Source organism: Ammospiza caudacuta, unplaced genomic scaffold, assembly GCF_027887145.1.
Source record: "Ammospiza caudacuta isolate bAmmCau1 unplaced genomic scaffold, bAmmCau1.pri scaffold_39, whole genome shotgun sequence".
NCBI lineage: Eukaryota > Metazoa > Chordata > Aves > Passeriformes > Passerellidae > Ammospiza > Ammospiza caudacuta.
In genome coordinates this window covers 2,099,192-3,239,066 of record NW_026683124.1, presented here as the reverse complement: position 1 = coordinate 3,239,066, position 1,139,875 = coordinate 2,099,192, and the positions used below count along the sequence as shown (strand labels likewise).

The following is a 1,139,875-nucleotide window of genomic DNA, read 5'->3' as shown; positions in this document are numbered from 1 at the left end:
CTCCTCTTCATCCTTCTCCTCCTCCTTGCCCTCCACCTCCATGTCCTAGTCCTACTCCTCCTCCTCGTCCTCATCTTCCTTGTCCTCCTCCTCCTCCTCACTCACCTCCTTGTCTTCTTCCTTCTCATCCTCCCCCTCCTCCTCCTTGTCCTTCTCCACCTTCTCCTCCACATCCTCATTGTCTTCCTCTGCATCTTCCTTCTCCTCATCCACCTCCTCCTCCACATCCTCATCCTCCTCCTTATCCTCGTTCTCCTCCTCCTCATCATCCTCATCCTCCTCGTCAACAGGACAGGAGAATTTCTCCTCCCTCTTCCCTGTGTGAGGATGAAGCCCAGCTGCCCTTTTCTTCTTGGTGCCTCCTCCTCTCCTCAGCTCAGGATGTCAAACTCCTCAAAATGAGGAAAATCCCCATTCCCTGTCTCCTTGTGGCTGCAGCCTGGAACGTTCACTCAGAACAAAAACTTTTTGACAGCCCTGCTGAATGACACTGGGAGCAGGTATGTGAGAAATGGAGGAAAATGCGTTTTGATTGGAAATAAATCTACAAAATTTTTTCTTCCTGTCCCATTCATTTTCCATCAGTTCCAGTTCTCTTTGCAGAGTGCCACGTTCTCAGCTGATTGTGTTTGTGTTCTCCCTTCTCTCCTGCCTTTCTCTGCCTGCTCCATTTCTCTCTCAGTGTCTCCCTTGACCCAGGGCAGATCCCACCAAAGACCCTGCCCTGATTTCATTCCCAATCCTGGAGCTACAACAACCATGGGTGAAGTTATGAAGGCTGGCAGTGAAATGTCACTGTAAGATATTGCTCCACTTGGATTTTGGCTCCTTCTTAAGAGCTTTGCCTCCCAGGGCAGGAATATCTTTTCCTGTCTGGGAACTGGAATTCCAGCCCCTGGGAGTGTGTGCCATGGATCCCAGAGGGGCATTCCTGAGGCTCCCAGGGTGCTGCTCCTGCCATGTCTCCCAAGGAACTGGGACAAGGTCCAGCAGCTCTGTTGGTTCTGCAGTGCCACAATGGCCCCTGGTTGCATGAGTTTGCCTACTGCCAACAGATGTTCCTTAGTTCCCATGATGCCCTGCTGTGTCACCGTGGATATTTGGTGTCATGAAGTTCTTCAGTGTCACAATGGCCTCTCTCACTCCATGAGGTTCCGCAGTGTCACAGTGGAGTCCTTGGATGGGCAGTGTCAACATGGACCACTGGATCCATGTGGCCCTGCTGTGTCACCATGGCTCCTTGGTTCCATAGGACCCCAGGGTCACAATTGACTCCTTGCTTCCACATCACCCCCTCAGTGCCAAAACGGCCCCTTTGTTCCATGGGGAACACAAAAGATTTTAGAAACATTGAGCAAATCCTGCTCAACACACCTGGGAACATGTTTGCATTCAAGAGAGAGGTAGGTTAAATGTTAGGATGGCATCAGCAGCTTCCATCTGCAACAGAGATCCAGGGAAAGGGCAGAGACAGAGAATTCAGCTGCAAGACTCAGCGAATTCTGCTTCCAGAGATCATTTCTGCTCACACTGTCCCTTGTAGAAAGGTGACACCATTCCAGGCAGCCCGGACTGAGCAGGTGGTTCCTGAGTGGGGTTTTTTGTTTAGGAAACCTGCTCAGGCTTTTCCATTCCATCCTTCCACACAGGAAAACTTCTCCTGTGCCTGGGTGCAGGCAGAGCCCTGAGAACAGGTGGGACATGGTGCAATGGTCTGGGACATGGAGCTGCGGAGCTCAGGGGACAAGGTTCTGCTGCAGGGCACAGGGATGTCAGTGCCTGGTGGGCCATGTCAGACATGATGAGGCTGGGGGTGAGGAGCAGCTTGTCCAAACAGGGTCAGCCCTCAAGGGGCTCATTCTTTTCCATGCCCAGACCTCCTAAGGAGACATTCAACATCAAGATCACCTGGGGAATGCTTCTATCAGCTCTTCTCTGAACTGAAAAATAAAAAATATTGCCTGGAGTAAACAAGAAAAGTCATGAGGTGCACTTTGAAATCTTCCTCCTTAAAAGAAATCCAAACTGACTCCAGCCAGCTGCACAAGCCCTGGACACTTGGAGGACAATTGAAGGAAGAGAAAGAGCCTCCTAGGGTTTCAGTATTTTGATGATCCCCACGGTGGGTTTGGGCCTTATTCCAGGAGCCTCAGGCACTGAGAGAAGGCTGAAGAAGCTGCTCAAGGAGTCAGCAACAAAACTCCAAGTCCTTTGGAGCATCACTGGGTCCCACTGAGGGCAGGGACTGACAAAGGCTCCCCAGGGACTGTGGAGAGCAGATCCTTGAGGCCAGGATTGCAGGCAGCCAAAGGCTCTGAGCAGGGAACTGCAATGCTGAGCAAGACCTGGGCTGGTTGGGGGAAGCAGAAAGGCCAAGCCCTGAGCCCAGCCTGGGCCAGCAGGGCCTGTCCCCCACAGGTGGCTCGGGGCTGTTTGTGGGGCAGGGGCATGTGAGGGGCAGCAAGGAAAAATGTCATAAAACTGTGTGACACTCCAGATCCTCATGGAACCAAGGGACCAGTCGGACACTGTGGGAGATTGTGGAACCAAGGGGATCATTGTGGCACTGTTGGGGCCCATGGAAGCAAGGCACCAGTGTGACACTGTGGGGCCTCATGGGAACAAGAGGCCATTGTGAGCCTGCAGGGCTGGAACACCCCAGAACACTGAAATGCTGGGGGTAACCAAAGGTTCCTTGACTTGTGTTTGGTGCACAGGAGAAACACCAACCAGATATTGTCAACATGGGCAGATGCAAAGAATATTCTTGGTAGGAAGGGAGCCTCAAGGATCATCAAGTCCAGCTCTTAAGTGAATGTCCCACACAGGTATTGAACCCACAGCCTCAGTGATACCAGCACCATGCTCCAACCAACTGGGCTAAGAGGTCAAAATGACACAAAATTTTACAGGCAAAATACAGGCAGTCAAGGAACTTTGGCAAAGGGTTTAATACAACACCCACTTCAACATAAACCTCTTATCATAGCATTAATTTCATTGCCTTAGCCCATTTAACCTGAAAACTGTTAACCCTTAAGATATTAAGTTACACAAAAATGTCCCAGGTAAGTAGGATTAGAAGGAGAAGAAATAAAGAACAACAGAAAGACAGAAGATCTATAGAAAGACATGCACATAGGTACCAACCACTCTGGTTCCAGCCTCAACAGCAAAAGAACCCCAGGGGAAGGCGAATCCAGACCATGGGCTGGCCTCGTGCTCTGGCTTTTAATCCCCTGGGCCTTCACGGGCCCGTCCCTGGGGTGGGACTGCCAGTTGCTTGCCCAACCAGAGCCAGGGTAGCACCAGCTGCTACTGTGTGATTGATTAAGAGCTGGGCCAATCAGACGTGGGTCAGGATACCCCCTGCTGTGTGATTGACAGCTCTGTCAGGCCAGGGGCTCTGTCCCACCATAAACCAAGGCCTGACCCGGCCATGGCCCCACACGGGCATTCTGAGCATCCCAAGGTGTCTCAGGACATCGATCTCATCCAGCCTCTGACAGGGACCACGGTGACACTATGGAACCTCATGGAGCCATGGGTCACTTGCGACAATGGAGATCCAAGGAAACTATGGTGTGAGTATGGAACCTCATGGAATCAAGGAGACCATTGTGCAACTCAGGAGCCCTATAGAAGCAAGGGTCAATGTTTAAACAGTTGGGCCTACATAAAAAAGGAGCCATTGTGACACAAGGGGCCGCATGAAGCCAAAGGACCCTTGTGACTCTGTGTGGGCCCATGAAACCAAGAAGCCATTGTGACCTTGCAAGACCTCATGGAATCAGAGAACACTGTGTCAGGGTGGGGACCCATGAAATCAGTGGAACATGGAACAGGTCTGCCTGGTTTGGACTCCTGGGGGCTGTCAGGGCCCACTGAATTTGATACTTCAAGTGCCACTTCCCATCTGATTGTGAAGCACTAGGACTCCGTGCTTTCCTTCCTATGGGAAAAAACTGTTTTTCTTGTCTAGTCACCCATGGCTAAAACTGGGATTCTGCATCTAAAATTCTCTATATCCAAGGGTTACTCCCAGACAAAATCTGCTCGTACAGTCAAATCTGGCTAGGCTTGGCCTCTGGTGACTGCCTCTCATCTGCCCCTGCACTACTGGGGCTCACTTGTTTCCTTCCTATGGAGAACACTGTGACATTGCAGGGCATTGTGGAACCAATAGGCCATGGTGACAGTGCAGGCCCTTGTGGAACCTGTTCCACTGTACGAACTTGTGAAACCAAGGGGAACATTGTACCCTGCAGGGTACCATGGATCCAAGGGGCCACTGTGACCACTGTGGGACTTCATGGAACGAAGAACATCTTTGTGGCTCTGTTGGGCTGCATGGTCCCAAAGGGCCAGTATGAAGCAGCAGGGCTTTGTGGAACCAAGAGGCCACTGCTGCATTTCAGGGCCTCGTGGAGCCAAAGGGCCATTATGTTCCTGCAGGGCACCATGGATCCATGGAGACCATTGTGGCATTGCAAGGCCCAATGGAATCATGGAGACCCATTGTGACTCTGTGGGGCCCCACGGAACCAAAGGGCCATTGTGACCCTGCAGGGCCTCATGGAAGGAAGGGGCCGGGCCATTGTGACACTATAGGAACTTGTGGAACCAAGGGGATCATTTTTGCTCTACTGGGCCCCAATGGAACCAAGGGCCACGATGACACAGAGGGACTTCATGGAACCCAAAGACCATTAGGACACTGTGGGGACTTGTGGAACCATGGAGACCATTAAGATCCTTGTGTAACTGTGGGATCTCAGCACCTCAGGATGGAGGTGCAGAGAGGCCGAGACCACCCTTGGGGGGCTCGGGAATCCTGGAATGTTGCCAGAAGTGTCTGGTGGCAGGATTTTGATCCTACACAGGAGATGAGACCTGTATGAAGACTGGGAGGATTCCACTGGGTGAATGGTGAAGGGATAAGTTAGTTAAAGTGTAAAACACAGGGTTTAGGATTTTGGTACAGGGGGGTCTAGAGAAGTAAGATGGAGGAATTGGGGCGTGTCCTGTCCTTCTTCTTCTTCTTCTTGGCCTCCATCTTCTGTGGTGGTGGTGGCACTTTGGGATTGGTCATTACTAAAAGTGCACCGGTTAATAAGGGTAGAAGGTATTGGGGAGAAATAATAAATATTGTATACGTAACTTCGAGTATAAAGATAAGTGACCGCCCTGGGGGCTCGCAGTGTGCCCATGGCTGACTTGCTGTGCAGACCTCTGTCGGGCTGAAAGAAAATCTTTTAGATAAACAATTAATAAACACCAAGACCGAGACAAGATCAGAAGTCTCTCCTCGTCCTTTGAAGCGTCGGCTCTCCAAGGCCATCCCTGGGCCTTTCCAGGCCACCAGAACAGCAACACAGAAAACCTTACAAGTGGCGTTCGCTGCGTGGGCACCCCCCACCAACCCTTTCGGGGGGGGGATCAGCCCTGAAGAGCTGAAGAGCTGAAGAGCTGAAGAGCCGAGAGGGCAGCTCCTGAGGAGAGAAGCCTGAGGAAAAAAAAAAAAAAAAAAAAAAAAAAAAGGAAAAGAAGAAAGAAGAAAAGAAAGAAAAAAAAAAAACAGCCAGAAGAGTCTGCAAAAAACAGCAGTCACTGAGAATTCCATCTCTCAGCTTCTGCCGAAGGCAGTTCGTAGAGCAGCCCGGATCGGAACCGGAAGGCGCCTCTGGATCCTTCTCCTGTGACCTGCTGGACAGAGACAGGAGCCTCCAGACAGCTCTGACGACAGAGTCGGTGAGAAGGCCAAAAAATAAGAATATGGGGGGTACACTGTCCCAGGAGCAAAAACAAATTTTGTCCGCCTTACAAGGCGTGGCTCAAGCATATACAGAAGGGATCCCAAGAAAAGAATTAAAACAGCTGTTGTTGTGGGCAAGGCTTAATTACCCACTGGCCGAAACATGCCTGCTATTCGAAGTGGGGTTTTGGCAGGAAATTAATAGGCACTTATATTTTCTAGCAACAAAGAAGGACGAGACAGCATTAAAGCTGCTCTCGCCGGCAAGAAAAATGCTGGAATCCATATCTGAACAGTCGAAAAGACTGGGAGAGCAACGAAAAGTTGCTGCGCCCTCGGAAGGAGGGGGAGGAGCAAAGCTCCAGGAAAGAATTACCTCTGACCTCAAGAAGCCAGGGGAAAGGGCTCTCGAGAAAAGAGAGCAGGAAATAATATTAAAGCCCCCGGTCCCAAAACCCAGAAACCCCAAGAAGCTCCTAAAGCGTCCTGAAACTCCGGAGAATACAAGGGAGTCAGGATCGGAGGGGGGGGTGCAGGGGGAAGAGAAGGGATCGGGGGGGGAGGCGCTTCCTCGCGGGGGGCACAGCGCGGCAGCGACGGAGCTGGCGGGGAGCGCGGGTGAAGAGACAGAAAAGGGAGACGCGAGTGCAGACGCGGCTTTTGTCAGCACAGCGCCGGGGGTGGCGGCCGCCCCAACAGGCAGGGTAGCAGAAAAACGCGCGGCGAGCAAAATTCGCAAAAACCGGGGGCGAGAGTCACAAACCAGCACGGAGGCGGTAAACACGGGCGGCGAAATGGGGGAAAATGCGCAGCCCCAAAGGGCCACCGTAGTGAGACGCGGGAGGCGCATGATTGTGACGTCAGACCCGGTGCGGAGATCGGCTCGGATCGCGGAGCGAACCCGGGTGCCGGCGGGGGGGCGGGCTGTACACACACCGGCGGGAGTGGACACAACGTCAGAGGGGGAGGAGACAGAGTCAGGGACGGACCAAGGGGAAGAAACCTCGGAGGTGGAACTGGAGGGGGAGAGTGACATCAGCTCGGGAGAGACAGGGAGCAGCTCACAGAGCACGCATGCGCAGAGAGTAGAGCACAGGCGGGGGCGGGCTCGATCCCTTGTGACGTCTCGGGCGAGGAGGGACCGTGCTCGGGACTCTACGTCCCCCGGCACCACACCCTCTCCAGAGTTGATACCTTCGGATGAAATCCTCGGAGTCCCAGTCCCTTCCCTTCAAGGGAGACGTTCTGGTGTTCAAGTTCCATTTTCAGTTGAATTAAAAACAAAGCAAACACGGTCTCAAGTGAGATCGCCGACACGGCAGCCGACCGGAAGAGGAACCGGAGCAGTCGAGCTCATTCCGTCATCCGAGCTGGGGAGGCCGGTGACAGCGCCACCTAGTGGCAGGAGGACAGAAGTGCACGACATGCCGGACCGGTTCGGCGGAGCCACAGCGCCATCTCGTGGCGAGACTGCAACAATGCAGCAGTTTTTTCCAACATTATATAAAAAGAAAACCACTTCAAAGAAAACAATATTAACACAACAAAGGGATTATCCATCGACTTCGGGATTTCATGAAGATGATGAAAGCTCAGATGAAGAACAACTACAAGGGGAAGATGTCATAAGGATCACAGCATCGGAAGGTGTTCCGACATGGATGTTGTCAGCAGCAGAAGCAGCAAAAAGCTTCTTGCATTCAGTTGATGCAGCGAAAAAGAAATATCAACGGGATCCTCGAGTTTCCTTTTCGGATTTAGGAGCGAGGCCAAAAACCTCAAGGCGAGAAAAGAGGCACAATGAATCACCAATGACATCCACGACACCATTGTTCATGCAAATCCCAATGGAACCTCAAGAAGAGGAATTTGAAGAGCCAGTGAAGACGATGGACTGGAAACAAATTAGAAAAGTATTAGCAAAAGAAAAGCACTTATTTCCAGGATCAGGAGATTTGACAATGCCAGTGACATATGATGCCCAGGGGCAGAACCCAAGGTGGGAAAGGATGGGTCACGAGACACTTAAAGACTTGGGGAAGGCAGCTCAAACTTTTGGGCTGAATTCACAATACTTCAAGCAGCTATTGAGAGGGACATTCGCTACATATGACCTCACACCATATGACATTCGAAGTATTGTGGCAATGATTCTTACTGACACGCAAAGTCTTGTCTGGGAAAAAAGGTGGAGAAAATATCTTGCTGAATTGCGGAACAGATATCAAGGCGGGCCAAACGCGAACCTCACAGAAGGGCAATTAGCAGGAGATCCTCCAGATGACAACCCAGGGGAGCAAGCAGCGCGGCTTCCACGAAGAGTGCTGAGTGACATCAAAGAAGCAGCGCGATTGGCAATCATGCAAATTACACCAACAGGAGCTCCAGAAGTCCCGTTCTCTTGCATCAGGCAAGGTCCCACAGAGCCATTCATGTCGTTCATCGATCGACTCACGCAAGCCATGGATCGACAAGTGACGAACGAAGAAGCGAAGAGACGTCTCTTGGAGAGTTTAGCTTTTGGCAATGCCAACCCGGATTGTCAACGGGTCATCAGCACCATGGCAGGACGGCCATCCTTGGCAGAGATGGTGGAGGCATGCAGCAAGGTGGGAACACCTCAGCATGTCGCAGCGATTGTGAAGAGTGAATTAAGAGAGGAATGGGAAGAACAGTTAAAGGGACATTCAGAAAGGCAAGCAGAGAACAAGACACTGGAAAAGATGTTCGAAAAAATACTGCAACAGCAGGACGAGAACATCAACAAAGTTCTTGCGACGATGCAGAAAAGGAACAATCCCCCGAGAGGACAGTGCTACAAATGTGGGGAGTTTGGCCACATGAAAAGGAATTGTCCACGGACAAATCCGCCAGCGCCAGCACAGAAGGCGGAAAGGCCAGTTTGTGCGCGGTGCGGAAGAGGCAGACATTCAGCAAAAGAATGTTATTTCCGGACAGACGTGGACGGAAACCCGTTACCGCGTCCGGGAAACGGGAAGCTCAGCGCGCCCATAACTCGCCAGCGCGCTCAGACACAAGTACTGGCGGTGTCACAAGAGCTGACAGGGCAATCATCAGCGAGCGACAAGCAGATGCCCTCAGCAAAACCCTCAGTCGATTCCACAGTGACCCAGACCTCCTCCCAGCAGGGGCACAGTGTGCACTGGCAGCTTCAAAACTAGTATGCTTTTTAGACGAAAGTCATGCAGAGATACCAACGGGTATCCGCGGGGACTCATATAAGAAACAAGATTTCTTAATAATCGGACAAGATAAATGCAGTATTCTTGGACTTATTGTCTATCCAACAGTCATCTCAGCGGACAAAAATACGGAATTAACAGTTTTGGCAAGAGCGCTTCGTCCACCATTGACTGTACCAGAAAACACTGTGGTTGCGAGAGCTTTCGCATTGCCGCCACATGCAGTTGGAGAGGTCATGTCAATCTTCGACGAAGAAGGTTTCCCTATGAAGGAACATGTTGAAGTACATACAACATGGGTGAAACACATAGGTCGAGACCGACCCACGCTCACATGCCAATTGACATGTGGGGACAGAACAATAGCGATCAGAGGCATGCTCGACACAGGGGCGGATGTAACGGTAATATCATACATCTTTTGGCCACGCAGTTGGAGCTTGGTCACGCCATTGGGCTCTCTCTCAGGCATAGGGGGAGCATCTCTGTGTCTGCAAAGTGAGAATTCTGTTGTTGTCACAGGACCAGGAGACAAGACGGCGATCATTTGTCCTTTTGTCGTCCAAAAGCCGATCACAGTCTGGGGTCGGGACCTTTTGGCACAATGGGGCGCGAAAATTGAGGTGGATTTTTAATAGGGGTCACTGCAGCACTCGCCACACTGAAGCTGACATGGAAAACCAATGATCCAGTTTGGGTGGATCAGTGGCCCCTTGAGCGAAGAAAATTGAGTGCTTTGAAAGACCTGGTCCAAGAGCAATTGCGAAAAGGACACATCAAGCCAACGGACAGCCCTTGGAATTCTCCAGTGTTTGTCATCAAGAAAAAACTATCGGGCAAATGGAGATTGTTACACGATCTCAGGAAGATCAATGAAGTCATAGAAGACATGGGACCCCTTCAGTTGGGACTTCCATCTGTCTCAATGATTCCCAGAGATTGGCAGCTTGTGGTCATTGACCTCAAGGATTGTTTTTTCAGTATTCCACTCCATCCAGATGATGCTCCGAGATTTGCCTTTTCAGTTCCGAGTATCAACAGGGAAACGCCTCTGCAGCGGTACCATTGGGTCGTTCTTCCGCAAGGTCTAAAAAATTCTCCGACAATCTGTCAATGGTACGTGGCACGAGCTTTGGCACCAGCGCGGAAGAAATTTCCGAAGGTGAAGATCATTCATTACATGGATGATTTGCTCATTGCAGCGTCAACACGGCAGGAGCTGCAAGAAGCTCGTGACTGTGTGATTGCAGAGGTGCAAAAGGCAGGTCTGGAAATCAGCATTTCAAAGATTCAAGAGGTTGCACCTTGGAAATATCTAGGGTGGAAAATTTCAGAAAGAACAATAAAACCTCAAAAAATGGAGATCAGCACCAAGGTCAGCAATTTGCATGATCTGCAACAGCTTTTAGGAGAAATCAACTGGATGAGACCAGTCTTGGGAATCACGAACAGCGACATCCCAGCGCTGCTTGATCTTTTGAGAGGAGACGCAGACATCCGGTCTCCCAGAACACTCACGCCAGAAGCGAAAAAGGAGTTGGAGAGAGTCGCAGACGCGATACAGAAAAGGCAGGCACATCGATTTGTTCCAACGTTGCCTTTTCAGTTGGCAGTGCTGGGGAAGGAAACACAGTTCCATGGTTTGATCTTCCAATGGGACGAATCGCAAAAGGATTCTTTGATAATCATAGAGTGGATTTTCTTACCACACAGGCCCGCAAAAACAATTCTTACAGATTTAGAGATGGCAGCACAGATCATCATAAAGGCGAGAACAAGGTTGCTGACGATGGCAGGAAGAGAATTCTCAGTCATCAGACTACCTCTGAAACGAGACTATTTCGATTGGGCGATGCAACAATCGAAAGATCTGTTAATCGCGTTGTTGGCATTCCCAGGAACTTGTACAGTCCACTTTCCGCGACATAGAATACTGCAATCGCAGATATGCTATAGAGCAAAACCAAAAATGAGTGAAGAGCCTTTGGACGGGATCACAGTGTTCACGGATGGCTCAGGAAAGACACACAAGTCAGTGATCACGTGGAGAGACTCAATGACAGGGGATTGGGAATCTGACGTGAGGATGGTGCAGGGCTCTCCGCAAATTGTGGAGTTGGCAGCCGTTGTCCGAGCATTTCAGTTGTTTGAACAACCTCTCAATCTGGTGACAGACTCCGCGTATGTTGCGGGTGTGGTCAGGAGATTGGAAGGTTCACTCTTGAAAGAAGTCAGTAATGAGGTTCTATACTCATATCTGACAAGCTTGAAAATGCTGCTAGAGAGCAGGGAAGGAAAGTATTTTATCACACACGTTAGAGCGCACACAACACTTCCGGGGTTTTTAGCGGAAGGGAATGCTCGGGCGGACAGGTTGACGATGCCCATTTCACAAACACTGCCGGACATTTTTGAGCAGGCAAGATTAAGTCATGCTTTCTTTCACCAGAATGCGCAGGGGCTAATGGAATCCTTTCGCCTCACAAAGAGTCAGGCGAGGGAAATCATTAGTGCCTGTCCAGATTGCCAGCTTGTGCAGCCACCTTCCTCTACCGGAGCCATTAATCTGCGGGGGCTGCAAAGCCTTCAGTTGTGGCAGGCTGATGTCACAAAATATCCATCTTTTGGAAGGCTCAAAAATGTTCATGTTTCAGTAGATACGTTCTCAGGGGCAGTCTTTGCATCAGCACATGCAGGGGAAACGGCAGATCATGCTTGCCGACATTTCCTGCAAGCATTCGCAGCGTTAGGTGTGCCTCAGGAGATAAAAACAGATAATGGGCCAACGTATACAGGCAGGGTGCTTGACAGATTCCTGAAGAGGTGGGGTGTCAGACATACGTTTTGTATTCCACATTCGCCCACAGGTCAGGCAATCATTGAAAGAACACATCACACCCTGAAATCCCTTCTGGACAGACAGAGAAGGGGTGAGCCAGAGGCAACACCTCACATGAAATTAAATAAGGCACTGTATGTGTTGAATTTCCTAAATAGTTCATCCTCAGAGCCTAATCCACCAATTGTGAGACATTTTCTAAACAGCACACAGGCAAGGCTAAAGGAAAATCCTTTAGTTTTGATCAGAAACCCAGAGACAGGACAAATAGAAGGTCCTTTCAAGCTAATCACTTGGGGCAAGGGTTTCGCTTGTATCTCCACAGATCGAGGTCTGAAGTGGGTGTCGGCACGGCACGTGAAGCCATTCCAAACACGAGAACACGAGAACGTTGATCCAAAAGAAAAAGAGACGAGCACTCAAACGGAAGCCGAGACTCAGACGGCAGTGAACGATTCAGAGGAAAAATAAAAAGAAGCTAAAGACTTTGGGGGAATCTTCTCTAGGGTCCTGAATGGAAAACAGAATAATAATTTCACGCAGGAGCGGAATTATGGGTTTTATGATGCTTATGTGCATCATTCTTTCATTCGTTACAGTAAACAATGGGGGTAATTTACCTATTACTCAACCAAGGCAAAATGTATGGGAGACTTTAGCTCAGGCAGCAAATTTAGATAGTATTTGCCTGACACATTCGAGGCCAGGAAAACCATTTTCAGCATGCATGGTTGGATTGCCAGTGGACGAATGGCCGGTTCCAGGGCACTCCGCAGTTAACATTTCGCAGATCATTAAAGATCCTGTGAAAGAGTGGTGTGCTTGGACACATCTACTTCCTGTGGCTTCTACAGAACCTCAGGAATTGGAGATTTTTGGGTCCATGACAATGGAACTCTGCATGCAGTTTGAGACTCCGAATGTCACAAAGGCGAAAACTGTCGATTTGACTCCCATTCATGAATTCTATAAGAATGCGTCAGCATGGTGTAAATATATAGAGAAAACTACCAAAGGATCGGTCCAAGTCCCAGTGCAATTGCCACGGGGTTTGTTCTTAATTTGCGGAGACAGAATTTGGCACGGCATTCCTGCTAATGCCACGGGAGGTCCATGCAGCATTGGGGAAATTTCAATACTATCGCCTGATTTGAACATGTTAAGGGAGAAAAAACGCAGAGAAAAAAGATCAATAGAACAATATGCGACAGATTGCAATGATAAAATGTTTTCTTGGGACAAGAAAGCGAGTATTGCTACCGCAATTTTCTCACCGCAAACAGCATCAGGGGTAGCCTTGACTCAAATTGACCGCATGGGTTGTTGGCTGAGCAAACATGCACGGTCTGTGTCTGTCGCATTGGATGACATGTTAAAAGACATCAGTGGTACAAGGCAGGCGACTCTTCAAAATAGAGCGGCGATCGATTATCTATTGCTCGCTCATGGACATGGGTGTGAAGAGTTTGAAGGGATGTGCTGCATGAATCTCTCAGATCATTCAAGGTCAATTCATGAAAGTATCAAAAATATAAAGGACAGAATAAATAAACTTGGCGAGATCACAGGATCATGGATCGATCAGCTGGTAGACTTCTTTGACATCTCTCCCATTTGGAGAGGAATTTTAAGAGTAGGGTTCTATGTTTTGATAGTTCTCCTAGTCCTCATACTTGTCGTCCCATGCATATTTGCATGTTTAAAACACGCTATGAATCGGATAGTAAAAGAGATCTTCCTGGTGCAAACAGAAGGGGGAGATGTGGGATCTCAGCACCTCAGGATGGAGGTGCAGAGAGGCCGAGACCACCCTTGGGGGGCTCGGGAATCCTGGAATGTTGCCAGAAGTGTCTGGTGGCAGGATTTTGATCCTACACAGGAGATGAGACCTGTATGAAGACTGGGAGGATTCCACTGGGTGAATGGTGAAGGGATAAGTTAGTTAAAGTGTAAAACACAGGGTTTAGGATTTTGGTACAGGGGGGTCTAGAGAAGTAAGATGGAGGAATTGGGGCGTGTCCTGTCCTTCTTCTTCTTGGCCTCCATCTTCTGTGGTGGTGGTGGCACTTTGGGATTGGTCATTACTAAAAGTGCACCAGTTAATAAGGGTAGAAGGTATTGGGGAGAAATAATAAATATTGTATATGTAACTTCGAGTATAAAGATAAGTGACTGCCCTGGGGCCTCGCAGTGTGCCCATGGCTGACTTGCTGTGCAGACCTCTGTCGGGCTGAAAGAAAATCTTTTAGATAAACAATTAATAAACACCAAGACCGAGACAAGATCAGAAGTCTCTCCTCGTCCTTTGAAGCGTCGGCTCTCCAAGGCCATCCCTGGGCCTTTCCAGGCCACCAGAACAGCAACACAGAAAACCTTACATGTAACCATCAAGGACATGTGTAACTAAGGGGCCATTATGACACCTTGGGGCATCATGGAAGCAAGGAGCTGCTAGGACACTGCAGGGCCCCTGTGGAAACAGAGAACACAAAATAGGTGTGGCTGCCTTGGTCTCCCAGGGGTCACCTGACAGATCTGGCTGACCTTGGAATGTGGAAGGCCACTCCCATCTGCCCCTGAAACACTGGGGCTCTGGGCTTTCCTTTGTATGGAAAAGAATTTTCCATCTTTTTCAGGTATCCATGGCCAAAATTAGGATTCCACCTCCAAATTTCTGTGTATCCAAGGATTGCTGCAAGACAAAAGCTGCCCGGAGAGACAGGTCTGGCTGGTCTTTGTTTCCTGAGTTCCAGGACTCACCTGTTTTCCAAATACTGGAAGGGGCTCTGTGCTTTTCTTTGTATGGAAAAAATCATCCTTCTCCAGGCAAATATGTCTGAAATTAGGATTCCACATTCATAATTTTGAATATCCAAGGGTTGCTCCAAACAAACCTGACAGGACAGACAGGTCAGGCTTGCCTTGGCCTCTTGTTGTTGCTGTTCCATCAGCTGCTGAAACATGGGGGCTCCATGCTTTCTTTCTTATGGAGACCAATGTGACACATGGCAGTCTTGTGAAATGAAGGGGCCATTGTGGCACTGTTGAGCACCATGGATCCAAAGGACCATTGTGACACTGTGGAGCCTTGTGGAACCAAGGACATCATTGTGGCTCTGTTGGGCCGCATGGACCCAAGGGGCCAGTGCATATCAGCGGTTTGAGAGTTAGCCCAGCTGTAACTCAGAGTCAGCCAGTTTTTACCCCAAAAGAATTAGGCATGAGTTTCAAGCCCTGGGAATCCTTTGTTTAACTTAGGGTGAGTTTGAGAGTTTCCCATAAGCCTTTAGTGTTGCTATGCTAACTTGTCCAAGTTCTCCTCCCCTATTGGTTACTTGTCTCCTCTATATGGTTATTGTTCTAGAGTGTTCTACCCCCAGGTGTACATGTTGTTGCTTCCCCTTTTCTCAGGTCTTTGGATCCTGCCCCTTGTACTGTGCTCAACTTCTCCATGTTTATTGTTTCTCTCCCTATTACTAAAGTTCCTTTTGGGCAATACCATCAAACCCACTCCTTTCATTTTCACCACCCTCGCCCTGAAGTCAGGACAACCAAAGAGGTTTGTCGCAGCAATCCTCACTGTGACATTTGGCACCCAAACAGGGACCATGACATTCAGGGCTCCCTGTCAATCACATCAGCTGCGATTAGCTGATGGATAGGCCAGCGCTCCCTGGGATTTTGGATTGTGCCAGGCCCAGCAGATTCATTGTTGCTTCAAGGGACCTTGGCCAGGATCGGCGGGAACGATGACGGTTTCACCTGCATAGGATTGCAGGTGGGTTTGGGGAAATGCAAGACATTTTTTGCCCATTTTGCCACTGTGTTTTTACAATATGCACCCAAGTTCCATAACTGATTTGGGGTCTTCTGTGGCTGTTCCCCCTAAGGTGGACACTAGATGTCCAAAGTAGAAAGGAGCATATATGGATGCTTTAAGTTTATTCTCACTGATCATGGCAAAATATTTTCAAAGAACGAATTAAAATCATGAGGTGGATCATTAAAAATTTTCCAGATGCCCCTGGTGATGAAATCCATACTACTGAATTTTGGGACCCAGTGGGAGTTAAATTGTAAAACATTTAGATCAAAAGAGACCCCATCATACCCCACATGCCCCCTATCTTTCACACCATCCTTGAGACCCTTCCCCAGCAAGCAGTGTGTTGAAAACTGAATCCATTGGTCACTCCTAACTCAGGACCTCCCCTCAAACTTGCCTTTTTTGGACCTTCCACAATCCTCTGAGATGGTCATTGCCATGTCCTCTTCAAGCATTGTACCCTGGAGACTCAAGATGGAAGGAGCCTGAATGTGGCCCGACCATCCTTCCTCCACCTTGGCTCCTCCACTTCCTGCTCCAACAACCTTCTCTTCCACCCTGAACAAACCTCCAGACTCCATCCCTCAAATGCAAGTCATGCCTCACTGTCAATCATTCCATCTTCACCCTGGGCCATGCCTCCAGAACTTCACCCTAAAAGTCCACCAAGCCTAAATCAAGGCCCTTCCTCCCCAACACTTGACAAAATGCAGTGCCCTTTGCCTCACTGTCTGGCAAAAATATAACCCACATGGTCAAGTCTATTAAGGCCAGCTGTCACACTATTTCTAATCCAAATGTTTCTGTTCCAAGTTATTCTTCCTGCCCAGAAGAGAGTTTCAATTCCCCAGAGCCACCTTGCCCCTCAACCACAGAAGATCCCTAAGAAAGGATTTGGAAAGAAACACTTAAGGAAGAAGACTGGCAAATAGTCTCAAAACTCCTCGTTGCCCCGCATGTTATGACATAAAGGGGCAGAATCCCAGGTATCAGCTGCTGGTTTGAGGGGAAATCAAGGATCTGTGTAGTGCAGCTAAAGACCCTAGGAAGGACTTAATCTTGTTTTAATGGCCTAATGAGTGCCATGTTTACAGCACATGTCTTAACATCCTATGATTTAAAATATATTAGGAACAGGTTGTTGTCACCTGCAGAATATACCCTATGGGAAAGAGCATGGAACTGTTTACTAAATCAATTAATAGCAGACTACGCTAATAATGAGGCAAGGGCGGAATCGACAATCAACCATCTAGCTGGAGAAAGAACAACACAGCCTACCAGATGATCAAGCAGCAGGTATCCCCAGAGAAGTATTGGATGATATCAAAGAGATGGCTTTGAAAGCTTTAATCCAGGTTTCGGATGGTAGCACCCCCAATTTGGACTACCTTGGGTGGCTGCAGCCAAAGATTTAGGACAATTAGACCATCTTGGGTGCCTGTTAAGTAAGCAAACCAGTGCTTCCTCCCTCACATTGAGTGGCCTGCTCTCAGACATAGAGACCATCAGACATGCCACTGTGCAGAACAGCTATAGAATATTTACTCTGGGCACATGGGCATGACTGTGTAGACTCTGAGGACATGTGTTGCATGAACCTCTCCAGCCACAGCGAGTCAATCCACAAGAGCATTCAGGTACTGAAGGAAGGGTTCAAGAAGCTTCAAGTGGGAAACAAAGACTGGTTCAATAAATTCTTCCAATCGAAGGGAAAAAAGGGTTGGATGAGGTCTAGCTAAAAGAGGACTATTATATCTATTAGTGGTTGTTGTTGTATTGTTAATTGTCCCATGTTTATTTGGTTGCTTTTATTAGGTCTTACAAAACTCTCTCAGTTCCATCTTTGTTTTAAAAGAGAAAGGGGGAAGATACCCAACACAGGCTCCTCATGGACTCCTTGAAGGAGAGAACTGGAGGCCAGGATGGCACAAAAACCTCTCAGAGACTCAGTTTGGGAAGTAAAATGCGTACAAGTACCTAAAAGTATTTTTTAATCCATACAGTACCTTAAAAACCTTGTATATCTCAAGGCATTAATGAGCCCCACTGAGTGTCAGTACAAAGCTCTTAAGGGACTCATTAAAGCAGATAACGGGGCCATGACTGTACAAACCTCTCACAGAGTCTGTATCAAAAGGGAAAAATCAAGTACCTTAAAATAACTGAAGAACCCTGAAGTATTAATGAGCCCCACTGAGTGTTGTTACTGACAAAGCCTCTCCAGGGACTAATTAAAGTGCATAATTGGAGGCTAGGATTGCACAAGCCTCTCTGAAAGCCCAAGGCAAAAGCCAAACCCAAAGTGCTTTCAAAAACCTACAATCCCTTCAGGGAGCATTCAGGAGCCCCCAGGGCCATTCCTGAGCAAGGCTTCCCAGGGACTCCTTCCAGCAGATCCTTGAGGCCACTGGGATGTGGGCTGGGGTTGGTGCTGAGGGCAGGACAAGGGGCTGACAGTGCCCAGCCTGGCTGGGGCTGTGCCAGGAGGCCCCAGACCCTCAGGACAAGGTGTCTCCTCAGAGCCCTTGGTGGCACAGACCCTGCTACTGTGCCCCAGGGCACCAAGACTTGGCTTCTCTTTGTCCCCACCTGTCATCACTGCCTCCAGTTCACTGCTCTGCCTGGGGCCTGGGGACACTTTCTCTGTCCTGTCCCTCAGTGGGACCCATTAAAGGTCCAAGAAAGTTTGGAGTTGGATTCTGGCTTGGAGTTCTGCAGAGGTTTCTTCAGCTCCCTCTCAGGGACTGATGTTCAGGGCCTGAGCACAAAGCCCCAGAGGCTCATTAAAGTTCTTGTGCTCTGTCTGTTCTGCTGAGTTTAACCTGGCACAGAGGCAGCTCCTGGTAACCAAGCAAAGCTTCAAAAACACATTTCTATTGATGAGCAGCTCTTCTGCTAGCCCAGCAGGGCTGGGGCACTGCCTGCAGCCACCCCGGGCACAGCACAGAGGCACAGAGAGCTTCAATCAGTCAGGGCTGGGAAGGTGCTGAGAAGTGCCTGGGGCACAATCACTGCCAGCCCTTGGAACAGGAACCTCTGGCTGCAGGACAATGCAGCTGCAGCTCCTGGAGCCATCTCCTAAATCTGGAACATCCCAATGCCTACAGACTCTGTGAGTACATTCTCTGATTTTCTCTTGAGCAGAGAAACCAGAGGTGCCCCGGTCGTTCCAGCAGTGCAGGGTCCTGCAGCCCAGGGCGCTGTGTTGGGGCAGGGACTCTGCTGCCTGCCAGGGACAGCTCTCAGCCAGCCCTGGCAGCGGCTCCCAGCACTGGGGAACAAGATCTGGGTGGGAGGAGACAGCTGGTAAGGCTTGGAAGTGTTCTCCTTGTGTGGGGTGGATGCTGCATTGTTCAGGACTGCTCCCAGCATGGCATTTAACTGCAGAACATTTCCACGTAGATTGTAAAGGGTGCTTAGAGAGGCAGGGACTGCATGAAAGGGAAAATCCTGCTTTTTAAATCTACTGCTCTGAGTTGACTGGATGGGAAATTCCCCATAGATATTCATCTCTCAGTTCAGGTTGAGAAAGATAAATAAAATCTGTCACAGATGTTAAAAACCAGGCTGTGACAGATATCACCATAAGTCCCCTCACAGGCAGCATCAGTGTCGCTTTGCTCTGTCATTGCCCTCAGAGCCTGCAAAGCCAGAGATGCCCCTGGGCAGTGCCTGATCTGGGAGGGGTCTGCAGGGCAGAGCTGAGCCCCCAGGGCTGGGCTGGGCTCTGGCAGCACTGGCAGGGCCCAGCCCTGGGCACAGGGAAGCAGCTGCTGGCAGGGACAACTCCAGGCAGCAGAGCCCTGGGCAGGCAGTGGGGGGAAAGTGCCCCCAAGCTGTGCTGGGGTATTTAAAGTCCTCCCCAAACCCAACTATCCCATGATTACTTTTTTACAGATCCCCATGCCAAGGCACAGGAAATGTCCAACAGCAGCTCCATCAGGCACTTCCTCCTGCTGGCATTGGCAGACACACGGCAGCTGCAGCTCCTGCACTTCTGCCTCTTGCTGGGCATCTCCCTGGCTGCCCTCCTGGGCAACGGCCTCATCATCAGTGCCGTAGCCTGCAGCCACAACCTACACACGCCCATGTTCTTCGTCCTGCTCAACCTGGCCCTCAGTGACCTGGGCTGCATCTGCACCACTGTCCCCAAAGTCATGCACAATTCCCTCTGGAATACCAGGACCATCTCCTACAAAGGATGTGCTGCACAGCTATTTTTCTTTATGTTCTTCCTCTCAGCAGAGCTTTCCCTCCTTACCATCATGTGCTACGACCGCTACGTGTCCATCTGCAAACCCCTGCACTACGGGACCCTCCTGGGCAGCAGAGCTTGTGCCCACATGGCAGCAGCTGCCTGGGCCAGTGCCTTTCTCCATGCTCTGCTGCACACGGCCAATATATTTTCCCTACCCCTGTGCCATGGCAATGCCCTGGGCCAATTCTTCTGCGAAATCCCACAGATCCTTAAGCTCTCTTGCTCACACTCCAACCTCAGGGAATTTGAGTTCATTGCAGTTAGTGCCTTTTTGGTATTTCCTTGTTTTGTGTTCATTGTTTTCTCCTATGTGCAGATCTTCAGGGCTGTGCTGAGGATCCCCTCTGAGCAGGGACGGCACAAAGCCTTTTTCCACCTGCCTCCCTCACCTGGCTGTGGTCTCCCTGCTCATCAGCACTTTCACATTTGCTCACCTGAAGCCCCCTTCCATGTCCTCCCCATCCCTGGATCTGGCCCTGTCAGTTCTGTACTCGGTGGTGCCTCCAGCCCTGAACCCTCTCATCTAAAGCCTGAGGAACCAGGAGCTCAAGGCTGCAGTGTGGACACTGATGACTGGATGGTTTCAGGACTATTAAACTGCTGGCTAACTGTTGCAAATCACTTGCAATAAAAGTAATTTTTTATACTCTTGTTGGCTTCATTTTGGGGATCTTTTACGTTGTTTTTCTTTTTTCATATTGTCCAAAAAAGAAATGTCATTGTTTGTGCCATTTCTCATTTTGTTTCTCTCTACCTTCCCTGTGGACACAGACTGCGTCAATGAGGGGCTGCACTCTTGGTGGCTTTAAATGAACTAAAGGATCTCCCAGCAAAGTTTTCTGCAGAGATCCCCCTTTTGTTGCCTTCTCTGGAGCTGCAGCAGCAATGTCTGTGTGCAGAGCTGGGGGCAGATCAGTGCTGGCCCAGCAGCTGTGCCTAGCAGTAGCAGCACTTGGTGTTGCCAGTGCTGCTGCCGTGGCCCTGCCCCGCTGCCCTGGTGGCCCTGGTGTTGCTGTAGGGCCTGACTGCTCTCAGGGCTGGGCACAGCCCTGGGGGTGGCAGTGCCAGGGATGCAGCAGGACAGGCCATGGGCACGGCTGGGGAGGCACTGACGCGTCAGGCCAGGGCCTGGGGGCTCCAGGGTCCTTGCCCAGGCTCTCTCAAGAACACACCCAGGCCAATGCTCAGCAAAAAAACCCCCGTGAGCAGCCCCAGGCTGGCCGTGGGCAGGCTGCGGGAAAACAGCATGGCTGGTGCTGTGCAAGGGCCATGGGGGAGACGGGAAGGAGCAGCAGAGCAGGCGCTGATCCATCCCAAATTTGCTGGACAGCCCAGGGCAGCGTCCCACAGCGTCCTGATGGAGCTGCCAACAACATCCCCCTCTGCAGCTCTGGCCTCTTCCCAGCTCACACAGGTGACCCATCCTCACAGGCACAGACAGGACAGCACTGGCTGAGGAGCCCCTGTTTGCATTGCACAGAGCAGGGGGAGCACCCCCATGCTGTTGGTGTGGGGACATGAACCTGAGGGAGCACAAATGCCATCAGCCCTTGGGGCCAGCAAGGGCTGGGGGACCCCAGGGAAACCACTCAGCTTTGTCCTGGCCTCTGCAGTCAGCCAGAAAGTTTGTTCCCATCAGCTGGGAGTTTCCTGTCCCAATGCAGACGCTGTTGCTCAGAGCCAGGGCTTCCTGGAAGCCACCCCCAAACTGCCCTGAGCATTTCCTTGGCTTCACCTTTGTTTTCTTTACTCTTCCTGCTACAAATATCTTGTTGTTTCCCACCCCTGTTCCTTTCCCTGCAAACAGCCCATCCCTGTTTGCCCTTTCCTCTGGCCCCACTCCCCATTGCAGTTCCTGACTTGGCACCATGGAAACGTCCCTGGGCAGCAGGATCATCCTGCAAGTGCTGCAGGAATTGTCTGCAGGCTCCTGCAGTGCCTGGTGCTGCTCCCTTGCCAGAGACACCCCAGGCCAGGGGGGCACATCTGGGCTGCTGTGTCTGGCTCTGGGGCTCCCTGTTCTGGGCAGTGAGGAGGAGCTGCAGAGGCTCTGCAGGACTGACAGGATGGGCTTTGGGGCTGGCAGGAGAAGCTGAGGGACCTGGGCTGCTGGAGCTGCTGAAGAGGAGGCCCAGGGCTCATCCTGCAACTGCTGCAAGGGTGCTTTCAGAGAATCCCAGAATCCTCAAGGGTGGAACAGGCCATGGAGATCATCAAGTCTAACCTGTGCCCTGACACTGCCCCTTCTTCCCCGGGGCTCCTCCAGGATAAACAACCCCAGCTCCTTCAGCTGCTCCTCACAGGACTTGTGTTCCAGACCCCTCCCCAGCCTTGTTGCCCTTCTCTGGACACGCTCCAGCCCCTCCATGTCCTTCCTAAATTGGGGGCCCCAGAACTGCAAACAGCACTCGAGGTGCTGCCCAAGCAGTGCTGAGCACAGGGGAAGAATCCCTGCCCTGCTCCTGCTGGCCACCCCATTTCCTGATCCAGGCCAGGAGCCATTGGCTTCCTTGCCCACCTGGGCACACTGCTGCCTCATGCCCAGCCTGCTGTCCATCAGTCCCTGCACGTCCCTTTCTGCCTGGCTGCTGTCCAGCCCCTCTGTGCCCAGCCTGTAGAGCTGCAGGGGTTGTTGTGGCCAAAGTGCAGGACCCGGCACTTGGACTTGTTAAACCTCACCTTGTTGGATTTGGGCCATGGATCCAGCCTGTCCAGGTCCCTCTGCAGAGCCCTCCAACCCTGCAGCAGATCCACACTCAGATCCAGCTTCGTGTTATCTGCAAATTTGGTGATTTTCTATTCTTTTTCACACATGTGATAATCATTTCCCCAAAATCATTAACATATTTCCCCTCCCCTTAACCCATGTGTTCTTCTCTCCTGGGGGTCTCTCTGGTGGTCCCTGGTGCTCGTGGACCCCAATGTTCCCGTGGGCCTGGCTGAGCTGGGAGGACACTGAGGCTGCTGAACTTCCAGTTCCCTTCTCACACAATGGGCATTGTGTGGATTCCACAGGCCTGGGGTTTTAGAGAACAAGCTCCAGGTGTCAGCTTACTGGGTGTAGACAATTTGTCATCTGGTAACATAGAGTCACAGAGTGGGCGGTGATATCACAGAGTGGGGGATGTGCGGTCATGGAGGAGCTGTGACATCATAGGCCATCTCTGTCACATCACAGGGCAGAGGTCTGACATAACAGAGCAGACTATGACATCACAGAGTTGTCTGTAACATTTGAGATCAGCTGTGTGACATCAGAGAATGGGCTGTGACATCACAGAGCAGGCTGTGACATCCCAGAGGGGCTGTGTGACATCCCAGCAGGGCTGTGTCAGGTCACTGGGTTGGTCACTCTGCCCCAGCTCCCCCTTACAGTTTCTCCCAACAAGTCCAATGCTGTTCATGCCCAGCAGGGTCCCTGTCCCCCGGGGATCCCCCCGGCCCAACTGGAGCCACAGCCTCCACCAAAGGATGTTCCACAGGATCCACCCCAGAGCCTGACAGGGGAACAAGGGGCCAGGGCTGTGTGACCAGGACAGCAAGGACTGGGATTATCCAGGTCACTGTGGCCTGGATTGGATTCCCCAGAGCAGGAAGGATGTCTAGCAACTGGTGGATGGTCTGGGAAGGGCCTCCAAGGTGGGGCTGGAGCCCTTGGGCTGTGAGCAGAGGCTGAGGGAGCTGGGCTTGTCCAGCCTAGAGCAGGGAAGGCTGAGGGGCTCCTCATGCCAGCCTGGCAGTGCCAGCGAGGAGGGGATGGAGAACACAGAGCCAGGCTCTTCACAGGGGGCCTGGGGGAGACAAAAGCCAATTGGTGGAAGGGAAAAGAGGGGAGATGAGCCAGGACAGCTGGAGATGAAATGAGTCAGGCTGCTTTCAGCATTTCCTCAGCACCAAAAGCAGCCTGATCTCCTTTGTCCATCCAGGATTGACAGCTTTGCAAATCAGGAATTGTTGGAGCTGTTTTGCCCCCACTCTAGGATGAGAATCCTGATAGAATAACTAATTGTTTTTGTATCTATCATAGAACCATGTTTGTCTGAAAGTAGTTTTAGTATGGCCCCAGAGCTGAGCTCCCTTGTCCCAGAAAGTCCCTTGCGATGGAGGGATGAAGGAAACAGACAGGCTGTGGGGATCACGGGCAGGGTGGAACCAGGGAGAAGAATGACTTTTGCATTTGATGGAGCTGTGCCTTCCCTTGGCTTTGTTGGCTGACAAGAAATGAACATCCCTCTGTGTCTCGGGCAGCTCCTTCTCCAAGGAAAGCAGGTGGGAGTTGGAGCCAAGGAGCTGAAAGCAAAGGTGCAGCCTGGGCTGGAGGGAGCTCAGATTTGCACAAGGCTGCTCTGAGTGCCAGGGCTTGGATGGGGGAAATGGTGGGGTGGGGGTAGGGACAGAGTCTGATTGATTGTCAGCCATGAAGGGTCTTGATTTTCATATCTATTCAAACTGCATGACGAGGTACCTGGATTCAGTGTCAATTGGAGACTGCAGATATCAATGAATTAACAGGAAAACAAACCTAAACAGGATCTAAAGAATCTCTTCTCACTGTCTTTTTTAATATCATGTATTCACATTGAATACACTACTGAGATTTACCTAACCACAAATGATTTGAAAATTAAAATCAAATTATCCCCAGAGGCTTTGCTTGGTCAGGTGTTCTGAATGTTAATGAGTTCTGGGACACTGAATTCCTGCACTGAAGAGCTGAAGGCTGAACAAGCCTCTGGAGCAGGAAAATTCAGCAGCAGCCTCCAAGGTGCTGAGGATGTCAGCAGCCCCCACTGAGGCCATCCCTGCCCAGAGGCGGTGGGGGAATGGGCAGACAAGGAGAGCGTCCCTGGGGCTGGGGCAGCACAACTCAGAGGCAGCAGCGGCTCCAGCTGGGAAATGGTGTGTGGAATGTGGCTGGGAAAGCCCTGCCAGGGCTGTGCCAAGCAGGACAAACAAGCCCTGACTCTCATCTCCCAAACAACTCTCTCAAGGAGACATTTAAAAGGAAACTCAACTGTTTGTGTCCTCTGAGTTTCATGAGGCTCAGCAATGTCACAGTGCTCTCCATGATTACATGAGGCCCCAGTGTCACAATGGTCCCTTGGTTCCATGGGCCCTGTGCTGCTGCATTCCCCCCTTCCCTTCTCAGGCTGTCCTGCCAGCTGAGAAATGCTCCTTGGGCCTCGGCCTTGGCCAACAGCCCCTGGGCTCAGCTCCTCTGTAGCTCATCACAAACACTCTCTGCTCCAGCCACTGTCTGCTGCCATACCAGCTCCTGGTTCCTTTAGGAGCAGCCCTGGGAACTGTTTTTGTTCCCTCAGTGGCACAACATCCCTCTTCTCACACTGCCAAAGAAAGCTGTTGGTGCCAAGTGGGGCCAGGATGAACCATTGCTGTGACTGAAGCCACTCTCTTGGGGCCCTGCAAACAGCGCTCCAAAAGGAGCCCTTGGAGCTCTTCTGGGCCAGCCACTCCCTCTGAGTGGGGCCTCTCCCAGCAAGGAACTCTCTGGTTTGCTGCATTCAGGGATCCCCAAAAACAACAGAGCCTGGGCTGATCTCCCTGATCCTCCAGGCTCAACCCTTCACCCACTGGGGAGGTGCCAAAGGATCCACAGAGAGCATTCCCTGCCCTCATGGGGATTTCTCACAGGTGCCTTGCACTGACTCTTTGTGTCTGTGTGCACACAGGAGTGCCTGTGCTGGGGAAATGTGGCAGAAATGCTGCTCTCTGAGGGGCTTGAGTGCCTTGGATAGCTGAGTCAGTCAGGCGTAGAGGTAAGGTTAAGTCATGAGGTCTAAGTGAAGTTAAATGCTGCTAAGAGTTGTTCTTTTTCTAGGTTGTTAAGTTTAATATAAGTTATAAGCTAAGTTAAATATTGTTAAGTATTATTCCTCTTTTTAATTGCTAATTCATAGGTTATAAGTTAAGCTAAATACTGTTAAGTGCTGTTCTTCTGCTAAATTATGAAGTCAAAGGTAGAAGGTCAGAGTATAACTTAAGTGCTGTTAAACTTGAGCTCTGAAATGTTTTAGGCCATATTCCCTTTATCATTGCCCTCACTGTACTTGTGTCACACACACACACAGGGACAGTTCTTGGTTCATTTTTGGTTTGATTGCGTGGATTTGGTTTGGTTTTGTTGTTGCTTTGTTTCCCTGGTGTGCCTGAAGTGTCCAGTCAGGAGCAGAGTGACTCTTGCCAAGGAACTTTGCGGTGCTGTCCCTTTATATTAAATCTGGTTTTTGCTGATCCCTTGCTGGGGATTTTTTCAGCGCTCTCAAGGCCTCATTGGTAACAGGGTGAAGGAGCCCTGGCCCAGGCTCTGGTTCTGGGGGACACGGGGACGCTGCCGGGGGGTCCCTGTCCCCCTGTGCCACCCCCAGGGCCCCGGCCCCCCGTCCCCGTGTCAGGCTCTGGGGTCGATCTCGTGGAACATCCTCTGGGGGAGGCTGCAGGGCCGGGGGGACCCTGGGGGACAGGGGACCCCGCTGTGCACGATCAGGGTTGGACTGCTCTGGGGGGAGCTGTGAGGGGGCCGGGGCAGAGTGACCTCCCCAGTACCCTCACACAGCCCCTGTGATGTCACACAGCATCCTGTGATGTCACACAGCCCCTGAGATGACACATTACCCCTGTGATGTCACACAGACATCTCTGTGATGTCACAGCCCCCTATGATGCCACACAGCCCTTTTGCTATGTCACACAGCCATCTGTGATGACACATCCCACTCTGGGACATCACACAGTGCCCTTGTGATGTCACAGAGCCAGCTCTGGGATGTTACCCTGGAATGTCATGCCGCTGCACTGCGATGTCACAGAAGACTCTATGATGGCAGAAAGTCATGATGTGATGGCACAGTCTGTTCTGTGATGTTGCAGCCTGCTCTGTGATGTTACACAGCCACCCAGTGATGTAACAACCTACTCTCTGATGTCACAGAGCCACCCTCTATTATGGGAGGGTCTGCTCCATGGCCTCACTCCCTACTCTATGATCTCACAGACAGCTGCGTGATGCCACAACCCTTCAGTGAAGTCACAAAACCCCCTCTGTGATGTCATACTGCCACTCTGTAATGTCACAGCACACACAGTTTGACTGCAAAGCCAGCTCTATGATGTCATCCAGCCATGCCATGATGTCACTGCCTGCTTTGTGATGTCACAGAATCCCCTCTATGATGCTGTAGCTGCTCAGTGACCTCACACAACAAACTCTGTGCTGTCATAGCCCTACCTGTGACCTCACACAACCCACTCTGTGCTGGCCTTGGCCTCTTGGTGGCCACCTCTCATCTGCTTTCAAAACACTGGGGGCCTGTGCTTTTCTTCTCATGGAAAAAAACATCTCTCAAATCCAGGCATCCATGGCCAAAACTGAGAATCAGCCTCCAAAATTCCTTATATCCAAGGATATATCCCAGACAAAAGCTGCCAGCCTTGTCCAGGTTCTTTTGGTTTCCTGAGGGCCAGATCTCATCTGCCTTTGAAACACTGGGGTTCTGCACTTTCCTTCCTATGGAAAAGAACTGTCCTTCTTGTCGTGATGCCTGTAGATAAAAATGGGCTTTGGCACCCCAAATTCTGTCTATCCAAGGATTCCTCCCTGACCACAGGTCTGGCTGGCCTTGGCCTCCTTGGGGCTGCCTCTAATCAGCCTTTGAAACACTGGGGCTCCACCTTTCTTTCCTATGGAGAACAGTCATGCCAGTCCAGGAACCCATGGCTAAAATGGAATTCCACCCCCAAAACTCCCTATATACCCAAAGGCTGCTTTCAGACAAAAGCTGCAAGGACAGACAGGTCTGGCTTGCCTTGGCCTCTGGTGACTTCTTCTCATCTGCCTTCAAACCCTGGGATTCTGTGGTTTCCTTCCTACGGAAAAGAACTGTGCCTCTTGTCCAGGCACCTATGGCCTCAAGCACATGACCACTGTATAGGGACACAGGAGCTCTGCGGGCTCTCACAGGGGTGGAGACTGAGGACAACAGAGGAGAGCCCTGGGAGGGACTGAAGGGTGGTTTCAGGGATGGTGGATCTTTCTGACATAGTAGAGAACTGCCAGCGAAAGAAAGATTTATTCCATAGGGAGCTGGGGAGGCCCAGCCTGGGCAGCAGCAGAAAGGAATTTCCCTCCCAGGGCAGGGCTGTGGTGCAGCACATCCCCCAGAAGGAGCCTGGAGCAGCCCAAGGCTTTGTGTGGGCAGGCAGGGGCAGGCAGGAGGCAGAGCTGTCAGCAAAGGAAGGGACCAGCCAGGTAGGGCAGCTGGGGGATGCCGACAGCCTGCAGGGACAGAGGCACAGGTTTTCTCAGCATCAGAAACACCTTTCCCCTGCTTGCTCCAAATTGTCGTCACTGCCACCAGTTCTCTCCTCTAACTGGAACCTGGGGACCCTTTGTCAATCTTGTGCCTCACAGGGATCTACTGAAACTACAAGAAACTTCAGTGTTTCAATCTCACTTTGAGCTCTTGAGAAAATTTTGGAGCCCTCTCTGAGGGACTGAGTCTGATGCAAAGAGCAGCAAAGCCCCAGAGGTTCATTAAAGTCCCTGTGCTGTGTCTGTGCTGCTGAGCTGGGCCGGGCTCCTGGCCCAGAGGCAGCTCCTGGCAAGGGCAGCGCTGCAGAGAGACAGCTCTGGCCAGAAGCAGCTCCTGTGCACAGCCCAGCAGGGCTGGGGCACTGCCAGGGCCCCTCAGGGACACCAACAGGGCACAGACAAAGCTCACAGGGGCTCAGCACTGGCAGGGGCTGTGGGTGTCCCAGAGGGGTCTGTGTCACAGAAGCACCTCTGTGGCTGTGTCACAGGGGCACATAGCAGCTGTGATGTCAGCAAGGGGCTGTGTGACAGCACAGAGTGGGCTGTGTGAGGTCACCAAGCAGCTACAGCAACATGGAGGGCATTGTGTGACATCACAGCAAGTTGTGACATCATAGCATGGCTCTATGGCTCCATGGAGCAGGCTGTGATGTCAAAGTGTGTGCTGTGACATTACAGAGTGGCAGTATGACATCATATAGAGGGTTTTGTGACATCACTGAGGGGATTGGTACATCACAGAGCTCGCTGTGTTGTCATGGAGTAGGATGTGATGCCATAGTCCAGACTCTACCATCATAGAGGGTGGCTCTGTGAAACCAGAGAGTGGGTTGTGACATCACTGGGTGACTAAGTAACATCACAGAACTGGCTGTGACATCACAAAACAGACTATGATGTCACGGTGTGATTGTGTGATATCACAGAGCCTTCTGTGGCATTACAGAGTGTCACGGACATATTTTATGAAAAATCCTTTGCCAGGATTTTTCTCCTGAGAAGCTGAGAGGCCTTAGAAACAAAAGGTAAACAATCGTTATCTGCTGCTGTGGAATGAAACAGGTATATCTTTGATTGGTCTCACGAGGTTGTTTCTAATTATTGGCCAATCACAGGACTGTCTCAGAATACCTGGTGAGTCACAAGATTTTATAATCATTCCATTCCTTTCTACTCCTTGCTAGCCTTCTGATGAAATACTTTCTTCTATCATTTAAGTATAGTTTTAATATATCATTTTCTTTTAATATAATATATATCACAAAATGATAAATGAACCTTTTGAAATATGGAGTCATGATTCTTGTCTTTTCCCTTGTCCTGGGACCCTTGTGAACACCACCAAATCAGAGCAGCTGTATCACATCACAGGGTGACAGCTCAGAGTTGGGTCTATGACATCACAGGGGCTGTGTGAGGTCACAGAGATGGCAGTGTGACATCACAGGGTCTGTGTGAGGTCCCTGGGGAGGTCACTCTGCCCCAGCCCCCCTCACAGCTCCCCCCAGAGCAGTCCAACCCTGATCGTGCACAGCGGGGTCCCCTGTCCCCCCGGGTCCCCCAGGGTCCCCCCGGCCCTGCAGCCTCCCCCAGAGGATGTTCCACGAGATCGACCCCAGAGCCTGACACGGGGACGGGGGGCCGGGGCCCTGGGGGTGGGACAGGGGGACAGGGACCCCCCGGCAGCGTCCCCGTGTCCCCCAGGGCCAGAGCCTGGGCCAGGGCTCCTTCACCCTGTTACCAATGAGGCCTTGAGAGCGCTGAAAAAATCCCCAGCAAGGGATCAGCAAAAACCAGATTTAATATAAAGGGACAGCACTGCGAAGTTCCTTGGCAAGAGTCACTCTGCTCCTGACTGGACACTTCAGGCACACCAGGGAAACAAAGCAACAACAAAACCAAACCAAATCCACGCAATCAAACCATAAATGAACCTCCCTCTGTGTGTGTGTTACACAAGGACAGTGAGGGCAATGATAAAAGTAATACGGGCTAAAAACTTAACAGAGCTCAAACTTAACAGCACTTAACTTACACTTTAACCTTAACTGGTACCTTCAGCTTCACAATTTAGCAAAAGCACAATGCTTAAAGTATTTAACCTAACCTAGAAGGTATGACTTAGCAATTTAACAGAGGAATAAGAGCAATATTTAACCCAGCTTACAATTTATATTAAACATAACACCTTAGGAAAAGAACAACTCTTAGGAACATTCAACTTAGCTTTGACCTCATGTTTTAACCTTTCCTAAAGGCCTGACTGACTCAGCTATCCAAGGCACTCAAGCCCCTCAGAGAGCAGCATTTCTGCCACATTTCCCCAGCACAGGCACTCCTGTGTGCACACAGACACAAAGAGTCAGTGCAAGGCACCTGTGAGAAATTCCCCTGAGGGCAGGAAATGCTCCCTGTGGATGCTTTGGCATCTCCCCAGCGGGTGAAGGGTTGAGCCTGGAGGAGTGTGGATATCGGCCCAGGCTCCATCGTTGTTGGGGATCCACAAGTGCATCAAACGGGAGAGTTCCCAGCTGGGAGAGGCCCCACTCAGAGGGAGTCGCTGGCCCAGGAGAGTTCCAAGGGCTCCTTTTGGAGCACTGTTTGTAGGGTTCCAAGAGAGGGGCTTAAGGCCCAGCAATGGTTCATCCTGGCCCCACTTGGCACCAACAGCTTTCTTTGGCAATGTGAATACAGGGATGTTGTGCCACTGAGGGAACACAAACAGCTCCCAGGGCTGCTCCTACAGAAACCAGGGGCTGGTTGGGCAGCAGCAGTTCCTGGAGCAGAGAGTGTTTGTGATGAGCTGCAGAGGAGCTGAGCCCAGGGGCTGTTGGCCAAGGCTGAGGCCCAAGGAGCATTTCTCAGCTGGCAGGGCAGCCTGAGAACGGGAGGGGGGAATGCAGCAGCACAGGGCCCATGGAACCAAGGGACCATTGTGACACTGTGGGGCCCTGTGAGACCAAGGGACCATTGTGACACTGTGGGGCCTCATGTAATCATGGAGAGCACTGTGACATTGCTGGGCCTCATGGAACCAAGGGGTCCATATTGATGCTGTGTGGCTCCATGGAATGTAGGGATAATTGTGACACTGAGAGGCTCCATCAAACCAAGAGACCACTGTGACACTGCGGATCCTTATGGAAGCATTGAGGCCATTGTGACACTTTGGGGTGTCATGGAACCAAAGGACCATTGTGACACTGCGAGACTCCATGGAGCCAAAGGTCCATCGTGACATAACAAGGCCTCATGGAACCATGCAGACACCATTAAGAAACTTCACAGCCTCATGGAACCAAAGGTCCATTGTGACATTGCAGGGCCTCGTGTCATCAGTGGTCGATTGTGACACTGTGGAACCAAAGGAGACTATTGTGACACTGCAGGGATGCATGGAACCAAAGTTTCAGGGTGACACAGAGGGGTCTCCTGTCGTCAATGGTCCATTGTGACACTGTAGAGCCAAAGGAGACCATTGTGACCCTGCAAACCCCCAGGGTCCAAAAGTCCATTGTGACATTGCAGGGCTCGTGGACAGAGGAGTCACATGACATTGTGGGGGTCTGGGGTACCACAGACACCATTGTGACACTGCAAGGCCTCATGGAATCATTGGGACCATTGTGACACTGCAGAGCCTTCTGGAACCTAGGGGCCATTGTGACACTGTGGGACCGCATTGCACCAAAGGTCCGTTGTGACGCTACAGGACTTCTTGTAATCAAGGGACCATTGTGACACTGTGGGACCCTATGGAAACAAGTCACCATTTTGGCACTGTGGGTTCTCATGAATCCATTTTGGCTCTATGGGGCCCAACAAAACCAAGGGAACACAGAGCAGGTCTGGCTGGTTTGGCCTCCCAGGAGCCACTGGACTGGTCCAGCTGACCTTGCCATGTTAAGGATCTCTTCTCATCTGCTGCTGAAACACTGGGATTCCATGCTTTTCTTGCCATGGAAAAGAACTCTTCTCCTCCTCCAGGCACCCATGGCCAGAATTGAGATTTTACCTCCAAATTTCCTTATATCCAGAGATTGTTCCCATAGGAATATGGCCAGGACAAGTCTGGCTGGCCGTGGTTTCACAAGGGTCACCTCAGATCGGTCCTCGAAACACTGGGGAAGGCAGCGTGCTTTCCTTCCTATGGGAAAGAACTGTCCTGCTTCTCCAGGCACTCATGGCCAATATTGGGCTTCCACCTCCAAAATTCCCTATGTCCAAAGAATGCTTCCAGACAAAATCTACCATTCATGACAAGTCTGGCCGGCCTAGGCCTAGTGAGGCTCTCAACTGCCTTCTAAACACTGGGGCTCTGTGCTATGGAATAGAACTGCCCTTCTCATCCATGTGCCCAAGGCCAGAATTGGGATTTCGACCTCCAACATGGTCCATTGTGAGAGACTGGAGGAGATTGTTGGCTCAAAACATTTCATGTGAGGGGGAGGAAGAGGCAGGTCCAGTCTTGCCCTGCCCTGGAACCCCAATCCTCCCAGAGCCTCTATCCCAGCCCAGCAGTGTCTGCCAGTCCCTGGCACAGCACAGGCAATGCTCCACAGCCACCTCTGCAGCCCCAGCCCAGCTCCTGAGGAACCAAATGAGCCCAAGTCCCACCTGGGGGAAGGACCCAGGAAAACCAAGGGGTATTGAAGGCTGACCACAAGGCAAGCACACATCTTGACTCTACCTCTTCTTGGAATTTCCATCTGAACAGTGCTGGAATCCAGGAGTTGGCAGCTGTGTGTGTGCCTCTCTGTATCTTTTTTGTATTTCTCTCTTTCTGTGTCTTCTTCTGTTTCTGTGCTCCTGCAAATTTTGATTAACAATCCATTGAACAGGCTTAGAGTTTGTGAAGTTGAATGGGCCAAGTCAATGCTTTGAGAAGTGTTTTATGTTGATTGAATGTCTGTCGTAGTTTGACATGAGAAGAATTTTAAAAAGTAGTACAAAACTTTTTGTGTAACTGACAATCTGGTTAACCACTGAGACACTGAATACCCCTCTGTGAATCACAAATGTTTAAAATGAAAAAGCCCAGGAACCTCCTCTTTCTTTTCCAGTCAACAAAGAAGTAGTGAACCCTGGTCCCACCCCCCATCTCAACCAAACCAAACCAAACCAAGCCAAACCAGGCAACCCCGCCATGGGCCGAGCCCCTTCCCGCCTCCCCAGGCTGAACCCCCTTCCCATCGGCCCCACTCTAACAAAACCAAACCACAACAACTACCAAACAGGAAAACAGGAGACTACAAAACCCCAACAAGAAATAAGGTAGCCACAGCAACTGTGAGGCTGCACAGACAGCCCTGCCTCGGGCCCTGCCGGCCTCTGGGCCAGCAGAGAGGCAGCCAGGGCTGGCCATGGCCAGAAACAGGCCCTGAGCCCCGCAGGAGGATGGAGCTGGGCCACAGCCAAACTCAGCCCAGGCCAAAGCTGGACTCAGCAGCCAGGGCTGTCAACACATGGGCACAGAGGCTTGCCATGACAAATGTCCTGGGTCCCCTCCCTGCTCTGTCCATGCCTCCAAGGACACAGAGCAGCCTCCTCTCTGGGCCACTTGCCTGTTTGCAATGCCTTGCACAGGTGCTGGCCCTGCCCCACAAGGCCTGGCCTGAGTCCTGCCCCTGCACGCTCAGCCAGGCTGAGATGGACACTGATGGTTTCTGGGCCAGACTCTCTGAGCCCAGCCCAGCTCCCTGCTAGCTCTGCCAGCTGCCCTGAGCTCTGGGCAGCACCAAGGGCCTCTCCCCAGCCCAGCCCAGCCGCCTCTGGCCCCACAGCTCTGCTCAGGCCAGGCTGCTCTGGGCACTGCCCCACGGCCTCAGCCCCTGGCAAGGGCACAGCAGCAGCTGCAGCTGCCACAGGACTCAGCCCCAGCCAGGGGGGAAGGTGCATGGCCAAGGCCAAAGGAGGCTCCCTGGCTGCCCTGCTCCCCTCGGGCTGAGGTGCTGAGAGCTCTGCAGCCCCTGCTGCCATCCCATCTGCCCAGGGCAGCACAAGAGCCCCGGCCCTGGGGCTCTCAAGAGCTGCTCCTGCTCCAGGCCCAGGGCTCATCCCAGAGCTGGGCAGCCACAAAGCTGTGCCCATTTCTGTTCATTGCTGCTCTGATGAGGATGAATCCTCAGCCACTCGGAGACTGCTAACAAATTTTACTCCTCCAGAGACCTCTACTTTCTTGAGTTCTTCAGTTCAGGAATACAGTGACAAAGGCTGATAAACATCTGTTCAAAACACCTGTCATGGTTTGGGCCTGGCACAGAGCCAGTGCCCCCATGAGTATACCTTCTCCTTGGTGTGTGCTGTGAGATGTGACCAGGAATAAGCAAAGCAGGCTCCAGCTTAAACATGAAGGAAACTTTATTACCTAAACTACAAGAAAAGAAGGAAAAAAAACTATAAGAGAAAAAAATTGAAAACCTTACAAAAAACACTTTCCTCCTCCCCATCACCCAAAAAATTTCCCAATCCAATACATTCCCCCAAATCACCAACTGCCCAGTCTGGCACCACCCTTTAGAATACTCAAACTTCAGTCCATGAAGAGAAGAGGAGTCCTTCTTGCACCATAGGCTTCCCCTGGAAACACGCTGAAACCTCGTGTGCTTCCATGTCACTCAGCACCGCCCGGAAAGTCCTTTTGCTGCTTGTGACATCTTCCTTCCATGCCAGTGCTCTCACCACTGTGCATGGACCAGAGCTGCTTTTAGGGTTGTCTGTTAAGGATGCCTTGTCTCACTCCAAAAAGGCACAGTCTCTGCTTTGGGACATCTGTCCCCCCCATTTTTTTCCAACCCCCTGGGGCTGAGGGGTCCCCACAATGAACCCTCCTGGTTCTGAGGCACTGCCTCCCCCTAAATGCAGTCTCTGTGTCACAGGAATAAAACTGAGTCTATGGCTACACAAGAAAAGTCCAGCCAAAAGGCCACTCCAATCATCTCTCTCTCCACTCAGCCAGCCTTCTCCACATCCTTCGGGCCAGGTCCTTGGTTATCTCATCTCTTATTTCTCTTCTTATTCAGCTCTGAGGAGGATCAGCATTATTGCGAGGTCCCAGTCATGAAAGAAAGGGGTTAAAAATTCAGTCTCTGCCTGTCCCAGAACTCCGGCACTCCCACACTTGCTGCTGCTCCGGCCAGCACCTCCTCCCTTGCTGCATTCCCCCCCTTTCTCCTCCTGGGCCGGCTGCTATCACATTCATCCTCGCCGGCTCTCCCTCTCTCTCTCCGGGGGGGGGAATGGCTGCCTGATGTCTCTTGTTGCTCTCCACCCTTCCATCCTCCAGGGCCTCCTCACCCATCTCTGTCCAGGCCCAGGCCTACCACATGGCTGCCCCTCCTCCGCCGAGCAGCAGCGGCTGGACGGGGGAAGGGAGATCCGACCTCCGTCCCTCGAAGTCCCAAGAGAGCCTCCCAGAGCCGAAGCTCTGCTTTTAACCGCTGTGTGTTCTCAGAGGTGTGTCCAAAAACCCACTGGCTACACCAGGTGCCAATATCAAAATCCAAGCACCCATTGGTTTGACCACAGCATACCAGAATTCCCACTTCTTCCTGGTCAAACCACCACACCTTTCCAGGAGGAAAAGTCAGAGGAAACACCCAAAGTGTCTCAAAGTATGGATGGGTCCTAATGAGGTCCATCCTCAACACAGACTCCTCATGGACTCTTTGGAGGAGAGATTTGGAGGCCAGGATGGCACATAAACCTCTCAGAGACTCAGTGTGGAAAGGAAAATCCTTAAAAGTACTTAAAAGTATCCTTAAATCCTTAAAATACCTTTAAAAACCTTGAGTACCTCAAAGTATTAATGAGCACCACTAAGTTTCAGTACAAAGCTCTCAAGGGACTCATTAAAGCAGATAATTGGGGCCATGATTGCACAAACCTCTCACAGAGTCTGTATCAAAAGGAAAACACCAAGTACCTTAAAATAAATGAAGTACCCTCAAGCATTAATGAGCCCCACTGAGTGCTGTTACTGACAAAGCCTCTCCAGGGACTAATTACAGCAGATAATTGGAGGCCATGATTGCACAAACCACTCAGAGACTCCAAGGGAAAAGCCAAACCCAAAGTCCTTTGAAAAACCTGCACAGAGGTTCATGGCACAGAGGCAGCTCCTGGCAAGGGCAGCGCTGCAGAGAGACAGCTGTGGCCAGGAGCAGCTCCTGTGCACAGCCCAGCAGGGCTGGGGCACTGCCTGCAGCCACCCCAGGCACAGCACAGGGCACAGAGGGGTTAAACTCAGCCTGGGCTGGGAGCACAGAGCAGAGCTCACTCAGGGCTCACTAGAGCAGAAATCATTCCAGATTTGAAACAGTCATTCCCTGGCTGTGGGAAGAGAAGCTGCAGTTCCTGCAGGGATCTCCTGGAGCTGGCATATCCCACAGCTTTTAGAACCTTTCAGGAGGACTCTCAGAGGTGCTCCAGGGCAGGGCTGTGGCCCCAGGGCAGGGCTGGCTTTCCCTGCTGCCCCAGCCCAGGCACAGCCCAAGGCAGCTCCTGTTGCCAGGCTCTGCTGCAGGGCTGAGCAGCCGGGGCTGCAGCCAGGGGTGCCCAGGGCTGTCCTGCAGAGCAGGGTCCTGCAGCCCAGGGTGCTGTGCTGGGGCAGGGACTCTGCTGCCTGCCAGGGACAGCTCTCAGCTGGCCCAGGGAGCTGCTCCCAGTGCTGGGGAGAAGCTGTGGGGGGAAGGAGCCACCCTGAGCAGGGCAGGGCCTGCTGCTGAGAGGGGCTGAGTGGGGCAGGGCTGCTCCCAGCTCCAGACCAGCCTGGGCACAGCTCCGGAGGACACTTCCCAAAGCAGGTAAGCCAGGGATTGCTGGAAAGATCAGAAGCTTTCCTGAGAGTGTTTTCAATTTCCTACTTGGAGAAGGATGGGAAATTTGGGGTGATGACAAAAAGATTTTTGCTTTTTATACATTCTGAATGTATTCATAGCTCTGTAAATTACTATTATATAGTTATAAAACTATAATCCTTACTCTAATAAACTCTTCACTAACTGTATTAAACTACTATTATATACTTATATAACCATAATCCTTAATTAGCTCTAGTATGTTTCCTAACTTTTCTCTTAGATTTTAGAAAAATAGACATTTTAGACTGTCTAAATATATTCCTGAAATACTGTGTAGTCCTATTATCAGGAAGAGGACCTATAGGAACATTTTTTAAATTGACCAGAATGTGAATAGTCACAACAAATATTTTTGACAAAGAAGCCTTTGGACCTAATCCAACAGGTTGTACCAGGGGTGTGTAACTAGGGAAACCGAATCTCCTATTGGATTTTCATGTTAAATATCCTAATTAATCATCCTTAATAAATCATTTAAATTAGGCCCCGGGTGTGCCCCATCCCCACTGGGACACCTGGAAGCTTCCAATAAATGTCTGGTTTTTACTTTACTGTTCTAATACTGTTGCAAGTGTTGTTTTTTTTTTTTTTTTCTCTTTGGATTATAGAAAACAGGGGGATGAGAGAAGCAGAACAGGAATTGTAATCCCAGAATCCCAGTACATTCTGAGTTGAAAGGGACACACAGGATCATCAAAGTAATGTTTAAACACTTACGGAGACTCCAGAACTGTGACTTAAGCTGGTCAGTCTCTCTGCTGGGAGCCTCCCAAAGGGCCCTCAGCCACTCCTCAGCCCTGGACAGCAGCAGCATCACCTCTGCAGGGCCCAGCAGGGCTCTCCTGAGCTGCCCTTGCCCAGCTGCACACAGAGCCTGCCCCAGCCAGGGCCCTGCACACAGGCAGGTTTCTGTAGGGCCCCGGCCAGGGCACACAGGCTGGGATGGGCTCTGTGAGCACTGACAGGGACAAGGCTCCTCTCAGGAGGGAATGTCCAGGCCCAGGGAGATGCTCAGGGAAGGAGAGGGGGCTGAAGAGAGCAGTGCTGGGGCAGGATGAGGGCACGGTTGGTGTGTGGGAGTTGCCGGGCACAGCTGGGAACGGGAACAGTGTCTTGAGGTCCCGGCTGTCTCTGCCCTGCCCTCTCAGGCGCAGCACCACAACATCTTCTCTTGGTTCTGCCCTGCCCTGATATTGTCACTGCTATCTGCTGCTCTCAGGGAGGCTCTGGCATTTGCAGCAGCTGAGTCAGGCACTGCCCTTGGCATTCCTGCCAGGCAGGGCTGTCCAAGGGAATGGGGTGTCCAAGTTTCCCTGGCACCTGTGGGGCTGTGGGCAAAGCAGTCCATGGGAAAGGGGAATGAGCTGAGCCCCCTCCCTGAGATCCCATCAAGGGCACAGCCAGGGATTTCCTTGCTGTGCCCTTCCAAGCTCTGAGCTGCCCTCCTGGGTGCAAATCTGTGCCAGAGCCTCTGGGAGTTCCCTGAATGTCCCACGGGGAAGGGCAGAGCCGCCAGAGCTGAGGAAATGCTGCTGGGTTTGCCAAGTGAACAGTGAGTGTCCTTGGCACAAGGGGGTGCTGAGACCTTGCCCAGAGACCTTTAGGGAGGGTGAGACATTCAGTGATCCTCTGATCTGGGCAGGGGCTGGTTTATCCCAGGGTGACCTGGGAGTGTGATTGTGCTCTGATTGCAGCCAAATGATTTCCCAGAGCAGGAACAAGGCTGGGTGAGTCCCAGCTGTAGGGACTGTTTACAGGGAATGGCCCAGGTTTGGCTCCAAGCAGCCTCTCCTGACCTATCACTGTCCTTTCTCCATGAACAGGTCCCCAAGTGCAGCCCCAGCAAATGTCCAACAGCAGCTCCATCAGGCACTTCCTCCTGCTGGCATTGGCAGACACGCGGCAGCTGCAGCTCCTGCACTTCTGCCTCTTGCTGGGCATCTCCCTGGCTGCCCTCCTGGCCAACGGCCTCATCATCAGCACTGTAGCCTGCGGCCACCACCTGCACACGCCCATGTTCTTCTTCCTGCTCAACCTGGCCCTCAGCGACCTGGGCTCCATCTGCACCACTGTCCCCAAAGCCATGCACAATTCCCTCTGGGACACCAGGGACATCTCCTACACTGGATGTGCTGCCCAAGTATTTTTTTTTGTTTTCTATGCTATAACAGAGTATTTCCTTTTGACCATCATGTGCTACGACCGCTACGTGTCCATCTGCAAACCCCTGCACTACGGGACCCTCCTGGGCAGCAGAGCTTGTGCCCACATGGCAGCAGCTGCCTGGGCCAGTGCCTTTCTCACTGCTCTGCTGCACACAGCCAATGCATTTTCCCTGCCCCTGTGCCATGGCAATGCCCTGGGCCAGTTCTTCTGTGAGGTGCCCCAGATCCTCAAACTCTCCTGCTCCAAATCCTACCTCAGGGAACTTGGGCTTCTTGCTGTCACTGTGTGTTTCAATTTCAGTTGTTTTGTGTTCATTGTTTTCTCCTATGTGCAGATCTTCAGGACTGTGCTGAGGATCCCCTCTGAGCAGGGACGGCACAAAGCCTTTTCCACCTGCCTCCCTCACCTGGCTGTGGTCTCCCTGTTCATCAGCACTGGCATGTTTGCCTACCTGAAGCCCCCCTCCATGTCGTTCCCATCCCTGGATCTGGCCCTGTCACTTCTGTACTCAGTGGTGCCTCCAGCCCTGAACCCCCTCATCTACAGCCTGAGGAACCAGGAGCTGAAGGCTGCGGTGTGGACACTGATGACTGGATGCTTTCAGAAACACTAAACTGCTGGCCAGTGTTTGCAAATCACTTGTAATAAAAGTAATTTTTGATATTTCTTGTTGGTTTGGTTGTGGTCTTTTTCCCCTTTTTTTTAGGTTTTTCATATTGTCCATAATTAAATATCAGTGTTTGGGCCGTTTCTCATTTTCTTTCTCTCCACCTTCCCTGAGCCCACAGACTGTGCCAATGAGGGGCTGCGCTCCTGGTGGCTTTAAAGGAACTAAAGGATCTCCCAGCAGAGTTTTCTGCAGAGATGCCCTTTTGTTGCCTTCTCTGGAGCTGCAGCAGCAATGTCTGTGTGCAGAGCTGGGGGCAGATCAGTGCTGGCCCCGCAGCTGTGCCCAGCAGCAGCAGCACTTGGTGTTGCCAGTGCTGCTGCCGTGGCCCTGCCCCACTGCCCTGGTGGCCCTGGTGTTCCTGCAGGGCCTGAGTGCTCTCGGGGCCGGGCACAGTCCTGGGGGTGGCAGTGCCAGGGCTGCAGCAGGGACAGGCCAAGTAATATAATTAATTAGTAATATAAATAATTTGTAATATAAATATTGTTTGATAGTTCTTTTGGCTTTGTTCTTTTTTTCCCCTGTGTTTTAGTTTTTCAATGTTGTCCATAAAATAAAACCATTGTTTTGCCATTTCTCTTTTTTTTTCCTCCACCTTCCCTGGAGCCACTGACTGTGTCAACGAGGAGCTGCACTGTTGGTGGCTTTAATAGAACTAAAGGATCTCCCAGCAGAGTTTTCTGCAGAGATGCCCTTTTGTTGCCTTCTCTGGAGCTGCAGCAGCAATGTCTCTGTGCAGAGCTGGGGACAGATCAGTGCTGAGTACAGCAGCCCTGCTCCTGCTGGCCAAACCATTCCTGATCCAGGCCAGGAGCCATTCACCTTCTTGCCCAGCTGGGCACTCTGCTGCCTCATGTCCAGCCTGCTGTCCATCAGTCCCTGCAGGTCCCTTTCTGCCTTGCTGCTCTCCAGCCACTCTGTCCCCAGCCTGTAGTGCTGCAGGGGTTGTTGTGGCCAAAGGGCAGGACCCGGCACTGGGACTTGTTAAACCTCACCTTGTTGGGTTTGGGCCCTGGATCCAGGCTGTCCAGGGCGCTGTGCAGAGCCCTCCTGACCTCCAGCAGATCAACACTCGCATCCAGCTTGGTGTCATCTGCAAAGATGTCCTTGGTTCTTCAGTGTCACAATGGCCTCTTGCTTACACCAGGCCCAGCACTGTCACACTGGTCTCCTTGGTTCCATGAAGCCACAAAATGTGACAATGGACTCCTTGGTTCCATGGGGCTTCACAGTGTCACAATGTTCTCATTGGTGCTGCAGTTCCACAGTGGGCCCTTGGTTCCATGAGGCCCCAGAGTGTCACAATGGCCCCAGAGTGCACAGAATGCCAGAATCAAATAGGCTGTAAAAGACCTTTGCTATTATCAAGTCCAACCATTACCCTAATACTCACTTGTCACCCTGACCATGCCACTAAGTGCCACTGGAGAGGGACAGTGACTCTGCCACCTCCCCCCTGGCCAGCCCATTCCAATGCCCACTCACCCTTTCTGTGAAGAACCTCTTTCTGTTGTCCAGCCTGAACCTCGCCTGGTAAAGCTTAAGGCTGTGTCTTCTTGTCCTGCCCTCCAGCAGATCCACACTCACACCCAGCTTGGTGCCATCTGCAATTTGTGAATGGTGGACTCGATCCCCTCAGCCAGATCATCAGTGAAGATATTAAACAGGACTGGGCCCAGCACAGATCCCTGGGGGACAGCACCAGTGCCTGGACACCAGCTGGGTGCAGCACAATAATCCCCTCTACTCTCTGAGCCCAGCCTCCAGCCAGCTCTTAAATCTGCCAGCCAGGAGGGAACCCTCTCAAGCTGTGGGTTGCAGCTTTTCCAGGGAATGCTGTCAGAGACCATGTCAAAGGCTTTGCTGAATTCATGGTACACAACATCCACAGCCTTTCCCGCATCCACGGGTGGGTCACCTGGTCATAAAAGGAGACCAGGTTGGTCAGGCAGGACCTACCACCCCTAAATCCACGCTGGCTGGCTCTGATCCCTCGGCCATCCTGTGGGTGCCCTGTGATGGCACTCAGGGTGATCTGTTCCATAACCTTGCTGGGCACCCAGGTCAGGCTGACAGGCCTGGAGTTCCCCAGCTCCCCCTTCCAGCCCTTCTTGGGGATGGGCTCACACTGGCACCTCCAGTCCTCTGGGACCTCCCTGCTGAGCCAGGACTGATGGTAAATGATGGAGAGCAGCTTGGGGAGCTCATCCACCAGCTCCCTTATCCCACCAGGATTGATCCCATCTGGTCCCAGAGACACCTGTGAGCATCTGAGTGGCTCAGCAGGTCACCAACTGCTTCCTCCTGGATTCCAGGGGTCTGTTCTGCACCCTGTGCCCATCTGCCAGATCAGGAGAACACCTGTCCTGAGGACAACCTGTCCTAATATTGAAAATTGAGACAAACAAGGTGTTAAGCAGTTCAGCCATTTCCTTTAGTTACTATCTTCTCCACTGCATTCAAGAAAGAGTAGAGGTTTTCCTTCTCCCTCCTTTTTCTAAAACATTTTTATACAAACTTTTTTTTTTACAGGATGGGTCAGGTTAAATTTTGCTTGAGCTTTCACTGCTCTAATGTACTTTGTGATAACCTAAAGACATCCTTAAACACTTCCTGCAGTGCCAGTCCTTTTTTCCCTTGAGTTCCCACAAAAGCCCAATGGGCAACCAAGCCAGTAATTTTCCTTTCTAGCTCATCTTTTGCTGCACTGGGACAGGCTGCTCCTTCCCCCTTACGATTAATTTTTTGAAATGTGTCCATCCTTCCTGGATCCCTCCATTTTTACGGGCTGTTTCCCTTCAAAAAATCAGTATCTGATTTAGTACTCCCCAAATCTGCATCCTAAACAGGCCAAAGTCTGCCCTTCCTAATTCCACTGTGGAAGTTTTGTAGCTGCCCCTCCTTCTTTCACAGAACATTGAACACTGGATTATTTCATGGTCACTGTGCCCCAGGCAGCCTCCGAGTCCCACATCTGCCACCAGCCCTTCTCTGTTTGTGAACAGCAGCAGACAGAGCTTTCCTTGGCAGTGGGAGTATTACCAAAAATTCTGTAAAACAGAAGACTCATTCACCCCAAAGGAGCATTAGATTCAGCATTCTTTATTCAGCTGGATGCATGGGGGATAGCTCCTTCCAAAGCCATGCATGCTGAGCACAGGAAAGTTTCTGTTTATATTCTGTATTTAGCAGACATATCATTGACTGTCCTGAACTAAACACAAATATGATAATCATTTTCCCAAAATGATTCCCCTCACCCTTTACCCATGAGTTCTTCTGTCCTGGGTTCTCTTTGGTGATCCCTGGTGGTCGTGGACCCCAATATTCCAGTGAGCCTGGCTGAGCTGGCAGGAAACTGAGGCTGCTGAACTTCCAGTTCCCCTTCTCACACTATGGGCATTGTGTGGTTTCCATAGGCCTGGGGTTTTGGAGAACAAGCTCCAGGTGTCAGCTCACCTGGTGTGGACAATTGATCATCTGGTAACATGAGATCACAGAGTGGGCTATGACATCACAGAGTGGGTTATGTGAGGTTATCGAGAACTATGACATCATAGACTGCATCTGTGACACCACGTGGCAGAGGTCTGACATCACAGAGCAGGCTGTGACATCCCAGAGGGGCTGTGTGACATCCCTGCACGGCTGTGTCAGGTCACTGGGTTGGTCACTCTGCCCCAGTTTTCCCTCACAGTTTCTCCCAACAAGTCCAATGCTGTTCATGCCCAGTGGGGTCCCTGTCCCTGGGGATCCCCCCGGCCCACCTGGAGCCACAGCCTCCACCAAAGGATGTTCCACAGGATCCACCCCAGAGCCTGACAGGGGACAAGGGGCCAGGGCTGTGTGACCAGGACATCAAGGACGGGGATTATCCAGGTCACTGTGGCCTGGGTTGGGTTGCCCAGGGCAGGAAAGATGTCTGGCAGCTGGAGCAGGGTCTGGGAAGGGCCTCCAAGGTGGGGCTGGAGCCCTTAGGCTGTGAGCAGAGGCTGAGGGAGCAGGGCTGGTCCAGCCTGGAGCAGGGAAGGCTGAGGGGCTCCTCATGCCAGCCTGGCTGTGCCAGCGAGGAGGGGATGGAGAACACAGAGCCAGGCTCTTTACCGGGAGGCCTGGTGGGAGACAAAAGCCAATGGGTGGAAGGGGAAAGAGGAGAGATCACCTGGGACAGGAGGAGATGAAATGAGTCAGGCTGCTTTCACCATTTCCTCAACACCAAAAGCAGCCTGACCTCCCTTCTCCATCCACGACTGACAGCTTTGCAAATCAGGAATTGTTTGAGCTGTTTTACACCCACTCCAGGATGACCATCCTGATCCAAGAACTTGATTGTGTTTACATCGATCATAGAACCATGTTTGTCTAAATAATTTTAGTATGGAAATCACGTGTGAATGGTGGACTCATCAGATACTGCTGGGAGGTTGCACATAGCTGTGATTGTTATTAAATTGTATCCTGTTCCACTATGGTCTGTTGGCCATGAAGAGAAACTTTCTGTGCCTCGGAGTCTCACCAGCTCCTGCCCCACAAAAGACACAAACCTGATGAGTTGTGGTTCCCAATCCAGTGGTGGCACTTCCACCTCCCTCTGTAGCCAGAGCAGAGCTCCCTTGTCCCGGAAGTCCCTGGCAATGGAGGGATAATGGAAACAGGGGAGGCTGTGGGGATCAGGGGCAGGGTGGAGCCAGGGAGAAGAATGACTTTTGCATTTTACAGCGCTGTGCCTTCCCTTGGCTTTGTTGGCTGACAAGAAATGAACATCCTTTGTGTCTCAGGCAGCTCCTTCTCCAAGGAAAGCAGGTGGGAGCTGGAGCCAAGGAGCTGAAAGCTGCAGGTGCAGCCTGGGCTGGCGGGAGCTCAGATTTGCACAAGGCTGCTCTGAGTGCCAGGGCTGGGATGGGGGAAATGGTAGGGTGGGGGGTAGGGACAGAGTCTGATTGATAGTCAGCCGTGGAGGGTCTTGATTTTCCTATCTATTCAAACTGCATGAGGAGGTACTTGGATTCAATATAAATTGGAGACTACACATATCAATTTATGAACAGGGAAAAACCTGAAAAGACCTAAAAATGATTCATCACTGTCTTTGTAAATAGAATATATTCTGTTTGAACTCACTACTGAAATCGGTCAAATTAACCACAGATGGTTTGAAAACTTAAAACAAATTATTCCCAGAGGCTTGGCTTCTTAAGATGTTCTTAATGTTAATGATCTCTGGGACACTGAATTCCTGCACTCAAGAGCTGAAGGCTGAACAAGGCTCTGCAGCAGGAAAATTCAGCAGCAGCCTCCAAGTTGCTGAGGATGTCAGCAGCCCCCACTGAGGCCATCCCTGCCCAGAGACCGTGGGGGAATGGGCAGACAAGGAGAGCGTCCCTGGGGCTGGGGCAGCACAACTCAGAGGCAGCAGCGGCTCCAGCTGGGAAATGGTGTGTGGAATGTGGCTGGGAAAGCCCTGCCTGGGCTGTGCCAAGCAGGACACATGAGCCCTGACTCCCATCCACTAAACAACTCTCTCAAGGAGACATTTAAAAAGAATTACAATTGTTTGTTTCCTCTGAGTTGGACTCACTGGAGAAATACCAACAAGAGATTCTCAGGAGCTCAGAAGAACTTTAGAAATCAGAGAAACTTAGGCAAACATTTTTCATGGCATTGTAGTGATTTTGGTTTGTTAATTTAAGATTTTTCAAATCCTGGGATATTTCAAGTTAAGTATTGATGAGTGTGGTGGGTTTTAGTGTCAGTTAATTATTTATGTATTTCTTTTTTTGTGAGATATGATTAGGAGAAAGGTAAAGTAGGCTTAAAATTTTAAAAGGGTATTAAGAAAATTTTATTAAAAGTAAGAAAAAGAAGAGAAGGAGTAAGAATTAAACACTTTAGAACACTTGTTTTTGTTTACAACTTTTTCTTTTTACTGACAATGTAAAGAAACTAAACTTAAAATTTCTAGTTGCTTTAGTCTTTATAGACCAGTCTTTTTTTTTAGATTACTTTGTGAGGGACGTTTTTCCTGGTAGATTTATGGAGATTTTTTTTTTACAGGAGGAAAAAGATTTTTTTTGTGGCACATAATTTTGTCATGGATAACAGTTGTCTGGGAAATTGTTATTGTGAAGTTGTTTTTATTGCTACAAGCTTTTGTACAGCTTGTTGATGGGTCATGTTGACTTATGGGGTATTGTTTTAAAAATAGTTCTTTAAAGGTAAAAGTTTTCTTAATTTACTTTTAAAATTATTTTTATCTCTGGGAATATGTATCTTCTCTTGGGAATTCTGGATTACTTCTTTTTTCCCCTGTTTAAACTTTTTATGTAATTACAGTTATTTTAACAGTTCTTGTCTTTTAGCATGGAGGTTTTTCTTTGATATTAATTTGAATTTTTTCAATAGTTTTATGTGTTTTAATGAAAAATAGATTTTTTGAGATTTAATTTCTTCTTTCCTGACTTTGATGGCTTTATGTTGGTTTTTTATATGCTTGCATTTTGTTTTTCTTTTACTCGAGGGAGGATTGAAGTATTGAAAGGGTTAACATCTGACCTGTCAGTATCTTGTGGTAGAAGTTGTGGTTGGGTTAGGATTGGTTTTATGGTCCATTTTTGTGAGGTTTTTTTGTTTAATTTTAGTTGCAGGGTTATTTTGTATGGGTTGTGGGTTGTAGGGGTTTTTGATTTTAATTGTCTTGGGGAGAGGGGACTGGATGGTAAGATTCTAATAGCTGTGGCTAGCTTTGTTCTGGTTGGGGTTTTGTAGCCTCTTTTGTTTTCTTGTTTGGTAGTTGTTGATGTTTGGTTTGGTTAGAATGGGGCCGATGGGGAGGGGACAGCCTGGGGAGGGGGGAAGGGGCTCAGCCCACGGCAGGGTTGCTTGGCTTGGTTTGGTTTTGTTTGGTTTGGTTTGCTTTGCTTTAGTTGAGATGAGGGCTGGGGCCGGGGCTCACTACTTCTTTGTTGACTGGAAAAGAAAGAGGAGGTTCCTGGGTTTTTTCATCTTTAACATTCATGTTTCACAGAGGTGTGTTCAGTATCTTAGTGGTTTAACAGGTTACACAAAAAGTTTTGCATTACTTTTAAAAATTCTTCTCATGTCAAACTATGAAAGACTTTCAGTCAACATAAAACACTTCTCAATGCATTAACTTGGCCCATTCAACTTCACAAACTCTAAGCCTGTTCAATTGAATGTTAATCAAAATTTGCAGGAGCACAGAAACAGAAGAAGAAGACACAGAAAGAGAGAAAAACATAAAAGATTTAGAGGAGCACACACATAGCTACCAACTCCTGGATTCCAGCACTGTTCAGATGGAAATTCCAAGAGGAGTTAGGATCCAGAGGTGTGCTTGCCTTGTGGTCAGCCTTAAATACCCCTTGGTTTTCCTGGGCCCTTCCCCCAGCTGGGCCTTGGGCTCATTTGGTCCCTCAGGAGCTGGGCTGGGGCTGCAGAGGTGGCCGTGGAGCATTGCCTGTGCTGTGCCAGGGACTGGCAGCCACTGCTGGGCTGGGACAGAGGCTCTGGGGGGATTGGGGTTCCAGGGCAGGGCAGTGCTGGGGTTCCAGGGCATGGCAAGGCTGGACCTACCCCTTCTTCCTCCCCCACACATGAAATATTTCCAGCCAACAATCTCCTCCAGTCTTTCACAACAGGCACTGTTGGAGGTAAAATCCCAATTCTGGGCATGGGCACGTGGATGAGAAGGACAGTTCTATTCCATAGCATCAAGCCCCAGTGTTTGGAAGGCAGGTGAGAGCCTCACTAGGCCTAGGCCGGCCAGACTTGTCATGAATGGCAGATTTTGTCTGGAAGCATTCTTTGGACATAGGGAATTTTAGATATGGAAGCCCAATCTTGGCCATGAGTGCCTGGAGAAGCAGGACAGTTCTTTCCCATAGGAAGGAAAGCACGCTGCCTTCCCCAGTGTTTCGAGGACCAATGAGAGGTAATCCTTGTGAAACCATTGCCAGCCAGACTTGTCCTGGCCATATTCCTATGGGAACAATCTCTGGATATAAGGAAATTTGGAGGTGAAATCCCAATTTTGGCTATGGGTTCCTGGACGAGGAGGAGAGTTCTTTTCCATGGCAAGAAAAGCATGGAATCCCAGTGTTTCAGCAGAAGATGAGAAGTGACCCTCAACATGCCAAGGTCAGCTGGACGAGTCAGGTGGCACCTGGGAGGCCAAACCAGCCAGACCTGTTCTGTGTTCCCTTAGTTTTGTTGGGCCCCATAGAGCCAAAATGGATTCATGCGGCCCCACAGTGCCAAAATGGTGCCTTGTTTCCATAGAGTCCCACAGTGTCACAATGGTCCCTTGATTACAAGAAGTCCTGTAGTGTCAAGTCGTCCCTGGGTTCCAGAAGGCTCTGCAGTGTCACAATGGTGCAAATGATTCCATGAGGCCTTGCAGTGTCATAGTGGTCTCTGTGGTTCCCCAGGCCCCCACAATGTCATGTGACTCCTCTGTTCCGTGAGCCCTGTGATGTCACAATGGACTTTTGGACCCTGGGGGTTTGCAGTGTCACAATGGTCTCCTTTGGCTCCACAGTGTCACAATGGACCATTGATGACATCAGGCCCTGCAATGTCACAATGGATGTTTGGTTCCATGAGGCTGTGAAGTCTCTTAGTGGTGTCTGCGTGGTTCTATGAGGCCTTGCAATGTCACAATGGACTTTTGCCTCCATGGAGTCTTGCAGTGTCACAATGGTCCCTTGGTTCCATGACACCCCAAAGGGTCACTATTGGAAAAAGGCTCCCAATATTACCAGTTAGATTGTGCCTGGGCCAGTCTGACCCTCGCTGCTGGGCAAAAGGCAGCAACTGCGGTGTATCACCACAGAGATACCTTGGCTTGCTGGAGATTGCAGCTGGGCACTGAACAAGTCCAGGCTTGTTAGGAACCCCGTTTACCTCAGGAGGAATAGCTTCAGGCGATGGTGAAGAGAAAAAGGAGAGGATTCTGCTGGAGGGTTTAATGTCCAGTGGTTTATTCCATGGTTACAGAGGTCTGAACGTGAGCAACTGCTCCAACAGAACCACCGGGCACATGGTCTGATCACCTTTTTAAGCTCAGGGACAGGGGAAGGGGAGGGAACAGGTGAGCCACCCAACCAGGTGAGAGGGGCAGGGTCTCTGGGGGGGATGACACCTAGACAGGCCCATGACCCCTGGGCCTGAGGGACATCCTTTGAACTTGACCAACCCCACCACGCCTTGCTGGAATGTTAAACCTGATTGACAGCCCAGCAGGGGGCGAGGGGGGATGGGGAAGAGAGGTATTGGCACACCTGGGGAAGGAAGTTTACAACACACTGCAACATCTCCCCCTAGTTTTGTTTAAAAAGAAGAGGACTGTGTTTGTGGTGCAGAATGATTGCCAAACCATGGTTGGTAAATCAGTTCTTCCTCTACAGGAGGGTCAGTATCTTCCACTGAGGCTTCTAGGTCATCCATTGGAGCACTGAGGGCTTTCAAATGGTAGACCTCAGGAGGGGGAGATGAGCTTGAAATTAACTTGAGAACCATGCATTTGATTAGTCCAAAAACAATGCTAACAACTACAAAACTATAGAAAAAATAAACAGCACTAAAACACAGTTTTCAGAATAGATCCCAACCAGCCCGAGAGTCCCCAGCCTTTGAACAGTCCATTCAGCCAGTTGTCAGTTTCTCTGTTGATGTCCGAGAGCCTTTGTCAAGGTAGTCCATATGTGGTTTGGGCTGCGGCACTATGCAGGAGATCGCAGGTGGGATGATCACGAGTAGGACGAGAAGCAGGCTCGGTCTCATGGTATCTCGAGGCTACACACGAACAGTGGGATCTAAACTGGTACAAAAACTTGAAACAAACATATATTACAAACTATTCCAGATAGGAGGCTTAAATGGAATTTCCTCCAGAGAACGCGTGCGGCGTTTTCTTCTCCAGGCAGCATGAGCAACCTGGGGTGCCTCTGTAGATTTCTCTGAGACCTTGGGAACATAGGGCTTTACCCATTTGGAAGGAACCCACCTTAAACCAGAGGGGGTGGACACACAGGCATATCCACGTCCCCAAGTAACCAATTTGTATGGTCCCACCATTTTCCAAGTCTCAGGGTCCTTTACTAAAACCGGAGGTTTTTCTTTCATTAACCTATGATTGCTCCCCCCAAAGTGACGTAGGATGGGTGGGTTCAGGCTGTCAAAAGAACAATTCAGAAAATTGATTGTGCGCCCTGGATAACCGGATGTGGGGAGGTTCCACCTTCAGAACTTGTTGTTGCTGGTCCAGGACCCTTTTAATATCACAGTGAGTTCTTTCTACAATGGCTTGACCTGTAGGGGAGTAGGGGATGCCAGTTTTGTGCTCTACTCCCCATTGCTGCAGGAAGCTCCTGAATTCCTTGGATTTGTAAGCAGGCCCATTATCAGTTTTCAGCTCCTTGGGGATGCCCATGAAAGAAAAAGCCTGTAAGAGGTGCTTAATAGCATCAATAGATGATTCTCCTGTGTGGGCAGAAGCATAGACCGCTCCAGAAAAGGTATCTACACTAACATGAACATATTTCTGCCGTCCAAAAGACTGTATGTGTGTTACATCTGTTTGCCACAGTTCACAACTGTTCAGTCCCCTTGGGTTTGCTCCCGTACTCACTGTAGGGAGTGCATGTTGTTGGCAATTTGGGCATGTGGCCACAATCGCTTTGGCCTGTTCTCGAGTGATGTTAAACTGACGAACCAGGCCAGGTGCATTTTGGTGGAAAAGCTGGTGGCTGATTTTTGCCTGTTCAAAAACATTTGGGAGAGTGGCCATCACTGCAGGTGCAGCAAGAGCATCTGCCCTTCTGTTGCCTTCAGCGATAAACCCTGGCAAGTCAGTGTGTGACCTGACATGCATCACATAAAATGGTTGCTCTTGGTGAGTGACTAACTTTACCAGTTTTGAGAGCAATTCGAAAAGTGCGATGTTAGACACATCTTGCAGTATTGCTTGATCTGCCCTGGATACTACTCCTGCCACGTATGCAGAGTCTGTAATCAGATTAAATGGTTCTGAGAACCTTTCAAAGGCCCTAACAACCGCAGCCAATTCAGCAACCTGAGGTGAACCTTCCACCTCAGCAATGTCTGTCTCCCACTGCTGGGTTTGAGGATCCTTCCAAGTCATAACGGACTTGTGGGACCTCCCGGATGCATCTGTGAAGACAGTTAGAGCCCTTTTTAAAGGTCTCCTACTTAGAGCACTTCTCAGTTTTAAGGTAAATTGAACATTTTGTTCGAACAATTTGTGAGCGGGCCGCGCTACCGAAATTTGTCCTGAGTAGGAATCCAGAGCAAACTGCAACACTTCATTTTCTTGAAACAATTGTTCCAGTATTTTCATAGTATTTTGACCTGATTTTAACTCAACTGGAATGTGAATGCACTTAAAATCACATCCTGCCAACTCCCTGATCCGGGTCCTTGCTTTTCGGATCAGTTCTGCTACCAGCTCCTGAGGCTTTGTCAGTCTCTTGGACCTTTTGTAACTGAGGAAAACCCATTCTATGATCAAGAGAGGGTCGCTCTGGTCCCGGTCCTTTTTTGGTGTGTTCTTTGCCTTAGGTGTTTGTTTTTCCTCCCACTGGAAAATAATTCCATGGAGGTGTGGCAACTTACCTAGGATGATAAATTTGAATGGCAGGTCAGGCCGGCATCGGTTGGCCTGTCTTGTGGACATTGCAATCTGAACCTTTTCTAGAGCTTTCCGTGCCTCTGGGGTAATAGACCTAGGAGCACCTGGGTCCTCTCCCCCTTTCAATAAATTGAAAAGAGGGGCAAGGTCTTCATTAGTCAGACCGAGCCATGGTCTTACCCAATTCAAAGACCCACACAACTTGTGGACATCCACAAGGGTCTTGATCCTTGGATTGATTTCTAGTTGTTGAGGAACAATGGTCCTATTTCCAATTTCTAAGCCCAAATACTTCCAAGGTGGCATCTTTTGAATTTTCTTTTCCTGGAGCTCGAACTCTGCAACAATCAATGCATCGATCGTTAGGTCAAGTGCATCTGTGAGTAAATCATCATTGGGGGCACACACAAGGATATCATCCATATAATGATAGATGATGGCCTTCTCTGCGGCTGCACGTACTGGGGAAATCAGGGAAGAGACATACCACTGGCAGATAGCAGGAGATACCTTTAATCCCTGAGGAAGAACGGTCCAATGGTACCTTTTCATAGGGGATTCCATATTAATAGAAGGAACTGAGAATGCAAAACGCGGTGCATCGTCAGGGTGCAAGGGGATTTGGAAAAAACAATCTTTAATATCAGTAACAGCTAATTTCCAATCTTGGGGAAGCATTGTTGGGGATGGCATACCAGGTTGGGGAGAACATATATCTTTAATTACATTATTAATTTGTCGGAGGTCACAGAGGAGTCGCCATCTCTTTTTGTCAGCTTTTTGGATGACAAACACTGGAGAGTTCCATGGGGACATGGTCTCCACAATGTGGCCCTTTTTTAGTTGCTCTTCCACTAGTTCTTCAAGCACCTTTATTTTTTGTTTACTGAGCGGCCACTGTTTCACCTGAACTGGTTTGTCTGTTATCCACTTCAGTTTTTGGGTGGGGCGCTGTTGTTCAATGACTGCTGTACAAATATGCTGTGGAGAGTCTGGAATATCAATTGTGACACCCCACTGGGCCATCAAATCTCTCCCTAACAAAGGTTCCGAATAATCCAACACAAATGGACGGATATTTGCCAATTGTCCGTTTGGTCCCTCAGATTGAATAATGCTTTTGGATTGTCTTGCCAATTGCAGACCTCCTACACCTTGAAGGTGACCAGCAACATTTTGCAAAGGCCAATGTGCTGTCCAGTCTTGTACTGGAATCACTGTGCAGTCTGCGCCTGTGTCTACAAGCATTTCAATGCGTTTAGACTCCCCACCCCCACTGACATTACACCATAATTTGGGTTTGTCTTTCCCAATAACTTGTACTCGGGTGACTGTGGGCCCTTGTTTTTTGATATTTTCAGGTAAAGATGGCACAGGGATAGCTTGTGCAACAATTTGTCCCTTGGGAAGAAACACGAGTGGGTGGAAACAATGCAGGCCGAGAACGAATTGCTCAGGATCTGATGTTGTCATTCCTGGAGCAATTTCGATCTCTTGTGGTGTGTGTTTGGTGTCCCCAATGACGATGTACTTACAACAAATCCGGTTCCAAGTACCTTTCTGTTCAGGATTTACAGACACAAAATGCCAGGCAGTGTCCTCCAGGTGGAGTGACTCTGTCAGCTGCAACCTGTAAGGCTCATTGACAGAAGACGTGGTTAACACAGGATCACTTAAATCATACACAGTCTTTGAAGCACCTGCTTCACTTACACAAACATTAATATTATCGCGCGCTTGATTTGTTTTGCTACCCTTATTCCCTTGGCCTGCTCTTTTTGTGTCTGTGCGCCTGGCAGGCCGTCACTCCCCTTTCAGTTTTTTTGTTGTTGTTGACCCCCAGGGAGGGCTTGTAGTTCTCCTCCCCTGCCATTTCTAAATTCATCAAATTCCCTTTTCAGGGGGCACGGGTTACTCCAGTGCCCTAGGTTGTTACAAAGCAGGCATGGTTTTGTGGGCTCAACCATTGCTGGTCTCCGCTGCTGCCCAGGGTACTGCTGTGCTGAAGGAAAAGGCGCAGGGCTGGCAACGGCGACACGCTGAGGTGGTCTTGGCAGCAGCCTTGGTCTGGTGTCTTCAGCCACACTCATCAGAGGCACTTTCCTGTTACACACTAGGAGCATATCTTTTAAGGTTGGAGAAGGTTCGATAGGAAGGCTCAGGATTGCTGCTTGACACTGTTTATTTGCATTTGTAAATGCCATTTCCTCTAAAATTGCTTCCCTAGCATTCTCTTTTTTAACTTGTATTTCAATAGCTCTAGTTAACCTTTCTACAAATTTCAAAAAAGGCTCTGATGGTAGCTGTTTAATTTTACTATAGGGCTCAAAAGGCCCCTCAGGTTGTAGGGAAAAGAATGCTTTTTCAGCTGCTTCTTTTACTTTCTCGAGTGTTTCTGCAGGAATTGCAGTAGCTTGAATTGGGGGAGAAGACCATTGGCCCTCACCACAGAGGTGCTCAATGGTGATAGGGTTACCACTGTTGTCTTTGGCTGTGTTTAGATCAGAATGCAAGCCTGGGAGAGCATCATTCAGCATTTGTTTCCATGCTATTTCCCATAATTTGAATTCCGTGGAGGTCATAAGACAGGAAAAAAGCTGTTTTAAATCATGTGGAATCACTACAGTCCTACTCAATTCAGAATTTAAAAGGTCATGGAAATATGGACTGTGTGGACCATATTCTTTATGAGATTTACAGATCTCGTCGTCCAAAAGAACTCCAATTAGCAGTTGGAGCTGCTCCCCCCTGAGCAGCAGGCTGAAAGGTAACAGGAGCCAGTGACAACATGGGACTATGCATTGAATCTGCTGTTCCCTGCTCTGTATCCCTTGAATTGGAAGCATTGGGATCACAGATACAGGTTTCGGGAAAGGCAGTGGGTGTGTCCCCACCGTGGGAACCCGGGGAGGGGGCAGGGACGCAACGGGTACAGGGGGTGGGGACAGGGGGCCGGCAAGGGGCGGGGAAACCGTGTGAACAGGAGGCGGGGTCAAGAGGCAGGCAGGGGGCGGGGACACCTGGTGACATCACGTCAGCAGACGCCCCCTGGGAGGAGTAGTGGGGTGGAGCTGAGGGTATTGCAGGCAAGTGAGGGGGAGGGGGGAAGGTGTCACGAGGAACAGGAGGAGAGGGGGATGGGGCTGGAGTTTCGGGATGCTTAAGAGGATTTTGGGAAGAAGAAGACCAGGTTTGGGAAGTTGCCACGTGGCATCCACCATCTTGTGGACCCCCTAGGGACTGGGGGCCATTTTGGGCATCACTGCTCTCTGCAAAGCTAACACGTGCTCTGGGTTTCAGAGGAGGGGACACAGGGGATTGGGAAAGGTTCCACGCAGCCTGGCCAGGGCCTTGTGGACAGGGCAACTTAGGCATTTCAGCAGACTCTGGGAGCTGACTTCCCAATGAGTGTGCTCTCTTTAAAATACCAAGTTTTGGGGAAAGAGGTTTAGGGGTTTTAAAGCTAGGAGAGGGAGAAACAGGGAGAGCAGAGGTACATGGCTTTACATTTGGCTTTTTCTCCATTTCCTTTTGTTTGAGCAATGCTGTTCGAATTTGTAAACTCCAAAACACAAATTTAGCTGAGGGTGCATTGCCAGATTGTCCTAAGGTTATCAATACATTCCCAACTTTATCCCAGAATTGAATATTGTGAATTTCTTCAGGGGAGATTTGTGGGAAGTGGAGGAAAAGCCATCTTATAAACTGTTTCAATTTTCCCTTTGAGAACTTCACATTACCGCTGTCTAAAATGCTAACAATATTATAAAACACTCCTTTTTGTACAATGCTGAGTTTCAAACTCATGTTAGATGTAAAAAGCAAAGTACTAAATCCCACCTGACCAAAAACAAAGCTAAAATCAGCTACCGATTTAAAAAAAAAAAACCACAGATGGAAAGCGATAACGAGCCGACAAAAGCTTCACAATGCAGCTGTCTATACTGCTTTAAAAATTCCCGGGCAGCAGCAGCAGGGCACGCCCTGCCAAGCCGAGGCGGAAACAAAGCCTCCCCCGCCATGGAATGCAGCCCCCCCGCGGAGCAGAGAGAGCAGCCACGCCATGTGGCAAGCCGAAACCGGGGCCCCCCGCGCCGCGTGTGCAGAGAACACCCCCTCCCCTGAACAGAGAGAGAGAGAGAGAGAGATCCCCCGACCACGTGGAGAGAGCCGAGCAGGCGGCTGACGAGCCAGGGGGAAGAGCAGAGAGCTCCCGCGCGAATTCCAAAAGACAGCAAAACACGCGGCAGAAAGCTAATAGCTAGAACGCAATGAATTCCCGTCTGTGGGGCTGCGCAGCCAAAAATGCAAAGGCAAAAAGGAACAGAACTCACAGCAGAGTCTGTTTTTGAGCTCTTGCTCTAACGAGAGCAGAGATACTCACCCGAAATGGAAGCTGTAGCTGGCTGGGTACAGGCAGGTCTCTTCACCAGGACAGGACCTCTCTATGGGCGAGAGAGGCTCCCCTGTCCTCCCTCTGGAAAATCTGCTCACCAGAAAGGAGCTGGGCTTTCCACAGGTGCCGAACATTCCACGAAACTTCTTCTGGGAATATTCCCTAAGTCTCTAGCCGAGGGCAATGCAACCAAAGCCCTTTTCAGCTGGATGCACGGCTGCTAGAAGGTTCTCCGAGGTGCTGCAGGTCCGTTTCAGGCTGCAGAGTCGCTTTGCCCGCCTCAGGGACGCCAAATATAGGAAAAAAGGCTCCCAATATTACCAGTTAGATTGTGCCTGGGCCAGTCTGACCCTCGCTGCTGGGCCAAAGGCAGCAACTGCGGTGTATCACCACAGAGATACCTTGGCTTGCTGGAGATTGCAGCTGGGCACTGAACAAGTCCAGGCTTGTTAGGAACCCCGTTTACCTCAGGAGGAATAGCTTCAGGCGATGGTGAAGAGAAAAAGGAGAGGATTCTGCTGGAGGGTTTAATGTCCAGTGGTTTATTCCATGGTTACAGAGGTCTGAACGTGAGCAACTGCTCCAACAGAACCACCGGGCACATGGTCTGATCACCTTTTTAAGCTCAGGGACAGGGGAAGGGGAGGGAACAGATGAGCCACCCAACCAGGTGAGAGGGGCAGGGTCTCTGGGGGGGATGACACCTAGACAGGCCCATGACCCCTGGGCCTGAGGGACATCCTTTGAACTTGACCAACCACACCACGCCTTGCTGGAATGTTAAACCTGATTGACAGCCCAGCAGGGGGCGAGGGGGGACGGGGAAGAGAGGTATTGGAACACCTGGGGAAGGAAGTTTACAACACACTGCAACAGGTCACAATGGCCTCCATGCTTCCATGAGGCCCAGCGGTGTCACAGTGGCGTCTTGGTTTGATGGAGCCTCTCAGTGTCACAATGATCCCTACATTTCATGGAGTCACACAGCATCAATACGGTCCCCTTAGTTCCATGAGGCCCAGCAACGTCACAGTGCTCTCCATGACTCCATGAGGCCTCACATTGCCACAATGATCCCGTGGTCTCACAGGGCCCCGCAGTGTCACAATGGTCCCTTGGTTCCATAGGCCCTGCGCTGCTGCATTCCCCCCTCCCCTTCTCAGGCCACCCTGCCAGCTGAGAAATACTCTTTGGGGCTCGGCCTTGGCCAACAGCCCCTGGGCTCAGCTCCTCTGCAGCTCATCACAAACACTGTCTGCTCCAGGCACTGCTGCTGCCCAACCAGCTCCTGGTTTCTCTACAAGCAGCCCTGGGAACTGTTTTTGTTCCCTCTGTGGCACATCATCCCTCTTCTCACACTGCCAAAGAAAGCTGTTGGTGCCACCGGCAGCCAGGATGAGCCATTGCTGGGACTGCAGCCCCTCTCTTGGGGCCCTGCAAACAGCGCTCCAAAAGGAGCCCTTGGAGCTCTCCTGGGCCAGCGACTCCCTCTGAGTGGGGCCTCTCCCAGCCGGGAACTCTCCCGTTTGCTGCACTCGGGGATCCCGAACAACGACAGAGCCTGGGCTGATCCCCCCCTCCTTCCAGGCTCAGCCCTTCGAGTGCTGGGGAGATGCCAAAGGATCCACAGGGAGCATTCCCTGCCCTCAGGGGAATTTCTCACAGGTGCCTTGCACTGACTCTTTGCGTCTGTGTGCACACAGGAGTGCCTGTGCTGGCGAAATGTGGCAGAAATGCTGCTCTCTGAGGGGTTGGAGTGCCTTGGATAGCTGAGTCAGTCAGATATCCAGTTATCAGTAAGCAAGTATAAGTCGTGAGTTCTAAACAAAGTTAAATGCTGCTAAGAGTTGTTCTTTTTCGAAGTTGTTAAATTTAATTTATTAGCTGAGTTAAGGATTGTGAAGTGTAATTCCTCTGTTAAATTTCTAACTCATAGGTTTTAAGTTAGGTTGAATAGTGTTAAGTGCTGTTGTTTTGCTCAATTGGGGAGTTGAAGGTATCAGTTAAAGTTAAGGTATAGGTTAAGTCCTGTTAAGTTTGAGCTCTGTTAAGCTTTTGGGCCGTATTCCTTTATTCTTTGCCCTCACTGTCCTTGTGTCTCACACATACCCAGGAAGAGTTCTTGGCTGATTTCTGGTTTGATTGCCTGGATTTGGTTTGGTTTTGTGGAGACATCGGTGTGCTGGGTTGTGGTCAAACCAATGGGTGCTGAGATTTTGATATTGGCACCTGATATGGCCAGGGGGTTTGGACACAACTCCGAGAACACACAGGGGTTAAAAACCAGAGCTTCGGCCCTGGGAGGCTCTCTTGGGACTTCGAGGGAAAGAGGTCCGATCTCCATCCCCTGTCCAGCTGCTGCTGCTGGGGGCTGGACAGAGATGGGGGGTGAGGAGGCCCTTGAGGATGGAAGGGTTGAAGAGCTCCAAGAGACATTGGGTAGCCACCCCCCCCCCCCCCCCCAGAGGAGAGAGAGAGGGAGAGGGGAGAGCCAGCAATGGAATGTGATAGCAGCCGGCCGAGGAGGAGAAGGGGGGAGTGTGGCGAGAAGGTGCCCGGCAGCAGCATGGGAGTGCCAGAGCTCTGGGACAGGCAGAGACTGAAATTTTAAACCCTTTTCTTGCATGATTGGGACCTTGCAAAAATGCTGATCCTCCTCAGAGCTGAATAAGAAGAGAGATAAGAGATGAGATAACAAGGACCAGGCCCAAGGGAAGTGGAGAAGATTGGCTGAGTGGGGAGACAGATGATTGGAGTGGCCTTTTGGCTGGACTTTTCTTTTGTGGCCATAGACTGAACCAGTTTTATTCCTGTGACACAGAGACTGCATTTAGGGGGAGGCAGTGCCTCAGAACCAGGATGGTTCATTGTGGGTACCCCTTGGCACCAGGGGGTGGGAAAAAGAAATGGGGGGGGACAGATGTCCCAAAGGAGAGAGTGTGCCTTTTTTGGAGTGAGACAAGGCATCCTTAATAGACAACCCTAAAAGCAGCTCTTGTCCATGCACAGTGGCGAGAGCACTGGGCATGGAAGGAAGATGTCACAATGGCAAAAGGACTTTCCGGGTGGTGCTGAGTGACATGGAAGCACACGAGGTTTCAACGTGTTTCCAGGGGAAGCCTATGGTGCAAGAAGGACTCCTCTCCTCTTCATGGACTGAAGTTTGCGTATTCTAAAGGATGGTGCCAGATTGGGCAGTTGGTGATTTGGGGGAATGTATCGGATTGGGAAATTTTGGTGGTGGGGAGGAGGAAAGTGCTTTTTGTAAGGTTTTCAATTTTCTCTTATAGTTTTTTCCTTCTTTTCTAGTAGTTTAGGTAATAATGTTTTCTTTATTTTTAAGCTGGAGCCTGCTTTTCTTATTCCTGGTCACATCTCACAGCAGACACCAGGGAGAGGTTATTCTCATGGGGGCACTGGCTCTGTGCCAGGCCCAAACCATGACAATCGGTCTGCCATAGCTCCAAGGCCCTAAGGCCTCTGGGGTTTACCCCGGCTGGCAAAAGCAGAGCAAGTGCATGGCAGTCATCACATGACTCAACAATGTCACGAGCCTTAGTGGGCGTCAGCTGAAACTGCTTCTGCAAGGTATGTGCGTTTTGGTGGAAAAGCCCATGCAATGCCTCCGCCTACGCGAGTGTATCAGGCTGAGGCGCTACCCACGCTGGGTTAGCCAACTTGTCAGCCCTCATGTTACCTTCCACTATAAAGCCTGGCAAATTGGTGTGACTCCTCACATGCAGAACATAAAATGGATGAACCCGGGCCTGAATGGCAAACCACAAGGTCTTCAGTAAATGAAACAAGGCAGGATTACTGACCTCCTTCAAAACCGAATGACCCAAGCTCTGTGCGATATCAGCCACATAGGTGGAATCCGTGACCAAGTTGAAAGGTTCCTGGGAAAATTTCCCAAATGCCATGACAGCAGTCCTCAGTTACAACCAATTGGGCTGACCCATCCTCACGAGCTTCCAGAACCTGCCACTCAGATCCATCCCTCCAGGTAACAATGGCCTTTCCTGTTCTCCCTGAACCGTCAGTGAAGACGGTGGGTCCTTGCACAGGTTCCTGGATATTTTTTGGCTGCAAAGGGATTTGTTTGAATTTTGCCATATGCAGTAACCTATGACTGGGCAGATAATAAATGATCTGCCCTGAAAAATTTTCCAGAGCACTCTGCAGGGACACACTGTTTGCAAAGCTCCAGTCAAAATCCTCCCGTTGCACCGGGAGTATGATCTTTGCGGGATCCACACCCATCAATTACAAACACCGTTGCCGGCATTTGATTATCAAGCAAGCAATCAGCTCAAACAATGCAGTTGCCGTCTTCTGCGGCAGATGGGGCAGGAAAACCCATTCCAACACATGCAAGGAATCAGACCATTTGTCACTCCATTGGCCAATGATGCCCGTGGGATGCGAATCTGGAGTGCTGATGAACACAGTGAAATCAATGGAGGGATCAATGCGATAAACTTGGCAAGCCGAAACAGCTTGCTCAACCACCTGCAACGCCTTACATGCCTCAGGGGTCAGTGTGCGAGGTGACTTTAGATCAGAGTCTCGTTTCAACAGATCATACAGAGGAGACAGCTGTGAGTCGGTTAGCCCCAAGTACGGATGTAACCACGTGATGACGCCTAACAATTTCTGAGCATCATTCAGTGTCTTCACAGAATGCACAAATTGCACCTCCTGGTGACGGATCATCCCTTCCAGAATTTTGACCCCCAAGTACTTCCAAGGTGGTTGCTGTTGAACCTTTTCTGGAGCCACCTGCAGCCCATGAGCATGCAAAGCATCAAGCAACCGAGGCTGAATCCTCAGCAGCTCATCCTGGGTGGGCATAGCCACCAGAATGTTGTCCATATAATGATACAGATGTGCATCAGGAAACTGCTTGCCAACTCCAGACAAGGCAGGAGAATTCTGCATGCCTCGGGCAACATCCTCCATTGATATCTCGGTGTGGGCTCAGCCTCGATAATCGCTGGGACTGAGAAGGCAAACTTCAGTCTGTTATCGGGATGCAAAGAAATCGTAAAGAAACAGTCCTTCAAATCCACAATGAGGACCGACCAGTCTGGGGGAAGCATGGTAGGTGATGGCATGCCCACCTGCAATGTCCCCATGCTTTCCATCACGGCATTAACCTTTCGGAGGTCTTGCAACAACCTCCACTTCCCAGATTTCTTTTTGATGCAGAAGAAAGGAGTGTTCCAGAGACTGGTAGAAGGCTCCAGATGACCCTGTGTGGGAATCCACAAAATTAGAGGATTTTGGGAAAGCTTCAAGATGCAGGCCTCAGACACAGCAGAACTGTGAGCAGAGCTATGCAGCAGCCATGAGATAGGTCAGCAGAAAAATTATTTAAACTGTAGAAAAGCAAGGGCAAACAGAACAATGGTCTGTGTATTAACTCTTGTCTAGAATATCTCTGTAAGCTACAGAAAGTTTATCTAGCAAGATATTAGGAAGATTAAAGCTTAATAATGGAGCTCTGTGCATTGTGTTTTAAGGCTTACAAGCAGGTATTGTATTCAAAATAGGAAAGCATTGTTTTAACCAAAGGTACGTGTGCTTATGGTGATTGGCTAGAACTGCTGTCAATATGCTTTTGCTTTGTGTCATTGGTCAAGAAACTTATAAAGTAAGTTGTACCATTAAGTTCCTGGTCTGCTGCCTGGAATGTGAGCTGCTGGCATCTTCCCATTGTCATAACGATGTAATGAGACTGATGCTGAAAATTAAAGCAGCTCGAGGCACGTTCTACAGCAGCCCTGTCTGGTTCATGGTTTGTACAAAGCCCCCCTGCCGGCTTCACCCTGGTCCAACTGCTTCTTCACCAGATTCTGAAGGGCGACCAATTTATCTTGAGGGAGGGGCCACTGCTTCTCCCAGACAGATTTGTCCACCAGACACCGAAAAGGACACTCTGTGCCCTTCACTGCAGTGACCCCCATCAAAAATCCATCCCGATGTGCACCCCCATGTTGGGAATTTAACTGCTAGAGACTGGAAAATTACAAAGCTGTGGCTAATTCCAAGTCCTGCACCTGTGAGATTGTGTGTCCTTGGGCCTAGCTGTAGTAGGATAACAAATAGTAAAAGACACATGAGAAAAGAGAGATGTAACTCCTAAGGAATGAGGAAGAGTTCATGGTATAGTTTAACCAATAGATTGCTTGGCTTACAGAATATTCATAAGCTTATTATTTGCTGTATAAGTGTTTCATGCTTTCTTCAATAAACTGGACCAGTGATGAACCACCTGGTGTCCTGGTCTCCTTCCTACGACACATGGTGACCTCGAATGCTGACCCCTCATCTCGACTAAAAGAAAAAGGGGGAAAGAACGTCCCACGGTCGAGGAAGTTGGAGCTGGGTCCTGTTCGCAGCCGGGACGGTGCGGGAATTTTGAAGCACCCTTGGGGTTCACATCGGTGACTCAAGCCATTTACGTGCTGCCGGAGCCTGGAAAGCTGCAAGAGCGCTCACAAAAGAGGTATGAAAAGGCAAGCAGCATATAAGTTATTCGCCGCATATCTAGAATGGCAAGGGGTAAAGGGGACAGATTTGTTATAAGCCAACGGATATGCTGAAGAAATTTTCGTTAACCCACATATGGTCTTTGAACTCTCGGAATTGAGAAAATTTGGGGATATACTATGGGAAGCAGTATTAGAAGATGATAAGTCAGCAAAGAAACCGAGCAAGCCATGGCGGGTGATATACAATGCACTTCAGCATGTTTCTGAGTGCAAAGCAGCAGCTGCGGCTCAGGGCGGCTGCAGGGCTGTGCCGCTCCGAACTCAGCATGGGCGCAGCGGCGGTAGCGGCGGCAGCTGTGGGGGGAACGACCCGACCAGCGGTGGCTGCAGCGGAGTCAGCCTGCCGGCGAGTAAACAAAGAGCCCAGTGCGGGGGGGTTCACCCGCTCCGACACACCCACCGCGGGACTGGAGCGCTTTTTCAAGCGGGAGCGCTTCTCCCTCTGCCCCGCAGTGGGCAAAAGCTACAGTTTGAGATCTAACAGCCGTAATGAATCTGACTCTTGTCAACAAAAGAAAGATTCCTACTACAATTAAGAGACCAGTGATAACAAACAAACGACACCAAGGACCATTGCGCCAGCGTTTCTCACCTAAGTTAGAAATACCCTTTTGTTTTTCCTAGCAGAGACTGTGAAAGAAAATCAGTGTAGTGAATGCGGGAGTCAAATTTGGGCCGAATTGGCTCAGCATTCGTTATGCTGTCTTAAAATCTCCTGTATTAACAGAGACTTTAAACATCAGAATCACAGACTTTAATCGGTGGAACATTAAACTCTGAAATTATATTTTGAAAAATTTAAAAATGTTAAAAATGTGTTAAAGTGGTTGTAGAAGTAAGATGTAATGAGTGTGTTTTTTGTATTTTTTAAGCTTTGTTTAGATGTGATAAATGTAAAAGCAAGCACTGAATTCAAAAGAATTTGGTATACCTTGAAAAAAAACTTTTTTATGTTTAAGTGCATTTAAGTATAAAAATGCTGCAGCAAATATGTGAAGAAACTTGTTTTAGTTTAGTATTTTAGAATCAGGCCTGTAAGTAAGTTATAGTAAATGCTATATTCTCTTCCTATAGTAAGTTTTATTTGTTACTTAGTAGTTTAAGTTAAATTATCTATTAAGTGCTGTTAAATGTTAAATATTGTTAAGGTTTAGTTTTGTTAAGTTTAAATGTTTTAAGTATTTTAATTCTAGGTACTATTAAGTTTAAGTGATGTTAGATAAATTTATGCTTTTATGATAGATGTTTATTTCATGAATTGTGTGCAAAGTGTTCTTGTGTGAACATCAGAGAAACTTTAGTTAAAAGAGGCAATCAGAAGCATTTGAGAGTAAAGCTGTTCCTGTTTGAAGTATATCTGCTGTTTGAGAATAGAAAGCAAACTTACCAGACAATCAATGCAGGTAAAACCTTCGCCCATGTTACTCCTTTAGCTTATTTTTGTAGGTTGCATTAGCACACCTGAGTTTTGTTTGAGCCTTGTAGCACATAGAATCCTTTTTGTATCTGTTATATAGCATATCTTATAAATAGTGATAGCCTTTTCGGTTAGTTTCCCTGGCTTAGATCCCTTGGAAGGGAGAAACCTTCCTAGCTGAGAAAACTGTTTAGTTGTTAGAATTGCCTATTTTTGTGTTGCAAAGAGTGTGACACAGTTAGCCCATAGAATTTTGCTTTTGTAAAAAAATAAAAACAGGGGAGATGTTGGGAATTTAGCTGCTAGAGACTGGAAAATTACAAAGCTGTGGCTAATTCCAAGTCCTGCACCTGTGAGATTGTGTGTCCTTGGGCCTAGCTGTAGTAGGATAACAAATAGTAAAAGACACATGAGAAAAGAGAGATGTAACTCCTAAGGAATGAGGAAGAGTTCATGGTATAGTTTAACCAATAGATTGCTTGGCTTACAGAATATTCATAAGCTTATTATTTGCTGTATAAGTGTTTCATGCTTTCTTCAATAAACTGGACCAGTGATGAACCACCTGGTGTCCTGGTCTCCTTCCTACAACACCCCCAGACAGAAGAAGATCCCTCCCCCAGAGGCTGGGAGGAGTTGAAGTAACATGAGGCCTAACCCAGGCTGTCTGTCCCTCTGGGTTCGCCACCAGCATGGGCCACAGGCTCACGTAGCATTGCGCTGTCCCTCCCAGACCCGCGACAGATGTCCCCACCGGATCCAGGGGCCACTCTGGAGGCCAGGCTGAAAGGGAGAGAACCATGACGTCAGCACCGCTGTTGAGAAGCCGGCGGAGGTGGATTTCCGATGGCGTCGCACCAGGAACAGACAGGGTACACAGCATCTCGGGACGGTCCTTGGTCAGGACAGCAGTCCAGCGAACTTGAGGCGGCCCAGTGGATCCAAAGCCACCAGCTACACGCAACTGGTCAGCTGTCCTGCCAACAGAGGACTTAAAAGGCACAAGTTGAGCAAGTTGTGTCCCTTTCGGGATCGTGACGGGAGGGGGTGGGTGTGGAGACCATGGCACAAATCTGCCCTGTGAAATCTGCATCAATGAGCCCAGGGGCACAATGATGCCCTGACGGGTGGCACTAGATCTCCCCATCAGGAGAGGACTCATGGCCCCACCCAAGGGATCAAAGGAATCCAGGGGAACCTTGTATATTTTACAAGATTCTAAGACAACTGTTGCTGCGGTGCAGACATCCACACCTGCTGATCCGCGGGTGCTGGCTGCAAGCCGGCAAAGGAGACCTCCATCGGTTCCTGGGTATGGAGAGAAGCTTGCGTCTCGGTGCGTCTTTTCTGCGCGCTCCGCTTCACATTTCCCGAGCCCGGTAAAGCCTGGCCATTAACATGAACAGTCCCCTTGCAGATATTGGATATGTGATTCGACCTACCACACTGACCACATAAGAACATGGGAAATCTGAACTTCTGTGCTTTCTTCCCCTGCTTCTTGCCAGCCTGCGCAGTCCCCTGCTGTGGCCGCCTGCCCTGCGGTGCTGCCCAGACTGGCTGCACAGCGGCAGCCAGGGCAGCCAACTTCTGACCCAAGGGAATGATGTCCGCACAGGTCTCCGCCATCTGAGAGAGAGTAGGAAAACCAGGCAGAGCCACTATGACCCTACTACAAGCATTATTCCAATTACACCTCACATGGTTTGCAATCACAATCCTCTTTGCCACAGGATCAGGCACCTGCCTCTCCACAGACTCAGTCAGCCTTGCCGCAAATGCCATGAAAGGCTCATCATCCCCCAGGACAATGGTTCCAAACGGCTGCCTCGGAGCAGCCATTTCCAGGGTCTGAACAATCGCTGCAAAGCCCAATGCGTGGCACTGGTCAAGCACAAGGGGATCGAAGCCAACGTGCCCCTGAGCATTTTCATAAAGCTCTGTGCCCAGCAGCATGTCAGTGACATCCACACGCCTGGGGTCCTGCGGCGCCAGCGCAGCATTCTGCAGCACAGCTTGGGCCGCCAAACGAGCCCACTTGGTCTCAAAAACATCAAACTGCACAAAGTCAAAAAGAGAATGTGCTACACGACAGAGGTCATGAGGTGTCAGCACATCTATAACAACCCTCCCGAGAGTCTGCATAACCTCAGCAGACCCCAAACCATGCTGAGCAACCGCATCATTGACTTCTCTCTCCAGCTTATACAAAAGCGGTTCATGGGTGTTATGAGTAACACCCCTGAGGATAGGGAAAGCCTGGGGACCTTCCGACAAAGCCACAGCACCTGCTGTGTCCCAGTCCTTGAGCCCCACAGGGACAAGAGGAGATGATTGACTGGGAGCCAGGTCAACACCACTCGCCCCTGCACCCCTTGCAGCCAGAGGAGCCCCTTCCATGACCCTGCAGATGCCGTGAGGAGGCAGGCTCAGACATCTCATCGGACTTGGTTTTGGCTTCTTGCCAGAAACATTCGGGGTTCCTCGGACTCACGGTCACTTGGCATGAGGAAAGTGTCCACAAATTCTGTGAAGAAGTGCCACGTCCCCGGGCACCAATGGCCTCCAACCAGCCATGTTGGCATTCACACTAAAGGTAAATACCTCAGTGCCCTGTCGTGCCACAGCCCTGGCAGGGGGCGCCTTGGCAGGCACAGGTGCCAGCACGGCCTGCAAACCCAGTGTGGACTGGGACAATGTGATGGTGGTCACAAGAGTTTTCAGGATGAGAGAGAGACAAGAATGTTGACTCCATGATCAGAAGGCTTGATTTATTATTTTATTATATATATACTACATTACAACTGTACTAAAAAGTAATAGAAAGGAAAAGGTTTATCAGAAGGCTAAGCTAAGAATAGAATCAAAAGGAATGAATAACAAAGATCTGTGTCTTGTCAGAGAGCAAGAGCAGGTCTGCTGTGAGTGGTCAGTAAATCCAAACATCCACAGGAGACCAATCACGGATCCACCTGTTGCATTGCACAACAGCAGATAACCATTGTTTACACTTTGTTGCTGAAAGTTCTCAGCTTCAGCAGGAAAAATCCTAATGAAAGGATTTTAATGAAAAGATGTCTGCAACAGGACGAGACTGGCGCGGGGCCCCTGTCCCTGACATGGAGGAGGGGAGGGGTGCCAAGAGAGGTGCAGCCCGTGGAGCCGCATCAGTGCAGAGCAGCACAAGGGAGCCTGGCACAGCCAAATCCACCCCGGGGGAGCCTTTTCCATCCCCCGTGTTGGACCCGTCCCTCAGCACACCGTCCCAGGGTGGCGAGAGAGCTCCACATCGCACAGAAACTCAAACTTCCCCTCGTCCGTGTCTGAGACAGAAGGGGTCCACTGGGAACTCCGAGTGGTACAAGAACCAGACCTCCGCCAAAGATCCTCACACTTTTTCCACTGCACAAGCAGCGATCCCACGTCCACGGTGCAGTCATCAAAGAGGGCCTCCATGAGGTGTACCCCCACAAGAGACCACTCTTCCTTGGAGAACGGCTTTGCAGAGTCCAAAAAGAGCCCTCGTTCTCGGGCCCACAGAAGCAATCGCTCAAATTCATTCCAGGAAATAGAAACCTGTTTCCACTGCAGGGCCCCCCCTCCAGAGATCCAAAATGAGGGAATCCTCCTTGAAACCCACAGCGGTTGCCATTACCCCAAAAACAGCAGGCAAAGCACCAAAGAGGGGTGACAATAAAACCTCACCAGCAATCCAGACTCTGTCTCAGGCTAGGCTGCAGTACACTTTGGCAGTCACCTGATGTCACTAGAGAACAGGAAAGAACAGAAGCACACATGGCTGTTCTCAAGGTGAAGAAAAAATGTGAAGTTTATATTCTGACTCCAACATCTATAGTTTTCCAAAAGTGACAGCGATTGGAGGGTGACAGTGCCACCTCTCCAATGACACTGATCAAACCAACAGCCCTTCAACTCCCTCTTCCTCCATAAAGGAATGCGAAACAATGAGTTACTTACAGAAAGTGTGTGATAAAGTTCACTACAAGAATGTCAACATCAGAAGGCTTAGAAAATCTTAAAAAACCAGGATGACACAAGTTGGGCTAAACTTGACCTCTGGTGACTGCTTCTCTGGTGACTGCCCCTGCACCACTGGGGCTCACTTGTTTCCTTCTTATGGAGACCATTGTGACACTGCGGAGCATTGTGGAACCAATGGGCCATGGTGACACTTAGGGACTTGTGGAACCAAGAGGAACATTGTGACCCCGCAGGGTACCATGGATCCCAGGGGCCACTGTGACACTCTGGGGCCTCATGGAACCAAGAACATTTTTCTGTTCTCTTCGAACCAAGAACATGTGGCCCAGTTGGAACTCACGGTCCTAAGGGGCCAGTGTGAAGCAGCAGAGCTTTGTGGAAACAAGAGGCTATTGCTGCATTTCAGGGCCTTGTGGAGCCAAAGGCCCATTGTGATCCTGCAGGGCACTGTGGATCCATGGAGAGCATTGTGGCATTGCAAGGCCCCATGGAATCAGGGAGACAATTGTGACCCTGCAGGGTGTCATGGAAGGAAGGGGCCATTGTGACACTATGGGAAGTTGTGGAAGCAAGGGAATCATTGTTGCACTACTGGGCCCCAATGGAACCAAGGGGCCATTGGACACAGCGGGACTTCATGGAACCAATAGACCATTATGGCACTGTGGGGCCTTGTGGAACCATGGAGACCATTAAGATCCTTAAGGACTTGTGTAATCAAGTGACCATTATGACACCTGAGGGCACCATGGAAGCAAGGAGCCATTGTGACACTGCAGGGCCCTGTGGAAGGAAGGGAACATGAAATAGGTGTGGCTGCCTTGGCTTCCCAGGGGTCACTTACAGGTCAGGCTGACTTTGGAAGGCTGAAGGCCATTCCCATCTGCCCCTGAAACATTGGGGCTCTGAGCTTTTCTTTTTATGGAAAAGAACTGTCCATTTTTTCCAGGCATCCATGGCCAAAATTTGAATTCCACCTCCAAATGTTTGTGTATCCAAGGATTGCTCCCAGACAAAAGCTGCCAGGACAGACAAGTCTGGCTGGTCTTTGACTCCTGAGTCGCAGCACTCATCTATTTTCCAAACACTGGAAAGGGCTCTTAGCTTTTCTTTGTATGGAAAAAAAATTCCCTCTTTTCCAAGCACAAATGTTCTAAATTAGGATTCTGCATTCGTAATTTCAAATATCCTAGGGTTGCTCCAAGCAAATCGGCCAGGACAGACAGGTCAGGCTTACTGATGGCTGCTGTTCATCAGCTCCTGAAACATTGGGGCTCTGTGGTTTCCTTCCTATGGAGACCAATGTGACATTTGAGAGCCTTGTGAAATGAAGGGGCCATTGTGACACTGCAGAGCCTTGTGGAATCAAGGACAGCATTGTGGCTCTGTTTGGCCGCATGGTCCCAAGGGGCCAGTGCAAAGCAGCGCTGTGGGAGTTAGCCCAGTTGTAACTCAGAGTCAGACAGATTTTACCCTGGAAGAACTGGGTGTGAGTTTCAAGTTCTAGGAATCATTCGATTTACTTAGGCTGAGCTTGAGACTTTTCCAATAAGCCTTTATTTTTGTTGTGCTAAGTTGTCCAAGTTCTAATCCTGTATTGGTTTATTGGTTACTTGTTACTTCTATTTTTCTAGTTTTCTAGCCCCAAGTGTCTATGTTGTGACTTCCTCTTTGTCTCAGGTTTTAGGATACTGCCCCTCATACCGTGCTCGAATTCTCCATGTTTATTGTTTTTCACCCTGTAATTAAAGTTCTTTTTGGGAAACTCCATCGAACCCACTCCTTTTCATTTTTGCCACCCTCACCCTGCTGAAGTCAGGGACTCAGAGAGGTTTGTCGCAGCCACCCTCATTGTGACATTTGGCACCCGAACTGGCACCATGACATTCAGGGCTCCCTGGGTCAGTCACGTCAGCTGGGGTTAGCTGATGGATAGGTCAGTGCTCCCCGGGATTTTGGATTGTTCCAGGCCTGGTGGATTCATTGTTCCTTCAAGGGACCTTGGCCCAGGATCGGCAGGGGCAAAAACGGTTTCTCCTGTATAGGATTTCAGGTGGGTTTGGGGAAATGCAAGACATTTATTGCCCATTTTGCCACTGTGTTTTTACAATATGCACCCAAGTCCCATTATTGATTTGGTGTGCTCTGGTGGCTGTTGCCCCTAAGGCGGAGAAGGAGAAAAATGGGCAGCTAGATGTCCAAAGTAGAAAGGAGTTTATATGGATGCTTTAAGTTAATTCTAACAGATCGTGACAAAATATTTTCAAAGAACAAATTAAAATCAATCATGAGGTGGATTATTAAAAATTTTCCAGATGCATCTGCTGATGAAATCCATACCACTGAATTTTAGGACTCAGTGGGACTTAAACTGTACAACCTTTCAATCCAAAGGGAGCCCATTGCAGCCCACATGCTCCCCAACTTCCATACCATCCTTCAGATCCTTCACCAGCAAGCAGTGTCTCAAAAACTCAATCCGTTGGTCACTCCTAACTCAGGACCTCCCCTCAAACATGCCTTTCTCAGACCTTCCACAATGGTCCAAGATGGCAATGGCCACGTGGTCTTGGAATATCATGCCCTGGAGACTCAAGATGGAAGGAGCCTGAATGTGGCTTGGGAGCCGAATCATCCTCCCTCCATCTTGGCTCCTCCACTTCCTGCTACCACAACCTTCTCTTCCGGCCTGAATGAACCTCCAAACTCCATCCCCACAACTGTGGGTCATGTCCCTGCTGTCAATCATTCCACTTTCACCCTGGGCAATGCCTCCAGAACTCTACCCCGGAAGTCTGCCATCGTAAATCAAGGCCCTTCCTCCCCAACACCTGACAAAATGGCAGTGCCCTTTGCCTCACCCTCCAGCAATAATATAACCCCATGGTCAAAGATACTAAGCCCAACTGACACACTATTTCTAATCAGAATGTTTCTCCTCCAAGGTATTCCTCCTCCCCGGAAGACAGTTTGGATTCCCCAGAGCCACCTTTCCCCTCAACCCCAGAAGGTCCCTAGGAAATGATTCGAAAAGAAGCAATTAAGGAAGGACCGTGGCAAATAGTCTCGAAACCCCTCATTGCCCCCGGTATGTTATGAAAGAAGGGGGCAGAATCCCAGGTATCAGCCATTGGTTTACAGGGAAATCAAGGATCTGTGTAGGGCAGCTAAAGACCATAGGAAGGACTTCCTTTGTTTTAATGGCCTAATGAGGGCCATGTTTAGAGCACATCATAACCCCCTATGATTTAAAATGTATTAGCACCACGTTGTTGTCTCCTACAGAATACAACCTGTGGGAAGGGGGATGGAAGTGTTTACTAAATCAATTAATAGCAGACTATGCTAATAATGAGGCAAGAGCAGAATTGACAATCAGCCATCTAGCTGGAGAAGGACAGCAAAGCCGACTAGATGATCAAGCAGCAGGTGTCCCCAGAGAAGTATAGGATGATATCAAAGAGATGGCTTTGAAAGCTTTAATCCAGGTCCCACTTCATAGTACCCCCAATTTGGACTACCTTGGGTGGCTGCAGCTAAAGCTTTAGGACAATCAGACCATCTTGGGTGCCTGTTAAGTAAGCAAACCAATGCTACTCCCTCACACTGAGTGGCCTGCTCTCAGACATAGAGACCATCAAACATGCCAACTTGCAGAACAGCGATAGAATTTTTATTCTGGGCACATGGGCATGGCTGTGTAGACTCTGAGGGCATGTGTTGCATGAACCCCTCCAGCCACAGGGAGTCAATCCCCAAGAGCATTCAAGTACTGAATGAAGAGTTCAAGAAGCTTCAAGTGGAAAACAAAGACTGGGTCAATGAACTCTTCCAATCCAAGGGACAAAAGGGTTGGATGATGTCTATCTAAAACAGGACATTTATTTTCTTAGCTGTTGTTGTATTGTTAATTGTCTCATGTTTGTTTGGATGCTTTCAGAAAGCCTTACAAAATTCTTTTAGTTCCATCTTGGTAGTAAAACAGAAAGAGGGAAGATACCCAACACAGGCTCCTTATGGACTCCTTGGAGGAGAGAACTGGAGGTCAGGATGGCACAAAAACCTCTCAGAGACTCAGTGTGGGCAAGGAAATCCTTAAAAGTACCTAAAAGTATTCTTAAATCCATAAAGTACATTAAAAACCTTAAGTATCTAAAGACATTAATGAGCCCCACTGAGTGTCAGTACAATGCTCTCCAGGGACTCGCTAAAGCAGAGAATTGGGGCCATGATTGCACAAACCTCTCACAGAGTCCGTATCAAAAGGGAAACACCAAGTACCTTAAAATAACTGAAGTACCCTGAAATACTAATGAGCTCCAATGAGTGTTGTTACTGACAAAGCCTCTCCAGGGACTAATTAAAGCAGATAATTGGAGGCCATGATTGCACAAACCTCTCAGAGACTCCAAGGCAAAAGCCAAACCCAAAGACCTTTCAAAAATCTGCAGTCCTGACAGGGAGCATTCAGGAGCCCCCAGGGCCATTCCTGAGCAAGGCTCCCCAGGGACTCCTTCCAGCAGATCCTTGAGGCCACTGGGATGTGGGCTAGGGGGGGATGCTGAGGGCAGGACAAGGGGCTGACGGTGCCCAGCCTGGCTGGGGCTGTGCCAGAAGGCCCCAGGGCCTCAGGACAAGGTGTCTCCTCACAGCCCTTGGTGGCACAGACCCTGCTGTGCCCCAGGGCACCAAGACTTGGCTTCTCTTTGTTTGCACCTGTCATCACTGCCTCCAGTTCTCTGCTCTGCCTGGGGCCTGGGGACACTTTCTCAGTTGTGTTCCTCAGTGGGACCCATTAAAAGTCCAAGAAACTTTGGAGTTGGATTCTGACTTGGAGTTCTGGAGAGGTTTCTTCAGCTCCCTCTCAGGGACTGATGTTCAGGGCCTGAGCACAAAGCCCCAGAGGCTCATTAATGTCCTTGTGCTGTGTCTGTGCTGCTGAGCTGTGCTGGGCTCCTGGCACAGAGGCAGCTCCTGGTAACCAAGAAGAGCTTCAAAAGCACATTTCTCTTGATGAGCAGCTCTTCTGCCAGCCCAGCAGAGCTGGGGCACTGCCTGCAGCCACCCTGGGCACAGCACAGAGGCACAGAGAGCTTCAATCAGTCAGGGCTGGGAAGGTGCTGAGAAGTGCCTGGGGCAGAATCACTGCCAGCCCTTGGCACAGGAACCTCTGGCTGCAGGACAATGCAGCTGCAGCTCCTGGAGCCATCTCCTTAAGTTGGAACATCCCAATGCCTACAGACCCTGTGAGTACATTCTCTGATTGTCTCTTGTGCAGAGCAGCCAGGGGTGCCCAGGACTGTCCTGCAGAGCAGGGTCCTGCAGAGCAGGGTCCTGCAGCCCAGGGTGCTGTGCTGGGCAGGGACTCTGCTGCCTGCCAGGGACAGCTCTCAGCCAGCCCTGGCAGCTGCTCCCAGCCTGGGGGACAAGATCTGGGTGGGAGGAGACAGCTGGTCAGGCTTGGAAGTTTTCTCCTTGTGTGGGGTGGATGCTGCATTGTTCAGGACTGCTCCCAGCACGGCATTAAACTGCCGAATATTTGCAAATAGAATAAATAGAATATACAGGGAGCACAGCAAGGCAGGGGCTGCATAAAAGAGAAAATCATGCTTTTTATTCTACTACTCTGGGTTTCCTAAATGGGAAGTTGCACACAGATTTTAATCTCTCAGTTCACATTTAGGAAAAAAAAAAAGTTATCTCAGATGTGAATAAACCAGATGCTGACGAAAATCAGCACAGGGCCCCTTACAGGCAGCATCTTTGTCACTTTTCCAGTCTCCTCAGGGTTACTCTGACGTTGCCATCAGAGCCTGCAGAGCCAGAGCTGCCCCTGGGCAGTGCAAGAGCTGGGAGGGGTCTGCAGGGCAGAGCTGAGCCCCCAGGGCTGGGCTGGGCTCTGGCAGCACTGGCAGGGCCCAGCCCTGGGCACAGGGAAGCAGCTGCTGGCAGGGACAGCTCCAGGCAGCAGCGCCCTGAGCAGGCAGAGGGGGGAAAGTGCCCCCAGGCTGTGCTGGGATATTTCAAGTCCTCTCCAAACACAACTATTCCATGAATACTTTTTCTCCAGATCCCCATGCAAAGGCACAGCAAATGTCCAACAGCAGCTCCATCAGGCACTTCCTCCTGCTGGCATTGGCAGACACACGGCAGCTGCAGCTCCTGCACTTCTGCCTCATGCTGGGCATCTCCCTGGCTGCCCTCCTGGCCAACGGCCTCATCATCAGCACCGTAGCCTGCGGCCACCACCTGCACACGCCCACGTTCTTCTTCCTGCTCAACCTGGCCCTCAGCGACCTGGGCTCCATCTGCACCACTGTCCCCAAAGCCATGCACAATTCCCTCTGGGACACCAGGGACATCTCCTACAAAGGATGTGCTGTACAGCTATTTCTGTTTGTCTTCTTCATTGGAGCAGAGCTTTCCCTCCTGACCGTGATGTGCTACGACCGCTATGTGTCCATCTGCAAACCCCTGCACTACGGGACCCTCCTGGGCAGCAGAGCTTGTGCCCACATGGCAGCAGCTGCCTGGGCCAGCGCCTTTCTCAATGCTCTGCTGCACACGGCCAATACATTTTCCCTGCCCCTGTGCCATGGCAATGCCCTGGGCCAGTTCTTCTGTGAAATCCCACAGATCCTCAAGCTCTCCTGCTCACACTCAAACTTCAGGGAACTTGCGCTTCTTGTTGTTACGGTCTTTTTGGTGTTTGGTTGTTTTGTGTTCATTGTTTTCTCCTATGTGCAGATCTTCAGGGCCGTGCTGAGAATCCCCTCTGAGCAGGGACGGCACAAAGCCTTTTCCACCTGCCTCCCTCACCTGGCTGTGGTCTCCCTGTTCCTCAGCACTGGTATATTTTCCTACTTAAAGCCCCCCTCCATGTCCTCCCCATCCCTGGATCTGACCCTGTCAGTTCTGTACTCGGTAGTGACTCCAGCCTTGAACCCCCTCATCTACAGCCTGAGGAACCAGGAGCTCAAGGCTGCCGTGTGGAGACTAATGGTTGGATGCATTCAGAAAGACTAAATTAGATGACAATTTTTGCAAATCACTTGCAATAAAAGTCATCTTAGATAGCTCTTGTTGGTTTTCTTGCTGTTTTTTTTCCCCTTGATTATAGTTTTTTCATATTTTCCAAAAGAAAAGCCACACTTCGTTCCATTTCTGCAGAGATGCCCTTTAGTTGCCTTCTCTGGAGCTCCAGCAGCAATGTTTGTGTGCAGAGATGGGGCAGATCAGGGCTGGCACAGCAGCTGTGCCCAGCAGCAGCAGCACTTGGTGTTGCCAGTGCTGCTGCCGTGGCCCTGCCCCACTGCCCTGGTGGCCCTGGTGTTGCTGCAGGGCCTGAGTGCTCTCGGGGCCGGGCACAGCCCTGGGGGTGGCAGTGCCGGGGCTTCAGCAGGGACAGGCCATGGGCACTGCTGGGGCAGCGCTGACGCCTCAGCCCAGGGCCTGGGGGCTCCAGGCTCCTTGCCCAGGCTCTCTCAAGAACATGGCAAGGCCAGTGCTCAGCACAGAAAAGCCCCATGAGCAGCCCATTGCTGTTGGTGTGGGGACATGTTCGAGAGGCAAAAATGCCATCAGCCCCTGGGGCCAGCAAGGGCTGGAGGACACCAGGGAAACCACTCAGCTTTGTCCTGGCCTCTGCACTCAGCCAGAAAGTTTGTTCCCATCAGCTGGGAATTTCCTGTCCCACTGCAGACGCTGTTGCTCAGAGCCAGGGCTGCCTGGCAGCCACCCCCAAACTGCCCTGAGCATTTCCTTTGTGGCACCTTTGCTTTCTTTACTCTGTCTGGCGCAAATTTCTTCCTGTTGCCCACCCCTGTTCCCTCCCCTGCAAACAGCCAATCCCTGTTTGCCCTTTCCTCTCTGGCCCCACTCCCCATTGCAGTTCCTGACTTGGCACCATGGGAATGTCCCTTGGGCAGCAGGATCATCCTGCAAGTGCTGCAGGAATTGTCTGCAGGCTCCTGCAGTGCCTGGTGCTGCTCCCTTGCCAGAGGCACCCCAGGCCAGGGGGGCACATCTGGGCTGCTGTGTCTGGCTCTGGGGCTCCCTGTTCTGGGCAATGAGGAGGAGCTGCAGAGGCTCTGCAGGACTGACAGGATGGGCTTTGGGGCTGGCAGGAGAAGCTGAGGGACCTGGGCTGCTGGAGCTTCTGAAGAGGAGGCCCAGGGCTCCTCCTGCAACTGCTCCAAGGGTGATTTCAGAGAATCCCAGAGTCAGCAAGGTGGGAAAAGACCTTGGAGGTCATTGAGTCCCACCTGTGCCTTGACACTGCCTTGTCTCCCCTGAGCCTTCTCTTCTCCAGGATAAACAACCCCAGTTCCCTAAGCCACTCCTCAAAGCTCTTGTGTTCCAGACCCCTCCACAACCTTGTTGCCCTTCTCTGGAAATGCTGCAGCCCCTCCATGTCCTTCCTAAATTGGGGAGCCCAGAACTGGACACAGCATTTAAGGGGCTGCCCAAGCAGTGCTGAGCAGAGGGGAAGAATCCCTGCCCTGCTCCTGCTGGCCACACCATTCCTGATCCGGGCCAGGAGCCATTGGCCTTCTTGCCCACCTGGGCACACTTCTGGCTCATGTCCAGCCTTCTGTCCGTCAGTCCCTGCAGGTCCCTTTCTGCCTGGCTGCCATCCAGCCACTCTGTCCCCAGCCTGTAGTGCTGCAGGGGTTGTTGTGGCCAAAGTGCAGGACCCAGCATTTGGACTTCTTAAACCTCACGTTGTTTGATTGGGGCCCTGGATCCAGCCTGTCCAGTGCCCTGTGCAGAGCCCTCCTACCCTCCAGCACATCAACACTCCCAGACATCTTGGTGTCACCACGGTTCCACAAGGCCCCAGAGTGTCCCAATGGTCTCCATGATTCCATGAGGCCTCCCAGTGGCACAATGTTCCTTTTGGTTCCCTGGCATCGCTTGGTGTCACAATCTCACCATGTCCCCCAAGGCCCTGCAGTCTCACAGTGGATCCTTGGTTCCACGAGGTCTGGCAGTGCAGCAATGCTCTCCTTGGTTCCATAGTGTCACAATGGCCTCTTGGTCCCAAGGGCCACCATGGTGTCAAACATGTTTCTTTCATTCCAGGAGTCCCTGAGGAGCAGCACTGACCCTTTGGTCCCATGGGGCCCTGCAGTGTCACAATGGCCCCATCATGACACCATGTCCTGCTCTGTCACAAAGCTCTGCATGGTTCCACAAGGCCCTGCAGGGTCACAGTGGCTTTTTGGTTCCATGAGGCCTCAGATTGCCACAACGAATTCCTTGGTGCTGCAGTGTCGCAATGGAGCCCTGGTGACAGAAGATCCTGCCGTGTCACTAGGGACCCTTTGGTTCCATGGGACACCACAGTGTCACAATTGTTCCCTCAGTTCCCAGAGTCCCTGCAATGGTGCAATGGCGCAATGGCCCCTCGATTCCATTGTTTCCAGGCTCTCCCAAGGGTCTCCTTGGTTCCTCAGTGTCACAATGCCCCTTAGGTTCTACAAGGCCCCGAAGGGTCACAGTGCCCTCTGTGGTTCCAGCAGGACCCAGACTGTCACCATGGACTCCTTGCTTCCATTCTGCCCCACAGTGTCACAGTGGCCCCTTGGCTCTGTGCTGCCATGTCACACACAGTGTCACCATGGTCGTCTTAGTGCCACCAGGCCCCGCAATGTCACAATGGCCCCTTGCTTCCTCAGGGCCCTGCAGTGCCACAATCATCAGAGAATCAACCAGGCTGCAAAAGGCCTTGGAGAGCTTCAAGTCCAACCTGGGACCCAACACCACCTTGTCACCCAGGCCATGGCACTGAATTCCACAACCAGTCTTTCCTTATACACTTCTAGGGACACTGACTCACTCACCTCCCTGGGCAGCCCATTCCAATGCCGAATCACCCTTTGTGTGAAGAATATTTACTAATGTCCAGTCTAAACGTCCCCTGGGGCAGCTGAAGGCTGTGTCCTCTCTTCTTGTCGCTGTTCTCTGGGAAAAAAGCCCAACCCTGACCTGACTGCACCCTCCTGTCAGGGAGTTGTAGAGAGTGATGAGGTCTCCCCTGAGCCTCCTCTTCTCCAGGATAAACAACCCCAGCTCCCTCAGCCGTTCCTCACTGGACTTGTGCTCCAGACCCCTCACCAGCCTTGTTGCCCTTCTCTGGACACACTCCAGCCCCTCCATGTCTTTCCTTAACTTGGAGACCCAGAACTGGACACAGCACTCGAGGTGCTACCAAACCAGCACTGAGGACAGGGGATGAATCACTGCCCTGGTCCTGCTGGCCACACCATTCCTGATCCATAGGAGTGCCAGGTGTATGATGAGGGAAATGGTGGGGAGGGGGTGAAGGCAAAGTGTTCCTAATTGTCAGCCATGAAGGGTCTTGATTTTCATATCTATGCAGACTGCATTAGAAGGTGCTGGAGGACATTGCTGATATGGACATTGCTGATACCAAAGTATAAACAAGAAATGAAAACTTAACAGAAGAGACCAATTCTATCTGCATTGTTTTCAATATAGGATATTCACTTTGAATACACTTCTGAAATTGAATTAATCACAGAAGGATTGAGAATCTAAATGTTCCCAGAAGCTTTTTTTGTTCGGGTGTTTTGAACAAATGTTTATGAGCTTTTCTCACTGAATTCCTGAACTGAAGAGTCCAAGAAAGATGAGGCTGCTGGAGGAATAAAATCCATGAGCAACCTCCAAGTGGCTGAGGATCCATCCCCATCAGAGCAGCAATGAACAGAAATGGGCACAGCTTTGTGGCTGCCCCAGCTCTGGGATGGGCCCTGGGCCTGGAGCAGGAGCAGCTCTTGAGGGCCCCAAGGCCAGGGCTCTTGTGCTGCCCTGGGCAGATGGGATGGCAGCAGGGGGTGCAGAGCTCTCAGCACCTCAGCCCAAGGGGAGCAGGGCAGCCAGGGAGCCTCCTTTGGCCTTGGCCAAGCACCTTCCCCCATGGCTGGGGCTGAGTCCTGTGGCAGCTGCAGCTGTGCCCTTGCCAGGGGCTGAGGCCGTGGGGCAGTGCCCAGAGCAGCCTGGCCTGAGCAGAGCTGTGGGGCCAGAGCCGGCTGGGCTGGGCTGGGGAGAGGCCCTTGGTGCAGCCCAGAGCTCAGGGCAGCTGGCAGAGCTTGCAGGGAGCTGGGCTGGGCTCAGAGAGCCTGGCCCAGAAACCATCAGTGTCCATCTCAGCCTGGCTGGGCGTGCAGGGGAAGGACTCAGGCCAGGCCTTGTGGGGCAGGGCCAGCGCCTGTGCAAGGCATTGCAAACAGGCAAGTGGCCCAGAGAGGAGACCGCTCTGTGCCCTTGGTGGCATGGACAGAGCAGGGAGGGGGCCCAGGACATTTGTCAGCGCCAGCCTCTGTGCCCATGCATTGGCAGCCCTGGCTGCTGAGCCCAGCTTTGGCCTGGGCTGACTTTGGCTGTGGCCCAGCTCCATCCTCCTGCGGGGCTCAGGTCCTGTTCCCGGCCATGGCCAGCCCTGGCTGCCTCTCTTCTGGCCCAGAGGCCAGCAGAGCCTGGGGCAGGGCTGTCTGTGCAGCCCCACAGGTGCCACAGGCTCTGCAGGAGCTGGCAGAGGCTGCCCAGCAGGGAGGCCATGGGGCACAGAGACCCAAGGCTGCTGTGGGCACCACGGCACAGGGGCTGTTCCCAGCCGCAATGCTCCTGGCCTGGGCTGGGCCTGCACAGGGGCTGGGCCACCATGGCTGGGCCAGCACAGGGCCACAAAGGGGCCACGCAGCCACTGCCGGGGCTGACAGCAAGGCCAGGCACACACAAGCAATTGCTGAGCATGGCCTGCGCTGGCCAGACCTGACTGTGCCAAAGGCAGAGCTCAGCTGCCCTTGAGGGCTGCAGGAACAGTCCAGAGCCCAAAGAGCCTCCATGGCTGTGCTGGAGACCAAGGCTGCAGGAGGGAAATGCAGGGCTGCTGTGGGATGGGGAGGGCATTGAATTCCAGCATACACCTCAGCTCTCTGATGATCCTGGCACCATGCTGGGCCCTGTTTGAGACTGGAGTCGGGCCGATGTTGATGGGACAGAAGCCCTGTGGGGCTGTCAGGGACCTGCAGCTTGCAAGGTGCTCTGGTCTCCCTTAGGTGCTCTCAGAGAGATCCAGTTCCAGCTGGGCACCTCAGGGCACAAGTGGCACTGCCAATTCTTGGGCATACAGCTGATATCTGCCTGGAAAGGGGCACAGGTTTCAATACCTGTTTGTTTCATACTATACAAGAAAATATTACAGCGACCTGAGTGCGTCACAGCTAGTGAGAGAGAGACGGTGAATCTTGTATCTTGATCAGAAGGCTTGATTTATTAATATATGATATAATACATTATAGTTATACTAAAAAGAATAAGGAGAGATGTTTGCAGAGCTGCTAGCTAAGCTAAGAAGAGATAGAAAAGAATCTAAAACAAAGTTGTGTCCAGGGACTCAGTCCCCTGGCTTGCACTGATGATTGGCCCTTAATTATAAACATAGAAAATGAGCCAATCAAGGTGAATCCTATTGCATTCCACAGCAGCTGATAATAATTGTTTACCTTCTCTTCGGGGGCCTCTGGCCTCCCGAAGACGCAGAAATCTGAAAGAAAGGATTTCTGTGGAGAAATGTCTGCGACATCTCACCTTTCTAAATTGTATAAAATAAAAGAAAAATGCTGATGTGGAATGAACAGGAAATTCCTTCACCTATAAAATATAGAATACTAACAATTCACTAAAACAATCCTACAATATAAGAAAATTGCCAAAAACAATGCAAAGGAAATTGAAGTCCATGCAGCTGAGTTTCAGGAACAGTCCAAGAGCCGAAGTTGTTTCCCTTCGAATATCTGAGAGTCCTTTTGGTCCTGAAACAGACATCTGCAAAAGAGTTCCATCAATAGTTATCAAAAACCATTGACAGTCTTAATACAATTTTAAACAATTTAAAACAATTTTGAAATGTCTTTTCTGCTGGCCTTTCAGTGCTTCAGCGCTTCAGAGCTGCTGCCCAGTATTTTCAATCTTTTTTATTTAATTTTTTAATTTTTTTTTTTTTTTTTTTTTTTGATCGAAAAGCAAAAGAAGCAGCAGCCAAGCAGAGCAGTGCCAGATAAGGAAAGGCCCTGGGGGCCCTGGCCCATACTGGACCAGGAACCCCAAAACTGGCTCACACAGGGGGACCCGGACCGGTAGGACAAACCAGAATCCCCAAAAACATAAGGAGGCCTCGCAGTGGGCCTGGCGCAGGAACCTCCTGAGCCCAGCATCCCAGGGCAAACTCATAAGGAAGGCTCTGCATTCCCGCAGGCCTGAACCCTGCTGCCAGCACAATGGCAGCACAGGTAGTGAGATGGTTCCTTTCCCCTAAACCACTGAGGCATGCCAGCAGCAGGGAAATAGAAGCTGCCCCAAGAATCTTCATCTTGGGTCTGGGAATGTTTGTTTCCCACAGCATCACGGCACCACCCCCACTGGACTGGGGACCAAAGGCAAAACTTTCGGGAGCCCCCTCCCCCTCGCAGCTAGGGCACAAGAGGGGAGGCAGAGATGGCAGCCTCCATGGGACAGCAACCGAAACACCACCCCCCAAACCGCCGAGCTTGAAAGCCGGCAGCCGGACTGCCGCAAGAGTCAGCTGGCGGGCAGCCCCTGCGCCACTGAAGGAGAGACCAGCCTCCGGGGCCGCTTCCTGGGGCGGGCCCGGGGCTGGCGGGCCGGCCATGGGGGGCGCCGGGCCGGGTTGGGGGCCCGCGGGGCTGTGGGTGACGCTGGGGCTGGCCTGGAACGCGGCAGTGACTCTGGCCGCAGAGGAGCCGGCCGAGGAGGGAATCACGCTGATCGTGGGATCAGCCGCGGGCTGCTCCGAGAGTCCCGCAGGTTCAGCTCCGTTTTCAGCCTGAACAGGAACTGTCTCGGCTGGAGGAGGCTGGGACGCGCGGGAACACGCTGTTGCTGCGTCCCTTGGCTCTGAAAGCGGCGGCAGGCACAGCAGCAGCGGAGCCGGGAGAAGCGGCGGAGCGTCGCTGTTGCTTAGCAACAGGTCAATCGGCAAAAGTGCTGTCTCTTCTGCCTTCTCCGACACAGGCTCTTGCGGGGGCAGGGAGGCCGGTGCAACCGTGGGCAGGACCGCCTGGAGAGGCGGAGACGGGATCTCCTGGAGTGACAGCTCTAGCAGGGCCATGGAGGAAACCTCAGAGACCGGTGCCGCCCACATGTCTGAAGGCGGAGTCTGAGAGGCCGGCGCTGGCTTGAGCGGCCACTCCCATCCCCCGGAGAGAGAGAAGGGGGGAGGAGGAGAAGGCTCCATCTGAGCATGCTCCGGAGAAAGAGTAAAAAAAACTTCTTCGCGCCGCGAAGTTTCGCCCCCCCCCCCTGCCGTGAAGCAGGGGGGGCTGGGAAGAAAAATGTCCTCCTCCACCGCGTCTTCTGCCAAAGGTGGTGGAAACGGAGCTTGGCCATAACAGTTAGAGATCCACCGAAAACAAGCTGCTCTGCGTTTCAGGACAGGGAAAAGCTTTATAAATGCTGGGTAGATAGAAGGCAACATGCGTCCCTTACTGAAGACGCGCTGGATAATCGAGTCCATGCACTCCCAGACAAAAGCATCTAAAGCATATAAGACATCAGCAAAGAACCCAAAAAGCTTTGCCCATCGAAAGAATTCATAGATATCTGTTTTTGACAAAAAGAAACCGTCTTCCCTGCACCAATGTTTCCAGAGGGCTATTTTTTTCTCCTCTGAAGGGGAGAATTGAATCTCTTCTGGCAAGGCATGGGTCTGCCATACAAACAGCCACAAGCTACGAAGGGCTGGTTCATCAGGGATAGAAAAGTGAACAGTACCTTTTGAAAGAGTCCAGCTTGCTCTGGCCAGCTCCACAGGTCTGCTGCTCTTTTCCATCATCTTTCCTGATGGTTTTCCAGAAGAAAGATTCTCTTTGTGGTCAGCCTTGGCTGTGAACTCTGTCCAAATCAGGATCTTCGGTTCTTCAGCTCCTGGCTTGAATCCACTTTCTGAGGTCACTTCAAAGCAACCCTCAAATGCTACACATACAGGATTTTTACCCAGTGCAGCAATTTTGCTCCTCTGGTCTTATCAGATTAATTTTTGCTCTGACACGAGGGGTCACCAGATATTACAGCGGCCTGTGTGGGTCGCAGTTGGTGAGAGAGAGACGGTGAATCTTGTATCTTGATCAGAAGGCTTATTTATTAATATATGATATATAATACATTATTACTATACTAATAGAATATAGAGAGAGGTTTGCAGAGCTGCTAGCTAAGCTAAGAATAGATAGAAAAGAATCCACAACAAAGTTGTGTCCAGGGACTCAGTCCCCTGGCTTGCACTGATGATTGGCCCTTAATTATAAACATAGAAAATGAGCCAATCAAGGTGAATCCTATTGCATTCCACAGCAGCTGATAATAATTGTTTACCTTCTCTTCGGGGGCCTCTGGCTCCCGAAGACACAGAAATATGAAAGAAAAGGATTTCTGTGGAGAAATGTCTGCGACAGAGGGTTTGGGGAAATGCAAGACATTTATTGCCCATTTTGCCACTGTGTTTTTACAATATGCACCCAAGTCCCATTAATGATTTGGTGTGCTCTGGTGGCTGTTGCCCCTAAGGCGGAGAAGGAGAAAAATGGGCAGCTAGATGTCCAAAGTAGAAAGGAGTTTATATGGATGCTTTAAGTTAATTCTAAGAGATCGTGACAAAATATTTTCAAAGAACAAATTAAAATCAATCATGAGGTGGATCATTAAAAATTTTCCAGATGCCTCTGCTGATGAAATCCATACCACTGAATTTTAGGACTAAGTGGGACTTAAACTGTTCAAGCTTTCGATCAAAAGGGAGCCCATTGCAGCCCACATGCTCCCCATCTTCCATACCATCCTTGAGATCCTTCACCAGCAAGCAATGTCTCAAAAACTCAATCCGTTGGTCACTCCTAACACAGAGCCTCCCCTCAAACATGCCTTTCTCAGACCTTCCACAATGGTCCAAGATGGCAACAGCCTCGTGGTCTTGGAATATCATGCCCTGGAGACTCAAGATGGAAGGAGCCTGAATGTGGCTTGGGAGCCTGTTATGGTTTGGGCCTGGCAAAGCCAGAGCCCCCATGAGTCTACCGTCTACCTGATATCTGCTGTGAGATGTGAGCAGGAATAAGCAAAGCAGGCTCCAACTTAAACATAAAGAAAAGTTTATTAACTGAACTACACACAATTACTAAACTACACACAATTACTAAACTACACACACACAAAAGAAAAAGAAATCACAAGGAGAATGAAAACTACACAGAAACACTTCCCCCTCCTCCTCCAGATCCTAGTACAATTCATCTCCCAAAATTATCCACACTCGGTCTGGCATCGCCCTTTAGAAAATCAAATCTTCAGCTTATGAAGAGTAGACGGAGTCCTCCCTTGTACCACGGACTTCTTGTCACAATTAGCACCGCCCGGAGTCCTGCTATCTCGTGACATCTCCTTTCCATGCCAAGGTGCTCTCACCACCAGGCATGGGATGAGGCAGAGGCCTGCTTTCAGGGTGGGCCTTTTAAGGATGCCTCGTCTCGTTCCAAGCAGAGCACACTCTCATCTCTGGGACCTTTGTCCCCCCCATTTCTTCTATACCCCCTGGGGCCGAGGGGTCTCAACATCGAACTCTCCTGGCTCCGAGCCTCCGCTTCCCCCTGCAATGCAGCCTCTGTATCACTAGGAGACAGTCCATGGATCTACAACAAAAGAGTCCAGCAAAGTTGCCACTCCATCTTCCCCCATTCCTTCAACATCTCTCTTTCTCTTTGCCAGACCCCCTTACTGACCTATTTCTTCCTTCATCTTCCACCCTTATCCCTTTTCTAGGAAAGGTAATGTTCCGTGAAGTTCTCACTATCCACAAGGGTTAAAGGCTCTCTCAGGCCGCTGGGCTGCTCGCTGCCCCCCCTTTCTCCTCCCAGCCGTGCTGCCGGCACATGATATCAAGTTTCAAGATAACAGTTCCAGCACAGGCTGCATTCTCTCAGTCTCCAAAAGGGGGGGGGGGGGGGGGGGGGAATAAACAGGTCGCTCGATGCTCCCCCACCCTTCCACCGAATCCGGGCCTACCGTAGATGGGCCATGTGGCTTTCCCCTCCCCCAGCCCAGCCAGCAACTGGGCCGGGGGAGGGAGACCCAACTCCTTCACGCCGGAAATCCCAAGAGGGCTCTGAAGGACAAGAGCCCTGCTTTTAACTCCTTGGGTTTGTGGTCTCAAGAGGCGGATACAATACCCCACTGGTAAAACCAGGTGCTCATCTTAAAATCCGACCACCCATTGGTGACCACAGCAAAAACAACATATCCCAGATGTCCCATTTCCGGTCAAACCACGACAAGAGAGAAAAATGGGGCAAAAATGGGAGGAATAATAGGAAAAAATGTGGGGAAAATGGGTGGGAAATGGGATGAAAAAATAGGAAAAAAACAGGGAAAAATTGGGAAAAAATGGGGAAAAATAGGAAAAAAAACAGGGAAAAATGGGGGAAATGGGAGGAAAAAATGTGGGAAAAATGGGGAAAAAATAGGAAAAAAAACAGGGGAAAATAGGTGGAAAAATGTGGGAAAAATGGGGAAAAAATAGGAAAAAAACCATGGAAAAATGGGGGGAAAATGGGGAAACAACAGGAAAAAATGTGGGAAAAATAGGGGGGAAATGAGGAAAAAAAAAGGAAAAAAGCCAGGGGAAAATGGGGGGGGGGGAATGGGGAAAAAATAGGAAAAATGGGGGAAAAATGGGGGGAAAATAGGACGAAAAAACAGAAAAAATGTGGGAAAAAATGTGGGAAAATGGGGAAAAATTGGGAAAAATGGAGGGAAATTGGAAAAAGGGTGATGAAATGAAAAGAACTGCAGAAAAATGGGGAAAATGGGGGAAACCAGGGAAAAATGGGGGAAACCAGGGAAAATCGGGGGGGGGGAAAGGGAAAAACTAGGGGGAAATGAGAAAAAAAATAGGGGAAAAAGGGGGAAAAAGGGAGGGGAAAAGAGAGAAAAATAGGAAAAAATGGTGAAAATGGAAAAATAGTGAAAAAATGGGGAAAATTGGGTGGAAAGTGGTGAAAATATTGAGGGGAAATGGTGAAAAATGGGTTTAAAATGGTGAAAATGGGTTAAAAATGGTGAAAATTGGGTTAAAAATTGTGAAAATGGGTGAGGGACATCAAGATGGAGCCCGAGGACACCGAGGGTGACAATGCCAGCCCAGGAACGGCCTTGGAGACACCGAGGGAGGCAATGCCACTCCAGGAGTGGCCTTGGGGACACTGAGGGTGACAATGCCAGCCCAGGAATGGCCTTGGGGACACCGAGGGTGACAATGCCAGCCCAGGAACGGCCTTGGGGACACCAGGATGGGCTGAGGGACACCAAAGTGGCCTCGGGGAGAACGATGGCCCCGAGGTCTCCTCTGATGTCCCCAAGGTCCCCAAGGTCTCCAATGTCCCCAGATGTCCCCAAGGTCCCCAAGGTCCTCAGATGTCCCCAAGGTCCCATCATCCCAACATCTCCAATGTCCCCAAGGTCCCCAATGTGCCATCACCCCAACATCTCCAGTGTCCCCAGTGTCCCATCACCCCAACATTTCCAGTGTCCCCAATGTCCCCAATGTCCAAACATCTCCAATGTCCCCAAGGTTTCCAATGTCCCCAACGTCCCATCACCCCAACATCTCCAAGGTCCCCAACATCTCCAGTGTCCCCAATGTCCCATCACCCCAACATCTCCAATGTCCAAACATCTCCAAGGTCCCCAAGGTTTCCAATGTCCCCAAGGTCCCCATCACCCCAACATCTCCAAGGTCCCCAAGGTTTCCAATGTCCCCAAGGTCCCCATCACCCCAACATCTCCAAGGTCCCCAACATCTCCAATGTGCCCAACAACCTCCATATTCCCAAAGTCCCCAACATCCTCAAGATTCCCAAGGTCTCCAACATCTCCAACATCTCCAAGGCCCCCAGTGTCCCCAAGCTCCCCAAGGTCCCCAAGATCCCCATCACCCCAACATCTCCAACATCTCCAAGGTCCCCAAGGTCTCCAAGGTCTCCTCACTCGTGTCCCCTCTCCCCCAGGCTCATCCCCGGTGTCCTGCCACCCCGTCCTGGCGGGTGACGCGCTGCTCCTGGTGGTGGCCCAGCTGCCCCGGGTGTTCCTGTGGGGCACCGGTGGCTTCGCGCCGCACGCGGACATCCTGCACAGGGACGTCCCACACAGGGACATCCCACACAGGGACATCCCGCACAGGGACATCAGGCACATGGACATCCCGCACAGGGACATCCCGCACAGGGACATCCCGCACGGGGACATCCCACACATCCTGCACAGGGACATCCCACACGTGGACATCCCGTCATGGGGACATCCCGCACAGGGACATCCCGCACGGGGACATCCCGCACAGGGACATCCCACACGCGGACATCCCGCACAGGGACATCCCGCACAGGGACATCCCGCACGGGGACATCCCGCACATGGACATCCCGTCATGGGGACATCCCGCACGGGGACATCCCGCACGTGGACATGTGGTTATGGGTGTCCATCAAGATCATGGGAGTAACCAGGGTCATGGTGTTATGGGGGTCCATCAGGGCCATGTGGTTATGGGGTTATGGAGGTCCATCAAGGCTATGGGGTTATGGGGGTCCATCAGGGTCATGGGGGTCCATCAGGGTCATGAGGGTCCATCAAAGTCATGGTGGGTCAGCAGGATCATGGGGTTATGCAGTTCCCTCAGGGTCATGGGGTTATGGGGGTCCATCAAGGTCATGTGATTATGGGGGTCAATCAGGGTCATGGGGGTCCATCAAGGTCCTCGGGGTCCATCAAGGTCATGGGGTTATGGAGGTCCATCAGGGTGATGTGGTTATGGAGGTCCATCAAGGTTATGGGGTTATGGAGGTCCATCATGGTTATGGGTTATGGGGTTCCATCAGGGTTATGGGATCATGGGCTTATGGGGGTCCATCATGGTTATGGGGTTATGGGGTTCCATCAAGGCCATGGGGTTGTGGAGGTCCATCATGATTATGGGATCATAGGGTTATGGGGGTCTATCAGGGTCATGGGTCCAGGGGGTTCCATCAGGGTTATGGGATCATGGGGTTCCATGAGGGTCATGTGGTTATGAAGGTCCATCAGGGGCATGGGGGTCCATCAGGGTCATGAGGGTCCATCAAGGTCATGGTGGGTCAGCAGGATCATGGGGTCATGGGGGTGCATGGAGGTCATGGGGTTATGCAGTTCCATCAGGGTCATGTGGTTATGGAGGTCCATCAGGGTCATGTGGTTATGGGGTCCATCATGGTTATGGAGTTATGGGGTTCCATCAAGGTCATGGGGTCATGGGGGTTCATCATGGTTATGGGGTAATGGAGTTCCATCATGGCTATGGGGTTATGGGGGTCCATCAGGGTGATGTGGTTATGGAGTTCCATCAAGGTCATGGGGTCATGGAGTTCCATCAAGGCCGTGTGGTTATGGAGCTCCATCAGGGTCATGGGGGTACATGGAGGTCATGGGGTTATGCAGTTCCATCCAGGTCATGGGGTCATGGGGTTCCATCAAGGTCATGGGGTCATGGGGGTCACCAGAATCATGCTCGGCCACCATGGTCATGATGGTCACCACATGGCCACGGGGGCCAACTGGGGTCACGCGAGCCACCTCTGGCCCCCTGACCCCATGTGCAGGAAGGTGATGGTGCTGGGAGGGCTCTAACCCCACCCAACCCAAACACCCCATGGTCCCACCACCCATCTCATGGGCCCACTGCTGACCCCATGGTCCCACCACCCATCTCATGGGCCCACTGCTGACCCCATGGTCCCACCACCACCCCATCGTCCCACCACCCATCCCATGGTCCCACCACTGAGCACAAAACCCATCCCACCCAACCCAACTCAACCCAACCCAACCCAACCCAACTCAACCCAACCCAACCCAACCCAACCCAACCCATGGTTGTATCACCACCCCATGGTCCCATCACCCATCCCATGGTCCCATCATCCATCCCATGGTCCCACCACTGATCTCATCATGTCCAGGAGATACGCTGGGGCACTCCAACCCAACCCAACCCATCCAACCCAACCGAACTCAACCATCTCATGGTCCCATCACCATCCCACGGTCCCACCACCCATCTCATGGTCCCACCACCCATTCCCTGGTCTCACCACAGATCCCATGACCCCACCACTGATCCCATGGTCCCACCACTGACCCCAAAACCCACCCTAACCCAACCAACCCAACCCAACCCAACCCAACCAACCCAACCCAACCAACCCAACCCAACCCAACCCAACCCAACCAACCCAACCAACCCAACCCAACCCAACCCAACCAACCCAACCCAACCAACCCAACCCAACCAACCCAACCCAACCCAACCAACCCAACCCAGCCCAACCCAACCCAACCCAACTCAACCCAACCAACCCAACCCACCCAACCCAACCCAACCCAACTCAACCAACCCAACCCAACCCAACCAACCCAACCCAACCCAACCCAACTCAACCAACCCAACCAACCCAACCAACCCAACCAACCCAACCCAACCAACCCAACCCAACCAACCCAACCCAACCAACCCAACCAACCCAACCCAACCCAACCAACCCAACCCAACCAACCCAACCCAACCCAACCCACCCAACCCAACCCAACCCAACTCAACCAACCCAACCCAACCCAACCCAACCAACCCAACCCAACCAACCCAACCAACCCAACCCAACCCAATCAACCATGGTCCCACCACCCATCCCATGACCCATCACCCATGCTATGGTCCCATCACCACCCCATGGTCCCATCACCACCCCATGGTCCCACCACCACCCCATGACCCATCATCCATCCCATGGTCCCAGCACTGATCCCATGGTCCCACCACCATCTCATGACCCCACCACCATCTCATGACCCCCCTGGTGCCCTGGTGATGCTCTGGGAGGGCTCCAACCCAACCCAATGAACCCACCCCATGGTCCCACCACCCACCCCATGGTCCCACCACCCACCCCATGACCCATCATCCATTCCATGGTCCCACCACCATCTCGTGGTCCCACCTCACGCCCAGGTGATGCGCTGCGAGGGCTCCAAGGCCACCACCAGCTTCAGGGGCGCCACGCAGATCTACACCCACGTCACCGAGGACATCAGCACCTAGGGGACCTGTGGTGGTGGCATCTGGAGGGACGTGGGGGTGGTGGCCACCATGATGTTTTGGAGATGGGGACATTAAGAAACACCTGGGGACATCTGGAGGGACGTGGGGGTGGTGGCCACCACGGTCTTGTGGAGATGGGGACATCAGGGACACCTGGGAACACATGGTGGCATCTGGAAGGACGTGGGGACGGTGGCCACCATGATCTTGTGGAGATGGGGACATCAGGAGACACCTGGGGACATCTGGAGGGACGTGGGCATGGTGGCCACCACGTCACCATGGAGATGGGGACATCAGGGGACATCAGGGGACACATGGTGGTGGCATCTGGAGGGACGTGGGGACAGTGGCCACCACATCACCATGGAGATGGGGACATTCTGGGGACATCAGAGACATCAGGGGACACGTGGTGGCATCTGGAGGGACGTGGGGACGGTGGCCACCATGATGTTGTGGAGATGTGGACATTCTGGGGACACCGTGGGGACACCGTGGGGACGTTGCTGCCGCCACCGCGGCCTCGTGCGGCTGCAGGGACCGGGGGACGTCCCCTGGGCTCGGTCACCCGAGGGACGCGGGGACATCGGGGAGCGGACACAGCCGGACCTGGGGCCACCCTCACCCCCTGTCCCCACGGCCACCGGTGTCCCGATGTCCCCACGGCCACCAATGACCCGATGTCCCCAAGGCCACCCTTACCCCCTGTCCCCACGGCCACCGGTGTCCCGATGTCCCCACAGCCACCACTGACCCGATGTCCCCATGGCCACCAATGACCCAATGTCCCCATGGCCACCGGTGTCCCGATGTCCCCAAGGCCACCAATGACCCGATGTCCCCACGGCCACCCTCACCCCAATGTCCCCAAGGCCACCATCATCTCAATGTCCCCAAGGCCACCAGTGACTCAGTGTCCCCAGAGCCACTGTCACCTTGATGTCCCCTCCTGGTGCCACCATGGCCTCAGTGTCCCCAAGGCCACCATCACTCAATGTCCCCTCCTGGTGCCACCATCGTCCTGATGTCCCCAAGGCCACCACCCCTGCCCCGATGTCCCCACAGTCGCTGTCACCCCGATGTCACCCTTGGCTTTGTGTCCCCTCCTGGTGCCACCACTGACCCGATGTCCCCAAGGCCACCACTGACCCAAGGTCCCCTCCTGGTGCCACCATGGCCCCAGTGTCCCCAAATCCACTCATGTCCCAGTGTCCCCAAGGCCACCATTGTCACCTCAGTGTCACCGCTGCCCTCGTGTCCTCTTCCGGTGCCACCATCGCCTCAGTGTCCCCACGGCCACCAATGACCCGGTGTCCCCAAGGCCACCATCACTCAATGTCCCCAAGGCCTTGTGTCCCCTCCTGGTGTCACCAATGACCCGATGTCCCCTAGGCCACCATCACCTCAGTGTCCCCAAGGCCACCATCACCTCCCAGTGTCACCCTTGGCATTGTGTCATTCTCTGGTGCCACCATGGCCCCGATGTCCCCAAGGCCACCATTGTCACCTCAGTGTCACCGCTGCTCTCACATCCTCTTCTGGTGCCACCATCACCCCAGTGTCCCCAAGGCCACCCTCACCTTGATGTCCCCAAGGCCACCATCATTGACCTGATGTCCCCAAGGCCACCACCCCTGCCCCGATGTCCCCACAGTCGCTGTCACCCCGATGTCACCCTTGGCTTTGTGACACTCTCTGGTGCCACCAATGTCCTGATGTCCCCAAGGCCACCATTGTCACCTCAGTGTCACCACTGCCCTCGTGTCCTCTTCCGGTGCCACCATCGCCTCAGTGTCCCCAAGGCCACCAATGGCCCGATGTCCCCAAGGCCATGATGGCCCCGATGTCCCCTCCCGGTGCCACCGCTGTCCCCGTGTCCCCTCCCCCAGTGACCAAAATCCCATTTTTTCAACCATTTTTATTCATTGCCTTTGCTGGGGACATTTGGGGACATTTTGGGGACATTTTGGGGACATTTGGGGCCCTTTGGGGACATTTGGGGCCATTTGGGGCCATTTTGGGGACATTTTGGGGACATTTGGGGACATTTGGGGACACTTTGGGGCCCTCCCAGTTTGTCCCAGTTTGTCACTCACCGTACTGGAACGGACTGGAGGCACCTGGGGGGGAGGGGAGGGGTCAGAGACCAGTACGGACCAGTACGGACCAGTATGGACTGGTATGGACCAGTATGACCAGTATGGACCAGTATAAACCAGTATGGACCAGTATGGACCAGTATGGACCAGTATGGACCAGTATAAACCAGTATGGACCAGTATGGACCAATATGGACCAGTATAAACCAGTATGGACCAGTATGGACCAGTATAAACCACTATGGACCAGTACGGACCAGTATGGACCAGTATAAACCAGTATAAACCAGTACGGACCAGTATGGACCAATATGGACCAGTATAAACCAGTATAAACCAGTACGGACCAGTATGGACCAGTATGGACCAGTATAAACCAGTATGGACCAGTATGGACCAGTATGGACCAGTATGGACCAGTATAAACCAGTATGACCAGTATGGACCAGTATAAACCAGTATGGACCAGTATGGACCAGTATAAACCAGTATGGACCAGTATAAACCAGTATAAACCAGTATGGACCAGTATGGACCAGTATGGACCAGTATAAACCAGTATGGACCAGTATGGACCAGTATGGACCAGTATGGACCAGTATAAACCAGTATGACCAGTATGGACCAGTATAAACCAGTATGGACCAGTATGGACCAGTATGGACCAGTATGGACCAGTATAAACCAGTATGGACCAGTATAAACCAGTATAAACCAGTATGGACCAGTATGGACCAGTATGGACCAGTATGAACCAGTATGGACCAGTATGGACCAATATGGACCAATATAAACCAGTATGGACCAGTATGGACCAGTATAAACCAGTATAAACCAGTACGGACCAGTACGGACCAGTATGGACCAGTATGGACCAGTATAAACCACTATGGACCAGTACGGACCAATATGGACCAGTATAAACCAGTATAAACCAGTACGGACCAGTATGTTATGAACAAAAATTCTGTTGATTTTTTCTGTGAGAAAAAGGTTCCCACTGTTGCTGCTGGGGTTCTGCCTGTGTTATGGTAGTTACGGGTCGCTGTTGTTAATGGTTGTTTTTGTATCAGTGAAAGCCCTGGCTGGGGCGAGGTAATGGCCCCGCTCTGAGACAGTGAAGGGTGGGGACCTCCCGAACAGCGAGGAGAAGAGACTTTGGAGGGGAGGGATGTGCAAAATACTCCAAGGACCAGCATGCTGTGTGGGACCCCCGCTCCGAATGCGCTGAGAAAACCCCAAAAGCAACGAGCCAGCAAAGAGTTGAGAGATTGGAGTGATGTCTGGATGAGAGGAGCGGAGTGCTTGATAGTGGAACCCTGGAAAAAGTTCAAGATAGAATCTAAAATGTTGGGCTTTGTGCTTTCCCAGATCAACTGCACCTGCGTAAGCAGTATGATAAATTGTATAATTGTTAGATGTGATGATTTTTTAGTAATTAAATGTAATTATTATATAACCATAAGAAGAATAGTGAGAAACTATGTTGGAAATTCAGAGAGGGGCTAAATTTATGTATACAATAGAACAATATAAGTTTAATAATTAACATGAAAGTTATGAAACAATAGAGTATAAAACATGATCATTTCGGATGTATGGTCGGAGTCAGATATGGGTTGAATATACCCCGATTCCCAGAGCTCTTAATAAAAAGCACCGCATATAATCCCTGTGATTACGTGTTTTTGAACGCTAACATGCTGGGCCTGCAGAGATGCTGAAAACCTTCGCTGTTCCTCACCCTGCGTTCAAGAGCCCCCGGGCCGGGTCTGGGAGGAAGTGAGACTGAGACCAATCCAACATCGGAGGGTGTTGATGCCCTAAAGGCTCCCACGGGGACCGGACCCCCAGCTCTGCCCCGGGTGGACAAAGCTGCGCATGTCGTCCTCATCCTCTGAGTCGCCCTGGGAGAGACGACGGGGACTGCAGCCCCGCCGAGCCGCCCAATCCTGAGCTGATCACTTATAGTAAAGGCATTAAAAGGAGAAGAAGTCTCCTGGCCCTGTTTATTTCAAGCAGCACAAAGTTCCTTGGCAAGAGTCACTCTGCTCCTGAGGGGACACTTCAGGCACACCAAGGAAACAAAGCAACAACAAAACCAAACCGAATCCAGGCAATCAAACCAGAAATGAACCGAGAACAGTCCCTGTGTGTGTGTGAGACACAGGGACAGTGAGGGCAAGGATAAAAGGAATATGGCCTAAAAGCTTAACAGAGCCCAAACTTTAAAGGACTTAACTTATTCCTAAACTTTACCTGATCCCGTCAACTTCAAAATTTAGTGAAAGAGCAGCACTTAACAGTATTTAACCCAAAATAAAACCTATGACTTAGAAATTTAACAGAGGAATCACACTTAACAATCCTTAACTTAGCTAATAACTTAAACTTAACAACTTACAAACAGTACAACTCTCAGGAGCATTTAACTTAGTTTAGACCTTGTGACTTGTCCTTACCTACTGATATCTGGATATCTGACTGACTCAGCTATCCAAGGCACTCCAACCCCTCAGAGAGGAGCATTTCTGCCACATTTCCCCAGCACAGGCACTCCTGTGTGCACACAGACACAAAGAGTCAGTGCCAGGCACCTGGGAGAAATTCCCCTGAGGGCAGGAAATGCTCCCTGTGGATCCTTTGCCATCTCCCCAGTGAGTGAAGGGTTGAGCCTGGAGGAGTGGGGGGATCAGCCCAGGCTCTGTCGTTGTTCGGGATCCCTGAGTGCAGCAAATGGGAGAGTTCCCGGCTGGGAGAGGCCCCACTCAGAGGGAGTCGCTGGCCCAGGAGAGCTCCAAGGGCTCCTTTTGGAGCACTGAGTGCAGGGCCCCAAGAGAGGGGCTGCAGTCCCAGCAATGGCTCATCCTGGCCACACTTGGCACCAACAGCTTTCTTTGGCAGTGTGAGAACAGGGATGTTGTGCCACTGAGGGAACAAAAACAGTTCCCAGGGCTGTTGCTAAAGAAAGCAGGAGCTGGTTGGGCAGCAGCAGTGCCTGGAGCAGACAGTGTTTGTGATGAGCTGCAGAGGGGCTGAGCCCAGAGGCTGTTGGCCAAGGCTGAGGCCCAAGGAGCATTTCTCAGCTGGCAGGGCTGCCTGAGAAGGGGAGGGGGGAATGCAGCAGCACAGGGCCCATGGAACCAAGGGACCATTGTGACACTGTGGGGCCCTGTGAGACCAAGGGACCATTGTGACACTGTGGGGCCTCATGGAATCATGGAGAGCACTGTGACATTGCTGAGCCTCATGGAACAAGGGAATTGTAGTGATAGTGTGTGGCTCCATGAATATAGGGATCATTGTGACACTGGCAGGCCCCATCCAACCAAGGGTCCACTGTGACTCTGTGGAACCTCATGGAACCAGTGAGACCATTGTGACCCTGGGGTTCCTTACAGAACCAAGAGGACCATTGTGATACTGTGGGGCCTTGGGAAACCAAGAGGCCTTTGTGACACTGCAGGGCTGCATGAAACCAACCATTGTGACATAGTGGGGCCTCGTGTCATAATTGGTCCCTTGTGAAACTGTTGACCCAAAGGAGAACATTGTGACACTACAAACCCCCAGGGTCCAAAGGTTAATTGTGACATTTCAGGGCTCATGGAACAGAGGAGTCACGTAATATTGTAGGGCCTGGAGAGCTACGGGACCATTGTGACACCACTGGGCCTTATGAAACCTAAGGACCACTGTGACAATGCTGGACTTCATTGAACCGAGGGTCTATTGTGACACTGCAGGTCTTCTTGTAATCAACAGGCGATTGTGCCTGGTCCAGCTGACCTTGGCACACTGAGAGTCTCCTCATCTGCTATTGAAATACTGGGGCTCTGTGCTTTCCTTCTCATGGAAAAGAAGTGGCCTTCTCCTCCAGACACCCATGGCCAGAACTGGGATTTCACCTCCAAAATTCCATATATCCAGAGATTGTTCCAATAGGAAGATTGTCAGGACAAATCTGGCTGGTAATGGTTTCACAAGGGTCACCTTTCATCTGTCCCCAAAACTCTGGGGAAGGCTCTGTGCTTTCCTAACTTTGGGAAAGAACTCTCCTTCTAGTCCAGGTGCCCATGGCCGAGATTGGGATTTCACCTCCAACATTGTGCATTGTGACAGACTGGAGGAGATTGTTGGCTGAAAACATTTTGTCAGGGGCGGGGGGGGGGAGGAAGGGGCAGGTCCAGGCTTGCCCTGCCCTGGAACCCCAGCCCTGCCCTGCCCTGGAACCCCAATCTCCCCAGAGCCTCTATCCCAGCCCAGCAGTGGCTGCCAGTCCCTGGCACAGCACAGGCAATGCTCCACAGCCACCTCTGCAGCCCCAGCCCAGCTCCTGAGGGACCAAATGAGCCCAAGGCCCACCTGGGGGAAGGGCCCAGGGAGACCAAGGGGTATTGAAGACTGACGACAAGGCAAGCACACATCTTGACCCTGCCTCCTCTTGGAATTTCCATCTGAAATGTGCTGGAATCCAGGAGTTGGTACCTCTGTTTGTGCTCCTCTGTATTTTTTTGCCTTTCCCTCTTTCTGTCATTTTCTTCTATTTCTGTCCTTTTGTAAATTTGAGTAATGTAACATTCAAATAGCTTAGAGTTTGTGAAGTTGAATGGGCCAAGTCAGTGCTTTAAGAAGTGTTCTGTGTTGATTGAATGTCGTTTTAAACCAGTTGCTAAAATTTCTCTCATTTTGTGAAGTTACCAGCAAAGTCTGTTTTGTTGTTTTGGGGTCCTGAAAATCTCTTGCTGGTATTTCTCCAGTACATCCTACTCAGAGGACACAAACAATTGTAATTCCTTTTAAATGTCTCCTTGAGAGAGTTTTTTGGGGAATGGGAGTCAGGGCTTGTGTGTCCTGCTTGGCCCAGCCCAGGCAGGGCTTTCCCAGCCACATTCCACACTCCATTTCCCAGCTGGAGCCGCTGCTGCCTCTGAGTTGTGCTGCCCCAGCCCCAGGGACGCTCTCCTTGTCTGCCCATTCCCCCACGGTCTCTGGGCAGGGATGGCCTCGGTGGGGGCTGCTGACATCCTCAGCACCTTGGAGGCTGCTGCTGAATTTTCCTGCTGCAGAAGCTTGTTCAGCCTTCAGCTCTTCAGTGCAGGAATTCAGTGTCCCAGGGCTCAATAACACTCCAACACCTTACAAGCCAAGCCTCTGCGAAATAATTTTATTTCAGTTTCCAAATAATGTGTAGTTACATAGATCCCAGTAGTGTATTCAAAGTGAATACATGATATTTAAAAAGACAGTGAGAAAACATTTTTTAGGTCCAATTTAGTTTTGTTTTCCTGTTAATTCATTGATATATGCAATCTCCAATTGACATTGAATCCAAGTACCTCCTCATGCAGTTTGTATAGAGATGAAAATCAAGATCCTTCTCGGCTGACAATCAATCACTCTGTCCCTACCCCCACCCCACCATTTCCCCCATTTAAGCCCTGGCACTCAGAGCAGCCTTGTGCAAATCTGAGCTCCCTCCAGCCCAGGCTGCACCTGCAGCTTTCAGCTCCTTGGCTCCAGCTCCCACCTGCTTTCCTTGGAGAAGGAGCTGCCCGAGACACAGAGGGATGTTCATTTCTTGTCAGCCAACAAAGCCAAGGGAAAGCACAGCTCCATCAATGCAAAAGTCATTACTCTGTGGGATATTGAATCCACTTTCCACAGCAGGCAGTCTCAGAGCAATGGAAAACCTTCTGAACCCAGCACAGATCCCAAGGTCCCCCCAAACCCTCCCTGCCCCAATTCTGCCCAGATTTGCTCTTTGCACACACGAGTCACACACTGAAGCCAGGAGCTCCCTCCATGCCCAGAGGGAGGAAAAGAGAGAAAGGGGATGAAGAGCTCTCCTGTGCAGAGCCAAGGTCCACGTGCAGCCCCTGCAGTGGGAAACACAACTCATCAGGTTTGTGTCCTTTGGGCTCAGGGCCTGGTGACACTCAGAGGCACAGAAAGGTTTCTTGCCAACAAACACACGTTGAACGCAGTCTCACTTCCACAGCCACTGGAGCTGACCGGCTGGCTAGCCGCTCCTGGAGTGACCGGTGGAGACTATGAATCCCACCACTCCCAGGTTCTCGGCAAGAACCCCTGAGTAGTGACTCCGTCTGTGGTGTGGTGATGCAGGCGAGAGCAGGACTACGAAGAACTGAGGTAATGGAATGAAGGAGTGGACAAGTGTGTGGATGCCAAGGCGCCTTTTTAGCCCAGGTGGGGCCAGTGACGGTGTCAGGTAAAAACCGTTAGGGAGGCACTTAAAAAAGGGATGGGGGCAACAGAAGAGACACGAGGGGCCAATGAGCAAAACCCAGGGGAGCAGCGAGGGACACAACTGAACCAATAGGAAGGGCCCAGAGGAGAGAAAAGGCTGAAGGGAAAAATCATATTCTAGGTGAGGGATGATTGACATAGAAGATTCTCGACATGAGAGGTGACGGTTACAATGATTGACAGGCAACAGGTGGGAGAAACAAACCATTAGGAGGGAGAACATGGAGGGAACCGAGGGTCAAATCAAATTATTAACTTATAAAAAAGAACCAACTTTACAATAAACCCATATAAAACACACACAATGCTACAGTCGAACATTTGAACAGTTTAATATTCCTCACAGCTCTTTCCTCAGCTCTCTGTGATGTACCAGCAGCATCTGAAATGTCCCCCATCCCCAAGGGATTTCTGTACATTACAGTTTTAGGCAAAGACATAGGAAAAATTAAGTGATAGATATAAACACAATTAAGATGTTGACTAACATGATATTTATTTGAACTTCAGAAATATGGGGTAACTCTCTGCAACTAAAAGCATGAAACCAGCCATTTGACAGGCACTTGAAAGACCAGAGAGCATCTGGAGGAAGAAATCAAAAACCACCAAGGTGGGCAGGGCATCGATCCAGCTGCTCTAGTGAAGGGGCATCCTTAGACATGGCCATCTAACCAGGAGAGCTGGAAACACATGAAGGAAGACTGAGAGGAAGTAATACACTGGATATTGGTGACACAAGCCCACAGGAAGATCAGTACTTGTTCTTCTGCCATCATTACACTTCCAGGAAGTTCCTGTTCCTGGTGGGAAAAATTTGTCATGGCTTAAAAGTACTCAAATGACCCAGGTAACAAAGATCCATTTGTATATTAGGAAACTAACAGGTATTAAAACCTGTGCCACTTTCCAGACAGACATCAGCTGTGTGCCCATGAACAGGCAGTGCCACTTGTGCCCTGAGGTGCCCAGCTGGAACTGGATCTCTCTGAGAGCACCTGAGGGAGAGCAGAGCACCTTGCAGGCTGCAGGTCCCTGACAGCCCCACAGGGCTCCTGTCCCATCAACATCTGCTCTGCTCCAGTCTCAAACAGGGCCCAGCATGGTGCCGGGATCATCAGAGAGCTGAGGTGTGTGCTGGAATTCAATGCCCTCCCCTTCCCGCAGCATTTCCCTCCTGCAGCCTTGGTCTCCAGCACAGCCATGGAGGCTCTTTTGGCTCTGGACTGTTCCTGCAGCCCCCAAGGGCAGCTGAGCTCTGTCTTTGGCACAGTCAGGCCTGGCCAGCGCAGGCCATGCTCAGCAATTGCTTGTGTGTGCCTGGCCTTGCTGTCAGCCCCGGCAGCGGCTGTGTGGCCCCTTTGTGGCCCTGTGCTGGCCCAGCCATGGTGGCCCAGCCCCTGTGCAGGCCCAGCCCAGGCCAGGAGCATTGCGGCTGGGAACGGCCCCTGTGCCGTGGTGCCCACAGCAGCCTTGGGGCTCTGTGCCCCATGGCCTCCCTGCTGGGCAGCCTCTGCCAGCTCCTGCAGAGCCCCTGGCACCTGTGGGGCTGCACAGACAGCCCTGCCCCGGGCTCTGCCGGCCTCTGGGCCAGAAGAGAGGCAGCCAGGGCTGGCCATGGCCGGGAACAGGCCCTGAGCCCTGCAGGAGGATGGAGCTGGGCCACAGCCAAACTCAGCCCAGGCCAAAGCTGAGCTCAGCAGCCAGGGCTGCCAATGCATGGGCACAGAGGCTGGTGCTGGCAAATGTCCTGGGCCCCCTCCCTGCTCTGTCCATGCCACCAAGGGCACAGAGCAGCCTCCTCTCTGGGCCACTCGCCTGTTTGCAATGCCTTGCACAGGTGCTGGCCCTGCCCCACAAGGCCTGGCCTGAGTCCTGCCCCTGCACACTCAGCCAGGCTGAGATGGACACTGATGGTTTCTGGGCCAGGCTCTCTGAGCCCAGCCCAGCTCTCTGCAAGCTCTGCCCGCCACCCTGAGCTCTGGGCAGCACCAAGGGCCACTCCCCAGCCCATCCCAGCTGGCTCTGGCCCCACAGCTCTGCTCAGGCCAGGCTGCTCTGGGCACTGCCCCACGGCCTCAGCCCCTGGCAAGGGCACAGCAGCAGCTGCAGCTGCCACAGGACTCAGCCCCACCATGGGGGAAGGTGTTTGGCCAAGGCCAAAGGAGGCTCCCTGGCTGCCCTGCTCCCCTCGGGCTGAGGTGCTGAGAGCTCTGCAGCCCCTGCTGCCATCCCATCTGCACAGGGCACCACAGGAGTCCCGGCCTCGGGGCCCTCAAGAGCTGCTCCTGCTCCAGGCCCAGGGCCCATGCCACAGCTGGGGCAGCCATAAAGCTGTGCCCATTTCTGTTCATTCCTGCTGTGATAAGAATAGTATAAAATTTTTTACAAAGTGGTTGCATATTCATTTATTTCACCTAAACACAATGTGAGACTCCCTTCTTACACAATTTCTCTGGGTCACACAAGTAGGAGGGATAATGAAATTGAAGGGGGTGGATAAGAGCATTTCTTTTATTGTATAGAATCAGAATTAGAAAAAAATTTAAAATATACTTAAGGGCAGACTTGGCCTCTCATGATATGCACTGAGAGCTGCTGACAGAAGAAAGCAGGCCTTCTGTGGCTTGTTCTGATGGGTTACCTCTGATGGAGTCTGTGTGCCTACCAAGCAGCTCTAGCACTCCCCTCCTTGGCTGCACAGGGGAGAGAAAATGTTATGGGAGACAAATTGTGGACTGAGATAAGGCAGTTTTCTATAGCAAAAGGGGAAGTTTTTACAGGCACCAGCAATGAGGAAAAACCCCAATAATTTTAATCTCTTCTTCTATCAGCAAGTGATGTTCAGCCACTTCCTAGGAAGCAGAACTTCAGCAGCTGGAGTGGTTTATCAAGAAGACAAACACTGTAAATAGGAAATGCCCCCTATTCTTCCTCCTTCCTTAGCTTTTATACCAGAACTGGGGCCATACAGTCTGGAATATCTCTTTGGTTAATTTGGGTCTCTGGCCTGCTCTCCCTTCCCAGGATCTGACCCACTTGCAGCCCCTTGAGAGAGGGAGAATGCTGAGAGACAGCAGGAGCCAAAGCAGGGGTGTGTTTCCAGCTCCTTTGGGGCTCCCAATGCAAAGCACTGTGAGGGCTCTTATGGGACAATGAAAAGGCTGAAAAGCATCCAGTCACAGCTTTCCTGAGAGATTCCTTGAGCTGCTGGTTCCTCAGGCTGTAGATGAGGGGGTTTAGGGCTGGAGACACCACCAAGTACAGAACGGACACTGCTACATCCAGGGATGGGGAGGAGATGGAGGAGGGCTTCAGGTGAGCAAATGTGTCAGTGCTGAGGAACAGGGAGACCACAGCCAGGTGAGGGAGGCAGGTGGAAAAGGCTTTGTGCCGTCCCTGCTCGGAGGGGATCCTCAGCACAGCCCTGAAGATCTGCACATAGGAGAAAACAATGAACACAAAACAACCAAACCCTAAACAGAAAGTGACCACAAGAAGCCCAACTTCCCTTAAGCTGGAGTGTGAGCATGAGAGCTTTAGGATCTGGGGGATTTCACAGAAGAACTGGCTCAGGGCATTGCCGTGGCACAGGGGCAGGGAAAATGTATTGGCTGTGTGCAGCAGAGCATTGAGAAAGGCACTGGCCCAGGCAGCTGCTGCCATGTGGGCACAAGCTCTGCTGCCCAGGAGGGTCCCGTAGTGCAGGGGTTTGCAGATGGACACATAGCAGTCGTAGCACATGATGGTGAGAAATGCAAATTCTGATGCAATGAAAAAGGCAAAGAAAAATACCTGTGCAGCACATCCTGAGTATGAGATGTTCCTGGTGTCCCAGAGGGAATTGTGCATGGCTTTGGGGACAGTGGTGCAGATGGAGCCCAGGTCAGCGAGGGCCAGGTTGAGCAGGAAGAAGAACATGGGCGTGTGCAGGTGGTGGCCGCAGGCTACGGCGCTGATGATGAGGCCGTTGCCCAGGAGGGCAGCCAGGGAGATGCCCAGCATGAGGCAGAAGTGCAGGAGCTGCAGCTGCCGCGTGTCTGCCAATGCCAGCAGGAGGAAGTGGCTGATGGAGCTGCTGTTGGACATTCCTAACTCTGGGCGTTGTGGACTGTAGAAACAAGACATTGAAAAGCTGAGACCAAGCTCTTGGAATAAACCCTATAGGGTTATTTTAGGAATTCTCTCAAAGCTACTTCTTTACCTGTGGGGATACTTCACTCAATATGTTTATTCTTGAGCTTGGTTTTATGCTCCTGATTTACTGATTCATCTTAAGCACTGCTCTCAGCCTGAACCCTGGGGAAGCCCACAGGGAAAACAGGGCTCCCTCTGCCCCATTGCAGTCAGACCTGCTGGTCCCCACACAGGTGCACTTTGCCCATTCCACCTCCCTCTAGTTCAGGGTGATCCAACATAAACTGAGCTTGAAAAAGAAGTCGAGTTTTTAAAGACTCCAGTTTAAAAGTCAATTTCTCTAAGCCCTTCTCTCTTTCCCTACACAGCTGGACAGGGAGGGATGCCAAGGGTTGGTCTGGCTCTCTGCTGCCTCGATTTGTGCCTACTGGGAGTTGTTTCTCCCTATCCAAGCCCTGTCCCTGCCAGTGCTGCCAGAGCGCAGCCCAGCCCTGGGGCTCAGCTCTGCTCTGCAGACCCCTCCCAGAACAGGGCACTGCCCAGGGGCATCTCCCTGGCAGCAGGGCCTTAAGGGCAGGACGGACAAAAGAGATGCTGCAAGCCAAGGTGCTGCTGCTGCTGTCTGTAGGGAGAGGAGGCTGAGGAGGCACTTTCTGAGGGAGATCTGAGGCCCATCTGCTGATGCCCAGGGTGACAGTGCAGGAGTCTCAGTGACAGAGCCAAAGCTGACAGCCCCTTTCCCTTCCCTTTAGGAGGAAGCTGAGAGCAGCCCTGGCCATGCAGCACCATCTCCAGAGCAGGAGAAATCTGCCCAGATGGGGATGGCTCCTTCCACCTCCAACTTCTCCCCTGCAACGTCCATGGGGAGCTGCCAGGCAGGCTGAGAGCTGCCCCTGACAGCTGGCACATGCCCTGGGCTGGCCAAGAGACCTGAGGGCTGCAGGAGCTGCTCTGCAGGACAGCCCTGGGCAGCCCTGGCTGCAGCCCCAGCTTCACCCCCTGCAGCCGTCCCTGGCAGCAGGAGCCGTCCTGCTCTGTCCCTCTGACAGTGCCCAGGGCAGCCCCGCTCTGCATCACATCCTCCTCCTCCTGCTCCTGTGCCACAGAGAAACTGGGGGAGTCCTCTTGACACATCCCCCAGGCTGTGGGGTGTGCTGGCTTCAGGAGATCCCTCCAGGAGCACAGGGGACACTGCCCTGCGCCCACACACTCACCATGAACAGGGCTGTGAAAATGTTTCCCCAGGTGAAGTCTCAGCTCAATCTCTTCCCAATCCTGATTGCCTTCAGCCTGTCTCTGCCTGGCTCCTGTCCCCTCAGTGCCTGCAGGCAGAGCCCTCAGCCCTGCTGGGCTGGGAGAGGAGCTGGCCCTGGGAAGAGCTGTTCCTTTAAAGCTCAGCAGCACAGACACAGCACAAGGACTTTAATGAGCCTCATGAGGCTTGGGTGTTTTTTACATCAGCCTCAGTCCCTGAGAGAGCGTTCAAAAAACTTCTCAAGAACTCAAAGTTAAATCAAAACACTGAACTTAAAAAAAGTTTTAATGGGTTCTGTGGAGAGACACAACTGGGAAAGTGTCCCCATGTTCCAGTTAGAGCAGAACACTGGAGGCAGTGGTGACAGCTGGGGACAAACAAGGCAAAGGTGTCTCTGGTGCTGAGCACACCTGGATGTGTTTCAGGAATGCAAAGGGCCAAGGCCTGAGCCCCAGCCCCTGGCCAGGCAGATCCTGTCCCTCCCTCCTTGCTCAGGGCTCTTCCCGGGATGGGCACTGGCATGTGGGGATGTGCAATGGCAAGGGCAGGAGCATGGGTTGGCCCCTGCCAGGCTGCTGAGCAGGGACAAGGAGGCAATGAGGCCCCAGCCCTGCAAGGGTCACTTGTCCCCTCGTGGCCTCAGGCCCAGGCCCAGCAGCCATGGCCAAAGTGCTGCCCAAGTTGGCTCTGGCAGGGCTGTCTTGCAGCTGCTGCCCATCCCTGTGCCCTGTGCAGTCCAGGCTGTCCCACGGTGTCCCTGCCCTGCGCCTCTGTCCCTGCAGGCTGTCAGCATCCCTTGGCTGCCCCACCTGGCTGGGCCCTTCCTTTGCTGACAGCTCTGCCTCCTGCCTGCCCACACAAAGCCTGGGGGTGACCCAGGCTCGTTCCGGGGGATGTGTTGCTCCACAGCCCTGCCCTGGGAGGGAAGTCTTGGTCTCCCCTTCTGCATTTGTGGTATAATTTCTCTATCTGGCTGTTTCCCATTATGGAGAAAAAGCTCAACCGTTTCCGAATCCACCCTTCCAGCTCTTCCAGGACACTGCTGTTCTCTCCTCAGTCTCTTCACAGGTGAGCCCTGGCACATCCACCTCCATACATGAGTTATGTTCTTGAGGCCTGCAAATCCCAGCCTGGGAGATCTTTCCGCCCTCTCCAAGGTGTTTTCTGATGAAAACATTCAGCTCATAGTCTTAGAATATCACCAGAGGCCAAGACCAGGCAGAGCTGTCTATCCGGCCAGCTTTTGTCTGGGAGCAATCCCAGGATAGATGGAGTTTTGGCAACCAAATTCCAATTTTTGCCATGGCCCCTGGACAAGGCCAGTTCTTTTCCATAGGAAGGCAGGCACAGAGCCCTGGTGCTTCCAAGGAAGATGAGATGTGACCACCAGAAGCCCAGGCAGGCAGATCTGGCAGGTTTTTCTTCTGCGAATACCCTTGCATACAGGATATTTTTAATGGGGAATACCAATTTTGTCCATGGGGTTCATAAAAGAGAGACAGTTCTTTCCATAGGAAGGAAAGCATGGAGCCCCAGTGTTTCATGGGAAGATGAGAGGCAGCCCTTGACATTCCAAGATCTGCCAGACCTGTCAGGTCCCCCCTGGGAGACCAAATCAGCCAGAGCTGTTCCATGTTCCCCTGGTTCTATGAGGCTCCAAAATGTCCCAGTGGCTCCGTTGCTTCCATGAGGGCCTGAGGTGTCACAATGGCCCCGTGGTTACACGAGGCCCTGAAGGGTCCTAATGGTCTCCATGGTTCCATGAGGCCCCACAGAGCCATGGTGGTCTCTTGGTTCCACGAAGCCCCACAGTGTCAGCATGTTATCCCAAAGTGTCACAATGGTCTCCATGGTTCCACCAGGTCCTCACAGTGTCACCATGGTCTCCATAGGAAGGAAACAACCAAGCCCCAGTGTTCCAGGGGCAGATGAGGGGAAGCCGCCAGAGGCCAAGGGCAGCCAGATTAGATAATGCTGGCAGATTTTGTCAGGGAGCAATCTCTGGGTATAGGGAATTTTAGAGGTGGAATACCAGTTTTGGCCTGGAGAAGAAGGACGGTTCTTTTCCATAGGAAGGAAAGCATGGAACACTGGTGTTTCAGGGCCAGATGAAAGGCAGCCATCAGAGGCCAAGGCCAGCCAGAGCTCTCTGTCCTGGTAGCTTCGGTCTGAAAGCAGCCCTTGGATATAGAGAATTTTGCAGATGGAATCCCAATTTTGGCCATTTCTGCAAATATCTATGATATCTAGGATGGTTTTTCCCACAGGAAGGAAAGCACAGAGCCCAAGTGTTTCAGGGGCAGAAGCAGAGAGAGAAGGCTCCTGAGAGGCAAATTCAGCCAGACCTTTCTCTCCTGGAACCTTTCATCTGGGGGAAATCCTTTGATATAGGGAATTTTGGAGGTGGAATCTCAGATTTGGCTGTGGGCACCAGGATAGGAAGAAGAGTTCTTTTCAGTAAGATGGAAAGTACAGAGCCCCAGTGTTTCAAAGGAAGATGAGAAACAGCTCTTCAGAAACCAAGGCCAGCCAGACCTGTCTCTCCTGGCAGCTTTTGTGTGGGAGAAATCCTTGGATATAGGGATTTCTGGAGGTGGATTCCCAACTTTGGTCATGGGTGCCTGGATGTGAAAGGTGCTTTTTTCCCATAAGAAAGAAAAGCACCTTGACCCTGTTGCCTTCTCAAGACATGGCAACCTGGTTCTTAGTGTGGCACGGTGGCCCAAACCCCAGGGTCACTCAGTCCATATGCTCCTGACACCAACGTGGTGGACAGCAAATGGCGTTTATTGAGGGGTCACAAGGATTTTTATAGCTTGGGCAGTCAGTGTCATTTCCTTCTGCCCACGTCCAGCTGGGTGTGGCCAGGTGCAGAGCAAATGTCTGACTGCAGGAGGGGGGATGTGCTGACTGACCGTACAGCCCGATTTTTTCCGTACGCAGATCCCTAACTCTCCACATTTCCCCCCTCCCTCATGATTAGTAAAAATTGTATAAAGTTATAAAATGTAGAGGTTACAAAATTTCATGGGTTAGTAAAATTAGTATAAAATTGTAAGTGTGTTAGTAACTGGCAAGCCTTAAAGTAATTGTCAGCGCTCGACAAACATAATGTTAACCATTTCTAAACGCTTTTTAACGAATAGCACCAGTTTGTTTAATATGCAAGGCCCGAAGATTAGGGTTAGTAAGATTATAGCGAGTGGGCCTATTAGGGTAGAAATCAGGGTGGTGAGCCATGGGGACCGGTTGAACCACGACTCGAACCAGCCCTGTTGAGCTTCTCTGTCCATTTTTCTTAGGTTTAGCCGATTTCTCAGTTCGGCCATGGAGTCTCTTATGACTCCGGTGTGGTCTGCATAAAAGCAGCATTCCTCTTTCAAGGCGGCACACAGGCCTCCTTGCTGCATGAACAAAAGGTCCAGTCCTCGCCTGTTTTGGAGGACAACCTCTGAGAGCGAGGAAAGGGATTTTTCTAGGGAAGAAATGGATTTCTCAATCCTCTGCAAGTCCTCATCGACAGTCATCTGCATTGTGCCACTCCTTGATGTTGTGTTGCAAGGGCCGAGATGCCTGTGGCAGCGCCGCTGGCTCCTAAACCGAGGAGCATTGCGATGGTGATGCCTGTTATCACTTCTCGTTTGTGGAGCCGGTCAGGTTCCTCGAACAAGCGGTACACCTCTTCTTCCTGGTGATACAGGACTCTGGCGACAATTAAAACTTGGACACAAAAGTCAGTAGAATGATCGAATTTGTCAAGGGGTACACATGGGCTTACCCCGGATCGTTGACAGACCCACATTCCCGATGCAGCTGGGATCACACACTGGAACTTCCCTCCCTTAAGTTTGACAAATTCCCGGCAGACATTACCCATCTGCTTTGCCAAGGTTGCATTGCCAAAGCATTTGCCTAGGCCCGTAACCTGACTTAGGGTTATGCCTCTCCAGGGGGTGTCCCATCTGCATTGGCGTGGATTGTCTGACTTTGAGAAGATGAATGGGAGATTGAGGGCAACACCTTTGTAAAAAGGGGGTTGTGCATCATAGCATAACCAGCCTGACTCTGTGATGTTTGGGTTGGATTGGTTTAACGATAAGAAGATAGCATTTAACACGCTTAAGAATGGATTGGAGAGGGTTGGTTTGGCTAAGAGATCGGATGGGGAGGAGGTAAGTTTTAGCATCTGTGTTTTGTGGCTGGAACTACCGTTAGCTGTGATCCCCTTCCTGGGTCTATTCATTGCAAGAATTGGATTGGGTTAGATTGACTGGGATATTGGAGGTGGGAATCTGATAATTTGTATGTTCGCCCAGATGCGGCAAGAGAGATAAACAAATGCTGTCCACATTTTGCCCGTGGCCCAGCCATCATGGGTCGGCTGCAGTATTGTTACTATATAGCCTGTGCAGGTGGGCTGTTTCCTTCCTTGGGGCAAAACCACGTACCCATCCATACCAAATTTTGGTTCAAGACAGCCGTAGGGAGTATACTTAATTTGCAGGAACTTATCAGGCTGTTGTGGCTTCCATTCATTGCTTGTCACAATAGTTTCACACCCCCAATATCCACAATATCCATACCCTGGGTAATGACAGTAACTTTTTCCTGGGTTGGAAGCAGGGCACCAGTAGGTCTGAAATAATGTCATCTCCTCAAATTTGGGGTGCCCTGTATGCGAGGGAAAAATGTGTTTTAGCCTGAATTCAAAAGATGGGGTGTCGGCTGTGACAATTTCTTTGATGACCCCCTCACCTGAGAGATGGCGTAGAACCCACCTGAATGGCTGGTGAGGGTAATGTTTTGTGTCTGCCTGTCCTCCGCCTGCTAACTCTAGAAACAAGATCACACAGAGATACCGCTGCCGCTTTGATTTTGATGATGCGAGCTTCTTAGGTGATGTCGGGTTGCTCGGGGGTCTCTCTGTCTTTCCTGGTAGTGGGGCGTATGGGTTGTGGGGGCGTCCGACTGGGGGCAGTTTACTGCCACATGGCCTGCCTGGCCACACTTAAAGCATGCCATCACACTGGGTATTGCAGTGCGATCTACTGCTTGGATGGGAGCTAGGTGTTCTTCCTTTGCAACATCATCATGGCAGCAACATTGGACCCGGGTGGCAGTGATCTTAAAATGTCCTTGGTGGCTGAGTTGCATTGCTGGCGTAGGCAGTCTGCTAGCACAGGACCCTTCACCTCTGAGGGTAATGCAGAGGAATCTAATGCTGCCTGAAGGCGGTCCACAAACTGAGTGAAGCTCTCACTCTTACTCTGCTTTATAGTGGACCATGGCGATGGTCTGGCTATTACTTTGGAAACAACACGGCTGGCTTCTCGGGCAGCACGGGTTGTTGTCATAACCTCAGGGGCCCGCAGGCCCTCAGCTTGCACATGGGGGGTGATCATAGTGGGGTCTGTGCCCATTAGCCTCTGTATGCTGGAGCCGTGCAGTGGATGGTCAGCTCCCGTTACCAAGGCTAGCTGCTTTACACAGTTGTCCTCCCATTCCTGTTTAAAAACGATCATCCCTGCCCCATCGAAAATCATCCTGCAAGTCTGCTTAGTATCAGAAGCTAGCATGTCATCCCCTCCAAAAATGCTGTCAATGAGTGTGGAAACCACGGCAGAATTAATTCCCCTATCTGCAATCGCTTTAATAATTGCCTGTACGTCTTTCAGGTTTACTGGGGAATAGGTCCTTTGGTTTCCACCTGCTCCCCCCACCCGGACCGGAAACACCAGAGTGACAGACGGAGCCCACTCCATGCACGCTATTTTTATTTTCCGCCAGTCTGTAAGTGGGGTTCGATCTTTCTCTGATAACCCCTTCACCCACGCAGGAGTGCTGTGGCTAGTGACCTTATACGTTGCTGCTCTCTTTATGTTAAAACTAGAATCCGAGTCGGAACCCTCCGATCCCCTCTCAAGCTCGGAGGTCGAGTCAGAGTCCGAGCCGGAAGTCGACCGGCCGGACGTTTCCAGGCTTCTCTGCCGTTTTCTCGGGCTCCGATCCTGCCCCTTCTTGCGGGGGTCGGGCCGTTCCCTCCCCCTGTGGTCCCCCCGCCTCCTGCTGTGGGAGGTTCTTACCCTATAAGGACCTAATGTGAACTGAGTGCTCTGATTGGTCATAACGCTCCTCTGTGGGGGCCGCCCCTTCTCCCTGCTCGCCCGCGCATGCGTTGTTAAGCAGGCTGACTACATTTCTGCCCTCCGTGTCTTCGTTTCCACCCTGAACACGCGGTTCGGCACCATTTTCAAACGGATATGGCGGGGGTGCTTTTTTATCAACCGCTTCGGGGTCCGATATTATGGCTGCGTTCCGCGCCTCCTCTGCTAGCCCCTGCCAAAACGTCCGCGCGTATTCCCCCCCCTCCGATGGTGAGTCCGCTTGCTGAGGGGGTTCCGGCATTTGCGCCTCCGCATGCTTGCCTGGGTCAAAGTCCTCCGCGGTTTGCGTTGCTGCCCCTACTCCCCGCTGCGGCATAATAATAAACAAGTTCGTGCGGCTTTCCAGGTTTCTTGCTCTTGCTGAGCTTTTTGCAGAGCCTGGATAACTATGCCCCACGATTTTAGGGCTTTCCCTGAGCCTGAGGGCATGGTTTCCTCAGCCAGAGCCTTTGTACAATTATCCCAAACCTCCGGATGGAGGATGTCTACCGGGCTTTCTATAGCCCCAAGCTTAATCACTCTCGGTAATGCAAGACATAGATCTTTAAGCTTACACTCAATACCCCATTGCGCATGCATCTGAGTTACGACCTTTGCTATGGCTTCCATGGTCCACGCTGGTCCGGGGGCGTCCCCCCCGCTGCACTAGGCCAGCTGTGCAGCCGCCGGTCCCCTGTCCAGGTGATCCCCAAACCCCGGGCGCTGATCGGCCCCGGGTCTCGGCACCAGATGTCGCTGTTACGGCATGGCGACCTGGTTCGGATTCCGGCATGGTGACCCAAAGCCCAGGGTCACTCGGTCCACATGCTACAGACACCAATATGGTGGACAGCAAATGGAGTTTATTGGGGGGTCTCAGGGGTTTATAATGGCTTGGGCAGTCAGTGTGATTTCCTTCTGCTCACGTCCGGCTGGGTGCGGCCAGGCACGGAGCAAAGGTCTTACTGCAGGGTGAGGGGGGCTTCCTCTCTAACCATACAGCTCGAGATCTTCCGCACGCAGATCCCTGACTCTCCACAAAACACGTCTGCAAAAATTAGAGGACAAGATAGAGGAGGGTCACAAGAAACTGAGGGAGGAGATTAAAGAGAGCTTTCTCCAAATCTTGGCAATACAGATCAGAGGTTCTGGTACCCAACGCAGACGTTCCCCAGATGGCAAGAGAAGGTACATCCCATGAGCTGAGCTGTGGTTCTACCTGCGTGATTGTGGAGAAGACATGGGGAGATGGCATGGAAAACCTACCGCTGCTCTGGCACAGCAGGTGCGTGAACTGAAGACTCAGAGAGGAAGTTCCAAAAGGGAAGCAGCTCCAGTGGCCAGTAACCGAACTGTCACATATGATGATAATGACAATATTTTTGATCCCCTTGAAGGAACCTCCAAGACATATGCCCAGGGAAAGAAGGATAACCAGGCTTAGAGGGGCCCTGCCTCTAGCCAGGTAGAGGCTGGGGAAAACCGTGGTTTTTGGACTGTGTGGATTCGTTGGCCTGGCACATCTGAACCACAAGAATACAAACCTTTGGTTGACACTGGTGCACAATGCACATTAATCCCATCGAGACATGTGGGGACAGAGTCTGTTTCTATTGCTGGTGTGACAGGGGGATCACAGGATTTTACTTTGGTGGAAGCTGAGGTGAGCCTGACTGGAAATGAGTGGAAGAAATACTCTATTGTGACTGGCCCAGAGGCCCCATGTATTTTGGGCATAGACTACCTTCGAAGTGGGTATTTCAAAGACCCAAAGGAACTCAGATGGGCATTTGGAATAGCTGCTGTAGAGACAGAGGGTGTCAAGCAGTTGAACATCTTGCCTGGACTGTCAGAAAGCCCATCTGCAGTAGGTCTCCTGAAGGTGGAAGAGCAATGAGTACCAATTGCCACCTCAACAGTGCACCGCCGACAGTACCAAACGAATCAAGATGCTGTGATCCTCATCCACAAAATGATCCGTGAGCTGGAGAGCCAAGGGGTGGTCAGCAAAACCCACTCACCCTTCAACAGCCCCATCTGGCCTGTGCGTAAATCTGAAGGAGAATGGAGATTGACAGTGGACTATTGTGCATTGAATGAAGTGACTCCACCCCTGAGCACTGCTGTACCGGACAGGCTGGAACTCCAGTACGAGCTGGAGTTCAAGGCAGCAAGGTGGTACGCCACTATAGACATTGCCAATGCATTTTTCTCCATTCCTCTGGCAGCAGAATGCAGGCCTCAGTTTGCTTTCACAGGGAGAGGCATGCAGTACACCTGGAACCGACTGCCCCAGGGGTGGAAGCACAGCCCCACCATCTGCCGTGGACTGATCCAGGCTGCACTGGAAAGGGGAGAGGCTCCAGAACATCTGCAATATATTGATGACATCATTGTGTGGGGGAAGACAGCAGCAGGGGTGTTCAAGAAAGGGGAGAAAATCATCCAGATTCTCCTAACAGCTGGCTTCGCCATCAAGAAGAGCAAAGTCAAGGGACCTGCTCAAGTGATCCAATTTCTGGGAGTGAAGTGGCAAGACGGACGGCGTCAGATTCCCACCAATGTCATCAACAAGATCACAGCAATGTCTCCACCCACCAATAAGAAGGAGACATAAGCTTTCCTAGGCGCCATAGGTTTTTGGAGGATGCACATTCCCGAATACAGTCAGATTGTGAGCCCTCTCTACCTGGTCACCCATAAGAAGAACACTTTCCAGTGGGGCCCTGAGCAGCAACAAGCCTTTGCACAGATCAAGCAGGAGATTGCTCATGCAGTAGCCCTTGGCCCAGTCAGGACAGGATCAGATGTGAAGAACGTGCTCTACTCTGCAGCCGGGAACCATGGCTTGTCCTGGAGCCTTTGGCAGAAGGTGCCTGGGGAGACTCGAGGCCGACCACTGGGATTTTGGAGTCGAAGCTACAGAAGGTCTGAAGCCAACTACACTCCCACAGAGAAAGAAATCCTGGCTGCCTATGAAGGAGTCCAGGCTGCCTCAGAGGTAATAGGCACTGAAGCACAACTCCTCCTGGCACCCCAACTACCAGTATTGGGGTGGATGTTCAAAGCAAAGGTTCCCTCTACGCACTATGCCACCAGTGCTACATGGAGCAAATGGATTGCTGTTATCACACAGCGTGCCTGTATTGGAAACCTGAATTGCCCTGGGATTCTGGAAATAATTACAAACTGGCCGGAAGGTGAAAACTTTGGCCTCTCTGATGAAGGGGAACAAGAAGTGACACGGTCTGAAGAAGCTCCACCATACAACCAACTGCCAGCAGAAGATACACGATACGCTCTCTTTACTGATGGTTCGTGCCGCATTGTGGGATGAACCGAAAGTGGAAAGCAGCCGTATGGAGCCCCACATGACAGGTGGCAGAGGCCACTGAAGGAGAAGGTGGATCAAGCCAACTTGTTGAACTCAAAGCTGTTCAACTGGCCCTGGACATTGCTGAGAGAGAGAAGTGGCCAAAGCTCTACCTCTACACTGATTCATGGATGGTAGCCAATGCTCTGTGGGAATGGCTGGAGACGTGGAAAGAGGCTAGCTGGCAGCGTAGAGGAAAACCAATTTGGGCTGCTGAAGAGCGGAAAGACATCGCTACCCAGGTAGGGAAACTGCCTGTGAAGGTCCACCATGTAGATGCCCATGTACCCAAGAGTAGAGCTAATGAGGAGCACCAGAACAATGAGCAAGTAGACCAGGCTGCAAAGATAGGGGTGTCCAAGATAGAACTAGATTGGGAACATAAGGGAGAGTTATTCCTAGCTCGATGAGCCCATGATGCCTCAGGCCACCAGGGCAGAGATGCCACCTATAAATGGGCATGAGACCAAGGGGTGGATCTAACCATGGACAGTATTTCTCAGGTTATCCATGAGTGTGTGACGTTTGCTGCCATCAAGCAGGCCAAGCGAGTGAAGCCCCTGTGGTACGGTGGGCGGTGGTCCAAGTACAAGTATGGGGAGGCCTGGCAGACTGACTCCATCACACTGCCCCAGACACGCCAGGGCAAACGCTACGTGCTGACCATGGTGGAAGCCACCACTGGATGGTTGGAAACCTACCCTGTGTCTCATGCTACAGCCTGGAACACCATCCTGGGCCTGGAAAAGCAAGTTCTGTGGATACATGGTACCCCTGAGAGGATTGAGTCAGACAATGGGACTCATTTCAAGAACAGCCTTATCAACACCTGGGCTAGGGAACATGGCACTGAGTGGGTGTACCATATCCCCTACCATGCACCAGCTGCAGGCAAAGTGGAGAGGTACAACGGACTGTTATAAACCACATTGAAAGCATTAGGTGGGGGATCTTTCAAGAACTGGGAGCAGCAACTGGCAAAAGCCACCTGGTTAGTTAACAGCCGAGGCTCTACTAACCGAGTGGGCCCTGCCCAATCTGAGCCTTTTCAAAGAGTAGATGGAGACAAAGTCCCAGTGGTACATGTAGAGGTTTATTAGGGAAGACAGTTTGGATTAATCCTGCCTCGAATACAGACAAACCCATTTGTGGGGTTGTTTTTGCTCAGGGACCAGGTTGCACATGGTGGATAATGCAAAAAGTTGGAAGAACATGATGTGTACCTCAGGGAGATCTGATTGTTGGATAAAACCTGTATAAATATCACTGTTTCCTGAACATTATTACCATTGTCTGTGTATAGTTGTATAATGGATGTATCATGTATGTACTTGTAGAGTTAGAATTTATATTAGTGTTAGCAGTAAGCAGACGATATGGGGATAAGGGATGGAATGTCCTGGGTTGACTATATATAATGCTTCTATCCCCAAACGTCTCATTCTGTTTATGTTGAATACCTTTTGTTTTGTACCTTTTAGTTTTGTACCTTTAAGAGTGTTATAGAGAGTGAAGGGGGGAGAGAAGAAGTGCGCAGTGTGTTTTCAGACACTGCACTCACCCTCCACATTCCTGCTCCTGACTGTGTTGTCTGTGGACAGACAGCAGGGCAGAGCTCTTCTTTTGCTTTATAGTTAGTTCTAGCTAGCTGAGGTAGAGAAGTTCCCTGGGCTGTTTTTTTTCCTTTTTCTTTGGACCTCTTGAAACTGCTCTGGACTGAACACCCAGGAGAGCACTGGCAGCTGTGGCTGTGGCCCACCAGGCTGGGCCTGGGCTGCGACAATTCAAGCAACTGGAGGGATTGATCAGAGACTGAGTGAGCTGAGCTACAACCCGGGGTTTTCTCAGCTTGTCATCTCTTTTAGAGTGGCAAGGGGTCGCATTGTTTGATATTGTTTTGGTTTTATTGTTTAAAAAAGAGTTTTTCCACCTTTCTCCAAGGAGGTAGTTTTTTTCCCTCCCGGACCAATTGGGGGGAGGGGCTGATTGGATCTGCTTTTCCCACTGGAGCTCCTTTGGGGCATTCTCCCCCAAATTTGCTCTAAACCTGGACACAAGGATAGCTCCCAGTCAAAAGCTGCCAGGACTGTCTAGGTTCCTTTGGCTTCCTGAGGGCCAGCTCTCATCTGCCTGTGAAACTCTGGGGCTCTGTACTTTCCTTCCTCTGGAAAAGAACTTTCCTTCTTGTCCAGGTGCCCATGGACAAAACTGGGATTTGGCCTCCCAAACTCCATCTACCCAAGGATTGCTCCAGACAAAAGCTGCCAATATAAACAGGCCGGGCGGGCCTTGGCCTCCATGGGCTGCCTCTAATCACCCTATGAAACGCTTGGGCTCTGCCCTTTCCTTCCTGTGGAGAAGCACTGTCATTCTGGTCCACGCACCCATGGCTGAAATGGAATTCCATCTCCAAAACTCCCCAAATATCCAAGGGTTGCTTTCAGACAAAAGCTGCAAGGACAGAAAGGTCTGGCTGGCCTTGGCCTCTGGTGACTGCCTCTGATCTGCCTTCAAAACCCTGGGGCTCTGTGGGTTCCTTCCTGTAGAAAGAACTGTGCCTCTTGTCCAGGCCACCCATGGCCTCAAGCACATGAGCAGTGTACAGAGACAGAGGAGCTCTATGCTCAGTGGGGTGGAGACTGTGGAGAGCAGAGCAGAGCCCTGGGAGAGACTGAAAGGTGGTTTCAGTGATAGTGCATCCTTCTGACAAAGTAGAGAACAACCAGAGAGAACCTAAAAACTTAATGCCAAGGGCAGATGGAGAGGCTCAGACCAGGCACAAGGAGACAGGAATTTCTCTCCCAGGGCAGGGCTGTGCTTCAGCACATCCCCCAGAAGTCTGGGTCAGCTCAAGGCTCTGTGTGGGCAGGCAGAGGGAGGCGGGAGGCAGAGCTGTCAGCAAAGGAAGGCCCCAGCCAGGTGGGGCAGCCGGGGGATGCCGACAGCCTGCAGGGACAGAGGCGCAGGGCAGGGACACCGTGGGACAGCCTGGGCTGCACAGGGCACAGGGATGGGAAGCAGCTGCAAGACAGCCCTGCCAGAGCCAACTTGGGCAGCACTTTGGCCATGGCTGCTGGGCCTGGGCCTGGGCCTGAGGCAGGAGCAGGGGACAAGTGACCCTTGCAGGGCTGGGGCCTCATTGCCTCCTTGTCCCTGCTCAGCAGCCTGGCAGGGGCCGCCCCATGCTCCTGCCCTTGCCATTGCCCATCCCCACGTGCCAGTGCCCATCCCGGGAAGAGCCCTGAGCAAGGAGGGAGGGACAGGATCTGCCTGGCCAGGGGCTGAGGCTCAGGCCTTGGCTCTTTGCATTCCTGAAACACATCCAGGTTTGCTCAGCACCAGAGACACCTTTGCCTTGTTTGTCTCCAGCTGTTATCACTGCCTCCAGTGTTCTCTAACTGGAATCTGGGGACACTTTCTGAGTTGTGTACTTCAGTGGGACCCATTAAAACTTGAAGACACTTTGGAGTCTAAATTTAATTTTGAGTTCTTGAGAAGTTTTTTGAAGATGCTCTCAGGGACTGAGTCTGATGTAAACAACACCAAATCCCCAAGAGGCTCATTAAGGTCCTTGTGGTGTGTCTGTGCTGCTGAGCTTTAAAGGAACAGCTCTTACCAGGACCTGCTCCTCTCCCGGCCCAGCAGGGCTGAGGGCTCTGCAGGCACTGAGGGGACAGGAGCCAGGCAGAGACAGGCTGAAGGAAACCAGGATTTGGAAGAGATTGAGCTGAGACTTCACCTGGGGAAACATCTTCACAGCCCTGTGCATGGTGAGTGTGTGGGTGCAGGGCAATGTCCCCTGTGCTCCGGGAGGGATCTCCTGAAGCCAGCACACCCCACAGCCTGGGGGATGTGTCAGGAGGACTCTCCCAGTTTCTCTGTGGCACAGGAGCAGGAGGAAGAGGATGTGCTGCAGGGCGAGGCTGCCCTGGGCACTGTCAGAGGGACAGGGCAGGACGGCTCCTGCTGCCAGGGACGGCTGCAGGGGGTGAAGCTGGGGCTGCAGCCAGGGCTGCTCAGAGCTCCAGCTCGTGCCCAGCTCATTTCTGAGGGGAATTTTCATGAACTCATTCAGGGCTGGGGTTTCCTGCTTGGGTCTCTGCTTTGCTGAATCTGTGCCCCCACTTTTCCTGGGCTCAGCTTGGTGGCAATGGAAACTCAGCTGTGCAGGGCACAGCAGGGCCTGAGGCTCTTAAACCATCACAGTGAGGATTCCTGGACCCCTCAGCAATTGCCTGCACCTGCCCAGCCTCCAGATCCATGCAGCATCACCTTTCCATGGTGCCCAGGCTGGGGGAGCTGTTCTTTAATCCCTGCAGGGCCCAGCAGCTGCAGGGCAGGGCTGGCTCAGGGGCTGGGCTGGGCTCTGGCAGCTCTGGCAGGGAAGGAGCCCGGGGCCACAGGAGCAGCTGGGGCTGGGACAGCTCCAGCAGCAGAGCTGTGGGCAGGCAGGGAGGGAGGCAGCGCTGAGGGAAGCCCTGCTGCAGTGCAGATGTGGCACCTGCTGGGCCTGCCCTGCAGGGCACACACTGCCCTGAGCAGCACAGCCCTTGTGTCCCCTTGCAGCCAGCACAGCCCTCAGCCCGGGGGCTCGGGGCCCTCAGTCCCTCCTGGGCCAGCAGAGCAGCCCCAGAGATGAAGGGCATCTCTGCGGCCCTGTGCCCATTCCCTGCTGACCAGGGCCTGAGGGCCACTGTCCTGCCCTGCTGCTGCCTGGCAGGGGCCGGGCAGGGCTGGCCAGGGAAAGGATTTTCCTCAGGCCCGGCTCTCTCTCTCTCCTTGCCTTGCCCAGGTGCTGCTGGCATTGCTGAGGGGCTCTGTGCAATGGCAGTTCCAGCTGCAGGGCCAGGCCCAGCCCTTGGGCTCCTCCTGTGCAGGCTGAGCACAGCAATGGGGTGTCCCAGCTCCCTGTGCCCGGGCAGCTCTGGGCAGGGCAGCCTGGGAGGCTGGCAATGAGCCCACTGTCCTGACTCTGGGAAAGGCGGGAGCCACTTTGTGTGCCAGGTATCCCTCTGCTCTCAGCTGTGTCTCCTAGCTTTTTAGGCTAACATGGGAGTGGGTTTTAGAAAGGTCCAAGTACAGAGCAGCTTGAAAAGGTCGCCTGGACACAGCAGCTCCCCTCAGTCTGCAGTAAGCCTCAGACAATCCTCCTGCCTCCCTGGACTCTCTGTTCTCCGTCTGTGCAGCAGAATCTCTCATCCTGCCTCCTGCAATCCCCATCCATTCACCCACGCAGCTCCTCTGCTTTAGGAGAAGATTCTTTATCGAAGTCCAAACACCAGGACTGGACCCTGTCTTCACTGTTCCCCTGCACTAACTGGGGGTCAGGGCTGACTCCCAGATGTCCTGCAGGCCAAGGTTCAGCTCCTGACACAACATTGGCCAGCAGCAAAACAGGTGAAGGAAGGTCTCCTATATATAGACAAGGGGATGTGTTTAGTGGCAGGAAAGGGTCGATGAAAAAGGGCTTTGACTCTTCTGGAGAAATCTCCCCCCAATTATCACTGTCATTCCAAAGGTTCTAATGTCCAGAGACAGCAAATGTCCAACAGCAGCTCCATCAGGCACTTCCTCCTGCTGGCATTAGCAGACACGCGGCAGCTGCAGCTCCTGCACTTCTGCCTCTTGCTGGGCATCTCCCTGGCTGCCCTCCTGGGCAACGGCCTCATCGTCAGCGCCATAGCCTGCGGCCACCACCTGCACACGCCCATGTTCTTCTTCCTGCTCAACCTGGCCCTCAGCGACCTGGGCTCCATCTGCACCACTGTCCCCAAAGCCATGCACAACTCCCTCTGGGACACCAGGGACATCTCCTACACAGGATGTGCTGCACAGGTCTTTCTGTTTGTATTTTTCATCTCAGCAGAGTTTTTCCTCCTGACCATCATGTGCTACGACCGCTACGTGTCCATCTGCAAACCCCTGCACTACGGGACCCTCCTGGGCAGCAGAGCTTGTGCCCACATGGCAGCAGCTGCCTGGGCCAGTGGCTTTCTCAATGCTCTCATGCACACAGCCAATACATTTTCCCTGCCCCTGTGCCATGGCAATTCCCTGGGCCAGTTCTTCTGTGAAATCCCACAGATCCTCAAGCTCTCCTGCTCCAAATCCTACCTCAGGGAACTTGGCCTCATTGTGGTTGGTGCATCCTTAGGTTTTGGCTGTTTTGTGTTCATTGTTTTTTCTCCTATGTGCAGATCTTCAGGGCTGTGCTGAGGATCCCCTCTGAGCAGGGACGGCACAAAGCCTTTTCCACCTGCCTTCCTCACCTGGCTGTGGTCTCCCTGTTTCTTAGCACTGCCTTTTTTGCCTACCTGAAGCTCCCCTCCATCTCCTCCCCATCCCTGGATCTGGCCCTGTCAGTTCTGTATTCAGTAGTGCCTCCAGCCCTGAACCCCCTCATCTACAGCCTTAGGAACCAGGAGCTGAAGGCTGCAGTGTGGAGACTGATGAATGGATGGTTTCAGAAACATTAAACTGCTGGAAAATTTCTGCAAATCACTTGCAATAAAAGTCATATCTGATACTACTTGGGTTTGGTGGTTTATTTGTTTTTCTCTCTTTATTTCTTTTAGTTTTTTATAATTGCAACAAAGAAGGTCATTATTTGTGCCATTTCTCATTTTGCTTCTCTCCACCTTGACTGTGGCTGCAGGCTGTGCCAATGAGGAGCTGTGCTCTCAGTGGCATTAGACAGAATAAAGGATCTCCCAGAAAAGTTTTCACCACAGATGCCCCTTTAGTTGCCTTCTCTGGAGCTGCAGCAGCAATGTCTGTGTGCAGAGCTGGGGGCAGATCAGTGCTGGCACAGCAGCTGTGCCCAGCAGCAGCAGCACTTGGTGTTGCCAGGGCTGCTGCCGTGGCCCTGCCCCGCTGCCCTGGTGGCCCTGGTGTTGCTGCAGGGCCTGAGTGCTCTCGGGGCTGGGCACAGCCCTGGGGGTGGCAGTGCTGGGGCTGCAGCAGGGACAGGCCATGGGCACTGCTGGGGCAGCGCTGACGCCTCAGGCCAGGCCCGGGGGGCTCCAGGCTCCTTGCCCAGGCTCTCTCAGGAACACACCCAGGCCAATGCTCAGCACAGAAAAGCCCCGTGAGCAGCCCCAGGCTGGCCGTGGGCAGGCTGGGGGAAACAGCATGGCTGGGGCTCTGCAAGGGCCCTGGGGCAGACGGGAAGGAGCAGCAGAACAGGGGCTGATCCATCCCCAGTGCGCTGCACAGCCCAGGGCAGCGTCCCAGAGCGTCCTCATAGAGCTGCCAACAACATCCCCCCTCTGCAGCCCTGGCCTCTCCCCCAGCTCACACAGGTGCCCCATCCTTGCAGGCACTCACACGGCAGCACTGGCTCAGCAGCCCCTGTTTGCACTGCACAGAGCAGGGGGAGCACCCCCATGCTGTTGGTGTGGGGACATGAACCTGAGGGAGCACAAATGCCATCAGCCCCTGGGGCCAGAAAGGGCTTGGGGACTCCAGGGAAACCTCTCAGGTTTGTCGTGGCCTCTGCACTCCGCCAGAAAATTTTTTTCCATCAGCTGGGAGTTTCCTGTGCCACTGCAGACGCTGTTGCTCAGAGCCAGGGCTGCCTGGCAGCCATGCCCAAACTGCCCTGAGCATTTCCTCTGCTTCACCTTTGCTTCCTTTACTCTTCCTGATACAAATTTCTTCTAATTCCCCACCCCAGGGGACCCAGAACTAGTCATAGCACTTGAGGTGCTGCCCAACCAGTGCCCAGCACAGGGGAAGAATCCCTGCCCTGCTCCTCCTGGCCACACCATTCCTGAGCCAGGCCAGGAGCCATTGGCCTTCTTGCCCACCTGGGCACACTGCTGGCTCATGCCCAGCCTGCTGTCCATCAGTCCCTGCAGGTCCCTTTCTGCCTGGCTTCTCTCCAGCTGCTCTGTCCCCAGCCTGTACTGCGGCAGGGGTTGTTGTGGCCAAAGTTCAGGACCCGGCACTTGGACTTACTAAACCTGACCTTGTTGGATCACACATCCTTGTTAAACCACACCTGGATCCAGCCTGTCCAGGGCCCTGTGCAGAGCCCTCCTACCTCCATCCTCCATCAGATCCAAACTCACACCCAGTTTGGTGTCATCTGCAGATTTGCTGATGTTGGACACAATCCCCTCATCCAGACCATTCCATGCAGACATTGGAATCCACGCTGGCTGGCTCTGATCCCTCGGCCATCCTGTGGGTGCCCTGTGATGGCACTCAGGGTGATCTGTTCCATAACCTTGCTGGGCACCCAGGTCAGGCTGACAGGACTGGAGTTCCCCAGATCCTCCTTCCAGCCCTGCTTGGGGATGGGCTCACACTGGCACCTCCAGCCCTCTGGGCCCTCCGTGCTGAGCCAGCACTGATGGTAAATGATGTAGAGCAGCTTGGGGAGATCATCCACAGCTCCCTCATCCCCCTGCTATGGATCCCATTTGACCCCACACACCTGTGAGCATCTGAGTGGCTCAGCAGGTCACCAACTGCTTCCTCCTGGATTCCAGGGGCTGTTCTTGGCCCTGTGCCCATCTACCAGCTCAGCAGAGCACTTGTCTTGAGGACAGCCTGTCCTAATATTGAAAATTGAGAGAAACAAGATGTTAAGTAGCTCGGCCTTCTCCTTATCTTTAGTTACTATATTCCCCACTGCATCCAATATAGAATAGAGGTTCTCCTTATCCCATGTTTTGCTATTAATTTAGTTGTGGAAACATTGTGTATTTTTTTTTCACGGAAATGGTCAGGTTAAACTCTAATTGAGCTTTCACCTCTTGACTTTTTTTCTGCACGACTTCTCAACATCCTTAAACATTTCCTAAGCTGCTTGACCTTCTGTCCAAAGTTGATGCACCTCTTGTTACCCTTGAGTTCCCACAAAATCTCCACGGCCAGCCAGGCCAGTCATTTTCCTCACTAGCTCATTTTTTGCCACACTGGGACAGGCTGCTCTTTCCCCCTTAAGATTACTTCCTTGAAATGTGTCCATCCTTCCTGGACCTCTGTGTTTTTAAGGGATGTTTTCCTTAAAAAAAATCAGTGCCTGATTCAGTACTCCCCAAATCAGCATCCTAAATAGGCCAAAGTCTGCCCTTCCTAATTCCAGTGTAGAAGTTTTGTTGCTGCCCCTACTTCTTTCCCAGAACATTGTACCCTTGATTATTTCCTGGTCACTGTTCCCCAGGCAGCCTCCAAGCCCCACATCTGCCACCAGCCCTTCTCTGTTTGTGAACAGCAGCAGACAGAACTTTCCTTGGCAGTGGGAGTGTTAGCAAAAATTCGGTAAAACAGAAAATTCCTTAACCCCAATGTAGCATTAAGAATCAGCATTCCTCATTCAGCTGGATGCTCGGGGGAGAGCTCCTCCCAAAGCTGTGCATGCTGAGTGCAGGAAAGTTTCTCTTTCTATTCTGTATATTGCACACATATTCATTGATTGTCCTAGACAAGATATACATATGATAATAATTTCCCCAAAATCAATAACATATTTCCCCTCCCCTTTATCCATGTGTTCTTCCAGACCCTGGGGGTCTCTCTGGTGGTCCCTGGTGGTCATGGACCCCAATGTTCCAGTGGGTCTGGCTGAGCTAGCAGGACACTGAGGCTGGTGAGCTTCCAGTTCCCCTTCTCATTCAATGGGCATTGTGTGGTTTCCATAGGCCTGGGGTTGTGGAGAGCAAGCCCCAGGGGTCAGCTCACCTGGTGGAGACAATTTTTCATCTGGTTACATGAGGACACAGAGTGGGCTATTACATCATAGACTGCCTCTGTGACATTACACAGCCAGCTGTGACATCACAGATAGGCTGTTCCATCACAGACCATCTGTGGGGCATTGGAGAATGGGCTGTGACATCCCAGAGGGGCTGTGTGACATCCCAGCAGGGCTGTGTCAGGTCACTGGGTTGGTCACTCTGCCCCAGCTCCCCCTCACAGTTTCTCCCAACAAGTCCAATGCTGTCCATGCCCAGCAGGGTCCCTGTCCCCTGGGATCCCCGCAGCCCACCTGGAGCCACAGCCTCCACCAAAGGATGTTCCACAGGATCCACCCCAGAGCCTGACATGGGGACAAGGGGCCAGGGCTGTGTGACCAGGACATCAAGGACGGGGATTATCCAGGTCACTGTGGCCTGGGTGGGGTTCCCCAGGCAAGGAAAGATGTCTGGCAGCTGGAGCAGGGTCTGGGAAGGGCCTCCAAGGTGGGGCTGGAGCCATTGGGCTGTGAGCAGAGGCTGAGGGAGCTGGGCTTGTCCAGCCCGGAGCAGGGAGGGCTGAGGGGCTCCTCATGCCAGCCTGGCAGTGCCAGCGAGGAGGGGATGGAGAACACAGAGCCAGGCTCTTCACAGGCAGGCCTGGGGGGAGACAAAAGCCAATGGGTGGAAGGGGAAAGAGGAGAGATCAGCCAGGGCATGAGGAGATGAAATGAGTCAGGCTGCTTTCAACTTTTCCTCAACACCAAGAGCAGCCTGACCTTCCTTCTCCATCCACCACTGACAGCTTGGCAAATCAGGAATTGTTGGAGATGTTTTGCACCCACTCCAGGACGAGCATCCTGATACAAGAATTTAATTGTTCTTTTGTCTGAAATTAATTTTAGTATGGAAATCACCTGTGAATGGTAGACTCATCAGATGCTGCTGGAACATTGCACATATCTCAGGGAGGATTGTGATTGTTATGAAATGGTGTCCTGTTCAACTGGGGCCTGTTTGCCATGAAGAGAAATTTTCTGTGCCTCAAAGTGTCACCAGTTCCAAACCCCCCAAAAGACACAAACGTGATGAGTTGTGGTTCCCACTCCAGTGGTAGCACTTGGACCTCCCTCCATAGCCAGAGCAGAGCTCCCTTATCCCACAAATTCCCTGGCAATGCAGGGATGAAGGAAACAGGACAGGCTGTGGGGATCAGGGACAGGGTAGGGCCAGGGATTTGGGGTGGTTGTAAGCGCAGGGTAGGACCCGGCCCTTGGCTGTGGTGAACCACATCCAATTGTCCTGGGCCTATGGCTCCATCCTGTCCAGATCTATCTGCAGAGCTTCCTGCCCTCCAGCACAGCCACACTCCCACCCAGCTTGGGCTCACCTGGGAACTGACTGAGGGTACTCTCGATGGCCTCATCCAGATCAGCAATAAAGAGATTTCACTGACCTAGCCCCAGTTCTGAGCCCTGGGGACGCCCCTGGATGTGACTCCATTCCTCAGCTGCTCTGAGTGCCAGGGGTTGGATGAGGGAAATGGTGGGGAGGAGATAGAGACAAAGTGTGATTGATTGTCAGCCATGAAGGGTCTGGATTTTCATATCTGTTCAAGCTGCATGAAGAGGTGCTGGGGGTCAATATCAATTGGACATTGCTGATATCAATCTATGAACAAAATAAGAAAACAGGAAAAAACAATTCTCTCTGCATTGTTTTAAATACAGTATATTCACATTAAATAGACTTCTGAAATCTGTCTAATTAACCAAAAAAAACTTTTATTATTTCCAAGGACTTTTCTTGTTCAGGTGTGTTTGGAACAAATATTTATTAGCCTTTTACATTGAATTTCTGAACGGAAGACCTCAAGAAAAAAGAGGCCTCTGGAGAAATAAAATTCATCATCAACCTCCAAGTGGCTGAGAATCCATCGCCATCAGAATAGCAATGAACAGAAATGGACACAGCTTTTTGGCTGCCCCAGCTTTGGCATGGGCCCTGGGCCTGGAGCAGGAGCAGCTCTTGAGGGCCCCAAGGCCAGGGCTCTTGTGCTGCCCTGGGCAAATGGGATGGCAGCAGGGGCTGCAGAGCTCTCAGCACCTCAGCCCAAGGGGAGCAGGGCAGCCAGGGAGCCTCCTTTGGCCTTGGCCAAGCACCTTCCCCCATGGCTGGGGCTGAGTCCTGTGGCAGCTGCAGCTGCTGCTGTGCCCTTGCCAGGGGCTGAGGCCGTGGGGCAGTGCCCAGAGCAGCCTGGCCTGAGCAGAGCTGTGGGGCCAGAGCCGGCTGGGCTGGGCTGGGGAGAGGCCCTTGGTGCTGCCCAGAGCTCAGGGCAGCTGGCAGAGCTTGCAGGGAACTGGGCTGGGCTCAGAGAGCCTGGCCCAGAAACCATCAGTGTCCATCTCAGCCTGGCTGAGCGTGCAGGGCAGGACTCAGGCCAGGCCTTGTGGGGCAGGGCCAGCGCCTGTGCAAGGCATTGCAAACAGGCAAGTGGCCCAGAGAGGAGGCTGCTCTGTGCTCTTGGTGGCATGGACAGAGCAGGGAGGGGGCCCAGGACATTTGTCAGCACCAGCCTCTGTGCCCAGCCCTTGGCAGCTCTGGCTGCTGAGCTCAGCTTTGGCCTGGGCTGAGTTTGGCTGTGGCCCAGCTCCATCCTCCTGTGGGGCTCAGGGCCTGTTCCCGGCCATGGCCAGCCCTGGCTGCCTCTCTGCTGGCCCAGAGGGTGGCAGAGCCTGGGGCCGGGCTGTCTGTGCAGCCCCACAGGTGCCCCGGGCTCTGCAGGAGCTGGCAGAGGCTGCCCAGCAGGGAGGCCATGGGGCACAGAGCCCCAAGGCTGCTGTGGGCAGCACGGCACAGGGGCCGTTCCCGGCCGCAATGCTCCTGGCCTGGGCTGGGCCTGCAAAGGGACTGGGCCTGCACAGGGGCTGGGCCACCATGGCTGGGCCAGCACAAGGCCACAAAGGGGCCACGCCGCCACTGCTGGGACAGACAGCAAGGCCAGGCACACACAAGCAATTGCTGAGCATGGCCTGCGCTGGCCAGGCCTGACTGTGCCAAAGGCAGAGCTCAGCTGCCCTTGGGGGCTGCAGGAACAGTCCAGAGGCCAAAGAGCCTCCATGGCTGTGCTGGAGACCAAGGCTGCAGGAGGGAAATGCAGGGCCGCTGCGGGATGTGGAGGGCATTGAACTCCAGCACACACCTCAGCTCTCTGATGATCCTCCCGGCACCATGCTGGGCCCTGTTTCAGACTGGAACAAGACTGAAATAAAACTACAACTAAGTTGTCTTTGTCTAAAATCCTTCCTGTATGGAAATCCCTTGTGGATGGTGGACATGTCATATGTTTCTGGAATGTCACATGGAGAAGAGGGAAGGGTTTTGGTTTTTATTAAATTTTATCATATTCACATTTTTACATGTGCCATGAAGAGAAACTTCGTGTGCCTCTGAGTCCCACCAGTTCCTGACTCCCAAAGGACACAAATCTGATGAGTTGTGGTTCCCACTCCAGTGGCTGCACTTGCACCTCCTTCCATAGCCAGAGCAGAGCTCCCTTGTCCCAGAAAGAGCCTGGCAAATGAGGGATGAAGGAAACAGGACAGGCTGTGGGGATCAGGGGCAGGGCAGAGCCCAGCAGAGGAATGACTTTTGCATTGGATGGAGCTGTGCCTCCCCTTGGCTTTGTTGGCTGGCAAGAAATGAACATCCCTCTGTGTCTCGGGCAGCTCCTTCTCCAAGGAAAGCAGGTGGGAGTTGGAGCCAAGGAGCTGAAAGCTGCAGGTGCAGCCTGGGCTGGATGGAGCTCAGACTGGCACAAGGCTGCTCTGAGTGCCAGGGCTTGGATGGGGGAAATGGTGGGGTGGGGGTAGAGAAAGAGTCTGATTGATTGTCAGCCATGAGGGGTCTTGATTTTCATATCTATTCAAACTGCATGAGGAGGTACCTGGATTCAGTGTCAATTGGAGATTGCATATATAATCGAATTAACAGGAAAAAGAAATCTAAACAGGACCTAAAAATCTTTTCTCACTCTCTTTTTAAATAGAATACATTCAGTTTGAATACACTTTTGAAATCTGTCATATTAACAACAGATTATTTGGAAACTGAAATGAAATTATTCCCAGAGGCTTAGCTTGTTAAGGTGTTCTGGATGTTAATGAGTCCTGGGACACTGAATTCCTGCACTGAAGAGCTGAGGCTGAGCAAGCCTCTGGAGCAGTAGAATTCAACAGCAGCCCCCAAGCTTTTAGAGTGTGTGGAGGACAACTTTTTGTCACAGCTGGTGAGTGAGCCCAGCAGGGGAAGGACTATGTTGGACCTGTTGTTTGAGAATAGAGATGGGCTGGGCGGAGATGGGGTGGTTGGAGGCCGCTTGGGGAACAGTGATCATGAAATTATGTAATTCTCAATATTTGATGAAATCGGGATAAACATCAATAAGACTTTCACACTGTGCTTCCCGAGGGCAGACTTTGGCGTGTTTAGGAGAGTTATTCAGAGAGTTCCTTGGGAAACAGTCCTTAAAAAGAAAGGAGTCCAGGAAAGGTGGATGTGCTTCAAAACAGAGATCTTGAGGGCACAGGAACCAACTGTCCCTGTGTGTCAAAAGATGAGTCAACAAGGCAAACATCCAGCCTGGATGGGCAAAGAGGTTTTGAAGAGACTTGGGAATAAAAAGAGGATGTATCATCTTTGGAAGGAGGGTGAGGTCTCAGAAAATATTTAAGGGGTTGCTAGGGCACATAAGAAAAAAATTAGGGAGGCCAAAACTCAGTTCAAACTTAATTTGGCAACTTCTGTAAAGGATAATTAAAACTGTTTTTATAAATATATTAACAGCAAAAAGAAGAGTAAGACCAAACTTTGTTCTCTATTGAATGAGGGAGGAAACTTAGTAACTGCAGATGAGGAGAAGGCAGCGGTGCTTAATGCCTCCTTTGCCTCAGTCTTTAATGGGAAGATGGCTCAGGAGAGCTGTGCTCCTGGGCTGGTAGATGGGGTCAGGGAGCAGAATGGGCCCCCTGTTATCCAGGAGGAGGCAGTCAGAGAACTGCTGAGCTGCTTGGATGTTCATAAATCCATGGATCCAGATGGGATCCACCCCAGAGTGATGAGGGAGCTGGCAGATGAGCTTGCCAAGCTGCTCTCCATCATTTACCTGCAGTCCTGGCTCACTGGGGAGGTTCCAGATGACTGGAAGCTGCCCAATGTGACACCCATTCACAACAGGGGTGGGAAGGAGGATCCTGGTAATTATAGGCCAGCCAGTCTCACCTCAGTACCCAGTGAGGAAAATGAACAGTTTATACTGAGTGCTATCACACAGCACTTACAGGATGGCCGAGGGTATCAGAGACAGCCAGCAGGGGTTTAGGAGGGGAAGGTTGTGTTTGACCAACCTGACCTCCTTTTATGACCAGGTGACCCTCCTGGTGGATGCAGGGAAGGCTGTGGATGTGTCTGTTTGGACTCCAGCAAGGCCTTTGGCATTCTGTCCCACAGCACACTCCTGGAAAAGCTGCAGCCCAGGGCTGGGACAGGAGCACTCTGTGCTGGACTCAGAACTGTCTGGAAGGGCCCAGAGAGTGGTGGAGAGCAGTGCTGCATCCAGCTGGCAGCCAGGCACCAGGGGTGTCGCTCAGGGCTCTGGTCTGGGGCCAGCTCTGTTCAATATTTTTATCGATACCATGGATGAGGGAATTGAGGCTTTCATTTGTAAATCTGCAGATGATACTAAGCTAGGAGCATGTGTCCATCTGCTGGAAGATAGGAGGGCTCTGCAGGGAGACCTGGAATGGTTGGATAGATGGGCAGAGTCCAATAAGATGAAGTTTAATCAGTCTAAGTGTCAAGTCCTGCATTTTGGCCACAATAACCCCCTGCAGTGCTATAGGCTGGGGCCTGTGTGGCTGGACAGTGCCCAGGCAGAAAGGGACCTGGGGGTACTGGTCAACAGCAGCTGAATGTGAGCCAGCAATGTGCCCTGGTGGCCAAGAAGGCCAATGGTTCCTGGCCTGGATCGGGAATGGTGTGGCCAGCAGGAACAGGGAGGCCATTCTTCCCTTGCACTTGGAACTGGTGTACCTGGCATTCTTCCCCTGTACTGTATCTTGAGTGCTGTGTACAGTTCTGGGCCCCCCAATTTGGGAGGGACACTGAGGGGCTGGAGCATATCGAGAGAAGGGCAACAAAGCTGGTGAGGGCTCTGGAGCGCAAGTCCTGTGAGGAGTGGCTGAGGGAGTTGGGGTTTATTAGCCTGGAGAAAAGCAGACTCAGAGGTGTTCTTATCCCTGTTGACAACTTCCTGAAAGGTGGTTGTAGCCAGGTGGCGGTCGGTCTCTTTCTCCGGGTAACAACTGACAGAACTAGAGGAGAGAGTTTTAAGTTGTGCCAAAGGAAATTTAGGTTGGATATTAGGATAAAGTTTTCAACACAAAGGGTGATAAAGTATTAGATTGATTTGCCTGGGGAGATGGTAGAGTCACCATCCCTGGATGTGTTTAAAAATTATTAGATGTGGCACTTGGTGCCATGGTCCAGTTGAGCTGGTGTTGGGGCTGGGTTGGACTCGATGATCTTGATGGTCTCTTCCAACCCAGTAATTCTGTGATTCTGTGACTCAATGATTGCAATGGGTCCCTGCCAGCTCAGCCCTTCTTGCAATTCTCACCCTTTGGCTCAGCCTTGGTGTACCCTTGAGGTGCTGGCAGAGCAGTTGGGGACAAGGCAGGAGCAGGCAGCCCCAGCATTGCCCTGTGTGTGACACCCCAGCGGTGACAGCCCCAGTGTTCCCCTGTGTGTGACACCCCAGCCGTGACGGCCCCAGCGTTCCTGTGTGTGACACCCCAGCAGTGACAGCCCCAGCATTCCCCTGTGTGACACTCCAGTGGTGTCACTCCAGTGGTGACAGCTCCAGTGTTGCCCTGTGCGACACCCCAGCAGTAACAGCCCCAGCCTTCCCCTGTGTGTGTGTGACACCCGAGTGGTGACAGCCCCAGCATTCCCCTGTGTGTAACCCCCCAGTGGTGACAGCCCCAGTGTTCCCCTGTGTGTGACACCCCAGCGGTGACAGCGCCAGCGTTCCCCTGTCTGTGTGTGACACCCGAGTGATGACAGTGCCAGCATTCCCCTGTGTGTGACACCTCAGCGGTGACAGCCCCAGCATTGCCCTGTGTGTAACATCCCAGCAATGACAGCCCCAGCGTTGCCCTGTGTGTGTGTGACACCCCAGCGGTGACAGCCCCAGTGTCCCCTGTGTGTGTCACCCCAGCGGTGACAGTCCCAGCATTCCCCTCTGTGTGACACCCCAGCGGTGACAGCGCCAGCGTTCCCCTGTCTGTGTGTGACACCCGAGTGATGACAGCGCCAGCGTTCCCCTGTGTGTGACACCCCAGCGGTGACAGCCCCAGTGTCTCCTGTGTGTGACACACCAGTGGTGACAGCCCCAGCGTTCCCTCCCTGCAGTCACTCCAAGGGAAGCGTCCAGAGCCGTGTCCAGTCCATGGAACTGAGCGGCCACTGCCCACCCTGGCCTGGGCTGATGTGGATTCTGTTATAAATGAGAAGCTTGACTAGGCCAATATTCAAGCAGCATTCAATTTATTATTTAATATGGTAAAGTATGACCAATACAGCGCTGGGTACAGTGGGGGAAGTTTTCCCTCCAACTGCACACCGATAGTTGAGGCTTACAGATATTTATAGGGGTACTCATAAACTTTCTCAGCAGTTTCTATTCTAAAATTTACTCATCAGCAGTTTCTACTCCCAATTTTGATGTCACAATTCTGTACACTACTGTGATTTAGGTTTTCTCAGGATCTATCGCAAAAGCAGAATCCCCAGATTGTGGTGGTTCGGTTTCTGAAAGAAGGAAGAAATCTCGCAGATGGTGAGGTCCAGTTCCCCCGATGTGGGTCCACCTTTTAATTGCAGAGACTATAAACCTCATAACAGTGATGTCCAGATTCCCTTGGTCGAAACTATTAATCCTTGAGTTGATGTTCATCTTCCTTTCTCAAGCTGCTTTTCTCTGTTTACTTAGTGTGAGATAAGCATGTTTCCTTTATATATATTCTAAAGCTATAGTTTCAAAGATCCTTACTACAAGCAATATTCTAAAATTATACTTCAAAAGGTTATTATTGCAAAGCTCTCTAAGGCTTAGCTACAAGCAGAAAGTTCCTGTCAAAAAGCAACATCCTTAACACTTTAATTCAAATGCTCCTAAATCAACTTAAGACTTATAAAGGTTAATTACAAACAAAGAGTAGGTTCATAGGCCTTCTTCCATGCTTTACTTTCCTCAGTAATTATTAGAATTCATCTTTATAACTGTCCCATGGTCGGTTTCCACACATATTGCAATCACAAATACCATGTTACCTGTATGTACCTGACACGAAACACAGCTTTGTATTTCACAGGGGGGCACAGGGAAGGCTCCTGTGAGAAGCTGCTGGAAGCTTCCACCGTGTCTGGCACAGCCAATTCCTGGTGGCTTCAAAGATGGACCTGTTGCTGGCAAAGGCTGGGCCAGTTACAAATGGTGGCAATGCCTCTGTGATAACAGATTGAAAGAGAAATCAAAATAGAGATTGTGGCGCAGTTTTAACTCCAGTCAGAGGAGAGCAGAGGGAGAACATGTGAGAAGAACAACTCTGCAGACATCAAGGTCAGTGCAGAAGGAGGGGCAGGAGGTGCTCCAGGCCCTGGAGACCCAGGCACCCTGCAGGAGAGCCATGGAGAGAGGGGCCCTGCTCCCAGGCTGGAGCAGCCTGTCCCTGGAGGAATGCACCCCCTGGAAGAGTGACCCATGCTGCAGCAGTTTGGGAAGGACTGTTGTCCCTGGCATGGACTCACACTGCAGCAGTTTGCAGAGGGCTGCTGCCCCTGAAATGGACTCACATGGGAGAAGCTCCTGCAGAACTGTCTCCCTTGGGAGGGACCCACGGTGCAGCAGGGGAACCACTCCTCTCCCTGAGCAGGGCCAGAAGCCATGGACGATGAACTGACCATAAACCCCATTCCCTGTCTCCCTGCACTGCTGGGGTGGGAGGCAGAGCTGGAAGGAGGGAGGTGAGGGGCTTATTTTATTTCCCCTTTTCCTGCTCTGACTTTGTTAGTAACAAATGAATTTCACATCTCTAAGCTAAGCCTGTTTTTCCCAGGACAGTATTTGATGAGTGATCTTGCCCAGTCCTTATCTCAACGCATGAACCCTTTATTAAATTTTCTTTGTCCAGCTGCAGAGGGGAGTGAGTGAGCAGCCCACATGGATGCCTGGCATTTGGCCTGGGTCAACCCACAACACCTTGGTACCACAGGGTCACAATGGACCCTTGGTTCTATGGGGTCTCATTGGTTCCATCAGGCCCTGCAGGGCCACTTAATTCAACAAGGCCCAAAGTTCCACAGTGGTCTCCAGGATTCCATGGGGCCCTGCAATGTCAAAATGGACCTTTATATCCACGGGGGCCCACAGTGTCACAATGGGCTCTTTTGGTTCTACAGCTTCACAATGGCCCCTCGGTTCCATGTGTCCTGCACTGTTCCATAAATCCTTAGGTCCATGGGGTCCTGTAGGGTCACAATGGTCTCCTTGGTTTTGTGGTGCCACAGCTGTCATAATTTCCATGGTATCATCTGCCCTGGATCCCAAGAGGCCCCAAAGTGTGACAATGGCCCCTTGCTTCCAGGACACCCTGTAGTGTCACAATGGTGCCCATGATTCCATCAGGCCCTGCAGTGTCACCATGGACAGTTGGTTCAGTGACACTCCACAATGTCACCACGGCCCCATGGTTCCACAGAGCCCCACTGTGTCACTGTGGTCCCCTTGGTTCCAAGGCTCAGAAGTGCCAGAGTGACCCTTTGGTTCCACCAAGCCTTGAAGTTTCAAAATGGTCTCCATGGTTTCATGAGTACCCCCTGTGTCACAAGAGACTCTTGGTTCCCTGAAGTTCTTCAGGGTCACAATGGGCCCTTGGTTCCATGAATCCATGCTGTGTCACAATGCCCATGGTTCCATGAGTTTCCAAGGTGTCACCACGGCCTCCTTGGATCCCCAGTATCACCATGGGCTCCTTGGTACCATCCGGGCCTTGTAACAAGAGACAGGGAGCCATTTTTTTCCTTAGATGAAAGGCTGCAGAACTCATGGTTGTGAGCCTGTGTCACTGATTACAAACAAAAACCACCTGAATCTGAACACGAAATATCATCTCAAGTACCTTCAATCCCAGCCTTGACAGAGGTAGAAAATACAAACAGAGATTCCCCAGTAAATCAAAAACAGGGACCTTATTTGGAATGCAGGCAAAATGCATTCAAGTGCATTCAAATGCACTCGCTATGACGGGGAGGTGATGATCCCCTATTCCAAGAGTGAACTTAAGAAGGACTAACTATTGAAGGAACTGCAGACAACCACAATATAACAAAAGCCGGTGGCACAGGCAATTCTGGGATAGGGACACCAGAAAGGAAGAGCAGATGAACCAGTGCAGTAGCCACCAAGAAGATCACGTTCACACGCTGTGGGCAGCAACCCCCTCAGGCCGTGTCACCATCCCCTGGTACAAGGGGGGTCACGATGGTTCATTTCACTGATCTCAGGGTGCAAAGACACACAGCAGGGGACTTTCAGTATTAACCAAAACAAATGCACCTCTTATTGAGTGCCCACAGCAGATGCAACACAAGGATTACAAAGGAGATAAAGGACAGAGAGACAGAGAAAAGGAGGGGGGGAATGGCTGCCAACAGAGAGATGAAATCCTCATGGTCCAAACAATGGATGCGTCTGGTCATGTCAGGGAGAGTCTCAAAGCCTTTGGTTAACTCAGGGCTCTTTTATAATCTACCGCTGGGAGGGAGCAGGACGGCACATGGAGGGAACAGTGGAGAATAAATCCATTGGGAACAGGCACAGACAGTCCAGTTCTGAACAGCACAAACCGGTGCCAGCAGTGAGCAGGGCCCGTTGTTTCTGGACTGGTTCCTATGGGAAACATCCCACTTCCCATGGCAGACATCCCGCTCCAGTCAGGCCAGCACCCCTGGGTTAGAATTTGAAGGGTCTCAGTCTCAGTCTTTGGGGAGAACTTCAATCTCTGTCCTTGATGGCAGCTGTGAGGCAGAGGAGGGATGTTTGGACCATCTCTTACAGACTGACATTGTAAAACATAAAAATAAACATGCATTTCCCCTTAAAAATAAAATTTACGGAATTAGGAAAATTATAATTTCTTAATTATAGGATTATTCTATATTTGTATTACAAAATTTTAATATTTGTTTTTTAAAAGTCCACAGCATTTTAGCAAGCAAAAAATTTATTGGTCATTAGTTCTAAGTAACACAATCCCCAACATTAATTCATTGAGAAGTGTGGCTATTGATTTTTCCTTCTTTATGCTAATCAGTCCTATTTTAAATCCTTTTGTTATCTTTTTTATCATTTTCACAGACAGGATAAAAGGGGTCACTTTGGGGTCCGTGGAGAGCTTTCTGGGGCACATTTGGGGCAGTTTTGGGTCTGGAGAGGGAATTCAGAGAGAACTTGAGGGTCTGGAGGACACTTGGGGGAGCCAGGTGGGCACTTGGAGGGGCACTCAGGGATTCCGAGGGACAGTTCGGGGTGCGGGGCAGAACCTGGGGGTTCGGGGGGGCGCTTGGATGTCAGGGAGGGGAATTTGGGGACCTTCGGGGTCTGGGCGGGCCCTTTTGGGGCTCTGACGGGGCTCGCTGGGGCGCGGGGGCTGAAGGGAGTTGTAGGTGCGGGTCTCATACGGTTAGAGGGGAGTTCGAGGCGCAGCTGCAATGGCTCTCGGTGGAGGTGCGGGGTATGACGGGAGATGAAGTCCTGCCTAGAAGAGCACTGGACATGCGCCACAGAGCATGATGGGAGCCGTAGTCCCGGAAGTGGCTCCAACGCTTTGTTGGGGGGGTCCAGGAAGGCTCCTGGCGGACACTTCTGCGTCCGAGCCGCGACTTGAGATCCTCGGGGGAACGTAAACGGTTCGAAAGAACATGCGGGGAGCTCGGGGATATATAACCGGGCTCAGTAGGGCGCGGGGCATAACAGGAGTTTTAGGTGTGGGACCGTGTTCTGAGGGGTTCTCGGGCCGCGGGGGATGAGAGGAGATGAATTTCCAGAAGCGGCTGTACCGGGCATCTGTGGGGTTGGGGGCACTCAGGGGGTCCGGGGACGCTTTTGGGCGTCCCGAATGTGCGCTGAGGGGGCACTGAGGGATCCTGGAGGGTCTGGGGGATACTTAAGGGACAAAGGGGAGGCGGATCCTGGATGTTCTGTGGAGCGCGGGGCATGACGGGCGTTGTAGTCCCGGCTCCAATGGGGCTCAATTGGGCCGCAGGGCATGATGGGAGTTGTGGCTACCGTAGGCACCGGCCCCGAGTCTCCGATCTCTGGCGCTGATTGGCTTCGGACGGTGATGGGCGGGAGTCTCGGCAAATGGGATGTGGCAAACGCGGGAACAGCCCATTAAACTTCTCCCCTCCTTCCAAGTACAGCCCAGTCTCTCCCAGTATACCTGAGTTTATTCCCAGTCCCTTCCAGTTTCCCCCCAGTGTCATGCACAGGATGCCCCAGTGTCCCCAGTCTTCCCCGTAATGGCCCCAGTGTCCTCAGTTTGCACCTGTATCTACTAGTATCACTCGCAGTATGTCCCAGTCCTCCCCAGTGTCACTCCCAGTGTGTCCCAGTGTCTCCCACAGCGTTCCCAGTGTTCCCCAGTATGTCCCAGTCCTCCCCAGTGTTTCCAAGGACAGTTTCATTTCTCACGGTGGCCGTGGCAGCCAAACCCAGCAGTGGGGTCAGTGCAGTGCCCATGGCCACAGCCCCTTGCAGGGCCCAGTGCAGCTTGGGCTGATGATCCACCCTCACAGCTGGCCCAGGGCAGCTCTGCAGTGGCTTTGGTGGCACCTGGGGCTGGCACACACCTGAGCACTGGGTCTGTTTGCACTGGGGAAACTCAGGAGTGTGAGATTGCTGCAAAAAGTACAAAAAGTGAAAACCCCCCTTAGGCTGGGTGCAGCCAGCTCTGCAAGCACAGCAGGGCCCAGGGCAGTGAGGACAGACAGGATGGGGCTGGGCAATGTGGAGCAAGGTTGTCCACACTGGGTCAGAGCTCCAGGAACAGCTTCTGTGAGCAGGCCAGAGCTGCTGAGGAGAGACCCTGGGTCAATATCAATCACAGAATGCTGCAATCACCTCTGCTCTAAAGAGAAATTTAATAAAAGACACCCTTTAAAATAGGAATGTATATTTTATTACTGCTCTCTGAAATCATTCTCCATAACTGGACTAGGAAAACTTAAATCACCCTCTCAGGGCTTTGCTGTTATTTACATCAGACTCAGTCCTTGAGAGTGTCTTGAAAAAACTTCTCAAGAACTCAAAGGTAAATTTAGACTACAAATTTTCTTGTAGTTTTAATGGCTCCCACTGAGGGACACGACTGCCTGCCTCTGCCTGCCCACACAAAGGCTCCTGCTGGGGGACATGCTGCACTACAGCCCTGCCCTGGCAGGGAGATTCCTTTCTGTTTGGGTTCTGTCTGGCTCTCCCTATCTGCCCTTTGCATTAATTATTTCTCCCTCTGTCTGTTCTCTATTAAGCCAAAAGGATCCACCATCTCTGAAATCTCCCTTCAATCCCTCCCAGGTCTCCTCTGCTGTCCTCAGTCTCCACTCCACTGAGCACAGAGCTGCTTTGTGCCTGTACATGAATTTGCTGTTTCAGAGGGTGTCATTTATTCAGGCCTGAGCTCTAGTGAGGGATAACTCCCAACCTCACATGGACATGTAATTCTACCAGCGTGTTGCTTCTATACAGTCACTAAATGTGAATTAAAATTTATGCATTTCCATAAAACCCAACCCAAGTTCCCAGATTCAGTCCTTGTTTTCTCTATCCCTGCACCCTTGAGCCAGATGTCTTCTTCTTCTCTTCCAACCATCCTTGCTGGGAAAGCAGCCCCTGCATGCCTGGTTCCTGTGCTGAAAGTTCACAGGCACAGTAAAAATTGAATGAACCCTTTTGGTATCAGCCCCAGGCTTTGTGTGGGCAGGCAGGGGCAGGCAGGAGGCAGAGCTGTCAGCAAAGGAAGGGCCCAGCCAGGTGGGGCAGCCGGGGGATGCCGACAGCCTGCAGGGACAGAGGCGCAGGGCAGGGACACCGTGGGACAGCCTGGGCTGCACAGGGCACAGGGATGGGAAGCAGCTGCAAGACAGCCCTGCCAGAGCCAACTTGGGCAGCACTTTGGCCATGGCTGCTGGCCCTGGGCCTGAGGCCACGAGGGGACAAGTGACCCTTGCAGGGCTGGGGCCTCATTGCCTCCTTGTCCCTGCTCAGCAGCCTGGCAGGGGCCGCCCCATGCTCCTGCCCTTGGCATTGCACATCCCCACATGCCAGTGCCCATCCCAGGAAGAGCCCTGAGCAAGGAGGGAGGGACAGGATCTGTCTGGCCAGGGGCTGGGGCTCAGGTCTTGGCCCTTTGCATTCCTCAAACACATCCAGGTTTGCTCAGCACCAGAGACACCTTTGCCTTGTTTGTCCCCAGCTGTCAGCACTGCCTCCAGTGTTCTGCTCTAACTGGAACCTGGGGACATTTTTCCAGTCGTGTCTCTCAGTGGGACCCATTAAAAGTTCAAGAAAATTTGGAGTCTAAATTTAACTTTGTGTTCTTGAGAAGTTTTTTCAAAACACTCTCAAGGACTGAGTCTGAAGTAAACAACAGCAAAGCCCTGAGAGGGTCATTAAAGTTTTCCTAGTCCAGTCATGGAGAAAGATTTCAAAGAGCAGTAATAAAATACACATTCCTATTTTAAAGGGTGTCTTTTATTAAATTTCTCTTTAGAGCAGAGGTGATTGCAGCATTCTGTGATTGATATTGACCCAGGGTCTCCCCTCAGCAGCTCTGGCCTGCTCACAGAAGCTGTGCCTGGAGCTCTGACCCAGTGTGGACAACCTTGCTCCACATTGCCCAGCCCCATCCTGTCTGTCCTCACTGCCCTGGGCCCTGCTGTGCCTGCAGAGCTGGCTGCACCCAGCCTCAGAGGGGTTTTCCCTTTTTGTACTTTTTGCAGCAATATCAAAGCGCTGAGTTTCCCCAGTGCAAACAGACCCAGTGCTCAGGTGTGTGCCAGCCCCAGGTGCCACCAAAGGCACTGCAGAGCTGCCCTGGGCCAGCTGTGAGGGTGGATCATCAGCCCAAGCTGCACTGGGCCCTGCAAGGGGCTGTGGCCATGGGCACTGCACTGACCCCACTGCTGGGTTTGGCTGCCAGGGCCACCGTGAGAAATGAAACTGTCCTTGGAAACACTGGGGAGGACTGGGACATACTGGGGAACACTGGGAACGCTGTGGGAGACACTGGGACATACTGGGAGTGACACTGGAGAGGACTGGGACATACTGGGGAACACTGGGAACCCTGTGGGAGACACTGGGACATACTGAGAGTGACACTGGGGCAAACTGGGACATACTGGAGACACTGGGGCCATTGTGGAGAAGACTGGGGACACTGGGGCATCCTGTGGATGACACTGGAGGGAACTGAAAGGGACTGGGAATAAACTCAGGGTTATTGGGAGGGACGGGGCTGTACTGGGAGGGACTGGAGGGGCACTGGGATTGTACTGGCCTTTACTTGGGATGAACTGAGCTGTACTGGGGTTGTACTGGTCTGTACTCGGGATGAACTGGGCTGTAATGGGAGGGACTGGACAGGTTGAAGGGGCCGTTCCCGCCTTTGCCACATCCCATTTGCCGAGACTCCCGCCCGTCATCTCTCGAAGCCAATCAGCGCCAGAGATCGGAGACTCGGGGATGGTGCCTACGGTAGCCACAACTCCCGTCATGCTCCGCGGCCCAATTGAGCCCCATTGGAGCCGGGACTACAACGCCCGTCATGCCCCGCGCTCCACAGAACATCCAGGATCCGCCGCCTCTTTGTCCCTTAAGTATCCCCCAGACCCTCCAGGATCCCTCAGTGCCCCCTCAGCGCACATTCGGGACCCCCAAAAAGCGTCCCCGGATCCCCTCAGTGCTCCCGACCCCACAGATGCCCGATACAGCCACTTCTGGGAATTCATCTCCTCTCCACCCACGCGGCCCCAGAGCCCCTCAGAACACAGTCCTGCGCCTAAAACTCCTGCCGTGCCCCGCACCCTAAGGAGCCTTATTAGAGGTCCTCGAACTCCTCGCAAGTTCTTTTGAACCGCTTACGTTCCCCCCAGGATCTCAAGTCGCGGCTCGGACGCAAGAGTCTCCCCGAAGAGCCTTCCCGGACTTCCAAACAAAGCGTTGGAGCCACTTCCGGGACTACGGCTCCCATCATGCTCTGCGGCGCATGTCCAGCCCTGTTCCAGCCGGGACTTCATCTCCCGTCATACCCCGCGCTTCTATTGAGAGCCATTGCAGCTGCGTCTCGAACTCCCGTGATGCTCCGCGGCCCCGTTAAACTGTATTAGACCCGCGCTTACAACTGCCATCACCCCCGCGCCCCAGAGATCTCAGTCAGAGCCTCCCAAGGGCCCGCCCGGACCCCGAAGGGCCCCAAATTCCCCTCCCTGACCTCCAAGGGCAACCCTGGACCCCCGGGTGCTGCTCCGGACCCCGAACTGTCCCTCAGAATCCCTGAGTGCCCCTCCAAGTACCCACCGGCTCCTGCAAGTGTCCCCCAGACCCTCAAGTTCTCTCTGAATTCCCTCCCAGACCCTGAACTGCCCCAAATGATCCCCAGAAATGTCTCCATGGACCCCAAAGTGGCCTTTTTTACTCTGTCGGTGAAAATGATAAAAAAGATGACAAAAGGATTTAAAATTGTTCTAATTAGCATAAAGAAGAAATCAAGAGCCGCACTGGACAGTGAATTAGTGAAGGTGGTATGTTTGTCCAATTATCCCATCATTAAAAAAAACCAAACAATATTAAAAGTAGTAACACTTTTAATGAAATAATTAAGATGAAAAATATAAAATTGGATACAATATAATTTGATTAAAATAAGGGATAACTTGGTTCCAAAATTAGCGCATAAGCAAAAACTACCGCGGGGTATGGAGGGCAGGGTTCAATGACCTTTGCCACTTCATGTACAGGCTTGCCAAGTAAAAGTAACCCCTATATGTCATGTGTCAATGCCATCTCCTCCTATTTTCGGTTTGTCACTTTTCTGTCTCTGCCTTCATTACCACCTTTATCACGCATGCGCCATCACTCGGTTTGGTGGTCGCACAAGTCTTTGGGGGTTGTCACTGATGAAGGCCCTGTAGTCTTCTTCGTTGTCCTTTAATTCACCTTTGGGTTACACATGCGCACCAAGCCAGTACAATGTAAGCCAAGACTAACATATCACTGCGTCTACATATCAAAGCAATAAGTCCCTTATAATAAGCATTTTCTTGGACCCAACCAGGTTCTTGGTCATTTTTAGCAACTTTATCTTCAGCTTCTTTCCTGTGGTCCTTGAGAACATCTGCTGAGAAGGGGGGGTGGGTGGAACCCCTCCTTTCCCTCTCTTCTTTGGCATTACAACTTTTAACTATTAACTGTTTTATTATTCTCAAATATTGATTATTGTATCAATATTGATTACTGTTTCAATTTCTATCAGCACGAATCATACCTATTTATCACAAAGGGAATCATGTTACTTAGAACCAGTGACCAAAAAATTTTTTGCTTTCTAAAATGGTATGGGTTTTTTAATAAAAACATTCAAATTTGGTAATACAAATTTAGAATAATAATACTATAAATAAGAAAAATAATTATAATTTTATTAATTCAGTTAATTTTCTTTTAAGGGGAGATGAATAATTATTTTTATGTTTTGCAATGTCAGTCTGTAAGAGACGGTCCAAAGATCCCTCATCTGCCTCACAGCCGCTGTCAAGGACAGAGATTAAAGCCCTCCCCAAGGACTGAGACCCTTCAAATTCTAACCCAGGGGTGCTGGCCTGACCGGAGCTGGATGTCTGCCATGGGAAGCAGGAGGTTTCCCTTAGGAACCAGTCCTGAAACAACGGGCCCCGCTCACTGCTGGCACCGGTTTGTGCTGTTCAGAACTGGACTGTCTGTGCCTGTTCCAAATGGATTTATTCTCCACTGTTCCTCCATGTGCCGTCCTGCTCCCCTCCTGGCAGTAGATTATAAAAGAGCCCTGAGTTAACCAAAGGCTTTGAGACTCTCCCCGATGTGACCAGACGGATCTATTGGCTGGACCACAAAGATTTAATCTCTCTGTTGGCAGCCATTCCCCCCCTCCTTTTCTCTGTCTCTCTATCCTTTATCCCAATTCTAATCCTTGTGCTGCATCTGCTGTGGGCACTCAATAAGAGGTGTATTTGTTTTGGTTAATACTGAAAGTGCCCTGCTGTGTGTCTTTGCACCCTGAGATCAGTGAAACGAACCATTGTGACCCCCCTTGTACCAGGGGATGGTGGCACTGCCTGATGGGGTTGCTACCCACAGCATGTGAACGTCATCTTCTTGGTGGCGACTGCACTGGTTCATCTGCTCTTGCTTTCTGGTCTCCCTATCCCAGAATTGCCTGTGCCACCGGCTTTTGTTATATTGTGGTTCTCTGCAGTTCCTTCAATAGTTAGTCCTTCTTAAGTTCACTCTTGGAATAGGGGATCATCACCTCCCCGTCATAGCGAGTGCATTTGAATGCACTTGAATGCATTTTGCCTGCATTCCAAATAAGGTCCCTGTTTTTGATTTACTGGGGAATCTCTGTTTGTCTTTTCTACCTCTGTCGAGGCTGGGATTGAAGGTATTTGAGATGATATTTGGCGTTCAGATTCAGGTGGTTTTTGTTTCTTATCAGTGACACAGCCTTACCACCATGAGTTCTACAGCCTTTCATATGAGGCACAAAATGGCTCCCTGTCTCTTGTTACAAGGCCTGGATGGTACCAAGGAAACCATGGTGATACTGGGGATCCAAGGAGAGCGTGGTGACACCATGGACATTCATGGAACCATGGGCATTGTGACACTGCAGGGCTTCATGGAACCAAGGAGTCAATTGGGATTCTACCAAACCACATGGAACCGAGGGCCCATTGTGACACTGAGGAACTTCAGGGAACCAAGAGTCTCTTGTGACACAGGGGGTACTCATGAAACCATGGAGACCATTTTGGAACTTCAAGGCCTGATGGAACCAAAGGGTCCTTCTGGCACTTCTGAGCCTTGGAACCAAGGGGACCACAGTGACACAGTGGGGCTCTGTGGAACCATGGGGCCGTGGTGACATTGTGGAGTGTCACTGAACCAACTGCCCATGGTGACACTGCAGGGCCTGATGGAATCATGGGCACCATTGTGACACTACAGGGCGTCATGGAAGCAAGGGGCCATTGTCACACTGTGGGGACTCTTGGGATTCCAAGGGCAGATGTGATATCATGGAAATTATGGCAACTGTGGCACCATGAAACCAAGGAGACCATTGTGACCCTACAGGACCCCATGGACCTAAGGATTTATGGAACAGTGCAGGACACATGGAACCGAGGGGCCATTGTGAAGCTGTAGAACCAAAAGAGCCCATTGTGACACTGTGGGCCCCCGTGGATATAAAGGTCCTTTTTGACATTGCAGGGCCCCATGGAATCCTGGAGACCACTGTGAAACTTTGGGCCTTGTTGAATGAAGTGGCCCTGCAGGGCCTGATGGAACCAATGAGACCCCATAGAACCAAGGGTCCATTGTGACCCTGTGGTACCAAGGTGTCGTGGGTTGACCCAGGCCAAATGCCAGGCATCCATGTGGGCTGCTCACTCACTCCCCTCTGCAGCTGGACAAAGAAAATTTAATAAAGGGTTTGTGGGTTGAGATAAGGACTGGGTGAGATCACTCATCAAATACTGTCCTGGGAAAAACAGGCCTAGCTTAGAGATGTGAAATTCATTTATTAATAACAAAGTCAGAGCAGGAAAAGGGGAAATAAAATAAGCCCCTCACCTCCCTCCTTCCAGCTCTGCCTCCCACCCCAGCAGTGCAGGGAGACAGGGAATGGGGGTTATGGTCAGTTCATCAGCCATGGCTTCTGCCCCTGCTCAGGGAGAGGAGTGGTTCCCCTGCTGCACCGTGGGTCCCTCCCAAGGGAGACAGTTGTGCAGGAGCTTCTCCCATGTGAGTCCATTTCAGGGGCAGCAGCCCTCTGCAAACTGCTGCAGTGTGAGTCCATGCCAGGGACAACAGTCCTTCCCAAACTGCTGCAGCATGGGTCACTCTTCCAGGGGGTGCATTCCTCCAGGGACAGGCTGCTCCAGCCTGGGAGCAGGGCCCCTCTCTCCATGGCTCTCCTGCAGGGTGCCTGGGTCTCCAGGGCCTGGAGCACCTCCTGCCCCTCCTTCTGCACTGACCTTGATGTCTGCAGAGTTGTTCTTCTCACATGTTCTCCCTCTGCTCTCCTCTGACTGGAGTTAAAACTGCACCACAATCTCTATTTTGATTTCTTTTTCAATCTGTTATCACAGAGGCATTGCCACCATTTGTAACTGGCCCAGCCTTTGCCAGCAGCAGGTCCATCTTTGAAGCCACCAGGAATTGGCTGTGCCAGACACGGTGGAAGCTTCCAGCAGCTTCTCACAGGAGCCGTCCCTGTGCCCCCCTGTGAAATACAAAGCTGTGTTTCGTGTCAGGTACATACAGGCAACATGGTATTTGTGATTGTAATATGTATGGAAACCGACTATGGGACTGTTATAAAGACAAATTCTAATAATTACTGAGGAAAGTAAAGCATGGAAGAAGGCCTTTGAAGCTATCCTTCGTTCGTAATTAACCTTTATAGGTCTTAAGTTGATTTAGGAGCATTTGAATCAAAGCTTTAAGGATGTTGCTTTTTGACAGGAACTTTCTGCTTGTAGCTAAGCCTTAAAGAGTTTTGCAATAATAACCTTTTGAAGTATAATTTTAGAATATTGCTTGTAGTAAGGATCTTTGAAACTATAGCTTTAGAATATATAAAAGGAAACATGCTTATCTCACACTTTAACAAAACTGCGAAAAGCAGCTTGAGAAAGGATGATGGACATTAACTCAAGGATTAATAGTTTCAACCAAGGGAAGCTGGACATCACAGCTATGAGGTTTTCTAGTCCTTGCAATTAAAAGGTGGACCCTCATCTGGAATCTGGACCGCACAATCTGGGAGATTTCTTCCTTCTTTCAGAAAGCAAACCCCCACCATCTGGGGATACTCCTTTCTGGGATACATCCTGAGAAAAAATACATCACAATAGGTATAGAATTGTGACATAAAAATTGGGAATAGAAACTGCTGAGAAAGCTGAATACCCCTATAAATACCTGTAAGCCTCAACTATCACTGTGCAGTTGGAGGGAAAAAATCCCCCACTGTACCCAGTGCTGTATTGCTCGTACTTTACCATAGTAATTAATAAAATGATTGCTGCTTGAATATTGGCCTAGTCAAGCTTCTTATAACACCCCTGTGGTGGAAGCAGGGAGAGAATAAGAGGACGCTGGCCTGTCCCTCAGGGGAGGCGTGGCTCATTTGCTGACAGTTGGTGCCTCCCAGCTGAAAACTTTCAAACTCAGTGTTTTTCTGGGACACAACATTTTTCACGGGCTGATTCACGTTTGGTCAGGGGCTTCTCGCTGGGATTTGGGGTGCCTGACTCCCCTCACGTGCGCCAGTGGCGTGGAGGATGTTGCTCCCAGAGGTGCTGCCTCTGGCCACAAGCCCGGAGGGGATGGGGGTGGTGCCGAGGAGCAGAAAACAGGAACACTGGAATTTGAATCATGGGATTAGGGGTGGGGGTGTTGGAGAGCGAGCATCGCTCACTTTTTCTGGGGAAAGAAGACCCGCAGAGTCGGGATGGAGATGCCTGGGAAAGCTTCTCCTTCCCAGCTGCCAGTGTGCACTGGTTTCTAGGGGGAGAGGGAAAAAGCGTTCGGTCACTCCTGCGGCCGAGGCACTGGCAGAACGGTGAGGGTGGGCTATGAGAACAAAGACCCCACCCTGCAGGCCAGGTCTGGGCTCTTTGGCCTGCCCACCACCAGGTTTGGGGGCTTTGATCCCCCTACTCAGGCCTTGGGCTCTGTTCTGTGGGCCAGGTCTGGGGTCCTTGGTCCGCCCACTCGGACTGGGGCCAGGGACCCTGTCCCACCCAGTGGTGCAGGTAAAAAAAAAAAAAAAAAGGTGAACAGAGCTACCAGCTCAAAGTACTGGAAAGCCACAAGTCAGACTCAGCCCAAGTGATTCAATTAAGGACAGTGGCCAGAGCATTCCAGAAATTTTCTCAATATTGTTTGATAATTATCAATGGATTTTTAAAAATAGTTATTAGTGATTTTTCTTTAGCAGTTCTTTGTGTCAGGATTCTGCAAGTCTCTTTCAGGACCAAAAGGGACCTTCAGGGATGTCAAAGATCAACATTTCCAATGACTGGGATTGTACTGGGATACTATGGGGATCATACTGGGAGCAGCTGAGCCCATGCTGGTGTAGACTGCGATCACACAGAGGGAGACTGGGATCATACTGGGATCACCCTGGGATGGAGTAGGAGCCTGCAGGGTGCAATTGAGACCATATTGGGGACAGATGGGATATACTGGGAGTGACTGGGATCATTCTGAGGGTGACCAGGAGCAGCTCTGAGGAACTGGTATCATGCAAGGAGGAACTGGGAGTGACTGGGTGTGTGCTGGGTGCGTGCTGGGGTGATTGGAAGCCACTGGCTTTATACTGGGATGAACTTGGGTCATGCTGGAGGTGACTGGGATCATACTGGCAGTGAGTGCCACTACACTGAGGCTGACTGGGAGTGGTTGTGAGCAAATGGGATCATGCTGGAAAGAACTGGGCGTGACTGGGAATGTGCTGGAAGGAACTGAGGTACACTGGGAGAGACTGGGAAAGACTGGAACAAAAGTGAGGGTGAAAGACAGCAACTGGAACCATGTGGAGCACAACTGGTTCATACTGGCAGGGACTGGGAGCACACTGGGCTCATCTTTGGGTCATACTGGGAGGGACTGGACTAATACTGGGAGTGTCTGAGAGTGACTGGGAACACACCATGCACATCATCCCCCATACTGGGAGCAGCTGGGAGCAACTGGGAGCAAATGGCATCATACTGGGACTGACTGGGTTGGTCTAGCTGGAGGCAACTGGGACCATACTGGGAGTGACTGGAAGTTACTGGGATTATACTGGGAGCATACTGGGAGTGCTGGCATGTGACAAGGATCATACTGGAGCTTACTGGGCTCATATTGGTATTGAAAGGGAGCAACTGGGATCACACTTTGGGCCACTGGGAGCAACTGAGAGAAACTGGGATCATGCTGCAAGCAAACTGGAGGAACTGGCAATGACTGGATGCATGATGGAGGCAACTGGGATATGCTGGGCATGACTGAGAACATACTGGGATAACAAGCACCTTACTGGGATCACTGTGAGTGTCTGGGAAGAACCATGGACATGCTGAGGGAAACTGGGATGTACTGGGAGTGTTTGTAATCATACTGGGAATGACTGGGAACAAGAGGGACCATGTTAGGGAGAACTGGGACCATGGTAGGGGCAACTGGGAGTGAGTGGGAGTGACTGGGTCTACACTGGGGCAACTGGGCATGACTGGGATCATGCTGGCCGGGACTGGGATCACATGGGGAGTGATTGGGACTATAGAAGGGACAACAGGGTTCAACTGGGATCACACTGGGAGGAACAGGGAGCAACTGGAACAATGCTGGGGCCAACTGGGATCATACTGGGTCATACTTGGAGCAACTGGGACTGCACTGAGGGTGACTGGGAGTGGCTGTGAGCGACTGGGATCAGGCTGGAAGCAACTGAGGTGTGGTGGTTTGACCAGAAAGAAGTGGGAATTCTGGGATGTTCTGATCTAACCAATGGGTGCTTGGATTTTGATATTGGCACCTAGGGTAGCCAGTGGGTTTTAGGACACACCTCTGAGAACACCCAGGGGTTAAAAGCAGAGCTTCGGCGCTGGGAGGCTCTCTTGGGACTTCAAGGGACCGAGGTCGGAGCTCTCCCCCGTCCAGCCGCTGCCGCTGGGCGGGGGAGGGGCAGCCATGCGGTAGGCCTGGGCCTGGACAGAGATGGGAGTGAGGAGGCCCTGGAGGATGGAAGGGTGGAGAGCAACAAGAGACATCGGGCAGCCATCCTTCCCCCCCCCCCCCCCCCCCTTTTGAGACAGAGAGACAGAGAGAGAGAGAGAGCAGCCTGTGTTACCTTGAAATTCAGTAAATATGTGCTGGCAGCAGGCAGCCCGGCTGAGGAGATGGTGGGGGGTGCAGCCAGGAGTCCAGCCGCCTGGAGTTTTTAACCCCTTTTGGACAATGAAAGCCCTACAGAACATTAACCCTTCCTAGACGAGTGATAAGAGTGGAGCAGGACGAAGGAAATGAACGAGTGATGGAGGCCTGGACCAGAGAGAGAGAGAGTGAGAGATGTTGAAAGAAGGGAGAAGATGGAGTGGCATTTTATGCTGGACTCTTTTGTGTAGCCATGGACAGAGCTATCTTTCCGTGAGATACAGAGACTGAGTCCAGGGGGAGAAATGTCCCAGTGCCAAAGAAGATTCAGTGTGGGTACCCCTCGGCCCCAGGGGGTATATAAAATATGGGGGGGACGGATGTCCCAAAGGTGAGAAGGTGAGATACTGTGCTTTTCTGGAACTGGACAAAGCATCCTTAGAAAGACAACCCTGGAAGCAGCCCTGATCCCTGTTTGGTGGTGAGAGCACCGGAACAAGGACGGAAAAGGCCACCACAACACACAGAAGGACTCCCTCTCCTCTTGAGGAACTGAAAGTTTGAGCAATCTAAAGGGTGGTATTGGACCCAGAACTGGTGATTTTTGGAGGATGTATTGTATTGGGAATTTAGGGGGGAGGAGGGGGAGAGTGTTTTTTGTGAGGTTTTCATTTTCCTCATGTTTTCTTTTTTTTTCTTTCTTTCTTCTTTTGTGTGTAGTTTAGTAATTTTTTGTGTGTAGCTTAGTTAATAAACTTTTCTTTATGTTTAAGTTGGAGCCTGCTTTGCTTATTCCTGGTCACATCTCACAGCAGACACCGGGGAGAAGGTGTACTCCAAGGGCTCTGGCTTTGCCAGGCCAAAACCATAACAATCCTACTCAGAGGACACAAACAACTGTAATTCCTTTTAAATGTCTCCTTGAGAGAGTTTTTTGGGGAATGGGAGTCAGGGCTTGTGTGTCCTGCTTGGCCCAGCCCAGGCAGGGCTTTCCCAGCCACATTCCACACTCCATTTCCCAGCTGGAGCCGCTGCTGCCTCTGAGTTGTGCTGCCCCAGCCCCAGGGACGCTCTCCTTGTCTGCCCATTCCCCCACGGTCTCTGGGCAGGGATGGCCTCAGTGGGGGCTGCTGACATCCTCAGCACCTTGGAGGCTGCTGCTGAATTTTCCTGCTCCAGAAGCATGTTCGGCCTTCAGCTCTTGAGTGCAGGAATTCAGTGTCCCAGGCCTCATTAACATTCAGAACACCTTAACAAGCCAAGCGCCTGGGAATAATTTGATTTCAGTTTCCAAATCGTGTGTGTTTAAAAAGGGAGATTTCAGAAGTGCGTTCAACTGAATATGTTCTTTTTAAAAATACTGTGAGAAAAGATTTTTTAGGTCCTGTTTAGTTTTTTTAATTTTTTCCCTTGTTAATAGCAATCTCCACTTGACATTGAAACCAAGTACCTCCTCATGCAGTTTGAAGATATAAAAATCAACACCATTCATGGCTGACAATCAATCAGACTCTGTCCCTACCCCCACCCCACCATTTCCCCCATCCCAGCCCTGGCACTCAGAGCAGCCTTGTGCAAATCTGAGCTCCCTCCAGCCCAGGCTGCACCTGCAGCTTTCAGCTCCTTGGCTCCAACTCCCACCTGCTTTCCTTGGAGAAGGAGCTGCCCGAGACACAGAGGGATGTTCATTTCTTGCCAGCCAACAAAGCCAGGGGAAGGCACAGCTCCATCAAATGCAAAAGTCAGTGTTGTCCCTGGATCTACCCTGCACCTGTTCCCCACAGCCTCTCCTGTGTCCTTCATCCCTCCTTTGCCAGGGACTTTGTGGGACAAGGGAGCTCTGCTCTGGCTATGGAGGAAGGTGGAAGTGCCACCACTGGAGTGGGAAGCACAGCTCATCAGGGTTTCTGTCCTTTGGGGGTCAGGAACTGATGAGACTCAGAGGCATGGAAAGATTCTCTTCATGGCCAACAGACCACAGTTGAACAGGACACAATTTAATAACAATCACGCTCTTCCCTGAGCTATGTACAATATCCCAGCAGCATCTGATGAGTCCACCATTCACACGTGATTTCCATACTAAAATTAATTTTATAGAAACGTGGTTCTGTGATACATATAGGCACAATTAAGTTCTTGTATCAGGATGCTCGTTCTGTAGTGGGGACAAAATAGCTCCAACAATTCCTGATTTGCAAAGCTGCCAGTGGTGGATGGAGAAGGGAGGTCAGGCTGCTTTTGGTGTTGAGGAAATGCTGAAAGCAGCCTGACTCATTTCATCTCCTCCTGTCCTGGCTAATCTCCCCTCCTTCCCCTTACACCCATTGGCTTTTGTCTCCCCCCAGGCCCCCCTGTGAAGAGCCTGGCTCTGTGTTCTCCATCCTCTCCTCGCTGGCACTGCCAGGCTGGCATGAGGAGCCCCTCAGCCCTCCCTGCTCCAGGCTGGACAAGCCTAGCTCCCTCAGCCTCTGCTCACAGCCCAGGGGCTCCAGCCCCACCTTGGAGGCCCTTCCCAGACCCTGCTCCAGCTGCCAGACATCTTTCCTGCCCTGGCCAACCCAACCCAGGCCACAGTGACCTGGATAATCCCCGTCCTTGATGTCCTGGTCACACAGCCCTGGCCCCTTGTCCCCATGTCAGGCTCTGGGGTGGATCCTGGGGAACATCCTTTGGTGGAGGCTGTGGCTCCAGGTGGGCCGGGGGGATCCCGGGGGACAGGGACCCTGCTGGGCATGAACAGCATTGGACTTGTTGGGAGAAACAGTGAGGGGGAGCTGGGGCAGAGTGACCAACCCAGTGACCTGACACAGCCCTGCTGGGATGTCACACAGCCCCTCTGGGATGTCACAGCCTGCTCTGTGATGTCACAGCCCATTCTCTAATGTCATACAACTGATCTCTGATATCACAGCCAACTCTGTGATGTCATATTCTGCTCTGTGATATCAGATCTGTACCCTGTGGTGTCACAGTCTGCTCTGTGATTATGTCTATGATGTCATACCTGCTCAATAACCTTACATACTGCCCTCTGTGATGTCATAGCCTCATCTGTGACCTCATGTTACCAGATGATAAATTGTCTACACCAGGTGAGCTGACACCTGGAGCTTGTTCTCCAAAATTCCAAGCCTATGGAAGCCACACAATGCCCATTGTGTGAGAAGGGGAACAGCAAGTTCACCAGCCTCAGTGTCCTGCCAGGTCTGCCAGGCCCACAGGAACATTGGGGTCCATGACCACCAGGGACCACCAGAGAGACCCCCAGGACAGAAGAATGCATGCAAAAGGGGAGGGGAAACATGTTAATTATTGTGGGGAAATTATTATCATATGTATGTCTAGTCTAGGACAATCCATGAATATGTGTGCAAAATACAGAATATAAACAGAAACTTTTCTGTACTCAGCCTGCACAGCTTTGGGAGGAGCTCTCCCCCATGCATCCAGCTGAATAAAGAATGCTGCTTCTTAATGCTACATTGGTGTTAAGGAGTTTTCTGTTTTACTAAATTTTTGGTAACACTCCCACTGCCAAGGAAAGCTCTGTCTGCTGCTGTTCACAAACAGAGAAGGGCTGGTGGCAGATGTGGGGTTCAGAGGCAGCCTGGGGCACAGTGACCATGAAATAATCAAATGATCAATGTTCTGTGAAAGAAGGAGGGGCAGTAACAAAACTTCTGCACTGGAATTAGGAAGGGCAGACTTTGATCTATTTAGGATGCTGATGTGTGGAGTACTAAATCTGGTACCGATCTTTTTAGGGGACACAGGCCTTAAAAACCAAGGGATACAGGAAGGATGGACAGATTTCAAGAAAGTAATCTTAAGGGGATTGAGGAGCCTCCTCCAGTGTGGCAAAAGATGAGCTAGTGAGGAAAATGACTGGCCTGGCAGGGCATGGAATTTTTGTAGGAACTCAGGGAAAAAGGGCCAGCAACTCCCAAAGTTTTTAAGGATATTGTTAGGTTATGCAGGAAGAAAAGTTGAGAGGTGAAAGCTCAATTATAACTTAACCTGGCAGTTTCTATAAGAAGAATAAAAAATGTTTTTATAAAAAGTTTATAGCAAAAGGAGGGAGAAGCAGAACCACAACCATTTATTGATTGCAGTTGAGAACAGAGTAACTGCAGATAAGTAAAAGACTAAGCTACTTAACATCTTGTGTCAATTTTCAATATTAGGACAGGCTGTCCTCAGGACAAGTGTTCTCCTGAGCTGGTAGATGGGCACAGGGAGCAGAACAGCCCCTGTAACCCAGGAGGAAGCAGCTGGTGACCTGCTGAGCCACTCCCATGCTCACAGGTGTCTCTGGGAGCAGATGGGATCCATCCCAGGGGGATGAGGGAACTGTGGATGATCTCCCCAAGCTGCTCTCCATCATTTACCATCAGTCCTGGCTCAGCAGGGAGGTCCCAGAGGGCTGGAGGTGCCAGTGTGGGCCCATTGCCAGGAAGGGCTGGAAGGAAGATCTGGGGAACTCCAGGCCTGTCAGCCTGACCTGCGTGCCCAGCAAGGTTATGGAACAGATCACCCCGAGTGCCATCACAGGGCACCCACAGGATGGCCGAGGGATCAGAGCCAGCCAGCATAAATTTAGGGGTGGCAGGTCCTGCCTGACCAAGCTGATCTCCTTTTATGACCAGGTGACCCACCTATGGATGCAGGAAATGCTGTGGTTGTTGTGTGCTTGGACTTCAAAGCCTTTAAAACCATGAGCCACGGAATTCCCTGGAAAAACTGCAGCCCATGGCTTGGACATGTTCATCCTTCCCAGGGTAAAGAGCTGGCTGGAGGCTGGGCCCAGAGAGTGGCGGGGATGGTGCTGCACCCAGCTGGTGTCCAGGCACTGGTGGTGTCCCCCAGGGATCTGTGCTGGGCCCAGTCCTGTTTAATATCTTCACTGATGATCTGGCTGAGGGGATCGAGTCCACCGTGCACAAATTGCAGATGACACCAAGCTGGGTGTGAGTGTGGATCTGCTGGAGGGCAGGACAAGAAGACACAGCCTTAAGCTGCACCAGGCGAGGTTCAGGCTGGGCAATAAGAAGTTCTCCACAGAACAGGTGAGTGGGCATTGGAATGGGCTGGCTGGGGAGGGGGTGGCAGAGTCACTGTCCCTCTCCAGTGGCACTTAGTGGCATGGTCTGGGTGACAAGGCAGTATTATGGCATTGGTTGGATTGAATGATCCCAAAGGTCTTTTCCAGGCTTTTTGATTCTTTCATTCTGTGATGACTGGGGGACACTGGGGCCATTGTGACACTGCAGGAACTAATAGGACCATGGTGACACCATGCAGCCCCACAGAACCAGGGGTCCACTGTGGTGCTGTAGGGCCAAATGGAACCAGGGAGTGTATCATGACACTCTGGGTCCTCGTGGAACCACAGAGACCATTGTGACATTGCAGGGCCTTGTGTAACCAAGGAGTTTCACCATTTTGACACTGCAAAACCAAAGAGAGCATTGGGGGACTCCAAAGCCCAGCAGAACCAAGGGGACATTGTGACACTGCAGGGCCTCATGGAAGCAAGGGGACATTGTAACACTGCAGGATCCTGTGTAACCAAGGGACCACTGTGACACGATGGAGCCTCAAGGAATCTGCAAGAACGTTGTGACACTGTGTGGCCTCGTGAAAACAAGGAGTCCATTGTGACACTGAGGGGAGTTGTAGAACCACAGAGACCATGGTGACAGTGTGGGACCTCATGTGACCATGGGACCATTGTGACACTCTGGGGCCCCATGGAACCAAGAGGCCACTGTGAAACTGCAACACCAATGAGAACATTGTGATACTCTGAAGCCCCATGGAACCAAGGAATCCATTGTCACATTTTGGACCCCCATGAAACCAAGGAGACCATTGTTTCTCTGCATGGTCTCATGGATCCAAGGAGACCAGTGTTACAGTGCAGGGCCTGGGATAATCAAGAGGCCATTGTGACAATGAGGGGCCCCATGGAACACAGGACTTCTTTGCAGATGACACCAAGCTGGATGTGAGTGTTGATCTGCTGGATGGTAGGAGGGCTCTGTACAGGGCTTTGGACAGGCTGGATCCAGGGCCCAAATCAAACAAGGTGAGGTTGAACAAGAGCAAGTGCTGGGTCATGCACTTTGGCCACAACAACCCCTGCAGCAGTACAGGCTGGGGACAGAGTGGCTGGAGAGCAGCCAGGCAGAAAGGGACCTGCAGGGAGTGATGGCCAGCAGGCTGGACATGAGGCAGCAGTGTGCCAAGGTGGCCAAGAAGGCAAATGGCTCCTGGCCTGGATCGGGAATGGTGCAGCCAGCAGGAGCAGGGCTGCTGTACTCAGCATTAATCTGTCCCCAGCTCTGCACACAGACATTGCTGCTGCAGCTCCAGAGAAGGCAACAAAAGGGCATCTCTGCAGAAAACTCTGCTGGGAGATCCTTTAGTTCTATTAAAGCCACCAACAGTGCAGCTCCTCATTGACACAATTGGTGGCTCGAGGGAAGGTGGAGAAAAAAAAAGAGAAATGGAAAAACAATGCTTTTATTTTATGGACAATATTGAAAAACTAAAACACAGGGGAAAAAAAGAACAAAGCCAAAAGAATTATCAAAGATTATTTATATTACAAATTATTTATATTATCTAATAATTATATTACTTAGCCTGTCCCTGCTGCAGCCCCGGCACTGCCACCCTCAGGGCTGTGCCCAGCCCCGAGAGCACTCAGGCCCTGCAGCAACACCAGGGCCACCAGGGCAGCGGGACAGGGCCACGGCACCAGCACTGGCAACACCCAGTGCTGCTGCTGCTGCTGGGCACAGCTGCTGTGCCAGCACTGATCTGCCCCCAGCTCTGCACACAGACATTGCTGCTGTAGCTCCAGAGAAGGCAACAAAACGGCATCTCTGCAGAAAACTTTGCTGGGAGATCATTTAGTTCATTTAAAGCCACCAACAGTGCAGCCCCTCATTGACACAGTCTGTGGCCACAAGGAAAGTGGAGAGAAACAAAATGAGAAATGGCACAAGGAATGGCTTTACATTGTTGACAATATGAAAATATTAAAACAAAGGAAACAGATCTCCAAAATGAAACCAACAAGAAGTATCAAAAATGAGTTTTATTACAAGTGGTTTGCAGAAATTGACCAACAGTTAAATGTTTCTGAAACCATGCAGTCATCAGTGTCCACACTGCAGCCTTGAGCTCCTGATTCCTCAGGCTGTAGATGAGGGGGTTCAGGGCTGGAGGCATCACTGCGTACAGAACTGACAGGGCCAGATTAAGGGATGGGGAGGAGATGGAGGGGGGCTTCAGGTAAGCAAATGCTGAAGTGCTGACAAAGAGGGAAACAACAGCCAAGTGAGGGAGGCAGGTGGAAAAGGCTTTGTGCCGTCCCTGCTTCGAGGGGATCCTCAGCACAGCCCTGAAGATCTGCACATAGGAGAAAACAATGAACACAAAACAACCAAATACCAAACAGACACTAAATGCAATGAGCCCAAGTTCCCTGAGGTAGGATTGGGAGCAGGAGAACTTGAGAATCTGTGGGATTTCACAGAAGAACTGGCCCAGGGCATTGCCCTGGCACAGGGGCAGGGAAAATGTATTGGCCGTGTGCATGAGAGCATTGAGAAAGCCACTGGCCCAGGGAGCTGCTGCCATGTGGGCACAAGCTCTGCTTGCCAGGAGGGTCCCGTAGTGCAGGGGTTTGCAGATGGACACGTAGCGGTCATAGCACATGATGGTCAGAAGTGAAAGCTCTGCTGAGATGAAGAACACAAAGAAAAAGACCTGTGCAGCACATCCTGAGTAGGAGATGTTCCTGGTGTCCCAAAGGGAATTGTGCATGCCTTTGGGGACAGTGGTGCAGATCATGCCCAGGTCGCTGAGGGCCAGGTTGAGCAGGAAGAAGAACATGGGCGTGTGCAGGTGGTGGCCGCAGGCTACAGTGCTGATGATGAGGCCGTTGCCCAGGAGGGCAGCCAGGGAGATGCCCAGCAAGAGGCAGAAGTGCAGGAGCTGCAACTGCCGTGTGTCTGCCAATGCCAGCAGGAGGAAGTGGCTGATGGAGCTGCTGTTGGACATTTTCTGTGTCTTGGCATGGGGATCTGTAAAAAAGTAATCATGGAATACTTGGGTTTGGAGAGCACTTTAAATATCCCAGCACAGCCTGTGGGCAATTTTCCTCCACTGCCTGCCCAGGGCTCTGCTGCCTGGAGCTGTCCCTGCCAGCAGCTGCTTCCCTGTGCCAAGGGCTGGGCCCTGCCAGTGCTACCAGAGCCAAGCCCAGCCCTGGGGGCTCAGCTCTGCCCTGCAGACCCCTCCCAGCTCTGGCACTGCCCAGGGGCAGCTCTGGCTCTCCAGGCTCTGATGGCTCTGTAAGAGCAACCCTGAGGAGGCTGAAAAAGCAAAACTGATGCAGCTTCTTGGGGGCCCTGTGCAGGTTTCTGTCACTGCCTGGCTTAGTAAGATCTGAGAAAAAGCTATTTTCTTTTTCTGAACCTTAACTGAGAGATTAATATCAATGTGCAATTTTTCATCCTGGCAACAGAAAGCAGTAGATTAAAAAGGAAAGATTTTCCAATTTATGCAGCCCCAGCCTTGCTGTGCTCCCTGTATAACCTACTTGGAAATATTCTACAGTTAAATGTCATGCTGGGAGCAGTCCTGAATGATGGAGCATCCTCAACAGACAAAGAAAACACTTTCAAGCCTGACCAACTGTCTCCTCCCACCCAGATCTTGTACCCCAGCACTGGGAGCAGCTGCCAGGGATGGCTGAGGGCTGTCCCTGGCTGGCAGCAGAGTCCCTGCCCCAGCACAGCGCCCTGGGCTGCAGGACCCTGCTCTGCAGGACAACCCTGGGCACCCCTGGCTGCTCTGGACAAGAGACAATCAGAGAATGTACTCACAGGGTCTGTAGGCATTGGGATGTTCCAGCTTTAGGAGATGGCTCCAGGAGCTGCAGCTGCATTGTCCTGCAGCCAGAGGTTCCTGTGCCAAGGGCTGGCAGTGATTGTTCCCCAGGCACTTCTCAGCACCTTCCCAGCCCTGACTGATTGAAGCTCTCTGTGCCTCTGTGCTGGGGATGGGGTGGCTGCAGGCAGTGCCCCAGCCCTGCTGGGCTGGCAGAAGAGCTGCTCATCAAGAGAAATGTGCTTTTGAAGCTCTTCTTGGTTACCAGGAGCTGCCTCTGTGCCAGGAGCCAAGCCCAGCTCAGCAGCACAGACACAGCACTAGGACTTCAATGAGCCTCTGGGGCTTTGTGCTCAGGCCCTGAACATCATTTCCTGAGAGGGAGCTGAAGAAACCTCTCCAGAACTTCAAGTCAGAATCCAACTCCAAAGTTTCTTGGAATTTTAATGGGTCACACTGAGGGACACGACTGAGAAAGTGTCCCCAGGCCCCAAGCAGAGCAGAAAACTGGAGGCAGTGATGACAGGTGGGGACAAAGAGAAGCCAAGTCTTGGTGCCCTGGGGCACAGCAGGGTCTGTGCCACCAAGGGCTGTGAGGAGACACCTTGTCCTGAGGCCCTGGGACCTCCTGGCATAGCCTCAGCTAGGCTGGGCACTGTCAATGCCTTGTCCTGCCCTCAACATCCCCCCCTAACCCAAATCCCAGTGGCCTCAAGGATCTGCTGGAAGGAGTCCCTGGGGAGCCTTGCTCAGCAGTAGCCCTGGGGAATCCTTAATGCTCCCTGTAGGGACTGCAGATTGGGTTTGGGTTTGGCTTTTGCCTTGGAGTCTCTGAGAGGTTTGTGCAATCATGGCCTCCAATTATCTGCTTTAATTAGTCCCTGGAGAGACTTTGTCAGTAACAACACTCAGTGGGGCTCATTAGTACTTTAGGGTACTTCAGTTATTTTAAGGTACTTGGTGTTTCCCTTTTGATACTGACTCTGTGAGAGGTTTGTACAATCATGTCCCCAATTCTCTGTTTTAACGAGTCCCAGGAGAGCTTTGTACTGACACTCAGTGGGGCTCATTAATGGTTAAGGTTTTTAACATATTTTATGGATTTAAGAATACTTTTAGGTACTTTTAAGGATTTCCTTGCCCACACTGAGTCTCTGAGAGGTTTTTGTGCCATCCTGACCTCCAGTTCTCTCCTCCAATGAGTCCAGGAGGAGCCTGTGTTGAGTATCTTCCCTCTTTCTGTTTTACAACCAAGATGGAACTGAAAGAATTTTGTAAGACTTTCTAAAAGCATCCAAACAAACATGAGACAATTAACAATACAACAACAGCTAAGAAAATTAAATGTCATCTTTTACATAGACATCATCCAACCCTTTAGTCCCTTGGATTGGAAGAGTTCATGGACCCAGTCTTTGTTTTCCCCTTGAAGCTTCTTGAACTCTTCATTCAGTACTTGAATGCTCTTGTGGATTGACTCGCTGTGGCTGGAGAGGTTCATGCAACACATGCCCTCAGAGTCTACACAGCCATGCCCATGTGCCCAGAAAGAAAATTCTATTGCTGTTCTGCAAGGTAGCATGTCTGATGGTCTCTATGTCCTTTAGCTGCAGCCACCCAAGGTAGTCCAAATTGGGGGTGCAATCATCCGATACCTGGATTAAAGCTTTCAAAGCCATCTCTTTGATATCATCCAATACTTTTCTGGGGACACCTGGTACTTGATCATCTAGTCGGCTTTGCTGTCCTTCTCCAGCTAGATGGTTGATTTTCAATTCTGCCCTTGCCTCATTATTAGCATAGTCTGCTATTAATTGATTTAGTAAACACTTCCATCCCCCTTCCCACAGGTTGTATTCTGTAGGCGACAACAACATGGTCATAATAAATTTTAAATCATAGGGAGTTATGATGTGCAGTAAACATGGCCCTCATTAGGCCATTAAAACAAAGGAAGTCCTTCCTATGGTCTTTAGCTGCCCTACACAGATCCTTGACTTCCCTGTAAACCAATGGCTGATACCTGGGATTCTGCCCCCTTCTTTCATAACATACCGGGGGCAATGAGGGATTTTGAGACTCTTTGCCAGTCTCCTTCCTTAACTGCTTCCTTCTGAATCCTTTCCTAGGGACCTTCTGGGGTTGAGGGGAAAGGTGGCTCTGGGGAATCCAAACTGTCTTTTGGAGAGGAAGAATAACTTTGAGGAGAAACATTTGGATTAGAAATAGTGTGACAGTTGGGCTTAGTATCTGTGACCATGGGGTTATATTATTGCTGGAGGGTGAGGCAAAGGGCACTGCCATTTTGTCAGGTGTTGGGGAGGAAGGGTCTTGATTTACGATGGCAGACTTCCAGGGTAGAGTTCTGGAGGCATTGCCCAGGGTTAAAGTGGAATGATTGACAGTAGGGACATGACCCACAGTTATGGGGGTGGAGTCTGGAGGTTCATTCAGGGCAGAAGAGAAGGTTGTGGTAGCAGAAAGTGGAGGAGCCAAGATGGAGGGAGGATGATCCGGCTCCCAAGCCACATTCAGGCTCCTTCCATCTTGAGTCTCCAGGGCATGATATTCCAAGACCACGTGGCCATTGCCATCTTGGACCACTGTGGAAGGTCTGAGAAAGGCAAGTTTGAGGGGAGGTCCTGAGTTAGGAGTGACCAACAGATTCAGTTTTTGAGACATTGCTTGCTGGTGAAGGGTCTCAAGGATGGTATGGAAGATGGGGAGCATGTGGGCTACAATGGGCTCCCTTTTGATCGAAAGGTTGTACAGTTTAAGTCCCAGTGAGTCCTAAAATTCAGTGGTATGGATTTCATCAGCAGAGGCATCTGGAAAATTTTTAATGATCCACCTCATGATTGATTTTAATTTGTTCTTTGAAAATATTTTGTCATGATCTCTTTGAATTACCTTAAAGCATCCATATATGCTCCTTTCTACTTTGGACATCTGGCTGCCCATTTTTCTCCTTCTCCACCTTAGGGGCAACAGCCACCAGAACACACCAAATCAACAATGGGACTTGGGTGCATATTGTAAAAACACAGTGGCAAAGTGGGCAGTAAATGTCTTGCATTTCCCCAAACCCACCTGCAATCCTATGCAGGAGAAACCGTTTTTGCCCCTGCCGATCCCGGGCTGAGGTCCCTCGAAGAAACAATGAATCCATCAGGCCTGCAAAATCCAAAATCCCGGGGAGCACTGACCTATCCATCAGCTAACCCCAGCTCACGTGACTGAAACAGGGAGCCCTGAATGTCTTGGTGCCTGTTCGTGTGCCAAAGGTCACAATGAGGGTGGCTGCGACAAACTTCTCTGAGTCCCTGACTTCCGCAGGGCGAGGGTGGCAAAAATGAAAAGGAGTGGGTTCGATGGAGTTTCCCAAAAAGAACTTTAATTACAGGGTGAAAAACAATAAACATGGAGAAGTCGAGCACGGTACGAGGGGCAGTATCCTAAAACCTGAGACAAAGAGGAAGTCACAACATTGACACTTGGGGCTAGAAAACTTGAAAAATAGAAGTAACAAGTAACCAATAAACCAATACAGGATTAGAACTTGGACAACTTAGCATAACAACACTAAAGGCTTATGGGAAAAGTCTCAAGCTCACCCTAAGTAAATCGAATGATTCCTAGAACTTGAAACTCACGCCCAGTTCTTCCAGGGTAAAATCTGTCTGACTCTAAATTACAACTGGGCTAACTCCCACACCGCTGCTTTGCACTGGCCCCTTGGGACCATGCGGCCAAACAGAGCCACAGTGCTATCCTTGGTTCCACAAGGCTCTGCAGTGTCACATTGGCCCCTTCATTTCACAAGGCTCTCAAATGTCACATTGGCCTCCATAGGAAGGAAACCACAGAGCCCCAATGTTTCACGAGCTGATGAACAGCAGCCATCAGCGGCCAAGGCAAGCCTGACCTGTCTGTCCTGGCAGGTTTGCTTGGAGCAACCCTTCGATATTTGAAATTACGAATGCGGAGTCCTAATTTAGAATATTTGTGCCTGGAAAAGAGGGATTTTTTTTTCCATACAAAGAAAAGCACAGGGCCTTTTCCAGTGTTTGGAAAATAGATGAGTTCTGCCACTCAGGAGTCAATGACCGGCGAGACTTTTCTGTCCTGGCAACTTCAGTCTGGCAGCAATCCTTGAATACACAGATATTTGGAGGTGGAATCGGAATTTTGGCCATGGATTCCTGGAAAAAATGGACAGTTCTTTTCCATAAAAAGAAAAGCCCAGAGCCCCAATGTTTCAGGGACAGATGGGAATGGCCTTCAGCATTCCAAGATCAGCCAGACCTGTCAGGTGACCCCTGGGAAGCCAAGGCAGCCACACCTATTTCATGTTCCCTTCCTTCCACAGGGCCCTGCAGTGTCACAATGGCTCCTTGCTTCCATGGTGCCCTCAGGTGTCATAACGGTCACTTGATTACACAAGTCCTTAAGGATCTTAATGGTCTCCATGGTTCCACAAGGGCCCACAGTGCCATAATGGTCTATTGGTTCCATGAAGTCCCGCTGTGTCCAATGGCCCCTTGGTTCCATTGGGGCCCAGTAGTGCAACAATGATTCCCTTGGTTCCACAACTTCCCATAGTGTCATAAGGGCCCCTTCCTTCCATGAGCCCCTGCAGGATCACAATTGTCTCCCTGATTCCATGGGGCCTTGCAATGCCACAATGTTCTCCATGGATCCACAGTGCCCTGCAGGATCACATTGGGCCTTTGGCTCCACAAGGCCCTGAAATGCAGCAATGGCCTCTTGGTTCCACAAAGCCCTGCTGCTTCACACTGGCCCTTTGGGACTATGAGGCCCAACTGGGCCAAATGTGCTTGGTTCGAAGAGAACAGAAAGATGTTCTCGGCTCCACGAGGCCCCAGAGTGTCACAGTGGCCCCTGGGATCCATGGTACCCTGCGGGGTCACAATGTTCCTCTTGGTTCCACAAGTCCCTAAGTGTCACCATGGCCCATTGGTTCCACAATGCTCCGCAGTGTCACAATGGTCTCCATAGGAAGGAAACAAGTGAGCCCCAGTGGTGCAGGGGCAGTCACCAGAGAAGCAGTCACCAGAGGTCAAGTTTAGCCCAACTTGTGTCATCCTGGTTTTTTAAGATTTTCTAAGCCTTCTGATTTTGACATTCTTGTAGTGAACTTTCTCACACAATTTCTTTAAATAATTCATTTTTTCGCATTCCTTTTATGGAGGAGGAGAGAGTTGAAGGGCTGTTGGTTTGACCAGTATCATTGGAGAGGTGGCACTGTCACCCTCCAATCCGCTGTTACTTTTGGAAAACTATAAATGTTGGAGTCAGAATATAAACTTCACTTTTTTGCTTCACCTTGAGAACAGTGATGTGTGCTTCTGTTCTTTCCTGTCCTCTAGTGACATCAGGGGAGTGCCAAAGTGTACTGCAGCCTAGGCTGGGGCAGAGTCTAGATTGCTGGTGAGGTTTTATTGTCACCCCTCTTTGGTGCTTTGCCTGCTGTTCTTGTGGTAATGGCAACCTCTGTGGGTTTAGAGGAGGATTCCCTCATTTTGGATCTCTGGAGGGGGGGCCCTGCAGTGGAAACAGGTTTCTATTTCCTGGAATGATTTTGACCGATTGCTTCTATGAGTCCGAGAGTGAGGGCTCTTTTTGGACTCTGCAAAGCCGTTCTCCAAGGAGGAGTTGTCTCTTGTGAGGGTACACCTCATGGAGGCCCTCTTTGATGATTGCACCGTAGACGTGGGATCACTGCTGGTGCAGTGGAAAAAGTGTGAGGATCTCTGGCGGGGATCTGGTTCTTGTACCCCTCGGAGTTCCCAGTGGAGCCCTCCTGTCTTGGACATGGACGAGGGGAAGTTTGAGTTTCTGTGCAGTGTGGAGCTCTCTCCACACCCTGGGACGGTGTGCTGAGGGACGGGTCCAACACGGGGGATGGCAATTGTTCCCCAGGGGTGGATTTGGCTGTGCCAGGCTCCCTTGTGCCGCTCTGCAGTGATGCGGCTCCACGGGCTGCACCTCTCTTGGCACCCCTCCCCTGCTCCATGTCGGGGACAGGGCCCCGTGCCGGTCTCGTCCTGTCGCAGGCATCTTTTCATTAAAATCCTTTCATTAGGATTTTTCCTCCTAAGCTGAGACCTTTGAGCAACAAAGTGTAAACAATGTTGATCTGCTGCTGTGCAATGCAACAGGTGGATTCGTGATAAGTCTGCTGTGGATGTTTGGATTTACTGACCACTCACGGCAGAGGTGCTCTTGCTCTCTGTGGCAAGGAGGATTGTGATTGCAAACCATGTGAGGTGTAATTGTAATGATGCTTGTAGGGGGGTCATAGTGGCTCTGCCTGGTTTTCCTACTGTCTCTTAGATGACGGAGGCCTGTGCGGACATCATCCCCTCGGTTGGAAGTTGGCTGCCGTGGCTGCCGCTGTGCAGCCAGTCTGGGCAGCACCGCAGGGCGGGCGGCCACAGCAGGGGACTGCGCAGGCTGGCAAGAAGCAGGGGAAGAAAGCACAGTAGTTCAGATTTCCCATGTTCTTATGTGGTCGGTGTGGTAGGTCGAATCTCATGTCCAATATCTGCAAGGAGACTGTTCATGTTAATGGCCAGGCTTTACTGGGCTCGGGAAACGAAAAGCGGAGCGCGCAGCAGGCACGTGCCCAGACACAAGCTTCTCTCCGGACCTCGGAGACGATGGAGGTCTCCTTTGCCGTCTTGCAGCCAGCACCCATGGATCAGCAGTTGTGGATGTCTGCACCACAGCAACAGTTGTCTCAGAATCTTGTAAAATACACAAGGTTTCCCTGGATTCCTTTGATCCCTTGGGTGGGGGCATGAGTGCTCTCCTGATGGGGAGATCTGGTGCCACCCTTCAGGGCATCATTGTGCCCCTGGGGCTCATTGTTGCAGATTTCACAGGGCAGATTTGTGCCATGGTCTCCACACCCACCCCTTCCCGTCGCGATCCCGAAAGGGACACAACTTGCTCAACTTGTGCCTTTTAAGTCCTTTTTTGGCAGGACAGCTGATCGGTCGCGTGTAGCTAGTGGCTTTTGATCCACTGGGCTGCCTCAAGTTTGCTGGACTGCTGTCCTGACGAAGTACCGTCCCGAGATGCTGTGTACCCTGTCTGTTCCTGGTGCGATGCCATCGGAGATCCACCTCTGCAGGCTTCTTGACAGCGGTGCTGACATCATGGTTCTCTCCCTTTCAGCCTTGTCCCCAGAGTGGCCCCTGGATCCGGTGGGGACGTCTGTTGCGGGCCTGGGAGGGACGGCGCAATGCTACGTGAGCGAGCGGCCAGTGCTGGTCCCGAATCCGGAGGGACAGGCGGCCTGGGTTAGGCCTCATGTTACTTCAACTCCTGCCAATCTCTGGCGGAGGGATGTTCTTCTGTCTGGGGGGTGTGCATTGGGACAGATTTTTTATGGGGGCCACTGCAATGAAGGGCGCAGAGTGTCTTACGCCTCCTAGTCGGTGTCTGGTGGACAAATCTGTCTAGAAGAAGCAGCTTATCTCCCTCAAGATAAATTGGTCGCCCTTCAGAATCTGGTGCAGGAGCAGTTGGACCAGGGTGAAGCCGTCAGGGGGGCTTTGTACAAACCACAAACCAGACAGGGCTGCTGTAGAACGTGCCTCAAGCTGCTTTAATTTTCAGCATCAGTCTCATTACATGGTTTATGACAATGGGAAGATACCATCCGCTCACATTCCAGGCAGCAGACCAGGAACTTAATGTTACAACTTACTGTATAAGTTTCTTGACCAATCACACAAAGCAAAAGCACATTGTCAGTAGTTCTACCCAATCACCACAAGCACAGGTAAGTTTGGTTAAAACAATGCTTGCTTATTTCAAATACTATACCTACTTGTAAGCCTTAAAACACAATGCACAGAGCTCCATTATTAAGCTTTAACCTTCCTAATATCTAGGTAGATAAGCTTTCTGTAGCTTAGAGAGTTATTCTATACAAATGTTAATACAAAGGCCATTGTTCTATTTGCCCTTGCTTTTCCACAGTTTAAATAATTTTTCTGCTGACCTATCTCATGGCTGCTGCATAGCTCTGCTCACAGTTCTGCTGTGTCTGAGGCCTGCATCTTGAAGCTTTCCCAAAATCCTCTAATTTTGTGGATTCCCACACAGGGTCATCTGGAGCCTTCTACCAGTCTCTGGAACACTCCTGTCTTCTGCATCAAAAAGAAATCTGGGAAGTGGAGGTTGTTGCAAGACCTCCGAAAGGTTAATGCTGTGATGGAAAGCATAGGGACATTGCAGGTGGGCATGCCATCGCCTACCATGCTTCCCCCAGACCAGACTGGTCGGTCCTCATTGTGGATCTGAAGGACTGTTTCTTTACAATTCCTTTGCATCCCGATGACAGACTGAAGTTTGCCTTCTCAGTGCCAGAGATTAACAAGGCTGAGCCCACACAGAGATATCAATGGAGGACGTTGCCCGAGGCATGCAGAATTCTCCTGCCTTGTCTGGAGTTGGCAAGCAGTTTCCCGATGCATGTCTGTATCATTATGTGGACAACATTCTGGTGGGTATGCCCACCCAGGATGAGCTGCTGAGGATTCAGCCTCCGTTGCTTGATGCTTTGCATGCTCATGGACTGCAGGCGGCTCCAGAAAATGTTTAGCAACAACCACCTTGGAAGAACTTGGGGGTCAAAATTCTGGAAGGGATGATCCGTCACCAGGAGGTGCAATTTGTGCATTCTGTGAAGACACTGAATGATGCTCAGAAATTGTTAGGTGTCATCACTTGGTTATGTCTGTACTTGGGGCTAACCGACGTACAGCTGTCTCCTCTGTATGATTTGTTGCAAGGAGACTCTGATCTAAAGTCACCTCGCACACTGACCCCTGAGGTGCCTAAGGTGTTGGAGGTGGTTCAGCAAACTGTTTTGGCTTGTGTAGTTCTTCGCGTTGATCCCTCTGTTGATGTCACTGTGTTCATCAGCACTCCAGATTCACATCCCACGGGCATCACTGGCCAATGGAGTGACAAATGGTTCAATTCCTTGCACATTTTGGAATGGGTTTTTCTGCCCCATCAGCCGCTGAAGACGGCAACTGCATTGTTTGAGCTGATTTCTCACTTGATAATCAAATGCCGGCAACGGTGTTTGCAATTGATGGGTGCAGATCCTGCAAAGATCATTCCCCGTGGTGCAATGGGCGGATTTTTACTGGAGCTTTGCAAACAGTGTGTGCCTGCAGAGTGCTCTGGAAAACTTTTCAGGGTGAGTCATTTATCATCTGCCCAGCCATAGGTTACTGCATATGGCAAAATTCACACAATTCTCTTTGCGGCCAAAAAACCAGCCAGGAACCCGTTCAAGGGTTCAAGGACCCACCGTCTTCACTGACGGTTCAGGGAAAACAGGAAAGGCCATTGTTACCTGGAGGGACGGATCTGAATGGCAGATTTTGGAAGGCCATGAGGATGGGTCAGCCTAATTGGTTGTAACTGAGGGCTGCTGTCATGGCATTTGAGAAATTTTCCCAGGAACCTTTCAAATTGGTCATGGATTCCGCCTATGTGGCCAATACCGCACAGAGTTTGGGTCATTCTGTTTTGAAGGAGGTCAGTAATCCTGCCTTGTTTCATTTACTGAAGACCTTGTGGTGTGCCATTCAGGCCCGGGTTCATCCATTCTATGTTCTGCATGTGAGGAGTCACACCAATTTGCCAGGCTTTATAGTGGAAGGTAACACGAGGGCTGACAAGTTGGCTAACCCAGCGTGGGTAGCGCCTCAGCCTGATACACTCATGCAGGCCAAGGCATCACATGGGTTTTTCCACTAAAACGCACATACCCTGCAGAAGCAGTTTCAGCTGATGCCAACTGGGGCTCGTGACACTGTTGAGTCGTGTGATGACTGCCATGCACTTGCTCTGCCTTTGCCGGCTGGAGTAAATCCCAGAGGCCTTAGGGCCTTGGAGCTTTGGCAGACCGATGTCACCCAGGTTGCCGAGTTTGGCCGGCTCAAGTATGTGCATGTCACGGTGGACACATTCTCCTCTGCGATGTGGGCTTCAGCTCGCACTGGGGAGAAGGCCCATGATGTCCTTGCCCACGGGAGGCAGGCCTTTGCCGTTCTGGGCATACCTTCTGCTGTGAAAACCGACAATGGTCCTGCTTATGCATCGCAAAATGTGCAGCAGTTCCTGCAGTTGTGGGGTGTCTTGCACAAGTTTGATATCCCTCATTCTCCGACTGGTCAAGCTATTGTAGAATGCCCTCATGGTACTCTGAAGCGGGTTCTTCAAAAACAAATGCAGGGTGAAACCCCGCACAGTTGGTTGGCAAAAGCTTTGAGTACAATCAATCATCTCACTGTGCCGCAGAACTCAAATAATCCTGTCATTTTGAATCACTATCTCTCATTGCAGGCTGTGGACGAGGCACATCAGCCTTGAGTGAAGGTTCAGGTTTGGAATTTAGTCACTAAACAGTGGGAAGGTCCCTATGACCTTATCGCTTCGGGGCGCGGGTATGCTTGTGCATCCACATATACTGGGGTATGCTGGGTACCTTCGAAATGTGTTCGCCCTGACCTGCGACCGCAGAGACAGAATCCAGCTGATGAGCAAGATGGAAACTGTGACCAACCTGAAAGGCATCAAGCAGAGGAATCATTGAGTGATGACTCAGATGCAGATGATGAGAGTGATCACTCTGATGATTCCTCCGCAAGTGGACACCAAACATTGTTCATATTTTCTTTTTCACATTGTTCATTTTCTTTTCTCCTTTACTCTTTTTAAATGGAAAAGAGTGAGATGTCGCCCTGATTTTTCAAGATTTTCTAAGCCTTCTGATGTTGACATTCTTGTAGCTAACTTTCTCACACACTTTCTGTAAATAACTCATTGTTTTGCATTCCTTTATGGAGGAGGAGAAAGTTGATGGACTGTTGGTTTTTCCAGTGTCATTAGAGAGGTGGGACTGTGACCCTCCAATCCACTGTCACTTTTGGAATACTATAAATGTTTGAGTCAGAAAATAAAGTTCCCTTTTTTCTTCACCTTGAGAACAGCTGTGTGTGCTTGTGTTCTTTCATGTCCTGTAGCGACAATTGTTGACTTCCACTTCAGTGAGACTCGATAAAACTCAAGTCTCACTTCAGTGTTGTGGCTGACCTGAAGGCGTACATCTTCCAGCGACATCTGGCTGGCAGAATCACTGCTGGAGACACTCATAGTGAGCTCAATTAATCTGGTGCCTGTTCGGGTGCCAAGTGTAGCATTGTGGCACCACTGAGGCCCTTGGAGCATCCGGCACTGATAAGCCAAAAGCTCACTGCCACCTTAGAAAGCTGACAGAATAGGCAGGATGGGTCTTCACATGATCTCCTGTAATCTGGGTTTATTGGTACAGGAACCGGCCACAAAGCCCAAGAAGGTCCAGAGACAAAGATAGGGTGTAGGCTGAGGGCACAGGGCTTTATATGGGATAGTGAGGGTGGAGCTGAGGGTCCGGGTCCAACGGATGTAGGGGAAAATGGTGCAAAAGAGTAGTTAGGGTCAAGTCAGCCAATATGGAAACAGGGGCAGAGGAATGCAGTAAACTAGGGCCAATGGAGGGACTAGACAAATGTGGACAACAGGGCTTGAAATAAGTAATGTGCTAATGGGCCAATGGGTAACATAACTTTACAAAAATTAGCATTTGCCTGCAAAGATCTATGGGAGAAGCAAGCATCTCACCCTAACATGAAAGCTTATTCCTCTTGCTTGGGACCAGCCCTTCCAGGCTGGTAGATTGAGACTCTGATGGTAGGACCCTGGGCCTCCACACACCCTCACAGATGGCCCAGGGCAGACCTGGACTGATCTTGGTGGCACTTGGGTTTGGCAAACACTTGAGGAGGGTGTCTGTTTTCAGTGGGGAATTTAGGAGTATTACATTACTAAAATAAAAGAAGAAAACCCCTCTGAGTGCCACCAGTTCTCCAAGCAAAGCTGTCCCCAAGTCACAGAGGACAGACAGGATGGGGTTGGCGAATGTGGAGCAAGGTGGTGTACACAGGGTCAGATCTCAAGGCACAGGTTCTCTGATCAGTCCACACCTCTTGATGAGAGTCCCTGGGTCAATCAGTCATTGAATGCTGCAATTATCTCTGTTCTAAAGAGAACAACACACCCTTAAAACAGAAATGGGGATTTATTAGAATCTCTTTGAAATATTTCTCAATAAGTATATAAAAAGAAATTCCTAATTAAATGAACAACAGAGGATGGAAATAAAGGCAGAGGCATGGTTTGTCAGGACTTGCTTGGTCCTAATGACCCCTGTGGTGGATTTGGAGCTGAGCCCTGGAACCTCAGGACCTGAGAGGAGATTGCACAAACCTTTCCAGGAGTCAAAGTCAGAAGAAAACCTCAAAGTGTCTCAAAGAACAAATGGGTCCCACTGAGGTCCATCCCAACACAGGCCCCTCATGGGCTGCTTGGAGGAGAGAACTGGAGGCCAGGATAGCACAAAAACCTCACAGAGAAAATGTATGGAAAGGAGAATCCAAAGTACCTTAAAAACCTTGAGTATCTCAAATCGTTAATGTGCCCCACTGAGTGTCAGTACAGAGCTCTCAAGGGATTCATTAAAGCAGATAGCTGGGGCCATGATTGCACAAATTTCTCATAGAGTTTGTATGAAAAGTGAAACACCAAGTACATTAAAATAACTGAAGTACCATAAAGCATTAACAAGCCCACTGAGTGTTGTTACTGAGAAAGCCTCTCCAGGGACTAATTACAGCAGATAATTGGAGACCATGATTGCACAAACCTCTAAGAGATTCCAAGGCAAAAGCCAAACCCAAAGTCCTTTGAAAAACCTGCAGTCCCTGGGAGCATTAAAAAGCCCACCCAGGGCCATTCCCGAGAAAGGCTCCCCAGGGACTCCTTCCAGCAGATCCTTGAGGCCACTGGGATGTGGGCTAGGGGGGGATGCTGAGGGCAGGACAAGGGGCTGACAGTGCCCAGCCTGGCTGGGGCTGTGCCAGGAGGCCCCAGGGCCTCAGGACAAGGTGTCTCCTCACAGCCCTTGGTGGCACAGACCTTGATGCTGTTCCCCGTGGCACCAAGACTTGGCTTCTCTTTGTCCCCACCTGTCATCACTGCCTCCAGTTCTCTGCTCTGCCTGGGGCCTGGGGACACTTTCTCAGTCGTGTCCCTCTCTGGGACCCATTAAAAGTCCAAGAAACTTTGGAGATGGATTCTGACTTGGAGTTCTGGAGAGGTTTCTTCAGCTCCCTCTCAGGGAATGATGTTCAGGGCCTGAGCACAAAGCCTTAGAGGCTAATTAATGTCCTTGTGCTGTGTCTGTGCTGGTGAGCTGGGCTGGGCTCCTGGCACAGAGGCAGCTCCTGGTAACCAAGAGGAGCTTCAAAAGCACATTTCTCTTGATGAGCAGCTTTTGTCCCTGCTCAGCAGAGCTGGGGCACTGCCTGCTGCCATCCTGGGCACAGCACAGAGGCACAGAGAACTGCAATCAGTCAGGGCTGGGAAGGTGCTGAGAAGTGCCTGGGGCAGAATCACTGCCAGCCCTTGGCACAGGAACCTCTGGCTGCAGGACAATGCCATCCTGGAGCCATCTCCTAAAGCTGGAACATCCCAATGCCTGCAGACCCTGTGAGTACATTCTCTGATTGTCTCTTGTGCAGAGCATCCAGGGGTGCCCAGGGCTGTCCTGCGGAGCAGGGTCCTGCAGCCCAGGGCGCTGTGCTGGGACAGGGACTCTTCTGCCTGCCAGGGACAGCTCTCAGCCAGCCCTGGCAGCTGCTCCCAGCACTGGGGGACAAGACCTGGGTGTGAGGAGACAGCTGGTCAGGCTTGGAAGTGTTCTCCTTGTGTGGGGTGGATGCTGCATTGTTCAGGACTGCTTCCAGGATGGCATTTAATGCCAGAACAAATAGATTATACAGGGAGCACAGCAAGGCAGGGGCTGAATGAAAGGGAATTTCCTGCTTTTTGAATATACTGTTCTGGGTTGCCTGGATAGGAAAGTGCACATAGATATTCATCTCTCAGTTCAGGTTGGAAAAAAAAAAACCCAAAAAAACCCCAAAATTCTCTCAGATGTTAATAAAACAGGCAGTGACAGAAATCCTTGCAGGGCCCCTTAGAGGCAGCATTGGTGTTGCTTTCCCAGTCTCCTCAGGGTTCCTGTGATGTTGCCATCAGAGCCTGCAGAGCCAGAGCTGCCCCTGGGCAGTGCCAGAGCTGGGAGGGGTCTGCAGGGCAGAGCTGAGCCCCCAGGGCTGGGCTGGGCTCTGGCAGCTCTGGCAGGGCCCAGCCCTGGGCACAGGGAAGCAGCTGCTGGCAGGGACAACTCCAGGCAGCAGAGCCCTGGGCAGGCAGCAAGGGTGAAAGTGCCCCCAGGCTGTGCTGGGATATTTGAAATTCTCCGCAAACATAACTTTTGTGTTAGTACTTTTTACAGAGTCCCATTTCCTGAGGCACAGCAAATGTCCAACAGCAGCTCCATCAGGCACTTCCTCCTGCTGGCATTGGCAGACACACGGCAGCTGCAGCTCCTGCACTTCTGCCTCTTGCTGGGCATCTCCCTGGCTGCCCTCCTGGGCAACGGCCTCATCATCAGCACCGTAGCCTGCGGCCACCACCTACACACGCCCATGTTCTTCTTCCTGCTCAACCTGGCCCTCAGCGACCTGGGCTCCATCTGCACCACTGTCCCCAAAGCCATGCACAATTCCCTCTGGGACACCAGGGACATCTCCTACACTGGATGTGCTGCTCAGCTCTTTTTCTTTATGTTCTTCATTGGATCAGAGCTTTCCCTTCTGACCATCATGTGCTATGACCGCTACGTGTCCATCTGCAAACCCCTGCACTACGGGACCCTCCTGGGCAGCAGAGCTTGTGCCCACATGGCAGCAGCTGCCTGGGCCAGTGCCTTTCTCTATTCACTCCTGCACACAGCCAATACATTTTCCCTGCCCCTGTGCCATGGCAATGCCCTGGGCCAGTTCTTCTGTGAAATCCCTCAGATCCTCAAGCTCTCCTGCTCCATATCCTACCTCAGGGAATTTTGGCTCATTGTGTTTTCCATTTCTTTACTATTTGGTTGTTTTGTGTTCATTGTTTTCTCCTATGTGCAGATCTTCAGGGCCGTGCTGAAAATCCCCTCTGAGCAGGGACGGCACAAAGCCTTTTCCACCTGCCTCCCTCACCTGGCTGTGCTCTCCCTGTTTCTCAGCACTGGGTTTTTTGCCTACCTGAAGCCCCCCTCCCTGTCCTCCCCATCTCTGGATCTGGCCCTGTCAGTTCTGTACTCAGTGTTGCCCCCAGTCCTGAACCCCCTCATCTACAGCCTGAGGAACCAGGAGCTCAAGGCTGCTGTGAGGAGACTGCTGACTGGATGGTTTTGGAAATATTAAAGAGCTGGCCTATTTCTGCCAATCATTTGTAATAAAAGTAATTTTTTATACTTTTTGTTCATTTGGTTATGGGTTTTTTCTTTTATTTACTTTTTTAATCTTCTCCACAAAGAAAGGTCACTTTTTATGCCATTTCCCATTTTGTTTCTCTCTACCATCCCTATGGTCACAGACTCTGTCAATGAGGGGCTATGCCATTGCTTCCTTTAAACGAACTAAAGGATGTCCCAGCAGAGTTTTCTGCAGAGATGCCCTTTTGTTGCCCTCTCTGGAGCTGCCACAGCAATGTCTGTGTGCAGAGCTGGGGGCAGATCAGGGCTGGCACAGCAGCTGTGCCCAGCAGCAGCAGCACTTGGTGTTGCCAGTGCTGCTGCCATGGCCCTGCCCCGCTGCCCTGGTGGCCCTGGTGTTGCTGCAGGGCCTGAGTGCTCTCGGGGCCAGGCACAGTCCTGGGGGTGGCAGTGCCAGGGCTGCAGCAGGGACAGGCCATGGGCACTGCTGGGGCAGCGCTGACACCTCCAGCCAGGGCCTGGGGGCTCCAGGCTCCTTGCCCAGGCTCTCTCAAGAACACACCCAGGCCAATGCTCAGCACAGAAAAGCCCCGTGAGCAGCCCCAGGCTGGCCGTGGGCAGGCTGGGGGCAAACAGCATGGCTGGGGCTCTGCAAGGGCCCTGGGGCAGACAGGAAGGAGCAGCAGAGCAGGGGCTGATCCATCCCCAGTGCCCTGCACAGCCCAGGGCAGCGTCCCAGAGCGTCCTCATGGATCTGCTAACAACATCCCCCCCTCTGCAGCCCTGGCCTCTCCCCCAGCTCACACAGGTGCCCCATCCTTGCAGGCACACACACGGCAGCACTGGCTCAGCAGCCCCTGTTTGCATTGCACACAGCAGGTGGGAGCACCCCGATGCTGTTGGTTTGGGGACATGAACCTGAGGGGGCACAAATGCCATCAGCCCCTGGGGCCAGCAAGGGCTGGGGGACACCAGGGAAACCACTCAGCTTTGTCCTGGCCTCTGCAGTCAGCCAGAAAGTTTGTTCCCATCAGCTGGGAGTTTCCTGTCCCACTGCAGACGCTGTTGCTCAGAGCCAGGGCTGCCTGGCATCCACCCCCAACGTGCCCTGAGCATTTCCTTTGCTTCACCTTTGCTTTCTGTACTCTTTGCTTGTACAAATTTCTTCCTCTTGCCCACCCCTGTTCCCTCCCCTGCAAACAGCCAATCCCTGTTTGCCCTTTCCTCTCTGGCCCCACTCCCCATTGCAGTTCCTGACTTGGCACCATGGGAACATCCCTTGGGCAGCAGGATCATCCTACAAGTGCTGCAGGAATTGTCTGCAGGCTCCTGCAGTGCCTGGTGCTGCTCCCTTGCCAGAGGCACCCCAGGCCAGGGGGGCACATCTGGGCTGCTGTGTCTGGCTCTGGGGCTCCCTGTTCTGGGCAGTGAGGAGGAGCTGCAGAGGCTCTGCAGGACTGACAGGATGGGCTTTGGGGCTGGCAGGAGAAGCTGAGGGACCTGGGCTGCTGGAGCTTCTGCAGAGGAGGCCCAGGGCTCCTCCTGCAACTGCTCCAAGGGTGGTTTCAGAGAATCCCAGAGTCAGCAAGGCCGGAAAAGGCCTTGGAGGTCATCGAGTCCCACCTGTGCCTTGACACTGCCTTGTCTCCCCTGAGCCTTCTCTTCTCCAGGATAAACAACCCCAGTTCCCTAAGCCACTCCTCAAAGCTCTTGTGTTCCAGACCCCTCCACAACCTTGTTGCCCTTCTCTGGAAATGCTGCAGCCCCTCCATGTCCTTCCTAAATTGGGGAGCCCAGAACTGGACACAGCATTTAAGGGGCTGCCCAAGCAGTGCTGAGCACAAGGGAAGAATCCCTGCCCTGCTTCTGCTGGCCACACCATTCCTGATCCGGGCCAGGAGCCATTGGTCTTCTTGGCCACCTGGGCACACTTCTGGCTCATGTCCAGCCTTCTGTCCGTCAGTCCCTGCAGGTCCCTTTCTGCCTGGCTGCTCTCCAGCCACTCTGTCCCCAGCCTGTAGTGCTGCAGGGGTTGTTGTGGCCAAAGTGCAGGACCCAGCATTTGGACTTCTTAAACCTCACGTTGTTTGATTGGGGCCCTGGATCCATCCTTTCCAGTGCCCTGTGCAGAGCCCTCCTACCCTCCAGCACATAAACACTCCCAGAGAACTTGGTGTCACCACGGTTCCACAAGGCCCCAGAGTGTCCCAATGGTCTCCATGATTCCATGAGGCCTCCCAGTGTCACAATGTTCCTTTTGGTTCCCTGGCATCCCTTGGTGTCACAATCTCACCATGTCCCCCAAGGCCCTGCAGTCTCACAGTGGATCCTTGGTTCCATGTGGTCTGGCAGTGCAGCAATGCTCTCCTTGGTTCCATAGTGTCACAATGGCCTCTTGGTCCCAAGGGCCACTATGGTGTCAAACATGTTTCTTTCATTCCAGGAGTCCCTGAGGAGCAGCACTGACCCTTTGGTCCCATGGGGCCCTGCAGTGTCACAATGGCCCCATCATGACACCATGTCCTGCTCTGTCACAAAGCTCTGCATGGTTCCACAAGGCCCTGCAGGGTCACAGTGGCTTTTTGGTTCCATGAGGCCTCAGATTGCCACAACGAATTCCTTCGTGCTGCAGTGTCGCAATGGAGCCCTGGTGACAGAAGATCCTGCCGTGTCACCAGGGACCCTTTGGTTCCATGGGACAACACAGAGTCACAATTGTTCCCTCAGTTCCCAGAGTCCCTGCAATGGTGCAATGGCGCAATAGCCCCTCGATTCCATTGTTTCCAGGCTCTCCCAAGGGTCTCCTTGGTTCCTCAGTGTCACAATGGCCCTTAGGTTCTACAAGGCCCCGAAGGGTCACAGTGGCCTCTGTGGTTCCAGCAGGACCCAGACTGTCACCATGGACTCCTTGCTTCCATTCTGCCCCACAGTGTCACAATGGCCCCTTGGCTCTGTGCTGCCATGTCACAGTGTCACCATGGTCGTCTTAGTGCCACCAGGCCCCGCAATGTCACAATGGCCCCTTGCTTCCTCAGGGCCCTGCAGTGCCACAATCATCAGAGAATCAACCAGGCTGCAAAAGGCCTTGGAGAGCTTCAAGTCCAACCTGGGACCCAACACCACCTTGTCACCCAGGCCATGGCACTGAATTCCACAACCAGTCTTTCCTTATACACTTCTAGGGACACTGACTCACTCACTTCCCTGGGCAGCCCATTCCAATGCCGAATCACCCTTTGTGTGAAGAATATTTACTAAGGTCCAGTCTAAACGTCCCCTGGGGCAGCTGAAGGCTGTGTCCTCTCTTCTTGTCGCTGTTCTCTGGGAAAAAAGCCCAACCCTGACCTGACTGCACCCTCCTGTCAGGGAGTTGTAGAGAGTGATGAGGTCTCCCCTGAGCCTCCTCTTCTCCAGGATAAACAACCCCAGCTCCCTCAGCCGCTCCTCACTGGACTTGTGCTCCAGACCCCTCACCAGCCTTGTTGCCCTTCTCTGGACACACTCCAGCCCCTCCATGTCTTTCCTTAACTTGGAGACCCAGAACTGGACACAGCACTCGAGGTGCTACCAAACCAGCACTGAGGACAGGGGATGAATCACTGCCCTGCTCCTGCTGGCCACACCATTCCTGATCCATAGGAGTGCCAGGTGTATGATGAGGGAAATGGTGGGAAGGGGGTGAAGGCAAAGTGTTCCTAATTGTCAGCCATGAAGGGTCTTGATTTTCATATCTATGCAGACTGCATTAGAAGGTGCTGGAGGACATTGCTGATATGGACATTGCTGATACCAAAGTATAAACAAGAAATGAAAACTTAACAGGAGAGACCAATTCTATCTGCATTGTTTTCAATATAGGATATTGACTTTGAATACACTTCTGAAATTGAATTAATCACAGAAGGATTGAGAATATAAATGTTCCCAGAAGCTTTTTTTGTTCAGGTGTTTTGAACAAATGTTTATGAGCTTTTCTCACTGAATTCCTGAACTGAAGAGTTCAAGAAAGATGAGGCTGCTGGAGGAATAAAATCCATGAGCAACCTCCAAGTGGCTGAGGATCCATCCCCATCAGAGCAGCAATGAACAGAAATGGGCACAGCTTTGTGGCTGCCCCAGCTCCGGGATGGGCCCTGGGCCTGGAGCAGGAGCAGCTCTTGAGGGCCCCAAGGCCAGGGTTCTTGTGTTGTCCTGGGCAGATGGGATGGCAGCAGGGGCTGCAGAGCTCTCAGCATCTCCTGCAGAGGGGAGCACGGCAGCCAGGGAGCCTCCTTTGGCCTTGGCCAAGCACCTTCCCCCATGGTGGGGCTGAGTCCTGTGGCAGCTGCAGCTGCTGCTGTGCCCTTGCCAGGGGCTGAGGCCGTGGGGCAGTGCCCAGAGCAGCCTGGCCTGAGCAGAGCTGTGGGACCAGAGCCGGCTGGGCTGGGCTGGGGAGAGGCCCTTGGTGCTGTCCAGAGCTCAGGGCAGCTGGCAGAGCTTGCAGGGAGCTGGGCTGGGCTCAGAGAGCCTGGCCCAGAAACCATCAGTGTCCATCTCAGCCTGGCTGAGCGTGCAGGGGCAGGACTCAGGCCAGGCCTTGTGGGGCAGGGCCAGCGCCTGTGCAAGGCATTGCAAACAGGCAAGTGGCCCAGAGAGGAGGCTGCTCTGTGCCCTTGGAGGCATGGACAGAGCAGGGAGGGGGCCCAGGACATTTGTCAGCGCCAGCCTCTGTGCCCATGCATTGGCAGCCCTGGCTGCTGAGCCCAGCTTTGGCCTGGGCTGAGTTTGGCTGTGGCCCAGCTCCATCCTCCTGCGGGGCTCAGGGCCTGTTCCCAGCCATGGCCAGCCCTGGCTGCCTCTCTGCTGGCCCAGAGGCCGGCAGAGCCTGGGGCAGGGCTGTCTGTGCAGCCCCACAGGTGCCCCGGGCTCTGCAGGAGCTGGCAGAGGCTGCCCGGCAGGGAGGCCATGGGGCACAGAGCCCCAAGGCTGCTGTGGGCACCAGAGCACAGGGGCCGTTCCCAGCCGCAATGCTCCTGGCCTGGGCTGAGCCTGCACAGGGGCTGGGCCACCATGGCTGGGCCAGCACAGGGCCACAAAGGGGCCACGCAGCCGCTGCCGGGGCTGACAGCAAGGCCAGGCACACACAAGCAATTGCTGAGCATGGCCTGCGCTGGCCAGGCCTGACTGTGCCAAAGGCAGAGCTCAGCTGCCCTTGGGGGCTGCAGGAACATTCCAGAGCCCAAGGAGCCTCCATGGCTGTGCTGGAGACCAGGGCTGCAGGAGGGAAATGCAGGGCTGCTGCGGGATGGGGAGGACATTGAATTCCAGCACACACCTCAGCTCTCTGATGATCCCGGCACCATGCTGGGCCCTCTTTCAGACTGGAGCAGAGCAGATGTTGATGGGACAGGAGCCCTGCGGGGCTGTCAGGGACCTGCAGCCTGCAAGGTGCTCTGCTCTCCCTCAGGTGCTCTCTGAGAGATCCAGTCCCAGCTGGGCACCTCAGGGCGCTAGTGGCACTGCCTGTTCATGGGCACACAGCTGATGTCTGCCTGGAAAGGGGCACAGGTTTTAATACCTGTTCCTTTCCTAATATACAAGCAAATCTTTATTACCCGACTCACTTGAGTACTTTTAGGAGATGGCATATTTTTCCACAAGGAACAGGAATTTTCTGGATCTACTGGATTCTTGTACTGATTCCAGGAAAAAATATCAGTCTTTTTCTCTATGTTAGTCACCAACACTTAGTCTAATATTTCATGTTGCTCTTCCTTCCAGTGTTTCCAGTTCTCATGTTTAAATGGCCATGTCTAAGGACATCTCTTCACTCGACCACCTGGATCTATGACCTTCCCATTGATCCCAGATTTCCTTCTTCAGATGCTCTCTGGTCATTCAAGTGCCTCTCAACTGAATGGCTTCATGCTTTGAACTTCAGGGAGTTGTCCAGACATTCTGATGTTCAAATATATATCACATTAGACAACAACCTAATTGTCATTATATCTATCACAGAATTACATTTTCTTATGTCTCTGTCTAAAACTGTTCCAGAACAGAGATCCCCTGAGGATGGTGGACATGTCAAATGCTCCTGGGACATGACAAAGAGCTGAGGGAAGAGCTGTGATGGTTATTAAACTGTTCAAAGGTTCAACTTGTGTTTGTTGGCAAGAAACCTTCCTGTGCCTCTGAGTGTCACCAGGCCCAAAGGACACAAACCTGATGAGTTGTGGTTTCCACTGCAGGGGCATTTGGACCTTGGCTCTGCACAGGAGAGCTCTTCATCCCCTTCCTCTCTTTTTGTCCCTCTGGGCATGGAGGGAGCTCCTGACTTCAGCCTGTGACTCGTGTGTGCAAAGAGCAAATCTGGGCAGAATTGGGGCAGGGAGGGTTTGGGGGGACCTTGGGATCTGTGCTGGGCACAGAAAGTGTTTTCCATTCCTCTGAGACTGTCTGTTGTGGAAAGTGGATTTAATATCCAGCAGAGGAATGACTTTTGCATTTGATGCTGCTGTGCCTTCCCTTGGCTTTGTTGGCTGACAAGAAATGAACATCCCTCTGTGTCTCAGGCAGCTCCTTCTCCAAGGAAAGCAGGTGGGAGTTGGAGCCAAGGAGCTGAAAGCTGCAGGTGCAGCTTCATCTGGGCTGGAGAGAGCTCAGATGTGCACAAGGCTGCTCTGAGTGCCAGGGCTTGGATGGAGCGAATGGTGGGGTGGGGTAAGGACAGAGTCTGATTGATTGTCAGCCATGAAGGGTCTTGATTTCATATCTATTCAAACTGCATGAGGAGGCACTTGGATTCACTGTCAGCTGGAGATTGGACGTATCAATTAATTGACAGGGAAAAAACTAAATTTGACCTAAGTAATCATTTCTCACTGTCTTTTTAAAGAGAATCTATTCAACTTGAATAGACTACTGGAATTTGTCTAATTAACCACAAAAGATTTGAAAATTAAATCAAATGATTCCCAGAGGCTTGGCTTGTTCAGGTGTTCTGAATGTTAATGAGCCCTGGGACACTGAATTCCTGCACTGAAGAGCTGAAGGCTGAACAAGCTTCTGGAGCAGGAAAATTCAGCAGCAGCCTCCAGGGTGCTGAGGATGTCAGCAGCCCCCACTGAGGCCATCCCTGCCCGGAGACCGTAGGGCAATGGGCAGACAAGGAGAGCGTCCCTGGGGCTGGGGCAGCACAACTCAGAGGCACCAGCGGCTCCAGCTGGGAAATGGAGTGTGGAATGTGGCTGGGAAAGCCCTGCCTGGGCTGTGCCAAGTAGGACAGACAAGCCCTGACTCCCATTCCCCAAACAATTTTTTCAACTTGACATTTCAAAGGAATTGCATTGTTTGTCCTCTGAGTTGGACTCCCTGGAGAAATAACAACAAGAGATTCTCAGGAGCTCAAAAGAACTAAACAGCTTTTACTGGGTATTTTAGAAAATCAGAGAAACTTTGGCAAAAGGTTTACTATGACATCCTAGTGGTTTTGGTTTGATAATTCAGGATTTTTCTAATCTTGAGATTTCTTAATTATTGTATTGATGAGTGTGGTGGGTTTTAGTATCGGGTAATCATTTATTTATTTATTTATTTATTTATTTATTTATTTTGTTGTGAGATTGGACTAAGAGAAAGGTAAGGTATGCCGAAAATTTTAAAGGGTATAAAGAAAATTTTATTAAAAGCAGATAAAGGAAAAAAGGTAAGTACGAATTAAAATAAATTCTTTAGAACACAGTTTTTTCTTTACAACTTTTCTTTTATTTTTTTAACCTGACAATATAAAGAAACTAAACTGAAAATTTCTAGTAGTTTACTATTTCTAGATTTGTCTTTTTTTAGTTTCAGGGAGAGATGGTTTTCTTGTTAAGTTGAGTTTTTTTACACGATGAAATTTTTTTTTGTGGTCCTTAATTTTGTCATGGATAACAGTTGTCTGGGGAACTTCGCTACTGTGAATTTGTTTTTTGCTACAAGCTGTTTTACAACTTGTTGATGGGCCATGTTGACTTATGAGGTATAGTTTTAAATATGAGTTGTTTAAAGGTAAATGTTTTTATTATTTCCTTTTAAAAAATATTTTTATCTCTGGGAATAGCAATCTTCTCTTGGGGGTACTGGATTATATTTTCCCCCCTGTTTAAATTTATATGAAAGTACAGTTATTTAAACAGTTGTTTTATGTTAGCATGGTGGTTTTTATTTGGTATGAATTTGAATTTTTTATAGGTTTTTTTTTAATGAGAAAGAATTTTTTCCTTATAATTTATAAGAGGATTTTAGTTTTAAGGATAAAGTATTTTTTCCTTTTGTTTAATTTTGGATTTAATTTCTTCTTTACTCACTTTGATGGTTTTTAATTTTTTTTATATGCTTGTATTTTGTTTTTCTTTTACTCAAGGTAGGATTGAAGTATTAAAAGGATTAACACCTGACCTATCAGTAGCTTGTGGTTGAAGTTGTGGTTGGGTTGTGATAGGGTTTGTTTTATGGTTATGGTTGGTTTTGGTGGGGTTTGGTTTTTAATTTCACTTGTAGGATACTTTTGTGTGGGTTGTAGGTTCTGGGGGTTTCTGATTTTAATTGTCTTGTGGGGAGGGGACTTGATGGTAAGATTTTAATAGCTGTGGCTGGCTTTGTTCCGGTTAGGGTTTTGTAGCCTCTTTTGTTTTCCTTTTGGGTAGCTGTTGGGGTTTGGTTTGGTTAGAATGGCGCCAATGGCGGGGGGAGGGGGCAGCCTGGGCAGGGGGGAAGGGGCTCAGCCCATGGTAGGGTTGCTTGGTTTGGTTTGGTTTGGTTTGGTTTGGTTTGGTTTGGTTTGGTTGAGATGGGGGCCTGGGCCAGGGCCCACTACTTCTTTATTGATTGGAAAAGAAAGAGGAGGTTCCTGAGTTTTTTCACCTTTAACATAGGTGTTTCACACAGGCATGTTCAGTATCTTAGTGGTTTAACAGATTGTCAGTTACACAAGAAGTTTTATATTACTTCTTAAAATTCTTCTCATGTCAAATTACAACAGATATTCAATGAACGAAAAGCACTTCTCAAAGCATTGACTTGGGCCATTCAGCTTCACAAACTCTAAGCCTGTCCAAATTAATGCTAATCAAAATTTGCAGGTGTACAGAAACAGAAGAAGAAGACACAGAAGGAGAGAAAGAAAAAAAGATCCAGAGAAGCACAAACACAGATACCAACTCCTGGATTCCAGCAGTGTTCAGGTGGAAATGCCAAGAGGAGGTAGGGTCAAGATGTGTGCTTGCCTTGTGGTCAGCCTAAATATCCCTGGTCTTCCTGGGCCCTTTCCCCAGGTGGGCCTTGGGCTCATTTGGTCCCTCAGGAGCTGGGCTGGGGCTGCAGAGGTGGCTGTGGAGCATTGCCTGTGCGTGTCCAGGGACTGGCAGCCACTGCTGGGCTGGGATAGAGACTCTGGGGGGATTGGGGTTCCAGGGCAGGGCAGGGCTGGGGTTCCAGGGCAGGGCAAGGCTGGACCTGCCCCTTGCTCCCCCCCCACAAAATGTTTCCAGCCAGCAATCTCCAGTCTGTCACAACAGGGAAATGCTGGAGTTGAAATCCCAATTCTGGCCATGGGCACCTGGCTGAGAAGGAGACTTCTTTTCCATGGGAAGGAAAGCACAGAGCCCCAGTGTTTAGAAGGCAGGTGAGAGCCTCACTAGTCCAAGGCCAGCCAGACTTGTCAGGAATGTCAGATTTCTTCTGGGAGCAGTCTTTTGATTTAGGAAATTTTGGAGGTGGAAGATCAATCTCTGCCATGGGCACCTGGAGAAGCAGGACATTTTTTTCCCATAGGAAGGAGAGTACAGAGCCTTCCCCAGTATTTTGGGGACAGATGAGAGCTGACCCTTGTTAAACCATTACCAGCCAGACTTGTCCTGGCAACATTCCTATTGGAACAATCCATGGATGTAAGGAAATTTGGAGGTGAAATCCCAGTTCTGTCCACGGGTGCCTGGAGGAGAAGGAGAGCTCTTTTCAATGGGGAAGGAAAGCACGGAGCCCCGTCATTTGAATAGGAAATGAGAAGAGACCCTCAATAGGCCAAGGTGATTTGTCAGGCAGCCCCTGGGAGGCCAAACCAGCCAGACTTGTTTCATGTTCCCTTAGTTTTGCAGGGCCCCATAGTGTCACAATGGTGCCTTGGATCCATGAGGCCCCACAGTGCCATAATGGTCACTTGTTTCCATGGGGTCCCATAGTGTCACAATGGATGCTTGATTCAATGGGGTACCAAAATGTCACAGTGGCCCCAAGGTTGCAGAAGGCCCCAAGTGTCACAGTGGTACTAATGATTCCATGAGGCCTTGCAGTGTCACAGTGGTCTCCGTGGTTCCCCAGGCCTCACAATGTCACAGGACTCCTCTGTTTCATGAGCCCTGCAATGTCACAATGGACCTTTGGACCCTGGGGATTTGCAGTGTCACAATGGTCTCCTTTGGCTCCACAGTGTCACAATGGACCATTGATGATACGAGGCCCTGCAATGTCACAATGGCCCTTTGATTCCATGCAGTCCTGCAGTGTCCCAAAGGCCTCTTGTTTTCACGAGGCCCCACAGTATCACAATGGTCCTCTTGGTTCTGTGGGGACCCCCAGGGTCACAATGGTCTCACTGGTTCCATGAGGACTCACAGAGTCACAATGCTTTGCCTATTCCATGGGGCCTCACAGTGTCACAATGTTCTCCATGATCCCATGAGTCTCCTCAGTGTCACTATGTCCCCTTGTTTCCATGAGGCTGTGAAGTGTCCTAATGGTCTCTCCATGGTTCCATGAGGCCTTGCAATGTCACAATGGACTTTTGGATCCACGGAGTCTCGCAGTATCAAAATGGCCCCGTGGTTCCATGACACCCCAAAGTGTCATAATGTTTTCCACAGTTCCATGAGGCCCCACGGTGTCACAATGGACCCTTGGACCCTTGGTTTGATGGGGCTTCTCAGTGTCGCAATGATCCCTACATTCCATAGAGCCACAAAGGCAGTACAGTCCCCTTGGTTCTCCATGATTCCATGAGGCCCAACAGTGTCACAATGGTCCCTTGCTCTCACAGGGCCCCACAGTGTCACAATGGTCCCTTGGTGTCACAGGGCCCCACCGTGTCACAATGATCCCTTGGTTCAATGAGCCCTGCGCTGCTGCATTCCCCCCTCCCCTTCTCAGGCCGCCCTGCCAGCTGAGAAATGCTCCTTGGGGCTCAGCCTTGGCCAACGGCCTCTGGGCTCAGCCCCTCTGCAGCTCATCACAAACACTGTCTGCTCCAGGCACTGCTGCTGCCCAACCAGCTCCTGCTTTCTTTAGCAGCAGCCCTGGGAACTGTTTTTGTTCCCACCGTGGCACAACATCCCTGTTCTCACACTGCCAAAGAAAACTGTTGATGCCAAGTGCGGCCAGGATGAGCCATTGCTGGGACTGCAGCCCCTCTCTTGGGGCCCTGCAAACAGCGCTCCAAAAGGAGCCCTTGGAGATCTCCTGGGCCAGCGACTCCCTCTGAGTGGGGCCTCTCCCAGCCGGGAACTCTCCCGTTTGCTGCACTCAGGGATCCCGAACAACGACAGAGCCTGGGCTGATCCCCCCACTCCTCCAGGCTCAACCCTTCGAGTGCTGGGGAGATACCAAAGCATCAACAGAGAGCATTTCCTGCCCTCAGGGGAGTTGCTCACCGGTGCCTTGCACTGACTCTTTGTGTCTGTGTGCACACAGGAGTGCCTGTGCTGGGGAAATGTGGCAGAAATGCTGCTCTCTGAGGGGTTGGAGTGCCTTGGATAGCTGAGTCAGTCAGATATCCAGATATCAGTAAGTATAAGTCACGAGGTCTAAACGAAGTTAAATGCTGCTAAGAGTTGCTCTTTTTCCAAGTTGTTACATTTAATTTATTAGCTAAGTTAAGGATTGTTAAGTGCAGTTCCTCTGTTAAATTTCTAACTCATAGGTTTTAAGTCAGATTAAATAGTGTTAAGTGCTGATCTTTTGCTAAATTGGGGAGTTGAAGGTACCAGTTAAAGTTAAGGTTTAAGTACAGTCCTGTTAGGTTTGACCTCTGTTAAACTTTCGGCCCATATTCCTTTTATCTTTACCCTCACTGTCCTTGTGTCTCACACATACCCAGGAAGAGTTCTAGCCTGATTTCTGGTTTGATTGACTGGATTTGGTTTGGTTTTGTTGTTGCTTTGTTTCCTTGATGTGCCTGAAGTGTCAAGTCAGGAGCAGAGTGACTCTTGCCAAGGAACTTTGTGCTGCTGTCCCTTAATATTCAATCTGGTTTTTGCTGCTCCCTTGCCGGGGATTTTTTCAGTGCTCTCAAGGCCTTGTTGGTAGCAGGGTGAAGGAGCCCTGGCCCAGGCTCTGGCCCTGGGGGACATGGGGACGCTGCCGGGGGGTCCCTGTCCCCCTGTCCCACCCCCAGGGCCCCGCCCCCCAGCCCTGTGTCAGGCCCTGGGGTCGATCTCATGGAACATCCTCTGGGGGAGGCTGCAGGGCTGGGGGACCTGGGGGGACCCGGGAGGACAGGGGACCCCGCTGTGAACGAGCAGGGTTGGACTGCTCTGGGGGGAACTGTGAGGGGGGCCGGGGCAGAGTGACCTCCCCAGTGACCTCACGCAGCCCCTGTGATGTCACACAGCCCCTGTGATGTTACACAGCTACCTGAGATGTCACAGGCCACGCTGGGATGACACACAGCACCCTTGTGATGCCACAGAACCAAATCTGGGATGTCATCCTGGAATGTCATGCAGCTGCACTGTGATGTCACAGAAGGTGCTGTGATGTCACAAAGTCACTATGTGATGTCAGAGTCTTTTCTGTGATATCACAGCCTCCTCTATGATGTTACACAGCCACCAAGTGATGTCACAACCCACTCTGTGATGCCACAGAACCACCCTCTATGATTGCAGGATCTGCTCTATGGCCTCACACCTTACTGTATGATGTCACAACACCCTCAGGGATGTCACAAACCCTCCCTGTGATGTCATACTGCAACTCTGTAATTTCACAGCACACACTTTGACCTCACCGCTGGCTCTATGATGACATCCAGCCATGCCATGATGTCGCAGCCTGCTCTATGATGTCATAGAATCCCCTGTGTGATGCTGTAGCTGCTCAATGACCTCACACAACAAACTCTGTGATGTCACAGCCCAATCTGTGACCTCACACAACCCACTCTGTGCTGTCATATAGCCCCTTGCTGACATCACTGCTGCTCTGTGCCTCTATGACACAGCCACAGAGGTGCTGCTGTGACACAGCTCCCTCTGGGCCATCCCACAGCCCCTGCCAGTGCTGAGCCCCTGTGAGCTCTGTCTGTGCCCTGCTGGTGTCCCTGAGGGGCCCTGGCAGTGCCCCAACCCTACTGGGCTGTGCACAGGAGGTGCTCCTGGCCAAAGCTGTCTCTCTGCAGCGCTGCCCTTGCCAGGAGCTGCCTCTGGGCCAGGAGCCCGGCCCAGCTCAGAAGCACAGACACAGCACAGGGACTTTAATGATCCTCTGGGCCTTTGGTGCTATTTGCATCAGATTCTGTCCCTCAGAGTAGACTCAAAGAACTTCTCAAGAACTTGAAGTTAAGTTGAAACATGGAAGTTTCTTGTAGTTAAATGGGGCCCACTAAGGGACATAACTCTTGTGAAATTGTCCCCAGGTTCCAGTTAGAGCAGAACACTGGAGGCAGTGATGGCAGCTGGGGACAAACAAGGCAAAGGTGTCTCTGGTGCTGAGCAAAGCTGGATGTGTTTGAGGAATGTAAAAGACCAAGGCGTGAGCCCCAGCCCCTGGCCAGGCAGATGCTGTCCCTCCCTCCTTGCTCAGGGCTCTTGCCAGGATGGGCACTGGCACGTGGGGATGTGCAATGCCAAGGGCAGGTGTTGCCTTCTATATCAAGGCAGGCGACCTGGTTCTGAGGTACAGCTTGACAGCCCACTCTCCAGGGCCGTTCGGGCCAATGACACACGCAGACATCAATATGATGGACGGTCAAAAGACGTTTATTACTTCTTCTCATGGGGTCTTACAGTCTTAGGGGTCTCTACGTCAAAAAGGGGTTTGTCCTTCTTATCTATGGTTAGCAGGGAATGGAAAAGTGCTGGGTAAGGAGTGGAAAAGTGCTGGGTAAGGGATGGAAAGTTGCTGACTTCAGTGGGGCAACATTCCTATTGTTAGTGGGGCCACATTCCTATTGTTAGTTTCTTATCTATGAGTAACTGATGGTCTTATCAAACAGAGGGTCCTGCCTTTCCGTAACATCGCGACAATCTTCCGCAGCGCCTCACCCTGACTACCACATCTCCCCCCCCCTTTTCACAAATGAATGAGGTAGTCATATACATAGGTACTGAAATGAGGTATAAGGTTGTAACTTAACAAGGGAAAGGGGTTTTGGGAAACCTGAGTAAGCTTTTGCCAGACAAGTTTGGAAAATCTTGTGACTGGCAGTGTTCCTTGGTTGAATTCCCTGGTTGAATTCACAGCAATTGTCGTCGCCCTATGAACTGGATGTTGGTCCGTTCCAGGCGGCTCTGAACGAACGAGACCAGTTTGTTCAGCAGGCATGGTCCGAAGGTGACTGTTAGGAACAGCATCGCCAATGGACCTATCAGGGCAGAAATCAGAGTGGTTAGCCAAGGTGATTGATTGAACCAGGACTCGTACCAGCTCTGTTGGGCCTCTCTGTCTTTCTGTCTCTGAGCCAGTCGGTTCCGGAGTTCCGCCATGGAGTCTCTCACGACTCCCGTGTGGTCTGCATAGAAACAACACTCCTCTTTCAAGGCGGCACACAGGCCCCCTTGCTGCATGAACAGGAGGTCCAAGCCTCGCCTGTTCTGCAAGACCACTTCTGAGAGTGAGGAGACCGACTTCTCTAGAAAGGAGATGGATTTCTCAATCCTTTGCAGGTCCTCGTCAATTGTTGCCTGCAGCTGGGACAGTCCTTGGCGCTGTGTCGCTAGGGCTGAGACACCCGTGGCAGTTCCGGCTGCTCCCAGGCCGAGCAGCATTGCGATAGTTATACCTGTCATTATTTCTCTTTTGTGGATCCAGCTGGGTCCCTCAAGAAGATGGTACATCTCTTCATCTGAGTGGTACAAGACCCTAGGAACAATCAGAACTTGGACACAGAAGTCGTTAGGGTCATTGAATTTGGGAAGGAACACACAAGGACTCACTCCGGATTGCTGGCAAACCCACATCCTCGATGTGGATGGGACTGCCCACTTACTGTTTTTCCTGTTAGGCTTGACTACTTTGGTGCAGATGTTGCCTTTCCGCCTAGCTAGGGTTGCACTGCCAAAGCATCTGCCTCGGCCTGTGACTTGACTCAGGGTGATTCCTTTGCGAGGGGTATCCCATCTGCACTGGTGAGGGGCGTCGGCTGTGGAATAACTGAAGGGAGTGTTTAGAGCAACTCCTTCGTAAAAGGGGGTTTGACATCGTAACAAAGCCAGCAGGATTCAGTTAGGTTAGGGTTGGATTCGTTCAGGGATACAAAGGTAGCTTCTAACATACGAAGGATTGGGTCTGAGTCTGACTCGGTTAAGCGGCTCATCTGAAAGGTTTCTGCTTGACCGGTCAGGACAATGCTGACCCCTGTGGGTAAGGTTTTGGGGTAGGTTACGTTTCTCCCTTTCAGCACACTTTTAATCGCTTTGTTGGGTCCGGCCGCTCGGGGTGCCGACGGTTGGAGCCTGATAATTTGCACGTTCACCATCTCTTTTGACCCTTGAAGAACCACTGTCCACGTCTTGCCTGTGGCCCAGCTAGGGTGATCTGGCTGCAAGACCGTCATGTTATAGTCAGTGCATGCCTGAAATCCAGGGATTTTATGTTGGTTTCAATGGAAGTTTTCGTGAAAGAAGAAGGGTGTTTTGCAGCCGCTGGGTGCCCAGGTGAACTGTGTGGATCCCACCCAGGCCCTGACGGTCTGGCCTCTGTAACTATGGTTTCACAGCCCCAGTGCCCACAATATCCCCACCCTGGGTGATTGCAGTAGCTTTTCCCAGGGTTTGAAGCTGGGCACCAGTAGGATAAGTACGAGTGTGTGACGTGTGTGGATTAGGGGTTTACCCTTGGCTGTCCTGGAAAAAGGTCGGTGATGCGGAGCACGAAGGATGGGGTGTTCGGTGTAGTGATTTCTCTGAGTGCTTCGCCACTACTAAGGTGTCGCATGACCCACCTGAAGGGCTGATGGGGGTAGTGGTCTGGACTGGCTTGCCCTCTGGTGACAAGCTCCAACAGCAAAATCACACAGAAACACCTTTGGTGCTTGGGTCTCACCCATGCGGGTCTCTCGGGTTCTGCCTGGCGGCTTGGTGGTCTGTCACTTTCGTCTGGAACCGGGATGTACACGTCACAAGCACGTCCCACAAGCAGGTCCTGTAAACAAAGACTCGCAATTCTCGTCAGTCTCATTCTGCTCGCTATGAAGGTCCAGTTTAATCAACTTAAGTGGACACCACCTGATTTTGCCGTCCTTTTTGACAGCCGCGTACCCTCGCCCCGTGAGCATCAGCCTCCAACCCCGTTCCCACTCGCCTAGCTCATTTCTGATTACCACCTGTGGGCCCTCTTCTAGCGCTCGGTTGGCCCAGTGTTTTTGGACGGGACTGTTTGTTTCATCTCCCCTAGGGAATTGATTCAGTGCCAGCAAAGCGGTTGCCAGTATACATGCCTGATCTCCTGGAGGAATGGCATTGGCAAAGCCCTCTGCTTTTGCCAACACTTCTATCTTGGTTTTCAGGGTCTGGTTTGCTCTCTCAACTATGGCCTGCCTGGTACTGTTATATGGGATGCCTTGCACTAATGTGATGCCTCATTTCGAGGCGAATGCCTGTACTTGTTTGGAGGTGAAATTGGAGCCATTGTCCGTTTTGATCTGCTTGGGGATACCAAGCCAAGCCATGGCTGTCAGCCAGTGCTGAATTGTGGCTTTGGAGTTAGTTTTGGGGTGCTGTGTGGCTATGATCGTTCCTCTATAAGTGTCCACTGTCACTGCAAGCCATGCTCGGGGCTTCAGCAGTTCGCACCAGATGAAGTCCGACTGCCAGATTTCTGAGGGCTTGAGACCTCTTGGGTGTGGAGAGTATTATTATTATTGGTAAGCTGAGAAAGGCCATGCTGAAGTAATGCCGCTGGTTAAGCTGAAGGAGAAAAGCCAGCAGTCAGCAAGCTAAAAGGAAAGGTCAGCAGTGACCTTGCTGCAACATGAGGAGAGGGAGTAGAGATTAGTCCTGAATATATCCTGAGAATATGTGAAAAGTATCAAAAGTAGAACCATAGGAATGCAGAAGTAGGCGTAGGTGCTGATATGTAACTGACCAATCCTGAGCTCAACTTTTGCAATATGTATGAAGCTCATTATTAACTGTATTTAACCCGCCGTACTGATCAATAAAATTGGGCCTGTGATGATCAAATTGATGTCTGGGTCTCCTTCCGTCAACAAATGGTGGAGAATGCGGGCATAGCCGAATCTCTGCCCTTTTTCTCGGATTAAAAGAAAAAGGGATTACGCCACAGTCGAGGAAGTTGGGTTTGGGTCCTTGCAGCTGGGACGGTGCCGGAATTTGAAGCACCATTGAGGTTCACAACGGTGACTTAAGCCAATACGTGTCCGCCGGAGCCTGGAGAGCTGCAACAGAGCGCGCTGATTAATAGGTATGGATAGGCAAGCGGCATATGATTTATTCGCCCCATATTTAGAGAGGCGAGGAATAAAAGGGATAGATTTAAAAAAGGAGTTACCAGGGTTATTAGCTTATGGCCATGCTAAGGGTATCTTTTCTAATCCTCATACAGTTCATGAGCTAGCAGAGTGGAAGAAGTTTGGGGAAATATTGTGGGATACAGTGTTAGACGATGATAAGTCAGCAAAGAAATTCGGGAAGTTATGGCGGGTGGTGTATAACACGTCACTTCAGCAGGTCTCTGAGAGAAAGGCAGCAGAAAGGGCAACAGAAGCTCATAAAACGAATATAGGGTATGGTCGTGAAGATGATCCCCTGGCACCTTCTGTAACTAAGGTACTTATGCCTAAGAGTCCCCAGCAAAGTGGTGTGGAGGATTTTCCTATAGGCGCAGTGCAACCGTCTGCACCTTTCCTGTCAGAGGGGGAGGGCGAGTCAGATGGTGGGGGTAAGAGCAAACCAGCTTTTCCTCCGCCACCAGCTTCAGGCGGGTCGGATGGTGGGGGTGGGAGCAAGCCAGCTTCGCCTCCGCCGCCAGCCTTGCCTCTGCCGCTTCACCCGAGTGAGCCGGCTCCGGTTACAGCTTCGGCGGGGGTGGGCCCATTCCCCCGCCCGAGCCGGCTCCAGCCGGGGGGCTGATTGCCCCCCGCAGGCCGGCTCCGCTCGAGTCGGCTCCGGTTTCACTGTCAGCTCCAGCGGGGGGGCCGCTTTCCCTGCTTTCCCAGCTGGAGCCAGCCTCTGCTTCACTGCCTTCCCCGTGCGAAACCTCGGTGTCTGCACCGAAGCGCCAGCAGCATAGCACCCTTAAAGAGTCAGATCCCATCCCAGGGGCACACCGTGATCCATGGGGGGAGATGGCTAAACAGAGGAGGGAAGCTTGGGCTGCTTTGGCGAAAGAAGTAATGCAAATGGGGGATGGTGAGGCGGTGGAAATAGCTTCTAGTCTTGCATGCCCAGTTACATACACCCCACAGTATGATGCACAGGGGAACCTTATGCATAATATAGCAGAATATACTCCCTTAGACTGGAAGCTGTTAACTCAGCTACATTCTACGGTTAGTCAGTTTGGAGTAAAAAGTGAACCTGTTAGGCAAATGTTAGATTATCTTTTTAATACTCAGGTTTTATGTCCTAATGATTCAAGAGGAATAGTTCGATTGATATTCACTCAGCATCAGCAGTTATTGTTTAATGCACATGACCCATTACATGGAGTAACAGTAAAGGAGCTGATGGGCTTAGAGGCATTTTTACGTACAGAGGCACAGATGATATCGGGAGAAGATAAACTTAGGGAGTCTATGTGGTTAGTGAGTGCTGCAATTGACATGGTTAAAGAGCCAGGAGGGTTACCGGTTTATATGGGCATTAAACAAGGTAGAGAAGAATCATTTGGAAATTTTATCGATAGAGCAGCTACTGCTATAGATCGGGCTGGTGTTGCAGGGCCCTATTGAAGTAGTGTGCCTTGCAAAATAGCAATCCAGCAACCCAAAGAGTGTTAGCTGCTTTAGGGGCAAATTGGGCTATTGAGGAAGCATTAGAGTGAATGGCATTAATGCCAACAGCTTCACAGGCATTTATAGTAGAAGCCTTAAAAAGGAATTAGGATTAGGGTTGCAAAAGCATTGTCTACTCAAAATCAGGTGTTAGCTGCTCTTGCTCCTCTCCGAAGCGGCTCACTGGTGGTCACGTAAGGAGGCTCGAGACCATTCATCAAGTGTTACCGATGCGGCAATGAGGGACACACACAAGTTGCCACCGTGTCATCGGAGACACCAGCAGCTGCCATGACATCGCTGCTACCTCCTGTCTGCAACCCGCAACAGCAGGGAGCCTCGGCTTGGACTTATCAGCAGCAGTAGACGTCACACTAATGACGAATCGGCCTGAGAGGATACCCACTGGAGTAAAGGGCCCTCTTATATTAAATGGACAAACATGTGGAGCATTATTGCTGGGACGTTCTTCTATAACTATGTTGGGATTATTTGTTTTGCCTGGTGTTATCGATGCAGACTTTACTGGGGAAATACAAATCATGGCTTACACCCTTTATCCTCCGATTAAAATTACAAAAGGACAACGCATTGCACAATTGGTACCACTGTCACAAATGACATCAGGAATACAATCATTTACTGGACAAACACGGGATGAAAAAGGTTTTGGCTCTACTGGTGTTACACTTTTAACTGTGGATTTACAAAATAGACCAAAGCAAAAGGTTGGAATTACTTATGGGCATCAAAGCATTACCCTTTATGGATTATTGGATACAGGAGCAGATACTAGCATAATTTCTCCAGAAGCATGGCCACAACACTGGCCTCTATTTCCCTTATCAAACATGCTCACAGGAGTGGGAGGATTTACACTGGCAAGCAGGTCGCCGCCTTTGTCTGTGTGTATTGAGAATCAACAAATATCTGCTGTGTTTTCAATTGTTCAACTGCCTCCTACAGTTTCTTGTTTAATTGGAAGGGACATTTTAACACAATTGGGAGTGGTGTTAACTAATCAGCACCCTTTGGAGTAATTGCCATTGCTTGGACTTTCCCCATTCCACTCACCTGGAAAACAGATACACCGGTGGTGGTTAAGCAATGGCCATTAAAAGGGGAGAGTCTTATGCATGCCCATGAATTGGTACAGGAACAATATACAAAAGGGCACCTACGACTATCTACAAGCCCTTGGAATACACCTATTTTTGTAATCAAAAAGAAATCAGGGAAATATCGTTTGATACACGATTTGAGGGCTGTGAATGACCAAATGGAACCAATGGGAGCTTTACAGCCTGGTCTTCCAAATCCAGCTATGATTCCAGAACACTGGCCACTTTTAATTATTGACCTAAAGGATTGTTTTTTCACTATTGGCCTACATCCTGATGACATGAAGAGATTTGCCTTCACTTTACCAGCAATAAATCGTGGAGAACCGGATAAAAGATTTGAATGGACATCTCTTCCGCAGGGCATGCGCAACTCTCCCACTTTATGTCAGCTTTATGTTGATGCTGCTTTACAGCCACTACGTCGCAAATGGCCAGCAACTATAATATATCATTACATGGACGATATTTTGTTTGCACAGCAACAGCCATTCTCCTCTTTACAGATTGAAACCATTAAAAATACTCTTGCTGCATATTCACTTGTTATTGCTACAGAGAAAATTCAGGCCACAAAGCCCTGGAAATATTTGGGATGGACTCTGATGGATCAAATAGTAATACCACAAAAATTGGAATTACAATTGGACATTAAAACTTTACATGATGCACAGAAGTTGCTGGGAGACTTACAGTGGCTGAAGCCTATTGTGGGAATACCAAATCATTTACTAGAAGCCCTACGGCCTTTGTTGAGAGGCGTGGACCCTACTACTCCTGTACACCTGACAAAGGAGCATCATCTTGCCTTGCAGCAAATTAGTAACTGTGTACAGCAAGGGTATGTGTCTCGTCGACAACTCGACCACCCCATCGACCTTACTATCTGGAATAGCCCTTGCCACTTGCTTGGTGCTCTCTCTCAGTTGCAAAAGAAAACGGGGGAGATACGGGTGTTGGAATGGTTATCACCACCACTACAGCATAAGAAAACAATATCTTCAAAAATTGAACAATTGGCTGCATTAATCAAAAAGGGGCGTCTCAGAATTCTTGAAGTGGATGGTAGAGAACCTGCTACTATTAGATTGCCTATGGAAAAAGAAACCTTGGACTGGTACTTGATTAATTCAAAGAATTTACAAGAAGCATTATTAATGTCACCTGCTAAAGTAGAGACTAGTAAATTAGTGCCTAGAGTTTTGCAATGGATGACAGAATGGAACTGGATTACTCGACCTTTGAGAGAAGAACGCCCCATAGAAGGAGCTATTACAGCTTTTACAGATGCAGGAAAGAAATCAAGGCGTGCTGCTGTTACCTGGCAAGAAAAGGGACAATGGAAGCATCAACTCCTCACAGCAGACCCTGCAGATAGCTTACAAACTTTGGAGTTGTTAGCAGTAGTATGGGCGGTATCCAACTTACAGGAGCCTTTAAATGTGGTCACAGACTCTATGTATGTTGCAGGAGTAGCCAAACGAATAGAGGAAGCAGCAATTAAGGAAGTGAATAATAAACGATTGTATGAGTTACTGATACAGTTAAGGAAGGCTTTACGAGAAAGAAATGCAGCATATTCTGTGATTCATATTAGGAGTCATAAATGGTCTGAAGGTTTAGGAGAAGGGAATGAACATGCAGATAAATTGGTTACCCTACCCATTGATAATTCTTGTCCTATTGACAAGCACACATTGGCCAGAGAAGCACATAGTAGATATCATCAAAATGCAAGAGGTTTAGCAAAACACTTTGAGCTGAGTTTGTCAGAAGCCAAGGCCATTGTCAGAGCATGTCCAACATGTAGTTATCATAATGGTGGGATAGGTCTAGGCATCGGGGTAAATCCTCGAGGTTTAGAAATAAATGAGAAATGGCAAATGGATGTTACACACATAGCCAGATTTGGTAAAGTCAAGCATGTGCACGTCACCATAGATACATATAGTCATTACATATGGGCTACGGCTCAGGCAGAAGAGAAAGCTACACATGTTATCAGACACCTGTTAAGTTGTTTCACTGTTATGGGAGTTCCAAAGAGTATTAAAACCGATAATGGTCCAGCTTATGTAAGTGCTAGGGTTCGGAAATTTTTGAATCAGTGGTCTGTTAAGCACGTGACAGGTATTCCACACTCTCCTACTGGACAGGCAATAGTGGAAAGAGCAAACGGTACCCTTAAGCAGTATATTGAAAAACATCAAGATTTGGCAGATCCACAGGCATGTTTGTCTAAGGTTTTGTATGTGATTAACCATTTATGCATTTTTGGGGAAGATGATACCCCCCCTGCAATGAAACATCATCCGAGGTCAGGTCAAGAAAATACTAAGGAAACAGAGGTCTGGGTTAAGTATAAGAACCCGAGTACAGGATTATGGGAAAAACCTGCAAAAGTATTATATTGGGGTCGGGGGTATCTTTGTGTTTCCTCACCTACAGGGCCTTTGTGGGTGCCTGCTAAGTGGACTAAACCTGTCTTTGATGCAGCCTCTGGTGGATCGCCTTACGGAGGAGGACAGGGAGCGACTGGGGAAGAAACTGCTTCTAGTCCTACAGCCACTACTGTTACAATTGAAGGGGTACTCGGAAGCGGTGGACAGAGCACTGACACATCACTATCGGACAGCCCAGGAGCTGATTGGTTTTATTGACTCATTATCAACTTTTCATTTAACGAATCCAGCGAAACTACATTGCCTTGACTGTCACAATCCACATTGTGCTGCCTGGATAGCCCTACGTTGTGGGGGTTGTGAAAGAACTTTTTGGATAGAACAATCACTATTGTGGGATTTGTGGTGTCATACTTGTGAACAAGAGCACACGTGGGGTAAAAGCTGGCAAGATGAATTAAGGAGACAAACAGGGCAAAATGCATATATAGCTTTAAATCTTTATGAGTCTCCTGAACAGAAAATTCTTGCTTATTATCGATGGGAAGTACAATGTATTGTAAATAGAATTAAGGTTCAAAGTAAATCACGTATAGTTTTCTATAAGGTGTAGGAAATTAGTGCCTTTAACACAGCATTCAATTGTAGGACCCTTCAAAGGGGATCCTGATAGAGCATTAGATTGCTGCATTGACAAATTGCAAAAATTGAGTTTGCAAGTGGCAGGACCAGTGAAATCAGGAGCAGCAAGATTAAAGACAGATAAGAAAAAGAAGGCAAAAGGGGAAGGGTCTCATTTGAATAAGGGTATCAGTGATTGCTAATTAATTTTCTATGATTAGAACACTTTTACAGTGGTGGGACCCTCGGGAAGATATAGTTGTTGAGGAGGATAACGAACAAGAACTACGATTACGAAATAAGATACGTCTTGTGTTAAAGAGAGACCTTGAGCTGTTAGCCTCATATAGTAAAAAGGCAGAAGAGGCTTTGCGATCACCACCATTGAATTGGTTGCTTTGGATTGAAGAACCACAATTTCATACTGGTCCTTACTTATATTCAGTTCCTTGTTATGTTTGCAAAAGGGATAATGATAAGTGCTATGCATGGGTAGCTTTGCATTGTGCAGATTGTAATCAGGTTTATTGGTATTCACAGAGGTCAGTGGATTTATGGTGTAACCCTTGTTCTGGAAGGTGGATTCGAAATTATTTCTGGGTTAGAGCTCTTGAACGAAGTACTGGCCTGCCAGGACGGACAGGATTACAGCTTTTTGAGAGTGCAGAACAAGTGATTATAGCATATCTTAGGTGGAAGTTGCAGGAAAACCTTAGAGTATTTGAAATTACTAAAGCCTCACGCATCATAGCAGCTCGCTGTAAAGCTGATTTGCCTTCAAACTTACCTCATGCTATACTTGTGAGCAAGGATGCTGATTTAGAATTAGATCAGTACATTCAAAAATTAACTCAGCCCTACAATAGACAATCAAACAAACCAGGGAAAAGACAGCGAAGAAAGGAAAAACAACGCAAGCAGAAGGAAGAAAGGGAGAAGCAAAGCAAGCAGAAAGAAAAATGAGGTTTTGTTCTTGTTATACTGCTCAATGCTGTAGCAAGTGAAGCAGTAGGAATAACACACTTTAGTCAACCAAGGGAAAATTTATGGGTGACACTTGCTAATCAAACTAACCAATCATCACTTTGTCTTAGTCTTGGAGGAGTCACTAACCCATTTCGAACATGCCTGGTGGGACTTCCGGTGTGGTCTCCTGGAGAATTTTGCAGTTTGATAAACAACCAAACCTTATGAATGTCTAACATGTCAAACATCACATTGCCAGTACAACAAGGGTATACTGCAGGTCAGAGTGATGGCTATCGTCAATGCTTACTAATCCAATCACTTAACACCTCTTTGCATTCTCCTCCTGAGGAATTGGATCTTTTTGGAAGTACAAATGCCAGCGTATCTAACACTACAGCTGGTGGATGGTTTAGCTTCAGACTTTTGGGTGCTCAGAATTTAAACCAACCTAAAGAAACATGGGCCACCCTAGATTCATCCCTGAATGTGAGCGAATTCTCTCCACAGCATTACAGTCAATGTAACGGCACAAATATCACGGCTCCAATGAAATTGCCCACATGAATATTTTTTGATTTGTGGAGACAGGGCGTGGAATGGCATACCAGCTAAACCACAGGGTGGACCCTGTTATTTGGGAAAATTGTCACTGTTTCACCCTAATGTGTCCTTGCTAATGCAGCTGAGTCAAAATTCAAACAGGAAAAAACGTAGCATACATGACTTAGACTGCAGCAAGACAGGAGATCCACGGTTTTGGGGCACATTCAAACAGGTGGTGGTTTCAACTATCATGCCAGGAGGATCTGCCAATAAAGCTATGAATTTAGCAAAACAATTAGGATGCTGGGCAAGGGATGAGTTGAACAAGACATCACAAATTTTAGACATGTTAACTGCAGATGTGCAAAGTGTTAACCATGCTGTTTTGCAGAATAGAGCTGCTGTAGATTTTTTGCTCTTAGCACAAGGGCATGGATGTGAAGAGTTCGAGGGAATGTGTTCCATGAATCTGTCTGATCATTCGGTGTCCATTCATACTAAGATAAAAGAATTGCAACAGGGACTTCACAAACTTAAGGAAGAAGACGGTTTAGGAATTGACGAATGGCTTAAAGGCCTAGGACTTGGACCGTGGCTGAGGAACCTTGTGATCTATGCTATAGGCCTGCTGAGTGTAATCTTACTTTTTTTGCTTATTTTGCCTTGTATCTTTACTGTATTCAAAATATGGTCAGCCGTACAATAGCAAAAACATGGCAAACTAATCTCCTTGCGCAAGAAGAAAACAGGGGAAATGTGGAGAGATTTATTAATAATTGGTTAGCTGAGAAAGGCCACGCTGAAATAATGCCGCTGGTTAAGCTGAAAGAGAAAAGCCAGCAGTCAGCAAGCTAAAAGGAAAGGTGAGCAGTGACCTTGCTGCAACATGCGGAAAGGGAGTAGAGATATTCCTGAATATATCCTGAGAATATGTAGAAAGTATCAAAAGTAGAACCATAGGAATGTAGAAGTAGGCGTAGATGCTGATATGTAAGCTGACCAAGCCTGAGCTCAACTTTTGCAATATGTATGAAGCTTATTATTAACTGTATTTAACCCGCCGTACTGATCAATAAAATTGGGCCTATGATGCTCAACGGATGTCTGGGTCTCCTTCCGTCGACAGACTGGGACCTGTTAAGCTTGGTGGGAAGGCGGTGTTCCTCCTGGCATGCTCTCCAGAAGGTATCAACTTCCTCTGGTGGCATCTGCTGTGTAGTGATGACAATATGAAAGAGCAGTGCCACAAACAGTTGCTCAGAATAAGGGATCATGGCCTTTTTGCACTCAGGCACCTGGACAGTCACCCAGAGCACCAGAGCTGCCTGCAAAAGAAGCAGCCCAAGACAGCGCTCAGTGCCAAGGCATCCATGGGGCAGGGCCCAAGGGCAGATGCAGGAGGGGCAGCATCAGGCTTGGTGCCCCCTGAGCCTGCCCCTAGACCAGGTTTCAGCCCAGTGACTCCGGCACCGAAAGGACTGAGAGCTACTGGAGAGGCGACCTGGGGGTGAGCATGGGCCCAGAAACTCACAGCCAGGGCAAAAACGTCCCTGTCGTCCCCATCAGAGGTGCATTCGCTGTGCAGTGGCCAATCCTCCATTACACGGAGCAGTGTTGGACGCACTCTCTCCATTGTTGGTTGTGACGAGCCAATGGTTCTCCATATGATTGCAGCAGCTCTGTGGGATCAGAGCTCTGTGTCAGGGGCATCTCAGTCACAGTACCTTGCCCTGTGCAGCTGTGGGAGTGCAGGTGAAAGAGCCCCGGTGCCCTGAGGGGCAGGGGGGGAGCATTGGCAGCAGGCTTGGGAAACAGAAGGGCCCGAGGGTCCTGGACCTCTGTGCCTGTCTGGCAGAGCCCATAGCACAGGCTGTGCAGGGCCATGGGCCCTAAAGGCTGGTGAGCCCTGAGCTCTCCAGGCACGTGGGCCCCGTACCTGTCACATGTTGGGGCACAGCGCAGGAGGGTGAGCACCACGTCAGCAGGCTGTGCTTCAGCCAGCCTCACAATGTCCCTTTGCAGCCTGGCATCCACAGTGCCCTGGGACAGTAGAGTCTGGTGGATGTTTCTTACGATGGCTGGCACCTGGAGGAGGCATGGGGTAGATTTTGAGTGCTCTCCTAGGGAGCAACTTCCTCAGCTTCCCCCAAGAAGTGCTTCCCTTCCTGCCACACTGTGCTGGCCTCAAAGGCTGAGGGGGCCCAGTGACCATGCCTTGAGGGGACACACAATCCTGGCAATCCTCCAGGCCTGGCCCCAGGCTGCTTACCTGCTGCTGAGAAGGAACAGCACTCTCCTGGAAAAAATCCTTAGTGGGAGCATGAATCCCAGTGAGAGTGGGCCTGGTGAGAGTATTTGAGATGTCCTCAGTCTCTGCAGTGTTGGTGTTTATGACGGCCACATCCTCAGTCACTGCCTTGTCTGCTTTTGCCCTGTCCTCATTCATTGCAGCCTCAGAGTTTTGTGAGCGCTCAGCCGAATCTGGGCTGACATCAGGCTCTGCCTGGAGCTCGGTCAGCCCTGAGTCAGGCTGGGCTGTGCCCTCAGCTGCTGTGGTGCCGCTCTTTCTACGTCGTCGGATGCGCAGGAATTTCCGGAACACCTGCAGGAGAATAAAGGGCAGGGAAGCCAGGGATGCTCCGTGGCATGCTCCAAGCGTGGTGCTGGGCTGAGCAGGGACAGCAGGCCCAGCCCAGGTGGGGGTGGCTGCAGGTACCTTCAGGGTTTGGTGCAAGCAGCCACGGCTGGACTTCTGCTCTTGTCTCTTGTCCAGGGCTGCATCTGGCAAAGAGTGAGCACAGCCAGAGCTGAGGGGCTGCGGGAGAGCCTGGAGAAGACAGCCCAGCCCTGCGCTCGCAGGCAGGGAGAGCCCCAGCACGACCCAGGGGATAGAGCACGGCCTTTGTGGGGTGTCTGTCCTGCCCCTGTTTCATCCTGTCCATGGGCATTTCCCCAGGGGATGGGATGGGATGGGATGGGATGGGATGGGATGGGATGGGATGGGATGGGGCCAAGCTGACTGTACCCATCAGCCCTGTGGCCCAGCTCTGCTACTCACCATCCTGCAGTGTCTGGATCTGCTCTGGATCTTCAGGCTGTTGTGCTGCGGCAGCTCCAGGGCTTCTCTTTTTTTTCCCCCTGAACACTTTCAACATGCCGGGGAATCTGGCTGCCATGTCAGAGTCTGTTCTTGAGGGCGCCTTAAAAAGAGATGCCTCAGGATATCGTCAAGTCAACAATTGCAGTTGTGCCCTCAAGGCACCTGCAACAGGGAAGCCTCAGGAAGGCTGCAGGACAGGAAGCCCTGCACTCTGGTCTTGAGGGCTCCTGCCACAATGACAGGAGGCTCCTCCTAAGTGATTCAGGTGGCCAAATCCCACGGTCGATGGCACTGGCCGCAGGAATGGCAGATGCCTCGGAAAAGCTTCGAGTCACAGAGTCCCGCAGTCTGGCCTCGAGCTCAGCTGCAGGAATAACGCTGCGGAAAAGCACCGGGAGAGACAGAAACGAGTGTGCTGTGTGGGGGCTCCTCACAGCACTGCTCTGTCCTGTTGTGTCCCGTTGGCTGTTCTGAGCACCCGGGCAAGCTTCTATTTCCCACGTGTCACAAAGGTCCCTTGGACACCGGGTTCCATTCCATGCAACGGTGACTGTGCTGCAGCTTGCCACCCAGGCCGTTGCACAACTGCCACCTGCCCTGGGGCCGCCCCCAGCCCAGCCAAAGTGGCCCAGGCTGGAGGGAATCCCTGGGCCCAGGTGTCTAAGGCAGCCCCACAGGATCTCTTGGAACTGCTGGAAACATCAGCAAATGCTGCCCTGCTCTGTGGGCTCAGGGCATTTAAGAATCCTCACTTCAGGAAAGCTTTACTTCCCATTGCTCAACTCAAGTAGTTCCAAAATTTGCAAACTTGTCCAATTAATAGCCATGGCCAGAGAATGGGAATGGTTTGGATGTTTATTCCCATCTCAAAGCAGCAACTCATTTGCCTTAACATCATCCACTGGAAGTCACTTTACAAAACATAACACTACACGGAGCCAAAAAGAAGGCCATTCTTTGATTTGCAAATGGATTTTGAAGAAGGGATTATAATCTCCTAATTCTCTTAAGGACTAAAAACTGTCAAGGAATGAAAGACCACTCAGTGTTACAAGAGTAACCAGAACAAAGGAGTAGATGGCAAAAGGGCTAATCCTCCCCCAGTACAGATATCTAAGTGGCCAATAAAGTACAACTCTCCCTTCTTGTTCCCTGCAGGAGAAACAGCACCAGTAAAACAAATGGTCACAGATATTCTTTCTGCCCTCCATAACCAAAGCTGTGCTAAAGCACAGATGCTGCCTCCAAACTGACTCAAATTCCAGGCCAGACCTCTCACCTTCCAGACAACTCTTTCCCCAACACGCCCCCCAACAACCACCCCTAAACGCCCCCACAGAAGCCCTCAACTCCCCACCAGGAGCCCCAGCTGTGCCCGTCCCTCCGTAGAGCTTTCCCAGCCTCCAGCAGAGCCCCTGGTTCCCTGCATGTGCCGTGGGATGGCACTCAGGAGGATCTGCTCCAAGGCCTTCTCTGGCTTGGAGCAAAGCCAGGCTGCCAGGCCTGTAGTTCCTGGATCATCCTTGCCAGCGAGCCTTCCTGTGCACGGCTGCTCCATGGGCACATCTGCGCTCAGCTGGGACTTCTCCACTCAACCAGGGCTGCCGGGAAAGGATCCAGAGCAGCCTGGCAAGCTCTTTCTCCAGCTCCCTCTTCACTCTTGGGGGAGGTAGAACATCCCACAGGAAAGCAACTGGTGCCACAAGGAGTGGGTGGCATCAGGCAGCTCAGGACTGATGAGATGCCCCTCAGGACTGCTGTATCCTGAGGTAACACTGCTGGCCATCCCGTGTGTACCTGTAAAAGCTTCAAATCAGCCGCCCCAGCTTCCGGGGCCTCTCTTGGCCAGCACCCTGATGTGGATGCAGGGCTGCTGCCAGGCACTGCTGGGACCCAGTGGCTCAGGACCAGCTTTCTGGTGTCCACGGAGCAGCCCTGACACAGCCAGGGCCATCCCGAAAGCAGACAAATGCTCATGGGTCAGCAGAGAGGAGCAAGGAGCACTGGGCTGCTCTCAGGGTATCTCAGCATGGTGCTCCAGGGGGAGGAGCAGGCTGGCCATCCACATTCAGGGCATCCCCTGCATCAAAAGGATGGGCATTTTGTCCTTTTCATCCCTCCAGCCCATAACCAGGCCTGACATCTCCTCTTCTGGGCTGGAGTTTTTCCAGTTACAGTCAAATTCCCACCAGTTAAACCATAAAGTTTCCTTCATTGTCTGCTCTTCATGATCTTGTTGACATGCACAACAGTGGACCAAATATGGCAGGGCCTTAGACACGACTTTGGTCCTGACACACAGGCTCCTTGTCCCTCTGCTGGCCTTTAGTGTGCTCAACAAGATTGTGGAACTGCACAGTGCTGTGGAGCTGCGCCTTCAGCACAGGGACCTTTCCAGCCTGACCTGCCCTCGTTCCTCTGGGTCTGTGGGAGAGAATGGCAGCAGGGGCCAGTGTGTCCCAGGGCCCCGGATGTGCTTCAGCTCCACAGGGATGCAGGCAAAGTGAAGAAGCCAAACTGTTTATTAATGGAAGGCGAAGCAAAGGGAGGAGTGGGGAGGGAAGAAAGGGCACGGGCAGGGTCTGAGGGCTGGGGGGAGGCACGGACTTGTCAACAGGCAGGGAGAAGGCAGGAGCTATTGGAGCTTCCCATAGGCTCAGCTGTGCCAATCATCAGCTGTGCCTCAAGCTCCAGCTGGTCTCTTCTGTCTCTTCTGGCCTCTCAAGTTGCTCTCCTCTTCCATGGTGTTTTTAGGACTTTTAGGAGCAATGGTTCTTCTGAGCCACCAGATAAACGTAGTTCTGCAGATCTCTCAATGATTCTCTGCTGAACGACTATGTTCATTTGGGAAGGGCTGTCATCTCTTCTCAGGCCTTGAAGGGCTGGAAGAGAGATGAGCAGAGGCACAGTCAGAGCCTGGATCTGCAGGTAGCCAAGGAGGCCTTCCTGCCAGGGCCATACCCCCCACATCGTGCCATGGACAGGAGGCAGCAGGAGACAATGGGATCAGCCAGAAGGTGCTGGCCACAAATGTCCCCCACACAGGTCCTGTCCCTGAGACCTCTCTGTGCTTGTCCACACAGGGAAAGAAGCCTGTCGCAGCCAGGGCACGACTTGCAGTTCCCCCAGTGGCAGCCCCCGCTGTCAGCCCGCTGCCCGCACTCACCCTCATTGAGGAGCTGGAGCTCTTCCTTCCAGCCCATCGTGACCATCCCGGCCATGCCTGTGAACACAGAGCCTGTCACGGCCCCAGCGGCACAGCTCCCTGCCAGCGGCGCTGCCGGCGCTGTGGCCACACGGGCTGCTGGCCCGGCAGGGCTCAGCCCGGGCCCTTGCCGCTCGCTGCTGCCCCAGGGCACGGCTGCCAGAGGGCGGCAGCAGCAATGCCCAGGCCAGGCGGGGCTCCACGGCGCCGGGCCGGGCTGGCGCTGCCGGGGCAGCAGGCGGGGCCGGGGCCGAGCTGCGGCGGGCCGGGGAGGAGCCCGGGCTCGGGACTCACCCATGATCCTGACGGCCGCCGCTCGCAGGGGCTCCTGTGGGCTATCCAGGTAGAGCAGTGCCCGGCGCAGGTGCTCGGCCGCTCGGCTCCTGTCCTCTGCCAGCTGGAGAGAGCAACAGGAGGGAAGGGTGGGCCCGGGCTCAAGCTCCTGGGCGGGGCGCTGCCTGCGCCCATCGACGGCCTGGCCTGCCCGCACAGCCCTGAGGCGCGGCCAGCAGCCGCTGGCCAAGGGCTCCCGAAGGGAGGGGGCAGAGGGCCGGCTGCTGCCCGGGGAGCCGCGGTGCCGACCCGCAGCCCCGCCGGGCCGGGGCTCTATGGGCACCCGACTCAGGGCCACGGGAGCCTGGAGAAGAGTCCGCGCGGCCTCTGGGTGCAGCAGCGGGCACAACTGCCAGCCCCGCACACTGAGCACCGCCCTCAGGGACCTTCTCCAGGCTGAGCCTGGGGCTTCCAGGCCCTCCTTACCAGGACCTCGGTGAACTCTAACAGCTGCCCCTTCTTCACCAGCTGCTTGAGCTTCCTCCTCTTCAGGAACCTTGCCACACGAAGCAGCGTTTCCCAAGAGGCCTGGAGGGCAGCAGAGACCCAGAGATGGCCCCACGGGCCAAGGCACAGGACCCACATCGCTGTGCCAAGTCCTGCAGGAGGCTGCAGTCCATGAGGTGCCAGGGCAGGAGGCAGCCGAGCCCCCTCCCTGAGATCCACCAGCATCACACAAAACCTCACCTTTGCCACACACTGGTTCTCATCATGGCAGTGGAAGAAGAGTGGAAGGAGGCTTTGGCTCAGAATCCTTGCAAGGGGCTTTTTTCCCTCATCCACTACCAAGTCCATCACCCTGAAGAAGAGCTGAAGGGAGAGCACTTGTACATAGCTGTTGTCCTGGAGGAATGGAAGAGGATGAGGCCTTTAGAACAATTACTCCAGGCTCACCTAGGCAAAGTTTCTGGGCAGCAGCCAGTGCCTGCAAGTGGGGACACAGAGCCTTACATGGTCAAAGAGCAGCAGCAGTGCCTCAGCCAGTTTTGGGGCAGTGGTGCTGGATACCAGGATGTCTGCCTGGAGCACATTTGTGAACACATGGATGGACATGCTGACCACCTCTCCATCGGCATCACCCAGCAGCTCCAGAAGGCTCGGAGACAGACTGCACATTCTGCTGGCCTGTGTGGAACACAAGGCTGTGCTGCAAAGCCATGGAGGGCTGCACCGCCAACACTGCCCTGGCACTGCAAGCCCACCCTGCTGCTGCAGGGCCCACAAAGGCCTGACGCCAAGAACTGTGGCAGGTGAGGCAGGAGAGCTGAGAGCAGCTGCCTCAGCTCCTGAAGCCCTGCACGCCCAAGGGGCTGCTTTCCTCAGCGCAGCTTCAGCCACAGCCCCCTTCTCACCATGGCGGGATCCTTGCTGAGCACCACGAGGCCTCTGAGTGCCAGGCGACGCCGCTCCCTGCACTCCATCTGCAGGCAACTTGACATGATCTTCACAAGAGTGTGAGCACATTCCCTCAAGTCCAGGCACTCAAGGACCTGAAAGGCACAGGGCAGTGACAGGGGACCCATCCAGCAGGAGCCCAGAAGCGCACAGGGCCGGGCCCAGGCAGCAGCACAGGGCGTGGGCACCGTCCCAGGCAGCTGTGGCTGTGAGAGGGCACAGAGCTGGGAGGCAGATCAGCGAGGCAGCGCTGGCCGCCAGGCTCACCTCCACAAGGAATGCAAGCAAGGGCAGATCCCACCTTGGCTTTTCACTGCTGAGCAGCAGGAGAAGGCAATATGCGACATGGGAACACAGGGGTGTCAAGTCATAACGCATCTCCCTGGCAGGGGGAAAAAAGGAGACCCTGAGGTGGGGGACAAACCTCTCCCAGGACTGACTCAGAGAGGTCTGGTCTTTCCCCCACATCCCTGGAGTGGATGTGGGTGCTCTGGGAAGTGGCCCCTTCTGGGCACTCTCCTCTCCCAGCCTTTTTCAGGCTCCTTGGCCGTCCCTCAGTGACGAGGCTCCGTGGCCCATGACCACAGGGACTGTGTGGAGCACAGGGCACAAATGCCGGGGGCAGTGGGGAGAAGGGGGTCTCACCTGGCCAGCAGACCCATGGCATAGTGCTGGGTGTCAGCACACAGCAGCGTGTCCCAGCCACACTTGCGCTCCATAGACATCACCACGTGGTCACACTGCAGCATGTAGAGCAGAACCTTCATGACCTGCACTGCAAACCTGTGTGCAGAGCAAAGGCCTGGTCACACTGGGAGCGCTGGCACTGGCCACAAGGGCATGGAAAGGACAGGAGGACTGGGACCTGTTAAGCTTGGTGGGAAGGCGGTGTTCCTCCTGGCATGCTCTCCAGAAGGTATCAACTTCCTCTGGTGGCATCTGCTGTGTAGTGATGACAATATGAAAGAGCAGTGCCACAAACAGTTGCTCAGAATAAGGGATCATGGCCTTTTTGCACTCAGGCACCTGGACAGTCACCCAGAGCACCAGAGCTGCCTGCAAAAGAAGCAGCCCAAGACAGCGCTCAGTGCCAAGGCATCCATGGGGCAGGGCCCAAGGGCAGATGCAGGAGGGGCAGCATCAGGCTTGGTGCCCCCTGAGCCTGCCCCTAGACCAGGTTTCAGCCCAGTGACTCTGGCACCGAAAGGACTGAGAGCTACTGGAGAGGCGACCTGGGGGTGAGCATGGGCCCAGAAACTCACAGCCAGGGCAAAAACATCCCTGTCGTCCCCATCAGAGGTGCATTCGCTGTGCAGTGGCCAATCCTCCATTACACGGAGCAGTGTTGGACGCACTCTCTCCATTGTTGGTTGTGACGAGCCAATGGTTCTCCATATGATTGCAGCAGCTCTGTGGGATCAGAGCTCTGTGTCAGGGGCATCTCAGTCACAGTACCTTGCCCTGTGCAGCTGTGGGAGTGCAGGTGAAAGAGCCCCGGTGCCCTGAGGGGCAGGGGGGGAGCATTGGCAGCAGGCTTGGGAAACAGAAGGGCCCGAGGGTCCTGGACCTCTGTGCCTGTCTGGCAGAGCCCATAGCACAGGCTGTGCAGGGCCATGGGCCCTAAAGGCTGGTGAGCCCTGAGCTCTCCAGGCACGTGGGCCCCGTACCTGTCACATGTTGGGGCACAGCGCAGGAGGGTGAGCACCACGTCAGCAGGCTGTGCTTCAGCCAGCCTCACAATGTCCCTTTGCAGCCTGGCATCCACAGTGCCCTGGGACAGTAGAGTCTGGTGGATGTTTCTTACGATGGCTGGCACCTGGAGGAGGCATGGGGTAGATTTTGAGTGCTCTCCTAGGGAGCAACTTCCTCAGCTTCCCCCAAGAAGTGCTTCCCTTCCTGCCACACTGTGCTGGCCTCAAAGGCTGAGGGGGCCCAGTGACCATGCCTTGAGGGGACACACAATCCTGGCAATCCTCCAGGCCTGGCCCCAGGCTGCTTACCTGCTGCTGAGAAGGAACAGCACTCTCCTGGAAAAAATCCTTAGTGGGAGCATGAATCCCAGTGAGAGTGGGCCTGGTGAGAGTATTTGAGATGTCCTCAGTCTCTGCAGTGTTGGTGTTTATGACGGCCACATCCTCAGTCACTGCCTTGTCTGCTTTTGCCCTGTCCTCATTCATTGCAGCCTCAGAGTTTTGTGAGCGCTCAGCCGAATCTGGGCTGACATCAGGCTCTGCCTGGAGCTCGGTCAGCCCTGAGTCAGGCTGGGCTGTGCCCTCAGCTGCTGTGGTGCCGCTCTTTCTACGTCGTCGGATGCGCAGGAATTTCCGGAACACCTGCAGGAGAATAAAGGGCAGGGAAGCCAGGGATGCTCCGTGGCATGCTCCAAGCGTGGTGCTGGGCTGAGCAGGGACAGCAGGCCCAGCCCAGGTGGGGGTGGCTGCAGGTACCTTCAGGGTTTGGTGCAAGCAGCCACGGCTGGACTTCTGCTCTTGTCTCTTGTCCAGGGCTGCATCTGGCAAAGAGTGAGCACAGCCAGAGCTGAGGGGCTGCGGGAGAGCCTGGAGAAGACAGCCCAGCCCTGCGCTCGCAGGCAGGGAGAGCCCCAGCATGACCCAGGGGATAGAGCACGGCCATTGTGGGGTGTCTGTCCTACCCCTGTTTCATCCTGTCCATGGGCATTTCCCCAGGGGATGGGATGGGATGGGATGGGATGGGATGGGATGGGATGGGATGGGATGGGATGGGATGGGATGGGATGGGATGGGATGGGGCCAAGCTGACTGTACCCATCAGCCCTGTGGCCCAGCTCTGCTACTCACCATCCTGCAGTGTCTGGATCTGCTCTGGATCTTCAGGCTGTTGTGCTGCGGCAGCTCCAGGGCTTCTCTTTTTTTTCCCCCTGAACACTTTCAACATGCCGGGGAATCTGGCTGCCATGTCAGAGTCTGTTCTTGAGGGCGCCTTAAAAAGAGATGCCTCAGGATATCGTCAAGTCAACAATTGCAGTTGTGCCCTCAAGGCACCTGCAACAGGGAAGCCTCAGGAAGGCTGCAGGACAGGAAGCCCTGCACTCTGGTCTTGAGGGCTCCTGCCACAATGACAGGAGGCTCCTCCTAAGTGATTCAGGTGGCCAAATCCCACAGTCGATGGCACTGGCCGCAGGAATGGCAGATGCCTCGGAAAAGCTTCGAGTCACAGAGTCCCGCAGTCTGGCCTCGATCTCAGCTGCAGGAATAACGCTGCGGAAAAGCACCGGGAGAGACAGAAACGAGTGTGCTGTGTGGGGGCTCCTCACAGCACTGCTCTGTCCTGTTGTGTCCCGTTGGCTGTTCTGAGCACCCGGGCAAGCTTCTATTTCCCACGTGTCACAAAGGTCCCTTGGACACCGGGTTCCATTCCATGCAACGGTGACTGTGCTGCAGCTTGCCACCCAGGGCCGTTGCACAACTGCCACCTGCCCTGGGGCCGCCCCCAGCCCAGCCAAAGTGGCCCAGGCTGGAAGGAATCCCTGGGCCCAGGTGTCTAAGGCAGCCCCACAGGATCTCTTGGAACTGCTGGAAACATCAGCAAATGCTGCCCTGCTCTGTGGGCTCAGGGCATTTAAGAATCCTCACTTCAGGAAAGCTTTACTTCCCATTGCTCAACTCAAGTAGTTCCAAAATTTGCAAACTTGTCCAATTAATAGCCATGGCCAGAGAATGGGAATGGTTTGGATGTTTATTCCCATCTCAAAGCAGCAACTCATTTGCCTTAACATCATCCACTGGAAGTCACTTTACAAAACATAACACTACACGGAGCCAAAAAGAAGGCCATTCTTTGATTTGCAAATGGATTTTGAAGAAGGGATTATAATCTCCTAATTCTCTTAAGGACTAAAAACTGTCAAGGAATGAAAGACCACTCAGTGTTACAAGAGTAACCAGAACAAAGGAGTAGATGGCAAAAGGGCTAATCCTCCCCCAGTACAGATATCTAAGTGGCCAATAAAGTACAACTCTCCCTTCTTGTTCCCTGCAGGAGAAACAGCACCAGTAAAACAAATGGTCACAGATATTCTTTCTGCCCTCCATAACCAAAGCTGTGCTAAAGCACAGATGCTGCCTCCAAACTGACTCAAATTCCAGGCCAGACCTCTCACCTTCCAGACAACTCTTTCCCCAACACGCCCCCCAACAACCACCCCTAAACGCCCCCACAGAAGCCCTCAACTCCCCACCAGGAGCCCCAGCTGTGCCCGTCCCTCCGTAGAGCTTTCCCAGCCTCCAGCAGAGCCCCTGGTTCCCTGCATGTGCCGTGGGATGGCACTCAGGAGGATCTGCTCCAAGGCCTTCTCTGGCTTGGAGCAAAGCCAGGCTGCCAGGCCTGTAGTTGCTGGATCATCCTTGCCAGCGAGCCTTCCTGTGCACGGCTGCTCCATGGGCACATCTGCGCTCAGCTGGGACTTCTCCACTCAACCAGGGCTGCCGGGAAAGGATCCAGAGCAGCCTGGCAAGCTCTTTCTCCAGCTCCCTCTTCACTCTTGGGGGAGGTAGAACATCCCACAGGAAAGCAACTGGTGCCACAAGGAGTGGGTGGCATCAGGCAGCTCAGGACTGATGAGATGCCCCTCAGGACTGCTGTATCCTGAGGTAACACTGCTGGCCATCCCGTGTGTACCTGTAAAAGCTTCAAATCAGCCGCCCCAGCTTCCGGGGCCTCTCTTGGCCAGCACCCTGATGTGGATGCAGGGCTGCTGCCAGGCACTGCTGGGACCCAGTGGGTCAGGACCAGCTTTCTGGTGTCCACGGAGCAGCCCTGACACAGGCAGGGCCATCCCGAAAGCAGACAAATGCTCATGGGTCAGCAGAGAGGAGCAAGGAGCACTGGGCTGCTCGCAGGGTATCTCAGCATGGTGCTCCAGGGGGAGGAGCAGGCTGGCCATCCACATTCAGGGCATCCCCTGCATCAAAAGGATGGGCATTTTGTCCTTTTCATCCCTCCAGCCCATAACCAGGCCTGACATCTCCTCTTCTGGGCTGGAGTTTTTCCAGTTACAGTCAAATTCCCACCAGTTAAACCATAAAGTTTCCTTCATTGTCTGCTCTTCATGATCTTGTTGACATGCACAACAGTGGACCAAATATGGCAGGGCCTTAGACATGACTTTGGTCCTGACACACAGGCTCCTTGTCCCTCTGCTGGCCTTTAGTGTGCTCAACAAGATTGTGGAACTGCACAGTGCTGTGGAGCTGCGCCTTCAGCACAGGGACCTTTCCAGCCTGACCTGCCCTCGTTCCTCTGGGTCTGTGGGAGAGAATGGCAGCAGGGGCCAGTGTGTCCCAGGGCCCCGGATGTGCTTCAGCTCCACAGGGATGCAGGCAAAGTGAAGAAGCCAAACTGTTTATTAATGGAAGGCGAAGCAAAGGGAGGAGTGGGGAGGGAAGAAAGGGCACGGGCAGGGTCTGAGGGCTGGGGGGAGGCACGGACTTGTCAACAGGCAGGGAGAAGGCAGGAGCTATTGGAGCTTCCCATAGGCTCAGCTGTGCCAATCATCAGCTGTGCCTCAAGCTCCAGCTGGTCTCTTCTGTCTCTTCTGGCCTCTCAAGTTGCTCTCCTCTTCCATGGTGTTTTTAGGACTTTTAGGAGCAATGGTTCTTCTGAGCCACCAGATAAACGTAGTTCTGCAGATCTCTCAATGATTCTCTGCTGAACGACTATGTTCATTTGGGAAGGGCTGTCATCTCTTCTCAGGCCTTGAAGGGCTGGAAGAGAGATGAGCAGAGGCACAGTCAGAGCCTGGATCTGCAGGTAGCCAAGGAGGCCTTCCTGCCAGGGCCATACCCCCCACATCGTGCCATGGACAGGAGGCAGCAGGAGACAATGGGATCAGCCAGAAGGTGCTGGCCACAAATGTCCCCCACACAGGTCCTGTCCCTGAGACCTCTCTGTGCTTGTCCACACAGGGAAAGAAGCCTGTCGCAGCCAGGGCACGACTTGCAGTTCCCCCAGTGGCAGCCCCCGCTGTCAGCCCGCTGCCCGCACTCACCCTCATTGAGGAGCTGGAGCTCTTCCTTCCAGCCCATCGTGACCATCCCGGCCATGCCTGTGAACACAGAGCCTGTCACGGCCCCAGCGGCACAGCTCCCTGCCAGCGGCGCTGCCGGCGCTGTGGCCACACGGGCTGCAGGCCCGGCAGGGCTCAGCCCGGGCCCTTGCCGCTCGCTGCTGCCCCAGGGCACGGCTGCCAGAGGGCGGCAGCAGCAATGCCCAGGCCAGGCGGGGCTCCACGGCGCCGGGCCGGGCTGGCGCTGCCGGGGCAGCAGGCGGGGCCGGGGCCGAGCTGCGGCGGGCCGGGGAGGAGCCCGGGCTCGGGACTCACCCATGATCCTGACGGCCGCCGCTCGCAGGGGCTCCTGTGGGCTATCCAGGTAGAGCAGTGCCCGGCGCAGGTGCTCGGCCGCTCGGCTCCTGTCCTCTGCCAGCTGGAGAGAGCAACAGGAGGGAAGGGTGGGCCCGGGCTCAAGCTCCTGGGCGGGGCGCTGCCTGCGCCCATCGACGGCCTGGCCTGCCCGCACAGCCCTGAGGCGCGGCCAGCAGCCGCTGGCCAAGGGCTCCCGAAGGGAGGGGGCAGAGGGCCGGCTGCTGCCCGGGGAGCCGCGGTGCCGACCCGCAGCCCCGCCGGGCCGGGGCTCTATGGGCACCCGACTCAGGGCCACGGGAGCCTGGAGAAGAGTCCGCGCGGCCTCTGGGTGCAGCAGCGGGCACAACTGCCAGCCCCGCACACTGAGCACCGCCCTCAGGGACCTTCTCCAGGCTGAGCCTGGGGCTTCCAGGCCCTCCTTACCAGGACCTCGGTGAACTCTAACAGCTGCCCCTTCTTCACCAGCTGCTTGAGCTTCCTCCTCTTCAGGAACCTTGCCACACGAAGCAGCGTTTCCCAAGAGGCCTGGAGGGCAGCAGAGACCCAGAGATGGCCCCACGGGCCAAGGCACAGGACCCACATCGCTGTGCCAAGTCCTGCAGGAGGCTGCAGTCCATGAGGTGCCAGGGCAGGAGGCAGCCGAGCCCCCTCCCTGAGATCCACCAGCATCACACAAAACCTCACCTTTGCCACACACTGGTTCTCATCATGGCAGTGGAAGAAGAGTGGAAGGAGGCTTTGGCTCAGAATCCTTGCAAGGGGCTTTTTTCCCTCATCCACTACCAAGTCCATCACCCTGAAGAAGAGCTGAAGGGAGAGCACTTGTACATAGCTGTTGTCCTGGAGGAATGGAAGAGGATGAGGCCTTTAGAACAATTACTCCAGGCTCACCTAGGCAAAGTTTCTGGGCAGCAGCCAGTGCCTGCAAGTGGGGACACAGAGCCTTACATGGTCAAAGAGCAGCAGCAGTGCCTCAGCCAGTTTTGGGGCAGTGGTGCTGGATACCAGGATGTCTGCCTGGAGCACATTTGTGAACACATGGATGGACATGCTGACCACCTCTCCATCGGCATCACCCAGCAGCTCCAGAAGGCTCGGAGACAGACTGCACATTCTGCTGGCCTGTGTGGAACACAAGGCTGTGCTGCAAAGCCATGGAGGGCTGCACCGCCAACACTGCCCTGGCACTGCAAGCCCACCCTGCTGCTGCAGGGCCCACAAAGGCCTGACGCCAAGAACTGTGGCAGGTGAGGCAGGAGAGCTGAGAGCAGCTGCCTCAGCTCCTGAAGCCCTGCACGCCCAAGGGGCTGCTTTCCTCAGCGCAGCTTCAGCCACAGCCCCCTTCTCACCATGGCGGGATCCTTGCTGAGCACCACGAGGCCTCTGAGTGCCAGGCGACGCCGCTCCCTGCACTCCATCTGCAGGCAACTTGACATGATCTTCACAAGAGTGTGAGCACATTCCCTCAAGTCCAGGCACTCAAGGACCTGAAAGGCACAGGGCAGTGACAGGGGACCCATCCAGCAGGAGCCCAGAAGCGCACAGGGCCGGGCCCAGGCAGCAGCACAGGGCGTGGGCACCGTCCCAGGCAGCTGTGGCTGTGAGAGGGCACAGAGCTGGGAGGCAGATCAGCGAGGCAGCGCTGGCCGCCAGGCTCACCTCCACAAGGAATGCAAGCAAGGGCAGATCCCACCTTGGCTTTTCACTGCTGAGCAGCAGGAGAAGGCAATATGCGACATGGGAACACAGGGGTGTCAAGTCATAACGCATCTCCCTGGCAGGGGGAAAAAAGGAGACCCTGAGGTGGGGGACAAACCTCTCCCAGGACTGACTCAGAGAGGTCTGGTCTTTCCCCCACATCCCTGGAGTGGATGTGGGTGCTCTGGAAAGTGGCCCCTTCTGGGCACTCTCCTCTCCCAGCCTTTTTCAGGCTCCTTGGCCGTCCCTCAGTGACGAGGCTCCGTGGCCCATGACCACAGGGACTGTGTGGAGCACAGGGCACAAATGCCGGGGGCAGTGGGGAGAAGGGGGTCTCACCTGGCCAGCAGACCCATGGCATAGTGCTGGGTGTCAGCACACAGCAGCGTGTCCCAGCCACACTTGCGCTCCATAGACATCACCACGTGGTCACACTGCAGCATGTAGAGCAGAACCTTCATGACCTGCACTGCAAACCTGTGTGCAGAGCAAAGGCCTGGTCACACTGGGAGCGCTGGCACTGGCCACAAGGGCATGGAAAGGACAGGAGGACTGGGACCTGTTAAGCTTGGTGGGAAGGCGGTGTTCCTCCTGGCATGCTCTCCAGAAGGTATCAACTTCCTCTGGTGGCATCTGCTGTGTAGTGATGACAATATGAAAGAGCAGTGCCACAAACAGTTGCTCAGAATAAGGGATCATGGCCTTTTTGCACTCAGGCACCTGGACAGTCACCCAGAGCACCAGAGCTGCCTGCAAAAGAAGCAGCCCAAGACAGCGCTCAGTGCCAAGGCATCCATGGGGCAGGGCCCAAGGGCAGATGCAGGAGGGGCAGCATCAGGCTTGGTGCCCCCTGAGCCTGCCCCTAGACCAGGTTTCAGCCCAGTGACTCTGGCACCGAAAGGACTGAGAGCTACTGGAGAGGCGACCTGGGGGTGAGCATGGGCCCAGAAACTCACAGCCAGGGCAAAAACATCCCTGTCGTCCCCATCAGAGGTGCATTCGCTGTGCAGTGGCCAATCCTCCATTACACGGAGCAGTGTTGGACGCACTCTCTCCATTGTTGGTTGTGACGAGCCAATGGTTCTCCATATGATTGCAGCAGCTCTGTGGGATCAGAGCTCTGTGTCAGGGGCATCTCAGTCACAGTACCTTGCCCTGTGCAGCTGTGGGAGTGCAGGTGAAAGAGCCCCGGTGCCCTGAGGGGCAGGGGGGGAGCATTGGCAGCAGGCTTGGGAAACAGAAGGGCCCGAGGGTCCTGGACCTCTGTGCCTGTCTGGCAGAGCCCATAGCACAGGCTGTGCAGGGCCATGGGCCCTAAAGGCTGGTGAGCCCTGAGCTCTCCAGGCACGTGGGCCCCGTACCTGTCACATGTTGGGGCACAGCGCAGGAGGGTGAGCACCACGTCAGCAGGCTGTGCTTCAGCCAGCCTCACAATGTCCCTTTGCAGCCTGGCATCCACAGTGCCCTGGGACAGTAGAGTCTGGTGGATGTTTCTTACGATGGCTGGCACCTGGAGGAGGCATGGGGTAGATTTTGAGTGCTCTCCTAGGGAGCAACTTCCTCAGCTTCCCCCAAGAAGTGCTTCCCTTCCTGCCACACTGTGCTGGCCTCAAAGGCTGAGGGGGCCCAGTGACCATGCCTTGAGGGGACACACAATCCTGGCAATCCTCCAGGCCTGGCCCCAGGCTGCTTACCTGCTGCTGAGAAGGAACAGCACTCTCCTGGAAAAAATCCTTAGTGGGAGCATGAATCCCAGTGAGAGTGGGCCTGGTGAGAGTATTTGAGATGTCCTCAGTCTCTGCAGTGTTGGTGTTTATGACGGCCACATCCTCAGTCACTGCCTTGTCTGCTTTTGCCCTGTCCTCATTCATTGCAGCCTCAGAGTTTTGTGAGCGCTCAGCCGAATCTGGGCTGACATCAGGCTCTGCCTGGAGCTCGGTCAGCCCTGAGTCAGGCTGGGCTGTGCCCTCAGCTGCTGTGGTGCCGCTCTTTCTACGTCGTCGGATGCGCAGGAATTTCCGGAACACCTGCAGGAGAATAAAGGGCAGGGAAGCCAGGGATGCTCCGTGGCATGCTCCAAGCGTGGTGCTGGGCTGAGCAGGGACAGCAGGCCCAGCCCAGGTGGGGGTGGCTGCAGGTACCTTCAGGGTTTGGTGCAAGCAGCCACGGCTGGACTTCTGCTCTTGTCTCTTGTCCAGGGCTGCATCTGGCAAAGAGTGAGCACAGCCAGAGCTGAGGGGCTGCGGGAGAGCCTGGAGAAGACAGCCCAGCCCTGCGCTCGCAGGCAGGGAGAGCCCCAGCATGACCCAGGGGATAGAGCACGGCCATTGTGGGGTGTCTGTCCTACCCCTGTTTCATCCTGTCCATGGGCATTTCCCCAGGGGATGGGATGGGATGGGATGGGATGGGATGGGATGGGATGGGATGGGATGGGATGGGATGGGATGGGGCCAAGCTGACTGTACCCATCAGCCCTGTGGCCCAGCTCTGCTACTCACCATCCTGCAGTGTCTGGATCTGCTCTGGATCTTCAGGCTGTTGTGCTGCGGCAGCTCCAGGGCTTCTCTTTTTTTTCCCCCTGAACACTTTCAACATGCCGGGGAATCTGGCTGCCATGTCAGAGTCTGTTCTTGAGGGCGCCTTAAAAAGAGATGCCTCAGGATATCGTCAAGTCAACAATTGCAGTTGTGCCCTCAAGGCACCTGCAACAGGGAAGCCTCAGGAAGGCTGCAGGACAGGAAGCCCTGCACTCTGGTCTTGAGGGCTCCTGCCACAATGACAGGAGGCTCCTCCTAAGTGATTCAGGTGGCCAAATCCCACAGTCGATGGCACTGGCCGCAGGAATGGCAGATGCCTCGGAAAAGCTCCGAGTCACAGAGTCCCGCAGTCTGGCCTCGATCTCAGCTGCAGTAATAACGCTGTGGAAAAGCACCGGGAGAGACAGAAACGAGTGTGCTGTGTGGGGGCTCCTCACAGCACTGCTCTGTCCTGTTGTGTCCCGTTGGCTGTTCTGAGCACCCGGGCAAGCTTCTATTTCCCACGTGTCACAAAGGTCCCTTGGACACCGGGTTCCATTCCATGCAACGGTGACTGTGCTGCAGCTTGCCACCCAGGGCCGTTGCACAACTGCCACCTGCCCTGGGGCCGCCCCCAGCCCAGCCAAAGTGGCCCAGGCTGGAGGGAATCCCTGGGCCCAGGTGTCTAAGGCAGCCCCACAGGATCTCTTGGAACTGCTGGAAACATCAGCAAATGCTGCCCTGCTCTGTGGGCTCAGGGCATTTAAGAATCCTCACTTCAGGAAAGCTTTACTTCCCATTGCTCAACTCAAGTAGTTCCAAAATTTGCAAACTTCTCCAATTAATAGCCATGGCCAGAGAATGGGAATGGTTTGGATGTTTATTCCCATCTCAAAGCAGCAACTCATTTGCCTTAACATCATCCACTGGAAGTCACTTTACAAAACATAACACTACACGGAGCCAAAAAGAAGGCCATTCTTTGATTTGCAAATGGATTTTGAAGAAGGGATTATAATCTCCTAATTCTCTTAAGGACTAAAAACTGTCAAGGAATGAAAGACCACTCAGTGTTACAAGAGTAACCAGAACAAAGGAGTAGATGGCAAAAGGGCTAATCCTCCCCCAGTACAGATATCTAAGTGGCCAATAAAGTACAACTCTCCCTTCTTGTTCCCTGCAGGAGAAACAGCACCAGTAAAACAAATGGTCACAGATATTCTTTCTGCCCTCCATAACCAAAGCTGTGCTAAAGCACAGATGCTGCCTCCAAACTGACTCAAATTCCAGGCCAGACCTCTCACCTTCCAGACAACTCTTTCCCCAACACGCCCCCCAACAACCACCCCTAAACGCCCCCACAGAAGCCCTCAACTCCCCACCAGGAGCCCCAGCTGTGCCCGTCCCTCCGTAGAGCTTTCCCAGCCTCCAGCAGAGCCCCTGGTTCCCTGCATGTGCCGTGGGATGGCACTCAGGAGGATCTGCTCCAAGGCCTTCTCTGGCTTGGAGCAAAGCCAGGCTGCCAGGCCTGTAGTTGCTGGATCATCCTTGCCAGCGAGCCTTCCTGTGCACGGCTGCTCCATGGGCACATCTGCGCTCAGCTGGGACTTCTCCACTCAACCAGGGCTGCCGGGAAAGGATCCAGAGCAGCCTGGCAAGCTCTTTCTCCAGCTCCCTCTTCACTCTTGGGGGAGGTAGAACATCCCACAGGAAAGCAACTGGTGCCACAAGGAGTGGGTGGCATCAGGCAGCTCAGGACTGATGAGATGCCCCTCAGGACTGCTGTATCCTGAGGTAACACTGCTGGCCATCCCGTGTGTACCTGTAAAAGCTTCAAATCAGCCGCCCCAGCTTCCGGGGCCTCTCTTGGCCAGCACCCTGATGTGGATGCAGGGCTGCTGCCAGGCACTGCTGGGACCCAGTGGCTCAGGACCAGCTTTCTGGTGTCCACGGAGCAGCCCTGACACAGGCAGGGCCATCCCGAAAGCAGACAAATGCTCATGGGTCAGCAGAGAGGAGCAAGGAGCACTGGGCTGCTCTCAGGGTGTGTCAGCTGGGCTCACTCCCCCACACGTCCCCATTTTAAGGCTGGTTGATGCCCAGCTGCCAGAAATGCCTGCCTTGTTCTCTCCAAGATGCACAAGGAGACCCTATGAGCAGGACATTTTGGGAGGCCTTTTCTGAGGGCAGGGACACACCAAGGTCAGCCAAGACTCTCCACACTGCCTATCCCACACATCCCAGCTCTGTGATGGCCCTGGGCCACAGCAGCTCCCACCAAGCAGGAGGCAAATGCATATTGCCAGGAGTTGAAACACAGCAGAGAGTAAAGATGTGAAGGGTGTGTGTGTAAAGGCCTTTTAATTCACAGCTCTCACAGAGAGCTTTGGGGTCATAGCTGGACAGAGATGCTCCTGCTCACACCTCTGTCCAAAGAGGGTAACACTACCTGCTGAAGGTGCTTGGGTTGATTTCCACAGGTCCAGGCAGATGCCAAACCTGCTCTTCATTGCCTTCTCCCTGCCCCTCTGCCAAGTGCAATGGGCCTCAAGGACTGAAAGGAGCACAGAGAGCCAAAGGGGGACACTCGCACCTGCCTCACTGGGAGCTCCCTGTGAGGCACTTTCCTTGAGAAGCAAGCCCCTTTCCTCCAAAGGTGTTTCCCGAAATGCGCAGCTTTCCTGGGGAACACCAAGACACCCTTAAGAAACGCTGGCAAGGCTGAATGACTTCAGGTCCTTTCAGGACAGGCACTCCAGCTCTAGCTCCTATTCCCTCAAGTGAGTTTCCAGGGGCAGGTTCAGACGTGCAGCCCCAGGCCCTCTACAAACACAAGCTGCCTGCTGCCTCTTCACCTGCCTCAGCTCCTGCCTGCGCTCACAGCACCAAAACCAGGCTTTTCCTGGCCAGGGACCAGAGCCCTGTTCCTGCAGGACGCTCTTGCCAGCACCTTTAAGGACTCTGTGCTGTGCACACAGCGCTTTTCATGCCCGCTCCCAACAGGCTTTGGAACACAGAGCACAACTTGGCTGGCTCTGCCACCAGCACAGCCCAAACACAGGCAGGGGAAGAAGCAGCAGGGGCTGTTTTGCAGCCATGCCCCAGAGAGACTGGAAGGGTGCCCTCCCTCTGCTCTCCCTTGCTTGGCTTTCTGCCTGGGGCTGAGCCTGGGGCTGCCATTCCTCACTTGTGGGGAGCAGAAGCACAGCCGGGATCCCGGCACTGCCTGACAGCGCTCTGGGCACTGGCTGTCGCAGCGAGGGTGGCTGTGACAAACCTTTGGGTCCCCTGACTTCAGGGTGAACGTGGTGCAAAATAGGAGAGAAGGAGGGGGAACCATGGAGTGCCCAACAAGGAAATGACTTTTAATGGGAAATGAAAATGGGAACTATGCTCAGGAACAGAACACAACATAGGGAGAAGCTCCAAGGGCCAGAAACAAGGCAGAGATAACAGTATATAGTCTTGGAGATTAATATTCTAGAAACCATACAATATATGGAACATATGTAACCAGTAGGGGAGTGGGACTTGGACTAATTAACATAACTACTCCAAAGGTTCTTAGGAGGCGATCTGAGGCCTGCCCTGATTTAGATGAATGTTTCCCAGACCTTGAAGATCAGGCTTGGTTTGTTTGGTGTGAAGTCAGCTGACCCTATGTCGTAGTTGGGTTGACTCCCACATCTTACTTTTTTCTTGTAAAGCTAGAAATAAAAGTGAAGGAATCTTGTAGAATAGACACTGCATTTCTTGCAGTTAGGAGAAAAAATGCAACTTTATGGTCTCGTTTTTCAATGGAACACTTGTGAAAAAGATCCTTTGTTAATCACACAGTGGGTTTTTCTTCCTTATAGGTCTCCAAAAATCAATTTTTACAACCATGGAGATGACAACTAAAATCGTAGTTAGAGCCAGAACGAGATTGCTAACTATGGCAGGCCAAGATTTTGTAATTATTTATTTACCTGTGAAAAGGGTTGATTGGGCTTTGCAAAATTTAGACTTGCAAATTGCATTGCTAAATTATTCAGGTGTTTGTTCTATTCATTACCCAGGCCACAAATTGTTACAAGCTAAATTAAGTTTTAGAGAAAAACCCATGCTAAGTGAAGAGCCTTTAAGTGCTATAACTCTCCTCACTGATGGAGCAGGGAAAACACAGAAATCAGTAATAGTATGGCAAAATCAAACAACCAAAACATGGGAGTCAGATATCCCTACAATAGAGGGCTCTCCTCAGATTGTTGAACTGGCTGCAGTAGTTTAGAGCGTTTCAGCTCTTTTCAGAACTTTTGAATTTAATTACAGATTTATCTTGTGTTGCTAGTATTGTTAAAAGAATAGAAGAATCTGTTTTAAAGGATGTTACAGATGATATTGTTGGCTTTCATGTCTTTCTACAATTTTGACACTCAGAACTAACCAATATTTTGTCTCTCATATCAGGGCTCATTCCTCGCTTCCAGGATTCATGGCAGAAGGAAATGTGAGAGCCGACAAACTTACAATGGTTTTTTCAAACACTTTGCCAAACATTTGGAACAAGCAAAACTGAGTCATGCTTTTTTCCATCAAAATGCACAAGCACTGGTGCCCATGTTTGACACAAGCATGATCAGCACAGATCAAAACTGCACCTTCTGGCAGCTGCAAAGGCACATGAGAGGCACAGACGTCAGGAATTTTCAATCTTGCCATTTACCTTCCAAATTCTCATGGAATAACGGCATTCCAGGCATTGGGAATTTTGAATGCTCCAGCTGCTCCCCCCAATTCCCATGGAATAATGGCTTTCCGGCCATGAGGAATTTTGAATGCTCCAGCTCTCCCTCCAGATTCCCATGGAATAATGGCATTCCAGGCATCAAACCCTGCAGTTCTCCTCAAAAATTCCCCCCAAAACTATGGAACAATGGCATTCCAGGCATTGGAATTTTTGAATGCTCCAGCTGCCCTCCGAAATGCCCATGGAATAATGGCATTCAAACTGTTGGGAATTTCAAATCCTCCAACTCCTCTCCCAAATGCCCACCAAATTCCCGGAATAAACAGCATTCTGGGTGTCAGGAATTTCAAATTCTCCCATTCCCCTCCCAAATTCCCATGGATTAACAGTATTCTGAGCATCAGAAAGTTTGAATCCTCCACCTCCAATGTCATATTCCTACCAAAACTGTAGAATGGAATTGACTGCATTCTGGACACCAGGAATTCCAAATCCTCCAGCTCCCCTCCCAAATTCACATGGAAAAACGGCATTCTGGCCATCAGGAAGTTTCAATCCTTCAGTTCCCTTCCCAAATTCCCATGAAATAATTGCATTCCAGGCATTGGAAATTTCAAATCCTCCAGTTCCCATCCAAAATTCCCCCCAAACTATGGAATAATTGCCTTCTGGACATTGGGAATTTTGAATCCTGCAGGTCTCATCCCAAATTCCCATGAAATAATGGCATTCGGGGCATAGGGAATTTGGAATCCTTCATTTCCCCTCCCAAATTCCCAATGAATAAGAGCATTCTGGGTGTTGGGAATTTAGAATGCTCCAGTTCTCCCCCCAGATTCCCACCAAAATGATGGAATAACTGCATTCTGGGCATCAGGAATTTCGAATGCTTCAGCTCCCTTCTCAAATTCCCCATGGAACTCCCATGGAATACTGGCATTCCGGATGTTGGGAATTTGGAATCCTGCAGTTCCCCTCCAATATTCCCAAGGAATGAAAGCATTCCAGGCATTTAGAATCTTTCAGTTCCCCTCTGAAATTCCCCTCAAATTCCCGTGGATTTCTCACCCTAGTGTACTGTTGCTACTGTGAATCCAGAAAAGGTATCAGGAGAAACAAGGACATATTTAAACGTCCCAAAGCTCGAAAAGTGTGTTACATCTGTTTGCCACATGTCATTAGGTTTCAACCCTTGTGAGTTTGTACCTAACATTGGTGGCAAAGAAAGAGTCTGCTGACACTGGGAGCAAGGATTCACTACATCCCGTGCTTGGGGCAAAGTCAGATGGAATTGTTTTCCCAGTGCTCGGGCATTTTGATGGTAGACATCATGAGAAAGTTTGGCCTGCCCTGACTTTTGTGGTATAGTGACTGTCATGGCGAGGGCATCCGCCTTCACATCACCTTCCAGTGCAGGTCCAGGCAGAGGGGTGTGTGATCTAAAGTGCAGAAGGTTGTATTGCTGAGACCTGTGAAGTGAAAAGCTGTACAGAGAGATTAATAACAGAAAAAGAACTTTGTTAGAGCCTTCCTTCAGGAATGAGTGCTGAATTCTCTCAATGATTCCTGTAACATAAGGAGAATCACAAACAATAATAATACAGCCCGGGGACATTGCAGGGACAGCCCAGGGCATTCCCAGCATCTTCCTGGGGGTCATTCCCAGGGATATCCCCGGGACAGCCCATGGAGATTTTGAGGACATCCCTGGGACATCCCGAGGCATTCCCGGGGACATTCCCAGAGCCATTCCTGGTGACATTCCCGGGGAAATCCCGGGACATTCCCTGGATCAGTAAAATCAGGATCAGGAACAACAGGATGCAGAAAATCAGGATAAGTGGGATTGGGAAAAGTGGGATTGAGAAAATTGGGATCAGAAAAGTGGGATCAGGGGAAGTGGAGTCAGGGAAAGCGGGGTCAGGAAAAGCTGGATCAGAAAATTTGGGATTGGGAAGATCGAGATTGGGAAATTTGGGATAGGGAAAATCGGGAAATTCAGGACCAGGAATAGCAGGATCAGGAAAATCAGGCTCAGGAAAAGTGGGATTGGGAAATTTGGGATCGGGAAATTTGGAACAGGAAATTTGGGTTTGGGAAATTGTGGCTCAGGGAATTAGGAGATGCTCACAAAAGCCACGTCCTGGTGGGATTTGAGGATCTGCAGCCAATCCGTGAGCTGCCATGGAGGCTGAGCCTCCTCCTGGATATGTTGGAATTCCTTGGTGCTGATAATGAGCAAGGCTGGAGGTCGATCCCTGGGAATTCTTGGGGACATGGACCAGGATCAGGGGAAAAGTATCCCAGATTTTGGGGGGAAAATTTTCAAATTTTGGGGAAAAATACCCTGAATTTCGGAGAAAATATCCCAGATTTTGGAGGGAAAAACCCCCCAGATTAAGCAAAAAAATCCTGTGGTTTTTTTTTTTTTTTTTGGGTTTTGTTTTTGTTTTTGTTTTTGTTTTTGTTTTTTTTTTTTGGTTTTTGTTTTTTTTTGTTTAGTATCCTAAATTTTGGAGGAAAAAACCCATGACTTTTCAATGAAAAAATCCTGAATTTAGGGGAAAAAATCCTGAATTTTGGGGGGAAATATCCTGAATCTTCAGTCAAAGAATCACGAATTTTGGGGCAAAATTAATGGATTTTGGCGGGGGGGGGGGGGGGGGATAGCAGATTTTGGGGGAGAAAAATTGCAGATGTTGGGGGAAAAATGTTAAATTTTGGGACCCTCGCATGAGCTCCTGGGTCAGGTCCCTGATGATGACTTGGATGGTTTTGGGGTTTGTCCCGGAGCGAGGGCAGCGCTCCGGTGGTGACAGTGACATTGGTGACATGATGGAGCAGCATGATGGGGCTGGAGAAGCCCTCGGGCTGCAGGAAAGGATGGGGTGAGACTCCTAAATGCCCCCCAAATTCTCCCAAAATCCCATGAAAAACTCCCATAAAAATGGCCCCCAAAATACCATAAAAATACCCAGAAAATCCACCAAAATCAACCCAAAATCAACCCCAAATATCCCCAAACTCCTCAAAATCCTTATGCCCAAATTGCCCCAAAATTCCCCCAAATCATCCCTAAAGCCCCCAAAATATTCTAAATCACCCCAATATCCTCCAAATTCTGCACAAAATATCAAAATATCCTCTAAATCCCACAAATCACCCCAAACTCTCAAAAATCTGCCCAAAATTACCCCAAATTTCACCAGACTTCTCTAAAATCACCTCTGAATCACCCCCAAAATCCCTAAAATCACCCCAAAACCCCTCCTAATTTCTCCACCCTCCAAAAATCCCCCAAATAGTCCCCAAAATAATCCCAAATCACCTCAAAATGCCCTCCAAACCCCCCAAATCACCCTAAAATCTCCCCAAATCCTCCCAAAATCCCTCCGGTGCCCGGATCCCCCCTCCCCAGCCCTGCCCGGTTCCCCTCCCGGTGCCCCCTCGGTGCCCGACCCCGCACCCGGCGCTCCCCGGGAGGGGTCCGAGCCCCGGAGCTCCTGCGGAGCCTCCGCCGAGCCCGGGGGGGATCGGGAGGGACCGGGGGGTCAGGGGGGACCGAGGTGTCCCCAGGAGCATTTTGGGGGACACGGGACCCGCTGGGGTTGGGGACCCGGGACCCCGGGGTGTCCCCGGGATGGAGGGAGGCGAATCCTGGGCAGGGGTGGCTGTCGCGTGTCGCCATTGGCCGATACGGATGTCGCAATTGTCGCCAGGCCCGGCCGTGGGCAGCGGCAGCGGCTGTCGCGAGATGTCCCCAACAGCCCCTGGCGCGAGCGGCGCTGTCCCCAACAGCCCCGGAGCTGCGGGGGGATGGGGGATCGGGGGGTCCTGGAAAGGACGGGGTGAGACCCCAAAATCCCCCCTCGGGACACACCGACACCGTCGGTCCCCGCAGCCCGGGACAGTCCCGGCTCTCGCTGTGCGATGGCAGCCGCGACCGGCGACAGTGACCCGAGGCCGGGACTCCGCTCCCGCAGCACCGGGGGCTCCTCCCCAGGGTCCCCGGTCCCCTCCGCCCTCCCGGTGCCCCCGGCCGGGGCTCCGCAGCAGCTCCGGGGCTCAGACGCCGCTCGAGGAGCGCCGGGTGCGGGGTTTGGGCACCGGGCGGGGATGGGCTGAGCTGGGGTGGGCCCGAGGGGCTCGGCAGCTGCCGGATCGGTGCCCGAGGTAACGGGGCGGCACCGCCACAGGTGCCGAGCCCTTGGCCGGTGTCACTGAGAGGGAACAAACAGGGAGCGGCAGCTCCTTCCCCGCTGCGGGGCAGCTGAGAGGGAACCAGTTTGGAAATGCAGCAATTGATCATTTTGTTCCTGTCCCCAAGGGACTGAGGGAGCCCCAAAAATCATGCAAATCCCACAAGGATCTGTTCATCAACCACCCCCCGGGCACGGGAGCACAGGATCCGGGGGGAGACACAGGGGGGTGCCCTGGGGCAGGGACCCCCAGTGGCCCCAGTGCCCCCAGTGCTCCCAGTGTCACAGCAGGCTCTCGTAGTCACGGGGGTTCCACTGTCCCTCGTAGGGTCCTGACAGCTCCACGTTGGTGACTTGTGGATCCCAAGGTGGGGCGGGGCTGGGGGACACCTGTGAGGACCCTGAGAGTGACACCGGTTGTGGGGACCTGGGTGGGAGTGACACCCTTGGGTGATGTGTCCTTGTCCCCCCGAATTCTCCCACTGACCACTCGGTGCCCATGGCGTGGGTGTTGAGCACAGTCCCCTCCTCCAGGGGGGATCCTGTGGGGATAAGAGGGGGGTCTCAGTAGTCTGGGAGGGGGAAAGCCCCAGCCCCCCACTCACCTGTCCTGGAGATTCCTGGTTTCTGCAAGGGAAAGGGGAGAGGGTGACACCGGGACCCCTGAACCTTCCTGCAACCTCAGAGTTTCAACCACCCACGCGACCCCCAAATCCCCACTGCAGCCCCGACTCCCACCAAATCCCTGATTCTCCCCAGACACTCAGCACTCCTGAGACCTCCAGAACTTCTGCATCCCCACAGTGCCCCCAACCCTCTGAGTCCCCAGAACCCCAAGCCTGGCAGGAAGGGCCACCCCCAAACTCCCCCAGGATCCAAAAAGATCCTCCAACATCATTGTACAGCCCTCCAGGACCTCCCCAAACCTTCCAGGAACTCCCAATGCACCACCATGTTGCTCAAAGCCCACCCAGGGAAGCCCGTGGAGCCCAAGCAAGACACTCCAAATTCCCCCCAAATCCCCCAGGACCCCCAGCCAAGGTCACTGCAGGCTCAGTGTCCCCCAGCTCAGGGGCCCTGGGTGCTGCTGATCTCTGCCCCCACTCTGGGGGCTTCCCGTCCTTGCAGAGTCCCCATCCCACCCCAATGTCACCCAGCCCTGCAGTGCCACCGAAGACAGCCAGGAGCAGGAGCAGGAACAGGAGGGTCCTGCCGACATTCACAGCCACTGCTGGGGACGGAGGGGGACACACCGGGGTCACCCTGAGCCATGGGGGACCTGAACCCCCCAGCAACCCTGTGTGACCCCGCCTGTGACCCAGGGTGAGCCAGGTGTCACCTCCAGGGCCAGCTCAGGGCTGAGTGCCCGGAACACCCGGTGCCCGTCCTGTCCCAGCTGGTTGGTGGCCATGCACTGGTAGGTGCCCCAATGTCGCACATCGATATTCCTGAGCTCCAGAGGGGACCCCGTGCCACCTCCTGCCCATTGTGCAGCCTGGAGAAGGTGACAGGGGCTGAGCCCACCTGCACCAAGCAGCGCAGGGTCACGTTGTCACCTGCACGCACCTGGTGTTACAGGGGACCAGAGGTGATGGTGACATCGGCCACGGGCACTGTGGGGACACAGACAGGGCTGAGGCCACAGGGAGGAGCTGGCAGCTGGTGTGGGGCGATAGGGATGGGGGGATGGGTGCGATAGGGGGTGTTGGGGATGGGGTCAACACAGGGAGGGGCAAGGGGACAAGGGGAGTGATGGAAGGACACAAGAAAGGTGTTTGGAGGACATGGATGTGCCCAGGCAGGGGCACCCAAGCAGGCTGTGGGGGCTCCCTGTGCCCATCCCCGCACTCACTGGGCACCGTGACGCAAAGCCGGGCGCTGCTCTCTGCACAGCCCCCCACTTGGAGCACACCTGGCAGCTGTAATTCCCTGAGTGGGAGACCCCCATGGCGGGCACCAGCAGCTGCAGGGACCCCTGCGGGCCCCCCAGCACCTGCCTGTCCCAGTAGAACACGTGCAGGAGGGGGCTTGGGGCCGCAGGGGGCTGGGGGTGCTGAGGCAGCTGAGAGTCAGGGGGGACCCCACGGTGGGCTCGGGGGGACCCTCCAGCACCTGCACCGAGAAGAGCTCAGGGAAGGAGAGGGGAGGTGAGGACTGTGACTCTGAGTGCACTGGGAAGTGGTTTTGGGGGTGTCAGGAGATTGGAGTTCCAGACATGGGGGGCTCACCGAGCACTGTCACTGTCACTGCTGCTGACCGTGACATTAAGGACCTCACCAATCCCTCATAGCTGCTGGTGTGGTTCAGCTGCAGGGAGGACAGGGATAGTTCAGTCACATTGACGGGCCCCCTCAGATCCTTCTCGTTCTGGTAAAATCTCACCTCGGTGACCGTGTTGTTCCACTGCTCCCGGCAGCGCAGCGTCACCGTGTCCCTGTCCAGCAGTGCCTGTGCTGGCACCTTCAGCACCAGATGATCTGTGGGACAGGAAGATCCCATCCCACTGAGGGATTGAGACAAGTCCAATGGAGGTCCCCATGGCACCAGGGACATCTGGGTGCACTGGGGTGGACTGGGATATCCAGATGTCCTGGGCACAGACTCTCCCCACACAGGGGGTGTGAGGACACCCACGGAGTGAAGCCCACAAAGACCTGGCAGGGGCCACCCTGATCATTTAAGATCCCCCCATACCATTTGAGACTGTCACGGGGGAGCTGCACCCACTGCCGGGTCTGTCACACAGGTAGGTGACAGTGAAGTGGTCCTGTCTCTCCTGTCCCCAGCGCTGCACATTCCTGTACCAGATGGTGCCACCGGTGGTGCCTGAGCCCTTGCAGGTCAGTGTCACCCGGTCCCACAGCACCGCCGGCCTCCAGGGGGGCTCCACAGGGAGATGGGTGGTCTGGGCACTTGTGGGTGACAGGGGACAGCAGCCTGCCAGGGCCAGTGTGGGGCTGGGGACAGCGGGGTGGGGCCATGGCATCCCCTGAGGACTCACCAGCAAGGCTGAGGGTCTGGGCTGCAAGAGAGAAGGGACAGGGCTGGGTGGGGGTGGCATGGCAGGGACAGCAGCACAGGAGCAAGGGGTGTGGTGGCTGGCAACAAACTGTCTCCATAGGGGACAGCAGTTCTTGTGGGAAAGTGTGTCTGAGTCGTCCCCAAAAGATTTGTCCTGGCAGGGGGACATGTCTGTCACAGCCATCTGTGCACCATATCTGTGTGACATGGATGCCTTGGGAAGAGGGACACCGAGGCCGCGCTGGGCCGAGGCAGAACATGGGGACACTGTGGACACCGCGAGCATGAGGACACCACGGACACATCCCATGCTGGCCCAGGTCACCCCCACCAGCTCATGATCCCATCCCCATGATCCCATCCCCATGGCCACATCCTCACCGTTCTTGTCCCCTTCTGTCCCTGCATCCCAGTTCCCTTGTCCCTATCTCCAGAACTACCTGAGCCCAAAGGTGCCAGTCCCCACATTCCTGTCCCCACATCCCCATCCCCAAATTCCTGCCCCCTCTTCCTGTCCCCAAAGCCACCCTACATCCCCAGTCCCACCAAGGTCCACTGTGGGTAACATGGACTGGCTCTGTTGGCATTGGGGACCTCAGGGGACCTCACAGTCCCCCTGTGCCCCCTTCCCTCCCCATCCCCAGGGTGTCAGGCCCGTGCCTGGAGCACTGACCCCACAGGAGCAGCGCCACCTTCTCGGCCAGCCCAGTGTCCCCAGCCATGTGCACTGGCTGTCACTCGCTGCTGTGGCCACCGCTCCCCTGGCTGGCGGCTCTTTGGACGAAGGGGAAGGAAGCAAGGACACGTCTGTCCCCACGTGTAGGTGGCCCTTGGTGGGGGCAGGGTGGCCAGAAGTCTGGGATAGTCTGGGGCCATGGTGGCAGATGGTTTTGACAGGACTGGGGGGGCCCAGGGGATGTGGGGATCCAATGATGGGTGTCCAGGAGAATGGGGGCCCAGGGGAATCGGGGTCTGCATGCCTGGGGGCATTCAGGGATGGGGGTGCTGTGGGAACATGGTCCCCAGGGATTTGGGGTCATGGCATGAGGGTGCCAGGGTTGGGGGTGCAGGGGGAGAAAGGGGACCCTGGGGAATAGGGGTTCTCGGGGAAAGAAGCAGCCCATGGGATGGGATCAAGGCAATGGTGGTGCTGGGCACTGGCAGTCCTGGGATGGGGGTCCCTGGGGCGGAGAGACCAAGGCAATGTTGGTCTCATGTTTGGGGTTCCCAGGAGAATGGGGATGTCAGGGATGGGGAATGGCTGAGTGGGCACGGAGGTCACAGATCCTTCCCTGGCTTCCTCAGACTGTGGGGTGGCTCAGAGCCCAGCACAGCCCCCAACCTGGGGCACCCCAGGGCTGTCTTGGGATGCTCTGGGGCTCTGCCCAACTCATCCCTGGGTCAGGTCCCCCAGTTTCCTGACTCAGCCATCCCAGGCAACACCTGATGCCCTATTGGTTCAGAATTTACACATCTTGATAATAAAAGCAAAAATCTTTCCCACACAATTTTCCCCCTAATATAGAACATACTCAGGAAAAATCAAACCGACAAGGAATAAAATGCTCAGGTTTATAGAATTCTTTTAAAAGTTTCTCACCCAACAAGTCACTCACAGTAAAAACACAAAAAACTTACAATGAAATGAGTCTTTTTGGTTCCCTGTAGGAGCCCATTGGTGCATTTCCCAGCAGCATTTCCTTGTGGATAACACAGAGTGGGGAATCTCCCTGAGTGTCCAGCAGCTCCATGGGACTGTTCCCTGCCTGCTGGACAGCAACACAGCCCTGAAGGAAGCCTTTTCTTGTGCCATCTTTAGGAATTCTCCCCATTTTGCTCATTCCCACCCTGAAACTTGATTGACTTCCCTTGAAGGAAGGGAGGAAGCTCTGTCCATCCTTGGGACAGTGCACAGGAATCTGTGGAAATGCCCGTGTGCGCCTCAGGGTCTGATTCCCTGGTAAATCCACTCCAGCCTGCCCTGAATTCCCCTGCCTGGGCACTCCCTGCTCCTGCTATGATACCCCTGCTCCCCAGCCCCTCGTGTGCAGCTCCTGCTCAATATTTCCACACTTTTCCCTCTCCTCTGGTGTGCACATCCAGAACCCAAACATTCTTTCTGGGAAGTTCCAAATAGCTGCAGGTTTTGTTCAAGAAGGAGGGTCCAGGTCAGGCTGTTGAGCAGATTGTTGTTGTTTTTGCAGTAGTGCTGGGGCTCTTTCAGTTCCTTGGGGAGAGGGACAAAATAATCAATTGCTGCATTTCTGGACTGGTTCCCTCGCAGCTGCTCCTGCAGGGGTTTTTCCAGCCAGCCCTGCTCTGAAAACAATCAAAGGCCCTCACAGAGCCACTGCTTGGGCTCTCTTTGGGATTTTGTGCTTCTTGCAGGGCTGAGCAAACCACAGCCAGGCCTTTTTCCCCTCACAGAATTCTCACCTCTGCAGCAGCTCTAAAGCTGCCAGAATCAAAGCCAAGGGGGCAGGGGGGACCCTCACGTGCTGGCTGCCCCCTGGGGCTGGCCAGAGCAGGGCTGGGCAATGGCCATCCCTGTGCAGAGGGGCTGGGCCATGGCTGGGCCCCACTCTTGCATTGACAGGGGTCCCCAGGATGTGCCACCCCTGAGACAGGCACCTGGCCAGCAATGTGCAGGGACATTTCTGGAACTGCCATCCCTGGGAACAGGACCCTCCATTATAGGATGTGTCACCCCCTGGGACAGGATCCCCCAGCTGAACTCCAGAGGAGAGACCTTAGAGGACAGGTCCCCCCTGTATGTGCCCCCCTAGAAACAGAGAATGCCCCCTTTTCCCATCTGACTCTCAGCACAAACAGCCTCTTCCCTCTCCTCCAGGACAAAGAAAGTGAAAGTGTTGAGCAGGCACAGCCCAGCACCTCCATCCCCCAAATACTCCTCACCCTTCCCTGCACCCCCTGCTCCCCATTTCCCCCCTCTCCTGGGTCCCCCAACCCATTCCCTGCTCAGGTGCACCCCAGGATGTCTGATCCAGGAACCGGGGGTGAGGGGATATGGCAAAAAGTAAGAAGAATAAGGAAGAAAGAGAAATAAAGAGAGGAAAAAGTCAGGGGCAGGCGAGGACACAGAGGCCGAACTACCCAGGACCTCCACGCAATGCCTGGCCAGGAAACGAACACCCCAGGGGTGATTATGCCGGGCCCAGCCTCACCCCAAAATCTGAGGCACCCAGGGCAGGAGCTGTGACCCCCATGTTCCCTCCCACACTGCCCAACCCTGGCACCCCCATTCCTCTGGGACCCCCACCTCGGAACCCGATTTCCTTCTGCCACCCCTTCCCTGAGACCCCCATCCCTGGACGGCAATTCCCCAGCATCTCCAACCCCAAGGAACAGCATCCGGGTAATTCCAGACCATGGGACACCACTGCCCTTGGGGACCTTGATTCCCCCAGGACCACCATTCTCACAGGGTTCCCCTTTCCCCTGGCACTCCCATTTCGTGATCACAAATCCCAGGAGGCCACATTGTTCTGGGACCCTGATCCCCAAGTCTGAGTCTACCCAACCCTTGGGACGCCCATTTACCTGGGACTCCATCTCTGGGCACCCCATTCTCCTGGACACTCATCCCTGGCTCCCTACACAGCCTTAGTCTCCAAATTCTGGAAACATCATGTCCCCACCATGTCCCACCATCGCCAACCATGTCCTCAGACTATGCAGCCTTGTCCCCAGCCTGTCCCCAGCTTGTAGGCACCCTGCCCCAACCAAGGGCCACCTACACATGGGGAAAGACATGACCTCGCTTCCTTCCCCTTCATCCGAAGAGCCGCCAGCCAGGGGAGCGGTGGCCACAGCAGCGAGTGACAGCCAGTGCACATGGCTGGGGACACCGGGATGGCCGGGAAGGTGGCGCTGCTCCTGTGGGGTGAGTGCCCCGGGCACGGGCCTGACACCCCGGGGATGGGCCCTGGTGAGGCAGAGAGTGGTGGGGAGGGGGCACAGGAGGGCTGTGAGGTCCCCTGAGGTCCCCAATGGCAGCAGAAGCAGAGCAGGGCATGGAGCTCAGTGTGACCAGAGATTTAGGTTGGCTTTAGGGACAGAAATAGGGGAACCGGGATATGGAGAGAGGAAGAGGGGGATAGAGATGTGGGGACAAGGATGTGGCAGAAGGAGCCTTGGGGCTTGGGGACTGTGGGGATAGGGACAGGGGAACAGGGATACTGGGACATGGAATGGGGCCACATAACATGTAGATGTCACCTGGCCATGGGGAAAGTTGCCATTGGAATGGGATCATTGGACTTAGCCATGGGGACAGGTTCTGTAGGGCTGGTGGAGGTGGGCAGTGCAAACAATAGGATGTCCACAGTGTCCCTATGACCCTCACCCAGCCCTGTCCCTTCTCCCTTCCAGCCCAGATCCTCAGCCTCGCTGGTGAGTCCTCGGGGGATGCCATGGCCCCACCCCGCTGTCCCCAGCCCTGCAATGGCCCTGGCAGGCTGGTGTCCCCTGTCACTCGCAGGTGCCCAGACCACCCAGCTCCTGGTGGAGAACCCCTGGAGGCCGGCGGTGCTGTGGGACCAGGTGACACTGACCTGCCAGGGCTCAGGGACCACCAGTGGCACCATCTGGTACAAGGATGGGCAGCGCTGGGGGCAGCAGGGACACGACCATTTCACTGTCACTGAGAGAGGCACCTACACATGTGAGAGGCCTGGAAGTGGGTGCAGCCCACCCGTGAACGTCTCAGACGGTGAGGGTGGTTTGTGTCCCCAGCTTGGCACCCACAGGAACCCCGAGGATTCTGGATGAGCTCTACTCCATGGTCACCCTCTGGTGTGACCAGAGACTGTCCCCTACACTGGGGGACATCCCAGAGCATCCCACTATGGGGGTACACTCGTGTTGAAATTGGGAAACCTGGTGTGCTGGCTTTGACCCAACATGAGGGTCCCGGTGATATCAGGACCCTCTAGACCCCTGTGATGTGATGGCACCCCTCTGCCCCACAGACCAGGTGGTGCTGCAGGTGCCAGCACAGGCACTGCTGGAGGGGGAAACGCTGACACTGCGCTGCCGGTACAGGCAGGAGAAGTCGGTCACTTCGGTGCTCTTCTACCGCGAGGAGACAGAACTGAGAAAGCTCCACAATGGGACCGAGCTGTCCCTGTCCCCTCTGCAGCTGAACCACAGAGGCCGCTACCGCTGCAAGGCCTGGGTGAACAACGGGGTATCATGGGGATGGGAGGAGTCAGCGCTGGTGACAGTGACAGTGCATGGTGAGCACCTCTCATCTGCTAACCTGACAGCCCCACAGCCCCTCGCCAGGGACTCGGAGTCACTGTTCCTACAGTCCCCCATCTCCTCCCCTGAGCTTGTCTGGATACCAGTGCTGGAGGGTCCCCCCAAGCCCACCCTGGGGTCCCCTCTCACTTTCAGCTGCCTCAGCACCCCCAGCCCCCTGCGGCCCCAAGTCCCCCTCCTGCACGTGTTCTGCCAGGACGGGCAGATGGTGAGAGGCCCACAGGGGCCCCCGCAGCTGCTGGTGCCTGCCATGGGGCTCTCCCACTCCAGGAATTACAGCTGCCAGGTGTGCTCCGAGGGGATGGGCATGCGGAAGAGCAGCACTGTGAGTGCGGGGATGGGCACAGGGAGTCCCCACAGCCTCCTCGGGTGCCCTGCCTGGGTACCTCCATGTCCCCAAGACACCTTTCTTGTGTCCCTCCACCTCTGCCCTGTGTCCCCTCATCCCTGCAGAGTGTGACCCCATTCTCAACATCCCCCATCACACTCACCCCCTTGTCCCTACCCCCCAAACCAGCTGCCACCCCCTACCTGTGGCCTCAGCCCTGTCTCTGTCCCTGCAGTGCCCGTGGCCAATGCCACCATCACCCTTGGCACCCTATAACACCAGCTGCGTGCAGGTGACACCGTGACCCTGCGCTACTTGGTGCAGGTGGGCTCAGCCCCTGTCACCTTCACCTGGCTGCACAACGGGCAGCAGGTGGCCCAGCGTCCCCTCCTGGAGCTAAGAGCTGTCAGTGTTGAACATTGGGGCACCTACCAGTGCATGGCCACCAACCAGCTGGGACAGGACGGACACCGTGTGTTCCAGGCACTCAGCCCCGACTGTCCCTGTTGGTGATACCGTGGGGCACAGGGACACAGGTGAGGTCACACAGGTCATTCAGGATTGCAGGACCCCTGGGGTGATGGATGATCCTGATGTGTCCCCCTCGGTTTCTTGCAGTGGCAGCAGGGGTCGGTGGAGCCCTTTTCTTCCTGCTCCTACTCTTGGGTGTCATTGTGGTCTGGCACCGGTGGCACCGTGTGGGTGGGTGACAATGGGGGGCAGGGGTCCACAGGGAGCTGTACAGGCCCCCAGAGTGTAGGCCCGATAGGGCAGCACCCATAGCCCCAGAACTGTCACCTTGCCTGGGGGTCCTGAAGGATTTGGGGAGGTGTTGGAGTGTCCTGCAGGGATTTTGGGGGTTCTTTCAGGGGCCCTGGGGGTGTTTGGAGAGTCTCTGTCCCTGCTGGGCTTTGAGTTCCCGAGGCTGAGTTGGCCCAGGGCACTGGGGAGGCTCATGAATTCTGGGGGCCTTCAGGGATGCTTGGGGCTCCTGAGAGGAATTGAGAGTCCTGTGGGGGTTCAGGAATCCTGAGAGGGGGCAGGGCCCTGGGACCCACAGTCACCCTTCCCCTCTTTCCTTTGCAGCTGCCAGGAAGCAGCAGAAAAGGTGAGTGGGGTTTTCAACCATGCGTGCCATTTTTCCAGCAAGTCACAAGTCTCCATTGCCTCCCACACATTGTCTTTATCCCCACAGGCCCCTCCCTGATCCCCTGGCCCCCCAGAGGAGGGGGAGGTTCTGTACACCCATGTTGTGAGCACCAAGCAGGCGCAGCGTGAGTACCGTGGATTGGGGCGACAGTGACACATCACACACTGGTGTCAATCCCCCCCTTGGTCCCTCCAACCGTTATGTCCTGCAGAGCCCCCAGGCGTCACTGACCACCAGTAACCCTGGGTGGCCTACATGGAGCTGCAGGGACCTCACCTGCGACCAAGAATGCCCAGTGACATCAATGAGGTTGTGCCGTTACACTGAGGGCAACTGGGGTGCACTGGGTGTCCCCACCCATGGGCACCCACTTGTGTGTGTGCTGCCACTAAAAACTGCCCCTCCCTGGGGAGGCACAAAGATCCCAAAGGGCTGAGAGAAGAACAATTTCCTGCAACAGCAATGAGAGAGAATAAAAACAAAAGCAACAGCAAAAAGGTTCAGAATTCAAATTTTCACAAAAAGATCAATTTCCTGGGAAAGCCCCCAAAAGGAACAAACCCTGGACACTGTCCCCTGCTCAATTCCTCCACCAGAGGAACCTGTCAAAGTCTTGGAACTTCCTTGATCTGATGGCCAAAGCGGCCTTCAGGAGGCTCTGGATTCTCTTGAGCCATTTCCCAAGTTATTCCTCTTCCCTGTTCCCCACACGAGGATGTCACAAATGCCCTGTCCAGAGCCTCCCCATTCTTCAGAGCAGGTCGGGATCCTGCCATGGCACGGGGTGGGATGTGAAAAACAAGAAAAGTCTGATGTCTGGAGAGATTTTGGAATACCTGTGTGTGGCAGGGATCGGTCAGGATTTGTTTTTGGTGAGATAGGGCCCCATCTGTGCATCAGTTTGTAAACCATGGAACACAGGGACAGTGTGACGCTCTGCCAAATCCAGCGCCTGAGGAGCCGGGTGACCAGAAGTGCCACCTGGAGAGAGCGCCCTTGGTAGCAAAACTGCCTTAAAAGAGAGAGCATGAGGTGGTCAAGTCCCTGACCCTGTCTTTCTTGGTATGTCTGTTTCATCCACGCTGGAACCTGCGAGATGGCAACTCATTTAAATGAGAAATATCTCCCAAGGAAAGTGGGAGCGATCCTAGAATGGAAAGAAGACCCATGCCTAAAACTTTTATTAATTTTGAAAATTATGGGGCTTCCAGGCTAAAGTGTAGAAAAAGGGATAAAAGCTCTTTTCTTGGAAATTTATAAACCAGAACAGAACAAACAACACAAACCCACAACTTTCCCTCCCGCTCTGCGCTGTTGGTTTTTGCGGCAGTTATAACCGCGGCCAGCAGGGGGCGCTCCGGTCCAGCTCCATCCCCTCAGGGGCCATGGCGGCCTCGGACGGAGGGAGGAGGGGAAATCGCTCCTTTTGCAAACTCCGGGGCACCAATCGCTCCCGGCACCACCACCGGCAGCGGGCAGAAGCCGCCAAGGCAGCAGGTTGGATCCCAGTGCCCACTGGCAGTGTAGCAGTGTCTCGGAGCCAGGCACACGCCCTGTGCAACACCCGTGACTGCTCTCCAAGATCTCGAATGGAAGGAAGGCAGCGCCTGACCCAGGCAGGTCTTGTGTCCACAGCAGCACCTCTGGTGGCTTTGTGCCACAATTCCTGCAAAGCCTCAGCCTTTCAATCAGGTGAGGCGGGCAAGCTTTGGAGACACCTGGAATCCAGACAGGGTCACTCCCCTCAGCCCCGTCACAGCTGTCGTCAGAGCCACAGCTCAATATTTCCAGACTCCACACTTTTCCCTCTTGTCTGGCAGCCACGGCCAGAACCCAAACATTCTTCCCAGGCTGTTCCAAAGGGCTGCATGGTTGAGACAGGAGGAAGGAGGGACGCCATCAGGTTTTTGAGCAGAGCAGGTTTTTGTGGGATTTTCCAGGTTTTTGCAGCTATCTCAGACACTTGCTACAAGGGACAAAACGATAAATTGCTACATTTCCGGACTGGTTCCCTCTCAACTGCCCCTGCAGGGGCAGTTTCCAGCCAGCGCTGCTCTGAAAACCATCAGACCTCCTTTCAGAGCCACTGCTTGGGCACCCTTTTGGTTTTGTGCTTCTTTCAGGGCTGAGCAAACCACAGGCAGGCCTTTTTCCCCCACAGAATTCTCACTTCTGCAGCAGCTCCACACACCCAGAGCCCCTTGGAATCTGTCTGGGGTGACCCCCAGGCCACCAGCACCTTGTGCGGGCTGCGCTTGGCCCTGGGTCACTCCAAATTCTGAGGAATCCAGGAAAGAAGCTGTGAACCCAGGAACTGCCTATACCTGGGACCTCCATTTCACCTTGAAATCTAATCATGGGACTCCCATGCCTTATGTCTCCCCATCTCTGGAACCCCTATCCTAGTACTGGCATTCCCTAGTACTGACATGGTCCAGGACCCTCATTCCCAAGGAACCCTCTCCTGTCCATTCCACCCCCTGAAATCCCCCTTTCCCCAGGACCTTGATTCTCCCACCACCCCCTTTCATACAGAAGCCCTCATTCCCCCAGCATTCCCAGCCCATGACACCAAATGCCTGGAGCCCACGTTCCGCTGGGACTCCCATCCCTGAATTCCCAGCCCTGGGCATCCCCATTCCCATTGCACCCCCATCCCTGGTGATTCCCCATCTTCAGGACCCCCATTCCCAGGGACCCCATCCCTAGAAAACCCCATTCCCCTGGACAGCCAGCCCTGGCTCCCAAAACCCTCTGAGATACTCACTCCTGGGAACCCCATGTCCCACTGTGTCCCATCCAGCCTTGTCCCCACCCTGCCCACAGACTGTGCCCAGCTTGTGGCCACCCTGTCCCCAAGGGCCACCTATGCATGAGGATTAGACCTCACCTTGCTTCCTTCCCTTTTGGCCAAAGAGCCACCACCCAGAGCACAGCCACCCCCAGCAGCTTTTGACAGCCAGTGCACATGGCTGGGGACACCGGGATGGCCGGGAAGGTGGCGCTGCTCCTGTGGGGTGAGTGCCCCAGGCAGGGGCCTGACACCCTGGGGAAATGGACCGGGCGGGGCACAGGGGGGCTGCTGAATCACCTGAGGTCCCCAATGCCAGCAGTGCCAGTCCATGTTACCCACAGTGGACCTGGGTGGAACTGGGAATGTAGGGTGGCTTTGGGGACAGGAACAGGGGGCAGGAATTTAGGGATATGGATGGGGGGACAGGAATATGGAGACTGGCACCTTTGGGCTCAGGTAGTTCTGGGGATTGGGACAAGGGAACTGGGATGCAGGGACAGAAGGGGACAAGAATGGTGAGGATGCGGCCATGGGGATGGGATCACGGGGATGGGATCATGAGCTGGTGGGGGTGACCTGGGCCAGCATGGGCTGTGTCCATGGTGTCCTCATGTCTGGGGTGTCCACAGTGTCCCCGTGTTCTGCCTCAGCCCAGGATGGCCTCACTGTCCCTGTTCCCAAGGTGTCTGTGCCACAGGGATGTGGTGCATGGGTGGCTGTGACACAGACATGTCCCTCTGCCTCTCCAAATGTCTTGGGACCACCAGACACACTTTCTCAGAATAAATGCTGTCTCCATAGGGACAGTTTGGGGGTAGCCACCACACCCTTTTCCCCGTGTGCCTTTGTCCCCACGGTGCCACCCCCATCCAGCACTGTCCCTTCTCCCTTCCAGCCCAGAGCCTCAGCCTTACTGGTGAGTCCTCAGGGGAGAGGCTCTGGGGGTGTCTGTGTGGAGGCTGTGAGGTTCTCACCATGCACTCTCACTGTCACTGGCGTGGACACCTCCCACTCTGTCTTTAAGCCAACCCCTCCAGCTGTAGTTGCCACTGTGGTGCAGCTGCAGAGGGAACAGGGTCAGCTCTGTCCCATTTCGGAGCTCCACCAGCTGCTCTTCCTCATGGTGGAAGGACACCCAGGTGACCGGGTTGTTCCATTGGCTCCGGCAGTGCAGTGTCACCCTGTCCCCTTCAAGCAGCGCCCAAGCCAACACCTGCAGCACCAGCCAGTCTGAGGAACAAGTGGGTCCTCTAACATCATGAGGGCTTGGAGGGGCCTGGATGCGCCTCTCAATGGGACCCCCCCATCGGGTCACACCCAGCACACTGAGACAGAGTAAAGATCCATTCTGAATTAGATGAAGTGTCTAAGAGAGGTGAAAAGTCTGTAGGCCAAAGCGAAGGAAGAACTTGCATGCAGAGACAGCAAGGAGACAGAGAAAGAAAAACAGAAAAGACCACAAGGTCGATTTGCCCCCGACTTAGAAATTCCTTTGATAAAGAAGAACTGGTGCTAAATGTCCCACGGAATGAATATGTATGAACTTACTGTGAAACTGTATGCATATGCATTTGGAAGGGGGATAAAAGAAGACCCGAGCTCTTCAGAGGCACGCATGCCTTGTTGGGGGACTTGCGTCTGGTGCGCGTCGTAAAATAAACATACCGGGCTTTACAACTTCTATAAAGTTGTGAGGTTTCTTCTTTCCTCCGCAAAACATTATGGCGAGCCAAGCCGGGAGTTCTCTGTCCCCGCAGGGGCAGGGGGGATAGACGGACCTCCAAGGCGCGCCCTAGGATTTTTTCCTGGTGGGGCTCCGCTCATCTCAACTTGCCACCTGCGAGGACAGACAAGGACCTGCTGGCCTGCGGAGGAAGATACGGTATGTACTGAGGGGCCCCGGGGGAGAGAAAGGAGAGCAAGGGAGTAAACCACCCGGAGACGTCTGGGTTCAGCTGATAGAGCAGCTGTATTAGAGATGGGGTTCATCGTTCTGATAGAGCAGACCGCAAGCGGCTCTGGGGGTGAGCCGGGTGAACCTGTGTATGTGTGTTGGGGGTTCATAGTTCTGATAGAGCAGAAGTGTTGAGCCCGTGTGTGTTTTGTTTGCATGTGTGTGATGTCCGGACACTGTGTTGCTGTATAGTTAATGTGTGCATTGTGTGGTCGGTGCACTGTGTTTCTAATCGTGCAAGTGTATAAGTGTATGGTGTATAAAAGAGAATAAATCTACAGTGCGGGGGGTCAGTACTACCCGTGTTTGAAGCAGCCGAGTGAGGCCTGAGGCGCCGGCTGCAGCAGGCTGCGGGGGCAGGGACAGAAGTGCCCAGCAGAGAAGCGAGTGGAAGAATGTCAGTGATGGTACTTACCGTGTTTAAATGTAGTGATTTGTGTAGATCTGGTACATTTTAACCGTGAGTATGAGCTCAGAGAGTTCCTTTGCCTTGGATGTTTGATTTTGATTGTGTCCAAGAAAATTGATGTGAGTAAATGCTGAATTATGGTATGCTATGTTGTGTTGAGAAAAGTGAGATATGCCCTTTCCCAGTGGTTTTGTGTGGTGATTTTCTTCCGCTGCATTATGGTACTTTGATTCTCAGATTGTATAGTAGTGATTGTGGAGATTTTAAGATTTTGTTGCAACAAGAGTGCATTTTACATAGGAGAACTATAGTACAGTGATTTATGCTTAACTACGATAGAGTTAAAGGAATTCTAAGAATTCCCCCCCTCACAGCAATTCAAGCCTTGGCTCTAGCGAATTTGAGATAAAAGGGGGGTGCGGGTGCGAGTGTTTCTGTCTGAAGGCATATCAGAGTTTCGGCTGTGACTAGCACAGCCTTTTTGCAAAGCAGTAAAACAAGTGTAAGTAGTCACAGTGCTTAATTAGATTGTGCAAGGAAAGAACTAGAAAAGACTGATATTTTGTCTGATCAGAATATAGTGTCTATATCACGTTTTTGATTAGCATGCTGTGTGAGGTGACAGTGGCTGTCCCCTGGGCACAGGGACAGCTCTGGCTGCCCCGTCTCCCCAGGGAACACGGGATTGGCCTGTGAGCAAAAGCTGGATGTGCAGTTATTATTGCAGTGCGGTGTTTTTGAGAAACACTGGTTTTGCTGTTCTAATAAGTGTCAGGGCACATGTAAATTAGAGGTTTCTGGTCAAGCGGATTCAGAACCTAAGGTCTTAGAACTTGTGTGTGTGGGAACCACATCTGATACCTGCCACCTAGAGCTGTGTGTATAGGAGGAAAGTTGAGAAACTACTGTGAAGGTCTGTAAAAAGGTTTGAGTGGAAGCGAGATAGGGCAAGGAGAAATAAATAATGAGAACTGACCAGAGCAAAGAGGTTCCTAAATTTGCCCCTTTTGGGAGGGGCTCACTGGGAGAAGGCTGCCAGTAGGAGCAGCTCAGAAAATAAAAAGATTTATAATACTTCATTGCTGTTAGTACTGTTTTAAAATAGGAGGATAAATGGAATAGAGTTTTGTATGCTGAAATGTCTTTGTGTTTTAAGAAATCACCCAGATTTCTTGAAAAGGGAAAACAAGGCAAAGAGAAAGCAAATCAAACATGTTGTTCAGCATGCAGCATAAGATAGCAACGTATGAAACCAGGCAAGGATCATCATGCTGAAATGCAAAGCAATTACAGTTCACAAAATGAGTACATATGATTTGCCAAAGGCTCCTCCCAAGGTAAGGGAGGAAGGGTAAAGATGACCTCCCCAAAAGGGAAGAATTTTTGTCGACACAAGGGCCATATATTCAGTTTTAAATAAAACTTTAGTACCTGTGGAGAATGTTTATGTTGTAGTGTGGGGAATGAACAACTGGCCAGTCTGAGAAGGCATACTTTTGCAAACCTTTAAAGTAACATGTGTACTATGTGTACCTAAAAGCTTTTGTACAATTCGCTCAATTTGCTAAACATTCTCAAATGAGAAAGGTTACTCTGGAGGCAAATGATATAAAGATGTTAGGCTTAACATTAACAGACACTGAAATTAAGAGAGACATTAGTAAGGAGATATTAGAATAAGTAAACAAGTGTTTTCAAGGGTATGGGCCTCTGCTGTACCAGGGAGACTGAAAGATGCTCCCCCATGAGCATCAAGCTTAAGGAAAGAACACAACTAGTGAGAACTGAGTAGTACCCTCAAAAGGAAGATAAGGAAGGAATCAGCCCAATAACTGATAGTACTGGATTAAGGGCTGTCAATAAGATAACACAGAATTCATACCCTGTGGTAGCAAATCCATATACCTTACTAACTTGTTTAACACCTGAGCTAACCTGGTTCACTGTTTTAGGCCTAAGAGATGCCTTCTTTTGCCTCCCTATCCACGAAGCCAGCCAGGAAATTTTTGCATTCAAACTCAAGCTCACATAGTCCATGTGCCTGAAGGCTTCAAGATTCCCCACTCCGATTGGAGAACAGCTTGCAAAGACCCAGAGTCCCAGGAAGCTCCACAAGAGGAAAGGAGGCTGTTGCAGTACATGGACGATCTTCTAGTAGCCACTCGGATGAGGGAAGCGAGAGAAGCCTGGACGGTAAGCCTTTTGAATTTTCCTAGGACTCCAAGGACGCAGAGTCTCAAAGAAAAGGCACAGGTAGTGAAACAGAAGGTAATCTACCTGGGTAAGAATTATGGACTGCTCGCCAGACCCCTCTATGCTCTTATTGCCAATGGAAACAGAGATCTCCAGTGGACACAAGACACCACATGGGCCTTTCGCCAGCTAGAGAGAGTGCCCTCATGTCGGCTCCAGCTTTGAAACTTCCAGATGTAAGTAAACTATTCTTTCTATTTTTCCCACCCAAGGAATCGCCCAGGGAATATTGGCTCAGGACTTGGACCCTTACTGAAGGGCAGTTGCTTACTTCTCTAAGCAACTAGATGCAACAGCCAAAGGATGGCCAGGTTGCCTCAGAGCTGTAGCAGCAGTCGTGCTGAATATTCAAGAGGCATGCAAGTTTACCCTGGGACAAAAATGACTGTGCTAGTGTCCCACACAGTGTCCGCAGCACTGGAAGTAAAGGGTGGCCACTGGCTCTCACCACAGAGGTTTCTGAAATGCCAGGCCATCATGGTAGAGCAAGACGATGTAGAGATAGTGGTGACTAATATTGTCAACTCAGCTTCTTTTCTCAGTGGACACCATAGTTGCCTAGAGACCACCGAAGCTACGTACTCCTGCCGCCCAGGCTTAAGGGACACTCCTCCAGATGATGCAGAGACCTGGTTCACTGACAGGAAAGCGACATTGCAAAGTTCACAGTGACTGCCTGCAGAGAGGTAATCGAGTCTGGACCCTTACCAACAGGGACCTCTGCGCAGAAGGCTGAGATAATTGCCCCGACCCATGCCCTGGAAAGGGCAAAAGGGAGGAGAACAACCATCTACACAGACCCAAGGAATGCATTTGGAGTCATACATGCACATGGAGCCATCTGGAAAGAGAGGGGACTGCTGACCTCACAGGGAAAGAAGAGACAATCCAGCTGCTGGAAGCAGTTCAGCTACCTGAAAAGGCATATTAAGGCACACTAGAGAGTGAGCTTAAAATTGGAGGAAAGAAATGAGCTGGAGGATGGAGAGGCAAAGAAAGCAGCAAAGGGTGAGGTACAGATTTTCCTCGAAGGTAAGCCATAATACAATAATACTAATCAAAAGAGACGTACAACTGCAAGGGGTGGGCTACCATTGAAAGAGAGCTAGTAATCCCTTCCCATTTTCGTGGTTACTAGTGAAGGAAGGGCACTAGAAAACACACCAGGGCCTAACTACTTAAAAGCCTTTTATAGAGTGTGGCTCCTTTCTCAAAATGACCAAGGCTGCGAGTGATACAGAGTGCATTGAAATGAAGTGTTGACTTTGAAGCAGTAATTTCCACAGGCTTTCTAGAACACACATCTGATTGAAAGAATCGTTGTATTGTTGTCAGGATTTTATATGCCACTATCACTCAGGTAAGCCGACAATGTGATCCTTGCCTCCAGACTAACCCCAAAATACCCCCTGGCCAAAACTCGGTCAGACTGGGAGAGGCCATGGGCCTGTACAGCGGTGGCAAATTAACTTTTCAGAACTCCCAAGGAAAGGGGGGTATCAGTGTTTACTGGTATTGATAGATACATTTTCAGGGTGGCCAGAAACGTTCCCCACCAGAACAGTCAAAGCTCAAGAGGTGACCAGATTATTTTTATAAGGAATAATACCACGCTTCAGAGTTCCAGCCACGATATCCTCAGATAAAGAATCACATTTCATTTCCAAAATAGTGCAACAGATTAGTAGCCATCTGGGCATAGATCAGGAACTTCACATCCCATACCGCCCCCAATCAAGCGGCCAGGTGAAGAGAATGAATCATTTGATTAAGCAGCAAATCATAAGACTGGGGCAAGAAGTTAATCTACCCTAGCCCAAGCTCTTCCACTAGCACTATTGCAAATTCAAACTAAACCTTGAGCTAAAGGAATGCTGAGTCCTTTTAGAATGCCTTACAGAAGACCATATAGAATACAAAGGGAATGTCCAGAATGTCCACCTACATGGTGGCATTAAGCAAACAGCTCAGAGTAATTGAGAAACATGTGGCTGGAACTCGGAGCAGGGAGTTAGATAGCCTGGGGATGATGTATATGTTAAGTCTGTTACAGAGAAGACTTCGGAACCACAGTGGGAGAGACCACTGCAAGTACTTCTCACCACCTTCACTGCAATCAAAATCAAGGAGCAGAATGCCTGGATTCATCACTCTCGGGTGAAGAAGGCCCAGAAGCCCCTTAAGGAGTGACGCCAGGAGACAATGAACTGAGATTAAAACTTACTCGGGTAAAATGAGTACATTGCGGTCGGGAGTAGCTCATATTTTAGTTTGTAGAATTGTATTGTGTGTAATCATAACTGAAGTTTAAGAACTTGAGAGTACCTCTGTTCAAAGTAATGCTAAATGGCCTTGGTCCCTGGCATTTAATCAGTATACTGGATCCATAGGAAAACCTTCTGAGATAAAAGATTTAAACATATCTACTGTAGTAATCCACGAGAATCAGATATGTGAGGAGCAAGAATGGCAAGAACAGGAACTGTGGACTCTTCAAGGAATCAGAGGAGAAGAAATCAAAGTAGGGTGCCAGGTCATCAATAGGGTAGCTTATGAGAGACCAGATGTAATTAGTGTCTGAACCTCCCCTGGTGTACATGAACACCAGGAAGTCTGTGATAACCTAAGTGAATCAGACTGTTGGTGTAATTTCACCTTGATACAGCCTGTAGAAGTGACCTGCCTTTGAGCTCGAATTAATATCAGACTTTCATTTGAATTCAAAGTAGATGTGACTGAACAACAGCTATTATTCAATCCAGAATGGTCTCTCAAATGTGTGGAGCTGATAATGCAAATTAACATCTCAAAAATCCAACCAGCCTGCTCCTCCTTCCTAAAAACTCCCTTTGAGGGCTGGACACTGCACTTTTTACCACAGCAGGGCCTTATACACCCCATACTAGTTCAGACTAAAACAGGCATATCTCAGGAAATCAGTTTCCTTAGGTCATTTTCCAAGTCGGTTGGCTGAACACCCAGGCAATGACTGGTAAAGGGTGCTGAACTGCAGGTGGTAAATTAACCCAAGCAAGGAAGGTGATTTTCTTTACTTATAGCTATCCCCTTTCCTACTGAGATTTAGATCAGTGATTGTCCCAGTCTGAGGCAGTTGGATTCTGCTTAAAAGAGGTAGAGAGAGACTCCCCTCAGAGCTCAGCAGCAGGCTGTAGGATTTTGAGCATCACTTTTGTGCTGAGTGTTTCAAGTAGCAGAAACCTGATCCCAGTTTCTTCTGAGGCACTGCAATGAATTTAAGCTCTTCTCTCAGACTTCCCCCTTCATTATTTACTTGAGGCTTGGACCTGAAGCTAGGGGCAAGGTGGGTGAGGTTTCGTAGACCAGGAGAGACATTCCCGCTTGCCACACATCTGGGAAATCAGGTGCTCTGGAGGGGGAAGGAGATTCCTGAGGTCTCTACATTTCAGAACAAACATCTGCCTCAAATATGACCTAAACCTCTGTCAGATACACTTGTGAAGTGTGTCTGAATTTGCAGTGTGAGCCCAGCACATCCCTCTGGCAGGGAGGGATGGTCATAAACAGAAAGCAGTTCCTGTTCCCCATAACAAACATCTAACTGGCATATTAGGGACAAGATTAGGAGTTCTAAATGGAATTGATTCAGAAATACTGGTGAATAAACTGGCCACTGCAGCAGGTAGCCTAACAAAATTGAAGCAGCCTTTATAGTCATCTCTATTGGCATTAGGAACTAGCCAGTGACAGATTTCAAAAGTACTGCCAAAGTAAGGAAGTATGAAAAGGCCGGGGACCAAGACCACAAGTTGATAGTAGAAACACTTAGTATAGTACAAGATAATGTGTCTTTAGCTTTCAGTTGTATACAAGCACAGTTATGGATACAAGCAACAGCAGCTCTGATCATATGGGAAAGGGGTGAAGGTAAATTTCCAGCTAAAATTCAAGAAATTGTGTGGGATAATGCAATTGATATTGAAAGGAAGTTTCAATCCTGGCAGACTATGGTGAATTTCACCTATGATCCTGTTTCTAATGTGGCAACTGCCTTTGTGCTTACCATACATAATGCCACTGTTTATGTTGTCCATCCCATCATTGCTCTAGGATCAAACCATGAAAAAACAATACTCTATCCTTCAAAACATAGAGTATGGGCACGAAAGATGAATGGAAAGTGGCAGACAGTAAACTTAGAATCCTGCATTACTAGAGAACAGATGGGATTCATTTGTGAAAGCAATACTATAATGCTCAGGATGTGTGTTTGGACACTGAACAGAGTATTTGTCCCTTCAAAGTCCATCCAGTCACTGACCAGAAAACTGTGCTCATATATACTGGAAAAGGGGGTATGCTTGAGAACTGCTTGTGCTGCTGTACAAATTGATAGCAATGATGTTATTCTGTCTAGTAGAAACCATTCTAATCTCTGTATATGTAATTTTGTTAAGATTATTGGATGTGATCTTTGGGTGGTCACCAACTGCGAATAGAATCTTTAATAAGTTGTGTCACCCCATTGTAATCTTAGTAATATTAGTTGGGATAAGTTTAGGACTATCTATTATATTGTTAATTTGGTACTGGAGAATGCTACAACAAATAGCTGTACTAACATCTTTGTCAAAAGCACACGGTGAAGCACTAAAAGACACTTACTGTTGTGAAAGTTTTCATTAAGTAAAAGAATTTACTTATTTCCTAGGAAAGGGGGGAATGAGACGAAGTGGGGATCCATTCTGAATTAGGTGAAGTGCCTGGAAGAGGTGAGAGGTCTGTGGGGCCAAAGCTGAAGAAAAGGCCGCATGCCGAGACAGCAAGGAGACAGAGAAAGAAAAACAGAAATTACCGCAAGGTCGATCTGCCCCAGACCTAGGAATTCCTCCGATAAAGAAGAACTAGTGCTGAATGTCACGCGGAATGAATATGTATGAACTTATTGTGAAACTGTATGCATATGCATTTGGGAGGGGGATAAAAGACGACCTGAGGTCTTCAGAGGCACGCATGCCTTGTTGGGGGACTTGCGTCCGGCGCGTGTCGTAAATAAACATACCGGGCTTTACAACTTTTATAAAGTTGTGAGGTTTCTTCTTTTCTCCGCAAAACAGGGGGAGGGCCAGGATCTCAGCAGCCAGGCCAGAACACAGCAGCAGCAGCACGGCCGGGGGCCGATGGCTTCTCTTCCCCCTGCCCGGGGCTTGCAGGCAAGCACCAGCGGTTTTTTCATCTTTAAAATGTGTTTCCACAGAGGCATGTAAATTTTCCTTAGTGGTTTAGCAGACTGTCAATTCTGCAAGCTATTACTGATTGGATTTTTGTCAGACATGGAGGACATTCCTAGCATCTTCTCTTAGAACATCACTTCTGTGATGCAAAACCGCCACAAGAGCACAGAGCTCCTTTGTCCATATATAGTGGTCATGTGCCCGAGGCCTCCAAATCCCTCCTTAGGAGGTCTCTGGGCCCTCTCCAAGGTGTTTTCAAATGAAAACATTCAGCTTTTACTCTAAGAAAATCACCAGAGGACAGGGCCAGCCTGACCTCTCTGTCCTGGCTACTTTTGTCTGGGAGCAATCCTTGGATATACAGAATTTGGGAGGCCAAATTCTAATTTTGGCCATGGTCCCTGGACAAGAATGCCAGTTCTTTTCCATAGGAATGAAGGAAGAGAGCCCCAGTGTTTCAGGGGCAGATGAGAGGTGACCACCAGAGGCCAAGGCCAGCCAGAGCTGGCAGATTTTGTTCTGAGAGATACCCTTGCATATAGGAAATTTTTAGGGAGAGTACCAATTTTGGCAATGCATATCTGAAAAGAGGAATGGTTCTTTTCCATAGCAAGGAAAGCACAGAGCCCCAGTGTTCCAGGAGCTGATGAGAGGCAGCCTTTGACATCCCAACATCAGCCAGACCTGTCAGGCGGCCCCTGGGAGGCCAAGTCAGCCAGACCTGTTCCATGTTCCCTCGGTTCCATGGGGCCCCACAGTGTCCCAATGGTCCATTGCTTCCACAAGGCCCTGAGGTGTCATAATGCCCCCTTGGTGGCACCAGGCCCTGAAGGGTCACAATGGTCTCCATGGTTCCATCAGGCCCCACAGAGTCACAATGGTCTCTGGGTTCCATGAAGCCCCACTGTGTCACCATGGCATCTTGGTTCCATGGGCTCCAGTGGTGCCACAATGATCCCCTTGGTTTCATCAGGTCCCCACAGCGTCCCGGTGATCTTCATGGGAAGGAAAGAACCCAGCCCCAGTGTTGCAGGGGCAGCCACCAGAGGCCAAGGCCAGCCAGACTTGATTGTACTGGCAGATTTTGCCTGGGAGCAACCCTTGGAATTTTAGAGGTCCAGTTTCAGACATGGACACCTAGAGAAGAAGGATCGTTCTTTTGATAGGAAGGAAAGCACAGAACACCAGTGTTTGAGGGGCAATGAAAGGCGGCCATCAGAGGCCTAGGCCAACCAGAGCTCTCTGTCCTGGTAGCTTTTGGCTGAAAGCAACCCTTGGATATAGGGAGTTTGGGAGGTGGAATCCCATTTTTGGTCATTTCTGCAGAGATAAGAAGGACTGTTCATTGCCATAGGAAGGAAAACACTATGCCCCAGTGTTTGGAAAGCAGGTGAGAGGCAGCTGCCGAGAGGCCAGGGGCAGCCAGACCTGTCTGTCCTGGCAGTTTTACCTTGGGAGCCATTCTTGGATGTACAGAGTTTTGGAGGTAGAATGGCAGAGTTGGCCATGGGCACCTGGTCAGGATGGATGGCTTTTTCCTATAGGAAAGAAAAGTGAAAAGTCCAAGTGTTTTGGAAGAAGATGAGGGGTGGCCAACCTTAGGACAAGGGCAGCCAGACCTGTCTCTCTTGGCACCTTTCATCTAGGGGCTCTCCTTGGACATTGGGCATTTTGGAGGTGGAACATAAATTTTGGCCATGAGCACCTGGACAGGAAGAAGAGTTCTTTATATTGAGAAGGAAAGCACAGAGCCCCAGTGTTTCAGAGTTAGATGAGTGCCAGCCCTCAGGAAGCCAAGGCCAGCCAGACTTGTCAGTACTGGCAGCTTTTGTCTGAAGCTGTCCTTGGATATTGGGAATTCCAGAGGCAGTTTCCCAATTTTGGCCATGGGCACCTGGTTGAGATGGATGCTTTTTTCCCCTCAGCAAGAAAAGCACATGGTCCCTGGGTTTCAAAGGCAGATGAGAGGTGGCCCCTGGGTGGCCAAGGCAGCCAGACCTGTCTCTTCTGGCAGATTTCATCTGAGAACAATCTGTGCATATAATGAAATTTAGAGGAGGAATACCAATTTTGGCCATGGTCCCCTGGAGGAGAAGGACAGTTCTCTCCCACAGGAAGGAAAGCCAAGAGCCCCAGTGCTTCAGGGGCTGATGAGAAGCAGCCCTCCACATGCCAAGGTCAGACAGACCTATCAGGTGATCGCCAGGAGGCCCAGCCAGCCAGACCTGTTCCATGTTCCCTTGGTTCCATAGGATTCCTCAGTGTCACAAAGGTCTTCTTGATTCCATGAGGCCCTGGAGTGTCACAAAGTTCCCTTGCTTCTGCAGTGTCACAATGGCCCTGTGCCACCATGAGGCCTTGCAATGTCATAATGGCTTCGTGGTTCCACAAAGCCCTGATGTGTCACCATGGCCCCTCAGCTCCAGGCGCCCTCTCTGTGTCACAGTGGCTCCTCCATGACACTCCGGGCTGCACAAGGTCACCATGGACCCTTGGTTCCTTGGGGCCCCCGAGTTTCACAATAGTCTCCTTGGTTACATGAGGCACCACAGTGTCACCATGGCCCCTTGGTTCCAAGAGGTTCCATAGTGTCACCACGGAGGAGACGAAGACAAGGACAAGGAGGAGGAGGATGAGGAGGAGGAGGAGGGGGAAGAGGAGGTGGATGAGGACGAGGAGAAGGAAGATGAAGAGAGGGAGGAGGAGGAAGAGGAGGAGGAGGAGGAGGAGGAGGAGGAGGAGGAGGAGGAGGAGAAAGAGGAGGAGAAAGAGGATGAGGAGGAGGGTGAGAACTCTGTTCTTTGTCTCTTATGAACCAGTCTTTGTTTTAACTACCATTACGTATGTTTTATAAGATTAGATAGAATGCTTATCAATATGTGTTGTTCTATGTATGATTAGCTAAAATCTAAACTGAGATAGTTTATGTCATTCTGTAATACCCCACCTTCCCAAACATTCCCTGTAGATCAGCGAGCTGTTAACATCCTGTCTCCATTGTCTAACAATGTCTTGAAACTGATGTGCTGAAAATAAAAAAAAAAAGCTCTTCACTAGTCTAGTTTGTCCAGTGTTGTCCATATCTGGACATTCTGCCGCAACAAGTGAGTTCCTTTTTTAAAACGTAAGTTCCTGACACAATTGGACATATATTTTCCCATATATTCCTAATCCCCACAGAAGAGGAAGAAGACGAGGAGGAGGAGCAGGAGGAGGAGAAGGACGAGGAGTAGCAGGAGGAGGATGAGGAAGAGGACGAGGAGGAGGACACAAAGGTGGACAAAGAGGAGAGAAGGAAAAGGAGGATGAAGAGGAGGAAAAGGAGGAAGACGAGGATGAGGAGAAGGAGGAGGAGGACAAGGAGCAGGACAAGGAAGATGAAGAGGAAGAGTAGGAGGAAAAGCAGGAGGAGGAGGAGGAGCATGAGTAGGACGAGGAGGGGAAGAACAAGGAGGAGGAGGATGAGGAGGAGGAGGACCAGGAGGAGGAGAAAGAGGTGGAGGATGAGGATGAAAAGGAGGACGAGGAGAAGGAGGATGAGGGGGAGGAGGTGGAGAAGGAGGAGGAGGAGGAGGAGAAAGAGGTGGAGGTCAAGGAGGACGAGGACAAGGATGAGAAGGAGGAGGAGAAGGAGGAGGCAGATGAGGAGGAGGACCATGAGGACAAGTATGAGGACTAGGATGAGGAGAAGGAAAAGGACGAGGAGGAGGAGGAAAAGTACGAGGAGGAGGAGGAGGAAGAGTAGGAGAATGAGGATGAGGATGAGGAGGAGGAAGGAAGAGGAAGACTAGGACAAGGACAAGGAGGAGTAGGAGAGGAGGAGGAAGAGCAAGAGGAGAAAGAAATGGAGGAGAAGGAGAACGAGGAGGAGGAGGATAAGGAGGACTAGGAAGAGGAGGAGCAGAAACACGAGGAAGAGGAAGAGGACAAGGGGGAGGAGGAGGAAGAGTAGGACAATGATGTGGAGGAGGACAAGGAGAAGGAGGAGAATGTGGAGGAGGAGGTAGAGGAGGATAAGGCAGACTAGGAAGAGATCAAGGACGAGGAGGAGGAAGAGGAGCTAGAGGAGAAGGAGGAGGACAAGGATATTGAGGTGGAGGAGGAGGATGATGACGAGGAAGGGGACAAAAAGGAGGAGGAGCAAGAGGAGGAAGAGAGGGAAGAGGACGAGGACGATGTCGAGCAGGAGGACGAGGAAGAGGAGGAGGAGGATGAGGACATGTAGGAGGAAGATAAGGAAAATGAGGAGGGGAAGAACGATGGGGAGGAGGAGGAGGATGACAAGGAGGAGGAGGTCAAGGATGCAGATGAGGAGGAGGCAGTGGACGAGGAGGAGGATGAGGATGTGAACTAGCAGGAGGAGAACGAGGACAATGATTAGGACAAGGATTAGGAGAAGGACCAGGAGTAGGAGAAAGTAGATGAGTAGTGCGACAACGAAGAGGAGCAGGAAGATTTGGCGGATGAGGATGAGCATGAGGAGGATGAGGACAATGAGAAGGAGGAGGACAACAAGGAGGAGGTGGAGGATGACAAGGAGGATGGGGAAGAAGAGGAGAAGGACAAGGAGGAGGACGAGGATGAGGAAGACGACGAGGACCATGAGGAGCACAAGGTTGACAAGGAGCGGGATGATGAAGAGGAGCAGGAGGATGAGGAGGAAGAGGACGATGATGGGGAGGATGAGGAGGAGGAGCAGCAGCAGGAGCGGGAGAATCGCGGCGCTCGCAGCGCCCGCATGCCGAGCCTGCAGCACCCTCTGCCCCGGGAGCATCGCCCCCAGCCCTGAGCCGCAGGGGAGGGCGGAGGCCGAGCTCGCCCCGGCTCCAGCCAGGGGTCTCCGGGAGGATTTTTGGAGAGTGTTCGGAGCCGGCAGATCCTGGACTCGAGCCCCGGATATCTCCGGGCTCCCTAAGAGGAGCTTTTTCAGGGGAAGAGGAGCCATCTGAGGGGTCCACGTGGGGATGGTCCGGTACCAACGGGGCGGGACATTGGTTTTGGGGATCCCCGTGAGAGCCAGGGCTGTGGAACGGGGACCCCCGGGGTGGGGAGAGGAGAAGGGGCAATACCGGAGCTGGGGGACCCCCGGCAGCCCGGAGATGAGGTGGGGCCGGGACCCCCTGACCCTGACAGGGGTGTCCTGGGGTGACTTCATGATGCTCGAACCCCATCGGTCTGTTTAGCCCAGAAATGAGTTCTGCACCTTTCAGGCTGGTTCTGAGAGCGAAGGGGAGGAGGAAGAAACAGCAGTTTGTTTTCAGATACTGCACTCACTCCTCCACATTCCGGCACCTGGGCTGTTGTGATACTTTAAGGAGCTGAACAGAGGCCAGACAGAGCTAAGAGGAATAAAGTGAATTTTTACTAAAATGCCTTCAAAGGCCACACTCTGGCATTACCAGAGCCACAGCTGAATAGCTCCAAGATGGGAGCAAAAGAAGGCTTGGTCATGAGATCTCACATTTTTATAAGTTTTAGCCTATTTACATATAGGAGTTAACTACCCAATTAATAGCTCCAAATTATGAAGTTTAATCCTCCTTGCTTGCTTGCCCGCCCTCCTCTTTTCATGTTGGTTATGCTTTTGGCCTGAAGTTTGAAGAGCTTGTCCTTGAGTCTCCAGCTAGAACAGGATTGTTTTGTCTTCAACACTCTGTGAAAAGATCCCAGTAACACTTAATATAAAGCTAAAAGCTGCACACCAAAACAAAACAGAAAACCTTAAATCCTAAGGTATCAGTTGTCTGCGGATGGACAGACAGCAGGGCAGAGCTCTCCTTTGCTTTCAGTTAGTTTTTAGATCTCTGAGGCAGAGAAGTTCCCTGGACTGTGATTTTTCTTTTTTCTTTGGAGCTGTTTAAACCTGCTCTGGACTGAACACCCAGAACACCACTGGCACCTTGCACCTGTGGCCCACCAGGCTGAGCCTGGGCCAGGCATTTCCAGTGCCAGAGGGACTGATGAGAGACTGTTAAGAGACTGAGTGAGCCGAGCTACAGCCCAAAGAGGGACTTTCTGAGTTTATAATTTCTTTTGGAGTGGCAAGAGGTTTTATTGTTTAATATTGTCCATTTTTTTTTTGTGCTGGTGAATGCTTTACCTGTTAAATAAACAGTTTTTTTCCACTTTTCTCTAAGGAAATATTTTCCTCAACCAGCTAGGGGAATCTGCTTTGAATCTTCTTTCTAGAGGAAACTCCTTTTGGGGTTTTTTTCCAAAATTTGCCCTTACATAGGACAGGGTAGTGGAGAGAAGAAGGAACCCCAAGTGGCTGGACTGGGGGGAGGCTGGAGAGGGGGACTGTGGGACCCCAAAATCCCCCAGAATCCCTAAGTAGGACCCTGGAGAGGGGAGATGCCCAGGACCACTGGGATCCCCAGCAACCCTGAGATGGGGGACCACCAGCAGCCCAGAGGGATGAGACTGGAAAGAGGGAACTCCTGGTGGCTTTGTTTTGTTTACTCTTGATTTTTGGAGGTTTTTATGGACATCAGGTGACTTCTGGAGATGGACTTGGGTGGGAGAAATCCCCAACCAAAGGCATTCAAAGCTTGTTTTTCCCCAAACCAGGATTTTCCCCAAACCATCACACAGTGACATCCCCCCGGTTCCACTCTGGGTGAGCTCAGTCCCAAACCTGATCTAATCCTAGTCTCAATCTCACTCCACGTTTAGACACACTCACAGTTCTGTATTTAATCCCATCCCAGTCCCAGACTCATCTAGCTCCAGACCCAAACCCAACCCCAGCCCTAAAGCCAATCTCATATCAATCCTTAACCCCAATCCCAGCTCTATTCCAAGTCTCAGCCCCAACTCCAACCCAGCCCCAATTCCAGTCCCTTCCTAAATCCTCAGCCCCAAACCAAATCCCAGGTTCAGCCCTTCTGGGGCTTTGGGGGTGTCTCTGTCCCTCTGACCCTGAAGATGTTTGGGTGGGGTCACACCAGGGCTGAGAGGGATGGGGAGACCCCCCAAGCATCCCCCAGGGGAGGGGACAGAGAGCCTCGAGCATTCCCTGGGCTGAGAGGGACAGAGACTGCCCCAAACAACCCCTGGCACAGGGGTGAGATGATAGAGACCCCCCCAGGCATTCTCTGGGGTGAGAATGATGGAAACCCCCTGGGGAATGGCCTGGGGTTACAGGGACAGGGACAACCCCCCAAGCCCCTCCCAAGCATCCCCCAGAGTCAGAGGCACAGAGACCCCTAAAGCACCTCCTGGGCACTGGAAAAAAATAAACTTGGCAGAAATCAAACTTAACTGTGCATAAATCATTTTGATGAAGATTTGAATTTTCCACAAGTCACATGTGATGAAAACGCAAACAAATCCCAAATAATAATAAACCAACCACAGAAGTAATTTTGTGGCAATTCAAAGTTTCATCGATTTCTGCACAGCTCCAGCTCAACTGCTGGCAGTTTCTATTAAAAGAAAAGTGGAAATTCAGCCTAATACAGATTTTTAAAAGGAAGGAAAAGCTCTCTGTAGCTGTCACAAAGGTGACAGGGATGAAGAGAAAAATTATGCTCACATTTGACAAAAAACCCAAGCCTGGGAATTCAGGAGTTATTTGGGAATTTAGCTACTTGAGCTGGGCTTCTTGTGGGACTTTTAGCAGACTTGTGTTACTCACCTTGGGATAAATCAACCTTGTCAGTCTCGCTGGCATTTTTCCTCCCTTTCCTCCAGTGATTTTGCCAAACTTTTCAAGCAAGGACACTAAAATATTTTCTTTACACTGGCCACCCACAACAGCCATTTTCCTCATCACTTCTCCCATAAGTTACCCAGGAGGAAGGAGGGACTGTGTCCAAGTTTCCAAGAGTTCTTCCAGAAAGAACCGCAACCTCCTCAGAGAAGGGAACCATGCTGTTGTCAAAGGCACTTGGAGTCAGAGAACAGTGCCCTGAACTCAGTGTGCAAAAATAATGTTGCAATCTGGTTAAGAAAATTGTTAGAGATATGCCTCTGCCCCAATTAATGTGCTAATGAGACCAAATCCAAAGTGGATTTTATTGAACACTAAACGTGAGGTAGAGAGAGAGATGGAAAGAAAGGGAAAAGGGGGGACAGCAAGGGAGTGTCAGGGACAGAGACCTCCCCTCGGACAGGGCAAGTGTGACATTGTTCCCTGTGTGTGTGGCCTTCCCAGGGTGGGGGTTTTACACCTGAGTTTGGGTAAGGGAGGTGGTGTTCACCCCCCGAGCAGAGATTACCCCACTGTTTAAGGTTGCAATGGAAGATGTAACCAAATGCATGTTTTTAATCCCCATCTTCATCAACTGCTATAAACAGGTGGGGCAGTGTTCTTTATCTCTTCCATGACTCAGCCCTTTTAACACCCTCCAGAGGAGATATCTTCTGCTAATCGGCCATTGAGTGACACTGCGGGACTGATAAAATTCCATCATCCCATTGTGGGATGCTCCACCCAGGGGGAGGATCCAAGCATTCCTACCTGGACATAAGCTGAGGCTTTTAACACCAGGAGCAGCTTGCCTACTGGATTCCCAGAGGGCAAGAGCTCCATAACCACCACTGGACCTTCAGAGGAAGACCAGACCCTTCTACAGGATCACTGCTTTTACAGAATCACCTTCATCACTCTAACAGTGCTGCAGCCACCATTTAATGGGACTGCTGCCACCACCCTGACACACAGGGTTTCAGGTTATATCCTGACTCTGTCAGTTTAAGGCAGTGTTTCTGTATCATTGCCTTGATCTTCATTTGGTTATTTAATTGCAATTCTGGTTTAGACCTTCCCCAGGTTTGCCTTCAAACCAGTACAAAACTCAATGTGCTCATCCCTTGTTATTCTCCCAAAACAGGATTTCCTCTCCCCAAACCATTGCCAGATGGAAAAGGAGGCTGTGAGGAACAAGAAGGATCCTCAGGACACCTGGGCAGGTGAGGAGGAAGTCAGTGCCCCTTTTCCCTCTCTCCTGCTCCATCTCCCAGCCCAACATGGCCCCCAGCTGCAGGACAACCCTGCTGCCAACCCCATCCTGCTGGGGATGCACTGGAACTATCTCCTTCCCCTTCCCTCTGGCACGGAGGCAAATCCCATCCTCTCCTTGTCTTTCCTCCTCCAGACAAGAATCTGAGGATTGGGACCAGAGAGGACAAATCCCCACAGCAGAACCTCTTGAAAGAGGCTGTTATGACTGACTCCAGGGCACAGGAATCCAACGGGGAGGAAACTCCCCAGAGATTGCACAGGAAGAGGGGCTCCAAACCCAGCCCAGGGTGTTCTGAGGAGGAAAGACCCTCCCTGAGCCAGGAAGGTGGACAGAGCTTCAGCCAGAGCTCAGAGCTGGTGGTCCATGAGCAGCTTCATGATGGGGAGAAGCGCTACAAGTGCTTGGAGTGTGGGAAGAGTTTCAGGCAGAGCAGCACCCTGATCTGCCACCAGATGATTCACACTGGGGAATGGCCCTACGAGTGTGAGGAATGTGGGAAAGGGTTCAGCTGCAGCTCCCACCTCATCATCCACCAATGCATCCACACGGGGGAGAGGCCCCACGAGTGTCCCCAGTGTCAGAAGAGGTTTCAGAGCAGCTCCAGTCTCCTCCAGAACCAGCAGATTCACAGAGAGGAGAGGCCTTTCCACTGCCCTGAGTGTGGGAAGGACTTCAAGAACAACTCCCACCTCATCAGGCACCGGTGCACCCACACTGAGGAGAGGCCCTACAAGTGCCCAACCTGTGGGAAGAGGTTTCAGAGCAGCTCCAGTCTCCTCCAGCACCAGCGGATTCACACAGAGGAAAGGCCCTTCCACTGCCCTGAGTGTGGGAAGGGCTTCAAGCAAAACTCCCACCTCATCACCCACCAATGAATCCACACTGGGGAGGGGCCCTACAAGTGTTCTCAGTGTGGGAAGAGCTTCACCCAGAGCTCTAACATGACAAAAATCCAACGGAGGCACCACTAAGGGAAGCCCTGCAAGTGCCCCAGCTGCAGGACGAGCTTTGTGAACTGCTCCAGCTTCATCCCCAATGGAGGTCTAACGTTGGGAAGAGCGCTGGCGATCCATGTTCGCTATGATCCATGCTGAGAAGACAACTGCCCCAATACCTTCCCCTGTCAATGACATGGTGTAGAACTGAAGAACATGAGGCTCTGGCCATTGCCCTGTCATTGCATTCACTCTCACCTCAGGTCATTGCCAGGGGCAGGAAAGGGACTCTCCCTGAGAAGAAGGGTGTCCTTTCCAGTGGTGGAAATATGTTGCTGGAAAGAGCCAGGCAGTTGTGTTTTAGTTTTCCCTGTAAACAGTTTTATTTATACACTCTGTTGTCAATATTGTTTCTGTTCCATTTGTTCCTTATCTCGTTGCTGTTCCCAATAAATTGTTCTTATCCCATGCTGGGATCTTTGCCTTTTGTGCTTTCCAGGGGAGGCGGGAGGGCAGCGAGGGCAGCACAGTTTTAGTGAGAGCAGGAAATGGGGAATCCCATTCCGGCACCCCAGCCCCTGGAAACCGAGCATCCCAGCTGGTCCCAGCCCTGGTGGCCATGGCAACAGCCTTGGGAGCGGGTCCCTGGCTGGGGCTGTGGGAACCTCTTCCCTCTGGTGCCCAGGGACAGGAGTGGAGGGAACGGCTTCAGCTGAGTCGGGGCAGGCTCAGGTTGGATGTCAGGAAAAGGTTTTTGCCCAGAGGCTGCTGGGGCCCTGCCCAGGCTCCCCAGGGAAGGGTCCCAGCTCCAGGGCTCTCTGAGCTCCAGCAGCATTTGGGCAGCGCTGCCAGGCCCAGGCTGGCATTGTTGGGGTGTCCTGTGCAGGGCCAGCAGTTGGACTGGAGGATCCTGATGGGTCCCTCCCAGCTCAGCCAATTCTGTGGTTCTGGGATCCCATGAGCCTGGGGATGGGGCTGCCAATGGTTGCCATGGCAACAGGCTCTGGCTGCAGGCCTGAGCTGGTGTCCATGGCAACCACCCCTGGCATGGGGTCTCCATGGAGCTGCCAACGGAATGACCATAGAAACGGGCAGCTGGTGATGGTTGCCATGGAAACTGACCATAGCAACAGGGTCACGGTGATGGTTGCCATGGATTCTGACCATAGCAACAGGGTCCTGGTGATGGTTGCCTGCTAAGGATCAGATTTGTCACAGACCCTCAGAGGGATTCCGTGGGGACTTTCCAAGAGTCCCCAGGCTGTTCCAGGGCTGGAATGTCACAGGCAGAGACAGGGGCTCCATGGACACCTCCCAGGGCTTTCTGGGGATGGTAAAGAGCCCTGTGGTCAGAGGCAGTCACAGCCATTCCATGGTGACATCCCAGGGCACCTTGTGCTGCAAAGGCACCGATCTGTCACAGGCACTCACGGAGGCTCCACAGTGACATCCCAGGAGTCCCCAGGCTGCCAAAGAGCCGGGATGTCTCAGACACTCACAGGGGTTCCGGTCATGGGCACAATGGGAGCTTCAGGCAAAAGCTTTATTTCTTTATTGGAGAAACTCCTGCTGAGTCATGACATGGAGAAAATACACCCAACAGCCGCCATGGATCCTCAAAACCCTGCAGGGCCCCCAGACTTCTACAATTCCTTCTAAGAGAGGAGACTGGGAGCGGCTGGATCCAATCCTAGCCCCAGAATTTTTCAAAGGTTTATATGTAAAATATTTGACAGGTGGAATTCAACTTTAACCCAATTTGTCCCACAGGACTAATCATGGAATCCCAGATAAATTTATATAAATATGGCTCTAGCTGATTCTGATCATGATTGGACAGAAAGATCTTTACCAGAGTTATTTAATCCACAGTTCAGGAGCTATAACAATTATTATAATAAAGTACTCTCGGAAGCAGTTTTGAAGTCAACAGGGCCTTGCTGGAGTTGTTGGAGCCCATTGCAGGCAGAGCCTCCTGCTGCAGCAGGAACTGCCTTTCCTGTGCCATGAGCAGGGCAGGTCCCGCTGCAGGAAAAGCCCCAGGCCAGCCCCAGCACAGGGAAGGGCTCAGGCACAAGGGCAGAGTGCCGTGCTGGGAGCTGTGCCAGGGAGAGTCTGAGGCACCAAAGGCACCTTGGCAGCAGCAGCTGCTTGCAGGCCACGGCCAGAAGCCTCCCTTGGCAGCCCGGCCTGGTGGCCACCACTGCAGAGCTGCTGCCTCAGGGCTCATTCCTGGCTGGGCTCTGAAAAGCCACTTCTTCTCCAGGAGCCTGACTGGGAAGCCATTGGCCCCAGCACCTTGGGGACAAGATATTAATGACAAAACTCTTCATGCCAGCAGAGCCAAGGCAGGGGCAGAGGAAAGGGCAGAGCCAGGCCCAGGGCACAGGGCTGCCGTGGTGATGGCTGTGAGGTCACTGCCCCTGCAGAAGCCTGGCTGCCTTCAGCAGACATTTTGTCCAGAAGCCTTGTGAGGGCACCCAGCACATCAGAGAACCCACACTACAGGAATTCTGTCCCTGAGGATGAGAGGGTTTAACTGGGTCAGGCTGCACAAAGTTCCTGCTCTTGGACAATTTCTGGGATGGGGAATCCACTTCTCTGGAAAATCAGCTGCAGTTTCGAGCCACCCTCATACTTGTAAATTATTTCCTTCTTCTAAGATATATAAATCCACACTCATTCAATTTAAAGATATTGGCCCCTCTTCTGTCATTCCAAGATTGTGGAGAAAATAACTTTGATCACTATTTTTCCATTTTCTCAGACCTTGGAGAAGACACAAAAATGTCCCAGGATGCGCTTTGGAGGCCTCATCACAAAACCAGCTGGTAGAGGGTGATGGCTCTGGGCTCAGTGGTGTAGAGACTGAGGGTAGAATAGGAGTAGCCCGGGAGGGATGGAAGGGTGGTTTCAGAGAGGCTGGAGCTTTTTCTTCATAGTAGGAATGAGCCTGAATAAGACATAATAGCACCAAGGGCAGCTGGGGAGGCCCAGTCTGGGCAGCAGCAGAAAGGAATTTCCTTGCCAGGGCAGGGCTGTGGTGCAGCACGTCCCCAGCAAGAGCCTGGAGTAGCCCAAGGCTCTGTGTGGGCAGGCAGAGGCAGGCAGGAGGCAGAGCTGTCAGCAAAGGAAGGGGCCAGCCAGGTGGCACAGCCGGGGGATGCTGACAGCCTGCAGGGACAGAGGCGCAGGTTTGCTCAGCATCAGAGACACCTTTTCCTTGCTTGTCCCCAGCTGCCATCACTGCAACGAGTGTTCTGCTCTTCCTGGAACCTGGGGACACTTTCCCAGTCCTGTCCCTCAGATGAATCTATTTATATTTTTGGAAATTTCAGTGTTTCAATTACTTTTTGAATTCTTCAGAAATTTTTGAGCACACTCGGAGGGACTGAGTCTGATGCAAAGAGCACCAAAGCCCCAGAGGGTCATTAAAGTCCCTGTGCTGTGTCTGTGCTGCTGAGCTGGGCCGGGCTCCTGGCCCAGAGGCAGCTCCTGGCAAGGGCAGTGCTGCAGAGAGACAGCTCTGGCCAGGAGCAGCTCCTGTGCACAGCCCAGCAGGGCTGGGACGCTGCCAGGGCCCCTCAGGGACACCAGCAGGGCACAGACAGAGCTCACAGGGGCTCAGCACTGGCAGGGGCTGTGGCATGTCCCCAAGGGGGCTGTGTCACAGCAGCACCTCTGTGGCTGTGTCATAGAGGCACAGAGCAGCTGTGATGTCAGCAAGGGGCTGTGTGACAGCACAGAGTGGGCGGTGTGAGGTCACAGATTGGGCTATGACATCACAGAGTTTGTTGTGTGAGGTCATTGAGCAGCTGTAGCATCATAGAGGGGATTCTGTGACATCACAGAGCAGGTTGTGACATCATGGCATGGCTGCATGACATCATAGAGAAACCTGTAAGGTCAAAGCGTGTGCTGTGACATTACAGAGTGCCAGAAAGACACTATAGACAGGATTTTGTGACAACACAGAGCTGGCTGTGACACCACAGAACAGACAATGACATCACTTGGTGACTTTTTGACATCACAGAGTCGTCTGTGACATCACAGAGTCTTCTGTGAAATCAGAGTACAGCTGTATGACATCACTGAGTGATACTGCAGAGCTTGCTCTGGGACATCACAAGGGTGTGCGGTGATATCCCAGAGTGGACTGAGACATCACAGGAGGCTGTGTGACATCACAGGGGCTCTGCGACATCATAGGAGGCTGTGTGACATCACAGGTGCTGTGTGAGGTCCCTTGGGAGGTCACTCTGCCCCGGCCCCTCTCACAGGTCCCCCCAGAGCAGTCCAACCCTGCTCGTGCACAGCGGGGTCCCCTGTCCCCCCGGGTCCCCCCGCCCCTGGCCCCGCAGCCTCCCCCAGAGGATGTTCCACGGGATCGACCCCAGAGCCTGACACGGGGACGGGGGGACAGGGCCCTGGGGGTGGCACAGGGGGACAGGGACCCCCGGCAGCGTCCCCGTGTCCCCCAGGGCAAGAGCCTGGGCCAGGGCTCCTTCCCCCTGGTACCAACGAGGCCTTGAGAGTGCTGAAGAAATCCCCAGCAAGGGAGCAGCACAAACCAGACTGAATATTAAGGGACAGCAGCACAAAGTTCCTTGGCAAGAGTCACTCTGCTCCTGACTGGACACTTCAGGCACACCAAGGCAACAAAGCAATGACAAAACCAAACCAAATCTAGGCAATCAAACCAGAAATTTACTGAGAACTGTCCCTGTGTGTGTGTGTAGGACACAAGGATAGTGAGGGCAAGGATAAAAGGAATATGGCCTAAAGCTCAAAGGATCTCAAATTTAACAGTACCTAACTTATACCTTAACCCTAACTGATGCCTTCAACTTCACAATTTAGCAAAAGAGTAGCACTTAACAATATTTGACTAAACTTATAACACATGACTTAGCAATTTAATAGAGTAACACTTAACAATATTTAACTTAGCTAATAGCTTAAATATACAACTTAGCAAAAGAAATACTCTAGCAGCATTTAACTTAGCTTAGACATTGTGACTTAACATTACTAATATCTGGGTATCTGACTGACTCAGCTCAGTCCAAGGCACTCAAACCCCTCAGAGAGCAGCATTTCTGCCACATTTCCCCAGCACAGGCACTCCTGTGTGCACACAGACACAAAGAGTCAGTGCAAGGCACCTGTGAGCAATTCCCCTGAGGGCAGGAAATGCTCCCTGTGAATCCTTTGGCATCTCTCCAGTGAGTGAAGGGTTGAGCCTGGAGGAGTGGGGGGATCGGCCCAGGCGCCGTCGTTGTTCAGGATCCCCGAGTGCAGCAAACGGGAGAGTTCCCAGCTGGGAGAGGCCCCACTCAGAGGGAGTCGCTGGCCCAGGAGAGCTCCAAGGCTCCTTTTGGAGCGCTGAGTGCAGGGCCCCAAGAGAGGGGCTGCAGTCCCAGCAATGGCTCATCCTGGCCACACTTGGCACCAACACCCTTCTTTGGCAGTGTGAGAACAGGGATGTTGTGCCACTGAGGGAACAAAAACAGCTCCCAGGGATGCTCCTAAAGGAACCAGGAGCTGGTTGGGCAGCAGCAGTGCCTGGAGCAGACAGTGTTTGTGATGAGCTGCAGAGGAGCTGAGCCCAGGGGCTGCTGGCCAAGGACGAGGCCCAAGGAGCATTTCTCAGCTAACAGGGCTGCCTGAGAAGGGCAGGGGGGAATGCAGCAGCACAGGGCCCATGGAACCAAGGGACCATTGTGACACTGTGGGGCCCTGTGAGACCAAGGGATCGTTGTGACACTGTGGGGCCCTGTGAGACCAAGGGACCATAGTGACACTGTGGGGCCCTGTGAGACCAAGGGACCATTGTGACTCTGTGGGGCCTCTTGCAATCATGGAGAGCACTGTGACATTGCTGGGGCGCATTGAGCCAAGGGGACAGTACTGAGGCTCTGGGGCTCCATGGAATGTAGGGATCATTGTGACACTGAGAGGCCCCATCAAACCAAGGGTCCATTTTGACACCGTGAAGCCTCATGGAATGATGGAAACCATTGTGATGCTTTGGGGTGTCATGGAACCAAAGGACCTTTGTGACACTGTGAGACCCCATGGAGCCAAAGGTCCATTGTGACATTGCAAGGCCTCATGGAACCATGGAGAGACCAGTAAGGCACTTCACAACCTCATGGTTCCAAGGATTCATTGTGATACTGCAGGGCTGCATGGAACCAAAGATCCAGGGTGACACAGAGGGGACTCCTGTCATCAACGGTCCATTGTGACACTGTGGAGCCAAAGGAGACCATTGTGACACTGCAAACCCCCAGGGTCTAAAAGTCCATTGTGACATTGCAGGGCATATGGAATATAGGAGTCATGTGACACTCTGGGGACTGGGGAACCATGGAGACCATTGTGACATGCAAGGCTCATGGAACCTTTGGGACCATTGTGACACTGCAGGGCCTTCTGGAACCTGGGGGCCACTGTGACACTGTGGGACCCCGTAGAAACAAGTCACCCTTATGGCATTGTGGGGCATCATGGATCCAAGGCACCACTGTGACACTGTGAGGCCCCACAATACCAAGGGAACACGGAGCAGGTCTGCCTGGTTTGGCCTCCCAGGGTCCACCTGACTGATCCAGCTGACCTTGGCATGGTGAGGGGCTCTTCTGCTATTGAAACACTGGGGCTCCGTACTTTCCCTTCTATGGAAAAGAACTCTCCTTCTCCTCCAGGCACCCATGGCCAGAATTGGGATTTCACCTCCAAATTTCCTTATATCCAGGGATTGTTCCAAAAGGAATATTGCCAGGACATGTCTGGCTGGCAATGGTTTCACAAGGATCACCTCTTTTCTATCCACAAAACTCCGGTGAAGGCTCCATGCTTTCCTTTCAATGGGAAAGAACTGTCCTGCTTCTCCAGGTGCCCATGGCTGAGATTGGGCTTCCACCTCCAAAATTCCTTATGTACAAGTACTGCTCCCAGACAAAATCTGCCATTACTGGTAAGTCTGACTGGCCTTGGCCTAGTGAGGCTCTCACCAGCCTTACAAACACTGGGACTCTGTGCTTTCCTTCCTATGGAAAAGAACTGTTCTTCTAGTCCAGGTGCACATGGCCAGAATTGGGATTTCCCTACTGTGAGAGACTGGAGGAGATTGTTGGCTCAAAGTAGTTCATGTGTAGGGGAGGAAGGGGCAGGTCCAGCCTTGCCCTGCCCTGTAACCCCAGCCCTGCCCTGCGCTGTGACCCCAATTGCCCCAGAGCCTCCATCCCAGCCCAGCAGTGGCTGCCAGTCCCTGGCACAGCACAGGCAATGCTCCACAGCCACCTCTGCAGCCCCAGCCCAGCTCCTGAGGGACCAAATGAGCCCAAGTCCCACCTGGGGGAAGGGCCCAGCAACACCAAGGGGTATTGAAGGCTGACCACAAGGCAAGCACACATCTTGACCCTATCTCTTCTTGGAATTTCCATCTGAACAATGCTGGAATCCAGGAGTTGGTAGCTGTGTGTGTGCTGCTCTGTATCTTTTTTCATTTCTTTCTTTCTTTCTTTCTGTGTCTTCTTCTCCTTCTTCAAATTACCTCTTCCTGCAAATTTTGATTAACCTAAAATTGGACAGGCTTAGAGATTGTGAAGTTGAATGGGCTAAGATAATGCTTTGGGAGGTGTTTTTTGTTCATTGAATGTCAATTGAACTTTTGCCAAAGTTTCTCTCAATTTCTAAAGTTGCCAGTAAAGGCTGTTTTATTGTTTTAAACTCCTGAAAATCTCTTGTTGGTATTTCTCCAGTGCATCCAACTCAGAGTACACAAACAGCTATAAATCCTTCTAAAAGTCTCCTTGAGAGAGTTTTTTGGGGCATGGCAGCCAGGGCTTGTCTGTCCTGCTTGGCCCAGCCCAGGCAGGGCTTTCCCAGCCACATTCCACACTCCATTTCCCAGCTGGAGCCGCTGCTGCCTCTGAGTTGTGCTGCCCCAGCCCCAGGGACGCTCTCCTTGTCTGCCCATTCCCCCACGGTCTCTGGGCAGGGATGGCCTCAGTGGGGGCTGCTGACATCCTCAGCACCTTGGAGGCTGCTGCTGAATTTTCCTGCTCCAGAGGCTTGTTCAGCCTTCAGCTCTTCAGTGCAGGAATTCAGTGTCCCAGGGCTCATTAGCATTGAGAACAACTTGAGAAGCCAAGCCTCCGGGGATAATTTGATTTAATTGTTCAAATCTTTTGTGGTTAGGTAGATCTCAGTAGTGTATTCAAAGTGAATACATGATATTTAAAAAGACAGCGAGAAGAGATTTTTTTAGATCCTGTTTAGTTTTACTTTCCCGTTAATTTATTGATATGTGCAATCTCCAATTGACATTGAATCCCAGTGCCTCCTCATGCAGTTTGAATAGATATGAAAATCAAGACCCTTCATGGCTGACAATCAATCAGACTCCGTCCCTACCCCCACCCCACCATTTCCCCCATCCAAACCCTGGTACTCAGAGCAGCCTTCTGCAAATCTGAGCTGCCTCCAGCCCAGGCTGCATCTGCAGCTTTCAGCTCCTTGGCTGGCACTCCCACCTGCTTTCCTTGGAGAAGGAGCTGCCCGAGACACAGAGGGATGTTCATTTCTTGTCAGCCAACAAAGCCAAGGGAAGGCACAGCTCCATCAAATGCAAAAGCCATTCCTCTCCATGGCTCTGCCCTGCCCCTGATCCCCACAGCCTATCCTCTTTCCTTCATCCCTTCATTGCCAGGAACTTTCTGGGACAGGGGAGCTCTGCTCTGAGTATGGAGAGAGGTGCTATGAATTGTGGTGGGAACCACAACTCATCAGGTTTGTCTCCTTTGGGGGTCAGGAACTGGTGAGATTTAGAGGCACAGAAAGTTTCTCTTCATGGCCAACGGACCACAGTTGAACAGGACACAATTTAATAACAGTCACGCCCTTCCCTGAGCTATGTGCAACGTCCCAGCAGTGTCTGGTGAGTCCACAATTCACAAGTGATTTCCATACTAAAATTTATTTCACACAAACGTGGTTCTGTGATAGATATAAACACAATTAAGTTCTTGTATCAGGATTCTCATTCTGGAGTGAGGACAGAACAGCTTGAACAATTCCTGATTTGCAAAGCCGTCAGTGGTGGATGAAGAAGGGAGGTACGGCTGCTCTCGGTGGTGAGGAAATGCTGAAACCAACCTGACTCATTTCATCTCCTCCTGTCCTGGCTGATGTCTCCTCTTTCCCCTTCCATCCATTGGTTTTTGTCTCCCCCCAGCTCCTTGTGAAGAGCCTGGCTCTGTGTTCTCCATCCCCTCCTCGCTGGCACTGCCAGGCTGGGATGAGGAGCCCCTCAGCCTTCCCTGCTCCGGGCTGGACCAGCCCAGCTCCCTCAGCCTCTGCTCACAGCTCTGGACAAAATTGGTACTTCTCCAAAATTCCCTACATGCAAGGGTTTCTCCCAGACAAAAGCTGCAAGGACAGACAGGCATGGCTCAATTTGGCCTCTGGTGGTCACCTCTAATCTGCCCTGGAAACACTGGGGCTCTTTCCTTTCCTTCCTGAGGGAAAGAACTGACCTTCTCATCCAGGTGCTCCTGGGCTGAAATTGGCATTCTTCCCCCAAAATCCCGTATATCTGAGATACAAAATATTTATATCTGAGATACAAGATATTTATTCTGTTGCTCCCAGATGAAAGCTGCCAGGACAGACAGATTTGGCTGGCCTTGGCCTCTAGTGGCTGCTGTTTATCAGCTCCTGGAAGACTGGGACTCCATGCTTTCCTTCCTGTGGAACCATGATGACACTTCAGGGCCTCATGGATCCAAGGGACCATTGTGACACTGTGGGGCCTTGTGGAACCAAGGCAATCACTGTGGCTCTGTTGGGCTGCATGGTCCCAAGGGGCCAGTGTGAAGCAGCGGGGCTTTGTGGAACCAAGAGGCCACTGCTGCATTTCAGGGCCTCGTGGAGCCAAAGGGCCGTTGTCATCCTGCAAGGCACCGTGGATCCATGGAGAGCATTGTGGCATTGCAAGGCCCCATGGAATCATGGAGACCATTGTGACACTGTGGGGCCCCATGGAACCAAAGGGCAACTGTGACCCTGCAGGGCCTCATGGAAGCACGGGGACATTGTGACACTGCAGAAGCAAGGAGAACACTGTGATAGAGCAGAGCACCATGAAACCAAGGGAACATAGAACAGGTCTGGCTAGCTTGGCCACCCAGGGCCCACTTGACAGGCCCAGCTGATCTTGGAATGTTGAGGGCTGCCTCTCATCAGCCCCTGGAGAACTTGAGCCCAATGCTTTCCTTCCTATGGGAAAGAACCATTTGTCCTTCCAGGTGCCCACAGACAAAACTGATACTCCCCTCGAAAATTCCCTGTATGCCAGGGTTCTCCCAGACAAAAGCTGCCAGGACAGAGAGCTCTGGCTGGTCTTGGCCTCTGGTGGTCACCTCTCATCTCAAGGAAGCCCTGAGGAAAGTATTTGAACAGATTTGACTGCTGGAACATCAATGAGTCTCATGCTCTTAAAAACTCAAATGCTCTTCTGATTATGAGTCTTTTCTTTCTCATTGTGTATTATGTGTGAAGTATTATTTTCAGCTAAAAATATTATTCTTATCACTTTACCCGAGTTATCTGAAACAAAACAGCTCATCTATATATGACTCCAGATCACCTGTATAAGCAAACACAAGAAACGATCCAGCAGGAATTATTTGTTCCTGCTCCCATCTATCACATCTCTGGAGATGGAGATGCAGCCTCAGCACTCGGCAGGGCTCAAGGGCTCACAAGCTCAGCTCCCACACCGAGAACTTGTGGACTCTGGGCTGCTCTCTTCTTGGGCCCTGCACGCTCAGCCAGGCTGAGATGGACACTGATGGTTTCTGGGCCAGGCTCTCTGAGCCCAGCCCAGCTCCCTGCAAGCTCTGCCAGCTGCCCTGAGCTCTGGGCAGCACCAAGGGCCTCTCCCCAGCCCAGCCCAGCCGGCTCTGGCCCCACAGTTCTGCTCAGGCCAGGCTGCTCTGGGCACTGCCCCACGGCCTCAGCCCCTGGCAAGGGCACAGCAGCAGCTGCAGCTGCCACAGGACTCAGCCCCAGCCATGGGGGAAGGTGCTTGGCCAAGGCGAAAGGAGGCTCCCTGGCTGCCCTGCTCCCCTCGGGCTGAGGTGCTGAGAGCTCTGCACCCCCTGCTGCCATCCCATCTGCCCAGGGCAGCACAAGAGCCCCGGCCTTGGGGCCCTCAAAGCTGCTCCAGCTCCAGGCCCAGGGCCCACGCCAAAGCTGGGGCAGCCACAAAGCTGTGCCCATTTCTGTTCATTGCTGCCCTGATGGGAATGGATCCTCAGCCGCTTGGAGGGTACTGATGAATTTTATTCCTCCAAAGGCCTCTTCTTTCTGGAGCTCCTCAGTTCAGTAATTCAGTGAGCAAAGCTCATAAACATTTGTTCAAATACCCAAACAGGAAAAACCACTGGGAATAATCTATGTTTTCAATTCTTCTGTGGTTAATTAGACATATTTCAGAAGAGTATTCAAAGTGAATCTTCTATATTGAAAACAATGCAGGTTTGGTTTTCTTTTCCTCTTTATAGATTGATATCAGACATGTCCAATTCATATTGACCCGCAGACTCTTCTAAAGCAGTCTGAATACACATAAAAATCAAGACCCTTCATGGCTGACAATCAATAACACTGTATCCCCACTCCCTCCCCACAATTTCCCTCATAAAACCCCTGAAATTCCTATGGATCAGGAATGGTGTGGCCAGCAGGAGCAGGACAGGGATTCTTCCCCTGTGCTCAGCACTGCTTGGGCAGCACCTCGAGTGCTGTGTCCAGTTCTGGGCCCACCAATTTAGGAAGGACATGGAGGGGCTGGAACATGTCCAGAGAAGGGCAACAAGGTTGGGGAGGGGTTGGGAGCACAAGTCCTGTGAGGAATGGCTGAGGGAGCTGGGCTTGTTTATCCTGGAGGAGAGGAGGCTCAGGGGAGACCTCATCCCTCTCTACAACTCCCTGACAGGAGGGTGCAGCCAGGTGGCGGTCAGGCTCTTTTCCCAGGGAACAGTGACAGGACAAGAGGACACAGCCTTCAGCTGCAGCAGGAGACATTTAGGCTGGACATTAGGAAATATTCTCCATACAACTGGGCATTGGAATGGGCTGCTCAGGGAGATGGGTGAGTCACCAACCCTGGAAGTGTTTAGGAAAGAGTGGATGTTACACTCAATGCCATGGCCTGGGTGACGAGGTGGTGTTGGGTCCCAGGTTGGTCTTGATGCTCTCCAAGGTCTTTTGCAGCCTGGTTCATTCTCTGATGATTGTGACACTGCAGGGCCCTGGGAAAGCAAGGGGTCATTGTGTCACTGTGGGGCCTGGTGGCACAAAGAGGACCATGGTGGCACTGTGTACGACATGGCAGCAGAGAGCCAAGGGGCCATTGTGACACTGTGGGGCTGAATGGAAGCAAGGAGTCAGTCCATGGTGACAGTCTGGGTCCTGGTGGAACCACAAAGGCCAGTGTGAAACTGCAGGGCCTTGTGGAACCAAGGGGCCATTGTGACACTGCGGAACCAAGGAGACCTTGGAAGAGCCTGAGGACAATGGAATTAAGAAGGCATTGCTCCATTGCAAGGACTCTGGGAACTGAGGGAACAATTGTGACACTGTGGTACCCCATAGAACCAAGGGTCTCTGGTGACACTGAAGAATCTTGTGTCACCAGGGCTCCATTGTGACACTGCCACACCAAGGAATCCATTGTGGCAATCTGAGGCCTCCTGGAACCACAGAGACCACTGTGACCCTGCAGGGCCTTGTGGAACCATGCAGAGCTTTGTGACAGAGCAGGACCTGGTGTCATGATGGGGCCATTGTGACACTGGAACCATGGAACCAAAGGGCCACTGCTGCTCCTCAGGGACTCCTGGAATGAAGGAAACATTTTTGACACCGTGGAGGCCCTTGGGACTAAGAGGCCATTGTGACGCTGTGGAACCAAGGAGAGATTTGTTTCACTGCCCGATCTCATGGAACCAAGGGCCCGTGGAGACAAGGCAAGGCCTTGGGGGAACAAAGGATCCATTGTGACATTGCAGGGCCCAAGGATCCGAGGACTTTGTAACATGAAGGGGTCCCATGGAACCAAAGAGACATTAAGGCACTGTGAGGCCTCAAGGAACCGTGGTGACATTGAGTTGGCTGGGAATGTTGACCTCCTGGATGGTAGGAGGGCTCTGCACAGGGCCGTAGACAGGCTGGATCCAGGGCCCAGATGCAACAAGGTGAGGTTTAAAAAGTCCAAGTGCCGGGTCCTGGACTGTGGCCACAACAACCCCTGCAGCTCTACAGGCTGAAGACAGAGGGGCTGGAGAGCAGCCAGGCAGAGAGGGACCTGCAGGGACTGATGGACAGCAAGCTGGAAATCAGGCAGCAGTGTGCCCAGGTGGCCAAGAAGGCCAATGGCTCCTGGCCTGGATCAGGAATGGTGTGGCCAGCAGGAGCAGGGCAGGGATTCTTCTCCAGTGCTCAGCACTGCTTGGGCAGCAGCTTGAGTGCTCAGTCCAGTTCTGGGGCCCCCAATTTAGGATGGACATGGAGGGGCTGGAGCGTGTCCAGAGAAGGGCAACAAGGCTGGGGGGGGCGGTTTGGAACACAAGAGCTTTGAGGAGTGGCTGAGGGAGCTGGGGTTGTTTATCCTGGAGGAGAGGAGGCCCAAAGGAGACAAGGCGGTGTCAGGGCAGAGGTTGGACTTGATGATCTCCATGGCCTGTTCCACCCTTGCTGATTCTGTGATTCTCTGAAACTACCCTTGGAGCAGTTGCAGGATGAGCCCTGGGCCTCCTCTGCAGAAGCTCCAGCAGCCCAGGTCCCCAGCTTCTCCTGCCAGCCCCAAAGCCCATCCTGTCAGTCCTGCAGAGCCTCTGCAGCTCCTCCTCACTGCCCAGAACAGGGAGCCCCAGAGCCAGACACAGCAGCCCAGATGTGCCCCCCTGGCCTGGGGTACCTCTGGCAAGGGAGCAGCACGAGGCACTGCAGGAGCCTGCAGACAATTCCTGCAGCACTTGTAGGATGATCCTGCTGCCCAAGGGATGTTCCCATGGTGCCAAGTCAGGAACTGCAATGGGGAGTGGGGCCAGAGAGGAAAGGGCAAAGAGGGATGGGCTGTTTGCAGGGCAGGGAAGAGGAAGAGATTTGTAGTAGGAAGAGTAAAGAAAGCAAAGGTGAAGCCAAGGAAATGCTCAGGGCTGTTTGGGGGTTGCCTGCCAGGCAGCCCTGGCTCTGAGCAACAGCGTCTGCAGTGGGACAGGAAACTCCCAGCTGATGGGAACAAACTTTCTGGCTGACTGCAGAGGCCAGGACAAAGCTGAGTGGTTTCCCTGGTGTCCCCCAGCCCTTGCTGGCCCCAGGGGCTGATGGCATTTGTGCTCCCCCAGGTTCATGTCCCCACAGCAACAGCATGGGCGTGCTCCCCCTGCTCTGTGCAATGCAAACAGGGGCTCCTGAGCCAGTGCTGCTGTGTGTGTGCCTGCAAGGCTGGGGCACCTGTGTGAGCTGGGGGAGAGGCCAGGGCTGCAGAGGGGGGATGTTGTTGGCAGCTCCATCAGAATGCTCTGGGACACTGCCCTGGGCTGTGCAGTGCACTGGGGATGGATCAGCCCCTGCTCTGCTGCTCCTTTCCATCTGCCCCAGGACGCTTGCAGAGCCCCAGCCCTGCTGTTGTCCCCCAGCCTGCCCACAGCCAGCCTGGGACTGCTCACGGTGGTTTCTGTGCTGAGCATTGGCCTGGCCATGTTCTTGAGAGAGCCTGGGCAAGGAGCCTGGAGCCCCCAGGGCCTGGCCTGAGGCGTCAGCGCTGCCCCAGCAGTGCCCATGGCCTGTCCCTGCTGCAGCCCCGGCACTGCCACCCCCAGGGCTGTGCCCAGCCCCGAGAGCACTCAGGCCCTGCAGAAACACCAGGGCCACCAGGGCAGCGGGGCAGGGCCATGGCAGCAGCACTGGCAACACCAAGTGCTGCTGCTGCAGCTGGGCACAGCTGCTGGGCCAGCACTGATCTGCCCCATCTCTGCACACAGACATTGCTGCTGCATCTCCAGAGAAGGCAACTAAATGGGCATCTCTGCAGAAAACTCTGCTGGGAGATCCTTTATTTCCTTTAAAGCCACTGAGAGCACCACCCATCATTGACACAGTCTGTGTCCATAAAGAAAGGTGGAGAGGAACAAAATGAGAAATGGCACAAACATTGACATTTATTTGTGGACAATATGAAAAAAAGTAAAACAACGAAAATCAACCCTCCAAATGAAACACTCAAGAAGTATCGAAGACAACTTTTATTACAAGTGATTTGCAGAAATTACTCAGCAGTTTAATGATTCTGAAAGCATCCAATCATCAGTCTCCTCACAGAAGCCTTTAGGTCCTGGCTCCTCAGGCTGTAGATGAGGGGGTTCAGGGCTGGAGGCACCACTGAGTACAGAACTGAAAGGGCCAGATCCAGGGATGGAGAGGACATGGAGGAGGGCTTCAGGTATGTAAAAAATGAAGTGCTGATGAACAGGGTGACCACAGCCAGGTGAGGGAGGCAGGTGGAAAAGGCTTTGTGCCTTCCCTGCTCAGTGGGGATCCTCACCACAGCCCTGAAGATCTGCCCATAGGAGAAAACCATGAACACAAAACAACCAAATATCGAACAGGCACTACCTGCAATGAGTCCAACCTCCCTCTGGTAGGATTTGGAGCAGGAGAGTTTGAGGATATGGGGAACTTCACAGAAGAACTGGCCCAGGGCATTGCCATGGCACAAGGCCAGGGAAAATGTATTGGCTGTGTGCAGCAGAGCATTGAGAAAGCCACTGGCCCAGGCAGCTGCTGCCATGTGGGCACAAGCTCTGCTGCCCAGGAGGGTCCCGTAGTGCAGGGGTTTGCAGATGGACATGTAGCGGTCGTAGCACATGATGGTCAGGAGAAAATACTCTGCTGAAATGAAGAAGAGAAAGAAAAAGAGCTGTGCAGCACATCCAGTGTAGGAGATGTTGCTGGTGTCCCAGAGGGAATTGTGCATGGCTTTGGGGACAGTGGTGCAGATGGAGCCCAGGTCAGCGAGGGCCAGGTTGAGCAGGAAGAAGAACATGGGCGTGTGCAGGTGGTGGCTGCAGGCTACGGCGCTGATGATGAGGCCGTTGCCCAGGAGGGCAGCCAGGGAGATGCCCAGCAAGAGGCAGAAGTGCAGGAGCTGCAGCTGCCGCGTGTCTGCAAATGCCAGCAGGAGGAATTGCCTGATGGAGCTGCTGTTGGACATTTGCTGTGCCTTTGCATGGGGATCTGTAAAAAAAGTATTCATGGAATAGTTGTGTTTGGAGAGGACTTTAAATATCCCAGCACAGCCTGGGGGCACTTTCCCCCCACTGCCTGCCCAGGGCTCTGCTGCCTGGAGCTGTCCCTGCCAGCAGCTGCTTCCCTGTGCCCAGGGCTGGGCCCTGCCAGTGCTGCCAGAGCCCAGCCCAGCCCTGGGGGCTCAGCTCTGCCCTGCAGACCCCTCCCAGCTCTGGCACTGCCCAGGGGCAGCTCTGGCTCTGCAGGCTCTGATGGCAATGTTATATGATCCCTGAGGAGGCTGGAAAATGAACACTGATGCTGCCTGTGAGGGGGCCTCTGCTGATCTCTGTAACAGCCCAGTTTATTCACTTCTAAGAGAATTTTTTTTTTTTTTTAATTTTTCTCAGCCTTTACAGAGAGATGAATATCTGTGGGCAGTTTCCCACCCAGGCAACCCAGAGCAGTAGATTCAAAAAGCAGGTTTTCCCCTTTATGCAACCCCTGCCTTGCTCTGCTCCCTGTACAATCTACTTGGAAATGTCATGCAGTTAAATGCCATGCTGGGAGCAGTCCTGAACAATGCAGCATCCTCCCCACACAAGGAGAACACTTCCAAGCCTTACCAGCTGTCTCCTCCCACCCAGATCTTGTTCTCCAGTGCTGGGAGCAGCTGCCAGGGCTGGCTGAGAGCGTTCCCTGGCAGGCAGCAGAGTCCCTGTCCCAGCACAGCGCCCTGGGCTGCAGGACCCTGCTCTGCAGGACAGCCCTGGGCACCCCTGGCTGCTCTGCACAAGAGACAATCAGAGAATGTACTCACAGGTTCTGCAGGCATTGGGATGTTCCAGCTTTAGGAGATGGCTCCAGGAGCTGCAGCTGCATTGTCCTGCAGCCAGAGGTTCCTGTGCCAAAGGATGGCAGTGATTCTGCCCCAGGCACTTCTCAGCACCTTCCCAGCCCTGACTGATTGAAGCTCTCTGGGCCTCTGTGCTGTGCCCAGCGTGGCTGCAGGCAGTGCCCCAGCCCTGCTGGCCTGGCAGAAGAGCTGCTTATAAGGAGAAATGTGCTTTAGAAGCTCTTCTTGGTTACCAGGAGTTGCGTCTGTGCCAGCAGCCCAGCACAGCTCAGCAGCACAGACACAGCACAAGGACATTAATGAGCCTCTGGGGCTTTGTGCTGAGGCCCTGAACAGCAGTCCCTGAGAGGGAGCTGAAGAAACCTCTCCAGAACTCCAAGTCAGAATGCAACTCCAATGTTTCTTGACTTTTAATGAGTCCCATTGAGGGACACAACTGAGAAAGTGTCCCCAGGCCCCAGGCAGAGCAGAGAACTGGAGGCAGTGATGACAGGTGGGGACAAAGAGAAGCCAAGTCTTGGTGCCCTGGGGCACAGCAGGGTCTGTGCCTCCAAGGGCTGTGAGGAGACACCTTGTCCTGAGGCCTTGGGGCCTCCTGGCACAGCCCCAGCCAGGCTGGGCACTGTCAGCCCCTTGTCCTGCCCTCAGCATCCCCCCCTAGCCCACATCCCAGTGGCCTCAAGGATCTGCTGGAAGGAGTCCCTAGAGAGTCTTGCTCAACAATGGCCCTGGGGGCTCCCTAATGTTCCCAGGGAGTGCAGGTTTTTCAAAAGACTTTGGCATTTGCCTTTGGCTTGGAGTCTCTGAGAGGCCTGTGCAATCATGGCCTCCAATTATCTGCAGTAATTATTCCCTGGAGAGGCTTTGTCTTTTGCAGCATTCAGTGGGACTCATTAACACTTCAGGGTGCTTCAGTCATTTTAAGGTACTTGGTGTTTGCCATTTGATACAGACTCTGTGAGAAAGACTGTGCAGTCACAGCCTCCAATTACCTGCTTTAATTAGTCCCTGGAGAGGCTTTATCATAATGAGAGTCCATGGGGTTATTAATGCTTCAAGATACTTCAGTTATTTTAAGGTATTTGTTGTTTTCCTTTTCATACAAACTCTATGATAAATTTGTGCAATGATGGCCCCAATTATCTGCTTTAATGAGTCCCTTGAGAGCTTTGTACTGACACTCAGTCGAGCTCAATAATGCTTTGAGGTACTCAAGGTTTTTAAGGTACTTTGGGTTATCCTTTCCACACTGAATCTCTGAGAAGTTTTTTTGCCTCCCTGGCCTCCAATTCTCTTCTCCAAGGAGTTCATGAGGAGCCTGCGTTGGGGATGGACCTCAGTGAGACCTATCCATGCCTTGAGACACTTTGGGTGTTTCCTCTGACTTTGACTCCTGGAAAGGTTTGTGCAATATCCTCTCAGGCCCTCAGGTTTGAGGGCTCGGCTCCAAATGCACCACGGGGCTCATTAGGATCAAGCAAGTCCTGACAAACCATGGCTCTGCCTTGATTTCCCTCAGCTCTGGAGCAGTTAATCAGAAAAGTTTCTGTAGTGATTTTGGTTTGCCAATTTCAGATTTCTTGGAGAATGCAGCAATTATTGTGGTGGGTTCAGTATTGGCTAATTACCAGTGCACTCACTAGAATATCGTTACTCATTTCCTGCTGTGGGATAGAATTAGAGGAAAGGCAAGGTAGGCTCAAAACTTTCAAAGGGTATAAATAAAACTTTACATATTAATTAGACAAAACCAGTAATAAGTGTCAGAACAAAACTTTCCGAACACTTCTCCTCTCCCTACAACCCTTTCTTCCTTACCGACAATGTAAACAGACAAAACCTAAAATTTTCAGTCACTTTGCCACCTCTAGAATAGTCTATCCATAGTTCACTTAGGGAGAGGAGTCTCTCTTTCATGCTATGGAGATTTCTCCATAAGAAAACAGTTCTCTCGTGGCTCTTAATTCCCATGAATAGCAGTCACCCATACACATCGGCAGTTCTGAGGTTCCTCCCATTTTTTCACAGGTTTTCTCACAGCTGTGTTGATGGGCCATGTCAACCTATGGTTTATTAGTTTAAAGATGAGCCGTTATGAGCAAAGGTTCTCTTCATCAATTTCTGAAATATCCTTATCTCTGAATACAGAGATTTTCTTCTTCTCTCCCTGAGAGCACAAGGTCTCATCATTCTTCTGTCTTTCTCTGTTCAAACTTCTTATGGGATCACAGATACTTGAACATTTGCTTACTTTAGCATGGAGGTTTTTGCGGAACAATTCATCTCCCCGTACTTTTCAATGCATTATAAGGAAAAAGAGAGTCTGGTGTATCAATTACATCCTTCTCCATGGCTTTATAAGAGGATTTCAGGCCTAAGATCAAGGCATCTCCTCATCCCTCCCATCTGGGACTCAACTTCTCTACTGACCTCGGTGTCTTCATGTTGCTCCTCTGTGTGCCTGCATGTGACATTCACGTTTTCTGCAAAAATCCCTACACCCAGGGATTTTTCTCCTGGGAAGCTGAGAAGCCTCAGAGAAAAAGGAAAACAATAATTATCTCATTTGCTTCTTATGTGTTTTGCTCCTTTGGAACATGGTTGGAGATTTTTTACCAAGGGGTTGTTTCATTGGTTTCTGCTGTGAGTTTTTTTGACTCAATGGCTAATTGGGGCCAAGCTGTGTCAAGACTCTGGAAACAGTCATGAGTTTACATTATTATCTTTTTAGCCCTCCCTAAGTACCCTTGCTGTATTCTTTGGTATAGTATAGTATTCTTTAATATAATATAGTATCATAAAATTATAAATTAGTCTTCTAAGAACATGGAGTCAGATTCATCATTCCTTCCTTCATTTGGGGGGAATGCAAATATAATACCTGCACTTTGTCCTTTTCTCTCAGGGGAGGATGGAAGCACTGAAAGAGTTCATATCTCACCCGAGGCCTGCAGATGGTTCCGTGACCCCAGCCAGGCTTAGCAGTGCCCAGATGTGTACAACTGCAGCCATGGCCCAGCCCGGCCTCGGCCCCGCGGCCTCCTCTACCCTGCCCAGCAGCCGATGGGGCCTGGAGGGGTCCCTGGGAAGGGCCCAGCCCCACGGCAGGAGCCACCCGGCCCTGTTGGAACCCTGGATGCTGAGAATTTTAAACTTTCTCTGACTCACAAGAGAACACTGCATTTGACCTGAGGCTGTGGAGAAGACTTCAAAAATTGATTAATAGCATTGGGATTACAGGTGTGTAGTTGGTTAGAAATGTATAATATCACAGGAAAAACTTAGAGTTTAGAATATAGTAATAAATATGAAGCAAGTTGGAGGTTCTAGGGTGGCGACAGGTTGTTCTTCTTTATCTTCTTCTTCATCCTTCTTCATGGGTTTGGATGGTATTTTGTCATTGGACAGAAAAGTCCACACTGCAGGCTTCAAGGGATCAGTTATTGGGTTAAAGGGAAAATAACTTAGATGTCATTTCTTAATTGGACAGTTTATCTTTAAAATATCTTGTAACAAGAGATAGTGTACCTTGCTAGTTAGTTTTGGGCCTTGCTAATGAAAGACTGCAGAACTCACGTTTGTGAGACTGTAACATTGATAAGAAACAATAAACAACTGAGTCTGAACACGAACTATTGTCTCAAGTGCCTTCAATCCCGAGCCCAACAGATGTAGAAAAACCAAGCAGAGAGCCCACACGGCCTGCCCTGGCTGAGATGGGGAGATGGGCTGGCCTTGTTACCTCTTTGCCAGCCAGAAGGGAAAGAGACCCTCCCAGGCTTTTTCACCTTTCAAATGTGTCTTCACAAAGGTGCGTACAGTTTTCTTACTGGTTTAATAGACTGTCAATTCTCACAGCTAATTACTGATTGTTTTTTTGCAAGACATGGAGGAAACTGCTAGCAGGTTCTCTTAGAACATCACTTCCATGATGCAAAACCATCACAACAGCACAGAGCACAAAGCTCCTTTGTCCATGTGTAGTGGTCATGTGTCCAAGGGCTCCAAACCCATCCTTGGGAGATCTCTGGGCCCTCTCCAAGGTGTTTTCAAATGAAAACATTCAGCTCATAGTCTAAGAAAATCACCAGAGGACAGGGCCAGCCTGACCTGTCTGTCCTGGCTACTTTTGTCTGGGAGCAATCCTTGGATATATGGAATTTGGGAGGCCAAATTCTAATTTTGGCCATGGCCCCTGGACATGAAATCTGGTTCTTTTCCATAGGAGGGAATGAACAGAGGCCCACTGTTTCAGGAGTGGATGAAAGGTGACCACTGGAAGCCAAGGCCAGCTAGAGCTGGCAGGTTTTGTTCAGAGAGGTACCCTTGCATAAAGGAATTGTTTTAGAAAGAGTACCAATTTTGGCACTGGGCATCTGAAAAGAGGGACAGTTCTTTCCCATAGCAAGGAAACCACAGAGCCCCAGGATCCAGGAGCTGATGAGAGGCAGCCCTTGACATCCCAGCATCAGCCAGAGATGTCAGGTGGCCCCTGGGGGCCAAGCCAGCCAGAGCTGTTCCATGTTCCCTGGATTCCATGGGGCCCCACAGTGTCCCAATGGTCCCTTGTGTCCCTGAGACCCTGAGGTGTCCTGATGCTCCCTTGGTGACACCAGGCCCTGAAGGGTCACAATGGTCTCCATGGTTCCATCAGGCCCTACAGAGTCATGATGGTCTCTGTGTTCCACAAAACCCCACTGTGTCATGATGGCCCCTTGGTTCCATGGGCTGCAGTGGGGCCACAATGATCCCCATGATTCCATGGGCTCCAGTGGTGCCACAATGATCCCCTTGGTTCCATGGGCTCCAGTGGTGCCACAATGATCCCCATGATTCCATGGGCTCCAGTGGTGCCACAAGGATCCCCTTGGTTCCATGTGGTCCCCACAGTGTCCCAGGGATCTCCATGGGAAGGAAAGAACCCAGCCCCAATGTTGCAGGGGGCATCCACCAGAGGCCAAGGCCAGCCAGCCTTGACAGTACAGGCAGATTTTTCCTGGGACCAACCCTTGAATATACAGAATTTCAGAGGTGGAATCCCAATTTCAGACATGGACACTGGAGGAGAAGGATGGTTCTTTTCCATAGGAAGGAAAGCACAGAACACTGGTGGTGTTTCAGGGGCAGATGAATGGGGGCCATCAGAGGCCTAAGTCAGCCAGACCTCTCTGTCCTGGCAGCTTTTGTCTGAAAGCAACCCTCGGATAATAGGGAATTTGGGAGGTGGAACCCCAATTTTGACCATTTCTGCCTAGATAAGAAGGACAGTTCTTTCCCATAGGAAGGAAAGCACAGAGCCTCAGTGTTTCAGAGGCACATGAGTGCCAGCCATCAGGAAGCCAAGGCCAGCCAGACTTGTCAATCCTGGCAGCTTTTATCTGGGAGCTATCCTTGGATATAGGGAATTCTAGAGACAGTTGCCCAATTTTGGCCATGGGTGCCTGGTTGAGATGGATGGTTTTCTCCCATAGGAAAGAAAAACACATGGTCCAAGGGTTTCAAAGGCAGATGAGAGGTGGCCCCCAGGTAGCCAAGGCAGCCAGATCTGTCTGTCCTGGCAGATTTCATCTGGGAACAATCTTTGCATGTAAGGAAATTTGGAGGAGGAATCTCAGTTTTGGCCATAGGCCCCTGGAGGGAATCAGGACAGTTCTCTCCCATAGGAAGGAGAGCCCAGAGTCCCAGTGCTTCAGGGGCAGATGAGAAGCAGCTTGACATGCCAAGATCAGCCAGACCTGTCCAGCAGCCCCCGGGAGGCCAAACCAGCAACACCTGCTCCCTGTCCCCTTGGTTCCATGGGGCCCCACAGTGTCCCAATGGTCTCCTTGATTCCAGGAGTCCCTGCAGTGTCACAGTTTTCTCCTTTCTTCTGGAGTGTCACTGGCCCCTTGGCTTCCCTGAACCTTTGCAATGTCCCCATGGCCCCTCAGCTCCCCACAGCCCCTCTGTGTCACAACGGCTCCTTGGTTCCATGGGCCTGACAGCTTCATCCTTGGCCCTTGGTTCCACAGGGGGTCTGAGTTTGACAATGGTCCCCCTGATTCCGTGAGGCACCAGAGTGTCACAATGGTCTCTTTTCTCCCATGAGGTTCCATAGTGCCACCATGGTGTCCTTGGATCTGCATTGTCACAGTGGCCCCTTGGTTCCATGAGTTTCTGGACTGTCAGCAATGGTTTCTTTGCTCCAGAGGGGCCTTGATGTGTCACAACGGCTCCGTGGTTGGGGTTTGTGTCTCACCCACACTGGAACTCCAGCAGTTGGTAGCCATGTGCATTTCTTTCTATAGAGCTTCTGTCTTCCTGTCTCTCTATCTTCTTCTTCTAATGCTCTTGATATGGAACATTTTTGGTACCTCAACAACTGAAGTGATTAAACGTTTCCAGGTGTAATGGACTGAGCTAATGAAGCTACTGACATTGTGTTTTATGTTGAATTGGATGTTTTATTAAATCTTTTTCCAAAGTTTCTTGATTTTCTGTACATTGCCAGTAAAATTTTGTGTCATTTTGACCTCTTCATAATATATGGTTGGTGTTTTCTACTGTGCACCAAACTCCAGTAAAGGAACCCTTGGTTACTGTGAGAAATGACTGCCGACTTTCAAAATTTTAAAAGGTTTATTCAACCTTAACAAAAATGACAACAAAAGGACTAAATAAGGAAGAACAGGCCTGGGAGCTTCCCTCGTGGCTGCCTACCACGTGCCAGGCTCATCCTCAAGATGGACCCTTCACCTTTTATACCCCAGGGAATTGCATCAGCCAGCCCTGGCCCCTCCCACAGTCTGTCAGTCAACTCTTCTTTGCTGTTATTGGTGGACTCTGCTTTCCTGCAGCTTGATTGGAGGGTCAGGTGCTGTCATGCCACGCTCCCTTCCCTAGGAACAAGTTTTTGTACTCGCCTTCTTTCCACCTGTCCTGGATGGCTCAGGCTGTCTGATGGTAACAATAGGGGGGAAAGGGGACTGTGGGGAGAACAGAGGACATCTAAACAACAGACTGCAATAACATAATCACACATCAATAAAGCTTCTCTTCGTATTCACACAGTATTCATCCCTTAATTGTGAGAACCAATCATTGGCCATTATAACATTATTAACCATCTATAACACGAAGGGACCTAAAATCACGGTTAAAAGGCTGGTTCAACCTAAAATTACCCAAAAAGGCCTAAAATCAGCCAAAGGCATCTAAAAACCATCTTAAACCTGCCCAGTTTATCCTAAAATCACCCAAATAGGCCCAAACCCCACCCAAATGGGCCTATACCATTCAAAGGGATGTAAAATCCACCCTCAAACCCACCAGATCTGGCCTAAAATCACCCAAATGGACCTAAATTCTCCAGGACTGAGACCAAACCCAGCAGCAGAACCGGCACCAGCAGCAAGACTGAGACCGACACGGGAACTGAGATTGGCAGTGCTACAGGACCAGCACCGGGACTAGGACCGAGACCCAGACCAGAACCAGCACCAGAACTGGCACTGGGACCAAGACTGGGACCAAACCTGACACTGGGATCAGCACCAGGAGCGCTTTGGAACTGGGACTGGCACTGGCAGCGCTCCAGGACTGGGATCAGGACCGAGACTGGAACCTGGCAACCGCACTGGGACTGTTCTGGGGCCGGGACCAGGACCGAGACCAGGAGCCCTCCAGGACTGAGACCAAGACCGTCACCGGAACCAGCACCGAGACTGGCAGCGCTCTGGGACCGGGACCGAGACTGAGATTGGCACTGGGAGCACTCCGGTACCAAGACCGGCACCAGTAGCAGCACTGGGTCCAGAACTCCTCTGAGACCAAGACTGAGACTGAGACAGGCACCGCTCTGCAATTGAGATTGACACGAGAACCAGAATCAGCACTGGGAGTGCTCCGGGACTGAGACGGAGACCGAGGATGGCACTGGGACTGGGATCAGCGCCAGGATGACTCTGAGACTGGCACTGGGATCAGAAATGGGATTAGCACTGGGATCCCTCCTGAACCTCTGCATTCATTCCAGGGATCTTTGGCTGCACCCTTGGGCAGGATGGGGAGAGACCCCTGGGCAGGGGGGTACCCCCTCAGTTCACACTGATCCGGTGCAGCCATCCCGGTCCATATAGTCCAGTCTGTATTGCAGTGGTGCGGCAGTGGTGTTAGTGTCAATCGCCCAGGCTAGCTGGCCAGCAACCACTAGCAGCACGGGGGGGCACTTGTCCCGATAGCTTGGCTTCGGGAGAGCGCCTCAAGCAGGCACCCAGCGCTATGGGTGTAGGTGCTGCCAGGTGCGGATGAGACCCGGAATCACTGCGATGAACAGGAATAAAGAGCGCTCTCCATTTTGGGGCAAAGTCCGGCTTTAATGGTATCCAGGGAAGCCAACAAAATGAAGAGAGTTTGACGGTTGATACATGTGGTTATAAAGGGAGTGGGTGATAGGGGTGGAACCGGCTCAGAGACCAATGGGAATCCAGGGGGGAAGGGGGTACAAGGGATTGACATACACAGGAGACCAATGGGTCCAGCTAAAAACGGGGGGGGCCCAGTCCCTGGCCCAATCACTTCAAACCCTGGAGAGAAGCTTCTGGAGAAAAGGGAGTGAGCAGGGAGTGACTGGCAGGGCCCTGGTGGGGAGCAGGGGAAAGGATACATTGAGTTGTCAGGATAACGGGGGGAGGAGTACAACTTGATATACTTGGAGCCAGGGGGACCAGAGAGATTGACACTTAACAGGGAGAGGAGGGAGAACCTGGGGAGAACCATTACAATATGTGGGGTAAACAGAGCATTCCAACTTCAAAAAAAGGGAGAATAAATCAAGCAAAGGGAGAGTAAAACAAACACACCACAACATTGTATGATCCCAGTCTCTGCTCCTAATCCTTATGGTCCCTGCCTGTGAAATCCTGGTCCACATGATCCCAGGCTGTACAATCCCAACCCATACAATCCCAACCCATACAATCCCAACCCATACAATCCCAGTCCGCAAGACTGCAGTCTGTGTGGTCCTGATCCATATGGTCCCAGTCTGTGCAGTCCCAGTCTGTGAAATCCCAGTCCACATGATCCCAGTTTGTATAGTCCTGCATGGCACACACTCCAAGGACCTGGAATTCCAGTTCCCAGCCAGGAAAAGATGTTCCTGCCCTTGAAGGCAAAGCTTTTAAGAAGGAGCCAAAAACCAAGTGGAGCAAGATCCTACAGTGACATTTCACTGCCAGCCTTCAGAACTTCACCCATGGCTGTAGTAGCTCCTGCACTGGGAATTAAATGAGGGCAGGGTCTTTGGTGGCAGCTGCCCTGGCTCAAGGGAGGCACGGAGAGAGAAACAGAGCAGACAAAGAGAGGCAGGAGAGAAAGGAGGACACAAACACAATCAGCTGAGAAGGTGGCACTCTGCAAACAGAACTGCAACTGACTCAAAATGAATGGGACGGAAATTAGTAATCCTGAAAGTTTTATTGTGGTAGATAGGGACAGGCAATCGGAAGATCTCGCTACTCCATTCCCTACTAACCATAGATGGTAAAGACAGACCTCCCTCTGACGTAGAAGACCCCCTAGATTATAAAACCCCACAAGATGAGATAATAAAGGCTTTTGGACCATCCACCACATTGGTGTTTGCATGCTCCTTGGCCCGAGCGACCCTGGAGAGTTTGGGTCACCATGACGTTTCCTCAGAACCAGGTCGCCTTGCCTTATACCAGAAGGCAACAACTGGTGCCGACACCTGGGAAGCCGATCAGCGCCCAGGGAACGGGGATTTGCCTGGACAGAGGACGGCGGCTGCACAGCTGGCCTAGTGCAGTTGGAGGGACGCCTCCGGACCAGCGTGGACCATGGAATCCACAGCGAGGGTCGTAAGTCAGGCTCATGAGCAATGGGGAATTAAAGGTGAGCTCAGGAATTCTAATCTTGCTATTGCAAAGCTCCTAGAGCTGGGGATGATCGAACGTCCGGTAAATATATTACACTCGGAAGCGCGGGAGAAGTGCACTGCCGCCTCAGCAGAGGACTCTAAGTCCGCAGGCAGTGGTAAAAGCCTCAAAGCATGTGGGAAAGTAGAAGAGGCCCTACGCAAGATGTTAGAAGAACAGGAGACGCAGAAAGCTGCGCGTACATGTTTATTAGCTACACCAAAGCTGGGGGTGGGGGCCGCGATGCAGACCGCCTCTGAGAGCGATCGGATTGAAGGCAGGAATATGCGGAGGCCAGGTGCGTTCCACCCCTTCCCGAGCCCGAGCCCAGGCCCCCCAGATCCCCCAGGAGACCCCCTGGAACACCCAGGGGACCCCCCGACCCTCCCGTGGAGCCCGCCGGGTCCCAGCCGCCCTGCAGAACCATCCAAAAAATCCGCGGTTTCTCTATCCATCCCTTCCCTGCCGGTCGCCGATCCAGCACAGGAGGCAGAGCAGCGCGCGCGATGCTTCTGGCAGGGACTCATGGAGGAGGCGCGGAGCGAGGCCGGATTGTTGGACCCCGCCGGGATCGGTAAAAACTCGCCCCCGCCATGTGCGTTTAAAAATGGCCCCGAACCACATAGCGAGGGCGGAAGGGAGGAGGCAGGGGGTGGAAACGCAGTCAGCCTGCTTCACAACGCATGCGCGGGCGAGCGGGGAGAAGGGGCGGGCCCCGCGGAGGAGCGTAAAACCAACAAGAGCGCTCTATTCAAATTAGGTCCTTATAGGGTAAGGACCTCCCCCGGCAGGAGGCGGGGGGACCCCAGGGGGAGGGAGCGGCACCACCCCAAAGGGAGGAGCGAGGTCGAAGCCAAACAAAACGGCGCGGAGCGCCGGAAGTGTACCAGCAGTCAGCTTCCGGCTCAGAGTCAAGTAACAGCTGCTCAGACAACTCGGAAGAGCCGACGGAGTCCGGCTAGGACTCGGAAACCGAGAGAGCAGAATTAATGCGGTTTTGAGCGAAACCAAATAAAGCTTTAAACAATATTGGGAAACAATCGCAACACAAACTCACCGATCGGGGAAAAATAAAAGCAGCCTGTGGGGACCGGACACCGGCATCCTCCATGCACGCTTTCCCAGGGGGTGTTGCCGGAGCGCGGGGCAACCAACAAAGGGCATATACCCCAGTTAACCCAAAAGAAGCCAAAGCAATTTCAGAAATAGGGATCAACTCAGCTGTAGTACCCACTCCTGAGGATGACCTTTCTAGTAATAACGATCTGCTCACTTTTGATATTACGCAAATAAGCCGCATGCTTTTTGATTGGGGGGGGCGGATTGTATTTAAGCAGGAATGGCAGGACGACCGCGTTAGCCCAGGCTTCCAGGGAAGGGCAGCAACTCAGCAAGCTGTCCCCAGCCGGCACAGCCTTCCCTGGCAGCACCCTCACTCCAAGCATCCTGGCCTCGGGGAAACGGGACATCCTTTCCATGCTCGGATTTCGGATTACAAATTTATCCTGAGGGCCACTGCCGTACATCCCCTGCTGCCAATCAAATTGACTTGGAAATCATCAGACCCTGTATGGGTTGAGCAGTGGCCCCTGACAGAGCCTCGAGCGGCAGCTTCACTGGAACTGGTCGACCGCGAACTGCAAAAGGGTCACATAGAACCCTCCATCAGCCCATGGAACACCCCTGTATTTGTGATCCCCAAAAGGTCCGGAGAAGGCTATCGTCTCGTCCATGACCTGAGAGGAGTGAACAAGATGATTCGACCCATGGGTCCAGTCCAGACACTGCTACCCACGAACTCAGCCATCCCCGCAGGGCAGCCGTGCGCAGTACTGGATATGAAGGACTGTTTCATTTCAATACCCCCGCACCCTGAGGACAGAGAACAATTCGCTTTTTCTGTGGCGTTTCGGAATGGCAAGCGGCCCAACCTTCGCTTCCAATGGAGAGTGCTTCCACAAGGTCTGGTTGACAGCCCGACCATATGCCAAATCACCATGGACAAAGCACTGATGCCAGTCCGACACTCCTTCCCCACTGCAACCATCATCCAGTACATGGACGACATCCTGGTTGCAGCACCATCGGCAAGCCAAGTAGATGACCTGGTGTCCACAATCACGGAGACACTTCAGGCCAACGGCTTCGAGATCGCAAGCACAAAGATCAAGAGAGGACCCTGCGTGGCCTTCCTGGGAGTAGGAATTGCAAGCTCCTACGTGACACCCCCCGAGATGAAGGTCAACCGAAACGTCAAGACGCTCCACGACGTGCAATGCCTGGTGGGATTGCTGCAGTGGCTTTGCAACATTGTCCTGATTCCTCCTGAGGTCATGGACCCTCTGTACGACCTCCTGAAAGGAAAGAAACCCTGGGAACCCAAGGAGCTGACCCCACAAGCAACGAGCTCCCTCGACTTCATCGAAAACCAGATGTCCACTGGCACACTTGCCAGGTGGAACCCAGCCGTGCCACTGGACCTGTACGTCTACTTTACACCGAAGGGGGGAGTGGGAGCACTGGCCCAAGGATCTTCTGAAAAGGCCTGGCTGATCCAATGGGTGGTCCTCGGAAGACCCGCTCGCGCATTTACCCCAGGAATCGAATGCATCGCCAGCCTCATCATGAAAGGCAGGAAACTCACCTTGAAACACCTAGGGACAGAGCCGACAAGCATCCACCTTCCATTTCGCAAGCAGCTGACCACGGAGTCAGCCACAATATCGGAGTACCTGGCCCTTGCTCTGTCCAGCTTCGGAGGAGAAATCTCCTACTCCTCCAGACCACCCTGGACTAAGCTGCTGACCGTAGTCGACATGGACATGCCACCGAAGGTCAAGGACAGACCGCAGCCGGGACCAACGGTCTTCACAGACGCTTCCTCCACGACTTCAACCGCAGCAACAGTGTGGCAGGCAGGAGAGCAATGGCACTGCGTCAATGCGTGTGACCCCACACTGTCAGTGCAACAACTGGAGGCAGCAGCAGTGGTTTTGGCGTGCGGACTCTTCCAAGACCAACACCTCAACATCGTAACAGACTCTATATTCGTGGCAAGGCTCTGCCTAGCCATGGCAGGACCAGGTGTGTCAACATCAGCAGCAGCCCTAATGCTGGAAGAAGCACTCTCCTCACGACAGGGCACTGTGTCAGTCATCCACATCAACAGCCATGACCCAGTCAAGGGTTACTTCCAGATCGGCAATGACAAAGCGGACGCCGCAGCGAAAGGCATTTGGACCTTGCAAAGAGCTTGTCAACTGCACGAGTCGCTCCACATCGGAGTCAAAGCACTGGCGAAGAGATGCGAAATCTTGACGGCGGACGCAAAACATGTGGTAGCCACCTGCCCTCATTGCCAGAAGTCATCCCTTTGGACCTGCAGGGTCAACCCAAGAGGTCTCAAGCCCTCAGAAATCTGGCAGTCGGACTTCACCTTATGTCAACTGCTGAAGCCCCGAGCATGGCTTGCAGTGACAGTGGACACTTATAGAGGAACGATCATAGCCACACAGCACCCCAAAACTAACTCCAAAGCCACAATTCAGCACTGGCTGACAGCCATGGCCTGGCTTTGTATCCCCAAACAGGTCAAAATGGACAATGGCTCCAATTTCACCTCCAAACCAGTACAGGAATTTGCCTCGAAATGGGGCATCACGTTAGTGCAAAGCATCCCATATAACAGTACCGGGCAGGCCATAGTTGAGAGAGCAAACCAGACCCTGAAAACCAAGCTAAAAGTGTTGGCAAAAGCAGAGGGCTTTGCCAATTCCATTTCCCCAGGAGATCAGGCACGTATGCTGGCAACCGCTTTGCTGGCACTGAATCAATTCCCTAGGGGAGATGAAACAAACAGTCCTGTCCAAAAACACTGGGCCACTCGAACGATAGAAGAAGGCCCACAGGTGGTAATTAGAAATGAGCTAGGCGAGTGGGAACGGGGTTGGAGGCTGATGCTCATGGGGCGAGAGTACGCAGCTGTCAAAAAGGAAGGCAAAATCAGGTGGTGTCCACTTAAGTGAATTAAACCGGACCTTCATAGCGAGCAGAATGACACTGACGAGAATTGCGAGTCTCTGTTTACAGGACCCGCTCGTGGGACGTCCTCGTGACGCGTACATCCCGGTTCCAGACGAAAACGACAGACCACCAAGCCACCAGGCAGAACCCGAGAGACCCGCACGGGTGAGACCCAAGCACCAAGGGTGTTTCTGTGTGATTTTGCTGTTGGGGCTTGTCGCCAGAGGGCAAGCCAGCCCAGACCACTACCCCCATTGGCCCTTCATGTGGGTCATGTGACACCTTAGTACTAGCAAAGTGCTCAAAGAAATCACCACACCAAACACCCCATTCTTCGTGCTCCGCATCACCAACCTGTTTCCAGGACAGCCAAGGGTAAACCCCTATTCCCCACACGTCACACACTCGTACCTATCCTACTGGTGCCCAGCTTCAAACCCTGGGAAAAGCTACTGCAATCACCCAGGGTGGGGATATTGTGGGCACTGGGGCTGCGAAACCATAGTTACAGATGCCAGACCGTTGGGGCCTGGGTGGGATCCACAAAAGCCAGACAAATTCTTACAGTTCACCTGGGCACCCATCGGCTGCAAAACACCCTTCTTCTTTCATGGAAACTTCCATCAAAACCAACATAAAATCCCTAGATTTTGGGCATGCACTGATTACAACATGACGGTCTTGCAGCCAGATCACCCTAGCTGGGCCACAGGCAGAACGTGGACAGTGGTCCTTCAAGGCTCAAAAGAGAGGTTGAACATGCAAATTATCAGGCTCCAACCGTTGGCACCCCGAGCGGTCGGACCCAACAAAGCGATTAAAAGCGTGCCGAAAGGGAGAAACGTAACCTACCCCAAAACCTTACCCACAGGGGTCAGCAATGTCCTGACCGGTCAAGCGGGAAACGCTTCAGATGAGCCGCTTAACCGAGTCAGACTCAGACCCAATCCTTCGTATGTTAGAAGCTACCTTTGTATCCCTGAACGAATCCAACCCTAACCTAACCGAATCCTGCTGGCTTTGTTACGATGTCAAACCCCCTTTTACGAAGGAGTCGCTCTAAACACTCCCTTCAGTTATTCCTCAGCCAACGCCCCTCACCAGTGCAGATGGGATACCCCTCGCAAAGGAATCACCCTGAGTCAAGTCACAGGCCGAGGCAGATGCTTTGGCAATGCAACCCTAGCTAAGCGGGAAGGCAACGTCTGCACCAAAATTGTCAAGCCTAACAGGAAAAACACTAAGTGGGTAGTCCCATCCGCACCTGGGATGTGGGTTTGCCAGCGATCCGGAGTGAGTGCTTGTGCGTTCCTTCCCAAATTCAATGACTCTAATGACTTCTGTGTCCAAGTTCTGGTTGTTCCTAGGGTCCTGTACCACTCAGACGAAGAAATGTACCATCTTCTTGAGGGACCCAGCCGGATCCACAAAAGAGAAATAATGACAGGTATAACTATCGCAATGCTGCTCGGCCTGGGAGCAGCCAGAACGGCCACGGGTGTCTCAGCCCTAGCAACCCAGCACCAAGGACTGTCCCAGCTGCAACAGACCATTGATGAGGACCTGCAAAGGATCGAGAAATCCATCTCCTTTCTAGAGAAGTCGATCTCCTCACTCTCAGAAGTGGTCTTGCAGAACAGGCGAGGCCTGCACCTCCTGTTCATGCATCAAGGGGGCCTGTGTGCCGCCCTGAAAGAGGAGTGCTGTTTCTATGCAGACCACACGGGAGTCGTGAGAGAGTCCATGGCAGAACTCCAGAACCGACTGGCTCAGAGACAGAAAGACAGGGAAGCCCAACAGGGTTGGTACGAGTCCTGGTTCAATCAATCACCTTAGCTAACCACTCTGATTTCTGCCCTGATAGGTCCATTGGCGATGTTGCTTCTAACAGTTACCTTCGGACCATGCCTGCTGAACAAGCTGGTCTCGTTCGTTCAGAGCCGCCTGGAACGGACCAACATCCTGTTCTTAGGCCGACGACAGTTGCTGTGAATTCAACCAGGGAACACTGCCAGTCACAAGATTTTCCAAACTTGTCTGGCAAAAGCTTACTCAGGTTTTCCAAAACCCCTTTCCCTTGTCAAGTTACAACCTTATACCTCATTTTAGCACCTATGTATATGAATACCACATTCATTTGTGAAAAAGGGGGTGGAGATGTGGTAGATAGGGAAAGGTGCTGCGGAAGATCACGCGATGTCACAGGAAGCCAGGACCCCCTGTTCCTCTAAGATAAGAGATTACCCTAGGGGTGTGGCCCCACTAATAGTAGTGCTAGTAACTTTCCATTCCTTACCCAGTACTTTTCCATTCCTTACTAACCATAGATAAGAAGGACAAAACCACCTTTTGATGTAGAGAACCCCCTAGATTATAAAACCCCACGAGAAGAAGTAATAAACGCCTTTTGACCGTCCACCACATTGGTGTCTGCGTGTTGTCATTGGCCCGAGCGACCCTGGAGAGTTTGGGTCACTGTGCTGATCCTTAGAACCAGGTCGCCTTGCCTTGATCCAGAAGGCAACAGAAGAGAAACTTTCTGTGCCTCTGAGTCTCACCAGTTCCTGCCCCCAAAAGGACACAAACATGATGAGTTGTGATTCCCACTCCAGTGGTGGCACCTGGACCTCCCTCCATAGCCAGAGCAGAGCTCCCTTGTCCCACAAAGTCCCTGACAAAGGAGGGATGAAGGAAACAGGAGAGGCTGTGGGGATCAGGGGCAGGGCAAAGCCAGGGAGAACAATGACTTTTGCATTTGATGGAGCTGTGCCTTCCCCTGGCTTTGTTGGCTGACAAGAAATGAACATCCCTCTGTGTCTTGGGCAGCTCCTTCTCCAAGGAAAGCAGGTGGGAGTTGGAGCCAAGGAGCTGAAAGCTGCAGGTGCAGCCTGGGCTGGAGGGAGCTCAGATTTGCACAAGGCTGCTCTGAGGGCCAGGGCTTGGATGGGGGAAATGGTGGGGTGGAGGTAGGGACAGAGTCTGATTGATTGTCAGCCATGAATGGTGTTGATTTTTATATCTTCAAACTGCATGAGGAGGTACTTGGTTTCAATGTCAAGTGGAGATTGCTATTAACAGGAAAAAAACCCCAAAAAACTAAACAGGTGCAAAAAAATGTTTTCTCACAGTATTTTTAAATAGAACATATTTAGTTAAACACACTTCTGAAATCTCTCTTTTTAACCACACAAGATTTGGAAACTGAAATGAAATGATTCCCAGAGGCTTGGCTCGTTCAGCTGTTCTGAATGTTAATGAGCCCTGGGACACTGAATTCCTGCACTCAAGAGCTGAAGGCCGAACATGCTTCTGGAGCAGGAAAATTCAGCAGCAGCCTCCAAGGTGCTGAGGATGTCAGCAGCCCCCACTGAGGCCATCCCTGCCCAGAGACCGTGGGGGAATGGGCAGACAAGGAGAGCGTCCCTGGGGCTGGGGCAGCACAACTCAGAGGCAGCAGCGGCTCCAACTGGGAAATGGAGTGTGGAATGTGGCTGGGAAAGTCCTGCCTGGGCTGGGCCAAGCAGGACACACGAGCCCTGACTCCTAAACGCCAAACAATTCTCTCAAGGAGACATTTGAAAAGAATTAGAATTGCTTGTGTACTGTGAGTTTTACTCCCTAGAGATATACGAACTGGGGATTCTCAGGAACTGAAAACAACAAAACCCCCTTTACTGGCAACTTTGGAAAATCAGAGAAACTTTGGCAAAATGTTTTTTATGACACTGTAGTGCTTTTCGTTTGTTAATTATAGATCTTTCTAATCTTGAGATTTCCTAATTAATGTACTGATGAGTATGTTGTGTTTTAGTGCTGGTTAATTATTTATGTATTAATCTTATTGTGAGATAGGATTACAAGAAAGGTCTAGTAGGCTTAAAATTTTAAAAGGGTATAAATAAGAATTTATTAAAAGTAAAATTAAATTAAAGATAGTAAGAATTAAAATAAATTTTTTGAATCCTTTTTTTTTCTTTACATCTTTTTCATTTTACTGAAAATGTAAAGAAAGTAAATTAGGAATTTCTAGTCCGTTCACTATCTCTAGAATCGACTTCTTTAGTTTACTGTGGGGAGAAGTTTTTCTTGTTAAGGTTAAGGAGATATTTTTACAAGAGGAAAAAGTAGGTTGTTTTTTGTTCTTAGTTTTGTCATGGATAACAGTTGTCTGGGGATCTTTGTTATTGTGATATTGTTTTTATTGCTACAAGCTTTTTTACAGCTTGTTGATGAGTCATGTCAAATTAAGGGGTATTGTTTTAAAGATGAGCTGTTTAAAGGTAAATTTTTTTATTATTTTCTTTTAAAATTATTTTTATCTCTGACAATGGAGGTCTTTTGGGGAAAATGGATTACCTTTTTTTCCCCCTGTTTAAACTTTTTGTAAAATTACAGTTTTTTAAACATTTATTTATTTAACATGCAGGTTTTTCTTTGATTAACTTGAAATATTTTCATTTATTTGAATTTTTTTTATAGTTTTATGTGTTATTAAGAAAAATAGTTTTTTCTTTATAGTTTATAAGAAGATTTTAGTTTTAAGATAAAGGTATTTTTTCTTGTTTTTTGGGGGAGGGATTTAACTTTTTACTGACTTTTCTGGTTTTATGGTTTTTGGTTTTGGTTTTTTTTTTTTTTTTTCAGTTGAGGGAAGATTGAAGTATTGAAAGGATTTACACCTGACCCACTGATAACTTTTGGGGGAAGTTGCGGTTGAGTTGTATTAGGATTGCTTTTATGACTGCTTTGGGGCTTTTTATTGTGTTTAATAGTAGTTGTAGGGTTATTTTGTATGGGTTGTAGGTTGTGAATTTTTTAGTTTTAATTGTCTTGGGGGAGGGGACTTGATGGTAAGATTTTAATTGCTGTGGCCAGCTTTGTTCTGGTTGGGGTTTTGTAGCCTCTTTTGTTTTCCTGTTTGGGAGTTGTTGGGGTTTGGTTTGGTTAGAGTAGAGCCAATGGAGGGAGGCGGTCTGGGGAGGGTGGAAGGGGCTCAGCCCATGGCAGGGTTGCTTGGTTTGGTTTGGTTTGGTTTGGTTTGGTTTGGTTTGGTTTGGTTTGGTTTGGTTGAGATGGGGGCTGGGGCCAGGGTTTGCTGCTTCTTTATTGACTGGAAAAGAAAGAGGAGGTTCCTGGTTTATTTCATCATAAACATAGATAATCAAGTGTTCAATGTTCTGTGAAAGAAGGAGGGGCAGCAACAAAACTCCTACACTGGAATTAGGAAGGGCAGACTTTGGCCTGTTTAGGATGCTGATGTGTGGAGTACTAAATCTGGTACTGATCTTTTTAGGGGACACAGGCCTTAAAAACCAAGGGATACAGGAAGGATGGACACATTTCAAGGAAGTAATCTTAAGGGGGAAGGAGCAGCCTGTCCCAGTGTGGCAAAAGCTGAGCTAGTGAGGTAAATGGCTGGCCTGGCAGGGCATGGAGTTTTTGTAGGAACTCAGGGAAAAAGGGCCAGCAACTCAGGAAGTGTTTAAGGATATTGTTAGGTTATGCAGGAAGAAAAGTTGAGGGGTGAAAGCTCAATTAGAACTGAACCTGGCGGTTTCTGTAAGAATAAAAAATGTTTTTATAAAAAGTTTATAGCAAAAGGAGGGAAAAGGAGAACCACAACCATTTATTGATTGCAGTTGAGAACAGAGTAACTGCAGATAAGTAAAAGACTAAGCTACTTAACATCTTGTGTCAATTTTCAATATTAGGACAGGCTGTCCTCAGGACAAGTGTTCTCCTGAGCTGGTAGATGGGCACAGGGAGCAGAACAGCCCCTGTAACCCAGGAGGAAGCAGCTGGTGACCTGCTGAGCCACTCCCATGCTCACAGGTGTCTCTGGGAGCAGATGGGATCCATCCCAGGGGGATGAGGGAACTGTGGATGATCTCCCCAAGCTGCTCTCCATCATTTACCATCAGTCCTGGCTCAGCAGGGAGGTCCCAGAGGGCTGGAGGTGCCAGTGTGGGCCCATTGCCAGGAAGGGCTGGAAGGAAGATCTGGGGAACTCCAGGCCTGTCAGCCTGACCTGCATGCCCAGCAAGGTTATGGAACAGATCACCCCGAGTGCCATCACAGGGCACCCACAGGATGGCCGAGGGATCAGAGCCAGCCAGCATAAATTTAGGGGTGGCAGGTCCTGCCTGACCAAGCTGATCTCCTTTTATGACCAGGTGACCCACCTATGGATGCAGGAAATGCTGTGGTTGTTGTGTGCTTGGACTTCAAAGCCTTTAAAACCATGAGCCACGGAATTCCCTGGAAAAACTGCAGCCCATGGCTTGGACATGTTCACCCTTCCCAGGGTAAAGAGCTGGCTGGAGGCTGGGCCCAGAGAGTGGCGGGGATGGTGCTGCACCCAGCTGGTGTCCAGGCACTGGTGGTGTCCCCCAGGGATCTGTGCTGGGCCCAGTCCTGTTTAATATCTTCACTGATGATCTGGCTGAGGGGATCGAGTCCACCGTGCACAAATTGCAGATGACACCAAGCTGGGTGTGAGTGTGGATCTGCTGGAGGGCAGGACAAGAAGACACAGCCTTAAGCTGCACCAGGCGAGGTTCAGGCTGGGCAATAAGAAGTTCTCCACAGAACAGGTGAGTGGGCATTGGAATGGGCTGGCTGGGGAGGAGGTGGCAGAGTCACTGTCCCTCTCCAGTGGCACTTAGTGGCATGGTCTGGGTGACAAGGCAGTATTATGGCATTGGTTGGATTGAATGATCCCAAAGGTCTTTTCCAGGCTTTTTGATTCTTTCATTCTGTGATGACTGGGGGACACTGGGGCCATTGTGACACTGCAGGAGCTAATAGGACCATGGTGACACCATGCAGCCCCACAGAACCAGGGGTCCACTGTGGTGCTGTAGGGCCAAATGGAACCAGGGAGTGTATCATGACACTCTGGGTCCTCGTGGAACCACAGAGACCATTGTGACATTGCAGGGCCTTGTGTAACCAAGGAGTTTCACCATTTTGACACTGCAAAACCAAAGAGAGCATTGGGGGACTCCAAAGCCCAGCAGAACCAAGGGGACATTGTGACACTGCAGGGCCTCATGGAAGCAAGGGGACATTGTAACACTGCAGGATCCTGTGTAACCAAGGGACCACTGTGACACGATGGAGCCTCAAGGAATCTGCAAGAACGTTGTGACACTGTGTGGCCTCGTGAAAACAAGGAGTCCATTGTGACACTGAGGGGAGTTGTAGAACCACAGAGACCATGGTGACAGTGTGGGACCTCATGTGACCATGGGACCATTGTGACACTCTGGGGCCCCATGGAACCAAGAGGCCACTGTGAAACTGCAACACCAATGAGAACATTGTGATACTCTGAAGCCCCATGGAACCAAGGAATCCATTGTCACATTTTGGACCCCCATGAAACCAAGGAGACCATTGTTTCTCTGCATGGTCTCATGGATCCAAGGAGACCAGTGTTACAATGCAGGGCCTGGGATAATCAAGAGGCCATTGTGACAATGAGGGGCCCCATGGAACACAGGACTTCTTTGCAGATGACGCCAAGCTGGATGTGAGTGTTGATCTGCTGGATGGTAGGAGGGCTCTGTACAGGGCTTTGGACAGGCTGGATCCAGGGCCCAAATCAAACAAGGTGAGGTTGAACAAGAGCAAGTGCTGGGTCATGCACTTTGGCCACAACAACCCCTGCAGCAGTACAGGCTGGGGACAGAGTGGCTGGAGAGCAGCCAGGCAGAAAGGGACCTGCAGGGAGTGATGGACAGCAGGCTGGACATGAGGCAGCAGTGTGCCCAGGTGGCCAAGAAGGCAAATGGCTCCTGGCCTGGATCGGGAATGGTGCAGCCAGCAGGAGCAGGGCTGCTGTACTCAGCATTAATCTGTCCCCAGCTCTGCACACAGACATTGCTGCTGCAGCTCCAGAGAAGGCAACAAAAGGGCATCTCTGCAGAAAACTCTGCTGGGAGATCCTTTAGTTCTATTAAAGCCACCAACAGTGCAGCTCCTCATTGACACAATTGGTGGCTCGAGGGAAGGTGGAGAAAAAAAAAAGAGAAATGGAAAAACAATGCTTTTATTTTATGGACAATATTGAAAAACTAAAACACAGGGGAAAAAAAGAACAAAGCCAAAAGAATTATCAAAGATTATTTATATTACAAATTATTTATATTATCTAATAATTATATTACTTAGCCTGTCCCTGCTGCAGCCCCGGCACTGCCACCCCAGGACTGTGCCCAGCCCCGAGAGCACTCAGGCCCTGCAGCAACACCAGGGCCACCAGGGCAGCGGGACAGGGCCACGGCAGCAGCACTGGCAACACCCAGTGCTGCTGCTGCTGGGCACAGCTGCTGTGCCAGCACTGATCTGCCCCCAGCTCTGCACACAGACATTGCTGCTGTAGCTCCAGAGAAGGCAACAAAACGGCATCTCTGCAGAAAACTTTGCTGGGAGATCATTTAGTTCATTTAAAGCCACCAACAGTGCAGCCCCTCATTGACACAGTCTGTGGCCACAAGGAAAGTGGAGAGAAACAAAATGAGAAATGGCACAAGGAATGGCTTTACATTGTTGACAATATGAAAATATTAAAACAAAGGAAACAGATCTCCAAAATGAAACCAACAAGAAGTATCAAAAATGAGTTTTATTACAAGTGGTTTGCAGAAATTGACCAACAGTTAAATGTTTCTGAAACCATGCAGTCATCAGTGTCCACACTGCAGCCTTGAGCTCCTGATTCCTCAGGCTGTAGATGAGGGGGTTCAGGGCTGGAGGCATCACTGCGTACAGAACTGACAGGGCCAGATTAAGGGATGGGGAGGAGATGGAGGGGGGCTTCAGGTAAGCAAATGCTGAAGTGCTGACAAAGAGGGAAACAACAGCCAAGTGAGGGAGGCAGGTGGAAAAGGCTTTGTGCCGTCCCTGCTTCGAGGGGATCCTCAGCACAGCCCTGAAGATCTGCACATAGGAGAAAACAATGAACACAAAACAACCAAATACCAAACAGACACTAAATGCAATGAGCCCAAGTTCCCTGAGGTAGGATTGGGAGCAGGAGAACTTGAGAATCTGCGGGATTTCACAGAAGAACTGGCCCAGGGCATTGCCCTGGCACAGGGGCAGGGAAAATGTATTGGCCGTGTGCATGAGAGCATTGAGAAAGGCACTGGCCCAGGCAGCTGCTGCCATGTGGGCACAAGCTCTGCTGCCCAGGAGGGTCCCGTAGTGCAGGGGTTTGCAGATGGACACGTAGCGGTCATAGCACATGATGGTCAGAAGTGAAAGCTCTGCTGAGATGAAGAACACAAAGAAAAAGACCTGTGCAGCACATCCTGAGTAGGAGATGTTCCTGGTGTCCCAAAGGGAATTGTGCATGCCTTTGGGGACAGTGGTGCAGATCATGCCCAGGTCGCTGAGGGCCAGGTTGAGCAGGAAGAAGAACATGGGCGTGTGCAGGTGGTGGCTGCAGGCTACGGCGCTGATGATGAGGCCGTTGCCCAGGAGGGCAGCCAGGGAGATGCCCAGCAAGAGGCAGAAGTGCAGGAGCTGCAACTGCCGTGTGTCTGCCAATGCCAGCAGGAGGAAGTGGCTGATGGAGCTGCTGTTGGACATTTTCTGTGTCTTGGCATGGGGATCTGTAAAAAAGTAATCATGGAATACTTGGGTTTGGAGAGCACTTTAAATATCCCAGCACAGCCTGTGGGCAATTTTCCTCCACTGCCTGCCCAGGGCTCTGCTGCCTGGAGCTGTCCCTGCCAGCAGCTGCTTCCCTGTGCCAAGGGCTGGGCCCTGCCAGTGCTACCAGAGCCAAGCCCAGCCCTGGGGGCTCAGCTCTGCCCTGCAGACCCCTCCCAGCTCTGGCACTGCCCAGGGGCAGCTCTGGCTCTCCAGGCTCTGATGGCTCTGTAAGAGCAACCCTGAGGAGGCTGAAAAAGCAAAACTGATGCAGCTTCTTGGGGGCCCTGTGCAGGTTTCTGTCACTGCCTGGCTTAGTAAGATCTGAGAAAAAGCTATTTTCTTTTTCTGAACCTTAACTGAGAGATTAATATCAATGTGCAATTTTTCATCCTGGCAACAGAAAGCAGTAGATTAAAAAGGAAAGATTTTCCAATTTATGCAGCCCCAGCCTTGCTGTGCTCCCTGTATAACCTACTTGGAAATATTCTACAGTTAAATGTCATGCTGGGAGCAGTCCTGAACAATGCAGCATCCTCAACAGACAAAGAAAACACTTTCAAGCCTGACCAGCTGTCTCCTCCCACCCAGATCTTGTCCCCCAGTGCTGGGAGCCGCTGCCAGGGCTGGCTGAGAGCTGTCCCTGGCAGGCAGCAGAGTCCCTGCCCCAGCACAGCGCCCAGGGCTGCAGGATCCTGCTCTGCAGGACAGCCCTGGGCACCCCTGGCTGCTCTGCACAAGAGACAATCAGAGAATGTACTCACAGGGTCTGCAGGCATTGGGATGTTCCAGCTTTAGGAGATGGCTCCAGGAGCTGCAGCTACACTGTCCTGCAGCCAGAGGTTCCTGTGCCAAGGGCTGGCAGTGATTGTTCCCCAGGCACTTCTCAGCACCTTCCCAGCCCTGACTGATTGAAGCTCTCTGTGCCTCTGTGCTGTGCTCAGGACGGCTGCAGGCAGTGCCCCAGCCCTGCTGGGCTGGCAGAAGAGCTGCTCATCAAGAGAAATGTGCTTTTGAAGCTCTTCTTGGTTACCAGGAGCTGCGTCTGTGCCAGGAGCCAAGCCCAGCTCAGCAGCACAGACACAGCACCAGGACTTCAATGAGCCTCTGGGGCTTTGTGCTCAGGCCCTGAACATCAGTCCCTGAGAGGGAGCTGAAGAAACCTCTCCAGAACTTCAAGTCAGAATCCAACTCCAAAGTTTCTTGGAATTTTAATGGGTCACACTGAGGGACACAACTGAGAAAGTGTCCCCAGGCCCCAAGCAGAGCAGAAAACTGGAGGCAGTGATGACAGGTGGGGACAAAGAGAAGCCAAGTCTTGGTGCCCTGGGGCACAGCAGCAGTGTCTGTGCCACCAAGGGCTGTGAGGAGACACCTTGTCCTGAGGCCCTGGGACCTCCTGGCATAGCCTCAGCTAGGCTGGGCACTGTCAATGCCTTGTCCTGCCCTCAACATCCCCCCCTAACCCAAATCCCAGTGGCCTCAAGGATCTGCTGGAAGGAGTCCCTGGGGAGCCTTGCTCAGCAGTAGCCCTGGGGAATCCTTAATGCTCCCTGTAGGGACTGCAGATTGGGTTTGGGTTTGGCTTTTGCCTTGGAGTCTCTGAGAGGTTTGTGCAATCATGGCCTCCAATTATCTGCTTTAATTAGTCCCTGGAGAGACTTTGTCAGTAACAACACTCAGTGGGGCTCATTAGCACTTTAGGGTACTTCAGTTATTTTAAGGTACTTGGTGTTTCCCTTTTGATACTGACTCTGTGAGAGGTTTGTACAATCATGGCCCCAATTCTCTGTTTTAACGAGTCCCAGGAGAGCTTTGTACTGACACTCAGTGGGGCTCATTAATGGTTAAGGTTTTTAACATATTTTATGGATTTAAGAATACTTTTAGGTACTTTTAAGGATTTCCTTGCCCACACTGAGTCTCTGAGAGGTTTTTGTGCCATCCTGACCTCCAGTTCTCTCCTCCAATGAGTCCAGGAGGAGCCTGTGTTGAGTATCTTCCCTCTTTCTGTTTTACAACCAAGATGGAACTGAAAGAATTTTGTAAGACTTTCTAAAAGCATCCAAACAAACATGAGACAATTAACAATACAACAACAGCTAAGAAAATTAAATGTCATCTTTTACATAGACATCATCCAACCCTTTTGTCCCTTGGATTGGAAGAGTTCAGGACCCAGTCTTTGTTTTCCCCTTGATGCTTCTTGAACTCTTCATTCAGTACTTGAATGCTCTTGTGGATTGACTCGCTGTGGCTGGAGAGGTTCATGCAACACATGCCCTCAGAGTCTACACAGCCATGCCCATGTGCCCAGAATGAAAATTCTATTGCTGTTCTGCAAGGTAGCATGTTTGATGGTCTCTATGTCCTTTAGCTGCAGCCACCCAAGGTAGTCCAAATTGGGGGTGCAATCATCCGATACCTGGATTAAAGCTTTCAAAGCCATCTCTTTGATATCATCCAATACTTTTCTGGGGACACCTGGTACTTGATCATCTAGTCGGCTTTGCTGTCCTTCTCCAGCTAGATGGTTGATTTTCAATTCTGCCCTTGCCTCATTATTAGCATAGTCTACTATTAATTGATTTAGTAAACACTTCCATCCCCCTTCCCACGGGTTGTATTCTGTAGGCGACAACAACATGGTCATAATACATTTTAAATCATAGGGAGTTATGATGTGCTGTAAACATGGCCCTCATTAGGCCATTAAAACAAAGCAAGTCCTTCCTATGGTCTTTAGCTGCCCTACACAGATCCTTGATTTCCCTGTAAACCAATGGCTGATACCTGGGATTCTGCCCCCTTCTTTCATAACATACCGGGGGCAATGAGGGATTTTGAGACTCTTTGCCAGTCTCCTTCCTTAACTGCTTCCTTCTGAATCCTTTCCTAGGGACCTTCTGGGGTTGAGGGGAAAGGTGGCTCTGGGGAATCCAAACTGTCTTTTGGAGAGGAAGAATAACTTTGAGGAGAAACATTTGGATTAGAAATAGTGTGACAGTTGGGCTTAGTATCTGTGACCATGGGGTTATATTATTGCTGGAGGGTGAGGCAAAGGGCACTGCCATTTTGTCAGGTGTTGGGGAGGAAGGGACTTGATTTATGATGGCAGACTTCCAGGGTAGAGTTCTGGAGGCATTGCCCAGGGTTAAAGTGGAATGATTGACAGTAGGGACATGACCCACAGTTATGGGGGTGGAGTCTGGAGGTTCATTCAGGGCAGAAGAGAAGGTTGTGGTAGCAGAAAGTGGAGGAGCCAAGATGGAGGGAGGATGATCCGGCTCCCAAGCCACATTCAGGCTCCTTCCATCTTGAGTCTCCAGGGCATGATATTCCAAGACCACGTGGCCATTGCCATCTTGGACCACTGTGGAAAGTCTGAGAAAGGCATGTTTGAGGGGAGGTCCTGAGTTAGGAGTGACCAACAGATTCAGTTTTTGAGACATTGCTTGCTGGTGAAGGGTCTCAAGGATGGTATGGAAGATGGGGAGCATGTGGGCTGCAATGGGCTCCCTTTTGATCGAAAGGTTGTACAGTTTAAGTCCCACTGAGTCCTAAAATTCAGTGGTATGGATTTCATCAGCAAAGGCATCTGGAAAATTTTTAATGATCCACCTCATGATTGATTTTAATTTGTTCTTTGAAAATATTTTGTCATGATCTCTTTGAATTACCTTAAAGCATCCATATATGCTCCTTTCTACTTTGGACATCTGGCTGCCCATTTTTCTCCTTCTCCACCTTAGGGGCAACAGCCACCAGAACACACCAAATCAACAATGGGACTTAGGTGCATATTGTAAAAACACAGTGGCAAAATGGGCAGTAAATGTCTTGCATTTCCCCAAACCCACCTGCAATCCTATGCAGGAGAAACCGTTTTTGCCCCTGCCGATCCCGGGCTGAGGTCCCTCGAAGAAACAATGAATCCATCAGGCCTGCAAAATCCAAAATCCCGGGGAGCACTGACCTATCCATCAGCTAACCCCAGCTCACGTGACTGAAACAGGGAGCCCTGAATGTCTTGGTGCCTGTTCGTGTGCCAAAGGTCACAATGAGGGTGGCTGCAACAAACTTCTCTGAGTCCCTGACTTCCGCAGGGCGAGGGTGGCAAAAATGAAAAGGAGTGGGTTCGATGGAGTTTCCCAAAAAGAACTTTAATTACAGGGTGAAAAACAATAAACATGGAGAAGTCGAGCACGGTACGAGGGGCAGTATCCTAAAACCTGAGACACAGACGAAGTCACAACATAGACACTTGGGGCTAGAAAACTAGAACAATAGAAGTAACAAGTAACCAATAAACCAATACAGGATTAGAACTTGGACAACTTAGCATAACAACACTAAAGGCTTATGGGAAAAGTCTCAAGCTCAGCCTAAGTAAATTGAATGATTCCTAGAACTTGAAACTCACGCCCAGTTCTTCCAGGGTAAAATCTGTGTGACTCTGAGTTATAGCTGGGTTAACTCCCACACCGCTGCTTTGCACTGGCCCCTTGGGACCATGCGGCCAAACAGAGCCACAGTGCTATCCTTGGTTCCACAAGGCTCTGCAGTGTCACATTGGCCCCTTCATTTCACAAGGCTCTCAAATGTCACATTGGCCTCCATAGGAAGGAAACCACAGAGCCCCAATGTTTCACGAGCTGATGAACAGCAGCCATCAGCGGCCAAGGCAAGCCTGACCTGTCTGTCCTGGCAGGTTTGCTTGGAGCAACCCTTGGATATTTGAAATTACGAATGCGGAGTCCTAATTTAGAATATTTGTGCCTGGAAAAGAGGGATTTTTTTTTTCCATACAAAGAAAAGCACAGGGCCTTTTCCAGTGTTTGGAAAATAGATGAGTTCTGCCACTCAGGAGTCAATGACCGGCGAGACTTTTCTGTCCTGGCAACTTCAGTCTGGCAGCAATCCTTGAATACACAGATATTTGGAGGTGGAATCGGAATTTTGGCCATGGATTCCTGGAAAAAATGGACAGTTCTTTTCCATAAAAAGAAAAGCCCAGAGCCCCAATGTTTCAGGGACAGATGGGAATGGCCTTCAGCATTCCAAGATCAGCCAGACCTGTCAGGTGACCCCTGGGAAGCCAAGGCAGCCACACCTATTTCATGTTCCCTTGCTTCCAGAGGGCCCTGCAGTGTCACAATGGCTCCTTGCTTCCATGGTGCCCTCAGGTGTCATAACGGTCACTTGATTACACAAGTCCTTAAGGATCTTAATGGTACCTATGGTTCCACAAGGGCCCACAGTGCCATAATGGTCTATTGGTTCCATGAAGTCCCGCTGTGTCCAATGGCCCCTTGGTTCCATTGGGGCCCAGTAGTGCAACAATGATTCCCTTGGTTCCACAACTTCCCATAGTGTCACAGTGGCCCCTTCCTTCCATGAGCCCCTGCAGGATCACAATTGTCTCCTGATTCCATGGGGCCTTGCAATGCCACAATGTTCTCCATGGATCCACAGTGCCCTGCAGGATCACAATGGGCCTTTGGCTCCACAAGGCCCTGAAATGCAGCAATAGCCTCTTGGTTCCACAAAGCCCTGCTGCTTCACACTGGCCCCTTGGGACTATGAGGCCCAACTGGGCCAAATGTGCTTGGTTCGAAGAGAACAGAAAGATGTTCTCGGTTCCACGAGGCCCCAGAGTGTCACAGTGGCCCCTGGGATCCATGGTACCCTGTGGGGTCACAATGTTCCTCTTGGTTCCACAAGTTCCTAAGTGTCACCATGGCCCATTGGTTCCACAATGCTCCGCAGTGTCACAATGGTCTCCATAGGAAGGAAACAAGTGAGCCCCAGTGGTGCAGGGGCAGTCACCAGAGAAGCAGTCACCAGAGGTCAAGTTTAGCCCAACTTGTGTCATCCTGGTTTTTTAAGATTTTCTAAGCCTTCTGATGTTGACATTCTTGTAGTGAACTTTATCACACACTTTCTGTAAATAACTCATTGTTTCGCATTCCTTTATGGAGGAAGAGAGAGTTGAAGGGCTGTTGGTTTGATCAGTGTCATTGGAGAGGTGGCACTGTCACCCTCCAATCGCTGTCACTTTTGGAAAACTATAGATGTTGGAGTCAGAATATAAACTTCACATTTTTTCTTCACCTTGAGAACAGCAGTGTGCACTTCTGTTCTTTCCTGTTGTCTAGTGACATCAGGTGACTGCCAAAGTGTACTGCAGCCTAGCCTGAGACAGAGTCCGGATTGCCGGTGAGGTTTTATTGTCCCCCCTCTTTTTGCTATGCCTGCTGTTCTTGGGGTAATGGCAACTTCTGTGGGTTTCAAGGAGGATTCCCTCATTTTGGATCTCTGGAGGGGGGGCCCTGCAGTGGAAACAGGTTTCTATTTCCTGGAATGATTTTGAGCGATTGCTTCTGTGGGCCTGAGAGTGAGGGCTCTTTTTGGACTCTGCAAGGCCGTTCTCCAAGGAGGAGTGGTCTCTTGTGGGGGTACACCTCATGGAGGCCCTCTTTGATGATTGCACTGTAGACGTTGGATCACTGCTGGTGCAGTGGAAAAAGTGTGAGGATCTTTGGCGGGGGTCTGGTTCTTGTACCCCTCAGAGTCCCCAGGGGACCCCTTCTGTCTCGGACATGGACGAGGGGAAGTTTGAGTTTCTGTGCAATGTGGAGCTCTCTCCCCACCCTGGGACGGTGTGCTGAGGCACGGGTCCAACACGGGGGATGGCAATGGTTCCCCCGGAGTGGATTTGGCTGTGCCAGGCTCCCTTGTGCCGCTCTGCAGTGATGCGGCTCCACGGGCTGCACCTCTCTTGGCGCCCCTCCACTCCTCCATGTCGGAGACAGGGCCCCGGCCGGTCTCATCCTGTTGCAGACATCTTTTCATTAAAATCCTTTCATTAGGATTTTTCCTGCTGACGCTGAGAACTTTCAGCAACAAAGTGTAAACAATGGTTAGCTGCTGCTGTGGAATGCAACAGGTGGATCCGTGATTGGTCTCCTGTGGATGTTTGGATTTACTGACCACTCACGGCAGTCCTGCTCTTGCTCTCTGACGAGACACAGATCTTTGTTATTCATTCCTTTTGATTCTATTCTTAGCTTAGCCTTCTGATAAACCTTTTCCTTTCTATTACTTTTTAGTACATTGTAATGTACTATATATTTAATAAAATAATTAATCAAGCCTTCTGATCATGGAGTCAACATTCTTGTCTCTCTCTCATCCTGAAAACCCTTGTGACCACCATGACATTGTCCCAGCCCACACTGGGTTTGCAGGCCATGCTGGCATCTGTGCCCGCCAAGGTGCCCCTTGCCAGGGCTGTGGCACAACAGGGCGCTGAGGTATTTACCTTTAGTGTGAATGCCGACACGGCCGGCGGGAGGCCGGTGGGTGCCCGGGGTTGTGGCGCTTCCTCACAGAATTTGTGGACACTTTCCTCGTGCCAGGTGACCGTGCATCCGAGGAACCCTGAGCGTTTCTGGCAAGAAGCCAAAACTAAGACTAACGAGATGTCTGAGCCTGCCTCCTCACGGCATCTGCTGGGTCATGGAGGGGGCTCCTCTGGCTGCAAGGGGTGCAGGGGCGAGTGGTGTTGACCTGGCTCCTAGTCAATCATCTCCTCTTGTCCCTGTGGGGCTCAAGGACCGGGACACAGCAGGTGCTGTGGCTTTGTCGGAAGGTCCCCAGGCTTTCCCTATCCTCAGGGGTGTTACTCATAACACCCATGAACCGCTTTTGTATAAGCCGGAGAGGGAAGTCCATGATGCGGTTGCTCAGCATGGTTTGGAGTCTGCTGAGGTTATGCAGACTCTCGGGAGGGTTGCTATGGATGTGCTGACACCTCATGACTTCTGTCGTGTAGCACATTCTGTTTTTGACTTCGTGCAGTTTGATGTTTTTGAGACCGTGTGGGCTCGTTTGGTGGCCCAAGCGGTGGTGCAGAATGCTGCACTGGCGCCACAGGGCCCCAGGCGTGTGGACGTCACTGACATGCTGCTGGACACAGGGCTTTATGAAAATGCTCAGGGGCAGGTTGGCTTTGATCCCCTTGTGTTTGACCAGTGCCATGCATTGGGCTTTGCAGCGATTGTTCAGACCCTGGAAATGGCTGCTCCGAGGCAACCGTTTGCGACCATTGGCTGGGGGGTTGATTTGATGAGTCTTTCATGGCATTTGCGGCAATGCTGACTGCATCTGATTAGGTGCAGGTTCCTGATCCTGTGGCAAAGAGGATTGTGATTGCAAACCATGGTAGGTGTAATTGGAATGATGCTTGTAGGAGGGTCATAGTGGCTCTGCCTGGTTTTCCTACTGTCTCTCAGATGGCAGAGGCCTGTGCGGACATCATCCCCTTGGGTTAGAAGTTGGCTGCCGTGGCTGCCGCTGTGCAGCCAGTCTGGGCAGCACCGCAGGGCAGGTGGCCACAGCAGGGGACTGCGCAGGCTGGCAAGAAGCAGGGGAAGAAAGCACAGAAGTTCAGATTTCCCATGTGTTTTTTTGGTCGGTGTGGTAGGCTGAATCGCATGTCCAATATCTGCAAGGCAACCTTTTATGTTAATGGCCAGGCTTTTCCGGGCTTGGGAAATGTGAAGCGGAGCGCGCAGAAGGGACGCACCCAGACACAAGCTTCTCTCCAGACCTTAGAGCCGATGGAGGTCTCCTTTGCCGGCTTGCAGCCAGCACCCGCGGATCAGCAGAGGTGGATGTCTGCACCGCAGCAACCGTTGTCTTAGGAATCTTGTAAAATACACAAGGTTCCCCTGGATGCCTTTGGTCCCTTGGGTGGGGGCATGAGTGCTCTCCTGATGGGGAGGTCTAGTGCCACCCTTCAGGGCATCATTGTGCCTCTGGGGCTCATTGATGCAGATTTCACAGGGCAGATTTGTGCCATGGTCTCCACACCCACCCCTTCCCGTCACAATCCCGAAAGGGACGTGACTTGCTCAACTTGTGCCTTTTAAGTCCAATGTTGGCAGGACAGCTGACTGATTGCGTGTAGCTGGTGGCTTTGGATCCACTGGGCCGCCTCAAGTTCGCTGGACTGCTGTCCTGACCAAGGACCATCCCGAGATGCTGTGTACCCTGTCTGTTCCTGGTCCGACGCCATTGGAAATCCACCTCTGTGGGCTTCTCAACAGCTGTGCTGATGTCGTGGTTCTCCCTTTCAGCCTGGCCCCCAGAGTGGCCCCTGGATCCGGTCGCGACGTCTGTCGCAGGTCTGGGAGGGACAGCTCGATGCTTTGCATGCTCATGGACTGCAGGTGGCTCCAGAAAAGGTTCAACAACAACCACCTTGGAAGTACTTGGGGGTCAAAATTCTGGAAGGGAAGATCCGTCACCAGGAGGTGCAATTTGTGCATTCTATGAAGACACTGAATGATGCTCAGAAATTGGTAAGTGTCATCACTTAGTTACATCTGTACTTGGGGCTAACTGATGCACAGCTGTCTCCTCTGTATGATTTGTTGAAAACAGACTCTGATCTAAAGTCACCTCGCATATTGACCCCTGAGGCATATAAGGCGTTGCAGGTGGTTAAGCAAGCTGTTTCGGCTTGCCAAGTTTCTCACATTGATCCCTCCGTTGATGTCACTGTGTTCATCAGCACTCCAGATTTGCATCCCACGGGCATCATTGGCCAATGGAGTGACAAATGGTCTGATTCCTTGCATGTGTTGGAATGGGTTTTCCTGCCCCATCTGCCGCAGAAGACGGCAACTGCATTGCTTGAGCTGATTGCTCGCTTGATAATCAAATGCCGGCAACGGTGTTTGTAATTGATGGGTGTGGATCCCACAAAGATCATACTCCCGGTGCAACGGGAGGATTTTGACTGGAGCTTTGCAAACAGTGTGTCCCTGCAGAGTGCTCTGGAAAATTTTTCAGGGCAGATCATTTATCATCTGCCCAGTCATAGGTTACTGCATATGGCAAAATTCACACAAATCCCTTTGCAGCCCAAAAATACCCAGGAACCTGTGCAAGGACCCACTGTCTTCACTGACGGTTGAGGGAAAACTGGAAAGGCCATTGTTACCTGGAGGGACGGATCTGAGTGGCAGGTTCTAGAAGGCCATGAGGATGGGTCAGCCTAATTGGTTGTAACTGAGGGCTGCTGTCATGGCATTTGAGAAATTTTCCCAGGAACCTTTCAACTTGGTCATGGATTCCGCATATGTGGCCAATACCGCACAGAGTTTGGGTCATTCTGTTTTGAAGGAGGTCAGTAATCCTGCCTTGTTTCATTTACTGAAGACCTTGTGGTGTGCCATTCAGGCCCGGGTTCATCCATTCTATGTTCTGCATGTGAGGAGTCACACCAATTTGCCAGGCTTTATAGTGGAAGGTAACACGAGGGCTGACAAGTTGGCTAACCCAGCGTGGGTAGCGCCTCAGCCTGATACATTCATGCAGGCCAGGGCATCACATGGGTTTTTCCACCAAAACGCACATACCTTGCAGAAGCAGTTTCAGCTGATGCCAACTGGGGCTCGTGACATTGTTGAGTCATGTGATGACTGCCATGCACTTGCTCCGCCTTTGCCGGCTGGGGTAAATTCCAGAGGCCTTAGGGTCTTGGAGCTTTGGCAGACCGATGTCACCCAGATTGCCGAGTTTGGCCGGCTCAAGTATGTGCATGTCACGTTCTCCTCTGCGATGTGGGCTTCGGCTCACACTGGGGAGAAGGCCCGTGACGTCCTTGCCCAATGGAGGCAGGCCTTTGCCATTCTGGGCATACCTTCTGCTGTGAACACCGACCATGCTCCTGCTTACGCATTGCAAAAGTGCAGCAGTTCCTGCAGTTGTGGGGTGTCTTGCACAAGTCTGGTATCCCTCATTCTCCGACTGGTCAAGCTATTGTAGAATGCGCTCATGGTACTCTGGAGCAGGTTCTTCAAAAACAAAAATGGGGAATGCAGGGTGAAACCACGCACAGTCGGTTGGCAAAAGTTTTGTTCACAATCAGTCATCTCACTGTGCCGCAGAACTCAAATAACCCTGTCATTTTGAATCACCATCTCTCACTGCAGGCTGCAGACGAGGCACATCAGCCTTGAGTGAAGGTACAGGTGCAGAATTTAGTCACCAAACAGTGGGAAGGTTCCTATGACCTTATCGCTTTAGGGCGCGGTATCCACACAGACTGGGGTACGCTGGGTACGTTTGAAGTGTGTTCACCTTGACCTGCAACCGCAGAGACAGAATCCAGCTGATGAGCAAGATGGAAAACGTGACCAACCTGGAAGGCATCAAGCGGGGGAATCATTGAGTGATGATTCGGATGCAGATGATGAGAGTGATCACTCTGATGATTCCTCTGCAAGTGGACACTGAACGCTCTTGGTGTCTGTGTGCACACAGGAGTGCCTGTGCTGGGGAAATGTGGCAGAAATGCTGCTCTCCGAGGGGTTGGAGTGCCTTGGATAGCTGAATCAGTCAGGCGTGTAGGTAAGGTTAAGTCGCAAGGTCTAAGTGAAGTTAAATGCTGCTAAACAGTATTTAACTTAAATTATAACCTATGACTTAGCAATTTAAAAGAGGACTAACACTTCACAATATTTAACTTAGCTTATAACTTATATTAAACTTTAAAACTTAGCAAAAAAAAAAAACTCTTAGCAGCATTTAACTTCACTTAGACACTTGACAGCCTCATGGAACCAAGGGGCCATTGTGACACTGAGGGGGGACTCATGAAATCATGGAGATCATTGTGACACTATGAGGCCCCATGGAATAAGCAAAGCATTGTGACACTGCAGGGCCTCATGGAACCAGTGAGACCATTGTGACCCTGGGGGTCCCCATAAACCAAGAGCACCATTGTGATGCTGTGGGGCCTTGTGAAACCAAACGTCCTTTGTGACACTGCAGGGCTGCATGGAACCAAAGGTCCATTGTGACATTGCAGGGCCTCGTGTCATCAGTGGTCCATTGTGACAATGGGCAAACAAAGGAGACCTTGTGACACTGCAGGGCTTCACAGAACCTCGAGGCCATGGTGACATTGTGGAACTCCATTGAACCAAGGGTTCATTGTGACACTGCAGGCCTGCATGGAACCAAAGCTCCAGGGTGACACAGAGTGGCCTCCTGTCATCAATGGTCCATTGTGACACGGTGGAACCAAAGAGATCATTGTGACACTGCAAATCCCCAGGGTCCGAAGGTCCATTGTGACATTGCAAGGCTCATGGAAAAGAAGAGTCACATGACATTGTGGGACCTGGGGAACCACAGAGACCATTGTGACACTGCAAGGCCTGATGGAATCAGTAGGACCATTGTGACACTGTGGGGCCTTCTGGAACCTAGGGGCCATTGTGACACTCTGGGACTCCATTGAACCAAGGGTCTATTGTGACACTGCAGGTCTTCTTGTAATCAAGGGACCATTGTGACACTGCTGGACCCCATAGAAACAGGTCACCCTTATGGCACTGTGGGGCCTCATAGATCCAAGGCACCATTGTGGCAGTGTGGGGCCCCATAAAACCAAAGGAACAAAGAACAGGTCTGGTTGGTTTTGCCTCCCAGGGGCCACCTGACTGGTCCAGCTGACCCTGGCCTGTTGAGGATCTCTTCTCATCTGCTGCTGAAGCACGGGGACTCCATGCTTTCCTTCCCATGGCAAAGAACTCTCCTTCTCCTCCAGGAACCCATGGTCAGATTTGGGATTTCTCCTCCAAATTTCCTTATATCCAGGGATTGTTCCCATAGGAATATTGCCAGTACAAATCTGGCTGCAGTGGTTTCTCAAGGGTCACTTCCCATCTGTCCCCAAAACATTGGGGAAATCTCTGCGCTTTCCTTCCTATGAGAAAGGACTGTCCTCCTTCTCCAGGTGTCCATGGCCGAGATTGTGTTTTCACCTCCAAAATTCCCTAAATCCAAAGACTGCTCCCAGACAAAATCTACCATTCCTGTCAAGTCTGGCTGGCCTTGGCCTTGTGAGGCTCTCACCAGCCTTCCAAACACTGGGACTCTGTGCTTTCCTTCCTATGGAAAAGAACTGCCGTTCTCTTTCAGGCGCCCATGGCCAGAACTGGGGTTCCACCTCCAACATTGCCTGTTGTGACAGACTGGAGGAGATTTTTGGCTCAAAACATTTCATGTGTGAGGGAGGAAGGGGCAGGTCCAGCCTTGCCCTGCCCTGGAACCCCAAACTCCCCAGAGCCTCTATCCCAGCCCAGCAGTGGCTGCCAGTCCCTGGCACAGCACAGGCAATGCTCCACAGCCACCTCTGCAGCCCCAGCCCAGCTCCTGAGGGACCAAATAAGCCCAAGGCCCACCTGGGGGAAGGGCCCAGGGAGACCAAGGGGTATTGAAGGCTGACCGCAAGGCAAGCACACATCTTGACCCTACCTCCTCTTGCAATTTCCACCTGAACAGTGCTGGAATCCAGGAGTTGGTAACTGTGTGTGTGCTTCTCTGCATCTTTTTGCCTTGCTCTCTTTCTGTGTCTTCTTCTTCTGTTTCTCTTGCAAATTTTGATTAACATTAAATTGAACAGGCATAGAGTTTGTGAAGTTGAATGGGCCAAGTCAATGCTTTGAGAAGTGTTTTATGTTGACTTAATGTCTGTTGTAGTTTGACATGAGAAGAATTTTAAAAAGTAAAACTTTTCGTGTAAGTGACAATCTGTTAAACCACTAAGATACTGAACACGTCTCTATGAAACACGAATGTTAATGATGGAAAAGCCCAGGAACCTCCTCTTTCTTTTCCAGTCAATGAAGAAGAAGTGGGCCCTGGCCCTGGCCTCCATCTCAACCAAACCAAACCAAACCAAACCAAGCAACCCTACCATGGGCTGAGCCCCTTCTCCCCTCCCCAGGCTGCCCCTCTCAACACTGGCCCCATTCTAACCAAACCAAATCCAAAGAACTACCAAACAGGAAAACAAGAGGCTACAAAACCCCAACCAGAACAAAGCAAGACACAGCTATTGAAATCTTACCAAGTCCCCTCCCCCCAACACAACTAAAACAAAAAACCCCTACAACCTACAACCCATACAAAATAACCTTACAACTAAAAACTTAAATGTAAAGAAAGCCAAAAACCAACCATAAAACCAATTGTAGCACAGCACAACCACGACTTCCACCACAAGTTACAGGCAGGTCAGATGTTAACCCTTTCAATACTTCAATCCCCCCCTCCAATTAAAGAAAAAACAAAATGCAAGCATATAAAAAAATTACATAAAACCATCAAAGTCAGTAAAGACGAAATGAAATTCTAATTTAAAAGAAAGAAAAAAATACCTTAATCTTAAAACTAAAATCCTCCTATAAACTATAAAGAAAAAACTCTTTTTCTTTACAAAACTATTTTAAAAATTCAAATTTGTATCAAACAAAAACCTCCATGCTAAAATAAACTAATGTTAAAAAACCTGCAATTTCATGAGAAGTTTAAACTGGAAAAAAAAAGTAATTCAGTATCCCCAAGAGAAGATCTCTATTCCCAGAGATAAAAATAATTTAAAAAGTAAATAATAAAAACTTTATTATAACTCATCTTTAAAACAATACCCCACAAGTCAACATGGCCCATCAACAAGCTGTAAAAAAAGCTGGTAGCTATAAAGACAATTTCACAATAACGAAGTTCCCCAGACAACTGTTATCCATGACAAAATTAAGTACCACAAATAAAAATTTCCTCCTGTAAAAAACCTCCATAATCTTAACAAGAAAAACTTGTCACCCTAAAACTAAAAAAAAAGACAATTCTAGAAATAGTAAACCACTAGAAACTTTAAGTTTGGTTTCTTTATAATGTCAGGTAAAAAAAAAAAATTAAAGAAAAAAAAATTGTTCTGAAGAATTTATTTTAATTCTTACTATCTTTTTTCTTTTACTTGCTTTTAAAAAATTTTTCTTTATACCCTTTTAAAATTTTAAGTCTACTTTACCTTTCTCGTAATCCTATCTCACAACAAAATAAACACATAAATAATTAACCGACACTAAAACCGACCACACTCATTAATCCATTAATTAAGAAATCTCAAGATGAGAAAAATCTTAAATTAACAAACCAAAACCACTACAGTGTTATCATGTTATCATTAACCCTTTGCCAAAGTTACTCTGATTTTCTAAAGCTGCCGGTAAAGGCTGTTTGGTTGGTTTGGGCTCCTGAGAATCTCTTATTGGTATTTCTTCAGGGAGTCCAACTCAGAGTACACAAACAATTTTAATTCCTTTTAAATGTTTCCTTGAGAGAGTTGTTGGGGGATGGGAGTCAGGGCTTGTGTGTCCTGCTTGGCACAGCCCAGGCAGGGCTTTCCCAGCCACATTCCACACTCCATTTCCCAGCTGGAGCCGCTGCTGCCTCTGAGTTGTGCTGCCCCAGCCCCAGGGACGCTCTCCTTGTCTGCCCATTCCCCCACGGTCTCTGGGCAGGGATGGCCTCAGTGGGGGCTGCTGACATCCTCAGCACCTTGGAGGCTGCTGCTGAATTTTCCTGCTCCAGAGGCTTGTTCAGCCTTCAGCTCTTCATTGCAGGAATTTAGTGTCCCAGGGCTCATTAACATTCAGAACACCTTAACAAGCCAAGCCTCTGGGAATAATTTGATTTTAATTTTCAAATCTTTTGTGGTTAATTAGATGAATTCCAGGAGTTTTTTCAAGGTGAATAGATTCTATCTAAAAAGACAGTGAGAAAAGATTACTTAGGCCAAATTAGGAGTTTTTCCCCTGTCAATTTATTGATATGTGCTATCTCCAGCTGACACTGAATCCAAGTACCTCCTCATGCAGTTTGAATAGATATGAAAGTTAAGACCCTTCATGGCTGACAACCAATCAGACTCTGTCCCTACCCCCACCCCACCATTTCCCCCATCCCAGCCCTGGCACTCAGAGCTGCCTTGTGCAAATCTGAGCACCCTCCAGCCCAGGCTGCACCTGCAGCTTTCAGCTCCTTGGCTCCAACTCCCACCTGCTTTCCTTGGAGAAGGAGCTGCCCGAGACACAGAGGGATGTTCATTTCTTGCCAGCCAACAAAGCCAAGGGAAGGCACAGCTCCATCAAATGCAAAAGTCAGTCTTGTCCCTGGATCTACCCCGCACCTGATCCCCACAGCCTCTCCTGTTTCCTTCATTCCTCCTTTGCCAGGGACTTCATGGGACAAGGGAGCTCTGCTCTGGGGATGGAGGAAGGTGGAAGTGCCACCACTGGAGTGGGAAGCACAGCTCATCAGGGTTTCTGTCCTTTGGGGGTCAGGAACTGATGAGACTCAGAGGCACGGAAAGATTCTCTTCATGGCCAACGGACCACAGTTGAACAGGACAAAATTTAATAACAATCACGCTCTTCCCTGAGCTATGTACAATATCCCAGCAGCATCTGATGAGTCCACCATTCACACGTGATTTCCATACTAAAATTAATTTTATAGAAACGTGGTTCTGTGATAGATATAAGCACAATTAAGTTCTTGTATCAGGATGCTAGTTCTGTAGTGGGGACAAAATAGCTCCAACAATTCCTGATTTGGAAAGCTGCCAGTGGTGGATGGAGAAGGGAAGTCAGGCTGCTTTTGGTGTTGAGGAAATGCTGAAAGCAGCCTGACTCATTTCATCTCCTCCTGTCCTGGCTGATCTCCCCTCCTTTCCCTCCCACCCATTGGCTTTTGTCTCCCACCAGGCCCCCCGGTGAAGAGCCTGGCTCTGTGTTCTCCATCCCCTCCTCGCTGGCACTGCCAGGCTGGGATGAGGAGCCCCTCAGCCTTCCCTGCTCCAGGCTGGACAAGCCCAGCTCCCTCAGCCTCTGCTCACAGCCCAAGGGCTCCAGCCCCACCTTGGAGGCCCTTCCCAGACCCTGCTCCAGCTGCCAGACATCTTTCCTGCCATGGGCAACCCAGATCAGGCCACAGTGACCTGGATAATCCCTGTCCTTGATGTCCTGGTCACACAGCCCTGGCCCCTTGTCCCCATGTCAGGCTCTGGGGTGGATCCTGTGGAACATCCTTTGGTGGAGGCTGTGGCTCCAGGTGGGCCGGGGGGATCCCGGGGGACAGGGACCCTGCTGGGCATGAACAGCATTGGACTTGTTGGGAGAAACTGTGAGGGGGAGCTGGGGCAGAATGACCAACCCAGTGACCTGACACAGCCCTGCTGGGATGTCACACAGCCCATCTGGGATGTCACAGCCTGCTCTGTGATGTCACAGCCCATTCTCTAATGTCATACACCTGATCTCTGATATCACAGCCAACTCTGTGATGTCATATTCTACTCTGTGATGTCAGACTGCTGCCCTGTGATGTCACAGCCTGCTCTGTGATGTCACAGTAGCAGTCTATCATGTCATAGTTCTCGATAATCTCACATAACCCACTCTGTGATGTCATAGCCTACTCTGTGACCTCATGCTACCAGATGATAAATTGTCTACACCAGGTGAGCTGACACCTGGAGCTTGTTCTCCACAACCCCAGGCCTGTAGAAACCACACAATGCCCATTGTGTGAGAAGGGGAACAGCAAGTTCACCAGCCTCAGTGTCCTGCCAGCTCAGCCAGGCCCACTGGAACATTGGAATCCACGACCACCAGGGACCATCAGAGAGAGCCCCTGGACAGAAGAACACTTGGGTAACGGGGAGAGGAAATGTGTTATTGATTTTGGGGAAATTAATATCATATGTGTGTTTAGTCCAGGACAATCAATGAATATATGTGCAATATACAGAATATAAACAGAAACTTTCCTGTACTCAGCATGCACAGCTTTGGGAGGAGCTCTCCCCTGTGCATGCAGCTGAATAAAGAATGCAGCGTCTTAATGCTACATTGGGGTTAAGGATTTTTCTTTTTTACCAAATTTTGGGTAACAGTCCCACTGCCAAGGAAAGCTCTGTCTGCTGCTGTTCACAAACAGAGAAGGGCTGGTGGCAGATGTGGGGCTCGGATGCTGCCTGGGGCACAGTGACCATGAAATAATCAAGTTTTCAATGTTCTCTGAAAGAAGGAGGGGCAGCAAGAAAACCTCTACACTGGAATTAGGAAGGGCAGACTTTGTCCTATTTAGGATGCCGATTTGGGGAGTACCAAATCAGGTACTGATTTTTTTAAAGAGAAACAGCCCTTAAAAACAAAGGGGTCCAGGAAGGATGGACACATTTCAAGAAAGTAATCTTAAGGGGGAAGGAGCAGCCTGTCCTAGTGTGGCAAAAGATGAGCGATTGAGGAAAATGACTGTCCTGGCTGGCCATGGAGCTTTTGTGGGAACTCAGGGGAAAAAAGAGAGAGCATCAACTTTGGACAGAAGGTCAGGCAACTTAAGAAATGTTTAAGGATCTTGCTAGGTTAAGCAGAAAGAAAAGCTGAGACATGGAAGCTCAATGAGAACTTAACCTACCAGCTTCTGTAAATAAATGCAAAATATTTTTATAAAAATAATTAAACCAAAGAGAGGGATAAGGAGAACATCTACTCTTTATTGGATGCAGTGGAGAATATAGTAACTAAAGATAAGGAAAAGGCTGACCAACTTAACACCTTCTTTGTCTCAATTTTCAACATTAGGACAGGTTTACCTCAAGAAAAGTGTTCTCCTGAGCTGGTAGATGGGCACAGGGAGCAGAACAGCCACCCTGTAATCCAGGAGGAAGAAGCTGGGGACCTGCTGAGCCCCTCAGATGCTCACAGGTGTCTCTGGGAGCAGATGGGATCCATCCCAGGGGGATGAGGGAGCTGTGGATGAGCTCCCCAAGCTGCTCTCCATCATTTGCCATCAGTCCTGGCTCAGCAGGGAGGGCCCAGAGGGCTGGAGGTGCCAGTGTGGGCCCATTGCCAGGAAGGGCTGGAAGGAGGATCTGGGGAACTCCAGGCCTGTCAGCCTGACCTGCGTGCCCAGCAAGGTTATGGAACAGATCACCTTGAATGCCATCACAGGGCACCCACAGGATGGCCGAGGGATCAGAGCCAGCCAGCATGGATTTCAATATCTGCATTGATGATCTGCATGAGGGGACTGAGTCCAGCATCAGCAAATTCGCAGATGACACCAAGCTGGGTGTGAGTGTGGATCTGCTGGAGGGTAGGAGGGCTCTGCAGAAGGCCCTGGACAGGCTGGATCCAGGGCCCAAATCCAACAAGGTGAGGTTTAACAAGTCCAAGTGCCGGATCTTGAAATTTGGCCACAACAACCCCTGCAGCACTACAGGCTGGGGACAGAGTGGCTGGAGAGCAGCCAGGCAGAAAGGGACCTGCAGGGACTGATGGACAGCAGGCTGGACATGAGCCAGCAGAGTGCCCAGGTGCAAGAAGGCCAATGGCTCCTGGCCCGCATCAGGAATGGTGTGGCCAGCAGGAGCAGGGCAGGGATTGTTCCCCTGTGCTCAGCACTGCTTGGGCAGCACCTCAAGTGCTGTTTGCAATTCTGGGCCCCCAATTTAGGAGGGATATGGAGGGGCTGGAGCATTTCCAGAGAAGGACAACAAGGCTGGGGAGGGGTCTGGTACACAAGTCCTGAGAGGAGTGGCTGAGGAAGCTGGGGTTGTTTATCTTGGAAAAGAGGAGGCTCAAGGAGACAAGGCAGTGTCTGGGCACAGGTTGGACTTGATAATCTCCAAGGTCTTTTCCAACCTTGCTCATTCTTTGATTCTCTGGAACCACCCTTGGAGCAGTTGCAGGATGAGTCCTGGGCCTCCTCTTCAGGAGCTCCAGCAGCCCAGGTCCCTCAGCTTCTCCTGCCAGCCCCAAAGCCCATCCTGTCAGTCCTGCAGAGCCTCTGCAGCTCCTCCTCACTGCCCAGAACAGGGAGCCCCAGAGCCAGACACAGCAGCCCAGATGTGCCCCCCTGGCCTGGGGTGCCGCTGGCAAGGGAGCAGCACCAGGCACTGCAGGAGCCTGCAGACAATTCCTGCAGCACTTGCAGGATGATCCTGCTGCCCAAGGGATGTTCCCATGGTGCCAAGTCAGGAACTGCAATGGGGAGTGGGGCCAGAGAGTAAAGGGCAAACAGGGATGGGCTCCTTGGAGGGGAGGAAACAGGGATGGGCAAGAGGGAGAAATCTGGAACGAGAAAGAGGAGAGAAAGCAGAGGTGAAGCATAGGAAATGCTCAGGGCAGTTTGGGGGTGGCTGCCAGGCAGCCCTGGCTCTGAACAACAGCGTCTGCAGCGGGATAGGAAACTCCCAGCTGATGGGAACAAACTTTCTGGCTGAGTGCAGAGGCCAGGACAAAGCTGAGTGGTTTCCCTGGTGTCCCCCAGCCCTTGCTGGCCCCAGGGGCTGATGGCATTTGTGCTCCCTCAGCTTCATGTCCCCACACCAACAGCATGGGGGTGCTCCCCCTGCTGTGTGCAATGCAAACAGGGGCTGCTGAGCCAGTGCTGCCGTGTCTGTGCCTGCAAGGATGGGGCACCTGTGTGAGCTGGGGGAGAGGCCAGAGCTGCAGAGGGGGGGATGTTTTTGGCAGCTCCATGAGGACACTGGGACACTGCCCTGCACTGTGCAGCGCACCGGGGATGGATCAGCCCCTGCTCTGCTGCTCCTTCTTGTCTGCCCTAGGGCCCTTGCAGAGCCCCAGCCATGCTGTTTGCCACCCCCAGGGCTGTGCCCGGCCCCGAGAGCACTCAGGCCCTGCAGCAACACCAGGGCCACCAGGGCAGTGGGGCAGGGCCACGGCAGCAGCACTGGCAACACCAAGTGCTGCTGCTGCTGGGCACAGCTGCTGTGCCAGCACTGATCTGCCCCCAGCTCTGCACACAGACATTGCTGCTGCAGCTCCAGAGAAGGCAACAAAAGGGCATCTCTGCAGAAAACTTGGTTGGGAGTTCCTTTATTTCCTTTAAAGTCACCCAGAGTGCAGCCCCTCATTGACACAGTCTGTGGCCACAGGCAAGTTGGAGAGAAAAAAAAAAAAGGGAAATGGCAGAAACAATGACATTTTTTCTGGACTATATTTAAACATAAAACAAAGGAAAAGAACCTCCACAGTTTAGCCAAAAAGAAGTAGCAAAGATGACTTTGATTACAAGTTATTTGCAGATATTGCCCAGCAGTTTAATGTTTCTGAAAGCATGCAGTCATCAGTCTCCACACTGCAGCCTTGAGCTCCTGGTTCCTCAGGCTGTAGATGAGGGGATTCAGGGCTGCAGGCACCACTGAGTACAGAACTGACAGGACCACATCGAGGGATGGGGAGGAAATGTTGGGAGGCTTCAAATAGGCAAATGTGGCTGTGCTGATAAACACGGATAGCACAGCCAGGTGAGGGAGGCAGGTGGAAAAGGCTTTGTGCCGTCCCTGCTCAGAGGGGATCCTCAGCACAGCCCTGAAGATCTGCACATAGGAGAAAACAATGAACACAAAACAGCCAAATACCAAACAGGCACTGACAGCAAGAAGTCCCACTTCCCTGAGTTGGGATTTGGAGCAGGAGAGCTTGAGGATATGTGGGATTTCACAGAAGAACTGGCCCAGGGCATTGCCATGGCATACGGGCAGGGAAAATGTATTGGCTGTGTGCAGCAGCGAATAGAGAAAGGCACTGGCCCAGGCAGCTGCTGCCATGTGGGCACAAGCTCTGCTGCCCAGGAGGGTCCCGTAGTGCAGGGGTTTGCAGATGGACACATAGCGGTCGTAGCACCTGAAGGTCAGCAGATAAAACTCTGCTCCAATGAAGAACATAAAGAAAAAGAGCTGAGCAGCACATCCAGTGTAGGAGATGTCCCTGGTGTCCCAGAGGGAATTGTGCATGGCTTTGGGGACAGTGGTGCAGATGGAGCCCAGGTCGCTGAGGGCCAGGTTGAGCAAGAAGAAGAACATGGGCGTGTGCAGGTGGTGGCCGCAGGCTACAGCGCTGATGATGAGGCCGTTGGCCAGGAGGGCAGCCAGGGAGATGCCCAGCAAGAGGCAGAAGTGCAGGAGCTGCAGCTGCCGCGTGTCTGCCAATGCCAGCAGGAGGAAGTGCCTGATGGAGCTGTTGTTGGACATTTGCTGGGGCTGCACTTGGGGACCTGTTTATGGAGAAAGGACAGTAAAGACTTAGGGGAGGTACCTGTAAACAAAATCATGGCCATTTCCCATACATGCTCCTTCGTAACACATAGACATGGTCTTTAATGTTTAAGAGTTCTGAGGTTTTCTTTATAAGCTCCCCCCATGTCTCTGGTGGTTGTTTTGGATATAAAAACATAAGCATGTCTGAGGCCCTCAGGAAGAACACAGTGAGTTCCCTGGGTCAAGGAGATGAATGCCGACTGAGGAGAGATGGTCTGTCATTCTGACCTGTTCAGAGTTTCTTTGGGCTTTAAACTTTCTCAGGTGGAAGGTGACCACCTTCTTATGCTTCCATTAAAATGCCACGACCTACTGCTGGGAGCAGATGGGTCCACCACAGCCCAGCTCCACATTTGTAGCCAAGGACTCACTTGGCTCATTTTACCAACTCAGCAGCATTTTCTGTGTCACAACACCTCTGCCTTTCCCCATCAATCTCATAACTCAGAGATGCTCTAGGACAGGTTTGCACCCTGGATTGAAGCTCCCAGCCTGGACTAAAATCTCAGGGAGACTCCCAAGTGTCCTTATGCTGGCATTGGATTGAGGGAGATGCAGCTCCTTCCCTGGCTGGACTGACAGCATTGCCCAGAGCCGGGCACTGGGGACAGCGTCACTCTGAGCCAGCTGTGCCCTCTGCCAGAGCCCCCAGTGCTGGGCAGCTGCTCCCAGCCCTGTGTTCTGCAGAGGGAACTGGGCCCGGGGCTGCAGAGCTGCCCAACAGCTCTGCTGCAGCTCTGCCTGCACAGGAGGGGCTGCAAGCCTTGGAGCCCCAGCCCTGAGGGCACAGGCTTGGCTGGGGGCACAGGAGGGAGTGGGCTTGTTCAGAGGGAGGGGCTGCACTGGAGGGGCTCCTGTGGGCATCTCTAAACTCTGCCTGCCACAGCATTGCTGGGTTTTGTTTTCTCTCCTTGCCTGATCTTCCCTCTGCTTCCTGCAGATTTCCCTCCTGCAGGTGTTTCCCTGTGCCTGATCACTCCTTGCCAGCACTCACAGACCACAAATCTCTGTGAAATTATTGATCACTAAAAGTAACAGTTCAGATGTCTCAGGAATTTGTCAAAATTCATAATCAAACTTTAATATATATCTCTCCTCCCTCCCATTCTCCACTAGTAGGAAACTGAGTACAAAGTATTAGGAAATGTCCTTTTGTTTGCCAAAATCTTTATCTTGGAAATATTGTATGACGTATCAGAACCCCTCAGCATTTTAGACCTTCACGAGGATTTCACCTCCCCTGCACCAGAAATACCCAGAGTTGCACTCACAGAGTCTGTAGGCAGTGGGATGTTTCAGCTTTAGGAGTTCACTGCAGGTGCTGCAGCTGCATTTTCCTGCAGCCAGAGGTTCCTGTGCCAACAGCTGGCAGTGATTCTGCCCCAGGCACTACTCAGCTCCTTCCGAGCCCTGACTGATTGAAGCTCTCTGTGCCTCTGTGCTGTGCCCACGATGGCAGCAGGCAGTGCCCCAGCCCTGCTGGGCTGGCAGAAGAGCTGCTCATCAAGAGAAATGTGCTTTTGAAGCTCCTCTTGGTTACCAGGAGCTGCCTCTGTGCCAGGAGCCCAGCCCAGCTCAGCAGCACAGACACAGCACCAGGACTTTAATGAGCCTCTGGGGCTTTGTGCTCAGGCCCTGAACATCATTCCCTGAGAGGGAGCTGAAGAAACCTCTCCAGAACTTCAAGTCAGAATCCAACTCCAAAGTTTCTTGGACTTTTAATGGGTCCCACTGAGGGACACAACTGAGAAAGCATCCCCAGGCCTTGGCAGAGCAGAGAACTGCAGGCAGTGATGACAGGTGGGAACAAAGAGAAGCCAAGTCCTTGTGCCCTGGGGCACAGCAGGGTCAGTGCCACCAAGGGCTGTGAGGAGACACCTTGTCCTGAGGCACTGGGGCCTCCTGGCACAGCCGCAGCCAGGCTGGGCACTGTCAGCCCCTTGTCCTGCCCTCAGTATACCCCCCTAGCCCACATCCCAGTGGCCTCAGGGATCTGCTGGAAGGAGTCCCTGAGGAGCCTTGGTCATCCATGGCCCTGGGGGCTCCTGAATGCTCCCTGTAGGGACTGCAGGTTTTTGAAAGGACTTTGGGTTTGGCTTTTGCCTTGAGTCTCTGAGATGTCTCTGCCATCCTGGTCTCCAATTATCTGCTGTACTTAGTCCCTGGAGAGGCTTTGTCAGTAACAACACTCAGTGGGACTCATTAATACTTCAAGGTACTTCAGTTATTTTAAGCTACTTGGTATTTCCCTTTTGATAGAGAGTCTGTGAGATGTTTGTGCAATCATGGCTCCAATTCTCTGGTTTAATGAGTCCCTTGAGATCTTTGTACTGACACTCAGTAGGGCTCATTAGCACTTTGAGATACTCAAGGTTTTTAATGTACATTATGGATTTAAGGATACTTTTAGGTAATTTTATGGATTTTTCTTCCGACACGGAGTCTCTGAGAGGTTTTTGTGCCTTCCTGACCTGCAGTTCTCTCCTCCAAGGAGTCCATAAGGAGCCTGTGTTTGGTATCTTCCCTCTTTCTGTTTTACTACCAAGATGGAACTAAAAGAATTTTGTAAGGCTTTCTGAAAGCATCCAAACAAACATGAGACAATTAACAATACAACAACAGCTAAGAAAATAAATGTCCTGTTTTAGACAGGCATCACCCAACCCTTTAGTCCCTTGGATTGGAAGAGTTCATTGACCCAGTCTTTGTTTTCCACTTGAAGCTTCTTGAACTCTTCATTCAGTACTTGAATGCTCTTGTGGATTGACTCCCTGTGGCTGGAGGGGTTCATGCAACACATGTCCTCAGTGTCTACACAGCCATGCCCATGTGCCCAGAATAAAAATTCTATCGCTGTTCTACAAGGTGGCATGTTTGATGGTCGCTTTGTCTGAGAGCAGGCCCTTCAGTGTGAGGGAGTAGCATTGGTTTGCTTACTTAACAGGCACCCAAGATGGTCTGATTGTCCCAAAGCTTTAGCTGCAGCCACCCAAGGCAGTCCACATTGGGGGTACTATGATGTGAGACCTGGATTAAAGCTTGCAAAGCCATCTCTTTGATATCATCCTATACTTCTCTGGGGACACCTGCTGCTTGATCATCTAGTCGGCTTTGCTGTCCTTCTCCAGCTAGATGGCTGATTGTCAATTCTGCTCTTGCCTCATTATTAGCATAGTCTGCTATTAATTGATTTAGTAAACACTTCCATCCCCCTTCCCACAGGTTGTATTCTGTAGGAGACAACAACGTGGTGCTAATACATTTTAAATCATAGGGGGTTATGATGTGCTGTAAACATGGCCCTCATTAGGCCATTAAAACAAAGGAAGTCCTTCCTATGGTCTTTAGCTGCCCTACACAGATCCTTGATTTCCCTGTAAACCAATGGCTGATACCTGGGATTCTGCCCCCTTCTTTCATAACATACGGGGGCAATGAGGGGTTTCGAGACTATTTGCCAGGGTCCTTCCTTAATTGCTTCTTTTCGAATCATTTCCTAGGGACCTTCTGGGGTTGAGGGGAAAGGTGGCTCTGGGGAATCCAAACTGTCTTCCAGGGAGGAAGAATACCTTGGAGGAGAAACATTCTGATTAGAAATAGTGTGACAGTTGGGCTTAGTATCTGTGACCATGGGGTTATATTATTGCTGAAGGGTGAGGCAAAGGGCACTGCCATTTTGTCAGGTGTTGGGGAGGAAGGGCCTTGATTTATGATGGCAGACTTCCGGGGTAGAGTTCTGGAGGCATTTTCGCAGGGTGAAAGTGGAATGATTGACAGCAGGGACATGACCCACAGTTGTGGGGATGGAGTTTGGAGGTTCATTCAGGGCGGAAGAGAAGGTTGTGGTAGCAGGAAGTGGAAGAGCCAAGATGGAGGGAGGATGATTCGGCTCCCAAGCCACATTCAGGCTCCTTCCATCTTGAGTCTCCAGGGCATGATATTCCAAGACCACGAGGCCATTGCCATCTTGGACCATTGTGGAAGGTCTGAGAAAGGCATGTTTGAGGGGAGGTCCTGAGTTAGGAGTGACCAATGGATTGAGTTTTTGAGACATTGCTTGCTGATGAAGGGTCTCAGGGATGGTATGGAAGATGGGAAGCATGTGGGCTGCAATGGGCTCCCTTTTGATCGAAAGGTTGTACAGTTTAAGTCCCACTGAGTCCTAAAATTCAGTGGTATGGATTTCATCAGCAGAGGCATCTGGAAAATTTTTAATGATCCACCTCATGATTGATTTTAATTTGTTCTTTGAAAATATTTTGTCACGATCTGTTAGAATTAACTTAAAGCATCCATATAAACTCCTTTCTACTTTGGACATCTAGCTGCCCATTTTTCTCCTTCTCCGCCTTAGAGGCAACAGCCACCAGAGCACACCAAATCAATAATGGGACTTGGGTGCATATTGTAAAAACACAGTGGCAAAATGGGCAATAAATGTCTTGCATTTCCCTAAACCCACCTGCAATCCTATACAGGAGAAACCGTATTTGCCCCTGCCGATCCTGGGCCAAGGTCCCTTGAAGGAACAATGAATCCACCAGGCCTGGAACAATCCAAAATCCTGGGGAGCACTGACCTATCCATCAGCTAACCCCAGCTGACGTGACTGGCACAGGGAGGCTTGAATGTCATGGTCCCTGTTCGGGTGCCAAATGTCACAATGAGGGTGGTTGCGACCTCTGAGTCCCTGACTTCAGCAGGGTGAGGGTGGCAAAAATGAAAAGGAGTGGGTTCGATGGAGTTTCCCAAAAAGAACTTTAATTACAGGGTGAAAAAGAATAAACATGGAGAAGTCGAGCACGGTATGAGGGGCAGTATCCTAAAACCAGAGACAAAGAGGAAATCACAACATAGACCCTTGGGGCTAGAAAACTAGAAAAATAGAAGTAACAAGTAACCAATAAACCAATACAGGATTAGAACTTGGACAACTTAGCATAACAACAATAAAGGCTTATTGGAAAAGTCTCAAGCTCACCCTAAGTAAATGGAATGATTCCTAGAACTTGAAACTCACACCCAGTTCTTCCAGGGTAAAATCTGTCTGACTCTAAATTACAACTGGGCTAACTCCCACACCTCTGCTTTGCACTGGCCCCTTGGGACCATGCGGCCAAACAGAGCCACAATGCTGTCCTTGGTTCCACAAGGCTCTGCAGTGTCACAATGGCCCCTTCATTTCACAAGGCTCTCAAATGTCACATTGATCTCCATAGGAAGGAAACCACAGAGCCCCAATGTTTCAGGAGCTGATGAACAGCAGCCATCAGTAAGCCTGACCTGTCTGTCCTGGCCGATTTGCTTGGAGCAACCCTAGGATATTTGAAATTACGAATGCAGAATCCTAATTCAGAACATTTGTGCTTGGAAAAGAGGGAATTTTTTTTCCATACAAAGAAAAGCTAAGAGCCCTTTCCAGTGTTTGGAAAATAGATGAGTGCTGCGACTCAGGAGTCAAAGGCCAGCCAGACCTGTCTGTCCTGGCAGCTTTTGTCTGGGAGCAATCCTTGAATACACAGAAATTTGGAGGTGGAATCGGAATTTTGGCCATGGATGCCTGGAAAAAATGGACAGTTCTTTTCCATAAAAAGAAAAGCTCAGAGCCCCAATGTTTCAGGGGCAGATGGGATTGGCCTTCAGCATTCCAAAGTCAGCCTGACCTGTCAGGTGACCCCTGGGAAGCCAAGGCAGCCACACCTATTTCATGTTCCCTTCCTTCCACAGGGCCCTGCAGTGTCACAATGGCTCCTTGCTTCCATGGTGCCCTCAGGTGTCATAACGGTCACTTGATTACACAAGTCCTTAAGGATCTTAATGGTCTCCATGGTTCCACAAGGGCCCACAGTGCCATAATGGTCTATTGGTTCCATGAAGTCCCGCTGTGTCCAATGGCTCCTTGGTTCCATTGGGGCCCAGTAGTGCAACAATGATTCCTTTGGTTCCACAACTTCCCATAGTGTCACAATGGCCCCTTCCTTCCATGAGCCTTTGCAGGGTCACAATTGTCTCCCTGATTCCATGGGGCCTTGCAATGCCGCAATGCTCTCCATGGATCCACAGTGCCCTGCAGGATCACAATGGGCCTTTGGCTCCACAAGGCCCTGAAATGCAGCAATGGCCTCTTGGTTCCACAAAGCCCTGCTGCTTCACACTGGCCCTTTGGGACCGTGAGGCCAGACTGGGCAACATGTTCTTGGTTCAAAGAGAACAGAAAGATGTTCTTGGTTCCACGAGGCCCCAGAGTGTCACAGTGGCCCCTGGGATCCATGGTACCCTGCGGGGTCACAATGTTCCTCTTGGTTCCACAAGTCCCTAAGTGTCACCATGGCCCATTGGTTCCACAATGCTCCGCAGTGTCACAATGGTCTCCATAGGAAGGAAACAAGTGAGCCCCAGTGGTGCAGGGGCAGTCACCAGAGAAGCAGTCACCAGAGGTCAAGTTTAGCCCAGCTTGTGTCATCCTGGTTTTTTAACATTTTCTAAGCCTTCTGATGTTGACATTCTTGTAGTAAACTTTATCACACACTTTCTGTAAGTACCTCATTGTTTCGCATTCCTTTTATGGAGCAGGAGAGAGTTGAAGGGCTGTTGGTTTGATCAGTGTCATTGGAGAGGTGGCACTGTCACCCTCCAATCCGCTGTCACTTTTGGAAAACTTTAAATGTTGGAGTCAGAATATAAACTTCACTTTTTTTCTTCACCTTGAGAACAGCCATGTGTGCTTCTGTTCTTTCCTGTCCCCTAGTGACATCAGGTGATTGCTAAAGTGTACTGCAGCCTAGGCTGAGACAAAGTCTGGATTGCTGGTGAGGTTTTATTGTCACCCCTCTTTGGTGCTTTGCCTGCTGTTCTTGGGGTAATGGCAACCACTGTGGGTTTCAAGGAGGATTCCCTCATTTTGGATCTCTGGAGGGGGGGTCCTGGAGTGGAAACAGGTTTCTATTTACTGGAATGAATTCGAGCGATTGCTTCTGTGGGTCTGAGAGCGAGGGCTCTTTTCAGACTCTGCAAAGCCGTTCTCCAAGGAGGAGTGGTCTCTTGTGGGGGTACACCTCATGGAGTGTCGACGGAAGGAGACCAGGAAATCAATTAGATCATCACAGGCCCAATTTTATTGATCAGTACGGCGGGTTAAATACAGTTCATAATGAGCTTCATACATATTGCAAAAGTTGAGCTCAGGATTGGTCAGTTACATATCAGCACCTACGCCTACTTATGCATTCCTATGGTTCTACTTTTGATACTTTCTACATATTCTCAGGATATATTCAGGAATAATCTCTACTCCCTATCCTCATGTTGCAGCAAGGTCACTGACTGGTGACTTCTCCTTTCAGCTTACTGACTGCTGACTTCCCTCTCTCAGCTTGACCAGCGGCATTATGTCAGTATGGCCTTTCTCAGCTAACCAATTATTAATAAATCTCTCCACAATGGAGGCCCTCTTTGATGACTGCACCGTAGACGTGGGATCGCTGCTGGTGCAGTGGAAAAAGTGTGAGGATTTTGGCAGGGGTCTGGTTCTTGTACCCCTCGGAATTCCCAGGGGACCCCTTCTGTCTCGGACATGGACGAGGGGAAGTTTGAGTTTCTGTGCAATTTGGAGCTCTCTCCCCACCCTGAGGGACAGGTCCAACCCGGGGGATGGCGATGGTTCCCCCGGGGTGGATTTGGCTGTGCCAGGCTCCCTTGTGCCGCTCTGCAGTGATGCGGCTCCACGGGCTGCACCTCTCTTGGCACCTCTCCACTCCTCCATGTCGGGGACAGGGCCCCGCGCCAGGCTCGTCCTGTGGCAGGCATCTTTTCATTAAAATCCTTTCATTAGGATTTTTCTTCCCGAAGCTGAGACCTTTCAGCAACAAAGTGTAAACAATGGTTATCTGCTGCTGTGCAATGAAACAGGTGGATCCATGATTGGTCTCCTTTGGATGTTTGGATTTACTGACCACTCACAGCAGAACTGCCCTTGTTCTCTGATGAGACACAGATCTTTGTTATTCATCCTTTTCGATTCTATTCTTAGCATTTTCATTTATATTACTTTTTAGTACAGTTAAAATGTAGTATATATATATAATAAAATAATTAATCAAACCTTCTGATCATGGAGTTAACATTCTTGTCTCTCTCTCATCCTGAAAACCCTTGTGACCACCATCTCATCGTCCCAGTCCACACTGGGTTTGCAGGCCATGCTGGCATCTGTGCCCGCCAAGGTGCCCCCTGCCAGGGCCGTGGCACAACAGGGCGCTGAGGTATTTACCTTTAGTGTGAATGCCAACACGGCTGGCAGGAGACCGGTGGGTGCCCGGGGCTGTGGCACTTCCTCACCGAATTTGTGGACACTTTCCTCGTGCCAAGTGACCGTGAGTCCGAGGAACCCCGAACGTTTCTGGCAAGAAGCCAAAACCAAGGCCGATGAGATGTCTGAGCCTGCCTCCTCACGGCATCTGCCGGGTCATGGAGGGGGCTCCTCTGGCTGCAAGGGGTGCAGAGGCGAGTGGTGTTGAGTAGGCTCCCAGTCAATCATCTCCTCTTGTCCCTGTGGGGCTCAAGGAGTGGGACACAGCAGGTGCTGTGGCTTTGTCGGAAGGTCCCCAGGCTTTCCCTATGCTCAGGGGTGTTACTCATAACACCCATGAACCGCTTTTGTATAAGCCGGAGAGGGAAGTCCATGATGCGGTTGCTCAGCATGGTTTGGAGACTGCTGAGGTTATGCAGACTCTCTGGAGGGTTGCTATGGATGTGCTGACACCTCATGACCTCTGTTGTGTAGCACATTCGCTTTTTGACTTTGTGCAGTTTGATGCTTTTGAGACCAAGTGGGCTCGTTTGGTGGCCCAAGCGGTGGTGCAGAATTCTGCACTGGCGCTGCAGGGCCCCAGGCATGTGGATGTCACTGACATGCTGCTGGGCACAGGGCTTTATGAAAATGCTCAGGGGCAGGTTGGCTTCGATCCCCTTATGCTTGACCAGTGCCCCACACTGGACATGGCAGCGAGTGTTCAGACCCTGGAAATGGCTGCTCTGAGTCAGCCGTTTGCAACCATTGTCCAGGGGGATGATGAGCCTTTCATGGCATTTGCGGCAAGGCTGACTGCATCTGTGGAGAGGCAGGTGCCTGATACTGTGGCAAAGAGTATTGTGATTGCAAACCATGTGAGGTGTAATTGGAATGATGCTTGTAGTAGGGTCATAGTGGCTCTGCCTGGTTTTCCTACTGTCTCTCAGATGGCAGAGGCCTGTGCGGACATCATCCACTCGGGTCAGAAGTTGGCTGCCGTGGCTGCCGCTGTGCAGCCAGTCTGGGCAGCACCACAGGGCAGGCAGCCACAGCAGGGGACTGTGCAGGCTGGCAAGAAGCAGGGGAAGAAAGCACAGAAGGTCAAATTTCCCATGTTCTTATGTGGTCAGTGTGGTAGGCTGAATCACATGTCCAATATCTGCAAGAGGACTCTTCATGTTAATGGCCAGGCTTTACCGTGCTCGGGAAATGTGAAGCAGAGCGCGCAGCAGGCACGTGCCCAGACACAAGCTTCTCTCCAGACCCTGGAGACGATGGAGGTCTCCTTTGCCAGCTTGTAGCCAGCACCCGCGGATCAGCAGGTGTGGACGTCTGCACCACAGCAACACTTGTCTTAGAATCTTGTAAAATACACAAGGTTCCCCTGGATTCCTTTGATCCCTTGGGTGGGGGCATGAGTGCTCTCCTGATGGGGAGATCTGGTGCCACCCTTCAGGGCATCATTGTGCCCCTGGGGCTCATTGATGCAGATTTCACAGGGCAGATTTGTGCCATGGTCTCCACACCCACCCCCTCCCGTCATGATCCCGAAAGGGACACAACTGGCTCAACTTGTGCCTTTTAAGTCCTCTGTTGGCAGGACAGCTGACCGGTTGCGTGTAGCTGGTGGCTTTGGATCCACTGGGCCGCCTCAAGTTCACTGGCCTGCTGTCCTGACCAAGGACTGTCCCGAGATGCTGTGTACCCTGTCTGTTCCTGGTGCGACGCCATCGGAAATCCACCTCCGCCAGCTTCTCGACAGCGGTGCTGATGTCATGGTTCTCTCCCTTTCAGCCTGGCCCCCAGAGTGGCCCCTGGATCCGGTGGGGACATCTGTCGCGGGTCTGGGAGGGACGGCGCAATGCTACATGAGCCTGTGGCCCATGCTGGTGGCAAACCCAGAGGGACAGACAGCCTTGGTTAGGCCTCATGTTACTTCAACTCCTCCCAGCCTCTGGGGGAGGGATCTTCTTCTCTCTGGGGGTGTCGTAGGAAGGGGACCAGGACACCAGGTGGTTCATCACTGGTCCCATTTATTGAAGAAAGCATCAAGCACTTATACAGCAAATAATAAGCTTATGAATATTCTGTAAGCCAAGCAATCTATTGGTTAAACTATACCATGAACTCTTCCTCATTCCTTAGGCGTTACATCTATCTTTTCTCATGTCTCTTTTACTATTTGTTATCCTACTACAGCTAGGCCCAAGGACACGCTATCTCACAGGTGCAGGACTTGGAATTAGTCGCAGCTTTGTAATTTTCCAATCTCTAGCAGCTAAATTCCCAACATCTCCCCTGTTTTTATTTTTTTAGAAAAGCAAAATTCTATGGGCTAACTGTGTCACACTCTTTGCAACACAAAAGTAGGCAATTCTAACAACTAAACAATATTCTCAGCTAGCAAGGTTTCTCCCTTACAAGGGATCTAAGCCAGGGAAACAAACAGAAAAGGCTATCACTATTTATAAGATATGCTATATAACAGATACAAAAAGGATTCTTGTGCTACAAGGCTCAAACCAAACTCAGGTGTGCTAATACAACTTACAAAAACAAGCTAAAGGAGCAACATGTGCACAGGTTTCACCTGCACTGATTGTCTCGCAAGTGTGCTTTCTATTCTCAAACAGCAGATATACTTCAAACAGGAATGGCTCTACTCACAAATGCTTCTGATTGTCCTTTTTTAACTGGAGTTTCTCTGATGTTCACAACAACACTTCACACACAAGTCATAAAAATAAACGCCTATCATAAAAGGATAAATCTATCTAACATCACTTAAACTTAATAGTACCTAGACTTAAAACAATTAAACTTAAAACATTTAAACTTAATAGAAGTTAACATTACTTAAACTTATCTTTACTTAAACTTAACAGATTTTTAAATCAACAGAACTTACATGTAAAATCACTTAAATCGAACAAAACTTAACAAAACTTTACTGACTTTAAATTCTACATAACTTAAACCTAATATAATTTAAACAGAATCTAGCTCTACTTAAACTTAATAACACTTAAACTTAACAGGAGATAAACTTAACAAAACTAAACCTTAACAGTATTTAACATTTGATGGCACTTAATAGATAATTTACCTTAAACTACTTAGCAACGGATAATACTTACTATAGAAATAAAATATAGCATTTACTATAACTCACTTACAGGCCTGACTCTAAAATACTAAGCTAAAACAACTTTCTTCATGTGTTTGCTACAGTGTTTTTACACTTGAATGCACTGAAACATAAGGAGTTTTTTCAAGGTATAGCTGTGGAAAAATTCTTTTGAATTCAGTGCTTGCTTTTACATCTACCACGTCCGAGCAAATCTCAAAGAATACAAAAAGCACACTCATTACATCTAACTTATCCAATCACTGGCACTGAGACAAGGCTGAAGAAGCTTGTCAAGAAGTCAGAAGCAAAACTCCAAGTGCCTTGGAGCATCACTGGGCCCCACTGAGGGCAGGGAGTGCCAAAGGCTCCCCAGGGACTGCTGAGAGCAGATCCTTGAGGCCAGGATTGCAGGCAGCCAAAGACTCTGAGCAGGGAACTGCAATGCTGAGCAAGGCCTGGGCTGGTTGCGGGAAGCAGAAAGGCCAAGCCCTGAGCCCAGCCTGGGACAGCAGGGCCTGTCCTTCACAGGTGGCTCGGGGCTGTTTGTGGGCCAGGGGGATGTGAGGGACAGCAAGGACAAATGGCATCAACCTGTGTGACACTGCAGATCCTCATGGAACCAAGGGGCCAGTGTGACACTGTGGGGCCTCATGGAAACAAGAGGCCATTTTCAGCCTGCAGGGCTGGAACACCCCAAAACACTGAAATGCTGGAGGTAACCAAAGGTTCCTTGAGTTTGGTGCACAGGAGAAACATCAACCAACTATTGTCAACATGGGCAGATGCAAAGAATATTCTTGGTAGCAAGGGACCCACAAGGACCATCAAGTCCACCTCTTTAGTGAATGGCCCACGCAGGGATTGAATCCACAGCCTCGGTGATACCAGCACCATGCAAAAACCAGCTGAGCTAAGATGTCCAAATGACACAAAATTTTACTGGCGAAATATCGACAGTCAAGGAACTTGGGCAAAAGGTTTATTACAACATCCACTTCAACATAAAACTCTTATCAAAGCATTAACTTCATTAACTTAGCCCATTTAACCTAAAGACCTTCAACCCTTAAGATGTTTAGTTACCCATAATGTTCCAGTTAAGTAGGATTAGAAGGAGAACAAATAGAGAACATCAGAAAGACAGAAGATCCATAGAAAGACACACACATAGGTACCAACTACTCAGCTTCCAGCTACACCAACAGAGGAACCCCAGGAGAAACTGGGATGCAGGCCAGGGGCTGGCCTCGTGCTCTGGCTTTTAACCCCCTGGGCCTTCATGGGCCCGCCCCATGAAGTTGCTTGTCCAATCAGATTTAGGGTAGGCACCAGCTGGTAGTGTGTGATTGATTGACAGCTCAGCCAATCAGAGTGGGGTTGGCTATGTGACTGACAGCTCTGCCAGGTCAGAGCTGTGGGTGGGGTTCTGTCCCACCACAAACCAAGGCCTGACCCAGCCCTGGCCCCACATGGGTGTTCCGAGCATCCGAAGGCGTCTTGGGACATCGATCTCATCCAGCCTCTGACAGCGACCACGGTGGCACTACGGAACCTCATGGGTCAGTTGTGACAATGCAGGTCCAAGGACACCATGGTGACACTAGAGAACCTCAAAGAATCAAGGGTACTGTTGTGCAACTCAGGGGGCCCTATGGAAGGAAGGGTCAATAATGAAACTGTGGGACCAATATATAAAAGGAACCATTGTGACACAGCGGGGCTACATGGAGACAATGGACCCTTGTGACTCTGTTGGGGCTCATGAAACAAAGAAGCCATTGTGACATTGCGAGACCGTGTGTAATAATGAGACCATTGTGACAGTATGGGGCTCCATGAAATCAAAGGAACATGGAACAAGTCTGCCTGGTTTGGCCTCCTGGAGGCTGTCTGACAGGTCCTACTGAATTTGACATGGCAAGGGCCACTTCCCATCTGACTACAAAGCACTGGGGCTCTGTGCTTTCCTTCCTGTGGGAAAGAACTACCTTTCTTGTCTAGGCGCCTTCACCAAAATTGGGATTCCATGTCTAAAATTCTCTATATCCAAGGGTTACTCCCAGACAAAATCTGCCCATACAGTCAAACCTGGCTAGACTTGGCCTCTGGTGACTGCCTCTCATCTGCCCCTGCACCACTGGGACTCACTTGTTTCCTTCCTATGGAGATTGTTGTGACACTGTGGAGGATTGTGGAACCAATGGGCCACGGTGACACTGCAGGCCCTTGTGGACCCTGTTCCACTGTAGGAACTTGTGGAACCAAGGGGAACATTTTGATCCTGCAGGGTACCATGGATCCAGGGGGCCATGGTGACACTGTGGGGCCTTGTGGAACCAAGGGCATAATTGTGGCTCTGTTGAGCTGCATGGTCCCAAGGGGCCAGTGTGAAGCCGTGAGGCTTTGTGGAACCAAAAGACAATTGTAGCATTTTAGGGCCTCATGGAGTCAAAGGGCCATTGTGATCCTGCAGGGCACCATGGATCCATGGAGACCATTGTGGCATTGCAAGGCCCCATGGAATCATGGAGACCATTGTGACCCTGCAGGGCCTCATGGAAGGAAGGGGCCATTGTGACACTTTGGGAACTTGTGGAACCAAGGGAATCATTGTTGCACTACTGGGCCCCAATGGAACCAAGGGGCCGTTGGACACAGCGAGCCTTCATGGAACCAATAGACCATTAAGATACTGGTCAATATATTGGTGCTTCGCCTTTATCTCAGGTCTTTGAATCCCAACCCTTGTACTGTGCTTGACTTCTCCATGTTAATTGTTTTTCACCCTGTTACTAAAGTTCTTTTTGGGCAACTCCATTGATCCTGCTTGTAGGATCACTGGGGGCTAGGACAGTTGGGACAGACAGAGACAAGAGATATCTGAAGCCAGGTCTTGGAACTTGTGGTTTATTGCAAAGGGTGTGGGTGCAGGGGCCTTGTTTGAAGCTGCCAGCCACAGCTCGGAGCAGGCCTGAAAGAGGAGCTCGAAAGAGACACCCAAAATGGATGCCCAAAGGAGGAGGGGATTTCCCATTACTATACAATAAATCTTCTTCGGTGCTGCATATTCTAATTTTCACTAACCAATCTGGTACAAGATACAAATCTTATAGCATTTATATACAGCCTATAAGAATGATTACATACTGTGCTACATTTTAAACCCTAAAAACTACTCTTTGGACTCCTTCTGCCAAGCTAGTAGGGTCTGCTCTGACCCTTGGACCTGTCTGCAAGCAGAGGGTATTCTTTTATCAAAAGAAGATTACTTTCAGCCAGCCATACCATTCTTTTCCAGTTGTTCAGTAACTAAGGCTTGGTGTCTCAAAGCTTGATTTCATTTTAATCTCACTTATAGTTTCCATATTCTCAAAATCTTTTGCAGGCAATCATATTTATAAGGCTTTCCTGTCTCATCTTCCCCAGCATCTGCTTCTTTTCGTTTTCACCACCCTTGCCCTGAAGCTGGGGAACCAGAAAGGTTTGTCACAGCCACCCTCATTGCGACCTTTGCTGCCCAAAAAGAGACCCTGACATTCAGTCTCGTCAGAGTGGTTGGCTGATGGATAGACCAGTGCTCCCCAGGATTTTGGATTGCGTCAGGCTGGCAGATTCATCATTGTTCTGAGGGATTTCGGCCAGGATCCCCAGGGAGAACGACAGTTTCACCTGTGTAGGATTGCAGGTGGGTTTAGGGAAACGCAGGACAATTATTGCCCATTTTGCCACTGTGTTTTTACAATATGCACCCACGTCCCATTATTGATTTGGGGTGTTCCAGTGGCTGTTCCACCTAAGGTGGAGAAAGAGAAAAATGGGCAGCCAGATGTCCAAAGTAGAAAGGTGCATATATGGATGCTCTAAGTTAATTCTCACTGATCATGACCAAATATCTTCAAAGAACAAATTAAAATCAATCGTGAGGTGGATCATGAAAAATTTTCCAGATGCCCCTGAGCCTGACTGTCCTCCCTCCATCTTGGCTCCTCCACTTCCTGCTACCACAACCTTCTCTTCCACCCTGAATGAACCTCCAGACTCCACCCCCAGAACTGCAGGTCACGCCCCCACTTTCAATCATTCCACCTTCAGCCTGGGCCATGCCTCCAGAATGCCAGCCCAGGGGTATGCTATCCTAAATGAAGACCCTTCCTCCCCAACACCTGACAAAATGGCAGTGCCCTTTGCCTCACCCTCCGGCAACAATATAACCCCGTGGTCACAGATACTAAACCCAACTGTCACACTATTTCTAATCCAAATGTTTCTCCTCCAAGTTATTCTTCCTCCTTAAAAAACAGTTTGGATTCCCCAGAGCCACCTTGCCCCTCAACCCCAGAACATCACCAGGAAAGGATCCAGAAAGAAGCAGTAAAGGAAGGAGACTGGCAAATAGTCTCGAAACTCCTCGTTGCCCCGGTATGTTATGAAAGAAGGGGGCAGAATCCCAGGTATCAGCCATTGGTTTACAGGGAAGTCAAGGATCTGTGTAGGGCAGCTAAAGACCATAGGAAGGACTTACCTTGTTTTAATGGACTAATGAGGGCCATGTTTACAGCACATGTCTCAACCTCATGTGATTTAAAATATATTATGACCACGTTGTTGTCACCTACAGAATACACCCTGTGGGAAGGGGGATGGAAGTGTTTACTAAATCAATTAATAGCAGACTATGCTAATAATGAGGCAAGAGCGGAATTGACAAACAATCATCCAGCTGGAGAAGGACAACACAGCCTACCAGATGATCAAGCAGCAGGTGTCCTGAGAGAAGTATTGGATGATATCAAAGAGATGGCTTTGCAAGCTTTAATCCAGATATCGGATGATAGCACCCCCAATGTGGACTGCCTTGGGTGGCTGCAGCTAAAGCTTTAGGACAAGCAGACCATCTTGGGTGCCTGTTAAGTAAGCAAACCAATGCTACTCCCTCACATTGAGTGGCCTGCTCTCAGACATAGAGTCCATCAAACATGCCACCTTGCAGAACAGCGATAGAGTTTTTACTCTGGGCACATGGGCATGGCTGTGTAGACTCTGAGGGCATGTGTTGCATGAACCTCTCCATCCACAGCGAGTCAATCCACAAGAGCATTCATGTACTGAATGAAGCGTTCAAGAAGCTTCACGTGGTAAAGAAAGATTGGTTCAATAAACTCTTCCAATCCTGAGGGCTAAAGGGTTGGATGATGTCTACCTGAAACAGCACTATTCATTCTCTTAGTGGTTGTTGTTGTGTTGTTAATTGTCCCATGTTTGTTTGGATGCTTTTAGCAAGTCTTACAAAATTCTTTCAGTTCCATCTTTGTTGTACAAGAGAAAAGGGGGAAGATATCCAACACAGGATCCTCGTGGACTCCTTGGACGAGAGAATTGGAGGCCAGGATGGCACAAAAACCTCTCAGAGACTCAGTGTCGGAAGAAAAATCCATAAAAGTACCTAAAAGTATCCTTAAATCCATAATGTACATTAAAAACCTTGAGTATCTCAAAGTGCTAATGAGCCCCACTGAGTGTCAGTGCAAAGCTCTCAAGGGACTCGTTAAACCAGAGAATTGGGGCCATGATTGCACAAACCTCTCACAGAGTCTGTATCAAAAGGGAAACACCAAGTACCTTAAAATAACTGAAGTACCTTTAAGTATTAATGCGTCCCACTGAGTGTTGTTACTGACAAAGCCTCTCCAGGGACTAAGTACAGCAGATAATTGGAAACCAGGATGGCAGAGACATCTCAGAGACTCAAGGCAAAAGCCAAACCCAAAGTCCTTTCAAAAACCTGCAGTCCCTGGGAGCATTCAGGAGCCCCCAGGGCCGTTGCTGACCAAGGCTCCTCAGGGACTCCTTCCAGCAGATCCTTGAGGCCACTGGGATGTGGGCTAGGGGGGGATGCTGAGGGCAGGACAAGGGGCTGACAGTGCCCAGCCTGGCTGGGGCTGTGCCAGGAGGCCCCAGGGCCTCAGGACAAGGTGTCTCCTCACAGCCCTTGGTGGCACAGACCCTGCTGTGCCCCAGGGCACCAAGACTTGGCTTCTCTTTGTTCCCACCTGTCATCACTGCCTGCAGTTCTCTGCTCTGCCAAGGTCTGGGGACGCTTTCTCAGTTGTGTCCCTCAGTGGGATCCATTAAAAGTCCAAGAAACTTTGGAGTTGGATTCTGACTTGGAGTTCTGGAGAGGTTTCTTCAACTCCCTCTCAGGGACTGATGTTCAGGGCCTGAGCAAAAGGCCCCAGAGGCTCATTTATGTCCTTGTGCTGTGTCTGTGCTGCTGAGCTGGGCTGGGCTCCTGGCACAGAGGCAGCTCCTGGTAACCAAGAGGAGCTTCAAAAGCACATTTCTCTTGATGAGCAGCTCTTCTGCCAGCCCAGCAGGGCTGGGGCACTGCCTGCTGCCATCCTGGGCACAGCACAGAGGCACAGAGAGCTTCAATCAGTCAGGGCTGGGAAGGTGCTGAGAAGTGCCTGGGGCACAATCACTGCCAGCCCTTGGCACAGGAACCTCTGGCTGCAGGACAATGCAGCTGCAGCACCTGCAGTGAACTCCTAAAGCTGAAACATCCCACTGCCTACAGACTCTGTGAGTGCAACTCTGGGTATTTCTGGTGCAGGGGAGGTGAAATGCTCGTGAAGGTCTAAAATGCTGAGGGGTTCTGATCAGTCATACAATATTTCCAAGATAAAGATTTTGGCAAACAAAAGGACATTTCCTAATACTTTGTACTCAGTTTCCTACTAGTGGAGAATGGGAGGGAGGAGAGATAAATATTAAAGTTTGATTATGAATTTTGACAAATTCCTGAGACATCTGAACTGTTACTTTTAGTGATCAATAAGTTCACAGAGATTTGGGGTCTGTGAGTGCTGGCAAGGACTGATCAGGCACAGGGAAACCCCTGCAGGAGGGAAATCTCCAGGAAGCAGAGAGAAGATCAGGCAAGGAGAGAAAACAAAACCCAGCAATGCTGTGGCAGGGAGAGTTTAGAGATGTGCACAGGATCCCCTCCAGTGCAGCCCCTCCCTCTGAACAAGCCCCCTCCCTCCTGTGCCCCCAGCCAAGCCTGTGCCCTCAGGGCTGGGGCTCCAAGGCGTGCAGCCCCTCCTGTGCAGGCAGAGCTGCAGCAGAGCTGTGGGGCAGCTCTGCAGCCCCGGGCCCAGTTCCCTCTGCAGAGCACAGGGCTGGGAGCAGCTGCCGGGCACTGGGGGCTCTGGCAGGGGGCACAGCTGGCTCAGGGTGACGCTGCCCCCAGTGCCCGGCTCTGGGCAATGCTGTCAGTGCAGCCAGGGAAGGAGCTGCATCTCCCTCAATCCAAAGCCAGCATAAGGACACTTGGGAGTCTCCCTGAGATTTCAGTCCAGGCTGGGAGCTTCAATCCAGGGTGCAAACCTGTCCTAGAGCATCTCTGAGTTATGAGATTGATGGGGAAAGGCAGAGGTGTTGTGACACAGAAAATGCTGCTGGGTTGGTGAAATGAGCAAAGTGAGTCCTTGGCTACAAATGTGGAGCTGGGCTGTGGGGGATGCATCTGCTCCCAGCAGTAGGTGGTGGCATTTTAAGGGAAGCATAAGAAGGTGGTCACCTTCCACCTGAGAAAGTTTAAAGCCCAAAGAAACTCTGAACAGGTCAGAATGACAGACCATCTCTCCTCAGTCTGCATTCATCTCCTTGACCCAGGGAACTCACTCTGTTCTCCCTGAGGGCCTCAGACATGCTTATGTTTTTATATCCAAAAACAACCAGCAGAGACATGGGGGGAGCTTATAAAGAAAACCTCAGAACTCTTAAACATTAAAGACCATGTCTGTGTGTTACCAAGGAGGATGTATGGGAAATGGCCATGATTTTGTTTACAGGTACCTCCCCTAAGTCTTTACTGTCCTTTCTCCATGAACAGGTCCCCATGTGCAGCCCCAGCAAATGTCCAACAGCAGCTCCATCAGGCACTTCCTCCTGCTGGCATTGGCAGACACGCGGCAGCTGCAGCTCCTGCACTTCTGCCTCTTGCTGGGCATCTCCCTGGCTGCCCTCCTGGGCAACGGCCTCATCATCAGCGCCGTAGCCTGCGGCCACCACCTGCACACGCCCATGTTCTTCTTCCTGCTCAACCTGGCCCTCAGCGACCTGGGCTCCATCTGCACCACTGTCCCCAAAGCCATGCACAATTCCCTCTGGGACACCAGGAACATCTCCTACACAGGATGTGCTGCTCAGCTCTTTTTCTTTATGTTCTTCATTGGAGCAGAGTTTTATCTGCTGACCATCATGTGCTACGACCGCTATGTGTCCATCTGCAAACCTCTGCACTACGGGACCCTCCTGGGCAGCAGAGCTTGTGCCCACATGGCAGCAGCTGCCTGGGCCAGTGCCTTTCTCTAGTCGCTGCTGCACACAGCCAATACATTTTCCCTGCCCCTGTGCCATGGCAATGCCCTGGGCCAGTTCTTCTGTGAAATCCCACATATTCTAAAGCTCTCCTGCTCCAAATCCCAACTCAGGGAAGTGGGACTTCTTGCTGTCAGTGCCTGTTCGGTATTTGGCTGTTTTGTGTTCATTGTTTTCTCCTATGTGCAGATCTTCAGGGCTGTGCTGAGGATCCCCTCTGAGCAGGGACGGCACAAAGCCTTTTCCACCTGCCTCCCTCACCTGGCTGTGCTATCCGTGTTTATCAGCACAGCCACATTTGCCTATTTGAAGCCTCCCAACATTTCCTCCCCATCCCTCGATGTGGTCCTGTCAGTTCTGTACTCAGTGGTGCCTCCAGCCCTGAACCCCCTCATCTACAGCCTAAGGAACCAGGAGCTCAAGGCTGCAGTGTGGAGACTGATGACTGCATGCTTTCAGAAACATTAAACTGCTGGGCAATATCTGCAAATAACTTGTAATCAAAGTCATCTTTGCTACTTCTTTTTGGCTAAACTGTGGAGGTTCTTTTCCTTTGTTTTATGTTTAAATATAGTCCAGAAAAAATGTCATTGTTTCTGCCATTTCCCTTTTTTTTTTTTTCTCTCCAACTTGCCTGTGGCCACAGACTGTGTCAATGAGGGGCTGCACTCTGGGTGACTTTAAAGGAAATAAAGGAACTCCCAACCAATTTTTCTGCAGAGATGCCCTTTTGTTGCCTTCTCGGGAGCTGCAGCAGCAATGTCTGTGTGCAGAGCTGGGGGCAGATCAGGGCTGGCACAGCAGCTGTGCCCAGCAGCAGCAGCAGCACTTGGTGTTGCCAGGGCTGCTGCCGTGGCCCTGCCCCGCTGCCCTGGTGGCCCTGGTGTTGCTGCAGGGCCTGAGTGCTCTCGGGGCCGGGCACAGCCCTGGGGTTGGCAAACAGCATGGCTGGGGCTCTGCAAGGGCCCTGGGGCAGACAAGAAGGAGCAGCAGAGCAGGGGCTGATCCATCCCCAGTGCGCTGCACAGTGCAGGGCAGTGTCCCAGTGTCCTCATGGAGCTGCCAACAACATCCCCCCTCTGCAGCCCTGGCCTCTCCCCCAGCTCACACAGGTGCCCCATCCTTGCAGGCACACACACGGCAGCACTGGCTCAGCAGCCCCTGTTTGCATTGCACACAGCAGGGGGAGCACCCCCATGCTGTTGGTGTGGGGACATGAACCTGAGGGAGCACAAATGCCATCAGCCCCTGGGGCCAGCAAAGGCTGGGGGACACCAGGGAAACCACTCAGCTTTGTCCTGGCCTCTGCACTCAGCCAGAAAGTTTGTTCCCATGAGCTGGGAGTTTCCTGTCCCACTGCAGACGCTGTTGCTCAGAGCCAGGGCTGCCTGGCAGCCACCCCCAAACTGCCCTGAGCAAGTATTCTGCTTCACCCTTGCTTTCTCTCCTCTTTCTTGTTCCAGATTTCTCCCTCTTGCCCAGCCCTGGTCTCTCACCTGCAAACAGCCCATCCCTGTTTGCCCTTTCCTCTCTGGCCCCACTCCCCATTGCAGTTCCTGACTTGGCACCATGGGAACGTCCCTTGGGCAGCAGGATCATCCTACAAGTGCTGCAGGAATTGTCTGCAGGCTCCTGCAGTGCCTGGTGCTGCTCCCTTGCCAGAGGCACCCCAGGCCAGGGGGGCACATCTGGGCTGCTGTGTCTGGCTCTGGGGCTCCCTGTTCTGGGCAGTGAGGAGGAGCTGCAGAGGCTCTGCTGGACTGACAGGATGGGCTTTGGGGCTGGCAGGAGAAGCTGAGGGACCTGGGCTGCTGGAGCTTCTGAAGAGGAGGCCCAGGGCTCATCCTGCAACTGCTCCAAGGGTGGTTCCAGAGAATCAAAGAATGAGCAAGGTTGGAAAAGACCTTGGAGATTATCAAGTCCAACCTGTGCCCTGACATTGCTTTGTCTCCCTGTGCCTCCTGTTCTCCAAGATAAACAACCCCAGCTTCCTCAGCCACTCTTCTCAGGACTTGTGTACCAGACCCCTCCCCAGCCTTGTTGCCCTTCTCTGGAAATGCTCCAGCCCCTCCATTTCCCTCCTAAATTGGGGGCCCAGAACTGCAAACAGCACTTGAGGTGCTGCCCAAGCAGTGCTGAGCACAGGGGAACAATCCCTGCCCTGCTCCTGCTGGCCACACCATTCCTGATCCAGCCAGGAGCCATTGGCTTCCTTGCCCACCTGGGCACACTGCTGCCTCATGTCCAGCCTGCTGTCCATCAGTCCCTGCAGGTCCCTTTCTGCCTGGCTGCTGTCCAGCCACTCTGTCCCCAGCCTGTAGTGCTGCAGGGGTTGTTGTGGCCAAAGTTCAAGATCCGGCACTTGGACTTGTTAAACCTCACCTTGTTGGATTTGGGCCCTGGATCCAGCCTGTCCAGGGCCCTGTGCAGAGCCCTCCTACTTCCATCCTCCATCAGATCCAAACTCACACCCAGTTTGGTGTCATCTGCAGATTTGCTGATGTTGGACACAATCCCCTCATCCAGACCATTCCATGCAGACACTGGAATCCACGCTGGCTGGTTCTGATCCCTCGGCCATCCTGTGGGTGCCCTGTGATGGCACTCAGGGTGATCTGTTCCATAACCTTGCCGGGCACCCAGGTCAGGCTGACAGGACTGGAGTTCCCCAGCTCCTCCTTCCAGCCCTTCTTGGGGATGGGCTCACACTGGCACCTCCAGTCCTCTGGGCCCTCCCTGCTGAGCCAGCACTGATGGTAAATGATGGAGAGCAGCTTGGGGAGCTCACCCACCAGCTCCCTCATCCCCCTGGGATGGATCCCATCTGATCCCACACACCTGTGAGCATCTGAGTGGCCCAGCAGGTCACTCACTGCTTCCTCCTGGATTACAGGGGCTGTTCTGGTGTGAGAGTCTGTCCTAATTTTCCCTCATCTGCCTCACGATCGTCCTTGGGAGACCACTGAAGAGAAGACCCCCCCCCCCCCCACCCGTCTATATCTGGCTCTGAAGGATAAAAGTCATACGCCATGGGCCCTGAGACCTGAAAGCTCAGTGTTGAGCTATTGTTTACACAAGTGTTTACACAAGTTTGCTGTATACTCAGAAGAGGGCACCATGCCCCATTTGCAACAATAGCAGCTCTAGAAGCTGTCCCACCTCTCGGCCTGGCTGGACTTCTCCTGAGTTTCAGGTGGTCCCCCACAGAAGACCCTCGCCTGTTTTACAACCACCGTGACAGACAGACTGAGATGTAAGAAGATTCTCCATCAAGGACTGAGACATGAAACTCCTAACAGGCCCCTCTGCTCCTTCCAAGGACTGGAACTGAAACCCCCAGCCCGGGGGAGGTGTGTGGGGAGGCAAGCTGACCGAAGCGAGATGTTTGCCTGCAGATTGTGACCACTGGACCGAGAATACAATGGCTCTCATGTACTGCTGAGAACATAGACTACCTGTTACATCTATCAAGCTCATTTACTGCTGAGAACATACAGTACCTGTTACATCTGTTCCCTATTGTATCTGTTCCCCCCCCCCCCCCCAATTTTCAGTAATAAAAACCTCTGAGTTAGCTAGAGCCTTTGAGATCTCCCCAGCGTAGCAGGCGGACCCTTGGCTGGACTGCACCAAAGGACTTCGTCTCTGCGTTGGTAGCTATATCCCCTCTCTCTCTCCCTCTCTCTCCTCTCTCTTTCTCTCTTTTTCTCTCCCTTAATCCCTCTATCGCATTTTTGCTGTGGTTATTTCAATAAAACTGCATTTGTTTTGATTATCACTGCAAACCCCCTTGTACCATGTTGGTGTTTTGCACTCTGAGATCATTCCTACGAACCATCAGGTCATCTGTCCATTAGGACGAACCCTGACATCTGGTCCCTGTGCCCATCTACCAGCTCAGCAGAGCACTTGTCCTGAGGACAGCCTGTCCTAATATCGAAAATTGAGAGAAACAAGATGTTAAGTAGCTCTGCCTTCTCCTTATCTTTAGTTACTATATTCCCCACTGCATCCAATATAGAGTAGATGTTCTCCTTATCCCATGTTTTGCTATTAATATCATTGTGGAAACATTGTCTATTTTTTTTTCACGGAAGGGGTCAGGTTAAACTCTAATTGAGCTTTCACCTCTTGACTTTTTTTCTGCACAACTTCACAACATCCTTAAACATTTCCTAAGCTGCTTGACCTTCTGTCCAAAGTTGATGGGCCTCTTGTTACCCTTGAGTTCCCACAAAATCTCCATGGCCAGCCAGGCCAGTCATTTTCCTCACTAGCTCATCTTTTGCCACACTGGGACAGGTTGCTCCTTCCCCCTTAAGATTACTATCTTGAAATGTGTCCATCCTTCCTGGACCCCTTTGTTTTTAAGGGATGTTCTCCTTAAAAAAAATCTGTGCCTGATTCAGTACTCCCCAAATCTGCGTCCTAAATAGATCAAAGTCCGACCTTCCTAATTCCAGTGTAGAAGTTTTGTTGCTGCCCCTCATTCTTTCTCAGAATATTGAAAACTTGATTATTTCATGGTCACTGTGCTCCAGGCAACCTCTGAGCCCCACATCTGGCACCAGCCCTTCTCTGTTTGTGAACAGCAGCAGACAGAACTTTCCTTGGCAGTGGGAGTGTTACCCAAAATTTGGTAAAAAAGAAAAATCCTTAATCCCAATGCAGCATTATGAAGCTGCATTCTTTATTCGGCTGGATGCACAGGGGAGAGCTCCTCCCAAAGCTGTGCATGGTGAGTACAGGAATATTTCTGTTTCTATTCTGTATATTGCACACATATTCATTGATTGTCCAGGACTAAACATACGTATGATATAATTTCCCTGAAATCATTAACATATTTCCCCTCCCCTTTTGCATGCATTCTTCTGTCCTGGGGGTTTCTCTGGTGGTCCCTGGTGGTCATGGACCCCAATGTTCCAGTGGCCCTGGCTGAGCTGGCAGGACACTGAGGCTGCTGAACTTCCAGTTCCCCTTCTCACACAATGGGCATTGTGTGGCTTCCATAGGCCTGGGGTATTGGAGAACAAACTCCAGGTGTCAGCTCACCTGGTGGAGACAATTTATCATCTGGTAGCATGAGGTCACAGAGTGGGCTATGACATCACAGAGTGGGTTATGTGAGATTATCGAGAACTATGACATGATAGACTGCTACTGTGACATCACAGAGCAGGCTGTGACATCACAGGGCAGCAGTCTGACATCACAGAGTAGAATATGACATCACAGAGTTGGCTGTGATATCAGAGATCAGTTGTATGACATTAGAGAATGGGCTGTGACATCACAGAGCAGGCTGTGACATCCCAGAGGGGCTGTGTGACATCCCAGCAGGGCTGTGTCAGGTCACTGGGTTGGTCACTCTGCCCCAGCTCCCCCTCACAGTTTCTCCCAACAACTCCAATGCTGTTCATGCCCAGCAGGGTCCCTGTCCCCCGGGATCCCCCCGGCCCACCTGGACCCACAGCCTCCACCAAAGGATGTTCCACAGGATCCACCCCAGAGCCTGACATGGGGACAAGGGGCCAGGGCTGTGTGACCAGGACATCAAGGACAGGGATTATCCAGGTCACTGTGGCCTGGGTTGGGTTCCCCAGGCAAGGAAAGATGTCTGGCAGCTGGAGCAGGGTCTGGGAAGGGCCTCCAAGGTGGGGCTGGAGCCATTGGGCCGTGAGCAGAGGCTGAGGGAGCTGGGCTGGTCCAGCCTGGAGCAGGGAAGGCTGAGGGGCTCCTCATCCCAGCCTGGCAGTGCCAGCAAGGAGGGGATGGAGAACACAGAGCCAGGCTCTTCACAGGGGGGCCTGGTGGGAGACAAAAGCCAATGGGTGGGAGGGGAAGGAGGGGAGATCAGCCAGGACAGGAGGAGATGAAATGAGTCAGGCTGCTTTCAGCATTTCCTCAACACCAAAAGCAGCCTGACTTCCCTTCTCCATCCACCACTGGCAGCTTTGCAAATCAGGAATTGTTGGAGCTATTTTGTCCCCACTACAGAACTAGCATCCTGATACAAGAACTTAATTGTGCTTATATCTATCACAGAACCACGTTTCTATAAAATTAATTTTAGTATGAAAATCACGTGTGAATGGTGGACTCATCAGATGCTGCTGGGATATTGTACATAGCTCAGGGAAGAGCGTGATTGTTATTAAATTTTGTCCTGTTCAACTGTGGTCCGTTGGCCATGAAGAGAATCTTTCCGTGCCTCTGAGTCTCATCAGTTCCTGACCCCCAAAGGACAGAAACCCTGATGAGCTGTGCTTCCCACTCCAGTGGTGGCACTTCCACCTTCCTCCATAGCCAGAGCAGAGCTCCCTTGTCCCACGAAGTCCCTGGCAAAGGAGGAATGAAGGAAACAGGAGAGGCTGTGGGGATCAGGTGCGGGGTAGATCCAGGGACAACACTGACTTTTGCATTTGATGGAGCTGTGCCTTCCCCTGGCTTTGTTGGCTGGCAAGAAATGAACATCCCTCTGTGTCTCGGGCAGCTCCTTCTCCAAGGAAAGCAGATGGGAGTTGGAGCCAAGGAGCTGAAAGCTGCAGGTGCAGCCTGGGCTGGAGGGAGCTCAGATTTGCACAAGGCTGCTCTGAGTGCCAGGGCTGGGATGGGGGAAATGGTGGGGTGGGGGTAGGGACAGAGTCTGATTGATTGTCAGCCATGAATGGTGTTGATTTTTATATCTTCAAACTGCATGAGGAGGTACTTGGTTTCAATGTCAAGTGGAGATTGCTATTAACAAGGGAAAAAATTAAAAAAACTAAACAGGACCTAAAAAATCTTTTCTCACAGTATTTTTAAAAAGAACATATTCAGTTGAACGCACTTCTGAAATCTCCCTTTTTAAACACACACGATTTGGAAACTGAAATCAAATTATTCCCAGGCGCTTGGCTTGTTAAGGTGTTCTGAATGTTAATGAGCCCTGGGACACTGAATTCCTGCACTCAAGAGCTGAAGGCTGAACAAGCCTCTGGAGCAGGAAAATTCAGCAGCAGCCTCCAAGGTGCTGAGGATGTCAGCAGCCCCCACTGAGGCCATCCCTGCCCAGAGACCGTGGGGGAATGGGCAGACAAGGAGAGCGTCCCTGGGGCTGGGGCAGCACAACTCAGAGGCAGCAGCGGCTCCAGCTGGGAAATGGAGTGTGGAATGTGGCTGGGAAAGCCCTGCCTGGGCTGGGCCAAGCAGGACACACAAGCCCTGACTCCCATTCCCCAAAAAACTCTCTCAAGGAAACATTTAAAAGGAATTAAAATTGTTTGTGTACTCTGAGTTGGACTCCCTGAAGAAATACCAATAAGAGATTCTCAGGAGCCCAAACCAACCAAACAGCCTTTACCGGCAGCTTTAGAAAATCAGAGAAACTTTGGCAAAGGGTTAATGATAACATGATAACACTGTAGTGGTTTTGGTTTGTTAATTTAAGATTTTTCTCATCTTGAGATTTCTTAATTAATGGATTAATGAGTGTGGTCGGTTTTAGTGTCGGTTAATTATTTATGTGTTTATTTTGTTGTGAGATAGGATTACGAGAAAGGTAAAGTAGACTTAAAATTTTAAAAGGGTATAAAGAAAAATTTTTTAAAAGCAAGTAAAAGAAAAAAGATAGTAAGAATTAAAATAAATTCTTCAGAACACTTTTTTTTTCTTTAATTTTTTTTTTTTACCTGACATTATAAAGAAACCAAACTTAAAGTTTCTAGTGGTTTACTATTTCTAGAATTGTCTTTTTTTTTAGTTTTAGGGTGACAAGTTTTTCTTGTTAAGATTATGGAGGTTTTTTACAGGAGGAAATTTTTATTTGTGGTACTTAATTTTGTCATGGATAACAGTTGTCTGGGGAACTTCGTTATTGTGAAATTGTCTTTATAGCTACCAGCTTTTTTTACAGCTTGTTGATGGGCCATGTTGACTTGTGGGGTATTGTTTTAAAGATGAGTTATAATAAAGTTTTTATTATTTACTTTTTAAATTATTTTTATCTCTGGGAATAGAGATCTTCTCTTGGGGATACTGAATTACTTTTTTTTTCCAGTTTAAACTTCTCATGAAATTGCAGGTTTTTTAACATTAGTTTATTTTAGCATGGAGATTTTAGTTTGATACAAATTTGAATTTTTAAAATAGTTTTGTAAAGAAAAAGAGTTTTTTCTTTATAGTTTATAGGAGGATTTTAGTTTTAAGATTAAGGTATTTTTTTCTTTCTTTTAAATTAGAATTTCATTTCGTCTTTACTGACTTTGATGGTTTTATGTAATTTTTTTATATGCTTGCATTTTGTTTTTTCTTTAATTGGAGGGGGGGATTGAAGTATTGAAAGGGTTAACATCTGACCTGCCTGTAACTTGTGGTGGAAGTCGTGGTTGTGCTGTGCTACAATTGGTTTTATGGTTGGTTTTTGGCTTTCTTTACATTTAAGTTTTTAGTTGTAAGGTTATTTTGTATGGGTTGTAGGTTGTAGGGGTTTTTTGTTTTAGTTGTGTTGGGGGGAGGGGACTTGGTAAGATTTCAATAGCTGTGTCTTGCTTTGTTCTGGTTGGGGTTTTGTAGCCTCTTGTTTTCCTGTTTGGTAGTTCTTTGGATTTGGTTTGGTTAGAATGGGGCCAGTGTTGAGAGGGGCAGCCTGGGGAGGGGAGAAGGGGCTCAGCCCATGGTAGGGTTGCTTGGTTTGGTTTGGTTTGGTTTGGTTGAGATGGAGGCCAGGGCCAGGGCCCACTTCTTCTTCATTGACTGGAAAAGAAAGAGGAGGTTCCTGGGCTTTTCCATCATTAACATTCGTGTTTCATAGAGACGTGTTCAGTATCTTAGTGGTTTAACAGATTGTCACTTACACGAAAAGTTTTACTTTTTAAAATTCTTCTCATGTCAAACTACAACAGACATTAAGTCAACATAAAACACTTCTCAAAGCATTGACTTGGCCCATTCAACTTCACAAACTCTATGCCTGTTCAATTTAATGTTAATCAAAATTTGCAAGAGAAACAGAAGAAGAAGACACAGAAAGAGAGCAAGGCAAAAAGATGCAGAGAAGCACACACACAGTTACCAACTCCTGGATTCCAGCACTGTTCAGGTGGAAATTCCAAGAGGAGGTAGGGTCAAGATGTGTGCTTGCCTTGCGGTCAGCCTTCAATACCCCTTGGTCTCCCTGGGCCCTTCCCCCAGGTGGGCCTTGGGCTTATTTGGTCCCTCAGGAGCTGGGCTGGGGCTGCAGAGGTGGCTGTGGAGCACTGCCTGTGCTGTGCCAGGGACTGGCAGCCACTGCTGGGCTGGGATAGAGGCTCTGGGGAGTTTGGGGTTCCAGGGCAGGGCAAGGCTGGACCTGCCCCTTCCTCCCTCACACATGAAATGTTTTGAGCCAAAAATCTCCTCCAGTCTGTCACAACAGGCAATGTTGGAGGTGGAACCCCAGTTCTGGCCATGGGCGCCTGAAAGAGAACGGCAGTTCTTTTCCATAGGAAGGAAAGCACAGAGTCCCAGTGTTTGGAAGGCTGGTGAGAGCCTCACAAGGCCAAGGCCAGCCAGACTTGACAGGAATGGTAGATTTTGTCTGGGAGCAGTCTTTGGATTTAGGGAATTTTGGAGGTGAAAACACAATCTCGGCCATGGACACCTGGAGAAGGAGGACAGTCCTTTCTCATAGGAAGGAAAGCGCAGAGATTTCCCCAATGTTTTGGGGACAGATGGGAAGTGACCCTTGAGAAACCACTGCAGCCAGATTTGTACTGGCAATATTCCTATGGGAACAATCCCTGGATATAAGGAAATTTGGAGGAGAAATCCCAAATCTGACCATGGGTTCCTGGAGGAGAAGGAGAGTTCTTTGCCATGGGAAGGAAAGCATGGAGTCCCCGTGCTTCAGCAGCAGATGAGAAGAGATCCTCAACATGCCAGGGTCAGCTGGACCAGTCAGGTGGCCCCTGGGAGGCAAAACCAACCAGACCTGATCTTTGTTCCTTTGGTTTTATGGGGCCCCACACTGCCACAATGGTGCCTTGGATCTATGAGGCCCCACAGTGCCATAAGGGTGACCTGTTTCTATGGGGTCCAGCAGTGTCACAATGGTCCCTTGATTACAAGAAGACCTGCAGTGTCCAAATGGACCCTTGGTTCAATGGAGTCCCAGAGTGTCACAATGGCCCCTAGGTTCCAGAAGGCCCCACAGTGTCACAATGGTCCTACTGATTCCATCAGGCCTTGCAGTGTCACAATGGTCTCTGTGGTTCCCCAGGTCCCACAATGTCATGTGACTCTTCTTTTCCATGAGCCTTGCAATGTCACAATGGACCTTTGGACCCTGGGGATTTGCAGTGTCACAATGGTCTCCTTTGGTTCCACCGTGTCACAATGGACCATTGATGACAGGAGGCCACTCTGTGTCACCCTGGAGCTTTGGTTCCATGCAGGCCTGCAGTGTCACAATGAACCCTTGGTTCAATGGAGTTCCACAATGTCACCATGGCCTCGAGGTTCTGTGAAGCCCTGCAGTGTCACAAGGTCTCCTTTGTTTGCCCATTGTCACAATGGACCACTGATGACACGAGGCCCTGCAATGTCACAATGGACCTTTGGTTCCATGCAGCCCTGCAGTGTCACAAAGGACTTTTGGTTTCACAAGGCCCCACAGCATCACAATGGTGCTCTTGGTTTATGGGGACCCCCAGGGTCACAATGGTCTCACTGGTTCCATGAGGCCCTGCAGTGTCACAATGCTTTGCTTATTCCATGGGGCCTCATAGTGTCACAATGATCTCCATGATTTCATGAGTCCCCCCTCAGTGTCACAATGGCCCCTTGGTTCCATGAGGCTGTCAAGTGTCTAAGTGAAGTTAAATGCTGCTAAGAGTTTTTTTTTTTTGCTAAGTTTTAAAGTTTAATATAAGTTATAAGCTAAGTTAAATATTGTGAAGTGTTAGTCCTCTTTTAAATTGCTAAGTCATAGGTTATAATTTAAGTTAAATACTGTTTAGCAGCATTTAACTTCACTTAGACCTTGCGACTTAACCTTACCTACACGCCTGACTGATTCAGCTATCCAAGGCACTCCAACCCCTCGGAGAGCAGCATTTCTGCCACATTTCCCCAGCACAGGCACTCCTGTGTGCACACAGACACCAAGAGCGTTCAGTGTCCACTTGCAGAGGAATCATCAGAGTGATCACTCTCATCATCTGCATCCGAATCATCACTCAATGATTCCCCCGCTTGATGCCTTCCAGGTTGGTCACGTTTTCCATCTTGCTCATCAGCTGGATTCTGTCTCTGCGGTTGCAGGTCAAGGTGAACACACTTCAAACGTACCCAGCGTACCCCAGTCTGTGTGGATACCGCGCCCTAAAGCGATAAGGTCATAGGAACCTTCCCACTGTTTGGTGACTAAATTCTGCACCTGTACCTTCACTCAAGGCTGATGTGCCTCGTCTGCAGCCTGCAGTGAGAGATGGTGATTCAAAATGACAGGGTTATTTGAGTTCTGCGGCACAGTGAGATGACTGATTGTGAACAAAACTTTTGCCAACCGACTGTGCGTGGTTTCACCCTGCATTCCCCATTTTTGTTTTTGAAGAACCTGCTCCAGAGTACCATGAGCGCATTCTACAATAGCTTGACCAGTCGGAGAATGAGGGATACCAGACTTGTGCAAGACACCCCACAACTGCAGGAACTGCTGCACTTTTGCAATGCGTAAGCAGGAGCATGGTCGGTGTTCACAGCAGAAGGTATGCCCAGAATGGCAAAGGCCTGCCTCCATTGGGCAAGGACGTCACGGGCCTTCTCCCCAGTGTGAGCCGAAGCCCACATCGCAGAGGAGAACGTGACATGCACATACTTGAGCCGGCCAAACTCGGCAATCTGGGTGACATCGGTCTGCCAAAGCTCCAAGACCCTAAGGCCTCTGGAATTTACCCCAGCCGGCAAAGGCGGAGCAAGTGCATGGCAGTCATCACATGACTCAACAATGTCACGAGCCCCAGTTGGCATCAGCTGAAACTGCTTCTGCAAGGTATGTGCGTTTTGGTGGAAAAACCCATGTGATGCCCTGGCCTGCATGAATGTATCAGGCTGAGGCGCTACCCACGCTGGGTTAGCCAACTTGTCAGCCCTCGTGTTACCTTCCACTATAAAGCCTGGCAAATTGGTGTGACTCCTCACATGCAGAACATAGAATGGAAGAACCCGGGCCTGAATGGCACACCACAAGGTCTTCAGTAAATGAAACAAGGCAGGATTACTGACCTCCTTCAAAACAGAATGACCCAAACTCTGTGCGGTATTGGCCACATATGCGGAATCCATGACCAAGTTGAAAGGTTCCTGGGAAAATTTCTCAAATGCCATGACAGCAGCCCTCAGTTACAACCAATTAGGCTGACCCATCCTCATGGCCTTCTAGAACCTGCCACTCAGATCCGTCCCTCCAGGTAACAATGGCCTTTCCAGTTTTCCCTGAACCGTCAGTGAAGACAGTGGGTCCTTGCACAGGTTCCTGGGTATTTTTGGGCTGCAAAGGGATTTGTGTGAATTTTGCCATATGCAGTAACCTATGACTGGGCAGATGATAAATGATCTGCCCTGAAAAATTTTCCAGAGCACTCTGCAGGGACACACTGTTTGCAAAGCTCCAGTCAAAATCCTCCCGTTGCACCGGGAGTATGATCTTTGCGGGATCCACACCCATCAATTGCAAACACCGTTGCCGGCATTTGATTATCAAGCGAGCAATCAGCTCAAGCAATGCAGTTGCCGTCTTCTGTGGCAGATGGGGCAGGAAAACCCATTCCAACACATGCAAGGAATCAGACCATTTGTCACTCCATTGGCCAATGATGCCCGTGGGATGCGAATCTGGAGTGCTGATGAACACAGTGACATCAACGGAGGGATCAATGTGAGAAACTTGGCAAGCCGAAACAGCTTGCTTAACCACCTGCAATGCCTTATATGCCTCAGGGGTCAATATGCGAGGTGACTTTAGATCAGAGTCTCTTTTCAACAAATCATACAGAGGAGACAGCTGTGCATCAGTTAGCCCCAAGTACAGATGTAACTAAGTGATGACACTTACCAATTTCTGAGCATCATTCAGTGTCTTCATAGAATGCACAAATTGCACCTCCTGGTGACGGATCTTCCCTTCCAGAATTTTGACCCCCAAGTACTTCCAAGGTGGTTGTTGTTGAACCTTTTCTGGAGCCACCTGCAGTCCATGAGCATGCAAAGCATCGAGCTGTCCCTCCCAGACCTGCGACAGACGTCGCGACCGGTTTCAGGGGCCACTCTGGGGGCCAGGCTGAAAGGGAGAACCACGACATCAGCACAGCTGTTGAGAAGCCCACAGAGGTGGATTTCCAATGGCGTCGGACCAGGAACAGACAGGGTACACAGCATCTCGGGATGGTCCTTGGTCAGGACAGCAGTCCAGCGAACTTGAGGCGGCCCAGTGGATCCAAAGCCACCAGCTACACGCAATCAGTCAGCTGTCCTGCCAACATTGGACTTAAAAGGCACAAGTTGAGCAAGTCGCGTCCCTTTCGGGATTGTGACGGGAAGGGGTGGGTGTGGAGACCATGGCACAAATCTGCCCTGTGAAATCTGCATCAATGAGCCCCAGAGGCACAATGATGCCCTGAAGGGTGGCACTAGACCTCCCCATCAGGAGAGCACTCATGCCCCCACCCAAGGGACCAAAGGCATCCAGGGGAACCTTGTGTATTTTACAAGATTCCTAAGACAACGGTTGCTGCGGTGCAGACATCCACCTCTGCTGATCCGCGGGTGCTGGCTGCAAGCCGGCAAAGGAGACCTCCATCGGCTCTAAGGTCTGGAGAGAAGCTTGTGTCTGGGTGCGTCCCTTCTGTGCGCTCCGCTTCACATTTCCCAAGCCCGGAAAAGCCTGGCCATTAACATAAAAGGTTGCCTTGCAGATATTGGACATGCGATTCAGCCTACCACACCGACCAAAAAAACACATGGGAAATCTGAACTTCTGTGCTTTCTTCCCCTGCTTCTTGCCAGCCTGCTCATTCCCCTGCTGTGGCCACCTGCCCTGCAGTGATGCCCAGACTGGCTGCACAGCGGCAGCCACGGCAGCCAACTTCTAACCCAAGGGGATGATGTCCGCACAGGCCTCTGCCATCTGAGAGAGAGTAGGAAAACCAGGCAGAGCCACTATGACCCTCCTGCACTCATCATTCCAATTACACCTACCATGGTTTGCAATCACAATCCTCTTTGCCACAGGATCAGGAACCTGCACCTAATCAGATGCAGTCAGCCTTGCCGCAAATGCCATGAAAGACTCATCAAATCAACCCCCCAGCCAATGGTCGCAAACGGTTGCCTCGGAGCAGCCATTTCCAGGGTCTGAACAATCGCTGCAAAGCCCAATGCATGGCACTGGTCAAACACAAGGGGATCAAAGCCAACCTGCCCCTGAGCATTTTCATAAAGCCCTGTGCCCAGCAGCATGTCAGTGACGTCCACACGCCTGGGGCCCTGTGGCGCCAGTGCAGCATTCTGCACCACCGCTTGGGCCACCAAACGAGCCCACACGGTCTCAAAAACATCAAACTGCACGAAGTCAAAAACAGAATGTGCTACACGACAGAAGTCATGAGGTGTCAGCACATCCATAGCAACCCTCCAGAGAGTCTGCATAACCTCAGCAGACTCCAAACCATGCTGAGCAACCGCATCATGGACTTCCCTCTCCGGCTTATACAAAAGCGGTTCATGGGTGTTATGAGTAACACCCCTGAGCATAGGGAAAGCCTGGGGACCTTCCGACAAAGCCACAGCACCTGCTGTGTCCCGGTCCTTGAGCCCCACAGGGACAAGAGGAGATGATTGACTGGGAGCCAGGTCAACACCACTCGCCCCTGCACCCCTTGCAGCCAGAGGAGCCCCTTCCATGACCCAGCAGATGCCGTGAGGAGGCAGGCTCAGACATCTCGTTAGTCTTAGTTTTGGCTTCTTGCCAGAAACGCTCAGGGTTCCTCGGATGCACGGTCACCTGGCACGAGGAAAGTGTCCACAAATTCTGTGAGGAAGCACCACAACCCCGGGCACCCACCGGCCTCCCGCCGGCCGTGTCGGCATTCACACTAAAGGTAAATACCTCAGCACCCTGTTGTGCCACAGCCCTGGCAGGGGGCACCTTGGCGGGCACAGATGCCAGCATGGCCTGCAAACCCAGTGTGGGCTGGGACAATGTCATGGTGGTCACAAGGGTTTTCAGGATGAGAGAGAGACAAGAATGTTGACTCCATGATCAGAAGGTTTGATTAATTATTTTATTAAATATATAGTACATTACAATGTACTAAAAAGTAATAGAAAGGAAAAGGTTTATCAGAAGGCTAAGCTAAGAATAGAATCAAAAGGAATGAATAACAAAGATCTGTGTCTCGTCAGAGAGCAAGAGCAGGACTGCCGTGAGTGGTCAGTAAATCCAAACATCCACAGGAGACCAATCACGGATCCACCTGTTGCATTCCACAGCAGCAGATAACCATTGTTTACACTTTGTTGCTGAAAGTTCTCAGCGTCAGCAGGAAAAATCCTAATGAAAGGATTTTAATGAAAAGATGTCTGCAACAGGATGAGACCGGCCGGGGCCCTGTCCCCGACATGGAGGAGTGGAGGGGCGCCAAGAGAGGTGCAGCCCGTGGAGCCGCATCACTGCAGAGCGGCACAAGGGAGCCTGGCACAGCCAAATCCACTCCGGGGGAACCATTGCCATCCCCCGTGTTGGACCCATCCCTCAGCACACCGTCCCAGGGTGGGGAGAGAGCTCCACACTGCACAGAAACTCAAACTTCCCCTCGTCCATGTCCGAGACAGAAGGGGTCCCCTGGGGACTCTGAGGGGTACAAGAACCAGACCCCCGCCAAAGATCCTCACACTTTTTCCACTGCACCAGCAGTGATCCCACGTCTACAGTGCAATCATCAAAGAGGGCCTCCATGAGGTGTACCCCCACAAGAGACCACTCCTCCTTGGAGAACGGCTTTGCAGAGTCCGAAAAGAGCCCTCACTCTCAGGCCCACAGAAGCAATCGCTCAAAATCATTCCAGGAAATAGAAACCTGTTTCCACTGCAGGGCCCCCCCTCCAGAGATCCAAAATGAGGGAATCCTCCTTGAAACCCACAGAAGTTGCCATTACCCCAAGAACAGCAGGCATAGCAAAAAGAGGGGGGACAATAAAACCTCACCGACAATCCGGACTTTGTCTCAGCCTAGGCTGCAGTACACTTTGGCAGTCACCTGATGTCACTAGACAACAGGAAAGAACAGAAGTGCACACTGCTGTTCTCAAGGTGAAGAAAAAATGTGAAGTTTATATTCTGACTCCAACATCTATAGTTTTCCAAAAGTGACAGCAATTGGAGGGTGACAGTGCCACCTCTCCAATGACACTGATCAAACCAACAGCCCTTCAACTCTCTCTTCCTCCATAAAGGAATGCGAAACAATGAGTTATTTACAGAAAGTGTGTGATAAAGTTCACTACAAGAATGTCAACATCAGAAGGCTTAGAAAATCTTAAAAAACCAGGATGACACAAGTTGGGCTAAACTTGACCTCTGGTGACTGCTTCTCTGGTGACTGCCCCTGCACCACTGGGGCTCACTTGTTTCCTTCCTATGGAGACCATTGTGACACTGCGGAGCATTGTGGAACCAATGGGCCATGGTGACACTTAGGGACTTGTGGAACCAAGAGGAACATTGTGACCCCACAGGGTACCATGGATCCCAGGGGCCACTGTGACACTCTGGGGCCTCGTGGAACCAAGAACATCTTTCTGTTCTCTTCGAACCAAGCACATTTGGCCCAGTTGGGCCTCATAGTCCCAAGGGGCCAGTGTGAAGCAGCAGGGCTTTGTGGAACCAAGAGGCCATTGCTGCATTTCAGGGCCTTGTGGAGCCAAAGGCCCATTGTGATCCTGCAGGGCACTGTGGATCCATGGAGAACATTGTGGCATTGCAAGGCCCCATGGAATCAGGGAGACAATTGTGACCCTGCAGTGGCTCATGGAAGCAAGGGGCCATTGTGACACTATGGGAAGTTGTGGAACCAAGGGAATCATTGTTGCACTACTGGGCCCCAATGGAACCAAGGGGCCATTGGACACAGCGGGACTTCATGGAACCAATAGACCATTATGGCACTGTGGGCCCTTGTGGAACCATAGGTACCATTAAGATCCTTAAGGACTTGTGTAATCAAGTGACCGTTATGACACCTGAGGGCACCATGGAAGCAAGGAGCCATTGTGACACTGCAGGGCCCTGTGGAAGCAAGGGAACATGAAATAGGTGTGGCTGCCTTGGCTTCCCAGGGGTCACCTGACAGGTCTGGCTGATCTTGGAATGCTGAAGGCCATTCCCATCTGTCCCTGAAACATTGGGGCTCTGGGCTTTTCTTTGTATGGAAAAGAACTGTCCATTTTTTCCAGGAATCCATGGCCAAAATTCCGATTCCACCTCCAAATATCTGTGTATTCAAGGATTGCTGCCAGACTGAAGTTGCCAGGACAGAAAAGTCTCGCCGGTCATTGACTCCTGAGTGGCAGAACTCATCTATTTTCCAAACACTGGAAAAGGCCCTGTGCTTTTCTTTGTATGGAAAAAAAAATCCCTCTTTTCCAGGCACAAATATTCTAAATTAGGACTCCGCATTCGTAATTTCAAATATCCAAGGGTTGCTCCAAGCAAACCTGCCAGGACAGACAGGTCAGGCTTGCCTTGGCCGCTGATGGCTGCTGTTCATCAGCTCGTGAAACATTGGGGCTCTGTGGTTTCCTTCCTATGGAGACCAATGTGACATTTGAGAGCCTTGTGAAATGAAGGGGCCAATGTGACACTGCAGAGCCTTGTGGAACCAAGGATAGCACTGTGGCTCTGTTTGGCCGCATGGTCCCAAGGGGCCAGTGCAAAGCAGCGGTGTGGGAGTTAACCCAGCTATAACTCAGAGTCACACAGATTTTACCCTGGAAGAACTGGGCGTGAGTTTCAAGTTCTAGGAATCATTCAATTTACTTAGGCTGAGCTTGAGACTTTTCCCATAAGCCTTTAGTGTTGTTATGCTAAGTTGTCCAAGTTCTACTCCTGTATTGGTTTATTGGTTACTTGTTTCTTCTATTGTTCTAGTTTTCTAGCCCCAAGTGTCTATGTTGTGACTTCGTCTGTGTCTCAGGTTTTAGGATACTGCCCCTCGTACCGTGCTCGACTTCTCCATGTTTATTGTTTTTCACCCTGTAATTAAAGTTCTTTTTGGGAAACTCCATCGAACCCACTCCTTTTCATTTTTGCCACCCTCGCCCTGCGGAAGTCAGGGACTCAGAGAAGTTTGTCGCAGCCACCCTCATTGTGACATTTGGCACACGAACAGGCACCAAGACATTCAGGGCTCCCTGTGCCAGTCACGTGAGCTGGGGTTAGCTGATGGATAGGTCAGTGCTCCCCGGGATTTTGGATTTTGCAGGCCTGATGGATTCATTGTTTCTTCGAGGGACCTCAGCCCGGGATCGGCAGGGGCAAAAACGGTTTCTCCTGCATAGAATTGCAGGTGGGTTTGGGGAAATGCAAGACATTTACTGCCCATTTTGCCACTGTGTTTTTACAATATGCACCCAAGTCCCATTAATGATTTGGTGTGCTCTGGTGGCTGTTGCCCCTAAGGTGGAGAAGGAGAAAAATGGGCAGCCAGATGTCCAAAGTAGAAAGGAGCATATATGGATGCTTTAAGGTAATTCAAAGAGATCATGACAAAATATTTTCAAAGAACAAATTAAAATCAATCATGAGGTGGATCATTAAAAATTTTCCAGATGCCTTTGCTGATGAAATCCATACCACTGAATTTTAGGACTCAGTGGGACTTAAACTGTACAACCTTTCAATCCAAAGGGAGCCCATTGCAGCCCACATGCTCCCCATCTTCCATACCATCCTTGAGACCCTTCACCAGCAAGCAATGTCTCAAAAACTGAATCTGTTGGTCACTCCTAACTCAGGACCTCCCCTCAAACTTGCCTTTCTCAGACCTTCCACAGTGGTCCAAGATGGCAATGGCCACGTGGTCTTGGAATATCATGCCCTGGAGACTCAAGATGGAAGGAGCCTGAATGTGGCTTGGGAGCCGGATCATCCTCCCTCCATCTTGGCTCCTCCACTTTCTGCTACCACAACCTTCTCTTCTGCCCTGAATGAACCTCCAGACTCCACCCCCATAACTGTGGGTCATGTCCCTACTGTCAATCATTCCACTTTAACCCTGGGCAATGCCTCCAGAACTCTACCCTGGAAGTCTGCCATCATAAATCAAGTCCCTTCCTCCCCAACACCTGACAAAATGGCAGTGCCCTTTGCCTCACCCTCCAGCAATAATATAACCCCATGGTCACAGATACTAAGCCCAACTGTCACACTATTTCTAATCCAAATGTTTCTCCTCAAAGTTATTCTTCCTCTCCAAAAGACAGTTTGGATTCCCCAGAGCCACCTTTCCCCTCAACCCCAGAATGTCCCTAGGAAAGGATTCAGAAGGAAGCAGTTAAGGAAGGAGACTGGCAAAGAGTCTCAAAATCCCTCATTGCCCCCGGTATGTTATGAAAGAAGGGGGCAGAATCCCAGGTATCAGCCATTGGTTTACAGGGAAATCAAGGATCTGTGTAGGGCAGCTAAAGACCATAGGAAGGACTTCCTTTGTTTTAATGGCCTAATGAGGGCCATGTTTACAGCACATCATAACTCCCTATGATTTAAAATGTATTATGACCATGTTGTTGTCGCCTACAGAATACAACCCGTGGGAAGGGGGATGGAAGTGTTTACTAAATCAATTAATAGTAGACTATGCTAATAATGAGGCAAGGGCAGAATTGAAAATCAACCATCTAGCTGGAGAAGGACAGCAAAGCCGACTAGATGATCAAGTACCAGGTGTCCCCAGAAAAGTATTGGATGATATCAAAGAGATGGCTTTGAAAGCTTTAATCCAGGTATCGGATGATTGCACCCCCAATTTGGACTACCTTGGGTGGCTGCAGCTAAAGGACATAGAGACCATCAGACATGCTACCTTGCAGAACAGCAATAGAATTTTCATTCTGGGCACATGGGCATGGCTGTGTAGACTCTGAGGGCATGTGTTGCATGAACCTCTCCAGCCACAGCGAGTCAATCCACAAGAGCATTCAAGTACTGAATGAAGAGTTCAAGAAGCTTCAAGGGGAAAACAAAGACTGGGTCCATGAACTCTTCCAATCCAAGGGACAAAAGGGTTGGATGATGTCTATGTAAAAGATGACATTTAATTTTCTTAGCTGTTGTTGTATTGTTAATTGTCTCATGTTTGTTTGGATGCTTTTAGAAAGTCTTACAAAATTATTTCAGTTCCATCTTGGTTGTAAAACAGAAAGAGGGAAGATACTCAACACAGGCTCCTCCTGGACTCATTGGAGGAGAGAACTGGAGGTCAGGATGGCACAAAAACCTCTCAGAGACTCAGTGTGGGCAAGGAAATCCTTAAAAGTACCTAAAAGTATTCTTAAATCCATAAAATATGTTAAAAACCTTAACCATTAATGAGCCCCACTGAGTGTCAGTACAAAGCTCTCCTGGGACTCGTTAAAACAGAGAATTGGGGCCATGATTGTACAAACCTCTCACAGAGTCAGTATCAAAAGGGAAACTCCAAGTACCTTAAAATAACTGAAGTACCCTAAAGTACTAATGAGCCCCACTGAGTGTTGTTACTGACAAAGTCTCTCCAGGGACTAATTAAAGCAGATAATTGGAGGCCATGATTGCACAAACCTCTCAGAGACTCCAAGGCAAAAGCCAAACCCAAACCCAATCTGCAGTCCCTACAGGGAGCATTAAGGATTCCCCAGGGCTACTGCTGAGCAAGGCTCCCCAGGGACTCCTTCCAGCAGATCCTTGAGGCCACTGGGATTTGGGTTAGGGGGGGATGTTGAGGGCAGGACAAGGCATTGACAGTGCCCAGCCTAGCTGAGGCTATGCCAGGAGGTCCCAGGGCCTCAGGACAAGGTGTCTCCTCACAGCCCTTGGTGGCACAGACACTGCTGCTGTGCCCCAGGGCACCAAGACTTGCCTTCTCTTTGTCCCCACCTGTCATCACTGCCTCCAGTTTTCTGCTCTGCTTGGGGCCTGGGGACACTTTCTCAGTTGTGTCCCTCAGTGTGACCCATTAAAATTCCAAGAAACTTTGGAGTTGGATTCTGACTTGAAGTTCTGGAGAGGTTTCTTCAGCTCCCTCTCAGGGACTGATGTTCAGGGCCTGAGCACAAAGCCCCAGAGGCTCATTGAAGTCCTTGTGCTGTGTCTGTGCTGCTGAGCTGGGATGGGCTCCTGGCACAGAGGCAGCTCCTGGTAACCAAGAAGAGCTTCAAAAGCACATTTCTCTTGATGAGCAGCTCTTCTGCCAGCCCAGCAGGGCTGGGGCACTGCCTGCAGCCGTCCTGAGCACAGCACAGAGGCACAGAGAGCTTCAATCAGTCAGGGCTGGGAAGGTGCTGAGAAGTGCCTGGGGAACAATCACTGCCAGCCCTTGGCACAGGAACCTCTGGCTGCAGGACAGTGTAGCTGCAGCTCCTGGAGCCATCTCCTAAAGCTGGAACATCCCAATGCCTGCAGACCCTGTGAGTACATTCTCTGATTGTCTCTTGTGCAGAGCAGCCAGGGGTGCCCAGGGCTGTCCTGCAGAGCAGGGTCCTGCAGCCCTGGGCGCTGTGCTGGGGCAGGGACTCTGCTGCCTGCCAGGGACAGCTCTCAGCCAGCCCTGGCAGCTTGCTCCCAGCACGGGGGGACAAGATCTGGGTGGGAGGAGACAGCTGGTCAGGCTTGAAAGTGTTTTCTTTGTCTGTTGAGGATGCTGCATTGTTCAGGACTGCTCCCAGCATGACATTTAACTGTAGAATATTTCCAAGTAGGTTATACAGGGAGCACAGCAAGGCTGGGGCTGCATAAATTGGAAAATCTTTCCTTTTTAATCTACTGCTTTTTGTTGCCAGGATGAAAAATTGCACATTGATATTAATCTCTCAGTTAAGGTTCAGAAAAAGAAAATAGCTTTTTCTCAGATCTTACTAAGCCAGGCAGTGACAGAAACCTGCACAGGGCCCCCAAGAAGCTGCATCAGTTTTGCTTTTTCAGCCTCCTCAGGGTTGCTCTTACAGAGCCATCAGAGCCTGGAGAGCCAGAGCTGCCCCTGGGCAGTGCCAGAGCTGGGAGGGGTCTGCAGGGCAGAGCTGAGCCCCCAGGGCTGGGCTTGGCTCTGGTAGCACTGGCAGGGCCCAGCCCTTGGCACAGGGAAGCAGCTGCTGGCAGGGACAGCTCCAGGCAGCAGAGCCCTGGGCAGGCAGTGGAGGAAAATTGCCCACAGGCTGTGCTGGGATATTTAAAGTGCTCTCCAAACCCAAGTATTCCATGATTACTTTTTTACAGATCCCCATGCCAAGACACAGAAAATGTCCAACAGCAGCTCCATCAGCCACTTCCTCCTGCTGGCATTGGCAGACACACGGCAGTTGCAGCTCCTGCACTTCTGCCTCTTGCTGGGCATCTCCCTGGCTGCCCTCCTGGGCAACAGCCTCATCATCAGCGCCGTAGCCTGCAGCCACCACCTGCACACGCCCATGTTCTTCTTCCTGCTCAACCTGGCCCTCAGCGACCTGGGCATGATCTGCACCACTGTCCCCAAAGGCATGCACAATTCCCTTTGGGACACCAGGAACATCTCCTACTCAGGATGTGCTGCACAGCTCTTTTTCTTTGTGTTCTTCATCTCAGCAGAGCTTTCACTTCTGACCATCATGTGCTATGACCGCTACGTGTCCATCTGCAAACCCCTGCACTACGGGACCCTCCTGGGCAGCAGAGCTTGTGCCCACATGGCAGCAGCTGCCTGGGCCAGTGCCTTTCTCAATGCTCTCATGCACACGGCCAATACATTTTCCCTGCCCCTGTGCCAGGGCAATGCCCTGGGCCAGTTCTTCTGTGAAATCCCACAGATTCTCAAGTTCTCCTGCTCCCAATCCTACCTCAGGGAACTTGGGCTCATTGCATTTAGTGTCTGTTTGGTATTTGGTTGTTTTGTGTTCATTGTTTTCTCCTATGTGCAGATCTTCAGGGCTGTGCTGAGGATCCCCTCGAAGCAGGGACGGCACAAAGCCTTTTCCACCTGCCTCCCTCACTTGGCTGTTGTTTCCCTCTTTGTCAGCACTTCAGCATTTGCTTACCTGAAGCCCCCCTCCATCTCCTCCCCATCCCTTAATCTGGCCCTGTCAGTTCTGTACGCAGTGATGCCTCCAGCCCTGAACCCCCTCATCTACAGCCTGAGGAATCAGGAGCTCAAGGCTGCAGTGTGGACACTGATGACTGCATGCTTTCAGAAACATTTAACTGTTGGTCAATTTCTGCAAACCACTTGTAATAAAACTCATTTTTGATACTTCTTGTTGGTTTCATTTTGGAGATCTGTTTCCTTTGTTTTAATATTTTCATATTGTCAACAATGTAAAGCCATTCCTTGTGCCATTTCTCATTTTGTTTCTCTCCACTTTCCTTGTGGCCACAGACTGTGTCAATGAGGGGCTGCACTGTTGGTGGCTTTAAATGAACTAAATGATCTCCCAGCAAAGTTTTCTGCAGAGATGCCGTTTTGTTGCCTTCTCTGGAGCTACAGCAGCAATGTCTGTGTGCAGAGCTGGGGGCAGATCAGTGCTGGCACAGCAGCTGTGCCCAGCAGCAGCAGCACTTGGTGTTGCCAGTGCTGCTGCCGTGGCCCTGCCCCACTGCCCTGGTGGCCCTGGTGTTGCTGCAGGGCCTGAGTGCTCTCGGGGCTGGGCACAGTCCTGGGGTGGCAGTGCCGGGGCTGCAGCAGGGACAGGCTAAGTAATATAATTATTAGATAATATAAATAATTTGTAATATAAATAATCTTTGATAATTCTTTTGGCTTTGTTCTTTTTTTCCCCTGTGTTTTAGTTTTTCAATATTGTCCATAAAATAAAAGCATTGTTTTTCCATTTCTCTTTTTTTTTTCTCCACCTTCCCTCGAGCCACCAATTGTGTCAATGAGGAGCTGCACTGTTGGTGGCTTTAATAGAACTAAAGGATCTCCCAGCAGAGTTTTCTGCAGAGATGCCCTTTTGTTGCCTTCTCTGGAGCTGCAGCAGCAATGTCTGTGTGCAGAGCTGGGGACAGATTAATGCTGAGTACAGCAGCCCTGCTCCTGCTGGCTGCACCATTCCCGATCCAGGCCAGGAGCCATTTGCCTTCTTGGCCACCTGGGCACACTGCTGCCTCATGTCCAGCCTGCTGGCCATCACTCCCTGCAGGTCCCTTTCTGCCTGGCTGCTCTCCAGCCACTCTGTCCCCAGCCTGTAGTGCTGCAGGGGTTGTTGTGGCCAAAGTGCATGACCCAGCACTTGCTCTTGTTCAACCTCACCTTGTTTGATTTGGGCCCTGGATCCAGCCTGTCCAAAGCCCTGTACAGAGCCCTCCTACCATCCAGCAGATCAACACTCACATCCAGCTTGGTGTCATCTGCAAAGAAGTCCTGTGTTCCATGGGGCCCCTCATTGTCACAATGGCCTCTTGATTATCCCAGGCCCTGCACTGTAACACTGGTCTCCTTGGATCCATGAGACCATGCAGAGAAACAATGGTCTCCTTGGTTTCATGGGGGTCCAAAATGTGACAATGGATTCCTTGGTTCCATGGGGCTTCAGAGTATCACAATGTTCTCATTGGTGTTGCAGTTTCACAGTGGCCTCTTGGTTCCATGGGGCCCCAGAGTGTCACAATGGTCCCATGGTCACATGAGGTCCCACACTGTCACCATGGTCTCTGTGGTTCTACAACTCCCCTCAGTGTCACAATGGACTCCTTGTTTTCACGAGGCCACACAGTGTCACAACGTTCCTGTCACAGTGGTCCCTTGGTTACACAGGATCCTGCAGTGTTACAATGTCCCCTTGCTTCCATGAGGCCCTGCAGTGTCACAATGTCCCCTTGGTTCTGCTGGGCTTTGGAGTCCCCCAATGCTCTCTTTGGTTTTGCAGTGTCAAAATGGTGAAACTCCTTGGTTACACAAGGCCCTGCAATGTCACAATGGTCTCTGTGGTTCCACGAGGACCCAGAGTGTCATGATACACTCCCTGGTTCCATTTGGCCCTACAGCACCACAGTGGACCCCTGGTTCTGTGGGGCTGCATGGTGTCACCATGGTCCTATTAGCTCCTGCCGTGTCACAATGGCCCCAGTGTCCCCCAGTCATCACAGAATGAAAGAATCAAAAAGCCTGGAAAAGACCTTTGGGATCATTCAATCCAACCAATGCCATAATACTGCCTTGTCACCCAGACCATGCCACTAAGTGCCACTGGAGAGGGACAGTGACTCTGCCACCTCCTCCCCAGCCAGCCCATTCCAATGCCCACTCACCTGTTCTGTGGAGAACTTCTTATTGCCCAGCCTGAACCTCGCCTGGTGCAGCTTAAGGCTGTGTCTTCTTGTCCTGCCCTCCAGCAGATCCACACTCACACCCAGCTTGGTGTCATCTGCAATTTGTGCACGGTGGACTCGATCCCCTCAGCCAGATCATCAGTGAAGATATTAAACAGGACTGGGCCCAGCACAGATCCCTGGGGGACACCACCAGTGCCTGGACACCAGCTGGGTGCAGCACCATCCCCGCCACTCTCTGGGCCCAGCCTCCAGCCAGCTCTTTACCCTGGGAAGGGTGAACATGTCCAAGCCATGGGCTGCAGTTTTTCCAGGGAATTCCGTGGCTCATGGTTTTAAAGGCTTTGAAGTCCAAGCACACAACAACCACAGCATTTCCTGCATCCATAGGTGGGTCACCTGGTCATAAAAGGAGATCAGCTTGGTCAGGCAGGACCTGCCATCCCTAAATTTATGCTGGCTGGCTCTGATCCCTCGGCCATCCTGTGGGTGCCCTGTGATGGCACTCGGGGTGATCTGTTCCATAACCTTGCTGGGCACGCAGGTCAGGCTGACAGGCCTGGAGTTCCCCAGATCTTCCTTCCAGCCCTTCCTGGCAATGGGCCCACACTGGCACCTCCAGCCCTCTGGGACCTCCCTGCTGAGCCAGGACTGATGGTAAATGATGGAGAGCAGCTTGGGGAGATCATCCACAGCTCCCTCATCCCCCTGGGATGGATCCCATCTGCTCCCAGAGACACCTGTGAGCATGGGAGTGGCTCAGCAGGTCACCAGCTGCTTCCTCCTGGGTTACAGGGGCTGTTCTGCTCCCTGTGCCCATCTACCAGCTCAGGAGAACACTTGTCCTGAGGACAGCCTGTCCTAATATTGAAAATTGACACAAGATGTTAAGTAGCTTAGTCTTTTACTTATCTGCAGTTACTCTGTTCTCAACTGCAATCAATAAATGGTTGTGGTTCTCCTTTTCCCTCCTTTTGCTATAAACTTTTTATAAAAACATTTTTTATTCTTACAGAAACCGCCAGGTTCAGTTCTAATTGAGCTTTCACCCCTCAACTTTTCTTCCTGCATAACCTAACAATATCCTTAAACACTTCCTGAGTTGCTGGCCCTTTTTCCCTGAGTTCCTACAAAAACTCCATGCCCTGCCAGGCCAGCCATTTACCTCACTAGCTCAGCTTTTGCCACACTGGGACAGGCTGCTCCTTCCCCCTTAAGATTACTTCCTTGAAATGTGTCCATCCTTCCTGGATCCCTTGGTTTTTAAGGCCTGTGTCCCCTAAAAAGATCAGTACCAGATTTAGTACTCCACACATCAGCATCCTAAACAGGCCAAAGTCTGCCCTTCCTAATTCCAGTGTAGGAGTTTTGTTGCTGCCCCTCCTTCTTTCACAGAACATTGAACACTTGATTATCTATGTTTATGATGAAATAAACCAGGAACCTCCTCTTTCTTTTCCAGTCAATAAAGAAGCAGCAAACCCTGGCCCCAGCCCCCATCTCAACCAAACCAAACCAAACCAAACCAAACCAAACCAAACCAAGCAACCCTGCCATGGGCTGAGCCCCTTCCACCCTCCCCAGACCGCCTCCCTCCATTGGCTCTACTCTAACCAAACCAAACCCCAACAACTCCCAAACAGGAAAACAAAAGAGGCTACAAAACCCCAACCAGAACAAAGCTGGCCACAGCAATTAAAATCTTACCATCAAGTCCCCTCCCCCAAGACAATTAAAACTAAAAAATTCACAACCTACAACCCATACAAAATAACCCTACAACTACTATTAAACACAATAAAAAGCCCCAAAGCAGTCATAAAAGCAATCCTAATACAACTCAACCGCAACTTCCCCCAAAAGTTATCAGTGGGTCAGGTGTAAATCCTTTCAATACTTCAATCTTCCCTCAACTGAAAAAAAAAAAAAAAAAAACCAAAAACCATAAAACCAGAAAAGTCAGTAAAGTCAGTAAAGTCAGTAAAAAGTTAAATCCCTCCCCCAAAAAACAAGAAAAAATACCTTTATCTTAAAACTAAAATCTTCTTATAAACTATAAAGAAAAAACTATTTTTCTTAATAACACATAAAACTATAAAAAAATTCAAATAAATGAAAATATTTCAAGTTAATCAAAGAAAAACCTGCATGTTAAATAAATAAATGTTTAAAAAACTGTAATTTTACAAAAAGTTTAAACAGGGGGATAAAAAGGTAATCCATTTTCCCCAAGAGACCTCCATTGTCAGAGATAAAAATAATTTTAAAAGAAAATAATAAAAAAATTTACCTTTAAACAGCTCATCTTTAAAACAATACCCCTTAATTTGACATGACTCATCAACAAGCTGTAAAAAAGCTTGTAGCAATAAAAACAATATCACAATAACAAAGATCCCCAGACAACTGTTATCTATGACAAAACTAAGAACAAAAAACAACCTACTTTTTCCTCTTGTAAAAATATCTCCTTAACCTTAACAAGAAAAACTTCTCCCCACAGTAAACTAAAAAAGTCGATTCTAGAGATAGTGAACGGACTAGAAATTCCTAATTTACTTTCTTTACATTTTCAGTAAAATGAAAAAGATGTAAAGAAAAAAAAAGGATTCAAAAAAATTTATTTTAATTCTTACTATCTTTAATTTAATTTTACTTTTAATAAATTCTTATTTATACCCTTTTAAAATTTTAAGCCTACTAGACCTTTCTTGTAATCCTATCTCACAATAAGATTAATACATAAATAATTAACCAGCACTAAAACACAACATACTCATCAGTACATTAATTAGGAAATCTCAAGATTAGAAAGATCTATAATTAACAAACGAAAAGCACTACAGTGTCATAAAAAACATTTTGCCAAAGTTTCTCTGATTTTCCAAAGTTGCCAGTAAAGGGGGTTTTGTTGTTTTCAGTTCCTGAGAATCCCCAGTTCGTATATCTCTAGGGAGTAAAACTCACAGTACACAAGCAATTCTAATTCTTTTCAAATGTCTCCTTGAGAGAATTGTTTGGCGTTTAGGAGTCAGGGCTCGTGTGTCCTGCTTGGCCCAGCCCAGGCAGGACTTTCCCAGCCACATTCCACACTCCATTTCCCAGTTGGAGCCGCTGCTGCCTCTGAGTTGTGCTGCCCCAGCCCCAGGGACGCTCTCCTTGTCTGCCCATTCCCCCACGGTCTCTGGGCAGGGATGGCCTCAGTGGGGGCTGCTGACATCCTCAGCACCTTGGAGGCTGCTGCTGAATTTTCCTGCTCCAGAAGCTTGTTCAGCCTTCAGCTCTTCAGTGCAGGAATTCAGTGTCCCAGGGCTCATTAACATTCAGAACAGCTGAACGAGCCAAGCCTCTGGGAATCATTTCATTTCAGTTTCCAAATCTTGTGTGTTTAAAAAGAGAGATTTCAGAAGTGTGTTTAACTAAATATGTTCTATTTAAAAATACTGTGAGAAAACATTTTTTTGCACCTGTTTAGTTTTTTGGGGTTTTTTTCCTGTTAATAGCAATCTCCACTTGACATTGAAACCAAGTACCTCCTCATGCAGTTTGAAGATATAAAAATCAACACCATTCATGGCTGACAATCAATCAGACTCTGTCCCTACCCCCACCCCACCATTTCCCCCATCCCAGCCCTGGCACTCAGAGCAGCCTTGTGCAAATCTGAGCTCCCTCCAGCCCAGGCTGCACCTGCAGCTTTCAGCTCCTTGGCTCCAACTCCCACCTGCTTTCCTTGGAGAAGGAGCTGCCCAAGACACAGAGGGATGTTCATTTCTTGTCAGCCAACAAAGCCAGGGGAAGGCACAGCTCCATCAAATGCAAAAGTCATTGTTCTCCCTGGCTTTGCCCTGCCCCTGATCCCCACAGCCTCTCCTGTTTCCTTCATCCCTCCTTTGTCAGGGACTTTGTGGGACAAGGGAGCTCTGCTCTGGCTATGGAGGGAGGTCCAGGTGCCACCACTGGAGTGGGAATCACAACTCATCATGTTTGTGTCCTTTTGGGGGCAGGAACTGGTGAGACTCAGAGGCACAGAAAGTTTCTCTTCTGTTGCCTTCTGGATCAAGGCAAGGCGACCTGGTTCTAAGGATCAGCACAGTGACCCAAACTCTCCAGGGTCGCTCGGGCCAATGACAACACGCAGACACCAATGTGGTGGACGGTCAAAAGGCGTTTATTACTTCTTCTCGTGGGGTTTTATAATCTAGGGGGTTCTCTACATCAAAAGGTGGTTTTGTCCTTCTTATCTATAGTTAGTAAGGAATGGAAAAGTACTGGGTAAGGAATGGAAAGTTACTAGCACTACTATTAGTGGGGCCACACCCCTAGGGTAATCTCTTATCTTAGAGGAACAGGGGGTCCTGGCTTCCTGTAACATCGCGTGATCTTCCGCAGCACCTTTCCCTATCTACCACATCTCCACCCCCTTTTTCACAAATGAATGAGGTATTCATATACATAGGTGCTAAAATGAGGTATAAGGTTGTAACTTGACAAGGGAAAGGGGTTTTGGAAAACCTGAGTAAGCTTTTGCCAGACAAGTTTGGAAAATCTTGTGACTGGCAGTGTTCCCTGGTTGAATTCACAGCAACTGTCGTCGGCCTAAGAACAGGATGTTGGTCCGTTCCAGGCGGCTCTGAACGAACGAGACCAGCTTGTTCAGCAGGCATGGTCCGAAGGTAACTGTTAGAAGCAACATCGCCAATGGACCTATCAGGGCAGAAATCAGAGTGGTTAGCTAAGGTGATTGATTGAACCAGGACTCGTACCAACCCTGTTGGGCTTCCCTGTCTTTCTGTCTCTGAGCCAGTCGGTTCTGGAGTTCTGCCATGGAGTCTCTCACGACTCCCGTGTGGTCTGCATAGAAACAGCACTCCTCTTTCAGGGCGGCACACAGGCCCCCTTGCTGCATGAACAGGAGGTCCAAGCCTCGCCTGTTCTGCAAGACCACTTCTGAGAGTGAGGAGATCGACTTCTCTAGAAAGGAGATGGATTTCTCGATCCTTTGCAGGTCCTCATCAATGGTCTGTTGCAGCTGGGACAGTCCTTGGTGCTGGGTTGCTAGGGCTGAGACACCCGTGGCCGTTCTGGCTGCTCCCAGGCCGAGCAGCATTGCGATAGTTATACCTGTCATTATTTCTCTTTTGTGGATCCGGCTGGGTCCCTCAAGAAGATGGTACATTTCTTCGTCTGAGTGGTACAGGACCCTAGGAACAACCAGAACTTGGACACAGAAGTCATTAGAGTCATTGAATTTGGGAAGGAACGCACAAGCACTCACTCCGGATCGCTGGCAAACCCACATCCCAGGTGCGGATGGGACTACCCACTTAGTGTTTTTCCTGTTAGGCTTGACAATTTTGGTGCAGACGTTGCCTTCCCGCTTAGCTAGGGTTGCATTGCCAAAGCATCTGCCTCGGCCTGTGACTTGACTCAGGGTGATTCCTTTGCGAGGGGTATCCCATCTGCACTGGTGAGGGGCGTTGGCTGAGGAATAACTGAAGGGAGTGTTTAGAGCGACTCCTTCGTAAAAGGGGGTTTGACATCGTAACAAAGCCAGCAGGATTCGGTTAGGTTAGGGTTGGATTCGTTCAGGGATACAAAGGTAGCTTCTAACATACGAAGGATTGGGTTTGAGTCTGACTCGGTTAAGCGGCTCATCTGAAGCGTTTCCCGCTTGACCGGTCAGGACATTGCTGACCCCTGTGGGTAAGGTTTTGGGGTAGGTTACGTTTCTCCCTTTCGGCACGCTTTTAATCGCTTTGTTGGGTCCGACCGCTCGGGGTGCCAACGGTTGGAGCCTGATAATTTGCATGTTCAACCTCTCTTTTGACCCTTGAAGGACCACTGTCCACGTTCTGCCTGTGGCCCAGCTAGGGTGATCTGGCTGCAAGACCGTCATGTTGTAATCAGTGCATGCCCGAAATCTAGGGATTTTATGTTGGTTTTGATGGAAGTTTCCATGAAAGAAGAAGGGTGTTTTGCAGCCGCTGGGTGCCCAGGTGAACTGTAAGAATTTGTCTGGCTTTTGTGGATCCCACCCAGGCCCCAACGGTCTGGCATCTGTAACTATGGTTTCGCAGCCCCAGTGCCCACAATATCCCCACCCTGGGTAATTGCAGTAGCTTTTCCCAGGGTTTGAAGCTGGGCACCAGTAGGATAGGTACGAGTGTGTGACGTGTGGGGAATAGGGGTTTACCCTTGGCTGTCCTGTAAACAGGTCGGTGATGCGGAGCACGAAGAATGGGGTGTTTGGTGTGGTGATTTCTTTGAGCACTTTGCTAGTACTAAGGTGTCACATGACCCACATGAAGGGCCAATGGGGGTAGTGGTCTGGGCTGGCTTGCCCTCTGGCGACAAGCCCCAACAGCAAAATCACACAGAAACACCCTTGGTGCTTGGGTCTCACCCGTGCGGGTCTCTCGGGTTCTGCCTGGTGGCTTGGTGGTCTGTCGTTTTCGTCTGGAACCGGGATGTACGCGTCACGAGGACGTCCCACGAGCGGGTCCTGTAAACAGAGACTCGCAATTCTCGTCAGTGTCATTCTGCTCGCTATGAAGGTCCGGTTTAATTCACTTAAGTGGACACCACCTGATTTTGCCTTCCTTTTTGACAGCTGCGTACTCTCGCCCCATGAGCATCAGCCTCCAACCCCGTTCCCACTCGCCTAGCTACTTTCTAATTACCACCTGTGGGCCTTCTTCTATCGTTCGAGTGGCCCAGTGTTTTTGGACGGGACTGTTTGTTTCATCTCCCCTAGGGAATTGATTCAGTGCCAGCAAAGCGGTTGCCAGCATACGTGCCTGATCTCCTGGGGGAATGGAATTGGCAAAGCCCTCTGCTTTTGCCAACACTTTTAGCTTGGTTTTCAGGGTCTGGTTTGCTCTCTCAACTATGGCCTGCCCGGTACTGTTATATGGGATGCTTTGCACTAACGTGATGCCCCATTTCGAGGCAAATTCCTGTACTGGTTTGGAGGTGAAATTGGAGCCATTGTCCATTTTGACCTGTTTGGGGATACAAAGCCAGGCCATGGCTGTCAGCCAGTGCTGAATTGTGGCTTTGGAGTTAGTTTTGGGGTGCTGTGTGGCTATGATCGTTCCGCTATAATTGTCCACTGTCACTGCAAGCCATGCTCGGGGCTTCAGCAGTTGACATAAGGTGAAGTCCGACTGCCAGATTTCTGAGGGCTTGAGACCTCTTGGGTTGACCCTGCAGGTCCAAAGGGATGACTTCTGGCAATGAGGGCAGGTGGCTACCACATGTTTTGCGTCCGCCGTCAAGATTTCGCATCTCTTCGCCAGTGCTTTGACTCCGATGTGGAGCGACTCGTGCAGTTGACAAGCTCTTTGCAAGGTCCAAACGCCTTTCGCTGCGGCGTCCGCTTTGTCATTGCCGATCTGGAAGTAACCCTTGACTGGGTCATGGCTGTTGATGTGGATGACTGACACAGTGCCCTGTCGTGAGGAGAGTGCTTCTTCCAGCATTAGGGCTGCTGCTGATGTTGACACACCTGGTCCTGCCATGGCTAGGCAGAGCCTTGCCACGAATATAGAGTCTGTTACGATGTTGAGGTGTTGGTCTTGGAAGAGTCCGCACGCCAAAACCACTGCTGCTGCCTCCAGTTGTTGCACTGACAGTGTGGGGTCACACGCATTGACGCAGTGCCATTGCTCTCCTGCCTGCCACACTGTTGCTGCGGTTGAAGTCGTGGAGGAAGCGTCTGTGAAGACCGTTGGTCCCGGCTGCGGTCTGTCCTTGACCTTCGGTGGCATGTCCATGTCGACTACGGTCAGCAGCTTAGTCCAGGGTGGTCTGGAGGAGTAGGAGATTTCTCCTCCGAAGCTGGACAGAGCAAGGGCCAGGTACTCCGATATTGTGGCTGACTCCGTGGTCAGCTGCTTGCGAAACGGAAGGTGGATGCTTGTCGGCTCTGTCCCTAGGTGTTTCAAGGTGAGTTTCCTGCCTTTCATGATGAGGCTGGCGATGCATTCGATTCCTGGGGTAAATGCGCGAGCGGGTCTTCCGAGGACCACCCATTGGATCAGCCAGGCCTTTTCAGAAGATCCTTGGGCCAGTGCTCCCACTCCCCCCTTCGGTGTAAAGTAGACGTACAGGTCCAGTGGCACGGCTGGGTTCCACCTGGCAAGTGTGCCAGTGGACATCTGGTTTTCGATGAAGTCGAGGGAGCTCGTTGCTTGTGGGGTCAGCTCCTTGGGTTCCCAGGGTTTCTTTCCTTTCAGGAGGTCGTACAGAGGGTCCATGACCTCAGGAGGAATCAGGACAATGTTGCAAAGCCACTGCAGCAATCCCACCAGGCATTGCACGTCGTGGAGCGTCTTGACGTTTCGGTTGACCTTCATCTCGGGGGGTGTCACGTAGGAGCTTGCAATTCCTACTCCCAGGAAGGCCACGCAGGGTCCTCTCTTGATCTTTGTGCTTGCGATCTCGAAGCCGTTGGCCTGAAGTGTCTCCGTGATTGTGGACACCAGGTCATCTACTTGGCTTGCCGATGGTGCTGCAACCAGGATGTCGTCCATGTACTGGATGATGGTTGCAGTGGGGAAGGAGTGTCGGACTGGCATCAGTGCTTTGTCCACGGTGATTTGGCATATGGTCGGGCTGTCAACCAGACCTTGTGGAAGCACTCTCCATTGGAAGCGAAGGTTGGGCCGCTTGCCGTTCCGAAACGCCACAGAAAAAGCGAATTGTTCTCTGTCCTCAGGGTGCAGGGGTATTGAAAAGAAACAGTCCTTCATATCCAGTACTGCGCACGGCTGCCCTGCGGGGATGGCTGAGTTCGTGGGTAGCAGTGTCTGGACTGGACCCATGGGTCGAATCATCTTGTTCACTCCTCTCAGGTCATGGACGAGACGATAGCCTTCTCCGGACCTTTTGGGGATCACAAATACAGGGGTGTTCCATGGGCTGATGGAGGGTTCTATGTGACCCTTTTGCAGTTCGCGGTCGACCAGTTCCAGTGAAGCTGCCGCTCGAGGCTCTGTCAGGGGCCACTGCTCAACCCATACAGGGTCTGATGATTTCCAAGTCAATTTGATTGGCAGCAGGGGATGTACGGCAGTGGCCCTCAGGATAAATTTGTAATCCGAAATCCGAGCATGGAAAGGATGTCCCGTTTCCCCGAGGCCAGGATGCTTGGAGTGAGGGTGCTGCCAGGGAAGGCTGTGCCGGCTGGGGACAGCTTGCTGAGTTGCTGCCCTTCCCTGGAAGCCTGGGCTAACGCGGTCGTCCTGCCATTCCTGCTTAAATACAATCCGCCCCCCCCAATCAAAAAGCATGCGGCTTATTTGCGTAATATCAAAAGTGAGCAGATCGTTATTACTAGAAAGGTCATCCTCAGGAGTGGGTACTACAGCTGAGTTGATCCCTATTTCTGAAATTGCTTTGGCTTCTTTTGGGTTAACTGGGGTATATGCCCTTTGTTGGTTGCCCCGCGCTCCGGCAACACCCCCTGGGAAAGCGTGCATGGAGGATGCCGGTGTCCGGTCCCCACAGGCTGCTTTTATTTTTCCCCGATCGGTGAGTTTGTGTTGCGATTGTTTCCCAATATTGTTTAAAGCTTTATTTGGTTTCGCTCAAAACCGCATTAATTCTGCTCTCTTGGTTTCCGAGTCCTAGCCGGACTCCGTCGGCTCTTCCGAGTTGTCTGAGCAGCTGTTACTTGACTCTGAGCCGGAAGCTGACTGCTGGTACACTTCCGGCGCTCCGCGCCGTTTTGTTTGGCTTCGACCTCGCTCCTCCCTTTGGGGTGGTGCCGCTCCCTCCCCCTGGGGTCCCCCCGCCTCCTGCCGGGGGAGGTCCTTACCCTATAAGGACCTAATTTGAATAGAGCGCTCTTGTTGGTTTTACGCTCCTCCGCGGGGCCCGCCCCTTCTCCCCGCTCGCCCGCGCATGCGTTGTGAAGCAGGCTGACTGCGTTTCCACCCCCCGCCTCCTCCCTTCCGCCCTCGCTATGTGGTTCGGGGCCATTTTTAAACGCACATGGCGGGGGCGAGTTTTTACCGATCCCGGCGGGGTCCGACAATCCGGCCTCGCTCCGCGCCTCCTCCATGAGTCCCTGCCAGAAGCATCGCGCGCGCTGCTCTGCCTCCTGTGCTGGATCGGCGACCGGCAGGGAAGGGATGGATAGAGAAACCGCGGATTTTTTGGATGGTTCTGCAGGGCGGCTGGGACCCGGCGGGCTCCACGGGAGGGTCGGGGGGTCCCCTGGGTGTTCCAGGGGGTCTCCTGGGGGATCCGGGGGGCCTGGGCTCGGGCTCGGGAAGGGGTGGAACGCACCTGGCCTCCGCATATTCCTGCCTTCAATCTGATCGCTCTCAGAGGCGGTCTGCATCGCGGCCCCCACCCCCAGCTTTGGTGTAGCTAATAAACATGTACGCGCAGCTTTCTGCGTCTCCTGTTCTTCTAACATCTTGCGTAGGGCCTCTTCTACTTTCCCACATGCTTTGAGGCTTTTACCACTGCCTGCGGACTTAGAGTCCTCTGCTGAGGCGGCAGTGCACTTCTCCCGCGCTTCCGAGTGTAATATATTTACCGGACGTTCGATCATCCCCAGCTCTAGGAGCTTTGCAATAGCAAGATTAGAATTCCTGAGCTCACCTTTAATTCCCCATTGCTCATGAGCCTGACTTACGACCCTCGCTGTGGATTCCATGGTCCACGCTGGTCCGGAGGCGTCCCTCCAACTGCACTAGGCCAGCTGTGCAGCCGCCGTCCTCTGTCCAGGCAAATCCCCGTTCCCTGGGCGCTGATCGGCTTCCCAGGTGTCGGCACCAGTTGTTGCCTTCTGGTATAAGGCAAGGCGACCTGGTTCTGAGGAAACGTCATGGTGACCCAAACTCTCCAGGGTCGCTCGGGCCAAGGAGCATGCAAACACCAATGTGGTGGATGGTCCAAAAGCCTTTATTATCTCATCTTGTGGGGTTTTATAATCTAGGGGGTCTTCTGCGTCAGAGGGAGGTCTGTCTTTACCATCTATGGTTAGTAGGGAATGGAGTAGCGAGATCTTCCGATTGCCTGTCCCTATCTACCACAATAAAACTTTCAGGATTACTAATTTCCGTCCCATTCATTTTGAGTCAGTTGCAGTTCTGTTTGCAGAGTGCCACCTTCTCAGCTGATTGTGTTTGTGTCCTCCTTTCTCTCCTGCCTCTCTTTGTCTGCTCTGTTTCTCTCTCCGTGCCTCCCTTGAGCCAGGGCAGCTGCCACCAAAGACCCTGCCCTCATTTAATTCCCAGTGCAGGAGCTACTACAGCCATGGGTGAAGTTCTGAAGGCTGGCAGTGAAATGTCACTGTAGGATCTTGCTCCACTTGGTTTTTGGCTCCTTCTTAAAAGCTTTGCCTTCAAGGGCAGGAACATCTTTTCCTGGCTGGGAACTGGAATTCCAGGTCCTTGGAGTGTGTGCCATGCAGGACTATACAAACTGGGATCATGTGGACTGGGATTTCACAGACTGGGACTGCACAGACTGGGACCATATGGATCAGGACCACACAGACTGCAGTCTTGCGGACTGGGATTGTATGGGTTGGGATTGTATGGGTTGGGATTGTACAGCCTGGGATCATGTGGACCAGGATTTCACAGGCAGGGACCATAAGGATTAGGAGCAGAGACTGGGATCATACAATGTTGTGGTGTGTTTGTTTTACTCTCCCTTTGCTTGATTTATTCTCCCTTTTTTTGAAGTTGGAATGCTCTGTTTACCCCACATATTGTAATGGTTCTCCCCAGGTTCTCCCTCCTCTCCCTGTTAAGTGTCAATCTCTCTGGTCCCCCTGGCTCCAAGTATATCAAGTTGTACTCCTCCCCCCGTTATCCTGACAACTCAATGTATCCTTTCCCCTGCTCCCCACCAGGGCCCTGCCAGTCACTCCCTGCTCACTCCCTTTTCTCCAGAAGCTTCTCTCCAGGGTTTGAAGTGATTGGGCCAGGGACTGGGCCCCCCCCTTTTTTAGCTGGACCCATTGGTCTCCTGTGTATGTCAATCCCTTGTACCCCCTTCCCCCCTGGATTCCCATTGGTCTCTGAGCCGGTTCCACCCCTATCACCCACTCCCTTTATAACCACATGTATCAACCGTCAAACTCTCTTCATTTTGTTGGCTTCCCTGGATACCATTAAAGCCGGACTTTGCCCCAAAATGGAGAGCGCTCTTTATTCCTGTTCATCGCAGTGATTCCGGGTCTCATCCGCACCTGGCAGCACCTACACCCATAGGGCTGGGTGCCTGCTTGAGGCGCTCTCCCGAAGCCAAGCTATCGGGACAAGTGCCCCCCCGTGCTGCTAGTGGTTGCTGGCCAGCTAGCCTGGGCGATTGACACTAACACCACTGCCGCACCACTGCAATACAGACTGGACTATATGGACCGGGATGGCTGCACCGGATCAGTGTGAACTGAGGGGGTACCCCCCTGCCCAGGGGTCTCTCCCCATCCTGCCCAAGGGTGCAGCCAAAGATCCCTGGAACGAATGCAGAGGTTCAGGAGGGATCCCAGTGCTAATCCCATTTCTGATCCCAGTGCCAGTCTCAGAGTCATCCTGGCGCTGATCCCAGTCCCAGTGCCATCCTCGGTCTCCGTCTCAGTCCCGGAGAACTCCCAGTGCTGATTCTGGTTCTCGTGTCAATCTCAGTTGCAGAGCGGTGCCTGTCTCAGTCTCAGTCTTGGTCTCAGAGGAGTTCTGGACCCAGTGCTGCTACTGGTGCCGGTCTTGGTACCGGAGTGCTCCCAGTGCCAATCTCAGTCTCGGTCCCGGTCCCAGAGCGCTGCCAGTCTCGGTGCTGGTTCCGGTGACGGTCTTGGTCTCAGTCCTGGAGGGCTCCTGGTCTCGGTCCTGGTCCCGGCCCCAGAACAGTCCCAGTGCGGTTGCCAGGTTCCAGTCTCGGTCCTGATCCCAGTCCTGGAGCGCTGCCAGTGCCAGTCCCAGTTCCAAAGCGCTCCTGGTGCTGATCCCAGTGTCAGGCTTGGTCCCAGTCTTGGTCCCAGTGCCAGTTCTGGTGCTGGTTCTGGTCTGGGTCTCGGTCCTAGTCCCGGTGCTGGTCCTGTAGCACTGCCAATCTCAGTTCCCGTGTCGGTCTCAGTCTTGCTGCTGGTGCCGGTTCTGCTGCTGGGTTTGGTCTCAGTCCTGGAGAATTTAGGTCCATTTGGGTGATTTTAGGCCAGATCTGGTGGGTTTGAGGGTGGATTTTACATCCCTTTGAATGGTATAGGCCCATTTGGGTGGGGTTTGGGCCTATTTGGGTGATTTTAGGATAAACTGGGCAGGTTTAAGATGGTTTTTAGATGCCTTTGGCTGATTTTAGGCCTTTTTGGGTAATTTTAGGTTGAACCAGCCTTTTAACCGTGATTTTAGGTCCCTTCGTGTTATAGATGGTTAATAATGTTATAATGGCCAATGATTGGTTCTCACAATTAAGGGATGAATACTGTGTGAATACGAAGAGAAGCTTTATTGATGTGTGATTATGTTATTGCAGTCTGTTGTTTAGATGTCCTCTGTTCTCCCCACAGTCCCCTTTCCCCCCTATTGTTACCATCAGACAGCCTGAGCCATCCAGGACAGGTGGAAAGAAGGCGAGTACAAAAACTTGTTCCTAGGGAAGGGAGCGTGGCATGACAGCACCTGACCCTCCAATCAAGCTGCAGGAAAGCAGAGTCCACCAATAACAGCAAAGAAGAGTTGACTGACAGACTGTGGGAGGGGCCAGGGCTGGCTGATGCAATTCCCTGGGGTATAAAAGGTGAAGGGTCCATCTTGAGGATGAGCCTGGCACGTGGTAGGCAGCCACGAGGGAAGCTCCCAGGCCTGTTCTTCCTTATTTAGTCCTTTTGTTGTCATTTTTGTTAAGGTTGAATAAACCTTTTAAAATTTTGAAAGTCGGCAGTCATTTCTCACAGTAACCAAGGGTTCCTTTACTGGAGTTTGGTGCACAGTAGAAAACACCAACCATATATTATGAAGAGGTCAAAATGACACAAAATTTTACTGGCAATGTACAGAAAATCAAGAAACTTTGGAAAAAGATTTAATAAAACATCCAATTCAACATAAAACACAATGTCAGTAGCTTCATTAGCTCAGTCCATTACACCTGGAAACGTTTAATCACTTCAGTTGTTGAGGTACCAAAAATGTTCCATATCAAGAGCATTAGAAGAAGAAGATAGAGAGACAGGAAGACAGAAGCTCTATAGAAAGAAATGCACATGGCTACCAACTGCTGGAGTTCCAGTGTGGGTGAGACACAAACCCCAACCACGGAGCCGTTGTGACACATCAAGGCCCCTCTGGAGCAAAGAAACCATTGCTGACAGTCCAGAAACTCATGGAACCAAGGGGCCACTGTGACAATGCAGATCCAAGGACACCATGGTGGCACTATGGAACCTCATGGGAGAAAAGAGACCATTGTGACACTCTGGTGCCTCACGGAATCAGGGGGACCATTGTCAAACTCAGACCCCCTGTGGAACCAAGGGCCAAGGATGAAGCTGTCAGGCCCATGGAACCAAGGAGCCGTTGTGACACAGAGGGGCTGTGGGGAGCTGAGGGGCCATGGGGACATTGCAAAGGTTCAGGGAAGCCAAGGGGCCAGTGACACTCCAGAAGAAAGGAGAAAACTGTGACACTGCAGGGACTCCTGGAATCAAGGAGACCATTGGGACACTGTGGGGCCCCATGGAACCAAGGGGACAGGGAGCAGGTGTTGCTGGTTTGGCCTCCCGGGGGCTGCTGGACAGGTCTGGCTGATCTTGGCATGTCAAGCTGCTTCTCATCTGCCCCTGAAGCACTGGGACTCTGGGCTCTCCTTCCTATGGGAGAGAACTGTCCTGATTCCCTCCAGGGGCCTATGGCCAAAACTGAGATTCCTCCTCCAAATTTCCTTACATGCAAAGATTGTTCCCAGATGAAATCTGCCAGGACAGACAGATCTGGCTGCCTTGGCTACCTGGGGGCCACCTCTCATCTGCCTTTGAAACCCTTGGACCATGTGTTTTTCTTTCCTATGGGAGAAAACCATCCATCTCAACCAGGCACCCATGGCCAAAATTGGGCAACTGTCTCTAGAATTCCCTATATCCAAGGATAGCTCCCAGATAAAAGCTGCCAGGATTGACAAGTCTGGCTGGCCTTGGCTTCCTGATGGCTGGCACTCATGTGCCTCTGAAACACTGAGGCTCTGTGCTTTCCTTCCTATGGGAAAGAACTGTCCTTCTTATCTAGGCAGAAATGGTCAAAATTGGGGTTCCACCTCCCAAATTCCCTATTATCCGAGGGTTGCTTTCAGACAAAAGCTGCCAGGACAGAGAGGTCTGGCTGACTTAGGCCTCTGATGGCCCCCATTCATCTGCCCCTGAAACACCACCAGTGTTCTGTGCTTTCCTTCCTATGGAAAAGAACCATCCTTCTCCTCCAGTGTCCATGTCTGAAATTGGGATTCCACCTCTGAAATTCTGTATATTCAAGGGTTGGTCCCAGGAAAAATCTGCCTGTACTGTCAAGGCTGGCTGGCCTTGGCCTCTGGTGGATGCCCCCTGCAACATTGGGGCTGGGTTCTTTCCTTCCCATGGAGATCCCTGGGACACTGTGGGGACCACATGGAACCAAGGGGATCCTTGTGGCACCACTGGAGCCCATGGAATCATGGGGATCATTGTGGCACCACTGGAGCCCATGGAACCAAGGGGATCATTGTGGCCCCACTGCAGCCCATGGAACCAAGGGGCCATCATGACACAGTGGGGTTTTGTGGAACACAGAGACCATCATGACTCTGTAGGGCCTGATGGAACCATGGAGACCATTGTGACCCTTCAGGGCCTGGTGTCACCAAGGGAGCATCAGGACACCTCAGGGTCTCAGGGACACAAGGGACCATTGGGACACTGTGGGGCCCCATGGAATCCAGGGAACATGGAACAGCTCTGGCTGGCTTGGCCCCCAGGGGCCACCTGACATCTCTGGCTGATGCTGGGATGTCAAGGGCTGCCTCTCATCAGCTCCTGGATCCTGGGGCTCTGTGGTTTCCTTGCTATGGGAAAGAACTGTCCCTCTTTTCAGATGCCCAGTGCCAAAATTGGTACTCTTTCTAAAACAATTCCTTTATGCAAGGGTACCTCTCTGAACAAAACCTGCCAGCTCTAGCTGGCCTTGGCTTCCAGTGGTCACCTTTCATCCACTCCTGAAACAGTGGGCCTCTGTTCATTCCCTCCTATGGAAAAGAACCAGATTTCATGTCCAGGGGCCATGGCCAAAATTAGAATTTGGCCTCCCAAATTCCATATATCCAAGGATTGCTCCCAGACAAAAGTAGCCAGGACAGACAGGTCAGGCTGGCCCTGTCCTCTGGTGATTTTCTTAGACTATGAGCTGAATGTTTTCATTTGAAAACACCTTGGAAAGGGCCCAGAGATCTCCCAAGGATGGGTTTGGAGCCCTTGGACACATGACCACTACATATGGACAAAGGAGCTTTGTGCTCTGTGCTGTTGTGATGGTTTTGCATCATGGAAGTGATGTTCTAAGAGAACCTGCTAGCAGTTTCCTCCATGTCTTGCAAAAAAACAATCAGTAATTAGCTGTGAGAATTGACAGTCTATTAAACCAATAAGAAAACTGTACGCACCTTTGTGAAGACACATTTGAAAGGTGAAAAAGCCTGGGAGGGTCTCTTTCCCTTCTGGCTGGCAAAGAGGTAACAAGGCCAGCCCATCTCCCCATCTCAGCCAGGGCAGGCCGTGTGGGCTCTCTGCTTGGTTTTTCTACATCTGTTGGGCTCGGGATTGAAGGCACTTGAGACAATAGTTCGTGTTCAGACTCAGTTGTTTATTGTTTCTTATCAATGTTACAGTCTCACAAACGTGAGTTCTGCAGTCTTTCATTAGCAAGGCCCAAAACTAACTAGCAAGGTACACTATCTCTTGTTACAAGATATTTTAAAGATAAACTGTCCAATTAAGAAATGACATCTAAGTTATTTTCCCTTTAACCCAATAACTGCTCCCTTGAAGCCTGCAGTGTGGACTTTTCTGTCCAATGACAAAATACCATCCAAACCCATGAAGAAGGATGAAGAAGAAGATAAAGAAGAACAACCTGTCTCCACCCTAGAACCTCCAACTTGCTTCATATTTATTACTATATTCTAAACTCTAAGTTTTTCCTGTGATATTATACATTTCTAACCAACTATACACTTGTAATCCCAATGCTATTAATCAATTTTTGAAGTCTTCTCCACAGCCTCAGGTCAAATGCAGTGTTCTCTTGTGAGTCAGAGAAAGTTTAAAATTCTCAGCATCCAGGGTTCCAACAGGGCCGGGTGGCTCCTGCCGTGGGGCTGGGCCCTTCCCAGGGACCCCTCCAGGCCCCATCGGCTGCTGGGCAGGGTAGAGGAGGCCGCGGGGCCGAGGCCGGGCTGGGCCATGGCTGCAGTTGTACACATCTGGGCACTGCTAAGCCTGGCTGGGGTCACGGAACCATCTGCAGGCCTCGGGTGAGATATGAACTCTTTCAGTGCTTCCATCCTCCCCTGAGAGAAAAGGACAAAGTGCAGGTATTATATTTGCATTCCCCCCAAATGAAGGAAGGAATGATGAATCTGACTCCATGTTCTTAGAAGACTAATTTATAATTTTATGATACTATAATATATTAAAGAATACTATACTATACCAAAGAATACAGCAAGGGTACTTAGGGAGGGCTAAAAAGATAATAATGTAAACTCATGACTGTTTCCAGAGTCTTGACACAGCTTGGCCCCAATTAGCCATTGAGTCAAAAAAACTCACAGCAGAAACCAATGAAACAACCCCTTGGTAAAAAATCTCCAACCATGTTCCAAAGGAGCAAAACACATAAGAAGCAAATGAGATAATTATTGTTTTCCTTTTTCTCTGAGGCTTCTCAGCTTCCCAGGAGAAAAATCCCTGGGTGTAGGGATTTTTGCAGAAAACGTGAATGTCACATGCAGGCACACAGAGGAGCAACATGAAGACACCGAGGTCAGTAGAGAAGTTGAGTCCCAGATGGGAGGGATGAGGAGATGCCTTGATCTTAGGCCTGAAATCCTCTTGTAAAGCCATGGAGAAGGATGTAATTGATACACCAGACTCTCTTTTTCCTTATAATGCATTGAAAAGTACGGGGAGATGAATTGTTCCGCAAAAACCTCCATGCTAAAGTAAGCAAATGTTCAAGTATCTGTGATCCCATAAGAAGTTTGAACAGAGAAAGACAGAAGAATGATGAGACCTTGTGCTCTCAGGGAGAGAAGAAGAAAATCTCTGTATTCAGAGATAAGGATATTTCAGAAATTGATGAAGAGAACCTTTGCTCATAACGGCTCATCTTTAAACTAATAAACCATAGGTTGACATGGCCCATCAACACAGCTGTGAGAAAACCTGTGAAAAAATGGGAGGAACCTCAGAACTGCCGATGTGTATGGGTGACTGCTATTCATGGGAATTAAGAGCCATGAGAGAACTGTTTTCTTATGGAGAAATCTCCATAGCATGAAAGAGAGACTCCTCTCCCTAAGTGAACTATGGATAGACTATTCTAGAGGTGGCAAAGTGACTGAAAATTTTAGGTTTTGTCTGTTTACATTGTCGGTAAGGAAGAAAGGGTTGTAGGGAGAGGAGAAGTGTTCGGAAAGTTTTGTTCTGACACTTATTACTGGTTTTGTCTAATTAATATGTAAAGTTTTATTTATACCCTTTGAAAGTTTTGAGCCTACCTTGCCTTTCTCCTAATTCTATCCCACAGCAGGAAATGAGTAACGATATTCTAGTGAGTGCACTGGTAATTAGCCAATACTGAACCCACCACAATAATTGCTGCATTCTCCAAGAAATCTGAAATTGGCAAACCAAAATCACTACAGAAACTTTTCTGATTAACTGCTCCAGAGCTGAGGGAAATCAAGGCAGAGCCATGGTTTGTCAGGACTCGCTTGATCCTAATGAGCCCCGTGGTGCATTTGGAGCCGAGCCCTCAAACCTGAGGGCCTGAGAGGATATTGCACAAACCTTTCCAGGAGTCAAAGTCAGAGGAAACACCCAAAGTGTCTCAAGGCATGGATAGGTCTCACTGAGGTCCATCCCCAACGCAGGCTCCTCATGAACTCCTTGGAGAAGAGAATTGGAGGCCAGGGAGGCAAAAAAACTTCTCAGAGATTCAGTGTGGAAAGGATAACCCAAAGTACCTTAAAAACCTTGAGTACCTCAAAGCATTATTGAGCTCGACTGAGTGTCAGTACAAAGCTCTCAAGGGACTCATTAAAGCAGATAATTGGGGCCATCATTGCACAAATTTATCATAGAGTTTGTATGAAAAGGAAAACAACAAATACCTTAAAATAACTGAAGTATCTTGAAGCATTAATAACCCCATGGACTCTCATTATGATAAAGCCTCTCCAGGGACTAATTAAAGCAGGTAATTGGAGGCTGTGACTGCACAGTCTTTCTCACAGAGTCTGTATCAAATGGCAAACACCAAGTACCTTAAAATGACTGAAGCACCCTGAAGTGTTAATGAGTCCCACTGAATGCTGCAAAAGACAAAGCCTCTCCAGGGAATAATTACTGCAGATAATTGGAGGCCATGATTGCACAGGCCTCTCAGAGACTCCAAGCCAAAAGCAAATGCCAAAGTCTTTTGAAAAACCTGCACTCCCTGGGAACATTAGGGAGCCCCCAGGGCCATTGTTGAGCAAGGCTCCCCAGGGACTCCTTCCAGCAGATCCTTGAGGCCACTGGGATGTGGGCTAGGGGGGGATGCTGAGGGCAGGACAAGGGGCTGACAGTGCCCAGCCTGGCTGGGGCTGTGCCAGGAGGCCCCAAGGCCTCAGGACAAGGTGTCTCCTCACAGCCCTTGGTGGCACAGACCCTGCTGTGCCCCAGGGCACCAAGACTTGGCTTCTCTTTGTTTGCACCTGTCATCACTGCCTCCAGTTCTCTGCTCTGCCTGGGGCCTGGGGACACTTTCTCAGTTGTGTCCCTCAATGGGACCCATTAAAAGTCAAGAAACATTGGAGTTGCATTCTGACTTGGAGTTCTGGAGAGGTTTCTTCAGCTCCCTCTCAGGGACTGCTGTTCAGGGCCTCAGCACAAAGCCCCAGAGGCTCATTAAGGTCCTTGTGCTGTGTCTGTGCTGCTGAGCTGTGCTGGGCTGCTGGCACAGAGGCAACTCCTGGTAACCAAGAAGAGCTTCAAAAGCACATTTCTCTTGATGAGCAGCTCTTCTGCCAGCCCAGCAGGGCTGGGGCACTGCCTGCAGCCACGCTGGGCACAGCACAGAGGCACAGAGAGCTTCAATCAGTCAGGGCTGGGAAGGTGCTGAGAAGTGCCTGGGGCAGAATCACTGCCATCCTTTGGCACAGGAACCTCTGGCTGCAGGACAATGCAGCTGCAGCTCCTGGAGCCATCTCCTAAAGCTGGAACATCCCAATGCCTGCAGAACCTGTGAGTACATTCTCTGATTGTCTCTTGTGCAGAGCAGCCACGGGTGCCCAGGGCTGTCCTGCAGAGCAGGGTCCTGCAGCCCAGGGCGCTGTGCTGGGGCAGGGACTCTGCTGCCTGCCAGGGACAGCTCTCAGCCAGCCCTGGCAGCTGCTCCCAGCACTGGAGAACAAGATCTGGGTGGGAGGAGACAGCTGGTAAGGCTTGGAAGTGTTCTCCTTGTGTGGGGAGGATGCTGCATTGTTCAGGACTGCTCCCAGCATGGCATTGAACTGCATGACATTTCCAAGTAGATTGTACAGGGAGCAGAGCAAGGCAGGGGTTGCATAAAGGGGAAAACCTGCTTTTTGAATCTACTGCTCTGGGTTGCCTGGGTGGGAAACTGCCCACAGATATTCATCTCTCTGTAAAGGCTGAGAAAAATTAAAAAAAAAAAAAATTCTCTTAGAAGTGAATAAACTGGGCTGTTACAGAGATCAGCAGAGGCCCCCTCACAGGCAGCATCAGTGTTCATTTTCCAGCCTCCTCAGGGATCATATAACATTGCCATCAGAGCCTGCAGAGCCAGAGCTGTCCCTGGGCAGTGCCAGAGCTGGGAGGGGTCTGCAGGGCAGAGCTGAGCCCCCAGGGCTGGGCTGGGCTCTGGCAGCACTGGCAGGGCCCAGCCCTGGGCACAGGGAAGCAGCTGCTGGCAGGGACAGCTCCAGGCAGCAGAGCCCTGGGCAGGCAGTGGGGGGAAAGTGCCCCCAGGCTGTGCTGGGATATTTAAAGTCCTCTCCAAACACAACTATTCCATGAATACTTTTTTTACAGATCCCCATGCAAAGGCACAGCAAATGTCCAACAGCAGCTCCATCAGGCAATTCCTCCTGCTGGCATTTGCAGACACGTGGCAGCTGCAGCTCCTGCACTTCTTCCTCTTGCTGGGCATCTCCCTGGCTGCCCTCCTGGGCAACGGCCTCATCATCAGCGCCGTAGCCTGCAGCCACCACCTGCACACGCCCATGTTCTTCTTCCTGCTCAACCTGGCCCTCACTGACCTGGGCTCCATCTGCACCACTGTCCCCAAAGCCATGCACAATTCCCTCTGGGACACCAGCAACATCTCCTACACTGGATGTGCTGCACAGCTCTTTTTCTTTCTCTTCTTCATTTCAGCAGAGTATTTTCTCCTGACCATCATGTGCTACGACCGCTACATGTCCATCTGCAAACCCCTGCACTACGGGACCCTCCTGGGCAGCAGAGCTTGTGCCCACATGGCAGCAGCTGCCTGGGCCAGTGGCTTTCTCAATGCTCTCATGCACACAGCCAATACATTTTCCCTGCCCTTGTGCCATGGCAATGCCCTGGGCCAGTTCTTCTGTGAAATCCCACATATCCTCAAGCTCTCCTGCTCCAAATCCTACCAGAGGGAGGTTGGACTCATTGCAGGTAGTGCCTGTTCGATATTTGGTTGTTTTGTGTTCATGGTTTTCTCCTATGGGCAGATCTTCAGGGCTGTGGTGAGGATCCCCACTGAGCAGGGAAGGCACAAAGCCTTTTCCACCTGCCTCCCTCACCTGGCTGTGGTCACCCTGTTCATCAGCACTTCATTTTTTACATACCTGAAGCCCTCCTCCATGTCCTCTCCATCCCTGGATCTGGCCCTTTCAGTTCTGTACTCAGTGGTGCCTCCAGCCCTGAACCCCCTCATCTACAGCCTGAGGAGCCAGGACCTAAAGGCTTCCGTGAGGAGACTGATGATTGGATGCTTTCAGAATCATTAAACTGCTGAGTAATTTCTGCAAATCACTTGTAATAAAAGTTGTCTTCGATACTTCTTGAGTGTTTCATTTGGAGGGTTGATTTTCGTTGTTTTACTTTTTTTCATATTGTCCACAAATAAATGTCAATGTTTGTGCCATTTCTCATTTTGTTCCTCTCCACCTTTCTTTATGGACACAGACTGTGTCAATGATGGGTGGTGCTCTCAGTGGCTTTAAAGGAAATAAAGGATCTCCCAGCAGAGTTTTCTGCAGAGATGCCCATTTAGTTGCCTTCTCTGGAGATGCAGCAGCAATGTCTGTGTGCAGAGATGGGGCAGATCAGTGCTGGCCCAGCAGCTGTGCCCAGCTGCAGCAGCAGCACTTGGTGTTGCCAGTGCTGCTGCCATGGCCCTGCCCCACTGCCCTGGTGGCCTTGGTGTTTCTGCAGGGCCTGAGTGCTCTCGGGGCTGGGCACAGCCCTGGGGGTGGCAGTGCCGGGGCTGCAGCAGGGACAGGCCATGGGCACTGCTGGGGCAGCGCTGACGCCTCAGGCCAGGCCCTGGGGGCTCCAGGCTCCTTGCCCAGGCTCTCTCAAGAACATGGCCAGGCCAATGCTCAGCACAGAAACCCCCGTGAGCAGTCCCAGGCTGGCTGTGGGCAGGCTGGGGGACAACAGCAGGGCTGGGGCTCTGCAAGCGTCCTGGGGCAGATGGAAAGGAGCAGCAGAGCAGGGGCTGATCCATCCCCAGTGCACTGCACAGCCCAGGGCAGTGTCCCAGAGCATTCTGATGGAGCTGCCAACAACATCCCCCCTCTGCAGCCCTGGCCTCTCCCCCAGCTCACACAGGTGCCCCATCCTTGCAGGCACACACACGGCAGCACTGGCTCAGCAGCCCCTGTTTGCATTGCACACAGCAGTGGGAGCACCCTCATGCTGTTGGTGTGGGGACATGAAGCTGAGGGAGCACAAATGCCATCAGCCCCTGGGGCCAGCAAGGGCTGGGGGAACACCAGGGAAACCACTCAGCTTTGTCCTGGCCTCTGCAGTCAGCCAGAAAGTTTGTTCCCATCAGCTGGGAGTTTCCTGTCCCACTGCAGACGCTGTTGCTCGGAGCCAGGGCTGCCTGGCAGGCAACCCCCAAACAGCCCAGAGCATTTCCTTGGCTTCACCTTTGCTTTCTTTACTCTTCCTACTACAAATCTCTTCCTATAACACAGGCTTGTTCCCTGCCCTGCAAACAGCCCATCCCTGTTTGCCCTTTCCTCTCTGGCCCCACTCCCCATTGCAGTTCCTGACTTGGCACCATGGGAACATCCCTTGGGCAGCAGGATCATCCTACAAGTGCTGCAGGAATTGTCTGCAGGCTCCTGCAGTGCCTCGTGCTGCTCCCTTGCCAGAGGTACCCCAGGCCAGGGGGGCACATCTGGGCTGCTGTGTCTGGCTCTGGGGCTCCCTGTTCTGGGCAGTGAGGAGGAGCTGCAGAGGCTCTGCAGGACTGACAGGATGGGCTTTGGGGCTGGCAGGAGAAGCTGGGGACCTGGGCTGCTGGAGCTTCTGCAGAGGAGGCCCAGGACTCATCCTGCAACTGCTCCAAGGGTAGTTTCAGAGAATCACAGAATCAGCAAGGGTGGAACAGGCCATGGAGATCATCAAGTCCAACCTCTGCCCTGACACCGCCTTGTCTCCTTTGGGCCTCCTCTCCTCCAGGATAAACAACCCCAGCTCCCTCAGCCACTCCTCAAAGCTCTTGTGTTCCAAACCGCCCCCCCCAGCCTTGTTGCCCTTCTCTGGACACGCTCCAGCCCCTCCATGTCCATCCTAAATTGGGGGCCCCAGAACTGGACTGAGCACTCAAGCTGCTGCCCAAGCAGTGCTGAGCACTGGAGAAGAATCCCTGCCCTGCTCCTGCTGGCCACACCATTCCTGATCCAGGCCAGGAGCCATTGGCCTTCTTGGCCACCTGGGCACACTGCTGCCTGATTTCCAGCTTGCTGTCCATCAGTCCCTGCAGGTCCCTCTCTGCCTGGCTGCTCTCCAGCCCCTCTGTCTTCAGCCTGTAGAGCTGCAGGGGTTGTTGTGGCCACAGTCCAGGACCCGGCACTTGGACTTTTTAAACCTCACCTTGTTGCATCTGGGCCCTGGATCCAGCCTGTCTAGGGCCCTGTGCAGAGCCCTCCTACCATCCAGGAGGTCAACATTCCCAGCCAACTCAATGTCACCACGGTTCCTTGAGGCCTCACAGTGCCTTAATGTCTCTTTGGTTCCATGGGACCCCTTCATGTTACAAAGTCCTCGGATCCTTGGGCCCTGCAATGTCACAATGGATCCTTTGTTCCCCCAAGGCCTTGCCTTGTCTCAACGGGCCCTTGGTTCCATGAGATCGGGCAGTGAAACAAATCTCTCCTTGGTTCCACAGCGTCACAATGGCCTCTTAGTCCCAAGGGCCTCCACGGTGTCAAAAATGTTTCCTTCATTCCAGGAGTCCCTGAGGAGCAGCACTGGCCCCTTGCTTCCATGGTTCCAGTGTCACAATGGCCCCATCATGACACCAGGTCCTGCTCTGTCACAAAGCTCTGCATGGTTCCACAAGGCCCTGCAGGGTCACAGTGGTCTCTGTGGTTCCAGGAGGCCTCAGATTGCCACAATGGATTCCTTGGTGTGGCAGTGTCACAATGGAGCCCTGGTGACACAAGATTCTTCAGTGTCACCAGAGACCCTTGGTTCTATGGGGTACCACAGTGTCACAATTGTTCCCTCAGTTCCCAGAGTCCTTGCAATGGAGCAATGCCTTCTTAATTCCATTGTCCTCAGGCTCTTCCAAGGTCTCCTTGGTTCCGCAGTGTCACAATGGCCCCTTGGTTCCACAAGGCCCTGCAGTTTCACACTGGCCTTTGTGGTTCCACCAGGACCCAGACTGTCACCATGGACTGACTCCTTGCTTCCATTCAGCCCCACAGTGTCACAATGGCCCCTTGGCTCTCTGCTGCCATGTCGTACACAGTGCCACAATGGTCCTCTTTGTGCCACCAGGCCCCACAGTGACACAATGACCCCTTGCTTTCCCAGGGCCCTGCAGTGTCACAATCATCAGAGAATGAACCAGGCTGCAAAAGACCTTGGAGAGCATCAAGACCAACCTGGGACCCAACACCACCTCGTCACCCAGGCCATGGCATTGAGTGTAACATCCACTCTTTCCTAAACACTTCCAGGGTTGGTGACTCACCCATCTCCCTGAGCAGCCCATTCCAATGCCCAGTTGTATGGAGAATATTTCCTAATGTCCAGCCTAAATGTCTCCTGCTGCAGCTGAAGGCTGTGTCCTCTTGTCCTGTCACTGTTCCCTGGGAAAAGAGCCTGACCGCCACCTGGCTGCACCCTCCTGTCAGGGAGTTGTAGAGAGGGATGAGGTCTCCCCTGAGCCTCCTCTCCTCCAGGATAAACAAGCCCAGCTCCCTCAGCCATTCCTCACAGGACTTGTGCTCCCAACCCCTCCCCAACCTTGTTGCCCTTCTCTGGACATGTTCCAGCCCCTCCATGTCCTTCCTAAATTGGTGGGCCCAGAACTGGACACAGCACTCGAGGTGCTGCCCAAGCAGTGCTGAGCACAGGGGAAGAATCCCTGCCCTGCTCCTGCTGGCCACACCATTCCTGATCCATAGGAGTTTCAGGGGTTTTATGAGGGAAATTGTGGGGAGGGAGTGGGGATACAGTGTTATTGATTGTCAGCCATGAAGGGTCTTGATTTTTATGTGTATTCAGACTGCTTTAGAAGAGTCTGCGGGTCAATATGAATTGGACATGTCTGATATCAATCTATAAAGAGGAAAAGAAAACCAAACCTGCATTGTTTTCAATATAGAAGATTCACTTTGAATACTCTTCTGAAATATGTCTAATTAACCACAGAAGAATTGAAAACATAGATTATTCCCAGTGGTTTTTCCTGTTTGGGTATTTGAACAAATGTTTATGAGCTTTGCTCACTGAATTACTGAACTGAGGAGCTCCAGAAAGAAGAGGCCTTTGGAGGAATAAAATTCATCAGTACCCTCCAAGCGGCTGAGGATCCATTCCCATCAGGGCAGCAATGAACAGAAATGGGCACAGCTTTGTGGCTGCCCCAGCTTTGGCGTGGGCCCTGGGCCTGGAGCTGGAGCAGCTTTGAGGGCCCCAAGGCCGGGGCTCTTGTGCTGCCCTGGGCAGATGGGATGGCAGCAGGGGCTGCAGAGCTCTCAGCACCTCAGCCTGAGGGGAGCAGGGCAGCCAGGGAGCCTCCTTTCGCCTTGGCCAAGCACCTTCCCCCATGGCTGGGGCTGAGTCCTGTGGCAGCTGCAGCTGCTGCTGTGCCCTTGCCAGGGGCTGAGGCCGTGGGGCAGTGCCCAGAGCAGCCTGGCCTGAGCAGAACTGTGGGGCCAGAGCCGGCTGGGCTGGGCTGGGGAGAGGCCCTTGGTGCTGCCCAGAGCTCAGGGCAGCTGGCAGAGCTTGCAGGGAGCTGGGCTGGGCTCAGAGAGCCTGGCCCAGAAACCATCAGTGTCCATCTCAGCCTGGCTGAGCGTGCAGGGCCCAAGAAGAGAGCAGCCCAGAGTCCACAAGTTCTCGGTGTGGGAGCTGAGCTTGTGAGCCCTTGAGCCCTGCCGAGTGCTGAGGCTGCATCTCCATCTCCAGAGATGTGATAGATGGGAGCAGGAACAAATAATTCCTGCTGGATCGTTTCTTGTGTTTGCTTATACAGGTGATCTGGAGTCATATATAGATGAGCTGTTTTGTTTCAGATAACTCGGGTAAAGTGATAAGAATAATATTTTTAGCTGAAAATAATACTTCACACATAATACACAATGAGAAAGAAAAGACTCATAATCAGAAGAGCATTTGAGTTTTTAAGAGCATGAGACTCATTGATGTTCCAGCAGTCAAATCTGTTCAAATACTTTCCTCAGGGCTTCCTTGAGATGAGAGGTGACCACCAGAGGCCAAGACCAGCCAGAGCTCTCTGTCCTGGCAGCTTTTGTCTGGGAGAACCCTGGCATACAGGGAATTTTCGAGGGGAGTATCAGTTTTGTCTGTGGGCACCTGGAAGGACAAATGGTTCTTTCCCATAGGAAGGAAAGCATTGGGCTCAAGTTCTCCAGGGGCTGATGAGAGGCAGCCCTCAACATTCCAAGATCAGCTGGGCCTGTCAAGTGGGCCCTGGGTGGCCAAGCTAGCCAGACCTGTTCTATGTTCCCTTGGTTTCATGGTGCTCTGCTCTATCACAGTGTTCTCCTTGCTTCTGCAGTGTCACAATGTCCCCGTGCTTCCATGAGGCCCTGCAGGGTCACAGTTGCCCTTTGGTTCCATGGGGCCCCACAGTGTCACAATGGTCTCCATGATTCCATGGGGCCTTGCAATGCCACAATGCTCTCCATGGATCCACGGTGCCTTGCAGGATGACAACGGCCCTTTGGCTCCACGAGGCCCTGAAATACAGCAGTGGCCTCTTGGTTCCACAAAGCCCCGCTGCTTCACACTGGCCCCTTGGGACCATGCAGCCCAACAGAGCCACAGTGATTGCCTTGGTTCCACAAGGCCCCACAGTGTCACAATGGTCCCTTGGATCCATGAGGCCCTGAAGTGTCATCATGGTTCCACAGGAAGGAAAGCATGGAGTCCCAGTCTTCCAGGAGCTGATAAACAGCAGCCACTAGAGGCCAAGGCCAGCCAGATCTGTCTGTCCTGGCAGCTTTCATCTGGGAGCAACAGAATAAATATCTTGTATCTCAGATATAAATATTTTGTATCTCAGATATACGGGATTTTGGGGGAAGAATGCCAATTTCAGCCCAGGAGCACCTGGATGAGAAGGTCAGTTCTTTCCCTCAGGAAGGAAAGGAAAGAGCCCCAGTGTTTCCAGGGCAGATTAGAGGTGACCACCAGAGGCCAAATTGAGCCATGCCTGTCTGTCCTTGCAGCTTTTGTCTGGGAGAAACCCTTGCATGTAGGGAATTTTGGAGAAGTACCAATTTTGTCCAGAGCTGTGAGCAGAGGCTGAGGGAGCTGGGCTGGTCCAGCCCGGAGCAGGGAAGGCTGAGGGGCTCCTCATCCCAGCCTGGCAGTGCCAGCGAGGAGGGGATGGAGAACACAGAGCCAGGCTCTTCACAGGGAGCTGGGGGGAGACAAAAACCAATGGATGGAAGGGGAAAGAGGAGACATCAGCCAGGACAGGAGGAGATGAAATGAGTCAGGTTGGTTTCAGCATTTCCTCACCACCGAGAGCAGCCGTACCTCCCTTCTTCATCCACCACTGACGGCTTTGCAAATCAGGAATTGTTCAAGCTGTTCTGTCCTCACTCCAGAATGAGAATCCTGATACAAGAACTTAATTGTGTTTATATCTATCACAGAACCACGTTTGTGTGAAATAAATTTTAGTATGGAAATCACTTGTGAATTGTGGACTCACCAGACACTGCTGGGACGTTGCACATAGCTCAGGGAAGGGCGTGACTGTTATTAAATTGTGTCCTGTTCAACTGTGGTCCGTTGGCTATGAAGAGAAACTTTCTGTGCCTCTAAATCTCACCAGTTCCTGACCCCCAAAGGAGACAAACCTGATGAGTTGTGGTTCCCACCACAATTCATAGCACCTCTCTCCATACTCAGAGCAGAGCTCCCCTGTCCCAGAAAGTTCCTGGCAATGAAGGGATGAAGGAAAGAGGATAGGCTGTGGGGATCAGGGGCAGGGCAGAGCCATGGAGAGGAATGGCTTTTGCATTTGATGGAGCTGTGCCTTCCCTTGGCTTTGTTGGCTGACAAGAAATGAACATCCCTCTGTGTCTCGGGCAGCTCCTTCTCCAAGGAAAGCAGGTGGGAGTGCCAGCCAAGGAGCTGAAAGCTGCAGATGCAGCCTGGGCTGGAGGCAGCTCAGATTTGCAGAAGGCTGCTCTGAGTACCAGGGTTTGGATGGGGGAAATGGTGGGGTGGGGGTAGGGACGGAGTCTGATTGATTGTCAGCCATGAAGGGTCTTGATTTTCATATCTATTCAAACTGCATGAGGAGGCACTGGGATTCAATGTCAATTGGAGATTGCACATATCAATAAATTAACGGGAAAGTAAAACTAAACAGGATCTAAAAAAATCTCTTCTCGCTGTCTTTTTAAATATCATGTATTCACTTTGAATACACTACTGAGATCTACCTAACCACAAAAGATTTGAACAATTAAATCAAATTATCCCCGGAGGCTTGGCTTCTCAAGTTGTTCTCAATGCTAATGAGCCCTGGGACACTGAATTCCTGCACTGAAGAGCTGAAGGCTGAACAAGCCTCTGGAGCAGGAAAATTCAGCAGCAGCCTCCAAGGTGCTGAGGATGTCAGCAGCCCCCACTGAGGCCATCCCTGCCCAGAGACCGTGGGGGAATGGGCAGACAAGGAGAGCGTCCCTGGGGCTGGGGCAGCACAACTCAGAGGCAGCAGCGGCTCCAGCTGGGAAATGGAGTGTGGAATGTGGCTGGGAAAGCCCTGCCTGGGCTGGGCCAAGCAGGACAGACAAGCCCTGGCTGCCATGCCCCAAAAAACTCTCTCAAGGAGACTTTTAGAAGGATTTATAGCTGTTTGTGTACTCTGAGTTGGATGCACTGGAGAAATACCAACAAGAGATTTTCAGGAGTTTAAAACAATAAAACAGCCTTTACTGGCAACTTTAGAAATTGAGAGAAACTTTGGCAAAAGTTCAATTGACATTCAATGAACAAAAAACACCTCCCAAAGCATTATCTTAGCCCATTCAACTTCACAATCTCTAAGCCTGTCCAATTTTAGGTTAATCAAAATTTGCAGGAAGAGGTAATTTGAAGAAGGAGAAGAAGACACAGAAAGAAAGAAAGAAATGAAAAAAGATACAGAGCAGCACACACACAGCTACCAACTCCTGGATTCCAGCATTGTTCAGATGGAAATTCCAAGAAGAGATAGGGTCAAGATGTGTGCTTGCCTTGTGGTCAGCCTTCAATACCCCTTGGTGTTGCTGGGCCCTTCCCCCAGGTGGGACTTGGGCTCATTTGGTCCCTCAGGAGCTGGGCTGGGGCTGCAGAGGTGGCTGTGGAGCATTGCCTGTGCTGTGCCAGGGACTGGCAGCCACTGCTGGGCTGGGATGGAGGCTCTGGGGCAATTGGGGTCACAGCGCAGGGCAGGGCTGGGGTTACAGGGCAGGGCAAGGCTGGACCTGCCCCTTCCTCCCCTACACATGAACTACTTTGAGCCAACAATCTCCTCCAGTCTCTCACAGTAGGGAAATCCCAATTCTGGCCATGTGCACCTGGACTAGAAGAACAGTTCTTTTCCATAGGAAGGAAAGCACAGAGTCCCAGTGTTTGTAAGGCTGGTGAGAGCCTCACTAGGCCAAGGCCAGTCAGACTTACCAGTAATGGCAGATTTTGTCTGGGAGCAGTACTTGTACATAAGGAATTTTGGAGGTGGAAGCCCAATCTCAGCCATGGGCACCTGGAGAAGCAGGACAGTTCTTTCCCATTGAAAGGAAAGCATGGAGCCTTCACCGGAGTTTTGTGGATAGAAAAGAGGTGATCCTTGTGAAACCATTGCCAGCCAGACATGTCCTGGCAATATTCCTTTTGGAACAATCCCTGGATATAAGGAAATTTGGAGGTGAAATCCCAATTCTGGCCATGGGTGCCTGGAGGAGAAGGAGAGTTCTTTTCCATAGAAGGGAAAGTACGGAGCCCCAGTGTTTCAATAGCAGAAGAGCCCCTCACCATGCCAAGGTCAGCTGGATCAGTCAGGTGGACCCTGGGAGGCCAAACCAGGCAGACCTGCTCCGTGTTCCCTTGGTATTGTGGGGCCTCACAGTGTCACAGTGGTGCCTTGGATCCATGATGCCCCACAATGCCATAAGGGTGACTTGTTTCTACGGGGTCCCACAGTGTCACAGTGGCCCCCAGGTTCCAGAAGGCCCTGCAGTGTCACAATGGTCCCAAAGGTTCCATGAGCCTTGCATGTCACAATGGTCTCCATGGTTCCCCAGTCCCCAGAGTGTCACATGACTCCTATATTCCATATGCCCTGCAATGTCACAATGGACTTTTAGACCCTGGGGGTTTGCAGTGTCACAATGGTCTCCTTTGGCTCCACAGTGTCACAATGGACCGTTGATGACAGGAGTCCCCTCTGTGTCACCCTGGATCTTTGGTTCCATGCAGCCCTGCAGTATCACAATGAATCCTTGGAACCATGAGGTTGTGAAGTGCCTTACTGGTCTCTCCATGGTTCCATGAGGCCTTGCAATGTCACAATGGACCTTTGGCTCCATGGGGTCTCACAGTGTCACAAAGGTCCTTTGGTTCCATGACACCCCAAAGCATCACAATGGTTTCCATCATTCCATGAGGCTTCACGGTGTCAAAATGGACCCTTGGTTTGATGGGGCCTCTCAGTGTCACAATGATCCCTACATTCCATGGAGCCCCAGAGCCTCAGTACTGTCCCCTTGGCTCAATGCGCCCCAGCAATGTCACAGTGCTCTCCATGATTGCAAGAGGCCCCACAGAGTCACAATGGTCCCTTGGTCTCACAGGGCCCCACAGTGTCACTATGGTCCCTTGGTCTCACAGGGCCCCACAGTGTCACAACGATCCCTTGGTCTCACAGGGCCCCACAGTGTCACAATGGTCCCTTGGTTCCATGGGCCCTGTGCTGCTGCATTCCCCCCTGCCCTTCTCAGGCAGCCCTGTTAGCTGAGAAATGCTCCTTGGGCCTCGTCCTTGGCCAGCAGCCCCTGGGCTCAGCTCCTCTGCAGCTCATCACAAACACTGTCTGCTCCAGGCACTGCTGCTGCCCAACCAGCTCCTGGTTCCTTTAGGAGCATCCCTGGGAGCTGTTTTTGTTCCCTCAGTGGCACAACATCCCTGTTCTCACACTGCCAAAGAAGGGTGTTGGTGCCAAGTGTGGCCAGGATGAGCCATTGCTGGGACTGCAGCCCCTCTCTTGGGGCCCTGCACTCAGCGCTCCAAAAGGAGCCTTGGAGCTCTCCTGGGCCAGCGACTCCCTCTGAGTGGGGCCTCTCCCAGCAGGGAACTCTCCCATTTGCTGCACTCGGGGATCCTGAACAACGACGGCGCCTGGGCCGATCCCCCCACTCCTCCAGGCTCAACCCTTCACTCACTGGAGAGATGCCAAAGGATTCACAGGGAGCATTTCCTGCCCTCAGGGGAATTGCTCACAGGTGCCTTGCACTGACTCTTTGTGTCTGTGTGCACACAGGAGTGCCTGTGCTGGGGAAATGTGGCAGAAATGCTGCTCTCTGAGGGGTTTGAGTGCCTTGGACTGAGCTGAGTCAGTCAGATACCCAGATATTAGTAATGTTAAGTCACAATGTCTAAGCTAAGTTAAATGCTGCTAGAGTATTTCTTTTGCTAAGTTGTATATTTAAGCTATTAGCTAAGTTAAATATTGTTAAGTGTTACTCTATTAAATTGCTAAGTCATGTGTTATAAGTTTAGTCAAATATTGTTAAGTGCTACTCTTTTGCTAAATTGTGAAGTTGAAGGCATCAGTTAGGGTTAAGGTATAAGTTAGGTACTGTTAAATTTGAGATCCTTTGAGCTTTAGGCCATATTCCTTTTATCCTTGCCCTCACTATCCTTGTGTCATACACACACACACAGGGACAGTTCTCAGTAAATTTCTGGTTTGATTGCCTAGATTTGGTTTGGTTTTGTCATTGCTTTGTTGCCTTGGTGTGCCTGAAGTGTCCAGTCAGGAGCAGAGTGACTCTTGCCAAGGAACTTTGTGCTGCTGTCCCTTAATATTCAGTCTGGTTTGTGCTGCTCCCTTGCTGGGGATTTCTTCAGCACTCTCAAGGCCTCGTTGGTACCAGGGGGAAGGAGCCCTGGCCCAGGCTCTTGCCCTGGGGGACACGGGGACGCTGCCGGGGGTCCCTGTCCCCCTGTGCCACCCCCAGGGCCCTGTCCCCCCGTCCCCGTGTCAGGCTCTGGGGTCGATCCCGTGGAACATCCTCTGGGGGAGGCTGCGGGGCCAGGGGCGGGGGGACCCGGGGGGACAGGGGACCCCGCTGTGCACGAGCAGGGTTGGACTGCTCTGGGGGGACCTGTGAGAGGGGCCGGGGCAGAGTGACCTCCCAAGGGACCTCACACAGCACCTGTGATGTCACACAGCCTCCTATGATGTCGCAGAGCCCCTGTGATGTCACACAGCCTCCTGTGATGTCTCAGTCCACTCTGGGATATCACCGCACACCCTTGTGATGTCCCAGAGCAAGCTCTGCAGTATCACTCAGTGATGTCATACAGCTGTACTCTGATTTCACAGAAGACTCTGTGATGTCACAGACGACTCTGTGATGTCAAAAAGTCACCAAGTGATGTCATTGTCTGTTCTGTGGTGTCACAGCCAGCTCTGTGTTGTCACAAAATCCTGTCTGTAGTGTCTTTCTGGCACTCTGTAATGTCACAGCACACGCTTTGACCTTACAGGTTTCTCTATGATGTCATGCAGCCATGCCATGATGTCACAACCTGCTCTGTGATGTCACAGAATCCCCTCTATGATGCTACAGCTGCTCAATGACCTCACACAACAAACTCTGTGATGTCATAGCCCAATCTGTGACCTCACACCGCCCACTCTGTGCTGTCACACAGCCCCTTGCTGACATCACTGCTGCTCTGTGCCTCTATGACACAGCCACAGAGGTGCTGCTGTGACACAGCCCCCTTGGGGACATGCCACAGCCCCTGCCAGTGCTGAGCCCCTGTGAGCTCTGTCTGTGCCCTGTTGGTGTCCCTGAGGGGCCCTGGCAGCGTCCCAGCCCTGCTGGGCTGTGAACAGGAGCTGCTCCTGGCCAAAGCTGTCTCTCTGCAGCACTGCCCTTGCCAGGAGCTGCCTCTGGGCCAGGAGCCCGGCCCAGCTCAGCAGCACAGACACAGCACAGGGACTTTAATGACCCTCTGGGGCTTTGGTGCTCTTTGCATCAGACTCAGTCCCTCCGAGTGTGCTCAAAAATTTCTGAAGAATTCAAAAAGTAATTGAAACACTGAAATTTCCAAAAATATAAATAGATTCATCTGAGGGACAGGACTGGGAAAGTGTCCCCAGGTTCCAGGAAGAGCAGAACACTCGTTGCAGTGATGGCAGCTGGGGACAAGCAAGGAAAAGGTGTCTCTGATGCTGAGCAAACCTGCGCCTCTGTCCCTGCAGGCTGTCAGCATCCCCCGGCTGTGCCACCTGGCTGGCCCCTTCCTTTGCTGACAGCTCTGCCTCCTGCCTGCCTCTGCCTGCCCACACAGAGCCTTGGGCTACTCCAGGCTCTTGCTGGGGACGTGCTGCACCACAGCCCTGCCCTGGCAAGGAAATTCCTTTCTGCTGCTGCCCAGACTGGGCCTCCCCAGCTGCCCTTGGTGCTATTATGTCTTATTCAGGCTCATTCCTACTATGAAAAAAAAGCTCCAGCCTCTCTGAAACCACCCTTCCATCCCTCCCGGGCTACTCCTATTCTACCCTCAGTCTCTACACCACTGAGCCCAGAGCCATCACCCTCTACCAGCTGGTTTTGTGATGAGGCCTCCAAAGCGCATCCTGGGACATTTTTGTGTCTTCTCCAAGGTCTGAGAAAATGGAAAAATAGTGATCAAAGTTATTTTCTCCACAATCTTGGAATGACAGAAGAGGGGCCAATATCTTTAAATTGAATGAGTGTGGATTTATATATCTTAGAAGAAGGAAATAATTTACAAGTATGAGGGTGGCTCGAAACTGCAGCTGATTTTCCAGAGAAGTGGATTCCCCATCCCAGAAATTGTCCAAGAGCAGGAACTTTGTGCAGCCTGACCCAGTTAAACCCTCTCATCCTCAGGGACAGAATTCCTGTAGTGTGGGTTCTCTGATGTGCTGGGTGCCCTCACAGCGCTTCTTGCCAGAATGTCTGCTGAAGGCAGCCAGGCTTCTGCAGGGGCAGTGACCTCACAGCCATCACCACGGCAGCCCTGTGCCCTGGGCCTGGCTCTGCCCTTTCCTCTGCCCCTGCCTTGGCTCTGCTGGCATGAAGAGTTTTGTCATTAATATCTTGTCCCCAAGGTGCTGGGGCCAATGGCTTCCCAGTCAGGCTCCTGGAGAAGAAGTGGCTTTTCAGAGCCCAGCCAGGAATGAGCCCTGAGGCAGCAGCTCTGCAGTGGTGGCCACCAGGCCGGGCTGCCAAGGGAGGCTTCTGGCCGTGGCCTGCAAGCAGCTGCTGCTGCCAAGGTGCCTTTGGTGCCTCAGGCTCTCCCTGGCACAGCTCCCAGCACGGCACTCTGCCCTTGTGCCTGAGCCCTTCCCTGTGCTGGGGCTGGCCTGGGGCTTTGCCTGCAGCAGGACCTGCCCTGCTCATGGCACAGGAAAGGCAGTTCCTGCTGCAGCAGGAGGCTCTGCCTGCAATGGGCTCCAACAACTCCAGCAAGGCCCTGTTGACTTCAAAACTGCTTCCGAGAGTACTTTATTATAATAATTGTTATAGCTCCTGAACTGTGGATTAAATAACTCTGGTAAAGATCTTTCTGTCCAATCATGATCAGAATCAGCTAGAGCCATATTTATATAAATTTATCTGGGATTCCATGATTAGTCCTGTGGGACAAATTGGGTTAAAGTTGAATTCCACCTGTCAAATATTTTACATATAAACCTTTGAAAAATTCTGGGGCTAGGATTGGATCCAGCCGCTCCCAGTCTCCTCTCTTAGAAGGAATTGTAGAAGTCTGGGGGCCCTGCAGGGTTTTGAGGATCCATGGCGGCTGTTGGGTGTATTTTCTCCATGTCATGACTCAGCAGGAGTTTCTCCAATAAAGAAATAAAGCTTTTGCCTGAAGCTCCCATTGTGCCCATGACCGGAACCCCTGTGAGTGTCTGAGACATCCCGGCTCTTTGGCAGCCTGGGGACTCCTGGGATGTCACTGTGGAGCCTCCGTGAGTGCCTGTGACAGATCGGTGCCTTTGCAGCACAAGGTGCCCTGGGATGTCACCATGGAATGGCTGTGACTGCCTCTGACCACAGGGCTCTTTACCATCCCCAGAAAGCCCTGGGAGGTGTCCATGGAGCCCCTGTCTCTGCCTGTGACATTCCAGCCCTGGAACAGCCTGGGGACTCTTGGAAAGTCCCCACGGAATCCCTCTGAGGGTCTGTGACAAATCTGATCCTTAGCAGGCAACCATCACCAGGACCCTGTTGCTATGGTCAGAATCCATGGCAACCATCACCGTGACCCTGTTGCTATGGTCAGTTTCCATGGCAACCATCACCAGCTGCCCGTTTCTATGGTCATTCCGTTGGCAGCTCCATGGAGACCCCATGCCAGGGGTGGTTGCCATGGACACCAGCTCAGGCCTGCAGCCAGAGCCTGTTGCCATGGCAACCATTGGCAGCCCCATCCCCAGGCTCATGGGATCCCAGAACCACAGAATTGGCTGAGCTGGGAGGGACCCATCAGGATCCTCCAGTCCAACTGCTGGCCCTGCCCAGGACACCCCAACAATGCCAGCCTGGGCCTGGCAGCGCTGTCCAAACGCTGCTGGAGCTCAGAGAGCCCTGGAGCTGGGACCCTTCCCTGGGGAGCCTGGGCAGGGCCCCAGCAGCCTCTGGGCAAAAACCTTTTCCTGACATCCAACCTGAGCCTGCCCCGACTCAGCTGCAGCCGTTCCCTCCACTCCTGTCCCTGGGCACCAGAGGGAAGAGGTTCCCACAGCCCCAGCCAGGGACCCGCTCCCAAGGCTGTTGCCATGGCCACCAGGGCTGGGACCAGCTGGGATGCTCGGTTTCCAGGGGCTGGGGTGCTGGAATGGGATTCCCCATTTCCTGCTCTCACTAAAACTGTGCTGCCCTCGCTGCCCTCCCGCCTCCCCTGGAAAGCACAAAAGGCAAAGATCCCAGCATGGGATAAGAACAATTTATTGGGAACAGCAACGAGATAAGGAACAAATGGAACAGAAACAATATTGACAACAGAGTGTATAAATAAAACTGTTTACAGGGAAAACTAAAACACAACTGCCTGGCTCTTTCCAGCAACATATTTCCACCACTGGAAAGGACACCCTTCTTCTCAGGGAGAGTCCCTTTCCTGCCCCTGGCAATGACCTGAGGTGAGAGTGAATGCAATGACAGGGCAATGGCCAGACCCTCATGTTCTTCAGTTCTACACCATGTCATTGACAGGGGAAGGTATTGGGGCAGTTGTCTTCTCAGCATGGATCATAGCGAACATGGATCGCCAGCGCTCTTCCCAACGTTAGACCTCCATTGGGGATGAAGCTGGAGCAGTTCACAAAGCTCGTCCTGCAGCTGGGGCACTTGCAGGGCTTCCCTTAGTGGTGCCTCCGTTGGATTTTTGTCATGTTAGAGCTCTGGGTGAAGCTCTTCCCACACTGAGAACACTTGTAGGGCCCCTCCCCAGTGTGGATTCATTGGTGGGCGATGAGGTGGGAGTTTTGCTTGAAGCCCTTCCCACACTCAGGGCAGTGGAAGGGCCTTTCCTCTGTGTGAATCCGCTGGTGCTGGAGGAGACTGGAGCTGCTCTGAAACCTCTTCCCACAGGTTGGGCACTTGTAGGGCCTCTCCTCAGTGTGGGTGCACCGGTGCCTGATGAGGTGGGAGTTGTTCTTGAAGTCCTTCCCACACTCAGGGCAGTGGAAAGGCCTCTCCTCTCTGTGAATCTGCTGGTTCTGGAGGAGACTGGAGCTGCTCTGAAACCTCTTCTGACACTGGGGACACTCGTGGGGCCTCTCCCCCGTGTGGATGCATTGGTGGATGATGAGGTGGGAGCTGCAGCTGAACCCTTTCCCACATTCCTCACACTCGTAGGGCCATTCCCCAGTGTGAATCATCTGGTGGCAGATCAGGGTGCTGCTCTGCCTGAAACTCTTCCCACACTCCAAGCACTTGTAGCGCTTCTCCCCATCATGAAGCTGCTCATGGACCACCAGCTCTGAGCTCTGGCTGAAGCTCTGTCCACCTTCCTGGCTCAGGGAGGGTCTTTCCTCCTCAGAACACCCTGGGCTGGGTTTGGAGCCCCTCTTCCTGTGCAATCTCTGGGGAGTTTCCTCCCCGTTGGATTCCTGTGCCCTGGAGTCAGTCATAACAGCCTCTTTCAAGAGGTTCTGCTGTGGGGATTTGTCCTCTCTGGTCCCAATCCTCAGATTCTTGTCTGGAGGAGGAAAGACAAGGAGAGGATGGGATTTGCCTCCGTGCCAGAGGGAAGGGGAAGGAGATAGTTCCAGTGCATCCCCAGCAGGATGGGGTTGGCAGCAGGGTTGTCCTGCAGCTGGGGGCCATGTTGGGCTGGGAGATGGAGCAGGAGAGAGGGAAAAGGGGCACTGACTTCCTCCTCACCTGCCCAGGTGTCCTGAGGATCCTTCTTGTTCCTCACAGCCTCCTTTTCCATCTGGCAATGGTTTGGGGAGAGGAAATCCTGTTTTGGGAGAATAACAAGGGATGAGCACATTGAGTTTTGTACTGGTTTGAAGGCAAACCTGGGGAAGGTCTAAACCAGAATTGCAATTAAATAACCAAATGAAGATCAAGGCAATGATACAGAAACACTGCCTTAAACTGACAGAGTCAGGATATAACCTGAAACCCTGTGTGTCAGGGTGGTGGCAGCAGTCCCATTAAATGGTGGCTGCAGCACTGTTAGAGTGATGAAGGTGATTCTGTAAAAGCAGTGATCCTGTAGAAGGGTCTGGTCTTCCTCTGAAGGTCCAGTGGTGGTTATGGAGCTCTTGCCCTCTGGGAATCCAGTAGGCAAGCTGCTCCTGGTGTTAAAAGCCTCAGCTTATGTCCAGGTAGGAATGCTTGGATCCTCCCCCTGGGTGGAGCATCCCACAATGGGATGATGGAATTTTATCAGTCCCGCAGTGTCACTCAATGGCCGATTAGCAGAAGATATCTCCTCTGGAGGGTGTTAAAAGGGCTGAGTCATGGAAGAGATAAAGAACACTGCCCCACCTGTTTATAGCAGTTGATGAAGATGGGGATTAAAAACATGCATTTGGTTACATCTTCCATTGCAACCTTAAACAGTGGGGTAATCTCTGCTCGGGGGGTGAACACCACCTCCCTTACCCAAACTCAGGTGTAAAACCCCCACCCTGGGAAGGCCACACACACAGGGAACAATGTCACACTTGCCCTGTCCGAGGGGAGGTCTCTGTCCCTGACACTCCCTTGCTGTCCCCCCTTTTCCCTTTCTTTCCATCTCTCTCTCTACCTCACGTTTAGTGTTCAATAAAATCCACTTTGGATTTGGTCTCATTAGCACATTAATTGGGGCAGAGGCATATCTCTAACAATTTTCTTAACCAGATTGCAACATTATTTTTGCACACTGAGTTCAGGGCACTGTTCTCTGACTCCAAGTGCCTTTGACAACAGCATGGTTCCCTTCTCTGAGGAGGTTGCGGTTCTTTCTGGAAGAACTCTTGGAAACTTGGACACAGTCCCTCCTTCCTCCTGGGGAACTTATGGGAGAAGTGATGAGGAAAATGGCTGTTGTGGGTGGCCAGTGTAACGAAAATATTTTAGTGTCCTTGCTTGAAAAGTTTGGCAAAATCACTGGAGGAAAGGGAGGAAAAATGCCAGCGAGACTGACAAGGTTGATTTATCCCAAGGTGAGTAACACAAGTCTGCTAAAAGTCCCACAAGAAGCCCAGCTCAAGTAGCTAAATTCCCAAATAACTCCTGAATTCCCAGGCTTGGGTTTTTTGTCAAATGTGAGCATAATTTTTCTCTTCATCCCTGTCACCTTTGTGACAGCTACAGAGAGCTTTTCCTTCCTTTTAAAAATCTGTATTAGGCTGAATTTCCACTTTTCTTTTAATAGAAACTGCCAGCAGTTGAGCTGGAGCTGTGCAGAAATCGATGAAACTTTGAATTGCCACAAAATTACTTCTGTGGTTGGTTTATTATTATTTGGGATTTGTTTGCGTTTTCATCACATGTGACTTGTGGAAAATTCAAATCTTCATCAAAATGATTTATGCACAGTTAAGTTTGATTTCTGCCAAGTTTATTTTTTTCCAGTGCCCAGGAGGTGCTTTAGGGGTCTCTGTGCCTCTGACTCTGGGGGATGCTTGGGAGGGGCTTGGGGGGGTTGTCCCTGTCCCTGTAACCCCAGGCCATTCCCCAGGGGGTTTCCATCATTCTCACCCCAGAGAATGCCTGGGGGGGTCTCTATCATCTCACCCCTGTGCCAGGGGTTGTTTGGGGCAGTCTCTGTCCCTCTCAGCCCAGGGAATGCTCGAGGCTCTCTGTCCCCTCCCCTGGGGGATGCTTGGGGGGTCTCCCCATCCCTCTCAGCCCTGGTGTGACCCCACCCAAACATCTTCAGGGTCAGAGGGACAGAGACACCCCCAAAGCCCCAGAAGGGCTGAACCTGGGATTTGGTTTGGGGCTGAGGATTTAGGAAGGGACTGGAATTGGGGCTGGGTTGGAGTTGGGGCTGAGACTTGGAATAGAGCTGGGATTGGGGTTAAGGATTGATATGAGATTGGCTTTAGGGCTGGGGTTGGGTTTGGGTCTGGAGCTAGATGAGTCTGGGACTGGGATGGGATTAAATACAGAACTGTGAGTGTGTCTAAACATGGAGTGAGATTGAGACTAGGATTAGATCAGGTTTGGGACTGAGCTCACCCAGAGTGGAACCAGGGGGATGTCACTGTGTGATGGTTTGGGGAAAATCCTGGTTTGGGGAAAAACAAGCTTTGAATGCCTTTGGTTGGGGATTTCTCCCACCCAAGTCCATCTCCAGAAGTCACCTGATGTCCATAAAAACCTCCAAAAATCAAGAGTAAACAAAACAAAGCCACCAGGAGTTCCCTCTTTCCAGTCTCATCCCTCTGGGCTGCTGGTGGTCCCCCATCTCAGGGTTGCTGGGGATCCCAGTGGTCCTGGGCATCTCCCCTCTCCAGGGTCCTACTTAGGGATTCTGGGGGATTTTGGGGTCCCACAGTCCCCCTCTCCAGCCTCCCCCCAGTCCAGCCACTTGGGGTTCCTTCTTCTCTCCACTACCCTGTCCTATGTAAGGGCAAATTTTGGAAAAAAACCCCAAAAGGAGTTTCCTCTAGAAAGAAGATTCAAAGCAGATTCCCCTAGCTGGTTGAGGAAAATATTTCCTTAGAGAAAAGTGGAAAAAAACTGTTTATTTAACAGGTAAAGCATTCACCAGCACAAAAAAAAAATGGACAATATTAAACAATAAAACCTCTTGCCACTCCAAAAGAAATTATAAACTCAGAAAGTCCCTCTTTGGGCTGTAGCTCGGCTCACTCAGTCTCTTAACAGTCTCTCATCAGTCCCTCTGGCACTGGAAATGCCTGGCCCAGGCTCAGCCTGGTGGGCCACAGGTGCAAGGTGCCAGTGGTGTTCTGGGTGTTCAGTCCAGAGCAGGTTTAAACAGCTCCAAAGAAAAAAGAAAAATCACAGTCCAGGGAACTTCTCTGCCTCAGAGATCTAAAAACTAACTGAAAGCAAAGGAGAGCTCTGCCCTGCTGTCTGTCCATCCGCAGACAACTGATACCTTAGGATTTAAGGTTTTCTGTTTTGTTTTGGTGTGCAGCTTTTAGCTTTATATTAAGTGTTACTGGGATCTTTTCACAGAGTGTTGAAGACAAAACAATCCTGTTCTAGCTGGAGACTCAAGGACAAGCTCTTCAAACTTCAGGCCAAAAGCATAACCAACATGAAAAGAGGAGGGCGGGCAAGCAAGCAAGGAGGATTAAACTTCATAATTTGGAGCTATTAATTGGGTAGTTAACTCCTATATGTAAATAGGCTAAAACTTATAAAAATGTGAGATCTCATGACCAAGCCTTCTTTTGCTCCCATCTTGGAGCTATTCAGCTGTGGCTCTGGTAATGCCAGAGTGTGGCCTTTGAAGGCATTTTAGTAAAAATTCACTTTATTCCTCTTAGCTCTGTCTGGCCTCTGTTCAGCTCCTTAAAGTATCACAACAGCCCAGGTGCCGGAATGTGGAGGAGTGAGTGCAGTATCTGAAAACAAACTGCTGTTTCTTCCTCCTCCCCTTCGCTCTCAGAACCAGCCTGAAAGGTGCAGAACTCATTTCTGGGCTAAACAGACCGATGGGGTTCGAGCATCATGAAGTCACCCCAGGACACCCCTGTCAGGGTCAGGGGGTCCCGGCCCCACCTCATCTCCGGGCTGCCGGGGGTCCCCCAGCTCCGGTATTGCCCCTTCTCCTCTCCCCACCCCGGGGGTCCCCGTTCCACAGCCCTGGCTCTCACGGGGATCCCCAAAACCAATGTCCCGCCCCGTTGGTACCGGACCATCCCCACGTGGACCCCTCAGACGGCTCCTCTTCCCCTGAAAAAGCTCCTCTTAGGGAGCCCGGAGATATCCGGGGCTCGAGTCCAGGATCTGCCGGCTCCGAACACTCTCCAAAAATCCTCCTGGAGACCCCTGGCTGGAGCCAGGGTGAGCTCGGCCTCCGCCCTCCCCTGCGGCTCAGGGCTGGGGGCGATGCTCCCGGGGCAGAGGGTGCTGCAGGCTCGGCGTGCGGGCGCTGCGAGCGCCGCGATTCTCCCGCTCCTGCTGCTGCTCCTCCTCCTCATCCTCCCCATCATCGTCCTCTTCCTCCTCATCCTCCTGCTCCTCTTCATCATCCCGCTCCTTGTCAACCTTGTGCTCCTCATGGTCCTCGTCGTCTTCCTCATCCTCGTCCTCCTCCTTGTCCTTCTCCTCTTCTTCCCCATCCTCCTTGTCATCCTCCACCTCCTCCTTGTTGTCCTCCTCCTTCTCATTGTCCTCATCCTCCTCATGCTCATCCTCATCCGCCAAATCTTCCTGCTCCTCTTCGTTGTCGCACTACTCATCTACTTTCTCCTACTCCTGGTCCTTCTCCTAATCCTTGTCCTAATCATTGTCCTCGTTCTCCTCCTGCTAGTTCACATCCTCATCCTCCTCCTCGTCCACTGCCTCCTCCTCATCTGCATCCTTGACCTCCTCCTCCTTGTCATCCTCCTCCTCCTCCCCATCGTTCTTCCCCTCCTCATTTTCCTTATCTTCCTCCTACATGTCCTCATCCTCCTCCTCCTCTTCCTCGTCCTCCTGCTCGACATCGTCCTCGTCCTCTTCCCTCTCTTCCTCCTCTTGCTCCTCCTCCTTTTTGTCCCCTTCCTCGTCATCATCCTCCTCCTCCACCTCAATATCCTTGTCCTCCTCCTTCTCCTCTAGCTCCTCTTCCTCCTCCTCATCCTTGATCTCTTCCTAGTCTGCTTTATCCTCCTCTACCTCCTCCTCCACATTCTCCTCCTTCTCCTTGTCCTCCTCCACATCATTGTCCTACTCTTCCTCCTCCTCCCCCTTGTCCTCTTCCTCTTCCTCGTGTTTCTGCTCCTCCTCTTCCTAGTCCTCCTTATCCTCCTCCTCCTCGTTCTCCTTCTCCTCCATTTCTTTCTCCTCTTGCTCTTCCTCCTCCTCTCCTACTCCTCCTTGTCCTTGTCCTAGTCTTCCTCTTCCTTCCTCCTCCTCATCCTCATCCTCATTCTCCTACTCTTCCTCCTCCTCCTCCTCGTACTTTTCCTCCTCCTCCTCGTCCTTTTCCTTCTCCTCATCCTAGTCCTCATACTTGTCCTCATGGTCCTCCTCCTCATCTGCCTCCTCCTTCTCATCCTTGTCCTCGTCCTCCTTGACCTCCACCTCTTTCTCCTCCTCCTCCTCCTCCTTCTCCACCTCCTCCCCCTCATCCTCCTTCTCCTCGTCCTCCTTTTCATCCTCATCCTCCACCTCTTTCTCCTCCTCCTGGTCCTCCTCCTCCTCATCCTCCTCCTCCTTGTTCTTCCCCTCCTCGTCCTACTCATGCTCCTCCTCCTCCTCCTGCTTTTCCTCCTACTCTTCCTCTTCATCTTCCTTGTCCTGCTCCTTGTCCTCCTCCTCCTTCTCCTCATCCTCATCTTCCTCCTTTTCCTCCTCTTCATCCTCCTTTTCCTTCTCTCCTCTTTGTCCACCTTTGTGTCCTCCTCCTCGTCCTCTTCCTCATCCTCCTCCTGCTACTCCTCGTCCTCGTCCTTCTCCTCCTCCTGCTCCTCCTCCTCGTCTTCTTCCTCTTCTGTGGGGATTAGGAATATATGGGAAAATATATGTCCAATTGTGTCAGGAACTTACGTTTTAAAAAAGGAACTCACTTGTTGCGGCAGAATGTCCAGATATGGACAACACTGGACAAACTAGACTAGTGAAGAGCTTTTTTTTTTTATTTTCAGCACATCAGTTTCAAGACATTGTTAGACAATGGAGACAGGATGTTAACAGCTCGCTGATCTACAGGGAATGTTTGGGAAGGTGGGGTATTACAGAATGACATAAACTATCTCAGTTTAGATTTTAGCTAATCATACATAGAACAACACATATTGATAAGCATTCTATCTAATCTTATAAAACATACGTAATGGTAGTTAAAACAAAGACTGGTTCATAAGAGACAAAGAACAGAGTCCTCACCCTCCTCCTCATCCTCTTTCTCCTCCTCTTTCTCCTCCTCCTCCTCCTCCTCCTCCTCCTCCTCCTCCTCCTCCTCTTCCTCCTCCTCCCTCTCTTCATCTTCCTTCTCCTCGTCCTCATCCACCTCCTCTTCCCCCTCCTCCTCCTCCTCATCCTCCTCCTCCTTGTCCTTGTCTTCGTCTCCTCTGTGGTGACACTATGGAACCTCTTGGAACCAAGGGGCCATGGTTACACTGTGGTGCCTCATGTAACCAAGGAGACTATTGTGAAACTCGGGGGCCCCAAGGAACCAAGGGTCCATGGTGACCTTGTGCAGCCCGGAGTGTCATGGAGGAGCCGCTGTGACACAGAGAGGGCGCCTGGAGCTGAGGGGCCATGGTGACACATCAGGGCTTTGTGGAACCACGAAGCCATTATGACATTGCAAGGCCTCATGGTGGCACAGGGCCATTGTGACACTGCAGAAGCAAGGGAACTTTGTGACACTCCAGGGCCTCATGGAATCAAGAAGACCTTTGTGACACTGAGGAATCCTATGGAACCAAGGGAACATGGAACAGGTCTGGCTGGCTGGGCCTCCTGGCGATCACCTGATAGGTCTGTCTGACCTTGGCATGTGGAGGGCTGCTTCTCATCAGCCCCTGAAGCACTGGGGCTCTTGGCTTTCCTTCCTGTGGGAGAGAACTGTCCTTCTCCTCCAGGGGACCATGGCCAAAATTGGTATTCCTCCTCTAAATTTCATTATATGCACAGATTGTTCTCAGATGAAATCTGCCAGAAGAGACAGGTCTGGCTGCCTTGGCCACCCAGGGGCCACCTCTCATCTGCCTTTGAAACCCAGGGACCATGTGCTTTTCTTGCTTAGGGGAAAAAAGCATCCATCTCAACCAGGTGCCCATGGCCAAAATTGGGAAACTGCCTCTGGAATTCCCAATATCCAAGGACAGCTTCAGACAAAAGCTGCCAGTACTGACAAGTCTGGCTGGCCTTGGCTTCCTGAGGGCTGGCACTCATCTAACTCTGAAACACTGGGGCTCTGTGCTTTCCTTCTCAATATAAAGAACTCTTCTTCCTGTCCAGGTGCTCATGGCCAAAATTTATGTTCCACCTCCAAAATGCCCAATGTCCAAGGAGAGCCCCTAGATGAAAGGTGCCAAGAGAGACAGGTCTGGCTGCCCTTGTCCTAAGGTTGGCCACCCCTCATCTTCTTCCAAAACACTTGGACTTTTCACTTTTCTTTCCTATAGGAAAAAGCCATCCATCCTGACCAGGTGCCCATGGCCAACTCTGCCATTCTACCTCCAAAACTCTGTACATCCAAGAATGGCTCCCAAGGTAAAACTGCCAGGACAGACAGGTCTGGCTGCCCCTGGCCTCTCGGCAGCTGCCTCTCACCTGCTTTCCAAACACTGGGGCATAGTGTTTTCCTTCCTATGGCAATGAACAGTCCTTCTTATCTCTGCAGAAATGACCAAAAATGGGATTCCACCTCCCAAACTCCTTATATCCAAGGGTTGCTTTCAGCCAAAAGCTACCAGGACAGAGAGCTCTGGTTGGCCTAGGCCTCTGATGGCCGCCTTTCATTGCCCCTCAAACACTGGTGTTCTGTGCTTTCCTTCCTATCAAAAGAACGATCCTTCTTCTCTAGGTGTCCATGTCTGAAACTGGACCTCTAAAATTCCAAGGGTTGCTCCCAGGCAAAATCTGCCAGTACAATCAAGTCTGGCTGGCCTTGGCCTCTGGTGGCTGCCCCTGCAACACTGGGGCTGGGTTCTTTCCTTCCCATGAAGATCACCGGGACGCTGTGGGGACCTGATGAAACCAAGGGGATCATTGTGGCACCACTGGAGCCCATGGAACCAAGATGCCATGGTGACACAGTGGGGCTTCATGGAACCCAGAGACCATTGTGACTCTGTGGGGCCTGATGGAACCATGGAGACCATTGTGACCCTTCAGGGCCTGGTGTCACCAAGGGGGCATTATGACACCTCAGGGCCTTGTGGAAGCAATGGACCATTGGGACACTGTGGGGCCCCATGGAACCGAGGGAACATGGAACAGGTCTGGCTGACTTGGCCTCCCAGGGGCCGCCTGACAGGTCTGGCTGATGTTGGGATGTCAAAGGCTGCCTCTCATCAGCTCCTGGAACACTGGGGCTCTGTGCTTTCCTTGCTATGGAAAAGAACCATTCCTCTTTTCAGATATGCATTGCCAAAATTGGTACTCTCCCTAAAAATTTCCTATATGCAAGGGTATCTCTCAGAACAAAATCTGCCAGCTCTGGCTGGCCTTGGCCTCTGGTGGTCACCTCTCATCTGCCCCTGAAACACTGGGGCTCTCTTCCTTCATTCCTATGGAAAAGAACTGGCATTCTTGTCCAGGGACCATGGCCAAAATTAGAATTTGGCCTCCCAAATTCTGTATATCCAAGGATTGCTCCCAGACAAAAGTAGCCAGGACAGAGAGGTCAGGCTGGCCCTGTCCTCTGGTGATTTTCTTAGAGTAAAAGCTGAATGTTTTCATTTGAAAACACCTTGGAGAGGGCCCAGAGACCTCCTAAGGAGGGATTTGGAGGCCTCGGGCACATGACCACTATATATGGACAAAGGAGCTCTGTGCTCTTGTGGCGGTTTTGCATCACAGAAGTGATGTTCTAAGAGAAGATGCTAGGAATGTCCTCCATGTCTGACAAAAATCCAATCAGTAATAGCTTGCAGAATTGACAGTCTGCTAAACCACTAAGGAAAATTTACATGCCTCTGTGGAAACACATTTTAAAGATGAAAAAACCGCTGGTGCTTGCCTGCAAGCCCCGGGCAGGGGGAAGAGAAGCCATCGGCCCCCGGCCGTGCTGCTGCTGCTGTGTTCTGGCCTGGCTGCTGAGATCCTGGCCCTCCCCCTGTTTTGCGGAGAAAAGAAGAAACCTCACAACTTTATAAAAGTTGTAAAGCCCGGTATGTTTATTTACGACACGCGCCGGACGCAAGTCCCCCAACAAGGCATGCGTGCCTCTGAAGACCTCAGGTCGTCTTTTATCCCCCTCCCAAATGCATATGCATACAGTTTCACAATAAGTTCATACATATTCATTCTGCGTGACATTCAGCACTAGTTCTTCTTTATCGGAGGAATTCCTAGGTCTGGGGCAGATCGACCTTGCGGTAATTTCTGTTTTTCTTTCTCTGTCTCCTTGCTGTCTCGGCATGCGGCCTTTTCTTCAGCTTTGGCCCCACAGACCTCTCACCTCTTCCAGGCACTTCACCTAATTCAGAATGGATCCCCACTTCGTCTCATTCCCCCCTTTCCTAGGAAATAAGTAAATTCTTTTACTTAATGAAAACTTTCACAACAGTAAGTGTCTTTTAGTGCTTCACCGTGTGCTTTTGACAAAGATGTTAGTACAGCTATTTGTTGTAGCATTCTCCAGTACCAAATTAACAATATAATAGATAGTCCTAAACTTATCCCAACTAATATTACTAAGATTACAATGGGGTGACACAACTTATTAAAGATTCTATTCGCAGTTGGTGACCACCCAAAGATCACATCCAATAATCTTAACAAAATTACATATACAGAGATTAGAATGGTTTCTACTAGACAGAATAACATCATTGCTATCAATTTGTACAGCAGCACAAGCAGTTCTCAAGCATACCCCCTTTTCCAGTATATACGAGCACAGTTTTCTGGTCAGTGACTTTGAAGGGACAAATACTCTGTTCAGTGTCCAAACACACATCCTGAGCATTATAGTATTGCTTTCACAAATGAATCCCATCTGTTCTCTAGTAATGCAGGATTCTAAGTTTACTGTCTGCCACTTTCCATTCATCTTTCGTGCCCATACTCTATGTTTTGAAGGATAGAGTATTGTTTTTTCATGGTTTGATCCTAGAGCAATGATGGGATGGACAACATAAACAGTGGCATTATGTATGGTAAGCACAAAGGCAGTTGCCACATTAGAAACAGGATCATAGGTGAAATTCACCATAGTCTGCCAGGATTGAAACTTCCTTTCAATATCAATTGCATTATCCCACACAATTTCTTGAATTTTAGCTGGAAATTTACCTTCACCCCTTTCCCATATGATCAGAGCTGCTGTTGCTTGTATCCATAACTGTGCTTGTATACAACTGAAAGCTAAAGACACATTATCTTGTACTATACTAAGTGTTTCTACTATCAACTTGTGGTCTTGGTCCCCGGCCTTTTCATACTTCCTTACTTTGGCAGTACTTTTGAAATCTGTCACTGGCTAGTTCCTAATGCCAATAGAGATTACTATAAAGGCTGCTTCAATTTTGTTAGGCTACCTGCTGCAGTGGCCAGTTTATTCACCAGTATTTCTGAATCAATTCCATTTAGAACTCCTAATCTTGTCCCTAATATGCCAGTTAGATGTTTGTTATGGGGAACAGGAACTGCTTTCTGTTTATGACCATCCCTCCCTGCCAGAGGGATGTGCTGGGCTCACACTGCAAATTCAGACACACTTCACAAGTGTATCTGACAGAGGTTTAGGTCATATTTGAGGCAGATGTTTGTTCTGAAATGTAGAGACCTCAGGAATCTCCTTCCCCCTCCAGAGCACCTGATTTCCCAGATGTGTGGCAAGCGGGAATGTCTCTCCTGGTCTACGAAACCTCACCCACCTTGCCCCTAGCTTCAGGTCCAAGCCTCAAGTAAATAATGAAGGGGGAAGTCTGAGAGAAGAGCTTAAATTCATTGCAGTGCCTCAGAAGAAACTGGGATCAGGTTTCTGCTACTTGAAACACTCAGCACAAAAGTGATGCTCAAAATCTTACAGCCTGCTGCTGAGCTCTGAGGGGGAGTCTCTCTCTACCTCTTTTAAGCAGAATCCAACTGCCTCAGACTGGGACAATCACTGATCTAAATCTCAGTAGGAAAGGGGATAGCTATAAGTAAAGAAAATCACCTTCCTTGCTTGGGTTAATTTACCACCTGCAGTTCAGCACCCTTTACCAGTCATTGCCTGGGTGTTCAGCCAACCGACTTGGAAAATGACCTAAGGAAACTGATTTCCTGAGATATGCCTGTTTTAGTCTGAACTAGTATGGGGTGTATAAGGCCCTGCTGTGGTAAAAAGTGCAGTGTCCAGCCCTCAAAGGGAGTTTTTAGGAAGGAGGAGCAGGCTGGTTGGATTTTTGAGATGTTAATTTGCATTATCAGCTCCACACATTTGAGAGACCATTCTGGATTGAATAATAGCTGTTGTTCAGTCACATCTACTTTGAATTCAAATGAAAGTCTGATATTAATTCGAGCTCAAAGGCAGGTCACTTCTACAGGCTGTATCAAGGTGAAATTACACCAACAGTCTGATTCACTTAGGTTATCACAGACTTCCTGGTGTTCATGTACACCAGGGGAGGTTCAGACACTAATTACATCTGGTCTCTCATAAGCTACCCTATTGATGACCTGGCACCCTACTTTGATTTCTTCTCCTCTGATTCCTTGAAGAGTCCACAGTTCCTGTTCTTGCCATTCTTGCTCCTCACATATCTGATTCTCGTGGATTACTACAGTAGATATGTTTAAATCTTTTATCTCAGAAGGTTTTCCTATGGATCCAGTATACTGATTAAATGCCAGGGACCAAGGCCATTTAGCATTACTTTGAACAGAGGTACTCTCAAGTTCTTAAACTTCAGTTATGATTACACACAATACAATTCTACAAACTAAAATATGAGCTACTCCCGACCGCAATATACTCATTTTACCCGAGTAAGTTTTAATCTCAGTTCATTGTCTCCTGGCGTCACTCCTTAAGGGGCTTCTGGGCCTTCTTCACCCGAGAGTGATGAATCCAGGCATTCTGCTCCTTGATTTTGATTGCAGTGAAGGTGGTGAGAAGTACTTGCAGTGGTCTCTCCCACTGTGGTTCCGAAGTCTTCTCTGTAGGAGACTTAACATATACATCATCCCCAGGCTATCTAACTCCCTGCTCCGAGTTCCAGCCACATGTTTCTCAATTACTCTGAGCCGTTTGCTTAATGCCACCATGTAGGTGGACATTCTGGACATTCCCTTTGTATTCTATATGGTCTTCTGTAAGGCATTCTAAAAGGACTCAGCATTCCTTTAGCTCAAGGTTTAGTTTGAATTTGCAATAGTGCTAGTGGAAGAGCTTGGGCTAGGGTAGATTAACTTCTTGCCCCAGTCTTATGATTTGCTGCTTAATCAAATGATTCATTCTCTTCACCTGGCCGCTTGATTGGGGGCGGTATGGGATGTGAAGTTCCTGATCTATGCCCAGATGGCTACTAATCTGTTGCACTATTTTGGAAATGAAATGTGATTCTTTATCTGAGGATATCGTGGCTGGAACTCTGAAGCGTGGTATTATTCCTTATAAAAATAATCTGGTCACCTCTTGAGCTTTGACTGTTCTGGTGGGGAACGTTTCTGGCCACCCTGAAAATGTATCTATCAATACCAGTAAACACTGATACCCCCCTTTCCTTGGGAGTTCTGAAAAGTTAATTTGCCACCGCTGTACAGGCCCATGGCCTCTCCCAGTCTGACCGAGTTTTGGCCAGGGGGTATTTTGGGGTTAGTCTGGAGGCAAGGATCACATTGTCGGCTTACCTGAGTGATAGTGGCATATAAAATCCTGACAACAATACAACGATTCTTTCAATCAGATGTGTGTTCTAGAAAGCCTGTGGAAATTACTGCTTCAAAGTCAACACTTCATTTCAATGCACTCTGTATCACTCGCAGCCTTGGTCATTTTGAGAAAGGAGCCACACTCTATAAAAGGCTTTTAAGTAGTTAGGCCCTGGTGTGTTTTCTAGTGCCCTTCCTTCACTAGTAACCACGAAAATGGGAAGGGATTACTAGCTCTCTTTCAATGGTAGCCCACCCCTTGCAGTTGTACGTCTCTTTTGATTAGTATTATTGTATTATGGCTTACCTTCGAGGAAAATCTGTACCTCACCCTTTGCTGCTTTCTTTGCCTCTCCATCCTCCAGCTCATTTCTTTCCTCCAATTTTAAGCTCACTCTCTAGTGTGCCTTAATATGCCTTTTCAGGTAGCTGAACTGCTTCCAGCAGCTGGATTGTCTCTTCTTTCCCTGTGAGGTCAGCAGTCCCCTCTCTTTCCAGATGGCTCCATGTGCATGTATGACTCCAAATGCATTCCTTGGGTCTGTGTAGATGGTTATTCTCCTCCCTTTTGCCCTTTCCAGGGCACGGGTCAGGGCAATTATCTCAGCCTTCTGCGCAGAGGTACCTGTTGGTAAGGGTCCAGACTCGATTACCTCTCTGCAGGTAGTCACTGTGAACTTTGCAATGTCGCTTTCCTGTCAGTGAACCAGGTCTCTGCATCATCTGGAGGAGTGTCCCTTAAGCCTGGGCGGCAGGAGTACGTAGCTTCGGTGGTCTCTAGGCAACTATGGTGTCCACTGAGAAAAGAAGCTGAGTTGACAATATTAGTCACCACTATCTCTACATCGTCTTGCTCTACCATGATGGCCTGGCATTTCAGAAACCTCTGTGGTGAGAGCCAGTGGCCACCCTTTACTTCCAGTGCTGCGGACACTGTGTGGGACACTAGCACAGTCATTTTTGTCCCAGGGTAAACTTGCATGCCTCTTGAATATTCAGCACGACTGCTGCTACAGCTCTGAGGCAACCTGGCCATCCTTTGGCTGTTGCATCTAGTTGCTTAGAGAAGTAAGCAACTGCCCTTCAGTAAGGGTCCAAGTCCTGAGCCAATATTCCCTGGGCGATTCCTTGGGTGGGAAAAATAGAAAGAATAGTTTACTTACATCTGGAAGTTTCAAAGCTGGAGCCGACATGAGGGCACTCTCTCTAGCTGGCGAAAGGCCCATGTGGTGTCTTGTGTCCACTGGAGATCTCTGTTTCCATTGGCAATAAGAGCATAGAGGGGTCTGGCGAGCAGTCCATAATTCTTACCCAGGTAGATTACCTTCTGTTTCACTACCTGTGCCTTTTCTTTGAGACTCTGCGTCCTTGGAGTCCTAGGAAAATTCAAAAGGCTTACCGTCCAGGCTTCTCTCGCTTCCCTCATCCGAGTGGCTACTAGAAGATCGTCCATGTACTGCAACAGCCTCCTTTCCTCTTGTGGAGCTTCCTGGGACTCTGGGTCTTTGCAAGCTGTTCTCCAATCGGAGTGGGGAATCTTGAAGCCTTCAGGCACATGGACTATGTGAGCTTGAGTTTGAATGCAAAAATTTCCTGGCTGGCTTCGTGGATAGGGAGGCAAAAGAAGGCATCTCTTAGGCCTAAAACAGTGAACCAGGTTAGCTCAGGTGTTAAACAAGTTAGTAAGGTATATGGATTTGCTACCACAGGGTATAAATTCTGTGTTATCTTATTGACAGCCCTTAATCCAGTACTATCAGTTATTGGGCTGATTCCTTCCTTATCTTCCTTTTGAGGGTACTACTCAGTTCTCACTAGTTGTGTTCTTTCCTTAAGCTTGATGCTCATGGGGGAGCATCTTTCAGTCTCCCTGGTACAGCAGAGGCCCATACCCTTGAAAACACTTGTTTACTTATTCTAATATCTCCTTACTAATGTCTCTCTTAATTTCAGTGTCTGTTAATGTTAAGCCTAACATCTTTATATCATTTGCCTCCAGAGTAACCTTTCTCATTTGAGAATGTTTAGCAAATTGAGCGAATTGTACAAAAGCTTTTAGGTACACATAGTACACATGTTACTTTAAAGGTTTGCAAAAGTATGCCTTCTCAGACTGGCCAGTTGTTCATTCCCCACACTACAACATAAACATTCTCCACAGGTACTAAAGTTTTATTTAAAACTGAAGATATGGCCCTTGTGTCGACAAAAATTCTTCCCTTTTGGGGAGGTCATCTTTACCCTTCCTCCCTTACCTTGGGAGGAGCCTTTGGCAAATCATATGTACTCATTTTGTGAACTGTAATTGCTTTGCATTTCAGCATGATGATCCTTGCCTGGTTTCATACGTTGCTATCTTATGCTGCATGCTGAACAACATGTTTGATTTGCTTTCTCTTTGCCTTGTTTTCCCTTTTCAAGAAATCTGGGTGATTTCTTAAAACACAAAGACATTTCAGCATACAAAACTCTATTCCATTTATCCTCCTATTTTAAAACAGTACTAACAGCAATGAAGTATTATAAATCTTTTTATTTTCTGAGCTGCTCCTACTGGCAGCCTTCTCCCAGTGAGCCCCTCCCAAAAGGGGCAAATTTAGGAACCTCTTTGCTCTGGTCAGTTCTCATTATTTATTTCTCCTTGCCCTATCTCGCTTCCACTCAAACCTTTTTACAGACCTTCACAGTAGTTTCTCAACTTTCCTCCTATACACACAGCTCTAGGTGGCAGGTATCAGATGTGGTTCCCACACACACAAGTTCTAAGACCTTAGGTTCTGAATCCGCTTGACCAGAAACCTCTAATTTACATGTGCCCTGACACTTATTAGAACAGCAAAACCAGTGTTTCTCAAAAACACCGCACTGCAATAATAACTGCACATCCAGCTTTTGCTCACAGGCCAATCCCGTGTTCCCTGGGGAGACGGGGCAGCCAGAGCTGTCCCTGTGCCCAGGGGACAGCCACTGTCACCTCACACAGCATGCTAATCAAAAACGTGATATAGACACTATATTCTGATCAGACAAAATATCAGTCTTTTCTAGTTCTTTCCTTGCACAATCTAATTAAGCACTGTGACTACTTACACTTGTTTTACTGCTTTGCAAAAAGGCTGTGCTAGTCACAGCCGAAACTCTGATATGCCTTCAGACAGAAACACTCGCACCCGCACCCCCCTTTTATCTCAAATTCGCTAGAGCCAAGGCTTGAATTGCTGTGAGGGGGGGAATTCTTAGAATTCCTTTAACTCTATCGTAGTTAAGCATAAATCACTGTACTATAGTTCTCCTATGTAAAATGCACTCTTGTTGCAACAAAATCTTAAAATCTCCACAATCACTACTATACAATCTGAGAATCAAAGTACCATAATGCAGCGGAAGAAAATCACCACACAAAACCACTGGGAAAGGGCATATCTCACTTTTCTCAACACAACATAGCATACCATAATTCAGCATTTACTCACATCAATTTTCTTGGACACAATCAAAATCAAACATCCAAGGCAAAGGAACTCTCTGAGCTCATACTCACGGTTAAAATGTACCAGATCTACACAAATCACTACATTTAAACACGATAAATACCATCACTGACATTCTTCCACTCGCTTCTCTGCGGGGCACTTCTGTCCCTGCCCCTGCAGCCTGCTGCAGCCGGCGCCTCAGGCCTCACTCGGCTGCTTCTAACACGGGTAGTACTGACCCCCCGCACTGTAGATTTATTCTCTTTTATACACCATACACTTATACACTTGCACGATTAGAAACACAGTGCACCGACCACACAATGCACACATTAACCATACAGCAACACAGTGTCCGGACATCACACACATGCAAACAAAACACACACGGGCTCAACACTTCTGCTCTATCAGAACTATGAACCCCCAACACACATACACGGGTTCACCCGGCTCACCCCCAGAGCCACTAGCGGTTCTGCTCTATCAGAACTATGAACCCCCAACACACATACACGGGTTCACCCGGCTCACCCCCAGAGCCACTAGCGGTCTGCTCTATCAGAACGATGAACCCCATCTCTAATACAGCTGCTCTATCAGCTGAACCCAGACGTCTCCGGGTGGTTTACTCTCTTGCTCTCCTTTCCCTCTTTTGGGGGCCCCTCAGTACATACCGTATCTTCCTCCGCAGGCCAGCAGGTCCTTGTCTGTCCTCGCAGGTGGCAAGTTGAGATGAGCGGAGCCCCACCAGGAAAAAATCCTAGGGCGCGCCTTGGAGGTCCGTCTATCCCCCCTGCCCCTGCGGGGACAGAGAACTCCCGGCTTGGCTCGCCATAATGTTTTGCGGAGAAAAGAAGAAACCTCACAACTTTATAGAAGTTGTAAAGCCCGGTATGTTTATTTTACGACGCGCACCAGACGCAAGTCCCCCAACAAGGCATGCGTGCCTCTGAAGAGCTCGGGTCTTCTTTTATCCCCCTCCCAAATGCATATGCATACAGTTTCACAGTAAGTTCATACATATTCATTCCGTGGGACATTTAGCACCAGTTCTTCTTTATCAAAGGAATTTCTAAGTCGGGGGCAAATTGACCTTGTGGTCTTTTCTGTTTTTCTTTCTCTGTCTCCTTGCTGTCTCTGCATGCAAGTTCTTCCTTCGCTTTGGCCTACAGACTTTTCACCTCTCTTAGACACTTCATCTAATTCAGAATGGATCTTTACTCTGTCTCAGTGTGCTGGGTGTGACCCGATGGGGGGGTCCCATTGAGAGGCGCATCCGGGCCCCTCCAAGCCCTCATGCTGTTAGAGGACCCACTTGTTCCTCAGACTGGCTGGTGCTGCAGGTGTTGGCTTGGGCGCTGCTTGAAGGGGACAGGGTGACACTGCACTGCCGGAGCCAATGGAACAACCCGGTCACCTGGGTGTCCTTCCACCATGAGGAAGAGCAGCTGGTGGAGCTCCGAAATGGGACAGAGCTGACCCTGTTCCCTCTGCAGCTGCACCACAGTGGCAACTACAGCTGGAGGGGTTGGCTTAAAGACAGAGTGGGAGGTGTCCACGCCAGTGACAGTGAGAGTGCATGGTGAGAACCTCACAGCCTCCACACAGACACCCCCAGAGCCTCTCCCCTGAGGACTCACCAGTAAGGCTGAGGCTCTGGGCTGGAAGGGAGAAGGGACAGTGCTGGATGGGGGTGGCACCGTGGGGACAAAGGCACACGGGGAAAAGGGTGTGGTGGCTACCCCCAAACTGTCCCTATGGAGACAGCATTTATTCTGAGAAAGTGTGTCTGGTGGTCCCAAGACATTTGGAGAGGCAGAGGGACATGTCTGTGTCACAGCCACCCATGCACCACATCCCTGTGGCACAGACACCTTGGGAACAGGGACAGTGAGGCCATCCTGGGCTGAGGCAGAACACGGGGACACTGTGGACACCCCAGACATGAGGACACCATGGACACAGCCCATGCTGGCCCAGGTCACCCCCACCAGCTCATGATCCCATCCCCATGATCCCATCCCCATGGCCGCATCCTCACCATTCTTGTCCCCTTCTGTCCCTGCATCCCAGTTCCCTTGTCCCAATCCCCAGAACTACCTGAGCCCAAAGGTGCCAGTCTCCATATTCCTGTCCCCCCATCCATATCCCTAAATTCCTGCCCCCTGTTCCTTTCCCCAAAGCCACCCTACATTCCCAGTTCCACCCAGGTCCACTGTGGGTAACATGGACTGGCACTGCTGGCATTGGGGACCGCAGGTGATTCAGCAGCCCCCCTGTGCCCCGCCCCGTCCATTTCCACAGGGTGTCAGGCCCCTGCCTGGGGCACTCACCCCACAGGAGCAGCGCCACCTTCCCGGCCATCCCGGTGTCCCCAGCCATGTGCACTGGCTGTCAAAAGCTGCTGGGGGTGGCTGTGCTCTGGGTGGTGGCTCTTTGGCCAAAAGGGAAGGAAGCAAGGTGAGGTCTAATCCTCATGCATAGGTGGCCCTTGGGGACAGGGTGGCCACAAGCTGGGCACAGTCTGTGGGCAGGGTGGGGACAAGGCTGGATGGGACACAGTGGGACATGGGGTTCCCAGGAGTGAGTATCTCAGAGGGTTTTGGGAGCCAGGGCTGGCTGTCCAGGGGAATGGGGTTTTCTAGGGATGGGGTCCCTGGGAATGGGGGTCCTGAAGATGGGGAATCACCAGGGATGGGGGTGCAATGGGAATGGGGATGCCCAGGGCTGGGAATTCAGGGATGGGAGTCCCAGCGGAACGTGGGCTCCAGGGATTTGGTGTCATGGGCTGGGAATGCTGGGGGAATGAGGGCTTCTGTATGAAAGGGGGTGGTGGGAGAATCAAGGTCCTGGGGAAAGGGGGATTTCAGGGGGTGGAATGGACAGGAGAGGGTTCCTTGGGAATGAGGGTCCTGGACCATGTCAGTACTAGGGAATGCCAGTACTAGGATAGGGGTTCCAGAGATGGGGAGACATAAGGCATGGGAGTCCCATGATTAGATTTCAAGGTGAAATGGAGGTCCCAGGTATAGGCAGTTCCTGGGTTCACAGCTTCTTTCCTGGATTCCTCAGAATTTGGAGTGACCCAGGGCCAAGCGCAGCCCGCACAAGGTGCTGGTGGCCTGGGGGTCACCCCAGAGAGATTCCAAGGGGCTCTGGGTGTGTGGAGCTGCTGCAGAAGTGAGAATTCTGTGGGGGAAAAAGGCCTGCCTGTGGTTTGCTCAGCCCTGAAAGAAGCACAAAACCAAAAGGGTGCCCAAGCAGTGGCTCTGAAAGGAGGTCTGATGGTTTTCAGAGCAGCGCTGGCTGGAAACTGCCCCTGCAGGGGCAGTTGAGAGGGAACCAGTCCGGAAATGTAGCAATTTATCATTTTGTCCCTTGTAGCAAGTGTCTGAGATAGCTGCAAAAACCTGGCAAATCCCACAAAAACCTGCTCTGCTCAAAAACCTGATGGCGTCCCTCCTTCCTCCTGTCTCAACCATGCAGCCCTTTGGAACGGCCTGGGAAGAATGTTTGGGTTCTGGCCGTGGCTGCCAGACAAGAGGGAAAAGTGTGGAGTCTGGAAATATTGAGCTGTGGCTCTGACGACAGCTGTGACGGGGCTGAGGGGAGTGACCCTGTCTGGATTCCAGGTGTCTCCAAAGCTTGCCCGCCTCACCTGATTGAAAGGCTGAGGCTTTGCAGGAATTGTGGCACAAAGCCACCAGAGGTGCTGCTGTGGACACAAGACCTGCCTGGGTCAGGCGCTGCCTTCCTTCCATTCGGGATCTTGGAGAGCAGTCACGGGTGTTGCACAGGGCGTGTGCCTGGCTCCGAGACACTGCTACACTGCCAGTGGGCACTGGGATCCAACCTGCTGCCTTGGCGGCTTCTGCCCGCTGCCGGTGGTGGTGCCGGGAGCGATTGGTGCCCCGGAGTTTGCAAAAGGAGCCATTTCCCCTCCTCCCTCCGTCCGAGGCCGCCATGGCCCCTGAGGGGATGGAGCTGGACCGGAGCGCCCCCTGCTGGCCGCGGTTATAACTGCCGCAAAAACCAACAGCGCAGAGCGGGAGGGAAAGTTGTGGGTTTGTGTTGTTTGTTCTGTTCTGGTTTATAAATTTCCAAGAAAAGAGCTTTTATTCCTTTTTCTACACTTTAGCCTGGAAGCCCCATCATTTTCAAAATTAATAAAAGTTTTAGGCATGGGTCTTCTTTCCATTCTAGGATCGCTCCCACTTTCCTTGGGAGATATTTCTCATTTAAATGAGTTGCCATCTCGCAGGTTCCAGCGTGGATGAAACAGACATACCAAGAAAGACAGGGTCAGGGACTTGACCACCTCATGCTCTCCCTTTTAAGGCAGTTTTGCTACCAAGGGCGCTCTCTCCAGGTGGCACTTCTGGTCACCCGGCTCCTCAGGCGCTGGCTTTGGCAGAGCGTCACACTGTCCCTGTGTTCCATGGTTTACAAACTGATGCACAGATGGGGCCCTATCTCACCAAAAGCAAATCCTGACCCATCCCTGCCACACACAGGTATTCCAAAATCTCTCCAGACATCAGACTTTTCTTGTTTTTCACATCCCACCCCGTGCCATGGCAGGATCCCGACCTGCTCTGAAGAACGGGGAGGCTCTGGACAGGGCATTTGTGACATCCTCGTGTGGGGAACAGGGAAGAGGAATAACTTGGGAAATGGCTCAAGAGAATCCAGAGCCTCCTGAAGGCCGCTTTGGCCATCAGATCAAGGAAGTTCCAAGACTTTGACAGGTTCCTCTGGTGGAGGAATTGAGCAGGGGACAGTGTCCAGGGTTTGTTCCTTTTGGGGGCTTTCCCAGGAAATTGATCTTTTTGTGAAAATTTGAATTCTGAACCTTTTTGCTGTTGCTTTTGTTTTTATTCTCTCTCATTGCTGTTGCAGGAAATTGTTCTTCTCTCAGCCCTTTGGGATCTTTGTGCCTCCACAGGGAGGGGCAGTTTTTAGTGGCAGCACACACACAAGTGGGTGGCCATGGGTGGGGACACCCCGTGCACCCCAGTTGCCCTCAGTGTAACGGCACAACCTCATTGATGTCACTGGGCATTCTTGGTCGCCTGTGCGGTCCCTGCAGCTCCATGTAGGCCACCCAGGGTTACTGGTGGTCAGTGACGCCTGGGGGCTCTGCAGGACATAACGGTTGGAGGGACCAAGGGGGGGATTGACACCAGTGTGTGATGTGTCACTGTCGCCCCAATCCACGGTACTCACGCTGCGCCTGCTTGGTGCTCACAACATGGGTGTACAGAACCTCCCCCTCCTCTGGGGGGCCAGGGGATCAGGGAGGGGCCTGTGGGGATAAAGACAATGTGTGGGAGGCAATGGAGACTTGTGACTTGCCGGAAAAATGGCACGCATGGTTGAAAACCCCACTCACCTTTTCTGCTGCTTCCTGACAGCTGCAAAGGAAAGAGGGGAAGGGTGACTGTGGGTCCCAGGGCCCTGCCCCCTCTCAGGATTCCTGAACCCCCACAGGACTCTCAATTCCTCTCAGGGGCCCCAAGCATCCCTGAAGGCCCCCAGAATTCATGAGCCTCCCCAGTGCCCTGGGCCAACTCAGCCTCGGGAACTCAAAGCCCAGCAGGGACAGAGACGCTCCAAACACCCCCAGGGCCCCTGAAAGAACCCCCAAAATCCCTGCAGGACACTCCAGCACCTCCCCAAATCCTTCAGGACCCCCAGGCAAGGTGACAGTTCTGGGGCCATGGGTGCTGCCCTATCGGGCCTACACTATGGTGGCCTGTACAGCTCCCTGTGGACCCCTGCCCCCCATTGTCACCCACCCACACGGTGCCACCGGTGCCAGACCACAATGACACCCAAGAGTAGGAGCAGGAAGAAAAGGGCTCCACCGACCCCTGCTGCTACTTCAAGAAACCGAGGGGGACACATCAGGATCATCCATCACCCCAGGGGTCCTGCAATCCTGAATGACCTGTGTGACCTCACCTGTGTCCCTGTGCCCCACGGTATCACCAACAGGGACAGTCGGGGCTGAGTGCCTGGAACACACGGTGTCCGTCCTGTCCCAGCTGGTTGGTGGCCATGCACTGGTAGGTGCCCCAGTGTTCAACACTGACAGCTCTTAGCTCCAGGAGGGGACGCTGGGCCACCTGCTGCCCGTTGTGCAGCCAGGTGAAGGTGACAGGGGCTGAGCCCACCTGCACCAAGCAGCGCAGGGTCACGGTGTCACCTGCACGCAGCTGGTGTTATAGGGTGCCAAGGGTGATGGTGGCATTGGCCACGGGCACTGCAGGGACAGAGACAGGGCTGAGGCCACAGGTAGGGGGTGGCAGCTGGTTTGGGGGGTAGGGACAAGGGGGTGAGTGTGATGGGGGATGTTGAGAATGGGGTCACACTCTGCAGGGATGAGGGGACACAGGGCAGAGGTGGAGGGACACAAGAAAGGTGTCTTGGGGACATGGAGGTACCCAGGCAGGGCACCCGAGGAGGCTGTGGGGACTCCCTGTGCCCATCCCCGCACTCACAGTGCTGCTCTTCTGCATGCCCATCCCCTCGGAGCACACCTGGCAGCTGTAATTCCTGGAGTGGGAGAGCCCCATGGCACGCACCAGCAGCTGCGGGGGCCCCTGTGGGCCTCTCAGCATCTGCCCGTCCTGGCAGAACACGTGCAGGAGGGGGACTTGGGGCCGCAGGGGGCTGGGGGTGCTGAGGCAGCTGAAAGTGAGAGGGGACCCCAGGGTGGGCTTGGGGGGACCCTCCAGCACTGGTATCCAGACAAGCTCAGGGGAGGAGATGGGGGACTGTAGGAACAGTGACTCCGAGTCCCTGGCGAGGGGCTGTGGGGCTGTCAGGTTAGCAGATGAGAGGTGCTCACCATGCACTGTCACTGTCACCAGCGCTGACTCCTCCCATCCCCATGATACCCCGTTGTTCACCCAGGCCTTGCAGCGGTAGCGGCCTCTGTGGTTCAGCTGCAGAGGGGACAGGGACAGCTTGGTCCCATTGTGGAGCTTTCTCAGTTCTGTCTCCTCGCGGTAGAAGAGCACCGAAGTGACCGACTTCTCCTGCCTGTACCGGCAGCGCAGTGTCAGCGTTTCCCCCTCCAGCAGTGCCTGTGCTGGCACCTGCAGCACCACCTGGTCTGTGGGGCAGAGGGGTGCCATCACATCACAGGGGTCTAGAGGGTCCTGATGTCACCGGGACCCTCATGTTGGGTCAAAGCCAGCACACCAGGTTTCCCAATTTTACCACGAGTGTACCCCCATAGTGGGATGCTCTGGGATGTCCCCCAGTGTAGGGGACAGTCTCTGGTCACACCAGAGGGTGACCCATGGAGTAGAGCTCATCCAGAATCCTCGGGGTTCCCGTGGGTGTCAGGCTGGGGACACAAACCACCCTCACCGTCTGAGACGTTCACGGGTGGGCTGCACCCACTTCCAGGCCTCTCACACGTGTAGGTGCCTCTCTCAGTGACAGTGAAATGGTCGTGTCCCAGCTGCCCCCAGCGCTGCCCATCCTTGTACCAGATGGTGCCACTGGTGGTCCCTGAGCCCTGGCAGGTCAGTGTCACCCGGTCCCACAGCACCGCCGGCCTCCAGGGGTTCTCCACCAGGAGCTGGGTGGTCTGGGCACCTGCGAGTGACAGGGGACACCAGCCTGCCAGGGCCATTGCAGGGCTGGGGACAGCGGGGTGGGGCCATGGCATCCCCCGAGGACTCACCAGCGAGGCTGAGGATCTGGGCTGGAAGGGAGAAGGGACAGGGCTGGGTGAGGGTCATAGGGACACTGTGGACATCCTATTGTTTGCACTGCCCACCTCCACCAGCCCTACAGCACCTGTCCCCACGGCTAAGTCCAATGATCCCATTCCAATGGCAACTTTCCCCATGGCCAGGTGACATCTACATGTTATGTGGCCCCATTCCATGTCCCAGTATCCCTGTTCCCCTGTCCCTATCCCCACAGTCCCCAAGCCCCAAGGCTCCTTCTGCCACATCCTTGTCCCCACATCTCTATCCCCCTCTTCCTCTCTCCATATCCCGGTTCCCCTATTTCTGTCCCTAAAGCCAACCTAAATCTCTGGTCACACTGAGCTCCATGCCCTGCTCTGCTTCTGCTGCCATTGGGGACCTCAGGGGACCTCACAGCCCTCCTGTGCCCCCTCCCCACCACTCTCTGCCTCACCAGGGCCCATCCCCGGGGTGTCAGGCCCGTGCCCGGGGCAGTCACCCCACAGGAGCAGCGCCACCTTCCCGGCCATCCCGGTGTCCCCAGCCATGTGCACTGGCTGTCACTCGCTGCTGTGGCCACCGCTCCCCTGGCTGGCGGCTCTTCGGACAAAGGGGAAGAAAGCAAGGTCACGTCTTTCCCCATGTGTAGGTGGCCCTTGGTTGGGGCAGGGTGCCTACAAGCTGGGGACAGGCTGGGGACAAGGCTGCATAGTCTGAGGACATGGTTGGCGATGGTGGGACATGGTGGGGACATGATGTTTCCAGAATTTGGAGACTAAGGCTGTGTAGGGAGCCAGGGATGAGTGTCCAGGAGAATGGGGTGCCCAGGGATGGAGTCCCAGGTAAATGGGCGTCCCAAGGGTTGGGTAGACTCAGACTTGGGGATCAGGGTCCCAGAACAATGTGGCCTCCTGGGATTTGTGATCATGAAATGGGGGTGCCAGGGGAAAGGGGAACCCTGTGAGAATGGTGGTCCTGGGGGAATCAAGGTCCCCAAGGGCAGTGGTGTCCCATGGTCTGGAATTACCCGGATGCTGTTCCTTGGGGTTGGAGATGCTGGGGAATTGCCGTTCAGGGATGGGGGTCTCAGGGAAGGGGTGGCAGAAGGAAATCGGGTTCCGAGGTGGGGGTCCCAAAGGAATGGGGGTGCCAGGGTTGGGCAGTGTGGGAGGGAACATGGGGGTCACAGCTCCTGCCCTGGGTGCCTCAGATTTTGGGGTGAGGCTGGGCCCGGCATAATCACCCCTGGGGTGTTCGTTTCCTGGCCAGGCATTGCGTGGAGGTCCTGGGTAGTTTGGCCTCTGTGTCCTCGCCTGCCCCTGACTTTTTCCTCTCTTTATTTCTCTTTCTTCCTTATTCTTCTTACTTTTTGCCATATCCCCTCACCCCCGGTTCCTGGATCAGACATCCTGGGGTGCACCTGAGCAGGGAATGGGTTGGGGGATCCAGGAGAGGGGGAAAATGGGGAGCAGGGGGTGCAGGGAAGGGTGAGGAGTATTTGGGGGATGGAGGTGCTGGGCTGTGCCTGCTCAACACTTTCACTTTCTTTGTCCTGGAGGAGAGGGAAGAGGCTGTTTGTGCTGAGAGTCAGATGGGAAAAGGGGGCATTCTCTGTTTCTAGGGGGGCACATACAGGGGGGACCTGTCCTCTAAGGTCTCTCCTCTGGAGTTCAGCTGGGGGATCCTGTCCCAGGGGGTGACACATCCTATAATGGAGGGTCCTGTTCCCAGGGATGGCAGTTCCAGAAATGTCCCTGCACATTGCTGGCCAGGTGCCTGTCTCAGGGGTGGCACATCCTGGGGACCCCTGTCAATGCAAGAGTGGGGCCCAGCCATGGCCCAGCCCCTCTGCACAGGGATGGCCATTGCCCAGCCCTGCTCTGGCCAGCCCCAGGGGGCAGCCAGCACGTGAGGGTCCCCCCTGCCCCCTTGGCTTTGATTCTGGCAGCTTTAGAGCTGCTGCAGAGGTGAGAATTCTGTGAGGGGAAAAAGGCCTGGCTGTGGTTTGCTCAGCCCTGCAAGAAGCACAAAATCCCAAAGAGAGCCCAAGCAGTGGCTCTGTGAGGGCCTTTGATTGTTTTCAGAGCAGGGCTGGCTGGAAAAACCCCTGCAGGAGCAGCTGCGAGGGAACCAGTCCAGAAATGCAGCAATTGATTATTTTGTCCCTCTCCCCAAGGAACTGAAAGAGCCCCAGCACTACTGCAAAAACAACAACAATCTGCTCAACAGCCTGACCTGGACCCTCCTTCTTGAACAAAACCTGCAGCTATTTGGAACTTCCCAGAAAGAATGTTTGGGTTCTGGATGTGCACACCAGAGGAGAGGGAAAAGTGTGGAAATATTGAGCAGGAGCTGCACACGAGGGGCTGGGGAGCAGGGGTATCATAGCAGGAGCAGGGAGTGCCCAGGCAGGGGAATTCAGGGCAGGCTGGAGTGGATTTACCAGGGAATCAGACCCTGAGGCGCACACGGGCATTTCCACAGATTCCTGTGCACTGTCCCAAGGATGGACAGAGCTTCCTCCCTTCCTTCAAGGGAAGTCAATCAAGTTTCAGGGTGGGAATGAGCAAAATGGGGAGAATTCCTAAAGATGGCACAAGAAAAGGCTTCCTTCAGGGCTGTGTTGCTGCCCAGCAGGCAGGGAACAGTCCCATGGAGCTGCTGGACACTCAGGGAGATTCCCCACTCTGTGTTATCCACAAGGAAATGCTGCTGGGAAATGCACCAATGGGCTCCTACAGGGAACCAAAAAGACTCATTTCATTGTGAGTTTTTTGTGTTTTTACTGTGAGTGACTTGTTGGGTGAGAAACTTTTAAAAGAATTCTATAAACCTGAGCATTTTATTCCTTGTCGGTTTGATTTTTCCTGAGTATGTTCTATATTAGGGGGAAAATTGTGTGGGAAAGATTTTTGCTTTTATTATCAAGATGTGTAAATTCTGAACCAATAGGGCATCAGGTGTTGCCTGGGATGGCTGAGTCAGGAAACTGGGGGACCTGACCCAGGGATGAGTTGGGCAGAGCCCCAGAGCATCCCAAGACAGCCCTGGGGTGCCCCAGGTTGGGGGCTGTGCTGGGCTCTGAGCCACCCCACAATCTGAGGAAGCCAGGGAAGGATCTGTGACCTCCGTGCCCACTCAGCCATTCCCCATCCCTGACATCCCCATTCTCCTGGGAACCCCAAACATGAGACCAACATTGCCTTGGTCTCTCCGTCCCAGGGACCCCCATCCCAGGACTGCCAGTGCCCAGCACCACCATTGCCTTGATCCCATCCCAGGGCTGCTTCTTTCCCCGAGAACCCCTATTCCCCAGGGTCCCCTTTCTCCCCCTGCACCCCCAACCCTGGCACCCTCATGCCATGACCCCAAATCCCTGGGGACCATGTTCCCACAGCACCCCCATCCCTGAATGCCCCCAGGCATGCAGACCCCGATTCCCCTGGGCCCCCATTCTCCTGGACACCCATCATTGGATCCCCACATCCCCTGGGCCCCCCCAGTCCTGTCAAAACCATCTGCCACCATGGCCCCAGACTATCCCAGACTTCTGGCCACCCTGCCCCCACCAAGGGCCACCTACACGTGGGGACAGACGTGTCCTTGCTTCCTTCCCCTTCGTCCAAAGAGCCGCCAGCCAGGGGAGCGGTGGCCACAGCAGCGAGTGACAGCCAGTGCACATGGCTGGGGACACTGGGCTGGCTGAGAAGGTGGCGCTGCTCCTGTGGGGTCAGTGCTCCAGGCACGGGCCTGACACCCTGGGGATGGGGAGGGAAGGGGGCACAGGGGGACTGTGAGGTCCCCTGAGGTCCCCAATGCCAACAGAGCCAGTCCATGTTACCCACAGTGGACCTTGGTGGGACTGGGGATGTAGGGTGGCTTTGGGGACAGGAAGAGGGGGCAGGAATTTGGGGATGGGGATGTGGGGACAGGAATGTGGGGACTGGCACCTTTGGGCTCAGGTAGTTCTGGAGATAGGGACAAGGGAACTGGGATGCAGGGACAGAAGGGGACAAGAATGGTGAGGATGTGGCCATGGGGATGGGATCATGGGGATGGGATCATGAGCTGGTGGGGGTGACCTGGGCCAGCATGGGATGTGTCCGTGGTGTCCTCATGCTCGCGGTGTCCACAGTGTCCCCATGTTCTGCCTCGGCCCAGCGTGGCCTCGGTGTCCCTCTTCCCAAGGCATCCATGTCACACAGATATGGTGCACAGATGGCTGTGACAGACATGTCCCCCTGCCAGGACAAATCTTTTGGGGACGACTCAGACACACTTTCCCACAAGAACTGCTGTCCCCTATGGAGACAGTTTGTTGCCAGCCACCACACCCCTTGCTCCTGTGCTGCTGTCCCTGCCATGCCACCCCCACCCAGCCCTGTCCCTTCTCTCTTGCAGCCCAGACCCTCAGCCTTGCTGGTGAGTCCTCAGGGGATGCCATGGCCCCACCCCGCTGTCCCCAGCCCCACACTGGCCCTGGCAGGCTGCTGTCCCCTGTCACCCACAAGTGCCCAGACCACCCAGCTCCCTGTGGAGCCCCCCTGGAGGCCGGCGGTGCTGTGGGACCGGGTGACACTGACCTGCAAGGGCTCAGGCACCACCCGTGGCACCATCTGGTACAGGAATGTGCAGCGCTGGGGACAGGAGAGACAGGACCACTTCACTGTCACCTACCTGTGTGACAGACCCGGCAGTGGGTGCAGCTCCCCCGTGACAGTCTCAAATGGTATGGGGGGATCTTAAATGATCAGGGTGGCCCCTGACAGGTCTTTGTGGGCTTCACTCCGTGGGTGTCCTCACACCCCCTGTGTGGGGAGAGTCTGTGCCCAGGACATCTGGATATCCCAGTCCACCCCAGTGCACCCAGATGTCCCTGGTGCCATGGGGACCTCCATTGGACTTGTCTCAATCCCTCAGTGGGATGGGATCCTCCTGTCCCACAGATCATCTGGTGCTGAAGGTGCCAGCACAGGCACTGCTGGACAGGGACACGGTGACGCTGCGCTGCCGGGAGCAGTGGAACAACACGGTCACCGAGGTGAGATTTTACCAGAATGAGAAGGATCTGAGGGGGCCCGTCAATGTGACTGAACTATCCCTGTCCCCCCTGCAGCTGAACCACACCAGCAGCTATGGGGGATTGGTGAGGTCCTTAATGTCACGGTCAGCAGCAGTGACAGTGACAGTGCTCGGTGAGCCCCCCATGTCTGGAACTCCAATCTCCTGACACCCCCAAAACCACTTCCCAGTGCACTCAGAGTCACAGTCCTCACCTCCCCTCTCCTTCCCTGAGCTCTTCTCGGTGCAGGTGCTGGAGGGTCCCCCCGAGCCCACCGTGGGGTCCCCCCTGACTCTCAGCTGCCTCAGCACCCCCAGCCCCCTGCGGCCCCGAGCCCCCTCCTGCACGTGTTCTACCGGGACGGGCAGGTGCTGGGGGGCCCGCAGGGGTCCCTGCAGCTGCTGGTGCCCGCCATGGGGGTCTCCCACTCAGGGAATTACAGCTGCCAGGTGTGCTCCAAGTGGGGGGCTGTGCAGAGAGCAGCGCCCGGCTTTGCGTCACGGTGCCCAGTGAGTGCGGGTATGGGCACAGGGAGCCCCCACAGCCTGCTTGGGTGCCCCTGCCTGGGCACATCCATGTCCTCCAAACACCTTTCTTGTGTCCTTCCATCACTCCCCTTGTCCCCTTGCCCCTCCCTGTGTTGACCCCATCCCCAACACCCCCTATCGCACCCATCCCCCCATCCCTATCGCCCCACACCAGCTGCCAGCTCCTCCCTGTGGCCTCAGCCCTGTCTGTGTCCCCACAGTGCCCGTGGCCGATGTCACCATCACCTCTGGTCCCCTGTAACACCAGGTGCGTGCAGGTGACAACGTGACCCTGCGCTGCTTGGTGCAGGTGGGCTCAGCCCCTGTCACCTTCTCCAGGCTGCACAATGGGCAGGAGGTGGCACGGGGTCCCCTCTGGAGCTCAGGAATATCGATGTGCAACATTGGGGCACCTACCAGTGCATGGCCACCAACCAGCTGGGACAGGACGGGCACCGGGTGTTCCGGGCACTCAGCCCTGAGCTGGCCCTGGAGGTGACACCTGGCTCACCCTGGGTCACAGGCGGGGTCACACAGGGTTGCTGGGGGGTTCAGGTCCCCCATGGCTCAGGGTGACCCCAGTGTGTCCCCCTCCGTCCCCAGCAGTGGCTGTGAATGTCGGCAGGACCCTCCTGTTCCTGCTCCTGCTCCTGGCTGTCTTCGGTGGCACTGCAGGGCTGGGTGACATTGGGGTGGGATGGGGACTCTGCAAGGACGGGAAGCCCCCAGAGTGGGGGCAGAGATCAGCAGCACCCAGGGCCCCTGAGCTGGGAGACACTGAGCCTGCAGTGACCTTGGCTGGGGGTCCTGGGGGATTTGGGGGGAATTTGGAGTGTCTTGCTTGGGCTCCACGGGCTTCCCTGGGTGGGCTTTGAGCAACATTGTGGTGCATTGGGAGTTCCTGGAAGGTTTGGGGAGGTCCTGGAGGGCTGTACAATGATGTTGGAGGATCTTTTTGGATCCTGGGGGAGTTTGGGGGTGGCCCTTCCTGCCAGGCTTGGGGTTCTGGGGACTCAGAGGGTTGGGGGCACTGTGGGGATGCAGAAGTTCTGGAGGTCTCAGGAGTGCTGAGTGTCTGGGGAGAATCAGGGATTTGGTGGGAGTCGGGGCTGCAGTGGGGATTTGGGGGTCGCGTGGGTGGTTGAAACTCTGAGGTTGCAGGAAGGTTCAGGGGTCCCGGTGTCACCCTCTCCCCTTTCCCTTGCAGAAACCAGGAATCTCCAGGACAGGTGAGTGGGGGGCTGGGGCTTTCCCCCTCCCAGACTACTGAGACCCCCCTCTTATCCCCACAGGATCCCCCCTGGAGGAGGGGACTGTGCTCAACACCCACGCCATGGGCACCGAGTGGGCAGTGGGAGAATTCGGGGGGGACAAGGACACATCACCCAAGGGTGTCACTCCCACCCAGGTCCCCACAACCGGTGTCACTCTCAGGGTCCTCACAGGTGTCCCCCAGCCCCGCCCCACCTTGGGATCCACAAGTCACCAACGTGGAGCTGTCAGGACCCTACGAGGGACAGTGGAACCCCCGTGACTACGAGAGCCTGCTGTGACACTGGGAGCACTGGGGGCACTGGGGCCACTGGGGGTCCCTGCCCCAGGGCACCCCCCTGTGTCTCCCCCCGGATCCTGTGCTCCCGTGCCCGGGGGGTGGTTGATGAACAGATCCTTGTGGGATTTGCATGATTTTTGGGGCTCCCTCAGTCCCTTGGGGACAGGAACAAAATGATCAATTGCTGCATTTCCAAACTGGTTCCCTCTCAGCTGCCCCGCAGCGGGGAAGGAGCTGCCGCTCCCTGTTTGTTCCCTCTCAGTGACACCGGCCAAGGGCTCGGCACCTGTGGCGGTGCCGCCCCGTTACCTCGGGCACCGATCCGGCAGCTGCCGAGCCCCTCGGGCCCACCCCAGCTCAGCCCATCCCCGCCCGGTGCCCAAACCCCGCACCCGGCGCTCCTCGAGCGGCGTCTGAGCCCCGGAGCTGCTGCGGAGCCCCGGCCGGGGGCACCGGGAGGGCGGAGGGGACCGGGGACCCTGGGGAGGAGCCCCCGGTGCTGCGGGAGCGGAGTCCCGGCCTCGGGTCACTGTCGCCGGTCGCGGCTGCCATCGCACAGCGAGAGCCGGGACTGTCCCGGGCTGCGGGGACCGACGGTGTCGGTGTGTCCCGAGGGGGGATTTTGGGGTCTCACCCCGTCCTTTCCAGGACCCCCCGATCCCCCATCCCCCCGCAGCTCCGGGGCTGTTGGGGACAGCGCCGCTCACGCCAGGGGCTGTTGGGGACATCTTGCGACAGCCGCTGCCGCTGCCCACGGCCGGGCCTGGCGACAATCGCGACATCCGTATCGGCCAATGGCGACACGCGACAGCCACCCCTGCCCGGGATTCGCCTCCCTCCATCCCGGGGACACCCCGGGGTCCCGGGTCCCCAACCCCAGCGGGTCCCGTGTCCCCCAAAATGCTCCTGGGGACACCTCGGTCCCCCCTGACCCCCCGGTCCCTCCCGATCCCCCCCGGGCTCGGCGGAGGCTCCGCAGGAGCTCCGGGGCCCGGACCCCTCCCGGGGAGCGCCGGGTGCGGGGTCGGGCACCGAGGGGGCACCGGGAGGGGAACCGGGCAGGGCTGGGGAGGGGGGATCCGGGCACCGGAGGGATTTTGGGAGGATTTGGGGAGATTTTAGGGTGATTTGGGGGGTTTGGAGGGCATTTTGAGGTGATTTGGGATTATTTTGGGGACTATTTGGGGGATTTTTGGAGAGTGGAGAAATTAGGAGGGGTTTTGGGGTGATTTTAGGGATTTTGGGGGTGATTCAGAGGTGATTTTAGAGAAGTCTGGTGAAATTTGGGGTAATTTTGGGCAGATTTTTGAGAGTTTGGGGTGATTTGTGGGATTTAGAGGATATTTTGATATTTTGTGCAGAATTTGGAGGATATTGGGGTGATTTAGAATATTTTGGGGGCTTTAGGGATGATTTGGGGGAATTTTGGGGCAATTTGGGTGTAAGGATTTTGAGGAGTTTGGGGATATTTGGGGTTGATTTTGGGTTGATTTTGGTGGATTTTCTGGGTATTTTTATGGTATTTTGGGGGCCATTTTTATGGGAGTTTTTCATGGGATTTTGGGAGAATTTGGGGGGCATTTAGGAGTCTCACCCCATCCTTTCCTGCAGCCTGAGGGCTTCTCCAGCCCCATCATGCTGCTCCATCATGTCACCAATGTCACTGTCACCACCGGAGCGCTGCCCTCGCTCCGGGACAAACCCCAAAACCATCCAAGTCATCATCAGGGACCTGACCCAGGAGCTCATGCGAGGCTCCCAAAATTTAACATTTTTCCCCCAACATCTGCAATTTTTCTCCCCCAAAATCTGCTATCCCCCCCCCCCCCCCCGCCAAAATCCATTAATTTTGCCCCAAAATTCGTGATTCTTTGACTGAAGACTCAGGATATTTCCCCCCAAAATTCAGGATTTTTTCCCCTAAATTCAGGATTTTTTCATTGAAAAGTCATGGGTTTTTTCCTCCAAAATTTAGGATACTAAACAAAAAAAAACAAAAACCAAAAAAAAAAAACAAAAACAAAAACAAAAAAAAAAAACAAACCAAAAAAAACCCAAAAAACCACAGGATTTTTTTGCTTAATCTGGGGGGTTTTTCCCTCCAAAATCTGGGATATTTTCTCCAAAATTCAGGGTATTTTTCCCCAAAATTTGAAAATTTTCCCCCCAAAATCTGGGATACTTTTCCCCTGATCCTGGTCCATGTCCCCAAGAATTCCCAGGGATCGACCTCCAGCCTTGCTCATTATCAGCACCAAGGAATTCCAACATATCCAGGAGGAGGCTCAGCCTCCACGGCAGCTCACGGATCGGCTGCGGATCCTCAAATCCCACCAGGACGTGGCTTTTGTGAGCATCTCCTAATTCCCTGAGCCACAATTTCCCAAACCCAAATTTCCTGTTCCAAATTTCCCGATCCCAAATTTCCCAATCCCACTTTTCCTGGGCCTGATTTTCCTGATCCTGCTATTCCTGGTCCTGAATTTCCCAATTTTCCCTATCCCAAATTTCCCAATCTCGATCTTCCCAATCCCAAATTTTCTGATCCAGCTTTTCCTGACCCCGCTTTCCCTGACTCCACTTCCCCTGATCCCACTTTTCTGATCCCAATTTTCTCAATCCCACTTTTCCCAATCCCACTTATCGTGATTTTCTGCATCCTGTTGTTCCTGATCCTGATTTTACTGATCCAGGGAATGTCCCGGGATTTCCCCGGGAATGTCACCAGGAATGGCTCTGGGAATGTCCCCGGGAATGCCTCGGGATGTCCCAGGGATGTCCTCAAAATCTCCATGGGCTGTCCCGGGGATATCCCTGGGAATGACCCCCAGGAAGATGCTGGGAATGCCCTGGGCTGTCCCTGCAATGTCCCCGGGCTGTATTATTATTGTTTGTGATTCTCCTTATGTTACAGGAATCATTGAGAGAATTCAGCACTCATTCCTGAAGGAAGGCTCTAACAAAGTTCTTTTTCTGTTATTAATCTCTCTGTACAGCTTTTCACTTCACAGGTCTCAGCCATACAACCTTCTGCACTTTAGATCACACACCCCTCTGCCTGGACCTGCACTGGAAGGTGATGTGAAGGCGGATGCCCTCGCCATGACAGTCACTATACCACAAAAGTCAGGGCAGGCCAAACTTTCTCATGATGTCTACCATCAAAATGCCCGAGCACTGGGAAAACAATTCCATCTGACTTTGCCCCAAGCACGGGATGTAGTGAATCCTTGCTCCCAGTGTCAGCAGACTCTTTCTTTGCCACCAATGTTAGGTACAAACTCACAAGGGTTGAAACCTAATGACATGTGGCAAACAGATGTAACACACTTTTCGAGCTTTGGGACGTTTAAATATGTCCTTGTTTCTCCTGATACCTTTTCTGGATTCACAGTAGCAACAGTACACTAGGGTGAGAAATCCACGGGAATTTGAGGGGAATTTCAGAGGGGAACTGAAAGATTCTAAATGCCTGGAATGCTTTCATTCCTTGGGAATATTGGAGGGGAACTGCAGGATTCCAAATTCCCAACATCCGGAATGCCAGTATTCCATGGGAGTTCCATGGGGAATTTGAGAAGGGAGCTGAAGCATTCGAAATTCCTGATGCCCAGAATGCAGTTATTCCATCATTTTGGTGGGAATCTGGGGGGAGAACTGGAGCATTCTAAATTCCCAACACCCAGAATGCTCTTATTCATTGGGAATTTGGGAGGGGAAATGAAGGATTCCAAATTCCCTATGCCCCGAATGCCATTATTTCATGGGAATTTGGGATGAGACCTGCAGGATTCAAAATTCCCAATGTCCAGAAGGCAATTATTCCATAGTTTGGGGGGAATTTTGGATGGGAACTGGAGGATTTGAAATTTCCAATGCCTGGAATGCAATTATTTCATGGGAATTTGGGAAGGGAACTGAAGGATTGAAACTTCCTGATGGCCAGAATGCCGTTTTTCCATGTGAATTTGGGAGGGGAGCTGGAGGATTTGGAATTCCTGGTGTCCAGAATGCAGTCAATTCCATTCTACAGTTTTGGTAGGAATATGACATTGGAGGTGGAGGATTCAAACTTTCTGATGCTCAGAATACTGTTAATCCATGGGAATTTGGGAGGGGAATGGGAGGAGTTGAAATTCCTGGCGCCCAGAATACTGTTAATCCATGGGAATTTGGGAGGGGAATGGGAGAATTTGAAATTCCTGACACCCAGAATGCTGTTATTCCGGGAATTTGGTGGGCATTTGGGAGAGGAGTTGGAGGATTTGAAATTCCCAACAGTTTGAATGCCATTATTCCATGGGCATTTCGGAGGGCAGCTGGAGCATTCAAAAATTCCAATGCCTGGAATGCCATTGTTCCATAGTTTTGGGGGGAATTTTTGAGGAGAACTGCAGGGTTTGATGCCTGGAATGCCATTATTCCATGGGAATCTGGAGGGAGAGCTGGAGCATTCAAAATTCCTCATGGCCGGAAAGCCATTATTCCATGGGAATTGGGGGGAGCAGCTGGAGCATTCAAAATTCCCAATGCCTGGAATGCCGTTATTCCATGAGAATTTGGAAGGTAAATGGCAAGATTGAAAATTCCTGACGTCTGTGCCTCTCATGTGCCTTTGCAGCTGCCAGAAGGTGCAGTTTTGATCTGTGCTGATCATGCTTGTGCCAAACATGGGCACCAGTGCTTGTGCATTTTGATGGAAAAAAGCATGACTCAGTTTTGCTTGTTCCAAATGTTTGGCAAAGTGTTTGAAAAAACCATTGTAAGTTTGTCGGCTCTCACATTTCCTTCTGCCATGAATCCTGGAAGCGAGGAATGAGCCCTGATATGAGAGACAAAATATTGGTTAGTTCTGAGTGTCAAAATTGTAGAAAGACATGAAAGCCAACAATATCATCTGTAACATCCTTTAAAACAGATTCTTCTATTCTTTTAACAATACTAGCAACACAAGATAAATCTGTAATTAAATTCAAAAGTTCTGACAAGAGCTGAAACGCTCTAAACTACTGCAGCCAGTTCAACAATCTGAGGAGAGCCCTCTATTGTAGGGATATCTGACTCCCATGTTTTGGTTGTTTGATTTTGCCATACTATTACTGATTTCTGTGTTTTCCCTGCTCCATCAGTGAGGAGAGTTATAGCACTTAAAGGCTCTTCACTTAGCATGGGTTTTTCTCTAAAACTTAATTTAGCTTGTAACAATTTGTGGCCTGGGTAATGAATAGAACAAACACCTGAATAATTTAGCAATGCAATTTGCAAGTCTAAATTTTGCAAAGCCCAATCAACCCTTTTCACAGGTAAATAAATAATTACAAAATCTTGGCCTGCCATAGTTAGCAATCTCGTTCTGGCTCTAACTATGATTTTAGTTGTCATCTCCATGGTTGTAAAAATTGATTTTTGGAGACCTATAAGGAAGAAAAACCCACTGTGTGATTAACAAAGGATCTTTTTCACAAGTGTTCCATTGAAAAACGAGACCATAAAGTTGCATTTTTTCTCCTAACTGCAAGAAATGCAGTGTCTATTCTACAAGATTCCTTCACTTTTATTTCTAGCTTTACAAGAAAAAAGTAAGATGTGGGAGTCAACCCAACTACGACATAGGGTCAGCTGACTTCACACCAAACAAACCAAGCCTGATCTTCAAGGTCTGGGAAACATTCATGTAAATCAGGGCAGGCCTCAGATCGCCTCCTAAGAACCTTTGGAGTAGTTATGTTAATTAGTCCAAGTCCCACTCCCCTACTGGTTACATATGTTCCATATATTGTATGGTTTCTAGAATATTAATCTCCAAGACTATATACTGTTATCTCTGCCTTGTTTCTGGCCCTTGGAGCTTCTCCCTATGTTGTGTTCTGTTCCTGAGCATAGTTCCCATTTTCATTTCCCATTAAAAGTCATTTCCTTGTTGGGCACTCCATGGTTCCCCCTCCTTCTCTCCTATTTTGCACCACGTTCACCCTGAAGTCAGGGGACCCAAAGGTTTGTCACAGCCACCCTCGCTGCGACAGCCAGTGCCCAGAGCGCTGTCAGGCAGTGCCGGGATCCCGGCTGTGCTTCTGCTCCCCACAAGTGAGGAATGGCAGCCCCAGGCTCAGCCCCAGGCAGAAAGTCAAGCAAGGGAGAGCAGAGGGAGGGCACCCTTCCAGTCTCTCTGGGGCATGGCTGCAAAACAGCCCCTGCTGCTTCTTCCCCTGCCTGTGTTTGGGCTGTGCTGGTGGCAGAGCCAGCCAAGTTGTGCTCTGTGTTCCAAAGCCTGTTGGGAGCGGGCATGAAAAGCGCTGTGTGCACAGCACAGAGTCCTTAAAGGTGCTGGCAAGAGCGTCCTGCAGGAACAGGGCTCTGGTCCCTGGCCAGGAAAAGCCTGGTTTTGGTGCTGTGAGCGCAGGCAGGAGCTGAGGCAGGTGAAGAGGCAGCAGGCAGCTTGTGTTTGTAGAGGGCCTGGGGCTGCACGTCTGAACCTGCCCCTGGAAACTCACTTGAGGGAATAGGAGCTAGAGCTGGAGTGCCTGTCCTGAAAGGACCTGAAGTCATTCAGCCTTGCCAGCGTTTCTTAAGGGTGTCTTGGTGTTCCCCAGGAAAGCTGCGCATTTCGGGAAACACCTTTGGAGGAAAGGGGCTTGCTTCTCAAGGAAAGTGCCTCACAGGGAGCTCCCAGTGAGGCAGCTGCGAGTGTCCCCCTTTGGCTCTCTGTGCTCCTTTCAGTCCTTGAGGCCCATTGCACTTGGCAGAGGGGCAGGGAGAAGGCAATGAAGAGCAGGTTTGGCATCTGCCTGGACCTGTGGAAATCAACCCAAGCACCTTCAGCAGGTAGTGTTACCCTCTTTGGACAGAGGTGTGAGCAGGAGCATCTCTGTCCAGCTATGACCCCAAAGCTCTCTGTGAGAGCTGTGAATTAAAAGGCCTTTACACACACACCTTTCACATCTTTACTCTCTGCTGTGTTTCAACTCCTGGCAATATGCATTTGCCTCCTGCTTGGTGGGAGCTGCTGTGGCCCAGGGCCATCACAGAGCTGGGATGTGTGGGATAGGCAGTGTGGAGAGTCTTGGCTGATCTTGGTGTGTCCCTGCCCTCAAAAAAGGCCTCCCAAAATGTCCTGCTCATAGGGTCTCCCTGTGCATCTTGGAGAGAACAAGGCAGGCATTTCTGGCAGCTGGGCATCAACCAGCCTTAAAATGGGGACGTGTGGGGGAGTGAGCCCAGCTGACACACCCTGAGAGCAGCCCAGTGCTCCTTGCTCCTCTCTGCTGACCCATGAGCACTTGTCTGCTTTCGGGATGGCCCTGGCTGTGTCAGGGCTGCTCCGTGGACACGAGAAAGCTGGTCCTGACCCACTGGGTCCCAGCAGTGCCTGGCAGCAGCCCTGCATCCACATCAGGGTGCTGGCCAAGAGAGGCCCCGGAAGCTGGGGCGGCTGATTTGAAGCTTTTACAGGTACACACGGGATGGCCAGCAGTGTTACCTCAGGATACAGCAGTCCTGAGGGGCATCTCATCAGTCCTGAGCTGCCTGATGCCACCCACTCCTTGTGGCACCAGTTGCTTTCCTGTGGGATGTTCTACCTCCCCCAAGAGTGAAGAGGGAGCTGGAGAAAGAGCTTGCCAGGCTGCTCTGGATCCTTTCCCGGCAGCCCTGGTTGAGTGGAGAAGTCCCAGCTGAGCGCAGATGTGCCCATGGAGCAGCCGTGCACAGGAAGGCTCGCTGGCAAGGATGATCCAGGAACTACAGGCCTGGCAGCCTGGCTTTGCTCCAAGCCAGAGAAGGCCTTGGAGCAGATCCTCCTGAGTGCCATCCCACGGCACATGCAGGGAACCAGGGGCTCTGCTGGAGGCTGGGAAAGCTCTACGGAGGGACGGGCACAGCTGGGGCTCCTGGTGGGGAGTTGAGGGCTTCTGTGGGGGCGTTTAGGGGTGGTTGTTGGGGGGCGTGTTGGGGAAAGAGTTGTCTGGAAGGTGAGAGGTCTGGCCTGGAATTTGAGTCAGTTTGGAGGCAGCATCTGTGCTTTAGCACAGCTTTGGTTATGGAGGGCAGAAAGAATATCTGTGACCATTTGTTTTACTGGTGCTGTTTCTCCTGCAGGGAACAAGAAGGGAGAGTTGTACTTTATTGGCCACTTAGATATCTGTACTGGGGGAGGATTAGCCCTTTTGCCATCTACTCCTTTGTTCTGGTTACTCTTGTAACACTGAGTGGTCTTTCATTCCTTGACAGTTTTTAGTCCTTAAGAGAATTAGGAGATTATAATCCCTTCTTCAAAATCCATTTGCAAATCAAAGAATGGCCTTCTTTTTGGCTCCGTGTAGTGTTATGTTTTGTAAAGTGACTTCCAGTGGATGATGTTAAGGCAAATGAGTTGCTGCTTTGAGATGGGAATAAACATCCAAACCATTCCCATTCTCTGGCCATGGCTATTAATTGGAGAAGTTTGCAAATTTTGGAACTACTTGAGTTGAGCAATGGGAAGTAAAGCTTTCCTGAAGTGAGGATTCTTAAATGCCCTGAGCCCACAGAGCAGGGCAGCATTTGCTGATGTTTCCAGCAGTTCCAAGAGATCCTGTGGGGCTGCCTTAGACACCTGGGCCCAGGGATTCCCTCCAGCCTGGGCCACTTTGGCTGGGCTGGGGGCGGCCCCAGGGCAGGTGGCAGTTGTGCAACGGCCCTGGGTGGCAAGCTGCAGCACAGTCACCGTTGCATGGAATGGAACCCGGTGTCCAAGGGACCTTTGTGACACGTGGGAAATAGAAGCTTGCCCGGGTGCTCAGAACAGCCAACGGGACACACCAGGACAGAGCAGTGCTGTGAGGAGCCCCCACACAGCACACTCGTTTCTGTCTCTCCCGGTGCTTTTCCGCAGCGTTATTCCTGCAGCTGAGCTCGAGGCCAGACTGCGGGACTCTGTGACTCGGAGCTTTTCCGAGGCATCTGCCATTCCTGCGGCCAGTGCCATCGACCGTGGGATTTGGCCACCTGAATCACTTAGGAGGAGCCTCCTGTCATTGTGGCAGGAGCCCTCAAGACCAGAGTGCAGGGCTTCCTGTCCTGCAGCCTTCCTGAGGCTTCCCTGTTGCAGGTGCCTTGAGGGCACAACTGCAATTGTTGACTTGACGATATCCTGAGGCATCTCTTTTTAAGGCACCCTCAAGAACAGACTCTGACATGGCAGCCAGATTCCCCGGCATGTTGAAAGTGTTCAGGGGGAAAAAAAAGAGAAGCCCTGGAGCTGCCGCAGCACAACAGCCTGAAGATCCAGAGCAGATCCAGACACTGCAGGATGGTGAGTAGCAGAGCTGGGCCACAGGGCTGATGGGTACAGCCAGCTTGGCCCCATCCCATCCCATCCCATCCCATCCCATCCCATCCCATCCCATCCCATCCCATCCCATCCCATCCCATCCCATCCCCTGGGGAAATGCCCATGGACAGGATGAAACAGGGGCAGGACAGACACCCCACAAAGGCCGTGCTCTATCCCCTGGGTCATGCTGGGGCTCTCCCTGCCTGCGAGCGCAGGGCTGGGCTGTCTTCTCCAGGCTCTCCCGCAGCCCCTCAGCTCTGGCTGTGCTCACTCTTTGCCAGATGCAGCCCTGGACAAGAGACAAGAGCAGAAGTCCAGCCGTGGCTGCTTGCACCAAACCCTGAAGGTACCTGCAGCCACCCCCACCTGGGCTGGGCCTGCTGTCCCTGCTCAGCCCAGCACCACGCTTGGAGCATGCCACGGAGCATCCCTGGCTTCCCTGCCCTTTATTCTCCTGCAGGTGTTCCGGAAATTCCTGCGCATCCGACGACGTAGAAAGAGCGGCACCACAGCAGCTGAGGGCACAGCCCAGCCTGACTCAGGGCTGACCGAGCTCCAGGCAGAGCCTGATGTCAGCCCAGATTCGGCTGAGCGCTCACAAAACTCTGAGGCTGCAATGAATGAGGACAGGGCAAAAGCAGACAAGGCAGTGACTGAGGATGTGGCCGTCATAAACACCAACACTGCAGAGACTGAGGACATCTCAAATACTCTCACCAGGCCCACTCTCACTGGGATTCATGCTCCCACTAAGGATTTTTTCCAGGAGAGTGCTGTTCCTTCTCAGCAGCAGGTAAGCAGCCTGGGGCCAGGCCTGGAGGATTGCCAGGATTGTGTGTCCCCTCAAGGCATGGTCACTGGGCCCCCTCAGCCTTTGAGGCCAGCACAGTGTGGCAGGAAGGGAAGCACTTCTTGGGGGAAGCTGAGGAAGTTGCTCCCTAGGAGAGCACTCAAAATCTACCCCATGCCTCCTCCAGGTGCCAGCCATCGTAAGAAACATCCACCAGACTCTACTGTCCCAGGGCACTGTGGATGCCAGGCTGCAAAGGGACATTGTGAGGCTGGCTGAAGCACAGCCTGCTGACGTGGTGCTCACCCTCCTGCGCTGTGCCCCAACATGTGACAGGTACGGGGCCCACGTGCCTGGAGAGCTCAGGGCTCACCAGCCTTTAGGGCCCATGGCCCTGCACAGCCTGTGCTATGGGCTCTGCCAGACAGGCACAGAGGTCCAGGACCCTCGGGCCCTTCTGTTTCCCAAGCCTGCTGCCAGTGCTCCCCCCCTGCCCCTCAGGGCACCGGGGCTCTTTCACCTGCACTCCCACAGCTGCACAGGGCAAGGTACTGTGACTGAGATGCCCCTGACACAGAGCTCTGATCCCACAGAGCTGCTGCAATCATATGGAGAACCATTGGCTCGTCACAACCAACAATGGAGAGAGTGCGTCCAACACTGCTCCGTGTAATGGAGGATTGGCCACTGCACAGCGAATGCACCTCTGATGGGGACGACAGGGACGTTTTTGCCCTGGCTGTGAGTTTCTGGGCCCATGCTCACCCCCAGGTCGCCTCTCCAGTAGCTCTCAGTCCTTTCGGTGCCGGAGTCACTGGGCTGAAACCTGGTCTAGGGGCAGGCTCAGGGGGCACCAAGCCTGATGCTGCCCCTCCTGCATCTGCCCTTGGGCCCTGCCCCATGGATGCCTTGGCACTGAGCGCTGTCTTGGGCTGCTTCTTTTGCAGGCAGCTCTGGTGCTCTGGGTGACTGTCCAGGTGCCTGAGTGCAAAAAGGCCATGATCCCTTATTCTGAGCAACTGTTTGTGGCACTGCTCTTTCATATTGTCATCACTACACAGCAGATGCCACCAGAGGAAGTTGATACCTTCTGGAGAGCATGCCAGGAGGAACACCGCCTTCCCACCAAGCTTAACAGGTCCCAGTCCTCCTGTCCTTTCCATGCCCTTGTGGCCAGTGCCAGCGCTCCCAGTGTGACCAGGCCTTTGCTCTGCACACAGGTTTGCAGTGCAGGTCATGAAGGTTCTGCTCTACATGCTGCAGTGTGACCACGTGGTGATGTCTATGGAGCGCAAGTGTGGCTGGGACACGCTGCTGTGTGCTGACACCCAGCACTATGCCATGGGTCTGCTGGCCAGGTGAGACCCCCTTCTCCCCACTGCCCCTGGCATTTGTGCCCTGTGCTCCACACAGTCCCTGTGGTCATGGGCCACGGAGCCTCGTCACTGAGGGACGGCCAAGGAGCCTGAAAAAGGCTGGGAGAGGAGAGTGCCCAGAAGGGGCCACTTCCCAGAGCACCCACATCCACTCCAGGGATGTGGGGGAAAGACCAGACCTCTCTGAGTCAGTCCTGGGAGAGGTTTGTCCCCCACCTCAGGGTCTCCTTTTTTCCCCCTGCCAGGGAGATGCGTTATGACTTGACACCCCTGTGTTCCCATGTCGCATATTGCCTTCTCCTGCTGCTCAGCAGTGAAAAGCCAAGGTGGGATCTGCCCTTGCTGGCATTCCTTGTGGAGGTGAGCCTGGCGGCCAGCGCTGCCTCGCTGATCTGCCTCCCAGCTCTGTGCCCTCTCACAGCCACAGCTGCCTGGGACGGTGCCCACGCCCTGTGCTGCTGCCTGGGCCCGGCCCTGTGCGCTTCTGGGCTCCTGCTGGATGGGTCCCCTGTCACTGCCCTGTGCCTTTCAGGTCCTTGAGTGCCTGGACTTGAGGGAATGTGCTCACACTCTTGTGAAGATCATGTCAAGTTGCCTGCAGATGGAGTGCAGGGAGCGGCGTCGCCTGGCACTCAGAGGCCTCGTGGTGCTCAGCAAGGATCCCGCCATGGTGAGAAGGGGGCTGTGGCTGAAGCTGCGCTGAGGAAAGCAGCCCCTTGGGCGTGCAGGGCTTCAGGAGCTGAGGCAGCTGCTCTCAGCTCTCCTGCCTCACCTGCCACAGTTCTTGGCGTCAGGCCTTTGTGGGCCCTGCAGCAGCAGGGTGGGCTTGCAGTGCCAGGGCAGTGTTGGCGGTGCAGCCCTCCATGGCTTTGCAGCACAGCCTTGTGTTCCACACAGGCCAGCAGAATGTGCAGTCTGTCTCCGAGCCTTCTGGAGCTGCTGGGTGATGCCGATGGAGAGGTGGTCAGCATGTCCATCCATGTGTTCACAAATGTGCTCCAGGCAGACATCCTGGTATCCAGCACCACTGCCCCAAAACTGGCTGAGGCACTGCTGCTGCTCTTTGACCATGTAAGGCTCTGTGTCCCCACTTGCAGGCACTGGCTGCTGCCCAGAAACTTTGCCTAGGTGAGCCTGGAGTAATTGTTCTAAAGGCCTCATCCTCTTCCATTCCTCCAGGACAACAGCTATGTACAAGTGCTCTCCCTTCAGCTCTTCTTCAGGGTGATGGACTTGGTAGTGGATGAGGGAAAAAAGCCCCTTGCAAAGATTCTGAGCCAAAGCCTCCTTCCACTCTTCTTCCACTGCCATGATGAGAACCAGTGTGTGGCAAAGGTGAGGTTTTGTGTGATGCTGGTGGATCTCGGGGAGGGGGCTCGGCTGCCTCCTGCCCTGGCACCTCATGGACTGCAGCCTCCTGCAGGACTTGGCACAGCGATGTGGCTCCTGTGCCTTGGCCCGTGGGGCCATCTCTGGGTCTCTGCTGCCCTCCAGGCCTCTTGGGAAACGCTGCTTCGTGTGGCAAGGTTCCTGAAGAGGAGGAAGCTCAAGCAGCTGGTGAAGAAGGGGCAGCTGTTAGAGTTCACCGAGGTCCTGGTAAGGAGGGCCTGGAAGCCCCAGGCTCAGCCTGGAGAAGGTCCCTGAGGGCGGTGCTCAGTGTGCGGGGCTGGCAGTTGTGCCCGCTGCTGCACCCAGAGGCCGCGCGGACTCTTCTCCAGGCTCCCGTGGCCCTGAGTCGGGTGCCCATAGAGCCCCGGCCCGGCGGGGCTGCGGGTCGGCACCGCGGCTCCCCGGGCAGCAGCCGGCCCTCTGCCCCCTCCCTTCGGGAGCCCTTGGCCAGCGGCTGCTGGCCGCGCCTCAGGGCTGTGCGGGCAGGCCAGGCCGTCGATGGGCGCAGGCAGCGCCCCGCCCAGGAGCTTGAGCCCGGGCCCACCCTTCCCTCCTGTTGCTCTCTCCAGCTGGCAGAGGACAGGAGCCGAGCGGCCGAGCACCTGCGCCGGGCACTGCTCTACCTGGATAGCCCACAGGAGCCCCTGCGAGCGGCGGCCGTCAGGATCATGGGTGAGTCCCGAGCCCGGGCTCCTCCCCGGCCCGCCGCAGCTCGGCCCCGGCCCCGCCTGCTGCCCCGGCAGCGCCAGCCCGGCCCGGCGCCGTGGAGCCCCGCCTGGCCTGGGCATTGCTGCTGCCGCCCTCTGGCAGCCGTGCCCTGGGGCAGCAGCGAGCGGCAAGGGCCCGGGCTGAGCCCTGCCGGGCCAGCAGCCCGTGTGGCCACAGCGCCGGCAGCGCCGCTGGCAGGGAGCTGTGCCGCTGGGGCCGTGACAGGCTCTGTGTTCACAGGCATGGCCGGGATGGTCACGATGGGCTGGAAGGAAGAGCTCCAGCTCCTCAATGAGGGTGAGTGCGGGCAGCGGGCTGACAGCGGGGGCTGCCACTGGGGGAACTGCACGTCGTGCCCTGGCTGCGACAGGCTTCTTTCCCTGTGTGGACAAGCACAGAGAGGTCTCAGGGACAGGACCTGTGTGGGGGACATTTGTGGCCAGCACCTTCTGGCTGATCCCATTGTCTCCTGCTGCCTCCTGTCCATGGCACGATGTGGGGGGTATGGCCCTGGCAGGAAGGCCTCCTTGGCTACCTGCAGATCCAGGCTCTGACTGTGCCTCTGCTCATCTCTCTTCCAGCCCTTCAAGGCCTGAGAAGAGATGACAGCCCTTCCCAAATGAACATAGTCGTTCAGCAGAGGATCATTGAGAGATCTGCAGAACTACGTTTATCTGGTGGCTCAGAAGAACCATTGCTCCTAAAAGTCCTAAAAACACCATGGAAGAGGAGAGCAACTTGAGAGGCCAGAAGAGACAGAAGAGACCAGCTGGAGCTTGAGGCACAGCTGATGATTGGCACAGCTGAGCCTATGGGAAGCTCCAATAGCTCCTGCCTTCTCCCTGCCTGTTGACAAGTCCGTGCCTCCCCCCAGCCCTCAGACCCTGCCCGTGCCCTTTCTTCCCTCCCCACTCCTCCCTTTGCTTCGCCTTCCATTAATAAACAGTTTGGCTTCTTCACTTTGCCTGCATCCCTGTGGAGCTGAAGCACATCCGGGGCCCTGGGACACACTGGCCCCTGCTGCCATTCTCTCCCACAGACCCAGAGGAACGAGGGCAGGTCAGGCTGGAAAGGTCCCTGTGCTGAAGGCGCAGCTGCACAGCACTGTGCAGTTCCACAATCTTGTTGAGCACACTAAAGGCCAGCAGAGGGACAAGGAGCCTGTGTGTCAGGACCAAAGTCGTGTCTAAGGCCCTGCCATATTTGGTCCACTGTTGTGCATGTCAACAAGATCATGAAGAGCAGACAATGAAGGAAACTTTATGGTTTAACTGGTGGGAATTTGACTGTAACTGGAAAAACTCCAGCCCAGAAGAGGAGATGTCGGGCCTGGTTATGGGCTGGAGGGATGAAAAGGACAAAATGCCCATCCTTTTGATGCAGGGGATGCCCTGAATGTGGATGGCCAGCCTGCTCCTCCCCCTGGAGCACCATGCTGAGATACCCTGAGAGCAGCCCAGTGCTCCTTGCTCCTCTCTGCTGACCCATGAGCATTTGTCTGCTTTCGGGATGGCCCTGGCTGTGTCAGGGCTGCTCCGTGGACACCAGAAAGCTGGTCCTGAGCCACTGGGTCCCAGCAGTGCCTGGCAGCAGCCCTGCATCCACATCAGGGTGCTGGCCAAGAGAGGCCCCGGAAGCTGGGGCGGCTGATTTGAAGCTTTTACAGGTACACACGGGATGGCCAGCAGTGTTACCTCAGGATACAGCAGTCCTGAGGGGCATCTCATCAGTCCTGAGCTGCCTGATGCCACCCACTCCTTGTGGCACCAGTTGCTTTCCTGTGGGATGTTCTACCTCCCCCAAGAGTGAAGAGGGAGCTGGAGAAAGAGCTTGCCAGGCTGCTCTGGATCCTTTCCCGGCAGCCCTGGTTGAGTGGAGAAGTCCCAGCTGAGCGCAGATGTGCCCATGGAGCAGCCGTGCACAGGAAGGCTCGCTGGCAAGGATGATCCAGGAACTACAGGCCTGGCAGCCTGGCTTTGCTCCAAGCCAGAGAAGGCCTTGGAGCAGATCCTCCTGAGTGCCATCCCACGGCACATGCAGGGAACCAGGGGCTCTGCTGGAGGCTGGGAAAGCTCTACGGAGGGACGGGCACAGCTGGGGCTCCTGGTGGGGAGTTGAGGGCTTCTGTGGGGGCGTTTAGGGGTGGTTGTTGGGGGGCGTGTTGGGGAAAGAGTTGTCTGGAAGGTGAGAGGTCTGGCCTGGAATTTGAGTCAGTTTGGAGGCAGCATCTGTGCTTTAGTACAGCTTTGGTTATGGAGGGCAGAAAGAATATCTGTGACCATTTGTTTTACTGGTGCTGTTTCTCCTGCAGGGAACAAGAAGGGAGAGTTGTACTTTATTGGCCACTTAGATATCTGTACTGGGGGAGGATTAGCCCTTTTGCCATCTACTCCTTTGTTCTGGTTACTCTTGTAACACTGAGTGGTCTTTCATTCCTTGACAGTTTTTAGTCCTGAAGCCATTTATTATAATGGTTAATAGCTTTGAAAAATAAAAGAACTAAAGACACTCAAAATATATTAAGGGAATTGTAGCAGTTCATAAATAACCTAAAATACAGGAATAACTTTGATCAGATACTTAGATAAGGCAATGTAAAATACACTCACGATATTTGGATAGGTAATCTAAAATACACTCACAGAAGAAACTTTGGAATTAGAATATTTGAAGAAGAAGAAGTGGAAGCCAATAAGTTAAAGTGACCTGCCAACCCGTTAGGATCAAGCCAAGTACAACAGTTACTTCAGCTAAGTCATGGAAAAACATGCCAAGGATAACAGGAAGAAGACCAAATTAGGAAAAGCTTAAAATTTAACTGAGGAAGACCAAGAATTCCCAGAAGACTCTGCCTGCCTATGAATATGCATGTAATAAATGATGTAATCCTTGTTTAAATTGTATAAAAACCCGCTTTTGCTGTACATAATTCAGAAATCCATTTTGTGATTTCTCCGACGCGTCGTAATAAAATACCTCCTGCTTATCTGACTTAGGCTGAGTCTCTTAAGCAGTTATTCTCGCCTTTTGGGGCAAAATTCGGCATCATTTTCTGGCGATCCAGATGGGACCAGACAGGAGATCCGGGCCTTGAGGTCCTCCCGGGCCGGGTCCGGGGTTGGGATTCTCTGGGCGCCCCTGACGAATTTTTTGTCAGAAGAGACCCCCCCTGCACCGGCGCCTTGGTGGACGGAGGGTTCCCTGCATCTCCTGCTTCAATTAAGAGGTATTTTAATTGTTTATTGGTTTTGTAGGGAAACGGGGGTCAGACGTGACCGCCCGAAGGGAAAGCTGGGGGACGCCCCGGTAACGAGTCCTGCTGGGTTAGAGGCCCGGTAATAGAAACGCAGGTTAGAGTCCTGCTGGGTTAGAGGCCCGGTAATAGAAACGCAGGTTAGAGTCCTGCTGGGTAACGCAGGTTAGAGTCCTGCTGGGTTAGAGGCCCGGTAATAGAAACGCAGGTTAGAGTCCTGCTGGAAGGAATATTTTTTTCGTATCTTTGGTTTGTTCTTATTATGTGGGAAACTGTTTTAACATTGTGTTTGATGTTGTAATACTGTGAATTAAGGGTTAAGAACTGAAACTGCTATCTGAAGAGGTCTGTCAGCCGGTGATCTTTTGTGTCTGTTCTATGTGTTTGTTGCAAAATCTTACAGAAAACATCTTGCCGCTCTCTCTGTAATTTTTTAGAAGAGAATAAGTTGATAGATATCCGGAAGAAAATTGTGACCCCCTGCAATTGTTACACTGTCTACGGTTGCGATTGCACGAATCTGGCAAACCGGTGTCTCACGGTCTGTAGGTGACCTCGCGTGACCAAACCTGGTAACAGTCTGTTCTGATATAGACCATAAGGTAGGAATTCCTTTATAAAGGTGCGCGTGTATGGTTGAGAGTGAATAAGACGCAGCATCGCTGCGACGCGAGAAGCCAGGACAAAAGCGACTGAAAATTGTGTGTGAAGTGTTAAACCAACACAGGGAATAACTATGGGAAGTCAACAGAGTAAGGACGTAAATATGAAAACCCCCTTAGGATGTATCCTAAGACACTGGAAGGACTTGGGAGGGATCCCGGGGGGAAACATAAGTAAAAAGACACTCCTTAAATATTGTACGCAGTGGTGGCCGTTGTACAAGTTAGATGACAATGAGAAATGGCCGCCGGAGGGAACAACTAATTATAATACTATTTTGCAATTGATGCTTTTCCTTCGCCGACTTAACAAATGGGACGAAGTGATGTATGCTGACATGTTCTTTACCCTAAGAAATAAACCGGAGTGGCAAAAAGAGTGCGGGGTAAATGTAGCACCTCAGGACCCCCTAGTACTAGCCCTGGAAAAAGATAAGAAAGGTTCAAAGCCTAAAGAACGGTGCTGTGATGCATGTAGCATTGGGCAGCAATGTCTTAAATTGACAAGAAGGGATAGTGGAAAGGAGAGCGAAATAAGCCTGTGGGAATACCATCCATTTGCCCCAGGACGGGAAGGGCCTCTTCCCAGGCCAAGGGAGGAACAAGGGGATCCTAGCCCCTTAAAGGAGCTGGAACGATGGTGGAAATCTAAGTTTGGGCACAGTCCTCAGAAACTAGATAACACTTGGGAGGAGGATAGTCCATTAAAATCGGGGATGGACAAGAAGGAAAGCAGCCCGCAGGGACCAGATAGTCCACAGGGGTCGGGAAGCTACAACGATGCTGACAGCCCACCCAGATTAGAAGTTGAGAGGGAAGAAGGCAGCCCACATGGAACAGAGAGTCGAGGGGAGACACGCAGCCTCCCCGAACTAAGTCCATATGGGGATGGTAGTACACCCAAAAGTGGAGGTTTTGGGAAATCAGGTACCTGTAGAATAGAAACTAGCACACCGAGGACTGGGGATAACTCACTGGGAGGCAACGTCTCTAAGCTAAGGTATAGTGAGAAGAATGACACTGAGACATGCGAAAGGGAGGTAGAGAACAACTCACAGAAGCTGAATATAATAATTCAGATAGAAGATAAGAGAGATGGAAGGGGAACAGAAGATGAGGACAGTAGCCCGGAACAGGATAGGCGCCGGCAGATGCGGGAAGAAAGGCGACAGATGCAGAGCGAGGCGCGGCTGGACTGTGTAAACCATGCCAGGGGGGTAGTAGGAAAAGAGTTAACAGAAATAGAAGGTGAAGATGAAGAACAGGGAAAGGGAAAGAGAAAAGAGAAAAGAAAGAATAGGGAAGACATTGAGGCACAGGAAGATCCTGGGGAAGGGACTAGTCATTCGTATTATACCAGATCTGTGGCACGGAGAGAAGCAAAGCAAGAAGAGGAACGGAACCATACAATAGCTCCTCTCCGACAACTTATGCCAATGGTAGGAGAAAGGACCAGGGTAAAGGTACCGTTCTCCACAAATGATCTGAACAATTGGAGGGATGAGGCAAGGAACTTCAGGAGGAATCCAGAGGGAGTAGCGAAGAGGTTTGAATTAATGGCAAGGAATTTAGATATTGATTGGGAAGATATAGAGGTGATGTTGTCAGAATTGACAGATACAGAAAGGGAACTCGTATTGGAAACAGGAAAACGACATGCTCAAGTATTATCAGGGAGACTAGAAGATAATTTCCCCAGTAGTAAACCAGAATGGGATCCGGGCAACGAAGAGCACTATCGACGATTGGTGCAGTACAGAAAGCTGATAGCGATGGGCTTGCGTAATGCGATCCCTAAGGCTATCAATTGGTCGATGTTATATGACATTAGGCAGGGAAAGGATGAGACCCCGTCAGAGTTTTTGGATAGACTTAGGGCAGCCATGAGACAATACACACCCCTGGACCCGGCAACGGAAGAAGGGAAACAACACCTGTTAGGATTAATGATGGGACAGAGTAACCCAGACATCAGAAAGAAACTGCAAAAGCTTGAACATCCAGAAAATAAAAACCTGGAGGCCTTGCTGAATGAGGCATGGAAGGTATATAATAATAGAGAAGTTGAGGAGAAGAAAAGGGAGGACAGGAGGATAGCTCGAGTAGTGGCTGTGGCAGTGGCAGCTCAGAAGACAGGTTGCTCGGAACCTGGAACCAGGGGTAGGGGTAGAGGCTACCCGGTGAGAGGGGGAGGAAGGTTCCAACCCCACCCAGCTAGAGTAGGGCCAGATCAATGTGCATACTGCCTACAGACGGGACACTGGAAACAGGAATGCCCCCAGTTGAAGAGAAGGCTAATGGCCACCACTACCACCACACAGCAAGAAAGTGAATGAGGGGGACCGGTGGGCCATACCCTAGCAGACCCACTGGTTAAAATGGAGCTAGGGGAAGGTAAAAAGGAATTGGACTTTTTGATTGATACGGGAGCAACCTTTTCGGTTTTAAATCAAGAATTGGTACCTAAAAGTGATGAATTTGTACAAGTTGTGGGAGCAACAGGCCAACCAGAAAAAGCTTACTTTTTGAAACCTATCAAATACAAAATTGGGAAACAAATGGGAATACACCAGTTTCTGTATTTGCCAAATTCGCCAAAACCTCTACTAGGGAGAGACTTACTAGAGAACTTGGGAGCCATAATAAAGTTCAAAAAGGACAGATTTGAATTTCAAGTAAAAGAAGAACAACTGATTACAGCCCTAAGCCTAACAATCAGTTGTGTGAAACCTAAACCTGAGAATCACAATTTTGAGCGAGTCCTGAGCGAGGCATACCCATTAGTATGGGCTACTGATATACCTGGAAAATCAAAACAAGCAGCACCGATTGTTGTTGAACTTAAAGACGGGGCAAGACCGGTGGTAAGAAAACAATACCCTTTGAGAATAGAAGACAGGAAGGGGATTGAGCCCATAATCAAAAGGTTTCTGGAACTAGGGTTATTGGTAGAATGTGAATCGGATTTTAATACACCAATCTTGCCAGTAAAGAAACCTAATGGAGCTTATAGACTAGTTCAGGACTTGAGAGCAGTAAACGAAATAACCAAGATATTACATCCTTTAGTTGCTAATCCATACACGCTTTTAACTAGACTCAAGGATAATTTGGCCTGGTTCACTGTATTAGACTTGAAAGATGCATTTTTCTGCCTTCCCTTAGCTTCCGAGAGTCAAAAGATTTTTGCCTTTGAATGGGAATCTGTAGATAAAGAAAGAAAGACCCAACTTACCTGGACGGTATTGCCCCAAGGATAGGCGAACTCCCCTACGATTTTTGGGAATCAGTTAGCCAAAGAATTAGAACAGTGGGAAAGGCCGCTGGGAGATGGCACCCTTCTGCAATACGTAGATGACCTCCTAATAGCAACAGTGACAGAGGAAGAATGCATTGAATGGACTATTTCCTTGTTAAATTTCCTGGGTTTAAGTGGATACCGAGTCTCTCAACAGAAAGCACAGCTGGTGCAAAAAGAAGTAGTGTACCTGGGATACGAAGTCTCCAGAGGACAGCGATCCCTGGGAGCAGCTAGGAAAGAGGCCATCTGTCAAATGCCCAAACCAGAGACGGTGAGAGACCTGCGCGCCTTTCTGGGGATGACAGGTTGGTGTCGGCTGTGGATCTACCAGTACGGGATACTCGCTAAACCACTGTACGATTTGTTGAAAGAAACTAAGGATGTTCTAGTTTGGACTCCCGAGGCAGAAGGGGCCTTCAAGAAGTTGAAGCTGGAGCTAATGAGAGCACCAGCTTTAGGTCTCCCAGATGTATCAAAACCATTCTGGCTGTTCTCCCATGAACGACAAGGGATGGCCCTAGGAGTCCTGGCACAGCAGTTGGGAACACACAAGAGAGCTGTGGCCTACTTCTCCAAGCGATTGGATGAAGTAAGTAAAGGATGGCCAGGCTGTCTGAGGGCAGTGGCTGCAGTGATAATTAACATAGAAGAGGCCAGAAAGCTCACACTGGGCCAAAAGATGACTGTGTTAGTATCTCACACTGTGTCGGCTGTGCTGGAACAGAAAGGCAACCATTGGTTGTCCCCTTCCAGATTCCTAAAATACCAGGCCATTTTGGCTGAATCAGATGACGTAACCATTCAGGTAACTAACATTGTGAACCCAGCTTCATTTCTAGAAGGCAGAGCCCCAGCAGAACCCATCGAACACGACTGCCTGGAAACAATTGAAGCCGTCTATTCCAGTCGCCCAGATCTCAAAGAAGAGCCGCTCGAAGGTGCGGACAACTGGTTCTCAGATGGCAGCAGCTTCGTGAAGCAAGGAGTAAGAATGGCTGGCTATGCAGTCACCACTACAGAAAGAGTAATTGAGTCAAACCCCTTGCCTGCAGGGACCTCAGCCCAAAAAGCAGAGCTGATAGCTCTGACCCGAGCCCTGGAATTGGCAGAAAACATGCAAATTAATATATGGACAGACTCTAAATATGCCTTCTCTGTTGTACATGCTCATGGGGCCATCTGGAAAGAAAGAGGACTACTGACTACACAAGGAAAGACAGTCAAACATGCAGAAGAGATTCTGCGATTGCTAGAGGCGGTCCAACTCCCAGCACAAGTGGCCATAATGCATTGTAAAGGACATTTGAAAGGTAACACTATTCCAGAGATAGGGAACAGGAAGGCAGATACAGAAGCTAAATTGGCTGCCACAAGGAAAAGAGAAGTGGAAGTAGTGGCCCTAATACCAGGAGAGCTGGATACCAATATCCAGCCAGATTACCAGGAATCAGATCATAGATGGATTCAAAAGAATAAAGGTAAACTGTTAGACAGTGGATGGGGACAATTAGAAACAGGACAGTTGATAATACCAGGGAACATAATGTGGCAGATTGTGAAGGCGGAGCATGAAAAGGCCCGTTGGGGTCTAGATCCGCTTTATCAACATTTGCGAGCCAGGATAGCAGGACCGAAATTATTTACTACTGTAAAGCACGTCACATCCCAGTGCGAGCGGTGTCTGAAAAATAACCGGAACACAGGAACCAAAGTACATCAAGGAGCCATAAATCGAGGTAAATTCCCAGGTGAAGTATGGCAAATTGATTTTTCTGAACTCCCAAGAAAAGGGGGGTTTCGGTATTTGTTGGTACTAACTGATACATTTTCTGGGTGGCCTGAAGCATTCCCTTGTAGGACAAATAAGGAAAGAGAAGTGACTAAAGTACTGTTGAATGAAATTATTCCACGGTTTGGGGTACCAAAGAGCATTTCTTCGGATAGAGGTACACACTTCTGTGCAAAAGTGGTGAGAGCAATAAGCAAAGCATTACAAATCAAATGGCAACTACACACACCTTATCGTCCACAGGCCAGTGGGCAAGTGGAAAAGATGAATCATCTCATCAAACAGCAAATTGCCAAAATATGCCAGGAGACTAATTTGCAGTGGTATCAGGCTTTGCCTATTGCTCTGCTTAGGTTGAGAGTCAAACCAAGATCAAAAGAAAAGTTAAGCCCATTTGAAATTTTATATGGTAGACCTTACGCTATGCCAGTTGTGAATGGGGATGCTATAGACCAAATTGGTAATCAGTATATTTATGATTATGTAATTACGGTGGGGAAACAGTTTGATAAGAATGCTACTGTGGTGATAGAGCACCAACCTAAGCAACCTGATTGCAAATTGCATCCGTTTAACCCCGGTGATTGGGTATATGTTAAGAATCTTTTAGGAAAACCCCTACAAGAAAAGTGGGAGGGACCTTTCCAAGTGCTGCTGACTACCTTCACCGCGGTTCGGATCAAGGAGCGACCTACGTGGATCCACTATTCACGGGTCAAGAGAGCTCCGGAAAACAAACAAGAGGAGATCAAACCTGCCTTAGATGTACAGACTTCTGAGTCAACTGTCTCCGCAGGATCACGTGAGAATTCAACATAAACTAACATTGACTTTGCCAAAACCTTTATCCCTCATAGCAGAATTTAATGCCGAAGCTAGAGCTGCATTGCGTAGCACGCCAATACAGTGGACAGGGTGGGTTGAAACATACAGTCAACAAGGACCTGACCCACAGAACCCTATTCACGATCAGCCGTGTTTTGGGTGTGGGGAAAGAAATTGTGTGGGACTAATTGGATTTCTTTGTGGAGGTTGTGATAGAAAATTTTGGAACGTACAAAGTTGTTTACTGGACCTCCAATGTTATGAGTGTAGCTGCAAAGAAGCAAGGGAAAATGACGATTATTTGGCCTTAGAAAAATTCGCCAACAGACCCATTTTAGAGGCTAGGGAATTGTTTGAAGCTCCCGAACAAATTGTATTAGGGTGGTGCCATTGGAAAGTACACCGCTGGTTACAATATTGTTTGAAACTTAGTCGTTCTAAGGTTTTATCGACCCGTTGCTATTCTTCTGTCCCACGACATCCACTAACAAGTGACCAAATTGGACCCTTTAAAAAACAAAGAGATTTAGACACTGAACTAGAGAAGATTATTTTACGAGTAAAACAAATTCACACCAAGCAACGAGAACGCCAAAAGAAACAAAATTGACAGCCGGACATTATGACCCCGACTCCACCCCAAACCTTTACAACTCTGATCATTGGACTAATGATAGTGCTTCCCCAAGGCTCTGCCCCAATAGACCCATGGTCTCATGCACACCAGTGTATCCACCCAGAGTTGGGAACGAGAGGGCCCTATTTCGAGGTTTATGCCTTACGTAACAATCAGCCATATGCAAGTAAAGTGTGGGATCAGCCCTCCATGGTAGCATACAAGGGAGACCAAGTCCAAATTGGGTGTCGAGAACTTGACCCAGAGGAAGGGAAAACAAGGCGGCTAGTATTAACAATTAAACCCTTGATGCCAGCCTTTAAACATAACCTAATTACCTTTAGTCCAGTAAAAATGGGCAGGCCCACAGTCTGGATCCAGCAAAAAGGCCCAATTTCATGTCAGTGGAGCGACTTCGGGGAGGATCCACCTGGATCACAACAACCGATAAAGGGGGTGATTTATAGAGAAGATTCACTTGGGGAGCTACGCCCTCAAAACATAACCTATGACCCTCACCCCCTTCTTCATTCTCCAGGAGAAATTGTAATATCTAGTGGTCCTGAGGGAGGAAAAGCACTGTGTGAGATGGCATTTAGATTGGATCAGTCAATGACGTTCACATGTGAAAGGGAGTTGAAAACACTGGGACAGGATATTAGCTCCCTCGGGCGTGCCCTCGGGCGTGCTGTCGATTATAGGATACAATTACCAGAAGACGTGATCCCATTGTATCCAGATCTAGACTTGCCTCAAGAAACCACCCTACCAGTGGAGTGTAAAGCAGTACACAACCTAACCTTTATAGGGCCTCAGGTGATAAGAAAATCTAACGAACTGAAATTATTGTTAGATCCCACTTATTCCCTGAAGAAGGTGCAAATGAACATTCACACCGATATTACTTATTTGCAAAAGGATTGCCGACCATTTATACAGCAGAGCCTTAAGGGATGGAATGCATGGCTAGCAACAAGGTCTCATCACAGAAAAACAAAAAGAGATCTAAGTGGGTGGATTGGCACCGGATTTGGTATAGTAAACACAATAGATCAAGAGGTATTAGTAAACAAATTAAGCACCGTCACATCGAGCTTAGGAAAGCTTAAGGTGCCTCTCAGTACATCCATGCTTACATTAGCTGAAACACAATCGCTAGTGGTGAAATTACTAACCATGGTAGCGAACCACACTGCAGAGGATTTTGTAAAGCTTGCTAACTACACAGGGGAGCTTGGCAAAGACATTGCACTCGCTATCCAATGCTCTCAGACGCAACAATGGGTACAGTCGGTAGCGGCAGGAATAATGAGAGAAGGAACGGCAGGTATATTACCTCAAGAAATAAGGGAAACAATACTAAAGGACAATCATACTACACGATTTGAAAGGGACCATCAAGCTTGGTGGCAATTAGTAAACTTCACTTATGAACCTCAACAGGAACACGTTGAAGCTTATGTCCTCACCATTAGTGCGGCAGAGGAAAGAGGTATCTTTCCCATCCTCACTTTAGGGGCAATGCATCAAGATGTCATTGTCAGGCCAATAAACCATAACGCTTGGGCCAGTTATGATTACACTAAAAACAAATGGCAATCGGTTAGCACAGAAGCATGCATCCCTAGAGGACAATTAGGCTATGTTTGCGAAAATGCTGTGGTAGAAGCCGAAGATTTATGCTTAGATGCTGAAAATAGTGTATGCACCTTAGAAATGCTTCCGCATGATAAAACACAATCACAAGTTTATTATATAGGAAATGGGTGTGCATGCGTAAGGACAGCTTGTGACAACGTCACTATAGATAATTGCCTAGCAGAGACTAACAATACTAACTTTTGTGCATGCAACTTTACCAAGATCATAGGTTGTGATTTTCATTACACTGTCCCAATAACTACCCAACAGCTAATTAACGCAAATTTCAACCTATATCAAGAGATACCGAAATTACAAATAGGGATGGACGTCAAAATTCTCAAAGCAATGCTTGCACACCCTGAAGTAAAGAAATTGGTGCAAAAGGTGAATCAAACAACTAAACGAATGGTATGGCAGATAGAACACAATTCAGAAAGGATAAAGAACGTCCTGACCGAAGTAGAACAAGTAGGCCAGCATCACTGGTGGGACATCTTTACAGGATACTCCCCAACAGCTACACAGGTCTTCCATTACCTGGTGCACCCAATGCTAGTAGTAATTATGGCCTTGTTATTACTAACTCTTACAAACATTTGCTTGTGGTGGAGACTAAGGGGCATAATGAAGAGGACCCAAATGATTTGGGCAATGGCACGAGCCTATCAGTGTCCTGTGAGACCAGAACTTGACGAAAGAATTCGTAAGCTATAAGAAAAGGGGGGAATGAAGCCCCAAAGCAGATAGCCTCCAAGAAATAATGAGTTAAAACATAGAATGTGAGGCATTTGAAGAAGGCATAATATTAGGAAACACATAGAGCAATTAATCAGCTAAAGCATGGAACACAAGGACAGGAAGGAGATAGGGATAGGGGGAACTGATGGGCTAAGCATGTTCAGAGCCAACAATGTCAAACTGACCCTAAGAACTCTGCCAAGCTATGGAGACCAAGCCAAGTACACCGGGAATTAACCAAATTAGGGAAGAGGTTCAAAAGTTTAAAGAGGAAGACTCATCGGAAAGACCCCATCTATGATGAAGGCAACAGGAACGACCACCTGAAAATTCCCCAAAAGAGATGTCTCCACCTACGCTCCGCCCACGCTCCGCCTATACCACGCCCCATATGAATATGCATGATGATGTATCTGATCTGATGTAATCCTATACCCAAAATTGTATATAAGGCTTGCTTTTGCTATGTGAACTCAGAAATCCACTTCGTGATTTCTCCGACGCGTCGTAATAAAATACCTCCTGCTTATCTGACTTAGGCTGAGTCTCTTAAGCAGTTATTCTCGCCTTTTGGGGCAAAATTCGGCATCATTTTCGAATCATTTCCTAGGGACCTTCTGGGGTTGAGGGGCAAGGTGGCTCTGGGGAATCCAAACTGTCTTCCGGGGAGGAGGAATACCTTGGAGGAGAAACATTCTGATTAGAAATAGTGTGTCAGTTGGGCTTAGTATCTTTGACCATGGGGTTATATTATTGCTGAAGGGTGAGGCAAAGGGCACTGCCATTTTGTCAGGTGTTGGGGAGGAAGGGCCTTGATTTACGATGGCAGACTTCCGGGGTAGAGTTCTGGAGGCACTGCTCAGGGTGAAAGTGGAATGATTGACAGTAGGGACATGACCCACAGTTGTGGGGATGGAGTTTGGAGGTTCATTCAGGCCGGAAGAGAAGGTTGTGGTAGCAGGAAGTGGAGGAGCCAAGATGGAGGGAGGATGATCCGGCTCCCAAGCCACATTCAGGCTCCTTCCATCTTGAGTCTCCAGGGCATGATATTCCAAGACCACGTGGCCATTGCCATCTTGGACCATTGTGGAAGGTCTGAGAAAGGCATGTTTGAGGGGAGGTCCTGAGTTAGGAGTGACCAATGGATTGAGTTTTTGAGACACTGCTTGCTGGTGAAGGATCTGAAGGATGGTATGGATGTTGGGGAGCATGTGGGCTGCAATGGGCTCCCTTTGGATTGAAAGGTTGTACAGTTTAAGTCCCACTGAGTCCTAAAATTCAGTGGTATGGATTTCATCAGCAGATGCATCTGGAAAATTTTTAATAATCCACCTCATGATTGATTTTAATTTGTTCTTTGAAAATATTTTGTCACGATCTGTTAGAATTAACTTAAAGCATCCATATAAACTCCTTTCTACTTTGGACATCTAGCTGCCCATTTTTCTCCTTCTCCGCCTTAGGGGCAACAGCCACCAGAGCACACCAAATCAATAATGGGACTTGGGTGCATATTGTAAAAACACAGTGGCAAAATGGGCAATAAATGTCTTGCATTTCCCCAAACCCACCTGCAATCCTATACAGGAGAAACCGTTTTTGCCCCTGCCGATCCTGGGCCAAGGTCCCTTGAAGGAACAATGAATCCACCAGGCCTGGAACAATCCAAAATCCCGGGGAGCACTGACCTATCCATCAGCTAACCCCAGCTGACGTGACTGACCCAGGGAGCCCTGAATGTCATGGTGCCAGTTCGGGTGCCAAATGTCACAATGAGGGTGGCTGCGACAAACCTCTCTGAGTCCCTGACTTCAGCAGGGTGAGGGTGGCAAAAATGAAAAGGTGTGGGTTCGATGGAGTTTCCCAAAAAAAGAACTTTAATTACAGGGTGAAAAACAATAAACATGGAGAAGTCGAGCACGGTATGAGGGGCAGTATCCTAAAACCTGAGACAAAGAGGAAGTCACAACATAGACACTTGGGGCTAGAAAACTAGAAAAATAGAAGTAACAAGTAACCAATAAACCAATACAGGAGTAGAACTTGGACAACTTAGCATAACAACAATAAAGGCTTATTGGAAAAGTCTCAAGCTCACCCTAAGTAAATGGAATGATTCCTAGAACTTGAAACTCACACCCAGTTCTTCCAGGGTAAATTCTGTCTGACTCTGAGTTACAACTGGGCTAACTCCCACACCTCTGCTTTGCACTGGCCCCTTGGGACCATGCGGCCAAACAGAGCCACAATGCTGTCCTTGGTTCCACAAGGCTCTGCAGTGTCACAATGGCCCCTTCCTTTCACAAGGCTCTCAAATGTCACATTGGTCTCCATAGGAAGGAAACCACAGAGCCCCAATGTTTCAGGAGCTGATGAACAGCAGCCATCAGTAAGCCTGACCTGTCTGTCCTGGTCGATTTGCTTGGAGCAACCCTTGGATATTTGAAATTACGAATGCAGAATCCTAAATTAGAACATTTGTGCTTTGAAAAGAGGGAATTTTTTTTCCATACAAAGAAAAGATAAGAGCCCTTTCCAGTGTTTGGAAAATAGATGAGTGCTGCGACTCAGGAGTCAAAGACCAGCCAGACCTGTCTGTCCTGGCAGCTTTTGTCTGGGAGCAATCCTTGAATACACAGAAATTTGGAGGTGGAATCGGAATTTTGGCCATGGATGCCTGGAAAAAATGGACAGTTCTTTTCCATAAAAAGAAAAGCTCAGAGCCCCAATGTTTCAGGGGCAGATGGGAGTGGCCTTCAGCATTCCAAAGTGAGCCTGACCTGTCAGGTGACCCCTGGGAAGCCAAGGCAGCCACACCTATTTCATGTTCCCTTCCTTCCACAGGGCCCTGCAGTGTCACAATGGCTCCTTGCTTCCATGGTGCCCTCAGGTGTCATAACGGTCACTTGATTACACAAGTCCTTAAGGATCTTAATGGTCTCCATGGTTCCACAAGGGCCCACAGTGCCATAATGGTCTATTGGTTCCATGAAGGCCCGCTGTGTCCAATGGCCCCTTGGTTCCATTGGGGCCCAGTAGTGCAACAATGATTCCCTTGGTTCCACAACTTCCCATAGTGTCATAAGGGTCGCTTCCTTCCATGAGGCCCTGCAGGGTCACAATTGTCTCCCTGATTCCATGGGGCCTTGCAATGCCACAATGCTCTCCATGGATCCACAGTGCCCTGCAGGATCACAATGGGCCTTTGGCTCCACAAGGCCCTGAAATGCAGCAATAGCCTCTTGGTTCTACAAAGCCCTGCTGCTTCACACTGGCCCCTTGGGACTATGAGGCCCAACTGGGCCACATGTTCTTGGTTCGAAGAGAACAGAAAGATGTTCTTGGTTCCACGCAGAGTGTCACAGTGGCCCCTGGAATCCATGGTACCCTGCGGGGTCACAATGTTCCTCTTGGTTCCACAAGTCCCTAAGTGTCACCATGGCCCATTGGTTCCACAATGCTCCGCAGTGTCACAATGGTCTCCATAGGAAGGAAACAAGTGAGCCCCAGTGGTGCAGGGGCAGTCACCAGAGAAGCAGCCACCAGAGGTCAAGTTTAGCCCAACTTGTGTCATCCTGTTTTTTTAAGATTTTCTAAGCCTTCTGATGTTGACGTTTTTGTAGTGAACTTTCTCACACACTTTCTGTAAATAGCTCATTGTTTTGCATTCCTTTATGGAGAAGGAGAGAGTTGAAGGGCTGTTGGTTTGATCAGTGTCATTGGAGAGGTGGCACTGTCACCCTCCAATCAGCTGTCACTTTTGGAAAACTATAAATGTTGGAGTCAGAATATAAACTTCACATTTTTTCTTCACCTTGAGAACAGCCATCTGCGATTCTGTTGTTTTCTGTCCTCTAGTGACATCAGGGGAGTGCCAAAGTGTACTGCAGCCTAGGCTGAGGCAAAGTCCGGATTGTCGGTGAGGTTTTATTGTCACCCCTCTTTGGTGCTATGCCTGCTGTTCTTGGGGTAATGGCAAATGCTATGGGTTTCAAGAAGGATTCCCTCATTTTGGATCTCTGCAGGGGGGGTCCTGGAGTGGAAACAGGCTTCTGTTTCCTGGAATGAATTCGAGCGATTGCTTCTGTGGGCCTGAGAGCGAGGGCTCTTTTCGGACTCTGCAAAGCCGTTCTCCAAGGAGGAGTGGTCTCTTGTGGGGGTACACCTCATGGAGGCCCTCTTTGATGATTGCACCGTAGACGTGGGATCACTGCTGGTGCAGTGGAAAAAGTGTGAGGATCTTTGGCGGGGGTCTGGTTCTTGTACCCCTCAGAGTTCCCAGGGGACCTCTTCGGGGTCTCGGACATGGACGAGGGGAAGTTTGAGTTTCTGTGCAATGTGGAGCTCTCTCCCCACCCTGGGACGGTGTGCTGAGGGACGGGTCCAACACGGGGGATGGCGATTGTTCCCCCGGGGTGGATTTGGCTGTGCCAGGCTCCCTTGTGCCGCTCTGCAGTGATGCGGCTCCACAGGCTGCACTTCTCTCGGCACCCCTCCCCTCCTCCATGTCGGGGACAGGGCCCCGGCCTCTCATCCTGTTGCAGACATCTTTTCATTAAAATCCTTTCATTAGGATTTTTCCTGCTGAAGCTGAGAACTTTCAGCAACAAAGTGTAAACAATGGTTATCCGCTGCTGTGCAATGCAACAGGTGGATCCGTGATTGGTCTCCTGTGTTTGGATTTACTGACCACTCACGGCAGACCTGCTCTTGCTCTCTGATGAGACACAGATCTTTGTTATTCATTCCTTTTGATTCTATTCTTAGCTTAGCCTTCTGGTAAACCTTTTCCTTTCTATTACTTTTTAGTACAGTTGTAATGTAGTATATATATAATAAAATAATAAATCAAGCCTTCTGATCATGGAGTCAACATTCTTGTCTCTCTCTCATCCTGAAAACCCTTGTGACCACCATCACATCGTCCCAGTCCACACTGGGTTTGCAGGCCATGCTGGCATCTGTGCCCGCCAAGGTGCCCCCTGCCAGGGCTGTGGCACAACAGGGCGCTGAGGTATTTACCTTTAGTGTGAATGCCGACACGGCAGGCGGGAGGCCGGTGGGTGCCCGGGGTTGTGGCGCTTCCTCACAGAATTTGTGGACACTTTCCTCGTGCCAGGTGACCGTGCGTCCGAGGAACCCTGAGCGTTTCTGGCAAGAAGCCAAAACCAAGACTAACGAGATGTCTGAGCCTGCCTCCTCATGGCATCTGCTGGGTCATGGAGGGGGCTCCTCTGGCTGCAAGGGGTGCAGGGGCGAGTGGTGTTGACCTGGCTCCCAGTCAATCATCTCCTCTTGTCCCTGTGGGGCTCAAGGACCGGGACACAGCAGGTGATGTGGCTTTGTCGGAAGGTCTCCAGGCTTTCCCTATGCTCAGGGGTGTTACTCATAACACCCATGAAGCACTTTTGTATAAGCCGGAGAGGGAAGTCCATGATGCGGTTGCTCAGCATGGTCTGGAGTCTGCTGAGGTTATGCAGACTCTCTGGAGGGTTGCTATGGATGTGCTGACACCTCATGACCTCTGTCGTGTAGCACATTCTCTTTTTGACTTCGTGCAGTTTGATGTTTTTGAGACCACGTGGGCTCGTTTGGTGGCCCAAGCGGTGGTGCAGAATGCTGCACTGGCGCCGCAGGGCCCCAGGCATGTGGATGTCACTGACATGCTGCTGGGCACAGGGCTTTATGAAAATGCTCAGGGGCAGGTTGGCTTTGATCCCCTTGTGCTCGACCAGTGCCACGCATTGGGCTTTGCAGCGATTGTTCAAACCCTGGAAATGGCTGCTCTGAGGCAACCATTTGTGACCATTGGCTAGGGGGTTGATTTGATGAGTCTTTCATGGCATTTGCGGCAATGCTGACTGCATCTGATTAGGGGCAGGTTCCTGATCCTGTGGCAAAGAGGATTGTGATTGCAAACCATGGTAGGTGTAATTGGAACGATGAGTGCAGGAGGGTCATAGTGGCTCTGCCTGGTTTTCCTACTCTCTCTCAGATGGCGGAGGCCTGTGCGGACATCATCCCCTTGGGTCAGAAGTTGGGTGCCGTGGCTGCCGCTGTGCAGCCAGTCTGGGCAGCACCGCAGGGCAGGTGGCCACAGCAGGGGAATGAGCAGGCTGGCAAGAAGCAGGGGAAGAAAGCACAGAAGTACAGATTTCCCTTTTTTTTTTTTTGGTCGGTGTGGTAGGCTGAATCACATGTCCAATATCTGCAAGGCAACTGTTCATGTTAATGGCCAGGCTTTTCCAGGCTCGGGAGACGTGAAGCGGAGCACGCAGAAGGGACGCACACAGACACACGCTTCTCTCCAGACCCAGGAACCGATGGAGGTCTCCTTTGCCGGCTTGCAGCCAGCACCCATGGATCAGCAGGTGTGGTTGTCTGCACCACAGCAACAGTTGTCTTAGGAATCTTGTAAAATACACAAGGTTCCCCTGGATTCCTTTGATCCTGTGGGTGGGGGCATGAGTGCTCTCCTGATGGGGAGATCTAGTGCCACCCTTCAGGGCATCATTGTGCCCCTGGGGCTCATTGATGCAGATTTCACAGGGCAGATTTGTGCCATGGTCTCCACACCCACCCCCTCCCGTCACAATCCCGAAAGGGACGCGACTTGCTCAACTTGTGCCTTTTAAGTCCTCTGTTGGCAGGACAGCTCACCGGTTGCATGTAGCTGGTGGCTTTGGATCCACTGGGCCGCCTCAAGTTCGCTGGCCTGCTGTCCTGACCAAGGACTGTCCCGAGATGCTGTGTACCCTGTCTGCTCCTGGTGCGACGCCATCGGAAATCCACCTCCGTGGGCTTCTTGACAGCGGTGCTGATATCATGGCTCTCTCCCTTTCAGCCTGGCCCCATCCGGTGAGGACGTCTGACGCAGGTCTGGGAGGTACAGCGCAATGCTACTTGAGCTTGCGGCCCATGCTGGTGGCGAACCCAGAGGGACAGACAGCCTGGGTTAGGCCTCATGTTACTTCAACTCCTCCCAACCTCTGGGGGAGGGATCTTCTTCTGTCTGGGGGTGCACATTGGGACGGATTTTTGATGGGGGCCACTGCAGTGAAGGGGCAGAGTGTCTTACGCCTCCTATTCGGTGTCTGGTGGACAAATCTGTCTGGGAGAAGCAGTGGCTCCTCCCTCAAGATAAATTGGTCGCCCTTCAGAATCTGGTGCAGGAACAGTTGGACCAGGGTGAAGCCGGCAGGGGGGCTTTGTACAAACCACGAACCAGACAGGGCTGCTGTAGAACGTGCCTCGAGCTGCTTTAATTTTCAGCATCAGTCTCATTACATGGTTATGACAATGGGAAGATGCCAGCAGCTCACATTCCAGGCAGCAGACCAGGAACTTAATGTCACAACTTACTTTATAAGTTTCTTGACCAATCACACAAAGCAAAAGCACATTGACAGCAGTTCTAGGCAATCACCATAAGCACACGTACCTTTGGTTAAAACAATGGTTTCTTATTTGGAATACAATACCTGCTTCTAAATCTTAAAACACAATGCACAGAGCTCCATTATTAAGCTTTAATCTTCCTAATATCTTGCTAGATAAACTTTCTGTAGCTTACAGAGTTATTCTAGACAGGTGTCAATACACAGACCATTGTTCTATTTGCCCTTGCCTTTCTACAGTTTAAATAATTTTTCTGCTGACCTATCTCACGGCTGCTGCATAGCTCTGCTCACAGTTCTGCTGTGTCTGAGGCCTGCATCTTGAAGCTTTCCCAAAATCCTCTAATTTTGTGGATTCCCACACAGGGTCATCTGGAGCCTTCTACCAGTCTCTGGAACACTCCTGTCTTCTGCATCAAAAAGAAATCTGGGAAGTGGAGGTTGTTGCAAGACCTCCGAAAGGTTAATGCCGTGATGGAAAGCATGGGGACATTGCAGGTGGGCATGCCATTGCCTACCATGCTTCCCCCAGACTGGTCGGTCCTCATTGTGGATCTGGAGGACTGTTTCTTTACGATTCCTTTGCATCCCGATGACAGTCCGAAGTTTGCCTTCTAAGTGCCAGCGATTATCGAGGCTGAGCCCGCACAGCGATATCAATGGAGGACGTTGCCCGAGGCATGCAGAATTCTCCTGCCTTGTCTGTTGTTCACAAGCAGTTTCCTGATGCATGTCTGTATCATTATATGGACAACATTCTGGTGGGTATGCCCACCCAGGATGAGCTGCTGAGGATTCAGCCTCGGTCGCTCGATGCTTTGCATGCTCATGGACTGCAGGTGGCTCCAGAAAAGGTTCAACAACAACCACCTTGGAAGTACTTGGGGGTCAAAATTCTGGAGGGGATGATCCGTCACCAGGAGGTGCAATTTGTGCATTCTGTGAAGACACTGAATGATGCTCAGAAATTGTTAGGTGTCATCACTTGGTTACGTCTGTACTTGGGGCTAACCAATACACAGCTGGCTCCTCTGTATCATCTGTTGAAAAGAGACTGATCTAAAGTCACCTCGCACACTGACCCCTGAGGCATGTAAGGCATTGCAGGTGGTTCAGCAAGCTGTTTCGGCTTGCCAAGTTTCTCACATTGATCCCTCCGTCTATGTCACTGTGTTCATCAGCACTCCAGATTTGTATCCCACGGGCATCATTGGCCAATGGAGTGACAAATGGTCCAATTCCTTGCATGTGTTGGAATGGGTTTTCCTTCCCCATCTGCCGCAGAAGACGGCAACTGCATTGTTTGAGCTGTTTGCTCGCTTGATAATCAAATGCCAGCAACGGTGTTTGCAATTGATGGGTGTGGATCCCACAAAGATCATACTCCCAGTGCATCGGGGGATTTTGACTGGAGCTTTGTAAACAGTGTGTCCCTGCAGAGTGCTCTGGAAAATTTTTCAGGGCAGATCATTTATCATCTGCCCAGTCATAGGTTACTGCATATTGCAAAATTCACACAAATCCCTTTGCAGCCCAAAACTACCCAGGAACCTGTGCAAGGACCCACCGTCTTCACTGATGGTTCAGGGAAAACAGGAAAGGCCATTGTTACCTGGAGGGATGGATCTGAGTGGCAGATTCTGGAAGCTCATGAGGATGGGTCAGCCCAATTGGTTGTAACTTAGGGCTGCTGTCATGGCATTTGGGAAATTTTCCCAGGAACCTTTCAACTTGGTCACGGATTCCGCCTACGTGGCCAATACCACACAGAGTTTGGGTCATTCCGTTTTGAAGGAGGTCAGTAATCCTGCCTTGTTTCATTTACTGAAGACCTTGTGGTGTGCCATTCAGGCCCGGGTTCATCCATTCTATGTTCTGCATGTGAGGAGTCACACCGATTTGCCAGGCTTTATAGTGGAAGGTAACGCAAGGGCTGACAAGTTGGCTAACCCAGCGTGGGTAGCGCCTCAGCCTGATACACTCATGCAGGCCAAGGCATCACATGGGTTTTTCCACCAAAACGCACATACCTTGCAGAAGCAGTTTCAGCTGATGCCAACCAAGGCTTGTGACATTGTTGAGTCATGTGATGACTGCCACGCACTTGCTCCGCCTTTGCCAGCAGGGGTAAATTCCAGGGGCCTTAGGGCCTTGGAGCTTTGGCAGACCGATGTCACCTAGATTGCTGAGTTTGGCTGGCTCAAGTATGTGCATGTCACGGTGAACACGTTCTCCTCTGCGATGTGGGCTTTGGCTCACACATTTGGGAGAAGGCCCGTGATGTCCTTGCCCACTGGAGGCAGGCCTTTGCCGTTCTGGGCATACCTTCTGCTGTGAAAACTGACATTGATCCTGCTTACACATTGCAAAAGGTGCGGCAGTTCCTGCAGTTGTGGGGTGTCTCGCACAAGTTTGGTATCCCTCATTCTCCGACTGGTCAAGATATTGTAGAATGTGCTCATGGTACTCTGGAGCGGGTTCCTCAAAAACAAAAATGGGGAATGCAGGACAGGCGGTTGGCAAAAGCCTTGTGCACAATCAGTCATCTCACTGTGCCACTGTTTTGTGGAGAAAAGAAGAAACCTCACAACTTTTTAAAAGTTGTAAAGCCCAGTATGCTTTTATTACGATGAGCGCCGGACGCAAGCCTCCCCAAAAATGCAAGCGTGCCTCTGAAGACCTCGGGTCTTCTTTTATCCCCCTTCCAAATGCATATGCATACAGTTTCACAATAAGTTCATACATATTCATTCCGCGTGACATTTAGCACCAGTTCTTCTTTATCAAAGGAATTTCTAGGTGTGGGGCAGATTGACCTTGTGGTCATTTCTGTTTTTCTTTCTCTGTCTCCTTGCTGTCTCTGGAATGCAGCTTTTCCTTCAGCTTTGGCCCTACAGACCCCTCACCTCTTCCAGACACTTCACCTAATTCAGAATGGATCCCCACTCCGTCTCACCAGGCTCATGATTTTGGACACGCTGTTTCCGGAAGCCAGCTCTGGGTCCAGGGGCACTACTGCTATCTGCATACCCTGTACCACAGAGTGTGTCAGTCTAATAAAACAAGGTATTAGACACAAGAGGAATATGACCCCAGCTACTGAACACAGCACAAAAAGCATTATTTTGTTCCACAAGGCCCCGTCAAATAATCTGTCCCACCGAGATGACTACAAGATTGAGTTCAACTTCTGAACTGGGACATGGGCCACTTTCTTTATTTCGGCTTCCAAACCTCTTATGGTTTCCCCATAATCATCAATTTCAGTGCAGCACTCCAATTCATTGAATATCCCAAACACTCCCCGTTCCTTGGCATGCCAGCAAATAGTCTAAAGCTATTCGATTTTGCTACACAAAAGCCCACACTTGAGTGTGCTGCTGACTTAATAAGTCCAGGGCCTCCGAGGTGTGATTTGACACAGTTTCCACCATTGCCTGCAGCCTTATCAACCGGTTCAGCAGATAGATTGGAGTCCTATATCCATAGTTTCTGTCCTGAGCCCAAATGGCTGGCCCATAATAATCAATTATTCCTTGCCGCCGGCCGTTTTTCCTCCCCCCAAGTTTGCCTGCCGCTTATGACAGGTATAATTTTCTTCATGCTTCTTCTCTCCCTCCTTAGGGTCTCCTAAAATGGGGCCCCTAGCATTTTACTTTTTATTCGAGGAAGAATGAAGAATACTGGTTGGATCATGCCCAAAGTGCATGATCCCCTCCACCTTGGAGGTAATTCATTGTATGCTTTTGTTCCACAAATCCAATAAATTCCATCTGGGGCTTTACATCTGATATTAGTTTTCCCTGGGTCTCCCCAGTATTCTCTCAGTCTTCCCAATGATTGGTGAGGATTAGTTCTGGCCCTCTTGACCCAGCAAAGTCCTATCTGACCATTCCAATCACAACTTGTCTTGTTTCTCTGACTCCAGAGCCCTGTAGGAGGTTCTGATTGCCAAACTTTGCTCTTGCTGTTCGAATTTACTGACAAAGAAGTTATACACGGAGTGTATCCCACCATTTTGTTATATCCTTCCCCTCTCAACCGATGCAGATCGTTCCAATCACCCTTTGATCCAACACCCATCCCTCAGGTCTCTGTGCCAATTTTGAGACCCTTGGGTTGTCCCATTTCAAAAGCTGTTCCAGAGCCAAGCCTTTATGCTTCCAAGGCCATTTCTCTGCCAATTTCAGCCCCCCGCAAATGCAACAATTTGACAATCCCAATTCCATGGCAATTTCCTGCATTAAATCATGAATAAGCTCCAGTCTGGGGAAGGTAGTTCCCCATCAACATATTGTATCTCCAGCAGTTTGTACTGCTCTCCCAGAGTTTTCAATCTTTCTTGCTCCACTATTTTCTTCCTAAGTTCTGACTCCTTCCTTTTCAGTTCTTGAGTGATTTCCCTCATCTTTCCCTCAGGATCCGTTCCATCTTTGTTTCTCCCAAAACAGACAATCCTATCATATTGCATGCAGACTCTATCATCATTCCCCAGTGCTAAATCCAATATGATTGGTTCCCTGCTTAGGGTGAATTTGTTGTCAAATTTCATATTTCTTCCTACCCAGTACATCTTTCTGTTCATCACACACATCCCCAGTCTTGCATTGTCATAACACAATGGATTCACCTGGTGATGTGCCACAAAAATTGCCTCTGTCTTTTCCCCCAACCCACACTGTCTGATTACATTGATTGCAAACAGGGATTGACATTATTTCCACATTCCTTTTCCGTATCTGATGTCGGTGCTTGTCTGACTGTCTGTTCCATGTCCCCGCCACTGGATCTATACATAATGATTTACCTAATCTGACCCGAGTGCCGTTTATCAAACAGTACCTGCCAGGCTCCCTGATGCACTCCTCTGGGGCTGGGTATGCTGAGGTTCCCCCATCCCTTTGTTCGATTGGGACTGTCTGAATGCACTTATTGCACTAGTCCACGGAGCTCTGATTTCCATCATGGATTGGGGTCTCAATGTGCAGACTCTGCATCCTTCACATGGCTAGGCTCAGGCCAATCAGGATTCCCACCAGGCGTACGTCTTTGCCTTTGCCTCCGCCCCCCTGGGGTACCACCAGTGGTGAGGAAGACCATCTTCACGGCAGCAGGAGTATTCTTCAGGGAATACATTCTCTGACCTAGCCACTTACCTCCTTTCAAAGGCACCCCACTTGAAATTCTGATGGCATCTGAGCTGCACGATACCTTGATTGACTTTCGGCACTCCACATCCAATATTTCTGCCTTAACTTTGAGTTTTCCATGCACCCCGTTCTGGAAAATGTGGAATCACTCTTGTGAATCTAATTCGATAATTCCTAAATCTGTGGCTAGGGTTAGAATGTAATCAGTCAGCTCAAGCTCCTCTTCTAGACACTGGGTGCACAATCCCTTTGGCCTCTGCCCCCTTCTGCAGCATACAATAAAAGCTCCCTGACAATATTCACGCTTAAAATATACAAACGGATAGCATACAGAGTCAGTATACAACCTATCCATTCACCGTCGGTCATTTACAAGGACATTGGAGTTTGAGTTTCAAGTCACGTGGGGAAGAAGTGACTCTCCACTCGGGCGCTTCCTCCCGATGTTTGACTTTCTTCACTCTAGACTTGTGTGTCCAGCCTTTCTCTGCCGTCTGAATAGCTGTGTCTGTTGTCAGGAGCACAAGAAAGGGATCTTCCCAGTGGGGAGAGAGGGGTACATCTTTCCACATGTCCTGGGGTGACGTTATGATGCTTGTATCCCCATTCATCTGTTCTGTGCCTTTAAGACCGGCTCTGAAGAGTGGAAGGTTTGTTTGGGTTTCTCTTATCAGGGACACAGAGACGAGCAGTACATAGGGCTGTTTTTCACTTCCTGCTTTCAGCTTGCTGCTTTGCTTGCTCTCTTTTCTGCTCTCGCTTCTGCTCTGCTTTGGCCTCTGCTTATTAGCTAGGTCTAGCTAAACAGTCCACATTCCTTTCTGGACTGTTTCTCCTCTCCTGTTTCTGTGACCATCTCGAACCTGCTCTGGACTGGGACCCGGGAACACCGAAGGTTTGGCTGCAGCAGCTGCCCAGCGCCGGAGGGACTGAGAACAGAGCAACCACCCCTGAAAGAGACTTTCTGATTTTGTCATCTTTCTCAGAGCGGTGTCATCGGGTATTGTTCATTTTGTGTGCTGGGGGGTGCTGTGCCTGAAATAAACAGGTTCTTTCCACCTCTCTCCAAGGAATGTTTTCCCGAACCGGTTGGGGGGAGGGGCTGTGTGGGTTTTGCTTTCTGGAGGGGCCCTCCTTTGCAGATTCTTTAACAAATTTGCCCTAAACCAGTACACCACACTTGCACAAGCACTCTGTAACCCGGTTGGATTTTGTGGATAGCGAATCCCAGAGGAGCACTCTGAGATACTGTCCCTTGTTTCCTGAGTTCTTGCTAATTTTTGTTGATTGCCACCAAATATGGTTGAATCTGACAGTCCTCAAGCCTGGGGTGTCCCACTGGCATTCCATGTCTATATTGCATCCCATATAGCATTTCAAATGGTGAGATCCCTGTCTCTGAACAAGGCATTGTCCTGATATTAAGCAATGCTTGAGATAGGCATTTCGGCCAGGACATCCGAGTTTCTAAAATAATTTAGACAACTGCGCTTTCAAGGTCTGATTCATCCTTTTCACTTGTCCTGAGCTCTGGGCATGCCACAGAGTGTGGTATTCCCACCGAATGCCTAGCGCATCTGCCATCTGCCTAATAATCCTTGATGTAAAATGTGCTCCTTGGTCTGAATCAATGTAATTCACCACCCCATATCGGGGCACAATTTCCTCCAGTAATTTTCTGGACACCATCTGAGCCATTGCCCATGGACTGGGGAAAGCCTCCACCCAATGGGTCAATTTGTCCATGATCACAAGCACAAACTCGAATCTCCCCACTTCGGGCAATTCTATGAAATCAACTTGAATCCTTTCAAATAGTCAGTACGCAATGGGGCGACTCCTCAGGATTGCCTGTCTTGCCCTAGTTCTGTTAACTTTCTGACAAATCATGCATCCTTGTACCTCCTGTTTGGCCAATTTGTAAATTCCCCTGCACCCGAAAAATTTCAGAAATTGTTCTGCTAGGGCCTGTGCCCCTCAATTGTTCGCTGGTGCAGTTTCCTCAAAATCTTCCTGGTAAAACCTTTAGAGACTAGTTCTCTCCCATCTGGCAATTTCCACTTACCTTCCTCCAATTTTCCCCCAGTCTTCTCATAGCTTTCAATCTCTGCGGCGAGGTGTAACTGGCCTTCAAGGTCAGTGTCTGGCTAGCTGAGGTTAAGGCCGACACCCAGCTGCAATCCTGCCAGCACCCCTTGGCGTCGTAAGGCCTCAGGCTTTGCTGGTTGTGGACTGGATTGCTGCTAAACGACGAGAAGGAAGGAGTTGGACACTCGCTGGGGGCGAAACAGGTTTATTGGAAAACCCACAATGCCAGCCAGGGAGAGACCCCCTGATGTACCAGCATATGACCCAGAACAAAAGGTGCATCAGGGTTATAAAGGGAAGGGGTGGATCCGGGAGGGGTTTACAAAAGACCAATAGGGGGAGAAGAGGGGATGAGCTTAACACAAATGACATAGTGGAGAGCCCAATAGGTACAAGGTATAGGAGGGGCCCCAGGACCACAGCCAACCACAACCCCCATAGAGGAGAAGCTTCTGGAATACTAGGTGGAGTGGGGGTGTGATTGACTTGGCCCAGGGAGGAGAAAAAGCATACATATAAGGGAAAAAGGGGAAGAGGAATTATATAACCTAAAAGATTGACAATATACGTCAGGGCTGTGGCGGGAAAACTGAGGAGGGCAGAACCATTTTACACAAAATGGGGGGGAGCAAATACATAAAATGGGGGAGGAATTAAAAGGACTTAATGAACACACTACAACAAATCTCCTTTTGGGAGGGTTGAAGAGGGCTGTCTGGGACCTCAATCCCTTCGATCTCCAGGGTATTTACCATCATCAGTGCTGCAGTCTTGTCTTCCTGGTCTGTCAAATTGTTTCCCCAGGTTCGGAACTGCATCCCTGACTGGTGTCCCTTCACTTGGACAACTGAAATTTCCCCCGGCCCCCTTAGTGCTTCCAAAATTTGCCGGATCAGTTCTCCATGAATCAGTCCCTTGCCCTATGTGTTGATCAACCTCATTTCTTTCCAGATATTCCCAAAGGTATGAGCCACTCCCAAGGCATACATAGAATCTGTAAAAATTGTTCCCTTCTTCCCCTTCAGTCCATTCAAGGCTCTCAGAACTGCGTACAGTTTGCAAGCCTCTGCTGACCAACCCGGCTCAGGGGAACTCGCTTCAACCACTTTTCCTGTTTGTCCATCCACGACTGCCGTATCCTGATCTCCTTTTCCCATCAACCACCCTGCTTGATCCATCCACAAACCATTTTTCTCCTTCATCTAGCTCTTCCTCTTCTAAATCTTCTCTGATCTTTCAGTGTAATTCAACCACCTCCAATATTGAATGAGTTCCTCTGAAGATTCCCCAAACAAAAACTCCGCAGGGTTCTGCGCGATTATTGTCCGCAATTCCAATTCCTGTGAGTGAATCAAAATGGCCTCATACTTCAACAGCCTTGCATCAGTGAACCATTTATCTGCCTTCTGCTGTTGTATGCCCTGCACATTATGTGGTGCAAATACTATCAAAGGTGCCCTGAAGGTTACCTTCTTAGCTTCTTCTACCAGCAGTGCTATGGCAACAATCCCCTGCAAGCAGGTGGGCCAGCCTCTGCTGACCGGGTCCAAAAGCCTCGACAAGTAACTTACTGGTTTCCTGACCCCTGCCCAGTCCTGTGTCAGCACCCCATGTGCTGTGTGACTGCTCACGTCCATGAACAACTGAAAGGGTCCTCTGGTCTCTCAGTTTCAACGTGGATTGGCTCTATGGTCAACCTCCCAGCTTCCCCTTGGACATACCAAACCTTCGGGTCTATTTTCTCCTCGTTCCTGGACGGTGAGTTTATACATCCTCATCCTGAGCCATGAATTTTCCACTGCCAAGCTGATTTCTAGGGCTACCATCATGTCCGCCCCAGCAAATTAAAATCCGCATCCCATATAAATAATATGTTTCCTGTGTGTTTTTTGTTTTCCGTTTCTATTTCTGCATCTTTTATGATCGGGACCTCAAAGAGTTCCCCTTTTGCCCCGATTACCATCATGGAATCGTTGCTCAAAGAGCACCCTTGCGGCAGCTGCTGCACCGCTGTCCGTTCTGCCCCCGAGTCTACCATAAACCACATCTCCTGCCTGTGGGGTCCTACTTTTAATTTTATCAAGGGCTCCTTTGGTGTTCTGGACCCCAAACTGAAAAGCCCCTGACACCCCTCATCTTTTTGAAACATTGCCTGGTCCTTGGCTTTGTTGGGACAATTCCTTCAGATGTGTCCCTTTTACTTGCAGTAATAGCATTTGAAATCTCTCTTCTGATCATTCGATCCTTTCCCTTGGGAAGAGTTCTGCTTCTTTGCCGGCGCCTTCTTCGCCCTATCTCTGCCCTGTTCCTGTTTTTGTGCTTCCCTTACCACAGCTACCAATACTTTAGCTTGGATCTTCTGTTTCTCTTCATCTCGTCTCATGTAGACTTTCTGGGCTTCCCGAAGCAGTTCCTGCAACCGTTTTTCCTGCCACCCATCTATCTTTTCTAGCTTTTTCCAAATCTCTTCTGAGGATTTTGCCCCAAACTGAGTTTTTAGCAAAACTGCCCCGATTGGAGAATCAGGACCTGTCCCCGAATGCATTCTCAAACCCTTGCGGAGCCTCTCCAACCATTCCGTGGGAGTTTCATCTTTCCCCTGGCACTCCCTGAGTACCTTGCTCATGTTCTGTCCCTTGGGTACTACTTCCCTGATACCCTGAATTATCATATTTCTCAAATTTATCATTTTCTGTCTCCCCTCCTCCATCTGGGCATTTCAGGATGGTTTCTGGTTTGGCCATCTCTCATCCCCGCTTTCCCCATTGGGGTTTCTCTTTTCCCGATCTTTGATCGCGGCTTGTCTGATCATGTCCCTTTCTTCATTGTTAAACAGCGATCTCAGGATCACTTGGAGATCCCCGTAGGTGTAGGTGCTGGTCTCTAGAAATTCATCTAGTCTTTCTGCCACACCAAAGGATCATCCATTAATTTTCCCATCTCTTCTTTGAATGCCCTCACATCATTGGTGTCAATCAGCGCATGAATGAAGCCAATCACTTCTGGGGACATCGGCACCTCCCATAAAGGGAAGAAGCCGGGCTTCTCTTCCTCATCCCCACTGTCTCCCGTGGTTGCCCTCCTTGTTCGCCACCTTGTTTGATGGGCCAGGGGAGAGCTGTTTTTGGGGATGATTACCTGTTTTTCATCCGTTTTGGGAAGGGTCGGCAGCAGTGGCTGCTCACATGGGAGCGAAGGTGCCTCCACCACTTGTTCACATGGAGGATAGGTGCCACAGCCTGCTCCAGTGGGAGCGGTGGTGCTGAGACCTGACCCAGTGGGATTGCCGCCTCAAGAGGCAGCGTGGGCACTGGTGGTGCCTGAGCCAGTCTGGGCTGCTGTGGAGGAACAAGGTAAGGAGGTGGAAGATTGTCCAAGGGTTCCCATTCCTTTTCCCTGTTCACTGTGCGTCGGAAGGCTCATACTGGGTATAAACTCGTACGAGTGTATCTCCACATCTCGGCATACTCAATTTCCTCAAAATCCTGTGGGCAGCAATCAAATACGTGATTGTAAAAGGACTTGCAAGTTCATGCCTCAAACGTGCCGAACATCAACCAAACCTCGTATTTTCCAATCTCCTTTCCTCCCCGTTTTTCCATACAAAAATAGATCATTTTCTCCTTGGATCTGCCCGCTCTCCTTGGGCTTTCGTCCCAATGTTCTTGCATCCACCCCAAGGAACTATCTCTTCGGATTACTGGCAGAACTTTCCTGGGACCCTGGGGAGATTTTTCCTGGGGTTTTCTTTGGAACCTGCTCTTTCCCAACCCCATTTTTCTGAAAATCCCTCCTGCGATTTTCCTCACCTTGTCTCCTCCAGCTGGGACTCTCTTCGCAAGTCCTGGTACTTTGTCCAATGTCAATTTCCTGAGTTTGCGAAACGCCGCCAGTTTTACTCAGTCACACGGAGAACCGTTCCGCTGACTTTTCGACTGATCTCCGGTTTTCTTACCTGTTTTCTCTGGATCAGAAGGCAGACTGGCTCCTGGAATTTTCCAGGACCGTCTTTTCTCCTTTCTGAACCAACTGTGTCGGATTTCCCCCCTTGAACTCCCTACAAGTCCTGGGTCCCATGTGTATTAGGAACAAGCTTCCGCTTCCCCCTTGACCGATCATGTCCCTCGCGGGATGGTGGAACTGCGATCGTGGTGTCCACACATGCTGCGTGACAGAATCATGTCTCACACACACGTTTGGTCACACCCCACTCAACCACGCGATACACACAGTTCCTTTTCCCACGTGGATTCTTCATGCACATCGATTTCCAAGTGGAAAAAAAGCACCTTGGGCTCGGAGATCCCCTGGATCTTGCCAAGTTTTCTGAGAATTGGGCCTGTTTTTATCCCTCTTTTGCTGTGGCTCCGGTTTCAGTTAGGTGATTTTTGATTAGGACTCCAATCCCACTCAGATTGCTGAAATCAGCGGGGCACCCTCCGGGCGGGAAGGGGTCCCAAACCCCAAATTCAAATCACATCGGAGTCACCAGATGTGAAGAGCTTTGTGGACAGTTGGTTAGCTGAGAAAGGCCACGTCGACATAATACTGCTGGTCAAGGTAGAAGAGGACAAGTATAGGAGTCAGCAGTTAGTGTCCAATAACAGGCAAAGACATTGTGCCCTTGGTGCAACAACAGCATAGAGAAGAAGATCTTTAGCAGAAATATGAAGAATAGTTTCAATAAAAAAATACAAGAATGCAGAAGTAGGCATAGTTAGCTAAAAAGTAACTAACCAATAGTGAGCTTCCCTTTGCAATATGTATAAGCTTCATTAACACCAATGAACTATCAATAAAGATTGAGACTTGCCGATCACTCATATTGCATGCCACATTTCTCCCACTGATCCCAACAACCAGATTGCTAAAAATGATCAAATTGTGAGCCAAAATTATCAAAACTTTACCAAAGATTTATTAATTTGTCTGTGAGACTGAAGTCCAGTCTTTGAAACCACCACAGCCAAAGAGACAGCATCGAGCCTGGGATCGGCACTAGGTGAACACGGATCTGAGCTCCCAAGTGTCAGAGTCCCCCCAGTTCACGCTCATGGCTTCGAGCAGTGAGTTCTTATACAGTTTATTCTGCCCGAGGCAAAGATGACCAAATTTCCTTTGTCTCTCCACATGCATCGCTGTTGCTTTCCATGTGCAGAGGTGGACAAAAGCCTCGTCCAGGTGTGCAATTGGTGTTGATCGGCTTCAGAGGAGCCGTATATTCAGATGTATCAGGGTGGCGTCGCTGACTATCTTGATAGATGCAATAAGCAGGGCGATAATCACTTTTGGGTGGCTCCCAACAACTCGGGAAACCAACGATCATCGTCCTGGAAGCTTCTATTTTTACGTTAAGGTGTCGATCATTATCCTAACATGCGTCCGGGTACTAGTTGAATCTGAATAAGACAGTTGCTCCTGGCCAGGGTAGTCAAAATACATGGTTTGGATTTCACAGTATTTTATACCATACATCAATAGCATGAATTATCCCTACCATATATTACACTCCTGTGAATGCTGATGTGCCCAAGAGTTGGGTACTGGAGATCATCGCAACAATGGACAGGAGGATAAGGCTGCCAGGATTAAAATGTCTCAGGAAGGTCTGGACTGGCCATACAAGGGTGAGTTATTTCTGGACACTTCAGGTCATCAGTGAAAATATGCAACCTCCAGATGGGCTCATGAGGGATGGATTTAACCATGGACACCATCTCCAGGTTATCCCTGACTATGTAACGTGGGCTGAGATCAAGCAGGGCCCGGCCAGGCAGGCAAAGCCCCTGTGGTATGGAGATGATGATGGGAATATCAGTCTGGGTTTGTAGTGGGAGTAGCAAATTGGAGAGCACCATTCTTCAACTATAACAGTCCTGTGAGAGCCAGCCTGGTCCCTGCAGTGCCCCAGCTCTGCTTCCTCCCAGCTGCTGGATAAGGAAGGGCAGAATCATGGGGGAGGGAAATGCACAGGGACACCTCCATGCCAGGCCAAAGCACAGTCAGTGGAGAAGGGACACAGGGATGGGCTGTTTGTGTGCTCTGCCATGGCAGGAGGAGAGGCAGAGCTGCAGAGACACACAGACCATGTGGATCCCTGCAGGAGCTGATCGTGCACAGCAGCTCCCTGGCCTCTGCTGCTCACTGGTTGCTCTGGTTTGATGTTCCCTGATGGTTACACCCAGCCCCACACACACCAGTGCTGGGTGCACATGCACACCAGTCTCACCAGTGCCTGGGTCCCCAGAGGACGCAGGACCTGATGATTTGTGGTCCCCACTCCAGTATGTGACACTTGGACATCCCTTGGTACCCAGAGCAGAGAAAGCTCCCTTGTCCCAGACAGTTCCTGGCAATGGAATGTTTAGGAAATGCCACAGGCTGTGGGGATCAGCTGTAGGGCATGGCCAGGGACGGGCACTGACCATCATGTTCACACATGACCAGCTCTTTCATGTCCTTTTCTCTGTTGATTCATGTTTGTTCTGCCACAAACCAACATGGTGCCACCCTTTCCCTTCCTGTGGTCCTTTCTTAGGCATTCCATGGGAAATCTTGCACATTCCCCAAATGTTCTTTGTGGATTTCTATCATAAACCTCAGACCTGATGCAGAACCCCCAATGTTCAGCTGGTGAAGTCATGCTGGAAAGCTCTGTCATTGACCCCCTTGGTGAGTCTTTCATGAGGAGGTGTCAGAATGTTCCTTACATTATTTATCTTCTGTTTTTTAATTGGAATAGCCCTGAAATATGATCTACTACAGCCTTCTTGCTGTGGGAAAGCATAACTACCACTGGAACAGATGACCAAAACTCCTGACCTTGAACACTTTTTGGGATGGGGCATTCATTTCTATAGACAACCTGTTTACAAGTTGTCAACCTCACCACAAAATATTTCTTTCTTATATCAAATCTCAATTTCTCCTTGAGCATTTTAAAGACAATGTCCCTTCCTCTGCCACGAGAGGCCTATAAAAACATTTCAATTTTTCTTTTCATATTTTAATCTGAAAAGACCGTGAAAGGACAAAAAAACTGCCCAAGATGGGATTTGGAGGTGTAAAGCACATGACCCAGAGAGACTGATGGCCCTGGCCTCAGTGCTGTGAAAACTGAGAACACAGAAGGAGTAGCCTGAGAGGGCTTGGAGGGTGGTTTCAGGGATGGTAGAATTCTTCTTCATTGTATGAAACAGCCTGAGGAAAAAATGATGCCACACAGATCACCTGCGGAGGTCCACACTAGGCGCATGGAGAAAGGAATTTCTATCCCAGGGCAGGGCTGTGGTGCAACACATCTCCCAGAAGGAGTCTGGGTCACCCCAAGGCTTTGTGTGGGCAGGCAGAGGCAGGCAGGAGGCAGAGCTGTCAGCAAAGGAAGGGCCCAGCCAGGTGGGGCAGCCGGAGGATGCTGACAGCCTCCAGGGACAGAGGCGCAGGGCAGGGACACCGTGGGACAGCCTGGGCTGCACTCGGCACAGGGATGGGCAGCAGCTGCAAGACAGCCCTGCCAGAGCCAACTTGGGCAGCACTTTGGCCGTGGCTGCTGGGCCTGGGCTCGAGGCAGGAGCAGGAGACAAGTGGCACTTGCAGGCCTGGGGCCTTATTGCCTCCTTGTCCCAGCTATCCCGCAGGCTGCCCAGCGTCACAATAAGCGTACTCTTTCTAAATTTAAAGTGTTAGAGAGTCTTTGTCCGTCACAGTTGACATTGGTACTAGATCAATATCCATATGTTTTTAATAAATCACATTGCTGCCTCCAGTGTTCTGCTCTAACTGGAACCTGGGGACATATTCTCAATCGTGTCCCTCAATGGGATCCGTTAAAACTTCACAAACTTTGGAGTCTAAATTTAACTTTGAGTTCCTGAGAAGTTTTTTGAACACTCTCTCAGGGACTTAGCCTGATGTAAACAACACCAAATCCCCAACAGGCTCATTAAAGTCCTTGTGCTGTGTCTGTGCTGCTGAGCTTTAAAGGAACAGCTCTTCCCAGGGCCAGCTCCTCTCCCAGCCCAGCAGGACTGAGGGCTCTGCCTGCAGGCACTGAGGGGACAGGAGCCAGGCAGAGACAGGCTGAAGGCAATCAGGACTGGGAGGACATTGATCTGAGACTTCACTTGGGGAAGGATTTTCACAGCCCTGTGCATGGTGAGTGTGTGGGTGCAGGGCAATGTCCCCTGTGCTCCTGGAGGGATCTCCTGAAGCCAGCACACCCCACAGCCTGGGGGATGTGTCACGAGGACTCTCCCAGTTTCTCTGTGGCACAGGAGGAACAGGAGGAGGATGTGCTGCAGAGCAGGACTGCCCTGGGCACCGTCAGAGGGACAGGGCAGGATGGCTCCTGCTGCCAGGGACGGCTGCAGGGGGTGAAGCTGGGGCTGCAGCCAGGACTGCCCAGGGCTCTCCTGCAGAGCAGCTCCCACAGCCCTCAGGGCTCTTGGCCAGTCCAGGGCATGTGCCACCTGCCAGGGGCAGCTCTCAGCCTGCCTGGCAGCTCCCCATGGACGCTGCAGGGGAGAAGTTGGAGGTGGAAGGAGCCATCCCCATCTGGGCAGATTCCTCCTCCTCTGGAGATGGTGCTGCATGACCAGGGCTGCTCTCAGCTTTCTCCTGAAGGGAAGGGAAAGGGGCTGTCAGCTTTGGCTGTGGCACTGAGACTCCTGCACTGTCACCCTGGGCATCAGCAGTAGTGCATCAGATCTCCCTCAGAAAGTGCCTCCTCAGCCTCCTCTCCCTACAGACAGCAGCAGCACCTTGGCTTGCAGCATCTCTGTTTGTCCGGCCTACCCTTAAGGCCCTGCAGCCAGGGAGATGCCCCTGGGCAGTGCCCTGTGCTGGGAGGGGTCTGCAGGGCAGAGCTGAGCCCCCAGGGCTGGGCTGGGCTCTGGCAGCACTGGCAGGGACAGGGCTTGGATAGAGAGAAACAGCTCCCAGTAGGCACAACTCCAGGCAGCACAGAGCCAGGCCAGCCCTTGGTATCCCTCAATGTCCAGCTGCACAGGGAGAGAGAGAAGAGTTGGAAAGATTGATTTTGAAACTGGAGTCTTCAAAAAAACCCTCATTGTTTTTAAGTGCAGTTTTAAATGGTACATCCTGTACTAGAGTGAGGGGAAATGAGCAAAGGGCACCTGTGTTGGCCCAGCAGTTTTGAGTGCGCTGGGGCACAGGGAGCCCTGTTTTCCCTCTGGGCTCCCAATGTTCAGACTGAGAGCAATGCTAAGAACAGGACTTCTGTCCCTTCTAAAAAACACAGAGTTGCTTTGTAGCCCAAAGCTCACTGAAAAAAAAAAAAAAAAAAAAAAAAAAAAGGTAGATGAAATTTCCCCAGAGAAAGAGAAACAATTTTTAGTGGTTGTGTAAGAAAATAGCATAGCATTGAATGAAGGTATTTTGTCCAAATTGACAATGTTGTCTTTGACTAGCTCAAAATGTCCAGAATCAAAAAATGTCCAACAGCAGCTCCATCAGGCACTTCCTCCTGCTGGCATTGGCAGACACGCGGCAGCTGCAGCTCCTGCACTTCTGCCTCTTGCTGGGCATCTCCCTGGCTGCCATCCTGGGCAACGGCCTCATCATCAGCACTGTAGCCTGCGGCCACCACCTGCACACGCCCATGTTCTTCTTCCTTCTCCACCTGGCCCTCACTGACCTGGGCTCCATCTGCACCACTGTCCCCAAAGCCATGCACAATTTCCTCTGGGACACCAGGGATGTGTCCTACACAGGATGTGCTGCCCAAGTCTTTCTGCTCATCTTCTTCATGGGAGCAGAGCTTTCCCTCCTGACCATCATGTGCTACGACCACTACGTGTCCATCTGCAAACCCCTGCACTACGGGACGCTCCTGGCAAGCAGAGCTTGTGCCCACATGGCAGCAGCTGCCTGGGCCAGTGCCTTTCTCAATGCTCTCATGCACACGACCAATACATTTTCCCTACCCCTGTGCCATGGCAATGCCCTGGGCCAGTTCTTCTGTGATGTGCCCCCAGTCCTCAAGCTCTCCTGCTCACACACCAGCATCCTCCGAAAGCTGGGACTCAGTGCAGTTAGTGCCTGTTCAGCATTTGGCTGTTTTGTGTTCATTGTTTTCTCCTATGTGCAGATCTTCAGGGCTGTGCTGAGGATCCCCTCTGAGCAGGGACGGCACAAAGCCTTTTCCACCTGCCTCCCTCACCTGGCTGTGCTCTCCCTGTTCCTCAGCACTGCAGCATTTGCCTACCTGAAGCCCCTCTCCATCTCCTCCCCAACCCTGGATCTGGCCCTGTCAGTTCTGTACTCGGTGGTGCCTCCAGTACTTAACCCCCTCATCTACAGGTGGCCTGAGAAACCAGGAGCTCAAGGCTGCAGTGTGGACACTGATGAGTGGACCATTTAGGAAACATTAAACTGGTTGCCAATATCTGCATATGTCTTGAAATAAAAGTAATGTTTGATACTTCTTGTTGGATTGGTTATTTTTTTTTTGTTCTGTTTTCATTTTTTAATATTCTCCCTAAACCAAGGCCATTTTTTCTGCAATTTCTTATTTTGCTTCTCCAAAATTCACTGTGGCCTCAGACTGTGCCAATGAGGAGCTGGTCTCTTGGTGGCTTTAAAGGAGATAAAGGATCTCCCAGTAGAGTTTTCATGGGAGATCCCCCTCTTGTTGCCTTCTCTGGAGCGGCAGCAGCAATGTCTGTGTGAAGAGCTGGGGGCAGATCAGTGCTGGCCCCGCAGCTGTGCCCAGCAGCAGCAGCACTTGGTGTTGCCAGTGCTGCTGCCGTGACCCTGCCCTGCTGCCCTGGTGGCCCTGGTGTTGCTGCAGGGCCTGAGTGCTCTCGGGGCCGGGCACAGCCCTGGGGGTGGCAGTGCCGGAGCTGCAGCAGGGACAGGCCATGGGCACTGCTGGGGCAGCGCTGACGCCTCAGGCCAGGCCCTGGCAGCTCCAGGCTCCTTGCCCAGGCTGTCTCAAGAACACACCCAGGCCAATGCTCAGCACTGAAAACCCCCGTGAGCAGCCCATTGCTCTTGGTGTGGAGACATGATCCAGAAGCACAAATGCCATCAGCCTCTGGGGCCAGCAAGGGCTGGGGGACACCAGGGAAACCACTCAGCTTTGTCCTGGCCTCTGCAGTCAGTCAGAAAGTTTGTTCCCATCAGCTGGGAGTTTCCTGTCCCACTGCAGACGCTGTTGCTCAGAGCCAGGGCTGCCTGGTAGCCACCCCCAAACTGCCCTGAGCATTTCCTCTGCTTCACCTTTACATTCTTTACTCTTCCTCGGTCCAGATTTCTTCCTGTTGCCCACCCCTGTTCCCTCTCCTGCAAACAGCCAATCCCTGTTTGCCCTTTCCTCTCTGGCCCCACTCCCCATTGCAGTTCCTGACTTGGCACCATGGGAATGTCCCTTGGGCAGCAGGATCATCCTACAAGTGCTGCAGGAATTGTCTGCAGGCTCCTGCAGTGCCTGGTGCTGCTCCCTTGCCAGAGGCACCCCAGGCCAGGGGGGCACATCTGGGCTGCTGTGTCTGGCTCTGGGGCTCCCTGTTCTGGGCAGTGAGGAGGAGCTGCAGAGGCTCTGCAGGACTGACAGGATGGGCTTTGGGGCTGGCAGGAGAAGCTGAGGGACCTGGGCTGCTGGAGCTCCTGAAGAGGAGACCCAGGGCTCATCCCAGTTCATGCTCCAAGGGTGGTTTCAGAGAATCCCAGAGTCAGCAAGGTGGGAAAAGATCTTGGAGGTCATCAAATCCAACCTGTGCCCCGACACTGCCTTGTCGCCCCTGGGCCTCCTCTTCTCAGGGATCAATAACCCCAGCTCCCTCAGCCACTCCTCAGAGGACTTGTGTTCCAGACCCCTCCCCAGCCTTGTTGCCCTTCTCTGGAAATGCTCCAGTCCCTCCATGTCCTTCATAAATTGGGGGCCAGAACTGGACACAGCAATAAAGGGGCTGCCCAACCAGTGCTGACCACAGGGGAAGAATCCCTGCCCTGCTCCTGCTGGCCACACCATTCCTGATCCATAGGAGTTACAGGCATGGGATGAGGGAAATGGTGGGGAGGAGGTGTGGAAGAAGTCTGTTTGACTGTCAGCCATGAAGGGTCTTGATTTTCATATATGTTCAGGATGCATTAGAAGTTTCTGGGGGTTAATACCAACTGGACATTGCTGATATCAATACATAAATAGTAAAAGAAAACAGGACAAAACAGTTCTGTTTTTTTTTTTTTTTCAATATAGCAGTTTCACTTTTAATACACTTGTGAATTAAAAACAGAAATATTGAAAACTTAGATTTTTTCTATGGGGCTTCTATTGTTCTAGTGTTTTGAGCAAATGTTTATGAGCTTTTCTCACTGAATTCATGAAATGAAGTGCTGAAGAAAGAAGAAGCCTCTGGAGGAGTAAAATCCAAGTGGCTGAGGATCCATCCCCATCAGAGCAGCAATGAACAGAAATGGGCACAGCTTTGTGGCTGCCCCAGCTCCGGGATGGGCCCTGGGCCTGGAGCAGGAGCAGCTCTTGAGGGCCCCAAGGCTCTTGTGCTGCCCTGGGCAGATGGGATGGCAGCAGGGGCTGCAGAGCTCTCAGCACCTCAGCCCGAGGGGAGCAGGGCAGCCAGGGAGCCTCCTTTGGCTTTGGCCAAGCTCCTTCCCCCATGGCTGGGGCTGAGTCCTGTGGCAGCTGCAGCTGCTGCTGTGCCCTTGCCAGGGGCTGAGGCCGTGGGGCAGTGCCCAGAGCAGCCTGGCCTGAGCAGAGCTGTGGGGCCGGAACCGGCTGGGCTGGGCTGGGGAGAGGCCCTTGGTGCTGCCCAGAGCTCAGGGCAGCTGGCAGAGCTTGCAGGGAGCTGGGCTGGGCTCAGAGAGCCTGGCCCAGAAACCATCAGTGTCCATCTCAGCCTGGCTGAGCGTGCAGGGGCAGGACTCAGGCCAGGCCTTGTGGGGCAGGGCCAGCGCCTGTGCAAGGCATTGCAAACAGGCAAGTGGCCCAGAGAGGAGGCTGCTCTGTGCCCTTGGTGGCATGGACAGAGCAGGGAAGGGCCCCAGGACATTTGTCACTGCCAGCCTCTGTGCACAGCCCTTGGCAGCCCTGGCTTCTGAGCCCAGTTTTGGCCTGGGCCGAGTTTGGCTGTGGCCCAGCTCCATCCTCCTGCGGGGCTCAGGGCCTGTTCCCAGCCATGGCCAGCCCTGGCTGCCTCTCTGCTGGCCCAGAGGCCGGCAGAGCCTGGAGCAGGGCTGTCTGTGCAGCCCCACAGGTGCCATGGGCTCTGCAGGAGCTGGCAGAGGCTGCCCAGCAGGGAGGCCATGGGGCACAGAGCCCCAAGGCTGCAGTGGGCACCACAGCACAGGGGCCGTTCCCAGCCGCAATGCTCCTGGCCTGGGCTGGGTCTGCACAGGGGCTGGGCCACCATGGCTGGGCCAGCACAGGGCCACAAAGGGGCCACGCAGCCGCTGCCGGGGCTGACAGCAAGGCCAGGCACACACAAGCAATTGCTGAGCATGGCCTGCGCTGGCCAGGCCTGACTGTGCCAAAGGCAGAGCTCAGCTGCCCTTGGGGGCTGCAGCAACATTCCAGATCCCAAAGAGCCTCCATGGCTGTGCTGGAGACCAAGGCTGCAGGAGGGAAATGCAGGGCTGCTGCGGGATGGGGAGGGCATTGAATTCCCGCACACACCTCAGCTCTCTGATGATCCCGGCACCATGCTGGGCCCTGTTTCAGACTGGAACAGAGCAGATGTTGATGGGACAGGAGCCCTGTGGGGCTGTCAGGGACCTGCAGCTCTCAAGGTGCTCTGCTCTCCGTCAGGTGCTCTCAGAGAGATCCAATCCCAGCTGGGCACCTCAGGGCACAAGTGGCACTGCCTGTTCATGGGCACACAGCTGATGTCTGGAAAGGGGCACAGGTGTTAATACCTGTTAGTTTCATAATATACAAGCAAATCTTTATTTTCTGGGTCTTTAGAGAACTTTTGAGAAATGTAAACGTTTTCTCTCCTGGAACAGGAATTTCCTGGATGTGCTGGATTTTTCTTCTGATGGCAGGAGAAGAAATACTCATCTTCCCCTCTGCCTTTGCCACAAACATTCACTCTAATATTTAATCACCCCTTCCCTTCAGGTGTTTCCAGCTGTCCTGTTGAAATGGCCCTGTCTAAGAACATCTCTTCATTTAGATCAGCTGCATCTATGTCCTTTCCATCGCTCCCAGATTTCCTCATCCAAATGCTCTCTGGTCATTCAAGTACCTCTCAACTGACTCGTTTCATGCATTGAACATCAGGGAGTTGTCAAATCTTTCTGAAGTTTAAATAAATATCACATTAGACAGCATCCTAATTGTGTTTTTATCTATCATAGAATTACCATTTCTTATGTCTTTGTCCAAAACTCTTGCTATACGACAATTCATGGGGAATGGTGGACATGTCAGATGGTGCTGGGACATCCCAGAGATCCAAGGGAAGAGCTGTGATGGTTATTAAACTGTTCAAATGTTCAACTTCTGTTTTTTGGCAAGAAACCTTTCTGTGTCTCTGAGTATCACCAGGCCCTGAGCCCGAAGGACACAAACCTGATGAGTTGTGGCTCCCACTGCAGGGGCACTTGGACCTTGGCTCTGTGCAGGAGAGATCTTCATCTCCTTTCTCTTATTTCCTCCCTCTGGGTATGGAGGGAGCTCCTCACTTCAGTGTGTGACTCATGTGTGCAAAGAGCAAATCTGGGCAGAATTGGGGCAGGGAGGGTTTGCACGGGAGGATCTGTTGGGATCTGTGCTGGGCACAGAAGGTGTTTTCCATTGCTCTGAGATGTCTGCTGTGCAAAGTGGATTCAATACCTTGCAGAGGAATGATTTTGGCATATGATGAAGCTGTGCCTTCCCTTGGCTTTGTTGGCTGACAAGAAATGAACATCCCTCTGTGTCTCAGGCAACTCCTTCTCCAAGGAAAGCAGGTGGGAGTTGGAGCCAAGGAGCTGAAAGCTGCAGGTGCAGCCTGGGCTGGAGGGAGCTCAGATTTGCACAAGGCTGCTCTGAGTGCCAGGGCTTGGATGGGGGAAATGGTGGGGTGGGGGTAGGGACGGAGTCTGATTGATTGTCAGCCATGAAAGGTCGCAGAGAACTTTTATGAAAAATCCTTTCTTTAAGATTTTTCCTCCTGAGAAGCTGAGAACCAAATGTAAACAATGATTATCTGCTGCTGTGGAAGGCAACATGTAGATCTCTGATTAGTCTCATGTAGTTGTTTGTAAATAATGGCCAATCACAGCACTGCTGGCTTTGACACAGAGCTCGAGCCACAAACCTTTGTTATAATTTCTTTCTTTTCTCTTCTTACCTAAGCCTTCTGATGAAACATTTTCTGCTATTCTTTTAGTATAGTTTTAATGAATTATATATCATAATATAATAAATCAAGCCTTCTGAAACGTGGAGTCAGATCCTCATCTCTTCCCTCATCCAAGAACCCCTGTGAAAAACGTCACAGTCTTGATTTTCATATCTGTTCCATCTACATGAGGAGGGTACTTGGATTCAAAGTCAATTGGAGATTGTTATTAACAGGGGGAAAAAAAAAAAACTAAATAGGACCTAAAAAATGTTTTCTCACTGTCTTTTTAAATAGAACATATTCAGTTGAATGCACTTCTGAAATCTCTCTTTGTTAACCACACAAGATTTGGAAACTGAAATAAAATTATCCCCAGAGGCTTGGCTTGTTCAGGTGCTCTGAATGTTAATGAGCCCTGGGACACTGAATTCCTGCACTGAAGAGCTGAAGGCCGAACAAGCCTCTGGAGCAGTACTTGGAGTCAGTGTCAATTGGAGATTGCACATTTTAATGAATTAAGAGGAAAAAATATTACAAGACCTAAAACATATGTTTTGTCACTCATTTTAAAATATATTGCATTCAGTTTGGATATACTACTGATATCTGTTGAATTAACCACAAATTATTTGAAAACTGAAATCAGATTATCCCCAGAGGCTTGGCTTGTTCAGCTGTTCTGAATGTTAATGAGCCCTGGGACACTGAATTCCTGCACTGAAGAGCTGAAGGCTGAACAAGCCTCTGGAGCAGGAAAATTCAGCAGCAGCCTCCAAGGTGCTGAGGATGTCAGCAGCCCCCACTGAGGCCATCCCTGCCCAGAGACCGTGGGGGAATGGGCAGACAAGGAGAGCGTCCCTGGGGCTGGGGCAGCACAACTCAGAGGCAGCAGTGGCTCCAGCTGGGAAATGGAGTGTGGAATGTGGCTGGGAAAGCCCTGCCTGGGCTGGGCCAAGAGGACACAAAAGCCCTAACTCCCATCCCCCAAAAAAACTCTTTTAAGGAGACATTCTAAAGGAATTACAGTTATGTGCTCTGAGTTGAACTCACTGGAGAAGTACCATCAAGAGATTCTTAGGAGCTCAAAACTATAAAACAGCCTTTACTGGGAACTTGACAAAATCAGAGAAACTTTGGCAAAACGTTTATTATGACATTGTTGTTGGTTTGTTTATTCAAGATTTTTCTAATCTTGAGATTTCTTAATTAGTGTATTGATGAGTGTGTTGGGTTTTATCGTCAAATAATTATTTATGTATTTTTTTGTTGTTGTTGTGAGATAGGATTGCGAGAAAGGTAAAGTAGGCTTAAGATTTTTAAATGGTAGAAAGAACATGTTATTAAAAGTAATTAAAAGAAAAATATAGTAATAATTAAAATAAGCTCTTAAGAACACTTTTACAACTTTATTTTTACTGACAATGTAAAGAAACTAAACTTAAAATTTCTAGTTATTTACTATTTCTAGAATAGTCTTTTTTTTAGTTTACTTTGGGAGAGAAGTTTTTCTTGTTAAAGTTATGGAGATTCTTTTGCAAGAGGAAAAAATAGCTTTCCTTCTGGTTCTTAATTTTGTCATGGATAACAGTGGTCTGGGGGACTTTGTTATTGTGAAGTTATTTTTATTGCCAGAAGGTTTTTTACATGTTGATGTGCCATGTTGACTTATGGGGTATTGTTTTAAAAATAGTTCTTTAAAGGTAAAAGTGTTCATAATTTATTTTAAAATTATTTTTATCTCTTGGAATACAGATCTTCTCTTGGGAATACTGGATTACTTTTTTATCCCCTGTTTAAACTTTTTATGTTATTACAGTTATTTTAACAATTCTTTTCTTTTAGTATGGAGGTTTTTCTTTGATATTACTTTGAATTTTTTTATTAGTTTTATGTATTTTAATGAAAAATAGGTTTTTTGGGATTTAATTTCTTCTTTACTGACTTTGATGGTTTTATGTTTGTTTTTTATATGCTTGTATTTTGTTTTTCTTTTACTCAAGGGAGGACTGAAGTATTGAAAGGATTAACACCTGACCTGCCAGTAGCTTGTGGTTGAAGTTGTGGTTGGGTTAGGATTGGGTTTATGGTTCATTTTTGTGGGTATTTTTGTTTAACTTTAGTTCTAGGGTTGAATTTGTGTGCATTGTAGGTTGTAGGAGTTTTTTGTTTTAATTGTCTTGGGGAGAGGGGACTTGATGGTAAGATTTTAATAGCTGTGGCTGGCTTTGTTCTGGTTAGGGGTTTGTAGCCTCTCTTGTTTTCCTGTTTGGTAGTTGTTGACGTTTGGTTTGGTTAGAATGGGGCGGGGCAGGGGGCAGCCTGGGGAGGTGGGAAGGGGCTCAGCCCGTGGCAGAGTTGCTTGATTTGGTTTGGTTTGGATTGGTTTGGTTTGGTTTGGTTTGGTTTGGTTTGGTTTGGTTTGGTTTGGTTGGGTTGGGTTGGGTTGGGTTGGTTTGGGTTGGGTTGGTTTGGGTTGGTTTGGGTTGGTTTGCTTGAGATGGGGGCTGGGGCCAGGGCCTGCTGCTACTTTGTTGACTGGGAACAAAAGAGGAGGTTCCTGGGTTTTTTTGTCTTTAACATTTGTCTTTCACAGAGGCATGTTCAGTATCTTAGTGGTTTAACAGATTTTCAGTTACACAAAAATTTTGTATTACTTTTTAAAATTCTTCTCATGTCAAACTACAACAGACATTCAACCAACAAAAATCTCTTCTCAAATCATTGACTTGGCCCATTCAACTTCACAAACTCTATGCCTGTTAAATTTAATGTTAATCAAAATTTGCAAGAGAAACAGAAGAAGAAGACACAGAAAGACAGAAAGACAAAAAAGATACAGAGAGGCACACACAGAGCTACCAACTCCTGGATTCCAGTGGTGTTCAGATGGAAATTCCAAGAAGAGGTAGGGTCAAGATGGGTGCTTGCCTTGTGGTCAGCCACCAATACCCCTTGATCTTCCTGGGGCCTTCCCCCTGGTGGGACTTGGGCTCATTTGGTCCCTCAGGAGCTGGGCTGGGGCTGCAGAGGTGGCTGTGGAGCATTGCCTGTGCTGTGCCAGGGACTGGCAGCCACTGCTGGGCTGGGATAGAGGCTCTGGGGGGATTGGGGTTCCAGGGCAGGGCAGTGCTAGGGTCACAGGGCAGGGCAAGGCTGTACCTACCCCTTCTTCCTCCCCCACACATGAAATATTTCCAGCCAACAATCTCCTCCAGTCTGTCACAACAGGCAGTGTTGGAGGTGAAATCCCAATTCTGGGCATGGGTACCTGGCCAAGAATACAGTTCTTTTCCATAGGAAGGAAAGCACAGAGCCCCAGTGGTTGGAAAGCAGGTGAGAGCCTCAGTAGGCCAAGGCCATCCAGACTTTTCAGAAATGACATATTTTGTCTGGGAGCTATTTTTGGATGTAGGGAATTTTGGAGGTGGAAGTCCAATCTCAGCCATGGGCACCTGGAGAAGCAGGACAATTCTTTCCCATGGGAAGGAAAGTGCAGAGCCTTCCCCAATGTTTTGGAGACAGATGGGAGGTGACCCTTGTAAAACCAATGCAAGATAGACTTGTCCTGGCAATATTCCTATGGGAACAATCCCTGGATATAAGAAAATTTGGAGGTGAAATCCCAATTCTGGCCATGGGTGCCTGGAGGAGAAGGAGAGTTCTTTTCCATTGGGAAGGAAAGCATGGAGCCCCAGTGTTTCATTAGCAGATGAGAAGCAACCCTCAACATGCCAAGGTCAGTTGGACCAGTCAGGCAGTCCATGGGAGGCCAAACCAGTCAGACATGCTCTCTGTCTCCTTGGTTTTAAGAGGCCCCATAATGTCACAATGGTGCCTTCAATCCATGGGGTCCAGCAGTGTCATAATGCACCCTTAGTTCAGTGGAATCACACAACGTCAAAGTGGCCCCCAGGTTCCAGAGGGCCCCAAGTGTCAGAATGGTCCCAATGATTCAATGAGGCCTCGCAGTGTCACAATGGTCTCTGTGGTTCCCCAGGCCCCACAATACCATGTGAGTCTTCTGTTCCATGAGCCCTGAATGTCACAAAGGACCTTTGGACCTTGGGGGTTTGCAGAGTCACAATGGTCTCCTTTGACTCAAGAGTGTCACAATGGACGATTGATGACAGGAGGCCCCTCTGTGTCACCCTGGAGCTTTGGTTCCATGCAGGCCTGCAGCATCACAATGAACCCTAGTTTCAATGGGGTTCAACAATGTCACCATGGCCCCAAGGTTCCATGCATCCCTGCAGTGTCACAATGGTCTCCTTTGGTTGTACAGTGTCACAATGGAGCACTGATGACACGAGGCCCTGCAGTGTCACAATGTACCTTTGGTTCCATGCAGCCCTGCAGTGTCACAAAGGCCTCTTGGTTTCATGAGGCCCCACAGTATCATAATGGTGCTCTTGGTTCTGTGGGGACCCGCGGGATCACAATGGTCTCACTGGTTCCATAAGGCCTCACAGTGTCACAATGCTTTTCTTATTCTATGAGGCCTCATAGTGTCCCAATGGTCTCCATGCTTCCATGAGTACCCTCAGTGTCACAATGGCCCTTGGTTCCATGAGGCCTTGCAATGTCACAATGGACCTTTAGATCCATGGGGTCTCACAGTGTCACAATGGCCTCTTGGTTCCATGACACCCCAAAGTGTCACAATGGTCTCCACAGTTGCATGAGGCCCCACGGTGTCACAATGGACCCTTGGTTTGATGGGGCCTCTCAGTGTCACAATGGTCACTACATTCCATGGACCCACAGTGTCAGTACAGCCCTCTTGGTTCCATGAGGCCCAGCAATGTCACAGTGCTCTCCATGATTCCATGAGGCCCCACAATGTCACAATGGTCTCTTGCTCTCACAGGGCCCCACAGTGTCACAGTGGTCCCTTGGTCTCACAAGGCCCAGTGTCACACTGGTCCCTTGCTGTCACAGGGCCCCACAGTGTCACAATATTCCCTTGGTCTCACAGGGCCCCACAGTGTCACAATGGTCCCTTGGTTCCATGGCCCCTGTGCTGCTGCATTCCCCCCTCCCCTTCTCAGGCCGCCCTGCCAGCTGAGAAATGCTCCTTGGGGCTCAGCCTTGGCCAACAGCCCCTGGGCTCAGCTCCTCTGCAGCTCATCACAAACACTGTCTGCTCCAGGCACTGCTGCTCCCCAACCAGCTCCTGGGTTCTGTAGGAGCAGCCCAGGGAGGTGTTTTTGTTCCCTCTGTGGCACAACATCCCTGTTCTCACCCTGCCAAAGAAAGCTGTTGGTGCCAAGTGCGGCCAGGATGAGCCATCGCTGGGACTGAAGCCCCTCTCTTGGGGCCCTGCACACAGCACTCCAAAAGGAGCCCTTGGAGCTCTCCTGGGCCAATGACTCCTTCTGAGTGGGGCCTCTCCCAGCCGGGAACTCTCCCGTTTGCTGCACTCGGGGATCCTGAACACTGACGGAGCCTGGGCCGATCCCCCCACTCCTCCAGGCTCAACCCTTTGCCCGCTGGGGAGATACCAAAGGATCCACAGTGAGAATTTCCTGCCCTCAGGGGAATTTCTCACAGGTGCCTTGCACTGACTCTTGGTGTCTGTGTGTACACAGGAGTGCCTGTGCTGGGGAAATGTGGCAGAAATGCTGCTCTCTGAGGGATTGAGTGCCTTGGATAGCTGAGTCAGTCAGGCCTGTAGGGAAGGTTAAATCACAAGGCCTAAATGAAGTTAAATGCTGCTGAGAAGTTTGCTTTTACTAAGCGGTTCCCTTTAGTATAAGTTATATGTTAAGTTCAATATTGTTAAGTGTTATTCCTCTGTTAAATTGCGAAGACATAGGTTTAAGTTAGGTTACATACTGTTATACTCTGCTCTTTTACTAAACTGTGAGGTTGAAAGTATCAGTTAAGGTTAATGTATTAGTAAAGTCCTGTTAAGTTTGAGGTCTGTTAAGCTTTCAGGCCGTGTTCCTTTTATCCTTGCCCTTGCTGTCCTTGTGTCACAGGGACACTTCTAGGTTAATTTCTGGTTTGATTGCCTGGATTCTGTTTGGTTTTGTTTTTGCTTTGTTTCCTTGGTGTGCCTGAAGTGCCCAGTCAGGAGCAGAGTGACTCTTGCCAAGGAACTTTGTGCTGCTGTTGGTTAATATTAAATCTGGTTTTTGCTGCTCCCTTGCTGAGGATTTTTTCAGCGCTCTCAAGCCCTCGTTCATAACAGGGTAAAGGAGCCCTGGCCCAGGCTCTGGCCCTGGGGGACATGGGGACGCTGCCAGGGGGTCCCTGTCCACTGTGCCACCCCCAGGGCCCCGGCCCCCCATCCCCATGTCAGGCTCTGGGGTTGATCTCGTGGAACATCCTCTGGAGGAGACTGCGGGGCCGGGGGCAGGGGGGACCCAGGGGGACAGGGGACCCCACTGTGCACGAGCAGGGTTGGACTGCTCTGGGGGGAGCTGTGAGGGGGTCCGGGGCAGAGTGACCTCCCCAGTGACCTCACACAGCCCCTGTGATGTCACACTGCCCCCATGATGTCACACAGCCCCTGTGATATCACACTGACCCTGTGACGTCACAGAGCCAACTCTATGTCACCCTGTGATTTCATACAGCAGTGCTGTGACATCGCAGAAGACTGATGTCACAAAGTCACTCTGTGATGTCACAATCTGTTCTGTGATGTCACAGCCTGCTCTATGATGTTACACAGCCACCAGGTGATGTCACAACGCATTCTCTGATGCCTCAGAGCCACCCTCTATGATGGCAGACACTGCTCTATGGCCTCCCAGCCAGCTCTGTGATGTCACAGCCAGCTCTGTGATGTCACAGAACCCTTAAGAACCCTCAAGAACTCAATTCTATTGAAACACTGAAGTTTCTTGTACTGTCGTGTACAGGGACACGACAGAGAAAGTGTCCCCAGGTACCAGGCCGAGCAGAGATCTGCAGGCAGTGCTGACAGGTGGGGACAAAGAGAAGCCAGTTCTTGGTGCCCTGGAGCACAGCAGCAGGGTCTGTGCCACCAAGGGCTGTGAGGAAACACCTTGTCCTGAGGCACTGAGGCCTCCTGGCACAGCCTCAGCCAGGCTGGGCACTGTCAGCCTCTTGTCCTGCACTCAGCATCCCCCCCCAGCCCACATCCCAGTGGCCTCAAGGATCTGCTGGAAGGAGTCCCTGGGGAGCCTTGCTCAGCAATGGCTCTGGGGGCTCCTTAATGCTCCCTGCAGGGCCTGCCGGTTTTTGAAAGGGCTTTGGGTTTTGCTTTTGCCTTGGAAACTCTGACAGCTTTGTGCAGCCATGGCCTCCAATTATGTGTTGTAATTAGTCCCTGCAGAGGCTTTCTCAGTAACACCACTCAGTGGGGCTCATTAATGCTTCAAGTTACTTCAGTTCTTTTAAGGTACTTGGTGTTTCCCTTTGGATACATACTCTGGGAGAGGTTTGTGCAATCATGGCCCCAAATATCTGCGTTAATTAGTCCCTGGAGAGCTTTGTACTGACACTCAGTGGGGCTCATTAATGCTTTGAGACTCAACGTGTTGAAGGTGCTTTGGATTTTCCTTTCCACACTGTCTGAGAGGTTTTTGTGCCATCCTGGCCACCAATTCTCTCCTCCAAGGAGTCCATGAGGAGCCTGTGGGAGGAACCTGAGTGGGAGCCATGAATGCCTGGAGACACTTTGGGTGTTTCCTCTGCCTTTGACTCCTGGCAAGGTTTGTGCAATCTCCTCCCAGGCCCTGAGGTTCAAGGGCTCACTCCAAATGCACAGTGAAGCTCATGAGGATCAAGCATGTCCTGACAAACCCTGGCTCTGCCTTGATTTCCCTCTGCTCCAGTGTAGTTCATTAGGAGGTTTTCTTTTGACAGTTATGGACTAATAGTTCAAAGAGCTTCCAGGAAATATGTAGTCCTATTTTAAAGGGTGTCTTTTATTGCTGTTCCTATTACACAAGAGGTGATTGCAGCATTCAGTGACCGATATTGATGCAGGGACTCTCCTAAGGAGGTCTGGCCTGCTCAGAGAAGCTGTGCCTTGAGCTCTGAGCCAGTGTGGACAACCTTGCTCCACTTTCCCCACGCCCATTGTGTCTCTCCTCACTCACCTGGAACCTGCTTTGCTTGGAGAAGTGGCTGCACACAGCCAAAGAGGGATTTGCCTTCTTTGATTTTTGAAGCAATCTAAAACTCCTGAGTTTCCCCATTGCAAACAGACATCCTCCTCAAGTGTGTGCCAAGCCCAAGCTGCCACCAGGAGCACTCCAGACCTGCCCTGGGCCAGCTGTGAGGGTGGATCATCATCCCAACATGCAGTGGTGCCATTGCAAGGGACTGTTGCCATGGACACTGCAATGACCCCACTGCTGGGTTTGGGTGACATGGCAACCCCCATCAGTTCAGGTTTCCTTGGAAACCAGCCCAAGGAGCCATTTCTGAAGCCAGGTTCCATGGCCACTTGCCTGCAGAGCTGTTGCTGCCCTTGGCTGCCATGGCAACCCTGGGACAAAGCGGTGCCAGGGCTGTTCCAGGTACAATTCCAGTGACAATTGTACCTGGAATTGGTGCCACCAGGTGCCATGGCAACAGCCACGGGGACCCGGTCCTTGGTTTGGTGCCATGGCAACCAATGCCCAGCCCCATTGTGATGGTTGGTGGCCATGGAAAGCTGCCCTGGTCCCTTGCTCAGGGCTGGTGTCAGTGCCCAGAGCCAGAGGGGATCCCTTGCTGGGGGCTGTGCCATGGCCACCTGCCCTGTGCCATGCTGGCCGCTCAGGCACCAGGAACCAGCAGCCACCGGCACTGCCAGGGCCAAAGGCCAGGTCAGCCAGACAGAAAGGGGCAGGGCTGGGCACTGTTTCCATGGCAACCGGCACTGGGGGGACACCTGGGTCACCTGGCCTGGCAGTTGCCATGGAAACCCCTGGCAGGGACTGAGGGCACAGCCCCTGGCACTGAGACACTGCTGGGCCGGGTGCTGAGCACAGGGCTGAGCACGCAGAGATGGTTTTGTTCTTGCTGAGCTGCAGCACAGCCAAGGCCTGTCCTGCCCCTCGTCCAGCCACGCTGGGGAGGGGCTGGGGCTGCGGGGGAGCTGGGCAGGGGACACAGCCAGGACAGGGGACCCCAACTGACCCTGGGCATAGCCCAGACCAGAGCACATCATGCTCAGGGTGTGAAAGGGGGAACAGGGAGGAAGGGGGGAATTTTGGAGGGAGGGCTTTTGCCTTCCCAGGTAACACTTAGGCAAAAGGGGCCCTGTTTCACTAGTGGGCAGGGTTACGACCAAAGACACAGACACCAAGTGAAGGAATTGTGTCATTTATATCATGCACAGCTGCAGAGATTTACAAAAGGATATGCTCAGCAAAGCACATCATCATTAGCAAAGAATTACAAAAGAAGCTCAGCAATCCATCATAATCCATCATTACATTTTGATGACCAATTCCTTGTGAAACACTAGAGGTGTTTGTGGCAGACAAAGATTCTGGCTGACTATCAAGGTACACCTTACAGACATCAGTAGTACTTTAGTGACACTGTTCTTCATTCTTTTTTTTCAATCTCATTCGAGTTAGGAACAAGAATTCTGTTGTCCATGGAGCTGGCACCTTTTTAATTCCAGAATAATGCCCCGAGGCCCTTTGCTGTTCAGCTTTACCATGCTGTCTGTGGCTAACAAGGCCTGGGGGGCCCTTTCCCCTCTGGATGGAAGGGGCCGGGTCCCAGTCCCTGAGGGGCACCCAGGCTCCTGGATGGAATTCCTGTGCAAGTCCCTCAGTGTCACAGCAGCCTTCACATGGAGCCCCGTGGATCAGAGCATGTTCCAAAGGGGCCCTTGGGGCAAACAGGGAGATCTGGTCTGGCAGGATGTGTAAAACAATCTCCTGTCAGATCTACTTGTTCTCTCACACAGAATCCTTGGCTGCAGGGACACATTCCCATAGTTCCTGCCCAGGGTTCAGGACTCAGAGATGTCTTTCCTAGGAGCTGCAGCTTCAGCTGCCTCGGGAGGGCCATTTGGCCTCAGGACCCACACTCTGCCTCCATTATTAGGGCTGCTGCATCCAAACCCTTTATCTCCACAAATGGTGGTGACTGGAGGTGGATCTCCTTTTTTCACAATCGTTCTTAAAATTACAAGATCAATAATTGTGCTACCCTGTCATGGGGTTGAATAATCCAATCTTGTTATTGTTTACAGAATTACTGTAATTTCTCCTTGATATTCTGCCTCATTTCCTCCTGCCATGACAGGAACACTTTGCAAGGCCAAGCTCCAAGGGAGCAGTTACCAAAGCAAAGGGTCCTGGAGGAATCTGAATTCCTGTTTCAGAATTGACAGCTCTCATTTGCTTTAAATTTTTCCTAATGAATTCCAATGCATGAAGGCCCAGCCCTGCAGCCTCTGGGCTGGCCCTGCCAGGGGCCATCACAGCCAGAACAATTTCCCAGGCAGCCCAAGTCTCACTGCCCATGGTTGGATTTGCAAATTGGGGGCAGCCGTGCACAGCCAGGGGGTTCCATTTCCCCAGTGGGCCATTGTGAAGGGCATGGAGCACATCTGGGAGATGGGTTCTCCATGGACAAAGGTTCCCATCTCCTCATTTTTCCAACTGCTCTTTTAACAACCCTTTCACCCATGCAACCAATCCTGCAGCTTGTGCATAATCTGGTACATGAAAAACCCTGCAGGCAAAATCACTGTATTTTTCACAGGAACAGACAAAGCACTCTGCATCACAGTATCAGCAAACCGTGCAAAAATAGCCAATTTCCTCCCTTTCTCCCTTTTTCATTGTATACAATCTCAAAAGGTTGACCACTGACATTAGGGTCCTGGCCAGTCCTGTTTTGTACGGTATTTAGTGTTTCATCCCTGAGCAGCCAAAGATACCAAATTAGTATTGTCAGCACTATTTCACATTATTATATAATTTTATAAATAGATAGTGATATAGAAATATAGATAGATACAGACATAAATAAATATATAAAAATAGATATATTGAGGTATTATTATACTATAAATACATATATAATTATTATGTATATTGATATTTCACTTGCACAAATGCCTCTGAGCTCAAGATTAAAACCTTCTTCTCTTGCTCCATGTGGGAGCATTCCAACCATAATTGTTTCTTCTGATGGTGCTGTTTCCTATGTACTCTTTCCTTTTCCATATGCAATTATTGGATGCATTTGAAGCCATCCAGGGGTGCAGCTTCTTTTACCCGACTGCCCCACTACTCCCACAGGGCTCCAACCTCAGCCCACTCCAGAGCCAGGGAACTCCAGGGAAGGGCTTCCCAGCTGGGTATTTCTGATGGGACTGATTCCTCACATTGACACTGAACAAGTGACATTTTATTGGGATCTGGCCAGACTGAGCCAATTTTGTTTTACCAGTGGCCAAAGTCAGCACCAAAGACACAGACTCCAACTGAAGGAATCAGTGTCATTTCCTGCAGCTCAGAGCAGCAAAGAATCACAAAAGGAGCAGCTCAGCAATGCACCCAACCATCCCCACCAAAGATTGCCTGCAGTGATTAAGAAAGATCCAGAAGCATCTACCCTCAGCCTTTACCATCCCCCAGACCCACACAGCAGCTGGGGAAGCTGTCACAGCCAAGGGCTGCAGAGCCACTCCAGGGCACTGGGAATTCCTGCAGGTGCCTCCAGCCCCAGGTGAGGCTCCAACCCCGCTGGGAGAGGGCCCAGCTCTGACAGTGCTGAATGAACAAACTGACAGCACTACTAGTGTGGCAACATCTGCTTTCATCCTCCTCTTGGGTCCCTCCCAAAGCCTGGCCAGGACTCAAGGAGGAACCAAGGGAGCTGACTTTGACCATACAGACCCAAACAAGGCCAGATGTCAGATTTCATGGCCTTGTCTGGCTTCTAAATACACAAAGGTCAATACATGTTTCACTAATGAGTGGCTACATCTATCTCAGTGCTAAAAACCATGCACATTTCATTAGGGAGCAGATACAAAGATAACCTTTGCTTGGAAGGTTCATCCAGAGGCCACCTTTGGCTCAGGGCCTGCTGTCCAGGCCTCACTCAGGGCTGGTGTCCAGGCCTTGGCACTTCAGGGACGTGGTTTAGTGCTGGGCTTGGCACTGCTGGGTGAGCGGCTGCACTGGGTGAGCTCAGAGGGCTTTTCCAACAGAAAGGATTCTGTGATTCCATGATTCTATCCACTGCATTCAGCTGGGGCTATTTTAGCAGCATTCCTTTGCTCCAAAAGTTCCCTTTTGCCCAGCTCCTGTGGCCTGAGGCTTCAGCTCCTGGTGCTGAGCTGCTCATGCTGAACGAGACGGCTCAGAGAGAAGAACACAGTCCATGCAATTCCTTCTGGGACACAGAGAGGGGAGGCTGTGCAAACAGGAGCATTGTTTGCTGTGGCCTCCTCTCTGCCCTTCACGCTTTTCACTGCTTTGAACCAGCCAAGAGCTTTCTCCAAGAGTGCAATGGAGCAGCTGCTCCTGCTCCCAGGCCTGGCTCTCTCCAGTCTCTGCCCTTGCCTGCTTCTGTCCCTCTTGCTGTGCCCTCTGTTCCCTCAGGGCTTGCTGGCTGCTGCCCAGGACTGTGGCACTGGCACAGATCCAGTGCTCCAGAGCCTCCTTTCTGTGCCCTTGCAGCTGCCTGGGCACAGCAGCCTTTTCCATCTGGAAGCTCCCCATGCACAGGGAGTGCCCAGCTCCATTCCTTGCACAGCCTCCAGGAGCCCAGGGCTGCCATCTCCAGTCCCTGCTGGCCCTGGGGGCTCCCAGGTGCCTCAGGCTGCTGTGACACCGCTGCACACGGGAGGCAAGAGGGGCAGGGGCTGTGCTCAAAGTCAGCTCCATGTGCTGCTGCTGCTGCTGCTGCTGCTGTGGGGTCATTTGTGCAGCCCTGGCCCAGAGTCAGGGATCAGATCCTGCCAGTCTCTTCCAGCCCTGGCTGCTCAGAGTTTGGGCCTTGGAGCCTCAGGTGGCCAAAGACAGCTGCTGCTGGTCCCTGTGTGTACTCGATTTCAGCAGTGCTGCTCCATCAGTCTGTGCCCAGCAACGGGGAAAAGCCTCAGCTCTGCAGGGCCAGGAGCTGCCGGGCTCTGCCTGAGCAGCTCAGCCAGCAGGAAGGGAGCTGCTCCACACGGGAACCAGGAGCAAAGGACATTCCTTTTGTAGGACATGTTTTCTATTTAGAGGGAAAAAAAAGGAAAAAGGAAAAAAATAGGTAAATTGTAAAAGATAAGAATAAAATCCAAGTGTTAGTGAAAAAACATAATACAATGTTAGTTAAAAAACCAAAACATAAATGCAAAGATACATTCTTTGCATAAAGAGGTAAATGATCTTTTTCAAAAGAGAACTCAGTTCTTTACATTGTAAATGTGCTCATGGCATGGATCCTTCTTACTGACCTCAGCAGCCTCTTAAAAGATTTTGGGCTTTGTTCCCAACACTGGTATTTGAAATTGTGCTCGAAGCAAAAGGAAATTGCTTTGTGCCCTTCCAGCTCCAAGCAGGACTGGGAATGGAAACTCTGTCAAAGCCCAAATCCTTTAGAAGATGATCTTCCTTCTCACCCTGCGAATGAGCTGCACATTCCCTTTGAAACTGCCAGGAGTTTCTTAGAGTCACAAAGTCCCACTTACGGCTTTTTGCTCTGGTTTGGCAGTGCAGAAGGACAATTCTCCATCCACCAGCTCCAGACTGCACTGCCTCAGGAGCACGGCCCACTCGCCAGCTTTGGCCCACTCGTGGCACTGCTAGAGGAGGAACAAAGTGCAATTGCACAATTCCAGCCAATAAAGAAGGAAGAATGGGACAGACAAAACACCCTGTGCAGATCCAGGTGTTCAGCTGGACTGTGGAGAGTTTGGGTCCTTGCCAGTTGGATGTGTCCCCAGCTGCAATCTCTGGGCCTGCAGCAGAGTCTCACTCACCGGCCAAAGCAGAAAGCTCAGGCGCTGTGCTGACAACGGGCTCGTCTGATGCAGAGCTGTCAGAGCAATGTGAGGGCAGAGCCAGCCCAGCTGGGCCCAGGGCTGAGCCCAGCAGAGCCCTGGCAGAGCCCAGAGCAGCCTCAGCACCCGCAGAGCCTGGCTGCAAGGAGAGAAAGCAGAAACCGCCCGTCAGCTGAGGGCTCCTGTGCCCTTGTGCCAAGGCCTGCGGTGCCCAGGCCATGCTGGCTGTGCCCAGAGCTGTGCCCAGAGCTGCCCATCGCTGCTGCCTTTGGCACAGAGCAGGAGGGCAGCACATGTGCCCAGCCTGCAGCCAGCCAGGGCACATCCAGCCCTCAGCAGCTGCCCAGAGCAGGATGCTCCTGTGCTCGCTGCCATCTCCCAAAAGCTCTGATCCCACCCTGCCAAGCACACAGGGACCCACCTCACGCCAGCCACGGCTGCAAGAAAAGCTGCTCCCAAACGATGTCCTCAGCCTTCTTCAAGGGCACGGCCCATCCATGCCACAGCTGCCCCCAAGCACTTCCCCATTGTCCTGGTTTAGGACAAATTAGGGGAAATCTCCAAAAGGGAGCCCCCCAAAAACAAAACAAACCTCCAACCACCCCTCCCCCAACACCGGGTTCGGGAAGGAATTTCTCGGAGGAGCAAAGTGGAAAACAAAACCTATTTATTTACAAGTAACAAAAGAACACTCCCCAACACAAGAAAAGAAAAGAAAACAGAAAAAACAGACTGTGTGTTGAGAGGGCGCGGCGCTTCTCTGCAAGCTTCGGGTGTCCTGGACGCCTTCAGGTCACGTCCGGAGCCGGTCCAGTATCTTCAGGGGAGGGTAAGAAAGAGGGAGCAAGAGAAAAGAAAAAAAACAGCACAAAAAAGCAGAAAGCAAGCAAGCAAAGCAGCTAGCCAAGCCAAGCAGCAAAAGCCAAAAGCAAAAAGGCCTGGTCAAACACTCCCCCCTCTCTTCCCCGCCCCGCCGCAGCAAGACGGCCGGGGGGGGGGGAAGAGAGAAAAGGCACAGCTGCCAGACACAACACACGATATTGGGATAAAGGCTGTCAACCCACAACACCCATCCACACTGGACCACCTCGAATGCTTTCTCTGGAATAACAAACAACACATTATTGAAAAGAGTTTAGAGACAAAAAGGGAAAAAAAGAAAAACGGTAAAAACTCTTATCTCTGTCAGGCCCTTGAGGAAGGCCCAACCCCTACATGGTAGGGAAAAACCCAGCCATGGCTGTGAGAAAGCCACGCTTTCTCTCATTCCCCCTGCACTGCCCCCCAAAATCACGGTGACCCCGAAGCAAACAAGGGCAGTGGAGCAGCCCAGCCCTTCCTTGCCTGCACAGCAAAGCAGCTGTGCACAGGTTCTGGAGTCCCACCTCTGCTCCCACCATGGGGTTTGTTTGTGTCAGGCTCGCTGCCCCAGCCCCAGCCCGGGGCACGGTGGGTGCTGGGGGCTGTTGGCAGGGCCAGGAGCCCACTCCCATTTCGTACCCACCCCAGCCCATCCTCCCACCCCTGCCAAAAGCAGCTGGGCAGCCACTGAAGAATGAGTTGCATCTGCCCCAGCAAAGGGGGAGCCTTTGGTTCCCCGCCATGATGGGCAATGCCCAAATCTGGCAGAATTTCCCTGGGTGGGGACTCACCTGCAAATTCCCTGTGGAGTTTGGCTTTGAAGAAGGTGCCAGAATCAAAGTCCATCACCTTCAGCCTCCCGTGGCCAGGCTGAGGAAGAGCTTGTCATTACTGATGTCACCCTCGCTGTCTCCAGCAGCAGCAGCAGCAGCAGCAGCAGCATCCCCACCCGGTACAGCTTCTCCAGGGGCTCCTTCTCCTTCCCTGGGGGCAGACCAGGCTCTCAGGGCTCTGCCCAGGGCCCCAGCTGTCAGGGAACCAGGACAAGCAAAACCAGCTGGGATGGCAGCCACCAGTGCTGGGCAGAGCAGCTCAGCTCCAGCACAAGGCCTGCGTGTTCCCATCCCATGACCCCGGTGCAGTGACACTGGCAGCACAAAAAGCTCTGGGTTCCTTTGCTTCTGACTGCCAAGGCACATGTGGAGTAGGAACTTACCAGGGCTCTGGATCAAAGTGTGCCTGTGGCTCTTTCCCTTCTTCTATGGCAGAGGAATATCCCACACCCAAGGATCACAGAACAGGTCTTCCAGTGTGGGTCTGTCCAATGAGTTCACGGATAAACACCACCTGATCAGGTCTTTGCACTCTGGGGAGAAAAAGCAGAAACTGAAGGTCAGCCAGAGAAGGCTCCTGTCTGCTTTGCCCCACTATTCCCATGCCCAGGCCATGCTGGATGTGCTCAGAGCTGGGTCTAAACTTTCCCATCAATTCCCTTTTTTGGAGGAGAGCAGGACATGTGCCACCTCCTCAGCAGCTGCCAGAGCGGGATGCCCACGACCCCGCTGCTGGCTCCCAGCACTGGCATTCCCCCCGTGCCCAGAGAAGAGGATCCACCTTGAGAGAGCCGTTGTGGCAGCGGGAGCTGGCCCCAGCTGAGGTTCTGGCCCCTCCTGAAAGGGTGCTCCCCGCAGACCATCTGGTGCAGCAGGATGCCCAGGGACCAGACCGTTGCTGACTCGCCATGGTACCAGCCAAAGTCGTTCCATTCCGGGGGGCTGTAGGACAGTGTTCCTATGGAATACAGATGGAGTTCATCAGGGGGATGCTGCTGCTCCCAGAGCCTGGCCCCAGCATCCCTGCGCCTGCAGGGGCTGCATCAGGGGCACACAGGGTGACCACTGCCCTCTCGCCAGCACCTGGGACTTGTGCACAAAGTTAGGGTTGGAAAAGAAGCCTCTGGTGCTGGAAGAGGGCAGCCTTGGCTAGGCCCGACCATGACATGCAAAGGAAAAACCCACTCCATGCTGGGGAAAAAACCTGCCCATATCCTCCCTGCCTGCATTGCCCCAAAAATATTATGAAACCAAGGGAAACAGGGCGAGTGGAGCAGTCCAAGCCCTTCCTCTCATCTGCACACCAAAGTGGCTGGGGCACAGGTTCCGCCCTCCCTCTCTGCTACCCCCACCCACGGGGGTGTTGGTCGGGCTGGCTGCCCCAGCCTAGTCCCAGTCCTGGGCAGAGTGGCTGGCAAAGGCTGCCAGCAGGGCTGGAAGATGGCTGCCCACCCAGCCCCGCTCTAAAGCAACTCAGCTGAAGACTCAGTGCCCTGACTGGCAGCAAAAGGGAGAATCCCCGCTGCCACAGCCAGCTTGGGCTGGGAGATGTTGGGCCATGAGATGTCAGCAGCAGGAGCATAGCCCTGTGTAGGCTCACCTGCAAAGTGAGTGTAGACTGTGTCCTGCAGGTAGGTGCCACAGCCAAAGTCAATCAGTTTGGCCTGCCCGGTGTCCAGGTCAACCAGGATGTTCTCTGGCTTGATGTCCCTGTGCAGGACCCCGCAGCTGGTGCAGTGCCGCACGGCCTCCAGCACCTGGCGGAACAGCTCCCGCGCCTCCTCCTCGGGCAGGAACCGCCGTGCCCAAATGAAACGCTGCAGGTCCTGACACTGCTCTGGCCGCTCCAGCACCATCACGATGCAGTTGGGGAGCTCGAGCCACTCCAGCAGCTGGACCACACCGGGGAAGCCAGTGGACACCTTGGCCAGCAGCACGACCTCCAGGGGTGCGCTGGTGCCGTCGGGCTGCGGGAGGAGCACGACGCCGTCAGTGGGGCCGATGCCGTGCCACGCCTGGGGAAGCCCTCAGCCAGCCCGGGATGCTCTGCGCCCTGCGCTGGCCCCACGCCCGCTCTCCCTCGGGGCGTCCTGGCGGCTCCCACCCTGCCGGGCCTCGGCTCATCCCCGGCCGGCAGCCCCGGCTGCTGGCCCCGCTCACTCACCAGCTCGCCCCAGTGCCGGACGCGGTTCCGTGGCACCCTTTTGATGGCCACCTGCAAGCCAAGGGCAGCAGCGGGGTGAGCTCGCTGCCCGCACTGCGAGCCCCATCCTCCGCCCTCCGCCCTCCTCCCCCTCCATCCCCTCCTCCTGCGCCCGCCGCCGGCCCCGCCGCTCACCGGGGCGCCGTCCGAGAGCCGCGTGGCCGCGAAGACTCTGCCGAAGCCGCCGCGCCCCAGCAGCGATCCCAGCCGGTAGCGCTCCTGCAGGGCCTCCTGCGCCGTCCCTGCGGGCGGGACGCGGCTGTCAGCGCTCGGCCCGGGGCCAGCAACGGCCCCCGAGCGCCCCTCACCCGCCCCGGGCCGGCCATGCCCAGGCGTTCGCTCCCAGGAACGCGGCACGGGAGGCTCGGGGCCGGCGGCCGCGGTGCCGAGCGGCGGAGCTCGGGCCGGGGAAGCCGCAGCGGAGGCGGCGGGAGCGGCCGCGCCACATGTGTGCTCCGCAGGCTCCGGGAGGAGCCGGGGTCGGGGCCGGGGGCGGGGCCGAGGTCGGGTCTGGGGCCGGGCTCGGGCCAGGCGGAGCCGAAGGGCGGCGATGCCGCCCCAGCCCCAGGCACTGATGCCCGCCCAGCAGCGCCACCGCCAGTACGGCCAGAGCCGGGCGGAGGCGAGACCGCGGCGGGACGGCCGGGGCCGGGCACGGGGCAGCCCCGCCTGGGGCCGGGGGCGGGCCGGGGGCATGGCCCGGCCCTGCAGGGGAGAGGGAGGCGGGGAGAGGAGAGGGACGCCGGACAAGGGACCCCGAGAGAAGGGTGCCCGACAGCGGGAAAGGGAGAGAAAGAGAAAGAAGAAGAGAAAGAAAAAGAGAAATAGAAAGAGTGTTTAAAACTATCTGTTTGCTGCTGCTGCTGTCGCCGCTGCTGCTGCCGCCGCTGCCGCCGCTGCAACTGAGGCACCGGGGCCGTTCGTCCCCGTGTCCGTTCCCCGCTCGCCCCACGAGCCCCACGTTCGAACCCTGCGCGCCCCGGGGACAGCCCCTCCGTCTACCCAAACACGGGAACTTTGCAGCCTTGAGCCCGGATGCAGAGCCCTGACTCCTGCACTCTGGCACAGCGATCCCCCCCGCTCGCTGCTGTGCATTGTCCTTGCTGAGGGTCAAACATTGTCGGGGCACCTTCCCTTGGGGTAGGATTCCTACCTGAGCCCAGCACTGCACTTACATCTCCAGTGTTGCTTTCCAGTAAAAACAGGGGAAGGAAAACTGTGTGTGGCTCATGGTATTTTAGTGTCTAAAAATCACTACGTCATCGATCTTAGAGATGAGATGCATCTGGAATTACTGGGATGCAACATGAAAAAGGTGAGCATAGAAATAGATAAGGGAAAACATCTTAGATTGTTTCTTTCATTTTCATTTTACTTCTGGAAAGCTGTTTCAGTTTTCCAGGAATCTTCTCCTGTCTGCTCTCCCCAAGAACCTCTCATGGAGAACGAGGTCAAGTTTCTGTTGCAAGATTTTCCATCAGGGAATTATGCCACATGTGAAGTTTTCATTGTGACTGTTCTGGTTTAGGGCAAATTTTGGGAGGAAATCTCCAATAGGGGTCCATCTAGAAAGCAAGTTCAAGCATCCCCTCCCCGACTAGTTCAGGAAAAGACTTCCTTTGAGAAAAGTGAAAAACCCAAGTTTGTTTAACAAGCAAAGTATTCACAAGCATGAAAAATGAATAATATTAAATAAAACCTCTGACAGTGCTGAAGAGATGGCACATTCAGAAAGTCCTTTTTGTGGGTTGTAGTTGGCTCCCTCGGTCTCTTCTAAGTCCCTCTGGTGCTGGAATGCAGCGTCCCAGAGCTCGGTGGGCCACAGGTGTGAGCTGCTGTCGGTGTTTGTCTGGGTTTTCAGTCCAGAGCAGGTTTAAACAGTTCCAAGAAAAAGGAAAGCCACAGTTCCTCCCCAGAAAGAGGAACTTCTCTTCCTAAGCTAGCTAAAACCAAATTGCTAGAGCTGGGCTGTGAAGGCACCGGGAAATTTCCACATCTGGGCACTGGTGGTCCAGCAAACACCAGAGCTGGATGGTGCTGGTGCCAGAACCTGCAGATTTCCAAACTTTGGCTGTCTGTGCCAGCAAATCGCTGGACTTGGGCTGTGCCAGCACCAGGAAGTTTTCAGATCTGGGCACTGGCACTGCCAGCCAACACCAGATCTGGGTGGTGTCATTGCCAGCGACAGAAATCTGCCAGATTTGGGCTCTGCTGGCACCGGGAAATTTCCAAATCTGGGTTCTGGTTACATGAAACACAAGATGTGGGTGGTGCCAGACCCAGTAGCAGGAAGCTGCCACAGGGTTTGGATTTCTGTGCCAGCAAATTGCTGCACTTGGGCTGTGCCAGAATAGGGAAATTTCCAGATCTGGGCACTGGCAGTGCCAGCAAACAGCCCATTTGAGGCTCCAGGCTCCAGGAAGGACTGGATCTGGATGCCTTCCTCTTTCCTTCTTTCCTTCCTTCTTTCCTGGGGTCCTGCTGCCAGCAAACTCCTGATTGGGCAGTGCTGGCAAGGGGAAATTGCCAGGTTTTAGCTATCTTTGCCAGCAAATTTCTGGACATGGGTGGTGCCAGAAGAGGGAAATTTCCAGATGTGGGCACTGACAGTGCCAGCGCACACCAGATCTGGGTGAGGGGTGAGCCGGCACTGAGAAATTTCCTGATGGTAATTTTCTGTGCCAGCAAATTGCTGGAATTATGCTGTGCAGGCATCTGAAAAATTCCGGATCTGGGTACTGGCGGTGTCAGCACACACGAGATCGGGTTGCTGTAGGTACCAGATCTTTGCTTGGTTTTGGCTTTCTTTGCCAGCAAATTGCTGCAATTGGGCTGTACCAGATTATAGAAATACCAAGATGTGGGAACTGGCAGTGCCAGCAAACACCACATTTCAGGAAGGACTGGATCTGGACCCATTCCCTCCCTGCCTCCCTCCCTCAACAAGGTACCAGAGGGGCTGGACAGCAGCCAGGCAGAAAGGGACCTACAGGGACTGATGGACAGTAGGCTGGACAGGAGCCAGCAGTGTGCCCAGGTGGGCAAGAAGGCCAATGGCTCCTGGCCTGGATCAGGAATGGTGTGGCCAGCAGGAGCAGGGCAGGGATTCTTCCCCTGTGCTCAGCACTGCTTGGGCAGCACCTCGAGTGCTGTTTGCAGTTCTGGGCCCCCCAATTCAGGAAGGACATGGAGGGGCTGGAGCGTGTCCAGAGAAGGGCAACAAGGCTGGGCAGGGGTCTGGAGCACAAGTCCTGTGAGGAGTGGCTGAGGGAGCTGCTGGGGTTGTTTATCCTGGGGGAGGCTCAGGGGAGACAAGGCAGTGTCAGGGCACAGGCTGGACTTGATGATCTCCATGTCCTGTTCCACCCTTGCTGATTCTGGGATTCTCTGAAAGAATACTTGGAGCAGTTGACCAATGAGCCCTGGGCCTCCTCTTGAGAAGCTCCAGCAGCCCAGGTCCCTCAGCTTCTCCTGCCAGCCCCAAAGCCCATCCTGTCAGTCCTGCAGAGCCTCTGCAGCTCCTCCTCACTGCCCAGAACAGGGAGCCCCAGAGCCAGACACAGCAGCCCAGATGTGCCCCCCTGGCCTGGGGTGCCGCTGGCAAGGGAGCAGCACCAGGCACTGCAGGAGCCTGAAGACAATTGATCTGAAGGCCAAAGCTCCTTAGCTCCTTCTGAAAGAGCAGGAACAGTTCCTCATTCCAGAGTGGTGGAATGCTGGGCACCGCAGCTCCAGGTGAGGACTGGACACAAGTTTGCTCCCACTGAGTGCTGGGATGGGTTCTGCAGGAGCTCTGGGCTCCTGTGCTTGCCAGGCACAATGAGGAGAGAAGGAGCCAAGTGCACTGATGTGGGAAATGGGTTTGTAGAAAGTTTTTAGGGCCTAATAGAAGGCCCAGAAAGTATGAATCAGTATGTAAATCTTGAGACAAGAAATGGTAACCTAAAAAATTCCATGGAATAGGACAGATATTGTTGAGAGAGGAATGCAGCTGGAAAAAAGTTTCAAAAGATGGCCTTGCAAATAGGATTTTGGAAAAACAGAGCTATGAAAGATGCATTGTAATGGGACCCACAAAGAGTATTTTTAAATCATTGGCTTTAAGGCATCTACAACATGGCATGGCAAAAGGCTGAAAGACCAAGAAACGCTTATAATGTATTATAATTACGAAGTAGTTGGCTTCTGATTGTGATGGCATGAATTATAACATCTGTATTTTCTCACCCTTCTCATAAGACTGAAGATTGAATAAAAGTTTTTAAAACACCTCTCAGTGTCCCCATCTCTAGGTCAAGAAAAGAGTATTATCCAACACGCTGACACACCTTTGCCTCGAGCATAGCCCAGCCTGGACCAAACACACTGAAAGGTTCCCCCTTTGGCCCATGTCTCGAAACATCAGGTCTGCTGTTTGACAACTCAGGTTGGGTTTGTGTCAAGGAGTTCCCTCCGAAATACTGGGTTTGTCTTCCTCTGTGCCTTCCCCTCAGCAGCCTTGGGGATGCTCCTGTGTGAAGCCATCTGTCTCACACAGTTTGAGACAACTTCAAACAGGATATTGTGCAAGAAGTTGTCTCCTCTAAAGTGTGCCAACAATCCCTTTCCAGCAATAGGAAATTATTACTGATAGATGAAAGTGGAAAACCCCCAACAGTTTATTACCAAACAGAATCCCCCCATGACACGCGTTCCAAGAAGGCGCCGGGGTCTCTCTCGGAAGAACAGGAGCTGTCACGGAGCAGTTCCAGCAGCTGATGGAAGCTCGGGGACTCATCCGGTGTCGGCTTTCTCCCACGGCAGAGCTCCATGGGGCGGGCAGGGCAGTGAAGCAGCTGGGCTGGAGCCCCTCGCTGCCTTGTCTCCCCGGCGTGGCTCAGCTCACAGACTCTCGGGCTGGGAGCGGGGCCGCTCCGCTCCTGACGGCACCGTGTCCCTGGGCTTGGACAAACAGTTTCCTGCCAGGAGAGCCCTGCACACTGCTCCACAGATCTTTCATACAGGCCCAAACCAACTCCAAACACTCTGTCTGCAGCAGCTTTTCACAAAGGGCTGCAGCAAAGTGCAGCCTGCAAGTGAGTGTCGGAAGGCTCTTGTCTTGTTCCTGACTTGCAGCTGCAAGTGAGTGTCGGAAGGCTCTTGTCTTATTCCTGACAGCATAATTCTTGATGATCTGATGCAGTTTTATTCAGATGTAACATGAGAGCGGAGGTTTTTTATTAAAATATTTCATGATGAGTAACAAGCCTTGGGTGCATGAGGTACAGAACTGACATGCCAAAGCATGAGCATATCCTCTAAAGTGGCCAGTTTAATTGCCCATTTTATTACTCTTGTATTTACTCCACACTAATAAGGAAAACCAAGCTCTGCTTGGAGGCAAAACAGGCATGGGATACACTACAGTCCCTCGCAGGCTCAGCAGGGCTGGCAGTGACACAGCAGGCAGTCTGCTTCATTGTGAACCACTACAGAGCTGCATCCCAATCTGATTTAAGTAGTGTGGTATTATTAAGAGCTCCTTTTCTGCATGAGACGCAAAAAGGAGATCCCAAATGATCTTCATGCAAGCATGCAGTAAAGAACTGCTCCTGCTATCCTAACTAAGCGTTTGCTTTGGCCATTACACTCTTCCCATTCATCTTTTGATGCAGACACTTCAGGTTTTCCCCTACACCCCTGCAAGGCTGGCAGTCGCTGTTTCCCATTTCCTGTTCTTCCCTAGAGATGGTGCAGTGTCTGCTTTGAAACAAAAAGCCCTGAGATCTGGACAGCTTGAAGGAGCATGAAATGCTAATTAGGTGCTCATATTGTTAACACCCAGGTCTGCACTGCCCAGTGTTCTGAAGCAGCAGCAGCAGGACTGTCGCAGACATTTCTCCACAGAAATCCTTTCTTTCAGATTTCTGTGTTTCTGGAAGGCAGAGGCCTCCGAAGAGAAGGTAAACAATTGTTATCAGCTGCTGTGGAATGCAATAGGATTCACCTTGATTGGCTCATTTTCTATGTTTATAATTAAGGGCCAATCATCAGTGCAAGCTAGGGAACTGAGTCCCTGGACACAACTTTGTTATGGATTCTTTTCTATCTATTCTTAGCTTAGCTAGCTGCTCTGCAAAACCTCTCTCTATATTCTATTAGTATAACTATAATGTATTATATCATATATTAATAAATTCAGCCTTCTGATCAAGATACAAGATTCACCGTCTCTCTCTCACCCTCAGCGACCCACTCAGGTTGCTGTAATACAGGACCATGCATCATTCCTGTTGGTGGATGTTCATGTTTCTGGTGTACAAAAGCAATGACTTTGAGAAGGGACAAAAATGGCCCTCTTCAAACAGTGGCTGTGCAAGGAGATGTGAAGTTTCACAGCCTTTTCTAGGATATTTTAGAAAGATCTAAGAGAATACTGTGGCATGGAGCAGGTCCCTAATTTTGTCTCCAGAGAAATGCCCAAAGGGCACATTCACTCTGCTGCTGATGGCAACCCCATAAGCTCATGGACCAGTTTTCCCTGCAATGTGCCGCCCTGCCTGGGCTTTACTAGGCCGGGACTAGACCCAGAGCTAGGCAGGGACAAACACAGGCAGCCAGGTGACATTGTGTAACATCAGAAGCTGGCAACCATGAGGACTTTGCTGCCAAAAGGTTACAGTTTGCACTGGGCCCAAAAGTGTTTTTCCTTAAGGCAAAGCAAATTGAAATGTGACGTTTAAAAGTTTCAAATGACTATAAAAGGAAACTGCAGTATAATTTTTGGAAGGGCAGCATTGTCAATGATCATGCAGCCCACCAAGAGCTGGAGCTGAATCCAGATTTGCTTCTTCCAGCTGTGCAGGAATTCATTCCACTGGCAAGCACTGGTCCATGGGAACAAATGATCCCCTAGCTCTGGGCTGAATGGCACCCAGGCTGCAGTGCAGATTTGAGGAGCCCTTGTCACTTGTTATTGGCCTCCCAGGGCACTCATCCTTCTGCAAACAAGGTGCAAACAACACAGCTGCACTGCTGTCCCCAGTAAATATACATATAGGTGACCTTTGCCAAAGCAGTGCATCATTTCCCAGTGAAATCCATGACCTCTTCTTACCTATGGAATTGTGATTGAAGACACCTGTGAGCCAGATCTGTGGGAGATTGTAAAGTGGCAAAGCTTTGGGATTTGGGCGCACTTCTCTTGGTTTCTTTGCTCAGGCCTTTGGTGAGCACAGAACACACCTAGGTAGAAAACCTTTGACTAGACAGGATGTTTTGGATCCATTGTCCCCCAAACATGTCAATGTGTGGCCCCGTTGTAATGCCAAGTAACAAAGAGCAGCACAGATGACACAAAGAAAACATGGCCAAAGAGGAAGAGGAGAGGCCCAATGAGGAAAGGATGTGGTGAGACACTGGCACATCGAGTGAGCTGCACTCCCATAATCTCTAGGCTAGCAGGTCCTGGTCTCACATTCTCCTCCTGGTTTATTTAAATGTTATTAATTTTTTACTTTTTTTTCATCATCAAAATAAAATATTTACAATTAAAAACATGTTATCAAAACTTAAAGACAGAATCAAACCACATTAATTCAAAACTACATTTAAAGATCAGAACATATGTACATCTGTTACCATCAAGCCTAACACATCAATCCTATTCTTCAAATACTCTTCACACAGGCGGCAGTTTCTTCCTGAGCTTGGACGAAAGAGAGCTCTTCTGGATGGACGACAAGGACTTTGTGGGTGAGGGAACATTGGAAGTGTCCAGAGAAAACTTCTCGGTAAGACTGTAACCAGTCAGATCTGCAAAACTGAGACATAAAGTTTAACAGAGGCCACAATGCAAACCTAAAGCAGCTGAAGTTCCATATTTCATGGGACACATTTTCTGCAAACTTCTAAACAGTTGCACAGCTAAACATGCTCCTGCTGGCAGACACTGAGGCAGGCCAGGGCAAACCCTGAGCCACTTGCCCAGAGCTGGCACAGGCACAGCCTGGCCTCTGGGCTGCCCTGGGACAGCAGGGAGCCCAGAGCCCTGTGCTCTCCAGGAATGGCTCAGCTGCACACGCACCCTCCTGCTCCTCTGCCTGCCCCACAGCTCAGCAGCCCCACAGCTCCAGGGGCACTGGCAGCAGCACAGCTCATTGCAGGGGCACATGCAGGGCACAGCTGCTCCTTGGCAATGTACACAGCCTCTCTGGGCTGCCACAAGACCCTTCCTCCCAGCAGAGAATAGCTCACATCCAATCTCACCTCTATGCAAGGCTGAGCCATGCTTAAAGGGAAGAAGTGAGTTAAGTGAACTCACACCTTTATCATCAACACATCTAATGGGTGTGGCACACAAGGGGAATAATTTTTAATTCTTGAGAAATTTTATTTGGTTTTATTTCTTATGGAATTAGCCTGCATTTAATTCCTCTGAGCAGTATTGAGTTCGCAAGTCTGAAGGGAAAGATAGAAGGCTCCAATGATAAGAGGGGAAAAAAGATTCTTTCTTAAGGCTGGGCTGTTAATCCACAGAAAAAACCCACACAGCTGTGACTGTTATTTCTGAAAACCACAAAGACCTCTCAGCAAGCAGGCAGGCCTTATTGGTGCTTCTATAGCACCGTAATCCCACTTTCAGGGTTGGACTCGATTAGCGAACAGAGGAAGAATGGGAAATTTATCTGTAGTGAGGCCCAATGCTCACTAAGATGACAAAGAAAGCAAGAGGACTTCCATCTCATGACCATGTCTAATCTGTGGTCAGCTGTGGCCACAGTCCCTGTTCTGGCTGACCGTATGAGTGATTTGGCTACTGTCAAAATGGAGAAAGCTGAGTAAACTAATGACAGAATGTTGTGATGCCATGGGTGTCCTTGCAGGATCACCTGTAGCTGTTAGCCACCTACTCTGACACAGAGCCAGCACTGACCACCATGCACCAGTTTTCTCTGAAATCTGGGGGGATTTTTTTTCCATTTGGCTCCGGCCTTTCAGCTCCTTCCTATCCTCACCTTTTCCTTCAGGGGTCTTTCCTTTTCCAGTAAAATCCATGTTTGAACCCGTGCTTCTGCTGGCAGAAGTGTCTGGGTTTGAGTTTGGGAACACTCTTAGAGCAGTCAGTGCCGGGAGCTCGGTCCCAGCCTTTGAACAAGGCCGGGTGACTCTAATTGCCGGTGCTCGGCACAGAGAGGCAGAGCCAGACGTGTCTGCTGCCGCTGGGGCCATGTCCAGCACAACCTGCACCAGCCCAGCGTGGGGCTGCCCCTTTGTGACATGCTCACCATGGTTCTCTCATTTCCATGGCTGCAAAACCCCAGCCCAACTCCATCCCCTTCCATTCCCTTCCCAAGGGCAGTCAGCCCTAAGCCCAGCTGGGCCAGGCCTGAGCGTTTCACACTGTCTAGGAAGGAGACCCTTTCCAAAGCTACTTTTCAAGGCCTTTATTTCTGTAATTCCCACTGAGTTCTGTTGCAGCTTGTTGTGTGGGATTTTGTTTAATTCTCTTCACATCAAACCAAGTACTGGGACACAAACAATGGCACCAGGTGGTGGAAGTAAAAGAAGCTTTGCATTACCCAGTAGATGACCCCCTAATTCAGCTGGCTGATAGCTGTAGGGAACAAATTGACCGTCCAAATGTTCCACTTTTGCTCTGCTTCATTGTTCCAAGGGTTTATTCCCTGCTTTCTTTATTGCAGAGACACCCAAACCCAACATAAACATGCTCTGCCTCAAAACATTTCTGATCTTAGCAGTTCCTTGTTGGGATCAGCGAGAGAAATGCGGCACGCAATATGAGTGATCAGCAAATCTCAAACTTTCTTGATAGGTACACATCTTTATGTCGTTGTTAATGAGGCTCATACATATTGCAAAGGCGAGCTCACTATTGGTTAGTTACTTATCAGCCAACTACACCTACTTCTGCATTCTTGTGGATATTTTATTGAAACTATTCTTCATATTTCTGCCTAAGATCTTCTTCCCTATCCTGTTGTTGCACCAAGGGCACAATGTCTTTGCCTGTTATTGGACACTGACTGCTGACTCCTATACTTGTCCCCTTCTAGCTTAACCAGCAGCATTATGTCGATGTAACCTTTTTCATCTAACCAACTGTCCACAAAGCTCTCTACACTTCCCCCGTTTTTCTGTTGGACAAGCATAGTCTGATTAAATGCAGCAGATATCATCCTTTGCACCATATTCTGTAAGCACATGAAAAAACACGGCAAAATTAACAGTACTAACAGAGCTATAATGCCCACTATAATGCTAACTTTACAACAAAACGTAACCATGACCCCAGGCCTAATGATGAGAGCCATCCATCAATACCGAAACCTGATTCTACCTGTAAGTTTCCAGTTAACCTTAGCAATTCAGCGAGCTGGGCATGGATGGAGACTGCGAATGGTCAGAAAGATTCATGCAACACATGCCCTCAAATTCTTCACAGCCATGGCCTTGTGCAAGTAAAAAAAAGACAATCGCAGCTCTATTTTGAAGCGTTGCATGACAAATAGAATCAGCAACAAGCAAAAGGCTAGAAAGTGCCAAAGAGGTGGCATTGGTTTGCTTTGCAAGCCAGCATCCCAACTTATTTAGGGCACCATGGGCACCTGCAGCTGCCACCCCTGGAGTCAGAAAGGATGCTGCAATTATGGCCCCTGGGGACCAAAATTTTACATCGTCCTTACAGTCAGCAGTAAATGCATGGATCATTCTCTTATGTTGATAACGGTGGCAGCTCATGTTTAATATCATGGACGTATTGGGTGTAAGCAGAGACAACCGTCCTATTGTACATGTCCCCCCGCACAGCATTGATGGGACACCAGGCCAAGCATGGTCCCCACATATTAAGAAGTAACCTGCTGGCACTTGAATAGGGTCATTTGATGAGATTGAAACTTTCCCTGTGGTATAATTGCACCAAGCTGTTGCATTATGATACACAGCCATGCTGGAAGTTACAATAATGGAATGGTTCTTTGTTACATTCCACAGCAGCTGATAATAATTGTTTACCTTCTCTTCTGAGGCCTCTGCCTTCCAGAAGACGCAGAAATCTGAAAGAAAGGATTTCTGTGAAGAAATGTCTGCGACATCTCACCTTTCTAAATTGTATAAAATAAAAGAAAAATGCTGATGTGGAATGAACAGGAAATTTCTTCACCTGTGAAATATACAATACTAACAAATCACTAAAACAATCCTACAATCTAAGAAAATTGCAAAAAACACTGCTAAGAGAATTCAAGTCCATGCAGCTGAGTTTCAGGAACAGACCAAGAACCGAAGTTGTTTCTTTTGGACATCTGAGAGTCCTTTTTGGTCCTTTGCTGCAAAAGAATCCCATCAATAGTTATCAAAAAACCATTGACAGTCTTAACACAATTTCAAACAATTTCAAACAATTTGAACAACTTTTGGAATGTCCTTTTCTGGCCCTTCAATGCCTCAGAGCTGCTGCCCGCTATTTTCAATCTATTTAATTTAATTTTTTTTTTTTTTAATCGAAAAGCAAAAGAGCAGCAGCAGAGCAGTGCCAGACAAGGAAAGGCCCTGGGGGCCCTGGCCCATGCTGGACCAGGAACCCCAAAACTGGCCCACAAAGGGGGACCAGGACCGATAGGAGAAACCAGAATTCCCAGAAACATAAGGAGGCCACGCAGTGGGCCCAGCCCAGGAACTCCCTGAGCCAAACGGCCCAGGCAAAACCCATAAAGCAGGCTCTGCATTCCCGCAGGCCTGAGCCCTGCTGCCAGCACAATGGCAACACGGGTGGTGACACGCTTCCTTTCCCCAAAACCACTGAGGCATGCCAGCAGCAGGGAAATCGAAGCAGCCCCAAAATTCCTCATCTCGGATCTAGGAATGTTTGTTCCCCACAGCAAGCAAGCCATGATCGCTTCCCGCTGTGCCCCCTGTCTCTGCAATGCAAATACATCAGGTGTGTCTCCCATCTGCCTCACGGCACCACCCCCTCCGGGCTGGGGATCAGAGGCAGGGCTTTCGGCAGAACCCACCTGCCCCTCGCCACTAGGGCACAAGAGGGGCGGCAGAGATGGGAGCCGCCATGGGACAATCCCCGAAAAACCATCCCCCAATCCGCCGAGAATGCTGATCTTAAAAACAGGCAGCTGGACTGCCGCAACAGTCAGCTGGCAGGCAGCCCCCACTCCACGGAAGGAGAGACCAGCCTCTTCCCCTGTCCCAGCTCCCCCAGCAGGGGCAGCCCCGGGACAACCCGAAACACTTGGGCGGGAAATCACGCTGGGTGTAGGCGCAGCCACGGGCTGCTCCGAGGGTCCCGCCGGTTCAGTGCCGTTTTCAGCACCATCCTGAACAGGGACTGTCTTGGTTTGAGGCGGCGAGGATGCGCAGGAACACGCTGCTGCTGTGTCCCTTGGCTCTGAAAGCGGTGGCAGGCACGGCACAGGGTTGGCGCCGTCTTCTGCCGCTGACTCTGGGGTCCGCTGCGGAGGCGCAGTCGCAGTCTCCGTCGGAGTGCACACGGGCAACAGTGGAGCCGACACAGGCAGCGCTGGAGCCGGGAGAAGCGGCGGCGGAGCATCGCTGTTGCTTAGCAACTCATCAGGGACCGGAAGTGCTGTCTCTTCTGCAGTGTCAGACACAGGCGCTGGCAAGGGCGGGGAGGCCAGTGAAGCCATGGGCGGGACCCCCTGGAGAGGCGGAGACGGGATCTCCTGGAGAGATGGAGCTGGCAGGGGCGGGGAAACCTCAGAGACCGATGCCGCCCCCATGTCTGAATGAGGCGGAGTCTGGGAGGCTGGCTGTGGCAGCACCGCCTCCTCCCATCCCCCCGGAGAGAGAGAAGGGCGGGGAGGAGAAGGTTGCCTCTGCGCATGCTCCAGAGAAAGAGTAAAAAAACTTCTTCACGCGCCACAGTTTCGGCCCCCCCCCCCCCCCCACCGCAGTGAAGCAAGGGGGGCTGGGAAGCCCAAAGTCATCACCCACCGGGTACGGTGGAAACGGAGCCTGTCCATAACAGTTAGAAATCCATTGAAAGGTAGCTGCTCTGCGTTTCAGCACTGGAAAAAGCTTTATAAATGCTGGGTAGATAGAAGGAAGGACACGTCCCTGGCTCCAGACAAACTGCAGAATGGAGTCCATGCACTCCCAGACAAAAGCATCTAAAGCATATAGGACATCAGTAAAGAACCCAAAAAGCTTTGCCCATCGAAAGAACTCATAGATATCTGTTGCTGACAGAAAGAAACCATTTTCTCTACACCAGTGTTTCCAGAGGGCAATAAGCTTCTCCTCTGACTGAGTAAACTGGACCTCTTCTGGCAAGGCATGTGTCTGCCATACGAAAAGCCACAAGCTATGAAGGGCTGGTTCATCAGGAATAGAAAAGCCAACACTACCTTTTGAAAGAGTCCAGCTTGCTCTGGCCAGCTCCACAGGTCTGCTGCTCTTTTCTACGATCTTTCCTGAAGGTTTTCCAGAAGAAGGTTCTTTTTGTGGTCAGCCTTGGCTGTGAACTCTGTCCAAATCAGGATCTTCAGTTCTTCAGCTCCTGGCTTGAATCCACTTCTGTGGTCACTTCAAAGCAACCATCAAATGCTACACATATAGGATTTTTACCCAGTGCAGCAATTTTGCTCCTCTGGTCTTATCAAATTAATTTCTGCTCTGACACGAGGGGTCACCAGATATCACAGCATCCTGAGTGGCTCGCTGCTGGTGAGAGAGAGATGGTGAATCTTATTTCTTGATCAGAAGGCTGGATTTATTGATATATGAGATATAATACATTATAACTATACTAAATAGAATATAGAGAGAGATTTGCACAGGCTGCTAGCTAGGTTCAGAATAGAAAGAAAGAATCTATAACAAAGTTGTGTCCAAGGACTCAGTCCCTAGCTTGAACTTTGTGATTGGCCTCCAATTATAAACATGGAACATGAGCCAATCAAGGCGCCCCTGTTACATTCCACAGCAGCTGATAATAATTGTTTACCTTCTCTTCTGAGGCCTCTGCCTTCCAGAAGACGCAGAAATCTGGAAGAAAGGATTTCTGTGAAGAAATGTCTGCGACAGTTCTTAGCTGAAAGCTGGCTTCTATGATTAAAATTAATGCATGCGTCTGCCATCACTGAACCTAACAGCTCCAATTCTTGGGGTTCCTGTGGTGCTATGGGGAAGTGAGAAACCCATTGGTCCCAATTATCTACACTTGTCCTGGGATTGTCAGTTTTGCAGGTGGGTGCACCTGAGGGACATGGCCAGGGATCTGCTGGTAGCCCAACCAAGCCAGTTGTAAATGGATTACCAGGAGAAGATAATGACAGGCAAATAGCCTCCTGGTTAGTTAAGTTTGCCAGGGCGACCCAAAGGTTAGTCTTAGGTTGAGGTGGGGCCCATGCATGATGAGCTTTCACTTTTCCGGCAGCATCTGCACTGTCTGCTAAGAGGGTGAGGATTAGTAAGGTAACAGCATAAATGTGCCACATCACCCTGGTCTCCCCAGGTGCTGCTTTGAACCACCCAGACATTTGGGAGATAAACATGTTTCTCACAAAGTTGTTAAGAATGTCTCTTCTTTCCTTTCCCCTTCTTTCTCCTTGATCTGCCCAGATTTAACCTCTTTAGGTCTATCAGGCAATTGTCCCATGCTTGGTTGGGATCTTGATCTGCAGAAATTGGACCTATTATACTTGTTTGTGAAAGGGGAATACCCTTACCACACTTAGTCTGTAAAATATGCGACTTGGACTGTCTCAAAGCATGTTTAACTAAATGCTGGGTTTCCCACCTAAACCATGCAAAAATTTTCTGTTCTGGTGATTCATACAACTGTAACCCTTGGTAGCCAGGCAATCCTGTAAAGGCCTGAAGCTCTGCTTGCCAGGAGCCCAATAAAATTCACAGTTCCTGCGCCACAAGTCAGGTAATTGAGTCTGATGTATCCACTTAGTTTGCTGACAGCCCCCACAGAAAAACAATAACCATGCAGCACACTGTCTATTTTGACAATCAATACAAGCTAGGTTCCTAGGCCCTCTAAATTGAAATGTAGAAAGCGCTGGAAGCAGGCTTAGTATATAATCTAAGGATTTACACCGATCAACCGCTCGGTCGATAGCCAAACTACACTGTCCTTTCAGCTTAAGAAGTATTGGTCGAAGGATGATCAACAGCTTCATCTCTACTCGCTGACGGTCTTCTGTGCTCAGTTGCTCAAGTTCTGGTGGTTCCATCTAACACAGATGCTTGGGTCCATTCAGCAGGTACCCATAAGGATCCTGTAGGGGTAGAGACACAAAGATATCCACGGCCCCAATATAACACCTTAGCAGGACCTTGCCATTGTCCTGTTTTGGGATCTCTGTATTTTACCCATATGTCTTGCTTTACACTTTCTTTCTCCTGTACATAGTGGCAAATTACACCAGGAACCTTGCTTTCCCCAAAAACACACAAGGGATTTAAAATAAATAAACACATTAACAGTCTTTCTTGCGGTTCTCTAATATCCTTGTATTTACCTAGATATCTTTTCAAGGTACCATTAGCTCTTTCTATGATTGCTTGCCCTGTTGGGGAATTAGGAACGCCTGTCACATGTTCTATCCCCCACATTTGCATGAACTGCTTTATTCTTTTGCTGCAGTAGGCAGGCCCGTTATCTGTCTTAATACACCGTGGCACTCCCATTACAGCAAAGCAGCTGCTGAGATGCCTCTCCACTTGCCCGGCTTTCTCACCAGTCTGTGCTGCGGCCCATATAAAATGACTATAGGTGTCTATAGTGACATGCACATACTTCATCCTATCAAACTCAGCAACATGTGTGACATCCATTTTCCAGGTCTCATTTGTACTCAACCCTCTTGTGTTTAACTCTCAGACCTAACCTGCAGCCCCCATTATGACGACTACATATGGGACAGGTTTTGACTATTGCCCATGCCTCGTTCATAGATACCTGAAATTCTCTATGGAGACCTTTTGCATTTTGGTGAAACATGGAATGTGACTCTCTGGCCATAGTCTGTCTGGGAATTGGAGTCATTTGTGTGATTGAGACTAGCTTATCTGCTCATGCATTACCCTCTCCTAGACCAATATCCCATTTGTGACTTCTGATATGGATAACAGAAAAGGGATGTTTTCTCAGCTTAATTGCCCTCTGTAATTGAATAAACAGCTCATGTAACCTCCTGTTTTGAACATCTTTTATAGAGGCATCCTCTATTCGCTCACACACTCCTGCAACATACAAAGAATCTGTCACTATGTTGAGGGGCCCCAAAAAATGCATCATGGCCCATAGAACAGCCAATAGCTCCCTTGTTTGTAAAGTATCCAACTCGGAAGCCTGGAGAATCTGATGGTGCCATTGTCCCTTTTCCTGCCAGGTCACTGCAGCAGTTCTTGATTTTCTTCCTGCATCCGTGTAGGCTGTTATAGCATCCGACAGGAGCTTCTGTGATCTTTTTGGGCATTGAATCCAACCTCACTGCCCTACCCAGTTCAATGGTATATTGGGAATATCACCAGTGGCAATCACGCTTCCAGCTCCCAGCAGCACCTCTTGTAATTCCATACTGTTTATCAGGTACCATGTCAACGTATCTTTCTTCATTGGTATCCATATCTGATCAGGCTCCTTTCCCGTAATCTGTAATGCCCGTTCACAACCCTTCTTTAGCAGGTCAGCCAAAATTTTGATTTTTTGAAGAAGGGTTTTATGCTGTTGAAGTGGAGGACATACCCATTCTAAGGCCCACGCCTCCCCCGTTTTTCTGTTTTGCTGAATAAGTGAACCCAGTAAAAATTTAGTTCCACACCAAACTGTCAGCTGTATGGGGAGGTTAAGATCTCGTCGCCGGACACTGCCCTGTGTCACACAGTCCAATATCTGCTGAAGTGTCTTAACCTGCTCAGAGGTTATATGGACAGGTTGTGCTGGGTCAGTCCCTTTTAGTAAAGGTCGAAGTTCATCTAACAACTCATTTGGGATGCCCACAATACGGCGCAGCCATTGCAGATGACCAAGTAACTTTTGAGCATCATGCAATGTATGTATTTTAATATTCAATTGCAATTTCTGGGGGATAACAACCTGATCAGTAAGTGTCCATCCCAAATATTTCCAGGGTGCAGATAATTGGATTTTTTCAGGAGCTACAACCAAGCCATGTAGTTCCAGGGCCTTATGTATTTCTTGAATTTTTTGACCTGTGAAAGGTTGCGGCTGCGCAAATAAAAGATCATCCATGTAATGATAAATGGTTGTTTTGGCCCAGGCCTGTCGCAGAGGTTGTAAAGCATTGTCAACATACAGCTGACACAAGGGGGCGCTGTTGCGCATTCTCTGTGGAAGAGTAAGCCATTCAAATCTCTTGTCTGCTTCTTCTTCCCTATTTAAAGCTGATAAGGTAAATGCAAACCTCCGAGTGTCTCGAGGGTGAAGAGCAATAGTAAAAAAGCAGACCTTAAGATCCACAATTAACAGTGGCCAGTCCTATGGCAACATGACTGGGTTAGGCAGACCTGTTTGTAAGGCGCCCATAGGCTCCATTTGTTCATTTACAGCCTGTAAATCTTGTAGTAAACAATACTTTCCCGACTTCTTTTTAATAACAAAAATAGGGGTATTCCAGGGGCTTACTGACAACTGTAAATGACCCTGCTCATATTGTTCTTGTACTTGTACATGTGCTTGTTCCAGACTTTCCCTTTTTAATGGCCATTGCTTAACTCACACTGGTGTGTCCGTGTTCCAAATGAGTGGGATTGGGAAAGTCCACGCAATGGCCATTAGCCCAAAGGGTACTCATTTGTCAGCACTACCCCCATTTGAGCCAAAATGTCCCGATCAATGAGGCACTGCACAGTAAGGGGCAAAGGCACGACTGAGAAAACACTCCGTAAAATTTTTCCGTTGATAATTTCTGATAACATGGGTGATTTTCTTCCAAGCGTTAAGCCTCCAACCCCGGTAACTGCTACTGTGGTTGGCTGTAACAGACAGTTATGGGGCCAGCAATTCGGGCTGATAATGCTGGAGTCTGCGCCAGTATCTAATAAACCTTCCAAGGTTTGCCTGTCACCATGATACTCTATCAATACAGCACGTTTTGGCCGATCGTTTAAATTCATTGTTAACAGAGTAAGTCCTCCAGTGGAGCCAAAGCCCCGTTTCCCCCTGGACTGTGATTGATGAGGGGGTAATGTTTTAGTCATTTGTTCCAATGGAACTAATTGAGCTATCCTCTGTCCTTTTTTGATTCGTATCGGTGGAAAAGGAGTATGTACCATAACAAAATTTCCCCTGTAAAATCAGCATCTATTACCCCAGTTAAAACAAATAATCCCATCATGGTGGCTGATGATCGCCCCAGAAGCAAAGCTCCCATAGGCTGTCCATCAATGATGATTGGTCCCTTTATTCCAGTCGGGACCTTTTCCAGTTGGGTGGTCATCAATGTTACCGCTACTGAGGCTGCCACGTCCAGCCCGAGGCTCCTGACGGTGGCTGGTTGAAGGGGGGCTGGGCTGAGGTGTTGACAGCTGCTACTCGTGTCTGGGTGCGGTGGCTGTTCGCGCTGGGCCTCCCGGTTCCCGAGCGGCGTCGGCAGGCTCCGGTATTGTGGGTATCCGAGCGACACCTGTGATACCAGATCCCAGCTGCTTGGCAGGCTCGCCGGGTATGTCCCATGCCTCCGCACCGGTAACATCTAAATTGGCCAGTAGATGGAGATGGTGGACTACTTGTTGCTGCTACTTGTAGGGGCGCAAGGGTGGCAAGGACTTGACTCTGCTATGCTGCTGCCTGCTCCTTCAGTCCTGTCCCTAGCTCTTTAATAGCTTCTACTAACATCGCCTGAGTCCCTATGGGCACATTTGCCATGCGTTCTAAAGCTTCTTCTATAGTCCAATTAGCTCCTAGGCTATTTAACACACTTTTCGTAGCCTGGTTGCTATTTTGAAGCGAACACTGCTTCAATAGGGCCCCTTTCATGAAATCTGCCACTCCAGATCGCTCGATAGCAGTGGCCACCTTATCTACAGAAGATGCAAACGATTCACCCCTTCCTTGCTTTATAGCCATGTATGAGGGAACCCTGCCTGGTTCTTTTATCCTGTCTATAGCTAGCCTCACCAGTCGCATAGCCTCTCGGCATTTATCAGGACCGATTAACGCTTGTGCTTCTGTTTGAGCAAAAGCCCCTGTGCCCAATAATTCATCTAACGTTATCCCCTGTAAAGGGTCACCTGGTTGCCGTACCACTGCTACGCACTCCTGGCAGAGTGCTTGCCAATGTGCATTAAACAGAAGCTGCTGATGTTGAGTAAAAATAAGCTTTGCTATTCCTCTACAATCGGCTGACAATAACACCTGGGTCCCCCAAATATAGCCAAGCATTTGCTTTGTGGGCTCACCGGTCACCCCAAACTGACTAACTGTGGTCCGTAACTGTGACAACAGTTTCCAATCTAGGGCAGTAATTGCTGCCTGTAATCCACCCCCGTCCAGAGGAGTATACACCACGGGGCAAGCCACTTCCATAGCTGCTGCCATAGCCTCACTATCCCCCGAAGCCATGATCTCTTTTGCAACCGCTGCCCATGCCTTCCTCCGCTCTTGTGCAATGGCCCCCGCTAGGTCCCTCTCTGCCCCAGGGATCGGCTCATTGCTAGGAGAGGGAGTGGAGGGTCTGGCCAGGGCACAGGCGGTGCGGATGGTGCTGTTATGGGGGGTGAGCTGCTGCTTGAAGCAGGAGCCGATGTTGGTGGCAAGATAACTGTGGATGTGGCAGGGGGTAATGGGCAAATCTGACAATTCCCCATAACTTTTATTCTTACCATGAGCCGCAGTAGCTTGCTGTGCAGCCTTCTTTTCTACCTGATATTGTACTAACTCATTATGCACCACTCGCCATAACTTTCCTAATTTCTTTGCAGTTTTATCATCACCTAAAACCACCGCCCACAGCTTATCTCCAAACTTTTGCCACTCACTTAATTTATGGACTGTATGAGGATTTTGAAAAAATCTCTGTGCATACCCGTAAATTAATAACCCATGAAGCTCTTTCTGCAAATCTATGCCCTTAACCTGTTGCTTTTTTAAAAAGCAAGTAAATAAATCATATGCTGCTTGCCTTTCCATTTTAAACATCAGCGCTGTTGCAGCCCCACAAGGTCAAGGCAGCACGTATCGGCCGGGCTTTCTGTTGAAGTCACTCAGGGAGCGGCACCTCCCCCGTTTTCAGCGGTGCTTTTTCACCGTCCTTGCTGCGACAGGACCCAAACTCCTTCACCGATCCCCCGTGGTCGCCGTTACCGATATCACGTCGTTGGGGTCACCATGTTGTTGCGGGAGAAACGCAGCACGCAATATGAGTGATCAGCAAATCTCAAACTTTATTGATAGGTACACATCTTTATGTTGGTGTTAATGAGGCTCATACATATTGCAAAGGCGAGCTCACTATTGGTTAGCCAAGTACGCCTACTTCTGCATTCTGGTGGATATTTTATTGAAACTTTTCTTCATATTTCTGCCAAAGATGTTCTCCCCTATCCTGCTGTTGCACCAAGGGAACAATGTCCTTGCCTGTCATTGGACAATGACTACTGACTCCTCTAGGGCATGGAGACTGCTCCTGACCAGCACTGGACATTAGATTCAAGTACAGGAATCTGACAGAATGTATTTCTAACCTGCTGCCTATTAAAATCACCTCAGAAGAAAAAAGATGGATTCTAATTTTGAGATAATTCCTATACCAACCCACTGAAATTTACACGTGGCAGAGAAGCATTTTAGCGGAGTGCAGACCCCATGCCCTCCTGCTAGCTCAATCAAAGGGCTTTTACAAGGCAATGCATTTGTCTGCTGATTTCTTTGAATTAGGGAGACCCCTCAGGACTGCTGAATCCTGAGGAAACACTGCTGGCAGTCCCCTGTGTGTATCTGCAAAAGCTTCAAATCAGCCGCCCCAGCTTCCGGGGCCTCTCTTGGCCAGCACCCTGATGTGGATGCAGGGCTGCTGCCAGGCACTGCTGGGACCCAGTGGGTCAGGACCAGCTTTCTCGTGTCCACGGAGCAGCCCTGACACAGCCAGGGCCATCCTGAAAGCAGACAAATGCTCATGGGTCAGCAGAGAGGAGCAAGGAGCACTGGGCTGCTCTCAGGGTATCTCAGCATGGTGCTCCAGGGGGAGGAGCAGGCTGGCCATCCACATTCAGGGCATCCCCTGCATCAAAAGGATGGGCATTTTGTCCTTTTCATCCCTCCAGCCCATAACCAGGCCTGACATCTCCTCTTCTGGGCTGGAGTTTTTCCAGTTACAGTCAAATTCCCACCAGTTAAACCATAAAGTTTCCTTCATTGTCTGCTCTTCATGATCTTGTTGTCATGCACAACAGTGGACCAAATATGGCAGGGCCTTAGACACGACTTTGGTCCTGACACACAGGCTCCTTGTCCCTCTGCTGGCCTTTAGTGTGCTCAACAAGATTGTGGAACTGCACAGTGCTGTGGAGCTGCGCCTTCAGCACAGGGACCTTTCCAGCCTGACCTGCCCTCGTTCCTCTGGGTCTGTGGGAGAGAATGGCAGCAGGGGCCAGTGTGTCCCAGGGCCCCGGATGTGCTTCAGCTCCACAGGGATGCAGGCAAAGTGAAGAAGCCAAACTGTTTATTAATGGAAGGCGAAGCAAAGGGAGGAGTGGGGAGGGAAGAAAGGGCACGGGCAGGGTCTGAGGGCTGGGGGGAGGCACGGACTTGTCAACAGGCAGGGAGAAGGCAGGAGCTATTGGAGCTTCCCATAGGCTCAGCTGTGCCAATCATCAGCTGTGCCTCAAGCTCCAGCTGGTCTCTTCTGTCTCTTCTGGCCTCTCAAGTTGCTCTCCTCTTCCATGGTGTTTTTAGGACTTTTAGGAGCAATGGTTCTTCTGAGCCACCAGATAAACGTAGTTCTGCAGATCTCTCAATGATTCTCTGCTGAACGACTATGTTCATTTGGGAAGGGCTGTCATCTCTTCTCAGGCCTTGAAGGGCTGGAAGAGAGATGAGCAGAGGCACAGTCAGAGCCTGGATCTGCAGGTAGCCAAGGAGGCCTTCCTGCCAGGGCCATACCCCCCACATCGTGCCATGGACAGGAGGCAGCAGGAGACAATGGGATCAGCCAGAAGGTGCTGGCCACAAATGTCCCCCACACAGGTCCTGTCCCTGAGACCTCTCTGTGCTTGTCCACACAGGGAAAGAAGCCTGTCGCAGCCAGGGCACGACTTGCAGTTCCCCCAGTGGCAGCCCCCGCTGTCAGCCCGCTGCCCGCACTCACCCTCATTGAGGAGCTGGAGCTCTTCCTTCCAGCCCATCGTGACCATCCCGGCCATGCCTGTGAACACAGAGCCTGTCACGGCCCCAGCGGCACAGCTCCCTGCCAGCGGCGCTGCCGGCGCTGTGGCCACACGGGCTGCTGGCCCGGCAGGGCTCAGCCCGGGCCCTTGCCGCTCGCTGCTGCCCCAGGGCACGGCTGCCAGAGGGCGGCAGCAGCAATGCCCAGGCCAGGCGGGGCTCCACGGCGCCGGGCCGGGCTGGCGCTGCCGGGGCAGCAGGCGGGGCTGGGGCCGAGCTGCGGCGGGCCGGGGAGGAGCCCGGGCTCGGGACTCACCCATGATCCTGACGGCCGCCGCTCGCAGGGGCTCCTGTGGGCTATCCAGGTAGAGCAGTGCCCGGCGCAGGTGCTCGGCCGCTCGGCTCCTGTCCTCTGCCAGCTGGAGAGAGCAACAGGAGGGAAGGGTGGGCCCGGGCTCAAGCTCCTGGGCGGGGCGCTGCCTGCGCCCATCGACGGCCTGGCCTGCCCGCACAGCCCTGAGGCGCGGCCAGCAGCCGCTGGCCAAGGGCTCCCGAAGGGAGGGGGCAGAGGGCCGGCTGCTGCCCGGGGAGCCGCGGTGCCGACCCGCAGCCCCGCTGGGCCGGGGCTCTATGGGCACCCGACTCAGGGCCACGGGAGCCTGGAGAAGAGTCCGCGCGGCCTCTGGGTGCAGCAGCGGGCACAACTGCCAGCCCCGCACACTGAGCACCGCCCTCAGGGACCTTCTCCAGGCTGAGCCTGGGGCTTCCAGGCCCTCCTTACCAGGACCTCGGTGAACTCTAACAGCTGCCCCTTCTTCACCAGCTGCTTGAGCTTCCTCCTCTTCAGGAACCTTGCCACACGAAGCAGCGTTTCCCAAGAGGCCTGGAGGGCAGCAGAGACCCAGAGATGGCCCCACGGGCCAAGGCACAGGACCCACATCGCTGTGCCAAGTCCTGCAGGAGGCTGCAGTCCATGAGGTGCCAGGGCAGGAGGCAGCCGAGCCCCCTCCCCGAGATCCACCAGCATCACACAAAACCTCACCTTTGCCACACACTGGTTCTCATCATGGCAGTGGAAGAAGAGTGGAAGGAGGCTTTGGCTCAGAATCTTTGCAAGGGGCTTTTTTCCCTCATCCACTACCAAGTCCATCACCCTGAAGAAGAGCTGAAGGGAGAGCACTTGTACATAGCTGTTGTCCTGGAGGAATGGAAGAGGATGAGGCCTTTAGAACAATTACTCCAGGCTCACCTAGGCAAAGTTTCTGGGCAGCAGCCAGTGCCTGCAAGTGGGGACACAGAGCCTTACATGGTCAAAGAGCAGCAGCAGTGCCTCAGCCAGTTTTGGGGCAGTGGTGCTGGATACCAGGATGTCTGCCTGGAGCACATTTGTGAACACATGGATGGACATGCTGACCACCTCTCCATCGGCATCACCCAGCAGCTCCAGAAGGCTCGGAGACAGACTGCACATTCTGCTGGCCTGTGTGGAACACAAGGCTGTGCTGCAAAGCCATGGAGGGCTGCACCGCCAACACTGCCCTGGCACTGCAAGCCCACCCTGCTGCTGCAGGGCCCACAAAGGCCTGACGCCAAGAACTGTGGCAGGTGAGGCAGGAGAGCTGAGAGCAGCTGCCTCAGCTCCTGAAGCCCTGCACGCCCAAGGGGCTGCTTTCCTCAGCGCAGCTTCAGCCACAGCCCCCTTCTCACCATGGCGGGATCCTTGCTGAGCACCACGAGGCCTCTGAGTGCCAGGCGACGCCGCTCCCTGCACTCCATCTGCAGGCAACTTGACATGATCTTCACAAGAGTGTGAGCACATTCCCTCAAGTCCAGGCACTCAAGGACCTGAAAGGCACAGGGCAGTGACAGGGGACCCATCCAGCAGGAGCCCAGAAGCGCACAGGGCCGGGCCCAGGCAGCAGCACAGGGCGTGGGCACCGTCCCAGGCAGCTGTGGCTGTGAGAGGGCACAGAGCTGGGAGGCAGATCAGCGAGGCAGCGCTGGCCGCCAGGCTCACCTCCACAAGGAATGCCAGCAAGGGCAGATCCCACCTTGGCTTTTCACTGCTGAGCAGCACGAGAAGGCAATATGCGACATGGGAACACAGGGGTGTCAAGTCATAACGCATCTCCCTGGCAGGGGGAAAAAAGGAGACCCTGAGGTGGGGGACAAACCTCTCCCAGGACTCACTCAGAGAGGTCTGGTCTTTCCCCCACATCCCTGGAGTGGATGTGGGTGCTCTGGGAAGTGGCCCCTTCTGGGCACTCTCCTCTCCCAGCCTTTTTCAGGCTCCTTGGCCGTCCCTCAGTGACGAGGCTCCGTGGCCCATGACCACAGGGACTGTGTGGAGCACAGGGCACAAATGCCGGGGGCAGTGGGGAGAAGGGGGTCTCACCTGGCCAGCAGACCCATGGCGTAGTGCTGGGTGTCAGCACACAGCAGCGTGTCCCAGCCACACTTGCGCTCCATAGACATCACCACGTGGTCACACTGCAGCATGTAGAGCAGAACCTTCATGACCTGCACTGCAAACCTGTGTGCAGAGCAAAGGCCTGGTCACACTGGGAGCGCTGGCACTGGCCACAAGGGCATGGAAAGGACAGGAGGACTGGGACCTGTTAAGCTTGGTGGGAAGGCGGTGTTCCTCCTGGCATGCTCTCCAGAAGGTATCAACTTCCTCTGGTGGCATCTGCTGTGTAGTGATGACAATATGAAAGAGCAGTGCCACAAACAGTTGCTCAGAATAAGGGATCATGGTCTTTTTGCACTCAGGCACCTGGACAGTCACCCAGAGCACCAGAGCTGCCTGCAAAAGAAGCAGCCCAAGACAGCGCTCAGTGCCAAGGCATCCATGGGGCAGGGCCCAAGGGCAGATGCAGGAGGGGCAGCATCAGGCTTGGTGCCCCCTGAGCCTGCCCCTAGACCAGGTTTCAGCCCAGTGACTCCGGCACCGAAAGGACTGAGAGCTACTGGAGAGGCGACCTGGGGGTGAGCATGGGCCCAGAAACTCACAGCCAGGGCAAAAACGTCCCTGTCGTCCCCATCAGAGGTGCATTCGCTGTGCAGTGGCCAATCCTCCATTACACGGAGCAGTGTTGGACGCACTCTCTCCATTGTTGGTTGTGACGAGCCAATGGTTCTCCATATGATTGCAGCAGCTCTGTGGGATCAGAGCTCTGTGTCAGGGGCATCTCAGTCACAGTACCTTGCCCTGTGCAGCTGTGGGAGTGCAGGTGAAAGAGCCCCGGTGCCCTGAGGGGCAGGGGGGGAGCATTGGCAGCAGGCTTGGGAAACAGAAGGGCCCGAGGGTCCTGGACCTCTGTGCCTGTCTGGCAGAGCCCATAGCACAGGCTGTGCAGGGCCATGGGCCCTAAAGGCTGGTGAGCCCTGAGCTCTCCAGGCACGTGGGCCCCGTACCTGTCACATGTTGGGGCACAGCGCAGGAGGGTGAGCACCACGTCAGCAGGCTGTGCTTCAGCCAGCCTCACAATGTCCCTTTGCAGCCTGGCATCCACAGTGCCCTGGGACAGTAGAGTCTGGTGGATGTTTCTTACGATGGCTGGCACCTGGAGGAGGCATGGGGTAGATTTTGAGTGCTCTCCTAGGGAGCAACTTCCTCAGCTTCCCCCAAGAAGTGCTTCCCTTCCTGCCACACTGTGCTGGCCTCAAAGGCTGAGGGGGCCCAGTGACCATGCCTTGAGGGGACACACAATCCTGGCAATCCTCCAGGCCTGGCCCCAGGCTGCTTACCTGCTGCTGAGAAGGAACAGCACTCTCCTGGAAAAAATCCTTAGTGGGAGCATGAATCCCAGTGAGAGTGGGCCTGGTGAGAGTATTTGAGATGTCCTCAGTCTCTGCAGTGTTGGTGTTTATGACGGCCACATCCTCAGTCACTGCCTTGTCTGCTTTTGCCCTGTCCTCATTCATTGCAGCCTCAGAGTTTTGTGAGCGCTCAGCCGAATCTGGGCTGACATCAGGCTCTGCCTGGAGCTCGGTCAGCCCTGAGTCAGGCTGGGCTGTGCCCTCAGCTGCAGTGGTGCCGCTCTTTCTCCGTCGTCGGATGCGCAGGAATTTCCGGAACACCTGCAGGAGAATAAAGGGCAGGGAAGCCAGGGATGCTCCGTGGCATGCTCCAAGCGTGGTGCTGGGCTGAGCAGGGACAGCAGGCCCAGCCCAGGTGGGGGTGGCTGCAGGTACCTTCAGGGTTTGGAGAAAGCAGCCACGGCTGGACGTCTGCTCTTGTCTCTTGTCCAGGGCTGCATCTGGCAAAGAGTGAGCACAGCCAGAGCTGAGGGGCTGCGGGAGAGCCTGGAGAAGACAGCCCAGCCCTGCGCTCGCAGGCAGGGAGAGCCCCAGCACGACCCAGGGGATAGAGCACGGCTTTTGTGGGGTGTCTGTCCTGCCCCTGTTTCATCCTGTCCATGGGCATTTCCCCAGGGGATGGGATGGGATGGGATGGGATGGGATGGGATGGGATGGGATGGGATGGGATGGGATGGGATGGGATGGGGCCAAGCTGGCTGTACCCATCAGCCCTGTGGCCCAGCTCTGCTACTCACCATCCTGCAGTGTCTGGATCTGCTCTGGATCTTCAGGCTGTTGTGCTGCGGCAGCTCCAGGGCTTCTCTTTTTTTTCCCCCTGAACACTTTCAACATGCCGGGGAATCTGGCTGCCATGTCAGAGTCTGTTCTTGAGGGCGCCTTAAAAAGAGATGCCTCAGGATATCGTCAAGTCAACAATTGCAGTTGTGCCCTCAAGGCACCTGCAACAGGGAAGCCTCAGGAAGGCTGCAGGACAGGAAGCCCTGCACTCTGGTCTTGAGGGCTCCTGCCACAATGACAGGAGGCTCCTCCTAAGTGATTCAGGTGGCCAAATCCCACGGTCGATGGCACTGGCCGCAGGAATGGCAGATGCCTCGGAAAAGCTTCGAGTCACAGAGTCCCGCAGTCTGGCCTCGAGCTCAGCTGCAGTAATAACGCTGCGGAAAAGCACCGGGAGAGACAGAAACGAGTGTGCTGTGTGGGGGCTCCTCACAGCACTGCTCTGTCCTGTTGTGTCCCGTTGGCTGTTCTGAGCACCCGGGCAAGCTTCTATTTCCCACGTGTCACAAAGGTCCCTTGGACACAGGGTTCCATTCCATGCAACGGTGACTGTACTGCAGCTTGCCACCCAGGACCGTTGCACAACTGCCACCTGCCCTGGGGCCGCCTCCAGCCCAGCCAAAGTGGCCCAGGCTGGAAGGAATCCCTGGGCCCAGGTGTCTAAGGCAGCCCCACAGGATCTCTTGGAACTGCTGGAAACATCAGCAAATGCTGCCCTGCTCTGTGGGCTCAGGGCATTTAAGAATCCTCACTTCAGGAAAGCTTTACTTCCCATTGCTCAACTCAAGTAGTTCCAAAATTTGCAAACTTCTCCAATTAATAGCCATGGCCAGAGAATGGGAATGGTTTGGATGTTTATTCCCATCTCAAAGCAGCAACTCATTTGCCTTAACATCATCCACTGGAAGTCACTTTACAAAACATAACACTACACGGAGCCAAAAAGAAGGCCATTCTTTGATTTGCAAATGGATTTTGAAGAAGGGATTATAATCTCCTAATTCTCTTAAGGACTAAAAACTGTCAAGGAATGAAAGACCACTCAGTGTTACAAGAGTAACCAGAACAAAGGAGTAGATGGCAAAAGGGCTAATCCTCCCCCAGTACAGATATCTAAGTGGCCAATAAAGTACAACTCTCCCTTCTTGTTCCCTGCAGGAGAAACAGCACCAGTAAAACAAATGGTCACAGATATTCTTTCTGCCCTCCATAACCAAAGCTGTGCTAAAGCACAGATGCTGCCTCCAAACTGACTCAAATTCCAGGCCAGACCTCTCACCTTCCAGACAACTCTTTCCCCAACACGCCCCCCAACAACCACCCCTAAACGCCCCCACAGAAGCCCTCAACTCCCCACCAGGAGCCCCAGCTGTGCCCGTCCCTCCGTAGAGCTTTCCCAGCCTCCAGCAGAGCCCCTGGTTCCCTGCATGTGCCGTGGGATGGCACTCAGGAGGATCTGCTCCAAGGCCTTCTCTGGCTTGGAGCAAAGCCAGGCTGCCAGGCCTGTAGTTGCTGGATCATCCTTGCCAGCGAGCCTTCCTGTGCACGGCTGCTCCATGGGCACATCTGCGCTCAGCTGGGACTTCTCCACTCAACCAGGGCTGCCGGGAAAGGATCCAGAGCAGCCTGGCAAGCTCTTTCTCCAGCTCCCTCTTCACTCTTGGGGGAGGTAGAACATCCCACAGGAAAGCAACTGGTGCCACAAGGAGTGGGTGGCATCAGGCAGCTCAGGACTGATGAGATGCCCCTCAGGACTGCTGTATCCTGAGGTAACACTGCTGGCCATCCCGTGTGTACCTGTAAAAGCTTCAAATCAGCCGCCCCAGCTTCCGGGGCCTCTCTTGGCCAGCACCCTGATGTGGATGCAGGGCTGCTGCCAGGCACTGCTGGGACCCAGTGGCTCAGGACCAGCTTTCTGGTGTCCACGGAGCAGCCCTGACACAGCCAGGGCCATCCCGAAAGCTGACAAATGCTCATGGGTCAGCAGAGAGGAGCAAGGAGCACTGGGCTGCTCTCAGGGTATCTCAGCATGGTGCTCCAGGGGGAGGAGCAGGCTGGCCATCCACATTCAGGGCATCCCCTGCATCAAAAGGATGGGCATTTTGTCCTTTTCATCCCTCCAGCCCATAACCAGGCCTGACATCTCCTCTTCTGGGCTGGAGTTTTTCCAGTTACAGTCAAATTCCCACCAGTTAAACCATAAAGTTTCCTTCATTGTCTGCTCTTCATGATCTTGTTGTCATGCACAACAGTGGACCAAATATGGCAGGGCCTTAGACACGACTTTGGTCCTGACACACAGGCTCCTTGTCCCTCTGCTGGCCTTTAGTGTGCTCAACAAGATTGTGGAACTGCACAGTGCTGTGGAGCTGCGCCTTCAGCACAGGGACCTTTCCAGCCTGACCTGCCCTCGTTCCTCTGGGTCTGTGGGAGAGAATGGCAGCAGGGGCCAGTGTGTCCCAGGGCCCCGGATGTGCTTCAGCTCCACAGGGATGCAGGCAAAGTGAAGAAGCCAAACTGTTTATTAATGGAAGGCGAAGCAAAGGGAGGAGTGGGGAGGGAAGAAAGGGCACGGGCAGGGTCTGAGGGCTGGGGGGAGGCACGGACTTGTCAACAGGCAGGGAGAAGGCAGGAGCTATTGGAGCTTCCCATAGGCTCAGCTGTGCCAATCATCAGCTGTGCCTCAAGCTCCAGCTGGTCTCTTCTGTCTCTTCTGGCCTCTCAAGTTGCTCTCCTCTTCCATGGTGTTTTTAGGACTTTTAGGAGCAATGGTTCTTCTGAGCCACCAGATAAACGTAGTTCTGCAGATCTCTCAATGATTCTCTGCTGAACGACTATGTTCATTTGGGAAGGGCTGTCATCTCTTCTCAGGCCTTGAAGGGCTGGAAGAGAGATGAGCAGAGGCAGAGTCAGAGCCTGGATCTGCAGGTAGCCAAGGAGGCCTTCCTGCCAGGGCCATACCCCCCACATCGTGCCATGGACAGGAGGCAGCAGGAGACAATGGGATCAGCCAGAAGGTGCTGGCCACAAATGTCCCCCACACAGGTCCTGTCCCTGAGACCTCTCTGTGCTTGTCCACACAGGGAAAGAAGCCTGTCGCAGCCAGGGCACGACTTGCAGTTCCCCCAGTGGCAGCCCCCGCTGTCAGCCCGCTGCCCGCACTCACCCTCATTGAGGAGCTGGAGCTCTTCCTTCCAGCCCATCGTGACCATCCCGGCCATGCCTGTGAACACAGAGCCTGTCACGGCCCCAGCGGCACAGCTCCCTGCCAGCGGCGCTGCCGGCGCTGTGGCCACACGGGCTGCTGGCCCGGCAGGGCTCAGCCCGGGCCCTTGCCGCTCGCTGCTGCCCCAGGGCACGGCTGCCAGAGGGCGGCAGCAGCAATGCCCAGGCCAGGCGGGGCTCCACGGCGCCGGGCCGGGCTGGCGCTGCCGGGGCAGCAGGCGGGGCCGGGGCCGAGCTGCGGCGGGCCGGGGAGGAGCCCGGGCTCGGGACTCCCCCATGATCCTGACGGCCGCCGCTCGCAGGGGCTCCTGTGGGCTATCCAGGTAGAGCAGTGCCCGGCGCAGGTGCTCGGCCGCTCGGCTCCTGTCCTCTGCCAGCTGGAGAGAGCAACAGGAGGGAAGGGTGGGCCCGGGCTCAAGCTCCTGGGCGGGGCGCTGCCTGCGCCCATCGACGGCCTGGCCTGCCCGCACAGCCCTGAGGCGCGGCCAGCAGCCGCTGGCCAAGGGCTCCCGAAGGGAGGGGGCAGAGGGCCGGCTGCTGCCCGGGGAGCCGCGGTGCCGACCCGCAGCCCCGCCGGGCCGGGGCTCTATGGGCACCCGACTCAGGGCCACGGGAGCCTGGAGAAGAGTCCGCGCGGCCTCTGGGTGCAGCAGCGGGCACAACTGCCAGCCCCGCACACTGAGCACCGCCCTCAGGGACCTTCTCCAGGCTGAGCCTGGGGCTTCCAGGCCCTCCTTACCAGGACCTCGGTGAACTCTAACAGCTGCCCCTTCTTCACCAGCTGCTTGAGCTTCCTCCTCTTCAGGAACCTTGCCACACGAAGCAGCGTTTCCCAAGAGGCCTGGAGGGCAGCAGAGACCCAGAGATGGCCCCACGGGCCAAGGCACAGGACCCACATCGCTGTGCCAAGTCCTGCAGGAGGCTGCAGTCCATGAGGTGCCAGGGCAGGAGGCAGCCGAGCCCCCTCCCCGAGATCCACCAGCATCACACAAAACCTCACCTTTGCCACACACTGGTTCTCATCATGGCAGTGGAAGAAGAGTGGAAGGAGGCTTTGGCTCAGAATCTTTGCAAGGGGCTTTTTTCCCTCATCCACTACCAAGTCCATCACCCTGAAGAAGAGCTGAAGGGAGAGCACTTGTACATAGCTGTTGTCCTGGAGGAATGGAAGAGGATGAGGCCTTTAGAACAATTACTCCAGGCTCACCTAGGCAAAGTTTCTGGGCAGCAGCCAGTGCCTGCAAATAGGGACACAGAGCCTTACATGGTCAAAGAGCAGCAGCAGTGCCTCAGCCAGTTTTGGGGCAGTGGTGCTGGATACCAGGATGTCTGCCTGGAGCACATTTGTGAACACATGGATGGACATGCTGACCACCTCTCCATCGGCATCACCCAGCAGCTCCAGAAGGCTCGGAGACAGACTGCACATTCTGCTGGCCTGTGTGGAACACAAGGCTGTGCTGCAAAGCCATGGAGGGCTGCACCGCCAACACTGCCCTGGCACTGCAAGCCCACCCTGCTGCTGCAGGGCCCACAAAGGCCTGACGCCAAGAACTGTGGCAGGTGAGGCAGGAGAGCTGAGAGCAGCTGCCTCAGCTCCTGAAGCCCTGCACGCCCAAGGGGCTGCTTTCCTCAGCGCAGCTTCAGCCACAGCCCCCTTCTCACCATGGCGGGATCCTTGCTGAGCACCACGAGGCCTCTGAGTGCAAGGCGACGCCGCTCCCTGCACTCCATCTGCAGGCAACTTGACATGATCTTCACAAGAGTGTGAGCACATTCCCTCAAGTCCAGGCACTCAAGGACCTGAAAGGCACAGGGCAGTGACAGGGGACCCATCCAGCAGGAGCCCAGAAGTGCACAGGGCCGGGCCCAGGCAGCAGCACAGGGCGTGGGCACCGTCCCAGGCAGCTGTGGCTGTGAGAGGGCACAGAGCTGGGAGGCAGATCAGCGAGGCAGCGCTGGCCGCCAGGCTCACCTCCACAAGGAATGCCAGCAAGGGCAGATCCCACCTTGGCTTTTCACTGCTGAGCAGCACGAGAAGGCAATATGCGACATGGGAACACAGGGGTGTCAAGTCATAACGCATCTCCCTGGCAGGGGGAAAAAAGGAGACCCTGAGGTGGGGGACAAACCTCTCCCAGGACTCACTCAGAGAGGTCTGGTCTTTCCCCCACATCCCTGGAGTGGATGTGGGTGCTCTGGGAAGTGGCCCCTTCTGGGCACTCTCCTCTCCCAGCCTTTTTCAGGCTCCTTGGCCGTCCCTCAGTGACGAGGCTCCGTGGCCCATGACCACAGGGACTGTGTGGAGCACAGGGCACAAATGCCGGGGGCAGTGGGGAGAAGGGGGTCTCACCTGGCCAGCAGACCCCTGGCGTAGTGCTGGGTGTCAGCACACAGCAGCGTGTCCCAGCCACACTTGCGCTCCATAGACATCACCACGTGGTCACACTGCAGCATGTAGAGCAGAACCTTCATGACCTGCACTGCAAACCTGTGTGCAGAGCAAAGGCCTGGTCACACTGGGAGCGCTGGCACTGGCCACAAGGGCATGGAAAGGACAGGAGGACTGGGACCTGTTAAGCTTGGTGGGAAGGCGGTGTTCCTCCTGGCATGCTCTCCAGAAGGTATCAACTTCCTCTGGTGGCATCTGCTGTGTAGTGATGACAATATGAAAGAGCAGTGCCACAAACAGTTGCTCAGAATAAGGGATCATGGTCTTTTTGCACTCAGGCACCTGGACAGTCACCCAGAGCACCAGAGCTGCCTGCAAAAGAAGCAGCCCAAGACAGCGCTCAGTGCCAAGGCATCCATGGGGCAGGGCCCAAGGGCAGATGCAGGAGGGGCAGCATCAGGCTTGGTGCCCCCTGAGCCTGCCCCTAGACCAGGTTTCAGCCCAGTGACTCCGGCACCGAAAGGACTGAGAGCTACTGGAGAGGCGACCTGGGGGTGAGCATGGGCCCAGAAACTCACAGCCAGGGCAAAAACGTCCCTGTCGTCCCCATCAGAGGTGCATTCGCTGTGCAGTGGCCAATCCTCCATTACACGGAGCAGTGTTGGACGCACTCTCTCCATTGTTGGTTGTGACGAGCCAATGGTTCTCCATATGATTGCAGCAGCTCTGTGGGATCAGAGCTCTGTGTCAGGGGCATCTCAGTCACAGTACCTTGCCCTGTGCAGCTGTGGGAGTGCAGGTGAAAGAGCCCCGGTGCCCTGAGGGGCAGGGGGGGAGCATTGGCAGCAGGCTTGGGAAACAGAAGGGCCCGAGGGTCCTGGACCTCTGTGCCTGTCTGGCAGAGCCCATAGCACAGGCTGTGCAGGGCCATGGGCCCTAAAGGCTGGTGAGCCCTGAGCTCTCCAGGCACGTGGGCCCCGTACCTGTCACATGTTGGGGCACAGCGCAGGAGGGTGAGCACCACGTCAGCAGGCTGTGCTTCAGCCAGCCTCACAATGTCCCTTTGCAGCCTGGCATCCACAGTGCCCTGGGACAGTAGAGTCTGGTGGATGTTTCTTACGATGGCTGGCACCTGGAGGAGGCATGGGGTAGATTTTGAGTGCTCTCCTAGGGAGCAACTTCCTCAGCTTCCCCCAAGAAGTGCTTCCCTTCCTGCCACACTGTGCTGGCCTCAAAGGCTGAGGGGGCCCAGTGACCATGCCTTGAGGGGACACACAATCCTGGCAATCCTCCAGGCCTGGCCCCAGGCTGCTTACCTGCTGCTGAGAAGGAACAGCACTCTCCTGGAAAAAATCCTTAGTGGGAGCATGAATCCCAGTGAGAGTGGGCCTGGTGAGAGTATTTGAGATGTCCTCAGTCTCTGCAGTGTTGGTGTTTATGACGGCCACATCCTCAGTCACTGCCTTGTCTGCTTTTGCCCTGTCCTCATTCATTGCAGCCTCAGAGTTTTGTGAGCGCTCAGCCGAATCTGGGCTGACATCAGGCTCTGCCTGGAGCTCGGTCAGCCCTGAGTCAGGCTGGGCTGTGCCCTCAGCTGCTGTGGTGCCGCTCTTTCTCCGTCGTCGGATGCGCAGGAATTTCCGGAACACCTGCAGGAGAATAAAGGGCAGGGAAGCCAGGGATGCTCCGTGGCATGCTCCAAGCGTGGTGCTGGGCTGAGCAGGGACAGCAGGCCCAGCCCAGGTGGGGGTGGCTGCAGGTACCTTCAGGGTTTGGAGAAAGCAGCCACGGCTGGACGTCTGCTCTTGTCTCTTGTCCAGGGCTGCATCTGGCAAAGAGTGAGCACAGCCAGAGCTGAGGGGCTGCGGGAGAGCCTGGAGAAGACAGCCCAGCCCTGCGCTCGCAGGCAGGGAGAGCCCCAGCATGACCCAGGGGATAGAGCACGGCTTTTGTGGGGTGTCTGTCCTGCCCCTGTTTCATCCTGTCCATGGGCATTTCCCCAGGGGATGGGATGGGATGGGATGGGATGGGATGGGATGGGATGGGATGGGATGGGATGGGATGGGATGGGGCCAAGCTGGCTGTACCCATCAGCCCTGTGGCCCAGCTCTGCTACTCACCATCCTGCAGTGTCTGGATCTGCTCTGGATCTTCAGGCTGTTGTGCTGCGGCAGCTCCAGGGCTTCTCTTTTTTTTCCCCCTGAACACTTTCAACATGCCGGGGAATCTGGCTGCCATGTCAGAGTCTGTTCTTGAGGGCGCCTTAAAAAGAGATGCCTCAGGATATCGTCAAGTCAACAATTGCAGTTGTGCCCTCAAGGCACCTGCAACAGGGAAGCCTCAGGAAGGCTGCAGGACAGGAAGCCCTGCACTCTGGTCTTGAGGGCTCCTGCCACAATGACAGGAGGCTCCTCCTAAGTGATTCAGGTGGCCAAATCCCACGGTCGATGGCACTGGCCGCAGGAATGGCAGATGCCTCGGAAAAGCTCCGAGTCACAGAGTCCCGCAGTCTGGCCTCGAGCTCAGCTGCAGGAATAACGCTGCGGAAAAGCACCGGGAGAGACAGAAACGAGTGTGCTGTGTGGGGGCTCCTCACAGCACTGCTCTGTCCTGTTGTGTCCCGTTGGCTGTTCTGAGCACCCGGGCAAGCTTCTATTTCCCACGTGTCACAAAGGTCCCTTGGACACCGGGTTCCATTCCATGCAACGGTGACTGTGCTGCAGCTTGCCACCCAGGGCCGTTGCACAACTGCCACCTGCCCTGGGGCCGCCTCCAGCCCAGCCAAAGTGGCCCAGGCTGGAAGGAATCCCTGGGCCCAGGTGTCTAAGGCAGCCCCACAGGATCTCTTGGAACTGCTGGAAACATCAGCAAATGCTGCCCTGCTCTGTGGGCTCAGGGCATTTAAGAATCCTCACTTCAGGAAAGCTTTACTTCCCATTGCTCAACTCAAGTAGTTCCAAAATTTGCAAACTTCTCCAATTAATAGCCATGGCCAGAGAATGGGAATGGTTTGGATGTTTATTCCCATCTCAAAGCAGCAACTCATTTGCCTTAACATCATCCACTGGAAGTCACTTTACAAAACATAACACTACACGGAGCCAAAAAGAAGGCCATTCTTTGATTTGCAAATGGATTTTGAAGAAGGGATTATAATCTCCTAATTCTCTTAAGGACTAAAAACTGTCAAGGAATGAAAGACCACTCAGTGTTACAAGAGTAACCAGAACAAAGGAGTAGATGGCAAAAGGGCTAATCCTCCCCCAGTACAGATATCTAAGTGGCCAATAAAGTACAACTCTCCCTTCTTGTTCCATGCAGGAGAAACAGCACCAGTAAAACAAATGGTCACAGATATTCTTTCTGCCCTCCATAACCAAAGCTGTGCTAAAGCACAGATGCTGCCTCCAAACTGACTCAAATTCCAGGCCAGACCTCTCACCTTCCAGACAACTCTTTCCCCAACACGCCCCCCAACAACCACCCCTAAACGCCCCCACAGAAGCCCTCAACTCCCCACCAGGAGCCCCAGCTGTGCCCGTCCCTCCGTAGAGCTTTCCCAGCCTCCAGCAGAGCCCCTGGTTCCCTGCATGTGCCGTGGGATGGCACTCAGGAGGATCTGCTCCAAGGCCTTCTCTGGCTTGGAGCAAAGCCAGGCTGCCAGGCCTGTAGTTCCTGGATCATCCTTGCCAGCGAGCCTTCCTGTGCACGGCTGCTCCATGGGCACATCTGCGCTCAGCTGGGACTTCTCCACTCAACCAGGGCTGCCGGGAAAGGATCCAGAGCAGCCTGGCAAGCTCTTTCTCCAGCTCCATCTTCACTCTTGGGGGAGGTAGAACATCCCACAGGAAAGCAACTGGTGCCACAAGGAGTGGGTGGCATCAGGCAGCTCAGGACTGATGAGATGCCCCTCAGGACTGCTGTATCCTGAGGTAACACTGCTGGCCATCCCGTGTGTACCTGTAAAAGCTTCAAATCAGCCGCCCCAGCTTCCGGGGCCTCTCTTGGCCAGCACCCTGATGTGGATGCAGGGCTGCTGCCAGGCACTGCTGGGACCCAGTGGCTCAGGACCAGCTTTCTGGTGTCCACGGAGCAGCCCTGACACAGCCAGGGCCATCCCGAAAGCAGACAAATGCTCATGGGTCAGCAGAGAGGAGCAAGGAGCACTGGGCTGCTCTCAGGGTATCTCAGCATGGTGCTCCAGGGGGAGGAGCAGGCTGGCCATCCACATTCAGGGCATCCCCTGCATCAAAAGGATGGGCATTTTGTCCTTTTCATCCCTCCAGCCCATAACCAGGCCTGACATCTCCTCTTCTGGGCTGGAGTTTTTCCAGTTACAGTCAAATTCCCACCAGTTAAACCATAAAGTTTCCTTCATTGTCTGCTCTTCATGATCTTGTTGTCATGCACAACAGTGGACCAAATATGGCAGGGCCTTAGACACGACTTTGGTCCTGACACACAGGCTCCTTGTCCCTCTGCTGGCCTTTAGTGTGCTCAACAAGATTGTGGAACTGCACAGTGCTGTGGAGCTGCGCCTTCAGCACAGGGACCTTTCCAGCCTGACCTGCCCTCGTTCCTCTGGGTCTGTGGGAGAGAATGGCAGCAGGGGCCAGTGTGTCCCAGGGCCCCGGATGTGCTTCAGCTCCACAGGGATGCAGGCAAAGTGAAGAAGCCAAACTGTTTATTAATGGAAGGCGAAGCAAAGGGAGGAGTGGGGAGGGAAGAAAGGGCACGGGCAGGGTCTGAGGGCTGGGGGGAGGCACGGACTTGTCAACAGGCAGGGAGAAGGCAGGAGCTATTGGAGCTTCCCATAGGCTCAGCTGTGCCAATCATCAGCTGTGCCTCAAGCTCCAGCTGGTCTCTTCTGTCTCTTCTGGCCTCTCAAGTTGCTCTCCTCTTCCATGGTGTTTTTAGGACTTTTAGGAGCAATGGTTCTTCTGAGCCACCAGATAAACGTAGTTCTGCAGATCTCTCAATGATTCTCTGCTGAACGACTATGTTCATTTGGGAAGGGCTGTCATCTCTTCTCAGGCCTTGAAGGGCTGGAAGAGAGATGAGCAGAGGCACAGTCAGAGCCTGGATCTGCAGGTAGCCAAGGAGGCCTTCCTGCCAGGGCCATACCCCCCACATCGTGCCATGGACAGGAGGCAGCAGGAGACAATGGGATCAGCCAGAAGGTGCTGGCCACAAATGTCCCCCACACAGGTCCTGTCCCTGAGACCTCTCTGTGCTTGTCCACACAGGGAAAGAAGCCTGTCGCAGCCAGGGCACGACTTGCAGTTCCCCCAGTGGCAGCCCCCGCTGTCAGCCCGCTGCCCGCACTCACCCTCATTGAGGAGCTGGAGCTCTTCCTTCCAGCCCATCGTGACCATCCCGGCCATGCCTGTGAACACAGAGCCTGTCACGGCCCCAGCGGCACAGCTCCCTGCCAGCGGCGCTGCCGGCGCTGTGGCCACACGGGCTGCTGGCCCGGCAGGGCTCAGCCCGGGCCCTTGCCGCTCGCTGCTGCCCCAGGGCACGGCTGCCAGAGGGCGGCAGCAGCAATGCCCAGGCCAGGCGGGGCTCCACGGCGCCGGGCCGGGCTGGCGCTGCCGGGGCAGCAGGCGGGGCCGGGGCCGAGCTGCGGCGGGCCGGGGAGGAGCCCGGGCTCGGGACTCACCCATGATCCTGACGGCCGCCGCTCGCAGGGGCTCCTGTGGGCTATCCAGGTAGAGCAGTGCCCGGCGCAGGTGCTCGGCCGCTCGGCTCCTGTCCTCTGCCAGCTGGAGAGAGCAACAGGAGGGAAGGGTGGGCCCGGGCTCAAGCTCCTGGGCGGGGCGCTGCCTGCGCCCATGGACGGCCTGGCCTGCCCGCACAGCCCTGAGGCGCGGCCAGCAGCCGCTGGCCAAGGGCTCCCGAAGGGAGGGGGCAGAGGGCCGGCTGCTGCCCGGGGAGCCGCGGTGCCGACCCGCAGCCCCGCCGGGCCGGGGCTCTATGGGCACCCGACTCAGGGCCACGGGAGCCTGGAGAAGAGTCCGCGCGGCCTCTGGGTGCAGCAGCGGGCACAACTGCCAGCCCCGCACACTGAGCACCGCCCTCAGGGACCTTCTCCAGGCTGAGCCTGGGGCTTCCAGGCCCTCCTTACCAGGACCTCGGTGAACTCTAACAGCTGCCCCTTCTTCACCAGCTGCTTGAGCTTCCTCCTCTTCAGGAACCTTGCCACACGAAGCAGCGTTTCCCAAGAGGCCTGGAGGGCAGCAGAGACCCAGAGATGGCCCCACGGGCCAAGGCACAGGACCCACATCGCTGTGCCAAGTCCTGCAGGAGGCTGCAGTCCATGAGGTGCCAGGGCAGGAGGCAGCCGAGCCCCCTCCCCGAGATCCACCAGCATCACACAAAACCTCACCTTTGCCACACACTGGTTCTCATCATGGCAGTGGAAGAAGAGTGGAAGGAGGCTTTGGCTCAGAATCTTTGCAAGGGGCGTTTTTCCCTCATCCACTACCAAGTCCATCACCCTGAAGAAGAGCTGAAGGGAGAGCACTTGTACATAGCTGTTGTCCTGGAGGAATGGAAGAGGATGAGGCCTTTAGAACAATTACTCCAGGCTCACCTAGGCAAAGTTTCTGGGCAGCAGCCAGTGCCTGCAAGTGGGGACACAGAGCCTTACATGGTCAAAGAGCAGCAGCAGTGCCTCAGCCAGTTTTGGGGCAGTGGTGCTGGATACCAGGATGTCTGCCTGGAGCACATTTGTGAACACATGGATGGACATGCTGACCACCTCTCCATCGGCATCACCCAGCAGCTCCAGAAGGCTCGGAGACAGACTGCACATTCTGCTGGCCTGTGTGGAACACAAGGCTGTGCTGCAAAGCCATGGAGGGCTGCACCGCCAACACTGCCCTGGCACTGCAAGCCCACCCTGCTGCTGCAGGGCCCACAAAGGCCTGACGCCAAGAACTGTGGCAGGTGAGGCAGGAGAGCTGAGAGCAGCTGCCTCAGCTCCTGAAGCCCTGCACGCCCAAGGGGCTGCTTTCCTCAGCGCAGCTTCAGCCACAGCCCCCTTCTCACCATGGCGGGATCCTTGCTGAGCACCACGAGGCCTCTGAGTGCCAGGCGACGCCGCTCCCTGCACTCCATCTGCAGGCAACTTGACATGATCTTCACAAGAGTGTGAGCACATTCCCTCAAGTCCAGGCACTCAAGGACCTGAAAGGCACAGGGCAGTGACAGGGGACCCATCCAGCAGGAGCCCAGAAGCGCACAGGGCCGGGCCCAGGCAGCAGCACAGGGCGTGGGCACCGTCCCAGGCAGCTGTGGCTGTGAGAGGGCACAGAGCTGGGAGGCAGATCAGCGAGGCAGCGCTGGCCGCCAGGCTCACCTCCACAAGGAATGCCAGCAAGGGCAGATCCCACCTTGGCTTTTCACTGCTGAGCAGCAGGAGAAGGCAATATGCGACATGGGAACACAGGGGTGTCAAGTCATAACGCATCTCCCTGGCAGGGGGAAAAAAGGAGACCCTGAGGTGGGGGACAAACCTCTCCCAGGACTGACTCAGAGAGGTCTGGTCTTTCCCCCACATCCCTGGAGTGGATGTGGGTGCTCTGGGAAGTGGCCCCTTCTGGGCACTCTCCTCTCCCAGCCTTTTTCAGGCTCCTTGGCCGTCCCTCAGTGACGAGGCTCCGTGGCCCATGACCACAGGGACTGTGTGGAGCACAGGGCACAAATGCCGGGGGCAGTGGGGAGAAGGGGGTCTCACCTGGCCAGCAGACCCATGGCATAGTGCTGGGTGTCAGCACACAGCAGCGTGTCCCAGCCACACTTGCGCTCCATAGACATCACCACGTGGTCACACTGCAGCATGTAGAGCAGAACCTTCATGACCTGCACTGCAAACCTGTGTGCAGAGCAAAGGCCTGGTCACACTGGGAGCGCTGGCACTGGCCACAAGGGCATGGAAAGGACAGGAGGACTGGGACCTGTTAAGCTTGGTGGGAAGGCGGTGTTCCTCCTGGCATGCTCTCCAGAAGGTATCAACTTCCTCTGGTGGCATCTGCTGTGTAGTGATGACAATATGAAAGAGCAGTGCCACAAACAGTTGCTCAGAATAAGGGATCATGGCCTTTTTGCACTCAGGCACCTGGACAGTCACCCAGAGCACCAGAGCTGCCTGCAAAAGAAGCAGCCCAAGACAGCGCTCAGTGCCAAGGCATCCATGGGGCAGGGCCCAAGGGCAGATGCAGGAGGGGCAGCATCAGGCTTGGTGCCCCCTGAGCCTGCCCCTAGACCAGGTTTCAGCCCAGTGACTCCGGCACCGAAAGGACTGAGAGCTACTGGAGAGGCGACCTGGGGGTGAGCATGGGCCCAGAAACTCACAGCCAGGGCAAAAACGTCCCTGTCGTCCCCATCAGAGGTGCATTCGCTGTGCAGTGGCCAATCCTCCATTACACGGAGCAGTGTTGGACGCACTCTCTCCATTGTTGGTTGTGACGAGCCAATGGTTCTCCATATGATTGCAGCAGCTCTGTGGGATCAGAGCTCTGTGTCAGGGGCATCTCAGTCACAGTACCTTGCCCTGTGCAGCTGTGGGAGTGCAGGTGAAAGAGCCCCGGTGCCCTGAGGGGCAGGGGGGGAGCATTGGCAGCAGGCTTGGGAAACAGAAGGGCCCGAGGGTCCTGGACCTCTGTGCCTGTCTGGCAGAGCCCATAGCACAGGCTGTGCAGGGCCATGGGCCCTAAAGGCTGGTGAGCCCTGAGCTCTCCAGGCACGTGGGCCCCGTACCTGTCACATGTTGGGGCACAGCGCAGGAGGGTGAGCACCACGTCAGCAGGCTGTGCTTCAGCCAGCCTCACAATGTCCCTTTGCAGCCTGGCATCCACAGTGCCCTGGGACAGTAGAGTCTGGTGGATGTTTCTTACGATGGCTGGCACCTGGAGGAGGCATGGGGTAGATTTTGAGTGCTCTCCTAGGGAGCAACTTCCTCAGCTTCCCCCAAGAAGTGCTTCCCTTCCTGCCACACTGTGCTGGCCTCAAAGGCTGAGGGGGCCCAGTGACCATGCCTTGAGGGGACACACAATCCTGGCAATCCTCCAGGCCTGGCCCCAGGCTGCTTACCTGCTGCTGAGAAGGAACAGCACTCTCCTGGAAAAAATCCTTAGTGGGAGCATGAATCCCAGTGAGAGTGGGCCTGGTGAGAGTATTTGAGATGTCCTCAGTCTCTGCAGTGTTGGTGTTTATGACGGCCACATCCTCAGTCACTGCCTTGTCTGCTTTTGCCCTGTCCTCATTCATTGCAGCCTCAGAGTTTTGTGAGCGCTCAGCCGAATCTGGGCTGACATCAGGCTCTGCCTGGAGCTCGGTCAGCCCTGAGTCAGGCTGGGCTGTGCCCTCAGCTGCTGTGGTGCCGCTCTTTCTCCGTCGTCGGATGCGCAGGAATTTCCGGAACACCTGCAGGAGAATAAAGGGCAGGGAAGCCAGGGATGCTCCGTGGCATGCTCCAAGCGTGGTGCTGGGCTGAGCAGGGACAGCAGGCCCAGCCCAGGTGGGGGTGGCTGCAGGTACCTTCAGGGTTTGGAGAAAGCAGCCACGGCTGGACGTCTGCTCTTGTCTCTTGTCCAGGGCTGCATCTGGCAAAGAGTGAGCACAGCCAGAGCTGAGGGGCTGCGGGAGAGCCTGGAGAAGACAGCCCAGCCCTGCGCTCGCAGGCAGGGAGAGCCCCAGCACGACCCAGGGGATAGAGCACGGCTTTTGTGGGGTGTCTGTCCTGCCCCTGTTTCATCCTGTCCATGGGCATTTCCCCAGGGGATGGGATGGGATGGGATGGGATGGGATGGGATGGGATGGGATGGGATGGGATGGGATGGGATGGGATGGGATGGGGCCAAGCTGGCTGTACCCATCAGTCCTGTGGCCCAGCTCTGCTACTCACCATCCTGCAGTGTCTGGATCTGCTCTGGATCTTCAGGCTGTTGTGCTGCGGCAGCTCCAGGGCTTCTCTTTTTTTTCCCCCTGAACACTTTCAACATGCCGGGGAATCTGGCTGCCATGTCAGAGTCTGTTCTTGAGGGCGCCTTAAAAAGAGATGCCTCAGGATATCGTCAAGTCAACAATTGCAGTTGTGCCCTCAAGGCACCTGCAACAGGGAAGCCTCAGGAAGGCTGCAGGACAGGAAGCCCTGCACTCTGGTCTTGAGGGCTCCTGCCACAATGACAGGAGGCTCCTCCTAAGTGATTCAGGTGGCCAAATCCCACGGTCGATGGCACTGGCCGCAGGAATGGCAGATGCCTCGGAAAAGCTCCGAGTCACAGAGTCCCGCAGTCTGGCCTCGAGCTCAGCTGCAGGAATAACGCTGCGGAAAAGCACCGGGAGAGACAGAAACGAGTGTGCTGTGTGGGGGCTCCTCACAGCACTGCTCTGTCCTGTTGTGTCCCGTTGGCTGTTCTGAGCACCCGGGCAAGCTTCTATTTCCCACGTGTCACAAAGGTCCCTTGGACACCGGGTTCCATTCCATGCAACGGTGACTGTGCTGCAGCTTGCCACCCAGGGCCGTTGCACAACTGCCACCTGCCCTGGGGCCGCCTCCAGCCCAGCCAAAGTGGCCCAGGCTGGAAGGAATCCCTGGGCCCAGGTGTCTAAGGCAGCCCCACAGGATCTCTTGGAACTGCTGGAAACATCAGCAAATGCTGCCCTGCTCTGTGGGCTCAGGGCATTTAAGAATCCTCACTTCAGGAAAGCTTTACTTCCCATTGCTCAACTCAAGTAGTTCCAAAATTTGCAAACTTCTCCAATTAATAGCCATGGCCAGAGAATGGGAATGGTTTGGATGTTTATTCCCATCTCAAAGCAGCAACTCATTTGCCTTAACATCATCCACTGGAAGTCACTTTACAAAACATAACACTACACGGAGCCAAAAAGAAGGCCATTCTTTGATTTGCAAATGGATTTTGAAGAAGGGATTATAATCTCCTAATTCTCTTAAGGACTAAAAACTGTCAAGGAATGAAAGACCACTCAGTGTTACAAGAGTAACCAGAACAAAGGAGTAGATGGCAAAAGGGCTAATCCTCCCCCAGTACAGATATCTAAGTGGCCAATAAAGTACAACTCTCCCTTCTTGTTCCATGCAGGAGAAACAGCACCAGTAAAACAAATGGTCACAGATATTCTTTCTGCCCTCCATAACCAAAGCTGTGCTAAAGCACAGATGCTGCCTCCAAACTGACTCAAATTCCAGGCCAGACCTCTCACCTTCCAGACAACTCTTTCCCCAACACGCCCCCCAACAACCACCCCTAAACGCCCCCACAGAAGCCCTCAACTCCCCACCAGGAGCCCCAGCTGTGCCCGTCCCTCCGTAGAGCTTTCCCAGCCTCCAGCAGAGCCCCTGGTTCCCTGCATGTGCCGTGGGATGGCACTCAGGAGGATCTGCTCCAAGGCCTTCTCTGGCTTGGAGCAAAGCCAGGCTGCCAGGCCTGTAGTTCCTGGATCATCCTTGCCAGCGAGCCTTCCTGTGCACGGCTGCTCCATGGGCACATCTGCGCTCAGCTGGGACTTCTCCACTCAACCAGGGCTGCCGGGAAAGGATCCAGAGCAGCCTGGCAAGCTCTTTCTCCAGCTCCCTCTTCACTCTTGGGGGAGGTAGAACATCCCACAGGAAAGCAACTGGTGCCACAAGGAGTGGGTGGCATCAGGCAGCTCAGGACTGATGAGATGCCCCTCAGGACTGCTGTATCCTGAGGTAACACTGCTGGCCATCCCGTGTGTACCTGTAAAAGCTTCAAATCAGCCGCCCCAGCTTCCGGGGCCTCTCTTGGCCAGCACCCTGATGTGGATGCAGGGCTGCTGCCAGGCACTGCTGGGACCCAGTGGCTCAGGACCAGCTTTCTGGTGTCCACGGAGCAGCCCTGACACAGCCAGGGCCATCCCGAAAGCAGACAAATGCTCATGGGTCAGCAGAGAGGAGCAAGGAGCACTGGGCTGCTCTCAGGGTATCTCAGCATGGTGCTCCAGGGGGAGGAGCAGGCTGGCCATCCACATTCAGGGCATCCCCTGCATCAAAAGGATGGGCATTTTGTCCTTTTCATCCCTCCAGCCCATAACCAGGCCTGACATCTCCTCTTCTGGGCTGGAGTTTTTCCAGTTACAGTCAAATTCCCACCAGTTAAACCATAAAGTTTCCTTCATTGTCTGCTCTTCATGATCTTGTTGTCATGCACAACAGTGGACCAAATATGGCAGGGCCTTAGACACGACTTTGGTCCTGACACACAGGCTCCTTGTCCCTCTGCTGGCCTTTAGTGTGCTCAACAAGATTGTGGAACTGCACAGTGCTGTGGAGCTGCGCCTTCAGCACAGGGACCTTTCCAGCCTGACCTGCCCTCGTTCCTCTGGGTCTGTGGGAGAGAATGGCAGCAGGGGCCAGTGTGTCCCAGGGCCCCGGATGTGCTTCAGCTCCACAGGGATGCAGGCAAAGTGAAGAAGCCAAACTGTTTATTAATGGAAGGCGAAGCAAAGGGAGGAGTGGGGAGGGAAGAAAGGGCACGGGCAGGGTCTGAGGGCTGGGGGGAGGCACGGACTTGTCAACAGGCAGGGAGAAGGCAGGAGCTATTGGAGCTTCCCATAGGCTCAGCTGTGCCAATCATCAGCTGTGCCTCAAGCTCCAGCTGGTCTCTTCTGTCTCTTCTGGCCTCTCAAGTTGCTCTCCTCTTCCATGGTGTTTTTAGGACTTTTAGGAGCAATGGTTCTTCTGAGCCACCAGATAAACGTAGTTCTGCAGATCTCTCAATGATTCTCTGCTGAACGACTATGTTCATTTGGGAAGGGCTGTCATCTCTTCTCAGGCCTTGAAGGGCTGGAAGAGAGATGAGCAGAGGCACAGTCAGAGCCTGGATCTGCAGGTAGCCAAGGAGGCCTTCCTGCCAGGGCCATACCCCCCACATCGTGCCATGGACAGGAGGCAGCAGGAGACAATGGGATCAGCCAGAAGGTGCTGGCCACAAATGTCCCCCACACAGGTCCTGTCCCTGAGACCTCTCTGTGCTTGTCCACACAGGGAAAGAAGCCTGTCGCAGCCAGGGCACGACTTGCAGTTCCCCCAGTGGCAGCCCCCGCTGTCAGCCCGCTGCCCGCACTCACCCTCATTGAGGAGCTGGAGCTCTTCCTTCCAGCCCATCGTGACCATCCCGGCCATGCCTGTGAACACAGAGCCTGTCACGGCCCCAGCGGCACAGCTCCCTGCCAGCGGCGCTGCCGGCGCTGTGGCCACACGGGCTGCTGGCCCGGCAGGGCTCAGCCCGGGCCCTTGCCGCTCGCTGCTGCCCCAGGGCACGGCTGCCAGAGGGCGGCAGCAGCAATGCCCAGGCCAGGCGGGGCTCCACGGCGCCGGGCCGGGCTGGCGCTGCCGGGGCAGCAGGCGGGGCCGGGGCCGAGCTGCGGCGGGCCGGGGAGGAGCCCGGGCTCGGGACTCACCCATGATCCTGACGGCCGCCGCTCGCAGGGGCTCCTGTGGGCTATCCAGGTAGAGCAGTGCCCGGCGCAGGTGCTCGGCCGCTCGGCTCCTGTCCTCTGCCAGCTGGAGAGAGCAACAGGAGGGAAGGGTGGGCCCGGGCTCAAGCTCCTGGGCGGGGCGCTGCCTGCGCCCATGGACGGCCTGGCCTGCCCGCACAGCCCTGAGGCGCGGCCAGCAGCCGCTGGCCAAGGGCTCCCGAAGGGAGGGGGCAGAGGGCCGGCTGCTGCCCGGGGAGCCGCGGTGCCGACCCGCAGCCCCGCCGGGCCGGGGCTCTATGGGCACCCGACTCAGGGCCACGGGAGCCTGGAGAAGAGTCCGCGCGGCCTCTGGGTGCAGCAGCGGGCACAACTGCCAGCCCCGCACACTGAGCACCGCCCTCAGGGACCTTCTCCAGGCTGAGCCTGGGGCTTCCAGGCCCTCCTTACCAGGACCTCGGTGAACTCTAACAGCTGCCCCTTCTTCACCAGCTGCTTGAGCTTCCTCCTCTTCAGGAACCTTGCCACACGAAGCAGCGTTTCCCAAGAGGCCTGGAGGGCAGCAGAGACCCAGAGATGGCCCCACGGGCCAAGGCACAGGACCCACATCGCTGTGCCAAGTCCTGCAGGAGGCTGCAGTCCATGAGGTGCCAGGGCAGGAGGCAGCCGAGCCCCCTCCCCGAGATCCACCAGCATCACACAAAACCTCACCTTTGCCACACACTGGTTCTCATCATGGCAGTGGAAGAAGAGTGGAAGGAGGCTTTGGCTCAGAATCTTTGCAAGGGGCGTTTTTCCCTCATCCACTACCAAGTCCATCACCCTGAAGAAGAGCTGAAGGGAGAGCACTTGTACATAGCTGTCGTCCTGGAGGAATGGAAGAGGATGAGGCCTTTAGAACAATTACTCCAGGCTCACCTAGGCAAAGTTTCTGGGCAGCAGCCAGTGCCTGCAAGTGGGGACACAGAGCCTTACATGGTCAAAGAGCAGCAGCAGTGCCTCAGCCAGTTTTGGGGCAGTGGTGCTGGATACCAGGATGTCTGCCTGGAGCACATTTGTGAACACATGGATGGACATGCTGACCACCTCTCCATCGGCATCACCCAGCAGCTCCAGAAGGCTCGGAGACAGACTGCACATTCTGCTGGCCTGTGTGGAACACAAGGCTGTGCTGCAAAGCCATGGAGGGCTGCACCGCCAACACTGCCCTGGCACTGCAAGCCCACCCTGCTGCTGCAGGGCCCACAAAGGCCTGACGCCAAGAACTGTGGCAGGTGAGGCAGGAGAGCTGAGAGCAGCTGCCTCAGCTCCTGAAGCCCTGCACGCCCAAGGGGCTGCTTTCCTCAGCGCAGCTTCAGCCACAGCCCCCTTCTCACCATGGCGGGATCCTTGCTGAGCACCACGAGGCCTCTGAGTGCCAGGCGACGCCGCTCCCTGCACTCCATCTGCAGGCAACTTGACATGATCTTCACAAGAGTGTGAGCACATTCCCTCAAGTCCAGGCACTCAAGGACCTGAAAGGCACAGGGCAGTGACAGGGGACCCATCCAGCAGGAGCCCAGAAGCGCACAGGGCCGGGCCCAGGCAGCAGCACAGGGCGTGGGCACCGTCCCAGGCAGCTGTGGCTGTGAGAGGGCACAGAGCTGGGAGGCAGATCAGCGAGGCAGCGCTGGCCGCCAGGCTCACCTCCACAAGGAATGCCAGCAAGGGCAGATCCCACCTTGGCTTTTCACTGCTGAGCAGCAGGAGAAGGCAATATGCGACATGGGAACACAGGGGTGTCAAGTCATAACGCATCTCCCTGGCAGGGGGAAAAAAGGAGACCCTGAGGTGGGGGACAAACCTCTCCCAGGACTGACTCAGAGAGGTCTGGTCTTTCCCCCACATCCCTGGAGTGGATGTGGGTGCTCTGGGAAGTGGCCCCTTCTGGGCACTCTCCTCTCCCAGCCTTTTTCAGGCTCCTTGGCCGTCCCTCAGTGACGAGGCTCCGTGGCCCATGACCACAGGGACTGTGTGGAGCACAGGGCACAAATGCCGGGGGCAGTGGGGAGAAGGGGGTCTCACCTGGCCAGCAGACCCATGGCATAGTGCTGGGTGTCAGCACACAGCAGCGTGTCCCAGCCACACTTGCGCTCCATAGACATCACCACGTGGTCACACTGCAGCATGTAGAGCAGAACCTTCATGACCTGCACTGCAAACCTGTGTGCAGAGCAAAGGCCTGGTCACACTGGGAGCGCTGGCACTGGCCACAAGGGCATGGAAAGGACAGGAGGACTGGGACCTGTTAAGCTTGGTGGGAAGGCGGTGTTCCTCCTGGCATGCTCTCCAGAAGGTATCAACTTCCTCTGGTGGCATCTGCTGTGTAGTGATGACAATATGAAAGAGCAGTGCCACAAACAGTTGCTCAGAATAAGGGATCATGGCCTTTTTGCACTCAGGCACCTGGACAGTCACCCAGAGCACCAGAGCTGCCTGCAAAAGAAGCAGCCCAAGACAGCGCTCAGTGCCAAGGCATCCATGGGGCAGGGCCCAAGGGCAGATGCAGGAGGGGCAGCATCAGGCTTGGTGCCCCCTGAGCCTGCCCCTAGACCAGGTTTCAGCCCAGTGACTCCGGCACCGAAAGGACTGAGAGCTACTGGAGAGGCGACCTGGGGGTGAGCATGGGCCCAGAAACTCACAGCCAGGGCAAAAACGTCCCTGTCGTCCCCATCAGAGGTGCATTCGCTGTGCAGTGGCCAATCCTCCATTACACGGAGCAGTGTTGGACGCACTCTCTCCATTGTTGGTTGTGACGAGCCAATGGTTCTCCATATGATTGCAGCAGCTCTGTGGGATCAGAGCTCTGTGTCAGGGGCATCTCAGTCACAGTACCTTGCCCTGTGCAGCTGTGGGAGTGCAGGTGAAAGAGCCCCGGTGCCCTGAGGGGCAGGGGGGGAGCATTGGCAGCAGGCTTGGGAAACAGAAGGGCCCGAGGGTCCTGGACCTCTGGCAGAGCCCATAGCACAGGCTGTGCAGGGCCATGGGCCCTAAAGGCTGGTGAGCCCTGAGCTCTCCAGGCACGTGGGCCCCGTACCTGTCACATGTTGGGGCACAGCGCAGGAGGGTGAGCACCACGTCAGCAGGCTGTGCTTCAGCCAGCCTCACAATGTCCCTTTGCAGCCTGGCATCCACAGTGCCCTGGGACAGTAGAGTCTGGTGGATGTTTCTTACGATGGCTGGCACCTGGAGGAGGCATGGGGTAGATTTTGAGTGCTCTCCTAGGGAGCAACTTCCTCAGCTTCCCCCAAGAAGTGCTTCCCTTCCTGCCACATTGTGCTGGCCTCAAAGGCTGAGGGGGCCCAGTGACCATGCCTTGAGGGGACACACAATCCTGGCAATCCTCCAGGCCTGGCCCCAGGCTGCTTACCTGCTGCTGAGAAGGAACAGCACTCTCCTGGAAAAAATCCTTAGTGGGAGCATGAATCCCAGTGAGAGTGGGCCTGGTGAGAGTATTTGAGATGTCCTCAGTCTCTGCAGTGTTGGTGTTTATGACGGCCACATCCTCAGTCACTGCCTTGTCTGCTTTTGCCCTGTCCTCATTCATTGCAGCCTCAGAGTTTTGTGAGCGCTCAGCCGAATCTGGGCTGACATCAGGCTCTGCCTGGAGCTCGGTCAGCCCTGAGTCAGGCTGGGCTGTGCCCTCAGCTGCTGTGGTGCCGCTCTTTCTCCGTCGTCGGATGCGCAGGAATTTCCGGAACACCTGCAGGAGAATAAAGGGCAGGGAAGCCAGGGATGCTCCGTGGCATGCTCCAAGCGTGGTGCTGGGCTGAGCAGGGACAGCAGGCCCAGCCCAGGTGGGGGTGGCTGCAGGTACCTTCAGGGTTTGGTGCAAGCAGCCACGGCTGGACTTCTGCTCTTGTCTCTTGTCCAGGGCTGCATCTGGCAAAGAGTGAGCACAGCCAGAGCTGAGGGGCTGCGGGAGAGCCTGGAGAAGACAGCCCAGCCCTGCGCTCGCAGGCAGGGAGAGCCCCAGCATGACCCAGGGGATAGAGCACGGCCTTTGTGGGGTGTCTGTCCTGCCCCTGTTTCATCCTGTCCATGGGCATTTCCCCAGGGGATGGGATGGGATGGGATGGGATGGGATGGGATGGGGCCAAGCTGGCTGTACCCATCAGCCCTGTGGCCCAGCTCTGCTACTCACCATCCTGCAGTGTCTGGATCTGCTCTGGATCTTCAGGCTGTTGTGCTGCGGCAGCTCCAGGGCTTCTCTTTTTTTTCCCCCTGAACACTTTCAACATGCCGGGGAATCTGGCTGCCATGTCAGAGTCTGTTCTTGAGGGCGCCTTAAAAAGAGATGCCTCAGGATATCGTCAAGTCAACAATTGCCGTTGTGCCCTCAAGGCACCTGCAACAGGGAAGCCTCAGGAAGGCTGCAGGACAGGAAGCCCTGCACTCTGGTCTTGAGGGCTCCTGCCACAATGACAGGAGGCTCCTCCTAAGTGATTCAGGTGGCCAAATCCCACGGTCGATGGCACTGGCCGCAGGAATGGCAGATGCCTCGGAAAAGCTCCGAGTCACAGAGTCCCGCAGTCTGGCCTCGAGCTCAGCTGCAGGAATAACGCTGCGGAAAAGCACCGGGAGAGACAGAAACGAGTGTGCTGTGTGGGGGCTCCTCATAGCACTGCTCTGTCCTGTTGTGTCCCGTTGGCTGTTCTGAGCACCCGGGCAAGCTTCTATTTCCCACGTGTCACAAAGGTTCCTTGGACACCGGGTTCCATTCCATGCAACGGTGACTGTGCGGTAGCTTGCCACCCAGGGCCGTTGCACAACTGCCACCTGCCCTGGGGCCGCCCCCAGCCCAGCCAAAGTGGCCCAGGCTGGAAGGAATCCCTGGGCCCAGGTGTCTAAGGCAGCCCCACAGGATCTCTTGGAACTGCTGGAAACATCAGCAAATGCTGCCCTGCTCTGTGGGCTCAGGGCATTTAAGAATCCTCACTTCAGGAAAGCTTTACTTCCCATTGCTCAACTCAAGTAGTTCCAAAATTTGCAAACTTCTCCAATTAATAGCCATGGCCAGAGAATGGGAATGGTTTGGATGTTTATTCCCATCTCAAAGCAGCAACTCATTTGCCTTAACATCATCCACTGGAAGTCACTTTACAAAACATAACACTACACGGAGCCAAAAAGAAGGCCATTCTTTGATTTGCAAATGGATTTTGAAGAAGGGATTATAATCTCCTAATTCTCTTAAGGACTAAAAACTGTCAAGGAATGAAAGACCACTCAGTGTTACAAGAGTAACCAGAACAAAGGAGTAGATGGCAAAAGGGCTAATCCTCCCCCAGTACAGATATCTAAGTGGCCAATAAAGTACAACTCTCCCTTCTTGTTCCCTGCAGGAGAAACAGCACCAGTAAAACAAATGGTCACAGATATTCTTTCTGCCCTCCATAACCAAAGCTGTGCTAAAGCACAGATGCTGCCTCCAAACTGACTCAAATTCCAGGCCAGACCTCTCACCTTCCAGACAACTCTTTCCCCAACACGCCCCCCAACAACCACCCCTAAACGCCCCCACAGAAGCCCTCAACTCCCCACCAGGAGCCCCAGCTGTGCCCGTCCCTCCGTAGAGCTTTCCCAGCCTCCAGCAGAGCCCCTGGTTCCCTGCATGTGCCGTGGGATGGCACTCAGGAGGATCTGCTCCAAGGCCTTCTCTGGCTTGGAGCAAAGCCAGGCTGCCAGGCCTGTAGTTCCTGGATCATCCTTGCCAGCGAGCCTTCCTGTGCACGGCTGCTCCATGGGCACATCTGCGCTCAGCTGGGACTTCTCCACTCAACCAGGGCTGCCGGGAAAGGATCCAGAGCAGCCTGGCAAGCTCTTTCTCCAGCTCCCTCTTCACTCTTGGGGGAGGTAGAACATCCCACAGGAAAGCAACTGGTGCCACAAGGAGTGGGTGGCATCAGGCAGCTCAGGACTGATGAGATGCCCCTCAGGACTGCTGTATCCTGAGGTAACACTGCTGGCCATCCCGTGTGTACCTGTAAAAGCTTCAAATCAGCCGCCCCAGCTTCCGGGGCCTCTCTTGGCCAGCACCCTGATGTGGATGCAGGGCTGCTGCCAGGCACTGCTGGGACCCAGTGGGTCAGGACCAGCTTTCTGGTGTCCACGGAGCAGCCCTGACACAGCCAGGGCCATCCCGAAAGCAGACAAATGCTCATGGGTCAGCAGAGAGGAGCAAGGAGCACTGGGCTGCTCTCAGGGTATCTCAGCATGGTGCTCCAGGGGGAGGAGCAGGCTGGCCATCCACATTCAGGGCATCCCCTGCATCAAAAGGATGGGCATTTTGTCCTTTTCATCCCTCCAGCCCATAACCAGGCCTGACATCTCCTCTTCTGGGCTGGAGTTTTTCCAGTTACAGTCAAATTCCCACCAGTTAAACCATAAAGTTTCCTTCATTGTCTGCTCTTCATGATCTTGTTGACATGCACAACAGTGGACCAAATATGGCAGGGCCTTAGACACGACTTTGGTCCTGACACACAGGCTCCTTGTCCCTCTGCTGGCCTTTAGTGTGCTCAACAAGATTGTGGAACTGCACAGTGCTGTGCAGCTGCGCCTTCAGCACAGGGACCTTTCCAGCCTGACCTGCCCTCGTTCCTCTGGGTCTGTGGGAGAGAATGGCAGCAGGGGCCAGTGTGTCCCAGGGCCCCGGATGTGCTTCAGCTCCACAGGGATGCAGGCAAAGTGAAGAAGCCAAACTGTTTATTAATGGAAGGCGAAGCAAAGGGAGGAGTGGGGAGGGAAGAAAGGGCACGGGCAGGGTCTGAGGGCTGGGGGGAGGCACGGACTTGTCAACAGGCAGGGAGAAGGCAGGAGCTATTGGAGCTTCCCATAGGCTCAGCTGTGCCAATCATCAGCTGTGCCTCAAGCTCCAGCTGGTCTCTTCTGTCTCTTCTGGCCTCTCAAGTTGCTCTCCTCTTCCATGGTGTTTTTAGGACTTTTAGGAGCAATGGTTCTTCTGAGCCACCAGATAAACGTAGTTCTGCAGATCTCTCAATGATTCTCTGCTGAACGACTATGTTCATTTGGGAAGGGCTGTCATCTCTTCTCAGGCCTTGAAGGGCTGGAAGAGAGATGAGCAGAGGCACAGTCAGAGCCTGGATCTGCAGGTAGCCAAGGAGGCCTTCCTGCCAGGGCCATACCCCCCACATCGTGCCATGGACAGGAGGCAGCAGGAGACAATGGGATCAGCCAGAAGGTGCTGGCCACAAATGTCCCCCACACAGGTCCTGTCCCTGAGACCTCTCTGTGCTTGTCCACACAGGGAAAGAAGCCTGTCGCAGCCAGGGCACGACTTGCAGTTCCCCCAGTGGCAGCCCCCGCTGTCAGCCCGCTGCCCGCACTCACCCTCATTGAGGAGCTGGAGCTCTTCCTTCCAGCCCATCGTGACCATCCCGGCCATGCCTGTGAACACAGAGCCTGTCACGGCCCCAGCGGCACAGCTCCCTGCCAGCGGCGCTGCCGGCGCTGTGGCCACACGGGCTGCTGGCCCGGCAGGGCTCAGCCCGGGCCCTTGCCGCTCGCTGCTGCCCCAGGGCACGGCTGCCAGAGGGCGGCAGCAGCAATGCCCAGGCCAGGCGGGGCTCCACGGCGCCGGGCCGGGCTGGCGCTGCCGGGGCAGCAGGCGGGGCCGGGGCCGAGCTGCGGCGGGCCGGGGAGGAGCCCGGGCTCGGGACTCACCCATGATCCTGACGGCCGCCGCTCGCAGGGGCTCCTGTGGGCTATCCAGGTAGAGCAGTGCCCGGCGCAGGTGCTCGGCCGCTCGGCTCCTGTCCTCTGCCAGCTGGAGAGAGCAACAGGAGGGAAGGGTGGGCCCGGGCTCAAGCTCCTGGGCGGGGCGCTGCCTGCGCCCATCGACGGCCTGGCCTGCCCGCACAGCCCTGAGGCGCGGCCAGCAGCCGCTGGCCAAGGGCTCCCGAAGGGAGGGGGCAGAGGGCCGGCTGCTGCCCGGGGAGCCGCGGTGCCGACCCGCAGCCCCGCCGGGCCGGGGCTCTATGGGCACCCGACTCAGGGCCACGGGAGCCTGGAGAAGAGTCCGCGCGGCCTCTGGGTGCAGCAGCGGGCACAACTGCCAGCCCCGCACACTGAGCACCGCCCTCAGGGACCTTCTCCAGGCTGAGCCTGGGGCTTCCAGGCCCTCCTTACCAGGACCTCGGTGAACTCTAACAGCTGCCCCTTCTTCACCAGCTGCTTGAGCTTCCTCCTCTTCAGGAACCTTGCCACACGAAGCAGCGTTTCCCAAGAGGCCTGGAGGGCAGCAGAGACCCAGAGATGGCCCCACGGGCCAAGGCACAGGACCCACATCGCTGTGCCAAGTCCTGCAGGAGGCTGCAGTCCATGAGGTGCCAGGGCAGGAGGCAGCCGAGCCCCCTCCCCGAGATCCACCAGCATCACACAAAACCTCACCTTTGCCACACACTGGTTCTCATCATGGCAGTGGAAGAAGAGTGGAAGGAGGCTTTGGCTCAGAATCTTTGCAAGGGGCTTTTTTCCCTCATCCACTACCAAGTCCATCACCCTGAAGAAGAGCTGAAGGGAGAGCACTTGTACATAGCTGTTGTCCTGGAGGAATGGAAGAGGATGAGGCCTTTAGAACAATTACTCCAGGCTCACCTAGGCAAAGTTTCTGGGCAGCAGCCAGTGCCTGCAAGTGGGGACACAGAGCCTTACATGGTCAAAGAGCAGCAGCAGTGCCTCAGCCAGTTTTGGGGCAGTGGTGCTGGATACCAGGATGTCTGCCTGGAGCACATTTGTGAACACATGGATGGACATGCTGACCACCTCTCCATCGGCATCACCCAGCAGCTCCAGAAGGCTCGGAGACAGACTGCACATTCTGCTGGCCTGTGTGGAACACAAGGCTGTGCTGCAAAGCCATGGAGGGCTGCACCGCCAACACTGCCCTGGCACTGCAAGCCCACCCTGCTGCTGCAGGGCCCACAAAGGCCTGACGCCAAGAACTGTGGCAGGTGAGGCAGGAGAGCTGAGAGCAGCTGCCTCAGCTCCTGAAGCCCTGCACACCCAAGGGGCTGCTTTCCTCAGCGCAGCTTCAGCCACAGCCCCCTTCTCACCATGGCGGGATCCTTGCTGAGCACCACGAGGCCTCTGAGTGCCAGGCGACGCCGCTCCCTGCACTCCATCTGCAGGCAACTTGACATGATCTTCACAAGAGTGTGAGCACATTCCCTCAAGTCCAGGCACTCAAGGACCTGAAAGGCACAGGGCAGTGACAGGGGACCCATCCAGCAGGAGCCCAGAAGCGCACAGGGCCGGGCCCAGGCAGCAGCACAGGGCGTGGGCACCGTCCCAGGCAGCTGTGGCTGTGAGAGGGCACAGAGCTGGGAGGCAGATCAGCGAGGCAGCGCTGGCCGCCAGGCTCACCTCCACAAGGAATGCCAGCAAGGGCAGATCCCACCTTGGCTTTTCACTGCTGAGCAGCACGAGAAGGCAATATGCGACATGGGAACACAGGGGTGTCAAGTCATAACGCATCTCCCTGGCAGGGGGAAAAAAGGAGACCCTGAGGTGGGGGACAAACCTCTCCCAGGACTGACTCAGAGAGGTCTGGTCTTTCCCCCACATCCCTGGAGTGGATGTGGGTGCTCTGGGAAGTGGCCCCTTCTGGGCACTCTCCTCTCCCAGCCTTTTTCAGGCTCCTTGGCCGTCCCTCAGTGACGAGGCTCCGTGGCCCATGACCACAGGGACTGTGTGGAGCACAGGGCACAAATGCCGGGGGCAGTGGGGAGAAGGGGGTCTCACCTGGCCAGCAGACCCATGGCGTAGTGCTGGGTGTCAGCACACAGCAGCGTGTCCCAGCCACACTTGCGCTCCATAGACATCACCACGTGGTCACACTGCAGCATGTAGAGCAGAACCTTCATGACCTGCACTGCAAACCTGTGTGCAGAGCAAAGGCCTGGTCACACTGGGAGCGCTGGCACTGGCCACAAGGGCATGGAAAGGACAGGAGGACTGGGACCTGTTAAGCTTGGTGGGAAGGCGGTGTTCCTCCTGGCATGCTCTCCAGAAGGTATCAACTTCCTCTGGTGGCATCTGCTGTGTAGTGATGACAATATGAAAGAGCAGTGCCACAAACAGTTGCTCAGAATAAGGGATCATGGCCTTTTTGCACTCAGGCACCTGGACAGTCACCCAGAGCACCAGAGCTGCCTGCAAAAGAAGCAGCCCAAGACAGCGCTCAGTGCCAAGGCATCCATGGGGCAGGGCCCAAGGGCAGATGCAGGAGGGGCAGCATCAGGCTTGGTGCCCCCTGAGCCTGCCCCTAGACCAGGTTTCAGCCCAGTGACTCCGGCACCGAAAGGACTGAGAGCTACTGGAGAGGCGACCTGGGGGTGAGCATGGGCCCAGAAACTCACAGCCAGGGCAAAAACGTCCCTGTCGTCCCCATCAGAGGTGCATTCGCTGTGCAGTGGCCAATCCTCCATTACACGGAGCAGTGTTGGACGCACTCTCTCCATTGTTGGTTGTGACGAGCCAATGGTTCTCCATATGATTGCAGCAGCTCTGTGGGATCAGAGCTCTGTGTCAGGGGCATCTCAGTCACAGTACCTTGCCCTGTGCAGCTGTGGGAGTGCAGGTGAAAGAGCCCCGGTGCCCTGAGGGGCAGGGGGGGAGCATTGGCAGCAGGCTTGGGAAACAGAAGGGCCCGAGGGTCCTGGACCTCTGGCAGAGCCCATAGCACAGGCTGTGCAGGGCCATGGGCCCTAAAGGCTGGTGAGCCCTGAGCTCTCCAGGCACGTGGGCCCCGTACCTGTCACATGTTGGGGCACAGCGCAGGAGGGTGAGCACCACGTCAGCAGGCTGTGCTTCAGCCAGCCTCACAATGTCCCTTTGCAGCCTGGCATCCACAGTGCCCTGGGACAGTAGAGTCTGGTGGATGTTTCTTACGATGGCTGGCACCTGGAGGAGGCATGGGGTAGATTTTGAGTGCTCTCCTAGGGAGCAACTTCCTCAGCTTCCCCCAAGAAGTGCTTCCCTTCCTGCCACACTGTGCTGGCCTCAAAGGCTGAGGGGGCCCAGTGACCATGCCTTGAGGGGACACACAATCCTGGCAATCCTCCAGGCCTGGCCCCAGGCTGCTTACCTGCTGCTGAGAAGGAACAGCACTCTCCTGGAAAAAATCCTTAGTGGGAGCATGAATCCCAGTGAGAGTGGGCCTGGTGAGAGTATTTGAGATGTCCTCAGTCTCTGCAGTGTTGGTGTTTATGACGGCCACATCCTCAGTCACTGCCTTGTCTGCTTTTGCCCTGTCCTCATTCATTGCAGCCTCAGAGTTTTGTGAGCGCTCAGCCGAATCTGGGCTGACATCAGGCTCTGCCTGGAGCTCGGTCAGCCCTGAGTCAGGCTGGGCTGTGCCCTCAGCTGCTGTGGTGCCGCTCTTTCTCCGTCGTCGGATGCGCAGGAATTTCCGGAACACCTGCAGGAGAATAAAGGGCAGGGAAGCCAGGGATGCTCCGTGGCATGCTCCAAGCGTGGTGCTGGGCTGAGCAGGGACAGCAGGCCCAGCCCAGGTGGGGGTGGCTGCAGGTACCTTCAGGGTTTGGTGCAAGCAGCCACGGCTGGACTTCTGCTCTTGTCTCTTGTCCAGGGCTGCATCTGGCAAAGAGTGAGCACAGCCAGAGCTGAGGGGCTGCGGGAGAGCCTGGAGAAGACAGCCCAGCCCTGCGCTCGCAGGCAGGGAGAGCCCCAGCATGACCCAGGGGATAGAGCACGGCCTTTGTGGGGTGTCTGTCCTGCCCCTGTTTCATCCTGTCCATGGGCATTTCCCCAGGGGATGGGATGGGATGGGATGGGATGGGATGGGATGGGGCCAAGCTGGCTGTACCCATCAGCCCTGTGGCCCAGCTCTGCTACTCACCATCCTGCAGTGTCTGGATCTGCTCTGGATCTTCAGGCTGTTGTGCTGCGGCAGCTCCAGGGCTTCTCTTTTTTTTCCCCCTGAACACTTTCAACATGCCGGGGAATCTGGCTGCCATGTCAGAGTCTGTTCTTGAGGGCGCCTTAAAAAGAGATGCCTCAGGATATCGTCAAGTCAACAATTGCAGTTGTGCCCTCAAGGCACCTGCAACAGGGAAGCCTCAGGAAGGCTGCAGGACAGGAAGCCCTGCACTCTGGTCTTGAGGGCTCCTGCCACAATGACAGGAGGCTCCTCCTAAGTGATTCAGGTGGCCAAATCCCACGGTCGATGGCACTGGCCGCAGGAATGGCAGATGCCTCGGAAAAGCTCCGAGTCACAGAGTCCCGCAGTCTGGCCTCGAGCTCAGCTGCAGGAATAACGCTGCGGAAAAGCACCGGGAGAGACAGAAACGAGTGTGCTGTGTGGGGGCTCCTCATAGCACTGCTCTGTCCTGTTGTGTCCCGTTGGCTGTTCTGAGCACCCGGGCAAGCTTCTATTTCCCACGTGTCACAAAGGTTCCTTGGACACCGGGTTCCATTCCATGCAACGGTGACTGTGCTGTAGCTTGCCACCCAGGGCCGTTGCACAACTGCCACCTGCCCTGGGGCCGCCCCCAGCCCAGCCAAAGTGGCCCAGGCTGGAAGGAATCCCTGGGCCCAGGTGTCTAAGGCAGCCCCACAGGATCTCTTGGAACTGCTGGAAACATCAGCAAATGCTGCCCTGCTCTGTGGGCTCAGGGCATTTAAGAATCCTCACTTCAGGAAAGCTTTACTTCCCATTGCTCAACTCAAGTAGTTCCAAAATTTGCAAACTTCTCCAATTAATAGCCATGGCCAGAGAATGGGAATGGTTTGGATGTTTATTCCCATCTCAAAGCAGCAACTCATTTGCCTTAACATCATCCACTGGAAGTCACTTTACAAAACATAACACTACACGGAGCCAAAAAGAAGGCCATTCTTTGATTTGCAAATGGATTTTGAAGAAGGGATTATAATCTCCTAATTCTCTTAAGGACTAAAAACTGTCAAGGAATGAAAGACCACTCAGTGTTACAAGAGTAACCAGAACAAAGGAGTAGATGGCAAAAGGGCTAATCCTCCCCCAGTACAGATATCTAAGTGGCCAATAAAGTACAACTCTCCCTTCTTGTTCCCTGCAGGAGAAACAGCACCAGTAAAACAAATGGTCACAGATATTCTTTCTGCCCTCCATAACCAAAGCTGTGCTAAAGCACAGATGCTGCCTCCAAACTGACTCAAATTCCAGGCCAGACCTCTCACCTTCCAGACAACTCTTTCCCCAACACGCCCCCCAACAACCACCCCTAAACGCCCCCACAGAAGCCCTCAACTCCCCACCAGGAGCCCCAGCTGTGCCCGTCCCTCCGTAGAGCTTTCCCAGCCTCCAGCAGAGCCCCTGGTTCCCTGCATGTGCCGTGGGATGGCACTCAGGAGGATCTGCTCCAAGGCCTTCTCTGGCTTGGAGCAAAGCCAGGCTGCCAGGCCTGTAGTTCCTGGATCATCCTTGCCAGCGAGCCTTCCTGTGCACGGCTGCTCCATGGGCACATCTGCGCTCAGCTGGGACTTCTCCACTCAACCAGGGCTGCCGGGAAAGGATCCAGAGCAGCCTGGCAAGCTCTTTCTCCAGCTCCCTCTTCACTCTTGGGGGAGGTAGAACATCCCACAGGAAAGCAACTGGTGCCACAAGGAGTGGGTGGCATCAGGCAGCTCAGGACTGATGAGATGCCCCTCAGGACTGCTGTATCCTGAGGTAACACTGCTGGCCATCCCGTGTGTACCTGTAAAAGCTTCAAATCAGCCGCCCCAGCTTCCGGGGCCTCTCTTGGCCAGCACCCTGATGTGGATGCAGGGCTGCTGCCAGGCACTGCTGGGACCCAGTGGGTCAGGACCAGCTTTCTGGTGTCCACGGAGCAGCCCTGACACAGCCAGGGCCATCCCGAAAGCAGACAAATGCTCATGGGTCAGCAGAGAGGAGCAAGGAGCACTGGGCTGCTCTCAGGGTATCTCAGCATGGTGCTCCAGGGGGAGGAGCAGGCTGGCCATCCACATTCAGGGCATCCCCTGCATCAAAAGGATGGGCATTTTGTCCTTTTCATCCCTCCAGCCCATAACCAGGCCTGACATCTCCTCTTCTGGGCTGGAGTTTTTCCAGTTACAGTCAAATTCCCACCAGTTAAACCATAAAGTTTCCTTCATTGTCTGCTCTTCATGATCTTGTTGACATGCACAACAGTGGACCAAATATGGCAGGGCCTTAGACACGACTTTGGTCCTGACACACAGGCTCCTTGTCCCTCTGCTGGCCTTTAGTGTGCTCAACAAGATTGTGGAACTGCACAGTGCTGTGGAGCTGCGCCTTCAGCACAGGGACCTTTCCAGCCTGACCTGCCCTCGTTCCTCTGGGTCTGTGGGAGAGAATGGCAGCAGGGGCCAGTGTGTCCCAGGGCCCCGGATGTGCTTCAGCTCCACAGGGATGCAGGCAAAGTGAAGAAGCCAAACTGTTTATTAATGGAAGGCGAAGCAAAGGGAGGAGTGGGGAGGGAAGAAAGGGCACGGGCAGGGTCTGAGGGCTGGGGGGAGGCACGGACTTGTCAACAGGCAGGGAGAAGGCAGGAGCTATTGGAGCTTCCCATAGGCTCAGCTGTGCCAATCATCAGCTGTGCCTCAAGCTCCAGCTGGTCTCTTCTGTCTCTTCTGGCCTCTCAAGTTGCTCTCCTCTTCCATGGTGTTTTTAGGACTTTTAGGAGCAATGGTTCTTCTGAGCCACCAGATAAACGTAGTTCTGCAGATCTCTCAATGATTCTCTGCTGAACGACTATGTTCATTTGGGAAGGGCTGTCATCTCTTCTCAGGCCTTGAAGGGCTGGAAGAGAGATGAGCAGAGGCACAGTCAGAGCCTGGATCTGCAGGTAGCCAAGGAGGCCTTCCTGCCAGGGCCATACCCCCCACATCGTGCCATGGACAGGAGGCAGCAGGAGACAATGGGATCAGCCAGAAGGTGCTGGCCACAAATGTCCCCCACACAGGTCCTGTCCCTGAGACCTCTCTGTGCTTGTCCACACAGGGAAAGAAGCCTGTCGCAGCCAGGGCACGACTTGCAGTTCCCCCAGTGGCAGCCCCCGCTGTCAGCCCGCTGCCCGCACTCACCCTCATTGAGGAGCTGGAGCTCTTCCTTCCAGCCCATCGTGACCATCCCGGCCATGCCTGTGAACACAGAGCCTGTCACGGCCCCAGCGGCACAGCTCCCTGCCAGCGGCGCTGCCGGCGCTGTGGCCACACGGGCTGCTGGCCCGGCAGGGCTCAGCCCGGGCCCTTGCCGCTCGCTGCTGCCCCAGGGCACGGCTGCCAGAGGGCGGCAGCAGCAATGCCCAGGCCAGGCGGGGCTCCACGGCGCCGGGCCGGGCTGGCGCTGCCGGGGCAGCAGGCGGGGCCGGGGCCGAGCTGCGGCGGGCCGGGGAGGAGCCCGGGCTCGGGACTCACCCATGATCCTGACGGCCGCCGCTCGCAGGGGCTCCTGTGGGCTATCCAGGTAGAGCAGTGCCCGGCGCAGGTGCTCGGCCGCTCGGCTCCTGTCCTCTGCCAGCTGGAGAGAGCAACAGGAGGGAAGGGTGGGCCCCGGGCTCAAGCTCCTGGGCGGGGCGCTGCCTGCGCCCATCGACGGCCTGGCCTGCCCGCACAGCCCTGAGGCGCGGCCAGCAGCCGCTGGCCAAGGGCTCCCGAAGGGAGGGGGCAGAGGGCCGGCTGCTGCCCGGGGAGCCGCGGTGCCGACCCGCAGCCCCGCCGGGCCGGGGCTCTATGGGCACCCGACTCAGGGCCACGGGAGCCTGGAGAAGAGTCCGCGCGGCCTCTGGGTGCAGCAGCGGGCACAACTGCCAGCCCCGCACACTGAGCACCGCCCTCAGGGACCTTCTCCAGGCTGAGCCTGGGGCTTCCAGGCCCTCCTTACCAGGACCTCGGTGAACTCTAACAGCTGCCCCTTCTTCACCAGCTGCTTGAGCTTCCTCCTCTTCAGGAACCTTGCCACACGAAGCAGCGTTTCCCAAGAGGCCTGGAGGGCAGCAGAGACCCAGAGATGGCCCCACGGGCCAAGGCACAGGACCCACATCGCTGTGCCAAGTCCTGCAGGAGGCTGCAGTCCATGAGGTGCCAGGGCAGGAGGCAGCCGAGCCCCCTCCCCGAGATCCACCAGCATCACACAAAACCTCACCTTTGCCACACACTGGTTCTCATCATGGCAGTGGAAGAAGAGTGGAAGGAGGCTTTGGCTCAGAATCTTTGCAAGGGGCTTTTTTCCCTCATCCACTACCAAGTCCATCACCCTGAAGAAGAGCTGAAGGGAGAGCACTTGTACATAGCTGTTGTCCTGGAGGAATGGAAGAGGATGAGGCCTTTAGAACAATTACTCCAGGCTCACCTAGGCAAAGTTTCTGGGCAGCAGCCAGTGCCTGCAAGTGGGGACACAGAGCCTTACATGGTCAAAGAGCAGCAGCAGTGCCTCAGCCAGTTTTGGGGCAGTGGTGCTGGATACCAGGATGTCTGCCTGGAGCACATTTGTGAACACATGGATGGACATGCTGACCACCTCTCCATCGGCATCACCCAGCAGCTCCAGAAGGCTCGGAGACAGACTGCACATTCTGCTGGCCTGTGTGGAACACAAGGCTGTGCTGCAAAGCCATGGAGGGCTGCACCGCCAACACTGCCCTGGCACTGCAAGGCCACCCTGCTGCTGCAGGGCCCACAAAGGCCTGACGCCAAGAACTGTGGCAGGTGAGGCAGGAGAGCTGAGAGCAGCTGCCTCAGCTCCTGAAGCCCTGCACGCCCAAGGGGCTGCTTTCCTCAGCGCAGCTTCAGCCACAGCCCCCTTCTCACCATGGCGGGATCCTTGCTGAGCACCACGAGGCCTCTGAGTGCCAGGCGACGCCGCTCCCTGCACTCCATCTGCAGGCAACTTGACATGATCTTCACAAGAGTGTGAGCACATTCCCTCAAGTCCAGGCACTCAAGGACCTGAAAGGCACAGGGCAGTGACAGGGGACCCATCCAGCAGGAGCCCAGAAGCGCACAGGGCCGGGCCCAGGCAGCAGCACAGGGCGTGGGCACCGTCCCAGGCAGCTGTGGCTGTGAGAGGGCACAGAGCTGGGAGGCAGATCAGCGAGGCAGCGCTGGCCGCCAGGCTCACCTCCACAAGGAATGCCAGCAAGGGCAGATCCCACCTTGGCTTTTCACTGCTGAGCAGCAGGAGAAGGCAATATGCGACATGGGAACACAGGGGTGTCAAGTCATAACGCATCTCCCTGGCAGGGGGAAAAAAGGAGACCCTGAGGTGGGGGACAAACCTCTCCCAGGACTGACTCAGAGAGGTCTGGTCTTTCCCCCACATCCCTGGAGTGGATGTGGGTGCTCTGGGAAGTGGCCCCTTCTGGGCACTCTCCTCTCCCAGCCTTTTTCAGGCTCCTTGGCCGTCCCTCAGTGACGAGGCTCCGTGGCCCATGACCACAGGGACTGTGTGGAGCACAGGGCACAAATGCCGGGGGCAGTGGGGAGAAGGGGGTCTCACCTGGACAGCAGACCCATGGCGTAGTGCTGGGTGTCAGCACACAGCAGCGTGTCCCAGCCACACTTGCGCTCCATAGACATCACCACGTGGTCACACTGCAGCATGTAGAGCAGAACCTTCATGACCTGCACTGCAAACCTGTGTGCAGAGCAAAGGCCTGGTCACACTGGGAGCGCTGGCACTGGCCACAAGGGCATGGAAAGGACAGGAGGACTGGGACCTGTTAAGCTTGGTGGGAAGGCGGTGTTCCTCCTGGCATGCTCTCCAGAAGGTATCAACTTCCTCTGGTGGCATCTGCTGTGTAGTGATGACAATATGAAAGAGCAGTGCCACAAACAGTTGCTCAGAATAAGGGATCATGGTCTTTTTGCACTCAGGCACCTGGACAGTCACCCAGAGCACCAGAGCTGCCTGCAAAAGAAGCAGCCCAAGACAGCGCTCAGTGCCAAGGCATCCATGGGGCAGGGCCCAAGGGCAGATGCAGGAGGGGCAGCATCAGGCTTGGTGCCCCCTGAGCCTGCCCCTAGACCAGGTTTCAGCCCAGTGACTCCGGCACCGAAAGGACTGAGAGCTACTGGAGAGGCGACCTGGGGGTGAGCATGGGCCCAGAAACTCACAGCCAGGGCAAAAACGTCCCTGTCGTCCCCATCAGAGGTGCATTCGCTGTGCAGTGGCCAATCCTCCATTACACGGAGCAGTGTTGGACGCACTCTCTCCATTGTTGGTTGTGACGAGCCAATGGTTCTCCATATGATTGCAGCAGCTCTGTGGGATCAGAGCTCTGTGTCAGGGGCATCTCAGTCACAGTACCTTGCCCTGTGCAGCTGTGGGAGTGCAGGTGAAAGAGCCCCGGTGCCCTGAGGGGCAGGGGGGGAGCATTGGCAGCAGGCTTGGGAAACAGAAGGGCCCGAGGGTCCTGGACCTCTGTGCCTGTCTGGCAGAGCCCATAGCACAGGCTGTGCAGGGCCATGGGCCCTAAAGGCTGGTGAGCCCTGAGCTCTCCAGGCACGTGGGCCCCGTACCTGTCACATGTTGGGGCACAGCGCAGGAGGGTGAGCACCACGTCAGCAGGCTGTGCTTCAGCCAGCCTCACAATGTCCCTTTGCAGCCTGGCATCCACAGTGCCCTGGGACAGTAGAGTCTGGTGGATGTTTCTTACGATGGCTGGCACCTGGAGGAGGCATGGGGTAGATTTTGAGTGCTCTCCTAGGGAGCAACTTCCTCAGCTTCCCCCAAGAAGTGCTTCCCTTCCTGCCACACTGTGCTGGCCTCAAAGGCTGAGGGGGCCCAGTGACCATGCCTTGAGGGGACACACAATCCTGGCAATCCTCCAGGCCTGGCCCCAGGCTGCTTACCTGCTGCTGAGAAGGAACAGCACTCTCCTGGAAAAAATCCTTAGTGGGAGCATGAATCCCAGTGAGAGTGGGCCTGGTGAGAGTATTTGAGATGTCCTCAGTCTCTGCAGTGTTGGTGTTTATGACGGCCACATCCTCAGTCACTGCCTTGTCTGCTTTTGCCCTGTCCTCATTCATTGCAGCCTCAGAGTTTTGTGAGCGCTCAGCCGAATCTGGGCTGACATCAGGCTCTGCCTGGAGCTCGGTCAGCCCTGAGTCAGGCTGGGCTGTGCCCTCAGCTGCTGTGGTGCCGCTCTTTCTCCGTCGTCGGATGCGCAGGAATTTCCGGAACACCTGCAGGAGAATAAAGGGCAGGGAAGCCAGGGATGCTCCGTGGCATGCTCCAAGCGTGGTGCTGGGCTGAGCAGGGACAGCAGGCCCAGCCCAGGTGGGGGTGGCTGCAGGTACCTTCAGGGTTTGGTGCAAGCAGCCACGGCTGGACTTCTGCTCTTGTCTCTTGTCCAGGGCTGCATCTGGCAAAGAGTGAGCACAGCCAGAGCTGAGGGGCTGCGGGAGAGCCTGGAGAAGACAGCCCAGCCCTGCGCTCGCAGGCAGGGAGAGCCCCAGCATGACCCAGGGGATAGAGCACGGCCTTTGTGGGGTGTCTGTCCTGCCCCTGTTTCATCCTGTCCATGGGCATTTCCCCAGGGGATGGGATGGGATGGGATGGGATGGGATGGGATGGGGCCAAGCTGGCTGTACCCATCAGCCCTGTGGCCCAGCTCTGCTACTCACCATCCTGCAGTGTCTGGATCTGCTCTGGATCTTCAGGCTGTTGTGCTGCGGCAGCTCCAGGGCTTCTCTTTTTTTTCCCCCTGAACACTTTCAACATGCCGGGGAATCTGGCTGCCATGTCAGAGTCTGTTCTTGAGGGCGCCTTAAAAAGAGATGCCTCAGGATATCGTCAAGTCAACAATTGCAGTTGTGCCCTCAAGGCACCTGCAACAGGGAAGCCTCAGGAAGGCTGCAGGACAGGAAGCCCTGCACTCTGGTCTTGAGGGCTCCTGCCACAATGACAGGAGGCTCCTCCTAAGTGATTCAGGTGGCCAAATCCCACGGTCGATGGCACTGGCCGCAGGAATGGCAGATGCCTCGGAAAAGCTCCGAGTCACAGAGTCCCGCAGTCTGGCCTCGAGCTCAGCTGCAGGAATAACGCTGCGGAAAAGCACCGGGAGAGACAGAAACGAGTGTGCTGTGTGGGGGCTCCTCATAGCACTGCTCTGTCCTGTTGTGTCCCGTTGGCTGTTCTGAGCACCCGGGCAAGCTTCTATTTCCCACGTGTCACAAAGGTCCCTTGGACACAGGGTTCCATTCCATGCAACGGTGACTGTACTGCAGCTTGCCACCCAGGGCCGTTGCACAACTGCCACCTGCCCTGGGGCCGCCCCCAGCCCAGCCAAAGTGGCCCAGGCTGGAAGGAATCCCTGGGCCCAGGTGTCTAAGGCAGCCCCACAGGATCTCTTGGAACTGCTGGAAACATCAGCAAATGCTGCCCTGCTCTGTGGGCTCAGGGCATTTAAGAATCCTCACTTCAGGAAAGCTTTACTTCCCATTGCTCAACTCAAGTAGTTCCAAAATTTGCAAACTTCTCCAATTAATAGCCATGGCCAGAGAATGGGAATGGTTTGGATGTTTATTCCCATCTCAAAGCAGCAACTCATTTGCCTTAACATCATCCACTGGAAGTCACTTTACAAAACATAACACTACACGGAGCCAAAAAGAAGGCCATTCTTTGATTTGCAAATGGATTTTGAAGAAGGGATTATAATCTCCTAATTCTCTTAAGGACTAAAAACTGTCAAGGAATGAAAGACCACTCAGTGTTACAAGAGTAACCAGAACAAAGGAGTAGATGGCAAAAGGGCTAATCCTCCCCCAGTACAGATATCTAAGTGGCCAATAAAGTACAACTCTCCCTTCTTGTTCCCTGCAGGAGAAACAGCACCAGTAAAACAAATGGTCACAGATATTCTTTCTGCCCTCCATAACCAAAGCTGTGCTAAAGCACAGATGCTGCCTCCAAACTGACTCAAATTCCAGGCCAGACCTCTCACCTTCCAGACAACTCTTTCCCCAACACGCCCCCCAACAACCACCCCTAAACGCCCCCACAGAAGCCCTCAACTCCCCACCAGGAGCCCCAGCTGTGCCCGTCCCTCCGTAGAGCTTTCCCAGCCTCCAGCAGAGCCCCTGGTTCCCTGCATGTGCCGTGGGATGGCACTCAGGAGGATCTGCTCCAAGGCCTTCTCTGGCTTGGAGCAAAGCCAGGCTGCCAGGCCTGTAGTTCCTGGATCATCCTTGCCAGCGAGCCTTCCTGTGCACGGCTGCTCCATGGGCACATCTGCGCTCAGCTGGGACTTCTCCACTCAACCAGGGCTGCCGGGAAAGGATCCAGAGCAGCCTGGCAAGCTCTTTCTCCAGCTCCCTCTTCACTCTTGGGGGAGGTAGAACATCCCACAGGAAAGCAACTGGTGCCACAAGGAGTGGGTGGCATCAGGCAGCTCAGGACTGATGAGATGCCCCTCAGGACTGCTGTATCCTGAGGTAACACTGCTGGCCATCCCGTGTGTACCTGTAAAAGCTTCAAATCAGCCGCCCCAGCTTCCGGGGCCTCTCTTGGCCAGCACCCTGATGTGGATGCAGGGCTGCTGCCAGGCACTGCTGGGACCCAGTGGCTCAGGACCAGCTTTCTGGTGTCCACGGAGCAGCCCTGACACAGCCAGGGCCATCCCGAAAGCTGACAAATGCTCATGGGTCAGCAGAGAGGAGCAAGGAGCACTGGGCTGCTCTCAGGGTATCTCAGCATGGTGCTCCAGGGGGAGGAGCAGGCTGGCCATCCACATTCAGGGCATCCCCTGCATCAAAAGGATGGGCATTTTGTCCTTTTCATCCCTCCAGCCCATAACCAGGCCTGACATCTCCTCTTCTGGGCTGGAGTTTTTCCAGTTACAGTCAAATTCCCACCAGTTAAACCATAAAGTTTCCTTCATTGTCTGCTCTTCATGATCTTGTTGACATGCACAACAGTGGACCAAATATGGCAGGGCCTTAGACACGACTTTGGTCCTGACACACAGGCTCCTTGTCCCTCTGCTGGCCTTTAGTGTGCTCAACAAGATTGTGGAACTGCACAGTGCTGTGGAGCTGCGCCTTCAGCACAGGGACCTTTCCAGCCTGACCTGCCCTCGTTCCTCTGGGTCTGTGGGAGAGAATGGCAGCAGGGGCCAGTGTGTCCCAGGGCCCCGGATGTGCTTCAGCTCCACAGGGATGCAGGCAAAGTGAAGAAGCCAAACTGTTTATTAATGGAAGGCGAAGCAAAGGGAGGAGTGGGGAGGGAAGAAAGGGCACGGGCAGGGTCTGAGGGCTGGGGGGAGGCACGGACTTGTCAACAGGCAGGGAGAAGGCAGGAGCTATTGGAGCTTCCCATAGGCTCAGCTGTGCCAATCATCAGCTGTGCCTCAAGCTCCAGCTGGTCTCTTCTGTCTCTTCTGGCCTCTCAAGTTGCTCTCCTCTTCCATGGTGTTTTTAGGACTTTTAGGAGCAATGGTTCTTCTGAGCCACCAGATAAACGTAGTTCTGCAGATCTCTCAATGATTCTCTGCTGAACGACTATGTTCATTTGGGAAGGGCTGTCATCTCTTCTCAGGCCTTGAAGGGCTGGAAGAGAGATGAGCAGAGGCACAGTCAGAGCCTGGATCTGCAGGTAGCCAAGGAGGCCTTCCTGCCAGGGCCATACCCCCCACATCGTGCCATGGACAGGAGGCAGCAGGAGACAATGGGATCAGCCAGAAGGTGCTGGCCACAAATGTCCCCCACACAGGTCCTGTCCCTGAGACCTCTCTGTGCTTGTCCACACAGGGAAAGAAGCCTGTCGAAGCCAGGGCACGACTTGCAGTTCCCCCAGTGGCAGCCCCCGCTGTCAGCCCGCTGCCCGCACTCACCCTCATTGAGGAGCTGGAGCTCTTCCTTCCAGCCCATCGTGACCATCCCGGCCATGCCTGTGAACACAGAGCCTGTCACGGCCCCAGCGGCACAGCTCCCTGCCAGCGGCGCTGCCGGCGCTGTGGCCACACGGGCTGCTGGCCCGGCAGGGCTCAGCCCGGGCCCTTGCCGCTCGCTGCTGCCCCAGGGCACGGCTGCCAGAGGGCGGCAGCAGCAATGCCCAGGCCAGGCGGGGCTCCACGGCGCCGGGCCGGGCTGGCGCTGCCGGGGCAGCAGGCGGGGCCGGGGCCGAGCTGCGGCGGGCCGGGGAGGAGCCCGGGCTCGGGACTCACCCATGATCCTGACGGCCGCCGCTCGCAGGGGCTCCTGTGGGCTATCCAGGTAGAGCAGTGCCCGGCGCAGGTGCTCGGCCGCTCGGCTCCTGTCCTCTGCCAGCTGGAGAGAGCAACAGGAGGGAAGGGTGGGCCCCGGGCTCAAGCTCCTGGGCGGGGCGCTGCCTGCGCCCATCGACGGCCTGGCCTGCCCGCACAGCCCTGAGGCGCGGCCAGCAGCCGCTGGCCAAGGGCTCCCGAAGGGAGGGGGCAGAGGGCCGGCTGCTGCCCGGGGAGCCGCGGTGCCGACCCGCAGCCCCGCCGGGCCGGGGCTCTATGGGCACCCGACTCAGGGCCACGGGAGCCTGGAGAAGAGTCCGCGCGGCCTCTGGGTGCAGCAGCGGGCACAACTGCCAGCCCCGCACACTGAGCACCGCCCTCAGGGACCTTCTCCAGGCTGAGCCTGGGGCTTCCAGGCCCTCCTTACCAGGACCTCGGTGAACTCTAACAGCTGCCCCTTCTTCACCAGCTGCTTGAGCTTCCTCCTCTTCAGGAACCTTGCCACACGAAGCAGCGTTTCCCAAGAGGCCTGGAGGGCAGCAGAGACCCAGAGATGGCCCCACGGGCCAAGGCACAGGACCCACATCGCTGTGCCAAGTCCTGCAGGAGGCTGCAGTCCATGAGGTGCCAGGGCAGGAGGCAGCCGAGCCCCCTCCCCGAGATCCACCAGCATCACACAAAACCTCACCTTTGCCACACACTGGTTCTCATCATGGCAGTGGAAGAAGAGTGGAAGGAGGCTTTGGCTCAGAATCTTTGCAAGGGGCTTTTTTCCCTCATCCACTACCAAGTCCATCACCCTGAAGAAGAGCTGAAGGGAGAGCACTTGTACATAGCTGTTGTCCTGGAGGAATGGAAGAGGATGAGGCCTTTAGAACAATTACTCCAGGCTCACCTAGGCAAAGTTTCTGGGCAGCAGCCAGTGCCTGCAAGTGGGGACACAGAGCCTTACATGGTCAAAGAGCAGCAGCAGTGCCTCAGCCAGTTTTGGGGCAGTGGTGCTGGATACCAGGATGTCTGCCTGGAGCACATTTGTGAACACATGGATGGACATGCTGACCACCTCTCCATCGGCATCACCCAGCAGCTCCAGAAGGCTCGGAGACAGACTGCACATTCTGCTGGCCTGTGTGGAACACAAGGCTGTGCTGCAAAGCCATGGAGGGCTGCACCGCCAACACTGCCCTGGCACTGCAAGCCCACCCTGCTGCTGCAGGGCCCACAAAGGCCTGACGCCAAGAACTGTGGCAGGTGAGGCAGGAGAGCTGAGAGCAGCTGCCTCAGCTCCTGAAGCCCTGCACGCCCAAGGGGCTGCTTTCCTCAGCGCAGCTTCAGCCACAGCCCCCTTCTCACCATGGCGGGATCCTTGCTGAGCACCACGAGGCCTCTGAGTGCCAGGCGACGCCGCTCCCTGCACTCCATCTGCAGGCAACTTGACATGATCTTCACAAGAGTGTGAGCACATTCCCTCAAGTCCAGGCACTCAAGGACCTGAAAGGCACAGGGCAGTGACAGGGGACCCATCCAGCAGGAGCCCAGAAGCGCACAGGGCCGGGCCCAGGCAGCAGCACAGGGCGTGGGCACCGTCCCAGGCAGCTGTGGCTGTGAGAGGGCACAGAGCTGGGAGGCAGATCAGCGAGGCAGCGCTGGCCGCCAGGCTCACCTCCACAAGGAATGCCAGCAAGGGCAGATCCCACCTTGGCTTTTCACTGCTGAGCAGCAGGAGAAGGCAATATGCGACATGGGAACACAGGGGTGTCAAGTCATAACGCATCTCCCTGGCAGGGGGAAAAAAGGAGACCCTGAGGTGGGGGACAAACCTCTCCCAGGACTGACTCAGAGAGGTCTGGTCTTTCCCCCACATCCCTGGAGTGGATGTGGGTGCTCTGGGAAGTGGCCCCTTCTGGGCACTCTCCTCTCCCAGCCTTTTTCAGGCTCCTTGGCCGTCCCTCAGTGACGAGGCTCCGTGGCCCATGACCACAGGGACTGTGTGGAGCACAGGGCACAAATGCCGGGGGCAGTGGGGAGAAGGGGGTCTCACCTGGACAGCAGACCCATGGCGTAGTGCTGGGTGTCAGCACACAGCAGCGTGTCCCAGCCACACTTGCGCTCCATAGACATCACCACGTGGTCACACTGCAGCATGTAGAGCAGAACCTTCATGACCTGCACTGCAAACCTGTGTGCAGAGCAAAGGCCTGGTCACACTGGGAGCGCTGGCACTGGCCACAAGGGCATGGAAAGGACAGGAGGACTGGGACCTGTTAAGCTTGGTGGGAAGGCGGTGTTCCTCCTGGCATGCTCTCCAGAAGGTATTAACTTCCTCTGGTGGCATCTGCTGTGTAGTGATGACAATATGAAAGAGCAGTGCCACAAACAGTTGCTCAGAATAAGGGATCATGGCCTTTTTGCACTCAGGCACCTGGACAGTCACCCAGAGCACCAGAGCTGCCTGCAAAAGAAGCAGCCCAAGACAGCGCTCAGTGCCAAGGCATCCATGGGGCAGGGCCCAAGGGCAGATGCAGGAGGGGCAGCATCAGGCTTGGTGCCCCCTGAGCCTGCCCCTAGACCAGGTTTCAGCCCAGTGACTCCGGCACCGAAAGGACTGAGAGCTACTGGAGAGGCGACCTGGGGGTGAGCATGGGCCCAGAAACTCACAGCCAGGGCAAAAACGTCCCTGTCGTCCCCATCAGAGGTGCATTCGCTGTGCAGTGGCCAATCCTCCATTACACGGAGCAGTGTTGGACGCACTCTCTCCATTGTTGGTTGTGACGAGCCAATGGTTCTCCATATGATTGCAGCAGCTCTGTGGGATCAGAGCTCTGTGTCAGGGGCATCTCAGTCACAGTACCTTGCCCTGTGCAGCTGTGGGAGTGCAGGTGAAAGAGCCCCGGTGCCCTGAGGGGCAGGGGGGGAGCATTGGCAGCAGGCTTGGGAAACAGAAGGGTTCGAGGGTCCTGGACCTCTGGCAGAGCCCATAGCACAGGCTGTGCAGGGCCATGGGCCCTAAAGGCTGGTGAGCCCTGAGCTCTCCAGGCACGTGGGCCCCGTACCTGTCACATGTTGGGGCACAGCGCAGGAGGGTGAGCACCACGTCAGCAGGCTGTGCTTCAGCCAGCCTCACAATGTCCCTTTGCAGCCTGGCATCCACAGTGCCCTGGGACAGTAGAGTCTGGTGGATGTTTCTTACGATGGCTGGCACCTGGAGGAGGCATGGGGTAGATTTTGAGTGCTCTCCTAGGGAGCAACTTCCTCAGCTTCCCCCAAGAAGTGCTTCCCTTCCTGCCACACTGTGCTGGCCTCAAAGGCTGAGGGGGCCCAGTGACCATGCCTTGAGGGGACACACAATCCTGGCAATCCTCCAGGCCTGGCCCCAGGCTGCTTACCTGCTGCTGAGAAGGAACAGCACTCTCCTGGAAAAAATCCTTAGTGGGAGCATGAATCCCAGTGAGAGTGGGCCTGGTGAGAGTATTTGAGATGTCCTCAGTCTCTGCAGTGTTGGTGTTTATGACGGCCACATCCTCAGTCACTGCCTTGTCTGCTTTTGCCCTGTCCTCATTCATTGCAGCCTCAGAGTTTTGTGAGCGCTCAGCCGAATCTGGGCTGACATCAGGCTCTGCCTTGAGCTCGGTCAGCCCTGAGTCAGGCTGGGCTGTGCCCTCAGCTTCTGTGGTGCCGCTCTTTCTACGTCGTCGGATGCGCAGGAATTTCCGGAACACCTGCAGGAAAATAAAGGGCAGGGAAGCCAGGGATGCTCCGTGGCATGCTCCAAGCGTGGTGCTGGGCTGAGCAGGGACAGCAGGCCCAGCCCAGGTGGGGGTGGCTGCAGGTACCTTCAGGGTTTGGTGCAAGCAGCCACGGCTGGACTTCTGCTCTTGTCTCTTGTCCAGGGCTGCATCTGGCAAAGAGTGAGCACAGCCAGAGCTGAGGGGCTGCGGGAGAGCCTGGAGAAGACAGCCCAGCCCTGCGCTCGCAGGCAGGGAGAGCCCCAGCATGACCCAGGGGATAGAGCACGGCCTTTGTGGGGTGTCTGTCCTGCCCCTGTTTCATCCTGTCCATGGGCATTTCCCCAGGGGATGGGATGGGATGGGATGGGATGGGATGGGATGGGATGGGATGGGATGGGATGGGATGGGATGGGGCCAAGCTGGCTGTACCCATCAGCCCTGTGGCCCAGCTCTGCTACTCACCATCCTGCAGTGTCTGGATCTGCTCTGGATCTTCAGGCTGTTGTGCTGCGGCAGCTCCAGGGCTTCTCTTTTTTTTCCCCCTGAACACTTTCAACATGCCGGGGAATCTGGCTGCCATGTCAGAGTCTGTTCTTGAGGGCGCCTTAAAAAGAGATGCCTCAGGATATCGTCAAGTCAACAATTGCAGTTGTGCCCTCAAGGCACCTGCAACAGGGAAGCCTCAGGAAGGCTGCAGGACAGGAAGCCCTGCACTCTGGTCTTGAGGGCTCCTGCCACAATGACAGGAGGCTCCTCCTAAGTGATTCAGGTGGCCAAATCCCACGGTCGATGGCACTGGCCGCAGGAATGGCAGATGCCTCGGAAAAGCTCCGAGTCACAGAGTCCCGCAGTCTGGCCTCGAGCTCAGCTGCAGGAATAACGCTGCGGAAAAGCACCGGGAGAGACAGAAACGAGTGTGCTGTGTGGGGGCTCCTCACAGCACTGCTCTGTCCTGTTGTGTCCCGTTGGCTGTTCTGAGCACCCGGGCAAGCTTCTATTTCCCACGTGTCACAAAGGTCCCTTGGACACAGGGTTCCATTCCATGCAACGGTGACTGTGCTGCAGCTTGCCACCCAGGGCCGTTGCACAACTGCCACCTGCCCTGGGGCCGCCCCCAGCCCAGCCAAAGTGGCCCAGGCTGGAAGGAATCCCTGGGCCCAGGTGTCTAAGGCAGCCCCACAGGATCTCTTGGAACTGCTGGAAACATCAGCAAATGCTGCCCTGCTCTGTGGGCTCAGGGCATTTAAGAATCCTCACTTCAGGAAAGCTTTACTTCCCATTGCTCAACTCAAGTAGTTCCAAAATTTGCAAACTTCTCCAATTAATAGCCATGGCCAGAGAATGGGAATGGTTTGGATGTTTATTCCCATCTCAAAGCAGCAACTCATTTGCCTTAACATCATCCACTGGAAGTCACTTTACAAAACATAACACTACACGGAGCCAAAAAGAAGGCCATTCTTTGATTTGCAAATGGATTTTGAAGAAGGGATTATAATCTCCTAATTCTCTTAAGGACTAAAAACTGTCAAGGAATGAAAGACCACTCAGTGTTACAAGAGTAACCAGAACAAAGGAGTAGATGGCAAAAGGGCTAATCCTCCCCCAGTACAGATATCTAAGTGGCCAATAAAGTACAACTCTCCCTTCTTGTTCCCTGCAGGAGAAACAGCACCAGTAAAACAAATGGTCACAGATATTCTTTCTGCCCTCCATAACCAAAGCTGTGCTAAAGCACAGATGCTGCCTCCAAACTGACTCAAATTCCAGGCCAGACCTCTCACCTTCCAGACAACTCTTTCCCCAACACGCCCCCCAACAACCACCCCTAAACGCCCCCACAGAAGCCCTCAACTCCCCACCAGGAGCCCCAGCTGTGCCCGTCCCTCCGTAGAGCTTTCCCAGCCTCCAGCAGAGCCCCTGGTTCCCTGCATGTGCCGTGGGATGGCACTCAGGAGGATCTGCTCCAAGGCCTTCTCTGGCTTGGAGCAAAGCCAGGCTGCCAGGCCTGTAGTTCCTGGATCATCCTTGCCAGCGAGCCTTCCTGTGCACGGCTGCTCCATGGGCACATCTGCGCTCAGCTGGGACTTCTCCACTCAACCAGGGCTGCCGGGAAAGGATCCAGAGCAGCCTGGCAAGCTCTTTCTCCAGCTCCCTCTTCACTCTTGGGGGAGGTAGAACATCCCACAGGAAAGCAACTGGTGCCACAAGGAGTGGGTGGCATCAGGCAGCTCAGGACTGATGAGATGCCCCTCAGGACTGCTGTATCCTGAGGTAACACTGCTGGCCATCCCGTGTGTACCTGTAAAAGCTTCAAATCAGCCGCCCCAGCTTCCGGGGCCTCTCTTGGCCAGCACCCTGATGTGGATGCAGGGCTGCTGCCAGGCACTGCTGGGACCCAGTGGGTCAGGACCAGCTTTCTGGTGTCCACGGAGCAGCCCTGACACAGCCAGGGCCATCCCGAAAGCAGACAAATGCTCATGGGTCAGCAGAGAGGAGCAAGGAGCACTGGGCTGCTCTCAGGGTATCTCAGCATGGTGCTCCAGGGGGAGGAGCAGGCTGGCCATCCACATTCAGGGCATCCCCTGCATCAAAAGGATGGGCATTTTGTCCTTTTCATCCCTCCAGCCCATAACCAGGCCTGACATCTCCTCTTCTGGGCTGGAGTTTTTCCAGTTACAGTCAAATTCCCACCAGTTAAACCATAAAGTTTCCTTCATTGTCTGCTCTTCATGATCTTGTTGACATGCACAACAGTGGACCAAATATGGCAGGGCCTTAGACACGACTTTGGTCCTGACACACAGGCTCCTTGTCCCTCTGCTGGCCTTTAGTGTGCTCAACAAGATTGTGGAACTGCACAGTGCTGTGCAGCTGCGCCTTCAGCACAGGGACCTTTCCAGCCTGACCTGCCCTCGTTCCTCTGGGTCTGTGGGAGAGAATGGCAGCAGGGGCCAGTGTGTCCCAGGGCCCCGGATGTGCTTCAGCTCCACAGGGATGCAGGCAAAGTGAAGAAGCCAAACTGTTTATTAATGGAAGGCGAAGCAAAGGGAGGAGTGGGGGAGGGAAGAAAGGGCACGGGCAGGGTCTGAGGGCTGGGGGGAGGCACGGACTTGTCAACAGGCAGGGAGAAGGCAGGAGCTATTGGAGCTTCCCATAGGCTCAGCTGTGCCAATCATCAGCTGTGCCTCAAGCTCCAGCTGGTCTCTTCTGTCTCTTCTGGCCTCTCAAGTTGCTCTCCTCTTCCATGGTGTTTTTAGGACTTTTAGGAGCAATGGTTCTTCTGAGCCACCAGATAAACGTAGTTCTGCAGATCTCTCAATGATTCTCTGCTGAACGACTATGTTCATTTGGGAAGGGCTGTCATCTCTTCTCAGGCCTTGAAGGGCTGGAAGAGAGATGAGCAGAGGCACAGTCAGAGCCTGGATCTGCAGGTAGCCAAGGAGGCCTTCCTGCCAGGGCCATACCCCCCACATCATGCCATGGACAGGAGGCAGCAGGAGACAATGGGATCAGCCAGAAGGTGCTGGCCACAAATGTCCCCCACACAGGTCCTGTCCCTGAGACCTCTCTGTGCTTGTCCACACAGGGAAAGAAGCCTGTCGCAGCCAGGGCACGACTTGCAGTTCCCCCAGTGGCAGCCCCCGCTGTCAGCCCGCTGCCCGCACTCACCCTCATTGAGGAGCTGGAGCTCTTCCTTCCAGCCCATCGTGACCATCCCGGCCATGCCTGTGAACACAGAGCCTGTCACGGCCCCAGCGGCACAGCTCCCTGCCAGCGGCGCTGCCGGCGCTGTGGCCACACGGGCTGCTGGCCCGGCAGGGCTCAGCCCGGGCCCTTGCCGCTCGCTGCTGCCCCAGGGCACGGCTGCCAGAGGGCGGCAGCAGCAATGCCCAGGCCAGGCGGGGCTCCACGGCGCCGGGCCGGGCTGGCGCTGCCGGGGCAGCAGGCGGGGCCGGGGCCGAGCTGCGGCGGGCCGGGGAGGAGCCCGGGCTCGGGACTCACCCATGATCCTGACGGCCGCCGCTCGCAGGGGCTCCTGTGGGCTATCCAGGTAGAGCAGTGCCCGGCGCAGGTGCTCGGCCGCTCGGCTCCTGTCCTCTGCCAGCTGGAGAGAGCAACAGGAGGGAAGGGTGGGCCCGGGCTCAAGCTCCTGGGCGGGGCGCTGCCTGCGCCCATCGACGGCCTGGCCTGCCCGCACAGCCCTGAGGCGCGGCCAGCAGCCGCTGGCCAAGGGCTCCCGAAGGGAGGGGGCAGAGGGCCGGCTGCTGCCCGGGGAGCCGCGGTGCCGACCCGCAGCCCCGCCGGGCCGGGGCTCTATGGGCACCCGACTCAGGGCCACGGGAGCCTGGAGAAGAGTCCGCGCGGCCTCTGGGTGCAGCAGCGGGCACAACTGCCAGCCCCGCACACTGAGCACCGCCCTCAGGGACCTTCTCCAGGCTGAGCCTGGGGCTTCCAGGCCCTCCTTACCAGGACCTCGGTGAACTCTAACAGCTGCCCCTTCTTCACCAGCTGCTTGAGCTTCCTCCTCTTCAGGAACCTTGCCACACGAAGCAGCGTTTCCCAAGAGGCCTGGAGGGCAGCAGAGACCCAGAGATGGCCCCACGGGCCAAGGCACAGGACCCACATCGCTGTGCCAAGTCCTGCAGGAGGCTGCAGTCCATGAGGTGCCAGGGCAGGAGGCAGCCGAGCCCCCTCCCCGAGATCCACCAGCATCACACAAAACCTCACCTTTGCCACACACTGGTTCTCATCATGGCAGTGGAAGAAGAGTGGAAGGAGGCTTTGGCTCAGAATCTTTGCAAGGGGCTTTTTTCCCTCATCCACTACCAAGTCCATCACCCTGAAGAAGAGCTGAAGGGAGAGCACTTGTACATAGCTGTTGTCCTGGAGGAATGGAAGAGGATGAGGCCTTTAGAACAATTACTCCAGGCTCACCTAGGCAAAGTTTCTGGGCAGCAGCCAGTGCCTGCAAGTGGGGACACAGAGCCTTACATGGTCAAAGAGCAGCAGCAGTGCCTCAGCCAGTTTTGGGGCAGTGGTGCTGGATACCAGGATGTCTGCCTGGAGCACATTTGTGAACACATGGATGGACATGCTGACCACCTCTCCATCGGCATCACCCAGCAGCTCCAGAAGGCTCGGAGACAGACTGCACATTCTGCTGGCCTGTGTGGAACACAAGGCTGTGCTGCAAAGCCATGGAGGGCTGCACCGCCAACACTGCCCTGGCACTGCAAGGCCACCCTGCTGCTGCAGGGCCCACAAAGGCCTGACGCCAAGAACTGTGGCAGGTGAGGCAGGAGAGCTGAGAGCAGCTGCCTCAGCTCCTGAAGCCCTGCACGCCCAAGGGGCTGCTTTCCTCAGCGCAGCTTCAGCCACGGCCCCCTTCTCACCATGGCGGGATCCTTGCTGAGCACCACGAGGCCTCTGAGTGCCAGGCGACGCCGCTCCCTGCACTCCATCTGCAGGCAACTTGACATGATCTTCACAAGAGTGTGAGCACATTCCCTCAAGTCCAGGCACTCAAGGATCTGAAAGGCACAGGGCAGTGACAGGGGACCCATCCAGCAGGAGCCCAGAAGCGCACAGGGCCGGGCCCAGGCAGCAGCACAGGGCGTGGGCACCGTCCCAGGCAGCTGTGGCTGTGAGAGGGCACAGAGCTGGGAGGCAGATCAGCGAGGCAGCGCTGGCCGCCAGGCTCACCTCCACAAGGAATGCCAGCAAGGGCAGATCCCACCTTGGCTTTTCACTGCTGAGCAGCAGGAGAAGGCAATATGCGACATGGGAACACAGGGGTGTCAAGTCATAACGCATCTCCCTGGCAGGGGGAAAAAAGGAGACCCTGAGGTGGGGGACAAACCTCTCCCAGGACTGACTCAGAGAGGTCTGGTCTTTCCCCCACATCCCTGGAGTGGATGTGGGTGCTCTGGGAAGTGGCCCCTTCTGGGCACTCTCCTCTCCCAGCCTTTTTCAGGCTCCTTGGCCGTCCCTCAGTGACGAGGCTCCGTGGCCCATGACCACAGGGACTGTGTGGAGCACAGGGCACAAATGCCGGGGGCAGTGGGGAGAAGGGGGTCTCACCTGGCCAGCAGACCCATGGCGTAGTGCTGGGTGTCAGCACACAGCAGCGTGTCCCAGCCACACTTGCGCTCCATAGACATCACCACGTGGTCACACTGCAGCATGTAGAGCAGAACCTTCATGACCTGCACTGCAAACCTGTGTGCAGAGCAAAGGCCTGGTCACACTGGGAGCGCTGGCACTGGCCACAAGGGCATGGAAAGGACAGGAGGACTGGGACCTGTTAAGCTTGGTGGGAAGGCGGTGTTCCTCCTGGCATGCTCTCCAGAAGGTATCAACTTCCTCTGGTGGCATCTGCTGTGTAGTGATGACAATATGAAAGAGCAGTGCCACAAACAGTGGCTCAGAATAAGGGATCATGGCCTTTTTGCACTCAGGCACCTGGACAGTCACCCAGAGCACCAGAGCTGCCTGCAAAAGAAGCAGCCCAAGACAGCGCTCAGTGCCAAGGCATCCATGGGGCAGGGCCCAAGGGCAGATGCAGGAGGGGCAGCATCAGGCTTGGTGCCCCCTGAGCCTGCCCCTAGACCAGGTTTCAGCCCAGTGACTCCGGCACCGAAAGGACTGAGAGCTACTGGAGAGGCGACCTGGGGGTGAGCATGGGCCCAGAAACTCACAGCCAGGGCAAAAACGTCCCTGTCGTCCCCATCAGAGGTGCATTCGCTGTGCAGTGGCCAATCCTCCATTACACGGAGCAGTGTTGGACGCACTCTCTCCATTGTTGGTTGTGACGAGCCAATGGTTCTCCATATGATTGCAGCAGCTCTGTGGGATCAGAGCTCTGTGTCAGGGGCATCTCAGTCACAGTACCTTGCCCTGTGCAGCTGTGGGAGTGCAGGTGAAAGAGCCCCGGTGCCCTGAGGGGCAGGGGGGGAGCATTGGCAGCAGGCTTGGGAAACAGAAGGGCCCGAGGGTCCTGGACCTCTGGCAGAGCCCATAGCACAGGCTGTGCAGGGCCATGGGCCCTAAAGGCTGGTGAGCCCTGAGCTCTCCAGGCACGTGGGCCCCGTACCTGTCACATGTTGGGGCACAGCGCAGGAGGGTGAGCACCACGTCAGCAGGCTGTGCTTCAGCCAGCCTCACAATGTCCCTTTGCAGCCTGGCATCCACAGTGCCCTGGGACAGTAGAGTCTGGTGGATGTTTCTTACGATGGCTGGCACCTGGAGGAGGCATGGGGTAGATTTTGAGTGCTCTCCTAGGGAGCAACTTCCTCAGCTTCCCCCAAGAAGTGCTTCCCTTCCTGCCACACTGTGCTGGCCTCAAAGGCTGAGGGGGCCCAGTGACCATGCCTTGAGGGGACACACAATCCTGGCAATCCTCCAGGCCTGGCCCCAGGCTGCTTACCTGCTGCTGAGAAGGAACAGCACTCTCCTGGAAAAAATCCTTAGTGGGAGCATGAATCCCAGTGAGAGTGGGCCTGGTGAGAGTATTTGAGATGTCCTCAGTCTCTGCAGTGTTGGTGTTTATGACGGCCACATCCTCAGTCACTGCCTTGTCTGCTTTTGCCCTGTCCTCATTCATTGCAGCCTCAGAGTTTTGTGAGCGCTCAGCCGAATCTGGGCTGACATCAGGCTCTGCCTTGAGCTCGGTCAGCCCTGAGTCAGGCTGGGCTGTGCCCTCAGCTTCTGTGGTGCCGCTCTTTCTACGTCGTCGGATGCGCAGGAATTTCCGGAACACCTGCAGGAAAATAAAGGGCAGGGAAGCCAGGGATGCTCCGTGGCATGCTCCAAGCGTGGTGCTGGGCTGAGCAGGGACAGCAGGCCCAGCCCAGGTGGGGGTGGCTGCAGGTACCTTCAGGGTTTGGTGCAAGCAGCCACGGCTGGACTTCTGCTCTTGTCTCTTGTCCAGGGCTGCATCTGGCAAAGAGTGAGCACAGCCAGAGCTGAGGGGCTGCGGGAGAGCCTGGAGAAGACAGCCCAGCCCTGCGCTCACAGGCAGGGAGAGCCCCAGCATGACCCAGGGGATAGAGCACGGCCTTTGTGGGGTGTCTGTCCTGCCCCTGTTTCATCCTGTCCATGGGCATTTCCCCAGGGGATGGGATGGGATGGGATGGGATGGGATGGGATGGGATGGGATGGGATGGGATGGGATGGGATGGGATGGGGCCAAGCTGGCTGTACCCATCAGCCCTGTGGCCCAGCTCTGCTACTCACCATCCTGCAGTGTCTGGATCTGCTCTGGATCTTCAGGCTGTTGTGCTGCGGCAGCTCCAGGGCTTCTCTTTTTTTTCCCCCTGAACACTTTCAACATGCCGGGGAATCTGGCTGCCATGTCAGAGTCTGTTCTTGAGGGCGCCTTAAAAAGAGATGCCTCAGGATATCGTCAAGTCAACAATTGCAGTTGTGCCCTCAAGGCACCTGCAACAGGGAAGCCTCAGGAAGGCTGCAGGACAGGAAGCCCTGCACTCTGGTCTTGAGGGCTCCTGCCACAATGACAGGAGGCTCCTCCTAAGTGATTCAGGTGGCCAAATCCCACAGTTGATGGCACTGGCCGCAGGAATGGCAGATGCCTCGGAAAAGCTCCGAGTCACAGAGTCCCGCAGTCTGGCCTCGAGCTCAGCTGCAGGAATAACGCTGCGGAAAAGCACCGGGAGAGACAGAAACGAGTGTGCTGTGTGGGGGCTCCTCACAGCACTGCTCTGTCCTGTTGTGTCCCGTTGGCTGTTCTGAGCACCCGGGCAAGCTTCTATTTCCCACGTGTCACAAAGGTCCCTTGGACACCGGGTTCCATTCCATGCAACGGTGACTGTGCTGCAGCTTGCCACCCAGGGCCGTTGCACAACTGCCACCTGCCCTGGGGCCGCCCCCAGCCCAGCCAAAGTGGCCCAGGCTGGAAGGAATCCCTGGGCCCAGGTGTCTAAGGCAGCCCCACAGGATCTCTTGGAACTGCTGGAAACATCAGCAAATGCTGCCCTGCTCTGTGGGCTCAGGGCATTTAAGAATCCTCACTTCAGGAAAGCTTTACTTCCCATTGCTCAACTCAAGTAGTTCCAAAATTTGCAAACTTGTCCAATTAATAGCCATGGCCAGAGAATGGGAATGGTTTGGATGTTTATTCCCATCTCAAAGCAGCAACTCATTTGCCTTAACATCATCCACTGGAAGTCACTTTACAAAACATAACACTACACGGAGCCAAAAAGAAGGCCATTCTTTGATTTGCAAATGGATTTTGAAGAAGGGATTATAATCTCCTAATTCTCTTAAGGACTAAAAACTGTCAAGGAATGAAAGACCACTCAGTGTTACAAGAGTAACCAGAACAAAGGAGTAGATGGCAAAAGGGCTAACCCTCCCCCAGTACAGATATCTAAGTGGCCAATAAAGTACAACTCTCCCTTCTTGTTCCCTGCAGGAGAAACAGCACCAGTAAAACAAATGGTCACAGATATTCTTTCTGCCCTCCATAACCAAAGCTGTGCTAAAGCACAGATGCTGCCTCCAAACTGACTCAAATTCCAGGCCAGACCTCTCACCTTCCAGACAACTCTTTCCCCAACATGCCCCCCAACAACCACCCCTAAACGCCCCCACAGAAGCCCTCAACTCCCCACCAGGAGCCCCAGCTGTGCCCGTCCCTCCGTAGAGCTTTCCCAGCCTCCAGCAGAGCCCCTGGTTCCCTGCATGTGCCGTGGGATGGCACTCAGGAGGATCTGCTCCAAGGCCTTCTCTGGCTTGGAGCAAAGCCAGGCTGCCAGGCCTGTAGTTCCTGGATCATCCTTGCCAGCGAGCCTTCCTGTGCACGGCTGCTCCATGGGCACATCTGCGCTCAGCTGGGACTTTTCCACTCAACCAGGGCTGCCGGGAAAGGATCCAGAGCAGCCTGGCAAGCTCTTTCTCCAGCTCCCTCTTCACTCTTGGGGGAGGTAGAACATCCCACAGGAAAGCAACTGGTGCCACAAGGAGTGGGTGGCATCAGGCAGCTCAGGACTGATGAGATGCCCCTCAGGACTGCTGTATCCTGAGGTAACACTGCTGGCCATCCCGTGTGTACCTGTAAAAGCTTCAAATCAGCCGCCCCAGCTTCCGGGGCCTCTCTTGGCCAGCACCCTGATGTGGATGCAGGGCTGCTGCCAGGCACTGCTGGGACCCAGTGGCTCAGGACCAGCTTTCTGGTGTCCACGGAGCAGCCCTGACACAGCCAGGGCCATCCCGAAAGCAGACAAATGCTCATGGGTCAGCAGAGAGGAGCAAGGAGCACTGGGCTGCTCTCAGGGTATCTCAGCATGGTGCTCCAGGGGGAGGAGCAGGCTGGCCATCCACATTCAGGGCATCCCCTGCATCAAAAGGATGGGCATTTTGTCCTTTTCATCCCTCCAGCCCATAACCAGGCCTGACATCTCCTCTTCTGGGCTGGAGTTTTTCCAGTTACAGTCAAATTCCCACCAGTTAAACCATAAAGTTTCCTTCATTGTCTGCTCTTCATGATCTTGTTGACATGCACAACAGTGGACCAAATATGGCAGGGCCTTAGACACGACTTTGGTCCTGACACACAGGCTCCTTGTCCCTCTGCTGGCCTTTAGTGTGCTCAACAAGATTGTGGAACTGCACAGTGCTGTGGAGCTGCGCCTTCAGCACAGGGACCTTTCCAGCCTGACCTGCCCTCGTTCCTCTGGGTCTGTGGGAGAGAATGGCAGCAGGGGCCAGTGTGTCCCAGGGCCCCGGATGTGCTTCAGCTCCACAGGGATGCAGGCAAAGTGAAGAAGCCAAACTGTTTATTAATGGAAGGCGAAGCAAAGGGAGGAGTGGGGGAGGGAAGAAAGGGCACGGGCAGGGTCTGAGGGCTGGGGGGAGGCACGGACTTGTCAACAGGCAGGGAGAAGGCAGGAGCTATTGGAGCTTCCCATAGGCTCAGCTGTGCCAATCATCAGCTGTGCCTCAAGCTCCAGCTGGTCTCTTCTGTCTCTTCTGGCCTCTCAAGTTGCTCTCCTCTTCCATGGTGTTTTTAGGACTTTTAGGAGCAATGGTTCTTCTGAGCCACCAGATAAACGTAGTTCTGCAGATCTCTCAATGATTCTCTGCTGAACGACTATGTTCATTTGGGAAGGGCTGTCATCTCTTCTCAGGCCTTGAAGGGCTGGAAGAGAGATGAGCAGAGGCACAGTCAGAGCCTGGATCTGCAGGTAGCCAAGGAGGCCTTCCTGCCAGGGCCATACCCCCCACATCGTGCCATGGACAGGAGGCAGCAGGAGACAATGGGATCAGCCAGAAGGTGCTGGCCACAAATGTCCCCCACACAGGTCCTGTCCCTGAGACCTCTCTGTGCTTGTCCACACAGGGAAAGAAGCCTGTCGCAGCCAGGGCACGACTTGCAGTTCCCCCAGTGGCAGCCCCCGCTGTCAGCCCGCTGCCCGCACTCACCCCCATTGAGGAGCTGGAGCTCTTCCTTCCAGCCCATCGTGACCATCCCGGCCATGCCTGTGAACACAGAGCCTGTCACGGCCCCAGCGGCACAGCTCCCTGCCAGCGGCGCTGCCGGCGCTGTGGCCACACGGGCTGCTGGCCCGGCAGGGCTCAGCCCGGGCCCTTGCCGCTCGCTGCTGCCCCAGGGCACGGCTGCCAGAGGGCGGCAGCAGCAATGCCCAGGCCAGGCGGGGCTCCACGGCGCCGGGCCGGGCTGGCGCTGCCGGGGCAGCAGGCGGGGCCGGGGCCGAGCTGCGGCGGGCCGGGGAGGAGCCCGGGCTCGGGACTCACCCATGATCCTGACGGCCGCCGCTCGCAGGGGCTCCTGTGGGCTATCCAGGTAGAGCAGTGCCCGGCGCAGGTGCTCGGCCGCTCGGCTCCTGTCCTCTGCCAGCTGGAGAGAGCAACAGGAGGGAAGGGTGGGCCCGGGCTCAAGCTCCTGGGCGGGGCGCTGCCTGCGCCCATCGACGGCCTGGCCTGCCCGCACAGCCCTGAGGCGCGGCCAGCAGCCGCTGGCCAAGGGCTCCCGAAGGGAGGGGGCAGAGGGCCGGCTGCTGCCCGGGGAGCCGCGGTGCCGACCCGCAGCCCCGCCGGGCCGGGGCTCTATGGGCACCCGACTCAGGGCCACGGGAGCCTGGAGAAGAGTCCGCGCGGCCTCTGGGTGCAGCAGCGGGCACAACTGCCAGCCCCGCACACTGAGCACCGCCCTCAGGGACCTTCTCCAGGCTGAGCCTGGGGCTTCCAGGCCCTCCTTACCAGGACCTCGGTGAACTCTAACAGCTGCCCCTTCTTCACCAGCTGCTTGAGCTTCCTCCTCTTCAGGAACCTTGCCACACGAAGCAGCGTTTCCCAAGAGGCCTGGAGGGCAGCAGAGACCCAGAGATGGCCCCACGGGCCAAGGCACAGGACCCACATCGCTGTGCCAAGTCCTGCAGGAGGCTGCAGTCCATGAGGTGCCAGGGCAGGAGGCAGCCGAGCCCCCTCCCCGAGATCCACCAGCATCACACAAAACCTCACCTTTGCCACACACTGGTTCTCATCATGGCAGTGGAAGAAGAGTGGAAGGAGGCTTTGGCTCAGAATCTTTGCAAGGGGCTTTTTTCCCTCATCCACTACCAAGTCCATCACCCTGAAGAAGAGCTGAAGGGAGAGCACTTGTACATAGCTGTTGTCCTGGAGGAATGGAAGAGGATGAGGCCTTTAGAACAATTACTCCAGGCTCACCTAGGCAAAGTTTCTGGGCAGCAGCCAGTGCCTGCAAGTGGGGACACAGAGCCTTACATGGTCAAAGAGCAGCAGCAGTGCCTCAGCCAGTTTTGGGGCAGTGGTGCTGGATACCAGGATGTCTGCCTGGAGCACATTTGTGAACACATGGATGGACATGCTGACCACCTCTCCATCGGCATCACCCAGCAGCTCCAGAAGGCTCGGAGACAGACTGCACATTCTGCTGGCCTGTGTGGAACACAAGGCTGTGCTGCAAAGCCATGGAGGGCTGCACCGCCAACACTGCCCTGGCACTGCAAGGCCACCCTGCTGCTGCAGGGCCCACAAAGGCCTGACGCCAAGAACTGTGGCAGGTGAGGCAGGAGAGCTGAGAGCAGCTGCCTCAGCTCCTGAAGCCCTGCACGCCCAAGGGGCTGCTTTCCTCAGTGCAGCTTCAGCCACGGCCCCCTTCTCACCATGGCGGGATCCTTGCTGAGCACCACGAGGCCTCTGAGTGCCAGGCGACGCCGCTCCCTGCACTCCATCTGCAGGCAACTTGACATGATCTTCACAAGAGTGTGAGCACATTCCCTCAAGTCCAGGCACTCAAGGATCTGAAAGGCACAGGGCAGTGACAGGGGACCCATCCAGCAGGAGCCCAGAAGCGCACAGGGCCGGGCCCAGGCAGCAGCACAGGGCGTGGGCACCGTCCCAGGCAGCTGTGGCTGTGAGAGGGCACAGAGCTGGGAGGCAGATCAGCGAGGCAGCGCTGGCCGCCAGGCTCACCTCCACAAGGAATGCCAGCAAGGGCAGATCCCACCTTGGCTTTTCACTGCTGAGCAGCAGGAGAAGGCAATATGCGACATGGGAACACAGGGGTGTCAAGTCATAACGCATCTCCCTGGCAGGGGGAAAAAAGGAGACCCTGAGGTGGGGGACAAACCTCTCCCAGGACTGACTCAGAGAGGTCTGGTCTTTCCCCCACATCCCTGGAGTGGATGTGGGTGCTCTGGGAAGTGGCCCCTTCTGGGCACTCTCCTCTCCCAGCCTTTTTCAGGCTCCTTGGCCGTCCCTCAGTGACGAGGCTCCGTGGCCCATGACCACAGGGACTGTGTGGAGCACAGGGCACAAATGCCGGGGGCAGTGGGGAGAAGGGGGTCTCACCTGGCCAGCAGACCCATGGCATAGTGCTGGGTGTCAGCACACAGCAGCGTGTCCCAGCCACACTTGCGCTCCATAGACATCACCACGTGGTCACACTGCAGCATGTAGAGCAGAACCTTCATGACCTGCACTGCAAACCTGTGTGCAGAGCAAAGGCCTGGTCACACTGGGAGCGCTGGCACTGGCCACAAGGGCATGGAAAGGACAGGAGGACTGGGACCTGTTAAGCTTGGTGGGAAGGCGGTGTTCCTCCTGGCATGCTCTCCAGAAGGTATCAACTTCCTCTGGTGGCATCTGCTGTGTAGTGATGACAATATGAAAGAGCAGTGCCACAAACAGTTGCTCAGAATAAGGGATCATGGCCTTTTTGCACTCAGGCACCTGGACAGTCACCCAGAGCACCAGAGCTGCCTGCAAAAGAAGCAGCCCAAGACAGCGCTCAGTGCCAAGGCATCCATGGGGCAGGGCCCAAGGGCAGATGCAGGAGGGGCAGCATCAGGCTTGGTGCCCCCTGAGCCTGCCCCTAGACCAGGTTTCAGCCCAGTGACTCCGGCACCGAAAGGACTGAGAGCTACTGGAGAGGCGACCTGGGGGTGAGCATGGGCCCAGAAACTCACAGCCAGGGCAAAAACGTCCCTGTCGTCCCCATCAGAGGTGCATTCGCTGTGCAGTGGCCAATCCTCCATTACACGGAGCAGTGTTGGACGCACTCTCTCCATTGTTGGTTGTGACGAGCCAATGGTTCTCCATATGATTGCAGCAGCTCTGTGGGATCAGAGCTCTGTGTCAGGGGCATCTCAGTCACAGTACCTTGCCCTGTGCAGCTGTGGGAGTGCAGGTGAAAGAGCCCCGGTGCCCTGAGGGGCAGGGGGGGAGCATTGGCAGCAGGCTTGGGAAACAGAAGGGCCCGAGGGTCCTGGACCTCTGTGCCTGTCTGGCAGAGCCCATAGCACAGGCTGTGCAGGGCCATGGGCCCTAAAGGCTGGTGAGCCCTGAGCTCTCCAGGCACGTGGGCCCCGTACCTGTCACATGTTGGGGCACAGCGCAGGAGGGTGAGCACCACGTCAGCAGGCTGTGCTTCAGCCAGCCTCACAATGTCCCTTTGCAGCCTGGCATCCACAGTGCCCTGGGACAGTAGAGTCTGGTGGATGTTTCTTACGATGGCTGGCACCTGGAGGAGGCATGGGGTAGATTTTGAGTGCTCTCCTAGGGAGCAACTTCCTCAGCTTCCCCCAAGAAGTGCTTCCCTTCCTGCCACACTGTGCTGGCCTCAAAGGCTGAGGGGGCCCAGTGACCATGCCTTGAGGGGACACACAATCCTGGCAATCCTCCAGGCCTGGCCCCAGGCTGCTTACCTGCTGCTGAGAAGGAACAGCACTCTCCTGGAAAAAATCCTTAGTGGGAGCATGAATCCCAGTGAGAGTGGGCCTGGTGAGAGTATTTGAGATGTCCTCAGTCTCTGCAGTGTTGGTGTTTATGACGGCCACATCCTCAGTCACTGCCTTGTCTGCTTTTGCCCTGTCCTCATTCATTGCAGCCTCAGAGTTTTGTGAGCGCTCAGCCGAATCTGGGCTGACATCAGGCTCTGCCTGGAATTCGGTCAGCCCTGAGTCAGGCTGGGCTGTGCCCTCAGCTGCTGTGGTGCCGCTCTTTCTACGTCGTCGGATGCGCAGGAATTTCCGGAACACCTGCAGGAGAATAAAGGGCAGGGAAGCCAGGGATGCTCCGTGGCATGCTCCAAGCGTGGTGCTGGGCTGAGCAGGGACAGCAGGCCCAGCCCAGGTGGGGGTGGCTGCAGGTACCTTCAGGGTTTGGTGCAAGCAGCCACGGCTGGACTTCTGCTCTTGTCTCTTGCCCAGGGCTGCATCTGGCAAAGAGTGAGCACAGCCAGAGCCGAGGGGCTGCGGGAGAGCCTGGAGAAGACAGCCCAGCCCTGCGCTCGCAGGCAGGGAGAGCCCCAGCAGGACCCAGGGGATAGAGCACGGCCTTTGTGGGGTGTCTGTCCTGCCCCTGTTTCATCCTGTCCATGGGCATTTCCCCAGGGGATGGGATGGGATGGGATGGGATGGGATGGGATGGGATGGGATGGGATGGGATGGGATGGGGCCAAGCTGGCTGTACCCATCAGCCCTGTGGCCCAGCTCTGCTACTCACCATCCTGCAGTGTCTGGATCTGCTCTGGATCTTCAGGCTGTTGTGCTGCGGCAGCTCCAGGGCTTCTCTTTTTTTTCCCCCTGAACACTTTCAACATGCCGGGGAATCTGGCTGCCATGTCAGAGTCTGTTCTTGAGGGCGCCTTAAAAAGAGATGCCTCAGGATATCGTCAAGTCAACAATTGCAGTTGTGCCCTCAAGGCACCTGCAACAGGGAAGCCTCAGGAAGGCTGCAGGACAGGAAGCCCTGCACTCTGGTCTTGAGGGCTCCTGCCACAATGACAGGAGGCTCCTCCTAAGTGATTCAGGTGGCCAAATCCCACGGTCGATGGCACTGGCCGCAGGAATGGCAGATGCCTCGGAAAAGCTCCGAGTCACAGAGTCCCGCAGTCTGGCCTCGAGCTCAGCTGCAGGAATAACGCTGCGGAAAAGCACCGGGAGAGACAGAAACGAGTGTGCTGTGTGGGGGCTCCTCACAGCACTGCTCTGTCCTGTTGTGTCCCGTTGGCTGTTCTGAGCACCCGGGCAAGCTTCTATTTCCCACGTGTCACAAAGGTCCCTTGGACACCGGGTTCCATTCCATGCAACGGTGACTGTGCTGCAGCTTGCCACCCAGGGCCGTTGCACAACTGCCACCTGCCCTGGGGCCGCCCCCAGCCCAGCCAAAGTGGCCCAGGCTGGAAGGAATCCCTGGGCCCAGGTGTCTAAGGCAGCCCCACAGGATCTCTTGGAACTGCTGGAAACATCAGCAAATGCTGCCCTGCTCTGTGGGCTCAGGGCATTTAAGAATCCTCACTTCAGGAAAGCTTTACTTCCCATTGCTCAACTCAAGTAGTTCCAAAATTTGCAAACTTCTCCAATTAATAGCCATGGCCAGAGAATGGGAATGGTTTGGATGTTTATTCCCATCTCAAAGCAGCAACTCATTTGCCTTAACATCATCCACTGGAAGTCACTTTACAAAACATAACACTACACGGAGCCAAAAAGAAGGCCATTCTTTGATTTGCAAATGGATTTTGAAGAAGGGATTATAATCTCCTAATTCTCTTAAGGACTAAAAACTGTCAAGGAATGAAAGACCACTCAGTGTTACAAGAGTAACCAGAACAAAGGAGTAGATGGCAAAAGGGCTAATCCTCCCCCAGTACAGATATCTAAGTGGCCAATAAAGTACAACTCTCCCTTCTTGTTCCCTGCAGGAGAAACAGCACCAGTAAAACAAATGGTCACAGATATTCTTTCTGCCCTCCATAACCAAAGCTGTGCTAAAGCACAGATGCTGCCTCCAAACTGACTCAAATTCCAGGCCAGACCTCTCACCTTCCAGACAACTCTTTCCCCAACACGCCCCCCAACAACCACCCCTAAACGCCCCCACAGAAGCCCTCAACTCCCCACCAGGAGCCCCAGCTGTGCCCGTCCCTCCGTAGAGCTTTCCCAGCCTCCAGCAGAGCCACTGGTTCCCTGCATGTGCCGTGGGATGGCACTCAGGAGGATCTGCTCCAAGGCCTTCTCTGGCTTGGAGCAAAGCCAGGCTGCCAGGCCTGTAGTTGCTGGATCATCCTTGCCAGCGAGCCTTCCTGTGCACGGCTGCTCCATGGGCACATCTGCGCTCAGCTGGGACTTCTCCACTCAACCAGGGCTGCCGGGAAAGGATCCAGAGCAGCCTGGCAAGCTCTTTCTCCAGCTCCCTCTTCACTCTTGGGGGAGGTAGAACATCCCACAGGAAAGCAACTGGTGCCACAAGGAGTGGGTGGCATCAGGCAGCTCAGGACTGATGAGATGCCCCTCAGGACTGCTGTATCCTGAGGTAACACTGCTGGCCATCCCGTGTGTACCTGTAAAAGCTTCAAATCAGCCGCCCCAGCTTCCGGGGCCTCTCTTGGCCAGCACCCTGATGTGGATGCAGGGCTGCTGCCAGGCACTGCTGGGACCCAGTGGGTCAGGACCAGCTTTCTGGTGTCCACGGAGCAGCCCTGACACAGCCAGGGCCATCCCGAAAGCAGACAAATGCTCATGGGTCAGCAGAGAGGAGCAAGGAGCACTGGGCTGCTCTCAGGGTATCTCAGCATGGTGCTCCAGGGGGAGGAGCAGGCTGGCCATCCACATTCAGGGCATCCCCTGCATCAAAAGGATGGGCATTTTGTCCTTTTCATCCCTCCAGCCCATAACCAGGCCTGACATCTCCTCTTCTGGGCTGGAGTTTTTCCAGTTACAGTCAAATTCCCACCAGTTAAACCATAAAGTTTCCTTCATTGTCTGCTCTTCATGATCTTGTTGACATGCACAACAGTGGACCAAATATGGCAGGGCCTTAGACACGACTTTGGTCCTGACACACAGGCTCCTTGTCCCTCTGCTGGCCTTTAGTGTGCTCAACAAGATTGTGGAACTGCACAGTGCTGTGCAGCTGCGCCTTCAGCACAGGGACCTTTCCAGCCTGACCTGCCCTCGTTCCTCTGGGTCTGTGGGAGAGAATGGCAGCAGGGGCCAGTGTGTCCCAGGGCCCCGGATGTGCTTCAGCTCCACAGGGATGCAGGCAAAGTGAAGAAGCCAAACTGTTTATTAATGGAAGGCGAAGCAAAGGGAGGAGTGGGGAGGGAAGAAAGGGCACGGGCAGGGTCTGAGGGCTGGGGGGAGGCACGGACTTGTCAACAGGCAGGGAGAAGGCAGGAGCTATTGGAGCTTCCCATAGGCTCAGCTGTGCCAATCATCAGCTGTGCCTCAAGCTCCAGCTGGTCTCTTCTGTCTCTTCTGGCCTCTCAAGTTGCTCTCCTCTTCCATGGTGTTTTTAGGACTTTTAGGAGCAATGGTTCTTCTGAGCCACCAGATAAACGTAGTTCTGCAGATCTCTCAATGATTCTCTGCTGAACGACTATGTTCATTTGGGAAGGGCTGTCATCTCTTCTCAGGCCTTGAAGGGCTGGAAGAGAGATGAGCAGAGGCAGAGTCAGAGCCTGGATCTGCAGGTAGCCAAGGAGGCCTTCCTGCCAGGGCCATACCCCCCACATCGTGCCATGGACAGGAGGCAGCAGGAGACAATGGGATCAGCCAGAAGGTGCTGGCCACAAATGTCCCCCACACAGGTCCTGTCCCTGAGACCTCTCTGTGCTTGTCCACACAGGGAAAGAAGCCTGTCGCAGCCAGGGCACGACTTGCAGTTCCCCCAGTGGCAGCCCCCGCTGTCAGCCCGCTGCCCGCACTCACCCTCATTGAGGAGCTGGAGCTCTTCCTTCCAGCCCATCGTGACCATCCCGGCCATGCCTGTGAACACAGAGCCTGTCACGGCCCCAGCGGCACAGCTCCCTGCCAGCGGCGCTGCCGGCGCTGTGGCCACACGGGCTGCTGGCCCGGCAGGGCTCAGCCCGGGCCCTTGCCGCTCGCTGCTGCCCCAGGGCACGGCTGCCAGAGGGCGGCAGCAGCAATGCCCAGGCCAGGCGGGGCTCCACGGCGCCGGGCCGGGCTGGCGCTGCCGGGGCAGCAGGCGGGGCCGGGGCCGAGCTGCGGCGGGCCGGGGAGGAGCCCGGGCTCGGGACTCACCCATGATCCTGACGGCCGCCGCTCGCAGGGGCTCCTGTGGGCTATCCAGGTAGAGCAGTGCCCGGCGCAGGTGCTCGGCCGCTCGGCTCCTGTCCTCTGCCAGCTGGAGAGAGCAACAGGAGGGAAGGGTGGGCCCGGGCTCAAGCTCCTGGGCGGGGCGCTGCCTGCGCCCATCGACGGCCTGGCCTGCCCGCACAGCCCTGAGGCGCGGCCAGCAGCCGCTGGCCAAGGGCTCCCGAAGGGAGGGGGCAGAGGGCCGGCTGCTGCCCGGGGAGCCGCGGTGCCGACCCGCAGCCCCGCCGGGCCGGGGCTCTATGGGCACCCGACTCAGGGCCACGGGAGCCTGGAGAAGAGTCCGCGCGGCCTCTGGGTGCAGCAGCGGGCACAACTGCCAGCCCCGCACACTGAGCACCGCCCTCAGGGACCTTCTCCAGGCTGAGCCTGGGGCTTCCAGGCCCTCCTTACCAGGACCTCGGTGAACTCTAACAGCTGCCCCTTCTTCACCAGCTGCTTGAGCTTCCTCCTCTTCAGGAACCTTGCCACACGAAGCAGCGTTTCCCAAGAGGCCTGGAGGGCAGCAGAGACCCAGAGATGGCCCCACGGGCCAAGGCACAGGACCCACATCGCTGTGCCAAGTCCTGCAGGAGGCTGCAGTCCATGAGGTGCCAGGGCAGGAGGCAGCCGAGCCCCCTCCCCGAGATCCACCAGCATCACACAAAACCTCACCTTTGCCACACACTGGTTCTCATCATGGCAGTGGAAGAAGAGTGGAAGGAGGCTTTGGCTCAGAATCTTTGCAAGGGGCTTTTTTCCCTCATCCACTACCAAGTCCATCACCCTGAAGAAGAGCTGAAGGGAGAGCACTTGTACATAGCTGTTGTCCTGGAGGAATGGAAGAGGATGAGGCCTTTAGAACAATTACTCCAGGCTCACCTAGGCAAAGTTTCTGGGCAGCAGCCAGTGCCTGCAAATAGGGACACAGAGCCTTACATGGTCAAAGAGCAGCAGCAGTGCCTCAGCCAGTTTTGGGGCAGTGGTGCTGGATACCAGGATGTCTGCCTGGAGCACATTTGTGAACACATGGATGGACATGCTGACCACCTCTCCATCGGCATCACCCAGCAGCTCCAGAAGGCTCGGAGACAGACTGCACATTCTGCTGGCCTGTGTGGAACACAAGGCTGTGCTGCAAAGCCATGGAGGGCTGCACCGCCAACACTGCCCTGGCACTGCAAGCCCACCCTGCTGCTGCAGGGCCCACAAAGGCCTGACGCCAAGAACTGTGGCAGGTGAGGCAGGAGAGCTGAGAGCAGCTGCCTCAGCTCCTGAAGCCCTGCACGCCCAAGGGGCTGCTTTCCTCAGCGCAGCTTCAGCCACAGCCCCCTTCTCACCATGGCGGGATCCTTGCTGAGCACCACGAGGCCTCTGAGTGCAAGGCGACGCCGCTCCCTGCACTCCATCTGCAGGCAACTTGACATGATCTTCACAAGAGTGTGAGCACATTCCCTCAAGTCCAGGCACTCAAGGACCTGAAAGGCACAGGGCAGTGACAGGGGACCCATCCAGCAGGAGCCCAGAAGCGCACAGGGCCGGGCCCAGGCAGCAGCACAGGGCGTGGGCACCGTCCCAGGCAGCTGTGGCTGTGAGAGGGCACAGAGCTGGGAGGCAGATCAGCGAGGCAGCGCTGGCCGCCAGGCTCACCTCCACAAGGAATGCCAGCAAGGGCAGATCCCACCTTGGCTTTTCACTGCTGAGCAGCACGAGAAGGCAATATGCGACATGGGAACACAGGGGTGTCAAGTCATAACGCATCTCCCTGGCAGGGGGAAAAAAGGAGACCCTGAGGTGGGGGACAAACCTCTCCCAGGACTCACTCAGAGAGGTCTGGTCTTTCCCCCACATCCCTGGAGTGGATGTGGGTGCTCTGGGAAGTGGCCCCTTCTGGGCACTCTCCTCTCCCAGCCTTTTTCAGGCTCCTTGGCCGTCCCTCAGTGACGAGGCTCCGTGGCCCATGACCACAGGGACTGTGTGGAGCACAGGGCACAAATGCCGGGGGCAGTGGGGAGAAGGGGGTCTCACCTGGCCAGCAGACCCATGGCGTAGTGCTGGGTGTCAGCACACAGCAGCGTGTCCCAGCCACACTTGCGCTCCATAGACATCACCACGTGGTCACACTGCAGCATGTAGAGCAGAACCTTCATGACCTGCACTGCAAACCTGTGTGCAGAGCAAAGGCCTGGTCACACTGGGAGCGCTGGCACTGGCCACAAGGGCATGGAAAGGACAGGAGGACTGGGACCTGTTAAGCTTGGTGGGAAGGCGGTGTTCCTCCTGGCATGCTCTCCAGAAGGTATCAACTTCCTCTGGTGGCATCTGCTGTGTAGTGATGACAATATGAAAGAGCAGTGCCACAAACAGTTGCTCAGAATAAGGGATCATGGTCTTTTTGCACTCAGGCACCTGGACAGTCACCCAGAGCACCAGAGCTGCCTGCAAAAGAAGCAGCCCAAGACAGCGCTCAGTGCCAAGGCATCCATGGGGCAGGGCCCAAGGGCAGATGCAGGAGGGGCAGCATCAGGCTTGGTGCCCCCTGAGCCTGCCCCTAGACCAGGTTTCAGCCCAGTGACTCCGGCACCGAAAGGACTGAGAGCTACTGGAGAGGCGACCTGGGGGTGAGCATGGGCCCAGAAACTCACAGCCAGGGCAAAAACGTCCCTGTCGTCCCCATCAGAGGTGCATTCGCTGTGCAGTGGCCAATCCTCCATTACACGGAGCAGTGTTGGACGCACTCTCTCCATTGTTGGTTGTGACGAGCCAATGGTTCTCCATATGATTGCAGCAGCTCTGTGGGATCAGAGCTCTGTGTCAGGGGCATCTCAGTCACAGTACCTTGCCCTGTGCAGCTGTGGGAGTGCAGGTGAAAGAGCCCCGGTGCCCTGAGGGGCAGGGGGGGAGCATTGGCAGCAGGCTTGGGAAACAGAAGGGCCCGAGGGTCCTGGACCTCTGTGCCTGTCTGGCAGAGCCCATAGCACAGGCTGTGCAGGGCCATGGGCCCTAAAGGCTGGTGAGCCCTGAGCTCTCCAGGCACGTGGGCCCCGTACCTGTCACATGTTGGGGCACAGCGCAGGAGGGTGAGCACCACGTCAGCAGGCTGTGCTTCAGCCAGCCTCACAATGTCCCTTTGCAGCCTGGCATCCACAGTGCCCTGGGACAGTAGAGTCTGGTGGATGTTTCTTACGATGGCTGGCACCTGGAGGAGGCATGGGGTAGATTTTGAGTGCTCTCCTAGGGAGCAACTTCCTCAGCTTCCCCCAAGAAGTGCTTCCCTTCCTGCCACACTGTGCTGGCCTCAAAGGCTGAGGGGGCCCAGTGACCATGCCTTGAGGGGACACACAATCCTGGCAATCCTCCAGGCCTGGCCCCAGGCTGCTTACCTGCTGCTGAGAAGGAACAGCACTCTCCTGGAAAAAATCCTTAGTGGGAGCATGAATCCCAGTGAGAGTGGGCCTGGTGAGAGTATTTGAGATGTCCTCAGTCTCTGCAGTGTTGGTGTTTATGACGGCCACATCCTCAGTCACTGCCTTGTCTGCTTTTGCCCTGTCCTCATTCATTGCAGCCTCAGAGTTTTGTGAGCGCTCAGCCGAATCTGGGCTGACATCAGGCTCTGCCTGGAGCTCGGTCAGCCCTGAGTCAGGCTGGGCTGTGCCCTCAGCTGCAGTGGTGCCGCTCTTTCTCCGTCGTCGGATGCGCAGGAATTTCCGGAACACCTGCAGGAGAATAAAGGGCAGGGAAGCCAGGGATGCTCCGTGGCATGCTCCAAGCGTGGTGCTGGGCTGAGCAGGGACAGCAGGCCCAGCCCAGGTGGGGGTGGCTGCAGGTACCTTCAGGGTTTGGAGAAAGCAGCCACGGCTGGACGTCTGCTCTTGTCTCTTGTCCAGGGCTGCATCTGGCAAAGAGTGAGCACAGCCAGAGCTGAGGGGCTGCGGGAGAGCCTGGAGAAGACAGCCCAGCCCTGCGCTCGCAGGCAGGGAGAGCCCCAGCACGACCCAGGGGATAGAGCACGGCTTTTGTGGGGTGTCTGTCCTGCCCCTGTTTCATCCTGTCCATGGGCATTTCCCCAGGGGATGGGATGGGATGGGATGGGATGGGATGGGATGGGATGGGATGGGATGGGATGGGATGGGATGGGATGGGGCCAAGCTGGCTGTACCCATCAGCCCTGTGGCCCAGCTCTGCTACTCACCATCCTGCAGTGTCTGGATCTGCTCTGGATCTTCAGGCTGTTGTGCTGCGGCAGCTCCAGGGCTTCTCTTTTTTTTCCCCCTGAACACTTTCAACATGCCGGGGAATCTGGCTGCCATGTCAGAGTCTGTTCTTGAGGGCGCCTTAAAAAGAGATGCCTCAGGATATCGTCAAGTCAACAATTGCAGTTGTGCCCTCAAGGCACCTGCAACAGGGAAGCCTCAGGAAGGCTGCAGGACAGGAAGCCCTGCACTCTGGTCTTGAGGGCTCCTGCCACAATGACAGGAGGCTCCTCCTAAGTGATTCAGGTGGCCAAATCCCACGGTCGATGGCACTGGCCGCAGGAATGGCAGATGCCTCGGAAAAGCTCCGAGTCACAGAGTCCCGCAGTCTGGCCTCGAGCTCAGCTGCAGGAATAACGCTGCGGAAAAGCACCGGGAGAGACAGAAACGAGTGTGCTGTGTGGGGGCTCCTCACAGCACTGCTCTGTCCTGTTGTGTCCCGTTGGCTGTTCTGAGCACCCGGGCAAGCTTCTATTTCCCACGTGTCACAAAGGTCCCTTGGACACCGGGTTCCATTCCATGCAACGGTGACTGTGCTGCAGCTTGCCACCCAGGGCCATTGCACAACTGCCACCTGCCCTGGGGCCGCCTCCAGCCCAGCCAAAGTGGCCCAGGCTGGAAGGAATCCCTGGGCCCAGGTGTCTAAGGCAGCCCCACAGGATCTCTTGGAACTGCTGGAAACATCAGCAAATGCTGCCCTGCTCTGTGGGCTCAGGGCATTTAAGAATCCTCACTTCAGGAAAGCTTTACTTCCCATTGCTCAACTCAAGTAGTTCCAAAATTTGCAAACTTCTCCAATTAATAGCCATGGCCAGAGAATGGGAATGGTTTGGATGTTTATTCCCATCTCAAAGCAGCAACTCATTTGCCTTAACATCATCCACTGGAAGTCACTTTACAAAACATAACACTACACGGAGCCAAAAAGAAGGCCATTCTTTGATTTGCAAATGGATTTTGAAGAAGGGATTATAATCTCCTAATTCTCTTAAGGACTAAAAACTGTCAAGGAATGAAAGACCACTCAGTGTTACAAGAGTAACCAGAACAAAGGAGTAGATGGCAAAAGGGCTAATCCTCCCCCAGTACAGATATCTAAGTGGCCAATAAAGTACAACTCTCCCTTCTTGTTCCCTGCAGGAGAAACAGCACCAGTAAAACAAATGGTCACAGATATTCTTTCTGCCCTCCATAACCAAAGCTGTGCTAAAGCACAGATGCTGCCTCCAAACTGACTCAAATTCCAGGCCAGACCTCTCACCTTCCAGACAACTCTTTCCCCAACACGCCCCCCAACAACCACCCCTAAACGCCCCCACAGAAGCCCTCAACTCCCCACCAGGAGCCCCAGCTGTGCCCGTCCCTCCGTAGAGCTTTCCCAGCCTCCAGCAGAGCCCCTGGTTCCCTGCATGTGCCGTGGGATGGCACTCAGGAGGATCTGCTCCAAGGCCTTCTCTGGCTTGGAGCAAAGCCAGGCTGCCAGGCCTGTAGTTGCTGGATCATCCTTGCCAGCGAGCCTTCCTGTGCACGGCTGCTCCATGGGCACATCTGCGCTCAGCTGGGACTTCTCCACTCAACCAGGGCTGCCGGGAAAGGATCCAGAGCAGCCTGGCAAGCTCTTTCTCCAGCTCCCTCTTCACTCTTGGGGGAGGTAGAACATCCCACAGGAAAGCAACTGGTGCCACAAGGAGTGGGTGGCATCAGGCAGCTCAGGACTGATGAGATGCCCCTCAGGACTGCTGTATCCTGAGGTAACACTGCTGGCCATCCCGTGTGTACCTGTAAAAGCTTCAAATCAGCCGCCCCAGCTTCCGGGGCCTCTCTTGGCCAGCACCCTGATGTGGATGCAGGGCTGCTGCCAGGCACTGCTGGGACCCAGTGGCTCAGGACCAGCTTTCTGGTGTCCACGGAGCAGCCCTGACACAGCCAGGGCCATCCCGAAAGCTGACAAATGCTCATGGGTCAGCAGAGAGGAGCAAGGAGCACTGGGCTGCTCTCAGGGTATCTCAGCATGGTGCTCCAGGGGGAGGAGCAGGCTGGCCATCCACATTCAGGGCATCCCCTGCATCAAAAGGATGGGCATTTTGTCCTTTTCATCCCTCCAGCCCATAACCAGGCCTGACATCTCCTCTTCTGGGCTGGAGTTTTTCCAGTTACAGTCAAATTCCCACCAGTTAAACCATAAAGTTTCCTTCATTGTCTGCTCTTCATGATCTTGTTGTCATGCACAACAGTGGACCAAATATGGCAGGGCCTTAGACACGACTTTGGTCCTGACACACAGGCTCCTTGTCCCTCTGCTGGCCTTTAGTGTGCTCAACAAGATTGTGGAACTGCACAGTGCTGTGGAGCTGCGCCTTCAGCACAGGGACCTTTCCAGCCTGACCTGCCCTCGTTCCTCTGGGTCTGTGGGAGAGAATGGCAGCAGGGGCCAGTGTGTCCCAGGGCCCCGGATGTGCTTCAGCTCCACAGGGATGCAGGCAAAGTGAAGAAGCCAAACTGTTTATTAATGGAAGGCGAAGCAAAGGGAGGAGTGGGGAGGGAAGAAAGGGCACGGGCAGGGTCTGAGGGCTGGGGGGAGGCACGGACTTGTCAACAGGCAGGGAGAAGGCAGGAGCTATTGGAGCTTCCCATAGGCTCAGCTGTGCCAATCATCAGCTGTGCCTCAAGCTCCAGCTGGTCTCTTCTGTCTCTTCTGGCCTCTCAAGTTGCTCTCCTCTTCCATGGTGTTTTTAGGACTTTTAGGAGCAATGGTTCTTCTGAGCCACCAGATAAACGTAGTTCTGCAGATCTCTCAATGATTCTCTGCTGAACGACTATGTTCATTTGGGAAGGGCTGTCATCTCTTCTCAGGCCTTGAAGGGCTGGAAGAGAGATGAGCAGAGGCAGAGTCAGAGCCTGGATCTGCAGGTAGCCAAGGAGGCCTTCCTGCCAGGGCCATACCCCCCACATCGTGCCATGGACAGGAGGCAGCAGGAGACAATGGGATCAGCCAGAAGGTGCTGGCCACAAATGTCCCCCACACAGGTCCTGTCCCTGAGACCTCTCTGTGCTTGTCCACACAGGGAAAGAAGCCTGTCGCAGCCAGGGCACGACTTGCAGTTCCCCCAGTGGCAGCCCCCGCTGTCAGCCCGCTGCCCGCACTCACCCTCATTGAGGAGCTGGAGCTCTTCCTTCCAGCCCATCGTGACCATCCCGGCCATGCCTGTGAACACAGAGCCTGTCACGGCCCCAGCGGCACAGCTCCCTGCCAGCGGCGCTGCCGGCGCTGTGGCCACACGGGCTGCTGGCCCGGCAGGGCTCAGCCCGGGCCCTTGCCGCTCGCTGCTGCCCCAGGGCACGGCTGCCAGAGGGCGGCAGCAGCAATGCCCAGGCCAGGCGGGGCTCCACGGCGCCGGGCCGGGCTGGCGCTGCCGGGGCAGCAGGCGGGGCCGGGGCCGAGCTGCGGCGGGCCGGGGAGGAGCCCGGGCTCGGGACTCCCCCATGATCCTGACGGCCGCCGCTCGCAGGGGCTCCTGTGGGCTATCCAGGTAGAGCAGTGCCCGGCGCAGGTGCTCGGCCGCTCGGCTCCTGTCCTCTGCCAGCTGGAGAGAGCAACAGGAGGGAAGGGTGGGCCCGGGCTCAAGCTCCTGGGCGGGGCGCTGCCTGCGCCCATCGACGGCCTGGCCTGCCCGCACAGCCCTGAGGCGCGGCCAGCAGCCGCTGGCCAAGGGCTCCCGAAGGGAGGGGGCAGAGGGCCGGCTGCTGCCCGGGGAGCCGCGGTGCCGACCCGCAGCCCCGCCGGGCCGGGGCTCTATGGGCACCCGACTCAGGGCCACGGGAGCCTGGAGAAGAGTCCGCGCGGCCTCTGGGTGCAGCAGCGGGCACAACTGCCAGCCCCGCACACTGAGCACCGCCCTCAGGGACCTTCTCCAGGCTGAGCCTGGGGCTTCCAGGCCCTCCTTACCAGGACCTCGGTGAACTCTAACAGCTGCCCCTTCTTCACCAGCTGCTTGAGCTTCCTCCTCTTCAGGAACCTTGCCACACGAAGCAGCGTTTCCCAAGAGGCCTGGAGGGCAGCAGAGACCCAGAGATGGCCCCACGGGCCAAGGCACAGGACCCACATCGCTGTGCCAAGTCCTGCAGGAGGCTGCAGTCCATGAGGTGCCAGGGCAGGAGGCAGCCGAGCCCCCTCCCCGAGATCCACCAGCATCACACAAAACCTCACCTTTGCCACACACTGGTTCTCATCATGGCAGTGGAAGAAGAGTGGAAGGAGGCTTTGGCTCAGAATCTTTGCAAGGGGCTTTTTTCCCTCATCCACTACCAAGTCCATCACCCTGAAGAAGAGCTGAAGGGAGAGCACTTGTACATAGCTGTTGTCCTGGAGGAATGGAAGAGGATGAGGCCTTTAGAACAATTACTCCAGGCTCACCTAGGCAAAGTTTCTGGGCAGCAGCCAGTGCCTGCAAATAGGGACACAGAGCCTTACATGGTCAAAGAGCAGCAGCAGTGCCTCAGCCAGTTTTGGGGCAGTGGTGCTGGATACCAGGATGTCTGCCTGGAGCACATTTGTGAACACATGGATGGACATGCTGACCACCTCTCCATCGGCATCACCCAGCAGCTCCAGAAGGCTCGGAGACAGACTGCACATTCTGCTGGCCTGTGTGGAACACAAGGCTGTGCTGCAAAGCCATGGAGGGCTGCACCGCCAACACTGCCCTGGCACTGCAAGCCCACCCTGCTGCTGCAGGGCCCACAAAGGCCTGACGCCAAGAACTGTGGCAGGTGAGGCAGGAGAGCTGAGAGCAGCTGCCTCAGCTCCTGAAGCCCTGCACGCCCAAGGGGCTGCTTTCCTCAGCGCAGCTTCAGCCACAGCCCCCTTCTCACCATGGCGGGATCCTTGCTGAGCACCACGAGGCCTCTGAGTGCAAGGCGACGCCGCTCCCTGCACTCCATCTGCAGGCAACTTGACATGATCTTCACAAGAGTGTGAGCACATTCCCTCAAGTCCAGGCACTCAAGGACCTGAAAGGCACAGGGCAGTGACAGGGGACCCATCCAGCAGGAGCCCAGAAGTGCACAGGGCCGGGCCCAGGCAGCAGCACAGGGCGTGGGCACCGTCCCAGGCAGCTGTGGCTGTGAGAGGGCACAGAGCTGGGAGGCAGATCAGCGAGGCAGCGCTGGCCGCCAGGCTCACCTCCACAAGGAATGCCAGCAAGGGCAGATCCCACCTTGGCTTTTCACTGCTGAGCAGCACGAGAAGGCAATATGCGACATGGGAACACAGGGGTGTCAAGTCATAACGCATCTCCCTGGCAGGGGGAAAAAAGGAGACCCTGAGGTGGGGGACAAACCTCTCCCAGGACTCACTCAGAGAGGTCTGGTCTTTCCCCCACATCCCTGGAGTGGATGTGGGTGCTCTGGGAAGTGGCCCCTTCTGGGCACTCTCCTCTCCCAGCCTTTTTCAGGCTCCTTGGCCGTCCCTCAGTGACGAGGCTCCGTGGCCCATGACCACAGGGACTGTGTGGAGCACAGGGCACAAATGCCGGGGGCAGTGGGGAGAAGGGGGTCTCACCTGGCCAGCAGACCCCTGGCGTAGTGCTGGGTGTCAGCACACAGCAGCGTGTCCCAGCCACACTTGCGCTCCATAGACATCACCACGTGGTCACACTGCAGCATGTAGAGCAGAACCTTCATGACCTGCACTGCAAACCTGTGTGCAGAGCAAAGGCCTGGTCACACTGGGAGCGCTGGCACTGGCCACAAGGGCATGGAAAGGACAGGAGGACTGGGACCTGTTAAGCTTGGTGGGAAGGCGGTGTTCCTCCTGGCATGCTCTCCAGAAGGTATCAACTTCCTCTGGTGGCATCTGCTGTGTAGTGATGACAATATGAAAGAGCAGTGCCACAAACAGTTGCTCAGAATAAGGGATCATGGTCTTTTTGCACTCAGGCACCTGGACAGTCACCCAGAGCACCAGAGCTGCCTGCAAAAGAAGCAGCCCAAGACAGCGCTCAGTGCCAAGGCATCCATGGGGCAGGGCCCAAGGGCAGATGCAGGAGGGGCAGCATCAGGCTTGGTGCCCCCTGAGCCTGCCCCTAGACCAGGTTTCAGCCCAGTGACTCCGGCACCGAAAGGACTGAGAGCTACTGGAGAGGCGACCTGGGGGTGAGCATGGGCCCAGAAACTCACAGCCAGGGCAAAAACGTCCCTGTCGTCCCCATCAGAGGTGCATTCGCTGTGCAGTGGCCAATCCTCCATTACACGGAGCAGTGTTGGACGCACTCTCTCCATTGTTGGTTGTGACGAGCCAATGGTTCTCCATATGATTGCAGCAGCTCTGTGGGATCAGAGCTCTGTGTCAGGGGCATCTCAGTCACAGTACCTTGCCCTGTGCAGCTGTGGGAGTGCAGGTGAAAGAGCCCCGGTGCCCTGAGGGGCAGGGGGGGAGCATTGGCAGCAGGCTTGGGAAACAGAAGGGCCCGAGGGTCCTGGACCTCTGTGCCTGTCTGGCAGAGCCCATAGCACAGGCTGTGCAGGGCCATGGGCCCTAAAGGCTGGTGAGCCCTGAGCTCTCCAGGCACGTGGGCCCCGTACCTGTCACATGTTGGGGCACAGCGCAGGAGGGTGAGCACCACGTCAGCAGGCTGTGCTTCAGCCAGCCTCACAATGTCCCTTTGCAGCCTGGCATCCACAGTGCCCTGGGACAGTAGAGTCTGGTGGATGTTTCTTACGATGGCTGGCACCTGGAGGAGGCATGGGGTAGATTTTGAGTGCTCTCCTAGGGAGCAACTTCCTCAGCTTCCCCCAAGAAGTGCTTCCCTTCCTGCCACACTGTGCTGGCCTCAAAGGCTGAGGGGGCCCAGTGACCATGCCTTGAGGGGACACACAATCCTGGCAATCCTCCAGGCCTGGCCCCAGGCTGCTTACCTGCTGCTGAGAAGGAACAGCACTCTCCTGGAAAAAATCCTTAGTGGGAGCATGAATCCCAGTGAGAGTGGGCCTGGTGAGAGTATTTGAGATGTCCTCAGTCTCTGCAGTGTTGGTGTTTATGACGGCCACATCCTCAGTCACTGCCTTGTCTGCTTTTGCCCTGTCCTCATTCATTGCAGCCTCAGAGTTTTGTGAGCGCTCAGCCGAATCTGGGCTGACATCAGGCTCTGCCTGGAGCTCGGTCAGCCCTGAGTCAGGCTGGGCTGTGCCCTCAGCTGCTGTGGTGCCGCTCTTTCTCCGTCGTCGGATGCGCAGGAATTTCCGGAACACCTGCAGGAGAATAAAGGGCAGGGAAGCCAGGGATGCTCCGTGGCATGCTCCAAGCGTGGTGCTGGGCTGAGCAGGGACAGCAGGCCCAGCCCAGGTGGGGGTGGCTGCAGGTACCTTCAGGGTTTGGAGAAAGCAGCCACGGCTGGACGTCTGCTCTTGTCTCTTGTCCAGGGCTGCATCTGGCAAAGAGTGAGCACAGCCAGAGCTGAGGGGCTGCGGGAGAGCCTGGAGAAGACAGCCCAGCCCTGCGCTCGCAGGCAGGGAGAGCCCCAGCATGACCCAGGGGATAGAGCACGGCTTTTGTGGGGTGTCTGTCCTGCCCCTGTTTCATCCTGTCCATGGGCATTTCCCCAGGGGATGGGATGGGATGGGATGGGATGGGATGGGATGGGATGGGATGGGATGGGATGGGATGGGATGGGGCCAAGCTGGCTGTACCCATCAGCCCTGTGGCCCAGCTCTGCTACTCACCATCCTGCAGTGTCTGGATCTGCTCTGGATCTTCAGGCTGTTGTGCTGCGGCAGCTCCAGGGCTTCTCTTTTTTTTCCCCCTGAACACTTTCAACATGCCGGGGAATCTGGCTGCCATGTCAGAGTCTGTTCTTGAGGGCGCCTTAAAAAGAGATGCCTCAGGATATCGTCAAGTCAACAATTGCAGTTGTGCCCTCAAGGCACCTGCAACAGGGAAGCCTCAGGAAGGCTGCAGGACAGGAAGCCCTGCACTCTGGTCTTGAGGGCTCCTGCCACAATGACAGGAGGCTCCTCCTAAGTGATTCAGGTGGCCAAATCCCACGGTCGATGGCACTGGCCGCAGGAATGGCAGATGCCTCGGAAAAGCTCCGAGTCACAGAGTCCCGCAGTCTGGCCTCGAGCTCAGCTGCAGGAATAACGCTGCGGAAAAGCACCGGGAGAGACAGAAACGAGTGTGCTGTGTGGGGGCTCCTCACAGCACTGCTCTGTCCTGTTGTGTCCCGTTGGCTGTTCTGAGCACCCGGGCAAGCTTCTATTTCCCACGTGTCACAAAGGTCCCTTGGACACCGGGTTCCATTCCATGCAACGGTGACTGTGCTGCAGCTTGCCACCCAGGGCCGTTGCACAACTGCCACCTGCCCTGGGGCCGCCTCCAGCCCAGCCAAAGTGGCCCAGGCTGGAAGGAATCCCTGGGCCCAGGTGTCTAAGGCAGCCCCACAGGATCTCTTGGAACTGCTGGAAACATCAGCAAATGCTGCCCTGCTCTGTGGGCTCAGGGCATTTAAGAATCCTCACTTCAGGAAAGCTTTACTTCCCATTGCTCAACTCAAGTAGTTCCAAAATTTGCAAACTTCTCCAATTAATAGCCATGGCCAGAGAATGGGAATGGTTTGGATGTTTATTCCCATCTCAAAGCAGCAACTCATTTGCCTTAACATCATCCACTGGAAGTCACTTTACAAAACATAACACTACACGGAGCCAAAAAGAAGGCCATTCTTTGATTTGCAAATGGATTTTGAAGAAGGGATTATAATCTCCTAATTCTCTTAAGGACTAAAAACTGTCAAGGAATGAAAGACCACTCAGTGTTACAAGAGTAACCAGAACAAAGGAGTAGATGGCAAAAGGGCTAATCCTCCCCCAGTACAGATATCTAAGTGGCCAATAAAGTACAACTCTCCCTTCTTGTTCCATGCAGGAGAAACAGCACCAGTAAAACAAATGGTCACAGATATTCTTTCTGCCCTCCATAACCAAAGCTGTGCTAAAGCACAGATGCTGCCTCCAAACTGACTCAAATTCCAGGCCAGACCTCTCACCTTCCAGACAACTCTTTCCCCAACACGCCCCCCAACAACCACCCCTAAACGCCCCCACAGAAGCCCTCAACTCCCCACCAGGAGCCCCAGCTGTGCCCGTCCCTCCGTAGAGCTTTCCCAGCCTCCAGCAGAGCCCCTGGTTCCCTGCATGTGCCGTGGGATGGCACTCAGGAGGATCTGCTCCAAGGCCTTCTCTGGCTTGGAGCAAAGCCAGGCTGCCAGGCCTGTAGTTCCTGGATCATCCTTGCCAGCGAGCCTTCCTGTGCACGGCTGCTCCATGGGCACATCTGCGCTCAGCTGGGACTTCTCCACTCAACCAGGGCTGCCGGGAAAGGATCCAGAGCAGCCTGGCAAGCTCTTTCTCCAGCTCCATCTTCACTCTTGGGGGAGGTAGAACATCCCACAGGAAAGCAACTGGTGCCACAAGGAGTGGGTGGCATCAGGCAGCTCAGGACTGATGAGATGCCCCTCAGGACTGCTGTATCCTGAGGTAACACTGCTGGCCATCCCGTGTGTACCTGTAAAAGCTTCAAATCAGCCGCCCCAGCTTCCGGGGCCTCTCTTGGCCAGCACCCTGATGTGGATGCAGGGCTGCTGCCAGGCACTGCTGGGACCCAGTGGCTCAGGACCAGCTTTCTGGTGTCCACGGAGCAGCCCTGACACAGCCAGGGCCATCCCGAAAGCAGACAAATGCTCATGGGTCAGCAGAGAGGAGCAAGGAGCACTGGGCTGCTCTCAGGGTATCTCAGCATGGTGCTCCAGGGGGAGGAGCAGGCTGGCCATCCACATTCAGGGCATCCCCTGCATCAAAAGGATGGGCATTTTGTCCTTTTCATCCCTCCAGCCCATAACCAGGCCTGACATCTCCTCTTCTGGGCTGGAGTTTTTCCAGTTACAGTCAAATTCCCACCAGTTAAACCATAAAGTTTCCTTCATTGTCTGCTCTTCATGATCTTGTTGTCATGCACAACAGTGGACCAAATATGGCAGGGCCTTAGACACGACTTTGGTCCTGACACACAGGCTCCTTGTCCCTCTGCTGGCCTTTAGTGTGCTCAACAAGATTGTGGAACTGCACAGTGCTGTGGAGCTGCGCCTTCAGCACAGGGACCTTTCCAGCCTGACCTGCCCTCGTTCCTCTGGGTCTGTGGGAGAGAATGGCAGCAGGGGCCAGTGTGTCCCAGGGCCCCGGATGTGCTTCAGCTCCACAGGGATGCAGGCAAAGTGAAGAAGCCAAACTGTTTATTAATGGAAGGCGAAGCAAAGGGAGGAGTGGGGAGGGAAGAAAGGGCACGGGCAGGGTCTGAGGGCTGGGGGGAGGCACGGACTTGTCAACAGGCAGGGAGAAGGCAGGAGCTATTGGAGCTTCCCATAGGCTCAGCTGTGCCAATCATCAGCTGTGCCTCAAGCTCCAGCTGGTCTCTTCTGTCTCTTCTGGCCTCTCAAGTTGCTCTCCTCTTCCATGGTGTTTTTAGGACTTTTAGGAGCAATGGTTCTTCTGAGCCACCAGATAAACGTAGTTCTGCAGATCTCTCAATGATTCTCTGCTGAACGACTATGTTCATTTGGGAAGGGCTGTCATCTCTTCTCAGGCCTTGAAGGGCTGGAAGAGAGATGAGCAGAGGCAGAGTCAGAGCCTGGATCTGCAGGTAGCCAAGGAGGCCTTCCTGCCAGGGCCATACCCCCCACATCGTGCCATGGACAGGAGGCAGCAGGAGACAATGGGATCAGCCAGAAGGTGCTGGCCACAAATGTCCCCCACACAGGTCCTGTCCCTGAGACCTCTCTGTGCTTGTCCACACAGGGAAAGAAGCCTGTCGCAGCCAGGGCACGACTTGCAGTTCCCCCAGTGGCAGCCCCCGCTGTCAGCCCGCTGCCCGCACTCACCCTCATTGAGGAGCTGGAGCTCTTCCTTCCAGCCCATCGTGACCATCCCGGCCATGCCTGTGAACACAGAGCCTGTCACGGCCCCAGCGGCACAGCTCCCTGCCAGCGGCGCTGCCGGCGCTGTGGCCACACGGGCTGCTGGCCCGGCAGGGCTCAGCCCGGGCCCTTGCCGCTCGCTGCTGCCCCAGGGCACGGCTGCCAGAGGGCGGCAGCAGCAATGCCCAGGCCAGGCGGGGCTCCACGGCGCCGGGCCGGGCTGGCGCTGCCGGGGCAGCAGGCGGGGCCGGGGCCGAGCTGCGGCGGGCCGGGGAGGAGCCCGGGCTCGGGACTCACCCATGATCCTGACGGCCGCCGCTCGCAGGGGCTCCTGTGGGCTATCCAGGTAGAGCAGTGCCCGGCGCAGGTGCTCGGCCGCTCGGCTCCTGTCCTCTGCCAGCTGGAGAGAGCAACAGGAGGGAAGGGTGGGCCCGGGCTCAAGCTCCTGGGCGGGGCGCTGCCTGCGCCCATGGACGGCCTGGCCTGCCCGCACAGCCCTGAGGCGCGGCCAGCAGCCGCTGGCCAAGGGCTCCCGAAGGGAGGGGGCAGAGGGCCGGCTGCTGCCCGGGGAGCCGCGGTGCCGACCCGCAGCCCCGCCGGGCCGGGGCTCTATGGGCACCCGACTCAGGGCCACGGGAGCCTGGAGAAGAGTCCGCGCGGCCTCTGGGTGCAGCAGCGGGCACAACTGCCAGCCCCGCACACTGAGCACCGCCCTCAGGGACCTTCTCCAGGCTGAGCCTGGGGCTTCCAGGCCCTCCTTACCAGGACCTCGGTGAACTCTAACAGCTGCCCCTTCTTCACCAGCTGCTTGAGCTTCCTCCTCTTCAGGAACCTTGCCACACGAAGCAGCGTTTCCCAAGAGGCCTGGAGGGCAGCAGAGACCCAGAGATGGCCCCACGGGCCAAGGCACAGGACCCACATCGCTGTGCCAAGTCCTGCAGGAGGCTGCAGTCCATGAGGTGCCAGGGCAGGAGGCAGCCGAGCCCCCTCCCCGAGATCCACCAGCATCACACAAAACCTCACCTTTGCCACACACTGGTTCTCATCATGGCAGTGGAAGAAGAGTGGAAGGAGGCTTTGGCTCAGAATCTTTGCAAGGGGCTTTTTTCCCTCATCCACTACCAAGTCCATCACCCTGAAGAAGAGCTGAAGGGAGAGCACTTGTACATAGCTGTCGTCCTGGAGGAATGGAAGAGGATGAGGCCTTTAGAACAATTACTCCAGGCTCACCTAGGCAAAGTTTCTGGGCAGCAGCCAGTGCCTGCAAGTGGGGACACAGAGCCTTACATGGTCAAAGAGCAGCAGCAGTGCCTCAGCCAGTTTTGGGGCAGTGGTGCTGAATACCAGGATGTCTGCCTGGAGCACATTTGTGAACACATGGATGGACATGCTGACCACCTCTCCATCGGCATCACCCAGCAGCTCCAGAAGGCTCGGAGACAGACTGCACATTCTGCTGGCCTGTGTGGAACACAAGGCTGTGCTGCAAAGCCATGGAGGGCTGCACCGCCAACACTGCCCTGGCACTGCAAGCCCACCCTGCTGCTGCAGGGCCCACAAAGGCCTGACGCCAAGAACTGTGGCAGGTGAGGCAGGAGAGCTGAGAGCAGCTGCCTCAGCTCCTGAAGCCCTGCACGCCCAAGGGGCTGCTTTCCTCAGCGCAGCTTCAGCCACAGCCCCCTTCTCACCATGGCGGGATCCTTGCTGAGCACCACGAGGCCTCTGAGTGCCAGGCGACGCCGCTCCCTGCACTCCATCTGCAGGCAACTTGACATGATCTTCACAAGAGTGTGAGCACATTCCCTCAAGTCCAGGCACTCAAGGACCTGAAAGGCACAGGGCAGTGACAGGGGACCCATCCAGCAGGAGCCCAGAAGCGCACAGGGCCGGGCCCAGGCAGCAGCACAGGGCGTGGGCACCGTCCCAGGCAGCTGTGGCTGTGAGAGGGCACAGAGCTGGGAGGCAGATCAGCGAGGCAGCGCTGGCCGCCAGGCTCACCTCCACAAGGAATGCCAGCAAGGGCAGATCCCACCTTGGCTTTTCACTGCTGAGCAGCAGGAGAAGGCAATATGCGACATGGGAACACAGGGGTGTCAAGTCATAACGCATCTCCCTGGCAGGGGGAAAAAAGGAGACCCTGAGGTGGGGGACAAACCTCTCCCAGGACTGACTCAGAGAGGTCTGGTCTTTCCCCCACATCCCTGGAGTGGATGTGGGTGCTCTGGGAAGTGGCCCCTTCTGGGCACTCTCCTCTCCCAGCCTTTTTCAGGCTCCTTGGCCGTCCCTCAGTGACGAGGCTCCGTGGCCCATGACCACAGGGACTGTGTGGAGCACAGGGCACAAATGCCGGGGGCAGTGGGGAGAAGGGGGTCTCACCTGGCCAGCAGACCCATGGCATAGTGCTGGGTGTCAGCACACAGCAGCGTGTCCCAGCCACACTTGCGCTCCATAGACATCACCACGTGGTCACACTGCAGCATGTAGAGCAGAACCTTCATGACCTGCACTGCAAACCTGTGTGCAGAGCAAAGGCCTGGTCACACTGGGAGCGCTGGCACTGGCCACAAGGGCATGGAAAGGACAGGAGGACTGGGACCTGTTAAGCTTGGTGGGAAGGCGGTGTTCCTCCTGGCATGCTCTCCAGAAGGTATCAACTTCCTCTGGTGGCATCTGCTGTGTAGTGATGACAATATGAAAGAGCAGTGCCACAAACAGTTGCTCAGAATAAGGGATCATGGCCTTTTTGCACTCAGGCACCTGGACAGTCACCCAGAGCACCAGAGCTGCCTGCAAAAGAAGCAGCCCAAGACAGCGCTCAGTGCCAAGGCATCCATGGGGCAGGGCCCAAGGGCAGATGCAGGAGGGGCAGCATCAGGCTTGGTGCCCCCTGAGCCTGCCCCTAGACCAGGTTTCAGCCCAGTGACTCCGGCACCGAAAGGACTGAGAGCTACTGGAGAGGCGACCTGGGGGTGAGCATGGGCCCAGAAACTCACAGCCAGGGCAAAAACGTCCCTGTCGTCCCCATCAGAGGTGCATTCGCTGTGCAGTGGCCAATCCTCCATTACACGGAGCAGTGTTGGACGCACTCTCTCCATTGTTGGTTGTGACGAGCCAGTGGTTCTCCATATGATTGCAGCAGCTCTGTGGGATCAGAGCTCTGTGTCAGGGGCATCTCAGTCACAGTACCTTGCCCTGTGCAGCTGTGGGAGTGCAGGTGAAAGAGCCCCGGTGCCCTGAGGGGCAGGGGGGGAGCATTGGCAGCAGGCTTGGGAAACAGAAGGGCCCGAGGGTCCTGGACCTCTGTGCCTGTCTGGCAGAGCCCATAGCACAGGCTGTGCAGGGCCATGGGCCCTAAAGGCTGGTGAGCCCTGAGCTCTCCAGGCACGTGGGCCCCGTACCTGTCACATGTTGGGGCACAGCGCAGGAGGGTGAGCACCACGTCAGCAGGCTGTGCTTCAGCCAGCCTCACAATGTCCCTTTGCAGCCTGGCATCCACAGTGCCCTGGGACAGTAGAGTCTGGTGGATGTTTCTTACGATGGCTGGCACCTGGAGGAGGCATGGGGTAGATTTTGAGTGCTCTCCTAGGGAGCAACTTCCTCAGCTTCCCCCAAGAAGTGCTTCCCTTCCTGCCACACTGTGCTGGCCTCAAAGGCTGAGGGGGCCCAGTGACCATGCCTTGAGGGGACACACAATCCTGGCAATCCTCCAGGCCTGGCCCCAGGCTGCTTACCTGCTGCTGAGAAGGAACAGCACTCTCCTGGAAAAAATCCTTAGTGGGAGCATGAATCCCAGTGAGAGTGGGCCTGGTGAGAGTATTTGAGATGTCCTCAGTCTCTGCAGTGTTGGTGTTTATGACGGCCACATCCTCAGTCACTGCCTTGTCTGCTTTTGCCCTGTCCTCATTCATTGCAGCCTCAGAGTTTTGTGAGCGCTCAGCCGAATCTGGGCTGACATCAGGCTCTGCCTGGAGCTCGGTCAGCCCTGAGTCAGGCTGGGCTGTGCCCTCAGCTGCAGTGGTGCCGCTCTTTCTCCGTCGTCGGATGCGCAGGAATTTCCGGAACACCTGCAGGAGAATAAAGGGCAGGGAAGCCAGGGATGCTCCGTGGCATGCTCCAAGCGTGGTGCTGGGCTGAGCAGGGACAGCAGGCCCAGCCCAGGTGGGGGTGGCTGCAGGTACCTTCAGGGTTTGGTGCAAGCAGCCACGGCTGGACTTCTGCTCTTGTCTCTTGTCCAGGGCTGCATCTGGCAAAGAGTGAGCACAGCCAGAGCTGAGGGGCTGCGGGAGAGCCTGGAGAAGACAGCCCAGCCCTGCGCTCGCAGGCAGGGAGAGCCCCAGCATGACCCAGGGGATAGAGCACGGCCTTTGTGGGGTGTCTGTCCTGCCCCTGTTTCATCCTGTCCATGGGCATTTCCCCAGGGGATGGGATGGGATGGGATGGGATGGGATGGGATGGGATGGGATGGGATGGGATGGGGCCAAGCTGGCTGTACCCATCAGCCCTGTGGCCCAGCTCTGCTACTCACCATCCTGCAGTGTCTGGATCTGCTCTGGATCTTCAGGCTGTTGTGCTGCGGCAGCTCCAGGGCTTCTCTTTTTTTTCCCCCTGAACACTTTCAACATGCCGGGGAATCTGGCTGCCATGTCAGAGTCTGTTCTTGAGGGTGCCTTAAAAAGAGATGCCTCAGGATATCGTCAAGTCAACAATTGCAGTTGTGCCCTCAAGGCACCTGCAACAGGGAAGCCTCAGGAAGGCTGCAGGACAGGAAGCCCTGCACTCTGGTCTTGAGGGCTCCTGCCACAATGACAGGAGGCTCCTCCTAAGTGATTCAAGTGGCCAAATCCCACGGTCGATGGCACTGGCCGCAGGAATGGCAGATGCCTCGGAAAAGCTCCGAGTCACAGAGTCCCGCAGTCTGGCCTCGAGCTCAGCTGCAGGAATAACGCTGCGGAAAAGCACCGGGAGAGACAGAAACGAGTGTGCTGTGTGGGGGCTCCTCACAGCACTGCTCTGTCCTGTTGTGTCCCGTTGGCTGTTCTGAGCACCCGGGCAAGCTTCTATTTCCCACGTGTCACAAAGGTCCCTTGGACACCGGGTTCCATTCCATGCAACGGTGACTGTGCTGCAGCTTGCCACCCAGGGCCGTTGCACAACTGCCACCTGCCCTGGGGCCGCCCCCAGCCCAGCCAAAGTGGCCCAGGCTGGAAGGAATCCCTGGGCCCAGGTGTCTAAGGCAGCCCCACAGGATCTCTTGGAACTGCTGGAAACATCAGCAAATGCTGCCCTGCTCTGTGGGCTCAGGGCATTTAAGAATCCTCACTTCAGGAAAGCTTTACTTCCCATTGCTCAACTCAAGTAGTTCCAAAATTTGCAAACTTCTCCAATTAATAGCCATGGCCAGAGAATGGGAATGGTTTGGATGTTTATTCCCATCTCAAAGCAGCAACTCATTTGCCTTAACATCATCCACTGGAAGTCACTTTACAAAACATAACACTACACAGAGCCAAAAAGAAGGCCATTCTTTGATTTGCAAATGGATTTTGAAGAAGGGATTATAATCTCCTAATTCTCTTAAGGACTAAAAACTGTCAAGGAATGAAAGACCACTCAGTGTTACAAGAGTAACCAGAACAAAGGAGTAGATGGCAAAAGGGCTAATCCTCCCCCAGTACAGATATCTAAGTGGCCAATAAAGTACAACTCTCCCTTCTTGTTCCCTGCAGGAGAAACAGCACCAGTAAAACAAATGGTCACAGATATTCTTTCTGCCCTCCATAACCAAAGCTGTGCTAAAGCACAGATGCTGCCTCCAAACTGACTCAAATTCCAGGCCAGACCTCTCACCTTCCAGACAACTCTTTCCCCAACACGCCCCCCAACAACCACCCCTAAACGCCCCCACAGAAGCCCTCAACTCCCCACCAGGAGCCCCAGCTGTGCCCGTCCCTCCGTAGAGCTTTCCCAGCCTCCAGCAGAGCCCCTGGTTCCCTGCATGTGCCGTGGGATGGCACTCAGGAGGATCTGCTCCAAGGCCTTCTCTGGCTTGGAGCAAAGCCAGGCTGCCAGGCCTGTAGTTCCTGGATCATCCTTGCCAGCGAGCCTTCCTGTGCACGGCTGCTCCATGGGCACATCTGCGCTCAGCTGGGACTTCTCCACTCAACCAGGGCTGCCGGGAAAGGATCCAGAGCAGCCTGGCAAGCTCTTTCTCCAGCTCCCTCTTCACTCTTGGGGGAGGTAGAACATCCCACAGGAAAGCAACTGGTGCCACAAGGAGTGGGTGGCATCAGGCAGCTCAGGACTGATGAGATGCCCCTCAGGACTGCTGTATCCTGAGGTAACACTGCTGGCCATCCCGTGTGTACCTGTAAAAGCTTCAAATCAGCCGCCCCAGCTTCCGGGGCCTCTCTTGGCCAGCACCCTGATGTGGATGCAGGGCTGCTGCCAGGCACTGCTGGGACCCAGTGGCTCAGGACCAGCTTTCTGGTGTCCACGGAGCAGCCCTGACACAGCCAGGGCCATCCCGAAAGCTGACAAATGCTCATGGGTCAGCAGAGAGGAGCAAGGAGCACTGGGCTGCTCTCAGGGTATCTCAGCATGGTGCTCCAGGGGGAGGAGCAGGCTGGCCATCCACATTCAGGGCATCCCCTGCATCAAAAGGATGGGCATTTTGTCCTTTTCATCCCTCCAGCCCATAACCAGGCCTGACATCTCCTCTTCTGGGCTGGAGTTTTTCCAGTTACAGTCAAATTCCCACCAGTTAAACCATAAAGTTTCCTTCATTGTCTGCTCTTCATGATCTTGTTGACATGCACAACAGTGGACCAGATATGGCAGGGCCTTAGACACGACTTTGGTCCTGACACACAGGCTCCTTGTCCCTCTGCTGGCCTTTAGTGTGCTCAACAAGATTGTGGAACTGCACAGTGCTGTGGAGCTGCGCCTTCAGCACAGGGACCTTTCCAGCCTGACCTGCCCTCGTTCCTCTGGGTCTGTGGGAGAGAATGGCAGCAGGGGCCAGTGTGTCCCAGGGCCCCGGATGTGCTTCAGCTCCACAGGGATGCAGGCAAAGTGAAGAAGCCAAACTGTTTATTAATGGAAGGCGAAGCAAAGGGAGGAGTGGGGAGGGAAGAAAGGGCACGGGCAGGGTCTGAGGGCTGGGGGGAGGCACGGACTTGTCAACAGGCAGGGAGAAGGCAGGAGCTATTGGAGCTTCCCATAGGCTCAGCTGTGCCAATCATCAGCTGTGCCTCAAGCTCCAGCTGGTCTCTTCTGTCTCTTCTGGCCTCTCAAGTTGCTCTCCTCTTCCATGGTGTTTTTAGGACTTTTAGGAGCAATGGTTCTTCTGAGCCACCAGATAAACGTAGTTCTGCAGATCTCTCAATGATTCTCTGCTGAACGACTATGTTCATTTGGGAAGGGCTGTCATCTCTTCTCAGGCCTTGAAGGGCTGGAAGAGAGATGAGCAGAGGCAGAGTCAGAGCCTGGATCTGCAGGTAGCCAAGGAGGCCTTCCTGCCAGGGCCATACCCCCCACATCGTGCCATGGACAGGAGGCAGCAGGAGACAATGGGATCAGCCAGAAGGTGCTGGCCACAAATGTCCCCCACACAGGTCCTGTCCCTGAGACCTCTCTGTGCTTGTCCACACAGGGAAAGAAGCCTGTCGCAGCCAGGGCACGACTTGCAGTTCCCCCAGTGGCAGCCCCCGCTGTCAGCCCGCTGCCCGCACTCACCCTCATTGAGGAGCTGGAGCTCTTCCTTCCAGCCCATCGTGACCATCCCGGCCATGCCTGTGAACACAGAGCCTGTCACGGCCCCAGCGGCACAGCTCCCTGCCAGCGGCGCTGCCGGCGCTGTGGCCACACGGGCTGCTGGCCCGGCAGGGCTCAGCCCGGGCCCTTGCCGCTCGCTGCTGCCCCAGGGCACGGCTGCCAGAGGGCGGCAGCAGCAATGCCCAGGCCAGGCGGGGCTCCACGGCGCCGGGCCGGGCTGGCGCTGCCGGGGCAGCAGGCGGGGCCGGGGCCGAGCTGCGGCGGGCCGGGGAGGAGCCCGGGCTCGGGACTCACCCATGATCCTGACGGCCGCCGCTCGCAGGGGCTCCTGTGGGCTATCCAGGTAGAGCAGTGCCCGGCGCAGGTGCTCGGCCGCTCGGCTCCTGTCCTCTGCCAGCTGGAGAGAGCAACGGGAGGGAAGGGTGGGCCCGGGCTCAAGCTCCTGGGCGGGGCGCTGCCTGCGCCCATCGACGGCCTGGCCTGCCCGCACAGCCCTGAGGCGCGGCCAGCAGCCGCTGGCCAAGGGCTCCCGAAGGGAGGGGGCAGAGGGCCGGCTGCTGCCCGGGGAGCCGCGGTGCCGACCCGCAGCCCCGCCGGGCCGGGGCTCTATGGGCACCCGACTCAGGGCCACGGGAGCCTGGAGAAGAGTCCGCGCGGCCTCTGGGTGCAGCAGCGGGCACAACTGCCAGCCCCGCACACTGAGCACCGCCCTCAGGGACCTTCTCCAGGCTGAGCCTGGGGCTTCCAGGCCCTCCTTACCAGGACCTCGGTGAACTCTAACAGCTGCCCCTTCTTCACCAGCTGCTTGAGCTTCCTCCTCTTCAGGAACCTTGCCACACGAAGCAGCGTTTCCCAAGAGGCCTGGAGGGCAGCAGAGACCCAGAGATGGCCCCACGGGCCAAGGCACAGGACCCACATCGCTGTGCCAAGTCCTGCAGGAGGCTGCAGTCCATGAGGTGCCAGGGCAGGAGGCAGCCGAGCCCCCTCCCCGAGATCCACCAGCATCACACAAAACCTCACCTTTGCCACACACTGGTTCTCATCATGGCAGTGGAAGAAGAGTGGAAGGAGGCTTTGGCTCAGAATCTTTGCAAGGGGCTTTTTTCCCTCATCCACTACCAAGTCCATCACCCTGAAGAAGAGCTGAAGGGAGAGCACTTGTACATAGCTGTCGTCCTGGAGGAATGGAAGAGGATGAGGCCTTTAGAACAATTACTCCAGGCTCACCTAGGCAAAGTTTCTGGGCAGCAGCCAGTGCCTGCAAGTGGGGACACAGAGCCTTACATGGTCAAAGAGCAGCAGCAGTGCCTCAGCCAGTTTTGGGGCAGTGGTGCTGGATACCAGGATGTCTGCCTGGAGCACATTTGTGAACACATGGATGGACATGCTGACCACCTCTCCATCGGCATCACCCAGCAGCTCCAGAAGGCTCGGAGACAGACTGCACATTCTGCTGGCCTGTGTAGAACACAAGGCTGTGCTGCAAAGCCATGGAGGGCTGCACCGCCAACACTGCCCTGGCACTGCAAGCCCACCCTGCTGCTGCAGGGCCCACAAAGGCCTGACGCCAAGAACTGTGGCAGGTGAGGCAGGAGAGCTGAGAGCAGCTGCCTCAGCTCCTGAAGCCCTGCACGCCCAAGGGGCTGCTTTCCTCAGCGCAGCTTCAGCCACAGCCCCCTTCTCACCATGGCGGGATCCTTGCTGAGCACCACGAGGCCTCTGAGTGCCAGGCGACGCCGCTCCCTGCACTCCATCTGCAGGCAACTTGACATGATCTTCACAAGAGTGTGAGCACATTCCCTCAAGTCCAGGCACTCAAGGACCTGAAAGGCACAGGGCAGTGACAGGGGACCCATCCAGCAGGAGCCCAGAAGCGCACAGGGCCGGGCCCAGGCAGCAGCACAGGGCGTGGGCACCGTCCCAGGCAGCTGTGGCTGTGAGAGGGCACAGAGCTGGGAGGCAGATCAGCGAGGCAGCGCTGGCCGCCAGGCTCACCTCCACAAGGAATGCCAGCAAGGGCAGATCCCACCTTGGCTTTTCACTGCTGAGCAGCAGGAGAAGGCAATATGCGACATGGGAACACAGGGGTGTCAAGTCATAACGCATCTCCCTGGCAGGGGGAAAAAAGGAGACCCTGAGGTGGGGGACAAACCTCTCCCAGGACTGACTCAGAGAGGTCTGGTCTTTCCCCCACATCCCTGGAGTGGATGTGGGTGCTCTGGGAAGTGGCCCCTTCTGGGCACTCTCCTCTCCCAGCCTTTTTCAGGCTCCTTGGCCGTCCCTCAGTGACGAGGCTCCGTGGCCCATGACCACAGGGACTGTGTGGAGCACAGGGCACAAATGCCGGGGGCAGTGGGGAGAAGGGGGTCTCACCTGGCCAGCAGACCCATGGCATAGTGCTGGGTGTCAGCACACAGCAGCGTGTCCCAGCCACACTTGCGCTCCATAGACATCACCACGTGGTCACACTGCAGCATGTAGAGCAGAACCTTCATGACCTGCACTGCAAACCTGTGTGCAGAGCAAAGGCCTGGTCACACTGGGAGCGCTGGCACTGGCCACAAGGGCATGGAAAGGACAGGAGGACTGGGACCTGTTAAGCTTGGTGGGAAGGCGGTGTTCCTCCTGGCATGCTCTCCAGAAGGTATCAACTTCCTCTGGTGGCATCTGCTGTGTAGTGATGACAATATGAAAGAGCAGTGCCACAAACAGTTGCTCAGAATAAGGGATCATGGCCTTTTTGCACTCAGGCACCTGGACAGTCACCCAGAGCACCAGAGCTGCCTGCAAAAGAAGCAGCCCAAGACAGCGCTCAGTGCCAAGGCATCCATGGGGCAGGGCCCAAGGGCAGATGCAGGAGGGGCAGCATCAGGCTTGGTGCCCCCTGAGCCTGCCCCTAGACCAGGTTTCAGCCCAGTGACTCCGGCACCGAAAGGACTGAGAGCTACTGGAGAGGCGACCTGGGGGTGAGCATGGGCCCAGAAACTCACAGCCAGGGCAAAAACGTCCCTGTCGTCCCCATCAGAGGTGCATTCGCTGTGCAGTGGCCAATCCTCCATTACACGGAGCAGTGTTGGACGCACTCTCTCCATTGTTGGTTGTGACGAGCCAATGGTTCTCCATATGATTGCAGCAGCTCTGTGGGATCAGAGCTCTGTGTCAGGGGCATCTCAGTCACAGTACCTTGCCCTGTGCAGCTGTGGGAGTGCAGGTGAAAGAGCCCCGGTGCCCTGAGGGGCAGGGGGGGAGCATTGGCAGCAGGCTTGGGAAACAGAAGGGCCCGAGGGTCCTGGACCTCTGTGCCTGTCTGGCAGAGCCCATAGCACAGGCTGTGCAGGGCCATGGGCCCTAAAGGCTGGTGAGCCCTGAGCTCTCCAGGCACGTGGGCCCCGTACCTGTCACATGTTGGGGCACAGCGCAGGAGGGTGAGCACCACGTCAGCAGGCTGTGCTTCAGCCAGCCTCACAATGTCCCTTTGCAGCCTGGCATCCACAGTGCCCTGGGACAGTAGAGTCTGGTGGATGTTTCTTACGATGGCTGGCACCTGGAGGAGGCATGGGGTAGATTTTGAGTGCTCTCCTAGGGAGCAACTTCCTCAGCTTCCCCCAAGAAGTGCTTCCCTTCCTGCCACACTGTGCTGGCCTCAAAGGCTGAGGGGGCCCAGTGACCATGCCTTGAGGGGACACACAATCCTGGCAATCCTCCAGGCCTGGCCCCAGGCTGCTTACCTGCTGCTGAGAAGGAACAGCACTCTCCTGGAAAAAATCCTTAGTGGGAGCATGAATCCCAGTGAGAGTGGGCCTGGTGAGAGTATTTGAGATGTCCTCAGTCTCTGCAGTGTTGGTGTTTATGACGGCCACATCCTCAGTCACTGCCTTGTCTGCTTTTGCCCTGTCCTCATTCATTGCAGCCTCAGAGTTTTGTGAGCGCTCAGCCGAATCTGGGCTGACATCAGGCTCTGCCTGGAGCTCGGTCAGCCCTGAGTCAGGCTGGGCTGTGCCCTCAGCTGCTGTGGTGCCGCTCTTTCTACGTCGTCGGATGCGCAGGAATTTCCGGAACACCTGCAGGAGAATAAAGGGCAGGGAAGCCAGGGATGCTCCGTGGCATGCTCCAAGCGTGGTGCTGGGCTGAGCAGGGACAGCAGGCCCAGCCCAGGTGGGGGTGGCTGCAGGTACCTTCAGGGTTTGGTGCAAGCAGCCACGGCTGGACTTCTGCTCTTGTCTCTTGTCCAGGGCTGCATCTGGCAAAGAGTGAGCACAGCCAGAGCTGAGGGGCTGCGGGAGAGCCTGGAGAAGACAGCCCAGCCCTGCGCTCGCAGGCAGGGAGAGCCCCAGCATGACCCAGGGGATAGAGCACGGCCTTTGTGGGGTGTCTGTCCTGCCCCTGTTTCATCCTGTCCATGGGCATTTCCCCAGGGGATGGGATGGGATGGGATGGGATGGGATGGGATGGGATGGGATGGGATGGGATGGGATGGGGCCAAGCTGGCTGTACCCATCAGCCCTGTGGCCCAGCTCTGCTACTCACCATCCTGCAGTGTCTGGATCTGCTCTGGATCTTCAGGCTGTTGTGCTGCGGCAGCTCCAGGGCTTCTCTTTTTTTTCCCCCTGAACACTTTCAACATGCCGGGGAATCTGGCTGCCATGTCAGAGTCTGTTCTTGAGGGTGCCTTAAAAAGAGATGCCTCAGGATATCGTCAAGTCAACAATTGCAGTTGTGCCCTCAAGGCACCTGCAACAGGGAAGCCTCAGGAAGGCTGCAGGACAGGAAGCCCTGCACTCTGGTCTTGAGGGCTCCTGCCACAATGACAGGAGGCTCCTCCTAAGTGATTCAAGTGGCCAAATCCCACGGTCGATGGCACTGGCCGCAGGAATGGCAGATGCCTCGGAAAAGCTCCGAGTCACAGAGTCCCGCAGTCTGGCCTCGAGCTCAGCTGCAGGAATAACGCTGCGGAAAAGCACCGGGAGAGACAGAAACGAGTGTGCTGTGTGGGGGCTCCTCACAGCACTGCTCTGTCCTGTTGTGTCCCGTTGGCTGTTCTGAGCACCCGGGCAAGCTTCTATTTCCCACGTGTCACAAAGGTCCCTTGGACACCGGGTTCCATTCCATGCAACGGTGACTGTGCTGCAGCTTGCCACCCAGGGCCGTTGCACAACTGCCACCTGCCCTGGGGCCGCCCCCAGCCCAGCCAAAGTGGCCCAGGCTGGAGGGAATCCCTGGGCCCAGGTGTCTAAGGCAGCCCCACAGGATCTCTTGGAACTGCTGGAAACATCAGCAAATGCTGCCCTGCTCTGTGGGCTCAGGGCATTTAAGAATCCTCACTTCAGGAAAGCTTTACTTCCCATTGCTCAACTCAAGTAGTTCCAAAATTTGCAAACTTCTCCAATTAATAGCCATGGCCAGAGAATGGGAATGGTTTGGATGTTTATTCCCATCTCAAAGCAGCAACTCATTTGCCTTAACATCATCCACTGGAAGTCACTTTACAAAACATAACACTACACGGAGCCAAAAAGAAGGCCATTCTTTGATTTGCAAATGGATTTTGAAGAAGGGATTATAATCTCCTAATTCTCTTAAGGACTAAAAACTGTCAAGGAATGAAAGACCACTCAGTGTTACAAGAGTAACCAGAACAAAGGAGTAGATGGCAAAAGGGCTAATCCTCCCCCAGTACAGATATCTAAGTGGCCAATAAAGTACAACTCTCCCTTCTTGTTCCCTGCAGGAGAAACAGCACCAGTAAAACAAATGGTCACAGATATTCTTTCTGCCCTCCATAACCAAAGCTGTGCTAAAGCACAGATGCTGCCTCCAAACTGACTCAAATTCCAGGCCAGACCTCTCACCTTCCAGACAACTCTTTCCCCAACACGCCCCCCAACAACCACCCCTAAACGCCCCCACAGAAGCCCTCAACTCCCCACCAGGAGCCCCAGCTGTGCCCGTCCCTCCGTAGAGCTTTCCCAGCCTCCAGCAGAGCCCCTGGTTCCCTGCATGTGCCGTGGGATGGCACTCAGGAGGATCTGCTCCAAGGCCTTCTCTGGCTTGGAGCAAAGCCAGGCTGCCAGGCCTGTAGTTCCTGGATCATCCTTGCCAGCGAGCCTTCCTGTGCACGGCTGCTCCATGGGCACATCTGCGCTCAGCTGGGACTTCTCCACTCAACCAGGGCTGCCGGGAAAGGATCCAGAGCAGCCTGGCAAGCTCTTTCTCCAGCTCCCTCTTCACTCTTGGGGGAGGTAGAACATCCCACAGGAAAGCAACTGGTGCCACAAGGAGTGGGTGGCATCAGGCAGCTCAGGACTGATGAGATGCCCCTCAGGACTGCTGTATCCTGAGGTAACACTGCTGGCCATCCCGTGTGTACCTGTAAAAGCTTCAAATCAGCCGCCCCAGCTTCCGGGGCCTCTCTTGGCCAGCACCCTGATGTGGATGCAGGGCTGCTGCCAGGCACTGCTGGGACCCAGTGGCTCAGGACCAGCTTTCTGGTGTCCACGGAGCAGCCCTGACACAGCCAGGGCCATCCCGAAAGCTGACAAATGCTCATGGGTCAGCAGAGAGGAGCAAGGAGCACTGGGCTGCTCTCAGGGTATCTCAGCATGGTGCTCCAGGGGGAGGAGCAGGCTGGCCATCCACATTCAGGGCATCCCCTGCATCAAAAGGATGGGCATTTTGTCCTTTTCATCCCTCCAGCCCATAACCAGGCCTGACATCTCCTCTTCTGGGCTGGAGTTTTTCCAGTTACAGTCAAATTCCCACCAGTTAAACCATAAAGTTTCCTTCATTGTCTGCTCTTCATGATCTTGTTGACATGCACAACAGTGGACCAGATATGGCAGGGCCTTAGACACGACTTTGGTCCTGACACACAGGCTCCTTGTCCCTCTGCTGGCCTTTAGTGTGCTCAACAAGATTGTGGAACTGCACAGTGCTGTGGAGCTGCGCCTTCAGCACAGGGACCTTTCCAGCCTGACCTGCCCTCGTTCCTCTGGGTCTGTGGGAGAGAATGGCAGCAGGGGCCAGTGTGTCCCAGGGCCCCGGATGTGCTTCAGCTCCACAGGGATGCAGGCAAAGTGAAGAAGCCAAACTGTTTATTAATGGAAGGCGAAGCAAAGGGAGGAGTGGGGAGGGAAGAAAGGGCACGGGCAGGGTCTGAGGGCTGGGGGGAGGCACGGACTTGTCAACAGGCAGGGAGAAGGCAGGAGCTATTGGAGCTTCCCATAGGCTCAGCTGTGCCAATCATCAGCTGTGCCTCAAGCTCCAGCTGGTCTCTTCTGTCTCTTCTGGCCGCTCAAGTTGCTCTCCTCTTCCATGGTGTTTTTAGGACTTTTAGGAGCAATGGTTCTTCTGAGCCACCAGATAAATGTAGTTCTGCAGATCTCTCAATGATTCTCTGCTGAACGACTATGTTCATTTGGGAAGGGCTGTCATCTCTTCTCAGGCCTTGAAGGGCTGGAAGAGAGATGAGCAGAGGCAGAGTCAGAGCCTGGATCTGCAGGTAGCCAAGGAGGCCTTCCTGCCAGGGCCATACCCCCCACATCGTGCCATGGACAGGAGGCAGCAGGAGACAATGGGATCAGCCAGAAGGTGCTGGCCACAAATGTCCCCCACACAGGTCCTGTCCCTGAGACCTCTCTGTGCTTGTCCACACAGGGAAAGAAGCCTGTCGCAGCCAGGGCACGACTTGCAGTTCCCCCAGTGGCAGCCCCCGCTGTCAGCCCGCTGCCCGCACTCACCCTCATTGAGGAGCTGGAGCTCTTCCTTCCAGCCCATCGTGACCATCCCGGCCATGCCTGTGAACACAGAGCCTGTCACGGCCCCAGCGGCACAGCTCCCTGCCAGCGGCGCTGCCGGCGCTGTGGCCACACGGGCTGCTGGCCCGGCAGGGCTCAGCCCGGGCCCTTGCCGCTCGCTGCTGCCCCAGGGCACGGCTGCCAGAGGGCGGCAGCAGCAATGCCCAGGCCAGGCGGGGCTCCACGGCGCCGGGCCGGGCTGGCGCTGCCGGGGCAGCAGGCGGGGCCGGGGCCGAGCTGCGGCGGGCCGGGGAGGAGCCCGGGCTCGGGACTCACCCATGATCCTGACGGCCGCCGCTCGCAGGGGCTCCTGTGGGCTATCCAGGTAGAGCAGTGCCCGGCGCAGGTGCTCGGCCGCTCGGCTCCTGTCCTCTGCCAGCTGGAGAGAGCAACAGGAGGGAAGGGTGGGCCCGGGCTCAAGCTCCTGGGCAGGGCGCTGCCTGCGCCCATCGACGGCCTGGCCTGCCCGCACAGCCCTGAGGCGCGGCCAGCAGCCGCTGGCCAAGGGCTCCCGAAGGGAGGGGGCAGAGGGCCGGCTGCTGCCCGGGGAGCCGCGGTGCCGACCCGCAGCCCCGCCGGGCCGGGGCTCTATGGGCACCCGACTCAGGGCCACGGGAGCCTGGAGAAGAGTCCGCGCGGCCTCTGGGTGCAGCAGCGGGCACAACTGCCAGCCCCGCACACTGAGCACCGCCCTCAGGGACCTTCTCCAGGCTGAGCCTGGGGCTTCCAGGCCCTCCTTACCAGGACCTCGGTGAACTCTAACAGCTGCCCCTTCTTCACCAGCTGCTTGAGCTTCCTCCTCTTCAGGAACCTTGCCACACGAAGCAGCGTTTCCCAAGAGGCCTGGAGGGCAGCAGAGACCCAGAGATGGCCCCACGGGCCAAGGCACAGGACCCACATCGCTGTGCCAAGTCCTGCAGGAGGCTGCAGTCCATGAGGTGCCAGGGCAGGAGGCAGCCGAGCCCCCTCCCCGAGATCCACCAGCATCACACAAAACCTCACCTTTGCCACACACTGGTTCTCATCATGGCAGTGGAAGAAGAGTGGAAGGAGGCTTTGGCTCAGAATCTTTGCAAGGGGCTTTTTTCCCTCATCCACTACCAAGTCCATCACCCTGAAGAAGAGCTGAAGGGAGAGCACTTGTACATAGCTGTTGTCCTGGAGGAATGGAAGAGGATGAGGCCTTTAGAACAATTACTCCAGGCTCACCTAGGCAAAGTTTCTGGGCAGCAGCCAGTGCCTGCAAGTGGGGACACAGAGCCTTACATGGTCAAAGAGCAGCAGCAGTGCCTCAGCCAGTTTTGGGGCAGTGGTGCTGGATACCAGGATGTCTGCCTGGAGCACATTTGTGAACACATGGATGGACATGCTGACCACCTCTCCATCGGCATCACCCAGCAGCTCCAGAAGGCTCGGAGACAGACTGCACATTCTGCTGGCCTGTGTGGAACACAAGGCTGTGCTGCAAAGCCATGGAGGGCTGCACCGCCAACACTGCCCTGGCACTGCAAGGCCACCCTGCTGCTGCAGGGCCCACAAAGGCCTGACGCCAAGAACTGTGGCAGGTGAGGCAGGAGAGCTGAGAGCAGCTGCCTCAGCTCCTGAAGCCCTGCACGCCCAAGGGGCTGCTTTCCTCAGCGCAGCTTCAGCCACAGCCCCCTTCTCACCATGGCGGGATCCTTGCTGAGCACCACGAGGCCTCTGAGTGCCAGGCGACGCCGCTCCCTGCACTCCATCTGCAGGCAACTTGACATGATCTTCACAAGAGTGTGAGCACATTCCCTCAAGTCCAGGCACTCAAGGACCTGAAAGGCACAGGGCAGTGACAGGGGACCCATCCAGCAGGAGCCCAGAAGCGCACAGGGCCGGGCCCAGGCAGCAGCACAGGGCGTGGGCACCGTCCCAGGCAGCTGTGGCTGTGAGAGGGCACAGAGCTGGGAGGCAGATCAGCGAGGCAGCGCTGGCCGCCAGGCTCACCTCCACAAGGAATGCCAGCAAGGGCAGATCCCACCTTGGCTTTTCACTGCTGAGCAGCAGGAGAAGGCAATATGCGACATGGGAACACAGGGGTGTCAAGTCATAACGCATCTCCCTGGCAGGGGGAAAAAAGGAGACCCTGAGGTGGGGGACAAACCTCTCCCAGGACTGACTCAGAGAGGTCTGGTCTTTCCCCCACATCCCTGGAGTGGATGTGGGTGCTCTGGGAAGTGGCCCCTTCTGGGCACTCTCCTCTCCCAGCCTTTTTCAGGCTCCTTGGCCGTCCCTCAGTGACGAGGCTCCGTGGCCCATGACCACAGGGACTGTGTGGAGCACAGGGCACAAATGCCGGGGGCAGTGGGGAGAAGGGGGTCTCACCTGGCCAGCAGACCCATGGCGTAGTGCTGGGTGTCAGCACACAGCAGCGTGTCCCAGCCACACTTGCGCTCCATAGACATCACCACGTGGTCACACTGCAGCATGTAGAGCAGAACCTTCATGACCTGCACTGCAAACCTGTGTGCAGAGCAAAGGCCTGGTCACACTGGGAGCGCTGGCACTGGCCACAAGGGCATGGAAAGGACAGGAGGACTGGGACCTGTTAAGCTTGGTGGGAAGGCGGTGTTCCTCCTGGCATGCTCTCCAGAAGGTATCAACTTCCTCTGGTGGCATCTGCTGTGTAGTGATGACAATATGAAAGAGCAGTGCCACAAACAGTTGCTCAGAATAAGGGATCATGGCCTTTTTGCACTCAGGCACCTGGACAGTCACCCAGAGCACCAGAGCTGCCTGCAAAAGAAGCAGCCCAAGACAGCGCTCAGTGCCAAGGCATCCATGGGGCAGGGCCCAAGGGCAGATGCAGGAGGGGCAGCATCAGGCTTGGTGCCCCCTGAGCCTGCCCCTAGACCAGGTTTCAGCCCAGTGACTCCGGCACCGAAAGGACTGAGAGCTACTGGAGAGGCGACCTGGGGGTGAGCATGGGCCCAGAAACTCACAGCCAGGGCAAAAACGTCCCTGTCGTCCCCATCAGAGGTGCATTCGCTGTGCAGTGGCCAATCCTCCATTACACGGAGCAGTGTTGGACGCACTCTCTCCATTGTTGGTTGTGATGAGCCAATGGTTCTCCATATGATTGCAGCAGCTCTGTGGGATCAGAGCTCTGTGTCAGGGGCATCTCAGTCACAGTACCTTGCCCTGTGCAGCTGTGGGAGTGCAGGTGAAAGAGCCCCGGTGCCCTGAGGGGCAGGGGGGGAGCACTGGCAGCAGGCTTGGGAAACAGAAGGGCCCGAGGGTCCTGGACCTCTGGCAGAGCCCATAGCACAGGCTGTGCAGGGCCATGGGCCCTAAAGGCTGGTGAGCCCTGAGCTCTCCAGGCACGTGGGCCCCGTACCTGTCACATGTTGGGGCACAGCGCAGGAGGGTGAGCACCACGTCAGCAGGCTGTGCTTCAGCCAGCCTCACAATGTCCCTTTGCAGCCTGGCATCCACAGTGCCCTGGGACAGTAGAGTCTGGTGGATGTTTCTTACGATGGCTGGCACCTGGAGGAGGCATGGGGTAGATTTTGAGTGCTCTCCTAGGGAGCAACTTCCTCAGCTTCCCCCAAGAAGTGCTTCCCTTCCTGCCACACTGTGCTGGCCTCAAAGGCTGAGGGGGCCCAGTGACCATGCCTTGAGGGGACACACAATCCTGGCAATCCTCCAGGCCTGGCCCCAGGCTGCTTACCTGCTGCTGAGAAGGAACAGCACTCTCCTGGAAAAAATCCTTAGTGGGAGCATGAATCCCAGTGAGAGTGGGCCTGGTGAGAGTATTTGAGATGTCCTCAGTCTCTGCAGTGTTGGTGTTTATGACGGCCACATCCTCAGTCACTGCCTTGTCTGCTTTTGCCCTGTCCTCATTCATTGCAGCCTCAGAGTTTTGTGAGCGCTCAGCCGAATCTGGGCTGACATCAGGCTCTGCCTGGAGCTCGGTCAGCCCTGAGTCAGGCTGGGCTGTGCCCTCAGCTGCTGTGGTGCCACTCTTTCTCCGTCGTCGGATGCGCAGGAATTTCCGGAACACCTGCAGGAGAATAAAGGGCAGGGAAGCCAGGGATGCTCCGTGGCATGCTCCAAGCGTGGTGCTGGGCTGAGCAGGGACAGCAGGCCCAGCCCAGGTGGGGGTGGCTGCAGGTACCTTCAGGGTTTGGTGCAAGCAGCCACGGCTGGACTTCTGCTCTTGTCTCTTGTCCAGGGCTGCATCTGGCAAAGAGTGAGCACAGCCAGAGCTGAGGGGCTGCGGGAGAGCCTGGAGAAGACAGCCCAGCCCTGCGCTCGCAGGCAGGGAGAGCCCCAGCATGACCCAGGGGATAGAGCACGGCCTTTGTGGGGTGTCTGTCCTGCCCCTGTTTCATCCTGTCCATGGGCATTTCCCCAGGGGATGGGATGGGATGGGATGGGATGGGATGGGATGGGATGGGATGGGATGGGATGGGATGGGATGGGATGGGATGGGGCCAAGCTGGCTGTACCCATCAGCCCTGTGGCCCAGCTCTGCTACTCACCATCCTGCAGTGTCTGGATCTGCTCTGGATCTTCAGGCTGTTGTGCTGCGGCAGCTCCAGGGCTTCTCTTTTTTTTCCCCCTGAACACTTTCAACATGCCGGGGAATCTGGCTGCCATGTCACAGTCTGTTCTTGAGGGCGCCTTAAAAAGAGATGCCTCAGGATATCGTCAAGTCAACAATTGCAGTTGTGCCCTCAAGGCACCTGCAACAGGGAAGCCTCAGGAAGGCTGCAGGACAGGAAGCCCTGCACTCTGGTCTTGAGGGCTCCTGCCACAATGACAGGAGGCTCCTCCTAAGTGATTCAGGTGGCCAAATCCCACGGTCGATGGCACTGGCCGCAGGAATGGCAGATGCCTCGGAAAAGCTCCGAGTCACAGAGTCCCGCAGTCTGGCCTCGAGCTCAGCTGCAGGAATAACGCTGCGGAAAAGCACTGGGAGAGACAGAAATGAGTGTGCTGTGTGGGGGCTCCTCACAGCACTGCTCTGTCCTGTTGTGTCCCGTTGGCTGTTCTGAGCACCCGGGCAAGCTTCTATTTCCCACGTGTCACAAAGGTCCCTTGGACACCGGGTTCCATTCCATGCAACGGTGACTGTGCTGCAGCTTGCCACCCAGGGCCGTTGCACAACTGCCACCTGCCCTGGGGCCGCCCCCAGCCCAGCCAAAGTGGCCCAGGCTGGAGGGAATCCCTGGGCCCAGGTGTCTAAGGCAGCCCCACAGGATCTCTTGGAACTGCTGGAAACATCAGCAAATGCTGCCCTGCTCTGTGGGCTCAGGGCATTTAAGAATCCTCACTTCAGGAAAGCTTTACTTCCCATTGCTCAACTCAAGTAGTTCCAAAATTTGCAAACTTCTCCAATTAATAGCCATGGCCAGAGAATGGGAATGGTTTGGATGTTTATTCCCATCTCAAAGCAGCAACTCATTTGCCTTAACATCATCCACTGGAAGTCACTTTACAAAACATAACACTACACGGAGCCAAAAAGAAGGCCATTCTTTGATTTGCAAATGGATTTTGAAGAAGGGATTATAATCTCCTAATTCTCTTAAGGACTAAAAACTGTCAAGGAATGAAAGACCACTCAGTGTTACAAGAGTAACCAGAACAAAGGAGTAGATGGCAAAAGGGCTAATCCTCCCCCAGTACAGATATCTAAGTGGCCAATAAAGTACAACTCTCCCTTCTTGTTCCCTGCAGGAGAAACAGCACCAGTAAAACAAATGGTCACAGATATTCTTTCTGCCCTCCATAACCAAAGCTGTGCTAAAGCACAGATGCTGCCTCCAAACTGACTCAAATTCCAGGCCAGACCTCTCACCTTCCAGACAACTCTTTCCCCAACACGCCCCCCAACAACCACCCCTAAACGCCCCCACAGAAGCCCTCAACTCCCCACCAGGAGCCCCAGCTGTGCCCGTCCCTCCGTAGAGCTTTCCCAGCCTCCAGCAGAGCCCCTGGTTCCCTGCATGTGCCGTGGGATGGCACTCAGGAGGATCTGCTCCAAGGCCTTCTCTGGCTTGGAGCAAAGCCAGGCTGCCAGGCCTGTAGTTCCTGGATCATCCTTGCCAGCGAGCCTTCCTGTGCACGGCTGCTCCATGGGCACATCTGCGCTCAGCTGGGACTTCTCCACTCAACCAGGGCTGCCGGGAAAGGATCCAGAGCAGCCTGGCAAGCTCTTTCTCCAGCTCCCTCTTCACTCTTGGGGGAGGTAGAACATCCCACAGGAAAGCAACTGGTGCCACAAGGAGTGGGTGGCATCAGGCAGCTCAGGACTGATGAGATGCCCCTCAGGACTGCTGTATCCTGAGGTAACACTGCTGGCCATCCCGTGTGTACCTGTAAAAGCTTCAAATCAGCCGCCCCAGCTTCCGGGGCCTCTCTTGGCCAGCACCCTGATGTGGATGCAGGGCTGCTGCCAGGCACTGCTGGGACCCAGTGGCTCAGGACCAGCTTTCTGGTGTCCACGGAGCAGCCCTGACACAGCCAGGGCCATCCCGAAAGCAGACAAATGCTCATGGGTCAGCAGAGAGGAGCAAGGAGCACTGGGCTGCTCTCAGGGTATCTCAGCATGGTGCTCCAGGGGGAGGAGCAGGCTGGCCATCCACATTCAGGGCATCCCCTGCATCAAAAGGATGGGCATTTTGTCCTTTTCATCCCTCCAGCCCATAACCAGGCCTGACATCTCCTCTTCTGGGCTGGAGTTTTTCCAGTTACAGTCAAATTCCCACCAGTTAAACCATAAAGTTTCCTTCATTGTCTGCTCTTCATGATCTTGTTGACATGCACAACAGTGGACCAAATATGGCAGGGCCTTAGACACGACTTTGGTCCTGACACACAGGCTCCTTGTCCCTCTGCTGGCCTTTAGTGTGCTCAACAAGATTGTGGAACTGCACAGTGCTGTGGAGCTGCGCCTTCAGCACAGGGACCTTTCCAGCCTGACCTGCCCTCGTTCCTCTGGGTCTGTGGGAGAGAATGGCAGCAGGGGCCAGTGTGTCCCAGGGCCCCGGATGTGCTTCAGCTCCACAGGGATGCAGGCAAAGTGAAGAAGCCAAACTGTTTATTAATGGAAGGCGAAGCAAAGGGAGGAGTGGGGAGGGAAGAAAGGGCACGGGCAGGGTCTGAGGGCTGGGGGGAGGCACGGACTTGTCAACAGGCAGGGAGAAGGCAGGAGCTATTGGAGCTTCCCATAGGCTCAGCTGTGCCAATCATCAGCTGTGCCTCAAGCTCCAGCTGGTCTCTTCTGTCTCTTCTGGCCTCTCAAGTTGCTCTCCTCTTCCATGGTGTTTTTAGGACTTTTAGGAGCAATGGTTCTTCTGAGCCACCAGATAAACGTAGTTCTGCAGATCTCTCAATGATTCTCTGCTGAACGACTATGTTCATTTGGGAAGGGCTGTCATCTCTTCTCAGGCCTTGAAGGGCTGGAAGAGAGATGAGCAGAGGCAGAGTCAGAGCCTGGATCTGCAGGTAGCCAAGGAGGCCTTCCTGCCAGGGCCATACCCCCCACATCGTGCCATGGACAGGAGGCAGCAGGAGACAATGGGATCAGCCAGAAGGTGCTGGCCACAAATGTCCCCCACACAGGTCCTGTCCCTGAGACCTCTCTGTGCTTGTCCACACAGGGAAAGAAGCCTGTCGCAGCCAGGGCACGACTTGCAGTTCCCCCAGTGGCAGCCCCCGCTGTCAGCCCGCTGCCCGCACTCACCCTCATTGAGGAGCTGGAGCTCTTCCTTCCAGCCCATCGTGACCATCCCGGCCATGCCTGTGAACACAGAGCCTGTCACGGCCCCAGCGGCACAGCTCCCTGCCAGCGGCGCTGCCGGCGCTGTGGCCACACGGGCTGCTGGCCCGGCAGGGCTCAGCCCGGGCCCTTGCCGCTCGCTGCTGCCCCAGGGCACGGCTGCCAGAGGGCGGCAGCAGCAATGCCCAGGCCAGGCGGGGCTCCACGGCGCCGGGCCGGGCTGGCGCTGCCGGGGCAGCAGGCGGGGCCGGGGCCGAGCTGCGGCGGGCCGGGGAGGAGCCCGGGCTCGGGACTCACCCATGATCCTGACGGCCGCCGCTCGCAGGGGCTCCTGTGGGCTATCCAGGTAGAGCAGTGCCCGGCGCAGGTGCTCGGCCGCTCGGCTCCTGTCCTCTGCCAGCTGGAGAGAGCAACAGGAGGGAAGGGTGGGCCCGGGCTCAAGCTCCTGGGCGGGGCGCTGCCTGCGCCCATCGACGGCCTGGCCTGCCCGCACAGCCCTGAGGCGCGGCCAGCAGCCGCTGGCCAAGGGCTCCCGAAGGGAGGGGGCAGAGGGCCGGCTGCTGCCCGGGGAGCCGCGGTGCCGACCCGCAGCCCCGCCGGGCCGGGGCTCTATGGGCACCCGACTCAGGGCCACGGGAGCCTGGAGAAGAGTCCGCGCGGCCTCTGGGTGCAGCAGCGGGCACAACTGCCAGCCCCGCACACTGAGCACCGCCCTCAGGGACCTTCTCCAGGCTGAGCCTGGGGCTTCCAGGCCCTCCTTACCAGGACCTCGGTGAACTCTAACAGCTGCCCCTTCTTCACCAGCTGCTTGAGCTTCCTCCTCTTCAGGAACCTTGCCACACGAAGCAGCGTTTCCCAAGAGGCCTGGAGGGCAGCAGAGACCCAGAGATGGCCCCACGGGCCAAGGCACAGGACCCACATCGCTGTGCCAAGTCCTGCAGGAGGCTGCAGTCCATGAGGTGCCAGGGCAGGAGGCAGCCGAGCCCCCTCCCCGAGATCCACCAGCATCACACAAAACCTCACCTTTGCCACACACTGGTTCTCATCATGGCAGTGGAAGAAGAGTGGAAGGAGGCTTTGGCTCAGAATCTTTGCAAGGGGCTTTTTTCCCTCATCCACTACCAAGTCCATCACCCTGAAGAAGAGCTGAAGGGAGAGCACTTGTACATAGCTGTTGTCCTGGAGGAATGGAAGAGGATGAGGCCTTTAGAACAATTACTCCAGGCTCACCTAGGCAAAGTTTCTGGGCAGCAGCCAGTGCCTGCAAGTGGGGACACAGAGCCTTACATGGTCAAAGAGCAGCAGCAGTGCCTCAGCCAGTTTTGGGGCAGTGGTGCTGGATACCAGGATGTCTGCCTGGAGCACATTTGTGAACACATGGATGGACATGCTGACCACCTCTCCATCGGCATCACCCAGCAGCTCCAGAAGGCTCGGAGACAGACTGCACATTCTGCTGGCCTGTGTGGAACACAAGGCTGTGCTGCAAAGCCATGGAGGGCTGCACCGCCAACACTGCCCTGGCACTGCAAGCCCACCCTGCTGCTGCAGGGCCCACAAAGGCCTGACGCCAAGAACTGTGGCAGGTGAGGCAGGAGAGCTGAGAGCAGCTGCCTCAGCTCCTGAAGCCCTGCACGCCCAAGGGGCTGCTTTCCTCAGCGCAGCTTCAGCCACAGCCCCCTTCTCACCATGGCGGGATCCTTGCTGAGCACCACGAGGCCTCTGAGTGCCAGGCGACGCCGCTCCCTGCACTCCATCTGCAGGCAACTTGACATGATCTTCACAAGAGTGTGAGCACATTCCCTCAAGTCCAGGCACTCAAGGACCTGAAAGGCACAGGGCAGTGACAGGGGACCCATCCAGCAGGAGCCCAGAAGCGCACAGGGCCGGGCCCAGGCAGCAGCACAGGGCGTGGGCACCGTCCCAGGCAGCTGTGGCTGTGAGAGGGCACAGAGCTGGGAGGCAGATCAGCGAGGCAGCGCTGGCCGCCAGGCTCACCTCCACAAGGAATGCCAGCAAGGGCAGATCCCACCTTGGCTTTTCACTGCTGAGCAGCAGGACAAGGCAATATGCGACATGGGAACACAGGGGTGTCAAGTCATAACGCATCTCCCTGGCAGGGGGAAAAAAGGAGACCCTGAGGTGGGGGACAAACCTCTCCCAGGACTGACTCAGAGAGGTCTGGTCTTTCCCCCACATCCCTGGAGTGGATGTGGGTGCTCTGGGAAGTGGCCCCTTCTGGGCACTCTCCTCTCCCAGCCTTTTTCAGGCTCCTTGGCCGTCCCTCAGTGACGAGGCTCCGTGGCCCATGACCACAGGGACTGTGTGGAGCACAGGGCACAAATGCCGGGGGCAGTGGGGAGAAGGGGGTCTCACCTGGCCAGCAGACCCATGGCATAGTGCTGGGTGTCAGCACACAGCAGCGTGTCCCAGCCACACTTGCGCTCCATAGACATCACCACGTGGTCACACTGCAGCATGTAGAGCAGAACCTTCATGACCTGCACTGCAAACCTGTGTGCAGAGCAAAGGCCTGGTCACACTGGGAGCGCTGGCACTGGCCACAAGGGCATGGAAAGGACAGGAGGACTGGGACCTGTTAAGCTTGGTGGGAAGGCGGTGTTCCTCCTGGCATGCTCTCCAGAAGGTATCAACTTCCTCTGGTGGCATCTGCTGTGTAGTGATGACAATATGAAAGAGCAGTGCCACAAACAGTTGCTCAGAATAAGGGATCATGGTCTTTTTGCACTCAGGCACCTGGACAGTCACCCAGAGCACCAGAGCTGCCTGCAAAAGAAGCAGCCCAAGACAGCGCTCAGTGCCAAGGCATCCATGGGGCAGGGCCCAAGGGCAGATGCAGGAGGGGCAGCATCAGGCTTGGTGCCCCCTGAGCCTGCCCCTAGACCAGGTTTCAGCCCAGTGACTCCGGCACCGAAAGGACTGAGAGCTACTGGAGAGGCGACCTGGGGGTGAGCATGGGCCCAGAAACTCACAGCCAGGGCAAAAACGTCCCTGTCGTCCCCATCAGAGGTGCATTCGCTGTGCAGTGGCCAATCCTCCATTACACGGAGCAGTGTTGGACGCACTCTCTCCATTGTTGGTTGTGACGAGCCAATGGTTCTCCATATGATTGCAGCAGCTCTGTGGGATCAGAGCTCTGTGTCAGGGGCATCTCAGTCACAGTACCTTGCCCTGTGCAGCTGTGGGAGTGCAGGTGAAAGAGCCCCGGTGCCCTGAGGGGCAGGGGGGGAGCACTGGCAGCAGGCTTGGGAAACAGAAGGGCCCGAGGGTCCTGGACCTCTGGCAGAGCCCATAGCACAGGCTGTGCAGGGCCATGGGCCCTAAAGGCTGGTGAGCCCTGAGCTCTCCAGGCACGTGGGCCCCGTACCTGTCACATGTTGGGGCACAGCGCAGGAGGGTGAGCACCACGTCAGCAGGCTGTGCTTCAGCCAGCCTCACAATGTCCCTTTGCAGCCTGGCATCCACAGTGCCCTGGGACAGTAGAGTCTGGTGGATGTTTCTTACGATGGCTGGCACCTGGAGGAGGCATGGGGTAGATTTTGAGTGCTCTCCTAGGGAGCAACTTCCTCAGCTTCCCCCAAGAAGTGCTTCCCTTCCTGCCACACTGTGCTGGCCTCAAAGGCTGAGGGGGCCCAGTGACCATGCCTTGAGGGGACACACAATCCTGGCAATCCTCCAGGCCTGGCCCCAGGCTGCTTACCTGCTGCTGAGAAGGAACAGCACTCTCCTGGAAAAAATCCTTAGTGGGAGCATGAATCCCAGTGAGAGTGGGCCTGGTGAGAGTATTTGAGATGTCCTCAGTCTCTGCAGTGTTGGTGTTTATGACGGCCACATCCTCAGTCACTGCCTTGTCTGCTTTTGCCCTGTCCTCATTCATTGCAGCCTCAGAGTTTTGTGAGCGCTCAGCCGAATCTGGGCTGACATCAGGCTCTGCCTGGAGCTCGGTCAGCCCTGAGTCAGGCTGGGCTGTGCCCTCAGCTGCAGTGGTGCCGCTCTTTCTCCGTCGTCGGATGCGCAGGAATTTCCGGAACACCTGCAGGAGAATAAAGGGCAGGGAAGCCAGGGATGCTCCGTGGCATGCTCCAAGCGTGGTGCTGGGCTGAGCAGGGACAGCAGGCCCAGCCCAGGTGGGGGTGGCTGCAGGTACCTTCAGGGTTTGGTGCAAGCAGCCACGGCTGGACTTCTGCTCTTGTCTCTTGTCCAGGGCTGCATCTGGCAAAGAGTGAGCACAGCCAGAGCTGAGGGGCTGCGGGAGAGCCTGGAGAAGACAGCCCAGCCCTGCGCTCGCAGGCAGGGAGAGCCCCAGCATGACCCAGGGGATAGAGCACGGCCTTTGTGGGGTGTCTGTCCTGCCCCTGTTTCATCCTGTCCATGGGCATTTCCCCAGGGGATGGGATGGGATGGGATGGGATGGGATGGGATGGGATGGGATGGGGCCAAGCTGGCTGTACCCATCAGCCCTGTGGCCCAGCTCTGCTACTCACCATCCTGCAGTGTCTGGATCTGCTCTGGATCTTCAGGCTGTTGTGCTGCGGCAGCTCCAGGGCTTCTCTTTTTTTTCCCCCTGAACACTTTCAACATGCCGGGGAATCTGGCTGCCATGTCACAGTCTGTTCTTGAGGGCGCCTTAAAAAGAGATGCCTCAGGATATCGTCAAGTCAACAATTGCAGTTGTGCCCTCAAGGCACCTGCAACAGGGAAGCCTCAGGAAGGCTGCAGGACAGGAAGCCCTGCACTCTGGTCTTGAGGGCTCCTGCCACAATGACAGGAGGCTCCTCCTAAGTGATTCAGGTGGCCAAATCCCACGGTCGATGGCACTGGCCGCAGGAATGGCAGATGCCTCGGAAAAGCTCCGAGTCACAGAGTCCCGCAGTCTGGCCTCGAGCTCAGCTGCAGGAATAACGCTGCGGAAAAGCACCGGGAGAGACAGAAATGAGTGTGCTGTGTGGGGGCTCCTCACAGCACTGCTCTGTCCTGTTGTGTCCCGTTGGCTGTTCTGAGCACCCGGGCAAGCTTCTATTTCCCACGTGTCACAAAGGTCCCTTGGACACCGGGTTCCATTCCATGCAACGGTGACTGTGCTGCAGCTTGCCACCCAGGGCCGTTGCACAACTGCCACCTGCCCTGGGGCCGCCCCCAGCCCAGCCAAAGTGGCCCAGGCTGGAGGGAATCCCTGGGCCCAGGTGTCTAAGGCAGCCCCACAGGATCTCTTGGAACTGCTGGAAACATCAGCAAATGCTGCCCTGCTCTGTGGGCTCAGGGCATTTAAGAATCCTCACTTCAGGAAAGCTTTACTTCCCATTGCTCAACTCAAGTAGTTCCAAAATTTGCAAACTTCTCCAATTAATAGCCATGGCCAGAGAATGGGAATGGTTTGGATGTTTATTCCCATCTCAAAGCAGCAACTCATTTGCCTTAACATCATCCACTGGAAGTCACTTTACAAAACATAACACTACACGGAGCCAAAAAGAAGGCCATTCTTTGATTTGCAAATGGATTTTGAAGAAGGGATTATAATCTCCTAATTCTCTTAAGGACTAAAAACTGTCAAGGAATGAAAGACCACTCAGTGTTACAAGAGTAACCAGAACAAAGGAGTAGATGGCAAAAGGGCTAATCCTCCCCCAGTACAGATATCTAAGTGGCCAATAAAGTACAACTCTCCCTTCTTGTTCCCTGCAGGAGAAACAGCACCAGTAAAACAAATGGTCACAGATATTCTTTCTGCCCTCCATAACCAAAGCTGTGCTAAAGCACAGATGCTGCCTCCAAACTGACTCAAATTCCAGGCCAGACCTCTCACCTTCCAGACAACTCTTTCCCCAACACGCCCCCCAACAACCACCCCTAAACGCCCCCACAGAAGCCCTCAACTCCCCACCAGGAGCCCCAGCTGTGCCCGTCCCTCCGTAGAGCTTTCCCAGCCTCCAGCAGAGCCCCTGGTTCCCTGCATGTGCCGTGGGATGGCACTCAGGAGGATCTGCTCCAAGGCCTTCTCTGGCTTGGAGCAAAGCCAGGCTGCCAGGCCTGTAGTTGCTGGATCATCCTTGCCAGCGAGCCTTCCTGTGCACGGCTGCTCCATGGGCACATCTGCGCTCAGCTGGGACTTCTCCACTCAACCAGGGCTGCCGGGAAAGGATCCAGAGCAGCCTGGCAAGCTCTTTCTCCAGCTCCCTCTTCACTCTTGGGGGAGGTAGAACATCCCACAGGAAAGCAACTGGTGCCACAAGGAGTGGGTGGCATCAGGCAGCTCAGGACTGATGAGATGCCCCTCAGGACTGCTGTATCCTGAGGTAACACTGCTGGCCATCCCGTGTGTACCTGTAAAAGCTTCAAATCAGCCGCCCCAGCTTCCGGGGCCTCTCTTGGCCAGCACCCTGATGTGGATGCAGGGCTGCTGCCAGGCACTGCTGGGACCCAGTGGCTCAGGACCAGCTTTCTGGTGTCCACGGAGCAGCCCTGACACAGCCAGGGCCATCCCGAAAGCAGACAAATGCTCATGGGTCAGCAGAGAGGAGCAAGGAGCACTGGGCTGCTCTCAGGGTATCTCAGCATGGTGCTCCAGGGGGAGGAGCAGGCTGGCCATCCACATTCAGGGCATCCCCTGCATCAAAAGGATGGGCATTTTGTCCTTTTCATCCCTCCAGCCCATAACCAGGCCTGACATCTCCTCTTCTGGGCTGGAGTTTTTCCAGTTACAGTCAAATTCCCACCAGTTAAACCATAAAGTTTCCTTCATTGTCTGCTCTTCATGATCTTGTTGACATGCACAACAGTGGACCAAATATGGCAGGGCCTTAGACACGACTTTGGTCCTGACACACAGGCTCCTTGTCCCTCTGCTGGCCTTTAGTGTGCTCAACAAGATTGTGGAACTGCACAGTGCTGTGGAGCTGCGCCTTCAGCACAGGGACCTTTCCAGCCTGACCTGCCCTCGTTCCTCTGGGTCTGTGGGAGAGAATGGCAGCAGGGGCCAGTGTGTCCCAGGGCCCCGGATGTGCTTCAGCTCCACAGGGATGCAGGCAAAGTGAAGAAGCCAAACTGTTTATTAATGGAAGGCGAAGCAAAGGGAGGAGTGGGGAGGGAAGAAAGGGCACGGGCAGGGTCTGAGGGCTGGGGGGAGGCACGGACTTGTCAACAGGCAGGGAGAAGGCAGGAGCTATTGGAGCTTCCCATAGGCTCAGCTGTGCCAATCATCAGCTGTGCCTCAAGCTCCAGCTGGTCTCTTCTGTCTCTTCTGGCCTCTCAAGTTGCTCTCCTCTTCCATGGTGTTTTTAGGACTTTTAGGAGCAATGGTTCTTCTGAGCCACCAGATAAACGTAGTTCTGCAGATCTCTCAATGATTCTCTGCTGAACGACTATGTTCATTTGGGAAGGGCTGTCATCTCTTCTCAGGCCTTGAAGGGCTGGAAGAGAGATGAGCAGAGGCAGAGTCAGAGCCTGGATCTGCAGGTAGCCAAGGAGGCCTTCCTGCCAGGGCCATACCCCCCACATCGTGCCATGGACAGGAGGCAGCAGGAGACAATGGGATCAGCCAGAAGGTGCTGGCCACAAATGTCCCCCACACAGGTCCTGTCCCTGAGACCTCTCTGTGCTTGTCCACACAGGGAAAGAAGCCTGTCGCAGCCAGGGCACGACTTGCAGTTCCCCCAGTGGCAGCCCCCGCTGTCAGCCCGCTGCCCGCACTCACCCTCATTGAGGAGCTGGAGCTCTTCCTTCCAGCCCATCGTGACCATCCCGGCCATGCCTGTGAACACAGAGCCTGTCACGGCCCCAGCGGCACAGCTCCCTGCCAGCGGCGCTGCCGGCGCTGTGGCCACACGGGCTGCTGGCCCGGCAGGGCTCAGCCCGGGCCCTTGCCGCTCGCTGCTGCCCCAGGGCACGGCTGCCAGAGGGCGGCAGCAGCAATGCCCAGGCCAGGCGGGGCTCCACGGCGCCGGGCCGGGCTGGCGCTGCCGGGGCAGCAGGCGGGGCCGGGGCCGAGCTGCGGCGGGCCGGGGAGGAGCCCGGGCTCGGGACTCACCCATGATCCTGACGGCCGCCGCTCGCAGGGGCTCCTGTGGGCTATCCAGGTAGAGCAGTGCCCGGCGCAGGTGCTCGGCCGCTCGGCTCCTGTCCTCTGCCAGCTGGAGAGAGCAACAGGAGGGAAGGGTGGGCCCGGGCTCAAGCTCCTGGGCGGGGCGCTGCCTGCGCCCATCGACGGCCTGGCCTGCCCGCACAGCCCTGAGGCGCGGCCAGCAGCCGCTGGCCAAGGGCTCCCGAAGGGAGGGGGCAGAGGGCCGGCTGCTGCCCGGGGAGCCGCGGTGCCGACCCGCAGCCCCGCCGGGCCGGGGCTCTATGGGCACCCGACTCAGGGCCACGGGAGCCTGGAGAAGAGTCCGCGCGGCCTCTGGGTGCAGCAGCGGGCACAACTGCCAGCCCCGCACACTGAGCACCGCCCTCAGGGACCTTCTCCAGGCTGAGCCTGGGGCTTCCAGGCCCTCCTTACCAGGACCTCGGTGAACTCTAACAGCTGCCCCTTCTTCACCAGCTGCTTGAGCTTCCTCCTCTTCAGGAACCTTGCCACACGAAGCAGCGTTTCCCAAGAGGCCTGGAGGGCAGCAGAGACCCAGAGATGGCCCCACGGGCCAAGGCACAGGACCCACATCGCTGTGCCAAGTCCTGCAGGAGGCTGCAGTCCATGAGGTGCCAGGGCAGGAGGCAGCCGAGCCCCCTCCCCGAGATCCACCAGCATCACACAAAACCTCACCTTTGCCACACACTGGTTCTCATCATGGCAGTGGAAGAAGAGTGGAAGGAGGCTTTGGCTCAGAATCTTTGCAAGGGGCTTTTTTCCCTCATCCACTACCAAGTCCATCACCCTGAAGAAGAGCTGAAGGGAGAGCACTTGTACATAGCTGTTGTCCTGGAGGAATGGAAGAGGATGAGGCCTTTAGAACAATTACTCCAGGCTCACCTAGGCAAAGTTTCTGGGCAGCAGCCAGTGCCTGCAAGTGGGGACACAGAGCCTTACATGGTCAAAGAGCAGCAGCAGTGCCTCAGCCAGTTTTGGGGCAGTGGTGCTGGATACCAGGATGTCTGCCTGGAGCACATTTGTGAACACATGGATGGACATGCTGACCACCTCTCCATCGGCATCACCCAGCAGCTCCAGAAGGCTCGGAGACAGACTGCACATTCTGCTGGCCTGTGTGGAACACAAGGCTGTGCTGCAAAGCCATGGAGGGCTGCACCGCCAACACTGCCCTGGCACTGCAAGCCCACCCTGCTGCTGCAGGGCCCACAAAGGCCTGACGCCAAGAACTGTGGCAGGTGAGGCAGGAGAGCTGAGAGCAGCTGCCTCAGCTCCTGAAGCCCTGCACGCCCAAGGGGCTGCTTTCCTCAGCGCAGCTTCAGCCACAGCCCCCTTCTCACCATGGCGGGATCCTTGCTGAGCACCACGAGGCCTCTGAGTGCCAGGCGACGCCGCTCCCTGCACTCCATCTGCAGGCAACTTGACATGATCTTCACAAGAGTGTGAGCACATTCCCTCAAGTCCAGGCACTCAAGGACCTGAAAGGCACAGGGCAGTGACAGGGGACCCATCCAGCAGGAGCCCAGAAGCGCACAGGGCCGGGCCCAGGCAGCAGCACAGGGCGTGGGCACCGTCCCAGGCAGCTGTGGCTGTGAGAGGGCACAGAGCTGGGAGGCAGATCAGCGAGGCAGCGCTGGCCGCCAGGCTCACCTCCACAAGGAATGCCAGCAAGGGCAGATCCCACCTTGGCTTTTCACTGCTGAGCAGCAGGAGAAGGCAATATGCGACATGGGAACACAGGGGTGTCAAGTCATAACGCATCTCCCTGGCAGGGGGAAAAAAGGAGACCCTGAGGTGGGGGACAAACCTCTCCCAGGACTGACTCAGAGAGGTCTGGTCTTTCCCCCACATCCCTGGAGTGGATGTGGGTGCTCTGGGAAGTGGCCCCTTCTGGGCACTCTCCTCTCCCAGCCTTTTTCAGGCTCCTTGGCCGTCCCTCAGTGACGAGGCTCCGTGGCCCATGACCACAGGGACTGTGTGGAGCACAGGGCACAAATGCCGGGGGCAGTGGGGAGAAGGGGGTCTCACCTGGCCAGCAGACCCATGGCATAGTGCTGGGTGTCAGCACACAGCAGCGTGTCCCAGCCACACTTGCGCTCCATAGACATCACCACGTGGTCACACTGCAGCATGTAGAGCAGAACCTTCATGACCTGCACTGCAAACCTGTGTGCAGAGCAAAGGCCTGGTCACACTGGGAGCGCTGGCACTGGCCACAAGGGCATGGAAAGGACAGGAGGACTGGGACCTGTTAAGCTTGGTGGGAAGGCGGTGTTCCTCCTGGCATGCTCTCCAGAAGGTATCAACTTCCTCTGGTGGCATCTGCTGTGTAGTGATGACAATATGAAAGAGCAGTGCCACAAACAGTTGCTCAGAATAAGGGATCATGGCCTTTTTGCACTCAGGCACCTGGACAGTCACCCAGAGCACCAGAGCTGCCTGCAAAAGAAGCAGCCCAAGACAGCGCTCAGTGCCAAGGCATCCATGGGGCAGGGCCCAAGGGCAGATGCAGGAGGGGCAGCATCAGGCTTGGTGCCCCCTGAGCCTGCCCCTAGACCAGGTTTCAGCCCAGTGACTCCGGCACCGAAAGGACTGAGAGCTACTGGAGAGGCGACCTGGGGGTGAGCATGGGCCCAGAAACTCACAGCCAGGGCAAAAACGTCCCTGTCGTCCCCATCAGAGGTGCATTCGCTGTGCAGTGGCCAATCCTCCATTACACGGAGCAGTGTTGGACGCACTCTCTCCATTGTTGGTTGTGACGAGCCAGTGGTTCTCCATATGATTGCAGCAGCTCTGTGGGATCAGAGCTCTGTGTCAGGGGCATCTCAGTCACAGTACCTTGCCCTGTGCAGCTGTGGGAGTGCAGGTGAAAGAGCCCCGGTGCCCTGAGGGGCAGGGGGGGAGCACTGGCAGCAGGCTTGGGAAACAGAAGGGCCCGAGGGTCCTGGACCTCTGGCAGAGCCCATAGCACAGGCTGTGCAGGGCCATGGGCCCTAAAGGCTGGTGAGCCCTGAGCTCTCCAGGCACGTGGGCCCCGTACCTGTCACATGTTGGGGCACAGCGCAGGAGGGTGAGCACCACGTCAGCAGGCTGTGCTTCAGCCAGCCTCACAATGTCCCTTTGCAGCCTGGCATCCACAGTGCCCTGGGACAGTAGAGTCTGGTGGATGTTTCTTACGATGGCTGGCACCTGGAGGAGGCATGGGGTAGATTTTGAGTGCTCTCCTAGGGAGCAACTTCCTCAGCTTCCCCCAAGAAGTGCTTCCCTTCCTGCCACACTGTGCTGGCCTCAAAGGCTGAGGGGGCCCAGTGACCATGCCTTGAGGGGACACACAATCCTGGCAATCCTCCAGGCCTGGCCCCAGGCTGCTTACCTGCTGCTGAGAAGGAACAGCACTCTCCTGGAAAAAATCCTTAGTGGGAGCATGAATCCCAGTGAGAGTGGGCCTGGTGAGAGTATTTGAGATGTCCTCAGTCTCTGCAGTGTTGGTGTTTATGACGGCCACATCCTCAGTCACTGCCTTGTCTGCTTTTGCCCTGTCCTCATTCATTGCAGCCTCAGAGTTTTGTGAGCGCTCAGCCGAATCTGGGCTGACATCAGGCTCTGCCTGGAGCTCGGTCAGCCCTGAGTCAGGCTGGGCTGTGCCCTCAGCTGCAGTGGTGCCGCTCTTTCTCCGTCGTCGGATGCGCAGGAATTTCCGGAACACCTGCAGGAGAATAAAGGGCAGGGAAGCCAGGGATGCTCCGTGGCATGCTCCAAGCGTGGTGCTGGGCTGAGCAGGGACAGCAGGCCCAGCCCAGGTGGGGGTGGCTGCAGGTACCTTCAGGGTTTGGTGCAAGCAGCCACGGCTGGACTTCTGCTCTTGTCTCTTGTCCAGGGCTGCATCTGGCAAAGAGTGAGCACAGCCAGAGCTGAGGGGCTGCGGGAGAGCCTGGAGAAGACAGCCCAGCCCTGCGCTCGCAGGCAGGGAGAGCCCCAGCATGACCCAGGGGATAGAGCACGGCCTTTGTGGGGTGTCTGTCCTGCCCCTGTTTCATCCTGTCCATGGGCATTTCCCCAGGGGATGGGATGGGATGGGATGGGATGGGATGGGATGGGATGGGATGGGGCCAAGCTGGCTGTACCCATCAGCCCTGTGGCCCAGCTCTGCTACTCACCATCCTGCAGTGTCTGGATCTGCTCTGGATCTTCAGGCTGTTGTGCTGCGGCAGCTCCAGGGCTTCTCTTTTTTTTCCCCCTGAACACTTTCAACATGCCGGGGAATCTGGCTGCCATGTCACAGTCTGTTCTTGAGGGCGCCTTAAAAAGAGATGCCTCAGGATATCGTCAAGTCAACAATTGCAGTTGTGCCCTCAAGGCACCTGCAACAGGGAAGCCTCAGGAAGGCTGCAGGACAGGAAGCCCTGCACTCTGGTCTTGAGGGCTCCTGCCACAATGACAGGAGGCTCCTCCTAAGTGATTCAGGTGGCCAAATCCCACGGTCGATGGCACTGGCCGCAGGAATGGCAGATGCCTCGGAAAAGCTCCGAGTCACAGAGTCCCGCAGTCTGGCCTCGAGCTCAGCTGCAGTAATAACGCTGCGGAAAAGCACCGGGAGAGACAGAAATGAGTGTGCTGTGTGGGGGCTCCTCACAGCACTGCTCTGTCCTGTTGTGTCCCGTTGGCTGTTCTGAGCACCCGGGCAAGCTTCTATTTCCCACGTGTCACAAAGGTCCCTTGGACACCGGGTTCCATTCCATGCAACGGTGACTGTGCTGCAGCTTGCCACCCAGGGCCGTTGCACAACTGCCACCTGCCCTGGGGCCGCCCCCAGCCCAGCCAAAGTGGCCCAGGCTGGAGGGAATCCCTGGGCCCAGGTGTCTAAGGCAGCCCCACAGGATCTCTTGGAACTGCTGGAAACATCAGCAAATGCTGCCCTGCTCTGTGGGCTCAGGGCATTTAAGAATCCTCACTTCAGGAAAGCTTTACTTCCCATTGCTCAACTCAAGTAGTTCCAAAATTTGCAAACTTCTCCAATTAATAGCCATGGCCAGAGAATGGGAATGGTTTGGATGTTTATTCCCATCTCAAAGCAGCAACTCATTTGCCTTAACATCATCCACTGGAAGTCACTTTACAAAACATAACACTACACGGAGCCAAAAAGAAGGCCATTCTTTGATTTGCAAATGGATTTTGAAGAAGGGATTATAATCTCCTAATTCTCTTAAGGACTAAAAACTGTCAAGGAATGAAAGACCACTCAGTGTTACAAGAGTAACCAGAACAAAGGAGTAGATGGCAAAAGGGCTAATCCTCCCCCAGTACAGATATCTAAGTGGCCAATAAAGTACAACTCTCCCTTCTTGTTCCCTGCAGGAGAAACAGCACCAGTAAAACAAATGGTCACAGATATTCTTTCTGCCCTCCATAACCAAAGCTGTGCTAAAGCACAGATGCTGCCTCCAAACTGACTCAAATTCCAGGCCAGACCTCTCACCTTCCAGACAACTCTTTCCCCAACACGCCCCCCAACAACCACCCCTAAACGCCCCCACAGAAGCCCTCAACTCCCCACCAGGAGCCCCAGCTGTGCCCGTCCCTCCGTAGAGCTTTCCCAGCCTCCAGCAGAGCCCCTGGTTCCCTGCATGTGCCGTGGGATGGCACTCAGGAGGATCTGCTCCAAGGCCTTCTCTGGCTTGGAGCAAAGCCAGGCTGCCAGGCCTGTAGTTCCTGGATCATCCTTGCCAGCGAGCCTTCCTGTGCACGGCTGCTCCATGGGCACATCTGCGCTCAGCTGGGACTTCTCCACTCAACCAGGGCTGCCGGGAAAGGATCCAGAGCAGCCTGGCAAGCTCTTTCTCCAGCTCCCTCTTCACTCTTGGGGGAGGTAGAACATCCCACAGGAAAGCAACTGGTGCCACAAGGAGTGGGTGGCATCAGGCAGCTCAGGACTGATGAGATGCCCCTCAGGACTGCTGTATCCTGAGGTAACACTGCTGGCCATCCCGTGTGTACCTGTAAAAGCTTCAAATCAGCCGCCCCAGCTTCCGGGGCCTCTCTTGGCCAGCACCCTGATGTGGATGCAGGGCTGCTGCCAGGCACTGCTGGGACCCAGTGGCTCAGGACCAGCTTTCTGGTGTCCACGGAGCAGCCCTGACACAGCCAGGGCCATCCCGAAAGCAGACAAATGCTCATGGGTCAGCAGAGAGGAGCAAGGAGCACTGGGCTGCTCTCAGGGTATCTCAGCATGGTGCTCCAGGGGGAGGAGCAGGCTGGCCATCCACATTCAGGGCATCCCCTGCATCAAAAGGATGGGCATTTTGTCCTTTTCATCCCTCCAGCCCATAACCAGGCCTGACATCTCCTCTTCTGGGCTGGAGTTTTTCCAGTTACAGTCAAATTCCCACCAGTTAAACCATAAAGTTTCCTTCATTGTCTGCTCTTCATGATCTTGTTGACATGCACAACAGTGGACCAAATATGGCAGGGCCTTAGACACGACTTTGGTCCTGACACACAGGCTCCTTGTCCCTCTGCTGGCCTTTAGTGTGCTCAACAAGATTGTGGAACTGCACAGTGCTGTGGAGCTGCGCCTTCAGCACAGGGACCTTTCCAGCCTGACCTGCCCTCGTTCCTCTGGGTCTGTGGGAGAGAATGGCAGCAGGGGCCAGTGTGTCCCAGGGCCCCGGATGTGCTTCAGCTCCACAGGGATGCAGGCAAAGTGAAGAAGCCAAACTGTTTATTAATGGAAGGCGAAGCAAAGGGAGGAGTGGGGAGGGAAGAAAGGGCACGGGCAGGGTCTGAGGGCTGGGGGGAGGCACGGACTTGTCAACAGGCAGGGAGAAGGCAGGAGCTATTGGAGCTTCCCATAGGCTCAGCTGTGCCAATCATCAGCTGTGCCTCAAGCTCCAGCTGGTCTCTTCTGTCTCTTCTGGCCTCTCAAGTTGCTCTCCTCTTCCATGGTGTTTTTAGGACTTTTAGGAGCAATGGTTCTTCTGAGCCACCAGATAAACGTAGTTCTGCAGATCTCTCAATGATTCTCTGCTGAACGACTATGTTCATTTGGGAAGGGCTGTCATCTCTTCTCAGGCCTTGAAGGGCTGCAAGAGAGATGAGCAGAGGCACAGTCAGAGCCTGGATCTGCAGGTAGCCAAGGAGGCCTTCCTGCCAGGGCCATACCCCCCACATCGTGCCATGGACAGGAGGCAGCAGGAGACAATGGGATCAGCCAGAAGGTGCTGGCCACAAATGTCCCCCACACAGGTCCTGTCCCTGAGACCTCTCTGTGCTTGTCCACACAGGGAAAGAAGCCTGTCGCAGCCAGGGCACGACTTGCAGTTCCCCCAGTGGCAGCCCCCGCTGTCAGCCCGCTGCCCGCACTCACCCTCATTGAGGAGCTGGAGCTCTTCCTTCCAGCCCATCGTGACCATCCCGGCCATGCCTGTGAACACAGAGCCTGTCACGGCCCCAGCGGCACAGCTCCCTGCCAGCGGCGCTGCCGGCGCTGTGGCCACACGGGCTGCTGGCCCGGCAGGGCTCAGCCCGGGCCCTTGCCGCTCGCTGCTGCCCCAGGGCACGGCTGCCAGAGGGCGGCAGCAGCAATGCCCAGGCCAGGCGGGGCTCCACGGCGCCGGGCCGGGCTGGCGCTGCCGGGGCAGCAGGCGGGGCCGGGGCCGAGCTGCGGCGGGCCGGGGAGGAGCCCGGGCTCGGGACTCACCCATGATCCTGACGGCCGCCGCTCGCAGGGGCTCCTGTGGGCTATCCAGGTAGAGCAGTGCCCGGCGCAGGTGCTCGGCCGCTCGGCTCCTGTCCTCTGCCAGCTGGAGAGAGCAACAGGAGGGAAGGGTGGGCCCGGGCTCAAGCTCCTGGGCGGGGCGCTGCCTGCGCCCATCGACGGCCTGGCCTGCCCGCACAGCCCTGAGGCGCGGCCAGCAGCCGCTGGCCAAGGGCTCCCGAAGGGAGGGGGCAGAGGGCCGGCTGCTGCCCGGGGAGCCGCGGTGCCGACCCGCAGCCCCGCCGGGCCGGGGCTCTATGGGCACCCGACTCAGGGCCACGGGAGCCTGGAGAAGAGTCCGCGCGGCCTCTGGGTGCAGCAGCGGGCACAACTGCCAGCCCCGCACACTGAGCACCGCCCTCAGGGACCTTCTCCAGGCTGAGCCTGGGGCTTCCAGGCCCTCCTTACCAGGACCTCGGTGAACTCTAACAGCTGCCCCTTCTTCACCAGCTGCTTGAGCTTCCTCCTCTTCAGGAACCTTGCCACACGAAGCAGCGTTTCCCAAGAGGCCTGGAGGGCAGCAGAGACCCAGAGATGGCCCCACGGGCCAAGGCACAGGACCCACATCGCTGTGCCAAGTCCTGCAGGAGGCTGCAGTCCATGAGGTGCCAGGGCAGGAGGCAGCCGAGCCCCCTCCCCGAGATCCACCAGCATCACACAAAACCTCACCTTTGCCACACACTGGTTCTCATCATGGCAGTGGAAGAAGAGTGGAAGGAGGCTTTGGCTCAGAATCTTTGCAAGGGGCTTTTTTCCCTCATCCACTACCAAGTCCATCACCCTGAAGAAGAGCTGAAGGGAGAGCACTTGTACATAGCTGTTGTCCTGGAGGAATGGAAGAGGATGAGGCCTTTAGAACAATTACTCCAGGCTCACCTAGGCAAAGTTTCTGGGCAGCAGCCAGTGCCTGCAAGTGGGGACACAGAGCCTTACATGGTCAAAGAGCAGCAGCAGTGCCTCAGCCAGTTTTGGGGCAGTGGTGCTGGATACCAGGATGTCTGCCTGGAGCACATTTGTGAACACATGGATGGACATGCTGACCACCTCTCCATCGGCATCACCCAGCAGCTCCAGAAGGCTCGGAGACAGACTGCACATTCTGCTGGCCTGTGTGGAACACAAGGCTGTGCTGCAAAGCCATGGAGGGCTGCACCGCCAACACTGCCCTGGCACTGCAAGGCCACCCTGCTGCTGCAGGGCCCACAAAGGCCTGACGCCAAGAACTGTGGCAGGTGAGGCAGGAGAGCTGAGAGCAGCTGCCTCAGCTCCTGAAGCCCTGCACGCCCAAGGGGCTGCTTTCCTCAGCGCAGCTTCAGCCACAGCCCCCTTCTCACCATGGCGGGATCCTTGCTGAGCACCACGAGGCCTCTGAGTGCCAGGCGACGCCGCTCCCTGCACTCCATCTGCAGGCAACTTGACATGATCTTCACAAGAGTGTGAGCACATTCCCTCAAGTCCAGGCACTCAAGGACCTGAAAGGCACAGGGCAGTGACAGGGGACCCATCCAGCAGGAGCCCAGAAGCGCACAGGGCCGGGCCCAGGCAGCAGCACAGGGCGTGGGCACCGTCCCAGGCAGCTGTGGCTGTGAGAGGGCACAGAGCTGGGAGGCAGATCAGCGAGGCAGCGCTGGCCGCCAGGCTCACCTCCACAAGGAATGCCAGCAAGGGCAGATCCCACCTTGGCTTTTCACTGCTGAGCAGCAGGAGAAGGCAATATGCGACATGGGAACACAGGGGTGTCAAGTCATAACGCATCTCCCTGGCAGGGGGAAAAAAGGAGACCCTGAGGTGGGGGACAAACCTCTCCCAGGACTGACTCAGAGAGGTCTGGTCTTTCCCCCACATCCCTGGAGTGGATGTGGGTGCTCTGGGAAGTGGCCCCTTCTGGGCACTCTCCTCTCCCAGCCTTTTTCAGGCTCCTTGGCCGTCCCTCAGTGACGAGGCTCCGTGGCCCATGACCACAGGGACTGTGTGGAGCACAGGGCACAAATGCCGGGGGCAGTGGGGAGAAGGGGGTCTCACCTGGCCAGCAGACCCATGGCATAGTGCTGGGTGTCAGCACACAGCAGCGTGTCCCAGCCACACTTGCGCTCCATAGACATCACCACGTGGTCACACTGCAGCATGTAGAGCAGAACCTTCATGACCTGCACTGCAAACCTGTGTGCAGAGCAAAGGCCTGGTCACACTGGGAGCGCTGGCACTGGCCACAAGGGCATGGAAAGGACAGGAGGACTGGGACCTGTTAAGCTTGGTGGGAAGGCGGTGTTCCTCCTGGCATGCTCTCCAGAAGGTATCAACTTCCTCTGGTGGCATCTGCTGTGTAGTGATGACAATATGAAAGAGCAGTGCCACAAACAGTTGCTCAGAATAAGGGATCATGGCCTTTTTGCACTCAGGCACCTGGACAGTCACCCAGAGCACCAGAGCTGCCTGCAAAAGAAGCAGCCCAAGACAGCGCTCAGTGCCAAGGCATCCATGGGGCAGGGCCCAAGGGCAGATGCAGGAGGGGCAGCATCAGGCTTGGTGCCCCCTGAGCCTGCCCCTAGACCAGGTTTCAGCCCAGTGACTCCGGCACCGAAAGGACTGAGAGCTACTGGAGAGGCGACCTGGGGGTGAGCATGGGCCCAGAAACTCACAGCCAGGGCAAAAACGTCCCTGTCGTCCCCATCAGAGGTGCATTCGCTGTGCAGTGGCCAATCCTCCATTACACGGAGCAGTGTTGGACGCACTCTCTCCATTGTTGGTTGTGACGAGCCAGTGGTTCTCCATATGATTGCAGCAGCTCTGTGGGATCAGAGCTCTGTGTCAGGGGCATCTCAGTCACAGTACCTTGCCCTGTGCAGCTGTGGGAGTGCAGGTGAAAGAGCCCCGGTGCCCTGAGGGGCAGGGGGGGAGCACTGGCAGCAGGCTTGGGAAACAGAAGGGCCCGAGGGTCCTGGACCTCTGGCAGAGCCCATAGCACAGGCTGTGCAGGGCCATGGGCCCTAAAGGCTGGTGAGCCCTGAGCTCTCCAGGCACGTGGGCCCCGTACCTGTCACATGTTGGGGCACAGCGCAGGAGGGTGAGCACCACGTCAGCAGGCTGTGCTTCAGCCAGCCTCACAATGTCCCTTTGCAGCCTGGCATCCACAGTGCCCTGGGACAGTAGAGTCTGGTGGATGTTTCTTACGATGGCTGGCACCTGGAGGAGGCATGGGGTAGATTTTGAGTGCTCTCCTAGGGAGCAACTTCCTCAGCTTCCCCCAAGAAGTGCTTCCCTTCCTGCCACACTGTGCTGGCCTCAAAGGCTGAGGGGGCCCAGTGACCATGCCTTGAGGGGACACACAATCCTGGCAATCCTCCAGGCCTGGCCCCAGGCTGCTTACCTGCTGCTGAGAAGGAACAGCACTCTCCTGGAAAAAATCCTTAGTGGGAGCATGAATCCCAGTGAGAGTGGGCCTGGTGAGAGTATTTGAGATGTCCTCAGTATCTGCAGTGTTGGTGTTTATGACGGCCACATCCTCAGTCACTGCCTTGTCTGCTTTTGCCCTGTCCTCATTCGTTGCAGCCTCAGAGTTTTGTGAGCGCTCAGCCGAATCTGGGCTGACATCAGGCTCTGCCTGGAGCTCGGTCAGCCCTGAGTCAGGCTGGGCTGTGCCCTCAGCTGCTGTGGTGCCGCTCTTTCTACGTCGTCGGATGCGCAGGAATTTCCGGAACACCTGCAGGAGAATAAAGGGCAGGGAAGCCAGGGATGCTCCGTGGCATGCTCCAAGCATGGTGCTGGGCTGAGCAGGGACAGCAGGCCCAGCCCAGGTGGGGGTGGCTGCAGGTACCTTCAGGGTTTGGTGCAAGCAGCCACGGCTGGACTTCTGCTCTTGTCTCTTGTCCAGGGCTGCATCTGGCAAAGAGTGAGCACAGCCAGAGCTGAGGGGCTGCGGGAGAGCCTGGAGAAGACAGCCCAGCCCTGCGCTCGCAGGCAGGGAGAGCCCCAGCAGGACCCAGGGGATAGAGCACGGCCTTTGTGGGGTGTCTGTCCTGCCCCTGTTTCATCCTGTCCATGGGCATTTCCCCAGGGGATGGGATGGGATGGGATGGGATGGGATGGGATGGGATGGGATGGGATGGGATGGGATGGGATGGGGCCAAGCTGGCTGTACCCATCAGTCCTGTGGCCCAGCTCTGCTACTCACCATCCTGCAGTGTCTGGATCTGCTCTGGATCTTCAGGCTGTTGTGCTGCGGCAGCTCCAGGGCTTCTCTTTTTTTTCCCCCTGAACACTTTCAACATGCCGGGGAATCTGGCTGCCATGTCAGAGTCTGTTCTTGAGGGCGCCTTAAAAAGAGATGCCTCAGGATATCGTCAAGTCAACAATTGCAGTTGTGCCCTCAAGGCACCTGCAACAGGGAAGCCTCAGGAAGGCTGCAGGACAGGAAGCCCTGCACTCTGGTCTTGAGGGCTCCTGCCACAATGACAGGAGGCTCCTCCTAAGTGATTCAGGTGGCCAAATCCCACGGTCGATGGCACTGGCCGCAGGAATGGCAGATGCCTCGGAAAAGCTCCGAGTCACAGAGTCCCGCAGTCTGGCCTCGAGCTCAGCTGCAGGAATAACGCTGCGGAAAAGCACCGGGAGAGACAGAAACGAGTGTGCTGTGTGGGGGCTCCTCACAGCACTGCTCTGTCCTGTTGTGTCCCGTTGGCTGTTCTGAGCACCCGGGCAAGCTTCTATTTCCCACGTGTCACAAAGGTCCCTTGGACACCGGGTTCCATTCCATGCAACGGTGACTGTGCTGCAGCTTGCCACCCAGGGCCGTTGCACAACTGCCACCTGCCCTGGGGCCGCCCCCAGCCCAGCCAAAGTGGCCCAGGCTGGAGGGAATCCCTGGGCCCAGGTGTCTAAGGCAGCCCCACAGGATCTCTTGGAACTGCTGGAAACATCAGCAAATGCTGCCCTGCTCTGTGGGCTCAGGGCATTTAAGAATCCTCACTTCAGGAAAGCTTTACTTCCCATTGCTCAACTCAAGTAGTTCCAAAATTTGCAAACTTGTCCAATTAATAGCCATGGCCAGAGAATGGGAATGGTTTGGATGTTTATTCCCATCTCAAAGCAGCAACTCATTTGCCTTAACATCATCCACTGGAAGTCACTTTACAAAACATAACACTACACGGAGCCAAAAAGAAGGCCATTCTTTGATTTGCAAATGGATTTTGAAGAAGGGATTATAATCTCCTAATTCTCTTAAGGACTAAAAACTGTCAAGGAATGAAAGACCACTCAGTGTTACAAGAGTAACCAGAACAAAGGAGTAGATGGCAAAAGGGCTAATCCTCCCCCAGTACAGATATCTAAGTGGCCAATAAAGTACAACTCTCCCTTCTTGTTCCCTGCAGGAGAAACAGCACCAGTAAAACAAATGGTCACAGATATTCTTTCTGCCCTCCATAACCAAAGCTGTGCTAAAGCACAGATGCTGCCTCCAAACTGACTCAAATTCCAGGCCAGACCTCTCACCTTCCAGACAACTCTTTCCCCAACACGCCCCCCAACAACCACCCCTAAACGCCCCCACAGAAGCCCTCAACTCCCCACCAGGAGCCCCAGCTGTGCCCGTCCCTCCGTAGAGCTTTCCCAGCCTCCAGCAGAGCCCCTGGTTCCCTGCATGTGCCGTGGGATGGCACTCAGGAGGATCTGCTCCAAGGCCTTCTCTGGCTTGGAGCAAAGCCAGGCTGCCAGGCCTGTAGTTCCTGGATCATCCTTGCCAGCGAGCCTTCCTGTGCACGGCTGCTCCATGGGCACATCTGCGCTCAGCTGGGACTTCTCCACTCAACCAGGGCTGCCGGGAAAGGATCCAGAGCAGCCTGGCAAGCTCTTTCTCCAGCTCCCTCTTCACTCTTGGGGGAGGTAGAACATCCCACAGGAAAGCAACTGGTGCCACAAGGAGTGGGTGGCATCAGGCAGCTCAGGACTGATGAGATGCCCCTCAGGACTGCTGTATCCTGAGGTAACACTGCTGGCCATCCCGTGTGTACCTGTAAAAGCTTCAAATCAGCCGCCCCAGCTTCCGGGGCCTCTCTTGGCCAGCACCCTGATGTGGATGCAGGGCTGCTGCCAGGCACTGCTGGGACCCAGTGGCTCAGGACCAGCTTTCTGGTGTCCACGGAGCAGCCCTGACACAGCCAGGGCCATCCCGAAAGCTGACAAATGCTCATGGGTCAGCAGAGAGGAGCAAGGAGCACTGGGCTGCTCTCAGGGTGTCTCAGCATGGTGCTCCAGGGGGAGGAGCAGGCTGGCCATCCACATTCAGGGCATCCCCTGCATCAAAAGGATGGGCATTTTGTCCTTTTCATCCCTCCAGCCCATAACCAGGCCTGACATCTCCTCTTCTGGGCTGGAGTTTTTCCAGTTACAGTCAAATTCCCACCAGTTAAACCATAAAGTTTCCTTCATTGCCTGCTCTTCATGATCTTGTTGACATGCACAACAGTGGACCAGATATGGCAGGGCCTTAGACACGACTTTGGTCCTGACACACAGGCTCCTTGTCCCTCTGCTGGCCTTTAGTGTGCTCAACAAGATTGTGGAACTGCACAGTGCTGTGGAGCTGCGCCTTCAGCACAGGGACCTTTCCAGCCTGACCTGCCCTCGTTCCTCTGGGTCTGTGGGAGAGAATGGCAGCAGGGGCCAGTGTGTCCCAGGGCCCCGGATGTGCTTCAGCTCCACAGGGATGCAGGCAAAGTGAAGAAGCCAAACTGTTTATTAATGGAAGGCGAAGCAAAGGGAGGAGTGGGGAGGGAAGAAAGGGCACGGGCAGGGTCTGAGGGCTGGGGGGAGGCACGGACTTGTCAACAGGCAGGGAGAAGGCAGGAGCTATTGGAGCTTCCCATAGGCTCAGCTGTGCCAATCATCAGCTGTGCCTCAAGCTCCAGCTGGTCTCTTCTGTCTCTTCTGGCCTCTCAAGTTGCTCTCCTCTTCCATGGTGTTTTTAGGACTTTTAGGAGCAATGGTTCTTCTGAGCCACCAGATAAACGTAGTTCTGCAGATCTCTCAATGATTCTCTGCTGAACGACTATGTTCATTTGGGAAGGGCTGTCATCTCTTCTCAGGCCTTGAAGGGCTGCAAGAGAGATGAGCAGAGGCAGAGTCAGAGCCTGGATCTGCAGGTAGCCAAGGAGGCCTTCCTGCCAGGGCCATACCCCCCACATCGTGCCATGGACAGGAGGCAGCAGGAGACAATGGGATCAGCCAGAAGGTGCTGGCCACAAATGTCCCCCACACAGGTCCTGTCCCTGAGACCTCTCTGTGCTTGTCCACACAGGGAAAGAAGCCTGTCGCAGCCAGGGCACGACTTGCAGTTCCCCCAGTGGCAGCCCCCGCTGTCAGCCCGCTGCCCGCACTCACCCTCATTGAGGAGCTGGAGCTCTTCCTTCCAGCCCATCGTGACCATCCCGGCCATGCCTGTGAACACAGAGCCTGTCACGGCCCCAGCGGCACAGCTCCCTGCCAGCGGCGCTGCCGGCGCTGTGGCCACACGGGCTGCTGGCCCGGCAGGGCTCAGCCCGGGCCCTTGCCGCTCGCTGCTGCCCCAGGGCACGGCTGCCAGAGGGCGGCAGCAGCAATGCCCAGGCCAGGCGGGGCTCCACGGCGCCGGGCCGGGCTGGCGCTGCCGGGGCAGCAGGCGGGGCCGGGGCCGAGCTGCGGCGGGCCGGGGAGGAGCCCGGGCTCGGGACTCACCCATGATCCTGACGGCCGCCGCTCGCAGGGGCTCCTGTGGGCTATCCAGGTAGAGCAGTGCCCGGCGCAGGTGCTCGGCCGCTCGGCTCCTGTCCTCTGCCAGCTGGAGAGAGCAACAGGAGGGAAGGGTGGGCCCGGGCTCAAGCTCCTGGGCGGGGCGCTGCCTGCGCCCATCGACGGCCTGGCCTGCCCGCACAGCCCTGAGGCGCGGCCAGCAGCCGCTGGCCAAGGGCTCCCGAAGGGAGGGGGCAGAGGGCCGGCTGCTGCCCGGGGAGCCGCGGTGCCGACCCGCAGCCCCGCCGGGCCGGGGCTCTATGGGCACCCGACTCAGGGCCACGGGAGCCTGGAGAAGAGTCCGCGCGGCCTCTGGGTGCAGCAGCGGGCACAACTGCCAGCCCCGCACACTGAGCACCGCCCTCAGGGACCTTCTCCAGGCTGAGCCTGGGGCTTCCAGGCCCTCCTTACCAGGACCTCGGTGAACTCTAACAGCTGCCCCTTCTTCACCAGCTGCTTGAGCTTCCTCCTCTTCAGGAACCTTGCCACACGAAGCAGCGTTTCCCAAGAGGCCTGGAGGGCAGCAGAGACCCAGAGATGGCCCCACGGGCCAAGGCACAGGACCCACATCGCTGTGCCAAGTCCTGCAGGAGGCTGCAGTCCATGAGGTGCCAGGGCAGGAGGCAGCCGAGCCCCCTCCCCGAGATCCACCAGCATCACACAAAACCTCACCTTTGCCACACACTGGTTCTCATCATGGCAGTGGAAGAAGAGTGGAAGGAGGCTTTGGCTCAGAATCTTTGCAAGGGGCTTTTTTCCCTCATCCACTACCAAGTCCATCACCCTGAAGAAGAGCTGAAGGGAGAGCACTTGTACATAGCTGTCGTCCTGGAGGAATGGAAGAGGATGAGGCCTTTAGAACAATTACTCCAGGCTCACCTAGGCAAAGTTTCTGGGCAGCAGCCAGTGCCTGCAAGTGGGGACACAGAGCCTTACATGGTCAAAGAGCAGCAGCAGTGCCTCAGCCAGTTTTGGGGCAGTGGTGCTGGATACCAGGATGTCTGCCTGGAGCACATTTGTGAACACATGGATGGACATGCTGACCACCTCTCCATCGGCATCACCCAGCAGCTCCAGAAGGCTCGGAGACAGACTGCACATTCTGCTGGCCTGTGTGGAACACAAGGCTGTGCTGCAAAGCCATGGAGGGCTGCACCGCCAACACTGCCCTGGCACTGCAAGCCCACCCTGCTGCTGCAGGGCCCACAAAGGCCTGACGCCAAGAACTGTGGCAGGTGAGGCAGGAGAGCTGAGAGCAGCTGCCTCAGCTCCTGAAGCCCTGCACGCCCAAGGGGCTGCTTTCCTCAGCGCAGCTTCAGCCACAGCCCCCTTCTCACCATGGCGGGATCCTTGCTGAGCACCACGAGGCCTCTGAGTGCCAGGCGACGCCGCTCCCTGCACTCCATCTGCAGGCAACTTGACATGATCTTCACAAGAGTGTGAGCACATTCCCTCAAGTCCAGGCACTCAAGGACCTGAAAGGCACAGGGCAGTGACAGGGGACCCATCCAGCAGGAGCCCAGAAGCGCACAGGGCCGGGCCCAGGCAGCAGCACAGGGCGTGGGCACCGTCCCAGGCAGCTGTGGCTGTGAGAGGGCACAGAGCTGGGAGGCAGATCAGCGAGGCAGCGCTGGCCGCCAGGCTCACCTCCACAAGGAATGCCAGCAAGGGCAGATCCCACCTTGGCTTTTCACTGCTGAGCAGCAGGAGAAGGCAATATGCGACATGGGAACACAGGGGTGTCAAGTCATAACGCATCTCCCTGGCAGGGGGAAAAAAGGAGACCCTGAGGTGGGGGACAAACCTCTCCCAGGACTGACTCAGAGAGGTCTGGTCTTTCCCCCACATCCCTGGAGTGGATGTGGGTGCTCTGGGAAGTGGCCCCTTCTGGGCACTCTCCTCTCCCAGCCTTTTTCAGGCTCCTTGGCCGTCCCTCAGTGACGAGGCTCCGTGGCCCATGACCACAGGGACTGTGTGGAGCACAGGGCACAAATGCCGGGGGCAGTGGGGAGAAGGGGGTCTCACCTGGCCAGCAGACCCATGGCGTAGTGCTGGGTGTCAGCACACAGCAGCGTGTCCCAGCCACACTTGCGCTCCATAGACATCACCACGTGGTCACACTGCAGCATGTAGAGCAGAACCTTCATGACCTGCACTGCAAACCTGTGTGCAGAGCAAAGGCCTGGTCACACTGGGAGCGCTGGCACTGGCCACAAGGGCATGGAAAGGACAGGAGGACTGGGACCTGTTAAGCTTGGTGGGAAGGCGGTGTTCCTCCTGGCATGCTCTCCAGAAGGTATCAACTTCCTCTGGTGGCATCTGCTGTGTAGTGATGACAATATGAAAGAGCAGTGCCACAAACAGTTGCTCAGAATAAGGGATCATGGCCTTTTTGCACTCAGGCACCTGGACAGTCACCCAGAGCACCAGAGCTGCCTGCAAAAGAAGCAGCCCAAGACAGCGCTCAGTGCCAAGGCATCCATGGGGCAGGGCCCAAGGGCAGATGCAGGAGGGGCAGCATCAGGCTTGGTGCCCCCTGAGCCTGCCCCTAGACCAGGTTTCAGCCCAGTGACTCCGGCACCGAAAGGACTGAGAGCTACTGGAGAGGCGACCTGGGGGTGAGCATGGGCCCAGAAACTCACAGCCAGGGCAAAAACGTCCCTGTCGTCCCCATCAGAGGTGCATTCGCTGTGCAGTGGCCAATCCTCCATTACACGGAGCAGTGTTGGACGCACTCTCTCCATTGTTGGTTGTGACGAGCCAATGGTTCTCCATATGATTGCAGCAGCTCTGTGGGATCAGAGCTCTGTGTCAGGGGCATCTCAGTCACAGTACCTTGCCCTGTGCAGCTGTGGGAGTGCAGGTGAAAGAGCCCCGGTGCCCTGAGGGGCAGGGGGGGAGCATTGGCAGCAGGCTTGGGAAACAGAAGGGCCCGAGGGTCCTGGACCTCTGGCAGAGCCCATAGCACAGGCTGTGCAGGGCCATGGGCCCTAAAGGCTGGTGAGCCCTGAGCTCTCCAGGCACGTGGGCCCCGTACCTGTCACATGTTGGGGCACAGCGCAGGAGGGTGAGCACCACGTCAGCAGGCTGTGCTTCAGCCAGCCTCACAATGTCCCTTTGCAGCCTGGCATCCACAGTGCCCTGGGACAGTAGAGTCTGGTGGATGTTTCTTACGATGGCTGGCACCTGGAGGAGGCATGGGGTAGATTTTGAGTGCTCTCCTAGGGAGCAACTTCCTCAGCTTCCCCCAAGAAGTGCTTCCCTTCCTGCCACACTGTGCTGGCCTCAAAGGCTGAGGGGGCCCAGTGACCATGCCTTGAGGGGACACACAATCCTGGCAATCCTCCAGGCCTGGCCCCAGGCTGCTTACCTGCTGCTGAGAAGGAACAGCACTCTCCTGGAAAAAATCCTTAGTGGGAGCATGAATCCCAGTGAGAGTGGGCCTGGTGAGAGTATTTGAGATGTCCTCAGTCTCTGCAGTGTTGGTGTTTATGACGGCCACATCCTCAGTCACTGCCTTGTCTGCTTTTGCCCTGTCCTCATTCATTGCAGCCTCAGAGTTTTGTGAGCGCTCAGCCGAATCTGGGCTGACATCAGGCTCTGCCTGGAGCTCGGTCAGCCCTGAGTCAGGCTGGGCTGTGCCCTCAGCTGCTGTGGTGCCGCTCTTTCTACGTCGTCGGATGCGCAGGAATTTCCGGAACACCTGCAGGAGAATAAAGGGCAGGGAAGCCAGGGATGCTCCGTGGCATGCTCCAAGCATGGTGCTGGGCTGAGCAGGGACAGCAGGCCCAGCCCAGGTGGGGGTGGCTGCAGGTACCTTCAGGGTTTGGTGCAAGCAGCCACGGCTGGACTTCTGCTCTTGTCTCTTGTCCAGGGCTGCATCTGGCAAAGAGTGAGCACAGCCAGAGCTGAGGGGCTGCGGGAGAGCCTGGAGAAGACAGCCCAGCCCTGCGCTCGCAGGCAGGGAGAGCCCCAGCAGGACCCAGGGGATAGAGCACGGCCTTTGTGGGGTGTCTGTCCTGCCCCTGTTTCATCCTGTCCATGGGCATTTCCCCAGGGGATGGGATGGGATGGGATGGGATGGGATGGGATGGGATGGGATGGGATGGGATGGGGCCAAGCTGGCTGTACCCATCAGTCCTGTGGCCCAGCTCTGCTACTCACCATCCTGCAGTGTCTGGATCTGCTCTGGATCTTCAGGCTGTTGTGCTGCGGCAGCTCCAGGGCTTCTCTTTTTTTTCCCCCTGAACACTTTCAACATGCCGGGGAATCTGGCTGCCATGTCAGAGTCTGTTCTTGAGGGCGCCTTAAAAAGAGATGCCTCAGGATATCGTCAAGTCAACAATTGCAGTTGTGCCCTCAAGGCACCTGCAACAGGGAAGCCTCAGGAAGGCTGCAGGACAGGAAGCCCTGCACTCTGGTCTTGAGGGCTCCTGCCACAATGACAGGAGGCTCCTCCTAAGTGATTCAGGTGGCCAAATCCCACGGTCGATGGCACTGGCCGCAGGAATGGCAGATGCCTCGGAAAAGCTCCGAGTCACAGAGTCCCGCAGTCTGGCCTCGAGCTCAGCTGCAGGAATAACGCTGCGGAAAAGCACCGGGAGAGACAGAAACGAGTGTGCTGTGTGGGGGCTCCTCACAGCACTGCTCTGTCCTGTTGTGTCCCGTTGGCTGTTCTGAGCACCCGGGCAAGCTTCTATTTCCCACGTGTCACAAAGGTCCCTTGGACACCGGGTTCCATTCCATGCAACGGTGACTGTGCTGCAGCTTGCCACCCAGGGCCGTTGCACAACTGCCACCTGCCCTGGGGCCGCCCCCAGCCCAGCCAAAGTGGCCCAGGCTGGAGGGAATCCCTGGGCCCAGGTGTCTAAGGCAGCCCCACAGGATCTCTTGGAACTGCTGGAAACATCAGCAAATGCTGCCCTGCTCTGTGGGCTCAGGGCATTTAAGAATCCTCACTTCAGGAAAGCTTTACTTCCCATTGCTCAACTCAAGTAGTTCCAAAATTTGCAAACTTCTCCAATTAATAGCCATGGCCAGAGAATGGGAATGGTTTGGATGTTTATTCCCATCTCAAAGCAGCAACTCATTTGCCTTAACATCATCCACTGGAAGTCACTTTACAAAACATAACACTACACGGAGCCAAAAAGAAGGCCATTCTTTGATTTGCAAATGGATTTTGAAGAAGGGATTATAATCTCCTAATTCTCTTAAGGACTAAAAACTGTCAAGGAATGAAAGACCACTCAGTGTTACAAGAGTAACCAGAACAAAGGAGTAGATGGCAAAAGGGCTAATCCTCCCCCAGTACAGATATCTAAGTGGCCAATAAAGTACAACTCTCCCTTCTTGTTCCCTGCAGGAGAAACAGCACCAGTAAAACAAATGGTCACAGATATTCTTTCTGCCCTCCATAACCAAAGCTGTGCTAAAGCACAGATGCTGCCTCCAAACTGACTCAAATTCCAGGCCAGACCTCTCACCTTCCAGACAACTCTTTCCCCAACATGCCCCCCAACAACCACCCCTAAACACCCCCACAGAAGCCCTCAACTCCCCACCAGGAGCCCCAGCTGTGCCCGTCCCTCCGTAGAGCTTTCCCAGCCTCCAGCAGAGCCCCTGGTTCCCTGCATGTGCCGTGGGATGGCACTCAGGAGGATCTGCTCCAAGGCCTTCTCTGGCTTGGAGCAAAGCCAGGCTGCCAGGCCTGTAGTTCCTGGATCATCCTTGCCAGCGAGCCTTCCTGTGCACGGCTGCTCCATGGGCACATCTGCGCTCAGCTGGGACTTCTCCACTCAACCAGGGCTGCCGGGAAAGGATCCAGAGCAGCCTGGCAAGCTCTTTCTCCAGCTCCCTCTTCACTCTTGGGGGAGGTAGAACATCCCACAGGAAAGCAACTGGTGCCACAAGGAGTGGGTGGCATCAGGCAGCTCAGGACTGATGAGATGCCCCTCAGGACTGCTGTATCCTGAGGTAACACTGCTGGCCATCCCGTGTGTACCTGTAAAAGCTTCAAATCAGCCGCCTCAGCTTCCGGGGCCTCTCTTGGCCAGCACCCTGATGTGGATGCAGGGCTGCTGCCAGGCACTGCTGGGACCCAGTGGCTCAGGACCAGCTTTCTGGTGTCCACGGAGCAGCCCTGACACAGCCAGGGCCATCCCGAAAGCTGACAAATGCTCATGGGTCAGCAGAGAGGAGCAAGGAGCACTGGGCTGCTCTCAGGGTGTCTCAGCATGGTGCTCCAGGGGGAGGAGCAGGCTGGCCATCCACATTCAGGGCATCCCCTGCATCAAAAGGATGGGCATTTTGTCCTTTTCATCCCTCCAGCCCATAACCAGGCCTGACATCTCCTCTTCTGGGCTGGAGTTTTTCCAGTTACAGTCAAATTCCCACCAGTTAAACCATAAAGTTTCCTTCATTGTCTGCTCTTCATGATCTTGTTGACATGCACAACAGTGGACCAGATATGGCAGGGCCTTAGACACGACTTTGGTCCTGACACACAGGCTCCTTGTCCCTCTGCTGGCCTTTAGTGTGCTCAACAAGATTGTGGAACTGCACAGTGCTGTGGAGCTGCGCCTTCAGCACAGGGACCTTTCCAGCCTGACCTGCCCTCGTTCCTCTGGGTCTGTGGGAGAGAATGGCAGCAGGGGCCAGTGTGTCCCAGGGCCCCGGATGTGCTTCAGCTCCACAGGGATGCAGGCAAAGTGAAGAAGCCAAACTGTTTATTAATGGAAGGCGAAGCAAAGGGAGGAGTGGGGAGGGAAGAAAGGGCACGGGCAGGGTCTGAGGGCTGGGGGGAGGCACGGACTTGTCAACAGGCAGGGAGAAGGCAGGAGCTATTGGAGCTTCCCATAGGCTCAGCTGTGCCAATCATCAGCTGTGCCTCAAGCTCCAGCTGGTCTCTTCTGTCTCTTCTGGCCTCTCAAGTTGCTCTCCTCTTCCATGGTGTTTTTAGGACTTTTAGGAGCAATGGTTCTTCTGAGCCACCAGATAAACGTAGTTCTGCAGATCTCTCAATGATTCTCTGCTGAACGACTATGTTCATTTGGGAAGGGCTGTCATCTCTTCTCAGGCCTTGAAGGGCTGCAAGAGAGATGAGCAGAGGCAGAGTCAGAGCCTGGATCTGCAGGTAGCCAAGGAGGCCTTCCTGCCAGGGCCATACCCCCCACATCGTGCCATGGACAGGAGGCAGCAGGAGACAATGGGATCAGCCAGAAGGTGCTGGCCACAAATGTCCCCCACACAGGTCCTGTCCCTGAGACCTCTCTGTGCTTGTCCACACAGGGAAAGAAGCCTGTCGCAGCCAGGGCACGACTTGCAGTTCCCCCAGTGGCAGCCCCCGCTGTCAGCCCGCTGCCCGCACTCACCCTCATTGAGGAGCTGGAGCTCTTCCTTCCAGCCCATCGTGACCATCCCGGCCATGCCTGTGAACACAGAGCCTGTCACGGCCCCAGCGGCACAGCTCCCTGCCAGCGGCGCTGCCGGCGCTGTGGCCACACGGGCTGCTGGCCCGGCAGGGCTCAGCCCGGGCCCTTGCCGCTCGCTGCTGCCCCAGGGCACGGCTGCCAGAGGGCGGCAGCAGCAATGCCCAGGCCAGGCGGGGCTCCACGGCGCCGGGCCGGGCTGGCGCCGCCGGGGCAGCAGGCGGGGCCGGGGCCGAGCTGCGGCGGGCCGGGGAGGAGCCCGGGCTCGGGACTCACCCATGATCCTGACGGCCGCCGCTCGCAGGGGCTCCTGTGGGCTATCCAGGTAGAGCAGTGCCCGGCGCAGGTGCTCGGCCGCTCGGCTCCTGTCCTCTGCCAGCTGGAGAGAGCAACAGGAGGGAAGGGTGGGCCCGGGCTCAAGCTCCTGGGCGGGGCGCTGCCTGCGCCCATCGACGGCCTGGCCTGCCCGCACAGCCCTGAGGCGCGGCCAGCAGCCGCTGGCCAAGGGCTCCCGAAGGGAGGGGGCAGAGGGCCGGCTGCTGCCCGGGGAGCCGCGGTGCCGACCCGCAGCCCCGCCGGGCCGGGGCTCTATGGGCACCCGACTCAGGGCCACGGGAGCCTGGAGAAGAGTCCGCGCGGCCTCTGGGTGCAGCAGCGGGCACAACTGCCAGCCCCGCACACTGAGCACCGCCCTCAGGGACCTTCTCCAGGCTGAGCCTGGGGCTTCCAGGCCCTCCTTACCAGGACCTCGGTGAACTCTAACAGCTGCCCCTTCTTCACCAGCTGCTTGAGCTTCCTCCTCTTCAGGAACCTTGCCACACGAAGCAGCGTTTCCCAAGAGGCCTGGAGGGCAGCAGAGACCCAGAGATGGCCCCACGGGCCAAGGCACAGGACCCACATCGCTGTGCCAAGTCCTGCAGGAGGCTGCAGTCCATGAGGTGCCAGGGCAGGAGGCAGCCGAGCCCCCTCCCCGAGATCCACCAGCATCACACAAAACCTCACCTTTGCCACACACTGGTTCTCATCATGGCAGTGGAAGAAGAGTGGAAGGAGGCTTTGGCTCAGAATCTTTGCAAGGGGCTTTTTTCCCTCATCCACTACCAAGTCCATCACCCTGAAGAAGAGCTGAAGGGAGAGCACTTGTACATAGCTGTCGTCCTGGAGGAATGGAAGAGGATGAGGCCTTTAGAACAATTACTCCAGGCTCACCTAGGCAAAGTTTCTGGGCAGCAGCCAGTGCCTGCAAGTGGGGACACAGAGCCTTACATGGTCAAAGAGCAGCAGCAGTGCCTCAGCCAGTTTTGGGGCAGTGGTGCTGGATACCAGGATGTCTGCCTGGAGCACATTTGTGAACACATGGATGGACATGCTGACCACCTCTCCATCGGCATCACCCAGCAGCTCCAGAAGGCTCGGAGACAGACTGCACATTCTGCTGGCCTGTGTGGAACACAAGGCTGTGCTGCAAAGCCATGGAGGGCTGCACCGCCAACACTGCCCTGGCACTGCAAGGCCACCCTGCTGCTGCAGGGCCCACAAAGGCCTGACGCCAAGAACTGTGGCAGGTGAGGCAGGAGAGCTGAGAGCAGCTGCCTCAGCTCCTGAAGCCCTGCACGCCCAAGGGGCTGCTTTCCTCAGCGCAGCTTCAGCCACAGCCCCCTTCTCACCATGGCGGGATCCTTGCTGAGCACCACGAGGCCTCTGAGTGCCAGGCGACGCCGCTCCCTGCACTCCATCTGCAGGCAACTTGACATGATCTTCACAAGAGTGTGAGCACATTCCCTCAAGTCCAGGCACTCAAGGACCTGAAAGGCACAGGGCAGTGACAGGGGACCCATCCAGCAGGAGCCCAGAAGCGCACAGGGCCGGGCCCAGGCAGCAGCACAGGGCGTGGGCACCGTCCCAGGCAGCTGTGGCTGTGAGAGGGCACAGAGCTGGGAGGCAGATCAGCGAGGCAGCGCTGGCCGCCAGGCTCACCTCCACAAGGAATGCCAGCAAGGGCAGATCCCACCTTGGCTTTTCACTGCTGAGCAGCAGGAGAAGGCAATATGCGACATGGGAACACAGGGGTGTCAAGTCATAACGCATCTCCCTGGCAGGGGGAAAAAAGGAGACCCTGAGGTGGGGGACAAACCTCTCCCAGGACTGACTCAGAGAGGTCTGGTCTTTCCCCCACATCCCTGGAGTGGATGTGGGTGCTCTGGGAAGTGGCCCCTTCTGGGCACTCTCCTCTCCCAGCCTTTTTCAGGCTCCTTGGCCGTCCCTCAGTGACGAGGCTCCGTGGCCCATGACCACAGGGACTGTGTGGAGCACAGGGCACAAATGCCGGGGGCAGTGGGGAGAAGGGGGTCTCACCTGGCCAGCAGACCCATGGCGTAGTGCTGGGTGTCAGCACACAGCAGCGTGTCCCAGCCACACTTGCGCTCCATAGACATCACCACGTGGTCACACTGCAGCATGTAGAGCAGAACCTTCATGACCTGCACTGCAAACCTGTGTGCAGAGCAAAGGCCTGGTCACACTGGGAGCGCTGGCACTGGCCACAAGGGCATGGAAAGGACAGGAGGACTGGGACCTGTTAAGCTTGGTGGGAAGGCGGTGTTCCTCCTGGCATGCTCTCCAGAAGGTATCAACTTCCTCTGGTGGCATCTGCTGTGTAGTGATGACAATATGAAAGAGCAGTGCCACAAACAGTTGCTCAGAATAAGGGATCATGGCCTTTTTGCACTCAGGCACCTGGACAGTCACCCAGAGCACCAGAGCTGCCTGCAAAAGAAGCAGCCCAAGACAGCGCTCAGTGCCAAGGCATCCATGGGGCAGGGCCCAAGGGCAGATGCAGGAGGGGCAGCATCAGGCTTGGTGCCCCCTGAGCCTGCCCCTAGACCAGGTTTCAGCCCAGTGACTCCGGCACCGAAAGGACTGAGAGCTACTGGAGAGGCGACCTGGGGGTGAGCATGGGCCCAGAAACTCACAGCCAGGGCAAAAACGTCCCTGTCGTCCCCATCAGAGGTGCATTCGCTGTGCAGTGGCCAATCCTCCATTACACGGAGCAGTGTTGGACGCACTCTCTCCATTGTTGGTTGTGACGAGCCAATGGTTCTCCATATGATTGCAGCAGCTCTGTGGGATCAGAGCTCTGTGTCAGGGGCATCTCAGTCACAGTACCTTGCCCTGTGCAGCTGTGGGAGTGCAGGTGAAAGAGCCCCGGTGCCCTGAGGGGCAGGGGGGGAGCATTGGCAGCAGGCTTGGGAAACAGAAGGGCCCGAGGGTCCTGGACCTCTGTGCCTGTCTGGCAGAGCCCATAGCACAGGCTGTGCAGGGCCATGGGCCCTAAAGGCTGGTGAGCCCTGAGCTCTCCAGGCACGTGGGCCCCGTACCTGTCACATGTTGGGGCACAGCGCAGGAGGGTGAGCACCACGTCAGCAGGCTGTGCTTCAGCCAGCCTCACAATGTCCCTTTGCAGCCTGGCATCCACAGTGCCCTGGGACAGTAGAGTCTGGTGGATGTTTCTTACGATGGCTGGCACCTGGAGGAGGCATGGGGTAGATTTTGAGTGCTCTCCTAGGGAGCAACTTCCTCAGCTTCCCCCAAGAAGTGCTTCCCTTCCTGCCACACTGTGCTGGCCTCAAAGGCTGAGGGGGCCCAGTGACCATGCCTTGAGGGGACACACAATCCTGGCAATCCTCCAGGCCTGGCCCCAGGCTGCTTACCTGCTGCTGAGAAGGAACAGCACTCTCCTGGAAAAAATCCTTAGTGGGAGCATGAATCCCAGTGAGAGTGGGCCTGGTGAGAGTATTTGAGATGTCCTCAGTATCTGCAGTGTTGGTGTTTATGACGGCCACATCCTCAGTCACTGCCTTGTCTGCTTTTGCCCTGTCCTCATTCGTTGCAGCCTCAGAGTTTTGTGAGCGCTCAGCCGAATCTGGGCTGACATCAGGCTCTGCCTGGAGCTCGGTCAGCCCTGAGTCAGGCTGGGCTGTGCCCTCAGCTGCAGTGGTGCCGCTCTTTCTACGTCGTCGGATGCGCAGGAATTTCCGGAACACCTGCAGGAGAAGAAAGGGCAGGGAAGCCAGGGATGCTCCGTGGCATGCTCCAAGCGTGGTGCTGGGCTGAGCAGGGACAGCAGGCCCAGCCCAGGTGGGGGTGGCTGCAGGTACCTTCAGGGTTTGGTGCAAGCAGCCACGGCTGGACTTCTGCTCTTGTCTCTTGTCCAGGGCTGCATCTGGCAAAGAGTGAGCACAGCCAGAGCTGAGGGGCTGCGGGAGAGCCTGGAGAAGACAGCCCAGCCCTGCGCTCGCAGGCAGGGAGAGCCCCAGCACGACCCAGGGGATAGAGCACGGCCTTTGTGGGGTGTCTGTCCTGCCCCTGTTTCATCCTGTCCATGGGCATTTCCCCAGGGGATGGGATGGGATGGGATGGGATGGGATGGGATGGGATGGGATGGGATGGGATGGGATGGGATGGGATGGGATGGGGCCAAGCTGGCTGTACCCATCAGTCCTGTGGCCCAGCTCTGCTACTCACCATCCTGCAGTGTCTGGATCTGCTCTGGATCTTCAGGCTGTTGTGCTGCGGCAGCTCCAGGGCTTCTCTTTTTTTTCCCCCTGAACACTTTCAACATGCCGGGGAATCTGGCTGCCATGTCAGAGTCTGTTCTTGAGGGCGCCTTAAAAAGAGATGCCTCAGGATATCGTCAAGTCAACAATTGCAGTTGTGCCCTCAAGGCACCTGCAACAGGGAAGCCTCAGGAAGGCTGCAGGACAGGAAGCCCTGCACTCTGGTCTTGAGGGCTCCTGCCACAATGACAGGAGGCTCCTCCTAAGTGATTCAGGTGGCCAAATCCCACGGTCGATGGCACTGGCCGCAGGAATGGCAGATGCCTCGGAAAAGCTCCGAGTCACAGAGTCCCGCAGTCTGGCCTCGAGCTCAGCTGCAGGAATAACGCTGCGGAAAAGCACCGGGAGAGACAGAAACGAGTGTGCTGTGTGGGGGCTCCTCACAGCACTGCTCTGTCCTGTTGTGTCCCGTTGGCTGTTCTGAGCACCCGGGCAAGCTTCTATTTCCCACGTGTCACAAAGGTCCCTTGGACACCGGGTTCCATTCCATGCAACGGTGACTGTGCTGCAGCTTGCCACCCAGGGCCGTTGCACAACTGCCACCTGCCCTGGGGCCGCCCCCAGCCCAGCCAAAGTGGCCCAGGCTGGAGGGAATCCCTGGGCCCAGGTGTCTAAGGCAGCCCCACAGGATCTCTTGGAACTGCTGGAAACATCAGCAAATGCTGCCCTGCTCTGTGGGCTCAGGGCATTTAAGAATCCTCACTTCAGGAAAGCTTTACTTCCCATTGCTCAACTCAAGTAGTTCCAAAATTTGCAAACTTCTCCAATTAATAGCCATGGCCAGAGAATGGGAATGGTTTGGATGTTTATTCCCATCTCAAAGCAGCAACTCATTTGCCTTAACATCATCCACTGGAAGTCACTTTACAAAACATAACACTACACGGAGCCAAAAAGAAGGCCATTCTTTGATTTGCAAATGGATTTTGAAGAAGGGATTATAATCTCCTAATTCTCTTAAGGACTAAAAACTGTCAAGGAATGAAAGACCACTCAGTGTTACAAGAGTAACCAGAACAAAGGAGTAGATGGCAAAAGGGCTAATCCTCCCCCAGTACAGATATCTAAGTGGCCAATAAAGTACAACTCTCCCTTCTTGTTCCCTGCAGGAGAAACAGCACCAGTAAAACAAATGGTCACAGATATTCTTTCTGCCCTCCATAACCAAAGCTGTGCTAAAGCACAGATGCTGCCTCCAAACTGACTCAAATTCCAGGCCAGACCTCTCACCTTCCAGACAACTCTTTCCCCAACACGCCCCCCAACAACCACCCCTAAACGCCCCCACAGAAGCCCTCAACTCCCCACCAGGAGCCCCAGCTGTGCCCGTCCCTCCGTAGAGCTTTCCCAGCCTCCAGCAGAGCCCCTGGTTCCCTGCATGTGCCGTGGGATGGCACTCAGGAGGATCTGCTCCAAGGCCTTCTCTGGCTTGGAGCAAAGCCAGGCTGCCAGGCCTGTAGTTCCTGGATCATCCTTGCCAGCGAGCCTTCCTGTGCACGGCTGCTCCATGGGCACATCTGCGCTCAGCTGGGACTTCTCCACTCAACCAGGGCTGCCGGGAAAGGATCCAGAGCAGCCTGGCAAGCTCTTTCTCCAGCTCCCTCTTCACTCTTGGGGGAGGTAGACCATCCCACAGGAAAGCAACTGGTGCCACAAGGAGTGGGTGGCATCAGGCAGCTCAGGACTGATGAGATGCCCCTCAGGACTGCTGTATCCTGAGGTAATACTGCTGGCCATCCCGTGTGTACCTGTAAAAGCTTCAAATCAGCCGCCCCAGCTTCCGGGGCCTCTCTTGGCCAGCACCCTGATGTGGATGCAGGGCTGCTGCCAGGCACTGCTGGGACCCAGTGGCTCAGGACCAGCTTTCTGGTGTCCACGGAGCAGCCCTGACACAGCCAGGGCCATCCCGAAAGCAGACAAATGCTCATGGGTCAGCAGAGAGGAGCAAGGAGCACTGGGCTGCTCTCAGGGTATCTCAGCATGGTGCTCCAGGGGGAGGAGCAGGCTGGCCATCCACATTCAGGGCATCCCCTGCATCAAAAGGATGGGCATTTTGTCCTTTTCATCCCTCCAGCCCATAACCAGGCCTGACATCTCCTCTTCTGGGCTGGAGTTTTTCCAGTTACAGTCAAATTCCCACCAGTTAAACCATAAAGTTTCCTTCATTGTCTGCTCTTCATGATCTTGTTGACATGCACAACAGTGGACCAAATATGGCAGGGCCTTAGACACGACTTTGGTCCTGACACACAGGCTCCTTGTCCCTCTGCTGGCCTTTAGTGTGCTCAACAAGATTGTGGAACTGCACAGTGCTGTGCAGCTGCGCCTTCAGCACAGGGACCTTTCCAGCCTGACCTGCCCTCGTTCCTCTGGGTCTGTGGGAGAGAATGGCAGCAGGGGCCAGTGTGTCCCAGGGCCCCGGATGTGCTTCAGCTCAGGGATTGGCAGGCAAAGTGAAGAAGCCAAACTGTTTATTAATGGAAGGCGAAGCAAAGGGAGGAGTGGGGAGGGAAGAAAGGGCACGGGCAGGGTCTGAGGGCTGGGGGGAGGCACGGACTTGTCAACAGGCAGGGAGAAGGCAGGAGCTATTGGAGCTTCCCATAGGCTCAGCTGTGCCAATCATCAGCTGTGCCTCAAGCTCCAGCTGGTCTCTTCTGTCTCTTCTGGCCTCTCAAGTTGCTCTCCTCTTCCATGGTGTTTTTAGGACTTTTAGGAGCAATGGTTCTTCTGAGCCACCAGATAAACGTAGTTCTGCAGATCTCTCAATGATTCTCTGCTGAACGACTATGTTCATTTGGGAAGGGCTGTCATCTCTTCTCAGGCCTTGAAGGGCTGGAAGAGAGATGAGCAGAGGCAGAGTCAGAGCCTGGATCTGCAGGTAGCCAAGGAGGCCTTCCTGCCAGGGCCATACCCCCCACATCGTGCCATGGACAGGAGGCAGCAGGAGACAATGGGATCAGCCAGAAGGTGCTGGCCACAAATGTCCCCCACACAGGTCCTGTCCCTGAGACCTCTCTGTGCTTGTCCACACAGGGAAAGAAGCCTGTCGCAGCCAGGGCACGACTTGCAGTTCCCCCAGTGGCAGCCCCCGCTGTCAGCCCGCTGCCCGCACTCACCCTCATTGAGGAGCTGGAGCTCTTCCTTCCAGCCCATCGTGACCATCCCGGCCATGCCTGTGAACACAGAGCCTGTCACGGCCCCAGCGGCACAGCTCCCTGCCAGCGGCGCTGCCGGCGCTGTGGCCACACGGGCTGCTGGCCCGGCAGGGCTCAGCCCGGGCCCTTGCCGCTCGCTGCTGCCCCAGGGCACGGCTGCCAGAGGGCGGCAGCAGCAATGCCCAGGCCAGGCGGGGCTCCACGGCGCCGGGCCGGGCTGGCGCTGCCGGGGCAGCAGGCGGGGCCGGGGCCGAGCTGCGGCGGGCCGGGGAGGAGCCCGGGCTCGGGACTCACCCATGATCCTGACGGCCGCCGCTCGCAGGGGCTCCTGTGGGCTATCCAGGTAGAGCAGTGCCCGGCGCAGGTGCTCGGCCGCTCGGCTCCTGTCCTCTGCCAGCTGGAGAGAGCAACAGGAGGGAAGGGTGGGCCCGGGCTCAAGCTCCTGGGCGGGGCGCTGCCTGCGCCCATCGACGGCCTGGCCTGCCCGCACAGCCCTGAGGCGCGGCCAGCAGCCGCTGGCCAAGGGCTCCCGAAGGGAGGGGGCAGAGGGCCGGCTGCTGCCCGGGGAGCCGCGGTGCCGACCCGCAGCCCCGCCGGGCCGGGGCTCTATGGGCACCCGACTCAGGGCCACGGGAGCCTGGAGAAGAGTCCGCGCGGCCTCTGGGTGCAGCAGCGGGCACAACTGCCAGCCCCGCACACTGAGCACCGCCCTCAGGGACCTTCTCCAGGCTGAGCCTGGGGCTTCCAGGCCCTCCTTACCAGGACCTCGGTGAACTCTAACAGCTGCCCCTTCTTCACCAGCTGCTTGAGCTTCCTCCTCTTCAGGAACCTTGCCACACGAAGCAGCGTTTCCCAAGAGGCCTGGAGGGCAGCAGAGACCCAGAGATGGCCCCACGGGCCAAGGCACAGGACCCACATCGCTGTGCCAAGTCCTGCAGGAGGCTGCAGTCCATGAGGTGCCAGGGCAGGAGGCAGCCGAGCCCCCTCCCCGAGATCCACCAGCATCACACAAAACCTCACCTTTGCCACACACTGGTTCTCATCATGGCAGTGGAAGAAGAGTGGAAGGAGGCTTTGGCTCAGAATCTTTGCAAGGGGCTTTTTTCCCTCATCCACTACCAAGTCCATCACCCTGAAGAAGAGCTGAAGGGAGAGCACTTGTACATAGCTGTCGTCCTGGAGGAATGGAAGAGGATGAGGCCTTTAGAACAATTACTCCAGGCTCACCTAGGCAAAGTTTCTGGGCAGCAGCCAGTGCCTGCAAGTGGGGACACAGAGCCTTACATGGTCAAAGAGCAGCAGCAGTGCCTCAGCCAGTTTTGGGGCAGTGGTGCTGGATACCAGGATGTCTGCCTGGAGCACATTTGTGAACACATGGATGGACATGCTGACCACCTCTCCATCGGCATCACCCAGCAGCTCCAGAAGGCTCGGAGACAGACTGCACATTCTGCTGGCCTGTGTGGAACACAAGGCTGTGCTGCAAAGCCATGGAGGGCTGCACCGCCAACACTGCCCTGGCACTGCAAGGCCACCCTGCTGCTGCAGGGCCCACAAAGGCCTGACGCCAAGAACTGTGGCAGGTGAGGCAGGAGAGCTGAGAGCAGCTGCCTCAGCTCCTGAAGCCCTGCACGCCCAAGGGGCTGCTTTCCTCAGCGCAGCTTCAGCCACAGCCCCCTTCTCACCATGGCGGGATCCTTGCTGAGCACCACGAGGCCTCTGAGTGCCAGGCGACGCCGCTCCCTGCACTCCATCTGCAGGCAACTTGACATGATCTTCACAAGAGTGTGAGCACATTCCCTCAAGTCCAGGCACTCAAGGACCTGAAAGGCACAGGGCAGTGACAGGGGACCCATCCAGCAGGAGCCCAGAAGCGCACAGGGCCGGGCCCAGGCAGCAGCACAGGGCGTGGGCACCGTCCCAGGCAGCTGTGGCTGTGAGAGGGCACAGAGCTGGGAGGCAGATCAGCGAGGCAGCGCTGGCCGCCAGGCTCACCTGCACAAGGAATGCCAGCAAGGGCAGATCCCACCTTGGCTTTTCACTGCTGAGCAGCAGGAGAAGGCAATATGCGACATGGGAACACAGGGGTGTCAAGTCATAACGCATCTCCCTGGCAGGGGGAAAAAAGGAGACCCTGAGGTGGGGGACAAACCTCTCCCAGGACTGACTCAGAGAGGTCTGGTCTTTCCCCCACATCCCTGGAGTGGATGTGGGTGCTCTGGGAAGTGGCCCCTTCTGGGCACTCTCCTCTCCCAGCCTTTTTCAGGCTCCTTGGCCGTCCCTCAGTGACGAGGCTCCGTGGCCCATGACCACAGGGACTGTGTGGAGCACAGGGCACAAATGCCGGGGGCAGTGGGGAGAAGGGGGTCTCACCTGGCCAGCAGACCCATGGCGTAGTGCTGGGTGTCAGCACACAGCAGCGTGTCCCAGCCACACTTGCGCTCCATAGACATCACCACGTGGTCACACTGCAGCATGTAGAGCAGAACCTTCATGACCTGCACTGCAAACCTGTGTGCAGAGCAAAGGCCTGGTCACACTGGGAGCGCTGGCACTGGCCACAAGGGCATGGAAAGGACAGGAGGACTGGGACCTGTTAAGCTTGGTGGGAAGGCGGTGTTCCTCCTGGCATGCTCTCCAGAAGGTATCAACTTCCTCTGGTGGCATCTGCTGTGTAGTGATGACAATATGAAAGAGCAGTGCCACAAACAGTTGCTCAGAATAAGGGATCATGGCCTTTTTGCACTCAGGCACCTGGACAGTCACCCAGAGCACCAGAGCTGCCTGCAAAAGAAGCAGCCCAAGACAGCGCTCAGTGCCAAGGCATCCATGGGGCAGGGCCCAAGGGCAGATGCAGGAGGGGCAGCATCAGGCTTGGTGCCCCCTGAGCCTGCCCCTAGACCAGGTTTCAGCCCAGTGACTCCGGCACCGAAAGGACTGAGAGCTACTGGAGAGGCGACCTGGGGGTGAGCATGGGCCCAGAAACTCACAGCCAGGGCAAAAACGTCCCTGTCGTCCCCATCAGAGGTGCATTCGCTGTGCAGTGGCCAATCCTCCATTACACGGAGCAGTGTTGGACGCACTCTCTCCATTGTTGGTTGTGACGAGCCAATGGTTCTCCATATGATTGCAGCAGCTCTGTGGGATCAGAGCTCTGTGTCAGGGGCATCTCAGTCACAGTACCTTGCCCTGTGCAGCTGTGGGAGTGCAGGTGAAAGAGCCCCGGTGCCCTGAGGGGCAGGGGGGGAGCATTGGCAGCAGGCTTGGGAAACAGAAGGGCCCGAGGGTCCTGGACCTCTGTGCCTGTCTGGCAGAGCCCATAGCACAGGCTGTGCAGGGCCATGGGCCCTAAAGGCTGGTGAGCCCTGAGCTCTCCAGGCACGTGGGCCCCGTACCTGTCACATGTTGGGGCACAGCGCAGGAGGGTGAGCACCACGTCAGCAGGCTGTGCTTCAGCCAGCCTCACAATGTCCCTTTGCAGCCTGGCATCCACAGTGCCCTGGGACAGTAGAGTCTGGTGGATGTTTCTTACGATGGCTGGCACCTGGAGGAGGCATGGGGTAGATTTTGAGTGCTCTCCTAGGGAGCAACTTCCTCAGCTTCCCCCAAGAAGTGCTTCCCTTCCTGCCACACTGTGCTGGCCTCAAAGGCTGAGGGGGCCCAGTGACCATGCCTTGAGGGGACACACAATCCTGGCAATCCTCCAGGCCTGGCCCCAGGCTGCTTACCTGCTGCTGAGAAGGAACAGCACTCTCCTGGAAAAAATCCTTAGTGGGAGCATGAATCCCAGTGAGAGTGGGCCTGGTGAGAGTATTTGAGATGTCCTCAGTATCTGCAGTGTTGGTGTTTATGACGGCCACATCCTCAGTCACTGCCTTGTCTGCTTTTGCCCTGTCCTCATTCGTTGCAGCCTCAGAGTTTTGTGAGCGCTCAGCCGAATCTGGGCTGACATCAGGCTCTGCCTGGAGCTCGGTCAGCCCTGAGTCAGGCTGGGCTGTGCCCTCAGCTGCAGTGGTGCCGCTCTTTCTACGTCGTCGGATGCGCAGGAATTTCCGGAACACCTGCAGGAGAAGAAAGGGCAGGGAAGCCAGGGATGCTCCGTGGCATGCTCCAAGCGTGGTGCTGGGCTGAGCAGGGACAGCAGGCCCAGCCCAGGTGGGGGTGGCTGCAGGTACCTTCAGGGTTTGGTGCAAGCAGCCACGGCTGGACTTCTGCTCTTGTCTCTTGTCCAGGGCTGCATCTGGCAAAGAGTGAGCACAGCCAGAGCTGAGGGGCTGCGGGAGAGCCTGGAGAAGACAGCCCAGCCCTGCGCTCGCAGGCAGGGAGAGCCCCAGCAGGACCCAGGGGATAGAGCACGGCCTTTGTGGGGTGTCTGTCCTGCCCCTGTTTCATCCTGTCCATGGGCATTTCCCCAGGGGATGGGATGGGATGGGATGGGATGGGATGGGATGGGATGGGATGGGATGGGATGGGATGGGGCCAAGCTGGCTGTACCCATCAGTCCTGTGGCCCAGCTCTGCTACTCACCATCCTGCAGTGTCTGGATCTGCTCTGGATCTTCAGGCTGTTGTGCTGCGGCAGCTCCAGGGCTTCTCTTTTTTTTCCCCCTGAACACTTTCAACATGCCGGGGAATCTGGCTGCCATGTCAGAGTCTGTTCTTGAGGGCGCCTTAAAAAGAGATGCCTCAGGATATCGTCAAGTCAACAATTGCAGTTGTGCCCTCAAGGCACCTGCAACAGGGAAGCCTCAGGAAGGCTGCAGGACAGGAAGCCCTGCACTCTGGTCTTGAGGGCTCCTGCCACAATGACAGGAGGCTCCTCCTAAGTGATTCAGGTGGCCAAATCCCACGGTCGATGGCACAGGCCGCAGGAATGGCAGATGCCTCGGAAAAGCTCCGAGTCACAGAGTCCCGCAGTCTGGCCTCGAGCTCAGCTGCAGGAATAACGCTGCGGAAAAGCACCGGGAGAGACAGAAACGAGTGTGCTGTGTGGGGGCTCCTCACAGCACTGCTCTGTCCTGTTGTGTCCCGTTGGCTGTTCTGAGCACCCGGGCAAGCTTCTATTTCCCACGTGTCACAAAGGTCCCTTGGACACCGGGTTCCATTCCATGCAACGGTGACTGTGCTGCAGCTTGCCACCCAGGGCCGTTGCACAACTGCCACCTGCCCTGGGGCCGCCCCCAGCCCAGCCAAAGTGGCCCAGGCTGGAGGGAATCCCTGGGCCCAGGTGTCTAAGGCAGCCCCACAGGATCTCTTGGAACTGCTGGAAACATCAGCAAATGCTGCCCTGCTCTGTGGGCTCAGGGCATTTAAGAATCCTCACTTCAGGAAAGCTTTACTTCCCATTGCTCAACTCAAGTAGTTCCAAAATTTGCAAACTTGTCCAATTAATAGCCATGGCCAGAGAATGGGAATGGTTTGGATGTTTATTCCCATCTCAAAGCAGCAACTCATTTGCCTTAACATCATCCACTGGAAGTCACTTTACAAAACATAACACTACACGGAGCCAAAAAGAAGGCCATTCTTTGATTTGCAAATGGATTTTGAAGAAGGGATTATAATCTCCTAATTCTCTTAAGGACTAAAAACTGTCAAGGAATGAAAGACCACTCAGTGTTACAAGAGTAACCAGAACAAAGGAGTAGATGGCAAAAGGGCTAATCCTCCCCCAGTACAGATATCTAAGTGGCCAATAAAGTACAACTCTCCCTTCTTGTTCCCTGCAGGAGAAACAGCACCAGTAAAACAAATGGTCACAGATATTCTTTCTGCCCTCCATAACCAAAGCTGTGCTAAAGCACAGATGCTGCCTCCAAACTGACTCAAATTCCAGGCCAGACCTCTCACCTTCCAGACAACTCTTTCCCCAACACGCCCCCCAACAACCACCCCTAAACGCCCCCACAGAAGCCCTCAACTCCCCACCAGGAGCCCCAGCTGTGCCCGTCCCTCCGTAGAGCTTTCCCAGCCTCCAGCAGAGCCCCTGGTTCCCTGCATGTGCCGTGGGATGGCACTCAGGAGGATCTGCTCCAAGGCCTTCTCTGGCTTGGAGCAAAGCCAGGCTGCCAGGCCTGTAGTTCCTGGATCATCCTTGCCAGCGAGCCTTCCTGTGCACGGCTGCTCCATGGGCACATCTGCGCTCAGCTGGGACTTCTCCACTCAACCAGGGCTGCCGGGAAAGGATCCAGAGCAGCCTGGCAAGCTCTTTCTCCAGCTCCCTCTTCACTCTTGGGGGAGGTAGACCATCCCACAGGAAAGCAACTGGTGCCACAAGGAGTGGGTGGCATCAGGCAGCTCAGGACTGATGAGATGCCCCTCAGGACTGCTGTATCCTGAGGTAACACTGCTGGCCATCCCGTGTGTACCTGTAAAAGCTTCAAATCAGCCGCCCCAGCTTCCGGGGCCTCTCTTGGCCAGCACCCTGATGTGGATGCAGGGCTGCTGCCAGGCACTGCTGGGACCCAGTGGCTCAGGACCAGCTTTCTGGTGTCCACGGAGCAGCCCTGACACAGCCAGGGCCATCCCGAAAGCAGACAAATGCTCATGGGTCAGCAGAGAGGAGCAAGGAGCACTGGGCTGCTCTCAGGGTATCTCAGCATGGTGCTCCAGGGGGAGGAGCAGGCTGGCCATCCACATTCAGGGCATCCCCTGCATCAAAAGGATGGGCATTTTGTCCTTTTCATCCCTCCAGCCCATAACCAGGCCTGACATCTCCTCTTCTGGGCTGGAGTTTTTCCAGTTACAGTCAAATTCCCACCAGTTAAACCATAAAGTTTCCTTCATTGTCTGCTCTTCATGATCTTGTTGACATGCACAACAGTGGACCAAATATGGCAGGGCCTTAGACACGACTTTGGTCCTGACACACAGGCTCCTTGTCCCTCTGCTGGCCTTTAGTGTGCTCAACAAGATTGTGGAACTGCACAGTGCTGTGGAGCTGCGCCTTCAGCACAGGGACCTTTCCAGCCTGACCTGCCCTCGTTCCTCTGGGTCTGTGGGAGAGAATGGCAGCAGGGGCCAGTGTGTCCCAGGGCCCCGGATGTGCTTCAGCTCCACAGGGATGCAGGCAAAGTGAAGAAGCCAAACTGTTTATTAATGGAAGGCGAAGCAAAGGGAGGAGTGGGGAGGGAAGAAAGGGCACGGGCAGGGTCTGAGGGCTGGGGGGAGGCACGGACTTGTCAACAGGCAGGGAGAAGGCAGGAGCTATTGGAGCTTCCCATAGGCTCAGCTGTGCCAATCATCAGCTGTGCCTCAAGCTCCAGCTGGTCTCTTCTGTCTCTTCTGGCCTCTCAAGTTGCTCTCCTCTTCCATGGTGTTTTTAGGACTTTTAGGAGCAATGGTTCTTCTGAGCCACCAGATAAACGTAGTTCTGCAGATCTCTCAATGATTCTCTGCTGAACGACTATGTTCATTTGGGAAGGGCTGTCATCTCTTCTCAGGCCTTGAAGGGCTGCAAGAGAGATGAGCAGAGGCAGAGTCAGAGCCTGGATCTGCAGGTAGCCAAGGAGGCCTTCCTGCCAGGGCCATACCCCCCACATCGTGCCATGGACAGGAGGCAGCAGGAGACAATGGGATCAGCCAGAAGGTGCTGGCCACAAATGTCCCCCACACAGGTCCTGTCCCTGAGACCTCTCTGTGCTTGTCCACACAGGGAAAGAAGCCTGTCGCAGCCAGGGCACGACTTGCAGTTCCCCCAGTGGCAGCCCCCGCTGTCAGCCCGCTGCCCGCACTCACCCTCATTGAGGAGCTGGAGCTCTTCCTTCCAGCCCATCGTGACCATCCCGGCCATGCCTGTGAACACAGAGCCTGTCACGGCCCCAGCGGCACAGCTCCCTGCCAGCGGCGCTGCCGGCGCTGTGGCCACACGGGCTGCTGGCCCGGCAGGGCTCAGCCCGGGCCCTTGCCGCTCGCTGCTGCCCCAGGGCACGGCTGCCAGAGGGCGGCAGCAGCAATGCCCAGGCCAGGCGGGGCTCCACGGCGCCGGGCCGGGCTGGCGCTGCCGGGGCAGCAGGCGGGGCCGGGGCCGAGCTGCGGCGGGCCGGGGAGGAGCCCGGGCTCGGGACTCACCCATGATCCTGACGGCCGCCGCTCGCAGGGGCTCCTGTGGGCTATCCAGGTAGAGCAGTGCCCGGCGCAGGTGCTCGGCTGTTCGGCTCCTGTCCTCTGCCAGCTGGAGAGAGCAACAGGAGGGAAGGGTGGGCCCGGGCTCAAGCTCCTGGGCGGGGCGCTGCCTGCGCCCATCGACGGCCTGGCCTGCCCGCACAGCCCTGAGGCGCGGCCAGCAGCCGCTGGCCAAGGGCTCCCGAAGGGAGGGGGCAGAGGGCCGGCTGCTGCCCGGGGAGCCGCGGTGCCGACCCGCAGCCCTGCCGGGCCGGGGCTCTATGGGCACCCGACTCAGGGCCACGGGAGCCTGGAGAAGAGTCCGCGCGGCCTCTGGGTGCAGCAGCGGGCACAACTGCCAGCCCCGCACACTGAGCACCGCCCTCAGGGACCTTCTCCAGGCTGAGCCTGGGGCTTCCAGGCCCTCCTTACCAGGACCTCGGTGAACTCTAACAGCTGCCCCTTCTTCACCAGCTGCTTGAGCTTCCTCCTCTTCAGGAACCTTGCCACACGAAGCAGCGTTTCCCAAGAGGCCTGGAGGGCAGCAGAGACCCAGAGATGGCCCCACGGGCCAAGGCACAGGACCCACATCGCTGTGCCAAGTCCTGCAGGAGGCTGCAGTCCATGAGGTGCCAGGGCAGGAGGCAGCCGAGCCCCCTCCCCGAGATCCACCAGCATCACACAAAACCTCACCTTTGCCACACACTGGTTCTCATCATGGCAGTGGAAGAAGAGTGGAAGGAGGCTTTGGCTCAGAATCTTTGCAAGGGGCTTTTTTCCCTCATCCACTACCAAGTCCATCATCCTGAAGAAGAGCTGAAGGGAGAGCACTTGTACATAGCTGTTGTCCTGGAGGAATGGAAGAGGATGAGGCCTTTAGAACAATTACTCCAGGCTCACCTAGGCAAAGTTTCTGGGCAGCAGCCAGTGCCTGCAAGTGGGGACACAGAGCCTTACATGGTCAAAGAGCAGCAGCAGTGCCTCAGCCAGTTTTGGGGCAGTGGTGCTGGATACCAGGATGTCTGCCTGGAGCACATTTGTGAACACATGGATGGACATGCTGACCACCTCTCCATCGGCATCACCCAGCAGCTCCAGAAGGCTCGGAGACAGACTGCACATTCTGCTGGCCTGTGTAGAACACAAGGCTGTGCTGCAAAGCCATGGAGGGCTGCACCGCCAACACTGCCCTGGCACTGCAAGCCCACCCTGCTGCTGCAGGGCCCACAAAGGCCTGACGCCAAGAACTGTGGCAGGTGAGGCAGGAGAGCTGAGAGCAGCTGCCTCAGCTCCTGAAGCCCTGCACGCCCAAGGGGCTGCTTTCCTCAGCGCAGCTTCAGCCACGGCCCCCTTCTCACCATGGCGGGATCCTTGCTGAGCACCACGAGGCCTCTGAGTGCCAGGCGACGCCGCTCCCTGCACTCCATCTGCAGGCAACTTGACATGATCTTCACAAGAGTGTGAGCACATTCCCTCAAGTCCAGGCACTCAAGGACCTGAAAGGCACAGGGCAGTGACAGGGGACCCATCCAGCAGGAGCCCAGAAGCGCACAGGGCCGGGCCCAGGCAGCAGCACAGGGCGTGGGCACCGTCCCAGGCAGCTGTGGCTGTGAGAGGGCACAGAGCTGGGAGGCAGATCAGCGAGGCAGCGCTGGCCGCCAGGCTCACCTCCACAAGGAATGCCAGCAAGGGCAGATCCCACCTTGGCTTTTCACTGCTGAGCAGCAGGAGAAGGCAATATGCGACATGGGAACACAGGGGTGTCAAGTCATAACGCATCTCCCTGGCAGGGGGAAAAAAGGAGACCCTGAGGTGGGGGACAAACCTCTCCCAGGACTGACTCAGAGAGGTCTGGTCTTTCCCCCACATCCCTGGAGTGGATGTGGGTGCTCTGGGAAGTGGCCCCTTCTGGGCACTCTCCTCTCCCAGCCTTTTTCAGGCTCCTTGGCCGTCCCTCAGTGACGAGGCTCCGTGGCCCATGACCACAGGGACTGTGTGGAGCACAGGGCACAAATGCCGGGGGCAGTGGGGAGAAGGGGGTCTCACCTGGCCAGCAGACCCATGGCATAGTGCTGGGTGTCAGCACACAGCAGCGTGTCCCAGCCACACTTGCGCTCCATAGACATCACCACGTGGTCACACTGCAGCATGTAGAGCAGAACCTTCATGACCTGCACTGCAAACCTGTGTGCAGAGCAAAGGCCTGGTCACACTGGGAGCGCTGGCACTGGCCACAAGGGCATGGAAAGGACAGGAGGACTGGGACCTGTTAAGCTTGGTGGGAAGGCGGTGTTCCTCTTGGCATGCTCTCCAGAAGGTATCAACTTCCTCTGGTGGCATCTGCTGTGTAGTGATGACAATATGAAAGAGCAGTGCCACAAACAGTTGCTCAGAATAAGGGATCATGGCCTTTTTGCACTCAGGCACCTGGACAGTCACCCAGAGCACCAGAGCTGCCTGCAAAAGAAGCAGCCCAAGACAGCGCTCAGTGCCAAGGCATCCATGGGGCAGGGCCCAAGGGCAGATGCAGGAGGGGCAGCATCAGGCTTGGTGCCCCCTGAGCCTGCCCCTAGACCAGGTTTCAGCCCAGTGACTCCGGCACCGAAAGGACTGAGAGCTACTGGAGAGGCGACCTGGGGGTGAGCATGGGCCCAGAAACTCACAGCCAGGGCAAAAACGTCCCTGTCGTCCCCATCAGAGGTGCATTCGCTGTGCAGTGGCCAATCCTCCATTACACGGAGCAGTGTTGGACGCACTCTCTCCATTGTTGGTTGTGACGAGCCAATGGTTCTCCATATGATTGCAGCAGCTCTGTGGGATCAGAGCTCTGTGTCAGGGGCATCTCAGTCACAGTACCTTGCCCTGTGCAGCTGTGGGAGTGCAGGTGAAAGAGCCCCGGTGCCCTGAGGGGCAGGGGGGGAGCATTGGCAGCAGGCTTGGGAAACAGAAGGGCCCGAGGGTCCTGGACCTCTGTGCCTGTCTGGCAGAGCCCATAGCACAGGCTGTGCAGGGCCATGGGCCCTAAAGGCTGGTGAGCCCTGAGCTCTCCAGGCACGTGGGCCCCGTACCTGTCACATGTTGGGGCACAGCGCAGGAGGGTGAGCACCACGTCAGCAGGCTGTGCTTCAGCCAGCCTCACAATGTCCCTTTGCAGCCTGGCATCCACAGTGCCCTGGGACAGTAGAGTCTGGTGGATGTTTCTTACGATGGCTGGCACCTGGAGGAGGCATGGGGTAGATTTTGAGTGCTCTCCTAGGGAGCAACTTCCTCAGCTTCCCCCAAGAAGTGCTTCCCTTCCTGCCACACTGTGCTGGCCTCAAAGGCTGAGGGGGCCCAGTGACCATGCCTTGAGGGGACACACAATCCTGGCAATCCTCCAGGCCTGGCCCCAGGCTGCTTACCTGCTGCTGAGAAGGAACAGCACTCTCCTGGAAAAAATCCTTAGTGGGAGCATGAATCCCAGTGAGAGTGGGCCTGGTGAGAGTATTTGAGATGTCCTCAGTCTCTGCAGTGTTGGTGTTTATGACGGCCACATCCTCAGTCACTGCCTTGTCTGCTTTTGCCCTGTCCTCATTCATTGCAGCCTCAGAGTTTTGTGAGCGCTCAGCCGAATCTGGGCTGACATCAGGCTCTGCCTGGAGCTCGGTCAGCCCTGAGTCAGGCTGGGCTGTGCCCTCAGCTGCTGTGGTGCCGCTCTTTCTACGTCGTCGGATGCGCAGGAATTTCCGGAACACCTGCAGGAGAATAAAGGGCAGGGAAGCCAGGGATGCTCCGTGGCATGCTCCAAGCGTGGTGCTGGGCTGAGCAGGGACAGCAGGCCCAGCCCAGGTGGGGGTGGCTGCAGGTACCTTCAGGGTTTGGTGCAAGCAGCCACGGCTGGACTTCTGCTCTTGTCTCTTGTCCAGGGCTGCATCTGGCAAAGAGTGAGCACAGCCAGAGCTGAGGGGCTGCGGGAGAGCCTGGAGAAGACAGCCCAGCCCTGCGCTCGCAGGCAGGGAGAGCCCCAGCAGGACCCAGGGGATAGAGCACGGCCTTTGTGGGGTGTCTGTCCTGCCCCTGTTTCATCCTGTCCATGGGCATTTCCCCAGGGGATGGGATGGGATGGGATGGGATGGGATGGGATGGGATGGGATGGGATGGGATGGGATGGGATGGGATGGGGCCAAGCTGGCTGTACCCATCAGTCCTGTGGCCCAGCTCTGCTACTCACCATCCTGCAGTGTCTGGATCTGCTCTGGATCTTCAGGCTGTTGTGCTGCGGCAGCTCCAGGGCTTCTCTTTTTTTTCCCCCTGAACACTTTCAACATGCCGGGGAATCTGGCTGCCATGTCAGAGTCTGTTCTTGAGGGCGCCTTAAAAAGAGATGCCTCAGGATATCGTCAAGTCAACAATTGCAGTTGTGCCCTCAAGGCACCTGCAACAGGGAAGCCTCAGGAAGGCTGCAGGACAGGAAGCCCTGCACTCTGGTCTTGAGGGCTCCTGCCACAATGACAGGAGGCTCCTCCTAAGTGATTCAGGTGGCCAAATCCCACGGTCGATGGCACTGGCCGCAGGAATGGCAGATGCCTCGGAAAAGCTCCGAGTCACAGAGTCCCGCAGTCTGGCCTCGAGCTCAGCTGCAGGAATAACGCTGCGGAAAAGCACCGGGAGAGACAGAAACGAGTGTGCTGTGTGGGGGCTCCTCACAGCACTGCTCTGTCCTGTTGTGTCCCGTTGGCTGTTCTGAGCACCCGGGCAAGCTTCTATTTCCCACGTGTCACAAAGGTCCCTTGGACACCGGGTTCCATTCCATGCAACGGTGACTGTGCTGCAGCTTGCCACCCAGGGCCGTTGCACAATTGCCACCTGCCCTGGGGCCGCCCCCAGCCCAGCCAAAGTGGCCCAGGCTGGAGGGAATCCCTGGGCCCAGGTGTCTAAGGCAGCCCCACAGGATCTCTTGGAACTGCTGGAAACATCAGCAAATGCTGCCCTGCTCTGTGGGCTCAGGGCATTTAAGAATCCTCACTTCAGGAAAGCTTTACTTCCCATTGCTCAACTCAAGTAGTTCCAAAATTTGCAAACTTGTCCAATTAATAGCCATGGCCAGAGAATGGGAATGGTTTGGATGTTTATTCCCATCTCAAAGCAGCAACTCATTTGCCTTAACATCATCCACTGGAAGTCACTTTACAAAACATAACACTACACGGAGCCAAAAAGAAGGCCATTCTTTGATTTGCCAATGGATTTTGAAGAAGGGATTATAATCTCCTAATTCTCTTAAGGACTAAAAACTGTCAAGGAATGAAAGACCACTCAGTGTTACAAGAGTAACCAGAACAAAGGAGTAGATGGCAAAAGGGCTAATCCTCCCCCAGTACAGATATCTAAGTGGCCAATAAAGTACAACTCTCCCTTCTTGTTCCCTGCAGGAGAAACAGCACCAGTAAAACAAATGGTCACAGATATTCTTTCTGCCCTCCATAACCAAAGCTGTGTGTCACAATGGCCCTTTGATTCCATGCAGTCCTGCAGTGTCACAAAGGCCTCTTGTTTTCACGAGGCCCCACAGTATCACAATGGTCCTCTTGGTTCTGTGGGGACCCCCAGGGTCACAATGGCCTCACTGGTTCCATGAGGACTCACAGAGTCACAATGCTTTGCCAATTCCATGGGGCCTCACAGTGTCACAATGTTCTCCATGATCCCATGAGTGTCCTCCGTGTCACTATGTCCCCTTGTTTCCATGAGGCTGTGAAGTGTCCTAATGGTCTCTCCATGGTTCCATGAGGCCTTGCAATGTCACAATGGACTTTTGGATCCACGGAGTCTCACAGTATCAAAATGGCCCCATGGTTCCATGACACCCCACAGTATCATAATGTTCTCCACAGTTCCATGAGGCCCCACGGTGTCACAATGGACCCTTGGGCCCTTGGTTTGATGGGGCCTCTCAGTGTCACAATGATCCCTACATTCCATGGAGCCACAAAGGCAGTACAGTCCCCTTGGTTCCATGAGTCTCAGCAATGTCACAGTGCTCTCCATGATTCCATGAGGCCCAACGGTGTCACAATGGTCTCCTGGTCTCACAGGGCCCCACAGTGTCACAATGGTCCCTTGGTCTCACTGGGCCCCACAGTGTCACAATGGTCCCTTGGTCGCACAGGGCCCCACCGTGTCACAATGATCCCTTGGTTCAATGAGCCCTGCGCTGCTGCATTCCCCCCTCCCCTTCTCAGGCAGCCCTGCCAGCTGAGAAATGCTCCTTGGGCCTCGGCCTTGGCCAACATCCTCTGGGCTCAGCCCCTCTGCAGCTCATCACAAACACTGTCTGCTCCAGGCACTGCTGCTGCCCAACCAGCTCCTGCTTTCTTTAGCAGCAGCCCTGGGAGCTGTTTTTGTTCCCTCAGTGGCACAACATGCCTGTTCTCACACTGTCAAAGAAAACTGTTGATGCCAAGTGCGGCCAGGATGAGCCATTGCTGGGACTGCAGCCCCTCTCTTGGGGCCCTGCAAAGAGCGCTCCAAAAGGAGCCCTTGGAGCTCTCCTGGGCCAGCGACTCCCTCTAAATGGGGCCTCTCCCAGCCGGGAACTCTCCCGTTTGCTGCACTCAGGGATCCTGAACAACGACAGAGCCTGGGCTGATCCCCCCACTCCTCCAGGCTCAACCCTTCGAGTGCTGGGGAGATACCAAAGCATCAACAGAGAGCATTTCCTGCCCTCAGGGGAATTGCTCACCGGTGCCTTGCACTGACTCTTTGTGTCTGTGTGCACACAGGAGTGCCTGTGCTGGGGAAATGTGGCAGAAATGCTGCTCTCTGAGGGGTTGGAGTGCCTTGGATAGCTGAGTGAGTCAGATATCCAGATATCAGTAAGTATAAGTCACGAGGTCTAAACGAAGTTAAATGCTGCTAAGAGTTGCTCTTTTTCTAAGTTGTTACATTTAATTTATTAGCTAAGTTAAGGGTTGTTAAGTGTAATTCCTCTGTTAAATTTCTAACTCATAGGTTTTAAGTCAGATTAAATAGTGTTAAGTGCTGATCTTTTGCTAAATTGGGGAGTTGAAGGTACCAGTTAAAGTTAAGGTTTAAGTACAGTCCTGTTAGGTTTGACCTCTATTAAGCTTTCGGCCCATATTCCTTTTATCTTTGCCCTCACTGTCCTTGTGTCTCACACATACCCAGGAAGAGTTCTAGCCTGATTTCTGGTTTGATTGACTGGATTTGGTTTGGTTTTGTTGTTGCTTTGTTTCCTTGGTGTGCCTGAAGTGTCAAGTCAGGAGCAGAGTGACTCTTGCCAAGGAACTTTGTGCTGCTGTCCCTTAATATTCAATCAGGTTTTTGCTGATCCCTTGCCAGGGATTTTTTCAGCACTCTCAAGGCCTTGTTGGTAGCAGGGTGAAGGAGCCCTGGCCCAGGCTCTGGCCCTGGGGGACACGGGGACGCTGCCGGGGGGTCCCTGTCCCCCTGTCCCACCCCCAGGGCCCCGCCCCCCAGCCCTGTGTCAGGCCCTGGGGTCGATCTCGTGGAACATCCTCTGGGGGAGGCTGCAGGGCTGGGGGACCTGGGGGGACCCAGGAGGACAGGGGACCCCGCTGTGCACGATCAGGGTTGGACTGCTCTGGGGGGAACTGTGAGGGGGGCTGGGGCAGAGTGACCTCCCCAGTGACCTCACACAGCCCCTGTGATGTTACACAGCTACCTGAGATGTCACAGGCCACTGTGGGATGACACACAGCACCCTTGTGATGCCACAGAACCAAATCTGGGATGTCATCCTGGAATGTCATGCAGCTGCACTGTGATGTCACAGAAGGTGCTGTGATGTCACAAAGTCACTATGTGATGTCAGAGTCTTTTCTGTGATATCACAGCCTCCTCTATGATGTTACACAGCCACCAAGTGATGTCACAACCCACTCTGTGATGCCACAGAACCACCCTCTATGATTGCAGGATCTGGTCTATGGCCTCACACCTTACTGTATGATGTCACAACACCCTCAGGGATGTCACAAACCCTCCCTGTGATGTCATACTGCAACTCTGTAATTTCACAGCACACACTTTGACCTCACTGCTGGCTCTATGATGACATCCAGCCATGCCATGATGTCGCAGCCTGCTCTATGGTGTCATAGAATCCCCTGTATGATGCTGTAGCTGCTCAATGACCTCACACAACAAACTCTGTGATGTCACAGGCCAATCTGTGACCTCACACAACCCACTCTGTGCTGTCATATAGCCCCTTGCTGACATCACTGCTGCTCTGTGCCTCTATGACACAGCCACAGAGGTGCTGCTGTGACACAGCTCCCTCTGGGCCATCCCACAGCCCCTGCCAGTGCTGAGCCCCTGTGAGCTCTGTCTGTGCCCTGCTGGTGTCCCTGAGGGGCCCTGGCAGTGCCCCAACCCTACTGGGCTGTGCACAGGAGCTGCTCCTGGCCAAAGCTGACTCTCTGTAGCGCTGCCCTTCCCAGGAGCTGCCTCTGGGCCAGGAGCCCGGCCCAGCTCAGCAGCACAGACAGAGCACAGGGACTTTAATGATCCTCTGGGCCTTTGGTGCTATTTGCATCAGATTCTGTCCCTCAGAGTGGACTCAAAGAGCTTCTCAAAAACTTGAAGTTAAGTTGAAACATGGAAGTTTCTTGTAGTTAAATGGGGCCCACTAAGGGACATAACTCCTGTGAAATTGTCCCCAGGTTCCAGTTAGAGCAGAACACTGGAGGCAGTGATAGCAGCTGGGGACAAACAAGGCAAAGGTGTCTCTGGTGCTGAGCAAAGCTGGATGTGTTTGAGGAATGTAAAAGACCAAGGCGTGAGCCCCAGCCCCTGGCCAGGCAGATGCTGTCCCTCCCTCCTTGCTCAGGGCTCTTGCCAGGATGGGCACTGGCACGTGGGGATGTGCAATGCCAAGGGCAGGTGTTGCCTTCTATATCAAGGCAGGCGACCTGGTTCTGAGGTACAGCTCGACAGCCCACTCTCCAGGGCCGTTCGGGCCAATGACACACGCAGACATCAATATGATGGACGGTCAAAAGACGTTTATTACTTCTTCTCATGGGGTCTTATAGTCTTAGGGGTCTCTACGTCAAAAAGGGGTTTTTCCTTCTTATCTATGGTTAGTAGGGAATGGAAAAGTGCTGGGTAAGGAGTGGAAAAGTGCTGGGTAAGGGATGGAAAGTTGCTGACTTCAGTGGGGCAACATTCCTATTGTTAGTGGGGCCACATTCCTATTGTTAGTTTCTTATCTATGAGTAACTGAGGGTCTTATCTTCGGGAAACAGAGGGTCCTGCCTTTCTGTAACATCGCGACAATCTTCCGCAGCGCCTCTCCCTGACTACCACATCTTCCCCCCCCTTTTCACAAATGAATGAGGTAGTCATATACATAGGTACTGAAATGAGGTAAAAGGTTGTAACTTAACAAGGGAAAGGGGTTTTGGGAAACCTGAGTAAGCTTTTGCCAGACAAGTTTGGAAAATCTTGTGACTGGCAATGTTCCTTGGTTGAATTCCCTGGTTGAATTCACAGCAATTGTCGTCACCCTATGAACAGGATGTTGGTCCGTTCCAGGCGGCTCTGAACGAACGAGACCAGCTTGTTCAGCAGGCATGGTCCAAAGGTGACTGTTAGGAACAGCATCGCCAATGGACCTATCAGGGCAGAAATCAGAGTGGTTAGCCAAGGTGATTGATTGAACCAGGACTCATACCAGCTCTGTTGGGCCTCTCTGTCTTTCTGTCTCTGAGCCAGTCGGTTCCGGAGTTCCGCCATGGAGTCTCTCACGACTCCCGTGTGGTCTGCATAGAAACAACACTCCTCTTTCAAGGTGGCACACAGGCCCCCTTGCTGCATGAACAGGAGGTCCAAGCCTCGCCTGTTCTGCAAGACCACTTCTGAGAGTGAGGAGACCGACTTCTCTAGAAAGGAGATGGATTTCTCAATCCTTTGCAGGTCCTCGTCAATTGTTGCCTGCAGCTGGGACAGTCCTTGGCGCTGTGTCGCTAGGGCTGAGACACCCGTGGCAGTTCCGGCTGCTCCCAAGCCGAGCAGCATTGCGATAGTTATACCTGTCATTATTTCTCTTTGTGGATCCGGCTGGGTCCCTCAAGAAGATGGTACATCTCTTCGTCTGAGTGGTACAAGACCCTAGGAACAATCAGAACTTGGACACAGAAGTCGTTAGGGTCATTGAATTTGGGAAGGAACACACAAGGACTCACTCCGGATCGCTGGCAAACCCACATCCTCGATGTGGATGGGACTGCCCACTTACTGTTTTTCCTGTTAGGCTTGACTACTTTGGTGCAGATGTTGCCTTTCCGCCTAGCTAGGGTTGCACTGCCAAAGCATCTGCCTCGGCCTGTGACTTGACTCAGGGTGATTCCTTTGCGAGGGGTATCCCATCTGCACTGGTGAGGGGCGTCGGCTGTGGAATAACTGAAGGGAGTGTTTAGAGCGACTCCTTCGTAAAAGGGGGTTTGACATCGTAACAAAGCCAGCAGGATTCAGTTAGGTTAGGGTTGGATTCTTTCAGGGATACAAAGGTAGCTTCTAACATACGAAGGATTGGGTCTGAGTCTGACTCGGTTAAGCGGCTCATCTGAAAGGTTTCCACTTGACCGGTCGGGACATTGCTGACCCCTGTGGGTAAGGTTTTGGGGTAGGTTATGTTTCTCCCTTTCAGCACGCTTTTAATCGCTTTCTTGGGTCCGACTGCTCGGGGTGCCGACGGTTGGAGCCTGATAATTTGCACGTTCACCATCTCTTTTGACCCTTGAAGAACCACTGTCCACGTCTTGCCTGTGGCCCAGCTAGGGTGATCTGGCTGCAAGACCGTCATGTTATAGTCAGTGCATGCCCGAAATCCAGGGATTTTATGTTGGTTTCGATGGAAGTTTTTGTGAAAGAAGAAGGGTGTTTTGCAGCCGCTGGGTGCCCAGGTGAACTGTGTGGATCCCACCCAGGCCCCGACGGTCTGGCCTCTGTAACTATGGTTTTGCAGCCCCAGTGCCCACAATATCCCCACCCTGGGTGATTGCAGTAGCTTTTCCCAGGGTTTGAAGCTGGGCACCAGTAGGATAAGTACGAGTGTGTGACGTGTGTGGATTAGGGGTTTACCCTTGGCTGTCCTGGAAAAAGGTTGGTGATGCGGAGCACGAAGGATGGGGTGTTCGGTGTAGTGATTTCTCTGAGTGCTTCGCCACTATACTAAGGTGTCGCATGACCCACCTGAAGGGCTGATGGGGGTAGTGGTCTGGACTGGCTTGCCCTCTGGTGACAAGCTCCAACAGCAAAATCACACAGAAACACCTTTGGTGCTTGGGTCTCACCCATGCGGGTCTCTCGGGTTCTGCCTGGCGGCTTGGTGGTCTGTCACTTTCGTCTGGAACCGGGATGTACACGTCACACGCATGTCCCACGAGCAGGTCCTGTAAACAAAGACTCGCAATTCTCGTCAGTCTCATTCTGCTCGCTATGAAGGTCCAGTTTAATCGACTTAAGTGGACACCACCTGATTTTGCCGTCCTTTTTGACAGCCGCGTACCCTCGCCCCGTGAGCATCAACCTCCAACCCCGTTCCCACTCGCCTAGCTCGTTTCTGATTACCACCTGTGGGCCCTCTTCTAGCGCTCGGTTGGCCCAGTGTTTTTGGACGGGACTGTTTGTTTCATCTCCCCTAGGGAATTGATTCAGTGCCAGCAAAGCGGTTGCCAGCATACGTGCCTGATCTCCTGGGGGAATGGCATTGGCAAAGCCCTCTGCTTTTGCCAACACTTCTATCTTGGTTTTCAGGGTCTGGTTTGCTCTCTCAACTATGGCCTGCCCGGTACTGTTACATGGGATGCCTTGCACTAATGTGATGCCTCATTTCGAGGCGAATGCCTGTACTTGTTTGGAGGTGAAATTGGAGCCATTGTCCGTTTTGATCTGCTTGGGGATACCAAGCCAAGCCATGGCTGTCAGCCAGTGCTGAATTGTGGCTTTGGAGTTAGTTTTGGGGTGCTGTGTGGCTATGATCGTTCCTCTATAAGTGTCCACTGTCACTGCAAGCCATGCTCGGGGCTTCAGCAGTTCGCACCAGATGAAGTCCGACTGCCAGATTTCTGAGGGCTTGAGACCTCTCGGGTTGACCCCGTAGGTCCAAAGGGGTGACTTCTGGCAATAAGGGCAGGTGGCTACCACATGTTTTGCGTCTGCCGTCAAGATTCCGCATCTCTTCGCCAATGCTTTGACTCCGATGTGGAGCGACTCGTGCAGTTGACGAGCTCTTTGCAGGGTCCAAACGCCTTTTGCTGCGGCGTCCGCTTTGTCGTTGCTGATCTGGAAGTAACCCTTGACTGGGTCATGGCTGTTGATGTGGATGACTGACACAGTGCCCTGTCGTGAGGAGAGTGCTTCTTCCAGCATTAGGGCTGCTGCTGATGTTGACACTCCTGGTCCTGCCATGGCTAGGCAGAGCCTTGCCACGAATATAGAGTCCATTACGATGTTGAGGTGTTGGTCTTGGAAGAGTCCGCATGCCAAAACCACTGCTGCTGCCTCCACCTGTTGCACTGACAGTGTGGGGTCACACACTTTGACACAATGCCATTGCTCTCCTGCCTGCCACACTGCTGCTGCGGTTGAAGTCGTGGAGGAAGCGTCTGTGAAGACTGTTGGTCCTGGCTGCGGTCTGTCCTTGACCTTCGGTGGCATGTCCATGTCGACTACGGTCAGCAGCTGAGTCCAGGGTGGTCTGGCAGAATAGGAGATTTCTCCTCCGAAGCTGGAGAGAGCAAGGGCCAGGTACTCCGATATTGTGGCTGACTCTGTGGTCGGCTGCTGATGAAAAGGAAGGTGGATGCTTGTCGGCTCTGTCCCTAGGTGTTTCAAGGCGAGTCTCCTGCCTTTCATGATGAGGCTGGCGATGCATTCGATTCCTGGGGAGAATGCACGAGCGGATCTTCCGAGGACCATCCATTGGATTGGTCGGGCCTTTTCAGCGAGTCCTTGGGCCAGTGCTCCCACTCCCCCCTTCGGTGTAAAGTGGACGTACAGGTCCAGTGGCATGGCTGGGTTCCACCTGGCAAGGGTGCCAGTGGACATCTGGTTTTCGATGAAGTCAAGGGAGCTCATTGCTTGCGGCGTCAGCTCCTTGGGATCCCAGGGGTGCTTTCCTTTCAGGAGGTCGTACAGAGGGTCCATGACCTCGGGAGGAATCAGGACGATGTTGCGAAGCCACTGCAGCGATCCCACCAGGCGTTGCACGTCGTGGAGCGTCTCGACGTCTCGGTTGACCTTCATCTCGGGGGGTGTCACGTAGGAGCTTGTGATCCCTACTCCCAGGAAGGTCACGCAGGGTCCTCTCTTGATCTTTGTGCTCGCGATCTCGAAGCCGTTGGCCTGAAGGGTCTCTGTGATTGTGGACACCAGGTCATCTACTTGGCTTGTCGATGGTGCTGCGACCAGGATGTCGTCCATGTACTGGATGATGGTTGCCGTGGGGTAGGAGTGTCGGACTGGCATCAGTGCTTTGTCCACGGTGATCTGGCATATGGTCGGGCTGTCGACCAGGCCTTGTGGGAGCACTCTCCATTGGAAGCGAAGGTTGGGCCGCTCGCCGTTTTGAAACGCCACGGAAAAGGCGAATGGTTCTCTGTCCTCAGGGTTCAGGGGTATTGAAAAGAAACTGTCCTTGATATCCAGTACTGCGCACGGCTGCCCTGCGGGGATGGCTGAGTTTGCGGGTAGCAGTGTCTGGACTGGACCCATGGGTCGGATCGTCTTGTTCACCTCTCTCAGGTCGTGGATGAGATGATAGCCTTGTCTGGACCTTTTGGGGATCACAAATACAGGGGTGTTACATGGGCTGATGGAGGGTTCTACGTGACCCTTTTGCAGTTCGCGGTCGACCAGTTCCAGCAAGGCTGCCATTCGAGGCTCTGTCAGGGGCCACTGCTCAACCCATACAGGGTTTGATGATTTCCAAGTCAGTTTGATTGGCAGCGGAGGGTGTACGGCAGTGGCCCTCATGATAAATTTGTAATCCTAAATCCAAGCATGGAAAGGATGTCCCGTTGCCCTGGTGCCGGGATGCTTGGAGTGAGGGTGCTGCCAGGGAAAGCTGTGCCGGCTGGGGAAAGCTCGCTCAGTTGTTGCCCTTCCCCGGAAGCCTGGGCTAACGTGGTCGTCCTGCCATTCCTGCTTAAATACAATCCGCCCCGCCGCATGAAAAAGCATGCGTCTTATTTGCGTAATATCAAAAGTGAGCAGATCGTTTTTGCTAGAAAGGTCATCCTCAAGAGTGGGTATTACAGCTGAGTTGATCCCTATTTCTGAAATCGCTTTGGCTTCTTTTGGGTTAACTGGGGTATATGCCCTTTGTTGGTTGCCCCGCGCTCCGGCAACCCCCCCCCCCCGGGAAAGCATGCATGGAGGCTGCCGGTGCCCGGTCCCCACAGGCTGCTTTTATTTTTCCCCAATCGGTGAGTTTGTGTTGCGATTGTTTCCCGATATTGTTTAAAGCTTTATTCGGTTTCGCTCGAAACCACATTAATTCTGCTCTCTTGGTTTCTGTGGTGGTTTGACCAGAAAGAAGTGGGAATTCTGGGATGTTCTGGTCAAACCAATAGGTGCTTGGATTTTGATATTGGCACCTAGGGTAGCCAGTGGGTTTTAGGACACACCTCCGAGAACACCCAGGGGTTAAAAGCAGAGCTTCGGCGCTGGGAGGCTCTCTTGGGACTTCGAGGGACCGAGGTCGGAGCTCTCCCCCGTCCAGCCGCTGCCTCTGGGCAGCCATGCGGTAGGCCTGGGCCTGGACAGAGATGGGAGTAAGGAGGCCTTGGAGGATGGAAGGGTGGAGAGCAACAAGAGACATCGGGCAGCCATCCTTCCCCCCCCCCCCCCCCTTTTGGAGACAAAAGGACAGAGAGAGAGAGAGAGCAGCCTGTGTTACCTTGAAATTCAGTAAATATGTGCTGGCAGCAGGCAGCCCGGCTGAGGAGATGGGGGGGGTGCAGCCAGGAGTCCAGCCGCCTGGAGGAGTTTTTAACCCCCTTTGGACAATGAAAACCCTACAGAACATTAACCCTTCCTAGACATGTGATAAGAGTGGAGAAGGACGAAGGAAATGAACCAGTGATGGGGGTCTGGACCAGAGAGAGAGAGAGTGAGAGATGTTGAAAGAAGGGAGAAGATGGAGTGGCATTTTATGCTGGACTCTTTTGTGTAGCCATGGACAGAGCCATGTTTCTGTGTGATACAGAGAGTGAGTCCAGGGGGAGAAATGTCCCAGTGCCAGAGAAGATTCAGTGTGGGTACCCCTCGGCCCCAGGGGGTATATATAAAATATGTGGGGAATAGATGTCCCAAAGGTGAGAAGGTGAGATACTGTGCTTTTCTGGAACTGGACAAAGCATCCTTAAAAAAGACAACCCTGGAAGCAGCCCTGATCCCTGTTCGGTGGTGAGAGCACCGGAACAAGGACGGAAGAGGCCACCACGACACACGGAAGGACTCCCTCTCCTCTTGAGGAACTGAAAGTCTGAGCAATCTGAAGGGTGGTGTTGGACCTAGAATTGGTGATTTTGGAGGATGTATTGTATTGGGAATTTAGGGGGGAGGAGGAGGAGAGTGTTTTTGTGAGGTTTTCATTTTCCTTGTTTTTTTCTTTTGTGTGTAGTTTAGTAATTGTTTGTGTGTAGCTTAGTTAATAAAATTTTCTTTATGTTAAAGTTTGGAGCCTGCTTTGCTTATTCCTGGTCACATCTCACAGCAGACACCGGGGAGAAGGTGTACTCATGGGGGCTCTGGCTTTGCCAGGCCCAAACCATAACAGTTGTACAAGGGAGCTCTGCTCTGGCTATGGAGGGAGGTCCAGGTGCCACCACTGGAGTGGGAATCACAACTCATCATGTCTGTGTCCTTTTGGGGGCAGGAACTGGTGATACTCAGAGGCACAGAAACTTTCTCTTCATGGCCAACAGACCATAGTGGAACAGGACACAATTTAATATCAACCACACTCTTCCCTGAGCTATGTGCAACACCCCAGCAGTATCTGATGAGTCCACCATCCACAAGTGATTTCTGTACTAGAATTATTTAGACAAACATGGTTCTATGATTGATGTAAACAGAATTAAGTTCTTATATCAGGATGCTCACCTAGAGTGGGTGCAGAGTAGCTCGAACAATTCCTGATTTGGACAGCTGTCAGTGGTGAATGGAGAAGGGAGGTCAGGCTGCTCTTGGTGTTGAGGAAATGCTGAAAGCAGCCTGACTCATTTCATCTCCTCATGCCCTGGCTGATCTCCCCTCCTTCCCCTTCCACCCATTGGCTTTTGTCTCCCACCAGGCTCCCTGTCAAGAGCCTGGCTCTGCGTTCTCCATCCCCTCCTCGCTGGTACTGTCAGGCTGGTGTGAAGAGCCCCTCAGCCTTCCCTGCTCTGGGCTGGACAAGCCCAGCTCCCTCAGCCTCTGCTCACAGCCCAAGGACTCCAGCCCCACCTTGGAGGCCCTTCCCAGACCCTGCTCCAGCTGCCAGACATCTTTCCTGCCCTGGCCAACCCAACCCAGGCCACAGGGACCTGGATAACCCACGTCCTTGATGTCCTGGTCACACAGCCCTGGCCCCTTGTCCCCATGTCAGGCTCTGGAGTGGATCCTGTGGAACATCCTTTGGTGGAGGCTGTGGCTCCAGGTGGGCTGGGGGGATCCCAGGGGACAGGGACCCTGCTGGGCATGAACAGCATTGGACTTGTTGGGAGAAACTGTGAGGGGGAGCTGGGGCGGAGTGACCAACCCAGTGACCTGACACAGCCCTGCTGGGATGTCACACAGCCCCTTCTGTGATGTCACGGCCTTCTCTGTGATGGCACAGCCCATTCTCTAATGTTACACAACTGGTCTCTGATGTTACAGCCAACTCTGTGATGTCATCATCTGCTCTGTGATGTCAGACTGCTGCCCCGTGCTGTCACAGCTTGCTCTGTGATGTCATAAATGCAATCTATGATGCTGTAGCTTTTCCATGACCTCCTATGCTCCACTCTCTGATGTCATAGCCCACTCTGTCACCTCATGTTCCCAGATGATCAATTATGTACACCAGGTGAGCTCACAATTGGAGCTTGTTTTCCAATACCCCAGACCTATGGAAGCCACAAAATGCCCATTGTGTGAGAAGGGGAACAGCAAGTTCACCAGCCTCAGTGTCCTGCCAGCTCAGCCAGGCCCACTGGAACATTGGGGTCCACGACCACCAGGGACCACCAGAGAGAGCCCCAGGACAGAAGAACACATGGGTAATGGGGAGAGGAAATGTGTTAATGATTTTGGGGAAACCATTATCATCTTTGTGTTTAGTCCAGGACAATCAATGAATATGTGTGCAATATACAGAATATAAACAGAAACTTTCCTGTACTCAGCCTGCACGGCTTTGGGAGGAGCTCTCCCCCGTGCATCCTGCTGAATAAAGACTGCAGTGTCTTAATGCTACATTGGGGTTACGGAATTTTCTGTTTTACCGAATTTTTGGTAACACTCCCACTGCCAAGGAAAGCTCTGTCTGCTGCTGTTCACAAACAGAGAAGAGGTGGTGGCAGATGTGGGGCTTGGAGGCAGCCCGGGGCACAGTGACCATGAAATAATCAAGTTTTCAATGTCCTCTGAAAGAAGGAGGGGCAGCAAGAAAACCTCTACACTGGAATTAGGAAGGGCAGACTTTGTCCTATTTAGGATGCTGATTTGGGGAGTACCAAATCAGGTACTGATTTTTTTAAAGAGAAACAGCCCTTAAAAACAAAGGGGTCCAGGAAGGATGGACACATTTCAAGATAGTAATTTTAAGGGGGAAGGAGCAGCCTGTCCTAGTGTGGCAAAAGATGAGCAATTGAGGAAAATGACTGGCCTGGCTGGCCATGGAGCTTTTGTGGGAACTCAGGGGAAAAAAGAGAGAGCATCAACTTTGGACAGAAGGTCAGGCAACTTAAGAAATATTTAAGGATCTTGCTAGGTTAAGCAGAAAGAAAAGCTGAGACATGGAAGCTCAATGAGAACTTAACCTGCCAGCTTCTGTAAATAAATGCAAAATATTTTTATAAAAATAATTAAACCAAAGAGAGGGATAAGGAGAAGATCTACTCTTTATTGGGTGCAGTGGAGAATATAGTAACTAAAGATAAGGAAAAGGCTGACCAACTTAACACCTTCTTTGTCTCAATTTTCAATATTAGGACAGGTTTACCTCAAGAAAAGTGTTCTCCTGAGCTGGTAGATGGGCACAGGGAGCAGAACAGCCACCCTGTAATCCAGGAGGAAGAAGCTGGGGACCTGCTGAGCCCCTCAGATGCTCACAGGTGTCTCTGGGAGCAGATGGGATCCATCCCAGGGGGATGAGGGAGCTGGTGGATGAGCTCCCCAAGCTGCTCTCCATCATTTGCCATCAGTGCTGGCTCAGCAGGGAGGGCCCAGAGGGCTGGAGGTGCCAGTGTGGGCCCATTGCCAGGAAGGGCTGGAAGAAGGATCTGGGGAACTCCAGGCCTGTCAGCCTGACCTGGGTGCCCAGCAAGGTTATGGAACAGATCACCTTGAATGCCATCACAGGGCACCCACAGGATGGCCGAGGGATCAGAGCCAGCCAGCATGGATTTCAATATCTGCATTGATGATCTGCATGAGGGGACTGAGTCCAGCATCAGCAAATTTGCAGATGACACCAAGCTGGGTGTGAGTGTGGATCTGCTGGAGGGTAGGAGGGCTCTGCAGAAGGCCCTGGACAGGCTGGATCCAGGGCCCAAATCCAACAAGGTGAGGTTTAACAAGACCAAGTGCTGGGTCCTGCACTTTGGCCTCAACAACACCTGCAGTGCTACAGGCTGGGGACAGAGTGGCTGGAGAGCAGCCAGGCAGAAAGGGACCTGCAGGGACTGATGGACAGCAGGCTGGACATGAGCCAGCAGAGTGCCCAGGTGCAAGAAGGCCAATGGCTCCTGGCTGGATCAGGAATGGAGTGGCCAGCAGGAGCAGGGCAGGGATTCTTCCCCTCTGCTCAGCACTGCTTGGGCAGCACCTCAAGTGCTGTTTGCAGTTCTGGGCCCCCAATTTAGGAGGGATATGGAGGGGCTGCAGCATTTCCAGAGAAGGGCAACAAGGCTGGGGAGGGGTCTGGTACACAAGTCCTGAGAGGAGTGGCTGAGGAAGCTGGGGTTGTTTATCTTGGAAAAGAGGAGGCTCAGGGAGACAAGGCAGTGTCAGGGCACAGGTTGGACTTGATAATCTCCAAGGTCTTTCCCAACCTTGCTCATTCTTTGATTCTCTGGAACCACCCTTGGAGCAGTTGCAGGATGAGCCCTGGGCCTCCTCTTGAGAAGCTCCAGCAGCCCAGGTCCCTCAGCTTCTCCTGCCAGCCCCAAAGCCCATCCTGTCAGTCCTGCAGAGCCTCTGCAGCTCCTCCTCACTGCCCAGAACAGGGAGCCCCAGAGCCAGACACAGCAGCCCAGATGTGCCCCCCTGGCCTGGGGTGCCGCTGGCAAGGGAGCAGCACCAGGCACTGCAGGAGCCTGCAGACAATTCCTGCAGCACTTGTAGGATGATCCTGCTGCCCAAGGGACGTTCCCATGGTGCCAAGTCAGGAACTGCAATGGGGAGTGGGGCCAGAGAGGAAAGGGCAAAAAGGGATGGGCAGTTTGCAGTGGAGGGAACAGGGCTGGGCAAGAGGGAGAAATCTGGAACAAGAAAGAGGAGAGAAAGCAGAGGTGAAGCATAGGAAATGCTCAGGGCAGTTTGGGGGTGGCTGCCAGGCAGCCCTGGCTCTGAACAACAGCGTCTGCAGTGGGATAGGAAACTCCCAGCTGATGGGAACAAACTTTCTGGATAAGTGCAGAGGCCAGGACAAAGCTGAGTGGTTTCCCTGGAGTCCCCCAGCCCTTGCTGGCCCCAGGGGCTGATGGCATTTGTGCTCCCTCCGGTTCATGTTCCCACAGCAACAGCATGGGGGTGCTCCCCCTGCTGTGTGCAATGCAAACAGGGGCTGCTGAGCCAGTGCTGCCGTGTCTGTGCCTGTAAGGATGGGGCACCTGTGTGAGCTGGGGGAGAGGCCAGAGCTGCAGAGGGGGGGATGTTTTTGGCAGCTCCATGAGGACACTGGGACACTGCCCTGCACTGTGCAGCACACTGGGGAATGGATCAGCCCCTGCTCTGCTGCTCCTTCTTGTCTGCCCTAGGGCCCTTGCGGAGCCCCAGCCATGCTGTTTTCCACCCCCAGGGCTGTGCCCGGCCCCGAGAGCACTCAGGCCCTGCAGCAACACCAGGGCCACCAGGGCAGTGGGGCAGGGCCACGGCAGCAGCACTGGCAACACCAAGTGCTGCTGCTGCTGCTGGGCACAGCTGCTGTGCCAGCACTGATCTGCCCCCAGCTCTGCACACAGACATTGCTGCTGCAGCTCCAGAGAAGGCAACAAAAGGGCATCTCTGCAGAAAACTTGGTTGGGAGTTCCTTTATTTCCTTTAAAGTCACCCAGAGTGCAGCCCCTCATTGACACAGTCTGTGGCCACAGGCAAGTTGGAGAGAAAAAGAAATGGGAAATGGCACAAACAATGACATTTTTTCTGGACTATAAACATAAAACAAAGGAAAAGAACCTCCACAGTTAAGCCTAAAAGAAGTAGCAAAGATGACTTTGATTACAAGTTATTTGCAGATATTGCCCAGCAGTTTAATGTTTCTGAAAGCATGCAGTCATCAGTCTCCACACTGCAGCCTTGAGCTCCTGGTTCCTCAGGCTGTAGATGAGGGGATTCAGGGCTGGAGGCACCACTGAGTACAGAACTGACAGGACCACATCGAGGGATGGGGAGGAAATGTTGGGAGGCTTCAAATAGGCAAATGTGGCTGTGCTGATAAACACGGATAGCACAGCCAGGTGAGGGAGGCAGGTGGAAAAGGCTTTGTGCCGTCCCTGCTCAGAGGGGATCCTCAGCACAGCCCTGAAGATCTGCACATAGGAGAAAACAATGAACACAAAACAGCCAAATACCAAACAGGCACTGACAGCAAGAAGTCCCACTTCCCTGAGTTGGGATTTGGAGCAGGAGAGCTTTAGAATATGTGGGATTTCACAGAAGAACTGGCCCAGGGCATTGCCATGGCATAGGGGCAGGGAAAATGTATTGGCTGTGTGCAGCAGCGAATAGAGAAAGGCACTGGCCCAGGCAGCTGCTGCCATGTGGGCACAAGCTCTGCTGCCCAGGAGGGTCCGGTAGTGCAGAGGTTTGCAGATGGACACGTAGCGGTCATAGCACATGATGGTCAGCAGATAAAACTCTGCTCCAATGAAGAACATAAAGAAAAAGAGCTGAGCAGCACATCCTGAGTAGGAGATGGTTCTGGTGTCCCAGAGGGAATTGTGCATGGCTTTGGGGACAGTGGTGCAGATGGAGCCCATGTCAGAGAGGGCCAGGTTGAGCAGGAAGAAGAACATGGGCGTGTGCAGGTGGTGGCCGCAGGCTATGGCGCTGATGATGAGGCCGTTGGCCAGGAGGGCAGCCAGGGAGATGCCCAGCAAGAGGCAGAAGTGCAGGAGCTGCAGCTGCCGCGTGTCTGCTAATGCCAGCAGGAGGAAGTGCCTGATGGAGCTGCTGTTGGACATTTGCTGGGGCTGCACTTGGGGACCTGTTCATGGAGAAAGACAGTAAAGACTTAGGGGAGGTACCTGTAAACAAAATCATGGCCATTTCCCATACATCCTCCTCGGTAACACACAGACATGGTCTTTAATGTTTAAGAGTTCTCAAGTTTTCTTTATAAGCTCCCCCCATGTCTCTGCTGGTTGTTTTTGGATATAAAAACATAAGCATGTCTGAGGCCCTCAGGAAGAACACAGTGAGTTCCCTGGGTCAAGGAGATGAATGCCGACTGAGGAGAGATGGTCTGTCATTCTGACCTGTTCAGAGTTTCTTTGGGCTTTAAACTTTCTCAGGTGGAAGGTGACCACCTTCTTATGCTTCCATTAAAATGCCACCACCTACTGCTGGGAGCAGATGGATCCACCACAGCCCAGCTCCACATTTGTAGCCAAGGACTCACTTTGCTCATTTCACCAACGCAGCAGCATTTTCTGTGTCACAACACCTCTGCCTTTCCCCATCAATCTCATAACTCAGAGATGCTCTAGGACAGGTTTGCACCCTGGATTGGAGCTCCCAGCCTGGACTGAAATCTCAGGGAGACTTCCAAGTGTCCTTATGCTGGCATTGGATTGAGGGAGATGCAGCTCCTTCCCTGGCTGGACTGACAGCATTGCCCAGAGCCGGGCACTGGGGACAGCGTCACCCTGAGCCAGCTGTGCCCCCTGCCAGAGCCCCCAGTGCTGGGCAGCTGCTCCCAGCCCTGTGTTCTGCAGAGGGAACTGGGCCCGGGGCTGCAGAGCTGCCCCACGGCTCTGCTGCAGCTCTGCCTGCACAGGAGGGGCTGCACGCCTTGAAGCCCCAGCCCTGAGGGCACAGGCTTGGCTGGGGGCACAGGAGGGAGGGGGCTTGTTCAGAGGGAGGGGCTGCACTGGAGTGGAACCTGTGGGCATCTCTAAACTCTCCCTGCCACAGCATTGCTGGGTTTTGTTTTCTCTCCTTGCCTGATCTTCCCTCTGCTTCCTGGAGATTTCCCTCCTGCAGGTGTTTCCCTGTGCCTGATCACTCCTTGCCAGCACTCACAGACCCCAAATCTCTGTGAACTTATTGATCACTAAAAGTAACAGTTCAGATGTCTCAGGAATTTGTCAAAATTCATAATCAAACTTTAATATTTATCTCTCCTCCCTCCCATTCTCCACTAGTAGGAAACTGAGTACAAAGTATTAGGAGATGTCCTTTTGTTTGCCAAAATCTTTATCTTGGAAATATTGTATGACTGATCAGAACCCCTCAGCATTTTAGACCTTCACGAGCATTTCACCTCCCCTGCACCAGAAATACCCAGAGTTGCACTCACAGAGTCTGTAGGCAGTGGGATGTTTCAGCTTTAGGAGTTCACTGCAGGTGCTGCAGCTGCATTTTCCTGCAGCCAGAGGTTCCTGTGCCAACGGCTGGCAGTGATTCTGCCCCAGGCACTTCTCAGCTCCTTCCGAGCCCTGACTGATTGAAGCTCTCTGTGCCTCTGTGCTGTGCCCAGGATGGCAGCAGGCAGTGCCCCAGCCCTGCTGGGCTGGCAGGAGAGCTGCTCATCAAGAGAAATGTGCTTTTGAAGCTCCTCTTGGTTACCAGGAGCTGCCTCTGTGCCAGGAGCCCAGCCCAGCTCAGCAGCACAGACACAGCACTAGGACTTTAATGAGCCTCTGGGGCTTTGTGCTCAGGCCCTGAACATCAGTCCCTGAGAGGGAGCTGAAGAAACCTCTCCAGAACTCCAAGTCAGAATCCAACTCCAAACTTTCTTGGACTTTTAATGGGTCCCACTGAGGAACACAAATGAGAAAGTGTCCCCAGGCCCCAGGCAGAGCAGAGAACTGGAGGCAGTGACGACAGGTGGGGACAAAGAGAAGCCAAGTCTTGGTGCCCTGGGCCACAGCAGGGTCTGTGCCACCAAGGGCTGTGAGGAGACACCTTGTCCTGAGGCCCTGGGGCCTTCTGGCACAGCCCCAGCCAGGCTGGGCACTGTCAGCCCCTTGTCCTGCCCTCAACATCCCCCCCTAGCCCACATCCCAGTGGCCTCAAGGATCTGCTGGAAGGAGTCCCTGGGGAGCCTTGCTCAGGAATGGCCCTGGGGGCTCCTTCATGGTCCCTCTAGGGACTGCAGGTTTTTGAAAGGTCTTTGGGTTTGTCTTTTGCCTTGGAGTCTCTGAGAGGTTTGTGCAATCATGGCCCCAATTCTCTGCTTTAACGAGTCCCTGGAGAGCATTGTACTGACACTCAGTGGGGCTCATTAATGTCTTTATATACTTAAGGTTTTTAATGTTCTTTATGGATTTAAGAATACTTTTAGGTACTTTTAAGGATTTCCTTGCCCACACTGAGTCTCTGAGAGGTTTTTGTGCCATCCTGACCTCCAGTTCTCTCCTCCAAGGAGTCCATAAGGAGCCTGTGTTGGGTATCTTCCCTCTTTCTCTTTTACTACCAAGATGGAACTAAAAGAATTTTGTAAGGCTTTCTGAAAGCATCCAAACAAACATGAGACAATTAACAATACAACAACAGCTAAGAAAATAAATGTCCTGTTTTAGATAGACATCATCCAACCCTTTAGTCCCTTGGATTGGAAGAGTTCATTGACCCAGTCTTTGTTTTCCACTTGAAGCTTCTTGAACTCTTCATTCAGTACTTGAATGCTCTTGGGGATTGACTCCCTGTGGCTGGAGGGGTTCATGCAACACATGCTCTCAGAGTCTACACAGCCATGCCCATGTGCCCAGAATAAAAATTCTATCGCTGTTCTGCAAGGTGGCATGTTTGATGGTCTCTGTGTCTGAGAGCAGGCCACTCAGTGTGAGGGAGTAGCATTGGTTTGCTTACTTAACAGGCACCCAAGATGGTCTGATTGTCCTAAAGCTTTAGCTGCAGCCACCCAAGGTAGTCCAAATTGGGGGTACTATGATTTGAGACCTGGATTAAAGCTTGCAAAGCCATCTCTTTGATATCATCCACTACCTCTCTGGGGACACCTGCTGCTTGATCATCTGGTCGGCTTTGCTGTCCTTCTCAAGCTAGATGGTTGATTGCCAGATCCACCCTTGTCTTATTATTAGCATAGTCTCCTATTAACTGATTTAGTATACACTTCCATCCCCCTTTCCACAGGTTGTATTCTGTAGGAGACAACAACATGGTCATAATATATTTTAAATCACAGGGAGTTATGATGTGCTGTAAACATGGCCCTCATTAGGCCATTAAAATAAAGGAAGTCCTTCCTATGGTCTTTAGCTGCCCTACACAGATCCTTGATTTCCCTGTAAACCAATGGCTGATACCTGGGATTCTGCCCCCTTCTTTCATAACATACCGGGGGCAATGAGGGGTTTTGAGACTCTTTGCCAGTCTCCTTCCTTAACTGCTTCCTTCAGAATCCTTTCCTAGGGACCTTCTGGGGTTGAGGGGAAAGGTGGCTCTGGGGAATCCAAACTGTCTTCCGGGGAGGAAGAATAACTTGGAGGAGAAACATTTGGATTAGAAATAGTGTGACAGGTGGGTTTAGTATCTTTGACCATGGGATTATATTGTTGCCGGAGGGTGAGGCAAAGGGCACTGCCATTTTGTCAAGTGTTGGGGAGGAAGGGCCTTGATTTACGATGGCAGACTTCCGGGGTAGAGTTCTGGAGGCATTGCCCAGGGTGAAAGTGGAATGATTGACAGTAGGGACATGACCCACAGTTGTGGGGAAGGAGTCTGGAGGTTTGTTCAGGGCAGAAGAGAAGGTTGCGGTTGCAGGAAGTGGAGGAGCCAAGATGGAGGGAGGATGATCCGGCTGCCAAGCCACGTTCAGGCTCCTTCCATCTTAAGTCTCCAGGGCATGATATTCCAAGACCACGTGGCCATTGCCATCTTGGACCATTGTGGAAGGTCTGAGAAAGGCATGTTTGAGGGAGGTCCTGAGTTAGGAGTGACCAACGGATTGAGTTTTTGAGACATTGCTTGCTGGTGAAGGGTCTCAGGGATGGTATGGAAGATGGGAAGCATGTGGGCTGCAATGGGCTCCCTTTTGATCGAAAGGTTGTACAGTTTAAGTCCCACTGAGTCCTAAAATTCAGTGGTATGGATTTCATCAGCAAAGGCATCTGGAAATTTTTTAATGATCCACCTCATGACTGATTTTAATTTGTTCTTTGAAAATATTTTGTCACGATTTGTTAGAATTAACTTAAAGCATCCATATATGCTCCTTTCTACTTTGGACATCTGGCTGCCCATTTTTCTCCTTCTCCAACTTAGGGGCAACAGCCACCAGAGCACACCAAATCAATAATGGGACTTGGGTGCATATTGTAAAAACACAGTGGCAAAATAGGCAATAAATGTCTTGCATTTCCCCAAACCCACCTGAAATCCTATGCAGGTGAAACCATTTTTGCCCCTGCCGATCCCAGGCCGAGGTTCCTCTAAGCAACAATGAATCCGCCAGGCCTGCACAATCCAAAATCCTGGGGAGCACTGACCTATCCATCAGCTAACCCCAGCTGACATGTCTGTCACAGGGAGCCCTGAATGTCATCGTCCCTGTTCGGGTGCCAAATGTCACAATGAGGGTGGCTGCGACAAACCTCTCTGAGTCCCTGACTTCAGCAGGGCAAGGGTGGCAAAAATGGAATGAGTGGGTTCAATGGAGTTTCCCAAAAAGAACTTTAATTACAGGGTGAAAAAGAATAAACATCTAGAAGTCGAGCACGGTATGAGGGGCAGTATCCTAAAACCTGAGACAAAGAGGAAGACACAACATAGACGCTTGGGCTAGAAAACTAGAACAATAACCATATAGAAGAAACAAGTAACCAGTAAACCAATACAGGAGTAGAACTTGGACAACTTAGCATAACAACAAGAAAGGCTTATTGGAAAAGTCTCAAGCTCACCCTAAGTAAATCGAATGATTACTACAACTTGAAACTCACGCCCAGTTCTTCCAGGGTAAAATCCGTCTGACTCTGAGTTACAGCTGGGCTAACTCCCACACCGCTGCTTTGCACTGGCCCCTTGGGACCATGCGGCCGAACAGAGCCACAATGCTATCCTTGGTTCCACAGGGCTCTGCAGTGTCACAATGGCCCCTTCATTTCACAAGGCTCTCAAATGTCACATTGGTCTCCATAGGAAGGAAACCACAGAGCCCCAATGTTTCAGGAGCTGATGAACGGCAGCCATCAGCAGCCAAAGCAAGCCTGACCTGTCTGTCCTGGCAGGTTTGCTTGGAGCAACCCTTGGATATTCAAAATTATGAATGCGGAGTCCTAATTTAGAACATCTGTGCCTAGAAAAGAGAGATTTTTTTTTCCATACAAAGAAAAGCACAGAGCCCTTTCCAGTGTTTGGAAAATAGATGAGTGCTGCCACTCAGGAGTCAATGACCGGCCACACTTGTCTGTCCTGGCAACTTTAGTCTGGCAGCAATCCTTGAATACACAGATATTTGCAGGTGGAATTGGAATTTTGGCCATGGATGCCTGGAAAAAATGGACAGTTCTTTTTCATAAAAAGAAAAGCCCAGAGCCCCAATGTTTCAGGGGCAGATGGGAATGGCCTTCAGCATTCCAATGTCAGGCAGACCTGTCAGGTGACCCCTGAGAAGCCAAGGCAGCCACACCTATTTCATGTTCCCTTCCTTCCACAGGGCCCTGCAGTGTCACAATGGCTCCTTGCTTCCATGGTGCCCTCAGGTGTCATAACGGTCACTTGATTACACAAGTCCTTAAGGATCTTAATGGTACCTGTGGTTCCACCAGGCCCCACAGTGCCATAATGGTCTATTGGTTCCGTGAAGTCCTGCTGTGTCCAATGGCCCAGTAGTGCAACAATGATTCCCTTGCTTCCACAACTTCCCATAGTGTCACAATGGCCCCTTCCTTCCATGACACCCTGCAGGGCCACAAGGGTCTCCATGATTCCATGGGGCCTTGCAATACCACAATGCTCTCCATGGATCTACAGTGCCCTGCAGGATCACAATGGCCCTTTGGCTCCACAAGGCCCTGAAATGCAGCAATAGCCTCTTGGTTCCACAAAGTCCTGCTGCTTCACACTGGCCCCTTGGGACCGTGAGGCCCAACTGGGCCACATGTTCTTGGTTCGAAGAGAACAGAAAGATGTTCTTGGTTCCACGAGGCCCCAGAGTGTCACAGTGGCCCCTGGGATCCATGGTACCCTGCGGGGTCACAATGTTCCTCTTGGTTCCTCAAGTCCCTAAGTGTCACCATGGCCCATTGGTTCCACAATGTTCCGCAGTGTCACAATGGTCTCCATAGGAAGGAAACAAGTGAGCCTCAGTGGTGCAGGGGCAGTCACCAGAAAAGCAGTCAGCAGAGGTCAAGTTTAGCCCAACTTGTGTCATCCTGGGTTTTTAAGATTTTCTAAGCCTTCTGATGTTGACATTCTTGTAGTGAACTTTCTCACACACTTTCTGTAAGTAACTCATTGTTTCGCATTCCTTTCATGGAGGAGGAGAGAGTTGAAGGGCTATTGGTTTATCAGTGTCATTGGAGAGGTGGCACTGTCACCCTCCAATCCGCTGTTACTTTTGGAAAACTATAAATGTTGGAGTCAGAATATAAACTTCACTTTTTTGCTTCACCTTGAGAACAGCCATGTGTGCTTCTGTTCTTTCCTGTCCTCTAGTGACATCAGGGGAGTGCCAAAGTGCACTGCAGCCTAGGCTGGGGCAGAGTCTGGATTGCCGGTGAGGTTTTATTGTCACCCCTCTTTGGTGCTTTGCCTGCTGTTCTTGTGGTGATGGCAACCTCTGTGGGTTTAGAGGAGGATTCCCTCATTTTGGATCTCTGGAGGGGGGGCCCTGCAGTGGAAACAGGTTTCTATTTCCTGGAATGATTTTGACCGATTGCTTCTGTGGGTCCGAGAGCGAGGGCTCTTTTTGGACTCTGCAAAGCCGTTCTCCAAGGAGGAGTGGTCTCTTGTGGAGGTACACCTCATGGAGGCCCTCTTTGATGATTGCACCGTAGACGTGGGATCACTGATGGTGCAGTTGAAAAAGTTTGAGGATCTTTGGCAGGGATCTGGTTCTTGTACCCCTCGGAGTTCCCAGTGGAGCCCTCCTGTCTTGGACATGGACGAGGGGAAGTTTGAGTTTCTGTGCAATGTGGAGCTCTCTCCCCACCCTGGGACGGTGTGCTGAGGCACGGGTCCAACACGGGGGATGGCAATGGTTCCCCAGGGGTGGATTTGGCTGTGCCAGTCTCCCTTGTGCCGCTCTGCAGTGATGCGGCTCCACAGGCTGCACCTCTCTTGGCACCCCTCCCCTGCTCCATGTCGGGGACAGGGCCCCGCGCCGGTGTCATCCTGTCGCAGGCATCTTTTCATTAAAATCCTTTCATTAGGATTTTTCCTCCTAAGCTGAGACCTTTCAGCAACAAATTGTCAAAAATGTTGATCTGCTGCTGTGCAATGCAACAGGTGGATCCATTATTAGTCTGCTGTGGATGTTTGGATTTACTGACCCCTCACGGCAGAGGTGCTCTTGCTCTCTGTGGCAAGGAGGATTGTGATTGCAAACAATGTGAGGTGTAATTGTAATGATGCTTGTAGGGGGGTCATAGTGGCTCTGCCTGGTTTTCCTACTGTCTCTTAGATGACGGAGGCCTGTGCGGACATCATCCCCTCGGTTGGAAGTTGCCTGCCGTGGCTGCCGCTGTGCAGCCAGTCTGGGCAGCACCGCAGGGCGGGTGGCCACAGCAGGGGACTGCGCAAGCTGGGAAGAAGCAGAGGAAGAAAGCACAGAAGTTCAGATTTCCCATGTTCTTATGTGGTCAGTGTGGTATGTCGAATCACATGTCCAATATCTGCAAGGGGACTGTTCATGTTAATGGCCAGGCTTTACCGTGCTCGGGAAATGTGAAGCGGAGCGCGCAGCAGGCACGTGCCCAGACACAAGCTTCTCTCCAGATCCCGGAGAGGATGGAGGTCTCCTTTGCCGGCTTGCAGCCAGCACCCGCGGATCAGCAGGTGTGGATGTCTGCACCACAGCAACAGTTGTCTTAGAATCTTGTAAAATATGCAAGGTTTCCCTGGATTCCTTTGATCCCTTGGGTGGGGGCATGAGTGCTCTCCTGATGGGGAGATCTAGTGCCACCCTTCAGGGCATCATTGTGCCCCTGGGGCTCATTGATGCAGATTTCACAGGGCAGATTTGTGCCATGGTCTCCACACCCACCCCCTCCCGTCACGATCCTGAAAGGGACGCGACTTGCTCAACTTGTGCCTTTTAAGTCCTCTGTTGGCCGGACAGCTGACCGGTTGCGTGTAGCTGGTGGCTTTGGATCCACTGGGCCGCCTCAAGTTCGCTGGCCTGCTGTCCTGACCAAGGACTGTCCCGAGATGCTGTGTACCCTGTCTGTTCCTGGTGCGACGCCATCGGAAATCCACCTCCGCCGGCTTCTCAACAGCGGTGCTGACGTCATGGTTCTCTCCCTTTCAGCCTGGCCCCCAGAGTGGCCCCTGGATCCGATGGGGACATCTGTCGCGGGTCTGGGAGGGACGGCGCAATGCTACGTGAGCCTGTGGCCAGTGCTGGTTACGAACCCAGAGGGACAGACAGCCTGGGTTAGGCCTCATGTTACTTCAACTCCTCCCAACCTCTGGGGGAGGGATCTTCAGTCTGTCTGAAGGTTGTGCCTCGGGACGGATTTTTGATGGGGGCCACTGCAGTGAAGGGGCAGAGTGTCTTACGCCTCCTATTCGGTGGCTGGTGGACAAATCTGTCTGGGAGAAGCAGTGGCCCCTCCCTCAAGATAAATTGGTCGCCTTCAGAATCTGGTGCAGGAGCAGTTGGACCAGGGTGAAGCCGGCAGGGGGGCTTTGTACAAACCACGAACCAGACAGGGCTGCTGTAGAACGTGCCTCGAGCTGCTTTAATTTTCAGCATCAGTCTCATTACATGGTTATGACAATGGGAAGATGCCAGCAGCTCACATTCCAGGCAGCAGACCAGGAACTTAATGTCACAACTTACTTTATAAGTTTCTTGACCAATCACACAAAGCAAAAGCATATTGACAGCAGTTCTAGGCAATCACCATAAGCACACGTACCTTTGTTTAAAACAATGCTTTCTTATTTGGAATACAATACCTGCTTGTAAATCTTAAAACACAATGCACAGAGCTCCATTATTAAGCTTTAATCTTCCTAATATCTTGCTAGATAAACTTTCTGTAGCTTACAGAGTTATTCTAGACAAGTGTTAATACACAGACCATTGTTCTGTTTGCCCTTGTTTTCTACAGTTTAAATAATTTTTCTGCTGACCTATCTCATGGCTGCTGCATAGCTCTGCTCACAGTTCTGCTGTGTCTGAGGCCTGCATCTTGAAGCTTTCCCAAAATCCTCTAATTTTGTGGATTCCCACACAGGGTCATCTGGAGCCTTCTACCAGTCTCTGGAACACTCCTGTATTCTGCATCAAAAAGAAATCTGGGAAGTGGAGGTTGTTGCAAGACCTCCGAAAGGTTAATGCCATGATGGAAAGCATGGGGACATTGCAGGTGGGCATGCCATTGCCTACCATGCTTCCCCCAGACTGGTCGGTCCTCATTGTGGATCTGAAGGACTGTTTCTTTAGGATTCCTTTGCATCCCGATGACAGACTGAAGTTTGCCTTCTCAGTGCCAGCGATTATCGAGGCTGAACCCGCACAGAGATATCAATGGAGGACGTTGCCAGAGGCATGCAGAATTCTCCTGCCTTGTCTGGAGTTCACAAGCAGTTTCCTGATGCATGTCTGTATCATTATATGGACAACATTCCGGTGGGTATGCCCACCCAGGATGAGCTGCTGAGGATTCAGCCTCGGTTGCTCGATGCTTTTCATGCTCATGGACTGCAGGTGGCTCCAGAAAAGGTTCAACAACAACCACCTTGGAAATACTTGGGGGTCAAAATTCTGGAAGGGATGATCTGTCACCAGGAGGTGCAATTTGTGCATTCTGTGAAGACACTGAATGATGCTCAGAAATTGTTAGGTGTCATCACTTGGTTATGTCCATACTTGGGGCTAACCGATGCACAGCCATCTCTTCTGTATGATCTGTTGAAAAGAGACTCTGATCTAAAGTCACCTCGCATACTGACCCCTGAGGCATGTAAGGCGTTGCAGGTGGTTGAGCAAGCTGTTTCGGCTTGCCAAGTTTATCACATTGATCCCTCCGTTGATGTCACTGTGTTCATCAGCACTCCAGATTTGTATCCCATGGGCATCACTGGCCAATGGAGTGACAAATGGTCCGATTCCTTGCATGTGTTGGAATGGGTTTTCCTGCCCCATCTGCCGCAGAAGACGGCAACTGCATTGTTTGAGCTGATTGCTCGCTTGATAATCAAATGCCGGCAACGGTGTTTGTAATTGATGGGTGTGGATCCCACAAAGATCATACTCCCGGTGCAACGGGAGGATTTTGACTGGAGCTTTGCAAACAGTGTGTCGCTGCAGAGTGCTCTGGAAAATTTTTCAGGGCAGATCATTTATCATCTGCCCAGTCATAGGTTACTGCATATGGCAAAATTCACACAAATCCCTTTGCAGCCCAAAAATACCCAGGAACCTGTGCAAGGACCCACTGTCTTCACTGACCGTTCAGAGAAAACAAGAAAGGCTATTGTTACCTGGAGGGATGGATCTGAGTGGCAGGTTCTGGAAGCTCATGAGGATGGGTCAGCCCAATTGGTTGTAACTGAGGGCTGCTGTCATGGCATTTGAGAAATTTTCCCAGGAACCTTTCAAATTGGTCATGGATTCCGCCTATGTGGCCAATACCCCACAGAGTTTGGGTCATTCTGTTTTGAAGGAGGTCAGTAATCCTGCCTTGTTTCATTTACTGAAACCTTGTGGTGTGCCATGCAGGCCCGGGTTCATCCATTCTATGTTCTGCATGTGAGGAGTCACACCGATTTGCCAGGCTTTATAGTGGAAGGTAACACGAGGGCTGACAAGTTGGCTAACCCAGAGTGGGGAGCACCTCAGCCTGATACACTCATGCAGGCCAAGGCATCACATGGGTTTTTCCACCAAAATGCACACACCTTGCAGAAGCAGTTTCAGCTGATGCCAACCAAGGCTTGTGACATTGTTGAGTCATGTGATGACTGCCATGCACTTGCTCTGCCTTTGCCGGCAGGGGTAAATCCCAGAGGCCTTAGGGCCTTGGAGCTTTGGCAGACCGATGTCACCCAGATTGCTGAGTTTGGCCAACTCAAGTATGTGCATGTCACGGTGGACACGTTCTCCTCTGAGATGTGGGCTTCAGCTCACCCTGGGGAGAAGGCCCATGATGTCCTTGCCCACGGGAGGCAGGCCTTTGCCGTTCTGGGCATACCTTCTGCTGTGAAAACCAACAAGGGTCCTGCTTACGCATTGCAAAAGTGTGGCGGTTCCTGCAGTTGTGGGGTGTCTTGCACAAGTTTGGTATCCCTCATTCTCCGACTGGTCAAGCTATTGTAGAATACACTCATGGTACTCTGAAGCAGGTTCTTCAAAAACAAAAACGGGGAATGCAGGGTGAAACCACGCACAGTCGATTGGCAAAAGCTTTGTGCACAATCAATCATCTCACTGTGCCACAGAACTCAAATAACCCTGTCATTTTGAATCAACATCTCTCATTGTAGGCTGCAGACGAGGCACATCAGCCTTGAGTGAAGGTACAGGTGCAGAATTTAGTCACCAAACAGGGGGAAGGTCCCTATGACCTTATCGCTTTGGGGCGCGGGTATGCTTGTGTGCCTACAGATACTGGGGTACGCTGGGGACCTTTGAAGTGTGTTCACCCTGACCTGCAACCACAGAGACAGAATCCAGCTGATGAGCAAGATGGAAACCGTGACCAACCTGGAAGGCATCAGGCAGGGGAATCATTGAGTGATGATTCGGATGCAGATGAGAGCGATCACTCTGATGATTCCTCTGCAAGTGGACACTGAACAGTGTTCATGTTTTCTTTATCATATTGTTCATTTTCTTTTTTTCTTTTTTAAAGGAAAACAGTGAGATGTTGCCCTGGTTTTTTAAGATTTTCTAAGCCTTCTGATGTTTACATTCTGTAGTGAACTTTCTCACACACTTTCTATAAATAACTCATTGTTTTGCATTCCTTTATGGAGGAGGAGAAAGTTGATGGACTGTTGGTTTGTCCAGTGTCATTGGAGAGGTGTCACTGTCACCCTCCAATCCACTGTCACTTTTGGAAAACTGTAAATGTTGGAGTCAGAAAATAAACTTCCCCTTTTTTCTTCACCTTGAGAACAAAGATGTGAGCTTGTGTTCTTTTGTGTCCTATAATGACACTCCTGGGCCAGCGACTCTCTCTGAGTGGGGCCTCTCCCAGCTACGAACTCTCCCATTTGCTGCACTCGGGGATCCTGAACAACGACAGAGCCTGGGCTGATCCCCCCACTCCTCCAGGCTCAGCCCTTCACCTCTGGGGAGATGCCAAAGGATCCACAGGGAGCATTCCCTTCCCTCAGGGGAATTGCTCACAGGTGCCTTGCACTGACTCTTTGTGTCTGTGTGCACACAGGAGTGCCTGTGCTGGGGAAATGTGGCAGAAATGCTGCTCTCCGAGGGGTTGGAGTGCCTTGGATAGCTGAATCAGTCAGGCGTGTAGGTAAGGTTAAGTCACAAGGTCTAAGAGAAGTTAAATGCTGCTAAACAGTATTTAACTTAAATTATAACCTATGACTTAGCAATTTAAAAGAGGACTAACACTTAACAATATTTAACTTAGGTTATAACTTATATTAAACTTTAAAACTTAGAAAAAAAAAAAAACTCTTAGCAGCATTTAACTTCACTTAGACACTTGACAGCCTCATGGAACCAAGGGGCCATTGTGACACTGAGGGGACTCATGAAATCATGGAGATCATTGTGACACTATGAGGCCCCATGGAATAAGCAAAGCATTATGACACTGCAGGGCCTCATGGAACCAGTGAGACCATTGTGACCCTGGGGGTCCCCATAAACCAAGAGCACCATTGTGATGCTGTGGGGCCTTGTGAAACCAAACGTCCTTTGTGACACTGCAGGGCTGCATGGAACCAAAGGTCCATTGTGACATTGCAGGGCCTCGTGTCATCAGTGGTCCATTGTGACACTGGGCCACCAAAGGAGACCTTGTGACATTGCAGGGCTTCACAGAACCTCGAGGCCATGGTGACATTGTGGAACTCCATTGAACCAAGGGTTCATTGTGACACTGCAGGCCTGCATGGAACCAAAGCTCCAGGGTGACACAGAGTGGCCTCCTATCATCAATGGTCCATTGTGACATGGTGGAACCAAAGAGATCATTGTGACACTGCAAACCCCCAGGGTCCGAAGGTCCATTGTGACATTGCAAGGCTCATGGAAAAGAAGAGTCACATGACATTGTGGGACCTGGGGAACCACGGAGACCATTGTGACACTGCAAGGCCTGATGGAATCAGTAGGACCATTGTGACACTGTGGGGCCTTCTGGAACCTAGGGGCCATTGTGACACTCTGGGACTCCATTGAACCAAGGGTCTATTGTGACACTGCAGGTCTTCTTGTAATCAAGGGACCATTGTGACACTGCTGGACCCCATAGAAACAGGTCACCATTATGGCACTGTGGGGCCCCATAGATGCAAGGCACCATTGTGGCAGTGTGGGGCCCCATAAAACCAAAGGAACAAAGAACAGGTCTGGTTGGTTTGGCCTCCCAGGGGCCACCTGACTGGTCCAGCTGACCCTGGCATTTTGAGGATCTCTTCTCATCTGCTGCTGAAGCACGGGGACTCCATGCTTTCCTTCACATGGCAAAGAACTCTCCTTCTCCTCCAGGAACCCATGGTCAGATTTGGGATTTCTCCTCCAAATTTCCTTATATCCAGGGATTGTTCCCATAGGAATATTGCCAGTACAAATCTGGCTGCAGTGGTTTCTCAAGGGTCACTTCCCATCTGTCCCCAAAACATTGGGGAAATCTCTGCGCTTTCCTTCCTATGAGAAAGGACTGTCCTGCTTCTCCAGGTGTCCATGGCCGAGATTGTGTTTTCACCTCCAAAATTCCCTAAATCCAAAGACTGCTCCCAGACAAAATCTACCATTCCTGTCAAGTCTGGCTGGCCTTGGCCTTGTGAGGCTCTCACCAGCCTTCCAAACACTGGGGCTCTGTGCTTTCCTTCCTATGGAAAAGAACTGCCGTTCTCTTTCAGGCGCCCATGGCCAGAACTGGGGTTCCACCTCCAACATTGCCTGTTGTGACAGACTGGAGGAGATTTTTGGCTCAAAACATTTCATGTGTGAGGGAGGAAGGGGCAGGTCCAGCCTTGCCCTGCCCTGGAACCCCAAACTCCCCAGAGCCTCTATCCCAGCCCAGCAGTGGCTGCCAGTCCCTGGCACAGCACAGGCAATGCTCCACAGCCACCTCTGCAGCCCCAGCCCAGCTCCTCAGGGACCAAATAAGCCCAAGGCCCACCTGGGGGAAGGGCCCAGGGAGACCAAGGGGTATTGAAGGCTGACCGCAAGGCAAGCACACATCTTGACCTACCTCCTCTTGGAATTTCCACCTGAACAGTGCTGGAATCCAGGAGTTGGTAACTGTGTGTGTGCTTCTCTGCATCTTTTTGCCTTGCTCTCTTTCTGTGTCTTCTTCTTCTGTTTCTCTTGCAAATTTTGATTAACATTAAATTGAACAGGCATAGAGTTTGTGAAGTTGAATGGGCCAAGTCAATGCTTTGAGAAGTGTTTTATGTTGACTTAATGTCTGTTGTAGTTTGACATGAGAAGAATTTTAAAAAGTAAAACTTTTCGTGTAAGTGACAATCTGTTAAACCACTAAGATACTGAACACGTCTCTATGAAACACAAGTGTTAATGATGGAAAAGCCCAGGAACCTCCTCTTTCTTTTCCAGTCAACGAAGAAGAAGTGGGCCCTGGCCCTGGCCTCCATCTCAACCAAACCAAACCAAACCAAACCAAACCAAACCAAACCAAACCAAGCAACTCTACCATGGGCTGAGCCCCTGCTCCCCTCCCCAGGCTGCCCCTCTCCACATTGGCTCCATTCTAACCAAACCAAACCCCAACAACTCCCAAACAGGAAAACAAGAGGCTACAAAACCCCAACCAGAACAAAGCAAGACACAGCTATTGAAATCTTACCAAGTGCCCTCCCCCCAACACAACTAAAACAAAAAACTCCTACAACCTACAACCCATACAAAATAACCTTACAACTAAAAACTTAAACATAAAAAATCCATAAAACCAATTGTAGCACAACACAACCATGACTTCCACCACAAGTTACAGGCAGGTCAGATGTTAGTCCTTTCAATACTTCAATCCTCCCTCGAGTTAAAGAAAAAACAAAATGCAAGCATATAAAAAAAAAATAAAACCATCAAGTCAGTAAAGAAGAAATGAAATCCTAATTTAAAAAAAAGAAAAAAATACCTTAATCTTAAAACTAAAATCCTCCTATAAACTTTAAAGAAAAAACTCTTTTTCTTCACAAAACTATTTTAAAAATTCAAATGTGTATCAAACAAAAACCTCCATGCTAAAATAAACAAATTCCAAAAAACCTGCAATTTCATGAGAAGTTTAAACAGGAAAAAAAAAGTAATTCAGTATCCCCAAGAGAAGATCTCTATTCCCAGAGATAAAAATAATTTATAAAGTAAATAATAAAAACTTTATTATAACTCATCTTTAAAACAATACCCCACATATCAACATGGCCCATCAACAAGCTGTAAAAAAGCTTGTAGCTATAAAGACAACTTCACAATAACGAAGTTCCCCAGACAACTGTTATCCATGACAAAATTAAGTACCACAAAAAAAAAAATTTCCTCCTGTAAAAAACCTCCATAATCTTAACAAGAAAAACTTATCACCCTAAAACTAAAAAAAAAAGAGAATTCTAGAAATAGTAAACCACTAGAAATTTTAAGTTTGGTTTCTTTATATTGTCAGGTTAAAAAAAAAAATTTAAAGAAAAAAAAAGTGTTCTAAAGAATTTATTTTAATTCTTACTACCTTTTTTCTTTTATTTGCTTTTAATAAAACTTTCTTTATACCCTTTTAAAATTTTAAGTCTACTTTACCTTTCTCGTAATCCTATCTCATAACAAAATAAACACATAAATAATTAACCGACACTAAAACCGACCACACTCATTAATCCATTAATTAAGAAATCTCAAGATGGGAAAAATCTTAAATTAACAAACCGAAACCACTACAATGTTATCATTAACCCTTTGCCAAAGTTTCTCTCATTTTCTAAAGCTGCCAGTAAAGGCTGTTTGGTTGGTTTGGGCTCCTGAGAATCTTTATTGGTATTTCTTCAGGGAGTCCAACTCAGAGTACACAAACAATTGTAATTCCTTTTAAATGTTTCCTTGAGAGAGTTTTTTGGGGAATGGGAGTCAGGGCTTGTGTGTCCTGCTTGGCACAGCCCAGGCAGGGCTTTCCCAGCCACATTCCACACTCCATTTCCCAGCTGGAGCCGCTGGTGCCTCTGAGTTGTGCTGCCCCAGCCCCAGGGACGCTCTCCTTGTCTGCCCATTCCCCCACGGTCTCTGGGCAGGGATGGCCTCAGTGGGGGCTGCTGACATCCTCAGCACCTTGGAGGCTGCTGCTGAATTTTCCTGCTCCAGAGGCTTGTTCAGCCTTCAGCTCTTGAGTGCAGGAATTCAGTGTCCCAGGGCTCATTAACATTCAGAACACCTGAACAAGCCAAGCCTCTGGGAATCATTTGATTTAATTTTCAAATCTTTTGTGGTTAATTAGACAAATTCCAGTAGTCTATTCAAGTTGAATAGATTCTCTTTAAAAAGACAGTGAGAAATGATTACTTAGGTCAAATTTATTTTTTTCCCTGTCAATTAATTGATACGTCCAATCTCCAGCTGACAGTGAATCCAAGTGCCTCCTCATGCAGTTTGAATAGATATGAAATCAAGACCCTTCATGGCTGACAATCAATCAGACTCTGTCCTTACCCCACCCCACCATTTCCCCCATCCCAGCCCTGGCACTCAGAGCAGTCTTGTGCAAATCTGAGCTCCCTCCAGCCCAGGCTGCACCTGCAGCTTTCAGCTCCTTGGCTCCAACTCCCACCTGCTTTCCTTGGAGAAGGAGCTGCCTGAGACACACAGGGATGTTCATTTCTTGTCAGCCAACAAAGCCAAGGGAAGGCACAGCTCCATCAAATGCAAAAGTCATTCCTCTGCTGGATATTAAATCCACTTTCCACAACAGACAGTCTCAGAGGAATGGAAAACACTTTCTGTGCCCAGCACAGATCCCAAGGTCCCCCCAAACCCTCCCTGCCCCAATTCTGCCCAGATTTGCTCTTTGCACACACGAGTCACACGCTGAAGTCAGGAGCTCCCTCCATGCCCAGAGGGACAAAAAGAGAGGAAGGGGATGAAGAGCTCTCCTGTGCAGAGCCAAGGTCCAAATGCCCCTGCAGTGGAAACCACAACTCATCAGGTTTGTGTCCTTTGGGCCTGGTGACACTCAGAGGCACAGGAAGGTTTCTTGCCAACAAACACAAGTTGAACCTTTGAACAGTTTAATAACCATCACAGCTCTTCCCTCAGCTCTTTGTCATGTCCCAGGAGCATTTGACATGTCCACCATCCTCAGGGGATCTCTGTTCTGGAACAGTTTTAGACAGAGACATAAGAAAATGTAATTCTGTGATAGATATAATGACAATTAGGTTGTTGTCTAATGTGATATATATTTGAACATCAGAATGTCTGGACAACTCCCTGAAGTTCAAAGCATGAAGCCATTCAGTTGAGAGGCACTTGAATGACCAGAGAGCATCTGAAGAAGGAAATCTGGGATCAATGGGAAGGTCATAGATCCAGCTGGTCGAGTGAAGAGATGTCCTTAGACATGGCCATTTAAACATGAGAACTGGAAACACTGGAAGGAAGAGCAACATGAAATATTAGACTAAGTGTTGGTGACTAACATAGAGAAAAAGACTGATATTTTTTCCTGGAATCAGTACAAGAATCCAGTAGATCCAGAAAATTCTTGTTCCTTGTGGAAAAATATGCCATCTCCTAAAAGTACTCAAGTGAGTCAGGTAATAAAGATTTGCTTGTATATTAGGAAAGGAACAGGTATTAAAACCTGTGCCCCTTTCCAGGCAGACATCAGCTGTGTGCCCATGAACAGGCAGTGCCACTAGCGCCCTGAGGTGCCCAGCTGGGACTGGATCTCTCAGAGAGCACCTGAGGGAGAGCAGAGCACCTTGAGAGCTGCAGGTCCCTGACAGCCCCGCAGGGCTCCTGGCCCATCAACATCTGCTCTGCTCCAGTCTGAAACAGGGCCCAGCATGGTGCCGGGATCATCAGAGAGCTGAGGTGTGTGCTGGAATTCAATGTCCTCCCCATCCCACAGCAGCCCTGCATTTCCCTCCTGTAGCCCTGGTCTCCAGCACAGCCATGGAGGCTCCTTGGGCTCTGGACTGTTGCTGCAGCCCCCAAGGGCAGCTGAGCTCTGCCTTTGGCACAGTCAGGCCTGGCCAGCGCAGGCCATGCTCAGCAATTGCTTGTGTGTGCCTGGCCTTGCTGTCAGCCCCGGCAGCGGCTGCGTGGCCCCTTTGTGGCCCTGTGCCAGCCCAGCCATGGTGGCCCAGCCCCTGTGCAGGCCCAGCCCAGGCCAGGAGCATTGCGGCTGGGAACGGCCCCTGTGCCGTGGTGCCCACAGCAGCCTTGGGGCTCTGTGCCCCATGGCCTCCCTGCTGGGCAGCCTCTGCCAGCTCCTGCAGAGCCCGGGGCACCTGTGGGGCTGCACAGACAGCCCTGCCCCGGGCTCTGCCGGCCTCTGGGCCAGCAGAGAGGCAGCCAGGGCTGGCCATGGCTGGGAACAGGCCCTGAGCCCCGCAGGAGGATGGAGCTGGGCCACAGCCAAACTCAGCCCAGGACAAAGCTGGGCTCAGCAGCCAGGGCTGCCAAGGGCTGGGCACAGAGGCTGGTGCTGACAAATGTCCTGGGCCCCCTCCCTGCTCTGTCCATGCCACCAAGGGCACAGAGCAGCCTCCTCTCTGGGCCACTTGCCTGTTTGCAATGCCTTGCACAGGCGCTGGCCCTGCCCCACAAGGCCTGGCCTGAGTCCTGCCCCTGCACGCTCAGCCAGGCTGAGATGGACACTGATGGTTTCTGGGCCAGGCTCTCTGAGCCCAGCCCAGCTCCCTGCAAGCTCTGCCAGCTGCCCTGAGCTCTGGACAGCACCAAGGGCCTCTCCCCAGCCCAGCCCAGCCGGCTCTGGCCCCACAGCTCTGCTCAGGCCAGGCTGCTCTGGGCACTGCCCCACGGCCTCAGCCCCTGGCAAGGGCACAGCAGCAGCTGCAGCTGCCACAGGACTCAGCCCCACCATGGGGGAAGGTGCTTGGCCAAGGCCAAAGGAGGCTCCCTGGCTGCCCTGCTCCCCTCTGCAGGAGATGCTGAGAGCTCTGCAGCCCCTGCTGCCATCCCATCTGCCCAGGACAACACAAGAGCCCAGGCCTTGGGGCCCTCAAGAGCTGCTCCTGCTCCAGGCCCAGGGCCCATCCCAGAGCTGGCGCAGCCACAAAGCTGTGCCCATTTCTGTTCATTGCTGCTCTGATGGGGATGGATCCTCAGCCACTTGGAGGTTGCTCATGGATTTTATTCCTCCAGCAGCCTCATCTTTCTTGAACTCTTCAGTTCAGGAATTCAGTGAGAAAAGCTCATAAACATTTGTTCAAAACACCCGAACAAAAAAAGCTTCTGGGAACATTTATATTCTCAATCCTTCTGTGATTAATTCCATTTCAGAAGTGTATTCAAAGTCAATATCCTATATTGAAAACAATGCAGATAGAATTGGTCTCTCCTGTTAAGTTTTCATTTCTTGTTTATACTTTGGTATCAGCAATGTCCATATCAGCAATGTCCTCCAGCACCTTCTATTGCAGTCTGCATAGATACGAAAATCAAGACCCTTCATGGCTGACAATTAGGAACACTTTGCCTTCACCCCCTCCCCACCATTTCCCTCATCATACACCTGGCACTCCTATGGATCAGGAATGGTGTGGCCAGCAGGAGCAGGGCAGTGATTCATCCCCTGTCCTCAGTGCTGGTTTGGTAGCACCTCGAGTGCTGTGTCCAGTTCTGGGTCTCCAAGTTAAGGAAAGACATGGAGGGGCTGGAGTGTGTCCAGAGAAGGGCAACAAGGCTGGTGAGGGGTCTGGAGCACAAGTCCAGTGAGGAGCGGCTGAGGGAGCTGGGGTTGTTTATCCTGGAGAAGAGGAGGCTCAGGGGAGACCTCATCACTCTCTACAACTCCCTGACAGGAGGGTGCAGTCAGGTCAGGGTTGGGCTTTTTTCCCAGAGAACAGCGACAAGAAGAGAGGACACAGCCTTCAGCTGCCCCAGGGGACGTTTAGACTGGACCTTAGTAAATATTCTTCACACAAAGGGTGATTTGGCATTGGAATGGGCTGCCCAGGGAAGTGAGTGAGTCAGTGTCCCTAGAAGTGTATAAGGAAAGACTGGTTGTGGAATTCAGTGCCATGGCCTGGGTGACAAGGTGGTGTTGGGTCCCAGGTTGGACTTGAAGCTCTCCAAGGCCTTTTGCAGCCTGGTTGATTCTCTGATGATTGTGGCACTGCAGGGCCCTGAGGAAGCAAGGGGCCATTGTGACATTGCGGGGCCTGGTGGCACTAAGACGACCATGGTGACACTGTGTGTGACATGGCAGCACAGAGCCAAGGGGCCATTGTGACACTGTGGGGCAGAATGGAAGCAAGGAGTCCATGGTGACAGTCTGGGTCCTGCTGGAACCACAGAGGCCACTGTGACCCTTCGGGGCCTTGTAGAACCTAAGGGCCATTGTGACACTGAGGAACCAAGGAGATCCTTGGGAGAGCCTGGAAACAATGGAATCGAGGGGCCATTGCGCCATTGCACCATTGCAGGGACTCTGGGAACTGAGGGAACAATTGTGACTCTGTGATGGCCCATGGAACCAAAGGGTCCCTGGTGACACGGCAGTATCTTCTGTCACCAGGGCTCCATTGCGACACTGCAGCACCAAGGAATTCGTTGTGGCAATCTGAGGCCTCATGGAACCAAAAAGCCACTGTGACCCTGCAGGGCCTTGTGGAACCATGCAGAGCTTTGTGACAGAGCAGGACATGGTGTCATGATGGAGCCACTGTGACACTGCAGGGCCCCATGGGACCAAAGGGTCAGTGCTGCTCCTCAGGGACTCCTGGAATGAAAGAAACATGTTTGACACCATGGTGGCCCTTGGGACCAAGAGGCCATTGTGACACTATGGAACCAAGGAGAGCATTGCTGCACTGCCAGACCACATGGAACCAAGGATCCACTGTGAGACTACAGGGCCTTGGGGGACATGGTGAGATTGTGACACCAAGGGATGCCAGGGAACCAAAAGGAACATTGTGACACTGGGAGGCCTCATGGAATCATGGAGACCATTGGGACACTCTGGGGCCTTGTGGAACCGTGGTGACACCAAGTTGTCTGGGAGTGTTTATGTGCTGGAGGGTAGGAGGGCTCTGCACAGGGCACTGGAAAGGATGGATCCAGGGCCCCAGTCAAACAACGTGAGGTTTAAGAAGTCCAAATGCTGGGTCCTGCACTTTGGCCACAACAACCCCTGCAGCACTACAGGCTGGGGACAGAGTGGCTGGAGAGCAGCCAGGCAGAAAGGGACCGGCAGGGACTGATGGACAGAAGGCTGGACATGAGCCAGAAGTGTGCCCAGGTGGCCAAGAAGACCAATGGCTCCTGGCCTGGATCAGGAATAGTGTGGCCAGCAGGAGCAGGGCAGGGATTCTTCCCTTGTGCTCAGCACTGGTTGGGCAGCCCCTTAAATGCTGTGTCCAGTTCTGGGCTCCCCAGTTTAGGAAGGACATGGAGGGGCTGGAGCATTTCCAGAGAAGGGCAACAAGGTTGTGGAGGGGTCTGGAACACAAGAGCTTTGAGGAGTGGCTTAGGGAACTGGGGTTGTTTATCCTGGAGAAGAGAAGGCTCAGGGGAGACAAGGCAGTGTCAAGGCACAGGTGGGACTCGATGACCTCCAAGGTCTTTTCCCACCTTGCTGATTCTGGGATTCTCTGAAACCACCCTTGCAGCAGTTGCAGGAGGAGCCCTGGGCCTCCTCTTCAGCAGCTCCAGCAGCCCAGGTCCCTCAGCTTCTCCTGCCAGCCCCAAAGCCCATCCTGACAGTCCTGCAGAGCCTCTGCAGCTCCTCCTCACTGCCCAGAACAGGGAGCCCCAGAGCCAGACACAGCAGCCCAGATGTGCCCCCCTGGCCTGGGGTGCCTCTGGCAAGGGAGCAGCACCAGGCACTGCAGGAGCCTGCAGACAATTCCTGCAGCACTTGTAGGATGATCCTGCTGCCCAAGGGATGTTCCCATGGTGCCAAGTCAGGAACTGCAATGGGGAGTGGGGCCAGAGAGGAAAGGGCAAACAGGGATTGGCTGTTTGCAGGGGAGGGAACAGGGTGGGCAAGAGGAAGAAATTTGTACAAGCAAAGAGTACAGAAAGCAAAGGTGAAGCAAAGGAAATGCTCAGGGCACGTTGGGGGTGGATGCCAGGCAGCCCTGGCTCTGAGCAACAGCGTCTGCAGTGGGACAGGAAACTCCCATCTGATGGGAACAAACTTTCTGGCTGACTGCAGAGGCCAGGACAAAGCTGAGTGGTTTCCCTGGTGTCCCCCAGGCCTTGCTGCCCCCAGGGGCCGATGGCATTTGTGCCCCCTCAGGTTCATGTCCCCACACCAACAGCATGGGGGTGCTCCCCCTGCTGTGTGCAATGCAAACAGGGGCTGCTGAGCCAGTGCTGCCGTGTCTGTGCCTGCAAGGATGGGGCACCTGTGTGAGCTGGGGGAGAGGCCAGGGCTGCAGAGGGGGGGATGTTGTTGGCAGCTCCATCAGGACGCTCTGGGACGCTGCCCTGGGCTGTGCAGCACACTGGGGATGGATCAGCCCCTGCTCTGCTGCTCCTTCTTGTCTGCCCCAGGGCCCTTGCAGAGCCCCAGCCATGTTGTTTGCCCCCAGCCTGCCCACAGCCAGCCTGGGGCTTCTCACGGGGCTTTTCTGTGCTGAGCATTGGCCTGGGTGTGTTCTTGAGAGAGCCTGGGCAAGGAGCCTGGAGCCCCCAGGCCCTGGCCGGAGGGTCAGCGCTGCCCCAGCAGTGCCCATGGCCTGTCCCTGCTGCAGCCCCGGCACTGCCACCCCCAGGGCTGTGCCCGACCCCGAGAGCACTCAGGCCCTACAGCAACACCAGGGCCACCAGGGCGGTGGGGCAGGGCCACGGCAGCAGCACTGGCAACACCAAGTGCTGCTGCTGCTGGGCACAGCTGCTGTGCCAGCCCTGATCTGCCCCCAGCTCTGCACACAGACATTGCTGTGGCAGCTCCAGAGAGGGCAACAAAAGGGCATCTCTGCAGAAAACTCTGCTGGGACATCCTTTAGTTCGTTTAAAGGAAGCAATGGCATAGCCCCTCATTGACAGAGTCTGTGACCATAGGGATGGTAGAGAGAAACAAAATGGGAAATGGCATAAAAAGTGACCTTTCTTTGTGGAGAAGATTAAAAAAGTATATAAAAGAAAAAACCCATAACCAAATGAACAAAAAGTATAAAAAATTACTTTTATTACAAATGATTGGCAGAAATAGGCCAGCTCTTTAATATTTCCAAAACCATCCAGTCAGCAGTCTCCTCACAGCAGCCTTGAGCTCCTGGTTCCTCAGGCTGTAGATGAGGGGGTTCAGGACTGGGGGCACCACTGAGTACAGAACTGACAGGGCCAGATCCAGAGATGGGGAGGACAGGGAGGGGGGCTTCAGGTAGGCAAAAAACCCAGTGCTGAGAAACAGGGAGAGCACAGCCAGGTGAGGGAGGCAGGTGGAAAAGGCTTTGTGCCGTCCCTGCTCAGAGGGGATTTTCAGCACGGCCCTGAAGATCTGCACATAGGAGAAAACAATGAACACAAAACAACCAAATAGTAAAGAAATGGAAAACAGAATGAGCCAAAATTCCCTGAGGTAGGATATGGAGCAGGAGAGCTTGAGGATCTGAGGGATTTCACAGAAGAACTGGCCCAGGGCATTGCCATGGCACAGGGGCAAGGAAAATGTATTGGCTGTGTGCAGCAGAGCATTGAGAAAGCCACTGGCCCAGGCAGCTGCTGCCATGTGGGCACAAGCTCTGCTGCCCAGGAGGGTCCCGTAGTGCAGGGGTTTGCAGATGGACACGTAGCGGTCGTAGCACATGATGGTCAGAAGGGAAAGCTCTGATCCAATGAAGAACATAAAGAAAAAGAGCTGAGCAGCACATCCAGTGTAGGAGATGTCCCTGGTGTCCCAGAGGGAATTGTGCATGGCTTTGGGGACAGTGGTGCAGATGGAGCCCAGGTCGCTGAGGGCCAGGTTGAGCAGGAAGAAGAACATGGGCGTGTGCAGGTGGTGGCCGCAGGCTACGGTGCTGATGATGAGGCCGTTGCCCAGGAGGGCAGCCAAGGAGATGCCCAGCAAGAGGCAGAAGTGCAGGAGCTGCAGCTGCTGCGTGTCTGCCAATGCCAGCAGGAGGAAGTGCCTGATGGAGCTGCTGTTGGACATTTGCTGTGCCTCAGGAAATGGGACTCTGTAAAAAGTACTAACACAAAAGTTATGTTTGCGGAGAATTTCAAATATCCCAGCACAGCCTGGGGGCACTTTCACCCTTGCTGCCTGCCCAGGGCTCTGCTGCCTGGAGTTGTCCCTGCCAGCAGCTGCTTCCCTGTGCCCAGGGCTGGGCCCTGCCAGAGCTGCCAGAGCCCAGCCCAGCCCTGGGGGCTCAGCTCTGCCCTGCAGACCCCTCCCAGCTCTAGCACTGCCCAGGGGCAGCTCTGGCTCTGCAGGCTCTGATGGCAACATCACAGGAACCCTGAGGAGACTGGGAAAGCAACACCAATGCTGCCTCTAAGGGGCCCTGCAAGGATTTCTGTCACTGCCTGTTTTATTAACATCTGAGAGAATTTTGGGGGTTTTTTGGTTTTTTTTTTTCCAACCTGAACTGAGAGATGAATATCTATGTGCACTTTCCTATCCAGGCAACCCAGAACAGTATATTCAAAAAGCAGGAAATTCCCTTTCATTCAGCCCCTGCCTTGCTGTGCTCCCTGTATAATCTATTTGTTCTGACATTAAATGCCATCCTGGAAGCAGTCCTGAACAATGCAGCATCCACCCCACACAAGGAGAACACTTCCAAGCCTCACCAGCTGTCTCCTCCCACCCAGGTCTTGTCCCCCAGTGCTGGGAGCAGCTGCCAGGGCTGGCTGAGAGCTGTCCCTGGCAGGCAGCAGAGTCCCTGTCCCAGCACAGCGCCCTGGGCTGCAGGACCCTGCTCTGCAGGACAGCCCTGGGCACCCCTGGCTGCTCTGCACAAGAGACAATCAGAGAATGTACTCACAGGGTCTGTAGGCATTGGGATGTTCCAGCTTTAGGAGATGGCTCCAGGATGGCAATGTCCTGCAGCCAGAGGTTCCTGTGCCAAGGGCTGGCAGTGATTCTGCCCCAGGCACTTCTCAGCACCTTCCCAGCCCTGACTGATTGCAGTTCTCTGTGCCTCTGTGCTGTGCCCAGGATGGCAGCAGGCAGTGCCCCAGCCCTGCTGAGCAGGGACAAAAGCTGCTCATCAAGAGAAATGTGCTTTTGAAGCTCCTCTTGGTTACCAGGAGCTGCCTCTGTGCCAGGAGCCCAGCCCAGCTCACCAGCACAGACACAGCACAAGGACATTAATGAGCCTCTAAGGCTTTGTGCTCAGGCCCTGAACATCAGTCCCTGAGAGGGAGCTGAAGAAACCTCTCCAGAACTCCAAGTCAGAATCCATCTCCAAAGTTTCTTGGACTTTTAATGGGTCCCAGTTAGGGACACAACTGAGAAAGTGTCCCCAGGCCCCAGGCAGAGCAGAGAACTGCAGGCAGTGATGACAGGTGGGGACAAAGAGAAGCCAAGTCTTGGTGCCATGGGGAACAGCATCAGGGTCTGTGCCACCAAGGGCTGTGAGGAGACACCTTGTCCTGAGGCCCTGGGGCCTCCTGGCACAGCCCCAGCCAGGCTGGGCACTGTCAGCCCCTTGTCCTGCCCTCAGCATCCCCCCCTAGCCCACATCCCAGTGGCCTCAAGGATCTGCTGGAAGGAGTCCCTGGGGAGCCTTTCTCGGGAATGGCCCTGGGTGGGCTTTTTAATGCTCCCAGGGACTGCAGGTTTTTCAAAGGACTTTGGGTTTGGCTTTTGCCTTGGAATCTCTTAGAGGTTTGTGCAATCATGGTCTCCAATTATCTGCTGTAATTAGTCCCTGGAGAGGCTTTCTCAGTAACAACACTCAGTGGGCTTGTTAATGCTTTATGGTACTTCAGTTATTTTAATGTACTTGGTGTTTCACTTTTCATACAAACTCTATGAGAAATTTGTGCAATCATGGCCCCAGCTATCTGCTTTAATGAATCCCTTGAGAGCTCTGTACTGACACTCAGTGGGGCACATTAACGATTTGAGATACTCAAGGTTTTTAAGGTACTTTGGATTCTCCTTTCCATACATTTTCTCTGTGAGGTTTTTGTGCTATCCTGGCCTCCAGTTCTCTCCTCCAAGCAGCCCATGAGGAGCCTGTGTTGGGATGGACCTCAGTGGGACCCATTTGTTCTTTGAGACACTTTGAGGTTTTCTTCTGACTTTGACTCCTGGAAAGGTTTGTGCAATCTCCTCTCAGGTCCTGAGGTTCCAGGGCTCAGCTCCAAATCCACCACAGGGGTCATTAGGACCAAGCAAGTCCTGACAAACCATGCCTCTGCCTTTATTTCCATCCTCTGTTGTTCAGTTAATTAGGAATTTCTTTTTATATACTTATTGAGAAATATTTCAAAGAGATTCTAATAAATCCCCATTTCTGTTTTAAGGGTGTGTTGTTCTCTTTAGAACAGAGATAATTGCAGCATTCAATGACTGATTGACCCAGGGACTCTCATCAAGAGGTGTGGACTGATCAGAGAACCTGTGCCTTGAGATCTGACCCTGTGTGCACCACCTTGCTCCACATTCGCCAACCCCATCCTGTCTGTCCTCTGTGACTTGGGGACAGCTTTGCTTGGAGAACTGGTGGCACTCAGAGGGGTTTTCTTCTTTTATTTTAGTAATGTAATACTCCTAAATTCCCCACTGAAAACAGACACCCTCCTCAAGTGTTTGCCAAACCCAAGTGCCACCAAGATCAGTCCAGGTCTGCCCTGGGCCATCTGTGAGGGTGTGTGGAGGCCCAGGGTCCTACCATCAGAGTCTCAATCTACCAGCCTGGAAGGGCTGGTCCCAAGCAAGAGGAATAAGCTTTCATGTTAGGGTGAGATGCTTGCTTCTCCCATAGATCTTTGCAGGCAAATGCTAATTTTTGTAAAGTTATGTTACCCATTGGCCCATTAGCACATTACTTATTTCAAGCCCTGTTGTCCACATTTGTCTAGTCCCTCCATTGGCCCTAGTTTACTGCATTCCTCTGCCCCTGTTTCCATATTGGCTGACTTGACCCTAACTACTCTTTTGCACCATTTTCCCCTACATCCGTTGGACCCGGACCCTCAGCTCCACCCTCACTATCCCATATAAAGCCCTGTGCCCTCAGCCTACACCCTATCTTTGTCTCTGGACCTTCTTGGGCTTTGTGGCCGGTTCCTGTACCAATAAACCCAGATTACAGGAGATCATGTGAAGACCCATCCTGCCTATTCTGTCAGCTTTTTAAGGTGGCAGTGAGCTTTTGGCTTATCAGTGCCGGATGCTCCAAGGGCCTCAGTGGTGCCACAATGCTACACTTGGCACCCGAACAGGCACCAGATTAATTGAGCTCACTATGAGTGTCTCCAGCAGTGATTCTGCCAGCCAGATGTCGCTGGAAGATGTACGCCTTCAGGTCAGCCACAACACTGAAGTGAGACTTGAGTTTTATCGAGTCTCACTGAAGTGGAAGTCAACAATTGTCGCTACAGGACATGAAAGAACACAAGCACACACAGCTGTTCTCAAGGTGAAGAAAAAAGGGAACTTTATTTTCTGACTCAAACATTTATAGTATTCCAAAAGTGACAGTGGATTGAAGGGTCACAGTCCCACCTCTCTAATGACACTGGAAAAACCAACAGTCCATCAACTTTCTCCTCCTCCATAAAGGAATGCAAAACAATGAGTTATTTACAGAAAGTGTGTGAGAAAGTTAGCTACAAGAATGTCAACATCAGAAGGCTTAGAAAATCTTGAAAAATCAGGGTGACATCTCACTCTTTTCCATTTAAAAAGAGTAAAGGAGAAAAGAAAATGAACAATGTGAAAAAGAAAATATGAACAATGTTTGGTGTCCACTTGCGGAGGAATCATCAGAGTGATCACTCTCATCATCTGCATCTGAGTCATCACTCAATGATTCCTCTGCTTGATGCCTTTCAGGTTGGTCACAGTTTCCATCTTGCCCATCAGCTGGATTCTGTCTCTGCGGTCGCAGGTCAGGGCGAACACATTTCGAAGGTACCCAGCATACCCCAGTATATGTGGATGCACAAGCATACCCGCGCCCCGAAGCGATAAGGTCATAGGGACCTTCCCACTGTTTAGTGACTAAATTCCAAACCTGAACCTTCACTCAAGGCTGATGTGCCTCGTCCACAGCCTGCAACGAGAGATAGTGATTCAAAATGACAGGATTATTTGAGTTCTGCGGCACAGTGAGATGATTGATTGTGCACAAAGCTTTTGCCAACCAACTGTGCGGGGTTTCACCCTGCATTTGTTTTTGAAGAACCCGCTTCAGAGTACCATGAGGGCATTCTACAATAGCTTGACCAGTCGGAGAATGAGGGATATCAAACTTGTGCAAGACACCCCACAACTGCAGGAACTGCTGCACATTTTGCGATGCATAAGCAGGACCATTGTCGGTTTTCACAGCAGAAGGTATGCCCAGAACGGCAAAGGCCTGCCTCCCGTGGGCAAGGACATCATGGACCTTCTCCCCAGTGCGAGCTGAAGCCCACATTGCAGAGGAGAATGTGTCCACCGTGACATGCACATACTTGAGCCAGCCAAACTCGGCAACCTGGGTGACATCGGTCCGCCAAATCTCCAAGGCCCTAAGGCCGCTGGGATTTACTCCAGCCAGCAAAGGCAGAGCAAGTGCATGGCAGTCATCACACGACTCAACAGTGTCACGAGCCCCAGTTGGCATCAGCTGAAACTGCTTCTGCAGGGTATGTGCGTTTTAGTGGAAAAACCCATGTGATGCCTTGGCCTGCATGAGTGTATCAGGCTGAGGCGCTACCCACGCTGGGTTAGCCAACTTGTCAGCCCTCGTGTTACCTTCCACTATAAAGCCTGGCAAATCGGTGTGACTCCTCACATGCAGAACATAGAATGGATGAACCCGGGCCTGAATGGCACACCACAAGGTCTTCAATAAATGAAACAAGGCAGGATTACTGACCTCCTTCAAAACAGAATGACCCAAACTCTGTGGGGTATTGGCCACATAGGCGGAATCCATGACCAATTTGAAAGGTTCCTGGGAAAATTTCTCAAATGCCATGACAGCAGCCCTCAGTTACAACCAATTGGGCTGACCCATCCTCATGACCTTCCAGAATCTGCCATTCAGATCCGTCCCTCCAGGTAACAATGGCCTTTCCTGTTTTCCCTGAACCGTCAGTGAAGACGGTGGGTCCTTGAACCCTTGAACGGGTTCCTGGCTGGTTTTTTGGCCGCAAAGAGAATTGTGTGAATTTTGCCATATGCAGTAGCCTATGGCTGGGCAGATGATAAATGACTCGCCCTGAAAAGTTTTCCAGAGCACTCTGCAGGCACACACTGTTTGCAAAGCTCCAGTAAAAATCCGCCCATTGCACCACGGGGAATGATCTTTGCAGGATCTGCACCCATCAATTGCAAACACCGTTGCCGGCATTTGATTATCAAGTGAGAAATCAGCTCAAACAATGCAGTTGCCGTCTTCAGCGGCTGATGGGGCAGAAAAACCCATTCCAAAATGTGCAAGGAATTGAACCATTTGTCACTCCATTGGCCAGTGATGCCCGTGGGATGTGAATCTGGAGTGCTGATGAACACAGTGACATCAACAGAGGGATCAACGCGAAGAACTACGCAAGCCAAAACAGTTTGCTGAACCACCTCCAACACCTTAGGCACCTCAGGGGTCAGTGTGCGAGGTGACTTTAGATCAGAGTCTCCTTGCAACAAATCATACAGAGGAGACAGCTGTACGTCGGTTAGCCCCAAGTACAGACATAACCAAGTGATGACACCTAACAATTTCTGAGCATCATTCAGTGTCTTCACAGAATGCACAAATTGCACCTCCTGGTGACGGATCATCCCTTCCAGAATTTTGACCCCCAAGTTCTTCCAAGGTGGTTGTTGCTAAACATTTTCTGGAGCCGCCTGCAGTCCATGAGCATGCAAAGCATCAAGCAACGGAGGCTGAATCCTCAGCAGCTCATCCTGGGTGGGCATACCCACCAGAATGTTGTCCATATAATGATACAGACATACATCGGGAAACTGCTTGCCAACTCCAGACAAGGCAGGAGAATTCTGCATGCCTCGGGCAACATCCTCCATTGATATCTCTGTGTGGGCTCAGCCTTGTTAATCTCTGGCACTGAGAAGGCAAACTTCAGTCTGTCATCGGGATGCAAAGGAATTGTAAAGAAACAGTCCTTCAGATCCACAATGAGGACCGACCAGTCTGGTCTGGGGGAAGCATGGTAGGCGATGGCATGGCCACCTGCAATGTCCCTATGCTTTCCATCACAGCATTAACCTTTCGGAGGTCTTGCAACAACCTCCACTTCCCAGATTTCTTTTTGATGCAGAAGACAGGAGTGTTCCAGAGACTGGTAGAAGGCTCCAGATGACCCTGTGTGGGAATCCACAAAATTAGAGGATTTTGGGAAAGCTTCAAGATGCAGGCCTCAGACACAGCAGAACTGTGAGCAGAGCTATGCAGCAGCCATGAGATAGGTCAGCAGAAAAATTATTTAAACTGTGGAAAAGCAAGGGCAAATAGAACAATGGCCTTTGTATTAACATTTGTATAGAATAACTCTCTAAGCTACAGAAAGCTTATCTACCTAGATATTAGGAAGGTTAAAGCTTAATAATGGAGCTCTGTGCATTGTGTTTTAAGGCTTACAAGTAGGTATAGTATTTGAAATAAGCAAGCATTGTTTTAACCAAACTTACCTGTGCTTGTGGTGATTGGGTAGAACTATTGACAATGTGCTTTTGCTTTGTGTGATTGGTCAAGAAACTTATACAGTAAGTTGTAACATTAAGTTCCTGGTCTGCTGCCTGGAATGTGAGCGGATGGTAGCTTCCCATTGTCATAAACCATGTAATGAGACTGATGCTGAAAATTAAAGCAGCTTGAGGCATGTTCTACAGCAGCCCTGTCTGGTTTGTGGTTTGTACAAAGCCCCCCTGACGGCTTCACCCTGGTCCAACTGCTCCTGCACCAGATTCTGAAGGGCGACCAATTTATCTTGAGGGAGATAAGCTGCTTCTTCTAGACAGATTTGTCCACCAGACACCGACTAGGAGGCGTAAGACACTCTGCGCCCTTCATTGCAGTGGCCCCCATAAAAAATCTGTCCCAATGCACACCCCCCAGACAGAAGAACATCCCTCCGCCAGAGATTGGCAGGAGTTGAAGTAACATGAGGCCTAACCCAGGCCGCCTGTCCCTCCGGATTCGTGACCAGCACTGGCCGCTCGCTCACGTAGCATTGCGCCGTCCCTCCCAGGCCCACAACAGACGTCCCCACCGGATCCAGGGGCCACTCTGGGGACAAGGCTGAAAGGGAGAGAACCATGATGTCAGCACCGCTGTCAAGAAGCCTGCAGAGGTGGATCTCCGATGGCATCGCACCAGGAACAGACAGGGTACACAGCATCTCGGGACGGTACTTCGTCAGGACAGCAGTCCAGCAAACTTGAGGCAGCCCAGTGGATCAAAAGCCACTAGCTACACGCGACCGGTCAGCTGTCCTGCCAAAAAAGGACTTAAAGGGCACAAGTTGAGCAAGTTGTGTCCCTTTCGGGATCGTGACGGGAAGGGGTGGGTGTGGAGACCATGGCACAAATCTGCCCTGTGAAATCTGCAACAATGAGCCCCAGGGGCACAATGATGCCCTGAAGGGTGGCACCAGATCTCCCCATCAGGAGAGCACTCATGCCCCCACCCAAGGGATCAAAGGAATCCAGGGAAACCTTGTGTATTTTACAAGATTCTGAGACAACTGTTGCTGTGGTGCAGACATCCACAACTGCTGATCCGCGGGTGCTGGCTGCAAGACGGCAAAGGAGACCTCCATCGTCTCCGAGGTCCGGAGAGAAGCTTGTGTCTGGGCATGTCCCTGCTGCGCGCTCCGCTTCTCGTTTCCCGAGCCCAGTAAAGCCTGGCCATTAACATGAACAGTCTCCTTGCAGATATTGGACATGAGATTCGACCTACCACACCGACCACATAAGAACATGGGAAATCTGAACTACTGTGCTTTCTTCCCCTGCTTCTTGCCAGCCTGTGCAGTCCCCTGCTGTGGCCGCCCGCCCTGCGGTGCTGCCCAGACTGGCTGCACAGCAGCAGCCACGGCAGCCAACTTCCAACCGAGGGGATGATGTCCGCACAGGCCTCCATCATCTAAGAGACAGTAGGAAAACCAGGCAGAGCCACTATGACCCCCCTACAAGCATCATTACAATTACACCTCACATGGTTTGCAATCACAATCCTCCTTGCCACAGAGAGCAAGAGCACCTCTGCCGTGAGTGGTCAGTAAATCCAAACATCCACAGCAGACTTATTATGGATCCACCTGTTGCATTGCACAGCAGCAGATCAACATTGTTTACACTTTGTTGCTCAAAGGTCTCAGCTTAGGAGGAAAAATCCTAATGAAAGGATTTTAATGAAAAGATGCCTGAGACAGGATGAGACCGGCGTGGGGCCCTGTCCCCGACATGGAGGAGTGGAGGGGTGCCAAGAGAGGTGCAGCCCGTGGAGCCGCATCACTGCAGAGCGGCACAAGGGAGCCTGGCACAGCCAAATCCACCCCTGGGGAACAATTGCCATCCCCCATGTTGGACCCGTCCCTCAGCACACCGTCCCAGGGTGGGGAGAGAGCTCCACATCGCACAGAAACTCAAACTTCCCCTCGTCCATGTCCAAGACAGGAGGGCTCCACTGGGAACTCCGAGGGGTACAAGAACCAGATCCCCGCCAGAGATCCTCACACTTTTTCCACTGCACCAGCAGTGATCCCACGTCTACGGTGCAATCATCAAAGAGGGCCTCCATGAGGTGTACCCTCACAAGAGACAACTCCTCCTTGGAGAACGGCTTTGCAGAGTCCAAAAAGAGCCCTCACTCTCGGACACATAGAAGCAATCGGTCAAAATCATTCCAGGAAATAGAAACCTGTTTCCACTCCAGGGCCCCCCCTCCAGAGATCCAAAATGAGGGAATCCTCCTCTAAACCCACAGAGGTTGCCATCACCACAAGAACAGCAGGCAAAGCACCAAAGAGGGGTGACAATAAAACCTCACCAGCAATCTAGACTCTGCCCCAGCCTAGGCTGCAGTACACTTTGGCACTCCCCTGATGTCACTAGAGGACAGGAAAGAACAGAAGCACACATCACTGTTCTCAAGGTGAAGCAAAAAAGTGAAGTTTATATTCTGACTCCAACATTTATAGTTTTCCAAAAGTAACAGCGGATTGGAGGGTGACAGTGCCACCTCTCCAATGATACTGGTCAAACCAACAGCCCTTCAACTCTCTCCTCCTCCATAAAAGGAATGCGAAAAAATGAATTATTTAAAGAAATTGTGTGAGAAAGTTCACTACAAGAATGTCAAAATCAGAAGGCTTAGAAAATCTTAAAAACCCAGGATGACACAAGTTGGGCTAAACTTGACCTCTGCTGACTGCTTTTCTGGTGACTGCCCCTGCACCACTGAGGCTCACTTGTTTCCTTCCTATGGAGACCATTGTGACACTGCGGAACATTGTGGAACCAATGGGCCATGGTGACACTTAGGGACTTGAGGAACCAAGAGGAATATTGTGACCCCGCAGGGTACCATGGATCCCAGGGGCCACTGTGACACTCTGGGGCCTCATGGAACCAAGAACATCTTTCTGTTCTTTTCGAACCAAGAACATGTGGCCCAGTTGGGCCTCACGGTCCCAAGGGGCCAGTGTGAAGCAGCAGGGCTTTGTGGAACCAAGAGGCCATTGCTGCATTTCAGGGCCTTGTGGAGCCAAAGGGCCATTGTGATCCTGCAGGGCACTGTAGATCCATGGAGAGCATTGTGGTATTGCAAGGCCCCATGGAATCATGGAGACCCTTGTGGCCCTGCAGGGTGTCATGGAAGGAAGGGGCCATTGTGACACTATGGGAAGTTGTGGAAGCAAGGGAATCATTGTTGCACTACTGGGCCCTTGGACACAGCAGGACTTCATGGAACCAATAGACCATTATGGCACTGTGGGGCCTTGTGGAACCATGGAGACCATTAAGATCCTTAAGGACTTGTGTAATCAAGTGACCGTTATGACACCTGAGGGCACCATGGAAGCAAGGAGCCATTGTGACACTGCAGGGCCCTGTGGAAGGAAGGGAACATGAAATAGGTGTGGCTGCCTTGGCTTCTCAGGGGTCACCTGACAGGTCTGCCTGACATCGGAATGCTGAAGGCCATTCCCATCTGCCCCTGAAACATTGGGGCTCTGGGCTTTTCTTTTTATGAAAAAGAACTGTCCATTTTTTCCAGGCATCCATGGCCAAAATTCCAATTCCACCTGCAAAAATCTGTGTATTCAAGGATTGCTGCCAGACTAAAGTTGCCAGGACAGACAAGTGTGGCCGGTCATTGACTCCTGAGTGGCAGCACTCATCTATTTTCCAAACACTGGAAAGGGCTGTGTGCTTTTCTTTGTATGGAAAAAAAAATCTCTCTTTTCTAGGCACAGATGTTCTAAATTAGGACTCCGCATTCATAATTTTGAATATCCAAGGGTTGCTCCAAGCAAACCTGCCAGGACAGACAGGTCAGGCTTGCCTTGGCTGCTGATGGCTGCCGTTCATCAGCTCCTGAAACACTGGGGCTCTGTGGTTTCCTTCCTATGGAGACCAATGTGACATTTGAGAGCCTTGTGAAATGAAGGGGCCGTTGTGACACTGCAGAGCCTTGTGGAACCAAGGACAGCATTGTGGCTCTGTTTGGCCGCATGGTCCCGAGGGGCCAGTGCAAAGCAGCGGTGTGGGAGTTAGCCCAGCTGTAACTCAGAGTGAGACGGATTTTACCCTGGAAGAACTGGGTGTGAGTTTCAAGTTCTAGGAATCATTCGATTTACTTAGGTTGAGCTTGAGACTTTTCCAATAAGCCTTTCTTGTTGTTATGCTAAGTTGTCCAAGTTCTACTCCTGTATTGGTTTACTGGTTACTTGTTTCTTCTATATGGTTATTGTTCTAGTTTTCTAGCCCAAGCGTCTATGTTGTGTCTTCCTCTTTGTCTCAGGTTTTAGGATACTGCCCCTCGTACCGTGCTCGACTTCTCCATGTTTATTCTTTTTCACCCTGTAATTAAAGTTCTTTTTGGGAAACTCCATCGAACCCACTCATTCCATTTTTGCCACCCTTGCCCTGCTGAAGTCAGGGACTCAGAGAGGTTTGTCGCAGCCACCCTCATTGTGACATTTGGCACCCGAACAGGGACGATGACATTCAGGGCTCCCTGTGACAGACATGTCAGCTGGGGTTAGCTGATGGATAGGTCAGTGCTCCCCAGGATTTTGGATTGTGCAGGCCTGGCGGATTCATTGTTGCTTAGAGGAACCTCGGCCCGGGATCGGCAGGGGCAAAAATGGTTTCACCTGCATAGGATTTCAGGTGGGTTTGGGGAAATGCAAGACATTTATTGCCCATTTTGCCACTGTGTTTTTACAATATGCACCCAAGTCCCATTATTGATTTGGTGTGCTCTGGTGGCTGTTGCCCCTAAGTTGGAGAAGGAGAAAAATGGGCAGCCAGATGTCCAAAGTAGAAAGGAGCATATATGGATGCTTTAAGTTAATTCTAACAAATCGTGACAAAATATTTTCAAAGAACAAATTAAAATCAGTCATGAGGTGGATCATTAAAAAATTTCCAGATGCCTTTGCTGATGAAATCCATACCACTGAATTTTAGGACTCACTGGGACTTAAACTGTACAACCTTTCGATCAAAAGGGAGCCCATTGCAGCCCACATGCTTCCCATCTTCCATACCATCCCTGAGACCCTTCACCAGCAAGCAATGTCTCAAAAACTCAATCCGTTGGTCACTCCTAACTCAGGACCTCCCTCAAACATGCCTTTCTCAGACCTTCCACAATGGTCCAAGATGGCAATGGCCTCGTGGTCTTGGAATATCATGCCCTGGAGACTTAAGATGGAAGGAGCCTGAACGTGGCTTGGCAGCCGGATCATCCTCCCTCCATCTTGGCTCCTCCACTTCCTGCAACCGCAACCTTCTCTTCTGCCCTGAACAAACCTCCAGACTCCATCCCCACAACTGTGGGTCATGTCCCTACTGTCAATCATTCCACTTTCACCCTGGGCAATGCCTCCAGAACTCTACCCCGGAAGTCTGCCATCGTAAATCAAGGCCCTTCCTCCCCAACACTTGACAAAATGGCAGTGCCCTTTGCCTCACCCTCCGGCAACAATATAATCCCATGGTCAAAGATACTAAACCCACCTGTCACACTATTTCTAATCCAAATGTTTCTCCTCCAAGTTATTCTTCCTCCCCGGAAGACAGTTTGGATTCCCCAGAGCCACCTTTCCCCTCAACCCCAGAAGGTCCCTAGGAAAGGATTCTGAAGGAAGCAGTTAAGGAAGGACACTGGCAAAGAGTCTCAAAACCCCTCATTGCCCCCGGTATGTTATGAAAGAAGGGGGCAGAATCCCAGGTATCAGCCATTGGTTTACAGGGAAATCAAGGATCTGTGTAGGGCAGCTAAAGACCATAGGAAGGACTTCCTTTATTTTAATGGCCTAATGAGGGCCATGTTTACAGCACATCATAACTCCCTGTGATTTAAAATATATTATGACCATGTTGTTGTCTCCTACAGAATACAACCTGTGGAAAGGGGGATGGAAGTGTATACTAAATCAGTTAATAGGAGACTATGCTAATAATGAGACAAGGGTGGATCTGGCAATCAACCATCTAGCTTGAGAAGGACAGCAAAGCCGACCAGATGATCAAGCAGCAGGTGTCCCCAGAGAGGTAGTGGATGATATCAAAGAGATGGCTTTGCAAGCTTTAATCCAGGTCTCAAATCATAGTACCCCCAATTTGGACTACCTTGGGTGGCTGCAGCTAAAGCTTTAGGACAATCAGACCATCTTGGGTGCCTGTTAAGTAAGCAAACCAATGCTACTCCCTCACATTGAGTGGCCTGCTCTCAGACACAGAGACCATCAAACATGCCACCTTGCAGAACAGCGATAGAATTTTTATTCTGGGCACATGGGCATGGCTGTGTAGACTCTGAGGGCATGTGTTGCATGAACCCCTCCAGCCACAGGGAGTCAATCCCCAAGAGCATTCAAGTACTGAATGAAGAGTTCAAGAAGCTTCAAGTGGAAAACAAAGACTGGGTCAATGAACTCTTCCAATCCAAGGGACTAAAGGGTTGGATGATATCTATCTAAAACAGGACATTTATTTTCTTAGCTGTTGTTGTATTGTCTCATGTTTGTTTGGATGCTTTTAGAAAGTCTTACAAAATTCTTTTAGTTCCATCTTGGTAGTAAAAGAGAAAGAGGGAAGATACCCAACACAGGCTCCTTATGGACTCCTTGGAGGAGAGAACTGGAGGTCAGGATGGCACAAAAACCTCTCAGAGACTCAGTGTGGGCAAGGAAATTCTTAAAAGTACCTAAAAGTATTCTTAAATCCATAAAGAACATTAAAAACCTTAAGTATCTAAAGACATTAATGAGCCCCACTGAGTGTCAGTACAATGCTCTCCAGGGACTCGTTAAAGCAGAGAATTGGGGCCATGATTGCACAAACCTCTCAGAGACTCCAAGGCAAAAGACAAACCCAAAGACCTTTCAAAAACCTGCAGTCCCTAGAGGGACCATGAAGGAGCCCCCAGGGCCATTCCTGAGCAAGGCTCCCCAGGGACTCCTTCCAGCAGATCCTTGAGGCCACTGGGATGTGGGCTAGAGGGGGATGCTGAGGGCAGGACAAGGGGCTGACAGTGCCCAGCCTGGCTGGGGCTGTGCCAGAAGGCCCCAGGGCCTCAGGACAAGGTGTCTCCTCACAGCCCTTGGTGGCACAGACCCTGCTGTGCCCCAGGGCACCAAGACTTGGCTTCTCTTTGTCCCCACCTGTCGTCACTGCCTCCAGTTCTCTGCTCTGCCTGGGGCCTGGGGACACTTTCTCATTTGTGTTCCTCAGTGGGACCCATTAAAAGTCCAAGAAAGTTTGGAGTTGGATTCTGACTTGGAGTTCTGGAGAGGTTTCTTCAGCTCCCTCTCAGGGACTGATGTTCAGGGCCTGAGCACAAAGCCCCAGAGGCTCATTAAAGTCCTAGTGCTGTGTCTGTGCTGGTGAGCTGGGCTGGGCTCCTGGCACAGAGGCAGCTCCTGGTAACCAAGAGGAGCTTCAAAAGCACATTTCTCTTGATGAGCAGCTCTTCTGCCAGCCCAGCAGGGCTGGGGCACTGCCTGCTGCCATCCTGGGCACAGCACAGAGGCACAGAGAGCTTCAATCAGTCAGGGCTCGGAAGGAGCTGAGAAGTGCCTGGGGCAGAATCACTGCCAGCCGTTGGCACAGGAACCTCTGGCTGCAGGAAAATGCAGCTGCAGCACCTGCAGTGAACTCCTAAAGCTGGAACATCCCACTGCCTACAGACTCTGTGAGTGCAACTCTGGGTATTTCTGGTGCAGGGGAGGTGAAATGCTCGTGAAGGTCTAAAATGCTGAGGGGTTCTGATCAGTCATACAATATTTCCAAGATAAAGATTTTGGCAAACAAAAGGACATTTCCTAATACTTTGTACTCAGTTTCCTACTAGTGGAGAATGGGAGGGAGGAGAGATAAATATTAAAGTTTGATTATGAATTTTGACAAATTCCTGAGACATCTGAACTGTTACTTTTAGTGATCAATAAGTTCACAGAGATTTGGGGTCTGTGAGTGCTGGCAAGGAGTGATCAGGCACAGGGAAACACCTGCAGGAGGGAAATCTCCAGGAAGCAGAGGGAAGATCAGGCAAGGAGAGAAAACAAAACCCAGCAATGCTGTGGCAGGGAGAGTTTAGAGATGCCCACAGGTTCCACTCCAGTGCAGCCCCTCCCTCTGAACAAGCCCCCTCCCTCCTGTGCCCCCAGCCAAGCCTGTGCCCTCAGGGCTGGGGCTTCAAGGCGTGCAGCCCCTCCTGTGCAGGCAGAGCTGCAGCAGAGCCGTGGGGCAGCTCTGCAGCCCCGGGCCCAGTTCCCTCTGCAGAACACAGGGCTGGGAGCAGCTGCCCAGCACTGGGGGCTCTGGCAGGGGGCACAGCTGGCTCAGGGTGACGCTGTCCCCAGTGCCCGGCTCTGGGCAATGCTGTCAGTGCAGCCAGGGAAGGAGCTGCATCTCCCTCAATCCAATGCCAGCATAAGGACACTTGGGAGTCTCCCTGAGATTTCAGTCCATGCTGGGAGCTTCAATCCAGGGTGCAAACCTGTCCTAGAGCATCTCTGAGTTATGAGATTGATGGGGAAAGGCAGAGGTGTTGTGACACAGAAAATGCTGCTGGGTTGGTGAAATGAGCAAAGTGAGTCCTTGGCTACAAATGTGGAGCTGGGCTGTGGTGGATGCACCTGCTCCCAGCAGTAGGTGGTGGCATTTTAAGGGAAGCATAAGAAGGTGGTCACCTTTCACCTGCGAAAGTTTAAAGCCCAAAGAAACTCTGAACAGGTCAGAATGACAGACCATCTCTCCTCAGTCTGCATTCATCTCCTTGACCCAGGGAACTCACTCTGTTCTCCCTGAGGGCCTCAGACATGCTTATGTTTTTATATCCAAAACAACCAGCAGAGACATGGGGGGAGCTTATAAAGAAAACTTGAGAACTCTTAAACATTAAAGACCATGTCTGTGTGTTACCAAGGAGGATGTATGGGAAATGGCCATGATTTTGTTTACAGGTACCTCCCCTAAGTCTTTACTGTCTTTCTCCATGAACAGGTCCCCATGTGCAGCCCCAGCAAATGTCCAACAGCAGCTCCATCAGGCACTTCCTCCTGCTGGCATTGGCAGACACGCGGCAGCTGCAGCTCCTGCACTTCTGCCTCTTGCTGTGCATCTCCCTGGCTGCCCTCCTGGCCAACGGCCTCATCATCAGCGCCATAGCCTGCGGCCACCACCTGCACACGCCCATGTTCTTCTTCCTGCTCAACCTGGCCCTCACTGACCTGGGCATGATCTGCACCACTGTCCCCAAAGCCATGCACAATTCCCTTTGGGACACCAGGGACATCTCCTACACAGGATGTGCTGCTCAACTCTTTTTCTTTATGTTCTTCATTGGAGCAGAGTTTTATCTGCTGACCATCATGTGCTACGACCGCTATGTGTCCATCTGCAAACCCCTGCACTACGGGACCCTCCTGGGCAGCAGAGCTTGTGCCCACATGGCAGCAGCTGCCTGGGCCAGTGGCTTTCTCTATTCGCTGCTGCACACGGCCAATACATTTTCCCTGCCCCTGTGCCATGGCAATTCCCTGGGCCAGTTCTTCTTTGAAATCCCACAGATTCTAAAGCTCTCCTGCTCCAAATCCCAACTCAGGGAAGTGGGACTTCTTGCTGTCAGTGCCTGTTTGGTATTTGGCTGTTTTGTGTTCATTGTTTTCTCCTATGTGCAGATCTTCAGGGCTGTGCTGAGGATCCCCTCTGAGCAGGGACGGCACAAAGCCTTTTCCACCTGCCTCCCTCACCTGGCTGTGCTATCCGTGTTTATCAGCACAGCCACATTTGCCTATTTGAAGCCTCCCAACATTTCCTCCCCATCCCTCGATGTGGTCCTGTCAGTTCTGTACTCAGTGGTGCCTCCAGCCCTGAATCCCCTCATCTACAGCCTGAGGAACCAGGAGCTCAAGGCTGCAGTGTGGAGACTGATGACTGCATGCTTTCAGAAACATTAAACTGCTGGGCAATATCTGCAAATAACTTGTAATCAAAGTCATCTTTGCTACTTCTTTTTGGCTAAACTGTGGTGTGGAGAGTATTATTAATAATTGGTTAGCTGAGAAAGGCCACGCTGAAATAATGCCGCTGGTTAAGCTGAAAGACAAAAGCCAGCAGTCAGCAAGCTAAAAGGAAAGGTCAGCAGTGACCTTGCTGCAACATGAGGAAAGGGAGTAGAGATATTCCTGAATATATCCTGAGAATATGTAGAAAGTATCAAAAGTAGAACCATAGGAATGCAGAAGTAGGCGTAGATGCTGATATGTAAGCTGACCAATCCTGAGCTCAACTTTTGCAATATGTATGAAGCTCATTATTAACTGTATTTAACCCGCCGTACTGATCAATAAAATTGGGCCTATGATGATCAACGGATGTCTGGGTCTCCTTCCGTCGACAAATGGTGGAGAATGCGGGCATAACCGAATCTCTGCCCTTTTTCTCGATTAAAAGAAAAAGGGATTACGCCACAGTCGGGAAGTTGGGTTTGGGTCCCGGCAGCAGGGACGGTGCCGGAATTTGAAGCACCCTTAAGGTTCACAACGGTGGACTTAAGCCAATACGTGCCGCGGGAGCCTGGAGAGCTGCAACAGCGCGCGCTGATTAATAGGTATGGATAGGCAAGCGGCATATGATTTATTTACCGCCTATTTAGAGCGGCGTGGGATAAAAGGGATAGATTTAAAAAAGGAGTTACCAGGGTTATTAGCCTATGGCCATGCTAAGGGTATTTTTTCTAACCCTCATACAGTTCATGAGCTAGCAGAGTGGAAGAAGTTTGGGGAAATATTGTGGGATACAGTGTTGGACGATGATAAGTCAGCAAAGAAATTCGGGAAGTTATGGCGGGTGGTGTATAACACATTACTGCAGCAGGTCTCTGAGAGAAAGGCAGCAGAAAGGGCAACAGAAGCTTATAGGAGGAATATAGGGTATGGTCGTGAGGATGATCCCCTGGCACCTTCTGTAACTAAGATACTTATGCCTAAGGGTCCCCAGGAAAGTAGTGTGGAAGATTTTCCTATAGGCGCAGTGGAACCGTCTGCACCTTTCCTGTCTGAGGGGGAGAGCGAGTCGGATGGTGGGGGTAAGAGCAAACCAGCTTTGCCTCCGCCACCGGCTTCGGGCGGGTCGGACGGTGGGAGTGGGAGCAAGCCAGCTTCGCCTCCGCCACCGGCTTTGCCTCCGCCGCGTCACCCGAGTGAGCCGGCTCCGGTATCACTATCGGTTCCAGCAGGGGGGCTGATTGCCCCCCGTGGGCCGTCTCAGCTTGAGCCGGCTCCGGTTTCACTGTCAGCTCCAGCGGGGGGGCTGCTTCCCCTGCTTCCCCCGCGCGAGCCAGCCTCTGCTTCACTGCCTTCCCCGTGCGAAAACTCGGTGTCTGCACCGAAGCGCCAGCAGCATAGCACCCTTAAAGAGCCAGATCCCATCCCAGGGGCACACCGTGATCCATGGGGGGAGATGGCTAAACAGAGGAGGGAAGCTTGGGCTGCTTTGGCGAAAGAAGTAATGCAAATGGGGGATGGTGAGGCGGTGGAAATAGCTTCTAGTCTTGCATGCCCAGTTACATACACACCACACTATGATGCACAGGGGAACCTTACGCATAATATAGCAGAATATACTCCCTTAGATTGGAAGCTGTTAACTCAGCTACGTTCTACGGTTAGTCAGTTTGGAGTAAAAAGTGAACCTGTTAAGCAAATGCTAGATTATCTTTTTAATACTCAGGTTTTATGTCCTAATGATTTAAGAGGAATAGTTCGGTTGATATTCACTCAGCATCAGCAGTTGTTGTTTAATGCACATGACCCATTACATGGAGTAACAGTAAAGGAGCTGATGGGCTTAGAGGCATTTTTACGTACAGAGGCACAGATGATATCGGGAGAAGATAAACTTAGGGAGTCTATGTGGTTAGTGAGTGCTGCAATAGACATGGTTAAAGAGCCAGGAGGGTTACCGGTTTATATGGGCATTAAACAAGGTAGAGAAGAATCATTTGGAAATTTTATCGATAGAGCAGCTACTGCTATAGATCGGGCTGGTGTTGCAGGACACTATTGAAGTAGTGTGCCTTGCAAAATAGCAATCCAGCAACCCAAAGAGTGTTAGCTGCTTTAGGGACAAATTGGGCTATTGAGGAAGCATTAGAGTGAATGGCATTAATGCCAACAGCTTCACAGGCATTTATAGTAGTAGCCTTAAAAAGGAATTAGGATTAGGGTTGCAAAAGCATAGTCTACTCAAAATCAGGTGTTAGCTGCTCTTGCTCCTCTCCGAAGCGGCTCACTGGTGGTCACGTAAGGAGGCTCGAGACCATTCATCAAGTGTTACCGATGCGGCAATGAGGGACAGACGCAAGTTGCCGCCGTGTCATCGGAGACACCAGCTGCTGCCGCAACATCGTTGCTACCTCCTGTCTGCAACCCGCAACAACAGGGAGCCTCGGCTTGGACTTATCAGAAGCAGTAGACGTCACACTAATGACGAACCGGCCTGAGAGGATACCCACTGGAGTAAAGGGTCCTCTTATATTAAATGGACAAACATGTGGAGCATTATTGCTGGGATGTTCTTCTACAACTATGTTGGGATTATTTGTTTTGCCTGGTGTTATCGATGCAGACTTTACTGGGGAAATACAAATCATGGCTTACACCCTTTATCCTCCGATTAAAATTACAAAAGGACAACGCATTGCACAATTGGTACCACTGTCACAAATGACATCAGGAATACAATCATTTACGGGACAAACACGGGATGAAAAAGGTTTTGGCTCTACTGGTGTTACACTTTTAACTGTGGATTTACAAAATAGACCAAAGCAAAAGCTTGGAATTACTTATGGGCATCAAAGCATTACCCTTTATGGATTATTGGATACAGGAGCAGATACTAGCATCATTTCTCCAGAAGCATGGCCACAACACTGGCCTCTATTTCCCTCATCAAACATGCTCACAGGAGTGGGAGGATTTACACTGGCAAGCAGGTCGCCGTCTTGTCTGTGTGTATTGAGAATCAACAAATATCTGCTGTGTTTTCAATTGTTCAACTGCCTCCTACAGTTTCTTGTTTAATTGGAAGGGACATTTTAACACAATTGGGAGTGGTGTTAACTAATCAACACCCTTTGGGGTAATTGCCATTGCTTGGACTTTCCCCATTCCACTCACCTGGAAAACAGATACACCGGTGGTGGTTAAGCAATGGCCATTAAAAGGGGAGAGTCTTATGCATGCCCATGAATTGGTACAGGAACAATATACAAAAGGGCACCTACGACTATCTACAAGCCCTTGGAATACACCTATTTTTGTAATCAAAAAGAAATCAGGGAAATATCGTTTGATACACGATTTGAGGGCTGTGAATGACCAAATGGAACCAATGGGAGCTTTACAGCCTGGTCTTCCAAATCCAGCTATGATTCCAGAACACTGGCCACTTTTAATTATTGACCTAAAGGATTGTTTTTTCACTATTGGCCTACATCCTGATGACATGAAGAGATTTGCTTTCACTTTACCAGCAATAAATCGTGGAGAACCGGATAAAAGATGAATGGATGTCTCTTCCGCAGGGCATGCGCAACTCTCCCACTTTATGTCAGCTTTATGTTGATGCTGCTTTACAGCCACTACGTCGCAAATGGCCAGCAACTATAATATATCATTACATGGACGATATTTTGTTTGCACAGCAACAGCCATTCTCCTCTTTACAGATTGAAACCATTAAAAATACTCTTGCTGCATATTCACTTGTTATTGCTGCAGAGAAAATTCAGGCTACAAAGCCCTGGAAATATTTGGGATGGACTCTGATGGATCAAATAGTAATACCACAAAAATTGGAATTACAATTGGACATTAAAACTTTACATGATGCACAGAAGTTGCTGGGAGACTTACAGTGGCTGAAGCCTATTGTGGGAATACCAAATCATTTACTAGAAGCCCTACGGCCTTTGTTAAAAGGCGTGGACCCTACTACTCCTGTACACCTGACAAAGGAGCATCATCTTGCCTTGCAGCAAATTAGTAACTGTGTACAGCAAGGGTATGTGTCTCGTCGACAACTCGACCACCCCATTGACCTTACTATCTGGAATAGCCCTTGCCACTTGCTTGGTGCTCTCTCTCAGTTGCAAAAGAAAACGGGGGAGATACGGGTGTTGGAATGGTTGTCACCACCACTGCAACATAAGAAAACAATATCTTCAAAAATTGAACAATTGGCTGCATTAATCAAAAAGGGGCGTCTCAGAATTCTTGAAGTGGATGGTAGAGAACCTGCTACTATTAGATTGCCTATGGAAAAAGAAACCTTGGACTGGTACTTGATTAATTCAAAGAATTTACAAGAAGCATTATTGATGTCACCTGCTAAAGTAGAGACTAGTAAATTAGTGCCTAGAGTTTTGCAATGGATGACAGAATGGAACTGGATTACTCGACCTTTGAGAGAAGAACGCCCCATAGAAGGAGCTATTACAGCTTTTACGGATGCAGGAAAGAAATCAAGGCGTGCTGCTGTTACCTGGCAAGAAAAGGGACAATGGAAGCATCAACTCCTCACAGCAGACCCTGCAGATAGCTTACAAACTTTGGAATTGTTAGCAGTAGTATGGGCGGTATCCAACTTACAGGAGCCTTTAAATGTGGTCACAGACTCTATGTATGTTGCAGGAGTAGCCAAACGAATAGAGGAAGCAGCAATTAAGGAAGTGAATAATAAACGATTGTATGAGTTACTGATACAGTTAAGGAAGGCTTTACGAGAAAGAAATGCAGCATATTCTGTGATTCATATTAGGAGTCATAAGTGGTCTGAAGGTTTAGGAGAAGGGAATGAACGTGCAGATAAATTGGTTACCCTACCCATTGATAATTCTTGTCCTATTGACAAGCACACATTGGCCAGAGAAGCACATAGTAGATATCATCAAAATGCAAGAGGTTTAGCAAAACACTTTGAGCTGAGTTTGTCAGAAGCCAAGGCCATTGTCAGAGCATGTCCAACATGTAGTTATCATAATGGTGGGATAGGTCTAGGCATCGGGGTTAATCCTCGAGGTTTAGAAATAAATGAGAAATTGCAAATGGATGTTACACACATAGCCAGATTTGGTAAAGTCAAGCATGTGCACGTCACCATAGATACATATAGTCATTACATATGGGCTACGGCTCAGGCAGGAGAGAAAGCTACACATGTTATCAGACACCTGTTAAGTTGTTTCGCTGTTATAGGAGTTCCAAAGAGTATTAAAACCGATAATGGTCCAGCTTATGTAAGTGCTAGGGTTCGGAAATTTTTGAATCAGTGGTCTGTTAAGCACGTGACAGGTATTCCACACTCTCCTACTGGACAGGCAATAGTGGAAAGAGCAAACGGTACCCTTAAGCAGTATATTGAAAAACATCAAGATTTGGCAGATCCACAAGCATGTTTGGCTAAGGTTTTGTATGTGATTAACCATTTATGCATTTTTGGGGAAGATGATACCCCCCCTGCAATGAAACATCATCCGAGGTCAGGTCAGGAAAATACCAAGGAAACAGAGGTCTGGGTTAAGTATAAGAACCTGAGTACAGGATTATGGGAAAAACCTGCAAAAGTATTATATTGGGGTCGGGGGTATCTTTGTGTTTCCTCACCTACAGGGCCTTTGTGGGTGCCTGCTAAGTGGACTAAACCTGTTTTTGATGCAGCCTCTGGTGGATCGCCTTACGGAGGAGGACAGGGAGCGACTGGGGAAGAAACTGCTTCTAGTCCTACAACCACTACTGTTACAATTGAAGGGGTACTCGGAAGCGGTGGACAGAGCACTGACACGTCACTATTGGACAGCCCAGGAGCTGATTGGTTTTATTGACTCATTATCAACTTTTCATTTAACGAATCCAGCGAAACTACATTGTCTTGACTGTTACAATCCACATTGTGCTGCCTGGATAGCCCTACGTTGTGGGGGTTGTGAAAGAACTTTTTGGATAGAACAATCACTATTGTGGGATTTGTGGTGTCATACTTGTGAACAAGAGCACACGTGGGGTAAAAGCTGGCAAGATGATTTAAGGAGACAAACAGGGCAAAATGCATATATAGCTTTAAATCTTTATGAGTCTCCTGAACAGAAAATTCTTGCTTATTATCGATGGGAAGTACAATGTATTGTAAATAGAATTAAGGTTCAAAGTAAATCACGTATAGTTTCTATAAGGTGTAGGAAATTAGTGCCTTTAACACAGCATTCAATTGTAGGACCCTTCAAAGGGGATCCTGATAGAGCATTAGATTGCTGCATTGACAAATTGCAAAAATTGAGTTTGCAAGTGGCAGGACCAGTGAAATCAGGAGCAGCAAGATTAAAGACAGATAAGAAAAAGAAGGCAAAAGGGGAAGGGTCTCATTTGAATAAGGGTATCAGTGATTGCTAATTAATTTTCTATGATTAGAACACTTTTACAGTGGTGGGACCCTCGGGAAGATATAGTTGTTGAGGAGGATAACGAACAAGAACTACGATTACGAAATAAGATACGCCTTGTGTTAAAGAGAGACCTTGAGCTGTTAGCCTCATATAGTAAAAAGGCAGAAGAGGCTTTGCGATCACCACCATTGAATTGGTTGCTTTGGATTGAAGAACCACAATTTCATACTGGTCCTTACTTATATTCAGTTCCTTGTTATGTTTGCAAAAGGGATAATGATAAGTGCTATGCATGGGTAGCTTTGCATTGTGCAGATTGTAATCAGGTTTATTGGTATTCACAGAGGTCAGTGGATTTATGGTGTAACCCTTGTTCTGGAAGGTGGATTCGAAATTATTTCTGGGTTAGAGCTCTTGAACGAAGTACTGGCCTGCCAGGACGGACAGGATTACAGCTTTTTGAGAGTGCAGAACAAGTGATTATAGCATATCTTAGGTGGAAGTTGCAGGAAAACCTTAGAGTATTTGAAATTACTAAAGCCTCACGCATCATAGCAGCTCGCTGTAAAGCTGATTTGCCTTTAAACTTACGTCATGCTATACTTGTGAGCAAGGATGCTGATTTAGAATTAGATCAGTACATTCAAAAATTAACTCAGCCCTACAATAGACAATCAAACAAACCAGGGAAAAGACAGCGAAGAAAGGAAAAACAACGCAAGCAGAAGGAAGAAAGGGAGAAGCAAAGCAAGCAAAAAGAAAAATGAGGTTTTGTTCTTGTTATACTGCTCAATGCTGTAGCAAGTGAAGCAGTAGGAATAACACACTTTAGTCAACCAAGGGAAAATTTATGGGTGACACTTGCTAATCAAACTAACCAATCATCACTTTGTCTTAGTCTTGGAGGAGTCACTAACCCATTTCGAACATGCCTGGTGGGACTTCCGGTGTGGTCTCCTGGAGAATTTTGCAGTTTGATAAACAACCAAACCTTATGTATGTCTAACATGTCAAACATCACCTTGCCAGTGCAACAAGGGTATACTGCAGGTCAGAGTGATGGCTATCGTCAATGCTTACTAATCCAATCACTTAACACCTCTTTGCATTCTCCTCCTGAGGAATTGGATCTTTTTGGAAGTACAAATGCCAGCGTATCTAACACTACAGCTGGTGGATGGTTTAGCTTCAGACTTTTGGGTGCTCAGAATTTAAACCAACCTAAAGAAACATGGGCCACCCTAGATTCATCCCTGAATGTGAGTGAATTCTCTCCACAGCATTACAATCAGTGTAATGGCACAAATATCACAGCACCAATGAAATTACCCTCAGGAATATTTTTGATTTGTGGAGACAGGGCGTGGAATGGCATACCAGCTAAACCACAGGGTGGACCCTGTTATTTGGGAAAATTGTCACTGTTTCACCCTAATGTGTCCTTGCTAATGCAGCTGAGTCAAAATTCAAACAGGAAAAAACGTAGCATACATGACTTAGACTGCAGCAAGACAGGAGATCCACGGTTTTGGGGCACATTCAAACAGGTGGTGGTTTCAACTATCATGCCAGGAGGATCTGCCAATAAAGCTATGAATTTAGCAAAACAATTAGGATGCTGGGCAAGGGATGAGTTGAACAAGACATCACAAATTTTAGACATGTTAACTGCAGATGTGCAAAGTGTTAACCATGCTGTTTTGCAGAATAGAGCTGCTGTAGATTTTTTGCTCTTAGCACAAGGGCATGGATGTGAAGAGTTTGAGGGAATGTGTTGCATGAATCTGTCTGATCATTCGGTGTCCATTCACACTAAGATAAAAGAATTGCAACAGGGACTTCACAAACTTAAGGAAGAAGACGGTTTAGGAATTGACGAATGGCTTAAAGGCTTAGGACTTGGACCGTGGCTGAGGAACCTTGTGATCTATGCTATAGGCCTGCTGAGTGTAATCTTACTGTTTTTGCTTATTTTGCCTTGTATCTTTAACTGTATTCAAAATATGGTCAGCGTACAATAGCAAAAACATGGCAAACTAATCTCCTTGCGCAAGAAGAAAACAGGGGAAATGTGGAGAGATTTATTAATAATTGGTTAGCTGAGAAAGGCCACGCTGAAATAATGCCGCTGGTTAAGCTGAAAGAGAAAAGCCAGCAGTCAGCAAGCTAAAAGGAAAGGTCAGCAGTGACCTTGCAGCAACATGCGGAAAGGGAGTAGAGATATTCCTGAATATATCCTGAGAATATGTAGAAAGTATCAAAAGTAGAACCATAGGAATGTAGAAGTAGGTGTAGATGCTGATATGTAAGCTGACCAATCCTGAGCTCAACTTTTGCAATATGTATGAAGCTTATTATTAACTGTATTTAACCCGCCGTACTGATCAATAAAATTGGGCCTATGATGATCAACGGATGTCTGGGTCTCCTTCCGTCGACAGACTGGGACCTGTTAAGCTTGGTGGGAAGGCGGTGTTCCTCCTGGCATGCTCTCCAGAAGGTATCAACTTCCTCTGGTGGCATCTGCTGTGTAGTGATGACAATATGAAAGAGCAGTGCCACAAACAGTTGCTCAGAATAAGGGATCATGGCCTTTTTGCACTCAGGCACCTGGACAGTCACCCAGAGCACCAGAGCTGCCTGCAAAAGAAGCAGCCCAAGACAGCGCTCAGTGCCAAGGCATCCATGGGGCAGGGCCCAAGGGCAGATGCAGGAGGGGCAGCATCAGGCTTGGTGCCCCCTGAGCCTGCCCCTAGACCAGGTTTCAGCCCAGTGACTCCGGCACCGAAAGGACTGAGAGCTACTGGAGAGGCGACCTGGGGGTGAGCATGGGCCCAGAAACTCACAGCCAGGGCAAAAACGTCCCTGTCGTCCCCATCAGAGGTGCATTCGCTGTGCAGTGGCCAATCCTCCATTACACGGAGCAGTGTTGGACGCACTCTCTCCATTGTTGGTTGTGACGAGCCAATGGTTCTCCATATGATTGCAGCAGCTCTGTGGGATCAGAGCTCTGTGTCAGGGGCATCTCAGTCACAGTACCTTGCCCTGTGCAGCTGTGGGAGTGCAGGTGAAAGAGCCCCGGTGCCCTGAGGGGCAGGGGGGGAGCATTGGCAGCAGGCTTGGGAAACAGAAGGGCCCGAGGGTCCTGGACCTCTGTGCCTGTCTGGCAGAGCCCATAGCACAGGCTGTGCAGGGCCATGGGCCCTAAAGGCTGGTGAGCCCTGAGCTCTCCAGGCACGTAGGCCCCGTACCTGTCACATGTTGGGGCACAGCGCAGGAGGGTGAGCACCACGTCAGCAGGCTGTGCTTCAGCCAGCCTCACAATGTCCCTTTGCAGCCTGGCATCCACAGTGCCCTGGGACAGTAGAGTCTGGTGGAGGTTTCTTACGATGGCTGGCACCTGGAGGAGGCATGGGGTAGATTTTGAGTGCTCTCCTAGGGAGCAACTTCCTCAGCTTCCCCCAAGAAGTGCTTCCCTTCCTGCCACACTGTGCTGGCCTCAAAGGCTGAGGGGGCCCAGTGACCATGCCTTGAGGGGACACACAATCCTGGCAATCCTCCAGGCCTGGCCCCAGGCTGCTTACCTGCTGCTGAGAAGGAACAGCACCCTCCTGGAAAAAATCCTTAGTGGGAACATGAATCCCAGTGAGAGTGGGCCTGGTGAGAGTATTTGAGATGTCCTCAGTCTCTGCAGTGTTGGTGTTTATGACGGCCACATCCTCAGTCACTGCCTTGTCTGCTTTTGCCCTGTCCTCATTCATTGCAGCCTCAGAGTTTTGTGAGCGCTCAGCCGAATCTGGGCTGACATCAGGCTCTGCCTGGAGCTCGGTCAGCCCTGAGTCAGGCTGGGCTGTGCCCTCAGCTGCTGTGGTGCCGCTCTTTCTACGTCGTCGGATGCGCAGGAATTTCCGGAACACCTGCAGGAGAAGAAAGGGCAGGGAAGCCAGGGATGCTCCGTGGCATGCTCCAAGCGTGGTGCTGGGCTGAGCAGGGACAGCAGGCCAGGCCCAGGTGGGGGTGGCTGCAGGTACCTTCAGGGTTTGGTGCAAGCAGCCACGGCTGGACTTCTGCTCTTGTCTCTTGTCCAGGGCTGCATCTGGCAAAGAGTGAGCACAGCCAGAGCTGAGGTGCTGCGGGAGAGCCTGGAGAAGACAGCCCAGCCCTGCGCTCGCAGGCAGGGAGAGCCCCAGCATGACCCAGGGGATAGAGCACGGCCTTTGTGGGGTGTCTGTCCTGCCCCTGTTTCATCCTGTCCATGGGCATTTCCCCAGGGGATGGGATGGGATGGGATGGGATGGGATGGGATGGGATGGGATGGGATGGGATGGGATGGGATGGGGCCAAGCTGGCTGTACCCATCAGCCCTGTGGCCCAGCTCTGCTACTCACCATCCTGCAGTGTCTGGATCTGCTCTGGATCTTCAGGCTGTTGTGCTGCGGCAGCTCCAGGGCTTCTCTTTTTTTTCCCCCTGAACACTTTCAACATGCCGGGGAATCTGGCTGCCATGTCAGAGTCTGTTCTTGAGGGCGCCTTAAAAAGAGATGCCTCAGGATATCGTCAAGTCAACAATTGCAGTTGTGCCCTCAAGGCACCTGCAACAGGGAAGCCTCAGGAAGGCTGCAGGACAGGAAGCCCTGCACTCTGGTCTTGAGGGCTCCTGCCACAATGACAGGAGGCTCCTCCTAAGTGATTCAAGTGGCCAAATCCCACGGTCGATGGCACTGGCCGCAGGAATGGCAGATGCCTCGGAAAAGCTCCGAGTCACAGAGTCCCGCAGTCTGGCCTCGAGCTCAGCTGCAGGAATAACGCTGCGGAAAAGCACCGGGAGAGACAGAAACGAGTGTGCTGTGTGGGGGCTCCTCACAGCACTGCTCTGTCCTGTTGTGTCCCGTTGGCTGTTCTGAGCACCCGGGCAAGCTTCTATTTCCCACGTGTCACAAAGGTCCCTTGGACACCGGGTTCCATTCCATGCAACGGTGACTGTGCTGCAGCTTGCCACCCAGGGCCGTTGCACAACTGCCACCTGCCCTGGGGCCGCCCCCAGCCCAGCCAAAGTGGCCCAGGCTGGAAGGAATCCCTGGGCCCAGGTGTCTAAGGCAGCCCCACAGGATCTCTTGGAACTGCTGGAAACATCAGCAAATGCTGCCCTGCTCTGTGGGCTCAGGGCATTTAAGAATCCTCACTTCAGGAAAGCTTTACTTCCCATTGCTCAACTCAAGTAGTTCCAAAATTTGCAAACTTGTCCAATTAATAGCCATGGCCAGAGAATGGGAATGGTTTGGATGTTTATTCCCATCTCAAAGCAGCAACTCATTTGCCTTAACATCATCCACTGGAAGTCACTTTACAAAACATAACACTACACAGAGCCAAAAAGAAGGCCATTCTTTGATTTGCAAATGGATTTTGAAGAAGGGATTATAATCTCCTAATTCTCTTAAGGACTAAAAACTGTCAAGGAATGAAAGACCACTCAGTGTTACAAGAGTAACCAGAACAAAGGAGTAGATGGCAAAAGGGCTAATCCTCCCCCAGTACAGATATCTAAGTGGCCAATAAAGTACAACTCTCCCTTCTTGTTCCCTGCAGGAGAAACAGCACCAGTAAAACAAATGGTCACAGATATTCTTTCTGCCCTCCATAACCAAAGCTGTGCTAAAGCACAGATGCTGCCTCCAAACTGACTCAAATTCCAGGCCAGACCTCTCACCTTCCAGACAACTCTTTCCCCAACACGCCCCCCAACAACCACCCCTAAACGCCCCCACAGAAGCCCTCAACTCCCCACCAGGAGCCCCAGCTGTGCCCGTCCCTCCGTAGAGCTTTCCCAGCCTCCAGCAGAGCCCCTGGTTCCCTGCATGTGCCGTGGGATGGCACTCAGGAGGATCTGCTCCAAGGCCTTCTCTGGCTTGGAGCAAAGCCAGGCTGCCAGGCCTGTAGTTCCTGGATCATCCTTGCCAGCGAGCCTTCCTGTGCACGGCTGCTCCATGGGCACATCTGCGCTCAGCTGGGACTTCTCCACTCAACCAGGGCTGCCGGGAAAGGATCCAGAGCAGCCTGGCAAGCTCTTTCTCCAGCTCCCTCTTCACTCTTGGGGGAGGTAGAACATCCCACAGGAAAGCAACTGGTGCCACAAGGAGTGGGTGGCATCAGGCAGCTCAGGACTGATGAGATGCCCCTCAGGACTGCTGTATCCTGAGGTAACACTGCTGGCCATCCCGTGTGTACCTGTAAAAGCTTCAAATCAGCCGCCCCAGCTTCCGGGGCCTCTCTTGGCCAGCACCCTGATGTGGATGCAGGGCTGCTGCCAGGCACTGCTGGGACCCAGTGGCTCAGGACCAGCTTTCTGGTGTCCACGGAGCAGCCCTGACACAGCCAGGGCCATCCCGAAAGCAGACAAATGCTCATGGGTCAGCAGAGAGGAGCAAGGAGCACTGGGCTGCTCTCAGGGTATCTCAGCATGGTGCTCCAGGGGGAGGAGCAGGCTGGCCATCCACATTCAGGGCATCCCCTGCATCAAAAGGATGGGCATTTTGTCCTTTTCATCCCTCCAGCCCATAACCAGGCCTGACATCTCCTCTTCTGGGCTGGAGTTTTTCCAGTTACAGTCAAATTCCCACCAGTTAAACCATAAAGTTTCCTTCATTGTCTGCTCTTCATGATCTTGTTGTCATGCACAACAGTGGACCAAATATGGCAGGGCCTTAGACACGACTTTGGTCCTGACACACAGGCTCCTTGTCCCTCTGCTGGCCTTTAGTGTGCTCAACAAGATTGTGGAACTGCACAGTGCTGTGGAGCTGCGCCTTCAGCACAGGGACCTTTCCAGCCTGACCTGCCCTCGTTCCTCTGGGTCTGTGGGAGAGAATGGCAGCAGGGGCCAGTGTGTCCCAGGGCCCCGGATGTGCTTCAGCTCCACAGGGATGCAGGCAAAGTGAAGAAGCCAAACTGTTTATTAATGGAAGGCGAAGCAAAGGGAGGAGTGGGGAGGGAAGAAAGGGCACGGGCAGGGTCTGAGGGCTGGGGGGAGGCACGGACTTGTCAACAGGCAGGGAGAAGGCAGGAGCTATTGGAGCTTCCCATAGGCTCAGCTGTGCCAATCATCAGCTGTGCCTCAAGCTCCAGCTGGTCTCTTCTGTCTCTTCTGGCCTCTCAAGTTGCTCTCCTCTTCCATGGTGTTTTTAGGACTTTTAGGAGCAATGGTTCTTCTGAGCCACCAGATAAACGTAGTTCTGCAGATCTCTCAATGATTCTCTGCTGAACGACTATGTTCATTTGGGAAGGGCTGTCATCTCTTCTCAGGCCTTGAAGGGCTGGAAGAGAGATGAGCAGAGGCAGAGTCAGAGCCTGGATCTGCAGGTAGCCAAGGAGGCCTTCCTGCCAGGGCCATACCCCCCACATCGTGCCATGGACAGGAGGCAGCAGGAGACAATGGGATCAGCCAGAAGGTGCTGGCCACAAATGTCCCCCACACAGGTCCTGTCCCTGAGACCTCTCTGTGCTTGTCCACACAGGGAAAGAAGCCTGTCGCAGCCAGGGCACGACTTGCAGTTCCCCCAGTGGCAGCCCCCGCTGTCAGCCCGCTGCCCGCACTCACCCTCATTGAGGAGCTGGAGCTCTTCCTTCCAGCCCATCGTGACCATCCCGGCCATGCCTGTGAACACAGAGCCTGTCACGGCCCCAGCGGCACAGCTCCCTGCCAGCGGCGCTGCCGGCGCTGTGGCCACACGGGCTGCTGGCCCGGCAGGGCTCAGCCCGGGCCCTTGCCGCTCGCTGCTGCCCCAGGGCACGGCTGCCAGAGGGCGGCAGCAGCAATGCCCAGGCCAGGCGGGGCTCCACGGCGCCGGGCCGGGCTGGCGCTGCCGGGGCAGCAGGCGGGGCCGGGGCCGAGCTGCGGCGGGCCGGGGAGGAGCCCGGGCTCGGGACTCACCCATGATCCTGACGGCCGCCGCTCGCAGGGGCTCCTGTGGGCTATCCAGGTAGAGCAGTGCCCGGCGCAGGTGCTCGGCCGCTCGGCTCCTGTCCTCTGCCAGCTGGAGAGAGCAACAGGAGGGAAGGGTGGGCCCGGGCTCAAGCTCCTGGGCGGGGCGCTGCCTGCGCCCATCGACGGCCTGGCCTGCCCGCACAGCCCTGAGGCGCGGCCAGCAGCCGCTGGCCAAGGGCTCCCGAAGGGAGGGGGCAGAGGGCCGGCTGCTGCCCGGGGAGCCGCGGTGCCGACCCGCAGCCCCGCCGGGCCGGGGCTCTATGGGCACCCGACTCAGGGCCACGGGAGCCTGGAGAAGAGTCCGCACGGCCTCTGGGTGCAGCAGCGGGCACAACTGCCAGCCCCGCACACTGAGCACCGCCCTCAGGGACCTTCTCCAGGCTGAGCCTGGGGCTTCCAGGCCCTCCTTACCAGGACCTCGGTGAACTCTAACAGCTGCCCCTTCTTCACCAGCTGCTTGAGCTTCCTCCTCTTCAGGAACCTTGCCACACGAAGCAGCGTTTCCCAAGAGGCCTGGAGGGCAGCAGAGACCCAGAGATGGCCCCACGGGCCAAGGCACAGGACCCACATCGCTGTGCCAAGTCCTGCAGGAGGCTGCAGTCCATGAGGTGCCAGGGCAGGAGGCAGCCGAGCCCCCTCCCCGAGATCCACCAGCATCACACAAAACCTCACCTTTGCCACACACTGGTTCTCATCATGGCAGTGGAAGAAGAGTGGAAGGAGGCTTTGGCTCAGAATCTTTGCAAGGGGCTTTTTTCCCTCATCCACTACCAAGTCCATCACCCTGAAGAAGAGCTGAAGGGAGAGCACTTGTACATAGCTGTTGTCCTGGAGGAATGGAAGAGGATGAGGCCTTTAGAACAATTACTCCAGGCTCACCTAGGCAAAGTTTCTGGGCAGCAGCCAGTGCCTGCAAGTGGGGACACAGAGCCTTACATGGTCAAAGAGCAGCAGCAGTGCCTCAGCCAGTTTTGGGGCAGTGGTGCTGGATACCAGGATGTCTGCCTGGAGCACATTTGTGAACACATGGATGGACATGCTGACCACCTCTCCATCGGCATCACCCAGCAGCTCCAGAAGGCTCGGAGACAGACTGCACATTCTGCTGGCCTGTGTGGAACACAAGGCTGTGCTGCAAAGCCATGGAGGGCTGCACCGCCAACACTGCCCTGGCACTGCAAGCCCACCCTGCTGCTGCAGGGCCCACAAAGGCCTGACGCCAAGAACTGTGGCAGGTGAGGCAGGAGAGCTGAGAGCAGCTGCCTCAGCTCCTGAAGCCCTGCACGCCCAAGGGGCTGCTTTCCTCAGCGCAGCTTCAGCCACAGCCCCCTTCTCACCATGGCGGGATCCTTGCTGAGCACCACGAGGCCTCTGAGTGCCAGGCGACGCCGCTCCCTGCACTCCATCTGCAGGCAACTTGACATGATCTTCACAAGAGTGTGAGCACATTCCCTCAAGTCCAGGCACTCAAGGACCTGAAAGGCACAGGGCAGTGACAGGGGACCCATCCAGCAGGAGCCCAGAAGCGCACAGGGCCGGGCCCAGGCAGCAGCACAGGGCGTGGGCACCGTCCCAGGCAGCTGTGGCTGTGAGAGGGCACAGAGCTGGGAGGCAGATCAGCGAGGCAGCGCTGGCCGCCAGGCTCACCTCCACAAGGAATGCCAGCAAGGGCAGATCCCACCTTGGCTTTTCACTGCTGAGCAGCAGGAGAAGGCAATATGCGACATGGGAACACAGGGGTGTCAAGTCATAACGCATCTCCCTGGCAGGGGGAAAAAAGGAGACCCTGAGGTGGGGGACAAACCTCTCCCAGGACTGACTCAGAGAGGTCTGGTCTTTCCCCCACATCCCTGGAGTGGATGTGGGTGCTCTGGGAAGTGGCCCCTTCTGGGCACTCTCTTCTCCCAGCCTTTTTCAGGCTCCTTGGCCGTCCCTCAGTGACGAGGCTCCGTGGCCCATGACCACAGGGACTGTGTGGAGCACAGGGCACAAATGCCGGGGGCAGTGGGGAGAAGGGGGTCTCACCTGGCCAGCAGACCCATGGCATAGTGCTGGGTGTCAGCACACAGCAGCGTGTCCCAGCCACACTTGCGCTCCATAGACATCACCACGTGGTCACACTGCAGCATGTAGAGCAGAACCTTCATGACCTGCACTGCAAACCTGTGTGCAGAGCAAAGGCCTGGTCACACTGGGAGCGCTGGCACTGGCCACAAGGGCATGGAAAGGACAGGAGGACTGGGACCTGTTAAGCTTGGTGGGAAGGCGGTGTTCCTCCTGGCATGCTCTCCAGAAGGTATCAACTTCCTCTGGTGGCATCTGCTGTGTAGTGATGACAATATGAAAGAGCAGTGCCACAAACAGTTGCTCAGAATAAGGGATCATGGCCTTTTTGCACTCAGGCACCTGGACAGTCACCCAGAGCACCAGAGCTGCCTGCAAAAGAAGCAGCCCAAGACAGCGCTCAGTGCCAAGGCATCCATGGGGCAGGGCCCAAGGGCAGATGCAGGAGGGGCAGCATCAGGCTTGGTGCCCCCTGAGCCTGCCCCTAGACCAGGTTTCAGCCCAGTGACTCCGGCACCGAAAGGACTGAGAGCTACTGGAGAGGCGACCTGGGGGTGAGCATGGGCCCAGAAACTCACAGCCAGGGCAAAAACGTCCCTGTCGTCCCCATCAGAGGTGCATTCGCTGTGCAGTGGCCAATCCTCCATTACACGGAGCAGTGTTGGACGCACTCTCTCCATTGTTGGTTGTGACGAGCCAATGGTTCTCCATATGATTGCAGCAGCTCTGTGGGATCAGAGCTCTGTGTCAGGGGCATCTCAGTCACAGTACCTTGCCCTGTGCAGCTGTGGGAGTGCAGGTGAAAGAGCCCCGGTGCCCTGAGGGGCAGGGGGGGAGCATTGGCAGCAGGCTTGGGAAACAGAAGGGCCCGAGGGTCCTGGACCTCTGTGCCTGTCTGGCAGAGCCCATAGCACAGGCTGTGCAGGGCCATGGGCCCTAAAGGCTGGTGAGCCCTGAGCTCTCCAGGCACGTGGGCCCCGTACCTGTCACATGTTGGGGCACAGCGCAGGAGGGTGAGCACCACGTCAGCAGGCTGTGCTTCAGCCAGCCTCACAATGTCCCTTTGCAGCCTGGCATCCACAGTGCCCTGGGACAGTAGAGTCTGGTGGATGTTTCTTACGATGGCTGGCACCTGGAGGAGGCATGGGGTAGATTTTGAGTGCTCTCCTAGGGAGCAACTTCCTCAGCTTCCCCCAAGAAGTGCTTCCCTTCCTGCCACACTGTGCTGGCCTCAAAGGCTGAGGGGGCCCAGTGACCATGCCTTGAGGGGACACACAATCCTGGCAATCCTCCAGGCCTGGCCCCAGGCTGCTTACCTGCTGCTGAGAAGGAACAGCACTCTCCTGGAAAAAATCCTTAGTGGGAGCATGAATCCCAGTGAGAGTGGGCCTGGTGAGAGTATTTGAGATGTCCTCAGTCTCTGCAGTGTTGGTGTTTATGACGGCCACATCCTCAGTCACTGCCTTGTCTGCTTTTGCCCTGTCCTCATTCATTGCAGCCTCAGAGTTTTGTGAGCGCTCAGCCGAATCTGGGCTGACATCAGGCTCTGCCTGGAGCTCGGTCAGCCCTGAGTCAGGCTGGGCTGTGCCCTCAGCTGCTGTGGTGCCGCTCTTTCTCCGTCGTCGGATGCGCAGGAATTTCCGGAACACCTGCAGGAGAATAAAGGGCAGGGAAGCCAGGGATGCTCCGTGGCATGCTCCAAGCGTGGTGCTGGGCTGAGCAGGGACAGCAGGCCCAGCCCAGGTGGGGGTGGCTGCAGGTACCTTCAGGGTTTGGTGCAAGCAGCCACGGCTGGACTTCTGCTCTTGTCTCTTGTCCAGGGCTGCATCTGGCAAAGAGTGAGCACAGCCAGAGCTGAGGGGCTGCGGGAGAGCCTGGAGAAGACAGCCCAGCCCTGCGCTCGCAGGCAGGGAGAGCCCCAGCATGACCCAGGGGATAGAGCACGGCCTTTGTGGGGTGTCTGTCCTGCCCCTGTTTCATCCTGTCCATGGGCATTTCCCCAGGGGATGGGATGGGATGGGATGGGATGGGATGGGATGGGGCCAAGCTGGCTGTACCCATCAGCCCTGTGGCCCAGCTCTGCTACTCACCATCCTGCAGTGTCTGGATCTGCTCTGGATCTTCAGGCTGTTGTGCTGCGGCAGCTCCAGGGCTTCTCTTTTTTTTCCCCCTGAACACTTTCAACATGCCGGGGAATCTGGCTGCCATGTCAGAGTCTGTTCTTGAGGGCGCCTTAAAAAGAGATGCCTCAGGATATCGTCAAGTCAACAATTGCAGTTGTGCCCTCAAGGCACCTGCAACAGGGAAGCCTCAGGAAGGCTGCAGGACAGGAAGCCCTGCACTCTGGTCTTGAGGGCTCCTGCCACAATGACAGGAGGCTCCTCCTAAGTGATTCAAGTGGCCAAATCCCACGGTCGATGGCACTGGCCGCAGGAATGGCAGATGCCTCGGAAAAGCTCCGAGTCACAGAGTCCCGCAGTCTGGCCTCGAGCTCAGCTGCAGGAATAACGCTGCGGAAAAGCACCGGGAGAGACAGAAACGAGTGTGCTGTGTGGGGGCTCCTCACAGCACTGCTCTGTCCTGTTGTGTCCCGTTGGCTGTTCTGAGCACCCGGGCAAGCTTCTATTTCCCACGTGTCACAAAGGTCCCTTGGACACCGGGTTCCATTCCATGCAACGGTGACTGTGCTGCAGCTTGCCACCCAGGGCCGTTGCACAACTGCCACCTGCCCTGGGGCCGCCCCCAGCCCAGCCAAAGTGGCCCAGGCTGGAAGGAATCCCTGGGCCCAGGTGTCTAAGGCAGCCCCACAGGATCTCTTGGAACTGCTGGAAACATCAGCAAATGCTGCCCTGCTCTGTGGGCTCAGGGCATTTAAGAATCCTCACTTCAGGAAAGCTTTACTTCCCATTGCTCAACTCAAGTAGTTCCAAAATTTGCAAACTTCTCCAATTAATAGCCATGGCCAGAGAATGGGAATGGTTTGGATGTTTATTCCCATCTCAAAGCAGCAACTCATTTGCCTTAACATCATCCACTGGAAGTCACTTTACAAAACATAACACTACACAGAGCCAAAAAGAAGGCCATTCTTTGATTTGCAAATGGATTTTGAAGAAGGGATTATAATCTCCTAATTCTCTTAAGGACTAAAAACTGTCAAGGAATGAAAGACCACTCAGTGTTACAAGAGTAACCAGAACAAAGGAGTAGATGGCAAAAGGGCTAATCCTCCCCCAGTACAGATATCTAAGTGGCCAATAAAGTACAACTCTCCCTTCTTGTTCCCTGCAGGAGAAACAGCACCAGTAAAACAAATGGTCACAGATATTCTTTCTGCCCTCCATAACCAAAGCTGTGCTAAAGCACAGATGCTGCCTCCAAACTGACTCAAATTCCAGGCCAGACCTCTCACCTTCCAGACAACTCTTTCCCCAACACGCCCCCCAACAACCACCCCTAAACGCCCCCACAGAAGCCCTCAACTCCCCACCAGGAGCCCCAGCTGTGCCCGTCCCTCCGTAGAGCTTTCCCAGCCTCCAGCAGAGCCCCTGGTTCCCTGCATGTGCCGTGGGATGGCACTCAGGAGGATCTGCTCCAAGGCCTTCTCTGGCTTGGAGCAAAGCCAGGCTGCCAGGCCTGTAGTTCCTGGATCATCCTTGCCAGCGAGCCTTCCTGTGCACGGCTGCTCCATGGGCACATCTGCGCTCAGCTGGGACTTCTCCACTCAACCAGGGCTGCCGGGAAAGGATCCAGAGCAGCCTGGCAAGCTCTTTCTCCAGCTCCCTCTTCACTCTTGGGGGAGGTAGAACATCCCACAGGAAAGCAACTGGTGCCACAAGGAGTGGGTGGCATCAGGCAGCTCAGGACTGATGAGATGCCCCTCAGGACTGCTGTATCCTGAGGTAACACTGCTGGCCATCCCGTGTGTACCTGTAAAAGCTTCAAATCAGCCGCCCCAGCTTCCGGGGCCTCTCTTGGCCAGCACCCTGATGTGGATGCAGGGCTGCTGCCAGGCACTGCTGGGACCCAGTGGCTCAGGACCAGCTTTCTGGTGTCCACGGAGCAGCCCTGACACAGCCAGGGCCATCCCGAAAGCAGACAAATGCTCATGGGTCAGCAGAGAGGAGCAAGGAGCACTGGGCTGCTCTCAGGGTATCTCAGCATGGTGCTCCAGGGGGAGGAGCAGGCTGGCCATCCACATTCAGGGCATCCCCTGCATCAAAAGGATGGGCATTTTGTCCTTTTCATCCCTCCAGCCCATAACCAGGCCTGACATCTCCTCTTCTGGGCTGGAGTTTTTCCAGTTACAGTCAAATTCCCACCAGTTAAACCATAAAGTTTCCTTCATTGTCTGCTCTTCATGATCTTGTTGTCATGCACAACAGTGGACCAAATATGGCAGGGCCTTAGACACGACTTTGGTCCTGACACACAGGCTCCTTGTCCCTCTGCTGGCCTTTAGTGTGCTCAACAAGATTGTGGAACTGCACAGTGCTGTGGAGCTGCGCCTTCAGCACAGGGACCTTTCCAGCCTGACCTGCCCTCGTTCCTCTGGGTCTGTGGGAGAGAATGGCAGCAGGGGCCAGTGTGTCCCAGGGCCCCGGATGTGCTTCAGCTCCACAGGGATGCAGGCAAAGTGAAGAAGCCAAACTGTTTATTAATGGAAGGCGAAGCAAAGGGAGGAGTGGGGAGGGAAGAAAGGGCACGGGCAGGGTCTGAGGGCTGGGGGGAGGCACGGACTTGTCAACAGGCAGGGAGAAGGCAGGAGCTATTGGAGCTTCCCATAGGCTCAGCTGTGCCAATCATCAGCTGTGCCTCAAGCTCCAGCTGGTCTCTTCTGTCTCTTCTGGCCTCTCAAGTTGCTCTCCTCTTCCATGGTGTTTTTAGGACTTTTAGGAGCAATGGTTCTTCTGAGCCACCAGATAAACGTAGTTCTGCAGATCTCTCAATGATTCTCTGCTGAACGACTATGTTCATTTGGGAAGGGCTGTCATCTCTTCTCAGGCCTTGAAGGGCTGGAAGAGAGATGAGCAGAGGCAGAGTCAGAGCCTGGATCTGCAGGTAGCCAAGGAGGCCTTCCTGCCAGGGCCATACCCCCCACATCGTGCCATGGACAGGAGGCAGCAGGAGACAATGGGATCAGCCAGAAGGTGCTGGCCACAAATGTCCCCCACACAGGTCCTGTCCCTGAGACCTCTCTGTGCTTGTCCACACAGGGAAAGAAGCCTGTCGCAGCCAGGGCACGACTTGCAGTTCCCCCAGTGGCAGCCCCCGCTGTCAGCCCGCTGCCCGCACTCACCCTCATTGAGGAGCTGGAGCTCTTCCTTCCAGCCCATCGTGACCATCCCGGCCATGCCTGTGAACACAGAGCCTGTCACGGCCCCAGCGGCACAGCTCCCTGCCAGCGGCGCTGCCGGCGCTGTGGCCACACGGGCTGCTGGCCCGGCAGGGCTCAGCCCGGGCCCTTGCCGCTCGCTGCTGCCCCAGGGCACGGCTGCCAGAGGGCGGCAGCAGCAATGCCCAGGCCAGGCGGGGCTCCACGGCGCCGGGCCGGGCTGGCGCTGCCGGGGCAGCAGGCGGGGCCGGGGCCGAGCTGCGGCGGGCCGGGGAGGAGCCCGGGCTCGGGACTCACCCATGATCCTGACGGCCGCCGCTCGCAGGGGCTCCTGTGGGCTATCCAGGTAGAGCAGTGCCCGGCGCAGGTGCTCGGCCGCTCGGCTCCTGTCCTCTGCCAGCTGGAGAGAGCAACAGGAGGGAAGGGTGGGCCCGGGCTCAAGCTCCTGGGCGGGGCGCTGCCTGCGCCCATCGACGGCCTGGCCTGCCCGCACAGCCCTGAGGCGCGGCCAGCAGCCGCTGGCCAAGGGCTCCCGAAGGGAGGGGGCAGAGGGCCGGCTGCTGCCCGGGGAGCCGCGGTGCCGACCCGCAGCCCCGCCGGGCCGGGGCTCTATGGGCACCCGACTCAGGGCCACGGGAGCCTGGAGAAGAGTCCGCACGGCCTCTGGGTGCAGCAGCGGGCACAACTGCCAGCCCCGCACACTGAGCACCGCCCTCAGGGACCTTCTCCAGGCTGAGCCTGGGGCTTCCAGGCCCTCCTTACCAGGACCTCGGTGAACTCTAACAGCTGCCCCTTCTTCACCAGCTGCTTGAGCTTCCTCCTCTTCAGGAACCTTGCCACACGAAGCAGCGTTTCCCAAGAGGCCTGGAGGGCAGCAGAGACCCAGAGATGGCCCCACGGGCCAAGGCACAGGACCCACATCGCTGTGCCAAGTCCTGCAGGAGGCTGCAGTCCATGAGGTGCCAGGGCAGGAGGCAGCCGAGCCCCCTCCCCGAGATCCACCAGCATCACACAAAACCTCACCTTTGCCACACACTGGTTCTCATCATGGCAGTGGAAGAAGAGTGGAAGGAGGCTTTGGCTCAGAATCTTTGCAAGGGGCTTTTTTCCCTCATCCACTACCAAGTCCATCACCCTGAAGAAGAGCTGAAGGGAGAGCACTTGTACATAGCTGTTGTCCTGGAGGAATGGAAGAGGATGAGGCCTTTAGAACAATTACTCCAGGCTCACCTAGGCAAAGTTTCTGGGCAGCAGCCAGTGCCTGCAAGTGGGGACACAGAGCCTTACATGGTCAAAGAGCAGCAGCAGTGCCTCAGCCAGTTTTGGGGCAGTGGTGCTGGATACCAGGATGTCTGCCTGGAGCACATTTGTGAACACATGGATGGACATGCTGACCACCTCTCCATCGGCATCACCCAGCAGCTCCAGAAGGCTCGGAGACAGACTGCACATTCTGCTGGCCTGTGTGGAACACAAGGCTGTGCTGCAAAGCCATGGAGGGCTGCACCGCCAACACTGCCCTGGCACTGCAAGCCCACCCTGCTGCTGCAGGGCCCACAAAGGCCTGACGCCAAGAACTGTGGCAGGTGAGGCAGGAGAGCTGAGAGCAGCTGCCTCAGCTCCTGAAGCCCTGCACGCCCAAGGGGCTGCTTTCCTCAGCGCAGCTTCAGCCACAGCCCCCTTCTCACCATGGCGGGATCCTTGCTGAGCACCACGAGGCCTCTGAGTGCCAGGCGACGCCGCTCCCTGCACTCCATCTGCAGGCAACTTGACATGATCTTCACAAGAGTGTGAGCACATTCCCTCAAGTCCAGGCACTCAAGGACCTGAAAGGCACAGGGCAGTGACAGGGGACCCATCCAGCAGGAGCCCAGAAGCGCACAGGGCCGGGCCCAGGCAGCAGCACAGGGCGTGGGCACCGTCCCAGGCAGCTGTGGCTGTGAGAGGGCACAGAGCTGGGAGGCAGATCAGCGAGGCAGCGCTGGCCGCCAGGCTCACCTCCACAAGGAATGCCAGCAAGGGCAGATCCCACCTTGGCTTTTCACTGCTGAGCAGCAGGAGAAGGCAATATGCGACATGGGAACACAGGGGTGTCAAGTCATAACGCATCTCCCTGGCAGGGGGAAAAAAGGAGACCCTGAGGTGGGGGACAAACCTCTCCCAGGACTGACTCAGAGAGGTCTGGTCTTTCCCCCACATCCCTGGAGTGGATGTGGGTGCTCTGGGAAGTGGCCCCTTCTGGGCACTCTCTTCTCCCAGCCTTTTTCAGGCTCCTTGGCCGTCCCTCAGTGACGAGGCTCCGTGGCCCATGACCACAGGGACTGTGTGGAGCACAGGGCACAAATGCCGGGGGCAGTGGGGAGAAGGGGGTCTCACCTGGCCAGCAGACCCATGGCATAGTGCTGGGTGTCAGCACACAGCAGCGTGTCCCAGCCACACTTGCGCTCCATAGACATCACCACGTGGTCACACTGCAGCATGTAGAGCAGAACCTTCATGACCTGCACTGCAAACCTGTGTGCAGAGCAAAGGCCTGGTCACACTGGGAGCGCTGGCACTGGCCACAAGGGCATGGAAAGGACAGGAGGACTGGGACCTGTTAAGCTTGGTGGGAAGGCGGTGTTCCTCCTGGCATGCTCTCCAGAAGGTATCAACTTCCTCTGGTGGCATCTGCTGTGTAGTGATGACAATATGAAAGAGCAGTGCTACAAACAGTTGCTCAGAATAAGGGATCATGGCCTTTTTGCACTCAGGCACCTGGACAGTCACCCAGAGCACCAGAGCTGCCTGCAAAAGAAGCAGCCCAAGACAGCGCTCAGTGCCAAGGCATCCATGGGGCAGGGCCCAAGGGCAGATGCAGGAGGGGCAGCATCAGGCTTGGTGCCCCCTGAGCCTGCCCCTAGACCAGGTTTCAGCCCAGTGACTCCGGCACCGAAAGGACTGAGAGCTACTGGAGAGGCGACCTGGGGGTGAGCATGGGCCCAGAAACTCACAGCCAGGGCAAAAACGTCCCTGTCGTCCCCATCAGAGGTGCATTCGCTGTGCAGTGGCCAATCCTCCATTACACGGAGCAGTGTTGGACGCACTCTCTCCATTGTTGGTTGTGACGAGCCAATGGTTCTCCATATGATTGCAGCAGCTCTGTGGGATCAGAGCTCTGTGTCAGGGGCATCTCAGTCACAGTACCTTGCCCTGTGCAGCTGTGGGAGTGCAGGTGAAAGAGCCCCGGTGCCCTGAGGGGCAGGGGGGGAGCATTGGCAGCAGGCTTGGGAAACAGAAGGGCCCGAGGGTCCTGGACCTCTGTGCCTGTCTGGCAGAGCCCATAGCACAGGCTGTGCAGGGCCATGGGCCCTAAAGGCTGGTGAGCCCTGAGCTCTCCAGGCACGTAGGCCCCGTACCTGTCACATGTTGGGGCACAGCGCAGGAGGGTGAGCACCACGTCAGCAGGCTGTGCTTCAGCCAGCCTCACAATGTCCCTTTGCAGCCTGGCATCCACAGTGCCCTGGGACAGTAGAGTCTGGTGGATGTTTCTTACGATGGCTGGCACCTGGAGGAGGCATGGGGTAGATTTTGAGTGCTCTCCTAGGGAGCAACTTCCTCAGCTTCCCCCAAGAAGTGCTTCCCTTCCTGCCACACTGTGCTGGCCTCAAAGGCTGAGGGGGCCCAGTGACCATGCCTTGAGGGGACACACAATCCTGGCAATCCTCCAGGCCTGGCCCCAGGCTGCTTACCTGCTGCTGAGAAGGAACAGCACTCTCCTGGAAAAAATCCTTAGTGGGAACATGAATCCCAGTGAGAGTGGGCCTGGTGAGAGTATTTGAGATGTCCTCAGTCTCTGCAGTGTTGGTGTTTATGACGGCCACATCCTCAGTCACTGCCTTGTCTGCTTTTGCCCTGTCCTCATTCATTGCAGCCTCAGAGTTTTGTGAGCGCTCAGCCGAATCTGGGCTGACATCAGGCTCTGCCTGGAGCTCGGTCAGCCCTGAGTCAGGCTGGGCTGTGCCCTCAGCTGCTGTGGTGCCGCTCTTTCTACGTCGTCGGATGCGCAGGAATTTCCGGAACACCTGCAGGAGAAGAAAGGGCAGGGAAGCCAGGGATGCTCCGTGGCATGCTCCAAGCGTGGTGCTGGGCTGAGCAGGGACAGCAGGTCCAGCCCAGGTGGGGGTGGCTGCAGGTACCTTCAGGGTTTGGTGCAAGCAGCCACGGCTGGACTTCTGCTCTTGTCTCTTGTCCAGGGCTGCATCTGGCAAAGAGTGAGCACAGCCAGAGCTGAGGGGCTGCGGGAGAGCCTGGAGAAGACAGCCCAGCCCTGCGCTCGCAGGCAGGGAGAGCCCCAGCATGACCCAGGGGATAGAGCACGGCCTTTGTGGGGTGTCTGTCCTGCCCCTGTTTCATCCTGTCCATGGGCATTTCCCCAGGGGATGGGATGGGATGGGATGGGATGGGATGGGATGGGATGGGATGGGATGGGATGGGATGGGATGGGATGGGATGGGATGGGGCCAAGCTGGCTGTACCCATCAGCCCTGTGGCCCAGCTCTGCTACTCACCATCCTGCAGTGTCTGGATCTGCTCTGGATCTTCAGGCTGTTGTGCTGCGGCAGCTCCAGGGCTTCTCTTTTTTTTCCCCCTGAACACTTTCAACATGCTGGGGAATCTGGCTGCCATGTCAGAGTCTGTTCTTGAGGGCGCCTTAAAAAGAGATGCCTCAGGATATCGTCAAGTCAACAATTGCAGTTGTGCCCTCAAGGCACCTGCAACAGGGAAGCCTCAGGAAGGCTGCAGGACAGGAAGCCCTGCACTCTGGTCTTGAGGGCTCCTGCCACAATGACAGGAGGCTCCTCCTAAGTGATTCAAGTGGCCAAATCCCACGGTCGATGGCACTGGCCGCAGGAATGGCAGATGCCTCGGAAAAGCTCCGAGTCACAGAGTCCCGCAGTCTGGCCTCGAGCTCAGCTGCAGGAATAACGCTGCGGAAAAGCACCGGGAGAGACAGAAACGAGTGTGCTGTGTGGGGGCTCCTCACAGCACTGCTCTGTCCTGTTGTGTCCCGTTGGCTGTTCTGAGCACCCGGGCAAGCTTCTATTTCCCACGTGTCACAAAGGTCCCTTGGACACCGGGTTCCATTCCATGCAACGGTGACTGTGCTGCAGCTTGCCACCCAGGGCCGTTGCACAACTGCCACCTGCCCTGGGGCCGCCCCCAGCCCAGCCAAAGTGGCCCAGGCTGGAAGGAATCCCTGGGCCCAGGTGTCTAAGGCAGCCCCACAGGATCTCTTGGAACTGCTGGAAACATCAGCAAATGCTGCCCTGCTCTGTGGGCTCAGGGCATTTAAGAATCCTCACTTCAGGAAAGCTTTACTTCCCATTGCTCAACTCAAGTAGTTCCAAAATTTGCAAACTTCTCCAATTAATAGCCATGGCCAGAGAATGGGAATGGTTTGGATGTTTATTCCCATCTCAAAGCAGCAACTCATTTGCCTTAACATCATCCACTGGAAGTCACTTTACAAAACATAACACTACACAGAGCCAAAAAGAAGGCCATTCTTTGATTTGCAAATGGATTTTGAAGAAGGGATTATAATCTCCTAATTCTCTTAAGGACTAAAAACTGTCAAGGAATGAAAGACCACTCAGTGTTACAAGAGTAACCAGAACAAAGGAGTAGATGGCAAAAGGGCTAATCCTCCCCCAGTACAGATATCTAAGTGGCCAATAAAGTACAACTCTCCCTTCTTGTTCCCTGCAGGAGAAACAGCACCAGTAAAACAAATGGTCACAGATATTCTTTCTGCCCTCCATAACCAAAGCTGTGCTAAAGCACAGATGCTGCCTCCAAACTGACTCAAATTCCAGGCCAGACCTCTCACCTTCCAGACAACTCTTTCCCCAACACGCCCCCCAACAACCACCCCTAAACGCCCCCACAGAAGCCCTCAACTCCCCACCAGGAGCCCCAGCTGTGCCCGTCCCTCCGTAGAGCTTTCCCAGCCTCCAGCAGAGCCCCTGGTTCCCTGCATGTGCCGTGGGATGGCACTCAGGAGGATCTGCTCCAAGGCCTTCTCTGGCTTGGAGCAAAGCCAGGCTGCCAGGCCTGTAGTTCCTGGATCATCCTTGCCAGCGAGCCTTCCTGTGCACGGCTGCTCCATGGGCACATCTGCGCTCAGCTGGGACTTCTCCACTCAACCAGGGCTGCCGGGAAAGGATCCAGAGCAGCCTGGCAAGCTCTTTCTCCAGCTCCCTCTTCACTCTTGGGGGAGGTAGAACATCCCACAGGAAAGCAACTGGTGCCACAAGGAGTGGGTGGCATCAGGCAGCTCAGGACTGATGAGATGCCCCTCAGGACTGCTGTATCCTGAGGTAACACTGCTGGCCATCCCGTGTGTACCTGTAAAAGCTTCAAATCAGCCGCCCCAGCTTCCGGGGCCTCTCTTGGCCAGCACCCTGATGTGGATGCAGGGCTGCTGCCAGGCACTGCTGGGACCCAGTGGCTCAGGACCAGCTTTCTGGTGTCCACGGAGCAGCCCTGACACAGCCAGGGCTATCCCGAAAGCAGACAAATGCTCATGGGTCAGCAGAGAGGAGCAAGGAGCACTGGGCTGCTCTCAGGGTATCTCAGCATGGTGCTCCAGGGGGAGGAGCAGGCTGGCCATCCACATTCAGGGCATCCCCTGCATCAAAAGGATGGGCATTTTGTCCTTTTCATCCCTCCAGCCCATAACCAGGCCTGACATCTCCTCTTCTGGGCTGGAGTTTTTCCAGTTACAGTCAAATTCCCACCAGTTAAACCATAAAGTTTCCTTCATTGTCTGCTCTTCATGATCTTGTTGTCATGCACAACAGTGGACCAAATATGGCAGGGCCTTAGACACGACTTTGGTCCTGACACACAGGCTCCTTGTCCCTCTGCTGGCCTTTAGTGTGCTCAACAAGATTGTGGAACTGCACAGTGCTGTGGAGCTGCGCCTTCAGCACAGGGACCTTTCCAGCCTGACCTGCCCTCGTTCCTCTGGGTCTGTGGGAGAGAATGGCAGCAGGGGCCAGTGTGTCCCAGGGCCCCGGATGTGCTTCAGCTCCACAGGGATGCAGGCAAAGTGAAGAAGCCAAACTGTTTATTAATGGAAGGCGAAGCAAAGGGAGGAGTGGGGAGGGAAGAAAGGGCACGGGCAGGGTCTGAGGGCTGGGGGGAGGCACGGACTTGTCAACAGGCAGGGAGAAGGCAGGAGCTATTGGAGCTTCCCATAGGCTCAGCTGTGCCAATCATCAGCTGTGCCTCAAGCTCCAGCTGGTCTCTTCTGTCTCTTCTGGCCTCTCAAGTTGCTCTCCTCTTCCATGGTGTTTTTAGGACTTTTAGGAGCAATGGTTCTTCTGAGCCACCAGATAAACGTAGTTCTGCAGATCTCTCAATGATTCTCTGCTGAACGACTATGTTCATTTGGGAAGGGCTGTCATCTCTTCTCAGGCCTTGAAGGGCTGGAAGAGAGATGAGCAGAGGCACAGTCAGAGCCTGGATCTGCAGGTAGCCAAGGAGGCCCTCCTGCCAGGGCCATACCCCCCACATCGTGCCATGGACAGGAGGCAGCAGGAGACAATGGGATCAGCCAGAAGGTGCTGGCCACAAATGTCCCCCACACAGGTCCTGTCCCTGAGACCTCTCTGTGCTTGTCCACACAGGGAAAGAAGCCTGTCGCAGCCAGGGCACGACTTGCAGTTCCCCCAGTGGCAGCCCCCGCTGTCAGCCCGCTGCCCGCACTCACCCTCATTGAGGAGCTGGAGCTCTTCCTTCCAGCCCATCGTGACCATCCCGGCCATGCCTGTGAACACAGAGCCTGTCACGGCCCCAGCGGCACAGCTCCCTGCCAGCGGCGCTGCCGGCCCTGCGGCCACACGGGCTGCTGGCCCGGCAGGGCTCAGCCCGGGCCCTTGCCGCTCGCTGCTGCCCCAGGGCACGGCTGCCAGAGGGCGGCAGCAGCAATGCCCAGGCCAGGCGGGGCTCCACGGCGCCGGGCCGGGCTGGCGCTGCCGGGGCAGCAGGCGGGGCCGGGGCCGAGCTGCGGCGGGCCGGGGAGGAGCCCGGGCTCGGGACTCACCCATGATCCTGACGGCCGCCGCTCGCAGGGGCTCCTGTGGGCTATCCAGGTAGAGCAGTGCCCGGCGCAGGTGCTCGGCCGCTCGGCTCCTGTCCTCTGCCAGCTGGAGAGAGCAACAGGAGGGAAGGGTGGGCCCGGGCTCAAGCTCCTGGGCGGGGCGCTGCCTGCGCCCATCGACGGCCTGGCCTGCCCGCACAGCCCTGAGGCGCGGCCAGCAGCCGCTGGCCAAGGGCTCCCGAAGGGAGGGGGCAGAGGGCCGGCTGCTGCCCGGGGAGCCGCGGTGCCGACCCGCAGCCCCGCCGGGCCGGGGCTCTATGGGCACCCGACTCAGGGCCACGGGAGCCTGGAGAAGAGTCCGCGCGGCCTCTGGGTGCAGCAGCGGGCACAACTGCCAGCCCCGCACACTGAGCACCGCCCTCAGGGACCTTCTCCAGGCTGAGCCTGGGGCTTCCAGGCCCTCCTTACCAGGACCTCGGTGAACTCTAACAGCTGCCCCTTCTTCACCAGCTGCTTGAGCTTCCTCCTCTTCAGGAACCTTGCCACACGAAGCAGCGTTTCCCAAGAGGCCTGGAGGGCAGCAGAGACCCAGAGATGGCCCCACGGGCCAAGGCACAGGACCCACATCGCTGTGCCAAGTCCTGCAGGAGGCTGCAGTCCATGAGGTGCCAGGGCAGGAGGCAGCCGAGCCCCCTCCCCGAGATCCACCAGCATCACACAAAACCTCACCTTTGCCACACACTGGTTCTCATCATGGCAGTGGAAGAAGAGTGGAAGGAGGCTTTGGCTCAGAATCTTTGCAAGGGGCTTTTTTCCCTCATCCACTACCAAGTCCATCACCCTGAAGAAGAGCTGAAGGGAGAGCACTTGTACATAGCTGTTGTCCTGGAGGAATGGAAGAGGATGAGGCCTTTAGAACAATTACTCCAGGCTCACCTAGGCAAAGTTTCTGGGCAGCAGCCAGTGCCTGCAAGTGGGGACACAGAGCCTTACATGGTCAAAGAGCAGCAGCAGTGCCTCAGCCAGTTTTGGGGCAGTGGTGCTGGATACCAGGATGTCTGCCTGGAGCACATTTGTGAACACATGGATGGACATGCTGACCACCTCTCCATCGGCATCACCCAGCAGCTCCAGAAGGCTCGGAGACAGACTGCACATTCTGCTGGCCTGTGTGGAACACAAGGCTGTGCTGCAAAGCCATGGAGGGCTGCACCGCCAACACTGCCCTGGCACTGCAAGGCCACCCTGCTGCTGCAGGGCCCACAAAGGCCTGACGCCAAGAACTGTGGCAGGTGAGGCAGGAGAGCTGAGAGCAGCTGCCTCAGCTCCTGAAGCCCTGCACGCCCAAGGGGCTGCTTTCCTCAGCGCAGCTTCAGCCACAGCCCCCTTCTCACCATGGCGGGATCCTTGCTGAGCACCACGAGGCCTCTGAGTGCCAGGCGACGCCGCTCCCTGCACTCCATCTGCAGGCAACTTGACATGATCTTCACAAGAGTGTGAGCACATTCCCTCAAGTCCAGGCACTCAAGGACCTGAAAGGCACAGGGCAGTGACAGGGGACCCATCCAGCAGGAGCCCAGAAGCGCACAGGGCCGGGCCCAGGCAGCAGCACAGGGCGTGGGCACCGTCCCAGGCAGCTGTGGCTGTGAGAGGGCACAGAGCTGGGAGGCAGATCAGCGAGGCAGCGCTGGCCGCCAGGCTCACCTCCACAAGGAATGCCAGCAAGGGCAGATCCCACCTTGGCTTTTCACTGCTGAGCAGCAGGAGAAGGCAATATGCGACATGGGAACACAGGGGTGTCAAGTCATAACGCATCTCCCTGGCAGGGGGAAAAAAGGAGACCCTGAGGTGGGGGACAAACCTCTCCCAGGACTGACTCAGAGAGGTCTGGTCTTTCCCCCACATCCCTGGAGTGGATGTGGGTGCTCTGGGAAGTGGCCCCTTCTGGGCACTCTCTTCTCCCAGCCTTTTTCAGGCTCCTTGGCCGTCCCTCAGTGACGAGGCTCCGTGGCCCATGACCACAGGGACTGTGTGGAGCACAGGGCACAAATGCCGGGGGCAGTGGGGAGAAGGGGGTCTCACCTGGCCAGCAGACCCATGGCATAGTGCTGGGTGTCAGCACACAGCAGCGTGTCCCAGCCACACTTGCGCTCCATAGACATCACCACGTGGTCACACTGCAGCATGTAGAGCAGAACCTTCATGACCTGCACTGCAAACCTGTGTGCAGAGCAAAGGCCTGGTCACACTGGGAGCGCTGGCACTGGCCACAAGGGCATGGAAAGGACAGGAGGACTGGGACCTGTTAAGCTTGGTGGGAAGGCGGTGTTCCTCCTGGCATGCTCTCCAGAAGGTATCAACTTCCTCTGGTGGCATCTGCTGTGTAGTGATGACAATATGAAAGAGCAGTGCCACAAACAGTTGCTCAGAATAAGGGATCATGGCCTTTTTGCACTCAGGCACCTGGACAGTCACCCAGAGCACCAGAGCTGCCTGCAAAAGAAGCAGCCCAAGACAGCGCTCAGTGCCAAGGCATCCATGGGGCAGGGCCCAAGGGCAGATGCAGGAGGGGCAGCATCAGGCTTGGTGCCCCCTGAGCCTGCCCCTAGACCAGGTTTCAGCCCAGTGACTCCGGCACCGAAAGGACTGAGAGCTACTGGAGAGGCGACCTGGGGGTGAGCATGGGCCCAGAAACTCACAGCCAGGGCAAAAACGTCCCTGTCGTCCCCATCAGAGGTGCATTCGCTGTGCAGTGGCCAATCCTCCATTACACGGAGCAGTGTTGGACGCACTCTCTCCATTGTTGGTTGTGACGAGCCAATGGTTCTCCATATGATTGCAGCAGCTCTGTGGGATCAGAGCTCTGTGTCAGGGGCATCTCAGTCACAGTACCTTGCCCTGTGCAGCTGTGGGAGTGCAGGTGAAAGAGCCCCGGTGCCCTGAGGGGCAGGGGGGGAGCATTGGCAGCAGGCTTGGGAAACAGAAGGGCCCGAGGGTCCTGGACCTCTGTGCCTGTCTGGCAGAGCCCATAGCACAGGCTGTGGAGGGCCATGGGCCCTAAAGGCTGGTGAGCCCTGAGCTCTCCAGGCACGTAGGCCCCGTACCTGTCACATGTTGGGGCACAGCGCAGGAGGGTGAGCACCACGTCAGCAGGCTGTGCTTCAGCCAGCCTCACAATGTCCCTTTGCAGCCTGGCATCCACAGTGCCCTGGGACAGTAGAGTCTGGTGGATGTTTCTTACGATGGCTGGCACCTGGAGGAGGCATGGGGTAGATTTTGAGTGCTCTCCTAGGGAGCAACTTCCTCAGCTTCCCCCAAGAAGTGCTTCCCTTCCTGCCACACTGTGCTGGCCTCAAAGGCTGAGGGGGCCCAGTGACCATGCCTTGAGGGGACACACAATCCTGGCAATCCTCCAGGCCTGGCCCCAGGCTGCTTACCTGCTGCTGAGAAGGAACAGCACTCTCCTGGAAAAAATCCTTAGTGGGAACATGAATCCCAGTGAGAGTGGGCCTGGTGAGAGTATTTGAGATGTCCTCAGTCTCTGCAGTGTTGGTGTTTATGACGGCCACATCCTCAGTCACTGCCTTGTCTGCTTTTGCCCTGTCCTCATTCATTGCAGCCTCAGAGTTTTGTGAGCGCTCAGCCGAATCTGGGCTGACATCAGGCTCTGCCTGGAGCTCGGTCAGCCCTGAGTCAGGCTGGGCTGTGCCCTCAGCTGCTGTGGTGCCGCTCTTTCTACGTCGTCGGATGCGCAGGAATTTCCGGAACACCTGCAGGAGAAGAAAGGGCAGGGAAGCCAGGGATGCTCCGTGGCATGCTCCAAGCGTGGTGCTGGGCTGAGCAGGGACAGCAGGTCCAGCCCAGGTGGGGGTGGCTGCAGGTACCTTCAGGGTTTGGTGCAAGCAGCCACGGCTGGACTTCTGCTCTTGTCTCTTGTCCAGGGCTGCATCTGGCAAAGAGTGAGCACAGCCAGAGCTGAGGGGCTGCGGGAGAGCCTGGAGAAGACAGCCCAGCCCTGCGCTCGCAGGCAGGGAGAGCCCCAGCATGACCCAGGGGATAGAGCACGGCCTTTGTGGGGTGTCTGTCCTGCCCCTGTTTCATCCTGTCCATGGGCATTTCCCCAGGGGATGGGATGGGATGGGATGGGATGGGATGGGATGGGATGGGATGGGATGGGATGGGATGGGGCCAAGCTGGCTGTACCCATCAGCCCTGTGGCCCAGCTCTGCTACTCACCATCCTGCAGTGTCTGGATCTGCTCTGGATCTTCAGGCTGTTGTGCTGCGGCAGCTCCAGGGCTTCTCTTTTTTTTCCCCCTGAACACTTTCAACATGCCGGGGAATCTGGCTGCCATGTCAGAGTCTGTTCTTGAGGGCGCCTTAAAAAGAGATGCCTCAGGATATCGTCAAGTCAACAATTGCAGTTGTGCCCTCAAGGCACCTGCAACAGGGAAGCCTCAGGAAGGCTGCAGGACAGGAAGCCCTGCACTCTGGTCTTGAGGGCTCCTGCCACAATGACAGGAGGCTCCTCCTAAGTGATTCAAGTGGCCAAATCCCACGGTCGATGGCACTGGCCGCAGGAATGGCAGATGCCTCGGAAAAGCTCCGAGTCACAGAGTCCCGCAGTCTGGCCTCGAGCTCAGCTGCAGGAATAACGCTGCGGAAAAGCACCGGGAGAGACAGAAACGAGTGTGCTGTGTGGGGGCTCCTCACAGCACTGCTCTGTCCTGTTGTGTCCCGTTGGCTGTTCTGAGCACCCAGGCAAGCTTCTATTTCCCACGTGTCACAAAGGTCCCTTGGACACCGGGTTCCATTCCATGCAACGGTGACTGTACTGCAGCTTGCCACCCAGGGCCGTTGCACAACTGCCACCTGCCCTGGGGCCGCCCCCAGCCCAGCCAAAGTGGCCCAGGCTGGAAGGAATCCCTGGGCCCAGGTGTCTAAGGCAGCCCCACAGGATCTCTTGGAACTGCTGGAAACATCAGCAAATGCTGCCCTGCTCTGTGGGCTCAGGGCATTTAAGAATCCTCACTTCAGGAAAGCTTTACTTCCCATTGCTCAACTCAAGTAGTTCCAAAATTTGCAAACTTCTCCAATTAATAGCCATGGCCAGAGAATGGGAATGGTTTGGATGTTTATTCCCATCTCAAAGCAGCAACTCATTTGCCTTAACATCATCCACTGGAAGTCACTTTACAAAACATAACACTACACGGAGCCAAAAAGAAGGCCATTCTTTGATTTGCAAATGGATTTTGAAGAAGGGATTATAATCTCCTAATTCTCTTAAGGACTAAAAACTGTCAAGGAATGAAAGACCACTCAGTGTTACAAGAGTAACCAGAACAAAGGAGTAGATGGCAAAAGGGCTAATCCTCCCCCAGTACAGATATCTAAGTGGCCAATAAAGTACAACTCTCCCTTCTTGTTCCCTGCAAGAGAAACAGCACCAGTAAAACAAATGGTCACAGATATTCTTTCTGCCCTCCATAACCAAAGCTGTGCTAAAGCACAGATGCTGCCTCCAAACTGACTCAAATTCCAGGCCAGACCTCTCACCTTCCAGACAACTCTTTCCCCAACACGCCCCCCAACAACCACCCCTAAACGCCCCCACAGAAGCCCTCAACTCCCCACCAGGAGCCCCAGCTGTGCCCGTCCCTCCGTAGAGCTTTCCCAGCCTCCAGCAGAGCCCCTGGTTCCCTGCATGTGCCGTGGGATGGCACTCAGGAGGATCTGCTCCAAGGCCTTCTCTGGCTTGGAGCAAAGCCAGGCTGCCAGGCCTGTAGTTCCTGGATCATCCTTGCCAGCGAGCCTTCCTGTGCACGGCTGCTCCATGGGCACATCTGCGCTCAGCTGGGACTTCTCCACTCAACCAGGGCTGCCGGGAAAGGATCCAGAGCAGCCTGGCAAGCTCTTTCTCCAGCTCCCTCTTCACTCTTGGGGGAGGTAGAACATTCCACAGGAAAGCAACTGGTGCCACAAGGAGTGGGTGGCATCAGGCAGCTCAGGACTGATGAGATGCCCCTCAGGACTGCTGTATCCTGAGGTAACACTGCTGGCCATCCCGTGTGTACCTGTAAAAGCTTCAAATCAGCCGCCCCAGCTTCCGGGGCCTCTCTTGGCCAGCACCCTGATGTGGATGCAGGGCTGCTGCCAGGCACTGCTGGGACCCAGTGGCTCAGGACCAGCTTTCTGGTGTCCACGGAGCAGCCCTGACACAGCCAGGGCTATCCCGAAAGCTGACAAATGCTCATGGGTCAGCAGAGAGGAACAAGGAGCACTGGGCTGCTCTCAGGGTGTGTCAGCTGGGCTCACTCCCCCACACGTCCCCATTTTAAGGCTGGTTGATGCCCAGCTGCCAGAAATGCCTGCCTTGTTCTCTCCAAGATGCACAGGGAGACCCTATGAGCAGGACATTTTGGGAGGCCTTTTCTGAGGGCAGGGACTCACCAAGATCAGCCAAGACTCTCCACACTGCCTATCCCACACATCCCAGCTCTGTGATGGCCCTGGGCCACAGCAGCTCCCACCAAGCAGGAGGCAAATGCATATTGCCAGGAGTTGAAACACAGCAGAGAGTAAAGATGTGAAAGGTGTGTGTGTAAAGGCCTTTTAATTCACAGCTCTCACAGAGAGCTTTGGGGTCATAGCTGGACAGAGATGCTCCTGCTCACACCTCTGTCCAAAGAGGGTAACACTACCTGCTGAAGGTGCTTGGGTTGATTTCCACAGGTCCAGGCAGATGCCAAACCTGCTCTTCATTGCCTTCTCCCTGCCCCTCTGCCAAGTGCAATGGGCCTCAAGGACTGAAAGGAGCACAGAGAGCCAAAGGGGGACACTCGCACCTGCCTCACTGGGAGCTCCCTGTGAGGCACTTTCCTTGAGAAGCAAGCCCCTTTCCTCCAAAGGTGTTTCCCGAAATGCGCAGCTTTCCTGGGGAACACCAAGACACCCTTAAGAAACGCTGGCAAGGCTGAATGACTTCAGGTCCTTTCAGGACAGGCACTCCAGCTCTAGCTCCTATTCCCTCAAGTGAGTTTCCAGGGGCAGGTTCAGACGTGCAGCCCCATGCCCTCTACAAACACAAGCTGCCTGCTGCCTCTTCACCTGCCTCAGCTCCTGCCTGTGCTCACAGCACCAAAACCAGGCTTTTCCTGGCCAGGGACCAGAGCCCTGTTCCTGCAGGACGCTCTTGCCAGCACCTTTAAGGACTCTGTGCTGTGCACACAGCGCTTTTCATGCCCGTTTCCAACAGGCTTTGGAACACAGAGCACAACTTGGCTGGCTCTGCCACCAGCACAGCCCAAACACAGGCAGGGGAAGAAGCAGCAGGGGCTGTTTTGCAGCCATGCCCCAGTGAGACTGGAAGGGTGCCCTCCCTCTGCTCTCCCTTGCTTGACTTTCTGCCTGGGTCTGAGCCTGGGGCTGCCATTCCTCACTTGTGGGGAGCAGAAGCACAGCCGGGATCCCGGCACTGCCTGACAGCGCTCTGGGCACTGGCTGTCGCAGCGAGGGTGGCTGTGACAAACCTTTGGGTCCCCTGACTTCAGGGTGAACGTGGTGCAAAATAGGAGAGAAGGAGGGGGAACCATGGAGTGCCCAACAAGGAAATGACTTTTAATGGGAAATGAAAATGGGAACTATGCTCAGGAACAGAACACAACATAGGGAGAAGCTCCAAGGGCCAGAAACAAGGCAGAGATAACAGTATATAGTCTTGGAGATTAATATTCTAGAAACCATACAATATATGGAACATATGCAACCAGTAGGGGAGTGGGACTTGGACTAATTAACATAACTACTCCAAAGGTTCTTAGGAGGCGATCTGAGGCCTGCCCTGATTTAGATGAATGTTTCCCAGACCTTGAAGATCAGGCTTGGTTTGTTTGGTGTGAAGTCAGCTGACCCTATGTTGTAGTTGGGTTGACTCCCACATCTTACTTTTTTCTTGTAAAGCTAGAAATAAAAGTGAAGGAATCTTGTAGAATAGACACTGCATTTCTTGAAGTTAGGAGAAAAAATGCAACTTTATGGTCTCGTTTTTCAATGGAACACTTGTGAAAAAGATCCTTTGTTAATCACACAGTGGGTTTTTCTTCCTTATAGGTCTCCAAAAATCAATTTTTACAACCATGGAGATGACAACTAAAATCATAGTTAGAGCCAGAACGAGATTGCTAACTATGGCAGGCCAAGATTTTGTAATTATTTATTTACCTGTGAAAAGGGTTGATTGGGCTTTGCAAAATTTAGACTTGCAAATTGCATTGCTAAATTATTCAGGTGTTTGTTCTATTCATTACCCAGGCCACAAATTGTTACAAGCTAAATTAAGTTTTAGAGAAAAACCCATGCTAAGTGAAGAGCCTTTAAGTGCTATAACTCTCCTCACTGATGGAGCAGGGAAAACACAGAAATCAGTAATAGTATGGCAAAATCAAACAACCAAAACATGGGAGTCAGATATCCCTACAATAGAGGGCTCTCCTCAGATTGTTGAACTGGCTGCAGTAGTTTAGAGCGTTTCAGCTCTTTTCAGAACTTTTGAATTTAATTACAGATTTATCTTGTGTTGCTAGTATTGTTAAAAGAATAGAAGAATCTGTTTTAAAGGATGTTACAGATGATATTGTTGGCTTTCATGTCTTTCTACAATTTTGACACTCAGAACTAACCAATATTTTGTCTCTCATATCAGGGCTCATTCCTCGCTTCCAGGATTCATGGCAGAAGGAAATGTGAGAGCCGACAAACTTACAATGGTTTTTTCAAACACTTTGCCAAACATTTGGAACAAGCAAAACTGAGTCATGCTTTTTTCCATCAAAATGCACAAGCACTGGTGCCCATGTTTGGCACAAGCATGATCAGCACAGATCAAAACTGCACCTTCTGGCAGCTGCAAAGGCACATGAGAGGCACAGATGTCAGGAATTTTCAATCTTGCCATTTACCTTCCAAATTCTCATGGAATAACGGCATTCCAGGCATTGGGAATTTTGAATGCTCCAGCTGCTCCCTCCAGATTCCCATGGAATAATGGCATTCCAGGCATCAAACCCTGCAGTTCTCCTCAAAAATTCCCCCCAAAACTATGGAACAATGGCATTCCAGGCATTGGAATTTTTGAATGCTCCAGCTGCCCTCCGAAATGCCCATGGAATAATGGCATTCAAACTGTTGGGAATTTCAAATCCTCCAACTCCTCTCCCAAATGCCCACCAAATTCCCGGAATAACAGCATTCTGGGTGTCAGGAATTTCAAATTCTCCCATTCCCCTCCCAAATTCCCATGGATTAACAGTATTCTGGGCGCCAGGAATTTCAACTCCTCCCATTCCCCTCCCAAATTCCCATGGATTAACAGTATTCTGAGCATCAGAAAGTTTGAATCCTCCACCTCCAATGTCATATTCCTACCAAAACTGTAGAATGGAATTGACTGCATTCTGGACACCAGGAATTCCAAATCCTCCAGCTCCCCTCCCAAATTCACATGGAAAAACGGCATTCTGGCCATCAGGAAGTTTCAATCCTTCAGTTCCCTTCCCAAATTCCCATGAAATAATTGCATTCCAGGCATTGGAAATTTCAAATCCTCCAGTTCCCATCCAAAATTCCCCCCAAACTATGGAATAATTGCCTTCTGGACATTGGGAATTTTGAATCCTGCAGGTCTCATCCCAAATTCCCATGAAATAATGGCATTCGGGGCATAGGGAATTTGGAATCCTTCATTTCCCCTCCCAAATTCCCAATGAATAAGAGCATTCTGGGTGTTGGGAATTTAGAATGCTCCAGTTCTCCCCCCAGATTCCCACCAAAATGATGGAATAACTGCATTCTGGGCATCAGGAATTTCGAATGCTTCAGCTCCCTTCTCAAATTCCCCATGGAACTCCCATGGAATACTGGCATTCCGGATGTTGGGAATTTGGAATCCTGCAGTTCCCCTCCAATATTCCCAAGGAATGAAAGCATTCCAGGCATTTAGAATCTTTCAGTTCCCCTCTGAAATTCCCCTCAAATTCCCGTGGATTTCTCACCCTAGTGTACTGTTGCTACTGTGAATCCAGAAAAGGTATCAGGAGAAACAAGGACATATTTAAACGTCCCAAAGCTCGAAAAGTGTGTTACATCTGTTTGCCACATGTCATTAGGTTTCAACCCTTGTGAGTTTGTACCTAACATTGGTGGCAAAGAAAGAGTCTGCTGACACTGGGAGCAAGGATTCACTACATCCCGTGCTTGGGGCAAAGTCAGATGGAATTGTTTTCCCAGTGCTCGGGCATTTTGATGGTAGACATCATGAGAAAGTTTGGCCTGCCCTGACTTTTGTGGTATAGTGACTGTCATGGCGAGGGCATCCGCCTTCACATCACCTTCCAGTGCAGGTCCAGGCAGAGGGGTGTGTGATCTAAAGTGCAGAAGGTTGTATTGCTGAGACCTGTGAAGTGAAAAGCTGTACAGAGAGATTAATAACAGAAAAAGAACTTTGTTAGAGCCTTCCTTCAGGAATGAGTGCTGAATTCTCTCAATGATTCCTGTAACATAAGGAGAATCACAAACAATAATAATACAGCCCGGGGACATTGCAGGGACAGCCCAGGGCATTCCCAGCATCTTCCTGGGGGTCATTCCCAGGGATATCCCCGGGACAGCCCATGGAGATTTTGAGGACATCCCTGGGACATCCCGAGGCATTCCCGGGGACATTCCCAGAGCCATTCCTGGTGACATTCCCGGGGAAATCCCGGGACATTCCCTGGATCAGTAAAATCAGGATCAGGAACAACAGGATGCAGAAAATCAGGATAAGTGGGATTGAGAAAATTGGGATCAGAAAAGTGGGATCAGGGGAAGTGGAGTCAGGGAAAGCGGGGTCAGGAAAAGCTGGATCAGAAAATTTGGGATTGGGAAGATCGAGATTGGGAAATTTGGGATAGGGAAAATCGGGAAATTTGGGACCAGGAATAGCAGGATCGGGAAAATCAGGCTCAGGAAAAGTGGGATTGGGAAATTTGGGATCGGGAAATTTGGAACAGGAAATTTGGGTTTGGGAAATTGTGGCTCAGGGAATTAGGAGATGCTCACAAAAGCCACGTCCTGGTGGGATTTGAGGATCCGCAGCCGATCCGTGAGCTGCCGTGGAGGCTGAGCCTCCTCCTGGATATGTTGGAATTCCTTGGTGCTGATAATGAGCAAGGCTGGAGGTCGATCCCTGGGAGTTCTTGGGGACATGGACCAGGATCAGGGGAAAAGTATCCCAGATTTTGGGGGGAAAATTTTCAAATTTTGGGGAAAAATACCCTGAATTTCGGAGAAAATATCCCAGATTTTGGAGGGAAAAACCCCCCAGATTAAGCAAAAAAATCCTGTGGTTTTTTTTTTTTTTTTGTTTGTTTTTTTTTTTTTTTGGGTTTTTTTTTTTTTTTTTTTTTTTTTGGTTTTTGTTTTTTTTTGTTTAGTATCCTAAATTTTGGAGGAAAAAACCCATGACTTTTCAATGAAAAAATCCTGAATTTAGGGGAAAAAATCCTGAATTTTGGGGGGAAATATCCTGAATCTTCAGTCAAAGAATCACGAATTTTGGGGCAAAATTAATGGATTTTGGCGGGGGGGGGGGGGGGGGGGGGGATAGCAGATATTGGGGGAGAAAAATTGCAGATGTTGGGGGAAAAAAAAAATGTTAAATTTTGGGAGCCTCGCATGAGCTCCTGGGTCAGGTCCCTGATGATGACTTGGATGGTTTTGGGGTTTGTCCCGGAGCGAGGGCAGCGCTCCGGTGGTGACAGTGACATTGGTGACATGATGGAGCAGCATGATGGGGCTGGAGAAGCCCTCGGGCTGCAGGAAAGGATGGGGTGAGACTCCTAAATGCCCCCCAAATTCTCCCAAAATCCCATGAAAAACTCCCATAAAAATGGCCCCCAAAATACCATAAAAATACCCAGAAAATCCACCAAAATCAACCCAAAATCAACCCCAAATATCCCCAAACTCCTCAAAATCCTTACGCCCAAATTGCCCCAAAATTCCCCCAAATCATCCCTAAAGCCCCCAAAATATTCTAAATCACCCCAATATCCTCCAAATTCTGCACAAAATATCAAAATATCCTCTAAATCCCACAAATCACCCCAAACTCTCAAAAATCTGCCCAAAATTACCCCAAATTTCACCAGACTTCTCTAAAATCACCTCTGAATCACCCCCAAAATCCCTAAAATCACCCCAAAACCCCTCCTAATTTCTCCACTGTCCTGGTTTAGGACAAATTAGGGGAAATCTCCAAAAGGGAGCCCCCAAAAACAAAACAAACCTCCAACCACCCCTCCCCCAACACCGGGTTCGGGAAGGAATTTCTCGGAGGAGCAAAGTGGAAAACAAAACCTATTTATTTACAAGTAACAAAAGAACACTCCCCAACACAAGAAAAGAAAAGAAAACAGAAAAAACAGACTGTGTGTTGAGAGGGCGCGGCGCTTCTCTGCAAGCTTCGGGTGTCCTGGACGTCTTCAGGTCACGTCCGGAGCCGGTCCAGTATCTTCAGGGGAGGGTAAGAAAGAGGGAGCAAGAGAAAAGGAAAAAAACAGCACAAAAAAGCAGAAAGCAAGCAAGCAAAGCGGCTAGCCAAGCCAAGCAGCAAAAGCCAAAAGCCAAAGAGGCCTGGTCAAACACTCCCCCCTCTCTTCCCCGCCCCGCCGCAGCAAGACGGCCGGGGGGGGGGGGAAGAGAGAAAAGGCACAGCTGCCAGACACAACACACGATATTGGGATAAAGGCTGTCAACCCACGACACTCCACCCCTTATCCCATATCGTGAATATACAATAAAAACTTTCATTTCACTTACTCACACCTTTGACACTTACGCATTCCTCTCATCTTACTTGCTCAGACCTTTGACACTTACAGTTTTCTTCTGTCTCACATTCAACAAACAATGACATTCATATATGAATCTCATCCCACAATCAGGTCACCCTGAGGTACACACCGTGTTGTTCCATCTTTCTGCATTATCCACCATGTATAACCTGGTCCTTGAGCAAAGACAATCCCACGGATGGGTTTGTCTGTACTCGAGGCAGGGTTGATCCATACTGTCTTTCCCAACAAACCTCTGACATGGGCCACTGGGGCTTTATCCCCATCTACTATATTAAGGAGCTCAGACTGAGCAGGACCCGCTCGGTTGGTGGAACCTCGAGTGTTAACTAACCAGGTAGCCTTTGCCAAATGCTGCTCCCAGTTTTTAAAAGACCCCCCACCCAATGCTTTTAAGGTGGTTTTTAACAATCCATTATACCTTTCCACTTTCCCTGCAGCTGGTGCATGATAGGGGATATGGTATATCCACTCGATGCCATGTTCCCTAGCCCAAGTATTAATAAGATTGTTTTTAAAATGAGTTCCATTATCCGACTCAATTCTCTCGGGAGTACCGTGCCTCCAAAGGACCTGCTTTTCAAGGCCCAAGATAGTGTTACGGGCTGTGGCATGAGACACAGGGTAGGTTTCCAACCATCCCGTGGTGGCTTCTACCATGGTTAGTACATAGTGCTTGCCCTGGCGGGTTTGAGGCAGTGTGATGTAATCAATCTGCCAGGCCTCCCCGTATTTGTACTTAGACCACCGCCCCCCATACCAGAGGGGCTTCACCCGCTTGGCCTGCTTGATGGCAGCGCACGTCTCACAGTCACGAATAACCTGAGAGATACTGTCCATGGTTAGATCCACCCCTCGGTCTCGTGCCCACTTATAGGTGGCATCTCTACCCTGGTGGCCTGAGGCATCATGGGCCCATCGTGCTAAGAATAACTCTCCCTTATGCTCCCAGTCGAGATCTATCTTCAACTCCCCTATCTTTGCAGCCTGATGTACTTGCTGGTTGTTTTGCTGCTCTTCATTAGCTCTACTTCTGGGGACATGGGCATCTACATGGCGAATCTTCACAGGTAACTTCTCTACCCGAGTAGCGATATCTTTCCACTCTTCCGCAGCCCAAATTGGTTTTCCTCTTCGCTGCCAGTTCGCCTCTTTCCATCTCTTCAGCCATCCCCATAGAGCATTGGCTGCCATCCAGGAATCTGTATACAAATAGAGCCTTGGCCACCTCTCTCTCTCTGCAATACCTAGGGCCAGTTGAATAGCTTTGATTTCAGCAAATTGACTGGATTCACCCTCTCCTTCAGTAGCCTCTGCAACCCGTCGAGTGGGACTCCACACAGCTGCTTTCCACCTCCGTTTCATCCCTATGACACGACAAGAACCATCGGTGAATAGAGCATAGCGTGTTTCTTCTACTGGTAACTGATTGTATGGCGGAGCTTCCTCAACCCGGGTCACTGGCTCTTGTTCCTCATCTGCGACACTAAAGCTTTCACCTTCAGGCCAATTTGTAATTATCTCCAGGATCCCAGGGCGATTTAACTTCCCAATTCGAGCGCGCTGCGTAATGAGGGCAATCCACTTACTCCAAGTAGCACTGGTGGCATGGTGGGTAGAGGGAACCTTTCCTCTGAACATCCATCCCAACACCGGTAGTCGGGGTGCCAAAAAGAGTTGTGCCTCTGTACCAATCACCTCCGAGGCGGCTTGGACTCCTTCATAGGCGGCCAAGATTTCCTTTTCTGTTGGAGTATAGTTATCTTCAGACCCCCTGTAGCTCCGACTCCAAAATCCCAATGGTCGGCCTCGGGTCTCGCCAGGTACCTTCTGCCAAAGGCTCCAGGACAGACCATGGCTCCCGGCTGCAGAGTAGAGCACGTTCTTCACATCTGGTCCCGTCCTGACTGGACCAAGGGCTACAGCATGAGCGATCTCCTGCTTGATTTGGACAAAAGCTTGCTGCTGCTCAGGGCCCCAATGGAAGTCGTTCTTCTTGCGGGTAACCAGATAAAGGGGTCTCACAATCTGACTATACTCAGGGATGTGCATCCTCCAGAAACCTATAGCGCCTAAGAAAGCTTGTGTTTCCTTTTTATCAGTTGGTGGGGACATGGCAGTGATTTTATTAATAACATCCACAGGAATCTGACGCCGTCCATCTTGCCACTTCACCCCCAAGAACTGAATTTCTCGGGCAGGTCCCTTGACTTTGCTCTTCTTAATGGCAAATCCGGCTTCCAAGAGAATATGGATTATCTTCTCTCCTTTCTTGAACACTTCTATTGCCGTGCTCCCCCAAACAATGATATCATCAATATATTGCAGATGTTCTGGAGCCTCACCCTCTTCTAGTGCAGCCTGGATCAGTCCATGACAGATGGTAGGACTGTGTTTCCACCCTTGGGGCAGTCGGTTCCAGGTATACTGCACTCCCCTCCATGTAAAAGCAAACTGAGGCCTGCATTCTGCTGCCAGAGGGATGGAGAAAAACGCGTTAGCAATATCGATGGTCGCGTACCACTTTGCTGCCTTAGACTCCAGCTCGTACTGCAGTTCCAGTATGTCCGGTACAGCCGCACTCAGTGGTGGAGTCACTTCATTCAAGGCACGATAGTCCACAGTCAGTCTCCATTCTCCGTCAGATTTTCGCACAGGCCAGATAGGGCTGTTAAAGGGTGAGTGGGTTTTACTGACCACCCCTTGGCTCTCCAGCTCTCGGATCATTTTGTGGATGGGGATCACGGCATCTCGATTCGTCCGGTACTGCCTGCGGTGCACTGTTGAGGTGGCAATTGGCACTCGCTGCTCCTCTACCTTCAAGAGTCCTACTGCAGATGGGTTCTCTGATAGTCCAGACAAGGTGTTCAATTGTTTAATACCCTCTATCTCCACTGCAGCTATTCCAAAATCCCACCTGAATCCCTTAGGATCTTTGTAATAGCCATTCCGGAGGAAGTCTATGCCCAAAATACACGGAGCCTCTGGACCAGTCACAATCGGGTGTTCCTGCCATTCCTTCCCAGTCAAGCTCACCTCAGCTTCCAACAAAGTCAGCTGTTGTGATCCCCCCGTCACTCCAGCAATGGAAACAGGTTCTGTCCCCACGTGTTCCGATGGCATTAAGGTACACTGAGATCCAGTGTCAACCAACGCTTCATAGTCTTGTGGCTCTGATGTGCCAGGCCATCTGATCCACACCTTCCAAAAAACCCGGTTCTCCCGTGCCTCTTCCTGGCTGGAGGCAGGGCCCCTCTAAGCCAGATTGTCCTTCTTTCCTTGGGCATATGCCTTAGAAGTTCCTTCAAGGGGATCGGACATGTCATCGTCATCATTATACTTAACATCTCGGCTACGAGCGACCGGAGCTGCTATCCTTTTGGTGATACTTTCTCTTTTCTTCAAATCACACACCCGTTGTGCCAAAGCAGCGGTGGGTTTTCCATCCCATCTCCTCATGTCTTCTCCAGACTCACGCAGAAAAGCCCATAACTCAGTCCGTGGGGTGTACCTTCTCTCCCCATCAAAGGAGCGCCAGCGTTGGACACCAGGACCTCTAATTTGTACAGCTGAGATTTGAATAAGGTCCTCCTTAATCTCTTCCCGGAGTTTCTTATGATTCTCCTCAATTTTATCCTCTAGTTTCTGCAGTCGGGTTTCCACTGCTGCAATTCTGGCATGAGTTGGGCCATGCACAGCATCTGCATACGCTCGAAGCTTCTTTGCCATATCGAGCACAGTCTCATATGTATCATCCCGCTTCATTATTGCTAGGGCAGAAGTGTATTAAGGTGGCCCAAGTCGCACAAGTTTCCTCCACATTACAGGTGTGCATGGTACCAGGTCCGGATTTCTAGTTGTTGTATCATCTGAGAAAATGAGCTCTGCCACCGCCATCTCTCTCAGGCGTTGGATCCCCTGTTCTATGGTCTTCCACCGTGTCTGCTGCATATAGAGATCATCCGTACACAGGTATTGTTCTGCTACGCTTCTTAGGACCCGTTCCCAGAGGCTGTGAGGGTTAGCCCCCCTCATCATACCTTGATCGATGACAGGATCATGTGACAGGGATCCCAAATGCCTCGCTTCAGTACCATCCAAAATCGTAACCTCCCCTGCAGCATCCCAAAGGCGGACTAACCAACTAATTATAGATTCTTCAGGTTGTCGTCTGTAATCCTTTCTTAGGCCTCTGAGGTCCTTCAGAGAAAAGGAGTCAATATTAGCTCCAGATTCTGTGCCCCTTGATGTGGCCTCTGATTTTGATGAGGGTCCTTCTCCTGCATCATCATCCTCATCATCCTCCACCTTTCGATCGGTCTTGCCTTTACACTTTCCACCTCATGTATTAGCTGCAACAGCCATGGTTTGGGGCCTACTGTCTGATTCAGCTGCTAGCCTGGAGCCTGGGATGTTAGCTGCAGCCTGGGTCACTGGGGTAGTAACTAACTTATCTCCCTGTTCCCTTTCTGCTATCTGCTGCTCCACAGTATCTAGCAGAGTATGGTAAACAAATGCCAAGGCCCAGCTCACTGCAGTAATCCTTTCTTCCTTAGTATTACCATGGCACTTCTCCCTCAAATACTTTGCCACCTCGACTGGATTCTGAATTTGATCAGATGGAAAGTCCCGGTCTATAGGATCAGAAAATCCCTTTAAAGTCTGGCCCATGTCCTCCCATTTCCCACTCCAGTCAAGATTTTTCCTGCTTTGTTTTACTCCTAAGTCAGGAGTGTCTCTAACCCCTCTAGAAATCTCAGTCTTCATTTTATACACACTCCAGACAGTATAGAAAAGGCTTAATAAATTAAATGCCAGAAAGATGGTTTCTTTCAAACTCAGGGGAAATTCAGTATTTTCTAATAGAGATGTCGACAATTTGGAGGGTAAGAAGGAAGACAAAGGCTGAAAAGCCCCTTCCCCTTCTTCTCCCCAAACAAACTGAGTAAACAACCATAATAACAGTCCATACATTCCTGAAATAAAGTCCAGCATTTTTATCCGACACATCATCACACATAAGACCAGCACAATGACTATTCTGGTTAGTGACCCCCGCTTACAAAAGCTACTTATTAGGGCCAACATCAGAGCTATTTTTGGGTAAGGAAATAACCCCAGGGACCACAAAAGTATTAAAACTTCAAAAACCCCTAGGGACCAGAACGACCGGCAAGCTTCCACTCCAAATGACATTATGAATCACCGATATGCCCACAAAATAGCCAAAACCAAAATATTATTGTTATAGGTTTTTTTTTTCCACTGTTTTTTGGCCTCCGTTTCCCGGCCAACGCACCAAAAAGTATATTGTCCTGGTTTAGGACAAATTAGGGGAAATCTCCAAAAGGGAGCCCCCCAAAACAAAACAAACCTCCAACCACCCCTCCCCCAACACCGGGTTCGGGAAGGAATTTCTCGGAGGAGCAAAGTGGAAAACAAAACCTATTTATTTACAAGTAACAAAAGAACACTCCCCAACACAAGAAAAGAAAAGAAAACAAAAAAAACAGACTGTGTGTTGAGAGGGCGCGGCGCTTCTTTGCAAGCTTCGGGTGTCCTGGACGTCTCAGGTCATGTCCGGAGCCGGTCCAGTATCTTCAGGGGAGGGTAAGAAAGAGGGAACAAAAGAAAAGGAAAAAAAAACAGCGCAAAAAGCAGAAAGCAAGCAAGCAAAGTGGCTAGCCAAGCCAAGCAGCAAAAGCCAAAAGCAAAAAAGGCCTGGTCAAACACTCCCCCCTCTCTTCCCCGCCCCGCCGCAGCAAGACGGCCGGGGGGGGGGGAAGAGAGAAAAGGCACAGCTGCCAGACACAACACACGATATTGGGATAAAGGCTGTCAACCCACGACAATGTCTGTTGTAATTTGAGATGAGAAGAATTTTAAAAAGTAAAACTGTTTCGTGTAAGTGACAATCTGTTAAACCACTGAGATACTGAACACGTCTCTGTGAAACACAAATGTTAATGATGGAAATGTCCAGGAACCTCCTCTTTCTTTTCCAGTCAAAAAAGAAGCAGCAGGCCCTGGTCCTGGCCCCCATCTCAACCAAACCAAACCAAACCAAACCAAACCAAACCAAACCAAACTCAACCAAGCAACCCTACCATGGGCTGAGCCCCTGCTCCCCTCCCCAGGCTGCCCCTCTCCACATTGGCCCCATTCTAACCAAACCAAACCCCAACAACTCCCAAAGAGGAAAACAAGAGGCTACAAAACCACAACCAGAACAAAGCAAGACACAGCTATTGAAATCTTACCAAGTGCCCTCCCCCTAACACAACTAAAACAAAAAACTTCTACAACCTACAACCCATACAAAATAACCTTACAACTAAAAACTTAAACATAAAAAATCCATAAAACCAATTGTAGCACAACACAACCACAACTTTCACCACAAGTTACAGGCAGGTCAGATGTTAGTCCTTTCAATACTTCAATCCTCCCTCGAGTTAAAGAAAAAACAAAATGCAAGCATATAAAAAAAAAAAATAAAACCATCAAAGTCAGTAAAGAAGAAATGAAATCCTAATTTAAAAAAAAAGAAAAAAATACCTTAATCTTAAAACTAAAATCCTCCTATAAACTATAAAGAAAAAACTCTTTTTCTTCACAAAACTATTTTAAAAATTCAAATTTGTATCAAACAAAAATCTCCATGCTAAAATAAACAAATTTCAAAAAACCTGCAATTTCATGAAAAGTTTAAACAGGAAAAAAAAAAAAGTAATTCAGTATCCCCAAGAGAAGATCTCTATTCCCAGAGATAAAAATAATTTATAAAGTAAATAATAAAAACTTTATTATAACTCATCTTTAAAACAATACCCCACAAATCAACATGGCCCATCAACAAGCTGTAAAAAAGCTTGTAGCTATAAAGACAACTTCACAATAACGAAGTTCCCCTGACAACTGTTATCCATGACAAAATTAAGTACCACAAAAAAAAAAAATTTCCTCCTGTAAAAAACCTCCATAATCTTAACAAGAAAAACTTATCACCCTAAAACTAAAAAAAAAGAGAATTCTAGAATAGTAAACCACTAGAAATTTTAAGTTTGGTTTCTTTATATTGTCAGGTTAAAAAAAATTGTAAAGAAAAAAAAGTGTTCTAAAGAATTTATTTTAATTCTTACTACCTTTTTTCTTTTATTTGCTTTTAATAAAACTTTCTTTATGCCCTTTTAAAATTTTAAGTCTACTTTACCTTTCTCGTAATCCTATCTCACAACAAAATAAACACATAAATAATTAACCGAAACTAAAACCGACCACACTCATTAATCCATTATTTAAGAAATCTCAAGATGGGAAAAATCTTAAATTAACAAACCGAAACCACTACAATGTTATCATTAACCCTTTGCCAAAGTTTCGCTGATTTTCTAAAGCTGCCAGTAAAGGCTGTTTGGTTGGTTTGGGCTCCTGAGAATCTCTTATTGGTATTCCTTTAGGGAGTCCAACTCAGAGTACAAAAACAACTGTAATTCCTTTTAAATATTTCCTTGAGAGAGGTGTTTGGGGGATGGGAGTCAGGGCTCATGTGTCCTGCTTGGCACAGCCCAGGCCGGGTTTCCCAGCCACATTCCACACTCCATTTCCCAGCTGGAGCCGCTGGTGCCTCTGAGTTGTGCTGCCCCAGCCCCAGGGACGCTCTCCTTGTCTGCCCATTCCCCCACGGTCTCTGGGCAGGGATGGCCTCAGTGGGGGCTGCTGACATCCTCAGCACCTTGGAGGCTGCTGCTGAATTTTCCTGCTCCAGAGGCTTGTTCAGCCTTCAGCTCTTGAGTGCAGGAATTCAGTGTCCCAGGGCTCATTAACATTCAGAACACCTGAACAAGCCAAGCCTCTGGGAATCATTTGATTTAATTTTCAAATCTTTTGTGGTTAATTAGACAAATTCCAGTAGTCTATTCAAGTTGAATAGATTCTCTTTAAAAAGACAGTGAGAAATGATTACTTAGGTCAAATTTATTTTTTTCCCTGTCAATTAATTGATACGTCCAATCTCCAGCTGACAGTGAATCCAAGTGCCTCCTCATGCAGTTTGAATAGATATGAAATCAAGACCCTTCATGGCTGACAATCAATCAGACTCTGTCCTTACCCCACCCCACCATTTCCCCCATCCCAGCCCTGGCACTCAGAGCAGTCTTGTGCAAATCTGAGCTCCCTCCAGCCCAGGCTGCACCTGCAGCTTTCAGCTCCTTGGCTCCAACTCCCACCTGCTTTCCTTGGAGAAGGAGCTGCCTGAGACACACAGGGATGTTCATTTCTTGTCAGCCAACAAAGCCAAGGGAAGGCACAGCTCCATCAAATGCAAAAGTCATTCCTCTGCTGGATATTAAATCCACTTTCCACAACAGACAGTCTCAGAGGAATGGAAAACACTTTCTGTGCCCAGCACAGATCCCAAGGTCCCCCCAAACCCTCCCTGCCCCAATTCTGCCCAGATTTGCTCTTTGCACACACGAGTCACACGCTGAAGTCAGGAGCTCCCTCCATGCCCAGAGGGACAAAAAGAGAGGAAGGGGATGAAGAGCTCTCCTGTGCAGAGCCAAGGTCCAAATGCCCCTGCAGTGGAAACCACAACTCATCAGGTTTGTGTCCTTTGGGCCTGGTGACACTCAGAGGCACAGGAAGGTTTCTTGCCAACAAACACAAGTTGAACCTTTGAACAGTTTAATAACCATCACAGCTCTTCCCTCAGCTCTTTGTCATGTCCCAGGAGCATTTGACATGTCCACCATCCTCAGGGGATCTCTGTTCTGGAACAGTTTTAGACAGAGACATAAGAAAATGTAATTCTGTGATAGATATAATGACAATTAGGTTGTTGTCTAATGTGATATATATTTGAACATCAGAATGTCTGGACAACTCCCTGAAGTTCAAAGCATGAAGCCATTCAGTTGAGAGGCACTTGAATGACCAGAGAGCATCTGAAGAAGGAAATCTGGGATCAATGGGAAGGTCATAGATCCAGCTGGTCGAGTGAAGAGATGTCCTTAGACATGGCCATTTAAACATGAGAACTGGAAACACTGGAAGGAAGAGCAACATGAAATATTAGACTAAGTGTTGGTGACTAACATAGAGAAAAAGACTGATATTTTTTCCTGGAATCAGTACAAGAATCCAGTAGATCCAGAAAATTCTTGTTCCTTGTGGAAAAATATGCCATCTCCTAAAAGTACTCAAGTGAGTCAGGTAATAAAGATTTGCTTGTATATTAGGAAAGGAACAGGTATTAAAACCTGTGCCCCTTTCCAGGCAGACATCAGCTGTGTGCCCATGAACAGGCAGTGCCACTAGCGCCCTGAGGTGCCCAGCTGGGACTGGATCTCTCAGAGAGCACCTGAGGGAGAGCAGAGCACCTTGAGAGCTGCAGGTCCCTGACAGCCCCGCAGGGCTCCTGGCCCATCAACATCTGCTCTGCTCCAGTCTGAAACAGGGCCCAGCATGGTGCCGGGATCATCAGAGAGCTGAGGTGTGTGCTGGAATTCAATGTCCTCCCCATCCCACAGCAGCCCTGCATTTCCCTCCTGTAGCCCTGGTCTCCAGCACAGCCATGGAGGCTCCTTGGGCTCTGGACTGTTGCTGCAGCCCCCAAGGGCAGCTGAGCTCTGCCTTTGGCACAGTCAGGCCTGGCCAGCGCAGGCCATGCTCAGCAATTGCTTGTGTGTGCCTGGCCTTGCTGTCAGCCCCGGCAGCGGCTGCGTGGCCCCTTTGTGGCCCTGTGCCAGCCCAGCCATGGTGGCCCAGCCCCTGTGCAGGCCCAGCCCAGGCCAGGAGCATTGCGGCTGGGAACGGCCCCTGTGCCGTGGTGCCCACAGCAGCCTTGGGGCTCTGTGCCCCATGGCCTCCCTGCTGGGCAGCCTCTGCCAGCTCCTGCAGAGCCCGGGGCACCTGTGGGGCTGCACAGACAGCCCTGCCCCGGGCTCTGCCGGCCTCTGGGCCAGCAGAGAGGCAGCCAGGGCTGGCCATGGCTGGGAACAGGCCCTGAGCCCCGCAGGAGGATGGAGCTGGGCCACAGCCAAACTCAGCCCAGGACAAAGCTGGGCTCAGCAGCCAGGGCTGCCAAGGGCTGGGCACAGAGGCTGGTGCTGACAAATGTCCTGGGCCCCCTCCCTGCTCTGTCCATGCCACCAAGGGCACAGAGCAGCCTCCTCTCTGGGCCACTTGCCTGTTTGCAATGCCTTGCACAGGCGCTGGCCCTGCCCCACAAGGCCTGGCCTGAGTCCTGCCCCTGCACGCTCAGCCAGGCTGAGATGGACACTGATGGTTTCTGGGCCAGGCTCTCTGAGCCCAGCCCAGCTCCCTGCAAGCTCTGCCAGCTGCCCTGAGCTCTGGACAGCACCAAGGGCCTCTCCCCAGCCCAGCCCAGCCGGCTCTGGCCCCACAGCTCTGCTCAGGCCAGGCTGCTCTGGGCACTGCCCCACGGCCTCAGCCCCTGGCAAGGGCACAGCAGCAGCTGCAGCTGCCACAGGACTCAGCCCCACCATGGGGGAAGGTGCTTGGCCAAGGCCAAAGGAGGCTCCCTGGCTGCCCTGCTCCCCTCTGCAGGAGATGCTGAGAGCTCTGCAGCCCCTGCTGCCATCCCATCTGCCCAGGACAACACAAGAGCCCAGGCCTTGGGGCCCTCAAGAGCTGCTCCTGCTCCAGGCCCAGGGCCCATCCCAGAGCTGGCGCAGCCACAAAGCTGTGCCCATTTCTGTTCATTGCTGCTCTGATGGGGATGGATCCTCAGCCACTTGGAGGTTGCTCATGGATTTTATTCCTCCAGCAGCCTCATCTTTCTTGAACTCTTCAGTTCAGGAATTCAGTGAGAAAAGCTCATAAACATTTGTTCAAAACACCCGAACAAAAAAAGCTTCTGGGAACATTTATATTCTCAATCCTTCTGTGATTAATTCCATTTCAGAAGTGTATTCAAAGTCAATATCCTATATTGAAAACAATGCAGATAGAATTGGTCTCTCCTGTTAAGTTTTCATTTCTTGTTTATACTTTGGTATCAGCAATGTCCATATCAGCAATGTCCTCCAGCACCTTCTATTGCAGTCTGCATAGATACGAAAATCAAGACCCTTCATGGCTGACAATTAGGAACACTTTGCCTTCACCCCCTCCCCACCATTTCCCTCATCATACACCTGGCACTCCTATGGATCAGGAATGGTGTGGCCAGCAGGAGCAGGGCAGTGATTCATCCCCTGTCCTCAGTGCTGGTTTGGTAGCACCTCGAGTGCTGTGTCCAGTTCTGGGTCTCCAAGTTAAGGAAAGACATGGAGGGGCTGGAGTGTGTCCAGAGAAGGGCAACAAGGCTGGTGAGGGGTCTGGAGCACAAGTCCAGTGAGGAGCGGCTGAGGGAGCTGGGGTTGTTTATCCTGGAGAAGAGGAGGCTCAGGGGAGACCTCATCACTCTCTACAACTCCCTGACAGGAGGGTGCAGTCAGGTCAGGGTTGGGCTTTTTTCCCAGAGAACAGCGACAAGAAGAGAGGACACAGCCTTCAGCTGCCCCAGGGGACGTTTAGACTGGACCTTAGTAAATATTCTTCACACAAAGGGTGATTTGGCATTGGAATGGGCTGCCCAGGGAAGTGAGTGAGTCAGTGTCCCTAGAAGTGTATAAGGAAAGACTGGTTGTGGAATTCAGTGCCATGGCCTGGGTGACAAGGTGGTGTTGGGTCCCAGGTTGGACTTGAAGCTCTCCAAGGCCTTTTGCAGCCTGGTTGATTCTCTGATGATTGTGGCACTGCAGGGCCCTGAGGAAGCAAGGGGCCATTGTGACATTGCGGGGCCTGGTGGCACTAAGACGACCATGGTGACACTGTGTGTGACATGGCAGCACAGAGCCAAGGGGCCATTGTGACACTGTGGGGCAGAATGGAAGCAAGGAGTCCATGGTGACAGTCTGGGTCCTGCTGGAACCACAGAGGCCACTGTGACCCTTCGGGGCCTTGTAGAACCTAAGGGCCATTGTGACACTGAGGAACCAAGGAGATCCTTGGGAGAGCCTGGAAACAATGGAATCGAGGGGCCATTGCGCCATTGCACCATTGCAGGGACTCTGGGAACTGAGGGAACAATTGTGACTCTGTGATGGCCCATGGAACCAAAGGGTCCCTGGTGACACGGCAGTATCTTCTGTCACCAGGGCTCCATTGCGACACTGCAGCACCAAGGAATTCGTTGTGGCAATCTGAGGCCTCATGGAACCAAAAAGCCACTGTGACCCTGCAGGGCCTTGTGGAACCATGCAGAGCTTTGTGACAGAGCAGGACATGGTGTCATGATGGAGCCACTGTGACACTGCAGGGCCCCATGGGACCAAAGGGTCAGTGCTGCTCCTCAGGGACTCCTGGAATGAAAGAAACATGTTTGACACCATGGTGGCCCTTGGGACCAAGAGGCCATTGTGACACTATGGAACCAAGGAGAGCATTGCTGCACTGCCAGACCACATGGAACCAAGGATCCACTGTGAGACTACAGGGCCTTGGGGGACATGGTGAGATTGTGACACCAAGGGATGCCAGGGAACCAAAAGGAACATTGTGACACTGGGAGGCCTCATGGAATCATGGAGACCATTGGGACACTCTGGGGCCTTGTGGAACCGTGGTGACACCAAGTTGTCTGGGAGTGTTTATGTGCTGGAGGGTAGGAGGGCTCTGCACAGGGCACTGGAAAGGATGGATCCAGGGCCCCAGTCAAACAACGTGAGGTTTAAGAAGTCCAAATGCTGGGTCCTGCACTTTGGCCACAACAACCCCTGCAGCACTACAGGCTGGGGACAGAGTGGCTGGAGAGCAGCCAGGCAGAAAGGGACCGGCAGGGACTGATGGACAGAAGGCTGGACATGAGCCAGAAGTGTGCCCAGGTGGCCAAGAAGACCAATGGCTCCTGGCCTGGATCAGGAATAGTGTGGCCAGCAGGAGCAGGGCAGGGATTCTTCCCTTGTGCTCAGCACTGGTTGGGCAGCCCCTTAAATGCTGTGTCCAGTTCTGGGCTCCCCAGTTTAGGAAGGACATGGAGGGGCTGGAGCATTTCCAGAGAAGGGCAACAAGGTTGTGGAGGGGTCTGGAACACAAGAGCTTTGAGGAGTGGCTTAGGGAACTGGGGTTGTTTATCCTGGAGAAGAGAAGGCTCAGGGGAGACAAGGCAGTGTCAAGGCACAGGTGGGACTCGATGACCTCCAAGGTCTTTTCCCACCTTGCTGATTCTGGGATTCTCTGAAACCACCCTTGCAGCAGTTGCAGGAGGAGCCCTGGGCCTCCTCTTCAGCAGCTCCAGCAGCCCAGGTCCCTCAGCTTCTCCTGCCAGCCCCAAAGCCCATCCTGACAGTCCTGCAGAGCCTCTGCAGCTCCTCCTCACTGCCCAGAACAGGGAGCCCCAGAGCCAGACACAGCAGCCCAGATGTGCCCCCCTGGCCTGGGGTGCCTCTGGCAAGGGAGCAGCACCAGGCACTGCAGGAGCCTGCAGACAATTCCTGCAGCACTTGTAGGATGATCCTGCTGCCCAAGGGATGTTCCCATGGTGCCAAGTCAGGAACTGCAATGGGGAGTGGGGCCAGAGAGGAAAGGGCAAACAGGGATTGGCTGTTTGCAGGGGAGGGAACAGGGTGGGCAAGAGGAAGAAATTTGTACAAGCAAAGAGTACAGAAAGCAAAGGTGAAGCAAAGGAAATGCTCAGGGCACGTTGGGGGTGGATGCCAGGCAGCCCTGGCTCTGAGCAACAGCGTCTGCAGTGGGACAGGAAACTCCCATCTGATGGGAACAAACTTTCTGGCTGACTGCAGAGGCCAGGACAAAGCTGAGTGGTTTCCCTGGTGTCCCCCAGGCCTTGCTGCCCCCAGGGGCCGATGGCATTTGTGCCCCCTCAGGTTCATGTCCCCACACCAACAGCATGGGGGTGCTCCCCCTGCTGTGTGCAATGCAAACAGGGGCTGCTGAGCCAGTGCTGCCGTGTCTGTGCCTGCAAGGATGGGGCACCTGTGTGAGCTGGGGGAGAGGCCAGGGCTGCAGAGGGGGGGATGTTGTTGGCAGCTCCATCAGGACGCTCTGGGACGCTGCCCTGGGCTGTGCAGCACACTGGGGATGGATCAGCCCCTGCTCTGCTGCTCCTTCTTGTCTGCCCCAGGGCCCTTGCAGAGCCCCAGCCATGTTGTTTGCCCCCAGCCTGCCCACAGCCAGCCTGGGGCTTCTCACGGGGCTTTTCTGTGCTGAGCATTGGCCTGGGTGTGTTCTTGAGAGAGCCTGGGCAAGGAGCCTGGAGCCCCCAGGCCCTGGCCGGAGGGTCAGCGCTGCCCCAGCAGTGCCCATGGCCTGTCCCTGCTGCAGCCCCGGCACTGCCACCCCCAGGGCTGTGCCCGACCCCGAGAGCACTCAGGCCCTACAGCAACACCAGGGCCACCAGGGCGGTGGGGCAGGGCCACGGCAGCAGCACTGGCAACACCAAGTGCTGCTGCTGCTGGGCACAGCTGCTGTGCCAGCCCTGATCTGCCCCCAGCTCTGCACACAGACATTGCTGTGGCAGCTCCAGAGAGGGCAACAAAAGGGCATCTCTGCAGAAAACTCTGCTGGGACATCCTTTAGTTCGTTTAAAGGAAGCAATGGCATAGCCCCTCATTGACAGAGTCTGTGACCATAGGGATGGTAGAGAGAAACAAAATGGGAAATGGCATAAAAAGTGACCTTTCTTTGTGGAGAAGATTAAAAAAGTATATAAAAGAAAAAACCCATAACCAAATGAACAAAAAGTATAAAAAATTACTTTTATTACAAATGATTGGCAGAAATAGGCCAGCTCTTTAATATTTCCAAAACCATCCAGTCAGCAGTCTCCTCACAGCAGCCTTGAGCTCCTGGTTCCTCAGGCTGTAGATGAGGGGGTTCAGGACTGGGGGCACCACTGAGTACAGAACTGACAGGGCCAGATCCAGAGATGGGGAGGACAGGGAGGGGGGCTTCAGGTAGGCAAAAAACCCAGTGCTGAGAAACAGGGAGAGCACAGCCAGGTGAGGGAGGCAGGTGGAAAAGGCTTTGTGCCGTCCCTGCTCAGAGGGGATTTTCAGCACGGCCCTGAAGATCTGCACATAGGAGAAAACAATGAACACAAAACAACCAAATAGTAAAGAAATGGAAAACAGAATGAGCCAAAATTCCCTGAGGTAGGATATGGAGCAGGAGAGCTTGAGGATCTGAGGGATTTCACAGAAGAACTGGCCCAGGGCATTGCCATGGCACAGGGGCAAGGAAAATGTATTGGCTGTGTGCAGCAGAGCATTGAGAAAGCCACTGGCCCAGGCAGCTGCTGCCATGTGGGCACAAGCTCTGCTGCCCAGGAGGGTCCCGTAGTGCAGGGGTTTGCAGATGGACACGTAGCGGTCATAGCACATGATGGTCAGAAGGGAAAGCTCTGATCCAATGAAGAACATAAAGAAAAAGAGCTGAGCAGCACATCCAGTGTAGGAGATGTCCCTGGTGTCCCAGAGGGAATTGTGCATGGCTTTGGGGACAGTGGTGCAGATGGAGCCCAGGTCGCTGAGGGCCAGGTTGAGCAGGAAGAAGAACATGGGCGTGTGCAGGTGGTGGCCGCAGGCTACGGTGCTGATGATGAGGCCGTTGCCCAGGAGGGCAGCCAAGGAGATGCCCAGCAAGAGGCAGAAGTGCAGGAGCTGCAGCTGCTGCGTGTCTGCCAATGCCAGCAGGAGGAAGTGCCTGATGGAGCTGCTGTTGGACATTTGCTGTGCCTCAGGAAATGGGACTCTGTAAAAAGTACTAACACAAAAGTTATGTTTGCGGAGAATTTCAAATATCCCAGCACAGCCTGGGGGCACTTTCACCCTTGCTGCCTGCCCAGGGCTCTGCTGCCTGGAGTTGTCCCTGCCAGCAGCTGCTTCCCTGTGCCCAGGGCTGGGCCCTGCCAGAGCTGCCAGAGCCCAGCCCAGCCCTGGGGGCTCAGCTCTGCCCTGCAGACCCCTCCCAGCTCTAGCACTGCCCAGGGGCAGCTCTGGCTCTGGAGGCTCTGATGGCAACATCACAGGAACCCTGAGGAGACTGGGAAAGCAACACCAATGCTGCCTCTAAGGGGCCCTGCAAGGATTTCTGTCACTGCCTGTTTTATTAACATCTGAGAGAATTTTGGGGTTTTTTTGGTTTTTTTTTTCCAACCTGAACTGAGAGATGAATATCTATGTGCACTTTCCTATCCAGGCAACCCAGAACAGTATATTCAAAAAGCAGGAAATTCCCTTTCATTCAGCCCCTGCCTTGCTGTGCTCCCTGTATAATCTATTTGTTCTGACATTAAATGCCATCCTGGAAGCAGTCCTGAACAATGCAGCATCCACCCCACACAAGGAGAACACTTCCAAGCCTCACCAGCTGTCTCCTCCCACCCAGGTCTTGTCCCCCAGTGCTGGGAGCAGCTGCCAGGGCTGGCTGAGAGCTGTCCCTGGCAGGCAGCAGAGTCCCTGTCCCAGCACAGCGCCCTGGGCTGCAGGACCCTGCTCTGCAGGACAGTCCTGGGCACCCCTGGCTGCTCTGCACAAGAGACAATCAGAGAATGTACTCACAGGGTCTGTAGGCATTGGGATGTTCCAGCTTTAGGAGATGGCTCCAGGATGGCAATGTCCTGCAGCCAGAGGTTCCTGTGCCAAGGGCTGGCAGTGATTCTGCCCCAGGCACTTCTCAGCACCTTCCCAGCCCTGACTGATTGCAGTTCTCTGTGCCTCTGTGCTGTGCCCAGGATGGCAGCAGGCAGTGCCCCAGCCCTGCTGAGCAGGGACAAAAGCTGCTCATCAAGAGAAATGTGCTTTTGAAGCTCCTCTTGGTTACCAGGAGCTGCCTCTGTGCCAGGAGCCCAGCCCAGCTCACCAGCACAGACACAGCACAAGGACATTAATGAGCCTCTAAGGCTTTGTGCTCAGGCCCTGAACATCAGTCCCTGAGAGGGAGCTGAAGAAACCTCTCCAGAACTCCAAGTCAGAATCCATCTCCAAAGTTTCTTGGACTTTTAATGGGTCCCAGTGAGGGACACAACTGAGAAAGTGTCCCCAGGCCCCAGGCAGAGCAGAGAACTGCAGGCAGTGATGACAGGTGGGGACAAAGAGAAGCCAAGTCTTGGTGCCATGGGGAACAGCATCAGGGTCTGTGCCACCAAGGGCTGTGAGGAGACACCTTGTCCTGAGGCCCTGGGGCCTCCTGGCACAGCCCCAGCCAGGCTGGGCACTGTCAGCCCCTTGTCCTGCCCTCAGCATCCCCCCCTAGCCCACATCCCAGTGGCCTCAAGGATCTGCTGGAAGGAGTCCCTGGGGAGCCTTTCTCGGGAATGGCCCTGGGTGGGCTTTTTAATGCTCCCAGGGACTGCAGGTTTTTCAAAGGACTTTGGGTTTGGCTTTTGCCTTGGAATCTCTTAGAGGTTTGTGCAATCATGGTCTCCAATTATCTGCTGTAATTAGTCCCTGGAGAGGCTTTCTCAGTAACAACACTCAGTGGGCTTGTTAATGCTTTATGGTACTTCAGTTATTTTAATGTACTTGGTGTTTCACTTTTCATACAAACTCTATGAGAAATTTGTGCAATCATGGCCCCAGCTATCTGCTTTAATGAATCCCTTGAGAGCTCTGTACTGACACTCAGTGGGGCACATTAACGATTTGAGATACTCAAGGTTTTTAAGGTACTTTGGATTCTCCTTTCCATACATTTTCTCTGTGAGGTTTTTGTGCTATCCTGGCCTCCAGTTCTCTCCTCCAAGCAGCCCATGAGGAGCCTGTGTTGGGATGGACCTCAGTGGGACCCATTTGTTCTTTGAGACACTTTGAGGTTTTCTTCTGACTTTGACTCCTGGAAAGGTTTGTGCAATCTCCTCTCAGGTCCTGAGGTTCCAGGGCTCAGCTCCAAATCCACCACAGGGGTCATTAGGACCAAGCAAGTCCTGACAAACCATGCCTCTGCCTTTATTTCCATCCTCTGTTGTTCAGTTAATTAGGAATTTCTTTTTATATACTTATTGAGAAATATTTCAAAGAGATTCTAATAAATCCCCATTTCTGTTTTAAGGGTGTGTTGTTCTCTTTAGAACAGAGATAATTGCAGCATTCAATGACTGATTGACCCAGGGACTCTCATCAAGAGGTGTGGACTGATCAGAGAACCTGTGCCTTGAGATCTGACCCTGTGTGCACCACCTTGCTCCACATTCGCCAACCCCATCCTGTCTGTCCTCTGTGACTTGGGGACAGCTTTGCTTGGAGAACTGGTGGCACTCAGAGGGGTTTTCTTCTTTTATTTTAGTAATGTAATACTCCTAAATTCCCCACTGAAAACAGACACCCTCCTCAAGTGTTTGCCAAACCCAAGTGCCACCAAGATCAGTCCAGGTCTGCCCTGGGCCATCTGTGAGGGTGTGTGGAGGCCCAGGGTCCTACCATCAGAGTCTCAATCTACCAGCCTGGAAGGGCTGGTCCCAAGCAAGAGGAATAAGCTTTCATGTTAGGGTGAGATGCTTGCTTCTCCCATAGATCTTTGCAGGCAAATGCTAATTTTTGTAAAGTTATGTTACCCATTGGCCCATTAGCACATTACTTATTTCAAGCCCTGTTGTCCACATTTGTCTAGTCCCTCCATTGGCCCTAGTTTACTGCATTCCTCTGCCCCTGTTTCCATATTGGCTGACTTGACCCTAACTACTCTTTTGCACCGTTTTCCCCTACATCCGTTGGACCCGGACCCTCAGCTCCACCCTCACTATCCCATATAAAGCCCTGTGCCCTCAGCCTACACCCTATCTTTGTCTCTGGACCTTCTTGGGCTTTGTGGCCGGTTCCTGTACCAATAAACCCAGATTACAGGAGATCATGTGAAGACCCATCCTGCCTATTCTGTCAGCTTTTTAAGGTGGCAGTGAGCTTTTGGCTTATCAGTGCCGGATGCTCCAAGGGCCTCAGTGGTGCCACAATGCTACACTTGGCACCCGAACAGGCACCAGATTAATTGAGCTCACTATGAGTGTCTCCAGCAGTGATTCTGCCAGCCAGATGTCGCTGGAAGATGTACGCCTTCAGGTCAGCCACAACACTGAAGTGAGACTTGAGTTTTATCGAGTCTCACTGAAGTGGAAGTCAACAATTGTCGCTACAGGACATGAAAGAACACAAGCACACACAGCTGTTCTCAAGGTGAAGAAAAAAGGGAACTTTATTTTCTGACTCAAACATTTATAGTATTCCAAAAGTGACAGTGGATTGGAGGGTCACAGTCCCACCTCTCTAATGACACTGGAAAAACCAACAGTCCATCAACTTTCTCCTCCTCCATAAAGGAATGCAAAACAATGAGTTATTTACAGAAAGTGTGTGAGAAAGTTAGCTACAAGAATGTCAACATCAGAAGGCTTAGAAAATCTTGAAAAATCAGGGTGACATCTCACTCTTTTCCATTTAAAAAGAGTAAAGGAGAAAAGAAAATGAACAATGTGAAAAAGAAAATATGAACAATGTTTGGTGTCCACTTGCGGAGGAATCATCAGAGTGATCACTCTCATCATCTGCATCTGAGTCATCACTCAATGATTCCTCTGCTTGATGCCTTTCAGGTTGGTCACAGTTTCCATCTTGCCCATCAGCTGGATTCTGTCTCTGCGGTCGCAGGTCAGGGCGAACACATTTCGAAGGTACCCAGCATACCCCAGTATATGTGGATGCACAAGCATACCCGCGCCCCGAAGCGATAAGGTCATAGGGACCTTCCCACTGTTTAGTGACTAAATTCCAAACCTGAACCTTCACTCAAGGCTGATGTGCCTCGTCCACAGCCTGCAACGAGAGATAGTGATTCAAAATGACAGGATTATTTGAGTTCTGCGGCACAGTGAGATGATTGATTGTGCACAAAGCTTTTGCCAACCAACTGTGCGGGGTTTCACCCTGCATTTGTTTTTGAAGAACCCGCTTCAGAGTACCATGAGGGCATTCTACAATAGCTTGACCAGTCGGAGAATGAGGGATATCAAACTTGTGCAAGACACCCCACAACTGCAGGAACTGCTGCACATTTTGCGATGCATAAGCAGGACCATTGTCGGTTTTCACAGCAGAAGGTATGCCCAGAACGGCAAAGGCCTGCCTCCCGTGGGCAAGGACATCATGGACCTTCTCCCCAGTGCGAGCTGAAGCCCACATCGCAGAGGAGAATGTGTCCACCGTGACATGCACATACTTGAGCCAGCCAAACTCGGCAACCTGGGTGACATCGGTCCGCCAAATCTCCAAGGCCCTAAGGCCGCTGGGATTTACTCCAGCCAGCAAAGGCAGAGCAAGTGCATGGCAGTCATCACACGACTCAACAGTGTCACGAGCCCCAGTTGGCATCAGCTGAAACTGCTTCTGCAGGGTATGTGCGTTTTAGTGGAAAAACCCATGTGATGCCTTGGCCTGCATGAGTGTATCAGGCTGAGGCGCTACCCACGCTGGGTTAGCCAACTTGTCAGCCCTCGTGTTACCTTCCACTATAAAGCCTGGCAAATCGGTGTGACTCCTCACATGCAGAACATAGAATGGATGAACCCGGGCCTGAATGGCACACCACAAGGTCTTCAATAAATGAAACAAGGCAGGATTACTGACCTCCTTCAAAACAGAATGACCCAAACTCTGTGGGGTATTGGCCACATAGGCGGAATCCATGACCAATTTGAAAGGTTCCTGGGAAAATTTCTCAAATGCCATGACAGCAGCCCTCAGTTACAACCAATTGGGCTGACCCATCCTCATGACCTTCCAGAATCTGCCATTCAGATCCGTCCCTCCAGGTAACAATGGCCTTTCCTGTTTTCCCTGAACCGTCAGTGAAGACGGTGGGTCCTTGAACCCTTGAACGGGTTCCTGGCTGGTTTTTTGGCCGCAAAGAGAATTGTGTGAATTTTGCCATATGCAGTAGCCTATGGCTGGGCAGATGATAAATGACTCGCCCTGAAAAGTTTTCCAGAGCACTCTGCAGGCACACACTGTTTGCAAAGCTCCAGTAAAAATCCGCCCATTGCACCACGGGGAATGATCTTTGCAGGATCTGCACCCATCAATTGCAAACACCGTTGCCGGCATTTGATTATCAAGTGAGAAATCAGCTCAAACAATGCAGTTGCCGTCTTCAGCGGCTGATGGGGCAGAAAAACCCATTCCAAAATGTGCAAGGAATTGAACCATTTGTCACTCCATTGGCCAGTGATGCCCGTGGGATGTGAATCTGGAGTGCTGATGAACACAGTGACATCAACAGAGGGATCAACGCGAAGAACTACGCAAGCCAAAACAGTTTGCTGAACCACCTCCAACACCTTAGGCACCTCAGGGGTCAGTGTGCGAGGTGACTTTAGATCAGAGTCTCCTTGCAACAAATCATACAGAGGAGACAGCTGTACGTCGGTTAGCCCCAAGTACAGACATAACCAAGTGATGACACCTAACAATTTCTGAGCATCATTCAGTGTCTTCACAGAATGCACAAATTGCACCTCCTGGTGACGGATCATCCCTTCCAGAATTTTGACCCCCAAGTTCTTCCAAGGTGGTTGTTGCTAAACATTTTCTGGAGCCGCCTGCAGTCCATGAGCATGCAAAGCATCAAGCAACGGAGGCTGAATCCTCAGCAGCTCATCCTGGGTGGGCATACCCACCAGAATGTTGTCCATATAATGATACAGACATACATCGGGAAACTGCTTGCCAACTCCAGACAAGGCAGGAGAATTCTGCATGCCTCGGGCAACATCCTCCATTGATATCTCTGTGTGGGCTCAGCCTTGTTAATCTCTGGCACTGAGAAGGCAAACTTCAGTCTGTCATCGGGATGCAAAGGAATTGTAAAGAAACAGTCCTTCAGATCCACAATGAGGACCGACCAGTCTGGTCTGGGGGAAGCATGGTAGGCGATGGCATGGCCACCTGCAATGTCCCTATGCTTTCCATCACAGCATTAACCTTTCGGAGGTCTTGCAACAACCTCCACTTCCCAGATTTCTTTTTGATGCAGAAGACAGGAGTGTTCCAGAGACTGGTAGAAGGCTCCAGATGACCCTGTGTGGGAATCCACAAAATTAGAGGATTTTGGGAAAGCTTCAAGATGCAGGCCTCAGACACAGCAGAACTGTGAGCAGAGCTATGCAGCAGCCATGAGATAGGTCAGCAGAAAAATTATTTAAACTGTGGAAAAGCAAGGGCAAATAGAACAATGGCCTTTGTATTAACATTTGTATAGAATAACTCTCTAAGCTACAGAAAGCTTATCTACCTAGATATTAGGAAGGTTAAAGCTTAATAATGGAGCTCTGTGCATTGTGTTTTAAGGCTTACAAGTAGGTATAGTATTTGAAATAAGCAAGCATTGTTTTAACCAAACTTACCTGTGCTTGTGGTGATTGGGTAGAACTATTGACAATGTGCTTTTGCTTTGTGTGATTGGTCAAGAAACTTATACAGTAAGTTGTAACATTAAGTTCCTGGTCTGCAGCCTGGAATGTGAGCGGATGGTAGCTTCCCATTGTCATAAACCATGTAATGAGACTGATGCTGAAAATTAAAGCAGCTTGAGGCATGTTCTACAGCAGCCCTGTCTGGTTTGTGGTTTGTACAAAGCCCCCCTGACGGCTTCACCCTGGTCCAACTGCTCCTGCACCAGATTCTGAAGGGCGACCAATTTATCTTGAGGGAGATAAGCTGCTTCTTCTAGACAGATTTGTCCACCAGACACCGACTAGGAGGCGTAAGACACTCTGCGCCCTTCATTGCAGTGGCCCCCATAAAAAATCTGTCCCAATGCACACCCCCCAGACAGAAGAACATCCCTCCGCCAGAGATTGGCAGGAGTTGAAGTAACATGAGGCCTAACCCAGGCCGCCTGTCCCTCCGGATTCGTGACCAGCACTGGCCGCTCGCTCACGTAGCATTGCGCCGTCCCTCCCAGGCCCACAACAGACGTCCCCACCGGATCCAGGGGCCACTCTGGGGACAAGGCTGAAAGGGAGAGAACCATGATGTCAGCACCGCTGTCAAGAAGCCTGCAGAGGTGGATCTCCGATGGCATCGCACCAGGAACAGACAGGGTACACAGCATCTCGGGACGGTACTTCGTCAGGACAGCAGTCCAGCAAACTTGAGGCAGCCCAGTGGATCAAAAGCCACTAGCTACACGCGACCGGTCAGCTGTCCTGCCAAAAAAGGACTTAAAGGGCACAAGTTGAGCAAGTTGTGTCCCTTTCGGGATCGTGACGGGAAGGGGTGGGTGTGGAGACCATGGCACAAATCTGCCCTGTGAAATCTGCAACAATGAGCCCCAGGGGCACAATGATGCCCTGAAGGGTGGCACCAGATCTCCCCATCAGGAGAGCACTCATGCCCCCACCCAAGGGATCAAAGGAATCCAGGGAAACCTTGTGTATTTTACAAGATTCTGAGACAACTGTTGCTGTGGTGCAGACATCCACAACTGCTGATCCGCGGGTGCTGGCTGCAAGACGGCAAAGGAGACCTCCATCGTCTCCGAGGTCCGGAGAGAAGCTTGTGTCTGGGCATGTCCCTGCTGCGCGCTCCGCTTCTCATTTCCCGAGCCCAGTAAAGCCTGGCCATTAACATGAACAGTCTCCTTGCAGATATTGGACATGAGATTCGACCTACCACACCGACCACATAAGAACATGGGAAATCTGAACTACTGTGCTTTCTTCCCCTGCTTCTTGCCAGCCTGTGCAGTCCCCTGCTGTGGCCGCCCGCCCTGCGGTGCTGCCCAGACTGGCTGCACAGCGGCAGCCACGGCAGCCAACTTCCAACCGAGGGGATGATGTCCGCACAGGCCTCCATCATCTAAGAGACAGTAGGAAAACCAGGCAGAGCCACTATGACCCCCCTACAAGCATCATTACAATTACACCTCACATGGTTTGCAATCACAATCCTCCTTGCCACAGAGAGCAAGAGCACCTCTGCCGTGAGTGGTCAGTAAATCCAAACATCCACAGCAGACTTATTATGGATCCACCTGTTGCATTGCACAGCAGCAGATCAACATTGTTTACACTTTGTTGCTCAAAGGTCTCAGCTTAGGAGGAAAAATCCTAATGAAAGGATTTTAATGAAAAGATGCCTGAGACAGGATGAGACCGGCGTGGGGCCCTGTCCCCGACATGGAGGAGTGGAGGGGTGCCAAGAGAGGTGCAGCCCGTGGAGCCGCATCACTGCAGAGCGGCACAAGGGAGCCTGGCACAGCCAAATCCACCCCTGGGGAACAATTGCCATCCCCCATGTTGGACCCGTCCCTCAGCACACCGTCACAGGGTGGGGAGAGAGCTCCACATCGCACAGAAACTCAAACTTCCCCTCGTCCATGTCCAAGACAGGAGGGCTCCACTGGGAACTCCGAGGGGTACAAGAACCAGATCCCCGCCAGAGATCCTCACACTTTTTCCACTGCACCAGCAGTGATCCCACGTCTACGGTGCAATCATCAAAGAGGGCCTCCATGAGGTGTACCCTCACAAGAGACAACTCCTCCTTGGAGAACGGCTTTGCAGAGTCCAAAAAGAGCCCTCACTCTCGGACACATAGAAGCAATCGGTCAAAATCATTCCAGGAAATAGAAACCTGTTTCCACTCCAGGGCCCCCCCTCCAGAGATCCAAAATGAGGGAATCCTCCTCTAAACCCACAGAGGTTGCCATCACCACAAGAACAGCAGGCAAAGCACCAAAGAGGGGTGACAATAAAACCTCACCAGCAATCTAGACTCTGCCCCAGCCTAGGCTGCAGTACACTTTGGCACTCCCCTGATGTCACTAGAGGACAGGAAAGAACAGAAGCACACATCACTGTTCTCAAGGTGAAGCAAAAAAGTGAAGTTTATATTCTGACTCCAACATTTATAGTTTTCCAAAAGTAACAGCGGATTGGAGGGTGACAGTGCCACCTCTCCAATGATACTGGTCAAACCAACAGCCCTTCAACTCTCTCCTCCTCCATAAAAGGAATGCGAAAAAATGAATTATTTAAAGAAATTGTGTGAGAAAGTTCACTACAAGAATGTCAAAATCAGAAGGCTTAGAAAATCTTAAAAACCCAGGATGACACAAGTTGGGCTAAACTTGACCTCTGCTGACTGCTTTTCTGGTGACTGCCCCTGCACCACTGAGGCTCACTTGTTTCCTTCCTATGGAGACCATTGTGACACTGCGGAACATTGTGGAACCAATGGGCCATGGTGACACTTAGGGACTTGAGGAACCAAGAGGAATATTGTGACCCCGCAGGGTACCATGGATCCCAGGGGCCACTGTGACACTCTGGGGCCTCATGGAACCAAGAACATCTTTCTGTTCTTTTCGAACCAAGAACATGTGGCCCAGTTGGGCCTCACGGTCCCAAGGGGCCAGTGTGAAGCAGCAGGGCTTTGTGGAACCAAGAGGCCATTGCTGCATTTCAGGGCCTTGTGGAGCCAAAGGGCCATTGTGATCCTGCAGGGCACTGTAGATCCATGGAGAGCATTGTGGTATTGCAAGGCCCCATGGAATCATGGAGACCCTTGTGGCCCTGCAGGGTGTCATGGAAGGAAGGGGCCATTGTGACACTATGGGAAGTTGTGGAAGCAAGGGAATCATTGTTGCACTACTGGGCCCTTGGACACAGCAGGACTTCATGGAACCAATAGACCATTATGGCACTGTGGGGCCTTGTGGAACCATGGAGACCATTAAGATCCTTAAGGACTTGTGTAATCAAGTGACCGTTATGACACCTGAGGGCACCATGGAAGCAAGGAGCCATTGTGACACTGCAGGGCCCTGTGGAAGGAAGGGAACATGAAATAGGTGTGGCTGCCTTGGCTTCTCAGGGGTCACCTGACAGGTCTGCCTGACATCGGAATGCTGAAGGCCATTCCCATCTGCCCCTGAAACATTGGGGCTCTGGGCTTTTCTTTTTATGAAAAAGAACTGTCCATTTTTTCCAGGCATCCATGGCCAAAATTCCAATTCCACCTGCAAATATCTGTGTATTCAAGGATTGCTGCCAGACTAAAGTTGCCAGGACAGACAAGTGTGGCCGGTCATTGACTCCTGAGTGGCAGCACTCATCTATTTTCCAAACACTGGAAAGGGCTGTGTGCTTTTCTTTGTATGGAAAAAAAAAATCTCTCTTTTCTAGGCACAGATGTTCTAAATTAGGACTCCGCATTCATAATTTTGAATATCCAAGGGTTGCTCCAAGCAAACCTGCCAGGACAGACAGGTCAGGCTTGCCTTGGCTGCTGATGGCTGCTGTTCATCAGCTCCTGAAACACTGGGGCTCTGTGGTTTCCTTCCTATGGAGACCAATGTGACATTTGAGAGCCTTGTGAAATGAAGGGGCCGTTGTGACACTGCAGAGCCTTGTGGAACCAAGGACAGCATTGTGGCTCTGTTTGGCCGCATGGTCCCAAGGGGCCAGTGCAAAGCAGCGGTGTGGGAGTTAGCCCAGCTGTAACTCAGAGTGAGACGGATTTTACCCTGGAAGAACTGGGTGTGAGTTTCAAGTTCTAGGAATCATTCGATTTACTTAGGTTGAGCTTGAGACTTTTCCAATAAGCCTTTCTTGTTGTTATGCTAAGTTGTCCAAGTTCTACTCCTGTATTGGTTTACTGGTTACTTGTTTCTTCTATATGGTTATTGTTCTAGTTTTCTAGCCCAAGCGTCTATGTTGTGTCTTCCTCTTTGTCTCAGGTTTTAGGATACTGCCCCTCGTACCGTGCTCGACTTCTCCATGTTTATTCTTTTTCACCCTGTAATTAAAGTTCTTTTTGGGAAACTCCATCGAACCCACTCATTCCATTTTTGCCACCCTTGCCCTGCTGAAGTCAGGGACTCAGAGAGGTTTGTCGCAGCCACCCTCATTGTGACATTTGGCACCCGAACAGGGACGATGACATTCAGGGCTCCCTGTGACAGACATGTCAGCTGGGGTTAGCTGATGGATAGGTCAGTGCTCCCCAGGATTTTGGATTGTGCAGGCCTGGCGGATTCATTGTTGCTTAGAGGAACCTCGGCCCGGGATCGGCAGGGGCAAAAATGGTTTCACCTGCATAGGATTTCAGGTGGGTTTGGGGAAATGCAAGACATTTATTGCCCATTTTGCCACTGTGTTTTTACAATATGCACCCAAGTCCCATTATTGATTTGGTGTGCTCTGGTGGCTGTTGCCCCTAAGTTGGAGAAGGAGAAAAATGGGCAGCCAGATGTCCAAAGTAGAAAGGAGCATATATGGATGCTTTAAGTTAATTCTAACAAATCGTGACAAAATATTTTCAAAGAACAAATTAAAATCAGTCATGAGGTGGATCATTAAAAAATTTCCAGATGCCTTTGCTGATGAAATCCATACCACTGAATTTTAGGACTCACTGGGACTTAAACTGTACAACCTTTCGATCAAAAGGGAGCCCATTGCAGCCCACATGCTTCCCATCTTCCATACCATCCCTGAGACCCTTCACCAGCAAGCAATGTCTCAAAAACTCAATCCGTTGGTCACTCCTAACTCAGGACCTCCCTCAAACATGCCTTTCTCAGACCTTCCACAATGGTCCAAGATGGCAATGGCCTCGTGGTCTTGGAATATCATGCCCTGGAGACTTAAGATGGAAGGAGCCTGAACGTGGCTTGGCAGCCGGATCATCCTCCCTCCATCTTGGCTCCTCCACTTCCTGCAACCGCAACCTTCTCTTCTGCCCTGAACAAACCTCCAGACTCCATCCCCACAACTGTGGGTCATGTCCCTACTGTCAATCATTCCACTTTCACCCTGGGCAATGCCTCCAGAACTCTACCCCGGAAGTCTGCCATCATAAATCAAGGCCCTTCCTCCCCAACACTTGACAAAATGGCAGTGCCCTTTGCCTCACCCTCCGGCAACAATATAATCCCATGGTCAAAGATACTAAACCCACCTGTCACACTATTTCTAATCCAAATGTTTCTCCTCCAAGTTATTCTTCCTCCCCGGAAGACAGTTTGGATTCCCCAGAGCCACCTTTCCCCTCAACCCCAGAAGGTCCCTAGGAAAGGATTCTGAAGGAAGCAGTTAAGGAAGGACACTGGCAAAGAGTCTCAAAACCCCTCATTGCCCCCGGTATGTTATGAAAGAAGGGGGCAGAATCCCAGGTATCAGCCATTGGTTTACAGGGAAATCAAGGATCTGTGTAGGGCAGCTAAAGACCATAGGAAGGACTTCCTTTATTTTAATGGCCTAATGAGGGCCATGTTTACAGCACATCATAACTCCCTGTGATTTAAAATATATTATGACCATGTTGTTGTCTCCTACAGAATACAACCTGTGGAAAGGGGGATGGAAGTGTATACTAAATCAGTTAATAGGAGACTATGCTAATAATGAGACAAGGGTGGATCTGGCAATCAACCATCTAGCTTGAGAAGGACAGCAAAGCCGACCAGATGATCAAGCAGCAGGTGTCCCCAGAGAGGTAGTGGATGATATCAAAGAGATGGCTTTGCAAGCTTTAATCCAGGTCTCAAATCATAGTACCCCCAATTTGGACTACCTTGGGTGGCTGCAGCTAAAGCTTTAGGACAATCAGACCATCTTGGGTGCCTGTTAAGTAAGCAAACCAATGCTACTCCCTCACATTGAGTGGCCTGCTCTCAGACACAGAGACCATCAAACATGCCACCTTGCAGAACAGCGATAGAATTTTTATTCTGGGCACATGGGCATGGCTGTGTAGACTCTGAGGGCATGTGTTGCATGAACCCCTCCAGCCACAGGGAGTCAATCCCCAAGAGCATTCAAGTACTGAATGAAGAGTTCAAGAAGCTTCAAGTGGAAAACAAAGACTGGGTCAATGAACTCTTCCAATCCAAGGGACTAAAGGGTTGGATGATGTCTATCTAAAACAGGACATTTATTTTCTTAGCTGTTGTTGTATTGTCTCATGTTTGTTTGGATGCTTTTAGAAAGTCTTACAAAATTCTTTTAGTTCCATCTTGGTAGTAAAAGAGAAAGAGGGAAGATACCCAACACAGGCTCCTTATGGACTCCTTGGAGGAGAGAACTGGAGGTCAGGATGGCACAAAAACCTCTCAGAGACTCAGTGTGGGCAAGGAAATTCTTAAAAGTACCTAAAAGTATTCTTAAATCCATAAAGAACATTAAAAACCTTAAGTATCTAAAGACATTAATGAGCCCCACTGAGTGTCAGTACAATGCTCTCCAGGGACTCGTTAAAGCAGAGAATTGGGGCCATGATTGCACAAACCTCTCAGAGACTCCAAGGCAAAAGACAAACCCAAAGACCTTTCAAAAACCTGCAGTCCCTAGAGGGACCATGAAGGAGCCCCCAGGGCCATTCCTGAGCAAGGCTCCCCAGGGACTCCTTCCAGCAGATCCTTGAGGCCACTGGGATGTGGGCTAGAGGGGGATGCTGAGGGCAGGACAAGGGGCTGACAGTGCCCAGCCTGGCTGGGGCTGTGCCAGAAGGCCCCAGGGCCTCAGGACAAGGTGTCTCCTCACAGCCCTTGGTGGCACAGACCCTGCTGTGCCCCAGGGCACCAAGACTTGGCTTCTCTTTGTCCCCACCTGTCGTCACTGCCTCCAGTTCTCTGCTCTGCCTGGGGCCTGGGGACACTTTCTCATTTGTGTTCCTCAGTGGGACCCATTAAAAGTCCAAGAAAGTTTGGAGTTGGATTCTGACTTGGAGTTCTGGAGAGGTTTCTTCAGCTCCCTCTCAGGGACTGATGTTCAGGGCCTGAGCACAAAGCCCCAGAGGCTCATTAAAGTCCTAGTGCTGTGTCTGTGCTGCTGAGCTGGGCTGGGCTCCTGGCACAGAGGCAGCTCCTGGTAACCAAGAGGAGCTTCAAAAGCACATTTCTCTTGATGAGCAGCTCTTCTGCCAGCCCAGCAGGGCTGGGGCACTGCCTGCTGCCATCCTGGGCACAGCACAGAGGCACAGAGAGCTTCAATCAGTCAGGGCTCGGAAGGAGCTGAGAAGTGCCTGGGGCAGAATCACTGCCAGCCGTTGGCACAGGAACCTCTGGCTGCAGGAAAATGCAGCTGCAGCACCTGCAGTGAACTCCTAAAGCTGGAACATCCCACTGCCTACAGACTCTGTGAGTGCAACTCTGGGTATTTCTGGTGCAGGGGAGGTGAAATGCTCGTGAAGGTCTAAAATGCTGAGGGGTTCTGATCAGTCATACAATATTTCCAAGATAAAGATTTTGGCAAACAAAAGGACATTTCCTAATACTTTGTACTCAGTTTCCTACTAGTGGAGAATGGGAGGGAGGAGAGATAAATATTAAAGTTTGATTATGAATTTTGACAAATTCCTGAGACATCTGAACTGTTACTTTTAGTGATCAATAAGTTCACAGAGATTTGGGGTCTGTGAGTGCTGGCAAGGAGTGATCAGGCACAGGGAAACACCTGCAGGAGGGAAATCTCCAGGAAGCAGAGGGAAGATCAGGCAAGGAGAGAAAACAAAACCCAGGAATGCTGTGGCAGGGAGAGTTTAGAGATGCCCACAGGTTCCACTCCAGTGCAGCCCTTCCCTCTGAACAAGCCCCCTCCCTCCTGTGCCCCCAGCCAAGCCTGTGCCCTCAGGGCTGGGGCTTCAAGGCGTGCAGCCCCTCCTGTGCAGGCAGAGCTGCAGCAGAGCCGTGGGGCAGCTCTGCAGCCCCGGGCCCAGTTCCCTCTGCAGAACACAGGGCTGGGAGCAGCTGCCCAGCACTGGGGGCTCTGGCAGGGGGCACAGCTGGCTCAGGGTGACGCTGTCCCCAGTGCCCGGCTCTGGGCAATGCTGTCAGTGCAGCCAGGGAAGGAGCTGCATCTCCCTCAATCCAATGCCAGCATAAGGACACTTGGGAGTCTCCCTGAGATTTCAGTCCATGCTGGGAGCTTCAATCCAGGGTGCAAACCTGTCCTAGAGCATCTCTGAGTTATGAGATTGATGGGGAAAGGCAGAGGTGTTGTGACACAGAAAATGCTGCTGGGTTGGTGAAATGAGCAAAGTGAGTCCTTGGCTACAAATGTGGAGCTGGGCTGTGGTGGATGCACCTGCTCCCAGCAGTAGGTGGTGGCATTTTAAGGGAAGCATAAGAAGGTGGTCACCTTCCACCTGCAAAAGTTTAAAGCCCAAAGAAACTCTGAACAGGTCAGAATGACAGACCATCTCTCCTCAGTCTGCATTCATCTCCTTGACCCAGGGAACTCACTCTGTTCTCCCTGAGGGCCTCAGACATGCTTATGTTTTTATATCCAAAACAACCAGCAGAGACATGGGGGGAGCTTATAAAGAAAACTTGAGAACTCTTAAACATTAAAGACCATGTCTGTGTGTTACCAAGGAGGATGTATGGGAAATGTCCATGATTTTGTTTACAGGTACCTCCCCTAAGTCTTTACTGTCTTTCTCCATGAACAGGTCCCCATGTGCAGCCCCAGCAAATGTCCAACAGCAGCTCCATCAGGCACTTCCTCCTGCTGGCATTGGCAGACACGCGGCAGCTGCAGCTCCTGCACTTCTGCCTCTTGCTGTGCATCTCCCTGGCTGCCCTCCTGGCCAACGGCCTCATCATCAGCGCCATAGCCTGCGGCCACCACCTGCACACGCCCATGTTCTTCTTCCTGCTCAACCTGGCCCTCACTGACCTGGGCATGATCTGCACCACTGTCCCCAAAGCCATGCACAATTCCCTTTGGGACACCAGGGACATCTCCTACACAGGATGTGCTGCTCAACTCTTTTTCTTTATGTTCTTCATTGGAGCAGAGTTTTATCTGCTGACCATCATGTGCTACGACCGCTATGTGTCCATCTGCAAACCCCTGCACTACGGGACCCTCCTGGGCAGCAGAGCTTGTGCCCACATGGCAGCAGCTGCCTGGGCCAGTGGCTTTCTCTATTCGCTGCTGCACACGGCCAATACATTTTCCCTGCCCCTGTGCCATGGCAATTCCCTGGGCCAGTTCTTCTTTGAAATCCCACAGATTCTAAAGCTCTCCTGCTCCAAATCCCAACTCAGGGAAGTGGGACTTCTTGCTGTCAGTGCCTGTTTGGTATTTGGCTGTTTTGTGTTCATTGTTTTCTCCTATGTGCAGATCTTCAGGGCTGTGCTGAGGATCCCCTCTGAGCAGGGACGGCACAAAGCCTTTTCCACCTGCCTCCCTCACCTGGCTGTGCTATCCGTGTTTATCAGCACAGCCACATTTGCCTATTTGAAGCCTCCCAACATTTCCTCCCCATCCCTCGATGTGGTCCTGTCAGTTCTGTACTCAGTGGTGCCTCCAGCCCTGAATCCCCTCATCTACAGCCTGAGGAACCAGGAGCTCAAGGCTGCAGTGTGGAGACTGATGACTGCATGCTTTCAGAAACATTAAACTGCTGGGCAATATCTGCAAATAACTTGTAATCAAAGTCATCTTTGCTACTTCTTTTTGGCTAAACTGTGGTGTGGAGAGTATTATTAATAATTGGTTAGCTGAGAAAGGCCACGCTGAAATAATGCCGCTGGTTAAGCTGAAAGACAAAAGCCAGCAGTCAGCAAGCTAAAAGGAAAGGTCAGCAGTGACCTTGCTGCAACATGAGGAAAGGGAGTAGAGATATTCCTGAATATATCCTGAGAATATGTAGAAAGTATCAAAAGTAGAACCATAGGAATGCAGAAGTAGGCGTAGATGCTGATATGTAAGCTGACCAATCCTGAGCTCAACTTTTGCAATATGTATGAAGCTCATTATTAACTGTATTTAACCCGCCGTACTAATCAATAAAATTGGGCCTATGATGATCAACGGATGTCTGGGTCTCCTTCCGTCGACAAATGGTGGAGAATGCGGGCATAACCGAATCTCTGCCCTTTTTCTCGATTAAAAGAAAAAGGGATTACGCCACAGTCGGGAAGTTGGGTTTGGGTCCCGGCAGCAGGGACGGTGCCGGAATTTGAAGCACCCTTAAGGTTCACAACGGTGGACTTAAGCCAATACGTGCCGCGGGAGCCTGGAGAGCTGCAACAGCGCGCGCTGATTAATAGGTATGGATAGGCAAGCGGCATATGATTTATTTACCGCCTATTTAGAGCGGCGTGGGATAAAAGGGATAGATTTAAAAAAGGAGTTACCAGGGTTATTAGCCTATGGCCATGCTAAGGGTATTTTTTCTAACCCTCATACAGTTCATGAGCTAGCAGAGTGGAAGAAGTTTGGGGAAATATTGTGGGATACAGTGTTGGACGATGATAAGTCAGCAAAGAAATTCGGGAAGTTATGGCGGGTGGTGTATAACACATTACTGCAGCAGGTCTCTGAGAGAAAGGCAGCAGAAAGGGCAACAGAAGCTTATAGGAGGAATATAGGGTATGGTCGTGAGGATGATCCCCTGGCACCTTCTGTAACTAAGATACTTATGCCTAAGGGTCCCCAGGAAAGTAGTGTGGAAGATTTTCCTATAGGCGCAGTGGAACCGTCTGCACCTTTCCTGTCTGAGGGGGAGAGCGAGTCGGATGGTGGGGGTAAGAGCAAACCAGCTTTGCCTCCGCCACCGGCTTCGGGCGGGTCGGACGGTGGGAGTGGGAGCAAGCCAGCTTCGCCTCCGCCACCGGCTTTGCCTCCGCCGCGTCACCCGAGTGAGCCGGCTCCGGTATCACTATCGGTTCCAGCAGGGGGGCTGATTGCCCCCCGTGGGCCGTCTCAGCTTGAGCCGGCTCCGGTTTCACTGTCAGCTCCAGCGGGGGGGCTGCTTCCCCTGCTTCCCCCGCGCGAGCCAGCCTCTGCTTCACTGCCTTCCCCGTGCGAAAACTCGGTGTCTGCACCGAAGCGCCAGCAGCATAGCACCCTTAAAGAGCCAGATCCCATCCCAGGGGCACACCGTGATCCATGGGGGGAGATGGCTAAACAGAGGAGGGAAGCTTGGGCTGCTTTGGCGAAAGAAGTAATGCAAATGGGGGATGGTGAGGCGGTGGAAATAGCTTCTAGTCTTGCATGCCCAGTTACATACACACCACACTATGATGCACAGGGGAACCTTACGCATAATATAGCAGAATATACTCCCTTAGACTGGAAGCTGTTAACTCAGCTACGTTCTACGGTTAGTCAGTTTGGAGTAAAAAGTGAACCTGTTAAGCAAATGCTAGATTATCTTTTTAATACTCAGGTTTTATGTCCTAATGATTTAAGAGGAATAGTTCGGTTGATATTCACTCAGCATCAGCAGTTGTTGTTTAATGCACATGACCCATTACATGGAGTAACAGTAAAGGAGCTGATGGGCTTAGAGGCATTTTTACGTACAGAGGCACAGATGATATCGGGAGAAGATAAACTTAGGGAGTCTATGTGGTTAGTGAGTGCTGCAATAGACATGGTTAAAGAGCCAGGAGGGTTACCGGTTTATATGGGCATTAAACAAGGTAGAGAAGAATCATTTGGAAATTTTATCGATAGAGCAGCTACTGCTATAGATCGGGCTGGTGTTGCAGGACACTATTGAAGTAGTGTGCCTTGCAAAATAGCAATCCAGCAACCCAAAGAGTGTTAGCTGCTTTAGGGACAAATTGGGCTATTGAGGAAGCATTAGAGTGAATGGCATTAATGCCAACAGCTTCACAGGCATTTATAGTAGTAGCCTTAAAAAGGAATTAGGATTAGGGTTGCAAAAGCATAGTCTACTCAAAATCAGGTGTTAGCTGCTCTTGCTCCTCTCCGAAGCGGCTCACTGGTGGTCACGTAAGGAGGCTCGAGACCATTCATCAAGTGTTACCGATGCGGCAATGAGGGACAGACGCAAGTTGCCGCCGTGTCATCGGAGACACCAGCTGCTGCCGCAACATCGTTGCTACCTCCTGTCTGCAACCCGCAACAACAGGGAGCCTCGGCTTGGACTTATCAGAAGCAGTAGAAGTCACACTAATGACGAACCGGCCTGAGAGGATACCCACTGGAGTAAAGGGTCCTCTTATATTAAATGGACAAACATGTGGAGCATTATTGCTGGGATGTTCTTCTACAACTATGTTGGGATTATTTGTTTTGCCTGGTGTTATCGATGCAGACTTTACTGGGGAAATACAAATCATGGCTTACACCCTTTATCCTCCGATTAAAATTACAAAAGGACAACGCATTGCACAATTGGTACCACTGTCACAAATGACATCAGGAATACAATCATTTACGGGACAAACACGGGATGAAAAAGGTTTTGGCTCTACTGGTGTTACACTTTTAACTGTGGATTTACAAAATAGACCAAAGCAAAAGCTTGGAATTACTTATGGGCATCAAAGCATTACCCTTTATGGATTATTGGATACAGGAGCAGATACTAGCATCATTTCTCCAGAAGCATGGCCACAACACTGGCCTCTATTTCCCTCATCAAACATGCTCACAGGAGTGGGAGGATTTACACTGGCAAGCAGGTCGCCGTCTTGTCTGTGTGTATTGAGAATCAACAAATATCTGCTGTGTTTTCAATTGTTCAACTGCCTCCTACAGTTTCTTGTTTAATTGGAAGGGACATTTTAACACAATTGGGAGTGGTGTTAACTAATCAACACCCTTTGGGGTAATTGCCATTGCTTGGACTTTCCCCATTCCACTCACCTGGAAAACAGATACACCGGTGGTGGTTAAGCAATGGCCATTAAAAGGGGAGAGTCTTATGCATGCCCATGAATTGGTACAGGAACAATATACAAAAGGGCACCTACGACTATCTACAAGCCCTTGGAATACACCTATTTTTGTAATCAAAAAGAAATCAGGGAAATATCGTTTGATACACGATTTGAGGGCTGTGAATGACCAAATGGAACCAATGGGAGCTTTACAGCCTGGTCTTCCAAATCCAGCTATGATTCCAGAACACTGGCCACTTTTAATTATTGACCTAAAGGATTGTTTTTTCACTATTGGCCTACATCCTGATGACATGAAGAGATTTGCTTTCACTTTACCAGCAATAAATCGTGGAGAACCGGATAAAAGATGAATGGATGTCTCTTCCGCAGGGCATGCGCAACTCTCCCACTTTATGTCAGCTTTATGTTGATGCTGCTTTACAGCCACTACGTCGCAAATGGCCAGCAACTATAATATATCATTACATGGACGATATTTTGTTTGCACAGCAACAGCCATTCTCCTCTTTACAGATTGAAACCATTAAAAATACTCTTGCTGCATATTCACTTGTTATTGCTGCAGAGAAAATTCAGGCTACAAAGCCCTGGAAATATTTGGGATGGACTCTGATGGATCAAATAGTAATACCACAAAAATTGGAATTACAATTGGACATTAAAACTTTACATGATGCACAGAAGTTGCTGGGAGACTTACAGTGGCTGAAGCCTATTGTGGGAATACCAAATCATTTACTAGAAGCCCTACGGCCTTTGTTAAAAGGCGTGGACCCTACTACTCCTGTACACCTGACAAAGGAGCATCATCTTGCCTTGCAGCAAATTAGTAACTGTGTACAGCAAGGGTATGTGTCTCGTCGACAACTCGACCACCCCATTGACCTTACTATCTGGAATAGCCCTTGCCACTTGCTTGGTGCTCTCTCTCAGTTGCAAAAGAAAACGGGGGAGATACGGGTGTTGGAATGGTTGTCACCACCACTGCAGCATAAGAAAACAATATCTTCAAAAATTGAACAATTGGCTGCATTAATCAAAAAGGGGCGTCTCAGAATTCTTGAAGTGGATGGTAGAGAACCTGCTACTATTAGATTGCCTATGGAAAAAGAAACCTTGGACTGGTACTTGATTAATTCAAAGAATTTACAAGAAGCATTATTGATGTCACCTGCTAAAGTAGAGACTAGTAAATTAGTGCCTAGAGTTTTGCAATGGATGACAGAATGGAACTGGATTACTCAACCTTTGAGAGAAGAACGCCCCATAGAAGGAGCTATTACAGCTTTTACGGATGCAGGAAAGAAATCAAGGCGTGCTGCTGTTACCTGGCAAGAAAAGGGACAATGGAAGCATCAACTCCTCACAGCAGACCCTGCAGATAGCTTACAAACTTTGGAATTGTTAGCAGTAGTATGGGCGGTATCCAACTTACAGGAGCCTTTAAATGTGGTCACAGACTCTATGTATGTTGCAGGAGTAGCCAAACGAATAGAGGAAGCAGCAATTAAGGAAGTGAATAATAAACGATTGTATGAGTTACTGATACAGTTAAGGAAGGCTTTACGAGAAAGAAATGCAGCATATTCTGTGATTCATATTAGGAGTCATAAGTGGTCTGAAGGTTTAGGAGAAGGGAATGAACGTGCAGATAAATTGGTTACCCTACCCATTGATAATTCTTGTCCTATTGACAAGCACACATTGGCCAGAGAAGCACATAGTAGATATCATCAAAATGCAAGAGGTTTAGCAAAACACTTTGAGCTGAGTTTGTCAGAAGCCAAGGCCATTGTCAGAGCATGTCCAACATGTAGTTATCATAATGGTGGGATAGGTCTAGGCATCGGGGTTAATCCTCGAGGTTTAGAAATAAATGAGAAATTGCAAATGGATGTTACACACATAGCCAGATTTGGTAAAGTCAAGCATGTGCACGTCACCATAGATACATATAGTCATTACATATGGGCTACGGCTCAGGCAGGAGAGAAAGCTACACATGTTATCAGACACCTGTTAAGTTGTTTCGCTGTTATAGGAGTTCCAAAGAGTATTAAAACCGATAATGGTCCAGCTTATGTAAGTGCTAGGGTTCGGAAATTTTTGAATCAGTGGTCTGTTAAGCACGTGACAGGTATTCCACACTCTCCTACTGGACAGGCAATAGTGGAAAGAGCAAACGGTACCCTTAAGCAGTATATTGAAAAACATCAAGATTTGGCAGATCCACAAGCATGTTTGGCTAAGGTTTTGTATGTGATTAACCATTTATGCATTTTTGGGGAAGATGATACCCCCCCTGCAATGAAACATCATCCGAGGTCAGGTCAGGAAAATACCAAGGAAACAGAGGTCTGGGTTAAGTATAAGAACCTGAGTACAGGATTATGGGAAAAACCTGCAAAAGTATTATATTGGGGTCGGGGGTATCTTTGTGTTTCCTCACCTACAGGGCCTTTGTGGGTGCCTGCTAAGTGGACTAAACCTGTTTTTGATGCAGCCTCTGGTGGATCGCCTTACGGAGGAGGACAGGGAGCGACTGGGGAAGAAACTGCTTCTAGTCCTACAACCACTACTGTTACAATTGAAGGGGTACTCGGAAGCGGTGGACAGAGCACTGACACGTCACTATTGGACAGCCCAGGAGCTGATTGGTTTTATTGACTCATTATCAACTTTTCATTTAACGAATCCAGCGAAACTACATTGTCTTGACTGTTACAATCCACATTGTGCTGCCTGGATAGCCCTACGTTGTGGGGGTTGTGAAAGAACTTTTTGGATAGAACAATCACTATTGTGGGATTTGTGGTGTCATACTTGTGAACATGAGCACACGTGGGGTAAAAGTTGGCAAGATGAATTAAGGAGACAAATAGGGCAAAATGCATATATAGCTTTAAATCTTTATGAGTCTCCTGAACAGAAAATTCTTGCTTATTATCGATGGGAAGTACAATGTATTGTAAATAGAATTAAGGTTCAAAGTAAATCACGTATAGTTTCTATAAGGTGTAGGAAATTAGTGCCTTTAACACAGCATTCAATTGTAGGACCCTTCAAAGGGGATCCTGATAGAGCATTAGATTGCTGCATTGACAAATTGCAAAAATTGAGTTTGCAAGTGGCAGGACCAGTGAAATCAGGAGCAGCAAGATTAAAGACAGATAAGAAAAAGAAGGCAAAAGGGGAAGGGTCTCATTTGAATAAGGGTATCAGTGATTGCTAATTAATTTTCTATGATTAGAACACTTTTACAGTTGTGGGACCCTCGGAAAGATATAGTTGTTGAGGAGGATAACGAACAAGAACTACGATTACGAAATAAGATACACCTTGTGTTAAAGAGAGACCTTGAGCTGTTAGCCTCATACAGTAAAAAGGCAGAAGAGGCTTTGCGATCACCACCATTGAATTGGTTGCTTTGGATTGAAGAACCACAATTTCATACTGGTCCTTACTTATATTCACTTCCTTGTTATGTTTGCAAAAGGGATAATGATAAATGCTATGCATGGGTAGCTTTGCATTGTGTAGATTGTAATCAGGTTTATTGGTATTCACAGAGGTCAGGAGATTATTTATGGTGTAACCCTTGTTCTGGAAGGTAGATTCGAAATTATTTCTGGGTTAGAGCTCTTGAACAAAGTACTGGCCTGCCAGGACGGACAGGATTACAGCTCTTTGAGAGTGCAGGACAAGTGATTATAGCATATCTTAGGTGGAAGTTGCAGGAAAACCTTAGAATATTTGAAAATAATAAAGCTTCACACATCATAGCAGCTCGCTGTAAAGCTGATTTGCCTTCAAACTTATCTCATGCTATACTTGTGAGCAAGGATGCTGATTTAGAATTAGATAAGTACATTCAAAAATTAACTCAGCCCTACAATAGACAATCTAACAAACCAGGGAAAAGACAGCGAAGAAAGGAAAAACAACGCAAGCAGAAGGAAGAAAGGGAGAAGCAAAGCAAGCAGAAAGAAAAATGAGGTTTGTTCTTGTTATACTGCTCAATGCTGTAGCAAGTGAAGCAGTAGGAATAACACACTTTAGTCAACCAAGGGAAAATTTATGGGTGACACTTGCTAATCAAACTAACCAATCATCACTTTGTCTTAGTCTTGGAGGAGTCACTAACCCATTTCGAACATGCCTGGTGGGACTTCCGGTGTGGTCTCCTGGAGAATTTTGCAGTTTGATAAACAACCAAACCTTATGTATGTCTAACGTGTCAAACATCACATTGCCAGTGCAACAAGGGTATACTGCAGGTCAGAGTGATGGCTATCGTCAATGCTTACTAATCCAATCACTTAACACCTCTTTGCATTCTCCTCCTGAGGAACTGGATCTTTTTGGAAGTACAAATTCCAGCGTATCTAACACTACAGCTGGTGGATGGTTTAGCTTCAAACTTTTGGGTGCTCAGAATTTAAACCAATCTAAAGAAACATGGGCCACCCTAGATTCATCCCTGAATGTGAGCGAATTCTCTCCACAGCATTACAGTCAATGTAACAGCACAAATATCACAGCACCAATGAAATTACCCACAGGAATATTTTTGATTTGTGGAGACAGGGCGTGGAATGGCATACCAGCTAAACCACAGGGTGGACCCTGTTATTTGGGAAAATTGTCACTGTTTCACCCTAATGTGTCCTTGCTAATGCAGCTGAGTCAAAATTCAAACAGGAAAAAACGTAGCATACATGACTTAGACTGCAGCAAGACAGGAGATCCACGGTTTTGGGGCACATTCAAACAGGTGGTGGTTTCAACTATCATGTCAGGAGGATCTGCCAATAAAGCTATGAATTTAGCAAAACAATTAGGATGCTGGGCAAGGGATGAGTTGAACAAGACATCACAAATTTTAGACATGTTAACTGCAGATGTGCAAAGTGTTAACCATGCTGTTTTGCAGAATAGAGCTGCTGTAGATTTTTTGCTCTTAGCACAAGGGCATGGATGTGAAGAGTTCGAGGGAATGTGTTGCATGAATCTGTCTCATCATTCGGTGTCCATTCACTCTAAGATAAAAGAATTGCAACAGGGACTTCACAAACTTAAGGAAGAAGACGGTTTAGGAATTGACGAATGGCATAAAGGCTTAGGACTTGGACCGTGGCTGAGGAACCTTGTGATCTATGCTATAGGCCTGCTGGGTGTAATCTTACTGTTTTTCCTTTTTTTGCCTTGTATCTTTAACTGTATTCAAAACATGGTTAGCCGTACAATAGCAAAAACATGGCAAACTAATCTCCTTGCGCAAGAAGAAAACGGGGGAAATGTGGAGAGATTTATTAATAATTGGTTAGCTGAGAAAGGCCACGCTGAAATAATGCCGCTGGTTAAGCTGAAAGAGAAAAGCCAGCAGTCAGCAAGCTAAAAGGAAAGGTCAGCAGTGACCTTGCAGCAACATGCGGAAAGGGAGTAGAGATATTCCTGAATATATCCTGAGAATATGTAGAAAGTATCAAAAGTAGAACCATAGGAATGTAGAAGTAGGCGTAGATGCTGATATGTAAGCTGACCAATCCTGAGCTCAACTTTTGCAATATGTATGAAGCTTATTATTAACTGTATTTAACCCGCCGTACTGATCAATAAAATTGGGCCTATGATGATCAACGGATGTCTGGGTCTCCTTCCTTCGACAGCGTGTTGGGGAAAGAGTTGTCTGGAAGGTGAGAGGTCTGGCCTGGAATTTGAGTCAGTTTGGAGGCAGCATCTGTGCTTTAGCACAGCTTTGGTTATGGAGGGCAGAAAGAATATCTGTGACCATTTGTTTTACTGGTGCTGTTTCTCTTGCAGGGAACAAGAAGGGAGAGTTGTACTTTATTGGCCACTTAGATATCTGTACTGGGGGAGGATTAGCCCTTTTGCCATCTACTCCTTTGTTCTGGTTACTCTTGTAACACTGAGTGGTCTTTCATTCCTTGACAGTTTTTAGTCCTTAAGAGAATTAGGAGATTATAATCCCTTCTTCAAAATCCATTTGCAAATCAAAGAATGGCCTTCTTTTTGGCTCCGTGTAGTGTTATGTTTTGTAAAGTGACTTCCAGTGGATGATGTTAAGGCAAATGAGTTGCTGCTTTGAGATGGGAATAAACATCCAAACCATTCCCATTCTCTGGCCATGGCTATTAATTGGAGAAGTTTGCAAATTTTGGAACTACTTGAGTTGAGCAATGGGAAGTAAAGCTTTCCTGAAGTGAGGATTCTTAAATGCCCTGAGCCCACAGAGCAGGGCAGCATTTGCTGATGTTTCCAGCAGTTCCAAGAGATCCTGTGGGGCTGCCTTAGACACCTGGGCCCAGGGATTCCCTCCAGCCTGGGCCACTTTGGCTGGGCTGGGGGCGGCCCCAGGGCAGGTGGCAGTTGTGCAACGGCCCTGGGTGGCAAGCTGCAGCACAGTCACTGTTGCATGGAATGGAACCCGGTGTCCAAGGGACCTTTGTGACACGTGGGAAACAGAAGCTTGCCCAGGTGCTCAGAACAGCCAACGGGACACAACAGGACAGAGCCGTGCTGTGAGGAGCCCCCACACAGCACACTTGTTTCTGTCTCTCCCGGTGCTTTTCCGCAGCGTTATTCCTGCAGCTGAGCTCGAGGCCAGACTGCGGGACTCTGTGACTCGGAGCTTTTCCGAGGCATCTGCCATTCCTGCGGCCAGTGCCATCGACCGTGGGATTTGGCCACCTGAATCACTTAGGAGGAGCCTCCTGTCATTGTGGCAGGAGCCCTCAAGACCAGAGTGCAGGGCTTCCTGTCCTGCAGCCTTCCTGAGGCTTCCCTGTTGCAGGTGCCTTGAGGGCACAACTGCAATTGTTGACTTGACGATATCCTGAGGCATCTCTTTTTAAGGCGCCCTCAAGAACAGACTCTGACATGGCAGCCAGATTCCCCGGCATGTTGAAAGTGTTCAGGGGGAAAAAAAAGAGAAGCCCTGGAGCTGCCGCAGCACAACAGCCTGAAGATCCAGAGCAGATCCAGACACTGCAGGATGGTGAGTAGCAGAGCTGGGCCACAGGGCTGATGGGTACAGCCAGCTTGGCCCCATCCCATCCCATCCCATCCCATCCCATCCCATCCCATCCCATCCCATCCCCTGGGGAAATGCCCATGGACAGGATGAAACAGGGGCAGGACAGACACCCCACAAAGGCCGTGCTCTATCCCCTGGGTCGTGCTGGGGCTCTCCTTGCCTGCGAGCGCAGGGCTGGGCTGTCTTCTCCAGGCTCTCCCGCAGCCCCTCAGCTCTGGCTGTGCTCACTCTTTGCCAGATGCAGCCCTGGACAAGAGACAAGAGCAGAAGTCCAGCCGTGGCTGCTTGCACCAAACCCTGAAGGTACCTGCAGCCACCCCCACCTGGGCTGGGCCTGCTGTCCCTGCTCAGCCCAGCACCACGCTTGGAGCATGCCACGGAGCATCCCTGGCTTCCCTGCCCTTTCTTCTCCTGCAGGTGTTCCGGAAATTCCTGCGCATCCGACGACGTAGAAAGAGCGGCACCACAGCAGCTGAGGGCACAGCCCAGCCTGACTCAGGGCTGACCGAGCTCCAGGCAGAGCCTGATGTCAGCCCAGATTCGGCTGAGCGCTCACAAAACTCTGAGGCTGCAATGAATGAGGACAGGGCAAAAGCAGACAAGGCAGTGACTGAGGATGTGGCCGTCATAAACACCAACACTGCAGAGACTGAGGACATCTCAAATACTCTCACCAGGCCCACTCTCACTGGGATTCATGCTCCCACTAAGGATTTTTTCCAGGAGAGTGCTGTTCCTTCTCAGCAGCAGGTAAGCAGCCTGGGGCCAGGCCTGGAGGATTGCCAGGATTGTGTGTCCCCTCAAGGCATGGTCACTGGGCCCCCTCAGCCTTTGAGGCCAGCACAGTGTGGCAGGAAGGGAAGCACTTCTTGGGGGAAGCTGAGGAAGTTGCTCCCTAGGAGAGCACTCAAAATCTACCCCATGCCTCCTCCAGGTGCCAGCCATCGTAAGAAACATCCACCAGACTCTACTGTCCCAGGGCACTGTGGATGCCAGGCTGCAAAGGGACATTGTGAGGCTGGCTGAAGCACAGCCTGCTGACGTGGTGCTCACCCTCCTGCGCTGTGCCCCAACATGTGACAGGTACGGGGCCCACGTGCCTGGAGAGCTCAGGGCTCACCAGCCTTTAGGGCCCATGGCCCTGCACAGCCTGTGCTATGGGCTCTGCCAGACAGGCACAGAGGTCCAGGACCCTCGGGCCCTTCTGTTTCCCAAGCCTGCTGCCAATGCTCCCCCCCTGCCCCTCAGGGCACCGGGGCTCTTTCACCTGCACTCCCACAGCTGCACAGGGCAAGGTACTGTGACTGAGATGCCCCTGACACAGAGCTCTGATCCCACAGAGCTGCTGCAATCATATGGAGAACCATTGGCTCATCACAACCAACAATGGAGAGAGTGCGTCCAACACTGCTCCGTGTAATGGAGGATTGGCCACTGCACAGCGAATGCACCTCTGATGGGGACGACAGGGACGTTTTTGCCCTGGCTGTGAGTTTCTGGGCCCATGCTCACCCCCAGGTCGCCTCTCCAGTAGCTCTCAGTCCTTTCGGTGCCGGAGTCACTGGGCTGAAACCTGGTCTAGGGGCAGGCTCAGGGGGCACCAAGCCTGATGCTGCCCCTCCTGCATCTGCCCTTGGGCCCTGCCCCATGGATGCCTTGGCACTGAGCGCTGTCTTGGGCTGCTTCTTTTGCAGGCAGCTCTGGTGCTCTGGGTGACTGTCCAGGTGCCTGAGTGCAAAAAGGCCATGATCCCTTATTCTGAGCAACTGTTTGTGGCACTGCTCTTTCATATTGTCATCACTACACAGCAGATGCCACCAGAGGAAGTTGATACCTTCTGGAGAGCATGCCAGGAGGAACACCGCCTTCCCACCAAGCTTAACAGGTCCCAGTCCTCCTGTCCTTTCCATGCCCTTGTGGCCAGTGCCAGCGCTCCCAGTGTGACCAGGCCTTTGCTCTGCACACAGGTTTGCATTGCAGGTCATGAAGGTTCTGCTCTACATGCTGCAGTGTGACCACGTGGTGATGTCTATGGAGCGCAAGTGTGGCTGGGGCACGCTGCTGTGTGCTGACACCCAGCACTATGCCATGGGTCTGCTGGCCAGGTGAGACCCCCTTCTCCCCACTGCCCCCGGCATTTGTGCCCTGTGCTCCACACAGTCCCTGTGGTCATGGGCCACGGAGCCTCGTCACTGAGGGACGGCCAAGGAGCCTGAAAAAGGCTGGGAGAGGAGAGTGCCCAGAAGGGGCCACTTCCCAGAGCACCCACATCCACTCCAGGGATGTGGGGGAAAGACCAGACCTCTCTGAGTCAGTCCTGGGAGAGGTTTGTCCCCCACCTCAGGGTCTCCTTTTTTCCCCCTGCCAGGGAGATGCGTTATGACTTGACACCCCTGTGTTCCCATGTCGCATATTGCCTTCTCCTGCTGCTCAGCAGTGAAAAGCCAAGGTGGGATCTGCCCTTGCTGGCATTCCTTGTGGAGGTGAGCCTGGCGGCCAGCGCTGCCTCGCTGATCTGCCTCCCAGCTCTGTGCCCTCTCACAGCCACAGCTGCCTGGGACGGTGCCCACGCCCTGTGCTGCTGCCTGGGCCCGGCCCTGTGCGCTTCTGGGCTCCTGCTGGATGGGTCCCCTGTCACTGCCCTGTGCCTTTCAGGTCCTTGAGTGCCTGGACTTGAGGGAATGTGCTCACACTCTTGTGAAGATCATGTCAAGTTGCCTGCAGATGGAGTGCAGGGAGCGGCGTCGCCTGGCACTCAGAGGCCTCGTGGTGCTCAGCAAGGATCCCGCCATGGTGAGAAGGGGGCTGTGGCTGAAGCTGCGCTGAGGAAAGCAGCCCCTTGGGCGTGCAGGGCTTCAGGAGCTGAGGCAGCTGCTCTCAGCTCTCCTGCCTCACCTGCCACAGTTCTTGGCGTCAGGCCTTTGTGGGCCCTGCAGCAGCAGGGTGGCCTTGCAGTGCCAGGGCAGTGTTGGCGGTGCAGCCCTCCATGGCTTTGCAGCACAGCCTTGTGCTCCACACAGGCCAGCAGAATGTGCAGTCTGTCTCCGAGCCTTCTGGAGCTGCTGGGTGATGCCGATGGAGAGGTGGTCAGCATGTCCATCCATGTGTTCACAAATGTGCTCCAGGCAGACATCCTGGTATCCAGCACCACTGCCCCAAAACTGGCTGAGGCACTGCTGCTGCTCTTTGACCATGTAAGGCTCTGTGTCCCCACTTGCAGGCACTGGCTGCTGCCCAGAAACTTTGCCTAGGTGAGCCTGGAGTAATTGTTCTAAAGGCCTCATCCTCTTCCATTCCTCCAGGACAACAGCTATGTACAAGTGCTCTCCCTTCAGCTCTTCTTCAGGGTGATGGACTTGGTAGTGGATGAGGGAAAAAAGCCCCTTGCAAAGATTCTGAGCCAAAGCCTCCTTCCACTCTTCTTCCACTGCCATGATGAGAACCAGTGTGTGGCAAAGGTGAGGTTTTGTGTGATGCTGGTGGATCTCGGGGAGGGGGCTCGGCTGCCTCCTGCCCTGGCACCTCATGGACTGCAGCCTCCTGCAGGACTTGGCACAGCGATGTGGGTCCTGTGCCTTGGCCCGTGGGGCCATCTCTGGGTCTCTGCTGCCCTCCAGGCCTCTTGGGAAACGCTGCTTCGTGTGGCAAGGTTCCTGAAGAGGAGGAAGCTCAAGCAGCTGGTGAAGAAGGGGCAGCTGTTAGAGTTCACCGAGGTCCTGGTAAGGAGGGCCTGGAAGCCCCAGGCTCAGCCTGGAGAAGGTCCCTGAGGGCGGTGCTCAGTGTGCGGGGCTGGCAGTTGTGCCCGCTGCTGCACCCAGAGGCCGCGCGGACTCTTCTCCAGGCTCCCGTGGCCCTGAGTCGGGTGCCCATAGAGCCCCGGCCCGGCGGGGCTGCGGGTCGGCACCGCGGCTCCCCGGGCAGCAGCCGGCCCTCTGCCCCCTCCCTTCGGGAGCCCTTGGCCAGCGGCTGCTGGCCGCGCCTCAGGGCTGTGCGGGCAGGCCAGGCCGTCGATGGGCGCAGGCAGCGCCCCGCCCAGGAGCTTGAGCCCGGGCCCACCCTTCCCTCCTGTTGCTCTCTCCAGCTGGCAGAGGACAGGAGCCGAGCGGCCGAGCACCTGCGCCGGGCACTGCTCTACCTGGATAGCCCACAGGAGCCCCTGCGAGCGGCGGCCGTCAGGATCATGGGTGAGTCCCGAGCCCGGGCTCCTCCCCGGCCCGCCGCAGCTCGGCCCCGGCCCCGCCTGCTGCCCCGGCAGCGCCAGCCCGGCCCGGCGCCGTGGAGCCCCGCCTGGCCTGGGCATTGCTGCTGCCGCCCTCTGGCAGCCGTGCCCTGGGGCAGCAGCGAGCGGCAAGGGCCCGGGCTGAGCCCTGCCGGGCCAGCAGCCCGTGTGGCCGCAGGGCCGGCAGCGCCGCTGGCAGGGAGCTGTGCCGCTGGGGCCGTGACAGGCTCTGTGTTCACAGGCATGGCCGGGATGGTCACGATGGGCTGGAAGGAAGAGCTCCAGCTCCTCAATGAGGGTGAGTGCGGGCAGCGGGCTGACAGCGGGGGCTGCCACTGGGGGAACTGCAAGTCGTGCCCTGGCTGCGACAGGCTTCTTTCCCTGTGTGGACAAGCACAGAGAGGTCTCAGGGACAGGACCTGTGTGGGGGACATTTGTGGCCAGCACCTTCTGGCTGATCCCATTGTCTCCTGCTGCCTCCTGTCCATGGCACGATGTGGGGGGTATGGCCCTGGCAGGAAGGCCTCCTTGGCTACCTGCAGATCCAGGCTCTGACTGTGCCTCTGCTCATCTCTCTTCCAGCCCTTCAAGGCCTGAGAAGAGATGACAGCCCTTCCCAAATGAACATAGTCGTTCAGCAGAGAATCATTGAGAGATCTGCAGAACTACGTTTATCTGGTGGCTCAGAAGAACCATTGCTCCTAAAAGTCCTAAAAACACCATGGAAGAGGAGAGCAACTTGAGAGGCCAGAAGAGACAGAAGAGACCAGCTGGAGCTTGAGGCACAGCTGATGATTGGCACAGCTGAGCCTATGGGAAGCTCCAATAGCTCCTGCCTTCTCCCTGCCTGTTGACAAGTCCGTGCCTCCCCCCAGCCCTCAGACCCTGCCCGTGCCCTTTCTTCCCTCCCCACTCCTCCCTTTGCTTCGCCTTCCATTAATAAACAGTTTGGCTTCTTCACTTTGCCTGCATCCCTGTGGAGCTGAAGCACATCCGGGGCCCTGGGACACACTGGCCCCTGCTGCCATTCTCTCCCACAGACCCAGAGGAACGAGGGCAGGTCAGGCTGGAAAGGTCCCTGTGCTGAAGGCGCAGCTCCACAGCACTGTGCAGTTCCACAATCTTGTTGAGCACACTAAAGGCCAGCAGAGGGACAAGGAGCCTGTGTGTCAGGACCAAAGTCGTGTCTAAGGCCCTGCCATATTTGGTCCGCTGTTGTGCATGTCAACAAGATCATGAAGAGCAGACAATGAAGGAAACTTTATGGTTTAACTGGTGGGAATTTGACTGTAACTGGAAAAACTCCAGCCCAGAAGAGGAGATGTCAGGCCTGGTTATGGGCTGGAGGGATGAAAAGGACAAAATGCCCATCCTTTTGATGCAGGGGATGCCCTGAATGTGGATGGCCAGCCTGCTCCTCCCCCTGGAGCACCATGCTGAGATACCCTGAGAGCAGCCCAGTGCTCCTTGCTCCTCTCTGCTGACCCATGAGCATTTGTCTGCTTTCGGGATGGCCCTGGCTGTGTCAGGGCTGCTCCGTGGACACCAGAAAGCTGGTCCTGACCCACTGGGTCCCAGCAGTGCCTGGCAGCAGCCCTGCATCCACATCAGGGTGCTGGCCAAGAGAGGCCCCGGAAGCTGGGGCGGCTGATTTGAAGCTTTTACAGGTACACACGGGATGGCCAGCAGTGTTACCTCAGGATACAGCAGTCCTGAGGGGCATCTCATCAGTCCTGAGCTGCCTGATGCCACCCACTCCTTGTGGCACCAGTTGCTTTCCTGTGGGATGTTCTACCTCCCCCAAGAGTGAAGAGGGAGCTGGAGAAAGAGCTTGCCAGGCTGCTCTGGATCCTTTCCCGGCAGCCCTGGTTGAGTGGAGAAGTCCCAGCTGAGCGCAGATGTGCCCATGGAGCAGCCGTGCACAGGAAGGCTCGCTGGCAAGGATGATCCAGGAACTACAGGCCTGGCAGCCTGGCTTTGCTCCAAGCCAGAGAAGGCCTTGGAGCAGATCCTCCTGAGTGCCATCCCACGGCACATGCAGGGAACCAGGGGCTCTGCTGGAGGCTGGGAAAGCTCTACGGAGGGACGGGCACAGCTGGGGCTCCTGGTGGGGAGTTGAGGGCTTCTGTGGGGGCGTTTAGGGGTGGTTGTTGGGGGGCGTGTTGGGGAAAGAGTTGTCTGGAAGGTGAGAGGTCTGGCCTGGAATTTGAGTCAGTTTGGAGGCAGCATCTGTGCTTTAGCACAGCTTTGGTTATGGAGGGCAGAAAGAATATCTGTGACCATTTGTTTTACTGGTGCTGTTTCTCCTGCAGGGAACAAGAAGGGAGAGTTGTACTTTATTGGCCACTTAGATATCTGTACTGGGGGAGGATTAGCCCTTTTGCCATCTACTCCTTTGTTCTGGTTACTCTTGTAACACTGAGTGGTCTTTCATTCCTTGACAGTTTTTAGTCCTTAAGAGAATTAGGAGATTATAATCCCTTCTTCAAAATCCATTTGCAAATCAAAGAATGGCCTTCTTTTTGGCTCTGTGTAGTGTTATGTTTTGTAAAGTGACTTCCAGTGGATGATGTTAAGGCAAATGAGTTGCTGCTTTGAGATGGGAATAAACATCCAAACCATTCCCATTCTCTGGCCATGGCTATTAATTGGAGAAGTTTGCAAATTTTGGAACTACTTGAGTTGAGCAATGGGAAGTAAAGCTTTCCTGAAGTGAGGATTCTTAAATGCCCTGAGCCCACAGAGCAGGGCAGCATTTGCTGATGTTTCCAGCAGTTCCAAGAGATCCTGTGGGGCTGCCTTAGACACCTGGGCCCAGGGATTCCTTCCAGCCTGGGCCACTTTGGCTGGGCTGGGGGCGGCCCCAGGGCAGGTGGCAGTTGTGCAACGGCCCTGGGTGGCAAGCTGCAGCACAGTCACCGTTGCATGGAATGGAACCCGGTGTCCAAGGGACCTTTGTGACATGTGGGAAATAGAAGCTTGCCCGGGTGCTCAGAACAGCCAACGGGACACAACAGGACAGAGCCGTGCTGTGAGGAGCCCCCACACAGCACACTCGTTTCTGTCTCTCCTGGTGCTTTTCCGCAGCGTTATTCCTGCAGCTGAGCTCGAGGCCAGACTGCGGGACTCTGTGACTCGGAGCTTTTCCGAGGCATCTGCCATTCCTGCGGCCAGTGCCATCGACCGTGGGATTTGGCCACCTGAATCACTTAGGAGGAGCCTCCTGTCATTGTGGCAGGAGCCCTCAAGACCAGAGTGCAGGGCTTCCTGTCCTGCAGCCTTCCTGAGGCTTCCCTGTTGCAGGTGCCTTGAGGGCACAACTGCAATTGTTGACTTGACGATATCCTGAGGCATCTCTTTTTAAGGCGCCCTCAAGAACAGACTCTGACATGGCAGCCAGATTCCCCGGCATGTTGAAAGTGTTCAGGGGGAAAAAAAAGAGAAGCCCTGGAGCTGCCGCAGCACAACAGCCTGAAGATCCAGAGCAGATCCAGACACTGCAGGATGGTGAGTAGCAGAGCTGGGCCACAGGGCTGATGGGTACAGCCAGCTTGGCCCCATCCCATCCCATCCCATCCCATCCCATCCCATCCCATCCCATCCCATCCCATCCCATCCCATCCCCTGGGGAAATGCCCATGGACAGGATGAAACAGGGGCAGGACAGACACCCCACAAAGGCCGTGCTCTATCCCCTGGGTCGTGCTGGGGCTCTCCCTGCCTGCGAGCGCAGGGCTGGGCTGTCTTCTCCAGGCTCTCCCGCAGCCCCTCAGCTCTGGCTGTGCTCACTCTTTGCCAGATGCAGCCCTGGACAAGAGACAAGAGCAGAAGTCCAGCCGTGGCTGCTTGCACCAAACCCTGAAGGTACCTGCAGCCACCCCCACCTGGGCTGGGCCTGCTGTCCCTGCTCAGCCCAGCACCACGCTTGGAGCATGCCACGGAGCATCCCTGGCTTCCCTGCCCTTTCTTCTCCTGCAGGTGTTCCGGAAATTCCTGCGCATCCGACGACGTAGAAAGAGCGGCACCACAGCAGCTGAGGGCACAGCCCAGCCTGACTCAGGGCTGACCGAGCTCCAGGCAGAGCCTGATGTCAGCCCAGATTCGGCTGAGCGCTCACAAAACTCTGAGGCTGCAATGAATGAGGACAGGGCAAAAGCAGACAAGGCAGTGACTGAGGATGTGGCCGTCATAAACACCAACACTGCAGAGACTGAGGACATCTCAAATACTCTCACCAGGCCCACTCTCACTGGGATTCATGCTCCCACTAAGGATTTTTTCCAGGAGAGTGCTGTTCCTTCTCAGCAGCAGGTAAGCAGCCTGGGGCCAGGCCTGGAGGATTGCCAGGATTGTGTGTCCCCTCAAGGCATGGTCACTGGGCCCCCTCAGCCTTTGAGGCCAGCACAGTGTGGCAGGAAGGGAAGCACTTCTTGGGGGAAGCTGAGGAAGTTGCTCCCTAGGAGAGCACTCAAAATCTACCCCATGCCTCCTCCAGGTGCCAGCCATCGTAAGAAACATCCACCAGACTCTACTGTCCCAGGGCACTGTGGATGCCAGGCTGCAAAGGGACATTGTGAGGCTGGCTGAAGCACAGCCTGCTGACGTGGTGCTCACCCTCCTGCGCTGTGCCCCAACATGTGACAGGTACGGGGCCCACGTGCCTGGAGAGCTCAGGGCTCACCAGCCTTTAGGGCCCATGGCCCTGCACAGCCTGTGCTATGGGCTCTGCCAGACAGGCACAGAGGTCCAGGACCCTCGGGCCCTTCTGTTTCCCAAGCCTGCTGCCAATGCTCCCCCCCTGCCCCTCAGGGCACCGGGGCTCTTTCACCTGCACTCCCACAGCTGCACAGGGCAAGGTACTGTGACTGAGATGCCCCTGACACAGAGCTCTGATCCCACAGAGCTGCTGCAATCATATGGAGAACCATTGGCTCGTCACAACCAACAATGGAGAGAGTGCGTCCAACACTGCTCCGTGTAATGGAGGATTGGCCACTGCACAGCGAATGCACCTCTGATGGGGACAACAGGGACGTTTTTGCCCTGGCTGTGAGTTTCTGGGCCCATGCTCACCCCCAGGTCGCCTCTCCAGTAGCTCTCAGTCCTTTCGGTGCCGGAGTCACTGGGCTGAAACCTGGTCTAGGGGCAGGCTCAGGGGGCACCAAGCCTGATGCTGCCCCTCCTGCATCTGCCCTTGGGCCCTGCCCCATGGATGCCTTGGCACTGAGCGCTGTCTTGGGCTGCTTCTTTTGCAGGCAGCTCTGGTGCTCTGGATGACTGTCCAGGTGCCTGAGTGCAAAAAGGCCATGATCCCTTATTCTGAGCAACTGTTTGTGGCACTGCTCTTTCATATTGTCATCACTACACAGCAGATGCCACCAGAGGAAGTTGATACCTTCTGGAGAGCATGCCAGGAGGAACACCGCCTTCCCACCAAGCTTAACAGGTCCCAGTCTGTCGACGGAAGGAGACCCAGACATCCGTTGATCATCATAGGCCCAATTTTATTGATCAGTACGGCGGGTTAAATACAGTTAATAATAAGCTTCATACATATTGCAAAAGTTGAGCTCAGGATTGGTCAGCTTACATATCAGCATCTACGCCTACTTCTACATTCCTATGGTTCTACTTTTGATACTTTCTACATATTCTCAGGATATATTCAGGAATATCTCTACTCCCTTTCCGCATGTTGCAGCAAGGTCACTGCTGACCTTTCCTTTTAGCTTGCTGACTGCTGGCTTTTCTCTTTCAGCTTAACCAGCGGCATTATTTCAGCGTGGCCTTTCTCAGCTAAGCAATTATTAATAAATCTCTCCACATTTCCCCCGTTTTCTTCTTGCGCAAGGAGATTAGTTTGCCATGTTTTTGCTATTGTACAGCTGACCATATTTTGAATACAGTTAAAGATACAAGGCAAAATAAGCAAAAACAGTAAGATTACACTCAGCAGGCCTATAGCATAGATCACAAGGTTCCTCAGCCACGGTCCAAGTCCTAGGCCTTTAAGCCATTCGTCAATTCCTAAACCGTCTTCTTCCTTAAGTTTGTGAAGTCCCTGTTGCAATTCTTTTATCTTAGAGTGAATGGACACCGAATGATCAGACAGATTCATGGAACACATTCCCTCGAACTCTTCACATCCATGCCCTTGTGCTAAGAGCAAAAAATCTACAGCAGCTCTATTCTGCAAAACAGCATGGTTAACACTTTGCACATCTGCAGTTAACATGTCTAAAATTTGTGATGTCTTGTTCAACTCATCCCTTGCCCAGCATCCTAATTGTTTTGCTAAATTCATAGCTTTATTGGCAGATCCTCCTGGCATGATAGTTGAAACCACCGCCTGTTTGAATGTGCCCCAAAACCGTGGATCTCCTGTCTTGCTGCAGTCTAAATCATGTATGCTACGTTTTTTCCTGTTTGAATTTTGACTCAGATGCATTAGCAAGGACACATTAGGGTGAAACAGTGACAATTTTCCCAAATAACAGGGTCCACCCTGTGGTTTAGCTGGTATGCCATTCCACGCCCTGTCTCCACAAATCAAAAATATTCCTGAGGGTAATTTCATTGGTGCTGTGATATTTGTGCCGTTACACTGATTGTAATGCTGTGGAGAGAATTCGCTCACATTCAGGGATGAATCTAGGGTGGCCCATGTTTCTTTAGGTTGGTTTAAATTCTGAGCACCCAAAAGTCTGAAGCTAAACCATCCACCAGCTGTAGTGTTAGATACGCTGGCATTTGTACTTCCAAAAAAATCCAGTTCCTCAGGAGGAGAATGCAAAGAGGTGTTAAGTGATTGGATTAGTAAGCATTGACGATAGCCATCACTCTGACCTGCAGTATACCCTTGTTGCACTGGCAATGTGATGTTTGACACGTTAGACATACATAAGGTTTGGTTGTTTATCAAACTGCAAAATTCTCCAGGAGACCACACCGGAAGTCCCACCAGGCATGTTCGAAATGGGTTAGTGACTCCTCCAAGACTAAGACAAAGTGATGATTGGTTAGTTTGATTAGCAAGTGTCACCCATAAATTTTCCCTTGGTTGACTAAAGTGTGTTATTCCTACTGCTTCACTTGCTACAGCATTGAGCAGTATAACATGAACAAACCTCATTTTTCTTTCTGCTTGCTTTGCTTCTCCCTTTCTTCCTTCTGCTTGCGTTGTTTTTCCTTTCTTCGCTGTCTTTTCCCTGGTTTGTTTGATTGTCTATTGTAAGGCTGAGTTAATTTTTGAATATACTGATCTAATTCTAAATCAGCATCCTTGCTCACAGGTATAGCATGAGATAAGTTTGAAGGCAAATCAGCTTTACAGCGAGCTGCTATGATGCGTGAGGCTTTAGTAATTTCAAATACTCTAAGGTTTTCCTGCAACTTCCACCTAAGATATGCTATAATCACTTGTTCTGCACTCTCAGCTGTAATCCTGTCCGTCCTGGCAGGCCAGTACTTTGTTCAAGAGCTCTAACCCAGAAATAATTTCAAATCCACTTTCCAGAACAAGGTTTACACCATAAATAATCTACTGACCTCTGTGAATACCAATAAACCTGATTACAATCTGCACAATGCAAAGCTACCCATGCATAGCATTTATCATTATCCCTTTTGCAAACGTAACAAGGAAGTGAATATAAGTAAGGACCAGTATGAAATTGTGGTTCTTCAATCCAAAGCAACCAATTCAATGGTGGTGATCGCAAAGCCTCTTCTGCCTTTTTACTGTATGAGGCTAACAGCTCAAGGTCTCTCTTTAACACAAGACGTATCTTATTTCGTAATCGTAGTTCTTGTTCGTTATCCTCCTCAACAACTATATCTTCCCGAGGGTCCCACAACTGTAAAAGTGTTCTAATCATAGAAAATTAATTAGCAATCACTGATACCCTTATTCAAATGAGACCCTTCCCCTTTTGCCTTCTTTTTCTTATCTGTCTTTAATCTTGCTGCTCCTGATCTCACTGGTCCTGCCACTTGCAAACTCAATTTTTGCAACTTGTCAATGCAGCAATCTAATGCTCTATCAGGATCCCCTTTGAAGGGTCCTACAATTGAATGCTGTGTTAAAGGCACTAATTTCCTACACCTTATAGAAACTATACGTGATTTACTTTGAACCTTAATTCTATTCACAATACATTGTAGTTCCCATCGATAATAAGCAAGAATTTTCTGTTCAGGAGACTCATAAAGATTTAAAGCTATATATGCATTTTGCCCTGTTTGTCTCCTTAATTCATCTTGCCAACTTTTACCCCACGTGTGCTCTTGTTCACAAGTATGACACCACAAATCCCACAATAGTGATTGTTCTCTCCAAAAAGTTCTTTCACAACCCCCACAACGTAGGGCTATCCAGGCAGCACAATGTGGATTGTAACAGTCAAGACAATGTAGTTTCGCTGGATTCGTTAAATGAAAAGTTGATAATGAGTCAATAAAACCAATCAGCTCCTGGGCTGTCCGATAGTGACGTGTCAGTGCTCTGTCCACCGCTTCCGAGTACCCCTTCAATTGTAACAGTAGTGGTTGTAGGACTAGAAGCAGTTTCTTCCCCAGTCGCTCCCTGTCCTCCTCCGTAAGGCGATCCACCAGAGGCTGCATCAAAAACAGGTTTAGTCCACTTAGCAGGCACCCACAAAGGCCCTGTAGGTGAGGAAACACAAAGATACCCCCGACCCCAATATAATACTTTTGCAGGTTTTTCCCATAATCCTGTACTCGGGTTCTTATACTTAACCCAGACCTCTGTTTCCTTAGTATTTTCCTGACCTGACCTCGGATGATGTTTCATTGCAGGGGGGGTATCCTCTTCCCCAAAAATGCATAAATGGTTAATCACATACAAAACCTTAGCCAAACATGCTTGTGGATCTGCCAAATCTTGATGTTTTTCAATATACTGCTAAGGGTACCGTTTGCTCTTTCTACTATTGCCTGTCCAGTAGGAGAGTGTGGAATACCTGTCACGTGCTTAACAGACCACTGATTCAAAAATTTCCGAACCCTAGCACTTACATAAGCTGGACCATTATCGGTTTTAATACTCTTTGGAACTCCCATAACAGCGAAACAACTTAACAGGTGTCTGATAACATGTGTAGCTTTCTCTCCTGCCTGAGCCGTAGCCCATATGTAATGACTATATGTATCTATGGTGACGTGCACATGCTTGACTTTACCAAATCTGGCTATGTGTGTAACATCCATTTGCCATTTCTCATTTATTTCTAAACCTCGAGGATTTACCCCGATGCCTAGACCTATCCCACCATTATGATAACTACATGTTGGACATGCTCTGACAATGGCCTTGGCTTCTGACAAACTCAGCTCAAAGTGTTTTGCTAAACCTCTTGCATTTTGATGATATCTACTATGTGCTTCTCTGGCCAATGTGTGCTTGTCAATAGGACAAGAATTATCAATGGGTAGGGTAACCAATTTATCTGCACGTTCATTCCCTTCTCCTAAACCTTCAGACCATTTATGACTCCTAATATGAATCACAGAATATGCTGCATTTCTTTCTCGTAAAGCCTTCCTTAACTGTATCAGTAACTCATACAATCGTTTATTATTCACTTCCTTAATTGCTGCTTCCTCTATTCGTTTGGCTACTCCTGCAACATACATAGAGTCTGTGACCACATTTAAAGGCTCCTGTAAGTTGGATACCGCCCATACTACTGCTAACAATTCCAAAGTTTGTAAGCTATCTGCAGGGTCTGCTGTGAGGAGTTGATGCTTCCATTGTCCCTTTTCTTGCCAGGTAACAGCAGCACGCCTTGATTTCTTTCCTGCATCTGTAAAAGCTGTAATAGCTCCTTCTATGGGGCGTTCTTCTCTCAAAGGTCGAGTAATCCAGTTCCATTCTGTCATCCATTGCAAAACTCTAGGCACTAATTTACTAGTCTCTACTTTAGCAGGTGACATTAATAATGCTTCTTGTAAATTCTTTGAATTAATCAAGTACCAGTCCAAGGTTTCTTTTTCCATAGGCAATCTAATAGTAGCAGGTTCTCTACCATCCACTTCAAGAATTCTGAGACGCCCCTTTTTGATTAATGCAGCCAATTGTTCAATTTTTGAAGATATTGTTTTCTTATGCTGTAGTGGTGGTGATAACCATTCCAACACCCGTATCTCCCCCGTTTTCTTTTGCAACTGAGAGAGAGCACCAAGCAAGTGGCAAGGGCTATTCCAGATAGTAAGGTCAATGGGGTGGTCGAGTTGTCGACGAGACACATACCCTTGCTGTACACAGTTACTAATTTGCTGCAAGGCAAGATGATGCTCCTTTGTCAGGTGTACAGGAGTAGTAGGGTCCATGCCTCTCAACAAAGGCCGTAGGGCTTCTAGTAAAGATTTGGTATTCCCACAATAGGCTTCAGCCACTGTAAGTCTCCCAGCAACTTCTGTGCATCATGTAAAGTTTTAATGTCCAATTGTAATTCCAATTTTTGTGGTATTACTATTTGATCCATCAGAGTCCATCCCAAATATTTCCAGGGCTTTGTAGTATGAATTTTCTCTGCAGCAATAACAAGTGAATATGCAGCAAGAGTATTTTTAATGGTTTCAATCTGTAAAGAGGAGAATGGCTGTTGCTGTGCAAACAAAATATCGTCCATGTAATGATATATTATAGTTGCTGGCCATTTGCGACGTAGTGGCTGTAAAGCAGCATCAACATAAAGCTGACATAAAGTGGGAGAGTTGCGCATGCCCTGCGGAAGAGATGTCCATTCAAATCTTTTATCCGGTTCTCCACGATTTATTGCTGGTAAAGTGAAGGCAAATCTCTTCATGTCATCAGGATGTAGGCCAATAGTGAAAAAACAATCCTTTAGGTCAATAATTAAAAGTGGCCAGTGTTCTGGAATCATAGCTGGATTTGGAAGACCAGGCTGTAAAGCTCCCATTGGTTCCATTTGGTCATTCACAGCCCTCAAATCGTGTATCAAACGATATTTCCCTGATTTCTTTTTGATTACAAAAATAGGTGTATTCCAAGGGCTTGTAGATAGTCGTAGGTGCCCTTTTGTATATTGTTCCTGTACCAATTCATGGGCATGCATAAGACTCTCCCCTTTTAATGGCCATTGCTTAACCACCACCGGTGTATCTGTTTTCCAGGTGAGTGGAATGGGGAAAGTCCAAGCAATGGCAATTACCCCAAAGGGTGTTGATTAGTTAAAACCACTCCCAATTGTGTTAAAATGTCCCTTCCAATTAAACAAGAAACTGTAGGAGGCAGTTGAACAATTGAAAACACAGCAGGTATTTGTTGATTCTCAATACACACAGACAAAGACGGTGACCTGCTTGCCAGTGTAAATCCTCCCACTCCTGTGAGCATGTTTGATGAGGGAAATAGAGGCCAGTGTTGTGGCCATGCTTCTGGAGAAATGATGCTAGTATCTGCTCCTGTATCCAATAATCCATAAAGGGTAATGCTTTGATGCCCATAAGTAATTCCAAGCTTTTGCTTTGGTCTATTTTGTAAATCCACAGTTAAAAGTGTAACACCAGTAGAGCCAAAACCTTTTTCATCCCATGTTTGTCCCGTAAATGATTGTATTCCTGATGTCATTTGTGACAGTGGTACCAATTGTGCAATGCGTTGTCCTTTTGTAATTTTAATCGGAGGATAAAGGGTGTAAGCCATGATTTGTATTTCCCCAGTAAAGTCTGCATCGATAACACCAGGCAAAACAAATAATCCCAACATAGTTATAGAAGAACGTCCCAGCAATAATGCTCCACATGTTTGTCCATTTAATATAAGAGGGCCCTTTACTCCAGTGGGTATCCTCTCAGGCCGATTCGTCATTAGTGTGACGTCTACTGCTGCTGATAAGTCCAAGCCGAGGCTCCCTGTTGTTGCGGGTTGCAGGCAGGAGGTAGCAGCGATGTTACGGCAGCAGCTGGTGTCTCCGATGACACGGTGGCAACTTGTGTCTGTCCCTCATTGCTGCATCGGTAACACTTGATGAATGGTCTCGAGCCTCCTTACGTGACCACCAGTGAGCCGCTTCGGAGAGGAGCAAGAGCAGCTAACACCTGATTTTGAGTAGACTATGCTTTTGCAACCCTAATCCTAATTCCTTTAAGGCTTCTACTATAAATGCCTGTGAAGCTGTTGGCATTAATGCCATTCACTCTAATGCTTCCTCAATAGCCCAATTTGCCCCTAAAGTAGCTAACACTCTTTGGGTTGCTGGATTGCTATTTTGCAAGGCACACTACTTCAATAGGGCCCTGCAACACCAGCCCGATCTATAGCAGTAGCCGTTCTATCGATAAAATTTCCAAATTATTCTTCTCTACCTTGTTTAATGCCCATATAAACCGGTAACCCTCCTGGCTCTTTAACCATGTCAATTGCAGCACTCACTAACCACATAGACTCCCTAAGTTTATCTTCTCCCGATATCATCTGTGCCTCTGTACGTAAAAATGCCTCTAAGCCCATCAGCTCCTTTACTGTTACTCCATGTAATGGGTCATGTGCATTAAACAACAACTGCTGATGCTGAGTGAATATCAACCGAACTATTCCTCTTAAATCATTAGGACATAAAACCTGAGTATTAAAAAGATAATCTAGCATTTGCTTAACAGGTTCACTTTTTACTCCAAACTGACTAACCGTAGAACGTAGCTGAGTTAACAGCTTCCAATCTAAGGGAGTATATTCTGCTATATTATGCGTAAGGTTCCCCTGTGCATCATAGTGTGGTGTGTATGTAACTGGGCATGCAAGACTAGAAGCTATTTCCACCGCCTCACCATCCCCCATTTGCATTACTTCTTTCGCCAAAGCAGCCCAAGCTTCCCTCCTCTGTTTAGCCATCTCCCCCCATGGATCACGGTGTGCCCCTGGGATGGGATCTGGCTCTTTAAGGGTGCTATGCTGCTGGCGCTTCGGTGCAGGCACCGAGTTTTCGCACGGGGAAGGCAGTGAAGCAGAGGCTGGCTCGCGCAGGGGAAGCAGGGGAAGCAGCCCCCCCGCTGGAGCTGACAGTGAAACCGGAGCCGGCTCAAGCTGAGACGGCCCGCGGGGGGCAATCAGCCCCCCCGCTGGAGCTGTAACCGGAGCCGGCTCATTGAGGGGAAGCGGCGGAGGCAAGGCTGGCGGCGGAGGCGAAGCTGGCTTGCTCCCACTCCCACCGTCCGACCCGCCCGAAGCCGGTAGCGGAGGCAAAGCTGGCTTGCTCACACCCCCACCCTCCGACCCGCCCGAAGCCGGTAGCGGAGGCAAAGCTGGCTTGCTCACCCTCCCACCATCCGACCCGCCCGAAGCCGGTAGCGGAGGCAAAGCTGGTTTGCTCTTACCCCCACCATCCGACTCGCCCTCCCCCTCAGACAGGAAAGGTGCAGACGGTTCCACTGCGCCTATAGGAAAATCTTCCACACTACTTTCCTGGGGACCCTTAGGCATAAGTATCTTAGTTACAGAAGGTGCCAGGGGATCATCCTCACGACCATACCCTATATTCCTCCTATGAGCTTCTGTTGCCCTTTCTGCTGCCTTTCTCTCAGAGACCTGCTGCAGTAACGTGTTATACACCACCCGCCATAACTTCCCGAATTTCTTTGCTGACTTATCATCGTCCAACACTGCATCCCACAATATTTCCCCAAACTTCTTCCACTCTGCTAGCTCATGAACTGTATGAGGGTTAGAAAAAATACCCTTAGCCTGGCCATAGGCTAATAACCCTGGTAACTCCTTTTTTAAATCTATCCCCTTTATCCCATGCCGCTCTAAATAGGCGGTAAATAAATCATATGCCGCTTGCCTATCCATACCTATTAATCAGCGCTGTTGCAGCTCTCCAGGCTCCTGCGGCACGTATTGGCTTAAGTCCACCGTTGTGAACCTTAAGGGTGCTTCAAATTCCGGCACCGTCCCTGCTGCCGGGACCCAAACCCAACTTCCCGACCGTGGCGTAATCCCTTTTTCTTTTAATCCGAGAAAAAGGGTAGAGATTCGGTTATGCCCGCATTCTCCACCATTTGTCGAAGGAAGGAGACCCAGACATCCGTTGATCATCATAGGCCCAATTTTATTGATCAGTACGGCGGGTTAAATACAGTTAATAATAAGCTTCATACATATTGCAAAAGTTGAGCTCAGGATTGGTCAGCTTACATATCAGCATCTACGCCTACTTCTACATTCCTATGGTTCTACTTTTGATACTTTCTACATATTCTCAGGATATATTCAGGAATATCTCTACTCCCTTTCCTCATGTTGCAGCAAGGTCACTGCTGACCTTTCCTTTTAGCTTGCTGACTGCTGGCTTTTCTCTTTCAGCTTAACCAGCGGCATTATTTCAGCGTGGTCTTTCTCAGCTAACCAATTATTAATAAATCTCTCCACATGTGTCTGCCATACGAACAGCCACAAGCTACGAAGGGCTGGTTCATCAGGGATAGAAAAGCCCACAGTACCTTCTGAAAGAGTCCAGCTTGCTCTGGCCAGCTCCACGGGTCTGCTGCTCTTTTCCATCATCTTTCCTGATGGTTTTCCAGAAGAAGGTTCACTTGTGGTCAGCCTTGGCTGTGAACTCTGTCCAGATCAGGATCTTCAGTTCTTCAGCTCCTGGCTTGAATCCACTTTTGTGGTCACTTCAAAGCAACCATCAAATGCTACACATACAGGATTTTTACCCAGTGCAGCAATTTTGCTCCTCTGGTCTTATCAAATTAATTTCTGCTCTGACACGTCGGGTCACCAGATATTACTGCGCCTGAGTGGGTCGCTGGTGGTGAGAGAGAGATGGTGAATCTTGTTTCTTGAATCAGAAGGCTGATTTATTAAGATATTATATATAATACATTATGACTATACTAAATAGAATATAGAGAGAGGTTTGCAGAGCAGCTCGGCTAGGCTAAGAATAGATAGAAAGAAATTCTATAACCAAGTTGTGTTCAAGGACTCAGTCCCCTAGCTTGCACTGGTGATTGGCCCTTAATTATAAACATAGAACATGAACCAATCACCAATCAAAATAGGTGCCCCTGTTGCAGCTGATAATAATTCCCCAGCAGCTGATAATAATGGTTTATGTTCTCTTCTGAGGCCTCTGGCCTCCAGAAGACACAGAAATCCGAAAGAAAGGATTTCTTTGAAGAAATGTCTGCGACAAAACAGACAGTTCTTTTCCAGAAAAAGAAAAGCCCAAAACCCCGGTGTTTCATTGGCAGATGGGAGTGGCCTTCTACATTCCAAGGTCAAACAGACCTGTCAGATGACCCCTGGGAGGCCAAGGCTGCCACACCTATTTCATGTTTCCTTGGTTCCACAGGGCCCTGCAGTGTCAGAATGGTTCTCTTGCTTCCATGATGCCCTCTGGTGTCATAATGGCCTCTTGGTTACACAAGTCCTTAAGGATCTTAATGGTCTCCATGGTTCCACAAGGCCCATAGTGTCATAATGGCCTATTGGTTCCATGAAGGCTCACTGTGTCCAATGGCCCCTTGGTTCCATTGGAGCCCAGTAGTGCAACAATGATCCCCTTGTTTCCACAAGTTCCCATAGTGTCACAATCGCCCCCTTGCTTCCATGAGGCCCTGCAGGGTCACAGTGGCCTTTTGGTTCCGTGGGGCCTCACAGTGTCACAATGGTCTCCATGATTCCATGGGGCCTTGCAATGCCACAATGGTCTCCATGGATCCATGGTGCCTCACAGGATCACAACGGCCCTTTGGCTCCATGAGGCCCTGAAATGCAGCAATGGCCTCTTGGTTCCACAAAGCCCTGCTGCTTCACACTGGCCCCTTGGGACCATGCGGCCCAACAGACCCACAAAGATGTCCTTGGTTCCACGAGGCCCCAGAGTGTCACAGTGGCCCCTTGGATCCATGGTACCCTGCAGTACCAATGGTACCCTGCAGTCACAATGTTTCCCTGGTTCCACAAGTTCCTACAGTGTAACAGGTTCCACAAGGCCCTTCAGTATCACTATGGCCCATTGGTTCCACAATACTCCGCAGTGTCACAATGGACTCCATAGGAAGGAAACAAGTGAGCCCCAGTGGTGCAGGGGCAGATGAGAGGCAGCCACCAGAGGCCAAGTCTAGCCAGACTTGACTGCATGGACAGATTTTGTCCGGGAGTAACCCTTGGATATAGAGAATTTTAGGCGCAGAATCCCAATTTTGGCCATGGGTGCCTGGACAAGAAAGACAGTTCTTTTCCATAGGAATAAAAGTACAGAGCCCCAGTGCTTCACAGTCAGATGGGAAGTGGATCTTGATACCGTCAAATTCAGTGGGCCCTGATAGCCCCTAGGAGGCCAATCCAGACAGATCTGTTCCATGTTCCCTTGATTTCATGGATCCCCACATTGTCACAATGGTCTCGATTCCATGAAGTCTTGCAAATGTCACAATGGCTTCTTGGTTTCATGAGTCCCAACAGAGCCACAGGAGTCTCTTCGCTCCATGCCACCCCACTGTGTTACAAAGGCTCCATGTTTATATGGACATCACAGGTCAATCACTGACCCTTGCTTCCATAGGGCCTCTGAGTTGCAAAGTGGTCTCCTTGATTCCATGATTCCCGGATTCCACAGTCTCACCATAGTTTCTTTGGATCTCCATTGTCACAACTGACCCATGGTTCCATGAGGTTCTGTAGTGCCACCATGGTCGCTGTCAGAGGCTGGATGAGATCGATGTCCCGAGACACCTTGGGATACTTGTAATGCCCGTGTGGGGCCAGGGCTGGGTCAGGCCTTGGTTTGTGGTGGGACAGAGCCCTGCCCCAGCCCTGGCCTGGCAGAACTGTCAATCACACAGTAGGGGCTGTGCTAACCCAGCTCTGATTGGCCCAGCTGTCAATCAATCACACACTAGAAGCTGGTGCTACCCTGACTCTGATTGGGTAAACAACTGGCAGTCCTACCCCAGGAATGGGCCCATGAAGGCCCAGGGGATTAAAACCAGGAGCAGGAGGCCAGCCCAATGAGACAGAGTAAAAATCCATTTTGAATTAGGCGAAGTGCCTAGGAGAGGTAAAAAGTCTGTAAGGCCAAAGCTGAAGAGAAAAACTGCAGGACAGAGATAGTGAGGAGACAGAGAAAAATAACCAGAAATGGCCACAAGGTCGATCTGCCCTGACCTAGAAATTCTTTTGATAAGGAGGAACTGGCAATAAATGTCACACGGAATGAATCTGTATGAACCTATTGTGAAACTGTATGCATATGTATTTGGAAGGGGAGATGAAAGAAAATCTGAAGTTCTCAGAGGTACACATGACTTTTTTTAGGAGAGCAATCTCCGCATGCGTCCAGCACTGTAAGAAACATACCAAGCTTTACAACTTTTACACAAAGTTGTGCTGTTTCTTCTTTTCTCTGCAAAACATTATGGCAAGCCAGCCAGGCAGTTCTCTGTCCCTGCAGGGGCAGGGAGGATAGATGGACCTCCAAGGCGCGCCCTGGATTTTTTTTCCCGGTGGGGCTCCGCTTGTCTCAACTTGCCTCCTGCGAGGACAGACAAGGACCTGCTGGCTGCAGAGGAAGATATGGTATGTACTGAGGGGCCCCTGGGGGAAAAGAGACCTAGGGAGTAAATCACTCAGAGATGTCTGGGTCCAGCTGATGGAGCAGCTGGAGTAGAGATGGGGGTTCATTGTTCTGACAGGGCAGACCGCTAGTGACCCTAGTGGTGGGTCAAATGAATCTCTATGAGTGTGTGTATGTATAGTGTCAGGACACTGTATGGGGGTTCATTGTCTGATAGAGCAGCTGCTAGCGACCCTGGGGGTGGGTCGAGTGAATCTCTCTGTGCTTGTGTGTGTCAAACACTGTGTTGCTGTATGGTTAATTCATTGTGTGGTCAGTGCACTGTGTTTCTAATCGTGCAAGTGTCTAAGTGCATGGTGTATAAAAGAGAGTAGATCTACAGTGCCCTACAGTGCGTGGGGGTGAGTACTTCCCGTGTTTGAAGCAGCTGAGTTAGGCCTGAGGTGCCGGCTGCAGCAGGCTGTGGGGGCAGGGAGAGAAGTGCCCTGCGGAGAAGTGAGTGGAGGAATGTCAGTGATGGTATTTATTGTGTTTACATGTAGTGATTTGTGTAAATTTGGTACATTTTAAATGAGAGTACGAGCTCAGAGAGTTCCTTTGCCCTGGATGTTTGGACTTGATCTCTGGACTGTGTGCTGTTATTTTGATTGTGTCCAGGAAAAACTGATGTGAGTAAATGCTGAATTATGATATGCTGTGTTGTGTTTAGAAATGTGGGCACTTTGAGAGATATGCCCTTTCCCAGTGATTTTGTGTGGTGATTTTCTTCCACTGCATTGTGGTAATTTGATTCTCAGATTGTATAGTGGTGTTTGTGGAGATTTTAAGATTTTGTTTGCAACAAGAGTAACATTTTACACAGAAGAACTATGGTATGGTGATTTATGCTTAACTATGATAAAGCGAATGAAAGGAATTCCAAGAATTCTCCCCTATTACCGCGCCTGAGGGGGCGCAGCTGGTGAGAGAGAGACGGTGAATCTTGTTTCTTGAATCAGAAGGCTTGATTTATTAATATATGATATAATACATTATAGTTATACTAAAAAGAAGAGAGAGAGAGGTTTTGCAGAGCAGCTAGGCTAGCTAAGAATAGATAGAAAAGAATCTACAACAAAGTTGTGTTCAAGGACTCAGTCCCCTAGCTTGCACTGGTGATTGGCCCTTAATTATAAACATAGGAAATGAGCCAATCAAGGTGTCCCTGTTGCATTCCACAGCAGCTGATAATAATTGTTTACCTTCTCTTCGGGGGCCTCTGGCCTCCCGAAGACGCAGAAATCTGAAAGAAAGGATTTCTGTGGAGAAATGTCTGCGACACTCCCCCCCTCAGCAATTCAAGCCTTGGCTCTAGTGAATTTGAGATAAAGTGGGGGGGTATGTGTGTCTGTGTCTGTGTCTGTGGGCATATCAGAGTTCCGGCTGTGACATGCACAGCCTTTCTGCAAGGCAGTAAAACAAGTGTAAGTAGACACAGTGCTTAATTAGATTGTGCAAGAAGAGAACTAAAAAAGATTGATATTTTGGAAAACAGAGTTTAGATAGAAGAGATGAATGAGTTTATGAGACTTCAGCTGGTACTATAGTAAGTCTGGACTGGGAACGGCCTGCGGTAGGGATTTAGAGTTCTCTGTAATGAACAGAATAGCCTGCCTTTGCGGGCAATTCTGGGGAGCCTTTGGCGCATCAAGAGACTGGCATGCTGCTTGGGTATTACTGCAGTGCGGTGTTTGTGAGAAACACTAGTATTGCTGTTCTAATGAGCATCAGGGAACATGCTCCGAGTGTAAATTAAAGGTTTCTGATCAAGCTGATTCAGAACCTAAGATCTTAAGGCTCGTGTGTGGGAAATCACATCTGATACCTGCCACCTGGATCTGTGTGGGGGTGTGGGAGGAAGACTGAGAAACTACGGTGAAGCTTTGTAAAGAGAAGTTTGGGGGGAAGCGAGACAGGGCAAGGAAAAAGAGATAATGAGAACTGACCAGAGCAAAGAGGTTCCTAAATTAGCCCCTTTTAAGAGGGGCTCACTGGGAGAAGGCTGCCAGTAAGAGCAGCTCAGAAAATAAAAAGATTTATAATACTTCATTGCAGTTAAAACTGTTTTAAAATAGGAAGGTAAATGGGATGGGGTTTTGTATGCTGATATGTCTTTTTGTTTTAAGAAATCACCAAGAATGGCAAAGAGACTGTAAGATCAGACCGCCCTCTGGTCTTGGCCCTTGAAAAAGGAAAACAAGGCAAAGAGAAAGCAAATCAAACATGTTGTTCAGCATGCAGCATAAGATAGCAACGTATGAAATCAGGCAAGGATTATCATGCTGAAATGCAAAGCAGTCACAGTTCGCAAAATGAGTACATATGATTTGCTAAAAGCTCCTCCCAAGGTAAGGGAGGAAGGGTAAAGATGACCTCCCCAAAAGGGAAGAATTTTTGTCAACACAAGGGTCATATATTCAGTTTTAAATAAAGCTTTAGTAGCTGTGGAGAATGAACAACTGGCCAGTCTGAGAAGGCATACTTGTGCAAACCTTTAAAGTAACATGTGTGCTATGTGTACCTAAAAGCTTTTGTACAGTTCACTCAATTTGCTAAACATTCTCAAATGAGAAAGGTTACTCTGGAGGCAAAAGATATAAAGAGGTTAGGCTTAACATTAACAGACACTGAAATTAAAGGCATTAGTAAGGAGATATTAGAATAAGGAAATAAATGTTTTCAAGGGTATGGGCCTCTGCTGTACCAGGGAGAGTGAAAGATGCTCCCCCATGAGCATCAAGTTTAAGGAAAGAATACAACTAGTGAGAACTGAGTAGTACCCTCAAAAGGAAGATAAGGAAGGAATCAGCCCAATAACTGATAGTACTGGATTAAGGGCTGTCAATAAGATAACACAGAATTTATACCCTGTGGTAGCAAATCCATATACCTTACTAACTTGTTTAACACCTGAGCTAACCTGGTTCACTGTTTTAGGCCTAAGAGATGCCTTCTTTTGCCTCCCTATCCACGAAGCCAGCCAGAAAATTTTTGCATTCAAACTCAAGCTCACATAGTCCATGTGCCTGAAGGCTTCAAGATTCCCCACTCCGATTGGAGAACAGCTTGCAAAGACCCAGAGTCCCAGGAAGCTCCACAAGAGGAAAGGAGGCTGTTGCAGTACATGGACAATCTTCTAGTAGCCACTCGGATGAGGGAAGCAAAAGAAGCCTGGACGGTAAGCCTTTTGAATTTCCTAGGACTCCAAGGATGCAGAGTCTCCAAGAAAAAGGCACAGGTAGTGAAACAGAAGGTAATCTACCTGGGGTAAGAAGTGAGTGCTGAGCAGCAGACTTTAAGGCAGGGAAGCCATATGCCAAACCCTGAAACCCCAGACAACGAAAGAACTCCGAACCTTCTTAGGCATGGTAGGGTAGTGCCAGCTGTGGGTTTATAATTATGGACTGCTCGCCAGACCCCTCTATGCTCTTATTGCCAATGGAAACAGAAATCTGCAGTGGACAAGAGATGCCACACGGGCCTTTCACCAGCTAGAGAGTGCCCTCATGTCGGCTCCAGCTTTGAAACTTCCAGATGTAAGTAAACCATTCTTTCTATTTTTCCACGCAAGGAATTGCCCAGGGAATATTGGCTCAAGACTTGGGTCCATACCAGAGGGTAGTTGCTTACTTCTCTAAGCAACTAGATGCAACAGCCAAAGGATGGCCAGGTTGCCTCAGAGCTGTAGCAGCAGTTGTGCTGAATATTCAAGAGGCATGCAAGTTTACCCTGGGACAAAAATGACTGTGCTAGTGTCCCACACAGTGTCCGCACTACTGGAAGTAAAGGGTGGCCACTGGCTTTCACCACAGAGGTTTCTGAAATGCCAGGCCATCATGATAGAGCAAGACGATGTAGAGATAGTGGTGACTAATATTGTCAACCCAGCTTCTTTTCTCAGTGGAATCAAGGAGAAGCAGTACATCATAGTTGCCTAGAGACCATTGAAGCTACCTACTCCAGCCACCCAGACTTAAGGGACACTCCTCCGGACGATGCAGAGACCTGGTTCACTGACAGGAGAGCGACATTGCAAAGTTCACAGTGACTACCTGCAGAGAGGTAATCGAGTCTGGACCCTTACCAACAGGTACCTCTGCGCAGAAGGCTGAGATAATTGCCCTGACCCGTGCCCTGGAAAGGGCAAAAGGGAGGAGAATAACCATCTCCACAGACTCAAGGTATGCATTTGGAGTCATATATGCACATGGAGCCATCTGGAAAGAGAGGGGACTGCTGACCTCACAGGGAAAGAAGAGACAATCCAGCTGCTGGAAGCAGTTCAGCTACCTGAAAAGGCATATTAAGGCACACTAGAGAGTGAGCTTAAAATTGGAGGAAAGAAATGAGCTGGCGGATGGAGAGGCAAAGAAAGCAGCAAAGGGCGAGGTAGAGATTTTCCTTGAAGGTAAGCCATAATACAAAAATACACCAAAAGAGACGTACAACTGCAAGGGGTGGGCTACCATTGAAAGAGAGCTAGTAATCCCTTCCCATTCTCGTGGTTACTAGTGAAGGAAGGGCACTAGAAAACACACTAGGGCCTAACTACTTAGAAGCCTTTTATAGAGTGTGGCTCCTTTCTCGAAATGACCAAGGCTGCGAGTGATACAGAGTGCATTGAAATGAAGTGTTGACTTTGAAGCAGTAATTTCCACAGGCTTTCTAGAACACACTTCTGATGGAAACAATCGTTGTATCGTTGTCAGGAATTTATATGCCACCATCACTCAGGTAAGCCGACAATGTGATCCTTGCCTCCAGACTAACCCCAAAATACCCCCCGGCCAAAACTCGGTCAGACTGGGAGAGGCCATGGGCCTGTACAGCAGTGGCAAATCAACTTTTCAGAACTCCCAAGGAAAGGGGGGTATCAGTATTTACTGGTATTGATAGATACATTTTCAGGGTGGCCAGAAACATTCCCCACCAGAACTGTCAAAACTCAAGAGGTGACCAGATTATTTTTACAACAAATAATACCACGCTTTAGAGTTCCAGCCACAATATCCTCAAATAAAGCATCACATTTCATTTCCAAAATAGTGCAACAGATTAGTGGCCATCTGGGCACAGATTAGGAACTTCACACCCCATACCACCCCCAATCAAGCGGCCAGGTGGAGAGAATGAATCATTTGATTAAGCAGCAAATCATAAGACTGGGGCAAGAAGTTAATCTACCCTAGCCCAAGCTCTTCCACTAGCACTATTGCAAATTCAAACTAAACCTTGAGCTAAAGGAATGCTGAGTCCTTTTGGAATGCCTTATAGAAGACCATATAGAATACAAAGGGAATGTCCAGAATGTCCACCTACATGGTGGCATTAAGCAAACAGCTCAGAGTACATGTGGCTGGAACTCGGAGCAGGGAGTTAGATAGCCTGGGGATGATGTATATGTTAAGTCTCCTACAGAGAAGACTTCGGAACCACAGTGGGAGAGACCACTGCGAGTACTTCTCACCACCTTCACTGCAATCAAAATCAAGGTGCAGGACGCCTGGATTCATCATGCTTGGGTGAAGAAGGCCCAGAAACCCCTTAAGGAGTGACGCCAGGAGACAATGAACTGAGATTAAAACTTACTCGGGCAAAATGAGTATATTGCGGTCGGGAGTAGCTCATGTTTTAGTTTGTAGAATTGTATTGTGTGTAATCATAACTGAAGTTTCAGAACTTGAGAGTACCTCTGTTCAAAGCAATGCTAAATGGCCTTGGTCCCTGGCATTTAATCAGTATACTGGATCCATAGGAAAACCTTCTGAGATAAAAGATTTAAACATATCTACTGTAGTAACCCACGAGAATCAGATATGTGAGGAGCAAGAATGGCAGGAACAGGAACTGTGGACTCTTCAAGGAATCAGAGGAGAAGAAATCAAAGTAGGGTGCCAGGTCATCAATAGGGTAGCTTATGAGAGACCAGATGTAATTAGTGTCTGAACCTCCCCTGGTGTATATGAACACCAGGAAGTCTGTGATAACCTAAGTGAATCAGACTGTTGGTGTAATTTCACCTTGATGCAGCCTGTAGAAGTGACCTGCCTTTGAGCTCGAATTAATATCAGACTTTCATTTGAATTCAAAGTAGATGTGACTGAACAACAGCTATTATTCAATCCAGAATGGTCTCTCAAATGTGTGGAGTTGATAATGCAAATTAACATCTCAAAAATCCAACCTTCTCCTCCTTCCTAAAAACTCCCTTTGAGGGCTGGACACTGCACTTTTTACCACAGCAGGGCCTTATACACCCCATACTAGTTCAGACTAAAACAGGCATATCTCAGGAGCAGAACAAGAAAGGAAGGAGCCAGCTCTCCTGGTGCCTAAAACCAGGAACACCAAGAAATCAGTTTCCTTAGGTCATTTTCCAAGCCGGTTGGCTGAACACTCAGGCAATGACTGGTAAAGGGTGCTGAACTGCAGGTGGTAAATTAACCCAAGCAAGGAAGGTGATTTTCTTTATTTATAGCTATCCCTTTTCCTACTGAGATTTGGATCAGTGATTTTCCCTGTCTGAGGCAATTGGATTCTGCTTAAAAAAGGTAGAGAGAGAGACCCTCCCCCCTCAGAGCTCAGCAGCAGGCTGTAGGATTTTGAGCATCACAAACCTGATCCCAGTTTCTTCTGAGGCACTGCAATGAATTTAGGCTCTTCTCTCAGATTTCCCCTTCATTATTTACTTGAGGCTTGGACCTGCCCTGAACACAGTCCACAGCTTGATCTTAGCTAGGGGCAAGGTGGGTGAAGTTTTGTAGGCCAGGAGAGACATTCCTGCTTGCCACACATCTGGGAAATCAGGTGCTTTAATCAGGATGGGGAAGGAGAGGTTAGATTCCCTGAGGTCTCTACATTTCAGAACAAACATCTGCTTCAAGTATGACCTAAACCTCTGTCAGATACACTTGTGAAGTGTGTCTGAATTTGCAGTGTGAGCCCAGCACATCCCTCTGGCAGGGAGGGATGGTCATAAACAGAAAGCAGTTCCTGTTCCCCATAACAAACATCTAACTGGCAAATTAGGGACAGGATTAGGAGTTTTAAATGGAATTGATTCAGAAATACTGATGAATAGACTGGCCACTGGAGCAAGTAGCCTAACAAAATTGAAGCAGCCTTTATAGTAATCTCTATTGGCATTAGGAACTAGCCAATGGCAGATTTCAAAGTACTGACAAAGTAAGGAAGTATGAAAAGGCCGGGGACCAAGACCACAAGTTGATAGTAGAAGCACTAGGAACAGTTCAAGATAATGTGTCTTTAGCTTTCAGTTGTATACAAGCACAGTTATGGATACAAGCAACAGCAGCTCTGATCATACCGGAAGGGGGTGAAGATAATTTTCCAGCTGAAATTCGGAAAATTGTGTGGGACAATGCAATTGATTTTGAAAGAAAGTTTCAATCCTGGTGGACTATGGTGAATTTCACCTATGATCCTGTTTCTAATGTAGCAACTGCCTTTGTGCTTACCATACGTAATGCCACTGTTTATGTTACCCATCCCATCGTTGCTCTAGGATTAAACCATGAAAAAACAATACTCTACCCTTCAGAATATAGAGTGTGGGCATGAAAGATGAATGAAAAGTGGCAGACAGTAAACTTAGAATCCTACATTACTAGCGAACAGATGGGATTCATTTGTGAAAGCAATACTATTAATGCTCAGGATGTGTGTTTGGACACTGAACAGAGTATTTGTCACTTTGAAATTCATCCAGTCACTGACCAGAAAACTGTGCTCGTATATACTGGAAAAGGGTGTATATGTCTGAGAACTGCCTGTGCTGCTGTAAAAATTGATAGCAATGGTGTTATTCTGTCTAGTAGAAATCATTCTAACTTCTGTATTTGTAATTTTGTTAAGATTATCGGGTGTGATTTTTCGTACTTGGCCCCAGTGACATCCCACCAGCTGATTAAAGCTAACTACACAATGTATCACAGACTACCACCTACCCCTATTGGGATGAACCTTACATTAGTGAAACAATTAATTAAGCACCAAGACCTATTGGAGATCTTGAAGGAAATCCAAGAAAGTGGAAAGAAAACCTTAATTACTGTCCAACATGATACAAAGGAGATAACCAGAGTTCTACAAAGAATAAAACAAAATATGGATCATCACTGGTGGGATGTGATCTTTAGGTGGTCACAAACTGCAAATGGAATCTTTAATAAGTTGTGCCACCCCATTGTAGTTTTACTAATATTAGTTGGGATAAGCTTAGGATTATCTATTATATTGTTAATTTGGGACAGGAGAATGCTACAACGAATAGCTGTACTAACATCTTTGTCAAACGTACCTGGTGAAGCACTAAAAGACACTGTCATGAAGGTTTTAATTAAGAAAAAAAATTTACTTATTTCCTAGGAAAGGGGGGACAGGAGAATGCTACAACGAATAGCTGTACTAACATCTTTGTCAAACGTACCTGGTGAAGCACTAAAAGACACTGTCATGAAGGTTTTAATTAAGAAAAAAAATTTACTTATTTCCTAGGAAAGGGGGGGAATGAGACAGAGTAAAGATCCATTCTGAATTAGGTGAAGTGTCTAAGAAAGGTGAAAAGTCTGTGAGGCCAAAGCTGAAGGAAAAACTCGCATGCCGAGACAGCAAGGAGACAGAGAAAGAAAAACGGAAAAGACCACAAGGTCAATTTGCCCTCAACTTAGAAATTCCTATGATAAAGAAGAACTGGTGCTAAATGTCACGCAGAATGAATATGTATGAACTTATTGTGAAACTGTATGCATATGCATTTGGAAGGGAGATAAAAGAAGACCCGAGGTCTTCAGAGGTACGCATGCCTTTTTGGGGGACTTGTGTCCGGCACGCGTTGTAATAAAAGCATACCGGGCTTTCCAACTTTTACAAAGTTATGAGGTTTCTTCTTTTCTCCGCAAAACAACCATGGGGCCATTGTGACACTCTGGGGCCCCATGGAACCAAGGGGCCACTGTGAAACTGTGGCACCAATGAGAACATTGTGACACTGTGAAGCCCCATGGAACCAAGGAGTCCATTTTCAAATATTGGGGCCCTATGGAACCCAGGAGGCCAGTGTGACAGTGCAGGGCCTGGTGTAACAAGGAGGCCATTGTGACAATGAGAGGCCTCATGGAACCAAGGACATCTTTGCAGATGACACCAAGGTGGGTGTGAGTGTTGATTCTGTGGGAGCATAGGAGGGCTCTGCACAGGGACCTGGACAGGTGGATCTAGGGGGTGAATCCAACAAGGTGAGGTTTAAAAAGACCAAGTGCCGAGTCCTGCACTTTGGCCACAACAACACCTGCAGTATTACAGGCTGGGGACAGAATGGCTGGACAGCAGCCAGGCAGAAAGGGACATGCAGGGAGTGATGGACAGCAGGCTGGACATGAGGCAGCAGTCTGCCCAGGTGGCCAAGAAGGCCAATGGCTCCTGGGCTGGATCAGGAATGGTGTGGCCAGCAGGAGCAGAGCTGCTGTGCCAACACTGATCTGCCCCCAGCTCTGCACACAGACATTGCTGCTGCAGCTCCAGAGAAGGCAACAAAAGGGCATCTATGCAAAAAAACTTTGCTGGGAGATCCTTTAGTTCCTTTAAAGCCACAAGAGCGCCGCCCCTCATTGACACAGTCTCTGGCCACAGGGAAGTTGGAGAGAAACAAAATGAGAAAAGGCAAAAACAATGACATTCCTTTGTGGACAATATGAAAAACTAATACAAAGGAAAAAAAGAACAAACCACAACCAAAGCAACAAGAAGTATGAAAGATGTCTTTTAGTAGAAGTGATTGGCAGAAATTGGCCAGCAGTTTAATGTCCCTGAATACATCCAGCCATCAGTCTCCACGCTGCAGCCTTGAGCTCCTGGTTCCTCAGGCTGTAGATGAGGGGGTTCAGGGCTGGAGGCACCACCGAGTACAGAACTGAAAGGGCCAGATCCAGGGATGGGGACGAGACTGAGGGGGGCTTCAGGTGAGCAAAGACACTAGTGCTGAGGAACAGGGAGATCACAGCCAGGTGAGGGAGGCAGGTGGAAAAGGCTTTGTGCCGTCCCTGCTCAGAGGGGATCCTCAGCACAGCCCTGAAGATCTGCACATAGGAGAAAACAATGAACACAAAACAACCCAAACCTAAACAGGAACTACCAACAATGAGCCCCACTTTCCTCAGTTTGGACTGTGAGCAGGAGAGCTTGAGGATCTGTGGGATTTCACAGAAGAACTGGCCCAGGGCATTGCCATGGCACAGGGGCAGGGAAAATGTATTGGACGTGAGTAGCAGAGCATTGAGAAAGGCACTGGCCCAGGCAGCTGCTGCCATGTGGGCACAAGCTCTGCTGCCCAGGAGGGTCCCGTAGTGCAGGGGTTTGCAGATGGACACATAGCGGTCATAGCACATGATGGTGAGAAAGGAAAACTCTGCTGCAATGAAAAATACAGTCAGAAAGACCTGAGCCGCACATCCTTTGTAGGAGATGTCCCTGGTGTCCCAGAGGGAATTGTGCATGGCTTTGGGGACAGTGGTGCAGATGGAGCCCAGGTCACTGAGGGCCAGGTTGAGCAGGAAGAAGAACATGGGCGTGTGCAGGTGGTGGCCGCAGGCTACGGCGCTGATGATGAGGCCGTTGCCCAGGAGGGCAGCCAGGGAAATGCCCAGCAAGAGGCAGAAGTGCAGGAGCTGCAGCTGCCGCTTGTCTGCCAATGCCAGCAGGAGGAAGTGCCTGATGGAGCTGCTGTTGGACATTTGCTGAAGCTGCTGGGGACCTGTTCATGGAGAAAGGACAGTGACAAGTCAGGAGAGGCTGCTTGGAGCCAAAACTGGTCCATTCCCTGTAGACAGTCCCTACAGCTGGGACTCACTCACCCCCCTTCCTGCTCTGGGGGGAACCTTTGCAATCAGAGCACAGTCACACTCCCAGGTCACTCTGGGATAAACCAGCCCCTTCCGAGATCAGAGGATCCCTGAATGTCTCACCCTCTCTAAAGGTGTCTGGGTAAGGTCTCAGCACCCCCTTGTGCCAAGGATACTCACGGCTCTCTTGGCAAACCCAGCAGCATTTCCTCAGCTCTGGCAGCTCTGCCCTTCCCCGTGGGACATTCAGGAACTCCCAGAGGCTCTGGCACAGATTTGCTACCAGGAGGGCAGCTCAGAGCTTGGAAGGGCACAGCAAGGAGATCCCTGGCTGTGCCCATGATGGGATCTCAGGGAGGGGGCTCAGCTCATTCCCCTTTCCCATGGACTGCTTTGCCCACAGCCCCACAGGTGCCAGGGAAGCTTGGACACCCCATTCCCATGGACAGCCCTGCCTGGCAGGAATGCCAAGGGCAGTGCCTGACTCAGCTGCTGCAAATGCCAGAGCCTCCCTGAGAGCAGCAGATAACAGTGACAATATCAGGGCAGTGCAGAACCAAGAGAAGATGTTGTGGTGCTGTGCCTGAGAGGGCAGGGCAGAGACAGCCGGGCACTGAGGACAGTGTTCCTGTGCCCAGCTGTGCCTGGCACTCCCACACACCAACAGTGCCCTCCTGCCCCCAGCACTGCTCTCTTCAGCTCCCTCTCCTTCCCTGAGCATCTCCCTGGGCCTGGACATTCCCTCCTGAGAGGAGCCTTGTCCCTGCCAGCGCTCACAGAGCCCATCCCAGCCTGTGTGCCCTGGCCGGGGCCCTACAGAAACCTGCCTGTGTGCAGGGCCCTGGCTGGGGCAGGCTCTGTGTGCAGCTGGGCAAGGGCAGCTCAGGAGAGCCCTGCTGGGCCCTGCAGAGGTGATGCTGCTGCTGTCCACGGCTGAGGAGTGGCTGAGGGACCTTTGGGAGGCTCCCAGCAGAGAGACTGACCACCCAAAGTTACAGTTCTGGAGTCTCTGTAAATGTGCAAACATTCCTTGGATGATCCAGTGTGTCCCTTTCAACTCAGAATGTCCTGGGATTCTGGGATTACAATTCCTGTTCTTTTTCTCTCATCCCCTTGTTTTTTATAATCAAAAGAGAAAAAAAAATCAAAAAACCCTTGCAACAGTGTTAGAACAGTACAGTAAAAACCAGACACTTATTGGAAGCTTCCAGGTGTCCCAGTGGGGATGGGGCACACCCGGGCCCTGATTTACACAATTTATTAAGGTTGATTAATAAAGAAAATTTAACAGGAACATCCAATAAGAGATTCACTCACCCCAGTTACATAGCCCTGGCTCAATCCATTGGAGTAAGTCCAAGGGCTTCTTTGCCTTCAATTTTTGTTATGACTGCTCACATTCTGGTCAAAAAACACAATGTTCTTGTAGGTCCTGTTCCTGATAATAAGACTTTACAGGATACTATATGTATTGTATACTATATGTATTTCAGGAATGCATTTAGACAATCAGCTTATTTTTCTAAAATGAAAGAAAAAGTTTAGGGAAAATAATAGAGTTAATACAGGATTATAGTTATAGAAGTATTATAATAGTAATAGAGTTCAGTAAGAGTTGAATAGACTTAAATAAGGATTATAGATTTATACTATGTAATAGTAATTTATAGAGCTACAAATATATGAAAAATGTATAAAATGAAAAAAATCTTTTTGTCATCACCCCAATTTTCCATCCTTCTCCAAGCAGGAAATTCAAAACACTCTCAGGAAAGCTCCTGATCTTTACAGGAATCCCAGGCTTACCTTCCTTGGGAAGTGCCCTCTGGAGCTGTGCCCAGACTGGTCTGGAGCTGGGAGCAGCCCTGCCCCACCCAGCCCCTCTCAGCAGCAGCCCTTGCCTTGCTCAGGGTGGCTCCTTCCCCCCAGAGCTTCTCTCCAGCGCTGGGAGCAGCTGCCGGGGCTGACTGAGAGCTGTCCCGGGCAGGCAGCAGAGTCCCTGCCCCAGCACAGCGCCCTGGGCTGCAGGACCCTGCTCTGCAGGACAGCCCTGGGCACCCCTGGCTGCTCTGCACAAGAGACAATCAGAGAAGGTACTCACAGGGTCTGTAAGCATTGGGAGGTTCCAGCTTTGGGAGATGGCTCCAGGAGCTGCAGCTGCATTGTCCTGCAGCCAGAGGTTCCTGTGCCAAGGGCTGGCAGTGATTCTGACCCAGGCACTTCTCAGCACCTTCCCCGCCCTGACTGATTGAAGCTCTCTGTGCCTCTGTGCTGTGCCCAGGGTGGCTGCAGGCAGTGCCCCAGCCCTGCTGGGCTGCCAGAAGAGCTGCTCATCAACAGAAATGTGCTTTTGAAGCTCTTCTTGCTTACCAGGAGCTTCCTCTGTGCCAGGAGTCCAGCCCAGCTCATCAGCACAGACACAGCACAAGGACATTAATGAGCCTCTGGGGCTTTGTGCTCAGGCCCTGAACATCAGTCCCTGAGAGGGAGCTGAAGAAACCTCTCCAGAACTCCAAGGCAGAATCCAACTCCAAACTTTCTTGGACTTTTAATGGGTCCCACTGAGGGACACCACTGAGGGACACCACTGAGAAAGTGTCCCCAGGCCCCAGGCTGAGCCAAGAACTGGAGGCAGAGATGACAGGTGGGGACAAAGAGAAGCCAAGTCTTGGTGCCCTGGGGCACAGCAGCAGGGTCTGTGCCACCAAGGGCTGTGAGGAGACACCTTGTCCTGAGGCCCTGGGGCCTCCTGGCACAGCCCCAGCCAGGCTGGGCACTGTCAGCCCCTTGTCCTGCACTCAGCATCCCCCCCCAGCCCACATCCCAGTGGCCTCAAGGATCTGCTGGAAGGAGTCGCTGGGGAGCCTTGGCCAGGAATGCCCCTGGGGGCTCCTTAATGCTCCCTGCAGGGAATGCAGGTTTTTCAAAGGACTTTGGGTGTGGCTTTTGCCTTGGAGTCTCTGAGAGGTTTTTGCAATCCTGGCCTGCAATTATCTGCTGTAATTAGTCCCTGGAGAGGCTTAGTCAGTAACAACACTCAGTGGAGCTAACTAATGCTTCAGGGTACTCCAGTTATTTTAAGCTACTTGCTGTTTCCCATTTAATACAGACTCTGTGAGAGGTTTGTGCAATCAGGCCCCAGTTATCTGCTATAATGGGTCCCTGGAGAGCTTTTTACTGACACTCAGTAGGGCTCATTAATGCCTAAAGATACTGAAGGTTTTTTAAGGTACTTTATGGATTTAGGAACAATTTTAGCTACTTTTAAATTGTTTCCTTCCCACACTGAGTCTCTGAGTGGCTTTTGTACCATCCTGGCTGCCAATTCTCTCCTCCAAGGGGTCCATGAGGAGCCTGTGTTGGGTATCTTCTCCCTTTCTGTTTTACAACAAAGATGGAACTGAAAGAATTTTGTAAGACTTTCTAAAAGCATCCAAACAAACATGGGACAATTAACAATACAACAACAACAACCACTAAGAGAATTAATAGTCCTGTTTTAGCTCAATATCATCCAACCCTTTAGTCCCTTGGATTGGAAGAGTTTTTTGACCCAGTCTTTGTTTTTGACTTGAAGCTTCTTGAACCCTTCCTTCAGTACTTGAATGCTCTTGTGGATTGGCTCGCTGTGGCTGGAGAGGTTCAGGCAACCTATGCCCTCAGAGTCTACACAGCCATGCCCATGTGCCCAGAGTAAAAACTCTATTGCTGTTCTGCAAGGTGGCATGTCTGATGGTCTCTATGTCTGAGAGCAGGCCACTCAATGCGAGGGAGGTAGCATTGGTTTGCTTACTTAGCACCACCCAAGATGGTCTAATTGTTCTAAAGCTTTAGCTGCAGCCACCCAAGATAGTTCAAACTGGGGGTGCTACCATCTGATACCTGGATTAAAGCTTTCAAAGCCATCTCTTTGATATCATCCAATACTTCTCTGGGGATAGCTGCTGCTTGATCATCTTGTAGGCTGTGTTGTCCTTCTCCAGCTAGATGGTTGATTGTCAATTCCACCCATTCCTCATTATTAGCATAGTCTGCTATTAATTGATTTAGTAAACACTTCCATCCCCCTTCCCACAGGGTGTATTCTGTAGGTGACAACAACATGGTCATAATACATTTTAAATCATAAGGGTTAAGACATGTGCTGTAAACATGGCCCTCATTAGGCTATTAAAACAAGGTAAATGCCTTCTATGGTCTTTAGCTGCCCTACACAGATTTCCTCATAAACAAATGGCTGATACCTGGGATTCTGGCCCCTTCTTTCATAACATACAGGGGCAACAAGGAGTTTCAAGACTATTTGCCAGTCTCCTTCCTTAACTGCTTCTTTCTGGATCCTTTCCTAGGGATCATCTGGGGTTGAGGGGCGAGGTGGCTCTGGGGAGTCCAAACTGTCTTCTGAGGAGCAAGAAGAACTTGTAACAGAAACATTTGGATTAGAAAATAGTGTGACAGTTGGGCTTAGTATCTTTGATCATGGGGTTATATTGTTGCTGGAGGGTGAGGCAAAGGGCACTGCCATTTTGTCAAGTGTTAGAGAGGAAGGGCCTTGATTTAGGATTGTGGACTTCCAGAGTGGAGTACTGGAGGCATGGTCCAGGGTGAAGGTGGAATGATTGACAGTGGGGCATGACCCACAGTTGTGGGGGAGTAGTCTGGAGGTTTGTTCAGGGTGGAAGAGAAGGTTGTGGTAGCCGGAAGTGGAGGAGCCAAGATGGAGGGAGGATGGTTGGGTCCCAAGCCCCATTTGGGCTCCTTTGATCTCGAGTCTCCAGGGCATGATGCTCCAAGACCGCATGGCCATTGCCATGTTGGACCATCATGGAAGGTCTGAGAAAGGCAGGTTTGAGGGGTGGTCCTGAGTTAGGAGTGACAATCGGATTGAATTTTCAACACACTGCTTTCTGGTGAAGCGTCTCAAGGATGGTGTGGAAGATGCAGAGCATGTGGGGTGCAATGGGATCTCTTTTGATTGAAAGGTTGTACCATTTAACTCCCACTGAGTCCCAAAATTCAGTGGTATGGATTTTGTCAGCAGTTGAGTCTGGAAAATTTTTAATGATCCACCTCATGATTGATTTTTATTCGTTCTTTGAAAATATTATGTCATGATCAGTGAGAATTAAAGCATCCATATATGGTCCTTTTTACTTTGTACATCTGGCTGCCCATTTTTCTCTTTCTCTGCCTTATGGGGAAGAGCCACTGGAACACCCTAAATCAATTATGGGACATGGGTGCATATTGTAAATACACAGTGGCAAAATGGGCAATAAATGTCCTGTATTTCCCCAAACCCACCTGCAATCCTATGCAGGTAAAACCGTTGCTGTCCCTGCTGATCCTGGGCAAGGTCCCTTGAAGCAACGATGAATCCGCCGGGCCAGGTACAATCCAAAATCCTGGGGAGATCTGGCCTATTCATCAGCTAACCCCAGCTGACATGACTGACACAAGGAGCCCTGAGTGTCATGGTCCCTGTTTGAGCGCCAAATGTCACATGAAGGTGGCTGCAACAAACCTCTCTGGTTCCCTGACTTCAGGGTGAGGGTGGCAAAAATGAAAAGGAGCAGCATCAACGGAGTTGTTTAAAAGGAACTTGAATAACAGGGTGATAAACAATAAACATGGAGATATCGAGAACAGTAAGAGGGGGAGGATCCAAAGACCAAAGACAAAGGAGAAGCAACAACATGCACACTTGGGGGTAGAACATCTAGAACAATAACCATCTAGGGGAAACAATTACCAATAAGGGACTATAACTTAGACAAGTTAGCATAACAACACTAAAGGCTTATTGGAGAACTCTCAAGCTCACCCTAAGTTAAACACATGATTCCCAGGGCTTGAAATTCATGCCCAATTATTTTGGGGCAAAATCTGGCTGATTCTGAGTTGCAACTGGGCTAACTCCCACATTGCTGCTGACGGAGCGAAGGGAGACATGCACATCCGATTATCAGCAAGTCTCAAATTTATTGATCTGTCTTACATGCTTTTATAGTAGTGTTAATTAAGCTCATACATATTGCAAAAGCTAAGCTAATCATTGGCTACAGGTTAAATGTCAGCTCCTTCTTTGTAGCAATAGTCTCAGGATGCTTTGTGGTTTTCTGTTGAGACTAGTACCTGTTTTTACATCCTGTTATTATTGTCTTACAGGTACTTGCTCAAGGGCACAGTGTTGTTGTTTTCTTGTAATCAGAAGGCTGAGAACTTACTGCTTACAGCTGCATTTTTACTGCTTAACCAGCTGTATATGATCATGGCCTTTCCCCTCAAGCTACGTCTGCACAAAAACTCTCCACACGCTGCTTTGCTCTGGCCCCTTGGGACCATGTGGCCCAACAGAGCCACAATGATGTCCTTGGTTCCATGAGGCTCTGCAGTGCCACGATGGCCCCTTCATTTCACAAGGCTCTCAAATGTCACATTGGTCTCCATAGGAAGGAAACCACGGAACCTCCATGTTTCAGGAGCTGATGAATGGCAACCACCAGAGGCCAAGGCAAGCCTGACCTGTCTGTCGTGGCAGGTTTGCTTTGAGCAACCCTTGGGTATTTGAAATTATGAATGTGGAGTCCTAATTTAAAACATTTGTGCCTGGAGAAGAGCGATGCGTTTTTTATCATAAAAAGAAAAGCACACAGCCCTTTCCAGTGTTTGGAAAATAGGTGAATGCTGCACCTCAGGAGCCAAAGACCAGCCAGACCAGTCTGTCCTGGCAACTTTTGTCTGGCAGCAATCCTTGGATACACAAACATTTGAAGGTGGAATCCTAAATTTGGCCATGGATGCCTGGAAAAGATGGACAGTTCTTTTCCATACAAAGAAAAGCCCAGCGCCTCAGTGTTTCAGGGGCACATGGGAGTGGCCTTCTACATTTCAAGGTCAGCCAGACCTGTCAGGTGACCCCTGGGAGGCCATGGCAGCCACACCTATTTCATGTTTCCTTGGTTCCACAGGGCCCTGCAGTGTCACAATGGTTCTCTTGCTTCCATGATGCCCTCTGGTGTCATAATGCCCCCTTGGTTACATAAGTCCTTGAGGATCTTAATGGTCTCCATAGTTCCACAAGGCCTCATGTGCCGTAATGCTCTATTGGTTCCATGAACCCCCTCTGTGTCACCATGGCCCCTTTATTCCATTGGCTCCAGTGGTACCACAATGATCCCCTTGGTTCCACAAGGTCCCATAATGTCACAATGGCCCCTTCCTTCCATGAGGCCCTGCAGGGTCACAGTGGCCCTTTGGTTCCATGGAGCCCCACAGTGTCACAATGGTCTCCATGATTCCATGGGGCCTTGCAATGCCACAATGCTCTCCATGGATACACAGTGCCTCGCAGGATCACAATGGCCCTTTGGCTCCACAAGGCCCTGAAATGCAGCAATGGCCTCTTGGTTCCACAAAGCCCTGCTGCTTCACACTGGCTCCCTGGGACCATGTGGCCCAACAAAGCCCCAGTGATGTCCTTGGTTCCACGAGGCCCCACAGTGTCACAGTGGCCCCTTTCATCCACGGTACCCTGCAGCGTCGCAATGTTCCCCTTGGTTCCACAACTTCCTACAGTGTAACAGGTTTTACAAAGGCCTGTTATGTTACCATGGCCTATAGTTTCCACAATCCTCAGCAGTGTCACTATGGTCTCCATAGGAAGGAAACAAGTGAGCCCCAGTGGTGGAGGGGCAGATTAGAGGCAGTCACCAGGGGCCAAGTCCTGCCAGACTTGACTGTACGGGCAGATTTTGTCTGGGAGTAACCGTTGGATATAGAGAATTTTAGATGCAGAATCCCAATTTTGGCCATGGGTGCCTAGACAAGAAAGACACTTCTTTCCCATAGGAATAAAAGCATGGAGCCCCAGTGCTTCACAGTCAGATGGGAAGTGGCCCTTGACATGTCAAATTCAGTGGGACCTGTCAGACAGGCCCCAGGAGGCCAAACCAGGCAGACCTGTTCCATGTTCCATTGATTTCATGGGTGCCCACACTGTCAGAGTATTCTCCTTGATTCCATGAGGTCTGGCAATGTCACAATGGCTTCTTGGTTTCATGAGCCCCAACAGAGTCACAAGGGTCCATTGGCCCCACGCAGCCCCACTGTGAAACAATTGCTCCTTGTTTCTATGGGCCCCAACTGTTTGATTACTGACCCTTGCATCCATACTGCCCCTAAGTTGCACAATGGTGTCCCTGATTCCATGAGGTTCCCTAGTGTCCTTGGACCCACATTGTCACAACCAACCCATGGCTCCATGAGGTTCCGTAGTGTCACCGTGGTCGTTGTCAGAGGCTGGACGACATCGATGTCCCGAGACACCTTGGGATGCTCGGAATGCTCGTGTGGGGCCAGGGCCGGGTCAGGACTTGGTTTGTGGTGGGACACAGCCCCGCCCCAAGCCCTCGCCTGGCAGAGCTGTCAATCACATAGCAAATGCTGTGCTAACCCCACTCTGATTGGCTGAGCTGTCAATCAATTACACACTAGCAGCTGGTGTTACCCTGGCTCATATTGGACAAGCAATTGGCAGTCCCACCCCAGGGGTGGGCCTATGAAGGCCCAGGAGTATAAAAGCCAGACCATGAGGCCAGCCCATGATCTGGATCCTGTCTTCTCCTGGGGTTTCTCTGTTAGCAATGCTGGAACCCCAGTAGCTGGTACCTATGTGTGTGTCTTTCTAAAGATCTTCTGTCTTTCTGTTGTTCTCTATTTCTTCTCCTTCTAATCCTAATTACCTGGAACATTTTTGGGTAACATAACATCTCAACAGTTACAGGTTTTTAGGTTAAATGGGCTAAGTTAGTGAAGTTAATGCTATGATAAGAGGTTTATGTTGAAGTGGATGTTGTATTAAAACCTTTCCCAAAGTTCCTTGACTGTCCACATTTTGCCAGTAAAATTTTGTGTCATTCTGACCTCTTAGCTCAGTTGGTTAGAGCATGGTGCTGGTATCACTGAGTTTGTGGGTTCAGTCCCTGTGTGGGCCATTCACTTATGAGCTGGGCTTGATGATCCTTGTGGGTCCCTTCCTACCAAGAATATTCTTTGCATCTGCCCATGTTGACAACATCTGGTTGGTGTTTCTCCTGTGCACCAAACTCAAGGAAAGGAACCGTTGGTTATCCCCAGCATTTCAGTGTTCTGGGGTGTTACAGCCCTGCAGGCTCACAATGGCCTCTTGTTTCCATGAGGCCCCACAGTGTCTCACTGGCCCCTTGGTTCCATGAGGATCTGCAGCGCCACACAGGTTTATGACATTTGTCCTTGCTGCCCCTCACATCCCACTGCCCCACAAACAGCCCCGAGCCCCCTGTGAGGGACAGGCCCTGCAGGCCAAAGCTGGGCTCAGGGCTTGGCCTTTCTGCTTCCCCACCCAGCTCAGGCCTTGCTGCTCAGCATTGCAGTTCCCTGCTCAGAGCCTTTGGCTCCCTGCAATCCCAGCCTCAAGGATCTGCTCTCAGCAGTCCCTGGGGAGCCTTTGGCACTCCCTGCCCTCAGTGGGACCCAGTGATGCTCCAAGGGACTTGGAGTTTTGCTTCTGACTCCTTGAGATGCTTCTTCAGCCTTCTCTCAGTGCCTGAGGGTCCTGGACTCAGCCCCAAATCCACTGCGGGGATCATCAAAATACAGAAAGCCCTCGGGGGCTCTTTCTCTTCCTTCAGCTCTCTTCATGTGTCCAGATCAAGTGCAGCCCACTGGAGTCAGTTTGGAGTTCATTTAAGAAGGAAGATTTCAAAGTGCACCTCCTGACTTGTTTTCTTTAATCAAGTGAGTATTTTTTATTTCCCAGTTCAGAGAAGAGCTGATAGAAGCATTCCCCAAGTGATCCTAATGCTGAATGTCTCCTTAGGAGGTCTGGGCACAGAGAAAAATGAGCCCCTTGACGGCTGACCCTGTTTGGACAAGCTGTTCCTCACCCCCAGCCTCACCATGTCTGACATGGCCCACTTGACACTGACATCCCTGTGCCCTGCAGCAGAATCTTTTCCCCTGAGTTCTGCAGCTCCATGTCCCAGCCCATTGCACCATGTCCCACCTGCTCTCGTCAGGGCTTTGTCTGCACACAGGCCCTGGCTGAAGGAAAGTAAAGAATGGAAAAGCCTGAGCAGGTTTCCTAAAAAACAAACCCCACTGAGGAACCACCTGCTCAGGCCAGGCTGCCTGGAATGGTATCACCTTTCTACAAGGGACAGTGTGAGCAGAAATGATCTCTGGAAGCAGAATTCTGAGTCTTGCAGCTGAATTCTCTGTCCCTGTCCTTTCCCTGGATCTCTGTTGCAGATGGAAGCTGCTGGTGCCATCCTCACTTTTAACCACTCTCTTGAATGCAAACAGATGTTCCCAGGTGTGTTGAGCAGGATTTGCTCAATGTTTCTACAAAACTTTCATATTCCTCATGGAAGGAAGGGGCCATTTTGACACTGAGGGGGTGACGTGGAAGCAAGAGTCAGTTGTGACCCTGGGGTCCCATGGAACCAAGGGGCCATGGTGACACAGCAGGGCCAGGTGGATCCAGTGGTCCATTGTGACACTTTGGATCCAAGGAGACCATGGAGACACCCCCAGAACCTCATGGAACCAAAGAGTCCATGGTGACCCAGCAGGGTTGCATGGAGCCAACAGTCCATGGTGACAATGCCCACCCAAGGAGTCCATTGTGACACTGCAGAAGCTCATGGAGAGAGGGAGGCCATTGTGACACTGAAGAACTTCATGACACCAAATATCCATGGTGACACAGCGGGGCATCATGGGAACCAAGGAACCTCTGTGGGCAGTAGGGAAACTCATGGACCCAGGGGCCCTTGTGGAACTGCAGAACCAACAGAGCTGCTTGTCCCCTGGCCCTGCACAGCTCCTTGGGAGGCACGGCAGGAGCAGCACCCTGGGAGCCTCGGGAATGCCCCTCTGGGATCAGTGGCACAAACTTCCAGGGGCTGGTATTCCAGTTCCCAGCCAGGAAATGATATTCCTGCTCTTGAACACAAAGCTCTTATGGACAAGCCAAAAGCCAAATGAGGCAAGATCTTACAGTGACATTTCACTGCCAGTCTTCATAACTTCACCCATGGTTGTTTTAGCTCGTGGATTGGGAATTAAATCAGGGCAGGGTCTTTGGTGGGAGCTGCCCTGGGTCAAGGGAGACACAGAGAGAGAAGCAGAGCAGACAAAGAAAGGGAGGGGAGAAAGGAGGGCACAAACACAATCAGCTGAGAAGGTGGCACTCTGAAAACAGACCTGGAACTGACTGAAAAGGAATATGACAGAAAGAAATAATTTTGCACCTTTTATTTACTATTAAAATACATTTCCTTCCCCTTCTCACAAACCTCTTGCTGGTGTCATTCAGCAGCGCTGTCAGAACGCCCTTCATTCTGCATGGATGTTCAAGGCTGCAGCCACAACAAAACCGGGAATGAGGATTTTTCTGCTCCTGGGGAGTTTGACATCCTCAGCTGAGGAGAGGAGGATGCACCAGAAGAAAAGGGCAGCTGAGCTTCACCTTTCCACATGAATCAGCGGGGGGATCTCTCATCCTGTCTGCAGCTGCTCCCACAGGGATGAGGGCTGAACCCAGAGCCTCAAGGGTCACAGTCAGGGCTGCCCTCAGGGAATGCTTGCATGATATTGAGGGGCAGCGTGGGATGACCTGGATCTTGGAGCAACCAGCTGCCTCCCATGTTTGGAGGTGCCTGAGGAGGGCTGGGATGATGCCAGGGACATCCTGCAGTGACATCCCCCCTGTCCTGTTCTGGGTGAGCTCAGTCCCAAACCTGACCCTTATCCTGGTCTCAATCTCACTCCATGTTTAGACATACTCACAATTCTGTATTTAATCTCATCCCAGTGTCAGACTCATCTAGCCCCAGACCCAATCCCAACCCCAGCCCAAAGCCAATCCCATGTCTAGCCTTAACCCCAATCCCAGCTCTAATCCAAATCTCAGCCCCATCTCCAAGCTCAGCCCCAATTCCAGCCCCTTTCTAAATCCTCACCCCCAAATCAAATCCCGGGTTCAGCCCTTCTGGGGCTTTGGGGGTGTCTCTGTTCCTCTGACCCCAATGATGTTTGGGTGGGGTCACAGCAGGGCTGAGAGGGACAGAGACCCCCGGCCTCCCCAGGTGTGAGAAGGTCGGAGAGCCCCCCCCAGCCCCAAGCACCCTCATCCGTGAGCAGCACCCCTGCCGTGTCGTTTCTCCGGTGACAGCACAGACATTCCTTTGTGCCCGGGTCCGTGCCAGCCCCGCACACGGCACTGCTCTGAGGCAATGGGGACACGGGGAAACGGTGCCCGCCGTGTGTCCCCCGTTTGTTGCTGTGTGTCCCCCCATGTCCGGCTGTGTTCTCCCGGCCAGGGAGCTGCTCTGGCCCGGGATGGCCGGGCCCAGCCCTGGGCCTCGCCGGCAGTGGGCAGGAGCCGGCCCGGGCTGCGGGACATGGCGGGGCTGCCCGGCTGGAAAGCAGCTCTGGCTCCCGCCAGGGAGCTGAGGGCAAGGGGCTGCCAGCTGTGCGGGAGGAAAGCCGCTGGGCCGGCCCCTAACGCTGCCCCGCAGAAAGGAAGGGGAGGAGGGAGCTGACAAATGAGCTTGGAATGTGGCAGTGCAGAGATGAAGGGACAAGTGCCCTTGGTGCCGCGGGTCGGGGCCAGCCTTCGGGCACGGCTCCGAGCGGCTCCTGAGCCGGCGTCAGGGCTGCCTGTGAGGATTGCAGGCGGCAGCTGAGAGCAGCAGCTCCGGCAGTGCCAGCCAGGCCCCATGGCCATCTGCCCGTGCCTTCGCAGCCCGTGAGGGCCGCGGGCTCTGCAGCGCGGCTCCTGCTCCCACAGCCGGCCGGGAGCCTCAGGGCTGCCCCGCAGGCGCCGCGGGAGCAGCAGAGGCCTCAGGGCCTGGCCTGGGGCTCGATCTGCTCAGCCCGGGGGCAGAGCCACAGCAGGGGGGAAGGAGCTGAAGGAGCACCAGGGAGCCCGGGGAGACACAGGCTGTGAGACAAGGCTCTGCCCCTAATTTTAACAGTTTTTCTTAACCTAATAACTATATACAACTAACTTAATAACGATATACAAGTAAAAAGCCAAGTTTCTTATGACAGTTGTCACAGGTGTTTATCGCTTCGGACAAGATGTCCCAGGCTGAGCAATGGGCGCTGAGTCCTTTCCAGCTGGCCGGGGGCTGTTGATGTCTGGCGGGGCTGGAGAGGCTGCTCGAGCCCTGGGGCACATGAGACCTGTCAAGGAGCTGTGCCTGGCCGGTGGTCTCCTGAGGCAGCAGGGCCTGGGCGGTGAAGGACAAGGGTGAGCCGCCACAGGTGCTGGCCCCAGTGCACCAGGACTCAAGCTCTTGTCCCACACTGGGCATGGCCGTTCTCCCACATTACTCCAGCTCCAAGCTCAGTTGCCCCATGTGCCAGTCCTCCTGCTCCATTCTGCCCCTTCCTTCTTGCCCCACACACAAAATACCCATGCCACATTACCCAGCTCTGTACACTGAACCCCACTCATCCCCCAGCTAGCACCCTGCAGATAATCAGCCCCCTGTCGTCACTGACCCCCTCGCCCTGACAGGGCCATATCTGACACATCCTGTGTCCTGATCGCTGTACGATGCTCGTCATTACAGCCCCTCGAGATGTGTCCATCACCATGCAGCAGGGTCACACTAGGCTGAGGAGGAGGGGGCAGCTGGCTGCAATGCAGGGCCCAATCCAGCACCCCCCAATAATCCTCCCAACGCAGGTCTCCCTGGGCACTGAAGGCACAGATTCCCCCTGGACAGTCAGCAATGCCATCAAACCTCAGTTACCATTCTGTGTCCCCACTTTCATCACACCTACCTTGTTGAGGTGTACCAGGAGAGGCTGCAGCTGTGCACTTGTTTGTGGGGAAGCCTTGATGTTCTGCATCATGGAGCTGCTGCTCTGATGGTCCCCAGAGATCTGTGGCATATGGGGGACACTGGCACGGACCAGCAGCCTCCTGTGTGATGGGACAGAGGAGGCTCAGTGCCCAGCCCTGTGGCATGCAGGGCATCACCCTGCTGTGCCAGGGAGGGCACTGGCAGTGCTGCCTGCAGGGGCATGTCCCTGCCAGCTCCTGTCCACCTGCTGCAGGAGCCCCAAGCCCATCCCACCAGGCTGGATCTGCTGGCTCTGTCCCCATGGCAAGGTGTGCTGGCCATGGCCATGGCAGGTCCCTGTGCACAGGACACCAGCTGGCAGGAGCTGCGCTGTCCCAGCTGCAGGGATTAGTTTTGGAAACTCCTTTCACAGGAGGCACACAACTCCCCAGCAAGCCTGAGCTCAGAATGAAAACAGGCACAGCTCATCAGATGTGCTTTCAGCAACCTTGGGACAGAGAAGTGGGCCAGACGGGGCAGTACAAGGCAAGGAATTCAAAAGGCCCCAGCCCTGGGGCAAGCACTGGCCCTCCACAGCTGCCTTCTGCTCCCCTGCCTTGCCCCGTCCCCCCAGGCTCCTCTGCCCCAGCCCAGGTGCAGAGCCCTCCTTGCTGTGTCAGGGCTACCCTGCACCCCAGGCGCGGGGAACGTGTCCTCAGAGCCCTTACCTTTGGCTGGGCAGTGGCTCCTTGCTGGGGCGCATTGGGTGCAAATACGGGAGTTTTCTGAGGTACCTGGGGAGGGCAGGAGTCACAGGTGTGTGGCTGGGGACAACGAACCTGTTCCTGTTGGAGGCAGCACCCCCAAAGCCATGGGATTGTAGCCCATGGCATCTCGCTGCCTGTAGCGCTTGGGATGAGCCCCCACAGGCCCTGCTGATGGGCAGGGCTGCAGAGGGGGCTCCCCACATCAGCCCCTCCCAAGCAGACACTGTCACCCCTGTGCCCAGCACAGCGGGTCACTGCTGGCACCCATCTCCCCCCATGCCAGCCCTGCTGCCCCCGATGCATGGGCGCTACTCACTGGCCAGGAACCTGCACGCTGAGCATGCGGTCACAGGACAGGCACGTGAAAGGGACTGGCAGCTGCCTAAGGAGGGTGAGGGAAGAGCACCAGCTGAGCTCCTGGGGCCACAGGCCTGCAGCACACAGGCAGCAGCTCCCTGCAGCAGCCAGCTGCTGGGCAGGTCACTGCACAGGGTCATGGCCATTGCAGGGTGAACCGTGGGCTGTTGAGCCTGTTTCTCCCCATCCCCAAGGTGCTGGCTGATGCCAGGTGAAGGGCACAGGCACCCATGCCACCATCTCAAGCAGCCCCTGCAGAGCTTTCAGCCCCTCTCTGGCACCAAAGCCCCCCCGTGTGCACGGCCAGGAGGGCAGGGCACGACCCAGCTCTGGGCCACTGCATCTGACAGCCCTGCCTGGGAGGAGCAGTTGCCATCGCTGTCAGAAACAGTTGTTTGCCAAAGCCATCAGAATCTCCATCGCACTCACTTCTTAATCCCAGTGGCGTTTTCACGCAACAGCCTATCCTCGAGTTCCTCCATGTTCCTGTTCCAGGAGTCCTCCAGGTGTTTACGGAAAGTCTTCAGCTCCAGGCGATCCAGCTGTGAACAGGTGCACAGCCTCAGCCAGCTGCTCCAGGATGTGACATGGAGCTCTCCAGGGAAAAGCCTGGAGGGGGATCCTCAGAGGGATGCTGCTGCAGGCTGTCAAGTCCCAAAGGTGCCAGTTCCTCATGGTGGGAACGAGGTACCCCTCACCTTGTCTTCAATTGCATTGCTGAACTGCTGCTGCATATTTTTCCAGTGCTGCTCCTGGCCTGAAATCTGGCTCTGCAACTCCTGCATCCTCTCATCCAGCTCCTCCATGTTCTCTTCAAACTGGCTGCAATCGACTTTGCTGTCCAAGGCAGCTTTGTCTGCCTTCTGGCAGAGTGGAACAGCAGGAGAGCGGCGGGGAAAGGGATGAGGAATGCCAGGCAGGGCCAGCGTGTGAGGGGCAGAGGGAGGAGTGCTTCCTCCAGGCCATCATGCCCCTTTCAGGCTGCTGTGGCCCCGTTTGCTCCATCACCCTTGTGAGCTTGGTCCCACCATGTGAAGGGTGAGGGACCCCATGAGCTCAGGAAATTCCCCCTCCCAAGGGGAAAATTTCTGCCACCCAGACCCCAAGGGACAAGGGGCATTTGTCACCCTGCCTGGGAAGCTCTGGGCTGGCACAGAGGCCCCTTAGACTGTACCATGTCCATTGCAACCATCATGTCCTGCTGATCTGCTTTCTCCTTCTGCAGCTTCTCCAGAAACTGGAACAGCATCTTTCAGCACAGAAAGGAACGCATGACACCACAGCAAGGTTGGGGCACACCCCAGGGTGTAGGAGCACACCCCTCTCCCCTTGCCCAAAAACCTCGAGGAAGGGCACTTGGGACCAGCACAATGCTGTGAGGAGGGCAGTAGGAGATTCCTTGTGATCCCTGCCTGGATATGACTTTGTCTCCTGCCTGGAGTCATCTTGGGGGATGCTCTGACCCAAAAGGTGTTTCACCCACACACCGTGATATCTTTTTGCTTTTGTTGAGAGTCCTTTTGCATTCTCTTTGAGGCAAAGCTGAGTTTCTCATAGTCTCTTTGGATCTCCAAAAACTTGGCTTCCATGTCCTGTCTCAGCTTCTGATCCTGCTCCCGGGATAAAAAAACATAAGGTGCTGACCAAAAGGGGTCTGTCTGCTCCACAGGGGAAGACCTGCATTACTTGTCACAGACATCTTTTCATTAAAATGCTTTTGTTAGGATTTTTCCTGCTGAAGCTGAGAAGTTTCAGCAACAAAGTGGAAACAATGGTTATCTGCTGCTGTGGAATGCAACAGGTGAATCCATGATTGGTCTCCTGTAGATGTTTAGATTTACTGACCACTCACGGCAGAGCATGGTCTTGCTCTCTGCGGAGACACAGATCTTTGTTATTCATTCTTTTCTGTTCTTAGCTTAGTTAGCCTTCTGAGAACTTTCTCTTCTACTTCTTTTAGTATAGCTATAATGTAATATATATATCATAAAATAATAAATCAAGCCTTCTGAACATGAAGTCAACATTCTCGTCTCTCTTCACCCTGAAGACCCTTGTAACCACTGTGACAATTACTCAGCCATTGGCCATGAACCCACCATGTCAAGAGGACGTTTGCATCAAGGCTTTAGTTTCTGTCCATGCTGCTGACTGATCCAGGCCAATTTTGGCAGTTTGGGTCTCCCAAATGATTACAGCAAAGCACAAGACAGCATGAGGATGTGGCATGGACCTCCAACAGGACTGAGCCAGGAGTGGTGGGAGTGCTTCCCCAGGACCTCACCTGCACGTTCAGCTGGTCGGCTGTCTCAGTCACCAGCTCCTCCAGCATGGCATTCTTCATCTCCTGATGCTCTCCCATCTTCTTCAGCTGTGACTTTGTCTCCTGCCGCAAAGCCCTGGCCAGCGGGATGGGGGCAAGGGCAGGGTTACCCCTGAAGGGCTGCTGGGCATCCCATGCCCACAAACCAGGATGCTCCAGACCCCCTGGGCTCCCTTGCCAGCCCCCCAGGGTATGAAACCCACTCCTGTCCCCTTACTCAATATGCTGAGAGATCTACTTCCTGCTCTCTTCTTTCCACTTGGCAAAATCCTCCCTCAGCTTTTTAAGGTCCTCCCCCAGTTTCTTCATCTGGAAAGGTCAGTGACGGTAGAGTCAGGGCACAGACATCATGTTGTCCCAGCATGGGGGCCCTTTAGCTGCATGGGCAGAGCCAGGGTCCTCCACCCGGTCCTGAGACCCTGATCCCAAAACCTGCTCTTGGAATCACATTGAAGTTCCCCATGAGAGCCCAAAGATTACATGACCCAACAGCTCACTAAGGCAAGAGACTGTTTAAGCTTCTTTATGTCTTCTTCCATGAGGATGTGGGTTGTCTTTAACTTGTCAACCTCCTCACAGAGATCCTGGGTGACAGCCATGTCCTAGGGGAGAGCAGTGGTGGCAGTGAGCCTCTGGGAGGGTCAATGGGGACCCGCAAGCCCTTGACCCTTGCTGGGGTTTGTGGAGCCCTGGAGACAGGGCAGGGCCAGGCTCAGCCAGGCTGGCAGGGCTCTGCAGATAGCACGGTCCATGCATCAAGCAGGGCCAAGGGTACTGAGCCTCCAGCCAGCAGAGCAGAGGGTACAGGCTGCCGTCTCAGACCCAAAACTTGCTCCCAGCAGCAGTTCACCTGGTCCTGCGACATCTGGACCTTGTTCATTTCCCCTGCCATGTGACACTGGCCAGCCTTTAACTTTTAAAGCTCCTCAAGATGCTGGGAAATCTCCATGGTCTAGGGGAAAGCATTGTCAGAGACAAGTCTCTGGTGAGGGTGTTTAGGAAACATGACCTTAGAACCACAGTGATCTGCACAAACCTGTGCCTCCTGGAACTTCTTCAAGTCCTCTGATATGCGGGAAGTTTCTGCCTTTATCCCACCAATCTCCTTGCGAAGAACCTGTGAAAGAGGCCCAGAAACAGGGATGTCAGAGGTGATGGCCAGGGCAGCAACACCCCAAAGAGCCCCACCCTGCCACGGGCAGCCCTTGGCACAGCCAGGTGAGCAGGGAGAGTCCCAGTGCCACCTGCCCCAGCTGGGCTCAGTGCCAGAGCACTGAAGCCCAACCAGACAGCAAAGAGCCCCTGCCAGTGGCTCTGCCAGGGCAGTGAGGGCAGAGCCAAGCACTGCTGTCTGAGGGAGCAGGGAGGGGCTGTCGGGTGGGGGAGTGCCTGGGGGCCTGGGAAAAGCCTCTGCCTTGGACATGTGTTTCTTGTAGTTTTCCATCTCTTTCTTAAATACTTTCACTTCATAATTAACATCAGCAAGTGAGGAGCCACTCAGCTGGCCTGGCCACGGCTCCTCACTGGTCAGATACTGCAAGTTCAGGTGCTCCAGCACGGCCTGCAGCAGTTTTCTCATGGCTGCAAAGTGAATGGCTCCCTTCTCTGGTGTCCCAATGGCGACATCCAGCATCTGGGAGAGGCTGAGTGCGTCCTGGCATGTTGCCATGTCTGCACACACTCTGTCCCTGATTTGTCACAAGCCTTCTGCCCAGTTGGGTCTGTCAGGGATGAGCAAAATGGATGACAAACAGGGTGAACAAAAGGGTTGATAGAAGCAATGAGCAAAGCGATAATAAAAAGGACGAGCAGCCAGCAGGCTCCTTCTCCTTCCGAATCCCTTGCAGGACTGAGGCTCCTCCTCAACACAACTCCTGTAGCCAGGCAACGCACCCCACTCCACTCCTGGGAGCCAGTGGGTCCCATGAAGTCATAGATTAATGGAGTCTTGGAATGGCATGGGCTGGAAGGGACCTAAAAGATCATCTCATTTCACCGCCAGTCAAGGACAGGTAAAGGAACATTTTCCACTAGACCTGGTTGCGGCAAGATCCCATCCCTTGGGTAATACTTTGGGATGGAGAGAGGACACAGAAATTACACGAGCGGTGTAATTGCACCAATCATGTGGGTTATAGGCTTTGTTAATTGGTGGCGCATCTTTTCGATATGTGTTTTTGTGTTGGTCAATTTCTGGCCAATCGTTTTTTGGACGCCTAAAGTAAAATTTGACACAATATGTGGCCTTGGAGAATCCCAATAGATCCAATTCTTGGGGTTCCTCTCGAGCATCTGGCAGAATTTTTGTCCACTCATCCCAAGTATCAGCCCCATTGGGTCTCTTACCTGTGGTGTGGAGAACCTCTGAGTTATAGACAGGCCAATCGTCTGCTACAAAGGGAATTCCTACTAGACGTGTAGAAAGTGGATTATCTAAGCTTCCCATAGACAAGCACATGTTGTCTTGTTTTAATGTTTTTGCTAAGGTTACCCAAACATTATGGCTGGGCTGAGGGCTAATCCAGCCGAAGGCACGTGGTACGGTGTAGAGCATCCAGGCAGCGGTGAGGACAGCACCAACGGAGATATTTTTCATCTTTGGCAGGATTAGGGCTTCTGATAGGGAATATAAGCACAATTTGTTATCTTTATGATGAGAAGGATTTCTGCCTTGTTCTTTTCTGTGTTCCCCTCCTCCCCCCTTTTTTCTTTTCATTTCTAAGCTGCACTATGGGAGGAGGAGTGGGTAGAAGGTTAAGGGGTTTTAAGGTTAGGAAGAGGGAATAATAATGTTTTTTACAATACAACACAGTGTAATAACACATAATTCAGAGAACACTTTTGTGTTAAGGCTATCTGTGGCCTGTTACAGCAGACTGTTGTTTAACTTTCTGTTTTGTCTGCTGCTATGTAATAGGGCGGTCTCTTCTTGTGTTTGTCAGTGTTTAGCGACGTCTTCATCTCCAGGCTGAGCTAGTTTGATTTTGAGGTGGTCTTGTGTTTTCCTCAGGAGAGTTCTTGTCCTCGTCTGCAGTAGTGTTCACTGTGCCTAAGTATGGTTTTACATATTTTCCTGGGTACCACCTTGGACCTGATGAAAGTAGCACGCACGCATAACCTCTACCCCAGGTAATCAACTGATGAGGCCCTGAAATTTGGTGTGTTTCAGGGTCCTTCACAAGCACACGTGGTTTCTCCATGAGCTTTGCTTGTGTGGTATTTGCAAAGTGGCGAAGTATCGGTGGGTCAGGCTCTGATGCTGTGCAGTTCAGGAAGTTGATGACATAGAGAGCCTTGCAAAGTCTCTCCACTGGAGATGTGATTTTCATGTCCCTGTTCTGTTGCTCGAGGACTCTTTTGACGGTTTGATGTGTCCTTTCCACGATGGATTGTCCTGTGGGGTTTACAGGTATGCCCGTCTTGTGTGCTATGCCCCATTCATTGAAGAACTCCTTCAACTTGTGGGAGGTATAGGCTGGCCCATTATCTGTTTTAATCTCCTTTGGTACACCCAGGGTGGCAAAAGCGAGGAGAAAGTGTTTTATTGTGTGCATGGTCTTTTCTCCTGCATGTGATGATGCAAACACTGCTCCTGAGAACGTGTCGACCAAAACATGCACGTACTTTGACCTTCCAAAAGGTGCATAGTGAGTTACATCTGTCTGCCACAGCTGACAGCTATTCAGACCTCGGGGATTGACTCCCGTACCCATTGATGGTATCTGGTAGTTTTGACAGTTCAGACAGGTAGCCACGATAGCTTTTGCCTGATCCTTTGAGAGCTTAAACATTCTCATAAGGGCAGGTACATTTTGATGAAAGAACGCGTGTGACAGCTTTGCCTGAGCAAAGATGTTAGGAACATTAGCAGTTTCTGCTGCCATTACTAATGCATCTGCTTTCCTGTTGCCTTCTGCAACAACACCTGGGAGGTCCGTGTGAGACCTCACATGCATTATGTGATAAGGTTGCTTTCTGTGGGAGATCAGGTGTATTAATTTAGAGAGCAGGTGGTATAACTTTGGGTTAGAGACCTCTTTGAGAAGAGCATGTTCTGCTCTCATAGCTATTCCCGCAACATAAGCTGAATCTGTGACCAGATTGAAAGGCTCGTTTTTAAATTTTTCAAAGGCTCTGACAACAGCTGCTAATTCTGCAATCTGTGGCGATCCTTCTACTGTCTGCACGTCAGACTGCCATTCTTGTGTTTGGGGGTCTCTCCAAGTAATCACCGCCTTGTGGGATGACCCTGAGCCATCTGTAAATAGGGTTAGAGCCTTGAGAGGATTTCTACTTTGGATTCATTTTGGAATCAAATGGAAAGTTTCATTCTGGTTGAAAAGCTTGTGTTCTGGGATGTCTGATGAAGTTTGACCCGTATAACTGTCCAGAGCAAACTGTAGACTCGCATTGGTCTTGATCAAATCCTCAAAGTCTTTAAGGGTTATTGGCAAATACATGCATTCAAAATTACAACCTGAAAGAGAACAAAGACAAGTCCTAGCCTTTTTTATTAAGTGTGCTATAATCTCCTGGTAGGTGGTAATTGTCTTTGTAGGCTGGCTACTTGTATAAACCTATTCCACTATCAACAAAGGATCTCGCAGCTTAGGGTCCCATTGGAAGATTAGTCCATGGAATCTGGGTGCTTTTCCCAGGATGATGAACTGGAAAGGCAGACTGGGGTCGTAGCGATCTGCTTTGTGCGAAAACAGGGCTTCCTGGACTTTGATGATGGCACCTCTGGCTTCCTCTGTGAGAGTGCAGGGAGAGTCCAGTTCCTTGGGTCCACGAAGAAGATTGAACAAGGGAGCAAGGTCCTCTGATGTAATTCCTAGCAGTGGACGTACCCAGCTGATGGATCCGCACAGGCTGTATAAGTCCCTGAGGGTTTTTGGGTCGTCGTTGATGACGATCTGCTGAGGTACGATGGTTCTTTCCCGGATCTGGACTCCAAGGTAAGTCCATGGCTCGGTGTACTGGATTTTGTCCTCACGAATTTCCATTCCTGCCTTTTCAATGGCTTCAATAGTCTTTTCGACCGTTTTGTCCAAGTAAGCTTTGTCTGAGGCACACACCAGAATGTCATCCATATAGTGATAGATGATGGCGTCTGGAAATGGTTTCCAAATGGGAGACAGGATGTGAGACACGTACCACTGGCAGACAGTCGGTGAGTTTTTTAACCCCTGAGGAAGAAAACGCCAATGATATCTTTTGAGCGGAGCTTCCTTGTTAATAGAGGGAACGGAGACAGCAAACCGTGGAGCATCCTCAGGGTGCAGTGGTATGCTGAAAACAAAGTCCTTAATGTCTATGATAGCAAGTGTCCAGTCTCTAGGCAGCATTGATGGGGAGGGCAGGCCAGGCTGAAGAGGGCCCATGTCCTCGATAACCTCGTTGATTCTGCGAAGGTCGTGGAGAAGCCTTCACTTGTTTGTACCAGGCTTTGGTAGAACAAAGACTGGAGAGTTCCAAGGGCTGTTGGACTCCACTATGTGCCCTTTTTTGAGCTGTTCTTCCATGAGGGCATTTAGGGCGCGCAGCTTGGCTTTCTTTAGGGGCCACTGCTCGGTCCAGATTGGCTTGTGGCTTTTCCAGGTGAGACAGGGTATTTCTGGCAGCACGCTCAACTCAGTGGCCCTAGTCAGAAATCCTGAATGGGAATACGTAGGGAAGCTCCCCACTGGGATAGAATGTCTCTGCCCCAAAGGGTGATGGGGGCCCTTACCACAAATGGACGGATGGTTGCCAGCTTGCCTTCGGGCCCTTCAACGAGGATGTTGTTCTTTTTCCTCATGGATACTGTAGTTCCACCAATCCTGGAAATCATGCCTGCAACAGGTTGTAGATCCCAGTGTGCTGGCCAATCTGAACGGGCGATGATGGTCACATCTGCACTGGTGTCCAGCATCCCTGGCAGGTGGGTCTTCTCTCCTTTGTGGGAGAGGCCGCACTCGATGGTAGGCTTGGATGGTCCCATGACTTGTGCCCACATAGCTGTAGGGTTGAGAGGAATCTGTTCCCTGTGATTATTTGGGAGTAAAAATGCCTGAGCTATTGGAGTTCCCTTAGAAAGAAAAAATGGTAAGTCTATGCAGTATACCTGCACGAGGATCTCTTGTCCCGGCTGCACTGTCAGCACTTCCGGAACAACGAAGATTTCCTTTGGAGTATTAACAGAATCACCTGTAATTAAAATGTCTAAAGGACTCCCTTGAGATCCATATTTTCCTGTAGGAACACGGTGAACATTCTTATCATTAAAGTCAATGGACAAAGCAGTTACCAGTTGCCGGCGGGTACCTCTCTGGGTTGTCCCGTGGGTTGGGGTTTCTCTTTTGGGTCTGGAGCAGCCTGGGTTTGTGCGTGATTGGGTGTTGGTGGCCTTTGATTTGTATTCTGCGCCCGAAGGTCGAACGGGCGCCTCAAGGAGTTTAAAGGATGCAATTGATAGCACTGCTGATGTTGGGGTCTTTGATTATAATTCCAATGGTATTGGGGGGGTGTTCTCTCCGGGCAGTCCTTTATATAATGTCCTAGCTCTCTACAGTGATTGCATTTAACTTGTTCCTTAGAGGTTATGACTGCATATGCACCCAAAACTCTTTCAGCAATACCCTTAGCTACTGCTTGGGCCACTGTATTTTCAGTGGACATGTGACGTGTACAGCATTCTAGCATTTGCTCTATAGTGGGGTCTGTATCCACGCGTAAAGACCTCAAAAGGGCCTTACATTTCTCATTTGAGTTGCTGAAAGCAAGCTTACATAAGAGTTCCTTTCTTGCCTCAGTACTCTCTGTTTGTTTCTTCAAAGCATCTCTAAGTCTGTCCACAAATGTTATAAAGCTTTCTTCAATGCCTTGTTTTATAGTAGAAAAATGCATTGTTGGCATTGACTCATCCTGCACAAGAAGCAAGGAGGTTTTTGCTGCGATTGCTACATCCTGCAGCGCTTCTTTGTTCAGAGTTTCCATTTGTTCTGCAGGCTTTTGAAAGTCTCCTTCACCGGCCAATTGTTCTACTGTGAAGTTGGTCTTAGTAGCATCGGCAGTATATGAATCTGATAACGTTTTTAAGTGTTTCTTCCAATGCCTATCCCATAACAAATATTCTGCCGGTGACAGAAGGCATTGTGAAATATTTTTTACATCGTGAGGAAGCAAGACATGTGCAGAGAACATGGCTTCTAGGAAATTTCTAAAGATATGTGAACTACGTCCATGTTCCTTGGCTATATTTCTCAATTGTACCAGTTCTTTATTAGAAATTGGTTTCCATGTGTTGATATTAGATTCCCCACCATTCCTTCCTTGCCTGTACTCGACCAGAAAGGCTGTGATTTTCTGTGCTAGGTCCCAGTTCCCAGACTTCGTAGCTTCTATCTTAATAAGAGCCCATGGGTCTATATTAATCGCATCAAAATCAGATTCATCAGAAGAGCTGTCACTGTCTGAGGAACGCTGTGAGGGATATGCTATCAGTGAATTCCTTTTTTTTCGTTTAGAAGCATTTTTCATGGTTTTCAGTGACTGGTCAGAAGTTGGCGCTATTGGATGAGGGGTAGCAAGACAGCAGGGACCGGATTGGGTTGGGGGGTGACGCCACAGGTGGTCTCTGATCCGTTCGGGTGGCAGGAGGGTTGGGTCAGGGGTTGGAGGGACGGGTGGGGGCAGGGGGGGTGTGGGGGCTGTGGATGCACGCCTGGGGGGTTTGGGGGTACGCAAGCAATGCCGCTGGTTTGGGGTACTACAGGTATAGAGTGAGTTGGTGTTACTGCACATGTGTGCGGCTCGGCGCAGGAGGACAGGGTGTGGGCATGGCTCGGGAAAGTGCCGGGAGGGGCCGGGAGGGCCGGGGCGGTCTCGGGGGGGGCGGGAGCGGGGGCGGTGACGGCGGGGAGGGCGGTCGCGGGGGTGGGGGGGAGCAGCGCAGGGTTGGGTGGGGTGGCGGCGATAACGGGACCGGGGAACGCGGCGGGCGCGGCGGGGGGAGCGGCGGGAGCGGGGGATACCGCGACGGAACAAGCGGGGGCGGCGCGGGGGTAGGGGGGGACCGGGATCGCGGCGGCGGGAGGCGGCAACGGCAGCACGGGGGCGGGGGGAGGGAGGAGGGCTTAGAGCGGCGCAGGGGGAGGGGTGGTCGCAGCGGAGGGTACGGCGGCAGGGACAGGGAACGGGGCCCCCGGGGCCGGACACGGGAAGGAAGCGGGGCCGGGGGGGTGGGGGTCTGCAGGAAACGGGGAGTTGGGCAGCGAGGGTCCCGCGAGGGGGGGGAATGTGAGGCGGGGGGGCTGCTTGGCTTCTGCCTGCGAAATGGGATCTGCAGGAAGCACTGCAGGGGCCAGCGACTCTCTGGCCTGCAAGGCACATTCTTCTGTTATCTTATCAGTACAATTAGCATATGAAGAGGAAAGATCTGTTAGTTAGGAACTTTTTTCAGAGTTCGATTTTTCAATCGTTTTTGTTATTGTATGAAATAAAGGTAAGAAGTTAGTAACACAAAAGTCCTGTTTTGTTTGAGACATATAAATGGTGTTTCCAACTGTATCCCAAAAGGAATATTCAGTAATTGTGGTCTTATCAGTTTCAGGGAAATTCAGCACAATCCAAGATACAAATTTTTTAAGAGTCTTTTTTGACAGACTAACTTTAGAAAAAGTGAAATTGTTAACAGATAAGGTTTCTACAATGGTTAAATATAACTCTCTCTCACGTGTTGTTAGTCTTAGGGTGCTTAAAAAAGTACCCATGATTTTTCAAGACCTTTCCACAGAAAAACGAGAAAAAAAAGAAGAAAAAAAAAGAAAAAGGTTTTTAGAGCACCCAAAGGTATGCGCGCAATCTTAATACTTACGTCCTTTGGGGTCAGGGGTCTGTGGAAGGGTGTCTGCTTCTCAATTCTCCTCAGACTTTATCTCGTCCAGATGTTTCTTGAGGGTCAAATTGAGCCTTCCGCAGAGAGGATTTTCTAAAACGAAAAGTCCTTTCGCAGAAGGAGAGGCTTCCCGAACAGGCAATAACAGGAGGCCCTGAAAGGCTCCGATGCTCCGGTGACGCTTCGCTCCTGGGGGCCAGGGTCCGACAACACGTTTGGGCCGCCACCTAAATGAGCCTTGCTTGGTCTTATCCTATGCAAGCTGTTACAGCTCCAGAGCTCAGTCCCCAAGGGCACTGGGTGCCAGAAGCCAGCTCACTCTCAGACCAAGGCCACGGGACAACCCTAGCAAGCAGGGAACATTCAGCTCTTAGTGATTAGGCAGCTCTTATGATTTCAAGCTCTTTGCTTGCTAGGTAGCTTTTCCCTTGGCCTAAGGCTCCAGCAGATGGTAGAGAGAGGAGAAGCAGAAGACACTGGCTGTTCCACGAGTATGGCTTTATTGGAGGGTCCGTGAAGAGTCTCAGCTCTTCTTCTTCCGAGTTAGTAGGGGTACAGTATGCTACTTTTATACCCTTGGCCCGGATCCAATCCTGACCAATGGCAGCGGTGTTAGAGTGACCATAAGTGACCAATAGTAGGTTTAACAACATATTGCCTTACATGGCTATGGGGATAAGGTACAAGGCGGATGTCCCTGGATTCAGGAAACTTCTTTGCCGCTGTGTCAGCATTCTATTCTCCAAGGGGCCCTGGCCAAACCTGAGGGGTTTACTACACACCATCATAGAGGGGATTCTCTGACATGTCAGTGCAGGCTGTGACATCGTGGCATGGCTGTGTGACATCATAGAGCTGGCTGTGAGGCCAAAGTGTGTGCTGTGACATTACAGAGTGGCAGTATGACATCACAGAGAGGATCTGGTGACATCACCGAGGGGCTTGTGACATCACAGAGCTGGCTGTGCGTAGTGGTTTGAGAGGAAGAAGGCTTTCAGGGATATGCTGTGGTCACCAGTAGGTGTTCAGATTTTAATATTCGCACCTGGGGACAATGCATACACCTCTGCGAACACAGGGGTTAAAAAACAGAGCACTCCCATTGGAAGTTCTCTTGGTTTTCGTTGGGGAAAGAGTTTGGATTTCTCCTCTGTCCAGCTGCTGCTGCTGGGTGGGAGAGGGGCAGCCATATGGCCGGGTGAGGTAGGCTGGGCTTTGGACAGAGATGGGAGGTGAAGAGGTCCCGGCATGGAAGGATGGGGGAAGCACCAGGAAGCATCGGGCAGGCCGCTCCCCCCAACAGAAAGAGAGAGTGTGAGCTTGTGCCACCTTGAAATTTGATATCATGTGCTGGCAGCATAGCCCGGCCTGCAGAGAAGGAGGCGTGCAGCAAGAAGGTGTCCGGCCCTGTTGTGAGAATCTCCGGGTGTTCGGAGCCCAAGTTTTTAACCCTTTTTTGGACAATGAAAAGGTTGCAGAACATTAACTTTTCCTAAAAGAGAGATAGAGATGAAATGGAAGAAGGAAATGTGCAAGTGTGAAGGTCTGGGCAAGTGAAAGATGCAGAAGAGAGAGAGAAAAATCTTAAGTGGGAAGAGATGATGGAGTGGCTTAGCTGAACTCTTCTTGTTATAGCCATAGACAGAACCAAGAGTCTTGTGACACAGAGACTGCATCCAGGGGGAGGCAATGGCTCAGAGCCAAGAGGGTTCAGTGTTGGTACCCCTCGGCCCCAGGGGGTGAAATCTGGGGAAGACAGGTGTCCCAAAGGTGAGACTGTGCTCTTTTTGGAGCGAGACAAAGCATCCTTGAAAAGACAACCCTAGATGCAGTTCTAGTCCATGTGCAGTGGTGGGAGCACTAAGCATAGAAAGAGGAGGTCACGACAGCAGATGTACTCCAAGCGGTGCCATGAGTGACATGAGAACACACGAAGTTTCAACAGTGTTTCCAAAAGAAACCTATAGCACAAGAAAGACTCCTCTCCTCTTGATGAATTGAGAATTCATTATCTAAAAAGTGGTGATAGACTAAGAGTTGCTGATCTGGGGGATAGATGTATTGGAATTTAGTGGGGGGAGGAGGAAATGTTTTTAGAAAGTTTTCATTTTCCCTGTGTGTTTCTTGTTATTTAGAGTTGTAGTTTAGTTAATAAAATTTTCTTTATTTCTAAGTGAGAGCCTGCTTTGCTTATTCCTAGTCACATCTCACAGCAGAAAGGTATTTTCATGACGGCACTGGCATTGCACCAGTGTCAAACCATGACACTGTGGCATTGATAAGTGCTCAACAAACATCTACAGAACTTCAGCCAAGCCAGCATTCATTCTGGCACCACTCATCAGCTCAGTGAAGAAGAACCCCAACCCTAAACCTTAACCCTAACCTTAAATGCTAACCCAAATCCAAAGCTTAACCCTAACCCTAGGAGACGAGAACATAACAATCATGTCAAGATGTTATCTCTGTTACCAATTTAGAGTAGGATTGTAGAGTAGGGTTGTTGGAAGAGTTTTGTACCATAGGATTATAGATTAGGGTTGTAATTAAATGAAGTTTCTGAAACATCAACTCATTTGGAAGATTCTCCTCCTTCTGACCCCTTCAGAAAATTCAACATTTTTTTCTGAATTACCAATTGTTTTTTATTGGTGCTAAGTCACACATATGGCTTCTTTTGTATGGTTTCACAAGTGAGGAAGGCTCTTTTTCATTCATCCTCTCCAGATCACACTGCCTTTGGAATACCACCCACTGGCTGGTTTTGGCATAGCTGTGGTATTTCTAGTTGAGGCAGAAAGGGCAATGGCATTTGCGGGAAAAACCAAAGGAGGAGTGGGGCAGCCAAGACATCCTGTGCAGGTTCAGGCCTTCAGCTGTTACTGGAGAGCAATGGGGTTCCTGCCACTTGGATTTGTATCTCTAAATGCAATAATCTCTTTGGCTGGAGGAGAGCCTTGCTCAAGTGAGAAAGCAGAAAGATCAGAGAGGGTGCTCGGGAAGGTCTCCTGTGGTGCAGAGCTGTCAGTGCCTGTGAGGTGAGAGTGGGCCCGGCCTTGCCCGGGCTGCAGCCCCAGCAGAGCCCCAGCAGAGGCCGGAGCAGCCTGAGCTGCTGGGAGAGAGGGAGTCGGGGATATGTCTGAGGGTTTTGCTTGAGGAGTGAGCTGATTTGGAAGAGAGCAGCATAATCTCAGTAGGCAATCTGTGTTTTCTTCATTAATTTCTGAAAGAAAATCACAATGTGTTGCACACAGGTAGGGAGACTAGGAAAGAAAGGCCTTTTAAAATCAGGCCTTGGTCTGTGCTAAATTCCCATCTGGCCTGTTACGTCTTCTACGTGCAGCCAGCTAACTTCCTATGGGAAAAGTCATAAGAATAAGTGCAGTTAGCACAACAAGCTATTGTGCTAAGAAAACTGTTTGCATCTGTAATAAACAAGAAATCTGTCCCATGAGCATCCATGAAGGAAAAATGTAATCACCTGAGTAAGAGCGAGTCTTAGCATGTACACACCAAAACACCTTCTAAGCAATGAATTGTTTGGAAAGAAAACTACCAGCCAGTTGAACACAAGGTCTGTGAAAACAGTATAAAAATGAGTTATGTGAATAAAGAATTGGCTTTCCCTGCATGAAGAAACTGAGTCCTGGCTGCTTTATTGACGCAGCAATGTGGCTTCACTCAGCAAGAGCACTTGCAGGGTGTATTGATGAAACGCTTGTGTTTGATTCCCAGAATAGGAAGGAGAGGCGTGTAACAAATAGGGCTTAGTCTTGTGAATTCCTTTAGCTTTAAAGGAGTGCTGAACCATGTATTCCCCCACTGCAGTGCTTACTGTGTGCAACTGGCGATCTTGGCCTTGAGAATAAGGAGAGTGCTCCTGCTAAGAAGGTAGCTGGAATGTATTCAAAGGGAAGAAAGTGTTTTTAGGAGGCTCTTGACCACCAAAGGAGAATTTGAGCATTGGGAATATTTCCCAGACAACTGTGTCAGGAACCAGAGTCGTGTTCCAGGCCCAGCTGTATTTGATCCATGTTTGAGCAGGTTGACAAGACAATTAAGAAAATGTCTTATTTAACAGGTGGGACCTTGACCTTTCAAAGAGAAACAATGTATTGGTCAATCGGCGGGCAGTCAAGCTTTGAAAAGGGAGCTGTGCATAATGGAGCCCTCGGTGGCAGGGAGTCATGGAGTCATCCTGAGCCATCATCTCACAGCCAGCCATGTGTGAGCTGATGCTGTAACTGGGAAAATTCCACTCCTGAGCAGGAGACATAAGGCCTGGTTCTGAGCTGGAAGGGTGAGAAGGACGAGATGCACAGCGTTTTGATCCAGGGGATGTCCTGGAAGTGCACTGCCTAACTGCCCCTGCTGCCAAGCACCACACTCCATCTCCTTCTGCTCAGCGGATTTTTGGGAATCCAGGGGTTGGTATGTATTGTTTGCTACTGCAACTAATGGAATAAATTTGCTTTGCAAGCTCAGTTGTGTCTTAGGTTCTTTTGCGCATGGATCTCCTCTTGAACCTGTGGCAACAACCAGCAGGGACCTACAGGACACTCCTGTCTCATGTCAGTAAATTCGGAGAAGTGATTGAAATATGTCAATAAATTTGGGGTAATGTTTAGCTTGGGAGTTTCAGCAAAGTATTGAACATGTCTTAGTTCGATGGATACAAACTAGTAGGTGAGATAGCTGGGTGTACAGGGCTTAGGGAAGTGATTCCCTATGCACCCACCACTGAAACAAAGTAATGCCTCCTTTCTAACCCAGAGCTGGCAACAGGGATCAGGCCCTGCTTGGAAACTTTCATTTTGGCAGCTTCTGTTAGCAGGTAAGAAAGGTCAAAATGAAACATTTTCCAGCTGGCTTATCCTTTTAGGCACCAAAGCTCTGTGCCACGGGTGGCCTGGGTGTGTGCAGAGCAATGCAGCCCCCACAAAGCCCTTGGTTTCCCCACAAGTTGCCAGTTTCACTACTTGCAAAGGGGAAGAATGGCAGAGATGTACATCCACAGGAGTCCTGGCCATGTCCAATAAATGTGCAAATATGTGAGGAGATTTGTTAGGAAGCATTTCAGCTGTGATGCCAACAGTGGCTTCTCTCCTGGTTCTCTATGTTCTTGATGAGTAATGCAATGGTTGGCTCTGACAATTAAGAAGTAGATGTTATGTGGATGTTCAAATGTGTAGTGATGGTATTGTAATATATCCTCCCATAGTCCTCTTTCCCGTCCCCCTTGTAATAGCCTTGGTAGTCAGGGCATTTGGGGAGGGCTGGCTTGTGACCAGCAGGCAGGGTGTGACAACACCTGTCCTCCAGTCAGGATGCAAGAAAGTAATCTCCACCAATGGACAGCAGAGAAAGAGTTCACTGACAAAACTTTTGGAGGGGCTGAGGGTATAAAAGTCAGAGCATCCTTTTTGTAGATGAGCACATGGCTGCTAGTCACAGAGACTCCAAATGCTGCAACTTTTCCTTATTCAGTCCTTTGTTAAGGTTTAATAAACCTTTAAAATTTTAAAAGTGAGAGTCATTTCTCACATCTGCAATGCTGTGGGCCATTGTCTTGGTCTGGTTTCCTTTGCTTGTGTCCCATCTGAGTGCTCAGTTGGGGTACAGGCTGTAGGTTCTTGGGGCACTCCTGGAGTTCCTCCTAGATCCCCTGAACAACAGGGTTTGGCCCATGAGGGGAATTTTTGCTGCTTTGTGACAGATGAGAATTTCCCAGGCTCTTTTGTGTTTGCTGTAGGGAGGGTTGGTTATTGCTTTGCATAAACTCACAGACCAACACAGAGCTGTCCCTTTGTGATGTCAGGGCATGGTTGCCACATCCTCATAGTGGCATCAGAAGGTTGCCTTGGTGCACGGAAGGCCTGAGTGTCAGAGCAGCCCTAGGCCTTGCTCAGATCAGGAGAACCTTCCTGGTCAAAGCATCTGTCAGTAGGCAGCTGCCCACTGACAAGAGGCTCATTTTTTTAGCTTTTAGAAAAATTGCAGAAATGCCAATAATTAACCATCTGGCCACTGCAGCTTTTGCTGCATATGGCATTACTTATTCCATTTATTATTTTACGAATTTCACACCTAAGTAGAGGCTTCCCTTCTGCTTAGGTTAGGGTGTATCCTAACCTGACTTTTGTATGTCTTCCTGCTCTTTCTTGGTGGCTGAGTTTCTGATTTTGAAAGAGAAAGAGCATTAGGATGCCACTGCTTTGGTAAAGCTCCTGTCATGACGTTCAGCTAAAAAGGGGGTGTCTGTAGCCACAGGGGCAGCATTTGCAGGGGAACCGGCAGGGCTTCCGTTCCCTCCCCGGGAGAGTCTGTGGCAGCAGAGTCTGTCATTTCCTCAGGTTGCTGGGAGAAGCAAGACACCTTTCAAAATGTAGACTGGCAGACCTTCTTTTAGGCCTTCCAAAAACTCTGCAGTTATTCCCAGAATTCAGAGAAAGCTTCTTTCTTTTTAAATTTTGTCATGAAAGTATTTGACTAACTTGACCTTTTACTGAGCGCTAAAATAGTTGTTCCCTTTGAAAGGAAGTGCTGCTGTGCTCTTCCGCGATAGAACTACACCACCTGCAGGGGGACTGTGCGGGAGCTTTTCTGGGCAACTGTTTCCTGCAAGTTAATCAGAATTAGTGCATGACACTGAGTGAAAAAAAAAAAAAAGAGTACCTGAAGGAGATTTCAGAAGCTGTCTTATGTGTTTGGTAGAACAGGAGCATTGAGTGTTAAAAAACAATTTGCATTTTCTTGATCATATTTGTATTCAATTACTGGCTAAACAGGCCAAAGTGTAGGCACAAGCAAAAAGATTGTCCTGATCTCTTGCTGGCTGTGTGAATGAAATGTGTCTCCTGGAGGGGTGTTGTGAAATGGGAAATCATCTCTGTTCGGGATGACTTGTTCTGTGGGATTCAGCAGCCCAGGCAGTTTTATGAGAGCATCTGGTTCATTTTCCCTTCCCACTACAGGTCACCTTGAAGCATGTATTCAGCAGTGCTGAAGATCCTGAGGTGAGTGAGAAAGGAACATTTCATGCTCCTGGTGCTTAAGAATTGTAGAGGAAGATGTGAGCTTGGCCAGTAGCAATAGACTGTACAGGGCCAGCTAGGAAGGCCAAAAGAAAATCCATATTCATGCCTGTAACAAAAATAATAAAGGCAGAGATAGATATTTTTAAATTTCCTTCTCAGAGTTTGAAGAACTAAAAACCTAGTTTTGAAAAGAGAACGATGCTTGCAGACAGCAGATAGGGAAAATTAAATTAAGAGCAATTTCCTGTACAGTTGAATTAGATCATTTTAATTTAAAGAGAGGGACTTAGAATCCTATTCCTATCAAACTTTATGATATCCACTTGGAACATGAGGTGGTAGAACAGGAAGGCCATCTTGCAATGGTGCCTGCAGTATCTGAAGTGCAATGGGCACCTTTGTGGCTGGGGAGCTGCGTGGGCCCAAAGGACGCAGGGCTGGCGGCCGTGAGCAGCTGGAGATGAGGCAGCGTGGGGCCAGGGGGCCCAGAAGGCCAAGGGCACGGTGGCTGTGCCAGCAGCAGTGGGGCAGCAGGAGCAGGGCAGGGAGCGTGGCCCTGTGCTGGGCAACGCTGCGGCCACAGCTGGAGTGCTGTGTGCAGCTGTGGGCCCTGGGAAGCAGAAAGTCATGGAGGGGCTGCAGCGTGGGCACAGAGGGACAGGGGAGCTGGGCAAGGGGTGCAGCACAAGGCCAGGGAGGAGGTGCTGAGGGAGCTTCAGCCTGGACAATGGGAGTCTCCTAAGAATCTCCTCAGTACATTCAAATATTTAGCCACTTTTGGACTTGACTTTCCCTCTCTTTTTTTTATTGTTATTTTTGCTTTACTTGGAGGAGGAGGCTTATTAATTTTCTTTTTCTCCCAGCTAAGATTCTTTTTGCAATTATTTCCTGCCCTTATACAGCACTGGGACTGGTTCTGCTCCAAGTTTCTATTCCAAGGTGTCACTTCTGGGGAATGCAGTATTTTTGCATGAGAACTCATCATTTGGTGCAGGGATATTGATGCGGAAGGAGGTTTTGTGGTTCTAGGCGAGCCCCTATGGCCTTACAGATCATCTCGAGCTTAACAATGCCAGTGAGTTTCTGCAGCCCAGGCAATCAGTGTGTGTTGTGTTTGGAAACTTGTGGAGAGATTTATTAATAATTGGTTAGCTGAGAAAGGCCACGCTGAAATAATGCCGCTGGTTAAGCTGAAAGAGAAAAGCCAGCAGTCAGCAAGCTAAAAGGAAAGGTCAGCAGTGACCTTGCTGCAACATGAGGAAAGGGAGTAGAGATATTCCTGAATATATCCTGAGAATATGTGAAAAGTATCAAAAGTAGAACCATAGGAATGTAGAAGTAGGCGTAGATGCTGATATGTAAGCTGACCAATCCTGAGCTCAACTTTTGCAATATGTATGAAGCTTATTATTAACTGTATTTAACCCGCCGTACTGATCAATAAAATTGGGCCTATGATGATCAACAGATGTCTGGGTCTCCTTCCTTCGACAAATGGTGGAGAATGCGGGCATAACCGAATCTCTACCCTTTTTCTCGGATTAAAAGAAAAAGGGATTACGCCACGGTCGGGAAGTTGGGTTTGGGTCCCGGCAGCAGGGACGGTGCCGGAATTTGAAGCACCCTTAAGGTTCACAACGGTGGACTTAAGCCAATACGTGCCGCAGGAGCCTGGAGAGCTGCAACAGCGCTGATTAATAGGTATGGATAGGCAAGCGGCATATGATTTATTTACCGCCTATTTAGAGCGGCGTGGGATAAAGGGGATAGATTTAAAAAAGGAGTTACCAGGGTTATTAGCCTATGGCCATGCTAAGGGTATTTTTTCTAACCCTCATACAGTTCATGAGCTAGCAGAGTGGAAGAAGTTTGGGGAAATATTGTGGGATACAGTGTTGGACGATGATAAGTCAGCAAAGAAATTCGGGAAGTTATGGCGGGTGGTGTATAACACGTTACTGCAGCAGGTCTCTGAGAGAAAGGCAGCAGAAAGGGCAACAGAAGCTCATAGGAGGAATATAGGGTATGGTCGTGAGGATGATCCCCTGGCACCTTCTGTAACTAAGATACTTATGCCTAAGGGTCCCCAGGAAAGTAGTGTGGAAGATTTTCCTATAGGCGCAGTGGAACCGTCTGCACCTTTCCTGTCTGAGGGGGAGGGCGAGTTGGATGGTGGGGGTAAGAGCAAACCAGCTTTGCCTCCACTACCGGCTTCGGGCGGGTCGGAGGGTGGGGGTGTGAGCAAGCCAGCTTTGCCTCCGCTACCGGCTTCGGGCGGGTCGGACGGTGGGAGTGGGAGCAAGCCAGCTTCGCCTCCGCCGCCAGCCTTGCCTCTGCCGCTTCCCCTCAATGAGCCGGCTCCGGTTACAGCTTCGGCGGGGGGGCTGATTGCCCCCCGCGGGCCGTCTCAGCTTGAGCCGGCTCCGGTTTCACTGTCAGCTCCAGCGGGGGGGCTGCTTCCCCTGCTTCCCCTGCGCGAGCCAGCCTCTGCTTCACTGCCTTCCCCGTGCGAAAACTCGGTGCCTGCACCGAAGCGCCAGCAGCATAGCACCCTTAAAGAGCCAGATCCCATCCCAGGGGCACACCGTGATCCATGGGGGGAGATGGCTAAACAGAGGAGGGAAGCTTGGGCTGCTTTGGCGAAAGAAGTAATGCAAATGGGGGATGGTGAGGCGGTGGAAATAGCTTCTAGTCTTGCATGCCCAGTTACATACACACCACACTATGATGCACAGGGGAACCTTACGCATAATATAGCAGAATATACTCCCTTAGATTGGAAGCTGTTAACTCAGCTACGTTCTACGGTTAGTCAGTTTGGAGTAAAAAGTGAACCTGTTAAGCAAATGCTAGATTATCTTTTTAATACTCAGGTTTTATGTCCTAATGATTTAAGAGGAATAGTTCAGTTGATATTCACTCAGCATCAGCAGTTGTTGTTTAATGCACATGACCCATTACATGGAGTAACAGTAAAGGAGCTGATGGGCTTAGAGGCATTTTTACGTACAGAGGCACAGATGATATCGGGAGAAGATAAACTTAGGGAGTCTATGTGGTTAGTGAGTGCTGCAATTGACATGGTTAAAGAGCCAGGAGGGTTACCGGTTTATATGGGCATTAAACAAGGTAGAGAAGAATCATTTGGAAATTTTATCGATAGAGCAGCTACTGCTATAGATCGGGCCGGTGTTGCAGGGCCCTATTGAAGTAGTGTGCCTTGCAAAATAGCAATCCAGCAACCCAAAGAGTGTTAGCTACTTTAGGGGCAAATTGGGCTATTGAGGAAGCATTAGAGTGAATGGCATTAATGCCAACAGCTTCACGGGCATTTATAGTAGAAGCCTTAAAGGAATTAGGATTAGGGTTGCAAAAGCATAGTCTACTCAAAATCAGGTGTTAGCTGCTCTTGCTCCTCTCCGAAGCGGCTCACTGGTGGTCACGTAAGGAGGCTCGAGACCATTCATCAAGTGTTACCGATGCGGCAATGAGGGACAGACACAAGTTGCCACCGTGTCATCGGAGACACCAGCTGCTGCCGTAACATCGCTGCTACCTCCTGCCTGCAACCCGCAACAACAGGGAGCCTCGGCTTGGACTTATCAGCAGCAGTAGACGTCACACTAATGACGAATCGGCCTGAGAGGATACCCACTGGAGTAAAGGGCCCTCTTATATTAAATGGACAAACATGTGGAGCATTATTGCTGGGACGTTCTTCTATAACTATGTTGGGATTATTTGTTTTGCCTGGTGTTATCGATGCAGACTTTACTGGGGAAATACAAATCATGGCTTACACCCTTTATCCTCCGATTAAAATTACAAAAGGACAACGCATTGCACAATTGGTACCACTGTCACAAATGACATCAGGAATACAATCATTTACGGGACAAACACGGGATGAAAAAGGTTTTGGCTCTACTGGTGTTACACTTTTAACTGTGGATTTACAAAATAGACCAAAGCAAAAGCTTGGAATTACTTATGGGCATCAAAGCATTACCCTTTATGGATTATTGGATACAGGAGCAGATACTAGCATCATTTCTCCAGAAGCATGGCCACAACACTGGCCTCTATTTCCCTCATCAAACATGCTCACAGGAGTGGGAGGATTTACACTGGCAAGCAGGTCGCCGTCTTTGTCTGTGTGTATTGAGAATCAACAAATACCTGCTGTGTTTTCAATTGTTCAACTGCCTCCTACAGTTTCTTGTTTAATTGGAAGGGATATTTTAACACAATTGGGAGTGGTGTTAACTAATCAGCACCCTTTGGGGTAATTGCCATTGCTTGGACTTTCCCCATTCCACTCACCTGGAAAACAGATACACCGGTGGTGGTTAAGCAATGGCCATTAAAAGGGGAGAGTCTTATGCATGCCCATGAATTGGTACAGGAACAATATACAAAAGGGCACCTATGACTATCTACAAGCCCTTGGAATACACCTATTTTTGTAATCAAAAAGAAATCAGGGAAATATCGTTTGATACACGATTTGAGGGCTGTGAATGACCAAATGGAACCAATGGGAGCTTTACAGCCTGGTCTTCCAAATCCAGCTATGATTCCAGAACACTGGCCACTTTTAATTATTGACCTAAAGGATTGTTTTTTCACTATTGGCCTGCATCCTGATGACATGAAGAGATTTGCTTTCACTTTACCAGCAATAAATCGTGGAGAACCGGATAAAAGATTTGAATGGACATCTCTTCCGCAAGGCATGCGCAACTCTCCCACTTTATGTCAGCTTTATGTTGATGCTGCTTTACAGCCACTACATCGCAAATGGCCAGCAACTATAATATATCATTACATGGACGATATTTTGTTTGCACAGCAACAGCCATTCTCCTCTTTACAGATTGAAACCATTAAAAATACTCTTGCTGCATATTCACTTGTTATTGCTGCAGAGAAAATTCATACTACAAAGCCCTGGAAATATTTGGGATGGACTCTGATGGATCAAATAGTAATACCACAAAAATTGGAATTACAATTGGACATTAAAACTTTACATGATGCACAGAAGTTGCTGGGAGACTTACAGTGGCTGAAGCCTATTGTGGGAATACCAAATCATTTACTAGAAGCCCTACGGCCTTTGTTAAAAGGCGTGGACCCTACTACTCCTGTACACCTGACAAAGGAGCATCATCTTGCCTTGCAGCAAATTAGTAACTGTGTACAGCAAGGGTATGTGTCTCGTCGACAACTCGACCACCCCATTGACCTTACTATCTGGAATAGCCCTTGCCACTTGCTTGGTGCTCTCTCTCTCAGTTGCAAAAGAAAACGGGGGAGATACGGGTGTTGGAATGGTTATCACCACCACTACAGCATAAGAAAACAATATCTTCAAAAATTGAACAATTGGCTGCATTAATCAAAAAGGGGCGTCTCAGAATTCTTGAAGTGGATGGTAGAGAACCTGCTACTATTAGATTGCCTATGGAAAAAGAAACCTTGGACTGGTACTTGATTAATTCAAAGAATTTACAAGAAGCATTATTAATGTCACCTGCTAAAGTAGAGACTAGTAAATTAGTGCCTAGAGTTTTGCAATGGATGACAGAATGGAACTGGATTACTCAACCTTTGAGAGAAGAACGCCCCATAGAAGGAGCTATTACAGCCTTTACAGATGCAGGAAAGAAATCAAGGCGTGCTGCTGTTACCTGGCAAGAAAAGGGACAATGGAAGCATCAACTCCTCACAGCAGACCCTGCAGATAGCTTACAAACTTTGGAATTGTTAGCAGTAGTATGGGCGGTATCCAACTTACAGGAGCCTTTAAATGTGGTCACAGACTCTATGTATGTTGCAGGAGTAGCCAAACGAATAGAGGAAGCAGCAATTAAGGAAGTGAATAATAAACGATTGTATGAGTTACTGATACAGTTAAGGAAGGCTTTACGAGAAAGAAATGCAGCATATTCTGTGATTCATATTAGGAGTCATAAATGGTCTGAAGGTTTAGGAGAAGGGAATGAACGTGCAGATAAATTGGTTACCCTACCCATTGATAATTCTTGTCCTATTGACAAGCACACATTGGCCAGAGAAGCACATAGTAGATATCATCAAAATGCAAGAGGTTTAGCAAAACACTTTGAGCTGAGTTTGTCAGAAGCCAAGGCCATTGTCAGAGCATGTCCAACATGTAGTTATCATAATGGTGGGATAGGTCTAGGCATCGGAGTAAATCCTCGAGGTTTAGAAATAAATGAGAAATGGCAAATGGATGTTACACACATAGCCAGATTTGGTAAAGTCAAGCATGTGCACGTCACCATAGATACATACAGTCATTACATATGGGCTACGGCTCAGGCAGGGGAGAAAGCTACACATGTTATCAGACACCTGTTAAGTTGTTTCGCTGTTATGGGAGTTCCAAAGAGTATTAAAACCGATAATGGTCCAGCTTATGTAAGTGCTAGGCTTCGGAAATTTTTGAATCAGTGGTCTGTTAAGCACGTGACAGGTATTCCACACTCTCCTACTGGACAGGCAATAGTAGAAAGAGCAAACGGTACCCTTAAGCAGTATATTGAAAAACATCAAGATTTGGCAGATCCACAGGCATGTTTGTCTAAGGTTTTGTATGTGATTAACCATTTATGCATTTTTGGGGAAGAGGATACCCCCCCTGCAATGAAACATCATCCGAGGTCAGGTCAGGAAAATACCAAGGAAACAGAGGTTTGGGTTAAGTATAAGAACCTGAGTACAGGACTATGGGAAAAACCTGCAGAAGTATTATATTGGGGTCGGGGGTATCTTTGTGTTTCCTCACCTACAGGGCCTTTGTGGGTGCCTGCTAAGTGGACTAAACCTGTTTTTGATGCAGCCTCTGGGGGATCGCCTCACGGAGGAGGACAGGGAGCGACTGGGGAAGAAACTGCTTCTAGTCCTACAACCACTACTGTTACAATTGAAGGGGTGCTCGGAAGCGGTGGACAGAGCACTGACACGTCACTATTGGACAGCCCAGGAGCTGATTGGTTTTATTGACTCATTATCAACTTTTCATTTAACGAATCCAGCGAAACTACATTGCCTTGACTGTCACAATCCACATTGTGCTGCCTGGATAGCTCTACGTTGTGGGGGTTGTGAAAGAACTTTTTGGATAGAACAATCACTATTGTGGGATTTGTGGTGTCATACTTGTGAACACGAGCACACGTGGGGTAAAAGTTGGCAAGATGAATTAAGGAGACAAACAGGGCAAAATGCATATATAGCTTTAGATCTTTATGAGTCTCCTGAACAGAAAATTCTTGCTTATTATCGATGGGAAGTACAAGGTATTGTAAATAGAATTAAGGTTCAAAGTAAATCACGTATAGTTTCTATAAGGTGTAGGAAATTAGTGCCTTTAACACAGCATTCAATTGTAGGACCCTTCAAAGGGGATCCTGATAGAGCATTAGATTGCTGCATTGACAAGTTGCAAAAATTGAGTTTGCAAGTGGCAGGACCAGTGAAATCAGGAGCAGCAAGATTAAAGACAGATAAGAAAAAGAAGGCAAAGAGGGAACGGTCTCATTTGAATAAGGGTATCAGTGATTGCTAATTAATTTTCTATGATTAGAACACTTTTACAGTTGTGGGACCCTTGGGAAGATATAGTTGTTGAGGAGGATAACGAACAAGAACTACGATTACGAAATAAGATACGTCTTGTGTTAAAGAGAGACCTTGAGCTGTTAGCCTCATATAGTAAAAAGGCAGAAGAGGCTTTGCGATCACCACCATTGAATTGGTTGCTTTGGATTGAAGAACCACAATTTCATACTGGTCCTTACTTATATTCACTTCCTTGTTATGTTTGCAAAAGGGATAATGATAAGTGCTATGCATGGGTAGCTTTGCATTGTGCAGATTGTAATCAGGTTTATTGGTATTCACAGAGGTCAATAGATTATTTATGGTGTAACCCTTGTTCTGGAAGGTGGATTCGAAATTATTTCTGGGTTAGAGCTCTTGAACAAAGTACTGGCCTGCCAGGACGGACAGGATTACAGCTTTTTGAGAGTGCAGAACAAGTGATTATAGCATATCTTAGGTGGAAGTTGCAGGAAAACCTTAGAGTATTTGAAATTACTAAAGCCTCACGCATCATAGCAGCTCGCTGTAAAGCTGATTTGCCTTCAAACTTACCTCATGCTATACCTGTGAGCAAGGATGCTGATTTAGAATTAGATCAGTATATTCAAAAATTAACTCAGCCTTACAATAGACAATCTAGCAAACCAGGGAAAAGACAACGAAGAAAGGAAAAACAAAACAAGCAGGGAGAAGCAAAGGGAGAAGCAAAGCAAGCAAACAGAAAAATGAGGTTTGTTCTTGTTATACTGCTCAATGCTGTAGCAAGTGAAGCAGTAGGAATAACACACTTTAGTCAACGAAGGGAAAATTTATGGGTGACACTTGCTAATCAAACTAACCAATCATCACTTTGTCTTAGTCTTGGAGGAGTCACTAACCCATTTCGAACATGCCTGGTGGGACTTCCGGTGTGGTCTCCTGGAGAATTTTGCAGTTGGATAAACAATCAAACCTTATGTATGTCTAACATGTCAAACATCACATTGCCAGTGCAACAAGGGTATACTGCAGGTCAGAGTGATGGCTATCATCAATGCTTACTAATCCAATCACTTAACACCTCTTTGCATTCTCCTCCTGAGGAACTGGATCTTTTTGGAAGTACAAATGCCAGCGTATCTAACACTACAGCTGGCGGATGGTTTAGCTTCAGACTTTTGGGTGCTCAGAATTTAAACCAACCTAAAGAAACATGGGCCACCCTAGATTCATCCCTGAATGTGAGTGAATTCTCTCCACAGCATTACAATCAATGTAACGGCACAAATATCACGGCTCCAATGAAATTGCCCACATGAATATTTTTTGATTTGTGGAGACAGGGCATGGAATTTTATACCAGCTAAACCACAGGGTGGACCCTGTTATTTGGGAAAATTGTCACTGTTTCACCCTAATGTGTCCTTGCTAATGCAGTTGATTCAAAATTCAAACAGGAAAAAACGTAGCATACATGACTTAGACTGCATCAAGATAGGAGATCCACGGTTTTGGGGCACATTCAAACAAGTGGTGGTTTCAACTATCTTGCCAGGAGGATCTGCCAATAAAGCTATGAATTTAGCAAAACAATTAGGATGCTGGGCAAGGGATGAGCTGAACAAGACATCACAAATTCTAGACATGTTAACTGCAGATGTGCAAAGTGTTAACCATGCTGTTTTGCAGAATAGAGCTGCTGTAGATTTTTTGCTCTTAGCACAAGGGCATGGATGTGAAGAGTTCGAGGGAATGTGTTGCATGAATCTGTCTGATCATTCGGTGTCCATTCACACTAAGATAAAAGAATTGCAACAGGGACTTCACAAACTTAAGGAAGAAGACGGTTTAGGAATTGACGAATGGCTTAAAGGCTTAGGACTTGGACCGTGGCTGAGGAACCTTGTGATCTATGCTATAGGCCTGCTGGGTGTAATCTTACTGTTTTTGCTTATTTTGCCTTGTATCTTTAACTGTATTCAAAACATGGTCAGCTGTACAATAGCAAAAACATGGCAAACTAATCTCCTTGCGCAAGAAGAAAACGGGGGAAATGTGGAGAGTATTATTAATAATTGGTTAGCTGAGAAAGGCCACACTGAAATAATGCCGCTGAAGGAGAAAAGTCAGAAGTCAGCAAGCTAAAAGGAAAGGTCAGCAGTGACCTTGCTGCAACATGAGGAGAGGGAGTAGAGATTAGTCCTGAATATATCCTGAGAATATGTGAAAAGTATCAAAAGTAGAACCATAGGAATGCAGAAGTAGGCGTAGGTGCTGATATGTAACTGACCAATCCTGAGCTCAACTTTTGCAATATGTATGAAGCTCATTATGAACTGTATTTAACCCGCCGTACTGATCAATAAAATTGGGCCTGTGATGATCAAACGGATGTGTGGGTCTCCTTCCGTCGACACAAGTCCTGCTTTTTTTTTGTTACAAATTTCTCATTTTTGGACCCAAAACACTTGATTCCAGTTGGTGGGAGAACCTGGACATTTTCAAAAAGGATGTGTGGGGAAGAGTAGTTTTCCTCACTGTGTGTGTACTTGGAGGATTGCTCTTTTTACTGTGCTTATTTATCTGTTTCACTAAAACAGCATTTGCCGTGCAGACCAACCTAAAGAAACCAAGGAAAGTGACAAAGTTAAGTAACTGTGATTACCAAAGTGCACAGGAAATTTACAGTCGATTCAAGAAATTAAATAGGAAACCCACGAATCAAAAAATTGTGAGTTGATGCGAGCTTAAAATTTGAGCTCGATCAAAGAGAAAGAGGGGGGACTGTTATGAACAAAAATTCTGTTGATTTTTTCTGTGAGAAAAAGGTTCCCACTGTTGCTGCTGGGGTTCTGCCTGTGTTATGGTAGTTACGGGTCGCTGTTGTTAATGGTTGTTTTTGTATCAGTGAAAGCCCTGGCTGGGGCGAGGTAATGGCCCCGCTCTGAGACAGTGAGGGGTGGGGACCTCCCGAACAGCGAGGAGAAGAGACTTTGGAGGGGAGGGATGTGCAAAATACTCCAAGGACTAGCATGCTGTGTGGGACCCCTGCTCCGAATGTGCTGAGAAAACCCCAAAAACAATGAGCCAGCTCAGAGTTGAGAGATTGGAGTGATGCCTGGATAAGAGGAGCGGAGTGCTTGATAGTGGAACCCTGGAAAAGTTCAAGATAGAATCTAAAATGTTAGGCTTTGTGCTTTATCAGACCAACTGCACCTGCGTAAGCAGTATGATAAATTGTATAATTGTTAGATGTGATGATTTTTTAGTAATTAAATGTAATTATTATATAACCATAAGAAGAATGGTGAGAAACTATGTTGGAAATTCAGAGAGGGGCTAAATTTATGTATACAATAGAACAATATAAGTTTAATAATTAACATGAAAGTTATGTAACAATAGAGTATAAAACATGATCATTTCAGATGTATGGTCGGAGTCAGATTTGGGTCAAATATACCCCGATTCCCAGAGCTCTTAATAAAAGGCACCGCATATAATCCCCCGTGATTACGTGTTTTTGAACACTAACATGCTGGGCCTGCAGAGAGGCTGAAAACCTTCGTTGTTCCTCACCCTGCGTTCGAGAGCCCCTGGGCCGGGTCTGGGAGGAAGTGAGACTGAGACCAATCCAACATCGGAGGGTGTTGATGCCCCAAAGGCTCCCACGAGGACCGGACCCCCAGCTCTGCCCCGGGTGGACAAAGCTGCGCATGTCGTCCTCATCCTCTGAGTCGCCCTGGGAGAGACGACGGGGACTGCAGCCCCGCCGAGCCGCCCAATCCTGAGCTGATCACTTTTAATAAAGGCATTAAAAGGAGAAGAAGTCTCCTGGCCCTGTTTGTTTCATGCTGTGTGGGACCCTTGCTCCGAATGCACTGAGAAAACCCCAAAAGCAACGAGCCAGCTCAGAGTTGAGAGACTGGAGTGATGTCTGTATGTGAGGAGCGGAGTGCTTGATAGTGGAACCCTGGAAAAGTTCAAGATAGAATCTAAAATGTTGGGCTTTGTGCTTTATCAGACCAACTGCACCTGCGTAAGCAGTATGATAAATTGTATAATTGTTAGATGTGATGATATTTTAGTAATTAAATGTAATTATTATATAACCATAAGAAGAATAGTGAGAAACTATGTTGGAAATTCAGAGAGGGGCTAAATTTATGTATACAATAGAACAATATAAGTTTAATAATTAACATGAAAGTTATGAAACAATAGAGTATAAAACATGATCATTTCGGATGTATGGTCGGAGTCAGATTTGGGTCGAATATACCCTGATTCCCAGAGCTCTTAATAAAAGGCACCGCATATAATCCCCCGTGATTACGTCGTTTTGAACACTAACATGCTGGGCCTGCAGAGATGCTGAAAACCTTTGGGATTCCTCACCCTGCGTTTGAGAGTCCCCGGGCCGGGTCTGGGAGGAAGTGAGACTGAGACCAATCCAACATCGGAGGGTGTTGATGCCCCAAAGGCTCCCACGAGGACCGGACCCCCAGCTCTGCCCCGGGTGGACAAAGCTGCGCATGTCGTCCTCATCCTCTGAGTCGCCCTGGGAGAGACGACGGGGACTGCAGCCCCGCCGAGCCGCCCAATCCTGAGCTGATCACTTATAGTAAAGGCATTAAAAGGAGAAGAAGTCTCCTGGCCCTGTTTATTTCAAGCAGCACAAAGTTCCTTGGCAAGAGTCACTCTGCTCCTGAGGGGACACTTCAGGCACACCAAGGAAACAAAGCAACAACAAAACCAAACAGAATCCAGGCAATAAAACCAGAAATGAACCGAGAACAGTCCCTGTGTGTGTGTGAGACACAAGGACAGTGAGGGCAAGGATAAAAGGAATATGGCCTAAAAGCTTAACAGGGCTCACACTTACCAGGACTTATCTCATACCTTAATTTTAACTGATACAGTCAACTACACAATTTAGCAAAAGAACAGCACTTAACAGTATTTAACCTAACTTAAAACCTATGTTAGAAATTTAACAGAGGAATAAAACTTAATATTCAACTTAGCTTATAAGTTATATTTAACATAATGTAGCAAAAGAACAACTCTTAGAAGCATTTGACTTAGCTTAGACCTCATGACTTGACCTCACTTACAGGCCTGACTCACTCAGCTATCCAAGGCACTCCAACCCCTCAGAGGGCAGCATTGCTGCATCATTTCCTCAGCACAGTCACTCCTGTGTGCACACAGACACCAAGAGTCAGTGCCAGGCACCTGTGAGAAATTCCCCTGAGGGCAGGAAATGCTCCCTGTGGATCCTTTGCCATCTCCCCAGCAGGAGAAGGGTCGAGCTGGAGGAGTGGGGGGATCGGCCCAGGCTCCGTCGTTGTTCGGGATCCCCGAGTGCAGCAAACGGGAGAGTTCCCGGCTGGGAGAGGCCCCACTCAGAAGGAGTTGCTGGCCCAGGAGAGCTCCAAGGGCTCCTTTTGGAGCGCTGAGTGCAGGGCCCCAAGAGAGGGGCTGCAGTCCCAGCAATGGCTCATCCTGGCCGCACTTGGCATCAACAGCTTTCTTTGGCAGTGTGAGAACAGGGATGTTGTGCCACTGAGGGAACAAAAACAGTTCCCAGGGCTGCTGCTAAAGAAAGCAGGAGTTGGTTGGGCAGCAGCAGTGCCTGGAGCAGACAGTGTTTGTGATGAGCTGCAGAGGGGCTGAGCCCAGGGGCTGTTGGCCAAGGCCGAGCTCCAAGGAGCATTTCTCAGCTGGCAGGGCTGCCTGAGAAGGGGAGGGGGGAATGCAGCAGCACAGGGCTCATTGAACCAAGGGATCATTGTGACACGGTGGGGCCCTGTGAGACCAAGGGATCATTGTGACACGGTGGGGCCCTGTGAGACCAAGGGACCATTGTGACACTGTGGGGCCCTGTGAGACCAAGGGACCATTGAGACACTGTGGGGCCCTGTGAGACCAGGGGACCACTGTGACACTGTTGGGCCTCATGGAATCATGGAGAGCACTGTGACATTGCTGGGCCTCATGGAACCAAGGGGACTGTACTGCCTTTGTGGCTCCATGGAATGTAGGGATCATTGTGACACTGAGAGGCCCCATCAAACCAAGGGTCCAAGGGTCCATTGTGACACCGTGGGGCCTCATGGAACTGTGGAGAACATTATGATACTGTGGGGTGTCATGGAACCACGGGGCCATTTTGATACTGCGAGACTCCGTGGATCCAAAAGTCCATTGTGACATTGCAAGGCCTCATGGAACCATGGAGAGACCATTAGGACACTTCACAGCCTCATGGAAACAAGGGGACATAGTGACACTGAGGAGACTCATGGGATCATGGAGAACATTGTGACACTGTGAGGCCCCATGGAATAGGCAAAGCATTGTGACTCTGTGAGTCCTCATGGAACCAGTGAGACCATTGTGACCCTGGGGGTCCCCACAGAACCAAGAGGACCATTGTGATACTGTGGGGCCTCGTGAAAACAAGAGGCCTTTGTGACACTGCAGGACTGCCTGGAATCAAAGGGCCATTGTGACATTGCAGGGCCTCCTATCATCAATGGTCCATTGTGACACTGTGGAGCCAAAGGAGACCATTGTGACACTGCAAATCCCCAGGGTCCAAAGGTCCATTGTGACATTGCAGGGCTCATGAAACAGAGGAGTCCTGTGACATTGTGAGGCCTGGGGAACCACGGAGACCACTGTGACACTGCAAGGCCTCATGGAATCATTAGTACCACTGTGACACTTGGGGCCTTCTGCAACCTTGGGGCCACTGTGACATTTTGGTACCCCATTGAACCAAGCGTCCATTGTGACACTATGGGACCCCATGGAAACAAGTGACCATTATGGCACTGTGGGGCCTCATGGATCCAAGGCACCATTGTGACACTATGGGGCCCTCCAAAACTAAGGGAACATGAAACAAGTCTGGCTGGTTTGGCCTCCCAGGGGCTGCCTGACAAATCACCTTGGCCTATTGAGGGTCTCTTCTCATCTCCTATTCAAATGACGGGGCTCCGTGATTTCCTTCCCCATTGAAAAGAGCTCTCCTTCTCCTCCAGGCACCCGTGGACAGAACTGGGATTTCACCTCCAAATTTCCTTACATCCATGGATTGTTCCAATAGGAATGTTGCCAGGACAAGTCTGGCTGGTAATGGTTTAACAAGGGTCAGCTCTCATCTGTCCCCAAAATACTGGGGAAGGCTCTGTACTCTCCTTCCTATGGGAAAAAAATGTCCTGTTTCTCCAGGTGCCCATGGCAGAGATTGATCTTCCACCTCCAAAATTTCCTAAATCAAAAGACTGCTCCCAGAAAAAATCTGACATTCCTGACAAGTCTGGCTGGCCTTGGACTAGTGAGGCTCTCACCTGCCTTCTAAACACTGGGGCTCTGTGCTTTCCTTCCCATGGAAAAGAAGTCTCCTTCTCAGCCAGGTGCCCATGGCCAGAATTGGGATTTCAACTCCAGCATTTCCCTGTTGTGACAGACTGGAGGAGATTGTTGGCTGGAAACATTTTGTGTGTGGGGGAGCAAGGGGCAGGTCCAGCCTTGCCCTGCCCTGGAACCCCAGCCCTGCCCTGCCCTGGAACCCCAATCCCCCCAGAGCCTCTATCCCAGCCCAGCAGTGTCTGCCAGTCCCTGGCATAGCACAGGCAATGCTCCACGGCCACCTCTGCAGCCCCAGCCCAGCTCCTGAGGGACCAAATGAGCCCAAGGCCCACCTGGGGAAAGGGCCCAGGAAGACCAGGGATATTTAGGCTGACCACAAGGCAAGCACACATCTTGACCCTACATCCTCTTGGCATTTCCACCTGAACACTGCTGGAATCCAGGAGTTGGTATCTGTGTTTGTGCTTCTCTGGATCTTTTTTGCTTTCTCTCCTTCTGTGTCTTCTTCTTCTGTTTCTGTACACCTGCAAATTTTGATTAGCATTAATTTGGACAGGCTTAGAGTTTGTGAAGCTGAATGGCCCAAGTCAATGCTTTGAGAAGTGCTTTTCGTTCATTGAATATCTGTTGTAATTTGACATGAGAAGAATTTTAAGAAGTAATATAAAACTTCTTGTGTAACTGACAATCTGTTAAACCACTAAGATACTGAACATGCCTGTGTGAAACACCTATGTTAAAGGTGAAAAAACTCAGGAACCTCCTCTTTCTTTTCCAATCAATAAAGAAGTAGCGGGCCCTGGCCCAGGCCCCCATCTCAACCAAACCAAACCAAACCAAACCAAACCAAACCAAACCAAACCAAGCAACCCTGCTGTGGCCTGAGCCCCTTCCCCCCTGCCCAGGCTGCCCCCTCCCCCCGCCATTGGCGCCATTCTAACCAAACCAAACCCCAACAGCTACCCAAAAGGAAAACAAAAGAGGCTACAAAACCCTAACCAGAACAAAGCCAGCCACAGCTATTAAAATCTTACCATCAAGTCCCCTCCCCACAAGACAATTAAAATCAGAAACCCCCAGAACCTACAACCCACACAAAAGTATCCTACAAGTGAAATTAAAAACCAAACCCCACCAAAACCAACCATAACCATAAAACAAACCCTATCACAACCCAACCACAACTTCAACCACAAGCTACTGATAGGTCAGGTGTTAATCCTTTTAATACTTCAATCCTACCTTGAGTAAAAGAAAAACAAAATACAAGCATATAAAAAAAAAATTAAAAACCATCAAAGTGAGTAAAGAAGAAATTAAATCCAAAATTAAACAAAAGGAAAAAATACTTTATCCTTAAAACTAAAATCCTCTTATAAATTATAAGGAAAAAATTCTTTCTCATTAAAAAAAAAACCTATAAAAAATTCAAATTCATACCAAAGAAAAACCACCATGCTAACATAAAACAACTGTTTAAATAACTGTACTTTCATAAAAATTTAAACAGGGGGGAAAATATAATCCAGTAGCCCCAAGAGAAGATTGCTATTCCCAGAGATAAAAATATTTTTTAAAAGGAAATAATAAAAACATTTACCTTTAAACAACTCATATTTAAAACTATACCTCATAAGTCAACATGGCCCATCAACAAGTTGTAAAACAGCTTGTAGCAAAAAACAACTTCACAGTAGCGAAGTTCCCCAGACAACTGTTATCCATGACAAAATTAAGGACCACAAAAAAAAATTTCATCGTGTAAAAAAACTCAACTTAACAAGAAAACCATCTCTCCCTAAAACTAAAAAAAGACAAATCTAGAAATAGTAAACTACTAGAAATTTTCAGTTTAGTTTCTTTATATTGTCAGGTTAAAAAAATAAAAGAAAAGTTGTAAAGAAAAAACTGTGTTCTAAAGAATTTATTTTAATTCGTACTTACCTTTTTTCTTTTATCTGCTTTTAATAAAATTTTCTTTATACCCTTTAAAATTTTCGGCATACCTTACCTTTCTCTTAGTCCAATCTCACAACAAAATAAATAAATAAATAAATAAATAAATAAATGATTACCCGATACTAAAACCCACCACACTCATCAATACAATAATTAAGAAATCTCAAGATTAGAAAAATCCTGAATTATCAAACCAAAACCACTAGGATGTCATAGTAAACCTTTTGCCAAAGTTTCTCTGATTTTCTAAAATACCCAGTAAAAGCTGTTTAGTTCTTTTGAGCTCCTGAGAATCTCTTGTTGTTATTTCTCCAGGGAGTCCAACTCAGAGGACAAACAAGAGATATCAGGAAGCTTCTCAAATAACCATGAACAATACTTTTTAAACTCCCCTCAGAAAATGAACTCCCCTCTAAATTTAAAACTCTCCAAAACAAAAACATCCTTTGCAGCTTGGGACTGCAGGACCCTGCTCTGCACGACAGCCCTGGGCACCCCTGGCTGCAGCCCTGGCTGCTCAGCCCTGCAGCAGAGCCTGGCAACAGGAGCTGCCTTGGGCTGTGCCTGGGCTGGGGCAGCAGGGAAAGCCAGCCCTGCCCTGGGGCCACAGCCCTGCCCTGGAGCAGCTCTGAGAGTCCTCCTGAAAGGTCCTCAAAGCTGTGGGATGTGCCAGCTCCAGGAGATTCCTGCAGGAACGGCAGCTCCTCTTCCCACAGCCAGGGAATGACTGATTTCTGCTCTAGTGAGTCCTGAGTGAGCTCTGCTCTGTGCTCCCAGCCCAGGCTGAGTTAAACCCCTCTGTGCCCTGTGCTGTGCCCGGGGTGGCTGCAGGCAGTGCCCCCGCCCTGCTGGGCTGTGCACAGGAGCTGCTCCTGGCCAGAGCTGTCTCTCTGCTGCGCTGCCCTTGCCAGGAGCTGCCTCTGTGCCAGGAGCCTCTCTGCAGGTTTTTCAAAGGACTTTGATTTGGCTTTTAACTTGGAGTCTCTGGGAGGTTTGTGCAATCATGGGCTCCAACTATCCGCTGTAATTAGTCCCTGGAGAGGCTTTGTCAGTAACAACACTCATTGGGGCTCATTAATACTTCAGGGTACTTCAGTTTTTTCAAGGTATTTGGTGTTTCCATTTTGATACAGGCTCTGTGAGAGCTTTGTACAATCATGGCCCCAGTTTTCTGCTTTAACGAGTCCCTTGAGAGCTTTGTACTGACACTCAGTAATGCTCATTAATACTTTGAGATACTCAAGGTTTTTGAGGTACTTTGGATTTTCCTTTCTGCACTGAGTCTCTGAGAGGATTTCATGCCATCCTGGCCTCCAATACTCTCCTCCGAGGAGTCATGAGGAGCCTGTGTTGGGGATGGACCTCAGAGGGACACATTCATGCCTCAAGACACTTTGGGTTTTTTGTCCGTCTTTCACTCCTGGAAAGGTTTGTGCAATCTCCTCTCAGGCCCTGAGGTTTCAGGGCTCAGGTCCAAATGCACCATGGGGCTCATTATGATCAAGTACATGCTGACAAACCATGGTTTTGCTTTGATTTCCCTCTACTGTAGTGCAGTTCACTAGGAAGTTCTTTTTCTATTGTTACAGAGAAATATTTCAAATAGCTTCCAATAAATCCATATTCCTGTTTTAAGGGTGTATGGTTCTCTTTAGAGAAGAAATGATAGCAGCATTCTGTGACTGATAGACCCAGGGGCTTTCCTAAGGAGGTCTGGCCTGCTCTGAGAAGCTGTGTCTTGAGATCTGACTCAGTGTGGAGAGCCTTGCTCCACATTTCCGAACCCCATCCTGTCTCTCCTCACTCACCTGGGGTCACCTTATCTTGGAGAACTTGCTGCACTCAGCCAAAGTGGGGTTTTTCTTCTTTTATTTTAGTAATCTAAAACTCCTAAGCTCCCTGTTGAATACAGACACCCTCCTCACATGTGTGCCAAGCTCAAGCTGCCACCAAGACCACTCCAGACCTGCCCTGGGCCAGCTGTGAGGATGTGTGGAGGCCCAGAGCCCTGCCATCAGAGTCTCAATCCCCTAGACATGGAGGACTGGTTCCAGATAAGAGGAATAGGCTTTCAGGTTAGGGTGAGATGCTTTCTTCTCCCATTGATCTTTGCAGGCACATGATTTATGTCACGTTATGTTACCCCATTGGCCCATTGGCCTAATTATCCTAGTTCAACTCCTATTGCCCACGTTTGTTTAGCCCTAGAATGTTCTCCCTCTGTCCCTCCACTGGCCCTAGTTCGCTGCATTCCTCCACCCTTGTTTCCCTATTGGCTGACCTGATCTCTGACCCCTCCTCTGCACCATTTTCCCCCATATCCATTGGACCCTGACCCTCAGCTCCACCCTCACTACCCCATATAACACCCTGTTCCCTCAGCCTACACCCTGTCTTCATCCCTGGACCCTGTTCAGCTGTGTACCCTGTTCCTGTACCAATAAACCCAGTTTGCAGGAGATCATATGAAAACCCATCCTGCCTGTTCTGTCAGCTTTCTAAGGTAGCAGTGAGCTTTGGGCTCATGAGTGCTGGATGCTACAAGGGCCTCAGTAGAGCAATGATGCTACACATGGCACCCAAACAGGGACATGATTTGTTAAGGTCCCCGGTAGCGTCTCCAGCAGTGATCCTGCCAGCCAGATGTCACTGGAAGCTGTACCCCTTCAGGTCAACCACAACGCTGAAATGAGACTTGAGTTTTATTGAATCTCACTGAAGAAGTCAACAATCCCCTCAACATCTGTGGGACCAGCTTTGCTGACAGCCCCACAGGCCCCACTTTGGCTGAAGATTGTGCCTGTGAGACTGAGAGTGAGTGACTGAGTGGCAGAGAGCTCCCAGGGGTTTGGGCTTTTGATTTTCCGTTCCTGTGGATGGGCATTTCCTCTTTCATTGGGTGCAGCTATGGAAAATAATCAGTTCCAAGCTGCAAAGGATGTTTTTGTTAAGTTTTGGAGAGTTTTAAATTTAGAGGGGAGTTAATTTTCTGAGGGGAGTTTAAAAGGTATTGTTCATGGTTATTTGAGGAGGTTCCTGATATCTCTGTTGATTCTATCTATCAGTTACTGTTTTGGGTTGCTGTTGGGAAAAAGCTTTATATTTTACAAACACAAGGGGTTTTCAAAGTTGGGAAATTGTATCTGTTGTTTCATTCAATTTATGGGATCATGTAACGAGTTCATGGTTCCAACCCATTGTCCTGGTTTATTCAATCCTCCCACCACGTTCAAGAACCCATGTTCCCTGAGAACAGGACGGGAGATGGAGCCCGCCCTTTGGCACAGACAAGCCATCTGCTACCTGTCATCTCCCCTCCTTTTCTGTCCTCTCCTCAGGGTGGTAGTGTTAGCGTTCAAAAACACATAATCACGGAGCGATTATATGCGGTGCTTTTTATTAAGAGCTCTGGGAATCGGGGTATATTCAACCCAAATCTGACTCCGACCATACATCCGAAATGATCATGTTTTATACTCTATCGTTACATAACTTTCATGTTAATTATTAAACTTATATTGTTATATTGTATACATAAATTTAGCCCCTCTCTGAATTTCCAACATAGTTTCTCACTATTCTTCTTATGGTTATATAATAATTACATTTAATTACTAAACAATCATCATATCTAACGATTATATAATTTATCATACTGCTTACGCAGGTGCAGTTGGTCTGGGAAAGCACAAAGCCTAACATTTTAGATTCTATCTTTAACTTTTTCCAGGGTTCCACTATCAGTAGTGGCCATGCTGCCCTGACATTCCTTCATCTCCTGATCCTAATCCCCCTTCCTATAAATCACAAGATGGCAATGCTCCTGTTTGAGAGACCAGCATTTTAGATTCCCTTCGGCCTTCATCCCCATTTCCTGCCTTTGCTCCACATACCTCCCCTGTGACGGGCCCCATCTTGATGTTGAGTTCCGACCCTGGAACTGGACATGGGGCCAACTGGAAGGAAGCCATTTTGGCTACCAAAGGCCTTCAACGCAGTGTGTTGCCAGTTGGCTCAATGCCCTACGCCCCTCCCAGCAGACCTGCTTCCTCTACAGAGGAAGAGAGCGATAGCTTATCTGAGAGTGAGGATGAGCCCAAGCATTCTTGGCAGAGGATGCAGAGAAAAGCTGCAAAGGAGGGGGACTGGGAGGTGGTAACCAAGATTCAGGTGGCACCTGGGCAGTATAAGCGAGGGCCAAAACCTAAATCTATTCCCTATAGATTCCCATTTAGGTTTTGGCCCCTGCTTATACTGCACAGGTGCCATCTGAATCTTGGATTCTCTACCTCCATAGGGAAATTAAGGACTTAGTTAATGCTGCAAAGGACTATGGGAGGAGTTCTCCCTATTTTAAGAATTTGCTGGATGCACCATTTACTGCCCACACGATGGTACCATAAAATTTAGTAGAGTGTATAAAAATTATATTGTCACCTGCTGAGTTTATTTTGTGGAAACAACTTTGGATAAATAAATTTAATGAATTGCCAAAAAGTAATGTTGAGGAAGAACGGTGACAACACCTCACAACAGACCGCGTTACCAGGGAAGGAGACTATACTAGACTGCAATATCAGGCTGAAGTCTTCCCCTGGTCAATACTGGAAGATCTCAAAGGTGCTGCATGGTTTACCCTCCTTCACCTGACACTTCTACATCCAAATTCACTTCACTGACATTTGCCAGGGCCCGGATGAGAGCTACATCAAGTTTTTCGATCACCTTAATAAAGTGCTGGAAAAACAGGTAGATGATCAAAAGGTCTGGGATTATCTTATTAGCAAATTAGCTTTCTGTAATGCCATTATTGAGTGCAGAAAGGTTCTGGACACCCTCTGCCTTGTCCATGAGCCGACCATCGCTCAGATGGTTGATGCTTGCATTTGCCCAGCGGTCTCAGGCCGTGACTCCAGCTTAGCCAAGGCCACAGGCCAGGGTGCAATGGAAGCACTGGTTGCAGCAAATGTGCTTCCCCACAATACAGAATGTAATAAAGGCAGTGGAAACTGTTAAAACTGCGAGAAAACTGGACATATAGCAAAAGACTGTAAATACAAGACTAACAACCGTTCTCATTTTTCACCCAGCCCTCAGTCCTAGAGCCATTGCCCAAACTGTTCCTGAAGCCAACAGCACTACCAGACCTCGGGAAACTCCCAGCAGAGCTCAAAATGACCTCAAATATGAAGTTATTCCATCCCACCCTTCCATCAGTGATAGATGTCCTAAGTTACAATGTAAAGATGTAATCTATTCCAATCCTCAAGAGCTGTTGAAAGCAGGAAGGGCATTGTTCTTTCCTTATCTCCTGTAAATGGGCCAATCAATGCCTTGCCATGTGACTCAGAGATAACTCCCTCTGGGAGCCATTTCTTGACCCACCCCATGACTTATAGAATGATTTTAGCTCATTGTGAGATGCTCCACCCAGTGGGGAGGAGCTAAGCATCCCCACCTGGATATAATCTGGGCTTTGGGACAAAACAAGCTGCCTTTCCACTGGATTTCCCAGGGAACAGCTGCCATTTCCATTGGATCTTCAGAGGAAGACTACACCCTACTACAGGATCACTGCTCCAACATAACCACATCTGCCACTCCAGGAGGATTGCAGCCACCATTCCAACTGGACTGCTAACAACACCCTGACCAACAGGGTGTCAAGTTGTATTCTGACTTTATCAATGTTTTTTCTTTTGTATTATGTAATTTTTTTTTTTTTTTTTTTCTTTTCCTAATAAATTGTAATTCTGACTTGGAGTCTCTCACTGGTTTTGCTTTCAAACCAGAAAAAATGGAAAAGCCTGAGCAGATTTCCTGAACAACAAACCCAACTCGGGAGCCACCTGCTCAGTCCAGGCTACCTGGAATGGTGTCACCTTTCTACGAGGGACAGTGTGAGCAGAAATGATCTCTGGGAGCAGAATTCTCTGAGTCTTGCAGCTGAATTCTCTGTCCCTGTCCTTTCCCTGGATCTCTGTTGCAGATGGAAGCTGCTGGTGCCACCATCACCATTAACATCTCTCTTGAATGCAAACAGATGTTCCCAGTTTTATTAAGCAGGATTTACTCAATGTTTCTACAAAACTTCTGTATTCCTCATGGAATGAAGGGACCATTTTGACACTAAGACAGTGACATGGAAGCAAGGAGTCAATTGTGACCCTGGGGTCCCATGGAACCAAGGGCCCATAGCGACACAGCAGGGCCATGTGGATCCAGTGGTCCATTGTGACACTGTGGATCCAAGGAGACCATGGAGACACTCCCGGAACCTCATGGAACCAAGGAGTCCATGGTGTCCCAGTGGGGCTGCATGGGGCCAATGGTCCATGGTGACACTGCCCATCCAAGGAAGCCATTGTGGCACTGCAGAAGCTCATGGAGAGAGGGAGGCCATTGTGACACTGAAGAACTTCATGGCACCAAATATCCATGGTGACACAGCAGGGCATCATGGGAACCAAGGAACCTCTGTTTGCAGTATGGACACTCATGGAACCAGGGGCTGTTGTGGCACTGCAGAACCAACAGAGCTGCTGGACCTTGTCCCCTGGCCCTGCAAAGCTCCTTGGGAGGCACGGCAGGAGCAGCACCCTGGGAGCCTCAGGAATGCCCCTCTGGGATCCATGGAACACACTCCCAGGGGCTGGTATTCCAGTTCCCGGCCAGGTAAAGATGTTCCTGCCCTCAAAGGCAAAGCTCTTAAGAAGGAGCCAAAAGCCAAGTGCAGCAAGATCTTACAATGACATTTCACTGCCAGCCTACATAACTTCACCCATGGTTGTTGTAGCTCATGGATTGGGAAGTAAATCAGGGCAGGATCTTTGGTGGGAGCTGCCCTGGGTTAAGGGAGACACTGAGAGAGAAACAGAGCAGGCAAAGAGAGGCAGGAGAGAAAGGAGGACACCAATACAATCAGCTGAGAAGATGGCACTCTGAAAACAGAACTGGAACTGATGGAAAATGAATGGGACAGAAATCGATAGTTCTGAAAGTTTTATTTACTATCAAAATAGATCACACACACCCAGACCTACACAATCCCGATCCCACACCCTCAAATTTCGATCTCACTTGTCCCAATCTCCTTCCAACACCATCTCACCCTGGAGATTGTGGAATCAACTAGATATGGCATGGGACTGAGTTTTTCTGAGGTGGGAACAAGGCAATTTGACATGAATTGAGCCATTTTGGGGTAAAATTGAGGTGTTTTCAGTGGGATTGAATAATTTTGAGGTGACAGACCAATTTATCTTGAATTCTGGAGTGCAAGGATATGGAGAATACTTCCTGAAATCCCCCAAGAACACACAAATCTTCCAGAATACGTTCCCAAACCATAAATTCCACCTCAAACACCTGTTAAATAGTAGGATTTTAGATATCCTTGATCAATTACTTTCTTTTTTGTCATATTTCAGGTGTTTGTAAGTGATAAAGAAAAATCAGGAGAAAATTAGGGCCAAACCAAAAGGATAACCAGCCAGGTGTCCTCCCAACATGGATCACAGGAAATGTGGGTCACCAGGGCTCTGACCAATGTGGATCCTCCCATGGGGGATGAAGCTGGAGCGGTGCACGAAGCTCTTCGGCAGTTGGAGCACTTGCAGGACTTCCCTTACCAGCGCCTCCATTGGTGTCTGGTCAAGTCAGAGCTGCCAAAGAAACTCTTCCCACACTGGGGACACTCGTAGGGCCTCTCCCCAGTGTGGATGCGCCGGTGGGTGATGGGGATGGAGTTGTCCTTGAAGCCCTTCCCACAGTCAGGGCAGCAGAAGGGCCTCCCTCAGTGTGAATCCACTGGTGGCCGAGGAGATTGGAGCTGGTCTGAAACCTCTTCTGACACTCGGGACACTCATAGGGCCTCTCCCCAGTGTGGATTATTTGGCTGATGATCAGCTGGGACCTACGACTGAAGCTCTCCTCACATTCCCCATACTTGTAGGGAGGGCATTCCCTGGTGTGGATCCTCTGGTGGCAGCTAAGGCTGAAGCCCCAGCTGAAGCTCATCTCACATTCCCCACACTCACAGGGCCTCTCCCCAGTGTGGATACGCTGGTGCCTGATGAGGTGGAGGTTTTGCTAGATACTCTTCCCGCAGTCAGGGCAGCGGAAGGGCCTCTCCTCTGTGGGAATATGCTGGTGGCTGAGGAGGTGGGACCTGATGTGAAAACTCTTCTGACACTGGGGACACTCATAGGGCCTCTCCCTAGTGTGGATGCATTGGTGGGTCATGAGGGTGGATCTGTAGCTGAAGCTCTTCCCACATTCCCCATACTCATAGGGCCATTCCCCGGTGTGGATCCTCTGGTGGCTGATCAGGGTGCTGCTCTGCCTGAAGTTTTTCCCACACTCCAAGAACTTGTAGAGCTTCTCCCCATCATGAATCTGCTCATGGACCACCAGCTCCAAACTCTGTATGAAGCTCTGTCCACTTTCCTGGCTCAGGGTGGGTCTTTCCTCCTCAGCCACCCTGGGCTGGCTTTGAAGCCCATCCTCCTGCAGGATCTCTGGGGATTTTCCTCCCCACTGGAATTCTTCACTGTGGAGTCACTCAAAATGACATCTTCAATGAGGTTCTGTGGGATCTCAGCACCTCAGGACGGAGGTGCAGAGTGGCCAAGACCACCCTTGGGGGGCTCGGGAGTCCTGGAATGTTGCCAGAAGTGTCTGGTGGCTGGACTTTGATCCTACACAGGAGACGAGACCTGTATGAGGATGGGAGGATTTCACTGGGTGAATGATGAAGGGATAAGTTAATTAGAGTGTAAAACACAGGGTTTAAGATTTCTGTAGAGGGGGGTCTAAAGAAGTAAGATGGAGGAATTGGGGCGTGTCCTGTTCTTCTTCTTCTTCTTCTTGGCCTCCATCTTCTGTGGTGATGGTGGCACTTGGGGATTGGTTATTACTAGAAGTGCACCGATTAATAAGGGTAGAAGGTATTGGGGAAAAATTATAAATATTGTATATGTAACTTCAAGTATAAAGATAAGTGACCGCCCCGGGGGCTCTCAGTGTGCCCATGGCTGACATGCTGTGCAGATAAACACCAAGACCGAGAAAAGATCAGAAGTCTCTTCTTGTCCTTTGAAGCGCCGGACTGTCCAAGGCCACCCTGGGCCTTTCCAGGCCACCTAAACAGCCGAGAAACCGACAAGTGGCGTCCCTGAGTGGCGTCCCTGAGTGGCGTTCGCTGCATGGGCTACTCTCCACCAACCTTTCGGGGGGGGATCAGCCCTGAAGAGCTGAAGAGCTGAAGAGCCGAGAGGGCAGCTCCAATCTAGGACGAGTTCCCGGCAGAGCACTGATAGCTCCTGAGGAGAGAAGCCTGAAGAAAAAAGAAAAAAAGAAAAAAAAACCGGCCAGAAGAGTCTGCAAAAAACAGCAGTCACTGAGAATTACATCTCTCAGCTTCTGCTGAAGAAAGTTCGTAGCAGAGCAGCCTGGATCGGAACCGGAAGGCGCCTCTGGATCCTTCTCCTGTGACCTGCTGGACAGAGACCAGGAGCCTTCGGACAGCTCTGACGACAGATTCAGTGAGAAGGTCAAAAAATAAGAACATGGGGGGCACACTCTCCCAGGAACAATGGGAAATTTTGTCCGCCTTACAAGGCGTGGCTCAAGCATATACAGAAGGGATCCCAAAGAAAGAATTAAAACAGTTATTGTTGTGGGCAAGGCTTAACTACCCACTGGCCGAACCATGCCTGCTATTCGAAGTGGGGTTTTGGCAGGAAATCAATAGGCACTTATATTTTTTAGCAACAAAAAATGATGAGACAGCATTAAAGCTGCTCTCGCTGGCAAGATTGATGCTGGAAGGCATCTCGGTGCAGTCGAAAAGACTGGAAGAGCAACGAAAAGTTGCGGCACCCTCGGAAGGAGGGAGGGAAGCAAAGCTCTGGGAAAAAATTAGCTCTGGCCTCAAGAAGCCGGGGGAAAGGGCTCTCGAGAAAAGAGAGCAGGAAATAATATTAAAGCCCCCGGCCCCAAAACCCAGAAACCCCAGGAAGCTCCTAAAGCGTCCTGAAACTCCGGAGAGTACAGGGGAGTCAGGATCGGAAAGGGGGGTGAAGGGGGGGAGAGAAGGGATTGGGGGGGGGAGGCGCTTCCTCGCGGGGGGGCACGGCGCAGCAGTGACGGAGCCGGCGGGGAGCGCGGGTGAAGAGATAAAGGGAGACATGAGTGCAGACGCGGCTTTTGTCAGCGCGGCGCCGGGGGGTGGCGGCCGCTCCGGCCGGCAGAGTAGCGGAAACGCGCGCGGCGGACAAAACTCGCAAGAACCTGGGGGGAAAGTCGGGTCGAATTGCGGGGCGGGCCCGGGTGCCGGCGGGGGGTGGGCCGTACACACCGGTGGGAGGAGCCAGGGACACAGTGTCAGAGGGAGAGGAGACAGAGTCAGGGGCAGACTGAGGGGGGAGGCCTCGGAGGTGGAACGAGGGGGAGAGAGTGACGTCAGCTCGGGAGAGACAGGGAGCGGCTCAGAGAGCACCCATGCGCAGGCAGTAGAGCGCGGGCGGGGGCGGGCCAGGTTCCCTGTGACGTCTCGGGCGAGGAGGGGCCATGCTCAGGATCCTATGTCCCAGCAGCTCCACACCCTCTTCAGACTTGATGCTTCTGGTATAACCCTCGGAGTCCCAGTCCCTTCCCTTCAAGGGAGACGTTCTGGTGTTCAAGCTCCATTTTCAGCTGAATTAAAAGCCAGGCAGACACGGTCTCAAATGAGATCACGAACACGGCAGTCGACAGGACGAGGGGCAGTCGAGCTCATGCTGTCATCCGAGCTGGGGAGGCCGGTGACAGCGCAACCTAGTGGGGGGGCAAGGCTTTCGCTTGTATCTCCACAGATCGAGGTCTGACGTGGGTGTCGGCACGACACGTGAAACCATTTCGAGTGCGAGAACATGAAAACGCGGATCCCAGAAACAAAGATCCAAGAAAAAAAAGAGACGAGTACTCAGACAGGGGTCGAGACTCAGATTGCCAAGATGACTCGGAAGAGAAATAAAAAAAAACTAAGGACTTTGGGGGAATTTTCTGTTAAGGTCCTGAAAGAAAAGCGAAACAATGATTTCACATAGAAACGAAGCCATGAGTTTCATGATGCTTATGTGCATCGTTCTTTCATTCACTGCAATAAGCAATGGGGGTAATTATTAGTCAGCCAAAGCAAAATGTATGGTAGAATTCTTTGACATCTCTCCCATTTGGAGAGGAATTTTAAGGGTAGACTTCTTTGACATCTCTCCCATTTGGAGAGGAATTTTAAGAGTAGGATTCTATGTTTTAATAGTTCTCCTAATCCTCATACTTGTCGTCCCATGCATATTTGCATGTTTAAAACACGCTATGAATCGGATAGCAAAAGAAGCCTTCCTAGTGCAAACAGAAGGGAGAGATGTGGGATCTCAGCACCTCAGGATGGAGGTGCAGAGTGGCCGAGACCACCCTTGGGGGGCTCGGGAGTCCTGGAATGTTGCCAGAAGTGTCTGGTGGCTGGACTTTGATCCTACACAGGAGACGAGACCTGTATGAGGACTGGGAGGAATTCACTGGGTGTGTGGTGAAGGGATAAGTTAATTAGAGTATAAAACACAGGGTTTAGGATTTTGGTACAGGGGGGTCTAAAGAAGTAAGATGGAGGAATTGGGGCGTGTCCTGTTCTTCTTCTTCTTCTTCTTGGCCTCCATCTTCTGTGGTGATGGTGGCACTTGGGGATTGGTTATTACTAAAAGTGCACCAGTTAATAAGGGTAGAAGGTATTGGGGAGAAATGATAAATATTGTACACGTAACTTAGAGTATAAAGATAAGTGACCGCCCCGGGGGCTCGCAGTGTGCCCATGGCTGACTTGCTGTGCAGACCTCTGTCGGGATGAAAGAAAATCTTTTAGATAAAAAATTAATAAACACCAAGACCGAGACAAGATCAGAAGTCTCTCCTCGTCCTTTGAAGCGCCGGGCTCTTCAAGGCCATCCCTGGGCCTTTCCAGGCCACCTAAACAGCACCAAAAACTTACACAGGAAGAAAAGAATGACCTAACGAAAACTCCTAGAACAATGAGCCACCATGCAAATGAAGAATTAAAATAGCACCTCTAACCAGAGAACACATAACCCAACATCAGGACCATGGTCAGAGCTTTTTGCCTTCATCACACTAACCAGAGCAGGCCAAGAGCAGCACAGGGACCATGGACCTGAAACCAGCAGTGCCTACCCAGAGACTCTTGAAAGGAGAGAAAACCCAGCCAAGCCAGGCCTTGCTCTGCATTGCAGTTCCCTGCCCAGAGCCTTGGGCTCCCTGCAATCCTGCCCTCAAGGATCTGCTCTCACCAGGCCCTGGGCAGCCTTTGGCACTCCCTGCCCTCAGTGGGGCCCAGCCATGCTCCAAGGCACTTGGAGTTTTGCTGCTGACTCCTTGAGCAGCTTCTCCATCCTTCTCTGCGTGCCTCAGGCTCCTGGAGCCAGCCCCAAATCCAGCATGGGGCTGATTAAAATACAGAAAGCCCTCAGGAGCTCTCTGTCTCCCTTCCATTGTCTTTGGGTCTCCAGGGCTTGTGCTGGGATTGGAGTCAGTTTGGAGTTCTCTTCAGGGGGGAGATTCCAAAGTGCACATCATGATTTTTCTTTTCAGTCAACGGAATATTTTTTTTTGTTTTCATTTCAGAGAAGAAGGGACAGAAGCATTTCCCAGGTGATTTTGATGCTGAATGTCTCCTTAGGAGGTCTGAGCAGGGAGAAGAATGAGCCCCCTGCAGGCTGAGACAAGCTGCTCCTCACCCCCAACCTCACTATGTCTGACATGGCCCACCGGGGACTGACATCTCAAAACACATAAAAAAATGAAAGTGTTTTTCCTTATTAAAAAAAATTAATTAATAAATAAAGTTATAAACATAATATTCTAATTTATAATAATATTTTTATTATTTTATTACATTAGTTTTAAATTTTCCTTTAAAAATCTATACATTTTTTAGCAATAAAAAAAAATTGTCTCTCATGCTAAGAATTCCCTTCATTAATTAATTATTTAAATTAATTAAAACACAATTCCTTTCATTAATTAATTATTATTTCTTGGCGACTTATTTTTTCCTCTTTATGGTAATTAGTTATATTTGTCGTCTTTTTATCATCTATTTTATCATCTTTTTCATCATCTTTTTCTCACACAGGGTCAAGGGGCAGAACTTTGAGGTGCCCGGAGACGTTTCTGGGTACATTTGGGGCAGTTTTGGGTCTGGAGAGAGAATTCAGAGAGAACTTGAGGGTCTGGAGGACACTTGGGGGAGTCGGGTGGGCACTTGGAGGGGCACTCAGGGATCCCGAGGGACAGTTCGGGGTCCGGGGCAGCACTTGGGGGTCCAGGGGTGCCCTTGGAGGTCAGGGAGGAGATTTTGGGGCCCTTCGGCGTCCGGGAGGGCCCTTGGGGGGCTCTGACAGGGCTCGCTGGGGCGCGGGGGTTGATGGGAGTTGTAAGCGCAGGTATCATACGGTTTAATGTGGGCGCGGAGCATCACGGGAGTTCGAGGCGCAACTGCAATGGCTCTCGGTGGGGCGCGGGGCATGACGGGAGATGAAGTCCCGGCTGGAATAGTGCCGGACGTGCGCCGCGGAGCATGATGGGAGCTGTAGTCCCGGAAGTGGCTCCAACGCTTTGTTTGGGGGTCCGGGACGGCTGTTAGGGGACACTTTTGTGTCCGAGCCGCGACTTGAAACCCTCACGGGAACTTACGGGGAGCTCTAACCGGACTCTTTAGGGCGCGGGGCACGGCAGGAGTTTTAGGCGCGGGACTGTGTTCTGAGGGGATCTGGGGCCGCAGGGGATGAGAGGAGATGAATTTTTACAAGTGGCTGTACCGAGCATCTGTGGGGTTGGGAGCATTCAAGAGGTCCGGGGCGCTTTCGGGGGCTCCCGAATGTGCGGTGAGGGGGCACTGAGGGATCGTGGAGGGTCTGGGGAACACTGATGGGACAGATGGGGGCGATCCTGGGGTACTGTGGAGCGCGGGGCATGACGGGCCTTGTAGTCCTGGCTCCAATGGGGCTTAATGGGGCCGCGAGGTGTGATGGGAGTTGTATGCAAGGAGAAAATATGGTGCCTTTTTAGGCACGGCCCCTAGGCCCAGATTCCTAGTGATGATTGGCTTGGAACGGTGATGGGAGGGAGCCTCGGCAAATGGGATGCAGTGGAGGCGGGAACAGACAAATCACCCTCCTACAGTCCTTCCAGGGACAGTCCTGTCCATTCCAGTACAGACCAATATAACCCCACTAAAGCCCATTTCATTCCAAGTAGAAGCCAGTTCAACCCCAGTGTCCCTCCAATCCCTCCCAGTGCAGCCCTGTCTGTCCCAATACACCTGAGTTCATTCCCAGTCGTTCCCAGTTCCTCCCAACCTGACCCATATGATGCCCCAGTGTCCCCAGTTTTCTTTGCAATGCCACCAGTGTCCTCAGGTTGTCCCAGTCCTCCCCAGTGACACTGCCAGTATGTCCCAGTGTCTCCCACAGCATTCCCAGTATGTCCCAGTCCTCCCCAGTGTCACTCCCAGTATGTCCCAGTGTCTCCCACAGCGTTCCCAGTATGTCCCAGTCCTCCCCAGTGTCACTCCCAGTATGTCCCAGTGTCTCCCACAGCGTTCCCACTGTCCCCAGTATGTCCCAGTCCTCCCCAGTGTTTCCAAGGACAGTTTCATTTCTCTCGGTGGCCGTGGCAGCCAAACCCAGCAGTGGGGTCAGCGCAGTGCCCATGGCCACAGCCCCTTGCAGGGGCCCAGTGCAGCTTGGGCTGATGATCCACCCTCACAGCTGGCCCAGGGCAGCTCTGCAGGGGCTTTGGTGGCACCTGGGGCTGGCACACACCTGAGCAGTGTGTCTGTTTGCAGTGGGAAACTCAGGAGATTCAGATTGCTCCAAAAAACCCCCCAAAAGGGCAAACCCCTCTTAGGCTGAGTGCAGCCAGCTCTGCAAGCACAGCACGGCCCAGGGCAGTGAGGACAGACAGGATGGGGCTGGGCAATGAGGAGCAAGGTTGTGCACACTGGGTCAGAGCTCCAGGCACAGCTTCTGTGAGCAGGCCAGAGCTGCTGAGGAGAGACCCTGGGTCAATATCAATCACAGAATGCTGCAATCACTTCTGCTCTAAAGAGAAATTTAATAAAGGACACCCTTTAAAATAGGAATGTGTGTTTTTTTACAAGGTGTTTGAAATCCTTCTCCATAACCGGACTTGGAAAATTTTAATAACTCTCTCAGGGCTTTGCTGTTGTTTACATCAGACTCAGTCCCTGAGAGTGTCTTCAAAATACTTCTCACAAACTCAAAGTTAAATTTAGACTCCAAAGTTTCTTCAAGTTTTAATGGCTTCCACTGAGGGACATGACTGGAAAGTGTCCCCAAATTCCAGTTAGAGCAGAACAGTGGAGGCAGTGATGGCAGCTGGGGACAAACCAGGCAAAGGTGTCTCTGGTGCTGAGCAAATCTGGATGTGTTTCAGGAATGCAAAGGACCAAGGCCTGAGCCCCAGCCCCTGGCCAGGCAGATCCTGTCCCTCCCTCCTTGCTCAGGGCTCTTCCCGGGATGGGCACTGGCATGTGGGGATGTGCAATGGCAAGGGCAGGAGCATGGGGCGGCCCCTGCCAGGCTGCTGAGCAGGGACAAGGAGGCAATGAGGCCCCAGGCCTGCAAGGGTCACTTGTCCCCTCGTGGCCTCAGGCCCAGGGCCAGCAGCCATGGCCAAAGTGCTGCCCAAGTTGGCTCTGGCAGGGCCAACTGGTAGAATTACATGTCCATGTGAGATTGAGGGTTATGCCTCCTAGACCTCAGGCCTGAATAAATGATACCCTCTGAAATAGCAAATGAGTGTTCAGGAGCCGTATTCTGATATTTAAGAGATTTGCTGACAGCGGGGCCTCATAGAACCAAGGAGTCAGCTGTGACACTGTGCAAACTCAAGGAACAAAGGGTCCATGGTGACACAGTAGAACTCCATGGAACCAAAATCCAGTGTAGTACATTGGGGCCACATTGACCCAATGCTCCATGGTGATATTGCACATCGAAGGAGACCATTCTGACCCTGAGAAACCTCTTGGAACCAGGGGTCCATTGTGACACAGCAAGGCCTGGTGGAACCATGGGTCCATTGTGACACTGCAGAACCTCACGGAATCAAGGTGACCGTGTTCTACTGTGGAACCTCATGGAACAAAGGGTCCATGGTGACACTGCAGAACCAAGGAGACTGCTGCTGGCAGTGTGAGAGCTCATGGAACCAGAAGTCCATTGTGACACAGCAAGGCCTCATGGAACCATGGAGGCCATTTTTACGCTTGGAGGCCTTGTGAAACCAAAGGGCCATTGTGGTATTTCAGAGCGTTGTGGAGCCAAGGGGACCATAATGATGCCGTGGGGCTGTGTGAAACCAATGGTCTGTTGTGACACTGCAAGGCCTTATGGGATCATGGAGACCATTGTGACACTACAAGGCCTCATGGATCAAAGGGTCCACTTTGACACTCTGGAGTCTTGGCAGGCCAAGGGGCAATTGTCACACTGTGGGGCACTGTGGAACCAAGGAATCCGCTTTGACACTGCAGGGCCCCATGGAACTAAGGATCCATGGAACAGTGAAGGACCCCATGGAACCAGAGGTCCACTGTGACATTGAGGGGCCTCATGGAATCCTGGAGGCCATGATGGCACTTGGAGGCCTCATTGAATCAAGGGGCTGTGCAGGGCCTCATAGAACCAAGGAGACCTGTCTGATACTGTGAGTCTCCATGGAACCAAGGAGCCATTGTGACACTGTGGCACCAAGGAGACCCCTGTGACACTGCAAGGCCTCATGGAAGCAAGGGACCATTGTGACACTGTGGAGCCCCATGGAAACAAGAGGCCAGTGTGACACATCTGGGCCTGATGGAACCAGGGACCCCATATGACACCACTACTGTGACACTGCAGGGCCCCATGGATCCCAGGGAACAGGGAAGAGGTCTGGTTGGCTTGGCCTGACTGGTCCCATTGCCCTTGGCATGTCGAGGGTCTCTTCTCATGTATCCTTGAAACCCTGGGGCTCTGGGCTTTCCTTCAAATGGAAAAGAACTGCCATTCTCATTCAAGCATCCATGGCCAAAATGGGATTCCCCCTGCAACCTTACCAATATGCAGGGATTGCTCCCAGACAAAAGCTGCCATTACCAACAAGTCTGGCTGCCTTTGGCTTCCTGAGAGCTGGGTCTCCCCTGCCTTTAAACACTGGGGCTCAGTGCTTTCCTTCCTATGGAAAAGAAACATCCTTCTCAAGGTGCCCATGGCTGAAATTGGGATTCCACCTCCAAAAGTCCTATATCGAATAGTTGCTCCTATACAAAAGCTGCCCTTACAGACAGGTCTCGTTGGCCTTGGCCTCCTGAGGGCCAGCTCTCACCTGTCTTCCAAACACAGGGGCTCTGTGCTTTCCTTCCTGTGGAAAAGAAATGGCCTTGTCTTCTGGGCAGAAATGGCTGAAATTGGGATTCAACATTCAAAATTCTGAATATCCAAGTGTTGCTCCCAGACAAAGCTGCCAGGAAAGGCAGTGTGTCTGTCCAGAGGCCTTTGTCTCTGGTAACTGCAGTTCATCACCCCTAAAACACTGGGGTAACACGGTTTCCTTCCTGTTGAGATCATGTTGACAGTGTGGGGACCCTGTGGAACCAAGGGACCGTTGTGACATTGTGGGTATCATCAATACCAGAGACCACTGTCATACTGTGGGACCTTGTGGCACCAAGGCCATCCCTGTGGCTCTGCTATGCTGCATCGTCCCAAGGGCCCAGTGTGAAGCAGCAGGGCTTTGTGGAACCAAGAGGCCATTGCTGCATTTCAGGGCCTCATGGAACCCAAGGACCGTTGTGATCCTGCAGGGCACCGTGGATCCATGGAGAACATTGTGGAATTGCAAGACTCCATGGAATCATGGAGACCATTGTGACACTGTGGGGCCTCATGGAACCAAAGGGCCACTGTGACCCTGCAGGGCCTCATGGAAGTGCGAGGCCATTGTGACACTGCAGAAGCAAGGAGAACATTGTGACACTGCAGGGCCTCATGGAAACAAGAAGACATGGAACATGTCTGGCTGGTTTTGCCTCCCAGGGCCACTGGACAGGTCCAGCTGAACTTGGAATGTTGAGGGCTACCTCTTATCAGCTCTGGAAGCACTGTGGCTCTATGCTTTCCTTCCTATGGAAAAGAACCAACCTTCTTTCCAGGTGCCCATGGCCAAAATTGGTACTCTCTCTGAAAAATTCCCTATCGGCAAGGGTTCTCTCACACAAAAGCTGCCAGGACAGAGAGCTCTGGCTGGCCTTGGCCTCTGGTGGTCACCTCTCATCTCAAGGAAGGCCTGAGGAAAGTATTTGAACAGGTTTGACCTCTGGAATATCAATGAGTGTCTCCTACTCTGAAAAAACTCAGATGATCTCCTGATCATGGGTCTCCTTTTTTTTTCTCATGGTCTATCATGCATAAAATATTTTTTTAGCTAAAAATTATTATTCTTATCCCTCTGCCAGTATTATCTGACACAAATCACCTCCTCTATATATGGATCCAGGTCTCCTGTACAGGCAAACAAAAGAATGTAGCAGGAATGATTTGTCTCTGCTCCCATCTGTCCCATCTCTCTGGGACTTGGGGCTCACAAGCTCAGCTCCCACCCAGAGAACTTGCAGACCCTGGGCTGCTCTTCTTGGCCCCTGCACACTCAGCCAGGCTGAGATGGACACTGATGGTTTCTGGGCCAGGCTCTCTGAGCCCAGCCCAGCTCCCTGCAAGCTCTGCCAGCTGCCCTGAGCTCTGGGCAGCACCAGGGGCCTCTCCCCAGCCCAGCCCAGCCGGCTCTGGCCCCACAGCTCTGCTCAGGCCAGGCTGCTCTGGGCACTGCCCCACGGCCTCAGCCCCTGGCAAGGGCACAGCAGCAGCTGCAGCTGCCACAGGACTCAGCCCCAGCCATGGGGGAAGGTGCCTGGCCAAGGCCAAAGGAGGCTCCCTGGCTGCCCTGCTCCCCTCGGGCTGAGGTGCTGAGAGCTCTGCAGCCCCTGCTGCCATCCCATCTGCCCAGGGCAGCAAAAGAGCCCCGTCCCTGGGGCCCTCAAGAGCTGCTCCTGCTCCAGGACCAGGGCCACTCCCAAAGCTGGGGCAGACACAAAACTGTGCCCATTTCTGCTCGTTCCTGCTCTGATCAGGATAGATCCTCAGCACCTTGGAGGTTTGGTGATGAATTTTACTTTTCCAGAGGCCTCTTCTTTCTTGAGCTCTTCAGTTGAGAAATTCAGTGAAAAAGGCTCATAAACATTTGTTCAAAACACCCAAACAAGACAAGCCCATGGAAATAATTCAAGTCTTGAATTCTTCGGTGGTTAATTAGAAAGATTCCAGAAGTGTATTCAAAGTGAATCTATGATATTGAAAACAATGAATAGAGAATTGTTTTGTCCTGTTTAGTTTTCTTTTCCCCTTTTTAAATTGCTATCAGCAATCCCCAGTTGATATTGATCCCCAGCCCCTCCTCATGCAATCTGAACAGATATGAAAATCCAGACGCTTCATGGCTGACAATCAATCACACTTTGTCCCTACCTCCTCCCCACCATTTCCCCCATCCAATCACTGTCAGTCAGAGCAGCTGAGGAATGGAGTCACATCCAGGGGTGTCCCCAGGGCTCAGGATTGGGGCCAGGTCAGTGAAATCTCTTTATTGCTGATCTGGATGAGGCCATCGAGAGTACCCTCAGCCAGTTCCCAGGTGAGCCCAAGCTGGGTGGGAATGTGGCTGTACTGGAGGGCAGGAAGCTCTGCAGATAGATCTGGACAGGATGGAGCCATGGGCCCAGGACAGCTGGATGAGGATCACCAAGGCCAATGGCCGGGTCCTACCCTGGGCTTACAACCACCCCAAATCCCTGGCTGTGCCCTGCCCCTGATCCCCACAGCCTATCTTGTTTCTTTCATCCCTGCATTGCCAGCGACTTTCTGGGACAAGGGAGCTCTGCTCTGGAAATAGAGGGAGGTGCAGGTGCCACCACTGGAGTGGAAACCACAACTCATAAAGTTTGTGTCCTTTGGGGGTCAGGAACTGGTGAGACTCAGAGGCACAGAAAGTTTCTCTTCATGGCCAACAGACCATGGTTGAACAGGATACAATTCAATAACAATCACAGCTCTTCCCTGAGCAATGTGCAACATCCCAGCAGTATCTGATGAGTCTGTCATCCACAGGTGATTTCCATACTAAAATTATTTTTACAAAAATATGGTTCTGTGGTGGATATAAACACACCTAAATTCTTGTATCAGGATGCCCATCCTGGAATGGGGGCAAAGCAGCCTTAACAATTCCTGATTTGCAAAGCTTTCAGTCATGGATGGAGAAGGGACTCAGGCTGCTCTTGGTGTTGAGGAAATGCTAAAATCAGCCTGACTCATTTCATCTCCTCATGCCCTGGCTGATCTCCCCTATTTCCCCTCCCACCCATTGGCTTTTGTCTCCCCCCAGCCCCCTGTGAAGAGCCTGGCTCTGTGTTCTCCATCCCCTCCTCTCTGGCACTGCCAGGCTGGGATGAGGAGCCCCTCAGCCTTCCCTGCTGCGGGCTGGACAAGCCCAGCTCCCTCAGCCTCTGCTCACAGCCCAAGGGCTCCAGCCCCACCTTGGAGGCCCTTCCCAGACCCTGCTCCAGCTGCCAGACATCTTTCCTGCCCTGGGCAACCCAATCCAGGCCACAGTGACCTGGATAATCCACGTCCTTGATGTCCTGGTCACACAGCCCAGCCCCTTGTCCCCATGTCAGGCTCTGGGGTGGATCCTGTGGAACATCCTTTGGTGGAGGCTGTGGCTCCAGGTGGGCCGGGGGGATCCCGGGGGACAGGGACCCTGCGGGGCATGAACAGCATTGGACTTGTTGGGAGAAACTGTGAGGGGGAGCTGGGGCAGAGTGACCAACCCAGTGACCTGACACAGCCCTGCTGGGATGTCACACAGCCCCTCTGCGATGTCACAGCTTGCTCTGTGATGTCATAGTCTGCTCTCTAATGTCACACAGCTGGTCTCTGATGTCACAGCCTGCTCTGTGATATCACAGCCTGCTCTGTGATGTTAGTCCTCTGCCCTGTGATGTCACAACTGGCTATGTGATGTCACAGAGACAGTCTATGATGCTGTAGTTGCTCAGTGACCTCATATAACCCACTCTGTGATGTCATAGCCCACTCTGTGACCTCATGTTATCAGATGATCAATTGTCTACACCAGGTGAGCACACACAATGCTGGTTCTCCACAACCCCAACCCTATGGAAACCACACAATGCCCATTGTGTGAGAAGGGGAACTGGAAGTTCACCAGCCTCAGTGTCCTGCCAGCTCAGCCAGGCCCACTGGAACATTGGGGTCCACGAGCACCAGGGACCACCAGAGAGACCCCCAGGACAGAAGACACATGGGTAAAGGGGAGGGGAAATATGTTAATGATTTTGGGGAAATGATTATCATATGCATGTTTAGTCCAGGGCAATCAATGAATATGTGTGCAAAATACAGAATATAAACAGAAACTTTACTGTACTCAGCATGCACAGCTTTGAGAGGAGCTGTTCCCCGTGCATCCAGCTGAATAAATAATGGTGTTTCTAAATGCTACACTAGGGTTAAGGACTTTTCTGTTTTACAGAATTTTTGGTAACACTCCCACTGCCACGGAAAGCTCTGTCTCCTGCTGTTCACAAACAGAGAAGGGCTGGCGGCAGATGTGGGGCTCGGAGGCTGCCTGGGGCACAGTGACCATGAAATAATCAAGTTTTCAATGTTCTGTGAAAGAAGGAGGGGCAGCAACAAAACTTCTGCACTGGAATTAGGAAGGGCAGACTTTGGCCTATTTAGGATGCTGATTTGGGGAGTACCAAATCAGGTACTGATTCTTTAAAGGGAAACAGCCCTTAAAAACAAAAGGGTCCAGGGAGGATGGACACACTTCATGAAAGTAATCTTAAGGGGATGGAGGAGCCTCTGCCAGTGTGGCAAAACATGATCTAGTGAGGAAAATGACTGTCCTGGCTGCCCATGGAGCCTTTGTGGGAACTCAGGGGTAAAAAGAGGGTGCATCACTTTTGGAAAGAAGAACAGGCAACTCAGAAAGTGTTTAAGAATGTTGTTAAGTTATGCAAAAAGAAAAGGAAGGAGGTGAAAGCTCAACTAGAGCTTAACCTGGCCACTTCTGTGAAAAATAAGAGGAAATGTTTCTATAAATAAAATTATAGCAAAACACCAGACAAACAGAACCTCTACTATTTATTGGATGCAGTAGGAAATACAGTAACTAAAGATAAAGACAAGGCTGAGCTACTTAACACCTTGTTTGTCTCAATTTTCAATATTAGGAAAGGCTGTCCTCAGGACAAGTGCTCTCCTGGGCAGTCTCCTAGATGGCCACAGGGAGCAGAACAGCCCCCTGGAATCCAGGAGGGAGCAGTTGGTGACCTGCTGAGCCTCTCAGATTCTCACAGGTGTTTGGGATTGGATGGGATCCATCCCAGGGGGATGAGGGAGCTGTGGATGAGCTCCCCAAGCTGCTCTCCATCATTTACTATCGTGCTGGCTCAGCAGGGAGGGCCCAGAGCACTGGAGGTGCCAGTGTGAGCCCATCCCCAAGCAGGGCTGGAAGGAGGATCTGGGGAACACCAGGCCTGTCAGCCTGACCTGGGTGCCCAGCAAGGTTATGGAACAGATCACCCTGAGTGCCATCACAGGGCACCCACAGGATGGCCGAGGGATCAGAGCCAGCCAGCGTGGATTTAGGGGTGGCAGGTCCTGCCTGACCAATCGGGTCTCCTTTTATGACCAGATGACCCACCTGTGGATGCATGAAAGGCTGTGGATGTTGTGTGCCTGGACTTCAAAGCCTTTAAAGCCATGAGCCACAGAATTCCCTGGAAAAACTGCAGCCCATGGCTTGGACATGTTCACCCTTCCCAGGGTCAAGAGCTGGCTGGAGGCTTGGCCCAGAGAGTGGTGGGGATGGTGCTGCACCCAACTTGTGTCCAGGCACTGGTGCTGTCCCCCAGGGATCTGTGCTGGGCCCAGTCCTGTTTAATATCTTCACTGATGATCTGGCTGAGGGGATCGAGTCCACCATTCAGAAATTGCAGATGACACCAAGCTGGGTGTGAGTGTGGATCTGCTGGAGGGCAGGACAGGAAGACACAGCCTTAAGCTGTACCAGACGAGGTTCAGGCTGGACAACAGAAAGAGGTTCTTCACAGAAAGGGTGAGTGGGCATTGGAATGGGCTGGCCAGGGGGGAGGTGGCAGAGTCACTGTCCCTCTCCAGTGGCACTTAGTGGCATGGTCAGGGTGACAAGTCAGTATTAGGGTAATGGTTGGACTTGATAATAGCAAAGGTCTTTTCCAGCCTATTTGATTCTGGCATTCTGTGCACTCTGGGGCCATTGTGACACTCTGGGGCCTCATGGAACCAAGGGCCCACTGTGGAACTGCAGCACCAATGAGAACATTGTGACACTGTGAAGCCCCATGGAACCAAGGAGTCCATTGTCACATTTTGTGGCTTCATGGAACCAAGGAGACCAGTGTGACAGTGCTGGGCCTGGTGTAAGCAAGAGGCCATTGTGACACTGAAGAACCGAGGACATCTTTGCAGATGACACCAAGCTGGATGCGAGTGTTGATCTGCTGGAGGTCAGGAGGGCTCTGCACAGGGCCCTGGACAGGCTGGATCCAGGGCCCAAATCCAACAAGGCAAGGTTGAACAAGTCCCAGTGCCGGGTCCTGCCCTTTGGCCACAACAACCCCTGCAGTGCTACAGGCTGGGGACAGAGTGGCTGGAGAGCAGCCAGGCAGAAAGGGACCTGCAGGGAGTGATGGACAGCAGGCTGGACATGAGGCAGCAGAGTGCCCAGCTGGGCAAGAAGGCCAATGGCTCCTGGCCAGGATCAGGAATGGTGCAGCCAGCAGGAGCAGGGCTGCTGTACTCAGCCCTGATCTGCCCCCAGCTCTGCACAGAGACATTGCTGCTGCAGCTCCAGAGAAGGCAACAAAAGGGCATCTCTGCAGAAAACTCTGCTGGGAGATCCTTTAGTTCTATTAAAGCCACGAACAGTGCAGCTCCTCATTGACACAGTCAGTGGCTCCAGGGAAGATGGAGGAAAAAAAAAGAGAAATGGCAAAACAATGGTTTTATTTTATGGACAACATTGAAAAACTAAAACACAGGGGAAAAAAAGAACAAAGCCAAAAGAACTATCAAACAATATTTATATTACAAATTATTTATATTACTAATTAATTATATTACTTGGCCTGTCCCTGCTGCAGCCCTGGCACTGCCACCCCCAGGACTGTGCCCGGCCCCGAGAGCACTCAGGCCCTGCAGCAACACCAAGGCCACCAGGGCAGCGGGGCAGGGTCACAGCAGCAGCACTGGCAACACCAAGTGCTGCTGCTGCTGGGCACAGCTGCTGTGCCAGCACTGATCTGCCCCCAGCTCTGCACACAGACATTGCTGCTGCAGCTCCAGAGAAGGCAACAAAAGGGCATCTCTGCAGAAAACTCTGCTGGGAGATCCTTTATTTCTTTTAAAGCCACCAGGAGCGCAGCCACTCATTGGCACAGTCTGTGGGCTCAGGGAAGGTGGAGAGAAAGAAAATGAGAAACGGCCCAAACATTGATATTTAATTATGGACAATATGAGAAACCTAAAAAGAAGGGGAAAAAGACCACAACCAAACCAACAAGAAATATCAAAAATTACTTTTATTACAAGTGATTTGCAAACACTGGCCAGCAGTTTAGTGTTTCTGAAAGCATCCAGTCATCAGTGTCCACACCGCAGCCTTCAGCTCCTGGTTCCTCAGGCTGTAGATGAGGGGGTTCAGGGCTGGAGGCACCACTGAGTACAGAACTGACAGGGCCAGATCCAGGGATGGGAACGACATGGAGGGGGGCTTCAGGTAGGCAAACATGCCAGTGCTGATGAACAGGGAGACCACAGCCAGGTGAGGGAGGCAGGTGGAAAAGGCTTTGTGCCGTCCCTGCTCAGAGGGGATCCTCAGCACAGCCCTGAAGATCTGCACATAGGAGAAAACAATGAACACAAAACAACCAAAATTGAAACACACAGTGACAGCAAGAAGCCCAAATTCCCTGAGGTAGGATTTTGAGCAGGAGAGCTTGAGGATCTGGGGCACCTCACAGAAGAACTGGCCCAGGGCATTGCCATGGCACAGAGGCAGAGAAAATGCATTGGCTGTGTGCATGAGAGCAGTGAGAAAGGCACTGGCCCAGGCAGCTGCTGCCATGTGGGCACAAGCTCTGCTGCCCAGGAGGGTCCCGTAGTGCAGGGGTTTGCAGATGGACACGTAGCGGTCGTAGCACATGACGGTCAAAAGGAAATACTCTGTTATAGCATAGAAAACAAAAAAAAATACTTGGGCAGCACATCCAGTGTAGGAGATGTCCCTGGTGTCCCAGAGGGAATTGTGCATGGCTTTGGGGACAGTGGTGCAGATGGAGCCCAGGTCGCTGAGGGCCAGGTTGAGCAGGAAGAAGAACATGGGCGTGTGCAGGTGGTGGCCGCAGGCTACGGTGCTGATGATGAGGCCGTTGGCCAGGAGGGCAGCCAGGGAGATGCCCAGCAAGAGGCAGAAGTGCAGGAGCTGCAGCTGCCGTGTGTCTGCCAATGCCAGCAGGAGGAAGTGCCTGATGGAGCTGCTGTTGGACATTTGCTGGGGCTGCACTTGGGGACCTGTTCATGGAGAAAGGACAGTGACAAGTCAGGAGAGGCTGCTTGGAGCCAAACCTGGGCCATTCCCTGTAAACAGTCCCTACAGCTGGGACTCACCCAGCCTTGTTCCTGCTCTGGGAAATCATTTGGCTGCAATCAGAGCACAATCACACTCCCAGGTCACCCTGGGATAAACCTAGCCCTGCCCAGAGCAGAGGGATCCCTGAATGTCTCACCCTCTCTAAAGGTCTCTGGGCAAAGTCTCAGCACCCCCTTGTGCCAAGGACACTCACTGCTCAGTTGGCAAACCCAGCAGCATTTCCTTAGCTGTGGCGGCTCTGCCTTTCCCTGTGGGACATGCAGGGAACTCCCAGAGGCTCTGGCACAGATTTGCACCCAGGAGGGCAGCTCAGAGCTTGGAAGGGCACAGCAAGGAGATCCCTGGCTGTGCCCATGATGGGATCTCAGGGAGGGGGCTCAGCTCATTCCCCTTTCCCATGGACTGCTTTGCCCACAGCCCCACAGGTGCCAGGGAAACTTGGACACCCCATTCCCATGGACAGCCCTGCCTGGCAGGAATGCCAAGGGCAGTGCCTGACTCAGCTGCTGCAAATGCCAGAGCCTCCCTGAGAGCAGCAGATAACAGGGTCAATATCAGGGCAGGGCAGAACCAAGAGAAGATGTTGTGGTGCTGTGCCTGAGAGGGCAGGGCAGAGACAGCCGGGCACTCAGGACAGTGTTCCCATGCCCAGCTGTGCCCAGCACCTCCCACACACCAACAGCACCCTCCTGCCCCCAGCACTGCTCTCTTCAGCCCCCTCTCCCTCCCTGAGCATCTCCCTGGGCTTGCACATTCCCTCCTGAGAGGAGCCTTGTCCCTGCCAGCGCTCACAGAGCCCATCCCAGCCTGTGTGCCCTGGCTGGGGCCCTACAGAAACCTGCCTGTGTGCAGGGCCCTGGCTGGGGCAGGCTCTGTGTGCAGCTGGGCAAGGGCAGCTCAGGAGAGCCCTGCTGGGCCCTGCAGAGGTGATGCTGCTGCTGTCCAGGGCTGAGGAGAGGCTGGTGGCCTTTTGGGAGGCTCCCAGCAGAGAGACTGACCACCCAAAGTTACAGTTCTGGAGTCTGTGTAAATGTTCAAACATTCCTTTGATGATCCTGTGTGTCCCTTTCAACTCAGAATGTTCTGTGATTCTGGGATTACAATTCCTGTTCTGCTTCTCTCATCCCCCTGTTGTCTATAATCCAAAGAGAAAAAAAAACACCTTGCAGCAGTGTTAGAACAGTAAAGTAAAGTAAAAACGAGACATTTAATGGAAGCTTCCAGGTGTCCCAGTCAGGATGTGGTACACCCACCTCCCGATTTCAACAATTTATTAAGGTTGATAAATAGGATATTTAACAGGAGCATCCAAAAGGAGATTTAGTTTCCCTAGTTACACACCCCTGGGTCAACCCATTGGAGTAGGTCCAAAGGCTTCTTTGCCTTCACTTTTTATAATGACTGCTCATATTCTGCTCATTCTCAAATCCCAAAATGCTCCTGTATGTCCAGTTCCTGGAAGTCTATACAGTATTTCAGGACTTTATAAAAGAATAGGACTATACAGCATTTTAGGAATATATTTAGACAGTCAGGTTATTAAGAGAAAGGTAAGGAAACATACTAGATTTAATTCAGGATTAAAGCTATATAAGAATATAATAGTGGTTTAATACAGTTAGGAGTTTAATAGAGTTAAGTAAGGATTATAGTATTGTAACTATATAATAGTAATTTAGAGAGCTACGAATATATAAAAATGTAAAAAGTACAAAAAACTTCTTGTCACCACCCCAACATTCCCATCTTTCTCTAAGTAGGAAATTGAAACACTCTCAGGAAAGCTCCTGACCTTTACAGCAATCCCTGGCTTACCTTCTTTGGTAAATGTCCTCCGGAGCTGTGCCCAGGCTGGTCTGGAGCTGGGAGCAGCCCTGCCCCACCCAGCCCCTCTCAGCAGCAGCCCCTGCCCTGCTCAGGGTGGCTCCTTTCCCCCACAGCTTCTCCCCAGCACTGGGAGCAGCTCCCCGAGCCGGCTGAGAGCTGTCCCTGGCAGGCAGCAGAGTCCCTGCCCCAGCACAGCGCCCTGGGCTGCAGGACCCTGCTCTGCAGGACAGCCCTGGGCATCCCTGGCTGCAGCCCCGGCTGCTCAGCCCTGCAGCAGAGCCTGGCAACAGGAGCTGCCTTGGGCTGTGCCTGGGCTGGGGCAGCAGGGAAAGCCAGCCCTGCCCTGGGGCCACAGCCCTGCCCTGGAGCAGCCCTGAGAGCCCTCCTGAAAGGTCCTAAAAGCTGTGGGATGTGCCAGCTCCAGGAGATCCCTGCAGGAACAGCAGCTTCTCTTCCCACAGCCAGGGAATGACTGCTTCAAACCTGGGCTGATTTCTGCTCTAGTGAGCCCTGAGTGAGCTCTGCTCTGTGCTCCCAGCCCAGGCTGAGTTTAACCCCTCTGTGCCCCTGTGCTGTGCCCGGGGTGGCTGCAGGCAGTGCCCCCGCCCTGCTGGGCTGTGCACAGGAGCTGCTCCTGGCCAGAGCTGTCTCTCTGCAGCACTGCCCTTGCCAGGAGCTGCCTCTGTACCGGGAGCCTCTCTGCAGGTTTTTCAAAGGACTTTGATTTGGCTTTTAACTTGGAGTCTCTGGGAGGTTTGTGCAATCATGGGCTCCAACTATCCGCTGTAATTAGTCCCTGGAGAGGCTTTGTCAGTAACAACACTCATTGGGCCTCATTAATACTTCAGGGTACTTCAGTTTTTTCAAGGTATTTGGTGTTTCCCTTTTGATACAGGCTCTGTGAGAGCTTTGTACAATCATGGCCCCAGTTTTCTGCTTTAACGAGTCCCTTGAGAGCTTTGTACTGACACTCAGTAGTGCTCATTAATACTTTGAGATACTCAAGGTTTTTGAGGTACTTTGGATTTTCCTTTCTACATTGAGTCTCTGAGAGGATTTCATGCCATCCTGGCCTCCAATACTCTCCTCCAAGGAGTCATGAGGAGCCTGTGTTGGGGATGGACCTCAGAGAGACACATTCATGACTCAAGACACTTTGGGTTTTTTGTCCGTCTTTCACTCCTGGAAAGGTTTGTGCAATCTCCTCTCAGGCCCTGAGGTTTCAGGGCTCAGGTCCAAATGCACCATGGGGCTCATTATGATCAAGTACATGCTGACAAACCATGGTTTTGCTTTGATTTCCCTCTACTGTAGTGCAGTTCACTAGGAAGTTCTTTTTCTATTGTTACAGAGAAATATTTCAAATAGCTTCCAATAAATCCATATTCCTGTTTTAAGGGTGTATGGTTCTCTTTAGAGAAGAAATGATAGCAGCATTCTGTGACTGATAGACCCAGGGGCTTTCCTAAGGAGGTCTGGCCTGCTCTGAGAAGCTGTGTCTTGAGATCTGACTCAGTGTGGAGAGCCTTGCTCCACATTTCCGAACCCCATCCTGTCTCTCCTCACTCACCTGGGGTCACCTTATCTTGGAGAACTTGCTGCACTCAGCCAAAGTGGGGTTTTTCTTCTTTTATTTTAGTAGTCTAAAACTCTTAAGCTCCCTGTTGAATACAGACACCCTCCTCACATGTGTGCCAAGCCCAAGCTGCCACCAAGACCACTCCAGACCTGCCCTGGGCCAGCTGTGAGGATGTGTGGAGGCCCAGAGCCCTGCCATCAGAGTCTCAATCCCCTAGACATGGAGGACTGGTTCCAGATAAGAGGAATAGGCTTTCAGGTTAGGGTGAGACGCTTTCTTCTCCCATTGATCTTTGCAGACACATGATTCATGTCACGTTATGTTACCCCATTGGCCCATTGGCCTAATTATCCTAGTTCAACTCCTATTGCCCACGTTTGTTTAGCCCTAGAATGTTCTCCCTCTGTCCCTCCACTGGCCCTAGTTCGCTGCATTCCTCCACCCTTGTTTCCCTATTGGCTGACCTGAGCTCTGACCCCTCCTCTGCACCATTTTCCCCCATATCCATTGGACTCTGACTCTCAGCTCCGCCCTCACTACCCCATGTAAGACCCTGTGCTCTCAGCCTACACCCTGTCTTCATCCCTGGACCCTGTTCAGCTGTGTACCCTGTTCCTGTACCAATAAACCCAGTTGGCAGGAGATCATATGAAAACCCATCCTGCCTGTTCTGTCAGCTTTCTAAGGTAGCAGTGAGCTTTGGGCTCATGAGTGCTGGATGCTACAAGGGCCTCAGTAGAGCAATAATGCTACACATGGCACCCAAACAGGGACATGATTTGTTAAGGTCCCCGGTAGCGTCTCCAGCAGTGATCCTGCCAGCCAGATGTCACTGGAAGCTGTACCCCTTCAGGTCAACCACAACGCTGAAATGAGACTTGAGTTTTATTGAATCTCACTGAAGAAGTCAACAATCCCTTCAACATCTGTGGGACCAGCTTTGCTGACAGCCCCACAGGCCCCACTTTGGCTGAAGATTGTGCCTGTGAGACTGAGAGTGAGTGACTGAGTGGCAGAGAGCTCCAAGGGGTTTGGGCTTTTGATTTTCTGTTCCTGTGGGTGGGCATTCTCTCTTCTATTGGGGGGAGCTATGGGAAATAATCAGTCCCAAGCTGCAAAGGATGTTTTTGTTTTGGAGAGTTTTAAATTTAGAGGGGAGTTCATTTTCTGAGGGGAGTTTAAAAAGTATTGTTCATGGTTATTTGAGAAGCTTCCTGATATCTCTGTTGATTCTATCTATCAGTTACCATTTTGGGATGCTGTTGGGAAAAAGCTTTATATTTTACAAACACAAGGGGTTTTAAAAGTTGGGAAGTTTTTGCTGTTGTTTCATTCAATTTATGGGATCATGTAACGAGTTCATGGTTCCAACCCATTGTCCTGGTTTATTCAATCCTCCCCCCAGGTTCCTGAACCCATGTTCCCTGAGAACAGGATGGGAGATGTCTGTTTTCGGCACAGACAAGCCATCTGCCATCTGCCATCTGCCATCTCCCCTCCTTTTCTGTCCTCTTCTCAGGGTGGTAGTGGCCATGCTGCCCTGAGATATTCCCTCACCCACATTCCTTCATCCCCTGATCCTAATCCCCCTTCCTATAAATCACAAGATGGCAATGCTCCTGTTAGAGAGACGGCCATTTTAGATTCCCTCTTGCCTTCATCCCCATTTCCTGCCTTTGCTCCAGGTACCTCCCCTGTGACACGTCCCACTTTGACATTGAGTTCCACCCCCAGAACTGGAAATGGGGCCAACTGGAAGGAAGCCATTTTTGCTACCAAAGGCCTTCAACATAGAGTGTTGCCAGTTGGCCAAAGCCCTGTGCCTCTGCCAGCAGACCTGCTTCCTCTACAGAGGAAGAGAGCGATAGCTTATCTAAGAGTGAGGATGAGCCCAAAGGATTCTTGGCAGAGGATGCAGAGAAAAGCCACAAAGGAGGAGGACTGGGAGGTGGTATCCAAGATTCAGGTGGCACATGTGCAGTATGAACAGGGGCCAAAACCTCAATGGGAATCTATTCCCCACAGGGAAATGAAGGATTTACTTAGGGACGCAAAGGATTGTGGTAGGGTATGGTTTACACAGCAAGAACCTGCTTTATTAGTCTATTATGTCTATTGCATGATAACCTCCAAGGCAATGAATGTAATTTAGAATATGTACTCAATTTTGTTTGATTGTCCTAATCTAGGCTGCTACGCCTGGGGCCTCATCAATCACACACCCAGCTCCTGGGGGGAGGTGTAAATAATTACTTTTTCCAGCCTTTCAGGTTTGACACAGCACTTTCTGAAAATATTGAATTACTCGGGATGCCTAGGAGAGCATAGTCTTGTTGTTCTACTTTGTCTTCTCTGCACAGCCTGCAACATGCTTAGAAACAAAGCACTACATGGGGTGGTGCAACGTTTTCTTGAGGAAGAGGAAAGGAGAAGCAAAGCAACGGCATCTGTGTCTGCACAGAATGCCACAGAGGAGGAAAGAACCAAATGCCAAGCAACGGCATCCATGTCTACACAGACTGTCACAGAAGAGGAAGGAACCAAAAGTGCCATCAGCATCGCCACACACACCATCACCGAACCAGAACAGCCTGAACCAGTAGCAGTTGCCCCCATTCAGAAGAAGAGATCAAAGAGCAAATCAGTCCGCATAGTGACTGATGAGGATGTGGCAAGACCCTCACACCCAGTGGAAGAGACAGAGCCAGAAATCATCACTCACTCTCTATCCCTGGGTGAGCTGCGCGACCTGCAGAGGGAATTCACCCGCCAGACGGATAAGTCCATCCTGACTTGGCTGCTCCATATCTGGGATGCTGCAGCCAATGACACCATTCTGGATGGAATTGAGACCAGGCAACTGGGATTGCTGTCCCGGGATGTGATCATTGACCAAGGGATCGGGAGAACCCAAGAAACTCTCAGTCTCTGGCAGCAACTGCTGACAAGTGTGAGGGACAGATGCCTTTGTAAAGAAGACCTCTAGGTGCACCATGGAAAATGGAGCACAATGGAACAAGGTGTCTGATGCCTGAGGGAAATGGTTGTGCTGGAGATAATTTTCTGAGAAGATGAGAGATTTCCTAAAAGCCCAGATTGTGTGCAGTGCACATGGCAAATGTGATTGAGATTTACATGGCTTGGACCAGAGATATACTCCTATTACCTAGCACCACTACAATGGTGGGAAGGCAAGGATAGGGTGGGTGTCTTGGCCAATAAGCTAAGAATTTACGAGGACACTGTCACCACCCCATTTCGTACCCATGTCTCGCCTGTGGAAACAAGGCGACACTGTCACCACCCCATTTCGTACCCATGTCTCGCCTGTGGAAACAAGGCGACACTGTCACCACCCCATTTCGTACCCATGTCTCGCCTGTGGAAACAAGGCAGGCTGAGCGAGTCCGGAGCTTGGTTAAAGAGGGCCATCAGAAACTAAAAAAGGAACTTAAGGAAGAAGTCTACCACATCTGGACAGAACCAACCACAGTCTCTGCCATTAGAAGCCAGCATCCCTCAGCCAAGGAGAGAGGATACACTCCATGAGGTAACCTCTGTTTTTTTCTTCAGGAACATGGAGAAGACATGAGGAAGTGGAATGGAAAACCCACCTCCTCCTTAGCAGCCTGGGTACATGCACTGAAAAGAGTTCACCTTTTCAAGGTGAACACCTAACACAAGAAGCTCATCTAGAGTCAATGCTGCTCCAGTCTCTCGCACACAGAATTCCAGACAATCTATGAATGGTGATAAGACTGATCCTCTTGAAGGAACCTCAAGAACCTATTGACAGGAAGAGAGAAAAGTGTGCCACGACCAGGAGTAGAGGGGCCCTGCCTCTAGTCAGGTAGAGGAAAGGGACAATCGAATCTATTGGACTGTGTGGATTTGATGGCCTGACACATCTGACCCACAAAAATATATGGCTTTTGTTGACACTGGTGCCCAATGTACCCTGATGCCATCAAGGTACATAGGAGTAGAATCCATTTCTATTTCTGGGGTAACAGAAGGATCCCAGCAGCTGACTGTATTGGAGGCCAAAGTGATTTTAACTGGGAATGGGTGGCAGAAACACCCCATTGTGACTGGCCCAGAGGCCCCATGCATCCTTGGCATAGACTGTCTCAGAAATGCTTATTTCAAAGATCCAAAAGGACATAGTTGGGCTTTCAGGATAGCTGCGGTAGAGACAGAAGACATCAGAAAACTGAGTACTTTGCCTGATCTCTCAGACGACCTCTCTGCTGTAGAGTTGAAGAACAACATGTACGAACAGCAACAGTACACCATCGGCAATATTGTACCAACAGAGACTCTGTGATTCTCATGCATGAGATGATTTGTAAACTGGAGAGCCAAGGGGGGGTCAGCGAGGCTCATTCACCTTTCAACAGCCCTATATGGCCAGTGCATAAGTTCAGTTGAGAATGGAGACTGACAGTAGATTACTGTTGCCTGAATGAGGTCACACCACCACTGAGTGCTGCCATGAAAGACATGTTGGAGCTTCAGTAAAAGCTAGAGTCCAAGGCAGCAAAGTGGTACATGACCATCAATATTGCCAATGCCTTCTTCTCCGTTCCTTTGGCAGCAGAATGCCTCAGTTTTCCTTCACCCGGAGGGGAATGCAGTACACCTGAAACTGACTGCCCTGGGGGTGGAAGCACAACCCCACCATCTGCCAAGGATTGATCCAGACTGCACTGGAAAAAGGCAAGCCTCTCAAACATCAACAGTATATTGATGACATCATTGTATGAAGGAGCACAGCAGGGGAATCTTTGAAAAAGGAGAGAAGATTATCCAGATTCTGCTGAAAGCTGGTTTTGCCATTAAGTGAAGCAAGGTTAAGGGACCAGCTCAAGAAATTCAGTTTCTAAGAGTCAAGTGGCAAGATGAATGTTGTCAGATCCTGACAGAGGTAATCAACAAAATCACCACAATGTCTCCACCAACTAGCAAGAAGGAAACGCAAGCTTTCCTAGGTGCCATAGGCTTTTGGAGAATGCACATTCCTGAGTACAGTCAGATTGTGAGCTTTACCTGGTCACCTGCAAGAAGAACGATTTCCACTGGGGCCCTGAGCAGCAACAAGCCTTTGCCCAGATCAGGAGATTGCTCATGCAGTGGCCCTTGGCCCAGTCAGGATGGGACCAGAGGTGAAGAACGTGCTCTACTCTGCAGCCAGGAACCATGGCTAGTCCTGGAGCCTTTGGCGGAAGGTGCCAGGTGAGACTTGGGGTCAACCACTGGGATTTTGGAGCCGCAGCTACAGAGGCTCTGAAGCAAACTACACTCCCACAGAGAAGGAATTCTTGGCTGCCTATGAAGGAGTTCAAGCTGCCTCAGAAGTAATTGGCACCAAAACACAGCTGCTTCTGGCCCCTTGGCACCCACCAGTGCTGGGGTGGATGTTTAAAGGAAAGGTTCCTTCCCCACATCACGCCAGCAATGCCAGATGGAGCAAATGGATTGCCCTCATCACCCAGAACGCCCGTATTGGAAATCCAGATCACCCTGGGATTCTGGAAATTATACCAAACTGGCCTGAAGTGGAATCTTTTGAAATATCTTCTGAAGAAGTAGAGGAGCAAGTGGCACGTGCCAAGGAACCTCCATCATATAATGAGCTACTTGAGCCTGACAGACTATATGCCCCCTTCACTGATGGTTCCTGCCAAATTGTTAGCACTGACCATAAATGGAAAGCTGCAGTGTGGAGCCCCACATGACAAGTTGCACAAGCTAGTAGGGGACAAGGAGGATCGAGTCATGTTGCAGAGCTTAAAGCTGTCCAGCTGGCTTTGGATACTGCCAAACAAAATAGGTGGCCGAGGCTCTATCTCTACACCGACTCATGGATTGTAGCTAATGCTCTGTGGGAATGGCTGAATCGCTGGAAAAAGACCAACTGGCAGCACAGAGGGAAACCTATCTGGGCTGCCGAGACTTGGCAAGACACTGCCACCAGAATAGAGAGGCTGACTGTAAAGATTCGACATGTGGTTGTGCACATACCCAAGAGTTGGGCTAAGGAAGAGCATCACAACAATGAGCAGGTGGACCGAGCTGCCAAGGTGAAAGTATCACAGGTGGATCTAGACTGGCAGGACAAGGGAGAATCATTCCTAGCTTGTTGGGCCCATGATGCCTCTGGTCATCAGGAGAGAGAGGCAACATACCGATAGGCCCCTGACTGAGGAGTGGACCTTACTATGGATAGCATCTCACAGGTCATCCATGACTGCAAGATGTGCTGCAATCAAACAGGCCAAGTGAATGAAGCCTCTGTGGTACGGTGTGCGATGGTTAAAGTACAGGTATGGAAAAGCCTGGCAAATTGACTACATCACACTTCCCTGAACCCACCAAGGCAAGCACTACATACTGACCATAGTGGAAGCAGCCACAGGATGGTTGGGAACCTACCCTGTGCCTCATGCCACTGCCTGGAACACCATCCTGGGCCTAGAAAAGCAAATCCTGTGGAGACATGGCACCCCTGAGAGAACTGAGTCAGACAACGGGACTCATTTCAAGAACAGCCATAGCAACATCTGGTCCAGAGAACATGGTACTGAATGGATTTATCATATCCCTTACCATGCATCAGCTGCCAGGATAGTTGAATGGATGGAACAGATTACTTAAGATGACCCTGAAGACAGTTGGTGGGGGAAGTTTTAGAAATTGGGAAATGAACTTAGCAAAAGCCACCTGGATGGTCATCACCCAAGGGTCCATCAGTCGAGCTGGTCCTGCCCAGTCTGAACCCTTGCATACAGTGGATGGAGATAAACTCCCTGTAGTTCATGTGAAAGGTATTTTAGGAAAGACTGTTTGGATTACTCCCACCTCAGGCAAAGACAAACCCATCCATGGGATTGTTATTGCTCAAGGACCTGGTTACACTTGGCGGGTAATGCGGAAAGATGGAGAAAGCTCTTTTGTACCACAGGGAAACGTAGTCATAAGTGAGAACTGTGTGTAAGGTTTTATTGTGATGTAGATGGAAATAGAATAAGGGGTGGATAATGTCCTGGATTGAAAGGCAATGTGTGTGTTCTATTCCCATCTGTTAGAGGTGTGGAAGTTATCTTCTGTTAATTGGGCAGTTTTCTTTATCTCTTCCACAAACCAATTCTCCCTCTTGGGAGACATGTGCTGTTAATGGGCTATTGAGTGTCACTGCATGACTGATCAAAATCACATTATCCCATTGTGAGATGCTCCACCCAGAGGGAGGAGCCAAGCATTCCATCCTGGATATAATCTGAGATTTTGGGACACCAGTACAGCCTTTTCACTGGACTCCCAGAGGAGCAGCCTTTTCCACACTGGATTTCCAAAGGAAGACCAGGCCCATCTATACCAACACTGGGTCTTCAGAGGAAAACTCCACCCTTCTAGAGAATCCCTGCTCCAACAGAACCACATCTGTCCCTGCAGGAACATGGCAGCCACCATTCATTTTTCTTTCCTGAGAGCCTCTTAATTTTAAAATTATAATAATTCAGAGGGAGGGAATTTACATTTTCCATTTCAAGGGAGGCTCCTGACTTAGCAGACACTGTCTTTACAAACCAAGACATTAACGTTTAGAGGAAAATTGAAAATATATACCCCACAGTCAGTTAGAAATATCCTAAGCCAAAAGGCTGAGAAATGGCTCAAAGATCCCTGTATGTTAAATTATGAAGTGATCTTAACAGATAATGATTTAGAGCTAATCGTGAGTAACCAACTCAACCCCGCCAAGTTCTTGTATGGAGAACCAGATGAGGAATTAATACATAATTTCCTAGAGGTTATAAACTATCAAACAAAAGTAAGAGAGGACCTAACAGATTACTACTCCAAGGTGGAAAGTGATTGTACATTGATGGATCTTCATGGGTAATAAAGGGGCACAGGGTATTGGGGTATGCTATATTGCATGAAGGGTTAGAGGCCATAGAAAAGAGAAAGTTACCTTCCAGCTGGTCAGCCCAAGGTGTGAGTTGTGTGCCCTAAAAAGAGCTCTGGAAATATTAGCATGGAAAAAGAGAACAATATATACAGAACTCAAAATACACTTTTGGAATACTGCATATCTTTGAAAACATTTGGGAAGAGAGGGGGCTATTAAATTCAAAGGCAAAGGGACTGATTCACGAAAGATTTGTTTTAGAAGAGTTAGAAATGTTACAACTACCAGAGGAAGTAGCAGTGGTATCTTTTAAAGGACATAAAAAGGGGCAACACAGGAGGCATGAGGGATTAATTTAGCCAATGTAGAAGGTAAAAATGCAACTGAGTCAGAGACAGAAAAACTAATAATAGCATTAGCACACATGAGAGAAATGCAAAAATTCCTGATATTCAGTGGGACAGAAGAGGAAGAACAACTCAAAATAGGAGCCAAGAAAGAGAACAAAGGGTAGTAGAGATTAACAGATGGGAGGCAAATGTTGAATAAACCCCTTGCCAGGAAAATGTTAGAAGGCATACATGGAACAACACATTGGGGTACACAAGTGCTAAGTGATCAATTTCTAAGCGATTGGGGATGCATAGGAATTTTCAGAATACCTAAGCAAGTAATTGAACAGCGTATGATATGTCAACAAGTCAATAAGAAAATCGTGAGGAAAACACCCAGAGGAGGGTGAGAACTACCCTTAAGGCCCTTTAAAAACATCCAAATAGACTTTACTGAGCTTCCCCAGGTACAACAGTACAAGTTTGTGCCAGTGATAGTAGATCACTTGACTCGTTAGGGAGTGGTGGTACCCACTGTGAAAGCCAATGCCAGTGTTGGGAGTAAAACACTTCTAGAATCAATCATTCCCCTGATATGAGATGGTAAATAAGATTGATTCAGAGGGCGGAACTCATTTCACATTGAAGATATTGCAGAAAATTGTTCAGGCCCGGGGAGTAAAATGGGAATTACACACTCCATGGTATCCACAGAGTTCTTTCAGGTTGAGAGAATGAATCAAACTTTTTTAAAAGAGCTCGAATTAAGCTAATGATTAAAACCCAAATGTTATGGATAAAATATCTCCCTTTGGCCTTATTAAGAATTAGAACCCAACACCAGTCTTATCTGGGGGTGTCACCCTATGAAATGATGTTTGGGTTGCCCTTCCTGACCTCACCCTAGAAGGTTGCTGCCTATTAGGAAGGGGAAGCCAATGCCAGAAATAAGTAATATCTATAGCACAAACCTTAGATGGGCTAAGACATAAAGGGGCAATTCCTCAAACTACCACCCTGGATCTCAGAATCCATAATATTAATCCTGGGGATTGGGTGATGATTAAGTCATGGAGAGATCAGCCTCTAACTCCTCAGTGGGAAGGTCCCTTTCAGGTACTGCTCACCACCGAATCGGCCGTGCAAACTGCAGAGCGGGGATGGACTCATGGCAACAGAGTCAAAGGCCCAGTACAAGAACCCAAAGAGTAGATTGTAACATCCAGGCTGGGTGAAACAAGATTGACTTTCAAGCAGAGACTGAAAGACAATCAGATAAAAACACCAAGACACCCAAAAAGTAGAGTCAAGCTCCCACAAACCAGCTCGAGAACTGTCTTCCTGTTTTCATGGGTGAGAATTACCAGCATCTGTTGAGGGAAAATACACAAGGGACTGTAAAAGGTAATGGGACAGCTTCTTTAGGAAAATAAGACAAAGGAAGGAGGGAAAGACCACTTGGTCCCTTTGTTTGCTACCAAGAAGGCTCCATAGCCCTGCTGTTTGTAGCAACCCCATAGGCATGGTAAGGTGCGACAAAAGGCCATACCAGACCTCTATAATTTCTCAATTGTCTTTTAATTCAACAGGGACTGAAGGGTAGGACCAAGTTGGCCTCTGTGCTCACCCCGAAAATACACTAACTATGGGTAGCAGCCACATAGGCATGGTAGATGGGAGTCAAAGCAATACTGGGCCTCTGGGATGCCCTTTTGTTCATTCCAAATAAGTGTGTCTAAGAAAAACCTGAGATTTTTTTTCTCCTGTTCCCACTGTCCTTGCCCACACCAACAGATGCTGGTATGAGTCATTCAAGAGAAAGAGAACATTTTTTACTTGTTTGAGCAAAATGACTTCTAGAAAAAGAAAAGGGGGGAGTGTTACAGATGAGTAATCCTACAGTTGACTCTCACAATTAAGGGGCAAATATTGAATATATGTTCAGAGAAGTTCTGTAGATGTATAGTTATCCTTCCCCTCCTCCTTGCATTGTTATCACAGGATGGCCTCAGTAGTCGGGGCATTTGGGAGGGTCGGCTTGTTACTATGGCAGCACCTGACCTCCTATTAAGGTGTAAGACAGTGATCTCCACCACTGGACAGCAAAGAAGGAGTTGATTGACAAGACTTCGGGAGGGGCTGGTGGTATAAAAGACAGAACATCCATTTTAGAGATAAGTACATGGTGACTGAATCCTTTGCTCCTGGTGCTGTATTCATTTCTTTATTCAGTCTTCTGTTGTATTTTGATAAAGTCTTATTAAAGCATTTAAATTTTTGAAAGTGAAAATCGTTTCTCACATGGAGTTGGGGAATGTGAGGCAGGGTTGTCCACACTGGGTCAGCTATCACAAGGTAAAACTTCTCTGATCTGGCCAGACCTCCTTAGGAGAGACCCTGGATCAATATCAATCACAGAATGCTGCAACCACCTCTTGTATAATAAGAACAGCAATAAAGAACATTCTTTAAGAAAGGAATACGTATTTCTTAGAAGCTCATTGACATATTTCTTCATAACTGTAAAAGGAAATATTCCTAATGAACTGCACCAGACCAGAGGGAAATCAAGGCAGAGCCATGGTTAGCCAGGATTTGCTTGATCCTAATGAGCCCTCTGGTTCATTTGGAGCTGAGCCCTGGAAGTTCAGGATCCAGGGGAGATAGCATAAACCTTTCCAGGAGTCAAAGTCAAAGGAAAAGTGTCTCAAAGCATGAATGGGTCTCACTGAGGTCCATCCCCAACACAAGCTCCTCGTGGGCTCCATGGAGGAGAGAACTGGAGGCCAGGATGGCACAAAAAACATCTAAGAGATTGAGAGTGGAAAGGAACATCCAAAGTACCTTGAAAATCTTGAGCAATTCAAAGTATTAATGAGCCCCGCTTAGTGTCAGTACAAAGCTCTCAAGGGACTTGCTAAAGCAGATAATTGGGACCATGATTGCACAAACCTCTCACAGAGTCTGTATCAAAAGGGAAACACCAAGTACCTTAAAAAAACTGAAGTACCTTGAAGTATTAATGAGCCCCACTGAGTGTGGTTACTCATAAAGCCTCTCCAGGGACTAATTACAGCACATAATTGGAGGCCATGATTGCACAAAGCTCTCAGAGACAGCAAGAAAAAAGCCAAACCCGAAGTCCTTTGAAAAACCTGCAGTCCCTGCAGGGAGCATTAAGGAGCCCCCAGAGCAATTGCTGAGCAAGGCTCCCCAGGGACTCCTTCCAGCAGATCCTTGAGGCCACTGGGATGTGGGCTAGGGGGGGATGCTGAGGGCAGAACAAGGGGCTGACAGTGCCCAGCCTGGCTGGGGCTGTGCCAGGAGGCCCCAGGGCCTCAGGACAAGGTGTCTCTTCCCAGGCCTTGGTGGCACAGACCCTGCTGTGCCCCAGGGCACCAAGACTTGGCTTCTCTTTGTCCCCACCTGTCATCACTGCCTCCAGTGCTCTGCCTGGGGCCTGGGGACACTTTCTCATTTGTGTTCCTCAGTGGGACCCATTAAAAGTCCAAGAAAGTTTGGAGTTGGATTCTGACTTGGAGTTCTGGACACGTTTCCTCAGCTCCCTCTCAGGGACTGATGTTCAAGGCCTGAGCACAAAGCCCCAGAGGCTCATTAATGTCCTTGTGCTGTGTCTGTGCTGCTGAGCTGGGCTGGGCTCCTGGCACAGAGGAAGCTCCTGGTAACCAAGAAGAGCTTCAAAAGCACATTTCTCTCGATGAGCAGCTCTCCTGCCAGCCCAGCAGGGCTGGGGCACTGCCTGCAACCACCCTGGGCACAGCACAGAGGCACAGAGAGCTTCAATCAGTCAGGGCTGGGAAGGTGCCGAGAGGTTCCTGGGGCAGAATCACTGCCAGCCCTTGGCACAGGAACCTCTGGCTGCAGGACAATGCAGCTGCGGCTCCTGGAGCCATCTCCTAAAGCTGGAACATCCCAATGCTTGCAGACTCTGTGAGTCCATTCTCTGATTGTCTTTTGTGCAGAGCAGCCAGGGTGCCCAGAGCTGTCCTGCAGAGCAGGGTCCTGCAGCCCAGGCTGCTGTGCTGGGGCAGGGACTCTGCTGGCTGCCAGGGACAGCTCTCAGCCAGCCCTGGCAGCTGCTCCCAGCACTGCGGGACAAGATCTGGGTGGGAGGAGACAGCTGGTCAGGCTTGGAAGTGTTCTCCTTGTGTGTGGAGGTTGCTGCATTGTTCAGGACTGCTCCCATCCCAGCATTTAACTGCAGAACATTTCCAAGTACATTATACATAAAGCACAGCAAGGCAGGGGCTGCATAAAAGGGAAAAATTTATTAATCTACTGCTTTGGGTTGCTGGGATGGAAAATTGCACGTAGATATTCATCTCTTGGTTCATTTTTAGAAAAAATAAATAATTTGATCTCAGCTCTGAATAAAGCAAGCAGTGACAGAAATCAGTAGGCAGTGACCCCTCACAGGCAGTGTCAATATCACTTCTCCAGCCTCCTCAGCGTTGCTCTGACGTTGCCATCAGAGCCTGCAGAGCCAGAGCTTCCCCTGGGCAGTTTCTGACCTGGGAGGGGTCTGCAGGGCAGAGCTGAGCCCCCAGGGCTGGGCTGGGCTCTGGCAGCACTGGCATGGCCCAGCCCTGGGCACAGGGAAGCAGCTGCTGGCAGGGACAGCTCCAGGCAGCAGCGCCCTGAGCAGGCAGAGGGGGGAAAGTTCCCCCAGGCTGTGCTGGGATATGTAAAGTCCTCTCCAAACCCAACTATTCCATGGATACTTTTCTTACAGATCCCCGTGCCAAGACACAGAAAATGTCCAACAGCAGCTCCATCAGGCACTTCCTCCTGCTGGCATTGGCAGACACGCGGCAGCTGCAGCTCCTGCACTTCTGCCTCTTGCTGGGCATCTCCCTGGCTGCCCTCCTGGGCAACGGCCTCATCATCAGCGCCATAACCTGAGGCCACCACCTGCACACGCCCATGTTCTTCTTCCTGCTCAACCTGGCCCTCACTGACCTGGGCTCCATCTGCACCACTGTGCCCAAAGCCATGCACAATTCCCTCTGGGACACCAGGGACATCTCCTACACAGGATGTGCTGCTCAGCTCTTTTTCTTTATGTTCTTCATTGGAGCAGAGTTTTATCTGCTGACCGTCATGTGCTATGACAGCTACATGTCCATCTGCAAACCCCTGCACTACGGGACCCTCCTGGGCAGCAGAGCTTGTGCCCACATGGCAGCAGCTGCCTGGGCCAGTGCCTTTCTCAATGCTCTGCTGCACACAGCCAATACATTTTCCCTGCCCCTGTGCCATGGCAATGCCCTGGGCCAGTTCTTCTGTGAAATCCCTCAGATCCTCAAACTCTCCGTCTCCCAATCCTTCCTCAGGGAATATGGGCCCATTGTTATTAGTGCCTGCTTATCATTTGGTGGTTTTGTGTTCATTGTTTTCTCCTATGTGCAGATCTTCAGGGCCGTGCTGAGAATCCCCTCTGAGCAGGGACGGCACAAAGCCTTTTCCACCTGCCTCCCTCACCTGGCCATGGTCACCCTGTTCATCAGCACTGGTACTTCTTTGTACTTGAAGCCCCCCTCCCTGTCCTCCCCATTGCTGGATCTGGCCCTGTCAGTTCTGTATTTGGTGGTGCCTCCAGCCCTGAACCCCCTCATCTACAGCCTGAGGAACCAGGAGCTCAAGGCTGCAGTGTGGAGACTGATGACTGCATGGTTTCAGAAGCATTAAACTGCTGGCAAATTTCTTCAAATCACTTCAAATAAAGTCATCTTTGATCCTTCGTGTTGGTTTCATTTTGGAGGTCATTTTATTTTGTTTTAGAATTTTAATATTGTCAACCAAAAAATGTCATTGCTTCTGCCATTTCTCATTTTGTGTCTATCACCATCCTTGTTCTCAAAGACTGTCAATAAGGGGCTGCGCTCTCAGTAGCTTTAAAGGAACTAAGTGATCTCCCAGCCGAGTTTTCTGAAGAGATCCCCCTTTTGTTGCCCTCTCTGGAGCTGCAGCAGCAATGTCTGAATGCAGAGCTGGGGGCAGATCAGTGCTGGCACAGCAGCTGTGCCCAGCAGCAGCAGCACTTGGTGTTGCCAGTGCTGCTGCCGTGGCCCTGCCCCGCTGCCCTGGTGGCCCTGGTGTTGCTGCAGGGCCTGAGTGCTCTCGGGGCCGGGCACAGCCCTGGGGGTGGCAGTGCCGGGGCTGCAGCAGGGACAGGCCATGGGCACTGCTGGGGCAGCGCTGACGCCTCAGGCCAGGGCCTGGGGGCTCCAGGCTCCTTGCCCAGGCTCTCTCAAGAACACACCCAGGCCAATGCTCAGCACAGAAAACCCCTGTGAGCAGCCCCAGGCTGGCTGTGTGCAGGCTGGGGGCAAACAGCATGGCTGGGGCTCTGCAAGGGCCCTGGGGCAGAAGGGAAGGAGCAGCAGAGCAGGGGCTGATCCATCCCCAGTGCGCTGCACAGCCCAGGGCAGCATCCCAGAGCGCCCTGATGGAGCTGCCAACAACATCACCCCTCTGCAGCCCTAGCCTCTCCCCCAGCTCACACAGGTGCCCCATCCTTGCAGGCACACACACGGCAGCACTGGCTCAGCAGCCCCTGTTTGCATTGCACAGAGCAGGGGGAGCACGCCCATGCTGTTGGTGTGGGGACATGAACCTGAGGGAGCACAAATGCCATCAGCCCCCGGGGCCAGCAAGGGCTGGTGGACACCAGGGAAACCACTCAGCTTTGTCCTGGCCTCTGCAGTCAGCCAGAAAGTTTGTTCCCATCAGCTGGGAGTTTCCTGTCCCACTACAGACACTGTTGCTCAGAGCCAGGGCTGCCTGGCAGCCACCCCCAAACTGCCCTCAGCATTTCCTTTGCTTCACCTTTGCTTTCTTTACTCTTTCCTTGTACAAATTTCTTCCTATTTCCCACTCCAGGGCTCCAAGAACTGGACACAGCACTTGAGGTGCTGCCCAACCACTTCTGTGCTCAGGGGAAGAATTGCTGCCCTGGTCCTGCTGGCCACACCATTCCTGATCCATTGGAGTGCCACTGCTTGGATGAGAAGAATGGTGGGGAGAGGGTGGGGACAAAGTGTTATTGTCAGCCATTAAGGGTATTGACTTTCACATCTTTTCTGACTTCATTAGAAGGGTATGGGGTTCAATATCAATTGGATATTGCTGATATCAATCAATAAACAGGAGAAGTAACCAGGAGAAATTTATTCTCTCTGCATTGTTTTCAATAGAGTATATTGCAGTGTCAAAATCGTGTCCTTGGTTCAATGAGGCCTTGAAGTGTCACAATGGTCTCCTGTATTCCATGAGGGCCTGCAATGTCACAATCAACCTTTGGTTCCTTGAGTCCCACATTGTTCCATGAATCCTTGGTTCCATGGGGCCCTGTAGTGTCACAATTTCCTCCTTGGTTCCAGGGTGCCACACAGTGCCACAATTGCCCTTTGGCCTAACAGTGCCTCATAGTGTCACAATGGAGTCCTTGGTTCCATGGGGATGCAAAGTGCCATGATGGCCCTTTGGTTTCACAAGGCCTCAAAGTGTAAAAATGGCCTCCATGGTTTCACAAGGCCGTGCTGTGTCACAATGGATTCTCCACTCCATGATGCCCAAGTGTGTCACAACATGCTCCTTGGTTCTGCACTTTAAGAATGACCCTTTAGTCCCTTGGAGCCCCATAAGTCCCTATTGTGCCCTTGTTGGAAAAGAAATGAAATTTAGCAAAATATTTAATTATAGTGAGTTGTGTGTGAACTGGTTTGTTAAAAAGTAGTTTTGTAGCCGTTGAAAAGTGTGTTGAGTTTTGTGTGTAACCTAGCAGGTAGTCTTAGGGATTTAATAAATAATTAAACTAGTGCAGGAAAGTAAGAATGCTAACCTGTCTGGAGGCAGCATACAATGCTCTTAGAATAAGATAAGCAGAGGATTAATGATCGTGTTTGTGAATCAAGGAATGTATCACAAGGGGTCTGTGACCAGGCAAGGGGAACGGGGAAACTGTTTCTTGGTGACATTGTTGTGAATCGCATGTATAAGAGGGAAGCACCCATACGTGAATTTGGGGGCTCGGATTTTGGGACGTGAGTCCCCCAGTTCCCCGGGCCCTTAATAAAGCACCCACAAAACTTATCCGAGTTTTGTGTCATCTATCAATCGGGCAACAGTTTTCTGGCGACCGCGGCAGGACTCCAAGGGCTGCTGGGGCGGTTCGCGTCCCGATCCACTCCAAGCCGGCACCGAGCACTTCTCGGGGAGTCATCGGTCGTGACCGACACCCCACGCCTGTCGGACAAGCTGCATTAAGGTAAGCCCGAAGGTGCTTTATATTGGAAAAAAGGTGATAATTGGATTTGGATTTGGTGGTTGGTAAAAAAGCCTAGGCTCCGGCCATAAGACGTCTAAGGACGCAGGACCAGAACTCGCCTCCTGTTTGTTTTAGGGAAGGACGGCGAGAAGGTATATTGGTCTAAGGTATATTGGTTTATTTGGATTAATAGTGGAATTAAAGGTTGTAATATGATGTCTTTTAAAACTTTTAAAACCTTAGTGCAAGCCAATGGTAAAATACCTGGAAATACACCATTAGGTTGTATACTGAAACGGTGGAAAAGTGAAGGGTATTATCAAGAATTGGATAAAAGTAAAATGATAGATTATTGTAATCATTGGTGGCCTGAATATGAGATTGGGGAAGCGGGATGGTACACTGGAATTGGGGATAATGGAATCTTTGATGCAATTTTTAAGGAGGAATGAGAAATGGGATGAAATACCATATTTGGATTTGTTTTTCGTTTTATATCGGAAAGAGGAATGGCAAAAGGAATGTGGTATTTTGGTTTTAGAAGTGAATGATGAAAGGGAGTGTGTGGGATGTAAAGAAAGAAAGGAGTGTAATTTGTATCCTTCAATCGAGGAAGATTTGTCTTATTGTATAGCACCTCCAAGGGTTCCGGTTGCTCCTAATGTGCCCCTTGCTCCCCCTGCGGATATAGCTATAAAAACGGGATCTAGTGAGAGTGATAGTGATGGTGGTGATGGTGAAAAGAATGAGAGTGTTAAAAGAACTCCGTTAGCAGGGTGGACTCGCAAGGGAAGGAAGGGGCAGAAGGGGCCACAGTTAATTGCGCCGTTGAGGGAAGCTGTGGGACCACAGGGAGAGAGGATACTTATAAAGGTGCCTTTCTCCCCTGGGGATTTGGTGATATGGAAGCAATCAGTGGGGAGTTATCGGGAGGATCCTGAAAGGGTGGCAAGGGTGGTTAAAATGGTAATAAAGACTCAGAATCCAGACTGGAATGATTTACAGGTATTATTAGATACTATAATGGATTCCACGGAAAAGGAAATGGTTATTAGAGCCACTAGAGAAAAGGCTCGTGAGGAAATTCGGTTGAGACAACTGAATGAGACAGTTGATGAATTGGTACCAAGTGAGGAACCTAAGTGGGACCCAAACTCTACGGGAGGAATAAGGGCTGTAAAATGATATCAAGAATTGTTGGTGGAAGGAATTAGGACAGGAATACCTAAGACTATGAACTGGTCTAAGTTGTATTCGGTCAAGCAGGACAAGAATGAGTCTCCGTCTGCCTTTTTAGAATGATTAAAAGACATGGCTCGGAAGTTTACTAATTTAGATATAGAGGATCAATCAGGAAAACTTCAATTGGCATTGTTGTTTATGGGGCAATCACAAGAGGATATTAGGAAAAAGTTACAAAAGCTGGAAGGAGAGGATACTAGAAGTCTGGATAAAATGCTGGAGGTAGCGTGGAAGGTATACAACAACAGGGAAAAAGAAACTGCAAAACGACAACAAGCTAGTATTCTGGCTGTAATGCAACAGGCAGGGGCAGGAGGAAGACCCATTAGGGGTCGAGGTCGGGGAGGAGCTAATCGCGGACAAAGGGGGTTGGCGGGGAGGATTTGGGTTTGCACCTAACATGGGGAGATTGGATCCAAACCAGTGTGCCTTTTGCCGACAATTGGGACACTGGAAAAATGAATGCCCGGTTAGAGGAGGTATGGGCATGGGAAACATGGGATTAAGGACAGGTCCAATGGGGAATGCCCCTGTGGGAGGATTCACGGGAGGACCAGCAGAAGTCGCTCAAGCACTAGTTTTGGGAAACTATCAGAATCAAAGCTGACTAGAAAAGGATTTAAGGGTAGTTTTAGAAATAGATGGAAAGGATCAAGAATTTATGGTAGACACTGGAGCTACTTATTCTGTACTCAATAGACGATTGGGACCTTTGAGTGACACAACGGTACAGGTGGTGGGGGCAACAGGGAAGCTAGAGGAACAACCATTTTTACAACCTTTAAATCTTAGGTTTGGGGGGAAGGAATTAGATCACCAATTTTTGTATATGCCAAACTGCCCCACACCCCTTCTTGGCAGAGACCTGTTGTCCCGACTTAATGTGAAAATAATATTTGAAGGGGGAAGGGTGAAATTGGAAATACCTGAGGAACAAATAGCAGGCATTTTTGTGATCAAGGAAGTGGATGCCTCTCCTATTCCAGAAGAAATTGAGCAGGCTGTAGTACCCTGGGTATGGGAGTCAGGGGTCCCCGGAAAATCTAAAGCTGCACAGCCAGTAAAGGTGGAACTAAAGGAAGGGGCCCGACCAGTGAGGATAAAGCAATACCCCTTGAAGCTTGAGGCAAGGAGGGGAGTAGCCCCGTTAATTAAACAATTTTTGGCTCAAGGAATATTACAGGAATGTGAATCGGAGTATAATACTCCAATTTTTCCAGTAAAGAAACCTAATGGTAAGTACCGTTTGGTACAGGACTTAAGGGCTATTAATGAAATAGTGAAAGACATACATCCAGTTGTTGCTAATCCTTATACTTTGTTAACATCTGTATCAGAGGAGTTTAAATGGTTCTCAGTGATTGACCTTAAAGATGCCTTCTTCTGCATCCCACTGGCAATAGAGAGTAGGAAATATTTTGCCTTCGAGTGGGAGAGTCCTGATTTTGGGAGAAAGAAGCAGCTTATGTGGACAAGACTCCCACAGGGATTTAAATGCTCCCCTACTATTTTTGGAAACCAACTGGCCAAGGAGCTGGAGGAATGGAAGATAACCCAGGTAACAATATCCCCATCCTTGTATGTAGTCTTGCAGTACGTGGACGACATTTTTCTGGCTACTAAGGAAAGGGAAATGTGCGTGGAATTAACAATTAAATTACTCAACATGCTTGGCCAAGCAGGGTATCGGGTTTCTAAGGAAAAAGCTCAATTGGTCAAAAATAGCATTATCTACCTCGGTTGTGAGATCACACAAGGGCAGAGACGTTTGGAAGTAAACAGAATAGAGGCAATATGTGCTATTCCTTTGCCTCGTAACCATCAGGAATTGAGATCTTTTCTAGGAATGGTGGGATGGTGTCGACTGTGGATCATGAATTTCGGTCTCCTAGCCAAGCCACTATATGAGGCCTTGAAGCAGCATCGGTTGGAGTGGACGACACAGCAAAAGAAGGCCTTCCAGGAATTGAAGCAGGCACTAAAGGAGGCCCCAGCCCTAGGACTCCCTGACGTGACCAAGGAATTCCAGTTGTACGTGAATGAGAGGCAAAAACTGGCATTGGGGGTCCTCACTCAGAAGGTGGGATCCTGGAAGAGGCCAGTGGGATACTTCTCTAAACAACTGGATTCGGTAAGTTCCGGGTGGCCCTCGTGTTTACGAGCCGTGGCGGCAACAATAATTCTTATTCAAGAGGCCTGGAAATTGACTTTGGGGGCAAAAATGAAAGTGTTTGTTCCCCATATGGTCATGGCCGTTTTGGAGCAAAAGGGGGGTCACTGGTTATCATCAAGTCGAATGTTGCAATACCAGGCCATCCTGAGAGAACAGGATGATATTGAAATAAGGACTACTAATCATGTTAATCCAGCAGAGTTTTTATGCAGTGACCAGGAAGCTGGGGGACTGGTGCATGATTGTGTAGAGGTAATTGAACAAGTATATGCCAGCAGACCCGACCTAAAGGATGAACCATTGGAAGAACCTGAATGGGAACTATACACTGATGGATCCAGTTTTGTCGAGAATGGGACTCGCTATGCCGGGTATGCAGTGGTAACATTGGATCAGGTAATAGAAGCAAAGGCTTTGTTACCTGGAACTTCGGCCCAGAAGGCAGAGGTGATTGGACTCACCAGAGCCCTGTATTTGAGCAAGGACAAAAGGGTTAATATCTGGACAGATTCTAAATATGCCTTTGGTGTGGTTCATGTACATGGGGCGTTATGGAAGGAAAGGGGGCTTTTGAATTTACAGGGAACCAACATCAAGCACCGGGAAGAAGTGCTACAGCTACTGGATGCGGTACACAGTCCCAAAGCAGTTGCAGTAATGCATGTTAGAGGACATCAGACTGCGGAAGGAGATGTTTACAGAGGAAATCGATTTGCTGATGGTTCAGCTCGGCAAGTGGCACGGGAAGTATGGACTCAAATGGCATTGGTACTGGTAAGAACAAATCCGTCTACCCCATACCTGAATCAGGAGCCCAAATATTCAATAGAAGATGGAAAACTAATAAACTTGCTAGGGGCACAGAAGAATCAACTTGGGTGGTACGTTACACCAATGGGACAAATAGTGGTACCTACCCGCATAATGAAATTTATTTTGGAATCAGAACATAATAAATGTCATTGGGGGGCAGAAGTATTGGTAAAATTTTTGAAGAATGAGATAGTCTCTAATCAGATGTTAACAATGGCAAAAAGAGTTAATGCAATGTGCCCAGTATGTTTGAAAAATAATCCAGTAGTTAGGAGACAAATACAAATGGGAAAGTTGCAAGTCGGGCCACAACCAGGAGATTACTGGCAAGTTGATTTTTCTGAATTGCCTAGGGCACAGGGATACAGATACTTGTCAGTGTACGTATGTACATTCTCAGGGTGGCCGGAAGCTTTTCCATGTAGAACTAATCAGGCTAAGGAGGTGGTAAAAACCTTGTTAAAAGAAATAATACCAAGATTTGGAGTACCTTTAGGATTGTCATCAGATAGGGGTCCGCATTTTATAGCCGGGGTAGTGCAGGAATTAGCACGAATGTTAGATATAACCTGGAATTTGCATACCCCCTGGAGACCTCAGTCTAGTGGGCAGGTGGAAAGGATGAATCAAACCCTGAAAGGACAAATCAAAAAGATTTGCCAGGAAGCTAAACTGCACTGGCCTCAAGCTTTGCCTTTGGCCCTACTCAGGATTCGAATTAAACCAAGGGAAAAGGTAGGCATAAGTCCATATGAGATATTATATGGCAAACCATATAATGCAACTGTATTAAAAGGGGAGGTACATGTGAGTGAGGACCAGGCGATTGCAGAGTGTGTTATGTCACTTAATAAGATCTTGAATTCTTTAAGAAATACGTTACAGTGGAATAGACCGCTCACGCTGGAGAATTCTGTCCACGACATCCAGCCTGGGGACCAGGTGTACGTCAAGAAGTGGATCACGGATCCGCTAAGGGAATCATGGAGCGGACCCCACCAGGTGTGATCGAAAAGGAAAAGAGGCGATCTCTCCGGTTGCTGAAGGCGATGACCCGTGGGCGGCAGAATGAAGAACACTCCCCACCTCGTTATGAAGATGTTACTGTCAATACTGTTGATTGAGCATCCTTGCAGCAGGACTGAAGGATGCTCAAAAGGGGGGAAATGTTGGAAAAGAAATGAAATTTAGCAAAATATTTAATTATAGTGAGTTGTGTGTGAACTGGTTTGTTAAAAAGTAGTTTTGTAGCCATTGAAAAGTGTGTTGAGTTTTGTGTGTTACCTAGCAGGTAGTCTTAGAGATTTAATAAATAATTAAACTAGTGCAAGAAAGTAAGAATGCTAACCTGTCTGGAGGCAGCATACAATGCTCTTAGAATAAGATAAGCAGAAGATTAATGATCTTGGTTGTGAACCAAGGAATGTATCACAAGGGGTCTGTGACCAGGCAAGGGGAACGGGGAACTGTTCCTTAGAGACATTGTTGTGAATCGCATGTATAAGAGAGAAGCACCCATACGCAAATTCGGGGGCTCAGACTTTGGGACGTGAGTCCCCCAGTTCCCCGGGCCCTTAATAAAGCACCCACAAAGCTTATCCGAGTTTTGTGTCATTTATCAATCGGGCAACACCCTGGGTTAGAATTTGAAGGGTCTCAGTCTCAGTCCTTGGGGGAGGGCTTCAATCTCCGTCCTTGATGGCGGCTGTGAGGCTGAGGAGGGATGTTTGGACCATCTCTTACAGACTGATATTGTAAAACATAAAAATAAATATGCATTTTCCCTTAAAAATAAAATTTACCGAATTAGGAAAATTATAATTTCTTAATTATAGGATTATTCTATATTTGTATTACAAAATTTTAATATTTGTTTTTTAAAAGTCCACAGCTTTTTAGCAAGCAAAAAATTTATTGGTCATTAGTTCTAAGTAACACAATCCCAAACATTAATTCATTGAGAAGTGTGGCTATTGATTTTTCCTTCTTTATGCTAATCAGTCGTATTTTAAATCCTTTTGTTATCTTTTTTATGATTTTCAGAGACAGGATAAAAGGGGCCACTTTGGGGTCAGTGGAGACATTTCTGGGGCACATTTGGGGCAGTTTTGGGTCTGGAGAGGGAATTCAGAGAGAACTTGAGGGTCTGGAGCACACTTGGGGGAGCCGGGTGGGCACTTGGAGGTGCACTCAGGGATTCTGAGGGACAGTTCGCGGTCCGGGGCAGCACTTGGGGGTCCAGGGGGCCCTTGGAGGTCAGGGAGGGGAATTTGGGGCCTTTCGGGGTCCGGGCGGGCCCTTGGGGGCCTCTGACGGGGCTCGCTGGGGCGCGGGGGCTGATGGGAGTTGTAGGCGTGGGGCGGGGGGTCAAATGCAGTTTATCGGGGCCGTGGAGCATCACGGAAGTTCGAGGCGCAGCTACAATGGCTCTCAGTGGGGCGCGGGGTGTGACGGGAGATAAAGTCCCGGCTGGAACTGCACTGGATATGCACCGCGGAGCGTGATGGGAGCTGTAGTCCCGGAAGTTGCTCCAACGCTTTGTTTTGGGGTCCGGGAAGGCACTTGGCGGACCCCTCTGCATCCAAGCCGCGACTTGAGATCCTCGGGGGAACGTAAACGGTTTGGGAGCGCTTGGGGAGAGCTCGGGGAGCTCTAACCGGGCTCTTTAGAGCGGGGGCACGGCAGGAGTTTTAGGCGCGGGACTGTGTTATAACGGGCTCTGGGGCCACGGTGGAGGAGAGGAGATGAATTTCCAGAAGCGGCTATACCGGGCATCTGTGGGGTTGGGAGCACTCAGGGGGTCCGTGGATGCTTTTGGGGGGTCCCAAATGGGCGCTGAGGCGGCACTGAGGGATCCTGGAGGGTCTGGAGGACACTTAAGGGACAAAGGGTTAGCGGATCCTGGAGTTCTTTCAAGTGCGGGGCATGACGGGCGTTGTATTCCCGGCTCCAATGGGGCTCAATGGGGCCGCGGGGCATGACGGGAGTTGTGGCTACCGTAGGCACCGTCCCCGAGTCTCTGATCTCTGGCGCTGATTGGCTGCTCGCGATGATGGGCGGGAGTCCCGGCAAATGGGATGGGGTGGAGGTGGGAACAGCCCATTCAACTTATCCAGTCCCTCCCAGTACAGCCCAGCTCATCCCCAGTACAGACCAGTACAATCCCAGTACAGCCCTGTTTATCCCAAGTACAACCCCGTACAAGCCCAGTGCCCCTCCAGTCCCTCCCAGTACAGCTCAGTCCCTCCCAATACACCTGAGTTTATTCCCAGTCCCTCCCAGTTCATCCCAATGTCATCCACAGGATGCCCCAGTGTCTCCAGTCTTCTCCGCAATGGCCCCACTGTCCCCAGTATGTCCCAGTATCCCCGAGGGTCACTCCCAGTATGTCCCAGTGTCTCCCACAGCGTTCCCAGTGTTCCCAATATGTCCCAGTCCTCCCCAGTGTTTCCAAGGACAGTTTCATTTCTCACGGTGGCCGTGGCAGCCAAACCCAACAGTGGGGTCAGTGCAGTGCCCATGGCCACAGCCCCTTGCAGGGCCCAGTGCAGCTTGGGCTCACAATCCACCCTCACAGCTGGCCCAGGGCAGCTCTGCAGGGGCTTTGGTGGCACCTGGGGCTGGCATACACCTGAGCAGTGTGTCTGTTTGCACTGGGGAAACTCAGCGGTTTGAGATGGCTGCAAAAAGTACAAAAAGGGAAAACCCCTCTGAGGCTGGGTGCAGCCAGCTCTGCAAGCACAGCAGGGCCCAGGGCAGTGAGGACAGACAGGATGGGGCTGGGCAATGAGGAGCAAGGTTGTCCACACTGGGTCAGAGCTCCAGGCACAGTTTCTGTGAGCAGGCCAGAGCTGCTGAGGAGAGACCCTGGGTCAATGTCAATCACAGAATGCTGCAATCACCTCTGCTCTAAAGAGAAATTTAATCAAAGACACCCTTTAAAATAGGAATGTATATTTTATTACTACTCTTTGAAATCTTTCTCCATGATTGGACTAGGAAAACTTTAATGACCCTCTCAGGGCTTTGCTGTTGTTTACATCAGACTCAGTCCTTGACAGTGTCTTGAAAAAACTTCTCAAGAACTCAAAGTTAAATTTAAACTCCAAATTTTCTTGAAGTTTTATGGCTCCCACTGATGGCCATGACTGCCTGCCTCTGCCTGCCCACACAAAGGCTCCTGCTGGGGGACATCCTGCACTACAGCCCTGCCCTGTCAGGGAAATTCCTTTCTGTTTGATCCTGTCTGTTTTCCCTATCTGCCTTTTACATTTATTCTTTCTCTGACTGTTCTCCATTGTGCCAAAAGTATCCAGCATCTCTGAAACCTCCCTTCAATCCCTCCCAGGTCTCCTCTGCTGTCCTCAGTCTCCACTCCACTGAGCACAGAGCTGCTTTGTGCCTGTACATGAATTTGCCGTTTCAGAGGGTTTCATTCATTCAGGCCAGAGCTCTGGTGAGGGATAACTCCCAACCTCACATGGACATGTAATTCTACAAGTGTGTTGCTTATATACAGCCACTAAACGAGAATTACAATTTACCCATTTCCATAAAACAAACCCCAAATTCCCAGATTCACTCCTCGTTTTCTCTATCCCTGCACCCTTGAGACAGATGTCTTCATCTTCTCTTCCACCCATTCCTGCTGGGAAAGCAGCCCCTGCATGCCTTGTTCCTGTGCTGAAAGTTCACAGGCACAGTAAAAATGGAATGGACCCTTTTGGTATCAGCCCCAGGCTTTGTGTGGGCAGGCAGAGGCAGGCAGGAGGCAGAGCTGTCAGCAAAGGAAGGGCCCAGCCAGGTGGGGCAGCCGGGGGATGCCGACAGCCTGCAGGGACAGAGGCGCAGGGCAGGGACACCGTGGGACAGCCTGGGCTGCACAGGGCACAGGGATGGGCAGCAGCTGCAAGACAGCCCTGCCAGAGCCAACTTGGGCAGCACTTTGGCCATGGCTGCTGGGCCTGGGCCTGAGGCCACGAGGGGACAAGTGACCCTTGCAGGCCTGGGGCCTCATTGCCTCCTTGTCCCTGCTCAGCAGCCTGGCAGGGGCCGCCCCATGCTCCTGCCCTTGGCATTGCACATCCCCACATGCCAGTGCCCATCCCGGGAAGAGCCCTGAGCAAGGAGGGAGGGACAGGATCTGCCTGGCCAGGGGCTGGGGCTCAGGCCTGGGCTCTTTGCATTCCTCAAACACATCCAGCATTGGTCAGCTCCAGGGACACTTTTGCCTTTTTTTTCCCCAGCTGTCAGCACTGCCTCCAGTGTTCTGCTCAGACTGGAACCTGGGGACATTTTTCCAGTCGTGTCTCTCAGTGGGACCCATTAAAAGTTCAAGAAAATTTGGAGTCTAAATTTAACTTTGTGTTCTTGAGAAGTTTTTTCAAAACACTCTCAAGGACTGAGTCTGATGTAAACAACAGGAAAGCCCTGAGAGGGTCATTAAAGTTTTCCTAGTCCAGTCATGGAGAAAGATTTCAAAGAGCAGTAATAAAATATACATTCCTGTTTTAAAGGGTGTCTTTTATTAAATTTCTGTTAAGAGCAGAGGTGATTGCAGCATTCTGTGATTGACATTGACCCAGGGTCTCTCCTCAGCAGCTCTGGCCTGCTCACAGAAGCTGTGCCTGGAGCTCTGACCCAGTGTGGACAACCTTGCTCCACATTGCCCAGCCCCATCCTGTCTGTCCTCACTGCCCTGGGCCCTGCTGTGCCTGCAGAGCTGGCTGCACCCAGCCTAAGAGGGGTTTTCCCTTTTTGTACTTTTTGCAGCCATCTCAAACTGCTGAGTTTCCCCAGTGCAAACAGACACACTGCTCAGGTGTATGCCAGCCCCAGGTGCCACCAAAGGCACTGCAGAGCTGCCCTGGGCCAGCTGTGAGGGTGGATCATCAGCCCAAGCTGCACTGGGCCCTGCAAGGGGCTGTGGCCATGGGCACTGCACTGACCCCACTGCTGGGTTTGGCTGCCACGGCCACCGAGAGAAATGAAACTGTGCTTGGAAACACTGGGGAGGACTGGGACATATTGGGAACACTGGGAACGCTGTGGGAGACACTGGGACATACTGGGAATGACATTGGGGAGGACTGGGACACACTGGGAGTGATACTGAGTGATACTGGGACAAACTGGGGACACTGGGGCCTTTGTGGAGAAGACTGGGGCCACTGGGGCATCCTGCGGATGACATTGGGATGAACTGGGAGGGACTGGGAATAAACTCAGAGCTATTGGGAAGGACTGGGCTGTACTGGGAGGGATTGGAGGGGCACTGGGGCTGAACTTGGTTCTACTTGGAATGAACTGGGCTGAACGGGGGTTGTATTGGTCTGTACTGGGGATGAACTGGGCTGTATGGGGAGGGACTGGAGAGGTTGAATGGGCTGTTCCCGCCTCCACCACATCCCATTTGCCGAGGCTTCTGCCCATCACCGGATGAAGTCAAACAGTGCCCGAGATCGGAGACTCGGGGACGGTGCCAACAGTAGCCACAATTCCCGTCATGCCCCCCGGCCCAATTGAGCCCCATTGGAGCCGGGACTACAACTCCCGTCATGCCCCGGCTCTCCACAGCACCCCCCCCCCCTCCCCCCCCCGGAATCTGCCCCCCCTTTGTCCCATAAGTGTCCCCCAGACCCTCCAGGATCCCTCAGTGCCCCCTCAGTGCCCATTTGGGACCCCCCAAAAGCATCCACGGAACCCCTGAGTGCTCCCAACCCCACAGATGCCCAGTACAGCTGCTTCTGGGAATTCATCTCCTCTCCTCCCTCGCGGACCCAGAGCCCCTCACTACAGTCCCATGCCTTAAACTCCTGCCGTGCCCCGCACCCTAAAGAGCCGCGTTAGAGGTCCTCGTACTCCCCGCAAGTTCTCTCGAACCGTTTACGTTCCCCCGAGGATCTCAAGTCGCGGCTCGGACGCAGGAGTCTCCCCGAAGAGCCTTCCCGGACCCCCAAACAAAGCGTTGGAGCCACTTCCTCAACTACGGCTCCCATCATGGTCCGTGGCGCATGTCCAGTGCTATTCTAGCCAGGACTTCATCTCCCGTCATGCCCCGCGTCTCACCCGACATCTATTGCAGCTGCGCATCCAACTCCCGTGATGCTCCGCGGCTCTGTTAAACTGCATTAGACCAGCGCCTACAACTCCCATCAGCCCCCGCGCCCCGTTAGAGCCCCGTCCGAGCCCCAAAAGGGCCCGCCCAGACCCCGAAGGTCCCCAAATTCCCCTCCCTGACATCCAAGGACCGCCCTGGACCCCCAAGTGCTGCCCCAGACCCCGAACTGTCCCTCGGAATCCCTGAGTGCCCCTCCAAGTGCCCACCCGGCTCCCCCAAGTAGGGTCTTCCAGACCCTCAAGTTCTGTCTGAATACCCTCTCCAGACCCAAAACTGCCGCAAATGTGCCCCAGAAATGTCTCCACGGACCGCAAAGTGGCGCCTTTTACCCTGTCTTTGAAAATTATAAAAAAGATAACAAAAGGATTTAAAATAGGACTGATTAGCCTAAAGAAGTAGAAATCAATAGCCACACTGGTCAATGAATTAATGCTGGGATTTGTGTTACTTAGAACTAATGACCAATAAATTTTTTGCTTGCTAAAAAGCTGTGGATTTTAAAAAACAAATATTAAAATTTTATAATACAAATATATAATAATACTATAATAAATAATTAAAAAATAAAATTTTCCTAATTCCATAATTTACTTTTTAAGGGGAAATGCTTAATTATTTTTATGCTTTGGGATGTCAGTCTGTAAGAGATGGTCCAAAGATCCCTCATCTGCCTCACAGCCGCCGTCAAGGACGGAGATTGAAGCCCTCCCCAAGGACTGAGACTGAAACCCTTCAAATTCTAACCCAGGGGTGCTGGCCTGACTGGAGTAGGATGTCTGCCATGGGAAGTGGGATGATTCCCATAGGAGCCAGTCCTGAAACAATGGGCCCCGCTCACTGCTGGCACCGGTTTGTGCTGTTCAGAACTGGGCTGTCTGTGCCTGTTCCCAATGGATTTATTCTCCACTGTTCCCTCCATGTGCTGTCCTGCTCCCCTCCTGACAGTAGATTATAAAAGAGCCCTGAGTTAACCAAAGGCTTTGAGACTCTCCCTGATGTGACCAGACGCATCCATTGTTTGGACCATGAGGATTTCATCTCTCTGTTGGCAGCCATTCCCCCCTCCTTTACTCTGTCTTTCTGTCCTTTATCTCCTTTCAAATCCTTGTGCTGCATCTGCTGTGGGCACTCAATAAAAGGTGCATTTGTTTTGGTCAATACTGAAAGTCCCCTGCTGTGTGTCTTTGCACCCTGAGATCAGTGAAACGAAGCATCGTGACCCCCCTTGTACCCGGGGATGGTGACACGGCCTGATGGGGTTGCTGCCCACAGCATGTGAACGTGATCTTCTTGATGGCAACTGCACTGCTTCATCTGCTCTTGCTTTCTGGTCTCCCTATCCCAGAATTACCTATGGCACCTGCTTTTCTTATATTGTGGTTCTCTGCAGTTCCTTCAACAGTCAGCCCTCTTAAATTCACTCTTGGAATAGGGGATTATGACCTCCCCATCATATCGAGTGCATTTGAATGCACTTGTGTCGCAGACATTTCTCCACAGAAATCCATTCTTTCAGATTTCTGTGTCTTCGGGAGGCCAGAGGCCCCCGAAGAGAAGGTAAACAATTATTATCAGCTGCTGTGGAATGCAACAGGATTCACCTTGATTGGCTCAATTTCTATGTTTATAATTAAGGGCCAATCATCAGTGCAAGCTAGGGGACTGAGTCCCTGGACACAACTTTGTTATGGATTTTTTTTCTATCTATTCTTAGCTTAGCTAGCAGCTCTGCAAAACCTCTCTCTATATATTCTTTTTAGTATAACTATAATGTATTATATCATATATTAATAAATCAAGCCTTCTGATTCAAGAAACAAGATTCACCGTCTCTCTCTCACCAGCTGCGACCCACACAGGTCGCGGTAATACACTTGAATGCATGTTGCCTGCATTCAAAATATGGTCCCTGTTTTTGATTTACTGTGGAATCTCTGTTTGTATTTTCTACCTCTGTTGAGGCTGGGATTGGAGGTACTTGAGATGATATTTGGCGTTGAGATTGAGGTGGTTTTTGTTTGTAATCAGTGACACAGGCTCACAACCATGAGTTCTCCAGCCTTTCATCTAAGGCATAAAACGGCTCCCTATCTCTTGTTACAAGGCCTGGATGGTACCAAGGAGACCATGGTGATACTGGGGATCCAAGGAGACCGTGGTGACCCCATGGAAACTCATGGAACCATGGGCATTGTGACACAGCAGGGCTTCAAGGAACCAACGAGTCAATTGGGACTCTACCAAACCTCATGAAACCAAGGGCCCATTGTGACACTGGAGAACTTCAGGGAACCAAGAGTCTCTTGTGACACAGGGGGTACTCATGAAACCATGGAGACCATTTTGAAACTTCAAGGCCTGATGGAACCAAAGGGTCATTCTGGCACTTCTGAGCCTTGAAAGCAAAGAGACCACAGTGACACAGTGGGGCTCTGTGGAACCAAGGGGCCATGGTGACATTGTGGAATGTCATTGAACCAACTGTCCATGGTGACACTGCAGGGCCTGATGGAATCATGGACACCATTGTGGCACTACAGCATGTCATGGAAGCAAGGGGCCATTGTCACACTCTGGGGCCTCTTGGGATCCAAGGGCAGTTGTGATACCATGGAAATTATGGCAACTGTGGCACCATGAAACCAAGGAGACCATTGTGAACTAAGAATTCATGGAACAGTGCAGGACACATGGACCCGAGGGGCCACTGTGAAGCTGTAGGACCAAAAGAGCCCATTGTGACACTGTGGGTCCCCATGGATCCAAATGTCCATTTTGATATTGCAGGGCCTCATGGACTCCTGGAGACCACTGTGGAACTTTGGGGCCTTGTTGAATTAAGTGGCCCTGCAGGGCCTGATGGAACCAATGAGACCCCATAGAACCAAGGGTCCATTGTGACCCTGTGGTACCAAGGTGTCATGGGTTGACCCAGGCCCAATGCCAGGCATCCATGTGGGCTGCTCACTCACTCCCTCTGCAGCTGGACCAAAGAAATTTAATAAAGGGTTTGTGGGTTGAGATAAGGACTGGGTGAGATCACTCATCAAATACTGTCCTGGGAAAAACAGACTTAGCTTAGAGATGTGAAATTCATTTATTGCTAACAAAGTCAGAGCAGGAAAAGGAAAAATAAAATAAGCCACTCTGCTCCCTCCTTCCAGCTCTGCCTCCCACCCCAGCAGTGCAGGGAGACAGGGAATGGGGGTTATGGTCAGTTCATCAGCCATGGCTTCTGCCCCTGCTCAGGGAGAGGAGTGGTTCCCCTGCTGCACCGTGGGTCCCTCCCAAGGGAGACAGTTCTGCAGGAGCTTCTCCCATGCAAATCCATTTCAGGGGCAGCAGCCCTCTGCAAACTGCTGAAGTGTGAGTCCCTGCCAGGGACAACAGTCCTTCCCAAACTGCTACAGCATGGGTCACTCTTCCAGGGGTGCATTCCTCCAGGGACAGGCTGCTGCAGCCTGGGAGCAGGGCCCCTCTCTCCATGGCTCTCCTGCAGGGTGCCTGGGTCTCCAGGGCCTGGAGCACCTCCTGCCCCTACTTCTGCACTGACCTTGATGCCTGCAGAGTTGTTCTTCTCACATGTTCTCCTTCTGCTCTCCTCTGACTGGAGTTAAAACTGTGCTACAATCTCTATTTTGATTTCTTTTTCAATCTGTTATTGCAGAGGCATTGCCACCATTTGTAACTGGCCCAGCCTTTGCCAGCAGCAGGTCCATCTTTGAAGCCACCAGGAATTGGCTGTGCCAGACACAGTGGAAGCTTCCAGCAGCTTCTCACAGGAGCCATCCCTGTATCCCCCTGTGAAATACAAAGCTGAGTTTCATGTCAGGTACATACATGCAATGTGGTATTTGTGATTGTAATATGTGTGGAAACCGACCATGGGACAGTTATTAAGATGAATTCTAATAATTACTGAGGAAAGTAAAGCATGGAAGAAGCCTTTGAACCTATCCTTTGTTCGTAATTAACCTTGATAAGTCTTGAGTTGATTTAGGAGCATTTGAATTAAATCTTTAAGGATGTTGCTTTCTGACAGGTACATTCTGCTTGTAGCTCACCCTTAAAGAGTTCTGCAATAATAACCTTTTGAAGTATAATTTTAGAATACTGCTTGTAGTAAGGATCTTTGAAACTATAGCTTTAGAATATATAAAAGGAAACATGCTTATCTCACACCTTAACAAAACAGTGAAAAGCAGCTTGAGAAAGGAAAATGAAGATCAACTCAAGGATTTATAGTTTTGACTAAGCAAAGCTGGACATCACTGTTATGAGGTTTATAGTCCTTGCAATCAAAAGGTGGACCCACATCTGTGATAGTGGAACCCTGGAAAAAGTTAAAGGTAGAATCTAAAAATGTTAGGCTTTGTGCTTTCCCAGATCAACTGCACCTGCGTAAGCAGTATGATAAATTGTATAATTGTTAGATGTGATGATTGTTTAGTAATTATATATAATTATTATATAACCATAAGAAGAATAGTGAGAAACTATGTTGTAAATTTAGAGAGGGGCTAAATTTATGTATGCAATAGAACACTATAAGTTTAATAATTAACATGAAAATTATATAACGATAGAGTATAAAACATGATGATTTCAGATGTATGGTCGGAATCAGATTTGGGTTGAATACACCCCGATTCCCAGAGCTCTTAATAAAAAGCACCACATATAGTCCCTGTGATTATGTGTTTTTGAATGCTAACATTTTGGCGAACCCGGATGGGACCCTTGTGAGCAAGTTCACGACTCGATCACGCTCCAGCCGGCACTGAGGGATTCTCGAGGGCCCATCTGCCACGACCGCTTCCGCTGCTCACAAACATCCCCAGGAGAAAGGTAAGGTGCTTTTCACTTTGGTTTGGATGCCTGCCAATAAGATGCAGCGAAAGCTACGCTTGGTTGGGCTAAAGGAATTCCTGTTGGTGTAAGCCTAGCCGCCGTTCTGTAAGACAATCATGAAAGCGTTGCAGGGTCGGCATTTGTGTATTTGAAATGGAGAAACTTAAAGGGATTTTGGGCAGTAACACCCCTATCCCGCAAAATTCTCCTTTGGGGTGCTTATTAGCACATTGGAAACAAGGTAACTTTGGGGAAGAATTACGTAAAACTAAGTTGATTGATTATTGTAATTCATGGTGGCCAGAATATGCCTTGGAGAATGGTGAAAATGGCCAAAATACGGTACTCTGCAATATAACACTATTTCGCTGTTAATGTTGTTTTGTAAACAAGAAGGAAAATGGGATGACGTCCCATATGTTGATCTTACGGGGAAAGCCAGAATGGCAGGATGAATGCAGAATGGCAGGATGAATGTGGATTATTAGTGGTTAAAACATCTGCAAAGTGTGGGGTTTGTGAGGAACGTTGTTTAGAACACTTGGCGTTAAGAGAAAGCTTGAGTAGGGAAAATTATACAGATATTGATTTACAAGTAGGTCCAATAGGAACAAGAGAACCTAACCCTATCCCACCTGTTTCATCTGTCCCTATCCCACTACCTGCTCCTCACCCACCTAGCCCTGAACCTGTCTCATCTAGTATATATATATTTCCTTCTTTATCCTCCTCTCCCATCATCACCCGATCCCTCTTCCTCGGAAGATGAGCAAAGCCTAACTGTGATAGAAAGGGGAAAGAGGTATGCGAGTGAAAAAGATAGCAATGGTAATGAATCAGTCACCCCAATAGCCCATAGAACCCGCGGTCGGGCAAAGCTTGCTGCAGTTGTGCATAGAAAAGGCATAAACAAACAAAAACAGACTGTGATTGCACCTTTGCAACAAGGTGTCAGAGTGGAAGGGCCAGTATTTGTAAAAGTGCCTTTTTCCCCGGCAGACTTAGTTATTTGGAAACAGTCAGCCGGATCTTATAGAGAAAATTCTGATAAAGTGGCACGCGTAGTAAAAATGGTTATGAAAACTCAAAATCCTGACTGGGATGACATACAATTAATATTAGATACTTGGATGGATTCTACTGAAAAAGAAATAGTACTTAAGGCAGCCAAAGAGAGGCCAAGAGAAGATATTAGAAATGGGCTGGTAACAGGGAACTTAGATGTGAATTCCCAACTGAGGATCCAAATTGGGACCCCAATTTATTGTGTGATATGAGGAGATTACGGAAATAGCAAGAGTGGATCCAAATACGAGTTCAGAATGCTGTGCCCAAAACTATAAATTGGTTCAAACTATATAAGGTTCGACAGGAAAAGAAGGAATCTCCCACTGTGTTTTTGGAGAGGCTTAAGGAGGTAGCAAGGAAATTTACAGACCTCCAAATGGATACAGAGCAAGCAAAGGTTCAGCTCGCTCTCATATTCTTGGGCCAATCACAGGATGACATTCGTAGAAAATTGCAAAAATTAGAAGGGGAAGAATTAAGGAATTTGGATAAGTTACTTGAGGTTGCTTGGAAGGTATATAACAATCAGGAAAAAGAAGTTAGTAAAAAGGAGCAGCAGAATCTTTTGGCAGTAATACAGGGGAAAGTGGAACCCAAATTTCAGGGGGCATAACAGGAATGGTTGGGGTAGGAGACCAGTTACCCAAGGGTTAAGCCTGAATCAATGTGCATATTTTAAGCAGGAGGGGCATTGGAAGCGAAATTGTCCAAGTTTGAATAACCAGTTTGACCAGGGCAATCAGTTCCAGCAGGCTACCAAGGAGATGGTCCTGGGGGATTATTCCAGCTGACTAGACATAGAACCGGTAGAATAAGTTAAATAACCTGTTGTAAATATACAGTTAGGGCATAAAGAGGTCAGATTTCTAATAGATACAGGAGCTACTTTTTCTGTATTGAATGATTTGGCAGGACAAATTGGGGACAAGAAAACGACAATAGTCGGCGCTACAGGGAAAGAGGAAAAACGGCCTTTCCTGCAACCCCTAGATTTGTGTTTTGGAAACAAGGCTATAACACACGAATTTTTATATGTACCTGAGTGTCCAATTCTGCTTTTAGGGAGAGATTTGCTAGCAAAACTTGATGCGGTAATAACCTTTGAAAATGGAGAGCTTATAATGAAAATACCTGAATCAAAGACGGGACAGATACTAATGATCAAAGAAAAACCTGTCCCCTCTATCCCTAGGGAGGTAGAAGATGCAGTGATTCCCTCTGTATGGGAGACGGATATACCAGGGAAATCTAAATTGGCACAACCAGTGCACATAGAGTTAAAAGAAGGGGCAAGGGCTGTACAAGTCAAACAATATCCCATAAAACCAGAAACATGGCAAGGAATTGTAAAGATTATTGAGAAATTCTTGAAATACCAAATTTTAGAAGAATGTGAATCAGAATTTAATACACCAATATTTCCAGTAAAGAAGCCAAATGGTGAATATAGATTAGTGCAGGATTTGATAGCAATAAATAAAATAACAAAGGACGTTTATCCAGTGGTAACAAATCCTTATACATTGCTAACATCCGTAAAGGAGATATATAAATGGTTTACTGTAATTGATTTAAAAGATGCCTTTTTCTGCATCCCCCTTGACAAAGGAAGTACAAACTGTTTGCCTTTGAATGGGAAAACCCAGGGAACGGAAGAAAGAACCAGCTCACCTGGACACGATTGCCACAAGGCTACAAGAACAGTCCAACTCTATTCAGAAACCAACTGGCAAAGGAACTGGAGATTTAGACCAAAAATGGGCAAGTACCAAGAGACCAATACTTATTGTTGCAGTATGTTGATGATATACTAATAGCTACAGAAGAAAGAGCAACCTGTATAAAGGTAACCATTGAGATTTTAAATTCACTGGGAATGGGAGGCTATAAAGTATCCAGAGGAAAGGCACAAATCGCACAACAGACTGTGATTTACCTGGGATGTGAAATTTCACAAGGGCAACGAAAACTAGGTACTAATCATATCCAAATTATTTGTGCTATTCCAGAGCCCCAGAATTTACATGAGCTGCGAGTCTTCCTCGGGATGGCAGGATGGTGTTGCTTGTGGATCATGGACTATGGACGGATTGCAAAACTCCTGTATGAAGCTCAGAAGATGCAGCCATTCACCTGGGGCAAACCACAGAAAGAAGTCTTCTAAAATTAAAGGAAGCACTGACAACTGCTCCAGCACTAGGGTTACCCGATCTGTCTAAAGATTTTCAGCTGTTTGTACATGAAAGGCTGCGCCTAGCACTAGGAGTCCTGACCCAACGTCTGGGAAGCTGGAAAAGGCCGGTGGGCTACTTTTCCAAACAACTCGACAACATAAGTGCCAGGTGGCCCCCATGTCTGCGGGCAGTCGCAGCTACTGTGATCCTGATACAAGAAGCCAGGAAACTTACTATGGGAAGGCACATAGATGTCAATGTACCACACATGGTAACCACTGTCTTAGAACAAAAGGGGGGCCATTGGCTATCTCCCAGCAGGATGATGAAATTCCAGGTAGTCCTGACTGAGCAGGATGATGTCACATTAAAAACAACTAACCTTTTGAATCCAGCTTTATTCCTAGGTACCACAACTGAAGAAGGACCATTAGAACACAACTGTGTAGAAGTAATAGAGTACACCTATTCAGCAAGAGAAGACCTGAAAGACGTCCCACTAGAGCAGCCGGAGTGGGAGCTGTTTACAGATGGAGCAGCTTCATGGAAAACGGAACCAGATATGCTGGATATGCGGTAACAACAGTCAATACAGTAGTGGAGGCAAAGGCATTACCACCAACTACATCTGCCCAGAAGGCAGAACTGGTTGCTTTAACCAGGGCACTAGAATTAAGTGAAGGGAAAAAGGTAAATATCTGGACTGACTCAAAATATGCTTTTAGAGTGGTGCATGTACACAGAGCATTATGGAAAGAAAGAGGACTGTTATCTTCTCAGAGTACGCACATTAAACATCAGGATGCAGTTCTGCAATTGATAAAGGCAGTACAAAAACCTGAACAAGTGGCAATCATACACTGCAAAGCACACCAATCAGGAAACTCCAAAATCTGTGAGGGAAATCGAAAGGCAGACTAGGCAGCCCGACAGGTTGCTTGAGAGGTACAAACAACAATGGCATTGATACCTTTGAAGCCTAATGTATCCCAATTCTATTTGCCTCCAAAACCAAAATATTCAGTAGAAGATGAGAGACTGGCACGTTTGCTAAATGCACAAAAGAATTCAGAGGGATGGTATGTGACCGCACAAGGAAAAATAGTGGTACCCCCCTTGATAATGAGAGAGGTTCTACAAATTAAACATAACTAATGTCACTGAGGAGCAGAGGCATTGGTGAAATTGCTAAAGCAGAGTTTAATTTCAGTACGGATGCTCACAATGGCAAAATCAGTAATGTCAAAATGTGATATCTGCTTGAAAAACAACCAAGTGGCCAGGTGACAGGCACAGCTAGGAAGAATTCAGATAGAAATAGAGCCAGGAGACTATTGGCAGGTAGATTTTGTAGAACTGCCAAGAACTCGAGGATACAAATACCTGTTAGTGGGGGTTGACACATTCTCTGTGTGGCCAGAAGCCCTTCCCTGTCACACGAACCAAGCAAAGGAAACAGTTAAGTGGTTACTACAGGAGATTATTCCCAGATTCGGGGTACCCCTAGGGGTATCATCAGATAGGGGACCCCATTTCATAGCTACAGTAGTAAGAGAGGTAAGTAGGTTGCTGGGGATAACTGACATACCGTGGAGAACCCCGTTCAAGTGGACAGGTAGAGAGGATGAATCAGACACTAAAAAGGCAAATCAGTAAAATATGCCAAGAAGCCAAACTGTAGTGGCCCCAGGCTTTGCCAATAGCACTGTTGAGGATTCGGATAAAGCCTAGGAGTGGGATGTCAGTCAATCCTTATGAGATATTGTATGGGAAACCATATGAATCTCCTGAGCCTAACCCTAATGTACACATCACAGGAAAGCAGGAAGTATATAATTATGTTCTGTCTCTCAGGAAAACTTTAGCTCGGCTCCGGAGTATCCTCGTGTGGAATAGACCACTGACTCTCGAGAACCCAGTTCATAACATACATCCAGGAGACGAGGTGTACATCAAGACCTGGAACGAGGAACCGCTGAAAGAAAAGTGGAGTGGACCCCATCAGGTACTACTGACCACCTTTACAGCAGTCAAAGTAGCCGGCGTGGACCCCTGGATTCACTATACCCGAGTGAAGAAAGTCCATCCTGGATCACGGACTGTATAACCTCCGGAATCAACAAAGGCTGCAGATGAGATGTGTTTAATTGCTTTCAGAATGCTATCAGTAATTGTGCTAACATTATGGTCATTAATATCTTTGGGATGTGGAATGCAAAATGATCAACTAACCACTCTTCATTCTAGAGTGAAGAGAGAGGTACAAACAGAAACACAGGTGATAAAGGTTTCTAATGTCTAATGCAGTTTGGGCTGAGAAGGTAATGATTGGACTAGTCAAAGATTTTGCCAAAATGCAAAATCATTTTTCACAGCCGAATAACTGCCTGTCTGCCAATACCAAAGGCAGCAGGAGACCCAGTAAATTTGGGAATCAAAACATCAAAACTACCTAAAATACAAAAGAATAAAACAATTACATGTAAACAGGTACCCGAATCGAGGCAAGTAATCAAGGAAACTTGGGAGAAAATAGGAACATGGATGACACCCATGAGTGAGAAAGACTGTATTCTAAGTGATGGCATACTAGGAACCCCATGGGAGAATCAGGAGACATCACACAATGGCAATGCCATTTACCACACTATAAAAAGATTGTAGAAAATGTTACAGAAACCACTCTGGTATGGAAATGTGAGGCCAAGGATCGGAAAGATCAGATAGAACCCTGGGACAGTGCGTGGTCTGTGAGTATTCTTCAAAGATTCCAATATATGGCAAACACCTCTTGGTGTATTAAGTGGGAAGGCCCCAAGAATGAAACAGATCCAGCAATAACGAACATTGACACTAGTAGCAGAACAAGGGCAGACAAAGTAAGTTGGTGGGCATGTAATAAAACTTACGACTGCACTTCAGATGATGTAGAGATAAAACAGATGCCACCCCTGGCAATAGCCCTACAAATTGGTTGTGCTTGCAGAGGGATCCAACATAAACAAGGCAGAGAGAATTATAGAGTAATTATGGGGTGTACCAGGATTATAGTCCGAGGTCCAGGACAATTTGTATGGGCGGCAAGTGATGGTACCTGGACAACACATGTACCTGTAGAGAGGAAAGTAAAGGAGATTACTTTAGGCCTCCCAACCTTATGCCCAATTTGGAAAAAGTCCCCATTTAATGGAAAACATGAAATTCTGCATATAAGAACAAGACGAGAAGTTCTAGACAATGAAAATCCAGAGGACACTTGGCAAGAACCCTCTAGTGAAGTGAAATTTGGATGGGCCCTAGAGTCATTGCTTGGTCCTATAGCAAATTATCAGAGTAGGGAGATGCTGTGCAAACTTACAGGTCAGGTAGATAGACTGGCAAGAATCACCCGGGAAGGATTTAAAGAATTAAATATACAAATACAAGCCACCACAAAAATGACTTTACAAAATCGATTAGCCCTAGATTTGTTACTCCTGAAAGAGCATGGAGTATGTGGATTTTTAAAGGGACAAGTTGATCTTTGCTGTGCTCATATCCCAAATGTAACTGCAGATGTAGAATATGACATCAATCAGTTGAAACAAATAGAGCATGAAGCACAAGAAGAGCAAGAGGATTTGACTACAAGCTGGTTAGGAAAAATCTCTAAAGGCTTAGGGTGGAATATGTGTTCATGGATCAAATCTATCATTGAGAGTGTGATAATCTTACTAATTGTATTTTTAGCAATTTGGTTAGTTTACAGCATCTTAAAGGGAGAGATACAGAAGAAAACATCCTGGAACCAGAGGATAATAAAGGCACTAACACAAGATCCATGCCCACCATTTTCTGGTTCTCCAGTTCATCCACGACAACGTTTACATCAACCCTAGATTTGAAGAACCAAGTACCAGTTGAGTAATAAAGGGCTGTATCATGTGGAAACATTTACACCTAGTGAAGTGAAAATGCTTTCAAAGGGGAGAGAATTATAGTGGAGCCCTGGAAAAAGTTAAAGATAGAATCTAAAATGTTAAGCTTTTTCCCAGATCAACTGCACCTGCATAAGCAGTATGATAAATTATATAATTGTTAGATGTGATGATTGTTTAGTAATTAAATATAATTTTTGTATAACCATAAGAAGAATAATGAGAAACTATGTTGGAAATTCAGAGGGGGGCTAAATCTATGTATACAATAGAACAATATAAGTTTAGTAGTTAACATGAAGATTATATAACGATAGAGTGTAAAAACGATCATTTCAGATGCATGGTCGGAATCAGATTTGGGTAATACCTCAATTTTCACAGCTCTTAAATAAAAAGCACCGCATATAATTGCTCCGTGATTGTGTGTTTTTTGAACGCTAACAATAGAAGCAAGGAGCCAGTGTGACACAGCCAAGCCTTGAGGAACAAATGGTCCATTGTGATCCTGGGGAGCCCAATAGAACCAAGGGGCCATTGTACCATTGCGCAGTACCATGGAACAAAGGAAAGCATTTTGACACTGCAAGGCCTCATGGAAGGAAGGGGCCATTGTGTCACTGCAGAGCGAAGAAGACCATTGTGGTATTGCTGGTCCTTTTGGAGAAAAAGATCTGTTGTAAAACTAAAACACATGGCCTCATGGAACCAAGGGGCAATTGTCATATTGCAGGACCCCAGGAATCCAGAAACATGGAAGAGGTCTGCTTGGCTTGGCTTGACTGGTCCAGCTGACGTTGGCATGGGGAGGGTAGCTTTGCATCTAGCCCTGGAGTTCTTGCTTTCCTTCCTGTGGAAAAGAACTCTCCTCCTCTAGGGGTTCATGGCTGAAATTGGCATTCTACCTCCGTATTTGATTAAATCCAAACATTATTCCATATGAAACCTGCCAGAACAGATAGCTCTGGATGGCCTTGGCTTCCTTGGGGGCCACCTCTCATCTGCCTTCAAAACACTGGGAGGCCAAGCTTTTCTTTCCATGGAAAAAAAACATCTTTCAAGTGCAGGTGTCCATAGCCAAAATTGGGAATCTGCCTCCAAAATTCCCTATATCCAAGGACAGCTCTCAGACAAAAGCTGTCAGGACTGTCTAGGTTCCCTTGGCTTCCTCAGGGCCAGCTCTTACCTGCCTGTGAAACACTGGGGCTCTGTTATTTCCTTCCTATGGAAAAGAACTGTCCTTCTCATCCAGATGCCCATGGACAAAACTGGGATTTGGCCTCCCAAACTCTGTCTATCCAAGGATTGCACCAGACCAAAGCTGCCAATACAAACAGGTCTGGCTGGCCTTAGCCTCCTTAGGGCTTCCTCTAATCAGCCTTTGAAACACTCAGATCTCCCTCAGAAAGTGCCTCCTCAGCCTCCTCTCCCTACAGACAGCAGCAGCAACACCCTGGCTTGCAGCGTCTCTGTTTGTCTGGGCTGCCCTTAAGGCCCGGCTGCCAGGGAGATGCCCCTGGGCAGTGCCCTGTGCTGGGAGGGGTCTGCAGGGCAGAGCTGAGCCCCCAGGCTGGGCTGGGCTCTGGCAGCACTGGCAGGGACAGGGCTCTGCCCTTTCTTTCCTGCAGAGAAGAAGTGTCATTCTGGTCCAGGCACTCATGGCTGAAATGGAATTCCACCTCCAAAACTCCCCAAATATCCAAGGGTTGCTTTCAGACAAAAGCTGCAAGGACAGACAGGTCTGGCTGGCCTTGGCCTCTGGTGACTGCCTCTGATCTGCCTTCAAAACCTGGTGCTCTGTGGTTTCCTTCCTGTAGAAAAGAGCCCTTCTTCTTGTCCAGGCACCCATGGCCTCAGGTACATGAGCACCGTACATGGACAGAGGAGCTCTGTGCTTAGTGGGGTGGAGACTGAGGACAGCAGAGGAGAGCCCTGGAAGGGACTGAAGGATGGTTTCAGAGATGGTGAGTCCTTTTGGCATAGTAGAGAACATTCAGAGAAAGAAGGAATTAATGCCAAGGGCAGATTGGGAGGGCCAGAAAGGACCCAAAGTGAAAGGAATTTCCCTCCCAGGGCAGGGATGTGGTGCAGCACATCCACTGGAAGGAGTCTGGGCCAGGCCCAGGCTCTGTGTGGGCAGGCAGAGGCAGGCAGGAGGCAGAGCTGTCAGCAAAGGAAGGGGCCAGCCAGGTGGGGCAGCCAGGGGATGCCGACAGCCTGCAGGGACAGAGGCGCAGGGCAGGGACACCGTGGGACAGCCTGGGCTGCACAGGGCACAGCGATGGGCAGCAGCTTCAAGACAGCTCTGCCAGAGCCAACTTGGGCAGCACTTTGGCCATGGCTGCTGGCCCTGGGCCTGAGGCAGGAGCAGGAGACAAGTGACCATTGCAGGGCTGGGGCCTCATTGCCTCCTTGTCCCTGCTCAGCAGCCTGGCAGGGGCCGCCCCATGCTCCTGCCCTTGCCATTGCACATCCCCACATGCCAGTGCCCATCCCGGGAAGAGCCCTGGGCAAGGAGGGAGGGACAGGATCTGCCTGGCCAGGGGCTGGGGCTCAGGCCTTGGCCCTTTGCATTCCTCAACCACTTCCAGGTTTGTTCAGCACCAGAGACACTTTTGCCTTGTTTGTCCTCAGCTGTCATCACTGCCTCCAGTGTTCTGCTCTAACTGGAACCTGGGGACACATTCCCAGTGTGGCCCCTCAGTGGGACCCATTAAAACTTCAAGAAACTTCAGAGTTTCAATTTAATTTTGAGTTCTTGAGAAGTTTTTGAGCACTCTCTCAGGGACTGAGTCTGATGTAAACAACACCAAAGTCCCAAGAGGCTCATTAAAGTTCTTGTGCTGTGTCTGTGCGGCTGAGCTTTAAAGGAACAGTTCTTCCCAGGATCAGCTCCTCTCCCGGCCCAGCAGGGCTGAGGGCTCTGCCTGCAGGCACTGAGGGGACAGGAACCAGACAGAGACAGGCTGAAGGCAATCAGGATTGGGAAGACACTGAGCTGAGACTTCATTTGGGGAACGATCTTCACAGCCCTGTGCATGGTGAGTGTGTGCGTGCAGGGTAATGTCCCCTGTGCTCCTGGAGGGATCTCCTGAAGCCAGCACACCCCACAGCCTGGGGGATGTGTCAGGAGGACTCTCCCAGTTTCTCTGTGGCACAAGAGGAGGAGGAGGAGGAGGAGGAGGAGGAGGAGGAGGATGTGCTGCAGAGTGGGGCTGCCCTGGGCACTGTCAGAGGGAGAGGGCAGGATGACTCCTGCTGCCAGGGATGGCTGCAGGGGGTGAAGCTGGGGCTGCAGCCAGGACTGCCCAGGGCTCTCCTGCAGAGCAGCTCCCGCAGCCCTCAGGGCTCTTGGCCAGCCCAGGGCATGTGCCACCTGCCAGGGGCAACTCTCAGCCTGCTGGCAGCTCCCCATTGACGCTGCAGGGGAGAAGTTGGAGGTGGAAGGAGCCACCCCCATCAGGGCACATTCCTCCTGCTGTGGAGATGGTGCTGCATGGCCAGGGCTGCTCTCAGCTTCCTCCTAAAGGGAAGGGAAAGGGGCTGTCATCTTTGGCTGTGTCACTGAGACTCCTGCACTGTCACCCTGGGCATTCGCAGATGGGCCTCAGATCTCCCTCAGAAAGTGCCTCCTCAGCCTCCTCTCCCTACAGACAGCAGCAGCAACACCCTGGCTTGCAGCATCTCTGTTTGTCTGGCCTGCCCTTAAGGCCCGGCTGCCAGGGAGATGCCCCTGGGCAGTGCCCTGTGCTGGGAGGGGTCTGCAGGGCAGAGCTGAGCCCCCAGGGCTGGGCTGGGCTCTGGCAGCACTGGCAGGGACAAGGCTTGGATAGAGAGAAACAGATCCCAATAGGCAAAACTCAAGGCAGCAGAGAGCCAGTGCAACCCTTTTTATTCCTTCCTATCCAGAAGCACAGGGAAAGAGAGAAGGGTTTGAATAAAATTATTTTTTAAATTGTGTTTTCAAAAAATTCCACTTTCTATTTCAAGCAAGTTTCAAGTGCAATCACCCTGAAATAGTGGGAGGTGAAATGGGCAAAGGGCACCTTTGTGGGACCACCAGTTCTGACTGCATTGGGGCACGGGAAGCCTTTTTTTCACTTTGGGCTCCCCAGTGTTCAGGCTGAGAGCAAGGCAGAACCTGAAGCAGCTGCACAAAAAGGAGCTCAGAGATAAAAAGGTTGAGCAAAGTTCCACAAAAAAAGAAGTATATTTGAGGGGATTCCAAATAAAAAGCATAACACAATTAAATCTTTCCCAGCTTGTCAGTGCATTCTTTTAACAGCCCACGATGCTCAAATGAAGAAATGTCCAACAGTACCTCCATCACACACTTCCTCCTGCTGGCATTAGCAGACACGCGGCAGCTGCAGCTCCTGCACTTCTGCCTCTTGCTGGGCATCTCCCTGGCTGCCCTCCTGGGCAACGGCCTCATCATCAGCGCCGTAGCCTGCGGCCACCACCTGCACACGCCCATGTTCTTCTTCCTGCTCAACCTGGCCCTCAGCGACCTGGGCTCCATCTGCACCACTGTCCCCAAAGCCATGCACAATTCCCTCTGGGACACCAGGAACATCTCCTACGCAGGATGTGCTGCACAGGTATTTCTAGTTTTCTTCTTCATCACAGCAGAGTTTTCCCTCCTGATCATCATGTGCTATGACCGCTACGTGTCCATCTGCAAACCCCTGCACTATGGGACCCTCCTGGGCAGCAGAGCTTGTGCCCACATGACAGCAGCTGCCTGGGCCAGTGCTTTTCTCTATGCTCTGCTGCACACGGCCAATACATTTTCCCTACCCCTGTGCCATGGCAATGCCCTGGGACATTTCTTCTGCGAAATCCCACACATACTCAAGCTTTCCTGCACCAAATCCTACCTCAGGGAGCATGGACTCATTGTGGTTGGTGCATCCTTAGGTTCTGGTTGTTTTGTGTTCATTGTTTTCTCCTATGTGCAGATCTTCAGGGTTGTGCTGAGAATCCCCTCTGAGCAGGGACGGCACAAAGCCTTTTCCACCTGCCTCCCTCACCTGGCCGTGGTCTCCCTCTTTGTAAGCACTGCAGTGTCTGCCCACCTGAAGCCCCCGTCCATGTCCTCCCCATCCCTGGATCTGGCCCTGTCAGTTCTGTACTCTGTGGTGCCGCCAGCTCTGAATCCCCTCATCTACAGCCTGAGGAACCAGGAGCTCAAGGCTGCGGTGCAGACACTGATGACTGGATGGTTTCAGAAGCATTAAACTGCTGGCCAATTTCGGCAAATCACTTTTAATAAAACTAATTGTTCATAGATGGATTGGTTTGGTTATTTTTTTCCTGATCCTTTTTTTTTTAATATTCTTTCTAAAGCAAACCTACTGCTTGTGCCGCTTCAACCTTTGCGGTGGCCTCAGTCTTTGTCAATTGGGAACAGTGCTCTCAGTGCCTTTAAATGAAATAAATGTCTCCCAGCACAGTTTTCTGCAGAGATCCCCCTTTTGTTCCTTCTCTGGAGCTGCAGCAGCAATGTCTGTGTGCAGAGCTGGGGGCAGATCAGGGCTGGCACAGCAGCTGTGCCCAGCAGCAGCAGCACTTGGTGTTGCCAGTGCTGCTGCCGTGGCCCTGCCCTGCTGCCCTGATGGCCCTGGTGTTGCTGCAGGGCCTGAGTGCTCTTGGGGCCGGGCACAGTCCTGGGGGTGGCAGTGCCGGGGCTGCAGCAGGGACAGGCCATGGGCACTGCTGGGGCAGTGCTGACGCCTCAGGCCAGGCCCTGGGGGCTCCAGGCTCCTTGCCCAGGCTCTCTCAGGAACACACCCAGGCCAATGCTCAGCACAGAAAAGCCTCGTGAGCAGCCCCAGGCTGGCCATGGGCAGGCTGGGGGCAAACAGCATGGCTTGGGCTCTGCAAGGGCCCTGGGGGAGAGGGGAAGGAGCAGCAGAATAGGGGCTGATCCATCCCCAGTGCGCTGCACAGCCCAGGGCAGCGTCCCAGAGCGTCCTCATGGAGCTGCCAACAACATCCCCCCTCTGCAGCCCTGGCCTCTCCCCCAGCTCACACAGGTGCCCCATCCTTGCAGGCACAGACACGGCAGCACTGGCTCAGCAGCCCCTGTTTGCATTGCACACAGCAGGCAGGAGCACCCCCATGCTGTTGCTGTGGGATATGAACCTGAGGGAGCACAAATGCCATCAGCCCCTGGGGCCAGCAAGGGCTGGGGGACACAAGGGAAACCACTCAGCTTTGTCCTGGCCTCTGCAGTCAGCCAGAAAGTTTGTTCCCATCAGCTGGGAGTTTCCTGTGCCACTGCAGACGCTGTTGCTCAGGGCCAGGGCTGATGGATTCAGGAGCATGAATCCCAGTGAGAGTGGGCCTGGTGAGAGTATTTGAGATGTCCTCAGTCTCTGCAGTGTTGGTGTTTATGACGGCCACATCCTCAGTCACTGCCTTGTCTGCTTTTGCCCTGTCCTCATTCATTGCAGCCTCAGAGTTTTGTGAGCGCTCAGCCGAATCTGGGCTGACATCAGGCTCTGCCTGGAGCTCGGTCAGCCCTGAGTCAGGCTGGGCTGTGCCCTCAGCTGCTGTGGTGCCGCTCTTTCTACGTCGTCGGATGCGCAGGAATTTCCGGAACACCTGCAGGAGAATAAAGGGCAGGGAAGCCAGGGATGCTCCGTGGCATGCTCCAAGCGTGGTGCTGGGCTGAGCAGGGACAGCAGGCCCAGCCCAGGTGGGGGTGGCTGCAGGTACCTTCAGGGTTTGGTGCAAGCAGCCACGGCTGGACTTCTGCTCTTGTCTCTTGTCCAGGGCTGCATCTGGCAAAGAGTGAGCACAGCCAGAGCTGAGGGGCTGCGGGAGAGCCTGGAGAAGACAGCCCAGCCCTGCGCTCGCAGGCAGGGAGAGCCCCAGCATGACCCAGGGGATAGAGCACGGCCTTTGTGGGGTGTCTGTCCTGCCCCTGTTTCATCCTGTCCATGGGCATTTCCCCAGGGGATGGGATGGGATGGGATGGGATGGGATGGGATGGGATGGGATGGGATGGGATGGGATGGGATGGGATGGGGCCAAGCTGGCTGTACCCATCAGTCCTGTGGCCCAGCTCTGCTACTCACCATCCTGCAGTGTCTGGATCTGCTCTGGATCTTCAGGCTGTTGTGCTGCGGCAGCTCCAGGGCTTCTCTTTTTTTTCCCCCTGAACACTTTCAACATGCCGGGGAATCTGGCTGCCATGTCAGAGTCTGTTCTTGAGGGCGCCTTAAAAAGAGATGCCTCAGGATATCGTCAAGTCAACAATTGCAGTTGTGCCCTCAAGGCACCTGCAACAGGGAAGCCTCAGGAAGGCTGCAGGACAGGAAGCCCTGCACTCTGGTCTTGAGGGCTCCTGCCACAATGACAGGAGGCTCCTCCTAAGTGATTCAGGTGGCCAAATCCCACGGTCGATGGCACTGGCCGCAGGAATGGCAGATGCCTCGGAAAAGCTCCGAGTCACAGAGTCCCGCAGTCTGGCCTCGAGCTCAGCTGCAGGAATAACGCTGCGGAAAAGCACCGGGAGAGACAGAAACGAGTGTGCTGTGTGGGGGCTCCTCACAGCACTGCTCTGTCCTGTTGTGTCCCGTTGGCTGTTCTGAGCACCCGGGCAAGCTTCTATTTCCCACGTGTCACAAAGGTCCCTTGGACACCGGGTTCCATTCCATGCAACGGTGACTGTGCTGCAGCTTGCCACCCAGGGCCGTTGCACAACTGCCACCTGCCCTGGGGCCGCCCCCAGCCCAGCCAAAGTGGCCCAGGCTGGAAGGAATCCCTGGGCCCAGGTGTCTAAGGCAGCCCCACAGGATCTCTTGGAACTGCTGGAAACATCAGCAAATGCTGCCCTGCTCTGTGGGCTCAGGGCATTTAAGAATCCTCACTTCAGGAAAGCTTTACTTCCCATTGCTCAACTCAAGTAGTTCCAAAATTTGCAAACTTCTCCAATTAATAGCCATGGCCGGAGAATGGGAATGGTTTGGATGTTTATTCCCATCTCAAAGCAGCAACTCATTTGCCTTAACATCATCCACTGGAAGTCACTTTACAAAACATAACACTACACGGAGCCAAAAAGAAGGCCATTCTTTGATTTGCAAATGGATTTTGAAGAAGGGATTATAATCTCCTAATTCTCTTAAGGACTAAAAACTGTCAAGGAATGAAAGACCACTCAGTGTTACAAGAGTAACCAGAACAAAGGAGTAGATGGCAAAAGGGCTAACCCTCCCCCAGTACAGATATCTAAGTGGCCAATAAAGTACAACTCTCCCTTCTTGTTCCCTGCAGGAGAAACAGCACCAGTAAAACAAATGGTCACAGATATTCTTTCTGCCCTCCATAACCAAAGCTGTGCTAAAGCACAGATGCTGCCTCCAAACTGACTCAAATTCCAGGCCAGACCTCTCACCTTCCAGACAACTCTTTCCCCAACACGCCCCCCAACAACCACCCCTAAACGCCCCCACAGAAGCCCTCAACTCCCCACCAGGAGCCCCAGCTGTGCCCGTCCCTCCGTAGAGCTTTCCCAGCCTCCAGCAGAGCCCCTGGTTCCCTGCATGTGCCGTGGGATGGCACTCAGGAGGATCTGCTCCAAGGCCTTCTCTGGCTTGGAGCAAAGCCAGGCTGCCAGGCCTGTAGTTCCTGGATCATCCTTGCCAGCGAGCCTTCCTGTGCACGGCTGCTCCATGGGCACATCTGCGCTCAGCTGGGACTTCTCCACTCAACCAGGGCTGCCGGGAAAGGATCCAGAGCAGCCTGGCAAGCTCTTTCTCCAGCTCCCTCTTCACTCTTGGGGGAGGTAGAACATCCCACAGGAAAGCAACTGGTGCCACAAGGAGTGGGTGGCATCAGGCAGCTCAGGACTGATGAGATGCCCCTCAGGACTGCTGTATCCTGAGGTAACACTGCTGGCCATCCCGTGTGTACCTGTAAAAGCTTCAAATCAGCCGCCCCAGCTTCCGGGGCCTCTCTTGGCCAGCACCCTGATGTGGATGCAGGGCTGCTGCCAGGCACTGCTGGGACCCAGTGGCTCAGGACCAGCTTTCTGGTGTCCACGGAGCAGCCCTGACACAGCCAGGGCCATCCCGAAAGCAGACAAATGCTCATGGGTCAGCAGAGAGGAGCAAGGAGCACTGGGCTGCTCTCAGGGTATCTCAGCATGGTGCTCCAGGGGGAGGAGCAGGCTGGCCATCCACATTCAGGGCATCCCCTGCATCAAAAGGATGGGCATTTTGTCCTTTTCATCCCTCCAGCCCATAACCAGGCCTGACATCTCCTCTTCTGGGCTGGAGTTTTTCCAGTTACAGTCAAATTCCCACCAGTTAAACCATAAAGTTTCCTTCATTGTCTGCTCTTCATGATCTTGTTGACATGCACAACAGTGGACCAAATATGGCAGGGCCTTAGACACGACTTTGGTCCTGACACACAGGCTCCTTGTCCCTCTGCTGGCCTTTAGTGTGCTCAACAAGATTGTGGAACTGCACAGTGCTGTGGAGCTGCGCCTTCAGCACAGGGACCTTTCCAGCCTGACCTGCCCTCGTTCCTCTGGGTCTGTGGGAGAGAATGGCAGCAGGGGCCAGTGTGTCCCAGGGCCCTGGATGTGCTTCAGCTCCACAGGGATGCAGGCAAAGTGAAGAAGCCAAACTGTTTATTAATGGAAGGTGAAGCAAAGGGAGGAGTGGGGAGGGAAGAAAGGGCACGGGCAGGGTCTGAGGGCTGGGGGGAGGCACGGACTTGTCAACAGGCAGGGAGAAGGCAGGAGCTATTGGAGCTTCCCATAGGCTCAGCTGTGCCAATCATCAGCTGTGCCTCAAGCTCCAGCTGGTCTCTTCTGTCTCTTCTGGCCTCTCAAGTTGCTCTCCTCTTCCATGGTGTTTTTAGGACTTTTAGGAGCAATGGTTCTTCTGAGCCACCAGATAAACGTAGTTCTGCAGATCTCTCAATGATTCTCTGCTGAACGACTATGTTCATTTGGGAAGGGCTGTCATCTCTTCTCAGGCCTTGAAGGGCTGGAAGAGAGATGAGCAGAGGCACAGTCAGAGCCTGGATCTGCAGGTAGCCAAGGAGGCCTTCCTGCCAGGGCCATACCCCCCACATCTTGCCATGGACAGGAGGCAGCAGGAGGCAATGGGATCAGCCAGAAGATGCTGGCCACAAATGTCCCCCACACAGGTCCTGTCCCTGAGACCTCTCTGTGCTTGTCCACACAGGGAAAGAAGCCTGTCGCAGCCAGGGCACGACTTGCAGTTCCCCCAGTGGCAGCCCCCGCTGTCAGCCCGCTGCCCGCACTCACCCTCATTGAGGAGCTGGAGCTCTTCCTTCCAGCCCATCGTGACCATCCCGGCCATGCCTGTGAACACAGAGCCTGTCACGGCCCCAGCGGCACAGCTCCCTGCCAGCGGCGCTGCCGGCGCTGTGGCCACACGGGCTGCTGGCCCGGCAGGGCTCAGCCCGGGCCCTTGCCGCTCGCTGCTGCCCCAGGGCACGGCTGCCAGAGGGCGGCAGCAGCAATGCCCAGGCCAGGCGGGGCTCCACGGCGCCGGGCCGGGCTGGCGCTGCCGGGGCAGCAGGCGGGGCCGGGGCCGAGCTGCGGCGGGCCGGGGAGGAGCCCGGGCTCGGGACTCACCCATGATCCTGACGGCCGCCGCTCGCAGGGGCTCCTGTGGGCTATCCAGGTAGAGCAGTGCCCGGCGCAGGTGCTCGGCCGCTCGGCTCCTGTCCTCTGCCAGCTGGAGAGAGCAACAGGAGGGAAGGGTGGGCCCGGGCTCAAGCTCCTGGGCGGGGCGCTGCCTGCGCCCATCGACGGCCTGGCCTGCCCGCACAGCCCTGAGGCGCGGCCAGCAGCCGCTGGCCAAGGGCTCCCGAAGGGAGGGGGCAGAGGGCCGGCTGCTGCCCGGGGAGCCGCGGTGCCGACCCGCAGCCCCGCCGGGCCGGGGCTCTATGGGCACCCGACTCAGGGCCACGGGAGCCTGGAGAAGAGTCCGCGCGGCCTCTGGGTGCAGCAGCGGGCACAACTGCCAGCCCCGCACACTGAGCACCGCCCTCAGGGACCTTCTCCAGGCTGAGCCTGGGGCTTCCAGGCCCTCCTTACCAGGACCTCGGTGAACTCTAACAGCTGCCCCTTCTTCACCAGCTGCTTGAGCTTCCTCCTCTTCAGGAACCTTGCCACACGAAGCAGCGTTTCCCAAGAGGCCTGGAGGGCAGCAGAGACCCAGAGATGGCCCCACGGGCCAAGGCACAGGACCCACATCGCTGTGCCAAGTCCTGCAGGAGGCTGCAGTCCATGAGGTGCCAGGGCAGGAGGCAGCCGAGCCCCCTCCCCGAGATCCACCAGCATCACACAAAACCTCACCTTTGCCACACACTGGTTCTCATCATGGCAGTGGAAGAAGAGTGGAAGGAGGCTTTGGCTCAGAATCTTTGCAAGGGGCTTTTTTCCCTCATCCACTACCAAGTCCATCACCCTGAAGAAGAGCTGAAGGGAGAGCACTTGTACATAGCTGTTGTCCTGGAGGAATGGAAGAGGATGAGGCCTTTAGAACAATTACTCCAGGCTCACCTAGGCAAAGTTTCTGGGCAGCAGCCAGTGCCTGCAAGTGGGGACACAGAGCCTTACATGGTCAAAGAGCAGCAGCAGTGCCTCAGCCAGTTTTGGGGCAGTGGTGCTGGATACCAGGATGTCTGCCTGGAGCACATTTGTGAACACATGGATGGACATGCTGACCACCTCTCCATCGGCATCACCCAGCAGCTCCAGAAGGCTCGGAGACAGACTGCACATTCTGCTGGCCTGTGTGGAACACAAGGCTGTGCTGCAAAGCCATGGAGGGCTGCACCGCCAACACTGCCCTGGCACTGCAAGCCCACCCTGCTGCTGCAGGGCCCACAAAGGCCTGACGCCAAGAACTGTGGCAGGTGAGGCAGGAGAGCTGAGAGCAGCTGCCTCAGCTCCTGAAGCCCTGCACGCCCAAGGGGCTGCTTTCCTCAGCGCAGCTTCAGCCACAGCCCCCTTCTCACCATGGCGGGATCCTTGCTGAGCACCACGAGGCCTCTGAGTGCCAGGCGACGCCGCTCCCTGCACTCCATCTGCAGGCAACTTGACATGATCTTCACAAGAGTGTGAGCACATTCCCTCAAGTCCAGGCACTCAAGGACCTGAAAGGCACAGGGCAGTGACAGGGGACCCATCCAGCAGGAGCCCAGAAGCGCACAGGGCCGGGCCCAGGCAGCAGCACAGGGCGTGGGCACCGTCCCAGGCAGCTGTGGCTGTGAGAGGGCACAGAGCTGGGAGGCAGATCAGCGAGGCAGCGCTGGCCGCCAGGCTCACCTCCACAAGGAATGCCAGCAAGGGCAGATCCCACCTTGGCTTTTCACTGCTGAGCAGCAGGAGAAGGCAATATGCGACATGGGAACACAGGGGTGTCAAGTCATAACGCATCTCCCTGGCAGGGGGAAAAAGGAGACCCTGAGGTGGGGGACAAACCTCTCCCAGGACTCACTCAGAGAGGTCTGGTCTTTCCCCCACATCCCTGGAGTGGATGTGGGTGCTCTGGGAAGTGGCCCCTTCTGGGCACTCTCCTCTCCCAGCCTTTTTCAGGCTCCTTGGCCGTCCCTCAGTGACGAGGCTCCGTGGCCCATGACCACAGGGACTGTGTGGAGCACAGGGCACAAATGCCGGGGGCAGTGGGGAGAAGGGGGTCTCACCTGGCCAGCAGACCCATGGCATAGTGCTGGGTGTCAGCACACAGCAGCGTGTCCCAGCCACACTTGCGCTCCATAGACATCACCACGTGGTCACACTGCAGCATGTAGAGCAGAACCTTCATGACCTGCACTGCAAACCTGTGTGCAGAGCAAAGGCCTGGTCACACTGGGAGCGCTGGCACTGGCCACAAGGGCATGGAAAGGACAGGAGGACTGGGACCTGTTAAGCTTGGTGGGAAGGCGGTGTTCCTCTTGGCATGCTCTCCAGAAGGTATCAACTTCCTCTGGTGGCATCTGCTGTGTAGTGATGACAATATGAAAGAGCAGTGCCACAAACAGTTGCTCAGAATAAGGGATCATGGCCTTTTTGCACTCAGGCACCTGGACAGTCACCCAGAGCACCAGAGCTGCCTGCAAAAGAAGCAGCCCAAGACAGCGCTCAGTGCCAAGGCATCCATGGGGCAGGGCCCAAGGGCAGATGCAGGAGGGGCAGCATCAGGCTTGGTGCCCCCTGAGCCTGCCCCTAGACCAGGTTTCAGCCCAGTGACTCCGGCACCGAAAGGACTGAGAGCTACTGGAGAGGCGACCTGGGGGTGAGCATGGGCCCAGAAACTCACAGCCAGGGCAAAAACGTCCCTGTTGTCCCCATCAGAGGTGCATTCACTGTGCAGTGGCCAATCCTCCATTACACGGAGCAGTGTTGGACGCACTCTCTCCATTGTTGGTTGTGACGAGCCAATGGTTCTCCATATGATTGCAGCAGCTCTGTGGGATCAGAGCTCTGTGTCAGGGGCATCTCAGTCACAGTACCTTGCCCTGTGCAGCTGTGGGAGTGCAGGTGAAAGAGCCCCGGTGCCCTGAGGGGCAGGGGGGGAGCATTGGCAGCAGGCTTGGGAAACAGAAGGGCCCGAGGGTCCTGGACCTCTGTGCCTGTCTGGCAGAGCCCATAGCACAGGCTGTGCAGGGCCATGGGCCCTAAAGGCTGGTGAGCCCTGAGCTCTCCAGGCACGTGGGCCCCGTACCTGTCACATGTTGGGGCACAGCGCAGGAGGGTGAGCACCACGTCAGCAGGCTGTGCTTCAGCCAGCCTCACAATGTCCCTTTGCAGCCTGGCATCCACAGTGCCCTGGGACAGTAGAGTCTGGTGGATGTTTCTTACGATGGCTGGCACCTGGAGGAGGCATGGGGTAGATTTTGAGTGCTCTCCTAGGGAGCAACTTCCTCAGCTTCCCCCAAGAAGTGCTTCCCTTCCTGCCACACTGTGCTGGCCTCAAAGGCTGAGGGGGCCCAGTGACCATGCCTTGAGGGGACACACAATCCTGGCAATCCTCCAGGCCTGGCCCCAGGCTGCTTACCTGCTGCTGAGAAGGAACAGCACTCTCCTGGAAAAAATCCTTAGTGGGAGCATGAATCCCAGTGAGAGTGGGCCTGGTGAGAGTATTTGAGATGTCCTCAGTCTCTGCAGTGTTGGTGTTTATGACGGCCACATCCTCAGTCACTGCCTTGTCTGCTTTTGCCCTGTCCTCATTCATTGCAGCCTCAGAGTTTTGTGAGCGCTCAGCCGAATCTGGGCTGACATCAGGCTCTGCCTGGAGCTCGGTCAGCCCTGAGTCAGGCTGGGCTGTGCCCTCAGCTGCTGTGGTGCCGCTCTTTCTACGTCGTCGGATGCGCAGGAATTTCCGGAACACCTGCAGGAGAAGAAAGGGCAGGGAAGCCAGGGATGCTCCGTGGCATGCTCCAAGCGTGGTGCTGGGCTGAGCAGGGACAGCAGGCCCAGCCCAGGTGGGGGTGGCTGCAGGTACCTTCAGGGTTTGGTGCAAGCAGCCACGGCTGGACTTCTGCTCTTGTCTCTTGTCCAGGGCTGCATCTGGCAAAGAGTGAGCACAGCCAGAGCTGAGGGGCTGCGGGAGAGCCTGGAGAAGACAGCCCAGCCCTGCGCTCGCAGGCAGGGAGAGCCCCAGCATGACCCAGGGGATAGAGCACGGCCTTTGTGGGGTGTCTGTCCTGCCCCTGTTTCATCCTGTCCGTGGGCATTTCCCCAGGGGATGGGATGGGATGGGATGGGATGGGATGGGATGGGATGGGATGGGATGGGATGGGATGGGATGGGGCCAAGCTGGCTGTACCCATCAGTCCTGTGGCCCAGCTCTGCTACTCACCATCCTGCAGTGTCTGGATCTGCTCTGGATCTTCAGGCTGTTGTGCTGCGGCAGCTCCAGGGCTTCTCTTTTTTTTCCCCCTGAACACTTTCAACATGCCGGGGAATCTGGCTGCCATGTCAGAGTCTGTTCTTGAGGGCGCCTTAAAAAGAGATGCCTCAGGATATCGTCAAGTCAACAATTGCAGTTGTGCCCTCAAGGCACCTGCAACAGGGAAGCCTCAGGAAGGCTGCAGGACAGGAAGCCCTGCACTCTGGTCTTGAGGGCTCCTGCCACAATGACAGGAGGCTCCTCCTAAGTGATTCAGGTGGCCAAATCCCACGGTCGATGGCACTGGCCGCAGGAATGGCAGATGCCTCGGAAAAGCTCCGAGTCACAGAGTCCCGCAGTCTGGCCTCGAGCTCAGCTGCAGGAATAACGCTGCGGAAAAGCACCGGGAGAGACAGAAACGAGTGTGCTGTGTGGGGGCTCCTCACAGCACTGCTCTGTCCTGTTGTGTCCCGTTGGCTGTTCTGAGCACCCGGGCAAGCTTCTATTTCCCACGTGTCACAAAGGTCCCTTGGACACCGGGTTCCATTCCATGCAACGGTGACTGTGCTGCAGCTTGCCACCCAGGGCCGTTGCACAACTGCCACCTGCCCTGGGGCCGCCCCCAGCCCAGCCAAAGTGGCCCAGGCTGGAGGGAATCCCTGGGCCCAGGTGTCTAAGGCAGCCCCACAGGATCTCTTGGAACTGCTGGAAACACCAGCAAATGCTGCCCTGCTCTGTGGGCTCAGGGCATTTAAGAATCCTCACTTCAGGAAAGCTTTACTTCCCATTGCTCAACTCAAGTAGTTCCAAAATTTGCAAACTTCTCCAATTAATAGCCATGGCCAGAGAATGGGAATGGTTTGGATGTTTATTCCCATCTCAAAGCAGCAACTCATTTGCCTTAACATCATCCACTGGAAGTCACTTTACAAAACATAACACTACACGGAGCCAAAAAGAAGGCCATTCTTTGATTTGCAAATGGATTTTGAAGAAGGGATTATAATCTCCTAATTCTCTTAAGGACTAAAAACTGTCAAGGAATGAAAGACCACTCAGTGTTACAAGAGTAACCAGAACAAAGGAGTAGATGGCAAAAGGGCTAATCCTCCCCCAGTACAGATATCTAAGTGGCCAATAAAGTACAACTCTCCCTTCTTGTTCCCTGCAGGAGAAACAGCACCAGTAAAACAAATGGTCACAGATATTCTTTCTGCCCTCCATAACCAAAGCTGTGCTAAAGCACAGATGCTGCCTCCAAACTGACTCAAATTCCAGGCCAGACCTCTCACCTTCCAGACAACTCTTTCCCCAACACGCCCCCCAACAACCACCCCTAAACGCCCCCACAGAAGCCCTCAACTCCCCACCAGGAGCCCCAGCTGTGCCCGTCCCTCCGTAGAGCTTTCCCAGCCTCCAGCAGAGCCCCTGGTTCCCTGCATGTGCCGTGGGATGGCACTCAGGAGGATCTGCTCCAAGGCCTTCTCTGGCTTGGAGCAAAGCCAGGCTGCCAGGCCTGTAGTTCCTGGATCATCCTTGCCAGCGAGCCTTCCTGTGCACGGCTGCTCCATGGGCACATCTGCGCTCAGCTGGGACTTCTCCACTCAACCAGGGCTGCCGGGAAAGGATCCAGAGCAGCCTGGCAAGCTCTTTCTCCAGCTCCCTCTTCACTCTTGGGGGAGGTAGACCATCCCACAGGAAAGCAACTGGTGCCACAAGGAGTGGGTGGCATCAGGCAGCTCAGGACTGATGAGATGCCCCTCAGGACTGCTGTATCCTGAGGTAACACTGCTGGCCATCCCGTGTGTACCTGTAAAAGCTTCAAATCAGCCGCCCCAGCTTCCGGGGCCTCTCTTGGCCAGCACCCTGATGTGGATGCAGGGCTGCTGCCAGGCACTGCTGGGACCCAGTGGCTCAGGACCAGCTTTCTGGTGTCCACGGAGCAGCCCTGACACAGCCAGGGCCATCCCGAAAGCAGACAAATGCTCATGGGTCAGCAGAGAGGAGCAAGGAGCACTGGGCTGCTCTCAGGGTATCTCAGCATGGTGCTCCAGGGGGAGGAGCAGGCTGGCCATCCACATTCAGGGCATCCCCTGCATCAAAAGGATGGGCATTTTGTCCTTTTCATCCCTCCAGCCCATAACCAGGCCTGACATCTCCTCTTCTGGGCTGGAGTTTTTCCAGTTACAGTCAAATTCCCACCAGTTAAACCATAAAGTTTCCTTCATTGTCTGCTCTTCATGATCTTGTTGACATGCACAACAGTGGACCAAATATGGCAGGGCCTTAGACACGACTTTGGTCCTGACACACAGGCTCCTTGTCCCTCTGCTGGCCTTTAGTGTGCTCAACAAGATTGTGGAACTGCACAGTGCTGTGGAGCTGCGCCTTCAGCACAGGGACCTTTCCAGCCTGACCTGCCCTCGTTCCTCTGGGTCTGTGGGAGAGAATGGCAGCAGGGGCCAGTGTGTCCCAGGGCCCCGGATGTGCTTCAGCTCCACAGGGATGCAGGCAAAGTGAAGAAGCCAAACTGTTTATTAATGGAAGGCGAAGCAAAGGGAGGAGTGGGGAGGGAAGAAAGGGCACGGGCAGGGTCTGAGGGCTGGGGGGAGGCACGGACTTGTCAACAGGCAGGGAGAAGGCAGGAGCTATTGGAGCTTCCCATAGGCTCAGCTGTGCCAATCATCAGCTGTGCCTCAAGCTCCAGCTGGTCTCTTCTGTCTCTTCTGGCCTCTCAAGTTGCTCTCCTCTTCCATGGTGTTTTTAGGACTTTTAGGAGCAATGGTTCTTCTGAGCCACCAGATAAACGTAGTTCTGCAGATCTCTCAATGATTCTCTGCTGAACGACTATGTTCATTTGGGAAGGGCTGTCATCTCTTCTCAGGCCTTGAAGGGCTGGAAGAGAGATGAGCAGAGGCACAGTCAGAGCCTGGATCTGCAGGTAGCCAAGGAGGCCTTCCTGCCAGGGCCATACCCCCCACATCGTGCCATGGACAGGAGGCAGCAGGAGACAATGGGATCAGCCAGAAGGTGCTGGCCACAAATGTCCCCCACACAGGTCCTGTCCCTGAGACCTCTCTGTGCTTGTCCACACAGGGAAAGAAGCCTGTCGCAGCCAGGGCACGACTTGCAGTTCCCCCAGTGGCAGCCCCCGCTGTCAGCCCGCTGCCCGCACTCACCCTCATTGAGGAGCTGGAGCTCTTCCTTCCAGCCCATCGTGACCATCCCGGCCATGCCTGTGAACACAGAGCCTGTCACGGCCCCAGCGGCACAGCTCCCTGCCAGCGGCGCTGCCGGCGCTGTGGCCACACGGGCTGCTGGCCCGGCAGGGCTCAGCCCGGGCCCTTGCCGCTCGCTGCTGCCCCAGGGCACGGCTGCCAGAGGGCGGCAGCAGCAATGCCCAGGCCAGGCGGGGCTCCACGGCGCCGGGCCGGGCTGGCGCTGCCGGGGCAGCAGGCGGGGCCGGGGCCGAGCTGCGGCGGGCCGGGGAGGAGCCCGGGCTCGGGACTCACCCATGATCCTGACGGCCGCCGCTCGCAGGGGCTCCTGTGGGCTATCCAGGTAGAGCAGTGCCCGGCGCAGGTGCTCGGCCGCTCGGCTCCTGTCCTCTGCCAGCTGGAGAGAGCAACAGGAGGGAAGGGTGGGCCCGGGCTCAAGCTCCTGGGCGGGGCGCTGCCTGCGCCCATCGACGGCCTGGCCTGCCCGCACAGCCCTGAGGCGCGGCCAGCAGCCGCTGGCCAAGGGCTCCCGAAGGGAGGGGGCAGAGGGCCGGCTGCTGCCCGGGGAGCCGCGGTGCCGACCCGCAGCCCCGCCGGGCCGGGGCTCTATGGGCACCCGACTGAGGGCCACGGGAGCCTGGAGAAGAGTCCGCGCGGCCTCTGGGTGCAGCAGCGGGCACAACTGCCAGCCCCGCACACTGAGCACCGCCCTCAGGGACCTTCTCCAGGCTGAGCCTGGGGCTTCCAGGCCCTCCTTACCAGGACCTCGGTGAACTCTAACAGCTGCCCCTTCTTCACCAGCTGCTTGAGCTTCCTCCTCTTCAGGAACCTTGCCACACGAAGCAGCGTTTCCCAAGAGGCCTGGAGGGCAGCAGAGACCCAGAGATGGCCCCACGGGCCAAGGCACAGGACCCACATCGCTGTGCCAAGTCCTGCAGGAGGCTGCAGTCCATGAGGTGCCAGGGCAGGAGGCAGCCGAGCCCCCTCCCCGAGATCCACCAGCATCACACAAAACCTCACCTTTGCCACACACTGGTTCTCATCATGGCAGTGGAAGAAGAGTGGAAGGAGGCTTTGGCTCAGAATCTTTGCAAGGGGCTTTTTTCCCTCATCCACTACCAAGTCCATCACCCTGAAGAAGAGCTGAAGGGAGAGCACTTGTACATAGCTGTTGTCCTGGAGGAATGGAAGAGGATGAGGCCTTTAGAACAATTACTCCAGGCTCACCTAGGCAAAGTTTCTGGGCAGCAGCCAGTGCCTGCAAGTGGGGACACAGAGCCTTACATGGTCAAAGAGCAGCAGCAGTGCCTCAGCCAGTTTTGGGGCAGTGGTGCTGGATACCAGGATGTCTGCCTGGAGCACATTTGTGAACACATGGATGGACATGCTGACCACCTCTCCATCGGCATCACCCAGCAGCTCCAGAAGGCTCGGAGACAGACTGCACATTCTGCTGGCCTGTGTGGAACACAAGGCTGTGCTGCAAAGCCATGGAGGGCTGCACCGCCAACACTGCCCTGGCACTGCAAGCCCACCCTGCTGCTGCAGGGCCCACAAAGGCCTGACGCCAAGAACTGTGGCAGGTGAGGCAGGAGAGCTGAGAGCAGCTGCCTCAGCTCCTGAAGCCCTGCACGCCCAAGGGGCTGCTTTCCTCAGCGCAGCTTCAGCCACAGCCCCCTTCTCACCATGGCGGGATCCTTGCTGAGCACCACGAGGCCTCTGAGTGCCAGGCGACGCCGCTCCCTGCACTCCATCTGCAGGCAACTTGACATGATCTTCACAAGAGTGTGAGCACATTCCCTCAAGTCCAGGCACTCAAGGACCTGAAAGGCACAGGGCAGTGACAGGGGACCCATCCAGCAGGAGCCCAGAAGCGCACAGGGCCGGGCCCAGGCAGCAGCACAGGGCGTGGGCACCGTCCCAGGCAGCTGTGGCTGTGAGAGGGCACAGAGCTGGGAGGCAGATCAGCGAGGCAGCGCTGGCCGCCAGGCTCACCTCCACAAGGAATGCCAGCAAGGGCAGATCCCACCTTGGCTTTTCACTGCTGAGCAGCAGGAGAAGGCAATATGCGACATGGGAACACAGGGGTGTCAAGTCATAACGCATCTCCCTAGCAGGGGGAAAAAAGGAGACCCTGAGGTGGGGGACAAACCTCTCCCAGGACTGACTCAGAGAGGTCTGGTCTTTCCCCCACATCCCTGGAGTGGATGTGGGTGCTCTGGGAAGTGGCCCCTTCTGGGCACTCTCCTCTCCCAGCCTTTTTCAGGCTCCTTGGCCGTCCCTCAGTGACGAGGCTCCGTGGCCCATGACCACAGGGACTGTGTGGAGCACAGGGCACAAATGCCGGGGGCAGTGGGGAGAAGGGGGTCTCACCTGGCCAGCAGACCCATGGCATAGTGCTGGGTGTCAGCACACAGCAGCGTGTCCCAGCCACACTTGCGCTCCATAGACATCACCACGTGGTCACACTGCAGCATGTAGAGCAGAACCTTCATGACCTGCACTGCAAACCTGTGTGCAGAGCAAAGGCCTGGTCACACTGGGAGCTCTGGCACTGGCCACAAGGGCATGGAAAGGACAGGAGGACTGGGACCTGTTAAGCTTGGTGGGAAGGCGGTGTTCCTCTTGGCATGCTCTCCAGAAGGTATCAACTTCCTCTGGTGGCATCTGCTGTGTAGTGATGACAATATGAAAGAGCAGTGCCACAAACAGTTGCTCAGAATAAGGGATCATGGCCTTTTTGCACTCAGGCACCTGGACAGTCACCCAGAGCACCAGAGCTGCCTGCAAAAGAAGCAGCCCAAGACAGCGCTCAGTGCCAAGGCATCCATGGGGCAGGGCCCAAGGGCAGATGCAGGAGGGGCAGCATCAGGCTTGGTGCCCCCTGAGCCTGCCCCTAGACCAGGTTTCAGCCCAGTGACTCCGGCACCGAAAGGACTGAGAGCTACTGGAGAGGCGACCTGGGGGTGAGCATGGGCCCAGAAACTCACAGCCAGGGCAAAAACGTCCCTGTCGTCCCCATCAGAGGTGCATTCGCTGTGCAGTGGCCAATCCTCCATTACACGGAGCAGTGTTGGACGCACTCTCTCCATTGTTGGTTGTGACGAGCCAATGGTTCTCCATATGATTGCAGCAGCTCTGTGGGATCAGAGCTCTGTGTCAGGGGCATCTCAGTCACAGTACCTTGCCCTGTGCAGCTGTGGGAGTGCAGGTGAAAGAGCCCCGGTGCCCTGAGGGGCAGGGGGGGAGCATTGGCAGTAGGCTTGGGAAACAGAAGGGCCCGAGGGTCCTGGACCTCTGTGCCTGTCTGGCAGAGCCCATAGCACAGGCTGTGCAGGGCCATGGGCCCTAAAGGCTGGTGAGCCCTGAGCTCTCCAGGCACGTAGGCCCCGTACCTGTCACATGTTGGGGCACAGCGCAGGAGGGTGAGCACCACGTCAGCAGGCTGTGCTTCAGCCAGCCTCACAATGTCCCTTTGCAGCCTGGCATCCACAGTGCCCTGGGACAGTAGAGTCTGGTGGATGTTTCTTACGATGGCTGGCACCTGGAGGAGGCATGGGGTAGATTTTGAGTGCTCTCCTAGGGAGCAACTTCCTCAGCTTCCCCCAAGAAGTGCTTCCCTTCCTGCCACACTGTGCTGGCCTCAAAGGCTGAGGGGGCCCAGTGACCATGCCTTGAGGGGACACACAATCCTGGCAATCCTCCAGGCCTGGCCCCAGGCTGCTTACCTGCTACTGAGAAGGAACAGCACTCTCCTGGAAAAAATCCTTAGTGGGAGCATGAATCCCAGTGAGAGTGGGCCTGGTGAGAGTATTTGAGATGTCCTCAGTCTCTGCAGTGTTGGTGTTTATGACGGCCACATCCTCAGTCACTGCCTTGTCTGCTTTTGCCCTGTCCTCATTCATTGCAGCCTCAGAGTTTTGTGAGCGCTCAGCCGAATCTGGGCTGACATCAGGCTCTGCCTGGAGCTCGGTCAGCCCTGAGTCAGGCTGGGCTGTGCCCTCAGCTGCTGTGGTGCCGCTCTTTCTACGTCGTCGGATGCGCAGGAATTTCCGGAACACCTGCAGGAGAAGAAAGGGCAGGGAAGCCAGGGATGCTCCGTGGCATGCTCCAAGCGTGGTGCTGGGCTGAGCAGGGACAGCAGGCCCAGCCCAGGTGGGGGTGGCTGCAGGTACCTTCAGGGTTTGGTGCAAGCAGCCACGGCTGGACTTCTGCTCTTGTCTCTTGTCCAGGGCTGCATCTGGCAAAGAGTGAGCACAGCCAGAGCTGAGGGGCTGCGGGAGAGCCTGGAGAAGACAGCCCAGCCCTGCGCTCGCAGGCAGGGAGAGCCCCAGCATGACCCAGGGGATAGAGCACGGCCTTTGTGGGGTGTCTGTCCTGCCCCTGTTTCATTCTGTCCATGGGCATTTCCCCAGGGGATGGGATGGGATGGGATGGGATGGGATGGGATGGGATGGGATGGGATGGGATGGGATGGGATGGGATGGGATGGGATGGGATGCGATGGGATGGGGCCAAGCTGGCTGTACCCATCAGCCCTGTGGCCCAGCTCTGCTACTCACCATCCTGCAGTGTCTGGATCTGCTCTGGATCTTCAGGCTGTTGTGCTGCGGCAGCTCCAGGGCTTCTCTTTTTTTTCCCCCTGAACACTTTCAACATGCCGGGGAATCTGGCTGCCATGTCAGAGTCTGTTCTTGAGGGCGCCTTAAAAAGAGATGCCTCAGGATATTGTCAAGTCAACAATTGCAGTTGTGCCCTCAAGGCACCTGCAACAGGGAAGCCTCAGGAAGGCTGCAGGACAGGAAGCCCTGCACTCTGGTCTTGAGGGCTCCTGCCACAATGACAGGAGGCTCCTCCTAAGTGATTCAGGTGGCCAAATCCCACAGTCGATGGCACTGGCCGCAGGAATGGCAGATGCCTCGGAAAAGCTCCGAGTCACAGAGTCCCGCAGTCTGGCCTCAAGCTCAGCTGCAGGAATAACGCTGCGGAAAAGCACCAGGAGAGACAGAAACGAGTGTGCTGTGTGGGGGCTCCTCACAGCACTGCTCTGTCCTGTTGTGTCCCGTTGGCTGTTCTGAGCACCCGGGCAAGCTTCTATTTCCCACGTGTCACAAAGGTCCCTTGGACACCGGGTTCCATTCCATGCAACGGTGACTGTGCTGTAGCTTGCCACCCAGGGCCGTTGCACAACTGCCACCTGCCCTGGGGCCGCCCCCAGCCCAGCCAAAGTGGCCCAGGCTGGAGGGAATCCCTGGGCCCAGGTGTCTAAGGCAGCCCCACAGGATCTCTTGGAACTGCTGGAAACATCAGCAAATGCTGCCCTGCTCTGTGGGCTCAGGGCATTTAAGAATCCTCACTTCAGGAAAGCTTTACTTCCCATTGCTCAACTCAAGTAGTTCCAAAATTTGCAAACTTCTCCAATTAATAGCCATGGCCAGAGAATGGGAATGGTTTGGATGTTTATTCCCATCTCAAAGCAGCAACTCATTTGCCTTAACATCATCCACTGGAAGTCACTTTACAAAACATAACACTACACAGAGCCAAAAAGAAGGCCATTCTTTGATTTGCAAATGGATTTTGAAGAAGGGATTATAATCTCCTAATTCTCTTAAGGACTAAAAACTGTCAAGGAATGAAAGACCACTCAGTGTTACAAGAGTAACCAGAACAAAGGAGTAGATGGCAAAAGGGCTAATCCTCCCCCAGTACAGATATCTAAGTGGCCAATAAAGTACAACTCTCCCTTCTTGTTCCCTGCAGGAGAAACAGCACCAGTAAAACAAATGGTCACAGATATTCTTTCTGCCCTCCATAACCAAAGCTGTGCTAAAGCACAGATGCTGCCTCCAAACTGACTCAAATTCCAGGCCAGACCTCTCACCTTCCAGACAACTCTTTCCCCAACACGCCCCCCAACAACCACCCCTAAACGCCCCCACAGAAGCCCTCAACTCCCCACCAGGAGCCCCAGCTGTGCCCGTCCCTCCGTAGAGCTTTCCCAGCCTCCAGCAGAGCCCCTGGTTCCCTGCATGTGCCGTGGGATGGCACTCAGGAGGATCTGCTCCAAGGCCTTCTCTGGCTTGGAGCAAAGCCAGGCTGCCAGGCCTGTAGTTCCTGGATCATCCTTGCCAGCGAGCCTTCCTGTGCACGGCTGCTCCATGGGCACATCTGCGCTCAGCTGGGACTTCTCCACTCAACCAGGGCTGCCGGGAAAGGATCCAGAGCAGCCTGGCAAGCTCTTTCTCCAGCTCCCTCTTCACTCTTGGGGGAGGTAGAACATCCCACAGGAAAGCAACTGGTGCCACAAGGAGTGGGTGGCATCAGGCAGCTCAGGACTGATGAGATGCCCCTCAGGACTGCTGTATCCTGAGGTAACACTGCTGGCCATCCCGTGTGTACCTGTAAAAGCTTCAAATCAGCCGCCCCAGCTTCCGGGGCCTCTCTTGGCCAGCACCCTGATGTGGATGCAGGGCTGCTGCCAGGCACTGCTGGGACCCAGTGGCTCAGGACCAGCTTTCTGGTGTCCACGGAGCAGCCCTGACACAGCCAGGGCCATCCCGAAAGCAGACAAATGCTCATGGGTCAGCAGAGAGGAGCAAGGAGCACTGGGCTGCTCTCAGGGTATCTCAGCATGGTGCTCCAGGGGGAGGAGCAGGCTGGCCATCCACATTCAGGGCATCCCCTGCATCAAAAGGATGGGCATTTTGTCCTTTTCATCCCTCCAGCCCATAACCAGGCCTGACATCTCCTCTTCTGGGCTGGAATTTTTCCAGTTACAGTCAAATTCCCACCAGTTAAACCATAAAGTTTCCTTCATTGTCTGCTCTTCATGATCTTGTTGACATGCACAACAGTGGACCAAATATGGCAGGGCCTTAGACACGACTTTGGTCCTGACACACAGGCTCCTTGTCCCTCTGCTGGCCTTTAGTGTGCTCAACAAGATTGTGGAACTGCACAGTGCTGTGGAGCTGCGCCTTCAGCACAGGGACCTTTCCAGCCTGACCTGCCCTCGTTCCTCTGGGTCTGTGGGAGAGAATGGCAGCAGGGGCCAGTGTGTCCCAGGGCCCCGGATGTGCTTCAGCTCCACAGGGATGCAGGCAAAGTGAAGAAGCCAAACTGTTTATTAATGGAAGGCGAAGCAAAGGGAGGAGTGGGGAGGGAAGAAAGGGCACGGGCAGGGTCTGAGGGCTGGGGGGAGGCACGGACTTGTCAACAGGCAGGGAGAAGGCAGGAGCTATTGGAGCTTCCCATAGGCTCAGCTGTGCCAATCATCAGCTGTGCCTCAAGCTCCAGCTGGTCTCTTCTGTCTCTTCTGGCCTCTCAAGTTGCTCTCCTCTTCCATGGTGTTTTTAGGACTTTTAGGAGCAATGGTTCTTCTGAGCCACCAGATAAACGTAGTTCTGCAGATCTCTCAATGATTCTCTGCTGAACGACTATGTTCATTTGAGAAGGGCTGTCATCTCTTCTCAGGCCTTGAAGGGCTGGAAGAGAGATGAGCAGAGGCACAGTCAGAGCCTGGATCTGCAGGTAGCCAAGGAGGCCTTCCTGCCAGGGCCATACCCCCCACATCGTGCCATGGACAGGAGGCAGCAGGAGACAATGGGATCAGCCAGAAGGTGCTGGCCACAAATGTCCCCCACACAGGTCCTGTCCCTGAGACCTCTCTGTGCTTGTCCACACAGGGAAAGAAGCCTGTCGCAGCCAGGGCACGACTTGCAGTTCCCCCAGTGGCAGCCCCCGCTGTCAGCCCGCTGCCCGCACTCACCCTCATTGAGGAGCTGGAGCTCTTCCTTCCAGCCCATCGTGACCATCCCGGCCATGCCTGTGAACACAGAGCCTGTCACGGCCCCAGCGGCACAGCTCCCTGCCAGCGGCGCTGCCGGCGCTGTGGCCACACGGGCTGCTGGCCCGGCAGGGCTCAGCCCGGGCCCTTGCCGCTCGCTGCTGCCCCAGGGCACGGCTGCCAGAGGGCGGCAGCAGCAATGCCCAGGCCAGGCGGGGCTCCACGGCGCCGGGCCGGGCTGGCGCTGCCGGGGCAGCAGGCGGGGCCGGGGCCGAGCTGCGGCGGGCCGGGGAGGAGCCCGGGCTCGGGACTCACCCATGATCCTGACGGCCGCCGCTCGCAGGGGCTCCTGTGGGCTATCCAGGTAGAGCAGTGCCCGGCGCAGGTGCTCGGCCGCTCGGCTCCTGTCCTCTGCCAGCTGGAGAGAGCAACAGGAGGGAAGGGTGGGCCCGGGCTCAAGCTCCTGGGCGGGGCGCTGCCTGCGCCCATCGACGGCCTGGCCTGCCCGCACAGCCCTGAGGCGCGGCCAGCAGCCGCTGGCCAAGGGCTCCCGAAGGGAGGGGGCAGAGGGCCGGCTGCTGCCCGGGGAGCCGCGGTGCCGACCCGCAGCCCCGCCGGGCCGGGGCTCTATGGGCACCCGACTCAGGGCCACGGGAGCCTGGAGAAGAGTCCGCGCGGCCTCTGGGTGCAGCAGCGGGCACAACTGCCAGCCCCGCACACTGAGCACCGCCCTCAGGGACCTTCTCCAGGCTGAGCCTGGGGCTTCCAGGCCCTCCTTACCAGGACCTCGGTGAACTCTAACAGCTGCCCCTTCTTCACCAGCTGCTTGAGCTTCCTCCTCTTCAGGAACCTTGCCACACGAAGCAGCGTTTCCCAAGAGGCCTGGAGGGCAGCAGAGACCCAGAGATGGCCCCACGGGCCAAGGCACAGGACCCACATCGCTGTGCCAAGTCCTGCAGGAGGCTGCAGTCCATGAGGTGCCAGGGCAGGAGGCAGCCGAGCCCCCTCCCCGAGATCCACCAGCATCACACAAAACCTCACCTTTGCCACACACTGGTTCTCATCATGGCAGTGGAAGAAGAGTGGAAGGAGGCTTTGGCTCAGAATCTTTGCAAGGGGCTTTTTTCCCTCATCCACTACCAAGTCCATCACCCTGAAGAAGAGCTGAAGGGAGAGCACTTGTACATAGCTGTTGTCCTGGAGGAATGGAAGAGGATGAGGCCTTTAGAACAATTACTCCAGGCTCACCTAGGCAAAGTTTCTGGGCAGCAGCCAGTGCCTGCAAGTGGGGACACAGAGCCTTACATGGTCAAAGAGCAGCAGCAGTGCCTCAGCCAGTTTTGGGGCAGTGGTGCTGGATACCAGGATGTCTGCCTGGAGCACATTTGTGAACACATGGATGGACATGCTGACCACCTCTCCATCGGCATCACCCAGCAGCTCCAGAAGGCTCGGAGACAGACTGCACATTCTGCTGGCCTGTGTGGAACACAAGGCTGTGCTGCAAAGCCATGGAGGGCTGCACCGCCAACACTGCCCTGGCACTGCAAGCCCACCCTGCTGCTGCAGGGCCCACAAAGGCCTGACGCCAAGAACTGTGGCAGGTGAGGCAGGAGAGCTGAGAGCAGCTGCCTCAGCTCCTGAAGCCCTGCACGCCCAAGGGGCTGCTTTCCTCAGCGCAGCTTCAGCCACAGCCCCCTTCTCACCATGGCGGGATCCTTGCTGAGCACCACGAGGCCTCTGAGTGCCAGGCGACGCCGCTCCCTGCACTCCATCTGCAGGCAACTTGACATGATCTTCACAAGAGTGTGAGCACATTCCCTCAAGTCCAGGCACTCAAGGACCTGAAAGGCACAGGGCAGTGACAGGGGACCCATCCAGCAGGAGCCCAGAAGCGCACAGGGCCGGGCCCAGGCAGCAGCACAGGGCGTGGGCACCGTCCCAGGCAGCTGTGGCTGTGAGAGGGCACAGAGCTGGGAGGCAGATCAGCGAGGCAGCGCTGGCCGCCAGGCTCACCTCCACAAGGAATGCCAGCAAGGGCAGATCCCACCTTGGCTTTTCACTGCTGAGCAGCAGGAGAAGGCAATATGCGACATGGGAACACAGGGGTGTCAAGTCATAACGCATCTCCCTAGCAGGGGGAAAAAAGGAGACCCTGAGGTGGGGGACAAACCTCTCCCAGGACTGACTCAGAGAGGTCTGGTCTTTCCCCCACATCCCTGGAGTGGATGTGGGTGCTCTGGGAAGTGGCCCCTTCTGGGCACTCTCCTCTCCCAGCCTTTTTCAGGCTCCTTGGCCGTCCCTCAGTGACGAGGCTCCGTGGCCCATGACCACAGGGACTGTGTGGAGCACAGGGCACAAATGCCGGGGGCAGTGGGGAGAAGGGGGTCTCACCTGGCCAGCAGACCCATGGCATAGTGCTGGGTGTCAGCACACAGCAGCGTGTCCCAGCCACACTTGCGCTCCATAGACATCACCACGTGGTCACACTGCAGCATGTAGAGCAGAACCTTCATGACCTGCACTGCAAACCTGTGTGCAGAGCAAAGGCCTGGTCACACTGGGAGCTCTGGCACTGGCCACAAGGGCATGGAAAGGACAGGAGGACTGGGACCTGTTAAGCTTGGTGGGAAGGCGGTGTTCCTCCTGGCATGCTCTCCAGAAGGTATCAACTTCCTCTGGTGGCATCTGCTGTGTAGTGATGACAATATGAAAGAGCAGTGCCACAAACAGTTGCTCAGAATAAGGGATCATGGCCTTTTTGCACTCAGGCACCTGGACAGTCACCCAGAGCACCAGAGCTGCCTGCAAAAGAAGCAGCCCAAGACAGCGCTCAGTGCCAAGGCATCCATGGGGCAGGGCCCAAGGGCAGATGCAGGAGGGGCAGCATCAGGCTTGGTGCCCCCTGAGCCTGCCCCTAGACCAGGTTTCAGCCCAGTGACTCCAGCACCGAAAGGACTGAGAGCTACTGGAGAGGCGACCTGGGGGTGAGCATGGGCCCAGAAACTCACAGCCAGGGCAAAAACGTCCCTGTCGTCCCCATCAGAGGTGCATTCGCTGTGCAGTGGCCAATCCTCCATTACACGGAGCAGTGTTGGACGCACTCTCTCCATTGTTGGTTGTGACGAGCCAATGGTTCTCCATATGATTGCAGCAGCTCTGTGGGATCAGAGCTCTGTGTCAGGGGCATCTCAGTCACAGTACCTTGCCCTGTGCAGCTGTGGGAGTGCAGGTGAAAGAGCCCCGGTGCCCTGAGGGGCAGGGGGGGAGCATTGGCAGTAGGCTTGGGAAACAGAAGGGCCCGAGGGTCCTGGACCTCTGTGCCTGTCTGGCAGAGCCCATAGCACAGGCTGTGCAGGGCCATGGGCCCTAAAGGCTGGTGAGCCCTGAGCTCTCCAGGCACGTAGGCCCCGTACCTGTCACATGTTGGGGCACAGCGCAGGAGGGTGAGCACCACGTCAGCAGGCTGTGCTTCAGCCAGCCTCACAATGTCCCTTTGCAGCCTGGCATCCACAGTGCCCTGGGACAGTAGAGTCTGGTGGATGTTTCTTACGATGGCTGGCACCTGGAGGAGGCATGGGGTAGATTTTGAGTGCTCTCCTAGGGAGCAACTTCCTCAGCTTCCCCCAAGAAGTGCTTCCCTTCCTGCCACACTGTGCTGGCCTCAAAGGCTGAGGGGGCCCAGTGACCATGCCTTGAGGGGACACACAATCCTGGCAATCCTCCAGGCCTGGCCCCAGGCTGCTTACCTGCTACTGAGAAGGAACAGCACTCTCCTGGAAAAAATCCTTAGTGGGAGCATGAATCCCAGTGAGAGTGGGCCTGGTGAGAGTATTTGAGATGTCCTCAGTCTCTGCAGTGTTGGTGTTTATGACGGCCACATCCTCAGTCACTGCCTTGTCTGCTTTTGCCCTGTCCTCATTCATTGCAGCCTCAGAGTTTTGTGAGCGCTCAGCCGAATCTGGGCTGACATCAGGCTCTGCCTGGAGCTCGGTCAGCCCTGAGTCAGGCTGGGCTGTGCCCTCAGCTGCTGTGGTGCCGCTCTTTCTACGTCGTCGGATGCGCAGGAATTTCCGGAACACCTGCAGGAGAAGAAAGGGCAGGGAAGCCAGGGATGCTCCGTGGCATGCTCCAAGCGTGGTGCTGGGCTGAGCAGGGACAGCAGGCCCAGCCCAGGTGGGGGTGGCTGCAGGTACCTTCAGGGTTTGGTGCAAGCAGCCACGGCTGGACTTCTGCTCTTGTCTCTTGTCCAGGGCTGCATCTGGCAAAGAGTGAGCACAGCCAGAGCTGAGGGGCTGCGGGAGAGCCTGGAGAAGACAGCCCAGCCCTGCGCTCGCAGGCAGGGGGAGCCCCAGCATGACCCAGGGGATAGAGCACGGCCTTTGTGGGGTGTCTGTCCTGCCCCTGTTTCATCCTGTCCATGGGCATTTCCCCAGGGGATGGGATGGGATGGGATGGGATGGGATGGGATGGGATGGGATGGGATGGGATGGGGCCAAGCTGGCTGTACCCATCAGCCCTGTGGCCCAGCTCTGCTACTCACCATCCTGCAGTGTCTGGATCTGCTCTGGATCTTCAGGCTGTTGTGCTGCGGCAGCTCCAGGGCTTCTCTTTTTTTTCCCCCTGAACACTTTCAACATGCCGGGGAATCTGGCTGCCATGTCAGAGTCTGTTCTTGAGGGCGCCTTAAAAAGAGATGCCTCAGGATATTGTCAAGTCAACAATTGCAGTTGTGCCCTCAAGGCACCTGCAACAGGGAAGCCTCAGGAAGGCTGCAGGACAGGAAGCCCTGCACTCTGGTCTTGAGGGCTCCTGCCACAATGACAGGAGGCTCCTCCTAAGTGATTCAGGTGGCCAAATCCCACAGTCGATGGCACTGGCCGCAGGAATGGCAGATGCCTCGGAAAAGCTCCGAGTCACAGAGTCCCGCAGTCTGGCCTCAAGCTCAGCTGCAGGAATAACGCTGCGGAAAAGCACCAGGAGAGACAGAAACGAGTGTGCTGTGTGGGGGCTCCTCACAGCACTGCTCTGTCCTGTTGTGTCCCGTTGGCTGTTCTGAGCACCCGGGCAAGCTTCTATTTCCCACGTGTCACAAAGGTCCCTTGGACACCGGGTTCCATTCCATGCAACGGTGACTGTGCTGTAGCTTGCCACCCAGGGCCGTTGCACAACTGCCACCTGCCCTGGGGCCGCCCCCAGCCCAGCCAAAGTGGCCCAGGCTGGAGGGAATCCCTGGGCCCAGGTGTCTAAGGCAGCCCCACAGGATCTCTTGGAACTGCTGGAAACATCAGCAAATGCTGCCCTGCTCTGTGGGCTCAGGGCATTTAAGAATCCTCACTTCAGGAAAGCTTTACTTCCCATTGCTCAACTCAAGTAGTTCCAAAATTTGCAAACTTCTCCAATTAATAGCCATGGCCAGAGAATGGGAATGGTTTGGATGTTTATTCCCATCTCAAAGCAGCAACTCATTTGCCTTAACATCATCCACTGGAAGTCACTTTACAAAACATAACACTACACAGAGCCAAAAAGAAGGCCATTCTTTGATTTGCAAATGGATTTTGAAGAAGGGATTATAATCTCCTAATTCTCTTAAGGACTAAAAACTGTCAAGGAATGAAAGACCACTCAGTGTTACAAGAGTAACCAGAACAAAGGAGTAGATGGCAAAAGGGCTAATCCTCCCCCAGTACAGATATCTAAGTGGCCAATAAAGTACAACTCTCCCTTCTTGTTCCCTGCAGGAGAAACAGCACCAGTAAAACAAATGGTCACAGATATTCTTTCTGCCCTCCATAACCAAAGCTGTGCTAAAGCACAGATGCTGCCTCCAAACTGACTCAAATTCCAGGCCAGACCTCTCACCTTCCAGACAACTCTTTCCCCAACACGCCCCCCAACAACCACCCCTAAACGCCCCCACAGAAGCCCTCAACTCCCCACCAGGAGCCCCAGCTGTGCCCGTCCCTCCGTAGAGCTTTCCCAGCCTCCAGCAGAGCCCCTGGTTCCCTGCATGTGCCGTGGGATGGCACTCAGGAGGATCTGCTCCAAGGCCTTCTCTGGCTTGGAGCAAAGCCAGGCTGCCAGGCCTGTAGTTCCTGGATCATCCTTGCCAGCGAGCCTTCCTGTGCACGGCTGCTCCATGGGCACATCTGCGCTCAGCTGGGACTTCTCCACTCAACCAGGGCTGCCGGGAAAGGATCCAGAGCAGCCTGGCAAGCTCTTTCTCCAGCTCCCTCTTCACTCTTGGGGGAGGTAGAACATCCCACAGGAAAGCAACTGGTGCCACAAGGAGTGGGTGGCATCAGGCAGCTCAGGACTGATGAGATGCCCCTCAGGACTGCTGTATCCTGAGGTAACACTGCTGGCCATCCCGTGTGTACCTGTAAAAGCTTCAAATCAGCCGCCCCAGCTTCCGGGGCCTCTCTTGGCCAGCACCCTGATGTGGATGCAGGGCTGCTGCCAGGCACTGCTGGGACCCAGTGGCTCAGGACCAGCTTTCTGGTGTCCACGGAGCAGCCCTGACACAGCCAGGGCCATCCCGAAAGCAGACAAATGCTCATGGGTCAGCAGAGAGGAGCAAGGAGCACTGGGCTGCTCTCAGGGTATCTCAGCATGGTGCTCCAGGGGGAGGAGCAGGCTGGCCATCCACATTCAGGGCATCCCCTGCATCAAAAGGATGGGCATTTTGTCCTTTTCATCCCTCCAGCCCATAACCAGGCCTGACATCTCCTCTTCTGGGCTGGAGTTTTTCCAGTTACAGTCAAATTCCCACCAGTTAAACCATAAAGTTTCCTTCATTGTCTGCTCTTCATGATCTTGTTGACATGCACAACAGTGGACCAAATATGGCAGGGCCTTAGACACGACTTTGGTCCTGACACACAGGCTCCTTGTCCCTCTGCTGGCCTTTAGTGTGCTCAACAAGATTGTGGAACTGCACAGTGCTGTGGAGCTGCGCCTTCAGCACAGGGACCTTTCCAGCCTGACCTGCCCTCGTTCCTCTGGGTCTGTGGGAGAGAATGGCAGCAGGGGCCAGTGTGTCCCAGGGCCCCGGATGTGCTTCAGCTCCACAGGGATGCAGGCAAAGTGAAGAAGCCAAACTGTTTATTAATGGAAGGCGAAGCAAAGGGAGGAGTGGGGAGGGAAGAAAGGGCACGGGCAGGGTCTGAGGGCTGGGGGGAGGCACGGACTTGTCAACAGGCAGGGAGAAGGCAGGAGCTATTGGAGCTTCCCATAGGCTCAGCTGTGCCAATCATCAGCTGTGCCTCAAGCTCCAGCTGGTCTCTTCTGTCTCTTCTGGCCTCTCAAGTTGCTCTCCTCTTCCATGGTGTTTTTAGGACTTTTAGGAGCAATGGTTCTTCTGAGCCACCAGATAAACGTAGTTCTGCAGATCTCTCAATGATTCTCTGCTGAACGACTATGTTCATTTGAGAAGGGCTGTCATCTCTTCTCAGGCCTTGAAGGGCTGGAAGAGAGATGAGCAGAGGCACAGTCAGAGCCTGGATCTGCAGGTAGCCAAGGAGGCCTTCCTGCCAGGGCCATACCCCCCACATCGTGCCATGGACAGGAGGCAGCAGGAGACAATGGGATCAGCCAGAAGGTGCTGGCCACAAATGTCCCCCACACAGGTCCTGTCCCTGAGACCTCTCTGTGCTTGTCCACACAGGGAAAGAAGCCTGTCGCAGCCAGGGCACGACTTGCAGTTCCCCCAGTGGCAGCCCCCGCTGTCAGCCCGCTGCCCGCACTCACCCTCATTGAGGAGCTGGAGCTCTTCCTTCCAGCCCATCGTGACCATCCCGGCCATGCCTGTGAACACAGAGCCTGTCACGGCCCCAGCGGCACAGCTCCCTGCCAGCGGCGCTGCCGGCGCTGTGGCCACACGGGCTGCTGGCCCGGCAGGGCTCAGCCCGGGCCCTTGCCGCTCGCTGCTGCCCCAGGGCACGGCTGCCAGAGGGCGGCAGCAGCAATGCCCAGGCCAGGCGGCGCTCCACGGCGCCGGGCCGGGCTGGCGCTGCCGGGGCAGCAGGCGGGGCCGGGGCCGAGCTGCGGCGGGCCGGGGAGGAGCCCGGGCTCGGGACTCACCCATGATCCTGACGGCCGCCGCTCGCAGGGGCTCCTGTGGGCTATCCAGGTAGAGCAGTGCCCGGCGCAGGTGCTCGGCCGCTCGGCTCCTGTCCTCTGCCAGCTGGAGAGAGCAACAGGAGGGAAGGGTGGGCCCGGGCTCAAGCTCCTGGGCGGGGCGCTGCCTGCGCCCATCGACGGCCTGGCCTGCCCGCACAGCCCTGAGGCGCGGCCAGCAGCCGCTGGCCAAGGGCTCCCGAAGGGAGGGGGCAGAGGGCCGGCTGCTGCCCGGGGAGCCGCGGTGCCGACCCGCAGCCCCGCCGGGCCGGGGCTCTATGGGCACCCGACTCAGGGCCACGGGAGCCTGGAGAAGAGTCCGCGCGGCCTCTGGGTGCAGCAGCGGGCACAACTGCCAGCCCCGCACACTGAGCACCGCCCTCAGGGACCTTCTCCAGGCTGAGCCTGGGGCTTCCAGGCCCTCCTTACCAGGACCTCGGTGAACTCTAACAGCTGCCCCTTCTTCACCAGCTGCTTGAGCTTCCTCCTCTTCAGGAACCTTGCCACACGAAGCAGCGTTTCCCAAGAGGCCTGGAGGGCAGCAGAGACCCAGAGATGGCCCCACGGGCCAAGGCACAGGACCCACATCGCTGTGCCAAGTCCTGCAGGAGGCTGCAGTCCATGAGGTGCCAGGGCAGGAGGCAGCCGAGCCCCCTCCCCGAGATCCACCAGCATCACACAAAACCTCACCTTTGCCACACACTGGTTCTCATCATGGCAGTGGAAGAAGAGTGGAAGGAGGCTTTGGCTCAGAATCTTTGCAAGGGGCTTTTTTCCCTCATCCACTACCAAGTCCATCACCCTGAAGAAGAGCTGAAGGGAGAGCACTTGTACATAGCTGTTGTCCTGGAGGAATGGAAGAGGATGAGGCCTTTAGAACAATTACTCCAGGCTCACCTAGGCAAAGTTTCTGGGCAGCAGCCAGTGCCTGCAAGTGGGGACACAGAGCCTTACATGGTCAAAGAGCAGCAGCAGTGCCTCAGCCAGTTTTGGGGCAGTGGTGCTGGATACCAGGATGTCTGCCTGGAGCACATTTGTGAACACATGGATGGACATGCTGACCACCTCTCCATCGGCATCACCCAGCAGCTCCAGAAGGCTCGGAGACAGACTGCACATTCTGCTGGCCTGTGTGGAACACAAGGCTGTGCTGCAAAGCCATGGAGGGCTGCACCGCCAACACTGCCCTGGCACTGCAAGCCCACCCTGCTGCTGCAGGGCCCACAAAGGCCTGACGCCAAGAACTGTGGCAGGTGAGGCAGGAGAGCTGAGAGCAGCTGCCTCAGCTCCTGAAGCCCTGCACGCCCAAGGGGCTGCTTTCCTCAGCGCAGCTTCAGCCACAGCCCCCTTCTCACCATGGCGGGATCCTTGCTGAGCACCACGAGGCCTCTGAGTGCCAGGCGACGCCGCTCCCTGCACTCCATCTGCAGGCAACTTGACATGATCTTCACAAGAGTGTGAGCACATTCCCTCAAGTCCAGGCACTCAAGGACCTGAAAGGCACAGGGCAGTGACAGGGGACCCATCCAGCAGGAGCCCAGAAGCGCACAGGGCCGGGCCCAGGCAGCAGCACAGGGCGTGGGCACCGTCCCAGGCAGCTGTGGCTGTGAGAGGGCACAGAGCTGGGAGGCAGATCAGCGAGGCAGCGCTGGCCGCCAGGCTCACCTCCACAAGGAATGCCAGCAAGGGCAGATCCCACCTTGGCTTTTCACTGCTGAGCAGCAGGAGAAGGCAATATGCGACATGGGAACACAGGGGTGTCAAGTCATAACGCATCTCCCTGGCAGGGGGAAAAAAGGAGACCCTGAGGTGGGGGACAAACCTCTCCCAGGACTGACTCAGAGAGGTCTGGTCTTTCCCCCACATCCCTGGAGTGGATGTGGGTGCTCTGGGAAGTGGCCCCTTCTGGGCACTCTCCTCTCCCAGCCTTTTTCAGGCTCCTTGGCCGTCCCTCAGTGACGAGGCTCCGTGGCCCATGACCACAGGGACTGTGTGGAGCACAGGGCACAAATGCCGGGGGCAGTGGGGAGAAGGGGGTCTCACCTGGCCAGCAGACCCATGGCATAGTGCTGGGTGTCAGCACACAGCAGCGTGTCCCAGCCACACTTGCGCTCCATAGACATCACCACGTGGTCACACTGCAGCATGTAGAGCAGAACCTTCATGACCTGCACTGCAAACCTGTGTGCAGAGCAAAGGCCTGGTCACACTGGGAGCTCTGGCACTGGCCACAAGGGCATGGAAAGGACAGGAGGACTGGGACCTGTTAAGCTTGGTGGGAAGGCGGTGTTCCTCCTGGCATGCTCTCCAGAAGGTATCAACTTCCTCTGGTGGCATCTGCTGTGTAGTGATGACAATATGAAAGAGCAGTGCCACAAACAGTTGCTCAGAATAAGGGATCATGGCCTTTTTGCACTCAGGCACCTGGACAGTCACCCAGAGCACCAGAGCTGCCTGCAAAAGAAGCAGCCCAAGACAGCGCTCAGTGCCAAGGCATCCATGGGGCAGGGCCCAAGGGCAGATGCAGGAGGGGCAGCATCAGGCTTGGTGCCCCCTGAGCCTGCCCCTAGACCAGGTTTCAGCCCAGTGACTCCGGCACCGAAAGGACTGAGAGCTACTGGAGAGGCGACCTGGGGGTGAGCATGGGCCCAGAAACTCACAGCCAGGGCAAAAACGTCCCTGTCGTCCCCATCAGAGGTGCATTCGCTGTGCAGTGGCCAATCCTCCATTACACGGAGCAGTGTTGGACGCACTCTCTCCATTGTTGGTTGTGACGAGCCAATGGTTCTCCATATGATTGCAGCAGCTCTGTGGGATCAGAGCTCTGTGTCAGGGGCATCTCAGTCACAGTACCTTGCCCTGTGCAGCTGTGGGAGTGCAGGTGAAAGAGCCCCGGTGCCCTGAGGGGCAGGGGGGGAGCATTGGCAGTAGGCTTGGGAAACAGAAGGGCCCGAGGGTCCTGGACCTCTGTGCCTGTCTGGCAGAGCCCATAGCACAGGCTGTGCAGGGCCATGGGCCCTAAAGGCTGGTGAGCCCTGAGCTCTCCAGGCACGTAGGCCCCGTACCTGTCACATGTTGGGGCACAGCGCAGGAGGGTGAGCACCACGTCAGCAGGCTGTGCTTCAGCCAGCCTCACAATGTCCCTTTGCAGCCTGGCATCCACAGTGCCCTGGGACAGTAGAGTCTGGTGGATGTTTCTTACGATGGCTGGCACCTGGAGGAGGCATGGGGTAGATTTTGAGTGCTCTCCTAGGGAGCAACTTCCTCAGCTTCCCCCAAGAAGTGCTTCCCTTCCTGCCACACTGTGCTGGCCTCAAAGGCTGAGGGGGCCCAGTGACCATGCCTTGAGGGGACACACAATCCTGGCAATCCTCCAGGCCTGGCCCCAGGCTGCTTACCTGCTGCTGAGAAGGAACAGCACTCTCCTGGAAAAAATCCTTAGTGGGAGCATGAATCCCAGTGAGAGTGGGCCTGGTGAGAGTATTTGAGATGTCCTCAGTCTCTGCAGTGTTGGTGTTTATGACGGCCACATCCTCAGTCACTGCCTTGTCTGCTTTTGCCCTGTCCTCATTCATTGCAGCCTCAGAGTTTTGTGAGCGCTCAGCCGAATCTGGGCTGACATCAGGCTCTGCCTGGAGCTCGGTCAGCCCTGAGTCAGGCTGGGCTGTGCCCTCAGCTGCTGTGGTGCCGCTCTTTCTCCGTCGTCGGATGCGCAGGAATTTCCGGAACACCTGCAGGAGAAGAAAGGGCAGGGAAGCCAGGGATGCTCCGTGGCATGCTCCAAGCGTGGTGCTGGGCTGAGCAGGGACAGCAGGCCCAGCCCAGGTGGGGGTGGCTGCAGGTACCTTCAGGGTTTGGTGCAAGCAGCCACGGCTGGACTTCTGCTCTTGTCTCTTGTCCAGGGCTGCATCTGGCAAAGAGTGAGCACAGCCAGAGCTGAGGGGCTGCGGGAGAGCCTGGAGAAGACAGCCCAGCCCTGCGCTCGCAGGCAGGGGGAGCCCCAGCATGACCCAGGGGATAGAGCACGGCCTTTGTGGGGTGTCTGTCCTGCCCCTGTTTCATCCTGTCCATGGGCATTTCCCCAGGGGATGGGATGGGATGGGATGGGATGGGATGGGATGGGATGGGATGGGATGGGATGGGGCCAAGCTGGCTGTACCCATCAGCCCTGTGGCCCAGCTCTGCTACTCACCATCCTGCAGTGTCTGGATCTGCTCTGGATCTTCAGGCTGTTGTGCTGCGGCAGCTCCAGGGCTTCTCTTTTTTTTCCCCCTGAACACTTTCAACATGCCGGGGAATCTGGCTGCCATGTCAGAGTCTGTTCTTGAGGGCGCCTTAAAAAGAGATGCCTCAGGATATTGTCAAGTCAACAATTGCAGTTGTGCCCTCAAGGCACCTGCAACAGGGAAGCCTCAGGAAGGCTGCAGGACAGGAAGCCCTGCACTCTGGTCTTGAGGGCTCCTGCCACAATGACAGGAGGCTCCTCCTAAGTGATTCAAGTGGCCAAATCCCACAGTCGATGGCACTGGCCGCAGGAATGGCAGATGCCTCGGAAAAGCTCCGAGTCACAGAGTCCCGCAGTCTGGCCTCGAGCTCAGCTGCAGGAATAACGCTGCGGAAAAGCACCAGGAGAGACAGAAACGAGTGTGCTGTGTGGGGGCTCCTCACAGCACTGCTCTGTCCTGTTGTGTCCCGTTGGCTGTTCTGAGCACCCGGGCAAGCTTCTATTTCCCACGTGTCACAAAGGTCCCTTGGACACCGGGTTCCATTCCATGCAACGGTGACTGTGCTGCAGCTTGCCACCCAGGGCCGTTGCACAACTGCCACCTGCCCTGGGGCCGCCCCCAGCCCAGCCAAAGTGGCCCAGGCTGGAGGGAATCCCTGGGCCCAGGTGTCTAAGGCAGCCCCACAGGATCTCTTGGAACTGCTGGAAACATCAGCAAATGCTGCCCTGCTCTGTGGGCTCAGGGCATTTAAGAATCCTCACTTCAGGAAAGCTTTACTTCCCATTGCTCAACTCAAGTAGTTCCAAAATTTGCAAACTTCTCCAATTAATAGCCATGGCCAGAGAATGGGAATGGTTTGGATGTTTATTCCCATCTCAAAGCAGCAACTCATTTGCCTTAACATCATCCACTGGAAGTCACTTTACAAAACATAACACTACACAGAGCCAAAAAGAAGGCCATTCTTTGATTTGCAAATGGATTTTGAAGAAGGGATTATAATCTCCTAATTCTCTTAAGGACTAAAAACTGTCAAGGAATGAAAGACCACTCAGTGTTACAAGAGTAACCAGAACAAAGGAGTAGATGGCAAAAGGGCTAATCCTCCCCCAGTACAGATATCTAAGTGGCCAATAAAGTACAACTCTCCCTTCTTGTTCCCTGCAGGAGAAACAGCACCAGTAAAACAAATGGTCACAGATATTCTTTCTGCCCTCCATAACCAAAGCTGTGCTAAAGCACAGATGCTGCCTCCAAACTGACTCAAATTCCAGGCCAGACCTCTCACCTTCCAGACAACTCTTTCCCCAACACGCCCCCCAACAACCACCCCTAAACGCCCCCACAGAAGCCCTCAACTCCCCACCAGGAGCCCCAGCTGTGCCCGTCCCTCCGTAGAGCTTTCCCAGCCTCCAGCAGAGCCCCTGGTTCCCTGCATGTGCCGTGGGATGGCACTCAGGAGGATCTGCTCCAAGGCCTTCTCTGGCTTGGAGCAAAGCCAGGCTGCCAGGCCTGTAGTTCCTGGATCATCCTTGCCAGCGAGCCTTCCTGTGCACGGCTGCTCCATGGGCACATCTGCGCTCAGCTGGGACTTCTCCACTCAACCAGGGCTGCCGGGAAAGGATCCAGAGCAGCCTGGCAAGCTCTTTCTCCAGCTCCCTCTTCACTCTTGGGGGAGGTAGAACATCCCACAGGAAAGCAACTGGTGCCACAAGGAGTGGGTGGCATCAGGCAGCTCAGGACTGATGAGATGCCCCTCAGGACTGCTGTATCCTGAGGTAACACTGCTGGCCATCCCGTGTGTACCTGTAAAAGCTTCAAATCAGCCGCCCCAGCTTCCGGGGCCTCTCTTGGCCAGCACCCTGATGTGGATGCAGGGCTGCTGCCAGGCACTGCTGGGACCCAGTGGCTCAGGACCAGCTTTCTGGTGTCCACGGAGCAGCCCTGACACAGCCAGGGCCATCCCGAAAGCTGACAAATGCTCATGGGTCAGCAGAGAGGAGCAAGGAGCACTGGGCTGCTCTCAGGGTATCTCAGCATGGTGCTCCAGGGGGAGGAGCAGGCTGGCCATCCACATTCAGGGCATCCCCTGCATCAAAAGGATGGGCATTTTGTCCTTTTCATCCCTCCAGCCCATAACCAGGCCTGACATCTCCTCTTCTGGGCTGGAGTTTTTCCAGTTACAGTCAAATTCCCACCAGTTAAACCATAAAGTTTCCTTCATTGTCTGCTCTTCATGATCTTGTTGACATGCACAACAGTGGACCAAATATGGCAGGGCCTTAGACACGACTTTGGTCCTGACACACAGGCTCCTTGTCCCTCTGCTGGCCTTTAGTGTGCTCAACAAGATTGTGGAACTGCACAGTGCTGTGGAGCTGCGCCTTCAGCACAGGGACCTTTCCAGCCTGACCTGCCCTCGTTCCTCTGGGTCTGTGGGAGAGAATGGCAGCAGGGGCCAGTGTGTCCCAGGGCCCCGGATGTGCTTCAGCTCCACAGGGATGCAGGCAAAGTGAAGAAGCCAAACTGTTTATTAATGGAAGGCGAAGCAAAGGGAGGAGTGGGGAGGGAAGAAAGGGCACGGGCAGGGTCTGAGGGCTGGGGGGAGGCACGGACTTGTCAACAGGCAGGGAGAAGGCAGGAGCTATTGGAGCTTCCCATAGGCTCAGCTGTGCCAATCATCAGCTGTGCCTCAAGCTCCAGCTGGTCTCTTCTGTCTCTTCTGGCCTCTCAAGTTGCTCTCCTCTTCCATGGTGTTTTTAGGACTTTTAGGAGCAATGGTTCTTCTGAGCCACCAGATAAACGTAGTTCTGCAGATCTCTCAATGATTCTCTGCTGAACGACTATGTTCATTTGGGAAGGGCTGTCATCTCTTCTCAGGCCTTGAAGGGCTGGAAGAGAGATGAGCAGAGGCACAGTCAGAGCCTGGATCTGCAGGTAGCCAAGGAGGCCTTCCTGCCAGGGCCATACCCCCCACATCGTGCCATGGACAGGAGGCAGCAGGAGACAATGGGATCAGCCAGAAGGTGCTGGCCACAAATGTCCCCCACACAGGTCCTGTCCCTGAGACCTCTCTGTGCTTGTCCACACAGGGAAAGAAGCCTGTCGCAGCCAGGGCACGATGTGCAGTTCCCCCAGTGGCAGCCCCCGCTGTCAGCCCGCTGCCCGCACTCACCCTCATTGAGGAGCTGGAGCTCTTCCTTCCAGCCCATCGTGACCATCCCGGCCATGCCTGTGAACACAGAGCCTGTCACGGCCCCAGCGGCACAGCTCCCTGCCAGCGGCGCTGCCGGCGCTGTGGCCACACGGGCTGCTGGCCCGGCAGGGCTCAGCCCGGGCCCTTGCCGCTCGCTGCTGCCCCAGGGCACGGCTGCCAGAGGGCGGCAGCAGCAATGCCCAGGCCAGGCGGCGCTCCACGGCGCCGGGCCGGGCTGGCGCTGCCGGGGCAGCAGGCGGGGCCGGGGCCGAGCTGCGGCGGGCCGGGGAGGAGCCCGGGCTCGGGACTCACCCATGATCCTGACGGCCGCCGCTCGCAGGGGCTCCTGTGGGCTATCCAGGTAGAGCAGTGCCCGGCGCAGGTGCTCGGCCGCTCGGCTCCTGTCCTCTGCCAGCTGGAGAGAGCAACAGGAGGGAAGGGTGGGCCCGGGCTCAAGCTCCTGGGCGGGGCGCTGCCTGCGCCCATCGACGGCCTGGCCTGCCCGCACAGCCCTGAGGCGCGGCCAGCAGCCGCTGGCCAAGGGCTCCCGAAGGGAGGGGGCAGAGGGCCGGCTGCTGCCCGGGGAGCCGCGGTGCCGACCCGCAGCCCCGCCGGGCCGGGGCTCTATGGGCACCCGACTCAGGGCCACGGGAGCCTGGAGAAGAGTCCGCGCGGCCTCTGGGTGCAGCAGCGGGCACAACTGCCAGCCCCGCACACTGAGCACCGCCCTCAGGGACCTTCTCCAGGCTGAGCCTGGGGCTTCCAGGCCCTCCTTACCAGGACCTCGGTGAACTCTAACAGCTGCCCCTTCTTCACCAGCTGCTTGAGCTTCCTCCTCTTCAGGAACCTTGCCACACGAAGCAGCGTTTCCCAAGAGGCCTGGAGGGCAGCAGAGACCCAGAGATGGCCCCACGGGCCAAGGCACAGGACCCACATCGCTGTGCCAAGTCCTGCAGGAGGCTGCAGTCCATGAGGTGCCAGGGCAGGAGGCAGCCGAGCCCCCTCCCCGAGATCCACCAGCATCACACAAAACCTCACCTTTGCCACACACTGGTTCTCATCATGGCAGTGGAAGAAGAGTGGAAGGAGGCTTTGGCTCAGAATCTTTGCAAGGGGCTTTTTTCCCTCATCCACTACCAAGTCCATCACCCTGAAGAAGAGCTGAAGGGAGAGCACTTGTACATAGCTGTTGTCCTGGAGGAATGGAAGAGGATGAGGCCTTTAGAACAATTACTCCAGGCTCACCTAGGCAAAGTTTCTGGGCAGCAGCCAGTGCCTGCAAGTGGGGACACAGAGCCTTACATGGTCAAAGAGCAGCAGCAGTGCCTCAGCCAGTTTTGGGGCAGTGGTGCTGGATACCAGGATGTCTGCCTGGAGCACATTTGTGAACACATGGATGGACATGCTGACCACCTCTCCATCGGCATCACCCAGCAGCTCCAGAAGGCTCGGAGACAGACTGCACATTCTGCTGGCCTGTGTGGAACACAAGGCTGTGCTGCAAAGCCATGGAGGGCTGCACCGCCAACACTGCCCTGGCACTGCAAGCCCACCCTGCTGCTGCAGGGCCCACAAAGGCCTGACGCCAAGAACTGTGGCAGGTGAGGCAGGAGAGCTGAGAGCAGCTGCCTCAGCTCCTGAAGCCCTGCACGCCCAAGGGGCTGCTTTCCTCAGCGCAGCTTCAGCCACAGCCCCCTTCTCACCATGGCGGGATCCTTGCTGAGCACCACGAGGCCTCTGAGTGCCAGGCGACGCCGCTCCCTGCACTCCATCTGCAGGCAACTTGACATGATCTTCACAAGAGTGTGAGCACATTCCCTCAAGTCCAGGCACTCAAGGACCTGAAAGGCACAGGGCAGTGACAGGGGACCCATCCAGCAGGAGCCCAGAAGCGCACAGGGCCGGGCCCAGGCAGCAGCACAGGGCGTGGGCACCGTCCCAGGCAGCTGTGGCTGTGAGAGGGCACAGAGCTGGGAGGCAGATCAGCGAGGCAGCGCTGGCCGCCAGGCTCACCTCCACAAGGAATGCCAGCAAGGGCAGATCCCACCTTGGCTTTTCACTGCTGAGCAGCAGGAGAAGGCAATATGCGACATGGGAACACAGGGGTGTCAAGTCATAACGCATCTCCCTGGCAGGGGGAAAAAAGGAGACCCTGAGGTGGGGGACAAACCTCTCCCAGGACTGACTCAGAGAGGTCTGGTCTTTCCCCCACATCCCTGGAGTGGATGTGGGTGCTCTGGGAAGTGGCCCCTTCTGGGCACTCTCCTCTCCCAGCCTTTTTCAGGCTCCTTGGCCGTCCCTCAGTGACGAGGCTCCGTGGCCCATGACCACAGGGACTGTGTGGAGCACAGGGCACAAATGCCGGGGGCAGTGGGGAGAAGGGGGTCTCACCTGGCCAGCAGACCCATGGCATAGTGCTGGGTGTCAGCACACAGCAGCGTGTCCCAGCCACACTTGCGCTCCATAGACATCACCACGTGGTCACACTGCAGCATGTAGAGCAGAACCTTCATGACCTGCACTGCAAACCTGTGTGCAGAGCAAAGGCCTGGTCACACTGGGAGCTCTGGCACTGGCCACAAGGGCATGGAAAGGACAGGAGGACTGGGACCTGTTAAGCTTGGTGGGAAGGCGGTGTTCCTCCTGGCATGCTCTCCAGAAGGTATCAACTTCCTCTGGTGGCATCTGCTGTGTAGTGATGACAATATGAAAGAGCAGTGCCACAAACAGTTGCTCAGAATAAGGGATCATGGCCTTTTTGCACTCAGGCACCTGGACAGTCACCCAGAGCACCAGAGCTGCCTGCAAAAGAAGCAGCCCAAGACAGCGCTCAGTGCCAAGGCATCCATGGGGCAGGGCCCAAGGGCAGATGCAGGAGGGGCAGCATCAGGCTTGGTGCCCCCTGAGCCTGCCCCTAGACCAGGTTTCAGCCCAGTGACTCCGGCACCGAAAGGACTGAGAGCTACTGGAGAGGCGACCTGGGGGTGAGCATGGGCCCAGAAACTCACAGCCAGGGCAAAAACGTCCCTGTCGTCCCCATCAGAGGTGCATTCGCTGTGCAGTGGCCAATCCTCCATTACACGGAGCAGTGTTGGACGCACTCTCTCCATTGTTGGTTGTGACGAGCCAATGGTTCTCCATATGATTGCAGCAGCTCTGTGGGATCAGAGCTCTGTGTCAGGGGCATCTCAGTCACAGTACCTTGCCCTGTGCAGCTGTGGGAGTGCAGGTGAAAGAGCCCCGGTGCCCTGAGGGGCAGGGGGGGAGCATTGGCAGCAGGCTTGGGAAACAGAAGGGCCCGAGGGTCCTGGACCTCTGTGCCTGTCTGGCAGAGCCCATAGCACAGGCTGTGCAGGGCCATGGGCCCTAAAGGCTGGTGAGCCCTGAGCTCTCCAGGCACGTAGGCCCCGTACCTGTCACATGTTGGGGCACAGCGCAGGAGGGTGAGCACCACGTCAGCAGGCTGTGCTTCAGCCAGCCTCACAATGTCCCTTTGCAGCCTGGCATCCACAGTGCCCTGGGACAGTAGAGTCTGGTGGATGTTTCTTACGATGGCTGGCACCTGGAGGAGGCATGGGGTAGATTTTGAGTGCTCTCCTAGGGAGCAACTTCCTCAGCTTCCCCCAAGAAGTGCTTCCCTTCCTGCCACACTGTGCTGGCCTCAAAGGCTGAGGGGGCCCAGTGACCATGCCTTGAGGGGACACACAATCCTGGCAATCCTCCAGGCCTGGCCCCAGGCTGCTTACCTGCTGCTGAGAAGGAACAGCACTCTCCTGGAAAAAATCCTTAGTGGGAGCATGAATCCCAGTGAGAGTGGGCCTGGTGAGAGTATTTGAGATGTCCTCAGTCTCTGCAGTGTTGGTGTTTATGACGGCCACATCCTCAGTCACTGCCTTGTCTGCTTTTGCCCTGTCCTCATTCATTGCAGCCTCAGAGTTTTGTGAGCGCTCAGCCGAATCTGGGCTGACATCAGGCTCTGCCTGGAGCTCGGTCAGCCCTGAGTCAGGCTGGGCTGTGCCCTCAGCTGCTGTGGTGCCGCTCTTTCTACGTCGTCGGATGCGCAGGAATTTCCGGAACACCTGCAGGAGAATAAAGGGCAGGGAAGCCAGGGATGCTCCGTGGCATGCTCCAAGCGTGGTGCTGGGCTGAGCAGGGACAGCAGGCCCAGCCCAGGTGGGGGTGGCTGCAGGTACCTTCAGGGTTTGGTGCAAGCAGCCACGGCTGGACTTCTGCTCTTGTCTCTTGTCCAGGGCTGCATCTGGCAAAGAGTGAGCACAGCCAGAGCTGAGGGGCTGCGGGAGAGCCTGGAGAAGACAGCCCAGCCCTGCGCTCGCAGGCAGGGAGAGCCCCAGCATGACCCAGGGGATAGAGCACGGCCTTTGTGGGGTGTCTGTCCTGCCCCTGTTTCATCCTGTCCATGGGCATTTCCCCAGGGGATGGGATGGGATGGGATGGGATGGGATGGGATGGGATGGGATGGGATGGGATGGGATGGGATGGGATGGGATGGGGCCAAGCTGGCTGTACCCATCAGCCCTGTGGCCCAGCTCTGCTACTCACCATCCTGCAGTGTCTGGATCTGCTCTGGATCTTCAGGCTGTTGTGCTGCGGCAGCTCCAGGGCTTCTCTTTTTTTTCCCCCTGAACACTTTCAACATGCCGGGGAATCTGGCTGCCATGTCAGAGTCTGTTCTTGAGGGCGCCTTAAAAAGAGATGCCTCAGGATATTGTCAAGTCAACAATTGCCGTTGTGCCCTCAAGGCACCTGCAACAGGGAAGCCTCAGGAAGGCTGCAGGACAGGAAGCCCTGCACTCTGGTCTTGAGGGCTCCTGCCACAATGACAGGAGGCTCCTCCTAAGTGATTCAAGTGGCCAAATCCCACAGTCGATGGCACTGGCCGCAGGAATGGCAGATGCCTCGGAAAAGCTCCGAGTCACAGAGTCCCGCAGTCTGGCCTCGAGCTCAGCTGCAGGAATAACGCTGCGGAAAAGCACCAGGAGAGACAGAAACGAGTGTGCTGTGTGGGGGCTCCTCACAGCACTGCTCTGTCCTGTTGTGTCCCGTTGGCTGTTCTGAGCACCCGGGCAAGCTTCTATTTCCCACGTGTCACAAAGGTCCCTTGGACACCGGGTTCCATTCCATGCAACGGTGACTGTGCTGCAGCTTGCCACCCAGGGCCGTTGCACAACTGCCACCTGCCCTGGGGCCGCCCCCAGCCCAGCCAAAGTGGCCCAGGCTGGAGGGAATCCCTGGGCCCAGGTGTCTAAGGCAGCCCCACAGGATCTCTTGGAACTGCTGGAAACACCAGCAAATGCTGCCCTGCTCTGTGGGCTCAGGGCATTTAAGAATCCTCACTTCAGGAAAGCTTTACTTCCCATTGCTCAACTCAAGTAGTTCCAAAATTTGCAAACTTCTCCAATTAATAGCCATGGCCAGAGAATGGGAATGGTTTGGATGTTTATTCCCATCTCAAAGCAGCAACTCATTTGCCTTAACATCATCCACTGGAAGTCACTTTACAAAACATAACACTACACAGAGCCAAAAAGAAGGCCATTCTTTGATTTGCAAATGGATTTTGAAGAAGGGATTATAATCTCCTAATTCTCTTAAGGACTAAAAACTGTCAAGGAATGAAAGACCACTCAGTGTTACAAGAGTAACCAGAACAAAGGAGTAGATGGCAAAAGGGCTAATCCTCCCCCAGTACAGATATCTAAGTGGCCAATAAAGTACAACTCTCCCTTCTTGTTCCCTGCAGGAGAAACAGCACCAGTAAAACAAATGGTCACAGATATTCTTTCTGCCCTCCATAACCAAAGCTGTGCTAAAGCACAGATGCTGCCTCCAAACTGACTCAAATTCCAGGCCAGACCTCTCACCTTCCAGACAACTCTTTCCCCAACACGCCCCCCAACAACCACCCCTAAACGCCCCCACAGAAGCCCTCAACTCCCCACCAGGAGCCCCAGCTGTGCCCGTCCCTCCGTAGAGCTTTCCCAGCCTCCAGCAGAGCCCCTGGTTCCCCGCATGTGCCGTGGGATGGCACTCAGGAGGATCTGCTCCAAGGCCTTCTCTGGCTTGGAGCAAAGCCAGGCTGCCAGGCCTGTAGTTCCTGGATCATCCTTGCCAGCGAGCCTTCCTGTGCACGGCTGCTCCATGGGCACATCTGCGCTCAGCTGGGACTTCTCCACTCAACCAGGGCTGCCGGGAAAGGATCCAGAGCAGCCTGGCAAGCTCTTTCTCCAGCTCCCTCTTCACTCTTGGGGGAGGTAGAACATCCCACAGGAAAGCAACTGGTGCCACAAGGAGTGGGTGGCATCAGGCAGCTCAGGACTGATGAGATGCCCCTCAGGACTGCTGTATCCTGAGGTAACACTGCTGGCCATCCCGTGTGTACCTGTAAAAGCTTCAAATCAGCTGCCCCAGCTTCCGGGGCCTCTCTTGGCCAGCACCCTGATGTGGATGCAGGGCTGCTGCCAGGCACTGCTGGGACCCAGTGGCTCAGGACCAGCTTTCTGGTGTCCACGGAGCAGCCCTGACACAGCCAGGGCCATCCCGAAAGCAGACAAATGCTCATGGGTCAGCAGAGAGGAGCAAGGAGCACTGGGCTGCTCTCAGGGTATCTCAGCATGGTGCTCCAGGGGGAGGAGCAGGCTGGCCATCCACATTCAGGGCATCCCCTGCATCAAAAGGATGGGCATTTTGTCCTTTTCATCCCTCCAGCCCATAACCAGGCCTGACATCTCCTCTTCTGGGCTGGAGTTTTTCCAGTTACAGTCAAATTCCCACCAGTTAAACCATAAAGTTTCCTTCATTGTCTGCTCTTCATGATCTTGTTGACATGCACAACAGTGGACCAAATATGGCAGGGCCTTAGACACGACTTTGGTCCTGACACACAGGCTCCTTGTCCCTCTGCTGGCCTTTAGTGTGCTCAACAAGATTGTGGAACTGCACAGTGCTGTGGAGCTGCGCCTTCAGCACAGGGACCTTTCCAGCCTGACCTGCCCTCGTTCCTCTGGGTCTGTGGGAGAGAATGGCAGCAGGGGCCAGTGTGTCCCAGGGCCCCGGATGTGCTTCAGCTCCACAGGGATTGGCAGGCAAAGTGAAGAAGCCAAACTGTTTATTAATGGAAGGCGAAGCAAAGGGAGGAGTGGGGAGGGAAGAAAGGGCACGGGCAGGGTCTGAGGGCTGGGGGGAGGCACGGACTTGTCAACAGGCAGGGAGAAGGCAGGAGCTATTGGAGCTTCCCATAGGCTCAGCTGTGCCAATCATCAGCTGTGCCTCAAGCTCCAGCTGGTCTCTTCTGTCTCTTCTGGCCTCTCAAGTTGCTCTCCTCTTCCATGGTGTTTTTAGGACTTTTAGGAGCAATGGTTCTTCTGAGCCACCAGATAAACGTAGTTCTGCAGATCTCTCAATGATTCTCTGCTGAACGACTATGTTCATTTGGGAAGGGCTGTCATCTCTTCTCAGGCCTTGAAGGGCTGGAAGAGAGATGAGCAGAGGCACAGTCAGAGCCTGGATCTGCAGGTAGCCAAGGAGGCCTTCCTGCCAGGGCCATACCCCCCACATCGTGCCATGGACAGGAGGCAGCAGGAGACAATGGGATCAGCCAGAAGGTGCTGGCCACAAATGTCCCCCACACAGGTCCTGTCCCTGAGACCTCTCTGTGCTTGTCCACACAGGGAAAGAAGCCTGTCGCAGCCAGGGCACGACTTGCAGTTCCCCCAGTGGCAGCCCCCGCTGTCAGCCCGCTGCCCGCACTCACCCTCATTGAGGAGCTGGAGCTCTTCCTTCCAGCCCATCGTGACCATCCCGGCCATGCCTGTGAACACAGAGCCTGTCACGGCCCCAGCGGCACAGCTCCCTGCCAGCGGCGCTGCCGGCGCTGTGGCCACACGGGCTGCTGGCCCGGCAGGGCTCAGCCCGGGCCCTTGCCGCTCGCTGCTGCCCCAGGGCACGGCTGCCAGAGGGCGGCAGCAGCAATGCCCAGGCCAGGCGGGGCTCCACGGCGCCGGGCCGGGCTGGCGCTGCCGGGGCAGCAGGCGGGGCCGGGGCCGAGCTGAGGCGGGCCGGGGAGGAGCCCGGGCTCGGGACTCACCCATGATCCTGACGGCCGCCGCTCGCAGGGGCTCCTGTGGGCTATCCAGGTAGAGCAGTGCCCGGCGCAGGTGCTCGGCCGCTCGGCTCCTGTCCTCTGCCAGCTGGAGAGAGCAACAGGAGGGAAGGGTGGGCCCGGGCTCAAGCTCCTGGGCGGGGCGCTGCCTGCGCCCATGGACGGCCTGGCCTGCCCGCACAGCCCTGAGGCGCGGCCAGCAGCCGCTGGCCAAGGGCTCCCGAAGGGAGGGGGCAGAGGGCCGGCTGCTGCCCGGGGAGCCGCGGTGCCGACCCGCAGCCCCGCCGGGCCGGGGCTCTATGGGCACCCGACTCAGGGCCACGGGAGCCTGGAGAAGAGTCCGCGCGGCCTCTGGGTGCAGCAGCGGGCACAACTGCCAGCCCCGCACACTGAGCACCGCCCTCAGGGACCTTCTCCAGGCTGAGCCTGGGGCTTCCAGGCCCTCCTTACCAGGACCTCGGTGAACTCTAACAGCTGCCCCTTCTTCACCAGCTGCTTGAGCTTCCTCCTCTTCAGGAACCTTGCCACACGAAGCAGCGTTTCCCAAGAGGCCTGGAGGGCAGCAGAGACCCAGAGATGGCCCCACGGGCCAAGGCACAGGACCCACATCGCTGTGCCAAGTCCTGCAGGAGGCTGCAGTCCATGAGGTGCCAGGGCAGGAGGCAGCCGAGCCCCCTCCCCGAGATCCACCAGCATCACACAAAACCTCACCTTTGCCACACACTGGTTCTCATCATGGCAGTGGAAGAAGAGTGGAAGGAGGCTTTGGCTCAGAATCTTTGCAAGGGGCTTTTTTCCCTCATCCACTACCAAGTCCATCACCCTGAAGAAGAGCTGAAGGGAGAGCACTTGTACATAGCTGTTGTCCTGGAGGAATGGAAGAGGATGAGGCCTTTAGAACAATTACTCCAGGCTCACCTAGGCAAAGTTTCTGGGCAGCAGCCAGTGCCTGCAAGTGGGGACACAGAGCCTTACATGGTCAAAGAGCAGCAGCAGTGCCTCAGCCAGTTTTGGGGCAGTGGTGCTGGATACCAGGATGTCTGCCTGGAGCACATTTGTGAACACATGGATGGACATGCTGACCACCTCTCCATCGGCATCACCCAGCAGCTCCAGAAGGCTCGGAGACAGACTGCACATTCTGCTGGCCTGTGTGGAACACAAGGCTGTGCTGCAAAGCCATGGAGGGCTGCACCGCCAACACTGCCCTGGCACTGCAAGCCCACCCTGCTGCTGCAGGGCCCACAAAGGCCTGACGCCAAGAACTGTGGCAGGTGAGGCAGGAGAGCTGAGAGCAGCTGCCTCAGCTCCTGAAGCCCTGCACGCCCAAGGGGCTGCTTTCCTCAGCGCAGCTTCAGCCACAGCCCCCTTCTCACCATGGCGGGATCCTTGCTGAGCACCACGAGGCCTCTGAGTGCCAGGCGACGCCGCTCCCTGCACTCCATCTGCAGGCAACTTGACATGATCTTCACAAGAGTGTGAGCACATTCCCTCAAGTCCAGGCACTCAAGGACCTGAAAGGCACAGGGCAGTGACAGGGGACCCATCCAGCAGGAGCCCAGAAGCGCACAGGGCCGGGCCCAGGCAGCAGCACAGGGCGTGGGCACCGTCCCAGGCAGCTGTGGCTGTGAGAGGGCACAGAGCTGGGAGGCAGATCAGCGAGGCAGCGCTGGCCGCCAGGCTCACCTCCACAAGGAATGCCAGCAAGGGCAGATCCCACCTTGGCTTTTCACTGCTGAGCAGCAGGAGAAGGCAATATGCGACATGGGAACACAGGGGTGTCAAGTCATAACGCATCTCCCTGGCAGGGGGAAAAAAGGAGACCCTGAGGTGGGGGACAAACCTCTCCCAGGACTGACTCAGAGAGGTCTGGTCTTTCCCCCACATCCCTGGAGTGGATGTGGGTGCTCTGGGAAGTGGCCCCTTCTGGGCACTCTCCTCTCCCAGCCTTTTTCAGGCTCCTTGGCCGTCCCTCAGTGACGAGGCTCCGTGGCCCATGACCACAGGGACTGTGTGGAGCACAGGGCACAAATGCCGGGGGCAGTGGGGAGAAGGGGGTCTCACCTGGCCAGCAGACCCATGGCATAGTGCTGGGTGTCAGCACACAGCAGCGTGTCCCAGCCACACTTGCGCTCCATAGACATCACCACGTGGTCACACTGCAGCATGTAGAGCAGAACCTTCATGACCTGCACTGCAAACCTGTGTGCAGAGCAAAGGCCTGGTCACACTGGGAGCTCTGGCACTGGCCACAAGGGCATGGAAAGGACAGGAGGACTGGGACCTGTTAAGCTTGGTGGGAAGGCGGTGTTCCTCCTGGCATGCTCTCCAGAAGGTATCAACTTCCTCTGGTGGCATCTGCTGTGTAGTGATGACAATATGAAAGAGCAGTGCCACAAACAGTTGCTCAGAATAAGGGATCATGGCCTTTTTGCACTCAGGCACCTGGACAGTCACCCAGAGCACCAGAGCTGCCTGCAAAAGAAGCAGCCCAAGACAGCGCTCAGTGCCAAGGCATCCATGGGGCAGGGCCCAAGGGCAGATGCAGGAGGGGCAGCATCAGGCTTGGTGCCCCCTGAGCCTGCCCCTAGACCAGGTTTCAGCCCAGTGACTCCGGCACCGAAAGGACTGAGAGCTACTGGAGAGGCGACCTGGGGGTGAGCATGGGCCCAGAAACTCACAGCCAGGGCAAAAACGTCCCTGTCGTCCCCATCAGAGGTGCATTCGCTGTGCAGTGGCCAATCCTCCATTACACGGAGCAGTGTTGGACGCACTCTCTCCATTGTTGGTGGTGACGAGCCAATGGTTCTCCATATGATTGCAGCAGCTCTGTGGGATCAGAGCTCTGTGTCAGGGGCATCTCAGTCACAGTACCTTGCCCTGTGCAGCTGTGGGAGTGCAGGTGAAAGAGCCCCGGTGCCCTGAGGGGCAGGGGGGGAGCATTGGCAGCAGGCTTGGGAAACAGAAGGGCCCGAGGGTCCTGGACCTCTGTGCCTGTCTGGCAGAGCCCATAGCACAGGCTGTGCAGGGCCATGGGCCCTAAAGGCTGGTGAGCCCTGAGCTCTCCAGGCACGTGGGCCCCGTACCTGTCACATGTTGGGGCACAGCGCAGGAGGGTGAGCACCACGTCAGCAGGCTGTGCTTCAGCCAGCCTCACAATGTCCCTTTGCAGCCTGGCATCCACAGTGCCCTGGGACAGTAGAGTCTGGTGGATGTTTCTTACGATGGCTGGCACCTGGAGGAGGCATGGGGTAGATTTTGAGTGCTCTCCTAGGGAGCAACTTCCTCAGCTTCCCCCAAGAAGTGCTTCCCTTCCTGCCACACTGTGCTGGCCTCAAAGGCTGAGGGGGCCCAGTGACCATGCCTTGAGGGGACACACAATCCTGGCAATCCTCCAGGCCTGGCCCCAGGCTGCTTACCTGCTGCTGAGAAGGAACAGCACTCTCCTGGAAAAAATCCTTAGTGGGAGCATGAATCCCAGTGAGAGTGGGCCTGGTGAGAGTATTTGAGATGTCCTCAGTCTCTGCAGTGTTGGTGTTTATGACGGCCACATCCTCAGTCACTGCCTTGTCTGCTTTTGCCCTGTCCTCATTCATTGCAGCCTCAGAGTTTTGTGAGCGCTCAGCCGAATCTGGGCTGACATCAGGCTCTGCCTGGAGCTCGGTCAGCCCTGAGTCAGGCTGGGCTGTGCCCTCAGCTGCTGTGGTGCCGCTCTTTCTACGTCGTCGGATGCGCAGGAATTTCCGGAACACCTGCAGGAGAATAAAGGGCAGGGAAGCCAGGGATGCTCCGTGGCATGCTCCAAGCGTGGTGCTGGGCTGAGCAGGGACAGCAGGCCCAGCCCAGGTGGGGGTGGCTGCAGGTACCTTCAGGGTTTGGTGCAAGCAGCCACGGCTGGACTTCTGCTCTTGTCTCTTGTCCAGGGCTGCATCTGGCAAAGAGTGAGCACAGCCAGAGCTGAGGGGCTGCGGGAGAGCCTGGAGAAGACAGCCCAGCCCTGCGCTCGCAGGCAGGGAGAGCCCCAGCATGACCCAGGGGATAGAGCACGGCCTTTGTGGGGTGTCTGTCCTGCCCCTGTTTCATCCTGTCCATGGGCATTTCCCCAGGGGATGGGATGGGATGGGATGGGATGGGATGGGATGGGATGGGATGGGATGGGATGGGATGGGATGGGGCCAAGCTGGCTGTACCCATCAGTCCTGTGGCCCAGCTCTGCTACTCACCATCCTGCAGTGTCTGGATCTGCTCTGGATCTTCAGGCTCTTGTGCTGTGGCAGCTCCAGGGCTTCTCTTTTTTTTCCCCCTGAACACTTTCAACATGCCGGGGAATCTGGCTGCCATGTCAGAGTCTGTTCTTGAGGGCGCCTTAAAAAGAGATGCCTCAGGATATCGTCAAGTCAACAATTGCAGTTGTGCCCTCAAGGCACCTGCAACAGGGAAGCCTCAGGAAGGCTGCAGGACAGGAAGCCCTGCACTCTGGTCTTGAGGGCTCCTGCCACAATGACAGGAGGCTCCTCCTAAGTGATTCAAGTGGCCAAATCCCACGGTCGATGGCACTGGCCGCAGGAATGGCAGATGCCTCGGAAAAGCTCCGAGTCACAGAGTCCCGCAGTCTGGCCTCGAGCTCAGCTGCAGGAATAACGCTGCGGAAAAGCACCGGGAGAGACAGAAATGAGTGTGCTGTGTGGGGGCTCCTCACAGCACTGCTCTGTCCTGTTGTGTCCCATTGGCTGTTCTGAGCACCCGGGCAAGCTTCTATTTCCCACGTGTCACAAAGGTCCCTTGGACACCGGGTTCCATTCCATGCAACGGTGACTGTGCTGCAGCTTGCCACCCAGGGCCGTTGCACAACTGCCACCTGCCCTGGGGCCGCCCCCAGCCCAGCCAAAGTGGCCCAGGCTGGAAGGAATCCCTGGGCCCAGGTGTCTAAGGCAGCCCCACAGGATCTCTTGGAACTGCTGGAAACATCAGCAAATGCTGCCCTGCTCTGTGGGCTCAGGGCATTTAAGAATCCTCACTTCAGGAAAGCTTTACTTCCCATTGCTCAACTCAAGTAGTTCCAAAATTTGCAAACTTCTCCAATTAATAGCCATGGCCAGAGAATGGGAATGGTTTGGATGTTTATTCCCATCTCAAAGCAGCAACTCATTTGCCTTAACATCATCCACTGGAAGTCACTTTACAAAACATAACACTACACAGAGCCAAAAAGAAGGCCATTCTTTGATTTGCAAATGGATTTTGAAGAAGGGATTATAATCTCCTAATTCTCTTAAGGACTAAAAACTGTCAAGGAATGAAAGACCACTCAGTGTTACAAGAGTAACCAGAACAAAGGAGTAGATGGCAAAAGGGCTAATCCTCCCCCAGTACAGATATCTAAGTGGCCAATAAAGTACAACTCTCCCTTCTTGTTCCCTGCAGGAGAAACAGCACCAGTAAAACAAATGGTCACAGATATTCTTTCTGCCCTCCATAACCAAAGCTGTGCTAAAGCACAGATGCTGCCTCCAAACTGACTCAAATTCCAGGCCAGACCTCTCACCTTCCAGACAACTCTTTCCCCAACACGCCCCCCAACAACCACCCCTAAACGCCCCCACAGAAGCCCTCAACTCCCCACCAGGAGCCCCAGCTGTGCCCGTCCCTCCGTAGAGCTTTCCCAGCCTCCAGCAGAGCCCCTGGTTCCCTGCATGTGCCGTGGGATGGCACTCAGGAGGATCTGCTCCAAGGCCTTCTCTGGCTTGGAGCAAAGCCAGGCTGCCAGGCCTGTAGTTCCTGGATCATCCTTGCCAGCGAGCCTTCCTGTGCACGGCTGCTCCATGGGCACATCTGCGCTCAGCTGGGACTTCTCCACTCAACCAGGGCTGCCGGGAAAGGATCCAGAGCAGCCTGGCAAGCTCTTTCTCCAGCTCCCTCTTCACTCTTGGGGGAGGTAGAACATCCCACAGGAAAGCAACTGGTGCCACAAGGAGTGGGTGGCATCAGGCAGCTCAGGACTGATGAGATGCCCCTCAGGACTGCTGTATCCTGAGGTAACACTGCTGGCCATCCCGTGTGTACCTGTAAAAGCTTCAAATCAGCCGCCCCAGCTTCCGGGGCCTCTCTTGGCCAGCACCCTGATGTGGATGCAGGGCTGCTGCCAGGCACTGCTGGGACCCAGTGGCTCAGGACCAGCTTTCTGGTGTCCACGGAGCAGCCCTGACACAGCCAGGGCCATCCCGAAAGCAGACAAATGCTCATGGGTCAGCAGAGAGGAGCAAGGAGCACTGGGCTGCTCTCAGGGTATCTCAGCATGGTGCTCCAGGGGGAGGAGCAGGCTGGCCATCCACATTCAGGGCATCCCCTGCATCAAAAGGATGGGCATTTTGTCCTTTTCATCCCTCCAGCCCATAACCAGGCCTGACATCTCCTCTTCTGGGCTGGAGTTTTTCCAGTTACAGTCAAATTCCCACCAGTTAAACCATAAAGTTTCCTTCATTGTCTGCTCTTCATGATCTTGTTGTCATGCACAACAGTGGACCAAATATGGCAGGGCCTTAGACACGACTTTGGTCCTGACACACAGGCTCCTTGTCCCTCTGCTGGCCTTTAGTGTGCTCAACAAGATTGTGGAACTGCACAGTGCTGTGGAGCTGCGCCTTCAGCACAGGGACCTTTCCAGCCTGACCTGCCCTCGTTCCTCTGGGTCTGTGGGAGAGAATGGCAGCAGGGGCCAGTGTGTCCCAGGGCCCCGGATGTGCTTCAGCTCCACAGGGATGCAGGCAAAGTGAAGAAGCCAAACTGTTTATTAATGGAAGGCGAAGCAAAGGGAGGAGTGGGGAGGGAAGAAAGGGCACGGGCAGGGTCTGAGGGCTGGGGGGAGGCACGGACTTGTCAACAGGCAGGGAGAAGGCAGGAGCTATTGGAGCTTCCCATAGGCTCAGCTGTGCCAATCATCAGCTGTGCCTCAAGCTCCAGCTGGTCTCTTCTGTCTCTTCTGGCCTCTCAAGTTGCTCTCCTCTTCCATGGTGTTTTTAGGACTTTTAGGAGCAATGGTTCTTCTGAGCCACCAGATAAACGTAGTTCTGCAGATCTCTCAATGATTCTCTGCTGAACGACTATGTTCATTTGGGAAGGGCTGTCATCTCTTCTCAGGCCTTGAAGGGCTGGAAGAGAGATGAGCAGAGGCACAGTCAGAGCCTGGATCTGCAGGTAGCCAAGGAGGCCTTCCTGCCAGGGCCATACCCCCCACATCGTGCCATGGACAGGAGGCAGCAGGAGACAATGGGATCAGCCAGAAGGTGCTGGCCACAAATGTCCCCCACACAGGTCCTGTCCCTGAGACCTCTCTGTGCTTGTCCACACAGGGAAAGAAGCCTGTCGCAGCCAGGGCACGACTTGCAGTTCCCCCAGTGGCAGCCCCCGCTGTCAGCCCGCTGCCCGCACTCACCCTCATTGAGGAGCTGGAGCTCTTCCTTCCAGCCCATCGTGACCATCCCGGCCATGCCTGTGAACACAGAGCCTGTCACGGCCCCAGCGGCACAGCTCCCTGCCAGCGGCGCTGCCGGCGCTGTGGCCACACGGGCTGCTGGCCCGGCAGGGCTCAGCCCGGGCCCTTGCCGCTCGCTGCTGCCCCAGGGCACGGCTGCCAGAGGGCGGCAGCAGCAATGCCCAGGCCAGGCGGGGCTCCACGGCGCCGGGCCGGGCTGGCGCTGCCGGGGCAGCAGGCGGGGCCGGGGCCGAGCTGCGGCGGGCCGGGGAGGAGCCCGGGCTCGGGACTCACCCATGATCCTGACGGCCGCCGCTCGCAGGGGCTCCTGTGGGCTATCCAGGTAGAGCAGTGCCCGGCGCAGGTGCTCGGCCGCTCGGCTCCTGTCCTCTGCCAGCTGGAGAGAGCAACAGGAGGGAAGGGTGGGCCCGGGCTCAAGCTCCTGGGCGGGGCGCTGCCTGCGCCCATCGACGGCCTGGCCTGCCCGCACAGCCCTGAGGCGCGGCCAGCAGCCGCTGGCCAAGGGCTCCCGAAGGGAGGGGGCAGAGGGCCGGCTGCTGCCCGGGGAGCCGCGGTGCCGACCCGCAGCCCCGCCGGGCCGGGGCTCTATGGGCACCCGACTCAGGGCCACGGGAGCCTGGAGAAGAGTCCGCGCGGCCTCTGGGTGCAGCAGCGGGCACAACTGCCAGCCCCGCACACTGAGCACCGCCCTCAGGGACCTTCTCCAGGCTGAGCCTGGGGCTTCCAGGCCCTCCTTACCAGGACCTCGGTGAACTCTAACAGCTGCCCCTTCTTCACCAGCTGCTTGAGCTTCCTCCTCTTCAGGAACCTTGCCACACGAAGCAGCGTTTCCCAAGAGGCCTGGAGGGCAGCAGAGACCCAGAGATGGCCCCACGGGCCAAGGCACAGGACCCACATCGCTGTGCCAAGTCCTGCAGGAGGCTGCAGTCCATGAGGTGCCAGGGCAGGAGGCAGCCGAGCCCCCTCCCCGAGATCCACCAGCATCACACAAAACCTCACCTTTGCCACACACTGGTTCTCATCATGGCAGTGGAAGAAGAGTGGAAGGAGGCTTTGGCTCAGAATCTTTGCAAGGGGCTTTTTTCCCTCATCCACTACCAAGTCCATCACCCTGAAGAAGAGCTGAAGGGAGAGCACTTGTACATAGCTGTTGTCCTGGAGGAATGGAAGAGGATGAGGCCTTTAGAACAATTACTCCAGGCTCACCTAGGCAAAGTTTCTGGGCAGCAGCCAGTGCCTGCAAGTGGGGACACAGAGCCTTACATGGTCAAAGAGCAGCAGCAGTGCCTCAGCCAGTTTTGGGGCAGTGGTGCTGGATACCAGGATGTCTGCCTGGAGCACATTTGTGAACACATGGATGGACATGCTGACCACCTCTCCATCGGCATCACCCAGCAGCTCCAGAAGGCTCGGAGACAGACTGCACATTCTGCTGGCCTGTGTGGAACACAAGGCTGTGCTGCAAAGCCATGGAGGGCTGCACCGCCAACACTGCCCTGGCACTGCAAGCCCACCCTGCTGCTGCAGGGCCCACAAAGGCCTGACGCCAAGAACTGTGGCAGGTGAGGCAGGAGAGCTGAGAGCAGCTGCCTCAGCTCCTGAAGCCCTGCACGCCCAAGGGGCTGCTTTCCTCAGCGCAGCTTCAGCCACAGCCCCCTTCTCACCATGGCGGGATCCTTGCTGAGCACCACGAGGCCTCTGAGTGCCAGGCGACGCCGCTCCCTGCACTCCATCTGCAGGCAACTTGACATGATCTTCACAAGAGTGTGAGCACATTCCCTCAAGTCCAGGCACTCAAGGACCTGAAAGGCACAGGGCAGTGACAGGGGACCCATCCAGCAGGAGCCCAGAAGCGCACAGGGCCGGGCCCAGGCAGCAGCACAGGGCGTGGGCACCGTCCCAGGCAGCTGTGGCTGTGAGAGGGCACAGAGCTGGGAGGCAGATCAGCGAGGCAGCGCTGGCCGCCAGGCTCACCTCCACAAGGAATGCCAGCAAGGGCAGATCCCACCTTGGCTTTTCACTGCTGAGCAGCAGGAGAAGGCAATATGCGACATGGGAACACAGGGGTGTCAAGTCATAACGCATCTCCCTGGCAGGGGGAAAAAAGGAGACCCTGAGGTGGGGGACAAACCTCTCCCAGGACTGACTCAGAGAGGTCTGGTCTTTCCCCCACATCCCTGGAGTGGATGTGGGTGCTCTGGGAAGTGGCCCCTTCTGGGCACTCTCCTCTCCCAGCCTTTTTCAGGCTCCTTGGCCGTCCCTCAGTGACGAGGCTCCGTGGCCCATGACCACAGGGACTGTGTGGAGCACAGGGCACAAATGCCGGGGGCAGTGGGGAGAAGGGGGTCTCACCTGGCCAGCAGACCCATGGCATAGTGCTGGGTGTCAGCACACAGCAGCGTGTCCCAGCCACACTTGCGCTCCATAGACATCACCACGTGGTCACACTGCAGCATGTAGAGCAGAACCTTCATGACCTGCACTGCAAACCTGTGTGCAGAGCAAAGGCCTGGTCACACTGGGAGCGCTGGCACTGGCCACAAGGGCATGGAAAGGACAGGAGGACTGGGACCTGTTAAGCTTGGTGGGAAGGCGGTGTTCCTCCTGGCATGCTCTCCAGAAGGTATCAACTTCCTCTGGTGGCATCTGCTGTGTAGTGATGACAATATGAAAGAGCAGTGCCACAAACAGTTGCTCAGAATAAGGGATCATGGCCTTTTTGCACTCAGGCACCTGGACAGTCACCCAGAGCACCAGAGCTGCCTGCAAAAGAAGCAGCCCAAGACAGCGCTCAGTGCCAAGGCATCCATGGGGCAGGGCCCAAGGGCAGATGCAGGAGGGGCAGCATCAGGCTTGGTGCCCCCTGAGCCTGCCCCTAGACCAGGTTTCAGCCCAGTGACTCCGGCACCGAAAGGACTGAGAGCTACTGGAGAGGCGACCTGGGGGTGAGCATGGGCCCAGAAACTCACAGCCAGGGCAAAAACGTCCCTGTCGTCCCCATCAGAGGTGCATTCGCTGTGCAGTGGCCAATCCTCCATTACACGGAGCAGTGTTGGACGCACTCTCTCCATTGTTGGTTGTGACGAGCCAATGGTTCTCCATATGATTGCAGCAGCTCTGTGGGATCAGAGCTCTGTGTCAGGGGCATCTCAGTCACAGTACCTTGCCCTGTGCAGCTGTGGGAGTGCAGGTGAAAGAGCCCCGGTGCCCTGAGGGGCAGGGGGGGAGCATTGGCAGCAGGCTTGGGAAACAGAAGGGCCCGAGGGTCCTGGACCTCTGTGCCTGTCTGGCAGAGCCCATAGCACAGGCTGTGCAGGGCCATGGGCCCTAAAGGCTGGTGAGCCCTGAGCTCTCCAGGCACGTGGGCCCCGTACCTGTCACATGTTGGGGCACAGCGCAGGAGGGTGAGCACCACGTCAGCAGGCTGTGCTTCAGCCAGCCTCACAATGTCCCTTTGCAGCCTGGCATCCACAGTGCCCTGGGACAGTAGAGTCTGGTGGATGTTTCTTACGATGGCTGGCACCTGGAGGAGGCATGGGGTAGATTTTGAGTGCTCTCCTAGGGAGCAACTTCCTCAGCTTCCCCCAAGAAGTGCTTCCCTTCCTGCCACACTGTGCTGGCCTCAAAGGCTGAGGGGGCCCAGTGACCATGCCTTGAGGGGACACACAATCCTGGCAATCCTCCAGGCCTGGCCCCAGGCTGCTTACCTGCTGCTGAGAAGGAACAGCACTCTCCTGGAAAAAATCCTTAGTGGGAGCATGAATCCCAGTGAGAGTGGGCCTGGTGAGAGTATTTGAGATGTCCTCAGTCTCTGCAGTGTTGGTGTTTATGACGGCCACATCCTCAGTCACTGCCTTGTCTGCTTTTGCCCTGTCCTCATTCATTGCAGCCTCAGAGTTTTGTGAGCGCTCAGCCGAATCTGGGCTGACATCAGGCTCTGCCTGGAGCTCGGTCAGCCCTGAGTCAGGCTGGGCTGTGCCCTCAGCTGCTGTGGTGCCGCTCTTTCTACGTCGTCGGATGCGCAGGAATTTCCGGAACACCTGCAGGAGAAGAAAGGGCAGGGAAGCCAGGGATGCTCCGTGGCATGCTCCAAGCGTGGTGCTGGGCTGAGCAGGGACAGCAGGTCCAGCCCAGGTGGGGGTGGCTGCAGGTACCTTCAGGGTTTGGTGCAAGCAGCCACGGCTGGACTTCTGCTCTTGTCTCTTGTCCAGGGCTGCATCTGGCAAAGAGTGAGCACAGCCAGAGCTGAGGGGCTGCGGGAGAGCCTGGAGAAGACAGCCCAGCCCTGCGCTCGCAGGCAGGGAGAGCCCCAGCATGACCCAGGGGATAGAGCACGGCCTTTGTGGGGTGTCTGTCCTGCCCCTGTTTCATCCTGTCCATGGGCATTTCCCCAGGGGATGGGATGGGATGAGATGGGATGGGATGGGATGGGATGGGATGGGATGGGATGGGATGGGATGGGGCCAAGCTGGCTGTACCCATCAGCCCTGTGGCCCAGCTCTGCTACTCACCATCCTGCAGTGTCTGGATCTGCTCTGGATCTTCAGGCTGTTGTGCTGCGGCAGCTCCAGGGCTTCTCTTTTTTTTCCCCCTGAACACTTTCAACATGCCGGGGAATCTGGCTGCCATGTCAGAGTCTGTTCTTGAGGGCGCCTTAAAAAGAGATGCCTCAGGATATTGTCAAGTCAACAATTGCAGTTGTGCCCTCAAGGCACCTGCAACAGGGAAGCCTCAGGAAGGCTGCAGGACAGGAAGCCCTGCACTCTGGTCTTGAGGGCTCCTGCCACAATGACAGGAGGCTCCTCCTAAGTGATTCAAGTGGCCAAATCCCACAGTCGATGGCACTGGCCGCAGGAATGGCAGATGCCTCGGAAAAGCTCCGAGTCACAGAGTCCCGCAGTCTGGCCTCGAGCTCAGCTGCAGGAATAACGCTGCGGAAAAGCACCGGGAGAGACAGAAACGAGTGTGCTGTGTGGGGGCTCCTCACAGCACTGCTCTGTCCTGTTGTGTCCCGTTGGCTGTTCTGAGCACCCGGGCAAGCTTCTATTTCCCACGTGTCACAAAGGTCCCTTGGACACCGGGTTCCATTCCATGCAACGGTGACTGTGCTGCAGCTTGCCACCCAGGGCCGTTGCACAACTGCCACCTGCCCTGGGGCCGCCCCCAGCCCAGCCAAAGTGGCCCAGGCTGGAAGGAATCCCTGGGCCCAGGTGTCTAAGGCAGCCCCACAGGATCTCTTGGAACTGCTGGAAACATCAGCAAATGCTGCCCTGCTCTGTGGGCTCAGGGCATTTAAGAATCCTCACTTCAGGAAAGCTTTACTTCCCATTGCTCAACTCAAGTAGTTCCAAAATTTGCAAACTTCTCCAATTAATAGCCATGGCCAGAGAATGGGAATGGTTTGGATGTTTATTCCCATCTCAAAGCAGCAACTCATTTGCCTTAACATCATCCACTGGAAGTCACTTTACAAAACATAACACTACACGGAGCCAAAAAGAAGGCCATTCTTTGATTTGCAAATGGATTTTGAAGAAGGGATTATAATCTCCTAATTCTCTTAAGGACTAAAAACTGTCAAGGAATGAAAGACCACTCAGTGTTACAAGAGTAACCAGAACAAAGGAGTAGATGGCAAAAGGGCTAATCCTCCCCCAGTACAGATATCTAAGTGGCCAATAAAGTACAACTCTCCCTTCTTGTTCCCTGCAGGAGAAACAGCACCAGTAAAACAAATGGTCACAGATATTCTTTCTGCCCTCCATAACCAAAGCTGTGCTAAAGCACAGATGCTGCCTCCAAACTGACTCAAATTCCAGGCCAGACCTCTCACCTTCCAGACAACTCTTTCCCCAACACGCCCCCCAACAACCACCCCTAAACGCCCCCACAGAAGCCCTCAACTCCCCACCAGGAGCCCCAGCTGTGCCCGTCCCTCCGTAGAGCTTTCCCAGCCTCCAGCAGAGCCCCTGGTTCCCTGCATGTGCCGTGGGATGGCACTCAGGAGGATCTGCTCCAAGGCCTTCTCTGGCTTGGAGCAAAGCCAGGCTGCCAGGCCTGTAGTTCCTGGATCATCCTTGCCAGCGAGCCTTCCTGTGCACGGCTGCTCCATGGGCACATCTGCGCTCAGCTGGGACTTCTCCACTCAACCAGGGCTGCCGGGAAAGGATCCAGAGCAGCCTGGCAAGCTCTTTCTCCAGCTCCCTCTTCACTCTTGGGGGAGGTAGAACATCCCACAGGAAAGCAACTGGTGCCACAAGGAGTGGGTGGCATCAGGCAGCTCAGGACTGATGAGATGCCCCTCAGGACTGCTGTATCCTGAGGTAACACTGCTGGCCGTCCCGTGTGTACCTGTAAAAGCTTCAAATCAGCCGCCCCAGCTTCCGGGGCCTCTCTTGGCCAGCACCCTGATGTGGATGCAGGGCTGCTGCCAGGCACTGCTGGGACCCAGTGGCTCAGGACCAGCTTTCTGGTGTCCACGGAGCAGCCCTGACACAGCCAGGGCCATCCCGAAAGCAGACAAATGCTCATGGGTCAGCAGAGAGGAGCAAGGAGCACTGGGCTGCTCTCAGGGTATCTCAGCATGGTGCTCCAGGGGGAGGAGCAGGCTGGCCATCCACATTCAGGGCATCCCCTGCATCAAAAGGATGGGCATTTTGTCCTTTTCATCCCTCCAGCCCATAACCAGGCCTGACATCTCCTCTTCTGGGCTGGAGTTTTTCCAGTTACAGTCAAATTCCCACCAGTTAAACCATAAAGTTTCCTTCATTGTCTGCTCTTCATGATCTTGTTGACATGCACAACAGTGGACCAAATATGGCAGGGCCTTAGACACGACTTTGGTCCTGACACACAGGCTCCTTGTCCCTCTGCTGGCCTTTAGTGTGCTCAACAAGATTGTGGAACTGCACAGTGCTGTGGAGCTGCGCCTTCAGCACAGGGACCTTTCCAGCCTGACCTGCCCTCGTTCCTCTGGGTCTGTGGGAGAGAATGGCAGCAGGGGCCAGTGTGTCCCAGGGCCCCGGATGTGCTTCAGCTCCACAGGGATGCAGGCAAAGTGAAGAAGCCAAACTGTTTATTAATGGAAGGCGAAGCAAAGGGAGGAGTGGGGAGGGAAGAAAGGGCACGGGCAGGGTCTGAGGGCTGGGGGGAGGCACGGACTTGTCAACAGGCAGGGAGAAGGCAGGAGCTATTGGAGCTTCCCATAGGCTCAGCTGTGCCAATCATCAGCTGTGCCTCAAGCTCCAGCTGGTCTCTTCTGTCTCTTCTGGCCTCTCAAGTTGCTCTCCTCTTCCATGGTGTTTTTAGGACTTTTAGGAGCAATGGTTCTTCTGAGCCACCAGATAAACGTAGTTCTGCAGATCTCTCAATGATTCTCTGCTGAACGACTATGTTCATTTGGGAAGGGCTGTCATCTCTTCTCAGGCCTTGAAGGGCTGGAAGAGAGATGAGCAGAGGCACAGTCAGAGCCTGGATCTGCAGGTAGCCAAGGAGGCCTTCCTGCCAGGGCCATACCCCCCACATCGTGCCATGGACAGGAGGCAGCAGGAGACAATGGGATCAGCCAGAAGGTGCTGGCCACAAATGTCCCCCACACAGGTCCTGTCCCTGAGACCTCTCTGTGCTTGTCCACACAGGGAAAGAAGCCTGTCGCAGCCAGGGCACGACTTGCAGTTCCCCCAGTGGCAGCCCCCGCTGTCAGCCCGCTGCCCGCACTCACCCTCATTGAGGAGCTGGAGCTCTTCCTTCCAGCCCATCGTGACCATCCCGGCCATGCCTGTGAACACAGAGCCTGTCACGGCCCCAGCGGCACAGCTCCCTGCCAGCGGCGCTGCCGGCGCTGTGGCCACACGGGCTGCTGGCCCGGCAGGGCTCAGCCCGGGCCCTTGCCGCTCGCTGCTGCCCCAGGGCACGGCTGCCAGAGGGCGGCAGCAGCAATGCCCAGGCCAGGCGGGGCTCCACGGCGCCGGGCCGGGCTGGCGCTGCCGGGGCAGCAGGCGGGGCCGGGGCCGAGCTGCGGCGGGCCGGGGAGGAGCCCGGGCTCGGGACTCACCCATGATCCTGACGGCCGCCGCTCGCAGGGGCTCCTGTGGGCTATCCAGGTAGAGCAGTGCCCGGCGCAGGTGCTCGGCCGCTCGGCTCCTGTCCTCTGCCAGCTGGAGAGAGCAACAGGAGGGAAGGGTGGGCCCGGGCTCAAGCTCCTGGGCGGGGCGCTGCCTGCGCCCATGGACGGCCTGGCCTGCCCGCACAGCCCTGAGGCGCGGCCAGCAGCCGCTGGCCAAGGGCTCCCGAAGGGAGGGGGCAGAGGGCCGGCTGCTGCCCGGGGAGCCGCGGTGCCGACCCGCAGCCCCGCCGGGCCGGGGCTCTATGGGCACCCGACTCAGGGCCACGGGAGCCTGGAGAAGAGTCCGCGCGGCCTCTGGGTGCAGCAGCGGGCACAACTGCCAGCCCCGCACACTGAGCACCGCCCTCAGGGACCTTCTCCAGGCTGAGCCTGGGGCTTCCAGGCCCTCCTTACCAGGACCTCGGTGATGTCTAACAGCTGCCCCTTCTTCACCAGCTGCTTGAGCTTCCTCCTCTTCAGGAACCTTGCCACACGAAGCAGCGTTTCCCAAGAGGCCTGGAGGGCAGCAGAGACCCAGAGATGGCCCCACGGGCCAAGGCACAGGACCCACATCGCTGTGCCAAGTCCTGCAGGAGGCTGCAGTCCATGAGGTGCCAGGGCAGGAGGCAGCCGAGCCCCCTCCCCGAGATCCACCAGCATCACACAAAACCTCACCTTTGCCACACACTGGTTCTCATCATGGCAGTGGAAGAAGAGTGGAAGGAGGCTTTGGCTCAGAATCTTTGCAAGGGGCTTTTTTCCCTCATCCACTACCAAGTCCATCACCCTGAAGAAGAGCTGAAGGGAGAGCACTTGTACATAGCTGTTGTCCTGGAGGAATGGAAGAGGATGAGGCCTTTAGAACAATTACTCCAGGCTCACCTAGGCAAAGTTTCTGGGCAGCAGCCAGTGCCTGCAAGTGGGGACACAGAGCCTTACATGGTCAAAGAGCAGCAGCAGTGCCTCAGCCAGTTTTGGGGCAGTGGTGCTGGATACCAGGATGTCTGCCTGGAGCACATTTGTGAACACATGGATGGACATGCTGACCACCTCTCCATCGGCATCACCCAGCAGCTCCAGAAGGCTCGGAGACAGACTGCACATTCTGCTGGCCTGTGTGGAACACAGGGCTGTGCTGCAAAGCCATGGAGGGCTGCACCGCCAACACTGCCCTGGCACTGCAAGCCCACCCTGCTGCTGCAGGGCCCACAAAGGCCTGACGCCAAGAACTGTGGCAGGTGAGGCAGGAGAGCTGAGAGCAGCTGCCTCAGCTCCTGAAGCCCTGCACGCCCAAGGGGCTGCTTTCCTCAGCGCAGCTTCAGCCACAGCCCCCTTCTCACCATGGCGGGATCCTTGCTGAGCACCACGAGGCCTCTGAGTGCCAGGCGACGCCGCTCCCTGCACTCCATCTGCAGGCAACTTGACATGATCTTCACAAGAGTGTGAGCACATTCCCTCAAGTCCAGGCACTCAAGGACCTGAAAGGCACAGGGCAGTGACAGGGGACCCATCCAGCAGGAGCCCAGAAGCGCACAGGGCCGGGCCCAGGCAGCAGCACAGGGCGTGGGCACCGTCCCAGGCAGCTGTGGCTGTGAGAGGGCACAGAGCTGGGAGGCAGATCAGCGAGGCAGCGCTGGCCGCCAGGCTCACCTCCACAAGGAATGCCAGCAAGGGCAGATCCCACCTTGGCTTTTCACTGCTGAGCAGCAGGAGAAGGCAATATGCGACATGGGAACACAGGGGTGTCAAGTCATAACGCATCTCCCTGGCAGGGGGAAAAAAGGAGACCCTGAGGTGGGGGACAAACCTCTCCCAGGACTGACTCAGAGAGGTCTGGTCTTTCCCCCACATCCCTGGAGTGGATGTGGGTGCTCTGGGAAGTGGCCCCTTCTGGGCACTCTCCTCTCCCAGCCTTTTTCAGGCTCCTTGGCCGTCCCTCAGTGACGAGGCTCCGTGGCCCATGACCACAGGGACTGTGTGGAGCACAGGGCACAAATGCCGGGGGCAGTGGGGAGAAGGGGGTCTCACCTGGCCAGCAGACCCATGGCATAGTGCTGGGTGTCAGCACACAGCAGCGTGTCCCAGCCACACTTGCGCTCCATAGACGTCACCACGTGGTCACACTGCAGCATGTAGAGCAGAACCTTCATGACCTGCACTGCAAACCTGTGTGCAGAGCAAAGGCCTGGTCACACTGGGAGCGCTGGCACTGGCCACAAGGGCATGGAAAGGACAGGAGGACTGGGACCTGTTAAGCTTGGTGGGAAGGCGGTGTTCCTCCTGGCATGCTCTCCAGAAGGTATCAACTTCCTCTGGTGGCATCTGCTGTGTAGTGATGACAATATGAAAGAGCAGTGCCACAAACAGTTGCTCAGAATAAGGGATCATGGCCTTTTTGCACTCAGGCACCTGGACAGTCACCCAGAGCACCAGAGCTGCCTGCAAAAGAAGCAGCCCAAGACAGCGCTCAGTGCCAAGGCATCCATGGGGCAGGGCCCAAGGGCAGATGCAGGAGGGGCAGCATCAGGCTTGGTGCCCCCTGAGCCTGCCCCTAGACCAGGTTTCAGCCCAGTGACTCCGGCACCGAAAGGACTGAGAGCTACTGGAGAGGCGACCTGGGGGTGAGCATGGGCCCAGAAACTCACAGCCAGGGCAAAAACGTCCCTGTCGTCCCCATCAGAGGTGCATTCGCTGTGCAGTGGCCAATCCTCCATTACACGGAGCAGTGTTGGACGCACTCTCTCCATTGTTGGTTGTGACGAGCCAATGGTTCTCCATATGATTGCAGCAGCTCTGTGGGATCAGAGCTCTGTGTCAGGGGCATCTCAGTCACAGTACCTTGCCCTGTGCAGCTGTGGGAGTGCAGGTGAAAGAGCCCCGGTGCCCTGAGGGGCAGGGGGGGAGCATTGGCAGCAGGCTTGGGAAACAGAAGGGCCCGAGGGTCCTGGACCTCTGTGCCTGTCTGGCAGAGCCCATAGCACAGGCTGTGCAGGGCCATGGGCCCTAAAGGCTGGTGAGCCCTGAGCTCTCCAGGCACGTGGGCCCCGTACCTGTCACATGTTGGGGCACAGCGCAGGAGGGTGAGCACCACGTCAGCAGGCTGTGCTTCAGCCAGCCTCACAATGTCCCTTTGCAGCCTGGCATCCACAGTGCCCTGGGACAGTAGAGTCTGGTGGATGTTTCTTACGATGGCTGGCACCTGGAGGAGGCATGGGGTAGATTTTGAGTGCTCTCCTAGGGAGCAACTTCCTCAGCTTCCCCCAAGAAGTGCTTCCCTTCCTGCCACACTGTGCTGGCCTCAAAGGCTGAGGGGGCCCAGTGACCATGCCTTGAGGGGACACACAATCCTGGCAATCCTCCAGGCCTGGCCCCAGGCTGCTTACCTGCTGCTGAGAAGGAACAGCACTCTCCTGGAAAAAATCCTTAGTGGGAGCATGAATCCCAGTGAGAGTGGGCCTGGTGAGAGTATTTGAGATGTCCTCAGTCTCTGCAGTGTTGGTGTTTATGACGGCCACATCCTCAGTCACTGCCTTGTCTGCTTTTGCCCTGTCCTCATTCATTGCAGCCTCAGAGTTTTGTGAGCGCTCAGCCGAATCTGGGCTGACATCAGGCTCTGCCTGGAGCTCGGTCAGCCCTGAGTCAGGCTGGGCTGTGCCCTCAGCTGCTGTGGTGCCGCTCTTTCTACGTCGTCGGATGCGCAGGAATTTCCGGAACACCTGCAGGAGAATAAAGGGCAGGGAAGCCAGGGATGCTCCGTGGCATGCTCCAAGCGTGGTGCTGGGCTGAGCAGGGACAGCAGGTCCAGCCCAGGTGGGGGTGGCTGCAGGTACCTTCAGGGTTTGGTGCAAGCAGCCACGGCTGGACTTCTGCTCTTGTCTCTTGTCCAGGGCTGCATCTGGCAAAGAGTGAGCACAGCCAGAGCTGAGGGGCTGCGGGAGAGCCTGGAGAAGAAAGCCCAGCCCTGCGCTCGCAGGCAGGGAGAGCCCCAGCATGACCCAGGGGATAGAGCACGGCCTTTGTGGGGTGTCTGTCCTGCCCCTGTTTCATCCTGTCCATGGGCATTTCCCCAGGGGATGGGATGGGATGGGATGGGATGGGATGGGGCCAAGCTGGCTGTACCCATCAGTCCTGTGGCCCAGCTCTGCTACTCACCATCCTGCAGTGTCTGGATCTGCTCTGGATCTTCAGGCTCTTGTGCTGTGGCAGCTCCAGGGCTTCTCTTTTTTTTCCCCCTGAACACTTTCAACATGCCGGGGAATCTGGCTGCCATGTCAGAGTCTGTTCTTGAGGGCGCCTTAAAAAGAGATGCCTCAGGATATCGTCAAGTCAACAATTGCAGTTGTGCCCTCAAGGCACCTGCAACAGGGAAGCCTCAGGAAGGCTGCAGGACAGGAAGCCCTGCACTCTGGTCTTGAGGGCTCCTGCCACAATGACAGGAGGCTCCTCCTAAGTGATTCAAGTGGCCAAATCCCACGGTCGATGGCACTGGCCGCAGGAATGGCAGATGCCTCGGAAAAGCTCCGAGTCACAGAGTCCCGCAGTCTGGCCTCGAGCTCAGCTGCAGGAATAACGCTGCGGAAAAGCACCGGGAGAGACAGAAATGAGTGTGCTGTGTGGGGGCTCCTCACAGCACTGCTCTGTCCTGTTGTGTCCCATTGGCTGTTCTGAGCACCCGGGCAAGCTTCTATTTCCCACGTGTCACAAAGGTCCCTTGGACACCGGGTTCCATTCCATGCAACGGTGACTGTGCTGCAGCTTGCCACCCAGGGCCGTTGCACAACTGCCACCTGCCCTGGGGCCGCCCCCAGCCCAGCCAAAGTGGCCCAGGCTGGAAGGAATCCCTGGGCCCAGGTGTCTAAGGCAGCCCCACAGGATCTCTTGGAACTGCTGGAAACATCAGCAAATGCTGCCCTGCTCTGTGGGCTCAGGGCATTTAAGAATCCTCACTTCAGGAAAGCTTTACTTCCCATTGCTCAACTCAAGTAGTTCCAAAATTTGCAAACTTCTCCAATTAATAGCCATGGCCAGAGAATGGGAATGGTTTGGATGTTTATTCCCATCTCAAAGCAGCAACTCATTTGCCTTAACATCATCCACTGGAAGTCACTTTACAAAACATAACACTACACGGAGCCAAAAAGAAGGCCATTCTTTGATTTGCAAATGGATTTTGAAGAAGGGATTATAATCTCCTAATTCTCTTAAGGACTAAAAACTGTCAAGGAATGAAAGACCACTCAGTGTTACAAGAGTAACCAGAACAAAGGAGTAGATGGCAAAAGGGCTAATCCTCCCCCAGTACAGATATCTAAGTGGCCAATAAAGTACAACTCTCCCTTCTTGTTCCCTGCAGGAGAAACAGCACCAGTAAAACAAATGGTCACAGATATTCTTTCTGCCCTCCATAACCAAAGCTGTGCTAAAGCACAGATGCTGCCTCCAAACTGACTCAAATTCCAGGCCAGACCTCTCACCTTCCAGACAACTCTTTCCCCAACACGCCCCCCAACAACCACCCCTAAACGCCCCCACAGAAGCCCTCAACTCCCCACCAGGAGCCCCAGCTGTGCCCGTCCCTCCGTAGAGCTTTCCCAGCCTCCAGCAGAGCCCCTGGTTCCCTGCATGTGCCGTGGGATGGCACTCAGGAGGATCTGCTCCAAGGCCTTCTCTGGCTTGGAGCAAAGCCAGGCTGCCAGGCCTGTAGTTCCTGGATCATCCTTGCCAGCGAGCCTTCCTGTGCACGGCTGCTCCATGGGCACATCTGCGCTCAGCTGGGACTTCTCCACTCAACCAGGGCTGCCGGGAAAGGATCCAGAGCAGCCTGGCAAGCTCTTTCTCCAGCTCCCTCTTCACTCTTGGGGGAGGTAGAACATCCCACAGGAAAGCAACTGGTGCCACAAGGAGTGGGTGGCATCAGGCAGCTCAGGACTGATGAGATGCCCCTCAGGACTGCTGTATCCTGAGGTAACACTGCTGGCCATCCCGTGTGTACCTGTAAAAGCTTCAAATCAGCCGCCCCAGCTTCCGGGGCCTCTCTTGGCCAGCACCCTGATGTGGATGCAGGGCTGCTGCCAGGCACTGCTGGGACCCAGTGGCTCAGGACCAGCTTTCTGGTGTCCACGGAGCAGCCCTGACACAGCCAGGGCCATCCCGAAAGCAGACAAATGCTCATGGGTCAGCAGAGAGGAGCAAGGAGCACTGGGCTGCTCTCAGGGTATCTCAGCATGGTGCTCCAGGGGGAGGAGCAGGCTGGCCATCCACATTCAGGGCATCCCCTGCATCAAAAGGATGGGCATTTTGTCCTTTTCATCCCTCCAGCCCATAACCAGGCCTGACATCTCCTCTTCTGGGCTGGAGTTTTTCCAGTTACAGTCAAATTCCCACCAGTTAAACCATAAAGTTTCCTTCATTGTCTGCTCTTCATGATCTTGTTGACATGCACAACAGTGGACCAAATATGGCAGGGCCTTAGACACGACTTTGGTCCTGACACACAGGCTCCTTGTCCCTCTGCTGGCCTTTAGTGTGCTCAACAAGATTGTGGAACTGCACAGTGCTGTGGAGCTGCGCCTTCAGCACAGGGACCTTTCCAGCCTGACCTGCCCTCGTTCCTCTGGGTCTGTGGGAGAGAATGGCAGCAGGGGCCAGTGTGTCCCAGGGCCCCGGATGTGCTTCAGCTCCACAGGGATGCAGGCAAAGTGAAGAAGCCAAACTGTTTATTAATGGAAGGCGAAGCAAAGGGAGGAGTGGGGAGGGAAGAAAGGGCACGGGCAGGGTCTGAGGGCTGGGGGGAGGCACGGACTTGTCAACAGGCAGGGAGAAGGCAGGAGCTATTGGAGCTTCCCATAGGCTCAGCTGTGCCAATCATCAGCTGTGCCTCAAGCTCCAGCTGGTCTCTTCTGTCTCTTCTGGCCTCTCAAGTTGCTCTCCTCTTCCATGGTGTTTTTAGGACTTTTAGGAGCAATGGTTCTTCTGAGCCACCAGATAAACGTAGTTCTGCAGATCTCTCAATGATTCTCTGCTGAACGACTATGTTCATTTGGGAAGGGCTGTCATCTCTTCTCAGGCCTTGAAGGGCTGGAAGAGAGATGAGCAGAGGCACAGTCAGAGCCTGGATCTGCAGGTAGCCAAGGAGGCCTTCCTGCCAGGGCCATACCCCCCACATCGTGCCATGGACAGGAGGCAGCAGGAGACAATGGGATCAGCCAGAAGGTGCTGGCCACAAATGTCCCCCACACAGGTCCTGTCCCTGAGACCTCTCTGTGCTTGTCCACACAGGGAAAGAAGCCTGTCGCAGCCAGGGCACGACTTGCAGTTCCCCCAGTGGCAGCCCCCGCTGTCAGCCCGCTGCCCGCACTCACCCTCATTGAGGAGCTGGAGCTCTTCCTTCCAGCCCATCGTGACCATCCCGGCCATGCCTGTGAACACAGAGCCTGTCACGGCCCCAGCGGCACAGCTCCCTGCCAGCGGCGCTGCCGGCGCTGTGGCCACACGGGCTGCTGGCCCGGCAGGGCTCAGCCCGGGCCCTTGCCGCTCGCTGCTGCCCCAGGGCACGGCTGCCAGAGGGCGGCAGCAGCAATGCCCAGGCCAGGCGGGGCTCCACGGCGCCGGGCCGGGCTGGCGCTGCCGGGGCAGCAGGCGGGGCCGGGGCCGAGCTGCGGCGGGCCGGGGAGGAGCCCGGGCTCGGGACTCACCCATGATCCTGACGGCCGCCGCTCGCAGGGGCTCCTGTGGGCTATCCAGGTAGAGCAGTGCCCGGCGCAGGTGCTCGGCCGCTCGGCTCCTGTCCTCTGCCAGCTGGAGAGAGCAACAGGAGGGAAGGGTGGGCCCGGGCTCAAGCTCCTGGGCGGGGCGCTGCCTGCGCCCATGGACGGCCTGGCCTGCCCGCACAGCCCTGAGGCGCGGCCAGCAGCCGCTGGCCAAGGGCTCCCGAAGGGAGGGGGCAGAGGGCCGGCTGCTGCCCGGGGAGCCGCGGTGCCGACCCGCAGCCCCGCCGGGCCGGGGCTCTATGGGCACCCGACTCAGGGCCACGGGAGCCTGGAGAAGAGTCCGCGCGGCCTCTGGGTGCAGCAGCGGGCACAACTGCCAGCCCCGCACACTGAGCACCGCCCTCAGGGACCTTCTCCAGGCTGAGCCTGGGGCTTCCAGGCCCTCCTTACCAGGACCTCGGTGATGTCTAACAGCTGCCCCTTCTTCACCAGCTGCTTGAGCTTCCTCCTCTTCAGGAACCTTGCCACACGAAGCAGCGTTTCCCAAGAGGCCTGGAGGGCAGCAGAGACCCAGAGATGGCCCCACGGGCCAAGGCACAGGACCCACATCGCTGTGCCAAGTCCTGCAGGAGGCTGCAGTCCATGAGGTGCCAGGGCAGGAGGCAGCCGAGCCCCCTCCCCGAGATCCACCAGCATCACACAAAACCTCACCTTTGCCACACACTGGTTCTCATCATGGCAGTGGAAGAAGAGTGGAAGGAGGCTTTGGCTCAGAATCTTTGCAAGGGGCTTTTTTCCCTCATCCACTACCAAGTCCATCACCCTGAAGAAGAGCTGAAGGGAGAGCACTTGTACATAGCTGTTGTCCTGGAGGAATGGAAGAGGATGAGGCCTTTAGAACAATTACTCCAGGCTCACCTAGGCAAAGTTTCTGGGCAGCAGCCAGTGCCTGCAAGTGGGGACACAGAGCCTTACATGGTCAAAGAGCAGCAGCAGTGCCTCAGCCAGTTTTGGGGCAGTGGTGCTGGATACCAGGATGTCTGCCTGGAGCACATTTGTGAACACATGGATGGACATGCTGACCACCTCTCCATCGGCATCACCCAGCAGCTCCAGAAGGCTCGGAGACAGACTGCACATTCTGCTGGCCTGTGTGGAACACAGGGCTGTGCTGCAAAGCCATGGAGGGCTGCACCGCCAACACTGCCCTGGCACTGCAAGCCCACCCTGCTGCTGCAGGGCCCACAAAGGCCTGACGCCAAGAACTGTGGCAGGTGAGGCAGGAGAGCTGAGAGCAGCTGCCTCAGCTCCTGAAGCCCTGCACGCCCAAGGGGCTGCTTTCCTCAGCGCAGCTTCAGCCACAGCCCCCTTCTCACCATGGCGGGATCCTTGCTGAGCACCACGAGGCCTCTGAGTGCCAGGCGACGCCGCTCCCTGCACTCCATCTGCAGGCAACTTGACATGATCTTCACAAGAGTGTGAGCACATTCCCTCAAGTCCAGGCACTCAAGGACCTGAAAGGCACAGGGCAGTGACAGGGGACCCATCCAGCAGGAGCCCAGAAGCGCACAGGGCCGGGCCCAGGCAGCAGCACAGGGCGTGGGCACCGTCCCAGGCAGCTGTGGCTGTGAGAGGGCACAGAGCTGGGAGGCAGATCAGCGAGGCAGCGCTGGCCGCCAGGCTCACCTCCACAAGGAATGCCAGCAAGGGCAGATCCCACCTTGGCTTTTCACTGCTGAGCAGCAGGAGAAGGCAATATGCGACATGGGAACACAGGGGTGTCAAGTCATAACGCATCTCCCTGGCAGGGGGAAAAAAGGAGACCCTGAGGTGGGGGACAAACCTCTCCCAGGACTGACTCAGAGAGGTCTGGTCTTTCCCCCACATCCCTGGAGTGGATGTGGGTGCTCTGGGAAGTGGCCCCTTCTGGGCACTCTCCTCTCCCAGCCTTTTTCAGGCTCCTTGGCCGTCCCTCAGTGACGAGGCTCCGTGGCCCATGACCACAGGGACTGTGTGGAGCACAGGGCACAAATGCCGGGGGCAGTGGGGAGAAGGGGGTCTCACCTGGCCAGCAGACCCATGGCATAGTGCTGGGTGTCAGCACACAGCAGCGTGTCCCAGCCACACTTGCGCTCCATAGACGTCACCACGTGGTCACACTGCAGCATGTAGAGCAGAACCTTCATGACCTGCACTGCAAACCTGTGTGCAGAGCAAAGGCCTGGTCACACTGGGAGCGCTGGCACTGGCCACAAGGGCATGGAAAGGACAGGAGGACTGGGACCTGTTAAGCTTGGTGGGAAGGCGGTGTTCCTCCTGGCATGCTCTCCAGAAGGTATCAACTTCCTCTGGTGGCATCTGCTGTGTAGTGATGACAATATGAAAGAGCAGTGCCACAAACAGTTGCTCAGAATAAGGGATCATGGCCTTTTTGCACTCAGGCACCTGGACAGTCACCCAGAGCACCAGAGCTGCCTGCAAAAGAAGCAGCCCAAGACAGCGCTCAGTGCCAAGGCATCCATGGGGCAGGGCCCAAGGGCAGATGCAGGAGGGGCAGCATCAGGCTTGGTGCCCCCTGAGCCTGCCCCTAGACCAGGTTTCAGCCCAGTGACTCCGGCACCGAAAGGACTGAGAGCTACTGGAGAGGCGACCTGGGGGTGAGCATGGGCCCAGAAACTCACAGCCAGGGCAAAAACGTCCCTGTCGTCCCCATCAGAGGTGCATTCGCTGTGCAGTGGCCAATCCTCCATTACACGGAGCAGTGTTGGACGCACTCTCTCCATTGTTGGTTGTGACGAGCCAATGGTTCTCCATATGATTGCAGCAGCTCTGTGGGATCAGAGCTCTGTGTCAGGGGCATCTCAGTCACAGTACCTTGCCCTGTGCAGCTGTGGGAGTGCAGGTGAAAGAGCCCCGGTGCCCTGAGGGGCAGGGGGGGAGCATTGGCAGCAGGCTTGGGAAACAGAAGGGCCCGAGGGTCCTGGACCTCTGTGCCTGTCTGGCAGAGCCCATAGCACAGGCTGTGCAGGGCCATGGGCCCTAAAGGCTGGTGAGCCCTGAGCTCTCCAGGCACGTGGGCCCCGTACCTGTCACATGTTGGGGCACAGCGCAGGAGGGTGAGCACCACGTCAGCAGGCTGTGCTTCAGCCAGCCTCACAATGTCCCTTTGCAGCCTGGCATCCACAGTGCCCTGGGACAGTAGAGTCTGGTGGATGTTTCTTACGATGGCTGGCACCTGGAGGAGGCATGGGGTAGATTTTGAGTGCTCTCCTAGGGAGCAACTTCCTCAGCTTCCCCCAAGAAGTGCTTCCCTTCCTGCCACACTGTGCTGGCCTCAAAGGCTGAGGGGGCCCAGTGACCATGCCTTGAGGGGACACACAATCCTGGCAATCCTCCAGGCCTGGCCCCAGGCTGCTTACCTGCTGCTGAGAAGGAACAGCACTCTCCTGGAAAAAATCCTTAGTGGGAGCATGAATCCCAGTGAGAGTGGGCCTGGTGAGAGTATTTGAGATGTCCTCAGTCTCTGCAGTGTTGGTGTTTATGACGGCCACATCCTCAGTCACTGCCTTGTCTGCTTTTGCCCTGTCCTCATTCATTGCAGCCTCAGAGTTTTGTGAGCGCTCAGCCGAATCTGGGCTGACATCAGGCTCTGCCTGGAGCTCGGTCAGCCCTGAGTCAGGCTGGGCTGTGCCCTCAGCTGCTGTGGTGCCGCTCTTTCTACGTCGTCGGATGCGCAGGAATTTCCGGAACACCTGCAGGAGAATAAAGGGCAGGGAAGCCAGGGATGCTCCGTGGCATGCTCCAAGCGTGGTGCTGGGCTGAGCAGGGACAGCAGGTCCAGCCCAGGTGGGGGTGGCTGCAGGTACCTTCAGGGTTTGGTGCAAGCAGCCACGGCTGGACTTCTGCTCTTGTCTCTTGTCCAGGGCTGCATCTGGCAAAGAGTGAGCACAGCCAGAGCTGAGGGGCTGCGGGAGAGCCTGGAGAAGAAAGCCCAGCCCTGCGCTCGCAGGCAGGGAGAGCCCCAGCATGACCCAGGGGATAGAGCACGGCCTTTGTGGGGTGTCTGTCCTGCCCCTGTTTCATCCTGTCCATGGGCATTTCCCCAGGGGATGGGATGGGATGGGATGGGATGGGATGGGGCCAAGCTGGCTGTACCCATCAGTCCTGTGGCCCAGCTCTGCTACTCACCATCCTGCAGTGTCTGGATCTGCTCTGGATCTTCAGGCTCTTGTGCTGTGGCAGCTCCAGGGCTTCTCTTTTTTTTCCCCCTGAACACTTTCAACATGCCGGGGAATCTGGCTGCCATGTCAGAGTCTGTTCTTGAGGGCGCCTTAAAAAGAGATGCCTCAGGATATCGTCAAGTCAACAATTGCAGTTGTGCCCTCAAGGCACCTGCAACAGGGAAGCCTCAGGAAGGCTGCAGGACAGGAAGCCCTGCACTCTGGTCTTGAGGGCTCCTGCCACAATGACAGGAGGCTCCTCCTAAGTGATTCAAGTGGCCAAATCCCACGGTCGATGGCACTGGCCGCAGGAATGGCAGATGCCTCGGAAAAGCTCCGAGTCACAGAGTCCCGCAGTCTGGCCTCGAGCTCAGCTGCAGGAATAACGCTGCGGAAAAGCACCGGGAGAGACAGAAATGAGTGTGCTGTGTGGGGGCTCCTCACAGCACTGCTCTGTCCTGTTGTGTCCCATTGGCTGTTCTGAGCACCCGGGCAAGCTTCTATTTCCCACGTGTCACAAAGGTCCCTTGGACACCGGGTTCCATTCCATGCAACGGTGACTGTGCTGCAGCTTGCCACCCAGGGCCGTTGCACAACTGCCACCTGCCCTGGGGCCGCCCCCAGCCCAGCCAAAGTGGCCCAGGCTGGAAGGAATCCCTGGGCCCAGGTGTCTAAGGCAGCCCCACAGGATCTCTTGGAACTGCTGGAAACATCAGCAAATGCTGCCCTGCTCAGTGGGCTCAGGGCATTTAAGAATCCTCACTTCAGGAAAGCTTTACTTCCCATTGCTCAACTCAAGTAGTTCCAAAATTTGCAAACTTCTCCAATTAATAGCCATGGCCAGAGAATGGGAATGGTTTGGATGTTTATTCCCATCTCAAAGCAGCAACTCATTTGCCTTAACATCATCCACTGGAAGTCACTTTACAAAACATAACACTACACGGAGCCAAAAAGAAGGCCATTCTTTGATTTGCAAATGGATTTTGAAGAAGGGATTATAATCTCCTAATTCTCTTAAGGACTAAAAACTGTCAAGGAATGAAAGACCACTCAGTGTTACAAGAGTAACCAGAACAAAGGAGTAGATGGCAAAAGGGCTAATCCTCCCCCAGTACAGATATCTAAGTGGCCAATAAAGTACAACTCTCCCTTCTTGTTCCCTGCAGGAGAAACAGCACCAGTAAAACAAATGGTCACAGATATTCTTTCTGCCCTCCATAACCAAAGCTGTGCTAAAGCACAGATGCTGCCTCCAAACTGACTCAAATTCCAGGCCAGACCTCTCACCTTCCAGACAACTCTTTCCCCAACACGCCCCCCAACAACCACCCCTAAACGCCCCCACAGAAGCCCTCAACTCCCCACCAGGAGCCCCAGCTGTGCCCGTCCCTCCGTAGAGCTTTCCCAGCCTCCAGCAGAGCCCCTGGTTCCCTGCATGTGCCGTGGGATGGCACTCAGGAGGATCTGCTCCAAGGCCTTCTCTGGCTTGGAGCAAAGCCAGGCTGCCAGGCCTGTAGTTCCTGGATCATCCTTGCCAGCGAGCCTTCCTGTGCACGGCTGCTCCATGGGCACATCTGCGCTCAGCTGGGACTTCTCCACTCAACCAGGGCTGCCGGGAAAGGATCCAGAGCAGCCTGGCAAGCTCTTTCTCCAGCTCCCTCTTCACTCTTGGGGGAGGTAGAACATCCCACAGGAAAGCAACTGGTGCCACAAGGAGTGGGTGGCATCAGGCAGCTCAGGACTGATGAGATGCCCCTCAGGACTGCTGTATCCTGAGGTAACACTGCTGGCCATCCCGTGTGTACCTGTAAAAGCTTCAAATCAGCCGCCCCAGCTTCCGGGGCCTCTCTTGGCCAGCACCCTGATGTGGATGCAGGGCTGCTGCCAGGCACTGCTGGGACCCAGTGGCTCAGGACCAGCTTTCTGGTGTCCACGGAGCAGCCCTGACACAGCCAGGGCCATCCCGAAAGCAGACAAATGCTCATGGGTCAGCAGAGAGGAGCAAGGAGCACTGGGCTGCTCTCAGGGTATCTCAGCATGGTGCTCCAGGGGGAGGAGCAGGCTGGCCATCCACATTCAGGGCATCCCCTGCATCAAAAGGATGGGCATTTTGTCCTTTTCATCCCTCCAGCCCATAACCAGGCCTGACATCTCCTCTTCTGGGCTGGAGTTTTTCCAGTTACAGTCAAATTCCCACCAGTTAAACCATAAAGTTTCCTTCATTGTCTGCTCTTCATGATCTTGTTGACATGCACAACAGTGGACCAAATATGGCAGGGCCTTAGACACGACTTTGGTCCTGACACACAGGCTCCTTGTCCCTCTGCTGGCCTTTAGTGTGCTCAACAAGATTGTGGAACTGCACAGTGCTGTGGAGCTGCGCCTTCAGCACAGGGACCTTTCCAGCCTGACCTGCCCTCGTTCCTCTGGGTCTGTGGGAGAGAATGGCAGCAGGGGCCAGTGTGTCCCAGGGCCCCGGATGTGCTTCAGCTCCACAGGGATGCAGGCAAAGTGAAGAAGCCAAACTGTTTATTAATGGAAGGCGAAGCAAAGGGAGGAGTGGGGAGGGAAGAAAGGGCACGGGCAGGGTCTGAGGGCTGGGGGGAGGCACGGACTTGTCAACAGGCAGGGAGAAGGCAGGAGCTATTGGAGCTTCCCATAGGCTCAGCTGTGCCAATCATCAGCTGTGCCTCAAGCTCCAGCTGGTCTCTTCTGTCTCTTCTGGCCTCTCAAGTTGCTCTCCTCTTCCATGGTGTTTTTAGGACTTTTAGGAGCAATGGTTCTTCTGAGCCACCAGATAAACGTAGTTCTGCAGATCTCTCAATGATTCTCTGCTGAACGACTATGTTCATTTGGGAAGGGCTGTCATCTCTTCTCAGGCCTTGAAGGGCTGGAAGAGAGATGAGCAGAGGCACAGTCAGAGCCTGGATCTGCAGGTAGCCAAGGAGGCCTTCCTGCCAGGGCCATACCCCCCACATCGTGCCATGGACAGGAGGCAGCAGGAGACAATGGGATCAGCCAGAAGGTGCTGGCCACAAATGTCCCCCACACAGGTCCTGTCCCTGAGACCTCTCTGTGCTTGTCCACACAGGGAAAGAAGCCTGTCGCAGCCAGGGCACGACTTGCAGTTCCCCCAGTGGCAGCCCCCGCTGTCAGCCCGCTGCCCGCACTCACCCTCATTGAGGAGCTGGAGCTCTTCCTTCCAGCCCATCGTGACCATCCCGGCCATGCCTGTGAACACAGAGCCTGTCACGGCCCCAGCGGCACAGCTCCCTGCCAGCGGCGCTGCCGGCGCTGTGGCCACACGGGCTGCTGGCCCGGCAGGGCTCAGCCCGGGCCCTTGCCGCTCGCTGCTGCCCCAGGGCACGGCTGCCAGAGGGCGGCAGCAGCAATGCCCAGGCCAGGCGGGGCTCCACGGCGCCGGGCCGGGCTGGCGCTGCCGGGGCAGCAGGCGGGGCCGGGGCCGAGCTGCGGCGGGCCGGGGAGGAGCCCGGGCTCGGGACTCACCCATGATCCTGACGGCCGCCGCTCGCAGGGGCTCCTGTGGGCTATCCAGGTAGAGCAGTGCCCGGCGCAGGTGCTCGGCCGCTCGGCTCCTGTCCTCTGCCAGCTGGAGAGAGCAACAGGAGGGAAGGGTGGGCCCGGGCTCAAGCTCCTGGGCGGGGCGCTGCCTGCGCCCATCGACGGCCTGGCCTGCCCGCACAGCCCTGAGGCGCGGCCAGCAGCCGCTGGCCAAGGGCTCCCGAAGGGAGGGGGCAGAGGGCCGGCTGCTGCCCGGGGAGCCGCGGTGCCGACCCGCAGCCCCGCCGGGCCGGGGCTCTATGGGCACCCGACTCAGGGCCACGGGAGCCTGGAGAAGAGTCCGCGCGGCCTCTGGGTGCAGCAGCGGGCACAACTGCCAGCCCCGCACACTGAGCACCGCCCTCAGGGACCTTCTCCAGGCTGAGCCTGGGGCTTCCAGGCCCTCCTTACCAGGACCTCGGTGAACTCTAACAGCTGCCCCTTCTTCACCAGCTGCTTGAGCTTCCTCCTCTTCAGGAACCTTGCCACACGAAGCAGCGTTTCCCAAGAGGCCTGGAGGGCAGCAGAGACCCAGAGATGGCCCCACGGGCCAAGGCACAGGACCCACATCGCTGTGCCAAGTCCTGCAGGAGGCTGCAGTCCATGAGGTGCCAGGGCAGGAGGCAGCCGAGCCCCCTCCCCGAGATCCACCAGCATCACACAAAACCTCACCTTTGCCACACACTGGTTCTCATCATGGCAGTGGAAGAAGAGTGGAAGGAGGCTTTGGCTCAGAATCTTTGCAAGGGGCTTTTTTCCCTCATCCACTACCAAGTCCATCACCCTGAAGAAGAGCTGAAGGGAGAGCACTTGTACATAGCTGTTGTCCTGGAGGAATGGAAGAGGATGAGGCCTTTAGAACAATTACTCCAGGCTCACCTAGGCAAAGTTTCTGGGCAGCAGCCAGTGCCTGCAAGTGGGGACACAGAGCCTTACATGGTCAAAGAGCAGCAGCAGTGCCTCAGCCAGTTTTGGGGCAGTGGTGCTGGATACCAGGATGTCTGCCTGGAGCACATTTGTGAACACATGGATGGACATGCTGACCACCTCTCCATCGGCATCACCCAGCAGCTCCAGAAGGCTCGGAGACAGACTGCACATTCTGCTGGCCTGTGTGGAACACAAGGCTGTGCTGCAAAGCCATGGAGGGCTGCACCGCCAACACTGCCCTGGCACTGCAAGCCCACCCTGCTGCTGCAGGGCCCACAAAGGCCTGACGCCAAGAACTGTGGCAGGTGAGGCAGGAGAGCTGAGAGCAGCTGCCTCAGCTCCTGAAGCCCTGCACGCCCAAGGGGCTGCTTTCCTCAGCGCAGCTTCAGCCACAGCCCCCTTCTCACCATGGCGGGATCCTTGCTGAGCACCACGAGGCCTCTGAGTGCCAGGCGACGCCGCTCCCTGCACTCCATCTGCAGGCAACTTGACATGATCTTCACAAGAGTGTGAGCACATTCCCTCAAGTCCAGGCACTCAAGGACCTGAAAGGCACAGGGCAGTGACAGGGGACCCATCCAGCAGGAGCCCAGAAGCGCACAGGGCCGGGCCCAGGCAGCAGCACAGGGCGTGGGCACCGTCCCAGGCAGCTGTGGCTGTGAGAGGGCACAGAGCTGGGAGGCAGATCAGCGAGGCAGCACTGGCCGCCAGGCTCACCTCCACAAGGAATGCCAGCAAGGGCAGATCCCACCTTGGCTTTTCACTGCTGAGCAGCAGGAGAAGGCAATATGCGACATGGGAACACAGGGGTGTCAAGTCATAACGCATCTCCCTGGCAGGGGGAAAAAAGGAGACCCTGAGGTGGGGGACAAACCTCTCCCAGGACTCACTCAGAGAGGTCTGGTCTTTCCCCCACATCCCTGGAGTGGATGTGGGTGCTCTGGGAAGTGGCCCCTTCTGGGCACTCTCCTCTCCCAGCCTTTTTCAGGCTCCTTGGCCGTCCCTCAGTGACGAGGCTCCGTGGCCCATGACCACAGGGACTGTGTGGAGCACAGGGCACAAATGCCGGGGGCAGTGGGGAGAAGGGGGTCTCACCTGGCCAGCAGACCCATGGCATAGTGCTGGGTGTCAGCACACAGCAGCGTGTCCCAGCCACACTTGCGCTCCATAGACATCACCACGTGGTCACACTGCAGCATGTAGAGCAGAACCTTCATGACCTGCACTGCAAACCTGTGTGCAGAGCAAAGGCCTGGTCACACTGGGAGCGCTGGCACTGGCCACAAGGGCATGGAAAGGACAGGAGGACTGGGACCTGTTAAGCTTGGTGGGAAGGCGGTGTTCCTCCTGGCATGCTCTCCAGAAGGTATCAACTTCCTCTGGTGGCATCTGCTGTGTAGTGATGACAATATGAAAGAGCAGTGCCACAAACAGTTGCTCAGAATAAGGGATCATGGCCTTTTTGCACTCAGGCACCTGGACAGTCACCCAGAGCACCAGAGCTGCCTGCAAAAGAAGCAGCCCAAGACAGCGCTCAGTGCCAAGGCATCCATGGGGCAGGGCCCAAGGGCAGATGCAGGAGGGGCAGCATCAGGCTTGGTGCCCCCTGAGCCTGCCCCTAGACCAGGTTTCAGCCCAGTGACTCCGGCACCGAAAGGACTGAGAGCTACTGGAGAGGCGACCTGGGGGTGAGCATGGGCCCAGAAACTCACAGCCAGGGCAAAAACGTCCCTGTCGTCCCCATCAGAGGTGCATTCGCTGTGCAGTGGCCAATCCTCCATTACACGGAGCAGTGTTGGACGCACTCTCTCCATTGTTGGTTGTGACGAGCCAATGGTTCTCCATATGATTGCAGCAGCTCTGTGGGATCAGAGCTCTGTGTCAGGGGCATCTCAGTCACAGTACCTTGCCCTGTGCAGCTGTGGGAGTGCAGGTGAAAGAGCCCCGGTGCCCTGAGGGGCAGGGGGGGAGCATTGGCAGCAGGCTTGGGAAACAGAAGGGCCCGAGGGTCCTGGACCTCTGTGCCTGTCTGGCAGAGCCCATAGCACAGGCTGTGCAGGGCCATGGGCCCTAAAGGCTGGTGAGCCCTGAGCTCTCCAGGCACGTAGGCCCCGTACCTGTCACATGTTGGGGCACAGCGCAGGAGGGTGAGCACCACGTCAGCAGGCTGTGCTTCAGCCAGCCTCACAATGTCCCTTTGCAGCCTGGCATCCACAGTGCCCTGGGACAGTAGAGTCTGGTGGATGTTTCTTACGATGGCTGGCACCTGGAGGAGGCATGGGGTAGATTTTGAGTGCTCTCCTAGGGAGCAACTTCCTCAGCTTCCCCCAAGAAGTGCTTCCCTTCCTGCCACACTGTGCTGGCCTCAAAGGCTGAGGGGGCCCAGTGACCATGCCTTGAGGGGACACACAATCCTGGCAATCCTCCAGGCCTGGCCCCAGGCTGCTTACCTGCTGCTGAGAAGGAACAGCACTCTCCTGGAAAAAATCCTTAGTGGGAGCATGAATCCCAGTGAGAGTGGGCCTGGTGAGAGTATTTGAGATGTCTTCAGTCTCTGCAGTGTTGGTGTTTATGACGGCCACATCCTCAGTCACTGCCTTGTCTGCTTTTGCCCTGTCCTCATTCATTGCAGCCTCAGAGTTTTGTGAGCGCTCAGCCGAATCTGGGCTGACATCAGGCTCTGCCTGGAGCTCGGTCAGCCCTGAGTCAGGCTGGGCTGTGCCCTCAGCTGCTGTGGTGCCGCTCTTTCTACGTCGTCGGATGCGCAGGAATTTCCGGAACACCTGCAGGAGAATAAAGGGCAGGGAAGCCAGGGATGCTCCGTGGCATGCTCCAAGCGTGGTGCTGGGCTGAGCAGGGACAGCAGGCCAAGCCCAGGTGGGGGTGGCTGCAGGTACCTTCAGGGTTTGGTGCAAGCAGCCACGGCTGGACTTCTGCTCTTGTCTCTTGTCCAGGGCTGCATCTGGCAAAGAGTGAGCACAGCCAGAGCTGAGGGGCTGCGGGAGAGCCTGGAGAAGACAGCCCAGCCCTGCCCTCGCAGGCAGGGAAAGCCCCAGCATGACCCAGGGGATAGAGCACGGCCTTTGTGGGGTGTCTGTCCTGCCCCTGTTTCATCCTGTCCATGGGCATTTCCCCAGGGGATGGGATGGGATGGGATGGGATGGGATGGGATGGGATGGGGCCAAGCTGGCTGTACCCATCAGTCCTGTGGCCCAGCTCTGCTACTCACCATCCTGCAGTGTCTGGATCTGCTCTGGATCTTTAGGCTGTTGTGCTGCGGCAGCTCCAGGGCTTCTCTTTTTTTTCCCCCTGAACACTTTCAACATGCCGGGGAATCTGGCTGCCATGTCAGAGTCTGTTCTTGAGGGCGCCTTAAAAAGAGATGCCTCAGGATATCGTCAAGTCAACAATTGCAGTTGTGCCCTCAAGGCACCTGCAACAGGGAAGCCTCAGGAAGGCTGCAGGACAGGAAGCCCTGCACTCTGGTCTTGAGGGCTCCTGCCACAATGACAGGAGGCTCCTCCTAAGTGATTCAGGTGGCCAAATCCCACGGTCGATGGCACTGGCCGCAGGAATGGCAGATGCCTCGGAAAAGCTCCGAGTCACAGAGTCCCGCAGTCTGGCCTCGAGCTCAGCTGCAGGAATAACGCTGCGGAAAAGCACCGGGAGAGACAGAAATGAGTGTGCTGTGTGGGGGCTCCTCACAGCACTGCTCTGTCCTGTTGTGTCCCGTTGGCTGTTCTGAGCACCCGGGCAAGCTTCTATTTCCCACGTGTCACAAAGGTCCTTTGGACACCGGGTTCCATTCCATGCAACGGTGACTGTGCTGTAGCTTGCCACCCAGGGCCGTTGCACAACTGCCACCTGCCCTGGGGCCGCCCCCAGCCCAGCCAAAGTGGCCCAGGCTGGAAGGAATCCCTGGGCCCAGGTGTCTAAGGCAGCCCCACAGGATCTCTTGGAACTGCTGGAAACATCAGCAAATGCTGCCCTGCTCTGTGGGCTCAGGGCATTTAAGAATCCTCACTTCAGGAAAGCTTTACTTCCCATTGCTCAACTCAAGTAGTTCCAAAATTTGCAAACTTCTCCAATTAATAGCCATGGCCAGAGAATGGGAATGGTTTGGATGTTTATTCCCATCTCAAAGCAGCAACTCATTTGCCTTAACATCATCCACTGGAAGTCACTTTACAAAACATAACACTACACGGAGCCAAAAAGAAGGCCATTCTTTGATTTGCAAATGGATTTTGAAGAAGGGATTATAATCTCCTAATTCTCTTAAGGACTAAAAACTGTCAAGGAATGAAAGACCACTCAGTGTTACAAGAGTAACCAGAACAAAGGAGTAGATGGCAAAAGGGCTAATCCTCCCCCAGTACAGATATCTAAGTGGCCAATAAAGTACAACTCTCCCTTCTTGTTCCCTGCAGGAGAAACAGCACCAGTAAAACAAATGGTCACAGATATTCTTTCTGCCCTCCATAACCAAAGCTGTGCTAAAGCACAGATGCTGCCTCCAAACTGACTCAAATTCCAGGCCAGACCTCTCACCTTCCAGACAACTCTTTCCCCAACACGCCCCCCAACAACCACCCCTAAACGCCCCCACAGAAGCCCTCAACTCCCCACCAGGAGCCCCAGCTGTGCCCGTCCCTCCGTAGAGCTTTCCCAGCCTCCAGCAGAGCCCCTGGTTCCCCGCATGTGCCGTGGGATGGCACTCAGGAGGATCTGCTCCAAGGCCTTCTCTGGCTTGGAGCAAAGCCAGGCTGCCAGGCCTGTAGTTCCTGGATCATCCTTGCCAGCGAGCCTTCCTGTGCACGGCTGCTCCATGGGCACATCTGCGCTCAGCTGGGACTTCTCCACTCAACCAGGGCTGCCGGGAAAGGATCCAGAGCAGCCTGGCAAGCTCTTTCTCCAGCTCCCTCTTCACTCTTGGGGGAGGTAGAACATCCCACAGGAAAGCAACTGGTGCCACAAGGAGTGGGTGGCATCAGGCAGCTCAGGACTGATGAGATGCCCCTCAGGACTGCTGTATCCTGAGGTAACACTGCTGGCCGTCCCGTGTGTACCTGTAAAAGCTTCAAATCAGCCGCCCCAGCTTCCGGGGCCTCTCTTGGCCAGCACCCTGATGTGGATGCAGGGCTGCTGCCAGGCACTGCTGGGACCCAGTGGCTCAGGACCAGCTTTCTGGTGTCCACGGAGCAGCCCTGACACAGCCAGGGCCATCCCGAAAGCAGACAAATGCTCATGGGTCAGCAGAGAGGAGCAAGGAGCACTGGGCTGCTCTCAGGGTATCTCAGCATGGTGCTCCAGGGGGAGGAGCAGGCTGGCCATCCACATTCAGGGCATCCCCTGCATCAAAAGGATGGGCATTTTGTCCTTTTCATCCCTCCAGCCCATAACCAGGCCTGACATCTCCTCTTCTGGGCTGGAGTTTTTCCAGTTACAGTCAAATTCCCACCAGTTAAACCATAAAGTTTCCTTCATTGTCTGCTCTTCATGATCTTGTTGACATGCACAACAGTGGACCAAATATGGCAGGGCCTTAGACACGACTTTGGTCCTGACACACAGGCTCCTTGTCCCTCTGCTGGCCTTTAGTGTGCTCAACAAGATTGTGGAACTGCACAGTGCTGTGGAGCTGCGCCTTCAGCACAGGGACCTTTCCAGCCTGACCTGCCCTCGTTCCTCTGGGTCTGTGGGAGAGAATGGCAGCAGGGGCCAGTGTGTCCCAGGGCCCCGGATGTGCTTCAGCTCCACAGGGATGCAGGCAAAGTGAAGAAGCCAAACTGTTTATTAATGGAAGGCGAAGCAAAGGGAGGAGTGGGGAGGGAAGAAAGGGCACGGGCAGGGTCTGAGGGCTGGGGGGAGGCACGGACTTGTCAACAGGCAGGGAGAAGGCAGGAGCTATTGGAGCTTCCCATAGGCTCAGCTGTGCCAATCATCAGCTGTGCCTCAAGCTCCAGCTGGTCTCTTCTGTCTCTTCTGGCCTCTCAAGTTGCTCTCCTCTTCCATGGTGTTTTTAGGACTTTTAGGAGCAATGGTTCTTCTGAGCCACCAGATAAACGTAGTTCTGCAGATCTCTCAATGATTCTCTGCTGAACGACTATGTTCATTTGGGAAGGGCTGTCATCTCTTCTCAGGCCTTGAAGGGCTGGAAGAGAGATGAGCAGAGGCACAGTCAGAGCCTGGATCTGCAGGTAGCCAAGGAGGCCTTCCTGCCAGGGCCATACCCCCCACATCGTGCCATGGACAGGAGGCAGCAGGAGACAATGGGATCAGCCAGAAGGTGCTGGCCACAAATGTCCCCCACACAGGTCCTGTCCCTGAGACCTCTCTGTGCTTGTCCACACAGGGAAAGAAGCCTGTCGCAGCCAGGGCACGACTTGCAGTTCCCCCAGTGGCAGCCCCCGCTGTCAGCCCGCTGCCCGCACTCACCCTCATTGAGGAGCTGGAGCTCTTCCTTCCAGCCCATCGTGACCATCCCGGCCATGCCTGTGAACACAGAGCCTGTCACGGCCCCAGCGGCACAGCTCCCTGCCAGCGGCGCTGCCGGCGCTGTGGCCACACGGGCTGCTGGCCCGGCAGGGCTCAGCCCGGGCCCTTGCCGCTCGCTGCTGCCCCAGGGCACGGCTGCCAGAGGGCGGCAGCAGCAATGCCCAGGCCAGGCGGGGCTCCACGGCGCCGGGCCGGGCTGGCGCTGCCGGGGCAGCAGGCGGGGCCGGGGCCGAGCTGCGGCGGGCCGGGGAGGAGCCCGGGCTCGGGACTCACCCATGATCCTGACGGCCGCCGCTCGCAGGGGCTCCTGTGGGCTATCCAGGTAGAGCAGTGCCCGGCGCAGGTGCTCGGCCGCTCGGCTCCTGTCCTCTGCCAGCTGGAGAGAGCAACAGGAGGGAAGGGTGGGCCCGGGCTCAAGCTCCTGGGCGGGGCGCTGCCTGCGCCCATCGACGGCCTGGCCTGCCCGCACAGCCCTGAGGCGCGGCCAGCAGCCGCTGGCCAAGGGCTCCCGAAGGGAGGGGGCAGAGGGCCGGCTGCTGCCCGGGGAGCCGCGGTGCCGACCCGCAGCCCCGCCGGGCCGGGGCTCTATGGGCACCCGACTGAGGGCCACGGGAGCCTGGAGAAGAGTCCGCGCGGCCTCTGGGTGCAGCAGCGGGCACAACTGCCAGCCCCGCACACTGAGCACCGCCCTCAGGGACCTTCTCCAGGCTGAGCCTGGGGCTTCCAGGCCCTCCTTACCAGGACCTCGGTGAACTCTAACAGCTGCCCCTTCTTCACCAGCTGCTTGAGCTTCCTCCTCTTCAGGAACCTTGCCACACGAAGCAGCGTTTCCCAAGAGGCCTGGAGGGCAGCAGAGACCCAGAGATGGCCCCACGGGCCAAGGCACAGGACCCACATCGCTGTGCCAAGTCCTGCAGGAGGCTGCAGTCCATGAGGTGCCAGGGCAGGAGGCAGCCGAGCCCCCTCCCCGAGATCCACCAGCATCACACAAAACCTCACCTTTGCCACACACTGGTTCTCATCATGGCAGTGGAAGAAGAGTGGAAGGAGGCTTTGGCTCAGAATCTTTGCAAGGGGCTTTTTTCCCTCATCCACTACCAAGTCCATCACCCTGAAGAAGAGCTGAAGGGAGAGCACTTGTACATAGCTGTTGTCCTGGAGGAATGGAAGAGGATGAGGCCTTTAGAACAATTACTCCAGGCTCACCTAGGCAAAGTTTCTGGGCAGCAGCCAGTGCCTGCAAGTGGGGACACAGAGCCTTACATGGTCAAAGAGCAGCAGCAGTGCCTCAGCCAGTTTTGGGGCAGTGGTGCTGGATACCAGGATGTCTGCCTGGAGCACATTTGTGAACACATGGATGGACATGCTGACCACCTCTCCATCGGCATCACCCAGCAGCTCCAGAAGGCTCGGAGACAGACTGCACATTCTGCTGGCCTGTGTGGAACACAAGGCTGTGCTGCAAAGCCATGGAGGGCTGCACCGCCAACACTGCCCTGGCACTGCAAGCCCACCCTGCTGCTGCAGGGCCCACAAAGGCCTGACGCCAAGAACTGTGGCAGGTGAGGCAGGAGAGCTGAGAGCAGCTGCCTCAGCTCCTGAAGCCCTGCACGCCCAAGGGGCTGCTTTCCTCAGCGCAGCTTCAGCCACAGCCCCCTTCTCACCATGGCGGGATCCTTGCTGAGCACCACGAGGCCTCTGAGTGCCAGGCGACGCCGCTCCCTGCACTCCATCTGCAGGCAACTTGACATGATCTTCACAAGAGTGTGAGCACATTCCCTCAAGTCCAGGCACTCAAGGACCTGAAAGGCACAGGGCAGTGACAGGGGACCCATCCAGCAGGAGCCCAGAAGCGCACAGGGCCGGGCCCAGGCAGCAGCACAGGGCGTGGGCACCGTCCCAGGCAGCTGTGGCTGTGAGAGGGCACAGAGCTGGGAGGCAGATCAGCGAGGCAGCGCTGGCCGCCAGGCTCACCTCCACAAGGAATGCCAGCAAGGGCAGATCCCACCTTGGCTTTTCACTGCTGAGCAGCAGGAGAAGGCAATATGCGACATGGGAACACAGGGGTGTCAAGTCATAACGCATCTCCCTGGCAGGGGGAAAAAAGGAGACCCTGAGGTGGGGGACAAACCTCTCCCAGGACTGACTCAGAGAGGTCTGGTCTTTCCCCCACATCCCTGGAGTGGATGTGGGTGCTCTGGGAAGTGGCCCCTTCTGGGCACTCTCCTCTCCCAGCCTTTTTCAGGCTCCTTGGCCGTCCCTCAGTGACGAGGCTCCGTGGCCCATGACCACAGGGACTGTGTGGAGCACAGGGCACAAATGCCGGGGGCAGTGGGGAGAAGGGGGTCTCACCTGGCCAGCAGACCCATGGCATAGTGCTGGGTGTCAGCACACAGCAGCGTGTCCCAGCCACACTTGCGCTCCATAGACATCACCACGTGGTCACACTGCAGCATGTAGAGCAGAACCTTCATGACCTGCACTGCAAACCTGTGTGCAGAGCAAAGGCCTGGTCACACTGGGAGCGCTGGCACTGGCCACAAGGGCATGGAAAGGACAGGAGGACTGGGACCTGTTAAGCTTGGTGGGAAGGCGGTGTTCCTCCTGGCATGCTCTCCAGAAGGTATCAACTTCCTCTGGTGGCATCTGCTGTGTAGTGATGACAATATGAAAGAGCAGTGCCACAAACAGTTGCTCAGAATAAGGGATCATGGCCTTTTTGCACTCAGGCACCTGGACAGTCACCCAGAGCACCAGAGCTGCCTGCAAAAGAAGCAGCCCAAGACAGCGCTCAGTGCCAAGGCATCCATGGGGCAGGGCCCAAGGGCAGATGCAGGAGGGGCAGCATCAGGCTTGGTGCCCCCTGAGCCTGCCCCTAGACCAGGTTTCAGCCCAGTGACTCCGGCACCGAAAGGACTGAGAGCTACTGGAGAGGCGACCTGGGGGTGAGCATGGGCCCAGAAACTCACAGCCAGGGCAAAAACGTCCCTGTCGTCCCCATCAGAGGTGCATTCGCTGTGCAGTGGCCAATCCTCCATTACACGGAGCAGTGTTGGACGCACTCTCTCCATTGTTGGTTGTGACGAGCCAATGGTTCTCCATATGATTGCAGCAGCTCTGTGGGATCAGAGCTCTGTGTCAGGGGCATCTCAGTCACAGTACCTTGCCCTGTGCAGCTGTGGGAGTGCAGGTGAAAGAGCCCCGGTGCCCTGAGGGGCAGGGGGGGAGCATTGGCAGCAGGCTTGGGAAACAGAAGGGCCCGAGGGTCCTGGACCTCTGTGCCTGTCTGGCAGAGCCCATAGCACAGGCTGTGCAGGGCCATGGGCCCTAAAGGCTGGTGAGCCCTGAGCTCTCCAGGCACGTGGGCCCCGTACCTGTCACATGTTGGGGCACAGCGCAGGAGGGTGAGCACCACGTCAGCAGGCTGTGCTTCAGCCAGCCTCACAATGTCCCTTTGCAGCCTGGCATCCACAGTGCCCTGGGACAGTAGAGTCTGGTGGATGTTTCTTACGATGGCTGGCACCTGGAGGAGGCATGGGGTAGATTTTGAGTGCTCTCCTAGGGAGCAACTTCCTCAGCTTCCCCCAAGAAGTGCTTCCCTTCCTGCCACACTGTGCTGGCCTCAAAGGCTGAGGGGGCCCAGTGACCATGCCTTGAGGGGACACACAATCCTGGCAATCCTCCAGGCCTGGCCCCAGGCTGCTTACCTGCTGCTGAGAAGGAACAGCACTCTCCTGGAAAAAATCCTTAGTGGGAGCATGAATCCCAGTGAGAGTGGGCCTGGTGAGAGTATTTGAGATGTCCTCAGTCTCTGCAGTGTTGGTGTTTATGACGGCCACATCCTCAGTCACTGCCTTGTCTGCTTTTGCCCTGTCCTCATTCATTGCAGCCTCAGAGTTTTGTGAGCGCTCAGCCGAATCTGGGCTGACATCAGGCTCTGCCTGGAGCTCGGTCAGCCCTGAGTCAGGCTGGGCTGTGCCCTCAGCTGCTGTGGTGCCGCTCTTTCTCCGTCGTCGGATGCGCAGGAATTTCCGGAACACCTGCAGGAGAATAAAGGGCAGGGAAGCCAGGGATGCTCCGTGGCATGCTCCAAGCGTGGTGCTGGGCTGAGCAGGGACAGCAGGCCCAGCCCAGGTGGGGGTGGCTGCAGGTACCTTCAGGGTTTGGTGCAAGCAGCCACGGCTGGACTTCTGCTCTTGTCTCTTGTCCAGGGCTGCATCTGGCAAAGAGTGAGCACAGCCAGAGCTGAGGGGCTGCGGGAGAGCCTGGAGAAGAAAGCCCAGCCCTGCGCTCGCAGGCAGGGAGAGCCCCAGCATGACCCAGGGGATAGAGCACGGCCTTTGTGGGGTGTCTGTCCTGCCCCTGTTTCATCCTGTCCATGGGCATTTCCCCAGGGGATGGGATGGGATGGGATGGGATGGGATGGGATGGGATGGGATGGGATGGGATGGGGCCAAGCTGGCTGTACCCATCAGTCCTGTGGCCCAGCTCTGCTACTCACCATCCTGCAGTGTCTGGATCTGCTCTGGATCTTCAGGCTGTTGTGCTGCGGCAGCTCCAGGGCTTCTCTTTTTTTTCCCCCTGAACACTTTCAACATGCCGGGGAATCTGGCTGCCATGTCAGAGTCTGTTCTTGAGGGCGCCTTAAAAAGAGATGCCTCAGGATATTGTCAAGTCAACAATTGCAGTTGTGCCCTCAAGGCACCTGCAACAGGGAAGCCTCAGGAAGGCTGCAGGACAGGAAGCCCTGCACTCTGGTCTTGAGGGCTCCTGCCACAATGACAGGAGGCTCCTCCTAAGTGATTCAGGTGGCCAAATCCCACGGTCGATGGCACTGGCCGCAGGAATGGCAGATGCCTCGGAAAAGCTCCGAGTCACAGAGTCCCGCAGTCTGGCCTCGAGCTCAGCTGCAGGAATAACGCTGCGGAAAAGCACCGGGAGAGACAGAAATGAGTGTGCTGTGTGGGGGCTCCTCACAGCACTGCTCTGTCCTGTTGTGTCCCGTTGGCTGTTCTGAGCACCCGGGCAAGCTTCTATTTCCCACGTGTCACAAAGGTCCCTTGGACACCGGGTTCCATTCCATGCAACGGTGACTGTGCTGCAGCTTGCCACCCAGGGCCGTTGCACAACTGCCACCTGCCCTGGGGCCGCCCCCAGCCCAGCCAAAGTGGCCCAGGCTGGAAGGAATCCCTGGGCCCAGGTGTCTAAGGCAGCCCCACAGGATCTCTTGGAACTGCTGGAAACATCAGCAAATGCTGCCCTGCTCTGTGGGCTCAGGGCATTTAAGAATCCTCACTTCAGGAAAGCTTTACTTCCCATTGCTCAACTCAAGTAGTTCCAAAATTTGCAAACTTCTCCAATTAATAGCCATGGCCAGAGAATGGGAATGGTTTGGATGTTTATTCCCATCTCAAAGCAGCAACTCATTTGCCTTAACATCATCCACTGGAAGTCACTTTACAAAACATAACACTACACAGAGCCAAAAAGAAGGCCATTCTTTGATTTGCAAATGGATTTTGAAGAAGGGATTATAATCTCCTAATTCTCTTAAGGACTAAAAACTGTCAAGGAATGAAAGACCACTCAGTGTTACAAGAGTAACCAGAACAAAGGAGTAGATGGCAAAAGGGCTAATCCTCCCCCAGTACAGATATCTAAGTGGCCAATAAAGTACAACTCTCCCTTCTTGTTCCCTGCAGGAGAAACAGCACCAGTAAAACAAATGGTCACAGATATTCTTTCTGCCCTCCATAACCAAAGCTGTGCTAAAGCACAGATGCTGCCTCCAAACTGACTCAAATTCCAGGCCAGACCTCTCACCTTCCAGACAACTCTTTCCCCAACACGCCCCCCAACAACCACCCCTAAATGCCCCCACAGAAGCCCTCAACTCCCCACCAGGAGCCCCAGCTGTGCCCGTCCCTCCGTAGAGCTTTCCCAGCCTCCAGCAGAGCCCCTGGTTCCCTGCATGTGCCGTGGGATGGCACTCAGGAGGATCTGCTCCAAGGCCTTCTCTGGCTTGGAGCAAAGCCAGGCTGCCAGGCCTGTAGTTCCTGGATCATCCTTGCCAGCGAGCCTTCCTGTGCACGGCTGCTCCATGGGCACATCTGCGCTCAGCTGGGACTTCTCCACTCAACCAGGGCTGCCGGGAAAGGATCCAGAGCAGCCTGGCAAGCTCTTTCTCCAGCTCCCTCTTCACTCTTGGGGGAGGTAGAACATCCCACAGGAAAGCAACTGGTGCCACAAGGAGTGGGTGGCATCAGGCAGCTCAGGACTGATGAGATGCCCCTCAGGACTGCTGTATCCTGAGGTAACACTGCTGGCCATCCCGTGTGTACCTGTAAAAGCTTCAAATCAGCCGCCCCAGCTTCCGGGGCCTCTCTTGGCCAGCACCCTGATGTGGATGCAGGGCTGCTGCCAGGCACTGCTGGGACCCAGTGGCTCAGGACCAGCTTTCTGGTGTCCACGGAGCAGCCCTGACACAGCCAGGGCCATCCCGAAAGCAGACAAATGCTCATGGGTCAGCAGAGAGGAGCAAGGAGCACTGGGCTGCTCTCAGGGTATCTCAGCATGGTGCTCCAGGGGGAGGAGCAGGCTGGCCATCCACATTCAGGGCATCCCCTGCATCAAAAGGATGGGCATTTTGTCCTTTTCATCCCTCCAGCCCATAACCAGGCCTGACATCTCCTCTTCTGGGCTGGAGTTTTTCCAGTTACAGTCAAATTCCCACCAGTTAAACCATAAAGTTTCCTTCATTGTCTGCTCTTCATGATCTTGTTGACATGCACAACAGTGGACCAAATATGGCAGGGCCTTAGACACGACTTTGGTCCTGACACACAGGCTCCTTGTCCCTCTGCTGGCCTTTAGTGTGCTCAACAAGATTGTGGAACTGCACAGTGCTGTGGAGCTGCGCCTTCAGCACAGGGACCTTTCCAGCCTGACCTGCCCTCGTTCCTCTGGGTCTGTGGGAGAGAATGGCAGCAGGGGCCAGTGTGTCCCAGGGCCCCGGATGTGCTTCAGCTCCACAGGGATGCAGGCAAAGTGAAGAAGCCAAACTGTTTATTAATGGAAGGCGAAGCAAAGGGAGGAGTGGGGAGGGAAGAAAGGGCACGGGCAGGGTCTGAGGGCTGGGGGGAGGCACGGACTTGTCAACAGGCAGGGAGAAGGCAGGAGCTATTGGAGCTTCCCATAGGCTCAGCTGTGCCAATCATCAGCTGTGCCTCAAGCTCCAGCTGGTCTCTTCTGTCTCTTCTGGCCTCTCAAGTTGCTCTCCTCTTCCATGGTGTTTTTAGGACTTTTAGGAGCAATGGTTCTTCTGAGCCACCAGATAAACGTAGTTCTGCAGATCTCTCAATGATTCTCTGCTGAACGACTATGTTCATTTGGGAAGGGCTGTCATCTCTTCTCAGGCCTTGAAGGGCTGGAAGAGAGATGAGCAGAGGCACAGTCAGAGCCTGGATCTGCAGGTAGCCAAGGAGGCCTTCCTGCCAGGGCCATACCCCCCACATCGTGCCATGGACAGGAGGCAGCAGGAGACAATGGGATCAGCCAGAAGGTGCTGGCCACAAATGTCCCCCACACAGGTCCTGTCCCTGAGACCTCTCTGTGCTTGTCCACACAGGGAAAGAAGCCTGTCGCAGCCAGGGCACGACTTGCAGTTCCCCCAGTGGCAGCCCCCGCTGTCAGCCCGCTGCCCGCACTCACCCTCATTGAGGAGCTGGAGCTCTTCCTTCCAGCCCATCGTGACCATCCCGGCCATGCCTGTGAACACAGAGCCTGTCACGGCCCCAGCGGCACAGCTCCCTGCCAGCGGCGCTGCCGGCGCTGTGGCCACACGGGCTGCTGGCCCGGCAGGGCTCAGCCCGGGCCCTTGCCGCTCGCTGCTGCCCCAGGGCACGGCTGCCAGAGGGCGGCAGCAGCAATGCCCAGGCCAGGCGGGGCTCCACGGCGCCGGGCCGGGCTGGCGCTGCCGGGGCAGCAGGCGGGGCCGGGGCCGAGCTGCGGCGGGCCGGGGAGGAGCCCGGGCTCGGGACTCACCCATGATCCTGACGGCCGCCGCTCGCAGGGGCTCCTGTGGGCTATCCAGGTAGAGCAGTGCCCGGCGCAGGTGCTCGGCCGCTCGGCTCCTGTCCTCTGCCAGCTGGAGAGAGCAACAGGAGGGAAGGGTGGGCCCGGCCTCAAGCTCCTGGGCGGGGCGCTGCCTGCGCCCATCGACGGCCTGGCCTGCCCGCACAGCCCTGAGGCGCGGCCAGCAGCCGCTGGCCAAGGGCTCCCGAAGGGAGGGGGCAGAGGGCCGGCTGCTGCCCGGGGAGCCGCGGTGCCGACCCGCAGCCCCGCCGGGCCGGGGCTCTATGGGCACCCGACTCAGGGCCACGGGAGCCTGGAGAAGAGTCCGCGCGGCCTCTGGGTGCAGCAGCGGGCACAACTGCCAGCCCCGCACACTGAGCACCGCCCTCAGGGACCTTCTCCAGGCTGAGCCTGGGGCTTCCAGGCCCTCCTTACCAGGACCTCGGTGAACTCTAACAGCTGCCCCTTCTTCACCAGCTGCTTGAGCTTCCTCCTCTTCAGGAACCTTGCCACACGAAGCAGCGTTTCCCAAGAGGCCTGGAGGGCAGCAGAGACCCAGAGATGGCCCCACGGGCCAAGGCACAGGACCCACATCGCTGTGCCAAGTCCTGCAGGAGGCTGCAGTCCATGAGGTGCCAGGGCAGGAGGCAGCCGAGCCCCCTCCCCGAGATCCACCAGCATCACACAAAACCTCACCTTTGCCACACACTGGTTCTCATCATGGCAGTGGAAGAAGAGTGGAAGGAGGCTTTGGCTCAGAATCTTTGCAAGGGGCTTTTTTCCCTCATCCACTACCAAGTCCATCACCCTGAAGAAGAGCTGAAGGGAGAGCACTTGTACATAGCTGTTGTCCTGGAGGAATGGAAGAGGATGAGGCCTTTAGAACAATTACTCCAGGCTCACCTAGGCAAAGTTTCTGGGCAGCAGCCAGTGCCTGCAAGTGGGGACACAGAGCCTTACATGGTCAAAGAGCAGCAGCAGTGCCTCAGCCAGTTTTGGGGCAGTGGTGCTGGATACCAGGATGTCTGCCTGGAGCACATTTGTGAACACATGGATGGACATGCTGACCACCTCTCCATCGGCATCACCCAGCAGCTCCAGAAGGCTCGGAGACAGACTGCACATTCTGCTGGCCTGTGTGGAACACAGGGCTGTGCTGCAAAGCCATGGAGGGCTGCACCGCCAACACTGCCCTGGCACTGCAAGCCCACCCTGCTGCTGCAGGGCCCACAAAGGCCTGACGCCAAGAACTGTGGCAGGTGAGGCAGGAGAGCTGAGAGCAGCTGCCTCAGCTCCTGAAGCCCTGCACGCCCAAGGGGCTGCTTTCCTCAGCGCAGCTTCAGCCACAGCCCCCTTCTCACCATGGCGGGATCCTTGCTGAGCACCACGAGGCCTCTGAGTGCCAGGCGACGCCGCTCCCTGCACTCCATCTGCAGGCAACTTGACATGATCTTCACAAGAGTGTGAGCACATTCCCTCAAGTCCAGGCACTCAAGGACCTGAAAGGCACAGGGCAGTGACAGGGGACCCATCCAGCAGGAGCCCAGAAGCGCACAGGGCCGGGCCCAGGCAGCAGCACAGGGCGTGGGCACCGTCCCAGGCAGCTGTGGCTGTGAGAGGGCACAGAGCTGGGAGGCAGATCAGCGAGGCAGCGCTGGCCGCCAGGCTCACCTCCACAAGGAATGCCAGCAAGGGCAGATCCCACCTTGGCTTTTCACTGCTGAGCAGCAGGAGAAGGCAATATGCGACATGGGAACACAGGGGTGTCAAGTCATAACGCATCTCCCTGGCAGGGGGAAAAAAGGAGACCCTGAGGTGGGGGACAAACCTCTCCCAGGACTGACTCAGAGAGGTCTGGTCTTTCCCCCACATCCCTGGAGTGGATGTGGGTGCTCTGGGAAGTGGCCCCTTCTGGGCACTCTCCTCTCCCAGCCTTTTTCAGGCTCCTTGGCCGTCCCTCAGTGACGAGGCTCCGTGGCCCATGACCACAGGGACTGTGTGGAGCACAGGGCACAAATGCCGGGGGCAGTGGGGAGAAGGGGGTCTCACCTGGCCAGCAGACCCATGGCATAGTGCTGGGTGTCAGCACACAGCAGCGTGTCCCAGCCACACTTGCGCTCCATAGACATCACCACGTGGTCACACTGCAGCATGTAGAGCAGAACCTTCATGACCTGCACTGCAAACCTGTGTGCAGAGCAAAGGCCTGGTCACACTGGGAGCTCTGGCACTGGCCACAAGGGCATGGAAAGGACAGGAGGACTGGGACCTGTTAAGCTTGGTGGGAAGGCGGTGTTCCTCCTGGCATGCTCTCCAGAAGGTATCAACTTCCTCTGGTGGCATCTGCTGTGTAGTGATGACAATATGAAAGAGCAGTGCCACAAACAGTTGCTCAGAATAAGGGATCATGGCCTTTTTGCACTCAGGCACCTGGACAGTCACCCAGAGCACCAGAGCTGCCTGCAAAAGAAGCAGCCCAAGACAGCGCTCAGTGCCAAGGCATCCATGGGGCAGGGCCCAAGGGCAGATGCAGGAGGGGCAGCATCAGGCTTGGTGCCCCCTGAGCCTGCCCCTAGACCAGGTTTCAGCCCAGTGACTCCGGCACCGAAAGGACTGAGAGCTACTGGAGAGGCGACCTGGGGGTGAGCATGGGCCCAGAAACTCACAGCCAGGGCAAAAACGTCCCTGTCGTCCCCATCAGAGGTGCATTCGCTGTGCAGTGGCCAATCCTCCATTACACGGAGCAGTGTTGGACGCACTCTCTCCATTGTTGGTTGTGACGAGCCAATGGTTCTCCATATGATTGCAGCAGCTCTGTGGGATCAGAGCTCTGTGTCAGGGGCATCTCAGTCACAGTACCTTGCCCTGTGCAGCTGTGGGAGTGCAGGTGAAAGAGCCCCGGTGCCCTGAGGGGCAGGGGGGGAGCATTGGCAGCAGGCTTGGGAAACAGAAGGGCCCGAGGGTCCTGGACCTCTGTGCCTGTCTGGCAGAGCCCATAGCACAGGCTGTGCAGGGCCATGGGCCCTAAAGGCTGGTGAGCCCTGAGCTCTCCAGGCACGTAGGCCCCGTACCTGTCACATGTTGGGGCACAGCGCAGGAGGGTGAGCACCACGTCAGCAGGCTGTGCTTCAGCCAGCCTCACAATGTCCCTTTGCAGCCTGGCATCCACAGTGCCCTGGGACAGTAGAGTCTGGTGGATGTTTCTTACGATGGCTGGCACCTGGAGGAGGCATGGGGTAGATTTTGAGTGCTCTCCTAGGGAGCAACTTCCTCAGCTTCCCCCAAGAAGTGCTTCCCTTCCTGCCACACTGTGCTGGCCTCAAAGGCTGAGGGGGCCCAGTGACCATGCCTTGAGGGGACACACAATCCTGGCAATCCTCCAGGCCTGGCCCCAGGCTGCTTACCTGCTGCTGAGAAGGAACAGCACTCTCCTGGAAAAAATCCTTAGTGGGAGCATGAATCCCAGTGAGAGTGGGCCTGGTGAGAGTATTTGAGATGTCCTCAGTCTCTGCAGTGTTGGTGTTTATGACGGCCACATCCTCAGTCACTGCCTTGTCTGCTTTTGCCCTGTCCTCATTCATTGCAGCCTCAGAGTTTTGTGAGCGCTCAGCCGAATCTGGGCTGACATCAGGCTCTGCCTGGAGCTCGGTCAGCCCTGAGTCAGGCTGGGCTGTGCCCTCAGCTGCTGTGGTGCCGCTCTTTCTACGTCGTCGGATGCGCAGGAATTTCCGGAACACCTGCAGGAGAATAAAGGGCAGGGAAGCCAGGGATGCTCCGTGGCATGCTCCAAGCGTGGTGCTGGGCTGAGCAGGGACAGCAGGCCCAGCCCAGGTGGGGGTGGCTGCAGGTACCTTCAGGGTTTGGTGCAAGCAGCCACGGCTGGACTTCTGCTCTTGTCTCTTGTCCAGGGCTGCATCTGGCAAAGAGTGAGCACAGCCAGAGCTGAGGGGCTGCGGGAGAGCCTGGAGAAGACAGCCCAGCCCTGCGCTCGCAGGCAGGGAGAGCCCCAGCATGACCCAGGGGATAGAGCACGGCCTTTGTGGGGTGTCTGTCCTGCCCCTGTTTCATCCTGTCCATGGGCATTTCCCCAGGGGATGGGATGGGATGGGATGGGATGGGATGGGATGGGATGGGATGGGATGGGATGGGATGGGATGGGATGGGATGGGGCCAAGCTGGCTGTACCCATCAGCCCTGTGGCCCAGCTCTGCTACTCACCATCCTCAGTGTCTGGATCTGCTCTGGATCTTCAGGCTGTTGTGCTGCGGCAGCTCCAGGGCTTCTCTTTTTTTTCCCCCTGAACACTTTCAACATGCCGGGGAATCTGGCTGCCATGTCAGAGTCTGTTCTTGAGGGCGCCTTAAAAAGAGATGCCTCAGGATATTGTCAAGTCAACAATTGCAGTTGTGCCCTCAAGGCACCTGCAACAGGGAAGCCTCAGGAAGGCTGCAGGACAGGAAGCCCTGCACTCTGGTCTTGAGGGCTCCTGCCACAATGACAGGAGGCTCCTCCTAAGTGATTCAAGTGGCCAAATCCCACAGTCGATGGCACTGGCCGCAGGAATGGCAGATGCCTCGGAAAAGCTCCGAGTCACAGAGTCCCGCAGTCTGGCCTCGACCTCAGCTGCAGTAATAACGCTGCGGAAAAGCACCAGGAGAGACAGAAACGAGTGTGCTGTGTGGGGGCTCCTCACAGCACTGCTCTGTCCTGTTGTGTCCCGTTGGCTGTTCTGAGCACCCGAGCAAGCTTCTATTTCCCACGTGTCACAAAGGTCCCTTGGACACCGGGTTCCATTCCATGCAACGGTGACTGTGCTGCAGCTTGCCACCCAGGGCCGTTGCACAACTGCCACCTGCCCTGGGGCCGCCCCCAGCCCAGCCAAAGTGGCCCAGGCTGGAGGGAATCCCTGGGCCCAGGTGTCTAAGGCAGCCCCACAGGATCTCTTGGAACTGCTGGAAACATCAGCAAATGCTGCCCTGCTCTGTGGGCTCAGGGCATTTAAGAATCCTCACTTCAGGAAAGCTTTACTTCCCATTGCTCAACTCAAGTAGTTCCAAAATTTGCAAACTTCTCCAATTAATAGCCATGGCCAGAGAATGGGAATGGTTTGGATGTTTATTCCCATCTCAAAGCAGCAACTCATTTGCCTTAACATCATCCACTGGAAGTCACTTTACAAAACATAACACTACACGGAGCCAAAAAGAAGGCCATTCTTTGATTTGCAAATGGATTTTGAAGAAGGGATTATAATCTCCTAATTCTCTTAAGGACTAAAAACTGTCAAGGAATGAAAGACCACTCAGTGTTACAAGAGTAACCAGAACAAAGGAGTAGATGGCAAAAGGGCTAATCCTCCCCCAGTACAGATATCTAAGTGGCCAATAAAGTACAACTCTCCCTTCTTGTTCCCTGCAGGAGAAACAGCACCAGTAAAACAAATGGTCACAGATATTCTTTCTGCCCTCCATAACCAAAGCTGTGCTAAAGCACAGATGCTGCCTCCAAACTGACTCAAATTCCAGGCCAGACCTCTCACCTTCCAGACAACTCTTTCCCCAACACGCCCCCCAACAACCACCCCTAAACGCCCCCACAGAAGCCCTCAACTCCCCACCAGGAGCCCCAGCTGTGCCCGTCCCTCCGTAGAGCTTTCCCAGCCTCCAGCAGAGCCCCTGGTTCCCCGCATGTGCCGTGGGATGGCACTCAGGAGGATCTGCTCCAAGGCCTTCTCTGGCTTGGAGCAAAGCCAGGCTGCCAGGCCTGTAGTTCCTGGATCATCCTTGCCAGCGAGCCTTCCTGTGCACGGCTGCTCCATGGGCACATCTGCGCTCAGCTGGGACTTCTCCACTCAACCAGGGCTGCCGGGAAAGGATCCAGAGCAGCCTGGCAAGCTCTTTCTCCAGCTCCCTCTTCACTCTTGGGGGAGGTAGAACATCCCACAGGAAAGCAACTGGTGCCACAAGGAGTGGGTGGCATCAGGCAGCTCAGGACTGATGAGATGCCCCTCAGGACTGCTGTATCCTGAGGTAACACTGCTGGCCGTCCCGTGTGTACCTGTAAAAGCTTCAAATCAGCCGCCCCAGCTTCCGGGGCCTCTCTTGGCCAGCACCCTGATGTGGATGCAGGGCTGCTGCCAGGCACTGCTGGGACCCAGTGGCTCAGGACCAGCTTTCTGGTGTCCACGGAGCAGCCCTGACACAGCCAGGGCCATCCCGAAAGCAGACAAATGCTCATGGGTCAGCAGAGAGGAGCAAGGAGCACTGGGCTGCTCTCAGGGTATCTCAGCATGGTGCTCCAGGGGGAGGAGCAGGCTGGCCATCCACATTCAGGGCATCCCCTGCATCAAAAGGATGGGCATTTTGTCCTTTTCATCCCTCCAGCCCATAACCAGGCCTGACATCTCCTCTTCTGGGCTGGAGTTTTTCCAGTTACAGTCAAATTCCCACCAGTTAAACCATAAAGTTTCCTTCATTGTCTGCTCTTCATGATCTTGTTGACATGCACAACAGTGGACCAAATATGGCAGGGCCTTAGACACGACTTTGGTCCTGACACACAGGCTCCTTGTCCCTCTGCTGGCCTTTAGTGTGCTCAACAAGATTGTGGAACTGCACAGTGCTGTGGAGCTGCGCCTTCAGCACAGGGACCTTTCCAGCCTGACCTGCCCTCGTTCCTCTGGGTCTGTGGGAGAGAATGGCAGCAGGGGCCAGTGTGTCCCAGGGCCCCGGATGTGCTTCAGCTCCACAGGGATGCAGGCAAAGTGAAGAAGCCAAACTGTTTATTAATGGAAGGCGAAGCAAAGGGAGGAGTGGGGAGGGAAGAAAGGGCACGGGCAGGGTCTGAGGGCTGGGGGGAGGCACGGACTTGTCAACAGGCAGGGAGAAGGCAGGAGCTATTGGAGCTTCCCATAGGCTCAGCTGTGCCAATCATCAGCTGTGCCTCAAGCTCCAGCTGGTCTCTTCTGTCTCTTCTGGCCTCTCAAGTTGCTCTCCTCTTCCATGGTGTTTTTAGGACTTTTAGGAGCAATGGTTCTTCTGAGCCACCAGATAAACGTAGTTCTGCAGATCTCTCAATGATTCTCTGCTGAACGACTATGTTCATTTGGGAAGGGCTGTCATCTCTTCTCAGGCCTTGAAGGGCTGGAAGAGAGATGAGCAGAGGCACAGTCAGAGCCTGGATCTGCAGGTAGCCAAGGAGGCCTTCCTGCCAGGGCCATACCCCCCACATCGTGCCATGGACAGGAGGCAGCAGGAGACAATGGGATCAGCCAGAAGGTGCTGGCCACAAATGTCCCCCACACAGGTCCTGTCCCTGAGACCTCTCTGTGCTTGTCCACACAGGGAAAGAAGCCTGTCGCAGCCAGGGCACGACTTGCAGTTCCCCCAGTGGCAGCCCCCGCTGTCAGCCCGCTGCCCGCACTCACCCTCATTGAGGAGCTGGAGCTCTTCCTTCCAGCCCATCGTGACCATCCCGGCCATGCCTGTGAACACAGAGCCTGTCACGGCCCCAGCGGCACAGCTCCCTGCCAGCGGCGCTGCCGGCGCTGTGGCCACACGGGCTGCTGGCCCGGCAGGGCTCAGCCCGGGCCCTTGCCGCTCGCTGCTGCCCCAGGGCACGGCTGCCAGAGGGCGGCAGCAGCAATGCCCAGGCCAGGCGGGGCTCCACGGCGCCGGGCCGGGCTGGCGCTGCCGGGGCAGCAGGCGGGGCCGGGGCCGAGCTGCGGCGGGCCGGGGAGGAGCCCGGGCTCGGGACTCACCCATGATCCTGACGGCCGCCGCTCGCAGGGGCTCCTGTGGGCTATCCAGGTAGAGCAGTGCCCGGCGCAGGTGCTCGGCCGCTCGGCTCCTGTCCTCTGCCAGCTGGAGAGAGCAACAGGAGGGAAGGGTGGGCCCGGGCTCAAGCTCCTGGGCGGGGCGCTGCCTGCGCCCATCGACGGCCTGGCCTGCCCGCACAGCCCTGAGGCGCGGCCAGCAGCCGCTGGCCAAGGGCTCCCGAAGGGAGGGGGCAGAGGGCCGGCTGCTGCCCGGGGAGCCGCGGTGCCGACCCGCAGCCCCGCCGGGCCGGGGCTCTATGGGCACCCGACTCAGGGCCACGGGAGCCTGGAGAAGAGTCCGCGCGGCCTCTGGGTGCAGCAGCGGGCACAACTGCCAGCCCCGCACACTGAGCACCGCCCTCAGGGACCTTCTCCAGGCTGAGCCTGGGGCTTCCAGGCCCTCCTTACCAGGACCTCGGTGAACTCTAACAGCTGCCCCTTCTTCACCAGCTGCTTGAGCTTCCTCCTCTTCAGGAACCTTGCCACACGAAGCAGCGTTTCCCAAGAGGCCTGGAGGGCAGCAGAGACCCAGAGATGGCCCCACGGGCCAAGGCACAGGACCCACATCGCTGTGCCAAGTCCTGCAGGAGGCTGCAGTCCATGAGGTGCCAGGGCAGGAGGCAGCCGAGCCCCCTCCCCGAGATCCACCAGCATCACACAAAACCTCACCTTTGCCACACACTGGTTCTCATCATGGCAGTGGAAGAAGAGTGGAAGGAGGCTTTGGCTCAGAATCTTTGCAAGGGGCTTTTTTCCCTCATCCACTACCAAGTCCATCACCCTGAAGAAGAGCTGAAGGGAGAGCACTTGTACATAGCTGTTGTCCTGGAGGAATGGAAGAGGATGAGGCCTTTAGAACAATTACTCCAGGCTCACCTAGGCAAAGTTTCTGGGCAGCAGCCAGTGCCTGCAAGTGGGGACACAGAGCCTTACATGGTCAAAGAGCAGCAGCAGTGCCTCAGCCAGTTTTGGGGCAGTGGTGCTGGATACCAGGATGTCTGCCTGGAGCACATTTGTGAACACATGGATGGACATGCTGACCACCTCTCCATCGGCATCACCCAGCAGCTCCAGAAGGCTCGGAGACAGACTGCACATTCTGCTGGCCTGTGTGGAACACAAGGCTGTGCTGCAAAGCCATGGAGGGCTGCACCGCCAACACTGCCCTGGCACTGCAAGCCCACCCTGCTGCTGCAGGGCCCACAAAGGCCTGACGCCAAGAACTGTGGCAGGTGAGGCAGGAGAGCTGAGAGCAGCTGCCTCAGCTCCTGAAGCCCTGCACGCCCAAGGGGCTGCTTTCCTCAGCGCAGCTTCAGCCACAGCCCCCTTCTCACCATGGCGGGATCCTTGCTGAGCACCACGAGGCCTCTGAGTGCCAGGCGACGCCGCTCCCTGCACTCCATCTGCAGGCAACTTGACATGATCTTCACAAGAGTGTGAGCACATTCCCTCAAGTCCAGGCACTCAAGGACCTGAAAGGCACAGGGCAGTGACAGGGGACCCATCCAGCAGGAGCCCAGAAGCGCACAGGGCCGGGCCCAGGCAGCAGCACAGGGCGTGGGCACCGTCCCAGGCAGCTGTGGCTGTGAGAGGGCACAGAGCTGGGAGGCAGATCAGCGAGGCAGCACTGGCCGCCAGGCTCACCTCCACAAGGAATGCCAGCAAGGGCAGATCTCACCTTGGCTTTTCACTGCTGAGCAGCAGGAGAAGGCAATATGCGACATGGGAACACAGGGGTGTCAAGTCATAACGCATCTCCCTGGCAGGGGGAAAAAAGGAGACCCTGAGGTGGGGGACAAACCTCTCCCAGGACTGACTCAGAGAGGTCTGGTCTTTCCCCCACATCCCTGGAGTGGATGTGGGTGCTCTGGGAAGTGGCCCCTTCTGGGCACTCTCCTCTCCCAGCCTTTTTCAGGCTCCTTGGCCGTCCCTCAGTGACGAGGCTCCGTGGCCCATGACCACAGGGACTGTGTGGAGCACAGGGCACAAATGCCGGGGGCAGTGGGGAGAAGGGGGTCTCACCTGGCCAGCAGACCCATGGCATAGTGCTGGGTGTCAGCACACAGCAGCGTGTCCCAGCCACACTTGCGCTCCATAGACATCACCACGTGGTCACACTGCAGCATGTAGAGCAGAACCTTCATGACCTGCACTGCAAACCTGTGTGCAGAGCAAAGGCCTGGTCACACTGGGAGCGCTGGCACTGGCCACAAGGGCATGGAAAGGACAGGAGGACTGGGACCTGTTAAGCTTGGTGGGAAGGCGGTGTTCCTCCTGGCATGCTCTCCAGAAGGTATCAACTTCCTCTGGTGGCATCTGCTGTGTAGTGATGACAATATGAAAGAGCAGTGCCACAAACAGTTGCTCAGAATAAGGGATCATGGCCTTTTTGCACTCAGGCACCTGGACAGTCACCCAGAGCACCAGAGCTGCCTGCAAAAGAAGCAGCCCAAGACAGCGCTCAGTGCCAAGGCATCCATGGGGCAGGGCCCAAGGGCAGATGCAGGAGGGGCAGCATCAGGCTTGGTGCCCCCTGAGCCTGCCCCTAGACCAGGTTTCAGCCCAGTGACTCCGGCACCGAAAGGACTGAGAGCTACTGGAGAGGCGACCTGGGGGTGAGCATGGGCCCAGAAACTCACAGCCAGGGCAAAAACGTCCCTGTCGTCCCCATCAGAGGTGCATTCGCTGTGCAGTGGCCAATCCTCCATTACACGGAGCAGTGTTGGACGCACTCTCTCCATTGTTGGTTGTGACGAGCCAATGGTTCTCCATATGATTGCAGCAGCTCTGTGGGATCAGAGCTCTGTGTCAGGGGCATCTCAGTCACAGTACCTTGCCCTGTGCAGCTGTGGGAGTGCAGGTGAAAGAGCCCCGGTGCCCTGAGGGGCAGGGGGGGAGCATTGGCAGCAGGCTTGGGAAACAGAAGGGCCCGAGGGTCCTGGACCTCTGTGCCTGTCTGGCAGAGCCCATAGCACAGGCTGTGCAGGGCCATGGGCCCTAAAGGCTGGTGAGCCCTGAGCTCTCCAGGCACGTAGGCCCCGTACCTGTCACATGTTGGGGCACAGCGCAGGAGGGTGAGCACCACGTCAGCAGGCTGTGCTTCAGCCAGCCTCACAATGTCCCTTTGCAGCCTGGCATCCACAGTGCCCTGGGACAGTAGAGTCTGGTGGATGTTTCTTACGATGGCTGGCACCTGGAGGAGGCATGGGGTAGATTTTGAGTGCTCTCCTAGGGAGCAACTTCCTCAGCTTCCCCCAAGAAGTGCTTCCCTTCCTGCCACACTGTGCTGGCCTCAAAGGCTGAGGGGGCCCAGTGACCATGCCTTGAGGGGACACACAATCCTGGCAATCCTCCAGGCCTGGCCCCAGGCTGCTTACCTGCTGCTGAGAAGGAACAGCACTCTCCTGGAAAAAATCCTTAGTGGGAGCATGAATCCCAGTGAGAGTGGGCCTGGTGAGAGTATTTGAGATGTCTTCAGTCTCTGCAGTGTTGGTGTTTATGACGGCCACATCCTCAGTCACTGCCTTGTCTGCTTTTGCCCTGTCCTCATTCATTGCAGCCTCAGAGTTTTGTGAGCGCTCAGCCGAATCTGGGCTGACATCAGGCTCTGCCTGGAGCTCGGTCAGCCCTGAGTCAGGCTGGGCTGTGCCCTCAGCTGCTGTGGTGCCGCTCTTTCTACGTCGTCGGATGCGCAGGAATTTCCGGAACACCTGCAGGAGAATAAAGGGCAGGGAAGCCAGGGATGCTCCGTGGCATGCTCCAAGCGTGGTGCTGGGCTGAGCAGGGACAGCAGGCCAAGCCCAGGTGGGGGTGGCTGCAGGTACCTTCAGGGTTTGGTGCAAGCAGCCACGGCTGGACTTCTGCTCTTGTCTCTTGTCCAGGGCTGCATCTGGCAAAGAGTGAGCACAGCCAGAGCTGAGGGGCTGCGGGAGAGCCTGGAGAAGACAGCCCAGCCCTGCCCTCGCAGGCAGGGAAAGCCCCAGCATGACCCAGGGGATAGAGCACGGCCTTTGTGGGGTGTCTGTCCTGCCCCTGTTTCATCCTGTCCATGGGCATTTCCCCAGGGGATGGGATGGGATGGGATGGGATGGGATGGGATGGGATGGGATGGGATGGGATGGGATGGGATGGGATGGGGCCAAGCTGGCTGTACCCATCAGCCCTGTGGCCCAGCTCTGCTACTCACCATCCTGCAGTGTCTGGATCTGCTCTGGATCTTTAGGCTGTTGTGCTGCGGCAGCTCCAGGGCTTCTCTTTTTTTTCCCCCTGAACACTTTTAACATGCCGGGGAATCTGGCTGCCATGTCAGAGTCTGTTCTTGAGGGCGCCTTAAAAAGAGATGCCTCAGGATATCGTCAAGTCAACAATTGCAGTTGTGCCCTCAAGGCACCTGCAACAGGGAAGCCTCAGGAAGGCTGCAGGACAGGAAGCCCTGCACTCTGGTCTTGAGGGCTCCTGCCACAATGACAGGAGGCTCCTCCTAAGTGATTCAGGTGGCCAAATCCCACGGTCGATGGCACTGGCCGCAGGAATGGCAGATGCCTCGGAAAAGCTCCGAGTCACAGAGTCCCGCAGTCTGGCCTCGAGCTCAGCTGCAGGAATAACGCTGCGGAAAAGCACCGGGAGAGACAGAAATGAGTGTGCTGTGTGGGGGCTCCTCACAGCACTGCTCTGTCCTGTTGTGTTCCGTTGGCTGTTCTGAGCACCCGGGCAAGCTTCTATTTCCCACGTGTCACAAAGGTCCCTTGGACACCGGGTTCCATTCCATGCAACGGTGACTGTGCTGCAGCTTGCCACCCAGGGCCGTTGCACAACTGCCACCTGCCCTGGGGCCGCCCCCAGCCCAGCCAAAGTGGCCCAGGCTGGAAGGAATCCCTGGGCCCAGGTGTCTAAGGCAGCCCCACAGGATCTCTTGGAACTGCTGGAAACATCAGCAAATGCTGCCCTGCTCTGTGGGCTCAGGGCATTTAAGAATCCTCACTTCAGGAAAGCTTTACTTCCCATTGCTCAACTCAAGTAGTTCCAAAATTTGCAAACTTCTCCAATTAATAGCCATGGCCAGAGAATGGGAATGGTTTGGATGTTTATTCCCATCTCAAAGCAGCAACTCATTTGCCTTAACATCATCCACTGGAAGTCACTTTACAAAACATAACACTACACGGAGCCAAAAAGAAGGCCATTCTTTGATTTGCAAATGGATTTTGAAGAAGGGATTATAATCTCCTAATTCTCTTAAGGACTAAAAACTGTCAAGGAATGAAAGACCACTCAGTGTTACAAGAGTAACCAGAACAAAGGAGTAGATGGCAAAAGGGCTAATCCTCCCCCAGTACAGATATCTAAGTGGCCAATAAAGTACAACTCTCCCTTCTTGTTCCCTGCAGGAGAAACAGCACCAGTAAAACAAATGGTCACAGATATTCTTTCTGCCCTCCATAACCAAAGCTGTGCTAAAGCACAGATGCTGCCTCCAAACTGACTCAAATTCCAGGCCAGACCTCTCACCTTCCAGACAACTCTTTCCCCAACACGCCCCCCAACAACCACCCCTAAACGCCCCCACAGAAGCCCTCAACTCCCCACCAGGAGCCCCAGCTGTGCCCGTCCCTCCGTAGAGCTTTCCCAGCCTCCAGCAGAGCCCCTGGTTCCCCGCATGTGCCGTGGGATGGCACTCAGGAGGATCTGCTCCAAGGCCTTCTCTGGCTTGGAGCAAAGCCAGGCTGCCAGGCCTGTAGTTCCTGGATCATCCTTGCCAGCGAGCCTTCCTGTGCACGGCTGCTCCATGGGCACATCTGCGCTCAGCTGGGACTTCTCCACTCAACCAGGGCTGCCGGGAAAGGATCCAGAGCAGCCTGGCAAGCTCTTTCTCCAGCTCCCTCTTCACTCTTGGGGGAGGTAGAACATCCCACAGGAAAGCAACTGGTGCCACAAGGAGTGGGTGGCATCAGGCAGCTCAGGACTGATGAGATGCCCCTCAGGACTGCTGTATCCTGAGGTAACACTGCTGGCCGTCCCGTGTGTACCTGTAAAAGCTTCAAATCAGCCGCCCCAGCTTCCGGGGCCTCTCTTGGCCAGCACCCTGATGTGGATGCAGGGCTGCTGCCAGGCACTGCTGGGACCCAGTGGCTCAGGACCAGCTTTCTGGTGTCCACGGAGCAGCCCTGACACAGCCAGGGCCATCCCGAAAGCAGACAAATGCTCATGGGTCAGCAGAGAGGAGCAAGGAGCACTGGGCTGCTCTCAGGGTATCTCAGCATGGTGCTCCAGGGGGAGGAGCAGGCTGGCCATCCACATTCAGGGCATCCCCTGCATCAAAAGGATGGGCATTTTGTCCTTTTCATCCCTCCAGCCCATAACCAGGCCTGACATCTCCTCTTCTGGGCTGGAGTTTTTCCAGTTACAGTCAAATTCCCACCAGTTAAACCATAAAGTTTCCTTCATTGTCTGCTCTTCATGATCTTGTTGACATGCACAACAGTGGACCAAATATGGCAGGGCCTTAGACACGACTTTGGTCCTGACACACAGGCTCCTTGTCCCTCTGCTGGCCTTTAGTGTGCTCAACAAGATTGTGGAACTGCACAGTGCTGTGGAGCTGCGCCTTCAGCACAGGGACCTTTCCAGCCTGACCTGCCCTCGTTCCTCTGGGTCTGTGGGAGAGAATGGCAGCAGGGGCCAGTGTGTCCCAGGGCCCCGGATGTGCTTCAGCTCCACAGGGATGCAGGCAAAGTGAAGAAGCCAAACTGTTTATTAATGGAAGGCGAAGCAAAGGGAGGAGTGGGGAGGGAAGAAAGGGCACGGGCAGGGTCTGAGGGCTGGGGGGAGGCACGGACTTGTCAACAGGCAGGGAGAAGGCAGGAGCTATTGGAGCTTCCCATAGGCTCAGCTGTGCCAATCATCAGCTGTGCCTCAAGCTCCAGCTGGTCTCTTCTGTCTCTTCTGGCCTCTCAAGTTGCTCTCCTCTTCCATGGTGTTTTTAGGACTTTTAGGAGCAATGGTTCTTCTGAGCCACCAGATAAACGTAGTTCTGCAGATCTCTCAATGATTCTCTGCTGAACGACTATGTTCATTTGGGAAGGGCTGTCATCTCTTCTCAGGCCTTGAAGGGCTGGAAGAGAGATGAGCAGAGGCACAGTCAGAGCCTGGATCTGCAGGTAGCCAAGGAGGCCTTCCTGCCAGGGCCATACCCCCCACATCGTGCCATGGACAGGAGGCAGCAGGAGACAATGGGATCAGCCAGAAGGTGCTGGCCACAAATGTCCCCCACACAGGTCCTGTCCCTGAGACCTCTCTGTGCTTGTCCACACAGGGAAAGAAGCCTGTCGCAGCCAGGGCACGACTTGCAGTTCCCCCAGTGGCAGCCCCCGCTGTCAGCCCGCTGCCCGCACTCACCCTCATTGAGGAGCTGGAGCTCTTCCTTCCAGCCCATCGTGACCATCCCGGCCATGCCTGTGAACACAGAGCCTGTCACGGCCCCAGCGGCACAGCTCCCTGCCAGCGGCGCTGCCGGCGCTGTGGCCACACGGGCTGCTGGCCCGGCAGGGCTCAGCCCGGGCCCTTGCCGCTCGCTGCTGCCCCAGGGCACGGCTGCCAGAGGGCGGCAGCAGCAATGCCCAGGCCAGGCGGGGCTCCACGGCGCCGGGCCGGGCTGGCGCTGCCGGGGCAGCAGGCGGGGCCGGGGCCGAGCTGCGGCGGGCCGGGGAGGAGCCCGGGCTCGGGACTCACCCATGATCCTGACGGCCGCCGCTCGCAGGGGCTCCTGTGGGCTATCCAGGTAGAGCAGTGCCCGGCGCAGGTGCTCGGCCGCTCGGCTCCTGTCCTCTGCCAGCTGGAGAGAGCAACAGGAGGGAAGGGTGGGCCCGGGCTCAAGCTCCTGGGCGGGGCGCTGCCTGCGCCCATCGACGGCCTGGCCTGCCCGCACAGCCCTGAGGCGCGGCCAGCAGCCGCTGGCCAAGGGCTCCCGAAGGGAGGGGGCAGAGGGCCGGCTGCTGCCCGGGGAGCCGCGGTGCCGACCCGCAGCCCCGCCGGGCCGGGGCTCTATGGGCACCCGACTCAGGGCCACGGGAGCCTGGAGAAGAGTCCGCGCGGCCTCTGGGTGCAGCAGCGGGCACAACTGCCAGCCCCGCACACTGAGCACCGCCCTCAGGGACCTTCTCCAGGCTGAGCCTGGGGCTTCCAGGCCCTCCTTACCAGGACCTCGGTGAACTCTAACAGCTGCCCCTTCTTCACCAGCTGCTTGAGCTTCCTCCTCTTCAGGAACCTTGCCACACGAAGCAGCGTTTCCCAAGAGGCCTGGAGGGCAGCAGAGACCCAGAGATGGCCCCACGGGCCAAGGCACAGGACCCACATCGCTGTGCCAAGTCCTGCAGGAGGCTGCAGTCCATGAGGTGCCAGGGCAGGAGGCAGCCGAGCCCCCTCCCCGAGATCCACCAGCATCACACAAAACCTCACCTTTGCCACACACTGGTTCTCATCATGGCAGTGGAAGAAGAGTGGAAGGAGGCTTTGGCTCAGAATCTTTGCAAGGGGCTTTTTTCCCTCATCCACTACCAAGTCCATCACCCTGAAGAAGAGCTGAAGGGAGAGCACTTGTACATAGCTGTTGTCCTGGAGGAATGGAAGAGGATGAGGCCTTTAGAACAATTACTCCAGGCTCACCTAGGCAAAGTTTCTGGGCAGCAGCCAGTGCCTGCAAGTGGGGACACAGAGCCTTACATGGTCAAAGAGCAGCAGCAGTGCCTCAGCCAGTTTTGGGGCAGTGGTGCTGGATACCAGGATGTCTGCCTGGAGCACATTTGTGAACACATGGATGGACATGCTGACCACCTCTCCATCGGCATCACCCAGCAGCTCCAGAAGGCTCGGAGACAGACTGCACATTCTGCTGGCCTGTGTGGAACACAGGGCTGTGCTGCAAAGCCATGGAGGGCTGCACCGCCAACACTGCCCTGGCACTGCAAGCCCACCCTGCTGCTGCAGGGCCCACAAAGGCCTGACGCCAAGAACTGTGGCAGGTGAGGCAGGAGAGCTGAGAGCAGCTGCCTCAGCTCCTGAAGCCCTGCACGCCCAAGGGGCTGCTTTCCTCAGCGCAGCTTCAGCCACAGCCCCCTTCTCACCATGGCGGGATCCTTGCTGAGCACCACGAGGCCTCTGAGTGCCAGGCGACGCCGCTCCCTGCACTCCATCTGCAGGCAACTTGACATGATCTTCACAAGAGTGTGAGCACATTCCCTCAAGTCCAGGCACTCAAGGACCTGAAAGGCACAGGGCAGTGACAGGGGACCCATCCAGCAGGAGCCCAGAAGCGCACAGGGCCGGGCCCAGGCAGCAGCACAGGGCGTGGGCACCGTCCCAGGCAGCTGTGGCTGTGAGAGGGCACAGAGCTGGGAGGCAGATCAGCGAGGCAGCGCTGGCCGCCAGGCTCACCTCCACAAGGAATGCCAGCAAGGGCAGATCCCACCTTGGCTTTTCACTGCTGAGCAGCAGGAGAAGGCAATATGCGACATGGGAACACAGGGGTGTCAAGTCATAACGCATCTCCCTGGCAGGGGGAAAAAAGGAGACCCTGAGGTGGGGGACAAACCTCTCCCAGGACTCACTCAGAGAGGTCTGGTCTTTCCCCCACATCCCTGGAGTGGATGTGGGTGCTCTGGGAAGTGGCCCCTTCTGGGCACTCTCCTCTCCCAGCCTTTTTCAGGCTCCTTGGCCGTCCCTCAGTGACGAGGCTCCGTGGCCCATGACCACAGGGACTGTGTGGAGCACAGGGCACAAATGCCGGGGGCAGTGGGGAGAAGGGGGTCTCACCTGGCCAGCAGACCCATGGCATAGTGCTGGGTGTCAGCACACAGCAGCGTGTCCCAGCCACACTTGCGCTCCATAGACATCACCACGTGGTCACACTGCAGCATGTAGAGCAGAACCTTCATGACCTGCACTGCAAACCTGTGTGCAGAGCAAAGGCCTGGTCACACTGGGAGCGCTGGCACTGGCCACAAGGGCATGGAAAGGACAGGAGGACTGGGACCTGTTAAGCTTGGTGGGAAGGCGGTGTTCCTCCTGGCATGCTCTCCAGAAGGTATCAACTTCCTCTGGTGGCATCTGCTGTGTAGTGATGACAATATGAAAGAGCAGTGCCACAAACAGTTGCTCAGAATAAGGGATCATGGCCTTTTTGCACTCAGGCACCTGGACAGTCACCCAGAGCACCAGAGCTGCCTGCAAAAGAAGCAGCCCAAGACAGCGCTCAGTGCCAAGGCATCCATGGGGCAGGGCCCAAGGGCAGATGCAGGAGGGGCAGCATCAGGCTTGGTGCCCCCTGAGCCTGCCCCTAGACCAGGTTTCAGCCCAGTGACTCCGGCACCGAAAGGACTGAGAGCTACTGGAGAGGCGACCTGGGGGTGAGCATGGGCCCAGAAACTCACAGCCAGGGCAAAAACGTCCCTGTCGTCCCCATCAGAGGTGCATTCGCTGTGCAGTGGCCAATCCTCCATTACACGGAGCAGTGTTGGACGCACTCTCTCCATTGTTGGTTGTGACGAGCCAATGGTTCTCCATATGATTGCAGCAGCTCTGTGGGATCAGAGCTCTGTGTCAGGGGCATCTCAGTCACAGTACCTTGCCCTGTGCAGCTGTGGGAGTGCAGGTGAAAGAGCCCCGGTGCCCTGAGGGGCAGGGGGGGAGCATTGGCAGCAGGCTTGGGAAACAGAAGGGCCCGAGGGTCCTGGACCTCTGTGCCTGTCTGGCAGAGCCCATAGCACAGGCTGTGCAGGGCCATGGGCCCTAAAGGCTGGTGAGCCCTGAGCTCTCCAGGCACGTAGGCCCCGTACCTGTCACATGTTGGGGCACAGCGCAGGAGGGTGAGCACCACGTCAGCAGGCTGTGCTTCAGCCAGCCTCACAATGTCCCTTTGCAGCCTGGCATCCACAGTGCCCTGGGACAGTAGAGTCTGGTGGATGTTTCTTACGATGGCTGGCACCTGGAGGAGGCATGGGGTAGATTTTGAGTGCTCTCCTAGGGAGCAACTTCCTCAGCTTCCCCCAAGAAGTGCTTCCCTTCCTGCCACACTGTGCTGGCCTCAAAGGCTGAGGGGGCCCAGTGACCATGCCTTGAGGGGACACACAATCCTGGCAATCCTCCAGGCCTGGCCCCAGGCTGCTTACCTGCTGCTGAGAAGGAACAGCACTCTCCTGGAAAAAATCCTTAGTGGGAGCATGAATCCCAGTGAGAGTGGGCCTGGTGAGAGTATTTGAGATGTCTTCAGTCTCTGCAGTGTTGGTGTTTATGACGGCCACATCCTCAGTCACTGCCTTGTCTGCTTTTGCCCTGTCCTCATTCATTGCAGCCTCAGAGTTTTGTGAGCGCTCAGCCGAATCTGGGCTGACATCAGGCTCTGCCTGGAGCTCGGTCAGCCCTGAGTCAGGCTGGGCTGTGCCCTCAGCTGCTGTGGTGCCGCTCTTTCTACGTCGTCGGATGCGCAGGAATTTCCGGAACACCTGCAGGAGAATAAAGGGCAGGGAAGCCAGGGATGCTCCGTGGCATGCTCCAAGCGTGGTGCTGGGCTGAGCAGGGACAGCAGGCCAAGCCCAGGTGGGGGTGGCTGCAGGTACCTTCAGGGTTTGGTGCAAGCAGCCACGGCTGGACTTCTGCTCTTGTCTCTTGTCCAGGGCTGCATCTGGCAAAGAGTGAGCACAGCCAGAGCTGAGGGGCTGCGGGAGAGCCTGGAGAAGACAGCCCAGCCCTGCCCTCGCAGGCAGGGAAAGCCCCAGCATGACCCAGGGGATAGAGCACGGCCTTTGTGGGGTGTCTGTCCTGCCCCTGTTTCATCCTGTCCATGGGCATTTCCCCAGGGGATGGGATGGGATGGGATGGGATGGGATGGGATGGGATGGGATGGGATGGGATGGGATGGGGCCAAGCTGGCTGTACCCATCAGTCCTGTGGCCCAGCTCTGCTACTCACCATCCTGCAGTGTCTGGATCTGCTCTGGATCTTTAGGCTGTTGTGCTGCGGCAGCTCCAGGGCTTCTCTTTTTTTTCCCCCTGAACACTTTCAACATGCCGGGGAATCTGGCTGCCATGTCAGAGTCTGTTCTTGAGGGCGCCTTAAAAAGAGATGCCTCAGGATATCGTCAAGTCAACAATTGCAGTTGTGCCCTCAAGGCACCTGCAACAGGGAAGCCTCAGGAAGGCTGCAGGACAGGAAGCCCTGCACTCTGGTCTTGAGGGCTCCTGCCACAATGACAGGAGGCTCCTCCTAAGTGATTCAGGTGGCCAAATCCCACGGTCGATGGCACTGGCCGCAGGAATGGCAGATGCCTCGGAAAAGCTCCGAGTCACAGAGTCCCGCAGTCTGGCCTCGAGCTCAGCTGCAGGAATAACGCTGCGGAAAAGCACCGGGAGAGACAGAAATGAGTGTGCTGTGTGGGGGCTCCTCACAGGACTGCTCTGTCCTGTTGTGTCCCGTTGGCTGTTCTGAGCACCCGGGCAAGCTTCTATTTCCCACGTGTCACAAAGATCCTTTGGACACCGGGTTCCATTCCATGCAACGGTGACTGTGCTGCAGCTTGCCACCCAGGGCCGTTGCACAACTGCCACCTGCCCTGGGGCCGCCCCCAGCCCAGCCAAAGTGGCCCAGGCTGGAAGGAATCCCTGGGCCCAGGTGTCTAAGGCAGCCCCACAGGATCTCTTGGAACTGCTGGAAACATCAGCAAATGCTGCCCTGCTCTGTGGGCTCAGGGCATTTAAGAATCCTCACTTCAGGAAAGCTTTACTTCCCATTGCTCAACTCAAGTAGTTCCAAAATTTGCAAACTTCTCCAATTAATAGCCATGGCCAGAGAATGGGAATGGTTTGGATGTTTATTCCCATCTCAAAGCAGCAACTCATTTGCCTTAACATCATCCACTGGAAGTCACTTTACAAAACATAACACTACACGGAGCCAAAAAGAAGGCCATTCTTTGATTTGCAAATGGATTTTGAAGAAGGGATTATAATCTCCTAATTCTCTTAAGGACTAAAAACTGTCAAGGAATGAAAGACCACTCAGTGTTACAAGAGTAACCAGAACAAAGGAGTAGATGGCAAAAGGGCTAATCCTCCCCCAGTACAGATATCTAAGTGGCCAATAAAGTACAACTCTCCCTTCTTGTTCCCTGCAGGAGAAACAGCACCAGTAAAACAAATGGTCACAGATATTCTTTCTGCCCTCCATAACCAAAGCTGTGCTAAAGCACAGATGCTGCCTCCAAACTGACTCAAATTCCAGGCCAGACCTCTCACCTTCCAGACAACTCTTTCCCCAACACGCCCCCCAACAACCACCCCTAAACGCCCCCACAGAAGCCCTCAACTCCCCACCAGGAGCCCCAGCTGTGCCCGTCCCTCCGTAGAGCTTTCCCAGCCTCCAGCAGAGCCCCTGGTTCCCTGCATGTGCCGTGGGATGGCACTCAGGAGGATCTGCTCCAAGGCCTTCTCTGGCTTGGAGCAAAGCCAGGCTGCCAGGCCTGTAGTTCCTGGATCATCCTTGCCAGCGAGCCTTCCTGTGCACGGCTGCTCCATGGGCACATCTGCGCTCAGCTGGGACTTCTCCACTCAACCAGGGCTGCCGGGAAAGGATCCAGAGCAGCCTGGCAAGCTCTTTCTCCAGCTCCCTCTTCACTCTTGGGGGAGGTAGAACATCCCACAGGAAAGCAACTGGTGCCACAAGGAGTGGGTGGCATCAGGCAGCTCAGGACTGATGAGATGCCCCTCAGGACTGCTGTATCCTGAGGTAACACTGCTGGCCGTCCCGTGTGTACCTGTAAAAGCTTCAAATCAGCCGCCCCAGCTTCCGGGGCCTCTCTTGGCCAGCACCCTGATGTGGATGCAGGGCTGCTGCCAGGCACTGCTGGGACCCAGTGGCTCAGGACCAGCTTTCTGGTGTCCACGGAGCAGCCCTGACACAGCCAGGGCCATCCCGAAAGCAGACAAATGCTCATGGGTCAGCAGAGAGGAGCAAGGAGCACTGGGCTGCTCTCAGGGTATCTCAGCATGGTGCTCCAGGGGGAGGAGCAGGCTGGCCATCCACATTCAGGGCATCCCCTGCATCAAAAGGATGGGCATTTTGTCCTTTTCATCCCTCCAGCCCATAACCAGGCCTGACATCTCCTCTTCTGGGCTGGAGTTTTTCCAGTTACAGTCAAATTCCCACCAGTTAAACCATAAAGTTTCCTTCATTGTCTGCTCTTCATGATCTTGTTGACATGCACAACAGTGGACCAAATATGGCAGGGCCTTAGACACGACTTTGGTCCTGACACACAGGCTCCTTGTCCCTCTGCTGGCCTTTAGTGTGCTCAACAAGATTGTGGAACTGCACAGTGCTGTGGAGCTGCGCCTTCAGCACAGGGACCTTTCCAGCCTGACCTGCCCTCGTTCCTCTGGGTCTGTGGGAGAGAATGGCAGCAGGGGCCAGTGTGTCCCAGGGCCCCGGATGTGCTTCAGCTCCACAGGGATGCAGGCAAAGTGAAGAAGCCAAACTGTTTATTAATGGAAGGCGAAGCAAAGGGAGGAGTGGGGAGGGAAGAAAGGGCACGGGCAGGGTCTGAGGGCTGGGGGGAGGCACGGACTTGTCAACAGGCAGGGAGAAGGCAGGAGCTATTGGAGCTTCCCATAGGCTCAGCTGTGCCAATCATCAGCTGTGCCTCAAGCTCCAGCTGGTCTCTTCTGTCTCTTCTGGCCTCTCAAGTTGCTCTCCTCTTCCATGGTGTTTTTAGGACTTTTAGGAGCAATGGTTCTTCTGAGCCACCAGATAAACGTAGTTCTGCAGATCTCTCAATGATTCTCTGCTGAACGACTATGTTCATTTGGGAAGGGCTGTCATCTCTTCTCAGGCCTTGAAGGGCTGGAAGAGAGATGAGCAGAGGCACAGTCAGAGCCTGGATCTGCAGGTAGCCAAGGAGGCCTTCCTGCCAGGGCCATACCCCCCACATCGTGCCATGGACAGGAGGCAGCAGGAGACAATGGGATCAGCCAGAAGGTGCTGGCCACAAATGTCCCCCACACAGGTCCTGTCCCTGAGACCTCTCTGTGCTTGTCCACACAGGGAAAGAAGCCTGTCGCAGCCAGGGCACGACTTGCAGTTCCCCCAGTGGCAGCCCCCGCTGTCAGCCCGCTGCCCGCACTCACCCTCATTGAGGAGCTGGAGCTCTTCCTTCCAGCCCATCGTGACCATCCCGGCCATGCCTGTGAACACAGAGCCTGTCACGGCCCCAGCGGCACAGCTCCCTGCCAGCGGCGCTGCCGGCGCTGTGGCCACACGGGCTGCTGGCCCGGCAGGGCTCAGCCCGGGCCCTTGCCGCTCGCTGCTGCCCCAGGGCACGGCTGCCAGAGGGCGGCAGCAGCAATGCCCAGGCCAGGCGGGGCTCCACGGCGCCGGGCCGGGCTGGCGCTGCCGGGGCAGCAGGCGGGGCCGGGGCCGAGCTGCGGCGGGCCGGGGAGGAGCCCGGGCTCGGGACTCACCCATGATCCTGACGGCCGCCGCTCGCAGGGGCTCCTGTGGGCTATCCAGGTAGAGCAGTGCCCGGCGCAGGTGCTCGGCCGCTCGGCTCCTGTCCTCTGCCAGCTGGAGAGAGCAACAGGAGGGAAGGGTGGGCCCGGGCTCAAGCTCCTGGGCGGGGCGCTGCCTGCGCCCATCGACGGCCTGGCCTGCCCGCACAGCCCTGAGGCGCGGCCAGCAGCCGCTGGCCAAGGGCTCCCGAAGGGAGGGGGCAGAGGGCCGGCTGCTGCCCGGGGAGCCGCGGTGCCGACCCGCAGCCCCGCCGGGCCGGGGCTCTATGGGCACCCGACTCAGGGCCACGGGAGCCTGGAGAAGAGTCCGCGCGGCCTCTGGGTGCAGCAGCGGGCACAACTGCCAGCCCCGCACACTGAGCACCGCCCTCAGGGACCTTCTCCAGGCTGAGCCTGGGGCTTCCAGGCCCTCCTTACCAGGACCTCGGTGAACTCTAACAGCTGCCCCTTCTTCACCAGCTGCTTGAGCTTCCTCCTCTTCAGGAACCTTGCCACACGAAGCAGCGTTTCCCAAGAGGCCTGGAGGGCAGCAGAGACCCAGAGATGGCCCCACGGGCCAAGGCACAGGACCCACATCGCTGTGCCAAGTCCTGCAGGAGGCTGCAGTCCATGAGGTGCCAGGGCAGGAGGCAGCCGAGCCCCCTCCCCGAGATCCACCAGCATCACACAAAACCTCACCTTTGCCACACACTGGTTCTCATCATGGCAGTGGAAGAAGAGTGGAAGGAGGCTTTGGCTCAGAATCTTTGCAAGGGGCTTTTTTCCCTCATCCACTACCAAGTCCATCACCCTGAAGAAGAGCTGAAGGGAGAGCACTTGTACATAGCTGTTGTCCTGGAGGAATGGAAGAGGATGAGGCCTTTAGAACAATTACTCCAGGCTCACCTAGGCAAAGTTTCTGGGCAGCAGCCAGTGCCTGCAAGTGGGGACACAGAGCCTTACATGGTCAAAGAGCAGCAGCAGTGCCTCAGCCAGTTTTGGGGCAGTGGTGCTGGATACCAGGATGTCTGCCTGGAGCACATTTGTGAACACATGGATGGACATGCTGACCACCTCTCCATCGGCATCACCCAGCAGCTCCAGAAGGCTCGGAGACAGACTGCACATTCTGCTGGCCTGTGTGGAACACAAGGCTGTGCTGCAAAGCCATGGAGGGCTGCACCGCCAACACTGCCCTGGCACTGCAAGCCCACCCTGCTGCTGCAGGGCCCACAAAGGCCTGACGCCAAGAACTGTGGCAGGTGAGGCAGGAGAGCTGAGAGCAGCTGCCTCAGCTCCTGAAGCCCTGCACGCCCAAGGGGCTGCTTTCCTCAGCGCAGCTTCAGCCACAGCCCCCTTCTCACCATGGCGGGATCCTTGCTGAGCACCACGAGGCCTCTGAGTGCCAGGCGACGCCGCTCCCTGCACTCCATCTGCAGGCAACTTGACATGATCTTCACAAGAGTGTGAGCACATTCCCTCAAGTCCAGGCACTCAAGGACCTGAAAGGCACAGGGCAGTGACAGGGGACCCATCCAGCAGGAGCCCAGAAGCGCACAGGGCCGGGCCCAGGCAGCAGCACAGGGCGTGGGCACCGTCCCAGGCAGCTGTGGCTGTGAGAGGGCACAGAGCTGGGAGGCAGATCAGCGAGGCAGCACTGGCCGCCAGGCTCACCTCCACAAGGAATGCCAGCAAGGGCAGATCCCACCTTGGCTTTTCACTGCTGAGCAGCAGGAGAAGGCAATATGCGACATGGGAACACAGGGGTGTCAAGTCATAACGCATCTCCCTGGCAGGGGGAAAAAAGGAGACCCTGAGGTGGGGGACAAACCTCTCCCAGGACTGACTCAGAGAGGTCTGGTCTTTCCCCCACATCCCTGGAGTGGATGTGGGTGCTCTGGGAAGTGGCCCCTTCTGGGCACTCTCCTCTCCCAGCCTTTTTCAGGCTCCTTGGCCGTCCCTCAGTGACGAGGCTCCGTGGCCCATGACCACAGGGACTGTGTGGAGCACAGGGCACAAATGCCGGGGGCAGTGGGGAGAAGGGGGTCTCACCTGGCCAGCAGACCCATGGCATAGTGCTGGGTGTCAGCACACAGCAGCGTGTCCCAGCCACACTTGCGCTCCATAGACATCACCACGTGGTCACACTGCAGCATGTAGAGCAGAACCTTCATGACCTGCACTGCAAACCTGTGTGCAGAGCAAAGGCCTGGTCACACTGGGAGCGCTGGCACTGGCCACAAGGGCATGGAAAGGACAGGAGGACTGGGACCTGTTAAGCTTGGTGGGAAGGCGGTGTTCCTCCTGGCATGCTCTCCAGAAGGTATCAACTTCCTCTGGTGGCATCTGCTGTGTAGTGATGACAATATGAAAGAGCAGTGCCACAAACAGTTGCTCAGAATAAGGGATCATGGCCTTTTTGCACTCAGGCACCTGGACAGTCACCCAGAGCACCAGAGCTGCCTGCAAAAGAAGCAGCCCAAGACAGCGCTCAGTGCCAAGGCATCCATGGGGCAGGGCCCAAGGGCAGATGCAGGAGGGGCAGCATCAGGCTTGGTGCCCCCTGAGCCTGCCCCTAGACCAGGTTTCAGCCCAGTGACTCCGGCACCGAAAGGACTGAGAGCTACTGGAGAGGCGACCTGGGGGTGAGCATGGGCCCAGAAACTCACAGCCAGGGCAAAAACGTCCCTGTCGTCCCCATCAGAGGTGCATTCGCTGTGCAGTGGCCAATCCTCCATTACACGGAGCAGTGTTGGACGCACTCTCTCCATTGTTGGTTGTGACGAGCCAATGGTTCTCCATATGATTGCAGCAGCTCTGTGGGATCAGAGCTCTGTGTCAGGGGCATCTCAGTCACAGTACCTTGCCCTGTGCAGCTGTGGGAGTGCAGGTGAAAGAGCCCCGGTGCCCTGAGGGGCAGGGGGGGAGCATTGGCAGCAGGCTTGGGAAACAGAAGGGCCCGAGGGTCCTGGACCTCTGTGCCTGTCTGGCAGAGCCCATAGCACAGGCTGTGCAGGGCCATGGGCCCTAAAGGCTGGTGAGCCCTGAGCTCTCCAGGCACGTAGGCCCCGTACCTGTCACATGTTGGGGCACAGCGCAGGAGGGTGAGCACCACGTCAGCAGGCTGTGCTTCAGCCAGCCTCACAATGTCCCTTTGCAGCCTGGCATCCACAGTGCCCTGGGACAGTAGAGTCTGGTGGATGTTTCTTACGATGGCTGGCACCTGGAGGAGGCATGGGGTAGATTTTGAGTGCTCTCCTAGGGAGCAACTTCCTCAGCTTCCCCCAAGAAGTGCTTCCCTTCCTGCCACACTGTGCTGGCCTCAAAGGCTGAGGGGGCCCAGTGACCATGCCTTGAGGGGACACACAATCCTGGCAATCCTCCAGGCCTGGCCCCAGGCTGCTTACCTGCTGCTGAGAAGGAACAGCACTCTCCTGGAAAAAATCCTTAGTGGGAGCATGAATCCCAGTGAGAGTGGGCCTGGTGAGAGTATTTGAGATGTCTTCAGTCTCTGCAGTGTTGGTGTTTATGACGGCCACATCCTCAGTCACTGCCTTGTCTGCTTTTGCCCTGTCCTCATTCATTGCAGCCTCAGAGTTTTGTGAGCGCTCAGCCGAATCTGGGCTGACATCAGGCTCTGCCTGGAGCTCGGTCAGCCCTGAGTCAGGCTGGGCTGTGCCCTCAGCTGCTGTGGTGCCGCTCTTTCTCCGTCGTCGGATGCGCAGGAATTTCCGGAACACCTGCAGGAGAATAAAGGGCAGGGAAGCCAGGGATGCTCCGTGGCATGCTCCAAGCGTGGTGCTGGGCTGAGCAGGGACAGCAGGCCAAGCCCAGGTGGGGGTGGCTGCAGGTACCTTCAGGGTTTGGTGCAAGCAGCCACGGCTGGACTTCTGCTCTTGTCTCTTGTCCAGGGCTGCATCTGGCAAAGAGTGAGCACAGCCAGAGCTGAGGGGCTGCGGGAGAGCCTGGAGAAGACAGCCCAGCCCTGCCCTCGCAGGCAGGGAAAGCCCCAGCATGACCCAGGGGATAGAGCACGGCCTTTGTGGGGTGTCTGTCCTGCCCCTGTTTCATCCTGTCCATGGGCATTTCCCCAGGGGATGGGATGGGATGGGATGGGATGGGATGGGATGGGATGGGATGGGATGGGATGGGATGGGATGGGATGGGATGGGGCCAAGCTGGCTGTACCCATCAGTCCTGTGGCCCAGCTCTGCTACTCACCATCCTGCAGTGTCTGGATCTGCTCTGGATCTTTAGGCTGTTGTGCTGCGGCAGCTCCAGGGCTTCTCTTTTTTTTCCCCCTGAACACTTTCAACATGCCGGGGAATCTGGCTGCCATGTCAGAGTCTGTTCTTGAGGGCGCCTTAAAAAGAGATGCCTCAGGATATCGTCAAGTCAACAATTGCAGTTGTGCCCTCAAGGCACCTGCAACAGGAAGCCTCAGGAAGGCTGCAGGACAGGAAGCCCTGCACTCTGGTCTTGAGGGCTCCTGCCACAATGACAGGAGGCTCCTCCTAAGTGATTCAGGTGGCCAAATCCCACGGTCGATGGCACTGGCCGCAGGAATGGCAGATGCCTCGGAAAAGCTCCGAGTCACAGAGTCCCGCAGTCTGGCCTCGAGCTCAGCTGCAGGAATAACGCTGCGGAAAAGCACCGGGAGAGACAGAAATGAGTGTGCTGTGTGGGGGCTCCTCACAGGACTGCTCTGTCCTGTTGTGTCCCGTTGGCTGTTCTGAGCACCCGGGCAAGCTTCTATTTCCCACGTGTCACAAAGATCCTTTGGACACCGGGTTCCATTCCATGCAACGGTGACTGTGCTGCAGCTTGCCACCCAGGGCCGTTGCACAACTGCCACCTGCCCTGGGGCCGCCCCCAGCCCAGCCAAAGTGGCCCAGGCTGGAAGGAATCCCTGGGCCCAGGTGTCTAAGGCAGCCCCACAGGATCTCTTGGAACTGCTGGAAACATCAGCAAATGCTGCCCTGCTCTGTGGGCTCAGGGCATTTAAGAATCCTCACTTCAGGAAAGCTTTACTTCCCATTGCTCAACTCAAGTAGTTCCAAAATTTGCAAACTTCTCCAATTAATAGCCATGGCCAGAGAATGGGAATGGTTTGGATGTTTATTCCCATCTCAAAGCAGCAACTCATTTGCCTTAACATCATCCACTGGAAGTCACTTTACAAAACATAACACTACACGGAGCCAAAAAGAAGGCCATTCTTTGATTTGCAAATGGATTTTGAAGAAGGGATTATAATCTCCTAATTCTCTTAAGGACTAAAAACTGTCAAGGAATGAAAGACCACTCAGTGTTACAAGAGTAACCAGAACAAAGGAGTAGATGGCAAAAGGGCTAATCCTCCCCCAGTACAGATATCTAAGTGGCCAATAAAGTACAACTCTCCCTTCTTGTTCCCTGCAGGAGAAACAGCACCAGTAAAACAAATGGTCACAGATATTCTTTCTGCCCTCCATAACCAAAGCTGTGCTAAAGCACAGATGCTGCCTCCAAACTGACTCAAATTCCAGGCCAGACCTCTCACCTTCCAGACAACTCTTTCCCCAACACGCCCCCCAACAACCACCCCTAAACGCCCCCACAGAAGCCCTCAACTCCCCACCAGGAGCCCCAGCTGTGCCCGTCCCTCCGTAGAGCTTTCCCAGCCTCCAGCAGAGCCCCTGGTTCCCCGCATGTGCCGTGGGATGGCACTCAGGAGGATCTGCTCCAAGGCCTTCTCTGGCTTGGAGCAAAGCCAGGCTGCCAGGCCTGTAGTTCCTGGATCATCCTTGCCAGCGAGCCTTCCTGTGCACGGCTGCTCCATGGGCACATCTGCGCTCAGCTGGGACTTCTCCACTCAACCAGGGCTGCCGGGAAAGGATCCAGAGCAGCCTGGCAAGCTCTTTCTCCAGCTCCCTCTTCACTCTTGGGGGAGGTAGAACATCCCACAGGAAAGCAACTGGTGCCACAAGGAGTGGGTGGCATCAGGCAGCTCAGGACTGATGAGATGCCCCTCAGGACTGCTGTATCCTGAGGTAACACTGCTGGCCGTCCCGTGTGTACCTGTAAAAGCTTCAAATCAGCCGCCCCAGCTTCCGGGGCCTCTCTTGGCCAGCACCCTGATGTGGATGCAGGGCTGCTGCCAGGCACTGCTGGGACCCAGTGGCTCAGGACCAGCTTTCTGGTGTCCACGGAGCAGCCCTGACACAGCCAGGGCCATCCCGAAAGCAGACAAATGCTCATGGGTCAGCAGAGAGGAGCAAGGAGCACTGGGCTGCTCTCAGGGTATCTCAGCATGGTGCTCCAGGGGGAGGAGCAGGCTGGCCATCCACATTCAGGGCATCCCCTGCATCAAAAGGATGGGCATTTTGTCCTTTTCATCCCTCCAGCCCATAACCAGGCCTGACATCTCCTCTTCTGGGCTGGAGTTTTTCCAGTTACAGTCAAATTCCCACCAGTTAAACCATAAAGTTTCCTTCATTGTCTGCTCTTCATGATCTTGTTGACATGCACAACAGTGGACCAAATATGGCAGGGCCTTAGACACGACTTTGGTCCTGACACACAGGCTCCTTGTCCCTCTGCTGGCCTTTAGTGTGCTCAACAAGATTGTGGAACTGCACAGTGCTGTGGAGCTGCGCCTTCAGCACAGGAACCTTTCCAGCCTGACCTGCCCTCGTTCCTCTGGGTCTGTGGGAGAGAATGGCAGCAGGGGCCAGTGTGTCCCAGGGCCCCGGATGTGCTTCAGCTCCACAGGGATGCAGGCAAAGTGAAGAAGCCAAACTGTTTATTAATGGAAGGCGAAGCAAAGGGAGGAGTGGGGAGGGAAGAAAGGGCACGGGCAGGGTCTGAGGGCTGGGGGGAGGCACGGACTTGTCAACAGGCAGGGAGAAGGCAGGAGCTATTGGAGCTTCCCATAGGCTCAGCTGTGCCAATCATCAGCTGTGCCTCAAGCTCCAGCTGGTCTCTTCTGTCTCTTCTGGCCTCTCAAGTTGCTCTCCTCTTCCATGGTGTTTTTAGGACTTTTAGGAGCAATGGTTCTTCTGAGCCACCAGATAAACGTAGTTCTGCAGATCTCTCAATGATTCTCTGCTGAACGACTATGTTCATTTGGGAAGGGCTGTCATCTCTTCTCAGGCCTTGAAGGGCTGGAAGAGAGATGAGCAGAGGCACAGTCAGAGCCTGGATCTGCAGGTAGCCAAGGAGGCCTTCCTGCCAGGGCCATACCCCCCACATCGTGCCATGGACAGGAGGCAGCAGGAGACAATGGGATCAGCCAGAAGGTGCTGGCCACAAATGTCCCCCACACAGGTCCTGTCCCTGAGACCTCTCTGTGCTTGTCCACACAGGGAAAGAAGCCTGTCGCAGCCAGGGCACGACTTGCAGTTCCCCCAGTGGCAGCCCCCGCTGTCAGCCCGCTGCCCGCACTCACCCTCATTGAGGAGCTGGAGCTCTTCCTTCCAGCCCATCGTGACCATCCCGGCCATGCCTGTGAACACAGAGCCTGTCACGGCCCCAGCGGCACAGCTCCCTGCCAGCGGCGCTGCCGGCGCTGTGGCCACACGGGCTGCTGGCCCGGCAGGGCTCAGCCCGGGCCCTTGCCGCTCGCTGCTGCCCCAGGGCACGGCTGCCAGAGGGCGGCAGCAGCAATGCCCAGGCCAGGCGGGGCTCCACGGCGCCGGGCCGGGCTGGCGCTGCCGGGGCAGCAGGCGGGGCCGGGGCCGAGCTGCGGCGGGCCGGGGAGGAGCCCGGGCTCGGGACTCACCCATGATCCTGACGGCCGCCGCTCGCAGGGGCTCCTGTGGGCTATCCAGGTAGAGCAGTGCCCGGCGCAGGTGCTCGGCCGCTCGGCTCCTGTCCTCTGCCAGCTGGAGAGAGCAACAGGAGGGAAGGGTGGGCCCGGGCTCAAGCTCCTGGGCGGGGCGCTGCCTGCGCCCATCGACGGCCTGGCCTGCCCGCACAGCCCTGAGGCGCGGCCAGCAGCCGCTGGCCAAGGGCTCCCGAAGGGAGGGGGCAGAGGGCCGGCTGCTGCCCGGGGAGCCGCGGTGCCGACCCGCAGCCCCGCCGGGCCGGGGCTCTATGGGCACCCGACTCAGGGCCACGGGAGCCTGGAGAAGAGTCCGCGCGGCCTCTGGGTGCAGCAGCGGGCACAACTGCCAGCCCCGCACACTGAGCACCGCCCTCAGGGACCTTCTCCAGGCTGAGCCTGGGGCTTCCAGGCCCTCCTTACCAGGACCTCGGTGAACTCTAACAGCTGCCCCTTCTTCACCAGCTGCTTGAGCTTCCTCCTCTTCAGGAACCTTGCCACACGAAGCAGCGTTTCCCAAGAGGCCTGGAGGGCAGCAGAGACCCAGAGATGGCCCCACGGGCCAAGGCACAGGACCCACATCGCTGTGCCAAGTCCTGCAGGAGGCTGCAGTCCATGAGGTGCCAGGGCAGGAGGCAGCCGAGCCCCCTCCCCGAGATCCACCAGCATCACACAAAACCTCACCTTTGCCACACACTGGTTCTCATCATGGCAGTGGAAGAAGAGTGGAAGGAGGCTTTGGCTCAGAATCTTTGCAAGGGGCTTTTTTCCCTCATCCACTACCAAGTCCATCACCCTGAAGAAGAGCTGAAGGGAGAGCACTTGTACATAGCTGTTGTCCTGGAGGAATGGAAGAGGATGAGGCCTTTAGAACAATTACTCCAGGCTCACCTAGGCAAAGTTTCTGGGCAGCAGCCAGTGCCTGCAAGTGGGGACACAGAGCCTTACATGGTCAAAGAGCAGCAGCAGTGCCTCAGCCAGTTTTGGGGCAGTGGTGCTGGATACCAGGATGTCTGCCTGGAGCACATTTGTGAACACATGGATGGACATGCTGACCACCTCTCCATCGGCATCACCCAGCAGCTCCAGAAGGCTCGGAGACAGACTGCACATTCTGCTGGCCTGTGTGGAACACAGGGCTGTGCTGCAAAGCCATGGAGGGCTGCACCGCCAACACTGCCCTGGCACTGCAAGCCCACCCTGCTGCTGCAGGGCCCACAAAGGCCTGACGCCAAGAACTGTGGCAGGTGAGGCAGGAGAGCTGAGAGCAGCTGCCTCAGCTCCTGAAGCCCTGCACGCCCAAGGGGCTGCTTTCCTCAGCGCAGCTTCAGCCACAGCCCCCTTCTCACCATGGCGGGATCCTTGCTGAGCACCACGAGGCCTCTGAGTGCCAGGCGACGCCGCTCCCTGCACTCCATCTGCAGGCAACTTGACATGATCTTCACAAGAGTGTGAGCACATTCCCTCAAGTCCAGGCACTCAAGGACCTGAAAGGCACAGGGCAGTGACAGGGGACCCATCCAGCAGGAGCCCAGAAGCGCACAGGGCCGGGCCCAGGCAGCAGCACAGGGCGTGGGCACCGTCCCAGGCAGCTGTGGCTGTGAGAGGGCACAGAGCTGGGAGGCAGATCAGCGAGGCAGCGCTGGCCGCCAGGCTCACCTCCACAAGGAATGCCAGCAAGGGCAGATCCCACCTTGGCTTTTCACTGCTGAGCAGCAGGAGAAGGCAATATGCGACATGGGAACACAGGGGTGTCAAGTCATAACGCATCTCCCTGGCAGGGGGAAAAAAGGAGACCCTGAGGTGGGGGACAAACCTCTCCCAGGACTGACTCAGAGAGGTCTGGTCTTTCCCCCACATCCCTGGAGTGGATGTGGGTGCTCTGGGAAGTGGCCCCTTCTGGGCACTCTCCTCTCCCAGCCTTTTTCAGGCTCCTTGGCCGTCCCTCAGTGACGAGGCTCCGTGGCCCATGACCACAGGGACTGTGTGGAGCACAGGGCACAAATGCCGGGGGCAGTGGGGAGAAGGGGGTCTCACCTGGCCAGCAGACCCATGGCATAGTGCTGGGTGTCAGCACACAGCAGCGTGTCCCAGCCACACTTGCGCTCCATAGACATCACCACGTGGTCACACTGCAGCATGTAGAGCAGAACCTTCATGACCTGCACTGCAAACCTGTGTGCAGAGCAAAGGCCTGGTCACACTGGGAGCTCTGGCACTGGCCACAAGGGCATGGAAAGGACAGGAGGACTGGGACCTGTTAAGCTTGGTGGGAAGGCGGTGTTCCTCCTGGCATGCTCTCCAGAAGGTATCAACTTCCTCTGGTGGCATCTGCTGTGTAGTGATGACAATATGAAAGAGCAGTGCCACAAACAGTTGCTCAGAATAAGGGATCATGGCCTTTTTGCACTCAGGCACCTGGACAGTCACCCAGAGCACCAGAGCTGCCTGCAAAAGAAGCAGCCCAAGACAGCGCTCAGTGCCAAGGCATCCATGGGGCAGGGCCCAAGGGCAGATGCAGGAGGGGCAGCATCAGGCTTGGTGCCCCCTGAGCCTGCCCCTAGACCAGGTTTCAGCCCAGTGACTCCGGCACCGAAAGGACTGAGAGCTACTGGAGAGGCGACCTGGGGGTGAGCATGGGCCCAGAAACTCACAGCCAGGGCAAAAACGTCCCTGTCGTCCCCATCAGAGGTGCATTCGCTGTGCAGTGGCCAATCCTCCATTACACGGAGCAGTGTTGGACGCACTCTCTCCATTGTTGGTTGTGACGAGCCAATGGTTCTCCATATGATTGCAGCAGCTCTGTGGGATCAGAGCTCTGTGTCAGGGGCATCTCAGTCACAGTACCTTGCCCTGTGCAGCTGTGGGAGTGCAGGTGAAAGAGCCCCGGTGCCCTGAGGGGCAGGGGGGGAGCATTGGCAGCAGGCTTGGGAAACAGAAGGGCCCGAGGGTCCTGGACCTCTGTGCCTGTCTGGCAGAGCCCATAGCACAGGCTGTGCAGGGCCATGGGCCCTAAAGGCTGGTGAGCCCTGAGCTCTCCAGGCACGTAGGCCCCGTACCTGTCACATGTTGGGGCACAGCGCAGGAGGGTGAGCACCACGTCAGCAGGCTGTGCTTCAGCCAGCCTCACAATGTCCCTTTGCAGCCTGGCATCCACAGTGCCCTGGGACAGTAGAGTCTGGTGGATGTTTCTTACGATGGCTGGCACCTGGAGGAGGCATGGGGTAGATTTTGAGTGCTCTCCTAGGGAGCAACTTCCTCAGCTTCCCCCAAGAAGTGCTTCCCTTCCTGCCACACTGTGCTGGCCTCAAAGGCTGAGGGGGCCCAGTGACCATGCCTTGAGGGGACACACAATCCTGGCAATCCTCCAGGCCTGGCCCCAGGCTGCTTACCTGCTGCTGAGAAGGAACAGCACTCTCCTGGAAAAAATCCTTAGTGGGAGCATGAATCCCAGTGAGAGTGGGCCTGGTGAGAGTATTTGAGATGTCCTCAGTCTCTGCAGTGTTGGTGTTTATGACGGCCACATCCTCAGTCACTGCCTTGTCTGCTTTTGCCCTGTCCTCATTCATTGCAGCCTCAGAGTTTTGTGAGCGCTCAGCCGAATCTGGGCTGACATCAGGCTCTGCCTGGAGCTCGGTCAGCCCTGAGTCAGGCTGGGCTGTGCCCTCAGCTGCTGTGGTGCCGCTCTTTCTCCGTCGTCGGATGCGCAGGAATTTCCGGAACACCTGCAGGAGAATAAAGGGCAGGGAAGCCAGGGATGCTCCGTGGCATGCTCCAAGCGTGGTGCTGGGCTGAGCAGGGACAGCAGGCCCAGCCCAGGTGGGGGTGGCTGCAGGTACCTTCAGGGTTTGGTGCAAGCAGCCACGGCTGGACTTCTGCTCTTGTCTCTTGTCCAGGGCTGCATCTGGCAAAGAGTGAGCACAGCCAGAGCTGAGGGGCTGCGGGAGAGCCTGGAGAAGAAAGCCCAGCCCTGCGCTCGCAGGCAGGGAGAGCCCCAGCATGACCCAGGGGATAGAGCACGGCCTTTGTGGGGTGTCTGTCCTGCCCCTGTTTCATCCTGTCCATGGGCATTTCCCCAGGGGATGGGATGGGATGGGATGGGATGGGATGGGATGGGATGGGATGGGGCCAAGCTGGCTGTACCCATCAGCCCTGTGGCCCAGCTCTGCTACTCACCATCCTGCAGTGTCTGGATCTGCTCTGGATCTTCAGGCTGTTGTGCTGCGGCAGCTCCAGGGCTTCTCTTTTTTTTCCCCCTGAACACTTTCAACATGCCGGGGAATCTGGCTGCCATGTCAGAGTCTGTTCTTGAGGGCGCCTTAAAAAGAGATGCCTCAGGATATCGTCAAGTCAACAATTGCAGTTGTGCCCTCAAGGCACCTGCAACAGGGAAGCCTCAGGAAGGCTGCAGGACAGGAAGCCCTGCACTCTGGTCTTGAGGGCTCCTGCCACAATGACAGGAGGCTCCTCCTAAGTGATTCAGGTGGCCAAATCCCACGGTCGATGGCACTGGCCGCAGGAATGGCAGATGCCTCGGAAAAGCTCCGAGTCACAGAGTCCCGCAGTCTGGCCTCGAGCTCAGCTGCAGGAATAACGCTGCGGAAAAGCACCGGGAGAGACAGAAACGAGTGTGCTGTGTGGGGGCTCCTCACAGCACTGCTCTGTCCTGTTGTGTTCCGTTGGCTGTTCTGAGCACCCGGGCAAGCTTCTATTTCCCACGTGTCACAAAGGTCCCTTGGACACCGGGTTCCATTCCATGCAACGGTGACTGTGCTGCAGCTTGCCACCCAGGGCCGTTGCACAACTGCCACCTGCCCTGGGGCCGCCCCCAGCCCAGCCAAAGTGGCCCAGGCTGGAAGGAATCCCTGGGCCCAGGTGTCTAAGGCAGCCCCACAGGATCTCTTGGAACTGCTGGAAACATCAGCAAATGCTGCCCTGCTCTGTGGGCTCAGGGCATTTAAGAATCCTCACTTCAGGAAAGCTTTACTTCCCATTGCTCAACTCAAGTAGTTCCAAAATTTGCAAACTTCTCCAATTAATAGCCATGGCCAGAGAATGGGAATGGTTTGGATGTTTATTCCCATCTCAAAGCAGCAACTCATTTGCCTTAACATCATCCACTGGAAGTCACTTTACAAAACATAACACTACACAGAGCCAAAAAGAAGGCCATTCTTTGATTTGCAAATGGATTTTGAAGAAGGGATTATAATCTCCTAATTCTCTTAAGGACTAAAAACTGTCAAGGAATGAAAGACCACTCAGTGTTACAAGAGTAACCAGAACAAAGGAGTAGATGGCAAAAGGGCTAATCCTCCCCCAGTACAGATATCTAAGTGGCCAATAAAGTACAACTCTCCCTTCTTGTTCCCTGCAGGAGAAACAGCACCAGTAAAACAAATGGTCACAGATATTCTTTCTGCCCTCCATAACCAAAGCTGTGCTAAAGCACAGATGCTGCCTCCAAACTGACTCAAATTCCAGGCCAGACCTCTCACCTTCCAGACAACTCTTTCCCCAACACGCCCCCCAACAACCACCCCTAAACGCCCCCACAGAAGCCCTCAACTCCCCACCAGGAGCCCCAGCTGTGCCCGTCCCTCCGTAGAGCTTTCCCAGCCTCCAGCAGAGCCCCTGGTTCCCTGCATGTGCCGTGGGATGGCACTCAGGAGGATCTGCTCCAAGGCCTTCTCTGGCTTGGAGCAAAGCCAGGCTGCCAGGCCTGTAGTTCCTGGATCATCCTTGCCAGCGAGCCTTCCTGTGCACGGCTGCTCCATGGGCACATCTGCGCTCAGCTGGGACTTCTCCACTCAACCAGGGCTGCCGGGAAAGGATCCAGAGCAGCCTGGCAAGCTCTTTCTCCAGCTCCCTCTTCACTCTTGGGGGAGGTAGAACATCCCACAGGAAAGCAACTGGTGCCACAAGGAGTGGGTGGCATCAGGCAGCTCAGGACTGATGAGATGCCCCTCAGGACTGCTGTATCCTGAGGTAACACTGCTGGCCATCCCGTGTGTACCTGTAAAAGCTTCAAATCAGCCGCCCCAGCTTCCGGGGCCTCTCTTGGCCAGCACCCTGATGTGGATGCAGGGCTGCTGCCAGGCACTGCTGGGACCCAGTGGCTCAGGACCAGCTTTCTGGTGTCCACGGAGCAGCCCTGACACAGCCAGGGCCATCCCGAAAGCAGACAAATGCTCATGGGTCAGCAGAGAGGAGCAAGGAGCACTGGGCTGCTCTCAGGGTATCTCAGCATGGTGCTCCAGGGGGAGGAGCAGGCTGGCCATCCACATTCAGGGCATCCCCTGCATCAAAAGGATGGGCATTTTGTCCTTTTCATCCCTCCAGCCCATAACCAGGCCTGACATCTCCTCTTCTGGGCTGGAGTTTTTCCAGTTACAGTCAAATTCCCACCAGTTAAACCATAAAGTTTCCTTCATTGTCTGCTCTTCATGATCTTGTTGACATGCACAACAGTGGACCAAATATGGCAGGGCCTTAGACACGACTTTGGTCCTGACACACAGGCTCCTTGTCCCTCTGCTGGCCTTTAGTGTGCTCAACAAGATTGTGGAACTGCACAGTGCTGTGGAGCTGCGCCTTCAGCACAGGGACCTTTCCAGCCTGACCTGCCCTCGTTCCTCTGGGTCTGTGGGAGAGAATGGCAGCAGGGGCCAGTGTGTCCCAGGGCCCCGGATGTGCTTCAGCTCCACAGGGATGCAGGCAAAGTGAAGAAGCCAAACTGTTTATTAATGGAAGGCGAAGCAAAGGGAGGAGTGGGGAGGGAAGAAAGGGCACGGGCAGGGTCTGAGGGCTGGGGGGAGGCACGGACTTGTCAACAGGCAGGGAGAAGGCAGGAGCTATTGGAGCTTCCCATAGGCTCAGCTGTGCCAATCATCAGCTGTGCCTCAAGCTCCAGCTGGTCTCTTCTGTCTCTTCTGGCCTCTCAAGTTGCTCTCCTCTTCCATGGTGTTTTTAGGACTTTTAGGAGCAATGGTTCTTCTGAGCCACCAGATAAACGTAGTTCTGCAGATCTCTCAATGATTCTCTGCTGAACGACTATGTTCATTTGGGAAGGGCTGTCATCTCTTCTCAGGCCTTGAAGGGCTGGAAGAGAGATGAGCAGAGGCACAGTCAGAGCCTGGATCTGCAGGTAGCCAAGGAGGCCTTCCTGCCAGGGCCATACCCCCCACATCGTGCCATGGACAGGAGGCAGCAGGAGACAATGGGATCAGCCAGAAGGTGCTGGCCACAAATGTCCCCCACACAGGTCCTGTCCCTGAGACCTCTCTGTGCTTGTCCACACAGGGAAAGAAGCCTGTCGCAGCCAGGGCACGACTTGCAGTTCCCCCAGTGGCAGCCCCCGCTGTCAGCCCGCTGCCCGCACTCACCCTCATTGAGGAGCTGGAGCTCTTCCTTCCAGCCCATCGTGACCATCCCGGCCATGCCTGTGAACACAGAGCCTGTCACGGCCCCAGCGGCACAGCTCCCTGCCAGCGGCGCTGCCGGCGCTGTGGCCACACGGGCTGCTGGCCCGGCAGGGCTCAGCCCGGGCCCTTGCCGCTCGCTGCTGCCCCAGGGCACGGCTGCCAGAGGGCGGCAGCAGCAATGCCCAGGCCAGGCGGGGCTCCACGGCGCCGGGCCGGGCTGGCGCTGCCGGGGCAGCAGGCGGGGCCGGGGCCGAGTTGCGGCGGGCTGGGGAGGAGCCCGGGCTCGGGACTCACCCATGATCCTGACGGCCGCCGCTCGCAGGGGCTCCTGTGGGCTATCCAGGTAGAGCAGTGCCCGGCGCAGGTGCTCGGCCGCTCGGCTCCTGTCCTCTGCCAGCTGGAGAGAGCAACAGGAGGGAAGGGTGGGCCCGGGCTCAAGCTCCTGGGCGGGGCGCTGCCTGCGCCCATCGACGGCCTGGCCTGCCCGCACAGCCCTGAGGCGCGGCCAGCAGCCGCTGGCCAAGGGCTCCCGAAGGGAGGGGGCAGAGGGCCGGCTGCTGCCCGGGGAGCCGCGGTGCCGACCCGCAGCCCCGCCGGGCCGGGGCTCTATGGGCACCCGACTCAGGGCCACGGGAGCCTGGAGAAGAGTCCGCGCGGCCTCTGGGTGCAGCAGCGGGCACAACTGCCAGCCCCGCACACTGAGCACCGCCCTCAGGGACCTTCTCCAGGCTGAGCCTGGGGCTTCCAGGCCCTCCTTACCAGGACCTCGGTGAACTCTAACAGCTGCCCCTTCTTCACCAGCTGCTTGAGCTTCCTCCTCTTCAGGAACCTTGCCACACGAAGCAGCGTTTCCCAAGAGGCCTGGAGGGCAGCAGAGACCCAGAGATGGCCCCACGGGCCAAGGCACAGGACCCACATCGCTGTGCCAAGTCCTGCAGGAGGCTGCAGTCCATGAGGTGCCAGGGCAGGAGGCAGCCGAGCCCCCTCCCCGAGATCCACCAGCATCACACAAAACCTCACCTTTGCCACACACTGGTTCTCATCATGGCAGTGGAAGAAGAGTGGAAGGAGGCTTTGGCTCAGAATCTTTGCAAGGGGCTTTTTTCCCTCATCCACTACCAAGTCCATCACCCTGAAGAAGAGCTGAAGGGAGAGCACTTGTACATAGCTGTTGTCCTGGAGGAATGGAAGAGGATGAGGCCTTTAGAACAATTACTCCAGGCTCACCTAGGCAAAGTTTCTGGGCAGCAGCCAGTGCCTGCAAGTGGGGACACAGAGCCTTACATGGTCAAAGAGCAGCAGCAGTGCCTCAGCCAGTTTTGGGGCAGTGGTGCTGGATACCAGGATGTCTGCCTGGAGCACGTTTGTGAACACATGGATGGACATGCTGACCACCTCTCCATCGGCATCACCCAGCAGCTCCAGAAGGCTCGGAGACAGACTGCACATTCTGCTGGCCTGTGTGGAACACAGGGCTGTGCTGCAAAGCCATGGAGGGCTGCACCGCCAACACTGCCCTGGCACTGCAAGCCCACCCTGCTGCTGCAGGGCCCACAAAGGCCTGACGCCAAGAACTGTGGCAGGTGAGGCAGGAGAGCTGAGAGCAGCTGCCTCAGCTCCTGAAGCCCTGCACGCCCAAGGGGCTGCTTTCCTCAGCGCAGCTTCAGCCACAGCCCCCTTCTCACCATGGCGGGATCCTTGCTGAGCACCACGAGGCCTCTGAGTGCCAGGCGACGCCGCTCCCTGCACTCCATCTGCAGGCAACTTGACATGATCTTCACAAGAGTGTGAGCACATTCCCTCAAGTCCAGGCACTCAAGGACCTGAAAGGCACAGGGCAGTGACAGGGGACCCATCCAGCAGGAGCCCAGAAGCGCACAGGGCCGGGCCCAGGCAGCAGCACAGGGCGTGGGCACCGTCCCAGGCAGCTGTGGCTGTGAGAGGGCACAGAGCTGGGAGGCAGATCAGCGAGGCAGCGCTGGCCGCCAGGCTCACCTCCACAAGGAATGCCAGCAAGGGCAGATCCCACCTTGGCTTTTCACTGCTGAGCAGCAGGAGAAGGCAATATGCGACATGGGAACACAGGGGTGTCAAGTCATAACGCATCTCCCTGGCAGGGGGAAAAAAGGAGACCCTGAGGTGGGGGACAAACCTCTCCCAGGACTGACTCAGAGAGGTCTGGTCTTTCCCCCACATCCCTGGAGTGGATGTGGGTGCTCTGGGAAGTGGCCCCTTCTGGGCACTCTCCTCTCCCAGCCTTTTTCAGGCTCCTTGGCCGTCCCTCAGTGACGAGGCTCCGTGGCCCATGACCACAGGGACTGTGTGGAGCACAGGGCACAAATGCCGGGGGCAGTGGGGAGAAGGGGGTCTCACCTGGCCAGCAGACCCATGGCATAGTGCTGGGTGTCAGCACACAGCAGCGTGTCCCAGCCACACTTGCGCTCCATAGACATCACCACGTGGTCACACTGCAGCATGTAGAGCAGAACCTTCATGACCTGCACTGCAAACCTGTGTGCAGAGCAAAGGCCTGGTCACACTGGGAGCGCTGGCACTGGCCACAAGGGCATGGAAAGGACAGGAGGACTGGGACCTGTTAAGCTTGGTGGGAAGGCGGTGTTCCTCCTGGCATGCTCTCCAGAAGGTATCAACTTCCTCTGGTGGCATCTGCTGTGTAGTGATGACAATATGAAAGAGCAGTGCCACAAACAGTTGCTCAGAATAAGGGATCATGGCCTTTTTGCACTCAGGCACCTGGACAGTCACCCAGAGCACCAGAGCTGCCTGCAAAAGAAGCAGCCCAAGACAGCGCTCAGTGCCAAGGCATCCATGGGGCAGGGCCCAAGGGCAGATGCAGGAGGGGCAGCATCAGGCTTGGTGCCCCCTGAGCCTGCCCCTAGACCAGGTTTCAGCCCAGTGACTCCGGCACCGAAAGGACTGAGAGCTACTGGAGAGGCGACCTGGGGGTGAGCATGGGCCCAGAAACTCACAGCCAGGGCAAAAACGTCCCTGTCGTCCCCATCAGAGGTGCATTCGCTGTGCAGTGGCCAATCCTCCATTACACGGAGCAGTGTTGGACGCACTCTCTCCATTGTTGGTTGTGACGAGCCAATGGTTCTCCATATGATTGCAGCAGCTCTGTGGGATCAGAGCTCTGTGTCAGGGGCATCTCAGTCACAGTACCTTGCCCTGTGCAGCTGTGGGAGTGCAGGTGAAAGAGCCCCGGTGCCCTGAGGGGCAGGGGGGGAGCATTGGCAGCAGGCTTGGGAAACAGAAGGGCCCGAGGGTCCTGGACCTCTGTGCCTGTCTGGCAGAGCCCATAGCACAGGCTGTGCAGGGCCATGGGCCCTAAAGGCTGGTGAGCCCTGAGCTCTCCAGGCACGTGGGCCCCGTACCTGTCACATGTTGGGGCACAGCGCAGGAGGGTGAGCACCACGTCAGCAGGCTGTGCTTCAGCCAGCCTCACAATGTCCCTTTGCAGCCTGGCATCCACAGTGCCCTGGGACAGTAGAGTCTGGTGGATGTTTCTTACGATGGCTGGCACCTGGAGGAGGCATGGGGTAGATTTTGAGTGCTCTCCTAGGGAGCAACTTCCTCAGCTTCCCCCAAGAAGTGCTTCCCTTCCTGCCACACTGTGCTGGCCTCAAAGGCTGAGGGGGCCCAGTGACCATGCCTTGAGGGGACACACAATCCTGGCAATCCTCCAGGCCTGGCCCCAGGCTGCTTACCTGCTGCTGAGAAGGAACAGCACTCTCCTGGAAAAAATCCTTAGTGGGAGCATGAATCCCAGTGAGAGTGGGCCTGGTGAGAGTATTTGAGATGTCCTCAGTCTCTGCAGTGTTGGTGTTTATGACGGCCACATCCTCAGTCACTGCCTTGTCTGCTTTTGCCCTGTCCTCATTCATTGCAGCCTCAGAGTTTTGTGAGCGCTCAGCCGAATCTGGGCTGACATCAGGCTCTGCCTGGAGCTCGGTCAGCCCTGAGTCAGGCTGGGCTGTGCCCTCAGCTGCTGTGGTGCCGCTCTTTCTACGTTGTCGGATGCGCAGGAATTTCCGGAACACCTGCAGGAGAATAAAGGGCAGGGAAGCCAGGGATGCTCCGTGGCATGCTCCAAGCGTGGTGCTGGGCTGAGCAGGGACAGCAGGCCCAGCCCAGGTGGGGGTGGCTGCAGGTACCTTCAGGGTTTGGTGCAAGCAGCCACGGCTGGACTTCTGCTCTTGTCTCTTGTCCAGGGCTGCATCTGGCAAAGAGTGAGCACAGCCAGAGCTGAGGGGCTGCGGGAGAGCCTGGAGAAGACAGCCCAGCCCTGCGCTCGCAGGCAGGGAGAGCCCCAGCATGACCCAGGGGATAGAGCACGGCCTTTGTGGGGTGTCTGTCCTGCCCCTGTTTCATCCTGTCCATGGGCATTTCCCCAGGGGATGGGATGGGATGGGATGGGATGGGATGGGATGGGATGGGATGGGATGGGATGGGATGGGATGGGATGGGATGGGATGGGATGGGATGGGGCCAAGCTGGCTGTACCCATCAGCCCTGTGGCCCAGCTCTGCTACTCACCATCCTGCAGTGTCTGGATCTGCTCTGGATCTTCAGGCTGTTGTGCTGCGGCAGCTCCAGGGCTTCTCTTTTTTTTCCCCCTGAACACTTTCAACATGCCGGGGAATCTGGCTGCCATGTCAGAGTCTGTTCTTGAGGGCGCCTTAAAAAGAGATGCCTCAGGATATTGTCAAGTCAACAATTGCAGTTGTGCCCTCAAGGCACCTGCAACAGGGAAGCCTCAGGAAGGCTGCAGGACAGGAAGCCCTGCACTCTGGTCTTGAGGGCTCCTGCCACAATGACAGGAGGCTCCTCCTAAGTGATTCAGGTGGCCAAATCCCACGGTCGATGGCACTGGCCGCAGGAATGGCAGATGCCTCGGAAAAGCTCCGAGTCACAGAGTCCCGCAGTCTGGCCTCGAGCTCAGCTGCAGTAATAACGCTGCGGAAAAGCACCGGGAGAGACAGAAACGAGTGTGCTGTGTGGGGGCTCCTCACAGCACTGCTCTGTCCTGTTGTGTCCCGTTGGCTGTTCTGAGCACCCGGGCAAGCTTCTATTTCCCACGTGTCACAAAGGTCCCTTGGACACCGGGTTCCATTCCATGCAACGGTGACTGTGCTGCAGCTTGCCACCCAGGGCCGTTGCACAACTGCCACCTGCCCTGGGGCCGCCCCCAGCCCAGCCAAAGTGGCCCAGGCTGGAGGGAATCCCTGGGCCCAGGTGTCTAAGGCAGCCCCACAGGATCTCTTGGAACTGCTGGAAACACCAGCAAATGCTGCCCTGCTCTGTGGGCTCAGGGCATTTAAGAATCCTCACTTCAGGAAAGCTTTACTTCCCATTGCTCAACTCAAGTAGTTCCAAAATTTGCAAACTTCTCCAATTAATAGCCATGGCCAGAGAATGGGAATGGTTTGGATGTTTATTCCCATCTCAAAGCAGCAACTCATTTGCCTTAACATCATCCACTGGAAGTCACTTTACAAAACATAACACTACACGGAGCCAAAAAGAAGGCCATTCTTTGATTTGCAAATGGATTTTGAAGAAGGGATTATAATCTCCTAATTCTCTTAAGGACTAAAAACTGTCAAGGAATGAAAGACCACTCAGTGTTACAAGAGTAACCAGAACAAAGGAGTAGATGGCAAAAGGGCTAATCCTCCCCCAGTACAGATATCTAAGTGGCCAATAAAGTACAACTCTCCCTTCTTGTTCCCTGCAGGAGAAACAGCACCAGTAAAACAAATGGTCACAGATATTCTTTCTGCCCTCCATAACCAAAGCTGTGCTAAAGCACAGATGCTGCCTCCAAACTGACTCAAATTCCAGGCCAGACCTCTCACCTTCCAGACAACTCTTTCCCCAACACGCCCCCCAACAACCACCCCTAAACGCCCCCACAGAAGCCCTCAACTCCCCACCAGGAGCCCCAGCTGTGCCCGTCCCTCCGTAGAGCTTTCCCAGCCTCCAGCAGAGCCCCTGGTTCCCTGCATGTGCCGTGGGATGGCACTCAGGAGGATCTGCTCCAAGGCCTTCTCTGGCTTGGAGCAAAGCCAGGCTGCCAGGCCTGTAGTTCCTGGATCATCCTTGCCAGCGAGCCTTCCTGTGCACGGCTGCTCCATGGGCACATCTGCGCTCAGCTGGGACTTCTCCACTCAACCAGGGCTGCCGGGAAAGGATCCAGAGCAGCCTGGCAAGCTCTTTCTCCAGCTCCCTCTTCACTCTTGGGGGAGGTAGAACATCCCACAGGAAAGCAACTGGTGCCACAAGGAGTGGGTGGCATCAGGCAGCTCAGGACTGATGAGATGCCCCTCAGGACTGCTGTATCCTGAGGTAACACTGCTGGCCATCCCGTGTGTACCTGTAAAAGCTTCAAATCAGCCGCCCCAGCTTCCGGGGCCTCTCTTGGCCAGCACCCTGATGTGGATGCAGGGCTGCTGCCAGGCACTGCTGGGACCCAGTGGCTCAGGACCAGCTTTCTGGTGTCCACGGAGCAGCCCTGACACAGCCAGGGCCATCCCGAAAGCAGACAAATGCTCATGGGTCAGCAGAGAGGAGCAAGGAGCACTGGGCTGCTCTCAGGGTATCTCAGCATGGTGCTCCAGGGGGAGGAGCAGGCTGGCCATCCACATTCAGGGCATCCCCTGCATCAAAAGGATGGGCATTTTGTCCTTTTCATCCCTCCAGCCCATAACCAGGCCTGACATCTCCTCTTCTGGGCTGGAGTTTTTCCAGTTACAGTCAAATTCCCACCAGTTAAACCATAAAGTTTCCTTCATTGTCTGCTCTTCATGATCTTGTTGACATGCACAACAGTGGACCAAATATGGCAGGGCCTTAGACACGACTTTGGTCCTGACACACAGGCTCCTTGTCCCTCTGCTGGCCTTTAGTGTGCTCAACAAGATTGTGGAACTGCACAGTGCTGTGGAGCTGCGCCTTCAGCACAGGGACCTTTCCAGCCTGACCTGCCCTCGTTCCTCTGGGTCTGTGGGAGAGAATGGCAGCAGGGGCCAGTGTGTCCCAGGGCCCCGGATGTGCTTCAGCTCCACAGGGATGCAGGCAAAGTGAAGAAGCCAAACTGTTTATTAATGGAAGGCGAAGCAAAGGGAGGAGTGGGGAGGGAAGAAAGGGCACGGGCAGGGTCTGAGGGCTGGGGGGAGGCACGGACTTGTCAACAGGCAGGGAGAAGGCAGGAGCTATTGGAGCTTCCCATAGGCTCAGCTGTGCCAATCATCAGCTGTGCCTCAAGCTCCAGCTGGTCTCTTCTGTCTCTTCTGGCCTCTCAAGTTGCTCTCCTCTTCCATGGTGTTTTTAGGACTTTTAGGAGCAATGGTTCTTCTGAGCCACCAGATAAACGTAGTTCTGCAGATCTCTCAATGATTCTCTGCTGAACGACTATGTTCATTTGGGAAGGGCTGTCATCTCTTCTCAGGCCTTGAAGGGCTGGAAGAGAGATGAGCAGAGGCACAGTCAGAGCCTGGATCTGCAGGTAGCCAAGGAGGCCTTCCTGCCAGGGCCATACCCCCCACATCGTGCCATGGACAGGAGGCAGCAGGAGACAATGGGATCAGCCAGAAGGTGCTGGCCACAAATGTCCCCCACACAGGTCCTGTCCCTGAGACCTCTCTGTGCTTGTCCACACAGGGAAAGAAGCCTGTCGCAGCCAGGGCACGACTTGCAGTTCCCCCAGTGGCAGCCCCCGCTGTCAGCCCGCTGCCCGCACTCACCCTCATTGAGGAGCTGGAGCTCTTCCTTCCAGCCCATCGTGACCATCCCGGCCATGCCTGTGAACACAGAGCCTGTCACGGCCCCAGCGGCACAGCTCCCTGCCAGCGGCGCTGCCGGCGCTGTGGCCACACGGGCTGCTGGCCCGGCAGGGCTCAGCCCGGGCCCTTGCCGCTCGCTGCTGCCCCAGGGCACGGCTGCCAGAGGGCGGCAGCAGCAATGCCCAGGCCAGGCGGGGCTCCACGGCGCCGGGCCGGGCTGGCGCTGCCGGGGCAGCAGGCGGGGCCGGGGCCGAGTTGCGGCGGGCTGGGGAGGAGCCCGGGCTCGGGACTCACCCATGATCCTGACGGCCGCCGCTCGCAGGGGCTCCTGTGGGCTATCCAGGTAGAGCAGTGCCCGGCGCAGGTGCTCGGCCGCTCGGCTCCTGTCCTCTGCCAGCTGGAGAGAGCAACAGGAGGGAAGGGTGGGCCCGGGCTCAAGCTCCTGGGCGGGGCGCTGCCTGCGCCCATCGACGGCCTGGCCTGCCCGCACAGCCCTGAGGCGCGGCCAGCAGCCGCTGGCCAAGGGCTCCCGAAGGGAGGGGGCAGAGGGCCGGCTGCTGCCCGGGGAGCCGCGGTGCCGACCCGCAGCCCCGCCGGGCCGGGGTTCTATGGGCACCCGACTCAGGGCCACGGGAGCCTGGAGAAGAGTCCGCGCGGCCTCTGGGTGCAGCAGCGGGCACAACTGCCAGCCCCGCACACTGAGCACCGCCCTCAGGGACCTTCTCCAGGCTGAGCCTGGGGCTTCCAGGCCCTCCTTACCAGGACCTCGGTGAACTCTAACAGCTGCCCCTTCTTCACCAGCTGCTTGAGCTTCCTCCTCTTCAGGAACCTTGCCACACGAAGCAGCGTTTCCCAAGAGGCCTGGAGGGCAGCAGAGACCCAGAGATGGCCCCACGGGCCAAGGCACAGGACCCACATCGCTGTGCCAAGTCCTGCAGGAGGCTGCAGTCCATGAGGTGCCAGGGCAGGAGGCAGCCGAGCCCCCTCCCCGAGATCCACCAGCATCACACAAAACCTCACCTTTGCCACACACTGGTTCTCATCATGGCAGTGGAAGAAGAGTGGAAGGAGGCTTTGGCTCAGAATCTTTGCAAGGGGCTTTTTTCCCTCATCCACTACCAAGTCCATCACCCTGAAGAAGAGCTGAAGGGAGAGCACTTGTACATAGCTGTTGTCCTGGAGGAATGGAAGAGGATGAGGCCTTTAGAACAATTACTCCAGGCTCACCTAGGCAAAGTTTCTGGGCAGCAGCCAGTGCCTGCAAGTGGGGACACAGAGCCTTACATGGTCAAAGAGCAGCAGCAGTGCCTCAGCCAGTTTTGGGGCAGTGGTGCTGGATACCAGGATGTCTGCCTGGAGCACATTTGTGAACACATGGATGGACATGCTGACCACCTCTCCATCGGCATCACCCAGCAGCTCCAGAAGGCTCGGAGACAGACTGCACATTCTGCTGGCCTGTGTGGAACACAAGGCTGTGCTGCAAAGCCATGGAGGGCTGCACCGCCAACACTGCCCTGGCACTGCAAGCCCACCCTGCTGCTGCAGGGCCCACAAAGGCCTGACGCCAAGAACTGTGGCAGGTGAGGCAGGAGAGCTGAGAGCAGCTGCCTCAGCTCCTGAAGCCCTGCACGCCCAAGGGGCTGCTTTCCTCAGCGCAGCTTCAGCCACAGCCCCCTTCTCACCATGGCGGGATCCTTGCTGAGCACCACGAGGCCTCTGAGTGCCAGGCGACGCCGCTCCCTGCACTCCATCTGCAGGCAACTTGACATGATCTTCACAAGAGTGTGAGCACATTCCCTCAAGTCCAGGCACTCAAGGACCTGAAAGGCACAGGGCAGTGACAGGGGACCCATCCAGCAGGAGCCCAGAAGCGCACAGGGCCGGGCCCAGGCAGCAGCACAGGGCGTGGGCACCGTCCCAGGCAGCTGTGGCTGTGAGAGGGCACAGAGCTGGGAGGCAGATCAGCGAGGCAGCGCTGGCCGCCAGGCTCACCTCCACAAGGAATGCCAGCAAGGGCAGATCCCACCTTGGCTTTTCACTGCTGAGCAGCAGGAGAAGGCAATATGCGACATGGGAACACAGGGGTGTCAAGTCATAACGCATCTCCCTGGCAGGGGGAAAAAAGGAGACCCTGAGGTGGGGGACAAACCTCTCCCAGGACTGACTCAGAGAGGTCTGGTCTTTCCCCCACATCCCTGGAGTGGATGTGGGTGCTCTGGGAAGTGGCCCCTTCTGGGCACTCTCCTCTCCCAGCCTTTTTCAGGCTCCTTGGCCGTCCCTCAGTGACGAGGCTCCGTGGCCCATGACCACAGGGACTGTGTGGAGCACAGGGCACAAATGCCGGGGGCAGTGGGGAGAAGGGGGTCTCACCTGGCCAGCAGACCCATGGCATAGTGCTGGGTGTCAGCACACAGCAGCGTGTCCCAGCCACACTTGCGCTCCATAGACATCACCACGTGGTCACACTGCAGCATGTAGAGCAGAACCTTCATGACCTGCACTGCAAACCTGTGTGCAGAGCAAAGGCCTGGTCACACTGGGAGCGCTGGCACTGGCCACAAGGGCATGGAAAGGACAGGAGGACTGGGACCTGTTAAGCTTGGTGGGAAGGCGGTGTTCCTCCTGGCATGCTCTCCAGAAGGTATCAACTTCCTCTGGTGGCATCTGCTGTGTAGTGATGACAATATGAAAGAGCAGTGCCACAAACAGTTGCTCAGAATAAGGGATCATGGCCTTTTTGCACTCAGGCACCTGGACAGTCACCCAGAGCACCAGAGCTGCCTGCAAAAGAAGCAGCCCAAGACAGCGCTCAGTGCCAAGGCATCCATGGGGCAGGGCCCAAGGGCAGATGCAGGAGGGGCAGCATCAGGCTTGGTGCCCCCTGAGCCTGCCCCTAGACCAGGTTTCAGCCCAGTGACTCCGGCACCGAAAGGACTGAGAGCTACTGGAGAGGCGACCTGGGGGTGAGCATGGGCCCAGAAACTCACAGCCAGGGCAAAAACGTCCCTGTCGTCCCCATCAGAGGTGCATTCGCTGTGCAGTGGCCAATCCTCCATTACACGGAGCAGTGTTGGACGCACTCTCTCCATTGTTGGTGGTGACGAGCCAATGGTTCTCCATATGATTGCAGCAGCTCTGTGGGATCAGAGCTCTGTGTCAGGGGCATCTCAGTCACAGTACCTTGCCCTGTGCAGCTGTGGGAGTGCAGGTGAAAGAGCCCCGGTGCCCTGAGGGGCAGGGGGGGAGCATTGGCAGCAGGCTTGGGAAACAGAAGGGCCCGAGGGTCCTGGACCTCTGTGCCTGTCTGGCAGAGCCCATAGCACAGGCTGTGCAGGGCCATGGGCCCTAAAGGCTGGTGAGCCCTGAGCTCTCCAGGCACGTGGGCCCCGTACCTGTCACATGTTGGGGCACAGCGCAGGAGGGTGAGCACCACGTCAGCAGGCTGTGCTTCAGCCAGCCTCACAATGTCCCTTTGCAGCCTGGCATCCACAGTGCCCTGGGACAGTAGAGTCTGGTGGATGTTTCTTACGATGGCTGGCACCTGGAGGAGGCATGGGGTAGATTTTGAGTGCTCTCCTAGGGAGCAACTTCCTCAGCTTCCCCCAAGAAGTGCTTCCCTTCCTGCCACACTGTGCTGGCCTCAAAGGCTGAGGGGGCCCAGTGACCATGCCTTGAGGGGACACACAATCCTGGCAATCCTCCAGGCCTGGCCCCAGGCTGCTTACCTGCTGCTGAGAAGGAACAGCACTCTCCTGGAAAAAATCCTTAGTGGGAGCATGAATCCCAGTGAGAGTGGGCCTGGTGAGAGTATTTGAGATGTCCTCAGTCTCTGCAGTGTTGGTGTTTATGACGGCCACATCCTCAGTCACTGCCTTGTCTGCTTTTGCCCTGTCCTCATTCATTGCAGCCTCAGAGTTTTGTGAGCGCTCAGCCGAATCTGGGCTGACATCAGGCTCTGCCTGGAGCTCGGTCAGCCCTGAGTCAGGCTGGGCTGTGCCCTCAGCTGCTGTGGTGCCGCTCTTTCTCCGTCGTCGGATGCGCAGGAATTTCCGGAACACCTGCAGGAGAATAAAGGGCAGGGAAGCCAGGGATGCTCCGTGGCATGCTCCAAGCGTGGTGCTGGGCTGAGCAGGGACAGCAGGCCCAGCCCAGGTGGGGGTGGCTGCAGGTACCTTCAGGGTTTGGTGCAAGCAGCCACGGCTGGACTTCTGCTCTTGTCTCTTGTCCAGGGCTGCATCTGGCAAAGAGTGAGCACAGCCAGAGCTGAGGGGCTGCGGGAGAGCCTGGAGAAGAAAGCCCAGCCCTGCGCTCGCAGGCAGGGAGAGCCCCAGCATGACCCAGGGGATAGAGCACGGCCTTTGTGGGGTGTCTGTCCTGCCCCTGTTTCATCCTGTCCATGGGCATTTCCCCAGGGGATGGGATGGGATGGGATGGGATGGGATGGGATGGGATGGGATGGGATGGGGCCAAGCTGGCTGTACCCATCAGCCCTGTGGCCCAGCTCTGCTACTCACCATCCTGCAGTGTCTGGATCTGCTCTGGATCTTCAGGCTGTTGTGCTGCGGCAGCTCCAGGGCTTCTCTTTTTTTTCCCCCTGAACACTTTCAACATGCCGGGGAATCTGGCTGCCATGTCAGAGTCTGTTCTTGAGGGCGCCTTAAAAAGAGATGCCTCAGGATATCGTCAAGTCAACAATTGCAGTTGTGCCCTCAAGGCACCTGCAACAGGGAAGCCTCAGGAAGGCTGCAGGACAGGAAGCCCTGCACTCTGGTCTTGAGGGCTCCTGCCACAATGACAGGAGGCTCCTCCTAAGTGATTCAGGTGGCCAAATCCCACGGTCGATGGCACTGGCCGCAGGAATGGCAGATGCCTCGGAAAAGCTCCGAGTCACAGAGTCCCGCAGTCTGGCCTCGAGCTCAGCTGCAGGAATAACGCTGCGGAAAAGCACCGGGAGAGACAGAAACGAGTGTGCTGTGTGGGGGCTCCTCACAGCACTGCTCTGTCCTGTTGTGTCCCGTTGGCTGTTCTGAGCACCCGGGCAAGCTTCTATTTCCCACGTGTCACAAAGGTCCCTTGGACACCGGGTTCCATTCCATGCAACGGTGACTGTGCTGCAGCTTGCCACCCAGGGCCGTTGCACAACTGCCACCTGCCCTGGGGCCGCCCCCAGCCCAGCCAAAGTGGCCCAGGCTGGAGGGAATCCCTGGGCCCAGGTGTCTAAGGCAGCCCCACAGGATCTCTTGGAACTGCTGGAAACACCAGCAAATGCTGCCCTGCTCTGTGGGCTCAGGGCATTTAAGAATCCTCACTTCAGGAAAGCTTTACTTCCCATTGCTCAACTCAAGTAGTTCCAAAATTTGCAAACTTCTCCAATTAATAGCCATGGCCAGAGAATGGGAATGGTTTGGATGTTTATTCCCATCTCAAAGCAGCAACTCATTTGCCTTAACATCATCCACTGGAAGTCACTTTACAAAACATAACACTACACGGAGCCAAAAAGAAGGCCATTCTTTGATTTGCAAATGGATTTTGAAGAAGGGATTATAATCTCCTAATTCTCTTAAGGACTAAAAACTGTCAAGGAATGAAAGACCACTCAGTGTTACAAGAGTAACCAGAACAAAGGAGTAGATGGCAAAAGGGCTAATCCTCCCCCAGTACAGATATCTAAGTGGCCAATAAAGTACAACTCTCCCTTCTTGTTCCCTGCAGGAGAAACAGCACCAGTAAAACAAATGGTCACAGATATTCTTTCTGCCCTCCATAACCAAAGCTGTGCTAAAGCACAGATGCTGCCTCCAAACTGACTCAAATTCCAGGCCAGACCTCTCACCTTCCAGACAACTCTTTCTCCAACACGCCCCCCAACAACCACCCCTAAACGCCCCCACAGAAGCCCTCAACTCCCCACCAGGAGCCCCAGCTGTGCCCGTCCCTCCGTAGAGCTTTCCCAGCCTCCAGCAGAGCCCCTGGTTCCCTGCATGTGCCGTGGGATGGCACTCAGGAGGATCTGCTCCAAGGCCTTCTCTGGCTTGGAGCAAAGCCAGGCTGCCAGGCCTGTAGTTCCTGGATCATCCTTGCCAGCGAGCCTTCCTGTGCACGGCTGCTCCATGGGCACATCTGCGCTCAGCTGGGACTTCTCCACTCAACCAGGGCTGCCGGGAAAGGATCCAGAGCAGCCTGGCAAGCTCTTTCTCCAGCTCCCTCTTCACTCTTGGGGGAGGTAGAACATCCCACAGGAAAGCAACTGGTGCCACAAGGAGTGGGTGGCATCAGGCAGCTCAGGACTGATGAGATGCCCCTCAGGACTGCTGTATCCTGAGGTAACACTGCTGGCCATCCCGTGTGTACCTGTAAAAGCTTCAAATCAGCCGCCCCAGCTTCCGGGGCCTCTCTTGGCCAGCACCCTGATGTGGATGCAGGGCTGCTGCCAGGCACTGCTGGGACCCAGTGGCTCAGGACCAGCTTTCTGGTGTCCACGGAGCAGCCCTGACACAGCCAGGGCCATCCCGAAAGCAGACAAATGCTCATGGGTCAGCAGAGAGGAGCAAGGAGCACTGGGCTGCTCTCAGGGTATCTCAGCATGGTGCTCCAGGGGGAGGAGCAGGCTGGCCATCCACATTCAGGGCATCCCCTGCATCAAAAGGATGGGCATTTTGTCCTTTTCATCCCTCCAGCCCATAACCAGGCCTGACATCTCCTCTTCTGGGCTGGAGTTTTTCCAGTTACAGTCAAATTCCCACCAGTTAAACCATAAAGTTTCCTTCATTGTCTGCTCTTCATGATCTTGTTGACATGCACAACAGTGGACCAAATATGGCAGGGCCTTAGACACGACTTTGGTCCTGACACACAGGCTCCTTGTCCCTCTGCTGGCCTTTAGTGTGCTCAACAAGATTGTGGAACTGCACAGTGCTGTGGAGCTGCGCCTTCAGCACAGGGACCTTTCCAGCCTGACCTGCCCTCGTTCCTCTGGGTCTGTGGGAGAGAATGGCAGCAGGGGCCAGTGTGTCCCAGGGCCCCGGATGTGCTTCAGCTCCACAGGGATGCAGGCAAAGTGAAGAAGCCAAACTGTTTATTAATGGAAGGCGAAGCAAAGGGAGGAGTGGGGAGGGAAGAAAGGGCACGGGCAGGGTCTGAGGGCTGGGGGGAGGCACGGACTTGTCAACAGGCAGGGAGAAGGCAGGAGCTATTGGAGCTTCCCATAGGCTCAGCTGTGCCAATCATCAGCTGTGCCTCAAGCTCCAGCTGGTCTCTTCTGTCTCTTCTGGCCTCTCAAGTTGCTCTCCTCTTCCATGGTGTTTTTAGGACTTTTAGGAGCAATGGTTCTTCTGAGCCACCAGATAAACGTAGTTCTGCAGATCTCTCAATGATTCTCTGCTGAACGACTATGTTCATTTGGGAAGGGCTGTCATCTCTTCTCAGGCCTTGAAGGGCTGGAAGAGAGATGAGCAGAGGCACAGTCAGAGCCTGGATCTGCAGGTAGCCAAGGAGGCCTTCCTGCCAGGGCCATACCCCCCACATCGTGCCATGGACAGGAGGCAGCAGGAGACAATGGGATCAGCCAGAAGGTGCTGGCCACAAATGTCCCCCACACAGGTCCTGTCCCTGAGACCTCTCTGTGCTTGTCCACACAGGGAAAGAAGCCTGTCGCAGCCAGGGCACGACTTGCAGTTCCCCCAGTGGCAGCCCCCGCTGTCAGCCCGCTGCCCGCACTCACCCTCATTGAGGAGCTGGAGCTCTTCCTTCCAGCCCATCGTGACCATCCCGGCCATGCCTGTGAACACAGAGCCTGTCACGGCCCCAGCGGCACAGCTCCCTGCCAGCGGCGCTGCCGGCGCTGTGGCCACACGGGCTGCTGGCCCGGCAGGGCTCAGCCCGGGCCCTTGCTGCTCGCTGCTGCCCCAGGGCACGGCTGCCAAAGGGCGGCAGCAGCAATGCCCAGGCCAGGCGGGGCTCCACGGCGCCGGGCCGGGCTGGCGCTGCCGGGGCAGCAGGCGGGGCCGGGGCCGAGCTGCGGCGGGCCGGGGAGGAGCCCGGGCTCGGGACTCACCCATGATCCTGACGGCCGCCGCTCGCAGGGGCTCCTGTGGGCTATCCAGGTAGAGCAGTGCCCGGCGCAGGTGCTCGGCCGCTCGGCTCCTGTCCTCTGCCAGCTGGAGAGAGCAACAGGAGGGAAGGGTGGGCCCGGGCTCAAGCTCCTGGGCGGGGCGCTGCCTGCGCCCATCGACGGCCTGGCCTGCCCGCACAGCCCTGAGGCGCGGCCAGCAGCCGCTGGCCAAGGGCTCCCGAAGTGAGGGGGCAGAGGGCCGGCTGCTGCCCGGGGAGCCGCGGTGCCGACCCGCAGCCCCGCCGGGCCGGGGCTCTATGGGCACCCGACTCAGGGCCACGGGAGCCTGGAGAAGAGTCCGCGCGGCCTCTGGGTGCAGCAGCGGGCACAACTGCCAGCCCCGCACACTGAGCACCGCCCTCAGGGACCTTCTCCAGGCTGAGCCTGGGGCTTCCAGGCCCTCCTTACCAGGACCTCGGTGAACTCTAACAGCTGCCCCTTCTTCACCAGCTGCTTGAGCTTCCTCCTCTTCAGGAACCTTGCCACACGAAGCAGCGTTTCCCAAGAGGCCTGGAGGGCAGCAGAGACCCAGAGATGGCCCCACGGGCCAAGGCACAGGACCCACATCGCTGTGCCAAGTCCTGCAGGAGGCTGCAGTCCATGAGGTGCCAGGGCAGGAGGCAGCCGAGCCCCCTCCCCGAGATCCACCAGCATCACACAAAACCTCACCTTTGCCACACACTGGTTCTCATCATGGCAGTGGAAGAAGAGTGGAAGGAGGCTTTGGCTCAGAATCTTTGCAAGGGGCTTTTTTCCCTCATCCACTACCAAGTCCATCACCCTGAAGAAGAGCTGAAGGGAGAGCACTTGTACATAGCTGTTGTCCTGGAGGAATGGAAGAGGATGAGGCCTTTAGAACAATTACTCCAGGCTCACCTAGGCAAAGTTTCTGGGCAGCAGCCAGTGCCTGCAAGTGGGGACACAGAGCCTTACATGGTCAAAGAGCAGCAGCAGTGCCTCAGCCAGTTTTGGGGCAGTGGTGCTGGATACCAGGATGTCTGCCTGGAGCACATTTGTGAACACGTGGATGGACATGCTGACCACCTCTCCATCGGCATCACCCAGCAGCTCCAGAAGGCTCGGAGACAGACTGCACATTCTGCTGGCCTGTGTGGAACACAGGGCTGTGCTGCAAAGCCATGGAGGGCTGCACCGCCAACACTGCCCTGGCACTGCAAGCCCACCCTGCTGCTGCAGGGCCCACAAAGGCCTGACGCCAAGAACTGTGGCAGGTGAGGCAGGAGAGCTGAGAGCAGCTGCCTCAGCTCCTGAAGCCCTGCACGCCCAAGGGGCTGCTTTCCTCAGCGCAGCTTCAGCCACAGCCCCCTTCTCACCATGGCGGGATCCTTGCTGAGCACCACGAGGCCTCTGAGTGCCAGGCGACGCCGCTCCCTGCACTCCATCTGCAGGCAACTTGACATGATCTTCACAAGAGTGTGAGCACATTCCCTCAAGTCCAGGCACTCAAGGACCTGAAAGGCACAGGGCAGTGACAGGGGACCCATCCAGCAGGAGCCCAGAAGCGCACAGGGCCGGGCCCAGGCAGCAGCACAGGGCGTGGGCACCGTCCCAGGCAGCTGTGGCTGTGAGAGGGCACAGAGCTGGGAGGCAGATCAGCGAGGCAGCGCTGGCCGCCAGGCTCACCTCCACAAGGAATGCCAGCAAGGGCAGATCCCACCTTGGCTTTTCACTGCTGAGCAGCAGGAGAAGGCAATATGCGACATGGGAACACAGGGGTGTCAAGTCATAACGCATCTCCCTGGCAGGGGGAAAAAAGGAGACCCTGAGGTGGGGGACAAACCTCTCCCAGGACTGACTCAGAGAGGTCTGGTCTTTCCCCCACATCCCTGGAGTGGATGTGGGTGCTCTGGGAAGTGGCCCCTTCTGGGCACTCTCCTCTCCCAGCCTTTTTCAGGCTCCTTGGCCGTCCCTCAGTGACGAGGCTCCGTGGCCCATGACCACAGGGACTGTGTGGAGCACAGGGCACAAATGCCGGGGGCAGTGGGGAGAAGGGGGTCTCACCTGGCCAGCAGACCCATGGCATAGTGCTGGGTGT

At 53.1% G+C, this 1,139,875-nt stretch overlaps 18 protein-coding genes and 5 pseudogenes across 18 annotated transcripts; 12 read left to right on the top strand and 11 right to left on the bottom strand.

Annotated features, from left to right (window-relative positions):
• Nucleotides 1-19,927: 19,927 nt before the first annotated feature.
• Nucleotides 19,928-20,411, top strand: LOC131571834 (olfactory receptor 14J1-like; annotated as a pseudogene).
• Nucleotides 20,412-38,920: 18,509 nt separating this feature from the next.
• On the top strand, nucleotides 38,921-39,853 carry LOC131571874 (olfactory receptor 14A16-like). The gene has a single exon (XM_058824628.1). The coding sequence runs from the start codon at nucleotides 38,921-38,923 to the stop codon at nucleotides 39,851-39,853; it is 933 nt and encodes a 310-aa protein (XP_058680611.1).
• A 34,187-nt stretch (nucleotides 39,854-74,040) lies between these two features.
• Nucleotides 74,041-74,973, top strand: LOC131571833 (olfactory receptor 14A16-like). The gene has a single exon (XM_058824599.1). The coding sequence runs from the start codon at nucleotides 74,041-74,043 to the stop codon at nucleotides 74,971-74,973; it is 933 nt and encodes a 310-aa protein (XP_058680582.1).
• Nucleotides 74,974-92,263: 17,290 nt separating this feature from the next.
• Nucleotides 92,264-107,738, bottom strand: LOC131571832 (olfactory receptor 14A16-like). The gene is made up of 7 exons (XM_058824598.1): nucleotides 107,715-107,738; nucleotides 107,496-107,624; nucleotides 102,304-102,519; nucleotides 101,728-102,258; nucleotides 101,584-101,610; nucleotides 101,189-101,240; nucleotides 92,264-92,295 (listed from the first exon to the last, which is right to left on the bottom strand). Exons 1-7 carry the CDS (start codon nucleotides 107,736-107,738, stop codon nucleotides 92,264-92,266), a joined length of 1,011 nt encoding a protein of 336 aa, XP_058680581.1.
• A 6,199-nt stretch (nucleotides 107,739-113,937) lies between these two features.
• LOC131571831 (olfactory receptor 14A16-like) lies at nucleotides 113,938-119,928 on the top strand (annotated as a pseudogene).
• Nucleotides 119,929-154,543: 34,615 nt separating this feature from the next.
• LOC131571830 (olfactory receptor 14J1-like) lies at nucleotides 154,544-155,539 on the bottom strand. Its single transcript, XM_058824596.1, has one exon. It carries the CDS (start codon nucleotides 155,522-155,524, stop codon nucleotides 154,544-154,546), a length of 981 nt encoding a protein of 326 aa, XP_058680579.1. The 5' UTR covers nucleotides 155,525-155,539.
• A 15,461-nt stretch (nucleotides 155,540-171,000) lies between these two features.
• Nucleotides 171,001-171,765, top strand: LOC131571829 (olfactory receptor 14J1-like; the record flags this gene model as incomplete). The annotated part of the gene is made up of 1 exon (XM_058824595.1): nucleotides 171,001-171,765. A coding segment is annotated over one exon (765 nt), but the record flags the coding sequence as incomplete, so codon positions are not given.
• A 54,006-nt stretch (nucleotides 171,766-225,771) lies between these two features.
• Nucleotides 225,772-227,942, bottom strand: LOC131571828 (low affinity immunoglobulin gamma Fc region receptor II-like). Its single transcript, XM_058824594.1, has 6 exons — nucleotides 227,894-227,942; nucleotides 227,201-227,221; nucleotides 226,894-227,136; nucleotides 226,477-226,676; nucleotides 226,197-226,311; nucleotides 225,772-225,812 (listed from the first exon to the last, which is right to left on the bottom strand). The coding sequence occupies exons 1-6, from the start codon at nucleotides 227,940-227,942 to the stop codon at nucleotides 225,772-225,774; spliced, it is 669 nt and encodes a 222-aa protein (XP_058680577.1).
• Nucleotides 227,943-250,779: 22,837 nt separating this feature from the next.
• Nucleotides 250,780-256,544, top strand: LOC131571827 (zinc finger protein 239-like; annotated as a pseudogene).
• Nucleotides 256,545-271,869: 15,325 nt separating this feature from the next.
• LOC131571826 (olfactory receptor 14J1-like) lies at nucleotides 271,870-272,802 on the bottom strand. The gene has a single exon (XM_058824593.1). The coding sequence runs from the start codon at nucleotides 272,800-272,802 to the stop codon at nucleotides 271,870-271,872; it is 933 nt and encodes a 310-aa protein (XP_058680576.1).
• Nucleotides 272,803-296,228: 23,426 nt separating this feature from the next.
• LOC131571825 (olfactory receptor 14J1-like) lies at nucleotides 296,229-297,227 on the bottom strand. Its single transcript, XM_058824592.1, has one exon. It carries the CDS (start codon nucleotides 297,207-297,209, stop codon nucleotides 296,229-296,231), a length of 981 nt encoding a protein of 326 aa, XP_058680575.1. The 5' UTR covers nucleotides 297,210-297,227.
• A 21,046-nt stretch (nucleotides 297,228-318,273) lies between these two features.
• On the bottom strand, nucleotides 318,274-319,206 carry LOC131571873 (olfactory receptor 14I1-like). The gene has a single exon (XM_058824627.1). It carries the CDS (start codon nucleotides 319,204-319,206, stop codon nucleotides 318,274-318,276), a length of 933 nt encoding a protein of 310 aa, XP_058680610.1.
• A 19,403-nt stretch (nucleotides 319,207-338,609) lies between these two features.
• On the top strand, nucleotides 338,610-339,542 carry LOC131571871 (olfactory receptor 14J1-like; annotated as a pseudogene).
• A 22,040-nt stretch (nucleotides 339,543-361,582) lies between these two features.
• LOC131571882 (olfactory receptor 14J1-like) lies at nucleotides 361,583-362,800 on the top strand (the record flags this gene model as incomplete). Its single annotated transcript, XM_058824637.1, has 2 exons — nucleotides 361,583-362,487; nucleotides 362,782-362,800. Coding segments are annotated over exons 1-2 (924 nt in total), but the record flags the coding sequence as incomplete, so codon positions are not given.
• A 23,110-nt stretch (nucleotides 362,801-385,910) lies between these two features.
• On the top strand, nucleotides 385,911-386,288 carry LOC131571883 (olfactory receptor 14I1-like; the record flags this gene model as incomplete). Its single annotated transcript, XM_058824639.1, has 1 exon — nucleotides 385,911-386,288. A coding segment is annotated over exon 1 (378 nt), but the record flags the coding sequence as incomplete, so codon positions are not given.
• Nucleotides 386,289-402,178: 15,890 nt separating this feature from the next.
• Nucleotides 402,179-929,310, bottom strand: LOC131571824 (zinc finger protein 345-like; annotated as a pseudogene).
• On the bottom strand, nucleotides 506,700-514,736 carry LOC131571805 (serine/threonine-protein kinase pim-1-like). Its single transcript, XM_058824574.1, has 6 exons — nucleotides 514,698-514,736; nucleotides 508,612-509,181; nucleotides 508,438-508,488; nucleotides 507,874-508,240; nucleotides 507,055-507,231; nucleotides 506,700-506,806 (listed from the first exon to the last, which is right to left on the bottom strand). The coding sequence occupies exons 1-6, from the start codon at nucleotides 514,734-514,736 to the stop codon at nucleotides 506,700-506,702; spliced, it is 1,311 nt and encodes a 436-aa protein (XP_058680557.1).
• On the bottom strand, nucleotides 707,248-708,180 carry LOC131571869 (olfactory receptor 14I1-like). Its single transcript, XM_058824622.1, has one exon. It carries the CDS (start codon nucleotides 708,178-708,180, stop codon nucleotides 707,248-707,250), a length of 933 nt encoding a protein of 310 aa, XP_058680605.1.
• Nucleotides 748,596-749,528, top strand: LOC131571879 (olfactory receptor 14J1-like). Its single transcript, XM_058824634.1, has one exon. It carries the CDS (start codon nucleotides 748,596-748,598, stop codon nucleotides 749,526-749,528), a length of 933 nt encoding a protein of 310 aa, XP_058680617.1.
• Nucleotides 823,879-824,811, top strand: LOC131571878 (olfactory receptor 14J1-like). Its single transcript, XM_058824633.1, has one exon. It carries the CDS (start codon nucleotides 823,879-823,881, stop codon nucleotides 824,809-824,811), a length of 933 nt encoding a protein of 310 aa, XP_058680616.1.
• On the bottom strand, nucleotides 866,778-867,710 carry LOC131571880 (olfactory receptor 14C36-like). The gene has a single exon (XM_058824635.1). The coding sequence runs from the start codon at nucleotides 867,708-867,710 to the stop codon at nucleotides 866,778-866,780; it is 933 nt and encodes a 310-aa protein (XP_058680618.1).
• Nucleotides 929,311-942,835: 13,525 nt separating the features above from the next.
• Nucleotides 942,836-943,768, bottom strand: LOC131571872 (olfactory receptor 14A16-like). Its single transcript, XM_058824625.1, has one exon. It carries the CDS (start codon nucleotides 943,766-943,768, stop codon nucleotides 942,836-942,838), a length of 933 nt encoding a protein of 310 aa, XP_058680608.1.
• Nucleotides 943,769-991,478: 47,710 nt separating this feature from the next.
• Nucleotides 991,479-992,411, top strand: LOC131571823 (olfactory receptor 14C36-like). The gene has a single exon (XM_058824590.1). It carries the CDS (start codon nucleotides 991,479-991,481, stop codon nucleotides 992,409-992,411), a length of 933 nt encoding a protein of 310 aa, XP_058680573.1.
• Nucleotides 992,412-1,139,875: the final 147,464 nt, after the last annotated feature.

What these genes read in the sequence shown, in the direction of transcription:
- LOC131571874 (XM_058824628.1), top strand. Translation starts at nt 38,921, where the DNA reads ATGTCCAACAGCAGCTCCATCAGGCACTTCCTCCTGCTGGCATTGGCA.
- LOC131571833 (XM_058824599.1), top strand. Translation starts at nt 74,041, where the DNA reads ATGTCCAACAGCAGCTCCATCAGGCACTTCCTCCTGCTGGCATTGGCA.
- LOC131571832 (XM_058824598.1), bottom strand. Translation starts at nt 107,738, where the DNA reads ATGTGGGTCTGTCAACGATCCGGG. An exon ending in GGGTCTGTCAACGATCCGGG is followed by an intron (nt 107,625 to 107,714) that starts GTAAGCCCATGT and finishes CTGTATCACCAG; the next exon opens with GAAGAAGAGGTGTACCGCTT. An exon ending in CCACAGGCATCTCGGCCCTT is followed by an intron (nt 102,520 to 107,495) that starts GCAACACAACAT and finishes GCTGCCCTCCTG; the next exon opens with GGCAACGGCCTCATCATCAG.
- LOC131571830 (XM_058824596.1), bottom strand. Translation starts at nt 155,524, where the DNA reads ATGTCCAACAGCAGCTCCATCAGCCACTTCCTCCTGCTGGCATTGGCA.
- LOC131571828 (XM_058824594.1), bottom strand. Translation starts at nt 227,942, where the DNA reads ATGGCTGGGGACACTGGGCTGGCCGAGAAGGTGGCGCTGCTCCTGTGG. An exon ending in GGTGGCGCTGCTCCTGTGGG is followed by an intron (nt 227,222 to 227,893) that starts GTCAGTGCTCCA and finishes TCTCTCTTGCAG; the next exon opens with CCCAGACCCTCAGCCTTGCT. An exon ending in CCCCGTGACAGTCTCAAATG is followed by an intron (nt 226,677 to 226,893) that starts GTATGGGGGGAT and finishes CCTGTCCCACAG; the next exon opens with ATCATCTGGTGCTGAAGGTG.
- LOC131571826 (XM_058824593.1), bottom strand. Translation starts at nt 272,802, where the DNA reads ATGTCCAACAGCAGCTCCATCAGGCAATTCCTCCTGCTGGCATTTGCA.
- LOC131571825 (XM_058824592.1), bottom strand. Translation starts at nt 297,209, where the DNA reads ATGTCCAACAGCAGCTCCATCAGCCACTTCCTCCTGCTGGCATTGGCA.
- LOC131571873 (XM_058824627.1), bottom strand. Translation starts at nt 319,206, where the DNA reads ATGTCCAACAACAGCTCCATCAGGCACTTCCTCCTGCTGGCATTGGCA.
- LOC131571805 (XM_058824574.1), bottom strand. Translation starts at nt 514,736, where the DNA reads ATGGTCCTGTATTACAGCAACCTGAGTGGGTCGCTGAGG. An exon ending in GGCTCTCGGACGGCGCCCCG is followed by an intron (nt 508,489 to 508,611) that starts GTGAGCGGCGGG and finishes CTTGGCTTGCAG; the next exon opens with GTGGCCATCAAAAGGGTGCC. An exon ending in GCCACAACGGCTCTCTCAAG is followed by an intron (nt 506,807 to 507,054) that starts GTGGATCCTCTT and finishes TTTTCTCCCCAG; the next exon opens with AGTGCAAAGACCTGATCAGG.
- LOC131571869 (XM_058824622.1), bottom strand. Translation starts at nt 708,180, where the DNA reads ATGTCCAACAGCAGCTCCATCAGGCACTTCCTCCTGCTGGCATTAGCA.
- LOC131571879 (XM_058824634.1), top strand. Translation starts at nt 748,596, where the DNA reads ATGTCCAACAGCAGCTCCATCAGGCACTTCCTCCTGCTGGCATTGGCA.
- LOC131571878 (XM_058824633.1), top strand. Translation starts at nt 823,879, where the DNA reads ATGTCCAACAGCAGCTCCATCAGGCACTTCCTCCTGCTGGCATTGGCA.
- LOC131571880 (XM_058824635.1), bottom strand. Translation starts at nt 867,710, where the DNA reads ATGTCCAACAGCAGCTCCATCAGGCACTTCCTCCTGCTGGCATTGGCA.
- LOC131571872 (XM_058824625.1), bottom strand. Translation starts at nt 943,768, where the DNA reads ATGTCCAACAGCAGCTCCATCAGGCACTTCCTCCTGCTGGCATTGGCA.
- LOC131571823 (XM_058824590.1), top strand. Translation starts at nt 991,479, where the DNA reads ATGTCCAACAGTACCTCCATCACACACTTCCTCCTGCTGGCATTAGCA.